This window comes from Equus przewalskii, chromosome 3, assembly GCF_037783145.1.
Source record: "Equus przewalskii isolate Varuska chromosome 3, EquPr2, whole genome shotgun sequence".
In the NCBI taxonomy this organism is placed as follows: Eukaryota; Metazoa; Chordata; class Mammalia; order Perissodactyla; family Equidae; genus Equus; species Equus przewalskii.
This window is the reverse complement of record NC_091833.1, coordinates 63,142,332-64,278,268: the sequence shown is the minus strand read 5'-3', so window position 1 is coordinate 64,278,268 and position 1,135,937 is coordinate 63,142,332. Positions and strand designations below refer to the sequence as shown.

The 1,135,937-nt window shown below is 37.9% G+C and overlaps 10 protein-coding genes and 3 long non-coding RNA genes across 74 annotated transcripts; 8 read left to right on the top strand and 5 right to left on the bottom strand.

Moving 5' to 3' along the window:
- The first annotated feature begins 35,200 nt into the window (after positions 1 to 35,200).
- AMBN (ameloblastin) lies at positions 35,201 to 48,641 on the top strand. 4 transcript variants are annotated; one of them, XM_070612786.1, is made up of 17 exons: positions 35,201 to 35,309; positions 36,224 to 36,292; positions 39,162 to 39,212; positions 40,521 to 40,568; positions 41,050 to 41,160; positions 42,640 to 42,834; positions 43,731 to 43,769; positions 43,893 to 43,931; positions 44,051 to 44,089; positions 44,211 to 44,249; positions 44,373 to 44,411; positions 44,536 to 44,574; positions 44,699 to 44,737; positions 45,004 to 45,063; positions 45,163 to 45,207; positions 45,614 to 45,658; positions 47,534 to 48,641. In XM_070612786.1, the coding sequence occupies exons 1-17, from the start codon at positions 35,295 to 35,297 to the stop codon at positions 48,077 to 48,079; spliced, it is 1,458 nt and encodes a 485-aa protein (XP_070468887.1). In that variant the 5' UTR covers positions 35,201 to 35,294; the 3' UTR covers positions 48,080 to 48,641. The 4 variants fall into 4 exon arrangements, with proteins under 4 accessions (XP_070468887.1, XP_070468886.1, XP_070468888.1 ...); XM_070612785.1 differs by having other exon boundaries at positions 42,595 to 42,834; XM_070612787.1 differs by lacking the exon at positions 45,004 to 45,063 and having other exon boundaries at positions 42,595 to 42,834.
- A 17,057-nt stretch (positions 48,642 to 65,698) lies between these two features.
- On the top strand, positions 65,699 to 80,060 carry ENAM (enamelin). The gene is made up of 8 exons (XM_008530669.2): positions 65,699 to 65,752; positions 67,574 to 67,642; positions 67,761 to 67,805; positions 68,523 to 68,564; positions 70,122 to 70,379; positions 71,395 to 71,457; positions 73,011 to 73,061; positions 76,441 to 80,060. The coding sequence occupies exons 1-8, from the start codon at positions 65,699 to 65,701 to the stop codon at positions 79,291 to 79,293; spliced, it is 3,435 nt and encodes a 1,144-aa protein (XP_008528891.2). The 3' UTR covers positions 79,294 to 80,060.
- LOC139082565 (uncharacterized) lies at positions 68,301 to 83,676 on the bottom strand. Its single transcript, XR_011538701.1, has 3 exons — positions 82,702 to 83,676; positions 81,796 to 82,001; positions 68,301 to 71,477 (listed from the first exon to the last, which is right to left on the bottom strand). It is a non-coding gene; the product is annotated as an uncharacterized lncRNA (long non-coding RNA).
- Positions 83,677 to 88,277: 4,601 nt separating this feature from the next.
- Positions 88,278 to 121,681, bottom strand: JCHAIN (joining chain of multimeric IgA and IgM). Of its 3 annotated transcripts, none has more exons than XM_070614733.1 (5): positions 121,012 to 121,681; positions 98,130 to 98,173; positions 94,468 to 94,594; positions 89,957 to 90,037; positions 88,278 to 89,264 (listed from the first exon to the last, which is right to left on the bottom strand). In XM_070614733.1, the coding sequence occupies exons 1-5, from the start codon at positions 121,038 to 121,040 to the stop codon at positions 89,060 to 89,062; spliced, it is 486 nt and encodes a 161-aa protein (XP_070470834.1). In that variant the 5' UTR covers positions 121,041 to 121,681; the 3' UTR covers positions 88,278 to 89,059. The 3 variants fall into 3 exon arrangements, with proteins under 3 accessions (XP_070470834.1, XP_070470835.1, XP_070470833.1); XM_070614734.1 differs by lacking the exon at positions 121,012 to 121,681 and adding an exon at positions 120,791 to 120,814 and having other exon boundaries at positions 97,713 to 98,173; XM_070614732.1 differs by lacking the exon at positions 121,012 to 121,681 and adding an exon at positions 99,017 to 100,108.
- UTP3 (UTP3 small subunit processome component) lies at positions 121,312 to 122,804 on the top strand. The gene has a single exon (XM_008530671.2). The coding sequence runs from the start codon at positions 121,312 to 121,314 to the stop codon at positions 122,740 to 122,742; it is 1,431 nt and encodes a 476-aa protein (XP_008528893.1). The 3' UTR covers positions 122,743 to 122,804.
- Positions 122,805 to 133,499: 10,695 nt separating this feature from the next.
- Positions 133,500 to 213,431, top strand: RUFY3 (RUN and FYVE domain containing 3). Of its 33 annotated transcripts, none has more exons than XM_070614712.1 (20): positions 133,817 to 134,409; positions 137,891 to 137,911; positions 164,400 to 164,453; positions 180,743 to 180,916; positions 181,726 to 181,843; positions 182,983 to 183,084; positions 186,921 to 187,044; positions 188,711 to 188,772; positions 189,968 to 190,033; positions 191,282 to 191,351; positions 194,386 to 194,478; positions 195,769 to 195,852; positions 198,087 to 198,254; positions 198,743 to 198,840; positions 202,951 to 203,070; positions 204,169 to 204,268; positions 206,701 to 206,765; positions 209,339 to 209,366; positions 210,141 to 210,233; positions 211,964 to 213,431. In XM_070614712.1, the coding sequence occupies exons 1-20, from the start codon at positions 134,088 to 134,090 to the stop codon at positions 212,105 to 212,107; spliced, it is 2,106 nt and encodes a 701-aa protein (XP_070470813.1). In that variant the 5' UTR covers positions 133,817 to 134,087; the 3' UTR covers positions 212,108 to 213,431. The 33 variants fall into 33 exon arrangements, 31 of the variants coding, with proteins under 31 accessions (XP_070470822.1, XP_070470820.1, XP_070470818.1 ...); XR_011538694.1 differs by having other exon boundaries at positions 133,939 to 134,409; positions 202,931 to 203,070; positions 210,141 to 210,209; XR_011538695.1 differs by having other exon boundaries at positions 133,939 to 134,409; positions 202,931 to 203,070; positions 210,141 to 210,218.
- Positions 201,567 to 212,076, bottom strand: LOC139082564 (uncharacterized). The gene is made up of 2 exons (XR_011538699.1): positions 211,886 to 212,076; positions 201,567 to 203,188 (listed from the first exon to the last, which is right to left on the bottom strand). It is a non-coding gene; the product is annotated as an uncharacterized lncRNA (long non-coding RNA).
- A 7,767-nt stretch (positions 213,432 to 221,198) lies between the features above and the next one.
- GRSF1 (G-rich RNA sequence binding factor 1) lies at positions 221,199 to 234,900 on the bottom strand. 10 transcript variants are annotated; one of them, XM_070614728.1, is made up of 11 exons: positions 234,222 to 234,717; positions 233,192 to 233,296; positions 231,355 to 231,511; positions 230,115 to 230,270; positions 229,570 to 229,713; positions 228,769 to 228,904; positions 226,886 to 227,070; positions 225,966 to 226,087; positions 224,213 to 224,348; positions 223,780 to 223,855; positions 221,199 to 222,573 (listed from the first exon to the last, which is right to left on the bottom strand). In XM_070614728.1, the coding sequence occupies exons 2-10, from the start codon at positions 233,192 to 233,194 to the stop codon at positions 223,806 to 223,808; spliced, it is 1,089 nt and encodes a 362-aa protein (XP_070470829.1). In that variant the 5' UTR covers positions 233,195 to 233,296; positions 234,222 to 234,717; the 3' UTR covers positions 221,199 to 222,573; positions 223,780 to 223,805. The 10 variants fall into 10 exon arrangements, 8 of the variants coding, with proteins under 8 accessions (XP_070470829.1, XP_070470828.1, XP_070470832.1 ...); XM_070614727.1 differs by having other exon boundaries at positions 233,205 to 233,296; positions 234,222 to 234,712; XM_070614731.1 differs by lacking the exon at positions 234,222 to 234,717 and adding an exon at positions 233,986 to 234,192 and having other exon boundaries at positions 233,205 to 233,296.
- Positions 234,901 to 262,688: 27,788 nt separating this feature from the next.
- On the top strand, positions 262,689 to 331,552 carry MOB1B (MOB kinase activator 1B). Of its 2 annotated transcripts, none has more exons than XM_070614700.1 (6): positions 262,689 to 262,820; positions 308,294 to 308,460; positions 315,913 to 316,006; positions 321,572 to 321,705; positions 323,705 to 323,868; positions 325,706 to 331,552. In XM_070614700.1, exons 2-6 carry the CDS (start codon positions 308,406 to 308,408, stop codon positions 325,781 to 325,783), a joined length of 525 nt encoding a protein of 174 aa, XP_070470801.1. In that variant the 5' UTR covers positions 262,689 to 262,820; positions 308,294 to 308,405; the 3' UTR covers positions 325,784 to 331,552. The 2 variants fall into 2 exon arrangements, with proteins under 2 accessions (XP_070470801.1, XP_070470800.1); XM_070614699.1 differs by lacking the exon at positions 262,689 to 262,820 and adding an exon at positions 265,792 to 266,158.
- A 5,108-nt stretch (positions 331,553 to 336,660) lies between these two features.
- On the top strand, positions 336,661 to 368,275 carry DCK (deoxycytidine kinase). The gene is made up of 7 exons (XM_008535163.2): positions 336,661 to 337,105; positions 341,453 to 341,568; positions 358,047 to 358,240; positions 359,543 to 359,690; positions 361,411 to 361,526; positions 362,284 to 362,374; positions 364,090 to 368,275. The coding sequence occupies exons 1-7, from the start codon at positions 337,015 to 337,017 to the stop codon at positions 364,123 to 364,125; spliced, it is 792 nt and encodes a 263-aa protein (XP_008533385.1). The 5' UTR covers positions 336,661 to 337,014; the 3' UTR covers positions 364,126 to 368,275.
- A 6,473-nt stretch (positions 368,276 to 374,748) lies between these two features.
- SLC4A4 (solute carrier family 4 member 4) lies at positions 374,749 to 770,920 on the top strand. Of its 15 annotated transcripts, none has more exons than XM_070614690.1 (26): positions 374,749 to 374,873; positions 396,179 to 396,241; positions 496,650 to 496,723; positions 514,882 to 515,061; positions 577,959 to 578,094; positions 586,538 to 586,698; positions 594,158 to 594,337; positions 631,616 to 631,692; positions 662,489 to 662,646; positions 669,108 to 669,195; positions 671,456 to 671,610; positions 672,264 to 672,377; positions 674,435 to 674,609; positions 689,391 to 689,524; positions 696,113 to 696,384; positions 707,209 to 707,279; positions 717,657 to 717,848; positions 730,885 to 730,998; positions 733,649 to 733,810; positions 745,529 to 745,707; positions 746,877 to 746,949; positions 754,346 to 754,414; positions 756,856 to 757,029; positions 759,409 to 759,570; positions 765,392 to 765,471; positions 766,375 to 770,920. In XM_070614690.1, exons 2-26 carry the CDS (start codon positions 396,228 to 396,230, stop codon positions 766,478 to 766,480), a joined length of 3,300 nt encoding a protein of 1,099 aa, XP_070470791.1. In that variant the 5' UTR covers positions 374,749 to 374,873; positions 396,179 to 396,227; the 3' UTR covers positions 766,481 to 770,920. The 15 variants fall into 15 exon arrangements, with proteins under 15 accessions (XP_070470791.1, XP_070470794.1, XP_070470795.1 ...); XM_070614693.1 differs by lacking the exons at positions 374,749 to 374,873; positions 396,179 to 396,241 and adding exons at positions 453,138 to 453,741; positions 762,921 to 763,017; XM_070614694.1 differs by lacking the exons at positions 374,749 to 374,873; positions 396,179 to 396,241 and adding exons at positions 453,609 to 453,741; positions 762,921 to 763,017 and having other exon boundaries at positions 594,158 to 594,310.
- On the top strand, positions 444,060 to 450,919 carry LOC139082563 (uncharacterized). The gene is made up of 3 exons (XR_011538693.1): positions 444,060 to 444,173; positions 445,647 to 445,877; positions 449,186 to 450,919. It is a non-coding gene; the product is annotated as an uncharacterized lncRNA (long non-coding RNA).
- Positions 770,921 to 906,990: 136,070 nt separating the features above from the next.
- Positions 906,991 to 941,865, bottom strand: GC (GC vitamin D binding protein). The gene is made up of 13 exons (XM_008540986.2): positions 941,582 to 941,865; positions 931,002 to 931,071; positions 930,299 to 930,431; positions 927,559 to 927,770; positions 926,266 to 926,398; positions 925,861 to 925,955; positions 922,449 to 922,578; positions 920,993 to 921,195; positions 920,111 to 920,240; positions 919,550 to 919,647; positions 917,466 to 917,598; positions 911,342 to 911,396; positions 906,991 to 907,166 (listed from the first exon to the last, which is right to left on the bottom strand). The coding sequence occupies exons 1-12, from the start codon at positions 941,679 to 941,681 to the stop codon at positions 911,367 to 911,369; spliced, it is 1,467 nt and encodes a 488-aa protein (XP_008539208.1). The 5' UTR covers positions 941,682 to 941,865; the 3' UTR covers positions 906,991 to 907,166; positions 911,342 to 911,366.
- Between the last annotated feature and the right edge of the window lie 194,072 nt (positions 941,866 to 1,135,937).

Sequence of the window (1,135,937 nt, the reverse complement as noted above, 5' to 3'; positions counted from 1 at the left end):
ATAGTGGGAGAGAGTGAGAGTGATTAACACAAACTAAGCTACAGCCCCAAGAAATGAAAGATGTGGATACACTGAATAACATTTCTCACTGTATTTGAGCAGCCCTATCAGGATGGAACAAACTCAAATATATACCCACAAAATACATTCCATGTTAAGTTTTTCAAGTAGTTAAAGATTTACTAGTGGTAAAGATTTATTAGCCACAGTGTTTCAGATTTGCAGAAGCTGAGTAAGATATTTATGAATGGTCCAGGTTTTCATAGCCAAAGGAGAGCAAATTTGGACTCAATTTTCCAAAAATATTTTGCCATTAGTGTCATGTGATACTAATTAGAAGCGCTATCAAAAGATATCCTGGGTAACTATCAAAAAAACATTCCCTTGGTGGCTGGCCAGTGCCATCATGGTTACGTTTGCGTGCTCCACTTCAGTGGCCCAGCGTTCGCAGGTTCAGATCCCAGATGCAGACCTATACATCACTCATCAAGCCACGCTGTGGCAGCATCCCACATACAAAGTAGAGGAAGATTGGCAGAAACGTTCCTCAAGCAAAAAGAGGAAGATTGGCAACAGATATTAGCTCAGAGCCAATCTTCCTCACCAAAAAAAAAAAAAAAAAAAAAAACTCTCTAAGCCTCTTTTTTTAATCTGTAAAATGCGGGCAAAAACCCCTGTCATAGGTATCCCACAAAGTTAACCTGATGATCAAAGCAGATAACACACAAAAGTGCTTTGCAAACTCCAAGCAACTAGAGAATTTCATTTTGTTTCCTTTCAATATCCTTCAAACCAATTGAAATTGTCTGTCCTCCCATTTCCACACCATCTCCCCATACTTCCTCACTATATTTAAGTTATTAGTTCAAGTGTATGATACCCAGCTTGACCTTCTTGACCAGGTATCTTCCTGGAGAATGCTACTCCTGGGGGAATCTGAAGACTTTCCAAGGGCTACAGGCAGACAGATGGTTTTAAGGGATAGATTTCCATTCCTAACACCCACATAGGTACTTTCCCGAGACACAGCCGCCTGAGAACAGTCCTCCTTTTCTTCCTCTCCTTTCGTAGTCACTCATTTCCCCACACTGCAAAAGAAAGACTTAGGTCTCATCTATCACTGATCTCACCGTGGAAAATTGCTCTGCGTCGAAAACCTCCAGGACACGAAACAAAGGAAGAATTTCAAATATTGGAGCCGGTATTCAGAATGAGAATGGCCTTTTGCCACTCAGGTAATTTCTTGTTCTTAGCTTTCAACACAATCAAATAGCAACCTAAGGGAATTATCAGGTAATTGATCCTTGAAAACATTTTTGATGGTAGAAATTAAACTATGAAATCAAAAATGTTTAGTTATTAATTCATTTTGAAATATCGATAATACATAAATTACATGTTAATACAAATAACATACTTTTTAAATTAAAAATAAGTACATTTTTTAAAAATTTGCTGAGACCAGTTAATTTAATTAACAAAATTTAGTGAAAAGAGCAGTTTTAGCTTTGAAATCTCTTTCATGTTTTAATGAAAGATAATATGATACTCATATCTGGTTGTGCTTTCAGTCTGCATCTGTCAGAATACCACAGACGTAATTGCTGGAAAATTCCACTGTATACTCTTGAAAGAATGAAAATGAAAAAGGAAAGTGTAGTTTTTATATTATTATAAAAATAATTTTACCTCATTGACCTATCCAAAGGATCTCAGGGACCCCCAAGAACCCTCACCAAACTTTGAGAACAACTTTGAGGCATGTCACATCCATTTTTTTTATCCTCTCCCTGGTTATATATTGAAAATCATATGGTGATCTACCACGTGTGTGTTGTTTCCAAAACCGAAGTGGGTTCCCTCCTGGCAAGTTAAATCAGGCTCTCCATCAGAAGTAGTTGTCTCACAAAGTAAGGTACATTTGTGGCAAATAGGAGACTAGGAGAAATCATTTCCAGGGTCATGGCGTCCCCCAACAAAGGGAAGCAGGGACCTTTTATTTCGGATGAGGGATGAATATTCAAAAGAGAGGGGTGGGTATTTGCTTGCACAGGCTCAGCTGGAAAACATGCTTCCACATACACTGCAGGTCATGGTCATAAGGCCTAAGCTCTTCCTGGAGAGATCTTAGCATTCAAAATAAGGCAAAGGTCACAGGCATGGGTCTTGTGGTGAGGCTTGGACTGGTTCAGAGTGGTTGGTGACTGCATCTCCTTAACATAACAAACTGGAAAAAAACAATTTGGAAAAACAGTTAAATGCTTCTAAACCCACACTTGAGTTCCTCGGGGCAACTAGTTGGTGACAGTGTGACTTCACACACATTCTCATTGCTTATTGTACTGCCACAGTCTGTGCCCTAAAAAACACAGTAGTTGGAATAAAATCAATTTCATTCAATTCCCATCAAAAAAATAAAATAAAGTGAATATATACTTGTATGTGCTGCAACATTAAATACATTCCTGGCAGAAGAGATCTTCCCTTTGAACGACGCATCAGTGAAAATTGAAACCTCTGCTTCGATTTTACTCTCTGATTGGCAGAATTTTCCACAGACCAGCTTCTGGCTTTAAACTTTAGAGACCTTTTCTCTCGTCCATTGCCACGTACTTCTGCCACCAAGCACTCAGGACTAGTTCATATTGCGATGCCACCTCTCACCTTTCACTTTGGTGTCCCAACACTTGATGCGTTGCGACAGTGCAGGGGCAGGAGTATTCCTGAGAGCCATTTCTAAAACGGAACAACCAGAGCAACTTAATGATTCACAAAGCACATAAATATACCCCATTCAACCCAAATTCAATGTATTCCCAATTCAAATTTCTCAGGCAGATTCCAAAAATGCCTGTGATCACCCCAATGCCATTTGGCACAAAGTATGATCAAAGGAAAATCAAGGTAGAAAGAAACAAATGTCTTCACCTGTTGTGGTGAAAATATCTTAGATTTTCAAGAGCTAAGACCCTGTGAACACTTTGCTAGCATGCTCTTCAGGCCCAGGAAGGAACCTATGCAAGTGAAGGGACTTGAAGCTTAAACTTAAACTTCATTAGCTTCTTAATAAATCCATCTCTGCCTCGCTACCTCACCCAGTTCAGCCCTTCCTTTCCCGGTATTTTGTGTTATTTTTGTAATAATCCTATTTATATCCTTATTGGAAGGCAAAAAGGTCATAATAACACCTACCTTGCTCTAGGTGACAAATTCTGCATGGAGAACAAAGCAAAGAAAAATAATATACACTGGGGGCATTCTATGTGGGAAGTGCAAAATATTTTTGGAAAATTGAATCCTAATTTACTCTTGGTAAAGTAATGGATATCAAAGGGAAATACAAGGGGAGCAACATAAGTAATTTTAAATTCTCTGGTAGCCACATGAAAAAGGCAAAAAGAAGTAGGTAAAATAATTGTAGCAATATATTTTATTTAATCTAATATATATAAAATATTATAATTTGACTTACATGCGATAGAAAAAATTAATGATCTATTTTACATTTCTTTTTGTTGTTGTTACTAAATCTTTGGAATCAGATGTGTATTTGCATTTCCACCTCAATGTAAACTAGCCACATCTGAAGCACTTAATAGCCACATGTGGCTAGTGGCTACTATATTGGACAGTGCAGTTCTAGATATAATGGAAGAAGAACCACAGGATTGAAGTAACACTCCTATTTAATCAATGGGGAATCTAATGCTGGGTATAAGCAACATTTCCAAGGTCACACAGTAGCTAGCATTTGGTAGAAATGGAATTTGAACTTAGGTTTGCATAACAATTTAAAAAGTTGAAAGAACATTTTCTAAGTTACCAAAAATAAAAATCAAATTTAATCAATAATGCTAGAGGAAAAGTCTGGATCATCTTTCTTTTCTCACTATAGAAAATGATAATATAAAATCATTGTCATATGAAGAGATAAAAAATGTAAGAAGTAAGTAAGGATGATCTTTTCAACAAATGGTGCTGGGACAACTAGACATCCACATGCAAAAAAATATATATATATATAGACACTGACCTTACACTTTTCACAAAAATTAACTCAAAATGGCTCATAGAGCTAAATGTAAAATGTAAAACTATAAAAATTCCTAGATTACAACATAGGAGAAAATCTAGGTGACCTTGCTTTTGGTGATGGCTTTAGAGATAGAATACCAAAAGAACTCACCATAAAAGAAAAAATTGGTAAGTTAGATTTTCATTAAAATTAAAATTTTCTGCTCTGCAAAAGGCAATGTTAAAAGAACAAAAAGAAAAGTCATAGACTGAGAGAAAATCATAGCAAAACATATATCTAATAAAGGACTGGTATCCAAAATATACAAAGAATTCATGAAACAGTAAGAAAACAAACAGCCCAATTTTTAAAAATGGGCAAAAAATCTGAACAGACACCTCACCAAAGAAGACATACAAATCACAAATAAGCATATGAAAAAAACAATGCTCAACATCAAATGGAAGGATAAAATTGCAAATTCAAAAACAAAATAAGATATCACTACACAGCTATTAGTAAGGCTAAAATCCACAACACTGGTAATACCAAATCCTGGCAAGGATGTGGAGCAAAAGGAACTCTCATTCATTGCTGGTAGGAATGCAAAATGGTACAGCCACTTTGGAAGGCAGTTTGGCAGTTTCTTACAAAACTTAGCATACTCTTAGCCATGTGATCCAACAATTGCACTCCTTAATTTTTACCTAAAAGAGTTGAAAACTTATGTTCACACAAGAATCTGCATACAAATGTTTACAGCAACTTTGCTCATAGTCGTCAAACTTGGTGGCAACCAAGATGTCCTCCTATAGTTGAATGGATAAACAAACTTTGGTACATCCATATTGTACCTATGAAGCCACAAAAGGTCATGAAGTAAACTTGAATGCATATTGCTAAGTGAAAGAGGCCAGTCAGAAGAGGATATATACTGTATGATTCCAGCTAGATGACATTTTGGAAAAGGCAAAACTATGGAGGCAGTAAAATGATCAGTGGTTGCCAGAGTTTCAGAGTGAGGAGGGATGAAGAGGTGGAGCCCAGGGGATTTTTAGGGCAATGAAACTATTCTATAGGATATTCAGATGGTAGATACACGTCATAACACATTTGTCAAAACCCACAGAATATACAATATAAAGGATAAACGCTAATGTAAACTATTGAACTTAGTTAATAAAAAATCTGTCAGTATTGGATCATCAATTGTAACAAACGTACCACACTAATGCAAGATATTAGTAGAATCAACTACAGAGGAGAGGGAAAGAGGATAAAGGGGAACACTCTGTACTTTCTGCTCAATTTTCTGTAAACCTAAAACTGCTATTTTTTAAAAGTGTATTAATTTTTTAAAATATACAAAAAAATACTGGTTAATACTTTAAAATATTAGCCCACAATGTTTGCAAATTGATGTGGTTTGCTAGAAATTATAGGGCTAAGAGATAGAAAATATCGCCCCCTAGTGGTCCTAAGACAGAAAAACTAAAAGTAGAATGAACCAATCGAGGAACCAAGGAAAAGACAGCAATAGTCCCTTTACGGAGACGAGGTACTTCTAGAAATAAATTGTCTCAAATCCAATAGCCATCCATAAATCCAAGTAAAAACTCAAGTAGTCAAGAAGGGTGATTACGGACAACATTTAAGGAAAATCAGAGAATGCATGAGCAAATTAGCCAGACCCAGTGGTCTAGTGGTTAAGATACTGTGCTCTCACCGTGGTGGCTGGGGTTCATTTCTCCAGCAGGGAACCACACCACCTGTCTGTTGGTTGTCATACTGTGACGACTGCGTGTTGCTGTGATGCTGAAAGCTATGCCACCAGTATTTCAAATACCAGCAGGGTCACCCCTGGTGGACAGGTTTGAGCCGAGCTTCCAGATCAAGACAGACTAGGAAGAAGCACCTGCCAATCACTTCCAAAAAAATTGGCCATGAAAACTCTATGAATAGCAGTGGAGCATTGTCTGATACAGCACAAGAAGGTGAGAGGATGGCATAAAAAGATAGAGCACTGTGTACACAGGGTCACTAGGAGTAGGAATTGACTCCACAGCACTAACAACAACAAGTGAGCAACGTATATAAGTGATTGACACCTTATAAATCCCATGGGAGTGACGTCGATAGAAGGAAACCTAATTCCATAACTCCTCCAACTGTCTAAGTATCCCTTGGGTAGGAAGACCCCTGCGGGAAAATGAAATAATGAAATATTAGCAGACCTGACCAGTAGACATTTAACCCAAGATGTAAGAAGCCACTTTCAGGAAACTCAGCTGGACTAAGCCAACAGAAGTTGAACTTTTTTTTTTAGATTTTATTTTTCCTTCTTCTCTCCAAAGCCCCCTACTACGTAGTTGTATATTTTAGTTGTGGGTCCTTTTGGTGGAGGCATGTGGGGCACTGCCTCAGCATGGCTTGATGAGCGGTGCTAGGTCTGCCCCCAGGATCCGAACTGTGAAACCCTGGGCGGCAAAAGCGAGCACATGAATCTACCCACTCAGCCCCCGGGCAGGCCTCAAAGTTGAACTTTTAATTATTAATATACCTAAAACTTTATACTTGTAAAACTAAAACAGATAACTGTATACCCAGTATGGAATGAGTGTGTGGCAGATTTTAGACCAACACATAGGACAAATCATTGCAACAATTATTCACTTCAGAGTAAAATTTAAAAGAACAACTGGTTTGAATTAAACTTCCTTTAACTCTATAACTGCAAGAAGACATTACATAAAAGAACATTTCCACAAGTAGTATACTTTTGTCCCTTATGGAATCGCTAAACACTTTTAGGACCTGAAGAGCCTATCATTTTTTTCAGTGTCCCTATTTGGCTCTTTTTGAAATCTGCTATACCATATTTTCTAGTTTCTGGTTCCCCATCAAAGTTTTCAAGCTTTGCTTTTATCTCTGAATGTAGCCTTGGTTTTTTCAAAGCAAAGTATAATTCTACTTATCTTGATTCCTCCATCAGTCTCTTCCTATTGACTGCTTTTCTTCTCATCCTTCCTCTTGGGAGCTTGCCTCCTTTTGAATCAGGTTATCTTGGAGAGCATGCTGAATTGAGAGTTTTCTGGGCCACTCAGATAACAGAAAGCCAGGCTGTAATCCCCTGAGGGCTGACTTACTTCTGGTTCACCCCTCCTGGGCCCTAATAGACAGCAGATAGTAGCTTCCCAGGGCCCCCACCGTTGATGGGCCCTGGACTCTGACTGTTGTCCCTGTTAGCCAACAAGCCTATTGAACATGCGGTTCAGCTACTTCCAGACCAGCAACCAGCCCCAGGGCAGAAATGGCCTCAAATGCTGGACTCTTCTCTCTAGATTTTTATCCATTCCTAAATCTTGGCCTAGGAATTCCTCACTATCTGATTAACTCTTTGATGATTTTAATTTTATATATATATATATCATTCAGCGTTTTAGTTGTCTTGAGCAGGGAGAATTCACCCAAATTACTAAAACTAGAAGTCCATTCCTGGTCTTTACTCCTAACCCATTCCACAGTATCTTTGACTGGGGCGGGGGGGGGGGGGGGGGGGGGGGGGGGAATCTATGAACAATTAAAAGGTGTATTGTGCTCAAGGAAGTGGCTGGCCCTGACTCCTGATGGCTCACTGAAACTAAGAATGTGAATGCTGAGCCCCCATTGTTCTCAACTGGGGCTTAGTTGCTAATTCTGATAAAGCAAGAACAACCCTGCATGGTGCTCATACCACTTTACATCAAATAGGAGGCGATTATTCTTTAGAAATACAATACATCTGGAATTAGCAAAAATTAAACATTAATGGTCCCCTCTTGTTCTGAATGAAGAAAAAAATAACAATACTTTGATATCAAGGGTATGTGAGTGTGTTTGTATGTGTCTACACTGGACTTCAAAATATTATGCTAGTTATTCTGCTTACCTTGAATATGTATACATGTTTTCATTTTAAAAGTAAAATAAATTATTAGACCAAGACTATAAAATAGCCATTATTTTTTGGAGCTGGTGCAGTCTATTAAATAATGAGATTTTCAGCCAGTCACCAATTGATTATTATAATTTTATTTTTGAAAGCAGAAGCAGAAAGAAAATTTTTTTAATGCAGAAAACTATAAGAAAGAAAATTTACTCACCCAAATTCCAGCATTCATGTGTTACTACCACTAACACTTGGATGAATATTTTCTAGTCACTTTTTTCTGTGCATATTTTACGTATTTTTTTACAAAGTTGAGTTTGTACCGCAGTAGTATACACTGTCATGTAACATACTTTTTCCACTAAAGTATATATCATAAATATTTTCTCCTGTCATCATTTTGCTAGGACATAATTTTAATGTCTAAATTATATTCCGCTTTATTGGTTAACCATATTTATGCAATCAATTCCCTAACAATAAAGGAATTTTGTGCAGCAAGAAAATCTTTGTTTCTGTTGATCTATCTACATCAAAAGTGAAGTTGCCATTTCCTATCACTGTGAGCATCTCTTCCTCCTTCCCCCTACCTGAGTACTGGTATCAGTGAGATGATTTCGTGTTTTTTCCATCTTCCACCCCATCAGTGTGACATGACATGCACCAAGAGTAACAGAAGGGGGCATTTGGTAAGAAAAGAAAAGGAAGAGAGAGCTTTTAGGAATAATACCAAATGGAAGATAGGCTAGGAGGTGGTCCATTTTGGCAGTGGGAAAGGTCTGACTGGCCCCAGACACTCCACCCATGGGACAAGACCCCCCCTCAACTAGCCCCACCCAGTGGGGGATCAGATGGAACTGAGAACTTACTCTGGAAACCTGGGACAAGAAAGTGTGGGGCCAAAGATTAAAGGACTCTGGATGCCACGGAAAAGATTTAAGTCCAAAGGGAAGGGGTTTTTTCCTCCTACAAAGTATAAAGCAATATAGAAACATAAACTGTTATTTCCCTGAGAGATGGAGGGATTTTTGTCTGTGAGTAACCAGTGGGGATGACAGCACCCATGGCCCCCGTGGAGCTGTGTGGGTTGGAGGACTTGACTCTGACCTGACAGACTGTACATTCTCGTGGGCACTGTATGTGTGCTTGATCAGCTGATATAAGATTGCTTAATAATGCATAGTCTCTCCCTGCCCTCTTCCACTGTGAGGAATGTAGTTGTGGGGTTACAGAGAGGGAAAACTCATAGATTACAATAACTATAGACAGTTTCTTTATCACTGCTTGAATCAGACTCTGTGTCAGCAAGCTCCTACTTAATTACCTGTCATTTACCCCGTCCCCTTACCCCCACCGTCTGCCCCACACATTGTAATCGTAGTCTGATTTGCTTTTCAAAGGACTGTCTCACTGGGTTAATTGAAGCTAGTTGCACCGGTGCAATCTTCAGAAACATGCTGAGGGAAGCTTTCACAACGTGCCAGGCAAGTGACTACTAGACAAGTCTGCTGAAAGTTATGAGCATACGTTCTCATATCTGATTGTCTGTCTCTGAACCATTACAATAGCATGCACATTTAAGTTATTTCTTAATCTTAACAAATTATACTAAGTGCTTTACAGACGTCAAACAGGGGGCATACTGAAGAGTTAATAGTACATACATGACATATTCAAAAATGAAATCATCTTCCCTCATATTCCTCTTTCTGCACACTTTATTTTTGTTAGTTTTCCCACCATATTTCCACATCGCCAAAGCTTATAACCATCCTGACGCTTTATGCTTCCATCTTCCACTGCCTATCACATGCAATCAGAAGCCAATCCTCTTCACAGCTGCTTCAACCCTTTTGTAAAATGATAAAGAAGATTAAATGAGATTATCTATTTAAAAAACTCTGGGCAAACTCTCTAGCATATTGTAAGAAAGCAAAAAAGCTGGACATTATCATTATTACATTATAAGTATTATGCTGTTTTCTGACTTGTAAGGGCAGGAGAATTTGACTTTCCACTTTCACTTTCAGAGAGGGTAGGGAAGTTTCAGGGAGGTAAAAAAGAGTATCAGCCAATAACTAGCTGTGTGTCCTTAGAACTTAATGGACACCCCAGAGCCTATATTTTGAAATCCATAAAACAGGAATGTTAATAAAAATTACCCTATCTCACAGGACCGGTGATGATAAAATGAGATATAAATTGAAAACTGCTTTGCAAAATATAAAGTAATATATAAACATATATCATTATTTCCATCCCCTTTTTTAAATACAAAGTGAAAGCAAGCAGGCCAGACTACATGACGACCAAGATGAAACTCTCTTGATTGTGAAGAGAAGTTTCAGAAATGCCTCTGCCAAGAAAGCTTCCTCGTGATATGCAATTTTCATCTCACAGGAAGAACGCTTTACAGACCTTCTGGCAGTGCAGGAGCGCCACGTACAGCCAAGGCCCCTGTTTCTGTCGTGGATTGATTACTCTTTACAAAAGTAAAACCTAATGGCATCTACATTTTTTTATTTCTTCTTTTTCATGAAGATGGTTAGGGTTGCAGTTATTCGTTAAAGACTCAATCAAGAAAAAGAGGCATAGCTAAACTTTTTCTTTTGCTGTATAAACAGTTTTTTATGTTTTCACCTCTGTTTGGAAATGTTTTTAGACTTATAGAAGCATCACAAGGTAAATTTCCATATACACTTCAGCCAGTTTCTCATAAGGTTAACATCTTACATAACCATGATACACTCATCAAAACTAAGAAATTAATGATTGTATAATATTATTAACTAGCTACAGTCTTTATTCAGGTTCCACTACTGTCTTTTTTCTGTTCCAGGAGCCTATTCAGGATCCCACGTTTCACGTAGCTGCTGTGTTTCCTTAGCCCCTTCCAATTGGTGACAATTCCTCAGTTTCTCCTTGTCTTTAAAGACCTTGATACCTTTGAAGAATATTGGTAGGTATTTTATAGGCTATCCCTCAATTTGGGCTTTTCTGATGTTTTCTCATGATTAGATTGAGGTTATAAATTTTGAGGAAGAATATCACAGAGGCGATGTGCCCTTCTCAGCACATCATTCAGGGGAAATGGTATCAGTGGGTCTTATGTGATGTTGAAGTAGTCTCTGCTTGGTTTCTTCACCATAAATTTACTATTTTTCCCCTTGGACTTAATAAATATTTGGGGGAGATAATTCTATGCTATACAAATACCCTGTTTCTCCTTAAAATTTTGACCACTAATTTTGACATTGGTGGACCTTGCCTTGCAGCAGTGATTACTGTGGAATTCGAATGGTGATTTTCTATTTCCCTCATTCCTTCTACATTTTACTAATTTGAATTCTTATGTAAGGAAAAGTTGTCCTTTTTCTCTCCCAAAAAAATCTTATTTGATTTGTCGCTGATAGCAATCACTCTTCAACACTTCACATGGTTTATGATCCAAATGTCCTGACTACTTACAGAGCTATCATGGGAGCTGAATGAGATAGAACATATACATACATGGTAAGCACTCAATGGATGTGAGTTCCATTCCTCCCACTATCCATTGCCTAATGCCTAGATGACCCTAATGTCTGAGCCATCAAGTTAGCACTCAATCAACCATAAACAAAGCTTTTTATCATTAGTTTACTTTGCATACATATAGCCATACCAAATAGATTGCAAGCCCCCAAGATGAGCAAACAGACTTCCTTATGGCCACATAGACTCACAGTACTAGTTGTTGTCAGTGCCCTAGAGTTGATTCCAACTCCCAGGGACCCTATGTACAGCAGAGCAGAACCCTGCCTGATCTTTTTGCACCATCCTCTCACCTTCTTGCACTATATCAGACAATGCTCTGCTGCTATTCATAGGGTTTGCACTCCCAATTTTTTTGCAAGTGGGAGGCCAGATCCTTCTTCCTAGTCTGTCTTCGTCTGGAGGCTCCACTGAAACCTGTTCATCATGGGTGACCCTGATGGTATTTGAAGTACTGGTGGCATAGCTTTCAGCATCACAGCAACATGCAGCTGCCACAGTATGACAACTGACAGAAGGGTAGTGTGCTTCCCTGACCAGGAAACAAACCGGGGCCACAGCAATGAGAGTGCCGAATCTTAACCACTAGAACACCAGGGCTGGCTCACAGTACTGGTACAGTATAATATAGAGAGACAATCAGAAAATGTGTTAAATGAATGGATGACTGGGTATTTGATTAATGCAAAGAGGGGAGATATAAATGCTAAGATCCCTAAATAAGGATCAGTTTAAATATTCTTCCTTTGTTCAAGACATTTTCCCCATTTCTCTTTGTGTCGTGTACTTCTAGGCAGACAAACTTCAATCAATAGATCTCTATTTCATAGTTCATTCATGCTCCTTCTTAAATCCATCAGTTTTTTCATATCTTCAAACATCTGAGAAAATAGCCCTAATTTTAAAACAGGCAAAGGATGGAAATGGACAATTTAAAAAGAAGAACAAGAAGTGGACAATAAACACATGGAAGGGAAAGTTTAACCACAAAAGCTCAACTTCTGCAAGTTCAAATAAAAACAAGATACTGATTTTGCCTTATCAAATTAAGAAAAGGTGTTTTACACCGGTGCTTCTCAAACTTTAATGTGAATTCAAATCAGCAGAGGATCTTGTTAAAACGTAGATCCAGATTCAGCGGGGTAGAGAAAGGACCAGAGATTCTGCATTTCTCATAGTCTCCAAGTGGTGCCAATGTTGCTGAACCTGGTGACCACACTTTGGACACTCAGGCAGCCATAAGGATGAGCGTTGGTGAAAACAGCTGTGTGCCATATGTAACTCATTCTGTTGTAAATCAGTACAACCTTTTTGGAAAATAGTTGGCTGTGTAACTTAAGGCAGCGCTTCCCAGTCCTGGCTGTACATTGAAATTTCCTGGCAAACTTTATAAAATATCTATGCTCCCATTCCAGACTAATTAAATCAAAATCTCTGGGAATTGGGTCCCAGTAGTGAGTATTTTCAATCAAACGATAATGCATATTTTACTGAATAGGTAAAATTATGATTATACAGATAATTAATGAAATACAATATGTGTTAAAACTGTAACTCAGGAAAATGCTTACAATATAGTACTAAATTTCCTTTTCTTTTTTTTTCTTTTTTTACGTTTATTTTTGTATTTGAAATAAGTGAATTTACAACCTGACATGAAGTCAGGAGGGGTAGTAAATGTGAAAACATAATCTAGCTTTATCCAAAGAGACAATTACTTATAGCCCTACACTTGAGATTCTTCCCTCATCCTATATCCATGGATTTCCACACATCGAATCAAAATACCACTGATTGGAACCCTCACAGCCCTGTATTGTCCAGCAATTAGCCTCAGAGTAGCCACTTACTGTCAATTACATTTCAAAGACTTAAGAGTTATTTTTAAATGCCTGTACAATTGTAAATTATTTAATAAAATACTATGAGTTCTCATGGCTCACAAGGTTAAATCACTCCGTGTTTTGTATAAGAAAGCACATGAAAAACTGGTTAATTAGGTGATTACAAAATACCCAGTTGTTTTTCTTTTTTTAAACTAAGTCACTATAAGATAAGGCACACCATTAAGAAATAGTTATCTCTGAAGAGGTCTAAGAGGATTACTCCTGACAGTAAGAGCAGCTTTTGTGAAGTCTGACGTCAACACAATTCAAACTACCATGACATTAACGGAGAAAATACTGCTATGATTGAAAAGAATATTTGAAAGAGGTACATTAGGAAGGTTCAGTTTAGTAAGCCCAAACTGTACTCTATTAATTATCTGCTAAAAAAAAAAAGTGTGAATATAGCAAAGTTCTCTGGAGGCCTGGATCTGAATTAACACTCAGTAAAATGTCTCTCAGATTTTCACTCTTGAAATTGGTTCAAAGAGGACTGGATAAAAGGTCACATGGATTCCAAACCGGCTGGAAATCTGAAACCAAAAGACATTAAAGAGATGAAAGGCAATGCAAACTAATTAAAGGAAAGTGTCCTGTAGGCCCTACAGGGGTGAATATTTGGTTCAGAATTATTTAACATCTTTATTAATGACTGAGAGAGACAGAAGTGCTATATATATGTTTTGTTTTTTATCACATATTTATTTAATCTAGTAAACTGCTTTTTTCCTACGGATGTGACTTTTATACCCTCTTATTGCTATTGACATTTGTTCTTTTGTCCATTATTAAGAATATATTATAAGAAATCTCAGCCACAACTAGAAGGACCCACAACTAGAATATACAACTGTGTACTGGGGGGATTTGGGGAGAAAAAAGCAGAAAGAAAAAAAAAGAAATCTCAAAACCTTTTGTTTACACCAAGATCCAAGAGCATTTTTTCTTCTGTTTTGGTTGGCTTTTGTGTGGCTGTTTTGCACAGAAAACTTGATTATGCATAGCATGAAAAAAATAACTACAAATGTCGATAAAGAAACTCTAACCAATTAGCTTAGAGAAAAACAGAATTTAAAACATATTACTAGGCAGTTCTACTCTTAAACCAGGGATTCAAACAAGTTACAATATGTATAGCTCCTCAATCAAGATATTAAACTTACCAAAACAGAGTTTACAGGTTAGGGGTAAAAAGACTGACATTTATTTTTGTGAAGTTACTCATTCAAACATATTATAATTGATCACTATTTATACTCTCTATTACCTTAGTTATTTTCCAGGCAGAGTTTTAATTTCCCTTAAAAAATTAAGACTCTGGATATTTAAGGGCTAATTTTTCTTTTTCCTTTTTTTTAACTAATTTTTTTTCCAGCACCATTAGTCTAGTTTTTATCCGTCACCACACACATTTGCCCTTTACCTCTTCCTGCTCTCCCCACCCCCTTTTCCTCTGTTAACCACTAATCTGTTCTCCTTGCCTATGTGTTTATTTGTTCACCTTCCACAGATGAGTGAAATCCTGTGATATTTGTCTTTCTCTGTCTGATTTATTTCACTTAGCATAATGCCCTCAAGGTCCATCCACACTGTCTCACATAGAAGGATTTCCTTCTTCTCATAGCTCATAACATTCCATTGTGTATATATATACAGTACATCTTCTTTATCCATTCATCCATTGATGGACAATATAATGCTAAATAAAAATGTTACAAACTATATTATAGTATAACTTTAATTATTGGTTAATTAACTCAACAGTTGAATTATTTAGTGCCTATATATGCTAGTAAATTATACAAAAAATCCCTTTCCTTACAGAGTTTACATCCTATATATTACGCATCCAAAAATAAAAGTAGATCCAGCCAAATGTGAGTCACAGTTCTGGGCAATCTTTATTTCCTCCTTTAAACTTTTGGGTGGTTCCATGTTTCAAAATCAAGTAAAAATAGATATTTGCCTCTAAAATATTAGCTACTCGGTATCAAGATTATTCAGCACTCAAAAAAATCATCTTTTATTGAAAGACTTAAATTAAGCCCTCTTCTCAATTTCAAATTTATGTTTCGTTTATTTGAAAGCTGCTTTTCTATGGCTACAAATTTCCTCCCTTCCTCACTTTGTTCTCTGATCCTGAAATGGATCTTGGGCTCCCTCTTCTGGCATAAGCATCAGCAGAAGAAGACTGAACTGAGAACAAATCTGGAAAATCACAAAGCACAGCAAACAACCTCCACAGTTATCTCTCGTACATTCAATCAAAAGACACTTATTGAATGCCTAGTGTGTGCTAGACACGATGCTGGGTGCTAGAAATACAAAAGACATAAGATACGATTCCTGTCCTTGAAATCATCCTGTCCTTTTCTCCAGGAAATCACCAAGTCCCAGGACTCAAGAAAAAGTATCCACTCTCTGCCTGGAAAGGACAACTGGTATGTATTCATGCCGGGCTATGAAAACAATTTATGTCTTTATGTAAAGCAGGGACACTCTTCAACAATAACTTCTGGAAGATACTGAACTATTTAAGATTCGAATTTCCTTCAACTATGGCAGTCAGCATACAGTAAGAGACCTAGACATCAAAAGAGAAAAGTGATCCAAAACCATGAGGTACAAACTTGGTCACTTGTCCCCAGAAAAATCAGGTACTTTCTCGACTCTTTCCTAACTTAGACATGATTTAAAGATTTGTACTGTTGCAAGACTATAAAATTTCACAAAACAAAAATTCTATCAGATGCCCTATTCTTACCCCCTTGGTTACATGACCAGTAGTTATCTATTTGATGTGGTGAGCAGACATGGTATTCCAAGAATGACATCCCTGAAATGAACGTTCGCTACAATTGATGTTTTGCCACAAATGCCCATGGCAGGCAGTTGGGAGAACTCTTCTTAAAGTTGAACTCTACTAGTGAGTCAGTATGACTTGCAGACTCCCTGTTTTTTATCCAAGGAGTTTGATCCTTTCAAATTGTGATAGTATAAAAATTACAGAAACATGAAAAACTACAGAGAAGTGGATTTTAGACCAAGTCAAGACATTAGAACATTCGAATAACTTCTCAAGACTTTCTGAATAAAATCTGCAGCCTCCAATTGTTTTTATTGCGGTTACACTGGTTTGTAACCTTATAGAAATTTCAGGTGTACATGATTATATTCGATTTCTGTGTAGACTACATCATGTTCACTACCCAAAGACTAATTACCATCCATCACCAGACACATATGTCCTGTCACCCCTTTCGTCCCCCTCCCTCCCCGCTGTCCCTCTGGTAACCACTAAACTACTCTCTGTATCTATGTGTTTGTTTGTTGTTGTTGCAGCCTTGAATTTAAAAGTATCTACCAATTGATCCTACCCAACAGGAGGCCTCCTCGCTCTCCTTCAAATTCAATGAAATGAATTAGTGTTACAGTATAACTTAGCCTAAGCCTTTTTCATTGCTGTATAGTGGCAGGACTTGCAATGAAGATGGGACAACCCCATGGGGACATTTTGGCAATTTTTGCAGGCATTTTTGACCATCACAATGATATGAAGCTGCTATTAATGTGCAGTGGCAAGGGCCAGTGCTGCTAAATGTCCTGCAACACATGGGATTGTGCCAAACCAGAAAGGTTTGGTTCACACTCTGTATTACTTTCAAATGTCCCACCAGATTTTCATGGAGGCAAATAAAACAAATTGTATGTCTGAGCCCAGGATTCAACTCTTTTTGATATACAACACAATGTATTTTTTGCACAATATTAATGTACACAGGGTAGTTTAGGCCTGCACCTTCCTTTTAATCATGGGAAGGGTATTCTTTGTTTTTGTTCAAACTTTGCCAAGAGTTGCTAACCATTGTGGAAAATCATGTCCCTAAAGGCAAACACCACTCATGGCATTCGAGCCAACGGTCCACACTTGCACCATCTGCGTTTGTAGCTGATGCTTACAAATATTTCACAGTGAAAATTTGAGACAATTATTAATGTTGATTGTGATATATGAAATGCAAAGCTATCATATTTTATTAATAATTCTATTATCTTAATTTTGTGGCATAATGGTTTCTTATTATGTGTGATGAAAATTACAACTTGAAATTTCTTGAAATCATCTGCTGTTCTTCAGTCTAACTTTTTTTTAACCTTACAGTTCCCAGACAGCTGCCACAAAACTTCTCTATTGTCCCTTGTATTGCTATTTCTTTTTTCAATAGATCTTTAATTTCCTGTTGACTAACAAAGTATATGATCTCTGTGGTCCCTTTGGAGGTTCAAGACAGAATGTACACTTCAACACGTGTACATTTCAAAATAGAATTCGTTTACTGACATATTCTGTCTCATCTCCATCCCATGCAACACAGGGAATTACTTTGAAACACACTTGTAAGTAAGGTCCAGCTCATTTGAAAGAATATAATACTTCCTCATTTTCTCACTTCAACAATCTATAATTTGTCGTGACATGTTGTCTCTACTGCAATTAAGGGCATTTCCCTCTTTCTCTTATCATATCTAGGCAGGTTTAGTCTGTCATTACCTATCCCAGCACTAGCTTTTACCCCATGTCCACTGTACCTCTGCTCTTTCATTTTCCTCTACTTCTTGGTCACCATGGCTTTTAACTTCTAAATTCTAGCTTAGTTTTTAGAAGTAGGTACAAACATCTGACTACTTCATTTGGGCTACTTGTGTAGTCATGCTCAACATTATATATTGAAATGCACACTGCTTATTATGCTTTTCTTTCTCCTTTAAATTACAGTAAGGATATTATATTTATATTTAATGTAATTTAGTTTTTAAATTATGTGCGCATGTAGAGTATGGAATGAATTTAATTTCAGAAAAGGAAATATGTATTATAAAAAGATAGCTTCAGGTCTGAAGAGAACAAAAGATGTACACTATTTGACACCCCAACCCTTAGACATTTTGTCCCTCCTCTCTGTCCTGTGGTCTTATCTGCTCTTCAAGACCTGTTCAAGGTGCAATTAGGTTTTTGAAACTTCTCCTGCCTGTGAAGGTCTCTTTTTTGAAATCCCATGGCTCTATTTATTATAAGTAGTTGGAATTTAATTTCATACTGCTTTGAACTACCTACCACTGCTGATCTTGGATGTGTGTATGTGTGTGTGTTATTGTCTCCCCAACCAGACTGTAAACGCTTAGAACACAAAATTATTTGCCATGCCCTACATCCCTTAACACTATACTTTGCACAAAGCTAGAACTCAATAAATTCTGATTGAGTAAGTAACCCAACTTCTAAACTTTATATGGTAGCATAGTTCTTGGCACATCTTTCTACTATAACAGTTGTCAGACCAAACTTTAACTAGTTCTTTATATGTCTGACTCTTTCACAAACTTTTAGCTCCTTGAGGAAAGGGGCCATGATTACTCACCTTTGTAATCTCAGCATCAGGTAGGTTGACTAGCTCATAGATATCATCCAGTGAGTGTTTATGAATGACCAGATGGATGCATTAACTAAATCCATGGGAGGATTCTGATGTTAGTGTAAATTATGTGGAAGCAGTTTAATGGGAATGAATACAATTAAAGACCGTAATACACAGCAAAGGAAACCATCAAGAAAATGAAAAGACTACCTAACAATTGGGAGAAGATATTTGCAAACTATATATCAGATAAGGGGTTAATATCCAAAATATACAAAGAACTCATGTCTCGACAACAAAAAAACCAAGAACCCAATTAAAAAATGGGCAAAAGATCTGAACAGAGATTTTTCCAAAGAAGATATACAAAAGGCCAATAGGCACATGAAAACATGTTCAACATCATTAACTATCAGGGAAATGCAAATCAAAGCTACAATGAGATATCACCTCACCCCAGTCAGAATGGCTATAATTAACAAGACAGGAACCAAGAAGTGTTGGCGAGGATGTGGAGAGAAGGGAACCCTCATACACTGCTGGTGGGAGTGCAAACTGGTACAGCCACTATGGAAAACAGTGTGGATCATCCTCAGAAAATTAAGAATAGATCTACCATATGATCCAGCTATTCCACTGCTGGGTATTTATCCAAAGAACCTGAAAACACTAATGCATAAAGATACATGCACCCCTATGTTCATCACAGCCTTATTCACAATAGCCAAGACTTGGAAGCAACCTAGGTACCCATCAAGGGATGAATGGATAAAGAAGATGTGGTATATATACACAATGGAATACTACTCAGCCATAAGAAATTATGAAATCAGGCCATTTGTGACAACGTGGATGGACCTTGAGGGTATTATGCTAAGTGAAATAAGTCAGAGGGAGAAAGTCAAATACCATATGATCTCACTCATAAGTAGAAGATTAAAAACAGCGACAAGCAAACACATAGCAACAGAGATTGGATTAGTGGTTACCAGAGGGAAAGGGGGGAGGGGGGAGGGCGAAAGGGGCGATTAAGCACACATGTGGTGATACATTATAATTAGTCTTTGGGGGGTGAACATGGTGTAATCTACACAGAATTCAAAATATATTATGATGTACATCTGAAAGTTATATAATGTTATAATCCAATGTTACTGCAATAATAAAAACATTTTTAAAAAAACAATTCTGCACCAGAATTTCAAGAACAAGTCAGAGTAATAGAAGAATTATACTTTACAGCAGACTTTGATCATGTCCCTCCAAGGGTACAAGAACGACCTGATTTCTAATCATCCTAGACAGTTCTAGGTTAGATGGAGGAAGATGAACTCCAATTGCCATTTCCTATGGACAGGAGAGAAATCACGAAACTAGGGATGAAGAAAAGAGAAGAACTCACAAGGAAAGAGTGTAGGAGAATTTCAGAGATTGAGTGCAAGGGGGTTTAGAAAGTGAGACTTTTCAGAGAGCCTGAGGCGACTTAAGAGATTCAAAAAGAAGGTTTTTGCTTCTCTTTTTCCAATGCTATCTGTGGGTTTTGAATAACTTTTGACAGTTAGGCATTGTTTCCTTCATTGTGACTCCGCTGAGCTTAGGCTCCAAGGTTTGTGAATTTGTTCAAATTAAAAGAATATCAAGGATTAAAAAAAACAAAGATTACAATAAAGGAAATCTCAGAATGGAGGTTCCCAGAATTTTACCTTCAGATTCCCATTACCATTTGTTGTGATTTCATGTCTCATTTTCAATCCTCTTCTCTGGAGAAATTTTCTCTACAAGGGACTTCTTTGAAAGGGATCCGAAAGAAAATACCGGGAAAGAAAAAGATGAAGCTCATCCTGGAGTAAGAAAGCCTTATCCCCCTCTGAAAATGGGAGGCATTATGTTTTCTAGAGTTTTTGTAGGACTAAATTTTGTAGACTTGGAAATAATTCTTAATGTCTAAACAATTTATTCTAATTTCCTTTACCACGCAGGCATTACCACAGAATCAGCATGTGCTATATTTTAAATGATCTCTAATGTATCATTTTATTTTAATAATAAAAGAATTTATATTCACTGTAGAAATTTTGAAAAGAAAGATACATTCAAAGTTTAAATCATGCATAATTCTAACAAAAACTATCACTGTCTCTGTGTATTTCTTTGTAGTCTTATTTATATGCATCTTTATGTCTGATTTTTCAGAAATTAGGATCATATAATGTAAACACATGTTTTTTCCAACTTCTAAATTATACTAATGTTAAAAAAAAAAAAAAAAGAGCACTATGGGCCAGCCCCATGGTGTGGTGGTTAAGCTTGCATGCTCCACTTTGGTGGCCCAGGTTCATAGGTTCGGATCCTGGGTGTGGACCTATACCATTCCTCAGCCATGCTGTGGCAGCAACCCACATGCAAAGCAGAGGAAGACTGTCACAGATGTTAGCCTAGGGCAAGTCTTCCTCAGAAAAACAGAAGGAAAAATAAAGCACTATAGCAGAGATCCTCAAACATTTTGGTATCAGGACTCCTTTACACTAACTTACTGAAGACCCCAAAGGCCTCTGTGGGTTAAAACTAAGAAATTTATTTATTAACCATTTTTAAATAATAATAATAAGCCAATTGCATGTTAGCATAAGTAAAATATTTATGTGAAAAATGACTATATTTCCCAAAACGAAAATTTTAGTAAGAATGATATTGTTTTTACATATTTATAAATCTCTTTAATGTTTGACTTAGTAGAAGATAGTTGGATTCTCCTATCTACCTCTGCAACATTCTGTTATATCATACACATCATGTAGCCTCTGGAAAACTCTGCCAGGCACTTGTGAGAGAGGAGGGTGAGAGTGAAAAGGGAAAATAACGTCTTCGTACTATTATAAAAAGTAGTTTTGAATAAAGGACCCCCCAGAAGATCTCAGAACCTCCAGGTGTCCCCACTTTGAGAACCATGGCCCCATAGACTAGATGTGGGTGAGATTATGTTAAGGGACCTCTCCTTCAAGGGCAGATTCTGCTCCATACACTTCAGGAGCTCCACATTGGTCACACTATTCCTGACAGACCCTAGAATGTCAACCTTAGCTTGGTGACATCAAGTCTTGAGGGACAAGAATTTGCACATGGACCATAGTACCTCTGACCCCACGACCCCAATGGCACAGTAAATGACCAGAGTCTTGGCTGGGCAAGGGCTTGTGATTGAAAGTAACAAGGAGGGTCATATATCATTTTTACAATAAAAAATAAAATATTTTCATTTTGAAAACCATAACTTCTTTAGTTAAAAATAAAAAGATTAAATACCATCCTTACAATAAGTGAGTCACAAACCCCAATAATGTCTAGCCGAACATTACCTACCGAAGGAGCTCTTTCCAGTGAATCTTCTAAGTTCCAAACTACTTATAAATCCATCTCTAATGTGAGAAAAATGCAAGCAGTTATAGGTAAGGAACACCACGTATTCCAGGCCCAGTGGCAAGCCCATCCCTATCATGAGCTATATGTCTCAGACTAACTTTGTCTTTTGCCACCTAAACTCTGTGTTCACAAAGAATTATGTGACCGTGATTTAGCTTTTGACGTAGGTCTTTCTATGGGGAGACACTAAGGTGATTACGAATAGTTTGACCAGAGACAGAGTTCCGCTGCTCATTATAAATTAATAAAATAGTAGTCTGATTTTAATTTTTTTCAATACTACTACTAGTATTTAATACTACAAGAAGCTCGTACTGGACAGGCCAATAAAGTTATCTGACATTTATAATCCCTTCTAAGAGCTTCAAAAGGCCTGCCAGGCCCACATCCCCTCCTAAAAGCTTCCTCAATCATGCCTCATGCCTTGTCACCCTTCCTCCCTGGACACATTGATTGGACTAGGGATGGGTACTTTTTGTGGCCAACAGTCTATGAAGTGCCCTGGCTTGGAAACTCTGCCCAATACAGACCTCCCTTATGGAATGGTGGCTAGTTGAATCAGTCAAGTTCTCTTTCTTAGGAAATTTAAACTGAAGACTTAGAGAGAGGCGGTGAGTAACAGCTGAATCATTCAAAGCAGCACAGAGAACAGCTATGTCTCCGTCAGGGTGGCTCCGACTAGAAGAGAAAGCTACAGTGCCTGCTAAGTCGTGAAGCTGCTAGCCGATACCAGAGCAATACAATGTATTGGATAATACGTTTCCAGGAAGCCTGAAAATGCATTTGTTCCTATTTTGCTTTTGTTAGTTAAAAAGCATATTTTGTTCTTACAACTTATCACAGTGTAAGCCACATTACATTGTAAGCTCTGTGAGAGTGTAGAAAGACCATTTAGCCACAATTATCCTGCATGCTATAGTGAAAAGCACTTAATATTTACAGCAGACATCAAAAACCAAAATGCCTACCCAGGCAAGGCAAGTAATACAGATAAGTGAAGCCAGCCAAGTGTAAGAAAAATAAGGAGGATGCTTTCCCTGACAAAGGGAGCAGGTGCACCCTAGCTTTGGTCATAGTTATCATTCAGAAGAATAGACACTGGTTGCCAGAACTTCCAAGTTTTAAATGAGATAATGCATGTCGAGTGCTTAGTACCTGCCCAGCATATTGTAAGAGCTCATTAAGACTCATCATTATTGTTTTATATCACTTGCAATCATCAGCAGCAGTCACACACCTATAGGAACCATCTGGAGAAATTAAACTACTCAACAAATCTACATTTTCTAACTTCTTAATATATATTTATCTCAAATATTCTTACATCATGCTCTATAAAATGCTTCTCCAGTTTTAACTGGTCTCTTAATTGAATCATGAAAACCCTAAAATTTAAGGTACACTGACTCTACTGGTTTACTTTCTGCTAATGGTTCATTTCTTTGGTTTTTGGAGGAAAGATGGTCTACCCATTTCTTAGCTTTTCCAGTCTATATTTTCCCCAGGTAATTACCCCCATAGACACCTTCAGACATTGCCTATCAGGCAGAAATGTGGATTGAACATAATGTGATTTTCCCTGAGTTGGTTTAGGCCTTTAATCAGTGATTGCCAGTTCTGACCAGCTCTTCCAAAGCAAATCAGTAAGTTTTCTTGCCTTTGAAGGATCGGTACGAGTGATGAAGTTTAGCTAAGAAATGAACAAGGAGACAGAATCTAAAAGAGCAGCATGTAACAGAGCATACCCACTTGCAGAACACATACACCACAACCTACAACTCCAGGCTTTAGAGTAGCAGAGACAGATAGTCTTGTTTTCTTTTGTTTTTTTTAAAAGATGTAGAGGAGTCCACGTCAAAAATGAAGGAAATTGAGTCAAGTTTCTGGGATTCCTTCCATTTTAACAACTACTATGAATTACTATTGTGAATTAATATTACAAATTAATATGCAACATATTCAAAGCATGTTAAAATCTCAGAGGAAATAATGCTGTATAGGACTACAGGAAATAACAGAAAAAGTGTCTGTTCATTGTCTTGCTTAGCAGACATTTAATAAATGTTACTTTCTTGTTTCCATCCTATCTTCCCCCAACACAATGGGAGGATCAATCAATAGTTTCACATATATCTCTGAAGATATAAGGAATATCTCAGAAGATATAAGGAGAAATGACTAGAATGTCCTGAGACATGATACTGAGAGTAAAGGATCTTCCCTCTTACACCTTGAGTAAGCACAGTTCTGTGCTGCCCCTTCATCTCAGGTAGATCTGTCTGGAGTGGCCAGAGTGAGAGATATTAGTTCATTTATTTGCTAAGTCATTTATTTAAAAAAACATTGAGTCCTATTATGTTGGGCTACATGTCTACAGTGGGACATTTGTGGCCTTTGGACCCAAACTAGATTGGAAATTTGATTCTCCAATTTACCTGCAAGGCCTTGAGCAAGTTGTGAAAGCTCTTGGTGCTTATTTCCATATCTAAATAATAGGGATCATAATACCACCTGCCTTCTGGGGTTCCTGTGAGGAATAAGTGGAATAATATAGGAAAAGTAGCAGACGTAGAGTAAAAGTAGAATCTAAGAGTGATAGTCTTCCCCATCCCCCCTTATTCTTGGCTAGATTTTGTCATGTCCTGGAAAGCACAGTGCAACCAGTCAGGGATAAATACATCCTGCTGGTTTCAAGAGGAAATACATGTGCTTCATCATGTGTACTCCCCCTACTATTTTTGCTTACAGTTTTGTACCTCTCTGCACTTCTGTGTTGCAGCCAGAAATGCTGAGACAACAGAGGGAAAGCGACAGGATCTTCATCTTGCCTGAATAAGAAATCCTGGCTGATGTCTGGGAGAAGTGGCTCTTACATTTGCAGGTCAATTGGTTTAGAGTCCTACATTTTTACGACATCAACCAAACATTACCTTGCTCTATCTAAAACTCAGCAAAATCCTCCAAACTCTTCATCCCTGGGACTCTCACAGTCCATAAATTATTTTCTAATTTTTTTAAATGATGTTTAACCCAACATTTCATATACCCTGTGAAATGCAGTTTCTCAGAGTCGCAATCAGATTCTTCAATCATTACTGTAATTCCTATCTGTCTAGAAATAGTTAAAATTTACTTCTTGGTGATGAAATTAAATCTGAAAGAAGTAATCATGTGAAAGTTTTCTTGATATACACTGTACAACCAATAATGTTCCATTTATTGGCTTTATTGGAGAATGAACTATTTCACATAAGTGAATTTTCAAATAAATGAAGTTTACTGTTGACCTACTTCTACTCCACTCACCCAACTTACTTAGAAATGAGTTCTAGAAAGAAGAGAAGAAAATGAAAGAGTGTAGAGAAGGGGCCAAGGTCCACATTATGAATTCAGAGCAGTGTAGATGGCCTGACTAAAGGAGATTAGGCAGGGAGAGAGCCACATCCCTGCCCAAGGCAGAAAAACTGCTGCCAGAGCCCATCTCCTCCTCTCCTTCCTGCCTCTTCCTCCTTGCAGTGTAGACACTGCAAGACTATGGGGTAGAGAGAAGCTTTGAAATTACAGGTATCTTGAGTTGGAAGTTTTTGTGGCTTTTTAGTCTATAGTTGTCGAACTAAAACTGAAAGATTTGTAGGAATTTGGTCCTAGGAGTCTTTGGGCCTTCTTGAGAGCTTTGGGGGCATCTGTAGGCCTTTGGAATGTGTCAAGAACGGCTTCAGACAAAAGATAACTGGTAATTCATTCATGAGGTTTGCTCTAGGTTCAAATTTTAAAAGAAAAGGGAGTAAAAAGATTCTTCACACTTTCCTCTGGCTTGTGAAGCCAGCTCTCTAGCAAGGAAAGGAGATCATAATTCAGGACCAGCACTCTGTATATCTACGAGTATATTGCTTGTACTCACGCTAGAAATTGATAAGGGTAAGGAATTCCAACACGTTTCATTATTTTAGAGGCAAAACATCTATAATTTTACCTCTCGGCTTCCTAGACTAAAAGATAAAAACAAAATCTAATCTAATTTTAATGGCACAATGACACTACAAACACCCATTCCTATTCTAGCAGGGGCTTCTAGGGCAGTGTGAAATATCAGATTCCATATCAAGCGTCCTCAGGCTGTCTGTTTTTTATGTTTTTGTTTTGTTTTTCGTCTTTGTTCTTGGTCTCAGCTATTATTTCTCATGACTATAAGTGTTTCTAAAACTGGAAATATTTTTCCTTCCCTTCTGATTTTCTTATGATGTCAAATGATAAAATGGTGACATTTATTTTAACTGGAACTCAAATAAGATAAAAAGGAACTTAAAAAAATATCTTATAAGTACATGGAATTTAGTACTATATGTTCTCTGTTTTGCTAACATTGAAGAGACGTTTTTGCTTATTTCTGAGTTCTTGAATATGTCCCAGATAGCTGCGTTTAAAGATAAATGACACTCGAATTGCTGAGGTATATATGCCCTTGAAAAATATTATGCAACCCTTGCTTGATTCCTTTCATTCTCTCACACCCTATATGTACTCTATCAGTAAATTCTACCAGATTTATCTTGAAAAATATCCAGAGTCCAGCCGCATTTCATCACTTTCACAGCTACTATTGTGGCCCAAGCCACCATTATCTCTCACCTGAATCATTGCAATCTCTCCTAACCTGTCTCTGTCCTTCCACCTTTGGCCCCCTTCAGTCTATCAAACTTGGCCAGAATGATCCTCTTGAAATCTTGTCAGATCGTGCTCCTCCTCTGCTCAAAATCCTCCAGTGGTTTCCTACTTCACTCAGAATAAAAGCCAAAGTCACTACCATGACCTATGAGATCCTACATGATTTCATCTCCTATGACTCTTTCTCATTCAATCCCCTCCAACCAACGCTGGCCTCCACCACCAATCTTTAAACACACCTGGAACAATCTCTCTGTGCACCGGCTGTTTCCTCTGCCCAGCATGCACTTCTCCCAGATATCCACATGGACTTCTCCCCCATTTCTTTCCCAACCTCTTCACATTGAGACCTTCCATGAACCCTACCTAAAATGTCAGCACACACCCCCAACAATTCCTATACTCCTTTCCTGCTTAATTTTTTCTCCTTGACACTTCTCATACTATATATTTTAGCTGTTTTCCTTGTTTATTGACTGTTTCCCCTCCAGTAGGTGAGCTTCATGAGGGGTTTTTGTCTGTTTTGGTCACGTTCATATCTCAGTGCTGAGAACAGTGCCCAGTACACATTAAATGCTCAGTTGTTGAATGCATAAGTGAGCAATTTCAACCTCTCGCTTAAATTGCAATGAAATTCAAACACCCAACTAATAGTAATTCCTTTTTTACATTCAGCTCCTTTCCATTGAGAAATGTTAAATCATTTGGTGCAAATTGGCTCCAGTGTCAAACAGATCTGAGTTGAATTCAGACTGGCACTTACTAGCTGTGAAACTTGGGGCAAATTACTTAACCGCACTCAACTAGTTTCTTCATCTATAAAATACTGACAATAATAACAGTACCTGCCTCATCGAGCTGTTGTAAGATAAAATTAAATAAATATCCAGGGCCTAGAACATAGAAAGACAATAAATATAATCTATTCTTTTTCATATACATTAAACTTTTTAATGTATGTATCCAAATATCAGTTACCTACATGATGAAGAACAAAAACTCAAAAGCTGAGACAAAAGCTTTCGTTTCCATGGTACCATCCTTTGGCTATAAGTAACTTACATGCAAAAAAAGAAGAGAAACTAGTTTGCCTCACTGTTCTCCTAGGCAATTATTATCATAGCCATCTTCCAAAAAGAAAAACCGAGGTTCAGTATGTTTGACATCATGATCATATCACGTCCTACCAACTGGATACATTTTTCACTAGATTCGCTGGTATCATTTAACTTCAGCCAATTTGCTTTTCTCTCACCATCACACAACCAGTTCCTTTCTTTTCATAAGTCATCGTTCAATATGAAAGGGCCTTTCATCCTTATAACTATCAGTCTATATTCTTTATCTGCAATCCTGGTTTTAAAACTCACTTTCTGAAAGAGTGCTTCTACAATTAAGTCTCTCCCATTCTAATAACCTCCTTATTTGGCATCCCTTTGACATTTATGCTAAATCAATAATTTGCATTAATTGGATGCTTGCAATACACCAGACACTATTCTAAGCACCTTAGTACACTAAGCACCTTAGTACACTATTTTATTTACTCCTGTAAGATTCCTTTATTTACACTCTTTTACAGATGAGGAAACTGAGGCACAAAATGGTGAAATAACTTGCCCAAGATACACAGCTAGAGAATGATTATTCTCTATTCCAACCTGCCCACTCGGACTCCAGAGCCCACATTCTTAGCAACTAAGCACTTGGTACTCTGTATTCTTTTACATGATAAGATTTTTCATAATAAGGCTCATGTCAGTTCATGTATCAATGTCACGTATGGTTTCTTCAACTAGACTGCAATATTTTTGAGGAGAAGGAGCTTGAGTGTCTCTCTTTACCATCATTAAATTTAATATGATGATCTCTTCACCGTGAGCCTTTAATAAACGCTCTTTAACTAATTCAGTAGTTAAGTGACTGGCATAGGACATGTTTCCTGACTAGCTTTTCAGTTATCTACTCCAGACGCTTCTTCTGGGTAAGATAAAAATAAATACCATTTCTACAGTAAAACTGACTCTAATGTCATCATGTTGGGTCATGTGTGAAGACCTGAAGTCAATCTATACTGGCTTGTGGTCAACTCTCCCATTCTTCCAAAAGTCCTTCTGGAGTGGGCTTATAATGGGTATCAGCTGGCAGATAATAATCCAGAAGAAAAACAAATTAATTACTATTTTAACATGCAAAGTTAGTGGGTGGGTTACTTATCAAGCTGCCAAGAACTACTGTATACATTACACAAATTTCTGCCACAAACTCTCTTGCTTGTACTTTTACAAAGCAATGCCAAGTTTGTTCACTGTCAGCTTCCAGGTATGTGACTTTGGAATCCATCATGCAAAGAAAGGCAAGACAGGTGGAAAATGAGCTCAACCTGACTCCAACAAGTATACATGAAGTACACTATGTGAGAAATTACTGTGAAATACAAAGCCTTTACATGGAAGGCATTTTAACATATATTTTTTAAATGTCTATCAAAAAATTTACAACATGGCAAGAGATTAACTTGTGTTATATAAAATGTTTTATAATATATGCTCAATCATGTATAGAAAACATACAAATTGATAAGAATAAGAATATCAATTTCCCTGTGTCTAATAAACATGAATGATTTTTAAAAAGTAGAAATATAGTAACTAAATAAATATGTGAAGAAAATATTTAATCTTGATAATGATCAAGAAATATAAACTAAAACACCAAGTTATCATCACAAGAAAAAAAAAGTTTGTAACAATGTATGGTAATGGATGTTGACTAGACTCATTGTGGTGATCAATTTGTAATATATACGTATGTCAAATCATTACATTGTACACCTAAAACTAATACCATGTTATACGTCAATTAGATCTCAATAAACAAAAAAAGCCAAAATTAATGAAATACTGTGTTACACCTACTAAATTATGGGAAAAGATTAATTAGATTAACAAATTCTGTCACGTAAACTGGTATACATAAATTGTTGGTAGCATTAAACTTAGATAATTCAGCAGTGCTTATCAAGAATCATAAAAATATGCATGCTTTTAACTAGGAATCATATTCATGGTAAATTATACTAAGAAGATAATTCTAAATATAATTTTTTTAATATTTAGTAATGACAATATTTATGGTAAAAAATTGAAAACAACCAAAAGTCAAAAAATAAGAGTCTTGAGCATCATTCTGAGGAGCTATTACCCAGACAATTTAAATGTAATATTTATTCCTTTAGCTACATGTTAATATTTATAGAGCATAAAAGCCAATACAAAATTATACTTACACTACAATTATCACTATGCTAAATATGAATAATTCAACATGAACAAGGACTGTAGGAGAAAACAATTAAAACATATGGTGAGGTAGTAAGATCTTATCTAATTTGCCTTTCTTTTGTATTTATATAATTATCATCATCGTGTTATTTTTCTGGTTATTGTTCTTGATGATGAAATAAATAGTAACCAACAAAAAGAACTGTTTTTAATATTGTCTATAGTTTTCAAAGTAACTTTGACTATCCTATCGGCTGGCAAAAATAATTCAAATTTGACTCCCATGCTGTAGGACGGTATGGTAATAATGTGTCAACAGATTTCACAAAAATTTATTATTCATTTTTTGTAAGAATTAAAAATCAGATATAAACATTAGCCCAAACCAACACGATAATTGGCCCTACAAAACACCAAGTAATGACAGTCAGTGTGGGCGGCCTAGCAGTCAGGAGCATGGTCTTTGGAGATTGACTTCCAGCTATGCTACTTACTAACTCGGAAGGACATAACACCCTTTCTAAAGCCCAGTTTTCACAGTACTTACCTTATGAGATGGTTCATGAAGATGAATTAAGATAAGGAGTATAAAAATAGCATCTGGAACATGGTAAGTGGTCAATAAAAATAAGCTATTAATATGTACAGTAGACTTTAGTGTAAGATCCATGAAACCTTTATTATTCCTTTTATTATTCTAACATACAAATCAACTTTAAAAATTGGCATTCCCCTGACATGACCATTCTCTCTGCCTTTGTTCCCTTCTACTAAAGCTTCATGCCTGACACTCCATCAGATTCTTTCCCTGGAAAACTTAATACTTCTAAATTCACTCAGTCACTGCTATTGATTGAGGATCTTGTCAAATCTTATCCTTCCTTCAAGTCTGAGCGTAAATCTATTCTCCTCATGCTTGAGTCCAAAGCCTCAAAGGATTTCTCCTACCTCAAAAACGTTATAGCATTCTCCTCTAGCAGAAGTTCCCAAACTCACTACTATGAACATTTGAGGCTGGATAATTTTTTTGTAGGGGGCTATCCTGTGCATTGTAGGATGTTTAACAGCATCTCTGACCTCTACTCACTAGATGCCAGCAGCAAATCCCTCCTCTCCTCCTTCCCTGTCAGCAAATTGTGACAATCAAAAAATTTCCTTATCCCCCAGGCATTTCTAAATGTTCCCTTGGGGGGAAGGGGGGTGTGCAAAATCATCCTTGATTGAGAATTACTGTTCTGTAGCAGTCTTAACTTCAGCAGTTAATCCATGTGGGATTACACCTTTTGATATTATATGTGCTTTTTAATTTAATTACTGTTGGCTTGTTGTATGTTTCATTAACTATTTTTGTGTATCTCTCTTCTTTGAGTAAATAGCTGATAAATTCCCTACAGACAGGAGTATTGTGTTGTACCTCTTTGTACCTGCCAATGATTGATTGATCCATGTCATTTGCCATTGGGTGATTGAGTTTTTCTTTTTGGCATAGCGCTTAAGGGCAAGATACCTGTGTCTAAATTCTGGCTCCCCACTTACTGACTGTCACCTTAGGCAATTTACTTCACCTCTCTATTGATCAAGTTTATCATGTATGAAAAGGGGAGAACAATATCTTCTTGATAAAGTTCTTAAAGTGAAGATTAAATAAATTACTATGTGTAAAACACTAAAATAATGCCTGCCCACAGTAAATACCATCCAATGGTATTTATAATGTGCGTAGAACACTAAAAGATGCAACTTAGTAGAATGGGTGATTTCTGCCCCTACAGGAATGTTTATATGGTTAAAAAGACAAGAAAAGCATATACGAAAAGTTAGAAAACTGCATGCAAAGTAAAATGTGAAAGATTTATAACAAGCAAGCTGTCAAAATGTAGTGTGTGAATGATTGCCAAATGACTGACTAATACTTGGAATTCAGAGAAGGGAAAATCACAGTGGAATGAAATGGTGGGGGAAGGAGTCTCAGAAGAGGTAAAATTTGAGTAGAGCTTAAAAAACAAGTTGTGAAGAGGTGAGAAAAGAGTCTAGGCAGAGAGAAAGGTTCAACCAAAATGCCAGGAAGAGAAAAACCATGGCATATTCTGGAGAGACTGAGAAGACAAGTCTGGCTGGATTAGAAAGTTGGAGAAGACAATGTGTCAAAACAAAGCAAAAATTAAAGTTCATGATTCACATGGAATCAACATACCCATAAGCAATCAAAATCATGCCCGTAGATTTCAGTTAGTGGCTATAGTTGCCATTGGTGGCTGGAGCAGCCACAGTCAAGGCCCACAGTCCAACATGAAGCAGATCTCCAGCATACATGTTTCTTTATTTAAACAAGAATAATAACTCATGATCATTTTGAACATTCTCTGCATACCAGATAGTGTGCTGAGCACTTTATTGTCATTATATTCAAATTAAATTAAATTAATGCCACGCTATGGTAGACCACATTTAACAGATGAAATTACTATATGAAAATACTATATATATACGGGCTGAGTTGCTCACCCAATGTCACATGACCAGTGTCACAGAGGGGATGTAAATAGCTATGTCCTCAGCTGCTATACCAATATCTTCCACAGGATTTTCTTTCTCTAGATTTTTCTTTATAGCTTTTTCTGTGACGTGTTCCCTCAAGTGTCTCAGATCTTCTGTCATTCTGAGTTTTTTATTTTTGCTCTACTCTGGACATGGCTTTTCTTTTCATTGGTGTTCTGGTTGTTCTTTAGGTACAGTCTTGATCAACGTAACAGAGTTTCCATCAGCTGTGGTAACTTCCTTAACACCTATAATCACTATCAGAAACACATTCATATACTCTTATTGACTTCCAGATTTTTTTGTAATTAAAACATTTTTCATAGGATTAGAATTATATTTACTAAATTCCCCAGTAACATAAACCAAAATAAAAAAGTGTTTACTAGATGCAAAATGAAACCAACCTCAACTGATTACAACAATCATTATTACAATTATCATTATTATCAATGCTCAGTGTCTCCAGAAAGCGGGAGATGAGATTGGAAAGGTAAATCAAAATGTTAATTTGACTGTCTAGTTACAGAGGATGAATTTTACATTATGACCTTAGAGATATTTAAAAAGTTTTTGAGTGGGGCAGTGAAATGCTGAAACTGATATCTAAGGAAGATACGTCTGATGTTGGTATGCTGTAGGAAATGGAAGGAGAAAGAAACTAACAGGGAAACATCTAGAAGACGATAATCCCAAAACTGAGTGTGAAGGACATTAAAAAAAGGTAGAAGCAACATCACTTACAATATATTAAATACTTGGTTTAAGAGCAAGGCAGAACATGGGAATCCTATCAAAACATCATTATTAACATGTCATGATCATGCTTATAAACCATAAAAGACATAGACACACACACGCCATTTCCCTGTTTAGCAGTCAACTAGGAAGCTTAATCCCATGGATTCAGCATCCACTTCCAGGCAGAGGAAATGTCTTCCATCAGGTCCCTCCTCTACACTCCTTGGAGCTCATGGACCTAACAGGTCCTCCTCCTATAAAATACACACACAGTGTCTTTGTGATCCCATGTTTGACGTAGTTTCTCCCACACAAAGGACAATCAGCCCATTTATTGAACGCCCACTGTATGGCTGCTGCTGCATCTTTATCGTCTCACCAAATCTTCAAAATAAGCCTTTGGTAGTAAATGATTATCCTTATTTTATAGGGGAAGAAACTGGGGCTCAGAGAGTTTAAGGGACTTGATCAAGGGACTTCATTCCAGAGCCGAAGTAAAAAGAGATAAAGAGAGGAAGAGGAAAAAGAAGAGGGAAAGAAAGAGAGAGAGAAGCCAAAACTAGTATTTTCATTTCAATAACATTTTGCTATTACAAAACATGTTCACTTTCCTTCTTTTTTGCATCCTAGAAATAATTCAGTTATCACTGGGAAATGGAGTTTTTCAGGGACAGCTTCTTGGATAACATTATTTGAAGCTGTTAGGCCTGCACTTAAGTATGAAGACATCTGTCTCCCAAAATACCAGCTTCCTCAATGTTCCCTGTAATTGACAAGATCTCTACTTCCCTAAAGAGTGTACTGACTCATCCCTTCTTAAGAAACTGATCTTAAATGCTTATCCCTACCATGTCTGAAATCACACCTTTGGAAAGACAAGAAGGGGCAGAGAAATAACAAAAGCAAATAAAGTTCAACCCACAACTAAGACATTCTTATCTGTTAATGGAGAAAAACCCATCCATGTTGTTGTTACCTTTTAAGTAACACAAATATAGGTTACTAATCTGGCTTGATACTAAATGCCTGAAAATGGATCTATCTAAAGAGTGAACTGAGAATAGTGCCTATTGAATTGATTGGTTCATGGAGAATGTTCTGACTTATGCCCCTCTCCCCAAAAAGAACACGAACCAAAGATTTATCTGAAGTGATTCTTTCAGAGTCCAGCTGAAATTTTTTACAAAAGTTTGGCTATCTCTATTCGATTATCTTCAGATATGAAAATATGTTGGAAATTCTGAGGAAAAAATTATAACATATTCATTATCCATTACCCATCTAATATTTTCATCCTTTCTTTCAAGCCCAGAAAGTTATTTTAGTGTTTGCTTCTAGACTGTGTGTATACCGAGGGAAGGGCTAAGAGTTATTTTTACCACAACAAGCATGAAAGTGAAAATCTTGAGAATGTTGCCACTGAGTCAGTAGCTTTATCTGCAGATAAAAACCAGCACAAAACAAATAATGGTTTATTTTGCACCTATTTTACATATATCTCCCCCAGCTCACCAAAATGATTGTCTTCAGAGCTTACGTCCATTATTCCTTGACTGTCTTCCCTGCAATGGAGTTCTCTGAATAAATACAGGGGACGAGTTACAATTAAAAATAATAAGACTCTACTGAGCCAGCGTCCTTGCATGCAATATGAGTGTGTGGGCTAATTGCAGGAGCAGAGTTTGGGGTTTTTTTCCCCTCATTTTGCTTCACTTTGATTGGTGGATTGGCACTTTAAATAAAGGTTTCAGCTCTTCCCTGCATGAGAGATACAGAACGAGTCCCAGGTACAGTCCAGAAAAAATTTTAATCTTCTTTTCTTAGAACTATCTTGGTTGGCATCACCAGGCCCTGAGAGCACAGTGCATGCCAGCATTGAAGGTAAAATGTGATTTTATGATTTCCATGTGATTCCTGTAAGTTCTTTTTTTGTATCTCCAGGAAGCCTTTATAAAGGGGATTTATCTTCATTTGTCACCAGAAGTTCAATAATAGCTTATTGTAACCATTAGCATGTTCCAGAGAAGACATGCCTAGTACCCTTTCAGCTAAGGAAAAAAGGACTTACCTATAGACATTTTTTTTTCTATCTGTGATTATTAGTGACAGTGCCTAATTTAGAATAGTATTAGAAGATGAGCAAATCTCTTGACTAGTCAGATTTCCATTGATGTAAGAGCAAAGAGCCTTTTGAACTTATAGAGTGAATTTAAAGAGATAATTCATTTTAGAAAGAGAAAAATGAATTTTGAGACATATTTTTCACTAATATCAAAGGAAACTAAAATATTCAGTTCATTCTTATTTTAAAAAGATGTTTCTGCATGGTTATCTGGGTAACCTAAACATAGAATGATCTACCCCATATATCTGCAAATAAACATTTGTTATGAAACGATTACTGGTTGTGTCACATTTCAAATGCATTTCAAAATTTATTCTGGAGGTAAACGAAATATGGAATCCTGTGAATGATACTTAATAGATTGGAATTTTACATAGCAGATAGGATTTTAAAATTCATCATTCATTTTACGAAATGAAACACAGCATTTAAAGAATATGCGGGAGGTTGCTCCTACTTGTTCATTCAGGTTGAAGCTCAGTAAAAGAAGTACTTACATTCTTTTAAATTGTTTGTCAATTCATTTTGAAAACTAGTAAATGCATGTTTAGCAACACTTAGTTTCTGGTTTTGTTTTTGTTTTTTGAAGCTGATTGTTTTGGACCAGTTTTTAGCCATTCCAAAAGAAAAATTTTATCTGATTTAATTCCTCACCCCAACTCTGTTTCAGATCCCGCTTTTCAAAATGAAGGACTTGGTACTGATCCTGTGCCTCCTGGAAATGGGTTCTGCGGTGCCGGTAAGTCAGAGTCTTCTAGACGTTCCCTGGAAGAGACATTGTTGGACACCAAACAACACTGAAGGATGCGAGCTGAGAGTCCATGCATGGATTCATTTGAATTAATCCAGTGGTATAGTACCTACTGAATCAAAAGTCATAGCTGCCCAGACACCAGTCCTTACCATCCAAAAGCAACGTCAAACATATACTTTTCTATTCAAAAAGATATTTAAAATATTCCAAAGACAACTGCTAAGTCTTATTCCATTCATTCAAACTTGAAAGGCTTATGTGGTCTCTACAATGCCATGGCCACAATTTTATTAACTACTTGCTACCATTATGAAATGGAAAGAGAAAATTTCTCCAAAAAAAGTAAAGTACATTTTCTTCTCCATTTTTAAAAGAACAACATTAGCTAAATTACCATGGTTACAAAACTGAGCTAAGTGTTCCATTTGAAACTAGTAGCTAACCAACAAATTTGCCTTATGGAAGAGATATTATATAAGATATAAGATATATAAGATATAATAATATATATATAATAATATATAAATATATAAATAATAATAAGATATATGTATATAAGATATCTTATATAAGATCTCATATAAGATATAAGAGACTGAGAACTGAAGTTTCTTAAATCAAAACATGTCGTGGCAGTGGGACTAATTGTACATTACAGTCCTGTACCTGGTCCACTCTGTCATAATTTGAAATGATCTCACAGGAATACAATCCTTTGAGCACTGACGTAGTGCAGCCACTAGTGTGTGATTCTGTTTTCATGAAGACCTTATTCAGCTGCTATATGCATTTGTCAAATATTGACTGAGCACCTGCCATGTACCCAGCAGTGTGCTGGCCATTGGAGATAACGAAGGTAAATATGACATGCTCTCTCGTCTTGAATTCTCAAATCCAGTGGCCTCAAATGAACTTTAAATATTTTTTTAAGAAAAAAGTTTAGCTACTTGGGTTTCTTAAAGTCAAATGTTTTGGAGAAAGGGGATAGAAACTGATTACAATGATGAAAACTTCATCTCTATGAATAAAAGGAGTTTTTATTTCATTATTCAACACGCATTTTAAATGGAAGAAAAATCGAAGCTGCCATGCTAGTTTATCTTTGTATGATACTGACCTCAAGATCAGCCTCAGCCATTCACCACCAGTCTAATACCTTGACACTCTTGGAACATGTACAGGCCCACACTTGTGTAAGTCAGGTCACTCTGAGGAACAGGGCAATTGCTTAGGATTACCGATTGACTGCTTGCCAAATTAGATGTTCTGCTTTTACTTTGGCATGGAAAATGTATTCCCTATCTATTTATATTCCTGTAAATATTATTCTTTAATTCATGACTTGGAGCAGATAGAAAGCAAAGTATACTTCATCATGTAGTTGAAACTGTCCAAGATACCTTATTTGTGTACTGGCCATGGGAGGAAAGAATACTGCTCTCACAGTCCCCTCAAATTCTGAACAATCTGCTCACCACAGACACACACACACACACACACACACGAATGCATGCACACCGCTCTTCCTGTCTATACAGCTAATCTTTTTCTCTTAGTTGGAGTATTTGATACACACTTATAACTTCTTTCCCTCTATCCATTTCCAAAACTAAATTATTTGGAGAAATTTGCACCATGACTCAGAGGGTGGAATTTTCATGTATAAAAAAGTAGGAGAAGTGGAGGTAGATAACATATGCTCAGAAAAATATTCCTGAACTTCTTACTCATAAAGGAAAAAGAATCCTAGTACATTTAGTTGAGACTCCATAAATATTGTGGGTAAATAAAGGAAGGAAGGCATTAAAACCCCTTGCCCGTAGATAGTAAGAAGATCTAAAGAACCAAAGACTCTCAAAACTCAATTTACTCTAATTCCTACTCTGCCATTCTGGTTTTTTTCCCCTCTGGTATTTGTGTACATTAATAAAGATTAGTTTAGAAAAGAAACTATCTTACACTTTAAAAACCTGGTTGTAAGTACAGCTACTCTTTTAACAAGTGAACACATTAAGTATAATAGTACTTGGTATTAGAAGGAAAAAAATACCTTTGACATGATCACAAAAATATAAACACAGATCAACAGGTTTATACATAAAATAATCTTTCACTAAGGATGATGGAGGATTTTTTGAGGCCCTTTGAATGGGAGGCAAGTTAGGATTTGCACACGGTTTTGCTGAACGCCATGATCCTACACCACATTCCATAAACCAGAAGCATGTAGGTATGTCAAATACGCAAGCAAATTGAGCTCAAGTTTGCTTTTCTATGCGGTAATTTTTTAAGAATATCAAATACTCTTAGTTTTCTATTTTGTTACTCTATTTTACTTCTCATTTGTTTTCAATGTAACTTTCAAGCTAAATCAAATTTTGCTTTTAAAAGCAAAAAGCATGGGGCCTGCCCAGTGGTGCAGCAGTTAAGTTCGCACCTTCCACTTCAGCGGACATGGCACCTCTTGGCACACCATGCTGTGGTAGGCGTCCCACATATAGAGTGGAGGAAGATGGGCACACGTGTTAGCTCAGGACCAGTCTTCCTCGGCGAAAGGAGGAGGATTGGCAGCAGTTAGCTCAGGGCTAATCTTCCTCAAAAAAAAAACCAAAGAGCATTAAGATGCAGACAAAAGGTAGATGATTTTGTGGAAGCAAAATTATTAAATATTATAGTAATACCCCAAACAATTTAAATTCTCCTTCATTCTGCCCAAAAGCTCAAGTCAGTTGGGTAACAAACCATTGTGGTGGCCCCTCAGCTGGCCCTCATGTAGTAGGGTGGCTTTCTATGTCCAGTGTGTAAGGAAGTTTCTCACCAAAAACAACTCAAAATTATTCTTATTTCCATTTAGGCGTTTCCTCGGCAGCCTGGGATACCAGGCATGGCTAGTTTGAGCCTTGAGGTATGTATTGTCAGAGTATTTACACATAATCTTTGTATTGGTATGTTCCTGCTAAGAGAGAAATATGATGGGCTGTTTCTCGGTTTTCCTCGTCAGAAGTCAGTGGCTGTCCCCCTGTGCAGTTTTAGAGAAATTTATGAGACATCTTAGAGCTTCATCTTCCAATTTTACTGCAATTTTAAACTCTCAGGTGTTTTAGTCTTTAGAGTGTCACCTGTATATGAATCAAAACAATACTAATATTTAATATCTAATATATATTATATATACATTAATATAATTACCATGTTAATATAATTACGTTTAGTAAAACGCATTGTTCTGAAGTCACAAATGGTTTATACTTAGTTCCTTCTCCTTATAGTATCTTATATGATGAAGTTCCCATGAAGAAAATTCACCTTACAAAATGCAATTGTTGAAAAGAACTGTAAATAGCGTTAAAATTGTGCTGTGTACCTGCTGCACAGCCTGTTTGTCTTGTTGCAGTTCTCATAACTAGTATATACTGTTTAGAAAATCCCAGCAAAATAGAAATGTTTGACCATATCAGTAGAATATACTGACAGTTATGAGTAGAAAAATATTTCTGAGATTACAAGTTTTTCGAAAGACCTTGCAAAATTTATTCCTATCGTAACAATCTGAGGGCAATCAATACCTATATGGGCTAGATTTATCTCACATGGAGGCTTACTTCACCAAGTTATTTTCTTCTCACTTTCTGGCTTAAACTCAATTCAAAGCACCTCGCCGCATTAACAGTGAAATTGACTTTCTGTTGAACTGGCAGCATTCTTTACCATCTATCCAGATGCTTACCATTTTCCCCAATGTTTTCTCATATTTATTATTTTGAGGGCTTTTTTATTTTGGAAGGAGGCGGGGGCTGTTGTTTTGTTTTGTTTGCCTGTTTTTTTCAAATTCTTCTTTGGATTGGATTTATAAAAGGCAAAGCAAGTTAAATGGGGAAAAAAAGAGTCAATGAAAATGTCCTTGTGATTACATTGTGATGTCAGTTGAATGAGCTATTTTCCCAGGTTTCAATATGATTTCCACTTAAATGATACTTTTTCTCTCTTTTAATTAATCGTAAAAAGCAAGCTATGTTAATATCAATAATAACAATAATGGCAGAGTCACATTTAACACTTCCACTTTTCAGTGATCATTTGTGTCTGCTTTTATTTTATGCAAACTGACCCACCCCAAACTTTGTGCTAATAATACCATATGTTGAGAAATCAGTTGTGTCGTACAGAAAAGGAACATATGTGGCAAACACTAACCCACTTTTTTTTCTTATAGACAATGAGACAGTTGGGAAGTTTGCAGGGATTAAACATGCTCTCTCAGGTAACCTTATTTTCAAATATTTTTTATTGCAAATATTAATGGTGGTGGTGGTAGTGACATTAGCGGCAACACCGTCATTCATAAAATTTGTTTGTGAATAGACAATATCCTAAATACTGGAAGAACAAATAAGTTCTTCTAACCTAAAACAAAATAAGATCCTGGCACGGCTAAATTAAAACAATACTGAATTTTCTTTAGCAAGAAAAATATATCATTTTTTGTGTTATCAGTTTTATACAGCCCAAAATATGAGTGCTTAAAAAGCTAAATCTCAAACAAGTTTATGGGAATATTGCAATCTGGCTCCGAATGGAATGTAAGTCTGTCGGAAGACAGCATTTACCTATCCATATTAAATTAACCAATATCACTCTTACTTTTGCTATCTCTACTCTTTCGATGGATTTCTTAGAAAATGAAAACCAAGTTTAAGCCATCTGAAATATAAGCATACCTTCTTTTCGCTCCATGTCTTTAGTATTCAAGATTCGGCTATGGGAAATCATTTAATTCTTTGTGGATGAATGGTCTCCTGCCGCCACCTTCCTCTTTCCCATGGATGAGACCAAGAGAACATGAAACTCAACAGGTAAGTTAACTGCATCAATGTGTTTGAAACCTCAAACTTTAAAATATTCTCCTACTTGCCTTCTCTAAGTTGTCATACACTAGCCACAGGCAGGTAATAGTAATGAACAAAAAATTATCCAAATACCAATAAATCAACACCTATAATTGTTTTTAGTACTTAGGAAAATTTATAATAAAACAGTCCAAATTTCCAACCCATTTGTATATCTATTTCAAATAGGAACATATGGGCTCCAAAATATGAGACCTATGTTAAAGATATGAGCAATAAAAATAGATAAACTATCCTCAGAATGGAAGCAGACTATATCCTAGACTATTTTTATTTTAGTCTTGACTCCCTAAAAAAAAGGACATTTAAGCTGATGCCAGAATCCTGGTTAAAACGGCATGAACCCCACAGCAGACAATAAATAAATACATCAATCATTTAACCATTATTTATTAGGTACCTAATAAATATATAAACTAAATTGTAGATTGGGAGTGAAAGTAAAGACATTGAAGAATGGCTTCAACGCTCACGAAATTTCAGGTCTAATTGGAAGATAAGACAAGACAACACATTACAAGGTGCTAAATAGTGAGGTGTTAGTAAAGAATGAGGTCTAAGTACTGAAAGCCAAGGAGTACAGAGATAGGCAATGATTGAAGAGGTGCAGCAGGGCCAGATTGCTGTGAGACTTCCATGCCGCTTTAAGGAGCTTGCAAACAATTTAAAAATAATAGGGAGTCATTCACCATAGGTAATTTCAAAGAGGAGCAACAGAACATAGTTGCTTTAACAGGAACTTTTGATTCCAGATGGCCTTCCACAGCAAGTAGCATTACTCAGCAAGCCACATTTAGCAGGACAGTAAATTATGTCAATGGGGACTCTTTCTCCACTTGATTGTTTCCAAAATGGACTCTGTGATGCAGGAATTTGATTGGCATTTTATTTAATTACTCTTTCTCCTTTCACTCACTCAAAAAATATATTATCTATCATGTGCCAGGCACTTGTTAGGAGCTTTATTAAGTCCTGGGGCTATAAACATTAATAAGACATATTATTCTCTCTCAGTTGACTGGGGGACAAAGATTTATAACAAATAATTGTAATCCAGTGAGAAAGTAGTGAAACACAGAAGCAGCTATCGGCAGCCAGAACAGGAAACAACTCATTCTACTAGGAAGTCCACATAGCTTTCCATCTTCATGAGCAGAGGTTGTCCCGGAGGAAGTAAGGGAGGCAGACAGGCACCAGACTGCCTCAAATAACGTTGACTTTTAGTAAATCGCTGCTTCCTATGTAAACACAGCTTCATGACAAGTCCTCTAGACTCTCTTCCAAGTAGAAAGCTCCCCAAGCCCTTTTGCTTTAGAAATTCTAGACCCCACAGTTCAGCGAGCCAGCGCTTCCTGACGCTCCTTTCAAATTTCTCTGCAGTATGAATATTCTTTGCCTGTGCATCCCCCACCTCTCCCATCGCAGCCATCCCTGCAGCCTCAACAGCCAGGACAGAAAGCTTTCCTCCAGCCCACCATTGTAACCTCAGGGATCCAGGACACCATCCAGAAGGGAGGACATCAGCCTCCGGTTTACCAGAGACAGCCGCCCTTGCAGCAGTCAGAGGGGCCAATGGTTCAACAGCAGGTGGCACCATCAGATAAGCCACCAAAGGCCGAGGTAATTTCTTTCCCTGAAGTCAGACCAGGATCACCCACTAACTTAATGAAAGAAATCCCATCTGCAGAGCACATTTAAATAATCAGAGCTTTGGGGCAAAATGCACAAAAATACAAATATGTTTTTAGGCAGTTGACATATGTAGGAGTAGAACATACATATCTATTCTTGTCCTTTGCCACCTGAGACAGGGTATGGATTCTAAAAGATCCTGTGCCTGTAAAACTTGGTTTCATAGTTGCAAAGGATGAAAGGCTTCAGAGGAAATAGGACAGCCCAGAGAAGTCCAGGCTTCCTATCATCAGGATCTTTTTCAGTGTTGGAAGGACTGAGATGAGTGAGTGATCCCTCAGCACTGCAAGTACTAGTCTGCATTATTATTTCTCTATCTGGTGGTAGAGATGACAATTACCCAAAACTATCTTGTAATAATGTAGAGCAAAGAGCAATGGATAGGAAAGGAAGGTACCATGTAACTGGTATGTTGTAGGCATTTAACATTCCCCCATATCATCCTGACTACAATATTATAGGGATATTATGATCCTTTTTAAGAAGGAGAAGGCAGACTTTGCGAGATTATACAATTTTCCCAGTATTACACAAAAACTAAGTGGCAGAGCCAGGATTCAAACCATCCTGGCATGCTCCAATTCCAAAACTCCTTACTTTCGACTCTGCAAGACAAAGCAAATTCATGACAGACATGCCCCATCTCCCTGCCCTTGCACTTGAGTCATGTCAATGAAAGGGTTGTACCCCCCAAAACTAAATGAAAGGAAAAATAGTGAAACTCATTTGAGATTGTTTTATCATAATCATAAGTCAGGTGAATGCGTGCAATTCGTCTATTTTTAGTAATTATTCAGTAATTTTAATATTTATCTGTGATGCAGCTAAAAGAAATGGATCTTCCTGGTCCACAGGGTCCACAAGTAAGTACAGATCTCAATGAGACAATTTTGTTTTATCATACCATAAATTAAGTAAGTGTGTTCAGCTCACTTTGTCTATTTTTAGTAATTGTTCAGTAATCTTGATATTTATCTGTGGTGCAGCTAACAGAAATGGATTTTCCTGGTCCACAGGGTCCACAAGTAAGTATAGATCTCAATGAGACACTTTTATCATAATCATAAATAAGGTGAATGTGCTAAGTTCGCTTTGTCTATTTTTAGTAATGGTTCAGTAATTTTAATATTTATCTGTGATGCAGCTGACAGAAATGGATTTTCCTGGTCCACAAGGTCCACAAGTAAGTATAGATCTCAATGAGACACTTTTTTGTTTTATCATACCATAAATTAAGTGTGTTCAGCTCATTTTGTCGATTTTTTGTAATTGTTCAGTAATTTTAATATTTATCTGTGATGCAGGTAACAGAAATGGATTTTCCTGGTCCACAGGATCCACAAGTAAGTACAGATCTCAATGAGACAGTTTTGTTTTATCATAATCATAAAAAGGTGAATGTGTTCAGTTCACTGTGTCTATTTTTAGTAATCGTTCAGTAATTTTGATATTTATCTGTGATACAGCTAAGAGAAATGGATTTTCCTGGTCCACAGGATCCACAAGTAAGTACAGATCTCAATGAGATACTTTTGTTTTATCATAATCATAAATAAGGTGAGTGTGTTCAGTTCAATTTGTCTATTTTTAGTAATCGTTCAGTAATTTTGATATTTATCTTTCATGCAGCTAACAGAAATGGATTTTCCTGGTCCACAAGGTCCACAAGTAAGTACAGATCTCAATGAGACAGTTTTGTTTTATCATAATCATAAATAAGGTGAATGTGTTCAGTTCACTTTGTCTATTTTTAGTAATCGTTCAGTAATCTTGCCATTTATCTGTGATGCAGCTGACAGAAATGGATTTTCCTGGTCCACAGGGTCCACAAGTAAGTACAGATCTCAATGAGACGCTTTCTTGGGCAAAAATGTCTCTATACTTCAAGAAAGAAGAGTAAAAAATTTAAATTGCCCCATTTATCCGTGAATATAAAGTAAAATGGGTTCCTTTGTTTTCTAAAATATTAAATATTTATTTGCCACACTAATCCCTCTAAAAATGTGCTTCATAGAACTCTTAGAAATGTCTGTACTGGGAGGTTTGCCTGTGTTATAGCAAATATGAATTACTTATTCTGTTTCCTATCACTTAAAGATGTTCCCAATAGCCCGTTTGATAGCTCGGGGACCAATGCCACCAAATAAACAAGCTCCAGTAAGGTTTTTTTTTAATACCACTTCTCTGTTTGTAATTTACTTAAAAGTTCTTCCCTCAGAAAATGCATTTTGTGGTGACTATTATATTTATATTTAGCTTTATCCAGGATTATTTTACCTGACCTATGGAGCAAATCAATTGGTAAGTCTGTAGCCTATAAAAAGTATCATTTTTAATTAAATGTTATCTTAAGAGCTAAAATTATAAAATCCAGGCCTCACACAATAGATTCCATATTCTCTGAATGACTAAACTAGTGATTGAAATGGCAAGGAGGTACACCTCCTATTTGGATAATTCTGGCTAGACTCACACATCCACACACACAAAATGATATTAAAGAAAAGGTAAATTGTCCATCTGAATTATCCAAATTGGCTACATTTCTTCAGTGATGACATCTCTCCACTTTACTCTGCCTCGGGACACAGCATTAGTATTAGGGCTTAAGGAAAAACTAAACAATTTTTAAGCTTGTCTCGAGTAGCTACAAGGATAATAGGAGTCAGCTGGTTCATCATATGATGCAGAGTTTCTTTTCGAACAGAACACTCCTGGCAGACTTGGCATCATGAGCTCAGAGGAAATGGCAGTGAGTAACGTCTTCAAACTCTTATTAAAATGGTGGCCGGGGGGAGCAGTCACAGATGACTGGCTGCAAGAGGCACTAGCCATGAACGTGGCCAAATACACAGCACAGCTTTCAAACTGTCCCACTCCAACACCAAAAGCTTGATTCTGAAGCAGCATGAAAGATTTCATCATGTTCCCCTTACACTCATTTCTAACTCGTGACCATTCTTGCACATAGGGTTTTGCCCCATTTTTTGAATGGGAACAGAGGTGAAACCTGTCTTGAAAAGCCATCATCACTGAATGGCAAGCACTTCAAATCGAAAAAGAAATACGTGGTTCATAGAGTCCCTGTTTCTTCTCAGACCATTTAACTCTTCAAAACAATAAATTCAACAGCATTCCAAATCATTTAGCCCTCAAAATTGAGAGACAAAAAAGAAAATTAATGAAGTTTAAAATTTGGTTATTGCCAAATTCAAAGTACATTAATAAGTATAATCTTCTTCTGTTATCCTTATCCATGCATATTAAAACTTTAAAATCTGAGAGCAGTAAACTCACACAATTTGACTTTTTCTTCAGAAATTTCTACGTTACATCTGTTAGAGCACAAAGCAAAGCAAAACCATACTGAATTAACAAATCATCATCAACTACAGATCCTATCAAATTAATAAATACACACGCTATCACAGAAAGAGAACTCACATCTCAACTTTACTGAGTGCCCTCTGTGAGTGAGACACATAGATATTATGGAGGCAAGATAAATAAGATGAAGTTCCTGTTCTCGAGGAGTTTACAGTCTAATCAATGGAAAAGATAGATACAAGGGCAGATAATGTCAAAATCATGTGATAAAAGTATCAGAGCTATAAGAGAGGAGGAAAAGAGGGGCTGATAGCCTAGTCCAGGGGTTCACAGCGCCATCCCTGGAGGATGTGATGGAAAGAGCTAGAGTGGAGAGCCAGGAGAAGGTCGGGGGCAAGAGTCCTGTAGCTATGTACCAGACACAGCTGGTTGAAAATTCAAGTCAGTGTTTACATCATCTTATCATTTTAATTAATTTATTCATATTCTGCCTTATTCTCAAATGATTTTGCTATAGCTTTTGAAAAACACACAATAAATGTGACCAAAAAATTGAAGAGAAGATCTTAAAAGAGTTAAAATTGTGGGAAAAGGAGAATACAGATATGCAAGTTACAGAGCCCTGCACACCTGCTGTAAATAACCCAAGATTTGGTTCTGAAGTTTCTGGCAGCAAAGGGAAAAAGGAAACATGGTCAGTTCTAGAATTCTAACTGTTCACAGAAAGAAGCTATTCCACTTGCTCCAGAGAAATCAAGCTTCTTTTTCTTATATATATTCTAAAAGAAAGAAAGAAAGAAAAAGAAGAAAAATCTTACATGGGCTCCATTTATTTGGGGGATACTGAGAAATGATATTGACAAGGCCATCCAAAACGTCCCTCAACAAACTCAAGAATGGATCAGTTCTTGTTTCTTTGTTTTATGATGGTATTACCCATTTCGGCTGCTTATTGTTTTCTCAAAATTAAATTCAAAATACCTTTCACCTGTAGACCTGGATCTGCCCTGCTTCCCTGCTTCTCTCCTTCCTACTCTTTCAGCCAGGCATGGCAAAGGGTCTCCATCTCCCTTTCACAGAAGTGGACTTGCCCCACCCAGAAAAGCCTCTTTTCAAGGGAGAGGCAGAATCCTCTCCCTTGTATTTCAAAGCTAGTTTAGTGAGAAATGTGCTTACACAAAGCTATCAGCCTGTTCCCTATCAGTTTTTTATGGTTTCTCGGTGAATCCGACCAGGTAGCATTGCATGGTATAGTTGATAGTATGAGATAATGGCATCTTTGGTAAATGGTTTCTTCCAGGGAGGCAGAGGAGGCCCCATGGCCTATGGAGCCATGTTCCCAGGATTTGGAGGCATGAGGTCCAGCCTTAGAGGGATGCCCCCGAATCCAGCCATGGGCGGGGACTTTACTCTGGAATTTGACTCTCCAGTCGCTGCAACCAAAGGCCCTGAGAAAGGAGAAGGAGGTCCACAAGGCTCCCCTGCGAAGGAGGCTGACGAGGCCAATCCGGAAAACCAGGCTCTCCTTTCAGAGATTGCATCTGGTCCCCTCGGAGGGCTTCTTGCTCTTCCCAAAGGCAGTGTTCCCAACCTGGCAAGGGGCCCTGCCGGGCAGAGCAGGGGACCCCCCAGGGTCACCCCAGCAGCTGCTGACCCACTAATGACACCTGGACTAGCTGAGGCTTACGAGACCTACGGTGCTGATGTGACCACACCGCTGGATTTCGAGGAAGAAACGACCACAGATACCACAGTGACCCCAGAGAGTCCTCAGACATCGATGCCAGGAAACGAGGCAGAGCAGCCCCAGATGGTGCATGATGCGTGGCGTTTCCAAGAGCCCTGAGAGCCTTGCAGTATCAGCTACTTTCTGTGTGCACAAGCTCCCCAGCTTTGTCCCCATAGTATATCTTTTTGCTAAAACACTGATTACCCTTCTACATCAAAGGCATTAAAAATGCTAAGCATATATTAATAAATATAAGTGGCTAGAAATAGTGTAGGTCCCCTTCTTGCTTTCATTCTCTTATTAAAATAAAATGTGTCGACTATCTCTGTGATTTAGAAATACTATTAATAACATCAGAGCAAGTCTAAGGGTCTGTGCGTTTGACAGTCACTGTTTCTTGGCTGTCTTAGGCATAATAGAGTTTCTCCTACTAGCATGACACTGTTATATCCAGGAAATGTGACATTGCTTTGGAACTTTTTCTCTAAGCAAAGGCACATATCTCAGAATTATAAACGATTTCATCCAAACGTTTTTAAACAGGGATTGGTGGACAATCCCTGACTGGTATTACTGGGTTTGGTATATTGGATTTAAAATTCTCTATTTGTAGAGTATTTTATTTAATCTAGTAAAAACATCTAGCCTATTTTAAATAAAGAATTTTTCTCATTGAAAATACCAGGAATTATACGCTTATTATTTACACACATTTAAGTAGTTAAGAAAACCACACCCATCCCCTAATTTTGCTGCTGTTTAACCCATTTTATTCAATTCATCCATCCTTTCATGGAAAGTTTATTGAGTATCTACCAACATCCTAAACAACGTGCTAGGCAACAGGGGCACGGTCCATTCCCTCAGAGCTTACAGTGAGAATGGTTGACAAGTAGACAACCACAATAATAACAAAAACAGCCACTCTCGGCCAAGCTCAAGTACTTTACACATATCTCACAATAACACTGCACAATAGATACTCCTAAACCCAGAACTCATGTGAAAAGTGCTATGAAAAGGCCAAGCATAGGGTGTCCCCAGAGCCACAGAGAAGAGGCACCTAACCCAGCCTAAGCGGCACTGGAGGGGCTGGGAGGGAACAGACAAGTCTTCTCAGAATGATATTAAAAGCATCTCAGAATGAGGCCTCCAAGAGGAAGAAACACAAGAAGAGTCATATGGGTGCCATGCGAGAATTAGCTTATTCCTGTGAAATATAACACAGGAAAAGGGACCCGGGAAATGATCATTACTTGTCACCAAAGCTACACATATATCAGTCAGGGCTATTTGCCTGAGGTTCCAAGGCCAGGTCTGGTCACTCTGAAAAGTAGCCTCCTGCCCCATTCTTCCCACCTCCTCCCAAGTTGCCCAGCCCAGGTGTTAGGCCCCACAGAACTCAGACGCCCCTCCATGCCTCTTGGAGATTCTGGGGATACAGCCCAGGAAAAGAGCCTTGAGATGCCACTCAACCTGGAATATTTCAGGGGCCTGAGCAGGAGCATGCAGCCACCACCCATTGTCTCCCTCTTTTCAGGTAGAGCTCTGCTCACCCCCACTCTAGGCTAGAGCCGAAGGAGACATGCAGGAGTTTAAAATGGAGTTTACATGCCATAGTGGTTCTGGCAAAGGTGGGAGGGAGGAGAATGACCTCCACTGTTGCCAGCAGAGGCCCACTGAGACCCCCCTTAGCAATCCAGATAGTCCTAAAAAGCAGTATGGCAGTATGGTAAAAGACACAAAGACACATTTGGGTTCAAACTTTGTCAGCACATCTAAGCGTCTATGAGTCTTTGGAAGTGAGATGTCATCTTTCTCCTCTTGTGCTTTCATTTCTATAACAGAACTACAACTCAACCCACCTCACAAGGTTATTGTGAGAACTAAATGAGATGAAGTACACAGATAGCATTGCTGAATCATAGCAGTGTCCTTCTTTTCTTACTGGTCCTCTTCACAAATAGAACCTAGCAAAACGGCAGCAGTAACAAAGGAAGAATGAAATTGTCCCATTAGCTGATGAACTGGTGCTTTTCCATTCTTACTCCACACGCTGCCCTTCTGGTCCTTCTTTGTAATTCAGAGCATGTATTTGTGAGATCACATATGCTGATTTCCTGATAAATGTTGTCATATCAAGGGCTCAAAGTTGGCCTCTGCTGTTGGCAAGCCGGGCACTTAATAGTGTTAATAGATCAACTTTGACAAGAGCGATACCATATTGTTGAGACTTGAATAACCTCTATCCCTGCCACCATACACTTTAAACACTGGCCCATTGAGCAAATACCAAGGTGGCCAGGAAAAGAGGCTAAATATCACCCATAGGGGGATCATCTTAATTTTCCAGAATTTCCTCCACAGTGGCTTCCCTCTACTAGACACTTACATAAGAAACAAATACCTTTGTACCATATCTCATTCTGAGAAGTCTATTCAAATAGGCTGCCTTCTGGACCTTTATTACTAACCTTCCAATTTTATTCTTTCAAAGTCCCTGATTAGCTGACCAATCTGATATTGACCCTGAGTCAGTGTAAATCTGTTATCTCAGGCCATCTCTCCTTCCACACAAAATAGACAACCAGATGTGCCATTTAAAGTTCTGCCCACTGAGTGGGGTTGTGGTGCATTGACTGTCTACTTCCAGCTGATGCCAGAATACCACACAGAAGTCCATTAACCAGGCACGTACTCTTTCTTCTCCATTAACTGATCATAGGTCGGTAGCCATATAATTGATTCTCCAAACTGGGACACTTTTGACAATGAAAAGTGGTATCATGAATGATGAGTGAATGTCAGACAACAGGTATAAACTGGTACTACCTAGGGCAAACCTGGGCATCTGGTTATTCTTATCATATGGAACTCCCTGTGATGCCAAATGTGCAGATTGAAGGAAAGGCATCAAAGTTATAAAGAGGAAGTACATGGAAGTCTGAACCACTTGCTTGTGCAATTTACTTGAGCCCTCCAGACCTGCTAAGCCTTAGTGACACATATATCATTTTCACTTACAGTGGAATGCTGCTATTTGCGTTCAGTTTTATGGTCCGGGGATCATCTATCACTTAGCTCAAGATGGGCAACTCAAATAGCATAATTACTTGGCATCCCATAATCAGGTACATTGTCTCTATCAGGGTCCAGTAGCAAGGCAAGAACTACTTTTCACAAAGAAAACCCTAAGATTCTGTGCTGTTATTCTCCTGTGAGGGCTTGCCAGAGGTCCCATACAGCCATAGATACTTCCAATGTGTTTGGGTCCCTAAGTCATAATGCCCAAGTGACGGGGAAGCGTACACTACAGCACAGATCCCTTTCTTGCCCTGAGTCCTACTCAAAGCTGGTGGCCTTTCAAGTTATACGTTATGTGTACGTTGCCTTCAAAACACAAACAAGTCCACAAAGCATTGTGTTCTCTCTTCTTGGAGGGTGGTGCAAGCTGCAGCCACTTGCCTTTCACTTTAGCTATCCTGACTTGCCCAGGCTACCAGACCTCTAGAAATATTCGCAGCCCCGTGAACTTTTGCAGTATTTATCTTCTACCCTCTAGCCTGCTACTTCATGCTAATCAAAACCTATTGTGTTGTGTCTTCAGTGTAATTGACTGGTATGTGTCCTGTGGGATATGAAGATGATCAAGGACACAGGACTGTATTATGACAGATTGAAGGAAAGGTGACACAGTCCTGGAGCAAGATAGTTTAAGTTTGTGTTGGCCCTGCCTTTTAAAAACAAACTGCTTCTGATTTTCTTAATGATTGGAATAGAAAGAAAGCATCTGCCAGATCAGTAACTACATACTAGGTGCCATGGGCTATGCTGATTTGCTCCAATAAACTTATCATATCTAGAACTACAGCTACAACTGGCATCACCACCTGAATTAGTCTGGAACAATCCACTGTGATTCCCTATGATCCATCTTGTTTTTGCATCAGCTAAACAGATGAGTTAAATGGGATGCCGTAGGATACCTTCCCTGTATTGCTCAAGTCCTCAGAGGTGACGCTAAATTAAACAATTCTCTCTACAGGACTTACCATCTTATTGTGGGGAGGAGGGTAGAAGAAGGAGTACACTTCTGGGCGCGTCCTTCCACTTGGTCCTTCTTACTGCAATAGCCTTCATTCCATTGGTGTAGGAATCAACGCTGGATTCTGCCAGTTATTAGGTATATCTAGGCTCACTGTACATTCTGGGCCAGGAGAATAACCACAAGATAGATGCACTGGACCCGCTGTTAGATGGATGTGAGCCAGGATTCCGTCTCTTATCTGACTTCTATAAGTTTAATTGGAAAACTGTGAAGGCTTTTCAGGTTCAGATCTACTACTATCTAATAACCTCCAAAAAGTCTGGGTATTTCCCTTCCCCCACCCCACTTACACAGTCGTTCTAGTAAACTGCTCCATGTCCCTCTTGAGAAGGCTTAGGGAGAGTTCCATTGTATACACATGTGGTCAATTGCAGGGTCTTTCCTCATAGGGACCTAGTGTCCCCTCTGCTGAGGGACCCTACGTTTGGGAACTAGATAAGAGACTGTGAATCCCACCATGGTGACTTGAGTTAGGCTCAGTGAACCTAGGATTGTTTTTTTCTAACGTGAAGCAGCACCTTAAGAGGATGTCCGTCTATTTTTTTCTAGAGACCCATGATCTACTAGTCATCACCATATATCCTGTTGATGAAAGAATCCTGATTACCATTCCATCCCATGGTTTATGGTGGTAATTGCATCCTCCTTGTCTCTGAGAGATCAGCACCACCATCTGGCCTCTACTATTTCAGGATCCTATTTTTCCCATTGAGATTCCAAAGAAGCACCCCACATCATTCTATCTGCCCTACAGAGGATAAAATTACAGAGCTCTTTATAATGCTTTAGTGAAGGAAGTTTTTTCTGGGCCATTCTGGATAGACAAGGGTAGGGAGTGAATCTGGAGTGGTAAACATGATATATCCATTATACCAATGTGTCTCATGTGTAAGGACAATAATTTTAATGTAGTACGTGAACGATCTTATTTTCACTTCCATCAAGTGATGCTGGTTTTCCATTTATAGATGCAGAAACGAGGCTTCTTTTAAGATAAATTCTATTTTTTGAAATGTTTAAAAAATATTAATTGTACAGGTTATAGCAGATTATAGCAATAATCACAAAAGCAGCACACAAATGACTATGTACATGACTAAAGTTTGAGAAAACACTGTTTAATTCAATCTTCTCATTTATGGGTAAGGAGATTAGTGCCCAGGAGAGTAATGTCTTTTTTCAAGTTCTAGTTGCTATGAAAAGCTGAAAAACCCAGGCCTTCAGATTTCCCATTCAATGCTCTCCCACACGACCCTTCACAGCAGTCTAGCACTCATTTGAGAATCTAATGAGAGCCATGAATTATCTTCCCTAAAAAAAGTAAAATTCTGCCTACAAATTCAGTGATTACTCAGTGTAATCATTCAAATACCTACCAGCATATGGTACTGTACGAGTTAAAGCAAATACCCAAATTGTCCCAGACTCATGGTCTAAATTTTTTTTAGAACTTGGAAATACTCTCTTTGGGAAAATAAGTCTCAAACACACAAAAGCTTTGAATTTCTCAGTGTGTTCCTCTTCCATCCAAAACTGCTCAGCACGAAAGGGTTGACTCGTGTAGACCACGTGTGGCTCCCAGTCAAAGGACATCAACAAATAGACATCACTGCATTTTGCAAAGAGGGAGACGAAACCAGAAGTTTAGACCATTCCTTAATTCCATAAACATTAGAGACTAGGGGGAAAGTAGAAGTACCAGCAACCATGCTCCACAGAAGCCAGACATTAGAAACAAAATTCTCAGTTTGGAGAAATGATCATTCTGAAGCTGTTTGTCAGAACACTTTTTGCTGATGCCCTCCGCCCTCTCCCTGCACTTTCATCTTTCCCAGTCTTCAGCAGCTTTCTGCCCAGAGACCCACCTAACAACCAGTTTGATAATAACTTAAAGATAAGCTGTAATGAGCACAGTGAAGGAAATGACTGTGGGTTTTCCAGAGTGGATGGGGATTTACATTCTAATTTATTCACAAGCTAGAAATGTGTGGGTGTTATTTAAAGACGTGTTTGGAGAAACTGACATAAAAAATGGTCAAGCCTGGAGTTATATGTCTAGCACACTTTGGGCATCATTTTAACATGACTTTCCAAGGCGATGCTGCCTCCAGGTAGCAAGGAGGATTGAGCCACAGATGACAGAAGCTACAGCATTTCTACAGGTAGAAACCTTGGAAGAAATGGAAGGAAGAAAGAAATCCTGATAGAGACTGGCTCTCTGACTTGGATCTCTAAGGCTTGCTTTCTCCCCAAATATGCCAAGTCAGCTACTTTTGAGCCAAATTTATGAAATGTAGTTTTCCCTTTAACAGCAGATTCTGAGACACACAGCGTTTGTCTTTTTTGCAGTTTCAGAAATGTTAGCACAAAGCAGATATTTTTGTGAAAGATTCCATGCTGGTTCTGAGGGCTTTCTATTCCAGTCTCCTGGAAAACACATTTATTCAACAAAGATTCAAGTGAACACAATACACTAAGCACTGTTCTAGGCATTAGGAAAACAGCAGTAAACAAAACATCAAAACTATGATACAGTGCCAAGTAATGATAAGCGCTGTGAAGAAAACTAAAGCAGGATGAAGGAAGAAAGAGGAAGAAGGGACGATGGGGTGGTCAGGGAGAGCTCCCTGAGGAGGTAACATTTGAATGTGATTTCAAAACTGAAAGGTCTTTAGAAAACAACTAGTCAAACACACACATTAAAAATTTTTTAAAGTAAAACGTTGAATGCTAAATAACTTGTTCAAGGTTACACAGAGAAGAATATGGGGCCCACAGTTAGAAGCCAGCCTGACCAAAGCATTCTCAAGCTGGTATTCGGTGCTACCTTCTACCACCCTCTGAAGCACCTTTTGGTCTGGGTGTTATATAGATGGGAGAAAACATGTAAGTTAACCCTGACTCCACACCCAGATTTCACTAGACCTTAAAAATATACCTTCTCACACGATTCTCTAGAGCAACATAGCACAGTATTTTAAATCCCAGTTCTGCCTTTCTGGCTTGTGACCTTGTTCTTAATCTCTCTGTGCCACAGTTTCCTTACCTGAAAACAAAATAAAATGCATAAGGCGAAGAGAGGTAATAAAATTCAACATGTTAAGAATTTACAACAGTCACTGCATATTAAAAGCTCAATAAATACTATGTATGACTGTGCTTTTCAGAACTGCTGATGTATATAATATCATCTCTCATTACAAACCTAATGAATTAGTTGTTCATGTGATGTATGTTTAAGCTCTGCCTCCTCTGCTAGCCCACAGCTCTCTGATGGCAAGTACATGTCTGTCTGTTTACCTCAGTGTCCCCAGACTCTAGAACAGCACCTGACTCAGAATGTGTGCTCAATAAATACTTAGTAAATGAATTGATGAATTTAAAATTCATAATTGCTATAGTCATTGGAAAGGAAACAAAGCTGATGAGAATTTTGCCAGTAAAAACTGCCCTTGCGTACTCTGACTCAATGAGGCTCTAATCTAAAACTTGCTATTTGTCATCACAAGAGATGGCTTTAAGTAAGCAATGGCCTAACTGCATTTTGTATAAGCAGCCACATCTACATTGTCCCCTACTTCGTACTGCCCCTGATCACTTGTAAGAACAAAGTTCAATTAAGCGGTTGCAATCTTAACTCATTCAACTAATACCTTTTGAGCACCTACTAGGCCCTGGCACTGTGCTGGCCACTAGAAACACAATGATACCAAGTTGAGTATGTAATTCAGATGCTGTGGTAACTGCTACCACCAAGATAAGGACTTAAAGACAGAAAAGCTGACTCTGTGGGGAGAGAAGGCGAAAGTTTCACATAGGAGGGGATTTTTGAGCTGGTTCTAAAAAGATACAGACTTTTCTGAGTGAAAGAAGTAAAGCGGGCTCAGTAAACCACACATGCAGATGGACAAATACGTGGAAAGATCTGGAGAATTTGGGGAGGGGAGACAGAACAATACGGCAAGAGTGTCAGGAGGTCAGGGAAAATTCTGCAGTGTTATGTCAGGGAAAACCAGGAGGCAGATGGTGACTTGTATGCCAAGCTAAGGAGTTTACATTTTGTTCTGTAGCTCCGGAAGAAGGGTGGTATAGGACCAGAACTGGCCTGGATGGTGAATGTTCGAGGCATGAATCCAATTAGGGCTGTCTCCATCCTCTGAATCTTTCTTTCTGTCTCTGTCCTCTCTGTCTCCCTGACACATGCGTGTGTGTGTCCCACTCTCCTTCTTGCTCTCTCAATATCCCTTACCCTCTGTCTCTCTCTGGCTCTCTGCCTCTTCCATTATCATTATCAGATGTACAGAGTCTCCAACCTGGAATATGGAATCAGTTGCTAGGAACTGCTCAAAACAACATATCATGTGGTGAAATGGACACTAAATGGAAAGTCAGTGCCCCCAACACTGACTCTAACCACTAGTGGAACCCTGGAAAAAACCAGTCTCTCTAGACCTCAGTTACCTTACCTACACAATAGAGGAGTTGAATTGTCAGATTTTATTTAATTCCACAAATATGTACTGAATGCCCGCTATGTTCTAGGTGCTAGAGATTCAGTAGCGAACAAAACAGACAAAATTCCCTGCCTTTACTGTAGAAGAGAAAGATAGACAACAAAATTTAAGATAGGAAAATGTGTTAATTGATAATGAGTGCAATAGAGAAAAATAAAGCTGGCAAGGGAATTAGGGAGGACGATGGGGTTACAATTGTCATTAGGTAAAGCCTCACTGAAAAGGGAGCATTTGAGTGAAGACCTAAAGAAGGCAAGGGAATGAGCCATGTAGACTCTGGGAAAAAGTATTCCAAGCAAAGGGCACATCCCATGCAAAGGCCCTGAGGCAGAAGCATACCTGGTATGATCAAGAAAAGCAACAAGGCCAGTGTGCCTGGAGCAGAAGAACGATAGAGAGTAGGAGGAGATGGAGATCAGAGAAGTAGGATCAGATCACAAAGGGCCTTGTGGCCACAAAAGGACAGGCTAAGATGAAGAGGCCCTGGAGAAGAATCACAGTTTGACATATATTTAATGTCTCACTCTGGCTGCTGATTTGAGAATAAACCAAAAAGGAACAAGAAGCAGAGGGACCACTGAGGTGGTAAGATTGGACCACAGTGAATGGAGGTGGCGCAAAATGGGCCAATTCTGGATCTGTTTTGAAGGGAGAGCTCACAGGATTTGCCCAGAAATGGGAGCAGAGTCAAGGATGACCCCAGGTTTAGGCCCGTGAAACTAAGACAGAGACACCTCCCTTTATATGATCCTAAGATCTCTTCTAACTCAGATTCTATAACTTAGAGAACCTTTTTCCTCTCTCTTGGTGGTAGAATCGTCCCCTCATTTAGAAACTAGTTCTTAAAAAACTGAAAATATATGATATCTCTTTTAAATTATTTTATCTCTTCAGGAAGCTTTACAATAAAGGAAAGTCTATGACAAAAACCTTTTAAAAAAAAAAACAATGAAAGAAAAATGTCCATTTGTTTAAAAACCTAATCTTTTCCAGTTACTTATCTTTTGCATACTAAATTGTGTTGGGTGCCTACGTTTCTTATGGATAACGCAAGTACTGAATTGCTAGTGAGCCCAGAATGATCTGTCATCAGACGAAAGCAGAACCAAGATGGGCTCAAGCCCAGAAACAGAGAGAAATTGCCTGGGGCTGACACCCTGACTTGCCAACTCTGGTGGCCCCGGTCAAGCAGTGCCCCTTGTGCTGGTGTGGGCCCAGCCCTGTGGTAAAGATATTGTGGCAAGTGAAAAGTAGAGGCGGATAGAACTCAGTGCAAACCCACGCTCGTGTGTAGCCTCAGCCCATGTTTGTTACTTAATCACCCTGAGCCTCAGCTTCAGAGCATTAAACATCTACCTCTCAGAGTTGTGGGGAAAAGACAACACATCTGAAGTACGAGACGCTATCCCCAGGTGACATGCTGAACTAATGGGTGGGAGAACATTGGAATCCAAGGACACATTGGTCTAACATCCCAAGGGTGGGCTTATAAGATCACTCCCTGTTACCAGACGGGTGAATTCGGGCGGTGGCTGGTCAAAAAGGGAACCCGCACAGTACAAAAGCCATAAACAGAGGGCTGCACCCTGTGTGTACAGCCCTCTTTAGGAAAAGGAGCTTGAAATGTGTGTGTTTCAATGTAGATGTGTCAGTGTAGACACTAGCATTTCTGAAAAAAGTGATTAGATGATGTCTGGTATGAAATGATGTGATAGACTCAACAAGCTTCAAGCTTCAACTTACTCAATTATCCAGTCTGCTCTAACTGTTTATTTAAAAGTTGATTCATCTTGCCCAGCATGCACTACATTCCCAATACTGAGTGTTTTGTTTTCAAGAGAAGTATGACTTTTTTTTTTACTTTCCATGCAATTGGACATCAAAAAATCATAATTTATGCTATTATTTGGAAATGAAATTTCACTAACTCATTTAAGTTCACATCTCACTTCATTTTTACAGAGAAGTTCTTTATAAAGTCTTGGTCCTGATGTCCTGACACCACTGGCAAAAACATGCATACTGTATACGTCAACACCATTTAGAGTGAAATGCTTAACCACAAGCAGACCTGGGTTCAAATCCCCATTCTACCTCTTAACCTGGGGCAAGTGATTTAACTTCATTAAGATTCCATTTTCTCAAAGGTAAATTGTTGGTTGGCGGAGGGGTCATAGCACCTACCTCATAGGGTTTTTGTGGACATTAAATAAGGTAAGTCATCTAAAGCACTTAGCATAGTGCCCAGCACATAGCAAATCAAGTTATTATTGTTACACATTTCAAGGTGCTATTACTAGAAGAGAATGATCATTGGCAGGGTTTATCGTCACAATTTTGTTTTATTAATTAAATTTTTTTATCTATGTCTTCTCAAAAAGTATTTCAGACAGTTCACAGCAAGAAATAATAATAAGGTTAGTAAAATTAGAAGGTAGGCACAAGTAGAAAGGAAGTTCACAGACAGGCTCAATTCTGAGTCAGAGGCAGAATCTCTGTGAAACTAAGAGACCCTCGGGGGAGCTCAGGCAATGTGTTTACAGAGCCATGAGTTTTGCAAAATTTGCCCGGAATTGGTTGCGTCCACTGTCTCTTTCCACTCCCATGGTCCCTCCATCAAGCTTCTCCTAAATTCAAATGGTGCTGGAATAGCCATGGGTATTTTGGGGAAGTTGAGATGAGGAGGCATTTAGTTTGGGTTTTCATATCCACAGTCAACTTCTGTATATAGTTAAAATATTGCTAGCCATTCTCATGTGGGAATGGCTTCCAGGAGTTTCCCTATTTCCAAAGCCTAACTTTCAATGCCTACTCATTCTACAGGTGATCCAAAGATGAAGGACCAGAGATCGTATTGTGATATGAATATGTCCTTAGCAGCTGGCACTAGAAACATGCAAGTAGTGGAGGAGAAACAGGGCTTGAAATATACAGATGCTATGAGAGATGTCAGGCAGTTAGTAAAATATTAAGGGTTTTTTTCTGATTTTGTGATCTTTCTACTTTTTAAAATCTGAAATTCATTGCAATTTTTTTCTGATCTAAACAAATATTTACTTTCTTGGCTAAATTTTGTGGGTTTTTTCTTGAAGAAAGCCCCTAAAATTATATTGTCTTAGGCCTCCCATAACCTGGATTCACTGTTAAGCATCAAATTTAGCTCTGAGTTTCCTAGCAACCAGAGTGATAGGAAAAGACAGAATGTTACATGCTTCTTATTATGACAAAGAAGGAAATGAATCATAACAATAGTTGTAAGACAAATGACCAATATTCCTTAAACAAGACGTAGAATGGGAAGGCACTGATCTGGATTCCCCTACTAGCACCTGACCCCAGAAAAATAAATTAATACATGTTAAGGACAGCAAGGTTTTTCCTGAAATAAAATTCTAGAAGAAATTTCCTCTGTTACATTTTATGTAATGCATATTAAGCGATATCGTGCAGTTTTTAACTTTGTTTTATGGGAAAGTCATTCACCAGGCTTGAGATTCTGTTTGACTAGTCCTGCTCATCTCTTCCAGCCTCATCTCTCAACACTCTCAGCCCTGGAGTCCTTTACAGCCATTCTACACTTTTCTGAGTTGTACATATTCACCTTGCTCATTCTGCCTTCAGACTTCAATGCTGTTCTGTGCCCTAAATACTTCTCTATGGACTTCTGGCTACCTTCAACTCAGACATCAGGTTACAGCTTACATCTCACTTCCTCTGAGATGCTTTCTGTAAAATCCCTCCTGTGTGCCCTAAACTTCTGCATTCTTACTCCTTGTTACACAGTTTTACATCTGACATTGCAATGTCTAGCCCCACTATTGAATAAACAGGTCCATGAAGGCATGGACTCTATTTAGGGTGTTCACCATTATAACACCACTCACTTGCACTGTGCCCAGCATACACTTAATAAGAGCAGATTTCCTACATCTCTCTCTCTTGTTTGTGAGCGTTAGCAAATGTAACTTAGTGGAGGTGATTCTTTAAAGAAGTTAAACTAATCTGAATGTATGGGCTACCAATGATATGACTGAATCCAGGGACAGATCTTGGAGTTCCCAGGAGAAAAGTTGAATAGCCCTTCTCCCAAAACCCCTTCTCTCAACAAGACATGTCATCAGACCTGAACTGCACATATCTTAAGGTTCTCTTAGACTGAAAGTCCAGACTGTTAGCATTCTATTCTGCTGATGAGGGACAATATCACATGCTTTGGAAAACAAATAGACAGGTTCTTGTTAAGGACACTGAAGCACAGTGAAGTCTAATGACCTTCCCAAAGCCCCAGGGTTGGTGAGTAATCAATCAAGAACTAGAAATTAGCTATTCTGACTCCCTGTGATTTTTCACCACAGTTAAAATGAAGACATCCAAACAGGAACAATGGCAACCGTTGTTATGAAAGGGAAAGCTACGGAAGCTGGGTCTTAACACCATTGCTTCAATTCAGCCAAGGCAGCAAGGAGCGGATGACAGTTCAAGGACTTTGGAGCCAAATTGTCTGGCTTTACCCACTTACTGGCTGAGTAACCCTGAACAAGCTACTTAATCTTTCTGTGTCTTGGTTTCCTTATAGTGAAATGCGCATAACAGAAACTATCTCAGAGAGTTGTTGCAAGGAATAAAGGAGCATTAATCCATGTGTCTAGAGCAGCACCCAATACATACAGTAAATCATCAGTTAATATATTATTTCCATGATGAGATGGCATCACAACCAGCTTATATGAAGCATAAGAAGTAGAAAAAGATCTAAGTGAGATGAAGCCCTTACTATGAGTCAGGTACTGTTCTAAGCACAGTATGAACGTTACTCAATATTTCCAACCCCGAGGCCTGTGTTCTTAATCATTGGGTAACATTTTCTTTTCAGGATGAAGAGAGAACATGGAGAATAAGAGAGACTTCTTAGATTCTGAATCATTTTTAAGCTGATCTTGAGTACATATAAGAGAGTTATTACTCAGAGCTCCAAGAAGTAAACACTACCTCTGAGGGTGGTCCAGACAAATAACCACGCACCAGCAGTAACTCCCGACATCACAGAGTAGCTTTCCTATTTGGAGACTGAAAGCTGGACTTAACGCATAAACCTGATAAACTTTATGATCCAGTTTCTTTTCTCTATACTCTGTTTACGCATGTCTGGTTGCCCCTTAGGAGGATTTTTATTTGTTTTCTGTTTTTGTTTTTTAATGAATAAGCAAAATGAAGTGAAACATTCCTCAAAAGTCTTTAGGAAATAGGTCAGTGGTCAGTATTAAAGCAGCTATCAAGCAAGCTCTACTCATAATCATAAGTAACACTTACATATCTATTTATTTATAACATGTATTTGAGCTATGTGCTAAGAACTTTAAATGAATTATCTTATTAAATTCTTTTTTTTTTTTAAAGATTTTATTTTTTTCCTTTTTCTCCCCAAAGCCCCCCGGTACATAGTTGTATATTCTTCGTTGTGGGTCCTTCTAGTTGTGGCATGTGGGACGCTGCCTCAGCGTGGTTTGATGAGCAGTGCCATGTCCGCGCCCAGGATTCAAACCAACGAAACACTGGGCCACCTGCAGGGGAGTGTGCGAACTTAACCACTTGGCCACACGGCCAGCCTCTAATTATCTTATTAAATTCTTAACAAACCGATGAAGGAAATACTGTTGTCCTGCACTTTACCGATGAGGAAATTGAGGCTTAAAGAGATGAAGTCGCTTGACCAAGATTTTAAAACAAGTAAGTCTTAGAAATCCAAATTTGAACCCAATACTGTGTTCTAGCTCAGAAAATTTCCTATCCTAATATCTTGTGCAGGATGAGTGGGCACCTAAACTGGGGTTTTGCATGAAGAGGCCACTCAGGAAATATTTATAGAATATCAGTTAGGAAATATTTATAGAAAAAAGTATTAACTATTTAACCTGTGAGGGATTAAACTACACCTTCTCTTCTCTTATGATAGAAGAGTTTCTCACATTTAAGGCTGGAGGATATGCTATTGAATGCTTCCAAAGAAAAGTCAAGCTGTGGATGCTTAGAAACTATTCAGCCACCAGAAACGGATTCCTAAGACACTACTTTATTTGAAGTGCTTCATTCAGTAATCCTGCAGTGTTGGACTGTTCTACTAATAATAATTACAGAATTTCAGTTGTGCGCAGAAGAGAATCTATTTGCTCTGAGAACTATGACTGCCTTTGTTACTCATAAGTCCTTACTAAATCATTATAAGGTGCAATGAGGAACCATAAAAGTACCTTCCTGTATTGATCAGTCACTGACCATCACTCAGTGCCTCCAAGGTACCACTTTACATACATGATTTAGTTCACGTCTCGGAAGAAACTTATTACCCCCATTTTACTGAACAGGAACTGGAACAGTTGCATAATTTGTGGAAGGTTAAACTCAGGTCTGGCAACTGCAAAGCCTGGCCTCTTTCCACCATGTCTAGAGGAAGAAACCAGAAGACTCGTCTGCTCCCAGCTGCTTCAACTCTAGGGCAATGAGAGGGTCTTAAAAATTGGAGGCCAAGAAAAGTGGGCAGGTCACGGACTCTTGGAGGATATGGGTTCTGCTTCAGGGAAAAAAAGTGCATTTACACACAAACACACAAATTCTTATACACAGTTTCGTGAGTTTACAGATCTCTTGTTTTACAGACAAGAAGGGGAACATTGAGAACGAAAAAAAAGAGATACACTTAAAAAATTTTTAAAGCCAAATCATAAACACGTTCACAAACAGTTGTAATTGTTTGGAGGGGGAACAATTTATAAAATAAGCAGAGAAGATTGGAGTAAATGAGAAAAGGTTACAAAGGACTGGTTTCAAAATATTGTATCAAGCTAAGCACTTCTTTTGAAATAAAAAAGAGACAATTTTTTCTTCAATCTGATCCACCACTGCTAAGAATTCACCCACTCAACAGCTTGGCCGGATTTTTAAAATATAGATTATTTCATGACCATCAAGCAGCCTTGAAGCAGAGAGAATAAGGGTAAATAGAGAAAGCAATCAAAAGTGAGGTTTAGTGGCAACTCCCAATAATCTACATGGCTAAGGGCGAAATCAAAATTCCAGTCTTTACATGAAGGGCACAGGCAGAGGCCAGGGTCGTCCAGCATCACCATTCCCATTTCACCTCTATGAATACACGTCCCCTAGGTATCCTACCACTTGCAAATTCATCTCGATTTACACCCAGTACAAACAGTGTTATAATTACTACTCGGTTTCTACAAAATCAGACAGAGACAGACAGGCGCTTAGAGCAGATACGCCTCTGCACATCTTGGATACGTACAGACTTAAAAGATATTTACAGCTTAAAGTCAAATATTCCAGTGCAATTTTATTCTTTGTGGCACGAAATTCAGGGAGGGGAGGTGGCTAAGAAATTCAGTTTTATTTGGCCCAAGAGGAAGGACATGGCACCTCGTCTGTTCTGGAAGAATAGCACCTTATGGAACCACTGGATGAACTGATATGCACAATCACACCCAGTAGGAACCAGCCCTTGGCATCAAATTCGAACATTCGTAATTTTTAATGCCAATATTAAAGTAAATAAACGTCACCACTACAGATGGTTTCTCTCGTGGAGCCATAAGCAAACAGGAGAATCCAAGTTCAGCAAGAGAGCAAAACTTGCTCTTTCCAATGAAAAGTAGAATTATCGCATTTATTTAGAAGTGAAATCTTTATTATGGAGAGTCAGATTTCAATAAACATCCATAACATAACCCTTTCAGTGAATTTCTTGACTTCTATTTTCATGAGGTCGTATTGTCCTGAAGAGCTGAGAGTTCATTTGTCATTTTGCCTAGCTCTTCGAAAACTCTGAATCCACAGTGACTAAACTATATTCGACTCCAAAAGGAATACTGGTTGCCTTATGTAATTCTAATCAAATCAAGTCACTGAGTTGTCCATGAATATGACATTTCAGTTAATTTTTAATTACATATTAAATATATATTATTAAATGTATTAAATTAATTACATATAGTGGCCTGCCTTTTGATGATGTTCAATGATTTATGACAACAGCATATAGTTAATTTTCACCTTTGTTGCCTAAATATCTTTGTATAAACGAAGTTTCTGTACTTGAAAAGGCCCAAATTCATCAAGGAAAGCATCTTCTAAATCTTACTGCTGTAAGCTCATTTTCCTGGACTGTTATTATACATAATAAGAGCCTTGATTTGACAGCTCCTCTAATAACACATTATACATTTTACATTGGATGTGTTTTTTTACCCAAACTCTTGTGATGGCAAAACCATTTTTCTCAAAGCTGATTGGTTGTGCAGGTCTGCACCAGTGCTTAAATGTAACCTTGCTATTCCAAGCTTTCTGACAAGAAGGAGTCTTTTTATTTTAAGCCTTTTTGGTACTGAACGTGACATCTACATGAAGAATTTTTGTTTTATTATTAAGAAATAAATGTCTTGCTCCTTGAGATCTCCCTGGCTTCAGAAATTTGTAGTCATTTCCACTGTAGACCATTAAGAATATATTTCAAAGACAGGCTAACAAAGTTCAGGTAAAAGTTATTTTTTATGTATTGGAGCTTCTAACTGGCATTGGGTGAGTATTAGGGTTATCAACATAAATAAGATAGTGCCAAATAGTGAACTTAATTCACAGATGTTGGCTGACTTCCTTGTTGTATTTTTTATGTTGGTTTTATAACCATTATTTGAAGACTGATCTTCTGATCAAACTTTAAATTCCTTGGTTTACTTGGTGTATTTGTTTTCCTTATAAGTTTTCTTCCAAGTTGCTTAGATCTCATTTAATACTGTGCTTTTGTATATTCCCTGTAGAGCAGCCAAGTTTTGTCAACCTCGCGCTAGAAGTATCTCAAAATACAGTGCCTGGGTCATTTCCTCTCTGATTTAGCTCAGACCACTCTTAAAGCAATAAGACATAAGGCTTGACTTGGAAGACCCTCTATTAAGGGTATGAATGGATAAAGTAATTAACATGACATTTGCTGCCTTAGAGCTGAAGTTTTGCTATTCATTTTATTTATTGTTTCATTTCTATATTTGAATTTTTTCTCATGCCAAATCTGTATTTTTCTTAAAGGCTTATGAAAATTTTGGTGAAAAAATGTTGCTGCTTCCGTGCAGACATGGAACCTCTTTTCCTAAGCTAGATGACTTGGTGAGTATTTTCATTCATTTTTCCTGGTACATACAGGTCACATATCAAATAAATATTATCAGAAATATACTTGAGATGATAAAACACTATTTAAATATGTCAGAAGAAGCACAGAGGATCTGAGTTCACAAATGGGATGGAAGAAATAAGAACTTACAGAGTCATTGTACTCCAGAGCAATCATTAGGAGTGTTATTTTCAGTTTAAAATATAACTAATCATAGGCTTTCATCCAATCATGAACTTTTAGAGATGGAAAGAATCTTAAAAGTCATCCAATGTAATATATTAATTTTATAAAAGATAAAATGAGTGGCATTTTATGTTTGCAAAATAAAAGACCACATCTTACTACATTAGTGTGTAACATTATCAAAAATTTCAGTGACAGCTACTATTGAGATTAAATGGATAATTAAGCAAGTGAGAAATTAAAAGTCCAAAAGTGCCCCAAAATCTTGGGCCATAATCTTAGAAAGTAGATTCAGAAAGGAAAGCCTTCACCAATATTCTCTTTATTAGCTTTCTTGTGTTGTTGTAGACTATATTAAACACACTAGTTCAATTGTTATTTTTAATTCCCTACAATATTATGATTCTGAAAATCTTTAGCAGAAAACGTATTTACATATTACACCTTCTTTGGTTAGTTATGCTCTCCCAATTTCTCTGATATATGAAAGGTAATTGATTACACCCACAATTTAGGAAAATACTGAAGTATCCTTTAGTTATATTGCTCCTATGGGAAATAAGAAGAAGGGTGAGCATTGGCTCAAATCACTGCTAGATGCATTTCATGCCCAGAAAAAAGGAAGAAGGAACAAAAGAAATGAGCAACTACTGGTGTCTATATGCTGGTAACTATGCTGGGAATTGTGTTCTATCTGACATACCATGAAAATAAATCATTCTGCTTAAAATCTTTATTTTCCTCTATTATATATGCAAATAGAACAGAGTTTTCTTAAGCAAGTACCCAAGGAAATGCTTCAGAATAAACCTTGTCCAAAGATGTAAATACAAACCTTAATTATAGAAGACTTGCATAATTAACTAGACTGGGACAAATGAAACCCAAGAAAACAATCTCCAAACTTCATATACAAGTCTTTAGTTTCAGTCTTTTCTTCTATATGTTTAATCAAAGTATCTAACAAAGAGATAAATTTATAGTTTTGCCTATGTTTTCCTATTTCTCTGACCAACACTTGAGCAGAAGTGATTTTTAAAAAGAGAAAATAATGATAATAACAATAATAATAACCACCAATAAATGAAAGAAGAAAAGGATAGGATTCTGGAATATTCCAGTGTCTTTAATTAGCTTCTATATAATGGAATGTTGTCTACAGTATCATAGAAAGTAGCTCAAAGAACTGATTTTGGAGTGTGTTCTCACTGAAACTGAGATTATTCTGAACGGTGAATATAGTCAGACATTACTATGCCTTTCTAAACCAGCCTAGCAACCATCAATATTCATATTTTTTAGGTAAACTCGTAATTTCTAATTTCCACATTCTAGGGCTATGAACCATCTTCCAACTTCTCAAGCATCAATGTTTTCTCTTTCTCCCTCTCTCTGTCTTACTTTATCTTCCCTTTTTAATCTGACCCTTTTGGCTTCTTAGAACAGTACCAGATAATAACTATCCAATAGTTTCTTGACGTAAAATAAAAATGGCAGCAAAGTCCCCTATCATTGTCTATTTGTGTACTTTCCTTGACAAACAGGTGGGCCAGTGCCTAGATAAGTGCAGAGTGCCCCAAGCATAACTACTTCACAGTCCAAAAATAAAATCCAGTTTTGTATTCCAGGTACCAAGTGGAAAAATGAAGATTCTCCTGGTCTTTCTAGGTCTGCTTGGCAATTCCGTTGCTATGCCAGTGAGTATTAAACATTTTTTTAGGACTTTTGTGTTCTTTGCTGCACAGCTTAGAAACAGTGATTGGGCTTATTTCAATTGATGTTCTGAATTTGTCACCAACACTCTCTCCCTTCCAGCTGCAAATGCCCCGAATACCTGGATTTAGCAGTAAAAGTGAGGAGGTATGTATGTTCAGTCTCTGGGGAGAAGTTTCCCAGAGCCCTGTCCTGAGAATTCATAAAAAAAGGAGAAGCTTGGAAAACTTTCTGATATATAAAATTTCTTATGAAAGAGGCAGAGGGAGGAAGATTTGAAAGACTTAAACTCAAATCAAGGCAAAGTAGTAATTTCCCTAGCATCATCCTACCTATGTATTGCAATCTTCCTTTTCAAGATGAATGCGAATTTGTGTTAAAGTATAGTTAACATTGGCTTCTTTGCTAAGTTTCCAAGCTAGCAAAGGAAGCCATTTATACCCAGGGTTGTCAGAAGGTAGACACTTAAGCGTATAAATATCTTTTACATGACTCATACCCAGGAATGTTAGCCAAATTCAATACACATCAGAAAGAAGAATCATCTTTTCATAGAATTATCACATTCTCATATCCTGAACTACAAAAGAGTAGGATAGAACGTTGAAAAATTTCCAAGTGGACAAGATCTTTATTCTTTATTCTTTTATATTGATTCTTCTCAAAATAAAATTCTGACTTAACAATTAAAGTGCCATAGAAATTTTTTTAATTGCATACTTATTTTAAATTCATGCATAACTACTAAAAGACATAATGACTGTTCTACCTTAAAATAAGAAATCCAACTTAATTTTTATGATCTGTGGATTAATTGAATAAAGTTTTACTTTGTGCCACATTAATGGATTTCTTTTGTCACAGATGATGCGGTACGGTCAATTCAACTTTATGAACTCACCACATGTAAGTTCCACTTTTTATTATTTCTGATGATTTCTTGTTTATATAGAGAAAATTACATTATAAGATTTGTCTTAGCAAACAAAGACACCAATAGCTATCCACATGTTTTAATTGCAATATAATCATTATAAGAGTTTTGAGGAGGAAAATCATTTCACCTGTCCCCTTACACCGAATTTTCTTCTTATCCATCACTATCGCTCTTTCATGTAAATAAAAATTATTTATTAATTACAAGTGTTCCTTATAGCCAAGATGCATTAGTTCTGGGCAAAGATCACACAAGATATATGACAAACAATGAGAACGAAAAAACAGCATAGTAAACACTCGGCGGAGGGGGTAAATTTTATTTTGATTGTTTTGAAAAACAATCCAAACATTATGAAATAAATATTCCTCTTATTTAAATAAATTTAGATTTTACTTACCACTATGTGCTAATCCCTAGAACTAACTAATAATGAATCAAGTATCAGTTGGATCTTTTGGCATAATTTTTCTGACAAGACTGTACGAAAGCACAGTAAGAAGAAGAATCACTTTTGGCTTTTGTGACATAATCATGGAAACATTCTGGGGGAAAAATCAAGAACTTCATCAATTTTCTCTTAATCCTTTTCATTCAAGTCACTCTCTTTTAAAGCCAGTCACCTAAAATCATCATTATTGTCAATTTTCTTTTCAACTATTTATTGGCCCAACTCTTTCAAACTCTCATTCCCAGTTTTAGTGACTTTGCCCGAGATTTGAAATTTTCACCAACTTAATTATCATGAAATCCTGCATTTTAATGCAAGATTTGCAATTTCACCTTCCATCGATCCACACGGCATTTGCTCTGTATTATGTGTACGTCATCCGATAGATAGTGAGAGACGTTAACAAAGACTGAAGATGGAGACTGGTGTTAAACCAGAGAGGTTTGAATGGGAGCTGATGTTGTAAGAGGTCAATTCATAAATTAGCATTTTCAGATTATAGCTACTTTTGCTTCCCTGACAACCTTGTAATTGTGGAGATTCTGATAATGAAAATAGAAGTAATGACTCACCTGTAATCAAGAAGCACAGGAACCAACTAAGGGTGTTTACACACAGGGAATTTTGTTCTCTCTCTCGCCTTTTTGTTGTTGTTTTTTAACACTTACAATTCCTTTGTCTTTTTATTTTTTTATTTTTTTTGCCTTTTTCTTCCTTGTCCAGCCTGTAACACGTCACAGTTTTGAATTTGACATCAACTTCTCTATAACCTGACTTGAATACTTCTTACATAAGTGAGGGCTTCAGAGTTAGGAAATCATCAGCCAAATTCTGAAGCTGAAATTTCTCACTTAATTGAGCCTTTTGTTTCGTTTGTTAGGTTAGTTTTCTAGAAGACTGAAATACATTTCTGTAAGACAACATTTAATGACATGCTAGATCTTGAAGCTTTCCTTGTTAAGTTCCATAGGATTTTTAAGATCCTTGGCTGAGTTTTAGAGACTGACACTAGAGGGTGGGGAGAGCTAGAATCTCAGCCCTTGTGTGATTTTACTGCTATTTGCTACTCTCGCAGATGGCACAACTGGGCCCTATGTATGGAAATGGCATGCAACTCCCCCCTCAGCTCTTCCCGCAGTACCAGATGCCCATGTGGCCACAGCCACCAGCCATCATGGGGCGCCCAAAGAAATCATCTCCCTCAACACAAAAACCTCAGAGCAAGACTGATCAAGCCCCAGAGACCCCAATGCCCAACCAGACTCAACCAAAAAAGTCACCTCCAAAGCAGCCTGCCCAAACTCAGGCCGAAGAGGAAGCCCAGCCACCTCAGGTGAGGCTTGCCCAGCGAAATTCCAAACCAGAGTCATGAACGGCCTCACAGGGATTAGGAGGGCTGTACTACCCCACACACATATTTTCTCCAATGCTGCTCAGTACAGGTACTGCTATGTTTGAAATAAAAGCTTTAGTTTTAACACTTTCTTCCAAGGTAATGTTGTTATCACCTATCCAAAACTGCCTGGCAAGTCAGTTCTAGCCTTGGTTGATTAAAAATTACCCAAATTCTGTTGCCTTAAAGAAGCTCCTTTTAAAATACAGAGGCAGCATGGTATAGTAACAGGAGCACTAACAGAAGAGTCAGGGACCAGAGATTCGAGTTCTGCCCCAACTCTTCTTAGTTGTATGATCTTGAGCAAGTCACTTCACCTTTCTAGACTCCAGGTTCCCCACAAGTAAACAAAATGATCTCTAAGTCCCCTCCAGATCTATGCCTTGGTGGTCGAAAATATTACCCTGAAAAGTAACACTGCTTCTAGTATTTCAGGATGACATACGTGTAGTCCTGACTTAAAGCAAGAAGATGAGCAAATGGTTTCCCAAGATCTCATCTAGTGTGGAGCTTCTAAGATACATTTTTTTTTAGTCAATTAACACTTATTTTCAGATGGAGAGAATACAAAATTGGATGAAAAGACAGTCTTGGACTTGAATCCTGGCTTGTATCACTTACCAGCTATGAGATTGGGGCAAGTGACTTAATTTCTCTGAACCTCAAAATATTAAGTGAAATGGAATAATAGTAGCACATAACTTCTATGGTATGTGACGATTAAATGAGCTCACCAATATAAAATCCTCAGCACAGTACCTAGAACGTACGTGTTCAATAATACTAATACTTGTTGATGTTATTATTATCATCTCTGCCCTAAAGAAAAACCCCAGTTTAATTCAAAGGGAGATGTAGACTCCCAAGTTTCAAATAATTGTATTTAATAGGTTCTTTTCATTTTTCATTCATTCTTCTCACTTCCACATCATCCTGATTCTTTCTTCCTCTCTAGGCATTCCCACCATTCGGCAATGGGCTATTTCCATATCATCAGCCACCGTGGCAAGTTCCACACGTGAGTTTTTTTTCTTTATACTAGAAATGAAAAATAATATTAGCATGTTATATCTCAAACTAATATAAGTTCATACGCTCTAAATGGAATACCATATACCAATCAGTAGAAAGTACGAATCAAAATCATCACATCAGTAATCACGTAGAAAAAAAGAATTTTCTAAATGAATTTTTTATTCAAATTGGTGGCATGAACACAGTCTAAATCACCAAACAACTACTAATATCTTAGTTAATGAATTGATGTTAAAGGGTTGTGCTACTTAGTTACTATTCCCCACTTACCTAAGAGATTAGAAAACACACATTATGTTCATTTAATGTAATGGGAAATTGGAACAAAGCAGAGTTTGAAACTCATAAGATAAATTATGATTAGACTAAGATCTTTCTATCATATCTTACTATTTCTACTACAAATATTTTATTGTAAAGAATCTTACAAAACAATATTTATAAGAATCCTTTAAAGTTTAAAATCATTAAAATCAAAATAATACAGTCATACATCACTTAATGATGGACACGTTCTGAGATCCATTACTAGGCTATTTCATCATTGGTTGAACATGATATAGTTACACAAACCTGGATGGTATAGCCTAGTACACACCTACGCTATATGGTATGAATCTTATGGGACCACCAGGAATCTGAAGTCCCTTGTGATCGAAACATCGTTATGCAACACATGACTGTATTGAAAAATTGTATCACAGGCATTAAAAATATGAATTGTAAAATAAACTCTTTGAGCTAAAGGAATATTAAAGGTCAGTTGCTGTTAAACTTAAAAGCAGCAAGAAGAAATATCTGATGACTCTGCATTCAGCTGTGGCATTGGTTTCTCTTGACTACAACTCTATAACCAAGAAGGCTTCTTAGCAACAAGGAACAATTCATTTCCAAGAGTAAGAGTTCCTTACCTTTTCTGTCCCTGAAAAGTGACATCCTTTTACTAGCCACGCCGAACTAAGGAAACTAAGGCAGTACCAGGTGAAGATTTAAAAAGCAGAGGAGCATGATTCTCATGCTGAAGTAGCCATTCATCTCATCTACACAGAACTTCTTTAAGGTCTGTGGGAGTGGAACTGCTTTTCTAAACCTTCTCACTGTGCTTTTCCAAACCCTCCCTGAGCATAAACTCAGCCTCCAAGTTTGATTAGGAAAATAAACCTTGGTCAAATAAAAATATTATAGTAATAATCCAGGATGTTTGGATCCTAACAGCTCTCAAATCTCTCTCTCTCTTTCTCTATGTGTGTTAGAGGTGTTGGAGCAGGGTGATTGCTAGGAGATGCAGCCATACATGGTATTTGGAGTAGGATAATCCAGGATCCAGCTGAAGCTTTTGTATTTACCAGTATTCACTGATGGATTATAGTTATTAATAGATAGATTGTGAGAATTAAAGACTCAGAAGCTAAAAGCTAACAGTTCTAACACCTAGTCACTGACTTGAACTACTTTAAGACCACCTTGAGTCTTACAAACAAGTCACAGCATAGAAAGTGGCTTTCTCTCGTGTTCACTGTGTTTTTCACCTTTCAGAGGCTACCACCAGGTTATGGACGTCCACTAGGCAGCAATGAAGAAGGCGGGGTAAGTACAAGTAAAGTCATGTTCCCAATTAGGAATTACAGTCCATTAGTCTCTGCTTTTTTAATCCCTATCTAATAAGAAAGTTAAAATCCAACACTTGAACCTGTAGCTCAAGCACCCATGATACAAGGGGAAAAAAATGAAACAAATTAAGCCAGAAACCTAAAATAAAATAAATGTGATACATCATTTCTCCTCTGCAGGTATTGAAATCTCTCTCTCTCTTTCTTTAAGAAGACTAATCTAATAACCTTTGCTCCAGGTTGGTGCTGGGCTCTAGACAGTGATGGAGCAACTAGTAAGCAGAGAAGGAAGTAAAAGTATCTTAGAATGTTATCCCCAGAAGGAAATTTCCTCATTGCACAAGTAAATTGAAGCCCTGAGAAGATAAATTACCATTCAATTTCACCCAGTGAGTTAGTGGATAAACTGGACTCAGAAACCAAGTCTTCTGATTCCCTGTCCAATGGCTTTTTTATTACACCACACTGGGAGAAGAGCCAAATGCATGTCACAGAGTGATTTACTGTTAAAATATTCCAGCAAGTGTCATCAAAAGAGTCATTATAGTGATTGTGGCACAGCACCCCACCTCTGGAGCTTAACTTCTTTTTTTTCCTTAAATATGTGATAGGTCCTCAGGGAAATTTGGAAACCTGATAGCTCTGGGGGGCGAGGTGGGGGAAGGGGATAGGGAGGGAGTTAAAATAACTGTGAAAATTAAGTAACATTGAAAACCACTGTGTCAGTAACGGTATAAACTGTTTTCAAAAATATCATTGTGAAATCATACCAAATAAAAATGATTCCGATAATTATATGCAATTTAGAAACTGGTACTTCAAATTTTCACAAACATAATATGAGAAAGGGAAGCAGAATGACCTAGGCAGTTAGTACAGGCATTGAGAAGTCTGTTTTCCATCTCCTGGGGATACTGCCCAATTTCCTGCATGATGTCGGAAACACCTCCTCGTCCATCTGTCTTATCATCTCCATCTACAAACGGGGATAAAAATACTTTTTATCTAGGGTGTACTTGCTTTCAAAGAAAAACTAAATGACCTAAATGCCACACAAATGCCTAACAAACATACTGACTGAGAGAGAGGTCATGATGATTAAATCATTCATTAACCAAAAATTCTTTAGGCACTTCCCACTGTGCTAGGTACTGAGAAAACAAAGATGAAAAGAATGTTTTTGCTCAAAAACTTCACGGGGGAGAATCCCAGGAAAATACACAATGGAAATTCAGTGGGATTCTGTTATAGCAGAAGTCTGTCCTGCTGTGGACAGCTGTAAGTAGAGTCTGATGCTGCCCATGGAAGTCAGGGCAGAGAAGGGAACATTGAAGCCGAATCCTGAAACATGAGTCAACTTTGCCAGGAGGGATAAATGTGTAGGTGAGAAGAAAGTTCAATATGAAGAAGTGATGAGCAAAGGCATTGAAACAGCGATAAAATACTGTACTCAGAGAACGAGTAGTAGCTGTGATTTTTTTTTTTAATTTTTGTTTTGTTATGGTAAGAACACTTAACATGAGATCTACCCTCTTAAATTTTGAAGTGTACAATATAACATTGTGGACTATAGGTGTAATGTTGTACAGCAGATCTCTAGGGCTTATTCGTCTTGCTTAACTCAAACTTTATGCCCATCGATTAGTAACTCCTCATTGCCCCTCCGTCCAGCCCCTGGCAATCACCACTCCACTCTTTGATCCTATGTGTTTGACTATTTTAGATAGCTCGTATAGGTGCAATGACACAGTATTTGTTTTTCCATGACTGGCTTATTTCACTTAGCCTAATGTCCTCAAGGTTCATCCATGTTGGTGGATATTGCAGTTTCCTTCTTTTTAAGGTTGCATAATATTTCATTGTATATCTATACCACATTTTCCTCACGCATTCATTTACTGATGGACATTTAGGTTGTTTCCATGTCTTGGCTACTATGAATTGTGCTGCAAGTAGTAGTTGTGATATACAACTGCATCAAGTACGAGGGGAAGGAAATGAGACTGGATGTAACAGTTATGGACCAGATGATTATTAAAAATTATTATTATTACTATTATATAATGTATAACACTTATTAAGTACTTACTAAGTACCAGGAACTGAACCTTACATATGTTATCTCATTTGACCCTCATGAAAACCTATGAGGTAGATATTATTTTATTATCTTCATTGTACAAGTAAATAAACTGAGGTTATCCCAGAGTTTTAGTACTAATACTGGTGGAACAGGGATTTGAACCCATATTTGTCTAGAGCCCCACTCTTTAGCACCATGCTGTACTGCTTTATATGTTATGCTATTGGATTTAGCTTACACTGTAAGGTAAGGGCAACTTGAAATAATATTTAAAAAGGAAAGTGACAGAATTTTCCCACACACCCACCCTCCAACCTCCACTATTCTGATGGCCACAGAGAGGCAAGATTAGAGGAAAGAAAAATTACATCCAGAGTAACCAGTAAGAAAGCTATTGCAATAGTTCAGAGGTATTGGGGATAAAGGGGGAGGGGACCAGGATGAAAGTTTAGATTTTATAGGATTTGGTCATTAATTGTCTGGGGAAAACAAAGGAGAGAGCAGAAACTTGGAAAATTGGGTAAATAGTGGTGAATATTGGAGAAAGAGGTTTTGGGGTAAATGAGTCCAGTCTGGGTACATTCAGTTGGAGATACTCAAGAGATCTTTAGTGAAGCAGTCTTGCTATCTCAAATTCAGGAGACAGTATAATGGGGCAGAGTTATGGCTTTGGGAGTCATTGGCATGTATTCATATTGAAAGAATTGGCCTGCAATAGATTGCTCAAGGCAGCTGTGTAAAACGAGAACAAAAACATGAGGAAGATGGAAGATGGAATCCTTAAAAAAAAAAAAAAAAGAACAACTCAGGGTAGGCCTGGTGGCATAGTGGATAAGTTCACCAGCTCCACTTCTGTAGCCCAGGGTTCACAGATTTGGATCCCCAGCACAAACCTATGCACAGATCATCAAGCCATGTTGTGGCAGCGTCTCACATACAAAATACAGGATGATTGGCACAGATGTTAGCTCAGGGACAATCATCCTCACAAAAAAAAAACAAACAACAACAACAACAAAAACTCATTTAGAATCCAGGCCTAGGAAGAGAAAGCTGAGAAGTAGCGGTTGGAAAGTTAGAGTACCAGAAGAGAGAACCAGAAGGGAGTAGGGTCATGGAAACCACGGAGGAATTAAATTTCAAGAAAGAAAGCATAGACAATGGTGTTAAAAGAAGCACGTGGTTAATAAGATTTCCCTATCGCTTTAAAAAATTCCAAGCAGCACTATGGTGGGAAATGAGTAATTATTGATTTCTGTCTTCTTTCCTACAGAATCCTTACTTTGGATATTTCGGATATCATGGTTTTGGGGGTCGTCCTCCTTACTATTCAGAAGAGATGTTTGAAGATTTTGAAAAACCCAAAGAAGAAGATCCTCCTAAAGCAGAGAGTCCAGCCACTGAACCCTCGTCTAATTCAACAGTTCCTGAAAATAATTCCACCCAACCAAATGCACCCAACCCCAGAGGCAGTCAGGGTGGAAATGACACCAGCCCAACAGGAAACAGTGGCTATGGGCCAAACACTGTGAGCAACCGTACAGTTCAAAATGGGGTCATCCTACCCCCTACAGTTAATATTTCAGGCCAGGGAATACCAAGACGTCAAATCCCATGGAGACCAAGTCAGCCAAAGATTCATGAAAATTACCCAAATCCTAACATCCGAAATTTTCCTGCAAGAAGACAATGGCGTCCCACTGGTACCGCCACAGGGAATAGACAGAATGGGCCTTTCTACCGAAATCAAGTTCAAAGGGATCCTCAGTGGAACTCCTTTGCTTGGGAGGGCAAACGAACAGTTCATCCAGGAAATCCAATTTATCGCAAATCTTATACTCCCACTACAAGAGGCAATTCTCCCAATAATGCAGGAAATCCAGCAAATATCAGAAGAAAGCCTCAGGGGCCGAATAAACCTCCTGTGGTAACCAATGTTCCTCTGGGTCCCAAACATGATACTGTTGACCTCAACGAAAAAGTCCAAAACCCGAGAGAGAAGCCACCTGATCAAAAAGAAATAGTCATTCCTACAAGGGATCCACCTGGCCCCTGGAGAAACTCTGAAGACTATGGAATTAACAAACCAAATTATAAACTGCCTCACTCTGAAGGTAACATACTAGTCCCAAATTTTAATTCTGTTGATCAACGTGAAAACTCTTACTACCCAAGAGGAGATATCATAAGAGCCCCAAATTATGATGGACAAACTCAAAGCCAGAATTTGCCCAAAGGGATTATTTTAGAGCCAAGAAGAATCCCATATGAATCAGAAACTAACCAGCCAGAATTAAAGCACAGTACATATCAGCCTGTATATCCCGAGGAAACCCCTTCCCCTGCAAGAGAACATTTTCCCACTGAAAGAAATACTTGGAACCACCAAGAAATCTCTCCACATTTTAAGGAAGATCCTGGGAGGCAGGAAGAACACTTACCTCACCCTTCCCTTGGCTCTAGAGGAGGTGTCTACTACCCTGACTATTACCCCTATGATCCCAGGGAAAACTCACCATACTTTAGAGGCAATGCATGGGATGAGAGAAATTATTCTCCCAATACTATGGGGCGACTCAAAAATCCACTGTACCCCGTGAATACTCCAGATGTGAAAGAGACAGTCCTTTATAATGAAGAGGACCCAACTGATCCAACTGGAGGTGAAGCTTTCCCAGGACAAAGTAGATGGGGTGTGGAGGAGTCAAGCCTTAAACAAGGCCCAACAGTTAGGCACTATGAGGGCGAGCAATATACCTCAAATCAACAAAAAGAATATCTTCCCTATTCCTTAGATAACCCATCGAAACCCAGGGAGGATTTTCCTTATGGTGAATTTTACCCCTGGAACCCAGATGAGAATTTTCTATCATATGATACAGCTCCCACTGTATTACCACCTGTGGAGAACAAGGGCTATTATACTAGTGATGTTATTGGACAAGAAGAAAACACTCCATTTCCTTCTTGGAACTCCTGGGACCACAGGATTCAAGCCCAAGGGCAGAAAGAAATAAGGCCATACTTTAACATAAATTTCTGGGATCAGCCAACAAATTTACACAAAGCCCCTGCTAATCCACCACACCAGAAAGAGAACCAGCCCTATTCCAGTAACTCCCCGGCTGGGCTTCAGAAAAATCCAACATGGCCTGAAGGTGAGAATTTGAATTATGGCATGCAAATTACTAGGTTAAATTCACCAGAGGGAGAACATGTGGCTTTCCCAGACTCAATTCCTCTGAGTTACCCAGCAGGTCAAAAAGAAGCACATTTATTTCACCTAAGCCAGAGAAGCCCTTGCTGTGTCGGTGGCTCCATAGGGCCCGAGGACAATCCACTTGCTCTACAAGACTACACTCCATCCTTTGGTCTCTTACCAGGGGAGAACCAAGACACCAGCCTTCTGTATATGGAAGATAGTCACACTAACCATGCAAGAGATACCATCTCCCCAACAATCATCCCACCTGTCGAAGGAAACAGCTCAGAGAAAAGACTGCCTGGAGAAAGTCAAAACCCAAGTCCTTTTGGAGATGATGTGTCCCCTCTGAGGAGGAACATACCATGTTCTATAAAGAATCAACTAGGTCAAAGAGGAATTATGCCCATTCCTGAAGCCAGTTCCCTTCAACCAAAGAATACACCTTGTCTCAAAAGTGATCTTGGAGGAGATGGGAACAATGTTTTGGAACGAATATTTGAAGGCAACCAGCTCAATGAAAGAACTGTTGACCTTACTCCTGAGCAGCTTGTTATCGATATACCTGATGAAGGCCCCAAGCCAGAAGGAATCCAATGTGAAGTACAAGGAAACGAAGGTGAAAGGCAGCAACAAAGGCCACCTAGCATCCTACAGTTACCATGCTTTGGCTCCAATTTAGCAAAGTATCACTCCTCCGGCGCTGGAACTCCGTCTAGCATTGGAAGGCCAGGCCTATTTGACGGGGATCCAATTATGCCTACTGAAATTCCTAATTCATTGGCTGGGTTAGCTACTGGGGCAGAGTTTCAGAGTATAAGTGTAGACCCACTTAATGCAGATGAGCACACTTCATTTGATTACCTTCAAATAGGGACCGATCCAGAAGACCAGGTGCAAGACTGCCTACTACTTCAGGCCTAGGGATTATTTCAACCATGGATTCTTTGGGGAAGGAAATACCTGATATTCTACATCTGATATTCTACAGTGGTTCCCAAACTTTTCCCCCCAAGACTTGATTAAGTGTCCGACCCCCTTGGTGATCCTTAAGTTTTTCCCCATTCCAGCAACAGTAGTGGCTCAGGTGATGCTGACGTGGTTAGGCCTCTGGGAGCCGCTAGATCCAGTACTGTCACTAATTAGCACAGACCTAAAAACCAAGCAGGAAGGCCAGGACCACTGCTGCCTTGAAACATGGAAGCCACTTGTCTGAGTTAGCTTCCCTTTGCTTATTGAGTCTTCCATTTTCTCTCAAAGTTCCATATTTGCAAAGTTGTCTAGTTTTGCAAGAGGGAAAGGCAGATGAACTTCCCATTTTATGTATGGAGATCTATTCATCAGAATAATCCTGATGTATTGTACATTTTTTTCTTGCATTGGTCCTAGTCAGTTTTTTTCCTAGTTAGTATTCTCCTTTGGCATTTTTTTTCTTTCATTACCTCTCTCTTTACCCTTATCATTTCCTTTCTTTCTTCCTTCTTTTCTTTCTCTCTCAACCACTCTATACTTAGTTTTCAATTCTTTCGTCTTCATTCTTCTCTCTCTTTATCACTTCTTACACACTAAGCTGTCTGTAACCATCCTTAGTCTTTATATCTACCTTTATGGCTTCCTCTCTTCCCACCTTTCTGTTCTGTCTCCTAATGTATCACTTGTCAATCAATCCCTTTCTTCTCTGACTCCTTTCTTCCCTTGCATTTACCTTTTTCCCTGTGACACCATTTTCAGATCTCTCTCTCTCTCTTTTTTTTTTGGTAAGGAGGATTGGCCCTGAGCTAACATCCGTGCCAGTCTTCCTCCATTTTATGTGGGACGCCACCACAGCATGGCTTGATGAGCAGCACTAGATCATCTCTCTCCCTTTTTTGTATCTACTCTCTAAATTCTATCCTTCTATCCTAATTTTTTTCTTGGCCCAGCCTAACCGTATTGTAGAATATATTTCAGAAATAGTACTTTTGTTCTTTAAATTTCATGTAGCCTTTACAAGGTAGACACAGCTCAACCAGAGGAACACATTCAAGGAGAAGTATGGGGGAAGACAGCCTAGTTACCCAGAACCAGCAGCCTGGGGATGAAGTTTAGGAAGGGAGGGAGGGAAGGACTGCCACTCTATGACTGAGCCGCCAGATATAAAGAGTAGGACTTGCCACACCCCATCACCAACTCATCATCTGCAGGATCTGAAGAGTACATTTTAGGAAATACTGTCCTAGTCAAATAAGAGAAGCACTCAATGGTTAGTTTTCTTTAATAGCACACTGTAAGTGATTCTACTGGTATATGCTACTACTAACAAAAAGACTTATTCTTCATGTCCTGGTAGAATTATTCTCAGACATATTTTCTTCATATCTTGATTAAATAGTGTAAATTATTTTGTGAAGTAGATATTTCTATACTGCCTTGCTTAGAATACATCTAGCTGTTTTGTTTTGTTTTTATTAACGGCATTTTGGCCTGCTATCTGTATATTCCTTCCAGAAAAGGAAGAATTCTCAGAATATCTAGGAAGTTACCTTCTCACTCTAAGGAGTTTCTTAGGAGAAAATTTCCTGGGGCAGATTTCATAAGATCTCAGAAATTTGGGAAAATACAACGCTGAAAACTTCCCAAGGAAAGGATGTTGTCCTTTGAGTCTCCTAAAGCTCCTAGCACAGTGTCTTGCACACAGTACATACTCAATAAATATTTATTGATTGACTGATTTTAAAACAGATTTTAAAACTCCCATGAAAATACTGCAGTGTGCTTTACCTGCAGGTCAACCATCTGGGATGCTGAATGAGCCACCACACTCTGTAGCTTTATATATTCAGCAACGTTTGCATCATAGAATCTCAGGGTAAGAAGGGATCTTAGAGGTAGTTTATCTAGGCCATCCACTAGTTGCTTAAATCCACCACCAGCGGTTTTATATTTTAATCACACATTGAAAAATCATTAACTTATTCTATAGAAAACCGTCTCTTAAGAATCATCCTCATCAAAATAAAACTACACTGTTACATTTTACTATTTTTTCCAAATGATTTTTTAATCTAGACATGATACTTTCACTGTAAAGTACTCATTCACTTCAATATTTCGTCAAAATGTAGGCATCACATATTTGTTTTGGTAGATCTGCTGACACATCTTCATCTATGAGGTACCATAGGTTAATTTATCACCTAATGATAAACTACATTGCATAATGTAACGTAAAATGTACAAGAACAGTGGGACAGAAACATCTATTGGATTTGAGAATAGAACGTGAAAATAAAAAGAAGAATGAAAAATGCCCTTGTAGAAAATAACTCTTCATCTCCTCACTACAGGTATCCTTCTGCCAACCTGGATACCAGGCCTGAGTTCCTTACAGTAAAGAAATTATTGCATGTGCCCTTGCTAAGTTATTGATAAAGGTTTTAAAGTCACCTCTAAGGTTAAGGTGCACACAGTGGGGGTGGCAGGCTCTGAAGATGATCCCTTCTTGTCTCTGTACCTGCATCTCACGGCCAGGGCCCCATTTCTATGGTGAATTCCTATGGCTGGTGGTCATCATCTGCTGATTCCAAAATGGCTGGAGATAGCCTGGTGATGTCTTCAACTGATAAAGTAAATAAAGTTGTCAAAAATAATACCTGAGGATGACAAACACAGGAGATAATTCAGCAAGGCTAACACACATGCCTTCTAAGCTTTTCTGTCTCACAGCCCTATAATAGATTTCTCTAGAGGGGAGTTGGGCATTGATCCAGTTGGCTGGAGGAAATCTTGCACTTCTTCACTTTAAGCAGGAAGAAAAGTAGGAAACGAAATGTACAGTCCAGCCACCTCTGAAAACTCCTAGCCTAGTAGCCATTATCATGGAGATTCTTCCTCTGGGTTTTTGGACCCCCTGAACGGTTTTACTTTAGTCACTCACATCAGAGTCTTAACTTTATACACCTTTAGAGAAAATTCACAGGACTTTTGAGTTACGTTTTTTCACTTGTTTTGATATATCTCTGCCCTCACTTACTCCAGTCTCCTTCAGTCATGACCATCAAGACCCTAAAGAAAATTCATCTTGCCCTCAGGAAACCAAACTTCGTGTCTAAAAACCAAAAAAGGAACCAGAAATGTTGGACTTAAAATCTTCAGCTCTCTCCCTCCTTCACAAAACCTCAAAGGTTTCACTGTGACTCAGACCAATAGCCCAATTAAAATTCAGAAGAAAACTGCACTTGATGGAAAACAGACAATCACCGTTTCACAACGGAATACAGCTGTTGGTTTTATCCACCTGTTCTTCCTTGCCTCTGTCCCTCACCCATAGCCCGATAACATCAGTCACTGGACCTTTCTCTCCCACTTTGAATTCATAGCCAATAAAATGTAGAAACAGGATTCAGCTGGTAACAAAATTCCACACTGGCAGAGGAGAATTCTTCAAACAAAGCAGCAAGGAGGACGCCGAGCTGTAACGTGACACAGAAATAATTGTGAAATTGATGAAGCTGCCCTCAATGCCCCATCACCTCCTCAGTCAAGGACCTCTGCTCTCACAGTGTCCTGTTTCATCTGCCTGAGGACCCAGCACCCTCCATTTCTGTGCTTCATCATAGCTTGGACAGGAATTATCTCTGAGCTTATCCAAATAACCACGCCACATTCCTTTCTGCGCTGTATAAAGTAGGTATTTGCTGTGGTTAACCTGGTGAAAAGATTCCTTCTCAAGTGTTGGCTAAATGTAGTCCTCCCAAATCATCCTTCAAGCCCTTAAAGAGTGAGTCTAATCATGGCATTTAGAGAAAGATAATGGTAGAATATTTCGTTTGGGGAGAACCTTGTCAGTGTGTCAGCTATTAAACCACGCTGGCACCTGTGTCCTTTACCTAGGATTCAGGGTGTTTCTGACAGTGTTGCTATATGGCATTTCTCAAGCTTTCGTGTGCACATAAATCTCGTTAAAATGCAAATTTTGAGTCTGTGATCTGGAGTGGGGCCTGCAATTCTGTATTATGAAATGCTCCCAGGTAAGGACAAATCAGACAGTTGGAGGCCAAAGTTGGAGTGGCGAAGTGCTAGGCTATTTCCTGAAAATAAGGGACAACTGCACATTCACTAGGGAAGGAACAGAAAGGTCTTGACCAATGGAAAAACTAAATATTACCAGTTTGAGGGGATGTGTATAAATGAAGCATGTAAGTGAAAGATTTGAAAGAGAAAGAGGAGCAGGCCAATCCTGTCTCTGTTCGTACATTTATGTTATGCTTTTTCTTGTCTCTTTGTCTGCCTCATGTAGTTCTAGAAAGTTCTACATCCATCCGTGAAGGCCCTGTTCCATTAATATCTTTCCAAAATTACCCCAGGCCTGACATCCTTAGCCACCCAGAAAGCTCACAGCACATCATCTTTTATACTTAATCACATATTGTCTTACATCATGTGCTAATTTTTTCCTGTTGGTTCTGCCTATAGATGGAGGAAGGAAACTCCTAAGAAGTGAGGCCCAGTTCTCATTCTTCTTATGTATCCCTCATAGCAACTGGCACTGTGCTGAGCACAGAGTGGATGCCAAATAAACATCACTGTTTCTTTAAATACATTTTTTAAATGGATAGAAATTTAGAATTTCTCAAATTTTAATATAATAATTGATTAAAAATTATAATTAATAATGACTAATATTTTTATAATTACAAAATACATACTCATTGTAGAATATTTGGTAAACAGTGAAAAGTAAAAGGGAACAGATAAAAATAACACATAATCCCACCATCCAATGTTAATATTTTGGCCTATTTTCTCCTACATGCGTGTCTGGTGGGGGAGGGGGGTCTTAAAACAATTCTTTTATGACATATCATACATTTCCCTCTTCACATTATCTAAGCAATTTCCGCAAAATTAAAAATACTTAAACCTTCATTTTTGTGGTCTGTATATTCTGAAGTATACCTATATTATTATTCCCTTTGATGACGGACTTGAAATTTCTTATGATTTTTCACAATCACAAATAATATTGTGATAAACATTTTTATGCCTCTTTCTCCGTATCTCTGATTATTTCTTCAGAAGTGCAATTACAGGGCAAAATGGTCTGAAAAGGTATTTTAGACAAGGTAACAATGAGTGAGAGCATTGGCTTTGGAGTCTGACAGTCTTGGATCCAATTATCAGTTCTCCATTTACTACTCGTAAAACCTTGAGCAGATTACCTCATCTTTTTTGCATCTCAGTTTCATCATTTGTAAAATGAAGATAGTATGTATTTCATTGGGTTAAATGAAATTGTGTTAAAAACGCATATATGTTGCATTTCATAAGTCAACCACTAGATGGAGATGGAGGTTTAGAGTTCTAAAACAGTGGTTCTCAGGAAATTCCCAAGCAGCAGCTGCACTGGGGAATTTTTTGAGAAATGCAATTTCTCCAGCTGCATCCCAGAACTACCTAGCCAGTATCTCTGGGGATGGGGCTCAATCTGAAAGTCTGAGAATCATTGATCTAACACATATTTACATTTTTCTCTGATGCCTGGGCAGAAAGAAGAGCCAAAAGACACTTAACATACAATAACCACTGCAACTTACAGAGGGTATGGAGTGCTACGTAGCTCTACTAAGTGATATACATACATTACGGCATGTATCCTTATTTTTAGAAAAACTTCGAGATATTTTTACTCGATTTTTTCAAAGAGGAAACAATCTTAGATTGAATGAACTTGCCCAATGTCATTTAGTGACTAAATAGAGAGTCTGTGTTCCAGTCTAGGCCATGGGTTTCCCCATTCGTCCACACTGCCACTCCAGGGGCTTGAAAGTCCGTTAAAGTGTAATTTCCCTATCCCACCTCTCCCAGGTCAGGGAGTCTGGGCATGTCCATTTATAAGTTTGCATACATCTGTGTATTTGTGCTTACAGAAGGGTGATTATGGTTCATTTTGAATATCAAGTTATATAAAATCATTAAAATTACTTAAGCCATTAAAAATTGTCTTAAAGTGAGAACTGAATGCTTGGCGTAGAAATTATAAAACTAATTTCTGAGGATCTGGCACAAAGAAGCAAGACTCGTTGTTAATTAGCATAATTTTCCCCTGGCTGGTGCTGAGTGTGCTCACTTTAGGCAAATGGCTAACTTGTCAAGAACTATGCAGAAGGAAAACATTCTCACCAATAACACCTACCTATGCCTGTCTTATTAAAATACCCATTTAATCCAAATTTAAAAGGGAGAACAAAAAGTACAAAAATAATTCACTTATGACAGATCAATGAATTGGTCACATTAACTTCACAATGCCGCATGAGCTGCAAGAAAACATTATAGAGGGCAGAAATGATTGCTAAAGAGCCTCTATTGATATTGTTAAGGCTGCAGCAGGGAGTCAGAGTTTTCATTGACATTTACTAGATGAGTGAACCAGCCAAACTGTTAATTACCCATTCAGCTGGTTTTCTCATTTACAGTATAAAAGCAGAGTTATTGTGAGGGTTAAAAGAGATGGCACAGGTGAATCAACTGGTCTGTGAAGAACACTAAATATCATCATCATCGTCATTAAATCAGATACCTCATAATTGGCTACTATGTTAATTCAGTCCCTGCAGAAGCAGAATGCAAGATGAGAGTAAAGGTGTAAGAGACTTATTAGGGAAAACACCTATAAGAGAAAATGGAGCAGGAAGCTAAGAATGCTGGGAAAGCCATCAGACTCTGATGTGGGTCTGACCCCTGTGGAGGAAAGAGGATAGGAAGGAAGGTTGGGTAGGTAATATCTGATAAGAAATTTTCAGCGAGGCTGATGGGGAATTCTCAAGTCAGTCACTCATCAGGGGAGTCCTGTGTCTCCCAGGAACTGGCCTTAGTGTCCTTGCCACACTCAATCATCATTGGGTGGGATCAGCACAAACACAGCGATGGATATGAAGGCCAAAGGTCAAATAGGCTCCCTGCAAAGAAGCACGAGTCTCCTTTCACAGCTGCCTCATCTACATTGATTCCTTAATGTTTCCCTGCAAACTTGTCCACTAATACAAGCAAATGTATGAGTGAAACTAACAGGAAGGCTTTAGTTTTTCTTCAGTTACTCTCATTTAAGAACCACCAGCTACTCTGTATTTATACTGAACGAGTTAATGCTTAATAAAACACTTAGATTGGTGCCTAGCACACCGTAAGCGCTAAATTGTTACTAATATGATAGTCTTAGAGTTTAACTGAACTTCTGAAGAAGGAAGACCTTCAAGACCATAAGTTTGCAGTCCTCTTCTAGCTGACATTTAATGAGGTGATAATGCTGGAATAGGGGTCTTTCCTACAGGAATCTGCAATGTGGTAACAAAAACTTTTTTTATTGGGTATGCAGAGAAACTAAAGAAAGATGAGGAGAGAGTAAAGGAGCCTCTTCAGAAAGTCTTCCCCTGGGGCCGACCCCGTGGCTGAGTGGTTAAGTTCGTGCACTCTGCTTCTGCAGCCCAGGGTTTTGCAGGTTCCAATCCTGGGCGTGGACATGGCACCGCTCGTCAGGCCATGCTGAGGCCTGACGCACATGCCACATCGCACATGCCACAGCTGGCAGGACCCACAACTAAAAATATACAACTATGTACCGGGGGGGCTTTGGAGAGAAAAAGGAAAAATAAAATCTTTAAAAAAAAAAAAAGAAAAGAAAGTCTCCCCTTAAAAGTTCTCATCACAAGGAAAAGAAAAATGTTTGTAACTATATGAGGTGATGGATGTTAACTAAACTTATTGTGGTAATCATTTCACAATACATACGTATGTCAAGTCATTATGCTGTACACCTTAGACTTATACAGTGTTGTATGTCAATCCTATCTCAATAACACTGGAAGAAGAAAAAAGAAAATCTCCCATAAATTCTCTTAACACTCTGGAACCTATTTCTTTGCCTTTATGAGATTCTGCCAAGCGATTGTAATTATTTATGCATATGTCTTGTCCCCTCAACTAAGCTGTACTCACATTCACTCATTCAGCAACTATATATTGAGTGCCTCTACATGCCAGGCACCGCTCTCAGTGCTGGGGGTACATCAATGGGCAAAACAAAAATGGCTGACCTTGTGGAGCTTAGGTGCTAGTGGAGGAAGACAGACCATAAACACATAAGATAAGTATATTGTCTGCTGGAAGGTGATAAGGACGTGGGGGGAAATAAACCAAGATAAGGGAATGGGGTTTATAGGGGTTTTTAAATGATCAGGATGAGCCTCATAGAGAAGATGACAACTGAGCAGAGTCCTAGGGAGTGAGTGGTAATAGTGACTATCTTGAGGGCATGTACACAGCTTAATCACCAAAAATCTAGAACAGTTTCTTGCACATGGTAAATATTCAATAAATATTTACTGATTAAATAAAATTCAAAGACTAGGCTAAAACCGTATACTAGATTGAAAATTAGTCAAGAATGATTTACCTTTAGCTTGTTAAAACTATGATTCCTTCTGAAGCACCAGAGTGTCCTAGCTTTATCCCTAAGAAAACACTGAATAATCGGTATGAAGAGTGGAAGTTGTTAAAAATGACTATTACAGTTAAAAAAAAGAAGAAAATGCCTCTTCAGGAAACTGACTTTTACTAATCAGCCTCCCATTATTTTAAATCCACAGTCAGCATTTACTTTCCACAGTACCCTTAGATATGTATGTTAACTGGCCGTGGCTTTCTGCCATAAAGAAATTTTATGTGCCATGATAAACACTGTGTTTGTCAAGAGGGACTTGGCCTTTTTAGGTTTAAATGACAAACTACCTCAAATATGCACATGTATGAATTCAGCGATTAATGCATAATTACATCATACTTACAAACTGTTCATCAGTAATAAACTATATTTTAACTTACATAAACAAAGTTAACACATTTTTCCAATAAATTATTTCACACAGGTATATGCTTATGAATCTATTTAATTGTTCAAGCTATGCTAGAGAATACAAATTTTGAATACATATTTCGTAAGATTCAGTTACAACACAGATGATTTCCAATGGTAATTTCTTACACTATCCTGATTATCAAAAAAAATTTTACCCATTAAAAAGAAAAATCTTTACCATCTGCTACCAAATCTCTATGTCAAAATATATATTTTAATTATGCATTTAATTATGTCACTTTTGGCTAACTGGTTTGATAAACATTAGAGACCCATTTTAAATGATTTTTATAAATATTTCCAAAACATGTTTTCCAATTATTATTTTTCTAGTGAAAACATATAATTGACTTACATTTACATATAAATTTTCTCTGCACAGTGATATTTTATTAAAAGAAAATAGTATGGAAAGTGCAAAAGCTCTGGCTCTCCAAGGCATAGCAAAAAGAAAAGGCAAAATTTAATTCTCTCTCCTGATTTTTACTCTTTGAGTTTTATTTTCTGCCCTTGTCTATTTTTTTAAATGCTAGAAATTATATTCTTAAGGATGCATACCCCATCAGGCCAGTGAGAGATTCAATACTGAGTGTGAACATATGAACATACAGTTGAGAAGTAATTACCCAATAAAAATAACAATGTTGCTACTTCAATTATTTGGGGGGAGAAGTTATTTTTATATTATCTGAAAAAAAGTAATGGTTTCCAATTCATTAGTAAATATATTAACTATACATATCAAAATGGAGAGCCTTTTAAGATAAGGAGATGTGCAGTCAGCAATGATTTAAATTAGTCAGGATAGCAGGAATCTGGGGTCAAGGCTGTTTCCACTATTTTGGTCTGACCACCATAGGTAAGTGGGACCCTATTTGTGTAGCACTTGTTCCTGTCATAAGCGTAGCAGGTCTCACTTTCTTCATCACAGATATTGCTCTGGGAGGCAGTAACTACTTGATTATCCAGCTCCACTTCTACAGGATCACATTTTTTACAGCTGAAAAACAAATATATGCATTAGACAACCCCCATCAAATGGTGTCTCTGAATCTGAGTGACTACACATTTCCATCCAAAATCAATTAGCGCTTGCAGCTCTGACCTGACAACTGACAAAGGGTGACTCCTTTCAGAGCTCAGCTGCTCTACAATACAGAGTAGATTATGAGATTTTTAAACCTTTAATATATAAAAATTAGTAGAAAGTACGCAATATAATTACCAATGATATGATAATATGATTGTTTTGTCTACACCATATAGCAACTTCTACTCTGTTAGATTTATGCTCAACTGTATACTAGGATTTAAGGAGTTATATATAGTGACAAGAAAGTGATAAACTTTTTTTTAATTGTTTGATGTTGAATCCTGTAGTTTCCAAAGAAACATCTGCATGTTAATATGTCCCAAATACAATTAGTGAACTATTAAGACAAACTGGCTCCTCTTGTACTAATAGCAATAATTTCTTCTTTAGAATAAATTTATAGCTATCTTTTATCTGTGATAAAGTTTTATGAATTTATGATACCTAATAATTAACATAAGAATTAATGTATTCCAAAGTTCAAAGTATATCGCTAAATGTCTATACCCCAACATATTTTCAAAAACATTCTTACTAACAAGTTTAATTAAAAGTTATTAATTTCTATATGCATATTAGTATGAAGGAAAATTTCTTACAGGTCGGATAAATGGTACACAAATTTGGTTCTCACTGGTGAGGTGGGATCAGAGATATTCTCTCTGCTGTTCACAGGAATACTAAAAGAAAGAAAGAAAACAAAGGAAAATAATGAAACTAGCAGATATTGATATTTTTGGTAACAGGCACACTGCTAAGACATTTCATTGGAGGGGTATATACATTCATTAAGTATATTTCATGCAGACATTTAGGACTTTCAGCACTCTATAAGCACTCTTCAGTAATACTATTACTCAGATTCACAGTATTTCACTATATTTTAAACATTTCTCATTCAAAATAAACCTCACAGCAACCCCTCTGTCAACTATCTTTGCTTACTTGGCAAATCCCTGCTTTTTCTTTAAAAACAAGCTCAAGTTTTACCTTCTCTGTGATGACTACTTTGATCCCATGCCCACCCCTCAATAAACTCCTTCCTCAGTAGTCTCATTAAAGTTCATATATCTTTATTATAACAAATGCCATATCATAGTTCTTGTCTTCAGAGTCGTTGCTTCCCTAGACTATATAAACTCAAGGCAAAAACATTTATGTATTCCCAGTGCCTTGCTAGATGTGTGGCATGTAGAATATGTTCAATGTATGTGGAATGAATGGACAGATATTATTATCCACATTATAGAGATGTGGTAATTATAAATCAGAGAGGTTAGTGAGCTACCTGAGTTGACACAACTACTAAGTAGGAAAGCTGGAACTAGAATCCAGATCTCTTGATTTGGTGATGTTCTGTGAAAAATGGGATAACACTTACCAACTAGTTCAGGTGATTTCATTAATATTTACATTTTTTCATCTATGTCATCATCCCTCCTCATATGCATCCCTCCCTACCAAAAGATACAAACAAAAACTTATGTTTCCTAACTCAGTCTTTAGCTATACCACCCACATAGATATCCAAGCCAAAAACTTGGATACCATCCCTGAGTCCTCCGTCTCTGTCATGACCTATAACTAACCCATCTCACAGTTCAATCGATTCTAATTATTTGCACTTGTGAAATCCATCCACTTGGTTCAGGACACCACCATTTCTCTCCTAGATTCTAGCAATACCCTCCTTCAGTCTTGACCCCTCCAACACATTAGCCACATTATTGCCAAAATGGCCTTTCTAAAATACAAGCCTAATTTCCCTCTCTGCTTAAAACTTACGGTGTCTCTCCACAGATAAAAAGATCTCCTTAAGATGGCACAGAAGGCACTTCATGATATAGCTCTACCTCTCTAGCTTCATCTCTCACCATGCCACCCGCTTTTCACTACATGCCAGCTGTAAACAGCTGCTTGCAGTTCCACAAATTCACCATGCTTTTCTCATCTCCAAGTCTCAACAATAACGAAAACAACAACTGTTCTAACATTTACTAAGTATTTACAGTGTGCCTCGTGCCATGCTAAACACATTACATGATGATCTCACAAAACCCTCACAGCAACTGTTTCCTTTCCTTGGAATGATCAACCTCGTCACGCCCCACACACATTTACCTAGTTAGTTCCCATTCAGCCAGCTAACGGCCATCATCCACTTCCACCACTTACTCCAAACACCCTTTCCTGCCTCCCACTGCCACTCTCCCTCTGCTCCCCAGGGTTGAACTGTGTGCCCCTCTCTCGTGCTCCTATAACATTTGATGCCTTTTCTTGTCACAGCATTTACAGCACTGTACTGTAATTGCCTTTTTAATTGTTTTTTTTCTCTCTAAAGATTGGCACCTGGGCTAACAACTGCTGCCAATCTTTTTTTTTTTTTTTCTGCTTTATCTCCCCAAACCCCCCTGTACACTGCAACTGTATATCTTAGTTGCAGGTCCTTCTAGTTGTGGGATGTGGGACGCCACCTCAACGTGGCCTGACGAGCGGTGCCATGTCCCCGCTCAGGATCCGAACCCTGGGCTGCCGAGGAGGAGGGCGCGAACTTCTTAACCACTCGGCCACGGAGCTGGCCCCGCCTTTTTAATTGTTTAAAGCTCCCTACTAGACTGTAAGTTCTTTGACGGCATGGACTGTGTTTTACATAAATTGTTGTTTCCCCAGCTCCAGTCTTCAGTGGCATTCAGTAGCACTAAAATGCCAAATGAATGGACCTATTCTTTATTAGATGGTACAGGCTCCAGTAATATGAGATAAGGCTCTAAATGATGAAAAAGATAAGGAAGCAAATATGTATGAGTGTGTACTGTGGGCCAAACACAGTTCTAGATGCTTTTATACACTATCATATTTAATCCTCACAACCCTATAAAGTATATGTGTGTATATATATATAATAATTATATATATATGGATAATTATTCCTTTTTTACAGTTTGGAAACAGACTCAAATTAGTTAAGCAAGTTGCCCAAAGTCACATTGTTAGTAAGTGATGGAGTTGGGAATAACGGGATAATGACACAGCAATGATAACAGAACTTTCAGAAATGAGATCAGGGAACCATTGACACACATGAGGCAAAGTGACATGAAGTAACTGAATTATTTGATTCCAGAAAACCATATAATATCATAAAAAGAATCATGTCGTAGAATAAAAAGTTGAATTGGAAAATCACGGAGTGCCATTTAAAAATCTTCCCCCTGGGACCCCGGAGATTAAAACAAAAGATAGACATTCCCCTTCAACACAGTTTAGGTGCCAACGTCATGGATGCCATCCCTTCAAGTTACATGCTTCTCCAACTGTTCTCTCTCTAATAGGGAGCTATGTGGCATAGAGTCTGAATGGTGGGAAAAAAACCTGCTAGAGGAGGTGATGTCTAAAGTAAAACACACAGGTTGAGGAGGAGTTAACCAAGCTAAGAGGGGTGGGAGAAAGAGTTCTTCAAGCAAAAACAGAAAAGGAAGCAAGTACTGTGAGTGTGAGGCAAGAAAAGCTCTAAAATGATGCTGGATTTTCAAACATAAGGTGAAAAAAAGCGGCAATGGAAGAGCTTGAGAGTTTCGCTGAATGTTGCAAGTTAAGCTGAGGCATTTGTAATTTATCCTAATAAGAATGTTAGCAAAACCACCAGAGGCATTGTAAGAATAGCGACATTATGGTAACTGGCACATAGGCTACATAAATAAGTAACAGCAAATATTTTCTGAAAATGTTCCAGGAACTACGCAGTCTCTAAAGGGAATAGATCTCAATTTCTCTTCACAATAACCCTATATAATACACACAATTTCCCCCATTTGAAGATGAGACAGTTGAAGTTTAGAGTGGATAAGTAACTTGCATACGGAAGCACACAGCTATTAAGTGACCTAGCTAGAACTTGAAACAGATTCTTTTTTTTTTTTTTAAAGATTTTTATTATTTCCTTTTTCTCCCCAAAGCCCCCCGGTGCATAGTTGTATATTCTTCGTTGTGGGTTCTTCTAGTTGTGGCATGTGGGACGCTGCCTCAGCGTGGTCTGATGAGCAGTGCCATGTCCGCGCCCAGGATTCGAACCAACGAAACACTGGGCCGCCTGCAGCGGAGCGCACGAACTTAACCACTCGGCCACGGGGCCAGCCCCGAAACAGATTCTTAAACACATTATACTTCTCTCATTGATTAAATGGGACTGAATATTACGTTCTGTTTCAATAACGGGTACTTGACTGCAGGGAATCTATTCAAGGTAGGAGTGGTTCCCAAGGAAGACATTACAGATTGAATCTAACAGGAATCTCATTTCTTAAATATCATTAGCATTTTTGCTATTGAATAAGACTATAGCTTATAACTTTGACTATGTGTGAAATGAAATGAATATCCAAAGTTCAATATACAAATGAAGACTGAATCAAATTAGTCAATACCTTACCTTTAAATAGATGGTTGAGTACAGTGTAAAATACTCTGTAGTCCATATATGGTAAAAAAATAAGGCTTTTAGTGTTAACTCCAGTTTCAGTTTGATCAAAGGGCAACTAAAAGTTCTGATTCAAACTGAAATAACTCCATATAAATAGGGTACACTGATGACTATATCTGAACCTTCAGTTATAATTTGATCTAGCTGACTAGACTTACATTGCCTGGAAACCTTTGTTCCTGCTCCCAACTTCTACATAATTGGCGCAAGCCCATTAACCAGATTCAACCTTATGTAAGGTGCTACACATCAAAAAGAGGAATAGGGGCCGGCCCCTGGGGCCCAGTGGTTAAGTTCGCGTGCTCCGCTTTGGCGGTCCAGGGTTTCGCCGGTTCAGATCCTGTGCATGGACCTAGCACCGCTCATCAAGCCATGCTGAGGTGGTGTCCCACATGCCACAACCAGAAGGACCAACAACTAAAATATACAACTATGTACTGGGGGGATTTGGGTAGAAAAAGCAGAAAAAAAAAAAAAGAAGACAATTAGCAACGGTGTTAGCTCAATTGCCAATCTTTAAAAAAAAAAAAAAGAGGATTAAAGATATACGTATTACATTCAAACAATGGCTAATATCAGAAAGTATCTCTGCTAACAACAGGAAAAAATGAAATGTGAAATACCACGTACATAATTCTGATGTGTCTCTCCAGAATGTCTTCATTAGGATTTTCAGGAGAGGGGATGATCCTGGAAGTAACCCGGACACACTTACATTTGTTGTCAGCCAGAACAATCCTTTCACCTTCATCTCCGGCTTGAAAGAGAAAACATAAGAAGAAAGGGAAACAAAAGTCTATTTATATACTTTGTACTGAGCTAATTTATTTTTTTTCCTGCAGAAAACTTGTTTTACGGTTGATAAGTTTCAGCTTTCTCCATTTGTTCTCTTTCCTAATCTAAAATAGCTAAGTGGAATCTCACAGCATAGCGAAGGAAATCCAAATGCACTGCAAAAGGAATTTTCTTTTTTTCCCTATGGGAATCTAAGCTGAATGAATTCTGGTTTTAATCTAATGCTTCTAAGAAAGGCACAGCTCTCTGAATTCACGTAGCCTTGTAAAAATCAGTGTCAAAGGCCAAAATGAGAGAGAAAAGAAAAATCTAGGCTGGATTTCTCTCAGACGGAAGCAATTCATTCAAAAGTGAACAAAAAATAACACTAGCCTTTATAAACCCAGTCTGAAGTTTCACATCCTTCCTGAACTCCCATTTACACTCTTTTTTTGGCTTAGATTGCGTTAGAGCTAAGAACAGGCATGTTTTCCCCAAGATAACCTTATTTTGTGAGACTTAAATATTCTCCACTACAATTTTCCTAAACTTAATCATATTAATTATATTATTTATATTAACATTGATATTAATTATATTATATTAATTATACTTAATCATATTCTTCTTTTTCATAATAAAATCAGGTTATCATGGTATAATGATCCAATCAAATAAAATAATAGGTGCTATATTTCTGATAAGAATGATTTTAAAAGATATATATACATGTAAAGTGCCACAAATTTTCAAAAACAATTCAGAAAATATTGTGAGGTATAAGCTCTATTTAATATAATAAGCCTGTGGGAAGAAAAAATAAATAAATGAATGAATACACAGATGACCACTAAAGCCTTAACTCTGAGTGTCAACATTTATTGTCAAATCTGAATATTAGACAAAGAGGTATAGTAAGTGTTGCAAAGAATAAACAAAGAAAATTTCTTACTATCTGGACTTAGATTAGTTAACAGATGTTTGAAGAGTTAATAATAGCTTTACTTAATAAGACCAATTAAACAATAATAATGATATTAAATCCTTTTTATTTCTATAATTTTAGCTGAGTGACCTTTAAAATTTCCTCCCATCAAGCCTCAACAAAAAAACAAAGATTTAGCACATGAATTCAAATTATAAAGGTTAAATGATCAGGCTAGATATAATTGTAACTGGAAGTCTAATCATTCTAGAGATGATCTCAAAGCAGAGAGGACCTAATTGTAGTATTTCAGTCTTAATGATAACAGTCATTACAAAAACACTTTAAGACCATTGTTATTGTACTTATAATTGTTTGAAGTACTTTATAATGCATTATTATTCCATTACTCATAAGTTCTTCGTAATAAATCTTCTGATAAAAGTCTGTATGGTATTGGACAAGAAACATGATGAAGTAACAATCTAAAATAATGATATAACTCTAATTAACGTTTTGAAAAGAGTAAGATGACTTAAGTGGTATCTTCCCTACTCCTGTATTCATGACTCTTAAATGTTTTTCTCAGTAAAATACTAATGAGCATGTAATGCCTGACCAAAAATATAGATTGAAGTCGAGTATGTGACTTGACTGTTAAGTCTTAAATAGAAAATGTCTATATTTTCTTTATGGCATATGATTAATTTCCTTGCCAGAAATCTAGGGAAAAACTATAATTACTGTTATTATATAAAAATATTAGGCAGCCTAATATACCTACCAGAAAATGTACAAATACTTTCAATTCACCAAGACTTGTAAGATTCTAATATTCTCTCTCAGTGACAGGCAGTATTTTTCCCAATAAACCTCTTATTAGAGACTGTGCCTTACTTTATTCCAAGAGCACCTGAGACATAGTAGGTGCTCAAAAAATATCTGTTAAATTTAACTTAGTTCAGTTCAAACAAATAATAAAATAGACATAACAACACATACTAGATATGAGCACAGTGAGTTCACCAAAAGGTGATTCTCTTATACAGGTAGAATAGGATAGTAGTTAGGAGTGTGGGCTATAGGGTCAGATGGCCTGGGTTCTACCTACTTAACTACCTACCACATGCTTGCTGTATGACCTTAGGTAAGTTATTTTTCCTCTCTAAATCTCAAGAGCTCAATTATATGTCAGAAACAATAATAGCACCTATCCCCAAATGGTTACTGTGAGAATTAAATGGAATAGTATATGTAAAGCAGTTAGCATAATGCCTAGAACAGAGTATGTACTCAATAAATAATAGCTCTTATAGATATATAGCTACATACATGTTTTACATGTATGTTTGTAGGTATATAAACAGGTTCATGGTCATACATTTATATATGCATAGATACATATACTGTACATGTTTTACTATCTTTATATTTTAAATATTATTAGAAATTCATTATTCTTAATGCTAAATTAGTACAAAAATATATGTAAGATGACTATTAATTACACCATACTCTATCCTGAAATAAGAATAATAAGCTCACTAAGTGTTAGAAACTATCCAGCCAAATTATATCATTCCTAATTCATATGCTCTTCTAGATGAAAATTATTAAATACTGTACTTCTATTTTCTTTAGTAGTTTGAAAGGTTAATAAACAAAATAATCAAACTTCAGCCATCAAGTTATAGGCAGCCTGTATAACATTAAACATTGTTAAAGGGTCATAATAAATCTGTAGGCTTAGACCCAGGAAAGTTGTTAGAACTAATACCAGTCTCTCTGGGGAAATAAAATCCTAATGCATTCTACATTGTATTTACAGTAATTTTCACTTCATTTCTCCAGAATGTTAATTTAAGACGCTCAAGAAGATTATTGATTTTCAAGATTCAATATGAATATTCACATAAGCATAGCTACCAATACTTATCCAGAAATATAAATTTTCTTATTCTCTAGGTTATAGTAGGCAAATAAGAGAAAAAAAATAAAAAGAATTACAGTGAGTCTTGTCTGCCTAAAGATCACTGCCCTTATAAAGATTAAGGCATGTTAGAAAAAGTAACCAGATAGCTGGCCAAGCAAAGCACAAACATAAATGCTTAAATCTGAAGAATAGCTCTGTGCTATATTTTTCCATTTATCTGGGTTTTTTCAAAATACCACATACCTGTCACAAGAACAGCCTGAACAAAAATGGCCAGGACTCCCCAGAAAAACAAATGGTTCTTCATCTTGACTTCACCGCTTTTGAAAAACTGGAGCTAAAATGTCAGGGTTAAGGTGTGTCATCTATAAGGAGTGTGCAAATGATGGCGCTTCTGCTTTCTTAAAATAACACTGCAGGCAGCTAACAAACTAAAAACAATCACAACTGTGGTTGCAGTCTGAAATTTAAATGCTGCACTGGAAAGAAATCTATCGCTCAGATTTATGTAGTTTCTTTCAAAGTGTCCCTCAAAAGCCACGTTTTAATGCAATCACTTTTTATTTTACATATACTCTATATAACTAAACCAGAAGAATAGTAACAATTTCAAGGCGAGTCCTTTAAGAATATTTAAATAGGGGTTATCAACTTTATTACCTAGGTGTAAAGTTTCCAGATGAAATATACGACATTTGTTGTGCCTGGAACAATAAATGAAGGGAAAAGAAGGAAAAGGAATGAATTAAAGTCATTTAAGATCCCAACTGTATCTTACATCAACTTTTTCTTTTAGTTTTCATTTAACCAAGTTACCAGATTTAAATATATATATATCATATATACATATTCTGATAGTTTCGGTTATTTTATAAGTTCAAACATGGAATTGGAATTAGAAACAGGTGGTTCCCAGATGTATCAGTCAGCACGTTTTATTTCGATAGCATTAAGGCAGAGCCTATATTTGCTCATCTAGTAACACCTCTCAGAATTGTAAACCCATGAAATGATTTTCATTTGACACACCTTGCCTCAACAAAAAACTGAATCACTGCAGTATTTCTTGTAAATTTTTTTCATTAATTAGTGTAAAAAAAAAAACCTGAGCTTTTGGACAGGGCATCCCCCTACCCTCCACCTCAACATGCTAGAATGTCCTGCCTCTTAGGCAGGGTTGGTTTCAAGAACATGTTGGTTACATTTATATGCAACTTCAAATCTACATTACTTTTGGTTCTCAGTTCTCTAATTTTTTAAGGCTCTCCTAGAATTTTGAGAGGTGCTAAAGAAATACTTCAGGATCATAAGTAGGTAAGCGGATTTCATAGCTAGCAGTAAAAAATGGCAGAATGAAAATATTAAAGTCTAGCACATAATTGCACTCCTTCAATCAATACGTATTGAATATTTAGCAAGAACCAAGTGCCAAGCACTAGAATACACAATATTACTATACTGTCAAATATTACTCTCATTTTAATTCTAATATTTAGAAACTATTTAGAGTTTAAAAAGATATATTGGATTCGCATAAGCAATTATACCTATTAGAAAAAGAAACAGGGGGCAGGCCCCATGGCCAAGTGGTTAAAGTTCTGCATGCTTCACTTCCACAGCCCAGGGTTGCGGGTTCAGATCCCAGGTGTGGACCTACTCCACTCATCAGCCATGCTGTGGAGGCATCCCACACAGAAAGTAGAGGAAGACTGGCACAGATGTTAGCTCAGGGCTAATCTTCCTTAAGCAAAAAAAGAGGAGGATTGGCAACGGATGTGAGCACAGGGTGAATTTTCCTCACGAAAAAAAAAGAAAGAAAGAGATCTGAAAGAACATTATTTTAGTGTGTGGTCAGGATGTCAAAACAAATATCAACCACTTAAGAGCTCCTCAGCTCTAACTTTAGTTTCTAAATAACTAATTTATTCTATCACTCCAAAAAAGAGTAATTAGAAGTTACCTGGATATTTATTTATAAGTCATTACTTCCTTGAAAATAAACTCAAGGCCAGTTGGATAAATCCCTGGGGACAAATCGAAGCTTCCCCAAAGGCTTATTTTTTATAAAAGCAAAGATTATTTGTTTCATAATTACTAAGCTAAAGAAAAGCTCTATATTTGGTGTTTCTATTATTTCAGTCTTATAGTTTTGTATTTCTATTATGTAAACTATGTGTCTAAAAGAAATTATTTTAATCAAAATAAGGTGTGGAGATCCAAGTGGCACCTTTGCCACCAGAAGAGAGTTACCTATGCTGGTAAAATAGGATCAGGAGAGTGTTTTGCCAAGTGTGGTCCAGGGATCGTCTTCCCTCCACTCACTGAGAGTACTAGTGAAAATATGGATTTCCTGGCTACACACAATCAGAATTTGTGCAGATGTGAACTTGGAATACGTATTTTTAAAATGCCTTCCAGTTGATTCTGTTGTACGCTAAAATTTGAAAACTGATAGACGAGAAGCCTGGGTGGTGGGGGGCGATGGAGGATAACTAGCAGCATTAACTATCTGTGGGAGAGCAGAGGTTAGGCTTACACTGAAAACAACTTAGTTGAGGTTTCCATTTATTTTTATAGTTCTGTGCTTTAGGTGAATTGTCTCATAATCTTTTTAGCACTAACCAAACGTATACACACACACACACACACACACACACATACATAGAACAGGTCCTGGTTTATCTTTTAAACCATTTCATCTTCAGTTTTAGTTATCTTCTTCCCACTAAAAAATGTAACGTGAATAGCGGGACCCTTTTCATGCGAGTGAGTTAAGCACCTCAGCTATACGGTCTAAGTTCTTCACCAAAAACGGTTTATTTTTCTACATTTATATATATGATTCTTATAGGAAGAGGTTCAGTGATAGACTCATCTGGATAAAGGAGATCTTAAGGTAATTTAGTTTCACTTTCTTGACTCCCACTCAAGTTTTGTTTCAATTTCCTATACAGCAGACATCAGCATTTATTTAAAAACCATCTGAAATAGGTTGATGCTTCACTTCCTTTGAACATAGCTAATTATATTTGGGATACCCAAATCATGACAAAGACTTTATTCTCTTGGGACACAGAGAATACAACCCTTGTTTTCCTCCTATCTCATTGGGGACTCTTTCTCAGTCTCTTGCTGAATTTTTCCCTGAATATTGAGGTTTGATCTTCAGCCTTCTCCCTTATCCCAGCCTCTCCCTAATTAATTTTATCTGATCCCATGGCTTTGAACATAGGACAAGCTATGACTTTCAAACGTCTAAGTCTAGACTTTACCTTGCCCATTGAGCTCCAAACACCTATATCCAACTATCTATTTAATATCTCCCATTGGCTGTCTAACAGCTACCTAAAACTTAACCAGGCAAACAGTACGCATGATCCAGATCAAGCCACCCTCACACTCCCACTCCAATCTCTCTCCATCTCCAGTCTTTCTCATCTCAGTGAACTGCACCTCCAACCTCCTAGTTGCCAAAATCCTCTTCTTTGATTTCTTTCTTTTCTTCTCCCCCACATTCAATTTACCACCATGTCCTATTAGTTTTATTTCTAAAATACATCCCAAGTTTGTCCTATTCTCTCCATTCTCACTGCTGCCTAGTCCAAGCCTCCATCCTCTTTCCTAGACTACTACAATAGCCTCAATAATAAAAAGCGATTTTTCCTTTGCCCCAGAATTGGCAACTAGGGCTCACTGCTGACAAACAAGAATGGCTAAGTACCCCAAACTCTACAGAGTCAGGCACTTCCTCCAAGGCTTAACAAGAGGCAACAGAGCTCAACTTACTGCCATCAACTCCCACCCCCCATGCCCAAGCTCCCTCCTCCAGTCTTCAGAGGACTTTGGCAGGGGAAGGGGATGGGAAATGCCATCATAGGAGCTGTTGGCCTTGTGGAAATAGTAGTGTTTGTGGTAAGAGACTTTCCCCCCTTTACTCTTGACAGGGGGAAGTACAGGGTGCTCTTCTCTCCCCAAAAACAAATGAGGGGAAGATTCAAGAAAATAACTTAAAGAGATCAGGGACCCTGCAAGAAGGAGAAATGGAGAAGCAATATAGTATAATAGTTAAGAGAAAGGATTCTGAGTCTGACTGCTTGGGTTTATCTCCCAATGCACCACTCACCAGTGTGTGACACTGGGCACACTTTGGACAAATCATCTAACCCCTATGCTTCAATTCCCCTATCGGTAAAATGAGGGTAATAAGAATACATATTTCATAGAATTGTTGTCAGGCTTAACATGTTTTACTACATATAAAGAAGTTAGAACAGATCTTGGCATATGGTGAGTGCTATTTAAGTACTAGTGATCATCATCATCATCATAACCATTATCATCATCATCATTATGCTGGTCACTCTTTGGTGAGATGCAGAAAATGCAAACTCAGCCTGGGGCTATGAACCACAATGAAGTGTGAGGAAAGCATTCCTGAGAGAGCTTGACATTTCCCCATGGGTTGCATCATGTAGAACACAGAAACTGATACATGCTCATGCTATATGACCCTTACAGGGTATGAATGAAAATATCCAACAAAGCTATAGTAATCAAAACAGTATGGTACTGACATAAAAAAAGACATATAGATCAATGGAACAGAACTGAAAGCCCAGACATAAATCCACACATACCTGGTCAACAAATATTTGACAGGCAGACAAGAATACTCAGTGGAGAAAAGATAGTCTCTTCAATAAACGGTGTTGGGAAAACTGGAGATTCACACGCAAAAGAATGAAACTGGACCTCTATCTTAAACCACTCACAAAAATTAACTTGAAACGGATTAAGTACTTAAACATAAAACTTGAAACCATAAAACTCCTAGAAGAAAAAATAGGGGAATAGCTCCTTGACATCAGTCTTGTAAATGATTTTTTGGATATGACACCAAAAGCACAAGCAACGAAAGCAAAAATCAACAACTTGGACTATAGCAAACTTAAAAGCTTCTACATAGCAAAAGAAACAATCAACTAAGTGGAAATGCAACTTATGAAATAGGAGAAAATATCTGTAAGCCATATATCCGATAAGAGGTTAACATATAAAATATATAAGGAACTCATGTAACTAAATATCAAAAAAAATCCCAATCTGATTAAAAAATGGACAGAGGACCTGAATAGACATTTCTCCAAAGAAGACATACAAATGATCAACAAGCACATGAAAAGGTGCTCAACATCACTAATCATCAGGAAAATGCAAATAAAAACCACAATGAGATACCACCTCATACCTGTTAGAATGGCTATTATCAAAAAGACAAGACATAAATACTGGTGAGGATGTGGAGAAAAGGGAATCCTTGTGTACTGTTGGTGGGAATGTAAATTGGTGCAGCCACGATGGAAAACAGTATGAAGTTTCTTCAAAATACTAAAAATAAAACAACCATACAATCCAGCAATCCCACACCTGTGTACACATCCGAAGGAAATTAAATCACTATCTCAGAGAGATGTCTGCACTCCCATGTTCATTGCAGCATTATTCACAATAGCCAAGACATGGAAACAAGCTAAGTGTCCACTGGACAGACGAATGGATAAAGAAAAGGTGGTGTATATGTATACATGCATATGTACATATATATATGCATATACATATTTATATATATACAAACACTCACAATGTGTATATATATGGGAAATGTCAAGCTTTCCCAGGAATGCTTTTCATATGCATATATACTTACACAACGCAATATTTTTCAGCCATAAAAAAGAAGGAAACTCTGCCATTTGTGACAATGTTAATGGACATTGAAGGCACTGTGCTAAGTAAAATAAGTCAGACAGAGAAAGACAAGTACTATAAGATCTCACTTATACGTGAATCTAAAAACATTGAACTCATAGAAACAGAGAGTAGAATGGTGGTTGCCAGGGGCTTAGGGGTGGGGAAAATGTGAAGATGCTAATCAAAGGGTACAAACTTTCAGTTGTAACATGAGTAAGTTCCAGGGATCTAGGTACAGCAAGGTGACTACAGTTAATAATACTGTATCGTATACCTGAAAGTGCTATGAGAGTAGAGCTTTAATGTTCTCACTGTAACAACAACAAAATGGTAATTATGTCAGGTGAAGGATATGTTAACAAACCTTCTTGCGGTAACCATTTCACAATATATGTGTGCATCAAATCATCACATTGTACACCTTAAACTTACACAATGTTAAATGATAATTATTTCTCAATAAAACTGGGGGAAAAAAAAGAAAAGAATCTATCTAGAGTTTTTCTGACTCTGGGGGAAGGTAGAGGACACTTTGAAGAAGTGTTAGCCTTATGTGTAATAGCCTAAAACTGGAAGCAAACTAAATGTCCATAAACAAATTGTGGTATATCCATTACTCAGCAATAAAAGTGAAGGAATGGCTGATATAAACAACAGCATGGATGAATCTCAAAATAATTATTCTGAGTGAAAGAAACCAGACAAAATATTAAAGAGAGTACATACTGTGTGGTGCCATATATTTTATTTAGAAACAATATGTAAAAATATATTCTAAAAATATGTAATCATAAATTGTTAATGTTGTTTTAAAATTACATCTTAAAATGTATGATTATCATTATATTTATATTATATTACATATGACATATAATATTTAAATATAAATAATTCTAGAAAATGCAAGCAAATCTATAGTGACAGAAAGCAGATCAGTGACTGCCTGGGAAGGTAAGGACACGGAGAGAAGAGGGGGAGGGAAGAATTATAAGGGTACATGAGGAAACTTTTGGGGAGGATGAATATGTTCACTATCTTGATGGTAGTTATGAATTCACGAGTATATATTTATCTCAAAATTTATCATATTTTATGGTTAAATTTGTGCAGTTCATTGTATATCAATTATATCTCAATAAAGCTATTAAAAAATTCACATCTTCAGAATTCAGTTTTTAAGTATGATGTTAGGTTTTCCTTGAATGTCCTCTATCAAGCTGAGGAAGTTCCCTTCTGTTGCTAGTTTGCTAAGAGTTTTTAATCAGAAATAGATATTGCATTTTTTCAAATGCTTTTTCTCTACTAAGATGACTATATGATTTCCCTTTTTTAGTTTGTTAATATGGTGAATTACATTGATTTTAAGTGTTAAACTAACTTTGCATTGCTGGGATAAACCCCATTTAATCATTATGTAATATCCTTTTTATAAATTGATGGATTCAATTTAATAAAATTTTGCTTAGAATTTCTGCTTTTATGTTCATAAAGGATATTGCTCTGAGATGTTCTTTTCTTGTAATGTCTTTGCCTGTTTTGTTATCAGGATAATGCTGGCCCAACAGAATGAGTTTAGAAGTATCTCCTCCTCTCCAATTATCTGGAGGAGTTTGTGTAGATTAATACTATTTTTTCTTTAAATGTTTGGCAGATCTCACCAGTGAAGCCAGGGCCTGGAAACTCTCTCCGTGAAGCAAGCTGGAGCAATTGTAGAAGTCTTCTCATTTGTTTTCTGTCACCCAGAGATCACTGTCCTTCCTTGCCTAACGTCTGATGTCTTAAAAATCATTGTTTCATAAATTCTGTCAGGTTTTTATCAGTTGTTTCAGTTGGCAGGGTAAATCTGGTCTCATTATTCCACCTTATTTCAACTTGGATGTTGGAGACTTGAAATTAAAAGTGAGTTTGAGGTATAAGTTTTCAGACTGAACTAGATTTTTTTTCTTAATAGACTACTTTTTAGAGCAATTTTAGGTACATGGCAAATAAACTAGACATTTAATAATAGAAAATTACAAAAATTATTGAATCTTCTTAAAACATTGTCAAAGGGAGGCAAAGGAAAATTTAATTATGGTAATTTGGAAGTAATGATTAGGGGAAAAAATGGCTTCATGTTTATAACTCATTAAACTATTCACTGCTCTGAACTCGTCTCTACATCCAGCTTTACCCCAATAATTCATTGTCCACTCAGCAGACAGTGATCTTTTCAAAAAAGTAAATCAGATTATATTTAACTTAAAACCCTCTACTGGCTTCTCATTACACTCAGAATAAATTCAAACTCCTCATCTTGCCTGATTTCCCACAGCTCTCCCTTTCATTCATCACTCTCCAGCTACTTCTGCTCAGGGTCTTTGTATTTTCTAGTCCCTCTGCATGAAACACTTTCATATCCTTGCATGCCTGGCTCCTCACCATCACTCAAGTCTCAAGTCAAATGTCACTCCCTCAGAGAAAATTTCCCTGGTCGCTAATCATCCTAACCAATCACCAGTCACTATTACCCTATTTTATTTTCTTCATAGTATTTATCACTGTTTGAAATTCTTATTTAGTTATTCAGTATCTGTCTCCTCCTCATCAGAATATAAGCTCCTTGAGAACAGCACTGCCTTAATGCTCACTTCTGTTTCCAAGAACCAAGCACAGGAATGACTAAAATATATTGATTGAATAAAGGATGAATGGAGAATATTTTTACAAGGAGTTGAAAACGGTCTCTTTTAAGTCCTCTAACAATATTAGTCTCTTTTTTGGACAGGCTCCATATTGTCAATGTCACTTTTTTAAGTGTGGTATCCAGATATGTATACAATGTCCAAGTGTTATCTGACCAAGTACAAAACACAGCAGAACTGTAACATTTTTCAATAAATGCCAACTTAAGATGATAGTATCTTTTTTGGAATCTGTGTTATACTATTGGTTTCTATCAAGTATACAGTCAACCAAAATCCCCTTTTAAAAAATGTGTTTCTATAAAGTAATAACTTCCCCACATTTAATACTTAAACAGTTGGGATTTGGGTATGAGATTTAGCATTGGTGCCTAAATTTTATCTTGCTAAACTCAAATCAACATTACAAGGTAGATTCTTTTTGAGTCCAGATTCTGAAACCTAGACATTGGTTATTTCTCTCAGCTTCACAGCATCTACAAACTTAATACACATGCCATCAGAATCCTCATTTAAGTCATTAAGAAAATGTTCAATGGGATAGTGCAGAAAATAGACCTCAAAGGCATATATCTAAAGTCCCACTTAACCAATGGTTAAACTAGCACCAAACCATTAAAGGCACATTTTGGGTATAGTAGTTCACTTCAAGTTAACTCATATAATACTATACTATCACACACACTGTAATTCTCCATTTTGTCCAAGGCTAGCATGAATACTTATCTTAAGTAATCAATCTCTCCTTAGCCCCTACCTTTAACATCATGTGATTTCCCACCCTTGAAAGTCTTCCATAATATAAAAGGATCCTTGATATCCTGGCATCTTGCCATTTAAACACTTAAAAAGGATGATAATATTTTTTAATAGCGTTCTTGGCTTTAAATCCAAGATACAGCTAACTTTCTTGATCTTCCTTTTAATGGATTAAATTCTGCATTTAGTGTAACAATTCATTGTTCCCCTTTGTCCTTGGACTTTATATGAAAAATAAGTTTTGGTAATGAATGGTGTTGCCCAAATCAGCTCCAAAAACACAACTGCTAAAATATGTTACAGGGTCATCAGGAACACAGTCTTTACACTTTCTCCATATAAACTATATCTTTACCTCCCATACCTTTGAGACACTAGACAATACAAAAGCAACTTTTGAATCAACCCAGAAAAATAAATTGAGGGAAGATGCTATGAGCACTGGAGGAAGGATCTTCTACCAAGAGAAGCTAACAGCAAAAATGATCTCCAAGAGAAGTGCGGCAAGAATAAAGTATTCAAAATTGGAAAATTCTTCATGCATATATACACACAATATAACGAAGCTATAGTTACCAGTTTAATTTTAAACATCTTAAAAGTCCCAATACATCCTATAGTCACTCAAAGTTCACAAATCCATTGTACATAAAGTTACAAAGATTAAAGAGAGAGTTTTTCTATGACAAAAGTGAGCTAAAGTCCTTGATGTGAAAGGCCATTTATTCCTCTCCACTAAGATCCTGGCTGGGTTGCTCTGGACTTCCCAAAATTCCTGTGGAGCGCTCTCTCTCCAATCCCACAAGAGCAGACGTAACTTACCAAGAATCATTATCAACAAAAGTTTAAAAGTATGCTTAATAATTTTAAGGAGAATACAAGCAATTACAACCGTGTTTGCAATGGTTTATTTCTTAAACTGAGTAGTAGTGTATGAGTGTTTGTTATATCATCCTTTGCAACATGTATATTCATAATAAATTAAAACAAATTAAGAGTCATTATCAAAAAAAAGGCTAAATATCACTCCAAACAACGCATGCCTATCCCTCCCCTTTCAGATTGTAATCTTGGATCTGTTTTGTAATTGAAGAACTAAGTAATGGCCCCACATTTTGCATACTATGACAGGTTAAGCAAATGCTTAGTATTAAGTGCAGAATTAAGAATACTAAATTTTATTTCTGAAATTAAACTCCTAATTTTTAAAAGAATATACAAATGCATTCTACACAATTTTACTTTTGTGCAAATTATTTTGTGCTCCTTTCTGTCAACTGCATATTTATATACCAATTTCCAAAAATTGATATAGAACACATTTTAACCATTGAAATAGTTATGTAATATTCCATCATGCTGATATACCATAGTTTGCAATAAAGTCTACCACCCAATTTGGGGTTACTCCATTTATTATTATATCAAAAACCATATTTCAACAAATTTACGTTGCAGGCCTAACATGTGTCTGACATGTTGTGCCCTTGATGCTGAGATACAGATGATCATGACCAACCAGGTCCTGCTTTCCCAAAGATTATACTCTAGTGGGGAAGACAGATAAGAAAAATAAAATAAATACAATAATCAGTTTGTGATAAATGCCATGAAAGAAACAAGCAAAGTAGTGTGATAGGAAGCATGTAGGGTAGGGATGATGTAGTCTACTTTAGAACACATAACCAGGAAAGGTCCCCTCTGAGGAGGTAACATCTAGGCTGAAACAGGAGCAAATGAGGAGCCCGTACTAGCTTTCTGTGCTGCCATTACACGTTACCACAAATTGAGTGGCTTAAACCAACACAAATGTATTACCTCACAGTTCTGTATCTTGGAAGTCTGGGTAGGCTAAGCTAATTCCTCTGCTCCAGTTTCTTAATGTGGAAACCAAGGTGTCAGCCAGCCTTGCTCTTATCTTGCAGCTCTGGCAGAGAATCTACTTCCAAGCTCATTCAGGTTGTTGGCAGAATTCAGTCCCTTGCACTTTTAGGGCTGAGGTCCCCACTGCCTTGCCTGCTGTCAGCTGGAGGTTGTTCTCAGCTTCTAGGTGCTAACAGCATTCCCTGGCTAGTGGCCCAGTTGACCTTCAAAGCTAATGGTTGGTCAAGCCCTGCTCATGCTTCAAATCTCCCTGATCTCTGCTTTTGCCTCATCTCTCCTGCTTCCAGGTAGAGAAAGTTCTCTGCTTTTAAGGGCTCATGTGACTATTTTGGCCCATCCAGATAATCGAGGATAATCTCCCCGTTTTAAGGCCCATATCCTAATCACGTCTCTGTCGCTATGTAACAGTAACATATTTACAGGTTCTAGGGATTGGGGCATGCACATTTTTGGGGGAACAATATTCTGCCTACCACAGAGTCACACAAACTGTGTTCCAAGAAGAAACGAAACAGCACGTAAAAGGCCCAAGATGGAAAAGAGCTTGGCCTGCACAGGACTGCCGCAGATGAAGGGGACCACCATAGTAGATGATGCCATACACTTCTTTATGAGAGTAACTTTTTTTTCCCATTTGAATTGTACAAGATTCTAATCTACTTTGAATTTTAGAATCAATCTTACTTATTCTAAAGGTAAAGGTGGAGCATAGGCCTCCTAACTTCCAGTCCATTTCACTTCGTCCAAAACCAAAAGCCATTAATATTATTTTTTTTCACATCTCTATGGAGACGTTTCTTCTAATTGTTATTTTTAACCCTATTTTTAACGTTTTGGTTCTTGCATGCAGAATTCTTCAAATATTGATCTGTATCCAATCACACTATATGTAAAATTATATTTTGATATCAAGAGGCAAAAGATAAATTTAAAAAGAACTCAAAACATGAGGGAAAAATTGCACCCCAAATTCTTCTTAAAAATTAAAAAAATTAAGACAAAAACCTAAATTCTCTTTTTTTCCAATAGCTTTCCACATAGACTTTTAGGGTCGTGTCTTGTGGTTAAATGTTTACAAGGAGAAATGCACCTGTGCTGTGGTCTGGTTTTAAATAAACTTGCACCTGCAGGGGCTTTTCGTAGAACTCCTACTTGGGATAGTGCATGTCAGTCGTCTGAGCATCACGAGAGCTCCTTCCCCTCACCACACTACCTTCTGGGCATGTCCTAATTTACAAACAGCCTATTTCCAAAAATTCATTTGAACAACTGTTTAGACTCACGATAATTTCTTTAGAGATACCATAATAATTGAGGATCCCAGGAAACCCCTCAAACAACAATATACTCCTTTCAATTTATTAACTCCAGGGGTCTGTTCCCTCACTGCTTTAAGGAAATTCTCATCTATTTTCAGGGGGAGGTTTCTGCTCTGATCAAATATGTCTGCTTTCTTTTTCCTGTATATGATTTGCTAACTCCTGTTTCAGAATCTTTTTTTTACTCTCTCATTTTCCTCATCATAAATTTCTTTTTCCTTTCTGCCAACCCTTGTCAAAAATCCTAAAAACATTTACAACAAATTCTAGCAAGTCTTCCCTGCTTAACATCATCCCATTCTGTTCACTCCAATACTCTGCTCCTTCATTGTTAATAAATTCATCTAATCTCTCTGTATATCATTTTACATGAATTGACATATTACTTTACATTTTGATCACTTTTCTTCATATGTGTATCATTTATCTCTTATACTAAATTAATGCTTTCTAGATGCAGAGAGGGGTTCATAAACAGCAGTATCAGTTGCACCCAAAAAGAGGATATGAGGAAACACCAAAGGGGAACTATAAATAGTTAGGAAAATGGATGCGAAAATAACTCTTTTCTCATTCTAACTCTTCCATTCAGAGTTTTTACATCATACGTAAGTGCCATACTAAGTCTGTTTTCCCCAATAATGAGAAAGAATAAATTCATAGTTGAGAATATCCAATTACTCGAAAAATATCTGATGCATTCTTTTAAGACAATCATAGTAATTCTTATGTATCTCTTTTCAGAGTTTCCAATAACTTGCTTTGGCCCAAAAGATGTGCAAAAATTGCTTATTTCCTAACTAACTTTGCAATATTATAGTTATAAATGTATCCTGTATTCTAATAATCTATAATATCTAAAATGATGTAATACTTTACACTGTAAAGACATGTCTTTCAGAGACACATCTACTCCATCCACCATCTTCCTATTGAATGAAGAGCAAAGGCTCCAGAGTCAGCTTGCCTGGGTTCAAATAGGGTTTTGGTAAGTTGTTTAACCTCTCTCTCCCTCCGTTTCATCTACAAAATGAGCATGACTATAGTACGCACATCTTAAGATTGATGAGAATTAATAAATGTAAAGAACCTGGAACACGGCTGTGACATATAAACACTCAATAATTTTATCATCTATTACTATCATTCTTTTAAACATTGAAAAAAGATAGCATCTTCTTTCATACTGACATAAATAATAGCTAAGCTATTATAGTGGCCCATCGAAGAAGTCCACATCGTAATTCTCAGAACCTGTGTATATGTTACATTACATGACAAGGGGCGATGTAGGTTGCAGACGGAATTAAGGTTACTAATCAGCTGACCTTCAGATGGGGAGGTAATCCTGGATTATCCAGTGGGTCTGATGTAATCATAAGCGTCCTTATAAGAGAAAGAGGGAGGCAGGAGAGTTCCTGCACTGCTGGCTTTGAAGTTGAAGGAAAGGACCATGAGTCAGGGAATGCAGGCAGCATTTAGAAGCTAGAAAAGTCAAGAAAATGGATTCTGCCCTAGAGCCTCCAGAAGGAGCACAGCTCTGCTGACACTTCAATTTTAGCCCAATGACACCATGTCAGATTTACAAAATTGAAAAGATAATAAATTTGTATTGTTATAAGCCACTACATTTGTGGTAATCTATTACAGCATCAATAGGAAATTAATGCAGCTATTTTTTTGATTCATAATTTCTTTGTATAAGTGGGGCAACCATGTGTTTTTATTTAAAAGAATTTCTCTTTAAGACACTGCAGTAAAGTTGCCATTATAGCAAATATGTATATGTTGTCTATAAGGCTGCTTACCTGGACCTTAATTCAAATGGTCATTCATTCATTTATTTTTTCTTTCAACAAATATCTACCGGCATCTACTCTATGTGGCAGGGATAAAAGTGAACAAGATAGGTGTGACCTTTGATCAGATGGGTTTACAGTCTATTGGGTAATGATAACATATAGTTACATGATGACAAAGTACAATGTGCCACAGGAGCACAGATGTTGGGGGGAGAGGTAGGCAGGGTCAAAGAAAGCTTCCTAGGGGAAGTAATGTCTATGCTGAGATGGAAAAAACAGTAGAAGTCAGGCAAAAAAAGTTGAATACGGTCTTGGAGAGAATATAATATCAACAATTTGGAGTTGAGAGAAAACATGACTATTTGAGGAAGTGAAAGTTCAATATTGCAATATGAGTTCAGAGACCATATATTTTATGTTTCAACACACCTATCCTTAAGCATCTTGTACAGTGCTGTGCAAAATTAAAATATTTTACATGGATGTAAATTTGGCATTATTATATGATACAGTTGTAGGGTAGTGATTTTGTATAGATAACTATAATATTATTCTAGATTATTAAATATCTTCATTCAGTTCAGTTCCTAAGCAACATGAAACAAGTTTTCAAATATGATATCAGAATATTATCAGTGATTTACATTTACATGAAAAGAAACACTTAAGTATATGCTCACTGTTAAATACTGTATAATAAAACATTAATTGTAGTATTTAATAATCACAGTGTGAAGTAATGCCCTGATATGCCAATCAGTGTAGACAAAAATAAGTTAAAGAAAATAAATAGTAAATAAACAATTTTACCATAATCACAGAAGCAAAAAAGAAAAAAGAATAAATCTTCCCAAAATTAGTCAATGAAAGAACAATAGACCGATCTCTGAACGATATCTTCTCATTACACTTTATGATTATTTGCCCATATTCTGAGCGTACCTACTACATTCATGCTTTCCCAGGCCCCGAAACAAAACTGTAGAGATGCCATATGGCTGGTGCCTTCTGATCCTCCTATTTTTCTACCCTTCTATTGGTTGAAGTTGATACCATATCTCTGAGTAATCATAGTCTATCAACCTGAGGGTCCAAGTATTTTCCAATACACATTGAAACAGAAATGCATGCCTCTTGGCCCTGTAAGTTTTTCACTAGTGATAAAATATAGACTAGAAAACAGCATAACACAACGATTCAGAAAAACAACTTCAGAGTAAGACAGACTTGTATTTAACCACCAGTTACAGAACTTTGGGCAAATTACTTCACATTTTTGAACCTCATCTATGATAAGAGGATAATAACAGCACCTGCCTCACAGATATAATGTGAGAATTAAATAAGATAATGTACTTAAAATATCTAGCATGGTGCCTGATACATAATTAGTATCTCCCAATATATTCAATTTATTGACAATAGCAAGTGGAGAAAGCCCAGACATGATAAAATTGTGAGTTGAGCACACATATAGCTCATTTATCAGTCCCAACCTTTTTCTTTCTTTCTTTCTTTCTTTCTTTCTTTTTTTTTTTTTTTTGCTAAGGAAGATTCACCCTGAGCAAACATCTATTGCCAATCTTTCTCTTTTTGGTTGAGGAAGAGTTGCCCTGAGCTAACATCTATGCTAATCTCCCTCTATTTTGTATGTGGGTCGCCGCCAAAGCATGGCTGCCAGGGAGTGAGTAGGTCCATGCCAGGGAACTGAACCCAGGCCGCCGAGCATGCTGAACTTAACCACTAGGCCATGGGGCCAGTTTCAAACCAAACCTTTTAAATTTGACACTTGATGATAGATAGTCCTATACCTGTAGTGGCAGGCAGGTAGTATATCCTTCTGGTCTACTAGTTCACAAGTGCCAGCTACTTAAGTAAAAACAACCCAAAACCTTGTTTCATTTGTTTTTAGTTAAATATCAAATACAATCCCATGTTCCAACTGAACATGGAAGACCCTCAAATCTCTTTCTCTAGTTCAGATTTTTCTGCCAAACTTCAGACCCACATATCCTACTGTCTGGAAGACATTCAACACTTGAACCTCTTCACAGACACCTCAAATGCAGCATGTTCAAAACTTATTTTCCCCTGTTAGAACTCTGCTAACCTCTTTCCTCCTGAGTTTTCTCTCTTAGTGGAGGTACCATCATCCTATCACTTGACCAAAAAAACCTGGGAATCACTGTAACTCCTCAACCCTCATACTTAATCAGATACTAAGTCCTATCACACCATCTTCTAAATAGCTCTTATTGTCTACTTTTTATATCCTTATCCCCAGGGCCCTAGTATAGACACTAAAATTCATCACCTAGATGACTGTAACAGCCTCACACTAGCTTCCTACCTGTAATCTTATCTCTTTCCATCAATTCTCTAATAGTGCCCTGTTTAAAATTCTCTAATGGTTCCCCTTTGCTCTTAGCATAAAGTCCGTTATTTCTTAATACCAAAAATAGATATAGATCAATGTCACATTTGCAGACAGCTTATTAAATTCTTAGGTTGTTTTACTAACTTCTAATACCTTATTGAAATTTAACAGAGCTCAATTTAACTCTCATTATTTGATTAGCTATTTATCATTACTTACTATATATAAGTAAATGTATTAGATATTGCAAGGGTTACAGAGATGAATGGTGATATATCTGTCAGAAAAGATAAGACAAGTATATAAATAGTCTTAACACAACAGAGAAAAGTGTTTAAAAATCTTAACATAGGAAGAGTTAAAGGGCTATTAGATGCCAATGGAAGGAAGCATATCAGAGAACACAGCCTGAAGAAGATACGATTTTAGCTGGTCCTTGAAGACCATCTAAGAATTGAGATGCAGGGCAGCCTAGGCAAAGGCCAAGAGAAAGAAATCTCAAAAAGAGGAAAAAAGAAACTTGAGTATTTTAGTTTGGCTAGAACGTAGGATTCCTCAAGGAAAGTAGTAGGAAAGCAGCTGGAAACACAAATTGGGGCCAGATAAAGGCAGGCCCTGAATATAGGCTAAGAGCTAAGGATTTCATGCTACAGAGAATGAAGGATAAGTGAAGAAAAAAGTTTTATATTAACTATGTTTCAAAAGGCCTTCACCATCAAAGCTACAATTATCATTGAATCAATAGTTAATATATAAACAATTGTATCTATAAGGTTTCTCATGACAAGAAAAAATAAAAAGGAATTAAAATAATGTGCAGAAAATAATTACAGTATTTGGTTGGATAAGAGTTTGGAAGGGAAAGCCATGTCACAATTTCATTAAATTCTTCATTTTGTAATTAAAGCTACCAAACCAAGTCATTTTTAATTAGAAGCTATATTTCAATAGAAGTTCTATATTTTACTTCTAAATCACTTTTAGGATTTCTATGTCTTTAAATAGACACAGACTTTAGTTGCAAAAAGAATCTGTAACCTCCTGGTTTCAGAGTAAGTGGTTTCTCACAGAAATGAAAGCAGATGGCAACTATACTTAACCTCTTACATTTTCCTTCTTACACCTAAAAATAATCCTTTCTTTTTTTGCACCCAAAAATAGTTCAAGGAGTTTCTGTGATTATATATTATCTAAATAAGTTGATAACTAACACTGAGATACATTTTCCCATTATTACTCTCAAATCAAATTATTTTTACTATTACTATTTCTCTGAGCATTGAAAAAAAAAAAAAAAGCTGCTGCTTTGACAACTTCAGTCATCACAACCTAGTCTGTGACACTGGGATAAAAAGTAAATATGCATTTAACTATTAGCTTAAGTTCACAAAAGCCACTTATTAAACATTTCATCTTTAAATGTTACTTTTAAACTAAAAAAAAAAAAAGAGTCTGTGCTGATGAATAGAGAAGCACAAAAGACATTGCAATTCATTGTTAAAGGCTGCTATTTTGATATGCTGACACTGAGTATAGAAACATATTTACTCAAGTACTGACCTAGACTCTAGGGATTTCAAAATGATGACTTGGATCCAGACTTAATGGTGCTCATAGACTTGGCGGAGGGAAAGCAGTAAGTATAAATAGAGATACGTTATGAAACATGATGGAAGTGCAAAAAAGAAGTTCTGCACCCTGTCTGAAGAGGCCAGGAAAGGCTTTTAAGCTGACATTTAAAATTAGTCTTCAAAGGATGAATAAGAGTTCTGTAGAAAGTACAGAAGAAACAACATGTGGAAAGGAAAAGAGGCAAGAATGAGCAAAGCCTGCACAAGGTTCAGAGGAACCTTGTAGATACAATTATTAATATATTAACTATTTATTCAATGATAATTATAGCTTTGATGGTGCAGGTCTTTTGAAACACGGTACACGTAAAATTTTTCTCTGAAGCCAGCTTTCATTCTCTGTAGAATAAAGGTTTTAGCTCTTAGCCTAATATATTTAATATATGTATATATATGTGTGTATATACATATATGTATGTGTGTGTGTGTATATACATATATACGTAAGTCTATGCCACACACGGTGGCAGTGAGAGTGTGGTAAGGTGTAAAATTTAAGATATAAGCAGGAGTCAGGTCACAAGGAATATTAACTTGATCCTAAAGATGCTGGGAAGCTTTTTAAAGACTTTAAGTTAGAGACCTATATGGTCATTTTTTTGTCTGCTTATTTGTTTTTCAATTGAACCTCAGACGCCAACAGTTAACTATTCTCCTCAGTTACTGGCATATTATGATTATTGGTCCATGGAAGGTTCTCTCCTATTCCTTCTAATCTCCAAGCTTCATCTCATTCTTTGCCCCTCCAATGTATTTAATATACATTATTTCGTTTGTATATGTTCTTACAAAATGTCTATTATTGTGTTGTTGTACATGCATTTCTAATTTATGTAAATAGTACTGTATTACATATCCCTTTTTTTTAACTTTTTTCCCTAAGCACATTGTTTTTAAGATTCATTCACGTTGCTATGTGGATATATAATCCACTGTTTCCAATTACTGTGTAGTTAAGATGACCATATAATTTATCATCTAAATCATGAGAGTAAAAGGGGGTGCTTTTAATAATTACCATAGAATAACAGGTTAAATAGGGCTGTGCTAGGCAAACCAAGATGCATGGTCACTCTCTTCTCCTAAATTCCATGCTGTTCATCCATGACATTTTACTGATCTGCTTTTCCAGAGACAGGCATCCAAGTTGCTATTAATAATACTTTTTCAAACAGCCTCCTACAGGTCCCATTATGGATCTGTATGAGAATTCATTAGCCAAAAAGATGTCTGTAATGATTTGTAAATTTCTGACATAAGTAATTGTGGGAACACTGAAAAGATGAGCAAAGAGACAGACGAGGAAACTGCAAACCAATGTTTGGAGACTAGAGTGGCAGAGCACTTAAGTTAGTATGGAAGGTTTTAGTGGGAAGGTAATGAAAGGTGTTGGCTGAAAAGGTTGCTTTGAGGCAAAACTGTGGGAGGGCCATGTATGTTGTGAACTTTATCTTAATAGTAACTGAGAGTCACTGAAAGTTTTTGAATGAGGGTATGAGATGATGGAAATGGTATTCTAGGAAGATGTATCTGATGATGCTGAATCAAATGTACAGCAGAGACTGGAAATGAGGGGACCTATTAAGGGAATATTTGAAAGCCAGGATAGTAACATAGTTAGCTTTAGTAGAATGTGGGTTCTGAAGCCAGACTGTCTGGGTTCAAATCTAGTTCCACCATTTACTAGCCTTATGACCTTATTTAAGGCCCATGTGTCTCAGTTTCCTAAATTAGACATTACTATAGTACCTCTGTCATAGGGTTGAATGTCAAGAGCTTCTAACAGTACCTGGCACATAATAACCACTCTCAATATTATCTGTTATTATTATTGCTGCAATAGTCTGGGAAGAAATTGAGATCAGTTTATGCTAATCTGGTGATAGAATACCTTTGACACCCAGAACTCATGGCCTGAAGAAAGTATCCTAATATCACTTAGTGTATCATTCACAAACTCCCATCTTCCTACCCTTTAGAATAAGACAAAAAGGGCATTCTTAAAAAAACACCTGTTGGCCCACATGATGTGTAGCTTCCTAACTCTCGAGCCAGGCATCTTAATAATGTAACGAAGCTTCAAGTTGATGACAAATTATAGTTGCCACACATATAATGGTTAAACGTCAAGTTTTACTTAATATTTGTTCATTTTCTCTGGGGACTCAATGTTTTTCTTTTTAATTGGCATAGGTTTAGGATATAATAAAGCCGTTAATGTGTCTTTTCAGCAACACAAATTTTTTAAGAAAGAAATTTCCTCACCTAAGTGGTAAATAATTCTAAGATTAGGCTATGGGAGCTGCTGGAATTGAAGAACTGACTTCTGAACTATTCTTTATCACAAAGATATGTTAGAATGTTAGGACACAACCCTCTCTGAATATGTACTGGATATTGCAACTCTATTCTAAATAGTTCAGAAATGTAATGTTTAGTATAAACTAATATTAGAGCAATGTGATCATTCCCATTAAAACTGTCCAAAATAGGGACTGGCCCCATGGCCTAGTGGTTAAGTTCGGTTTGCTCCACTTTGGTGGCCTAGGTTTGGTTCCCAGGCACGGACCTCCACCACTCATCGATGGCCATGCTGTGGTGGCAACTCACATACAAAAAAGAGGAAGATTGGCACAGATGTTAGCTCAGGGCCAACCTTCCTCAGCCACAAAAATATATCCGAAATATTTTTCTAACTTCTCTGTAAAAATATATGTATTTTGGTCCTTAAGTATGACTCTTAAGTTCTCAAATAATTTGCAATAAAAATGAAAAGAAAAATTGGGATTTATGTCCTTCATAAAACAACATTTTGATAAAATGAAAATTTAATACATTTAAAGCAATGATAGAATCACAGTCTAAGCTTAGATGCAACATTCTTTAAGCAGTATTTCCAAATAACAATAAAACAGGTGATCTCTCATGCCTCTGATCTCTTACAGCACTGGGTTCACATCACACACTGTCCTGTATTCTAGTAATCTGTAGGCATATCTTCTTTTCTACATGATTATTAGCTCCTAGAGGGAAGAGACTGTGGCAAGTTCACCTTTGGATCTACTACAGTATGTAGCATTCCGCTACAGTTAATAAGCAATTAATATTTGCAGAATAACAAAATCTATTAAAATTTACATTAAAAAATTAATTCTGTGCTTACCATCAGGAAAGTTTTTTTTTCCCTGAGGAAGATTTTCCCTAAGCTAACATCTGTTGCCAATCTTCCTCCTTTTGCTTGAGGAAGACTCGCCCTGAGCTAACATCTGTGCCAATCTTCCTCTGTTTTGTATGTGGGCCAACGAGTGGTGTAGGTCTGCACCCAGAAACCAAACGTGGGCCGCAGAAGTGGAGTGCGTGGAACTTAACCACTAGGCAACCAGGCCGGCCCCAGGAAAGATTTTTATCCACACATTTTTTATCCATTAAATTGTATTTCCTAAAATCTTCTACAGGTTTTTAAATGCTTAAGATAACTTTTAGCACTTTGAAAACATTTAGTTCAAAATATCACTTTTCTAAAAATTTGTATTATTTTTCTTAATGTAATGGCACTAAACTTTCTGAAAGAAATTGTATGTCACCATTAATTTTAGCAACATATTAAAAGTTCAGCTTCCAACTACCTACATTTGAAGGTATTGTAATACCTATCATATGAAATGAATATGAACCTATGAGGTGTAACATAATATGAAAACTTAAACCTTGAATTACTCTAAGATTGTAGGGCAGTCCTTTCATACTTCTAGCCCTAGTAATACTTCTGAAGACAAGTTTGACTAGTTCTTCCCTTATTACTACCCTCTTCCTCAAATACTTTAATCCCTGCCCTTGGTGTCTTTCATCCACCCAGCATAACCTGCTCCCTGGAAAATGTCTGAAACTCATTCACATTGAAGAGGCAAAGGACTGATAACAGCCCAATGTGAAAGCCTGGTGTGGGAGCCCTGTCCCTGGTGTCTGTGCTGGATTTGCTAATGTAATCTCCCCAAGTCCCATTTCCACACGTATAAAATGAAAGTGGTTGCAACTAATGATTCCTAAAATCCATTCCAGCTCAGGTTATCTACCTTAGGGATGTCTGCAGTCTTATGCATCATTCATTCATTCTGTTTATGTAGCACCTGATACAGACAGGTAATCAAATACTGTAAGTTCAATACTTATTCTTTAAACAAATATTGATTGAACACTTATTCTGTGCCACTTACTGTACTGGGTGCGTGCAATACTAGTTGTAGAGATCTACTAGGTCATACACAGAACTGAGGAACAGACAAGAAAGGAGTTAAAGAAGAGATCAAAGAGGTGATGCTTAGGCTGTCTCTTCAATACAGTAATTTCCCAAGTTGGAGCACAGTACTTTTTACTCCGCTTTTTACTGGAGTACTTTTTACTGGAACATTGCCCTTTTTAACGGAGGGCAATGGCGTGTACAAAGGCAGCAATGTAAAACGCACGTTGAGTGTTTTCAGCAGCTGAAGGCTGGGTAACAGGACGAGTGTTCACAGTACTTCTCCCAACTATAACTTGGCATGTTTTGGGTGATTACTTGATTAATGCGCGTCCCCCCTAAACCCCAAGTTACACGGGTTGCGGGTACAGCACCTGCTTCTGCCCACCCTTGTTCTCCCAGAGCCTAACACCCTGCCTCGTGCTTATTAAACGTAAAAGAATTAATAAAGGGTCCGCCCCTGAAATTAAAAAAATGGGTCATTTCCAAAATACCTTGAAGAACGAACCTTTTCCACCAAAACTAAGAGAAATCGCGGTGCCTTCTGCAGCCACCTTGAGTTCCTGGGAAAGAGTCAAACCCTAGCGCGGGGCTCTGCCCTCCCACCGCCACTGCTCAGGGACACAAACACCCCTAGGGTCACCAAGGCCCGAAGGCAGGGAGCTGGAGCTGACATCGCCCCGAAGCCTGGCCTGCCCTCCCGCCCGGACGCCGCCGCCAGGATGCCCGAGTCCAGCGGCGCCGCCGCCGTCTCGGGCTATGGTGCAAAGAAATGTACTATCCGGACGCTGCAGAGAGAAAAGCAACCTGTTTTGACCTCCCGACTGACAGGTGAAGAAGAGAAAAGAATTCCAGTAACCAGGAAAATCCTATACACCTGCACTCGGATTCCGGTCGGAAGAGCCCAAGACATGCGCAGTACAGCTCACTGAACTCCCCCGGTGCCTCTCTTAGACGTAGACGTAGAGCGCCCTCTACTGGCCCCTGCGACCTCGGCTTGAGCTTCCCTCATGATCACGCCCCCCAGCCACGCCCAGACTCGCGAGAGTAAGAACAGAAATCTCATTATAGGCCTCTACGGAACGGAACTTCCTATACCTGTTGTTCCTACACGGAGAGATTTTCATTCACCGGAATCGACTGGCGTTAAAGGGCGAACCGAAAAGGGAGGTGCTTTCAACGTGACTCGGCCTGCGGAACCGAGCGGAAGTCCCGGTTCACACGCCACACGCAGAGCATCTTGGGGGCCGGAAGGAGGTGGAAACTCCTGCCGCGGACCAGAGCGCCCGCTAACTCGCGTGGTTGTGAAAGAGTCTGTTGCTGGAGCGCGTGGCTCGTGCGCAGAGGTCAGAGGTGGCCGAAAGCCCGACGTCGGTGTAGAACCTGAGACCGCGAGTGATGGTGGGGAGGTCCCGGCGGCGCGGAGCGGCCAAGTGGGCAGCTGTGCGAGCCAAGGCAGGTCGTGGCCCAGCGGACGAAAATGAAGACGACTTAGAATTGCCACCATCACCGGGGGACTCCAGCTACTACCAAGATAAGGTAGATGATTTCCATGAGGCCCGATCTAGGGCCGTCTTGGCTAAGGGCTGGAGCGAAGTAGAGAGTGGGGACGAGGAGGAGGATGGCGAGGAGGAGGAGGTGCTAGCCCTAGATGTTGCCGATGAGGACGACGAAGATGGAGAGAGTGAGGGGGATGAGGAGGATGACGATGATGATGGTCGGAGCTCCGTGCAGAGTGAGGCTGAGGCCTCTGTGGATCCCAGCCTGTCTTGGGGTCAGAGGAAAAAACTTTACTATGACACGGACTATGGTTCCAAGTCCCGAGGCCGGCAGAGTCAGCAAGAAGTAGAGGAGGAGGAAAGAGAGGAGGAAGAGGAGGCACAGCTGATTCAGCGGCGCCTAGCCCAGGCCCTGCAAGAGGACGATTTTGGCGTCACCTGGGTGGAGGCCTTTGCAAAACCGGTGTCTCAGGTAGATGAGGCTGAGACACGGGTTGTGAAGGATTTGGCGAAAGTTTCAGTGAAAGAGAAGCTAAAGATGCTGCGGAAGGAATCACCAGAGCTCCTGGAGTTGATAGAAGACCTGAAAGTTAAGTTGACAGAGGTGAAGGATGAGCTGGAGCCATTGCTACAGTTGGTGGAGCAAGGGATCATTCCACCTGGAAAAGGAAGCCAATACCTCAGGACCAAGTACAACCTCTATTTGAACTACTGCTCCAACATCAGTTTTTATTTGATCCTGAAAGCTAGGAGAGTCCCTGCACATGGACATCCTGTCATTGAAAGGCTTGTTACCTACCGGAATTTGATCAACAAGCTGTCAGTTGTGGATCAGAAGCTGTCTTCTGAGATTCGTCATCTGCTCACACTTAAGGATGAGGCTGGAAAGAAAGAACTGGATCTGAAAGCAAAATCCATCAAGGCCAAACCAAAATCTGTTTCAGAGACGACTGCTGCTGCTGCCTCTGCTGTTACAGATCTTTCTGATGATTCTGATTTTGAGGAGGAAGCTGTGCTGAAATACTATAAAGAAACAGAAGACAGGCAAAACTTGAAGAGAAAGAAAGAAGAAAGTAGTACTGAAGAACAGGCTCTTGAAGATCCAAATGCAAAGAGAGCCATTACCTATCAAATTGCTAAAAATAGGGGACTTACACCCAGGAGAAAGAAGATTGATCGCAATCCCAGAGTGAAACACCGGGAGAAGTTCAGAAGAGCCAAAATTCGCAGAAGAGGCCAGGTTCGTGAAGTTCGTAGAGAAGAGCAGCGCTACAGTGGTGAACTGTCTGGCATTCGTGCAGGAGTTAAAAAGAGCATTAAGCTTAAATAAAGTTTTTGCTTAGCTTAAGTTTTTTGGCAATAATTTTAGATAAATAAATTTTTTACTTTTAACTGGTGGAGTGATTGTATTAATATATATAATACCAACCATAAATTTTAAAAAGTTTTGTCAAAAGGGAAACTTGTTTGGGTTATGCTGTATATGTCCTTTATGTTAAGGTCATACTAAGCAGTGTGTGAGGAATGTGAAGGTGGTCAGCAAAAGAGATGTTGAAAAAAGTTCTCCCCTTATTCTGTCAAGTAGTAGCTTAGGAAAATTTCACAGCTAGTTGTGAAGCCACAGTCAAATGTAGAACTCTTTTATAATTTTTCAGGTAAAGTGAAGAGAATGCACCTTTGGCAGTCATGTTATTTTTAAGATAGCCTTAAAATAGTTCTGACATATTTCATTTACCTAAGTATAATTCTTGAGCAGGATGCTTGTTAATAAATAGATTTAATGTTAACTCAAGGATTTTGTACGCTCTTTGTGGTAAAAGCTTAGGAATGCAGAGGAACTTTGCTTAAAAGTAGAAGGAGATATGTCTTAATTACATTAATCATGAATATTTTCTAACAGTCCTTAATGTGGTAAATAAGATAAAAATTCCACTTCCCCTTCTGTACTAGTGACTTGTAGTGGTTGCTGTTTGTACCCTCCACTTTGCTGAAAATTTGGTATGATTACTAGTAGGTAAGTGACAACTTCAAGTAGTAACAAAGTTTAGTTATTCTGGTCTTTACTGTAGGAGAGAGGTGTTGAGATAGTAAACTTAAAAATACTTAGGAAGATGCCAGGGGAGAAGATGAGAGGACTAGTGAAGGAAAGCACAAAAGATGTCTTAAAAGATGTCGTAACTGTGTCACTGTTGGTTAAACATTGTGCTAGCTGCTAGAGATGCAGAGATGATCAATGGTTAATATTTATTAAACACTTGCCGTCTACCAGGTGTGCATCACCTCATTTAATCTTTACAGTAACTTTGTGAGGCGGTACTCTTGTCTCTGTATCACTAATGAGGATGCTGAAATTCCGGGAGATTAAATTTCTAAAGGACACATTCTTGGGATTTGGACCCAAGCCAGCTGAATTTGAGCTTTGTTCTCTTAACCTCTGGCTTACGGCTGCTTCTTGAGAGTAGCACACATATCAAATTATTTTATCTTTTGTTTTCTTATAAATAAAAAAGGTAGGGGGCCAGCCCAGTGGCGCAGCAGTTAAGTGCACACATTACGCTTCTCGGTGGCGAGAGGTTCACTGGTTCAGGTGCCGGGTGCGGACATGGCACTGCTTGGCACACCATGCTGTGTGGTAGGCGTCCCACGTATAAAGTAGAGGAAGATGGGTACGGATGTTAGCTCAGGGCCAGGCTTCCTCAGCAAAAAGAGGTGGACTGGCAGTAGTTAGCTCAGGGCTAATCATCCTCAAAAAAAAAAAAAAAAAAAGGTGGGTTAGAAATAAAATTAACAGTGAGTGCTAAAGTACTTTTGTAAGCACTTTATTTGTACTGATGTCCTTATTCCTCACAACTCTTGTGTGACAAGTTCTAAAAGTGATGACTCTTGTGTGATAAAATAAGTATCCATATTTTAAAGATTAGGAAACTCTGGCAAACAGAAGTTAAGTAGCTTTCTCAAGGTCATATAGCTATTAAGTGGCAGAGCCAGGATTTCAGCCTAGCCTTTCTGACTTCAGAGCCCTCTCCTATACGTCTTTTTCTGATATAGTAGGAAAAGTACAGATTTTGGAGTTAATTTACTAGGGTGATTTTCAGTTAACTTCTTGATCTCTAACTCATTTTCTTCCTCTGTATGGTACAATTATTATACTTTACTGGGAGAGGCAATATAACAATGGTTAAGAGCTGTGAGATAATAGAAAAAATATGTTGATTTCTGCCCCTTGTTCCTTGTAAATTCCTAAGTGATAAGAGCACTAGGTGCATCTTTCTAATATTTGGTCTTTGACCCAGGTTTCTGACACACAGGTCCTGAAACCTTGTAAATTCTTTTAGAACACTAGGAGCATCTTTGGTTCTGAGGCGTTTCTGGGTGAGCTCCTAAATGGTTCCTGGTTGGGGGCTGGTAACCAAAAAGAGCAAGCCATGATTAGAAGCTTGAAATTTTCAGCCCTATCCCTCATTCTCCAGAGAGGGGAGAGGCGCTGGAAATGGAATTAATGATTGATCATGCTTACGTGAGGAAGCCTCCAAAAAACCCCTAAAGTATGGGGCTCAGGGAGCTTCCAGGTTGGTGAAGACATCCACACCAGGTGAGTAATGTGTCCCAACTCCATGGGGACAGAAGCTCCTGCGCTCAGGACCTTCCCAGACCTTACCCTGTGTCTCTTCGTTTGACTGTTCATCTGTATCCTTTATCATATCCTTTAATAAACTGGTAAATGTAAATGTTCCCAGGAGTTCTGTGAGCCACTCCAGTAAATTAATTGAACCCACCTGAGAAGGGGGTCGTGGGAAGCTCAGATTTATAGCCAAGGTGTCACCAAGTACAGGTGACAACTTGGACTATCTCCAGGTAGAGTCAGAATTAAGTTAAATTGTAGGACACTGAGCTGGTGTCACAGAATTGCTTGGTGGAGGAAAACCCCCACACATCTGGTGTCAGAAGTGTTCTAAGTCTGGTAGTAGTGTGAAAGTAAAGGAGAAACACAGGAATAAAACTGAGTTTTTCCAATTCAAGGACAGACTAGACTACCCAGGTTCCTAACCCAGCTCCGTCACTTAGTACCTATGACTTTGGGCAAGTGACTTGATCTCTCTGTTCCTTGGTTTTTTCATCTAAACTGGAGATAGTAGTAGTAGTACCCACCTCATACAGTTATTATGAGGATTAAGTGAATTAATATATGTAAAGCACTTAGAACAATGCCTGTTAGACAATAATCACCTAATAACTGTTGGCTCCTGCTAGATGATTGTGAGACTCTACATCTGGCACATAGGTGCTCAAGGAATTGTAGCTAATAGATAGTGATTCCTATTCATTACAGGAACATAGAGAATAAAGTGTAGTCATTTCTGTAAAATGCTTGAGAAATTAATATCCTAAGTTTGGAAGAAGTGGGGAGCATTGGGCGAGAAAATCTGGGACATGACAAAAAGCAAGGAAATGAAATTAGAGGTTGAAAGTATTTGATGTTCTGTGTCAAATCCTTGCCATAGGTATAAAGTTGTGAGAAAAATATGTTTTAAAGGAAAAAAAACCTTCCATTTCAGGAAAGTAGAAAAAAATTAAGTCTGCTATATACTCCTCCAAATACATCAAATATTCCTGCAAAGACTTCACAACACTTTATAAGTAGTCTTTCTGGAATAGCTAGGATATAGATGGTGCTATCCTATTTTATAAACATAAAAAGTTTTGTTTGATGTAAATTAATAGCAAAAGAAGTAACAAGGAAATTGCTGAACTTAATATTTACATTACCCAAATTTTGTATGTACTTAAACATTTGAGAGCACTGAGATGTGCTGGGTACTATCCTAACATGAATAATAAATCGGTAGCTACTCAATGTGATCATTTTTTATAGAGATTCACTTTGTGAGCTCTGGAGAGTCTCATGGATAAGAGTTCCAATAAACTAGGGGCTGGCCCGGTGGTGCAGCAGTTAAGTGCGCATGCTCCACTTCTCAGTGGCCCGGGGTTCACGGGTTGGGATCCCAGATGCGGACATGGCACCGCTTGGCACGCCACGCTGTGGTAGGCATCCCACATGTAAAGTAGAGGAAGATGGGCACAGATGTTAGCTCAGGGCCCGTCTTCCTCAGCAAAAAGAGGAGGATTGGCAGCAGTTAGCTCAGGGCTAATTTTCCTCAAAAAAAAAAATAAATAAAGAGCACCAATAAACTAGATTACTGGTACCGCGCATAAATACAAAGAAACAGCCTGTTAGTTTTATGTCAGCATGTTAAGCTATTGGCAACTATTGAAAATACTAAATATTAAAGTAGAAGAAAATATCAAATTAGTGATTTACTCTGCCACTAGCCAGCTAACTGGCTTTGGGCTAGTCAATTTCTCTAAGCCACAGTTTCTTACCTATATTCTTATCTATGAAGGAGTTAAATAAACATATCCCTTTAATTTTTGTGTAGAAATAAATTTGCCCATCAGACTTCTAAAACTACCTTAATGGTCAAACGTTTTGACAAACTGGGAAATTACATTTTATGATCTTAAAGATAAAAGATAACTTGAATAAATGTATTCATATATCTGACACAAAATATTTGATATATCTGAGGAATGGCTGAAGATGCTTATTTTTCCTCGCTGGTTGTACGAAGTAAAAGAATTTTAAGTTGATATATTAAAGTAATATAAGTGACCATTACCAAAATAATTCAAGGTGAAAATCGGTATAATTTACATCTCAGGGATGACAATGATGAACTTGTACCACTGTTTGAATAGTAGATGATCCAAAAAAATCATGGAGGATTCAACTAGAGTTCCAAATCATTTAAACTGAATACTGTTGCTTCAGGTAATAAATCAGAGTGTTAAAAATTCTTTTACATATTGATTCTTTTAAAAACGTTTCTATTTTGCCTTTGAAAATTTAAGCACAAAAACAGTACAGAAAATTTAACACCACCCAAGTCAACAAATGTTAACATGTGTTTTAAATTTTGCTTAGTGTATTTTCTTATGTCAAAAATGTTTAATTTGATGTAGTTATTTTAGCTATGTATTCCAGATATGTTTTCTTGATTCTTTCAGCTATTCATTTGTTAAGAAAAACAATGGGTTTTTTTTACGTTTGCTTTGAAGTAAAGCTTTAAATGATGGTAAATATTAAGAATCAACATTTTTTTAACTATAAAACAAAACAAAAAACCTAGAGGAAACTAATAAAATGGTCTGCCTTAAGAGAAACAATATAGGGTAGCAATTAAGAGCTTGACCACCGGAGCCAGACTGAATTTAAATTCCAGTTTCACACTTACGATGTGTCTCTGGTCTACTCAACCTACGTCCCGATTTCCTCACATTGAATAATATATGATTTAAATAGTTAAACCATCTAACTTACATTTAGGACAGCACCTAGTAGGTAGTAAGTGCATACTATTAGTTACTATTAACCCATTAAAAAAAAGAACTACTTCACTTGAAAGAGTTAATTTTCTCCTTGGTTCTATCATAATGGTTCTTCAACCAGAATGCCTAAGGATCAGTTGGTAAGTTTAAAAGGCAGATTCCTGGGCCCCACCTCCAAGACTGACGTAGCGGGCCTGGTGTGGACCCAGGGATCTGTATTTTTAATAGGTACCTCAGATGATGCTGATCCAGACGGTCTATAGAACACACTTTGGGAAACACTACTCTGGGCGCACTGATTTCTGGGTTTCTCTTGGCTAATAACAGACATACGAATGACATTAATTACAAAAATGAAATATGATGTGGTGTTACCACGGGACTACAAAACCTCGAGGGTGAAAAAGCAATGGACCTTGCCCCTAGAATAATAACATAGGTCTAATCACAGCATTTTACATACCACCTCAGTGGGTGCCTGAACTCCAAAGCCAGGAGTCCTTGGACTTCAGTTAGGAAATCTTACATTAGAGGACTGTTCCTTTTACCTTTCAGCATTGCTTCATACGGCCTGTGTTAATACATATATACTAGATCATTTTACTGTGGGTGGGACAGGGATTATCCAAAGTAAGCAGATGACTGAACATAATTTTATTAGCATCTAGATTTTTTTATATTTAAGTGAGCTCTTTCAGATATACTTAAATTTCTAATCACACCACACTTGAACATATACAAAAAGAGAAATTAATGCCAAATAAATAAGTGTATTCCTTAAACTTCATATTCAGTCCAACTTCTCTGAATCAATTCTATTCAGGGTCACTGACGGCCACAGAATCAAAGAATTTTGATAGGATTTTAGAAAGAGGAAAGAGATTTTTAATAAAAAGGTGCAGTAGGTGAGGTCTGAGAACTACTAGAGGAATAAGTGCATTGTCAAAAAGAGAAACTCAAAGATGTCAACTTTGGGAATAGAAACATTGGTAGAAGAGACAGACACCATTATACTTAGAGCAATTAACTGCTTAGTTAGGATGCTATGGGACCTCAAAAGAGGCATGTACCTCTCTACATACGGTGGGCAGAGACAATCTGTTAGGCTAGAATCTTGGAGGAAGAGTGGGTGTGGCAATAGGAGGAATGCTAAACACAGTAAAGTTTATTCAAAGACAAGAAGGATCAGGCAAGGTAGGAAGATAATATTGGAAAGGTGGGGGATGGGGGTTAGATCATGAAAGACCTTAAGGAGCTTAGATTGTATTCCAGATTTGGAGAAGGCAACAAAGGTTTTTAAGAATCAGTGTGACATAATTAGATCAACCTTCAGAAAAGTAAATTACTCAGTCTAGCTACTGCAGACCAATGGTATTAGAACAGATTAAAGAGAGAGGCAGGAAAACCAGCTAGGAGTCCTTTGCAATAATATAGGCAAGAAATGATGAAGATTTCAGAGAGGAAAAACTAAGGGATAGATTTGAGAGAAGTTTAGAAGAGAATTTGAAGAAGAGCCTGAGAATTGGGGCTAACTGTGGATAAAGTCATAGAAGGTCAGCAAAAGCAAACAGCCAAATTGTTTTAGCAACACTATAAAGCTTTTAAAACTGAGTAGACACAAAACATGGTAAGCTCCTCTAGGGTAGGCCTCTTGAATTCTACTTCACAGGATACACAAGGAACACAATTTTGCTGTTAGATCTTCATAAAAAAGATATAATTGTCAAACTATTAATCAAAATAGTCCCTCAACATGTTTTATTTTCTATTATAAAGTAACACATTCATTACAGACTACTTGCAAATACAGATAATTAGAAAACTGGAAAAAAATCCATATTTCTACCACCCAAAGAAAACTGCCATTGTTTGATCTAGACTAAATATATTGCTTAAGATAAATATATTTCTTAAGAAGGCATTGTACTCTTAAGAGTACTGCATTAAGAGTATTGCTTATATTTCTTAAGGGTATTACAGATACAATAAACATGGAGAGGAGGTATACACTGACTATTTTTGTAATTAATGTTTTGGAAAAATAAGTCATAACAGTCATCAAAACCTACTGCATAATTCAAAAGTAAAGAACAGGGGCCAGCCAGGTGGCACAGCAGTTAAGTGTGCACGTTCAGCTTCTGAGGCCCAGAGTTCGCCAGTTCAGATGTGGACATGGCGCCACTTGGCAAGCCATGCTGTGGTAGGCGTCCCACATATAAAGTAGACAAAGATTGGCACGGATGTTAGCTCAGGGCCAGCCTTCCTCAGCAAAAAGAGGAGGATTGGCAGCAGATGTTAGCTCAGGGCTAATCTTCCTCAAAAAAAAAAAGTAAAGACCAGGGGCCTGCCCATGGTGGAGTGGTTAAGATTGTGCCCTCCGCCTTGGCCACCCAGGGTTTCACCAGTTCGGATGCTGGGTGTGGATATGGCACAGCTCATCAGGCCATGCTGAGGCGGTGTCCCACATGTCACAACTAGAATGACCCTTAACTAAAAATATACAACTATCTACTGGGGGGCTTTGGGGAGAAAAAGGGAAAATAAAATCTTTAAGAAAAAAAGTAAAGAACAGTGGACTCTTAAGAGAGCTTTCACACTGAGGCTTTGTATTAACTAATTAGCATAAATTTATTTCTGCATTTATTAAAATAAGTTTAACACAAAATCTTAAATTGAGTGCCTTGTTTTCAAATAAGACTTTTCCCCAATTACCACACAATGAAAAACAAACGACTCAAGAAAGCCATTATTTTAGAATCAGCATAAGCCTAAATACCACACTGGAAAAGAATATCAACACTTCCCTAGTAATATCTTTTCTCTGATCACAGCTCTAAGAAGCTTATGCTAAAAGTACATCCATGACATTGATCTCTACAAAGTTTTTAAATATACTCTAAGTGTTCATCCTTAAGATCACCAGAGGGTTTCAAAAAAACCAAACATGGATAACTCAAAATAAAGTGCAGATAAAGTTGAAAAGCACTTCTGGCTTTATTTCACAAGAAAATTAATAGAGCTTGATTCTTAAAGCGGCTTGGCTTTTGCCACTTTAAAACAGTATAAGAAGAGGCTCTGTGCATTTTCAAGAAGGAGCAACATGTTTAGGCTTGTTTTTAGAATCGTGGCTTCCTTAAATGTGCGTAACAGCTGAGTCAGCCCTTTATGTCACTAAAGCTTATGCAGACCTGTGATCATATTGATCCACAAGCAAAAAGCTTAAGAAACTAGGAACTTGGAGTACCATCTACCTTTAAAGAAAATGCTCATAAATAGCCTTGCCTATAAATTTTAAAGGACTCATATTTCAGCTGATTTTCTAGATTCATTGCACTGCCACTTAATTAATGACATAAAGCTTTAATAGAACTGTTTTTAAAAGCAGAGGTGCATAAAAAACCAATACATTGCAAGATTCCACAGCATGTCAGTGTTTCTAATACCCATAGGTATCCTGGCTACCTAGAAAGGAGAAAACTGGCAAGTTAGACTAGATTGCATTTAGTACTTTGTTAATTTGGTGACTCCCTTGGCGGGGATTTGTGAGGACTCTGCTCTCCTTTCTTCTACCTACAGTGGGATAAGTGGATACGCTTGTCAAATTCTTTCCAGAAACATTGCAAAACATCTGTGAAAGAACTGACCAGAAAATAATGATACTTAGAAATTTCTGCATGCAAAAACAAGGTAAGAGATCCAGTCAAGGATGAGTGTTAAAACCATATAATACACCTGGAATCTTTTAGTTTTTCACTTCAAGGTATTACACAGTTCATAGTTCCTAAAAGGCAAATTTATTTTTTTATCAACACTCACCCTCACCAAGACTGAAATGAAAAGTCCCAACAAACTTCCAAAATGCTAGAGATACTATTGATGAAAAAGCTTTTTTTCTCAATTGAGTTTGTTTTTATTATTGTAAGTTACATGCTGTTTTGCCAAAGTGATAAAATATAGCTAATAATAGTTATTTTACCCTATGCCAGATCCTGTTTTACAGGTTTTACCAATATTTCTTATTTAGCCCTAACACCTTGTGGGGACCTAGAATTGGCCACGCCAAGATATGTCTCTTTGGCAACAGGATTATTTGAGGCTGATTGCTTTTGATAAACTGGGACAGGGAAGGAGGCTCTGAGGAATGGAACTTGCCCTTTGTTAGGACACGTTTACATTTGTAAGGTAAATTTCTATCTGTAAAAGGTGCCTCCCTCTCTGTAACAGGAAGAAGAAAGGAGATGGCCTTCTCTCCAAAAATTCTTAATCAATACCAAAGGCAAGGACTTAAATCTGCATTTTATTGTGCTAGTCTGGTAACCTCCTGTAACTGACTTCCCTCCCCCTCCCAATGTTGGCATTTCTTAAAGATTAAGCATCTTTCTTTAGGCTAGGAACTGATTGCTGAGCTCACCTGTGACCGCCCAGCTCCAGACAATCGACTTGCCTCCTGCTACGCCCTCCCTCCGAGATAGCAGACCCACTGCCTGCTGTGTCCGTCAAGCACTGTGCTGACGGGGCAATCTTGTGACTATTGTGGGAGGGACATTTCAATCACATGTGAAACACCCCGTTTGGGGGTATATAACCACTGTCTGCACCCCACTTCTTCGGTGCCCTTTCTTCCTTCGGGAAGAAAGGCCCCTGGCCATGGTTCCTCATAAAGCTTTGTTTAATTTTCTCTTGCTATTCTGTCTCATGTGAATTTAATTCGTTCTCCAGCCAGACGAACCCCCATTTGGGGAGAGGAAATGTCCTCCTCCCCTACAACCTCTATGAATAACTAACAATCACTTTTGCAAAAGAGAATCCAGGCTCAGAGGACAAATAACTTACTGAAGTAGGCAGGAGGCTGGGATCAACAGGTTAGCAAAATGACAGAAACTGAAAAGCTACAAAGAAATTTTGACCGCTTGAAGTTAGCTTCTCCTAAACATCTTTTTACGTACTTCTTGCTTAAAAGATTTCATGAAAGATAGTATTAGAAGTCTCATGGTAATTTTTTGCAATTTCAAGAGAGATCTTCAGAGAATAACAACAATAAAAAGGTATACGTTTCCTTTCAGAAAAGTACTGTCTAACTGCCTGTACAGAGGGACAGACAGACCAGAGAAAGAGGGAAAGGAAAAGCAGGTGGGCAAAATGTAACACAACAGTGATTTTTAATTATGCGTCAACATGGATTCTATGCCAGCATTTTGCGACCTGAACACTAAGCTAATCAGCTAGGAAATACGGGGCACGTTCAAAGACTCTAGCTTAAAGAAAACGATAGTAACTGGAAATTGTCTTTACTGGAGGGGAAAAAAAAAAGTTTACTTATGAGAATTACTGGATCAGCAATCATTGATTCAAATATTCAAAATAAAGCAACAGGGGCCAATTACTAGCGAGACACAGGCAGTATGAAAGTGAAAACTGTGGACCTGTAATAGACGCTTGTCGTATAAATTCTAAGCTGTTTGGCTTAAAACGCACTCATGCACACCCGGAACACCAGAAAACCAGGGAGTTAAAGTCAAAGCAAATACACGATTTCTATACAGCGCATACGACAGGGAACAAAAGAGGTGGTGGAAGGAAGACACCCACCTCTGGTTTCTCACATAAAAAGCTCATGAATCAAAACCGGGAATCAACGGTTAAAGTTCTAGTGTGTGAAAGGCAAATGGTACAGTATAATACCCTGGGGGGAGGGAGGTTCCTTTTTAAAATTAGCTTTTGCCTCTTCTTCAACCCAGATCTTTGTGCCTCCGTGCTATCGATGAAGTTAGGCGGTTACACACAAAAACGCCACTCGGTGTTCCGCCGGGTCTCCCACCTTCCAAGCACCGGCGGTGGCAAACCCAGCTGAGCGCTTAAGAGGGCCGCGCCGGGGCGGGTAAGGACGGAGCCCGGCGCCGTCTCCGGCCCAGGGGCGGGAGGGAGCGCGGCGCCGCCGGAGGGAAGCGGAAGGTGGGAAGCGGGAAGCGGGAAGCGAGAAGCGGAGCACGCCGCCCCCTAGGGGAGCCGCGCCGCAGGCTGGGGGCCGGGCCGGGCCGGCAGCGGCAGCGGAGAGGAGGCGGCCGGCCGCGAGCCGCGCCGTCGGGCGGGGCCGTCCCTCCGGCTGGCTCGGACTCGGCGGGGCGGGCTGTAGGCGAGCGGCGAGCCCGACGCCGGCCCGCGGCCAAGGAGAAAGGTGGCGGCGGCGGCGGCGCGGACGGGACGGGGCGGCGGCTCCCCGCCGTGACCCTCGGCTCCCCGCCCAGGCCCGGGCGCGAGTGGGAGGCGGCGGCGAAGCAAGGAGCGAGCATGGCTGAGACCTCGCCGCCGCCCGCCGCCGGCGCGGAAAGTTGCAGCGGGGAACCGGCGAGGGGCGCGGAGCGGCGGCCGGAGGAGCGAGAGGGCGAGGCGGGGCCGCCGCTGGCCTCCCCGGCCGGGCAGCCGGAGCCCGACTCGCCGGTAGCCGCCCCCTTCTTCCTGCTCTACCCGAGCGATGGAGGCGCCGGCTTCTCCGCGCGCCCGCCGCCGCAGCAGCAGCGCGCCTGGAGGACCCCGCCGTCGCCAGGCTCCCCGTTGCCCTTCCTGCTGCTGAGCTACCCGGGCGGAGGCGGCGGCGGCGGCGGCAAGCACCGTGAGTGGCAGAGGGGAAGGGGGAGCGCCACCTGGAAGGGGGGCCTCGGCCGGGAAGGGCTGGCCCGCTCCTACGGAGCTCCGCCTCCCGCCGGGGCCCCGGAGCGGGGCGCGGGCCAGCGGGGAGGCAGGGGCGCTGGGGCGGCTCTCGGCAAGCCCTGGCCGGGGGCAGAGCGGGGTGTTTGGGGGCCGGGCGCCCACTAGTTACCTCCGAGTCTCCCCAGGCCGCGGGCTCCCGCCGGCCTCCCCTCCCCGGCCGGGCCGGGCGCTGGTCCTCGCCAGCCTCCCACGTGCTCGCCGGGTCCCAGCCCCGGGGCCCCGGCAGGGAGCCTTCCCGGGAGAAGTCGAGGAGGGGGCGGCGCCCGGGGACCCAGCAGCCCCGCTGGTCCGCCTTCTGCGGGCTCCGCGCGCCTCGGCGGCCGAGTAGGTGTGGCTGCTGCGCCGCCGCCGCCGGGGCGGCCTCAGTGGTACCACTAAATGTTTTACGAGCGTTCACGCCACACCCGTAAATATCACGGATCAGTCCCCCGGGAATGGGAAGAGAAACCGGGAACGCTGCGGGAGATGACGAGAAGGGAATGTGTGGTTCTGGAAGGCCACTTCCCAGGGTTATATCCTTGGGCAGAAAGAGGCCTCCACCTTTTAAAACCGCTATCAAGAGAGCTCTCTGAATGCGGCAGATCCCGCTTGATGTGGAGTCCGTCAACAAATGTTTATTGCTGTTTGTAATGAGTGGGGCCCTCGAGTAGGCAATGTTTTAAAAGACTCTTGGAGGAGTGTTAATGCTGGTTTAAAAAAGACAAAATCTTGTAGTATGAAAATGTGACTGAAGATACAAGGCATGATATAAATGTATAAATGCCAAATACTTTGCTGTCTGAGTTCTGAAAAGGGAGAGAAACTTGCCTAGGATGATGAGGGACTCTCTCTCAGAGAGCCAGCTAGGGATTTTTCTTTTTAAGCACCAAAGCAAACCTTTTAACTGCTCTGCACTGCCAAGAAATCCTGACTTTGCCTTTTCTGCCTCCTGATCCATCCCCTAAGAAAAGAGTAACAGAAGTTGAATATCTCCTGTGTGCATGTGCTGTGATTTTCCTAGTTAAGCCTCACATCGCTTTTTCAGACGAGGAAGCAGAGGATCAGTATGATTAAGTGATTTATTCTAAGTAACAACATAAGAGAAGGAATGAAGTTGACCCAGATTCCAAGCCTGCCAGGCCCATGCTGTTTAAGCGAATACCAGACATCCAAACTGTGGTGGGATGGTTCCTCCTAGGTTAGGGTCCATTGGATTCAGCTGGAGGAAGTCCAGGGTCACCTTTTGTTTATTACTTACCTACAAAGAGGGCCAACACTAACCACTGACTGAGAGTCTTAGTAAAATCTTAGTTTGTGTGTTGGAATGATCTGCACTAATCTCCAGATAGGAGTGTCTAATCGTGGCAGAAATGAGTCCTTTATAAGCAGAGGAGATAAAGATAATATTCTCAACACTGCTTTTCATTTTCTAAGAAATCTGCTTTCTACTTTGTTCTTTAAGCACAGCCTCTTGTTTTCTCTTTAAAATTTTTTATTTCTGTGTAATCTGCTTATTAACCATATCACCTTCACTCCTGTCAATTCTTTGTAACTCCGTGTAACAGTTGTGGTACAACGTTGACATAGAAGAATTTTTCAAGTGTTGTCCAGTATCAGTTGTGGGGATTATCTGGATTTCTGTTAATTTTATTTGATTCCTCTCTCTTATTAAGGGTTGATTTTATTTTTTTTAAGTATTGTTAGAAAATTGGAGCCTAAGCCTGATGAAGATGAGGAATAGAAGACTTAAACATAAGTTTCTAAGGTGCTCTCGTAGTTTCTACAGTAGTAGCAGATGTCTGGCACAGTTTGTTAACACAAAGTGCTAACAGTTCCTCATGGTCTTTATTTCTGACATAGCTTATTGGTGTGTAAGTGCTCAGAAGAATTACTGGGAAAATACACATGTCCCACTTCTACTGGTTTTTTTTGAGGAAGGTTAGTGCTGAGCTAATATCTGCTGCCAATCCTCCTCTCTTTGCTGAGGAAGAGTGGCCCTGAGCTAACATCCACGCCCATCTTCCTCTACTTTATATGTGGGACGCCTACCACAGCATGGCTTGCCAAGCGGTGCCATGTCCGCACCTGGGATCCCGACTGTGGAACCCGAGGCTGCTGAAGCAGAAGGTGCGCACTTAACTGCTGTGCCACCGGGCCGGCCCCCCACTTCTTCTGTTTTTAAAGGTAGTCACTGAAAACATTTCATATTAGTAAAAGATCACCGATATTGTATTTTATTCAAATATAAAATTGACGTGGTAGTTCTTGTTTTGGACTGTGAGTTTTTATTTTTACCCTTTATTTTTTTGTGTGCTTTAGAACCATGCATACTTGGAAAAAGAAATACTCTGAATATTAATAAAAATAATTCCCTGCGGCCCTGCAGAGTCAGTGCAATATTGCTTTCTAGGATGTACCTGGATAGCAGAACTCCAGATCTTCTGACTGTTCATTTGAACAATCTGAGACCAAACAGTTTTAAAAAGACTTCTCATTTCAACTACCAGGACACCTCCGTGGACATGGACTCAACCTCAGCACCCAATGATTATTTGCCTTCTCAGCACCTAATTTTCAACTCTCGCTAATATATTTGCCAAAAGTGCATGAGATATAATAACTTTTAGATACTGTATATTAAGGCAGTATTATCTTTTTTATTTTAGAAATCTTGATGTACTCAGAATTTGTAAAGTTAACCTTTAAATTTGAGTTCAGAAGCTTTGTTTTGTTTTATTTTTTTTTGGTGAGGAAGATTGGCCCTGAGCTAACATCTGTTGCCAATCTTCCTCTTTTTGCTTGATTGGAAGATTGGCCTTGAGCTAACATCTGTGCCAGTCTTCCTCCACTTTGTGTGTGGGTCCCCACCATAGCCTAGCTTGATGAGTGGTGTATAGGTCGGCATCTGGCATCCAAACCTGCAGACCCCAGGCCGCCAAAGCGGAGCGTGCAAACTTAACCACTACACCACCAGTTGGCCCCTAGAAGCTTTGTTCTAAATAACACTGATGAAGATCAGCAAAAATGTGTGCAGAGGAGGTAGCCTAACTTTTCAAGGTTCTGATGTGTACTGTTTCAGTGTAAAATCCTACAGGATATAATGTCCATGAAGTATTCAGCGTGTTTAAATGCAGTGCAAAAGAAGCCTTCTGATGTAACTTGTTGGGTTATGTCCCTTTCTGAGTCTTTGAGTGCTGGTAATCTGCTAAGTTTTTATGCTTCTAGCTTTTGAATCTCATAAAAGTTTCTACCATGCCTTTTTTCGTGGATTTATAAAATTACAAGTAACTCATAGATCTAGTCTCATTGTTTAGATATTTCATAATACAAAAGTACATTGAGTACAAAGTGAATTTTCCTCTTTGTTCCCCCCGCCCCCAATCACCACCACCGTTTATTATCAGAGGATACTGCTTTTAAGTTCGGTGAGTTTTTTTCCAGAACTTTTGCATGCATTCACAGACATGTGTGTGTCCATATTGCATGGGGCCTTTTCTGCCTGGGTGTATGACCTTCTGCACCAGTTTCTCATCAACTGTATGAGAAGGAGCTACTTGCATGTCACGGTGCAATACTTTTAATGCCTTCTCTTTCCGTCCTAACTTAGAAGTTGTCTTGTGGATGGACAGGATGGACAAGAGAGGCTTCTCCTTGGTGTTGGTGAACAGAGGCACTCCTGCCATCTGCACAGTTACCAGCTTCTATTGGCAGTTGTTATTTTCTTCTTCCAACTCCCAGAGCTACAGCAAACATTTATGTTTAAGGCAATGCCTTGCAAATAGCCCACATCTCTGCCCTTGTCTTTTCTCTCCCAATTACAGCAGTGCACAAAAAAATTGTCCCACTCACAAAGCAGCAGCTTTCTTTCTCTATTTGTGTGTGCTGTTTTGAGATGGGAGGAGGGTTAGGTGAGGAATAGAAAGAAGAAAAAAAAACCTTGGGAAGGACTGGCAGCGTTACTATGACAACCTGCTTCAAAGTTGAGTGTACCTCAGTGAGTGCCTTGGCTGAGCCCTGGAAAGTGCAGAGAATGTGGCTTCTAGAAGCATTCAACTATTTCTCACAAATCTACTTTAAAAATCCATGAATGTGGAGAAGGAGCTTTTTTATTTAAATATAAACCTGGGAATGAATGTTTAAGGGGAGAAAATCAATTTTGTTCACGGTTTCATGGGCACACACACAATATAAGGATATGTATATGTTATATATATAGTATGCATAGATATTATTTATATGTGTATGTGTATATGTATATATTCATTGATTTTAGTTTATCCATGGACATTTCTATTGCATCTCTCTCTCTTTTTCTCTTTCTTCTTTTTTCATTGTTTAATAGTACTCTAGAAAACATTATACCTGGTCAGCTGAATACACATTAATCAGTTCACCTACTGTATGCTTTTTAAATTTTGAAAGGACAAAAGTACTTTATTCTCTTTTGTAAATATAGAGGTATCTGCCCAAAGCTGGGAGATATGGGGGGAAGGGTCAAACCAACAGAACCCAAAGGTTTTGAGCATTCACCTTAATACTAGTAGTTTTTAGAACTGCAGATTGATTTGTGACTCTCTTACAGATAGCTCTTTGGTATAATTAACGTAGGGCAGCGTCTGCATTTACAATACTGTGATTCACAAATCTGTTAGCCTCCAGCTCTTTTCCAACTATGTCAAGAATGCGAAGATTGACTTCTTATCCATTAAATGCTGTTTTGTCAAATGGCAGTTATAAACGCTTATAAAGAAAGAAAAAACCTTAAGGAATGTAGCATCTTCTCACACTGTGTAATTGTAGATTAGTGACTGCTAGAACTGGAGGTTAGCCCTGAAGAGTTTGGACACTCCGACTTACGATGGTTTGACTTAGGATCTTTTGACTTTACGATGGTGGAAAGTCGTGTGTATTCAGTAGACGCCTTGTATTTTGAATTTTGATCTTTTCTTTGGCTAGCCATGTGCAGTACAATAGTCTCGTGATGCTGGGCAGTGGCAGCGGGCTGCAGCAGCTAGTCAGCCATGGGATCACGAGGGTGAACAACCGACACACTCATAACCATGCTGTACCTACACAGCCATTCTGTTCACATTCACTACAGTGTTCAATAAATTACATGAGATAGCACTTTATTTTCAAATAGGCTTTGTGTTAGATGATTTTGCCCAACTCTAGGCTAATGTAATGTTCTCAGCTCGTTTAAGTTGGGCTAGGTTAAGCCATGGGGTTTCGTCAGTTCAGTGTATTAAATGCATTTTGGATTTAATGATATTTTCAACTTATGATGGTGTTACAGGGATGTAACCCCATTGTAAGTCAAGGAAGCTCTGTATCTAAGTGCAGGTGGGGCCTTTCCACGCACAGCTGCAATGACTTGGGACATCCTGCGCTGCAGAGGGACCCGAGCTGGGTCATGCCCCCATTTCCTGCCTCAAAACTGAACAACCCATCTGCTGCTTCCCTTCCTGATTCGGCTTTTGTCAGCACTGCTGCCTAAACTCTCACAGTTTGTCTTCCCAGCCAATCTCTCCCCTTCTCTTCTGCCTCCTTTCTTTTGTCTTTCCCTGTTCTAATGGCCTGGCATTGTCAAAAAGTCAGAGCATGCTTCTGATTGACAGAGGAATAATTTCAGAATATTAGATGTAGTCTTTGGGTCTGACTTTGTTTTGACTGCTCCCCTGTTAATAACCATAGGTTCATTCTTTATAGACCAGAGTTTTTTCTTTTTTTGTTTCTGATCTTCCCTTCATTTTGGATAGTAGAGGCCCCTAAAAGACTTCATTAGATAACAAACGTTTTACTGTAGTTCTGTAACCCAAACAATTACAAATACAGACTGAGTAGAAAGATAATAATAGTGCTTAGTGGCTATCATTAATAGACTATTTTTATGTGCCAGGCAGAGAGCTAAAAACTTCGCATGTAACTATGTTTGAGTAATTATGAAAAGTTCATAGTCTTCCTAAAACCTCAGGAGTAAAGGGCTGCTGGCCAACGTGGTATTCCTCTTCACAGAGCCCGTCTTAGTGATTGTCTGGGTCTAGACTTGCTCCATACCAAATGGACATGGCACTTAGCATGTGTCAGAGGAGGTGGCATGGAGGGTGAGGGGGAGGCGGGAAAGTTTGAAATTTCCTAACCCTTAGGAAAGGAGAAATTGGCACGCTGTGACAGCAGGAGGCACATAGAAAGCAGAAGTTGTTTTAGCTTGTTGCCTTTCAGAATGTGGTTCCTCTATCTTGAAAATCTGTTTAGGGGCTCTCCACAGATATTCATCTGCTTCTGCTGCCCGTTTTTGTGAACTTAGGAAATCTGGTCACCTGATGCGAATGGTTGGTAAACTTCTGACCCATCTCTCTTCCTCCTTCCTCAAGGCCTGAGGGCTGCCCCAGCACACGCTTTGCTCAGATCTCCTTTTTACTTTCCCCTGCCTCAGTTCCATGAACATTCATCCTTAATGACTTTTATTTCATGTGATGACAGGGTTTTTGTTTTTTGGTGTTGGTTTTTTTCCAGAACTCTCAAAGGCAGATGAACTTATTTTAATGATGATAATGGCTGACATTTACTGACTGCCTAATTCATGCCAAGTGCAATGCTAAGCATTTTGCTTACATTGTTTCATTTAACTGTGAAGGAGTTAATATTATTATTCCCATTCTCTCAGTGAAGAAACAGGCAGAGAAACAAGTAATTTGCTGAAGTTACTCATCTTCTTAGTAGTGGATCTAGGACTCACTGTGGGCATTTCTGACCCCAGAGCCCACATGCTCTCTCAGCCTTGTTCACTGCCTCTGTAACTGGAATCACATCCTAAATTGGAGCCTCCTTTTCAGGCAGCAGCACCCCTTTAGTTCCTTGTTTTATTCCGTAAAGCCCTATTTGCTAAAAATGAATCAATGAATGTGAAATTCACAAGTCACCAATTTGATAGAGAAAATAGTTATGTGTGCAAGCAAAACTGAATAGGCATCTGTGTAACAAGGACTTAGGAATGTCTTAAACACCTGTAATTGTCTGTTTCTTGTCTATTGCCTTGTTCTTTCTTCCTATCCCCAGTGACTAGCACATAGTAGGTGCCCTATATATGTTAAAGGAATCAGTCTATGTACAAATGAATAAAGCCTGTGTTAAAATGACCTGTTTGTTGGGGTATAAATATAGCTTGATTTTATAGAACTTGGGAGTTTTCAAGGTTGAAGTGAAACAGGAGAGTGGAGACACACTGTTGTAAGAATATAGAGTACTTTAGAGTTACATATGCCAACAAGTGTCTGTTGAAAGTCAGGTATGTGGTAGGTACTATTTAAGCAGATGTACAATGGCTCCCAAAGCAGGCAAAGTTCTTCTCATGGAGCTGATGATCTTTGTGAAGCTGGTTATTTAGTTTCATCTTATAGCTGAGTAAATTGAGACAAGAGGAAGAGAAGTTTCCCAGGATCGTCTGCTTGGTGGTTGATAGCTTTACATCTGTAAATCATTGCCTGCTGCCACAGAGCCATGAAATCAGTTTTAGTTATTAAGATAGGAATTATTTCTAGTCTTATGCTGGTTAATTTTAACAAGTAGAGAGATTATGCATTGTAATACTCCTGCTGGTGTTTGTTTCTAACAAAATAATGGTAACTTGGCTTCTCAGGTATCATCATTTTATAGTACTTATTATCATCCTTGGTTAGTATCTACAAAGTAGTACTGAGCCTGTAAAGTGTATAAACCTAAAATTGTGGAAATCTCAGCATCAGAGGTAGACGTAATAGATTTTTGCCTGAGAGAGGGAAGGAAGTGGGAGGGAGGACTGAGAATGTGAAAAAATTGTGATCATTCGATTGTATAATCTTATAATTTACCAGAAACATCTGGGCTTTCCACCAGTGTCATCATGATGATGATAATTCATCAAGGAAACCCTTTTGTGCCAAAAGCAACTAGTGAAATGGGGGCTTTGGGGAAGATGAGACTTGTCTTCTTAAATTGTAAAACCGCCATCCAGGAAGACTTGGGAAACAGAATTTGTGAGCTTTACAAACTGATTTAGTTGCACAAGTTGACAAATTTTAAGATGCACCATTATGTGCAGAACAGAAACTAGGTAATAGGAGGAGACAACTAACTATAAAAGAAATAAGTGAAATGGTCTCTTCTCCTCGAACCTGTTAAGAAGAATTGGCATATCTGCAAGAAATCTATTTCTGAAAAGTATCTGATATCAATTTACAACAAAAAAATAGAAATAACCCAAATGCTCACCAGTGTGAAAATGGATCGGAAAATTGTTTATACATACAATGGAATATAACCTTATAATATAGCAGCAAAAAGGATCAGCAACAACTACACACCACAGTGTGGATGAATCTTAGAGAGTGCAATGTTGAGTGAAAGGCTTAGAAGGTTATATACAGCATGAACCCTTTCTGTGAAGATAAAAAAAAAGGGAAGTAAATATATTGTTTGGGCATCCATATATTTGTAATAGTATTTTAAAAGTAAGGTAATGATTTACATAAAATTCAGAAGTGATTGCCTCAAAAGGCGAGGCAGGAATTGAGAAGAAAGAGCACATAAATATAAGTTGTTGGTTCATTTCTTCAGTTGGGCAATGGTTTCATGGATATTGGTTATATTTTTTAAGAATTCAAATTATACATTGAAGTTTGCTATTTAAAGAAGTTCTGAATTGAGTCATTTTAGAAAATAATTCCCCTCTTGATTTATCTTTTCACACTCCTGAATATATCAAGCACTCTTAATGAATCCAACTGAGAGGGTAAATGTGGAAGGAACTGGGTAAATGGCTTTCTCAGCTCTCTCCTCGCAGTGGTAGTACAGTAAGCAAGTGACCTTGTCCTTCACAGGGTCCGGAAGAATTTGGTTTACCCTTTGCCAGCACACAGCAGGACAGATCCAATGCTGGATTCTCAGTTTCTCAGAAAATGCCCACTAAAAAACCTGAACTAAATGGACAAGGGTGACTAAGTGGAATATGTGGTTTGTGAGGCATTAAGATGTAAAGTGTGAAAGCTGATAAAAATTTCCTCTTCTTCAGATCTTGAATTTGTTGAAATTCATGTTTAAGAAATTTCTTGAGGACCCTGCCTTTGTTACTTGTTGGTTTTTTTGTTTGTTTCTTTCTTTTTATTTTCCCTGAATAAAATTTAATCCTTAGGGCAGAGTGCTAAAGTTGCAAAGTATGGGAGAAAACATTGACTTTGGGGGCATCTAGACAGAAGCAGCTTGGCACCCAGATCTGGCACTTGCTAGTTGCATGATTTTGGACCAGTTACTTGGCTCAACTTTGCATGTGAAGAGTGGATATCAATATCTGCTTTGCAGGATTCTTGTGAGGATTTGATGTGGTATTTGTAAAGCACCCCACAGGAAATAGAAATTCAACAAATGATAGCTATCTTAAGTAATAATTTTTCCACATTCTATAATAGGGACGTCGGACATGACAAATCCCGTCTTATAATAGTAGCTGAGTAAATAGACTTTAAAAGCAATGCAACTTCTAATTTTCAAATGTGAATCTCGTTTGCTTTGACTCAGTGATAATGTGGAAAATTCAGGCTGTGTAAGTAGCTAGGACACAGTATTACTCAGATCATCATCTTGGACTTGGACTTCACATGGGCCTGTTTATTCTGGTTTAGGGCCACACACTGCACCCTAGCCCTCCTCGCAACTATCTTACAAATATGCATTGTTATTCGTCAGTGGGATCAAATGAAAAAATAGTTCAGTACAGCTTATAATTAGTGTATTTATGAGAAAAAAAATGAGAATATGAGAAAAAAGTTCAAGGTTTATGTGTCTTACTGACTTAATATTACCTTTATATTCTAAGCTAACATATTTACTTACTAAAGACTCAAATGTAAAAAGACTACTACACAATATTTAGAATTATTTTTATTAGTCTTCTACTTATAGTGCTTGTTTTCATAGTAAATCCATTGCTTATAAACAGTGAGTAACTCTTTGTGCTGAAGACTCCAGAATGTTTACCTGCAAATAGGTATAACATAGTGGGAGTACAGGTTTTCCTGCCCACCTGCAGTTTTTAGGTCCGAAATGACTGCTAACCCCTTCTCAAACTCATGGATAGGGGAAACTCGAGGATAACCTGTTCAGGCAGGTTTTTGTCTCCTTGGCAAAAGCTTTAGTTGCTTTGGGCTTCCCTCCCTGTGTCCTCTACCTGGAGAGAAGGACCTTTGGAAGGAACGTTCAGCACATTTCTCTGCATATTGACCTAGGTGTCCTTGTTGTAATCAAACCAGATCTCCTGTTCAGGGTTACTAAATGCTTCTTGGTTGGTTGGTGGAAAGATTGTTTGTCATGGTTTGTGACAGGCTGAATTCAGGCATTGGTACACCCCAGGCCATCCCAGAGCATTCACATTCATTTCTGTATTCACTGTTCTGTGTTTTAAGAATGTATCAGTGACCTAGAGTCTTCATGTCATATGTACAGATAGCCAGCACGGTTTGGCATTGTGGTTCCAGGAACTAGTCAGAGTAAATTTAATTTAAATGTTTTAATGACTGTTTTATATGTTTTGAGGTATTGCATGGCTTAAAGTGAAACCATAAACTATCCCCTTTAAGATTTAATGTATAAAATGGAAATATGTCTGGCTAAAAAGGAATCAGTGTAATTAAATGGGAATGCTTTAAATGAAGGCTTGTGTTCAGTATTTGGATATGTAAACTCTGCTTCCTTGAAAAAATGATCTTGTCTTCCTGCCGCAAGCGCAGTGCCTGGAAGGCTGCCTGGCATGTGGAGTACTCCCAGTGAATGTTGAATGAATGAATGAATGAATGAATTCTGGGTCCAGATGGAGGATAATGTTGGAAGAGATTGATTTATTTATTTTATTTTTATTTTTGAGGAAGATTAGTCCTGAGCTAACATCTGCCACCAATCCTCCCCTTTGTGCTGAGGCAGCTTGGCCCTGAGCTAACATCCGTGCCCATCTTCTCTACCTTATATGTGAGACACCTGCCACAGCATGGCTTGACAAGTGGTGTGTAGGTCCACACCTAGAATCCAAACTGGCGAACCCCTGGCCACCAAAGTGGAGCGCGTGAACTTAACTGCTGCACCACTGGGCCGGCCCATAAGAGGTTTAAATAGAAATGAATCAACCTGGAATATTTTATTTTCCTTAGTGACTTGCCAATTTTCTTCCTAATTATAAGTAAGCATATATGTAAATGCATTCTTACCTTGTACCAGTTTGCCTTCTCTTTAACAATATGAGAATGCCTGTTTACCTGCAGAATCTGGTTCCTAGCATTTCTTCTTTGTGCTCAATCTCAAGTTAGGATGAAGCATTTATGAAATTTTAATAGTATTCTGGGAGAATTTTTTTCTTTTAGTTTTCAGAAATTAGTAAATCAAGGTATCCCTCTGATAAAAGTCCCTAGAATGGAATAAATCATCTTGGGATATATTTCTTGAAGTTGTATGTTCCTCTTTAAAACCAGACCCTTCAATAGAAAAAGAACACTGTTTTCAATTATCCAAAACATTTTCAAAGAAAATATTTATCCTCCCTTATCTCCTTGTTAGTTATGTAGCTCAGAAAGCAAGTACCTAACTTTTTGTTACCAAGATATAAATGCCTCATTGGATAATATAGATATGTGTGTGAGTGTGTAGGTGAGTTGGTTGGTTGGTTGAAGAGAATGTGATAATGTGCCCTTAGGATGTTCCCGGAGGGGACAATTTTTAAAATATAACATAATTTTATCTTCTGATTAGAAACATAATACATGCTTAATGCAGAAACTTGGTAAATACAGCAACATCAAAAAGGGGTGGGAGATTGCCATTAATTGGGAAGGATTTTACTTTTTTAACTTGAAGTTTTTTCTTGCACCTCTGTCCAGTCTAAAAAGTCAGGTATTTGCACCTTGGAGAAAGAAATTATAAATGCCTGAGAATATGATATTTAAACTGAAAATCTGTTTTATTTTTTCTTAAAACTCCTTTGGCTGAATAAAGAATTTTAATAGCTAGGTATATAAGGATGAAAGATAGAGGCGATTATGTGCTTGTTAAATTAATTTAGCTGCTTCTCTTACCATCTTTGCTGTGGAGTATTATCCAGTATTAATTGTCCTCCTGTTATCCATCCCTTTTATCCCAAAGTGAGGGGAATTGATGAGGATACGTGCATTGTGTTATGTCTGATCACAGTTTGACTAGCACAGTCTGGAAGTGGGTTGTGCAGGATGAGAGGGAGCAGCCTAATTGCTCTCCCTGCATCAGCAGCATCTATAAAGCATCCTGGGAATTGCTCGCCCTACGTTCAGAGCAGCTGGTCACATGAGCCTGAATTTTCAGTTCAGTTCATTAGTCAGCCATTTTGGTCAACACCCTGCTTACTGCGCACAACCAATCCTATTAGAACTCAGCATCCCGGCTCATCTGAGCAGATCCTGGAAGTGATTTCTGCAGTTCAGGATTTTTTTAAGCTAGATTGAAAATAATTGGTTTCTTTTTCGTTCTTTTTTTTTTTCTTGTGCTATTTTTTTCTGCACAAAGAAGGAGAATTTTTCACTTATTCATGCAGAGGCCAGTTTTTTAAAGCCAGCTAAGGTGGCATCGGCTGTGCAGGATTTAGTGCCGATAGCTCAGCTGAAAAAGAAGGGGGTAGGGAAGGGAGGATAAAAGGAGAGAAGCTGGGAGAGGAGACAAGCATCATCTTATTTTGCTATGTGGTAGGAACTGTCTATGAGAAAAGATAGTATAGAATTATTTATCTTGAGCAGTTGATTCTTAGACCCTAAGATATTTTTCCTTGTGTTTTTTTTTAACCTCCCCCACCCCTTTTTTTGAGAGCTTTGTTTGGGGGTTTTTGGTGAGGGGGTTTTATTTATTTTTGTCAGGGGTGTGTGTGTGTGTGTTTGTGTGTGTGTTGTGGTCCCAGCTGAGTCATCATGTCTGCTCTGACGCCTCCGACCGATATGCCAACCCCCACCACTGACAAGATCACACAGGCTGCCATGGAGACCATCTACCTTTGCAAATTCCGAGTGTCTATGGATGGAGAATGGCTCTGCCTCCGAGAGCTGGATGACATCTCACTTACACCTGACCCAGAGCCTACCCATGAAGGTATGGTCAGACCCCATCCACTAGTGTCTCACCAGCATCCTCATTGTTTCCGCGGGCTGGGAGGGTCAGGAAGAGGTAGGAAGAACCGATACTCTAGACTGTTAACCACCCTGAAAACCTTTCGTCCTTACCCACCACTCAGCTCCCCTTCTCTACTTTACTGGGAAAAAATATTTTTTCCCTTCCCTCTGAGGCATCCTTTCAAAAGATGCTGGTGCTCGTTTAGAGTTCTTTGTCTTTAAGCCTCTAAAGAGACCATTTGAGCTCACTTAGCACATCTGACCCTAATTGATAATGTAAAGGCTATTAATTTTGATTGTATACTAAAATGTTATAGAAATTGCAGTGATTCTTAATAGAGTAAGTTAAGACAGCATGACTATAATTATAGGATTGTGTATGATATAGTTGAAACATTCAAGGGTGGTATCCCAGCATCAGAATATAATATTAAACAGGCTATGATATCTAGAAAATATTAGATCAAGCATTATCTTTTTTTAATAATATGGATTATTAAGTTCAATGAGAAAGCAGTTTTACGTTTAGTGCTTATTTAGTGAATATGCACTCTTAACAAAGTATAATGCCTTGAAAAGGTGAATAAGGTAATCCCTACCCATGGAATCTATTGGCCATTGCTTTTTATGATATTTCTGGTAACTATGACAACCCATTTGTAATTTCCACTATCACTACCTTTGAGACCTTTGTGGTCTCTTGACTTGTGACTTTCTCCCAGAACCTTTTCTGAATTGTGAGAGGTTTTCAGCTTCTACCCTTAATTCTCTTAACTCGATACCATAAGGAAGAGAATTAATTTGAATTATAGCTGCAAGTTGTTTTGTTTTTTATGTAGTGGCCTCTTAGCTAGTGTTTATTCTCTACCCTTAAAATAATGAAGACAGAAATGCTGACATGAGGAGAAATTCTTTATAAATATCTGCCTGCTGTTTAGGCATAGCTATAGGACAGAGGGCCTAAGGAGAATTGCACAGAGCAGATCCTGTTAGGAAAAGTGATTCCTTGCCCTTGACCTTGCATTGCAATCTTACTATGACTCAGTCTTCACCCTTTGTGTCTGAAAAGGATTTTATTTTCCTTTGTAGACTTAGCCTTGAGAAAGTTTTAGAGAAGGTTAACATCACAGAACACAAAGAAGTCGTTTGGGGTGTGTCTTTTAGGGCAATGTTTAAGGAGTTTTTAAGACCCTTTGCATCTTTTCACAATTGGTTTGTCACTTGGACAGCTTCCTTTGGCTCTTTCATAATGTGCACAAGGGTTAGGCATCAGCTGGAATTTCATACAATGCCAGTTCTGTTAAAACAGCCTCCAAAGCTTTAAGAATCTTTAAGGAAGAAAAATACACTTTTAGAAGGCTGCCAAGAAGTCTTTTAGCAAATGCCTCAATTGGCATATTTTGTTTTAAAAAACATTCCCATCCATTTTGAAAGTCATGCAATATAAAATATTCCCTTAATTATAAAATCCAGTGTATCAGTGTCTCAAAAATAACAATTTTGGTACTTTGAATATATATTTGTTTTTTGAGTTAAGATTCCTAAGAGTGAGCAAAAGTGAGCTGTTTGCTTCGTGTAGGCATTTGTAGCAGTGCTGTTTGAATTCTTCCTGGAGAAATCTGTGATGGAAAATGTATGAGGGCTGCAACCTAACCTATAAGTGGCACATCCTTTGCTTAAGGAAAATAGACAAATAGGGCGTTCCCAGCACCTTAGAATCAGCTATATAGAATGTGGAGGAAAATAGAGAAACACTGACAATGAATTTTGGAATTTTGCGTTAAATTGGGCAAAAGAAGCTATAATTTCAAATCATTAGAAATGGAAATAATAAAAGAAAGTGCAGGCCCAGGCTAGCATCTGTAGGTGTAGCAATCTAGGAAACCAGGTGGTGCTTTATGGAGCTTTTATTGCCTTGCTCCACTGGCTAGCTCTGGTCATCTGAACAGTCATTTGGACCCAAGAAATGTCTGCTTTAATATCAATACCAGTGACAATTGTTAGGTTTAATTTAGCTATCAGCATTTAAGTGGTAATTGCCAGGCCAGTGACAATGTGAATCTCACATTCTAGACAGAATGGAGCACCAGGTGCCTGGACACTCAGGAGTATTTACAGAATACTTCCTGGCGGATTCATAGAGGGAAAGACATCTGACCACACAAATCCTGCAGTGGGGGCCCCTGATTCCCACAAGGGAAAATAGACCAAAAGCATTACATACCCTCTTAAGACGATAATCTAGACTGTGTGTGCAGCCCACAGTATAGGCCTGGACTTAGGGTTTCTGCCTAGCTTAACCTTTAAATACATAGGAATAAAAACATTCTCTTCATTATGTCAATGCTTATTGGTGGTCAAGGAGGTGATCTCTCTCTCTCTCTTTTTTTTTTTTTTGTGGGGGGGAGATTAGTCCTGAGCTAACATTTGCTGCCAATCCTCCTCTTTTTGCTGAGGAAGATTGGCCATGAGCTAACATCTGTGCCCATCCTCCTCTGCTTTATCTGTGGGATGCCTGCCACAGCATGGCTTGAGGAGCAGTGTGTAGGTCCACATCCAGGATCCAAACCAGCAAACCCCAAGCCTCCGAAGCAGAACGTGTGAACTTAACAACTGCACCACTGGGCTGGCCCCTCTCTCTCATTTTTTAAATACACTTTTTTTAAAAACAAGGAGAAATCTACAAATCTTTTTACGTAGATTTCCCCTAAAGACAAGAGCCTAGCTGGGATTGATTCCCCAGAAGAGAAGATTCAGGAAAGGCTTCATCCACCAAGTGAGACTTAGCTGGACCTTGTGCTGGACTAGGTGATCCCCAGGCAGACATGGGGCGGTACATTTCAAACACTATGTGTAAGGTGGCTGAGCTGGGAACAAGAGGTAGTTAGGAGTGGGACCTACCTCATAGTAGGTTGGGAAGATTAAATGAGATAATTAATGTAAAGCACTCTATAGATGTTAGTTATTTGTGTAATAGTTATTCATGGAGCAATAGTTTGAGCCACAACAGTTTAAGCCACATTCTTAAATATATTACGATTTTAATGTATGTGTCTGTTTTTATATCTAACCTTCTGGAGCAGCCTAAACTAGTTTTTTACCAGACAGGTTAAAGGTGAACGTTAGTAGCTTAAATTCATGTTTTAGCATTGTCCTTTCTTGGACCTCTATAAACAAGAAAATAATTGATTAAAAATAAAACTGAGTTGTCAAGAAATGCTTGTTTTCCTATTAACCTTTTAAAGATGGGGAATCTCACACTGAGAGGTGGTGCACAGATGATCAGTTTAATACAATAAAATACACCATTTGGTTACAAAAACAGCTATAAGCTTTGAAATTATATTTTTAACTTAGAAAACTTCTCAAATAGAGATAATAAGAGACAGACTATGAAGAGATGGTGTATTGGACAGACACATTGAGAAGAGAACCTTAGATTTTAGGGTTACGGTAAAGAACTGTATGTGATGGCTGACTTCATATGTGCTCTTGTTGCATAACTCCGCACTTTCCCGTGGGAGCTGCATCTTGCTTTAGTGTTCATTTAGACTATCTGGCATTTATACTGTGATGTATACAGAGAGAGCTTATATGACACATCTGCGAGTATAGTAGTGATAGGGCACTACATGCAAGGAATGCGTTTTGATCTGTCACTTGGTCAGCAATATTTCTTGGGTGCCCCTTGATGCAAAGTCCAGCTCTAGGGACTAGAAATAGACAGCCTTGCCCTAGGTGAGTTCACAGTCAAAGTAAGGAGATGAAACAAAGATGTCAGAAGATGCTGTAAATCAAGTGTGGACTACTTTGTTGCTAAGGAATAATCCAGTTTCTTAGGAACTGGGACGTGGACTTCAAAGCCAGATAGCACTAGGAGTGACCACGTTTCCCAAAGGACAGTATGGGTGCAGATTTGAGATCGGAGAATATTCAGTCATGAATACTGTACCTATGTGGTATAATGAGCAAGGAAAGTTCCCTGAAGATGAAATGCAGAGTGTTATTCAGTGACTGTGGGAAGTGTCTTGTGCTGAGAGAACTCCATTGACATTTACTAATGTACTTTTACTCATTAATATCACTGCCCGATAGTATAACCCCATCCTGCCTTGGAACTGCATATGGTCGTGAAAAAAATGCATGTCCCAGTGGGCATTTTGGCAGGGAAAGCCCAATGGCTGTTTACTGAAAGACTTCAGAGCATGAATTCCCTGCAGTGTGGTGCAGGGCTTCTAAACCTGGGGATCCATGATCCTAAAAATTCTATATAAAATTTTATACCTGCGCATTTTTTTCTGGGGGAAAAATTCTTAGTGTCCATTAGAACCCCCCAAAGGAAAAAGTCAACTGCTTAAAAAACATGCAGTTTTCATCATAAGATCAGACCCTGGGCCCTTCATTCAACCTACATTTAAGTATCCTACTTATAATTTATGCCCTGCACCATGCTAGGTGCTAAGGGACAGCACAGTGACCAAGCCTGGGCCTCTGGATGTTCTGAGCTTGGTGACAAGTGGGGAGTGGGGTTCTTCAAACAAGTGAAATGGCAGTCATTATGCTGCAATGGTACAGAGCCCAAAATCTCACCTTAGGGAGTTCCCGGGGCGATTTCCAGTTGAAGTATTGTTCCAGCTAAGCCCTAAAAGATGTGCAGGAGTTATCTGGGCATAAACAGGAGGCAAGTAGTGTTGCGAGGGAGCAGACGGCACTTGCGGAGACCCAAATGCCAGAAGTGAAAGATCCTCAGTATGTATTTTCAGCCCCTTTCCAAATTTCCTTTCCAATCAATTTTCACCTCTTTGGTCAGAAATATTAATAAAGCCACATGCTCTACTAGGGACAAAACGTTAGGGGTAGTGATGAAATAGATTTTTTTTCTTTTCCAGTTGTGCACAATGGTAATGTTTTAACATTAAAATCTGAAGTGTTTTAACAGTGAATAAGTTCATTGTGTGCATTTGCTTCTATACTTTAATAAAATAAATATTAAATCATATAATATATGAATCTTAATAGCCCTCTTGAATAAGATGTAATTAGAATGATTTCTCCCAATTAATAGAAAAATGAAACAACTGTTACTCTTAATATTGAATACCAGTAACACACAAATTTATGATTAGACTATTTTCACTTATGTGTGAACCATCCCTTATCTTTTTGATACTGAGCATATATTTCTTTTACTAAGAAAATTATAAGCATGTAATGCTCAAATCTTCTTAAATAAAACCACTTTGAACTGAAGTTGATGAAAAAATCAAGTCTATAATTATTTTCATAAGTGAACATGTAATGATATCAAAAGTATCACTTCGCTATACGTGTATGATCTGTCTGCATTTAATGCAATACCTGTATACACACACAGGGAGACGTGTGTGTGTGTGTGTGTGTGTGTGTGTGTGTGTATGAAGTTATATAAACCAGATTTAAGGCATCTGGCTATTGTAATTTTCTGTTATGATTAAACAAGCAAACAGTACTACAAGTGTTAGAGCATAAAAGCAGGATATATGTGCTCTGTTTCACAACAAAATCTCAATTTTGTCTTTTGTTTTCATTTTGCACAATTGCCAGAATCTAATTATGTCACATCCAGATTTCTAAACCTACTTTCAGCTTTCCTCCAAACCCGTTTCTCTTCCTATACAGACACATTCTTCATAAAATTGCCAAATGAGTCTTCATGAAAGGAAACTTTTCATTCTTGTCTGAGAGCCCTGTTTCAGGCAGCCTTCTATATTGAATATAGAATATTCCTGAAAAAGTCATGGTGGTGTAGCAGGAGGAGATGTTATCATTTATTGAGCAGTTACTTTGTGCCAGGAACTGTTTGCTCTAAGTAATATGTATGTATTATCTCATTTAATCCTTACAACAACCCTCTGAGCCTAAGGACTGATTATCCCCATTTTACAAGTTGATGTTCAGGGATGTGGTAAGTGATAGAGCCAGGATTCAAACTCAGGCAGCCATGGTTCAACCTGTACGCAGCAGTCCTTTACCGGAATTCAGTGAGTGTAAGTCCAGCGATAGACCTGTAATAAGGGACACCTTCCCAGTCTCTGCTGACATATTTCCAGCAGTTTTGTGCACAATTGAACACAGCATTGGCCAGCTTCAGTCCAGTGAGCATCCAAATGAGGCCAAAAGCCTGCTATCTGGGGCGTGCTTGGTGATTGCCATTGATTAAATTGGAGACCTTAGCTGTTTATCCAGTTGTTTTCTTTTTCCTCTTTCCATTCGTTTTTACAAAGTGTGTGAAAATATTTACATAGTTGTGCAGATACTGCCAAACAGCAAAAATGGCACACTGCTGAAACTGACCTGGGTGGCAGGCAGCACCTTTATGTGCTAACTTTAAACTGGTTCTCAAGTGGATGTACAAAATGATGTGAAAGCTGTGGTAGCAGTAATGTTCATGCTTATGGATTGTTTGAAATAGTGACCACATTGAAGCCTTACTCTTAGCTGAGTATTCCCGTGCCCTCTTTGGGTAATTTTACCTATCCAATGTTTCTTCAAACTCCTTTTCAGTAGTTACCTATTTCAGCCAGGCTGTTGGTTCTGTACTTCACCAAAACCCTGATTATTCTTGTTACACTATTCCCTCCTGAAATTCTTCATGCTGACATGAAATCAGCAAAGGGAAACAACGAACCCTAGACTCCCCCACCCACCAGCCTTTTCTAACTAATCCAGCACCCTCGACCTCCAGAATCAGTGGGTGCTGTCTGCGTTGCTTGATTGAATGCACTTGGAATCATTCTCCAGTGATTTATTTTAATCTATGTGATTCCTCACTTATGAAATTATATAGAAAGTTCTTTGGGGCAAAACTTTTCTTTTGCATCCTTAGAAGGCCTCACAGTACTGTGTACTGTTTATGGTAGATATCCACCACGCTGTAGGTGCACTCAGTAATGCCCCATAACCCCCAAAAATAGTCAATTTTAAAAGAAAAGATTATTGGAATGTCTTCCATCCATTACACGCAATTTATGCTTTCTGGGTTTTTTAATTTTCTTTTCGTAAAAAATCATTTATCTCATATTCCAGGCTAACTTTATCTTATTTAGAAAATAGAAGTTTAATATAACATAATAATTTGCTGTTGTTTTTCATATATCCATGAATAATATTCAGTGCGGATGAGAGTGTGGGAAGACTTGGGCAGGGACTCTGCTACTAGGAGTTACAGCCTTTTTGGAAATCACTTTATCACTGTGAATCAAGAGCCTTAAAAAATTAAGTCCAGTGATTATACCAGACGTCTATCTTAAGAAAATAATCAGACATACAGGCAAAAAGTTTACATTAGTATATTTATGTAGTACTGTGATTTATAGTATCAAAACCTTAAAAGCAACTGAAATAGTCCAACAGGAAAATTGTTGACTAAACTGTAGACCGTCTATACAGCAAGCACTGAGAATGGTGTCGTGGAGGAACATGTGATGGCATAGGGGGTTGTTTAGAATATTGTAAGGTTTAAAAGCTGTCCCCCAAGCCACGTATGCACTGTGGTCACAGTTTGCTTTAAATGCAGGTACACATACACACAGGTAAAAGGAAATATACCAAAAATGTAAAAAGTGATTATCTCTGGATAGTGGAACTATCCAGATGATTTTTATGATATTCTTCATACTTCTTTATGTCTTCCAATATTCTCCAAGAGGATATATTACTATAATCAGGAAAAAATGCTATTTTTTAAAGATAAAAGCTTTATAAAACTAGAGGTGTGCCATCCTCCATCGTCTGACTCATATTTATTAAGTAGCTTCCGTGTCAGAGTTTCACACATCCGAAAAGGGGGGCAGTCACCTCAAAGCGGAGCTGCTGCTTTGGATTCAATTTCCAATATGCTTTCTTTATGTTTCTAGGAGACATTTTGAGTTTTTCCAGGTTACAGTCCTGTGTTTAGTTACAGGCACGCTTTGTTTTCAAAGCTGTCTAAATGCTGCATGCAGTGCACAAGGGCGACCCACAGTGTCTAGACTCAGATGCATTCAGTACAGTTTGATTTATTCCTTTCCTAAGTGTTCCGAAAACAAAAGGTGAGTCGTTAGGATTCCTTTTTTCACAGAATTGTGTCATTGTTCTTTGCTTTCCATCTGGCCCGCCTCCTTTTGTAATTGGCCTTTGGTGAGATTACTGGAACATTTGTTGCCACCAGCTCAGTTAGCCTTAGATTTACGTTGTCAGGTTCTTCGAGTTGTGATCACGTGTGCACAAGGCAGTCTTTGTGAACTTCTCGAAGTGAGAAGGTTGTTACTTTTAGTACCATCTCGGAAGCCTGCTGGGCAAAGTTCTTTGGACAAGGTTCATCCCTTCTTGTTGCTCTGCCCTGGGAATTGCCTGGCTAGTCACCCTTTCAAGGTAAGTTTTACCCACCTACGTCTGGGATTTTATAAAATCCTCAGTCTGGGAGAGAAATACCAGCAGAGTTGCATTTGCAGCCGGATCAGTATTTAAACCACAGAAGAGCTACATGTGCCTCTGAGCTGCCGGAAACGTGTTCTCCCTAAAATCAGCTCTCCCCTTCCCATTTCAGGTCCACTTTCATTTTCTGCCCACCTCCATAATCCTTCTACACTGCTGTCCGCTTCAGAGCACTGTCATCATCACAGTGCCTCACTGTCTTCCCTCTCTGTTGGCGAGCCTTTTCTGGACCTTTCTTAGAACAGAGCTTTTCCTTTAATTTTTAATTTGTGCCTTAATGGAGTTCACATTAACTCTTCTTTTGGGTTTTCAGCTTCCAATGCCAGAAGGTCATTTGTCCTAAACTAATCACTGACATATTTATCATTTTCCAGAGGTAAATGCTGTACCAGATTAGATAACTCCTACTCGGCGGTGGGGCTCAGATTGGAGTTCAAGTTGTGGGATCTCCAAGCCTGGGGTACCTGTGAGACCTGGCTGGAAAGAGAGCAGGTGCTGTTGTTTGAGAGCACCCTCAGTATTCTCCGCTCTTTAGTCGTGGTTCTGTATTGTTTTGCTTTTTGGTGGTGCCCCTCTTTTGGGGAGGTGGGGAGTATAAGAGGGCATGATTGTCCATTGTGGTTCCTCCGACGCCCGCGAATCCACTGGGACTGCTGTGAAGCGCTTTTGAGTACAGGGGGATAAATACTAAAGTCTGTTCCCTTGCAATTTTTCATATTTGAACTTTGCCAGAGAACAATTAGAAGGATTTGATGAGCTTAGAATTAGAAGCATATGTGTAGATGGACAGTGAAACAGACTTGTTACCAAATGGCCCCTAAGTAATTACTTATTTTTCATCATAATTAAATATTCCCCAAATAAAATGTGTATGTCAGTGTGTCGAAAATAACAGGGTTCTTTTAGAAAATATATTTGGTATTATGTATATATGTATTTTAATGAAAACAACTTTATTTTTCTAATTATAGAAATGGTATATTTGCATTGTGAGAGTTAAAGAATACAGAAAAGCACAAAATACAAAATAGTAGAATTCACCTAAAATTTTACCACCTGTCAGTAACCACTGATAAGATTTAGTAACCAGATTCTCTTGTTTTAATATGTAACAGAGTTCACGTACAAGCTCACATAATTTGATACATGTAAAGTCATACCATACCTGTGCTGTGTGCCTTGCCTTTCTTCCTCTGCACTGTCTTTCCACATCGCTAACAGAAACCTGATTCACCTCGTTTAATGTCTTCAGTTGACTGGATGTGCCATAATTTCTTTGACTCCCTTATTACAAACATTTAGGTTGTTTCTAAATTTGGCTACCACAGACAGTTTTGGTACATTATTACTTTTGTAACTTAAACACTCTACCAATTTTCATTTTTAGAAATGGAATTTCCGGGTCAAATGGTAATGTATTTTAATTTTTTATGCACGTTTCCAAGCTGCCATAAACATTAAAGAAAATTTTTTTAATAGCATGATATCCTGAACTTTCATATCAGCTACTTCTTCACAACTCATGTTTGTCTTTCGCTGCTACAGCTGGTTGTGGTTTCTCATACTGTGTTAAAATCTGAACTTAAAGAAAACAGTTGTAGTTTTTTAGGACAGTTGATTCAGTGGCTATAAACTGCATGGTGATGTTTGGGTTTTTTTCTTTAAGGTAGTGACAATGTCCTAAGCAGAAGAGAATGAATTTTCCTGTTAATTGTCCAATGAGGAATTTCACATTTTTCAGAGATTGCCAGAGTTTGCTTTCTGGGATGAAAAGGCTGCAGGGGTTTCTTTTTACTTTCTCCTAGAGCTGTAAAACTCCGGGGGGGTATAAGATGTACTAGGTTTCATCTGAGAATCCCACCATGTCCAGCCCCGTGGGCAGCAGCTTCAGTTGAGGTGTATCAGAGACGTTATTTCTGCTATTGCAGCCATTCAGGCAAGAGGGCAAAGGGTCTGCCGAGGGGAAGCGGCCCCCTTTTCTTCATGCCCTCATTCCCCTTCAGACCTTGTCCTCTCTAGCCTTCTGTGTCGCCTAGCTGCTCACTTGACTTAGGAATCTGTTTTATCCTCTCTTATCTCTCTAATACCGATCACTTTTTACTTTGTGTCAGAGTTACTTAGTTCTCCTCAAGGGCAATGTCTGGATATTTCATCTTTGTAGCTTCTATACAAACTAACTGTCCCGACTGCCTTAGTAAAGTCCATTGCTCACGGTCCATGCCCAGTAAATAGCTCAAGTGTTGATAACTCTATTGGAAAAACCTACAGATCTCCTCCTGTGTCTTTCTTCTTTACTTTCACACAGAACACTCCTGACACTTCTGGTCATCAAATGTGTGGGGTTTTTTTTAACACCAAGCAATTCTGCACCACCAGCTGGGTGTCCTACAATTTAATTCAATTCTGACTGTCTACCTGGAGACAGCGTCAGATCCCACAGGTTAAGGGCTCAGTCCCACAAGATGCCCCCCACTTCAGATGCCAGTTGCAAGTAGTAGGTCCTCAGGTTACCCATAACTTCTGTCTGACTTGGCTACTCGGAGGTTCCCATGATCTCCTCCTTCTTGGATTCAGTTATTTGCTAGAACAGCTCACAGAACTCAGGGAAACACACGTTTGCCAGTTTATTAAAGGATATGATAAAGGACACAGATGAACAGCCAGATGAAGAGATACATGGGGCGAGGTCTGGGAGGGTCCAAAGTGCAGGAGCTTCTGTCCTTGTGGATTTGGGGTCTGTCACCCTCCTGGTGTGGATGTGTTCACCCACAGGAAGGCTTTTGAACACCATACTATTGGGATTTTCTGGAGGCTTCCTCACGTAGGCATGATCGATTGTTAACTCCTTTTCCAGTCGCTTTCCCCTCTAGAGAAGCGAGGGGCAGGGCTGAAAATTCTAAGTGTAAAGTGAGGCTCTTGGGCTTTCTGGGGACCAGCCCCCATCCAGGAGCTCACCCAGATTCACCTCATTAGAACAAAAGATGCTCCTAAGGCTCTTATCACTTAGGAATTTACAAGAGTTTTAGGAGCCCTGTGTCAGGAACTGGGGATGAAGACCAAATATATGTTTCTTATTATAAATCACAATATCATAATAACTTAGTTACTTTTTCCAGGACCATTTGTATATTTTGCTGATATTTTTGTTTTTACTATACTGTGGGGAGAAGATAGCCCTTGGCCTAAATTACTAGTTTTTTAGAACAGGACCTCTTAGCATATTTTAAAATTAGCTTGACAGTTCCTTTGCTAATTTTAATCATTATGTTACCAAGCTAATTACATTATTGTTAGTTTAACAGCACCTCAACTGTTAAACTTGTCATTTGATCTCCTTACGTTGACTTATTCTTTTCCCTGTGTTTAATATTTAGTTTAGTTGTGTTTTTTTAACTCCATTTCCTCTATTTTCTTTGAATAATTATGGCAAATATACTTGGAGGAATCCAGTTTTTAGCCAAATCAGAATACAGGGCACACGTTGGTTTCTTGTAAATGTTAAGTCAACATTGAGTACCTATTATATCCTAAGAATTTTAAATTCATTAGCTTTTATTTTCACAACAGTTCTTCAAGGACTATTGATTTGTGATCAGTGGTAGTAGGAGCTTCAGGAAGGGTTTCCTCCAAGAAACTGCAATAAACTTTGAAAAATTAACGCTCAAAATCAAAGACACCTAGCCTCAAAGGGACAGTGTGACTTGGTTACTTTTGACCCTAAACTTGACTGTAACTTAGTTGTCTATAGTAATACTCCTGAAGAAATATCTCAAGGAGAAGAGAGATCTCACAACCATGCATGCGTAAATAATGGAGAGGCACTTTGAGCCCTTTCAAGTGCTTCTCAGGAGGGAAGGAGCTTGAGCCAGTTTCCTCATCCAGGGAAAAAAGAAGTAACTCCACAGGACCCGGCACCTGTTAGAGCAGGGGCCCCACCCAGACCTGTCTCAATGTCAGAGCCAGGACCCCTTCCACCAGACCACACTGCGGTCCTCAGTGAGTCACCATGTACTGTAAAAACAAGTATTTTACAGTACCACCTAAATATTTCTAGAGCTTTGTAAATTAGTCTGCTGATTTATTCATTCTTAGACCTGAAACAGAATGATAGCCGAGAAAATAGTTCAGTGAACCTCAAATGAGCTAAGCTTCCTCGTTCGAGGCCCGTGTACAGTTCCAGCCTTGTCTCTTACCTCTTGACTGAAAAAATGTCTTTGTTCATATGCATCTTAAAAGTAAGGTTATAGGGGCTGGCCCAGTGGCACAGCGGTTAGGTTCACACACTCTGCTTTGTGGCCTGGGGTTCGCTGGTTCGGATCCCAGGCACAGATCTACACACTGCTTATCAAGCCATGCTGTGGCAGGCATCCCACATATAAAGTAGAGGGAGGTTGGCACAGATGTTAGCTCAGGACTAATCGTCCTAAAAACGAAATAATAATAAGATTATAGAGTCTGCTAGGTGCAGCGTTTTTACCCATTTAAACCAAGCATATGGAGTGGGGTGGTGGTGCTGATGTTTTGTAATCAGTCTTGTGGTACCACACACAGTGACAGTCCACTTGCAATTTCTCAGCTAGGCACTCCTTTCCTTGTGAGTCAGTGTTTTGAGTGGGAACTGAGGCTATCTGTTTTGCCAGAGTAACTTTGGAAGCTCCCCTTTACTGTTTGTTTTAACATTTATAGTGCGCATCTGACACAATTCTGATTGTTACAACTCTGAATTATGCATTGTCGGTAGCAAAATTTTAACCCAGACCTATCTTCTTTTTTTTTTTTTTTGCCCCTAAAGAGTTACATTTCCTGCTTTGTCTAGTGAAATTTTTTTTTTTCCCAAAGATTGGCCCTGAGCTAATATCTGTTGCCAATCTTTTTCTTTTCCTTCTTCTTCTTCTTCTTCTCCCTGAAGCTCCCCAGTACGTAGTTGTATATTCTAGCTGTAGGTCCTTCTAGTTTTGCTATGTGGGACGCTGCCTCAGCATGGCTTGATGAGCGGTGCTAGGTCTGCACCCAGGATCCAGACTGGCAAAATCCTGGGCCACTGAAGCAGAGTGCACGAGTCTAACCACTTGGCCACAGGGCTGGCCCCCAGACCTATCGTCTGTATCAACTAGCAAGCCTTTAGGTTACTTCTCTCTGTAGTTTGTGAGTATGTATTATTATGCTACAATTAAAGTTAATCTAGTTTTTTAGACCGGGCAAAACATGCTCGAGGCAACAAAGAATTATCCCCAGAAAAATGAAATTTTCTGGGCAAGAGACCAGAGTTCTCCATGCTACCATCTACCTCTGATTCACGTATTAGATACTTTCGTTGTTGTTGTTGTTTTAATAATTTGAACATATTCCAGAAGGCTCAATTTTTTAAAAATCTTTTTATAAGTCCTTCTTTGGGGCTTATAAAAAAACAACATAGTATCCGTTCTTTATTACAGTAAGATCCTGAGCATGTCAGGGTCACGTGGAGAACTGCTTTAAAAGGAGAAAACACACCTTTTACCTTTCAGGGGAGGAGGGTTTTTTTTTTTTTTTTTTTTTTAAAGATTTTATTTTTTCCTTTCTCTCCCCAAAGCCCCCCAATACATAGTTGTATATTCTTCGTTGTGGGTCCTTCTAGTTGTAGCATGTGGGACGCTGCCTCAGCGTGGTTTGATGAGCAGTGCCATGTCCGTGCCCAGGATTTGAACCAACGAAACACTGGGCCGCCTGCAGCGGAGTGCACAGACTTAACCACTTGGCCACGGGGCCAGCCCCTCAGGGGAGGAGGGTTTTTTAAGATTGGTTCCATCGCTGTGACACTCCTAACTTTAAATTTTGTTTTAAAAACAAAACAGAAAATATGTCTGTTTGGAGCAGAAAAGCGCTCTAGATAGGAAGGGGAAAGTCAGAGAGATCGCTTGTTCTCGCCACCCATTCCTGCCTAGAAACCCACTTTCCAGAGCTCTGCTCGGCACAGATCTTGGAGCATCTTTACTTTTTGCTTTAAGGTAGCCTTCTATTTTATTAGATGACAAATACAGTTTCTGGTTACTAAAGAAAATAAGGAATAAAATAGGAATATTCACCTTACTGACTTTCACAAGGTCAGTTAGCAAGTCTGTAGAGCAAACTAATGTGAGGGTTAAAAAGAGTACATTCTTGTGAATCTATGATGCTGTGTTATATAAATGTGAAGCATATTCTATTGTCAGAGGATTATACCTGAAAATGATCTATGCAAATATACATATAATGACTTTTAACACTAATTTACTATAAAATAATAGTAGCTAACACTTATATTGTGCTTTTTCTGTATGAGACACTTTCTAAGGGCTTTACATAAACAGATCCACAATTGCAAAATCCATTAAAGCTCTGAAAACCAAAAGCATTTTTCATAAATTTGCCTAAACTCATTTGGTGCTAAATCATGACCTGAATTTATTTGAGGCTATTTATAGTCTTTATCTTATTTAATTTGAATATTCACATATTTCCTGCAGAAATATTAATGTGCTTGGCTGTGAAGTGCTGCCCCAGGCCCTGCTAGTTCTGCATGTTTCTTGACCTCAGTATGGACCATTTTACCTTTGTAAAATTTTAGAAAGAAAATCTGAATTTCAAAATACATCTGGCCAGAAAATACTAAGATAAAAGATTTTGGACCTGTATTTACTCTTTTACTCCTCACATCGGTGCTGTAAGATGGGTGCTCTTCTTTTCCCTGTTCTATAGATGAGGAAACTGAGGGAAAATAGATGAAGTACCTGGACTACAGCCAGTAAGTGGTGGAGCTGGGATGTGAGCCCCGGCCATCCAACTCTTGAGGTCATCACGCTCTCCTACCTCTGTTTATGAAGTGACTCGTTTGGGATGTCAGCAGAAGTTAGGAATTTAATCCTGGTTTTCTGTGCTGTATTCCTGTGCTTGGTTTGCTAAATCATTAATTTCTAAACTTTTAAATTCGGGGACGTTACAAGTATGTTATAGAAAATGCCTTCTTTTTATATTACCTGTCCTCGTGTCTGACCTAACCAGGTAATCTAGATATATCTAGTTTTTTTAAAAGTTCCACTTTAATCAAATATCACATTACTAAAGCACTTTCTGCTTCCCTGTTTTCTAAATTTTGATTTTAACCTTTTATGTATTTGTATCTTTTTTGCACATCTTTGTAGAATAAATGACCATATTGACACTAGAATGTACCTCACTATACCACGTCAGGACTAAAAGTCAACCAATTTAATTAGAGTGATAATTTAATAAACTAGTGAGAGAGTAGGACAAAAGATAAATTCTTTTCTTAGGTGATTATTCCAAGTTATTGCTTCAGACCCTGTGCTGGCTTCTGTGATAAATTTCTCGAAAGCAAAGCTTATCATGGACAAAGTATTCTTTGCCCATTTTCTCATATTTGTTATGCTTCATCCTCTGAGAACTTCCCTTTATTTGCTGTGTATTTCCACATGTGAAATTCACATGATTTTGTGATTTAAGTATGAATATTGCAATTGTATGTAATATAATAGTTTCAGAGTTACTGAAAGATGAAGCTAATCCATTTTTTAAAACATTTCTATGGGTTCTCAAAATTTATTTCAGAATAGTGATCTCACAGCTTTAAGGCACAGAAGTATCTATTTATAATCACATTCTTTCCTGTCCTTTTGCCTCATGTGGAATATTCTGTGTATTGAATTTATAGTAAGAGGAGAGAATACTATACTCTTAAATGATTAAACATCTGTCTATTGAATTATAAGTGATTTATTTTGTCTGTCTTAAAAGCAGCATCTTTTCCTTTATTTTTGTTCTGGGGAAGGAGAACTGTGGGGGTGGAGGGTATTGGGGAAGGTATTTGAATTTTTCTTAGGTTGTTTCAAGAAAAGTCACTAGTTTGTATCATGATATTTGGTCTGAGTCTTAAAACATATTCCACATTTTGCAGCTTCACTGAAGTGATCAAAATAAATGTTGAATGAGGTCAATGTGGTGTACATTTAGAATACAAAGAGCCTAATCTTGATTTTCAATGGGAAATAAATCTGTGTTACTTTTTGTTTGTTTTTATTAGAAACTTTGAGATTACTAATCTTAGCTTGAAACATGTTTAATAGTCATAGTTGATACCTGCTTGGTGAGTGTCGTATTCCTCCTTGGGTGAGCTCCCAGCCTTTCCACTGTTAATCTGTGGGTTAAGTGGAAAGAGTTCTAGGAATCTCCCTTTCAGTTATCCCTTGTGAAATCTTGTTTTTAACAGCACTTTTCTTTCTTGGCTTGCATGACATTTTTTCTTTCTTTTCCTTTCTTTTTGCCGTTTGCAAAGACTCTTGGGAGGATTTGACAGATTTGGTGGAGCAAATGCGCGATGATACAGAAGGTGCGTGCCACACCAACATCTTTCAGCTTTTTTTCTTTCTTTCTTTCTTTTTAAATTTTCCAACCACCTTTTGATTGTTTTCCGTAAGAGAGAGTGTCAGCTTTAGGTTTTATTTCCCCTGGCAATAACTGGAGCAGTAAGCATATTTGCCAGATTTTCCATACGGGTACTTCATACAGGATTAGGGTTTCAGAGTCCCTCGTTTAAAATCTTTATCTTTGTGGTTTCAAGTAAAGTGGCATTAATATATGTTTGTGCTGTTCCTTTAGGGTATTTGTTAAATAACATGTTCTAAAAGGACTTTATTTCAAGATTATATCAAGTTTCTCAGTGGCTGTTTTTTCATTTGTTTGTTGGGAAGTTACCCTTTTTTTTATCATCTATTAAAATATATATATATTTATATTGCATCTATTTCTGTGAATTCCACAGTACTCAAAAATGGGTTCCAGGAATCTGAAGTGTTTGGGCTGGAATGTGGCTCTGTGTGTCTCCATAACCTTACGTACTTTCAGCTTGGTCATGTAATAGCGTTCCTTTCTGGTGGAATTACTCGGAAAAGTCACAGGTGTTCTAGTGTGTTCTAACCTTCATAGGTTCCCCAAACCAGTAATTGTTCTTTCTGTACTTGGCACCTAACTTTAGGGAGCACAAGATGATTTACACATTTTATAATAAAAATGGAAAAATTGAAGTTTGGTTCCACTTCACCATCGTTTTACATTCTCCCACTTTGCCTGGGCAACTGAAGATGGGTCCTCCAGCCTCAGCATGCACTCTCCTGCACACACTCTGACCAGACTAGGCTTTTCACTGACCGTGTGAGCTGCCCTCGGCCTCCTCTCCTGCCTTGTTCCTGTGACATCCCACCCAGAGCATTTACTCCCCTTCCCCCTCTGCCTGTGCCACCCGCGCCCTGGGTATGTCTAGGTGAGAGCTCCACAAAGCACTCCTTGACAGCTTTGGCCCACATTCACTTCTCCATTCACTCAGGTCCTGCAGAACTTGGAGCTTACAGCATTTTACTTGTTCTCTGGTTCTTGTGTGTTTATCATCCTAGCTAAAGTGTAAAATCCTCAAGAGCAGAGATGGTCTTAAACTTCTTGGTATCCTCATCAGACCTGGAATGGTACCATCCTCAGTAGATTGGGTCACACTAGACAAAACTAAGTTTTCTCTCCGCAGTGATGCCCAATAGTTTCTCCAGCACTTGACTTTGAATGAGTTTCATCTCATTTCTTATAGTCCAACTATCTTTTTATTCTGTTTTTGATTCAGCTTTTAATATAACTAATATATAATTCAGTGAAAAGACAAATCAGTATTATCTAGTTGATTGACAGTTCGTAGACAAAAAAGAGGAGAGTGTTGATTCATTCAGTGAGTAGTGTTTACTATTATGTTAATTATTATTGTTGTTGTTATTATTATTACCAGGCACCATACGGTTTAAGGTTTTGATTCCTTTAATAGACTAGAGGTACAAAAGGAAAATGCTGCATAAAAGCCAACAAATCAATGCCCCTCTTAAGGATTCTTCCCTATGACTCAACCCTGGCAAAATTTCGTTTCTCTAATACAAAGTGGTACTGCAAGAATCAAGCTATTTTGAGTGTCCAGCCTCCTTTTTTTCCATTTTGTCTTTGCTGGAATTTTTGTGAATGATTTTCATAGGTGAAATCAGAAAGGGAAATAAGATGAACTGTAACACTATATATAACACATAAAAAACTCACAAGCTGTTGGGACACACCCAGTGGCGCAGCAGTTAAGTTCGCACATTCTGCTTCGGTGGCCTGGGGTTCAACTGTTTGGATCCGAGGTGCGGACCTATGCACTGCTTGTCAAGCCATGCTGTGGGAGGCGTCCCATATATAAAGTAGAGGAAGATGGGCACAGATGTTAGCTCAGGGCCAGTCTTCCTCAGCAAAAAGAGAGGATTGGCAGTAGATGTTAGCTCAGGGCCAATCTTCCTCAAAAAAAACCCCACAAGATGTGAACTGTATCCATACTTAGATGATCTTAGTAGATTACCAGTCAAGTGGTATATGTAATGTTGGCCAAGAAGCTATTTACAGAAAAGCCTTTCTGAAATGTAGTTTTTAAAAAGGAAATCAAAATGGCAGAAGAGAAATGGCTTTCCTTGTTAACTTTTTTTTAGTATTTTCATCTTTGTCTTTTTTATGTCATTTTCTACTTGTCTCAGTTCAGTTATGTGAAATTCTAGAATTTTGCTGTATTACATAACTTAGAGATTTTTATAAATAAGTACTTGCAACAAGAATAAATATGAGTTATGGAGTTTTACCGCACATAACACACATGGCAGCTCAGGGTCTGCAGAGGATCCTTGTTTCAGACCCTGGAAAGCTGATGATGTTTATAGGCTCAGATCTTTTCAGGAGACCTTCACTGCTGGGCTGTTTCAGTTACCTGTTAGAGATGTGTCATAACAGTTGGCTTTTTAAAAGAGGAAGTGCTAACACTGATTTTCAGACTTCTGAAAAACTGCTTTGTAAAATAAACTTTAGGAGGTTGCAGACTTGAACTGTTAGCTTTTGGGTTTTGTTTTGTTTTATTTTTTTAATTTTGGCAAAATTAAAGGTTTTTCTGCTGAACTGATTTCTTACAGTAATGGTTGGTTTTACATTTAGTGCGTCTGAACTACTGTCTAGTAGAATATAAAGTGTCTTCTTCGAGTGGAATTGTATCATGCTTACAACACTGATCAACTGTCTTGCCATCTCATCTCATTATATGTTATTAATTTGTGTCTAAAAGTTTTGAAGTGCACTGGAAAATTATGAAGATTTAATGAGATAATAAAAAGCACATAGTTTACTATCTTTAGTTTCTCAATAAATATTGAATTCCCTCCTATACTCATTACAAGCCTTTTAAATAGATTCTGTAAATTTGCTGTTGCCCAGATTACTACCCGTCTCTCTGAGCTTTGAAATGGTTGAGACATTACTTGAATTAGGGAAATAATTTACCTGTGTAAAATATGACCTGATAAAGATTGCTTACTGATTCCCTGAATATTTTCTTTTGGATTAAGACTTAATAGCCACCATCTTGAAAAATGGAAGGAACACATCTAAGAGATTTTCTTAGCATCTAGCACTGTGTTACGTAGTCATTCAATAAAGGCTTATTTTAAATTAATTAAAATTGTTACACTTGTATTTATGGAAGATCGTAATAATTTTAATAGCTAACAATTTTTTGTTCTTAGTATGTCCCAAGCATTTCTAAATACTTAATATATGTGAACTTGTTTAATCCTCAAAACCCTATCATCATTTAATAGATGAGGAAAGTGAGACCTATAGAGTTAAGAAGCTTTCCCAGTGGAATACTACTCAGCAATAAAAAGGAACAAACTATTGATACATGCAACATCCTGGAGAATCTCTAAAGAATTATACTGAGTGAAAAAAAGCCAGTTAAAAAAGTTACATACTGTATAATTCCATTTACGTAACATTCTTGAAATGACAAAGCTATAGAAGTAGAGAATAGATTAATAGTTGCCAAGGGGTAGGAGAGGGTAGGGGGCTGGAAGGAAGTGAGTTTGACTGTAAAAGGGCAGTATGAGGCATCCTTGTGTTGATGGAAACGTTCTGTGCCTGGACTGTAACTCATTGTCAGTTTCCTGGTTATGATAATGTACTCTAGTTTTGCAAGATGTTACCTTTGGGGGAACTAGGTTAAGGGTGCATAATATCTCTCTATTATTCCCTACAACTGCATGAATCTGTAATGATCTGAAAATAAAAAGTGCAAAAAAAGGAAAGGAGAAAAGCAACTTTCTCCGAGTCACACAGCTAGGGAAGAGTTCGAACAGCCTTCAGACTGCAGCAGGCCTACCCCGTGGCTTGTAGTCTTAACCGGTACACCAAAGTTCTTCAAATTTATTTGACTCCGGAACCACTGTAAAAATATTTTTTCACCAAAACTCAGTATACACATCATTTATTTGTGTATATCTAGAACAAAACTTTCATGAAACGATACATGACCCTACTATGCGGGACATACTAAATCAATGTTATACTCCACTAACCAGCTACGACCTTTACTTTGAAAGACACTCGAGTGTCCTGTATAGCCTCCCTGGTATATATCCATTTCAGCTCTAGCTACTAAGATAGAAGCAAAAGAACCCTTTCTAAAATGACTCTATTTGGGCCTCTGTCCCCAACCTATAATTGTTGGTACCCTTTAAAGGCTGAGCCAGTTACCCTGCATCCTTCTGTTTCTCCTTAAACGATCTCCTCTGGTGAAAGCATCTTTTCTAATAATTGCTGCTATTATTCCTATGCTAGCGATTATCCAACCCCAGACTTTAATTTGCATTTACAACTATGTGATGAAAATTATATTGAGAATGCTTCCACATAAATATCCTTTACTGTGTCCAAAACCAAGCTGATTTTACTTACCCGTTACCTTGAAAACAGTTCCTCAACTTTTGCATTTCCAGTCTCACAGAGCAAAAACCTTGGGTTATTCTTGACTCCTCTGTTTCCTCAACAGGTACAGTTCTTCAAGGCACATGATTTTGATCCTCTTCCCCCAAATTCACTTTGCATAATCTGCTCAGACTAATCATCCCCAATGTTTTAATTATGCTGCTTCCCTGCTCAAAACCTACAGTGGTTCCTCTTGCCTGTTTCATTAATATACAAGTCTAGTTCTAGAAACCTCTGTCATCTGACTTTGCCTTTCCTAACAGCGTTTTCCAGTTCTCCCCGGGAAGAACTCCCCATTCCATTCCTGTTTCCTTCACCTCACTTCACACACCTATTTCCACTGTGGAATACTTTATTCCATGTTTTCTGTGATTTCACACTTCAAGCCTGCCTCAAGAACTATTGTATACTGAAATCTATCATCCTTTTATCCATATTACTTTTGGTGTTGTCTCAGTTGGAGCACAAATGTACAGTATTCCAGGGAGTTAAACAAAGGGTAGAGATTATTCCTGTTTTGTTTTGTTTTGTTTTGTCAAGTCTGAGGTTTACCCTACTTACAAGCTAAAAGATTAGCTTATTAACTACTGTTTCTTAGGTGCTGGCAAAAGACACAAGACTCTTAGGTCAGAGACAAAGGACTTTTATTACTCATGATATTGGAAGCAGCCTGAGCATCAACACATTGTGTCAGTTCCTCTTGCCCCAGAGTCCCCCTGGGGAGACACTGTGTGGCTCAGCAAGATGCTCTGCATGGGGTGGGTTTGTGTTGCATTGAGGAACACTGAGTTTGGGGAATCCATTGCTTTTATAGGAAGCAGGAGGAAAGCCTTATCTCACAATTAGCAACTGCGTAAACAACCCTGAGAAATGGCCTGGGTAAAAGGATGATCAGGACCTTGCGTTGTTCATACAGCCCCGTAAAGACATGTGGTAGCACAAAAGGTCCAAGGCAGTGTGTCTCTCCCAACGCTTTACAAGTGAGATATAAAGAAATCAGAAATTTCCCCACCATCATTCAGGGAATATGAGAGAGAAAGAGAGATCTAACCCTTCTAGATCAGAGATCTAACTGTTCTAGGTCGCAGTGTTGCCCCCTAACATTTAAATTATTTCTGTGGAATAAATTGAGCAAAACAGGGAACCTTGGATTTGTACTTATCACCTAAATTTCTTATGTTCCATCAAAACAAAGACTGACTATTGTCCTAACTTCCTAATGTTGCCAGAAATCTTCCAGGTAGTCTTCTGTGACGTGAAATTCTTCAGGTAAAGGTACCTGAAGAAGTTTGAGAAACTTGCCAAAACTAAAATTGATTATATTATGATATAGGGCCCAATGAATAAATCAGTGTGGTTTCATGGGGAGCTCTTAGACAATCTTGAATTATAAAAGGACATCTTTTAAAGATTAGAGAAATGGATACCTAAAAGAAAAACACTGCTTTTTCCTCTACTATTCTCAACAATTCTGATGCTAAATATGTGGGGGGTTTTCCGACACCAACCAACTCTCCAACACCAATTCAATTCTAACACTATCTACCTGGGGTTAGTGCAGACTCCACAGGTTAAAGGCTTAAGATGCTCCCTCACTTCAGATGCCAATCACAAGTCTAGGTTGTCACCTGTGCTTCTGACCCACTAGCTATAAATCAGAGGTTTCCATTGACCCCCTCCTCAGGTTTGATAATTTGCCAGAACAGCTCACAGAACTCAGGAACTGTTTACTTATGTTATTAAAGAATATAACTCAGGAACAGCCAGATGGAAGGGGTGCATAGGGCAAAGTATGTGGGAAGGAGCACAGAGTTTCCATTCCCTCTTCAGGTGCACCACCCTCCCAGCACCTTGATGTGTTCACCAACCCAGAAGCTCTCTGAACCTTTCTGGTTAGGATTTTTATGGAGGCTTCATTACGTAGGCCTGATTGATTAAATCATTGGTCATTGGTGATTGAACTCCATCTCCAGTCCCTCTCCCCTCCATGGAGTTGGAGGTCGGGGGAGGGGGAGGGTGAGGCTGAAAGTTCCAGCCCTAGATCAGGTGGCTGGTTTCCCTGGCAACTAGCCCCCATCCTTTGGGCTTTCTAAAAGTCACCTCGTTATGGCTCATTGCCATAAACTCTGTGGTTGAAAGGGGCTTGTTTTGAATAACAAAAGATGCTCCTTTCACCTTTAATTTGAGCTGTTTCAGGAACTGGGAACAGAAACCAAACATCATAGCAAAAGATGCTCCTCTGTCCCTTATCACTTAGGAAATTAGTAGGGTTTTAGGAGCTCTGTGTTAGGAACCGGGGCAGAGACCAATGTATTTATTTCTTATTAGTTCACAGAATTTCACCAAGAATGAGTACGGATTTTTATATAAAAGAATGCTTTTGGAACATTAAATCACCAAATAAGCTCACTCATTTCAATGCTCACTCCAATCAAAAGGCTTTTTTTGGTTATGTTCAGAGGTAGAAGAAAATAGCACTAGATTCTTACTGGAGGCTAACAGTTAAAACTTGACCTGAATCAAGAGAAAGCAGAACCTCTTTTTATTTTTAATTATGGGATTTTTCAAATACATAAAGTAGAGAGAATAGCATAGTGAACTCTAATGTTTCCATCACCCAGCTTCAGTAATTATCAATATTTGCAGATCTTATTTCATCTATTACTCCCACATTTTTGATTCTGGAGTATTTTAAAGCAAACTTCCAACATTATGTGCCACCTGTAAATACTTCAGTATTACACCTAACAAAGTTAACAATAATTTCTTAATAGTAACTGATATTCAACCCATTTTCAAAGTCTGATTGTCTCAAATATGTCCTTTTTCAGTTGGTTTATTTGAATCAAGATCCATACAAGACATACATTATTATGTCTCAAGTCTCAGTTGTTTTTAGATAACAGCTTTATTGAGATATAATTCACATACCATTAGGGTCACACTTTAAACTGTACAGTTCGTTGGTTGGTAGTATATTCACAAAGTTGTGCATCCATCACCACTATCTAATCTCACAATATTTCCATCATCCTATAAAGAAACCCTATAGCCATTAGCATTCACTCTATTCCTCCTTCCTTCCAGTTTCTGGCAACTACTAATCTGCTTTCTGTTTCTATAGATTTGCCTATCTGGACATTTCATATGTTGACCTAGGAAAAATCCATTACAATTTAAACAGCAGATATTTTTTGGGCAATTAGAATTGCAATTCAGAAGACACAGATTCAGGTAGAAACCAAAACTTGTGCTCTGATTACAGGAGAGGGGCTTAGGGTTTTTATGGGAAAAAGGGAGGAAGGTGAGGTGAGTTGTATTAAAGAAGACTTCATTGGTGCCAGCTGAGTGAGGTGAGGCTGGGTGTGTACTTCATAGACTGGCTTGAGACTTGGTCATGAGGCAAAAGACTAGACTTGTACTTCATCGATTGGTTATCACGGTCATCAGCAAAGTCCAGTTTATCAGTCCTTACAAACAGGATATTCTTGTCCTTACTGACTTCTTGGAATGTTGGTGGTTTGGTCCAGTTTGGAAGATAAAGAAAACAAGACGTGCAAGACAATCCCTCTGAAATGGCTGCTCTGGTTCTATTTTAATGTGGCTGGACGTATATCATCTTTCACACACACAAAATCTTTAAATATGGGACCTTTGTATCTGGCTTCTTTCACTCAGCATAATGTTTTCAAGGATCATCTATATTATGGCATGTATCAGTACTTCATTCTTTTTACTGCTGAATAATATTCCATTTTACATGCTACATTTTATTTATTCATTCATCAATTGATTGACATTTGGGTAGTTTCTACCTTTCGGCCATTATAAATAAAGTTGCTGTGAACATTCATGTATAAGTTTTATGTGGACTCGTGTTTCATTTCTCTTGGGTGTATACCTAAAAGTGGAATTGGTCCGCATATGGAATGTGCTGAGCATTCCATATCATGACTATAATGAGGAACTGCCAGGCTGTTTTCCAAAGCAGTTGTACCATTTTACATTCCTACCAGCAATGTACAAGAGTTCCAGTTACTCCACCTTCTCATCAACACTTGTTATTTTCCTTTTTAATTTTTTGTTACATTCATCCTTGTGAATGTAAAGTGGTATCTCATTGTGGTTTTGATTCGCATTTCCCTAATAAGCATCTTTTCATGTACTTAGTAGACATTTGTATATCTTCTCTGGAGATATGTCTATTCAAATCCTTTACCCGTTCTTTCTTAGTGGGTTATGTGTCTTTTGTTGTTGAATTTTAAGAGTTCTTTATATATCCTGGATACTAGATCTGATTTACAAATTCTTTTGTCCCCTTACAAGAGTTGTTTTTTCACTTTCTTGATGACATTCTTTGAGGCACAGTTGTTTTTAATTTTGACAAAGTCCATTTTATCTATTTTTTTCTATTGTTGCTTTGCTTTTGGTGTCATCTAAGAAACCATTTGGTCATATTGTATAATCCTTTTTATATGTTGCTAGATTTGGTTTGTAAGTATTTTGTTGAGGGCTTTGCATCTGTATTCATGAGAGATATTGATCTGTAGTTTTCTTACAATGTCTTTGTCTGATTTTGGTCTCAAGGTAATATTGATCTCATAGAATGAGTTGGGAAGTGTTCCCTCCTCTCCTATTTTTTGGAATTGTTTGTAAAGGATTGATATTAATTCTTCTTTAAATGATAGATTTCAATAGAGAAGCCTTTTAGTGAATAGTGAATCTGGTCCTGGCCTCTGCTTTGTGGGATGTTTTTTTTATTACAAATTCAGTATCTTTACTTGTTATAGATCTATTCAAATTTTCTGTTTCTTCTTGAGTCAGTTTTGGTTGGTAGTTTGTATCTTTCTTAGAAATTGTTCATTTCTTCTAGGTTGTCTATGTGTTGGCATACAGTTGCCCATTGAATTCCCTTATAATCCTTTTTGCTTCTGTAAGGTCAATAGTAGTGTCTCCTGTTCCTTCTTGATCTTAGTAATTTGAGCCTTCTCTCTTTTCCTGTTGGTCAGTCCAGCTAAATGTTTGCTGATGTTGTTGAACCAAGTTTGGGTTTCATTGATTTTTCTCAATAGTTTCATTCACTCTAATCTTTATTATTCTTTCTTCCTGGGGCTTTCTACTGATACATGTATTTATTGGTGGCCCTTGAGGAAGCTGTCTATGAAATCATGGAATTATGATATGCTTGAGCTAGAAGGGTCATCTAGGTCAGTGCTTCTCAAACTTTAATGCACATACACATTGCCTTGGGGTCTGGTTAAAGTGCAGAACCTGACTCGGTGTACCATTGGAGCCTAAGGTTTCCCCTTTCTGAAAGCTTCCAGGTGATGCCAATGTTGATGTTCCAGGACCACACGTAGAGTGGCATGGATCTAGTTCTTTTGGTATCAGAGTCATTTGTCGGGTTTTCCAAACCATGTTGTTTCTCCCCATTCCTGGAATTAATGTGCCCCTCCCTTGAGAATTAGTGCTGCAGTGAGTCATTATGATTGATAAGTGTGTGTGTCATTTCCATCAAATAAAAGGATTACTGAACAAGTTTAACCCTTTCATTTTACAGATGGGGAAATTGAGGCCCCACACAAGTGAGATTCCGTGCCTGGCATTATATAATAAGTTAATTAGCACAAAAAGTTGATTAATATCAAACAGATTAAGAGTAGTGGGTGGATATAATCTTTCTGATGCTGAGGCTTAATTTTAGCAAAGTGCATCTTTGATTATGCTATTACCAAGAAAAGGTGGCAATAAGAATATATAAATTTGTGGTTAAATTTTCTTGAGTAACTCCTTTAAGAGATTGCAACCCAGAGGAAAAGTTACTTAAGGGAATTTTGTTTTCGCTCTTGAGTAGAAGTTTATATGATATCTAAAATGGCATTAGGAGAATAGATAGATAAGGATATAGATATATAGATAATCTAGGATTTCTAAGGCTCTATTGGTTATTTTTAAATGGGGATTGAGTAAAAGTTCATGATTCTCTTGGACAAGTGAGTACCATCAGAATAGTTAAATGATGTTTTATTACAGATCTTTTTAGTACTTTCAGTAATTTCTTTCACTGTCAAGGACTACTCATTCTATGCCCAATCTTGTACTCTGTGAACTATTATAGCAAAAGTTCAAAATAGATTTATTTAGGAATTATTGGTCTTCAGTCATTCTGAACATAGAGTAGGCTTTCCTTTCTATTCTTACCTTCCTATTACTCCGTCGTTTTTAATCTCACGTCGGTGCTCTTAGGTATCATTGGAAAATCTCCGTATGACAACTGTTTTGTTTCTCATATAAGATAAAAGTTTTGATCCGTCAAACAACCCGGAAATTCTGAAAAGTAACTACGATTGTGCTACATATGAATTATTCCTGCTTTACCAAGAATTGGGTACAATATAGCATACTTAACATTAACATAATGTTAAATTTAACTTACTTTCCCTAAAATTATTCATAAAACATTTCAGGATTTCTCTTTGTGAGCATTAGTCATTGCACTCTGAAGAGAGAAAATGGGTCTTGGTCGGAGGACTGGTTTACAGAACAGTGTGATTCACCGTCACTCTTAGTTATAGGACTTTGGGTTCACTTTTGTTGTCACTCTTAACCAAGTGAGCCACTGACTCTGTAAAGTTTATTAAAATTTCCTTATATGGAAATTAGCAGTCTTGAAGAGATATAATGAAAATCCCCGTGATCTTGAAAGAAATTGGATTTGAAAACCAATCGATACAGTTTATTATTGTAACTATAGTCATTTCTGCATGGTTTTTTAGTCCGCTGCTCCTGCTGTGTTGTGTTCTCCACCAAGATGATTTGCGTCTCCATCCATCTATGCACCAAAACTAAAAACGCGGAGGTTACTTTCCATTCTTTCTCCTACTCTCACATCCGAGTGATCATCAAGTCCTGATTCTTGACATTCTACCCCTAGAACGTCTCTCAAACTAACTCCCTCTTCTCCACACAGCAAGCACCCACTGCTCTAGTTCCATCCCTTCGTATTTCTTATTGTTTCTCTCCTCAACCCTCACTCACTCCTCGGCCTTGAGTTCTGGCACCTTTCCCATCCATCTTCCAAAAGGCTGCTAGAATGGCTTCTCTAAAATTCAAATCTGTGCCATCACACCTCACATATGAAGATCTTTACTGAGTTTAAGGTAAAATCCATACTCCTTAAACAAGGTCCTTAGCAATCTCTCCCTTACCTATTTCCCTTATCTCATCTCACAACACTAGCTCATATGCACCATAAACTTCTGGCGTTTTTTCAGTTTTGTTTTTGTTGGTGTGCCATGTTCTTTCATACTTCTGTGCATTTACCCAGGCTGTTCCTTCCATCCTGCTCCCTTCACAGCCCTTCTCCTACTCCTTCCTTGCCTGACTAATTTCTTTTCGTCCTTTAAGATTGAACTCAAAAGTCATCCTCCGTTATTGAAATATGTGGCACCTAGTGATTTCTACATATTAATTTTGTACTCGGCTGCTTCTATGAATTATTATATTTTTGTACAAATTTTAGTTTATTTTGCTTGATTTTTTCTGGGTATAAAATCAGATCATGTGAGAGCAGTAATATTTGATCCACTCTTTTGCAGTTTACATGTCTCCAATTTCTTTATCATCTCTAATTGCATTGGTTTGTCACCCTCAGTACAATATTAAGTTATAGCCATGTTAATAGATATTTCTTAATTTCCTTAAAATGCTATAGTGAATAAACATTTTATAAGTTAAAAAAAACCTCCTCATCCTCTGAAAACTTATATGCACACACCTGCTCCTTAAATTGGAAGGAAAAAAATAAAGGGTCAGGTAGCTTTCTTCTATGCACAGTCCCGTAGCATCCTGTGTATACTTTGCCAGCATTCTTATTGCAGTCTGTTTGCAGTGCTTCTCAAACTTTTGCACAGAAGTACATCCAATGGCAGAGAATATTGTAATGGGCTTACAGCCTGCCTGAAATCCAACATTAATATCATGTCTAGTATCTTGGCCTTCAAAAATATATAAAATTTATGATTGAGCCCACAGAATAGGTATATTTGGTTTAATATAAAAACATTTTAATTTATTTGTCATGGAGTGAAACTGATCTTTGTCAAAGATGATAATGTTTACCCTGAAATTCCAGGTGTTCCCTGTAAGCTACCAGTTTTGTTCTCCAGACGTCTCTATTACCCAAGTTGGATAAATAGTAAGCACCTCAATGTCAAGGACTAGGTCTTTTATCTCTTGATTCTCAGCATTAAGTACAGTATGTTACACCCAGTATCTGTTGAATATTTATTGAAAAAATGAATGAATGAACAAAAGTCCAGTTTTGGAATAGTAATGTTAAATGTTAGTGTTGTGAAAAATTTAAATTTTAAGTTTTTTTCTCATAGAAAAAGTATGACTGACAGCATTGTGAAAGTCATGCATTTTTAAAAATCATTTTCTGGCCTTAGACAATGTAGCAAAACTTTTTTTAAACTTTTTATAGTTAAAAGTGTAAAATATACAGAAAAGATCACATATCATAAGTATTCAACTCAATGAATTTTCACACACTCAACAATTTCACATAACTAACACCCATATCAAAAAACAGAACTTTACTTGCCCCTCAAGAGTCCTTCCGTGCACCTGTCTGGTCATTGCCCCCTTTTTAGCAGCATAGATTCGTTCCAAAAAATCATTTTATATTTGAGTACAATTCAAGACAAGTAGCAAATTAAATAGAGAATTTCTTATTGTATGACAAATCAGGTTAGTGATTTTAGTATTCATTATTAGTAGCCAACATTACAAAATGAAAAAGAAGTAATTTTAAATACTAATTATTTTCAGTAGTTTAATTTAGTACTAACCAGGAAACATAATTAAAATTATTTGTAATGAATATACTCTGGTTATTCAACATAAATGTTGATAATAAGCATTAAATAATTTAACTGTTGTATTAAACAATTGATAATGAGCAGTAAATTCTTTTGAGCTCTTATGTCTAATTGTCAAATTACCCTGATTTTTGTTTCACTTTCTTTTATTTGATTAGAGTAGTAGTTCTCAATGGGGAGGAAGCCTGATACTGTCTCCCAAGGGACCTTTGGCAATAACTGGAGACATTTTTGGCTGTCGTAACTGGAGAGTGCTACTGACATCTAGTGGGTAAAGGCATGGGTTGCTGCTAAACTTAATTCACAGAACAGCCCCCAACAAAAAAGAATTATCTGGCCCAAAATGTCAGTAGTGCCAAGCTTGAATGTAATATTTTCTAACGAATTGGCGGGTTGTTTGTATTTGATGCAGGTTATTTCAAATAGGTTATAGCAGCATACTAATGGAGTCCAAGGTATTAGGAATTTAATTTCGCTAGGCACTAGTTCATCTCCCTATAGTCTGTGCACTCCAGACCCCAACCAAGTGTCTTGAACATTTCTGCTACTGATTACAAGAAGAAAGAGATGAGGCATCATAGAAGAGCTAGTATAAATCCATCACCACTTCCAGAAAACATCTCAGAGCATGGTGTTTTGTACATACTCCAAATCCAGCTCTCTCCATGTGACTAATTCCAATAGGTTGGAATCAGATTGTTTACTTTGACTAGCAGCATTGTTTAATTTTGTTATTAGCTCCCTGAGTTAATGGTCTAAAGGCTTGAGGTAGAGGGAATGGTTCCTCATGGGCAGCCAGTTGTCCAATCCAACCACATTTTCTTACCATTTATTGAGAGATGTTAAATGGAGAATCCAGTAGCTGCCCACAAACCTTCATGCCTCCCCACACAACCCTGCCCTCGTACTTTCTCCCAGTAGTTATTGGGAGGTTAGAAACGCTAGAGCGCACATAAATGTTGGTAATAAAGTTGTTCCTCGAGGTTGTTTTTCAGGGGGTAGTATTTTGTGTATTTCAGCGTCCCCTGTGAGCTTATTCTAGTTTTGACACGACCTACCCTGAACAAAGAGAGCCTAACACATTTGCTGGTGTGCTCTGAGAAAGAATTAATAGCAACATACACCAATTCTGACTTTCATAACGGAGTATTCTCTAAAAATATTACCTCAGAAAACACTACAACAAACCAAGATTTGTATCGTTGTAACTATAAATCTACAAGCCCTTAACAGAGAAGATTAGCTTAGAACTTGGCCATTCGATTCTCTTCATTTAACTGTCAAAGCAGATGGAAATGAAAACATTGTGTGAAGAAAATTACTTGGGACAATTTGAATAAAATAATCTCTTGTGTTGTGGCTTGTTGGTATTATGGAAGCATAGTTTTATTAGTACTTTTAGTCTTCCTAAGGAAAGATAAAATATTTCATAGACCTCTCAGCCTTTTTCGGTTTTTATAGAAATTTGACGTATGTGATGTTTGGGAGCATGCACATGTCACAGTGGAAAAAGCATTAACTTTTGTGTCAGATCCAGGTCCTTGGACTGCTTAACTGTTATGGGCCTGCTTTGCCACCCTAAAAGAAGGGACAGTTCTTAAATGATAAAGTCACAAGAATTAAATAAGGTAGTCATGTGAAATGATCAGAAGCAGGGAACAATAAACATTATATGAAGTCATTGGTTCATTTGTAAGTGGATTATAGTGGTCAAATGCATGCGGTTTGGAGTCAGAGAATCAGGATCTAGACTCCGGCTCTGTCATCTATTACTGGCGCTGCCCGGAGGCCGGCTGCTTTACTCTCTTAAGCTTCATTTTCCTTCCTTGTAAATTGGTGCGATTTGTAACTGTCTCATAGGATGTTGTAAGGAGGGATTGAGATCATAATTGTAAAGAAGCAACCCTCAGTACCTCAGCACAAGGTACACACCAATAAATGAAAGTAGTGAGTGCCTAGATTGTTCTGAATTCTGTCAGGTGAAACATGGTACTTAATCCCTTTCCTCAATAGTTTATCTTTCTGGTTGATGAGAGCCACATACTCTGTGCTGTCAAAAAATTTGGGATTCATTAAGTTCTGTTATGGCATTATAGTAATAATGTTACTTTTTTAGTTTGTTTAATAATGCTTAGTTTAAATAATAATGCTAATTGGTATAAATACTAATAACAAATCATATATTTGGAATAGTTTGTTTTTAAGTACTTTATCCTTTGTTTCTACATTGCTTTATTTATTTATTTATTTATTTTGGTGAGAATGATTGGCCCTGAGCTAACGTCTGTTGCCAATCTTCCTCATTTTGCATGAGGAAGATTGTTGCTGAGCTAACATCTGTGCCAGTTTTCCTCCATTTTGTATGTGGGATGCCACCACAGCATGGCTTAATGAGCAGTGTGTAGGTCTGCACCTGGGATCTAAACCCATGAACCCTGGGCCGCCAAAGGGGAACATGCAAGCTTAACCACTATGCTGCCAGGCCAGCCCCTCCATTGCTTTAATTTTTTTAGAGCACTTTGCAGACTGTGTAGGAGCAGAGCAGGGGTGAAGCAGTGTGGAGGATGTATACTAGTGAGCTATGATAGGTGCCCAAGTTAGCATGGCGACAGAGGCAGTGGTGAGGATATTAAAAGACTCAAAATTCAAGGTATTCAAGTCTCAAACTTTGATAATTTCTGCTGTTTCATCAAGGATATACCTAAGGGAAACAGGCATCTTTTTTAACAGCAAGTACATGGTGGAGAAGAATAAAACAAGTAATAGCACAGTTTGGTGTCACTGCCTTGATTTTGCCAAGACACCAACTGTCTTACCCGCCATTGCTGTTGCACCATCAGTGCAAATGTCAAGACAGTGAAATTATACCAAATTTTAAAATGAACTATTTCCAGTAACCAGGCTTCATCCTCTCCCCCTTTGGCTGCAGATCCTAATTACCTCATGGCTAACGAACGCATGAACCTGATGAACATGGCTAAGCTGAGTATCAAGGGCTTGATTGAATCAGCTCTGAATCTGGGGAGGACTCTGGACTCGGACTACGCACCTCTTCAGCAGTTCTTCGTGGTGATGGAGCACTGCCTCAAACATGGCTTGAAAGGTAGGCCATGGCCTCAAAATGCAAATGTGCATGTGGCTCTTTCTAGCAATACATGCCGAAGAAGAAGAGCATTCTTTGTGGAGCCAAAGAATAAGAGGCCTGAATTAATAACATTAATCTATTAGAACGCAGCCTGTGTGGGCGCAGGGCTATGGTTGACGTAAAGGACTTAGAGGACTTAAAAAACGTAGATCATTGAATGTTAGAGCTGGAAGGGCCATGGCAAGAACCTAGTCCAATATGGCAGCTCTGTTTGACAGGTGGAAACAGCCCTAGAGTGGGACATGACTTGCCCAAGCCCACATGGTGAGTGAGGGCAGAGCAAGTGCTAAGACTCAGATCTCCTGACTCTTGCTTCCGTGCTCTTCATACTTAACCATGAGCCTTGAGGGCAGGACCTGGTCTTGTTCACTTTTGCATCTTTTCCTTCTCCCTCCCCAATATTTGATAGCCTGTTTCTGGATTATATATTCTCTTCCACTGGACTGTTTTCTTCACTAATACCAGGCAGCTTTAGGTACTATATTGTTAAAACATTTTCTTGTATTATAGGGCTAGTCCATAAATTCTTCCTGAAAGAGGAAGGACTGAGTCTTGGGAAGTAGGGGATTTTTGATTTTCACAAAATGTTACCTATTCTGAAAGCATGAATAATTTTAGAACTGTCTGATAATGTAGGATTACGTCCCTGGAAAGAGTATTGAATAGATGGGAGGGGTTTTGCGTGTGTGTGTGTGTGTGTGTGTGTGTGGAGGGCGTGTTTATGTTGTAAAGAGCATTAAAATATCGATTTCTTTTTATTGCCTTAGCTAAGAAAACTTTTCTTGGACAAAATAAATCCTTCTGGGGCCCTCTAGAATTGGTAGAAAAGCTTGTTCCAGAAGCTGCAGAGATAACAGCAAGTGTTAAAGATCTTCCAGGACTAAAGTAAGTTCAAGGTTGAATTCTCTTTGTGGGGGAAAATATTCTTATTAACTGTCTCCTTGAAGAATGAGTCTAAACACAATGATGACCATAATAATTTATTTCATAACAATCCAAAATGCATAACGTTGTTATGAATAGGCACTGTTATGACAGAACTGGTAATTTAGAATATTAAGAGAACTGTGCCTGTGAAGGATAATTATTATTAATCTAAAAGAGGCTGTCTTCATGTTAAAATGCCAAACGTTTCCTTATTTTTTAAAGCACTTGTGGGAATCAACTAGTGAGTCTCAAGAGTTTAGATCAAGGGATATGGCATGCTGGACTTGACTTTAAAAAACTGGAATGTCAGGGCTGGCCCAGAGGCATAGTGGTTAAGTTTGCATACTGTTTTGGCAGCCTGGGGTTTGCAGGTTTGGATACCGAGTGCAGACCCACACACTGCTCATCAAACCATGCTGTGATGGCATACCACGTACAAAATACAGGAAGATTGGCACAGATGTTAGCTCAAGGACAGTCTTCCTCAAGCAAAAAAAAAGGCGAGGGGAGCTGAGAAGATTGGCAAAAGATGTTAGCTCAGGGCCAATTTTACTCACCAAAAAAAAATATATGTATATATATATATATATATGTTCAGTGGAGTTTGAGAACCAAAATTGAAACAGTTGTCAAGTGAACTTCAGGAACTGACACCTAGAACCTGCCTTAGAACTTCAAAAAGAGTAGTAATCACCTCCCCAAATTAGATTGGTTTAATTTTAATCAGATTGAGATCTAAGTGGCCTGGGTCTGCATTATTTTTATTTGGGTACTTATGTGATCCACACTAAATTTATGAGTATTTATGGTTACTAATCTGATGGAACATTTTCACTTGCGCATCCCAGAGGTCTTGTCTTCAAATTGTCTTCTCATTCAGTAATTAATTCTTCACAAGAGCATTTGTCCCACACACACCCTCCAGATCCCACTAACCCACACAGACTTCCTCGCATAGGAATGTGATGGCAGAGGTTGTGAGGAGCACCTCAGCATGCCAGTTACACTGGGGGACCACTAGCAAGAATAAGTGAATCTGTCCCACTGTGGCCACTATCTCTGTTACCTTTAGTAGTTTGGTTTCTGTCTTTTTGTAGGACACCAGTAGGCAGAGGAAGAGCCTGGCTTCGTTTGGCATTAATGCAAAAGAAACTTTCAGAATACATGAAAGCTTTGATCAATAAGAAGGAACTTCTCAGGTATGAACATCTTCTTGTTGAGCCTTGTTCTTTTCTTGCTATGTTCTACATCATATGAAGTCGAATCTCATAAATGTACCGTTTTGGTAGATCAGTAATAGTTGATTCATGACAGTTTCCCATAGTTCAACTAATACCTTCTCCCACACCTCACACATGCTCAAGAATGGATGTTTTTATATTACATGTGTTCATTCTGTCACTGTAACATATATAGTCTTTTGCAGGGCAGGCCAAAGCTTAACACCTCCCCAAAACAGGAAAGGCTTTTAACACTTTAGCATGAACCCAGGCTCAGTGAGACAGGAAGTTGACTTGTAACATTAAATTCAAATACAGCACACACAGGAAATTTCCAGATGGATCATAGATATAAATGGGAAAGACAAAACAATAAAACTTCTAGAAGAAAACATAAGGTAGACAAAAATTTCTGAAACAGCATTCATAAAGTTCCACCCTTAAAGAAAAAAATGGATAAATTAGTCTACCTTAAAATGAAGAACTTTGTTCATCAAAAGACACTCTTAAGGGGCCAGCCCTGTGGCTTAGTGGTTAAGTTTGGCACACTCCTCTTCGGCAGCCCAGGTTTGGTTCCCAAGCACGGACCTACACCACTTGGCGATGGTCATGCTCTGGTAGCAACACACATACAAAATAGAGGAAGGTTGGCACAGATGTTAGCTCAGGGTGAATCCTCCTCAGCAGAAAAAAAAAAAGGTACTCATACAATTAAGAGTAAAAGGCAACCGATAGAGTCAAGAGTAGAGTCAACCGATAGGAGAGATTTGTAATACATAAGACATATATTCAACAAATGATGCATATTCAGTGTATATAGAGAACTCCTTCAATCCAATGAGAAGAAGGCAGACAAGCAAATTTAAAAATAGGTAAAGGACTGGAAGAGGCATTTCACAAGAGAGAAAATTGAAATGACTAATAAATATAAAAAGATACCTAACTTCACTAGCCATCCTGCAAATGTAAATTAAACAACAATATGATACTATTGTACACCCACCAAAATGGCTGAAATGAAAAAGACAGATAATACCTAGTGTTGGCAAGGATGTGAAACAACTTTAATGTTCTGCTGATGGGAAAGTTAACTGGTACAGAAACGTAGGAAATGATGTTTATCATTATCTGTAAAAGCTGATCATAAGCATACCTTATGACACAATGATTCTACTTCTAGTTTTATATCCAATAAAAATGCATAGTTAAGTTCCACAAAAGATGTGAACGAGAATGTTCATGCTACTATAGTGTTTGTAATACCCCCAAATGTTTGTAATAGACCCCAAGTGTCTATTCACAGTAGAATGGCTGAGTAAATTGTGGTATATTCCTACAATGAAATCCCATATAGCAACTAGACACGGCAACATGGATGAAGCTCCCAAGTGTAATTTTGGGCAAAAGAAACAAGACACAAAAAATACATTGTGTACTGTTCCTTGTATATAAAGTTCAGAAATATACAAAACTAATGTTTCATGATAGAAGTCAGGAAAAAGGCTCCTGTTGGCGGGGCAGGGTAGTAAACAGGGAGTAGAAGGGAGCACAAGGTGGCTTCCCAGGTTCTGGTAATACACTGTTTCTTAATTGGGGTGCTGGTTACATGCGTGTGTTCTCTTCATGAAAATGCATATACCTGTCTTGTGTGATTTGTGTACTTTTGTATATATACTTAGAGATCATTAATATTTACCAAAAGAAACTTGAATATAGCAGATTGCCTCTGAGAAATACTATGAGAAGAAGTAACAGAATTTAAAGACCTGGCTGGATTTTGCAAGAACCTAGTTTATACAAGAAATAGCACTGCAGATCCTAATATGAAGCATTGTTTTAATGTTGCTTCAGCTATGTATGCCATTGATTGCTGTTTTCTTGCCTAAGAAAATTATACAAATCAGGAGAAAGGGAAATAGGAACCGTTCCAGGGAGCTTATTTATTTCAAAAAGGGAGGACTCAGCTTTCCAACGGTCAAGACTTGAAGTGGTATGGGGTCCACTGTTCAAGCTGTAGGCGGCTGCAGGGGAGTGTCTTTGATCAAAGTTGCCTGATTCGAATTGGGGTCTGAAGAATTGGTGCTCTTTGTCCAGCAGAGCACCAGGGTAAATGGGTTCAGTCTCATGAACGAGACAGAATACTTCCTTATACAGAGCTTCACGCGCTTTCACCCAGCAGTTTCACGCCTGTCTGTCTAACGGAAATGCATTTGTTTATGTACCAGAAACCATGTGCAGTAGTGTTCAGAGAAGCACTGCAGCCTGCACAGCTGCAGCCATAAATAGGATGGATACATTGTGGTATACTCCTACCTTAGAATACTGTCCAGCAGTGAAAGCGAATGAACTACCATTGCATACGAAAATACACACGAATCTGACAAATGAAATACTGCATGAAGGAAGCCAGACACAAAAAAAGTGTGAACTGTGTGGCTTTTGAGAGAATAAACTGTTAAAGACCCTTATGCCTTCCAGTTCTACTCAGTTTCATTCACAGGCTATCAAAGAACAAAAATAGCGTGTGGGCGGCTATTGAGAGAGATGGTGCATTTGCGGGTTATCCGTGGGCTGTTTTTGAACTGACTTAGCATTTTTTAATATTTTTTATAATCAAAAAGAAAGAAGAAACTCTTATCAGTGAATCGTATTGATTGTTTCCAATGATTGAGGTTGACCATGAACAGTCCCAAGTGACTTTGTTGGAAACATGTTTCAGTCATGTCAGATTGATTGAAAAATATTTCAAGTCAGTGAGTTTTTGTGTATTGATAATTTGGATGCATCATGAAGCAGTATTTAATCATGTGTGGGTCTTCTAGAAATTTTATCCATTCAGAATTATTCAAGTACTTTATTTCTCTTTTGCTTTTTTATTTCTAAGTCATTTTCAGCCTGTTAGGCCTGGCCTGTGGAATTTGTCATGGTAAAAAGCCAAAAACAGCCTAACTGTTCATCAGAGAGGGGTTGGCTAAAGAAAAGGAAGTTTTGACCAAAATAGTTTCCTACTATATCCATACAAGGATGTCTTAAAAACAGTATAAATGAAGCTGCAGAAAATTACCTGTTGAAATAGAAAACCGAAAAAAAGAAATTCAAGATAATGTTAATAGTATAACACCTTTTTAGTATTCCTCAAAAATATATGTGTCTCCATAAATGATCTAAAAAGTTATATATCAAGGTCTTAGGTCAGTGGTGGGTAGAATTAATAGGGTTTCTTGTGTGGCTTTTTTTTTAATTCTGTAATGAAAACTGACTTTATTAAACAATAAAACATAATGATCCCTTAAACATTTTAAATCATCCTTAACCTATTATCCATGTTACTTTTTAGGCAACTTTTGCTAACTAGTCAAAAATATATGTAATTCAACAGATCACATTTTTTAAATGTTTGTTACATTAAAGGAGTATGGTACTTAAATAGAATTAAAAATAAAAGCAAATCAGAAAAAAGATTTTTAAAAACAAAACAAACAATTTTTTTAAGATGCATAAAAGATTGAAAAATTATCCCATGGTGCATCACAAATACAAATATGTAGGTAAAGCATGAATATTGACTTCGATGAAGATACCATTCTGACCACTTTTCTTTCAGCTGGACTGTCTATTATCTAGAGTCTATTCCTGCACCTCTTATCTAAAATAAAGTAGGTATCCAAGCCATCCCCTTTTTTTACTTTTTTGCCATTATCATAGACGACCATATTCAACCATGAGGCAAGCATTTTTTCTCCTTGTCTCATGATTACGTCATTGGATTGTTGAGGTTTTATCACAATAGAGCATTCTATGGATTTCTCTTACAGCGAATTCTATGAACCCAATGCCCTCATGATGGAAGAAGAAGGAGCCATAATTGCTGGTCTCTTGGTGGGTCTGAATGTCATTGATGCCAATTTCTGTATGAAAGGAGAAGATTTGGACTCTCAGGTATGAGAAGGATACTTAGTTACCAAGTGTGTCCCTCTGAGTTGTTATCTCAGGATTTGGATTGACCAGATTATACAACCAAATTAGGGGAAATTCTGTGTCATAAATAGGATTTTCTTTAATTTTGATGTGAATATAAAAAATTTGTTTTTCCTTCCAACTTGGCTCATTTATGCATTATGAATGTTTTTCAAATTCTTATCTTTCCTGTGATCCCTGTTAAAAGTATTTTGCACAGGGGCCATCCCAGTGGCGCAGTAGTTAAGTTCGCACGTCCTGCTTCGGCAGCCCAAAGTTCACATGTTTGGATCCTGGGTGCGGACCTAACACCACGTGTCAAGCCCTGCTGTGGTGGCATCCCATGTAAAATAGAGGAAGATTGGCACAGATGTTAGCTCAACGACAATCTTCCTCACACACACAAAAATATGTATATATTTTGCCCAGGCTAAGATTTATACACATGCTAAATACTAAAAGCCAGTGTGACATGCTGGTTAAGAGTGAAGGCTCTGAAGCCACACTGTTTAGGTTCATATTCTGGTTTCTTCATTTTCTAACTGAATATATTTTGTAATTATTTAGTTTCTTGATGATTCAAATTCCTTATCTGTAATACAGGGATAAAAAAAGAGTGTCTGTATCTATTTCATAGGTTTATTCTGAAGAATACAGGATTTACTACATGTAATGCACTTCGAACAGGGCCTGGCACATATAAATTGCCCAATAAATACAGCTGCTCCTTTCTCTATGACTGTTTCTCACCCCTTCTGTATGAGATACTACGACAAATTCCTATTATGTTTTACTCTGAGAAAATGGAAAAGGAACTATGATATTTTGATATGAATTATAAAAAAGAAATAAGCTGAATAATAAAATAGCAGTCTTGAAAACTTCAGACATAGGCATCCAGGAAAGTTTGGAAGAACAGATACCAAAGTGTCATACTGCTCATCTTTGGGTGGTTGGGATTATGGGTGTTTTATGTTACTTCCTTTTGTTTATCTGTATTTTCTGAAACTTCTGTAAGGGAATGGGCATTATTTTTGTAATTACAATTTTTTTAAAGTTTTTCCTAAAAGCAAATAGGAATAGCAGAACACTTGAAATAAGCCAAAAAGAAAAACTTTAAATCTTAAATTTATAATAAGTATTCTCTTGACTTTTTTAGTCTTTTTGTGTGTGTGTGTGAGGAAGATTGGCCCTGAGCTAGCATCTGTTGCCAATCTTCCTCTTTTTGCTTGAGGAAGATTGTCACTGAGCTCACATCAGTGCCATTCTTCCTCTGTTTTGTGCGTGAGACACCACCATAGCATGGCTTGATGAGTGGTATGTAGGTCCACACCTGGGATCCAAACCCACAAACCCCAGGCCACCAAAGTGGAGCATACAAACTTAACCACTATGCTACCAGGCTGGCCCCATGGTTTTCTTAGTCTTGCTCTGGTCTACTAGTCTTCTTGGCAATCTTGATTCTTTATTTACTTACAACCCTTGTCAATTCTTGGTTAGACTACAAGTAAAACAGTAAGTTTTCATCAAAAATTTCTCATAATTGTCATGACTACATTATCATTTTGAGTGCCTAAAAAGAGACATTGTGTTATGTCTTGAAAAAAGTGTCTAATTTTATATTAAATTCTGAAAATTCTCTCTGTAGGTTGGAGTTATAGATTTTTCAATGTATCTCAAGGATGGGAACAGCAGTAAAGGTAGTGAAGGGTATGTATAAAGAAAATTAGGTTTCTTTTTCTTTAATGTTCTTCAGTAGTATTTGAAGTTTACACAATACTGCCTTAACAAACTTGCTGAAAGAACTCCTGGTGATATAGCTTTAATAGAGTCTTGCCAAAAATATCTGACTATTGTGCCTGCTCAACCCTAAAAGGGGTTTTAGTTAACTGTGATTTTCCTGCTTTGTGGTTCAGGGGCAAACAAAATAAAAAATTTTTAAAAAGGAATCCAATGCTCCATGTCTTAAGGTAGTGTTTGAAAACCTGGTCTTCCTGACCAGAAGGATTGCATTCTCACTTGGCTTAAAATTGGAACTATTGAGTCTGCATCATGGGGTCCCGTAAAATGTGAACCTGAGGCAGACCTGCGGGAGAGTTCATGAGAACTCTGCACTACTTTTACAACTCTTGTAAATCTAAAATTATTCCAAAATAAGAACATTTTAAAATATTCATTTGGTACTTAGAAATTAGAGATCAGAAGCACACATTGTGCCTTTGGTAAATTTAGCAGTTGAAAGCACAGTTAGTCTGAAGTTGAGCAAAGATTGTATCGCTTGTTCTTTAAGTAGTTGTTGAGGCCTGTGGCCTTGATTGTCTTTCATTTGAGAAGTCTGACTTTTGCCTGTTATGAATAAGTTGGTTCCAGAAGTGAATCTCCTCTTCCCACACTTTATTTTCTCATGTGATAATAAGCACTTGATCTGTATGAAAGCCTTTTATACCATTCACTTTGAGATATAAATAGCATTTAAGGGCAAATATATAGCCTTAGAGAATGACTGTTATTACACGGCAATAAGCTTAATTCAATTCCTATGACAAATGGAAAATTATTATAAATAATACTGGTGAAGCTAAAAGACCTATCCTTGCAAGAAGAAAATTTTATTCTTTAAATGCCTCCGATAGATTGTAGTATTATACCTATAAACCAGAGTTTTTTAAGTGTGTAAGCTGTAACAAAGGCTTTATTAAAATTTTGGGCGGTTTTTTTTTTTTTTCATTTTTAAACCTCCAAGACTTTCTTGTTGATATGTCAAGGGAATTATAAATCAGGTCTGTCTTCGTGTTCAGTGTATCTGTGCCACAATTTCCTTTTTTTGTTTTATGAAAAGATTAGGGGAGGAATCTTGGTGTTTCTAATGTTATTTTATTTCTATTTTCTCTTTTTTTCCCCCCAGAGATGGCCAGATTACTGCAATTCTGGACCAGAAGAACTATGTAGAAGAACTCAACAGACATCTGAAGTAAAGAATGAATAAATACTATTCCTTTCCTGGGGGTTTTGTTGTGGGGGAAGGGAAGGGTAAACTGATGAGCAGTGGGGATGAATTCAGATCAGACTCAACAAATATACATAGAATGCAGGAGCTAGGCCCTGGATAAATGACATTTAACTGTTTTGGTGACCTTTAATGAAAGGCAGTATACAATTAGTATTTAATTATAACTGCAGTGATTAAATAAGTTAAGAATTCTTAAATATGTGACATATACAGTTGAAATTGGCAGCCCTCTTGGTTCAGTAGATCCAGCCACGTATTTCAAGACTAATCTTAAGTAAGCTACTTATTGCCTTAGCGTCTTTAGATTAGTTATATCTTGTTGGTCACTTGCATTTCTCATTTATACATTGAATTGATAGCATTAATTTACCCTCTCTTCATCATCACTACCGTTAATTTACCAAGTACTCACTGAGTATTTTTCAGAACTGTCCAGGACAGGAAACAATCTCCTCTTTCCCGAGGAGAGCTATCCAAATTCTATTGGTATTCTCAAGTACGTTGATGTTCTTGTTATGCTAAAGACTGTTGAATAATTCAGAAGAATTAATATATCAATTAATTATTATCTTGTTTATAGTTCTCTTTTAAAGATTATCATTTTAATGTAAGACCTATAATATGATTATATCAGTATCAATATCAATTTTGAGTAGTCTTGGTTCCAGCTAGAAAATTCAAGAACAATTTAAGTACATTTTCTTTGGAGACCAAGAACTAATAATGACTACCATGGAGATGTTAGTCAAGCAAAGGTATGGTTACAGTTGATGATAAAATATAAACATGACTATTATTCACTCTCTTCATGCCTCAGTTTCTTTATCTGTCATTGGGGATACCTGATGCATAGAGTTATTGAAAGCAGTAAATGAAATAATACAAGTAAAATAATTTAGAAGAGTGCTTGCTGTACGGCAAGCACTTAACTCATGGAGCTTATTATATAAAAGTAAACCTTCAAGTTGACTGTGTAGCGCATCAGCCCTTTTATTTCATTCAACAAATGCTTATGAAATACGAACTTCAGTGCCAAGGATGTAACCAGGAAGACACGCAGCCCCTTGTAAGCTTCTTAGAGCCTGCAAGTCTATCTTGAATTGTGGACATTAGACCAGGAGTGATACATGTGATGAGTGTTTAAATGGAGAGCACAGGATATTGTTCGTTTTCCAAAAGAAACCGTTTATGTCTTTCTTCTCTTGATAGTGCTACTGTAAACAACCTTCAGGCAAAAGTGGATGCGTTAGAAAAATCCAACACGAAGCTGACAGAGGAGGTAAATGTTTTAGAAATTATTTGATTGACGAAGAATTTAATAATGTGCATTAGTGGGACCAATAATTTCTGTGGAGCTTTGGAAATAACAGACTTGACTTTTCCAATAATATCTACTATGGGATGTAATTCCTTGTTCTGACTGAGAATGGCCAGCTGGCTTATTTCAGGGATCTCAGTTATCCAGTTGGATTGTGTAGGCATAGAAGCTGGGCTGTTAAATATCTTGCTTTCTTTTGTGTGAATGTTTTGTCTGAGTTAGCCTAGAATTAATGTTTAGCATATAGCAGGATATTCATCATTTATTCATTCAGCAGACATTTTGGGTACTCCTTATGTGCTAGAGCTAGACAAAGATTTATACGTGCGAGGCATTGATTTATGAATGCCAGATTGGCAAGCTCCCCGCCGTCACGGGTCTTGCTTTCTCCTTTTGGAGGGGGTGAGGTAGAGAACATAAGGAGCGCTGATCAGAAGACCAGTAATCCCTGCTTACATGTCATGTGCTCCTGAGCAAGTAAGTCACTTGACCTCCAAGAGGCCAGTTCCCTGGCTGGCAGATGAGGGTGTTTATACTTCCCCTTTCAGCTTCAGAGTTACTCTGAAGATCAGATGAGAATATATATGGGAAAACTCCTAGAAAATTCCTTAAAATAAGAATAAAAATTAACCTTAGGTTTTTCTTCTGATTAGTAGAGATATTTTTTTTCTAACTTGCCAAAGGCTAAGCTGCAAGTTTTTTTTTTCAATAGCATTAGATGTTTCTATGAAAATTCTTAAATAAATTTTCTAGGTGGCAAAGACTTTGTTTATCCTCTCTATTTCTAATTATAACCCTCCTGTCACATTTGTTGTTAGTGCCATTTCCGACTCCTAGGGACCCTGTGTACATCAGAGTGGAACCCAGCCTGGTCTTTTTTGCACCGACTTCTCATGTTCTGGCGCTCTATCAGACAGTGCTCTGCTGCTTTTCGTAGGGTTTTCATGGCCATTGTTTCGGAAATGGGTGCCAGTCCTTCTTCCTAGTCTGTCTTCATCTGGAAGCTCCACTGAAACTCTGTCCACCATGGGTGACCTGCTAGTATTTGAAATCCCGGTGGTGTAGCTTTCAGCATCATAGCAACACACAGTCGCCACAGTGTGATCATTGACAGACTGGTGGTGTGGTTCCCTGATCAGGATATGAACCCTGGGCGGTGGTGGTGAGAGTGCTGAATCTTAACCCCTAGTCCACCAGGGCTGGCTATCCTGCTACATACAGTGGGATAAATTTGGTTTAAATGAAACCAAGTTAAAGCACTAGTCAGGAAGATGCTGTTTAATCAGTTTTTCTTCAGAATGAACATTTTCATTGTTTTAACTTTAAAAGATCTTCCTTATTACCCGGCTCTGTGGGCTTCATTTTTGGATGCAGATTCTTAAATTGTATTCAAACTTTAATTTACGGATATGATCTTTAGAATTTCAAGGCTTTTGAAATATTCTACATAGAGGTTTTCTCCTGGGGTTCTGCTGCTACTGTATTGAGACGATGTGGCAGAGCAGTTAAGCATGGTCTCTGAGTAAACTGGGTTTGTGTCCCTGCTCCGGCGCTTGCCAGCTTTCTACTCCTGGGCCAATAACTTAAGCCTCTATTCCTTGATTTACTTATCTGTAAAATGGGGATGATAAGAATAATAATAAGTTTTTGTGTGAATTAAATGATGTAATACATACGGGCCTAGACCTATGCCTGACGGATCATAAGCACTCAGTAGACGCAGTCGTTGATTTTATTCCCTCAGTCACAAGACTTGTCCTCCCGACCGAGGTTCATTTTACTAACAATATTAACTTATTCATTCATTTACTTATTTATTTCACCAATAACATTTATTTTCGAGAGACTTTGAACTTTTAGAGTAAGCTCTGGGTACAGGCTTTATAAAAAACAGATAAAGCTAATCAGGTCTGTCTTTTCTCTTTTCCATATATTTTGCATTTGAGAGGGCCAATAAGAAAAATAATAGACCTCTTTTCCCCTCCTGAGTTCTGAACCCATATGACAAAATGAGAAGAATTAAGCAGATGAAGATCTATAAATATCCTCATTGTCATTGGTGAAGCTGAATTAGAAAGCCCACGTTGATCTCAGCCGTCATTTCCTAGGACTTTCTCTGACGCTGGGATCTTGGAAGAAGCTATCTGAGGGTGCACTTGGATCTTGAGAGCACCCCCACTTACCCGGAGTGACTTCTTTACACATTATTAGGCCCCGGGAGCAGACCTGCCTCTAGAAAGCATGCCGAGCCCTCACTCCTCTGCTCACACATGAGAACAGGAGCCAACCAGGACCCACACCCGCTGCTAGTGAGGAGACGGTAGAAGGAGACCAGCCCGGCCAGAGGAGCCCGCTCCTTTCCTTTCCCAGCATCGTTCAGGCACCGTCACATTCTCTGTGGGGAGTTGAGTTCAGTAGGTGCCGAAAAGGAAAAGTGTTTCCACTTTCCATGGAATGGAGATATAAATGTTTCCCCTTAGCAGTATACTGCTAATAACATTCCCTTCTCTTTTTAGGCCCTCAAATGAAAAATCTCTTCAATGCTTAGTGGCGTCCTTTTTAGAGAGAGAACTTTGGAGTCACTTCTTGACTCTTAAAAATCATCTGTGAAGGGTCTTATAGAGAGTTCGTGAGATGGGTCCCAAGGCATGAGGTGACCTCTTGAACATTTTGGAAATAGGTATTGCAACTAAATATAACTACAAGTTATCCATGAGGACACCCTTGAAGTAAATGATCTTAAGTTAACGTTTTAGAAGTGAAAAAAGTTTACACAAAAAGCAGCAATAGGAGATATTTTTTATTTTTGTCTAACCTGCTTTAAAAGTATTTCTTGTAAGTTCCCTATAAGACCATTTTTATGGAGTTCTAGTTAGCTTGCCTTCTTTCTGAGAATATCTAAGCCTGAAAATCATGTCCTAGCAGATCATGAATTATCTTATCCTGTGTTAATGGAAGAAAGATATAAGATTATCTTTTTAAATTTTATCAACAGCTTGCAGTTGCAAACAACAGGATTATTACTTTGCAAGAAGAAATGGAACGAGTTAAAGAGGAAAGCTCCTACATATTGGAATCCAATCGGAAGGTTAATCTTACTGCACTTACTAAATATTCCTAGACAGCGTGTCAGTGTGTTGGGGTGGGGGGAGGCTCTGGAAACGGCAAGCATTTGCGTTTATCAAGCACTCTGTTTTTACTAACACTCCATGCAAAACTGAGTGAATGATGAAGGTTATGGGGGGTGATGCTGCTTCTACAGATGTTCCTTGGCATCCTTGGTTTAGAGATTTCAAGAAACAGTCTAATTCAGTTTCTTGTTTTTGTATACTAATGATTTGTACTGTAAGTTTTATATTTGTTATATTAAATATACCATTATTTTTAGACCACGTTATTGTTGTATAAGAAGTGTTTATCTGATAGCACTGGGAAAGAGTTACCATATAAATGAATTTTCTAGATAATTTAGCCCTGAAAGTACCAAACTTTTATATATGTGTGAACAGATATTTTGCAAACCTTTAATGTATCTCACAATTCTAAGCATTCTTAAGTAGAGGATATAATTTAACACATTTAGCCTTTTATGATGACTGAAGATCATAATTATCAACATTGGCAATTCTGTACTAAATTATAATGGTGCCACTTTAGGGGCTGTTGAAATTGATAGTTTCTAGCACCTATACTTAAATATTCCCAGATTGCTGTGGGTGGTTTTTTTTCTGCCTTTTATGATTTCACTGGCATCTCTTACTTCTGACTGCTGTTAGTGTTGCCATCTCTAGAAAGGTCTCCTGCCTTTTATTCTGATGGCTTTAACCTACTGTGACCTAGGAATCCAGATTTGCACAGTTATTAAAATTGTTCCTAAAGAGTAAGTAACTAGGCTCTGAATGGGGACTAAAGTAGTTTTCTATGAGTAACATACTTGACTTTAATGCATGGACTTTGTGAAAACGGTGACTGCTCAGAAGAGTTTTCTGATGATGTGCTTATTTTTAGCTGTGCTCTCTCTGGATGGCTGGAGACACCAGCTGTGAGATCTCTGGAGAAGGAATATATTAACCATTTGAACCTTTGACTCAATTCATAGTTTACAGTGGATGCTATTTTGTTTTTAGAGGCTGATTTTTAAGACTTCTACCACTTGGTTTGGTAAACGCTCTTAGAACTTTAAACAAAATTGCAAAAAATCCCCAATTCAGCTTAAGAATTTTTTATTTATTAAACCTCTTCCATTTCTTCATTGTCTTCATTCATTGTTATACCCGCTTAGGTATGACCATTTTTTCTTTCTAAGTAGCAATGCTAGTGTCAGCTAACTGTAGATTCCTTAAATTCTTAAATGTGCACTATTTTATTTATCTTCAAGGGTCCTAAGCAAGACAGAACTTCAGAAGGGCAAGCACTAAGTGAAGCAAGAAAGCATTTAAAGGAGGAGACACAATTACGACTGGTAAACTTCACTTACATTCTAAAAGTTCAGGAATATGTTAAAACATAACGGCCTTCTTGGGGGTTTTATGTTACAGACCAAGATCAGGAATATCAGTAGTGTTCTAACAAATTTTTATGGAACCTGTAAAACTGTTTCTCACTTTTTTTAACCCATATTCCCTATAATGCTTTCTCAATCTATTTTCTGAGTCTTCTCAGCAGCCAATAGGATTTTGCCAATCCTAATTTTTTTACTATTATAGTTTGTATTGCAGAAACGTTAGGTATATGGAACCTACTTTTTAAAACTATGTGGTCCCCCTCCCCTCCTACCTCCGTCCTCACCCCTGCAAAGATTCTGATTTGTCTCCTTAGGGCAGCTCCTCTTCTCCTTGCTAAGAATCATTAATGTATTATTGTACTCTTTTACTTTTAGCTGTTATTTTGGAATTTATTCTTGTTCTTATATGTAAATAGAAAAATGTGTCATATTAGTCTTCAGATATTTTTAGAAATTAAATATATATATGAACATATAATAAGGAATAATACTCCTATAATAGATTTGATCCAAGTATTAGTATATTAATACACCCCTGGTGTTAGTATATTAACTCTTCCTGCAATTTAGATAGTAGGACAAACAGAAGGATCCCCCACCGCACCCAGCCCGCACCGCTTGAGCCAGCCCTGACGGCCTAGTGGTTAAAGTTTGGCGTTCTCACCACTTTGGCAACCCAGGTTCGATTCCTGGTCGTGGAACCACATCACTCATCTGTCAGTTGCCATGCTGTGGTGGCGGCTCACATAGAAGAACTAGAAGGACATACAACTAGAATACACAACTATGCACTGGGGCTTTGGGGAGGAAAAAAGAAAGTAAGAAGAAGAAGAGTGGCAATAGATGTTAGTTCAGGTGAATCTTTCTCAGCAAAAAAAAAAAAAAAAAAAAAAAAAGGATCTCCCCCAATCGTGTTTCTAAGACTAGGGAGAAGCCTGAAAATAAGGAGTGACCTGATTTATACTAAAAATTATCCCTAACTAACACTTGTAGAACAAAAGTTCAGGTTTTCTGAGAAAAAAATAATGTTATTTTAACATCCTTGAAGTAATTACCATTTTCCTTTTATATGTTTGTAAATTGGATCTCAAAATACATAGGGAAGGTCCTAGAAATAATATATGTCAGCATTTTAAGAAGCAGTCTGATTCATTTTCTCTATGCTAACCTTGTCAGAGGAGTGCCTCAGTTAAGTGGCATGTGATGAAAATCTTACACAAAATTTTCCACATCCTTGTATCACAATAAGGTAGATGTTTGTTAAAAAAAGGAATTAAACCAAGCAAATAGGCAAGGTCCTAGGTGTGCCTTGGGCACAGCATGGATGCAGAAGAACCATGGTCTTTGTATCTTTGATCATCCAAATAGTGTTGCAGTAATAATGGTTGAAACAAAAAGAGGTTTCATGTTAAGTGAATATAAAAATTCAGTTAGCCATAGTGACCATTCCCGGTAGTTGAGATGTTTCCCTGGGGACCCTAAGTATCTTTGGGTTCCCTGGGCTCTTGACTATGTCAGCAGCATCCAAATTGAAGAGAATTGAAACCGCTTCATTTTGTGCAGGCTGCTGTAATGCTGTGTATATATTTCTATAGTAGGACATGACATTAATTGTCTGTCCTAATATCTAACAAAGTGCCTCAGGAATGTGCATATTTTAGACATACTAAATAGCACTGTCTTTGGCCTACCAAGTTTTTCAGATTTGTAAATTACTGAGTAAATTTTACCCTAATTATCCTAATTATTCTTCTTGTTGTTAATGTCTCTGCATTAGATAATAGTTTATAGCTGTTTTGCCCGACTATCCACACCTGAGAGTTTTGATCTACCTTCTCATGTGGACTTTTTTTTTTAATCTTTTTTGTAGGGGGAGAAAACATTTTCTTTCTTTTTTTTAATTGAGGCAACATTGGCTTATAACATTATATAAATTTCAGGTGTACATCATTATATTTCGAATTCTCTGTAGATTACATTCTGTTCTCCACCCAAAGACTAATTACCATCCGTCACCATATACATGTGCCCTATCACCCCATTCACCCTCCTCCCTCCCCCTTTCCCCTCTAGTAACCACCAATCTAATCTCTGTGTCTATGTGTTTGTTGTTGTTGTTTCTTGTGGAATTTTGTGGTTTGTACTTAGTCAAGGAAAGAGAGAGTAAGCAGTTTATTTACCTTTGGGGGCAGGATGTTGAAAAAGAACTGGAGATCCAGATCAGCATGAGACAGGAGATGGAACTGGCTATGAAGATGCTGGAGAAGGATGTCTGTGAGAAGCAGGATGCCCTGGTGTCTCTGCGGCAGCAGCTGGACGATCTCAGGGCTCTCAAGCATGAACTTGCCTTTAAGCTGCAGGTAGGGCAAATGCGAGGAATAGGCTCACTGGTTCCCCAGAATCCCAGGGCTTCCCTCTGCCCCTCTTGTTCTGGCTGCCAATAAACCGCTTTAGGAATCAGACCATCATAAGATCCTGTATTGCTGTTCTGGAAAGCCTTGGCCACTTTTCAGATTGTAGAGGGGAAAGGGGGTCTTTTTTTATCCTATAAGATAATTTCTACTCTCCACCCTAAGCTGCCAACTGAGATATGTGTCCCATTAGCTTTTATACTAGAATATGATAAATTGATGAACCTGCTGATGTTCATTTTTGTGACAAAGCTGCACTTAACAATACTAATTTTAAACATTGCTTTTTGTTTTTTCTCCATATGGGAATTAACTGATAAATATATGAGCATTTCTATTTCTGTATTTCCCACCTACTGTTTGGTTCAAAATGAATATATGATTTATTTTAGGATTTTATATTATATATACATCACTCAAATTCTTTTCCATAACAGAGTTCAGACTTAGGAGTAAAACAGAAAAGCGAACTAAACAGTCGCTTGGAAGAGAAGACTAATCAGATGGCTGCTACCATCAAACAACTTGAACAAAGGTAAACGTGCTGCTTCCTTAGTGAAACACTGGGCTTTCGGTGCTGGAAGTGGAGAGCATGTGCTATGCATTTGGCAAACAGAAAGTATATGAAATTCTCCCGACTTAACACAAGACATGCTGTTAGAAAGAAAGCCAATGAAATTTTTTGTTTTCTAAGATGTCACTGGAAACATGTTTAAGAAATGCCAACCTTTCATGACCGTTTTGAACAGCAGAACTCTAACCTTCTTACTTAACCCCATTTTGGTGTCATGTGTTAGAGGAGGGATACTTACAAGGATGGAGGAACTTTTAAATGTGTTTGCGATTGTGTTATTTTATTGTTCATCAGTAAAGATTTTGATACTTTGGTACTAGGTGATATAGGGGTACTGAGGGCCCTTCTAATAACTTTAACCCTTTTCTCTCCTCTCTCTCATCTCCCTTTTCTCTCTACTTTCTCCTGAACGGTTCTGTAGCTTCCACTGTCACCTCTCGCCCACACTCTTAGATCTGTGTGTCTCCAGCTCTGTCCTCCATCTGGAGACCAGTCTTGTGTTTTCATCCTCTGACCAGCTATTTTCCACCACTACCTACAATTCATTCTGCCCAAAGCACATCCTCTTCCTATGCTATTCTTTCGTTTCTCTGTCTGAAACCACCATTTTCTCCCTGTTGACTCAGCAGCCAGGAGAAATGGCTGAGACATCAAGATTGCATGAGCTGCAGCACCCACAGTCCCTCAGTGTTGCCACATTTAATGCCCATTGATCACCCTTCTTGCACTCGAGCAAAACTACTCTACTTACTGGTCCCTGGACATGCTTCCCATTTTCCCATCCATTTTTTTCCTAATAGTTCCACCAGTTAGAAATGCCCTTCCTCTTCCTACTCCCTTGTTCTTCAGATATATTTTTTATGTTCAGGCTCAAATGCCACCTACCCAAAGCTTCCTGTCATACTTCTTCCTGACTAAGAATAATCTGCCAGTCTGTCCTTGGAATTCCCGTAGTCTTATATCCATACCTGTCCATGCTACTTTTAGCACTTCTCACTTTCTGCCTTACCTTATGGCCCTTTATACGTGTATTTTACCTTCTGGTGAGAGTGCAAGCTCCTTGAGGTTAGTTAACTAATCTTTTACGTTCCCTCATGATCTGTCATAGTGCCTTGACCCTTGACCGTACAAGGCTTTCATTTAGTAGATGCATGAATGAATGGATGAACGGATGACTTCTTTGATTCAGATGTTTCTTAACCAGGGAGGGTCCTGAGCAGCACTGCATATTAATGTTAACTCAAAAGTTAATTGCAAATAATAGATAATCTTGAAACCTCTGATTTTGCTGATTATAAATAAAAAGGTATCGGTCTATCTAGGAAGTTATCTAAATACTTACTCGTAAGCAGTTGTATATTTATGATTTACCAAATCAATTTTAGTGTTCATATACTGTGTTTCTGAAATGTGTCAAATTATTTTTCAGTGATTTTTTGACTTGGCATTTAAAGCAGACAACTAAAATAATAACATCTCTTTAAGTATGAAGCTGACTTATTCTCTTGCTGTTTTGTCTTTTTCTATTTATCCATTTTCTCATTCCCCTTTCACTCCATTTTTATTTTTATTTTATTAACATAGTGAAAAGGATTTGGTGAAACAGGCAAAGACCTTAAATAGTGCAGCAAATAAACTGATCCCAAAACATCATTAGGCATTTTATAGTTGGTCACCTCGCAAGTCTGATATCACAACTTAATTGTAAAAGGAAGAAATCTGAACGTTATCACATTTAAGCTCTGATTCTATATAAAATGTCACCAGAAACTGACTTTGAATTTTTTGGACTTTTAAAAAGGCAGTTTGATGTATAGGTTGTGGGTTCTTTCCTTCTTCCTTATTTTCTCCCCAGAGTTAGAAAATTTAGTATAAGTTCTTAATTAAATGCCAAATAAAGTTTGAGAAATTACTTCTGAGTTGACCATTAAACACACCATTAAAAAAAAAAAAAGCCTAGGGAGTTGAAGCTCTGTACATAAATTATTGATGCCTTTACAAGCCAGTCCCTGACAATACCAGATTCTAGGTGCATTGTCTGTATCCGCGAGCCTGTTCTGCCATTGCGATGTAATGAACTAGAGGTGACTACCGTATGGACTTGGACTCTTCTAAAGTAGTTCTGTGTCTCTTAGGCCATGACCCCTTTTCACTTTTGTTGTATAGATTTAATCCCCAAGCCAAGGATAAGTACTTAGTATTTCACTACAGTTCTATTCTCAGTACTAAGATTGCTTGCAACTTTTCTGCCTTAGTGACTTTGGAGCAAAAAAGACAACAGCATCCTTGCAGTTCTTTAAAGTACGTAGAGATAAAGTTAGTGATTAGGTAACTTATGATAACATAATAATGTGGAAGCTTGGGAAAACCCTCCTAATATTTGTCATCTTCTACCTCTGCCATTTTCCTGCAATTCCACTTCCTATTTAGGTAGCTCAGAGAGAACAATTTTAATAAAACACTACTCTCCTATAAAAGAAATACACTACACATTTTTCAAATCTATCCTGCTTTTCCTTTTGGAGTAAGGACAACAAGTGTAGACATGAGTGATGATTTCCTGCCTGTCATTCCTTGCTGGAAACATTTACTTAAAAGTTTCTGTTACTTTTTGTTCAGATAGAGGTTTGCTAAAGTTTCTAATTATAATCTAATTATTAGAAAACCATTTCAGAGTAGGAAATACATAAATGATAAACTTACATTCTTTAATATTATTTAGTCCAAAATTAAACATTCCCAGTAGATATCCACAAACAATAATTAGCAGGGCTTCTTTTTCTAAGTGACCACAGATCTAACCCTTTCTAGGCTCTACATTGTAAATAATCCTATAAATACTTTGATTTTTTAAAAAATGACTTTTGATTTAGGGGGACAGGCTCAACGTAAGCCTTCATTCCTTCAAAAAGTCTTGGCAAAATTTTTTTTTTCTATTTTTTCTCCTTCTGGTATGATTTGCAGCATTTCAGCTGCTTGAGTGGGGACAAGGATAACCCCTTTTCTTTCCACTCTTGAAATTCTTTAGCTTTGTCTTGGAAAAACCAGAATTAAGAGAGTAAGGTAGATTTCATGTGTGCTTTTATAGGTCCTGGCAGACTTGAACCAAAGTCAAGTCAGAGAGCATCTGCCCAACCTCATGGAAGACCCTGTGCTCTTGAACTGATTCTACTTCTTATAATTTTGCACCTATTCTTACCTTCCTCCACCTTTTGTGGTGATGAGTTGCCTTTTCTATGAGCATTTGTAAGGAGTGCTCAAACACCAAAATAAAACATTTTAAAGACTACACATAGCATGCTTCCAAATTCTATTATCTAGAGCCCCAGATGTTTCATCTTTTAGAACATGCTTCTTTATAGGTGCAAAGTTATGGGATATATAGAAGAAAATATTCATCAGAATATTCCAGAGAATATGGTCAAGAATCTTACGCAGGCCCAGGGCTGAATTGTTTGTGCATTTAGTAGGAATGGAAAAGGAAGAGTTGGCCAAACTCTAGCAAAGGCTTTTCCTTATATAATAACCCGATGCCTGGTAAGGTTTGATGTATAATGTCCAATGATTTAATATAACTTGTGGTTTAGGGAAAGGACCAGGAAAATGTTCTAATTCTACATATGAGAAGGTAGTTGCCCATTTGCAAGTTGCAGTTGTGTGTGTAAAACAGAAATACAAAGTACCCAACCTATTAGGAAATAAAAACAAACAAAAAAGTGGATTGAACTTGAGTTACTGTGTACTTGAGGTTGGCTTTAGATATGGATTTTCTAAAAAGTGATGTTTTATTGTTGATCATCTAATGGCTGTAAACTGTAGTACTAGAATAAAAAAAATGGAAAATCAACTTTTCCTCTGCCTGGTTCACCTTCATCTTGCTTTTCTTTAGAATTTGTTTCTTCTCCATCTTTTTTCCCCATAATTTCTTCCCCTGTGTCCTGCAAAGTTTTTCCCTCTCTCTGTCTCTCCATGCCTTCTTCCTTGGGTTGTTTTATTTTGTGTTGTGAACTTGGTCTTCCTCCCCACCATGGCTTTTGTTTTTTATCACAAGTTCATATGGCTCACATCCAGATTGCGCCAGGCTGAGCGGGGCCGCCAGTCTGCTGAGTTGGACAACCGGCTCTTCAAGCAGGACTTTGGAGACAAGATCAACAGTCTGCAGCTGGAAGTGGAGGAGCTCACCAGGCAGCGGTGAAAAGAGGGCAGCTTAAGCTGGCAGGGTGGTCATGGGTAATTCTAAGGCTAGACAGCAAGAGAAGGGGGTCTTGTGATCCAGCTGTCTCTGTTCTGGCTTTGCAATGTCCTTTCCCTGGAATTAGAATTCAGAAAGCTTCACATACATCAGCATTCCCAAAATCTTGTCAACATCCTTTGTGATCAAAGAATTAGGAAATTAGAACCCAAGGTCCCAGATAAATAGAAAGGAGTAAGGGAATTAATAGCCAACATAACACTAATAATAACAGTATTTCCTGGATTCTTACTGTGTGCCACATACTCTACTAAGTACTTCACACACATTCTCTCCTAACATCTTCTCATCAACATTATTAGTAGGTGATCTTATTACCCCCACTTTCAGATGAAATTAAAGCTTAGAGGGGTTAAATTTGCCCAAATTCACAGTTAAGCTAATAAGTAGCAACACTCTAATTTATAAGCCTGTCTCTCTCTGACTCTTAAGTCCTTAACCACTCTTCCATATTCTCTCTCAAATGAGACTCGATTCTGTGCCGAAGCACTGACTTCAGACAAATAGAACTTTGTTACTGGATATAAAAGCACATAACTATTAAGGACACTAGTGGTTGAGAGTGTAACTGGGGATTGAACACATAACTATAAAGAGAGATCAGCTAATTAATATGAAATGAGACTACAGTGTCAGTGCTTTCATACTCTTGCTGAAAATTTATAAATACTGTCTCAAAGTAAATCCTACTAATTGTCATTCAGTTGACCACAACTCTTTATTATCAGTTAACAATAAATATTGATATTCAGAGTGGTGACCCTCAGGTGGGTCAGTGGTGATGTCTCCCAGTGGAGATCCAAAGTACATTCTTAATCATCTAAGAAAGATTAAACATGTTGTATACATTTTACTATTATTGGTTTTATTGTTTTTTGGAACTTTAAAACCTGGTTGTCTATATATATCGGGTAACTTTTTATTAATCAAATATTAAAATTTAATTACTGAACTTTAAGAAAAAGATTTGGTATACTTTAGAGAATATGAGTACAGAAATCCAAATTTTCATCCTTTTCCTCTCCCACCTGTTCCAGGAACCAGCTTGAGTTAGAACTGAAACAGGAAAGAGAAAGAAGGTTACAAAGCAACAGGAGCATCCCAGGAAGGGGTTCCCAGAAGTCAGAACCCAAAACGGTAATATCTGTTATCCCCTTGTTCATTTACTTAATTTTTAGAGGCTACTTTGATGGGCCAGACAGTTTTCTCCCGTGGGACACATGCCTAATTGCTCTGGCCTTGTATGGAGACAGCAGGCTGGAGATGGAGTGAACACAGGAAAGCTCCTTTCTGAGTCTACCTTGAGGACACTCTCTCTGACTTGATTTCCTTTGGAAAAGGGAATTAATAATCACAATTTCCAATGACCCTCTTATCCCTTTCAATTCGTAAGATTGTTCTGGTATTTTTAACAAAAATGTGTGTTTCTTGGACTTCTGCTGGCTAATATTTTTAATAATATGGCAATATTGTAATCTCTCTTCAACCCTGAGTTCCCCTTTAACAGAATTGTCTTAAATGTAGATTTGCTTCAGTATGCCTTTTCAAAATCCTGAGGATTTCAGTTTTAGCATACTCAAGGTACTTCTCTTGGGAAAATTAGGAAAAGGGGGGATTAGGCTTGGGGAAGAGAATATAACGTAGAATGGTGTAAAGAGCAGGAGTAGAAGTTTCTACAGACCAGTCTTAGGAAAGAGGCCTCCAGCACCTGTAGTGGTGAGGGAGCTAAAATTGGATAAGATCCGCTCTGGGATCCAGGAAACAGGAGCCAGCCTCTTCAAATAATGAAATCAGAAAAGCCTGAAATACTTTTACTGCCAAAGACAAACACAAGAAAAAAGTTACTTTCTTTGTACATATTATATGTAACAAAGCAGGACAAATTTATAAGCTTTTTAAAATTTCTAGCGCAAAATTGTAAATATTCTAAATGACACTGAATAGTACACTTGAAAATGGTTTATATGATGAATGGTATGTTATGTGAATTTTAACACCCAAAACATAAAGGGCACAAGCAGGACTTTATCTAGAAAAATCAAATAAAGATTTTACCAAAAAAATAATTAATTAATAAAAGAAAGAAAGAAAAGAAAATTTCTAGGGGCCAGCGCGTGGCGCAGTGGTCAAGTTCACACGTTCTGCTTCAGTAGCCCGGGGTTTGCCGGTTCAGATTCCAGGTGTGGACCTATGCACTGCTTGTCAAGCCATGCTGTGGCAGGCGTCCCATATAAAGTAGAGGAATCTGGGCACAGATGTTAGCTCAAGGTCTGTCTTCCTCAGCAAAGAGAGGAGGATTTGGGGTGGATGTTAGCTCAGGGCTAATCTTCCTGAAAAAGAAAAAATTTCTAGAGAGTGAACTGCTAATTTGCTGGAGAGTAGAAAAGAATGGTAAATGTAAATTTATTATATAGTACTCATTACTGCTAATTTAAAGTGTGCAAAGTACCACTCTGTGTAGCATGCTGTCTTTATTATTTTAGTTTAGTGGACATAAAATCTTATAAAGGCTTTAGTACAGTGATTTGCGTTACCTAGATTTAAAATCTTGGCCTGTCTTCTCCTGTTTTTCCAGTGATGCCTTAGGTTTCTCAGTCTTGAATCTCCCTGCAGTAGGGTTTCCAGGAAGGTAAATATTGCATTGACCTCCCTTCCTTGATACTTGAGTGGTCTGAGAACTTGCATTCTACTTTTGGAGGCTGAAGGGCAGCAGTTCAAGGTGGGCAGCAGTTCAAGTCAGGCAGCAGTGTGTGTGCCACAGAAAGAATTTGTCCCTAAATCTGCCCAGGCAGGGCTTGAGAGCATTGGTAGAAATGCAGTTGGGAACTCTACGTTGGTCCTTCAGAGTAGAAAACTCCTCGAGTGGTTTAGGCTGTAGAAGTTGCCATGGCATTGAGGCATCTACTTGACTGAGCCTCCAGAAGATTACAGCCTGCTGGATATGGCCATGCTTGGTTTTACCAGTTTTCCAGAACTCAGCTGGGAAATAATAAATACATATATATATTTTCTCCTAAGCAGTAACTGAGGGGCTGCCCAGTGGCACAGCAGTAAAGTTCACACATTCCTCTTTGGCGGCCTGGGGTCCGCCGGTTCGGATTCTGGATGCGGACATGGCACCGCTCATCAAGCCATGCTGAGGCAAGCATCCCACATATAAAGTGGAGGAAGAGGGGCACAGATGTTAGCTCAGGGCCAGTCTTCAGCAAAAAGAGGAGGATTGGCAGCAGATGTTAGCTCAGGGCTGATCTTCTCAAAAAAAAAAAAAAAGTAACTTGATACCCACTTCACAAGTAAATAGGATACATTCTGAATTTCATTTGAATCTCAAGAATTAAAGAAAATATCTCCTCTGAAAACCATTGTTGAAAACTCTATCAAAAACAATTTGTTAACCTACTTAGAGCAAAGAATGAGGAAAAACATCTTGAAAGTTAAATTCCTTCCCTAATAAAAAAAACTGCTTATCTTTATACCCAAGCTAAGACAATACAGGAGAAAATGTCTGCAAGATCATCATTGTTCAGCATTCTGAATATTTAATAAATTGAGCTGTTTTCTTTCGGCAGGATGGGAAGCACAAAATTCAAGAGGAAAATGTTAAACTGAAAAAGCCCCTGGAAGAAAGCCACAGGTGTTTGTTAATAAAGTATTAACTAAGATATAAAGTTGTTTTGGGGCGGTGGGAAAGGGAGCTCTTGATATACATTGGCAATGACGCCAACCATCCACTAACTTGTAATATTAATATTCCAGACAGACATTTTGAAGGGGGCAGGGGGGTGAATAAATAATAAACCAGGTAACACATATTAAACCAAACCCATTTAGTCCATTTCAGAAGAAAGAAGGATGATCAAGCTATCTTCTTGACTCTTCCCTGGTTAATCCCCAAACTCAAGTGATTTCTGATCCTTACTGGATTGGCACGCAAGAGAATGAAGCACAAGTCATAGCATTTCTTAGGTTCTTAAATGTACTTGAGTATGATTTATTTCCACCTATGTGCTTAGTGACAGGCAGCTATGTTTCAAATAAATCCTCTAATTTCCTTTTTCTTAAGGGTCTCAAACAGCTTAACTTTATTCCTTTTTCTTAACTCTTCATCTGATTTGCTCAATTTGAAGAGCATAGATCATTTCAAGAAAGTTGACTTTTAGCAATTATTTTAGTAGGTAGAAATATAACAACATATTACATCATGCCACTGCAATAAAAAACAAAGGAGGTCCAACTATATGATATTCTGGAAAAGGCAAAACCATGGAGACAGCGGTTGCCAGGGTTAGGGGATATGGACGGATGAACAGGCGGAGCACAGAGGATTTTTTAGGGCAGTGAAAATATTCTGTATCATACTATAAAGATGGATACATGTCACTACACATTTGTTCAAACCCACAGAACATACAACACCAAGAGTGACCCCTAAGGTAAACTATGGACTCTGAGTAATTATGATGTGTCAGTGTAGGTTCATCGATTGTCTCATCATCGTGTACCATTCTGGTATGGAATGGTGATATTGGGGGAAGGTGGGAGACCAAACAAAGTATATGGGAAAATCTCTACTTTCTGCTCAGTTTTGCTGTGAACCTAAAACTGCTCTAAAAAGTAAAGTCTATTATAACAACCCCCCCAAAAAAAAAGGTTAGTAACAAGGAAAAATACCATAGAAGGGTTTTGAAAAAACTATACAGTATACGTTTTCCGCAGCTGTCCCTGTCCAGGCTTTGATCCCTTAAGAATGAGGTAGTGTGTCATCTGGAGCAAAAGTAGCTGCTGGAGAAGATCAGTCACACAGTCCAACAATAGGCTGCCTGTGCAGATACTAAATGGCCCTTCCGTGTGTCCAAGGCCAGAATGATTCCCAGCCTTTAAGTTTACTCCCAAAGAGTGTGGTCTGATCCAGGACTAACCTTAAACTGCAGCCCACCCAACACTACAGATCTTCATGGGCCATGGAAGGGAACTAGAAAGGCTATAAGATAAACCAGGGCCTAAAAATGTCTTTCACGGTCAGCCTCTTCCAGACTAAAATCAAGTCATTTGCAATTAGGAACGTCTTACATGCCTATAAGGCAATACTACTTTATATCTGTATTGTGCTCAGCAGCTTAAAAAGTATCTTCCAGGGGCCAGCCAGGTGGCACAGCAGTTAAGTTTGCACGTTCCGCTTCAGCGGCCTGGGGTTTGCTGGTTCGGATCCTGGGTGCGGACATGGCACCGCTTGGCAAGCCATGCTGTGATAGGTGTCCCACATATAAAGTAGAGGAAGATGGGCACGGATGTTAGCTCAGCGCCAGTCTTCCTCAGCAAAAAGAGGAAGACTGGCGGCAGATGTTAGTTTAGGGCTAATGTTCCTCAAAAGAAAAAAAAAAGTATCTTCCACATTCATTATCTCCTTACAAATTTACTTCTCCTTACAAACGTTTAATCATCTATTCCTACTTTAAGTCCTTTGTCTCTTTCTATGTAAAAGCTGCTTCCAGGGCCTGTTCTGGTTGGAACAGCAATCCTAAGACATACCCAGGCTTCCTGGGGTTATGGTCCAAGGAACAGCTGAAAACCTGGTCACACTGACAGTCACACTGCCACACAACCAAAGAGAATTGGAATCACTGTAGATCTCTGGTGCATCTTCCCCAGGACTGAAAGTGGGCTTTGCTTCTCCTCTTAAGTTCTATCCCAATTTGGGAAAATTAGGGTGAGCTCAGCTGGGTCTCATGAAAAAATCTTTCAAGCTGAGTGGGTACTCGTGTGACAGTGGCATTCATTTCCCTTTCCCCGATTAACTTCCTAAAGTTCACATTTTAAGAATATTTGGGAGAGGGCACTGATACATGACATATGATAATGGGTAGATTTCCATAATATCAGATAGAAAAAAGCTATTAAAATGTATGGTATTAGCCATTGGAGTTTTACAGGTTGGGAAATATAAATGCTATTTTCATGGTAGTAAAAAGGAAACAAAATATACATCCAAATCTATTTTTAAACAGGAACCATAATGTGAATCGAGGATCAAATTTGAGGAATAGATTTAACCACCAAAATTCCCTCTCCTTGGAGGTCAAGGTTAATAATTACATTGGTGCCAACAACATAAAAGAACCATGTATTGCTTTTTCTGTGCTTTTGAAATGATACAAGTGTAAATATAGTAAGTTGCTATTGGTTACTGTTTTTAATTTTCCATTGCAGGCTGCAGTCTCACCCTGTGGATGAACAGGTAACTGATCTCCTGTTCTAAAACATCCTGTATAAATTATGTAGTTTATGCCTAGCTAAACAAGGCAGCATGGGAGGCAGATGAATGCACACAGAACATCCCATCCATTTACCCATGTTCTAAACAAACGTGCGTTTGCCTGAAACTCTACAGGGAACAGCACAGCTTTGAGCAATTCACTAAGTAAACAGCAATTCTCACTTCTGATTTGAAATTCTCTTTGACATCCTGTGAGACCTAAGAGAGTTCCCTGTACCTCTCTTTCCCTTAGTTTTCCCTTGTATAAAATGGAGAGAAAAGATACTTCTTGATCACTTAGAAATAAGCAAACATAAATGGTTGTAAAGTACTTTACAAATGTAATAGTATATGGCAACCCCATGAGAAAGATGACAAAGGCTACTACGTCTGAGTCACTGCTGTCATTTATCTATTAGGATATAAAATGAAGCATACTGCTTTCCGTTCTTGATGGTAGAGTAAGACAAGAGGAATGGGGCTTTTTTTTTAACTTTTTACTTAACACTTATATACTTAATTTTCTTTTTGTAAATAAAAATCACGTTACTTGATTATAAAGATTAGAAGAGCTCCAGGTTAATGATAGGATTATCGGAGTTGTATTAAGGTGGTGGGACTACATGTAATTTGTTTCTGTAGTGTCCCGGTAGTCTGTGGTGGTTATATTAAGTTTGTAACTGAAAAAATGCATATTCTGATAGTATTAATATTTCTGGGGCTGAAGGAAGCTAACTGACTGACTCTGTGGTTTAGGATCAGCCGCTGCTTTCTGAACAGCCACAGATGTGTCAGCTCTGCCAGGAAGATGGCAGCCTGCCGAAGGTACCGGTGGTGAGAAATGAGCAGGTTCTTCACAGGGATGCCCCTTACACCCCTAGCTAGCCCTTTCAGTAATAGGGCCTCTCCTGTGTTGAGTGCAGAGTGGGGAGAAAAGCAAAAGGAGCCAGCATTTATTGTGTACCTATATTTTTTCAGTCATAGGAAGTCATATCGGTAAACCCCCATTAAAATAAATATAAATAACTACATAATTTAAAGTGAAATAACATAAATTTATCAATAAATAGTTCCTTAGTGCCTACTGTGTGGAATGTGCTTTTCCATGTGCTGGACAAAGAGTATCAACGAAATGTAGACCAAGTCTCTGTTCTTGTGGAACTTCTATCCTGTGTGCCATCATTTTATAGATGAAGGACCTTGGGCTCAAGGTGTTAAGTACATTTCCCAAAGTTACTCACGTCATGAGTGGCAAAGCCCAGATGCAGCCTGACTTTGGCTCCAAAGTCTGCACTCCTTCCATCCTCCTTAGAACAGATAAGTTTTGGGGAGGGGATTTCTTTGAATTATTTGGGGAAACAGCCTCTCAGAGGAAAACGAGCTCTCTCCACTGGACTGCTTGTTTGCCCCTCGGGTCCTCACAGGTCTCTGCCTGAGCACTTTCCCAGTTTGTTACCCTAGAGGAGGCGGAGTGAAGGAAGCATTCAGAGGGAATCGGTGTCTTGGACAGTCAGATCTGTGCCTTGCTCACAGTAGCATCTCATATGGTGCCCAGTTCATAGTAGATGCTCAAGAAATGTTATGGACAAATGGTTGTAAGAAACAGTGCTTCAAAGAGTTAAGAAAGTACCCAAATTCTGGATTACAGCCACATGCCACCATTTGTGATCATGTTGAATTTCAACAAGCAAAATTATATGACCTAGTGTTAAATTTGCAGAATCAGATAAAGATGAACTGTCTTTGTAGAATTGGAAGTTGCAATTATACGAACATGTTCCAAAATAGAAGAAACTGCTAATCTTAATTCTGGCTTTTTTTCCTAAGCCATACAAAGTAACCGCAGTATGTCAGAGGAAAATTCCTCCCAGGCTTTCAAATAAAAGTTGCCCCCTACCTCCACTGCACCCCCAGAGAGATGAATTGTTTGGGAGAAAGTAGCATTATTCGTCAGGGAAATTATCCTTCACATCCTTTATATAGGGACCTTGGAGCTATGTATGCACCAGCCCATCACAGCCTTACCAGTGATACTGCCATAAGGACCCAGATGCTTGGCCACTGACGATTCAAAATGCTTAATAAAGAGACTCATTTCTCTATAAACAGGACGCAGGAAGCCGTGCTCCTGCTCCAGATATCCTAAAGGATGTGCTTGTAGCGCATCACAGGAAAGCATGAAGCACATCAGTGTATTAGGAATTACACTTCAGTTCATGCTCAGCAGATTTTTTAATCTCAGGCTGGCTACCTCAATGCTTAGGTCCTTGCAAACCAATTTTAGAATCAGCCCACCTAAAAGTGAATATAGTGAATTGAAAGTATGTATTCTAAAGATGAGTAATGTGTGTATTATCTGTTCTTTTGACTTCTCTGGCACTGCTTCTCTTCATTTAGATCTGAGAACTAGACTGTCAGCTTCTTTGCAGACAGAGAGTGAGTTTGGTCAGAGCCTGCCTGGCACTCCGCAATCAGTACTCCATCAGGCATTCAGCACTTACCGTAGTTGGCCTGTCATATCCCATGCATCCTATGCCTTGCTCCTCTATTCCCCACCTAACCTCCTCTTCTCCTCGTAGAACGTGTGTAAGAACTGCAGAGGAATCTTCTGTGATGCTTGTTCAACAAACGAACTGCCTCTTCCTTCAAGTATCAAGCCGGAGCGAGTTTGCAATCCCTGTCACGAGCATCTGATGAAACAGTATTCCACCAGCCCATCATAAGACTGGAGGCCACGACCTGGGCCTAAATGTCTCTACCGGTGTTAGATGTCAGGATCCCTGAGAGCCCAGACCTTAGACTCAACTCGACTTGACAGCAGTGATTTAAATAAACCAGGTCCAGGGGGAAAAAGGCAGTGGTTGAGGGTGCTGGAAACTTTGCTCGTTTTCCTTAATGACTGTGTGAATAAAGGTTACTCAGTTGAGCCTCTCTCTTCTAAATCTAAACAACCCCACTTTGAAGGGTTTGTTTAATACTATGTCTTTGGAAGGGCTATTCACTTTTATGAATAGTGATAATATTACTGGGGTGGAGATAATAGAAGAGAGGGTCCTTAGCAGATAATAAAAAGGAAAATGATCACCTCCCTCTCTTATATTTGCAGATTCAAGGGGGAAAGATAAACATTAACTGAGATCAAAATGACAGATGTTACGTATTTTCCCAGGTGCTGCTAGACATCAGCATTGTTTCCTCTTCACCCCACTACCTACCTCTTCTTATTAGCATCTCTACCAAACTGTGAACCCAAGCTCAGGGAAAAGAAATTAAAGAGTAATATAAATTCTGAATGTACTCAAAGCAATATTTTAATATATTCTAGTTTCAGGCCCAGAAATGTCTGGTCCTGGCTTACAAGCGTTTTCATTATCAGAACAAGGAGGAGGAACATTTGCCGGTTTTCCACTAATGACTTTAAAGGTAAATATCTGCCCTTTTCAGAATCTCCTACCAAAAAAGCCACCGCTCTTCCCCAGTCCCTCCCTGCTCTCCAAGTCATCATGGAAGTTGTAGGGAGTTCTAAAGATAAGGTTTGACTTTTGCAAATAGGAAGTATTGAAAGCAGAGCTAAGTCAGGTGTAAAGTAATAAAAATTTAATTTGTCCGTGGCTGAGAACAATTAGCTCAGAATATTTATTAAATTATTTCTTGAATAAGGGATCCCTTATTCTGAGCCAAGAATTAGAACTGGTAGACAGGTTTCTTGTAAAGTATGATACTCAAATATCTCTTAGTAAAAAAACCCTTTGGGGGAAAAGAGGGAAGTGCATTCAGCAAGGGAAGGAAAGAAATGGTATAGGCTATTTTGATTATGTTACATGTGTCTAGATTGTTTGATTCCAGTTTAAGACCTAAGAAGATATGATTCTGTAACTGGTTTAGAATTGTGGGTTGGAAACATCCTTGAACCATGGTGTTTGATAAATTCTGTCTCCTGAAAAAGGGTTACGGCCCGGGAAAGAGTTGTTATTCCAGAAGTCTGGCCTGTTACTTGGTGAAGCTGACTTTTAAGAGTACTAGAGAAAATAAAATCTAATAATTCTAGCCTAGTTTGTTGTCTTTTTTCTCTTTAAATAATATTTACTTTTTGTGATTCTTCATTCTCCTTATTTTTGGCCACCAACACGTGCCAGCACTGTTCTAGGTGCTACAGATAACGTGGGAAATCTTCCTTAGTTAGCAAAAGTTATTTTATAATTAGTTTTGAATTAGATTGAAAAGCAGCAGCTCTGTATATGAATGTAAGGAGGAATAAGTGATCAGCCACTTGAGATTTTACTGTGAATTGCACGTAAGCTATTTAGCCTATTTTTTTAACAAAGCTCCAAAGATCTGTTAGTGCAACTGCTCACAAAAGCAAGGGGATGAGTGATGAATACTTGACTGAATGTTAGGCCTATCTTCCTTAAAAACTGTGTTTTCCACCATTTACAATAGCATCAGCATTCTTAGGAATAAACGTAACCAAAGAGGCAAAAGACTTGTTACACTGAAAACTACAAAGTATTGCCAAAAGAAATTAAAGATGCCAGTAAATGGGAAGCTACTCCATGTATTGGAAGACAATATCATTAAGATGTCAGTACTGCACAAAACTATCTACAGATTCACTGTGATCTCTACCAAAAATCCCACTATTTTTTTTCAGAAACAGAAGCATCTATGCTAAAATTCATGTGCAATCTCAAGGGATGCCCCAATAGCCAAAACAATCTTACAATCTTGAAGATCCAATTTGGAGGTCTCAAACTTCCTGATTTTAAAACTAACTACAAAGCTACAGTGATCAAAACAGTGTGGTACTGGCATGAAAACAGCCACAGACCAACAGGATAGAATAGAGAGCCTAGAAATAAACCCTCATGTATATGGTCAAATGATTTTTGACAAGGTGCCAAGACCATTCAATGGGGAAAGGACAGTCTTTGCAACAAATGATGTTGGGGAAAATTGGATATGCACATGCAAAAAAAAATGAAGTTGGACCTTTACACCATATACACAGATTAACTCAAAATGAATCAAAGATCTGATCATAAGAGCTAGAACTATAAAACTCTTAGAATAAAACGTAGAGGAAAATAGGCATGACATTGGATTTGGCAATGATTTCTTGGGTAAGACACCAAAAGCACAGGCAACAAAAGAAGAAAATAGGTTGGACTTCATCAAGATTAAAAACTTTGTGGAGAAATTAGAACCCCCATGCACTGTTGGTGGCAATGTAAAATGGTGCAGCCACTGTGGAAAACATTACGGTGGTTCCTAAAGAAATTAAATACTGCAGTTCCACTTCTGGGTATATACCCAAAAGAAATGAAAGCAGGAATTTAACAGATGTTTATACACCCATGTTCATAGCATTATTCACAATAGCCAAAGGTGAAGCAACCCAAGTGTTCATCAACCAATGAATGGATAGACAAAGTGTGGTAGATATGTACTATGGAATATTATTCAGCCTAAAAAGGAAGGAAATTCTGATAGATACAACAACATGGATGAACCCTGAGGACATTATAAGTGAAATAAGCCAGTCACGGGACAAATATGATTCCACTTGTATGAGGTACCTAGAGTAGTCAAATTCATACAGACACAGTAGAATGGTGGTTGGCAGGGGTTGGAGGGAGGGGGAAACTTGTCAAAGTTCTGGCGATGGATGGTGGTGGTGTTTGCCCAATGTGAGCGTACAGTCATGCATTGCTTAATGGTGACATGTGAGAAATGCGTCATTGTGCAAATCATAGAGTGTACTTACACCTAGGTGGTACAGCCTACTAGACACCTAGGCTATACCATATGGTACTAATCTTACGGGACCGTCGTCATATGTGCAGTCCATCACTGACCAAAACATCACTATGCGACACATGACTCTATAATAAAACAGCTTTCAAATACCTTAAGCTAATATATCCCCCCAATGTTCTCCCAGGTCAAATCTTAGCGATTCTTAGACAGTTCTTGGCTAGGCTACTGTCAATTATTGAGCTCTTCTAGTCTCCACATTCCTGAGGACAGGTGATTTCGTTAACACATTACTTACTTTTGAATAAGATTTTTATAAGCATATCAAACCACCAGATCAGAAAAGTATTTGACAAGCATAATTTCTACACCTAGAATAAAAGGCAAACTTTATTCAAAGTGTATTATTATCTTGAAATGTAAAATTAGTTAAACATAGAACCAGTGACCAGTTGTAAGCATTGCTAAGGATGTCAGATTCCTAAGAGTTAATAACAGGTTTGCTAAAGAGGGAGAACTCAGGTCTCCAGCAGGCAGGTCAAGTGGAAAAGCCTTACAAGGCTCCACGCGGCAGTACTGCCTTCCCATGCTGGGATGCCACTTTCTGGCACAACACTCTCATTCATATTCAATTATAAAGTCTATCACAAATAATTTATTCTTGTAAATTCGAGCAGATTAAAACTTAGCCCAATATTATCACTTGTATTTCTTCATTTGCTTTCTTGAGGGGACAAGAAATGGAGGGAATTACTGCCAGCCTATCAGAAACTGTGAATAACTCAGTTTTTCTTTAGCTCTTAGTCTTTATTCCCACATGTTACTGTCAAGTGGCAGAAGGAAAGGTTGACAGCCTCTATTTCAGTTAGAACCGGCTGTTTTGGGATCACAAGTCTGACTATACTTGTGAAGTTTCACTTGTAGGGTTCAAATTTTGTCTGGATCATTTGAAAAGCTCATTCTTAACTTTACCTTGGTGACTCTTCTGAGTTTCACTGAGTCCATCCATATTCTAGAACCTACCTTGGCTACACCCCTGCATGCCTTATCACCAGGTGCTTTCAAAATCATTCCACTGGGATATCCTAATTCTGACAGAAAATCTAACAGCAATAAAAGGGGAGATCTAAGAATTCTGCCATATAAAAATAATTTCTGCCATGATAGGCAAACAATGTGACAAACTGGAGGGAATGGTATTTAAAGCTAACTCATTACAAGAATAAAGGGCTCCTGCTAATTAGTGAAGAAAAAGACCAAACCCAATACGAAAGTGATCAACAAACATCACAGAAAGGCAATCAGCAAAATTCAGATTGTGGAAACCTGTACAGGTTCAAGAAATAAGAAAGGAAAAAGAAATGGAAGGGGAGGGGCCAGCCTGGTGGCCTAGTGGTTAGGTTCACATGCTCTCCTTGAGCAGCCCAGGGTTTGCAGGTTTGGATCCCGGGTGGGGACCTACAAACTGCTCATCAAGCCATGCTGTGGCAGCATCCCACATACAAAATAGAGAAGATTGGCAAGAGATGTTCGCTCAGGGCCAATCTTCCTCACCAAAACAAATAAAAAAAGACCAAGGGGGAAAAAATGGAAGGGGAAACATAGATTAAAAGAAATAAGAAACAGGAAGTTCAACTTCACTAAAGAAGATATTTGAATGGCCAATAAACTTATGAAAAAATGCTCAACATCAGTTGTCAGGGAAAGCAAATTAAAACCACAGTGAGATACCACTACACACAGAATGGCTAAAATTACGGGCTGACACCACCCAATGGTGAGGATGTAGACCTGCAGGAACTCTCATATCGAGGGTGTGTAAAACAGGGTGACCACTCTGGAAAAAGGTTCTATCGATTTCTAGTAAAATTAAAAATCTATCAACCTTACAACTCAGGGTCTTCTACTAAGTACTCAGCCAAAAGAAATGACAATGCAGGTCCACAAAAAGGCTCGCACAAGATGTTCATAGCAACTTTATTCCTGACAGCCAAAACCTGCAGAGCCCATCGTCCAGGAGCTGTTCGCCTAACAAGCGAAAGGTTAAACAAACTGGCATATTCACAATGGAATACTAGTCAGCAATGAAAAGGAACAAAGAGCTGAAACACATCAATGAATCTCAAAACGTGCTGAATGAAGGAAATTTACACAAGAGTACATACTGTATGATTCCATTTATATAAAGTTCTAGAATAGGCCAAACTAATCTGGTGAAAACACAATTCTAACAGGGAAAAGGGATGGGAGAGCTGCAAGAATTGACTGGTTAAAAAAACTTTCTGATGGACGTGATGGAAATGTTCCATAGCTTGCTAGGGGTTTGGGTTACATAGCTGCACGTCAGAACTCATCAAATGGTACACTTAACGTTTGTTCACTCTAAGTTCTACCTCAAGAAAAAAAACTCCAACAATATGTATGCCAAAAGGCTTAAGAGTCAAGTATAGATGTTCTACAACTTTGACACCCATAAAGAAAAGAGAGAGACTGATGGATGCATAGATCCATGATAAAGAAAATATGGCAAAATGTTACTTGTAGAATCTAGGTGGTAGGTATAGATAGGCATGTTTATAGTTCAACTTTTCTGTATGCTTGAAGTTTCTTATTAAAAAATTCTGCAGGGCAGGGCCAGCCCAGTAGCATAGTGGTTAAGTTCACATGCTCACTTTAGCAGCCTGGGATTCACAGGTTCGGATCTCAGGTATGGACCTACACAGGGCTCGTGAGGCCATGCTGTGGCAGCGTCCCACATACAAAATAGAGGAAGACTGGCACAGAGCCTAGCTCAATGACAGTCTTCCTCAAGCAAAGAGGAACACTGGCAGCAGAGATTAGCTTAGAGCCAATCTTCCTCACCAAAAAAAAAAAAAAAAAAAAAAGGTTGCAGGGCAAAAAGAGGCATAGTAACCAATTGCAAAGTGTTGATGTTGTTTAGATCCTGATTCATATAAACTTTTTTTAAATGACTTTTCAGACAGATCTTTGGTGCTAAGAAATTAGTATTTTTAGGAGTGATGGTATTTTTTTAAATACCTTTTTAACAGAAGATGTATACTGAAATCTATACAGATAAAATGATGCTATGTCTTGGATTTGCTTTAAAATTAATATGAGGGTTAAGTAGATACGGATTATAAGAAAAAAAGAAAACTGGGGAGAGGACATGAAGACAATTCACTGAAAAGAAAATCCAAAAGCTCTTAAATGTGAAGAAGTGCTACCTCATAAAGGAATACCATTGTGATGGCGTTTTCTTAACCTATAAGATTGGCAAAGAATAGAATGCTAATATACCGTGTTAGTGAGGCTATGGGGAAATGGGCACTTGTACTACCGGAGCAAATAAGAAAAAGCCATTTACATATATAAATTTAATTTTAGATATAAATTACAAGTGCACATACTCTGACCATTTACCCTACATAAAAATTTCTGTATGTACAAAATGGCATAAAATTATACAAGGTAATTCATTTCAGCATTATAATAGGGAAAGAATGGAAACAATTTACATGTTCATCAGTAAGGGACAGGATGAATGAAATTATGTATATTCATATACTCTACAATCATTCCAAAAAATGAAAAAGGGTTTTATATACTGATATAAAATGATCTTTAGGATGCAATAAGTGGGGAAAAAGGTACAGAAGAGTATGTATGGTATGCTGTAATTTATATTTTGAAAAGAAATGAAAATGTCTATTAATATTTGCTTATCTATACAGTAAATATCACTAGAAATTTCCATTAGAAACTGATGACAGGGTTGCCTGAGAAGCGGAACTAGTGGCTAAAATACAGGATGGGAGGGAGACTGTTTACTGTATACCCCTGCATCTCTCTTGAATTTTATTTCCTTCAAAAAATAAAATATAAACCATTTTTAAAATACCCTACTATTTATTTTCATATCATCAAGGCTTAAGAACCAAACTAAACTGTCCTATATCCCCTTCCTAAAACCCAATAAGAAAACCACCCAACTAAAAAACTGGGCAAAAGAGCTGAACACATACCTCACCAAGACAATATGCAGGTGCAAATAAACATATAAAAAGATGCTCAACCTCTTATGTCACTATGGGATTGCAAAGTAAAATGAGATACCACCACGCACCTATGAGAACAGCTAAAATTCACAACGCTGACACACCAAACGCTGCCAAGGAGGAGTTGCTATCGGAGTTCTCATTCACTGCTGGAGGGAATGAAAACTGGTGCAGCCACCTTGGAAGACAGTTTGGCGGCTTCTAACAAAACTAAACATAGTCTTACCATATGATCCAGCAATCGTGTTACTTGGTATTTACCCAAATGAGTTGAAATCTTATGTACACACAAAAGCCTACATATGGATGTTTATAGCAGCTTTATTCCCTTCCTACAAACTTCAGAGATTATTCTCTAATCTGCCAAATTCAGGGGGGGAAATGTATTCCTATTACATTAGAGCAATTTTTTTGCAAAGCCCCTGAACTTTAGGCCTGCCTCTACTTCACTGCTGAGATATACGATTCTACTCTATAATACAGGTCCTACCAATTGAACGTGAACAGTTCCACATAATTTAGGGGAAACTCTCAAAACAATGCAATGTTTTAAATTATAAAATGAAAAGGATGTAACGCAGAGAAAAATCTCCAAATGAGAATCTGCCAAGGGACCGTGTGGGGCAGAGGATGCCCATAGGACATATTAACTAATAGGCAGGGTCATTGCCTCAAAATGTCCTGTGGATGGAAGTGGCTTTCTCCTGCTTCTTCCTCCACACACTGCACACGTAGTGAGAAGAATGTAAAGCCTTCCACTCCACAGCGGACTCAGTCTCCTTTCCTGCCCAGCAGAAGCCTCATGCACCCAGGCAGAGGGGGAAACACTCTGGTTCTGCTTCCTTCTCTGATATCAGAGTACAGCAGATGAGATCACAATCCTTAGCCATTTCCCCCTTGGTATCTACATGCTGCTTATCAGAGTTCTTCCTTGCAGTTCCTTGAGAAGTAGCTAGCCAAAGCAGGATATGGGTAACCTGGCCATATCCAATCCCACTATTTCTGATAGCTTTACCACAAAGCACACAGAGAAGAATGAAATTCTGTCATTACTTCTTTCAATAGCAAATAATGATACACAACCCAGTTTCGTCAAATTTTGGGAGAGAGAAACATGTCTTTTGATTGGATAGTGATAAAAGATTACTTTCATTCTATTATGTGCTTTTCTTCCCCTTCCAGTAACTACATTTGCCTTGTGAGCAATCATTCACTCACTAGCCTAAATTATGAGCAATAATCTACTAAAGGGAGTACAGGAAAGTATATGAATTCTGAAGATGACTTTCCAAGAATGGCCACCTTTGGTACTGAGAATTCAGTCACTAGTGACAAGAAGATACACCCCGAGCCAGCCTTGACAGCCTAATGGTTAAAGTTTAGCAATCTCACCGCTTCAGTGGCCCGGGTTCGGTTCCTGGTTGCAGAACCACACAGATCATCTGTCACTAGCCATGGTGTGGCAGCAGCTCACACAGAAGGACTTACAACTAGAATATACAACTACATACTGGGACTTTGCGGAGGGGAAAAACAAAAGGTACACCCCTTCAAGCTTATCTACCACATAACATTTTAATGCTTTTGCTTTCATTCTTTTCCCAGAGATGTGCAAATGAAACTCATTAGCTTTAAAATAAAGTAATTGAAAATAAATTAATTCCTCACCAACCCCAATCCCAATAGACTCTACAGATTTTTTGCACAGCAAATTAGATAACTACTGCTAGAGAGAAATAATCACACTTCTAATAGATCATACAGCTACAGACACTAGTTCTCATAGCTTGGGACACTCAACCATATGTGAAAACACATTTCCATCAAAGTAGAAATACTGAAGACGTCAAGCTGGTTGACTAAGTCATGTTCTTATAGGATGATAAAAACCAACACAACTGAAAATTAACCATTTCTTTTTACAATTATATACCAGGACTTGATGTAATAAAAATATATTTGGTTGATTCACACACTCCAAAATAAATACTCTTAGGTAACCTTCAGCCTGAAACAAGCCTTCATTTATTGACTACTTACAGTACAGTGATTTTGTATCTGAGCTGGTAATCAAAGATGGTTATGTATTAAGTGAGAGAAGACATCATCTCTCTTCCAGATATCACCTCTCAGAAATCTGGGCTAATTCAATTTTAAGAACCAGAACTGCATCTCCTGGTAACTACGTGGCAGTCATCACCTGAGAACAGGAACAAGGCAAATAAAGTATACAGGATTCTGATTCTCCTACACAGGTGCACGTAAAGTTAGTTTATTAATGACTACATTTTGAAGCCAACCATTTTGATCCAATATTTAAATAACAAGCTGTTTAATATTAAAGCAGAAGGTACTGCCACAATGTGACATTAATACAGCTTTATCCATAAACCCTTCACACAATTATACATTAAATGCTATTTTTATTTAAGCAAGGCACCCCCTACTTCTTCTAAAATATGGGATGTGCTACCCCACTGAAAAAGCAAATGAGGAGACTTAAATTTTTTCCTATCTAGAGCTGGTTTAAATTCAAGTGAAGCCATTAATGTCCTTACCAGTCGGGACTGTTCTGATATGTCAATTCACAGTTTTGAGACTAACAAACCAATACCCTTAAGGGTCACCCAAAACCACAAAAAAAGGGGGTGTCCATATAACTTTTAAGTTGAGACTAGAATTCCCTCCTTAAGTACACAGGAACCAATGTTAATGCCTTTAGCACAAGGCTTGGAAAGGCAAAACATTCCTAAAGACATAAAACTGCCAAATTGTTGTCATTTACACTCACTACCCTGTGGGGTTTATTTTTTGTTTTGACTTATTTTTAATTCTTACCCCTATCTAAGTAATCAAATAGACCTAAAATTAAAACTACTCTGCCAAACCGTAATGGTTCAAAGGTCTGAAACCTTTCCTTGCTTTGGTGAGTATTTGGTTAAAATAACTCAATGTTTTATTCCATGAGAAGTTTTACATCAGAGCTCTGAATTCATAGGTAAAAAACAAAACCTCAACCAGATCATTTTTAAAATGGGAGAAAGATTTTAAAGGACAGTACTGAATAAAAACATGTAGTCTTTACAATGGGTAACATGTCCTCTGTGAAATCAAACTGTTTAATCATATAAAATAAAGACCAGATTTGTAAATCAGACCCTAGACAGTTTAAACAAAAATTTAAATTTGTGGTTTTATTTCATTATCCCAAACTGAACCTTTCCTTTCTCTTTCTAAACAGTCCACTATGGAATTATTCTTATAAGTAATTAAGCCCAAACCCCAAAATCCTTTCTCTAGCAGCTGCTGCTAAAAAACTGGAGCTTTATATCCCATGTCCAAGAAAGATGTGCAAATGAAATGCTTCTTGCTTCATCCTGAAAATAAAACGAAAAATGTTGCACATTTACTCAAAAGAAAAAGTACTGCACATGTTCTCATACCATTTAAAATTACAAATTCAACCACTTTTTCTTACTGATTTAGTACAAGTTATGTGACAGATCAATTAAGTTAAGGTGAAGAAAATTCAACAGTTAGGCATTAGTGTTTGCACCCTGATATAAAGGTAGTAGATTTTCAGAACTGAGCACACAATATATTTTACATAAGATTTTAGCTAATATAAATATTTAACATGACAATATTGTGAGACTTCACATCCAAAAATAGCCTATGGGGCTAGCCCCATGGCCGAGTGGTTAAGTTCGTGCGCTCCGCTGCGGCAGCCCAGGGTTTCTCCTGTTTGAATCCTGGGCGCGGACATGGCACCGGTCATCAAGCCACGCTGAGGCAGCATCCCACATGCCACAACTAGGAGGACCCACAACTAAGAATATACAACTATGTACCGGGGGGCTTTGGGGAGAAAAAGGAAAAATAAAATCTTTAAAAAAAAAAATAGCCTATGAAAACTATGGTAAAGAAACACCCCAGGTGTTTTCAAGAAATCATTATAGTTAAGTGTCTCAAAGGAATGCACCACATGTAGAAAAATGATTACAATACGTTAAGATTTTTATGGGGGGAAAAGACATCACGTGACATTTAGTCAAGGGAAGGGACATCAAGACATATTTAGATGTGTCACAGGTTAAGTTAACTCTATGAAATCATGTACTTCCTAGGACAACCACTTTCATATCACCATTTTAGGGAAAGAAACAGTGGTACATTCAGTGTATACATCCTGGTTTCAAACGTGTTATTCTAACCATCTTAATATCTTAGAACTGAGGAAATGTGCTTAAACTTTATGGGAAGAAAAGCTAATGCAAGGCACATTTTCAGTATATTATGATTTATAACTACAAAAGGTGAAAAATTATTTTTAGGCACATAGCATGATGCATGTTGGGAATGATGCCAAGATTTTATATGGGAAAAATACTCAAAGGCACTATACAATCATAACTAATTCTATTGCCCAGAAGAACTTCATTTCTTAATCTGATGCTTCAATTATCATGATCAGTTTGATCTTTATTTAAAAGAGAATGGCTTCCACTATATTACAAATTAGTGAGTTAATGATTAATTTATCAATTGAAAATAATTTCTGCAATTAAATCTTTCAAATTTACCTTATTATCTGGAGTCCCTGGAAGTCTTATTTTCCTTTTGGACATGAATTCAGGAACAATTCAATATACCTATGGTCTGGGAATGACCCAAAAAAAAGAGATTCATTTTAAAAATATGAAAAGGCAGAAATAATACTGTAGCCATTTTTCTGGTACTTCAGACAGAACCTCAAATCCTTTGCCCATTCCCTTCCCTAATTAAAAACAAACAAAAAATCCTACCTAACTCTGGATAGAAATATTCAGGATAAGTAGCAAATAAATGGTTTTCATTATATTATAGTGCTTTGTCCTTTTTACTTTTAATTTAATAGTATTAACACAGTGCAATTTTCCCACGGAAAAATTCCAGGCAAACTCCAAAAGAGAGAAAGGCATTTGTGAACAAAGACAGACATCAAAATTAACAATGAAAACTATGGGCAGCACTTACGAACATGCGACCGATCCTTGAGCATGGCTGCAACAGCATCCTCATGGGTATCGAAGTGCACATCAGCTTCTCCAGTGGCTTTCCCACTGGAACTGTATTCCATGGTGATTCTAACAGGCTTCAGTGGAGCAAAAAACTAAACAATGAACAAAGGAAGCCAAAAGGAACAGAATGGTATGAGGCCCAATTTCTAGAAGTCTGGTAGCTCTGCATTTTTCTTTTAGACTTTGATTCATACATCTGCTAAATTTGTTTTTAGGAAATCTCTTTAAGCAAAAAAATAGATACACATCTATCATCTTTTCTGGCTTTTCTGATTTTCTTAGAACTCAGAGTTACATTTCAAATATCTATTCACAGAGAACTTAAACTATAAATATAATACTATACAAATAGTTCTCAAACTTTTATTTTTATTTTTTTTAAGATTTTATTTTTTCCTTTTTCTCCCCAAAGCCCCCACGGTACATAGTTGTATATTCTTCGTTGTAGGTCCTTCTAGTTGTGGCATATGGGACGCTGTCTCAGCGTGGTTTGATGAGCAGTGCCATGTCTGCGCCCAGGATTCGAACCAACGAAACACCGGACCGCCTGCAGCGGAGTGCACGAACTTAACCACTCTGCCACGGGGCCAGCCCCTCAAACTTTTATTTTTTATACCAACAAGGACCACTTTTATTATTCCTCCCACACACATCCCTCCCTGTTTCTAAAGACTGTCCATCAAATACACTTCATTTCATAATAATTTATTTTTATCATTTTTTAATCAGACACGTACCTGATAATTAGTTTCTTATAAGCACTACCACACTGAGTGGTTATCGTTCCAAACCAAAACAAAAGAATGTAATGCTTTAATGAGACTGTGCAACCTTCATTTGGGTAAAGATATGATTCCTATTAGGCTTTTTGAAATAATAAAGACAACTCTGAGGCCCCACTACTAACTGACGACTCTGAGTTTGGATCCACCTTAAGTATATATGAACCTCAAGTTCATGAAGTCAATAAGGGCTTTGTTGCTTTATCTTTTCATTTCATACAGTGCCTATTATAAAATCAAAATATTCTTAAAATTCCTTTTCTCAAAAATTAGCGAATCCTGGGGCCGGCTCCGTGGCCGAGTGGTTAAGTTTGCGCGCTCCGCTGCAGCGGCCCAGGGTTCGGATCCTGGGCGCGGACATGGCACCACTCCTCAGGCCACGTTGAGGCAGCGTCCCACATCCCACAACTAGAAGGACATGCAACTAAGATACACAACTGTGTACAGGGGGGGTTTGGGGAGATAAAGCAGGAAAAAAAATAAATAATTAGGGAATCCTGATGCAAGCAGGATACATGGTCTAATGAAAGCTCAGGGCATTCAGGAGTACTGGATTCCTGTCTAGTCTATAACTGCTCTGTGACAAATTCTCTCTGAGTTTCAGTTTCCTAAACCCAAAAACGAATGGGTTGAACCAATTTAGAGAAAAACCAAACTTTCTACTTTGAATGCTAAACCTACACCATATCATTATGCATCTATAAAATCCTCTTATCCATTACACATTTGACCTTAAAATGTAATAAACCCCACACTTTTCAGCTAAAGAGAATAAAATAAGCCTCCACAACCATGGAGATGCCATCTTACTGTCCAGAGATACTCCAGAAATACTGTATTTTCCTCTCTGCCTTCCCCAAATTAACAAGTTCAATTTCAGAACTTTTGTTCAAACCTATTGAGATTGGATATCTTACTGCCACACACGTTTATAATGTCTTGGGCATTGGCTTGGAAAGGCAATCCTCTCATGTGGACAAAATGTAGTGAAGATGCAGTTCCAAAATCAGCAGTCTCTGGAAGCTTTTCTGACATCTCCTTAGGCAATTCTGAGAAGTGGAACAAAAAGCACTGTCAAGAACATAAAAGCTTCAAGAGTTATTTCCAGATTATAATTAGGTCTAACATTTATGTCAAAATTCTCAAATCCTCTTGAACCAGTAAGGAAGAAGGGCTTTAATTTTAAAAGCCAAATGATCTGGAATTTCTGCTACCTGACAAATATCACCCGAACACCCATAAGGATTTAGTACCTCAAACTACTACCAGATTACAAAAGAACATACCTTTCTGTAACAACAGAGAGAAGGAAAAGTGATTATGAATGAAAAAAATAAAGGCAAGAGAAACTTTCTGGGTTATTGGCACTCAAAGAAAAAAAAAACGAACAAATATGGTAACAATAAATGCTAGGGCACCAGTTTAAAAGGATTTCTCAAACTTCAAATATTCCAGATGTTGCTTTGGGGTTAGGAATCTAAGGAGTACTTAAACACAGAGGTAAATAAAACTCCTCACTTTAGTCAGCTTTCCTACTCTCTACCCACATCTTTTCCCACCTTAGTTTAAATGTTCACATTTTACTTCCTTTTATTCTATTTGTGCCATCCATCTTGCGATACAGAACCTACAAAAATGATTAAATAAAAAAACCTTACAAAATAATTAAGTCCTTCTGCATATATTCAAAGTCCCTACTACATTCAAAGACATATTAAATCTTTAACTCAATTCCTTTGTCCTATAACCTTATAATTTCATACAATATGGTCATAAAAAAATATTTTAATAAATATCAAAACATACAAGATAGACCCAAGGATTCCCAACAAGAGGCACATCCTTACCTACTTCCTTCTCACTTTCAAAAGCTGTCATGGGCCGAATATCCTCATTTACTTCGTGTTCTTCAAAGACCATTTCTGGCTCAGTTATATACTTAGCAGTAAGAGAAGATGCCATTTTCTTTCCCTTATGAGAACCAACGTGTGTTCGAACCTCATTCCTTCTGCTTGGAAATATCTCTATATATCTAGTCAAAGCAAAAATGAATAGCCACAAATGGTCCAAAGTAACTTTACACTGAACTCATTTAAAATAAAACATGCATATATAATATTTCCAACAGCTATGAAACATAGATGTCCAAAGATAACAGGTGGAGGCAAAAGTAAGAATGGATATAGATCTTAGCCCATGAAAAAGTACTCTCGACAGAACAGGTCACTGCTTTAATCTCCCCCTCGCACCCAAGATAAGTTTCCTTCATATACATTTTAACAGTATTTTCTACTGTTTTGCTTCATGAGGACAACTATGCTAAGGCTAATGGTGTGCATGAAAAGAATTAATTTGGTAAGAAGGGTTCTGTTGCTTTTTACAGTTGGTTAACAATCTCTTGAAGCATCAGTTCAATTCTGTGAAAATTATGTATTTATAATTTTATACGTGTGTAAAATATTAAAAGTCACAGTATATGAGGACCTAACTTCCCCCAGAACTTCGCTAAGAAGCTAATGAGAATTCATGAACTAAATGTCAATTCTGACTTACTATCTGCTTGGCAGGAGGACTATTTATTAAATCCAAGCTTTTGGAACTAGTTTTCTTTTTCTCAACACTGCTTATCCAAATTAGGCAATCAAGCTTGAATTGTAAAAATTTGTATTTACAAACCTATAAAGATTAGATGGGCACCACTTCTTAACTTATTGAAGATTTCTACACTGCCTTAACATTCCCATATAAAAACAACACTGATGTGTTCCAAGATACACTATAAGAAAATATGAAGAGTACTAAAAGAAAATGGAGTGGGGGAGTGCTTTGCATACACTTTTTTCACTGAAAAAAAAAACTTAATAAAGACCTTTGAACCAATTCTATAAGTTGATCTTGAAATACAATGGCTTTGGAATGACTTTTTGTTTTTTTAAACTTTAAAGGAGTCAAGTAAAAAGGCCAGAAAGCAGCAAAACAGTGATTTAAAATTGACACTTAAGTACTCCTCCAAAGCTTAAAAGTTAGAACACACATGAACCCACCCATCACTATGTGCATCCTCATGGGATGTGATATGCAGTGTACAGCATCACCTATAGAGTAGTCATATAAAATGTTAACCTGAACCAATTTAAGACTTTAACTCTGACTTCCAGTTTTCAGGAAACAATAGAGGATACAAAGCAACAAGTTAAATGACACTATGAGGAAGCAATAAGATAAACACAGAAAGTGAGACACTGTACAGGACAGCTGACCCACTTCCTTCAAAAGTCAATTGCATGTAAAAAGGAGGGAATGAAAAAACAAAGGAGAGGATTTGCTCTAGTTTAAGAGAACTAGAGACATGGCAATCAAATGCAACATGTGGACCATGTCTAGACTCTGGTGCAAAAAAAAAAACCACAACTGTGAAAAGACATTTTTGGTATAACTGGGAAAACATGATTTTGGACTGGCATTAGATAATAAATTATTGCTAACTTTGTTAGATATGATAATACTGGGATCATGTAAGAAAATATTTTTAGAGATGCATACTGAAAAAACATGCAGCAAATACAACAAATATTAATAATTTATTAATCTAAATGATGGGCATTTGACAGCTCATCAAACTATTCTACTTTTCTGTGTTTAGATAATTTTACATAGTCATATTACAGCGCATTCATCAAAATGACCCAATGTCTGATACTTCTGCATGATCAGCATCAGCTTCACTCACCGGTTACCAATCTCTTCCCTGTGTTTCAACAGGGCTTGGCTGGCCATTTCTGGTTCTTCAAACTGCACATAGGCTTCTCCTGTTTTTCTTCTCCCTCTGTAGTCCATGACAAAAGTAATGTCTACTATATTCAGTCCTAGGACACCAAAAAATTACTACAAATTAGTCCTGCTAACAGGTGCTTTTTTATCCTTAGAATTAAAACATTCATTCACATACTATCATTTTTTTTTTTATTTCATTAGTAAAATTTGGGTGCTGATTTGCCAGTCTCAAAGCTAGATACATGCCTGATGGGAAGAAAACTATTATGCAGCCAAAACACCTAATAACACCTACACATCCATATTTCCAGAATATTTAGAATCCAACCAGTCCATCTGAAACACACAATTCTTTTTTTTTTTTGCCATTAATTATATAGTAGGGGAAATAAAGATTTAGACTAACATCACTACTGATGGTGCATATTTTACAGCTAAGAATTAGATGATAATGCTTTTAAATCATCTAATTGCTACTGTCTAAGACAAATAAGGCCACTCTTATGAAGAGGCTATTTTCCTCAATAGTAAATAAACCCACAGGAAATCATTTTGAAATCTGACATCCCCCAAAGATCCGAGTAATAGGTCAAAACACTTACATAATCTATAAGACTGGAAATCCGAGTGAAGAGTTCTCCCATAAAGAACCAATATAACTACCTGCAGTTACCCAGGAAAAGGGTCACCTGACACACAGACGATAACAACGGGGAAAAAAATATGAGGCCCCAAACATGACATAACTGAAAAGCACCTGCAAAGAAGTCCACAATGTCTTTCTCATTGCAACTATAAGGAAGTCCTCTCAAACGGACCACGCCATCATTTACCACAGGTGAAGATTTGACCTGCAGGCTCTTCATTAAGGCATCTACATCTTCATTGTTTATCTCATATACTACAAAGAAAAAGCACAAAAGATATGCAAAACTTACATAACAAAGAAAGAGACCATTTAAAAAGAATCACATTTGGTAGATTATCCAAGAAGTTAAAAACTAGTACATTTCATCTTTATATACTTCTCTGGAGAAAATAACAAATGACATTTATTGAACATTTACTATTTGCTGGGTGTAATTCATTTAAACATCACAACTTGTGAGGTAAACTTGATCAACATCCTCATTTTATAGATAAGAAAATGAAATTATCTCTGTACTTCATTTTACATCTTATAAAAGGGTGTAGTCATAATATCTAACTACTTCACTATTGTTAAGGATCAAATGAAACTGCCTTGGAAAGCATAAAGTCTAATGTACTGATCCAGAAAAGGCAGAACGTGCCTTCACATACCTTCCACATACCGCTGCCCCATGTACATGCGGTGCTTTTCTAAGGCTTTTTGCACATCCTGCTCTGATTCCATTTCAATTAAGGCGTCACCCCTTCGCTTTCCATCTCTATTTAAGAGGAAGTGTATTCCATTCTCACCATTGCGGATTCTGCAGTCTAGAAGTACGTGAGCAAAACCAATTAAAACCAGAAATCAAACTTTTACCTCAATTATACAAGTCACTGGAATGCAATCTTCAAACAACAAAACAAACCAGGAACCAAAATACCTGTCACATTCCTTACACAAACCGTCATCACTGAAGCCATGCAAATGCTAATGAGGTGGTAGTCTCTAAAATGTTCCGCATGAGAAGGATAAGCAAACCTTAGCACATAAGCTTAGGATCTGATCATTAAATGGCAAATCAGGCCAGGTTCAATACAAAATGTATTCTATCCCTCCCAACGCCTCTACAATCATTTTCAAATCACTTAAGGAATTTAAATATGGTTCGGTTTATGCATAAGTGTCTTCTTCTGTTACAATCAAAGCCATGAGAACTCTTAAATATCTCCTATAAGAATAATTTCGCTACCATAATTTAACTTTTCTCCCTTTTCATTACTAAGGAAAGACATCCTTATACTGCATACTTATAATGGGAGCAAGCTGAAGATGTCAGTGGCTTTATAAAATGCTTGACGCATATACTATTATGCACACTAAGGTACTTAATATATTGTTACATCATTTTACAACATTTAAGGTAGCATCTTCTAAAAGTCTCTTGAGAGGAGAATTAAAAATCAGTCAGACAGAAACTTAAAAAATCAACCACACATGCCAAACATGTTAAGGGAACTATTATCACTTGATATCAAGTGATCTTGTATTCTAAATGTATGTATTCATAAAGAGCTACTCTTAACCTATATTCTCAATAACATATTTCTACTAACAAGTTTGGCTTTTTGATACGTACAAATTAAAACTTCAGAGAAACTGGTTTCATACCACGTAGTTTTAACATGAAATTTTTTGTTGCATTCAAAGTCTTTAAACCAGGTACTTCTCACAAATGGCACACATGGTGCACTTGGTATGCATATGTAACCAGCCAGAATGAGACAATTCCCAACCATCAAATAAGAAAGATGTCTACAGCATAGCCTAACTTGGATTTTGTGCAACTAGGATTTTGTGCAACTACCTTTTACTGAGACAAAATTACATATTTAAAACAGACATAAAATATACCTGAGAAAAAGTTAAGCACATCTTCTATAGTACACGACCATGGTAATCCTTGAGCTCGAATGAGATAAACATCATCCACATCCTGTCCTAACTTGGATGGCGCCACTTCATACTCAGGGAGAGGTGGAAGGTCTTCCAGGTAGGTCGTTTTGGACTCCTTCCAAGAGAAATGAAGAAATGTAAAAATATCTCTCTGACAACCTACTTAGAAAATGTTTATTTCTACAAACTAACGCTCTGGATGTTATTCTTAGGGGACAGTTACTATTTCAGAGGCAAGAAGTAAACTTCACAAATCTAACTCATCCTCTTTTGGCTTAAATTGTACATCCTAAAGCAACGAGCAGGTATATCCTAAGGGTTTGGCAGGACATAAATTTTATTCAGGGCTTGTTTTTAAATTCATCAGTCCCAAATTACACCTAATAATATTGTTTTAGTTAAGGCAGGGTAAGAGAGGTCCCTTCGATTTGACAAATATCTGAGTGTCTCCTAATCACAGTGGGCCATGTGAGGCCCTCATCTCAAAAAGCTTAACCCCTAGGGGGCTGGCCCAGTGGCACAGTAGTTAAGTTCGGCGCCATCTGCTTCAGCAGCCGAGTAAGTTCGAGGGTTCAGATCTCAGGTGCTGGACCTACACCACTCATCAAGCCATGCTGTGGCGGCATCCCACGTACAAAATAGAGGAAGACTGGCACTAATGTTAGCTCAGGGCCAATCTTCCTCACCAAGAAAAAATTTTTTGAAAAAAGCTTAACCATTTAGACTAGGACAAACATACAACACAAAATGCTTTAAGTGCTGTTATTATAAGATATTATAGGAATTCAAAACAGAGCACTAACAGAAGAAGAATTAAAACATGCTATGAGATGGGCCTTGAAGTAAGGCTAGAATTCTGACATGGATGTATAACGGACAGGGCATTCCAGTTTGAGAGGCAAGGGGAAGAAGCAATATGAACAAAAGCCCATTTGCAAAACAGCAATAATCCCATTTGGCTAAACGGTAGGGTACAATGAGCAGCCAAAGAAGATGAGCCGGCAAAAGGAACTTGGTACCACATAGCAGAGAGACTTGAGAGTTAAGCTGAGTGTGTGTCCTTAATCTGGTGGGCAAAGGGGAGTTAATGAAAGACAGTTAGGAGTGGGTAAATCAACAAGACAGCAGGCTGCTAGGAAAGATTCATCTGTCAACTGGTATGTCAGACCAACTGAATAAGGAAAAGATCATAAAAGGCAACAGCAGTTATGTGAGGTAAGAGGTGCCTGAAACATACCTAAAGAACTGTATTTTACAAGACTAAGCAAAAACTGGTATTTAATAAGATTCCAACAAGCGCTGCAACCATAATCAGAGAAGACAACTCAGGTTTTAAGACTTGCGCTCGGCTAGACTAAGGAAAGAGATTTTTTTGGACCATCCCACTATTCACATGAAGACCTACGTCTAATTTTAAGGAGTTAATGATAAATGTAAATCTCTAGCAGAGGTCTAATACATACTTAATAACGCAACAAGCACTACAATTATCAACATGGGAAGACAACTCAGGCTTTAAATCAAGTGACTTGCACTCCATTGGGCTAAGGAGAGAGAGACTTCACTCCTTTGTACGTTCCCATCATTTTCATGAAGACTCGTATAATTTTAGGAATTCGATGATAAATGGAAGCATAGTGTGTAACACTAGCAGAGGCTCAACAGATATCATCAGTCAATTTAACAGGAAAAAAACAATCAAGAAGAGAGTAGCCAGCTCGCAAAGGCTTATTACACACAGTTTGTGCTTTTAATAAAGGCAACAGTCCCCATTTTCCCAGAATTCCATAAGCACCATAAGCTTTTACAGAAAAGGGCAGCAGAAGTCTTGGGCCAGGATTCAAATCAATTAGCTCAGCCACTGGCAGACGGCAGCTATGCTGATTAGCCTCCGGGTTTCCTTAAATTCAAGGAGAAACACAAATTGAATTAAGATAAATATGACCCAAGGCATCAAGAGTTGGGCAAAGAGTGTGCTGACATTTCCCAGATGCCACGTAACAAGGAGAAAAGAAAGCTTTCTACAAGGCACAAAATATTTGCAATCTGAGTTCTTAAAGCATACGCTGACTTTAAAAAAATAAAAATTTAAAGAAACTGTAGACTCTCCCCCGGGTCCCCCAATCTTGGCCTCAGCCCTAGACGCCCCCTCCCCAGGGCCCCTTTCCCCCAACAGCACAGTCTCCAAACGTCTTCCCCGACGACGGCGACCTATGGTCCGAAAGGACCTTCTGTCAGAGGAAGCGGAGGTGCAAAGGTGACCTTCAGTAAACTAGGGCAGCCCGCCTGTCCCCAGGGACACAAGAGAGAGCACAGAGCTGAGGACGAGCCTCGGTCCCCACGAACCCAGCCCACGCAACTGTGCGTGAACCTTCCCATCAGAGGCCCGCGGGGCGCGCCGAGGGCCGCCCAGGCCTAGAGCTCCGGCTGCACGGAAACTCCCAACCATCCGCGGGGTCGGGCCTCCCAACTTCACAAGCAGCGGGCGGGGAGCGACAGGGATGCGTGTGATGGCGTCAACAGCCTCACAAAACCTACCATGGGCCGGCGGGAAACAAGGCCTCAACATTCACCCCCAGCCACACTTACACTGCCCCACCGACCAGAGACTCGAGAGGAGAACAAAACAAGGAGAAACCCCGAGGGCTGGCGGAGCGTCCCTTGTTCCGGGGCCCAATAGGAGGACTGGGCGGCCGGGGGGCGGGGGTGCGGCGCGTGCCGCGGCTCCCCAGGCGCGCACGCGAGGCGCACGCGGAGGGGCGCGGGGACGCGTGCGCGCGGCCGGGGCAGGGTCCCGCGCGCGGCCCCCCGCGGCTCCCACGTACCTGGCTGTAGCTCCGCGCCGGACCCGCGGCCGCCGCCAGCGACTGCGGCAACAGAGGGGCGCGCAGGGCCGGGTAAGAGGCGGCTGCCGCAGCGGCGGCGGAGGTGGCGGCGGGGGGAAGCCCCGCCAGCCTCCCGGCGGGCGCAGGCCCGGTCTGGAGGCCACGCGTCTGAGAGGCGGCGGCCGCGGCGGCCCCGAGCAGCAGCAGCAGGCGGCGGCGGCCCGAGACGCCCGAGGGGAAGGAGCCGGGGGCCGAGTAGAAGGGCAGGCAGGCGGCGCCGGTGCGCCGGCAGCTGCTGCAGTTGCAGCCGCAGCCCCGGAGCAGCGCCCCGAGCACCCAGCGCGTCCCGGCCATGGACTCCGGAGGCGGCGCAGGGCCTGGAGGCGGCTGCTGCTGCAGCGCGAGCGGAGAGGAAGTGGAATCCAGGGCCGGGAGGGGGTGCGGGCACATGCGCCGCCGACACCGCGGCCAGCCGCGAGGCGGGGCGGGCGGAGGCGAGCGCGCCGCTCCGCCCGCTCTCCGCCCTTGGGGCGGGGCCCGGGGCGCGCTCCCCTGGGCGCCGTGCCCGGGGTTCCTTCACCCGTGGAAACTGAGGCCTAAGAGGCCGAGGCGCGGGCCTTCGCGCTCTGTGGAGGGCAGACCTGGAACGCCAGTCTGCTGACACCCCGCACTGTCCCCCGGAAACACGTGGCGGGAGGCCAGAGGGGCTGTTTGTGGAAGGCACTGTGATACTGTGGTTATAACAAGAGCTTGGGATAATATCGCAGGGGGTTGACTACCCCCAAGCTTAAGATATGTGCAGTTTCTGTCTTTTAAAATGAAATGTGTAGACAGTATACGCTGATAATGTATATGACAAAGATAACTCCTCCCCTAATGAGTTAGTGTATTAACAAGTGTACAGGCAGAGATTTGCAAAAGGACTGGTTGTGCGGTTTTCCTCTTCTTGTGGCCAGGACCGGTCTCAGATTTAGAGGCAAAAGGGAGAAAAATCTTTTTCTATCTTTTATCTGAGAGTAAAAGATAGAAAAAGCTAAAATTTTGAAACTTTTTATTGTGGCAAATCTCAAAAGTGTAATGAAGTCTAGAATTTCAGAAATTATCGACATTTTTCTATCTTGATTCTCCTATCCCCATCACCACCCCCCCCCAAATATTTTTTTCTTTGCTGGAATATTTTAATGTAAACACCAAAGATCATGGCAATCACCCTTTAGTATTCCTCTTAAACTGATAAGGGCTTACAAGAATTAAAAAGTACTGTGACATTCAGATTAGGTTGTTTTGAATTAGTCGAGACTTTTGCTTTTAAAGTTTGATTTGTTTACTCTGGCCTACGTTTAGGGAAAGGAAAGTTCAGTTTTTCACAGAAAATCCCTCCCCACCAAAAAAGCAAAGACCAGGAAAAAAATCTGGTTGGCTTGGCGTTTTGGACCTGGAGTATCATAGAGAAGGGGATTTACTCATCTGCGAGATTTAGTAATCCTAGAGCTTTTTTTTTTTCCTCTAAATCTCCCTTTCAAGAAGGAAAGTGGATTAGCCCTTCCTAACAGATTATCACTATAAATCACAATTTGTGGACATGTTGGGGATTCTGCCCATATTTACTCATGCCTTCATTTTCTTAATAGTTGAAGCCGTCCTTGATAATGTGTAAATCTGAATGGATTAGAAACTTAAATACATAGACTGAAACCTTGCAGATTATAATAAGGAGTACTACTTAAGTATTAAAATGGAAAACTTTTTTACTTCGAGGAACTTGGGAGGCAATAAGGGAGAAAAGAAACTAACTTAACTTTGGACAATTATTCATTCATCTAACAAACATTTATTAAGAGCTTTTTGTGTTTCAGGCACTATGCTATGGATGCCCTGTGCATTCAGGGATATGATAATAGGCTTACAGACTAAATATCAAAGTGATGTTTAGATTTATATATGTCTAGGTTATATCAAGAGAGAATAGCAAGTTTTGTAAACTGAAACGAGTGACTTATGGAACACCAGGTTTTAAAAGTTGTGTTAATAAATATTATTTTATTAAAATAAAATAACTATAGCCATCTTTAGTGCTAAACTTTTACTATGGAAATAAAAAGACTCTTAGACAAAAAATTTACATTGAGAGACTTCTTGACTAGGATGGTGACAATGGAGATAAAGAGGAGGAAGATTTGAGAGATTCTTTAGGAGGTAGAATCAACAGGATTTGAGGCGTAGACAGAGGGATAGTGTTTTCTGTTATTGTTATTTGGAGTTGGGAGGGGTGGATGGGGATGACTCTTCATCCCTTGGAAAGTTTAGAATTCAATATAGATACATTGGAAGCAAATCAACCCCATTTTGTGTTAAGCCAGAGAAGTCTGTCCTAAAAAAATTCACTTGGGAGGTGTTAGGATAAGTGGAGGTGCTGGTTTGGATGAGATGGCTAGGACCAAGTTGAGAGTGAGAAGGGAAGGCAACCTAGAAACAAGTCTTGAGGTACTACAACATTGAATGTCCTGAAGAGGAAAATGAACTTGCAAGGAGAGAAAAAAGGAGCAGCAAGAGAGTTAAGAACAAATTAAGGAAAGCCAGCTGTGTTCCTGGAAGGAAGTAGGGAGTATTCCACAGTGTCAAGTCCTTACTAAGATCAGTACTTACTCATCAAGTGAGATGAGAACAGGAAAAAATGTCTTTGATTCAGTGCTGTGGGAAGGCTTCGGTAACCTTAGCCGCAATTATTTGGCGTAGTGATAGCAGAGGCTAGAATAAAGCAGAGGTGAGGAAATGGAGATAGAAGTGCAAAATCGGTTTGATTTTGTAGCTGAAAAAGGGGGTAAGGAAGTATAGGTCAAAAGTGGGTTTTGTTTTGCTTCGTTTGGAATAAATTGGGTGAGATTAGAGCATACTGAAATAATGTTGAGAAAGGATTCAGTTGATAAGGATTTAGTTGAGCAACCAGGAGAAAATAGACACAGTTGATGTGTGGGTTCCTAGAAGGGTGAAAGAGGGTAGGCTTCAAAACTCAGATACAGAGATTAGCTTTAAATAAGAGAGCTCTCCTCCACCTTTTCTATCATAAATTAGTCAGAAAGCCCGTTTTTCTTCTGGTATGGCCACTTAGCACTTACTACAAAACTATATACAGAGTAGCACTGACAAAGTGTCAGCCTACTTCTCTGACGGGTTTCTGAGGTAGAGCTGGTCTAAGTTGGTGAAAAGAAACACTACATTTAGGGGAGAATGAGGAGAAGGAAGGAGAAAATCACCTCCCATCGCTAGGAAAGAATGTTCAAAAGAAGTCCTCTTAGCTCTAAAGAGCACATTATTGTGAGCTGGGAGAGGAGCTGGAAGGAGATGACTGTTCTGATTACTAATAAATAGATGAAGGCACTCATTTTATTGTCTTCGCCCCTCAATTCTCAGAGGTGAACATACTTTTCTTCTGATATGCAATGAAGTTGAGTTAATCTCAAAGGATCCCACCCCACAGCCTTCTTTGCATTTGAAAGAAACAAAAAATCATGAACCATGGATGTCAATAAGCCTAGGGTGGCAAAAGGAAAAGGAATTGAAGTCAAGTGCCATAAAGAAATGGTGCCCATTTGTGTAACCTGTGATTAAGGTGCTATTCATCATCCAAGATTAAAGGAGGAAGTTTATTACGTTGAGTAGACACAAGGGAACTTCAGGAATTGGAGCCACCAGTTACTTCCAAGGAAAGACAAAGAGGTGCATTTTATCACCACTGTCACTGCTTCATTCTTTTATCTGACGAGAAAAACTGATCCCCTGGAGCCACAAGCTCAAAAGATTTGTTTTTGCTGCAGTGATGTGTTTCTTAGGTTAGCTTTGTCAGTTGGCTTATATTCACTATTAACAAATCCACACTAACCAATTTTTCTGTCTTTCCCATAGACTGCGTTTGGAAAACCCTTCTGTGAAGTAATAAAATATACCTATTTGTCTTCAACACATGACAGACCAATAAATCTGTAAATACTTCAGCTTCACTTATTAAAATAGGTCTTTGGGAAAGAGAGTAGCTGATTAGTTATTTAAAGGAAATTACTATCAAATAGTAATTTAAATAAAAATTAAAAGATTATATTAATAGCCCACTTTTTTCCCATGCCAAGTATTTTTCAATGAACAAGACTAGAAATGTGAACTATATTCCTGAGGGAGTTTTCAAAATACAGTGTTAACACGATTATTACAAGGAAGTGATTTACTCCAGATAGATGAGGCAGTCACAAAACTGAATTCTCTATGGATGCTGAGTCAGTACTACTGTATAAAGCTCACATTGAGGGTTTATGGAAAGTGGAATGATGGGCTACAGCATCCTCTGGCCATGTTTACAAAGATAAGGTGGTAGTGTTTTTCACCTACTGAGAGGTAGTCGCATCATCTAGCTTTTCTTAGGAGGGCAAAAGCTAGAGTGCAACCGGAGCCCAGGGCTGTGGGCATCAAGTGACACACACAAGGTACAAAGTAACAAGAAGCCTTTGTTAATAGGTATTATTCTGAATAATCATCTCTTTAAAATAGGTAATACATGAACATAGTGTTTTAAAAAAAGTCAAGCCATGCAAGATTATATCCACACACATGCACAGGCATGTGCACATGCACACACAGAGTAAGGTTTACCTCTAACAAAGATAGGTACTGTTACCAGTTTCTTGTGTATCCTTTCAGAGATGGTCTGTGCAGTGTTTCATTACTTTTAGATTTGGTGATCTTGCTCCACTTGGGATTTTGGCATGTTTTCCACCTGTTACAAAAAGATGTTCTGAAGTCAGTGTGTTCCTAAATTGAAAGCAAAAGGAAAAGAAGTGCAACAGATAAATGAGATCCTGTGTCGCAAGAAACAAAGGACACTGAGGGGAAAGTCATGAAAGGAAAAGATAAGTATCCTATGATATGTGGAAGAATAATTTTTCCCCCTCTTTAACAGCATAGCTCAATTAGGAAAAACATAAGACTTCAAAGTCAGACACTGATAAAATCCTGGCTGTGGCAGTGTCTAGCTGTGTGACTCTGGTCATTACTTAATCCCTCTGAGCTTTGTTTTCCTAAATTATAAAAATAGACATAATATTAACTACCACATAGAGTTGTGAGGTATCTGGCACGTAGGAAGAACTTAATAAGTGGTGACTACTATTATTTCTTAGATGTTATTTAAAGGAAATGGTTATTGTATTTTAATGCTGTTTCTTCCCTCTGATTCCATCTCAGTATTTACTTTTTTAATTGAAATATAATTGATATATAACCACTTCGATATTTATTTGTTAATAATATATCTAAGAATTTAAGGCAGGGGCCGGCCCGGTGGCACAGAGGTTAAGTTCGTACGTTCCGCTTCTCGGTGGCCCGGGGTTCGCTGGTTCGGATCCAAGGTGCCGTCATGGCACTGCTTGGCAAGCCATGCTGTGGTAGGCGTCCCACATATAGAGGAAGATGGGCATGGATGTTAGCTCAGGGCTAGGCTTCCTCAGCAAAAAGGGGAGGACTGGTAGTAGTTAGCTCAGGGCTAATCTTCCTCAAAAAAATAAAAATAGAAAAGAATTTAAGGCAGCTTCCTCACCAGGAAAATAAATTTTCCTTGGAAACAAATTATATGGAATTAGAAAACACCAATCTGAAGGTTAAGCTCTAAGAGGCTTGTTCAAGCACATCTTAGGGTTTAAGGCAGATACATACCCTACTGGTCTGAAGGACATCAGAGGAATGAGAATCACCACTGTAAAAAGATCTTAAAAGTGCCTATTTCTTATATACTATATTTAGTCTGTTTTCCCCACTACATTTTAAAAAGGCTCTGTATCATAAAAAAATCTTTATATCTATCTACCTACCTGTCTATATGTAATATATGTGTGTATATATGTTTTTATTTATATGTATTTATTTTATTTAAAATATATATGTATGCACACACATATAAAGGTATATAACATATGTTATACATAGACCTACACAGGTTTTGCTCAATCAATATTCAATAGATGTTTTTTGAATTAAAATCAGTAGACTGTTTTTATATGTATGTGTGTGACTTAAGGGATATAATGCTGGTTTTATAAATAATACTTCTATTTGGCCAAGAAATAAGAAAAATGAAAAATCCAATGGTAAATTGGACATTGGATAGGATATTTTTCCAGTAAATATAGAAACCTATATTTTCTAATAATCTTCATATGTATTTTTAATTTGACTGGATTTGTTGGCTCCATTTATAACAAACGCTTATTCTAGGCTGCTAGAAGTACACATATGATACCTTATTTATACTGAGGTCACTTAAGCCAATACAATACCATTATCATTTGTAGAGTGGCATGGAAATGATTCACCTAGCATATAATTCCATTATGATCACTTGTTGTACTTCATTTACACAAAATCAACTATTCTACCTACTACTGTAATCACAAATTAATCTTCAAGATTTCAAGGGAAAGCAGTTAACTGTAATCCATGGGGGCTGCTTTCTAGGTTTTTTTCTTCAAGCGAGAACATGGCATAGTTGGAGCTATCACAAGAATTATCCCTAGAAAAACCCAAGAAGATAATTGCATTTCCCCCTTCCCCCCAGCTCCACTCCCATTCCATGCCACTTCTTACAACTTCATGGACATCTATGTGAGCTTCTAAGTCTCCTCTCCATTCAGAATTTGTATGCTGGACTATATTTCAACAGCATTCCCTCCCCTAATGTGATTTGGCCCTTTGAGATATTACCTCACAGTTCTGTTTGTTGTTTTCACTCATTACAATTTCTGTTGGGAACAGTAATCTTGAAGGCTGACCATGAATCTGACCTCATACTTTAGTAAGATCATGGAGTTAGTTAGGAGTTGTCTATTCTGAGAGTCAGTAATTTCAGAAATATTTATTAATGCGTTCTTTGTACTACACACTGAGGAATATATAATGAAAGTAGTTCTTATGTTCATGCCTCTCACAGTCTAATAAGGAAAACAGATTTTAAAAAATCAATTGCAACACATTGCAATTACTGCTATAACAAGGTATATCAGGATACCATTGGACTTCAAAAGAGGGACACTTTCACACTCTTATGGATCAAAAGATGACTTCATGAGAGTTGACACCAAAGATGGATCTAGAAGGAATCAATAAAGATTAGCAAAATGAAGAAGGGAACACTATCCCAGGCAGAGGGAACAGTTTTTACACCCCAGAGGCGTATCAGGATCTAGAAAATTCAAGGAATTCCCAATGGTTTGTGGCAGGAATACTAGCATAATAGGAATTTGGAAAAGACTAATAGAAATCAGATCATTAAAAAAACCTCATACATGCATCATAAGAAAGTTGAACTTTATCTGGAAAATAATGGGGTACCCATTGAAGTAGGAGAGTGATATAAGCAGATTTACATTTAGAAATTGGACTCTGGCAATAGTTTGGAGGAGCAATTGTAGGACAAGAGACCAGATGTAGAGGGCAATGAGGTAATTCACAGGAGAAAAGACGCATGCCTAGACCATGAGAGCAATTTTAAGAGCTATTTGGACTACCTATGGAAATCTTACTATCCTGAAAGTGTCGTCTGTAAGCCTTATGGCAGCCCTGGGCAAGGGCTGCCAGCGAAAGGTCAAACGGAAGGAGCCAGCAGACATACATCAAAAGTAAAGGCTTTAATCCTACTTGTCACAAACTGGGGAAACATCAGACCAAAAACATAACTTTTGCTATGTCAGAGGATCATAAAGTCTTTGGGTTAGAAAAAAACTTTAAAGTTATTGAGAGATTCTAATTCAGTGTTTGAATCCCCTTTACTATACCCGGGCCAAGTGGGGGTCCAGCCCATGTTAAATAACTCCAGTGAGAACAATCCACTATTCCCTAAGAAAGATCTCAAACATTTACTCTACTGTAAAAAAAGAAAACAAACAAACAGAAAGCTTTGTAGGGACTTGCAAATCAAGGTTCCAGGCGCTGTCCAGATTTTCCATTGACTTCACTTAAACTCTTTCTAAAATTCATCTCTGTGGTGATGTATAATTTATATGAAGGGCTGGCTTTATGGGAAGGTAATAAAAGGAAGCTATTTCCTAAGTAATGTCATTTTGGGGGCCAAGAAGCAAAGCTTCTCCTCCCTCAACCACCCCACCACAAGCTGTCATAGAGTCTCAAATCCCACCATTAGCATTTCTGAAGAAATGGCACATTAAACTAAGTCACACTAGGATGTTAAATGACATCAGATTGATTTCATCCTGACATTGGGGACCCTGGAAAGTACAGAACCACTAGCAAAGGAAAGAGCACTAAAAGTGAAAAAGAGAAAAGCAACACTAAGGCAAGATGAGCCAGAGGTTCCCAGTGGTCCACAGACAGAGATGCTTGGTTGATTGCATAAGAAGGACCTGGAATATGTTCAAAGTACTGTTTCTAGGACTCCCCCTCGTATTATTTTGTCTCGATAGATCTGGGGTGGATTCCTGGGGAATTCTGATATGCAGCTAAATTTAGGAACTGTTAACTGTGAATCCACATCACAAAAACCAAAACAACATGACTCCCACCTCACATAAACACACAGAATCAATGTCCCTACTCTGCCTAGGGCCATCTTGGTTTGCTCATACAAGGCTCTTGTTCTAAAGTCTCTAAGGTACAGGTTATGGGGAGAATCATTGGCACATTAGGTGCCTGATGAAGTGTGCAACTGACTTTTTAAAAGTTTCTAAGTCTACTTCAACAACAGTAGGCTTTCAATGAGGAAAACTGTGCTGATGAGTACAAATGATACGTAACACTTTGCTTTAAAACTTCTTTTGGCAGTTGCAATATCTACGTTTCTTAGGATTTGAGTTTTATGAATTTGTAACAAACATTAGGTCATTGGGCCTCGTGATAGCTTTGTGAAGTAAGTGGAATGTTTTAGTTTTGATTTTTATTTATAAAATGGACAAGGGGTAAAAATGCATTGTTATGATAGTGCAGTGACAAAAAAGTGTTCTCACAATTATAGTTGAAGCACTCAGATAGAAGATATAAAAACAATAATTAGCATTTGTTTAGCACTTTACAAAACTCATTCACATATTTGATTCTTCTAACAATTCTGTAATATAGGTAGGATAGGCATTGGGATACCAATTTTATAGACAAAGACTTCTCAAGACTCAAAGTTTGAGGGATTTTCCCAAGGTTTATAAGAGTATTCTAAGTTTTTTGAAAATCTACCTATGAGGCAGAATGTCATACATTGTTTTCTGTTTTCTAAATAATTATATTAAACTCAATATATTAAATCAGATGTTTTAATAATTTATACAAAGATGTGTTTAATTACTCCTGGACACACGTAGTAAATAATAATAGAACTATCTTTTATTGAGCACCTACTCTGAGCTAAGCACTGTGTCAGGTGTATAAATTATATTCTGGGAACTATATGAGTGAACAAATAACTACAATATAAAGTGATGAATATTGCTTAGGGATATCTACAAAGGGCTTTAGCAACTAACAGGAAGCCAGCTGTGCCTTGGTATGCTAATTTTGAATATGTAAAATACTAGATCAAAACCTTTAGTGGACAAGATTTAGTTGATTTATTTAATATTATGTAATGTGCTTAAAGGTAATAAAAAAGTAGACTTTTTAAAAATAAACTTTCTTTTTAGAAATGGAAATGCCAGAATAAACTCAAATAGTAGGTAAATGCTGTAAAGCATTCAGAGGTTTGTGTAATCACTAATGTTGCTAGACCAATTTTCTCAGTTTAATACTTATAACTCTTACAGTCCCTATTTTTACTCCTGGTCACATGGTTGTAGCTGGTGTTTATAACTACTATCCCTTTTCCCTCAGCAAGCTCCTCATCTGGTATTGGTTCCTTGTCTGATAGGGTGACCCAAACCTTCATTGCTGAAGAGTCTGGGTCATTAGCAATCCTCCCTGAAATGTGTCATTGTAATTTCTCCCTTGACTTAAATTGCAGGACGTGGGAGTAGTAAGAGCACTTCAGGAGATCTCCCACAATCCAGACATGCTCTTCCTCATCCCCACCGTGCCATACTAAAGCAATTTCTCCCTGGTAGTCAGGATCAATCACCACAGCAAGTACAGTAACCACCTACTTTGCCTGTTAATTCGTTGGCATGAGGAACCCCAAGTGACCAGGTGGCAGCCAGCTTCTAGCTTAATGGAACCATTATTGTGTCCTCTGTTGGAAGCATTCCTCCCTTTGGAACTAAGACCCCATACTAATAGAACCTGAAGTCACAAAGATAGGAAGCAAAAAGTTTGTTAGTGGATCACTAGGGATAATAATGAAAGGAGCCACTCCCATTTTTACACCCTTAATTCCCAGACCATGAATCCTGGCTATAGGAGAAAGAGCACCATCTGTATTATTATCTGATTTAGAGCATATACTACATCCTGGAGGATATTGCCTCTGCTGCACAAGGTATGCCATATGCCACTTAGCTGGGGCCATAAATGAGTCTTTGAAAAGCCATTCCACCATCTGTCAAGCCAGTGGATTTAGGGTCGGGGGGACAGGGTGAGACTAGTGAGTTCTATGAGCATAGTCCCATTCTCATACTTCATTTCTATACAAAGACTTCCTTCATGAGAGTTGATACTATATGGAATACCGTAACAGTGGATTAGCCATTCCATAAATACATGGATGGTGGTTTTGGCATAAACTTTATGTGTGGAGAAGGTAAATCTACATCTAGAGTAAGTGTCTATTCCAGTGAGAACAAAGTGCTGCCCCTGCCATGATGGAAGTGGTCCAGCATAATAAACCTGCCCCCAGGTAGTGATGGATCCTCAGGGAATGATTCTGTATAAGGGACTCCGTTTTGATTTGCTCGAGCATCAAAACCACAACTGGCACAGGAGCTACAATTGGAATCACTATCTGATTAAGTTTACAATAATCCACTCTCATTCTCTGAGATCCGTCTGTCTTCTACAGGGTGTCCCTAACCCTTATTTTACTGGCCAACAGATAATGTTTTACAGATGGAATTTTTTTTTCTTATTAATGTTAGTATAGGCATCTTTTTAGACATGGACACTTTCAGAATTCTATCAAAACTAGAAGGAAAATTGAAGAATATTTTTCTTTTTCTTTTCTTTCTTCTTCTCCCCAAAGCCCCCGGGTACATAGTTGTATATTCTAGTTGCAGGTCCTTCTAGTTCTGCTATGTGGGATCACTTTAGCATGGCCTGATGAGCGGTGCCATGTCTGAGCCCAGGATCCAAACCAGTGAAACCCTGGGCTGCCAAAGCGGAGCGCATAAACGTAACCACATAGCCATGGGGCCGGCCCCAAGAGTATTTTTCTTTAAAGCACCACTTTGGGAACATTAGCCATAAAGGAAAAAGTAAACATTTCTATCCATTTATTTATAATGACAGCTACTGTTTATTGTATACTTATCCTCACCACAACCTACTAGTTAAATATTAATCCCATTTGTTAAATTGGAAAACTAAGATGCAGTGAAATTAAGTGACATAGTCCAAGTCCCATAGCTAGTAGAGTAGAGCAAGGTCTTAAAACAGATTTCTCACTCCAAAGCTTGTTCTCTTTACACTAAAGAACATTCTAACACATGGGATTATGTTCTTTATTCTCTTCCCAGAACATAAATTGCTCTGGTATTGCATGATATAATTTTATTCTTAAAAGGGATATAAGTAGGAAGGTAGTGAAAACAGTAAAAGTTAAAATATGTTTTCAAGCACTTTTAAACTTTCTGTTTTAACATGCATTTTGAATTTCATAAATACTTTTATAGTGTTTACCTCTTCCATATTTTCTGTTCTTCAAGGTAAACTGAGGAGAATAACAATAACAACAATTGTTGTGAAATTTAATTCTTATGAAGATAATACCTACAAAAAAGGTTTGAAAATCTGCAGTTCCCTATATGGATGTTAGCAATTATTATTTATTGACTTTTATAACTTTGTAATAAGGAAAAGTTAAAATATATGCAAAAAGTTCAACAATTAGCAACTCATGATCAATCTTGTTTCATTTCATACATATGCCTAATTCTTCCCTCACCAGCCACTCCTGGATCATCTTCAAGCAAATCTCTAGATAATATTATTAATCGTAAGAGTGAATATCTTTCCCAAATTGAGGAATTAGCAAGAATGTTCTGATGCATATCATTGACCAAACAACACATTGTATGAAGTGGAGTCACTCAAAGTTTCACCTTTGAGGTGTTCCTAATCCTTTCCTGAAGTGTATTTTCTCAAATTCTGTAGGCTTACTTCCTGAGGAATGTCTTTCCTAGAGCTACTACAACAGGATAACTCTGATCGACTCTCTTGACCATACCTAAATTACTAGAGCAGAGACTGATGATGGTCCTTTAATAACAACACTCTGAAGTTTTTGCTAGGCCACCCAGCTAGACTATTATAGCTAATTATGACCATTTGTCCAAGTTCTGGCCAGTGGAACATGAGCAGAAGTGATTTCTGCCACTACCAGTTCTTTTCCTTATAGACATTGCCATGCTTTCAACTTGTCTTTTCCTCTATCCTACTGGTTGGGATACAAAAGTAATGGTGGGAGCAAGAGCAACTAGTTTGGATCCAGAGACAAAAGCCACATGTTGAAGATGGCAGAGCCACTTTACCAGCCCAGAATCACCTACCTCTGAACCATTAGGTGAAAGAGATATAAATGACTCCTTTCTTTAGATCACTGTCTTTTTAGATCTCCTTGTTACAACAAGCTTAGACTATATCATAATTAACTAATATATCTATAAAATATTGAGACTGAAATGAAACAATTAGGTTTTTGGTTGCTTTTTTTTCTATAAGCACATTTCATTTACATAAGAGGACCAATAATCTCTAAGATCTTCAAAGACAGAGATTGTGCCTTATCATTTTTGGATCCCTAGAGACATATACAAAAAGCTTAATACATTTATCTGAGGAGCTTTGGGCCTCCCTCAGTTTCCTCAACCATCTACATCTTGTTAAGTCTTATAACTTGGACTAACCCCATGCTTATATAATTGCTTCCAAAAGAGAAACTGTAGTAGCCAGAGATGGCACACTGGCTTCCCTAAGATCATGTGGCAAAAACAGAACCGACCCAGGAAAAATGTCTGCGTCAGCTCTGCTGCTGTTCCTGCACCATGGTTCCATAAGCAGTCTTTGGAAATGAAAACACAACTCACTACTATCTGACAAAAGAACAGGAAAGACGCATGTCTACGGGATTCCAGTGCCTGACCTTGCCTGGTCCTTCTTTGTCATCTGACCGCTATGAGTCAATATTTTTAGAAATGTGAAATTTTCTATTTGAAATTTGGTGTCATTTGCCTAGATGTAAATAAAAGGTAGAGTTGGAGCTGTCGTAATGTTGATGTAACCCACCAGTCCATCAATCACTCGATATGTGATTCTGTGAAAGAGATCTTGATATTAACTAATAATGACGCCATTTCATTAAGAAAATTAAAGTGCCGTTTCTTTCATGCAGCTATAGACGACCTTAAAGACAGTTTCATATTTAACACTAGCTATGAGCTTGGTTTTTTATTGTCTTACAAGGCTGCAGAAAAGTAAAATTAAGACCAATTTTTAGGAGGGTTAATCCTAAGTAGATAAAACTCACTTAATTATTGGTTGACAGTCACTGGTCAATTTTTAAAAAAATAAAAGTCACATACACCCATTAGAATAACAAAAATAACTAAAACAAATAGTAACAAAGTTGGAGAGGTTGTGGAGAAAAAGGAACCCTCATACACTGCTGGTGGGAATGCAAACTGGTGCAGCCACTATGGAAAACAGTATGGAGATTCCTCAAAAAATTGAAAATAGAACTACCATATGATCCAGCTATCCCACTACTGGGTATCTATCCAAAGAGCTTGAAGTCAGCAATTCCAAAAGTCCCATGCATCCCAATGTTCATTGCAGCGTTATTTACAATAGCCAAGATGTGGAAGCAACCTAAGTGCCCATCAACAGATGAATGGATAAAGAAGATGTGGTATATATATATAATGGAATACTACGCAGCCGTAAGAAAAGAACAAAATCATTCCATTTGCAACAACATGGATGGACCTTGAGGGAATTATGTTAAGTGAAATAAGCCAGATAGAGGACAATCTCTGTATGACTCCACTCCTAAGAGGAATTTAAACGTGGACAAAGAGAACAGATTAGTGGGTACCAGGGGAAAGGTGGGGTGGAGGGTGGGCACAAAGGATGAAGGGTTGCACCTACAACACAACTGACAGACGATAATGTACAACTGAAATTTCACAAGATTGTAACCTATCATTAACTCAATAAAAAATGTAACAAAAAAAGACACAGGCACCAACTTGAAGGAGCTCCCACTGGCCAAATCTGGGACAATTTGAACATCAAAATAAACAATGATTGTCAGGGTTAGCTTCATGGGCATGCAACTGGTACATCTCACAGGGTCCTTAGCTCAGAATTTTAATGCTCTGCAGTCACCATCTTGAAATTCTTAATAATTTTATCTTTGTGTTTTATAAGTGAAATCTGATGGGACAAGGGAGCATGCAGGAGGCTTGAAGCCCCTGCTCTGGCTCCTGCCACTGCCCACTCCTCACCCCCTGGGTCCCCTGGACCCTGCCCAGACTTGCATTCACTGCCTTGCCCCAGGGCAGTGACTGGGTCACCCTGGCTTGGGGAGGCCCACAAAATAAATAAATAAATAAATAAAATAAAACTCACATACTCAGATTATTATTCTTTAACGAGAGAATAGAATTCTATTAATAAATTGAAAAGTAATTAATCTGCTTTTCTCCTTTGTGTACCATTTGATAAGAAGGTGACTACTTTTGTCAAAAAAGAAAAATAAATCAGTTTTTGTTTTGCTTGTACTTTGTTATTTACATTCAAAGAGGTATGTTGTAATTTTGAAAGCTAGCAATTATAAACCATGTATTTGGTTCAAAGCAACTATAATAATTCATGTTTGCTGGACTAGACCGTAACAGTAAACTGCATTCAATAGAAGTGAGCCATTTCAAAGAGACAATATTTTTCCAGATAATTAGGGCAATAGTTAGGAAGGAATCTTTGATTAATTTCCTGCAGTGACTAAATATTTGAAATAGCTGCTATGCCCTTGAAATGAGCTTTAAATTATTACCTCCTAGCAAACTGGATGTATTATGGGACAAAGGGGATGGTATCTGTGTAGAGATCTGAGGAAGGTGTAAAACCACAGCTAGAGAAGTAGTTTACCCACTATTTTGTAATAAGCTGAGTATAGAGCCCTATTTTATAATAAGCTGAGCATAGAGCCATAGCTTCTAATGCCACCCTAAAAAATGGGCTAGTGTAGTGTGTTCCAAGATTTTCAACCCTAAGTCTTTTCTTCCAAATTAATCTGACACAAAACCTAATAAATACTATGAAATAGATAAATAAAGAGTTTCCTTTTTTGGTCTGTGTGCTTGAGGTAGGGATGGAGGCAGTTCCCACCAAGTGAGTTCCTCCTTCAACAGCTTCTACTGATCCCTACAACAGTGTCTCTTAAAATCTGTTCTTCAGATCATCCTATCCGTCAGAATCAAACCTACTGAATCAGCACTACTGTTTCCCCCCCGGCCAAAGGTCAAGTACATCCTGTATCATATGATGGAGTATTAGGACTAATGAATAACAAAAATTTGCTGAAATTTTTCCCACTCCACTTCTATTGTCTATTGAGAAAATTTGGTTCATTTGAAATAGCGTTTGAATACCAACCAGATGTACTTTGTTATATGTGCTTATGTCTTACTTAAAAATGAGCAATCCAGGCATTTATCCATAAGAGTATAAAGTAAATGCTTCATCTTCATAGAGTAGAAAAGTGAACTGAAAATTGGATATGTGAGGCCAGCCCAGTGGTGTAGTGGTTAAGTTTGTGCACTCCGCTTAGGTGGCCTAGGGCTCGCAGGTTTGGATCCTGGGAGCAGACCTACACACTGCTCATCAAGCCATGCTGTGGTGGTGTCCCACATACAAATGTTATGTGTGCCAACAGATGTTAGCTCAGGGCCAATCTTCCTCACACACACACACACACACAAATTGAATATCTGCCTTGATGATATGAAGAAATGGGCTAAATTAACAATAGAGACAACTAAATTATACATTGTGAATCTAAATGGAGAGATTACAAAATAATAGAAAGTTTATCTTATTTTAATAAAAATCTATCATTATGGCTTTTTTTTAAAACTACAAATCTGATTGATAATCATTTGCTTAAAAATCCCCCATGGGTCCCCACTGCTCACCAGATCAAGCTCAGATCATGACCCAGGTTACACTATTGCTCCTGGTCTGGTTCCAACCAGATTTGAATAGCCTCAATTCCTACTGTCTGTTCAATGCGCTTATGTTCCAGCTGCACAGAACTTTAAACTGTTTTCTGAACAGACTCTTCTTGTTATAATTTTTTTCACGTGTTCAAAGAAAAACATGATCCATCAGAAATTGCTGAAAAGAAAAAAGTTAAAAATCATTTCCATAATCTCACCACAGTTAACAAAGTGGTGTTTTCCTTTGAAAATGGAGGAACAGAGACACAAGCCAAGGAATATAGGCAGCCACTAGAAGCTAGAAAATACAAGGAAATGGCTTCTCCCACAAAGGCACCAGAAGGAGTACAGTCCTGACAACACCTTGATTTTAACACAGTGAGATCCATTTTGGACTTCTGACCTCCAGATAGTAAAATAACAAATTTATGTTCTTTTAAGCTGCCAAGTTTGTGGCAATTTGTTACAGTAGCAATAGGACACACATAAAATACCTTACGAAACTTAAGGCACAGCAGAGGGGCATAATATATGCTATTTTAAAATTTATTTCAGCACTAAAATCCAATGATTACATTTGACTTGATTTTTTTTTTTTTAAAAGAAGATTCACCCTGAGCTAATATCTGTTGCCAATCTTCATCTATTTTATATGTGGGTCACTACCACAGTATGGCCACTGATAGACCAGTGGTGTAGGTCCATGCCCAGGAAACAACCCAGGCCGTGGAAGCAGAGCATGCTGAATTTAACCAGCAGGCCACAGGGCCGGCCCCATGACCCCATGTTTTTTGAAGGAGTATATTTGGGAAGTTTGACATTGTTATAAAAATTTTACAGGTAGTATTTTATGATGATGTTGGGTTATAAATTAAAAACAAAAGTTGATTATATAATGAGGTTGCACACCAACAGACGTGATCTCAATGAGGGTAGAAACTGTATTGATTTTGTTTATTACTGTATGTCTAATACCTAAAGAGTGCTGGGCATATGGTAAGTGCTCAGTAAATTTGCATGGAATGAACCAAATGAGTGAAATCAGTTTCTTAAACATTCTTCTGAAACAAACTACATAAATACCTATGCATAGGTAATTATTGTGCAGTGTTGATTAGTACACATACTTTTTAAAAGTGGGCTTTTATCTACTGCCAGTGATGTAGGCAAATTCGAACTCTCTGGTCTTTTTTGTGATGCACACATATACAAGAATAAATGAAAGAAAAGAAGTTGTAGTAAAGAAAAGAAAGATACATTAGTAAAAGAATAAACCATTCAAAAGGGCAATTAGTAACAAGTGTTCCAGAGCTCAGCAGCTTTTCTGAAGCTGTGAGCTCTCCTCCTTTCGTAAGGTATATTTATCATTTCAGCCATTTAACAGTGTTGAAGCAGTGGATAGTGTAGACATTCTGTTCTAGGTTCATTGTGCAGGTCAGTGTCTCTCTCCTTCAGGTGGATGAGCTCAAGTGCTGAAAAACAGATTATGCCTTACAGATTATTGCCACTCCAGCACCTCATTGACTACTTAGAGAACCCTGTTTTCAGGTCAGTTGCGTAAGTTAACTCAAATAAAGATATTTGAGAATAGGCACTTTGCTGGGACTTTTATTAAAATAGAATATGATGGAGAATTAAGAAGTAAATGACAAAAAACTTTTTCCTATTAAAGATGTTACAGAATCCATGGGTATTCATTCATTTCCTCCTAATTTTAGACACCCTACCAGTAAGTTTACTTACCTGGTTTACAGCACAGATGAGAAGTAGTGAGTTAGCAGCAGCAAGATGGCACTGCACGCTAACAAGATAATGGTATGAAAAAAAGCTATGAGGAGCCATAAAGTGTGGCCATTGGGAGCCAGCAGGAAGTTATAGTAAAATTATCAGTGTGGCATAATGATAGCTTTACCATTTACTAACTGGTGGCCTCAGTGTCCCTATCCACACAATGGAGATAATAATGGTACTTACCACATAAGGGAAAGAATCAAATTAGATGCAGCAAGTAAAAAAACAGTGTTTGGACATACTAAGTGTTAACTAATTGTTACATGTTTTTCTTTTATTGATTTTATTATCACCACTTATAAGTCATGTAATCTTAGGAAAGTTCCTCAGTCTCTCTGAAACTCATTATGCTAGATTACTACCCATGGTTGTAACAAAAATCAACTAAGAATTTATATGTGGAAGCCATTTTTAAGCTGCAAATATTAAATATATTTTTATTTTAATTAATTACTTTTTATGAATTGAATATGTATGAGTGAAATCATACAGTATTTGTCTTTCTTCATCTGACTTATTTCAGTTAGCATAATACCCTCAAGATCCATCCATGTTGTTGCAAATGGCAAGATTTCATCTTTTTTTTATGGCTGAATAGTATTCTATTGTGTATATATATGTATATATATGTATATATATATACATATACATATACATATATATACTACATCTTTATCCCTTCATCCATTGATGGACACTTCGGTTGTTTCCATATCTTGGCTATTGTAAATATACTTTTAAATGAACAAATAATCCTATACCCTTTTGTAACCTCAAAGAGCAATAGTGAAATGGGCAAAAATAGGGTGATGGTGGTCATAGTAATCTTGAATGGTCAAAAATGCATCGAAGGCCCAGTGGCCTAGTAGTTAAGTTCAGCATGCTTTGCTTTGGTGGCCTGGGGTTCACTTCCCAGACATGGACCTAAACTACTTGTTGACAGCTATGCAGTGGAGTTGTCCCACAGACAAAATGGAGGAAGACTGGCACAGATGTTAGCTCAGGGTGAATTTTTCTCAGCCAAAAAAAAAAAAGAAATGCATTTAACTAATTTCATTAATTTAGTCAACTAATATTTATTAAAGAGCCTCAATATGCTGTATGCCAGACCAGGCCCTGTTGGTCTGATCCTCCCCAGGACTTCTCAGTCTGATACAGAATAATTCAAATATTTCAAACATAATACGATAAATGCTATCATAGACCATAGAAGTAGGAGAGAAAATACTATGAGGAGATGATTCAGAGAAATCATAGGTGAATTAAGTGGATATTAGAAACTCAGAAGGCACTTGCCTCTTTGGGGAAGAAAGCATTCTAATGGGTATGGAGAGGTAAAAAGGCACGGTATGTGGGGAAATTATAAAAGATTCAGGGATGTAGAGGGAGTGGAGTGAACATGAGCAAAAGCTACATAAGAAAGGTGGGGTCTTATATGACTTGCTAACAGATTTGACTATCTGGAGTCAGGGTTTTTTGTTGCAAGAAATGAGAAAAGAAAAACATATTATACAGTTTCTGGGACTCAAAATCAGCAGGAGGCTGAAGATAAGATTTGGAAAACAGAAAAAAAGGCAAGGAGCGCCTTCAGGTCAAAAACCACAAAGTACAATAGCTGTTCTTTAGTTAGAATAGACTGGCCAGGAGGCCACCTCCACCATTGTGGGATGCTTCTGCAGGTTCCCATGAATAGATGTAAGTGTCCCTTGGCTTCAGTGTAAGCATCTCCGGAGTCAATGCCCTGCGCAGGAGGATCCAATTTCTTTCCCCTTCAGTTTGCAAAATAAAAGATTGAGGGCCGAGTCCTACAAAAACCATACACAATAGCAAATTCTCCCAAAATAGGAAAAGGGAGTTGGATAACAGACAAGTAACCAAACAAACAAAGAAAAAACTCTGCAAAAACAATTCTGGTAAGCAGCAACAACCACCACTAAAAAAACAATGCAGGATTTTAAATAGGCAGTGACAAGATCAGGTTCACATGTTCAACAGAAAATGGCTATGAAATGACTTAAAAGGGGACTCATTGAAAAATAATTCTCCTGGGGCCAGCCGTGTGGTTGAGTGGTTAAGTTTGCATGCTTCAGCGGCCCAGGGTTTCACCAGTTCCACCGCTGGGCGCCGACTCATTGGGCCATGCTGAGGTGGCGTCCCACATGCCACAACTAGAGGGACCCACAACTAAAAATACACAGCAGTGTACTGGGGGGCTTTCGGGAGAAAAAAAAAAAAGGAAAAAGAATTCTCCTTTCTACTTCTGATCCCCAGGTTGAAATTTTCCCTCCCACTGAGATTTTCACTATTTTATTACATAATCAAGAAAAAAATATATATATCTATTTGCATGTATTTTATCATTTTGGCTGCTAGATGGATGGGATATTGCTTCTTATGTATTTATTTTATGCTCAGCCACACTAATGAATTATTTTATTGCTTATAATAGCTTTTCAGTTGATTCTCTTTGGCTGATCAATTTGCTGGTGTAGTCAGCAGAATAATGGCCCCCCAAAGGCATCCATATCCTAACCCCTGGAACCTATCTATATCTATTCTTTCTGTTCTCTTCCATTGATCTAGCTTTCTTTTCAAGCTTTCAAACATTGTAACTTGATAATGTTTTGATATCTGGTAGGCTGTTCCCTCCTCACTATCATTATTTTTTAGAATTTTCTGGGCTAAACTTGTACATTTCAGTTTTTTCTGAAAATCCTATCTTTTTTGAATTCTCCATCCTATGAATATATTTGTTGGTAGAGAATTGCGTTAAATTTATAGTTTAATTAAAGAGTACTGATGTTTTCGTACAATAGTGGTATCTTTCCATTTATTTAAATCAACTTCTTGTTTGTGCAAGAACACATTGTGTAGTGTGAAATGACATTCATTTAGGCTTTGAAAGACATTATTAATCATGGAGACCAAGAGCATTCTTCCCACAAGCTGGCCAGTGGACTCTGATGTGGCCTGGGTAAAAGGTTTAGTCCAAAAATTGATGAGTTATTGGCTCAGTCAGTCCCCATTCTGGCAATTTGAATTACAAATGAGAAATAATTTGTCAGTTGGGGGTAGGACAGAAGAAAGTAGTAACATTTATTACAGCCAGGCTCTATCAATGCAGAGCATAATAACGTCCATGAGTTCTGCTGCTGAGTACTCCAGAGCTGTCTTGAATCTAGAATCACTCACCAGGTCCCCTTAAGCCCTATTTGGCCCCATTAAGACACCAGTTTTGAGGTTTCTTTGGCATTCACTCCCCGTTGTTGTTCTATAAGTGTTTGTACAATAAACTCTACTATGAGTGATCCACTTGAGTAGATTTATTATTCTTTAAAAAAAAATCTTTCCAAGAAAAGATATCTTACAATTACATATCAGTCTATAAAGTGTTTTCACTTAAATTATCTCATTTAATCTCTCAACGACCCCCATAAACTAATGAACTTCAGAGATTAGTGTTTTTCAGGCATCTGATTATTAAAAACAAGTAACTTACAAGGCTGAATAACCTGAGGCTCAACTTTGATTAAAGACATTGGATAACTTCCAGAGACAAATTTCTTCCAGTATGCTCTGAACATGGTTGCGTGTGAATGTGAGGTCTCCAACTGCTGTAGCCAATTCACCACCAAGAGGAGGAGGATGCTGGCACATAGAGAAAGGCAGACTCAAGGGAACCGTAGAAAAATGGAGCTGGAGCCACTGAATTAACACCACCCTGAAAGCTTTCCAACTTCTGCTCTTAATTTCTGTGAACCAATAAATTTCTTCATTGTTTCAACCAGTTAAGAGTGTAGCTTTCTGCTGCGTGTAACTGAAAACATACTAACTGATATGGCATCAATTACATTTTTACACGCATTCAAAAAGCGGGGACTAGGGCTTTTGGGGAAGAGAAGGGCACCCCCGATTGGGGAGGGAGGGTGTAAGAAGTCTGGACAAAGGATGTTGCCTAGTCAGTTCATGGGTATGTGTGCAGAGCAGTGTTGGGCAGTGGACTGATTGGAAGAGAAGGTAGGAGAAGAAAAAGGAGGTCAAAGAAAAATAAAGATGAATTTCATATACTTACTAGCCTTACTTACCCCTTCTGTTTGAATACTATAAGCTTTGATAGGAAACGTAGAGCATAGACATAAATCTGCAAATAAAAATAGTAATTTCCGACCTTTAGAATTAAATTTTGAATAGCACTGCCTTAGAGCAGTGTTTCAACTTTAGTTTTTCCCATAACACGTTTAGATGTTTGTCACATCTAAGTATGGTTTTTACCTAATATTTTCCTTTAAATCAGTGGTTCTCAACCAGGGGTGAAATTGCCCCCAGGAGGACATGTGGCAATGTCTGGAGACATTTTTGTTTGTCGTAACTGGATGCTACTGGTAACTAGTGGATAGAGGGCAGGGATACGGCTTAACATTCTTCCATACACAGCACAGCCTCCCACCACAAAGAATTATCTGGCCCACAATGTCAACAGTGCCAAAGATGAGAAACTCTGATTTAAATCAACTTATTTTCTTTTAAACGTCATAATAATTAAAGCATTAAGCAATAGTATATTTTAAATATTGTAGTAAGTGCTTGACATGCAACATCTCATTGAATCCACATATCAACCTTATGTGGTAGATACTATCATGAAGCCTGTTTTACAAGTGAGGAAACTGAGAATTAATTAATTTGTCCAAGGTCAAACACCTAGTAAGTAGTTGAACCTGGATAGTATGGAGCTAGAGATCCTGAGCGTAACCAATAGGATTGACGTTATATCACTTATAAATGAAAACCAGTATCACATTCCCTATGTAATAGAAGAACATATAAATAAATTCAATAAGAGCAAAATGTTATTTAAGCTCTAGCTAGATATTGTTGCCTGCTGAATTCTCCGGGTCTAAACCCTGTGGCTCTCTCTTAAAAAGGGAAACTAAGTGTTACAGAGGTGTTGAAGGCATACTAGCATCAAACCAAGACTTTCTCCTTGACATAATCAGAAGAAATGAAAATGAATTTAAAGGGGAATCACTTTCTTAATGTGAGATTCATATTATATAATGCTATGTCTGTGTACCTCTGAAAATCCCAACTCTTCAATAATAAAAGCCCTGGGATGTTTTAATTCCCCATGAATTAGATAGACCTGGATCTGCTGCTTACTACTGGTGTTATATTAGATGTGATTTAATATCCTCATCCATAGAACTAACTGGGACAATAACTTCTGCCTCATAGGGTTGTGGTGAGAATTAAATGAGATATAAAGAGTCTGATTCTAAGATTACATAGAAAATTACAGAGCAGAAAATAAATATTAGTTCCTCTCATTTCCTGAAGATTCTATGGTCTCTTTCCAGCACTGGCTTAGATTCTCATATGCTTCCATGATTATACAAGCTCTCTAAGAGCCATGGCAGGTCAGGCAGCCACAGCTGGCTCCAGAGTATTACAGGGAGCAAAGAGCTGCTTTCAGTCCCATCCAGAGTAACCACTGAGGCCTCCTGGGAGGAACTGGCCTTTTGAGCCTTGCTGTGTAGCCATCTGCCCTCCCCCTGCCCTCCTATGAGGGTTGTTGATGATCCAGGGGAGATTTATGGAAATTGCAACGTGACAGCCCTATGACAGTGACTCTGACAGATGACAGAGGTCCCTGGAGGTTGCCAGAGAGAGGAAAGAGGCAGGAGAGAAGGGGGAGGCTTTGCTCCTAGGAATAGAGTTGCAGGTCCATCTTAATTTCTTTACACATGCACCTGCTCTAATTTTAGACCTGCCGTTTGGCCATGTAGGCACTGAGGCTAAAGGCTGTACTTTAAATATAGCACCTCCTATAGGACTGGATTTGTGATTTTGTGATATCAACAGAAGCAGAGTTTAAATGAGCTTTGGCACTACTGTCTGCTTGGTGGTCAGAAGATCTTTTGTTTTTTGTGCTGTGACTCCAGAATTTCTTTCCTACTTGATTCCTGATACCTTTATTCTTTTAAAATATTCCTTTAATAAGGCTTGAGATTTCATGCCATAATCAGGGACAATTAAAATGCAAATATAATTAAATGAATACTCTGACAAATTCAGAATATCTTCTCCCCACTAGAGTGTACACTTCTTGGGGTCGGGGACTTTGTTTTGTACCCTGCTTTGTCCCTACTGCTTATAAAAGTAGCATACAGTTAGAGCTTGATAAATATTTGTTGAATGAATGAATGAGAGTTCATACTAGGGTGTAAAAAGTTGTAGCAGTCAACATTTCCTTTATCTACACGTTTATTTTTTTCACGCCTCTGGATTTTACACATGTTGCATCATCTTTCTGCAACGCCTTCTCTCTGCCTCTCACTTCTCTATCATCCCTTCCTCATCTGGAGAAAGTCTACTAACCCTGTAAGACTTACTTTTTTGGTAAAACTCTCTGTTTTTGTTTTTGTTTTGTTTTTGAGGAAGATTAGCCCTGAGCTAACATCTGCTGCCAATCTTCCTCTTTTTTGCTGAGGAAGACTGGCCCTGAGCTAACATCCATGCCCATCTTCCTCTACTTTCCATGTGGGATGCCTACCACAGCATGGCTTTGCCAAGCGGTGCTGTGTCTCTACCCAGGATCCGAACCGGCGAACCCCGGGCCGCCAAAGTGGAAGGTGCGCACTTAACTGCTGTGTCACTGGGCCAGCCCCAGTAAAACTCTCTTTGGTCCTTATCTTCCGCCTCAAATTAACACTCTTTCACCAGCTGGGTTCTGGTAGCCCATTGCATATAATCCTATTATAGGAAGGATTTTGTGCTGTACTTATTTGTTTGTACATCAGTCTCTGCCTCTAGAAATGAGCTCCTCGAGGGTGTGATGTTGTACACTTCTTTTGTATCCTCACCCTTAGCATGGTAACTGGTTTATGGTAGATCTTCAGTAAATGTTACTGAATGAATGAATGAATAAATGAATGAATCTTGCAAGTGCTCCTTTATCCTGCAGGGCTCCAGGAAGGTCTCAGATAGATTCCTTATAAGGAGTGCATTATAAGATCCCTTCCTTTAAAAACTTATTTTGGACAGGAAATCTTCCTGCCCACTATGGTTTTATTTTACCAAATCCCTTTATCCTGTACTCAAGTGGAATGATTGGTGTGGAAACACAGAGAACAGCCTATAAATAATGGATTTGGAAATAGTTGGTCAAATTTCAAGGTGGGACTGATTATCTTCATCTTTTTTGTGGATGCTTCCTACTTGCCCTGATGCTATACAGAGCTTAAGGATACTGATACTTTGGGAGGGTTGGAATATTTCTCCTGAGGAAAAACAAATGGGTTCATTATTTGGGACCAGATTCCTGTTGGTGCAAGACAAGGGAATTATATTGTGTAAAGCAGTATCTCATGTCTCCAGCTATAAGAGGATTGTGGCCTGCTCAGGTTGCTATGGTTGTGACTATGACAACTATGGAAAACATGAGAGAGATGCCAAGAAGAGGTTGTAGTAATGGCCCTGAGCAAGAGAGAACAAATGGCCAAGACTAGGGACTGCCTAGGGTCCTTAGAATCCAGTGGCCATATAGGCAGGGTTTTAAGACCACACTGGAAGACCTGACTTCCACATTTGATTTTTTACATTGACACAAACCCCAAACTGCTCATACTGATCCCTTTCATTCATTCATTCTGCTTTACTCTGCAGAAGGGAATGGAGATGGGGGAAGCAGCATAAGTACCTAGGCACAACCCAGAGGGCTGCAGCTCGTGAGAACGAGCACCACTTAATTAAGCCAACTGTGAATTTGTGTGGGTGAAAGTAACAGCTGCTGAGTCTTAGGATATTTTTAAGTTGCAGCCAGTTGGGATACTCTTTATGTCTATATATGGTCCTTCATGCGAAAGGACCTTTGGAGATGGGTAGGCTAAAAACACAGACTCCTTGAAACTACATCATCATCTCTTGGTCTTTGACAGCACAATCAGCAGTCTGCTCTCTGGGAAACTTCAGCAAGATTAAAAGTTCAGCAGCTCCTCTGACATACTCCGTAATGACTCCTCCATCCCCCATCCCCCACATTGTTGCTAGGCTTTTTTTGAGATTACAGGAGAGACTTGTTTAGTCCTCATATCCTTTCAAGCTGCTTAGTTACCACATCTTGTGCACAACATGCACACCAGGCAAACAAACTTTTAAAAGCACAGCAGATTGAAGCAGCGAGCAAGCCTAGCAGATTGAGCCCCTTGAGCCCATGTGCTATATGAAGCAAACCAAAACACAGCTGGTGGAGTTAATTTTAGGCCTTCTGATCTTGGCAACGTCCCATCAATTTGCAAAAAGGAGTTTTGAATAGGTTGAGAAAGGACCACTCCTCCTCCTCCTCCCCAGGCAGCCGACCGAAAAAGTAACTATATGGTTTAAATTGAGTGGGAAAAACAAGTAATTATGGACAATGGTAAACTTGACTGATCAAGAAATTCAACATTTATTGAACAAGTGCAAGGTCCATGCAAGAAATCTTTTATGATTTTTGTCCTATGGATTAAGATCCTCGGAATTATTCTGAAGGTAGCACCTTCTGAAAAATTCTAAAAGGCTGGCTTCTCAAAAACAAAAATCAATTCCTATGTCTCGGTGCTTCAAAACACCAAAAGTGGGTTGGCAATGGTGAGTGGGGAAGTAGATGTTTTATTAAATTACGCTATTTATCAATATAACAGGCATTTAAATGCAAGGAGTAAATACATACTATTCACTTCTGAAGGCACAGGATCCAAATCTCTGACCACCAATATAGGTGAGGTCCCTGTAACATCTTCTCACATGTAACATGGATCTTTCCTGCCTAACACTTAGACAATTTCTAACTTTATTTTTATTTGTTAGAGTGCCTGTATTTCCCATTGACTTACAGGATTCATAATGGCAGGGATTGTATCCTTGTTTTTTGCTCACAGAGGCTTATAGTAGACAATAAATATTTGTTGTGTGGATAAATGAATGTTTGGACCTCATCATTCTCTTAAATCTAGGATTCTATTGCACAAACCTCACGTTCAAAAAAATGAACAGCTTGAAGAGGAGGGTATTGGGTTAGGTTTGGGATCAATGAAAGATTCCTTCTTCCACTATGACATATTAAATAAGAAGTTTTGCATTTTGATGCTTTATGGCTTTCAGTGATAAATGCATTGAGAGACACCAGGCTTCATGAACCAAGATCACAGTATAGTGATCTTCATGTCCTCACTACCTGGCTTCAACAATTATCAACTCAATGGTCAATTTATTTCATCTATACTCCTGCTTCTCCCTCCCACATTATTTTTTTTTCCTTCTTCTTCCCAAAGCCCCCCCCCCCAGTACATAGTTGTATATTCTAGTTGTAGGTCCTTCTAGTTCTGCTATGTGGGATGCCACCTCAGCATGGCTTGATGAGCGGTGCTAGGACTGCATCCAGGATCCGAACAGTGAAACCCGAGGCCGCCAGAGTGGAGTGCACAAACTTAACCACTTGTCCATGGGGCTGGCCCCTCCCCCTCCCACATTATTCTGAAGCAAATCCCAGGCATATTATTTCATCTGTAAATACTTCAGTACATATTTCTAAAAAATAAGGGCTCTTTAAAATAAATAACCACATCATCACCACAATTAATAATCAGTTCTTAGTATCATCAGATACCCAGTATTCACACTTTTCAGTTATCTATAAATGACATCAGCCTTTGTTATTGTTCTTTTTCAGATTGCTGGTTTGAATAAGGATGCAAATGAGTCCACATATTACAATTGGTTGATAGGTTTCTTATGTGTCTTTCAACCTCTAGGTTTCTCCTTCAGCGCTATTTTTCCCCTTTAATTCATTTATCAAAGAAAGTAGGTCCTGCATAGTTTCCCCATAGTTTGGATTTTCCTGATTGCATCCATGCAGTGTCATTTAACATGTTCTTTACCATATTCTTTTGTTCCCTGTATTTCCTGTAATTTGATAAATTCGATTCAAAGGCTTGACTGGATTCAGGTTCTCTTTTGTTGGCAAGAATTCTTCACAGGTGCTATGTTCTTCCATCAGGATGCACATAAAGGGTGGTTGTCTCTCTTGTGATACTCACAGCCATTGATGATCAGTGCCTAGATCCACTAATCCATTAGGGGTTGCAAAAATGGTGATATTTTAACAATTCAATCATTCCTACTTCATTTTTTTTTAAACTGAAATACTTTATAAGGAGAAATTTCCCCTCATCTACTGTTTGGAAACTTGGCTTTAAATAGTGTTATTTTATCTGGGGAGGGTAACACATTAATTAACACATGAAATGATTAATTTATCACAGAAAAAGTTACAATGAATCATTTTCTTTAAGGTTGTAGAAACCCTCACCTTCAGGGAAAAGGAGAATAAAAATACAACTGAGGGAGAGGAGGTGAATGGTGATCAGAAAACTGAGATATCTGGGAAGAGAAGTAAAGAAAGAAGAAACACAGACGCTTAAAGGTAACACTTGGCTAAGTCTATTCTTATCTGGCATATAAAATCCTATTTGGAAGCCCACCTTATGGCTTTGAATACTATTTACTTACTGAAGACTCCCGCATTCTTACCTCCAGTTCAGATCTCTCCCCAGGCTTTGCACGGCAGTCAAAACCCTGCCTGACAGGGCTACTTTGATGTCTAAAAGACATCTCAAAGTTAACATATCTAAAATGGAATTTTTAGTCTCACCTCCAAATTGTGACTCATAACTTTTCTATTTCAATAAATGGCAGCACCATCCACCAGTTGAGAAAGCCAAAAGAATAGGAGTAATCTTTCACTCCTTCTTTACCCCAGCCCCCGCAACCATTCAGTCACCAAGAGCTGTTGGTTTTACCTTGAGATTATTAATGACACTACCCTAAACCAACTCACAATTGTTGAGGAAAAAAACTGTACTATTATAATAGTCTTCTGGCATGTTGGCCCCCTCTAGTCCGTTCTCCACAACGTGGGAGAGAGATTGTTGTAAAATGTTAATCAGGGATCATGAGCTGGTAATTGTTGAAGATGGGTGATAGATTCATTATACTAATTTCTTCCCCTAGGCATATGTGTGAAATTTTCCAAATTAAAAAAAACAAAGTATTATTCAGATTATTTTATCTAATTCTCCTATTGTTTTACTTCTCTGCTGACTTCTCGATGTTCTTAGAATAAAATCCAAATGTCTTGCCTAAGCCTGTGAGCCTCAGTCTTCCCTGTCTCCATGTCCAGCCTTATCTAGATGCTACTCTTCTTGCTCACTCTGCCCAGGCCATAACCCATCAGTTCTAAGAACTCTTTATCTTTCTTATCTTGGAGCATTTGTACTTGTTATTCCCTCTACCAGAAAATGCTCATCCCCTAGCTCTTTGCAAGGCTGGCTCCTTCTCTTGCTTCAGCTCTCAACAAAAATTTCACGTCCTTAGAGAGCCTTTCTTAACCACTCACTCTAAGTTAGATCCTCTTCCTTCACCATTACCCTCTATTACACTATACTATTTCATATCTTACCACAATTTATAATTATCTTGTTTGTTTATATATTCTATTCACGTTATAATTCCAATTCTTTGAAAAATTGGTAGATAGAATACAAATTTTAATAATCTTGCTTCACAAACAAAGACTTATAAACAAAATAAGATTTTGATCAGGAGAGTAACTTCTTGAAATGGAGATTTTAGGAAGACAGTGGTATGAAACATGGACTGGTGAAGGAGAAATTGGAATCAGAAATGTCTATTTAAATATACTCTCTCTTTGATTCTAAATTTTCCAACGTTTTTGAAGTGCTGGATAATTTTAAGTGACAGACGTTGTTTGATTTAAATGTCTAACCCCTGGAATCACATTCTGTATTATTAACACAATACTTCTCTCATTTTTAGGATCAATATATTTAAGTTTTATCAGCCATTAATTTCAGGCAATTCACCTTAGTGGTATGCTAAAGAAGAACCTGGCAAGTACTTTTTCAGATTCTCTCCTTTGCCAGTCATTGTCCTAATTCATGGTCATAGGATTCATCTAAATTGTGTTAGACCAAAAACAAGGCTACATAAACTAGCCTGCTAAGTCAGGGAGCAGATGGGAACTGTCAGTCATTTGAAGGATGCCATGGCAAGACAGAATTTTAGAACTGCAAGATATCTTAGAGATCATGTAATAATCCAAGGCCCTCATTTTAAAGGAAGTGGAACTGTTGTTCTAAAAGATTAACTGATTTACTCTTCCCAAACATGATTTCCTAATCTGGTAAATCAAATCTTACTTTCAGAAGACCTTGAAGGAATTATGTAGTAAATTAGTATCATATCAAGATCTGGAACACAGGACTTTTATGTCATAAATCCATTAGTTTCATTATATTAAGATAAACCTTGCTTTTTCCTCCTTTCCTGCATCTTTTGAGCCTTTAAATCTTCTCAAGTTATTTCAGTGACCTCCGCTGTTCCTGAGACAGCATCAAGATTCCAATATTTTCTTCTGTTTTTAAAAATGGTTTGATTTACCATGTCAAACTGACAGTGCATAAAGTCAATGGAATACATTTCATATTGGCACCTCCTTCAAGTCTATTACCCCAAGGTGGGTTAATAGCTGCGTATAATTTAAGTTTAGTTCAGATTCTTTTAAAAGTACTTGTGGATTTGATGGGTGTTTTGAGTAAAGAAGATTGACATCTCTTTTGTAAAATAAAGGGGTACCCAAATTGATGATGCTGTGGCAGGCTGGTCATCAGCGGCAACGCTTAAATTAAGCATTTATGGCGCCCAAGTCCATTAAAACCATTGGGCACTCTGATTCACAAAGCATTCTAGAAGCTAGATAGGATTCAGTCTCTCTTATCGAGGGACTTGCATTTCACATAGTTAAAGGGCTCAAGGCAAGGCTTTATAATCTATTTAAGAATGCTCCACATTCATTCAATAAGTCACCACAGCAGTTTTCCCAGCTGCTGACAGCCTAGCTTGCCTGTTCAGACAGTGATGGACCCTGATCATCTCTTAGTTCAGGGTTTTAAAATATGTGCATAAAACGACAAGGACGTTAAAAACACATTTAGACTCTTTCCTCTTTTCTGGCGGAACCACACCCAAACCATTCCAACCAGATGAAACTCCCTGCTGTTTTCATATACTAGCAGACGGACTCCATAACCTTTCATCATCCTTTGCCGGGCACTCGCAGTGGGCAGAACTCTGGTGGCAAGTCCATCCCTCACTGCAGAACTCTGGCATTCCAGAGTTGAAGCCCACTTCCTTCCTGACCGCTGAAACCCAGTTAAGCATCTCGGAGCGCTGTGTCACGACCCCCAGCCGAGTGGACAGGCTCCGACTGGCCCGGCGTCCCCAACGCATCCGCGGGGCGTGGTCCGGAGGTGTAAAGTTGTCCAGAACTAAAGGCACCCTGGGCGGCAGCCGGAGGGGCGGGGTGGGCGCGCGCCGCTCTCGCGAGAGCTCGCGGATGGGGGCGGCGGGGGGCTGGGGGTGAGGAGCGGGTGGGGGAGCTGCGCTGCGGCCGCGGCGGCTGTTCTCCCGGGAGCGAGCGAACGGCCCTTTCCCCGCCTCCCTTTCCTTCCCCTCCCATTGACTGATTCAAGCCGAGCGCTTCCCACTTCCGCCCCCTCTGCCTGCCACTGGAACTAGCAAAGCCCAGCAAGTTGCGGCCGCCGACCAGCCGGCGCTCCCCTCCTCCTCTCCTCCTCTTCCTCTCTCCTGTCCTCTTCCCTGGCCGCCGCAGCCGCCGCCGCCCCCGAGGCCTCGTGACGCCGAGCCCGCAGCCCACGCCGCGGCCGACATGAGCTTCTTATTGTGAGTACCCAGGCCCCGCGCGCCGGCTTTGTTCAAGCGACCTGGGCCGCGGCCCCCGCCCGCCTTGGCCCGCGCTGCCCCGGCCGGGCCTTCCCTCCGAGCCGGTCTCCGGGAACCGGCCCCGAGCGCTCGCGCCGCCCGCCGCCTCCCAGGCCCGCTTCGAGCACGCGTGGAATCCTCCAGCTCCCAAGGAGGCTCCTTCCCCCGGCCCCAAGTCTGGACACACCCGCGTCTGCGTCCGCAGTTCTCCATCACCCCAGCCTTTCCCTTCGCTCTTCTCTGGGGTTTGCTGGTTTGCACGCTCTACATAGATGCCGCCCACTCTCCCGCCAGACCCGTGTCCGACGCGTGCCCGGCCGCCGGTCTCGCCTGCCCAGTGCTTTTTTCTGGGTCCCAAACACAGAAGATAGAGCGTCGTACTTTCCCCCGTCATCCCGGGACCTTTTTAACTTCCTCCTTAGGTTTTAGGAGTGGGAAGTTGGGGTGACAAGTCCTGTGCATGTAACACACTTAACTAGGCTGCTTGCGGGTTAGGATCCCCCGGTGACAGCCTGGGTCTTGGGGTGTGGAGCAGCTCCTTGCTTCCCCGAGACGCCCTTCCTCCCAGCGTGCTCCCCTGAAGAGTAAAGGCTTTATCTTTTTAGACTGCCACCAAATAGAGTCAGGGTAGTGTGCCCTGGGCTGATTAGGTCCACTGGGAGTTGTTTTGCAAATCATTTGTAAATGCCAACTTAACGTCACATTTAGTGCTGGTCATTATTTCACTTATCGTTTATTGCAGACGAGTTTGGGGGGAAGGTCAGAAAGTGGGTTGGCTAGATGGGGGTATGGAGAGAGCAGACAAGCCTCAGGTTCTCTGAAAACAGGACCTGACACCCCGGGGAATTCCTCCTTTGAAGGCTTCGTTGTGATTCACCTGTTTAATCTGTGGTTAGCAAGCCAATAAAAACTCGAAGATTGAAATTCACCCGATACACTCCTTTACTGCTGTGAAGAAAATAGCATTTAAAGATTATTTTCTGTTCCGATTCTCTTCTTTTCCCACCTCCTATAATTTTTAGTTATCAGGTTGGCACGCGACTGCTGAGAATTTAATTAACCCTTATTTTCACTTGTTCATATATGGAATATTAATCCTTTTTAGGATGTTTAAGCAAAACTGAATGGTCGCAGAAGGCTAACTGGCAGGCAGACTTGCTAATATTTCTGATTTGTACAGGGGGCCTGGCTTGTGTCAATCTGCTTAACACGTTGGAGCTTGTGAAACCTCTTTCTTAGGCTCATCCCACAGGTTGAGTCTGAGTTTGTCAGATAGGTGGTGCGAGATGAGAGGACTGGATGACTTCGGGAAATGTCTTTGTTTCCCATTTTAGTTTGAATCAACATATCCTTGCATCTCAGCTTGAATCTTCTCATCTTGAGTGTATTTTACATTGCTGATGTTTGAGTTCTTGAAGAATTTAAAAGCTGTCTTTGAAATAGCAATGTAGATGATGTTCATGACTGATGCTGATGGGCTTGTCTCTTGAAACATAGTTGAATTGGTTGAAGCAGGAAAGAACCATATTTGGATGAAATTAGGAGGTGGAGAAGGTTTTGGTGGTATTTTTGAAAACAAATACAATAGTATCCTGTTTTTACGTGGCTGCATATTTAATAGTTGTAGAAATGCAGTGGATAAGTTCTTATTAGCGTATTACGAAGCGTATTAGCTACATAAGAAAAATCTTGCCATAACTAATGTGTGTAGCACGTTAGAGGGTATATACTATTTGGAGCACAATGTTCCAGTTAGATCACATAACAGTTAATATAGTCTCAAAATATTTAGCCCATGTGCTTGACAATCCAAAAAAGGGAGTCCAGCATTCTTGGTTTTGGTTTTTGCCCACCAGTAGTTTAAAATCTGAAGTGAAGACCTTATAGGTAGAAATAGTTATTATCAGAAGTGAAAGAACAAAGTTTTGGTTATTTCATCAGTTTGTTATTTGGTGCATTTGACTCTTTGGTGTATTTGGACTATTTGGTTACTAATTTGGTTATTTGAGTATTATTTCTGTACCAACAGGTGGAGCAGAGAAAATAAGAGTTGCAGTTTAGGAGTTGATTACAACTATTTTCCTCCACTTCTTGGAGGTTTACTTGTAAGGCTACTGTAAGTGGACGGAGTTGAGGAAATAAGGGCAATGTGAGATAGGGATATAAAGCTGATGACTCATAACTTTTGAGGGCTTTAAGATAGAAGGAAAGCATTATTGATTTAAAAAAACTATTCATTGTGCTAGGCACTGATGTAAGCATTGAGTATAATTTATGAACAAAACAGACAAAAATTCCTGCATTAGTGGAGCTTATGTTGTGTTAACTGAGAATAAACGCTGAACATCAGTAAATTATATATTATGGCAGGAGGTTGTAAGTGCCATGGAACCAAGTAGAGCAGGGTAAAGAGATTTTTGGATAGGGAAGTGGGGTAGATTAGGTAATCCCCAGAGGGTGCCCTGATAGTCTGGAGCAGTGATACCTCTGTGTAGCTTTTGTACAAGTGCTCAGAATAAATTTGCACTGCGTGTGTGGATCTGACTGGGAGTAAGCTTTGGTTGTGCTGCAGACTGGCCTCTGTATATCTTCAGTTTAAGCTGAGCTCCCAGATGGTGCATACGGAAACTTCTCAGGAACCTAATTTAACTTTGTAGACTCAAATCTTTAAACACATCCTCAGCACCTGCTGTGTGCTAGGCATTGTGCAAGATGTGGGATGCCAGAGATAGACAGTTTATAAATAGTCATCTGTAATAGATGCAATACAATCATGGGAGTCTAAAGAATATGGAGCAGCTTGTTCTCTTTGGGCTGGAGGAAGGTTTCATAAAAGAATTGAAGGCTATTTAATAAAAGATGTAACAAGAGTACTCTAAAAGCGTCAGAGGAAACATGGAGGATGAAATTGCCTGTGAATTGTCCGTTTTCAGGTTTGTCCAAGAAATTGTAGAATTTTGGAGCTAGATGGATCTATTGGTAACATAGCTTACTCGCCTCTTTTTGTTAAAGTGGCAGAATCACTAGCTTTAGGTTACTGGCCTAGCTGTTGGCGTGGGTAGAATTGGAACACAGGTCTCTTAATTTAGGATTTTTCCTCTCTTGACTTTCTTTTTTTCATAAGGAAGATTGCCCCTGAGCTAACATCTGTTGCCAATCTTTCCTGTTTTTGTTTGAGGAAGATTGTTGCTGAGCCAGTGTGTGTGCCAGTTTTCCTCTATTTTATATGTGGGACGCTACCATAGTGTGGCTTAATGAGCGGTGTGTAGGTCCCTGCCTAGGATCTGAAGCCATGAGCTCCTGGCTGCCGAAGCAGAGTGGGTGAACTTAATCACTATGCCACCAGACCAGCCCCTCTCTTGACATTTTATGCATATAAAATTCAGGGAAATTTAGGATCAGAGTGAGTTCTTAATCACTCTAAAAGTGTATTGAGTGTTCTCTCTGTTTCTAGCATTTTTAAATTGCAAGTCTCTTCTGACTGATGGAATTCTACAGAAGGCTTTGACTTGGAAAAGACTAATGTGTAATTTCCTAATATAAGGCTAATTGGTTGGAACAAAGTTAAAACAAATGTAGTTAACTTTAAAATGGAAGTCTCTGGGTTGGCCCGGTGGCACAGTGGTTAAGTGCGCACGTTCCACTTCACCGGCTCAGGGTTTGCTGGTTTGGATCCCAGTTGCAGACATCGCACTGCTTGGCAAGCCATGCTGGGGTAGGCATCCCACATATGAAGTAGAGGAGGATGGGCATGGATGTTAGCCCAGGGCTAGTCTTCCTCAGCCAAAAGAGGAGGATTGGCAGCAGATGTTAGCTCAGGGCTAATCTTCCTCAAAAAAAAAAAAGCTTTAAAAAAAAAAAAAAATGGAAGTCCATAGGAAAGGTGGTTTAAGGAAGTGAATGACTATAATCAGATCTATTTCTGTAGAGGAAGAATCAAAGAAGTTGGGAAAGGAAGGAACAAAGGAAGGAAATATTTATTGAGCATTATGCTAGATACCTTCCAATTGTCTTCTCAAAAGAATAACAATTTAGGAAAGGAGACCCAGGGTTTTAGCTGTGTTGATACGTATCTCTCTCTCTCTCCTACCTCTCCTTTCTCTCCTTCCTCTCACCTACCCCCATCCCAGCATCTTTGTATTCAGACAAATGATTTAACTGATTTTAGTGCTTCAGCACCCTCACCTGTAAAAGAAGTTAATGATAATAATAATAAAAATAAAAAGAGGGCTGGCCCTGTGGCCAAGTTGTTAACTTCTTGTGGTCTGCTTTGGTGGCCCAGGGTTTCACCAGTTTGGATCCTTGCTGCAGACCCAGCACTGCTCATCAAGTCACGCTGAGGTGGTATCCCACATAGCAGAGCCAGAAGGACCTACAACTAGAATATACAACTATGCACTGGGGGGCTTTGGGGAGAAGAAGAAGAAAAAAAGAAGATTGGCAACAGATGTTAGCTCAGGTGCCAATCTTTAAAAAATGAAAAAAAGTGATACTAAAAATAGCTTGCTGAGGGGCTAGCCCAGTGGTGGCGTCCTGGTTAAGTTCATGTGCTCTGCTTTAGCAGCCCAGGGTTCATAAGTTCAGATGCCAGGAGAGGACTGAGCACCACTTGTTAAGCCATGCTGTGGTGGCATCTCACATAAAATAGAGGAAGGAAGATTGGCACAGATATTGGCTCAGCAACAATCTTCCTCACCAAAAAAAAAAAAAGCTTGCTAAGTGGTTATGATGTGCCAGGCATTAACTGCTTTAATTAATTAAATAATTAACTCAGTTCAGTAACTAGCAGGAGCCCTATTTTACAGGTAAAGAAACTGGCAAAAAGAGGTTAAATAATTTGCTTGAAATCATGTAGCCAGTCAGCGGTGTAGCTAGGGTTTGAATCCTGGCAGTCTAGATTCAGAAATCCTGGCTCATACTGCCTTATCTATAATTAGTAAAATTACGTTAAAATGTGGTATTCAGATAGGCCTTGTTTTTAAGAGGTCTTGTGTTATCAGGTGTTAATATCTCATACTGCTGCGACTTTTTTCTAAGGGTCACCAACAATATAATGGTAGAAGAGAAAATAGAAATCTCTGAATAATACTTTAATATTATTTTTGACTTCCATTTTTGGTGTAAAAATAATGCACATGGGGAAATCACAAAATATAAGAAAATAAAAATCACTCATCATACCTTCAGAGAGAACTGTTATTTATATTTTGTGAGATAACTTCCTAATCTTTTCTGTCTCATTTTTGTTTGTATATATTTAAAAATATACAACTGGATCTCTACGTAGATCAAGTTTTTCACTTGTGAATTTTTTGTGTCAATTAATATAATTCTGCAACATCATTTCGAATGGCTTTTGACCAAATAATTACCTTAACAGTTTTGTTATATGACAACCTGATTTAAAGTTATGCTTTTCTAGGGGCGAGGGCTTGAAAGTAAATATGGTCGTCTTTTCAGAACTGTAGTTTTGAGAATTGCAGATGCTCGGTGGTCTTAGTTTACTTGCCCATCTGATAGAGGGTTGCTTTTATTTTACATTATTCAGTGCAAAATAATTACCATGTGCTTATTTTACCATTATTGGCTTTTTCCTCCTCAACGTAGTTGCAGAGTTTTTGTACCTTTTTAGTTTCTGATACGTGAAAGCACAGATAGTACTACTACTCTTCAGTTGTGAATTTGATTAGGAGGTACTGAGGCAAAGTAGCTATGTATTACTTCTTGGAAACTGTGAAAAAATGTACCTGTTAGGAATGTTAAATTAACTCCTATAGAAAACTTTTTTTTAACTCTCCTTTTCTTTCCACACTTCCATTTTTTAAATCGAGATAGAATTGACATATAACGTTATATTAGTTTTGAGTGTACAACTTCAGTTTTTGTTTTGTGTCAGCTAACTTAAGACCATTTTTTACATCTTGTTTAATTAAATTGTAAGTGTAGCTATGAAACCTGTTCATTTGCAGAAGTGATTTTTAAATTTTATTTTGGTGGCTGACCCCATGGCCGAGTGGTTAAGTGTGCATGCTCCACTTTGGTGGCCCAGGGTTTTGCTGGTTTGATCCTGGGCGCAGACCTAGTACTGCTCATCAGGCCATGCTGAGGCAGCGTCCTACATAGCAGAACCCAAAGGGCCTACAGCTAGAGTATACAACTATGTACTGGGGGGCTTTGGGGAGAAGAAGAAAGAAAAAAAACAGATGATGGCAACAGATGTTAGCTCAGGTGCCAATCTTTAAAAAAAAAATTTATTTTGAAACATGTTCAAATTTTTAGAAAAGTTGTAAAGAATAGCACAAAGAACTCCTACATATTCCTTATCCAGAGACCCCATTTAGGTTTTTTTTGAGGAAGATTAGCCCTGAGCTAACTGCTGCCAATCCTCTTTTTTCCCGAGCAAGACTGGCCCTGATTTAACATCCGCGCCCATCTTCCTCCACTTCATACGTGGGACGCCTACCACAGCATGGTGTGCCAAGCGGTGCCATGTCTGCACCCGGGATCCGACCGGTGAACCCCTGGCCACCGAAGTGGAACATGCATGCTTAACCGCTGCGGCAGTGGGCCGACCCAAGAGACCCCATTTAGTTTCATCAGTGGCTCCAGTAATGTCATCCTTAACAGAAGGATCCAGACATGAGTCATGTATTAACACCCAGTTTTGTGTTCGAAGCCTTCTTCAAACTGAAATGTTTCCTCAGTTTTTCCATGACTTTCAGGACCTTTGCATTTTTGAGGATTACAGGCTTGTCATTTTGTAGATATCCCTCAGTTTGAGTTTGTCTGATGTTTCCTTCTGGTTAGGCCTGGTTCTGCATTTGGGGCGGAAATATCACGGAAGTGATGCATGTTTTTCTTACAGTACCTTATCAGGTGCACATATGTATGTTTGCCCATTATTGGAGGTGATCCTTTGATTATAAAGTGTCTACAAAGATTCTCCAGTATAAAGTTATTATATCTTTTTTTTCTCTTTGTAATTAATATTTTGTGGGGAGGTATTTTGAGACCATGGAACTATCCCGTTCTGCATTCTATTTTTACCCACTAGTTTTAGTGTCCATTGATATCTTTTGTCTAAATTACTACTGTGATTGTTGCCAATGTTCTAATTCTTTCATTGCTTTTACATTTATTGACATTTTTACTGTAAGGAGGAACTTACTCTTCCTATTTATTTGTTTATTTTTTTATATCAGTTTGGGCACATGGATTCCTACTTTGTTTAATGAGTTGTCTGTAACTACTGTTATTTATTTTGGTGCTCAGATTGTCTCAGTTTTGGCTGGTGGGAGCCCTGTTCAGGCTGGCTTCTGTGTCCCTTGACTTGTTCCTGCCTTTCTCTGAGCACTCCTTTAATTTCTGGCACAACCAGATGTTCCAGGTTTGTCTTACGCTTTCTCTGCCCCAGCCCTGGAACTGACCATTTCTCTTAGGGCGTTGGTTCTGTTCAGTAGAGAATAGTATTTGGAAACCAGGATCTAGGTGATAGGTGTGCTGTTTACTACGGATGTGTTGCTGCTCCCAGGCCCTCTCATTGGACAGTGCTAGGAAACACATGCCCGCACATATTTACATCCATGCATTTTTCTGTATCTATCTATGTATATTGAATGAGTTCATACCCCTACCTGCAATTCCAAGCCAGTAGCACTGGGTTCGTTCTAGCCTTTTCCCTTTACGTATTTTTCACTTCCTTCTTTGTCATTGAGAAACCTGGCTCCCATTATCCTCAGTATACTTATTTGCTCAGCCTCCTGTATATAGCCATTCTCCTAACCCTACCTGGCCACGCTGCTTGTGGCTCGCACCCACGCTATCGTCTAGTCACTTTTACTGCTCTCCTGAGCATGTGTGGGCCCCTGCTTCAGCCGTATTAAGGAGGAAAGCAGACTGAGGCCCCTCTTGTATGGTGTGAGTGTGCCGGTAATCTAATTTTTTTCCTGTGAATCCTGCATTTAGGACCTCAGACTGGTGGGAGGATTAGATACTGAATGTGAAAGCCTTAGTGCAATAAATTGTAGTTACGTACAGCAGTGACATCTAGTTCATTATCAAGGTCTCGACAATGTGATGATTGCTAGTAGCTGTTATTATTTTTTATAAACATATTTATCATTTCTCATTACTTAAATCATAGCCAATTTCTGTAGGTTTATTATCATATGTGTCAGTAGTACTTTGATTTTCTGAGGTTAGAACTTAAAAGGAGGAGTTTGAAGGTAAACAAACATTATTTGGGTAATAGTCTAAGTACCTCGAAGCCAAGTAGCCTATTGTTTTTATTATTTGTATTGGAAAGGTTGAATTTTCTTTCACTGCTGCTGTGTTTTATCTTTCTGTCCGAGTCCTTTTGTTGTTTTCAAATTGAAATTTGATGAGAATAGTTCAGTAGTTATAGTATTGGATATTAGAAGGAATATTTTTTGTGTGTTTCTTTGTAGAAATAGATAATGGTATAACTTAAATACATTCTTATTATTTCAGTGTAAGCATAGAATAATTAAGCAGAAGCAATAGGGGTAAAGTTCTTCTACCGCAACTTTTCTGGTTTCTCGGTGCCCAGATCATGTTCCAGGTAGGTGAGCAGCAGTGTGACCTTCCTGCTCTTTAGAGAATCCATTTGTTTGCTAGTGCCCCGTAGCATTAGATTTAACTACTGAAATAGCTCTTTGTTTAAAGACTTTGTGTGGTTATAGTTTTTACTCTCGTATGCCTGGTTCCATTCTCTCTCACCCTTCTCCACACCCTGCCAAATATTCATTTGGCTCTCTTCTTTTCTTTTCTTTTTTTTTTTTCTGCTTTCCTTTATCCTTTTATTTATTTTTTTTAGTTTTTTTTCTTAATTTTTTTTTTCCGGATGTACATCATATTTCAAATTCTGGATACATTACATCATGTTCACCACCCGAACACTGATTATAGTGCATCCCCTCACATGTGACCCTAATCACCCCTTTTGCCCTCGCCCCTCCCCCAATGGTAACCACCAGTCCAATCTCCAATGCTATGTGTGGTTTTTTTTTTTGTCGTTTTTATCTTCTACTTATGAGTGAGATCATATGGTATTTGACTTTCTCCCTCTGACTTATTTCACTCAGCATAATACCCTCAAGGTCCATCCATGTTGTCACAAATGGCCAGATTTCATCATTTCTTATGGCTGAGTAGTAGTCCATCGTGTATGAATACCATTTCTTCTTTATCCATTCGTCCCTTGATGGGCACCTAGGTTGGTTCCAAGTCTTGGCTATTGTGTATAATGCCGCAATGAACATAGGGGTGCAAGTATCTTTATGCCTTTGTGTTTTCAAGTTCTTTGGATAAATACCCAGCAGTGGAATAGCTGGATCATATGGTAGATCTATCCTTAATTTTCTGAGGATACTCCAAACTGCTTTCCATAGTGGCTGCACCAGTTTGCGCTGCCACCAGCAGTGAACAAGGGTTCCCTTCTCTCCACACCCTCTCCAACATTTGTCGTTTCCTGTCTTGTTAATTATAGCCATTCTGACCTGAGTGAGGTGATACCTCATTGTAGTTTTGATTTGCATTTTCCTGATAGCTAATGATGTTGAGCATCTTTTCATATGCCTGTTGGCCATTTGTATATGTTCTTTGGAGAAATCTCTGTTCAGATCTTTTGCCCATTTTCTAATTGGATTGTTGGTTTTTTTGTTGTTGAGCTGTATGAGTTCTTTGTATATTTTGGATATTAACCCCTTATCTGATATGTTGTTTGCAAATATCTTCTCCCAATTGTTAGGTTGTCTTTTCGTTTTGTTGATGGTTTCCTTTGCTGTGCAGAAACTTTTTAGTTTGATGTAGTCCCATTTGTTCATTTTTTCTTTTGTTTCCCTTGCTTGGTCAGACATGGTGCTTGAAAATATGCTGCTCAGACCAATGTCATAGAGCGTACTGCCTGTGTTTTCTTCTAGAAGTCTGATGGTTTTGGGTCTTACATTCAAGTCTTTAATCCATTTTGAGTTGATTTTTGTGCATGGTGTAAGGGAATGGTCTACTTTCATTCTTTTGCATGTGGCTGTCCAGTTTTCCCAACACCATTTATTGAAGAGACTCTCCTTTCTCCATCAAATACTCTTGGCTCCCTTGTCGAATATTAGCTGTCCATAAACGTGTGGGTTTACTTCTGGGCTCTCAATTTTGTTCCATTGATCTGTGTGTCTGTTTTTGTGCCAGTACCATGCTGTTTTGGTTACTATGGCTTTGTAGTATAATTTGAAATCGGGGAGTGTGATACCTCCAGCTTTGTTCTTTTTTTCTCAGGAATCCTTTGGCTATTCGGGGTCTTTTGTTGTTCCAGATAAATTTTAGGATTCTTTGTTCTATTTCTGTAAAAAATGTTGTTAGAACTTTGATAAGGATTGCGTTGAATCTATAGATTGCTTTAGGAAGTATGGACATTTTAACAATGTTAATTCTTCCAATCCAAGAGCACGGAATATCTTTCCATTTCTTTGTGTCTTCTTCGATTTCTTTCAACGTTTTATAGTTTTCGGTGTACAGATCTTTCACCTCTTTCGTTAAGTTTATTCCTAGGTATTTTATTCTTTTTGTTGCAATTGTAAATGGGATTGTATTCTTAATTTCTCTTTGTGCTACTTCATTGTTAGTGTATAGAAACGCAACGGATTTTTGTACATTGATTTTGTATCCTGCAACTTGACTGTATTCCTTTATTATTTCTAAAAGTTTTTTAGTGGACTCTTTAGGGTTTTCTAGATATAAAATCATGTCATCTGCAAAGAGTGACAGTTTCACTTCTTCTTTTCCAATGTGGATCCCTTTTATTTCTTTTTCTTGCCTGATTTCTCTAGCTAGGACTTCCAATACTATGTTACATAAGAGTGGTGACAGTGGGCATCCGTGTCTGGTTCCTGTTCTTAGAGGGATAGCTTTCAGTTTTTCTCCATTGAGAATGATATTTGCTGTGGGTTTGTCATATATGGCCTTTATTATGTTGAGGTATTTTCCTTCTATACCCAATTTATTTAGAGTTTTTATCATAAATGGATGCTGTATCTTGTCAAATGCTTTCTCTGCATCTATTGAGATGATCATGTGATTTTTATTCTTCATTTTGTTAATGTGGTGTATCACTTTGATAGATTTGCAGATGTTGAACCATCCCTGCATCCCCGGAATGAAACCCACTTGGTCACGATGTATGATCTTTTTAATGTATTGTTGTATTCTATTTGCTAGTATTTTGTTGAGGATTTTTGCATCGATGTTCATCAGTGATATTGGCCTGTAATTTTCTTTTTTTGTGTTGTCCTTGTCTGGTTTTGGAATCAGGATAATGTTTGCTTCTTAGAAGGAGTTAGGAAGCCTCCCCTCCTCTTCAATTTTTTGGAAGAGTTTGAGAAGGATAGGTATTAAGTCTTCTTTGAATATTTGGTAGAATACACCAGGGAAGCCATCTGGTCCTGGACTTTTATTTTTTGGGAGGTTTTTGATTGCTGTTTCGATCTCCTTACTGGTGATCTGTCTATTCAAATTTTCTACATCTTCTTGGTCCAGTTTTTGGAAGGTTGTATGTTTCTAAGAATTTATCCATTTCTTCTAGATTATCCAATTTGTTGGTGTATAGCTTTTCATAGTATTCTCTTATTATCTTTTGTATTTCTGAGGTGTCCGTTGTAATCTCTCCTCTTTCGTTTCCGATTTTATTTATTTGTGGCTCTCGTATTTTCAACTCTTAGAAATTGCACTTTTGAGGCAGTGAACAATGAGCTGATTTGTCAAAACTGAAGTGTCTCAACCCAAGCACAGCATTGCTTTGAGGACTGATGCTTGTGTCTCCAACCTATTGTTAAGAACTCCCCAAGGGGTCTTATCAGTCAGACCATTCACCCCTTTAATCAGTCCTTTGTCACCCTTGTTAATTTTTAATTTGGGAAATGGCAAGTTATCAAGAAGCACAATAAAAATTTTTTTTTTCAAGTTAAAGCTAAAGGATACCAAAAAGTACAGTCCTAAGTGGCTAGACATTTGGGAACCAAAATGTGCCTCCATCGAGCTGTATTGGTTTTGGCTTTTGTTCAAGTGGAAACATATTCATAAGATGTTGTGATTGTATTGTCTAGCGATAACTGTGGGTTCTAGAGATATTTTTACTTTTTTTGCCATTCAACTTTTTTTCTTTTGAGGAGGATTAGCCCTGAGCTAACTGCTGCCAATCCTCCTCTTTTTACTGAGGAAGACTGGCCCTGAGCTAACATCCGTGCCCATCTTCCTCTGCTTTCTATGTGGGACGCCTGCCACAGCATGGCTTGCCAAGCAGTGCCATGTCTGCACCTGGGATCCGAACCGGCAAACCCTGGGGCACTGAAGTGGAACATGCACAGTTAACTGCTGTGCCGCTGTGCCACTCTGCCAGCCCCATCATTCAACATTTTGTATAGCACCATTGGGAAGAAAGGCTGCTCTTGGCCCTCTCGTGACAGAAGGCCACCCCCAGAACTGAGGATATCAATGTCTGTGTATAACTCTAACTCTTGAGAAGTCTGCTTTTAGACTTTTCAAGTGTGGAGCTTCAGCTAGGAGCATCACCTAGGAGTGCGTTAGAAATACAAGATTTCGGGGGCCGGCCCTGTGGCCCAGTGGTTAGGTTCACGTGTTCTACTTTGGTGGCCCAGGGTTTCCCAGGTTCAGATCCTGGGCTCGGACCTAGCACCACTCATCGAACCATGCTGAGGCAGTGTCCTACATAGCAGAGCCAGAATGACCTACAACTAGAATATACAACTGTGTACTGGGGGGCTTTGGGGAGAAGAAGGAAAAAAAATGTTGGCAACAGATGTTAGCTTGGGTGCCAGTCTTTAAAAAAAAAAGAAAAAAGGAAAAAAACAAGATTTCAGGCTCTAATCCTTGAATTATAATGCATTTTAAAGATCTCTCGGTGAAAAGCACCTTCAAGTTTGAGCAGCTTTTTTCAGTAGTCAGTGGATGGATGCCTGTATTTTGAGTTAATTCAAAATAAGGTAAAGAAGAGAAATCCTTGGGATTCAATATAACACTACTTGTATCCTTGAGAGACTCTGTGAGGCCCTGACAATGATTCTTTGCTTTACCAAACTTTTGTCAGGCTCTTGAACCTTCTTCTGGCCCCATCTGTGCACTTCCTTGTAAAGTCTAGTTTTAGCAAGAACTCTGCTAAGTCAGTTTAACCAGACCTCCCACCCTTAATATCTGATCAGCTTCCTCATCCTTCACCATCCCCCAGATGATGTCTGACCCCCTTGGTCTGTCTTCAGCAAGCATCCTGTTAGGGCATTTTAGCCAGAACCTCCCTTACCCCTGATGTTTCCTCTGAGTCATTTTCCATCCACTCACCCCCGTGCCCTGCTCCTTGCCTATGAATTCCTGCTTGCCCATGTTGTGTTTGGAGTCAAACCCAGCCGGTCTCCCCGCACTGTAAAAATCCCATTGCGGTAGTCCCTATACCTATCTCATTGTTGAATAAAGTCTGCCTTACCATCTTTGACAAGTGTCAGTGAATATTTTTTTTCTTCAACAGCCCCCAGGGAAGTTAGGTTCCCTGGTTGTCTTTGTACGCTTGTAATTATAATTATTATTTAAGGTCTTTTTTCCCCTTCTGGACTGAAAGTTATGTAGGGTTTGTTCACTATTTTATTTCCCAGTGAGTACATTGCTTGGCAAATATGTCCTCAATGTATATATATTTTTTTGATTGACCGAAGGTTGACATGGAAAGAACAGTGGTCTATGAGTGAGGAGATCTGGGTTTCAGAGTCTTTGGTCTGTCACTAGCTGTGTGACTTTGTGCATATCACTTAATTTCTTAGCCTCTGTTTCCTCTGTCTACGAGGGGGAAAGGAGTGCCTATTCCATTGGGTAAATGTGAGAATGGAATGAGAGAATGTATATGGAAGGTTTCATAAACCTGAGTCCTGTACAAACAGTGTTACTATCCTTGCTTGTGAAATTCCCAAGCTCAGTATATAAACTCTTTCCACACTACAAATTTTGTTTAGCTATCTTACAAATGCATGATATTATTGCATAATACAATAAATATTTATTGGACATCTCCTGTGTGTAAAGCACAATGTTAGGTGCTGGTGGTGGGAGGAGAAAGGTAGTGGTTCAGAAATAAACAAGAGGGGGCTGGCCCCGTGGCCGAGTGGTTAAGTTAGTGCGCTCCGCTGCAGGCGGCCCAGTGTTTCGTTGGTTCGAATCCTGGGCGCGGACATGGCACTGCTCATCAAACCATGCTGAGGCAGTGTCCCACATGCCACAACTAGAAGGACCCACAATGAAGAATATACAACTATGTACCGGGGGGCTTTGGGGAGAAAAAGGAAAAAATAAAATCTTAAAAAAAAAAAAGAAATAAACAAGATATGATCTCCTCCTCAAGAAGCCTAGCATTGGAGACCAGTATGTTACACGGCTATTTTTTTAATTTTATTGTGGTCATAATAGCTTATAACATTGTGAAATTTCAGTTGTACATTAATGTTAGTCAGACACAGTGTAAGTGTGCCCCTTGAACCCTTGTGCCCACACTCCCGCCCCCTTCCCCCTGGTAACCACTAAATTGTTCTCTTTGTCCATAAGTTTGTTTATATTCCACATATGAGTGAAATCACACAGTGCTTGTGTTTCTCTGTCTGGCTTTTTTCGCTTAGGATAATGCCCTGAAGCTCTATCCATGTGGTTGCAAATGGGACAATTTTGTCTTTTTTATGGCTGAGTAGTATTCCATTGTACATGTGTACCACATCTTCTTTATCCAGTCATCCGTTGATGTGCACTTGGGTTGCTTCCACATCTTGGCTATTGTGAAAAATGCTGCAGTGAACATAGGGGTGCATAAGTTTCTTTGTATTGTTGATTTCAAGTTCTTTGGATAAATACCCAGTAGTGGGATAGCTGGGTCATATGGTATTTCTATTTTTAATATTTTGAGAAATCTCCATACTGTTTTCCACAGTGGCTGCACTAGTTTGCATTCCCACCAGCAGTGGATGAGGGTTCCCTTATCTCTGCAACCTCTACAACATTTGTTGTTTTTTGTCTTGGTGATTATAGCCATTCTAATGGGCATAAGATGATATCTAAGTGTAGTTTTCATTTACATTTCCCTGATGATTAGTGATGTTGAGCATCTTTTCATATGCCTATTGGCCATTCTGTATATCTTCTTTGGAAAAATGTCTATTCAAATTACACCTCTATTTTTAGCTCATTAGTTTTAAGTCTACTGGCTAATGAAGGTTAAAGATTATTGATGTTGCATTGAGTATACAAACTTCTTTGGGTGTAGGTGTGAAATAGTTGCATTTGGCATTTATAAAAGTTGCAAGATGTGTCTAGGATGTAGGATGTTCATGTATTCAAAACAGCAGGAATTTTGTGGATGTGTGCCTATCTATTTAGGCAGAGGCCGTTTTTATTGGATGGATTGGGGGCCTGCTCCGCTTGATTTTTGGCACTGCTGCTCTACTCTAGCATTGTATTTTTTTCTTTTTTTTAAAGATTGGCACCTGAGCTAACAACTGTTGCCAATCTTTTTTTTTCCTCCCCAAATCCCCCCAGTACATAGTTGCATATTTTAGTTGTGGGTCCTTCTAGTTGTGGCATGTGGGACACCACCTCAGCATGGCTTGATGAGTGGTGTCATGTCCGTGCCCAGGATTCAAACCAGCAAAACCCTGGGCCGCTGAAGCGGAGTGCACCAACTTAACCACTTGGCCTTGAGGACAGCTCCCACCATTATGTTTTTTAATAGGGAAAGGAAGTGGCCGGAATCCTTTGGCCCACTTCTTCCTGCAGTTCATTTGGGCTTTTCAGGTAGCGATTGGAATGGGTTGGAATTGGTTGGAAAATCCCAAGTCACAGACAGCCTTCATGATATGGTGTTTGCTTACCACTCCATCCTCATCTGTGCCCTCCTGCCACGCCCTCCCCCACAGAGCTCAGCCATTTTATTTGCATTTCTTTCAACATGTGTGTCACCCATGTCTGCCTGCCTTTGTGAATGCTGTTCCTGTTATTCTGGCTGGACTGCCTTTCTTCTCTCCACCCTCATTTCTTTAGTTCAGGAACCAACTCTTTTTTCCTTGACCTGTGCTCCCTTCTCAATTTATTAGATACCATTTCAGTGTCCTTCATAGTCCTTATTATAGCCTTTATCAAAAAGATAATTGTACCTGTCAGTTTTCACGCCTTTCTTCCTCATCAGAATGTGTGACCTCTTTGAAGATGCAGCAGTTTCAAAAACTATTTTTAATCTCTACCACCTAGCATAGTGTCTTAGAATTACATACTCAGTAACAAAAAAATTTTTTTTAACAACTCAATGACACTTTCAAGTATTTTCACAGTTGTAGGTGGAGGTATGAGTGATTCCTTTATTCTGCTCTAATTTTCCCCTTCTAAAGACTTCTGGGGAAATGTAAATAGATGGCCACTGGGTTCAGAAAGGTTTGGGACACCTATTTATTGGGTCTTTAGTGCCCAGTTTTGTAGAGACCTTATCGTCTTTCCCATCTTTCAAGGATTGGCTTATGCCAGGCACGTTTCCTACCTGTCACTGTAAATTGTGTTCAACAGCATTGAATGAGAATGCCCACTTCCCTGCATCCCCAACCACCATTGCACCACTAAGGGTAACAGTCATGAAAGCTCCTTGACTTGTTGGGCTCTTGATATTAATGCCAAATAAATTAGTAGTAAGGATTCTTCTGAAGAATTTCTGTCCCTTTTATTTCTAATGGCATAGTTAGGATGCTTGCTTCCATTGCCATCAACCTTTTTCCTGTCTTATTTTAAAAGGGGAAAAATAATGTCTTTTATGTTAATACTTAGAATAGAGATCTTTGTTAATAAATGAAATTTTAAAATTAAGTCATGTGAACAGTAATGGTAGAATACAATTAAATTCTTGGCTAATAAATATGTTTTACAGTTACAGAATTAAGTTTCAAAGTGTTAATAGCTTACTAGGAAAATATTTTTTCCAAGATCAGCATGGATTATAGTCTGTAATGGGGAATTTTACAAAATGGGATATTTAACTCCAATGGGATGTCTTGTTTCTTAGTTATCTTTCTGATATTTTAATGCAGACAATAAACTGATAATTTAATGCAAGTAATAAACATGTTTGGGAGGCAGAGGGCATACTTGGAGCTGTAAAAATGACCTACAGATTCTGGAGGTGGATTTAAAGCTGCTTTTTTCACCTATTACTCTTTTTTTTATGTTAAAGATTGGCATCCAAGCTAACAACTGTTGCCAATCTTTTTTTTTTCTTTTCTTTTCTGCTTTATCTCCCCAAATCCCCCCTGGTACAAAGCTGTATATCCTAGTTGCAGGTCCTAGTTGTGGCATGTGGGACGCTGCCTCAGCTTGGCCTGACGAGCGGTGCCGTGTCCGTGCCCAGGATCCAAACCAGCAAAACCCTGGGCCACCTCAGCGGAGCGTGCGAACTTAACCACTCGGCCACGGGGCCGGCCCCACACCTATTACTCTTAACGCATTTATGTATTGCTTTTCTCATGGAGTCTGATAGAAAGCTCTGCCAGGATTTTTCTTGCTGGATTATTTCAAGGTGAAGAGTTTTTTCCCCAAAGTATGTAAATAGTAAAGTGTATAGTAGTGTTCAATTGCTAGTGAGTCTGAAAAATATGCCTTTATGATATGCTTATTGTTTTTGAGCATTTTCAGGCCAAACTGTTGTAAGCATGAGTAAGTTATATGTCCTGACAACTCAGAACATTCTTTATCACTTTATCAGTAAATACTTTGCATAATTATGTATGTGAGAAACCCTGCTAGCCTTAGTGAATTTGTTTCTTTTTTTATGGCAGTTATGATACTTACATTTCACTTAGTTCAAAAAGAAACTGGGGAGAAGAGGGGAGGATTTTTGCGTTTAGTTTTATGCATTTTTTCCTTTTTTCCCTTCTTTGCTGGGTTTCACTCGTTTGTTACCCTTTCTTAGTTTACCTCGCCACAATTGAAGCCCATTCCAGGTACTAGGGAGCATTGCTGAATCCCAGATAATGTGAACTGTCACTTTTTGCAGTTGACTGTAGTAGAATTAAAAGGGCTTTTTTTTGTTTTTTCTAATTTTCTTCGAGTTTTATACAACCCTTTCTCTGCCTTGTGTTCACAGGTTTGACTGCATCTGTGTATTTTCACAGGGGCTTTCCTGACATCACACTGATAATCATGAGCCATTCTTGTTAGCCTTCATTTAGAGGAATCGTGATTGCCCTGTGCTTGGGTACCAAAAGCTCATGCTTAAACCATTGGTGATCTGAAAGATGGAAACCCTTGCTTCCGAACAGAAAGGGGGAATGAAACAATCTTGAATAAAAGAAATATTTTGTCTCAATTCCTCTATAGAAGAGGAATTATTTTGATCTACAGTTGTCCTCTAAAAGAGTATGTCTAGAACCTTTGTGGACCCCTAAGTTGGGCTCAGAGAGATGGGACTTAGAATTTAGGTGGTGGTAGTACAGAACTTATTTGAGTTGAGTAAAATCATTATACTTCTGTGCCTCTTTTTCTCATTTGTAAAAGAACAGGTTTATATTTGATGACATGCAGTCTTTCTTACTGATGGTGTTAGAGAAAATTTATGCTGACTGTGGAATTGGTAAGAATGAGATCAAATCTCTGGGTAAATGTTTACATTTAGTGATTTTTTTTTGGAATTGTAAAAGATTCTAGCCCAACCTCTTATTTTTAGATGAACCAGTTGAGACTCTGGCATCTTGTGGTTTTCCAAGGCTACACTTTGTTAGTTGTGAAAACAAATTCTAATGAGACTAATCTTAATTATACCAAGAATTCCAAGTGTCTTATTATTTTAGTTGTATTTTTGACATTGCATGATTTTCTGCTCATTTTATAGTTTCTTATTAAAAATGTACAATATGTAAATATAACTCAGCTTATGTCTGTAGATGGGCCTTCAGTACAAAAATAATATCAGTTATTGAACACTGACTATGTACCAAGTCATGTTCTATATTTCTATACATATCACTTAATTTTCAGAACTGTCCTACGTGGTAGGAAATATGATTTCTGTTTTTTGCAATCAGAATGATTAAGTAGCTTAGCTAAAGTCACATAACTAGTACAAAGTTAATCAGGGATTCCAGCCATGATACCCAACTGTAGAAGGTTTCTACTATTCCCTATGAAGTAGGTAATGCCTGAGTTATGTAATAGCAGTAGATGGCTTTTTTTGATCTTTGTGCCAGGCATTGCATTAGTATTTTACTTTCTAGTTCTAATCCTTGAAACAAGTCTGCAGCATGATGCTTTCTCCATTTTATAGACGAGGCAAATAAGGCTCCAGAGAGGGTAAGTAACTAAGTCAAAGTCTCTCACTAAGTAGTGGAGGCGTGGTGTGATTCCAGGGCCATGGGGACTCCAGGCAGCAGTCTGCGTTTTCCCACTATTCTGTGCTGCGTGCTGCTTTTACAAATTTCAACTTGATATGAATTTAATTGATAGCCTTTGGTTTCCTCAGGGGCCATTGGTATATCAAATTGAATCTGGCAAAGTTTCTAAGGTGAATGAATGTTTTTGAAACAATTTTGGTAATAGAGCTAAGGATGATGGCAGTAGCAGCCACCGGCTAATAAACCACTAGGACGAGAAGTCTCCGTGTATATAGGTGATTTTGGCTTACATATCTGTGGTGTGCTGTGAATATGCTGGGTCATAAGTATATTGCACAGTATGCTTAGATTTTAAAGATAGAGCAGTTTGTTAACATTTCTATAAATAATCCATTTTATTGCCCTGTTTTGATAAGCTTTCAAACTTGTTAAAATTTAGTTTTTATTTTTGTTGGTTTTATCCATGTACATGATTTAATTTAGAGTCAAATAGTTCTATAAGGCTTGTCATAAAAACAACCCCTCTTTTCCTGCCTCCAGATACAGCCGGTTGAGCTCTTTAACCTGATTCTTTTGATTTTGAATTTCTTATCTTTAACTTGTGTATACTGTTACTTAATGATTTTTTCATGAACTATTGGATTCTTATTATGGAAGAAGAGGCTATCATCCCCGCTCCATACCACATATTTACATACTTCCTGTCCTATTAGCTTCTCACTATGATTAATGTTATATAAACACTGTTGACACTTGAGCCAAGTATATACTATAATTTTATTTTTCCTTTCCTGAACAACTTTATGCTGTCTCTGGAAATGTTTTGTTTTATTTTCTATGTACTTATTGCTCTTTTATCCCGAGACACTCCCCCAGTTGACCTTCAAATACATTCACATTCTTTCACTTTATCTTCTTGAATAAGTGTCCTTTGGAGCTTTCTGACCTGCTCCCGTCTGTACTGGTTGACTTTATCTAGTCTTGCTGCAGAGCTGTTATTTTGGGAATCTCCCTTCACCTTCATTCTGAGGACTCCCCTTGCATGGCTCTTGGGTTGGATTTCCTGTTTCTTTGATCTCATGGCCTCTCCTGGTTTACTCCCGCATTTTGATGGGGCAGATTCTCTAAAAGCTCCCTAGAAACACTAAGTGGAATGTAAATATTTTGAGACCTTATGTATGTAGAAATATATTCTGCCTTCAAACTTGATTGTTAATATATCAGTTTAGAGTTCTAGATTTAAATAATTTTCCCGCAGAATTTTAATTTTAATTTATGTGGAGTCTAAGCTCCAGTTATTGTTGAGAATTCCCAATGCCTTTGTGATTCCTAATTCTTTGTATGAAACTTTTTTTCCTCTGGATAATTGTAGAGTCTTCTCTTTGTATGTGTTGTTCTGAAATTTCATAATGGCATCTTTTGGTGTGGGTCTTTTTTCATTCACTGAGTTGGTGGTCTCTCAGTCTAAAAAGACATTTTCAATTCTGGGAAAATTTCCTGATTTATTTCCTTGATAAAGTATCTTCTTGATAAAATATTTCCTTGTTTTTCTGTTATTTCTTTCTGAAATTCATATTACTTGAATATTGCACCTTCTGGACTGGTTGTTGATTTTCTTTTTCTTCTTTTCCATCTCTGTTCTTTTTGCTTTGTGTTCTGAGAAATTACTTCATTTTTCTTTTCTATTCTTTTTAGTAAGCATGTCATTTCTGCCACCATTTTTTAAAAATTTCAGGAGTCCTGTTTAGTTTCTCTTTTTTATGTAGTGTCTTGTTCTCATTTCATGAAGCAATATTTTTTTCCTGTCACTGAAGATGGTAATAGTTTTTTTGGGGGGTCATTTTTATTCTTCATTGTTTATCCTCCAAGTTGTTTTTTTCTGTCTGTTTTGGTGTCTTCTTTCATGTTAAAGGCTTCTGGTAATTCTTTTGCTTTCTGCTTTTATTTACAAGTAGGACAACTAAAAAGCCAATTGGAATCTCTTTGTGCATGTGTGTGGAGGGCATGTCAACCATGGGCTTTGCTGAAGGGTGATATGGCTAGGCTATTTCCTTGAAGAACTGCTCGTATAAATATCTTTCTAGGTCTTTATACGTGCTACGGTCAGATTTGCCAGAAAAAGCATTTCTGGTCTTTGTTTGGAGATTATCATCCTGGCTGCAGAGTTTTTGGGATCCTGGTGGGGGGAAAAGGCTAGGAGTCTCAGCACTGATTTTTCAAACTCATCCAATCTCCCAGTGTTAAGTATGGTACATCTGCCTGCTACTGTGCCCTTATCCTCCAAGCCAGACACTCTTGCTCTCTTCATAGAATAAGCCTTCAGTGACTAGTCTTTTCTCAGGATGGGAGTAGTACAGAAGCCCACTGTGTGTGATTGCAGAGGGGGTCTAGGTGTGTAACTCCTTCCTAAACAGACTGTGAAAGTCTTGTTACATCTTCTCTCCCATTTCCAGGGTATCCTACTTCTACTAATTCCTGAACCTTTTGTGGGATCTATGGTGTAAATTGGGTTGCTTCTAAGTTTAGGATTAGGTTTCCCTAGGTATGTTAATTCAGTTATTTATTCATCTACTTTCTAATTTCCAAAATTTTGTTGTTTCCTCTTTTATTCTCTTTGTCTTTATGGGATTATGATTTTTAAAAATTTCACTTTATCAGGGCTAGCCTGGTGGTGTAGTGGTTAAGTTCGTGTGCCTCCGCTTCTGGTAGTCCGGAGTTCACAAGTTCGGATCCTGGGTGTAGACCTGCTGCTCATCAGGCCATGCTGTGGCGGCATCCCACATAAAGTAGAGGAAGATTGGCACAGCTGTTAGCTCAGGGACAGTCTTCCTCACAAACACACACACACACACACAAATCACTTTATCATCACTTTGAGTAGAGAGTAGAAGCTAATGTGTATTTTCAGCCCACAGTCTTCAACCATCACTCTTTAAAACAGTCTTCTTATAAGTACTAATCCATTTATTACCATGTACTATTAAACATCCACAGTTGTGTGGTGTCTCAAGAGCAAGGAAATTATGTCACTGTGTCAAACTACTTTGTGTTTTGAGTTGTCTTTGTTACCGTAGTGTATTGGTAGGTGGTGAGTCTAAAAGTTCTTTCTCTGACTAAATGAGTTCAAAGCTCTCATTTTTACAAGAAAACAGATTAATCAAAATTTGAGCTGCAAAGAGCTATCTTTTATTTATGTATTATTATTACTGTTCATTGATATTCCAGATTATTCAGGTTATGCTTCTGAAGTATGCTTTATCAAATCTTATTTAAATCTTAATGTCTTTGACCTTAATTGTTCACTGATTAAAAGTTTTCTCCAAATCAGGAATGATCTCTATTTTATTAAAAAAAAAAAAACCCAAACCAATCAGCTGCATTTGAAATTAGATTGATAGGGGAAAACTACTTATAATTTTTGTATTCATGTTTCCAATATCTTCTTCCAATTTCAGTAAATTAAGAAAAAAAGCTTCTTTCCATTTCTCTGGACACTTTATCAGTTTTTATAGACATTAATATGGGCTTCTTTGTTTTCTTAAGACCATAAACTTAATGCATTGAATTCCTTATAAATGCCATGATTTTGAACTTTAATAGAAATTATTCTGTAAATATGATCAAAGCTTTCTGTTAGAGTCTCTGTTTAATAGAAAAAGAATAAACCATGGCATATAAGCTGTAGATTTTTTTTATTAACTAAAAGACCTGTGCTTATTCATCTTAAATGTCTATGTGGTTTTATCTAAAAGAATACATCTATAGGATTAGAAAATAAATGTGGAGTTTATAGAAGATTTCAGGAGAAAATGAATGTTCGCATGATCACCTCAGAGAAAGGAGACGGATGAGGGCAGGAGTTCCTTATCTGGGTTTATGAACAGGTTTTAGCACCTCCCTGAATTCCTGTATGCAAAATATGACGTCTTTTAAGTCTCTAGAGAGAAGGTTCATAATGCCTTTCAGATTATGAGAGATTCAAAATAGATTAAGAACAGGGCCAGCCTAGTGGCACAGTGGTTAAGTTCACATGTTCCACTTTGGTGGCCCAGGGTTCTCTGGTTTGGATCCTGGGTGTGGACCTATGCACCTCTTATCAAGCTATGCTGTGGCAGGAATCCCACATATAGAATAGAGGAAGATGGGCACAAACGTTAGCTCGAGGCCAATCTTCCTCAGCAAAAAGAGGATTGGCAGCGGTTGTTAGCTCAGGGCTAATCTTCCTCCAAAAAAAAAGAGATTAAGAACCAGATGCCAAAAGATCAGTAAAGAAAAAATTATTGTATAAATGTTTAAGAACATCATGGGAGGTATTTCCATATTATGTAGCTCAGAGATATGTCTTAGCAGAGTCAAGTTCATTGCTTTAAGTTTATCTCTATTTTTGTTTTGTTGAAGTATGATTTACAAACAGTGAAATGCTCAGATCTTAAGTATATAGTTTGATTAGTTTAAACAAATGTACACTTGTATAACCCACAACTCTTTCAAGACCCAGAACATTTTCATTGTCCCAGAAGGTTCTTTAACTTTTAAAAATAAAACCAAAGGCCATTCTTTGTGGGTCTTTGATATAAGGACACACTTCTACTTCACTGCACATAGTTCTAGAGATCCCATTAGCCAAAAGAGTAAGTTCAGCTTTTATGGAGGAAGAACACGTGGTCTGCTACTGCCTACTGTTTGCGGTTGCTGCTGATTTTTTCCCCATTGGACAAGACAGCTTTTTAAACTATGATGATCCTTCAGGTGAGCAAAGCACTGGGATGACACTTAGTACCTTTTAAAAAAATTGTTTATTTATTTATTTATTTTTTAATTGCAGTAACATTGGATTATAACATTATATAGCTTTTGGATGTACATCATGATATATTTCAAATTCTGTGTACATTACATCATGTTCACCACCCAAAAGCTAATTATAGTCCATCCCCTCACATGTGAGCCTAGTCACCCCTTTGGTCCTCCCCCTTCCCCTATGGTAACCACCAATCCAGTCTCCAATGCTATGCATTGTTTGTTGTTGTTTTTATCTTCTACTTATGAGTGAGATCATGTGGTATTTGACTTTCTCCCTCTGACTAATTTCACTCAGCGTAATACCCTCAAGGTCCATCCATGTTGTCACAAATGGCCGGATTTCGTCACTTCTTATGGCTGAGTAGTAGTCCATTGTGTATAAATACCACATCTTCTTTATCCATTCGTCCCTTGATGGGCACCTAGGTTGCTTCCAAGTCTTGGCTATTGTGAATAATGTTGTAATGAACATAAGGGTGCATGTATCTTTATGCCTTTGTGTTTTCAAGTTCTTTGGATAAATACCCAGCAGCGGGATAGCTGGATCATATGGTAGATCTATTCTTAATTTTCTGAGGATACTGCATACTGTTTTCCATAGTGGCTGCACCAGTTTGCACTCCTACCAGCAGTGTACAAGGGTGCCCTTCTCTCCACATCCTCTCCAACATTTGTTGTTTCCTGTCTTGTTAATTATAGCCGTTCTGACCTGAGTGAGATGATACCTCATTGTAGTTTTGGGGACTATTAACTGCAGTGAGGATACCCCCAGAAAAGCTATCGGCCGAAAGCCAAAAAGACCTGGGTTTTAAAGGGCCCACACACAAACTCACTCATTGCAGCAACCTAAAGTCACCAGAGAGAAGGCTGACAGTCCTTTGGTTAAATGAGGCTTACCTTGTGGGCTCTGGGGGCATCTTGGTGAGAGGAGGGACCTCTCCGGAGACTGAGACATTCGTGGGGGCCATTGTTCTGAACTGGTCCAGGCATGCTGACACACATCCCAGTGGGCGCCATTGAGGTTCATCCCTTGGCCTGTTAGCCCAGGGGTCTGCCATGCCTGCTGGAGCACAGATTTAATCCACTTCATCCATGGCAGGCAACCTGCCCTAGGGACTGGTCCCACCTAACAGCAAACCCTCAGGCTACTTTTCAGCCTGCATTGACTGGGTGCTCTGATTCTCTACAGGCAGGCAAGGGTGTCTGCCTCTGTGGGGCAGGGCCTGTCTGAGGACCAGGTGAACTGTGGGGGGCATTGGTGGACAGGTGGGGCCTCTGCAGTGCGGAGTCAGGGTATGCTCCAGGGGGTTGAGCAGTTTGCACGACCAGGACAGTTAGTACCTTAACTCCTAGGTCCTTAAAGAAATTAGCTCAGTTCTTATGGTTAATCCTGTTCCTCACTTACCCATTGAGATGAATCAACATCTGATATAAGGTAGTAGTGAGTGAAAGAGCTTTAATAAACTTTTCTAAACATAGTAATTTAAGAAATAGCAACTTTTTTGTTGTTTTTTGCTGAGGAAGATTCGCCCTGAGCTAACATCTGTGCCAGTCTTCCTCTATTTTGTATGTGGGCTGCCGCTTCAGCCTGGCTACCACCAAGTTGTGTGGGTCTGCACCTGGGAACCAAACCTGGGCCACGGAAGTGGAACCACACTGAACTTAACCACTAGGCCATGGGGCCGGCCCCAAGGAATAGCACCTTTTAAAAAGATCACCAATTATCAATCATTTGTTGCATTACACAGTAGCTTCTGAAAAAATACCCGTGTGAATAAGACATTTAGGACCTGCTCCTAAACTGTACATGGTAATAAGGGAGGCAGATGAGTTAACACACAATTCTCATAGTTTGGTAAAAACAGTGCTAGAGGACTATACAGAGTACACCAGGGCCTTGAGGAAGGCATGGTTAATTCTTTAGGGAGTGGTGAAGAACAGTTTATCTGAGAAGGTACCTAAATAGGTTTATGTGTGGATTATTGAGAGAATCAGTTATATCAGGCTATAACTTGTCTTTTTTCTCCTCTTCTTCTCCCCAAAGCCCCTCAGTACACTGTTGTATACTCTAGCTGTGGCTCCCTCTGGTTGTGCTATGTGGGATGCCACCTCAGCTGGCCCCACGAGTGGTGCCATGTCCACACCCAGGATCCGAACCAGCGAAACCCCAGGCCGCTGAAGTGGAGCGTGTGAACTTAACCTCTTGGACATGGGGCTGGCCCCCAGGCTGTAACTTCTCATTTTCCATCTGTCAGTAACTTTAGTGAGTCTTCAAGTGAGTAGAGAGTAATCCAGATTTAGGAGGCTCTCCTTGAGAAAATGAATAAAAAATTATGAATACGAAATTAGGTAGCAAAGTACGGTTATGTGTCACTTAACGGGACATGTTCTGAGAAATGCTTGTTAGATGATTTTGTTGTTGGGTGAACATCATAGAGTATACTTACAGAATCCTAGGTAGTGTAGCCTACTACACACCTAGGGTATATGGTACTAATCCTATGGGACCACCGTCATGTATTTGATCCATTGTTGACCAAAATTTATGTGGTGCATGACTGTAAATATTTAGAATGTGAAAAAAAATGACAGCTAACTACACATTTTAAAGCAAAGTCAATGAACATCACAAAACATAGAAAAGTAACATTTTTATTAGTTAATTGGCTGATATCCCTTAATATTTTTTACTTACCTTTTTTTGGCTCATACTTTTGACGACTTCTTATGTCAAAAACTTGAAAATAGGGTTACTGTTTTCTATAAAGAGAATAGAAAGATTATTTTCTTTATTCTCTGGCATGGCTGATGAAAATGTGTTTATTATTATTGATAGCTTAGAAAGTTTCAGATTCACAACTCATTGGTAATGCCATCAAATATTTTAAGATTGTTGTCAAATTTGGGGAAATCTCTACTAAGTTTCTTCCACACATATAGTGTTCTTACATGTATGTCAGTATCCTGTGGAGCTCATATCTGGATTACTCTGGTCCTGTGCATTGGTGTAAATTATTCCAGATAAGGCAGTGCTTGGGTGGTAAGAATGTTCCTAGAAGTCATTTCTGTACCTAGATTAGCAATAATCTAATCACACGTGGAAGTGATTGCGAGCTACATATATCCTCTGAAACCCGAACTAAATATATTCCTAATTCAACTTGCCTTTAGCCAGATACCCAGAATACCACGTTAACCAAGGAGGAATTGAGAGAGGGGCAGTCAGAAACACCAGTCTTAACCAATAGCAGTTAGCTTACTTTTGCTGTTTTTGTGAAAACGTGACCATGGGAACCACATTGTTAGGAACCCCTTCCAGTGCCTTGGAAGGGCCCCTGTTATTGAGGATCTCTGAAGTTGAAACTGTTAGTGTCATAGTAAATCCAGTTCTTCAGTCTTGTGCTGTAATTTTGTGCTTGGATTCCATTTGTTCAATTGTACTATGAAATGTTAGTTTAAAACATGTATACTACTATGCATGTGTAGTATGTACTCTGCTACTTGTATCTACTATGTCTGAGCTGATTTGTATAAGCTGAGAGTATAAATTTAGCAAATGTTGTCAAAATATTTGCTTTCCCTTACCTTTTTGGCCTGGAGTCCTTTATCTGTTTAGCTCAGCAAACATTTTTTGAAGATCTGTTCTGACCTAGTCCTTCCACTAGGTTCTGGAGATGCAGTGATGACTTAGAGACAGTCCTTGCCTTTGAGAAACTCATAGTGCATTGTAAAATAAAGATGCATGATATTGTCCTGTGTGAACGCAGAGGTGGTGTCCTTAACCCGGCTTAGGATATCAGGGAAGCTTCCTGAGGAAAGTGACCGCTGAATTAATTCTCTAAGAGTGAGTAGACATCTGGTGAAAAAAGAAACTTCAGTTAAAAGTGTATGAGATGAGGATTAGGTTCTATCTGATTTTAACTTTGTGTTTTCTTTTAGTCAAGCTGGCTTTATTGTAAGAATTTGATTTTGAAGCATTTAGACCACACAACTGCTATGTCACTGATGCATTAAATACCTATTGTCTTACTGCTTCATATCTGCAGGAAAATGATGGACTATATAGGAATTACAGACAGATGTTTAGTGTTAACTAGACATCTCTATCTGATGTACAGATTGTTTTATTACTGCCAAGGCTGCAGACTTGATCTTTTATGGCACCCTTTATAATGGGCTGTGGTTTTGGATTAAATGCCAGGAGAAATTCTGCTCTTTCACTTTGAAAAAATAAGTAATCGTGGACTCTGAGAGCTAGGTGATATCAGCACCATGATGCAGTGAGCTGTTCCCTTTATTTCTGTCCCTTGGAAATACAACTAAGTGGACATTTGTTGATCAATGGAGGATACCCACAAAACACAACAGGATGCCTGAGAGACCTGTGCAACTATACATGTGAAGGTGGATGGACTACCCTGGGGGAAGCAGTGGAGATAAGGGAGCACTCTCTACCCCCGGCAGCCCTGTGCACGCATACAACTGCTCTCCTGGCTAGAGTGCCCATAGTACTGCTGCGGCCCTGAGCGTGGGAGAGCACCTTGGCATGACTGTGGGAACAGGTGATAGCAGCCCTGAGCCCTAGGATTGCTTTCCTATCTGGTGGAAGAGCCCACAGTGCTGCTGCAGTCCCAGGGAGTGGCCCAGGCTTGGCCCCAGTGGGGAGGCCCCACCTACTAACCACAACGGCTGGTGCAACCTAGGAAGAGGTGGCAGTGGATCTGTGAGCCCAGGTGAAGGACTTCCCAGCTGCCAAGAAGGCCCATAGTAGTGTTGCGACCCTGAAGGTGAGAGCACACTTTGGTGGGACTATGGGAGCAGGTGATGGCAGCTCTGAGACCTCGTGTCATCACTTCCCATTCTGTGGGAGAACACACAGTGCTGGTGTGGTCCCAAGGAGTGTCCCAGCTTCAGATAGGCACAGCTGCAAGGGATCACAGCAGGCTCAGAAAATACAGCTCCTGCCCCCCCAGCAGTGGCAGGTGGAATCTGCAACCAGATGCTATCACTATGTGAAGGCACAAATCCACCACATCAAATAGTTTGAAGAGGTATATTAATACTCCAGACCAGAAGAAAAAGACAAACACCCAGAAATTGGTCCTGAACACACAGAAATTTGCAGTCTAAATGACACAGAATTCAAAATAGCTATCATAAAAAAACTCAGTGAGTTACAAGAAAACTCAGACAGTTCAGTGAAATCGGGAATAAAATTAATCAACAGAGGGAATTCTTCCCAAAAGAGATTGAACTATAAAGAAAAAACAATCAGAAATGTTGGAGGTGAAAGACAATGAATGAGATAAACAAAAATCTGGAGTCCTTAAATAACAGAGCCGATATTATGGAGGACAGAATTAGCAATGTAGAGGACAGAAATATAGAAATACTTTAGATGGAGGAGGTGAGAGACTGAAGGAAATGTAGAAATTCTCTGAGAAATATCCGACTCAATTAGGAAATGCAACATAAAGATTATAGGTATTCCAGAGGGAGAAGAGGGGGAGAAAGGATCAGAGATCTTTTTCAACAAAATAATAGAGAACTTCCCAAACCTGGGGAAGGAGCTGGAATTACAAGTGAAAGAAGATAATAGAACTCCTAATTACGTCATATTAGTAAAACTGGCAAAAGGCAATGACGAAGAAGAAATGTTAAGTACAGCGAGGCAGAAGAAAATAACCTACGAGGAACCCCTGTCAGGCTTTCAGCAGAAACCTTACAGGCTAGGAGAGAGTGGAAATGATACATTAAAAATTCTGAAAGACAGAAACCTTCAGCCAAGAATACTCTATCCAGCAAAAATATCCTTCAGATATGATGGAGAAATAAAAACTTTCCCAGATAAAGAAAAACTGAGGAAGTTCATTGCCACAAGACCCCCCCTCCACCCCCCCAAGAAATGATCAAGAATGCCCTCATACCTGGAAAAAAAAAGTAAGGGTTTACAAAGCCTTGAGCAAGGAGATAGATAGATAGACAAAATCTGAAAATTGCAGCTCTCTATCTGAACAGAGTAGCAAACACTTAATTATAACATTAAAGATAAAGGGAAGGAAAACATCAAGAATAAATATAATCACTTCATCTTAACCACCAACTCACACACAGAATGGAATAAATTGTGACAACAATAACTTAGATGGGGAAGAGGGAAGGGATGGAACCTGCTTAGACTAAGGAAACAAGAGGCTATAGGAAATGGACTATCTCATCTGTGAGATCTTTTATACAAACCTGATGGTGACCACTAAACAATCAGAACAGAGACACAAATGATAAATAAAGAGAAAACTGAGAAAACCATCATAGCCACCAAACTGAATTGGCAGTCCGAAATACATGGGGTGAGAAACAAGGGAAATACAGAACAACCAGAAAACAAGTGATAAAATGACGGTTAAGCCCTGATATATCAGTAATCACTCTAAACATATATAGATTGAATTCTCTAATCAAAAGACACAGAGTAGCTGGATGGATTAAAAAACAGGACCCAACAATATGCTGCCTCCAGGAAACACATCTCAGCTCTAAAGACAAACACAGACTCAGAGTGAAGGGATGGAAGATGATATATCGTGCATTTGCTGTATGACAGCTACCTCAAAACTAAAGTACTTCAAATACATTCACCCATTTGTATAATGATCCTGCAAAATTGGTGATATCATCTCTGATTTTTTAGGTGTAATCTCAGAGAAATTGTATAATTTGTTTAAGATTTCACAGCTAGTCAGTTACAAAGACAGGATCTGAAACTGGGTCTTCTGCCCTTTCCTCAACGATATGTGAGATATCATATTAGGCAGTGGAGTCTTCAAAAATGAAGAGGACACAGCCTCTCATTTTGAAGTGCTATCTAAAAGAGAATAAATAACATACACATAAGGTGTTACTGGTGCTTTAAGTGACAGTGAGACATGAGAGAGAATATATAATTTTTCATGGAAGGTCAGGGAAATTTTTATGGAAGAAGTGATGTTTAAGCTCCCTAGATGTTTCTTGGTTGAAATAGTGGTATATTTGGAATTACTGCCAACTCAATTGCTGGGTTGATGCTCTCATGCTGACCTCTGTGGATGCATGTTTTGGTTTCTTCCTTTTAACAGTCCAGCACATTCTATAGGATTCTTAAAATGGAGTTACTGTTGTTACATGGAAATCACCCAGAGATTTGACTCTGGGCACTTCCTAAAATCACCTGTGGTTTCACTACCTATTTACTGACTGGAGTAATGAATTTAGTGTTGGGCAAAGGAAACTGCAGCCTATGTATGACTCAAAAGCTCAGAGGGTGATCAGAGATGGGTGATTAAACTTTAATGTCTTCATCTATAGCTGAGATAGTGCCTCAGATAACTTCACAAATGTAGAAACTAATAGGCCTTTGTATGTGAAATACTTTATCATTTCCTAAGGATTAGATTATACAGTTTTATGGGGTATTAAATAAATAGTGAATTGGCCAACCCTCTACCTGTTCATTTGTGAAGTCACTGAGTTACACTTTATAAAATTGAAGTGTTAATGAACATACTTGCAATTGAGAGGCTAATTTCATTCAGCGTAATACCCTCCAGGTCCATCCATGTTGTCACAAATGGCCAGATTTCATCATTTCTTTCGGCTGAGTAGTATTCCATTGTGTATAAATACCACATCTTCTTTATCCATTTGTCCCTTGATGGGCACCTAGGTTGGTTCCAAGTCTTGGCTATTGTGTATAATGTTGTAATGAACATAAGGGTGCATGTATCTTTATGCCTTTGTGTTTTCAAGTTCTTTGGATAAATACCCAGCAGTGGGATAGCTGGATCATATGGTAGATCTATTCTTAATTTTCTGAGGATACTGCATACTGTTTTCCATAGTGGCTGCACCAGTTTGCACTCCTACCAGCAGTGTACAAGGGTGCCCTTCTCTCCACATCCTCTCCAACATTTGTTGTTTCCTGTCTTGTTAATTATAGCCATTCTGACCTGAGTGAGATGATACCTCATTGTAGCTTTGATTTGCATTTCCCTGATAGCTAATGATGTTGAGCATCTTTTCATATGCCTGTTGGCTATCCATATATCTTCTTTGGAGAAATCTCTATTCAGATCTTTTGCCCATTTTTAAATTGGGTTGTTGGTTTTTTTGTTGTTGAGCTGTTATGAGTTCTTTGTATATTTTGGCTATTAACCCCTTATCTGATATGTTGTTTGCAAATATCTTCTCCCAATTGTTAGGTTGTCTTTTCGTTTTGATGGTTTCCTTTGCTGTGCAGAGGCTTTTTAGTTTGATATAGTCGTGTTTATTCATTTTTTCTTTTGTTTCCCTTGCTTGGTCAGACATGGTACTTGAAAATATGCTGCTCAGACCAATGTCAAAGAGCGTACTGCCTGTGTTTTCTTCTAGAAGTTTCATGAGTGAAATTAGTCACAGGGAGAAAGTCAAATACCATATGATCTCACTCATAAGTAGAAGATAAAAACAACGACAAACAAACACACAGTAATGGAGATTGGATTGGTGGTTACCATAGGGGAAGGGGGGAGGGCAAAAGTGGTGATTAGGCTCACATGTGAGGGATGGACTCTAATTAGTTTTTGGGTGGTGAACATGATGTAATCTACACAGAATTTGAAATATACTGCAGTATACATCTGAAAGCTATTTAAGGTTATAATCCAATGTTACTGCAGTTAAAAAAATAAAAAATTAAAAAAAATAAAAAATAAAATGCTGAAAAAAAAAATGGAGAGGCAACCCAGTTAGCAGTTTAATGTAGTAGTGCAGTGTCCCCTAATATGTGTTAAAGAGCAAAATGTTAAAATGTGGAAGAAAAGTTTCCAGGCCTAACGATAGTGGGAAACCCTAGGCTAAACCGTAAGTAGTTTTCTTTACTATAGGACTTCTCATAGCTTGTAAAATACTTGTTTTAATAATATACTAGTGCATCTTTTGGCACTGCGCTAACCACTGAGGATACCGAGATTATTAGTTACGTTCAGTCTGATCTTTCCTCTGAGCCTGAGCTCTGTATCTACAGCTGCCTACCTAACATCCATTTGGATGTCTGATAGGTATCTCAAATTAATGTGTCCAAAACTCATCTCCCCAAACCTGCCTCAGTAAATGGCCCATTTTCTGTCTACTTGAGACTAAATACCTAAGAATCACCCTTGATTCTGTCTTCTTCGCTATTCTCTACAAATCATAAAATCCAATAGTGAGTCCTGTTGGTTCTACCTACAAATGTTGGAATCTGTCTTCATATTTCCTATCCCCACTAGTCAAAGCCACCATCCTCTCTTCTTTATAGTTAGAGGTTTCCTAACTGGCTTCTCTGTTTCCACTTTGCCCTCCTCCCAGTCTGTTCTCTGCATGACAACTAGAATGATCTTTTTTTAAAACATTAAATCAAATCATGTTACTACTTCTGTTTTTAAAAAAAGCTGCAGTAGCTTCCCATTTATACTTAAAATGATAATCTAAATTCCACACTTTAGCCTCTAAAATCTTAGCTAGTGTGGTTCTACTAGGCTTTCTGGTTTCTTCTTATACTGCTGTTCCCATCATTCATGATGCCCCAGTACCCATAGTTACCTTTTTACCCCTATTTCTAAAAAAAGTTCCTTTTGCACTGGTTTATCCTGTAAGCCTGGAATACTCTTCCCTCTTCCCCAGATCTTCACATGGCTGACTCCTTCTTGTCTTTCTGTCCTCGGGGAGGCTCTAACCACCTGATCTAATATAGTGCCTTGTCAAATCATATTATTTGTCGCTTCATTCTGTTATTTTCATCATAGCACTTACCACTACTCAATTGTTTTTTGTTGGTTTTATTTTTCCTTCACCTCCTCTCCCCACCATGAGAGTAGGGATCTTGTCTCTCTTGTTCAGTGCTTTGTCCCAGGTTTTATAACAGTGCTATGTAGAACGTAGTATGTGGTCAGAACATGCTAGTTAGATAAAGGAATGCAAGAGTAAATAAATGGATGAAAGAAACTGACTTATTGAGGTGGTGAGGAGCATTATTGGGAGGCTACTTATTTTTTTAATAGTAGAGTTTTTTTTTTAAAAAAGATGTAAAAATTGAGCTATAATTTGCATACCATAAAATTGATCCTTTAAATAAAGTATACAATTTGGTGGATTTTAGTATATTCACAAAGTTGTGCAACCATCACAACTGTCCAGTTCCAGAACATTTTCATCACCCCTAACAGAAACCCCATCATTAGTAGTCACTTCCATTTCTACCTCTCCAGCCCCTGGCAACTACTAGTCTACTTTGTGTCTCTGCATTTGCCTATTCTGGACATTTCATATAAATCATTTGGAATCATAGGATATGTGATACTACATATTTTGTGTCTGGGTTCTTTTCACTTAGCATAATATTGTCAAGATTCACCCATGCTATAGCATGTATCAGTACTTCATTCCTTTTTATGGTGGAATAATATTCCATCGTATGGATATACCACATTTTATTTATCCACGCATCAGTTGGACTTTTGGGTTGTTTCCACTTTTTGGCTCTTATGAATAATGGTGCTGTAAACATTAATATACAAGTTTTTGTGTGGACATATTTTTCAGTTTTCTTGAGAATATACCTAGTCATCTTTCCTCCCCTCCCCCTGAAGCCCTGGCAAGCACTGAACAAATTAATGTCTCTCTGATTTTTCCAGAATGTCATGTATTTCAAATCATACACTATTTAGGCTTTTCAGACTGGCTTCTTTCACTTAGCAATATGCAATTAAGGCTTCTTCACTTTTTTTTTTTTGGTGGCTCAATAGCTCATTTCTTTTTATTACTGAATATAATATTCCATTTTATGGATGTACCACAGTTTGTCCATTCACCTGTGGAAGCATCTTGATTGCTTCCAGTTTTGGCGATTGTGATTAAAGTTCCTGTCAACATTCATAGGCAGGTTTTTGTGCGGACATAGGTTTTCAAATCAGTTGGGTAAATGCTTAGGAGTATTGCTGGATTATACAGAAAGATTGCCTTTAGCTTTGTAACAAACTGCCAAACTGTCTTCCAAAGTGGGTGTACCATTTCGTATTTTGCATTCCTACCAACAATGAGTGTTGCTCTGCATCCTCATCAACATTTGGTGTTGGCAGTTTTTTGGATTGTATTCATTTGAATAGGTGTGTAGTGGTATCTCATTGTTTTAATTTGCAATTCCCTGATGCCAGCTGATGTTGAGCATCTTTTTATATGTTTGCCATCTGTGTATATTCTTTGGTGGGGTTTGTTCATTTCTTTTGCCCATTTCTTCATTGGGTTGGTTTCTTAGTATTGAATTTTAAGACTTTTTGTGTATTTTGGATACAAGTCCTTTATCAGATATATGGTTGCCAAGATTTTTCTCTCAATGTGGCTTACAGTGTCTTTCACAGAGCAAAGTTTTTGATTTTAATATATTGCCGATAGAGGTTTCCCCCTCCCAAGGCTCTGAGTTTTAGCTTCATGTTAAATACCTGCCACCACTTGCCTACTTCTCAGGAAAATGCCTGCAGAGGAGGCATTAGGATTCATTTGCTCAAAGACTCTGAGTCAGGTTCCCATATAATTCCTGAAGTCTCCCAGGGTCCTTTCACCCTCCTATAGCCCAGATTCTGAGTTTGGAGCACAGTGAGAATCATTCCTACCTTCATTGTGTCCTCTGTGGGGCATGTTCTAGCTAGGTTTTTTTAGACTTTCTGTCTCTGTATCTCAGCTTTTTAATCTTACCAGAATTCCTCAGTTTCTGATCTGCTGATAGCCTTCTTGCTTTCAAGCAATGTTAAGGATTTTTTACTCTCTTAACGTTAACAGTAACAGCAACAAGCGCCAGCAATAATAATTGTGATTTAAAAGTGATGTTAGACAGAAATATAAGTAGATATGCTTGTTCAGATTACCAGCTTCCTTGAGTTAAGATGTCTTTTTAGTAGTCGTAACTTTTAGTCTTATTATTTCTAGAACCCATTCTACTTGGTTTTCACAATTTCTAACATTTTTTGCTGGTATGTATCTGCCTTTCTGAAAGCATGAGTGTGTTTGGCAACCTTTGAGGGGAGATTGCTCTCTGGTGGAATTTCATTTTTCCTTAATGGCAGTACTAGTTATGTATATAAATTAGAAGAGATATGATGAGAGGAAATAGAATTAGGTAGTTTGCAGATTGTTTTTAAAATGAGCCTACTAATAACTCTCAGTATAAATTGCCTTGTGTTGTTTCATAGAAGTGACTTGGTTAAAGTGTGGTGATATAGGAAGAAAACTGTTAGAAATATTGGATAGAAGATAAAGACAAGCATCTTGTAGTATTGGGTAGTGGATACAAGAATGGGTTTTGAAGATTTAAATCCTGGCTCCTTAATTTACCACTTTTATAATCTTGAGCAAATTATTTTAGTACTTCAAGCCTCAGTTTTGTTATCTATAAAATAAAATAATAGTATTTTACATCATAGAGTTATGAAAATTAAATGAGACATTGCATGTACAATACTTTTGAGCACAAAGCCTGCAGTAAATGTTAGTTAATATTAATCATCATCATTACTATCCTGATGTAGGAGTTCTCAGCCTGAAGTTGACTGGAACTATCAATTAACATGTATTTATCAAGTACCTGATCTCTAGTATTGGACTTAGACCTAAGGAAGGAGCTACTGATGTGATCATCATCATTACTATCCTGATGTAGGAGTTCTCAGCCTGAAGTTGACTGGAACTATCAATTAACATGTATTTATCAAGTACCTGATCTCTAGTATTGGACTTAGACCTAAGGAAGGAGCTACTGATGTGAATGACAGGTTAGTGCCTAGAGGTGGAGCAAAGAGAACTAATACTAGTGGAGTTCTTACCACAGGGTTCAATAGTAAAGTAAGTATTATTATTCACATTTTATGGGTGAAGAAGCTGAGGCTTGGTAATCTTAAGTAACTTGTTCAAGATAGTGGCCTGTTGTTGCGTCCCGCTTCTGTCATTTAACTGGCTGTATGGTCAGAGTAAGTCACTTAACTTTTAAGGAATGGAGTTATTGACTCAAATAAATTGATGTTAATTTGCTTTTAAGTTTGCATGTATTGACATGTTCTTCAGTGTCAAAAAATACACATATCTATTCTTCTAACCCTTACCACTTGGTGCCCCTGTTTTGAGTTCTCTATAAATCCTCTCCCACCAATTTCTTCAGCCTTAAGATTCTCCAGTTCAACTTAGAAAATATCAACTTTGTTGATAGTTGGATTGAACAATAAAGTGTTAAAATTACGGGTAACGATGGATGTGACAGTGTTGAGGTGGTAGGAAACAATTTACAGGAATTAACCTAGGTGACACTGGGGCCTAATCTATTCTTTAGAGTCTCAAAGAGGAGATAAGTGGTGCTGTTGGAATTTACCAAAGGTAGATCAAATTGGATAACTAATTATAAGGGATGTGTAGTCAGAATTTTCCCTTAGGACTCAGTTACTTACTTGTCAAACCATCCCTTCTTGCTCTAGAAATTGATTGGCCTTCAAAGATGAGTAAGAGGGCTGGAGAAAACAAACTTGAATCCTGGATGTTGATTTGGAAAGAAAAGACCTCAGGGTAATGCTCTGAATCATCAGTACAGCACCCTTTATATGTAATGTATCATTCACATTCTAATCAGTAAGCTCTAGATTCTCATTAGTTATGACGCTGTGTTGGGAGCTGTACAAGAGAAATTAGCAATCGAATCCCTGTCCTCTAGGACCAAAAGTGCTGTAGCTACTCTCATACATCGTTAATGGGATTGTAAAAGGGTACAACTTATTTGGGGGAAAAATAGGCCGTCAATAAAATTTTAAAATGTACATGCCCTTTAGCACAGCAGTTTTACTTCTAGGAGTTTATCCTTCATATGTGCATATGCATGAGGATATTTACGGCAGCCTTGTCTCCAGTAACAAATGACTGGAAACAACCTAAATGTTTATCAGTAGGTGACTGATTGAAATATATATCTATATGAGGAAATACTGTTCAGTCTTTAAAAAGAATAAAGTAGGTCTTCTTCTACCTTAATATACAATCTCCTGGGTATATTAAGTGAAAAACATTAATTAGTATACTGTAGTATGCAGCAATTGTGTAAAAATGAACAAAACCAGGCACAAGCATTCTTATGCTTATATAGACATAGACTCTTGGGAAGTATCACAAGATAATTCTTGTGAGATTCTTCTGATACACAGATTTCTTCTGAGGAGGGTGGGGTGGGAAAACAACATACCTTCTGCTATTGAAAATGTTTTTGAATATTTGCTTCAAATGTCTTAGAATGCCATGTGAGATATATGCATTTGGGCATACATTGTTACTATATGAGCTTGTAGCCATTGATGAGGACTTTTGTGCACATGCTTTGTTATTTGTGCTTTTGAACTTGAGGACTCTGTCAGTCCGTCTTTTGACTTGGGAATGAGGACCAGTATTGACCACCTCTTCCAGGGTAGGGTGGATACTGGTAGGAGAAGTTTCAGGTATTAGTTGAAGAAAAAGCTGAATATAGTTTTGAAATAGAATATTAAAAAATATAGAGTATTGAAATGGTTAAATTATTCTGCCTGAGTTACTCTGCCCTGTGAAGGGTCAGAGAGAAGGGAAATTAGATGGAGGACTTGAAAGCATTTTTTTCTTTTGAGGAAGATTAGCCCTGAGCTAACTACTGCCAATCCTCCTCTTTTTGCTGAGGAAGACTGGCCATGAGCCAATATCCATGCCCATCTTCCTCTACTTTATACTTAGGACACCTACCACAGCATGGCTTTTGCCAAGCAGTGCCGTGTCCGCACCCGGGATCCAAACCGGCGAACCACGGGCCGCCGAGAAGCGGAACATGTGCACTTAACCCCTGGGCCACCAGGCCGGCCCCGAAAGCATTTTGGAGGTATGAATGTACATGGAAATGAGGAACAGAGAAGGGAGTCGACAGTCTACAGGGAACTGAAAGCATTTTTTAAACATTATCTCATCTCTAAATTATACCCTTTTGTAAAAAGTTATTTTCCAGACTTTCAAAAAACAAAATAAAGAAATAGAAGCCCAGATGGTAATTTGTGTTTTCCTAAGTAATATAAGAAGAAAATAGCAAAATGAGGAATAGAACCTTGTTTTCTTGATTTCCAATCTAGCCCATGATTATTCTGAGGTCACCTGGACCTGGATATGGGAATAGCACCAAAAAACAAAAACAAAAATTTTTTAAAATTCTGTTTTGCACTGCATGTGTAAGGGCATTTGTTTCCAAAGTAAGGTTATATTTCTCCCCATCCAGTCTTAGGAGATGAGGGTGGGAATGGGGGTTGAGTCTAACTTTGGACATTGCATTACCATTTCTTTTTTTACCTATCTAGTTCAGAAAAGAAAGGATAATGAAAATACTAACATTTGCACAGCATTCTGCAGTTTTAAAAGCTTTTTTCACATGGGTTATTTTCTCATTTTGCAGCTGTTCTGTGATATAGGTAGTAGTAATGTTTTGTTATTTTTATTAGACTTTCACTGCTAAAGAAAAAATTGGCTCAAGAAAGTTTGGGTAGTTTGCCTGAGGTAACATAGCTGATAAGTGTCAAAGCTGGCTTTCACAAATCGAACTCCTATTCTTTTTTTCGTTTCTACCCAAGTATAAAGTCTTTTATGAGGTAGATTACTTAACTTTCTGGAGGACCAATTCTGGGATGGGCATCGATCAAGAAAACTTTTGGAAGCCTAAAACTTCTTGGCAGAGTGGTTCAATCAGTGATGGTTTTGGGGGGCAGGTGAGGCTCTCCTTTCCTGAGGCAGGCACAGCTGATGTCCTTGTAGTTCTCATGTCCTCTGCCAGACCTTTCAGAGCAGCTTGTCACGTCCTCAATTGCTGCTTCAGTCTGAGCAGTGGGCTAATTAAAGGGAGTGTACTTAACTTACACTCTGCCTGAAGATGTGCACCGGCTTAGTCACAGGAGAGCAATTTTTGTAATTAATCATATGTAAATTAATAAATGTCTTTTTGTAAAAAATGTCGGTGAAGTTTGTTTCTCATGCTAAATTTTAATAAACAAAAGGTGAGAAGAAGCAAGAAAATAAGCCTCAAGCTCAGTAGGCATAATGATCTTGTCTATGTTTTTCTACTTTGGAGATGCTGGGAGAGAATTTGTTGCTTAACGCATTACCTGATTAAACTGAAGAAGCTTACAGAGTTTCCACGCTGTAGTGTGGGTCCAGAGCCTGACTGTGTCTGATGTTTGACTTTTGGATTTACTGAGTGCACTGGAAAGCCACTGATTGGTTTTAAGCAGAGAAGTAACATCATCAGATGAGTGTTTTTAAAAAGATACCTTGTCTGTTGACAAGATATAGAGATATCTGTGGGGAAAGGGGCCAGTATTAGAGTTGAGGAGCATCAGTTTACTCTAAACACTTGAGTAAAGACTGACATTTTATTTATTTATTTATTTTTTACCTGATGACTTAGAATTCTTTTTTTTTTTTTATTAATGTTATGATAGATTACAACCTTGTGAGATTTCAGTTGTACATTTTTGTTAGTCATGTTGTGGGTACACCACTTCCCCCTTTGTGCCCTCCCCCCACCCCCCCTTTTCCCTGGTAACCACCAATCAGATCTCCTTATCAATATACTAACTTCCACCTATGAGTGGAGTCATATAGAGTTCGAAAGACTGACATTTTAAATGAGAATGCCACTACCTTAGAGTGAAAATACCTGTGATTTGAGTTGGATGTTTTGGATAACTGGTAGATTCTTATTTTGTCTCAGGATTCTCAATATGTTTTGAAAGCTCCTCAGGTGATTATAATATGCAGCCTGGGTTGAGAACTCCTGCTTTATCTTGGGGAAAAGGGAAGGTCTCTTGGGGTAAGCTTGGGAGAAGTGGGTAATGAGTGAAAAGCTATGGAGAGCTTGGAAATTATAACTATTGTTTATCTGTTCTTTTTTGAATTCTGCTTTCATATTCATATGTTCAAATGTCTGAATGCTTTGGTGGTATGAATTTAGTAACATCAAACTTTGTGGAGTTCCCACTTAACAGCCTCTTCTAATTCATTCTTTCCTATCTATTCCTTTCCATATGAAGAGAAGAGAGTATGGAGAAGGGATGACTAGGATATAATATAATTTGATAAGAATTTGACAGCATTAACAGAAGAATCCATCTCTTAAAAACTCTCAAAACCATTTCTAAGACTAGTTTCATTTGATCCATTTAAAAAATATTATGTGTATGTGTAAGTATGTATTTACACACATTCAGAAATTTCAGCAAACCAGCCATATGCATGTCTAGCTACTTGTATGCATACCTGGAATTCTGGATTAAGATTGCTTATGCTTCCTATAATTGGGTGGAAGAACATGTAGCTTTTCTTTCTCTCACTCTGGGATTTTTGTGTTTTATTAATATAAAATTGTACCTTTATGTTTTTTATACGAAGGAAACAAATGATCTATTTTAGGATGAGAAACTTAGAATAGGTGTGAAAACGAATAAAATTACTAAAAATTACCACAGGAGAACTTGTATGTTTTTATAGATTACAACCTATAATCCTGAATCGTTAATTTATTGTGAAAAACTGGATTAGTTACAGCTGAAAATTCTTTTCCTCTCGGGAGCTGCAGTAGGGAACGTAGAGAAGGTTTGTAGAAGTTCTGGGTATCAAACACAGTAGTTACAGCAGTTATATCTGGGATTTAATGTAGCCAGCACAGTTTAGGGCTGTTCATTTGTGGACATTTGGGATCCACCTCTGTGTTATTTTATCAAGTAATACAGTCTAGTAGGCTGTGGAAAGTCATGCCTTAAATATTGTATTGCCTTTTTTTTTCTATTCATAGTGGTAGTCGCTCCTCTAAAACATTTAAACCAAAGAAGAACATTCCAGAGGGTTCACACCAGTATGAGCTCTTAAAGCATGCAGAAGCCACACTTGGCAGTGGCAACCTCCGGATGGCTGTCATGCTTCCTGAGGGGGAAGATCTAAATGAATGGGTTGCAGTGAACAGTAAGTAGACTTTCTTTTCTCAGTAGAATCTGTTAGGTTAGTAGCCTCATTGTAGAGGGTGCTCTCTGTTCTAGGATCTAGTTAGCAACCTAATAGTAACATATAGTGATACCTCAATCCACTTTAGCCTGTGTGTTATTTTATTTGTGAATATGGAGCTTTAAGAAATTCTTGTCTCCTGTTATAATGTAATACAAAGCATAGACTTATCTTCAATGGAAAAAATGATAATAACAGCAATTAATATTTATAGAACACTAATTATGTGTCTGGCAGTCTGCTGTCCTTTCTACATGGATTATTTTATTTCATCTTTACAGCCTCATGAGATAGGTACTGTTATTATCCCAGTTTAATATGGAGAAGGAAGCAGAGACAGAAAGATTAGTAATTTGCCTAGGTCATACAGCTATTAAATGGCAGAGTGTGGGCTCAAATATATAGCTATAGATTGTCTGAAACTGCTTTAACCACCGCGTTAAATTGCGTCTTTCAGTAGCATAGTCAGTTATTTGTCTAAATTACGCTTTTTTTTAAAAAAAAAGAATTCAATAATGATCTTATGAAATAGGTAAAATACATTTATGAGATATTCTTAACTGCTAGGAAGAAAAACATAATAAGTAAAAAGTAAGTATGTTCTTGGGAATTAGCCAGAGAAATTTGGGGAATAAAAGTGGTACTTTTAATATTCAGAGTTTTTCAGCATTAGTGAAGAAATTGATAGAATTTTATAAAATTGGAGGAAATTTATATGAAAATGAATTAAATAAAATGAAATTTAATTGAAAGTATACACTAAATATCTAGGCTTTGACTAAGGAAAGACAAAGCAGTATTTTTCTTATAATATTTGATGGTATTTTATTGTAATTTGAAATATATCATGGGATTTATAAATTGAGCTCTCATCTACTGATAACTTTTAGGAACCTTAAGGATTTTACTGAGATGTCTTAAAACCTTCTTGTGACAGCATTTACATAAGAGCAGTATTTATTATAATGTGGTTATCCTCCTGGACCAAGAGAGTTTAATTACTAAAGAAACGAAGTAATTTCTTTGTTTTGATAAGATCTTACCATCTTACCTATAAGATGGTTCTGTGACACTTCAAAGACAATATTCAGAATAAATTTCCAATATAGTTGTACATTCTTTTTTTGGGTACGTGTTTGTGCTGTTTTGTGCCATCTATTTGAGAACTCATTTACTAGTTTAAAGATCTAAGGAAGGCCCCACGGACCTTCTGTAGGCCTGAGATTCCGACTGTTCAGTGTAAACGCAGATCATCGTTTTCTGTCTGTACTCTCTGTGTCTCAGTCGCCAGAACTGAGTGCCTGTACTACTGAAATGCCTACAACTTTAGGAACTTCTAAAATTTCACAGGCATTTCACAGTTGTGGCTGAGCAAAAATTGCTTTGAATGGAAACATTAGAACATCCTCTTAGAACATATAATTCTTCCTTGAAAAATATGCCATTTGACTGAGTTATTGGATTCTAAAATGTTCCTTATTTGTAGTAATCTCCCAAATGGCACTTGATGAAGTGAAGGAATCTGACTAGACAGATATTTCAACTCACTGACAGTGGTTAAGTAAACATTTCTGGTACATAAAAGAGTGAAGGGAATTTGTTGATAAGACTGGCATCTTTTAATGGCCTTTTGGCTTCAGTTCACTTGCCAGATAAAAGATAAATGGTAGAAGATGGGAAATCTTTACAAATTCAACAACCAGTCTCACAGCTAAAAACCAAAGCCTAGTTTTGAACATTGTGCTGCTAGAAATAGTGATAGCTTAAAGAAGATATAAGGAAGGTTCAGGGTTCTGGAAAAAGCTGGACGGATGGCTTATAAATGATTTATGTGGCACAGAATCCTGAGGCCATGTCTTTGTTAGTGGAAGGAAACTAGCATTTACTAAATGCCTGTTTTATGGTAGACACATTTTTTGGCACTCCAAAGTGAACCCAGTTTTAAAGGTAGGAAACTGAGGTTCAGGGAGGTTAAGTAACTCAGCTGGTTAAGTATAAGAGTTGGGATTCAAACCTGTATGTCTTATTTCAAAGCCACAAGTTGTCCTCCGTTTATGTGGAGGACAACTTAAGAATTATTAAGTTGCAGAGTCATTACTTAGTAAATTTTGGCTTACTGAGAAGTCAGAGGACAGGGGAAAACTTGCAGGATTAAATTTAATATAATGCTTGTTACTACTCTACTTTCATGAGCAAAATTAGCTCTGATTACTTTTAAAGTCAGTTTTTTTCTTTGCTGCTTGAGAAAGTCTGAATTTAAAAAGCAAAGTGCTGGTCATGGGTAATTAAGATGAAAAGAGATCTTAGGACTGTGTAAATAAGAGGAAACAGGGACTGAGCTCAAAGTCTCCATATGTGGTATTTGTCCTTAAATACGTGGTTAAATGCTCCCTTTCTGCCTGAGAAACTTAAAAAGGTGTATTTTTGCCCAGGAGAATATAGGCAAAAGGATATTAGAGTCTGGCTAGATAGATATCAGTGGTTATTGGAACACTCCCTGTGGTTTCCTTGAGTCAATTTATACCAAGTTCTTATTGACTGTTTGCTTTATATCAAAAGAAAGGGCAAACTGAGGGAAGCTATTTGCTTCCACAACTTGTACTTCCCTTTATGAAAAACTCAAATGATATTTTCCATAATTAGCCCATAAACTCAATGAAGACTTGGGATTGAGTCAGTTTCTTATTCTTAAGGGTCATGTATTACCTGGAAAGAGGTAAAAAATACTAAATTTTGTTTGGGTCTTTGTTAAATCAGGAATGCTTATACTATACTCTAGGACAAGGGTTAACAAACTTTTTTTTGTCAAGGGCCAGATAGTAAACATTTTTTTAGGCTTTGCTGGTCATATGGATTCTGTTGCAACAATTCACCTCTGCCGCTATTGTGCAAAAGCCGTCATAGACTGTATGTAACCGAATGGGCATGGTTATATTCCAATAAAACTATTTACAAAAACAGGAGATGTGCCAGATTTGGCCTGTGGTCATAGTTTGCTGACCCCTGCTCTAGGGTAGGACTAAAATAAGAGTAAATGAATGTATAATTAGCCAGCTAAAAGAGGAAAAAAATAGAATAATAAAAAATAATCCTAAATAACATCAGAAAGAAAAGAAAAAGAATTATAATAGGTAGGCTAAAGAAATAGCTAATAGTAAGATAGTAAATTGAAATCCAAATTAATTGTATTAAATGTAAAGGACAAAATACCTCAATAAAAAGGCCACAGATGTGTCAAGATGATCATAAAACAAACCTAAATTCTGTTTCCAAGAGACATACTTTAAAATATACAGATAGAAGTTGAAACTAAAAAGTTAAACAGTAACCTAAAAAAAGCTGATATAGTCATGTTAATATCAGATAAAGTAGACTTCAAGGCAGAAAAATGTTTAAAGAGGGAGATTTTAAAATGGTAAATTGTTCAGTTCACAAAGAATATATGAAGTTCTGGATTTGTGTCCTTAATAACATCTCAAAAATACATAAAAATCAGTTGACTGAACTAAAAGAAGAAATAGACAAATCCACAGTCATAATGGGAGATTTAAACACTCCTCTTTTGGTAATGGATAGAAAGTATAGAGGAAAAAATCAATATGGAATTAGAAAACTTTGAGCAACATGGTTAACACTTGACCTGAGGGACTTATGACTTAAGCACCTCAGATTATACACATGCATATTTTCAAAAGTTGAAAGGATTGAAATCATATAACATACGTTGTTTGACCATAGTGGCCATAGTATTTAACTAGTGTTTAGCTAGAAATCAGTAACCAAAAACTAGGAAATTTGCGTGTGTTTGGAAAGAATAAATCTCGATGGAAATTGGAAAATATTTTGAACTGAAATATGAGGAGGAAAATACTACATATGAAAACTTATGGGATGTAACTGAAGCTGTGTTAGAAATTTAGAGCCTTACATACATACATATGAAAAGAAAAAGTTTTAAAAATTAATGATCTAAGCATAATTTCCAGAGTTTAGAAAAACAATAGCAAATTAAATACAAGGAAAATTTAAAAAGGTTTTGGTAGGGGCTGGCCCCGTGGCCAAGTGGTTAGGTTCCCATGCTCTGCTGCAGGTGGCCCACTGTTTCGTTGGTTTGAATCCTGGGCGCAGAGATGGCACTGCTCATCAAACCACGCTGAGGCAGCGTCCCACATGCCACAACTAGAAGGACCCACAATGAAGAATATGCAACTATGTACCAGGGGGCTTTGGGGAGAAAAAGGAAAAAAAAAGAATTAAAAAAAAAAAAAGCTAGCCTTTCTTAAAAAAAAAAAAAAAGGGTTTTGGTAAAGATAAGAGCAGAAGTTAATAAAATAAAAAACAAACAGCGGCCAGCCTGGTGGCACAGTGGTTAAGTTTGCGTGTTCTACTTTGGCGGCCTAGGGTTCTCCTGTTTGGATCCTGAGTGCGGACCTGCACACCACTTGTCAAGCCATGCTGTGGCAGACATCCCACATATAAAGTAGAGGAACATGGGCACGGATGTTAGCTCAGGGCCAGTCTTCCTCAGCAAAAAGAGCAGGATTGGCAGTGGATGTTAGCTCAGGGCTAATCAACCTCAAAAAAAGAAAAACAAACATACAGTAAAGAAAATCAACAAAGCCGAAAAGAAAATTAATTCTTTGAGAAGTCTAATAAAATTTGATAACTCCTGGTAAGACTGATCAAGAAAAAAATGAGAGAAAGGACAAATAACCAATATCAGGAATGAAAAAGTAATTATCACTACACATCTTACACAGTATTAAATGTCATGAGAGAATATTATGAACAGGCTTCAAATTTATGCCAGTAAATTTGAAAATTTAATCCAAATGGACAAATTTGTTGAAAAATTCAGCTTAGTAAAGTTGACACAAGAATAAAAAAGTCTGAATAGTCTTATAACTATCTTTTTTTAATTTTTAAATTTTTTTATTGAGTTAATGATAGGTTACAATCTTGTGAAATTTCAGTTGTACATTAATGTTTGTCATTCGTGTTGTAGGTGCACCTCTTCACCCTTTGTGCCCACCCCCCACCCCACCTTTCCCCTGGTATCCACTAATCTGTTCTCTTAGTCCACATTTTTAAATTCCTCATATGAGTGGAGTCATACACAGATTATCCTTCTCTAGCTGGCTTATTTCACTTAACATAATTCCCTCAAGGTCCATCCATGTTATTGCAAATGGAATGATTTTGTTCTGTTTTGCAGAACAAACAATGTATATACAATGGTATATATATATATACCATATATATACATCTTCTTTATCCATTCATCTGTTGATGGGCATTTAGGTTGCTTCCATGTCTTGGCTATTGTAAATAATGCTGCAATGAACGTTGGGGTGCATAGGACTTTTGGAATTGCTGACTTCAAGCTCTTTGGATATATACCTAGTAGTGGAATGGCTGGATCGTATGGTAGTTCTATTTTTAATTTTTTGAGGAATCTCCATACTGTTTTTCATAATGGCTGCACCAGTTTGCATTCCCACCAGCAGTGTATGAGGGTTCCTTTTTCTCCACAACCTCTCCAACATTTGTTACTATTAGTTTTAGATATTTTTGTCATTCTAATGGGTGTAACGTGATATCTTAGTGTAGTTTTGATTTGCATTTCCCTGATGATTAGCGATGATGAGCATCTTTTCATGTGCCTATTGGCCATCTGTATATCTTTTTGGAGAAATGTCTGTTCGTCTTATAACTATCTTTAAAAATTTTAATCTAATTAAAAATTTACCCACGGTAGAAATTTCCACCAAACATTTAAGGAAGAAATACCAGTCTTTTTTCAAGCTCTTATACAGAATGGAGAAAATACTAGTTTTGTGAGCTCTTCATGGACATTAAAAGAAAGGAAACTAGGTTATCTAACTTATGAACATAAATGTAACAATCTTAATAAAATATTAGCAAATTGAATCTAGCAATACTTAAAAAGTATAGCACATCATTACCAAATTGAGCTTATTCCAGGTTTTTGATATTTATAAGCCAAGGTTGGCTTGACATTTGAAAATCAGTCCTAATTCACCACATTAACCAAAATAAAGGAGGAGGAAACAATCCTATGATCATCTCAATATCTGCAGAAAAAAATTTGATAAAAATTAATTCATAAAAAACTTGTCAAGTAATAGTTGAGAACCTTCTTCTGATAAAGCATATCTATTTGCAAAAAAAGCTACAGCAAACATCATATTTAATAGTGAAATGTTGAAGTTTTTTCTCAGATTAGGAATGAGTTAAGGATACCCACCATCACCACTTTACTGGAGTCTTAGCCAATGTAGTAAGGCAGGAAAAAGAATAAAAGATACAGTGAATGGAAAGGAAGAAAGAACATTGTCATTCATAGCCAATATGAATGAATGTTGAAAAACTGAAAAGCCATGATTGTTATTACTACTGTGGTTATTATTACCAATAGGTGAATATAAAAAGGTTGTTAGCGCTGAGGTCAATATAAAAAATTATGAATAGCGTAAAAAATATCAAAAACCTAGGAATAAATCCAGTGAAAACATGGAAAACCATTCCTTTATGATTAGTGTTTTTTGTTCCCTTCTTAAGAAATATATCCATGCCAAAGGTCATGGATATATTTTTCTGTGCCCTTTTAAACTTTATTGTCTTGCTTTTCACATTTAGAGGTATGATCCACTTGGAGTTGCTTTTTGGGCATGATGTAAGTGAAGAGTCAAGAGTTTTATTTTCCATAAAGATAACCGACAGAGTCAGAGCTGTTTATGAGAAGACTGTCTTTGGCCTGTTGTTCTACAGTGTCGGCTTTGTCATAAATCAAGCATTTCTTCTATGCTTACATCTATTTCTGATCTCTATTCCATTCCATTGGTCCACTAAGTCCACAGTGTTGTAGTCGTGCTTTATAATTTTTGATATGCACCATGTTCTTCTTTAAGAATGTGTTGGATATTTGTAGCTCTTTGCATTTTCAAATAAAAGTTAGCTTTTTGATGGCTATGGAATGGCATCCCACTATCATTTGAATTTGCAATTCCATGATTGCCAACATCTTTTCATATGCTTTTGACCTTATGGAAACTTATTTTGTGAAGAGCCAGTTCAAAACTGTCTCACATTTTTCTACTCTGTTGTCTTTTTCTTAATGATCTAGAGGAGATCTTTGTATATTCTGAATACAAGATTGTTGTTGGTTATATGTGTTGCAAATAATTTCTCCTACTTTGTGCTTGCCTTTTTACTCTCTTAAAGGAGTCACTTAATAAACAGAAGCTCCTAATTTCAGTGTATCCAAATATTGTGATTTCTGTGTATGCTTTTCACCTGTTCTTTGCAGAAGAAAGAACAGATAAATCTAAGATTCTGCTTGAGTAAAATTAAAATTTAGTTTTTTACTTCTAAGTGATATTTGCTTTGCAGCTGTGGATTTCTTCAATCAGATCAACATGCTTTACGGAACAATCACAGATTTCTGTACAGAGGAAAGTTGTCCGGTGATGTCAGCTGGCCCAAAGTAAGATATGGTTCATGGTTCTCATTTTTACTTTATTTTATAGTTCTTAAATAAGAAGAAAGTTTCTGACCATATAATTTCTCTACCTAGCCTCTCCTTCAGTGGCTCACCAATGACTAGTATATTAAGTCCAGATTCTTTAGCCTGAGCTTTATGGCCCTCCTCCATCATGTCTTTCCTCTGTTGGCTTACGGTCTGTCCAAACGACATTATTGCAAATGCCTTGCTTTTGTGAAAACTCCATTACTTATACTCTGAAAACTTACTCATTCTGTTCTTCTCTTGGATATTTTTCTTCTTTTCCCATGTCCTTCTTATCATCATTCTGCTAATATTTCAAAAAATCTTACCCATCTTAAAGGCCCACATCAAATGCCTCCTTCTGCATGAGACCTTCTGATTTCTTCAGACTAGATGGGGTCTTTCTATTTAACTTTTTTATCTGTATGATTATGTTTCTGTGTTACGTTATACTTGTACCTTATACTTAAACATGTTTTATTTAATCTGTTCAATTTGTTCTTCTTTGAAATCCCTTTTGGTGCAAGAACAGTGCCTGCCGCCTAGGTAGCACTCCATAAATGTTGCTTGGATCAATAAATTTTTTTTTTTTAAAGATTTTATTTTTTCCCTTTTTCTCCCCAAAGCCCCCCGGTACATAGCTGTATATTCTTCTTTGCGGGTCCTTCTAGTTGTGGCATGTGGGACGCTGCCTCAGCGTGGTTTGATGAGCAGTGCCATGTCCGCGCCCAGGATTCGAACCAATGAAACACTGGGCCGCCTGCAGCGGAGCATGTGAACTTAACCACTCGGCCACGGGGCCAGCCCCTGGATCGATGAATTTTTGAAATTGGATTTTGTTATTACCATGGCTGATAATAACAATGGCAGCGAGCATTTACTTTGTGCTACCTAATGTAAGGCCTTTCACGCATCATGTTTTTTCGTTCATACAGCAACCTTAGGAGGTGAGAAAACTATTGTTATCCTCATTTTATAGGAAAAGAAAGAGTCTGAGAAAGGTTAAGTAACATGTCCAAGTTCCTTTTATTTAGAAACAGGCAGAACTAGGGTTGAAATTCAGGTCTCTCTGATTCTATTGCCTGTACTCTTAAATTGCTACATTGTATTATTTTCTTATAAGAAATGTTAATTGATACTTGTAGAGAGAAATAGAGAGAAATTTTATTTTTAGTGTCGACTTTTTATAAAGTATGTTCTCCCCCCAATGATATACAAGGTGTAAATATCAAAACAAAACAAATTGCCCAAACTTACTCATGCTTAGGAATGTTATCATTGTAAGTAGTGACTTTAGATTGCTGTTCATTTATTGTACTAATGCTTTCATTGCTCAGAATATTTTTGATGACTTTTAAATTGCAATGTAGAGTCAGATCACTAGCTACCCAAAAGATTCAGTTATATTACTTCATTGTCATACTTTATTTTTTGACCAAATTCACATATTGAACGAAGTATTACCTAATTGGAGTTGTCTACCTTGTTCCTCACATTGACTGCAAATGAGCTTAGATATTTCTCAGAATCGAGTCCTTTTAAAAAGAATTGACAATTTGCCATCATCAAAGATGTTCAAAATAATATGCTTTGAATATTTCTTAAGGTAATTTTTTGAGAAGAGCTTATTTTCAAATATACTGAAAAGAACTTATTTTCAAACTATTTCAAATTTCAAAACTTCAGATAATTTTAAGGGTACAGAAAGGTTGCCAGAACAGCACAAAGAACTTCCATATCCTTTTCATCCAGATTCCCCAATTATTAATATTTTACTGCATAAATGCTTTATTACCCACTCTCTCTCTCTATGTATACTCATTAATGTTAATTTTTTGTGAACCTTTTGAGCAAGTTGTAGACATTATGCTCCTTTATCCCTACATATTCAAATATGACACACTGTGTATTTTCCAAGAAGAAGGATACACTTTTACATAACCAGCATACAGACCCTTCAAATCACTGCTTCCAGTCCATAGACACCATTCATATTTCATCAGCTGCATCAACAATATCTCAGTTTTTTCTTTTTGGTCCAGGATCCTATCTAGGATTATATATTGCATTTGTTTGACTTACCTCTTCAGGTATCTTCAGTCTGGAATAGTTCTTCAGTCTTTCCTTGTTGTTTTGGCCTTTGTGCAGGAAAGAGTTGACGTAGCTGGCCTGACTGCCATCTCTTGAAAAGTCTGCTTGCAAGGTTGGCCCTTGGATGTCATCTGGGAACTTGGATTTTAGAAGGGTTCCCACTACCCTACCTGTTAAGAGTGGCTTACTGTGCCTAAACTGTTTCTACAAATGATACTGCTTATGCTTTCCTTCTGGGAGTCTGGAATTTTAGTATGTGCATGCAGAAGTTGCCTACTTGACCATCTCCCAGTAAAAAACCTGGACACTGAGTCTCTGATGAGCTTCCCTGAGAGACAGTGTTTAAGCCGTGTTATCACAACTCAGTCTTGGGGGAATTAAGCATATCTGATGTGATGCCACTGGGAGAGGACTCTTGGAAGCGTGTGCCTGGTTTCCTCTAGACTTGGCCCCATTTGCCAATTTTGGTTTGTGTTCTTTCACTGTAATAAATCATAGCTGTGAGTACAACTATATGCTCAGTTCTGTAAGTCCTCTTAGCAAATCATCAAACTTGGGGGTCATCTTAGGGGGCCTGACACATTCTGTCTGCTGTTTCCTTATGACCACATTCAGGCCATGCATTCTGGGCAGGAATGATACTTTTTTCTTAGTGGATCATATCAGGAGACATGCACTGATGACCATCCATCACTAGTGATTTTCATCCTGATTGCCTTATCCTGTTACTGTTTACAAGATTTCTTTACCTCACATTTGTCATTTTTCCTGTTTGTACTTCATTAGTATTTTATTGGGAGATTTTCTGATAATACACCAATATCTTGTTCCTGTGAACCAGGGAGAATTACTACCACTTAGAATACTGCTCTGATCACTTTCCCCACAGAAATCTTATCTAAATACCTGGTATAGGAAGAATGTACCTAATTCTGCAAAAGTAAGAGACACAGGATCTCTGTAAAGATACTACAAAAATGGAAAATGATCTTCTTTTCCCTCCTTTTCTTCCTTCCTTCTACCCTTCCTTCCATCCTCTCAACTTCCTTTTTGTCTTTGCTCCCTTCTCCTTCCTTCCCTTCCCTCTGTCCACCTTTCCTTTCACCGACCCTCCCTTTCTTCCTCTTTTTGGAGAATCTTAACTTTTGCCATCATTAGTGCTGAGAAGATGCAGTTGTCATCATGATTTGCCATCTTTACCAGCAGATGCTCAGGACTGTACCGAGGAGAGGCATTTTTTAATAGCTTAGCACTGACCCCTTGCAAAGTGGTATTGAGTGATGGTTCATAGGATTTTGTTCTTATTCACTGTTCCTTATTATTATTAACCAAGAAATGGTGAGTATTTTGGAGTTTGCAATTTTTAAGTTCATATTATGATGACAGAAGTAAATTTTAAAGAGAATGGTCTGCCAAGGTGAAATAAAAAAATGAATGGGGCAAAATAGAGTTACAAGGTAAAGTGATCTTAAGTATAAACATGACGAAAGAATCAGAATCATAGTTATAAATTCTAGAAGTATAAGCAATATATAGATTTTTTGATTTTTCAAAAAGCCTTAGGTTATGGAAAGTTGGTATTTTTTTAAAAGCTTCAGGATATTGAAAATGATTTATGGTTTACTGTGTCTGCTTTTGATTTTTGCATTTAAAAATGATATGGAACACTGAGAATCATTAAGAAAATGAAAAACATGATTGTGAGGGAAACGCAAAAATGTTAAGGTTTCTTAACATAATGGAGAAAACATGGATGAGTCTCTGTCTTGAAGTAAAGAGTGATGATGGTTAAAAGTCCTACCATTCATGGTCTCTTCCTCCTAAGGATCAAATAATAATAGGCTTAAGTCTCACTCAGGACTTTAGTTTTATATTAGGAAGAATCTCTTGACTGTGAAAGTGATTAAACAGTGGAATAGAATGCCAAGAAGTGTGGGAGAATCTTCTCTTGGAGACCTTCCAAGTAGGCTTCCAAGTAGTTGACAGCCACTCCTCTTGCCTGGGGTTGGCAGTAAGGTATGCTGGCAGAATGTCTATTCAGGTGTATACTGTTTAGGTTTTTTTATTGTTCAGGTGTAAGTAGCTCTGATTAAATAGCGTCCTTATTTATCCTATCTCAAGATAATTTCATCGTTTAAAATAATCTGTAGGGTTTTTCCATTATATTTTCTCTCATCTCCTTTGCTAGGCTCACTGACCTATCATTCTGTCAGTCCAAACTCTGGAACAAGGTTGGAAAAACACATCTGATTCAAAGAGAGAAGCTAAATGGCAGAAGTAACCTTTTAGGGGGGCTGGCCCCGTGGCCGAGTGGTTAAGTTCACATGCTCCACTGTGGCGGCCCAGGGTCTTGCTGGTTCGGATCCTGGGCGTGGACATGGCACCACTTGTCAGGCCATATTGAGGTGGCATCCCACATGCCACAACTAGAAGGACCTGCAACTAAGATACACAACTATGTACTAGGTGGGATTTGGGGAGATAAAGTAGGAAAAAAAAAAGATTGGCAACAGTGGTTAGCTCAGGTGCCAATCTTTAAAAAAAAAAAAGACGTAAACTTTTAGAAACCAAAAAACTAAGTGCTAGTTTAGTTTAGAGATCTTTATACTTTGAAGTTTCAGCTGTATGCTTATTCTTTATCCTAAAATTCAGGTTGTGGTTGTGTGTGAGTGTGTATGTGTGTGTAAGTAACTCCATTAGTATAGTTGTACTGTTTTGCTTACTTATTTACAAGTCTGTCTTCTCTACTAGTCTGTTCTCTTTGAGAACAGGGAAAATATCTTTCATTTTGGTGATCCTTGTTCAAGAACAATATTCCTTGACACAGTATTTCTCACATGTTACGTACACATAAAATGTTTATTATGCCAAAGGATAATGTTCTATTAATACCCAAATCCTATAGGCATCTTTATTTGGATTGCCAATTTTCTTTAAAGGCATGTTTAGCTCCTCAACCAAATGTACTCAAATATTAAATCATTCTCTTCTTCATTCGTCTTACTTTGGAGCTCCCTTTGTCATTCTCGATCTTTAACCCAAAATTTAAAGCCCTAAGTTAAAAAGAATTGTATTGCCTAAGGAGAAATGTTTTTCAAGGAAGAAAAACAACTGTAAAGATTAAAGATGGTCATCATAGAAGTGGGAAATAAGCGAGATTTTCTACAATGGTAATGTATTATTCTAAAATGTAAATGCTATATGTGAAGGAAAGCTCAAAAATTTTATGGGATCTGCTTAGTTTGGATTGTGATAAATACAAAATTGTCCAGTAGCAATATAAAAACGCTGAATTGAAATGCCAAATGTGAAAAGTCTTTATTTGGAGGAGCACATTGTTTAAAATATGTCCTGTATACATTCATAACAGACATACATATATAATATAAAAATATACACACTATGTATGTAGATATACTGACATTCTGTGTGCTTTTTATCTTTCCAATGCAGATATGAGTATCATTGGGCAGATGGAACAAACATAAAGAAGCCTATTAAGTGCTCTGCACCAAAGTATATTGATTACCTGATGACTTGGGTTCAGGATCAGTTGGATGATGAGACGTTATTTCCGTCAAAAATTGGTATAATTGTTTTGTATACTTGGGATCTATCATGATTTATCTAATTTTATATGTTTCTAGAGCTTATTGACTCTATTCCAGGAACCATATTGGATTTACTATACCTATCAAAATATTTCTAGCCTTACATGTTTAAAAGTGTCCTTTTTCATACCAAGTTTATCATAAACATTAAGGTAAACCTCGCTATAATTTTAAACAATGAGAAGATCAAAATCTGGCCTGTTATGGAAAAACAAAGATTGTATATTGGGTAGGCAGCCAATATCATCTGCCAGTAGTCATCCATTTCTTGTTTAGGGAAGGAGTTTATATGAGTTATATCCAGTTTTACATTCTGTTTGTGGCAAAGAGGGAGTTTGAAGTGATGACCCACAGTGCGAATCTTACAGACTGAAATCAGCCTAGGTGAGGAGAAAAGAAGAAGGTTTGAGGAGTTGGCCTGTTATCAGCTTTTTATATTTGCTCTTAAGGGCTGACCTTTCATGTGGAAATTGTTCACATCTAGACAGTTCATTATGATTTTACCTTCTCGAACTTAACAGCTGTGTTTTCTGAAAAAATTAAGAATTGTCTCTTCTAACAATAAACAACTTTTGGACTGTATTTTATGCTTTTAGTTTTTGCAAGAAGGGTGTAGTTGGGGGAGACAGCAATGTAAATAGTTGCTGTTATTATGGATTGTTTTAAGCACATTTATTTGATGCTTTAATTACTTTGGAGCCTTTATAATAAGAGGTTTGTTTTTCAAAACTGTATTACATGGATAAGTGCCCTCACCTTATCTTTTATCTCCCATAATATATTTTTTAACTTTTTATTTTGGCCCAATTTCAGACTTTTAGAAAATTTGCTAGAATCGTGCCAAGAATCCCTGAGTATCCTTCTTCTAGATTCTTTAGTTGCCAACATTTTTTCCCCATTTGCTTTCTCTCTCTCCTCCCCACGTCCCTTTCTTTTTCCTGGACTGTTTGAGAGTAAGTTGCAGATATGATGCACCTTTATTCATATGTTCTTCAATGTGTATTTCTGTAGAAAATCACAGTATAACCATCAATATCAGGAAATTAACCCCGATATAATACTATTGTATAATTTACAGATTTTATTCAGATTTTTCACATTTTCCCAGTAATATCCTTTATAGCAAAAGAAAATCTTTGACATTTGTTTTCATTCAGTTGTCATGTCTCTTTAGCCTCCTTTAATGTGGAATGTGTATACTTAAGTCTTTTCTGGGTTTTCATGACACTGCTATTTTTGCAGTGTGTAGGCATACTATTTTATGTAGTGTGGTTTGTCTTATGTTTTCTTGTGACCTATAAGATTTTTAAATGAGCAGTGGGCAATGTGATGACATTGAACCCAGTAATACCAGTATTTGGCTTGTGTTTTGCCAATCTGGATCATTTAGCTGGGGTAACAGAGGATATTGAATTTTATATTTTTCTAGTTTTGTATTTGCTTTATGCTGTAACAGTGTTTAAATTCATAAAAGAATGAGCCTAGTTGAGCAGGACCACTGATAATTTCAGGATAAATGTAGACCTGAAGTAGTAATGAAATAATTTCCGTAGAAAGAAATATAAAAACATATTGCACGCATTTTAAACAAAACTGGACATGGTTACTATGTTATTTGTGTTCAGCAAATATTTGTATTGAGACTTGATATTAAGAAATCTGAAGATCTGAGTGTGAGTTTTAGCTCTATTACCATCTTAGGCATTTCTTTCTTTCATTTTAGTAAAGTGGTGCTATATTAGAGGCGTAAAGGGCTATTCTAAAGACTAATTCTTATTCCATAGATGCTTTGAAGTTTATTTTCGTTCATGATATGTTGAGAACTTCTGAAAACTACAGTGGGTATATTAAGTAGTAATTCGTAAATATTTCTTTTCAGTCTTGTCTTGGTAATTTATGTTGTCATTTGCTGACAAACTCATATTGCTTTGTCCTCGTCTCTTGTTAATAGAGGGACTGTTTATCTATTTACTAGGTGTCCCATTCCCGAAGAATTTCATGTCGGTGGCAAAAACTATACTCAAACGCCTCTTTAGGGTTTATGCTCATATTTACCATCAGCATTTCGACCCTGTGATCCAGCTTCAGGAGGAAGCTCATCTCAATACGTCTTTCAAGCACTTTATTTTTTTTGTCCAGGTAAGATGGATTATGAGGCTTTTTTTGCTCAGTAAAAGAAAGAGTTCTCAGCTGAATACTGCATTCATAACATAAGGATAAAATTTGCCATATCTCTCTGGTCTTTATCCTTTTCTATACTTGCCATGATGATAATGACAGGCCTTTTGTTATTGAATTTCATTCATCTCCAAGGTGGTGGCGTGCAAATCTAAAATGGATCTGAGAGGATTTGCCTTGGATTTGCTTCATTTAACAGGCCATAATGGAGGGACTGAATAGGGAACCTGGCTGGTTTGGCAGACCTACAGATGAACTTGGTCTCTTGAGCATTTTAGCACTCTTCCTACTCCTGTTAATCTTCAATTCCTGTCTACCCTGGATTCTTTTTGGCATACTCTGGCGTGGAAATGGGTTTTGAATATCACACCTTTTTTTCCCCCTCTTTTAAACCATATTCTGAATGATTTTTAAGTTAGGTACTATCCATTATGTTCAAAAGGGAAAAATGTCCCAAAGAATGTTGCTCTTCCAGAGGTCCGTTAGACTTTGATCTGACTCCTTAGTTGACCTCCTCTTCCTTCTCTCTTGAGTTCTCAGAGAACTGGCCTTAGAGGTGTAGACTAAGAGGGGCGAGGCTATTCCCACCCTGCTATAACAATTACAGAACTATCAGGCAGGAGTGACAAAGAGGTGGAAGTGGATAAGCTGACCACCTTTTTTTTTGGTGGAAGTTGAGAGGGGTGATAGTAGGCAGAAGTCCAAGGCTTGAATCTTTGTTCCTTTTGTATTTCTGTGGGCGTGTACTTATAAACGCCTTCTCCACACCCCATCTCCACTAAAGAAAAATGTATCTGTGTTCCCTCTATACACAGTCTTCATACTGAAGGCACACATTTTGTGTCTTAATTTCACCTATATAAACACATTTTAGGAGATCTTAACTTGCCACAACTGTCACTCTGAGCAGTTACTTTACTGTGGTATCTCATCTACAGACACCTGTAGAAACAAAGAAAACATTATCCTAAAGTGTGCATCTGTGCTTTGGTTCAGGCAGAACATGATTACTGAAGTTCAGTTTTAGTGGTTTAGGACAGGATGTTCTCTCACCAGAAGGGTTAATTTTACCCTACTGTATGACCTTAAAGTACACTGTGTCTCCCAACTCCTAGCAGATAGTTGGGGATCGATAAATGGCATTCACCACATCTGAGCCTGTTTACACCTCAGGACAGTGACTTTCTTAAAGGTAGGTCCATTAGTATACATTATCACTCTGTGACTGAGTTAAGAGGGGCCTGCGCCCTGGGCCTCACAATTTAGAGAATCCTGCTCTGGCCTTTCTCCAGCTGTATTCCCTCAGAGGGTGAGGAATCCACAGGGCCAAGCACATGCCTATGCAGATCCCTAAACTAACTCTTTTACTCTTCATATAATGCTGAAATTTGCCTGAGGTGCATCTTTTTGGTCCTTACTTGGTTGACTATATCTAAATGGTGCCCGAGTTATTCGTTTTAATAGGAAACAGCAATTCCCATTTATTGAGTGTTTACTTTGTGCCAGGGGTTACTCGAAATGGTTAACATACGGTACACATTTAGTCCCCACAATAATTTTATGAGGTAGGGGGATTTATGCTAATATTATGACAGATGTAAAATGTAACAATATGAGAAATAGTTAAGTGATTTCATAAGACACAGAGCTAGGGAATAGAATAAACTTTTTGAAAAAAAATTTCACTTTTATTTACTTTAAAGCTAATTTCCAACAAATGTTAATGAAAATCTGCTTTGGAATTAGATGTAAATAATACGTTTCTATAATTTCTTCTACCTTTCTTTATCATGCTTAGGAATTCAACCTTATTGATAGAAGAGAACTTGCACCACTCCAAGAACTGATTGAAAAACTCACCTCAAAGGACAGATAAAAGGATGCAGAGCTGTGTGAATTGTTCCTCAAATGAAACTGAGGAGTGTATTTGGATTTCGTTGTATTTTATTTTATCTCGGTTGTTTTTGTCTTAGGTTTGGGGGGCTTGTTTGGGTTCCTTTTTCTTTATTCTGAATAAATGAAACCATATTCATATTCTATTGCTAGAGGAAGCCAAGAACCACTCTCTATACATTTGATGGGGTAAATTTTGTTTTAGTGGCATAAAGTTTTTTTTTTAACCTGGTTTTGGTTACTTGTGACATTTTTGATGATACTGTGTGTTGAAAGAAAATGCTTATTGATTGGACTGCTGATGGATGGGGGTTGTGTGTTGTGTAAATTCTGGCCGATTTTTGAAGTCCCCAAAAGACTTATGTTTTTAAGTGCCTTGGCAGGCTCACTTCTGAGGTGCAAAGCACAGACATGGAACTGAACAGGACTTGAAACAATATTAGGATCACTATCCAGGGCACTTACTGATGCATGTTTTAAAATACCTATGATAAAAGCCATAGTTTACTTAAATTGGTGATTTCCAGCTTTTACTACATTGAAAAACACAATTTGTAAAGGTGTGCATGTAGAACATACAAAATTAGTATTTCTTAATTATTTTTGATATTGATGGTAATTCTGTTCAAATACCTAAAGTTCTACAAGCAGGTCTTTGTCCATCTCTTGATATCTGTGATATTGAAACTTCAGGATGTTGAAATGTAAATACCTATTGGATTTCGGCTTCTTTCTACATGTTAACTGCACTGTGGGTATAAAAATTCAGGTTATATGTAGGTTTGCCATCTTCAGAGGTGATGCTGAACTGTGAGATTTCTTAGCAATTGCCAAATGAGCCATAAGTCTGCAGCATCCCCTTCCACTTTGAAGAGGAGGGGATAGGAGTGTGTGTTTGTTTGTGGAGGTTAATTTGTATGGGGAGTTAGGGATGGGGTTAAGTACGGGGAGTCAAGAAAGTCCTGTCTTAAAACCCGTGAATAGAATGGCATGGAGATTTTAATCAGTTTCTTGTAAACAAAGTCTTAGAGACTTCCTTTTAGGAATCCACTTCCATGAGAAGTTAAAGATAAATTATTAATTTTAGGTATAGACATTAAACATGGAATTTAAGGACTGTTTGAGGAAATTAATCACTTTCCAGCATTTCCATTCAATGAATGGAGCTGGTGTTTGCCTGTCATTTTAAAATGATACAGTACCTTCTTTGCTTATTATTGTCTCAATTTGAAGCATTCTGCCTTCTGATTTTTCCACTATGAAAGGAATTTTTTTTTGCAGTGATATTAAACAATGAAAGTGCTAATTCAGTAATTAACTTTTACATTTTATTTGCCATGACTTTCTAGTGAATTATCCCCATAAGTAAGAAGTTTGGAAACTTAGTTTTTAAAATAAATATTACCTTTTCACTTTAGTTTTATTCTTGAGAAATATCCTTTTCAGACTTCCAGTTTTAATTGTCATTTCTGATAAGTATGTTTCCTTCAGTTAGAAATATATACTCTTCCTTCGGTTAGAAGTATATACCTTTTTTCTTGTAGAATAGAAATCTTGCTCTGAAATTGTATAGACTAAAAACAGTAGAAAAGAATCTAAAATGAAATCAGTTTGTTTTTGCCATTAACAAGTAAAGCAGTAATATAATTTATTGCCATTATAATTATGATCACTAGGAGCTCCCTTTTTCTCCACTTCATTTCTAATAGTCATTCCGCAAGTACCAACAGTGGCAGTAACAGGAGAGCCTGGCAGAGGCAAATATATTGGAGATTCATTGGTAATGCTTATTTCTAAACTGCAGTGAGAACTAGCTGATTTCCTTAGAATAAATCTTTTAGTATCCAAATAGGTAACATCAGCAACTATAGGTTGATTCGCAAATAAAATTTTCTATCAAGTGATTTGGGGTCCTGTTTAGCAAAATGAACCACGTGATTACTCAGTAGTCTTCCGTACTGCATTTAACTTCGTATCAACCTAGTAACAAAGGGGTTTCAATAGCCAAGTGTAGAGAGAATAGTGAAAAATTTTCTTGCTCTTTTAAGCCTTATACAGTAGTACACTGTAAAAAATAGGAAAATGTTTCTATAAATTATTGTTTAGTAGTAGGACCTACTTTCCCACTGTATGTAGATAGGAGTTTGTTGTCACTGTGCCAGAATCTCAGGTGCCTGCTTCTGAGTATTCCTTTAAACAGAGGTATTGGGAAGTAAGGAGATATGTGTGTGTATATATATGGTAACAAAGTGGAGAAGTTCTCCCAGGGAGAGGCCTGGCGTTGTACATGATGTTACATGGCTACAAGTAAGGAGAGACTCACCAAAGCAAGTGAGAAATAACTGATTTGAGAAAAAGTGGCTTTGATTTGTTTGGTTCCCATGAGCATTAGTAAGATGCCCTTTATAAAATAAGGATCAAATCTTGGTTTTGCAGCAGAGTTTGCTTATAAACGTCTATTGGAATTGTTCCAATTCTTTCAATTTGTAAATGATCAAGATAATGATTTCCCTCCTGCTCTTTACACAGAGATATAAAGCAGAAGGTGGTTTTCTCATCTGCTGATAAAAGCATAAAATATAAAGTAGTAGGTTAACATAGTATTATTGGCACAATGCTTTGGTTAAATGTTGATATGAAGCAAGTTTTAGGAATTATTTTAAATGATGGAGTAATGGTGGTACAGAGAAATTAATAACAAAGAGTGAAAATCTTGTAGTTAGCGGTAGATGGTGCTACTGGCTTGCATTTGCTGGCTTATGATTCTGTTTCCCATAAAAACCATGGCGTTAGACTGCACTGAAACAGTGAGCATGCATTAGTTAGTGGGAGAGGCTTTGGAGGTGCGTTTACCTCCAATTGAAAGATTTTAGGTTGTGCTCTTTCTCTACCTTTGTTTGTCATTTGTAACATTCTGAATAGTAAAGCGTAAAATGCAGTAGGGAGGAGAAGACATGGTCAGTGTATAATATATCTCAGACTGAGTTACTGCCTGGCTTATCAGGAAAGATAAAGCACTACAATCTCTTATTTTCAGGAAATACAGATGATGTGGATATTTATATTTTACATATAATCACTAGACTCCATTTATGTACTAGCATTTTCCTTGCTTATGGGAAAATAGCATAATGACAGATTTCCTTTATACCTTTGTCTACACCCTCTCTGAGAGAGGTTTTGATAACCACTGAAATGGTAAAATATGTGAGATACAATTATTAAGTTGTAGGACTTTCTTTTAAAATAAATGTCATACCTTAAATATCCAAATGAGAGTTGATCTTTAGAGTGGTTCCTTTGGAAGCACTCCTTATTCCAGCTGTGCTGCAAAGGTGTAATGTTTTGGAGATGCTTTGAGAGATGCCTTGAGAATTGGATTATGATTATGCAAGAAAATCTATTTTAGTTGCACCAAAAACGTGCTTGACAGCTTAATATGACCTATCTCATTCACAAAACCAACTCTACTTTGCTGCTTTCTTAGAACTAAACCATTAGGGAAGTTCAAAAGAACTTCCTGCCACAGGCTCTGAATTTGCAGAGGAGAATGTTTTGAGCATCGGAATGGTTTCCCAAGGTCACTGCTTTGAAGAGGACAGTATCATTTGGATGAATAGGTTATATTTTACTTTTTTAAATTTAGTTTAATTACCTTGCAGTTAAATATGATAATAGAAAAAATCAATGTCTTTCTCTTGTTTTCTATTTTCTGTTCCTTTCCCTGATAATTTTTGAATTCTATCTTGCCTGCTGTAGGATAGTTTTGATTGAAGGGATAGTAAGAAAAAATAGATCCAATATTTAAGATAGAAGTAGCTTAAGGGAACAATAGCTTTTACCTCCATCCTTTCTTTAAAACATATTTTTGCTCAAACGAACAATTTGAATTTAAAGACTGGAGATCATTGTACAAAGAAATTGGAATAAATTTTATATATAAATTATGCTGAGTTTTAAGCCTACATATTACAGATCAAGTATTTAAAAATTGTATAATCATTTTATATATTGTTTGTAACTTTAAAATTTTGAACATCTTTTTAAAAGATATGGGACCAGAAATGTATTTGTAATTTGAAAATGTGACCGCATATACTGAGAGGAAAACTTAACTTATTTTGAAACTTATCTGGGTTTTGAAAGAATATACCAATTCTTAGAAACACTATTCTAGATCTTTACTTTAGGGACCACTCCTAAAATAATTTAAATATCTGAGTTTTGTCATAATGTTAAGATTCACCATTGGAATTACTGTTGTTCAGCTATCAGTTTAGTGGTGTATGAGATAAACGTTTAGAGGTAAAGCTATCTCAAGATTTAGTGAAAAAGTTTAATTTTAAGATATAATAACAATTCTGACTAAAGACAGTTTGAATTTTTAAGGCTTTCCTAATAAGCTAATCATAGAGAAGAATTCATTTCGAAGGTATTAAACTGTGCTCCATGTCTGCCACTTGTAGTTGAACTGATACTTAAATTTTGACGAGAGAGAGAAAAATACGGATTAAAATATGGAGTACTTTCAGTTTTGCAAGTATGCTGTTTCTTTTTCTGCATATTATACAATAGAAAATCTTGGATTACAGTTCTCAAAGATAGGTAGTGAAATCATTGGCCTTTTCTAACTATATGTTTACCTGTCATCTCCTCCTTGGTGGTAAATTACTTCCTTACTGCTATTGATTTCCTATATCCCCACCCCCAACCCCCAATATACACTTGGAAAACAAAGGTGATTTTGCAGTTTCTTATTGTTAGTGATTCTGGAGTACTTGCTGTTAATACATACGTTTCAGCTGAAATGTTGAAAGATGCAATTTACATAAGCATTTTTGGTTTATTTTGGTTGATAGCTTTCTTTAAATTATGTCACTGAAGCTGAGATTATTAGTGATATAAATTTAAATTTTTGTTAATATTTAATTTCTCTTATATATTATTAAATTCTTATATGTGAATGTTTCTTACAGGTTTGCACGTTTTCATTTTTTTTTGTTTCTGAAATACTTAATTGTGCAGGTTGTAAATTAGTGCATTTTCATTTTAAGAACACTTTTTCTCCTTAAATTGTTCTGCATAGATAACTATTTTTAGGGGAAATAGTTTTTTACAGCCACTAAATTGTATTTGTTATTTTTGTACATGCATAACTCGTGTGGTAAGGGCACTAATCTTGTGGGGAACACATAACTTTTGTTCTGTTTGAACTTTTCCTATACATTGTTACTTAAAATTATCTAGGAACGGCATCATAAAATCTAGGTTGGGAGAGAATACAATAAACATGAGAACACTTAAAGTTTGAATAGAAATCATTTCTGAGGACAAAAGCAAAAGAATACTGCCAGTGCCATATATTGGAAGCATAGGGGCAGCGTTCACACTGGGCAAGTTTTGCAGAGCACGCATAGACAGGGATCCTGTTCTCACGGAGATAGGCAGTTTCTCTCTATCGTAGAGTAGTTAGAAGGGTAAAATGGTCTAAAACATGAAATGCAGTGTGGGCGCTATGTTGTAAACTGTGCCAAGATTACTCAAGTTATAGTTATTATTGATCAAAGTTTAACTGCTTTTTATTTTAAACTGAATGTCAGAAAATCTGTAATATGTTTTAATTGAGAGATGTAAATAATGTATACAGACTTGTATGTGATGGGATGGGAAATATTTAAAGTCTAGGGTTTTTTTAAAGCAAGAAACTGAATGTTTATTAAAAAATTAATAAATAGTTATGTTTGGCCATGAATCCTGATTTTGCGTTACTGTTTATTTTTACTATAAGTATTTCCACATTGAACACATTCCTAAAGACATTGAATGTATATGGAATATGTTGAACATTTAAACTTTGTTAAGCATTATTTTTTATAGTGTTCACAGTAACCCTGGAAGTTAGTATCTCAGTGTCTTACATACTAGAAAACTAAAGCTGAGAAATTGTATAAGTCACTGATTAGGATTAGGGTTTAAAAACCCAAATGTGTGGGGCTGGCCCCGTGGCAGAGTGGTTAAGTTCGCACGCTCCGCTGCAAGCGGCCCAGTGTTGCGTTGTTTCGAATCCTGGGCGCAGACATGGCGCTGCTCATCGGGCCACGCTGAGGCGGCGTCCCACATACCACAACTAGAAGAACCCACATTGAAGAATATACAACTATGTACCAGGGGGCTTTAGGGAGAAAAAGGAAAAAAATAAAATCTTTAAAAAAAAAAAAAAAAACCCAAATGTGCTTGGCCTTGAAGCCAATGCTTTTGATTGTTTTCTTTAAATATACTATTACCATGAGAGCAATTAGCAAAATAATTATTTGTTGTCCTTTCCATCAAGCTAAGATTTTATCTAACATTTTGTCTTCATTATAGACCATTAAAGAATATTATTAAACAGTATTCAGGAATCTTCATTGTCACCCTGATACCCAAGTTCCTAAAGGAAAAGTGTATTTTAGCGCATTCTCAGAGTATCATTATTTAGATGTATTTATGTTTAGAGGCATTTGTATTTGGACCATCAGGTTGAAAATATTTTCATGATAGTAGCCACAGTTGCCCAGTGTCACTAATTGGTATTTGAGGAAAAGACAAGGAGTAGAAATGCTGGTCCATGCTGAGGTGGATTGTGTCTGCATGCTTTAATAAAAACACCTTGTTATTCTGCACATAACAGTATGTACAAAGCATCTATCCTGTATAAAGAAATACATACCATATAAAAATTAACTGTATTTTGATAAATTAGGTTCTTTGCCTCTATTGTACTAAATTTAAATAGTTAATTCTTCATTATATAATATTGTCTGGAATGGTGCATTTTGATAACACAAAGCTTCTAAACATTCCTTTAAGGCTTAAACAACCATGTTTAATAGACGTTTTACACTCATGTTTTCAACAGCATAGTGAGTACAGTGTCACATTTTCTTGATGACCTAAGTTAACCTTTACAAGCATGCAGCAAAATATAGCTTCCTTTGCTAAGGAGCTACATAAGGCTGATGGCTTGCTCCCACACCCTTCTAGTATGTTATTTTGCTATCACACTTCACATTTGCTGGAAGCACCTTGACTCCTAATTCTTGCTTTTATGATGGCTTCTGTGTCCTGTTTTCTCAGCAGTAATGAAGATTTCAAGGAGAAATTTATAACCAAGCATATTAAGTTGATAAATATCCTTTTACAGAAGTTGTTGGGTTGGTGTACACATATGCATGGGCTGTGTAACCGTTGCTTATCAATGTTCGGGCCTCTTATTTTTTCTGCCTTTGTTCTTATTTTCTGAGTTGGTTTAGAGTTTTCTTAATAAACTTGTAAGTTATCAGTTAGGACCCTGTCTCTTTCTTGAGTTACACCAGCATTCCCACAGGAGACAAGGAATTTGCAAATTAAAGGCGTAGTAAAATTTCTGGCAAGGAAGGGTTAAGATGGTAGCATGTTCATGACTGGCTGGGTGCTCCAGTACTTGTCTTTTATCTGCAATTCTAAAATCTGAAAAGCTTGGAAAACTGCAAGTGTTTTCTTGAATTCAGTGCAAACTTAACCTGAACTGAGGTTAATAGTCTTTGTCTCACTTAATGTGAAAACTCTTAGGTTTCACGGCAAAATATTAGTGCATTTGATTTAACACTCTGCAGGAGGGTGAGGGATAGTTATGTAATATATAGTATATGTGTGTATTTTCTAAAAAATTTTTTTTTTTTTGGTGAGGAAGATTGGCCCTAAGCTAACATCTGTTGACAATCTTCCTCTTTTTGCTTGAGGAAGATTGTCCCTGAGCTAACATCTATGCCAGTCTTCCTCTATTTTTTATATGTCGGATGCTGCCACAGCATGGCTCAATGAGGGGTCTGTGGCTCCATGCCTGGGATCCGAACTTGCAAATCCCAGGGTGCCGAAGCAGAGAGTGAGAACTTAACCACTGTCACCGGGCTGGCCCCCATAAAATCCAAAAATTTTTGAATTCTGAAACAGATCTGGCTACAAGGGTTTCAGATAAGGGATTGTGGATGAAAATCAGGGAGGTGGTGCTTTTAAAAGAGGTTTTACTGATATCTTCCTTGTGTTATCCACAGATATGTAGGAAAATAGGAAATTATGCTAACTTGATGTCAAGAGAGCTAGATTCCTTGTTTCCCCCATTTACTTCGTTTGCATTTTTGAGGTACACTCCTAAGCTTGGAGGAATTCAAGTTCTCACAGCCAGAAAAGGGCAGAGCTGGGATTTGAAACCAGTCTTTAATTTTCCAGTGCTTAAACTCTTAATTATTCCACCATACTACTTCTCTTGTGGTTTTTGTTTTTGCTTGTTCGTGGAAACCACACTTGGGGATTTCTACTCCTTAACCCCAAACATCTTTATCAGATATATATGAGACTTCATTTCCACTTTCTTCCCGTTTGAAGGGCTCAGACACTCACCCTGCCTTACTCCTCTCTCCGTAGCTGCTAATACCCTTGCCATTTCACGGGTTTTCTAAGCTTGGGTGTGGAATATACCACCTAGTAGCTTCCCCAGCTTCCTTGCCATCCCTGATGACAAGCATTTGGGCCTTTTTCATCTCAAAAATCCTGCTGCTAATCACTATGGGGTGTTGACTTGAAAAACCTCAAAACAAGTTTATTCAGGAATTGCCAAAAAATTGCAGTTTGGGACGTCTAGACCATATGCAAACCATAGGCAAAAACAACAAACAAGTAAGGGGAACTGCCTTTATAGAGAAAAGGGGAGTAGGGAGGGGCTGTTCTAAACTAAAGTCCATTGAGGGGAAGTAACAGTTCAGCGCGGCAACGGCTTCTCATTGCCTGGGCTGTTGCCTGTCCGGAGAGAAATCTTCCTTCTGTCGTAGTTTTACTTGTCTATGACGCAAGCTCTGTCTCTTCCCGTTTGTTGTAATTGCTGATGTACGTTAGGGAGTCAGAGCTCCCCCTAGAGGCCTTCCTGACTCCCAGTTTAGTTAAGGTTTCTTTAATTTCCACAAGGGATAAACAAAAGTAATATACATAAAATAACAGCATAACAAAATAGTATAAGAAACTTACAGAGAATGATTTTTGCTGTTTTTATCCTAGAGTTCCTCATGGAATCACATTTTGACTTCTGCCCTTTATTTCTGACAGTGGATTCACTATACCCCTTCTTCTGACTCCACCTTTAGATGCATTTCAGGTCTGATGACAGTTGCAAGATAAAAAAGAATAGCAGGGCCTTCAGTTTCTGTAGAAAATTTGAACTCGGGAACTTATAGACTGGGTAATGTCTGGTTGACTAGGTCTTTACCATGATTAAAAATGAATTCCGGGGCTGGCCCGGTGGCACAGCCGTTAAATTTGCACGTATTGCTTCGGCAGCCTGGAGTTCCCTGGTTCAGATCCCGGGTGCGGAGATGGCACCGCTTGGCACGCCATGCTGTGGTAGGCGTCCCACATATAAAGTAGAGGAAGATGGGCACAGATGTTAGCTCAGGGCCAGGCTTCCTCAGCAAAAAGCGGAGGATCGGCAGCAGTTAGCTCAGGGCCAGGCTTCCTCAGCAAAAAGCGGAGGATCGGCAGCAGTTAGCTCAGGGCCAATCTTCCTCAAAAAAAAAAAAAAAAAAAAATAGAATTCCTCTGGGCATTTCTACACTGCCTTTGTCCCTAGCTAGATGAGCCTTCTAGCAGAGTACATGGCACTCTAGCAGAGTGTGTGCCAGGTGTAGTGCATACAAAGTTAATTAAGCTATAGTCATTGCTGAACAGAAACCTACACAGTGTGGTAACTTCTACATAACATTGTAGGGGCAGAAAATTTTCCTCTTCTTCCCTTCTAGGTTCTTTGGCTGCTCTAATAATTAAATTGACATAAAACAGAGTACCCAGACACAAACAAATTTAATTTCATATATATGGGAGTCCCATAAAAATGTGAGACGCAAAGAAGTGACCAAAGCAGGAAGCTTTTACTGTATACCTTTTAGAAAGACAAATTTGTGAAGAATTGACAAGACAAAGGGGTTTAGGCTTGGGTTTGTGAATTGGTGAAGAAGTAACAGGGCTTGTTTTCACAGCCTTCTCAGCCCTAAATTCCCTATCTCTGGTGATAGGATGCCTTTTATGCTCTTGGTACAGGGAGGGTACCTTTCACAGAGATTTATCTCCTCCTTTCAGCGGGGACAAAGGGTCAGTGTCCTGTTTCTTCAGTACAGTGTAAAAAGCGTGCACCACAGTTTCTTAACTACTTAATTCAAAATAATATGCCAAAGTGGCATATTTTGGGCGGGGGAGCGTATTCTGCTCCCCTTCAGCGTAAGCGGGCATCCAAATAAAATGGAGAGGGGTATGAGAGATCAGGAATGGCTTCCCGTGAGGTGGCGCCTATCTAAATTCCCATCCCGATTGCACTTACTGGCTTCGAGACTTTAAACAAGTAGCCTCACTGTGCTTGTTTCCTCACTGATAAATGGGGCCAATGGTGGGATCTCAGCAGTGGATTGTTAGTTAATTCATGAAAAGTGATCGAAACAGCGCCTGGCACACAGTAAGAGTAAAATACATTTCCTGAGACCTGGGTTACCCAGAGGCACTTAGCCTGACGGTCATCCTCCAGGCTGAGAAGGTAGGATAATCCGTTTGATTTTTCTACTACACATTGCTTCTCCCCTGACAAGTTCAAAATGTTAAATCCAACCAATTCTGTCCAGACGCTCTGTTTACCTCCAGGAGTCCCGCTGGAGAAGCGGGTTCTCCAAAGCCCGGCCGGCCCACCCCTTGGGACGAGGGCAGGCGGCGACCTCCGCGCTCGGGCGCCAGCCCTGGGCTCCCCCACGTCTCTGGAACGGCCCCCACCCCCGAGTCGCGGGCAGAGGTGCGCGCGGCCCCGCCCCTGCCCGCGCGGCTCCGCCCCCTGCCCTCGCGTATCCCGACGTGCCGGGCGCGCACGCAAGGGCTCCGCCCGAAGCCGGCGAAGGCGCCGGGGCCCGAACGGGTCTCGCCGGCTGCTGGGGGGCAGGGGGCGTGGCTTCCCCGCTGGGCGGGCGGCTAGCTGCAGTCCCGCCCCCATCGGCCGCCGCCTCCTCACGCCAAAACCAAACCCGCGACCCGCCGGCGGGAAAGCGAGCGGTGCGCGGGAGTCTAGCCTGCGGGTCCAGGCAGGTTCTGCCGCGGCTCGAGCCCCAGCGCGCACCTGTGGCCCCTTCCAGCCCTCGCTGCTTGACGCGCTTGGGGCGCCCCACGCGAGGAATGGCCACCCCACCCAAGAAGAGCTGCTTGTCTCCCACGACCGGCCCTCAGAGGACCCGCATCAAGAAAGTCTCCATCGAAGGGAACATCGGTAAGGAGCCCCAGGAAATGTGGGCCCCAGAGCAGGGGAGTCAGGGCGGCGGCGGAGGACGCGCCCCTTCGCTGCATCTCAGCCGCTCCTCAGAGAGGGCTTTCTGCCAGCCTGGTGGTGCGGCCGCGGCCTCGGATTCCCTTGCCGGCGAGAGCATCCTTCCCTGCCGTGCCTGCTGCCCTCCCGGGCCCGAGGGTGGGCCCCCCTGGGCGTCCGCTCGCCGAGTCGGCGGGCCTGCCTTGGGCGCTGTGGCTGCTGCCTCCTTTTTGTTGGGATTGTGCAAAGGGAAGGGTTGGGTTGGTTTGTTTTGTTTTTTGAGGCGGGGTGTGTGTCAGTTCCTGAGGTGTAATTTACATACGTTAAAGGATCCCTTTTATGTTGCGCTCTTCTGTATGGTTTGACGAACGTATAATGTCCGTTTTACTACCACCACGATCTAGATTCAGAACATTCCTATCACCTCGAAAAATTCCCTCCTTCCCTTTTGTAGTCAGCCCCCTCTCCCTGTCCGCTGGAGACCACTGATCTGGTTTCTATCCCTGTAAGTTTTGCCTTTTCCAGAATGTCGTATAAACGGAATCGTAGAGTATGTAACCTCTTGTGTCTTGCTGCTTTAACATTTTAGATTTATTCATGTTGCTTGTATCCATAGTTTGTTCTTTTTTATTGCTGAGTAGTGTTCCATTGCATGGATTTACCACAGTCGATCTCTTCCCTAGTTGTGGACTTTTGGATTGTTTCCAGTTTTTATCGATTATGAATAAAATTGCTGTAAACATTTGGGTAAAGAGTTTTTAAATGATCTTAACAGTGTGGAGTTCCTCATTCCCTATTTCATTTCCAAGTAAACATTGGGTTATGATTCAAAGACCACAGCTGTTTCTGTTCTTAACCCAGATGGGGGCATACTACACCATGCGTGTCATTTTGCAAGATGCATCTGATCTTCTAGTTCATCTGTATTTCCTACCACAGGAAACCTGTGCCTGACACTAACTGTTTGATAGAATTGTTTTGGCTTCAGGTTGGGTACTGGCCACTCATGCATACAGCAAATTTTTTTTTATTCTTACCACATTCAAAGCACTTGTATTTCTTTAAAAAGCCAAGGCAAGCAGATGCTCTAGCAGCATTCCAAGGAACAGAAAAAAGCTGAACACAGAGGTCGTCTTGTTTCATTGGTCCAGTGTTAAGTCACCAGTGGAAAAGATCCACATAATAGACTCTCCTTTCCTCTTAGCAGGGTAAGGTCTTTGAAGGTGAATGTTTACGGATATGATTCCTCACAACTACTTATTGGATAAAGACCATATATGAAGACAGGAGAAAGTAGTTGAACAAAGCCATTTGAAAAGTAAATTTGAATGAACAACCCCTCAGATCAGTACCACAATGAATTAATCCCCTTCCCTTTCTTAAATCCAGTTAAGCAATCTATTGTTTCTAGAGATATACTACCCCCCAAGCATCTTTAATCGCCCCAGTACCTGAAATAATTTCCTAATGTGTCTCTCCATCTCCAGTATCTGACTACTTCCAGAGCAGTCTTTCTGTATACAAATGAAATTGTGTTATCCCCTCCCTGCTTAAAATTCTTCTCTGGCTTCCCGTTACCTACACTGGAAGGAGTTGTGTGCTGATGGCCTGCATTTGCACAACATTGTCCTGCACAGACTTGAAAAAACATTTTTAATTGGTTGCTAGCATTTAAAAATGTTGAGGCTTCCTGTAAACATTTAGATTCTTGGCTTTTCTTGACAAATCTAAAGATCTGGTAACCCTGGGCTGCATTTCTGTAAGACAACAATTTGCTATTTAGATGGGGTTTGTTTCTTACCACTTACTATCTTCCCTGACATTGAGGCTTTGTCACTTGCTGTTTATTACTGCTCTTGCACCGTTCATGTCCCCTCCACCTTATTTGCCAGACCCAAATAAGTGATAAATGTATACTTTGCTGATCTGTGTGTAGAAGACTATTTTGTGATTCCTCTGGTCTTCCTAGAATTTAAACTTTACCTGGTCATTTTAGTTTTATACTCATGTAACTCATCTTCTCATGTTCTCTGCTACTAAAATACGCTCTTAGGTTTATGGAGGCCTTACTTGCATCTTTTCATCTTAGTAGTCCATACAGAATGATTTTTGACATCATAATGCTTGCTTTGGCATTAGTGATTCTGTTAGGTCCCATGACTTTTTAGTTTTAACATGAGTGCCCTTGGTTCTTGTTCTTCTTTGCCTTCATAGAATATTAATTTGTTAATTAGCTTATTTTCTTCCCCACAAAAAGTTAAGGAACTGAATATTAGATTGGGGACTACAGGTAACTATTGTTATTCTGTTTGAACTAAAGCATAGTTTTAAAGAGTAACTGACACTACTCTTAACATTTCAGAGTATGACCACATGAACTTTTTCTGCTTATACACAGTGTTAGAAGAAAGCTGAATGCTCTAGCCTTAAGTGGTTGCAGATTCTAGCTGTTTTTAAAGTGTTTCTTGGGTGCCCGTTGTGAACATCACGTTTTCCCTTTCTTCTTCCATCTGGCTCAGTGAGTGTCTGGTAATCATTTTATATGCTTCCTCTTGCTATTCTTCGAAATGCCTCACAGTCCCTGTGCTTACCCTCTACACAAAATCTGTGATCACCAGTGTTTTTCCCATGATTAAATCTAATGGTCATCTGGTTTATCCTTAAAAGTTTTTCTCCCGTGGTGGTATGACTTTTATGTCTTGCTTCTCAACTGTTCTCTGTTCTCTCTGTTACCTTATTATTGACCTCTCTCTCTGTTTTTTTTTTTTGTTCTATGTGTGATCCTTTAAAGTTCTTCCAGTTTTTTCTTCTCTTCTGTTGCCCTATATAATGTCCTAGGTTTGAATAGAGTTCTTCAAGTCAAAGGTGAGTTCTTCTTGCCCTCTTTGGATCTAATTTATAAGGAAGAAGAGGCTTCATTTGTAAGCATACTGAAGTTGCTTTTTTCTATGTTTACTTATGTGTGTGTATGTGTTTGTATTTATATATATATATGACGAGAGAGAGAGGGGAACACATTCTGCTGACAAGAGATGTCTGATATGACCACATTTGGTGACTTCAGATAGGAAGGGTGTGGTGGTCATTAGGAGTATTGTTACACCCTGTTAAATTCTGGGTCAAGATGTTCCTAATATTAAATGGAATGTATTCCTGGGAAATTTTAAAATAGTGGATATAATATGTCCTGATTACATCTGAACTATACCCCCTGCTCCCCCCCCACCCATATCCCAGAAACTAATGAATGATTAGGGAGAAGTAAAGTACATACGACTTGTGTGTGTGTGAGGAAGATTGGCCCTGAGCTAATATCCGTTGCCGATCTTCCTCTTTGTGCTTGAGGAAGATTGTTGCTGAGCTAACATCTATGCCAATCTTCCTCTATGTTATGTGGGAGGCTGACACAGCCGTGCTAGGTCCATGCCTGGGATCCAAACCTGCGAACCCCAGGCTGCTGAAGTGGAGCACACGAACTTAACCACTATGCCACTGGGCTGGTCCCCATATGACTTTTTTTAAGGGTTGGATAGAGTACACAGAACCATGAAAGTGAAGCAGAGAAAACATGGCTATTGCTTGTAGGGAGTGTTTTGCAAAAATGTTTTTATAATTTCTGTCAGTCATAGTGCCATATGATAATGTGTCATATAATAATAATCGTAATCTTTCCCATTCTAAACCTCTAGGCATTGGATGCATCTTTATATTTTATAGTCAACTTGGTGGTTTTTAAATTGGTTTTAGATAGGAAAGATCTGAGCTTGTTTGTAAACTGAGAGAATAGAGCCAGTAGAGAGGCAAATTTTGAAAACGCAAGAGCCTGGAAAACACTACAGTGTTTGTTTATCACAACAGTTTTCATGAGGAGTGTATTCTTATTATCTCCATTGCATTATGAGGAAACAGGCTCAGAGAAGTTCAGTGACTTGACCAAGATCATCTACCTAATTAAGTGGGAGAATAGCCTTAACCACTTCTCACAAAGTTATCCTAATTGCTTGGTTAAGGAAAGTGAGTCTAGGAGTAGGATTTTTTTTCTGCCATAACACCTTGCCTAAAATGTCACCAGGTTTTTAATTCTTCTGTCTCATGGCTTTGGTAAGCTAAAAACAATAAGAAACAAATGTGTTAAATACAAGTGGGCAGGGACCCTTTTGGTTTTCATGAAAAAAAAAATCTAAAGAGAAAGTTTCGGAAATTGATTTTTTGGGGTATTATTAGCTGTTACAAACTTTGTAAAAGGTGATGACTATTTTGGCATGTTTTTCCAATAACTTTTACTCAGTTTTACTTTTCTTCTCATAACAGCTGCAGGAAAGTCAACTTTTGTGAATATTCTTAAACAAGTCTGTGAGGATTGGGAAGTGGTTCCTGAGCCTGTTACCAGATGGTGCAATGTTCAAAGTACTCAAGATGAATTTGAGGTATGAAAATAAAATTTAATTAAATAAAATGAAAATCTTTTGATTTAGAGGAGCAGTAATATTTAATCTCTTGGGGTTTTTTTTCGTTTTCCAATAAAACTTCCAAATCTAGCTTTAAATCTATATCTTCATCTGGGCAGTAGTAACATGGATGTGTATATATATAAACATTCATTGAGCTGTGCATGTAAGATTTATATACTTCATTGCATCTAACTAGAACTTTTCTTTTTTTTGAGGAAGGTTAGCTCTGAGCTAACATCTGCTGCCAATCTTCCTCTTTTTTGCTGAGGAAGACTGGCCCTGAGTTAACATCCTTGCCCATCTTCCTTTACTTTATATGTGGGATGCCTGCCACAGCGTGGCTTGCCAATTGGTGCATAGGTCTGCACCCGGGATCCGAACTGGCGAACTCTGGGCCACTGAAGTGGAATGTTCAAACTTAAGTGCTACACCACTGGGCCGGCCCCCTAACTAGAACTTTTAAAGTTTTAAAAAATTAATTAGAGGGGCTGGCCCCGTGGCCGAGTGGTTAAGTTCGTGCGCTCCGCTGCAGGCGGCCCAGTGTTTCGTTGGTTCGAATCCTGGTCGCGGACATGGCACTGCTCATCAGACCACGCTGAGGCAGCGTCCCACATGCCACAACTAGAAGAACCCACAACGAAGAATACACAACTATGTACTGGGGGGCTTTGGGGAGAAAAAGGAAAAAATAAAATCTTTAAAAAAAAAAAAAAAAAAAAAAAAATTAATTAGAAAGTTAAAAAAAAATCTAATGGCAAGTTAAATTCCTTGAGTGGCTTTTTACATTTTCTTGAAAAACAAAGACAAAAAAACTACCCAATAACTGACTTTTATTAGTTTACCTTTAAGCCTTTTGTCTTGGAGAGAACCATTTATCTCTCATTTATTTATTTATTTTTTTGAGGAAGATTAGTCCTGAGCTAACATCTGCTGCCAATCGTCCTCTTTTTGCTGATGAAGATTGGCCCTGAGCTAACATCTGTGCCCTTCTTCCTCTATTTTATATGTGGGACATCTGCCACAGCATGGCTTGATAAGTAGTGCATAGGTCCGTACCTGGGATCTGAAATGGCAAACCCTGGGCCACCAAAGCAGTGCACACGAACTTAACTGCAGTGCCACTAGACCTGCCCTGTCTCTCATTTTTTTGTACTTTCGGACTTGACAGACTTTCACCCTGGACACAAGGTTCAATTTCCCAGCACTTTCCATCCTACCTTACAGATGAGAAAGAGGGAATAACAGTTAAATTTCTTTCTTTCTTTCTTTTTTGTTTTTTGAGGAAGATTAGCCCTGAGCTAACATCTGCCACCAACCCTCCTCTTTTTTGCTGAGGAAGACTGGCCCAGAGCTGACATCTGTGCCCATCTTCCTCTACTTTATATGGGGGACACCTGCCATGGCATGGCTTGACAAGCAGTGCATATGTCTGCACCTGGGATCCGAACTGGCAAACCTCGGGCTGCTGAAGTGGAACATGCAAACTTAACTGTTGTGCTACCGGGCTGGCCCCTAAATTTCATTTTTTTATAGCGAAATTTTTTACTGTATGTGTATGAAGGAGAGAGATCTGATGGCTAAGATTTTAATTTCCGGGATAATGAGAATTGAAATTGAAAGCTGTATAGCAGAAATCTTCAAAAATGGAACTGTGTGCTAAAAACTTGCTTGGAGCTGAGGAAGACAGGATTAAAAAAAAAAGTCTGTTTTTTAAAGTTTAGCTGTTGGTTTGAGAAATCTGGGAATAATTGAGTATTTAAAATGTAAATCGTGTATACAAGGAGGAATCACTAGCAAGATATTCTATAGGCTTTGAGGATATATGGTTTTGAATAACAAAAAATATTTTCTCACTTACCTTTTGCCAAGCATAGTTAACTTTAGGTCTGGGGCCCAGCTCAGAACAACCCAATCCTTAGAATAATCCAGGACTAAATCTTGAAGGGTCTTCCTTTCCATATGGACTCCATTTTCTTAAGAAACTGACATTTCAGTCTAGTCTTTGCAGAAAGGCAGAGTTAACCTTAAGTAGAATTTTAAAGTGGGTAAATTTATTTGCTTCTTTCTTTCAACATTTTTTTTTGACATATGATGTAACTATAGAAAAGTATATGAAACCTATGTAGTTTGAAGAACAATTTGAAGGCTAATATGTTTGTAACCAGCATCCAGGTCAAGAAATAGAACATTACTATCATTCCAGAAATCCCTGTTTGTCCTTCTCAGGTCACAATATCTCCTTCCTTAGGGTAATAACTCTGCTAGGGATAATCACTCACATAAAATAACTCTTGTGATAATAGTTTTCCTACTCTCTGAAAATAATTTGACCATACGTGAATATATCCCTTAGTTTTGTCTGTTTTTAAGTGTTGTATAAATGAAATAAACTGCTCTCATTCTTTTTTGTCGTGCTTCTTTTGCTTAATAAGTTTATGAAATTTGTCCATACTGTTACTTGCAACTACTCCTTGTTCATTTTCATTGACGTATAGTATTCAGTTGTATTCATATATCACTATTTGTCCATTCTATACCTTTGATCCATTTTTGAGTGGTTTCTAGTTTAGTTGCTCCAAAAACAGCCGTGTTATTAACATGAATCCTGTTGCACACATGCAAGAGTTTCTCTAGGAATAAGGAGTAAATTACTCGGTGATGGGTTATGTGTGTGATGCCTGTTTTCCAAAGTGATTTTACCAGTTTACATTCCCCACAGTGTGCTCAAGCTGTTATTAGTCCATATCTTTGCCAATATTTAGTATTGTCCAGCTTCCTAATTTTTGTCATTCTCTTGAGTGTAATATCTGTTGTGTTTTTAACTTGTATTTGCCTGATTGCTAATGAGATTGCGGTCCTTTATTTTATATGTATGCCATTTGGATTTCTTTTGTGAAGTCCCTATTCAGGCCCTTTTGCCCATTTTCCTTTGGGTTCTGTCTTCCTCTACCCTGAATTTTTACTTCCCAAAGTATGTCTTGCGGCCTCTTTCACTGAAGTGCCCTGCTGAAGTTTGCTTACCTTTAGAAATGAGAGACCTGTGTTCTAAAAATACCTCTTTTCCCTGTCATTTCTGGGGTCAACTATCAGTGCAGTGATTCTCAGGTGTTGCGTAGAAAGTAGGCAAATTAAACCAGTGTCGGAAATACAGAAGGGATTCTTTCATTGAGGGAATGTTAGACTAGATTGGATTAGGTGACCTCTGTTTAAGGTCCATTCTAGTTTTAGTATCATAAGCTTCTAATTCATATTAAATGTATATAACTGATCTATTGGCACATTAAATGTCTCTGCTTCTCACTATACCTCACATTAACCAAGGGCACAGAAACCAATGTATAAAAACCAAAATGCCAAGAATTTTAGTTTGCAGGGAGAAATGTAACTATCAGATTCACTGAATTAGGTCACTCCCTTTTCTATGTAGGCCCATAATTCTCACCCGGTGGTAAGAACTCGTAAGAATTTCAGGGATTTGGGATGCTTTTTAAAATAACAAATGATCCCTTGGGAATTTAAACATGTAGGATGCCTCCTGGTTAAAAATGACTGCCCTAGTGTGTCCCTGTTAGTGTTGGGAGTTTAGTTATGTTGGAGAGGACAGGTTGAAAACATTGCATTGATATACATGGTAAGACAATTTATAATGAAATTCTCTTAAGCTTAGAATCAGAGCCCAAGGGAATTAGTTATCTTAATGACAGATGTCATCAGACTATGACACATTGTGATGTGTCTGTCTCCATTTTAAGACTATTGGCTTCATGGATCTGGTACTCATGGTTATGGACTAGAGCATTTTCTTCTCATGTACTAGAGTCAAAATTCTTTTATTTAAAATTAATTTTTTTATTGCAGTAATATTGGTTTATAACATTGTATAAATTTCAGGTGTACATCGTTATATATTTCGATTTCTGTGTAGATTACAACATGTTCACCACCCAAAGACTACTTACAATCCATTACCACACTCATGTGCCTAATCATCCCTTTTGCCCTTCTGCCTCCCCCATTCCCCTCTGGTGATCACCAATCCAATCTCTGTTTCTATGTGTTCGTTTCTCGGTTTTATCTTCTACTTATCAGTGAGATCATATGGTATTTGACTTTCTGCCTCTGACATATTTCATTTAGCATAATACCCTCAAGGTCCATCCATGTTGTTGCAGATGGCCAGATTTCATTGTTTCTTATGGCTGCATAGTATCCCATTGTGTATATATACCACATCTTCTTTGTCCATTTGTCCCTTGATGGGCACCTTGGTTGCTTCCAAGTCTTGGCTATCGTGAATAATGCTGCGATGAACATATGGGTGCATGTATCTTTATGCATTCATGTTTTCATGTCCTTTGGATGAGTACCTAGCAGTGAAATAGCTGGATCATGTGGTAGTTCTGTTCTTAATTTTTTGACGCATCTCCATACTGTTTTCCTTAGTGGCTGTACCAGTTTGCACTCCCACCAGCAGTGTATGAGGGTTCCCTTCTCTCCATATCCTCTCCAACACTTGTTTCTTGTCTTGTTAATTATAGCCATTCTGATGGGAGTGAGTAGAATCAAAATTCTAAACTGACCTGTCTTTATAACTACCATGAAGTGACCCTACTATTACTATTAACAGATTTCAGCAGTTTACTGTAATCCAGTCATGTCTCCAAGATGTTGTAGTTTGATTACCTTCACTGCATTCTGGTGTACATTCTGGTAGGGTAGCTTTATTTTTGCGTGTGTATTGAGGACTACTATGTTGTTAGTCCTCTGTGCTTCTAGGTGGAGTTTCAGACAGTGTGGTAATAGTATTTTGGGATAAGGAGTGGAGTGTGAGGATGGTGATGGGTAGGTGGGTTCCCTGTATCTTTGGATTTTTTTTTTCTTGGACCTCCCCTAAACTCAAGAAATGGGATTTTCTTCCCCCATCCTAGAGCCCTTGTTCCCCAGACCTATCCCAGATGTATCCCTTGGGGTTATAGCGTGAATCACCCAGTGTCTAAATCTCAGCTTTCTTAGAATGCTGTCAATAGTGAGAAGTAGACTGTCTTTAGACCTAGTGCTAGCAAGGCCAGTCCTACTTTGGATATTCACTTAATCACACTTCTTGACAGTTGCTGCAGAATTGGAAGAGCAGGGCTGTTGGTACCTTTGATCTCCTCCCCTACTCAGAAACTTAATTTGCACCTGCATGCTTAGCTTGTTTTGTTTTTTAACTGTTTTTTTTTTTTTACCTGCCACCTAGTGGCTGAAACGTTGCTTGACTATTGATAGGCTGCCACCAACTTTAGCAAAATAATGAGGCAAAGTACCTAAAAAGATTACGTAGTCTCCTGTCCCTTCCCCACCCATGGTAAGATTATCTTTAAAACATACCACCCAGACGATTATCAATTTTTATATTGAAGGTTTATTTCAAATAATTGCTTTTTTTGGGTGATTTATGATATTATTTAGGCCCAAAGCTTTGATTTGATTGCTTCCTTTTAGCTTATTTTTGAGATATAGACTGTTAGGGAGACATTTCTGCTCTGTCACGTTTTTCTCATTGAGCTGAATTCTTTTAGGAGATATTTGTTATTAATTGTGAAGTACTATTTTACTTTATCCAACACTTCTTACCCCTAAGGAGCCACTGAAAAATTAGTAACTGGGAGAAAGACGGGATAAAATATACTTGTCTGTGAAACAACAGCATATTTTTCATAGGTCATAGTGAAAAATTAATTAGGAATTGGTACTTCTGCTCGTATCTTTTTTTTTTTTTTTTTAGAAAACTTCCCTTTTATTTATTTTTTATTTAAAAAAATCTTTTTTAAAGAGTGGCACCTGAGTTAACATCTATTGCCAATCTTCTTTTTTTTCTTCTTCTTTTCCCCCTAAGCCCCCCAGTACATAGATGTATATTCTAGTTGTAGGTCCTTCTGCTGGTACTGCTCGTATCTTCTGAAATCACCTGATGACTTTCGTTGGCTATTTTATAATTATCTTCTTTGGTAGACTGATCCTTTCTGATTGAACTTAATTCAGAACTTTTGCAATGTTTACAAGGTTAGACTATCATTAAAAGATAAATGATTTTGTATCTCTACTTGATATTTCTGGTTTTCACTTGTCTTAGCAATAATCTGTGCTTTCTGTAAAATAATGAAGTGAATTACAGAATTACAGAAACAAAAATTATCCATAAGCCCACCACCCTGTGTGTATCTTTTATATAGTTGAAATAATAATTTAGTTTATACAATTTTGGCAGGAAGGGATGCATTATTTTTAAAAATATTATAAAGTAATATGTGTTCACTCTTTGAAGTTAGGAAAATATCATAGATTACCAAAGGAGGTAAATAAAATACTTGTAACCTTATCAACCAGAGAAAACTGTATATATATATATATTTTTTTATTTATTTTTTTTTTTAAAGATTTTATTTTTCTCCTTTTTCTCCCCAAAGCCCCCCGGTACATAGTTGTATATTTCGTTGTGGGTCCTTCTAGTTGTGGCATGTGGGATGCTGCCTCAGCGTGGTCTGATGAGCAGTGCCATGTCCGCGCCCAGGATTCGAACCAACGAAACACTGGGCCGCCTGCAGCGGAGCGCGCGAACTTAACCGCTCGGCCACGGGGCCAGCCCCTAAAACTGTATATCTTACTTGGCACAACAGTATGCAGTTTTTTACTTTGCTTCCCCCCACATAATGTTTATGTCAAAGGTAATTCAAAATGTCATTAAAAATTTAAACAATTTCTAAAGGCAGCCCAATTTATTGTGTGCATGTACCATTATTCACTTAATATAAATGCCTAGTAATAGTGGAATGATAGCCTATTTGCTTATTTGCACAGTGACAAATATCTTTGTGGTTAAATCTGTATTTTAGATTATTTCTTTAAGGTAAATTTCCAAAAATGAAGTTAAGTGGGCCCAAGGATACAGATTTTTAAAAATAAATATAGCTAAACTGCTTTCTAGAGATGACCTATCAATTTTTACTTAATGTAGTTTGACCCTGAGGCATTCACGTTTTTTATTTGGATACTTTTCAGAGGAGAGAAACTGATAAAATTACACTCACTTTGTTAAAGATGATGGACAGTATTTTTTGGATAAATTTCTAATATGTATTTTATTCTTAACACTCATAATTGCATAAAAAACCCCAGCAATTTGTAGTCTCAAAAATTTCATGCAAGGGATCAAAAGAAAACATTTTTTATGGGCTTAGGCTATCCTGAAGAACTACAAAATGATATCCTGGCTTACTATTAATTTTCTAATTTAGTATAATGTTAAACTAAGAGACAAAAACTAACATCTTCAAAGCTGTAAAATTCTATGGCAAACTTTTGATTTAGTTTTAATTTAAGGATTTGTATTTTTAGAACAACTAGCTGATTATTATTTTTATAATAAGATGATGAATCAGTATTGGGCCTCTAAACTATTTTCACATAGTAGACTTTGGAATTGCTTTGGACAAGGGGGATTATGTTTATTGGGAAATCCAAATAAAAGGAGATGTGTGGTCTTTTTTTGTGTGATTAATTTGTGCGTGGTAAAAAAAACACATTAAGTTTTACCATCTTAACCATTTTTAAATGTACAGTTCAGTAGTGTTAAGTGTATTTACATTGTTGTGAAACAGATATCTAGAACCTTTTCATCTTGCAGAACTGAAACTCTATATTCATTAAAGAACCTTTCTTTGCCCACTTCTCCCAGCCCCTGGTAAGCACCATTCTACTCTCTGTATCTGTGAATCTGGCTACATTAGATACCTCATATAATCGTACAGTATTTGTTCTTTTGTGACTAGCTTATTTCACCTCGCATACTGTTCATGAAGGTTCTTCAGAAAAATCTTCAAATTTCTTCTCACTATCTATGTTACAAGACCATTTAGTTTTACGTATGTAACCTATTTTGTTATCTCAGTACTTTTCACAGTGCATAGCACGTTGTTCATAAGTGTTTTTCAAGTGAACCAAGGTCACTTCTGATAGATTTTATTAAATGTCTCGAGTAGATTTAAGGTAGCACTTGCTGCCATGATAAACCCTTAAATCTCTGTGGTTCAAAATAATGAAATTTTATTTCTCAGAGAACAGTACAATATGATATTTAGTGGATGGCATACTGATCTGTTCCATCAGTCTGTGTGTCTGTTTTTCTGCTAGTACCGTGCTGTTTGGATTGCTATAGCTTTGTAGTATATTTTGAATTCAGAGATTGTGATATCTCCAACTTTGTTCTTTTTCCTCAGGATTGCTTTGGCTATTCAAGGTCATTTGTTCCATATACGTTTTAGGATTCTTTGTTCTGTTTCCATGAAGAATGTCATTGGGATTCTGATTGGGACTGCATTGAATCTGTAGATTGCGTTTGGTAATATGGACATTTTAACTATGTTTATTCTTCCAATCCATGAGCCTAGCATATCTTTCCATTTCTTTATGTCTTCTTTGATTTCTTTCAATGATGTCTTACGGTTTTGAGTGTATCAGTCTCTTGCCTCCTTGGTTCAGTTTATTCCTTGATATTTTATTCTTTTTGTGTGATTGTAAATGGAATTGTGTTGTTGACTTCTCTGCTAGTTTGTTATTAGTATATAGAAATGCAACTGATTAAAAAATTGTTTTTTTAAACATTGGCATCTGAGCTGACATCTGTTGCTAATCTTCTTTTTTTTTCCTTCTTGTCCCCAAAGCCCTAAGTACATAGTTGTATATTCTAGTTGTAGGTCATTCTGGCTCTGCTATGTGGGACACTGTCTCAGCATGACTTAATGAGCAGTGCTAGGTCCACACCCAGGATCCAAACTGACAAAACCCTGGGCCGCTGAAGTGGACTGTGCAAACTTAACTACTTGGCCGGCCCTGCAACTGATTTTTGTTTGTTGATTTTGTACCCTACAACTGTACTGTATTCGTTATTTATAATAGTCATTTTGTGGATACTTTCTATATATAGAACCATGTTATCCACAAATAGTGACAGTTTTACTTCCTTCTTTCCAGTTTGGATCCCTTTTATTTCTTTTTCTTGCCTAATTGCTCTGGCTAAAATTTCCAGTACTATGTTGAATAAGAGTGGTGAGAGTAAGCATCCTTATCTTGTTACTTTTCTCAGAGGAATAGCTTTCAGTCTTTCACTGTTGAGTATGAATATTGGCTGTGGGTTTGTCATATGTGGCCTTTATTATGTTGAGGTACTTTCCTTCTATACCCATTTTATTGAGAGTTTTTATCATAAATGGATGTTGGATCTTGTCAAATGTTTTCTCTGCATCTATTGAGATGATCGTGTGATTTTTATTCTTATTTTTGTTGATGTGGTGTATCACACTGATTGATTTGCAGATGTTGAACCATCCCTGCATCCCTGGAATAAATCCCACTTGATTGTGGTATATGATCCTCTTAATGTATTGTTGTGTTCGATCTGCTAATATTTTGTTGAAGATTTTTGCATCTATGCTCATTGGCATTATCGGCTTATAATTTTCCTTTTTTGTGTTGTCCTTGTCTGGTTTTTGGTATCAGGATGATGTTGGCCTCATAAAATGAGTTAGGAAGCATCCTATCCTCTTCAATTTTTCAGAATAGTTTTTTGAAGGATAGGTATTAGGTAAAATTAAATCTTTAAATGTTTGGTAGAATTCACCAGAGAAGCCGCCGGGTCCTGGACTTTTATTTTTTGGGAGGTTTTCGATTACTGTTTCAATCTCTTTACTTGTAATTGGTCTAATTAGATTCTCTTATTTCTTCTTGATTCAGTTTTGGGAGATTGTATGATTCTAAGAATTTATCCATTTCTTCTCAATTATCCAGTTTGTTGGTGTATAGCTTTTCATAGTATTCTTTCATAATCCGTTGTATTTCTATGCTGTCCATTATAATTTTTATGTTTCATTTCTGATTTTATTCATTTTAATCTTCTTTTTTTTGTAGTAAGCCTGGCAAAGAGTTTGTCAAATTTATCTTCTCAAAGAACCAGTTCTTAGTTTCATTGATCCTTTCTATTGTTTTTTTAAATCTCACTTTCGTTTATTTCTGGTCTGATTTTTGTTTTCTTCCTTCTACTGACTTTGGGCTTTGTTCTTTTTCTACTTCTTTTAGGTATAGTGTAAGACTGTTTATATGAGATTTTTCTTGTTTGTTGAGATAGCCCTGTATTGCTGTAGGTTTCCATCTTAGTACTGCTTTTGCTGTATCTCATAACTTTTGGTATGTTGTGTTTTCATTTTCATTTGTCTCCAGGTATTTTTTGATTTCTCCTTTGATTTCTTCATTGATCCAATGACTGTTCAGTAACATGTTGTTTAGTCTCCATATATTTGTGACATTTCTAGCTTTTTTGTTGTAGTTGGTTTCTAGTTTCATACTGTTGTTGTTGGAAAAGATGCTTGATATAATTTCAGTCTTTTTAAATTTATTGAGGCTTGCTTTGTTCCCCAACGTATGGTCTGTCTTTGAGAATGTTGCATGTGCATTTGAGAAGAATGTGTATTCTGATGTTTTTGGATGGAATATTCTTTATATATCTATTAGTTCCATTTGATCTGGTGTTTCATTTAGGCCACTGTTTCCTTGTTGATTTCTGTCTGGATGATCTATCCGTTGATGTAAGTGGGGTGTTTTGGTCCCCTGCTATTACTGTGTTGCTGTCAGTCTCCCTTCAGGTCTGTTAATAGTTGCTTTATATACTTCGGTGCTCCTGTGATAGGTGTATATATATTAATGTGTTATGTCTTCTTGGTAGAATGTCCCTTTTATTATTATATGTTGCCTGTAAAGATAAATCTTGGACCCTACAATGCAAGTGGTGGATAAACTGTCTTTTTCTTGTAAAATCAATAATGTTCAAAACAGTCAGTTTTAGGGCAGACCTCAGCCTGGGTTTTCTGACAGACCATTCCTAGTCCATAAAGGGAGGACTCATCTCCTAGGATGTTTTACCTTCTGCTTCTCTGGACTGTGAGTAAAAGAGAGCTCTTCTTTGCTTAAGCAATTGCAGGTGAACTTAGAATAATAAGATATGTGTTCCTGTAAATGGAGGCATTAGGTTTATAGGTTTGATTGGGCATGTGTAGGTCCTTTTAGGGGTTACTGGTGGGTCACTGGAATTGAGAGAGAGAGGGTGTATTAGGAAGTGAGAGTGACTGACCTATCCCAAGGTCTGTGGGGATATATCCTCTTCCTTATAGATAAAATTGGAAATAGTTTTATTTTCCTTCCTAATGGGGCTTAACTGTTTAAAATGGGAAGCTATGTCTAATTATAGGAATGTAGGTGAAATTCAGTTACATTATATGCTGTTGCAATAAAATTTTACTATATAATCTGAGTATTTATAGGCTCTAATTCTACTAGTTAGCCATGTAATCTTAGAAAACACCTCAAGTTTTCTAAACTTTGTTTTTCTTATCAGTAAATGGGAATGGTAATAGGATAAATCAAGCTCATGGGAGAATTAAATTAAAAAAATGAAAATGAGAGTGCCTTGTATTAGAAAGACTGTAATAAGATAAAGTGTTGTGTATTAAGTAGGGTTGCCAGTTAAAGTACGTGCAGTGTTAGGGACATACTTATACTAAAAAATTATTTGTTGTTTATCTGAAATTCAGATTTCACTGGGAGTCCTGGGTTTTGTTTTTTCTTTCTTAATGTGACAACTCTAATATCAAAAGTATTCTAATATAGTCTATCACTGTGCCATCAATTTTAATGTAGAAAGAAAGAAAGAAAATACTGTCACACAAGGGAAGAAAATTCAGTGGCTTCTTTCTGTTCACCCCCTTATTTTTGATTTGGAAAGCCTGGAATGGTAAGATTTGCTCACTTTGGCCTATAGTAGTAAAGTGGCAATGGATAGGTCTCAGGTGCTCAAAATTATTTCCAATATATTTTACCAGTTAGAGATGCATTTAGTATTCCAAGCCTCTTTAAAGAACTCCATTTATTAAATCAGATAGCCCCTAACATAAACTACTTGAATCAGACTATATAAAAATCTAATAACAAGAAATTGGATATATTGAATATTTTAATGAGGGCTGTGGTTGTCATGTATAAACTGCCTAGGTATCTCAGGAGTTTTTTTGTTTTTTCTTTTTTTTGGTCACGAAGATTTATCCTGAGCTAACATCCATTGCCAGTCTTCCTCTTTTTTTGCTTGAGGAAGACTGGCCCTGAGCTAACATCCATGCCAGTCTTCCTCTATTTTGTATGTGGGATGCCTCCACAGCATGGCTGATGAGTAGAGTAGGTCTGCACCCAGGATCTGAACCTGTGAAACTGGGCCACCAGTGCCAGTGCTGACGTGGAGCGCATGGAACTTTAACCACTAAGCCACAGGACCAGCCCCCTTAGAAGTTTTTAAGTGTGAAAGGAATAACTGGAAGGGACCTAAGATGACCTTGCTCATTTAATTACATAAACACATTGTGTTTTGTCCAGTAGGTGCTAGGCTAGAAATCTGGACAAAGCAGTGACACATGTAGTAGTAAATTTTTGTGATATTTTGTAAGAGCACGAAATAATTCCACTGTTTCCAGAGGTAGGAGAAAGTAGTTCAGAAGAATTTTAATATTTATAGTTACAGAATGCTGTATTCTTTGTTAAAAGCTTCAGTGGGAGTAAAGTAATCCCATTTGGAAATTGAGCTAACAGTTTGCAAATGTAAGAATTTTATCTGTTGGGTCAGATCATGACTAATTCTATGTAGTATTTGATCTGCAGTTATCACAGAGTATTAAGTGGAAATGTGTGGTTGCCTTTCCTCAGAAGTTTAGGGTTATACCAAGAGTACATTTACATTTATCAACATGAATTTATTTAACATTTTTGAGAACCTGTTTAAGCTATGAATGTTCATTGATTATGGAACAAAATCGCATCTTAAGATTTTGATCTAAAGCTTCCTTTTTCTACCTTTATTTGATCCTCATACTAGTACTTGTGGAATTGGTGAACAAGTCTATACATACATATTTTTCTTGCTCTTGGTCCAACTCTTTTCTAATTATAGCTAGTCGTGTCAACCTCTTGTTCATTTTAGTTAACTGTATCTAGACCTTTCCAATCTTCATTTACCTTTTTTATCATTCCCAGGGAAAATGGTTTATATAAATTCACCATTTCAATCACTTGTCAAGAAGTTGGCTCAGTTTTAGTTTCTCTAGAGAGCACCATAGTTTGAAATAACCCTAATATGTATTTTTCAAATTCACTGATTATATTAAGTTCCATTTTTATGATGCTTTAAATTAGAGATTTAATTGGGTATTTTTCTAAACTAATTATTTACACTCATCAGAATAGGTAACTCTATTGTCATTTATTTAATAAAGATATTTAAAGCAAGTAGTGTATATGTGAAGTTTTCAGGAGGTAAACTACTTATTGAATAGCTTAATCCTGTGAGTTCTTAATTATTTTAAGCCATAGCATTATTTAAAAGTTACTGTTACTTTAGTTAACTAAGTATACATGTTATTGTCTATGATTATTGAGGAACCAAAGAGCTTTAATGTAGGTTAGATCTATCAATATTTACTATATTAGAAGTTTAACTTGAAACACTTTAAAAACTTATCAGGGGCCGGCCCCGTGGCCAAGTGGTTAAGTCCTCGTGCTCCGCTTTGGCAGCCCCGGGTTTTGCCGTTTTGGATCCTGGGCACGGACATGACACCGCTCATCAGGCCATGCTGAGGCGGCGTCCCACATGCCACAACTAGAAGGACCCTCAACTAAAATATACAACTATATACTGGGGGGATCTGGGGAGTAAAAAAAGCAGGAAAAATAAAAAAGATTGGCAACAGTTGTTAGCTCAGGTGCCAATCTTTAAAAAACAAGAAAAAAATTATCAGTTAATTCATTTAAAAATCACAATAATAAATCACATGTTAATAAATCACAAAAATAAATTATATGTTAACATAAAATATTTTTGTGAAAAATAACTATTTTCCAAAACAGAAAAACGTAGGAGAAAAGTGGCATTGTTTTACATTTTGCAAATCTCTTTAATATCTGACTAGTAGCAAAAGCTGAATTCTCATAACCACTTCTACATTCGAACTGTTGCAGTATCACATGTCATTTAGCCTCTGGAAAGCTACTGTACATTCATGAGAGAATGAGAATGGAAAATGGTACATTTATTATGAAAATAGTTTTTTTCTTGCGGACTCCCTGAAAGGATCTCAGGGACTCCTCAGGGGTTCCCCTACCACACCTTGAGAACCTCTGTTCTTGATAACATATTTCTTTATCTAGAAATTAAAGACTCAGTAAAAGAACTCTAGAAGAAAAGATTTTTTTAAAAAAATTGCATCTAAAAGATTAGTAATTCTTTTATGTCATCACGTTTAGTCTATGTTCATATTTCCCTATTGTCTTATAATTTTTCTGCAGTTTGTTGTTATCGAGAGTCAGACAAGATTTGCATATTACATTTGGTTTATATGTCTTTTAAATTTTAATCTATTGGTTACCCTTCCTCTTTTTTCTTTGCAGTTTATTAGTCGAAGAAACCAGGTCATTTGTCCCTGTACAATTTCCCTTATTCTGGTTTTGGCTGAGTGCTGAGTGCTATAATTCAACAGGTTTCTCAATTCTCTGTATTTCCTGTAATTTTGTGGTTAGATCTCTAGAGGCTTCCTTGATTAGATTTAGTTTCAATTCTTTTTTGGCCAGACTTCTTAGGTGGTAATATGTATTTTGTTTCACATTCCATCAGGAGGATGTCTTTTGTGATGTTAAAATCAGTCTGTTCAGGTTTTGTCAGCCTAATTCATACGTTACAAAATTCCCTATCAGCTTTGCTTTAATGTTTTAGCATCTATTGCTAATTGTTGCCCTAATCCAGTATATCATTAGGTGTTGCAAAAGGTGATATGCTAATTCAAAAGAATTCTGAACTTAGGGTCAGCCCCGTGGCCAAGTGGTTAAGTTCACGCACTCTGCTTCAGTGGCCCAGGGTATGGCCAGTTCCAATCCTGGGCTTGGACCTAACACTGCTCATCAAGCCATGCTGAGGCAGTGTCCCACGTGCCACAACTAGAAGGACCCACAGCTAAAATATACAACTATGTACTGGGGGGCTTTGGGAAGAACAAGGATAAATAAGTAGATATATAAAATCTTAAACACTTTAAAAAGCCTTCTGAATTTATTAGCTAGGATTCTTTGGGAAAGAAGACCTCTTCTTCGTCTACTATTTCATTAACCTGAAAGAACATTTGTACAGAAAGGGCTAAAATAAGATGTTTGATATTTTTTTCTCTTTATCTACTAATTTCTGGAATAATTAATTGGTGCCCTAGCAACCTGTAAAGATGACTGGACAGTTTGGTTTTTTGTTTTCCAGTTTCCTTTAGTATTATGAAGTTATGGATTTTTGCCTTCCATTTATCATTTCTTTTGGATGTTCAAAGTGTCCTGTCTTTTGACCAGTGGAAGCTCCTTCATGTTGGCTCTCTTGCCTGTGGCACAACCTCCTTAGTCTTTGATAGTTTCCTTGTTTCGTGGAACAAAGTGTATCAAGCTGGCCTCGTACATTTCCTTTCCCAGACTTGGAATCAGCTATGTGATCCTAATTCCTTTCAGTGAGAAATGGTGTTTAGAGATATAATCTGGGTGGCATTTGTTTATAGGCCTTTTGGTGGACAGGACTAGGAAAACTATATTTTATGTTAATAAAAATAATTCATGAGTTCTGGATGCTATTTCCAGTTCTGATGTAACATTATGGAGGTTTTATTTGAGTTTTTATTTTATATATTTTTTCCTCTCAACACTGAAAGTATTGGTTCTAACAATATGATTATTAAATCACGAAACTTTGGGGAGGATCTATTCTGTGTTAGGAGATTGAAGTCACAAATTTAAATACCTATAACGGGCCAGGCAGCTAAAGAAATAAATCAGAGCTGCCGTGAGACTCAACAGGGAATGGCAGGGGCTGATAGACTGGAGAGCATATGTCCCCTCTAATGGAAGCATGTGTGACTTCACTTTAGCTGATTTTTACCAAGAGCAAATGACAGACACAATATTGCTTGGTTTTCCCATTTTTAAAAAGAAGACATAAATTCAGATATATTAAATGTGAAATTATTTAGCTTTTAAATATTAACAACTAATGCAAATTTTTGAAAAGTCTCATTTGAGCCAAACAAATAATTTCTGCCATAGGCTGTTAGTTTGTGACTTCTTGTGGAAAAGATCTAAGGAATCCTGTGGTTAAGCCAGCTTTTCAAATTCTTCCAGACTTCAGGCAACCTGGAAAAGAAAGTGAGAAAGAGCAGGAGGAAGAGGACTTAATCATCTTGGTTTTGCTGATTATGATGCATTTATTTATCCAACTTCTCTTTTTGACCTTTTTAAAAGATTAACATAGCTCTGTTGATCATTAACTTTGCTTTTTGTTTCTCTTTTCAAATTCAAAATAGGAATTGACAACAGTTGAGAAAACTGGCGGGAATGTTCTGCAGATGATGTATGAGAAACCCGAACGATGGTCTTTTACCTTCCAGTTATATGCCTGCCTCAGTCGAATACGAGCTCAGTTTGCCTCTCTCAATGGCAAGCTCAAAAATGCGGAGAAACCTGTATTATTTTTTGAGCGATCTGTGTATAGTGACAGGTATATATAAATGATTTGTGCTTGTCAATTTGGAATCTTGGCTTAGAACTGGAGTTATTTTTCCTGTTTCCTGGGAATCAAAGTAATAAGAGAGGCTCAGTTGGGGATTTGAGATGGAAAATGACATTTAATATTTTTTTTTTTTAAGATTGGCACCTGAGCTAACAACTGTTGCCAATCTTTTTTCTTTTTCTTTTCTTTGTGCTTTTTCTCCCCAAATCCCCCCAGTAGGTAATTGAACATTTTAGTTGTGGGTCCTTCTAGTTGTGGCATGTGGGATGCTGCCTCAGTGTGGCCTGATGAGCGGTGCCATGTCCACGCCCAGCATCTGAACCTGCGAAGCCCTGGGCCGCCACAGCAGAGTGCTGGAACTTAACCACTTGGCCACGGGGCTGACCCCAACATTTAATAATTTAATACCCTCAGCAGTTTCGTACTAACAGCATTAGGGAAGTTCTGGCATTTATAATTGCTAGCTTCCATGGAAATTGTAGGGAATATGGTGGCCTTCTCATTCACATATTCAGAGAAGTTTTTTTTCCTCCAACCATCTTAAAATTCTCATCTGTTATGGTTAAATCTAGATTTACATTCTACACTTGCGCCTGGAACAAGGAGATCGAAAATCTCTAAGGGGACCTTAGAATGACCTTGCTTATGCAAGGGTTCTTTTAACCTCTAGAGTTTGCTCAGAATAGAAGTTCTCAAACTTTTGGTCTTAGGATTCTTTTCCTTTCTTAATAATTATTGAGGATCCCAAAGAGCTTTGTGTCTTTTTGATATTTATGTTATTAGAAATTAAGATTGAGAAATATAAAAATTATTAATTTATTTAAAATTAATAATAAACTCATTACATATTAACATAAATAACATACTTGAAAAAATTATATTTTTCAAAACAAAACAATGATAAAAGTAGCATTATTTTACATTTTTGCAAGTCTCTTTAATGTCTGACTTAATAGAAGACAACTGGATTCTCATTTATGCTTCTATATTCCATCTGTTGTAATACGTTCTTTTCGTTCAAGTACAATATATAATCTGGCCGCTTACAGAAGCCCTGGAAGGCTCTTAGGGACTACCAGGGGTCCTCCCACCACATTTTTGAGAACTGCTGGCCAAGAACATATTTCCTATAGTTGGAGTTACGCTGTTGTTTTTTTCTCTTGTCCAAGGCATTATCAGCCATGGGTTTTAGGAGAATGTTCCATGTCCATTTAGTAGATCTATTTTCTCTTTTCTGTTTCTTTGTGCTTTTTGGAAAGGATTTATGTGTTGATATAGACTCTCTTTCAGGTATATTTTTGCATCTAATTTGTATGAATCTGACTGCATGAATGAAACAGAGTGGACAATTTATCAAGACTGGCATGACTGGATGAATAAACAGATGGGCCAAAGCCTTGAACTGGATGGAATCATTTATCTTCGAGCTACTCCAGAGGTGAGACTTAATAAAAATTAGTTTGCTCCATTGAAAATGTAAAGCATTATTTAGAAATCCTTTCAATGGTATGCAGGGAAGGCAATTTAGTTTAATTCTACTCCCCACCCTCTAGCTCCCCACCTCCAAATTAGAAACTCATAACTGTGTAGATTGAAGCTTTCTATTTTCTCAGCAGACTAGAAGCCCACATTCGGCAAGTTGTTCTTTTAGGCCATTCTCTGTTCTTCCTCAGTTCTGTTCTTCATTATTCTTCCTAACTCTCGTAGCGTCTTTTATCTGTCACAGCTAGATTAAGGAACTTGCTCAAGCAACTCCTAGAATATAGGCTTCATGAGGTGGGACTTTGGGTATTTTAATTACTATTGAATTTCCAGTGCCTAGGACAGGGTCTGGATACATATTAGGAGCTCAGTAAATGTTTACATTAATGGCAAAGTTGATGGAGGGCCACTTCAAGAAATCTTCTGGTTGTTTGTGGCTTGAAATGGGTGGCTAGTAGCAGCTATAATTGAGAAGAGACTTGGAAGACCCTTGCCATTTTTAGTTAAGGGAGCTAACTTAAAAATGTGTCTTTCATGATAGGTTGTAGCATAGCTGTTCTTGTTTGCATAGGAAATTATGTAATGAATCCAAGAAGACCAAGTAGATGCTTTTCATAAAACTAACCTAAATAAGAGTTTACTTACATTTATTAAATTTCTGGGTTTGGTGTTTACATTCTCATTTTTCTCTGTTTTGTATTCCTATTTCTTCCTAAGTCATGATGAATGTACATGTCATGACTTCTAGCCTGAAAGAATACTGTGTTACTATTGCTGAATTTTCAAAGAAACTAGGTTTCTGATTCCAACTGATGATTTTGTTCCTCTTCTAATATCAAGTAAACCAGAATTTAAGAAAAATAATTTTGAAATCTACTTTTATTTTTGAAAAGAATTTTTTGATTTTACTTACAAAAATGGTAAATGTAAATATAGAAGAAAGAACATAAAGAATACTAATAATTTCATTCTGCCAGAAACGTTCATAGTCAATATCTTAAAGTCTGACACAAAACTTTATTTCATCAGTATTATTTACGTTTTTTTTCTTTTTAAAGATTGGCACCTGAGCTAACATCTGTTGCCAATCTTTTTCTTTTTCCTTCTCCCCAAAGCCCCTCAGTACATAGTTGTATCTTCTAGTTGTAGGTCCTTCTGGTTGTGCTATGTGCTATGTGCTACCTCAACATGGCTTGATGAGCCGTGCTACGTCCACACCCAGGATCTGACCCAGCAAAACCTTGGGCCGCCAAAGCAGAGCACGCAAACTTAACCACTCGGCCGCAGGGCAGGCCCCTGTTTATGATATTTTTTGATTAGAAGATCGTTTAATTATTTGAAAAGAGAGGATTTATAATAGACTTTGAAGCACAGTTTGTATGCTGAACTGTTTCTTTTTACCAAACTTATTTTATACAGTATATTTCAAGTATGGATGCAAAAAGTTTATAGATTTATTTTGTCTTATTTTTGAAAGTACTGCTTGGTTTAGAGCCACCAAATGGCTGAAAAGCACAAGGAGGGAAAAATGATCTAGTTCAACTTTCTGGAGGGAATAGAGATTTTGGCTAGCATAACTAAGGAGACAGTAGAGAAGGAAAATGTAATAGCAGCAGACAAGAATAATTGTTCCTTGCCTCCCCTCTCTCTCCCTTTTTCTTATTGCTTGCTTTTAGAAATGCTTGAATAGAATATATTTACGGGGAAGAAATGAAGAACAAGATATTCCTCTTGAATATTTAGAGAAGCTTCACTCTAAGCATGAAAGCTGGCTCCTGCATAGAACACTGAAGTAAGACTTCCTCATTCTTATTTACTATTCATTTTTAATACCTTTATCAAATTTTGATCCAAAACATGTACCATTTTTCATTTTCAGTCATTTTTATTTATTAGTATTGTAGGATTTTCCAGAATTAGTCGTGGATTTTGATTCTTTTTACTGCAATGAGATCCTATTTCCTTAATAGCTAATCTCCCCCAGTGGTATTGGCAGCGTAATATACGGAATTTCACATTAAGTGATAAAGTAGGAAATGTGTTTGTGCACATTATTTAGGTACTCTCTTTCAGAGAGAATTTTAAGATATTTCAGATTTGTTTCTTAGATGAAGACTTGGGAGATAGGATTGCATAGTCGTTAAGAGCATGGACTTTGTAATTAGTCAGATCTTGGTTCAAATCCAGTCTTACTTATTAGCGTGCAACTTTAGACAAACTTTGAACCTCAGAGTGACCTCCCTGAGCCTTAGTTTTCTCATTTTTAAAATGTAAACATTCCTATTTTATGGTATGTTTTTGGTTTTTGAGGAGAATGACATGTCACAATGCCTAGCTTTCTATTTTATATGCTTTATACACGGTGTTTTTAGATATGTGTAGTTTCTGGGTGAGAAAGGAAGGGGCTGCCAGATGAAGTGCTTGCAGGATAACTTTAATATAAAATGATTGACAGCGCTTTCATTTTCCAATGATGATATAAGAATGAGTTTTTACTGTTTTTTATTTATTGCTTTTTCTAATTATTTTGTTCACCTGTCTTTAAACAGGACCAATTTTGATTATCTACAAGAAGTGCCTATTTTAACACTGGATGTTAATGAAGACTTTAAAGACAAATATGACAGTCTGGTTGAAAAGGTAGATTTGTACAAAGACTATAAAGTAACATTTGTTTTGTCTAAAAGAAGTATTCTAACTTGTGAGAAAAAAGTTTTCTCACAGAAAATATTACAGAAAGTTAGATTAAGAGACAGTTGAGAGCTTTCGAGAGATTTAGACTATTTAGTAGATTCTAATCCTAACTTCAAATTCTAGCTTTGTGCCCTTAGCTAAAAGAAGGAGCTTCTTTATCTTTTAGTTCCTTTATCTGCAATATGGGGATAATCACATTAACAAAAGTTCTCTCAGCCTCTTCTCCTCTGCTCTGTCTTCTTTTTTTCCCCTCTTCCCTATACCACCAATCTTTAGATATTTTAATAATAAACTACTTGTGAAATTAAATTTCTCTTTTTCAACTAAATTCACTATGGAGGATATTTGAAGTTGTAGGATGTGGATCTCAGCCATTTTTATATTAGGTAAAGTCTTGAGATTAAAGGATTTTTAGTTTTGTGTTTTATTTGGGACCTTGTCACTGATGACTTGGCATTGCCTAATCAATTGAGTCATTGTTTTAATCAGAGTTAATCTATCCCACAAATATTTGAGAGTTGACGGTATTATATTGAGTGGTGCCCATATTGATAAAGGAACTGGGAGAAAACCTATTGATGAAGATTTGAGAGGGAACAGTAATGAGAACTGTATAACAAATATTCCTGTATCCACATTAATTAACTTAGTGATCTAAGATCTAAAGAAGAAGCCACAAATTTTTGTTTAGTTTTGAGAGAAATTTGATTTTTATCCTGTCACAAAATCTTTATTTACTATAATGATACTTGACATTCTTAAGGGCTGTATTTCAAGAATTTTGAAAATCTCAGCATTTATAGGTAACTACTATAGCATACAGTTGTTTTTCTCATGATATAAAAGTAAAGTATATCTCGAAAATTCATGTGGCCTCTTCATACTATTAATGATGTTAAAAATTTAAGAATGGAATTCACTTATTAAAATAAATTGTCAGCCATTGCAGTACTAAAAGCCAACCATCATTTTAACTGAATGAATCTGTAAAACCACTTTAATTTTATATAACACTTCTGTTTTAACTAAGAATCATCATTTCATATTATTGTTTTTACTTTCATTAATAATGCTGTCAGGTAGCTTTCTTTTTTAGGTATTTTTACAAAGCAATAATCTTTGTTCCTTCGGGAGAATCACTGTGTAGTCTCGAATATGTAGAGAATTGAATCTTGTTGCATTGTGATGTTGGTCAGTTGGCAAGGTTTGTTCACTGCTTAGATGACCTTCCTCAAGTATCAATATTACAGAGTGTACTTGATTCACATTTGTGCTTCAGAAAAATTACAAATCTGTTATACATGTCTAGACCTTCAGAGTTGTTTAAACTATTGTGATTATTAATTTTATCAGTGCTAAAGCTGCATATGTCAGTGGTCTATGGTATTACGAAGAGATTATAAAATTAGCGTTATGGCTGTTATAGAACTGTCTCAATCTTAGGTGTAAATTTAGTAACTCCTATAATGACGTTTTAGGTCATTCATCTTTTATTGTAGAAGCATTTATTAATATTTCTTTTGAAAGTAAATGCTATAGCTTTGTGATGAAGTTGCTTATACAGTTAAGGTCTTCAGCTGTTATATACTTTTAAGTGAAGATGAATATTAGATGTCTCAAATAGTCAAGGAATTATATTAATATTTTTTTCCTCCCCTCAGGTCAAAGAATTTCTGAACACTTTGTCATCTTGCTGAGGACCACAGGCAGCCAAATGATCCCAAACACTTCAACTTTGTATATCTTCGTACTTCCATATTCATACAAGTCTCTTTAGAAAACCGAAGTTTTTAGCTATTTTTGTTCCAAGAAAAAAATTTTTTTTTTGGTGAATCCTATACGAAAGTTTATAACTAGTTTCTTTTTTTTTTGGTTTAAAAAAACAAAGATATTTAATTATCTCTCACACAAGAAGTGTGGAGGTAGATGATTCCAGAGTCAGTAAAGTGGCTAAACTGTATGATAAAGGACCCCGCCTCTTTCTGTCTTTCCTCTCTATTATCCTCCTCAGCAGGTTGGCTTTTTTTTTTCTGGTGCTTCTCAACTCGTTGGTGACCAGTTTCTTAACTGGAAACTTTGATGTTACATAGTAAATGGTAATGTGTCCTGTGTAAATTAGTGCACCTATTAAAAGTTGAAAAGTAGAATTTAAGGAATCCCTAGGAAAAGGACTATGAAGTTTTATTTAAATACTTTTGATCAAGTGCCTCCCCTTCCACTTTAATTTATGTGGAAGATAAGACCAGGTTTAGCATTTAATCATTTCATTAGTATTTATTAATGTGTCTGTAACACTTTTCAGAGGAGCAGGTTAAACCTTGTTCCCAGTTTGTAATGGCATAGCCTTTCTTATAGGTCATTTAATCTTTTTCCTGCCTTTGTTTCTCTATCTGTGGTATGAGTGAGACTTTATTCATCTTTTTGCATGGGATTTTAGAGGATTAAAGAGGAAAAGTTTCTATACTTACAAGATAACTGAAAGTTATTACATGAGTATAGAGATTCAATTTAAATGGAACCTAAAATAGCTTCTTCCTTTCTCCCTCCTCAGACCATTCTTTTAGAATGGAATATTACTTAGTTAAAAGATTGGTTTGGGCTATGATTGTCTTTAAATTATTTGAGGTGTAAGTATGGTTTTTCGTAAATTCCTTCCCAATTTTATAGGTAAAATGTGTGTGGGACATCGTGAGGGATAAGTTTTTCCGTTTTATTCTTTCTCGACACTGCACTGGGACTGAGTAGTCTTTCTTTACCTTTATACTTGGAGAGAAGTCAAAAGACAAATTTGTTTAGTCCCAGCTCTTATTTCCTCCCTTATCCTGTTTTCCCTACTGTCTGGATTAATTAGGCAGCCTACTTTTTTAAAGTTTAAAAAAAGTCACACATCTCTGCTTTGAGAACCTTGTGATCACTCTTTCCTTCGTACTTTGCCTTGCTTCTCTGTAGGGTTCTACCTTTAGTTTTTTCCCCCTCCTTTAAGAGAAGTTACTGATAAAAATGATATTTATATGTTATATATCTTGAAAGCATTATCATTTTTTTTATTGAATATATATTTGGAAATATATATATTAGTAAAGAAGACAAGGGGTAGAATAATTATAGTTTTTAAAAACCTGCATGGATTCATTTTAGGTCTGTATATAATTAAAGATTTTTTTTTTCAAGTTTGGTTAAGGTATGCAGTGTGTTTCTATGTATTTAAACTTTCTACTTGATGTTTTAGAAAAGTTCTATGTTTTTTAAATGCAGAGGAGTCACTTTTACATCGGAACTGTCATTTTTCCTTTTTAAAACGCCTTCTTTTGTTTTTGGTTTCTTGATACTCAAAGATGATAATTTAGTGGGTTATGCAGTCTAGATGTGTGATCTTTGAAAGGGAGATTTTATTTCAAATCTGTAATCACCATTAATATTTAAATTGTCTCATGATATTGTATGGCTTTTTAAAATTTTTGTTTGATATGAATGGAATTTGTTTACTAAATTAAATATCATTCTTAAGTATAAATCTCATGAAATGTAATGGAGCTACACTCAATTGAAATGATTACATCTTTTTAGAATGAAAATTTATTCTACTTTTGAAGAAAAAAATTATGACTATAAAAAGATTTTAATGGTTTATATAAATTACATTGATTCTATTTTAAGTGGTGTAATTCAGAGATTTTCAGTAACCTTTAAAAATGTTTAGCTTATAACTTTTTAAATCTGTAGAATTGAAAAGAAGCCAAAAAGATTTATGATTTTTCATGACTTAAAAGCTGCACCATTGGGTGGGCACAAGAGTATTGAGCCTAATGTTCTGCATTATCTCTTGGATCCTGTTTTGCATATCAGGTCATCTTCTATCAGAGTATATTTACTACTTTTTATAGTTTACTCTAATGGGAAGGTAATTAATTGTATAAGACTTATTCCTTCATTCAGAATTTTCTTGTCTTCTATGCCTGAAACTTAGAGCACTGTATACTGAGGTCTGTCATATTTTAGAGGACAAGGAGTCTCAGAGTGTTTTTTATAAAGAGATGTAAATCTCATTACCTCCAGAAAAATGCTAGATAAGTTGCTTAAAGAGTTTATAAATCCTGATAAATAATAGCCTTCTTCATTTGAGAAATCTCATCTCTTTTTAAAAAATTTTTTAATCTTGAAATAATTTTAGACTCACAAAAAATTGCAAAATTATTAGAGTTCCTGTGTATCCATCACACAGTTTCTCCCAATGATAACATTTTAGCTAACCATAGCATAATATCAAGACTAGGAGATTGACTTTGATATATTCCTATTAACTAAAGTACAGACCTTATTTGGAATTTACAGTCTTATCTCTTTTTTTTTTAAACTTTTTTTATTTTTTATTTTTTAGAGTAGTTTTAGGTTTCACAGCAAAATTGAGTGGAAGGTACAGAGTTCCCATATACTGTCTGCCTCCACACTTGCACAGTGTCCCCCACACTTGCACAGCCTCCCCCACTATGAACATTCCCCACCAGAGTGGTACATTTGTCACAGTCAGTGAACCTGCACTGACACATCATTATCACTCAAAGTCCATAGTTTACATTAGAGTTTACTCAGTGTTGTACATTCTATGAGTTTTGACAAATGAATAATGACATGTATCCACCACTGTGGTATGATACAAAATAGTTTTACTGCACTGAAAAATTCTCTGCGCTCTGTTTATCAGCAGCCCACCACCCCCACCCCCAGCTCTGGCAACCACTAATCTTTTTATTGTCTCCATAGTTTTGCCTTTTCCAAAATCTCTATATGAGGCTACCCTAATAAGATTTTTTCTTTTAAGAATTTATTTGTACAATGAAATTGTTTTTTCTTGTCTTCAGTTAGATAGTTGAATATTGAAAAATGAAGGCAAGTTTGATATAATTCTATGTAGTGCCTTGGAATGTTATCATTAATTATAAAATGTATTAGTAGTGAGGTTAGTAGTGCCAAAAATGTTTAAATACAGTCTTCTCCCATAAGAACTGTTCAGTTAATAACTTTTTGCCATAACATTTCTTGAAAAGTTGTATCACTTTTCAGACAATCAACTTTTTTCTCTTTGGGTAGAAAGACTTTTCCCACTCCAAAATACACTGAACAAGTATGCAATAAAAAACAGTATTTAAACATTACCATCTCAGACAAAAACATACTAATTTACTTGACACTTTCTACACACAGATTATTACTTCAAACACATTTGAATTGTGCATCAGGTTATTTTGCTTTGCATAAGTATGTCAAATGAGAGAAATGAAGAGGTTGCATCTTCTAGAACATTAGTCTGTTATGTGCAGATGCCATTTCCATGTGTTTTGAAGTTCCCTAAAGGTTTTTTTTGTGTGTGTGATAACTTAATTGTTTTTAACGTTTTTTTAAAGATTGGCACCTGAGCTAATATGTTGCCAATCTTTTTTTTCTTTTCTTTTCTTCTCCTCTTCTCCCCAAAGCCTCCCAGTGCATAGTTGTATATCCTAGTTGTGAGTGCCTCTGTGCTATATGGGATGCCACCTCAGCATGGCGTGACGAACAGTGCCATGTGTGCACTCAGGATCCAAATGAGTGAAACCCTGGGCCACAGAAGCAGAGTGTGTGAACTTAACCACTCAGCCATGGGGCCAGCCCCTGTAACTTAATTTTAAGTGCAGTTTGAATGCAAGATAACCATTAATTCTCAGAAGGGTGGAAAATTGGTGGGGGTAAAATGATGGAGAAAACAGAATTTACCTTCCAAAGAAAGATTCCTTTATTCCTCTCCTCTACCAACCACCACCCATTGTCAAGTTTTTCTTCTTGGCAGGTATAATAAAACTTCTTTGCAATATATTTTATGTATATTCTCTTATGTTTATTGCTTACAAACTTGTTTTATTATTCAGTTGATATGTTTTTTGGTATCTTGGGATATAGTGTATTATAATGTGCCCTATTAAAATTAATGAAAAAAAATTTTGTTTGAAGCTTTTTTGCTTAGTGACAGTGCTTCCAGGAATAAATTAAAGGCATTGAGTGAAGGACAGGTATGAAATTTGAATTTGATTCAGTTTCATCTATTCCCTTTCCCCTTCCTTTTTTTAAGGTTATTATGGCTACAGCTCTGTAATTGTATGTTTACTAAGTTATAAATTCTTAATATGATATTAATTTTCTCAATATTTTCTGTCATTGTGGATTTGGATTTGGTTCAGGGATTTCACAAAAAATTAACACCAAGTTCTGTTTTGGCAGATTTTAAATAGATAAATATGATGTGTTTCTTTTTAAGAATTAAGACTATCATCAAAGAATTTTATTGGCTATATGGCTACTCTTTGAATTAATTTAATTTTAGTTCTTTATTTTTTTTCCTGCTTTTTTCTCCCCCAAACCCCCCAGTACATAGTTGTATATTTTAATTGTGGGTCCTTCTGGTTGTGGCATGTGGGATGCCACCTCAACATGGCCTAATGAGCGGTGCCATGTCCTCGCCCAGGATTCGAACCCAAGGCTGCTGAAGCTGAGCGCACGAACTTAACTACTTGGCCATGGGGCCGGCCCCAAATTTTAGTTCTATGCCTAGAATGAAGTAGGTACTATACCAATCAATGTCCATTGAACTAGAATAAAAGGTGACAATTAGAAGTAAAACTGGGTAACAGTAGTTTAGTTTTTGGCTTCATTTTTATAATGAGCTGAGAAATGTTTTAAATATAGAATATTCAGCACCATAAATAGGATAAAAGTACCCTGTAAATACCAGATGTTATAAAATCCTTTCACATAACCATCTTTTAGCCTTACAAGTCTGTAGTAGATAAAATTTATCACCATTTTACAGTTGTGGAAGGTTAAGGATTTTCTAAAGATCTCACAAAAATTGGCAAAGCTGAAACAAGAACTCAAATATTTTGACATTTTGACTCTAGTGTGGAGGTTCATTTTATTTTAGTGGGCAGCAACTCACTTTTATATATAAGATGGTTTTCCTTTTCTTCTGTAACTTGGGCAATGTTTAATACCCATTTAAAATAGCAATTTGAAAATAAAAATTTGATAAGAGTAGTTTAAGCCCGTGATTATTTCATAGTTAAATCAGCAGTTATAGCCCTTTGCCACATGAGGTCATCATATACTTGATTCTTTCCTCTGCTCTGGCTATAATCCAAGCATCATTATTTTGATGGTGAGTGGTTGGAAAAAGATGGGAGCCGATGAGAGGTCTTTTGCACTGCCAGAGCAAAAGCATTAATCGATTAATAAATAATGAGTGAAATTTTGTGTGTATAGATAAAGGGGAAAAAAGAAAATGAGATGTTGGATTAAATACAGACAATCAAAGACAGTGCTTTTAGAATTGTTTTACTATAAGAAAGTCTGCTGCACAACTCCCAGCTGCTTCTCTAGGTATTAGATTGAATAATACCAGTTGTTGTTTTTTTTTTATGGGATAAGTACTTGGTTAGATAATTATGCTTAACAGGTTGCTAGGAAATTTAATTTCCTAATGTTCCCTCAGACTTTATATTAAGGGCTGTCTTGCAAGACTGTTTACTATTAACTTATCAATTATGTATACAAAGAAACTTACAGTTATTTTTACTATTCTGTGGAACTACATGGAGCTCAGACAAATGATTATTTTTCCAAGAACAAAAGTGTGCTTAACAAAACCGTGATCTAGAAAGTGATTTAGTAACAGAGGTAGGTAAAACCTCATCTTCAAGTGACCCATCTTCTGAAACATATCACCTTTTGGTGTCACTTCAAAATGGTGGTGGTGATGCTGGTGCTTTGGTGATACTGAATATGTTTATATGTATGTATATGCACTGTTTTTACTCTTATCCTTTGTTTAAACTAAGATTCAATCAAAAGTAAAGCATCTCCTCAAGCTGCCATTTTGTCCTTGCTGTTACTGTCAGGTAGAGTGGAATCATTTATTTTAGAGTAGTAAATTAGGAAATTGGCTAATGTTATAAAACAATATATGCTCCAGTTGGTTTAGCAACACTATTTTGATGTGTTATATAGTGCTTGGAATACTGGCTATCAAATCACTGGCTTGGGAACAGACTAGTCAATATGGGTATGTGTTACTATTTTGCTAGTGGTTGACGTGAACTGGTTGCTGTATTAGTAAATGAAACAAACCTGTTAAGTATGATAACCAACTTTTAACAGACTGACCTTAAACAGACTATTGAATATTGTTCTCTTCAGAATACCAGTTACCATGAGAGACTGTACATTTATTCCAAAGATTCTGCCATTATACAAAGCATTCTTGGATCTGACTTTAGTGTGAGTTTAGTGTCTGAATCATACATTTTTTAAATGTGATTCAGGTTCTTTTTGTGTATGTGACTGGATATAGTTTTTTTTTAAATTACCATAAATCATTTAGTGACAAGTCTAGTGAATAAAACGGGTGGTAAAACTTGAATAAAGCTACTTTGGGCCATAAAAGAAACTAACAATGAGACACTTAGATTTCTTTTCTTGTTCAGCTTATGAAATATATGTAAAGGAAATTCATATGTTTTTTAGTAATTCAAATGTTTTTGACTAATGGCAGACTAAACTGAACATGTAACCTCTTGTTATGGTTAATTTGAAGCCTCTACTAAGTATAGAAGGTTCTGGTATAATTTTTAAAAAACCCAAAACATTGCGTCCTATTATGTTTACATCTAGTATATACCAATAGTCATTGTTAAGTAAGAATTTATCTTTAATATTTTTAACATCACAGAGGCAGTAGTGGTTAAGAACACAGGCTCCCAAGACAGACTGCTGGCTTCAAATCCTGGCCCTGCTGCTTACTATCTGACTTTGGGCAAGTCATTATAACCTTGGGCAAGTAATATATTTTAACTTCCTTATCTATAAGAGGGCCATAAGTAATAGTATCTACCTATAAAGTTGTGCGATTTTAATGTGTAGTATATATAAAGCATTTAGAACAATGCTCAGTGAATGGTAGCCGTTACTATTAGTACTATCATTTCCTTTTATTCAGTGTCTTGGTTGCTGAAAGCATCTGAAAAATTGGTAAGGTTGTGCAGTTAATAAAAAAGCTATAGAGGATATCCACTATATTTTTAAAGTAGAAATATAGTATGATCCCCTCTCTCTTTGTCTCTCACTCTGTGTGTAGGTATGGTGTATGTTGTGTAGAGGGAGATTCACCAAACTGTTCATTGAGGTTACCTCTGGTGAGTGGGATTGGAGTGGTGGTTAAGATTCTTAGGAGAATGTCTTTTATATAAAAATTAAAAATTAGGCAATTGATTTACTATTAAATTTGTTCATTCAGCAAATATTTATTGATCTACTTCTTGCCAGGGGCTCTTGAAAGACCATCTGAGATTTTAGGAATTACTCTTCCCCTTGAGGAAGTTTGAAGCTACATAAAGATTGGATTGCTATCCAGGTTCTTAGCGTTTTCCTTTAATTTTTTTTCTGTACTTTATTTTTTGAGTGGTGCTGAACATAAACATCTTGGTGTCTCCATTAATGTTTCAGAAAATTATGATTTTTCATTTGTGAATGTAAAAGTTCTGCTAATTTAAAAATGTAAAAGTAGCTGTATTGTTTTCAGATTATAAAAATAATAAATATTTGTTATGGAAAACTCTCAGGAGAATTTGATGCTTGATACTCCTCACACCAAGAGACCTTCCTTCTCTTGGGAAGTAGATGAACTTAATAGGCTATGGTTTTTATCTATTGTTTTTAAGCAAGGTACATAAGGATCTTTGTAGCCCTTCCTAGAAGATAAGTTGCAACAAAGAGAACTCTCACTGTCTATAAATTATCTTTAAAGTCTGTTTGTTTAGAAACTGCCCTTGCTCTATTTTTATAAAAGTTAGAAGCTTATTACTCTTTTGTTATTTGAGTAAAAGAATATTGTGATTAGTGTTACAAGTCCAGTATTTCTGCTCTGGGGAAATGATAAAAAGGGCAGAATGCTCTATTTCCTACCCCACCCAAACTGTTACCAAGATGTTCCTGCAAAGGGCATGGTTATAGGCTGCAGGCAAAAATTCTTCATTGCCTTCATACCTGGTCTGGACTGCAGGACTGTTCAGACAGTTAAAGAATGCCATCTTTGGTGGAGCAGTGCACGTAATACCAGGCTAATACTTGCTATTATTTAATAGCGACCAAAAGGAAAGTGAATGAAACCCTTGACTGACCTCTATCTTGGCATTCTCCAATTTCTATTTTATTGCAAGCAAAGTAATCAAGGTAAAGGAGAGAGGGGAGGCATTCCTGATTTCATGGATCCTAGAGCAATATTTCATACAGAAAATTAATGATCTAGAAACTTATAAAGAAAAACTATAGTCTACTGGAAGTTCCATCACATCCTTACAATCCATCCACTGTGTATATATCCTCATGTGTGTGCACACATGCATAAACATAAACCTAGTTTCTACATTTGTGTGTATTTGTGATCTTTAGAGGGCTTTTGTTTACATTCAGAAAGCAAAATCCTGAATTCCATATTGAAAATGTAGTAATACAGGGTTTTTTAAACTGAGATTTGATTATCAGCAAAATTTATTGACCCTTATCTTTTGTATTTAGTGAGAGGTACATGTACCTAACTTAATGGGCATAAAGCTGAAAGTTTTATAAATTAGAATGCGAGTATATTAATATCTTCCATTAATTTGTAATTTGAGATTTTTTTTTACTTTCACTTGATCTCCACTTGGCAGTGACAATAAACTTAGACATTTTTCTTTTCTTTATAAAAGTACAATATGCCCATTAAAGCAATTTGGAGATTGCAGAAATGTTCAAATAAGAAGATAATCCCTGGATCCCTTCATTCAGAAGTAACACTATCCTAGCACTATCCTTGCCTTCCAGCTTTATGTACTTGTATCTACAAAGAAACATTTTCTTTTTTACCAAATTGAGATCACACTATAAATTCAACTTTTTGTCCTGCTTTTTTCCCTTAAAGTATATTGTAAAACGTTTCTTATATCTAAGTTATTTTTGAAAATGCAGTTAAGCCCATAATTTCTTTTAAAAAAAAGTGTTTTCCTCCCCAAAGCCCCAGTACATGGTTGTGTATGCTAGTTCCAGTTCTTCTATGTGAGCTGCCACCACAGCATGGCAACTGACAGACAGGTGGTGTGGTTCTGCCACCAGGAAGCAAACCCAGGCTGCCAAAGCAGTGAGAATGCCAAACTTTAACCACTAAGCCATCAGGGCTGGCTCAAGCCCATAATTTTTTGACTCTGTAAAGTTTGAAATATACAGAAAATATGAGAAGAAAAACATACCTGTAATCCTACCACTGAGAGAGAGCAATTTACACATTAGTATTTCCTTCTAAGCTGTGAATGTCTTTGCTCTGACCTTCAAACAAACAAAACTTAAATGTCTATTGTAACTCCTTATTTAATTTCTTACGTTAAGTGAATAATAATTTTGAAAAATGAAAGTCTTTAAAGAAATGTATCATTATATAGTTAATATGATTAGTAAATTTATTTTTTCACATTTGGTAGAACTTTTACATTTGTAAGGAACCTCTAATCCAAGAAAATTTATTTTAACGTTTTCCCCATAAAATATATTTGTACATGCTTACACGTGTGCATGCAACTTTAAAAGTTAAATCCTTAAATGCCATTTTATGTTGGAATCTTTAGAGAGAGAGAGTTCTGTGTGTGTGTGTGACAAAAGTGGAATTTGAGGACAGAAGATCTGCCCCTTTTTTTATCTGGAGGGCCTTGGGCAAGCTTCTATGAGCCAACTTCTATGAGCCTCGGTTTTGTCATTTTCCAAATTGTAGTGCTAGAACCTTTCCCAGGCACAGGCTTGTTGTGAGGAGTCAATAACATAAAATCTGTAAAAGGGTTTTTTGAATTATAAAATACATACAAAATGTTAATAGTTATTATTCAAGGAGTTCCAGGAAAGAAAAATAAAAGGCAAAGGCAATTCTTGACTCCAGCAAGTGATGGTCAGATTTCCCTTCAGAACAAATGGAAATTGAGTATGGAAACCTTCTTGTAAGAAATGCAGAATATAGCTTTGCCTTGACTTTCACATCTTTCTTAGCAAAATGTACAAATTTTCCTAACTGACTGCATGTCTAGGTCTTAGGGCAAGAGAGAATGTAATTGTTTTTGAACTGTTTTAATTTTGAAGAAGCCATGTTTATGGTACCTAGCTCTTAGAAAAAAAGAAAAAGAGCAAGAGAAAAATGGTCTATCTGCTCACCACCACCTGCTATTTTTAGATTAGCTAGGAAGCCCTATTTGGCTGCCTTTGCCCATCTCATTTGGCAAGTCTTGAGCCTGCATCATTCAGAGATATAAGAAGCTTAGATGGTGGAAAACTGAATTTCTTTCATTTTTCCAGACAACATTGCTGAAAAAACATATCACCACCAGCAATTTGAAGGACATTGGCTGTAAGTAAAACAAGTGTTTTCATTTAGTGAGATGGGCTTATGCAAGACAAAAGACATGATGTATTTCCACTTTTCTGCCTTAATAAGGGATGAGGAAGGGATGAATCTTCTGTCCTGTTTTGATTTTTACTCATTATCAAGAGAAATATTAATTTAGAAAAAGACACAAATATTGTGCATGCACACACCGCCACACACAAATACATATATGCTCATACATTTTTATGGACTTTAGAATGAAACCCTTGGAAAAGAAAAGGAAACAATATGAATGCTAAGGAAAGAAGCACAGAAACTATCTGGAAATGACAGATTTTAAGATTAACGTACTAAATGAATTTGAAAGCTAAAGAAATAGAAGGTAAATAGAGAAATCTAGTTTTCCATTTACCTGGATAAAGGGACATAATATAATATCCATGGATCAGTTTTAAATGAGCATATGTGTAGACATTTTACAGATAATAGAATTTAACTTATTTTATTTGTAGTTTCTATAAAATGTTCTGAAACATTTCTGTTGTTGGGTATAGTAATTTACTGAAAACTCTATTAAAAGTCAGGTTACATATGCTATGTAGATTTCCCTTTGCCTATATTGTTTTATTATTTTACTAGCTTCTTACACTAACTTTCCTTTAACTGTTAAACTTTCTTTTAATTGTTAAATTATCATTTTCCTATAACTGAAGAATTTTATTAAATGAGTTAACAAATGTTAAGTAAGTGCTCAAATGTTTTATAATTGTATTGGTATTCTTAATATGTGCACAAATTCTAATAAAATTAAATTAGAGAATTCATTTAAAGCTCGTCCTATTGCAAGCTGTATTAATTATTTTACGTAACTGTAGATTTAAGATGAAATTCACTTTCTTATAGCTGTTCGAAAGTTGATATTTTCCTCCATCTCTAAAAGAGTTGGAGAAAAACTTATATTATAAGCTTAGTCTTATGTCTAGTAGTCATGTAAAATAATTTCGCCTACTAGGAAAAGCTATGGATATATTGCTCTGTTTAAATTTGTGATTATGAAATCAGTGATATATAAAGGAGAATCCATTTACAAAGACTTAATTTCAAAGGTAAAGTTTTTTTACAGGTTTAACTTGCTTGTAAAGAAAGCTCAGGGAGCATTTGTAAAGTGCTTTGTTATTTGCAAAGGACTTTTCCGGACTTTATCATTTGATCCTCACAATAACCCTGTGAGGCAAATAGTCTTCCCTTTTATAGATGAGAAAACCGAGGCTCACAGAGGTCACAATTTGCATATGAGAAAGCCAGGACTTCGACAAGAGGCGATCACGGGAAAGGATTCTGTGGAAATGATATCTACACAGGAAGGAGTCTCATAAAAGATCCTAGGGGATCCTTTCAAATCCACATTTCTGTGATTTCTATCATTTTAGGTGGGAGGCAGCATGGTATAGTGGAAAGCACATGAGGATTCACTGTGTTCTGGCCTTGAGCCAGTAATTCAGCCTCTCTGAACCCCAATTCCTCATCTGTACAACAGGAACAATTTTTAATCACTTGTAGAGTTATTGAAAAGATGAAATGAGATAATGTAGAAAAGGGCCAGGTGTTTAACTGCTTAATATTAGAGCTATTGTTAATATGTATAAATCCAAACATAGTAATCCTTCCAACGCACCACAGTTGCCACATAGCCCATTAGAGCCATATCTTTGAGGGGGAAGATAGTGCTAATAATCAGCAACTGTTTTTGGTAAATGCAGAAAATGACTGGAGAATTTGTTGAAGATGTTAAGAACAGAGAAGGGAACTGCATAAAATGGAATCCATGGATATATTTTGAAGTGGAAATGAAAATCACAATTAAAAGCAATGCATGGGGAAGGAAGAACATTGCAGGAATAAGAAATAGCCCACAACCTAGCTCAGTGGAAGGAAAGAAAGAATCACTTGGTAAATCCTGGGCACACTGTTTCAGGACCAACCACATATCAGAGAATCTTCCAGCAACCTCTGGCAGGGAAAGGAAAGTTTCAGCAGTGGAGTGGAATGGCTCACATTGGACAAGGGCTTTATAGTCTAATAGACCTAGGTTAAAATTTTGGTTGTGCTGGTGCCAGCCCAGTGTCACAGCAGTTAAGTTCGCACGTTCCGCTTCGGCAGCCTGCGGTTCGCCAGTTTGGATCCCGGGTGCGGACGTTCACACCTCTTGTCAAGCCATGCTGTGGCAGGCGTCCCACATATAAAGTGGAGGAAGATGGGCATGAATGTTAGCTCAGGGCCAGTCTTCCTCAGCAAAAAGAGGAGGATTGGTGGCAGATGTTGACTCAGGGCTAATCGTCCTCAAAAAACAAAAAAAAACTTTAGTTGTGCTACTTGCTAGCTGCCTGGCCTTGGACAAGTTATTTGACATTCCTTGTCTTTTCTGTAAAAGTAGGCTGATAAATCCTACCCCATGGAGTTGTTTCAAAGATTAAATAGATGTGTATGTAAAATGTTTGCTTGTCTTTTTGTTTATTGCCTCCTCTACCAGCAAAAATATAAGCTCTGTATGGGCAGGACCTTTGTTTTGTCCCTGTACCTGTTGTATACATATAATAGTAGACCCTCAAATATTTGTTGAATGACTAAACAAATGAATTTGTCCAAGTGTTTATTTATATATATCTATAAGGCCATGTGCTTCACTGAATGCTGTGAGGAAACTTCTCCCAAGCTGCAGTGATTTATATCATCTATCCTTGTCTAAATTTATATTACCTTTATTGTCCAACCATTCAAGTAATATTTAGTCACAGACGGTTCTATGTCATAATCTGTTTTATGTTTTATTTTCCTAATTGGACTGTTAAGCTCATGGAAGGTAGAGAGTGGTATTTGTCCATCCTTCTCCAGTCTGATGCTGTGCTTTTGGTATCACTAGATGGGAATGAGAATACATGGTGTGAATTATCAGGCCGCATAACCAGGAACTTATTCTTGGTAATGGTAATTAGTCATGGAAGGATTTTGGCTGAAGACAAAAATACGTTTTCTTCAGTGGATATTTGTCAGCTGAAAGGCTTAAAGACATGATACCAATGGAAAAGAAGAGGACAGAAAGATCTATATGAGAGTATTTATGTTAATTCCATAACAGAGAGTATGTGTTGATGGATATTATGAGGTATTCTTTGAGAAACACGGTCTCTCTTGCTTCTGGGATTTTGCATGTGTCTTTTCCTGGGAAATTTCCCTTACTCCCTCTCCTTCATATTTGCTAATTCCTAATCATCTTTTAGTTTTCAGTTCAATGTCACCTTCTCCAAGAAGCCTCTGAGATACTAACCTAAGTCTGGATGAAGGGTCTCTCATCTGGGTTCCCATAAGCACCCTTACTTTTCCTATTACAATACATATAATATTATATTGTGATTTTCTGTTTATTTTTTTTGTATTCCCTACTAGATGATAACTCCATGAAGATAGGAGTTATATATGTCTTACCATTATACTCGAGCGCAGTGCCTATTACTCAATAAATATTTGTTGCATAAATGAATGAAAAATGACTAGAGGAAAGGAGAACAATCTTCAAAATAATGGCTTTAATTTATTGGATGTCTGTTAAGTGACTGAGCCTTTATATAAGTTAATATTTAATCCTTGCAGCAATCATGGTGGAACAGTGGAGTTCAGAGAATTTACCTTGGTCAAAGAGATACTGCTGAGATTTGAACCAGGATTTCTAGATCCAAAGCCTCTCTTCTTTTCACTTGGTAATACTACCACTGTCATGCCTTACATTTGTATAAGTTGTCACAGGCTACAAAACTTTTACTCCTATGAGAGCCTTGTGAAGCTAGGTATTATCTCCCATTTTATATCTAGTAAGTGGTAAAGCCATGATTTTCAAATTCTGTATTCTGGGTCTAGGTTTATTCCCTTTCCATGATAACACAGCTGTCTTGTTCTGGAGGATTCAGAGATGTAAGGCCTTTACAAAAGTGGTGAGATGATAAAAGTTTAAAAAATGATAAGGACTTTTTGATTCATAAATAATAGAAAAAATTCCAGGTAGATGTATTTAACAAGGCTGGAATAAATTCTGTATTTTCTTTGTCATTTTTTTCCAAGATGGGAAAAATTAATAAAGTTGGGAATAATTGGTATTAATACTATAAAGTTCTCTTTGATATTTGATTAATTCCTGGCCTCATAGGCTGTCAGCTCAGAATCCATAGGATGCCTACAGAAGAGACAAATGGTGCTGCTGGGTGGATTTGATGCAGCTTCTTCCTGCCCTCAGCCGTCCTTGTGGCAGTGTTGTTTTGCTGTTACTTTGCTTATCCCACACCCTTCAAATTGTGGCTTCCGGTAGGAGGGAGCTTTGAGGGTTTGCCCCGGAGGTCATTGACTTTGGCCACCCTTGCCCTGTGACTTGACTTTGCTCTTTACCCTCCCACCAAAAATTACTTCTGTTGAGGAGTAAGAGGAGTGGGAACAGGGTAGTGGGGAATGTTGTATTTTTTACTGAAACAAGCAGAGGCTCAGAATTAAGGGAAGCAAGTCTCCACAACACCTTCCTGAAAGTGGAGAAGTCTCCCATACGTGCAGAGAAAAGAAAATTTAGCATGAACAGGAATTCAAATTTATTTTCTTGGTCACGCTAGAGTATTTGGCAGCTGCTTTGACACATATAGGTCACTGGACTGTAGGGCAATGCGAAGCAAAATCTCAAAATGGGAAGAGTGTTTTTTTTTTTAATTTCAAAAACTATTTTTGAAAGCATTAAAAGATTATAATTTTCTAAAACCACAGTTAACCAAAATTTTATTGTACTCTCTTAACAAAGTGTTAGATTTAAATGAAAGACTTTAAAACCAATTGCAAATTTGAAAATTGCTCTAAAGTAAATATAATGCCAACATATATCTTGATTACTGGCTACTTTTTTCTGCTCTGCACTGTTCTGTAAATATTTGATGAAGCCACAGTTCACTATTTACTTTTCTTTGATCTCTCCACCAGCTAAATAGATTTGTTTTTGTTTTCCTTGTGACTTTGCATTTGTACTATCTGGCATTGGAATTTCGCTGAATAGGTGAGTTTGATTCTTTATGGGAGAAAAGAAGAATGTGGATAATGCAGACCCAAGTAGGTTATAGTTGAATAGAAGGAAATTCCAGGCTAGTGTTTTTAAATTGGTATATAGTTTATGTACAGTAAAGTCTGTAAATTTTAAACAAACCTTTTAACGTATGTATACATGCATCTAACCACCGCCCATCAAACTAAAGAACATTTTCAGTGCCGCAGAAGTCTCTCAGATATGCCTTCCCTGACGCTAGCTACTCCCAAGAGTAACCACTGCTCTGATTTCCATCATCAGAAATTTGTTTCTTCAGGACAGCCATTTTTAACAATGCTTATCACAGAAGACACCATGAATGGGAATAATTGATACAAAGTTTGGGAATTGGGAGTAAGTTCAAATTACTTTGGATGACATATATAACCGTTGTGGTGCTTCCATTGCTTCCTAAAGACAGAGAAATTCCCTGGTTCCATTCAGTTCCAGAGTGATCAGGAGGCAGGGTTTTCCTTTAGGTATCCATCTCCACATAGGATGCAAAATTCCCCAAGTTGAGTCCCACTCTTCAGGGCACATCTGAAGAGTGTCCAGGTTGGTTATTTGGCTAATGTCCACAGGTAAAGCATCAGTGTGGCGTCCACACTAAGAATAACTCATCACTGAGTCCTCTGTTCCTGGACCTAGAAAGTTCCCACTCCCACTTTGAAAGGGCTCCCAGTCCTGGATCCCATCCAGGTCTATTCTCTATCTCTGCTTGTCCCTATCTGAGCTCCAGGCATATTAACTCTTTGGGAACAAATAAGCTGGAAGTATACATCCATACTTTTTCTTTCTCACACTTACTCCATTGGCTTTTTGGGTCTCTGCTGTCTCCTTTGGGTTGGGGGGGTGGTCATAGTGATCTTGGAGATCATTTCATATCAGTACACACAGATTTGCTTTAACTCTTAGAAGGTTGCATATGGTTCCATTATATAGATGTATCCCAATTCTTCCAATATTTTTATATTTTAAATAATGCTGCAAAAATATCTTTGTACATATCTTTTCTCACATATGTCAATAAATACATGGGATAAATTCTTAGAAGGAATTTCTGAGTCAAAGGTGTATGCACTTAAAATTTAATTTTAATAGTGCTAAATTGCTATCAGCAGAGCTGGTACCAGTTTATACTCCCACCAGCAATATGTGGGTGTTCCCTTTTTTTTTTTTTGGTGAGGACGATCAGCCCTGAGCTAATATCTGTGCCAGTCTTCCTCTGTTTTATGTGGGACACAGCCACAGCATGGCTTGACAAGCAGTGTTAGGTCTGTGCCTGGGATCTGAACCTGTGAACCCCAGGCCGCCAAAGTGGAGCATGTTAACTTAACCACTATGCCACCAGGCCGGCCCCCAATCTTCCTCTTTTTGCTTGAGAAACATTGCTACTGAGCTAACAGCTATGCCAATCTTCCTCTACTTTGTATGTGGGTCGCTGCCACAGCATGGCTTGACTAGCAGTGCTAGGTGCACACCTAGGATCTGAACCTGTGACCCCTGGGCTGGCCCCTGGATGTTCCTTCTTATGCTTGTTGAAAATTTGTTGGTTTTTTTAAAAAAATTTTGCTTACACTGTTTTTGCCATGTTGAAATTTTTCATTTTTATGAATTTGAATTTATCCATTTTTAATGATTTCTAGGTTTTGTGTTATACTTAGTAAGGCCCTCTCTACTCTGAGTCTATTAAAAAATTCTTTCTTGTCTCTATTGCTTTATGGGTTTTTTTATACCAAATTTTGGTATAAATTTTTATGCCAAAATTTATTTTGGTATAAAGGATAAGATATAAATTTTTTTATAGATAGCTAACTTAGTTGTTCCAAAACCATTTAATAATCCATCTTTTCTCCCAATGACATGCAATGCCACCTTTATGCTAAATTCCCTAATATATTTTATGTCTATTTCTCAATCTTCTATTCTGTTTCATTCATCTGTTTGTCACTCATTCAGTGACACCACACTATTTTAATTGGTGAAACTTCAAAATAAAAATATAGCTTGTTCCTCTCTTATTGTTAATTTTATATTTTTAGAGTTTCCCAGCCTTTTGGCTTTTTTCTTTTTCCATATACACTTTAAATACCTGACTCTTTTTCTAACAAAAATTCTGATTATATTTTTATTGGGATTGTATTAAATTTATAGATTTAAGTTAGGGAGAATTGCTATCTTCATAATGTTGAGTCTTCTTAATCATGAACTTGATATTCATTTTCATGTGTTCAGGTTTATTTTTTGTATTCCTTAATAGTGTTTCAAAGTTTTCTTCATAGTTCTTGCACATTTCTTGTCAAGTTCATTCCTAAGTATTTTGCCATGTTTTTTTGTTATTGTAAATGGAGTTTTGTCTTTGTATTTTTAAATTGGTTGTTGTTTGTATTAATACATATGAAGGCAATTAATGTTTATATATTAATTTTGTAACCACTTACATTGCTTAATTCTCTTCTAGTTGAAATTGGTTTTTTCTCCATGTAAGTTGAAGCAATTGATAAATGATCAACAAATTATAATGTTTACCTCCTCCTTTGCTATTTTTATACCTAATTTTTTCTCTTGACCAGTTTCATTGGCTACTGTCTCCTCCAGAGCAATGTTAGATAATAATGGTGAGAGTGGTCATCTTTGAGCTAACATTTAAATTTGTGTAAAGTGATCAAAAAGGTTACAAAATATGCTTCCTTAAAACCACCACAGAGAATATGTTTTTAGAAAGGGAATGACATAAATCAAAATGCTTCCTGAGAGGATATATGTTCAAATCTTTCAGGTATTTGTTCAAATGAATCTTTTCAGTGCTACCTTTCCTACCAGCTATTTTTAAATTGTACCTCCCCTCTACCCTAGTCCTTCCTATCCTCCTTTCCTGGCTTACTTTTCTCCATAATGTTTATCACAGTTTCCCAAGTTATGAATTTCACTTATTTAATTTCATAATGTATGTTTCCCTCCACTGGAAACAAGAGCAGAGATTTTTATCTTTTTTGCTTACTGCTGGATCTCTAGCCCCTAGAACAATACCTGGCACATAATAAATGCTCAGTAAATACCTGGTGGATGACACTTCCTAAGAAAATCCAGGAAAGGTGCTAGAAGAGAGATTTGCTTGCCTCCAGTTAGATGTTAGTATAGAATAGGAATTAATTACCTGAAGAACTAGGTAGGATTTAAAAATATTTTGTGACATCATCACATTTTAAATTTCTGTTACATTGTCTTTTTCTCCATAGTGATGAACAATAAATGAGAGTCTTTAAGTCTTGGTGGGTCTGGGAAGATAAGGACTGGGTGGTGCTAGCTGTAAAGAGAATAGGCTGAGACTTGAGGTGGCAGGAATCCCCATATAGCTCCCTGACTGGCATTCGTTTTTGAAGAACAAAATATTTCATCTGTTTTGCAGCAATGACCATAAAAGTATTTCACTAGAAAGAGAATTCACCAGGAGGGCTTGAGCTCTACAGTACAACCTTAATATTGCTCAAAACAGATGTTCTTTTCTTTGTACCCAATTTACCATTAAACACAGTAAAGATCCTTCGCTGAAGCAGTGAGAGTCTTCATCTTTAAAGGAGATGATTTAGGCCCAGGAGGTAACTATGATTATTACGAAAGAAAAAGGAAGGGAGGGTGCCAGGGAAGGAAAGAAAAAGGTTATGAGATTTAAATAAATTAGCTGGTGAAATTTTGTGCAAATTCTGTTGGAAAATTGTTCTAGTATTATCCTCAATGTTAGAAAATAAGTTGTTCGACATTGACTGCTAAAAATACAGCAACTAGAAAGACAAGGTTACTGCGTGCTGGCACATTTGCCTGGCTAGTGCTTGGTAGTTGTTCTATTCTGAGTTCTAGTTCTGGTAGAGTGTGGATGTCTCTCCTTAAAGTTTGCTCACCACAGGATGAAGATTAACCTGAACCTGGAGGACATGTAACAAAGCTTAATTTAGAAGCAAAAATTGGAGATCTCTAGCTCAGAGATGCTGTTCACATTTGTGCTATTATTAACACCGTGATTAGGCTGAATTTAGACTAGCATTCCTATTTCACCTGATGGGAAAATAAGAGGTTACTGCATTTAGACTGAAGGAAATCACGATTGTCAGCCTGCTATTACAATATTTTCAGATAAAAATTGCAAGAGCCACATGTTATGATCTTGAAGTGGATTTTGAAGCAGTCTGTTGTGCATCAAGACTAGTCTCTTCCCTCCTTGGTACTCTTGTGATTCCTGTTAATGTATTCCTTTCCTTCCTTCCACTCGATCCCAGAGAAAAATAAAGGATTGACTTCAGTGGAGGAAAGGAAATGTAATCCCATCTTCTGTCTCACATTTCAATCAGAGACAAGACCAAAGACCTTACTTGGCTCCATACTTCGTGATCTCCAGCGTTGCTTCTAACTGCTGTCCTCCTTGCCCACATCACAGCAGACTGGCCTCTGCTGGTCCTTGAAGAAGCCAAGCACGCTCTTGTCCCAGGACTTTGCCCTTGCTGGTTGGTCTGCCTGGGATGCTTCTCCCTCAGATCTCTTCACAGCTCATTCCAGCACTTCCTTCAGGTCTCTGCTCAAATGTCATCTTATTCAGCAGGCCTTATCTGACTACCCTATCTAAGACAGCATCTCTTTCTATCTGCTTCTATTTCCCACAATTCCCTTTACCCTGCTTTGTGTATATTTATTGTTTTCATCACTACCGAACGTATTATATGTTTGTTTATAGTCTGTCTTCCTCTACTAGAATGTAAACTCCACCAGGGCAGGGACTCGTTCTTTTTGCCACTATGTTCCCAGTGCCTAGAATGGTATCTGGAAAATGAAGCAGACGTTTGATAAATATTGATTGATGAATAAAAGAATCTTCTTTAATCCTTTGCACTTTGATGTAGGGTTTTTTTTGTTGTTGTCTATAATATACTTTATTCTTCTGTGGCGCATGGAAGTGTATCAGTCATTTAACATTAGTACTTGTTTAGTTTTGCAAAATGTTTTATAAATGTGAACTTTAAAAAAATTAAATATAATAGGATACGTGTAAATGTTCTGTATGAAATTGGTTAATGAAAAATGGTCCTGGACTTCTAAGAGTATAGACTTTAAATTCTGGTTTCTGTTTTTTTCTACTCATCACACTCTGTGTAGACAAAGAAAAAGACCAAGATAAGAAATACAGGGGCCAGCACCGTGGCCGAGTGGTTAAGTTCGTGTGCTCTGCTTCAGGGGCTCAGGGTTTCACTGGTTTGGATCCTGGGCACGGACATGGCACCGCTCATTAGGCCATGTACATACCACAACTAGAAGGACCTACAACTAAAAAATATGCAACTATGTACTGGGAGGATTTGGGGAGAAAAAAAAAAAAGAAATATACTCAACTCTTCATTATCCATGCTAATGAACAAGCAACTTGCTGCAACTGTTTTGCTTGTGTTTGTCATTATACATTCCCTGAGTTAAAGAGGATCATTGTTTTGTTGAGAAAGTTTGGCTATAGGCTATATAGGGGAAAAAAGTAAATAAGAAATAATGAGAATTATAGCAGATGGTTTTGTTATCTATTCTGCTTAATGATGCCTAAGAATTTGAAAGCAAGATTTGCTATGGATCATGATTCTCTTGTTTTTCCTCTTACTGTACTACCTTAGTTTATTCCCCAAAAATAGGTAATTAAGAGTTTTCTGTACCTTAGCAAACAAAAAACTTACTATCCTGCAAATATACCTAAAGACTAAATATACATTATTTTGAAAAATCAATGCAAATATATTTATGTTAATCAAGTGTGAGTCTCAGGAAAATGCGTATTCAGACAGGATGGGTTTTCTTTTCCTCCCATTACTTGGAAAAACCTTGATAAGAAAAGATAAGATTCTAGAAACTATAGGAAAAAAAGAATGCTTTCTATGTAGAAAAGATATCATGAGAAAAGATTTAGATATAGGAGTACTGTGGTCCCATGAAGGGGTTCTAAACGTTAACCAACACAGTGTGGACCCTGAAAATGCATCAAACCATCTTTCAATGTACAATTAGCATTCATTTATTCATTCTTCATTTATTTATCAGACATTAGCTGAATGCGCACTATGTGCCAGATTTTTTTTTTTGCATTTAAGAATACAAAGTTGAATAATGGAGCCCTACCTTTGAGTTGCTCACAACCTACTTAGGAAGAGAAATACATCAATCAGTAAGTGCTTAGAGTTGCTTAGAAATCTGTACAAGGTATGGCGAAAGTGGTAGAAGAGCATTGGCTCCAGAGGAGAATTGTCAGTTCAAGCTATGCAGGGTTCATATGAGAGGAGCATGGGGTAGTGGAATCTAGGAGAGGCTTAAGGAAGATATCTTGCATGTCAAGTAAGAGTTGGAATGATGTTTAAAAAATTAACTGGTGCAACAAAAGAAAAAAATAGATACTTGGACATTGTCAAAATTTAAAGCTTTCAGGGGCTGGCCCCGTGGCCGAGTGGTTAAGTTCGCGCGCTCCACTGCAGGTGGCCCAGTGTTTCGTTGGTTCGAATCCTGGGCGTGGACATGGCACTGCTCATCAAGCCACGCTGAGGCGGCGTCCCACATGCCACAAGTAGAAGAACCCACAATGAAGAATATACAGCTATGTACCTGGGGCTTTGGGGAGAAAAAGGAAAAAATGAAATCTTTAAAAAAAAAAAAATTTAAAGCTTTCATGCTTCAAAGGACACCATCAAGAAAGTGAAAAGACAACTCACAGAATGGAAGGAAATTTTTGCCAATCACATATCTGATAAGGGTCTTTACCAGAATACATAAAGAACTACAACTCAACAACACAAAGATAAATAACCTAATTAAAAAATGAACAAATCATCTAAATAATGTTTCTTAAAAGAAAATATACAAATGGCTAATAAGCACATAAAACATGCCTAATATCATTAGTCATCAGGGAAATCCAAATCAAAACCACACTGAGATAATACTTCATACAACTAAGATGCCTGTGATCAAAAAGACAGATGATAACAGGTGTTGGCAGAGCATTGAGAAATTGGCATCGTATTCATAAGTTTCACCCACACTTAAGGGGAGGGGATTATACAAGGGCCTGTACACCAGCGGGTGGGAATCTTGGGGACCATCTTAGAATTCTGCCTACCACGATTAGTTTTATTCTGCCCAATTTTCTCCTTTTTGTTATACTTACTGGAAGATTTCATTAACTTTATCTTCCAAATCTTGGATTGAGTGTTTTCAAAATTTTGGCAATCATATTTAACTTCTAAGAGTACTTTTATGTTTTTTGAATGTTCTTTTTTTTTCAATAATCTAAGAGCTTGTATGTAGTAAGCTCTCTTATCTCTCTGTTTAATTTATAGTTAAAATTTTCTTTTATTCTGTACCTCGTATTGACCATTTCCTCAGAATTTGTTTTGTTTTGTTTCTCCTGTTGGCACGTGTTAGCTTCTGACTTTTATGTTGGAGATGGTCCTTAAATGTTTGGTGATTCTTGACTGTCCGCTCAGATTTAAAAGTGAGTTGCAGAGAAGATGGTGGGGAGCTCTGCAGACTTTTATTCTGGTTAGATTTACTGTAGAGTGATGGGACAGCTATTCTCTTAGGGGACTTACAAATGCCAACTCCTGGAGTTTCTCCACAGAAGAGTTCTCTAACCTCTTGCGGGGACAACTAGCTATTTGCTTTCTGGGAGCTGAGTGGAGGGATGGGTCCTGGGTTTCACACTTCAGTGGGTGGATTTTCATTTAGTCCTCATGCTTTCAATAAAGACCCTCATCCCTGCCTATAGCTGAGACACAGCTATTTTAATGTGTCAAATGGGTAAATCTTTTATCTTCCACCAGAGAATTCCTGATTGTGCATTGAGGAAGGGCATCTTTGGATCCAAATGTTTCTCACAAAGACTTTCAACTAACCTTTGTTTCAGCCACACTCAGGGACATATAAAATTCGTGGGGCTCCCCTTTAAGAAAAAGAATACAAAATTAATGGGCTTTGTTGTAGAGCCTGTGTAAGAGAGTGAAACTTGATTGACTTCACTTCTCACTTTTACTTTCATAGGTCCTAGTGCCTTCCATTTTGGAGCCTTTCCAGTGTTCTCGGTGGTGAACTGAATGATTTCTGTGCAGCTACTTAAGGCTCTGCTCAGCTAAGTCAGTTTCACTTGTCCATCCACTTTCTACCTTCAATTATTTTGCTAACATCTCTTCACCTCCTATTACTTTTCTCCTGTTATCTTTTTTTTTCTTCTAAGTTTTTAGGAGGGAGAAAAAAAAAGAGTATTTAATCTGTCAAGTTTAACTAGAACTTCCATAAACTCATTTTAGAGTTGGAAGAGATTTCAGAAATCATCCAGTTCAGCGGTCCGTAATCTAGATTTTAGGGATGTTTGTAAACATTGTCCTCCTCAAATTATATGCAAAATTTTGTATGGAAGTATTTGTGTCTGTTCTTTTGGGGGGCAGATCTGTAGCTCTTATCAGATTCTCAAAAGTTAACATCCGTTGATATTCACAGTTGAGGACATTGTGGTTAAGAGAGACAGGTCAGAATCTCCTTGATTCTATATGTCTGCCAGTAGAAAAAAGCCTTGATTCTTAGTAGAGAGGTCGTCTAAGAGAAGAATTCTTCAAGCTCTGAGCTTTCTAACTCTGGTTTTCCTCAGCACACTCTGGTCCTGTCTCTTGGGTGTATAGACACAGACAGGTGCAGAATCTTTGCTCTTGCTTAGTTGAAGGCCTTCTCCCTTGTTTAATGATAATTTTCTCTTCTATTGTGGGGAAGAGACATTTTCCTTGAGAGAATAATGTTCGTGGTTGTAAATAAAGTAGGGGGATCTCAAATTGCACCTTAACTGTGCTTATCCCAGGCTTGGCCATTCTGGGAGGTCTGTGTCTCAGGTTCTCCTAAATTTGCAAGGCCTCTGGGAGTCTATCTATGTAGTGGCCTGAGCAGCCTGCTCAGCAAGAACTCATCTTAAAGGAATAGAGGCAGCCTAGGGTTGGTGGGGAGGAGTAATTTGGGGGTACATTGAGGCATTCTTCATTTGGCTCTTACTCTGTCCAGTTCCCACAGATCCCTGTCTGAGTGCTAGGGAGCCTTTGAGCAAAATCTCAAAGAGATTTGCATGAAAATCTCTGGAACATTGGAAGAACAAAGCGTTGATGTTTTGGGATCTGTGTAACAATGTAAGACTGAAGTCATGAAAAGTTATTCCCTGCTTTGGTGGAATTGTGACATAATGTTCGCTCTTCCACAGCTTCCAGGTGCTTCTGTGGCAAAGGTGAGAGTCTCAGAGAGCTTGGCAGTCGTCTTAGGGAGCTAGGAAAGCAGGAAGATGGAGAGAACTGTAATCATCATTGCTTGTGAGACATCTCCTGGGGAGGGAAGGGGCATTTGCGGGTCTTACAATTGCTAGGCATTCCTATTGCAAATCTCTTATTTAATTGAAGCAGGGGAAACATGGGACACATATGCAATGTGTAAGGGTGCCTGTGACTGTAGAAGGAACATGTCCTTTTGTGCTTTGAATTTCAAGTATGCTATTTTATTAAAAATTCTGCAGTCAGAATGATCTCCCAGCATCATGGAACACTCAAGTCCTTTGATGATAGGACTCAACAAAATTTCAACGAAAGGAAGTTCTGTGATTTGCTTATGGATCATTTTCCACAGGCTGGGCTGCCAACAAGCCATTGTGTGTCACTATCTGGAGATAGACTCCTTTGTGGATACTAAGTCTTCATTAGAATCAATAAGAAGGTGTGAAGAGTGAGGACTGCGGGGCTGTGTCCCTCACAAGCTAGAAAAGCTGATGAGCAGTTCTCCTGCCTATGTGCTAACTCTGGGGAGATTAATATATTGATCTGCCCTCTGGAGGGCAGAAACCCTCACCAGTGGGAGAAGTCTGGCTAATCCCTTAGTTTCTCTGAGAGCGGGTCCGGAAGGATCCTGTTGCCAGGAATCGAAGGTAGTTGTTACCTTGACAGCAGGAGTGCAGCATGCGTGCGTCTCTCCTGGTCCCCATGTGATCCTTTGCTGTGACGCTTGTGTGTTTACACCTGTGCAAGACTCAGGAAGATAGAGACAGCCCACGTGTGTCCCATATGCCGTCTTCAGGAGGCTGGGTTGGGCCTGCTGGGGTCAGTGTGCACTCTCCTTTTGCTGTACTCTCAGATATTAACTGATGGGACCACTTAAGCCCGAGAGGGAACTCTCAGGGAAGACAGCATGATTCCTGACATGGGCAAAGTGCTGGGTAAGTAAGGGAACCTCCACTTCAACAAACCAATTGGGTAAAATGCTTCCCAATGTAGGGCACATGCAAGAGGATGACTAGCTTCCCTTTCCGAGTGGCCATATATACTGCTGGACAGTTCTCAACATTGCATCAGAATTATCTCAGGTGTTTCCACTGCCTCCGCTTTTGTCACTTTCATTATTTTTTCTTTTTTCATATATTCAAATACTTTGTAAATTGACAATTGCTTGTGCTATGGGCTTATGAGTGTTTAGGGGTGAATTGGGGGCATTTTTGGATTTGAAGCTGACTCTGTGGTCACTGTTAGTGGTCCGCTCTTCCTCATTTCACCTGGATTTATATTCTCAGTCATCCCTGCCGCAGGGATGCTGTCACCTCTCCTTTTATACTATCAGGCTTCAGGCTGTAATTCTAGCTATTACACAATGTTCCATTTAAAATGGGCTCCAGTATTACATGTTTCTCACTGTTTATAATTGAACAGATTGCTGTCACAACATATTTGTAAGTGGATATATTTGATCATTTGCAATTTTTTCTTCCTCCCTCCCTTCCCCCTTCCCATTCCTTCTTAACCAAAAATCCTCCAGAAGATTCCATATCTTAGAGGGATGCAAAAACATTGGGAAGAATGATCTAATTCAAACTTGGGTTTTGTTTTATTATGGGCTTTTCCTCTGAAGCGCAAGTCTTTCATAAACATGCCATCTTTCACAGCAGCAAATTATGGTGACGTGAACATCTCAGCCTTTCTCACCCTGGGAGCTTAAAAGCATTGACATCTCAATTGCTCTGCACCCCACCTACCCATTAGGGTTCCTGTGGAGTTCCCCTCCTCCACGTATTTGTGCAAATTTCCCCACAAGATGCTTTTCCCTCTCCATGCAGAACCCAGTCTAGAGTTCAGTACTGGGGCTTCCCAAACTGGATTGTCACAGATGCCAAAACTGGAACTCTGTTGTTGCTACAGCAGTCTAGCTGCAGATCCCAGCAAAAGTTTTGGTGCTCCTGCCTCATTGGTGCCAGCATGCCACTACGCTGCCATCTCTGCCTTGGCTTGGCTTTTGTCTCAGGCACCTCAGCCAGTGATGCTTTTGCAAAGTTAGAAAAAGAATGCTTGGTTAGCCTTAAAGCACAATGAGTTAGATAAAGGGAGCTTTCTTCTGAGTGGAACTGCATTGTTCCTGCTATAGCCAGAACTTTTACCTGGAACTAATCTAGTTGGAATTCTAATGTTGCAGCTGCCTTTGAACCTGGTAAACTGGGACTTTGCTGCCACCAACACATTCTCACTTGGGATCCCCAACAATATCTTGGTTAATTGTTTTTTTTTTTAAAGATTGTACCTGAGCTAGCATCTGTTGCCAATCTTCTTTTTTCCCCCTTCTTCTCCCCAAAGCCCCCCAGTTCATAGTTGTATATTCTAATTGTGGGTCCTTCTGGTTCTGCTATGTGGGATGCTGCCTCAGCATGGCTTATGGTTGATGCTAGGTCCGCACCCAGGATCCCAGCTGGTGAAACCCTGGGCCACTGAAGCGAAGTACATGGACTTAACCACTCTGTGACGGGGCTGGTCCTGGTTAATTTTGCTTTTGAGAATGAAAACTAGAATGTTTGTTTCTTCGGTTTTGGGACTGATGGGAAGGATTGTGTCCCAGAGTTTCTAAGTGGTGAGACAGCTGTTAATGCATATGCACAGGGCTCAAATATGCTGCTGGAATGCCTGGGTCCCCTTGGGTTCTGCTATCAGTTCCTGAATTCACTGCCTTCCAACCCTTAGGTCCTTCAGTGAAATTACTGCACCAGACAGATGTTCCCTTTGGTAAATTTTCTGTTGTCTCTCATTATATCTTATGTTATTTGAAGTTCCCCAATAAATCAGACATAGTTGTGTATCTCTGAAACCTAACTGGGGTCAGGATTTAACTGTTTTCCCAGGAGGAGCCACAGTCTCAAGTAATCCACTTTATTCTGCTAGATTCTGTGTCTGTGGGAGGGATGAAGGGTGGTGGCTGTCCTCTCGTGCTCCCTGACTTGGGTGTATCTGAGTCTCAGCTCCAGTCCAGCCGAGGTCTGCATTTGCAGCCAGTTATAGTTCAAGTTTCCAACATTTTATTTACATATAGCTCCCCCCAACTGCCGCCGGCACAGGACACTATGTCCTCTCGTCTCTCTTTCTCCTGTTTCCTCCTCTCTTTCTCCTTCCCCCTCCCTAACCTACCTACTCAGAACAGCCAGCAAACTGCTCCATGTTCCTTGCATTTACTGGTGGTTGGTTAATCTCTTTCCAAGGCTGCCTTTTTTTCCCTCAGAAACAGAGTGTAAATTATATATAAATATATTCCTCACTTCACATTACATAATTACCTATTTCTCACAACTTTTTCCACCTCAGTTGTGCAGCTGAAATAACAAGCTATTTCAAATGTTCAGGAATCTATAGAAACTAATATAACAAATACTATGTAGCCACCTCCTACATTTAACAAATGTGAACATTTTCCCATCTTTGTTTCAGATATTTTGAAGTAAAGGCAACATTACAGATACAGTCAAAGTCCTCTGCTTACTTCTCCCCAGCCCATAACTCTCGAAGTCTCCTAAAAATAATCATTCCAGAGGTGGATTTTTTTCTTTCCCATCAGTGGTTTATGCATTTCATTTACATGTGTGTATCCATATCAACAGCCAGCCCTGTGGTCTAGTGGTTAAGATTCCATCACCACTGAGGCCTGGTTTTGTTTCCCAATCAGGGAACCGCACCATGTCTGTCAGTTATCATACTGTGGCAGCTGTGTGTTGCTGTGATGCTGAAAGCTATGCCACCAGTATTTCAAATACCAGCAGGGTCACCTATGGTGGACAGGTTTCAGCAGAACTTCCAGACTAAAATGGACTAGGAAGAAGGACCTGGAACCCACTTCCCAAAAAATTGGCTGTAAAAACCCTGTGAATAGCATCAGAGCATCGTCTGATACAGTGCCAGAAAGTGAGAGGATGATGCAAAAAGACCAGGCAGGGTTCTGCTCTGCTGTACACAGGGTCGCCATGGCACTAACAACAAAATCTATATCAATACATAATATTAGGTCTGGCCCCGTGGCAGAGTGGTTAAGTTCACGTGCTCCCCTTCTGTGGCCCAGGGTTTTGCCAGTTCGGATCCTGGGCATGGACCTAGCATCACTCATCAAGCCATGCTGAGGCGGCATCCCAAATAGTAGAAGTAGAGGGGCCTACAACTAGAAAATACAACTATGTACTGGGGTGGCTTTGGGGAGAAGAAGAAGAAGAAGAAGAAAAAGATTGACAAGAGATGTTAACTCAGGGCCAATCTTTAAAAAAAACCCAAAATATTTTAGGTTTAAAAATTAGATGTATGATATTATTCAGTATATAACATATTTCAACTTGATTTCTTCATTCAAACTTAAGTTTTTCAGATTTTTTTCCATGTTGATACATTAGATGTAATTCATTCATTGTAAGTACTATGGAGATTACATTTGAGAATATACTACAACTGGATATCCATTTCTCAATTGATAGGACTAATAGCTACTTTGAAGAAGAAGCTCCCTTCTTTCCCACTCTTCCAACTTTTGCCTTATTACCTCTGAAAAATTTCATTGTTACTTCCTGATTCTGATTATTGGCTCAATTCTGGAAGCCTTTTTACCTTATTTGACTCCAATGTTGAAGGAAGTAAATTGATACTTGAGCTAAAAGACACGGCAACTTAAGGACAAGAAAGGGGTGCAAAGTTGTAAGCTCTGAAATGATGACTTAAAGATGATCTAAGGGTTTACGTGAGATTGGTAAAGATGCTGTGGCTGGGGCAGCAAGAGCATGGCCTCTGGGGTAAGACAGCCTGAGCTTGAATTCTAGCTCCACTCTTTTCTAGCCGTGTGAACTTGGCAATTCTCTCTAAACCTCTAAAAACTCTCTAAACCTCAAGTCATGGATAACTTGTGGAGTTGTTTTGAGCATTAAATGAAATAATTCATACAAGGTTTGTGGTGCAGTGCCTGGCACAGGGTAAGTATTCTGTTCACCTTCATTATGAGTAATGGTTATTAGCTTACTTGAATGCATATACCTCTATTAGGGTCTCTGTGGGGATTTGACTCTGCCTCTTGTCTGGAGCTGTGTGTGTATGTGAGAGAGAGTGTGTGTGTATTTATGTGTATTCAGGGAAGGATGAGGAGGGAGTTACTGTAAAGCTCATAACCTTAAACTTATATAGACGATCCCCCAACTCATGCTTCAAAGGCAAGATGAACTTTTCGATGTGTTGAGAATTCTAAATTAATTCAAGAGAATTGTTCAGTATCGTAACATCTTATAAGAGCATTGTCAATAATGGGATGTAAAGATTGTGTTGAAATATATTCTACAAAAGTAACTTCAATAACTCCACTATGTTATATATGATTTAAAATGATCTTTTCTTATGTATGTTTTAACTTATCCAAGGCCTCCGTGAACCTATTCAACTCTCTATTTAAACCCACCTCTAAATGAAAATTTTTATTAGAAAATAAACATGTATATATGTAGATAAAGGTAGTGATAGGCCATCAGGTTCAGAGGGGAACTTTGTGACTTGAGGGGTTTCAGCGACTCTGTCTTCATTTTCATAAAACCTTGTGTTGCATTACTGCTCCTTGAAGGTGTTGTTCAGCCAAACTCACACAGATGCTATTGAAAGAGACAAGGTTTGTTCTTTGCTGGGAAAAATGCTAAGGCTAAGGGTAGAAGGGGAACCTCTTCAGAGTGGCTTTGTCTTCCCAAGTCTCAAGTAATTAGTAGGGGTTACTCAGAGATTGGTTATTTCAAATGGCTCCACTAAGACAAAACAGTGACTGTGATGGCTATAGCCAGAGACTCAGAAGGAAGTAGTGCCTATTAGGGTGTTGAACATAAGGAAAATTCACACAGATGGCTGCTCATTGTGGAAATATTTTAAACAGTGATGTGCTAATCCTGGGGATAAACTGAGGGGGGTGTTTTTGTTAAGTCCTAAACTGTCAGTAGCCAGCAATGGGTCATGGCCCTCTCACTGTCATCTGAGTTCTTATTCTCTTGATTCTGTGGGCATTGCGAAAATTTCATTTCTTTCACAGGGACAGAAAATAAAGAGATATGGGCTTTGGAAAATACTGCATGTCTCTGTCAGGACCTGTGTCCTAATACTAGTTTTGTACCCATTTTCCAAAACTGCATGCATTATGCAAAGACTTTCCTCTGCTAAATATAATAATGTCTGTAATAACCACTAACATAACATGGAAAATTTTTTTACTGCATTTGCATAATAACTATTAAATCTTTGAGGACTATATGTAGAACTACTCAGTAAGGCAATATAAAGATGATTTTCATTAAGGGATACAAGAGAATGTAACCATGTGAACAGGAACCAGCAATCTGTTAAATAAGGATAATCTGGTCACAATTTCTATACTAAGACTCATTTTAAGTATGAATTTTTCATAGAGAATTCAAATCTTTGTGGTTGATGGATTTCAGTTTTTCTATATTTCAATAGGATTCTATTTTTCCTAAGTTTTCTTACAGGGACTTTTTCATTTTGACAAACACTTAAAAATGAGTATTTGTGTTTATATATTTCAAATCCCAGTAAGAGATTAGGAGTAGATAGCCTTACAGAAATTCTTGCAGAGATTTGCCGAGACAAATTTCCTATATATTTTCTAGGAAGAAATCTTTGATTTTTGGTACTTTGCTAGTTGATGGAAATTTGCACGTCATAGCACCTCAGCAATAAGAGTGCCGAGATCTAAAAATAGAATGCCAAGAATAGAACCTGAAAGGGGGGCAAGAAGAGAAGAAATGAAGAAGAGATTCCTGTATGGATTAGTATTAGAGGTATCATATTCTCAGTGAAAAACTTTATATTGTTTGAGATTCATCAAGTAATTGTTATTTTTCTTCTTACAGATACCCATTCCTGTTTCATAACCTCTCTTGGCTGTAAACCTGAGCACCGATGCTTAACCTATTGTAAGTCACAAAATCATGTGTGGAAAAAAACAGTTTACATTTTAACGTCTTTCCTGTCTTTACTTAAAAAAAGATTCAAATCAGAAATGGTTAGGAACAGAAAAGGCTTTTTGTTCTGTCAGTAAACGCCTGGGCTCGTTCTGAATTGATAAACTGCAGAGGTCTTGCTTTACTAATTTAAGCTCCCAGAGTTCCTCTTGTGATCCTGGTGGGTACTCAATAAATCATTGCTATTGTTGACTATGAATATAGGTAATAAAAGAGTGTGTAGATGCAATTTTCCCTTTTGCGGCTTGATATAAAAAAATTTCCTTTTCAAACCAGTGTAGGGAGATACCTGTTTGTAGGTCTTACAACAGTGGCTTGTTTATGCATCTTATTATAATTTAGTCTAGATACAATAGTTTTTATCTTCACGTGGCAACAAATTGGAGAGAAGCAATGAGACACCATTTGGAACTGTTGGCAACTATGAATGTTCAAAAAAACGATGTCATAAAAGCAGGAGAACAAAAGGCCTCATCCTGGCTGATTAGATGATTTAACCAGCAGTTGGTATTGGCACCAAAACGTCAGCCAGACTGTTAAAAAAAATCTCAGGGACTGGTAACTCTGTCCTCTGTGGGAAAAAGATCTAAAATGTGTTCCTCATTATACCTTTTGGTATACAGATTTCCCTTGAATTTCTATTTGGAAGAAAAATATGACGATATGGCATTGCAAGAAAAGCCAAGAGTGGGACACACAATAATAACATGTAGTGGCCCTTCTGCAAGGGAGTTTTATCCTATGCAGTTTGGGAGGCAGAGTGTCAAGTCTTGTATTATCAGGATGTCTCCTCCTGCCTGTATCTAAGCACCCGTAGCTCACATATGGCTGTTCAGAGGGAAAGATCCCAGGAAACATGGATTGGAAAGCACTCACATTTATTGTCAAGAGCCTCTGCAGTGTGCAGTGTGTAGTGGCACGTACAAGATCTTTCTCCGAACACGAAGCAGCGTGTGTCTATTTTTGGCATCACATTATAAATAGGGCTTGTGCTTATTGTGATACAGAAAAAAACTCTTTCAAGGAGATTTACATACAGTTCTACCATTTTATAATATTTAAGGCTGCAGTATTTTTATAGATGATGCTAATTTGTTACTGAGGTTTATTAGCTATGTGAGTTTCAGCCCTTAGTACGTGTAAGGATGTGTGTTCAGGGGAAGCTCTGAGAGTGTTTTCTGACAAATCCCCATAATAGGGAGTATTAACCACACACAGTGAGGTTAATGAAGTTCTCTATTCTATGTTGTGGGTTTTTTTATTTATTATTTTTTTGCGGTTTTGGGGTTACAAGAATCTTGATGTTTTGTGCATGTGTCCAGCTTATGTGACAATCTTCATTCTCCCAGGACAAGAAAGGTCTCCTCTCCTGCGGTCTTCAGTGAAGCCCCCCTCCCCAACCCCGAGCCAAATTCTGCATTTTCTAGCTTGAATCTGTTGACATTTGTTTTATATATATCCAATCAGTTTTCAATGGACAGGCTAAAAGTTAGACAATTGAGGGTTGTTTTTTCTTAACCTATGGACCTGGACTTGTTTCAAATTGTTGACCAGTAAAACTGTATGTGTTAATTTCACATATTGTATAATATGAGCTTCCTGTTTGATCAGCATAATCTTTTCAGAAGAGTGATGTGAACCTAACTATGTTAAGAAGGGATTCCAAACTTCATGGTGAGCTTTTGGTATCTGGCAAACTTCATTCTCTTCCCTTCTGCTGTGTCAGGCCATTCTGTACTACTCTTCAGTGAGATGCAATAGCCAGCAAATAGCAAGTAAAAACCCTACATCCTGGGAAAGATCAATGAGCAAAGCATTTGATCACAGAAGAGTGAAAATAAACTTCAGGAGGGATGCTAAAGGACAGATGGCCCTGCAGAGGTCTGCCAAGATTTCAGAGGCCCCAGGACAGCCAAGCCAACAAACCAACGAATGGACTGTGCTCTGCCTATTATACAGACAACACGGGGGCAAGGAGTCCTGGTTATTTAGCAAAAAAGATATGTCCAGGATTAGAAAAAAAGTGGGACTTTCTATTTAGCTGCTTCCTGATGGTAGTTGGACTTGTAATCTTTGCATCTGCTGCCTTTTGCTCATTTGCTCAATTGCTCATCAATCACACAGGTTCTGTTTGGCTGGTGTTTCATTCTCACTGACTGCCCTCTTTCCCTTACATAATTACTTATTGAGTGGCTGACAAACCCCGGGCACTGTGTTAGAGCTGGATATATAATAACGAACAAGATGGATATGGCTTCTGCCCTCATGGAGCTTGTGGTCTTGTGGTGAAGATAGATAGAAAAGGGAACAAGCAGTTACAATAATGCATAATGAGGGATATGAAAGAGAAGGTACAGAGGCCTATAGACACACATAACAGGGGAACGTAATGTAATCTAGAGGTCAGAGAAGGTCTCCCTGAAAGGGATGTATAGGCTGAGACCTGAAGGATAAGCAGGAGTTTGCTAGTAAAGTACAGAAATGTGCCAAATAGAGAGGACAGTATGTATGAAGTAGTGAAATTGAGAGAAAATTTGGCATAATTGAGCAACTGGAGGGTGAAGTGGAGGGAAGGATAAAATTGAGGGCCTGAAGGGTTTCTGTCTCTTTCTCTCCCTTCCTATACCCTAGGGTATGAGGCATGCATGAGGGAGGTGGGGAGAGTGTTTTGGTGGGAACAGAGATTTAAATTTTGGTAGGAGGAAGTACTTCATTGGAAGTAGGAAGTATGTCTCCAGAAATATGTCACAGGAACAGGAATTTATTGACCCACAAAAGCAGAGAATTGGGATTAGATTAAGTTTAAATTATCCGTATAGTGTGGCTGCCAGTGTTGCTAGAGGGTCAAATGAAGGTGAAGCAGTTTGAGAATCAAAGGAATATAGAAGTAACTGGGATAACCCAGATGGTATGTGTAGAAAAATGAGGGTAGGCTTAAAAAGAACCTGAAGATCGTTGACATTTAGTTGACAGACAGAGGAGGAGCTGCAAAGATTGAGAAGGAGAGACCAGAAAGAGAGGAGAAAAACTAGCAAACTGTGATATCACAGAAGTGACAGGAAGAGAGTCTTTTCAGGGCTGGGACTCGCCTCAGGACCCAAAATTTAAGGGGGTGCCCCAAACCCCAGTAATTAAGATAAATAATGTTTTAATGCAATATTTAAAAAAAATCTAAGTTAAATGCAAAAGATCCTTATTGGGCAAAACATTAAACTTTTAAATAGAGACGAGATCAGAATTACTGAATTTTCCTTTTGCCTCACACTCCAATAAGGCTCTTTAGGATGCTGTTACACTATTAGATTTAGAAATCTTATATTTAGAAGTTTGATATTTTGTTCATATAGAAAGAAGCAGTGATTAAGTTGTGTTAAATATGGCCGAGAAGTCAGTCAAGAAACAGGTTGAAATGAGTCCATTGGATTTAGGGACAAGCCATTGTTGTTGGATTTTTTTCTCTACCTTGTTTTAATAAATCATAAGGAGGTTATCTTATTGTTTCTGCAAACTTACTCACCACCTTCTAAAAAGCTGAGTCCTTTTCTGAATTAGGAGATTATACAAACATGAACATGATTAGCCCTGAGCTGTTATCTGTTGCTAATCTTCCTCTTTTTGCTTGAGGAAGATTGTCATTGAGCTAACATCTGTGTCAATCTTCCTCTATTTTATGTGGGATGCCACCACAGCATGGCTTGGTGAGCAGTGCCGAGTCTGTGCCCAGGATCTGAACCTGCAAACCTCAGGCTGTTGAAGTGGAGCATGCAAACTTGACCACTATGCCACCAGACCAACCCTACATCTTTTCCTCAAAAATTTTTTTTTATTGTGGTAAAATACACATAGCATAAAATTTACCATCTTAACCATTTTTAAGTGTACAATTCAGTGACATTAAGTTCCTTCATATTGTTGTGCAATCATCACCACCATTCATCTCCAGAACTCTTTTCAGTCTTGCAAAACTGAATTTCTATGCCCATTAAAAACCTTCTTTGATTTAAAGTTTATTTTGTCTGATATTAGTATAGCTATTCCTCTCTTTTGGTTACTATTTACGTGGAATATCTTTTTCCATCCTTTCACTTTCAATGTATTAGTGTCTTTGGCTCTAAAATGAGTCTCTTGTAGACAGCATATGGTTAGATTATATATTTGTTTCCATTTTGCCAGTCTCTGTCTTTTGATTATAGAGTTTAATCCATTTACATTTAAAGTAATTGCTGATAAGGAAGGACTTCTGTCATTTTGCTATTTGTTTTCTATATGCCTTATGGTTTTTTCTCATTTCCTGGGCTAAGAGCTTAAATTGACTGAAACTGACTGCAATTCACTGTCCAAGCCTTCCTTTGGATGTTGCAAGCCTTTAATAGACTCCAGAGTTCCAAAATAGTTACATCAGACAGATTCTGCCTGTGTAATTGTTGTCTGAGTGGGAAGACAGGTTCCTGGTACTTCCTCTCCATCATCTTCCCAGGAACCTCTCTCCTCAAACATACATTTTTAATCTCAGGGTATCTTTCATATTAACTTCAAGATGAAATGAAATAATTCCTTAATTTTATAGATTCATCTTTACAAATTCTCTGAATGGATCTCTGTTCCTGCCTAAATCCAAGTATAGGCTGGTGAGCCACATAGCTAGGTACAATTGCTACGCGTGTCGATGTTTACTCTGGAGAGAAGTCAATTGCTGTTTTGTTTGTAGGTTTTTGAAATTGTTTGGGAGGCATTAGGTTGTTTTTGAATAATTTGCTTCCTGATGGGCTCTTCAGTTTGAAGTGCTATGTATAAATCAGTGCTACATACAGTACAATCCCAGATCCCTCTCTATTAAAGATGTTTATCTACATTCTTTCTCAAATTCTCTGTTGCTTTTTAATTAGATCATACCTTAGGTCCTTTTATGTTCAGGTGCTATTTTTTATTCTAATCATTGTTGGGATACCTCAGATGATTAAAAGTAACTTGTCATATCCCAGCCACCTGCCAAAGGTCTGAGGCGTTCCAACTTTACCTCTCAGTGTGTCAAAAGCTTAAGTACATTTACAAGGTAAAAATTTTTATTTATATCTCATGAACTCAACCTCTGGGCTTAGGATGACCAACCATCGTGGTTTGGCTCTGACCATTCAGGTTAGCACTAAAGTCCTCTTTCCTGGTAAGCCTCTTGGTACTGAGCAAACCTGGACAATTGGTCACGCTATATTGTCTAGAAATATTCCCTGGATTCCTTTAAAAAAGCCACTGAACTCTGTCTTCCAGGTCTAAAAGTAACAGGTAATTTTGCTAATTTTATATGTTCATGTTCTTGCTAAATTTCTGAGGATTTTGTTCAAGGATTATGAACATTCATGGACTTCTGGCAGTTTATAGTGAGACGAGAGTTAAGAGAGCCTACACTACAACCATCTCATTTTACAAACGGATAAAATCTTGATTGCACTGGAAAGTTTTGGCCATCTTCGTTCCACTGTGGCTGTCATGGTACCAGATTTCTGCAGTGTCTTCAAATATCCCCTTTCCCACTAATTAAAAACAAACAATTATGTTGGAACATCAGCTACAGTAACAGGAAAAAGTAGCATTCACTTAGTTTTAAATTGTCCAATAATCTTTTTCTAACGCCTCTATTTGCATCACAGGCATTTTAACTTCTCTTGCATCTAAAGTTCAGTGTCTCTCATGGATTACTTATATTATCTGAGTGTGAAAATAAATATGGTTAGGTTGATTAGCATCAATTTTAATAAGATCCCAAAGTAATTTTACTCAATGCTATCTGGGAAGAAAGAAATTAAGCTTGATAACTGAGATGATAGGATCTAAAATAGATGCAATGCAAGGGGTGTGAAAGAAAGAAAATAAGCACAGAAAAGGGAGAAAGATATTGTGTGTACTCTATGTGATGTATGGACAAGGTTTTCTTTTCAGAATCATACAATAGGCCTTTGTTGTTTTGCCTACAAAGGAAGTCAGAGTCCAGGGGATTTCAAACAAGCAGACTGATCTCACAGGCTTGTTGAAAATTCAAATACCTGGCTCCCATCTTTGGTCATTCTGATTCAGCAGCTCTGGAGTGGCACCTGGGAATCTCATTTTTAATAAACTTCAAAAGTGATTCAATGCAAAATGTCAATGGAGTGATGTCTGGGAACCACTGAGCTATTTGAAGAGGCTATCCTGTTTTTCACTTTGGCAAAAATATTTAACGGTCATCACTCAGACTTCCCTTTTTTTGAGATAGCAGGTTTTATTATGCTTCATTCAAAGAGAGGAAAATTGAAGAAGTTAGAGTCACATTTTAAGGTAAGAATATGAGAAAATGAAGATCTTTATCCCCAGTTTCATCCTGAAGAGTATACTAAGGTCCTGAAATAAGACCTGCAACAAAGAGTGAAGGTAAATTCCTCCAGAGGTCATGTGGGACTCTGCAAGGCAATTTATACATTCTGTACTTGACCCTAATGAAGAGATGGAGTAGGGGTGGTCCCTGGAAACTGCCCAAGAGTCCAGTATTTTTCAGCCCTAGTCTGACTTGTGCAGTAGAGATTTTCCAGCCCTGAGTAGAGAAGATGGCTGAAGTCTCTCTTGTTCATTATCCATGATATAACTATCTCTGAGTAAGTGTATGTTTACCTGGCCATATACACATACCCACATACTCTGAAAAGTCCTCTGGGAAATTAACACAAGGCCCCAAGTTCTTAATTAGCGGAGTGGATTCCCCAGCCCTGTCACTTAATGGTATAGCGGAAGATGTGCTTGGCAACTAATTGGTTGAGCTGTAAAACTAGAATCCTGACCACCTGTGGTCATTAACGATCCCAGGGCACTTTCCTTATGGCAAGTGGAGTCCTGGAATAATCCAGCCCTGATAATTAAATTAGATTCTTCCCAGCATCCCTTTACACTTTCAACTGGACTCTGTTCCCTCTCTGTCCTCAATTGCAGTAAATTTGTCCATTAATAGAGAACCACTGGATTCTACACATGACTAAAATACAGTAACAATGTCTCAACTTAGAGAGTGAGATTCACTGGGTTAGTTGTTGACAGGCATACTTTACACGAAAGGGAAATTGTTGGATTGGCATCTAGAGACATGGCGCCACTCCTGAAAAATTAAGCCTGTTAAACATTTCAGTATATCATTAAAAGTGTATGTCCTATTAACTTTGGGAAGTCTTTTTTTTTTTTTTTGCCTTTTTCTTTTATGGGTGATATCTTTCTATAAGCAAAGTATTTAATAGGGATGCTTTATTACCAGACTGAATCCATGTGTTTAATAAAAAAACACAAAAATATAAAAAGGCTGATCTTAGTCACTAGGATAGAGGTAGAGATAACATAGGAACAGTGAGACAAACTGGGGACCAGTTTGATGGCTTGAAATTTGTTGATGTGCATTTAACCTCATGTTTCTTCAATATAAACAGCTAGTCTGCTTCTAATCTTCTACTACATTTTTCCAAAATAGGAACGTTTGGAGGGCAATATGCTTTCTCTTAATAGCTATTTTTTTAATTACCGCAAATTGTTTCGTTAACACAAATGTTTTTTCAAGCAAATGGAAGTTCAGTGAACTGTGTATTTGCTGAAAATAGAGTGCTGTGATGTAAGGTGAGCAAACTCCTATAAGTTATTATTTAGCAAGTTGTCTGTTTCTGGGAATTAAAATTCTTTCCAAAATGTTTTGAAAAATATGAATGAAATATTATTTTGTCATTGTGGGTAGAAACTTTCCATTTAAAAAGTGTTTAACCCACACTGTTAACAGACCGAAAAGGCCCTTTATTTGATATGCAGATTAACTCATACATATTCAAGAGAGAAAAATATACTCCCTAGTTTATATGGTTTGTCAACATGTTTGAGACTAAGTCCAGTTGGAGATTGGTTTTTTTTTTCTTTTAAAGATTGGCACCCAAGCTAACAACTGTTGCCAATCTTCTTTTTTTTTCCTTTCTGCTTTTTCTCCCCAAATCCCCCCAGTGCATACTTGTATATTTTTTAGTTGTGGGTCCTTCTAGTTGTGGCATGTGGAACACCGCCTCAGTGTGGCCTGATGAGCGGTGCCATGTTCGCACCCAGGATCCAAACCAGCAGAACCCTGGGCCATCCAAGCCAAACGCGGGAACTTAACCACTCGGCCACGGCGGGTGGGCCCCTGGAGATTGTTTTTGTCTACTTTTGTTATTATTGTTCAACAAATGTTCTGTTTCAAATAATATACCTGGCTCAAAATTTGCTACCTTTAACACAAAATTCACACCCACACCCACACACCCACCCACACACACAGTTTAAAACTTGAGAGTTTTGTAACCATTTTACTGTGCATCTCTTCTCTAACTCACCATAAATACTTCTTCACTTTAATTGGATAAAAGAGAAAAAAAAAGATATCAGAAGGTAGACACCAGCTGGTTTTCATTGTAAGAAAGCTGGTTTTATTACCTGGGTTAATGTTAGGAAGGATTTTTTGAAAGCGCATTAGGGATGCTTGTAAAAATATTTTAAGTATAAATGTATTCCTTTAATGAAAAGAAGTGGAATTTTATCCTTAAAAGGTCTTCAAAATAGAAAAAATTCTCAGAAATATAGATGGCTTGTGAATGAATTTATCCTGGGCTTGAAAAAAAATGTAGGTGGGGATTATTTATTTAAATGGTAAAAGTTTAAAAGCTTAAAGAAAGGGAAAAAGGGAGAAATAATGCATCAGAGTGTGTTCTTTCTTACAGCTGTTTCAAATTAACATTTGAACATTAAATTGGCTACAAGTGGCTGACTGAAAATGTGTTCATCTCCTTTTCTTCTAGAGACTTCTCTAAAATGAAAGTAAATAATAAAAACTGTTTACACTCACAATGTCAAAGAGAATAGGATAGAAGCCATTCTCTAATGGGAGAATTCCCACATTATTAATGTGGCATACAGATCTACCCTTCTAAGAGTGAACTGTAGCCCTTCCAAAATGAAAGGGGTCTGATGAGTAACCGTACTGTAGTTCAAAATAATTTCTCATTTCCATTATGATTTCTTCTTTGACTGATGCAAAATTTGGTTTATTTCTCAACTTTTAAACATATTTTCCAGTTGTCTTTTTGTTATTTTTCTACCTTAATTGCATTTGAAGATTGTATGCTCTATTTTTATTTCTTTAGTGGTTTCCCTAGAAATTACAACATGAATATTTAATTCATCAAACTCTAAAGTTAATCAATACCTTTATCCTTTTCTTGTGATACAAGGTCCTTAGGACATCTTAACCTCACATACCTCACTCCTGTCTTACATGGTATTATTGTCATGAGTTGATCAACCCATAAGATATTACTATTATTGTTTTATATACATACTGTTTATTTAGATTTATCTATTTACTTACTACTTTATTTTACTCTTCATTTGTTTTGTCTTTAGTGTTCTATCTAGAAGTACTTTCCTTGCGCCCAAAATACACCCTTTACAATTTCGTTTACTGAAGATCTATTTGTGATGAAGTGTCTGTGTTTTGCTTTTCTGAAAATATGTATATTATGCATTTATTCTTGAACAATTACTAGTTGTAGAATTCCAGTTGGCAAATATTCTTTTTTAGCACATTAAAGATATTCTACTTTCTTCTGGCTTCCAATGTTGCTCTTGAGAAGTGAACTTTCAGCCTATTACTTATTTTTAGTTAATCTCCTTATTATCTCTGGATGCTTTCATGATTTTGAAAATTTGTTGTTGTCTTTGAGGTCCAGCTCTTTCATCATGATGTGTTTCAGTTTAAATTTCTTTTTATTTATCCTGTTTGCCATCTCCAGAGAACTTTTCATTGCTTCTATCAGTCTAGGATCACCTCAACCACGTTCATGGCTCAAGGTTCCTTGATTCACCCGGGTGATAATGCTTCACTAATTTCTGAGGTTGTAGGCCTTTGGAACCCTAGCTTATGCGGAGAGCTTCTTGAACTATTAGAATCTCCACAGTGTGTGGGTCCTGGCCTTGATTTTATTCCCTTGGGTTGTCAAATGCCACCAACGCAGTACTGCTTCTGTGCTGGCTTATCTCTCTAGTCTCTGCTTTCTTTTCAATTTTGGCCTGGAAATTGCTTATATCTTGTGATCTCTTTGATGCTTTAAAAAAGATTGAACAAATATTGGATATGGCAATTTTAGTCATTTTTCAGTGGGAGGGTGATCTGAATAACGTTTTCTGCCATTGTTGGAAACCAGAAAAATTTCAACATAATTCTGGTATCAGAAAGTAGATAAAATAGTCATAACCAATATAGCTAAGTGATAGAATTTTACCATTGAGTGGTTTCAGAAGAAGACATAGAATTACAGAAATTTGATTTGCCCCCACAGAACTTCACAAAGCCTTCAGGTACAGAGACGCCAGATAAAGAGGGTAGAGGTAAGATGAAGGGCCTTCAAGAGAATGATTGTGTAACACTGGCAGCAGGTGCCTTCCCCCCATAAGAAGTTATTTCTCTGAAGAAATTGAACCTTCCTAGACCTCCACATGCTTGGTAGAGGACTTGGAGCTTCCCTCAGATGATTTCCTCCGACATCTCCTTGCCTACTCACTGCAAAGTGAAATCCATTGGTTTCTATTAAATGGCACTGTTAAATGGCAGAACTTTCAACGATTTTTTTCATGTGTATGTGTCTTATGTCAATATGAACAGGCAAAGAACTGTAGAAAGTTTGCTTTGTTAAAAAAAAGAGACAGAAATAAACAAATAGACAACATACATCCAGGGGAAAGAGTGGCAGTGCAGAGAACTTCAAAAGACAAAACAAAACTAATGTCCTTATAGAGATAAGAAAGATTACTTTCAAAAAACAAGAACAGGATAAAATGAAAAGATAAAAGAGAACACGCAAGATCTCTTAAAAAGTAAAATATAATAGTTGAAAAAAATCAGCAGAAGAGAATCTCTCAGATAGTATAAGAAAAAGTCAAAGATATAGAAAATAGGAGAGAAGAGACTTAAGGTAGCAGTCAACTAATTGGTGTTCTAGGAAGAGAGAATAGAGGAAATGGAGAGGAGGAATTTATCAAATATATACTATAAGAGCTGAAGCATAGCAGGTTTCTAGATCAAAAGGGCATATTGAATGTTTTATAAAATGAATGTAAAAGACTCATATCAATGACAAACCCACAGCCAACATCATACTCAATGGGAATAAACTGAAAGCCATCCCTCTGAGAACAGGAACAAGACAAGGGTGCCTGCCCTCACCACTCTTATTCAACATAGTACTTTTTGGTCCAGAGCAATTAGGCAAGAAAAAGAAATAAAAGGAATCAAAACAGGCGATGAAGAAGTGAAACTCATGCTGTTTGCAGACAACATGATTTTATATATAGAAAATGCTAAAAAATCCATCAGAAAGCTACTAGGAATAATGAACAATTACAGCAAAGTTGCAGGGTACAAAGTCAACTTATACAAATCAGTTGCATTTCTATACTCTAATAACGAGCTAACAGAGAACTCAAGAACAAAATGCCATTCACAATTGCAACAAAAAGAATAAAATATCTTGGAATAAACTTAACCAAGGAAGCGAAAGACATAAACAGTGAAAACTATAAGACTTTTCTGAAGAAATGGATGACAACATAAAGAAATGGAAAGACATTCAATGCACATGGATTGGAAGAATAAACATAGTTAAAATGTCCATACTACCTAAAGCAATCTACAGATTCAGTGCAATCCCAATCAGAATCCCAATGACATTCTTCATGGAAATAGAACAAAGAATCCTAAAATTCATATAGGGCAACAAAAGACTCTGAATTGCTAAAGCAATCCTGAGAAAAAACAACGAAGCTGGAGGCATCACAATCCCTGATTTCAAAATATACTACAAAGCTGTAGTAATCAAAACAGCATGGTATTGGTACAAAAACAGGTACACAGATCCATGGAACAGAATTGAAAGCCCAGAAATAAAACCACACATCTACAGTCAGCTAATCTTTGACAAAGGAGCTGAGAACATACAATGGAGAAAGGAAAGTCTCTTCAATAAATGGGGTTGGGAAAACTGGACAGCCACATGTAAAAGAATGAAAGCAGACTGTTCTCTTATGCCATTCACAAAAATGAATTCAAAATGGATCAAAGACTTGAAGGTAAGACCTGAAATTATAAAACTTCTAGAAGAAAATTTAGGCAGTACACTCTTTGACTTCAGTCTTAAAAGGGTTTTTTCAGACACCATGTCTTCTCAGACAAGGGAAACAAAAGAAAAAATAAACAAGTGGGACTTCCTCAGACTAAAGAGCTTCTACAAGGCAAGGGAAACCAAGATTTAAATAAAAAGACAACCCACCAACTGGGAAAAAATATTTGCAAATCATATATCTGACAAAGGGTTAATCTTCTTAATATATAAAGAACTCACACAACTCAACAACAAAAAATCAAACAACCCAATAAAAAAATGGGCAGAGGATATGAACAAACACTTCTCCAAAGTAGATATACAGATGACCACCAGCACGTGAAAAGATGCTCAACATCAGTGATCATCAGGGAAATGCAAATCAAAACTACATTGAGATATCACCTAACACCCATTAGAATGGTTATAAAAGCCAAGACAAATAATAACAAACATGGGAGAGGTTATGGAGACAAGGGAACCATTGTACACTGCTGGTGAGAATGCAAACTGGTTCAGCCACTATGGAAAACAGTACTGAGATTTCTCAAAAAACTGAAAATAGAAATACTATATGACCCAGCCATCCCACTACTGGGTGTCTATCCAAAGAACTTGAAATCAGCAATTCAAAGAGACTTAGGCACCCCTGTGTTCATTGCAGCATTATTCACAATAGCCAAGACATGGAAGCAACCTAAATGCCCATCAACTGATGATTGGATACAGAAGATATGGCATATGATATATACACACAATGGAATACTACTGAGCCATAAAAAATGGCAACCTCACCCCATTCACAACAACATGGATGGACCTTGAGGGTCTTCTGTTAAGTGAAATAAGCCAGATAGAGAAAGACAAACCCTGTATGATTTCACTCATATGCGGAAGATAAACAAACACATGAACAAAGAGAACTATTTAGTGGTTACCAGGGGGAAGGAGGGTGGGGGGTGGGCACAAAGAGTGAAGGGGTGCACCTATAATATGGCTGACAAATAGTAATGTACAAATGAAATTTCGCAATTTTGTAAACTATCATAACCTCAATTAAAAAAAGTTACAATTAAAATTTAAAAAAACATATCAAGACCCATAATTATTACATTGCAATATGCTAGGGAGAAAGAGAAAAATCTAAAAGCTTCCCAAGAGAAAATTTAGACTATTTTCAAAGAGGAAATACTCAGAATATCACTGAATTTCTCAAAGCAACACTGATTGTTAGAAGAGAACACAGGAATAACTCTAAAATTTGAGAGAAAATAATTTCAAACCTAGAATTCTATACCTAACCTAACTGTCCATAAAACTGGCATAGAATGAAGACTTTTTAAGATGCACAAGGGCTCAATAAGTTTACCTTCCATATACTCTTTCTTAAGAAATTTGTCGAGGATATGTTCTGGTAAAACAAGAAACTTAAGAAAGAAGGTTTAAGATATAAAAAACTAAAGAAAGGTCAGTAAAGCCCCAGGATGACTCCTGTGCCAGAGGCCTAGAATGTGATCAAATTGTAGTAAGATGCCAGAGGGCTGAGGGAGGGACTTTTTTCTCTGCACACCTGTAAAAGACTCCATAGTATTACTGATATGATAGAGTTTTTAGAAATAAAAATGGAAAATTATTATGATAAAGATTCTACAAGAAGAAAAGAAAGGCAAGTAGAAACTTAAGGAGAAGCATTTACGCAAGAAAGAAAACATATCTATCTCTTCAGTGAACAACATTTATATGATCATATTATGCAAATCTTGTTTATCAACTTAATACAAATAATTGTATAACCAGTAATGTGCTGGTAAATGTTTAATAAATAGCTGTCTAAAAATGCTCATATTGAGGCTGGGCTGGTGGTCTAGTGGTTAAGTTTGCACACTCGTCTCTAGCAGCCTGGGGTTTGCAGTTCAGATCCCAGGCACAGACCTATGCTCTGCTCATCAAGCCATGCTGTGGTGGTGACCCACATACAAAATAGAGGAATATTGGCACAGATGTTGGCTCAGGGCCAATCTTCCCCACCAAAAAAAAAAGCGCACATATTTGCATACATATATTTATTACAAATTTTACTCATACAAAGGCTATATAGTCCATGATTTACAATTAATAATAAAATATACAAAATTCTTTATTGTAAATTCCATAAAGAAATTGATTCTCACATATTCCTTTTGTTGATTTTTCCTGAATTCTTGGGACCATAGCCAACCTAGGTTGCAGCTAACAAATTAACATACTTCTGATATGAATGTTAGTTGAATTTTCATTTACCTTAAGAAGCAAGAAAAAAGTGAAACGAGGAAGACAAATGTAAGAACTTCACTCATTTGCCAATAACATGAGCAACTTCTTTGCTGAAATGAATTTTCTTTTTTTTGCTGAGGAAGATTAGCCCTGAGCTAACACCTGTGCCAATCTTCCTTCACTTTATTTGTGGGTCACTGCCACAGCATAGCTGATGAGTGGTGTAGGTCTGTGCCCAGGATCTGAACCCAGGCCACTGAAGCAAAGTATGCCGAACTTAACCGCTATGCCATGGGGCTGGCGCCTGAATAATATTTTTTGAATAACGGAAAAATATTCCCTCATTTTTTGTTCTATTCACAATGTAATGGGTATAAACACAACACATTTTTAAGTTTTATTTAAATTATTAAATTTTATCCATTATTTTCCTGAGCCTAAAGTCTAGACAATCAACCAACTGATAAATCAAGCCCAGATTTATGACATCTGCTGATTTCTGTGGTGAAATACTCCCATCTTAGTCAATGTCATGCTATTAATGTGATTTCACTGACCACAGAATTGGGAAGAAATGTGTAGCAACATAGCACTAGATAGTATTTCTCCCATACACGTACAATAAATGTAAGTAGCCTCAACAGGGTAGACGATAGTAAAATGTAGTAACATAATTAGGAGGTATAAGTTTTGAGTATTTACATTTGTTTTTAATATAATTTATTTATGTTTGTATAATTTAATTTTTAATAATGGTTACGTTTAACAATTGGCTCGCAAAAGTCCTAAAACAATTGGTTCTTGCCATCTGGCACAAGTGGGCTCCAACATACCACTGGATGCAGTGCTATTGGGTGGATTGGGGAAAATGAGGTTGGAAGTGGTATAAAATAGGTAAATCTTCATTTCTCATAGCATAAAGCAAAAATATAATGACTAAAGGTGTTCAGTGAAAAAACAGTTTTTCTAAAGACTTTTGCATAATCACTAAATTATTTAAATCTGATTATAGGGAGAAGGATTGGGAGGTGAGTGGTTGTAGGGCGGGACAAAGCTTTTATTAGAAGCCTTCATTTAATATTTAACCCTGGGTATATACTCATTAAAAAAATTTAACAAAAATAAAATAAGTGTAAGTGTTAAAAAAGTGGTTTAATAATATAGACATTTTGAAATAGTGTGAGATGGCATTCTTCCTCATTCTGTGCTGTCTGGTTTACTGCTCTGGTCTATCAATAAGGAAAATGGTCTAGTTCACTGTTTGGGGATCTTTTGCATCAATCATTCTAAAGATCTAAAATTTGATATAACCTTTGGCTATTTCTGACTGAGCTGGTTTTAACTGGTGTTTAAAGTTTTGCTAATTTTTGATTGAGAGTGTCAATTGGGACGAATTTAGCATGTTTCCACTTTGTCTAATTTGCTGCTTTCTTCTGGCAGTCACTGAACTCTTGTAGTTTTAGGCCATTGTTGGCTCACTAGGATTTTAATTAGGCAGCTGAATCCCATATGTTTATGTGCACTGCTTTAATTTCTCTGGTATGTTTATCTGTGTAATTGTCACCCGTTAACACTCTGCTTTCCCAGAGGGCATACAGGCAGTCTGGTAATTTGATATATGATGTAACCACAGGACAAACACCATTCAACCAAATGTCCTAAACCTTCAAAACCTGTCTGGCAAATGAGTGCATTGTAAATTCTGCTCATACTTCTTTCATCGGGTCAGTTGTTTTCGTTTCTTCTTTCTCATTCTCATTTCCACACTACTAATTTTTATTTATATCACCTCATTTTTGGATTATTGTACTGGCATCCTAACTCATCTTTCTACTTCCAAACTCTGTTCAATCCATCTTGAATAGCATTGCTAACCTCATTTTCCAAAAATATTGCTTTAATGTCTCTTTCTGGCTCAAAAATCTTCAGTGGTTTCTTTTTTTCTAAATTCATGCTCACTAACTAGGCCAGTAATCTCCAAAGTGATGTGGGTATACCCAAAGAATGTGAAAGACAATGCATTGGAAGACGGAAGAATGTAGCAGAACTTTTGATTCCTGTTTCTACTTTATATAAACAATTATACATATTTTTAAGTAAAAAAAGAAAAATTGAACTTTGCTAATGTCTTATATACAGATTGACAAAGGAACTGCCTTTCAGACTGTCTGTCAAATGATCACGTCACTCATGGTACCTGAGTATCTTAAAATAATAGTTGAAGTTTCAAAGTAATTAGAATATAGTAGTGGTACTGTCATTTTTTTGCTTCAAGCATATTGTGATGTTTTTCTATTTAGATGCAACTAGTTACGGACTTATTGATTGTATGGTTTCATGAATGGGCACATAGCTTAAAAAGATTTCAGGAGGGCCATCCCGGTGGCACAGCGGTTAAGTGTGCACGTTCTGCTCCAGCAGCCCAGTGTTTGCCGGTTCAGATCCCAGGTGTGGACATGGCGCTGCTTGTCAAGCCACGCTGTGGCAGGCGTCCCACATATAAAGTAGAGGAAGATGGGCACGGATGTTAGCTCAGGGCCAGTCTTCCCCAGCAAATAGAGGAGGATTGGCAGCAGTTAGCTCAGGGCTCATCTTCCTCAAAAAAAAGATTTCAGGAGAGAAATCACAGATTGAAGAGAATAGTAACTGCTAGTGTAAGGTATCAACAAAAAAGGCCAAGCTGTTACTTCTATTCTTAGTGTAAATGCTTTGTAAGCCACATTATGCAGTAGAATTAATACAACTAATCAGGCCTGACAAGAATTTGGTCAAAATGATTCAAAATTACTGAAACGTCAATTTGAAATGTGCATCCGTGTTCTTGTATTTAATAATACATCTCACTTTAAGTGAATATTATTCTTGAGATTTTAGTTAGTGATGGTATAGTATGAAGCCATTAAATTAGGAAGACATTTGTAAACTGATCGCCTAAAAAGGACATATTCAAGTTTTGTGGAGCCTGAACCTGAGTTGGTTTTGGAGCCCTCTTTAAGAGAAAAAATACAAAATTGAAAATGCAAAATCAAATGTGAAAGTGAACATTTATTTAGAATGAGAAAAGAAATCACAAGAGATTACTCATCCCGAAAAGGAGGAAGTACCACAAACAACACAAGATCCAGAAAAATAACAAAGTTTTTATAAATGAACTGCTGGTGTGCCTCTATAATACCTTTTTCCTATATTTTTTTAGCTGCATCTTCTTTGAGCACCTCTTCATATGACAATTACTTTGTAGTGTTTTCTAAAGACAAAACAGAAAAATTCATACTTTCCTTTAGCACGACTGATCAAAATTTGTTTTTTATTATTGATAATAATTTGCTTTTAATAGTGTTATATAGATTTTTAGGATTCTAGTCAAATTTGGGGAAATCTCCATCATGTTTAAATTTGAACTGTAAGATTTTTGGAAGGTGCGTATCTTACCATGCAAGACTAACTTTAAATGCTCTTTGAACTAACAATACTAATTAATCAGAGCAAATTCAAGTGCATTTAAAACATGTTCTTGTGTTGTACTGAGTTACATAATTGTATAACCAAATTATTCTTATGCTGTATATTTTGACTTGATAAACATGTATAAGAGTTCTGTCATAGGAACACTTGTTCTTTCTTTATTTTGCTACATTAGTGGCAATTTTGTGTGCCACTTTATCTGGAATTGCCAGATTTCATCAGGACAAGATACATGAGACATGGTAAGATGTGCTCTCAGAGCTGCGGTACGTAAAATATGTGACTTCACGCACAGACATACTCATTGACTGTGGTATTGTTTTAGGTTTGTGCCTTACAAACAAAGGAATTAAGATAAATTCTGTTTCATGTGAATTTAATAAAAAATAAAACTAAAAAAATCTATGATTTATTTAAAATCGAATATGACGACAACAGAGAATTTCCATTGAGAACCAAATCCTTTGCTTATAATCTTACATATCTGGTGACTGGAAGAATTTTCTACAGACTAGCTTCTGGTTCCATAATTGCAAACCTTGTTTCTCTTCCACTTCCGTGTGTTTTGGACCCTGCATACCATAGAACACACTCAAATTTCACCTTCATCTCACAACCACACATGAGTCAGTACAGTGGGCAGGAGTATTTCTGGAAGGCATCTTCTACTGGGAAGGCTAGTGATAACCTAAGTACACATGGATGAGCCTAAGAACCATGTAAATATATTCCACTAAAGCCAAGCTAAATGTGCTCCTAACTCTACTTCCCCTTATTCAGATCCCAAAAATGCTTGCAGCCACTTATGCCCCATCTAACATGAAGGAAGTCAGAGTGGAAAGAAATACCAGTCTTAGTTGTGCTCAAAATATCTTACCTTTGTCTCACCTCTGCCACCTGTACAGAAACATAGGATCTTGTGGATACGTTCCAGGGGAGACGCTCATGCAGTTGAGGGGTCCTGAACTTAAGCTTCATTAGCTTCATAGTAAATTTGTCTCTATCTTCAGAAAACAAAAATATTTTAATGGTGTTTAAAGGTATTTGACACAGTAAAATATAGAATGTTGCTAAACTTGATATATTCTCTTGAGATTCTTTCCTTATTTAAAAGTGAAAAAAAACCCACTCATATATCTTTTGCCACCTATATCAGCCACTAAAATCAACTATTGAAATAATTAATAAAGGTAGAGCCAGATTTTCAATTGCTAAGTGCTATTCAAAGATTTAAAAAAGTGTATTAAATTGTATTTTCATTAAAATGTTATATAAAGTACATAATATATCAATTTGTTGTACACGTATTATGTGTATACATATACATATGTGTATATGTATATACGTATGTACACACATACATATTGCGGGGTGTGCTCAAAAATATTTAATAATAAGATGCACAATCCAAAATATTTGGGTATCACTGAATTAGGCGTTGAGGAACCTCAAAATTTGACCCCAAAGGACCCCATCTCTTTAGCTAGCCTGAATCAGTCCCAGTGCCTAAAACAAGTGTTTATATTCCTATCCTAGTGTCAATACCCGAGTAAATCCTACCCCAACTTCCATCTTGGAATATCCCCTTTTCTTCTGGCTAACTCAGCTCTTATCTATCTTCAAGGAACTGTTCTTCAAAGACACACTTGACTTCTTAATTTTTCAGAGTTCTTTCATTTTGTTAAGTGGATAGTACTTGCTATTTTTATGATGCTCTTAGCACTGTGATAGCATACTTGCTGGCACCTCTGTAACTGTATTATTTGTTTTAGTGCATATCTACCTTGTCTTTGCAGCTTCTCAAAGACAAAACCTCTCTCATACTTTTGTATCCCCCCAGCACTTAATAGAAGTCTATGCAAGTAGTAGACGCTCTGTGAACATTTGTGGAATCAATACCTTTTTTGGAAAAAAATCAAGTTGAGGGGAGATATCTTTGGAGTTCACAAAACCCTCTGTGGGGAGAGGGTGTGTGTGAAGGCAGTCATAATGACAGCCTTTTCCTTCCCAGTGACACAGTGGGAGAAAGTTCTCCCCTTTACACATCTCTCCCATGCTAATATAGTCCTCGTGATGAATATCAAGTGCTATACACTAGAATCTCAAACTATGACACTAAAGGGAAAGAATGGCTTTATTTAGAGTCACAACGTGATTAATATATTCCTTCCCAAATGAGATAATTTTATCTTCTCAACAACTTACTTTTCTGCCTTATTCATCATAAGATCATGTTCGCTAACAATGGCAGATGGGAGGGAGGTGTTTCTGTCCATCTCATGCCAGTTTGGCATCTCCGTAGAAAGAAAACAAATTGATAAAAAGAAATCCTGTTGCCTTTTTGAGTATCTTGTGGTTGCTCCTTTCTGTTTGGCATTTTTGAAAGTGCACTTTCACTGTCCCTCCAAAGATGCTGGTTCTTTTTTAACAGCAGAGGTCCTCCTCGCTCAGCAGTCCTCCAGGATCAAGTAACTACTTATCTTAAAAGCATGAGATAGTTGAGAACTGCATGACTTAAACAGATTATTAAAAAGCCATTGTCTGTGCTGTAACTGGGTTTACAAGATGTCTCTTCATCTTGACACCTGCCAGCATCTCAAGGTTCTAATTAGCTGCCAATCAGAGTAAAAAGCTCAGAATAAGCAGCATTGTGCCTGGAATTACTATGTGGAAGTATATGCAAGTTTTTTGGGTTAAAGATAAGAAAGAATCTGTGCTTTAGAGAATGAAAAGCTATATGAATCTAGGATTATCAAGCACCGGTAAATGTATTATTGACCTTGCCATGATGCCAGACAGAATAGTACTGTGATCTAGAGCCCAGATTTTCTGGACACTGGTAAAACATACTGGCTCTGGCCTGGCTAGTTCCATTTGAATCACAGGGAGTGGAAAGAACCAAACCTACACTAATCTGAGTGTGTCTGGGGTCCCAAGCCCATGAGATCAGGACAAGCTCTACCCTGTGCCACCCACCTTTTCCCATCTGTATCCATCTCCTACTGTGTTATCAGACACTCCAGATGGAGCTTCCTGTGCAATTGTTAATTATTATTATTATTTTTATCTCGTCACCCATAATGTCTCTAAATCTCCTGGCACTGCAACTGTTGTCTTTGTTGGAAAGAGATGATAGCCTTCTGAGATGGTGATGGCGGCATTTCTTTGTGAGCTCTCAGGAGCAACGTGGATACTATTTAAGTTTTAAAAAATAATAATTATGTCTTGACACGTTAAAAAAAGTGAATTTCTTTGTAATTAGTTCTAGTGTTTAGGATTGCTTTGAAATTCACCAGGGTTTTTCCTTTAAACAAGGAGAAAAGATTCAGCTTGTTTCCCTTGTTTGAGATCCTTTGGGATGAAAAGCACTATAGAAATGTAAGCTATTATTAATCCGCCCCTTCTCTAGACACATGTCGACAGGGGCTCTAAAATGTATATCAGCTGACGGTGTGTCCCGGCTAAAAAGAAGCTGTAAAATTATTTTTAAGCATGTACTTTGAATTTGTCCAAAGCCTGTCTATTTCCATGGAAATAGAAGTGGCATCCTGTGGCTGAGTCTTCTGTTGGTTTTAGCATTTATAGCAGGTTCAGCTGGATGGATGCTACCTCCTGGATAGTACCTATGCTTTTCTCGAAGTGGTTTGTATAGCAAGGCTGGAGAGTGGGTTTGGTTATGCCTGGATGCAGGGGGTTAGGCAGATCTTGCTGATTTCCTCCAAAGGTTTGCATTCCATAATAGGAACCTTGATGACTGTTATCTTTTTGCAGTTGCTTACAGGTATTACATAATAAGAGGAAGAGAAAGTCATCATGTCTCGCCCCATGTAGCTTTACCAGTTGTGTGCCTAGTTGGAATTTTTGAGTTGTACATCCTTTTCCATTGTTGCTTCACAGCTAGTGTTGACTCACCCCAAACAATCCAGAAATCATAGTCTCTGCTACAATTGTCTTCTGTGTGATATTAAGTACCTGCATGTGTGTATCACTGTGTCGGACACTGCGTAGGCAAGACAGAGAGACAGCTCAAGACCATCTCAATGTAGATGGACATGCAGAGAATGTGGTGGGAACTAGCAAGCTCTGAATGCCATGGGAATAGACAAGGCTATTGATTTGCATTGCATATCTGTTAATGTAAGTGCACTTGGTGAATTTCCATGTTTACCATTGCCATGTTTGTGGAAATTTGGGATATTTTCATTTTAATTTGGAAATGAGTGAAAGCACTAGAGCCCTTTCTAGTTCTCTGTCCTTGGATTCCTCAGGGAGAATTTTAGGAGCCTTAGGTTAGTAGCATGGGAAGCATCAAGACATCTTCTCAAGGTCCCACTTGGACTTTAGTTCCATGATAGCTCTTTGAGGCTAAACCTTCACAGAGTGTTTCAGTTGTCTATTCTCCCCACAATGCAGTGGTTTAAACAACAATCATTTATTTGCTTATGATCTCCACTCTTTGTTCTCTTTGCTTTTTGGTCTTCGAGGATTCTATTGATATATCCTCAAGCTCAGAGATTCTTTCCTCAACTGTGTCCAATCTACTAATAAGCCCATCAAAGTTATTATTCTTTTCTGTTACACTGTTTTCTATCTCTTGCATTTCTTTTGGTTCTTAGGATTTCCATCTCTCTGCTCACATTGCCCATCTGTTCTTGCGTGGTGTCTACTTTATCCATTAGAACCCTTAGCATATTGATCATAGCTGTTTTAAATTCCTTGTCTAATAATTCAAACATCCTTGCCCTGTCTGTTTCTGATGACTACTCTGTCTCTTTAAAATTATTTTCCACCTTTTGGTATGCTTTGTAATTTTTTCTTGATAGCTTGGCATGATGTGCCAGGTAAAAGGAACTGCTGTAAATGGGGCATTAGTAATGTGGCGGTGAGGCGAAGGGGAAGGGAAACATTCTATAGTTGTATGGTTTGGTCCAGTCTTTTAGTGAGCCTGTGCCTCTGGACTGTGAACTTCACAAGCGTTTCTCAGTTTTTTTTTCAGTGAGACAAGATGGCTAGAGTGGGCTGGATTTGGGTATTTCCCTTCCCCCAAGTCAATTAGGCACTGATAATATCCCAGCAGGATAGGTTCTCGTGTGTTGGTCTCCCCTGAGGGCAGGTCTTATTAAGAAAAACAGAGTGAGGGCTGTCCTGGTGGTGAAGCAGTTAAGTTTACACGTTCTGCTTTGGTGGCCCGGGGTTCACCAGTTAGGATCCCGGGTGTGGACCTATGCACAGCTTGTCAAGCCATGCTGTGGCAGGTGTCCCACATACAAAGTAGAGGAAGATGGGCATGTGTGTTAGCTCAGGGCCAGTCTTCCTCAGCAAAAAAAGAGGAGGATTTGTGGCAAATGTTAGCTCAGGCTAATCTTCCTCAAAATAGAAAAGAAAAGAAAAGAAAAGAAAAAAACAGAGTGCTCTGGCTATTTCCAAATGGTTCCTTTTCCCCTCTGCTTGTGGGAAACAGGAGTTTTTTCTCCTATATTTACTATGGGAATCTGGTTGAGCTCTTGGAGGTAACTTTCACAATATCATGGGGGCCCCCTATAACTGGGTCCTCCTAGAGTCTTTAACTCTCGGAGTTGTCCACCCTGAGCCTCCAGCAATTCCTCAATTACAGCTCAGGTTTTCCTAGCCAGGTGCTGGTTCCCTGGTGCTATCTGCCTGGGAGTCTACGCTCCAGTAAATTGTTATTCTCCATTTTCTCCTGTTGGTCTCTCCAATCCTGGGGGCAGTAGTTCGCCCTGTGTTTTTCCCTCTCCCTTGGATCCAAGAAGAGTTGTTGGTTTTTCAGTCTGTTCAGTTTTTTACTTGTTGGTAGGACAAGTGGGAACTTCTGGGCTTCCTCCCTGCAAAGTAGTCCAGGGTCGTCAGGTTTCTTCCATGTTGACAGGTTCCCCCAGAGTGCAAAAGCAGAAGCTGCAGACCTTTTGGAGGCTTAGTCCTAGATGTAGCACAGCATCTCTTCTGCCAGGTCTCAGGGAAGCTCAAATTCAAGGGGAGGGGCTACACATGAATGTGAATATGAGGAGGTGTGATTCACTGGGAGCTACCAATGTAATAGTCTCCCAGTTTCCTTCCCTGACTCTAGTGGCCGTGCCTACCTTGATACCCCCATTCTTAACTTGACACCCTCATTCCTCAAAGTTTTAGTGTCCTGCTTTCCTCTTGCTAGAATTTCCAAGGACTGAAGTCCTTCTCTACAAACGTTGTCCTCATGGCAGCTACCGAATGCTTTTCTCTGCCTTGTGGGCACAACCATTAATTTCCCCCATGAAGTCTTCTGGAGGCTGCCTGACTCTCAAACAGAAGCCTGAATACACCTAGTTATATGGAACAGTATGCCAAGGAGTGTGGGGAGTTCCAAGAGAAAAACATGAATCATCTTCCCTGAAAATTGATTTTACTCAAAAATATTGATTAAAAAATTCTCATTTCAATGATTATTTTTTATATAAAAGCTTTTCTATAAAAGCACATGTAAATATGTTATGGAATAAAATATGTTCTATTGAATATTTAAGGTAGAAGACAAGGCTTCAAGGACATTTAAAGGTTAGCATGGCTTCTTCAAACTATACGCTCAGACTATTGGGGGCATGGGTGTATTCTCCTGTGACAGTGCAGGTCTGTTCAATGTGTGTTACTAGACCATTCTTCTCGTCTTGCTTATGCTGCTGTCTACCCAGGTCCAAATTAGACTACACAGTGGCCTGAGCCCTGACTGTGGTACTTATGATGCTTGTCATCTGCAGCAGCTTCCCTGTAAAGGGAGAAAGCTGTTCCTTGGAGGAGGAGGAAAAAAATATTGTTTCTGTATCTTCTTTCTGGGGCCTAAATACTGTTCTAAACTTTGCTCCGTTAAAACTAGACCCTGACATCTGCTTTGTGTACCTCTCCCACCACTTGCTTTCCCAGCCTCTCAATACGACTGATTGAGAATACTCACTCAACACAACACTGGATTGTATTACTTTGAATGGAAGCCCCAGAGGCCAGGAATTTTCTACTCTGTTGCTGTCCTTAGCATGGCTGAGAGGCTCCAGTAGTTCTGTTGGAAACTTCAGCAGTTCCTCGTTTCTGATTCCCTGGTATTCTGCAAAGCCTCTGACGGCTGCGCTGCCTCGTAGGCTGAGTCAGTTACTGTGGATTCTAGTCCTATTTCCCCAGTGCGGAAAAGGGTGATGCCTAGAGAGCTTAGTGGTGAATTTTAGACAGGTCCCAGTAATGCCAGCAAGCTTTGTCTCCTTTGTGTGCAGCAGAGGCTGAGGTCTCCAGCTCCAAGAGTGATAGAGCCTTTACTGAAGGGGGTGACATGAGGTGCTGGACCATGCTCATGCTTGCTGGGGATTATGGTTACTGGAAGTCCACTGCTGAGCTCCAATAAGCCTATAAGTAACTACAGAGTGATAAAGTTGCTCTTTTATATGGCTCAAATATCTTCATTAGATCCCAGAGGTGAATGTTTGACTTCTTTGAATTGTTGAGTTGTTGAAGCCCAGCCTAGCCAGGCTCCTGAAAGGACTTAGTACTTTGGACTCAACTGAGACCCTCGGACCTTGGTGTTGTTCTGATTCAGTTTGCAAACCCTCGGAGCTTCTCTCCTAGAGCTTCAGAGTGCTGCAGAGACAGGCAGGAGGGGGACTATAAGATCTTGAGCCTCCTTTTCTTATCTATAGTCCTGTCCCTGTGGATGGGGAGCTTTAGAACCTAGTACAGCCAAGGTGTCTGTGAGCACACGCTCAGGTGTTCATCACAACCCTGTTTTAATGCCTCTGAATCCAGCATTAATGTCATCCTAGGGCTTTTAGCTGGGGTGCTCTGGGGCTATGGAACTCAATACTAAGCATGCCTTTGATGACCTAGAGACCAGCAGAACTGGATTCAAGCCCGTTATAGTTAGAGAACAACCCTCATGCATAGCTGAATACTTTTCTCACTAATCTTACACGGGAATGTATGTTTTGAGTTCTCTTGAGAGAGAGCCAGAAGTTCTCCAGCCACTTGGAACAGATTAGAGCAGAGCTAATTATTGCCCTTTGGTAACGGCTGAAGAATCAGTGTTAGGGTGGGGTCGCCTATAAACCCCATATGTGATGTATATCATCCTTTGAGGAGTCACTGGGGAGGGGCTGTCTGAGATTCCAAAGTGGACTCAAGACTTGATTATGATTTTATACTTTCAAGGATCAGTATATTGTAAGAGCAAAGGTTCTGCTGTCATACAAACTGGTTTGAAACACCAGTTCTTCCTGTACTAATTGTGTAATCTTGGACAAGTTATATAATCTCTTGGGGTCTCACTTTTTTCATTCAGAAATATGTGGTAACAATAGTACCTACCTCGAAGGATGTTGAGTGGGCTGAATGAGATGATATGTCTTGCATGTACTAAGCCCTCTATAATTTCTGAAATAATAACAAGAACAACAACCACACTAGAATTTTTTGTGTAACTTAGTGTAAGTCTGACACAGCATTAAGCACATTACATGCTTTACATATAGAAAGGCTATGTTACCATCACCAGGTTACTGTTAGCTAATACATGAGGAAGCTGAAACTTTCGTCTGAATCCAAAGCCTATGCTCTTACTCTTGGCCAAAGAAGAGAGATCACTATGTCCTGGTAGCTCCTTCTCATAAAACTAGCTCAGGAACCCCTGAGAGGAAGATGGTGGAATGACCAATCTGGCTCACTTACCAGTTCATCCACTAATTTGCTGAGTTGGAGTAAATCTCCAATTTAAGCTTAGATCTGGCTCAGACTCTGGGCTAGACTCCACTCTAATCAAGGAGAATATCAGCCTTGACCAAGAGGCATCTTATTGCTGACTCTGCTCTGACTCTATAGCATGGTTGAGATAGAAGCCTCCATCTTAGGCCCAAGTTCTGGCAACTAGATCCCTATCATATTTCCTTCTGTCCCCACCTTAGACTCCACCCTGCACCTTAGCTCCTCAAGAGTCATCATCCACTGATTGCTTATCCGTGTAACTTCTTGATTCTGATCACTTATCTGTGTAGACATCAGTCTATTCTCTGGCCAGGACACCTGAACAGTCTGCTCAGCATTCCTCCTATGGTATAGAAAGTGATGCTTCCTGGATTAGCTTCTTGTCCTGTGTGGATCTTTTCATTTATTCATCAAATAATATTTAGTGAACATGATTACAAGCTTCTAGATTTCAAGATACCCACAAGATCCTTCAACTACCCTCTCTTTTAGAGCTTTCTCATGGCTTGAACAAAGCTTCATTTCTCCTGAGAAATAGCTCCTGGTTGTGCCACAACTTCATTCTTATTTGCTTTCTGCATATTTCCTGGACATTCAACTATCTTAGGACAGAAAATTCTCAAGTGGTTGCTACCTGTCCCCCTTGGAAACTTGAGCTCTGAGGGCAACTCTAGCCACTGGTTCCATCTGAAAAAAGAAGCAGAGATGAATAAAGGCACAGCAGTTGAGGTATGTTGTGTTAACACAGAGAAAGACTCTCCGTTTTCTGGCTTGTTCTGCTCAAAAGCTTAAAGGCAAATAATCACTTTAATAGGAAGTTTCATCTACAAAGCAATTTCATGAAATAGGCCCCAATGCTTTACTTTAGTTGACAAAGGTGGCTCCTAGGACACAGAGAAAATGCCCTGGGGATTTGCTGTTTTGCTGATATTGGGCTTTAATAAAAAGATCTTGTTAGTTTTTCAATATAAGAATGCTTCATGGATATATTTGCCAAATTTGTTTGTATATTTAACAGGGTCATAGCAGGGCTCCAAAAGACAGACTTCATGCATTATATCAGTATGGCCTTGGAATGACAAACCAGGTAGTTAAGTTGATTAATGAAGGGTATAAGTCATCACTTAGAATCAAAGGAAGCCAGAGGGGTCGATAAGTGAACTTTTTCTGGAGGCCAGTGTTATCACTCCTATTAAAAGATTAACACTATCCATTCCCTAGCTGCCTCACTAATCAATTCTTTTTTTTAAATATTAATTTAGTTTTTAGGCCAGGCTTTTTCCCAAAGCTTGCCCAGGCAAACAAGATAAATCACAGATGGCAGTCACATCAGATAATGGTCATGGTTAGTGTCAACTCTCTTACAGAGCTCCAATTTGGGTGTTTGGGAAAGGTCTGTCCTTATCAGGAGAATGGTGCAACCAAGAGCACACCAAGACCTTCCATCTTCCAGTTTGAGAAATCAGCGTATTGTTGAATCTCACTCAATTTGTATTATCTCCAAGGATCTGTACAGTTAGTGAGCAAAGTTCTCTTGAACAAGCATATCTCAAAGTTCGCAGATTATCCAAACATGATTTCTTCTCTGTACTGATTGTATCCTTCCACCTTTGTCACAGTGATTCACACTTGCCTGCCAATGAAACTGGATTTTCTATTTTGCGGGCAGGGGAGGCTGTTGGGATATTTTGGGGGCCAGAGGAAAGGGTATGAGTGAAAAAAATCAATGAGTCAATGATTGTCTATATTCCTCTATTTAACCACCGGGGATCATTCAGTTGGGAGGGAAGTGGTGATTCATGTAATTCATCAAGTTAAACTGCTTCTTTTTGGGATAGTTGAGGTGCTTGATTTTCTGTTTCTCTTTTCCTGAGTTTTCTGGTAAAACTATTTTAAAATTGGTTGTTTTTGAACACATCATAGCATCTAATGGTGATAAATTAATCTGTTAATGACTTCCAAATTTGTATCTCCAAAATTTGACTTCTCTTTGATCTCCAGACTTCTATATTTAATTGCCTTGCATTTCCAGTTGGAAATATCACAAACACATTGTTTTGATTTTCCCTCCAAAGCTGTTCCTCCTTTCCCCCAATTGCTGCCTTTTATTAAATGGCATCATTTAGATTTCACTAAGTTGCTGAGGCCCCAAACCTAGGTCTCATTCTTGAGTCCTCTCTTCCTCACCTCCCCACAACATGGCAATCCATCGGTATTTTACTTTCAAAATGTTTATGAAATATGACCATGTCTCATCACCTCCACTGCTCTCACAGTAGTTCAAGACATCCAGTCATCCATTGTCTCTCACCTGGATCGTTGCAAAGACTCCTCAGCTTCTACTCTTGCCCTCCTTCAGTATAATCCTCTAGCCAAAGTGATCATGCAATTTCCTTGCTCAAAACACTTGAATGACGTCCTGTTACATTTAGAATAAAATCTAAATCTCTTACCATGTCTGCAAGGCCCTTATGATCTTTTTATGCTCATTTTCTGCTGGTCTTTCCCTTGTTCATGCTGCTCCAACCACATGACCTCAAAGATTTCAAGACTGTCTCATCTCAGATTTTCTGTCCTTCTCTTTTTGTCTCTTGGACTCTTCTTCCCTCACATCTTCACCGGGCCTGCTCTCTCAATTCACTGGGCACTCGCTCAGCTGAAATATCTTCACCTCTTCAAAAATGTCTTCTTGACCACCTTGCCATAAAAAAGTTTTAAAATTTTATTTGGATTTTGTTTTTCCCTCTGGTAATTAATTCCAAGAAGTCAGGGACCTTGTCTACCCTCCTCATTTGCATCCTCAGCATCTAGAACAGTATCTGCAACATATTAGTACTTAATAAATATTGAATGAAAGGATGAAGCCATTTGTGTATATACTGTACTGGAAACTCAACTGGAGAGCATTAAGTGTATTAAAGATCAACAAAGCTCTCAAGCAAGGTTCAATGTTTGCAGAATAACAGGAGAGTGAACAAGGAAGAAGACAATACTGTTGTTTAGGTAGCTACTTTCTAAACTTTTCCATCTTTTAACCAAAAGGCTTAAACTAAAATAAAATAACACACTGATAATTTATTAGGTCCAAAGCATGGGAGCAGGGAATACAAAGTTGCATAACACATGGCCCCAAATACTTATATGAGGGGTATATGTGTGTGTGTGTTCCAGGGGTGGGGGGGTAGGCGGGGCAGGTCTTATTCAGAAAGGAGTCAGGAAACTTCCTCCATGAACTACAGGTAGTCATTGCTTTATAGTCAGACCTAAAGCACAGAAATGCTGTAAGATACCCTGGGGTTAGAGTATATAGCTCTAGGACAGAGCTTCTCAGTGAATTTGCCAGTTATAAGTGTGCCTCGTTAGCAGCCTCCTCCTTTTGCTAAAACCAAAATAAACATATTAAAAGTGAAACCAAAACACTGTGCATAGAAAAGAGTGGGAAGCATTTAAGCACTATGTGTACAACAGAGGAGAAAGAGAGGTGTTTTGGAATCTGCTGAGGTAACCTTTCTGGGGACATTCCCGGTCACCTATGGCATTCAAACTTAACCATGGTTCTTACTGTCCCTCTGCTTTAGGAGAAGATAGTGCCTCGTGGTGTTACCAGTGTCAGGTGTCCATCCATGACATTTATAGCAGAGGCTGCATCCTGTTACAGGGAATTCACCTGCCTGAGTCTTGGCCTCTTTGCAGCACCTTCCCATGTTCTCCTTGGAGACGATAGCGAGCAGTTGGAAATACTGTAGAATGAACTCAACTCCCTGCATTCCAAAGGAGTAACCAATCTTTTTTTTTTTTTTTTGAGAGAGAATCACATGGGGGATTGGCAACTGCAAGGGTTTTGTTGTCAACAAGAAGCCTTTCTTGTCCTCTCCTTTCAGATTTCTCCTCTTTAATTTCTTTATTCTTCCTCCTCCTTTATGTTTACTCTTTCTCTCCTCCCTCTGCTCTTCCTGTCCTTCCTTCATCCTCCTCACCTCTCATCTCCTCAACTCTCCTCAGAGTTGGCAGTTGATGACAATCAGTGAGTAATAAGCAGTCAGAGGGAGGAATTCCAAAGTCAAGTGTGGGAAACCAAACCACACACCACATGAAGCTTTCCTTCCTTTCTCCTTGCCACTGCTCCCCTGCATGAACCAAGGACTTGGGTTTTTCTGCCAGTGCCGTATGATGGAGTGGAGCAGGAAAAAGAGGAAATAGGAAACAAATGGGGCTTGACTTAATCACACCAGGAGTTCATCATCAGAACACCAAGTTAATTTATAACCTCATGACACGGAACATCATATTTCAGGACAGGGAATGAAATCAAGTAGGATCTCGTGGTTTTTCAGATAGGGTTTTTCTGAGGAGGGGGCCTGGAGAGGCATTGCAGGCATCTGTCTGCATTATAGCCAGAAAAATAGCTCTTTTCTACATTTCTGAGGCAGGATTTGTTTTGGCTGAATTCCGTGTGCTTGGTAAAGTACTAGTCTGGCCTGGTTGTCATGAGAAAGGGTAGAATGTTTCCAGTAAGCGGTGAATTTTAGAGGGAACTAGCGCTGGTCGCAAGAAAGCCCTGGACCTCACCAATGAGAGATTTCTTTTTTTCTTCCACATTCCTCCTAGCCTTCTGCAGTTCAGGTAAGTAGCTAGATTTGGAAGCTTACTTCAGAATGCCCAGAGGAGACTCATGGAATCACAGAACCTTAGGACTGGAAAGGACTTTAAAGGTCATTGACCTCACTGCTGACTGAGGCTTCTTCCTTCCTCTCTACCTCTGCCCTCTATCTGAACAGTGACAGGGGACTTCCCAGGTCCTGAGATAGCGCATCCAATATTTATATTTCATAGACGGCTCTGACAACTGGAAAGCTCTTCTTCCTATTGAGTCAACATCTCTTTTCTGCCTAAAGTTTTCCCATTGGCCCTTCTCAGCGCTCTTCTGGGACCTTGTGAAACAGGTCCTGGATCAGTCTAAAAGAGACCTGGGTCTCCAGACCCTCTAAAGGAATGAATCTCCTAAGGTCCTGAGTAGAAATAGCCTCAACTCTTAAAGCTGGTGTTAAAGAAAGTAGTGGAAGCAAGATGTACCGTAAACTCAGTGAGCTTAATCAGAACGGCCTAATTCTCTTTCTTGAATTTTCTCACTATTAATTCTTTAGAAGATGGCACTCTTTATGATGATGATTATTAGTTTAAAACTAAAGGCCTAAAAATAGATTCAACAGTAAGAAAAAAATTATGCAGATTCTCTCCCCTAAATGATTTTCTGGGCTCTTTTCTGGTATGATTTAGGGGCATTGGTTCAAAAAGAACATACACGTAAGAGACGCCTTTTCTTTAACAGGGAACAGGAAGTCCTAAATTTTGTGTATTAAAAATATGGAATGTGAGAGCATTAAATGCCTTCAGCTACTGGATCAAACTAGGGAGGAGAACTCTAAACTTCTTTCAGGTGTGGGTCTGAAATTCTGTAACTACCCGTAGTGTGGAGGTACTTTCTACTGTTTCTCATTATTTATTAGTTCAACCAATGTTTATTAAGCACCAGTCACATGTCAGGCACTGTGCTCCGAATGGATGGAAGTGGGAGAGGGGCAATGTTCTCGTTTTACTTTCTGAGGCTTAACTTGGAACTAGTTTTGTCAATTCTGCTGATAGGTTTGGATGAGATTTGCTGTTCATTAATGGCTTTTCTCATCCTATCACTATGAAAATGTGAGTGGGGCCAGAGTTTTACTGGCCTATTTTCAAAGATGGCATTACTTTTTGATCCATCGACTGGAGCCCCTAAATCCAATTAGCCATCTGGCTTAACTTAATCGTTCATAAATTTAAGTGTGAATTCTATTATATATTAATTCTACCTGCTTATGAATACTTATTTATGGTATATGTTCATAAAACTGTTTTAATGCTTCAGTATACCTTAAATTTCATGGCTGAAAAAGAAAATATATTGTTAATCTTGAGTATTGTTACAAAAATAAACGTTGAGCCCTGACAATCCTCGCAGTGTCCAAGCAGTGCGTTTCTGTACACAGTGATGTTGCCTAGAGAAACAGAGAGGATCTGGAAACAGAAACCAAACTCCGGTTTGGCTGAGGTGGGAGGGGGGAGTTAGCCACTAGGTTCTGGGCAGAACCAAGAGCCATATGGTAAGATGTGACTGGGAAAACAGATGCCCTTCTCATAAATGGAGATGGTCTCCGCAAGTTGCCTTCCTCTGGGAACCAAGGTTTAGGTTCAGCCAGAAATAGTGGTATGTAAACACCCTGATTCCCTCATGTGCAGGCAGAGAACTGAGCCAGTAAATACACAGAAACTTTTTTTAGTCCACAGAAGGCGAATGAAAGCTCAGTTAAGTGTGTTACCTAAATGAAAAGGTAAATTCAATTTGAAAAATGCTATAAAGTTCCTGCCATTCAGCAGGACTAGCAAAAAAGATAATTTAAAAATTGAAATCCTTTGCCTTATTGCATTAACTGCTTCTAACCAGCAACTCTTCAGATAAGTGCAGAGAGATGGGAACAGGAGAAGTGCAGGTGGGGATGCTTTGGGGCTCACGACCTGAATTCCCCTTTTGGCAGCTTGCTTTGTCCTTCAGGTTGCTAAGTACTCTGGGGCCATCCTCTCTCTGGCTTTAATTGACCATGCCTGTTCCATCAGCCCTTCTCATTTTTCTTCTTTTGTTTTTCTTCTATCTTCTCATAAGTCTAAAAGGAATGTGAGGATGTTGGTAGAAGGGTTATGGTGTGATCAGATGTGTTGGAAGAGAAATATTTTACTGCTTGAAAGTCCATGCCTCAAATTGTTTTCATATGATTTTATTTCATTCCTAATTGTGGGGAGATGAGGAGATCCTGCAATGTCCAATACAATAGCCAGTAGCCGTATGAAGCCACCCATGTGGCAATCGAACACTTGAAATATGGCTAGTGTGACTAAAAAACTGAAATTTTAGTTTAATGATACATTTTAGAGGAAATAGGAGAGAAGATGTTTGTACAAGAGAGAGTGCAGGGAAAGACTATCACAGGAGCGCCTGGCCCTCCAGTGTATAATCAACAAAGATTCTGGGTAAGTTGGTTTACAATTGGCGTTAATAGAATTGGAAAAGCATTATGAAAATGTATTTTGGACTTGATTAAAGGGAAAGTAGAAAGAGGATAATAAATCGTGTAAGTCTGGGGCTGGCCTGGTGGCATAGTGGTTAAGTAAGCTTCGGTGGCCTGGAATTCATGGGTTCAAATCCCAGGTGCGAACATACACACTGCTCATCAAACCATGCTGTGGCAGCGTCCCACATACAAAATAGAGGAAGATTGACACAGATGTTAACTCGGGGACAATCTTCCTCACACGCAGACACACAGACACACAGACACAGACACAGACACACACACACAAATATTTTAAGTCCTAACACTCTGAGGTAAATTAGAAATGCTATCATACATTAGTGGCAAAGTCAGGAGGACAAAGGTCATAATGGTACATATTACAGATTAAGAAAAAAAATGGAAAAAAAGCAAAACTATGCCAATTAAAGGAATTGGCCATTGTTTGATCATTAATTATTTATTATATTTGTGAAGGAAAATTTGATGATTCATACTCTGGAAAAGATTAATATATAAGTCTTTTTTATATCATTTTCAAAATGAAAAAATTGTATTTCATCAATAATTCATACATTCTTGTAAATTGCCAGTGGCGGGAGGATGGCCTAAAATTTTAAACCGTGGATTGCAACTCACTAGTGGATCACAAAATCAGTTTAGTGGGTCACAATGAGCACTGGAAAATAGAATAAAATAGAAAGTATCAGAGTGCATTTCATAAGGTAAGAGAAATTACTCCTTTGTGACATTTGTTTTTATTATTATTGTGTGTATGTGTGTTTGTGTGTGTATGGTGGGTCTGTGGTTGAAAAAATTTGAAAGCCATCAACTCAGATGACTCCTCATGAATCCTTCTGATCATTTTGTAGGATTTCAGGTGGTTCTTCCATCTGGGAACAGCACTAGTTTCTGTTGAATGGAATTTGGCTTAAGATGTCTCCACTTTGGACTGCAAAAAAAGAGAGTTTAATTATTAAAGAACCAAATAAAGAATAAACACCATTAGTCTCATCTTTAAGGCAGTCCAAAAATATGGAGCTGGTAGCATCATTAAGGAGAAGTTCCATATGAAAATATTTCTTCTATATTTCCGCTGTATCTCTCCGTATGAGTTTATCAGAATTATCCAGTTAGTTGGGGGCATTCTAAGTGCAGGAATTAGAATAAATATGTGATTTCTTTTTTAGTCCATTTGGTATTACAGGTATCGGAAACATTTCTTTGCATTTCTTGGTAATATTCTTGGTAATAATCTTGCATAAACTTTGCGCATCGTGATTCTTTATAGAGCAGTCAGTCAGTGCAGAATTTACAAGAATACACATGATCTCTTCTGGCTTTTCACACACTAATTTAATAAAAAGGAGCTCAGTCTGTCCTTCCTTATTATGTTTCTTTGCTATTATCCATAAAAGCCCAGTTTTGGACTTGTGGGCTGATGATGCACTGTCTAAACAGGCCAGTTCTGTGGCATCTATTTCCACAGAGTGCTGCCAAAGCAGCTGTGGTGGTGGGAAGCGAGTTAGGTTTCCTTTTGGCCTGTACTGCTCATGCCTTGTTTGGAGGTTTTGGTGAACCCCACGAAGGTTTCTTGACACCTGACCACAGTCGGGTGAGGTGAATATTTTTTTGATTTGTAACCTTAACAAAAATTTCATTACTATGACATATTTTCACTCTGTGCACAGCTATGTGCACACCTCATCACATGATATGTTTTTGGTATGTCCTCATGGTGTTTGGTCGAACTATGCTCCCAAATTTTACAAGTTAAAATTATAGACTTCCACCACAACCAACTCTGATATGACCAAACGTATTGGTATAAAGACAGTAAAATTATACCTTGAGAGAAGTTGGCTTCTGTGCAAACAAGCACGCACATTGTGCTTCTGTAGGCAGCTGATGTGAAAATACCATGTCAAAAGGGAAATAACAGCCCTTGATACAATACGAGCCTTACTTTATAGCGAAGCCATCTTTGTTACCACTAGTATTCTCCTATGGATTTCTTGCATTTCATCGTCAGTAGTTTTGGCCTCATTTTAGCAGTGCTGAGGCGACATTTCCTTTTTGCTCCAAGCCCTTAACAGCTTTAATTAATAGTACTTATTCAGCTCATGCTTAGCAGTTTTATTTTTGCAAAGTGATTTATAATCATTTTTATTAGTTATTCTAAATTGAGAGTTAGAATGGCATGTCATAAAGAAAATGCTTCATGTTTGAGAAAGGCGACTATTCCTACCCAGCATTTGTCTAAATAGCATAATTATGGCTGCATTACTCACGGATTGTTAATTATTTATTCCTTAATCTGTAGATGTAAATACACCATTCCAACCTGCAATTATGAAAGGTCTGGAAACCTGAATCATGAAGTTCAACTGATATCTGTAAGAATTCTTGAAGCAAGGTTGAGTATGTGTCTATGGCTAAAACACTATTAAAGAAAAAGGAAGTTGGAGTAATTATAGAAATTATTAGACATAATGACAATCCAAATTTAGGCATGTGTATAATGACACCATATCATTAGAAATCGAGTATCAGAATATCACTTTTATTTATATAAAAGTGACATTAATATAAAACACATTAATAGAATATGTATTTATGTGTCTGTAACAAGATCAAACTGGTAATTGGAAAATATTTTTTATGTGATATGAATCAAAATTGTTAGAATGTTTATTTTTGAATTGAATTTTCTAGATTTTGCATATACCAAAAGGACAAAAAATTATCATGAGCAATATTTGAATGACTTTGCATTTACTACTTTTGCATACATTATAGAATGTAATGTACAGATTCAAAGCTTTGAAATTAGGAAATTTGAAATGATATGTAATGTTCTAATTATATTAATTCAGTACACAATTTTGAACCAATTTTTGATTATTCAAAGACCTAATCTTTGGATTATGTGTACCTCAGTTTACCTTTTGTGCCTGCCTTTTGGATATTACAATACACATGTAAGAATCATTATAAGGGGAGACCTCCAGGAGGGAGATGTGGTGAACCAGGGACTGGCTTCCATGCTTGCTGGTATTTCTAACAAAGAAGGCAATGGTGGGAAGAGGAAAATAAGACCAACCAAGAAACTATATATATCAGGGAAACTGGCACCCACCTGATTTAAAGCCGTATTTTGAGAATTTAAATCCGATTTTCAGACTATCCAATGAAAAATGGATTTCATGAAAAGTTTTCTTTCTCTGGTTACCATGGTGTTTATAAGAGAAAGAAACTGTAAACAAACAACCTAGGTTTATGGGAAAAGAACCAATTAAAAGATCGGAATGTAAGGCAAACACATCCTTGACTCAGTGTGTCTCTTTTTTTTTAGGAACTAGTAATATAAACATGTAGCCACACAGCATCTGCATAGATATTAAATACGATAAAAAGATTTTCGAATGTACAACTGTGACCTGAGTGAAAGGGCATGTCTAAACACAATGAATCCAATTTTCTGCTTACACTGGCAAAGAAACCAACTACTGTGCCTAAAAAAACAGTTTAGTTTTATTAGCTAAATCAACAAACTAATCAACACCACTGATCCCCTGCTCCCACTTATTCAAAGCTTTTTAAAAACCAGTATGTTTCTCAAAGGCAAGCCACAGATTTTAAATGCTGGATTGAGGTTTTAAATACACCAAAATTCAAGTGATGGTTTCCATGGTGACCTTCCGTCAGCCAGTTACTTGGAATGGCAAAGTACCTCCCCTTCAAACATCAACTCCCTAAGTCCCTTTAGCCGGTAGCAATGTGCTGAAAAAGGAATAGCTGGCTTTGAGAAGGGTATTTGGTGTTGGCAGGCACTTCTCATGTCAGTATAGATTCTGATTCCTCATTGGACCTGATTCTGGGCATTCTGCTGGAACTCCATCCCTTTTTTGCCACCCATGGTGTTCTGGGTCAGGGCAGAGGGAGAGCATGGGTAAAGTGTGGGTGGGCCAGCAAGAGATGAGCTGGCTTGTGTGTGCTTTTCAGATTGCAAGTATCCAAAGGGAAATCTGATGTGAATTGGAGAAGAGAGTCCTGAAGTAACATGTTCCATTATTTTCACCTGGGAGAGCTTAAAATCCAGTCTTTCCACCTGCGTAGATTTCACAGCACTTTATATGTGGTTTGTTAAAAAAAAAAACAACTAATAAAATAACTAAATAAAATGATGTAACTTTAATTATAAAAGAAAAATATAGAGGGCTGGCCCCATGGCCAAGTGGTTAAAGTTCCACGTGCAGCCCTCCTGTGGACTGGGTTCGAAGGTTCGGATCCCGGGTGCAGACCCACCCTACTCATCAGCCGTGCTCTGAAGGCATCCCACGTACAAAGTAGAGGAAGATTGGCACAGATGTTAGCTCAGGGCTGATCTTCCTTAAGTGAAAAAGAGAGGAGGATTGGCAATGGTTGTTAGCTCAGGGTGAATCTTCCTCACACACATACACACACAAGAAAAATATAGATATGAAATCTGTCTTAGTATATTTATGTGTGTGTATGTGTATAACTATACATCTGTGTCTATATAATGAAAATATACACAGGACTCTCCTGTATTGCTAAATAGTAATCAATAAGCCTATCTGAAAATCAGGGTAGTTTTCCAATGCGTTTGATTTGAATTTTCTATAATATTAGAATTCAAAAAGGAAAGATATGGATTTCTGCAAGTTGGATGCTGTCATAATAATAGCTAACATTTATTGAATGCTTCCTACGTACCTTCTAAGCAATTTTTGTGTATTTAATTCATGTACTTTTCACAACAACTTGATGAAGTAGATACCTTTTACTAACGCGGGAACTGAGACTCAGAGAAGTTAGGTAATATTGACCAAGGGCATGCAGGTGATAATGAATGTGCCAGGATTTAAACTCACGTAGTTTGATTCTACAGTTGACAGTCTTAACCACTACCCAATACTCCCTCTTCCTTGATGATCTCTATTTGAAAGGAATTAAACACATTCTACATTGTTTTATCTTATACATGTGTCCGGGTAAGTGTTAACGCTAGGCCTTTTTTTTTTTTTCTTAACCCCCCAATAACACAGGGATAGCTGTTAAAAATGTCAAATTTTTCTCAATGCCATTTTTTGGGTGCCTGATAAAATTGTAATCCTTCTATATATTGAGCTCTCCTGTGGAACTCCATTTTATTTCTATACCAATTAGATTGGAAGCAAGGGAACATTTATGTTATAGATTCAGAAACCAACTTGAATAATGAGGAGAGGAAGCTAGAAATGGGGGAAGGAATGTGGGGAGGGAAGGGGCATGTAATATCATGGAGTTTAAGGGGTATCATAGGATGGAAGATAGTATAGATGAAGGATGTGGTAAAAGGTAGGGTCTTAGAAAAAAGGAGGGAGCTATGAAAAAAACTTTTTGGCCTGAGAAAAGTGCATAAATGAAAACGATTTGACAAAAATATCCACAGGCTAGCAACACAGTGTTTGTGACTAGGAATATTTCTTTTTACCACATTTTAAGAATCAAAAGAAAAAAATCCATATAATTAAAAAAAAAATAGGCTTTCCACTAATTTATCCTTGCTGGCACATGCTCCTTTCATATACTGGTTAGATGTTAAAGATGAAACTTTGATTAACACTGAAGGAAGATCTATATTTTAGAGAAGTAGGGTACTTTCAGTGATAAGTATTTACCTTCCAGACAAATATAAAAATCTTAAGAATGCATAAAATTGTAAAGAAACCATATTTCCACAGTATTGATTAGGGTTCTATGACTGAAGTGGGATGTGTCGATCAACGGGCAGAAGGAGGAGAGACTTTGATGTTTCCAACCTGACTTTCTTTTCCTTACAAAGATGAGAACATGAATGAACTATAGGGTTCTGATAGAGACATCACCTTGAGCTCTTATCCACAAAGCAAATAAGCCTCTCAGTGTGCATTAAATAAACAATTTGTGTGATTTCCCTAAAGGCAAGTACAGTGTTGTAGAGTGAGGAAAGGTATCATGTGGCAATACGATTATTTTATTAACTTACTCTACAAGAACATTTATTGCCCCACCCAAGCATCACCATCCATATCCCATTGTTGGGTTTTACTGAGGGGATGATGTCAGTGGCAGGGAATGTGGAGATAGGAAAGATGTCTCCAGTTTCCATCCATTAGGGGTAGAGGTGATAGCTCACCAGACTTCCGTAGGGCAGATCTCCATCTATTCTCTTTCAACGACAACTGTTGTCTAACCTTATTTGTAATTAATAAATTGCCTACTTGTCTACCTATTTAATGTTTATCTTCCATAAGAACACTGCAGTAAGCTTCATGAAAACAGGAACTGTATTCTGTCTTGTGAACTGTTGTTTATTCCCACTACTAAGCATAGTATTTGGCACATTAACTCCATAAATTGTTGAATGAACAAAAAACCAAGTTTAGAATAATAAGCAAAACAGAGTAGGAGCGTGGCAGGTGATAAAAGACAATTATAGACTTTAGGTTTAACATTGTGTGTTGGGATAACGTTATTAAGGCTTTTTAAGAGATGAAGAAAAGACAACATGATAAAATGGGAAAGAATAATGTCTCCCTTATAGACTATGTAATTCTGTTCTCAGAGTTTAAGAAAGGTATAGAAATGGATCTGTCCCTCTTTTCTCTAATTCTGACCATACTCCCACTCCTATCTACTAATTGGATGTAGAATTACAATGAGGTTTGCAGTTCCATGGGAAATAAGGGGATGAATTCAATAATGAAGACTATTCCAGTGCTTATTTCCATGCCAAGCAGTGACGTTAATTCAATCAACATCACTTTGAAGAGGTAATATTCTTGCTCACTCTATGGAAGATAAAATATAGATTAAGCTATTCAATATGTTTGATGGACTGAGATGGTTACTTAAAATTATTTTGGCACTATAATTGCGTCTTTTCTTTGCATGGTTACTAGTAATACCCCCACTTCTATCACCAGCACTGACAGCCCACCACCACCATAATAAGAGGTTACTCAGAGAATAAACAGGAGAACCAAACTTCAAACCCAGAGTGGTCTGACTCCAAAGTTCATGCTCTTTTCTGTTTCACTCTTGTTACAAAGTGTAGTCTTCACAGGCAGGTCCTCCTATAAGGAATAGGACAGTTATATCCCGTTCGATACCACTATGCTCAGGCAAGTGCATGATTGCTAATCAGACAATTCCAGTTTTTACTGGTCTCAGTACAAGGCTATGCAGCAGAACACCTGAGTTCTGTTCCTGCTGACATTGCCCTGATCCCTTGTCCTTATCTTTTAAATGGAGTCATAGTTCATGAGAGTGCGTATGAAATCACTAATGAATGTAGAGCACAGGGGAAAGTGGCTTAATGGATTAGCTCAGGAGAGAACTAACGATTATATTATAAAAGAACATTTTACAATTGTGCTTGATTTTGGATCAAGGTGTATTAAAACTTGGAAAGATAAGTGGAAAAGGAAAATAATTCTTTAAGGCTACCATATATGGTCAAAATTCCCTTATGTAAGATTAGGAAGACAAGACCCGCGAGCACTCATCAAACATATTTATTTGATATTTCAATTCCTTTTACTTTTTTACCTACTCTGTTGCTCCTGATTTTGTTGTATACTGCTTTTGGTAACTTTATTTTTCACTAAAACAATGTTCCTAAAATTATACTATGGTTCCTTACCAGTAATGATTCAGTCTTTGCCAGAAATTAGGGGCTCAGGGAGCTAGAAATCAGAATCATATAGGTAGAAGGGAGATGACTTTAGAAAGTGCTTGGTAAGACAAACTGGGAAGAAAATAAAAATTTCAGCCCAGGTTGATCATATCAGATGCATCATTTGGTCATAGGAGTAGGCAGGCCATTAAATACCTTCTAAAGTTAATCTTTTAATCTACTATTTTCCTTCACTTTTGCTTACTAACGAGAAGGGTTAGGGTGTGGGCCTTATTTTTGTCATTCCAGTTTTATTATGTTGTCTAGTTTAAGTGCAATGGGAGTGTTCACTTCATCGTGTGTGATAATAGCGCCTCTGAGGAGTGTACCCCACGGCAGCCACATCCGTCATCAGTTTTAATTTAGACGTATCTACGAAAGGTAAGAGAATGCATCGCTAAACATCTGAGCTAGTATTTTCACACCTCCCTCCAACTCTAAAATACTAGATATAGTCTTTTGGTCTGTTTCTTTCTGCAGTGGTGTCCCAGAGTAGTTTAGTAGCATTCCAATCATTAGTGTAATAAGATAATTAACTTATCTCAGTCGGCTGCAACAGGCGAGGTTGCTTGAGCGAGGAGGCATGGGATAGACTACAACAAACGAAACAGAGGTATAAAGACATACTAAGAAGGCTTGAAAGTTAAATTTTTTCATAAATAAACACAATTGCATTCCAATATATTTTATTAATGTAATCTACCTTTAGTTTCAACCAGGGGTTGGCAAAGTGAGGCTCTCTGTGGCCAAATCTGGCCATACGCACTCATTTGCATATTGTCTTCAGCTGCTTTCTCACAACAATGGCAGAGTTGAGTAGTTGAGACAGAATATGTGGCTGGCAGCCAAAAATATTTGCCATCTGACTCTTGACAGAAAAAGTTTGGTGACCCCTGTTTAACCTAATTTCTTATCCTATTTCTTATTGAGTATACATCATGAAATACAAGAAGTCCCTAAATTTAAACTCTTCAGAGAACAAAAAAATATTTTTGTTACAGTTGTTATAGTACACCATTTAAAAAATGACATGACCTCACATGTCCCAAAGTAAAAATTTCCATATGGCAGTCAGGACATTCGAAGCTTCTAAATACTGAGTATGTTAGCTTATCTCTTTGGAAAGAAATGAAAAAAAAAAATGTAAGCACAGATGTAGTTACTGTTTTTAAGCGGCTTCCAGAATCTTAACACTCCAAATAGGGCACCAGTTTTGATATTATCCATAGGGCATAATAGTGAGGGCAGCAGTAGAGTCAAGAGTCTTGAGTTGAATTTACTTTGCTGAGAAAAGACTGAAAGCCTCATACTGATTATGAAGCTGCAAGGGTAATCAAAACTTATTGGCTCAGTGAGGAGTAAAATATGATCAAAGACCAACAGTTATCAGAGCCAGGAGGCTGTGGCTAAAACAACTGCTCTGTTGGGGGATGTAAGTTATTGTTAGCACTTGCTAAAGTCACTCCTATGAAGGGTAATCAGTCATATTTCTGATCATTGTAGAGGCAAAACAAATTGACTTTATTCACTCATAGGATAGCAGGTACTAGTTCCTAAGAAAACAATTTAGTTTCAAAATTTAGTACATTGTGTTAACATAGTTTTCAAATCAAGGTATTGTTTTTAGAGAAATAACCTAATATCCAAGGTCAAATTCTCCTATTTCACATTTCTTGAAAGAGAGGTGAAGAAAAAATATTGAGTGTTAAGAAAAGAAAAAATATAGAGGATTGTTTCTGAAAACAAAACAACTTTATGTTCCAATTCCCTAACATCTGTCATACCTAGGAATTTTATTCATAAGTAGTCTATTCTATTTGTAGCTCCACTCATGTGAACTTAGAGATATCTGCAAGAAAACTGCTTATGGAATGTAAAAGAAATCACAAGATCTGAAATGCGTATCAGGGCTTTAAAATGTGGCTTCTTTTTACACCATGATCAAGTGGGATTTATACCAGGGACACAGGGATGGTTCAACATCCGCAAGTCAATCAACGTGATACACTACATCAACAAAATGAAAAACAAAAACCATATGATCATCTCAATAGATGCAGAGAAAGCATTCGACAAGATCCAACACCCATTTATGATAAAAACCCTCAATAAAATGGGTATAGAAGGAAAGTACCTCAACATAATAAAGGCCATATATGACAGACCCACAGCCAACATCATACTCAATGGACAAAAACTGAAAGCCATCCCTCTGAGGACAGGAACAAGACAAGGGTGCCCACTTTCACCACTCCTATTCAACATAGTACTGGAGGTGCTGGCCAGAGCAATTCGGCAGGAAAAAGAAATAAAAGGAATCCAAATAGGTAACGAAGAAGTAAAACTCTCACTGTTTGCAGACGACATGATCTTATATATAGAAAACCCCAAAGAATCCATAGAAAAACTATTATAAATAATCAACAACTACAGCAAAGCAGCAGGGTATAAAATTAACGTGCATAAATCAGTAGCATTTCTATACACTAACAATGAACTAACAGAAAAAGAACTCAAGAACTCAATCCCATTCACAATCGCAACGAAAAGGATAAAATACCTTGGGATAAACTTAACCAAGGAAGTGAAGGATCTATACAATGAAAACTACAAGACTTTCTTGAAAGAAATTGACAATGTCATAAAGAGATGGAAAGACATTCCATGCACATGGATTGGAAGAATAAACATAGTTAAAATGTCCATACTACCTAAAGCAATCTACAGATTCAATGCTATCCCAATCAGAATCCCAAGAACATTCTTCACAGAAATTGAACAAACAATCCTAAAATTCACATGGGGCAACAAAAGACCGCGAATTGCTAAAGCAATCCTGAGCAAGAAAAACAAAGCCGGCGGAATCACAATCCCCGATTTCAAAACATACTACAAAGCTACAGTGATCAAAACAGCATGGTACTGGTACAAAAACAGGTCCACAGATCAATGGAACAGAATTGAAAGCCCAGAGATAAAACCACACATCTATGGACAGCTAATCTTCGACAAAGGAGCAGAGGGCCTACAATGGAGAAAAGAAAGTCTCTTCAACAAATGGTGCTGGGAAAACTGGACAGCCACATGCAAAAGATTGAAAATTGACCATTCTTTTTCACCACACACCAAAATAAACTCAAAATGGATCAAAGACCTAAAGATTAGGCCTGAGACAATAAGTCTTTTGGAAGAGAATATAGGCAGTACACTCTTTGACATCAGTTTCAAAAGAATCTTTTCAGACACTATAACTCCTCAGTTGAGGGAAACAATAGAAAGAATAAACAAATGGGACTTCATCAGACTGAAGAGCTTCTTCAAGGCAAGGGAAAACAGGATTGAAACAAAAAAACAGCTCACTAATTGGGAAAAAATATTTACAAGCCACTTATCCGACAAAGGGTTAATCTCCATAATATACAAAGAACTCACACTGCTTAACAACAAAAAAACAAACAACCCGATCAAAAAATGGGCAGAGGACATGAACAGACATTTCTCAAAAGAAGATATGAATATGGCCAATAGACACACGAAAAGATGTTCATCATCGCTAATCATCAGGGAAATGCAAATCAAAACTACACTAAGATATCACCTTACACCCGTTAGATTGGCAAAAACATCCAAAACCAAGAGCAACAAATGTTGGAGAGGTTGTGGAGAAAAAGGAACCCTCATACACTGTTGGTGGAAATGCAAACTGGTACAGCCACTATGGAAAACAGTATGGAGATTTCTCAAAAAGTTAAAAATAGAAATACCCTATGACCCAGCCATCCCATTACTGGGTATCTATCCTAAGAACCTGATATCAGAAATCTCAAGAGTCCCTTGCACCCCTATGTTCATCGCAGCATTATTTACAATAGCCAAGACGTGGAACCAACCTACATGCCCAGAAACTGATGATTGGATAAAGAAGATGTGGTATATATACACAATGGAATACTACTCAGCCATAAAAAAAGACAAAATTGGCCCATTCACAGCAATGTGGATGGACCTTGAGGGTATTATGTTAAGCGAAATAAGCCAGTCAGAGAAAGACGAACTCTATATGACTCCACTCATAGGTGGAAGTTAGTATATTGATAAGGAGATCTGATCGGTGGTTACCAGGGAAAAGGGGGGGTGGGGGGAGGGCACAAAGGGGGAAGTGGTGTACCCACAACATGACTAACAAAAATGTACAACTGAAATCTCACAAGGTTGTAATCTATCATAACATTAATAAAAAAAAAATGTGGCTTCTTTTGACTCTAGCTTTTATCAAACTTGAATATGCTTTACTATCAAACTTAATACTATCAAGAAGAATTAAGTGCCAAATTTATGTCTGAATTACAGATTCCTTGTCTGTCCCACAGTTCCCACTAATACAGTTACTCAGCCTTCATTTAGGTAAGTAAAATGACAGATGTTGGGTTTAAGAATCTTGTTTCGGGATTGCAGGCTCCCCTGGAATGTAGTGTTGAACTGTACAGGCAGCGTATTGATAGGATTATAGTTTAAATGTACTTATTCCCCAAATCTTTGATTAACTGGTTGATCTGGTTACTATTGCTGCTTAACGAACTACCCCAACATTTAGTAGCAAACAATAATCATTTTATTATGCTCACGAATTCTGTGAGTCAGGACAGGGCACAGCAAGATGGCCTGTCTCTGCTTCATGGTGTCTAGGATCTCAGGTGAGAAGATTTGAGTGCTGGGGGCTGGAATCATCTGGAGGACCCTTCACTTACGACTGGTGCCTGTGTTGGGAAGACCTGGAGAGTAGAACTGCCAACTGGACTGCCTACAGGTGGCTTCTCCATGTGGCCACTCCAAGTGGCTTGGCTTGGATCCAAGCATGGCAACCTTAAGACAATTGGATTTCTTACATGGCAGCACAAGGCTCCAAGCATGACTGTTCCAGCAAACAAAGTGCTAGCTGCATCATCTTTTATGACCCAGCCTTGGAAGCCATACGGCCTTTCTTCCGCTGTGTTCTATTGGTCAAAGCTCATCCAGATTCAGGGAGAAAGGAATTAGAGCCCACCTCTTTATAGGCAGTGCAAGGTCACTTCGGAGCAGAGGATGTAGCAGGATGTTGCTGAGATCCTTTTGGGAGATGCAAACTGCCACACTGGCCAAAGAAAAAGTGAGTCACAACTGAGAAAATGTGAGTGTTCTGTGAAATGTTAACATCTTTTGCAATGTTGGTTGTTAGAACTGGATGTCTAAAAGGCATCTCAAACCTATTATGTTCAAAACAGTGTCTTTGTCTTCCTCCCAAATCAAAACAGTGCTTTTTGTCTTCTCCAAATTTGATCCCCATCAGGTGCCTCCATCTTAGAAAATAGCACCATTTCCTAGCCAAAACTTAGGAGTCATCCTTTATTTTTCCTGTTCTTTCAACTCTTACATCTAAACTGTCAAATCCACGCAGTTCTACCTCTAAAATGCCTCTCAAAGTCATCCCCTTCTCTCCATCTTCAGTGCTGTCCCCCAAATGTAAGCCATCAGTTCCTCTCCAATCTGTTCTCCATTTAGTAGTAAGAAAGAACTTCCCAAATCCTAAATTTAATGATTTCATTCCCTTGTTTATAACTCTTTAGTAGCTTCTGATTGTCCTTAGAATACGATTTTAACGCCTTCTTGGACCTACAAAACGCTGCAAGATCTGGCTCCTGCCTTCTTCTCCAAACCTAATCTCATACCACTCTCTCCTTGGCTGTTGTGCTCCACCCTCACCCAGCCTCCTTTTGCTCCTCAACTCCCAAGAGTTTTTGGACCTGTTGTTTTCTCTGCCTGGAGTGCTTTCCCCACAGCTTTCTGTGTGGCTGGCTCATTTAAAGTCAGCTGTTATCTCCTCAAGCCTTCCTTGACCAGCCAATCTAAAGTATTCCATCTCATTACTCTGTCCTTTATCATCCTATTAATTTCCATAGTAGAACTTATTATTCTATATATTTATTTACTTGTTTATTGCCTCTCTTACCAACCAGAATTTAAGCTCCCGGAAGACAGTGGCCTTGTCTGTCTTGCTCACCCCTGTTTCTTCAGTACTTTGCTGGATCTTGTGAATAATAGGTATTCCGTACATATTTTTTTTGAATGAATAAATAAAAGATTGTTTAAAACAAGAAGTCATATGTTTAAGTCTAACTTCTCATGAAAACTTATCTATATTTTACTAAAGCCCATGGCTGAATGTAAAAGATGATTTTTACATTAATAGCCACAGAAAAGTAAAAACTTACAAGTACTTTTTGGGTTCAATCTGACCTTTTAAGGGGGATCTTACTATATTTGAAATTGTAATTGTCGTTAACTAAACCTAAGCTTCATTTATTCATTCTTTCACTTATTCATTCAGTTTTTGGTGAGAGCCTACTGCATGAGTGGGACTGCAATAGAGGAGAAGAAGAATGTAAAAACGTGTAAGACACATTTCTTACTTTCACAGAGCCTACAGTTTTGTGGGGGAAATGAGGAACATCTGCCAACAGCCTCATTACATTGAGGTCATTTAAGTGACATGTAAATGGCACAATCTAAATGCTATCAGTATAGAGGAGGAAGAGGTCTTTTGTGCTGAACTAATCCGAGACGATCTATGAATTTAGTTGGATGTTGAAAAATAAAAGGGTGAATGGGTAAAGGAGGTCAATTTATGGTGATGGATGAAAACTAGACTTTTGCTATAGTATATACAGATGTCGATTTATAAAGTTGTACACCTGAAACGTAGACAGTGTTATAAAGCAATGTTATCTCAGTAAAAAATAAATAAATAAAATAAATAATAAAAAGGCTTTCAATAGGTGGAAAGGGAAGTGGAGGAAAGAAAGGTATTCCTGGTAAATAAATTGGCATGAACAAGTAACCAGGACCAGGAAAACAAAATGCATGTTTAGGAAACGGTGAGAAGTCTGAGTTGTACGGATCATCAAGCTGTGTATGGGATGAGGAGCAAATAGAGCTGGTTGAAACTAGGTTGTGAAAGGCCGCTAACTACACGCTAAATAACTGGGACTTCATTCCATCATGGATGAAGAACTTTGAATTTTTTTTTTTAGGGCGAGATGGAGCTTAATCAATACAGTGCCTTAGGAAGATTAACCTGCTTCGTTTGAGGTTTAGACTGAAAATGGGTGGGTGTGAGGAGGAAGGAGTGTGGAGCTAAGGAGCCTAAACTCCTTTTTTCCACCAAAGACCAAGGGACTGTGTAATCTCACCTGTCTCCACATATCTCCTGGGGGTAGACTGAGGAAACAAGATGTAGTGGAAAGAGCAGGGCTTAGGCCTAGTTTCAGGACCCTGGCTCTAGAACTTTGGTACTTGTATGACTTGAGGTCGGTCACTTGACATTTCTGGGCCTCTATTTCCTTAACTGTAAAATAGGGATAATTTTTATGCTATCATACAAGGTTTCCAGGAGGATTAGGAAGTTCTTGACAAATGGTAACTATTATTGAATGCAGCACTGAATTTATTTGATTAAAATCTTTTAACATTACACTGGATGCTTCCATTTGCCTTGCTTGGTGGTCTTTGATAAAGCAAGAATGTGAAAGCGGTTTGTTAGGACAGCACCACTGTACCTAGTATGTAATACTTTCTTCTGTATTCTCTGAAGAATCACCTCCATCTACTTGATTACTCTGCTCTTTATTCCAAATTGTAACTACAGCGTCAGCAGAAACTTTTGAATAATTGTTTCTCTAAATGGAATGTCTTTTACTCTTGCCAGGATAGACAAAGTGTTAAATAAGTACTCAATACTTATTATATTTTAATTTAATCAAAGAAGCAGTCATAGAATTTGAGGGCCACTGGCTGGAGGGCAGAGAGCTGTCTAGCACTCTTTCTTCTACTTTGTTCCATTTGCTTCATTCTTTCTTCCTCTTTAGGGTTCATTTTAATGCCTTCCTTGGACTAGGATGCCGGGCTATTGCTTCTGAGGCATCACGAAACCTATGAAGAAATGTGAGCACCGAAAAGTGATTTGGGGTTACTTTTCTGGATCAAAGTTGCCAACATCCTCAAATGGAAAATTGAGAGGAGAGGAATTCACCTTTCAATAATTTGGAAATCACCCCTCTCTTCCAGTTTCTGACTTACCATTCCATATGCTAACACAGGTATTTTCTCACAAATTTTTGCTAAGTACTAGCCTTTAAGTTTAAGCACTTAAGAATTGCTGAAGGAAAGTTGTCACCTATTTCTGTGTAATTCTGGATAAACTGTTAATTTTTGGCAAACATAGACAAAAGTCTTAAAACTTAACTTAGGGATGAAGATTGCTAGTACCAGACCCAGGGCCTAAATACCAAAACAACAGTAACATTATCAGAACACCAAGAAAAAGATTTCCTTTCCACACTTAATTCAATGTGAAAAATAAAAAAGTCGAGGAGGAACAGTACAAGCAAATACCATGGTGCTGCTGTTCATGAGAAGTTACTGATGGCTTCCAAAAACATCTATGTTGTATGTCTGTGTGTGCCCTGTAGGGACGATTGTGGAGAGAAAGCATATACACGTGGTTGAAGTTAAAAGAAAACACCACTGACGATCTCATTTTAAATAGCCATGTTAAAAAAGAAAATAAAACCAAAGGATAGTGTCTTCGACTTTCAGAAATTCTGGTTTTGGGTAACTGAGTTCTCAGAAGTCTATGCAGGTGTTGACATTAGTGTATAGGCGCTCTGTTAGGTTCGGTTGAAATTGGGGCAGTAGACGTAATTCCGGTGTTAGACTGTGTGGATTTCCCAGACAGTTAGCTAACTCTTCTGGATCACATGTTTAAGTTCACAGAGAAAAACCAATCCTCACCTCCAAACTTCTTCAAATTTGGAGGAAACCTGAAACGGCTGACGTGTATGAAAATGTATGGAGTTCTGGTATTCATATTTTTTTTTCTAATGGGAGTGATATCACTACTAATAATAGTTTTATTATGAATATTAAATGAGTTAATTTATGTTAAGTAATTAGAACAGTCCCTGGAACATGGTAACAACTACATAGATGTTGGCTATTATTATTATTGTTGTTGTTCTTGTTAGCGGGGCTATCAATATTTTCAGTGCGAGATAGCAGAATCTGTCACTTGAGAGCTTATTCCATATGAATTTTCATAAAGAGAAATTCTAAAATTGTGCTGAGATAAGAGCACAACAGCCATCAACTTGGTTTAGAAAGATGGTGCCAAATTCACATCTGCTTTTGCTAGCCATCTCTCTTAAAACTTGTGTTTTGTGCCTTTTAAAAGAGATTGTCTTTACTCATAATTAGCCTCACCGTTTTTTAAAAATACAATATGATCAATCAACTGTAAACCACAAATTTAAATTATGCAAAGAAGGAAACATGCCAAAATATTAGCAGTCTTCTCTGAAAGAGAATATTTCTCACTGTCATTCCATCTATTTCTCTCTGTTGTCAACTGTTTTATAATGAAAGTGTATTACATTTATAATGGAAAAGGCAACAGATTTTCATTTTTGAAAACCAAACAGCTAAAATCAAAGGTACAGCAAGTTGCCTGATAAAATGTTATTTTAAAATTTTGTACTCTGTTTTTATTTGCCCAGGTGCAAGAAAAGCAGCAATATACTTTTGAAGATCTTTTTGTCCCACAACAGTGGTTTATATAGAGCCCAGGTGGGCAGTGAGCAAACACTGTCAGCACTGAACAGCGTCCAATAACTATGAAAGGGCTCAGACGTTCCAGCCCTGCCATTGGCATTGCAGTGGCCACTGTTTCATAGTTGGAAAGGATACTAATCTCCTGTCCAGCTGAAGGGTTTCTGTTAATTATATATTATAATATATAATATACAACTATATATAGTTGTATGGAAAAATAGGTCTATGGTAAATGGAATTATTTACATATTTTAATTCAAATTTAATTCAAATCTATCCACATGGCTCAAAATTCAAAAAAGTACAAAGGATACAGTGAAAAGTTGTCCTCTCATGTTCACCCTACAGTCACCTAGTCCCCTCCCTGGAGGCAAATAGTGCTATTTGTTGCTTATGTATTCTTCCAGAGATGTTTTATGCACGTGCAAATAAATATAGATGTAGTCTAAAAGTTGTTGTTTAAGAAGAGTGATGTCTTCAGGAATTTGTGGAGCCTGAATCTGTCTTGATAGAAATATATTCTGGTTGAGTAAGACTCTCTATTTTTAATGTTCCCAAAAGAGTGGATGCAATCAGTCATTCTATAAGTAATTACTGAGTTCCTACTGTGTGTAAAGCACCATGTCGGATGCGTTTGTCCCGTCAAGTTGCCGTTACAAGTTTTCCTATTTATTCGTCTTGTCGTTCAGATCTGTGTGCTCAGACACCCCAGGGCAGATGGGCTTTCCCTAAGACACCCTTGAAGGCAGCTCTCCCTCACCCTCTCATTGCGTTTTATTTCTTCTAGAGTTAGGGTAATGCTGTAATTTCTCACCCATCTCTCTTTTGAGAGTGAAAGGGAGTGCTGTTGTCATGGCACAGAGATAACTGGCTAAACAGGAACTGTAAACTGGGATGATTACGCACCCTTTTCAGAGCATTCACCACTTCATAGCATTTTGCCTTCCAAGAGAATGGAAATTATCGTGTCCACTTATTTGTGTACTTGTAAACTCCATGAGGCAAGAACTCTGTCTACTTGTTCTAGGAACCCATCACCTAGAAGAGTCCTTAACACATAGTAAGTAGGTTCCTAATAAGTATTTGTGGACTGAATGGGTGACCCAATCCTGTTTCATGTTCTGTGTACAACTGAGCATCCTTTGGTCAGCAGTGGGATATTGAAAAGCCATAAAGGACAAATTTCCTCAGAATGTTGCTTCCCTCAAGATAGGGGGGAAAAGGAGACAACTTTTAATATTCAGACTTTAATCTTGCAGTGTTTCCTGTAAAGAAATCAGTCTGGCGGATGTGCACTTGAAGTGTCAATCATTTTTGATACTTGCAACAAGACCGAGGTGCTACGGTTTCCAGGCCTGGTCTGGGGAGCAGACCAGTGGGACACGAATGGTCATTGCCCAGTTTGAGCCAGTGGTTGGTTAATCTGTAGAAAACCTGTCTCCACGCACTGGAACAGCTGTGTCCACGTGACGCGGTCCACAGGAGAAAAGGGAGAGCAACTTTAGAGCAGCTGGCCATCTAGGCTTATTCACCCACCAGGAGGCGGGGAGACCAGTGGGATACAAAGGAACAAGCACCTTTCTGTGTCTGGGAGGTGGCTGGTGTGGTCATACACACACACACACACAAACACACACCCTGATTAGCAGAGTCCAAGGGCCCTGGAAGTCGGTTCTGGCAGAGAAGTCTGACGTAATTCTCTGTCTTAACTAAAACCAGACCGATCTTTTTAATCAAGGGGCATAGGTCTTAGTGGCTTAGTAGCTTGATTTAATTTTTCCTCTTCATTTCCAAACAGAGAGGCCTGTGTCGTGTGTCGTGCTGATCCATGGGAGAATTCCTGTAGGAGGAAGAGCCTGAAACTCTGGCCTAAGGGATATTAAACAGAGTAATTATAATACGTGTGTCAACACCATTTCTGAAAGATTTGCATATTTCTCTATCACAAATGCATTGTTCAAATTTTATTAGAGGAAAATATCCTGGTATCCTATTAGAATTATTGTTTGCTTTGTAATTATCTTAAGCCCTTTGATTTTGTTGCTGAGGGAACTGAGGCCCAGACAGGTTGAATAACTTGCCTTCCTCAACATGAACAGAGAAAGGCTCCTGTTTTTAGAAGTTAGAAACTCTCCTAATATTTGACCTGAGATATGTGTTTTAAAAATGGCTGTTTGATATGGTTGAGAATTTAGTAGTTTAAGCTGTGAAGCAACTTATGTCACATGTTTAACCAAAGAAATTATTTTCCCTCGCTCATGCCATGCTGACAGCTTGCAAGAACTGTGTTCACCTTTCTTCTCTCCTCATGAAAAGGGGCTACAGTTATTTTTAAACCTGAGATTTGAAGGAAGGAATATAGACTATAAATATACATTATAATCTACAATGGCTGAATTTGTCAGAGTGAATATGAACTTTCTGGAGTCTAAGTGAGACAAGACTGAGGTCTTTAAGTCATTTCTCTCTCTCTCTCTCTATGTCTATCTTCAGCTTCATCCCATGCTTGTCCCAGGATGAGCAGAAAAAGTAATTTCCTCTTTCCTTTCTCATACATCATGAAGGGCTGACTAAATTGATTATGGAGTGGCAACTTTAATGATCATTCTGTTGCAATATTGTTTAATAACAAAATAACTGCAAGTCAAAACAAATATCAGCACAAAGAAAATCTCTATCCTGTATGGCAAAATGTTTGTCAAACTTCCACCGATGAGCCCTGGACTTACAAAGGACCCGATATTAAGAAACATTTCTGACCATTCTTTCAAGGTTGTAGTGACAGGATATAACCTATCTACTACCACCTTTTTGTTTAGGCTCCCCAGTGAGATGAGTACGAATGTTATAATTTTGTATAACTCCAGGATAAACGTTCAATGATATCTCTCTTTTTTCTTTTCCAATAAAATACCCCAAATATAATAGTTATATTTATGGGTTCTGCTATCTGTTGAACAAAATGCTTTATAGATATTATCTAGTGACAAGCCATCTCTCTCCTTATTTTATGTTTGAGGAAACTTAAGTACATAGGTCTTTAAGTGCAAAATACAGAGGTCTTTATGCAGAGGTGTGACTATTTAAAGTCACACAAAGATTGAGAAAACTCTTTATGGTAACAATCCTATCTGTGGGTCGGATGTGCACCCTACTTACTTTGAATAATCAGCACATGGCCTATTAGTTGCATTATTTTACTAAATACAAACTTCTTGTTTTAGGATTAGAGTGCCATGCTTATACAAGACCAGGAATGCCTGGATTGCCAATTCCAAAACTTTCATCTTCATTCTTATTGGAGATATTTTTGTCATCTGGAGGTTTCATCACCTGCTGCCACTAGATGGTGCTTGTCATTGAAACGAAGGTTCTTTCATTTTTCTGTTTTCCTTAGGCGCCTGTTAGGACCTTGGATGATATGAAAGAAACTTGATTGATAAGCTAAGTACTGAGTGGGTACTCTAGAAGGTCATTTAGCACAGAGAGTTATTGATTAAAAAAATAAATAAATCATTATCAGTAAAGATTACTTATACTGTTTTTCTAATTCCATTAATTTTTTCTGTTCATTCTTCTTGTCACCAAGCTGTGTGAACCCCGAGACAAAAAGAACAAATAAATCTTTCTTTGGGCTCATGAGAATCAAAGGACATAACTCAAGTTTTAGGATAGGTGAAAGAAAGATCTCAGGATTCATATTCCTCACCAAGAACAGCAATAAAGCAAAGGTGACCACATGCAGAGTTGACAAGAAAAGTTAATCAATGACCTTTCAAAGGAAAAACACATGCATCTCAATTACTGGATAATAATCAATAGGAAAGGAAATGGAACATGCTCTTTTAATTGTGGGATAGCAAACATCAGGTAATGAGAATGATAACAGAGGCTATTGGCTCTTTGCCAAAGAAAACTCTTTTTCTCATTAATTTAAGGCACACACAAAACCTCACCCGCTAGTGCGCTAATCCCCTCCCTGCCTCCCGCTCCACAGGCCAACTTATACCCCTTTTAGGGGAAAATTCTGCCAATCTTGATAGTGAAATGCCTCCAGGGCTTACCTATTTGGTGTGTGTGAAGAACAGTGTAACAGGTTTTGCAGCCGAGTTTTGGCAAACAGAAGTTTCTTGGACTGTTCCTTTCTCATACATTCACCAACACTGACCACTAATGGCTAGCTCACTATTATAATGAGAAATTGCCAGCTATGTTGAAATACATAATCCACGGTGTGAAAAACTGCTAAACAGCAGTGGCAAATTCTTAACACAAAAGTGGCTTCCCTTTGCGTGTGAACTTCCTTTGGGGTTGCTGATTCTTGCTGACTTGTGCTCAGGGACTGAAAGTCAATTTTAACATTAGTCTAAAAATATACCTATATAGTCAAAAGATCTAGGCTAAAATTTTTAAAAATCCCTCTGTTTTGAATTTCCCATGTCACAGCAGTGGGTCAAGTAGAATGTGTGAACATATGAACATGTGGCCAGATGTAACAATGGCCAGACCCATGGCATTAGCACATTTTAATTTCAGACATTAGACAGCTTCTGGTGGTTCCTAGGGCCTTCTGAACATTAACTAAGGATTTTAAATATATCAGCTTTTTTTTTTTTTTAAGATACAAGCTTACACCTGCTTCCCAAACACTGGTGAGGTACAATGGATCGCTTCCAGTTTTAAATACTGGAAAGAAAAGCCTTTGTCTCCAAATTATTTCCCTCTGGAAATTTTTTTCCTGTAGGTCTTACTGGTTATAGCTTAGTACTCAAGAAAGATTTGGAACCAGGAGCAGGTAGTCAGTATGTGAAATTATTTCTCTTGGGCTTTATGTGTTCTGGTGGCTACTGTCAAAAATGCAGTTTGGTCACTGGCTTCCACACATATATATATTATATATATATATAAATATGTATTAATAGGGAATACACATATGCTTGCCTCGTATACCATGCAGCTCAAAAATTAAGCGGTTGCTCTCCAGCAGGACTCAGCATCAGATGCCGTCTGCGCTGACGGTCTGTTCATGTCTTAATGGTTTACTTAACTGATCATAATGGGGCTAGGTCGTTGATATACTATCAGTATTATTTGCTTGGCAAAGGGCACTTAAACCTCCTTAATTAGCCTTAGGAGCAGAGTAAATATAAATAATCACTTTGTGCTCAAGAAACTCCCTTGGATGGCTCAAGATGTTCCCCAAACTGCTCGAGGAAGACAGAAGCCACCAGTGACTTAAGCGAAGGACACGGCTGAGAACCGTGCTCTCTCCAGACATCCTTTGCTAAAGGTGAGCCATGACAATACTGTACGCTTGGCAGCACCCTCTCTACCTACACGCCTCAAGTTTTAGAAAGTAGCGTCAAGAGTGACCTGGAGCTGGGAAACGCGAGCAACTTCAGCTCTGCCTGCGAGAACAGGCTCTCCCTAGCGGGGAACTCTCGTGAACAGGACAGAAGCTGGACCCAGCAGCCCGCTCCGGGCGTGAGAGGGAAGGAACCCAGGGAGGCGAAGGCGGCCGGGCAGGAGCCGGGTCTGGGCCAGCTCTAGGAGGGCGCTGCGCGCTGCGCCTGAGCCCCTGGCGGAGGCGGTGCGGCCGAGGCCCCTCCCCGCCGCCGCGGATGCCCGGGAGGCTGACGCCAAGCGGCGGCCGGGAGCGGTGGGGGCCGGGCGGGCGCGAGCGAGGGCAGGGCAGGGGGCTGGCCGAGGCCACTCGCAGCTTTAAATATGGATCGCGGGCTGGCGCTCGTGTCACAGCCTCCGTCACGGCCGCCTTCCCCGGTTCCCCGTCCCCCAGCTCGCTCCCGAGGGGCGCCCGGGCCGGGCGGCACTGCTGCAGTGTTAGTTACTGGCAGAAACATCGGAGATCTCCATAAATATGCAGGAGCTGCAGAAGGCAAAGTAGAGTAGACGCCCGCGCTCTCACACACACACTCGCCCCGCACCACGCGGGCCGTGTAGACATCTCCCCCCGCGCCACCTTCTCCCCCTTCCTCGCGGGCCGTGCAGGTTCCAGCCCTGCCTGCTCCGAAGACCCTCCCGCGCCAGCGCCCTGGCCCGCTCGCCTCCCTCCACTCCAGAGCGCGCACCCACCCAGGCGGCAAAGTTGTGACTACTTGGGCGCGGGTGGCTCGCGTCCCGCTCGCTCCACGCGTCGCGCCGCCAACTTCCCGCGGCTCGGCCCCGCCGCGCCCAGAGCCCGCGCCTCCGGGGATCCCGCGGGCCCCCAGCCTCCAACCCCGGCGGCGCGCCGGGCAGCACTTCGGTGGCGGCGGCGGCGGCGGCGGCAGTGGCCGCTGCAGCCCCACACTCCGCCGCCAAACTGGAGGAGCGACGGAAGCCGGACCCCAGGAGGTGAGCGCCCGGCCGGGCGGCGGCAGGGAGGGTCGGCCGAGTCCTCGGGCTCGCGGCGGCGGCGGGCCCGGGGCCGGTCCCGGAGGGCGCGCAGGCGGCCTCGGCGCGCTCGGGGGAGGGAGAAAGAGGTCAGCTGCGGGCCAGGCATCCCCTGGGCTGGGCGCCGGCAGTGTGGAGGCTGTTACCGCAGAAAAGTAGTTCTTTTTCCTTCTTAGCTCTTAGAGGAGGAGTTCGGGTGGTCCCGTTTGTCCCCCACAGTCAAGCCCCCTGCGCGTAACCGGGCGTTGTAGCCTGGACTGTGGGGTCAGTGTCCGCGGCGGGCTGGGCTCCGGCGCAGTGACACGTGTGTTCCTCTGAGCCTGGGTGGTCCCAGTGTGGCTGGGCACCTGCTTGAGGGGCAGACATCCCCAAACCCACCAGCAGGGGAGACTTGGGGGACTCTCGGTGCCACCGAGACTGCGGCCCCCACTTCACTGCCTGCTCCGAGACAGAGCAGTCACATCTCTCCCTGGCACGCCGAAAGCGGGGGGTGAGTCAGGCACATTCTCTGCAAGTGGCACACACAATTATTTGCAATGGATTTGGAAGCGGGAGGCAGAGGTTGAACTGGGATTTTTCTTGGCCAGCGACAGCGGAGCTCGTCTCAGGTACTGGGCAGCATGTGCGTCTTGGCAAGGAGAGAGGACTTCTTTTTTCTTAAGTGCCTTTTACCCAGCCTTTGCCAGTCGGTTAATAACAGTCACCAAAGGAAGGCAGGAGTTGGCAACTACATCAGCAAAGTGCAGCAAGCACCACAGGAAAAAAGTTCTTAAAGAACGAAAGAAGAAGAAGAAAAAAGACTCGGAACTTGTGAAAGATGGAGAAGGAAGCCATTCTACCTCTGTTCTACCATCGTAAAGCTTTTTTTTTTTCTCAGTTCCTTGTAAAACTGTTTTTTCCATCCCTCCTTCCTCCTCAAGGCCTTACCTTCTCAGCATAATTGCCCACAGCAAGCTCTTTTTAATCTTGACATTGAAGAGCAGTTAACCACTTTGGTTGGCCCTCCTCATTTCTTTTCCCATTTCACCGGAGTGCTGGAGAAAGTTGCTTTTAATGGGAAGTCATGAACACTGGAAACACACATTGTCTCAAATCCTGGAACAGTTCTATCCTAGGAGACACTGCATTGTACCATATTTCTGTTTTTTCCTTGGATCTGGGACTTGAAGTTAGAATATTATCTGCATTAAATTAAAGTGTGCATTGCTCATTAGGGTTCATTTTCTTCATTTTGGTTTGAATAGATTCTTCCCTGCAGTTAGAACAGTATTCAGTATCTCATAGCCAGCGCAATGTCTTCTGAAAAGGTTTCTAAGAACTCTCCTTCTTATCACGTTAGCACTTAAATAATATTCATGGTCATTATTGCACTTAGATCGAGGTTATTGGTATAACTTCATTCAAAGGAAGCATGTCTGCTTATATTTCTCTAGCTTTAATAACTGAGAAAAAACTTTTACTTTCATTTTAAAGTTAAATGTAGGGATAGGATTCTCTTCGCTTTTTATTAAGTCTTGAAGTTGATGTTTTAACCTTATCCCAGAGTCTTTGGTAAGATGGCACAAAAACTCCGGTAGATATGCACAGAGAGGGGAAAGTAGTACTCTTCTGAGCTGTTGCAACATAGGACATTTATGAGTGAGGGTGGGAGGGTTAAGATGGGATAGTTTGATAGTTCCAGGCATGGCTACCTTTGAGAAAACAGAAAACCAAGAAACCCTCAGTATTTTGTACGAGATTGTTTGCAAAACGAGGTTTTCAGTATCATTTAATGTTTCTGGTCATTCTGGAGACTGACTAACATATATAAGGCACTTCAGCCAATGAGATTGCCAGAATGTTCTCTCAGTTTATAGTGATGGATCTTTTTAAGTTCATTTTGTCCACATAAAATAACTTTAAATGTTTGAATACTAGTGTTATTATTTTAGTCTTTTAAATGATTAGAAGCCATTTGGGGTTTATAATAATGTGTGAAAGGAATACAGGGAATCGTATTTAGAGAAAAAATGTGATAGAAATCGGGTAATCTTTGGGACATCTCCCAGCACAGCCTGGTGGTAACTCCGTTTTTCACTGAACTCTGGCAAGTACCATTTTGAGGTTCTGATCCCTTGTTCTGATAACAAGAGAGATAGAATGGCTCTGGCTCGCATAAGATACCCCATTTTATCCCTCCCACCCCCACGCTAAAGGAAAGGAAACGCACGTTAGCTGGTGAATCATGTAGATAGATGATCAGGTTTCTCTGCCTGCGTCTGAGGGCGCTGCAGTCCACGACGACGACTGTTGTTAGGGGAGAAAGTCCTGAGAGATTTCACTGCTACTTAAGTGTGGCAGGACACATCATCTCCTTGTTTCTTGGGGTTTCTTTGTGTTCATTTTCGGTAACATGAAGGAAATCCAAGGCTGGAGTTGATAGATATTAAGATTGGGAGCAGGGGGAACAATCCGAGAAGAGAAAAATCTAAGGATGAGAGTTTCGTAGTGGTTTTCCCTTGATTGCTGACTGGAAGGAATCAGGGCACATGATTTGATGGGACACAGGAAGCTATAAGCAGAACACATATCTCAGTTCTCGCTGTTGGCTCAGTTTCTGAGGCCAACTGGCGATTTATGAAATTTATGTGTTTGGGGGGAGTCATTTAGCAAGATGGGTAGTTTAGGAACATCCAGGATGCCAGTGAGAGTTTACAAAACTAGATCTTGCTACTTTCAGGATTTTTTTTGCCTAATGCAGGAATTTTAAGAGAAGAGAAGAATAGTGTTTCTTTCATACAAGGTCAGGGCTAAGTTGTATTCGGAATACATTTTGCTTTTCTTCCAATATCTAAACATTTGATATGTTTGTGTCACAAAATAGAAAATATGCTGGTTTCCTTCTAACATGAAGATGGTATTTTCTATCCCCTGCAGTGCACGCCCTTAGTTCTCTCTCCAGTGGCCGAGATGGATTCTTCTAACCTACCCTTTTACTCAGTTCTTCTGTCTGCTGTATGTTCACACACACACACACGCACACACAAATACTACTTGTTTGTAGAGGTGGCTGATTTTATTTTACCTAAAGCCATATTTATGACTGTCATAATGATTTTGTGGCAATGACTTTTATTGCGTTTCTCTAGTCTCAGCAGTGCGATGGCATTTCAAAGGAGGCATCAAAAGGACAGCCACCTATGAATGGTGATGGATTCATTTACCTGCTGTGGAAAGAAGAAAGAAAACTTTTTCTTCCAATCTTCTTCATGATGTTCATAATTTTATTCCTTAATGATAAGGTCTTACTTGCCTCTGAATTAAGTTGTGTTTGAAAAAGATAGTGGTGGAAATAGTAATGGTGAAACCATGTACATCTGTAGGTGTTGTCTTAAGCCAAAACATCACATTGTTCTTCTCTGCAAATTAAGTAGATGTAAGGGATTATTATGCTCATTGGAAAGAGGAGGAAGGGGACCTGCCCATGGCCTAGAGGTTAAGTCTGGAAAGCTTGCTTCTGCCCAGGTTCAGATCCAGGTGAGGACCTACACCACTCATCAAGCCATGTGTGGCATGACCCACATACAAAATAGAAGAAGACTGGCACAGATGTTAGCTCAGGGCTAATCTTCCTCAAGTGGAAAAAGAGGAAGATTGGCAACGGATGTTAGCTCAGAGCAAGTCTTCCTCACCAAAAAAAAAAAAAAAAGAAAAGAAAAAAGAGGGGAAACTAAGACACAGAAAACTTTGTATGTTTTTCATAAACTAAGTTATAAATGGTTGGTGGAGGTAGGAATGAGTGTTTTAGCTTTGAAAGGTTTATTGAAACATTTTTCAATACCTGTTTATTGAATGTCATCATTTAAATGAATGTTGCTTTAGTCACAGCTGAAGATAATAGAGCAGATAAAAATTTATCCTGGTTTAAAGTGATGGTTTCCATTCCCTATTGGTAATTCTGCTCAGCAGCAGCACCCATTTGTCTCAAGTTAATTCTGGGTCCCGCAGTGCCAGGGGGCGTTTGGCAAGAGAAGAATTTTCAGTGTGTGTGCACCAATTTTATCTCCGATCTTGAGAGCTAACTTTTGTTTTTTGTGGAGAATGAATACAGAAAGAAGTTGCATGAAATTAGGATGTTAAAGGAAAAAAATCACCACCAACTGATATTTCAGGAGTTTGTTTTTTCACTTGGTGGATTATTGTGTAGAAAAAAGGCATCCTCAGTTTAAATTGAATTTCTGTATTAGAAAACTTAAAAAAATTTAAAATAAAACTAGTAGGATACTTTTTGGGGGACTTGTAAAATCAGAATCAATAAAAATACAGAATGAGAAAGGAATGTATTGTCTTTAAAACGGATATAGTGTTCTATGAGTGACACAATCAGAAAAGTTCTTCCTAATGTCTTGGATAAGAAGTTAACAGTTTCTTCTCTTTTTTGTAAATATATTCACTGACTGATATTCTCCTTTATACTATTTGCAAATAAGTAACCTTGTGGGACCTGGAATTCTGTGTTAGTGAATTCTAGCTTTCGCCTGGAAATCGAGTTTTCGCTGATAAAGCCCAGGAACAACTTCCATCTATTTGGAGCTCCTCTAGTTGGCATATTCTCCAGCAAAAAAAGCCTCTGAGCAGGCAAAATAGAAGACATACATTAAAGAGGATTCACTTTACTCAGAATCTGTTTATTTTCCATCACATACAGTTCTAACATGACTGATTATGAAATTTCTAATCCCATAGCAAACAGTGAACTACAAATTAGAAGATAAAAATGGCCTGATATTGGCAGCTACATGGATAACGTTAAAAGTGCCTGAGAACAGCATGGTAGGAAAGGAAGGGGTAGACAGAGTACTAGGAGCAGATGTGAGAATTAAAGCAAGCTGAGTGGTTGAGGACTGTGTGGACGGACTGTGACCGCATCACTTCATTGCATTCCCTTTTCCCTCCTCCCTTTCTCCTTCCCTCCTTTCTCTCTCTCGTTTCCTCCTTTCTATCTAAGTTTTTTTAAAAGGACAATTAGTTTATTTTTCTTAACTGCTAATAACCATGCTACCCCATCCATTCTTAAGTCTTGCTGACACGCAAGTGAGGGAGAACCATTTTCTTAGGGAGTTTGGGGGTGTTTGTTATAGCACAAATATAGAAATGGTCAACAATTGTTTTCCCAAATGTCTTTAAATTCCAATTTTCCATTTTGAAATACTAATGACAGCTGGTAACTTTCATATATGAGCTCATTTTTTTAATTGAGATATAAATGACATGTTACATTATATTAGTTTCAGACGTACAACGTAATGATTTGTTATTTGTATATATTGTGAAATGATCACCATAGTAAGTCTACTTAACATCCGTCACCACACATAATTACAGTTTTTTCCTTGTGATGACAGGTTTTAAGATCTACTCTTTTAGTAACTTTCTATTGAAGCTTTTATTGAAATATAAAGGATATAGAAAAGTATGCATGTCATTGAATCATAAGTAAACAGCTTGGTGATTTACCCAAGTGAACACATCCATGTAACCAGCACCAAGACTAAGACTGAGACCATTGTCAGCATCCAGAAGCTTCCTTTTTCCTCCTCCCAAGTCGTTACTTACCTCCAAAGGTAACTTCTCTCCTGACTTCCGAGACTAGAAGTTACTTCCACTTATTATTGAACTTTCTACCATGATACACCCTGTGTGTCTTTGTGTCTGAGTTCTTTTGGTCAGTGTTATGTTTGTGAAATTCGTTCATGTTTTGTGTGGAGCAACAGTTTGTTTATTCTCCCTGCTCTCTAGAGTTCCACTTTCTGAAAATGTCACAATTCATCCTTCTTCTTCTTTTTTTTTTTTTTTACTGAGGAAGATTAGCCCTGAGCTAACTTATGTTGCTAATCTTCCTCTTTTTTGCTTGAGGAAGACTCACCCTGAGCTAACATCTGTGCCAATCTTTCTCCAGTTTATATATGGGTCACCACCACAGCATGGCTGACGAGTGGTGTAGGTCTGCACCCAGGATCCGAACCCATGAACCTGGGCTGCCAAAATGGAGCACACCAAACTTAACCACTACGCTATGGGGCAGCCCCTCATCCATTTTGTTCTTGATGGACATTTGGGTTGTTTCCAGTTTTTAGCTATTGTGGATAGCGCTGCTCTGAACATCTTTTGTATATGTTTTGGTAAATGTGGGAATTTTGTTTGTGTGTGTGTTGTAAGTTGTTTGGCTACTCCATATCCTTTCAAATAGCTGGTATTATCTATCTTTTTTGCTTTAGCCATTCTGGTGGATGTACAGTGTTATTGCATTGTGGTTTTAATGTGCATTTCCTGGAGTACGTTTTGTTCTTTTGTATGTTTATTGCTATAGTATTTTGTGAAGTACTTGTTTAGGTTTTTTTTTCTCATGGAGTTTTTGTCCAGTATGTTATCCCAAGTAAGAAAGATTTTAATACCTGAGAAGTAAACTTCTCTTATTTGTTTAGAAAACTCAGCTAACCAGGCAAACTCATTCACCAATGCTTCCGTTTAGTAAGTAAAATAAATGAGTGAAGAGATTAGAAACATTTTAAGTTTGTAAACACCAGAGTCTGGATCTGTGAAACCCTGTCCTTAAAAAACGCCAGCTTTAACGCAAGACTCACAAACATGCAGAACTTGTCCTCAGTGCTTAACATAAAAGCAGAGCATCTTGTCACGTGGTATTGTCCAGTACAGATGGAGATATGCGTTTGAAAGGTGTAGGTTGAAGAGCCAGGTCTTTTACTTGCTAGTTAGTTGATTTGGGGACTTGAAAAAAATCACCGTGTCTCTCTTCTTTCATTATTAAAATGATTGTAAAACCTAATTCATGGAGGTATTATGAGAGACAGATGAGATGATATTTATGAAACCTTGTTCAGACTTGTAAGTGGCCATACATATATGTTAGTTATTCTTGTTTTCTACAACATTCCTTATTCTTGAGTTGAATTGTGCCAGTACTGAGAACATTTCCTGATATATTAATAAATGTTTGTTGGCTGAATGAATGAACAACACATTTAAGTATCTTTCTTGAGTTGTTACTCTGAGTGATTCAAACTATGTTTTACATTTTTTCTCTAGGACTTTTAGTTTTTATTGCTAAAGCTGTGTTGGGAACAGAGTTTATTAAACATCAGCTTGAAAAATTGAGTCTAATGGGCAGCAGTTTGAGATCACCCATTTCGCTCTATAGCTCCTATCAAGTTTATGCCCCCAGATGACACACACAGGCCCTGGAGAACCCTTGAAGATGATTTCAGTGCTCTTCACCGTGTGGATGATGCCCTAAAATTTACACACTGAATATTTTTAGCTTCTATAATTAGAATGCTGGCCAGCAAATTTCCAGATTTAAAATATTATAGTGGCTTCACCAGTGCCGATACCTTGGAAACCATGTTTCATGCAAAATTGAATGTTTAAGGATGAAGAATAGCTGAAAACTGGAGTGTATAGAGAGCCTTTTCACTTTAGGATGGATAAGGTGGTTCTCAGACATGTTGATTATAATCTCAAGAGCAAACTTGCGGCGTGTACCTTGTAAGTGTTTGTGTGAAGCAGCAATTCTTAATCCTTTGAAAAGTCTGATTCTCAGCTATTGGTTTGACTTTGTGACTCTCCTTTTAGTTCATCTGAAAAGAGGTTTAGTGCCATATATTTATTTTTAAATTAAATATCATTAAAATTTGTATGCTTTTTATTTTGAAGAATTATATGATAAACAATAGTAGGTAGCCCTTTGCAAAATCAGGCCTGCTGCAGAAGGAACTTGAATTTTGATGTGGAAATCGAATTAGATTTTCTTACCCACAGACTGATTTTCTTTTCCTTTTTTCTTGTATTTGAGATTCTTTTTTTTTTCTTTTGAGAGCTGGTGGTGTCTTGGTTGGTTGGCTCTCATCAGTTAAGTGTAATTGTTTTGCGGTACTCGGAGTGCTGAGTGTGTAACATATTACTTCAGGTAACATAAGTCAGTCTACATTTTATGAAGACGTTTACCTTTTAGGTAGCATCCTTCATAGGTGCTTGACCCAAATATGCCTGCTTTAGGGTGATTTAGTGGAAAATGGGATCATTTGGTATGGTAGACAGCTTTTGTTTTCTGTTACAGACATCATGCTATGGAAAATTGAAATAAATACAAAGGATAATTATGGTGAGCCTTGTTAAACTACTGTTTTAGAAATAGTGAATTTCAGAAAACCTCATCTTCTGTTCTGGGTGATTTCATTCCTGTGAGAGGTTAAACTGGGTCGTTTTTAAAACAAAAGCATCCAGGCATGTCTGTGCTAACAGGCATTGCTGCATTAAATGCCGGAAGCAAGGCTCTTCGCTTTGGTGTCCACTCAGCTCGTGAAACTTTAAAAAAAATTGGCGCTATGGATTTAGGGAAGGGCAACTATGTAAAGACTCGGATCATGACAAGATAACCTCAAGCTGATGTCCCAAGGGAATGGGATTAGCTCTTCCATTTCTTGTGCTCTTCAGCATGGAAATCTGTTGTCTATACGGCCTGATGAGAGTATTCCTAATGTCTTCAATACAAACCAGGTTTTTGCACCTTCTACCGTAGAATGATCATGAATGAAGGCCTGAAAGTGTTACTTGGCGAAACATGTTTGTGCCGAGCGAGGACCCCATGAGATCACCAGTTCTGCTGAAAGTGTGACTGGACCTTGAGTGTTGATGGCTGCGCTCCTGAGCCCCGCCCCTCGCGTGTTGCGTGTCGATTGCAGCTGCAGGGAGACCTCACAGGAGACCTGCTTCAAAAATTCCTTCATTCCTTTGACCTCTGGAGACCATGTCCTTAGGAATGTGAGATGAGCACTCATGATGTTAGCAGAGAGTCGGGCCTCATGGCAGGAGATTGCCAAAGGACTGATTACAATCGCCTTTAGAAAACTGCTGAGTGTTAACAGATTAAGCAGAAACACACAGCTCACACGTTTGCACTTTTACACGTTGAACTTCTTTGCCAGGGAAAAGAGAGAAGGCGGATAGGAAATGTCTCCAAGGATTTAGATAAATGAGATCAGACAATTTCCCTTGAAAAATACATTAAGAAATGAAACAAAAACACCCATCCAAAAACATCAGAAGAAAATACTGTTCGAGCACTCGTGCGTTTTTACTGCCAAAACTTTAGGCAGTGAGTTCTACACTTTAATCCATCACTTTATTGCTTATTGCTCTGCACCACCCTTTAAGTTTTTCACATGTGTTCCTATTGTCCTCCTACACTTAATGCCTCCTCACGGTAGGAACTGTGTCAGAGTATCTTTTATGTTCCTCACAGTGGCCAGCGTATTTTATAGTGAAATTACTTATTTAATGCAATGAGACCTGCTTACTTAAAAAATCTAGACAAACCAATAGGAGATGCCTAGTCATCATAGCCAACTTTATCTAAACCCGATTTCTTTGAGAGATTTCCTCCAGTGTAGTAACTCTGATCATTGCTGTTAGGTCTTTCAGACAGTTTCTGTGAAATTTGTTGTCATGAAATTTGGAATCCGGTAACTTTTGGGACGAAACTTTGTTATTAGGGTTTCTCATGTGTCATAGTTCCTTGGAAAAATTACCTAACCTTTCTATTTAGGTCTGACTGTATTTTATCTCTTCTCTGAATTGGACACAGTTTTACTTACTATTTTTTTAAGATTAAAAATGAGTTGTTAGCACTTGAAAAAAAACATTTTATTTTGAAATAATTGTCGGCTCACAGGAAGTTGCAACAATATAGTACAGTTTTGATATAGGCTTTCCTCCAATGAGCACCACTTTTAAGATTTCTAAAAAGGCATTTACCTAAAAAGATTTGTAAGGAATTGTAATTTTTCTGCCTTCTCTGAAGAATAAATACTAGGCATTGTAAAAAATGCAGAATTAGTCATGTCTAGTATTTTCTGGATTTCAGTTGGAAAAGGTGTTCCTGTGGGAGGCAAGGGGAAAGAGTCAGTCACTCATTTATTTATTCACGTCTGTGAATTTGATGTTTGCCTTGTTTGAACTGTTTTTTTATATTGATCATGTTGAACTAGGAGTTTTAAATCCAGATGTTCTCTTAAAATCTTTGGAAGATATAAATATAAGTGAGGGAAAGTAGAACTTGTTTATAGTTCTCGTGTTAGGGCACCATTGTAATACTGGATTTTATGTAAAAGTGAGAGAATATCTTATATTATGTAAATCTATGTGTTAGGGGTATATTATTTGCCTTATAATACATGTGCCGTACACAAATGTGAATGCACAATATATTGACACATTTTAGAATAGAAGTTTTATTATATATACATAATAATATTTTCAGTGAAATCTCAATATGTTTCACTCTTCTTTAGTATATAGATAAATGTTATGTTTGAACACGTATTTAGGTTCGGTTGTCACCTCTTCATAGGGTCTTTTAATGCTGAATGTCTGTGTTCATCCATGTGTCGGAACCTTCCACAGTCCTGCCTAGAATGCTCCCTTGAAGATCTGATCTTGCACCTCAAGACAAGACATAACTGGGAAAGGTCCAGAGAAATGCACTGCGTAACATGAGAATAGAGGAATGTCTTTCAGAGAACAGAAGAAATCTATTTGAATACTGTAGCCACGAACAATGGAGTCTGAAAGGAGATCTTACCTAGGGCTATAATGTCATGAACACTTTCCCCCAAATCCCAGAATACCAGAACGGGGAGGACCACTTACGACTGAGAGAACTAGGTTTGGCATAAAAAAAAGAAGTTTAAATTTATGTACTGAGTATTTATGTGAGCAGCTTTTCACCCCAACAAGAGAAACTGGCTTCTCCAAGAGGAGAAGGCCATGAACAAATCTTTGGATAAACTAAGTATTCATACAATTTAAAAGAGAATGTGGACATGTTTGGTAAGTATAACTTTTTGGATGGTATTCTCTTTTTACTCAGGACTCTGTCACAGTACTTTGTTCAAGTCACCATTTTGTAGAATAATTTCTTGTTCTCTGATGTTACTGAACGATGGTTAAGAGGATTGGCGGGTCTGACCTCACGTGACATTTCCTATAAAGTTTACTGGCCTCAGCATGTCTTATCTCAACTCTTGACCTTGACCAGAAGGCACCGGTAGAAGTGCATTATTATGCTTGAGATTATACAATGATTAGATCATTTAGACCTTCTTGTGAAATTTCTCTGAGTCAAGTCCACACCTTGTTGCTGATAAAATAAAATTAGGTGTTGTTTCTGAATTGAAACCAACACCTTTGGTTCAGGGTTCATTTGGAATAATTCCACTACTCTGGAATAGTTTGCCTTCCCAATGACATGAAATATATTTTCTTTTGCACAGTTTAAGGATAATTGTGTTGGATAAGTTTCTTAGATGTAGTATTATGTTCACAACTTCACTAGAGAGCTTGGAAGGTCCGGTGCCATATATTCCTGTTTGATCCACAGCTTTTAGCGTCTGTGATGGAAGGGCTCTAGTAGCTGGGCTTGAATAACACAGTGTCCCTTATGTAAAAACCAGAGCAGTAGGAAAACCAGGCTGGAGCATGTGACGCAGGCTTCAAGTAGGTTGCTGCTTAAGTCAGGAGCTGGTGGAGTAACTTCTTAGTCCTGTAAGAGACAGTGAGGGACTCATTGCTAAGATGAGTGTCCGGGGATAGGTGATCTAATGGAAACTTGATGACTTGGGGGAGCAGTGTTGGGGTGGTGTGAATGCCTGAAGCATGGGCAGTGGGTATTATGAATTGCAGAATCTGTGGAATCAAGGAAAGAAAAATAATTTTTTGAGGAGTCTGTTTTTGGGAAATTGTGAATCTGTCTACTTGAATTGCAGGAGTGGGCTATTAGATTTTGAAGTATTCACTTTAATTGAATTTTCTGATAACTGAAGCTTGGCTAATTAAGTGTCCCAACTAAAATTGTCTTAAAATATGTTTTTGATGTACATAATTCCAAAATGAATTGCACACACTTGTTTCCTTTCTTAACAACATACTGGAAATCATTTCCCCTTTTGTTCTTCTCTCGTGGTCATTATGCAATTCACCGAGGCTCTTAGGGCTGGAGACGTGTGGAGCTGTTGCTCCTGCACCAGGTGTTCCCATCTTGTTGTGTTTTATACATTCTTTTGCTTATCCTTTGTGTTGTAAAGAGGGTGTCTTAGCTGTGTTTAAACAGGGATTAAGGACCTCGCTATTTGCTTACGCGATGGGCAGTGATTCCAGAGGGACCTGTTTTCTTGAGTTGAATATACATGAGGAAATGCAGTTTTGACGAGAGGCTGGGATGAGAGGTAGGAGAGAGAGGGAATGAAGGGCAGTATGCTTTCTGCTCCTGGACTCTGCCCTAGGGAGGAGGCCTTAGCCATAATGTGAGAGAGGCTAGAAGACAAAGCTGAAGGACCCATTTTCATGAGATAGGCTGAGAGGTGTGGGCTCTGAGAAGGCTGCTTTCGGATCCAGGTAGCAGAGTGTGGCTCGGGGTGATGTAGGCTGAGGTGGTGGTTGTGTGCTTCAGTGCCTTGAAGGCTTAGAGTATCAGGAGACCCATGAGAGAGCTTCCCGGGCAGGAGAGTGGAATTCTGAAGTAGTCGTTGGCCATCAATGAAGAGGCCCGAGTAGAAGGATGTGAACGGATTGGTGGTGAGCATGGCTGACAGAAATAAGAGAAGGTTGTTGAGATCCAGCAGTCAGGAGGCAAATTTTAGTTTTGGCCACCGAGACCGCTTTGTACCTACAGGCTGCTGAGGCCTGTGGAAACTGCCATCGAAGTTGTTTTGTGAATTCGCATTACTGTCAGGATTTCACTGTGTAGGCTGTGAGTATGGACTCTGGAGTCAGAGTGCCTGGGGTGGAATCCTGCCTCCACCCCTGTCTTAGGTTGGGTTCCCTGGGGAACAGTCTCTGATTGGGTAGGAGGTTTATTGGGGCTTGCACTGAGGGATAGTACCTGTGAGGGAGTGCAGGAAGTTGGATTGGGCAGAAAGAGGAGGTGAAGTGTGATCCATAGCAACAATGGCCTCTGCTGATCCCATCAGGAGCTCTGGAGCTGACGAGACCCCTCTGAGTTTCTCCATCTTGAGATAAAGGAGCCAGGTTTCTTCACCCCACATTAACCTGTCATGAGATACGGGCTGCCCTTGGTCAGGGGTGTGACCTGGGCTGAGGTGGCTCTCCTTGCCTAAGACAATTTCTGGAGCAAGACTGAGCTGAGCGTCATCAGTCACCAACACTCCCACGGGCTGGGGAATCACCTCGGTTTTGAAGGGGAGACCTCCGTTTTGAAAGGCAGTGCAGCATAGCACCCAGATACTTAGTGCCTCATAACTGGTCTGACTCTGTGCTTCCCATTCTTTATCTGAACCTACCTCATTTAATTCCTGGAGTTTAGGTAAGTTAATATATGCAAAATGCTTAGAAAGGTCCATAGCGCATAGTCAGTTTGACTTAGGTGTGTGATCAAACCTGACTGTATCAGCTCTATCTTTCCTTTATAATATGGTTCTTTTAATATACTATGAGTTTGAAGGCTAATGCTCTCATTATTAATTTTTTCTAATTCTCTTTGCAATAGGAAAACATCTGGCAATATCTTAGTAAGAAATAATTTAATGTACTATGTATTTTAGTAGTATTTGCATTTTTAATTTTTACCACAAGAAAGATGCAAGAGGGATAATCACTAATGCTGAAATCTGAAGGAGTTGGACACATGGGGAATGAAATTTTTAGATAGGTGTGCATGTTAGTTCTTAGCCTGCCTCAAAGTAGCTTAGATAAGGACCTTCTGAGTGTATGGGGAGTAGACCCATCCATTGTTGAGTTGGGAAGTGGTTCCATAAAAGGTGGCTCCTGACCAGGTGATAGTGTCCAGCTGAGAAGGTCTTCAGAGTCTCGGTCTTTTTCTTTCCTGTCACTCTGGTCCCAGATCTAAACATTGCAACATACAATCATACCTCTTAATTAAATTGCTTCATTTCTTAAACATTTCAGAATCATTCTTTTCAATATTTCAGTATTTGAATTCCGTAAATATAGAGCAGATCACCTGCAGTGTTTTAGAAATTTGGTTTTGATTCAAAGTAATGTTCTCATGGAGGCTCAGTTCCTGCCAATTCAATTCTCATTCACTTGGGGACAGGCCTAATTCCTTTGGACAGTTTTTATCTCTTTCATATTCGTATGGATGGAAAACATTTCATTTCAAATGACTCCCTCCGCCCCCAATACAGCCCCTCTATCATATTAAATGGTTTAGTTTTAAGAAAGTATCCAATTGCCTTGTTAACATTAAAGCAGAGATAGTTAAGAATGCATGCCACAGAACACTTCTTTAAAACATAAAGTGTGCCTGTTCCTTCTGTTTGTACCAATAGCTCATTATTGGCACACCCCAATAAAGCCAGCAGAACAGAAGAGGAAATATTATGACACTTCCATTGAAAGAATTTTTAACAAAGGTTTTCCTTGGATTCATTTTCCTCCCCAGTTTTAAGTGGCTTGTAGCTATTCTCATTTTTTTTAAAGAAATGAAAATATTAAGAGTGAACCATGGAAAATAATTTGTCTACGTGTTTGTTATATGATGATCTGTAGAAGATGAAGATGATATGGAATACATAGTAAATATCAAGCTGAGTCAATGAGAAATTTGTCTTGGCTCTTTTGGTGTGAACCTTATTTTTGAGTTGAGCCGTCTGCTGTGGGTTCCTTGCAGAATTCCATAGTTACTTTTGTTACATGAGCCAGGAATCTGATGGAGATCATCTCACTTCAGCAACCAGCAGTTTTGTTTTTGTTTTTTTTTTCCTTGAGATTAGGAATGTTGAGCACATTTAAGATTTCGTGTCCACATTTTTTTAGGGGGAGGATGTTTGGAAGGTGAACATGGATAAAAGATTTAAGGTTGACTAATAGATGTATAAAAGGTATTAATGTTTAAATTGGTAAAAACTCGTCTTGTAATAAACCCTTTCTAAAAGCAAAGATGACTTTTAAAACAGTGCATTTTGGGATTAAAATACATAAACCCTCTTTTTAGAGAAATGTTGTTGAGCTCGATCTAATGGGAAACAAGTCCCATATCCAAGAAGATTATGTCAGTACAGCTTTTAATTCTCAAAAATTTGAAGTTATGACATTTGTATATATGATCTTATGTAGGAGATATGAAGTAAAAGAATAATATGTTAGATAAAATTATGTATTGTTTCCACAATGGACATAGGTGTGAATGATTTCTACTCTTGTATATTTAATCCTAAACCAACCACAATTATTAAAATGTGCTTTTTTTTTTTTTTTTTGAGGAAGACTGGCCCTGAGCTAACATCCGTGCCCATCTTCCTCTACTTTATATGTGGGGCTCCTACCACAGCATGGCTTGACAAGTGGTGCCATGTCCGCACCTGGGATCCGAACCAGCGAAACCTGGGGGGGCCGTCAAAGCGGAACGTGCGAACTTAACCGCTGCACCACTGGGCTGGTCCCCCAACCACAATTATTGTGTGATGGCTTTGCAGAGAGCATGGCCTGTTAGAGTCTCTCTATTTAAAAACCACTTAATGCCTCTCTCTCTCTTTTTTTAGCGTGGATGCAGGTGGGTTTTTGTGTGGGTTTTAATTATACTTTGGTGAAAAAGAAAATTTCTCAATTTTGGGCCATTGTTTTGAGGGTTTTTTTTGTTTTTGTTTTTGTTTGCTGAGGAAGATTAGCCATGAGCCACCATCTGTGCCAATCTTCCTCCATTTTTTTGTATGTGGGACACCTTCACAGTGTGGTTGGTGAGTGGACTGTGTCCGTGCCTGGGATCTGAACCGACGAACCCAGCCTGCCAAAGCGGAGTGCAGAGAACTTTAACCACTCTGCCATGCGCCGGGCCCTGTTTAGAGTTTTCAGATGACTAATTTCAAACCAAAATATACTGTAGATAAGGAGGAAAAATTGTCTAAGCAAAACAATTTTTCATTTAAATAATTTATTACTTTCGTTTAGAGCATTAATCAAGGTTAATTAATTCTTAGATTGTTCATCTAAATTTATACATGTAATGCAGTCATGGGCACCTAAATAAATATGTTTGTTTAAATGATAACTAATACAGTAGAAATACATTAAACTAGATTTTAATTACTTTCAAAGTTTTACAAATGAAACCTTTAGTTTGAGAAACTCACCAGATAACAAAGAGAATGCTATTTATTATATTACTTAAATAAAAGGCAGAAGAGGAAGGGTACATATAAGCAAATCACTGTAAATTCCAGCGAAGTCACATTATTAGAATTTACATTTCTTTGAAAATTAAGGACTAGCTTTTTACTCACAGGATACTCAAAGTTTGACCAAAAGGAAAGGAAAGTTCCATATGAGTGTTGGCTATTTGGTCTAATGGTCTAAATGAAATGGAAAAAGAAAACATGGACTTATCCTAATGGTTCAGTTTCTAACAATAAACCTGGTGAGTTCACTTTAAGTGCGGTTTGCTGAAAATTGATGATGATTTTGAGCACTTAGCTTCTTATCTCCAAAGCACTTTCCAAACGTTGAATAATTAATTGCCAAAACCCCCGTGTGGGGGTAGAATAGCAAGCGTGTCTTTCTATTTACCAGGAAACCATTATGACAGAGTCTGGAAATGTTGATTTTTACTTTTAGAGGTTTCTGTGCTTTCCAAGGTGACCGGCTTTTTAAATGCTGTCCTGGTTTCCAGTCACAGGGTCATGGGAAGAGTAACCAAGGACCTCAGATACTTGAAAACTTTTTCTTCTTGTTGTTTCCATGCAGATTTCGCTTTCATCTCACTCCTGCCTGCTCCCTGTTTTGCAATACAATTTTTTAAAATGGAAATATTAACTATTAGTAAGTTTAGTCTCTTCACTTAGGATAGTCTTTTCTTACCTGGTAAATTCAGAATTTGGGAAACCTGGTGGACCTATGAGAGCAAATCTAAGTGGCAAAAAAGTCACGTTCCAAAAACAGTTTTAATGAATTAAAGAAATGAGTCTTTCAAACAATAGTTTTTGTAACTTTAACTTAATCTTGGGGTCTGAGGAGTAATGAATGTAGACTATATCTACGCTTAATAGTGTATTATAAACAGTTGAGCTATGTGACATATATAGAGGACAAACACGTTAAAAAATTAGACAGCAAGAAAGAATATGAGAGAGGCTAATTTAGACAGAATAAGTATAGAATAAAGTGGACAGTTGAACACTGGAGTTACTAAATCTGAAAGGAGTTTGAGAAAAGAGAGGTCTTGAGTGAAGGGGCGACATGACAAGAGCCTTGAGGAAGGTAGGTGGACAGAACTTATGAGATGGGTTCCGGTGGTGACCGTGGCCTACCAGATAATGCCTCCATTAGCCAGGCTAATTCCTGGCTTGTTTGTGTTGCCAGCGTCAGGATGTCTACTGATTAGTTCTCTGGAGAGATGCAGGATGAAGTCACTGTGGCAGACGCAGAAGGCTATCCATCCCTCAGGTTCTCAACCTTGAAATAGAAAAGAGCCAGGACCTTTCTTTGAGGGCATATAATCCCTTTATGCTTTGAGAAACTCACCAGATAACCAAGAGAACGCTGTGATGATTATTTCTGATGAATGCTGAGTTTCTTTGTAAGTGATTAACACCTTTCAAGGCAGAGCTGAGTTAGATTCTTCATGTCGTTTCAAGAAGATGAAGTCCTAGAAGTCATAAGTGTCAGCTCACACTTGTCTACTGAATGCAGGGATGGGTTCTTAGTCTTGAGGTCTGGAGTCCACGGCGGGGCTTTAGTGGGGCTCATGAACCCCCAGATATTGCATACAGAATTTGTATGTATATATGTTTTTGGAGGAGTGCATCGAAAGTATTCATGATGTTGCTAGAGCTGTGACATACACAAAACATTTAATATTTAATATGGACTAGTGTCCCTTAGGGATGTTTACTTATTCCCTTCCAAGTCACAAAACAAATGATTAGTTTCCCGCTATCTACTTCCCCAAAATCTGGATGGAGTGGAAATGAGAGTGTATCATCTCGAGGATATCACCTCTAAAAATCTAATGGTTTTATGTTTTCAGAAACGTCAGAAAGTACAATGATGCAATCAAAACGAGTGAACATGGTTATTTAACTACAGCACGTTAAATTTGGAAAGGTAGCGATCAAGTCCATCTTATCTACAATCAGTCATGGGACTTTTTCACTATCCGATTTGAAGAAGGTGTGCACGTAAGGATAAGGCAGCTTCAACTGTGCATTTGTAATTTAGCTTACTTTCAGACATGAGGTGCTTTGATAGCGTTCTTGTGGGAAACTGTTCACTGAATATGTGATAGAACAGGAAGTAAGGGAATTCTTTGCCTCCATGTGGTTCCTTCTATAAGCAATGTAGCTGTTTTTCTGAATATTTGTAGATTAATTTAATTTCTGTGAATAAGATCATGTTTAGGTGAAATTTTGCAAATAAGATCTTGATTACAACTCATTAGGGGACGCTTGATGTTTAAAGGAATACTGCAATATAAGAGGATCAGTAAATACTAGTGCAAAATAAGACCAAAAAATTAGGATTCTTTATAACTTCATGAAATTATAGCAACATTTTAATTATATATTATATGTTTAGAATCCACAGCTTTTATCAGATTTTCCCAGGGTCCATGGCCTAAAAGATGTTAAAAATGATTAGCTTATAATGTTAGAATCTTATATATGCTTCTCTAAAAAGAAACCACCTGTAATTTTCAAGATTTTGCTCAACTTCAGAAATTTAGAGACAGATCATTGATAAGGAATAAAATGGTACAACAAAATGGAATTCAAAACTGTTTAGGGTTGCTATGGTCTAAATGTTTTTGCCCCCTCCACAAATTCACATGTTGAAATCTTAACTCTCAAAGGTGGTGGTGTTAGTAGGTGGGGCTTATGGGAGGTGATGAGGTCATGAGGATGGAGTCCTCATGAATGGGGTTTGTTCTCTTATAAGAGATCTCACAGAGCTCCCTACCCCTTCTGCCATGTGAGTATACAGTGAGAAGTCTGCAACCTGGAAGAGGGCCCTCACCTGACCCTGGTGGCACCCTGGTCTCAGATGTCGGGCCTCCAGAACTGTGAGCAGTAAATTTCTGTTGTCTATAAGCTCCTTGTTTGTGACATTTTGTTACAGCAGCCCGAAGGGACTAACACAAGGGCTAAAAGTTCTGGAGACCTATTGGACAACAACGTGAATATATTCAACAACGCTCAACGGTACACTTAGAAATGGTTAACATGGCAAATTTTATGTTAGGTACTTTTTTATCACAATTTAAAAAAATCGTATTTAAGGCTGAGCACTGTGCTTGATAAATATGTATTAGATTTGACAAATGTATAAGAAGATAAGCAAGAAAGATCAAACCAATAATTCTCAATTAACTGAGGGCCTGGGATTGAATATATGGGTTGAAATTTATGGATAATTCATAAATCTCCTTGTGACCAGTGGTTGGAACCATTTCACTCATGAAAAGCACATTTACTTTGATTATTTAAAAAAAAAGGAGAGGTGGATTCTTACCCTAGTGATTGGTTTGGGTTTCATTTTCTCTACTGAAGTTATCTACTGGAGGCAAGTCATGCGGTGGTTAGGTGTTCAGGCTCTGGCATCAGACCGGATGGTGGGTAGTTGTATTGCTTTGCCATTTATGTCTGTGGTCTCGGGCAAGCCAAGTCACTTGACATCCCTATGCCCCTCCTCTGTAGAAAAGCATATAAGTAGTACTGATCTCATAGGGTAGTTGTGGAAAATCAGTTGCTCTAGTATATATTGACAACAGTGCCTGTCTCCTGGTAAGCACTTAATAATTGTTAGTTTATTACTACTTTTGGAGTGATGCCTGCCAATAAGATGGATAAGGTAGTGCAGGCTAAAAGGACAGCAAGAAGAAATGAGGTGTTGGCTGTATTCCAAACACTGAAGTAGTCCCTTGAATAAGTGAGAATTGACAGTTTATGTTGTTGATACTAGTCTGAAGACTCATGGAGATGTTTCATTTGATTTAATATGTCTAGACACATGGGTCTTCCAAACAGAATATTTCTAAGCTTATTAATTCAGTAAAAATTAAAAAAATCTGTAACCATGTGTGAGGATAAATTTTTAGGATGTGCTTCCATGTCCTTAAAGGAAAGTATGCCTATAGGTACAAATCACTGTTGATTTTTAAAACTAAATGTGATTTCCCATCATTTGGTAGATATTTAACTTTCTCCTTTTCTTCATGTATACACACAAAATAAACTAAGTTTAGAGACTGTGAAATGCACTTTAAAATTTAAAAGTCAGATCATTTAGTGAATAAACTTAATTTTCACCTTTCTGCAGTGGTAAAGGAAGCTCTGGGAGTGAGAAAGTGATGCAAAATTTGCTACCTCAAATTCTGCTGCATGAATCACTTCATGGTCTTTCAAATAACTTTGTATTTCTAAGAACTGCGTGAAAACATTTTTTCTTGATGTAGAAAAAATTAGAGCTTGAGTTCTGTTTTTTTCTCTTCTTTACATTTGAGTTTAAGAAATTTTTGGGAGGCTTCCCTCTTTTGAGAAATTAAAATAATGTGATACAGCAAGATGATTATTGCAGACGTCTAGATATATTATCAGCTAATCATATTGCCAGAATTAAAAAAAAGTTCTTGGAAATAAAATCTGATATTACACAGTTTATCACATTACATTAAAAGAACTGTATTGTAATGTCTAGAAGCAAACTTGGTTCCTTTTTCTTTTGGTACTAAAATCTCTTTTTTTGGTACTTGTGATCTCATTTAATGGTTTATCAATCATGGTTTTCTTTCCTATTATGGTATTTGCTTTCATTATTATCATCTGGACTCTTCTATTTTAAATCACCTTCCTGTTTGTGGTTGTGTGAAAAGCAAGCTAACCTAATTCAGTTGGGTTCTAGGATGTCTGGATCAGTTTTCCTGGTCATTTGTACCATCTCTTGAGGATCTGAGATGATACTCAGATAACCTCATTTGGCTCTGGGGTAATCACTAAAACGTGACCGAAAGAAGTTTGACGTGAGATGAATATTTCTCAGCTTTTTTCTGGAGTTTCCAGACTTCAAATTGACTAGTAATCAGTTGGACTATTTGGTTGTGAGAAGTGACTTTAGTTAACACCAGAAACATTTTGATCTTTAGAATGATTCCATGCTCTTTATGCAATGCTAAAGCTCTTAAGAAAGTCTATGTCAAAGGGGCTACAAAACCAAGAGCAGAGGAGATAAGTAGAAGGACAACAACAGAGAGTAGCAGCTCTACATCAGAACAGATTAAACCATGGGACGAGAAACAAAGGAAACTGAAGAAAACCGGAAAACAAGACACAAAATGGTAGTGGTAGGCCCCCACGTCTCAATAATCACTCTAAATGTAAATGGATTGAACTCCCCAATCAAAAGACACAGAGTGGCAGGATGGATCAAAGAACAAGATCCAACAATATGCTGCCTCCAGGAAACACACCTCAGCCCCAAAGACAAACACAGACTCAGAGTGAAGGGATGGAGAACAATACTCCAAGCTAATAATGAACAAAAGAAAGCAGGTGTCGCTATACTAATATCAGACAAGGTAGATTTCAAAACAAAACAGATAAAGAAAGATAAAGAGGGACAGTATATAATGATAAAAGGGACTCTCCACCAAGAAGACATAACACTTATAAATATATACGCACCCAACACAGGAGCACCAAAATTTGTAAAGCAACTCTTAATAGAACTAAAAGAAGACATCAACAACAATACAATAATAGTAGGGGACCTCAACACACCATTAACACCAATGGACAGAACATCCAGACAGAAAATCAACAAGGAAACAGTTGGGAAACTAGATGTTAGGTCCAAACCCTTTGCTCCTCAGAGAGAAGCTGGGAGATAGGAGTTCCCTCTCGATTGTATGATGCTGTACTGTGGGTGGGGTTACAGTGAGAGTGTGTCTCAGCCTTTCCTATCCATTTCAGTGTAGGTGATGTGGGTATTTTCTCGTTCACCTGATGTGTAGGAGTTGCTCTGCCAGTTTCTGGATTTCTTTCAGAAGGATTTGCTCCATGTGCAACTGTAGATTCAGTGTGTCTGTGGGAGGAGGTGAGTTTAGGAGGCTCCTGTCTTGCCATTTTGGACCAGAACATTTCCGTCTCTCATTGATGGGAGACTTCTTCAGTTGGTGGGCTTTGCTTTCTCCCACAAAGATTATTGTCTTTTTAGTTTCTGTTTCCTCTATTGTAAGTTCAAACTTTATTTAAATCAAATAAATCAAAAACTTTAATTTAAAAAAAAAAAAAAAAAGAAAGTCTATGTCAAATATTTCCTGCCCTTGAGGTTTATTCTGCATGATCAAAGTAAGTATGGCATAAGTGACTTGACATGACATGGGCACATATTTATTTTTCAGAGTTCAATATAATATGCAAATCAACAGGACCTCCTACACTATTTGTGTGACTGGACACAATATATTGTATTTTTACTTTTGAAATTAACAGTGGGACTTTTATTTAATAGTCAGCTATTGTTTTGAGCATTGTATTAGGATCTTGGGAGAAAGAAACGTGGCCCACGTCCCCTGTAATGTCAAACAGCCCGTGTAGGGTAAATGAAGTTCACAGGTGCTGAGGCGGTTGACACTTTTCTACTTCCCTTTTTCTTTCTTCTTTTGAATACAATACTTAGATCCCATAGCTTCAGATAATAAAGATGCATCATAAAATATGGGTACCAGTAAGCTCTATGTAATGCATTGTGGACATTTAAATTTTATTCTTGTGTCTTTCTTCAGAATATTACAAGTGTTTCAGCCTGTTAGAAAGTGTTTCTCTGCAGTTGCGTGTGATACAGAACTCTCAATCTGTGGTTTTCACATGTATTCTTTTCTCCCCCCAAGTTCTTGTGGGAAACCTAGGTTTTAAAGACAGTCGACTTTTCTATCATGGTTAATTAAGCCAAATGAAAACTGACTTTAGTAATGACAAGAAATTATGGTTACCAGAAAATGGGAAAAATAAATTATTGACTTGTTCTTGGATTAAGTATTTATAACTTTCAGGAGATGCCAGTGTTTATTTCTTTAATATTATGATTACAATGATTATTATTATTTTGTTGTATGTTTTTTGGAGGAGCTGTTCCAGTGCCTTCTGTGGTCTGTGTTCAGTGTCCTAACGTGTTTGGCTATGAAAGCCTCTGAGAATTGAACATTTTACATTTTTGGGAGGGAACTGTGTGACCATGATTATCTGTTTCATTTTGCTTCTTACCTTTGCTTCCTTTGGGCAAGCAGATGCTGCAAAGCTGGAACCCATAATTTTCTAGATAGTAAACAAGGGTACAGCTAGCCTTCTTTTTCTTTTTGGATGTTGAATATCCATTGTCTGACTTAAGGAGAAACCATGCCCTTTATGTAGTCACTGTCAAAGAGGTAATGGCTTAAACATACTCAAAGTGACAGTAGCCAGAAATGTTGAAGAAGTTGTGTTGTCTTTGAGCAGGTTGAGTTTGTGGTCAATGTATTGTATATGTTAAAAAGACTAACCATTGGTAATTTTTCAGGAAAAATTTCTTATTGGTTGTTTCTCACAAAAGAACACATTATTTGTGATCTCTCTGTCTGCCTCTCCTTCTTCCACTCCCCACCCCTACCCCAAGTAGAAGCCTAGGGAAATTAACTCGACTAAGGAGAATGCTTTCTTCTTGCTGCTAGGAATGCTGTATTTGTAGACCAAAAGGACAGAAGAAATGTGAACAACAATGTTTCTCTGAGTTTGAAGCTATCCTCCTGATTTAAATTATCTGTTAATGTGTCCTTCTGCCTCAGTAGCCTGTAATCTTGTTCATTTTTTATGTCACCACTCTCTGGCATGGACTCCCACAGAGTAGGTCCTCAATGAAAATTAGTTCCAGTGAGCTGAACTGAAGATGTACAACTGCAGGAATAAAGAAATGGCATTGGATAATCAACGTTCCAGAGAATTGTCTGAAAAATCTGAACAGACTTCAAACCAAATATATGGCAAAGAAAACGCACATTCAGAATGTTCTCTGTTGTAATTTATCTTGGGAACATTTATTCATTTGGAGATCCATGTGGTTTTTAAGTTGCTTTCAAATAAGATCTTTGTGTATGAGGGTGACTGCATTATATACTTTTACCACAAAAACACCTTCACAAAACAGTTTATCTTTTCATAATTACCTTCCCTCTTTTCCTTTGCTTACTCCTACAGATTTTGGGCTTTGGCTGACAATTTAAAAAGGATTTATAGTTTATTTGCTTTTAACAATATAAAGACATAGTGATTCTCCTATGATTTTATACCATGATAAATTTAGACCTGTCATTACTGTGCTTGATTTAAAGTACAGAAGTTTTTATATACCACCTCTGAAACTCCAAATAATCTGCAAAATCGAAACATCAAAATGGTACATGATAGCTTATCTCATTCCTGAGGTTTCTTTAAATCAGGGGGCTATAAAGACATTTTGGGTCTATAACACAAAATACCAACAATAAGTTTCTGTCCATATTATTGAGAATACACCAGCAAAAATTAGCAGTGACGTTAATGTTGCTGAATTCTGAGATTTTAAAAGCATGTGGATACATTTAACACAGCTTCCTGATCCATGTGAGCTTCAATCTGAAGAGATGGAACCCTGCTTTAGGCATGTAGACAGACTTTTACAAATCTGTCGCTAAGAAGGTGAAACATTTGGCAATTTAAAGTCAGGTCCCCCATACTTTGGGAGTAAACACACATTAGTAACAGTATCTCTTGAATTTATCTGATGATTTTTCTTTTATGTAAAGAGCTTATTGTGCTTCATGGATCTTATGAGAACCACATAGCTTTCTCAGGCCTGCGATTGTGCAAAAGTGAGCTTTGTCTCTTGTGGTTGAGGAAACAGACACACAGAAAGCAGAGGCTCGTTTGGAGTTACCTAAGTCGGGAAGCAGGATTTACACCCAGCTTCATGCGTACGATGACGGCAGTGCCACATCACCAAGAAGTCAGCCACTGCCAGGGCGTCTCACTGGCCATTTACAGAGACAACTTAGATGCCATCTAAGAAAATCTAACCTTCCAATCTTTGCTTGTACAAGTATGTCTGCCCTCAAAGAGTTTGCCTTCCGTTTGAAGTAATTAATTCGGGTCTCATTCCTTGCAACTTTGAGGTCCATAGCTCTGTTCTCCTTCTTTGGTTTGGAATGCTTTGGCTTTTTCCTAAGGCCGTATGCCCTGAGCTTTGGTTTCTCACTTGGTTAGATTCAGGGTTAGTTTTCGTATAGTCACCATCCTGTGTTTAATCCTCAGGATCAGGAATGGATCTAGGCAAAGGGGTGTCTGACTGGGAAAGCAGCAAGGAAGAGGCCCAGTCCTCTGGGGCTAGGAGAAGGTGGGCTTGCCCTTGCTTGGAGCAGAGGGGGAATAGCAGGGCTGACCTGCACTGGTCAGAGGGGCACACCAGGAATGAGAGAAAAACCAGGAGGTCCTTAAGACCAGGGCTCCACAGGGCAGAGCTACATCGGACCTGGAGAACTGTGGGATGTGAAAGTGGGAGGCAGAGATTGAGACTGGGTGAATGCGGAGCTGAGGGCTATATTCCAAAATGGTAATGCTATTGCCTGTGTGTGTATGTGTCTGCACTGTGTGCATCTTTGTGTGCACGCAGGTGTGTACTAAGTGCAACTGTGGGTAGTCCAGCTCACGTTAAAGAGACTGGGATGGGATGGATATTAGGGAGCCAAGCAGAGTGATTGCCATGAAGCCAAAACTCCTCTAGCACTGGGGAAAGGTTTCTAAAAATGAGAACTAAGTGTAAGACCTGATGACATCTTGGGGTTCTGTCATTCTACAGGCACTGTATGGCTGGCTTGTATGTGATTTGCACCTTCTTTTGTTCTCACTGCTAGTAGGAATCCTGAATTTTGCCTCATAAAGGATTGGCCCGTAAGTGCAGCTCTTGACACGCTGTAAGGAGCTAGGAAAGCAGACCAGGCGAGCCTCTGTTGTTGTTTTTGAGATTGCAGGCACACGAGAGCTCTGCTTCCAGGTGGTGGGCTTGAAGGCAGGGCTCCTTTCGCCACCACCCGGGCCCATCTTACTGTGGCTTACTGAGCCGTCACCATTGCTCTTTATAAACAGTCATTTCTGTGGCTGTCCTTATGAGTGTGCACCTTACCGTGCATCAATAGCTACAGTCAATGATGAAAAGATGAAAGGGAAACTGCCCCCTTCTCTGCTCCCCACGCTGGCTGCTCCATTGCAGTATCTTTGTGACTGCTCAGTTGGCACGAATGCCTCACTCATTTTCCTTGATGTGGCCCCCAGACACCCAGATGTACCCCAGTACATTTTGAGAGGGGCCTTTGTGGAGAACTAAACTGTCTGGAGCTTCCCCTTTGGCATCGACAGATCTTGTTCTGAGGGGTGTAGACGTGCCTTCAGCTGTGGCCTCCTAACTTGGTTTACACAGCCTTGTATATAGTACTTCAGAGAGTGTGTCATCCTCAGTCTGGGATGACGCTGGCCAACAGCTGTTAGAAAAATAACGGCCCCATGAGGAGGGAAGAGGATTGAGAGGGGATGGTTTTTCACGCTACTCTAGGTACATGGTGGGCTTCCTAAGCTGTCAGCATTTCCTGGTTGAAAAGTTGGTGAAATGACGGATTCATTTATTAATGCTTCTGAGTCTTTTTCACATCATAGAATGCTTAGTACATAATAATATTTGTATGGCACTCTGGGTAAACAGCCTAGACATCTTGTGGCTGGAGGTAACTGGCCTGGGGCTCTGGTAGCTGGGCTCTGCCTGGTAGCCCCCGGGACTGAGGGATGGACATCTCAGCCCATCTATAACTTATTCCGAGCACACTGCTTGGGAACCATCAGGATTCACAGTTGACACAGTAGCAGCTTTATCCAGTGAAATAAACTGTCTCCTAGGAGTTTGGGTTATGATTTTGCTTCTACTGTGATTTCTTCATGTGCGCAGAACCTCTTTTCGTCTGATCTCTAACCTAGACTCAATCTAATACCCGTCTTATTGCTAGCTATTAGGCGTGTTGAGAAAATAAGTGGTGTGAACCTTGATAGTAAGACCCTATCTGATACGGTGGTGTCACAAACCTTTGGAAGTGGTTTTGTCTATCCTTTTGTCCTCTACTCAATCTCGATTGTATAGAGTAGACAAAAACATCACAGATGGGCTTGGCTTTTTTTGGATTCATTGATTTGCTTTCACTGCTTTTTTGGTTTACTAAGAACTTTGTCTTAAGGTGCAGATGGTTATGCTTTCAAAACACCTTATTGTCCTAATAGCACCCATTTAAAACAATCAATACACTGCTCTCGGTCTCACCATTTTCAGCATTATTGATTTGGTCCCTGAGGAGAAGGTGATGCTCTTCCCCTGATACTCAGGGCCTGGTCCTCCAGAAGCCTCCATCCACCTTGTACTTTCCCCAGGTTACTAAGGAGTGAGGATGCCCTAATGAGCCCTGTGCCAGGCTCTTACACAGCCGGTGAGGGAGAGCACGGGCTTTGGAGTCCCACAGATCTGTGTGTGAATTTCCATTCTTCCCCTCACAGGCTCTGCACCCCTGGGCCCTTCTCTTTATGGATCTGAGACTGGGTTTCTTCCCATGTAAAATGTAGCCAGTGGTGACTACAGGGCTTGTGTGTTGTTGTGAAGGTCGCAAGTGAACCATCTACAGGGACTAGCAAATAGTGGGTACACAACAGTGTGTATCTATAATTATCATTACAGATAATTTTTTAGTGCCATACAGAATCAGTAGTTTTACCACACGAGAAATTATTATTGCTCATCTACCAAGTTTGTCATTTCTATTTTAGGAAATCATTAATTTCAGAAAATTAGTTCTTACCAAAGATATGTTAGCGAAGACCCTGGGATACGTTTTTTCTTTCTTTTCTTGCCTCATCCCTCAGTCACTTTTCTTTTTTATTTTATTCTGCTTTTTAAAAAATTAGCAATTGGGATTATTTTCAAGTTTTTTCCTGGTCATAAAAATTACGCAAGTCTGGGCCGTGTTTCACAGGGTGACCACCTTTCAAAAATACACTGCTGGTTTGTTTCCACTCCTCAGCCACGTTCCTGGGCGGTGCTCTGAGTATTATCAACAAGTTGAGAAATTTGACCTCTGTTATATCAAGAGGTACATGCTTGATGATTTCTTTCCTCAATGCCCCTGGACTTTATATAAAGTTTAGAAGGAGGAAGCTTCTCTCGTCTTTTGTTCCTGGCTTGCACCTGGATACTCGAAAGCTTAGAAGGGACTTTGGAAGAACTACCTGGCTGTTCCTCTTGTTTCATGCAGGAGAGGCGGCATGGCATGAGAGTGTTGGAATCAGGCAGAACTGGGTCTGAATTCCATCGCTGTCACTTGCTAGCAACGTGACCTTCATGAACTTGTGCCTGTCTGGGTAAAGTTAAGGACCTGCTGCATACTACTACTAGCTGTGTGTGTTGCCTGCAGCTCCATGTGAAACACCTACCACGTGGGGGCTTTTGTTTATATTATTTCATTGCTTCTCTACAATTGAACAATGTAGGTGTTACTAAGCCCATTTATCAGATGAGGAAATTGAGTCCAAGAGAGTTAATAACTTGAATTACATTCATTTTTATAAAAATTCCTTGCTAATTTTTTTAAGAGAAATTTTGTGAGTGGGACAAGGTTGGGAGAATCAGAATTGGACAAGAAGTACCACTTTAGGTTTGCCCAGATGTCAAAGTTTCTTTTCTTAAGTAGACTAATCCTTACTAAAACTGAATAACAAGATGTTTCCACTAATGAATGGGCCGTCAGTGCAAATGACAAAACAGTGCAAATCAGTAGTGTAATGAAGCAATATGTGATTTGGCTACTAACAAAATGGCATTTATGTAGCTTAGTAGGTAGTTTTTATCTGTGGTTGCTTATAGGTGTGCTTTTCAAAGCTCATTTTAAACAAAAATGATTTTGTGAATGTATCAGAAATGAGCAACCCCCAGCTGGTCATCGCTTCAATTCAGAGTAAGAGTGCCATCATTTGTACTTAGCTGGCCTTTCCTGGTGTTGCCTGTTGGTTTTACAGAACTGTAAGCACAGGTGGGAAGACTTACAAAACAGACTTGGAGGTCTCTGTCAAGGCTAGAACGTGGTAGTGACTGTCTGACTTGCACTGTTTTTGGCTTTCCCTTTTCAGCTTGGCTGCAACTAGTAAGCTGGGAGGACTGTGAAAGTTAAAACAAATGGAGATTGGAGAGAAAGTAATCTTAACTTCTAAGACTTTTCTTGGCAAAGGAAATTTTGATATTTAACTGAAGAAATAATTCTTCATTTTTAACTAGTGGCTTATGAAATTGGTTCAAGTTGGCAATAGTTCACAAGCAAGTCGCAGATCTCCGGAGAGGGCATGTTATGACGCTGAACCCATCTTTAAGAATGACTGATGTCTTACTTTGGTCTTTAGCTGTCATGTGTTTATCCAGATACCTGATTTTTGAGTTAAGGAGAAAAGCAAATGTAAAAAGTTGCCTTAGACAATATGTGTATGTAATTTCTTCTCGGAGTAGGTTTGTCTCAACTGATTGTGGTTAATTTTATCTGTGATTGTCTATTAGAGGTAGCAGTGGCATTTATCCTCTAATTTCAGTTGTCTGATGACTTTTCTAACCAAATCATGCTGCTTCTAACTTATTTTTGGAATGCCATCACTATTAGTGGTTGTTTGAAACTCAAAATATGTTTCTCCATAGAAAACAATATTAGAATGATGTTAGGGTTCCATTCGAGCCTACACAAGTCTGTTTCACCCATGATGTACCTAAAAGAATACTTTAGCACTATACTATTATTACTAATTTTAATACTATTAGCTGATAACCTGTATGGGTTCCATCACTCTATGACCTTGACACATCACTTATATCTTTAAGTCTCAATTTCATCATCTGTAAAATGAGGATATTAATAGCACTTATTTCATGGGCTGGTAATAGGTTTTAAATAATTCACACAAAGCACTTATTATATTAGCTTTTATTATTATTACTATAACGTGGCCACATTTGCAGTAAATAGATTTTTGTGAGTTGGCTTTGGAACCTAACCAACAAACGTAATATTATTTCTTTGGGAAAAATAGGTGTCCTGTGTTTGGCGAGAAGGGCATATGGTGTCACCAGGAACATCCTTCTTCTGCTTTTCCCTTGTACCCCACCAATGTCGAGCAGTAGAAGGTACTATGCTGGTTTTTGGATACTTTTTGTTCTTCCGGGATCCCAAAGAAAGCTCACTGTCTTCTGCACAGACATCAAATATTTGTGTGTACAAGCAGTCCTGACTTTCACAGGTTCAGCTTTCGTACCAACTATGCTTTGATACACGAGAACCCCTGTAACGCGCCTTTCCTGTCTGCTCGTGTTCTTCCGTGCGGCAGCTGAGGAGTGAGGGACGCTGGCCGCGAATTTGCAGCAGTGCATCCCGGCAGCCTGCTGCTCAGTTTTGTCAGCGTCACCAGGTTTATTTGTGCCGCGGTGTTCGTTGCTGCAAATATTTGATTGTTCCAGTGCATTTTATCATGCAATTCTATACAAATGAGGGGAAAAATTAAAAATGCGGATGCTAATGTTAAGAAACATAGGTCTCATAAACTTTGTTTTGTTTTGACTGAGATGGAAAGCATTGGGCATGCCGAAGTCAATCAAGTACTCATTGGATGAGACCCTGTGTATTAAGGTGGGAAGGAAAAGAAAAACCACATTGAAATGCTTAATATAAACTTTTATTTCTGATGCGTAAAATGAGGACTGTGAGTGTGGGCTTTAGAGCTTTTCATTCTTTGGGAACAGAAAAATCTTTATAACATGAGAATATATTTGTTATAACTTTTATATTAATACATATATTCTGGAATGCATTGGGCATAGAAGAAGGGAGGCTTATATAAGATAGTTTTGAAGTTTTATTTAAAAGCTTTCTATTTTTGGAAATTTCAAACATGAACAAAAGAGGACAGAATAGTCCAGTGAGCCCCCATGTCCCCATTAGCCAGCCTCAGTAGTTCCCAGCATGTTGCCACTCTTGTTTCGTACTCCTTACTCTCACTCCGCCCCTTTTTTTGGCTGGACTATTTTGAAGGAAATCATATCATTTCATCAAATAATGCTTCAGTATTTATTTCTAAGAAATAAAGACATTAAAAATATAATTCCAATGCCATTATCATACCTAATAAAGTTTACGGTAATTCCTTAGTATCATCTAATACCCAATTAATATTCACGCTTCCTTGATTGTCTCAGAAAAGCTTTTAAAACAGTTGATTTGTTTGAATCAGGCTGTCAACCCTCATGTCGCACTTGATAGTTATGTCTTGTAGGTCTCTTTTTCTCTACCAGATCAGAGAGGGTGCTTTTAAGTTGGGGAGTTCAGCAGGGTGGCCCTCTCCTCTGCAGCAAAGAAGACCCTGGAGTCAAACAAGCATTTATTCCACCCTTAGGCAAGGGATGACAAGCTGAGGGCGTTTGCTCCCAAAATGCAGTAGGTGTAGCTGTGGAATTGGCAATCTTCCTGTGTCCTTCCCGTTCTCATAAAGTTAACCCAGAAAACTTATATTTAAAAACAACTTCAGATGTATTCTTTTACTATTTAAAGTGTAGATTTGAATCATGGGTGTTAAAAAGCCACCAACAAATCAATTCCATGCCATTCTCTTGATATCTATGTGTTAATCATCTGTTTTGGCATCTTCTGGCACGAAGTGTTGCCACCCTTGGGGCAAATTTACGTAGGCGAGGATTCAGGTGGCAACTACTTGAGTCATGAACTTTGAGGCTAGTTTGGCAGAAGTTAATAAAGATTGTATGAATAAGTTAATGCAGAGTGGCCTTAGCTCTGAATACTGACACGTTGCTTAGCACCTTCATGAGGCTGAAGTCAGTGCGCAGGCGCTGACCGCTGGGGATAAAGTCTTCCAAGGCATGTCGGTCTACTCTTTGATCTGCAGACACAGGACTGGCTCAGGTTCTGGCATGGCTGCTGTGGGACGCTGACCCAGTGGAGTACGCCTGTGACTTCTCTGTTACTCTCGCTGTGGCACCTGGAAGACCTTCTGAGTGGAAGTAGGTTCCAGGAAGGACCTTAATGGAAATGTTTATATAATGACAAAGATTTAAAAAGTAAAGACGACGGTAAGCTTGAGGAAATATCACTGCTGCTCACAACCTCGAGTGGTTTCTAGTTGCTCAGAGTAAATGTCAGGGCCTTAGAGCGGCCTCCCGCGCCACGCAGCCTGCCCTTCCTTTACCTCTCTGAGCTTCTCTCCTACCCTTCTTGTTCACTCTGCTCTAGCCACTGGCCTCCTTGGTGTGCAAAGAATCTGCCAAGCTCCCTGCAGCCTCAGGTCCTTTGCATTAGCTGTTCCCTTGCATACTCACCTTTTCACCTCCTTCAGGTCTTTGCTCGACTGTCACTCAGTGATGCCTTCCCTAACAGCCTATTTCAATCTCACCCCCCCCAACCCTCATCCCACCAGCACTCCCTAAATCTCTTCCTTGCTTACATTTTCGATAGCAGTATTACCTTCTAATATATTATACAGTTTACCTTTAAACTTTGCTAGTCTATTTCCCACCATGGATTTATCCTTAGTGCCTAGAATAATGCCTAGTTATAGTAGATACTCAGTAATTGGTTAAATGAATGAGTAGATGAGTTAAACTCTGGAAAATTTGATCACAAGTGTATACTGAGAGGTTCTTTGAGGAAAATGAAAGATAAAATGTGAACGGTATTGTGGAAAGAGACATTTTAGTAAGAGAACGTAGACTGGAGCCGTGTCTTCACTGTTCCCTGAACAGTGAACCGTGCTCATAAAGTTGCTGAGATAAAGTTCTCCTGGTTAGTAGTGTCGTTCATATGGAGAGCGATGCACTCTCTGGCTTTCGCTACCGTAGGTCCTTGGCGTGTGTGACTCCAACCATTGTGATTTCAGCTATTCACTGACAGCCCTCAAGGGTCATACCATGAAGTCGCCTGTGCTTTGCAGAGACACGTGTGGTGAATCCCCATGCCAGTGGTGAGCCCAGATGGAGCCCGGCAGATGGCCCATACCCTGCCTGCAGGTCATCCTGGTAGCCTTCTTTTCCTCAAGATTCGGAAACTCGTTCAGTTACACTTGACCCCATGTATATCAGAAATTGTATGTTACAGTGATATTTGTGAATTTGGATATTTGCAAAACAGGGTTGGGGAGGAGGTGTTTCATGAATGTTAAGGGTCTGTATACTCTGTAGGTATTCTGGTGAGTCTGCTCTTTCACTAAAGGTCTGTTTAGTATTTGTGATCCCAGGTTCCTAAAGGGTTTTGAGCAGATCAATTAAATCAGCTCAAGAGAGGCAGCAGGACATGTAGAGGTTAAGAGCACAGCCTTGTGGAGCTGGGCCACCTGGATTTGAATCCTGACTTCGACAGTGATTAGCTGTGTGATTTTGGGCAAGTTACTTAATCTTTCTGAGCCTCAGAGATGATGATGATAAAAATGATATGTCCCTCACTGGATTATTGTAAGAATTAAATGAGTTAATAATATTTGAGAAGCAGTTATAACAGTGACTAGCACATAGTAAGCTCAACCTAAGTGTTCAGGGAATACAGCATAGCCATTTCCCCACTCTAGCTTTGGAACAAATCACTGTTTCTTCAGTTGAATACCCATCAAGTAACTGGCAGTTTGCTTGTGTATAGGTGTCATGTTGTTTGAAAAATACATTCAGGGCCTTTTAATTTAGAGATGCACTTAGTACCAAACGTGTGTAGCCTTACTGTACTCATTCCTCACTGGTTAATTCATTCATTGTTCATTCATCAACATTTAGTGAGCACTTACTATGTTTAGTGACTGTGCTTGACACTGGAGATAGAAAGACTATAGAAAGATGGTACCTGCTCTCAAAGAGCTCATAATGTGGTAGGGATGACTGCCATGACATGTCCAAGTACAGTCGCCTGAGGTTAAATGATTGTGACAATGCAGTGTCATGCGTGCTATATGAGGAGCAGGCACCTTCAAGGAGTCAGTGGAGAACAGAGGAAGGAGGATAGCCCTTCCTGGGGAAGGGTGTGTCTGAGAATGTCGAGGCAGTTCCAGAGAGGTTTGAGTTGGGTCTTTAAGAATGGGTTTAACTAAGATGACATGTTAATTAGCGGAAATGTACACAGAGGCATGATAGCCTGGTCAGGGAATGGAATGGCGTGGGGGATGGCAGGAGCTAAGTGGGTAAGGCTGATGACAAGCCTTAAATTCCATGTTAAGCCTTAATTCCAACTTTAATATAGTGAAGAACCATTGAATGATATTTAAAAGGACAATGATACCAAATTGTGTGTTATAAATGGATGGATTGGGGGAGGGGTGACTTCTGAGCCAGGAAAACCAGTTTGAACCATTGCTAGGAGGGCAAGTAGGAGTCCAGCCAGCATACATTCACTTCTAAGCCAGGACATGTTGGAGCATCCCTTGACTAAGATCTGCCTTGCAGGATGAGTCCTTTCCCCTTGTGACCCTGTGGGTTGTCTCTTCTTCCTCCCTTTGCTCTGCCTCCTTTCTCTGCTGCTGGTTCTGTCTGGCTCTTGGCTGAAGACCTGGCGGTGGTGCAGAGGAAGGCAGACAGGATGGACATGCCCACTGCTGCCCTCTTGGCTTCTCACATGGAGTATCTCCAGTCTTTTCAACTTGCCTGAACCTTCTCTTAGGACCTTTCCAATTTTCACACCAGAGCCCTTGAAGAAGAGCAGTTGAAAGGTAAAAGAGTTTAGAAGGGAGCCTCTTTTTCCTGTCCCCAATGGCAAAAACTCTGAGAAAACTTTCAGTGGGCAAAGTGCTGGATTTCTCACATAGGAATGAAATTCTCCGTTCTTCAGTAGAACTCTGGTCAAAAGGAACACGTGGTGGTCATGGAAGCACATGGATTAAGAAAATGAAAGAATGTGTGACTGTGGGTGTTGGCTAAGTCCAGGGAGTGTTCTGAGGGAGTCATGTAAGCCATTCCCTTTTCAGCCCTTAATACTCCCTCTAGCAATTGCTCTCTTCCTTTGTCACCTCCTCTGAGCCTCCATGCTTTCCCGCACCCCACAGTCCCTGTCTCCATCTCGCTACCAGTTCTTCTCTTGTGCTTTATTGCTGAGCCTGCTCCAGCCTCTCAGAGCTCAGTCAGCAATCTGAGGACAGAGTGTAGGAGCCCCTGCCCCAGCATGGAGAAGATGGGAGAGAGGAGTTTGATCCTATGGAGGACCCTAGGAGGGCAGTTCATTGCCGGTCTCCCCAGTTGCCTCTCCCATACTTTTCCTCATGGAGACAGCATTATGGCCTTGGGCTCCGTAGGACTGTTAATCTTCTGTTATACTCTCTGGGCCCTAGGGACCTTAGATTTACGTTCAGCTAAAATTAATTGAACTTATTTACTCCAGGAACTTATTTAACACCCTAAATCACTTATGAAGTGTTTTAGGCTCATTTTAAAGGACACTGAAGAGACAGGTTAACTAACTTTCCCGAAGTTATGCCGTTACTAAAGGGCACATCTGGGATTTGCACTCAGTTTTGCCTGATTCTGCATATGTGTGGATGGGCCGCCTTTTGTACCTGACCACCATGTAAAATAATGTTTCCGAGGGAAATTAAAAAAAAAAGATTTGCAAATGAGCTTTTTTTTAAATTGGAATTTTTATTGTGATAATTGTGCATTCACATGCGTATTTGAGCAATAATACAGAGATCGCTTGGGCACTGCCAATTTTCCCCAGTGTTAACATTTTGCAAAACTTTAGTACGGTATTGCAACCAGGGTGTTGACACTGATGTGATTCAGTGAACTTGTTCAGATTTCCTTGGTTTTGCTTGTACTCCTTTCTGTGTGTGGTAAGTTCTATACAATTTTATCACCTGTGTAGATTCTTGTATCCATCACCACAGGTAAGATACTGAACAGAGCCAGCTCCACAGGGATCCCTCATGTTGCCCTTTTATAACCACAAACACCTCCCCACCTACCTATCTCTACCCTCTGGCCACCACTAGTCTGTCCTTCATATCTAAAACTTTGTCATTTCAAAAAGGTTCTGTGCAGGGAATCATACAGTATGTAACATCTTGGGATTAACTTTTTCCACTCAGCATTATCCCCTGGAAATTCATTCAATTTGTTCTGTGTATCAATAGTTTGTTCCCTTTTATTGCTAAGCAGCATTCCACAGTATGGATGTACCATAATTTGTTTAGCCATTCACCTGTTGAAAGATATCTGGGCTAATTCTAGTTTTTGGCTATTACAAATAAAGCTGCTATGAACATTTGTGTCTAGGTTTTTGTATGAACATAAGTTTTCATTTCTCTGGGATAAGCGCCCAAGAGTCCCAATGAACTTTTAATGCAGTTCATAAATCCACAATGAGGTTTGGCATGATCCTGCTCTGGATTACATTTTCACCTTTTGTCCAGTCCACCAGTGATTTCTTGTGGGGCTGTCGCCCGTTTCTCCCTGGCCCTGGGCCTATGTAAATTTCCAGATTGAGTAGGGCACTCCTGGCCTTTGAGGTGGGGAGCTGCTTTGCTTTGTTGCTGGCTGATCTCGGGGGCTCGCTTCTGCCGTTAGTCGTGCTTGTCAGGTTTGCCACACTGGTACTTCTTTCTCCCAACCTGTGTGTCCGGAGCTCCAGCAGTCTCTACAGTGGAACCAACATTCTTCTCCCTTCCTCCCTGTGCGAGGGGAAGGCCCTCTGGGGCTGGGGAAGCTACGAAGAGAATAGCTTCGGCTTTTCCTCCGCCCCGACCTCTGGTTCCCTGTAGTGAGCACACGTTACCAAAAGATGGCAGTGCTCTTTGCAGCTGCTGAGATTGCTCTCCCCTGTCGCCTGTGGATTGGAGAATCAGACTTGTTCTTTATGGGGAGGTTGAAAATGTGGACAGGAGATTTTCCAAAACAACAAAGGCATCAAACAAATGCTGTGCAGTTTAGAAAGTTTGAAAGAAAACATCACGTTTGCCAGTGATTTGTAACGAGAATGGTTCCTCGCTTCTTAGAAATGATTTGACTAGGGAATAAAATTCAGAGCTGTGTGTGTGTGAGTGTATAATTTTAGATGTCAGAACTGATTGTTGCATCTGTGTAGCTCCTGAAAAAGACCTGGGAAAGTGCTGGGTTTTGCCTCTCCTCTGATCTAAGACGGGCCAAGGAGCAGGGCCAGCTTGCTTTTGAGCTCGGAGACTTGCGATCAACACCTCTTAGTTTTCAAGTTAAGGCCCTTATGCACACTGTAAATAGAATATTCATGGCAGCAATGGCTAATAATAATAAAACTCTTCACTTCCTAGTATTTGTCTGCACCTCTGCATGCGTCACTTCGGTGTGTATGCAGGCATGTGTGTAAAGAACTGTTTAAACATTTGCTCTGTACAGGAGAGCTGTTGTAAAGTGAGAGATTACGGGGTTCACTGCATGTCGTAAGTAGACCCGGCTAGTGAGGATAAAGTGGGATGAGTTTAAATATGAGGTTAACTAATTAACTTTAAGCTGTATGCATGGAAAGAAGCAGTGGTGTCAAACTCAGGTATGGACATGTTAAAACCTGGAGCTATTCTGCTCCCTGGGGTGCCACCCCCTGGTGCCTTTTGGAAGTAGTCAGAAAGCCCCGATGTTCATTTGGTCCCTGGAGCCTGGTTAAGAGGAGAGCAGGGTGTGGAGGAGAGGGGGCTGGCTCTGCGATGGGGGGTCCAAGCCCCAGAGTGGATCCCCTACGCAGGGGCCGGTGTGCCAAGGCTGGAGGGTCTGTTTTCCGCTTGTCCAGGTCTGAGTGCTGATGTTGCTGTGACCCTGTCGTTCACAACATAGCTGCAGTCCTGGGGTGACAAGGGAACAGGTGGCTCCGCCTTAAGCAGCAGCATTTTTGCTAGTGCATCCTTTGGCAGAAGCCTTAGGTTAGGAGGAGAATTGCTCTGTATAAAGTTATAACCCTGAAACCAGATGCTGTTACTATAGAGACAAGTGAAATGCTACCGTGGGAGGTGTAGCGGGGGAGGGATTTGAGAAGGGAGGTGGGAGGGCAAGTGAGGCGAATCTGAAGGCTAGCACACCCAGACCTTCAACCTTTAGCAGCACTGTGACGGGGCAGGCTTGCATTCTGAAACTTGTGTGCTGGCGGCCTGCCACTTGCTGACTGGCTGAGTGGCAGCTGCTTGGGCAGTGTGGACTAGCTGGTGAGCACGTTGGCAGTTGGCGAGGGCTCTGGGGGAGGGAACTCAGAGGGGTGGAATGTAGATGGGTGCCCAAGGCCCAGTGGCTGACAGTTTTGCACAAATGTTTCTCGTGCCGGGCTTAAGTCACCCTTACAAGCCTGCTCAGTGATTAGGACTGGCTGGTGAAAGCGGGTCCATTTGGCAGCAGATTTAACATGTGTTGCAGTTCAGTCATTTTGGTGTCCCAGAATAAAGAAGAATGAGAGAAACTCCATGTTGGGTGTGGACTTCTGAGGAAGGGGGGTCTAACTTCTCCTGTCAGAGGCCCTGTTGAAGGAAGGCAGTATTGGCCCCGTGTGGATTTTATACTGACTGATATGACCCTTATCCCCGTGATGCTGGTGAGAAGCTTCCAAATCTATTCTGAACTTTGTCTCCTGCTGGCGATGTGAGCAAACCAGGGAGCTGTGTAGAAGCGTGCTCCTTCCCTTCTTTGTTTTCAGCAAATGCAGTTCCTGTGAAAGGAACATTTTAAGAATGGATTTGGGGACCTGAGCAGGGACTAGATGAGTTAATTTCTTCCTCCTGATAGAGGGAAAGCTGATTGGGTCAGATGGTCATTTTAAAAGATCTCTCTCTTTACTAATAATAGCAAACAACTGCTGAGAGGGTTTTAGTGGGGGAACACAAACCCAAATAATTGACATTTGTGGTGTAAAGATAGAGAAACGCTGTGAAATCCCTGTACTTTGTGTCGAAGCCCAGATGCGCCAGGCTGGACTTGCTCTCCAGGAGGAGAGGGCTGCTCTGGGGAAAGGCTGCTGTGTGTGTGTGGGGGCAGGTTTTTTATTTTCAGTTTGCAGCACTCATTCTTTTTCACATCCTACAGGAAAGAGGCTGCTTGCAGATGCTCTGCATTGTCCATCAGAAAGAACTAGGTTTCTAATTACTTGCTATGTATAGTCTTGGTGGGAATGTGAAATATGTATCAAAGAACCAGGGAATACACCAATCATTGTTCTCACTCTGACTCAGATGGAGCATGGGATGGTGCCTCAGTTAGGCTGGATGGATTTCTCAGCCCAGGAAGAGGGCTCTGGGCATTAATGTTTCTGTCCTCCCTGCCAGTTGTTACTGGTTTTCTTTCCTTTGGTTGTTGCATGCAATTTTTGGAAGGGCTGAGGTGCAAAGGGTAAATGTTTTATTTGGGAAATGTGTAAAAGGTCAATAAAAGACTTTAGGACCAGCTTAGTTAAAGATAGGGTGCAGGAATGATGTTGTACGGGAAATGGTGTTGGATTCTGGAGGTTCATGGGACGGGGAAGGGTTAGTTCTGAGAAGTGTGGGCTTAACTACTGTTTGTTTTCCAAAGGGGAGACAGTACTGTTAATTTACGTGCAGTAGTGCAGGGCTCCAGGATTTTGTTGTGCTTCGGAGGTCTTTTAAGAAAATTTCCCCATTAAGCTGTCATCCTTATCTATGTCTGCAAATGCTGTGTTACTGACAGGTTCTTGCCCTTTGGTCTGACTCTCCAAGATTGCTCAGGGGAGTCTTTGAGAAGGTAGCTGAGATTACACGAGAGTCCTTGCCTGTCTTGCTCATCCCTGTGTCTCTAGTGCCTAGCAATGTGCCTGGCACCTAGTTGGTACTCAGTACATATTTACTGAATGAACGAATGAATGAATGAATGAATGAATGGAGGAGTGCAGGAAAGAGGCAAGGGAATGACGGAATGCCATCTGTGTGTCCAGCACTGGGGATGGTATGTCTCAAGTGCTTTGGTCATCGTCACCAACAACCTCCATGTTGTCAAAGCCAAGTTTTCCTTCTCTGTCTCCATCTTTCTCAGCCTCTCAGCAGCAGTTCTCTCCTCTTTCCTCAACCTCCCTGACATCACTCTTTCCTGGTTTTCCTCTTACCTCACCGACTGCCTTTGTTCGTCTGCTTTGCTTGTAAATGTTGGCAGCACTTGATCTTACGTCTACTCTATTTCTACATTGTCTTCCTGGATGATCTCATCTAGTAATAACTTCAGATACCAGCTTTATTCATTGATTCTCCAGTTTTCATCTGCAGCCCTAAGGCTCCTGAGCTCCAGACTTAGACATCTAGTTGTGTACCTGACAGTTCCTTTTTCGTATATAATAAGCATCTCAACCATAGGTGGCCAGAAAAGGACTCTTGATTCCTTCCCCCAAATCTACTTCTCCCACAGCCTTCCCTGGGCTCCTGAGATAGTTTCTTAGTTTCTTCTATCCCCTGACTATAGATTTTTCACACAGCAGGCAGAGTGAGCCTTTAAAAAGGCAAAGCAGCTCAAGTCACTTTCCGTCTTAACACTCTTCAGGGGCTCCCATAACACCTAAAATTCTGACTGCTTACCATGGCCTGTGTGGCCCTGATTTCCTCCAGCATTGTCAACTGCCATTTACCTTCTTCCTCTCTGTCCAGCCTCAATGACCTCATTTCTGTTCCTTTCAAATGCCTGGTTCCTGCCTATCATTTTTATCTCTGCTCACATGTCACCTCCTCAGAAGCCTCATCTGAACCACCTTATACCAAGTAGCCCCCTGCCTCATTTTATTTTCTGCAAAGTACCTAATGCTGTCTAAGATTACCTTGTTCCTCTATTTATTTTTAGTTTCCTAGGAATTTTGTCTGTCTTGTTCATGGATGTATTTGCCTTCAGCTGGAGAGTGCCAGGAACATAGCAGACACTAAATAAATATTTGCTGAATCAGTGAATATGCCATATCATTTAATCTTTCTGGGAACCTGAGGCTCAGAGAGGCTGGCAACTGACTTGACTTCTCAAGTCTTCAAGACGTTTTCTTTTGTACGATAATCCTAATGCTGATCCATATCCTATTTGCATTTAGTTTTATATTTTTTAGTTTGAGTATAAAGAAGGAAAAGGATATATATCAGGATGAACTATTGCATACAAGGCTCATATCCCTGAAAGGAGATATTCTGCAAGGGTCCAGAGGTAATGAGTGTCTTAATGGGATTGTCCACCAGTAAAGGTCAAGGTAAAAGAGAAAGGAGGAAAGAAGAAAGGAAGGAAACTTATCTGTATGGTGCATGTAATAGGTGCCAGGCACAAAACTCAGTGCTTTCACTTATGTTACCTAATTTGAATCTCAAAACAATCCTGCAAAGTTGATATTACCCCCAGTTTTATAGATGGAAAATGTGATGCTCAAAAAAGTTAAATTCTTTCCTCCAGATGATACAAATACTAAGTGGTAGAACTAGATTTTTTAAACCCATGTCTACCTGACACCCAATTTCTGACTTTTTATGCTTTGCTAGATGGATATGCTCCTAAAATGGAAAGGAGGAAAATGTGAATTCAGTGCATATTTACATAGATTGTAAGAAATATCTGAAGAACAATAAGTCATACAAACAATGTGGAAAGCAGACCTACAGTATTCAATGCCTGAGCATATAATTGGATGGATAGTATACAGAGTGAACATTTGGTTCTCTGGCAGAGCTCATGTATGGTATGACATAGAGCAGCTGTCTCCCAAGAAAGTTCTTTGTTTCTAGACCGGTATGACACAAGCAGCATTTGAGCAATTCGAGATTTCTTTCTGCTTTCACTATAAATAGAGTTCATGGAATTCTGTATGTCAGAGTTAATGCAATGAAAAGGAGTCAAAGAATATGGAAATAAACCTTAACTCATTCTATAAACTAGAAACATGTTTGGCATCAGGAGGCTGTAAAAACGCTGTCATTACTTGGATGGATTCTGAGGTCTTATTTAGCATATGAAATTGCAGAGTAGATCCTATTATGTAAGGAGAGAGGAGAACAGCATAATGTGGCTACAAAATGAAGAACTTTGTGCCCTTCAGGGAAGAGTTAACAGGACAGATGTACACAGAGCGAGACGTGTGGTAAGAATGTGGAAAATGAATGAATGAGTGGCATATATATGTGACTGTTGCCGAAGCCGGGTTGCTGGATAATCCTCAGATGTCAGATTTCCGTAAGGCCAACATGTGACTCAAAGCTTGCCACTCAACAGAGAATACTGGGCTGTGCTGGTATTAAGAGGCTGGCTGGAAGCTAGGCTCCCACTGTGCACTAGCCTAACTCCCTGTCGCTGTCTGTGTGTGGGTGGGTGTGCATGTGTGTGTGTGTGTGAGGGTATACATTTTTATGCAGTGGGTGTTTAAAGAGCTAAGCACTGAAGCTGGATTTCCACAAACGATCATCACGAGCACTCCAGACACACCAAACTTCCTCTCTTGGTATTTTTTTCTTTCATCTTTTTTTTTTTTTTTCCAAATCCCAGAGGGGAGAATCCTCAACATCCAGCCTACAGGACTGAGATGATTTTCTCTCACCTGTCCGTGTGGGTGCCCTGTCAAGGTTAGAACTGAAGCTATGTGGGACCGGCGTATTCTCAAGCACCAGATGAGGAGCTGCGTGAAGGAGTAGCTGACACCAGAGGAAGAGCGACTGCCCCGTTAACATGAACAACAGCCTGCAGGTTAACCTGCCCAGAAGCTGGGCTGCTTCAAGTGGCTCGCTCCAGGAGAAGTCTGAGCATTCTTTTTTTCTTTTTTATTACTATAGGATGGAGGATGAAGCTGTCCTGGACAGAGGGGCTTCCTTCCTCAAGCATGTGTGTGATGAAGAAGAAGTAGAAGGTGAGCTGTATGGGTCTGGGAAAGTGTGTATTCATATACATATGTCTTTGTAGAGAATTAACACTCATAAATTTCCTTTCATGTATCTTATATTTTTGAAGTTAAAAACCAAAGCTTTCCTATGGAGTTTCATGAATCTCCACATTTTGCTTTAACACGGAAAGTAATTCAGAACTTCAGCAGACCATCAGAATCTGATTCAGTGTGGTCCTGCACAGTTAAAAAAAAAGAAAAAGGAAGGGGCTTACTTTGAAGCAGGTGCCTGTGTTAGCTGTGCCTCTGTCAAAAATAAATATTTTGCCGGATAATATTAACCACCTTCCAGTGACTAATTCAAGGAAGCTGCTAGATTTGTATAAATGCATTTGGCAGTATCTTCTTATACTCTTTTTTATAGCTTGCAGGGTAGAGAAACAGATGTTACAGAAGGAGAAAGATACCATTGCTGCAGGAAAAATGGGTCTAAGCTGAGGATATAAAGAGTGATAATTATGGATGAGTCTCAGTTAGGAAAAGATGAACAAGCATTTTTTACTTAAAAAATCTCCAGGACCTCTTTTGCTGAAGTTCCCCAGTGCCCATTAAAAACCAAATAAGAGTTGAATTTTAGCTGGTTCTATGATGCTTTCAGTGTGCCTTCTCCTTTTGTCTCTCGACTTAACAATGATATGGAATAATACTATTTAGTTGATAGAAGGCAGGGCTTAATTAATATTCATTAAAGTAATTATGTGAAGGCATCATAGATATACAAGGTATTATTAATATTTCTAATGAGAGTTTAGAAAATAATCAGGGTTGTAGACAGTACTCTTGAAGTTAAATACAACTTGCTGGTGGATCGTATTATAAATTGTACCCTTTAAAATCACCTGAGGAACGTTCGTATGTGTTTTGCAAACTCTAGTCTGACAGGTACCATTTGGTGACTATTTAATGCCTACCAAAAACTTGGACCAGAAGGGTGATGGGATCTGGAAAAAGAGGGTGGGTATTGTGTGTTCTGGAGTGATTCTTTGACCAAACCCAGCACTAGGTTCCAGGCAAGTGATGCTCCTGCGCCACCTGGAATAGTTTGAATCATGTGACTATTAGGTTCTTTTGCATGTTTGCTTAATAAGTTTCTTCTGACCATGGAGGGTTGGAGGATTGGTTCCCTCCCTCCACCTCCTGACTTCCTGCATTTATGCTCTTGAGACTGACTAATAAGAATCTGATGCCCAAGTTTCTCAGGGAAGAGGAAACTACAGTATTTTCTTTCATATTGTTTTATGGGTTCCTTGCACTTTTACAACGTGACTGTGGGAAAATGTCAAGTTAGTGAAAGCAAAATGGTCAAACTTTTGTCTTAAGATTCTTGCAACCCGTGATGTTAAGTCTCCATTGTGGTGACTCTGTCACTGTCCCAGGGTCAAAGAGGGGATAAGACTCTTAAAGTTATTGCATATATGGATGTAAGAAATATTGTAGGGCTGAATAAATATCCTTTAGTTTCAGGATAACTACAGTAGAAAAATCAGTGAGAAAGCTTGGGAATGAGATCTACTCTGTGTGTGTGTGTGTGTGTGTGTGTGTGTTTTCCTTGAGAATAATGTTCTAGCTAAGTTCACAGGAGATGTAAATCACTTGAATTTGTAAGATCTGTAGGATTGACAGCATGCTACTGCGATAGGATATTGTACATGGGTTTCTTAAGGCTTTGACTGAGAAGTTTATTTCCTGAAGTATTTCCCTGACTTTTAAATACGAAATTAAGACAACAATGCAATGAATAACACACAAATCTGTAGTCAGGTTTCTTTAAGGAGGAACATAAAAGACAATAAAAGGTGGTAGAAACAGCTGCAAAATTTTTTGCCTTTGTGATGATTAAATGTGCCACCTGGATTTTATGTATTTTCCTATTCTGATAAGACTTCTATTATAATAATTATCTTTCATGTTAATTGGAGCCTGGGCTGATTGCATTTCTTTCAAGGCATGTTTAGCTAGTTGCCTGTTGTTGAGTCTTGAGACCCTATAGGATGGTTGCTTAAGGTGTCATTATTTGGTGGAGAATGTCCAACAGTGTAGGCTCCTCTACAGTACAAGTCTTGGAACTACAATTAGGAACTATTCATTTCTAATTCAGTGCCTTCCCAATTGACCCTCCCATTTTCTCACCTGGCTTCATCTGGTGGGGATGGGAGCACTGAAATTTTATAGTATGTCTAGGTGAAAGTGTAAAGAAGTTGAAATGGACATGGGTTTGATGGCTTATCCATGGTCCTAGTGGTTGGGAATGAAGAAAGAAATGCCTTGACTGTCAAGACCTCTAATAAGGATTTTGAGTGGGAATGTTTTCCTCAAGGACATGAGTCTATCTCATATTTTTAATTGCATAGAGAAGGATGTATTTGAAGGAAAGCAAACTGTTATCTCTGTTTTGATGTAGTTGAGTTTCTGATACATTTATGGCAGAAGTAAGTGCTTCAGTTTTAAAGATCAGAAATTCAAAGGGCAAGGAGCTGGATCACCTTACCTTTCTATTATCAAACGTGTTTCCTTTTATTCAAGTAGTTATTTCTCTTGCTTTCAGGATAAACACAATTGAAATGTATTACAGCACACTTGGCAAAAGTAAATTTTAAATAAAAGTGTGTTTTTTGAAGTAATTTGCACAATAAGATGCACTCCCATTAAGTGGTTATTAGGGTGACAGAGGTCCAGTAGCTCTAGTGACTTTGAAATGTTCATGCTTTTAAAATTCTTCTTAGGGTCAACTAATTTGGGGTGATTGGATTGAGCTCAGCCTAAAGGCAAGAAGAGCCAGATGCTCTCACATAGTTCTCTCTATTGCTGTGGTTCTGAGAAGAGGAGAGATCGAGACTGCCAACCACGCCCTCAGTTCACCTGGTTCAACTTTACTCTTAGTGGGTGGCATGACACTTAATCCACGTTCTAAAAACTCAATAGAAAACCATCAACTGCAAAACTCACTAAGAATAGAGTGAGTCAGAAGAGGAGTCATCTTCTGTTTAAATAATGAATTTTCTATGTGGGATATATTTAAAGATCTAAACCTCATTTTCACATAATTTCTCATGTGCATTTGTGTTAAGGGTTTAAAGAGATACTCTTTAAAAAGGAAACCAACTGCCAACTTTAATCTTTAAAATAAAGAGAAGCTTTTATATCTGTTCTTTCATTGATTACCTTAAACTGTGTATGGTTTTGTAAAGTTAACATTTTTGGCACAGAGTGGTTACTGTGGATAAACTCATTTAAAATTTTTAACATCTCAGATGTTGTCTTTGTTTCTGTACCAAAAGACTCCAACTCCAGTGCAGGCGCTTCCAGAGAATTAGTCTGTAAACGACAAAGCGATATTACCAGAATGACCCAGAAATGCTGGCCATGAGGAACAATACTAAGTTTTCATTTCAAACACATTTAGGGGAAATTGCCAAGTTTTGTTGGGTTAACTAGGGTTGAGATGGGAAGAGAGTCTCAGGTAGCTTTTCCCAAACAGAAGGAAATACTATGGATGTTTCATGCTTTAAAAAGTCAGCCAGGATTTTGGATCTGTATGATATAAACAGATTACTTAATATTCTCATATTTCGCAATAGGGGAAAAGAGCAAACTCCACCTTATCCTTTGAGATAAGGCCTTGGCTCTGCAAGGGTAGGTAACTCCCCAGCAAGCCTTGGCAACTCTGACTTTATGAGGAAGGGCCTTTTCTTAACATCAAGTCTAACCAGCAAGTCAGGAAGCATAAAGTACAGCAGGACAATATTGGCCGAAACTTGTCTCTCATTCTGAGGTTTGATCGGTGCTCTCAAAGCTATTATGATATATTGTGGTGGTTTTCCTCTTCCATTCAAAACCAAGTCCAAAAGGAAGTATGCTCCCATCTGTCCAAATGGAAGAATAATTCTACAAATTCCCATATCTACTGATGGACATTAAGAGAGAGAGTATTGTTGAAAATACGTGGAATGTACAGGAGGATTACTTTTAGGGAAATAAAAGTAAAAAAGTAGGACAGGATCTGGAACAGAGTAGACATCCACTAAATATTTGTTAAAAGAAAGAATGAATAAATGAATATATAACGTAAACTAAATAAAGCATATGTAGAAGTACCTTATATAATCCTCTAAAACCGTTGTTTAAAGTTTTAGTTAGAAGTTTGGTTCTCCTACGACTCTTAGTCGAATGAGATCATGTAGTATCTAATGGTCCTCTCCTTGTTCTGACTCCTATTGGATTTTGCAAAGATCATTGACATATTTATATTGTTTGTATATTTATATTGATAAGGAAAAGAAGCCCTAAAATGCTTCTGCCTTACTCTCTTTCCTTCTTCTACTCTATTTTTGAAGAGAGAGACTAAAGTGATGAAATGGTGGCTTTCGTCTATTTGGAGGTCAGGATCTCAACATTTTTCAGACATGAAATCATAGTGACTTAAACCTATTTTTCACTAGAGGATATTATGGTGATGTATTTATGTGTATTGGAGGAGGTAGTATTCTAAAGAAAAAGTGGGGTCTGGTAGACATTTGTTAATAATTACAATGGTAAAATCATAATTGCCAAGAAGGAGTAAATGAAAACCTATTGGATGGGAAGGGGGGTGCCAAGTCAGGGCTGGGGCTATTCTGAGCACTGGATGTAAGTGTCCGGTTGCATTTTGCTGACCTCTTCTCTGCTGTTCACTCTAATTGCTCAGAAACTGTGTGTACAGAGGAAACACTTGGGCAAATATTGCTGAAGGAAAAGCCTTCTTAAAAGAAACAATGTATTCACACATGGAAGAACTTTAAAGAAATGTGGGGAGGTGTTTAAGGGTTGATACTTGAATAGCAACTTGGGTTTCCCAGAGCAGATTAAGCCGGTACAGACCTTTCCCAACGCCCTGCTTCTTTCTCCTCATGGCCTCAGCTGAAAGCCCGCCAGAGGCCCTAGAACAGGCAGCACTTAGCTCAGGAGCTGTCTCACACCTCCTGCTGTGTCAGTGAAGTGAAAAGTTTGTATATAGATTTTTTTTCAGCTTCAAGGAAATCTGATAATAATTCCATGGGTTTTTGAAACTGGAATCAGACATCTCTTCCCACAGTTTTCCAGCTGTACAGACTTCCCTGCAGTACAGGATGGGCTCAAGCCCTCTTGAAGCCACTTTCCATCTTAGATGTCTACATTCTTCTATGACAATAAGCCATAAAAAATGGAACTTGATACTTGGGCAAGTGTTTGCAAGGATCCAAAAATTCTGAAATAATAGACTTGCAGCAATTTGTATATAGATTGAGTTTCTTTCTAGAAGATTTTTATCTGGTCATATTTTTGAGACATGTTGTTTGATATTTATTTTCGGGAGCCTCTATCATTTGTTTTATTCATGTGTTGTTAAAGTAGAGTGGCTAAGCATCAGTTTTGGAATAAAAGTTTGAAACCCCCTTTATTGCCAATCATTGTGTAATTGAAGGAAGCGACTTGAAGTTTGGATTTTGGGTCTCTTGCTCTGTAAAATGGGAATACTGGAGCACGCCATTAACCCTAGAACTGTTTTGGTGATTTACCAGAAATGATGTTGCTGCTGTAGCTGGTACTAGGAATAGGAGTGCCTTATACTATGCTTCTCTCCATTCATTTTCTTCTGATAGATACAGCCTCACCGATAATTTTCATGATTATTGTCATTCCAGAAATTCTAACTGGCCTAAATGTGTTTTATTTTCTTAATTCCTTTTTATCAACATCTAACCTTTGCCTTCCTAACCTCGCTTACCTACTGCTTCTTGTATTGGAAAAGGCAAGCTAGAATGCTTGCCTTTAGGAAATTTCCCAAGGCCTACTATCTACTTCTCTTCAGATCATTCTGATTCCCTTTAAGGTCTGGGTGTGAGATCTGATTTTCATGGTTAGATTACTCTGATACACATTGCCCCTAATTTTTTTAAATTGTCTCCTTTTCCAAGAAGAAGCATATTAACTATAATTGTATACAGGATAAAATACAAATGTGTACCCATGGCCTAATAAAGCCTGCAAAATTACTTCTTCTGGAAAATAGATTTAAGTGTGTAGTATTTTTCCACCAGTGAGGAGGATTCAAGGGTCTATTATATGTATATGTAATGTTTATAAACATATTTTGTGTGAAAAAGTAATATAATAGCATATATCTATATCTATGTATAGGCTATTATGTAATTTAGAGGCCAATTAAATGAGATTATGCAATAGTACAGAAATAATACTGTGTGTTCAAACCTGAGCTAAATATTTTCCCATTTTTTATCCTCACAAGAGTCAGAACTATTGGGGGAATTGACTGATAGCATTGAGGGGACTGAAGTGAGAGCCTGCCAGCACAGGAGTTCACAGAAGCTTCCAAATGTTGTATCTGAAGCTGCTGATTGCCAGGGGGGATGGAGGTGAAGGTAGGGAGGGTGATGAGTGACGTCCGTTGAATCGGCCGTATAGGAGACTTAAGTAACTCCCTTCTCTGAACAGCTGCAAAAGCTTTTAGATCTGGTTCATTGTTTTCACCTTTCCCCAGAGTTAGAATTAGAAGGTAGCTATCCTAAGTGCTCTATCCAATGCGTTCACCTTTCTTTATACGCTGTTGACTTTGAAAGGAGCACAGAGACGTGATTTTCCTGACTCTTTTCATAGTGGAATCCTCAATAACTTTACCAGGCCAAAACTTCTGGAAATAAAAATGGGTTTTGAATTTTAGTAATATTGGCCAACATACTAGCTTTAGAGAGCCAGATTGCACATTTGCATATTGGCTAAATCATCACCCCAACCCCCATTTGATTATTAAATTTTCAACAAGTAATTCTATCCCTACTGAAAAATAAGGAAAATGTCTTGCATGTAGAAGGAAAGCTCATAACTGAGTCAGTGGATAAATATAATCGGCAAATTAAATCAGTATCTGATTGTTCAGGTGCTTTTATTCAGTCTGTGCTGAGGTTGAAGAACCAGGAGTCTCAGGACCTATTTCTGTTCCTGGCTCGGCCCTGCCTTTCTGGGTGACATGAGGCCAATCACATTTGTGTGGTTATATTTCCTCCATGCAAAGTGCAGTTAATAACGAACTCCTTAGCCACCTACCAGAGAAGCTCTAAGGATTCTTGGATAATACCAGAAAAATACTTCATTATTTTCAGTAAGCCATTGACTAATTACTTACTTTCTAAGTCTCAGATTTTGTACAAAGAAATAGCATTTGTGCTTGTCTATCTCCTGGTTTTGCTAGGAGTATAAGTAAACTAATTTGAAGTCCCCAGAATGAACCCTATAAATTTAAGATATTATCCCCCATGGATATATTCCCTGCATGCAATTTGTCTTTATGCTCAACACATTCTTGCTAGTGGTTGCTGTGACTGCAGAATGTTTTCAGACTAAAGCTAATATTGATATCTGGTAATCAACAAATTAGTTAACTAGTATCTGTGTTAACTCTTACTAACTTTAACTGATGGATAGCGTTTCTTTTTCTCTTTAAGCTTATCAAAATGGTAAGAACAATTGCAGATATAAGCTCTAATATGTTGCTTTTCCAGCTCACGTGTATCATGAAGGTGATAACGTATTCCAATTAGGCCACAATTAATGTTCAGTCAAATAAACCAGTCATTATTTAAGGGCACAAGGTTGGTTGATATGATAATTTAGAGAGTGTATCGTGTACATGGGTGAGTTTACATGAGAAATCAGGGTATATATCTCCCATAGAGCGACACTGAGTTGAGACCTAAAGGATGAGGAGGAGTTAGCTAGGTCAAGACTGAGGGAAGCCTCATGGGCAGGCGTGGGTGAAGTCCCACAGGTGAGAGAGAGGTAGGCCTTATGTGAGAAGTGGAAATAAGGCCATGTGGCTGGACCGTATGAACACAGAAAGAATGGCCTGAGGTCGGTAGGACTCAGATAATTCGTAGCCTTTTGTGCTATGCTAAAGATTTAGGATTTTGTGGAGTGTGCACTGGGGAGCCATGGCAGGAAGTTTTAAGGAGAGAAATGACAAGACAAAATTTGCATTTTAAAAAAGATCTCTTTGGCTGCTGGTTGGAGAGAGCATCCCAGAAGGGCAAAAGTGAAGTGGAGAGACTGTTGCTAAGATTCAACTGAGAGATGACTTTGGGTTGGACTAGAGTGAGGAGAAAAGAGTTGGAGACAAACAGGTTGAATTGCCAGAACTTGCTGATGGGCGGATGGATGGATGGGGGTGATTGCTTCTGGATTTCTGCTCTGAACAATTTGGGAGATTCATGTGCCATTTTGTAAGATGGAGAACACCGGAGGAAGAGTAGTGGAGGATAGGAGTTCAGCTTTTTGAATATATTGAGTTTGAGGCACCTGTGAAACACCCAAGTAGAACTCTAAAGCAGGGTATATAAGCTGGAGATACAATGAAAGGACAGGAGTGGAGATATAAGTTGGAAATCCTCGGCATCTAGCTGACATTTAAAACCATAGGAATGGATAACATCAGCGAGATGAGAGACTAGAGTGGGAAGAGGACTGGACTTGGCGCTGCGAGTGCCAACATTTGGAGACTGAGAAGGAGCAGTCATATGTCAGAGGAAAACAAGGAAGAGAGTGTCTCTGAGGCCAAGAGAAGAGTACTTTCAATAAGGAGCGAGTGATTGACAGTGCTGAATGCTGCCTGGAGTCAGGTAGATGAGGATTGAAAAGTAGCCAGTGGATTAAGCAGAAAGAAGGTGATTAGTGGCTTTTGTTAGCAATTTGGGTGGCATGGTTAGGAAAGAGTCAAACTGGAGTAGATTGAAGAGTGCCCAGAGAGAAAGCTGTCATCATAAGGAGTTGGGAAGAGACTTTGAGGAATGGTAGAAAACTTTTAGCCCTTCCTTCTGTGTGCTCCTTTACACTTAACCAATTAAAATACTTAGAATTGTTATAGACTTTTTAGAGCCAGCAAGGGTCCTAGAGAAAATTTAGCTCAGCGTTCTCAACTTATGGATGGATAGATGAGCCCTGGAGAGGTTAAAGCAATTTGTTGCTGTGACACTGATAATAATTGAAATAGCGAGGACAAGGACCCGGGCTTCCTGACTTTCCCAGGTGGTGCTCATTCCAAAAAAGTGTGCTTGAGGTCTCTTCCCTCTGGAGCAGGAAAGGAATTTAGAAAGGGAGATGGATGAGAACTGGAAGAAGCACCTGGAAGAACAGGAAGTGGCAAGAACTGAAAGGAGAAAAATAAAGCTGTTGGAAGAGCTTATGAGAAGGTGAGGGAGAAAGAAGACGCAAGCCTCGCTGGCCTCATTGTTGGCATGACCTCAGGTGATCAGTGGGAGGACAGATGTCACAGCTAGAACATCTTCATGTTCTGGAGTAGCTTATGGAACTAAGTGTTGTGGATTTAAACTTGCCATCCTGTGATTATAGGAGAGAGACATTTTCAGAGAATTCCTGAGATCTTTTTCTCTTCTGGGTAGTTACTAATTGGAAGGACTCATCTCTTTTTCCCCCTTTCTTGGCTGTGTTTTGCAGACATCAGAAGATGGGGGTGGGGGAGCTGCTACCATGGTAGTGGGAAGGTGGGAAGGAAAGCTTCTATATCCAGGAGCACCAAGAGTCCCAGCCTCTACGTCATTAACTGGCTATTTGGCTTTAGTTGGTTCACTGGTACATGAAGAGGTTGAGCCAGGTGATGTTTCAGGTCATTTCAACTTTAAAAGTATGATTATGTGCTGCTGTGTCTTTCCTGGGTACATGTAGAAAACCATAGTCATGAAGATTCTGGAATTGGGCTTAACTAGGCTAATTTAAGTCTCTTGTAGCACTTTCCCTAGTTCTTGGTCACTGTTTTAGCCCTATGGCATTATCCATATCTCCTTTACCTATATACAGGTATGTGAGAGGAGGGAATTATGTGAACCAATATTTAATATTTAATACCCGATTAGCCATGAGTGCTATATGATGGATTATCTGTCTATAGCAACTAAAGCCTATTCTTCCTATTGCCCAAGCAGGGCTTAGGCCAGTACTAAAAGGGAAGCCATAATAGAATTGGAGATGGACAATGTGGTTAGAATGAGAGTGTGAATGTGTGCATTTATGTGTCTCTCTAAGCTGCCTCTCTGGCTGCAGTTGCAAATCCAGTTATCAGTGACCATTGGATTAGCCATTGTTTTCTCTCTTCCAACCCTGCTTCCCATTCAGTTGTGCGAATGGTGACCACAGAGAAATAATGGAAACTGTCAGTTCTCTGTGTTTGGTTCACAGGTGGATTTTGTCTGACTGCATGTGTACTGAACATTAAAATTCACCAGTTCTTTCGGGGTTCTGAGGTGTCAGGATGAGTGGAGCGTTCATCTCTTCCTGTTGGGTGGTTCCTCTTTGCTCTTAGCACTGCCCTGCCTGGCACTGGCCTTCCCGGGCATATTGACTCCAGTCTGCTCTGTTCAGTCAAGTAAAAGGGCCAACAGACCCGGTTGCTAGGGGTTGGCACTCACTGCATGAAAGTTCCGGGGAAACTCTACCCAGAGCAGGTGGAGATTTCCAGGCACTTGCTCCTGGGCAGGGTGAGGGAAGGCTGAGGTTATGGAAGGTGTTGCCTCTGTTGAACAGTTAAACTCAGTGTAATGACTAAAACAGCTGATGGAGGGATGGGTTAGACTTGGTCTAAAGTTGGCTATTTTGTCATGCTCAGGGTGACTGCTCTGGAGTGCCTTTGCTGGAGAACAGAGGGTGCTCACAAGTTATTATCAGGGCTCAAGAGGGGTGGGAATGAGGAGAAGTAGTGCTTTGTTTTTTCCCCTTTGGAAAGGGAAGGGAGAAATAGGATCAACATTTATGGGGCACCTTTGGGTACCAGACGCTGTGGGGAACACTTTGCTGACATCATTTGATTTGGATTGTCCATAAAAATGATACCTGTCTATCTCTATATATCTTCCTATATATAGAGATTGTACATATATATAAATTTCAATATAAATATAGAGATATAGATACAACTATAGATTATATTTTATACTTATAGATGTGAATATAAAATAGATTTTGCTACAGCAAAGTGAAAATTACTTTGGAAAATCAGCGTTTTAAAGATTCTGAAGCTCCTCAGGAACTGCAGTTTATGAAAGCTAGGAGATTGTTAGTCCTGTTTATTCACTAAGGTAGGTTCCTGTGGCACCTTTAAACGGTTGTTCTAGCCTAGGTATTTTCAAATAATTGATGATCACTGAACATAAAGTTGTATTTCTTTAAAAATACTCACAAATTCAGACTTTTTATAGTGCTAGGCAGTTTTTGCCTCTATTATCAGCTGTTAGTAATGGAAACTTCACTTCAGTGTGTGGTCTTAGGGTCCTCACCTTTACCTAAAGACTATAATTAGGACGATTTGGCTAAAAATGAGCACTTAAAAGGCAGATGCAGAAGTTTACTGAGCTAAAGGGCAGGCATTTAGCTAAGTAACCATAAGCTCGACTCCCCTTCAGGACCTTTTCCTGTGTGTTTGTTCTTGCCCAGAGACTGTTGTCTTCATCATTGTCAAATATTAAATGTTAAAAGTCCTGTGCACAGTAAACACCAGCTAACAAACTGAGACTTCTTATCAGTCTTGCTTGAGGAACCTCAGGTCGCCTTAAGGATTTCCAGGGCCTTTCAGTGGACATGACTCCCATGCAGTTCAGTGGCGAGAAAAGTATTTCCCTGTTTCTCATCACTTTTACTATTTATTTGCTTGCATGCCTGATCCTAAGTGTAATTGGCAGCAGTAATATTCAAATAGATTACTCATCAGCATTCAAAATGATCTATAAATAAATTATATCTGTAACGTAATTATCTATTAATAAATACATGCAATATTGTTTTCTATGTGAAAAGTTACCCCTGTCCAAAATACAAAAATAGAAATCATCCCTTGTTCCGATAATATGTTTGTGATATATGTTTGGACCACAAAGTGTGGACCCTTATGCAGACATTTCACCAGGGCTGACTTATGCCCTGTGAACTGCAAAATGACACCATGCCTTTTGAAGGGGTTTTCTTTTCATGAACTGATATTTATACCCAAGTTAATTATCAATGTTGCTTTGATTATATCTTACTAGAGCTGCTCATGGACACTGTTAAGGATTTGGGAGTAACATGCTAACAAGATATTAGTATTTCATTTGTTAAAGTGTTTATGATTATGTATACTGATCTATTTCTATTATATAGAGTGCCAAACACACAACTCCTGGGCATCTGGACTTGATGCTGTGATTCTGCCTAAGGTTCTTATGCATGTTTCTGAAAAATCTTTGAGATGTTTTTTTGGTCCAAGAAGTAAAGGTTTTACAGCATCTTTTTATAATCTATCACTCATCCAAGATCCCTGCCTCCTCTTCCACATTTTTATTTTCATAATTAAAAAGAAAGAATAAATATCTCTTAATTTTGCTTCCCTTCCCTACATCCATCTTTGCAATAGCTACAAAATGTTTTAGACGTCCTGGCATAAGACCAGGTTACTTTAGATAAGCCAGGGAAGGCAATATTTAACTTATATTCTGGGAATATTGCTGATTAGTTCTGAAAGAATGATATAAAATGCCCAGTGTTGTGGAATATTTGCTTTGAACTGGAGAGAAGAGAAATTCAGTTGATTATAGAAAGAGCAACAATGTGGATGAAAATTAAATTTGGAACATCCCTCAGTGCTTAATTAGAGATGAATATAGGAGACTGGGGATGGCTGGGGGTAGCTATGGGGAAAGGTGGATTTCTGGGCAAAGATTTATACCTATAGATTTAGACTTAGCTAAAGGATCACCAGAGGAGAGGTAAAATCTTTGCCCAGAAATCTACCTTCCCCCACAGCCACCTCTAGCCATCCCCATTCTCTACTCCCATACTGATATCTCAGGGTGTAAAAAGTATTTATATACTGCCTTATTCCAAAAAGGTTTAGTGTGAAGGGAAAATAATTGTTGAGAAGTTGGAAGAGTGGTTTGTGTATAAAATACATGTCACAAAACTCTGTCTACCCACTACAGGTTGGCCTGAGATTTGTGTCTTCTATTTCTAGCAGTCAATATGAAGAAGGAAACAATCAGTTATAAGACTGATAGTATAAATATGGGGTATATTACAAAAAAAAAGAACAACTGAAAATTTGGGCTGACCCCGTGGCATGGTGGTTAATTTCTTGAGCTCCACTTTGGCAGCCTGGGGTTCACAGGTTCAGATCCTGGTCGCGGACCTAGTACCGCTCATCAAGCCATGCTGTGGCAGCATCCCACATAAAACAGAGGAAGATTGGGCATGGATGTTAGCTCATGGATAATCTTCGTCAAGCAAAAAGTGGAAGATTGGCAACAGATGTTGTTAGCTCAGCACTAATCTTCATACACACACAAAAAAACCAACTAAAAACCAACAAAACACCGCCAATGCAGTGATGAAGCACTCACTATTCTTGATGACCTGAGAGAGATTTCTCCTGTGGGATATTGTGAGTTAGCTGGTGACAATATCCTTGACTTCCCTGAACCTTGGTTTCCTTGTCTGCGCAATGGGGATTATAGTAGTATTGGATTCGTGCGGTTGTGAGAATTGCATGAGGTAGCAGATGTGAGAGACCTAGCCGGAACCTGGCATATTTGTAAATGTTCCATAAATGGTTGCTATCATCTGTATGTGCAGTAAACACAGCAACATGTTTCCTAAAGGAGCTACTAGATCTCTCTTGCATATGGAGGCATATGTTGTTAACCACCCAGTTGTTCATAGATTTTTAGTTTGGCTGGTGTAAAACCCTTTTCTGGTTTGATGGATTTTAATTCTACAAAGTCCTAAATCATCCTTGGTAGCAAAGCGGGTATCTTTGAAAGCCTCTGTAACTTGAATGACTACAGAGTTCCTAAGCGTGAGAGTTCTCTGTTGGCCTGAAAACATGACAGCAACTCTCAGTGCTGTTAGTTTGGAAATATCTTAGGAATTGGGAGAATTGCACATGATAGCTTCTTGGTACTTCTGCTTTCAACTGAGGTGGAGCAGGTAAGGATGGGAAGAAACAGGGATGACCTAGTGATAATTTCTGACATTCAGAGATAACCAGGAAAAGCATATTTTCTTCCCAGCAGTACTGGCTGTGGGATGGGTTGTGAAATATTCCCAAGACGTTTAGAGTTTGTTGAGAACTTGCACCGTCTGTCAAAGAAAGGCATACAGGGTGTGTATTTGAACACATGATACTGAGGTCACTGCCGGATCAAGGACTGAATGCCCTTTGACTCAAACCGACGTGAGTACTGTCAAATGTAGATTCTACTAGTTGTACTTTACAAGATTTTGAGTTGCAAGAATGTAATTTTTTTTAAAAACATTTTTTTTGAAGATTGGCCCTGAGCTAACGTCTGTTGCCAGTCTTTTTTTTTTCTTCTCTCCCCAAAGCCCCCCTGTACATAGTTGTGTATTGTAGTCATAGGTCCTTTCTAGTTCTTCTGTGTGGGACACCACCTCAGCGTGGCTTGATGAGCTGTGCTAGGTCCACACCCAGGATCCGAACTGGTGAAACCCTGGGCCACCAAAGTGGAGCACGTGAACTTAACCACTCATCCATGGGGCCAGCCCCTAGTTATGTTTTAAACAATCACCTGTTCCTTAAGAATTATTGCTATTTTTAAAAAATTTTTGCTCTTTCTTTTTGCATTATCTTTGGAAGCGGTTTTTACTGACATTTCCTGCAGAGAAGTTTTCTTTTGAGCTTAGAATTCCCTTCTAAGTCAGGCAGGTAACTGTTCCTGATTCTTCGAGCATTTTACTATTTTGTAGACTCTTGCTGGATTGGAAAGCTTGTCTATCAAGTTTCTCATTTTCATTTTACATGTAAGATAATACTACACCCTCAACCTTTGTGGTTTTCCTAAGAGCTTGCTGTCATTTTGGGAGTTGTAATTTTAAAAATAGCCATCAGTCTTCATGACATATCCCTGAGACAGGTAAGGATATTATAATGAAAATAAATATTGAGATCCACCCATGATATTCTTATTGACAATAGCATATTTTCATCAGTAATGCTGCTTCTATCAATCCTGAAGGCAGGTGTTCTGTAGGGGTGGTAAGAATGGTTCTATTCCAGCTCATTTTACTTTAGCTATTTTTGTTACTTAGCACACACAGCTTATGAAATATTTGGTCATCACCTTGAGAAGCATGCCTTACCCCCACTCACCAAAGCGAGGCTGTCCTACTCTCTTCTCATGGGCAAAGAAGCTGAAGTAGAAAGAGGTTGAGAAGTAATTGATGGAACACAAGCACTGTCCCCGAGCTCCTAAAGGTTTGTTTCACCTCGGGACCGTGTTCCTTTTCCTCTGTCTGAACACACAGAAAAGGAAAATTTAGTTACCAGTAATGTGTGAGAGGAGAAGGAGGATGCTTTGCCTTGTGAATTGCTCAGCTCCGTGCCATGATTTCCTTTGGTGGTTCTTGGAAGGCAATAGCTTCCTCACTCAAGCGATGTTCTATTTTACTGTGCTGTAAGAATCCCCATGAAAAGTTCATAGTCAAGTGGGTACCAGAGAATTGTAGCTTCCCAGAGACTGTCACAGAGAGTACTTAAAAAATGTCTAAGAGTGGTTGTACAGGATGGCAGTGGGAACAGAGAGTGACTGCAAAGGGGCATGAGGGATCTTTTTGGAGGGGTGGAAATCTGAAACTGGGTTATGGTGATGGTAGCACAACTCTATAAATATGCTAAAAATCATAGCATTGTGCCTTTAAACAAGTGAATTTTATGGCACATGAATTGTATCTCGATAAAGCTGATAAAAAATGCCTGAAATTTGGGAAGTCTTGAAAGGAACCACGTTTCCACTTGGTATCTGGGCTCCATAGCGCGGCATCGTATCTGGAAGCTTCCTGACTTGTTGGAAAGTGTGTGACAGAGTGAGCGAGGGGAAAGCATCTGAGGTGGAGCTGGAGGAGGTGGGGATTATCCGAATCTTATTCATAAGGCAAGGAGGAGGCCTGTGGTCACGATGTGAATAAAAAGGCACCGTTTTTGTAGTGATGACAACTCCAATTAGTTCTCAAAGGGAAAGGTACATTCCTCTCCGTGGGCTTTGAAAGCTCACTCTCTGAATTGCCCTCTTTCGTCAGGTTGACAACAACACTCTGTAGCCAGAAATCTTACCTTAAAATCCTATCAGCTCATATAAACCACCTTTTAAATGACTTATCAAATGCACTGCACAGATTTGGGTAAATATATTAAAAATCTTTCTGTACACGTTTAAAATTAACATAGTTTAACTGCCGTTTTTTTTTTTTAGTTGCCATTATTTAATAAGATAGAAAATACTTAATGTGACAGGTTGTAAAAAAACTTTCCAACCTCTTAATTTTTTTTGTGATGTTTTCCTAATTCCTGAACAAAGGCAACCAAGCTTTCAGAGTTTGATTTACTGAAGAAATTGATTGGCTTTGCTTACATATATTGTGTGACTTGAGATAAAGCTGCAGGACGCCCTCAATAACTGGAGTGCAGGAAACAATTGACACTGTTTCTTAATTCACATTGTTTCTGAGACATTTCCTACTTCCTAGTATAATATAGCTTTCCCATGAGAACAGTTTGCTTGCAAATGGTTAGACATGATAAATTTCTCACTGGCGCACATTCGGCGAGGAGAATTTCACTGTGCTTTGAGTAGTTGAGTTGGGGGTGTGTGTGTGTGTGTGCACGTGCATTTGTGTGTGTGTGTGTTTGTGTGTGTTGGGGAGGAGGTTCATGCTTTATATAAATGCCTCCAACTTCATTCCAAGTATCAGATATTTTCTTTTGAATGCTAACCCGTTCACTTAGGGTTCTGCATTCCTGGGTTGGAACCTCTTCCTTGAAGGAGCATATGATTGTTTTAATCCTTCCCATTCAAGGGAACACCCTCGTGAATTATGGTGTTTTTAGATATGCCTCCTGAGTTACTGTGGAAAGTAACTCACAGCAGTTTATATCAGACATCCTGCAGGTATGTGAGTTACATGTGGGTATCTGGTATGGTCTGTGGCACTGGAAAGTGGTCATCAAGGAGTCATTCCAGAATGGGAAAGGAAACCTGTAGATGAGATAATCTAAGTTGTAGTTAAAAAAAAGAAGTTTTCACATTGCTTCTGAAATGGAGGTTCCCACATCCAGAAGTTATGGTGTATACAAAGTGAAAGTAAAAGTTTCCCAATTAAAAAAAAAAGATGTAGAACTTTGAGTTCCTTTTTTTTTCTGTCTTATCAGATATTGTAAAAATAATACCACTTGTCAGTTCTGCAGCTCCTTCCATCTAGAGAACTAAAAGCATTTCGCAATCTTTTTTTCCTCATGCCCTTCTCTTCAAAGCAATTTTTGCTGGGCTGGGTTTATTTTTATCATCGCAACAACCAGTTTTTAGAAACTTTTGGAAACGAAAAAAGAAAAATGAGAATGACACTGTAGCTGACATTCATTTTAGCTGTTTCCTAGTGTGAACATTTGAGTATTTCTAAAATTTTCTCTTCAAGTATGTCTTATTTTTTCTTAGTTTGTCCCAGTTCTAAATCTCTATTCTGCTGATTGGGTGAAAAAAAAAAAAGTTCTAATGTAGAATCTTATCTCCAGCAGAATGACTTCTTGAACTTTGAGTTAGATCTTTATTTTTTGCTGCTTCCAAGAGCTCTTTTTTCGTCACTCTATTCAGTATAATCATAGACCCATGGAAAGTTAGCCCTGGAAGGACCTCTAGGGATTACCCAATTTAAGCCTCTCATTATGTAAATGCTGAGTTCGAGGCCCAGAATGGTTAAGGGACGTGCTCAAGGTCAAATAGCTAATTGATGGCAGAGGTATGATGAGAATCCAGGATTCCTAATTTCCGATTCAATATTCTTTGGTTTTCCTAAACATAAGTAGTCTACCTGGATGAAACTAGAGTGCGTCCTCTGGAATCCTCGTGCCAACCAACAGGTTGAATTATACTCTAGATAACTGAAAATTGGGAGGAGATTTTATTTTTCCAGTTTGATTTTATTTGTCAAATATTGAATGGTAGTGTTGAACTCACAGACATTTTCTTCTGACCTGTGGATCTTGTGCAGTTTATGTGCAGCAGAGAATGTGACTTGAAATGACTGGTGATTTGTGTACCTTCCTGCAGGCCACCACACCATCTACATCGGGGTTCATGTGCCGAAGAGCTACAGGAGAAGGCGACGTCACAAGAGAAAGACAGGGCACAAAGAAAAGAAGGAAAAGGAGAGAATCTCTGAGAACTACTCTGACAAGTCAGATGTGGAAAACGCTGATGAGTCCAGCAGCAGCATCCTCAAACCCCTCAGTGAGTACTCTCTGGGTATTGGTGCCTCTTTCTGCTTCTCTCCCACATCCTTGGGAAAGAGACTTTTTTAGGATCTTGTGGCTACTGGGAGAGGGACACAACAATACTGGGATGGTCTCCTCTAAAGGATAATGTCTATGGAGATGGTTTTCTTGTCCTGGCAGGTTTGTCTATGAGGAGATCTGGTAAGATTCTGAGTTAATCAGAAAAGATCTGTTGAAGTTTAGGCATGGTCGTGACTAGTGAAATAGGACAGCGTGTTATAAATGATATTTAACGCCAGTAATCCACAGTAACTGGAAGACTCAAAGAAATGTTTGGATTGTTTCTGCTTAGAAATAAGTTCTATTGAGACAGTAGGTCAAGTTGAGAATTATGTATATATATAAAATTGTATATGAATAGGAGAGATTTATAGGGTTATGGGTAACATTTAATCAGGTCATGGGTCAGGTCAGTGATTTGAAAAGGAATAGTAAAAAAGCATCCTGTACGTCAGAGAAGAACGTAAAGTAACACAGCTCTTGAGATGCTGAACATATTAGATATCATACGTTGGACGGAAGTGTTATTAAGAACAGAGTAGCAGGAGGTCACAGAACATCCTTAGATTCAAGTTATAGGGTGGAGTGTGTGCGTAGATGTATGTGTATGTTGCTTTTGTTTCTTTTGATGTGGAGAATCTTTGGCTGTCTGGGTAGCTTTGTGGCTGAAGTGAGAGTGAATATGTGCAGTGAAAGGGAGAAGCAGGAGAAATACAAGCCAGTGATGGGAGATTCCCCAACAGGAGTTACATAGTGACAGCTTTTCATGTTGGCAGAGCTTTGTAAGTTCTTCATCTCTTTGCTACAGTTGCAGAAGTATGGAACGTGCAATAAAATGCATTATGGGTGGCACAGTAAAGATCCAGTTCACTCACTGCAAATGATGAGAAGCCAAATTAGAATTAACAGCTCAGGAGTGAATTTACAGAGTTAAATTAAAGAGAGTGTGAAGTGTAGTGATGTAAATCTGTGAATCTTTTATAGTCTCACTATTAGAACTGAGCAGGTGGCTTAGAAGCTAGAGATGTGCCGTGCTGAGAGGAGCATACAGATGGACCACCAAATTAAAGATAAAAGGTTTGAGGAGAGTTTGGAGATGGACCACTAAGTTAAAATTTAAAGCTGTTGGAATCAATGTAAGACAGAAAGGACAAGAGGGCAGGAGATGAAAGTTGTGTATCTTTTCATTGGAATGTTGTGGGAAAGCCTTTCTGAACAGAATCCTTCATATATTGACTAAAATAAAGGGGTCTTTTTCTAGCAAAGTCCTTGAAATGCAGATAAAAAGGTCACAGTTAATTGTCTGGAGGAACAAAAGATAACTTCCCTTTCCAAGTAAATTTCTGCTGTTTATCTTGATTTGCTATCTGTTTTGGCAAGGCCTGAACCAGAATCAGAGGTGCTCCCTGCGGGTGTGTGTGTGTGTGTGTGTGTGTGTGTGTGTGTGTGTGTGTGATCTCTCTCTCATAAGTTGTCTCTCATTCTGCAATTCAAGAACAAGAGTGCATCATCACTATAAATACTAAAAAGGGAAGAGACTCTCACCTAGACAAATGCGCCAAGGGATTTTGAGATGATAATTATGTACCAGCTTTTTAGGAAGGGCAATGGAAACAATGCCAGTAGTACTCAAGTAGGTAATAGGGAATGAACAGATCAGAAAGGTGCGGAGGCTGAATGTGTGTCAATTCTGGGAGTCCTGTTGCTTTCTGTGCCATTTGGGGACTAGTTTGGCCAAGCATGTAAAATAAACAAGGCCATCCATTCTCTTTACCCTCAGAGATCTCCTCCTGCATTATGTTGTATATTCAGTTTCTGAATAGTATGGAGAGACCATCTTTAAGGACTAAATTGCTCAATGATCATAGCAAAATTATTTATAAATGCGCATTTTGTAGTTATTTATTTTCCTGCTGGTCAATAAGTTAGGCTGTAATATGCCTTTGACATATTTGACATGAGTCATCCAATTCAACATGAGAGTCCTCTTAGAAATTATGGTATTTTCTCTACCGCTTATCATGGGGACTAGATGGATCGGTAACTGGCTTATCTGGTACAATTCTATTTATTTATTTATTTGTTTAATTTTTAAATTTTTCCTTCTGCTCCCCAAAGCCCCCTGGTACATACTTGTATATTTTAGTTGTGGGTCCTTCTAGTTGTGGCATGTGGGACGCCACCTCAGCGTGGCCTGATGAGTGGCGCCATGTCCTCGCCTGGGATCTGAACCAGTGAAACCCTGGGCCGCCAACGTGGAGCGCACGAACTTAACCACTCAGCCATGGGGCTGCCCCAAAGGTGCAATTCTATTTAAATGTTACAATTGTTGCACCCAAATATAAAAAGACATTTAACCCCATGATTTTGGGGAAGCTACAGAGCTCTGGCACCAACATGACAATAAAATTCTTATGGGAAAACTTACTGAAATATCTGCCTAGTATGCCATTATTGTCCCCAAGAAGAGCCACACACAGTTTCTGTTATTCTTAGATCTAGAGTTTTCAAGTTACTTATGTATATAGACATACCACGTCCCATAGACCAGGTTCCTGCATGGGTCTGATGTTACATCAGGTGATGCTTATAACTTCTGAAAAAACCTCACATATAAATAGAGTAACTTGATGAGAATCATCTCTGAGTCTTTCCTGCCGTCACCCCCATATGCAATCCATCAATGACTTCTGTTGGTTCTATTTCTAAAATATGTCTGAATCTGTCTACTCCTTTTCAGTTTGCCTGCTACATTCTGGTCCAGGGAATCGTCATGTCTTGTTAGACAGTTGCAACAGCCTCTGCTTTTCAAGTCTTTTCCACACAGAGGCAAGAGTGATCATCATAAAGTGTAAACTGGGTCGTGCCATTCGTCTCCTGAAAACTTCTTGTTGTCCTTGGAATAAAATCTTGGGTGGCCGTTATGGCCCACAGTATATCACCAATCCTGCTTTGTGTCATTTGCTCCTTGCTCACTCTACTTCAGCCACACTGATTTTTCAGTTCTTGGTGCCCATTTTCTACCTCAGGGCCTTTGCACATGCAATCCTGTCTTTCTGGAATTGTCACCACATTCTTGTCTTGATTAGCTTTTCTCTCCCTTTATGTTCCAGCTTTTAAATTTTGTCTCTTCTGGGTGGCCTTTCCCTATTACTCTAACTAATGTAGATTCTCCAGTGTTATTCTTTCTCAGCTATTTGTTTCCTTCAAAATATGTATTTCAGCTTGTGATTTTGTGAGCCTATGGTTTTGTCTTGTGCTTATGCTGGATTGTAAGCTCCCTGAGAGCTAGGATCAGATTTGTCTTGTTCATTATGTTATCTCTGGCACAATGCCTGGCACATGGTATGTGCTTAATCAATGCTTATTGAAGAGTAATTGAATGGATGGATTACTATAGAGGAAGACATAAGCATTGCTTTTGTTGGTCTAAATATTTCCCATGTTCTAGATAAAGATTCAGCTAATTTTCTTGTCTTTAATCCTTGCGCATCATCTTTGTATCTCCCTGCTCTGCCTTCTTCCCTTGCCACATAAAATATGGTCCTAGCTTTTAATTATCCTGCTTTGGAAAATGCCTCATTATTTTAACTATGGCCAAAGTGGTATTTTGGTCTGGGTAGGTGACCTCCGAGTCTGCTGAGTTGCTTGTCGCCCACAGGTGATGGAAGAAATTGATCATCGTGTACACTTAAAAATGCTCATTCTTCCACGCAGAACTCAGGCAGCTCAGCTTCAGAAGCCATATTAAAGAGGCGTGGGATTGAATAGTAAAGGGCATTTGTAAGAAGGAATAAGCCAAGTATCTTCCAGTATTTGGGCCCATCAGGAAGATGACATAATTACTGGGTTCATGTAGCTTCTAACAGAGGTGCCTTTTCTTTTCTCCATGGCTCTGGTGTCAGGCCAGGGCTTCTAAAAAGTGAATGTGTGTTTTGATTCTTACATGTTTGGAGCTTTGAGGAGGAAGCTAGCTCGCTTCATTTCCCCCTCTGAGCTCAGCAGCAGCAGCTCTAAGCTCTTGCCAGTGTCGTGTCAGTGCTGGTGTCCCAGCTTGGGACACAGAGAAGGAAATGCTTGTGGGAAGTGTGGTGCCCTGAGCGATGGGGAGAGGCACTAGGGATGAAAAGTGAAATGGAAGAGCAGGCAGGAGGAGAGACAAGGGAATGAGGAGGTGGTGTGGCGGGGGCGGTGGAGAGAAAAGTTAGATTGTGCTCTTTCTTAAAAATAATCCTTTTGCCTCCTCCACCGTGTGCTTCTTTTTTTTCTGAGTTAGCAGCTGCCATCCTCTGAGGATTGCCCAGAAAGTGGGCGGGAAGGTGGTCCTGGATGACACAGGCCCTGGAAACAGCACAACTTCCCACCATAGATGGTTTCGACCTTTGAACTTCTCATTTTATTAGTGTCCTGGAAGGTTTATGGGGAACCACAGGCCACTTGGTGACTGCAGCAACTCTGAAGATGTGTAAAATGTTAGGAAGCAGAGCTCCAAACAGCACATCCTGTTCAGCATATTGGTCTGATGTGTAATATATTTCTCGACAAGCTTGAACACGTGTGAGGGCTTGGAAGTGCTAACTGCCTCGCACACATATGTCTTGCCCGTGGTGGAATCATAGCGCTAGGTATGTGCGTACAGACACTCATTCAGTCCTGTGGTATTCCTTTTTTAGCTCTTTGGATGTGTACCAGGACTGATGGATTTATGCTAGTGAGCATTGTTCTGTGAGCCTGGAACAATGGATGCCAGTTGGTGATCCAGTTATATGGAGGAAACTGAAACGGAGAAATGGGCAGCTGCCTTTGTGTGGTACTTCCGGGTAAATGAACAGAGTAGCTTTGCATAAGAGCCAAGATTATTTGGAGTTTTGTCATTTGACTTCCCCTTTTCCCAGTGCACACCCCTGTGTCCCTTCCTCCACCTGATCTCATTCTTCTTGGAGCATTTCTCCTTTTTCTTGATTTTTAGATCTTTTCAGGCAAGACCCTTAATTCTGGTATCATAAAGTAAGATTTCTTTAATTTTCTAATAACGCCATTTGCATATCCCCCAAATGAGTCAGTATGCAAGAGAGAAGAGGATCTTTGGAATGTGTGTGAAATGAGGTAGATTTTGTCTCTGTTAAGAAACGAAACAAAACGCAAGCACAAAAGAACTGTGTTGTCCTTTTCATCCTCTTGTCTATTTTTCATCTTATATAAGTAGGAGGAAGTGCTTTATCTTAGGTCTGAGAACAAAGTCTTTTTATATTGAAAAATAATTGAAAACTTAAAGTTTGCCTTTCCCGAAGGGACACTTGGGATGTAATTTTACGGAAAGACAGCATATCGTAGCAGTTAGGAGCACATATTCAAGCCAGATTGGGTTTGAATCCCACCTTATACCAGCAGTGTAACCTTGGCAAGGTGCTTAACCTCTCTGTGCTCCTCTTTCCTCAGCTGTGAAAAGGGGATAGTGATAGAACTCAATTCATAGTGTTCTGAGTATTAAATGAACAGGACTCCTGCCTGGCAATAATGATTAGCAATTATGATCTTGAGTCACTGAACACTTTCTTCAAGCTCTTCTTTTCCCATCCATTGGACACAGGTAATGCCAAAAGCTTCAGGCTAAGTCTTTGTAGAGATTAATTCCCTATGAACACAAATCACTCTTCTTTAAGTTCTTCTGGCCTTTCCTACTACAAATTCTCACTAGTTATTCCTTTTCTTTCGCTGTCAGCTTGGCTCCTGGCTCCCAAGGGCAGCTTTGGGAGAACTAACCTAAATTCAGTCTCTGAACTTGCCAGTGGGTGTCAGCCTGGATGCTGGCTGGCAGGTGAAAGGACCAAGGAAACAAGACTTTGAAGGGGCAGAGGTGATGTCTTTTGTGCTGCTCTTTTGTGTGTGATACTGCCACTAGCAAGAGGCTCTGCTTACCAGGTGTTCCCTTAAATTTAGTCACTGGTTGAAATTCCCGGTTCTGGGCCCCAGAAAGCAAATGGGCTGTTTGCTCTTTCGTGAGAAGAATCTCTTTCTGGCTCTTGTTTTGTGTTTCTCAGTGAAATGAAACTGGATAAGAAGGGCTGTCGGTTGGGACAAGTCAGCAACTAGAAGGCAGTGCTGTGCATAGAAAAATGTTGGCATACTTGTGTTTTTGGTGGCACTGGGTTGGCTCAACAGTGCTGTGTTTTGTGTGGTACAAGTAATTGCTGTTTATTCCTCTGTGACACTGATGAAGACAGGAGGACGGTGTCGTGGTGCTTCCGTCTTCTTCTGCCAGTTAACTCCATAAATCTCTTAGGGAGTCTTGAATTTCTGGAATGCAGGTCTTTTGAATTCACCTTGAAGTGCCCTGCAAGTGGTAGTTCTTACACTATGGGATGGTGTCGTTTCTCGTTGCCGCGGACTATTCTATTACAATAGTTATCCCGTTTTATCATGCCATGAGGTGTTATGAATAGTGTGTTTACATGTGTCATGGAAGAGTTGATGTTGCTGCTATTTATAGGGACTCATGAGTTCGGGAGGCCTCAGAGGGTTCTATTGTGCTCCAGGTGCTGGGGTTCTCAGGGCTAAAAAGAGATTGTGACTTAGGGTGGAAAATGGGGGAAACTAGAGCAGTGTGTGAAATGTAAGATGTGAAATACACTTTAATGAAGAGAATGGAGTATAAATGACTGTCTGCCACAGGCAGCCAAGCAAGGCAGGACACATCCTGTGGTTTGGAGTTCAAATTTGCAAGGCAGGAAGCTTGAGGGTGTTAGTGTATTTGTGAGTGTGTGTGTGTGTGTGTGTGTGTATGTGTGTGCATTTATCTGTGTGATTGGAATGCACTGAAAGAATGAAAAATATTGATAGGGATCTTTTTGCAATGGTGTTCTGTTGAGGAAATTTCTCATACCATAGAAAATAATTCTTAAAGGACTGTGTGGGTTCTTAATACCAGGGACTTGGATTCAGGGCTTCATGAGTTTGAACTGTTGCTGCATAAGTAGTTGGGATGATGGACCATGGGGGACCACGGGTATACGTTATAAATAAATTCTCCAGAATTCTTCCATGACTGCAATCTGGAAGCAGGTAGTTGGGTTCTTTTGATAACTTTCCCATGGATGAGGAGTGTTACTTGACTTTTCATCACACTTTGTAGAAGTGTTGTGAGCATAGAGTCCCCATTATCTGGGTTACCTGTATAATCAAAATCTCATTATCTTTGATTCTTTCCTGTTCTTTATCTTCCATAGTCGGTCACTCATTGATTTCTATTGGTTTTTCCTTCAAAATGTCTCGTGTCTGCCCTTTCCTTTTAATTCCTAAGGCAGTATCTTCTTATTTGGGTTTCCAGACTTTAGGTTCTTCCTTGAATCAGAAGGTAGTTATTTCAGACAAGGCCAGACATCTAAAATATCACTTCCATCTAGTCTCTCTTTAATTAAATAAATAAACAGCGATAAAAACCTTCTAATGCTCCTCATTACTTAAAGCAGATTCCTAACTTGGGGTCCTTAGACATTTAAGAGTGAATTGACAATGTAATGGAGTCTCCTCTACTATTATCAATATTTTAAGTATTTTAATGAAAATGACAGGTTTACTCTGTTTCAGAAAGGCCTTAAAGAATGTAGTTATACCAACTCACAGTGACTGTCCCAGTTTTCGCCCTCCTGTGACAAGCATTATCTGTATAATACATGCTGGTACTTAGACCTGTGATGCTTCAGGTGTTGACTTACCTGTGTCATTCAGGTGCACGTCACATATAGTTCTACAACGTTGTTTTGCAATGACTAATTAGCATGTAAATAAAATAGAAATTGTCCATGTTTTCAAAACAGAAATAAAACAGCTACTCTGCATGTACTTTTTTTCATGGGAAAATATTAAAATGTGTGAAAATAGGCAGGTCAAGGTAAGAATGCAAAATATTCTTTAAGATGGCATTTCTCTAAAGAACCATATAGCATGTTGAGTTGGAATAAGGCTGCCTCTGCTTATGACTATTTATTTAGGGTCTGTATTCTACTGTGATGAGTGAGAATAATATATAAAAGAGGCTACTTAGGACAGTGAGATTTGTTAATTACTGAGTGTGCCACCAAGGCTGTTTGTGGATTGTCTTACATAGAGAATTTTAAGAATTCGTTATGTACATGAATGTGGGTGAACACATTAATCCATGTTGCTGCAGAGGTGAACTGCGATGACCTTCGTACATCCTTCTCAGGAATGTGATTTAATGATTTTGAAACCAGAATATTCCTGAAATTTTGTATTCTTTTCTGTTTGCCAGTTAATCAGAATTCCATTTTTTTAAAAAGCAGGATACACGGGATACCCTTATTTAGAAGACACTTTTGGTAGTGGTGTTATTGTGATCCGGAAACTTATATTAAAATTATCCTTTGATAATTACCAAAATTTTACCACAAAGGCCACAAGAGAAAGCAATTATATTCAATTGATTTGGCTTCATTTATGAGGCTTTGGGAAGGAATAATTTAGGTGTGATGGAAAATGTGGCTTCTGAATGCAAATTTACAGTAAACATGTGGACCATATAGCTAGCTGTGTTCCTTCAAAACTGAAGTTGTTTTCAGCAGAAAATAGAGCAATTTCTGTTACCAATGGATGGGAATATCAATTTCTATAATTAGAAATTCACTGCAGATTCACCCAATATCGAGAACATGGGCATGAGCAACTGTAAAATCCTAAGTCAATGCTTTGTCTAACTTGAATTTGTTACTTGTGAAACTCCAGAATGCTCCAGACAAACAAAAAACAAGCAAAAAATTTCAAAAAGATTTTTGTTTTTTTTTAAAATTGGTGTCCATACCCAGAAACAGCTAATACTCTCTCTTGTTCCTTCAATTCTTAAATATAGATTTTGAGCCAAAGATACTCTGGTTGGGAAGAACCGAAGGTAGATAACTGGTATTTAGATCAAATGCTAATCAAAGTTTTTGAAAAGTATGTGTGAAAGTGTGAAAAGTGAGACTTGGGGAAACTTTTCTGAGCTAGTATTTGCGTGCTCAAACCAAACTTGGAAGATTTATAGATTTTCTCCCCCCACGAAACTGACTGGCAATCTGTCTCTGCTGCGTTCTCTTTAAGCTCCTTGGATGCTATGATTCTTTCTGACATTTGTAAAAACATCTAAGCAGGAGTGTAATGGGATACACTGGGGGATCCTCTTTGCATATGGCTGTGTGCAGGTGGGAATGGCAGAGCTGCTTCCCCTTCCCTTGTTTGGCAGGTGGGGAGAATGTCCTGTCTTTGAGTGGAGTGGGAACCTTTATTTCAATAGAAGGCCTCCACTAGTATAGATGAAAAAGAAATCCACCAAGGGCAATGTGTAAGAAGAAAAACCAACCTGGAGAATGTGTTTATTTTTAAATAACAATTGAGTCTAAAAAATGTCCTTGAGTTCTATATTTTGGCCAGTTGTGGGATAGAGGCAGAAAGCACGTGAATGACACTGAAGGTAAGAAGAGAGAGAGATGACAAATTCTGACATAGAGAGGAAGTGAAGGGACCCTGACTGTCAAGAAAGACAATGAGACTGAAGTAGAACGGAAAAACCACTGGGTGAGTGGCAAAGGCTAACATCTTACCCCTCAGAAGAGAGCCCTGTTACTTACTGGGACCAGGTCTGTAGGTGCTCTCCTCAAACCAGTTTCAAGTGGCCTCTACCTGCCTTATCTTTAATTTCATAGCGTTAGTCTTTTTTTCTTTACCATGATTGTGAAATGATTGCAGTGATTCTCTAACTGGCTTCCTGTCTTATAAAAATGAAGACATACCTCTTTGTTTTGGTTTTAGAGTCATTTCTGCAAGATGTTCCTCCTATGGGGGACTTGGGCCTGTCTTATACCTATACTAGTCATTTTCTTAATACTTGTTTATTTTTTTGATACCAGAACACCATAGTATAAATAACCTTAGCATTCTAAAAAAATCCTTTTAAATCTTCTCTAGCCTTTTAGCAGGTTATTTAATATAACTCTGTAATTCAATTTGTACTCCTTATAGGAGATTACCCCTAGGATTGGTTCAGCCACAAGACAAAGCTGAAGGAAGGTACTTACTTTCTACAGAGGCTGTCCCGGGTATCCACACCAAATCCAAGACTGGCCTCTTAGTAATCCGCTTGATGACAGTGGAAATTCAGAGTGAGGCAATGGGACTTTTTTGGAAGACAGCTGGGTCTAGGGGAATTTTTGTAAGCAATGAACCATTCTTTAATTGAAACCACTGGATGTGGTTAGTAGTTTATTTTAAAAACACCATATGTTAGTTCATTCCTATATACTGTGACAATCATAGTTTAATCAAAAGCTGCTTGTGACATTTCTGTTTAGTGTTCATAAAAGAGTGGCTTGCTCCCTTGAAATCCTGAACTCTGTGCCAAATGCCAACACATTCACAACTGCAGTTTGGCTTTTAGGCAATTGTGCAACTTTTTGAGTCTGTGGTAGGTTTTTACTTATTTTTGTCACTTTCACTAATTTGTCATATTCTTGAATGGAAAAATGTTTTCTCAGCCTTTTGTTTGGTAAACAGTGACTTTTACTCCTTTCTCCATGATTCCCCTGAGAGGAAATAAGATAATATAACTGCTTTTTGACTCCTCTCTTTTGGCCAGAAAGCCAAGCTAATGGATGATCTCATTGAGATGTGATCTATTTGTATGAATATCAGCTTGTAAGCTTCTCATCAGCCTTTATGGTATGGGGGCAGGCACCCCGTTAGCCATCAGAACAAGATGAGAAAAGAGATGCAGCCAGATCTCTGAGCCTTCAGTGCAGAGCAAAGCAAGTCAACTCAATTCATTTTGGTTCAGTCCATTTTGATCTAATCCAAGAAATATTTACGGAGTACTTCTTTTTAGGCATAGTCATGGGCATTGGACCTGCAGACATGAAGATTTCATTAAAAAACTCACAGTTTAGTGGAGAAAAATGGTACAAATCAGACAAATTTGAGAGAATGTGATAATTGCTATAGTGGAGTTATACACACAGTGGTATGACAGCATAAAGGAACATGCCGGTTTGGCAGAGGGTGTGGGAGAAGGCCTTGCAGAAGTGGTACTCGAGTTGAGCCTGGGAGGAGGAGGCGTATGTCAGGGCCTGGGAGGGTGGGTGAGGAGCTGGTTAGGTTTCACTCCTCCTTCACCCAGGAATGGACCAGCGCAGGTGGTGAACAAGCTGAGATGCTTCTACTAAAGTAGCCCTTCCCCCTTTAGAAGGAAAGAATGTGGTTGTTTTCTTTCTGTACGTAAACTGACCAAAAAAGTCCATTTTAGGAGACTCTGCTTAGTAGTCTGCCTAATATCCATTTTCTTCTTCTTCTTTATCCTCAGAACCCCAATTTCGTTCATGTCAGCAATGTGCCAGCTAAAAACCTTGATTTCCCAGGTTCCCCTTGTGGCTGGAGGTGGCCATGTGACTTAGTCCTGACCAATGAGATATAAGCTTAAGTGTACTGGATGGTGCTACCGAGAAATGTATTGTTTCCTGATGGAAAGGATAAGTGGCCGACACATTTTAATGGGTATGGTGAATGAATATTTTAGTTCCATTATTTACTCTGTAAATGGTAAAAAATTGTCATGTGTTTTCGTAAGACCTGACATCTCTTTGTCATTGTCTCTGGTGAGCCTGAGTAATCCCTTACATTTTCTGGGCTGGTCTGTTTATGTGTCTGTCCATCCTTTCTCTCTCTCCTTACAAAGGAGAGTTATGAGAAGTAATAAGAGTGCATCTGTGTATAAGGTGACTTGAATTTCACTGCTAAAATGTTGCTGATAATAATAATAATGATAATAATAATAAGTATTTATTGAACACAAGCTCTTTTCTAGCTACTCTGCAGGTACATAAAAAGTGTAATCTTAGTTTTCCTCATCAAAGCCCTCTGAGGTCAGTGTCCTCCTTTCTAGGGTTGATGACCCTGAGTCTCACAGAGGTGGATGACTCACCTGACGTTCCATGGTCGGCAAGTGGCATTGCTGGAACACTGAGGTGTCTCTGACTCCAAGCAAAGGCTCTTAACCCCTGCAGTAGAGTGGTTATGAAAAACGTTGGATCAGGCTTTTTCAGAGCTATATGCTAGAGTAAATGAAATCAGAAAGACATTGTACTCATCCAAATTCAATTTGTATTGTCAATATCAATTCTTTATTTACATTGTGCCACGGGGTGATAAAGAACTTAAGCAAAATAGATGAAGAAGCCGTTCATTTTCTTCCTTGAAATCCTACATCTTTAATCCGGAAATCTTGGCTTAGAATCAGAAGTCATATTGTGCATCTTTTTACTGCTGATTTTCTAAGTAACTACATTTTCTGTTGGAGAAAGTTAGTAGAACAAACTATAACTAAAATAGGTAAAACTGACTAGATGAAATGGGTAGCGTGGCTTGATTTTGTCATGGACAGATAGTTTTTCTCTCTGGGTGAAATATCAGCCTGTTTATCGTGTATTAAAACCTATTATCTGTTGATCAGTCTATTTTTAAATCAATTGATCATTCGTTTGTTCCTTTATTCTTTTTCTGCGTGTGAATTTTAAAGTTTTGAAATTTGGTCAGTTATCACAGTTGCTTCTCAGAGGTGTGTTTTGAAAATATTTTGGTTTCAAGTGACTTTACTATAAAATATCGCTCAACCTCCCTGCTCTGGGTAGTCTTTAGCCCTCCAGTCTGCTCCTTCTGAACAAATGAAGTCATGGAAAAGTTATTCAGTACTGAGAACTCCAGGGAGAATCTCTCAATAAACCCCAGGGCCACATCAGTATCAGAAGGGATGAGATGCCTCATTCATCCACCATCCCTTCATCCAGAATATTCATTGACGGTCTACTGTGTACCAAGTACTGTGCTAGATGCTGGGTGTTTGATGGTGAGCAAAATTAAAGACAGTTTCCACTGTCAGAGAGCTTATAGTCTGTTGGAGGAGACATTTACCAGTCAAAAACCCATACAAATAAATGTTAAATTGTGCCTATGGTAAGTGCTGTGATGGATTGTGGCCCACGGTGCTATAAAATCTGATAATAGGGGGACTTGACCAAATTAGGGAGGTCAGGAAATGACTTCTCTGAGAAAGTCATACTTGAGATCTGAAGGATGAGAAAGAAAAATTTGGTGAAGAGAAGCACACTGCAGGTTAACAGAAGAGCATAAATCACAGCTCTGTGCAGGGGGAAGCCTGGTGAGCCTGGTGAGCACAAGACTCTTGTTTAAGACAAGCCGTCAACCCTGCCCGGGTGTCGGGAGCCTTGTTCAGGAAAAATCCATCCAAGAATTAATTTCATTTTCTTTGACTATCTGAGAAAAGGAAAGGTACCAATTTTAGGTTAATAGTTAGGCATATACAATGCCAAATGCACACAGTAAGTTAAAGCAACAATGTTTTATCTGAGTTTAAATAGAACTTTTTGCTTTCCAACTTCAGATTTTTTCCCAATGCTGTTTTGTCTACTGAATCACCTCCAACTGCTGCTTACGTGTCATTCCCTCCTTCCCTGCAAATATTGTTTCCTACTGTATCAGTGAGTCAAATAAAGCATTTGTTTTGAGCCACCAGTGAGTCTCAGCAAAAGCTTCTGGTGTTGGCAGGAGAGGTGCATTCCTGCCTTCTCTCGTGTCTCCATGACTGTCTATTTTGACGTAATACTCTCCTGGCAGGCAACATCATCCCCTGAGGATACCAGTTCTACAGTTGAGAGTATCGAAGAGTGGAGGGGCAAACCATTCTGGTGAAGGTTTCAGAAGCATTGACTTTAAATCATACTCCTGCCTTTTCTATCTGCGACTCACATGATGTAAGGAAGAGAAGGAGAATCGAATGACAGGGTCAAGAGGACACAAAACCTCAGCCTTGCTTCTGCTTACTCAGTGATTTCCTTCCAGAATGACTTTACGTATAGCAGCAGAGTGCCGAATAGTGTCTTACCATGATGATTTACACCGTGGTTTTGGTTTGTTGGCTATTCTGTATTCTAGCCAGGGCAAGAAGAGAAATTTCTGATGCAAAGGATGATTTTGTTTTGCCAGAGGAATTTTGAAACTTTTATGTATAAGTACATGAATGTATTTTTGTTCGCTGTACTTTTGAAGTCTGTGATCAGGAAATGTGTGTTTTCCCTAAAAAGAAATCAGAAAAGGTCCCAGGAGGGCCTCATCGACTGCAGCAAAATATATTTTTGTAGCACTTTTCATGTTTTCACACTTTGCTTTTTCCTCCTTTGCTCCGAGTTGCGTTTTTCCATCACAGTTATTTTGGATGGCATTGAAAGTTTTCCCTGGGCCCTTTGTGCACAGTTCAAAGGGCATTTAGCGAGTTGACTAAGCTGGGTTGACTGTATGTTGCAAACTCTTTTATTTTTGTGTAGTGCTATATAATTTATAGAGGCTTTTATGCAATTGTTCCATACTCCTTGGTGCAATTAGAGCAAGCATTATTCCTGTTTTAGAAACAGAAATCAGAGGTTCCCTCAGGCTAACAACTTGCCTGAGGTCACAGATCCTGTATTGGAGGAGTCAGGTTTAGGACACGGTCTTTGAGCTCCTGGTCTGGCTCTCTTTATCCTGTATCATGAAACTGTAATACTGGAGTGGTTGGGATACAAATGAGGAGCATTTGATCGCGTGCAATCCGGACCTGGAGGATTCCATTATTCATTTCTCCAAAGCTTGGTGTGTTCAAAATTAGAAAATTACAGCTATGAATCTTTGTTTTCCATTTGATTGGTCTCAAGTCAACTGAATCCTAGAGAAAACTCCTTTGAAAGTGGGTTGCCTTGGAAATGGATGAGCAAGGCAGTGTCATAGCTTGCACTGTGTTTGAAATCCCAGCAGTTTAGGCGACAGTGGTGTCTTTCTGAAGGGCATGGGCAGATGCTGAACGGGCCTTTCCCGTTGCTCATCAGCTTGGCCGTCGTTGCTCTTATTACGGCAGTCACTCATTTTCACAGATGTCTTTTCAACATCGTTTTTTGTTGTTTCTTTTCTGAGTTCAGAATATGTGGAAGTAAATTCTTTTTGGCATATTGCATCACTTGTCCTTGCCTAGCAAGTAGTTGGTGTTAGGAAATGCATGCTGCCTTGAGTAGGAACATGTCACATTTGTATAGTACGTTAGACTTAATGAAGGGCTGTCACCTCCGTGATTATGTTTGATCCTCATAACAACCTTCTGAGAAATCTAATGTCCATTTTATGACTCCCTTATTTCACAGATGAAGAAAAGCAAGATTTACAAAAGGAATATTATGCCCTGGTTAAGACCGCAGGATTGGAAGCATAGTTTGAGTTCAGATCCCAGTCTGCCCTACTTGCCAGCTTTTTGATGCTGGGCAAGTCACTTGACTGTTCTAAGTCTCAGTTCTTATGATCTATAAAATAAGATGATAAAGGTGTCTACCTCACTGGGTTGCTTTGAGGGTTAGATGATTTATGAGGCCTTCAAAGGGCACTAGCAAAGAATAAAGCTCAGGGTATATTAGTTATTATCAGTACGTGACTTGATCACATTACACATTAGCAAGGAGCAGAGTTGGGACTTGAACCTGTGACTTTCAACCCTGCCTCCTACCTCATCATCTTTTCAACACACCATCCTGAAGCAATTTCCTTCTTTCTCTCTTCCGTGGGTAGATGGCTGCTGCACTAAGTGATTAGTAAGGGAGATGGGTTTTTGGACTAAAAGACTTAGACATGCTGAGAGAACATTTGAACTCCTGGAATAAGTTGGCAAGTTATTCTAAAAATGGAGAACACCTACCCTCCCTATTATTAAGAGCTGCTTGGTTTTAGCCCAAATTTAGCTTTATAAAAAATCCTCCTCGCCGAATTACATTAATAGGTTATGAGTACTTTTGGATGCACCAGTTGATGTGATATACCTGCTGTCAATGGTAGCGGATTAAGGAGAGAGATTGGATTCCCACATTATAAGCCCCTCTTTGAACCACACCCTGTTCCTGTGTTGGGTTTGGTGAGAGTGAGGGGTGCAGCTCACAGGCTCACGGGAAACAAACTGTGATCTCATTTGCACTGTCCTCTAAGCAAATCAGTTTAGATTAGGGACCAAATGACAAATTGGCTTGGCATGTTTGCTGAATTCAGATTGTCCCTTGAGGGTTTCCATTCATTTCCATCTGGCCTCTTTTTCGGGGAGTCCTGCTAGAGCTTTCTAGTGAGCCTAGCATGATGGCTCTTAGGGCCCCCATCACTACACGTCTTCCACGTTTGCCTGCAGGGGTCCTCAGTGCTGCACTGTAGACTATGTGTATGTGCACACCTTCATTTGTGTGAACATTCACTTCTTGTGTGATTATAAAAATAATAATACCTGACCTTGGATAGCACTTGACAGGTTACAAAGCACACTTGCATACATAAATGATTCTGAGAAGTCTTTAGAGACTATTATTACTACTTGACATGAGAAAATATAGTTCTGAAAGGTTAAATGAATTGCACAAGGAGAGGGGACCAGTTTGAGAATAGTTAGGACTTGAACGTCCCAAGTCTGGTGCTCTTTTCATAATACTTAAATCACTATTTTCCCCTTGAGCTGAATTAATTAGTTGGTTAGTTAATAGCTTCTCACATTCTATAAAGATTTGAGCTTTCTTGTAATAATCAAAGATGGGTGAAAATAGATGTGAAAACCAGGGAGAACATATGCAGAACCAGTAGGACCAATACTGTTACTAGAGTTCAATTTAATTTGTCTCTGAGCTTCCTGGCAGCCAAGATAAAGAGAGCCACAATCAGTTACAAATTTCTTATCAGAAAAGGAAAAGCATGCTAGAGGGAAGTAAAGATTTTACTAGGATTATATTCTAAAAGGAATGTTTCATTTTGGGCTTTGGATAAGAGGCAATAAGAATAATTGAAGATAATGCTCTCAACCAAATTTTATAGCTATGCAGTAACATAAAAATGTATTGCAAGGGGCTGACATTTGTTATGTGTCAGGCACTATTCTAGGGACTTTGTGTGCCTTATTTTATTCAACCCTCATAAACATTTAGTTATTACAACTACTTTTTAAAGGTGTCATTATACCCATTTAATGAGAAGGATACTCAGCCTCAAAGAATGTATATAACTTCTTCAAGGTCTTGTAGCTAGTAAGGAGTAAATCTGTAGTTGAGACCCAGACCTTGTCTGATTCTAGAGCCCTTGTTCTCCTCACTCTATCATGCTGTTATAATGTTATAAGGAGATACGTTAACTAAAAGCAAGTATGTTATCTTCTAGTGGTTCTGCATTATCCGGGGATGTGTTTTTGAGGATCATCTCCTGTAAACATCCCTTTTCTCATCCAAGCTTTGGTAGGAACTGGGTAATAGAAAAGCTCATGTTCTGTTGCTGCTTGAGAGTGTTTCCCTAAACTAGGAATAATGGTTACTTGTTATTACTGAATATTATGCACTTTGTACTCATTATCTTTTTTAGTCCTCCCAGCAGCCCGATGAGGAAAGTGCCATTATTAGTCCCATTCTGCAGAGGAAAGTGAGGCTTGCTAAGGTTAAATGACTCACAAAGGTTGTACAGCCGCTCAGCAGCAGGTTTGAAATACAGATCTCCCTGTCTGATAAGCATGTGCTCCACCACTGTGCTAGGGGGCCTCTTGTTAAGCAAGTGATAAAGTTGTCAATCTCTTGAAAAAACTGAGATTGTAATCTAGATGCTTGTTTGGAGGGAAGATCATCTCACCTCAGCACTCAGGTAGACTGCAGGGGTACCTATAGGCAAGTCCGAGTTTCCTTGAGAGCCAGCTGTGTCAGCTTCAGCGTGTGTTCAAGCTTTAGTGTGAAGAGTTCCACATCGTGGAGCATGAATGATATGACTTTGACATGCAAACTTTCACAAAAGGTGTTTCTGATGACTTTCACAACCACGGGAAAACCCTAAAAATGTTTCAGTGGATTTTATTTTATGGAGTCTCTGAGGAACCCCCCCAGGGTGAATTAACTACTACATATAGGAGTGTCAAGGATTGATATGGACAAGTTTAATTTTAGAGAATGCAGCCAAAAGTAATGATTTTAGTTTAGAATAGTTAATACAGGACTGTTCTTTTTGACAGTCCTTCAATACCATGATCAATTATGTAAGTGAAGTCACTCCTGTTTTGTGATTAGTCTAGTAGTAATAACCACCACTTCTACCATCACCAGAATAAGAATAGATGATGTTCACTGAGCATTTTTCTGAGTGCTTGATAAGTAGTAGCTCATTTAATCCTTGTAACAAACCATGAAGGAGATGTAATTATTGACTCCATCTTGTAGATAAAGAAATATGGAGAGGTGAATAACTGTCCAAAGTGACACAGCTGGTAAATGGTTTGCTCACTACATTAGTCTGCTCTTACATATATATATATATATATACACACACACACACACACACACATAGTGGATCAAATAAGATACTTATACCGCTCTTCTCCATTGCAGATTATGATGCACCAGTTCATATACAAGTGGTTTTAAGTTCTTAAAAATGATGGGGGGAGGTGCAGAAAACAGCACGAGACAGCTAGCTTACTTAGGAGGACACCATTCTCGCCCAGCCAAATTCTTGCAGTGGGACAAGTACCAAATGACAGAGTCTCTACTGAACTCATGAGTTTAGTTCATAATTGGTTTCAGTCCATAGAGTAGAAAGCTGGTTAAAAGTCCAAAAGGCTCGATTTTGTCACTTTGTTCTTGACAGGTTTCCTGGCGAGGTAACACACATTGTTTCAATTATCAATAGTAGTGTACTTTTGCCTGAAGTCCACTTGCTCCTTAAGCTGAATATTGGATTGAGAATTCTCACTGTATATATTAATAGAGGAAAAATTGGCATAAAGTTTTGAAAGAATAACTAAGTGATTAAGAAGCCTGTAGTTCCCAGAAGCATATTAGTTGAGGCTTGGATGACTTGGATTACATGTGTGGATTTGAACCAGTTTACTACCTTCTCTAAGTCTCAGTTTCCTCATCTGAAAAGTGGGGATAATACTACCTAACTCATAGAGTTGTTGAGATGATTAAATGAGATAATCAATATAAAGTGCTTAGCCTAGTGATTGGCATATGAAGCTTTCAATAAATATGCACTGTGTAAGATTGCCCATTAAAAATGGGATAAACTGTGTTGAATCCATTCAGTTAGAACTACACATCAAAAATTAGAGGAAACAGTTTGACAAGGATTGGGGGTCACCAAATAGAATATTCCTTAGCAATTTAGGTGTCAGAATTTAAGTTTCCACATGCAGTTAGTATCTTTGGAGGAGATTGAGGTGCTAATTATCCAACTCTGTAGAATTTTTCTTCCAACCCGAAAGGTATGAGGGTGGCCCTGTGGTGGAGCAGAGAGAGTACTGAGCTGGTGCTCAGAGATGGCATTCTGGTCCGGCTGTGCCATTTACCTGCTTTTTGACATTGGGCACTTCATTGAATGTTCTTGGGCTCCCATATACTGAGCTGTGAAATGAGGGGTTGGTGTAGGTCATCTATAAATTTTCTTCCAGCTCTTTATTCTTTAATAAAGGCGAAAGATTTATGTGATCTGAAGAGAACCCAGAGTATCGGCTCTCATATTCTCCTAGTCTAAATTAGTTTAGGTTATATGAAACCAGATAAACTAATCAGTAAAAAAAAAAAAGTTGCTGGAAAAGAGGTTTTTTCCGATAAAAATAGAGAGGAAGTAAATGAAGATAAAAACTCCGAAGTAGGTTGCTGGAGATCGTGTTTTTTAATCCAAACTGTCCCTTAGGGCCAAATGACTCTATTGTCTTTCATTGATTCCTTTGGAGAAATGTCCTCAGCTCATTCACAGGCCTAGGATCTTTTTGCTTCCTTCCTTGATTGAAAAAAAATTCTTTTAAATTCTTTCACTGCAACAGCAGGAGTGGCCCCAAAGGATGCAGGCACAGGAAACTTTTTTACTTTAATTGTTGCCAGTGGCAGTACAACCCTTTTCTGAGTCGCCCCGAGCTGTCACCAGAGTGAATATATGAATGAATCAAATGAATAGGGACGATAAGTCCAAATAACAGAACATCATTTTTTTTCTCCCAAAGAACAATTTTGTCTTGAGCAAAGGGTCATGTAAACTGGAGATATAGTTGGCTTGGTGCCTTGGAAATGTCACTTTCTTTCTACAATACTTCCTGAAAAGTTTCCCTTTCATTTGGGACTTGTTCAAACTGGCAGTCATAATTTTCCTTAAAATAATGGTGACAAGGGGTGATGAGTAAATGTAGAATACTTTCTAGAACTGGTTTTCTGCCTTTCAAAGTTCCAAGGTAGTGAGATTTTTCTAGGAAATTTAGTTCTTCTTTCTCCGATAGTGCTCTGAGAGTAGTAGTAATGTACAGCAGGCCAACACATCACAAATTACCAAGTTAAACCTCCACATTTAATATTTAGGACAACTAAGGAAGAGGGACTTGGCCAAGGTGACCCAAAGAATTAACTTAGATCTCTAGCACTCAAGCAAGTGTGTTCTCTACCATACCACATTTCCTTCGTATATTGGGCTGCAGCTTCCTAATTCTTACTTAATAACTTGAATTTACCACAACTGTAACCATCTTCCACCAATAATAGAACTTTAGAAGAGTGGAAAGATTTTTCTTCTTTCTGAAGCCATGCTTCTAAATGAGGTTGAGGGTGAAATCCCTGATGACGTGGCTGCCAAACTCTCCTGAAACCGAGAGACACTACAAGGCAAAGTGAAAGCATACGTGATGGAACTAAACTTTCCAAGGCAATTAATGAACAAGTGAGTTCTAAGTGCAGATAGGGGACCTTTCCAAGGGCACAGAATGTGACAGCCAGTCTGGAATAACCCTGCAGCAGTGCAAACTGGAATATGGTTTCTTTTTTAAACTTTTTATTTTGAAAAAAGTTATAGATTTACAGGAAGTTGCAAGAGATAGTACAGAGGGGTTGCGTGTACCCTTCATCTCATTTTCCACAATGGTTACATCTTATCTAATTATAGTGTGATATCCAAACCAGGAAACTGACAGTGGTACAATGTGTATGTGTAGTTCCATGTCATTTTATCACCCCTGTATAGGTTTGTGTCACCACCACCACAATCAGGATACAGAGTAACTCTTTCACCACAAAGCCCTTCCTAGGGCTGTTTATAGTTACACCCTCTTCTTTCACCATCTCTAACCCTTGGCACCTACTAATTTGTTTTTCATCTTTATAATTTTGTTATTTCATAAATGTTACATAAATGAATCACATAGCATGCGAACATTTTAGATTGGCTTTTTTTCAATCAGTATAATGTCCTTGAGATCCATCCAAGTTGTTGCAAATAGTACATTTTCTATTGCTGAGTAGAAATCTATGGTATGGATGTACCATAGTTTAACTGTTTACCAACTAAGAGACATTTTGGTTGTTTCCTGTTTCAGTTTATTAGAAATAAAGCTGCTATGAACAATTGTGTACAGGCTTTTGAATGGACATAATTTCATTTCTCTGAGATAAATGCCCAGGAGTGCGATTGGTGGGCTATTTGGTAGAGAGATGTTTAGTTTTTTAAGAAACTGTCCAACTAATTGTCAGAGTGGTTGCACCATTTAACTTTCCCACCAGCAACGTATGAGCGATCCAGTTTCTCTGCATTCTCACCAGCGTTTGTGGTGTCACTATTTTTTATTTTAGCTGTTCTAATAGGTGTGTACTGATAATCTTGTTCTGGTTCCAACTTGCATTTCCCTAATGCTAATGGCGTTGAATATCTCTTCATGTTCTTCTTTGCCACCTGTATATCCTCTTTGGTGAAATGTCTCTTTGTGTGTATCTTTGGCCTATTTTCTAATTGGATTGTTTATTTTTTTACTTTTGAGAGTCCTGTATATATTTAAGTATGAGTCCTTTCTCAGATACGTTATTTGCAAATATTTTCTCCCAGCCTATAGCTTGTCTTTTTTCTTTTTTTTAAAAAAAGATTTTACTTTCCTTTTTCTCCCCAAACCCCCCCCCCCCCCCCGCTGGTACATAGTTGTATATTCTTCGTTGTGGGTCCTTCTAGTTGTGGCATGTGGGACGCTGCCTCAGCGTGGTTTGATGAGCAGTGCTATGTCGGCGCCCAGGATTCAAACTGACAAAACACTGGGCCGCCTGCAGCGGAGCGCGTGAACTTAACCACTTAGCCACAGGGCCGGCCCCTCTTTTTATTCTTTTAACAAGACCTTTCATAGAGTAAAAGTTTCAAGTTTTGATGAAGCCCAATTTATCGATAAATTTTTTCTTCTATGGATCATACTTTTTATGTCATGTCTAAAAATTCCTCACTGAGCCTTAGTCCTAAAGATTTTTCCCTTTGCTGTCATCTAAAATTTTAAAAATTTTATTTAAATCTATTATCTATTTTGAGTTTATTTTTATATGAGTTGTGAGGTTTAGGTCAAGGTTTATTTTTAAAATTTATTTTCCCTCTAAATAAAAAGATATTATCTGAAAATGCACATGTAAGAAGTCTATGTGAAGTTATTATGTTGTCCCCTTTTTATATTAGACAGTGTCTTCTACAGAGAAGTGGTCACTGCAAAGAAATAAAAAGGAAAAAATTCACATAAACTTGATACTTTTTTGGGGGCTGCTGAATACTTAAATAAGTGAGAGTTAACAGCTTTCCAGGCAGAGCAGGAATCTAAAGGAGTACATCTCCCACCCCACATTTTCCTTTCTGATGACCGCTTGAATGCGTTGTGCTTGGTTTGGAGTTGGGCAGTAGATGCTAACTCCAGAGCAGACACTGGCGCTTGTATTTGGCACTGCAGATCCTGCCGTGGGCTTGGAGTCACACTTCAGGGCTCTACTTAAGGCGTGCAGAGTCGTGTCGGAGTCTAACTTCATATTTAATACAAGGCTGAAGGAAGAGTGTGCTAGACATTGATTTGGAGAGGGAACATAATGTAGAACAAAGAGCACTAGGCTAGGAGTCAGGAGGCATGGATCTGGTGCCAGACCTGCAGCAAGAGGTTTTATGACCTTCTGCAACTTGGATAACCAATCTGAGCTCCAGTTTCCTCCTTTGTGAAACAAGGGGCTTGGACCCTAGGTGACCTCTGAAGTCTCTTCCGGTTTACATTTCCTGGCTCTATGAAAATTTCTTTTTTTTTTTAATAAAATGGACTTGGTATGATCTTCACTTTCACTTGATTAGAATTTAATACCTCGATCTGAGAAATGGTAACAAATGTTTAATGAATTTTTAGATGTAATGTGTTATGGAAATGCCTGCTTTGATGTGAAATATGTATTATATTAAGTGTTTACATTAATCTAATGCTACAGTGGGTTAATTGATCAGCAGATTCTCTTTCAAAAATACTTGAGGGATTATAATGCCACATTAAATATCATGTGTCCTCTTGGAATTGACAATCAATTAACAATATCTTAGTATTGCCAGTGAAATGTAAACTGTTGATTTGTCTTGAACAATACACAACGTCTGTGACTGATGGCAAGGGGCGTTTGCCTTATTTGCTCTCTTTTTTTGCTTCCCCTTAATTTTCTGAATGAGATGGCTGCATGATGCTTGTTATTTCATTCTTATATTTATTATTTCATGACCTCAGTCTTGTTCACTGGTACAAGTTCTGAAAAAGAGCAGCTTTTTAATAAACCCTTGAAAAAACCTTGAGAAGTTTGGTTTGGGATTTGAACAGAAAAGGAATGGAAAAATATTCTGAGTTCTTAGGAAAGAAAAATGCATGGCTTGATCAAGTGCAAGTGGGCTCTGTGGAAAGCCAAAAAATAACCCATTTTTGCCAGTGCATTATAGTGTTTGGCCAGTGGACCGGTAGCTGAGTTAGAAAAAGGGCAGCCCTAAAGCTGATTTTAACTGGACTAGAACCTCGTTGATTGGTGTTAATAAGTGAAACACCTGTGACTAGTGACTGGATTTTTCAAATATGCCAAGAAAAAGAGACCATTACCTCTAAAGCCGAGGTCTGACGAATAGATTTGGCTTGTAAATCTGATGAACAAAATTTTGTTATGAAAATGCCTACCAAATGTCCTGTCATGTATTTCCAAAAATGTCACTTTTTGTCTTTTATGACAACCTAAAACTGTTTATCTGCCTCAGTGCAGCAACAAATAATGACGATGGCTTTGCTGATTTGTTTTATATTTCGTTAACATCATTATAACCTTCATCCTCTCTCTCCCTCCTCTCCTGATCCTCATTTCTCTTTCATTGTTTTAGGAAGCCTTTTAATGAAAACCCTATTCCCCTCTTTGATCTTCTTGTACTCTTTTATGGCGATGCCTCCTGGGTCAAGAGGACAGTCTAAGTGCAGAATGTCTGCAGTTGCTGAAATGTATGCAGTCCTGACATTTGAATCACAGAGGGAGCTTCTCTTTCTTGCCATCAGAGTCACATAGGGCTGAACTGGTTCTGCCTCAGTTGCTTTGAATGTCTTGGCCTTTGTGGGCAGGAAGCCAGCAGAATCTTGGCAGGATCAGGTGTGAAGGCCACTCTTGCATCATACCTGCAAGTCCATAGCCTCATTCCCCTAATTTCCGGGGAAGGAAATGTTAGGCTGTTGGGGGAGTGGCTTTTGAGTCAACGTTATTGCTATATGATCCCCACTTTCTTTCCCTAAGATTCACGGCTGTAGATCACCAAATTGTACCCATTAAGAATATATTGCTATTTATAGAAATCAGATCAGGTGTGAAACTTTGATTACTTTTCTTCTACAAAATTTCCACTGGTTTTGCATGCGTTCCAGGTCCTAGGGAACTTCCGTGCAGAGTTCAGTGTAAGTTGATCCCAGGCTGGTCCACGGTGTCATCCTTTCAGACCCAAGTGAGCTTTTTATAGTGCTCTTGCTGCAGATCCCCCCCTCCTTTTGCTTCTATCTGCTAAATGAGGAGAGTGAACGATCTTTTTAGAATTTTCTCAGTAGTCAGCTTTCAGGAATAAAGTCATTTTTTGTCTTTGTCTTGACTTGTAAAGTCTATAAACTTCTGTTGGAAACTTAACCCACTGTGATAAGGGTAATGCTAGTAGTTGGATGATGTCATAGGTAAAAATAAGCCTCTATCAGTTGTATTTCCCAGAATGGAAATAAAGGGCTTCTACTTGTAATTTAGACTGGGATCGTTTTAGATGTTATACTTGTTGCCAAATTCATTACTACTCCTTTAATGGTAGAAGGACTTGGTTTCTACCAGAAGTAGTTTTCATAGAATTTGAGCACAAAAGAAATTTAAGGGCCAGCTAGTCTATTTCTCACCAAAGCAGAAGTCCTTGCTACAATTTTTCTGACTGATCATAATTCATGCTTCTAGGGCCAGAGAGCTGGTTGCTTGCACTGTGGTCTGTTCCATTTGTGGACAGTTTTAATCGCTAGAATGCCTTTCATTACATTGCATCAAAGTCAGCCTTCTTGTGATTTTGACCCTTTGGTCTTAGCTGTGCCCTTGATAATACACTTAATCCTTTTTACTTTTTCCACATAACAGCCCTCGAAAATAAGAAGGAATTGTAACATCTCTCAGCTTCGGGTGATTTGATGTTTTTATAAGCTATACTCTCTTTATCTCTCTTCTTCCAAGTCATTGCTAACGATGTCGGATAGAACAGTGCATTTCTTTTCCCAGCTGGTCTTGATTCTTCAGTCAACTCTCTTTGTGTTTACACCCTTCTGAACCTTTGCATCTAAACCAGGCTGAGGACTCTCTCGTGCTTCCTTGTCTTAGGAACTCCTTTGTTCCCACCAGTGCTTTTGCTCTCCATTCTTATCGTGTATATTTCTGTATTCTTATACTTTGGGTTTTGTTTCTTGTTTCCAGTTTTACATTTGTCCTCCAGTCACCTCTGGTTTTCTGGTGTTTCCTGCTTTAGTCACTTGGGGTAACTACCTGCCAAGCTACTTCTCTCACTGAGAGCTCTCAGACTGGTGCCCTCAATGGGGAATCTGATTAGGCTAGTGTTTAATCACAGAGAAATATTCTGTAGTGTGCACTTCCCCACTGGTGTCCTGCAGCTGTGGATTACAGATGTGCTATGAAATGGATCTCTGCAGCTCTTGGGTAGCCAGGCAGGGCCTCAGTGGACCCAGGTATCAAGTAGCCTCCTTTGTATACTTTAGTGTGACACATACATGTCATTCTCTGTGCTCCACGATGGGCCCAAGACTTAAGCACTGCCTCAAGCACTTGACATAGAGTCCCACTAAGTTAGTTATGGGATCGGGTTAGATATTTTGCTTAACTTAAGATAAATGATGCAGTCATTTAATGAGAAAAGGAAATGAGGCTTTCTTGGCATAACCCATTCTTTGTGAACCTACCCTGGCTCCTGGTAACCTTTTGGGTTGAAAGAACTGGTGTTAAGTGTGGCTGTCAGCAGTGTTCTGTGTGGGGATACCCCCACAGGCTCACCTGGGGAGTGAAGGCAGATTGCCTGTGTGGATTGCGGTCCTCTGATTGGACGTCTCTAGCCTCACAAGATGGGTGGCGGTGTTTCAGGTGAGTTCAGTGAAGGCTGGGACTTGACGGAGCCTTGGAACTTGGACGTAAACTGATTTTCAACTCTGGCTTGCGTGGCGGCCACCGGCCAAGTGGCAGGTGTTAAGGGAGGCAAAGTCAATGTGTGGAGCGCTAGAGAAACCTGACTGCTCAGTAATGGCCCGTTGTAAAACAATTCTTCTATTACTCTATGAGATGCGGTTGAAAAGTATTATTCAAAGAAAAATTAAATCTTGATTTTTATTGCACTTTGTCTACCTGTCCATTTCAAAATTTGGACTTAGATTAAAATTTTGTGGTAAAATCTGTTTTCTCCTTCGTTTTCTGGTAAACAGTTTTCCATAGTGACAAGTGATAGCTATGTTTATTCTGATTTTTCATAACAAAACTTTGAAGCAGCACTTCTCAAACTTGAGTGGACATCAGAATCACTTGGAGGTCTTGTTAAAAATTCAGGTGGTTGGCCTTGCTCCCAGAGATTGTGACTAAGTCAGGGTGTTGCTCAGGACTGTTTTATATAAGCACTCCGTGTGGATTGTCTTGCAAGCAGCCAGAGGATCAAACACTGAAAAGCAATGGATGTAAGGAATGGTGCTTTCCTACTTACCAGCTGGTAGATGCTTTTACTGTATTGACGAGAATCATTTGCTTTGGAGACTTGTATATTTCCCTTAGCATGTGTCTCTTCTTGTGCTGTGTTGAAATACAGAAATACCCAACCAAACTGGAATTGTCACCAGCAGTTTCTGTAACTGTGCAAAGTCAGATCAAACATTATATGTTGTCTTTGGTTATGACATTCAGAAAACACTCAACTTATTAAGTTGGACAGAATAACATCACCTTACATTTGTGTATAGCTATACCATTAAGCTATATTTTCACCAACATTGTCTCCATTGATCTTTATAACAGTATTGTGCAGTTCGTATTTTTATTTCCATTTTATGAAGTAGAAAGTCTAAGGTTGTGAGTAAATGGTAGAAATGGTGCTCTAACATATATTGTTTATGCCTTAATGTTAGGCAGGATTTATTATTTGCCAGGGACCATGATGCACATTCTGTTCCTTCTCTCTTTGAATCTGCATAAGAACACTGTGAGGTAAGTATTACTATTTTTATTATTATCATGGCCTCTGTTTTTAAGTTGGCTCTCAGTGAGGTTAAGTAACAGTAACTTCTCGAGGTCACGCCTTTAGTAAATGGCAGAGCCAGGATTTGAGCTGGGTTTGTCTGACGCCAGAGTTCCTGCTCTTACCCTGGGTGGTGTGTTGGCAGATTGCCTGGATTGATTACAGTCCTCAAATGAGATGTCTCTGTCCTCAAAGGATGAGTGGTAGTATTCCAGGCAAGTTACCAGGACACATTACAGCAAGTTACCAGTAGACATTTTACAAAGCCATGCTACAACTCACTCAGAAAGTAACAGAAAGAAAGATCCAATTGGAAGGAAGTAGACATTCAAACTATAAAAATTAAAACCAAATGAAAGGAGGTACAATTGCGCATTTTTAGAAAACTTGATAAAAATAACCTTTTACACTCTTTAATCACGGAAAGTATTGGTGGGAATACTTTCCCAAATGGTGGGAAAGGCGTAAGTTGTGGTCTGCATACGTTCTGATAATGTCAGCCATTCTTCCTGAAGAAGCAGTAGACTTGCCCTGGGTTTATGGGCTTTGAAGTGTCATTCAGTTTTTCACTTAAGGGATCATATTTCCATGACTAGTACAATGGGCATTTGACCTTTCATGCTTATGCCCTTGGCAGTGATTGTCTTCATGTCTTCAACATAGTGTGGCCTTTGTGTTTTAAGGCTGAAGTTTGCTTTCATCACATGCATCTTGTGTTGTTGTGCTGGTGCTTTTCCCCCATTGCTCAAAAAATTTTGCTGATGCTGTATTTATCTTGGTTTCTTTATGAAAGTTCAAAATTAAAAATTTTGGTTTTGGTAGTTTTGGTTGCAGTCCAGTGATCACTGTAACACAAAAGAAATAAACAAAATTTTTTTTCCCCTGAATCCTACTCTGAACTATGGGTCAAAATGAAGTGTTTTCTATTTACTAAATTTCACCAAGAGTCAGTTTGTATAAATGTCTGAAGCATCTTGTTTACCTCAAGTCAAACTTTTATTAAGACTTCATGTTGTCTATTACTAATGGTGATGAAAATTCCCAGGACCTATGTGTTGCCGTGACATCTTTTAATTATCTACCAAAGTACATTTAGCAACTGTCCATATCCATCTGACTTTTAATGCTTACCAATTGCATATTAATATCTTTTGGTTCTGATAGTCTAGTGAACTGTGCCAGAAAGAAGCAGCATTCAGAATGACGTCTTATTCGAAATGATTGTGTCTTGCGTGGTACCCTACTTGAAAGCCATGAGTGGAAGATCTGGGATACATCAGCTCAAACCTATGTTTTCTAAATGCTTTTATTTCGGGGAGAGTTGCTGAAAATGCCAGAGGCTTTGCTTTCTGATGGAGACAGTGAGTCCGTACAGCTCTTGATGGTTTGGCTTGAAGACAAGGAGTCTGAGACCAAATGCAGGGTAGGGCCTCTAGAGGAGCTTTCAAGGGCATCTTGAGCCATCAGGCCAGTATCCTCACTCAAGACTCTTGTGTAGTTTGGTTGTTTAACCAATTAAAAAAATCTCCATGGAAATGCTGTTCAGAGTGCCCTGCTTTTTTTCCTCACTCTATCCTGTAAGTAAGAGAAAGTCAATTCTAATTCTCTTTTTCTCTCTTTTGTATAACTGGCTTCTAAGTATGTATGACCTCTGTATCTTTCAGTTGAATGCAGGCTGCTTCTTGACTTTTAGAGGGACTAGTGGAAATACATTCTAGGTTTTAGATTTTAGAGACTTAAGCAGAAGCCTAGGCTGACCTTGGGAATGTGCTTTCTTATGCCTTTGGGCGTAGAACTGGGCGAATTAGGTAGGGGAGCCAGGATTCCAATACAGGCAGGAGCAAGTAATTAGATTAGCGAAGAAAGTCTTCCTTTTCCTTCCAGCAGGTGGACAAGCTACAGAGGAAAACATGAGAAAGGAAATAAAGCTCATTTGAAGAGGGGAAGTGTCCATAATGGAATATTTAAGAACTTGTTATTGAAAGAAATTGCATCTCTTTTGACTATTGGTTGAAATGTACATCGAATGTGTAGTGTTTTTTATGGTTATAGGATTTGGGTTTAGGATTATGACGTTGGCCAGTCATGACAACTACTTTGTTAATTACTAACTAGTTAGTGGATACCTGTTGGTACTGTACTGTAGAGAGGACCAAAATGTTCTAAATATTTTTATATAAGAACTAAAATGTTATTATAAATAAGGGAGATTCCCTGCTTCTAAGGAGTTTTACAGTCTAGCAGGGATAAAAATAACGTGTACTTATGATGCAAGTTGAGAGCACTTGCCAAGTAACATATCAATAAGTGAAAAAAAAACCAGTGTAAATTGAAAATCTAAGTATTGAGTGATTCAGGGAGTGGTGCTAAAGATATGGAGCCAGCTGACGAAGGAGCTGAATTTTGAACTGGATAATGAAAGAAGAGAGAGACATAAATTGTCAAATAGATGTGAGGATGGCATTTGGAGTGGGAACAAAGGTGTGTGCGGGGACACAGGTTTGGAAATTATAATAAGCAAGTCATGTATGGTGGTTCCTGTGCATACTGGCTTGGTCAAGATGGAATGTCCATGGCCATGGATAATTTGTGATGAATTTGATTGTTGACTTGTTGTCTGTCTATTTGTTGTCTAAAGGAAGATGCCATGGATTCTTGAATATACATGCAATGTGCTGAAAATGATAAATATGGTGATTATTTAGGCAGCGATATGTACGATGGATTGCAGTGGTAGAACTAGAGGTGGGGAGAGTGTTAGGGGGCTATTTTGTAATCTAGGTATAACTAATGAGGGTTTAGTGTGGAGTATTGGGGAAGTCTGCTCGGCTGGGGAAAAAAATGGGCTCAGTTTTTGAGATATTAGAGTCAAGATCATAGCCAGAGATGACCAGTTAGTAACTGGAGATGGGATCGTAATTTGAGAGGTCAAGCCTCAATCATTGATTTTTGAGGCATTTATACAAGGCGATAGTTCGGTAATACGTGTGGTGTATGCTTCAGAGTGGTGAATACTGAGGGAGAAATGCAGAAGGCTGAGTTCCGAACCTTTGGAGCTGTTGCCAGCCAAGGGGGTGGAGTCAGACAAAAAGAGCAGTCAGCAAATCAGACAAAGAGCTGGTAGAAGAACACAGAGAACATCCAGGGAAACCATGCGAGGAGAGAATTTCAACAGTGCTAAATGAAGCATGGAGGTCAAGGGGATTGAAAACTTGAGAAAGGCCTATCGGATTTGTTCAGGGAAAGGTCTTTGGCGACTTAGAAAAATGTGTTTCCAGTGAAGTTTCAGTGCAAAAGTGCATCAGGGATTTTCTGGGTACTCTGCATGACAAGGGGATTAATGTTTAATAAATAAATCCCTTCTGTAATTGCTTTAGCACATATGACTGGGTATCTGGGTCTTCAATATTTCAAGGGAAATTATGAGGTCGCCTCAGGATGGAATTGAGGTTAGATTTCTCATATTATGCAAACCAATCTGGTGATTGGGTGTGTTATTTGAGAGAGAAACTCAAAGCTGAACCGTTGGGCTTACCTGGATTCACAAGGTCATATTCGTTCTGGGGAAAATCTTTGAGGAAATGTGAAATCCAAGCAGTGTTTGAAAGCCTCTTGATGGGTACTGTTATTTGGCGTGTGCTAATGGACATGCTTGAAGTAAACAAGTAGCCGATTGTCAAAAATTCGGGTTGTGGAAAGTAGTAAAAATCAGATCAAAGTTTACAAAAATAAATAACATTAATTTACATGGAAGTGGAGGCACCAAAAAAATTTTGGTCAAGGTTGAATCAAAGCTCTAAATTTAATGACTTATTATTAATGTGATGCCAAAAGAACATAACCATTTTATGAGAAACATCAGTCTCCTTGAATGACTGGAGGTGAGTCAGGTTAGATATGGTGTAGACCTCAAATTTTAAAAGACAGCAGACATCTTTTCATAACTCAAAGGGAGAAATCTGTAGAAAGAAAACAAACAATTTATCTGCTATTCAACTAATTCGTGGTGGTCTCATTAATTATAAAACCTGAAACTATGGCCGTAACATGATCTAACTTAGGTGTAATTAGGTGAAAATATAGTGCTTTGCACATATAGTTAAATATGTGATTTTGCATTTATAATCACATCACAGCAAACTAGTTGAGAAGAGATGAAGGTAAAGATGGGATAACAATTCTCTCTCTTTTTTCTTTTAGCTCATTTTTCTTTATGTTCAGATGGTAGTTGCCCAGAACTACCTAGGGGCTAGATACAGTTTTGCTGTAATTGAGGATGTGGCTTTAATGTTTCTACAGATTTTCATATCTCAACAACAAAATGTGAATTTCCTGTGCTGTTTCTCTGATATAAAATACAGTGTTGTTCAGTGATCTATGAAATATAATTTAGCTAGGTGAACTTGGAACCATGGTTAAACTTGGGTTGCATGGGAATCTGAAAGGTTCCTGGTTATTTATTCAAGTTAATGCTTCGCTGTGATATTCATGATGGTATGGTTCTTCTTGATTTTCCAAAAGCTGCTGTACAGTATAGAACATATATTGAATTGAGCCAATAATTTTCAAAAGGCCTAGACTTTCTAAATTTACTTATTTGAACTGTACCTTGTTATCAAAAAGATCCAAGGTGACATAGAGTTATTACATAAACTAAAAGAATACAAAATAAATTATGAGTGAGTGGGGAAATGAAAGAGAAAAAAGAGACTTAAATGGCGTCAAGAAAGAACAAGTATAAATCATCGAGTAGTCGTGGTCCTGTGGTCCTCACTTTTGTTTTTTAGTTTTCTACCAGCCAGGGCAAATATGAAACTTGATTACTAACTCAATTTATAGAGACCATGAATTAAAAACGAATCACTTGCTTAGGAGAAGCACAAGTGTCAGCAACACAGAACTCAGAAAGGAAGAGAGGACTTTGTATAACGCAGTACACAGCGCCCTTGACAGCCCCTTGTCTGGAGACCAGTCTAGTTCTCCGAGTTCCGCTGAGCTGTCTCCTGAGGCCCTAGACTTCTGGTGTCACATGAAAAAGTCCTTCTGCTGTCAATTCAATGGTGGGTCTTCAGGGTCAGTTAGATAACTCTGTTAGTACTTATATTTGGAGTAACTATTTTTCTTTCCACCTCATATGTTTTGAACTTTCAGGGCATCCATTACAACTCAGGACATAGCCCTGTCACTCCGAAGGTCTGAGCACTCGTGTTGAAAGCTTTCACTGTATGAGCTGTCCTCTTACTGTGAGCCAGCAGGAAGGGTGAGCTTTCACAACATCAGTGAAGGGTGAGGTAATTATTACACAATCGGTTTTTGGAGTCCAAGATAAAGAAATTCCAAGGAAAAAGTTAGGGTCTTCATTTCCCCAGTGGATATAAAGAAGAACTTAAACTGACAAAAATTTCCAGAAATAGTTTACGTGTTCCCTCCAAAACTGGGAATATGTTAGTAACTAGAGTAAATTCTTTCGGGAATGAGGTGGAACATTCAGAAAAATAAACTAAGTAAAATGGTAGTGAGATTTCTCTGAGTTCAAGGGAGAAGTGAATTCTGCAGTTAGGAAAGGTTTCCTCTGCGAAGCTGTGGTGCTGCTGTGGGACAGATTCCCCTGACAGGTAGGGGCCTCGTCTTCACTCTCGAGTGGCCTGTTCATCGTATTTCCCTTGGCACGTGATTCAGGTTGTTGGAGACCTTGGTAAACTCATCACATTAGATCATGGGTTGATGTAAGTTCATGTTTGGATGTTTATAAATTGGTTGGGACCTGTCTAGAGAAAGAATGTATGTCTACAACTGGTCCTGAAAGAGATGAAACATGTTTGAAATGTTTTTTTTATGGCAGTGGAGTGGATAGCAATATTTCTTTTGCAGTGAGCTAGCAAGTCTGCCTGTTAGGAGAACATTCCTGAACACATGATGAATCAGAGACTGATTAGCTATAGTGTAAGTAAAGCATCTGGAAACTGCTTGCCAGGGAGATTTTGCCATTAATTATGGAAGATACACATGCCCCCTATTTAAAGACTAAAGACAGAGATTACTCCTTACCAAAATGATTTCTTTCTCATTCTATGTTCTCTTTGAAGTCAAACTTTAGGACTTGCTGCCTTAGAAGTAGTGGGCTTTCTTCAGCCAATGATAGAAAGAACGAATGACATGCATAAATGTTACAAATATTATGTTTACAGTTATATTTAATTTAACACATGACAAGTCACTAGTCAAAAAGACACAGTTTAGTTTTTCCCTTTGCAACAAATTCAATCCTGTTCCATAAAACAGATTCTTTACAACTCATTGCTTTTCTGAGACTATTTACTTTTCTAAAATTTTGAGCATTTAGATATGCTGCAGTTATAAGTGTGCTTATTCAGACTTTAAGTTTTTAGGTGTGGAGGACTGGGGGAAATAATTTCAATGACAGAAGTGAAGAGGAGAGCTCACTTCTGTAGGGAGTGATAATTGGAGGCAAAAGACTAATGTGGAGGAAGATCACGGTTGTAGATATAGACTTAGTAGTTATCTATTTTACTTCAAAAATATTTTTCTTATTACAAAAGTAATATGTGGATATATATTAAAGAAAATATAATTAATATTGATAAGCAAAATGAAGGATGTAACAACCATCTAAGATCTATAGATAGCCATTAATGTTTTAGGTATATCCTAAGTTTGCATATTAAACATATATATTTTTGACAAAAATGGTATCGTACTATAAATACTATCTTTGTTACCTGCTCTTTTCTCTTAACAGTATCTCATGAAAATTCTCCTAGATTATTATATAGTTTTATAACCAGCCCAGTATCGTTTTTAATGGCTATGTGCAGATATACCATAATTTATTTCATCATTTCCCCATTTTGGGGTGTTAAGTTCTTCCTCATTTTGGTTACCATAAGTAATGCTTTAGCAAACATCCCTGTAGTTAAGTCCTTGAGCATACCCTTCGTTATTCCCTCAGAATACATTCTCCAAAGTGGAATTGCTGGGTCAAAGCATAAGCAGAACTGAAAGCTTCTGCCACACAGTGTCACAATTCCCCCTACAGAGTCTCTATCAATTTACCATATAGTTAGTGGTATATGAGAGGGTGTATGGAGGTGGCATCCTTTTTAGAGGTAATAGCTGAAGCTTTGCCATCATAATGTAACTTGGAATGACTGACAGTTTGGCTTAGCACCTGGGACCTCCTTCTTGCAGGTTGGAGCATTCTTATCTCCTATTTTATTGTGTCTGGTAATATTTTCATCTAAGACTCCTTCCTGAGCTGGACTTCTGCCCCTTACAATTTAGAACCACATTCTGGATCAGCCGTGGACTATGGCAAAGGGAAAAGCTCCTCTTCTCTCCACACTTGTCTTTCTTTGAGGTTCTTCTTCCTCAGCCATCCACTGATACTCTTGCTTTGTTTAGAGTTTAAGTCGTTTCCCGTCAGACTCTGGCACACAGAAAGGGGCCTGTTGCTCTGCCTCTATACTTAGAGATGGAGAGGGAGTGTCTCTTGATCCTGTGGGACGGGTTAGAACCTGGAGCTGCAAACCCTAGGTGTTTTTGCAGCAACCCTGGACTGGTTTACCTTTGTTTTGGAATGTACAGATCCTTTTTAATATCCACGTAAGAAATTTTCCTAAGAGAGGAGTCAATCATAGAACCGAATTCTTTTTCAGAATTCTTCAGCATTGATTGGAGAAGAAAATGTTTGTAGCCCCCCCTCCCCCCCGCCTTTTCACTTTGGAAAAGCCTTAATAATGTCTCTTATTTTAAATCGAAGTGTGCTTGTCCATGGCAGCAGCTGCCCTCTCCTCCATTTCTGCGGCATTGTATCATTCAGTGGGTGTTTCTGGGTCTTTGATAGGCCTGCCTAGAACCAAATCTTTTAAATTTGTTTTGTTATTTCCATAGTTCAAGCAATATGGAATAAAAGGCAATATAGTACAGAATAAATAAGGGAGCAGAAAATCAAGCCTTCCTCCATCTCTGTGCTCTCGAGCCCACTCCAGGGTTATCTTTCTACTCCTTTCTCTTTGGATTTATATGCATTTAAATGTACATGTGGAAAGATATTAACTTGTGTTTTTCAATAAGAATAATTAGAAATTGATGTATCTCATGTGGAATGATCAATGAACCATGAGCCTAAAAATCCAATTTGTACCTTTTAGTAGCATGCAGCATTTCCATGTTATGAGAAATGTCTGAATAAATGGCAAAGCTTGAGTTTATTTTTATTCGGAGTTAGATATATTTTCTGTTTTGGGGCCATTAGTTATTTTTAGATATATTAGACTAAATTGTAATGTTTTAAACATCATTATAATTTGGGAGAATGAAATGTGACTTGATAATTTCTACTGATTACATGTACTGTCCCCGTAGTATTTCCTTAATTTAAAAAAGTGGCTTACTTATGTGTGTTTGGCGTACCTTGGAGTTGATAATCTTAAGTAATTCTCCACTTATTATGCATACTTGAAAATCTAGTCTCTCAGGTTAAAAGGGAGAATGTATTCTGTCCTGTGGACCTGTCATTTAACAGATATATCAGTTTGCATTATTGGCTGGGTGATGGGAAATAAAGGACAGAAAATAAGAAGTTATTCTCCATTGGCTAGTACTTTGTTTTCTCATATTATCTGGATTTTAAAGTATTATTGGGAAAAAATATCCCCTAATCTTTTATTAAAGATAAAAGACAAGCTCTTACAAAGTATAGGTTGTTTGCAGGTCTGAGAAATATTGGAAATATGTCTTGGCTCAACTAGCTGGCCACCCTTGAGATCCAGTAATACCAAGTGGCTCAGCTTAGTCGCACTCAGTGGCAAGAGACATTCTGAGGTTTCCCATGTATTGTGAGGGGCCACAAGACAAAGAGGTCCTTGTAAAACTCAGCTAGAGACTTGGCCGTGGGACAGAGTCCTTGAAGAATCTGCATTAACTGTGCCCTGCCCAGTGGCATGCTGCCTCAGGCGCTGCGCTGTAAACCGTCAGCATCGTGGAGTGACTTTGCATCGCCAGGTAGATACTCTGAGCTTCTTTTGCTTACAGACCCCATTCTTGTCTGAGAACTGGAGCTGCCCTTGTAGCATCATATGACTTCTCTGTGAAATTGTATCGTACACTCATTGTTAAAAACTGCTTACTCTTTGTTTTATCATGTGTGATTGTTTCTGTAGAGGTTAATTACTTATCCTTATGTCTACCTTTCTGGTTTGCCATATATATATCTATGAATATATATTTATAAATCTAAATAAATATAGGTATTTATATATATATATATATACACACATATAAATGAAATTTTTTAATTCACCCATTCATTAGTTTCTTTGGCCACAGTGTAAATATCATAGTATTTGGAATCTGAAGAACTGGGTTCAAGTTCTGTTTCTGCTATTTAATAGCATGATGACCTTATGAGGCTCTGTTTCCTTTTCCCTTTTCCATCTCAGTGGCACTTGTGAGCCTCAAATGAGGTAATGTATTTAAAAGCAGTTTGTGAACTGTGAACTGCCACACAAATGTTAATTGTTATTATTTTATCTATTCTTTCCAGTATAATCGAACACTAGTAATGAACGCCTCGTGAGTCATCTTAATCCCAGACAATGCATATAAACGTAATATACCCTACTTTGGTGGTCAAAAGGCATAGTCACATAAGGTCTGCTGCTAAGGAGTGAAAATCACAGGTGTGCTAATTTCATATTGAGGTTCTTCAGGCAGTCTTGGGTGGAGAAAGGAGGAGGCAGAGAGCAGAGATCAGTAAAGGCTTAGTTTCTACACAGCTTGGTGAAAGACTGCATTTTGAAGGATTGAGTTCAACTGTTAAGGCTGATAGTGTTTTATAATTTATAGTGATGCTTAAAGAGTAGCACTTATCAACTTTTAAAACAATAGTTTTCTGACTCATCAAACAGACAAATATGGTCAAATGTGTATTACACTTTTCAGAAAAAGTATCTAGCTTTTCAGGTAAAAGTGAGCATCCTTTGGTTACACAGTAAAGAGTGTAGGAAAGAAGATTCAATATTTCCTAAACGTGAGTTTTGCATTCCAGAAAATGGGTTTCCTCAGTTGGCGTTGGGTCCATCTTCAGGTTAAAAAGTGTCAACAGGAAATAATTCAGGTAGAGGGATGGGCAGGTGCTTTGTTTCTTAGTTTGTAAAAGGGCTTTTGATTGTCATTTGGGACATGATTTTCATCCATCCAGCTTCATAGAAGAGTAGCCAGTTTCATTTCATTCTTTGGCTTCATCTTCAATTTACTTGCTTGTTCTTTCCATTGGAAATTCTTGACTATTCTGATGAGATGTTCTCCTGGGGTTCAACTTTAGAGAAATCTTAGCAAATTTTATTTATTAGTCTAGCTCTTATGTTTATTCTTATAACATCTTTTTTGAAGCAGGACGTCTCACACATCTATTTGTTCATAATGTCAACACCATTTATATTTCCAAAGAAAAGTTTTATTCTGGGTTTGAATGAACTGTGGAATTAGTGGAGTTAAAAGATTCATTTTTGCTCTCTGTGAGGCAGAAAAGTGGCTGAATAATATGTGACTTCAGCCAACTGGTGCTGACCAGCCTCCCTGTTGTCGAGGCACAGGAAATAGGGCATTAGGAGACAGGTGCTGAGGACATGAATTACGCTTACTATGATAGGTCTGACACATTCCCAGTTTTGTTCCCTATATTTGATGTTTGCTGCTTTTGTTGTATTGCAAAAGATAGTATAGCTTAGTAAGATGTTATTTTATTTCAATTTCAAGGTAGGAATGACATTGATTGTTGTGGATATGGGGAGGAGGCAAACATTTGAGCTTGGAGTTGTGTATTTAGTTTTGTGGGCTTGGAAGTATGGTGATTTTTTTTCAGTCTTAGCAAAGGAAATATTTAAAAACTTTGTAAACGACCAGGTTATTGATAAAGTGTGTTGAGTGGTAGAAGAAGCAATGTGCTAAGAGTAACAAATTTTTAAAAAAATCTTGCTGAACGTGGACATTTCCCTTAATGTCTCTGAACCTCTGTTTTCTTGTTTATAAAATCCTATCTCTATATCATTTCTAAGGTCCCTTCCAGATCTAAACTTCTGTGACTTGGTGATTTTTCTCTATGACCACAATGTTTGTTTGATTCTTTCCACAGAGTAGGAAGGTAACAGATATTCCTTATTGATGAAAATTTCCTTTAGAAGATATAAAACAGCAAAGTTTTTGGCAAAGGGAAAGTGTGGAAATGGGCCTGTGGGTCTTGAACCTAACTGGGTGGGCTGTAGCTCACTTTCTTTGAAGTGTCCTACCTGCATTGTTGACTCCTGGCTGTTTGTTTCTCTACCCCTAGGGATCCTGGAATTCTGGAAAGTAGGCACTCTATCTTAAATGCATAATTTTCGGCAACCTGTTTCTAGACAGGATACGTATATTTCAATGGTAACCTTCAATGGCGATGATGCCCCAGCCTTCAGTGTGTGACCCATAGGTAACACGAAGATTGGGACTGTGCAACCTTATGGAGAAAGAGGATGGTGTCGTGTTAGGCCTAAATAGGGTATTTGGAGACGCAAAACATCATATACTCTACCCGAGCGTAGATTTTGGTAAATAGATTTTAGATAGATTGTTTTTCAAACTCCATCATGTTTTCTTAAACTTTTTCACTTTTTGTAGTAATCATTTTTCTGGTGTTTACAGTACATTCTATTATAAATGAGGTTTACCAATCTGCCAAAAAGGAAAGTATAAAAACCAGGCTGTGCCCATCTTTTTCTCTCTTGAAGGTGATTTCCATCAGATCTCATTTGCCTCAGTTTTAATCTCTCCCGTGAATGTGGTAGTGACCTTGAGTTGTGCTTCTCACGAACTTGAGGCACGTTACAGATATAAATCTGAGGATTTAGCAGAAGAAGGAAGGGAGGGATAAATGCTAAGATGGCATGGAGAAAGTAGATCGATTATTCATGTAATGCTTCTTTGGGAGTAAAGAAAAGCAGATTGGTTGTTTATAATAAAATTTAGCCCAAATGGCATCTGCACGATTGTAAGGTTCATTTCATAGCAATGCAATATGCCTGTTAGTGTTTCACACTTATCTCTGTGGCTCAGTCAGAATGTTAGCAGATGACTTTGTGGCTCGTGTGTAAAGGTGCTTTTTGTCTCCTCTCGCCTTTCCCATGGGCCATCTCTTGAAAAACAACTCTTCTAGGATACATGGATGAAAAGTATCTATTTGTGACTCATCCCATTTCACATTTTTTTTTTTGCTGAGGAAGATTTTCCCTGAGCTAATATCTGTTGCCAATCTTCCTCGTTTTCTTGAGGAAGATTCACCCTGAGCTAATATCTGTGTCAGTCTTCCTCTGTTTTGTATGGGGTCACTGCCACAGCATGGCCACCAATGAGTGGTGTAGGTCCAAGCGGGGGAACTGAACCTGGGCTGCTGAAGTAGACTGTACCAAACTTAACCACTAGGCCACAGGGCCAGCCCCCCATTTCACATTTTGATTTTTTGATTAGGAATCACAATTTCTGTTACAGTTAGCAGAAAGAATAAAACAGGAGAGGCCATAGTTTACCATTGTAATCCAGGGTTAAAGTCACAAGACTGTTGCACTGTAGCATCCCAGCTCCTTTGCTTCTCTTCCCTCCACCTTCCTCTTCCACATCCTTTTCCCACTCCTCCCTCTTCCCCCATCCCTCCTTTTTTCTCTCCTTCCCTCCCTTACCTTCTCCCTCCCTGTATTTAAGGACTTGGAAGAAAAGGGGCACCAACACTTTGCTTTGCTGCATCTTGTGATCTCCAGATACTGTAGCATCACTTCTCTCGGGTGCCTATTATATTCTTGGCTCTATGCTAGACCCATTCCTATGCATTGTCTCATTTAATCTTCATAGCAGTCCTGTGAGAAAGCAATGTCATTCCCATTCCATTGATGAGGAAGCTTTGGCCTGATTCACAGAGCTGGTATGTGGTAGAGCCTGAACCTGAAATTAGGTCTTCTGAATCCTCTTCTACAGGGTAGAATGTCTCTGTTTCAGGATGGAAGTGCTTTTAGAAAAAGAGCTACACCTTAGCGTGGAATCAAGGCAGCTGTGATTCGATGAGTACACCATGAGACCAGATTCCCGTTCCAGATCCCCAAATATGGAGTCGGCCTTGGACAAATTTTCTACCTTTGTACCTTAGAGTCTCTACTTATTCAGAAGGATAGTAAAAAGGTATCCTAGAAGAATGTTAATCTGTATGTGTGTCTATTCGCTGTGGAATCTTACTTTCTTTTATACTTTTAATTTTGTGGAGCACTTGGAACTTAGTTGGGAGAGAAATCTCAACGTAGTTGTCTTTACAGCACAGCATTTAATAGAACTTTTCTTATCTCAATTGATTGTCAAATGTGCTGAATTGTTGAGCAGAATCTGATTATTCAATGGGCTAATCAATACATATTTATTGAATACCTACTACGTGACTGACAACTTACATTTATTATCTCATTTAATCTTTATATCATTCCTGTGAGTTCTCATTCACTAATCTTACAGAAGATAAAAATGAGATTCATGACTCATAGAAACAGAGTAGAGTGGTGATTGTCAGGGGCGGAGGGGCGGGGGAAATGGGAAGTGTTGGTCAAAGGGTACAAACTTTCAGTTATAAAATGAAAATGTACTGGAGCTCTAATGATAGCATGGTGACCATTGTTAGTATTGTATTATATGCTTGAAAGTTGCTAAGAGAATAAATATGAAATATTCTCACCACACGCACACCACAAAGGTAATTATGTCAGGTGATGGAGGTGTTGAACATTATTGTTGTAATCATTTCACAATATATACTTGTATCAAGTCATCACATTTTTCACCTCGAACTTACACAATGTTATAATATGTCAATTATATGTCAATAAAGCTGGAAAAAAATGAGGCTCAGAGAAGTTACCTAATTTCTCCATGGTCACATAACTAGTAGATGATGAAACTGGGATTTGGATGTTCGAGAGCACAAAACTAGTACAGTGGTTACTAGTGTGGGATTTGGAGTTAGATGTAAGTCCCGGTTGTGTCTTTTACTAGCTGTGTGTCTTGGGCAGGTGAGTGGCTTGACCTCTCTAAACCTTCAGTTTTAGAACAAGCTATGTCAGATGGCTCTTCTGAAAATTAGACTGCCAGTGTGCATGCCTTTATCAGGGTCTGACATAGTAAGTGAGAGATGCAATGGTCCCTGCCTTTAAGGGTTTACTATGTTACAGGAAGGGTGAAGCATAAAGATGAAATGTGAACAAAATTTTAGATGTTTCATATTGTATGATAAAATGTTCATTCAAGCAGTTTTAGCAAAAGAGAAGATTAGTGCGGTGCGTGTGGTCCATTAGATAGAACGTAGGACTAGGGCTGGGATATATGATTCTTTTCTCTTCATTGCCACTAGCATGCTGTGACTCCGAAGCAAGTTATTTCACTTCTGTGTCCCTCTTTCTGTGTTTTATTTGTTCATTGATTAATGAAAATCTGTTTCAAGACAGCAGTGTGTCCAGGCACAGGTACTGGGAATCTGGGTACTGGAGAAGGAGCTAAGACATGGTCCCTGGTCCCAACATGGGCTGTGGACTTACAGCCTAAGGGCAGGAGAGGCAGACATATGAAGACCTAATTATAATGCAGGGTGAAAAGTGATATAACTGTGCTTAAGAGACGCACACAGTACTTTGTGTCCCTACAGAAGACATTGATTTATTTTATCCAGAGTCAGGGAAGGCTTTAGGAAAGAGTTGACAATTGCATTAAGCAGTGAAGGTGAGAAGGGACTATGCCGTATTCATCTTTCTATTAATATTTCCTAAAGCACTGACTGCATCTCCCAACACACAGTAGGCCCTCAGTAGTGAATTGGATACTGATTTGTAAGCCTGACTTGTTTTGAAGATCCATTTCTTCCTATGTTTCTTGTCATAGCTCCTCTACTTTTGTCAAACAGTGCAAGCCTACAATTCTCTCCGTGTCAGCACACCAGGTGGTTAAAAGCAGAGGCTCTGAAGTCAGACTTCCTGGTTTCAGTTCCTATCTCTACCACTTCCTGACTGTTTGACCTTGGGCAGGTTACTTAACTTCTCCTAGACTCAGTTTCCTCATCGACAAAATGGGGATAATAATGGTGCCTAGCATTGTTAAATGGAAAAGAAATCAAATGCAAAGAACTTGGAATGGGGACTAAGTATGAAGAATAGTAATTGCTTAATAGATGTTAGCAATTTTCATTTTGTGTTTACGTATATATTTGCCCTGAGTTCATTTATCAGTAATGCTGCCTCACAAATACTCATTGGTACCTGCAAGGATAGTTAGAAAATACACAGGAAAATACTGACAGGGGCCAAAAGGAGAAGGTGACTTATTTTCGGAAGCAGGTTGCTTATTCATGGCCTGTTCTTGCTTTAAAGCGCTGATCATAAGGTTCTGGTTAATGCCACAAGGAACTCACATGTATTTTGCTAATTACAAATCGTGCTTCTTGGTGGCCCCTTCAACTGTTAAAATGACCTCCAGATTCTGATTTTTCTTCACTCTTTATTAATAGTTAACAAACTGTTTAATGCACAGCAGGAAAGCCAAGTCAGCCTGAAGCGTTTAGAAAATGGCATGTGAATTAGTTGTAAACTGTTTCAGTAAACATTAAATGGGTGGCAATTACTTAAAGTGATTGCCTAAGTTTCATTAGAGCATTTAAGAGAAAAATATGTGCTTAATTCTGCTTTAATTATAAGGTACTCATTAGGACAGCTTCAATCAGGGTTTACCAAACCAGCTTAATTTATAACCTCACCCAGGGCATTTGTTAAAAATACAGATTCCTGACTTGACCCTCCCCCCTCAGACCTACAGAGACTGGAGGTTGGGAAACCTGGTAATTTGTATTTTTAATGACTTCAAGTGAATCTGCTGATCAGGCTGGCAAACACTACTCAGGTGTTGTCTGGCTAAAAGCCTGCTTTAGATTTTGCTTTCAACAATCAAAAAAAGCACTTAAAGATACTTCAGAATAACTGGTTACCAGTGGTTAATAGTGGTGATTAAAGAATGAGAGTAGCTGAGAAAATGGAAGTCTGACTTTTGGATTGCCTTCCTAAGCTGTCAACACCAGCAGTGACAGCGTTTATTGGGCTATGGCAGGAAATGCTATAGCTAAATTTGCCACAAGTGAAATTTTTTAGGTAGGTGAAGGGTATGGATGAAAATAAGGTCACCTTACCGGATGTTGTCTGACAAGTGGAAGTGGTGCATTTATGAACAGAGTTCAAAAGAAATCCTGAGTACGCTTTTGAAGCAAGGTAGCCTAACCACAGATTGTTGGAAACAAACAGAAGCAGGCAGCCACATTCTAAGGTGTATGCAGCCAAGAACACGAAGATGGTGAGATGCAAAGAGCAGTCAGCTTGAATAGGTGTGCACAACTACTAATCACAACTTTACAGATGTTTTCATTGTGGTAAGAACTGCTGAACAGGGGCCGGCCCGGTGGCGTAGTGGTTAAGTGCGCACATTCCCGCTTCGGTGGCCTGGGGTTTGCCGGTTCGGATCCCAGGTGCGGACATGGCACCGCTTGGCCAGCCATGCTGTGGTAGGTGTCCCACATATAAAGTAGAGGAAGATGGGCATGGATGTTAGCTCAGGGCCAGTCTTCCTCAGCAAAAAGAGAGGCGGATTGGCAGTAGATGTTAGCTCAGGGTTAATCTTCATAAAAAAAAAAAAAAAAAAAAGGACTGCTGAACACTCTCCCTCCTCCACCTCACCAAACCTGGCATTGCCATAAATAGCTTTCCAAAATACACACCTGGTTTTGCCACTCCCTGCTTGAGGCCCTCTACACTTCCCTATTGGTACTATAAGAGAGAGTCTAAACGCCTTAGCCAAGTATATGGGGCCATTCATGCTTTACCTTGTCTCTGTTTTTATAGTCTCCTGTCTCTTACCACATTTTCATGCTCTGTGCTCCAGCCACACTGAACTGTAGGCTTCCAAAGATCCTTAAGGAAAAAACGACAACAACATTATTCTGTTATAGCTGCTAGCATAGTGCCCTAGTAGGGGCTCAATACACAGTAGGTGCTTAATTAGTGTTTAATGGGTGAATGAATAGGTCGAAAGCACAATTAGTGTAATGATCTGTTTACATGTGGGTTATTCCCTTTCAGGATGCACGATAGAGCCACTATAGTGTGTACACAGTTTCGGCACATAATAGATACTCGTTATGAATTTGTGAATCAGTAGCCTGATAGGATCACAGACTACAGGTACTTTGCATATTCATGGTCAACCCTTAGTTATCCATGCTTTTTAAGGGAGATTGGATAAGTCAAACGTAATAAATAATTTTTATGTTTGATTTTCTTGGAATTTATAAAATTATCAAGCCAAACAATGACTATCTGGATCTTGAGAGACTGGAAATTTGGCTGCCTTTCTGGGTTCCTCCCTTTCCCATGGAATTCTTTGTTTTTCTCTCTATTGTATGTCCAACAGCATCAAACCTACAACTTGTGCAAATACTATAGATTTAGGCAGAGCTGACCTGTCCAAAATTACTCTCTTAATAGTTTACCTCACCAAGGTTGAGAAGGCAAGGAAGTGTTTTGAACTGTATAAGGACTTTGGCTTGGCTTGGGTTTCCTGGGAAAACAAAAAATATACGAGAGATATTAAATAGACACTTCATAGCTTTATCATAGTTTGGTTATGACAAGAAACTTAAAGAAGTGGATGAGAGTCGGTCACACTCACCAGGATGCACATGGAGCCATTGCCACGCCATGGTGCAGGCATTGATTTAGGTCTTCAACAGAGGCAAGAAGACTTTCTTCTTGGACTGGGCTCCAGGTGCCCCATGGGGTTCAGTGATATGAAGTACAGAAGGATTGTATAATATTTACCTGAAGCATCACTTTTACTTGGATATTTAAAAAGATTCTTATAATAAAATAATCATAGAACTATTAATTTTAAATGCAAAATCCATAAGACTCTTTAAAGTTTAAGGACAAATCGTGGACATTTACAGAGATATCCTGAGGCCGGGTGGGTGGCTCAGTTATCCCTTCTCATTTCAGTTTTGAAGAACGTGCCCATTAGATGAAAGGATTGGTTTGTGATGTGGAAGATTTCATGACTGTAGTGTAGACATTTTCAATTGAAAGTACATATTTGATGACAAAGCCTTTTAAAGTTTTAGTTTTTTACTTCATTCCTGAGAGTCTCTGAAGTTCCCTCTCATGGCTTCTTGGGCGTAAAGGACAGTGGTACAGTCTTTAGTGTCACTTTGTTGCATGAGAAACCAGTTAGGGCCCAAAGCTTCAGAGAGATGGCTTGCTGCTTTTGAGAACAAGCTAAATCAGGAACCGCTTTATTTAGAGCCAGTTGGAGGTAGCATACTGCTGGTAATGCCAAACCATTTAAAAAACAAAAGTTACGGTTATTAATTTTTGAAGCCACAAAAGCATGAATCAACATTATAGCAGTGTCAGTATCTCAGTAGGAACTGGTTTCAGCTGAACTGTGGCAGCAAAATAAACGTTTGCAGATTGTTTTGACAGAATGTCATCCACTGGGCTTCAATTTATTCGCCAGCAGCCTTACTTTTGAAACAGAGTTGCTGCACTTGAAGTAGAGAAGAAAATCCTTGCTCTGATCATTTCTGGACTTTCGCAAATATCTCTGTTTTCAAGCATTTGTAATGTAGATTTGTAAAGTTTTCAGTGGGAACTGAATATGTTGCTAAGAGATGTGCCTCTAACATCTGTTTGACACATTTCACCATGGTGGAAATTAGGGAAAGGAGTCCATAAACAAAGTGGTCACCAGTCACCATGGTGGTGCAGGCCATTGTAAAATGCAGGTCACATGTGTTTTTAAAGCTCTCTAGAGAGGGCTGTAAAATAGGAAGGTACTTTTTCAGCTAATGTACTGCATTATTGTAAGCATTGATTGATCCTCAACAGTTAGATAGTCTTAAAAGTTGTAATGCTTTTGGCTAATTTTCATGGGATACTTTTTTTAACATCTCAGATTTTATGGGAATGTGTGTATGCACTGTTAGTTGATTCTCTTCTTCTTTTCCAGTGTACACCCATCACTGAATCTTACGTACATGCAACCCTACAGGGTTAGTTTATTCTCTGAAATAAACGCCTTTTTTATATTTCTTGAAAATTGTCTGACAAGTTTGAAGAAAATCATTTTCCAAAGCAATCCTGTCCATTTTTATACAAAACTCTGCTTGTGTGTGTTTGTATGCATTTCATCTGACTCTTAAACAGATCTCTAACCCCCAAAGTTAAAACTGACAAGTATATAGGCTAAGTTGTTTGAGCTCTGGAGTGAATTTAGACAGCTCTTAAAGCCGTTTATAATTAGAGGGAAATAAATTAAAAGGAATAGAATGGATGGCTTGTTGAAAGTAAGGGAATAATGGCTCACTCCCAGGCTTAGTGGAGGAAAAGTTTAGCACTTGTTGGAAGCATTTCGTAATGTATAGTGCCTGGTGACTTTAAAGAGAAAAATAAACATGGTTATTGTCAAGATTTTAACATGCCTCACTTTCGAAGAGTTCAAGTCAATGGCCAGACATGTTCTTGAGATACGGAGCGTGGGTTCTTGAAGGGTGCCCTGTGTTCAGAAACACAGTAGTAATAGAAATGAAGGGGGAAGCACACTGTAATAAAAAAACAGAGTATGGACTTTGTGGTCAGACAAATCTCCATAACTGCATTCTGAGTCTACATCTCCCCAGTCCTAGATTTGTGATCTGGGTAATGTATGGCACCTCCTTGAGCATGTTTCATTTATGAATATAGAGATAATAATATTTAGGTTATAGGAGTATTCTCAGATAATATGTGTTCCTAGTAAGTGCTGTTTATTGATGGGTGTACTTATTAAGTCACATTTCTAATAAAGTGCCCTAATAATGCAAATATTATAGTTTAAACTGCTTGGCTGGAAAAAATAAAAAGCAAGCTGAAGACTTTCTTCAATAAACTCCCTATCGGTAGCTGTCTTTTCTTTTCTTTTCTTTTTTTTTTTTTGCTGAGGAAGATTCACCCTGAGCTAACATCTGTTGCCATTCTTCCTCTTTTTTTTGGCTTGAGAAAGTTTAGCCCTGAGCTAACGTCTGTGCCAGTCTTCCCCTGTTTTGTATGTGGGTCACTACCACAGTATGGATGATGAGTGGTGTAGGTCTTAGCATGAGATCTGAACCTGCAAACCTGGGCCACCCAAGTGGAGCATGCCGAACTTAACCTCTACTCCACAGGGCTGGCCCCAGTAACTGTCTTTTCAAGAGGCTTACAAGTGGTATCAATTGACAGAAGAAGAATGAAACCCTGTGATAGTGGAAAATACAAATATAAATTTTGGAAGACACAACTGCAGTGGGTGTTTAGCCTAGTTTGCTTATATGTGATTATATCCCAAATAAGATTGTAAGCCAAGTTATTGTCCTCAAAGTCTTGGGTCATTTTAAATAGTAATAGGTTCAGGATAGACTCAGATGAATCACTCTATAGGGAAAAATTTAGTATCAACTGATTTAATGTCCAAATAATAAAATTTTAATATTTAGGCATATTTTATATTAGTGGCCAGGAAAAAATGATTAGAAACTTACTTTCAGAATTCTGTTTAGGGGATTCATTTAGTTGACATCACAAGTAACTATTAGATGGGCATTTTGGGGAGTATTTTAAAGTAGAATTAGATGAATATAACATTATAAGAACTGGGCATTGGGCAGTTTTTCTTTGAGTGTATGAGGCACAAGTTCAGTTATTTAATAACTATAATTTACTTTTATGTAAACCAACAATGGAGTCTATAAAAATATTTGGGCTCTTGTTTTGAAAAATTAAGACTTTTTTTGGAACACGGTTAAGAACTAATTTACATGTTTTATTTTAACATGAGCTTTGTTTTACTATAGTATAGAATTATGCTTCCTAAAGTCTCTGTTAGGCAAGAGTATAGACTGGATGGGCTTATCTTACGGGATAGCAGTCTTAATGTGTGTGTATTTTGGGTGCAGCTCAGAGATAACCGATGTTGTTTAATATCTATTGCGTATCTCCTGGGTTGCTGATTGCGTATTTGTTTTGAAGACACTACTTGACGAGAAAAAGGAGGTGCTTGTCATTAGGACCTGTGAATCGAAACTCATGCTCTGCACAAAATTTCCACATTCATTTCAGTACGTCAGCCTCGTGCATGGCTTTGTTCCTTCCACCATGTGTTCTTTTTGTCTGTGAACCATCAGGCATACCTTTCCCTTTCTGTCTTTGGAAGTCCTTATCCTTATTCACATGCTTTATTCTTCTTCCAGTGAAGTCTCAGCTTCTTAATCATCTTCAGTACTTTGTGCTTGCTTAGGTCTCTGGAGTTGGTTATGTATCTTTACCTCTTTAGGTCCCTTTCACTGAGGTTTATTTTTGTTGCCACATTTGATGATAAGTTCATTGAAAAAGGAAGAGTAAATATCTTGGTTCATTGGGCAGTTCCTTTATGTGGCTAGTGTCTTAATACTCCTAGTTAGTGCTCACTACACATCTTTAACTAAATAACGAGGTAGATAAGAGTAAGAATATTGCTAAGGATTAGTTTTCTATCCCAGAATGTTCAGTTTCAAAAAAACTGAAGTTCAGTTTTTTTCAATCTTTGCATTTGAAAATTTGTTGGTATTGCTTCTCAAAGGAAAGATTAGATCAAAAGTGACAGAATGAATAGTACGTTGGTGGATCATTTAATATAATAACACTGTCTTGTATTTCTGAGTAGATTTCTATAAGCTGGAAGAACGAAATTCAATTCCACCATCCACAGATGTGCCTTGAAACCTCTTCACTCTTCCTGCTGTTATCTGTCAACTAGATGGGGAAGCTGAGTCAGAGGGTAAAGGGAGATTTGCTCAGTTGGAGTTGGAGCTGAGCACGGGATCTAGGTCTTATAATTCCAATTCCATCACTCCACGCATGTTACTGTTTACTCAGGGTGGTGTTGTCTGGAGGAGTAAACTCCCTGTGCTGTCACTAGACAGGAGAGCACGTGCAGAACCCAGTCTGAACAATGAATACTCCCTAAACTGTCAACATCCATTCCCCCTGAAGTTGTGAGAACCAGCTGCTCTAAACACTTCATTGATCGCTTGGGGGAATTTTGCCAGCATGTCAGCAAGGTTTGGAGGGTCTTCAGTATCCTATGTGAGTCTTCCCTAAAATTTATGAGACAACCCCCCCATCACACCCCCAGCAATAGTACTTCTTTAGTTCATTTTCACATTATTAGACAACTGAGTATTTATATTTAATATTTGCCTTGACCTTTAGGTTCTATTGACTCACCTACATACAAGCATTGGGTTGTTTCTATCTCAATTTACCCTACTGTCTCACTCTTGGTAACTTGACCTTGATTCTTCCTTCTGGTCCCTTTAGAATGCTGTTTTTATTTGTTGCTTCTGGCATTTGTACCTTGGTTTCCTCGTATGGATTTTGGCTTATCTTGTTTTTCAGCCTCAGAGCACCTTCCATTGCCTTAGTATGGGCTCCCTGTCTCCCTCTTTTTATCCTTCCACAACTGAATCCCTGATACCCTACTTTGCTAGTGCCTCTTTCCTGCCCCTCCCACATAAGGAAGTTGGCAGAGGAATTTGGACAGTTTTCAGGTGAATGCCTAATCTCTGCTTTATATGGTTGCTAAAGCATTTTATGAACATAGTTCTAGGAAAGAAATTTTGAGCTTATGTAGGTCTTGAAAAGTGTGATAAATTGACAAATGTATTTCTGAACCAGCTTAAACTGATTCATGATGGATCTAAAGAAGAGGTAGTCTGAGAAGGCAAAGAAACTATTAAGTTTTTGATTGATATTTAATTAATTGGAAATTCTGCACCCAATTAAGGAATTGTGTGCCGTGCACATCAACACAAGCCTTAGAAGTGACTGAATACTTTCTCTGCCTCTTTCTGAACAGGAAGCTGTTAATAATGAATCTCTTTTGAAGTGGTGTTCATTTACCTCCCCACTGATAAACTGAGGTCATCTTCAGATGACTTGAAGTATTATACATAGGCTTTTATATAAGGGATTAATAAATGTTGGATAGAAATATTATAGTAAAAACTTACGGTGTTGAAAAGGATGACTTCTTTACTTTTGTTGATATTACTCTGTCAAATACATGGATTGTTCATAGCACACTTTAATAGAAAATCAAAATCCCTAACCAGCCCGCATACACACTTTGATCTACATTTTCCATAAGCTTTGTGTGATTTAGCTATATGGATAATTTAGAAGGAAGTTTATTTGTATCACAAATTATGCTCCTCTACTCTAAAATATGGTTTGAAAAACTTAGCTGATTCCATTTTATTGTTTATTGAAAATAGATTTAGCAAACTCTATTGATAATTTGGGAAGGTACTTAATGAAACAGCATCAAAACTTTGCTTGTAATGAGACTCTTGTCATTCATATGCCGTTTCTCAAGCAGATTTTCCAAATAGTCTTTTAGATTCTGGCTTGGTTTTGAGGTCTTTGCTGGCCAATGGACTTGTGTTGCTGGTTGGCTTCCCTAATTCAGAGTCTCTTGGGTAGATAAAACAAGGCCAATGAAGCATTATGCTTTGTGAGCAATGTGAAACTAAAAATGTCAAGTAGGTAGTATTGGAAGACCTGGAATACATATATTTTTCTTTGCTGAGAATGTAATTAAGCTTCAGAGATGTTGGGGATCACTGCCACTAATTTTTAAACCTTAACTCAGAGCAGACTTAAATAAGGTAGAACAGAAGAAAAACTTACTGTAGAATCTTGTTGACATTTCTGGATATTCAGAGTTCTATCAAAGTCTCTAGAGCAGTGATATATCTGTGAGGAATGTGACCTTTTTAAAGAAACAGCACCTATGTAAGGTTTCCTTGATACCTCCAGTCCCCACTCTCCCTTTTTAATGGGATTATATTTTGAATCACATTTCTCAATATTGCTATCCAGGAAAGATGGGTAGAATTTTTGGGCAATGTGGCAATGAAGTCAGAAGTCCTAAAGATTCTTTATAGCTCTGTGCCTTTATGTTCTAATGCATTTTGAAAGTGAGTCTACAGGAAGGAGGGTGTCTTCTTTTGTATGTGGAGGCATCTAATGGCAGCATTAGCGTGGTAGTTGTGACACTAATATTGGAGCAATAGGTTTAGCTACTTTGTATAGAAAATAGTTGCATTTGAGCAAGTCTGTAGAGTTTATTTTGGGAATCTTGAAGATTTCCTAATGTTGATGAGAATTGAGCCTGACTTTAGAAACCTCAGGGTATAAATTGTGCTGATAATTGTTCTGAGTTGAACCTGGAGAAAATGCTGATGTGTTCACTCTTAAGCAGAGTGATTCATCATGTAAACCTTATCATGGACAGCTCTGGCAGAGCAAAGAGAAGTGAAGTAAGGAGTTAGAAATTAAAGGAAAATGGAAATGGGAACTATGACACGCACTAGGAACTTTTTCTTTTAGGAGGAGGTTGCTGGGTGGCTATATTCGCTACTATCTTAATTAATGAGTGAGTTCCTATCTGCAGAAGGCAGCTTACCTTTCCGTGCCACTTGCATGAAGCCCCTCACTTCCATCCCCATTGTTCTGTGCCCATGGGATTATATTAGACACGTGTGGCTGCTCAGTCTGCTGGTTTTCAGAACCATGGCCAGTCCTGTTACGTGGCTTAGAGCTGGCTGTTTGAATCCCTAGACAGCAGTAAAGGCAAGTGCTAGAGGGTTATGTTTCTTTTGGACATTCGTTGAGACAGAAAATTGAGATTCTGCAGTTTCAAGTACTGTAGGAAACTATCTGGCACTAATTTGACATTGCTGTCCTCATGTCAGCAGTTAAAAATACCTTAATTGGTTTGTTTTCCTTGTAATAATGACATTAATGTTAATTTTAGAAAATTTGGAAATTACATATAAGCAAAATGAGGAAAACGAGAATCACCAAAAATTCCGTCATTTAGAGACAATTTTTAACATATATATCCTTCTGCTGTTTTTTCTATGCATAGTATATAAATCAGTAAACTTTTGGTTGCAAGTACAGGAAACCCAGTTATAACTGGAATAAACAAGCAAACGAAAAAGAATTTATTGATTCACTAAAGAAAGGATCTGGGTATAGCTAGATCTTTGGGTAATGTAATTTGATCTGAACAAAAGACTAGAAGGAAGTTAAAAACAAAGTCAGAAGTTAATGCTTATCCAGATACGTAAGGCATTAGATATCTCATAATTTTAACGAGCAGGGACGCCCTGGTGGTTAAATGTGAATAAATGGGCATGGTCATAGGAATTCCTTACTTTTTTTCTTCTGGAAATTCCCTGGCATGTGGTTGGTGTCACAAGACATGACTGAGGACTCAAGCAGGGGCAGACCAACACAGTGAACTCTGCACTGAACCATCAAATCCATGTTATCTGTCATGGTATTCCATCTAGACTTCTTGGTGACTTGGTTTTTTCTTCCCACCACTGTGTTGTTTTGGCATCTTGGGTATTGCCTCCTTGGGAATTTTGGAAGCAACGTCCTTGGCAGGGAATTGACATTGCCATGCTGGGCCCTGGTGACAGTGTCCAGAATATGGTCCCCTTTCCAGGTGGTTTTGCAGACAGAGGGCATCCACAATGGGGCTGGAGCCAAAAGGATGAGTATGTGTGAAACATCCCTTAGGGACCCAGCACATACTTGGGAGGTTGATTTATCAGTGAGGATGCAGTCTTGTGATCTACAGTTGGGGCGAGTAGTCAGGAAAATTGGGTTATTACTGTTTCTGTGAGCCCATTTCCCCCACAAAGTCTTGTGAATATCATACAAGCCTGTTTTAAATGAAGCAGGGAAACTGATATCATGGAAAGTAAACTCCAGGAAAAAAAGTCAAAAAGTTTAGTTTCACCATTAGTGAGTTTAGTTACTGTGTTAGTCAGCTCAGAGGGCCATAACAGAATACCATAGACTGGGGGGCTTAAACAACAGGGATTTATTTCTCACAGTTCTAGAGGTTGAGAAGTTCAAGATGAAGGTGCCTGGTGATTTGGTTCCCTGGTGAGGGCCTACTTCTTGGCTCGAAGATGGCTGCCTTCTCACTGTGTCCTCTCATGGTGGAGAGAGAGAGGAAGCAAGCTCTCTGGTGTCTCTTCTTATAAGGACACTAATCCCATCATGAGGGCCCATCCTCATGTCCTAGTCTAAACCTAATTACCTCACAAAGGCCCCATCTCCAAAGGCCATCGCATTAGGGGTTAGGGTGAAACCTAACAGTCCATAACAGTTACTTAGTTTCGGTCACCATTGAGGCTACTGAAACCCAAAATGACTGATTTGAATTTTATGTCTGTCTATTGAAATAATATAAATAATATAATTAATATAATTAATATAATTGGAATAATTACTAAAAGAATCAACAGACCAGAAAGGCTTTGAGCCAATGTTTTATTGAGACTGTGTGCCCCGGAATTTCATAGACAAAATTTATTTGACTGCTAGACCATCGCTGGGACTACTTCTAGGTGAATGGCATAACAGCATTTAAAAAACCCACATTCACACCACTGACAGCCTGGTTTTAATTTTTCCATCTCCCTGTGTTGGCAGAAATTATGAAGGAGGCAGATAGAATAAGTTGGGGAAGACAAGGGCTGCTGTTCTAAAGAATGCTGAGTGTCTTATAGATACGACCGAAGTCCTGATAACATTTTTGTACTGTAAACCATAGGTAAATTATTTTTTTCAACATTTTGAAGATGAAAGGCTAAGACACAGATATTTCCCAAAAATGTCTCAGCAAACTCTAGTTTTTATCACCTCTTGCTACCTGAAATTGAACTTACTGTGTTCCTAAGCAAGATAGTTTGGTGGTATTCTGAAATTCAGGCTCTTAGTGCTGTTGACTCTTTATACCTGAATAATAATGTCATGGCCTATTAAGGATAATTGTGATAATTGACAGCTTTTCATGTGTGGGAGCTTATTAATACATGGATACCTAAGAATTTTTAAAATTATCCATCTTAATGAATGCTATTTGGCTGTTTCAATTTCTTAGCTAATTTGAAACAGAAAAAGTAACCATCTAATTTGCCTGTCTAAAGCCTGCCAGCATGTGAATCAATAGTCATTTTCTGGATTTGTTGAGGTAGAGGTAGGTTAAGGCATGGAGAAAGTCTAGCTGACTCGTACACATCCCTCCAGGAAAACTTGGATTCTATAAAAACGGTTCTTCAGTGCAATTAATTTGAAGATGCTAATATATGGATGGCTAATACAAGTTAGCTCGACTCTAATCCAATAAAATGGAATCATAGACATGTGTATGAGGACTCTTTTGGTTGTGAGTGACAAAAAAATTGTCTCAGATTACTTTAAGCTAAAAGGGAAGCATCACATATGATTGAAAAGTAACTGACTTCAGGCATGGCTGGATCTAGGCACTTAACTGATGGTATCAGGAACCTGTCCCTGGCTTGGTTCTGAGTTCTTCTGTGTTTGCTTTATTCTTAGGCAGGCTCTTCCTTTAGGGTTGCAAGATGGCCATCTGCACTCAAAGCTTTTATTACCATCTTAACACCTTAGCGTAAAGTGAAAATTTATTTCCTGGAAGTTCCAACAAAAGGCTGACACTTATTTACTCTGATTGGCCTGGATTAGGTAAAGTGTCCACTCAAAAATTAATGGCTGTGGCCAAGAGTTGTGATATTCTCATTGTCCAAACCTGGATCACAGGAGGTGGGTTCAGCCTCAATGGACTTACAAGTGTAAAGATGGTTCTCCAGTGGAAAATGGGGTGCTGGTATCAGAAAAAGAGGTTAGGAGTGCTGAGTGGGCAAGAGTAACAGAGAGCCACTACAGTGTGTGTGTGGTTAAAGATGTAGATGATACTTTACTCATTTAGTTATTTCTCATTTTGTATAGTTATGAATGTGAAAATGAAGTTTGAAGGTTTAGTATATACATTGAAGTGTATTTTTAGAGTACTACAGTGGTCTAATAGATGAATTGTGGAAGTTTTAACAACCATGGTGTTGACCCGCAAACTTTTATGTCAGAATGAAGGAGAGAAATGAATGCTTAAAATGGTAACTGTGTAAACCAGTTGGTGATAGCACATTAATAACTTAAAGAAATAAATAGTTATTTCTTTTTATACTTTAGTTTGATAGCTAAGACTTTACCAGATGGTGGACTTTGCCAAGAAGAAAATACAAAATCCAGAAGTCCTCATTTAACCCACAGAAGGAAATTTGCATGTTAACTTATGCTCAGTATGACTTGTTCGTTATGATCATTATTTCTATTAAAAAATGTTTTTGGTAGCCTGCAGGGTGGCCACAGTGGGATGCTTCCCAGACCAAAAATAAAAGAGCACATTCACAAATTGCCTTTTGGTGGATAATGAACCAAATGTTCAATTAGTTTCCTTTAGGACTATTTCATATGCCATTATGATTTCTGTCTCTTCTGAAATCCAGTACATTTACTGCCTGTATTGTTCACATGGCAATCTGACCCTTTTTGGGTTCTTTTTGCTTTTTAAATGAGATCTTCCATTAGAGTGTGGTGGCTAAGAAATAGGCTTGGAAATAGCACCGGTGGGTTTGAGGTCTTATCAGTTACTAGCTATGTCATCTTGAGAAAGTCCCTTAGCCTCTTAATACTCAGTTTCCCTATCTAGTAATACAAGGGAGTAATAATAGTAGATATTTCATAGGCTTGTGTAAAATAAATGGAAAGCACTTAACACAATGCCTGGTACAATGTAAACATTAAAAAATGTTAGTAATTGTGTATTACATTTCTGTTGATGGCAGTTTTCCTGTTGTTATGTGTTGTCTTCCCCTCTGTAAGCTCCTCGAGGACAGAGACTTTATCTTAGAAATATTTTGGGTCCTTTCAACAAATACTATAGTGTATTACATACACTAAATCTAATAAATATTAAGTTACCAAATGAGAGTATCAAACTGTCCTTCATTATTGCTAAGCCTCAGGGTTTTCCATTTTGTCACACCATGTCATTTTTTCTAGTAGCACTTAAACAGAGGCAGAGGAAAGAAGCAGAGAAAGATTGCTTGTGAGAAACTGGGGTAGAATATATATTATTCGTTCTTTCATTCACTGTCTTACTCATTGTTTCATCCATTCTTTTTTGTGTAACTTCGCTGTGCACGAGGTAGGCGCCAAGAGTCCTTTAGGTAGGGGAAGAACCAGGTGGTTGGCTTAGTAAAGGCACAAAGACAAAGCACAGCCGTGAATAGCACATGGAGCAGTGGATAGTGAACGTCTTAACAGAAGTGCAGGTGAAATGTTGGGCCCCTCAGGGAAGCAGGAGGTTGCACCCAGCAGAGGAAAACAGCTTACCTGAAGTGTTCCTTTTTTTCTTTGTGGCTTACTCAGCAGGGAGTGGTGACTATCCTTTGGTCACTGTGCAGCTAATGCAAAGATGGATTAAGGGGAAAGATGGAATAAGGACAGTTTTCCAAACACAGATATTTTCCATTTCAAGGTTCTTCCGAGTTCTTAATGGTTCTTTGCAAATGGTTATGTTTTTGTGTACTTGCAAATGTCCGAGGATTATTCAGCCATATCTGATTCATTAATATTCAAAGTGACTGTCAGGAGCACTGTACTATGTTGGCCTTTGAGAAAGGTATGGAAAACACAGACCCTGTCTTCCAGGAGCTTGGTGATCTACTTGGAGAGAGAAGGCATGTCTACAAAAGTTAGGTAATCACGAGCAGTGAATAATTCAGACACACAGTGTTGTTATAGTTTGAGTAAAGGAGAGATTCAAGTTCTGTGAGTGGTTTAGTAAGGATATTGGAAAAGATAGAATTTTTGACTGGGTCTTGAAAATTGAGTCAGAGTCAGATAGAGAGGAGAGAAAAGAGTGTTCTAGACAAGAAAAATGAAAAAGATCTGAAAATGAGCAGGTGTATTCTTCTGTCGGTCACAAGACAGTTCTGGGTTGCTGTGGGAGACAAGATTGGACACACAGATTGAGGCCAGAGTGACAAGAAAGGCAAACTGAGAGTGGACTGTTGTCTAAGCAGGCGTGAGGGAGAGGTTTCTTCTCGTATGCCATCTCTGATTGACGGACAGTGGCTGCCCAGGTGAACGCGGAGGCCGGGCTCAGGCTCCGCAGGAATGAATGTGATGATGCGTAAGCGATGTCTGCTGGGGGTGCTGGCGGTGGGAGCGGGTATGGACAGCATTCCTGCCACTTATTTGCCTTCCTTCTTGTCGGCCATGGGGATTCGGGAGCACTGGGTCTCCCCAGCCTCTGGAGACCACCATGTTGTCCTCCTGCGGGTGGGCATTAGTCAGAGATAAGCACATTGATGTAGAACCCTCCAGAAAATTCTACAGCTACTCAAAAAAAAAAAAAATCAAAAAAAATTAAAAGAAAAAAACCTCCAATGCCTTTTAACCAGAGGACAGAATAAAAAAAAGAAAAAATCAAGGCAAATTAGAGGCATTAACTTCACTTTGATCTACAGGCCTTCTGTTCTGACAAAGGTGATTGGATTAATTTGACAGTTTCTCTCTCTCCCTCGCTGTCACCCTCTCTCATTTTTCTCTAGGTTCTCTTTTGTGATGAAACTAGGTTAGTTATTACTTAGAATCATAATCTATTCGTCTGTAATGCAAGTTGATATCTGATGTTTTCTTCCCCCAGGTGTTAAGTGAGGCTCAAGGAGTTTCATTATTTCCCCTTGTTCTTTTCTTGGCTGTTTCCTGGAATGTAGGTACACCTTTGTGTTCTCATTACTGAAGCTACTTAATTCATTGATGTAAAATCTGCAGAACTTTTGACTTTTTTTCTTTCCTACTTTATATATTTTCCACATGTAGAGGTTCTCAAGGCCAATATCTGTGAGAGTTCTCTTTCTTATAAGTTCAGCAGGTTTTGCTAGTGAGGGCTTAGCAATTTTTAAACTAGTTTAAACCTTGTGTTTTAGCTACTATAATGATTATCATCATCATCCCATTTTTCAGGTAGGGAACTGGAGACACAGAGAAGTTAATTAACTTGTCTCAGGTCACACAGCATATATGTAGCAGTGTTCAGGTTCAAACCCAGGCAGTTTGGCTCTAGAATCTATATTTTTAATCTCAGTGCAATGCTGTGTCTTGTATTTAGCTCATTTCCCTATCTGATTAAAACTTATGGGAAAAAAGTGAATTCCTAATTTACTTCATTCAGAGGACTCTCACTCTGCATCTCTTTGAATGATGTTAGAAATCAAGAAGGGTATTTGCTGCCGCAGTGGAAGCCCCTCCCACACGTTATATGTACAATTCCTGTGGCCTCCTATTTCTGATTCCCCAGGGAAGCTCAGGGGAGCAACTGAGGAAAGACACTTACTGGAGTAGCGAACTAGTTTATGACACATGATTTTGGAATTTTATCCCAAAGGGATTGTCATATTTGTTGCTCAGGGATTGTATTTAATAAATAAGACAACTTCTGAAAGGCGCTTAGACTTGGTGCCTAGAGCGCAAGACCTGGGGGTAATGCTACATCCTACTTGCGTCTCACTTTGCAGAACTCATGGCTGAGTTGCTGTTTGATAAGCTGTGAGTCTTGTTTTCCTAATTTGAGAACACCAGACGACAGCGTAATGCTCCGCAGATTGGAGCCAAGCAGACGTGTGTGCTGTGTCTATAGAGGAGCTTCTGTTCTTTAAGCAGGAGAAACATTTGTGGGGGCAAACCCACATCACATTTTTTAGAAACAGACAAAAAATTGACTCTCTAAAAGTAGACTTTCCCCTTCTAAAAACTAGTTCTACTCCAGAGATCTTTGATGTTAAATGTTGATGAAAAGTCAGTTGAATTTGTGATTGTCAGTTTCAGAACCACCATGATGAATAACTACATTTTTAGTGATGTGAACACTCTGCTCCTTGAAAGTATTATCCAGAGTCTGAATTCTGCCCATCATTTCTTTCATGTCCTCCCTTTTCCTCTAAAATAACTAAACTTCCTATGTCTTGACTGGAAAGGCATTGCCAATGTTTCTAACAAAAGTCCCGGAACTTTAGATTTTTTTCTTTCAGGGATATTAAGAAATTTCAAGACTGTTTTTTTCTAATTATAGATGTGTAACATATTGTATCCTATATTAATATGTTATTTGATTATCTTATTTTAATGTTCTGCAAACACAAGTTCTCAGATATTTTTCTTGTTGGTTTGTGAACTAATTTGTTTATTCACTTAACTAATTAATTATTCACTTAACCAAATAATTAATTAGTTATTGTTTGTTCCCCATTTAAACTCCATAAGAACAGGGATCTTGTCAAGTTCTTTGCTTTATCTTTAGAGCCTGAAACAAAGCCCGTTTAGAGCATAGACAGTAGTCGATAAATATTGCTGAAGGAATACATGAATGAATTGTGCACACTTTAGAATTGCTAAAAAAGTAAAAGGAAGAAAATAGAAACCCAAGAAATAAACTGTATAATATTTGAAATATGTCTGTACAGGCAGTCCTTGCTTTGCACAGTAGTGCAGGACCATAAAAATGACTATGCAAGCTGAAATTTTGCAAAGTAATCCTAACAATCCATGGGAAAAGTTACTATTGTTCTTTGGCCTTTAAAAAATTTTGCCAAATCATTAGAATCTCTCTTGCTGTTGGCTATAAAGATATAGGGAAATGAAAAAAAATAGTCAAACTGATATCTATTTAGTACATGCTAATTTAAAATGTTAGAAACATTGAGATTGAGGTGTTTTATTTCTTTGCAAAATCTTATTGGGAGTAGTTTGAATAGTGCTTGCCTTCTTCCTGTCGTACAACGTAAGAAAGGGAGCAAGTACAATGTAAGAAAGGGAGCAAGCGTCTCTTTGTGCCAGGCGAATCGTCATACTCCTCTCTAAGTTTGGATCAGCTTCCAACATTTTATCCTTCGTGCTTTCCATGTCAAGAAATGTCTCTGAGAGTTCCTTTAACATGAACTTTTTTTTTGCCAGTGTCATTTCCTCTGGGACATCTTTATCATTTTGATACAACCACTTGCCTTATTTATGTTGATAAATTTGCCTTCACTATGTTCCTCCGACTGCATATTTAGACTCCCTCAAATGGCGAATGGCAGCATTGTGTACAGCCCACAATCGGCTGTGTCTTCTATAATTCCATTTACTTCTGGCGCAAATTTCACTTCCAGCATTATCACTTTTTCTTTCTGTGCTCTACTTTAATCTTTGTTGGCCAGCTCCTTCTTTTGATTATCCATGTCATATGAATTTATCATTGGGAGACAAGAAGGTGATACTACTACACATGCTACTGTCTGTGCATAAGCTGGATAACAAATGTGCAGTGACCAATCACTGACAGACGTTGAAAGTAGCCTTATGACTGGTCATTGGTCATGATGCACATATGTTATTTACATGGTAATTTATGGACTGAGGAGCTAGCAGTGGAGTTTGTGCTTTATGCATTTACTCACAGTTAATATACCAGGCTAGCTGAAATTTGTACTATGTTGTTGGGGAACTAGTGGTATTTAACTAAACTGTGGTAATTGAAATTCATGCACATTGGAACCGTGCAAAGTAAAGGCTGCCTCAATTCCAGAATTTATTTATGCTTATGATTTTGCAATTTTATTTTGTCATTTAATATCAAAAAACAATAATCTCGACTTTGTGTTTTATGACTACATGGTATTTTGTTGAACAGTTTTAGTATAGTTTGTTTAACCAATCCTCCCTTTTGGAAATTTGGGCTTTTTCTGTTTTTCTCAATTATGAACAGTGCTTCAGTGGTCAGCTATGTAGCTAAATATTTGAGATAACAGCTATTATTTATTTGGAATAAATGTCTTTCTAGTGGAAGAATTGCTGGCTTACAGGATAGATATAAACATTACCATGTTTTTTCAAATTTCTCTTTGGAGAGATGTTCTCCTTTAGGCTCCTACCAGTGAGATAAATTGAGAGGTGCTGGTGTATGTGTCCTAAACCCTTACCCACATTGGGATTATCATTCTTTTTAATTTTTGCCATTTTAATAGGCAAAACATGTATCTTATTTTAATAATTAGTTTTGATTACTAGTTAGGTTGAGAATTTTTCACAGGTTTATTCGTGGTAAATATATTTTGATCTATGGGACTATATTCTGTCCTATATTATAGCAGTTTTCAGATGGTAGGAATTTTCTTGTTTTATTAAGTTGTTTGAGTACATATATTTCTACAAATTTGTGTGTACTTGAACTGCATTCTTGGTTTTACCCAGCGATTATAAAGAGTATTCGCAGGCCTTAGTTTTGTATGACCATCACTTTACAAATGCTTTCCACTTTTTTTTAAAGAGAGGGAAAATAACCCATGACCTGGGGGAAATTCTAGTTAATTTTTCATTACATGATTTTTAGGAGTTGGGGTCAAAAGGAGCTAGTAGGGCATTCAATTATGTGCTTGAGTGTGTTGGAAATTTTTTTTCCTCAGGTGTACAATATTTTACTTGGGCTTGTTTTTCAAGTGCATTGAAGTGTGACTAAACATTTTTGGGTACTGCCATTATGTAGAGAAGAGGCCCCATCTTGTTAAATATTCCCTCATCCACTTTGCAGTTAGCCGGTTACAGGCAGCAAGGAGCCTCTGACGGCTTGGGCTTTAGGCATTGGACGGAGGGAGGGAGGGTGGGAGGCAGGGCTTGGGGGAAACTCAGGATTGGGGTACTCTGTTGCCCCCTCCCACTGCGTAGAAAAAGTGATTGGTTCAAGCTGGTTTCTGTCGAACAATTTTGGATGGATCATAAGTGGGGAAGGAGGGAAAGTCATGCGGTTGGACCTCAGCTCATCTGAGGGCTAAAGGTTCTTTGTCACACACCACACAGAACTGGAGTGCTGTCCTTCAGGAGAGTGGTAGAGAGCTGGGATACAGTTTAGAACCAAAGAAGTAGAGAAGGGCCTTGATTTCTTTTTGACTTCAGGTTGAGGAGAAAGGAGGCTCCGCAAGGAAGATGTCCACTGAAAATGTAGAAGGGAAGCCCAACAGCTCTGGGGACAGAGGAAGAGCTTGGAACTACACTTTCCTCAGGGTTGTCCAGCCAATGTTTAACCACAGTATTTTCACTTCTGCAGTCTCTCCCGCTGCGGAACGCATCCGATTCATCTTGGGCGAGGAGGATGACAGCCCAGCACCCCCTCAGCTCTTCACCGAACTGGATGAACTGCTGGCTGTGGATGGGCAGGAGATGGAGTGGAAGGAGACAGCGAGGTGAGGCCTGCTGACTGTGCAGTACTGACCTGGGGAAGCAAGAGCAGGGCAAGATGGTCGTCTGCGACCAGCTTTCTCTAACCTGAGCACTTTGAATAACTGACTGGCGTAATGTTGGCTGGGTTAAAGGAATGAAAGGATTCTTTTTCTTCTCTTTTACATTGACATTGACATGGACGCAGGATACGTTTTATTTTACTGCTGGAGTATTGTTTCATTGATCCATGTTGTTATAATTTTAACCTTTATAAGGAATTACAAGTCAATCTCCATTCATATGCTATTTAATAGTAAAATATTTTAAAGAGATAAACTAAGGCACCCGAATATGGTAGCCTAGAGCTACGTCCCCACATGGCAAGGTTTCATGTGAGGTCATGTCTGACTTATTACCCATTCCCCGTCAGGAGGGAGGTTGCAAAGGCAATGACTGTTACCCACAAGCTTGCTATTCCAGGTAAAAACCTGTCATCTTTTAAATATCCCGTGAAAGCAAGTAGAAGGTTCACCTGAATTCGGAGTTTAGAGACCTGAGTTCAATTTCAGACTCTGTCGCCTGTTAGCTGCATAACACTCAGTTTCTCATAACTTTGATTTTATCATCAATAAAGAGTGGATAACAATGCCTACTACATATTATATATATATGCTATGTAAGATATGTACTATATGTAAATATAATCTACAAATATATGTCTAGTTATATCACGGCTATTTAGATGCATACATACCTGTATGTGTATATGGAAATGCTTTGTAATTTGTTAAGCATTACACAAATATCGAAGAGTTCACTAATTTCACAATAACAGAGCTTTTCTTCTTTCTTTCTACATATAGATTCCGTTATAGACTCCACACTAAATCTTCTATGACATGTAACAATTATATAGTATAAAGACTTTGATATAATGCAGTTACTGATCTCTTCTTGTCATCATTACACAGAGATTCAAAGAACTTCACTTTCACAAACAAAATAATGTTAAGATATGACTTTTATAGTTTGTAATTTAATTCAAGTCAATTAAATTCAACCAGTCTTTTTTTGCATGGGTAGTATGTGTCAAGCACTGTCTTAGGAATTGAGAATACAGAATTGAGCAATAACTAGTTTCTACTCCTCCGTCTCTAAAGTTCCCTCTTGAAGTCCTTCAGTCTTTGCTCTTTGGGGACCTGTTTCTGTGATACAGTAGTTGTCTCTCATCCCCCTCACTCAGCACCAATAACCCGGATATTAAAAGTCCTCTGTAACGTACACTTTTAGTTCATAAAATGTCCTCCAAAAGAAGGCTTTCAAAGTGAAAACTTTTACTAGCATCTCCATTTCATCCTTTTTTCCCCTTCTTTCTAACAGAAAAGAAAGTGAGAATTGTGTTGGTGCAGGCTGAATTAAGTATTGAGGAGATTTGAGTTTAGTCTGGACTTTCTGCTAATTAGTGGTTTAACTTTGGACAAGTCATGTAGTCATGTGGTCTTGCTGAGCTTGACTTTTCTATTCTATCACATGAGGGTCATATTGGGTTGCAGCTTCTCTAACTTCGTGCATATTTTATACTCTAAAATTCCATCTCTGTGCATAAACTGGTGTGATCAGCTATGACTAGGAGAGCCACTTTGACTCTTATTTTCATCTTAAAGTTCTGTGTGAGTACCTATATAGTGTAGAATGCAGGTGTAGTGTTCTGTTTTTTCTTTCAGTCAAATGTAGACTACACTTTATTTTATATGACCCTTGGTCCCAGTAATGTGGAGAGATCACAGTTCATTGTATAGATAAGTAGAGGTTGAATGAGAGGGGCATAGTCTTTTTACTTAAGATTTTTAAGATTAAGATGGTCTTGAATACTTTATCATCTTTGAAGATTTTATTTCCTTGGGAGCGTATGTGTCATTTTGGTGACGTGATTGGTCCCTAAGAGACTATATTGCCGGAGAGGAAGTGTGGCAGGAGTATACCATGTGCAGGGAGAAACTGTACAGGAAGAAACATACTCACAGATAGTCTATATTCTTTAACTTCTCCTATATAGGACTTACCACAATTTCTATTAGTTAATTAATCATATATGTGATGTTATTGTTTTCATTTCTCTCTGTCATTACACTAATTCATCTGAAGGCAGGGACTACCATGTCTGTCTTTCACTACTGTATTCCCAATACGTCGCAGTGCTTGGGACAAATAGGTCCTCAGTAATATTTGTTGAGTGTGATTAGTTGAGAACTGATTGCCATAGAAACAACTTTTCTAAATATAATACTTTCTTAGAAATATTGCTTGACCAAAGTTGGGCTTCTGTGATAATCCATCTCTTTCTGACTGATGGACAGCTGAACGACAGACCCAAGGTACCCAGCACACCACTGAAAACCTCAGAAGAGGACTGATGTTTGATATTTCAAACTAATTCATCAAGAAGCTGATGCCATCTGCATTCAGTTCTCTAGCCTAGACTTCTTGCCTTATTTAATTGAAAACAAATAATTGGATGGCTATTAGGCATCTCAAAATAACATGTCTAAAACAGAGCTTCTGATCTACCCACCTCCAATCACCCCTCCTGCAGAGTTCCCCACCACAATGAACAACTCCATTTTTCGTCGTCTTTGACTCCTGTCTCTCTCTGCACCCCCTACTCGATCCATTGGCAAATCTTATCTATTTTACAAACCATTATTTCTCACCTAGATTACTGCAAATGCTTCCTAATTAGTCCTTCTCCCTGCACCTGCCCTTGTGTGCCTCATGAACCATCCACCATGATCTCTTTGACCTTGTCTCCTACTTCTCTCCCTCTTGTTTGCTCTGCTTGAGCCTCGCTGGCCAGTCATGCTCCTGTGGCAGGAACTTTGCTCTTGCTGTTCCCTCGGTTTGAAATGCTCTCCCTGCTGCACCCCCCACAGATATCTACATGCCTCATTTCCTCACCTCCTTCAGGTCAAATATGATCTTCTCAGTGGCTGCCCCATCTAAAATTGAAAGCTCCCCCCAACACTCCCTATTCCCCATCCTTCATTATTTTTGTCCTTAGGACTTAGCATGTAGCATATGACATATCTTGTTATTGTCTCTTCCCAATAAAATGAAAACTCCACGAGGGCAGGAATTTTTGGTTTTGTTCATCACTATATTCCTAGTGCCTACAACTACCTGGCACACAGTCCACAATCAAGAAATATGTGTTAATAGAATGAATGACTAGAGAAATGGAACCTTGATTCTCAGTTTACTGCTCCACCTAAATCCTGCTGGGAGGCGGTTTAGAGGTGATTGTGCTTCCAGAAATGATTCAGGATTTTCAGTAATTTTTACTTCCTGCAACAGGCTCTGTTTCAGAGGGTTTTTGCAATAATTTCTGACTGCCACTATGATGTCGTTTCCAGACATGATAGGGTTTATTTTTTTTTTTTCCCATGAAAAGCTCTCAAACCTACCAGACAAATAAAAATTTAGTGCTTAGAAGGGATTAATTTTATATATGAAAGTGCAGCATGAATATTTTTCTGGCTAACTTATAAAATTGAGAATTCTTTGCTTTTTTGTGAAAACTACAATTGACAAACTATTTTATTCCATAGAGAACTAACCCTCCGGACGTCTCCAGCTTAATATAGTTTCTACTGTGAGACCCACTCCCACAGAACATAGTACTTCCCTTTTTAATATTCTCCCTTTTAATGTTCTGTACTTTTCAGCTGGCTAATGATTTGATTTGACCAAGAATATCCTCCGTTGAGTCTCAGCATTACTGCAGTTTTAGTCCTACTTCAGGAAGTTCACGTTAGCTCTGTGTCTCAAAAAATAAGGAGAATAGTTTCATTAGTTAGAAAAATAACCCTACTTAAGTCTTAGAAAGCAGCACCGTCAGGTAAAACTATGAACAAAGGAAGTCTTTATTTATGTCAAGTTTGCAGTACAGCTAACGCTGTCACCCTCTGTTTTCACATCTTTTCTCTGCTCTTCCCTTACCTAAAAGTTACAACTTTGAATTTTCACTGGCTCTTCCAACACAGAGCACAGGTTGAAGACTGTGCAAAGGGTAGAATGATCAGACCTGAAAAATGTATATGATCAGTGGAATGCAGAGAATACAATTTTTTGAAGAGTGCTCCTGAGTGTTAGGTCATTAGTATACTTACATTTAGTAATGTAGCCAGTAATTGTAATGGAATATTTGGTATTAGTGAAGAAGTCTGTGCTCCTCATTAGAATTTCTAGATGGCCAGGCACTAGCTAATGGGTTCATGAAGCAAACTGGTAAAAGAAGAAGTCCTGGTCCAGCTTTGGTGATATCACTACCCACCCCCACCCCAAACTCTTTCTTTGAGTCATGATATCTCTGCAAAAATGGTTATTGGCTTCCAGTTTTCCTTCAGTGAATATTCAGATGGGCAATGTTGGACTTCACAACTCTTATAGGAATATATGGTAAAGACCACTCCCCCAGAGTGATTCAAACTTTACTGCCAAACCTGGGTAAAAAGGAAAGCCATCACAAATCTCAACAAACACAACAAGCTAACAAAGGAAGAGGGCATTGATGTTTCACTTCTAGTGGGATGGCACAAAGGGACACCCATTTGTGTTTTGGCTCAGCAGACTGACCTGGCCTACCTCCAGAGAACCTGATTTCAGGGCCTGGCCGTCAAACATAGACCCGTGGACTGACCCTGGGGCTTCAGAGAGGGACTGCTCTCTTCCCACTCCACACTGACTTTTCTATCTTTTCTCGACTGGATTACTCTGGAAAATTCCATTTCAGACCAAGTTTATTTTTTCTGTAAGAAAAAGGCTGAAGGAAAAAAATTTAATCATCTATGTAATTATATGTAGTTACATATACTGTTTTGCAATAACTTTCATAGTTGATCTAGAAATTTAAGAATTCTCCTTAAAAACATAATTTATCCCAGACACCCACTAGCATTTTTTTTTATGTGCGATGAGGCACTGATTAGTTAGCAAGAAATTTATTACCATTTAAATAGTTTTATATAGTTGGATTATATTCTAGGGCAGAGGTCATGTCTATTTTCCACTGTAAAACTGGAATGTTTTTAAGTTAGAGGTCTTGTGTTTTCTTAATTATATTTAATCATATGATTGGAAAGTTGCAAAATTCAGTGATTCCCAGTGGGCCTTCTGTTTCTTCAACAATCGAGTGAAATACTTTTGGTTGGCGGTCACTCAAAGTGCATTAAATTGCAGTGTACTTTATCATTATTCTTCTAAGACCTTGGAATAAATAAACTTCACCTAATAAACTCCTCCTCCAAGGTTACAACAGTTTTGTAATTGCAAGCATTTAGAAAGCCAACTTCTGAAATTAATTTTCCTGTAACGTGTCAAGTACCAAGGCAAAAGGAAAAATAGAAAACTCACTGCAAATATTTGATTATTCATAGTTATTATGAAGGGTAGATAGTAGCTTTTAGTACATTTTACAGTAACAATGTCTGTTTTTTAAAAATGTAATTACGCAGTTCTAAAGCACCTTTACAAATTCATTGGCGCTCGGGTAGGCTGAACTTTGGTACTTTTGCTTTAGCCTTTTATTTAATGGGTTCTGATTTGAATTGAGTAGTTTTCAGGTTTTTTTCAAATTTGTCCTTGACATGTGAGGAGGCTAGACATAGCATGTGTTGTTTCTGGAATGCAGCTACCTGCAAACAATCTGTTTAAATGGGCAAACCATTGCTATCATGCCTGAAAGCATTTCTTGAAAGTATAGTTAGTTCCTTGAACCATTCAAGCAATACATTTTAAAGGACTTTAATAGTCATTGTCCCAGAGTTTCCCTTATGTTAGTAGCTATGCTGTGGTATGGCATCATCACAACATTCAGTTTTTACTGAACTCAAAGTGAAATAGATGCTAAGCTGACCGATGAGATAATACTTATCCCTTAGGAATGTAGATTTGAAGGAACGGGCTTATTTTGAGACTTCACATTTCCATTTCCTTATGGTTAAATCTTGACCTAAAGGGCTGGTGTATTCTAGGAGGGTGAGTAATGCTATTCCATAAATCCAAGCTAGTTGGGATTTATGATTTCTAAATGTACTTTTAAAACTTGTTCAAAGTCGTATTTACCTCCAGTCAGGTTGCCTACGATATAAACTGTGGAGAGGAACGCAATGAAAGATTGTGCACAAAAGAATGCAGTGATTTTGCTTTTTCTTTTTAAAGAAATTTTTTTAAAACTTACGTTATTGAGGATGATGGCAGAAAAGAGCCACTGTCACGTGCTATATGTAAGTGAGGCTTAGTTTTCTTTTAAGAGATGGGTTTGGCAATACAGATTTATAGCACTTGACAGAAGGGAGACTCCTTAAGTAAAGATAAGAGGGAAGTGAATGCTGTATAAAACACGCCCTTTGCTGAGTTTCTAGCTGGCCCTTGTTATCCACCTTGGACTTAAACTCTATGACCAAAGATTCTATCCCTCAGCTAATAAGAATTCTTTTAGGAATAAAAACAAGGAGTCACTATACTCTTTATAGGTAACGTAATTTTACGTAACCCTGACTTGGTGTCATATGCAATGGAATCTTCTATCTTCTAGAGTCTTAGCTTGAGAAATAGATTATAACATCAAATGTAAATATGGTTCATGTATCATTTATCAACAAACATGGTTAGAGATTCTGTGAGAAAGCCTAAAAAGATAATATACCTAAAGTTAACCAATGTAATATGCTCCAAAAAATGATTACTCTTGAAATAACCCCAACTACCTTTTATTTTTTTGGCAAATCCATAGAATTCTGTGAGTGTCAAGTAAAATTTTCATTTTTCTCCCACTTCCTTCTATTTCTGAGGTTCTAATATCAACCGAAGTGAAGAACTACTAATTTACACACACACACACACACACACACACGAGTATTCAGGGTCTTTCTTTCTCTCTTGGAATGTTTGCAGCCACTTTTGTAGAAATAAACAAGGTCCAGTTTTGAAATTTTAGAACTTTGTTGGTGATGTTGGCTTTTTAACTTGGGAGGAAAACATGTAAAAATCTCCACTGCCCACTTTTTTGGGATATAGGTCAAAGTAGGAGGGTCTTGTAATTGAAGGTCAGGTTGAGGATGAGGTTGCCATTGAAATGTGAGAATTGCCTGGGCCAGAGAGACTTCCTGCGAGGAGTATGGAGGGAGAGCCTTTGGGTATGGCCAGAATACTTCTGAATCACATGAGTGATGGGCTTGATTAAAATTCTGAATTTTCTTTGACACTGTGGCTGCTCTCTTGATCTGTTTTCACTCCTGGTTCCCCTCCTCTGGGGGTGGTGAGCAGTCTATAAATAGTGCCTTATGGAGAGCTTCCTCTGACCTCTGCCCTTTGTTCTCTTTAGTGAGTTAGTGAGCGTTTAGCTTTTTCTAGGAAAACATTTTTCAATCATTAAACTTTTGGGAGAAGAATGTAGAAAAACAATTTTTTAACCTCCTCTTTATCTTTTTCAATGTCTTTCAGAAGGTTTGACATAAGAGAAAGAAGCATTTTTCTTGGGGTCATGGTGAATAGTAAACTGATGTTGCTTTCTTGTTTCCCTTTACCAGCATAGGAAGAGTCTATATGTGTGATGTGTGGGATATGAAGACTGTCAAATGTGTTTTTCTCTCATTTCCATTAAACTTTTCTTTCTTGCTATAAAATACTAAGTTATCAAAATGTCTAGGAGTCTTAGAAAGAAGCAGCTATGAAAGAGGGTTTTTTGTTCCATTGCTATGGTTAGTATGAGATCTGTTATTATCAGAATAGATGTGTTGTTCACTGAGCTTGTGTATTTTTAAACACACGTGGAGCCAGACTTGAAGCGTAAGGCTTCTGTTGAAATCTCGGTGAGAGGGGAGCATGTGTCAGCTGAGAAAAATATATTAAAGTGAGACAGCAACTTGTGCTGGCCATCTTTAAGCACTAAGGGGGAATTTTATGTTCACCTGACCACTTTACACAGCATGTTTTTCGAATATTTAAGATAAATGTTGGTTCATAACTGATACTTCACCTTATATACACTTGCCTTGTGAAAGCACCACAGAATTCTCACAATGGTGGCTATTTTTACACATTGTAGGCTCTACCCACATGGAGAATTTTGAAATGCATATTTTTTCCTACCTTATTTAAAATGTTTAGTTAAATAATCATTCTCACAGATTTCATGGTTACGTATAGGCAGAAACAAAACCAAGGATGCTTTGGCTCCTTTTGGTTTGTTTTCTTTCTCTCTAACATTAGAGGAGGGAGCGGTCTAGTGACTCTGTTTGGTGTACTTATAAAGGTAATGTAATTAATGATACAATAAGCTCTTAAGACTCCACAAAAGGAGACATTTTGAAAGTGCTGGAGGGGGTGAAGATGGAGGGGTTGATGTTGCTATTTCCAGAGGAGGTTAGAACACTTTTAATTTGCTGTTCACTAATCTCATCTTCCTAGGTGGATTAAGTTTGAAGAAAAAGTGGAACAGGGTGGGGAGAGGTGGAGCAAGCCCCATGTGGCCACATTGTCCCTCCACAGCTTATTTGAGCTGAGGACGTGTATGGAGAAAGGATCCATCATGCTCGACAGGGAGGCTTCTTCTCTGCCACAGTTGGTGGGTAAGTATGTTGTTTGAGGTTCCTATCATTTTTTCAGCTATTCCTACCAATCCAAGAGTTGCCATCAATGCAGATGACCTCTAGTGTAAGCAGAGTTGGAAATTCTACAACATTTCTCTCTCTCTCTTTTTTTGCTGAGGAAGATTCACACTGAGCTAACATCCATTGCCAGTCTTCCTCTTTTTGCCTGAGGAATATTCACCCTGAGCTTACATCTGTGCCAGTCTTCCTCTGTTTTGTATGTGGGTCCCTGCCACAATGTGGCCACTGATGAGTGGTGTAGGTCTGCACCCGGCAACCAAACCCAGGCCGTCAAAGCAGAGCATGCTGAACTTAACCACTAGGTCGTGGGGTCAGCCCCTTATCTCTCTTCTTTTTATTCTAAAACTAGTAAGATTTATTATAGAAAATTTGGAAAATACAGACAAATATTGAGAAGCAAATAAAAAAATCATTTATTGTACCTCCATTGGGTCATAGTCACTATTAGCATTTTCCCGTATTTCTATCTAGCTTTGTTTCTCAATCTTTTCGCTTATACTTTTCATTTTTTGTGTTACTTTTAGATTAAAATTTGGATCATATTGTATATAACAGATTTGCATTCATTTCCTTCACTTATTAGCATGAGATTAATATTTTGAATGGAGGGGCCCCATCTACCCCCACCCTTGGTTATATTGGACTGCGAATCTGGACACTAAATTTCTAGAAATCTTGGACCCTAGACATTGCACTGAGCTTCTCTGGGCCTCAGTTTTTTCATCTTTAAAATAGAGTTTAAATCCTCTGTCAGAAGGAAAATCATCTAGTTCCTAGGTTGGGGCTGATTTTGTAGGTGGAAGTAAGGCTCCTTTAACTGTGTGTAGAGAAAGGTTGTGTGTGGCAAGGAACCGGCAGAACCTTATGAGTCACTGACTTAGTCAGGCCATGTTGGTGCCGAGTGTCATTTATACAACCATCAGCAAGTCTCTGCACCTCATGGTGCAGGGCAGCTTTGGCATCTTTTGTGATTAGCATTGTGTAGTTTTTTGTAGTGGACGTTAGCTTACCATTTTAAACACTTTGGGCACACATCACTACATTCTAAACAGTAGTAATTGTTTCCATTTTCTAGCAAGAGCCTGGCCTAACCTCCCTTATGACCCTTCAGATCCAGGTGTTCTGTAGATCGTGTTTCCCTCAAAAAGAGGTGCAGGGGCTCTGCTTGTTATTCCTGGGAAATTCCATCACCAGGTGACCACTGGACCTGTTTGGATGACTACATTTTCCCAAGGGGTCTGCAGGTGCCCACCTTCACTTGTGGGGAAGAGGATGATGGATTTTGGCCCCCCAAAGTGACCAGTGTAAAATTCCAGTATAATTTCAGATGTTAAAATTTCTTTGAATATCTGTAGATGAAAGGCTTGTCTATGGCCTCTGTGTCTTTATAGACGATGGCAAGGCTGTAGCATTTGTATTGAAAGAAACAATTAGTTGTCAATTGAGGCATATATCTAGCTGATGTATGTCTATCTGATTCTTCTTCAGAGAGCTTGTTAGTTAGATCTGCAAAGAAGCCCCACACTTTCCATGCGTCTGAGGTACTTAAGGTGCCTCCTCCCTAAGGAGAAGGGAGAAAGACCAATGTGAAGACGCTGAGTAGACTGAATTAAATAGTTCATGCATTTATTCAGCAGTAGTGTGTGAGCTTCTACAATGTGCCAGACACTGTTCCAGGCCCTGGAATTAGGTTTGCAAATCTATCATTTTGTAAATGGGATAAGTTACAAATCCACATCCACATAGGTAGTCAGAAGATAATGTAAGAAATGCTTCTTTATGTGAAACTTTTCATATTTGACAAGGCAAGGGAGGCTGAAAATGGACATTTGATATATGACGAGAGAGCTTGGACTATTCTACCAATGGAAGATGGAAGCCATTGATAAAGACAGAGATAAACAATGGAAGGAATGGTTTTCTCGGCAATTTGTTCCACTAACTCTTTTTCATTTGTTAAAAGCTGTGAGAGAGATTATTATCCAAAAAAGTATCATGTTAGCAAAAATCAATCTAGTTGTTGAGTGAGAATTGCAATTTCTGTATTCTTAGAGTTAAGAACTAATCTGGAGCAAAGATGTTTGAAATCAGACAAGTTGAAAAAATAAGTCAGAAGTGGATAAATGCAGGGCAAAATGGAAATTAAACTTGTGTGACTGGGCAATGTGTAGGCAATCTAGGGGGAGAATATGTGCTGTGGTTTAAAAGTCAGCAGAAAGGTTCCTATATTTAAAAAAAGAAGTCCTCCTGGAGGCCATCATTACTGCCTGAAATTCTACCATTTGAGATTCATTTCACTGAGCCTAGGGTTTGCCCTCTGTTAAAATATACATACTCTCTGGCAGAGATCATATATTAATTCTGCGAGATGCAGAGTGGTGTTGTAGAAAGGATGATTGATTTAAATTTGAGGAAGTTTTAATTAAAGTCTGCCTCTAGTAGTGTATGTGACCATGGACAAGGCAAGTTTCTTAACTTTTTAGCAATCTTGGTTTCCTTATCTGTAAAAGCAGGCGTGAAGGTGGACCTCTCAGAGATGTGAGAATTAAATGAGAGCATCAGGTATAATTGTTACATACTTGCATGGCTATCCCAGTATAAATGAGTTTATCTAGATCTTTCTACATGTCACCTGGCAGAGGGCTGAGTGTAGACTGAGTCAGGTAGAGAGATGCTCAGGGACCTCATGAGCAGGAGAAAAGATTCTGGAAGGTGTAGTGGATGGAGCTGGAAACAATTTAGCAGCCTCTTTGCTATGCCTGGAGCTGGTCAGCAGGGGTGACGAAAGTTAAAGTTGAATTGCATACTTGGACTTTTCTGTAAAACTGTCTCCGAGATCTTCAGCACCAAAAACAGCCATCTTGAGGAGCTTCAGCAACTAATCCTTTCTGTGCAGTAGAAGACAGAGTCCCACGTTGTACTGGAGCCTTGTTAGCCAATGGCCAAAGAGAGAGGTTCTGGTATTTACTACATCTAAGAAAGGTTCATTGAGCATTTTACATTGTCACTTTAATTTTCCATTACTTTTTATTATCAGCTGTGAACTTTTTCTCTAACCTCCATGCATTTACCTTAAAAATTTTCATTAAATTTTAAAGTTAGATACCATGAGGTCCTTTGAGGTATCCTCATTCAGGACTGTGCTTGCTCTGTAGTCCCTGGGGCAAGCAGGCAGAGAGCCAGTGTTGTCATTCTGGAGCTGAGAACACAGGAAAACAGTTCAGAGGCAAATGCACATCACAAGTGAAACAAAAAAAGGACGAAAGAAAAAGGACCAGATTTGCCGGAGTGGGGAGAAGAGCATGCTTGAGAGAGTCTAACTGGCTGAAAAGAAGTACTTAAAAATCCTTTGAAAGAATCAAAACCTTACAGAGGGGTAAAAACATGAAGGAAAAAAAAGCCCTTGTTTCATTTTAAATGACAGAAGATGGCCCAGTAACTTGAAGAGCTAGTGCCATTATTTGGTTATTTAAAAATCTTTTTCCAGCAGAGGATGAAGCAAAGTCGTTTTGTCCTGAATCATGCTGCTAATTCAGAGTTGAGAATTACGTACAGCTAGGTCTGAAGACGCATCTCCCCTCCACCCCAGTTCTACCTCAACAAGTGAGAAGAAAAAGAAATACCAGTGAGGGTGATTATATCAAACAAACAGTACCGTGATTTTTATCCTTCTTTGCAGCCCACCTGCTCCTCCTCACTGGCCTCCTCTGAGAGGCTCGCCCACCCTCTCAGGTGCAAAGATCCTGCCGCGTGAGGGCGCGAGGGCCACGAGCAGTGGCGACTCTTGAAGCAGGTGTTACATCTCACGCTTACATCAAAAATTCAGCCTAATTCTGATCCTCCCCAGGACCTCTTCTTGTTTTCTTCATGAAGAATCCCTTCTTAACGTTAATAGAAAAATTTGTCTTCAAAGTATTTAAAGGATAAAACATCATTTTCATGGATTAATAGCTTTATTATTACTGTCATCATTATAATTCTACATTGAAAGAATGTCATTCACATATGAAGCCGAGTACATGGGAATTTTCCTCCCTCCTATGTTAAAAAATAAAATGAGCCATTTCAGGTGTTTTATTATGTTGGGAAATGGATTAGGAAAATGTAGCTCTATTTTTGGAGTTCTCATTTTTATATTTAAAGGCATGCCTGAGCTGTGCATGTTGTCATGTTGTTTCTTGCTTTTTTATACCTTTTATGTTTTAAAAATGGTAATATATTTATTTTTAATCACAAAACTAATATATGTTCATTTTTAAATAATCCAGAAAAATATAACACATAGAAATTAAAATACCACTGATCTGATCGTTTAGAGCTGCCCTCCCAGCAGGTTTTCTGTACATCTCAGTTTACACATATGCAATTTATTTTACAAAATAGGATCATACTGTAACACTTTAATCTGCCCTTTTTAACTTAAATACATAATATGAATATCTTTCCATGTTATTAAACATAAATATCATTTTAATGGCTGCAAAGGATTATTGGGCATTTAAGTTGCCTTCAAGTTTTTATTGTAAATAAGAGAAGTGAATGAGCATTTTTGTTACTCTTCTGTGAAGACGCTTATTTCCTTAGTGTAGATTTCTTTCTTTTTTTATTGAGATAACATTGGTTTATAACATTATATAAATTTCAGGTGTACATCATTATATTTCAATTTCTGTGTGCATGACATCATGTTCACCACCCAAAGACTAATTACCATCCATCACCATTAGTGTAGATCTCTAATGGCGAAATGTTCAACGAGTTTGAAAATATTAAAGGGTTTTGTTATGTAGTTGCCATGTGGCCTTCCAGAAAGGTTGTACTAGTTATTACTGTCATCATCAGTGTATGGAATTGCCTGTTGCATGCATTCTTCACATCACTGAGGATTAGTCTTTTAAATTTTGCACTTTGATAGATTAACAGATATCTCATAATTGGTTATATTTGTATAAATTTGTTTAAATTTAGTCTTGAAGTTGAATATATCTTGGGCCTTTGCATTTCTTTTAAGAATGTTTGTTCATCACCTTTGGCGTTTTTTTCTGGTATGTGGCCATCTTTCTCTTGGTTTGCAGAAGCTCTGCACATCTTGAATATTTTTTTGGTCTAGAGCTTCCTTTTTAAATAAAGAAAAATATTGTGTGATATGGAAAAAAGGTCTAAACCGTGAGTCAAAAAACATGGTTTGATTTGGGGGGGGGGGTTGCCTCTCATTAGGCTATGTCTGTGAGCAAGTCTCCTCTCTGGCCCTCTCTTTTCTCGTCTGTGTAACAAGAAGTTGAACTTGGTGCTCCCTGAGTTCCTTTCAGCTCTGCTGTCATCTAGAGTTGGCCCGTTCTCTCTCAACTGGTAGTGGCTGTGGGATTTTGAACACTGAAGGCTTAATTTCAGTGTAGCTGTGAAATGTTACTGCCCCCACTTTCCTTGAAAGGTTTTGTAGTTTATACGTAAAGAGATCCCTGTAATGTGGGCCATTTTTATGGAAACTTAATAAGGGCAGAAGCCACACAGATGTTTAACCTGTTCTAACTGGTGATTTCCAGGCATTAGTAACAGTGGGCTGGCTGTGCTTGTATATGGATTGGTTTGAGATTACAACGAGTGGGGCGAGAATAGAGGGAGGCCCTGCCAGGAAGGGCAGATAAGAAACACTTTAATCCACAACCCTGGAATTAGTGTAGGAGTTTGATAACACTTGCGGCAGATATGGTAGGGCTGTTTGTTTATTTTTATGGTTCTTCTGTAGAATGGACTTTCCACGTTGAACTTAAAGGGAAAGTAGAGGGATTGTGTTCTGTCGCATCTAGTTATTTTACCGTGGAGCAGAGGGTTAATTGTAATTACAGGATCAGTTCTGAGAGTTTTACTGAGTAGACTTTAGACTTTGTGCAGTTAAAAATACTCAGAGCTAAAGGCCACACTCAAACCAAACATTCCTATGGGAGAAACTCTTCCTGCCTTACCCAGGCTTCCTACCATGGTCCAGCGTTGTGTGACGTTTATGGTCTCTGTGTAAGGCGTGTGATGGAATGTCCTGAATTCAGCCTCTGCTTGGCTTCCAAATAGTTGACTGTACACTGTGTAAATTGTCGGTTTCTGGCTATACGCTGTGAGGCCAGTTCTGAGTGCTTGCTATAAAGATGGACTCTGAGAGGTGCAGTGATGCCCAAGCCAAGCCCCTGGAACATCTGTAACTTCTCTTTACAAAGAGACGGGAATGCTCAGGAGAGGCTGTTATCCTACAGTACCCATCAGTTTTCTTGTCAGACTTTTGGAAAAGAAGAACTTTTGTTCCCTTCTCCACTTTTGTGTACTGGGAAGTTTGCCCAAGGGGAAAATATTGACGTGTGCTAGATGCACCCGTGTACCTGAAAAGGTAGGCTTGGGATTCATTGTTCTGGTTCTACGCAGAGGACAAAGCTCTACCTGCATGGAGTGAGACATTGTCCTTCCATTGTGTATCTTGCATAGATTCTATGATGTTTTGTCCTGAGCCCCATTCTGGACAGAGGAAATGTTGACCTGTGATGTCACGTTAGAATAGGATACACCAGGCTACATTGATGCCATATGGCTGGCATGCTGACTTGGGAGAAAAAGGATTTCTTACTTTTTATTAGAGTAAAACCTGTCCTTTAGCAGAGCCACCCGTAGAGCAATTTCTATGAAACACTCATCTTTTCTAGTTAAAAGCATTCTAAAAAAAAAAGCTAATAGAAATTTTATTTTTTGTAGTAAGACTACGATTGTAAAATTTCATAGAAAATTCTGATCAGGTTATACTTTAAAATGAGTAATGGAATATATTGGAAAGGCTTTAGTTAGATCTAAACAAGAAGAATATGCCTCCCTTCTTAGAAATGACGAAGGCATAAATTTGTAGTTTAATCTTTTCTTCATTGGAGTAATCGGTGGTCAAATAACCTGATATGGGGAAAGGTATTGTTTTCCTTTATTTTGTCCTATTATAAAGAAAATATAACATTACGGAAGAATTGGGGAAAATAAATTTAAAGATCAATAATGTCGCTACATCGAATTTTGCATACTAGAAGCTTTTTTCACTTGATTTATATTTCTGATATGTCTGCTATGATACCATCTTTTTTTCACTTAATGGAAAAGTGTAAATTCCTGACTTATTGTATTACTCATAGAACAATGCGATGAACATAAATTCACTATTAACTGCAATTGAAAAGAAATCAAGACAATTCTTCCTCTCCAAACATGTAATTAATATTATAATATTTATAACTCTTTCATTAATGCAGTATCCCTGTAAGTGGGAAGTTGGAAATTTGGAAAATAGTATATTGATCTTAAATTTGAGGATGACATCAAAGTTAGAGTAAAAAATTAACTTCATGGTCTTGTGACTGAGTTTTGTTTTTGTTTTGCTTTGTTTCTGTTTCAGAGATGATTGTTGACCATCAGATTGAGACAGGCCTATTGAAACCTGACCTTAAGGATAAGGTGACATATACTTTGCTCCGGAAGCATCGGCATCAGACCAAGAAATCCAACCTTCGATCTCTGGCTGATATTGGGAAGACAGTCTCCAGCGCAAGTAGGATGTTTACCAACCCTGATAATGGTAATGCAGGGGCCGACTGGCTGCTGCTCTCTCTTACCAGCCTCCTTCACCTTTACTCCATCTTTTGTCATCTTTTTTTTAACCTCTCTACATATTTCTTCTTTTCTCAAGTTCATGTGCCACAGCCATTTCATAATGACACTTTTTATACAATCGGGCAGGTTGGCAGTCCTGTCGGGAAGATTTCAGTGGTTGTTGTAGGCATCAAATGCCGAGATGCCTTACTTGCTCCGTATACATCTGTTCCGATGGACTGACATGGTTTGCTAATGATACGCTGAAATAATGATGAAACAACTGAATATTTCAGATGAGTAAGCAAACTTGTAGATTATTGAGTACATCAAGGAATCTGATTTTGACACGGTGGTTTGTCAGAATTTGGAGGATAGACTAAGAGATGATAAGTGCCCTGAAATCTCCTATCATGAAGTGTTTGCTTGGTATGTGAGATGGTGTCCAGCTTATAAGTGATCATTTATCAGAGTAGGACTCAACATTATTTTTACTACTTGAAAGAGAATCTCTTTTGTTATCTGATGATAGTTAGATGTGAGAGTAATTATCTAAGGAGGCATATTCACCCCATTATATCCATTATATAGCAAAAGGAAAGGCCCTGTGTCTTATTCATACTTTATTGTGTTTACCAGTTTCCTGTAAAGTGTCTGTCTTCTGTATCATTGTCTTTGTTTCAAATAAATTTCATGGTTGTGTGCAATCTGAGAAGGGAGAAGTTAATTTCCATGAAGTATGGAAAATGAAAGCATGGTGGAAAGAGTTGCTAAGCATTGTGCTGGTAGAACTAGATCTCTCCCATCTCACCCCCAGGCTTTTTCAGTATTAAGAGAAATGAGTAGATAAAGGAGCTTCTAATTCATTGCCTTCAGCTGCACTTTCAGAATAACATAAAACATATTGTCACGGCAGAGGTGGGCTAAGTGAATTGTATAAACTGAATTCTAACTCAGTTACTCCATTTCTGGAAACTGAGTTTTCTGACTTAATATTAAAATTAATAGTTGGGGGGAAGAGAGTTTACTAGCAACAAACTCTCTCTGATATGTTTTTGAACCATTTCGTCTTTGTAGTTTCTTAATGAGTGTTTAGTCATTAAGTAGAACCAAATGAAAAGTTTAATTTTATTGAGTGACTTATATATTGATTTAACTGCTGCCATAACTTTTTTAAAAAGCAAGACAGGTTATAAATAAATAATTAAAATAAAAATACTCTTTATAAAAAAGTTTACAAAAGGAAGAATGTAATCTAGAACATTCCTACTACAATTTGATCGTTCTACCATTACTTGGAATATTGCTGCTGACTGGAAATGTTTTGCTTTTGTGTGTCTCCTCTAGTTTTTTTCCCCTCCCTTTTATTGTATTTTTGAAGAAAGAGGTTGTTTAATGGCTGAAAATGTTATGGGGTGAACAGTTTTTTATAACTGATGTCACAAATATTTCATTTTGAAAACAACCCATGTTATTAAAGTTATGGAAATTAAAGTGAAAGTCTGTCTTTTATATCCTATTTGTTATCCTCTTTCTCATATAAAATGAAATTCCATTATTTGGAGATTTATTTTTTTATCATGAAGTTGGTGGTAGTATAAAGAAAGAAGCAAGAAAATGTACTGTTTTCAAATATTGCTATATTTGCAAAGAGAAAAGGAACGAATATGACAGAGTGAGGGTGCCTTGTACCAGTATGGTGTGAGCTTCATTTTCATGGAAGTGCAGGCAGAATAGAAATTAGGAACAGATGGATCTTGGAAGCCAGTATCTTGCGTTTTAGGAGAAAGTATTTGGATGTGGAATACAGCTAATGAGCTGATATCTCTGTCATTCAATCTTTTATCCTCTCAGTAGATCTTTGTACTTCAGAGGCAAGTTGAAATTGCCTTGTCATTCACCTTTTCACTTGTGAAATGTCGTATATGCTGGGCAGAAAGCAAATAGGAAGGGCTGGCTGTTCTTTTCTCTTCTGGCTCTTCAGCTGATCAGCTTACACCCTGAAGCATGGAATATGATTAGGCCTTTTAAAACGTATTATTATTGGCATTTGTGTTACCTAACTCCTTTTAAATATCCAGAGGCAAGATTTGGCTCTGAGAAATTCTATGGTAATGACTTTCATGTGCCTCCAAGCTACATTATTATAAATTATCAGGGGGCAAATTTTTGGTTTTCTGGAGGCACTTGTTCTTAACTTGCAAGTTTATATAGTTGCCTTTATATGTTAGGGTTTAATTACTTAATATCTTTATTATGAAGTGTTCTTAGAATAAATTTCTAAAGTAAAGAATTCTGGTACTTTGCTTCTATTTTAATAATCCAGAATCTTATATCTATTGTAGTTGGAGCTAGATTCTAATATCTTCTTGTAAAGCCTAGATAAACTTAAGTCACCTTAGTCTTCCATCTTAGGCTAGAAAATAGACTCATTGACACTGCCAGCTTTAGTTGTGATAGCAACAATGTAATTAGTAGCTGAAGTTTGTGGAGATACTTCAGAATTGGAAGTTTTTTCATTTCCCAGTGGTATGCTGGAGCCACCTCTTAGCTGCTCACAAGAGACAATTGTTATCAGAATTTTGTGAGCTGATTGTTAAACATAGCTGCTATTAAAAGTTAAATTATATAAACATACAATTAAATAATGATATAAAACCAAAGGTAATAAATACTCACAATTCATCACTTCTTATTTATTTTACTGTAGTTTGCACTGTTCAGGTTATTTACATCTATTGCATCTGCGTGATGGAAATACTATAAAATAGAGTGCTACTGTCACATCTTCCCAACTCTGCATTCAAGTGACTTCATATTGGAAGCTGAAAATTGGCCATGATGGTAGTCCTTCCACCATCGAAATCAGCACATGCTACAAAGACGGGCTTGATTTATTGTTTTGTCAATTGTCTCTAGACTTAAAAAAGTCATGGAGAAAATTCTAGTAATGCAGATTAAATTTAAAAATGTGTCATGTCTATAGCCCCTGTCTTAGTCAACTTGGGCTATTAGAACAAATTACCATAGACTGGGTGGCTTAAACAGCAAGCATTTATTTCTCACAGTTGCGGAAGCTGAGAAGTCCAAGAACAAGGTGCCACAGATTTAGTTCTTGGTGGGGACCCTCTTCTTGGCTTGTAGATAGTCACCTTCTCATTGTATCTTCATATGGCAGAGGGAGACTGACCATCTTTCTCCTCTGTTTCCAATCCCATTCATGAAGGCTCTGCCCTCATGACCTAATTTCCTTCCAAAGCCCCACCTCCTGATACTGTCACATCAGGGGTTAGGATTTCAACCTATGAATTTTGGGAGGATACAAACATTTAGTCCATAATAGCTGTTAAAATGTAAATAGCACAAAGAGTTGAGGATATGTTCTTTTGATATTCAAAACTATTATCCAATTTAGCAAAGAATATGATTTGGCATATCATTGACAAATGAGTGAAGTCTGAGATAAGTCTTCATTGTTTTGCTATTGTCTTACTTGTTAGCGTATATGGTAATGGATGTTCAACATGGATGTTGGAACTATACTTGTTTGCCATTTGCAGCTGTAAGTTGGCTACTGATAAAAAAGTTTGGTAAAAATCAACAAAAGCATTCTATAAGAATCAACTGGCTATATGCAATTTACAATAGTGTTGTACATTTTATTATTATTTGTGAGTGTGCTACACATCCTTTATATCAGTAAAATTTACTACACACACACACACACATACAAATTTTCCCTAGGAGAACTGGTTTTCAAACATTGACCAGCATAGCCACTACCAGATCATCACTGTCTTTCCAGAGCTAAAGACTAACTCTCATGTTTTAGGGTCCTGATGTGGCTTGGGGTTCAAGGTAATTTAGTTTTTTTTTTTTCAAATGAAAAACATTTTATTTGTAATAAATCAAGGAAGAATCAGGCTAGTTTCCAAGATGTTAATTATTGTGAAATTGCCACTTGTCTGAGACATCTGATGAATTCTGATGGACATGTCTGCCAGGTACTAAATTTTAGGCAAGTGCTGTAATTTCTCAATATATTAATTGAGGCATTTCTTTGGAAGTAGTGTTGCATGAAGAAATTAATAAAGTTTTTATTTCCTCTGGTGTTGGATTTTCCTTTACCTACTCTATTTCTCACTATTGTTTTAGGTTGAACCATATGAAATTGCCATCTCTGTGGCTAAAATAAACTTGGCTATCAGCAATTGCATATGCTCTACTTAATGATTTGGTCTGAAGTACTTAGATAATAGTTCTGTATTATTGTAGGTTACTATGAAAGAGTAACATTTAAGCCTAAGGATGTTCTTTGGTAGTATTTAAAAATCAAGTAAGATGTATTTAGTTTGCTTTTTCTTAGAAAGTGAAAGTGAAGTTTATTCTTAATTGGTATTCATTCAATAAATGTTTGGTAAGATGTTTATGACAAGGTCACCTGATAACTGTTTTAAAAAATCATGGTTTATAGGATGATCTGATTTTTAAAAATATCATTTCCCACTTAAACGGATACATTTGGTGTGTATTGTCTGAGCTTACAAAAGATGAATGAGAACCTACTGGAGGACCCAGACCAAGTAGGAACCTTAATTTGAGTATTCAGCTTTCACTACCCTTGTGGAAATTTGGGCAAAGCCATCATCAGTGTGTCCTTGTTCTTTTCCTGGCTTCTTCACTTTTTCCCCCTAGGCTATCATAGAAGGCAGTTGTTTGCCCTCTGTGGTCTGGGAGTACAGATGTCCTTTATTGAGAAGTGACTTTGGTTATCCAATTGCACCTAAGCTATGAATTTCATTTTTCCTCAATCCAATTTTATGACCCCATTTTTCATTAGTTTTTTTCCCCCTCAAAAATTAGAGAGGTAATTTAGTACTCAGTTTCTATGTCTGTAAAACAGAGATAGTGAAAATTAAGTGAGAATATATGTAAACTGTTTAGAATGGTAACTGGCACATAGTAATCACTCAACAAATAATATTAAATTGTATGTAATATGTTTAAGCACAATTAAGAAAGAAAGATCTCATACTGAGTAAGAGTGGTTTCTGGAGTGATGTTTGCTTATGGTTTACTGTGTAGGAAGAGCCTCATGAGGTAGTGCTGATTTATTTCCTCTGCCCTTTGGTATTGGAAAGGGGAAAGGAGAGAGCCCCTTCTCATCCTAGCCCTCTTACAGAAAAGTCTGTCCTCTTCACGGATTTTACTCTTTGCTAAACAGCTATCAAGGATCCCCTAAACTATGCGGAGAATCCAAGACTTAATAAAGCTGCTCCTGCAGGGAGACGAGGAGTTGGAAGAGGTGGCAGCTTCAAGCCAGGGCAGCTGGCTCCTGGGCCTCACGCTGTTTTCTCCATGCTTTCTCCTGGTGCCCTGTGGCCTCTTCTGTATTCCATGGGACCCAGGGCCTGTTCCTGATTGAACCTCTGGGTTTTATCCTCAATTCACTGCTTTTCTTTTTTTGTCAAGTATGGGAAGTGTGATCCACTTGCTCCTAGCACTTGTTGCCACCACTTACTTTCTCCCCAGATTGCTCTTTTCAATGTCATCTACCAGGCAGGATGCAGCTTCCTAGCTCTCCCACACTGCCATTTCCGACATAAGCACACAACACTTTGAGGTATTTTAAAAAGTGTAGTCTGTTACTGTTACCTATAGTGACATAGATAGTGGTTAGCAACATAGAACAAACAATGGAAAGAAATCTTTTCCTTTATTGTCGTTAACAGTATTTCTAGGCCCCATTGAAACGTGAGTGGGATAAGCTAGGCTCTTGTTGCTTTGGATCTGATTTGAGATTAGGAGTAATCAAGGTATTTGGTTTGGATATTAGATCAAGCTGCCTGGATACTGGCATGGGGTGGATCTGACTGGGACCACCGCCAGGTTTGGCAGCTTTCTCAGTCCCTTTGGAAATTCTTAGCTTTTTGTCTGGGTTTGGATTCCAGCTTATCCCAATTGTCTCTGGCTGGGTTGTTCTACTTGGCAGCCCCCCTTTCCTTCATATCTTTGAATTTAGTCCTGGCTTCAGAATCAATGTATAGGTCAGACATTTCCCTAACTTCCTCGAAGATTATATTCCTCTGAAGCAGGCCATTATGCTTTTCTAGTTCTAAGATAGGTCAGCCAACAGACCCACATCACTTTAAGTTGAGAGTCATCCTCCCAGGTGCCTTTCTGCACACAATCAGCTGTCTCCAAAAACCAACAGCACACATCCATCTGTTTTGTTCAGAACTCCAATTCTGCATTCATTTGCACAGCACAGATGATTGTCCTGGCCAGAACCCAGTGAATGATCAAGCTTTTCTCAGCCTTAGATTAAATTAACCAATCCCTGGAAAGGTTCTAGAAAAGTGCTAGAATGAAAGGATCCCTTAATAATAGTAACTTAATAGCAGTAGTATTTCTAGTTCATTTATCAGACACCATTCTTATTTTCCTTTTTTTCCCTAGGCAGGTGACTGATCTTTTAGATTTATAGCGTTCAAATCTTTAAATAAACAATAGCATATTTTTTTCCACGGGTCATTCCCTTTTGGGGTTTGCTCGTCTGTTCTGCTCTTTATGGAAATGAAGAGTCAGCCTAAGAGATATAACACAGGTGACTAGTTTTTGACAATAAAGACCAACTTTATAATCTTCTTGAAGATGTGATGCCATCTTTTACAAAGAGTTCATTCCAATCCTGGACTAATACTCCGTAGCAGTGTGATTTTGAGCAATTACATTATATCCTTGAGGCTCATTTTTTTTATGTTTGTAAAATAGGGGTAGTGATGTCTTATTCTGTTTATACAACCAGGAGTAAATGAGATCTCTTTGTGAAAAGTATTTGATAAGCATAGCATGAGATACCCCTGTAAGGAATAGCTATTATGCAGAAATGTTTTAAGGGGCAAATTTAGTGCTTTTCAGATTTAAGACTGAGGACGGAACTTCAATTCCCCACCATTATTTTGTATTCTGTTATTTCCTGTGTCTCTCAAATTTTTTCTCCCAACACTCCATATATGAAAACATTCTTGGAGTTTTATGTTTAAAACAGTGCTGCTTTCATTATCAACTTTACAGATACCAAATAATACATAATGAGGTATTGTTCATGGACCTTATAGTATTTTTAATTTAGAGTATAAAGATTGATCAGTCTGACTGAGCAATGACAGTTCTTAGCTATCAATAAACAATATATGTATAGTAGGATGTTATCAAAGAAACATAGTTTAACATTTAATTAATTGCCATTCTGTTTTATGCAGCAGGGTCTGTGACGGAGTAAAGGAATGGAATGATGCTCTGTGGCTTATCCTACCACATATAAGTACTCTCTTCTCTATTTCTCCCTCTATGGAAAACCCATGTACTTAAAGGCCCTTCACTGATTTGCTGCTGCCAACGCTGAGAAAATCTCCTTTCAGGGCTTGAGGTCCCTGATAGAGCCGCCCTTGTGAAGTCTTGTGTTCCCAGCCTCACCTTACTCTAAGAGCAGATAGCAGAGTAGGTGTAGATCTGGGACCACGTCCAGTTCCAGTTCTCTATGAAAGAGAAATAGAGAGAAGAGGAGAGGGAAGAACAGGAAAATGTGAGGAAAGGAGGAAAGGCAAAATGAAGACATGAATGTGAGCAAGGTGGACTGTTTGCCGTGTCTTCCCAAAAGAAGAAAGAGGGAATAAAATTAAAGTCTTCCAAGAATCATTAAGCATGCCTTATTCTACTCAAACCCTGTTTCATGTGAATACAAAGGACAAAAAGGAGATCTTTTCAGGTTTATGAACCTGATTTCTTAAAAAAAACATTCTGAATTTCAAGTAGGTCAAGGTTGCTGTCTTTAGTATTTTCCAACATCCTCCAGGATGTTAAACAAGGAAACATCATTCCATCTATGATATTAGTAGTAGTAGCAATGACGATACTACCTCCCATTAACTGAGCACTCATTATATACAGGGGTTGTTCTCTATGGTGTTTCTGATATATATATCATTATCTCCATGTGCAGATGAAAAACTTGAAGATCAGAAATGTAAAACAACTTGCGCAAGCATAAAAAATAGAGGAACCTAGTGTGCTTAACAACAATATGCTAATTCAGTTACAATGGGTAATGAGCTCCCTCAACCATGATTTTTTTTCCCACACATCAGTGAGTCCAGGTCTCTTACTTTGTGTATTCGGGTGATATTGAAGGGCTCTGGAGATCATTCTCTAGGCAGGAATACACACCAAACATCGCAGTGGAATGTCTTTATTGGTTTTCCAAATGGAGATTTCCAGGCAGTGTATCTCATCTGTTTACAGGTGAAATGCTGCTGCGCTCTTGAGTTAAATTTCTTGACTAAATAACAGTGTGGAATGCATAGTAGATGCTCCATAACTGTTTGAACATACAATATTGCAATCCTGAAGGAGTCCTAAAACTTTAACATGAGTAAAATTTACCTTATTCTTAATAGGCTTGTTAAAAAAGCACGTTGCTGGAGAGGTTTTATGGTCTATTTGCATGATTCAACCAGCGACACCCTCTTTTGAACAGATTTAGATTGATGGTTTGGGACAAGTTGATTCTCAAGGGAAGCATGAATGTTTTAAAAAAATCCTCCTCACACACCTTTTTCTCTTGTCTAGATATTGGAAACCATCACTCAAGAATCTTTAGAGCCATATCTTTCCTCATCAAGTCACAATAATATAATCCAGTTTCTACCTTGTTTGTGCCTGAAGCGAGGCAAAAGTGATTTATAAGAGAATATGTAAGATAGTAGCAAAGCTAAGCAGTTTATTTTGTGGTTTGAGTGTAGAAGAGGTACAAAGAAAGCATTATTTGGAAAGGGCATATATAATATATGATTACCATGGTATAATTATAGAAAGTTTGGCTCCAGCTTTGGGAATAACTTTTCAAAATTTTATCTTTGGAGTAAATCTGTAAAGAGAAAAAGAGCAACACGAAAGGGTTACAGAGTGTGTATCTCTTCCTGCACAGAAATACACAGAGGGTCCAACAAATCAAAATGTTGGAATTTGCCAATATAAGTAATGGATGCTGGGAGCCTCCCAGTTTTATGAGGATAAGCAGCCAGATGGCTCCAATCAGCTTTGCTAAAACACAGGTGCCAAGTCTCCATGGGCAGTTTCATTTTCATGCCTGTCTTTGGAGCCAGGTTCTTTGCTGGTGTGTGCCAGGCTCCATTCCACTGTCCTCTTGATGGTGAGGTCCAACGTCAGTGGAGGCTGTGCAAAAAGGAATTTCCAGCTTTAGTGCCCAGCAAATAACACACTGACATGTTGAAGGGAGCAGAGGAGAGAAAAGCTGTTGGGAAAAGTTAGTTATCAGCATTTGAGTTCTGGAGCAACTGCTGACCTCTTTACTCACTTTAGGAGCAAGCTGTGGTATCAGTGATAAAATTTGGGTGGCCACCTACTGATCAGAAGCTAAAGGGTGTAAAACTCTTTTGGGTTCACTTTGCATTACCAACCTCTGTCAGTTCTCACTGCTCTGGAATTTCAGTAGTTCCTTGCTTGGGCCTGGATAAATGGCTATCAGTTGCCTAGCCTCTTTCATTTCCTGTGGCTAAGCCTGTAGGAATATTGGCTCTTTAAGCAGGTCACTCAGTTGTCAAAAGAAATAGGAGGCGAAACTTGGTCAGTATGATAATATATGTTTCTAAATGCCTCCCTCTTGACAAAAGCAATTTTGGAATAATCTCAACTGGTTCATTTCCCTTTTTCATTTTTCTTAGTGCAGTAAAAACTTGCAAAGAAGTTCAATTATGGGAAACAATTAAAAATTCAGATTGCCAAGAGAAGACATCAGATTTGCCTCAAACAGGTGCTGGCACAGATGGCCCGCTCACAAGTCCTGGCTTTATTTACAGCTTTTAAACACAGACAGATAAATTGACAAAAATGTTTCTAGATTTTATAATGTGCTGAATGCCCAAATTTGGCCATAAATGTACATTAATTTGTAAATGATTCAATTTGAGACTTGACCTCCCAAATCAACAATAGCCTTAAGAAGACCATTTGTTGCCCTGTTGTTTGCACACTTGTGTGAAGAGATGATCTGATCTTTGCTTTGGTTCGATATGCTTTGTTAATGACAATCTTTATTATTCAGGGGAAAAACCCTCTCTCAAGTCAAATTGTCTGTAGTCTAATGGTTAGATATTTCCAACCTCATTGTCTTCCTTGAAGGATTGTTATGCTGCCTATTTCTTACTAGCCTTGAAGTGAGGCGTTTAATGAGAATAGCAAAATAGATAACATGAAACCCAAATGAAACTAAACTTCAGGCAGAAGTTGATGAAAATATCCGGAGGGGCCATAGTCTTTGTTCAGCCTGCATTGTTATCCTGTCTTTGATGTGGTCTAAAATTTGGCTTAGGTGCACCACATATTAAAATTATAGTAAAATAAGTATTAAAGGGCACCAGAAAATGAGGACTAATGTTCATTTCTAAATTAGTTTATATTAGGGTATTGATTTATCTATATCCAAGTGTCTTGTTTCTGAAGGGCTGAAAAAGGAGGCAAGGGAAATTGAAAACTAGCTTTATATTCATCAAGGAAAATATTTCAGAAGTGGAAGTATGAAATGTTGCTTTTGCGGTTGTGCACAAGATCCATAGACGGGCCTATTGGGTAGATCAGAAGAAAGCTCTTTACTAATATAACACCCTGCCCCCTGTGCTTTACAAAACTGTGCATAACCTCTCTCTGTGTGTGCTTATGTGGTGCAAAATTATTAACTGTCTTGATCTTACATCTTGAGATTAGTGTTCATTGTGTAAATCTTTCTTCTGGATACAACCCATGCTCTGTGTATTAGAACTGCAGGGCGGATCATCCGCTGGTACTTGGGGAGCTATAATGATTGAATGCAATGTTTTTGACGCCTTTCATTCTGTGTTGAGATTGCTCCATCTAAGGATGCAGGGTTGTGGGAGGGGGTGTGTGTCAATGTAATATGTCATTGTTCTCCTTTAACTCGCTTCTGTATTTGCTTTAGTATTTTTTTCTTCTTAATTAATGCTTCATCCTCATCTTTGCTGTGGCTGCTCATGTGTCCTCCTCCTCCTCCTGTCTTCTGCTTCTGACACTAAAGCCCGCAGCCCGCTTGAGAACTCAGTGCCCTGCCTAGCAACCCGCACCTTGGATGATGACCCTCGAGTGCGGCGCACTCCCAGCGTGGGATGGCTAAGTAAGTCAATGACTGGGGAAAGGGCAAGGATGGTGGTGGTGGTGGGCAGTGGGAGGGCACGAAGCCTGGGCTCATGGTTACTGAGTGGACAGCATCCTCAAGAATGCCTGAAAGGAAGGCTTACAGATTCCTGAACTCACAATTACTGATTTATTCCTTCTACTATCAAAGAGGACAGTAATAATGTATTTTCTGGGTGATCTGCTCTTCTGAGTTCAAGTTGAGTGCTTTGTAAGGCAGTGGAAAGAGTTTGAGAGTAAGGGCTAGGCCTGGCACTGGCAGCCCTGCCTCTGCAGAACACTTCTCGGAGCCTGGCTTTCCTCAGGCTGGTAATGAGTCCGTACCTTCTTACTTCAGAGGATTGTGAAGAAGATCACTTGAGACGAGGTCTCTGAAGGTAGTTTGGAAGCATCCAAGTGCTTGGTAAGAGGAAGAACTTACTAAGTTAATGGTCTTAAAAAATCCCAGATATTGTTACAAGTTGGAAAGGCAGTAGGTGCTATGGACATTGAAAAAGTAGCATAAGATAGAATCTTTGTCTTTTAAAATAAAGGGCTTTGATAAAGAGACAAGATTTATATACCTAAAACTAAAAGAGAAAAGAACATGCACAGAAAACTACAAAGATTTTCCCTTAAGATTTCCAGATTTGATTATATGTGAAATAAATTTCTTTTGGTTGCCAAGAAGCCCATCCACAGTGACATCATTAGGCTTTTTTTTAACTGTTTATTATTACCCTTCTTATAATAAACTATTGATTTAAGCTTTTTACTATTCTAGCATGAGGAAATTTCACTTTCCTGGGAAGGTGTCTTTCTCAGATGACTTAATGGGGGAAGTTTTAGTTCATCCTAAAATGATGTTTGTTGTGCTACATTTTTCCTGCGCTTTTCTTGGAGTAAATTGCACGTTTTGAGAAACTGTATTAATAATCTTTATGTCCCATAGAGATATAAATGCATGTGCTGCACCTTGCTGCATGCCAGGCCCTGTACGAGGCGCCAGGTAATTAGTGGTAAATAAGCTGAGTCCCTGCTCTCAGGGAGCTCCTTTCTAATGAGGGAAGCAGGACACAATGGATAACAACTGTATAAAATGCTAAGGGAAAGGACTGAAAATATACACGCACACGCGTAAGGTTATGGGAACATCTGTTTGGTCTGGGAGTGGTGATGGTAGAACATTCTTTGGGAGGAGATGACTTTGGGGCTAAATCTTAAAGGATTAGTAGGAGTTTGGTAGTGGAAGAATTGAGGGAAGTTATTATTGAAGTAATAACTTTTTAATGATTTCTGCTATACAGTTTGTCTCAGGAGCTTGAATAATAATTTTTCTTGAATAATAATAAAAATTGCAAACAGTAATTCATGACTTTTCAGGTACAAACTCTGAGCTAAGTACTTTATGTGATACCATTTAATTTTCTGAGCAATCCTGTGAAGTGGCTATTGTTATTACCTCCCTTTTACAGATGACAAAACAGGGCTTAGAGAGTTTAGTAACTTGCCCAAATCCCACAGATCATCTGTCTAGAGTAGGATTTGAACTTCATCATGTGGTAGTTTCATCTATAAATTTGATGGGTTGTGTCTTATTGAAGTTAAAGTATGGGGAATACATGTGGTTAGATTGCCAAAAAGATTTAGAAACTCAACAGTCACTTCTGGTACTCACATTATTTTCTCTGCAAGAATCATGCATTCCTTCTAATAAATTCTTTTTTTCTCAGTGATACTTCTTGGGGAAAAAATAAATTTGGGTATAAAGTTTAGTCAATGAGGTTTGGAGTCAGGCAGGATTGGGTTAGAATCCTGCGTGGACCACTTACTAGCCTCTTGACTTTGGGCAAGTTACTTCTCTACTGTAAATTTGGGTTTCTCAACTACAAAATTGATACCAACATAGGATTGTTATGAGAATTAAATTAGAAATATGTAAAGTGTTTAGCATATTTCTCAGCACTCAGTAAATCCAGCATGACTGTTATTAGCAAAGTGCTTATAGGAATTGCTCAAGAAATTGTAGCTGTTCTTATTCTCTGAAAGTTCTATTTATTCCATGTCAGACATTTAGACATTGAAATATCGGTGTGGATAGAGCATCAAGGAAATTGATCAAAATGATCAGTTTGTCGGTGACATGGAAATATGGCAACTATTTGGAAAGCAACCTAAAGAATATACCCTGGGCCAATCCTTCTAAGAAAACACGATTTAGTCATGAGAGAAGATTCTTCTCATTGTCTGTTTATGTGATATATTCTCTTCCTAAACAAACAGCCTTGGTGTATAATCTCAATCACCTCTCCTAGTGCTCTTTATTGCCTACCACATCAATTCAATAAATTTAACATGCACATATTACATAATGAAGATGTGCAAAGTAGTGTTAAGTCCTGCTTGTTCTACCTACCTATCTAGCCTCATCTCTTCTCAGTATGAATTTATAGTCTAATTAGCTCATCCTTTTCCTTTTGGCTCACACTGTACTTCTGTGCCTTAGTTGATTTCTCTGCCCTTCCAAGAATGCCTTTTAAGGCATGCCTATCCCAAACTATTCAGTACAGCCCAAATGAAGTTCTATCTCCTTTATAAAATGGTTCTCATAAATGCAAAAGATCTTTTCAGGTCTAATATTCCATAGCTCCTATTATCTGTGTCTCACAATTGAAGATTTACAATATGTTGTTTTCTGTTGCCCTCTGATGCTCCATCGTTTGTATTTTTCCATTCAATTACATAAAAAAGCTCCTTTAGGGCAGGGGCTGTATCTCATGCATTAGTGTCTCCTCCAGAGCAGTGTAGGTACTTGGAACATGGGACTTGTCCAGTAAACTTTTATTAGTCCTTGACACTCCATCATTTCATTAAAAGCAACCAACAGCCCAGTTTTCACTAGGGCCCATCTTGGCCACAGTAAACTAGTGACCAGAAATGAATGTTGTTTATCTGCAAAAACTATTTCCCCATATTTTTGCTCATCCTGGTCTGATGAATTTGGTTGTCAGTTTATTTTAATAGTTAATATGAAATTGTTTTTCAAAAACACTGCCAAAAATGTCAGCTAAAAAACAAGATTGTGAGCAAGGTTCCGTTAACAATCTTTCAGTGTTCTTAGCAAGGTGTTTTCAGGCTTAGTGTCACTGGAAGTAACTAACTACCTTTAAAAAGCTACATTTGAAGTTGCTTTTGGGGAGTAAGCTCTCATCATTTTTACATTGTGTGCCTCTTATCTTAGTTGTCACCTGAGGCAGATAGGAGCTTACAGCTCTTACCCATTTCGAATGCTGCCAAGGTATCGAATTAGAAGTTGGAACAAAACCAAAAATGATTTCCTCTTACAGATCTCACCAGCAGGTCTGAAACCAGCCTGGGCCACTGAGAACAAAAGAGAAGCTTTCACCTCTATTTTTCAGGACAAGTTAATACCCACCTAAACACTTTGCCATTATGAGAGTGCTGGAGCCTCTCCTGTCTTGGTGGGTGCAGAATGGCTCTTCACTCTGAGCGCTTATCTGTGAATTCAGTTTGACATCTAACAGCCGGCATCCTCTGAGCCCTTGGAAAACACTTGAGTCCTTTTGCAGTTATTGGCAGTCGAGATCAGCTGCTTCAGACTCTTAGGTCTGAACTTCAAAGAATAAAATCAGGTTTAGAGTTTTTTCCTGCCATGTTCTGCACATTCTGGCATCTGTCTTCACTTTGCTTTGTGTTGTGTCTGTCTGTCTGTCTAGTTTGTAAATCTACCAGGCAGGGACCTCCTGATCCAGTTCAGTGTTTTGCTTTGTAGATACTTATCCGGTGTTTGATGTTATTATTGTCCTAAGTATTAATATTAGATAATACCGTTTTATTTTAAATGAGACTACATTGGAGTAGCTGTGGATTCTTGTTTCATCTACAACCAGATTACACAGTTAACAATAGAATTTAAAGAACTGAATATCAAGTAGGACTTTTTTTACTTTAAAAACAAATTTTGGGCTAGCCCCAGTGGTCTAGTGGTTAAGTTTGGCACTCTCCACTTTGGTGGCCCAGGTTCAGTTCCTGGGTGCAGACCTACATCACTCATCTGTCAGTGGCCATGCTGTGGTGGTGGCTCACATACAAGAAGGGGAAGATTGGCAGTGGATGTTAGCTCAGGGTGAATCTCCCACGGCAAAAAGAGGAAGATTGACAATCGGTGTTAGCTCAGGGTGAATCTTTCTCAGCAAAAAAAAAAAAGAAAAGTGTTTTTATTTCTTTTGGGGCATTTCTTGAATTAAGCAACTGAGAGTCTTTCAGCTGTTGGAAAGCTTACTGGCTAAATGAAAATTATAATTGTCTCTGGCCCTGGAGTTTTCTTAAAAAGTTTTGGAAATTCTTTAGGAAAGTGGTGAACCCAGAGAGTTCACTTTAATACGTTCAAGTCAACAAATGTTCATTGAGCTCTTCCTCTTCTAGTTCCATAGTCCAGTTGGAGAGAAGGAGATGAAAGAAGCTCATAGGTAGCGATTTCAGGGAGGCAATGGGCATTGCCACCAGAAGAGCCCAAGGACAGACCTGTTTGTGCACAGTGTGTAACACAGTAGCATGCATTATGCTCTCTTGAAGTGCTTATCGGAAGAATGGATAGTGGGCATAAAAAGAGAATTGAGAAAAAAAATCTCTCTTAGAGGAGATAGACATTTCATTTTCTTTTTCTTTTATTGAGGTATAATTGACATATGGCATATTAGTTTCAGGTGTACAACATAACGATTTGATGTGTGTATGTATTAAAAAATGATCACCATAATAAGTCCACTTAACATCCATCACCACAGATAGTTACAATGATGAGAACTTTTAAGATCTGTTCTCTTAGCAACTTTCAAATATGCAATGCAGTATTATTAACTATAGTCACCATGCTGTATATTATATCCACATGACTTATTTATCTTCTAACTGAAAATTTGTACCTTTTGATCTCCTCCAGCCATTTTGCCTTACCCTCCCCACTGCCACTTTAGGCAACCACCAATCTGTGCTCTGTGAGGTAGACTCCAATGGGCCTTAAACGATGGGTTTTACGTCCACAAATGGAGATTGTAGTAAATGCAGGATGAGACATTGAAAGGCGATGTTAGGCTAAGAGGAAAGTATAAAAGCAACCAGATTATTGAGAAAGTATAAAGAAGAGTTTGTGTGAGATAGGGTAAGTTGACACATTTAATTAACAGGGCATGAGAATGAAGCGTGTGTGTGTTAAGATGGCAAAATAATTGAGCCATTTTGTGGAAGGTCTAGGAAAGTTTTTTAGCATGGAAGTAGCATGGCCAGAACTGTGTATTAGAGAAATTAATCTGCCAGGGGTTATTTGGATGGAATACAATGGAGCAATGCTTTAGGTGGGGAGAGATTTAGGAGGTGATTGCAATGGACCAGGTAGAGAGAATGAAACTCTGGGCTAGGATCGTGACTTTGGAAATGGAAAGGAGGGGATGATGCAAGAAGTGTTCTAGAGATGGCACCTGCAGGACTTGGCAACTGACTCCATATTAGAGGAGGAAGAGGAAAGAATCCAGGATGCCTCAGATTTTGAGCCTGCAACCAGGGAGATAACAGGAAATTATTCATGGAAGAAGGGGATGGGATTTACAGAAGCACAATAGTTCAGATTTCTGCCCCCATAGTGCATCTGTGGCCATCTTTGAAGATATATTTCACTAGGCAATTTTTAGATGATTTATCATGGGCCAAGACTCTTTTAGATTTCTGCTTTGTTATACATTCTCACCTTAGTTTTTTGGATCCATCTAAACCTACCTTTGGGGTGGAGAATAACCACCATAGCACGGCCCTCTTTAGGCAACTAGTGAGTTTAGAGCATTTTCATCTTGATTCCAAGCATTTCACCTGCTCTCCCTCAGTTCCTATCTTCAGCTGGTCCAAGATGTGTGCTTGTTCTTGATTGGGAATATTATGTGAGTCATTTATTGTACTATTTCCACATACACTTCTGGCCTTTCAAAATTCCCTCACTATAGCTTTTCAGAGTCACAAGTTTCAAAAAACTATAGGAAATAAAATCTTTCAGCAAACTGAAATCTACCTTCAGAGGTTTTAGTTAACGTAAGACATTCAGAAAACTTATTTGATATCTGAGAATGAGTTACAACATTCATCAAATACACACAGCCCTAACCACTTTAAAATAAAAAAGGGAGTTAGTGACTATCCTGAGCTTCTGAAAGAGGTCTCAATAGTTATTTTATCGATACCTAATATTGTAGTTACAATGGGCTAATGTGTATACTGACTTGAGAAGTCTATAAATAGAATCAAAGTGGAGAAAGAATAAAAACTTAGAAATACTGTTATATTTCAGAGTACTAGGGACTTGGAGGAGATTTCAAGAGGCATAGATTTGGAAAAACTTTGACAATCTGCTGGAATTATAAAAGAGAGTTTTTTCCCAATAAGGAGAGTTTGGGATTTGTGAGCATTTGAACTTGTACTTGGCAAAATGCTGATATGTGGAGCGTGTTCATTATCAAACTTTTCCTCTCATCACCGATTCTGTCCCTTTTCCTGACCTTCCTGTTCCTTACCATCTTTCTCCCTTCTTTCAGGCTTGGAATGTTAGAGTCATCTTTGATCGTGCACTCTCTCTTCCCCTCCCACCCACAGTGAACCACTGAATCTGTTAAATGCTACCTCTCTAATGTTACTCGCCTCTGTCTCCCTTCAAGTCTTACTGTCATTGCTTCTCTTTAGGTCCTTATTTCCTCTTGCCTAGTCTAATTCAATAGCCTGTTATCTGGGGTCCCTGCCTGTAGCTGGGCATATGCAAATGCATCCTACACTTTGCCTTCCAGTTAATCTGATGATGCCTGGCTGATAAGTTATCTCCTTAAGTGGAAATGGTCAATGGTACCTCAGTGCATATCGAACAACATCCAAACCCCTGGGCCTGGCATTCAAGGTCCATTGCATAGTGACCTAAAGTTGAATAAGCAGCATGTCACACTACCGTATTTCCCTTTATCTACACTACATTTCAGCAGCTACTTAGCATTGCTTGAATTTGCTGAGTGCTTCCCTCTGTTAGTGTCTTTGCCCTGAACATTCTCTCCGCTGAATATTCACTCTCCTTCCTCTTTAGACTTTCTGTCAAAATTCTGCTTATTCTTGAAGGCCCACATTCTTCTTGAAACCTTTTCAACTTGAGATACTCTTTACTGACCTTGAACTCTGAAAGCACCTTTTTTGAGACTTCTCACATGATGTTTATCTCATTCTGCTTTGTGGTATAGTGTGGGGACATGTCTTATTGCCTCTACTAGCTATATATTTCTTAAGGGCGCAGGACCTGTGTCTAATTCATTTAGATATCATCTGTTGCAGGGTTGGACAAACTATGGCCCATGGAGCAAATCTGACCTGTGTTTGGTTTTGTAAATAAAAACTTATTGGAACGCAGCCGTGCTCATTAGTTTATGTATTGTCTATGGCTGCTCTCATGCTACAAGCGTAGAGTTGTATAGTTGCAACAGAGATTGTATGGCCCACAGAACCTAAAATATTTACTCTCTGCTCCTTTACAGAAAAAGTTTTCTGACCCTTGCACTATAGTACTGGTTCTCAAAGTGGGGACTGGGGAGCCATGGTTATCCCCAAGACCCTTTCAGAGGGTTTGGAAGATCTTAGGATTTTCCTCATATCATTTGACCACAACAACGTATCTTAACAGATTGAACACAGAAGCAGATATGACAATCCAGCTGTATTTCATTAAGCCATACATTAAAGAGATTTGTAAAAATGTGAAACAATGCTGTTCTTTTCATCAAAGTGTTGGTTTTGGAAAATATAGTTATTTTTTTAATAAAATACATTACTTATGTTAACATGTAATGGGTTTATTAATGTTATTTAAAATTAATAAATAAACATTTAAAAAACTTTAGTTTTAATTTCTAATATGGTAAATATTGATAACTATAACCCAGATAAACAAACTCTTAAATTTTTTTTTTCGAAGATTTTATTTTTTCCATTTTCTCCCCAAAGCCCCCCGGTATATAGTTGTGTATTCTTCGTTGTGGGTCCTTCTACTTGTGGCATGTGGGACGCTGCCTCAGTGTGGTTTGATGAGCAGTGCCATGTCCGAGCCCAGGATTCGAACCAACGAAACACTGGGCTGCCTGCAGTGGAGTGCGTGAACTTAACCACTCGACCACAGGGCCAGCCCCTAAACTCTTAAGTTTTAAGTGTGTAAAGGTATTCTGAGACCAAAAAGTATGACAACTGCTGCTCCATTGTGTCTAGTAGAATGCCTTATACAAAGCAGTAAATCAATAAATGTTGCATGAATGAATAAATATGTAACAGAAGCAAATGTTTCTAATGTAAAGTTAAAGAAAGCACAATGGTAATAGTCAAAACTATTGAAAGGGGAGTATAAGTAAGAGCCATTAAGAAATGATATCTACTATGTGCTTGTGACTTTGCTCTCCACTTTGCCTCCCAGAGAACGTTGATGAGGCACAGTGAAGTGAGGATGATTTGAGGGAGTAAGAAGAAGAGCTGGTCTTCCTGATCTTCTTTCTTTGCTGCTTTCTTGACAACTAGCAGTCAAGATGGGCTGGATTTTGCTACAGTGATAACTAACCCCAAATATCTCGGTTACTTAACACCACAGAAGTTTCTTACTCATACTACTGCACGTTTAATGTGGAATTTCAGGGAACTCTGCTCATCATCGTTAGTCAGGATCCAGGCTATCAGAAGCCCTCTCTCAATACATGCTTCCACAATCATTGTAGCAGTGGGCAAGAGTTCTGGTGACTCGCAGGCTGCCTCTTCCACTTCTGCCCAGCAATGACACATGTTACTTTCATTCACATGTCATTCGCCCTAGTGAGTTATATGTCCACACCTAACTTCAAAGAATTGTTATCCTATCATGTGCCCAGGAGGTGGAGATTCAGAAACATGTGGTGGGCAGCACTAATGACTACCCCCCAGCCATAACAGAAATTGTAACCTTGAATTGTATGCCCTTCTTGGCAGTGCTGAGAGTTATGGGAAGCTATGCAAGGTAACCATGCAGAAAATATTCTCCTCCTGCTTATTCTTGTAAATGGAGGATGAGAGCTTTCTCATAATGAGGGAGGGCTGGGGTTACCAGTTCAAGGTCTACTGAAGAAGCACTGGGGCTGTGGTTTTACAGGGGACTTCTGAGGTAGACTAGATTAATTTGAAACTGATGGAGAGTCTTCCATGCAGATATACAGTAAACCACCCTTATTAGACCAAACAATGTCTGGATTTAATTCTTGGAGACAACTGAAGATCTAACTACTTGAATTAGTATGTCTGTACACATGTGAGTGAGAGAGCCTGGAGGAAAAGCAAATGTAATATTCTAGCTGCAGATATCAATTTCAAAGTTAATAATGAAATTTCTTCTTGGCAGCAAGCAGTAGAATTTTACTTTGATGAAAATTGCTGGCAGAATCTTCAGAAATATGGATTTTCTTTCTGTGGTAGACTGAATGTTTGTGGTGTTTAGAATAGTCCTGGTAATTCAGATCCCAATTCTACTCCTCTTAATGCATCCTTGACCTCAGTAACTCCTCGTCCATCCCCTGTCAGGCCAGAGCCCCTGTCATCTTCCATCCTTCCTACCTTTCTGCTGTTTTCCTTCCTCTTCATTCCTGCCCCTCCCTGACTCTTCTACAACTGCTCTACGTTAGATCCTCATCATCTCCTGTGTGAATTAGTTCCACATCCTCCTGTTTGCCAGCCTTCATTCCTTCTCCTTTAAATCCATCCTCCTCAACTTCCAGAAGGAACTATCTAAGTCACAAATGCAAATATATTACTTCCTCTGCTCAAAAACTTTTAGTGACAACTCCCTATCCTTCATATGCACAAGGCCAGCTCTCTAGCTTGCTAGTGTTTAGAAGATGAAGCCCAAGTTCTCTAACCTGTGAGATGCGTCTTGTCTTGGTCTCTGCTTAACTCTCCAATCATTGCTTGACATTTCCACTCTAGTACTATAAGTTCCAGTAATATTTGAATTCTCAAATACTTAGATTCCATGCCTTTCAATCTCTCTATCCCTTATTCATGCTGTTCCAGCTTCTCCCACTTGACCTGAGTAAATTTAACCTATCCTTGAAGTTCTTATTTCCTCCAGGAAATTTTTTTTAATCTCTCTTTTCCCCTCCATCCCACCTAACTGCCTCTTCCTCATTTCTCCTCTTACACCCCCCCTGCATTGCTTTACCATCACACCATAGTACAGGTATGTTTCCTTCACTGTTGGCAAAGTTCTTGAAGAGCCTGAACCATGTATTTGAATCCTCATTGCCAAGCACAATGTTGCACACTTAGTAGATGTTCAGTAAATGTTGGACTGGACTAGTTCATCCACCTGACGCTTGCCGTGGGTAAATTATTTGCTAACCATGCACTGCCAGTCACTTAGATCTCTTTTGTACCCACTAGGTTTATTTGGACAAGATATACTCTCATCACCTTTAAGAGCTTAGTCAATCTGAAAACAAATGGGAGAAAATAGAATATGTAGCATCTATCTAACCAGAATGTGTAGGTTCTATTTCTCCGAGACAAACCTTATGAATAATAGGTAATTCCATTTTTGTTTTTGACTATTAGGCACTCTTGGAAGGAATGATGACAAATTTCTCAAATTCATCTATGTTTTCTTATTAGTAGGACTTAGTTTCCTTCCTTCCTTCCTTCCCTCCTTCCTTCCTTCCTCCCTCCCTCCCCCGACTCCCTCTCTCTTTTTCTCTCTCTTTCTTTATTTCCTTTTTTGATGAGGGGTGGTGGTGGTGTAGGGAGCTGTTACTGGGCCATGAATTGTTATTCTTCTTGCATAGATTGGGGTTCTTTTGGAGCAAACTGTGATTTGTTCATCACTCAGAGCCTAACAGAGTAACTGACACTCAGACCCTTCATGAATATTTGTTGATTAAATGAACACATATCCTGAAAATGAGAGAAAAGACTAAAAATAGAGGTAATATGGAAACCTGGGGCAGAAATTATGTTTTTGAACTTGTCAGATCATGATCTTCACATCACCCACACCTAAGTAGCCTCAGTGGCATGGAGAAGCCCTGGCTGCTGATAGTAGTAGAATTTGAGAATTGTATTCCTTGGCTAGAACCTCTGTTTCTTAGTGACTAGATCATTCTATCCATGGTTGGGACACCAGTACCAAGGCAACTATGACGACTGCCAGCTGTCATTTATTCAACCTGGTTCCATCTCATTTAATCTCCATAAAACATTCAATGAAGTAATCATCACTGACCCCTTGTTATAGATGAAGATGCTGAGGCTCAGTGAGGTTAAGTACTTATGGTGGTCATTAGGGCTATTCACAAATGTTGCAGCTTTCTCTCCTTCTGGACACATATGAGGACTCTACTTATTCACCCACTTCAAGTTAGGTGTGACCACGTGACTTGCTTTGGCCAATGAAACATGAGCAGAAGTGATGAATGTCATTCCCAGGGAAAGCTTTAAGAGCCAGTATACGTTCTATTAATCTCTTTTCCCTCAAATTAGCAGTGCTGTAGAGAGTGGCTGCATCTGGGTCTTGACCTAAGGTCAGAGATGCAGAACCAAACCCCCAGCCAGTCCACAATGGACATTATCATGAGTGAGAAATAAATCACCGCTGTTTTAAGCCATGAGAATCTGAGGTGGTTCTTTTCCTGTAAGCTTGCCTTTCTGGCAGGGGGAGTGTTTGAGGTCATCCAGTGAGTCGGGGACCAGGGTTTGAACTCAGATGTGTAGACTCCAGATGACATGGTTGCTTTTTATTTCTCTCTGCTTCTCATTATTTCTGCCCTCAGGTCTCCCTACTTTCAGCCGCAGATAGTGCTCTTGTCTGACAGCAAGAGGTGTGGATGCTGATGACTCAGAGTTTTGTTGTTTCAAGTCAGAAAATGAAATTCCTGGTGTTTCTCAATGAGAGGAGCAGATCAACATTCAGAAGTGTAATTCTCTGGGATGGTTCTGTTTTCTAAGGCTCATTCTTATCTACCCCAGGAAACAGCTGGAGCACACAAACGATTACGGGCCTTCATCAGCTTTTGCCTCAGAAAGAGCCATATACTATGATGGGTTCTGCAAGTTGTAACCATGGTTACAAATCAAAGAACAGTCTTGTTAGGTGAATGTAGAGGAGAGACTAATAGCATTCTTTTTAAGGAGGAAGAACAGGATAAATTCAATTATAATGACAAGTTTTCCCCTCAATAAATGTTGTACTTTAAAAATCAATTATTCTAGCACACACTTAAGGTGGGGTCTGGATTTTAGGAATTGCTGTAGGTGTCAAGGTTGAATCATTTCCCCAGTTTCTAAAGGACACCTTTGAATAATTTTTGTCTGTTTCTAGGGAAGGGCCTAGAGCCTGTAAGAAAGTGGCATTTCCTCTTCACTAGGTAGTGGCTTAGGCTGTGTAGCTTGTTACTATTGTTTGTCATAATGTAAGTGACAGTTTTGACTGTTGTCTTTAGTAAGAATGATTTTTATCACGTTGGATTGGAAGTATACCCTCCCCTTTAGTGGTGGTAGTTTGATTATATCCAGTTACAGTGGTAGAGTTTTTGGGTGTTATATTAATTCTTTCACATTGTCAATTCATTCATTCACTTAAATATTTTTAAGTACCACTCTTTGGCCAGTGCTTAGGTAGGTGCTGGGAAAATAAAATAAACAAGGCAGACACAGTCCTTACCTTCAGAGACCTACTAGTTAGACCTATTTTTACCAAGGGGAGAGTGATGCTCGTATAAGCTGGTTCTCCTGAGCAGAGTGAGAAGTGCTTGTCTAGAGAGTGGGTCATGTCTGAAGGGGGAGAATGAGAACCTAGAGACCATCCAGGAGGTGGTCAGATAATGAGAGATCTGCCTCGGCCGTAGGAGTGCCGATTAGAGGAATCAGAGAAAGGGCAACTTAATTGGTTCACGAGAGCTGGCTTCAAACAAATGTGTAGAGGAAAGTAGACTTCGCTTTAGTGCTTCAGAGAACAGAACTCGGTGCTATGGGTGAACCTTTTAGGGAAGAAGATGCTGACTTGAGACTCCTGATGTTTTAGATAAGGATTTGAATGCAATTTTTATTTTCATGATTCAATGATTGATAGATTTCAGTGATTTTCCGAGAGGATTAATGACCTGATCAGGTTCAGGCTGGTAAAGCCCTGTTGGCAAGGGTATGGTCCCATCCCTCTTATATGTGGATACAGGATTTTCCCAACAAGGGACCTTTGTATTCCAACTCCTTGAGAGGGAATGAGGGCTGCAGGGACCAGCTCCCCAGGGCTAGAGAATTGTAAAATGTAAAGCAAGGGTCTCTACTTATGAAAATCTTTCCTTAAGCCTGGGAAAGTATGAGAATATTTATTGGTTCTAATAAGTTATGTGTATTTAAACAAAAGCCAGCTCTTTCTGAGCATGTGTGTGCTTTGGTTGGCACATGCTGTTTGTGAGTCCATCCAGATGCTACTACTTACCTGGGAAATTGAGGCAGTTTACTACCTGTTGGAGTGAGCTTTATCGCAATGAAATGGATCACTTCATTAAGTGGCAAGTATCCTGTCATCAAAAGTATATAAGCCAGCGGACTGGCTATGTCTGATGTTATAGGAGAAAAAATGCATGGGAGAGAAGTTGGTTGGATGATCTCCAGGTGTCCTTTAACTCTGTGATCCTATGAGCCACATCTATAATAATGTACCCAATCTTCCAGAGTATCTACCTTGTGGAGCATTTAAACTCATTGTACCCTCTGTATTCTATTCCTGCTCCAAAGATAATGTACAATTGTGAGAAAGTTCTAGTAGTACTGTCATGGAGAAATTTCTGAAGCTAATGTTTTGATATTGATTCAGGTTATTACTGATATGAGTTCCTTTCTCATCCTCTGCTTCTTTTCTCTTCATCTTGGTTCAGCAGAAAATGGATTTTTTAGAAGGTACCTTTGTCCACTGATTTAAGCAATCTTTAAACAGCATAACTAGACCCAGTGCAGCGTTTTTAGAGTCTGCATCTTTTTTGTTGTTGTTTGTCTTCATATATTTTACCACTTGCTCTTTTCCTGCCTAATTCACTCTCCATACCACTTCAGTAATAAACGTAGAAAGGCATATAATACCCTCAAATTGGAATGACAGGTGCTAGAATGAACTAAGATCACAGTCTCCTCAGAAAACATTAGAGATTACCTAATGAGCTTTTGTCACCACAATGTGACACACGTAAGTAAGCTAGGGACATACTACATAGGTTTGTTTCTCGAGTAAATAGTTACTAATGGCCTCTGCTCTCAGTGAGACAGCTGACGCTTCTGCTGTAAGCCCTCTAGCTTTCGTTTGCCTGAAGTCCCTGCATACGCTCTGTGTGATGGGTAGCAGCTGCAGTTAGGCCCCAGTCCTCATTTCTTGTGTTGGCTCAGATGATTTCAGCCCTCAGCTGCAACCACACAGTTCTCTGAACTCATCTCCTTAGGCTGGAAAATTACAAATGGTGAATCCTACCATGGTGATTGTAGTTCACAGTTTCCTAAGGTTCTTGAATTCAGAGGGGATTTTTGCATGCGATTGTAAGCCAAAGCGAAAGACAAGAAAACTAACATTTATTGAACATCTGTGCAAAACACTTGCTCATGTGTTTCTTGCTTAATCCTTACAGCAGTCCTGTAAGGGATTACTGCTCTCATTTTATAATCTTTTCTTCCTTTAACTTCGTCTTCTTCTCATGATATTATGCTGACATCAATGGTCTCTTGAGTTTTTTTTATATTTCCCCTTATGGGCCCATTAGGTTCATATGAGAGATGTGAAGTGTGAGCCATCACCCTGTACCCGCCACCCACCAGCCAAAAAAATGATGGCTGTGGCAGTTGATGTCATGCAGGTCTGTGTCGTGGAATTAAATACACTTACCCTTGGGGTTTCTTAGCACTAGATGATTAGATGTGATTTAGGAGTAGGACAGTATCAACTCAGAATTGCAAGCATCTCAGTTCGGCTTGGGCTCTTCAATAAGAAGGGAAGCCTGGGCCCATCTTAATTCTGACCAGAATTCCCCAGAGTAGCCTTAGGATCACTTGAGCCCTCAAAGCTATCACAGCATCTGGAACCTAGATGTGCCATTGGCTGAATTGTATCATAGCCCTCTGCCCACCAGGAAAGATGCTGCACCCTGCCATCGCTCTCACTCAGACTTACGGCACTTAAATGTGGAGAGCTTTCAAGTCCACTTGGGTAATAGAGGCTTTATGGGCCCAGAGGTGTCTGTGCCCTTTTTTCCTGGAGCTGCTCTCTGAGTTGTGGGTGACCTGTGATCACCGATTGACCAATGTGTATCAACTAATTAGATGTGCGTCAGCAGGGCCGTGAGGAGTTACTGCATGAGATAGCCAATTTGAATAGTCTTTCTCCAGATCACATCTTGTGGGTCATAAATCAAGAGCACTGAGGAGAGGACATGTTTGTAATTGGAGGCCCAGAGAATGTATCTATTAATCTTTAAAAATTTTATGTCCCTGTCTATGTCTATACATATAGCTAAACCTATAGCTATACCTATACCATCTGTCTCTGTATCGACATCGATATCGACATCCATATCTATATATTTATTTGGCTGCGGATGTAGGACTATGTAAAATGGCTTATTTTTCTGCACGTACTTTGTAGGTATTAAGACTTTTGTTGACTAAAGCTATAGATGTGAATCTTTGATAATTCAGACAGAGCCTTCAGGAAAAACTTCCCTTGCCATAATTTAAAAAATAATGTAAATGTTATTTCATGGAGCATGTTAAAACTACTTACAAATTGACTTTAAACTCTTCTAAAATTTTGATCTTTGTATTTATATTAAAATTTGATTTAATTAAATCTCTCCAGGTTGTCTGCTAGTCGATAATGTTTCAACTTACTCTCAGGTAATTAGAAATAATAAAAATAGATTTAATTAACATTTATCATATGATAAATAGACATATGTATTATATTTTTATGAAAGTATTATGTGCAAATGGTTGTGAAATTGAAGAGCACAGAAGGACTTCTAATGAGAAACAATCTCCTTTGCTTCACCTTCCCTGTTCTCAGGGCGGCCCTTGTAACAGTCGCTTTTAACTCTTTAAATTGTTTCTAATCTTTCTCTTTTAGTTTTGTCATGATTGTCTTCACATCCCTATGGAATAAACTAATCTTGCTATTTCTGATTTATCAGTCTTAGATATTGTCTATTAATTTTTTCTGTGCTAGAAAAGATTTTACCTGTTTTTTACAAACATTTTTCCTTCCTCCAAATATGTTTGTGTCATTATTCTTAGTTCCATTGTCAGTTTCAGTTGTAATTTTAGATAATAAACCTATGCTTTTGTTTCTTTTTGTAGCAAGTATTGGCAGGATCTTTTGACTTCTTACTTGGTAAGAAAAGGATATTAGCTTCCCTCCCCATCCTTGCCCCTCCCCTCACTACTTTCACCTTCAGACTTCTGTCATTGGTTCTTCTACTATTTACGGTCAGTATTGGTTAGATTTACATTCTTGTCTCTATCCATAAATACATTCTATGCTTTCTCTGTTAGTTGACTCTGAAGTTGGAAACCCATAAATAGCATTTGTATTATTATGACTATATGAATATAGTTAGCTCTAAAGCTACATAATGGGTTATAATTATATTTTCTTCCTTGTACAGTTTTTATTTTTAAGCTGGAGTTTTAAATTGCATTTTTTCAAATTACCTATTGTTACTGTATTCCCAAGCCCTTACAGTATCTCAAGGATACTGATAAACCCTGTAGATGCTCCTCCTTGCAGATCCATCTCTCCTTGCTCTCTCCCTGCTCTCTCCCCTCCCCACTACATCCCCCTCCTGCCCCATAAGACACTGCTGCTCTCAAGACCTGCTGCACAGCTGCTGTTCTGGCATTTCCTTTCATTGCTCTCCTGAGTTGGAGATCATCTCTCTCTCTCTTTTAGTTTACTCCTTCATTTTGCTAAATTACACTTTAAGTAACTTTATATGAGAGGGCATAAAAAAGTTGACATCTTTTAGGGTTATTTTTTTGCCTCAAAGTTTCTTTGTTGTTTTTTAACACTTGATTGATAGTTTGGGTGAGTATAGAGTTCTAGGTTGAAAGTAGTTTTTCTTCCAGAATGTTGAAAGCATGGTTCCAACCTGTGGAACTTAACAGAATTCTACCATTCTGTGTTGCTTAACAGAATTCTTTGTTTTCCTCTCTAGATAGAAAATTTTAGGATACTCTCTTCATTCTTGATGTTGTGAAGTTTCACAATGATTCATGTACATATAGGGCTGGATTTTTGTGGATGTGGTTTGTTTCGTTTATTTTTCCCTAGAGACCCTTATGATTTGAAGAAACATGTGCTTTAGCTCTGGGATATTCTCTTTGATTGTTTTCTCCTCCATTTTCCTTGTTCTGCCTTAGTAGAATTCCTAAGTGTCAGATACTGGCCTTCCTGGGTTGATCCTCTGCACCTCTGATCTTTCCTCTCATATTTTCTGGATCTTTGTCCTCTTCTACCCTTACTTTTTTGGAAGGTTGTCTGATTTTATTCTCTAACCCTTATATTGTTTTATTATTTTTTTGTAATCAATAGTCTTTAAAAGTAATTATAATTCTAAAACATTTTCCTTGTTCTATTTTTCATAACATCCTGTCTATGTTTTGTGGATATAATATCTTCTCAAATCTCTCTGCAAACTATTAAGAATTTTTATTTAAATTTCCTAAATTATATTTCTTTTATTGAATTTGTGTGTGTGTGTGTGTGTGTTTTAGTCTTGAGCTTCCTCTCTTAAATGTCTGATGATCTTCAATTGTCCATTTATAGTTAAGAAAGAGGATTTGTTTTAGACCAAGTAGGAAATGTCATCCTGAGTTGTCCCCTAAATTCTAGAATTCAGAAGACTTTGCTCTGAGGTACAAACACCTGCACTGATTGTCCTGGTCTTTTCTGAATACTTGTTTAGGAAAGAGCCCTGTGGTGTAAATAAATACCTTGGCTGCTGTGTGTTCTGCCCACTGGGGTGGTGTTAAACTTTCTGTGCATAGACTTTCTGTGAACTCATCCTTCAGCTTGCATCTTACTTGGGCCTCCATTACACTTGGCTTCTTCCAGTGTGGAGCTTCTGCAGAGTTTTTCAGAGAAGATCTCTGTTTTGACTACATGCCTCTCTGCACGTGTTTTACACTGCAATTTCCATAGAGTATAAATAGTATCAGGTTCTAATACTCTATCTTCTCTTCTTCTTCTAGAAAGTTTTTGAAGTCTCTTGTTTCTCTTGGTCTTCTACCAGTTCTTTTAATTGATGTGGTTTTATACTTTTTTGTTTTTAGTATTTTTTTAATCTATCATTTTAAAAGTATGTAGGAGAGGAGAGAGTAAACCCATTTGCTAAGTCATATACTAACTTGAACTGGTAGCCTTCTTAAATTATTTTAAATTTAGATCCTTAATCAATACAGAGAATTCTTCCCTTAATCTGAATTAGCCAAATTTTACTATGTCTTGGATCTGGTGTCTACACATAGATACAAGAGTGTAGGCACATTGTATGAAATGAGACACTGGTACATGTGCTTGGAATGACGTGGCTGCAGGAACCTATTGAAATTCCTCCTTAACTTGACTTAGGAACATTTAGTTAAGTCACTTTGGGTCAGTGCCTGTTTGGAATGTAGGCTGTGAGATGTTCATTTACTTCTGTCATAATCTGCCATTGGTCTTTTTCACTTACCCTTTTACTAGTTAGCATAGGCTTTCTGATGGTAGTGTTCTTCTCTTTTTCTATTTTTGTGAGATAGAACAGATTATTTTATATACTTCTACCTATATTCCTTAGACAGAATAACTTTTTGTTCATAGTTTTATATTGTGTGTGTGTGCACGCGTGCGTGCGTGCGCAGGTGAGACACAGAGAAAGAAGTATTATAGAATCATAAATACTATATGTAATCACAAGTACCATAGATTCCTTGAAGTACTTTATGGAGACTTTCCTATTTAGTAAGTTTTCTAGTCCTTGTTTTTTCTGAATGTTTCTTCAGCTAACTAGAGATTTTTTTTAATGTCTTCTTTATGTATATGTGTGCAGAGAGAAGGAAAATGAATTTTTCTTTTTTAAATTAAACTACCTATTTTGGATCATAATAAAAATTAAATGTAGAGTGCAATATTATTAGAATGGAGTCATTATGGTTAGAGCATTTTGCTTTGCTTTTGCTGGTTGAAATTGAAAAAGAATTAGAAGAGATGAACCTTGTGTATTTGATGTTAAGATGTCTAAGACCTAAGATTGAATCTTGGGAAAAGCCCACAGAGTGGTCAGAAAATTCAAAAACGGGAGAGAATGGGGTCAAGGAGGTTGAGGTTGGATAGATTATCAAGGGGCACATGGATAGCAGAGGTTTCAAAAGGGTTGAGAATGGTCTTTAAAGGAAGAATAGTATTTGTTAGGACTCATCCGCATAGGTGTTTGTGATGCCGTGGTTTGGCCTCTGCAGACTTCCAGCTCTCTCTATAAGGATGTGTTCTCCAGTATCTTTGTCCCATACTAGCTATGACTTGAGCTTTTAGCTAGAACTTTACTCACATACTTTGATAGTTATCTAGATCTTTTGATTTTTTCTTCTTTCCTCCAAATTTGCTTCACTTTCCAAGCCAATCACATTCTTTGAGTCATTTCAGTTGTCCCAGACTTTTCTCTATCCAAGACTCTCCTTTCGTTTCCTTGAGGCCCTGATCCTCTCCCTTATTTCTCCTTTCATTCTCATCTCCTGATTCTTCCTTCATAGGGAGTTTCACTTTCTTCCCTTTAGAGAGAGAAAAGTTCCTCTCCCCTCTGTTCCCACTGCTGACTGACAGGCTTTTAGCCATTTTGGCAGTCTTTCCATTCTGTTAGTTCTGGGCCAGCTACAAACTTCTTCCTTATTTACTCATAGGCTTTCCAAGTCTGAAGGCTCTTGGAGTGTGTACACAGCATGTCCCTCCATAGGAAATGACTTTGAACGGTAGTGTTTATAGTAGTAACTCCAAATGGAGGTAAAATGATACCCCGTTGCTGGTATTCATTCATTCACAAATATTTATTAAGTACCACTAGTGCCAAGCTCTGAGGCTATAACTGTGAACAAGACAAACCAAGGGCCTTGGCGCTGGGCTCTTTGAATTTACGTTATATTAAATCATGAACAAACAGCAGAAACCCTCGAAACAAAACAATTAAAAATCAAACAAGCAAAAATATTCAAACTGATTTTCTCGATTATGAAATTCCTTCGAAGAGCTCCTTCTGACAATGTTTTTAACTTTCCTTAGTCTAATATTTACATTTTAAGTAGTTCTGTATTTTATTTGGAGTTGGAGAATGAAAATGGATTGGCGATCTTAAGTACATGCTTTCTTTGTTATTATTTTTGGTAGGGACAGCTCTTGATATTCTGTTCCCTTGGAAGACTAGGAAACTGGTCTGACAAACCCCAAGCTTATCTTTTAGCCATTCCTTCTAGATTTTCTTAGTCAAATTCATTGTGAGTATCCAAATTGATTTATTCTCCTTGTCCCATTATGTTCCTGTTTCCAGCTGTTGAAATAGAAAGAAATTGCAGTTGGAATAACTTGAAATGTAGAAAACCAATATGGAAATAATGGAGAATTGGCTGTATATACATTGTGAAATTTTGCAAACACTTGGCTTTGACTGTGAATTAGGACATTCAGAAGCATATGGCATTATTGCTTTTATAATAACATTGCTATTGCTTTTAGTATCCTTTCTTTGTCACAGAGCTGTGGTTTTGGGGTACTATTTAATCAAAGTGGCAAACTGAGTAGCTAAGTTCAATATTTTTCTCCCTTTTTTTCTTTATGAAAATGGAAAAGTAAAGAAATGCAAACTCCATCTTTGGGAACAGCTAAATTGGAAACCAAGAACATTTCTGCCTTAAACATTCTTGGTTATATTATATTGCACATAACTGGCATGGAAATAAAATATATTCTTTGTGGTTGTACATTAAATTTTGTCTTGATTAGAAATGATGACATTTATGTGTTTATTTATGTAAATAACATAGACCAATTTTTTTCTCAAAGGCAGTGGGATTGGTATTAAGAGATCCAGATTTAAGTTAAGGTTTTACCACTTGCTGTGTGACCATAAACTTAAGCTCCTTCAAGTCCATTTTGTTTGTGTATAAAGTGGTAACAACAATGCTAGCCTCAAAGTGTTTATATGAGGATTAAGTAAGCTAATGTAAGTTAAAGTACCTCGTACTCAAAAAGATAAGTTGACCCTTAATCTTAGTTATAGACATTTTATAGTAGATTTATTATGTCAACAAAGGGAGAGAAAAGAATACCAGTGAGTCAGTGGGATATGAAACACATTAGCATGCGTTATTCTGCAACTACATTTATTATTAGTTTTGTAGTTTCAAGTAGTGCAAATCAGACCCCTACCTCTGAATTTTCTGACATTAACACTCAGATTCACTTATATAGCTGTTATATGTAAGTTACCTTAGTTATGTTTCATGCTAAAAATATTATTTAATTATTATTAAAAATAAAAATACTAATTTATTTCATAGGCCAGGTGATCTTTGTTTTAGCTTGTTCCTATGTTATCTCCTGGTTCATTATAAAGGTATGAGGTGCTGATGGGGGAGTTTATGTGCCATTGCATTATATACATATTTACATTTTTATCTACTATGTACACATTTAAATATCATCCTCTTTCTATGCTGTACATTCTCCTCACCCTTTTTTATTGTATCTAATACATATAATTGCAAAGGACTTTATGAATTGCTACATGTGTGCTAAAGAATAACAATGATTTTCAAACTTAGTACAGAATGCAATTAATTGTTGTAGAAGACAGTATGTACCTGCCAAGTCGGTGCTTTGAAAATGAAATTGTTTTTGATAGTGTGAAACTGCTAGAAAATATGATTCTCCAAAGCTTTCTTTTTCTCATGGCAAGAAAATGGTGATATGGAAATTAATTATAATTATGCGCTTGAGGCTGGTTCTTCTTCTTCTTTTGTAAAAATCAAGCTTAAAAAAACAAAGTTTCTTTGGACCAAGAACAGTTGTAAGACATCTGTGTGCTCTGGATTTTAGATGGAAAGGGCCTAGTAGTAACAGCTTTGAGTAAATGAATTGCCACCTGCAGAAGAAGTAGCATGCTTTAGAGTACTCTTGCATTTCAGGTTTTTGGTACAAGGTGACATTTTCCTCTCATACCCCGACTCACTCAAGATTGCAGTATAATGAGGTTACATTATAGGCCAAACCTCTACATAGAAAGCACTGACTTATTCTGACAATGTGTCTTATTGAATGTCAGGTGCAAAGTATCCATGATAGGACCTTGTTAGGGACCAGTTGTGTAACAGCTTCCAGGGTTTGCTAAAATGCCACACACAAATTTCTGATTCCCAGATCTAATCTGGTTTGTAATCTCTTTTGGCTCTTGTCCTTGTCTTCTGTGATGTGGGTGATGTGTTTCTGGAAAAGGCTGATTAAACAATGAGTTTCCAAAACGAAGTTACTTATTTATTTGATTGTGTAGGTGAGGGTTTAGAGGAAAAGCCAAGTATGATCCTTTTTGTGTGTTTATGTGGCCAGGATGCTAATTTAATGATTTGCTTGAGATATGACAGTTTGGAGCAGTGGCTTGGAGGAGGGCACGGTTATCAGAACTACCCCTCTGGCTACTTCAATTTATATATGTTTTTTTCAATTCAGATTCCGACCAGGATGCACTCTCCTGTTAAGATAACTGGTTTATTTAGAGCAGTGGTTCTCAAACTTTAGCATGCTTCAGAATCACTTCGAAGGTTTGTTAAAGCCCACATTGCTAGGCCCTATACCCAGAGTTTTTTTTTTTTTAGTTTTGGTTTGCATTTCTATTGTTTTTTTATTTTTTATTTTTTTTTATTATTTTTTTATTGAGTTATTGATAGGTTACAATCTTGTGAAATTTCAATTGTACATTAATGTTTGTCAGGCATGTTGTATGTGCACCACTTCACCCTTTGTGCCCACCCCCCACCCCACCTTTCCCCTGGTATCCACTAAATGGTTCTTGGTCCATAGTTTTAAATTCCTCATATGAGTGGAGTCATACACAGATTATCTTTCTCTCGCTGGCTTATTTCACTTAACATAATTCTCTCAAGGTCCATCCATGTTATTGCAAATGGAATGATTTTGTTCTGTTTTGCAGCTGAGTAGTATTCCATTGTATATATGTACCACATTTTCTTTATCCATTCATCTGTTGATGGGCACTTAGGTTGCTTCCACGTCTTGGCTATTGTAAACAGTGCTGCAATAAACATTGGGGTGCACAGGACTTTTGGGATTGCTGACTTCAGGCTCTTTGGATAAATACCCAGTAGTGGGATGGCTGGATCGTATGGTAGTTCTATTTTTAGTTTTTTGAGGAATCTCCATACTGTTTTCCATAGTGGCTGCACCAGTTTGCATTCCCACCAGCAGTTATACCCAGAGTTTTGATATAGTTGGTCTAGGGTGACTCCCAAGAATTTGCATTCCTAACAAGTGCTCAGGTAATGCTGATGCCATTGGTCTGGGGACCACACTTTGGGAATGACTGCACTGGAAAGCATTTGTGTCCTGTTCAAGGTGTTAGGGTGTAGGGGTGGAAGTTTGCTAGGGAGGGAGGTGGGAGAAGATTGAAGAATGCTTATCATCTTGCTTAGGGTATAGTCAGAAGTTGATTTTTGAATTCTTCCAGTGTATTGCAAAGTTAAACATGAATGAAGCTGTTAGTATTACTTTTATTAATGAGAATCAGATAAGGGTAGGAGGGACAATAGATTTGATTGTTTCTTAACATTGGCCTACTCTTCCTTATCTGGTTCCTGCATCTTCCTTGGATCTGTGGCTTTCTCTGCCTCCCATATAGTACAAATATAGATAGCTATACTATAACTGTCTTTCAGAAATGAGAGAAATGATGAGACAGTATATGAGGATTCTTGGAAGAGTTGTGACATCAATCAACATTACCATTATAATAAAAACCTTAGTTGTTTGGCATCTACCTATTTAGACTTTGCAACAGTTAGGACAGTGCTTGGGTTGAGATGTATTTTTGCAGTATTTATAGAGCTTCCAAAGTAAATCAATGAGTTCAGGGTATTGCCCAGGAAATTTAAATTATTTAATGAAAAACTTTCAAGTTATTTCAGTACTGCCACTTACATACAATTGATTTATAATTAGAAATCAGTCTTATCTTTTTATTTACATAAGCTACTTTTAACTTATGATTAGGATTGCTGATGCTTCATTGCCTTAGGAATATATAGTTCAGATTTCTTTACTTATTCAGGTAGAATTTTCACCTAGATAGTCCAAATAACTGGTTTCTTTTTTTTAATGTAAGGTGCAAAGTATACCTATTTCCAATTAGTTTCAAGCCCTGTGTTATTTGGGGGCATTCGTGTTTGTACCTGGTACCTTTTGTATTGAGTGGACACTGGAAACCTGGGCTGCAATTCAAAGAAGAAAATGTGGCCTTCAAAGAGTTTCTTTTAATTTTGCTCATAAAGCAGTTTTTCAGATGTTACTTTCCTTTGAAAAATGCCCTATTCTCAAATTTTCCTAGAATAAAGCATCGCACCAGGTAAAGGGTTTAAGAGATCTAGGCCGTGCTTGCTCAATGAAATGCAGCAGAGCAGAAAATACCCTGTCTTGCCAGCTCAAGACAATTAGGATTTTTCTAATCTAGTAGTTAAAGACAATTATATTATTTAAAAGTCCGCTGTTATATGGACTTTAAATTATTAGGGGTAGATTTTAGTCTTTTGTAAAATTGTGTTGAAGTTTCGATCTGAAGGAATTAAAGTCTGTTAAACTAAAGAATTATTTGGAAGCAAGTGTGAAGCTGTGTTCCAACTTCAGTGCTTGTTTTTCAACCCTTGTCCTTTTGGTGTGAAGACCAGCCTGAGTCAGATCACTGAGGATTAATGATGAATGCATTGCTCAGCACCCTGAAGGGGTTGGGTCGAACACCAGGGCTTTGAAAAGTTACTCTTTTGCTTAGTCAGCCTAGAAATTGCAGGTCCAACCACAGAATGAAAGTTCAGTATTCTGTTGATTAACATAGTCTACTCGAAACTGGTCTATCACTCTTTTAGACGTCCCTCCTCTCTGTTCTTACATAATGGTGTCTGAACTCATTGGCCGGATTGCCATGGGTTTTACCTACAGCAGCTATATTGCCAGAGGGTTTGGTTCCCATAACGTATTCTTGGTGGAACCCATCCCTTGACTTGAGTGAGAAGTTTCCTGTTAAAGGGGAAGAAGGGATATGCTTGTTTTAGTCTGGCAAGGGAAAGCAGAAAGTAAGGGAGCCTGTGATGACACTACTTTGAGGCAAAGAATGGGGACTCTGGGTCAGATGCCCACTAAGGAGAAATATTCTTGATTAGAGTGTTAGCCAGAGAAGAGAATGCATTTGGCTTTTTGGGTTGATCAGAGCGAGTGGTGCCCTGGGAAGGACTGCAGAGGCCTGGGGAGAGGAGGTCCAAGCCTTATCCTGGGGCCAGCTCTGCTGGTGGGAGGAAAGAGCCCCTTTCTGCGGGGGATGGGGAGAGGAAAGGACATCAGGCAGATTAGATACAGGGCAGTGACAAAAAGCAAACCAAACCAGGAGTAACTTTATTTTAATGCTTATTGTTTTAGATGTTTCTTTCAAAGTTTAACTTATCTTGAAATAGGGCCAGTCAGTAAGACTTAAACGTGATATTTGGGATTGTACGTATTTTTAATTTAACTGTGTTTGCACCCATCTGGACTCTGGAACCCTCTTCAAGAGAATCCTAACATAGGTAAAGCATCATCACCATGCCCATCATCATCTACTAGTGTTTATCAAGTAAACAACCAAAGTCTTTGTGTTTTTGATAAGAAGTCTTTAATTAGGGTTCACTTTTGTTTTTCCAGGTAGCCCAGCCATGACCCATAGGAATCTCACTTCCTCCAGTCTGAATGACATTTCTGATAAACCAGAGAAGGACCAGGTAAGCAAAGAATTCTTGCTTCTTTAAAATGTAAGACTAAAGGTACATCTAGAAGATACTGGGAAAAGATTAGAAATGATGGTTCCCTAACTTAAAATGAACCAATATGTGTCGATGGGAGTTTCTGTGCTTTCTCTGAGGGAAGGGGAAGCAGTATGTGAAGCGATTTGAAGTTCAGAAGATAAGAATTAAAACCTTGACTCCTGCCCTTACAGATGTATTCTCTTGGGAATTTAAATCTTGGAGCTGTAGTCGTCTCAACTTCAAAATAGTAAGAACAATCCCTACCTCAGGGTTATTGTGAGGATTAAATGAGCTAATTTATGAAAAGGTGCATTGATAAACTATTATAAAGGGCTAAGAAATGCTGGCAATTGTTAACTTTTGGGGGATACTTTAGGCAAAGGTGATGATAGTTCATCTTGTTAGCTGTATATTTTTTGTTTTGTCTGTCTATTAAAACATACAGTAAGTAGCCTATTTGAAATGAAGTACAGTTAGGTTTTGAATCTCAATTTGCTTTCTTTTGAAAAGAATATGGTAGAAACTCAGCCATTTTCTCAGTTGAGTAGGTATCTGGGCTTGAAAATAGAAAAATGGTGAGTAGGGGGGCTGGCCCCGTGGCCGAGTGGTTAAGTTCGCGCGCTCCGCTGCAGGCGGCCCAGTGTTTCATTGGTTCGAATCCTGGGCGTGGACAAGGCACTGCTCATCAAACCACGCTGAGGCAGCGTCCCACATGCCACAACTAGAAGGACCCACAACGAAGAATATACAACTATGTACCGGGGGGCTTTGGGGAGAAAAAGAAAAAAAATAAAATCTTTAAAAAAAAAAAGAGAGAAAAGAAAAATGGTGAGTAGGTATAATTTTGCACTTTGCATTTTAAAAAAACCCAGTTATTTGGACTAATTGGGTGAAAATTCTACCTGAATAAATACAGAAATCTGAATTATGTATTCCTAAGGCAATGAAGCCTTATTTATGACAATGTTCCTTTTCAACTGGAAGCACTTATAGTAGTGACAGAGGTTTATAGGTATTGGAGAATTCTAAAAAGTATAGGATAGATGAAATTATGCTCTTTCTTGTGAAATGGCTTCCGTATTTTTTCTTCCTTCTCCTTCTCCCCAGCAGCACCCTAACAGGGCCATCATCGTCTCAGACTAGATTGCTAGAAAAAACTTTGGAACTAATCCTTTGTCTCCATTTTCTCCCAATTCAATATGCTTTTCATATTATTGCCCTCATATTTCTCTCCTGGATCAAAAGCTTCTAATGGCTTCCTGTCGAGTTAAATTCAGAATTCTGTAGCTGACTTTTAAGATTCTCTGAAATCTGATGTTATCCTTCTCATCTTAATTTATTTGCATTCCCCAGAAGAGGGACACTCTGCTTTGGTCAGGCCTAATTACCTCCCCCTTTACATCGAGAGATTAATTCTTGACTCCTAGAGCTGCTCTCCCTTCATGTGCTAATATGGATAGCTCTCCTCACTTCCATTTGCCTACCTCTTGAAATGATGAAGGAGAAGATCGTTTAAATATTAGATACATTGGTAATTACCTACCAGTAGGGGAAATGGGAAAACTCAATCCACTAGAACTTGTTGAGAATTGCCCTAAAAACTCTTTGGCACATTTTGGCTCCATTCAGTGTTTACCAAGCAACGTTCTGATTATGAGGTTTGCCAGGGGTCTTGACACTGGATGAGGCAGTGCCCTTGATACTGGATAAGGCAGAGTTAGGAAGATCTGATTGACAGGGGTTTTGAGGAAAACTTCTTTTATTAGGGACAGTTCTTTTCTTGCCAGGAATTTGCCAATAAAGCAGCTGGTAAATGCTGGCTGAGAGAAATGTCTTACCATCTTGGGTATCTTCATATCTGGGCACATTCAGAAGAAATTTGACGGTTTTAAGATGTATATTACATAAGATATTATGTATTCCAGTGTTAGAAGAAATATGTTGGAACATTATGATTTTGGAGTGTGGTTTTGATATAAAACCTGTGTGATTCTGGTCCTTAAAACCAGAATCTTTGATGCCAATCACTAACATTTTGTATTCATCAAGGTTCATGTTAAGATGAAACCAGGAAGATTTAATTCAAGAGTTTTGTTCCTTTTGTTTTCAAAGTTAGAAAGTGAAGGTTGATGAGTATATCGTTATAAGAGCATTTCTCCATCTACACTGGATCTATTACAGTAGCCATAGTTAATCCAATGAGCTATTCATCCCTGAAAGAGGAAGAAACTCCATTCTTTGCTTCCCACCAAAGAGTCTGAAGAGAAGCTTTGTAACTGACCCATGATCTCTTCTACAACCAAAGATAGAGTAGGAATTCAAACGAATGTTTCCAGTTCTATACTTCGTATTTTAGTAACTTAAAATACAAAAGCTCCTGGACCATTTTAGGGTGAGAAGAAGAATATGGACTTGCAAAGAAGATGAAGCTATGGCAAAAAATCCAATAAATGCAGGCTTTTATTTTTTAACCTGTTTTTTTCTCTGTTTGAGTAGGAAAAAAAGATTGCCAGGCTCAAATTTGTTTTGAAAAAGCTTTTATAATTAATTAGCCAATGTCCTGGAAATGATCTTGGCAGTAAAGTCAAACTTGTTCTGTATGCTTTTCCAAGTTGGCCCAAAAAACTTCCATCCAACTGGAACTGAAGCTTCTGATTGACTGATTATTCTGCTTGGATACAATTTGAACAGTTGCGATGGTGCCTCACCACTTCCTGGAGCTATATAACTTCCCAGTAGCACAAGAAGTGGGTTTAATGTTCAGAGTTATGAAGAGGAGCAGAATTTCTCTTTCTGACAGCTACATAGTGACAAAATTTGAGGGCATATTTTTTATGAGATTCTGTTTTGGGAAAACAGAAGAAACAAATCTGTGGACTACACTTTTTCTCTCTGGCTGTGCCAAGCCTATGTACTTATGATTTCAGTAGCGGCTGCCTTCTTGAGAAATAGCTCAAAATAGTTAACAGCAGAAAAGCATAGCCAAAATTTAGGTGATTCAATGCTACAACAATATTCCAACTTGGATGTTATATTTATTAAGCAGAAAAACACCTGGGGAGAAGTAGATTTTTAAAAAGTACATCTGGACCTCATCTGCTTGTAAATCTACATAAATAATCTCTTCTATTGTGTTGCTATGGGGGATTTTTTTCTTGATTATCCAGCTATCTTTCCCAATTACCTTAGATTGATTTGTTTTCTATCTCTTTTATTCCTTTCTGTTCTTTTAAAAATTTACACCTGCAATGGGTGCTTATAGATGCAGTGGGTTTAGTTCTAATTTTCATGTGAGTGTGGAATCAGCTGTAAGGATAAGAAAATCTTTCTCCTCATTTTGCCTCTTAGCTTTAACTCAAGTGGAAGTACTGTGCTAAGTGGTATGATGACTTTAAAAGGGCTTGACTGTTTTTTCAGGTTTATCAATAATGCAGTAACATCTCATGATTACATGACCAACCTTAAGTGAAGCTGCAGTCTGTAGACTGCAGTGGATGCAGTAGATGTAGAAACACCTTGCAGATTCTCAGGGAGACACTTAGGGCTCACATAACCTTGTAACTTCTTATCTGATTGTCACTTCCATGATACTCATTATATAGCTAACTTATCTGGGCATCTATCCTTAGGTCTCCTGGTGGAATTGACCTAAGGTTAATTTCTAAAGTGGATTGTAATCATTTTTAGCACTATCTATTGCCTATTGTCTTTAAATATGCTTGGCTGTCTTGATTTCTATTTTCAAAGTCTTGGTCTTTTGCAGAAATAGACCTGAATTTAAATATTTTGTCAGAGAGTAGGAGGATGAAACCATTAAAGCCATGTATAAGTTTGAGATTGATAAGCTGTGACTGCCTTAAAGTGAAATCTAGAAAGAAACATTTAGTGATGGAATGACCCCTAATCCTTTCCCTACACGTATGTAATATACGAGTGAGTCAACTAAATTCAGCTAAGATGGCTTTTTCATAGTTTTGAAGGTTTCTGTCCTCAGGCTCACATAAAGCTTCTCTTAGCATAGTAGCTATTTCATATGCACAGTGACAGAAAAGCACAATAGCACCTCTTTTTCTTTCTCACAGCTCAGCCAGAAAACTCTTTAATTTACACTGAATATGGGGTGGTCTCGCTCCACTCCTCAGAGGAGGTGCAGAGGCTAAGAAAGGCTCCTGTTTTCCGAAGTTATAATACTTGTCGTTAGTGTGTTTTCAGGGACCGGAGTAGGGAGTGCTCCGAATGGAATCACATCTGTGAAAACCTGAGAACAAAGGCATGTTGTGAGGAGGTGGTTACAGTCTTTAGATGTCGTTAGTCACTGCAGTTTTGGTACTGCAGTGAGCTTCCCTGTGGTTCAGTGGTTACAGCTTTCCTTCAGCCCAGGGTCCCTGATGGGAACTAGGGTAGCCATTGCAATGATTATCTTTGGAGCCCCTTTCAAAGGGCATTAGCTTCCTGCTTAGATAATTAGCAAAACTGATGTTTGTCACCGTCTTTTCCCTTTCTACAGGAAATTGGACTTCATGTAGCTTCCTTCTCCCATCTTCTTAAAGAATTAACAACCAGTGGTTATTTGTAGTGTTTGACAAGCACTGATGTTCATGCTGACTTCAAGAACTTGTGTTCTTGAACCTGTGTCCCAATTCAAAAGGTGACAGTTGAATTTTCCCATTTTCATAATGCTGTTCTCCCTTGAAAGCTGTATATCTGGATCAAAAGTCTAGCGTTCCTTTAAAAACAAGTTGTATGTCAGCTTGAAAATGGAGCAGATAACCTGTCTGAGGTAAACTGCTCTATCTTGTGTTTTCCGGTAAGAAAACGAGGGGTCTTATAAAATTTAGAACCATGGTTTTAAGTAACAGTGAAGTGCAATAAATTTGAACTTCTAAATCACCCCATAACTCTATGCTACGATGGTCTGAACTCATTCATTCATTCAAAAAGTGTATTCTGTGCTAGAAAGTGTTCTTGGTCGTAGGGTTCCAGAGGTGAATGAGACAGATAACTCTTTGACTCAGGGAGCTTCTGTGCTTTTGGGGACAGACAATAAACAATAAAAACAAAGAAACAAATGAATAGAATAATTTCACACAGTAGTAGTTATTATTTTGAAAATACAGGAGGGTAATGTGGAGAGGTACAGGAAAGCTGTTTTAGGTAAGAGGTTTAGCCAGAGAGGAGAAGAGCTGGGGGAAGAGGTTTCCAGGCTGAGCAAAAAGCAAGGGTAAAGTCTTGAGGTGGGAATGCGTGTGGTGTATTCCAGAAATAGAATGAAGAAAAAAAATCCAAAGTGGCTGGAGCAAAGGGAGCAGGTATGCAGAGGTGAGTGAGGCCAGAGAAGTACACAGGGGACCTTATAATTTTATTCTAAGTGCAACGAGACACCATTTTAGGAGTTTTACCTGCAGAGTTATGTGTCCTGATTTACATTTAAAAAAGATCATGGAGTATGTGTGTGATAGGATGGAGGAATTGGCCAATGTTCTGGATCATCTGGTGGTGTTCCTGTAATTAAACACTGGATGAGCACCAAAAGCTGAGAGCTCTACACACCCAACAGCCAGTTTCTTAGTATTCACCATAGACATCGAGACCTTATTCCTATCAGCAAAGGAAGTTCTTCTGTTCCATAGAAGTATTGTAAGAAAGAAAAAAAGTTTCCGTGTTAAAATCTTTCCCGTGTACTATTAACTAGATTAAATTATTAATTAATAAATGTTAATAAAAATTAAATATTTTAACATGCTAGAAGTGGATGTCGGTCACCAAAGTAGTGAGGTTGAGCTTTTGAGTGACAGTATCTATACCAGCAGTGCTCTTTTTGATGTTACTTTTGGCTGACATCTGACGTGTGACCCCGGGAAAACACATGACTCATGAAAACTTCCCTGGAGGCCTCTCTGAGGGACAGTGACAGTGACAAACATCTTGGTCGTTATGGTTCAGAAAGGAGCATCAGGGTGAGCAGGAGGTGGACAGAGCAGCCAAGTGGGGGTCCTGAGTCACACTCCTACCTGTACCTGTGGAAGAATTGAACTCCAGGAGCCTTGCAGGGCATTCCTGTATCTGACATTTAATAAAAGGGATGGCAGGTTTTCCGTGTCTTAAATAATTAACTGACATGTTTTATATCTGATGTCACTTTTTTTCTCTTTTCAATAAGTAGCATTCTGCCTGTATTGCAACACCACACATATATTTAGAATATGTTGCAGAGAGTAGTAGAATATTGTCGACAATTATCTTTGATGGATGTCTCCTCTCATGTCATATATAACCTACTTCTGACCAAAACCTCATTAAAAAAAAAACACAACTTTTTTTCCTTTTGGAAGTGGCAAATTGTTACAAAACCAGAAAGTAGCAATACTTTACCACGAATACTCTAAAAAACGTTTATAATAGTTGTAAATATATACATGGAATCGTTTCTTACCTGCTGTAATAACATGTTATTATCTATAGTATTTTTTAAAACTTTATTTTTTTCCTGATAAAAGTGTACAAAATTGCTGTAAAAATTCAAACAGAGCAAAAGTGAATAAGATAGAGAGTGAATGTTCACAAATTCTCAACATCAAAATAACCACTATTAGCAGTTTGATGTAGAGTTTTCTAGACTTTTTCTATGCATAAAAACTTAAATACATATTTATATAAAATACAAATGGGATCACATTGTTCTGTCGCTAGATTTTTTTAAACCCAACAGAATACCGTGGACGTCTACCTTATTTTTCTTACAGGCTATATGTAGTAAACATGAATCATATTTTATTTAAATAATCTTCTATTAATAGATATTTAGTTATTTTCATTTCTTTGTAATTACAAACAAGCCTTTAAGGAATATCCTTATTGTAATTTTTTTTGCATTCTTTTGTAAGAATTCCTGGAGGAGAAATTTTTATAAGCAGAATTGCCGGGTCACTGCATATTGCCAATTACCTTCCCAAAAGATTATGCCAATTTGTGTCCTAGATCTTTTAAAGACTTTGATAAATCCTCCTTCACTGCTCGGATGCTGTTTGCCAGTCAGATTTGAGTTTCTCCTTTAAGATTCACTCCACTGAAAGCTTAGCGACTCAGTTGAAGTGAAAAGAATCTCAGTCACTAGCATCTGCCTCTCAGATCACTTTGGGGCTTTTTTCAGAGCTTAAAATATCGAGGCTAAAACTGGATTTATTCTCCTGGTCTAATTGGATCTCTGAGCTGACTAATCTGCCCGTATTCTGAGGTAAGGAGGTGAAAGGGCGGTGGCATTAGACTTGGCCACCTGTATGTTTCTTTTGCTTCTGCTAAAGGTGTTGCTGTTCCCAGCTCTGAGAGAAATCCTTCAGGCTTTGTGGAAATTTCCTTGGCAACCCAAAATGGCTTCATCTCAAGAGCCCTTCTTGGTGGTCAGCATTTGGAACAAAAGGGAAAATTGCAAGAAGAGTTGGCTAAGTGTTCTCTTTGAAGCAGTATTCAGCACATTTGCTGCTTGGCTCTGATCGTCTTCCTTCCCCCTCCCCCACCCTCAAGAGAATTCTGAGTGAACTGACATTCAGATTATGAAGTTAGTTAAATAAAAAGTTTATACCTTATGTGGAAGCACTTTATTGGGAGCTTTGAAAGAGTGTTGTCATCTGGGATGACAAAAAGATCAGTGAACCATCCGTTACATGTTGGAGAGGATTTGCAGATTGTGCTGCTTCTCTATTTCCCTCTCAACAGGGAACCTCTGCAGAGTGGATTTATGAAGAGGCCATGCCATGGGAGGAAGCTTTTCTTGCTCTTCTTCAGAAAGAGAAGGGCTTCCCACTGTTTCTAGCTCACTTGTCTGATTGATCCAGTGGCTAGTTGATTTATTTGCCTCACCACAATCTCATGACTTTATCAGTCACCAGCAGAGCATCCTGATTTCTCGATGTGTTTCCACCCACGATCTGGTTTTACTTCCTAAGACTGAACTGAAATGAAAACAACCAAGCTTGTATAGGGAGCAATTGTGATAGCTTTGAACTTCAAAATCAGCTGCACTGTCCATCATTCAGTGGCTCTACCTGATAGTATCAATTCTATTCCTCTATAAAGAATAATTAACAATAATTAACAACTAATATGGATTGGGCACATTTACACTAATGCTTTGGGGTTGGTACTATCAACTGTATTTTACATATTGGCAAATTTGAGGCACAAAGAGATTAAGTAATTTTCCCGAAGTTAAATAGCATTTTATTGGTAGACCTGCATTCTGACCCTGGAGCCTCTACTCCTAATGAGTACAAGAATTCTGCCTATTTGGATTAGGATCTTTTTTAGGTCCCAAGCCCCAGGTGTCAGATTGATAGTTACTGGCCTTCGCTTTGTCCTTGAGGCACATGTCATGCTGAATAGGCTAGTCACCAGAATTACTATTAAATAAGCCAACAATTAAAAAAATTCTTGAGGGTCTTGTAGTGATGGGATATTTCAGCTGCCACAGTGATTAAAGACTCAGCGAACCAACCGTTTGTTGTGTGTTCGTACCCTGAGTGCTATTAGTAGAGGTCAATGAGATGAGACTGATATAATTAAAAAAAGGATAATATATGATCTCAGACTGAGTTTATATCTAACTGGAGAGACCAAATAAACTGTGTGGTGCTGACAGTAAAGTGCAGCAGTTCAGTGAAAGACAAGATAACTGTGTGGGCTGGCTGTCAATCAAAGGGAAACGCGGGACTTTAGAAACATTTTTCCATTTTAGAGAGCGTAAATAATAGAAGATAAGAGTTTTAGCCAAATAAAACACTCTTCTTTGGAGAAAGTTAGGTAAGAAATGGGAGAAGTAAATTGGAATTGTAACTATCTGCACTTTAACAATACAAGTGATTGACTTGGTTTATTCAATAAATGAAAAATAGTGACTTAAAATTCTTTGAAATAATGGCCGCAAATCTCCCAAATTTGATGAAATACAACAAGATTTCAATGTTAATTTTTGTTTTTCGTAATTAGAGTTAGTTGTAGAATTAGCCAAATTAGATCAGTTAGCTAGTTAATTTGTCCACGGACCACAGTGTGTGCTCCCTGGATTTACGGATGCGGATGAGTGCCTTACTGAATCACCCATGGTTCCTTCACTTTCACGCTGTTCCATATTCATCCTCACTATAGATATTTTCACCTCTAGGTGATGAAGTCTGATAGATATACATATTATAGCCTTCACATTTTTTTCTTATAAGAGGAAAAAGCAATTATTATTGAACTTTTTCATTAAACTGATCTCAGGAATAGCTTTGAAGACAAGCATGTTAAACCTTATCTCCTCTGAACCTAGTTTCCTGATTCATAATACAGGTATCGTAATTCAGTCTGAACTGCCTTCTCCACAGGGTTGCTGTGTGAAAAAGAAAGTGTTTACTACACTTTAAAATATTATACAAATCTTAATTACGACTATTATTTTCTTTATTTGAAGGTGCTTCTGCTTTTTATTTTTGGTTTTGTTTTGCAGTAAGATTGGGTAGGATGGAAGTCAATTTTATTTTTGATCTCATTCCTTGCCTTTCAAATGTACGTTGCTCATTTGTCTCTTTGGGTTTCATGCTCTTAACTTCTGCCCTCCTGTGCTCTACCTGCACTCAAATGAAATGTATCTGATTGTCCTTGCATGAATATTGTTTCATGCACATTTCTGTTGGACCAAAATGTCTCTTTTCCTTTCTACTTTTTTAAATTCTACTTTTACTTCAAGACCTAACTCAAGTGCTAATTTTCCATACATCCATCCTGGAACATTCTGGCTCACGTTAGTTACTCCTGTGTTGAATTTCTAACACCATCTAACACTTGCTATTTGTCACATCTCATGTCACTTCTCATTTGTTTTTTATTGTCTTTTATCTTCTGTTTCATCTTCTTTATGGAGTAGGGGCTCGGGAGACAGGGGGTCTGGGGAGCAGGGAGAGGAGAGACAAGAGTCTTGTGAGTTAGTTGTGATGGTAATGATGATGATGACTAAAGGGAGAATCACCTTCTACTTATGCTTTTTCTCAGAACCTTTTTTTTTAAAAGGCTGAGAAAATGACTATGAGAGTTTCTCAGAGAAAGGTGATTTCTCAGAGTATTGTTATTATCTTATCTTTTCAGTTTGGTGACTTTAAAAATTAGTATTTCTTGTCGTGATCACTGACAGAGTGTTTCATTAGGTTAACCAGTTGCTCGAAATGCACATTCCTGCCCATCTCATACATTAAAAAAATTTTTTTCAGCTAGGACAATCATGTAAATGCTAACATTTCAAATATAGTTTGCTCTTTCATTTGTTAAAATCCATTTACACATTTTTCTCATAATGAAAGCTCAGTGAATGTAGTTAACTGGCTGATTGACATAGTTTAAAGAAAACATCAAATCTTTTTTTTTTCTTTATTTAAAACAAAGTGTAGTGTATCACAAGGACATGTTGGAAAAACCAACTGTCAGCACAGGAAGATGTTCCATTGCAAGATGAAATGGTATTACTAAGTTTTCTCAAGCATAGCACATTTCAAATCATGGACTAGCCAACATTTTACTTTTAGGCATGAGCTCCTTCACTTTGTGTGTAATTAGGAGTTAGGCAAATCAAACTCGGAAAAGATTTATCATTGAATGGGATTTATTATTGAATTTACTAGTTCTATGCATTATTATAACTCTGTTTCACTTATACATTTTTCTTATAGTTTAAATTTCTGGGACAGCATGGTAAAGATCCAAGTATATTATTGAAAATGAAAAAGAACAAGTCAAGTTGAAATCTAGCTGTGTCTTAGTATGACTTGTTTCAGAAAAACCTTCTGGTCAGAGACGAAATGGTTCTCTTTCCTCATGGTGTCTTTGATTGCATTACTCATGGTTTCGCAAGTGAAACTTAGGTATACAGTCTGTTTCAATATGAGCTTAATTGTGATACCGTGAAATAAGCAAGGGGAATTCCAGAAATTTCAGTAAGTAGCCTCTACATTGAGGCTGTATGAAGAAAAACTAGGTGCATAATTTATTGCCTTGTTGAATTGTGGTCTCCTAGAGGCCATCCCCAGACACTGCGCTCTGGAAGGAAGATCTTGTTTAGAAAAATAAGAACTGCAGCGACTACTCCCAATAGTTGTGAAACTCTTTTTCAAAGTGAGGCATTCTCATGGAGTAACTTTTTTCATCAGGACGTTATGAAAACATCTGTAAAAATGTGTCATGAAGAGATTTTCTTTGGATGATGGTGGGTTGTTCCTGTGCCCACATGTCTTTGTGGAACTCCCCGAATGAAGTCCTGCTAAGGGAGTGGAGTGCAATTAATTCTTTTGAAAGACTTGGATTCATGTCACATTTTGGTTTCCAATTATACTTATAAAAATTCTCTATGGTTTTTCATTTTTAAAAGATGTGTTGAAGTAGTGCAACACACAGGTTTTATTGAAATAAAAAATACAAGAATAAATGAAAATAGCTTTTAAAAGATTCTCCCTTCTCTATTGTTACAGTAGGGCTATATGCTTCTATGCATTTATGTTTCCTAATCTCTTCCTTCATGGTCTAAACCATACTATGGGCTATATTTATATTGTCTCATTTTAGCTGTGTCTTCCTGATCTAAACTCCCAGCTTGGAATGTCTCAGTGTGGAAAGAATAAGAGACAAGAATTTAAATCAAAGGAATAGAAGAGTCAGAGTCCTTTCAGAGTTTTCTGAATAATAGGAACTGTTTTGCTTGATGTCATAGAAAAGCCTGGATTTTATAATCCTGAAGATGTTGGGTTAAATCCTCGCTTATCTCCTTACTAGCTGGGTGATCTTGAACAGGTACTTAATGTCTCTGAGTCTTAAAAAAAGTGGGTAAAAACTTATCTTTCATGTTCTTATGGGAATGAAATGAGATAATGTATGTGAAGTAAACCAGGCACAGATTAATTAGGTGCTTAAAAAATATTGCTTCTCTTTCCCCACCTCCTGCCACCTTGTGAATAGAGGAATAGGATAAACTATGGAACAAAGCAGTTGGGAAAATGGCACAAGTAAAGTAAGCGAAGCAATGTCTTTTTAATTGTTGGAATGGTTCAAGAGAAAGCAAAATAGACCACAATTTAAAAAATTTTAGAATTTTTATTAGAATAGATCTTAATTTAGAATGATTCTATATTAAATTGTTTCCATAGGCGTATACAGGTGAAATTTTGTAGTGGTAGTGTTTTCTCTTTCTTCTCTTCTTTCCTGAAAGTAACAAGCCACTAGGCAGTCTATAGTAGTACGTTAAGAATTATTTTTACATTTATACAAACCATTATGATTTTAAAATCTGAGAATGTAAAGGGCTGATAAAGGAGGCCGGCCCCATGGCCAAGTGGTTAAGTTCACGCGCTGCACTTCGGCAGCCCAGGGTTTTGCCGTTTTGGATCCTGGGCGCGGACATGGCACCACGCATGGGCCATGCTGGGGCGGCATCCCACAAGGTACAGTCAGGTGGACCTACAGCTAGAATATAAAACTATGTACTGGGGGGCTTTCGGGAGAAGAAGGAGAAGGGAAAAAAAAAGCTCATAAAGCACTGCAGGGGTATATAGATCATATAAGAAAGCTTCACATTGAAGGAGTGTACAGAGGGTGTCACTCATGGCTTAAAACCGTTTGGTAGCCACTCATTGCCTTTGTGATGAGCTCAGCATCCTGAGCATGGCTTCAAGGTCCTGCACTATCCTACCTGATGTCCCTCTCCAAAGTCATTTTGCAAGGTTCTCTCCCATGCCAACTTTTCTCTGACCACACAAGTGTTCTTTCAGGCTCACTAATATGGTATTCTCCCCCTTGCCTTGAGCCCTTTGCACATGCTATATCCTCTGACTGAAATGCTCCTCCTGCCCAGGCAACTGGTGTTCACCCGCTATCTCTCTGTAAATCTCTCCTCTTCAGGCGAGTTTCCTATGACTCACCAGTCTAGGTAAGAGCCTGCTCTTGTAAGCTCTTGTCGCAAATTGTGCTTTGACACCTACCACAACTGTCATCAAATAATTGCCTATTTTAATTTTCGGTTAAATGCTTGTCTTCATCAATAGGCCATTTGCTTCAAAGTTGAAGAGATGATGTCTGGCAAACTATGGCTCGTGGGTTATAGCCTGACGGTTGCCTGTTTTTGTATGGCTGGCAAGCTAAGAGTGGTTACAGGTTTACAGAGTTGTCTTTTTAAAAAAAGGAACATATGACAGAAACTGTATGTTGCCTGCAAAGCCTAATTTGACCCTTCAAAGAAAAAGTTTGCCAAACTGTGATCTAAATCATTGCTATATATGTTGAATAGAAGAGCATAAATATATTTGTATACCACATTTTCTTTTCTGAGCAGGCCACTTGATTGTAGTAAGGCATCCATTGAATCCATGATGATGTTGTTGTAAGCACTTGGATGAACTGAGGGCCGTGTGACCATCACAGGGTTCTTGGCTAGAGAACAGTTGTACTCAAAGTATATGGATTTGTCTCTAATTTAAATATGGAAGGAGTTTCTTATGCCATGGCAGTTTTCAGCTTATACTGCCCTGCCGAATGGATTTATTAGCAGTATGGATTAAGACACAACACATGCTTATCAGATTCTCAGAGGACACAAAATCGACAAGGTTAGTTGTCTAAATTTTAAATAATCGTATTAAGATCGAGAATGATCTTAACAGGCTGAAACCATAAAGAATTTGACAAGAATAAAGGTAAATTATGTAAATTCAAATCATGAAGTGAATAATATGAAAAATTCTACTTTATTTGGACGGAAAGTTTATGACTTTCATCAGATTTAGCCTTTTCAAAGGTACCTATTTTTCAAAAACAGTTGAGGGGGTGTGGTTATGGTGACTAGGATGGTGAGATGCCTGAACACTAACCTAAGAAGAAGAATTGAAGTAACTCATCCATGACTTCTGGAGATGGGAGTCTGAGGGGCAGGAAGCTCATGAAGGTTGCCTTGCCATCTGTCGAGAATAGATTACTGTCTGTTGCTCTAGACATAAACTTGTGATAGCAGGTGCATGTTTCGTGGAGGCAGTTTTTCTTTAATATAAGGATGAATTTGATAGGAAATAGAGCTTTACTTGTAATTTATTTATGAAGCTTTAACTAAGTCCTCCTTTGCACTAAACATTGTATTAGGTATCAGGACTGCAAAAATGAATAGGACACAGTCTCTGCCTTTTAGGGGTTCTGATTACATAGGCTTTGAGACAAATCTGTAAACAATGTTCGGTGGTGGATGTCTTAGCCCAGACAAGGGAGTATGAATTCTGCCAGGGGCTGGGAAGTGGGCAGAGGTGACAGTTGAATTAACTCTTGAGTTCAATGCTTTTTCTTTCACTATGATGTTCAAGAAGAAGCAGATGGCTATAGGTTAGGAATATAGTCGTTGGATGGGAAATTGGACTAGATGGTCTTTGAGTTCTTTAAAGATTTTCTGATTTGATGAATGTCAAATGAGTGGTGCATGGGGATTCAGAAATTCAAAATTCAAAAAAGAGGTAGATTTTAGCACTGGAGTGTTCCACGGAACAAAGGAGTGAACAGACCCTCGGGCTCAATATTCACGTCAGTAAAGTGATCATAACCTCCTGGTGCTCAGAGCCCACCAGGTACTGGTGAAGAACCTCTCAGGGAAATTTTTGTATGGCTGTTGCCAGCTTTTGTGTCAGAACTTTACTTCCCCCTCCATTCTCTTTTTCTGCTTCTTCAGTATTTTCTATTGTTCTAATTTGGTGCATGTTCTCAGAGACCTCAGTGAAGGGTACGTTAAAAAAAATCTGCTAAATAAATAATAGCATGACTACTACAGATTTAATTATAGCTATACAGCTGCCTGTTTGAAGTGTTCTGCTGGGGCCATATGGTCCCTTGTACATCCCAGCCTTGGAAGGACCTGGTGTAAATGTTTCCCAGCTGATTGTACTGAATTCTCAGAGAACTGCTAGCAGCCATTTGGAAGTCAATAGATGGTGTGCTTTACCTCTGTAGTCTCTCTGCAGAAGGACATTTTATCGACCATTTCTTATTAGACCCCAAGTAATCAGATATTAAAGCACCCACCCAGACAGCTCTTAAGACTTATGTCTACTTGTTAGTTTTACAGGCTGATTTTTTTTTTTTTTTGAGGAAGATTAGCCCTGAGCTAAGTACTGCCAATCCTCCTCTTTTTGCTGAGGAATACTGGCCCTGAGCTAACATCCATGCCCGTCTTCCCCTACTTTATACGTGGGACGCCTTTGGTGGGACACCACCAAAGCATGGCTTTTGCCAAGCGGTGCCATGTCTGCACCCGGGATCCTAACCGGCGAACCCCAGGCCCCCGAGAAGCGGATTGTGTGACCTTAACCACTGTGCCAGCGGGCCGGCCCTTACAGGCTGATTTTTGTCACCACATTTGATACACTAAGTGGAAAGTACTTCTACATTTAACTACTTCTATTCAATGGCTTTAAAAAAAAGTATTTTATGAACGATTCTTTTAATTATTTTCTGTCCCAGTGGTGGGGTGGGTACAGAAGTAGAGGAGGGCATCTGTGCTACCCATGCTGCTGTTCCACGAGTGACCTTGAATGATTATTTGGCTACTCTGGGCCTCAGGAGAGCCCTTAGAGGTCCCTTCTTGTTCCAAAATTCTGTGAGAATCAGCTGGGGAACATGTTCTTGCCAGGGACATGCATCTAGGGTAGAGCGGTGGTCTTTCCTTTTCTCACTGTGGCGTTCTGTTTATCTCCTCACTAAGTGCTTAGAAAGCCCAAATTTCCCATTCCTTGGGACAAAAAAATCTTTCCATATGAACTCTGTGTAAAGGTCCATACCTCAGAGAGTAACAGTTTTGGCCCTCAGTATGTACTTTTTCACTTCAAAGACTGTCTAATGCAGTGGTTCTTGAGCATTTCCCACGTCAAGGATCCATTTGAGTTTGAGATGAAAGGACGGATGCTTTCACTGGGGAAATGCACAATAAATGTGTAGGCACAAAAAGTTGTGTATAATTTCAAAGTGCCCATTGACCCCCTGCATCCCTACCAGGGTCCCCAAGTTCAGAACCTCTGCTCTGTGCTTTGATAAGAGGCTGCCTTTTCCTTTTCCTTCAGAGTAAAGGGAACTGCAGGTGAGGTTGAGGAAAGGGAAGTAGAAGGTGTGAAGCCTGAAACACCAGCTCCAGGGTTCACATGGTGCCAAGGGCAGCACTTGCCCAGCTCATGGACTGCACTGCGGTGGAGCTTGTGGTGGGGGCAGTGGGCAGTGTTTGCTCAGTTCCCTCACAAGAAAAGCATTCTGCATAGGTGTCTGTCAAGCCATTAACTTTCCACTCTTGGTTGCCTACGTTGCCTCTGATGGTTCCCACCCACCCACCTCTCATCCCTTGAGCTTTTTATTTTTAAAAGAGCAGTCTGTGTTTTTTGTTAGCTACCCCGGCTGGGATGTGTGCAGAAGAGAATGCACACGAAACATTTCCCCTTAAACTATAATTTTCTCTGGAAGTCACTAACCCCGCGATGCTAATTTTTGTGTGTTTGTTTTGTCTCCATTTGGTTGTTCCCTCTGCCACCTCTCTCTTCCAATGGCAGCTGGAGATGGTGGGGCAGAAAGAATGAAGAAATCCTATCTTTAGGATCTTGCTTTTTGGAGACGCAAAGGGAAGACTGTAAACAGACACTGCTTTTTAGATATTAATAGGTAGGGTGAGAGTCAGAAGTAAATCTCTTCATGTTTTTTTCCCTACCGAAAACACAGTCATTCAAGGACAAGTGCGTCGTTCTGAGGGAATGCAGATAAATTGGTGCCATTACTGTAAGAATTATATTTGTTTTACAGTATAGCTGCACTGAACCACCCACGCTCACCTCAGCCTTCAGTTCATCTGATATTTTAGCCTTGCCGTGGGGAAGATATCTCTGCAGGCTTCTCAGCTTAAAACTCATGCGTCTATACACTTGGTAGAATTAACTTACCAGGAGAGCTACTGTACTGGATGAATCTACATTTTTAAGTCCGTGATACAAACTCGGGAAAGAGACTTCTATTTAAAGTTCGGAGAATTGTGTACCTGAATTAAATGTGGTGCCATTGTAACTTTATTTTACTTTATTCCTTTGGGAGAGAAAAATTTTATTTTGCCAATCACCTGTTTCCCATTATTCTAGGATTACTTTAAAACTCTAACATGATAATAATTGTTGTTACCATTTATTGAATATGCTATTTCAGACACTGTACTAGGAGCTTTTTACATATTATCTACAACATGTAATGTATTATTATCAACCTGACTTTACAGATGAAGGGGCTAAATGCAAAAGACAAGTAACTCTGTGGTCTTCTCAGCAACTGTTGCTTAGGATAAGATAAAACGAAAATTTAGGGCAAAGATATTTTTAGTGCTCAGCCAGATTTTCACTCGAGCATCCGTTATTCCCCAGTATTGGCAAAATATTTGTTTCTGATGTTAGGGAGCATTGGGCATTTGAAGAAATGCAGTTCTAGTGTTGTGCATCATTCTGTACTCTTCCTTCTCTTTCACTCCCTTTATCCAGGTATTCAGCAAGTCCTATATATTCTGCCTTTTAATTTTTCTCAAATCTTTTTCAACATTTTGTCTCCACTGTTGTTCTCTTGGTTCAGGGCCTCATAATATTCCTCCATTTAACACATTTATTTATTGAAGGGCCTATTACTTCTAGGCTCTATGCTTAAATGCTTTCAAATGTCATCTCATGTATTCCTCTTAACTCTGTGAAGAGGTCACTTATTATCCTCATTTTACAGATGAGGAAACTCAGCTTAAAGAAATGAAGTAATTTGCGTAAGATCTCATAGCCAGTAAGAGGAAGAATTGAGATTTGCTTATAGCTCTGTCTGACTCAAAAGCTCATTCTCTTTTTCTCTACTTGAATTTAAATCAACTGGAGAACAGTGGCCAAGCTTAGCATGGTGAAGCGTGGCCTCTGGAGACAGATGGCCTTTGGTTTGAATCCTCTCTCTGCCTTTCCTAATTTAGTGATCTTAGTCAAGTTGTGAAATATCTCAATCTCATTTCCTCATGAGTAGTGACAACAGTTGTAACTGCTTATAGAAATGTGGGGAGAATTTAATGATACCATGTGGCAGGTTCCTGGTCTGGTGCTTGGCCAGGAACCATTGATTAAAAAATGTTAGTAATCATTATTAGTATTACTACTAATAGTTTAAAAATACATTGTTACCTCTTGGTAATGATGATGCCTTTAGAGTGAAGTTTTACCAATTGTAGATTCGATATCTGAAATTTGGAAGGAATTCAACATGTAGCTATTCTCCAAAAGCAGGACTCCCTTCCAAAATCTCACTGATAAATCCTGGAGACAAGTAGGAAAATCAGCAGGGATTTTTTAAAAACGATGAATGGTAGCTACCAAGCAACCCCCAAATAGAATTATTCTTCACTGACCTACACTCCTATGTTTTGGAAGCAGTAAAGGCTCTTAGCTTCTCACCAGGGATCTTTCTCAATTTTGCTACCACCAAATGGAGCACCCTTCCTGGAGCCTTCAATGTCCTCACTCGTGTTTATGTGGAGTCTAAGGACATCACAACACAGGTGCGATCACATGAATTCCATGCATTTAACAAACGTTTAGTGAATATTTACTGTAAAGTGGTGCCTTTATTAGGCACTGGGGAAACAAAGTTGAATAATATGTGGCTTCTTGTTAATAGGGGACTTTAGACCCCTTTTTAAAGGTACTTAGAGGCTAATAAGAGTCACAGCCAAGTCAATCAATGAATGCGTTGTGACAAGGATAATCACAGAAGAATAATCTAGGGTCCTGTGGTAGAACAAAGTCAGGGAAAGCTGAGCAGTCAGGGTCAGGCTGACCCTCCCTGTAATTCTTGGCTAGAGTTGGAGGCCTTAGTTGTAGTTAGCTTCTAAGGGGCATCCTGGTAGAGGGTGTTTCCTACCAGATAGATGAGTAAGTATCTCGACTCTCCTTCCTTGATGCCTGGAGCAGGTGACCTGTCTTTACATATGGTGGAGTTCATGACACAATGAAAGGGGAAAAAGGACTTTTAAAAACATTATCTATCTCCAGTAGCAGCTAAAGTCTGCAGGATCTTGATTTTTTTTAAACCCTTTTTAAACTGCTCTTCTCTTTATTCGGGGTTTCTGCTTTCTCTCTCTCTGACCCATTTTATTTTATGTAATTAAATCCTGTTAAATACTTCAAAATGTGTTCATGACTATTTTTTTTTTTGCTTGAGGAAGATTAGCCCTGAGCTAACATCTGTGCCAGTCTTCCTGTATTTTTTGTATGTGGGATGCCTCCACAGCATGGCTGATGAGTGGAGCAGGTCCGTGCCTGGGATCTGAACCTGTGAACCAGGGCCGTCAAAGCGGAGCATGAGGAACTTTAATAACTATTCAGCCATGGGGCCAGCCCCACGATTCTTAATGGTTGTCTGTATAGAGGCTGAACGATTGTACATGCTTAACAAAAGTTTGCTATATAAAAGGTTCAGAGGTTTGGGGACAGTATTTTCTAAACTGTAGGTAGTAAAATGCATTCATCAGAAATATAAGGATTTCGCAGTATAGTGAAGTGGAGAGATTATTAAGTTAGAGTTCACTTCCTGGCTTGGCCATTTAGCGTCTGGGTTTGGTGAAGTCTCTTAAACGTTCTGAACCTTAGTTTCCTTCATCTGTATAAGGGCGTAATAGTACATTTCTCATAGGCTTGCTGTAAGAAGTCAAGTAAAATAATACATGTGAAAGTGTTTGAAAAACTGTAAATAGCTATAAACATATTGACAATATTATCTTTTTAATGATATAAGACATAAGAAAATGTGACTAGAGATTTTGACAAGTTGATTTTTAAACTAGGGTAGTACTTGAAATTTTGTCCTGTTTAGGAAATCAGAACTGATGGATTGTACTTAATGTTATATTTAGTTTAACAGCCATTTGTAAATGCGCTGCTTTGCAGATCGTTTGCATTAATGGTGGTGAGATGTCTATATTTGGAAGGAAAAATTAGAAAATCAGATTTTCACCCTCAGGGGACTGTTTTCATTTTGTGATTTTTAAAAATGGAACCAAAGAAAGTAGAAGAGTGTTCAAAAAGTAAAAATGTGTAGCCACAGAGCCTTTTGGTGTCTTGTCTTATTTAATGACTGTCTGCACTCTTTCGTATTTTATTCACTCTGGAAATCTCAGACCACATCATAAATGTCCAGTACTAATAACATTATAAGTGATTGTCTAAATTTGGATTCTGTAGGCAATCAAGCAATAGCTCCTCTTTTTAGGCCTCTTAGACATTGGGCCAATGGTATTTAAATTTAGCTATTGGAAATAGTCTTCTAAATCACAGCTTGAAGATAACCTAAAGGGTAATCAGAGCTTCCGTTAAAAACAAAATACAAAATGTTTGTAGTAATTATTCCAGTAGTTCTGTCACACCAAAAAAGTCCTATCTCACAAATTAACTGAAGGGATGAGTAAAGAATACCCTCATTTAACAGAAAAAATTTAAGATAATAATTATTATGTGGTCTTGGAATAAAAAGCAATACCTGGTTAAACTTTTAAAACAATTATTCTTATCTTTTTCCTTCTTCTGCCGTTTTCTAGTCGGGCAACCATACAATTTATGGTAAAGAAGTGAGTTAGGAATGGAATGCTGGGCTGTTTAGGATGGTGTTTGTTCACGCTATTCAGGAACACCCAAATTCTGTCCTTAGGCCAGCATTCTCTCTAGAAGATCATCAGGGGAAATGTGTACATAGAGAAACAAAGGCTGAGGAACCCGTGATTACTGGCTGAGGCTTTGGCTGCAAACCCCAAAGCAGAGCCCTGGTGAACTAGGCAGAGCCTTCTGCCTCCTTGGTAGCCATAAAGAGCCTAGAGGCAAAGCAGGCTCCTTGTACTTGGATCTCAAGAGTAGCCCTGCTCTTTGTACTGGAACCCCTACTGCAAAGAAAGGCCAGAACAGAACTTTCAGTGAGAAGAACTATTCCCTGTACCTAAGAAAAAGCTGATAAAGGCTCATTGACTTAGAATCTGATTAGTTCGGATCAGCCTTCTTCTTCCTTGGGTGTGGATGGGATGAGAGAGCTGCTGGAAAGTCAGGGGAGGATGGGCAATAGGGACAGCCTTCAGTTAACCACAGAAGCCAACTGTAGGCAATGCACTGGTCTCCAGCCATCATACTCTGGGATTTGCAGAGTTCAAGACTGTAGGTCTGTTCCAAATAGATATACATAGTTCTTGGTGGGTCAAATCTATTTCAAAATTACCCCAGTGATTAGTTTTCACAAGGCTGCTTTTGATGCCCTGCTTCTTCATCTCGCCTCGTTGGAGACTAATTTTAGCCTGAGGAAAGTATACTTGATTAGGCTATGTTATATTTGTGTTGAGTAGTGGAATATTAGGGTTTGTATGACACTGGAAGATAAAGGCAGGGATAAATCATCTCAGACGTAGCCCATTCCGGTGATCTCCTTGAAATGCACTGTAGGAAGAGAGAAGGAAGTAGGGAGGGTTACTCTCCATGTTGGAGATGCTAAAAAGGAGTGGGGAAGAGTGAGCCCCACATTTTTTTGTATCTTGCTGGGCATTTTACCTCTTATCTCTTCTAATCTTTACAAAAGCCTTTAAAGTGTGAATTAGGGCTTTGGAATATGGTTTCAGTTTTTCACTGTCCTTTATTTCCTTTAAATATTTTCTGCCAAGGGAGAACTACATGTAAGTCAGATTTGCAATAAAATAACACTGTATTAAGAAACTCATTACAGTATAATTGTTTTATCAAAGTAGAACACACGTACATATGATTTATATACATGATATATGTGACATATATGATTATTAAATAATCATAAACCTACCTGCTGATTTTTTACAATGTGAACACAGCTGTATAATTGTCACTCAGATTATGAAGTTGAACATGACCAGCATTGTGTATTTGTTTTCTATGTCATTATTTCTTCTCTTATTTTTATTATTTCATTCTTTGTATTTTCTTTGGTTTTCATTTGCTATTTTATTCTTACTTCTTGAGATATATATTTAGGTCATCAAACTTTAGCTTTTCTTCTTTTGTAATATTTGCATTTAAGGCCATGAATTTTACTCAGTGCATATGTTTTTAACTGCATTAAACAAATTTTGATATATCATATTTTCATATTACGAGTAATATTGACTCTAACAAGTCAGTCATACACATTTTAATCTCTAGGACCATTATTTTGTTTTTAAAGTAGATTCCACTGGAATTCTCTGTCTTGTAATAAATATATAAAAGTAGTATTAAGTTTTGTTAATGTCTATGTCTGATAACTACAATGTGCAATTCTACTTCAAGTTTTTTTCTAATTTCTATTTTTTTCTCTTGGATTCCAGTCATTTGATCTTGTTTGTTAGTATGCCTAGTAATTTCTGATTGAATGTCAGATATAATATATACATAGTAGAGATAATTTGGTACTCCAGATGATGCTCTTTCTTCAGGAACTATTTCTCTTGCTTTTGGCTAACATTTAGGTGAGGGGTAGGTCACCTTAGTATTCAGTCTGGAATTGAGCTGATTGGAAGTTGGGTTTCAGTCTCTGTGTGGATTGGTCTATTACTGGTTTGCTGTTATGCCTTGGGTCTTGTTCTTTAGGGGTCCCAGCTGAATGCCTGGCATGTTTACCCATTACTTTGAGACTGCTGAAGGCTCTGCCAAATTTCTGAATCTCTGCAGCTGCTTAGGAATCATCAGATGCCTTTAGAAGACAATCAGAGCTAGGTTTAGCCTCACCTCTATGTAGTTTCCTTCTATCAGAGATATTAGTTCCTCAAGTTCTTAATGTCATCGTAACTTTCTGATGCCTTTCAATAGATTACAGAAATCCAGCTTTTCTGTTTTTCTTGCTGGAAGGGATGCTGTGATGCAAGATAGTTCACCATAGCTGGAAATGAAGTCTCTTCTTAGACACATTTTTTAAATAGAAATATCTAGTTCACTAAGTACACAGATCCAGGCCTATGACTACCCACAAAGAATCTAAATCCTTGGATTCATAGACTTAGAGATGTGTATTATGATAGAGAAATACAAATGATCCTATGAAACAGACTCTGAGTCTGTTTATCTAACCACATGGATGAAGATGTCAACTCTCTCTTTTATTCGCTTGTCTTACTGTAAGAGAAAACAGCTTGCTTCTTGTCTTTATGGAACTATAACCCTCCTATTAGGAAAAAAGTCCCAATGAATTTGTCAAACACTGGTCCGTCAAATTGGCCACTTTTTTTTGAAGTGTATAGAAAGGGAGTGGGCAGAGCAAAAACATGGTGAGTGAGAGATCTCTTTTTTTACCTACCCTAACAGTTAATATTATTGTTTGCATTTAGTAAATTCATTCTCAGAGAGCATAAGTAATTTACTGAGATGCTATTTGACCTAGGCTTTCCCTCATACTTTTGAGTTCCTTGAACCTTAAGGCTCCATAGCATGTAATGATTTTCCAATGCTGTGTCTTATGTACTGCTCAAGAGTCAACCTCAGTGATGTTAAAATGTAGAGTGACCATATAATTTTTTTCTTAGCCCAAGACACTTTTGAGAATGAAAGAAGGTATTATTAATAATTACACCAGGACAATGAGGTAAACTGGGACTGTTGTAATCAAACTTATAGGTATGGGGACCCTATTTACTGCTAATACAGATATCTTTGCAGTGGATGAACCTCGCCTAGGGTGACCCAGACTGATTTTGAGCTTACCAAATAAGTTTGTTTGGGAAAGAATATGAGCTGGCAATTTCCAAAGAGAATGGAAGGGGGAAAATCAGCAGGAAGAAGGGAATATAAGCCAAGAAGAAGAAAAGAAGAGAGGAAAGAACACCAGTAAGAAAGCCAGGAATAAGCTCTTTGCCTAGGAAAACAGGTGGATGTTAGCATGTGGACATGAGGCATTAGGCAGGGTGAACTGGGAGTAAGTACAGATTGGAAGATTAAATCCTTTTCCTAGAGAGGAAAAGAAAATTTATGGAATGGGGTAGTAGTAGGTGTAAGCTTTCTAAAAATAATGGGAAAGTATACTCAAGTTTAGATGATTTTTAAAATATCACTTTTATTAAGGACATTAAACAGCCAATAGAATCTTCTTCTATTAAATCAGATTCAAATAGCAAACCATAAGTACTCCTGGGTATAAATGACATTTTATTACACTTATTTTAATATGTGCTAAAAATGGCAGAGAAAAGGAATTAGGGTTTAAATACCTGCCTAGTGACTGAGGAGTAATATGGTAGCCTGGACCTACTTACCATGTGATGCTGTAGGTCTGAAAGTGATGGTAAGGAGACTAGGAGGGCATACTATTAATCAAATGATTATCCAAGTCAATTAATATAGATTAGCAGTTAAATTGTGATAGGCTCCATATAGAAAACCTAAAACATGCTGGCTGCTTTCATAGAAGAAAGCTGGAGAAGCTAAGACCCGAGTGGAATATGGAGGATTGATTTTTTTAATTAGCTGTGTATGATGCATATCACTTGTGTGTGAGTAACTTTCCCATCATCACACAGAGCTATCATCCCAAGTAAGCTATTTCTTTTATAATCAGTCCACTTGCTTTGTTTTATCCTTTTATAGTCTCTAGTTTCTCAGTATGCTAATACTGTGATCACTGGGTTGTTAGAAAACCACTCAGAAAGAAAGGAAAGTTAAGAAATTGTTTAAGAGTAAGCATTTATGGCAGAGGGCAAGCCATGTATTTCTGAGTAATTATAACAAGACCTTACTCTGGAAGAAAGAATACAGGCTAGTGTAAAAGGAACCTGAAATGTACATATCTGGATTCAGAGTTGGTAATGTTACATGGTAAAGACAAAAATGGCGCAAAATCACTGAGCTAGTCAAAGTATCTTTTACTAATTGTAGCCCCACATGGCAGCCATTTGAAATCCATTTCCTTGAAATCAAGGTTGGCTAAAGGAATCCTTATTCACTGTGTGTGTTCTTGTAGTTGACCCTGCATAAGATTCAGGCTGAGTACCCCTTGGAGAAGCAACTAATGATCTATAAGAAAGGAATGTCAAACTTTATCTTTGGAATTCAATCCAGATGAGTTTATTGGGTGATTTTCAAACGGATTTAAAAACCCTAGATTCTGTTCTCACTTTCGTTATCTTTTATTGTGCTTTGTAATCCCCAGTTATTCTTCACCTTTTTGTTTAATGTTTACAGTTTTTTCTTAGTATTTTATGTAGTATTTTATTGTATAAGCCCAGAATTGCTTTTCATACTTCAGTCATTACTTTTTCATTTATCAGATATTATTAGAACACTGGAAAAAGATAACACGTGAATCAGGATTTGATGAGCCCACCTTTAGGAGAGACATCTTTAAACTTAGATTCGAAGAAGAGCCTTCCTTGAACTCTGTTGCCAAGTGTGATTGCTGCATTTTGTGACCTCCCATTGAACGATATACCTTTCATATAGTATTTATGTTTCTTTTTTCATTATAGCTACTTGTGTATTTGCTTCTCTTCATTGGACTGTCAACTTCAGGAGAGTAAAGTCTGTGTGTTCTCTGCAGTGCCTACTACCAGGCCTTGAACATTGTAAACACCCATCAAGTTTGAAGAGAATTAAGTGGAATTGAGAGTGGATTTAAATGGAAGATGAGAAAATTTCTGTCCAAAGCAGCATTTTTAAATATGTTTTCATATCATAATATACCTTATTTATCTTCTGGGCAAAGAGGCATATTCAAGGCTCTGAGATAGTCTATAGAATAGAAAAGTATTTAATTTTATTTAAATTGATGTTCCTCAGACTTATTTGACAAGTACACTTTTGTGAAGGATATGGACTCTGCAGTAGACAGAAATCACCTCCGATTAATTTAAGTCCCAAATAGAATTTTCTGGCTTATGTAACTGGTAAGAATTCTTGATGAGATTGCAGGATGGAGAAGCTGCAGAACCTCAGGACCTGGCACTGGGGACTCAGCAATCTCTCTTCTCATCCATTTTCTCTCCTGCTTTTGTCTGTTTCATTTTGGGTGCTGACCTCATTCTCTCCTAGTATGGCCAGTCCTGTAACAGGCCCTTTCAACATGGAGGGGAACAAGCTCAGATGAAAGGGAGAATATTGATTTTTACACATGAAAATATTGATTGTCCAAAAGGGTTTGGCCCTTGCTTGGGTCACGCATCCATTCTTTGGACCAATCACTGTTATCAGGGGAGGAGTTTACTAAGACTGGCCACATTTGGGCCTTTTTTCCACTTAGATGGCCTGGGTCATGGTGAGATGTCTGGACCCTACTACTTTAAGAGAGGAGTTAGGAAAGCTTATTGGAAAAAGCAGAAATAATAACCACCATTCATTCATTCAACAAATATTTATTCAAACTTTCTCCTCAGGCACTCTTCTAGGCATTAGGAATACAACACTGAATAAAATAGACAGATATCCCTGCCTTCATGGAACTTACATTCTAGTGGGGAGGCAGGTAATAAAGAAGTCAAGTAAAACATATAGCATGTTTGACTGTGATGAGTACAAAGAAGAAAAAGATAAAGTGGGAAAGAGGAGTAAGAAGAATCTGTGGGGAGAAGGAGGTTGAAATTTTAACTAATGTGGCCAGGGAAAGACGCGCTGATGAGAAGGTGACTTTTAAATAAAGATTCAAAGGAAATGAGGGAGAGAGGCAGCCAGACATTACATTCAGAGGCAGTAAAAGCCCTGAGGTAAGAGTGTGCCTGGCATGTTTGAAGGAGGACATGGAGGCTGGAGTGGCAGGCATGCGGAAGACTGGGAGAGAGCAGTAGGGAATAGGGTCAGGGAACTGATGAGGAGCCAAATGGTGCGGGGGTTGTGGCTTATCTTAATGACATTGCTTTCACTTAGTGAAATAGGTGCCAACAGAGGGTTTTGAGCAGAGGTGTGACATAGACTGGGGGCAAGAGCAGAAATAGATAATCCAGCCAGGAGACCAATGCCATTATCCAGAAGACAGCTGATTGTAATGTGGACCAGGGTGGTTGCAGTGAAGGTGGTGAGAAATGGTCAGATTCTGAATATGCTTTGAATGTAGATCCAACAGGATTTGCTGATAGAATGGACATGGGGTGTGAGAGGAAGAGAAATGTTGAAGATGACAGCAAGGTTTTGGCCTGAGCAATGGAAGAACAGAGTTACCATTAGCCAGATGTGGAAGACTGTAGGAAGAGCTGTTTGGGGGTGCTATCAAGAAGACTCAGTTTTGGATATGTGAAGTTTGAAATGCCTGCAGACATCCGAGTGGAGATGTTATAGGTCTGTAGTTTAGGGAAGAGGTCCTGGCTGAAGATACAAATTTGTGAGTCATCAGCATATAGATGGTATTAAAAGGCATGAGATTTGATGAGCTCACCCAGGGAGTGTGCATAGCGAGAAAAAAGCCATCCAAGGCCTGAGTTCTGGGGCACCTCAGGCTCCACACGTTTTTACTTTAGAATAGCTATTAATTTCTCTGAGAATACTAGTATTTCACAAACACAGTTTGAGATATGATGATCTAAAGGGACTAGTCTTTACAACTCCTTCTCTTGAGAGCATGTAGAATACAGTTTATTTCCTTTGGCCTTAAAAATAGACCCGCAATTTACCAATTTGGGTACAGGAATCTCAGTAAATGTACCATAGTACTAGTAAGACATTTCGTAAAGGTACATAATCGACTATGGGATATTCTGCATTGTGAGTCAGATAATTGCTTAGTGACATATCCAGACAGAGTAGGTTCTAGGATGAGCCTTTAAAACCTTTCTAACTTTCCTGGGCGTTTGATGGTCTTTTGGTCTGATTTTTGGTGCTACAGAGTTCATTCCTTCCATTCATAATACTTATTACAGCTGAATTATGCACAAAGTAGGTGTTCAGTTCAATGAAGGATAAACTGTTCTAACTCTCAAGGAACTTGGGGAAAAGACTAAGCGTTGGTAGAAGTATGATTCAGAAATGGGTGCTTTTGGAGTTCCCAAGGAAGTGGGCTGAGATGGTAGAAAAGCTCTGAAGGATGTTTAGAAAAGGTGGAAGTGAGGAAAGGACAGTTTTTGGTAATGAGTGTGGGAGTCTAAGGACATCAAACAGAAGGGGATTATGATCGGATTACCTGCCTGACTAGAGCAAAGAGTCTGCTGAGGAGAATGGGAAGTAAAATCACATTAGTATAGAGCGTCATGTCCACTGTTGGTAATGGGAACTCTCTCTGGAAAGAGTTGGAGGAAGGTTACTAGCAGTGATGTTTTGTTATATGTTTGGGCCACTTGGCCATGCCCCACACTCTACTCTGTGTTATAGAGAACAATTCATTACTGCAATTCATTTGGCGGTAATAACAGTTTTGGCAATTTGATGTTTTTAAATCTTTCCCATGGCTGCTCTTTTCAAATCTGTAGAATGTAAACAGATTTTTTTTAATATTAGCATTTCTTGGAGGATTAATGGTATAAACTTTGGAAAATTCCCTTACTGCTTAGAAGTAGTCATGTTCCTAACATCTAAAAATATATATCTTGCCTTTGCTTTTTTTTGTTTTTTTGGTTTCCATGAAATTATTAACCCCAATGTCATTGTTTTTTGCCTCACAGCTTTCTTCTTATATGAAGTAATAAATTAAAGAAAAAATCCCTATAAAAATGCTACTGAGGTTGATGGAGCTTTAGGGATCAGTTCTTATGTCACCTATTTTCCCTAATTAAGAGCTCTTAAAAAGGAAATTGAAAATAAAATGTTGCTATAACCTTTTTATTAACAGGGAAAATTGGGCCGTGCCTGCCACTTCCCATCTCAGCAGTAATCTGTGGCAAAATATATGAAGGTCACTGGTAACTTTTCACTTGAAGGGGGAGACATTTATATTGGATGATAGGTATACATCAGAAGTCTGTGCCTTTCATATGGTCCTGCAAAATTCTTATCTCCATCTGTCCACGATTGTTGAAGTGTTTTCCTTGAACTGTCAGAGGCATTTCCCACTCACTGAAGGATGATTGAACAATCCTGTTCCAAGTGGGAGCTGGGGACCGAGGGGAAAGGAAAGAATAACACCTACATGTTAAACGTTCAAAGTGACTGTGTTAAGCAACCTTCACTATCCAATAAAACCACTTTATACCTTTACCTCTCTCCTCAAACTCCCACATACCTCCCTCTTCCTCCTCCTCACCAGCAGCTCACTTGTATTTCACTGCAAAAATATGAGTCCTCAGAAGCCCTCATCTTCATCTCACCAAATCTCCCAGATCACCCCCAAGTGTGCCCATATGGTCTGCCTTCCCTAGTTATGATTGATAGGCTCTCTGTGTTTCTGTGTGAAGCCAACCCCCTAGCTTGGGTGAGGATCTTGTCTCTTCTCAATAATTCAAAGTTGCTTGAGCTGCTTGTGCACTTATCCATTACCTCTCCTGAAGCAATAATCTGTCTCTACTAGATCATTCTCATTAACCTTCTGCAGTGTTATCATATTTCCCCTTAAAAAAAAATCCCCTATTTTATGCCTTCCTCCACATACATCCCCATTGCTTGGCTTTTCTTGGTAGCAACATTTGTCATAATAATTATCTCTACACCCTGTCTCCATTTCTTCACGTCTCCTTTCTTACCGGGTACTCTGGTGTCTACTCTAACAGCTCTTGCCAAGATCACCCAGAACTTCCATCTTGCAAAATTCATTGGTCCATTCTTGGTTCTTGCTTTATTTGAACTTTCAGCTGCCTTTGACTCAGGAGATTCACTCTCCTTATTGAGCCCTTTCTTCACTTGACTCTTGGGTGAAGTCCTGGCTTTCCTCCTACCTCACTGGTGGCTCTTCTCAGTGTCCTTTGCCCATATTTCCCCTCATTCCTATAAAGGGTGGAGTGGCCCAGTGTTCAGAACTTATCCCTCTTCTCTTTCTACACTTACACCCAAGGTTGTGTCATCTTTTCTCATGGTCTTAAATACTGTTCACATGGTGATAGCTCCTAAATTTATGTCTTCCTACTCCACCTTTCCACTTGGACTTTTAGTAGGAAAGTCTCACGTAAAACATCCCAAACTGGTCCCTCCTTATCTATACAACTTCATTTGCTGCTATTTTCTCTCCTTTGTTACTTCATCTCTCACCATACTCGCCTTCTTCCTATTCCTCTGACTGCCAAGCTCCTTCGTGTCTCAGAGGCTTTGCACTTGCTGTTCTCTGCCTAGAATGTTCTTTGCCCAGATTTTTGCATAGTTTGTCCTGTCACTCCAATGTAAAATGTATTTCTTCAGAGGTCTTTCCTGACCACCCTGTCTAATGTAGTACCCTCTTACCTGTTTTATTTTCCCTTCTTAGCACTTATCACTACTTTAAATTATATTTTATTTCTCCCCTGCTGGAAGATGAATGCAAGGAGGTCATGTAGTCAGTCGATCCATCCCTGTATCTCTACGGCTTATATTTGTGTCTGGCTCACCATGGACTCAACACATATATACTGAGTGAGGGAATAAATAAATGAATGGAGTTATACTACACTGTTTTATGTGTAAACCTGTGATTACACTCTAAATATTTTTGAAACCAAAGTACAGAGAAATGTTTATTATAATAGAATGGTCAAACATACTAGAAAAATGGCTAGCTAGGGCCTGTTGTATATAGACTCATATAAAGGAATTTCTTTGGGTGATATATGGAGTGTCTCTGCTTGTTCCCATCTCTGGAGATAAATTGTGTTTTCTTGGCTCTTCCCATACAGCTGAAGAATAAGTTCATGAAAAAACTGCCACGTGATGCAGAAGCTTCCAATGTGCTTGTTGGGGAGGTTGACTTCTTGGATACTCCTTTCATTGCCTTTGTTCGGCTACAGCAGGCTGTCATGCTGGGTGCCCTAACTGAGGTCCCTGTACCCACAAGGTAAGCTGCTCCCTGACCTGCTTGGATCTCCAGTGTGGTCACTCACAGGGAAATCTCCTCTCCCTCAGGCTACAGAATCAATAGAATGAGGATACATCCACAGAGGTTTAATCTGAAATATGGTTTAGTCTGACTTTCATGCTATCAAATTACTTGGCACTTACATAGTAGTAATAATAAAAACCATTATGATAATTTATTGAGTAATGTACTAGTTTATTCTTACAGATTAGTCTATTTAATCCTCACAATATTTTAAAGACAAATTATAGGTATTTGGATTTTACAGATAAAGAAACTGAGTCTGAGAGTTTAACTTGTCCAAGATCATACAGATGGTAAATGATTCAGAGGTCAGAGTTGTTTTCATTTGCTCTGTATATCAGAAAATTGGTAGTGGGTGCATAATATGTGTATATATGTATACGCATATATATACACACACATAAAAAATCATTAAATCTGTACACTTAAATTTGCTCACTTTACTGTTATGTGTTATGTCACATAAATTTTTATTTTAACAGGAAGCATATTACTGTTATTACATTCATGTCCTCGTTGCACTGCACAGTACCTTAGAAGTCATCTTCTTTATCTCTCTCTCAAACTGAGCTCAGTGAAGTTAGGAAACTTGACTTACCGAGTGTGATAGGTGAATAGAAGTTAATGCTTCACTTAAACTTGTGATGAAGAAGAGTTTAAAGAGAAGCTTGTAATCTTCAAGTTAACATCAGAAAATTATCATATGAACAGGAACTTTCTCGGGGGGAGGGGTTGTGCTTTCTGTGAGTCTCAGAGCCAGCAAAGGTGACTTTTCCCTTCTTTAGCTTTCCCTGGCTGAGCATGCAGAGCTATGACTCCCCCTCAGTGATCTCAGATGGTCTGAGCATGGTTACCTGGCCGTGACCAGGGGCTCAAGATGGTTTTTGAGCCAACTTAGAGGAAAATTAGAAGATTTCCTTGTGGCCTCCCAATTCATAGATCACAGGCCACTCTTTCTGATCATACAGGTGTTTTTTCCCCACGTTTTTATACTTCTTAGACACTTAAACTAGGAGTAAGTCTTGGAGCAGTGATTGGACAAATAGCAGAGGAAAAGAGATGATCATAGCTTATGCAGTTAATGGGATTATCGTGATTTGTGTTTTCTGTAACTTAGCTTTCTGCTTGAAAACATTCCAGCAGAGCCTTGCAGTTCTATCTGAGCCATCACCTGGCGAACAGCTGGCTGACTCAGATCATGGCTGAAGTCCAGCTCGTGTGCCCCTATGGTTTTATTTATGTCTCTTCTGACTAATTTTACTGGGGCTTGAAAGAAAAAAACATGCCAAGACACGTTAAGTTGCTTTTGCTTTCTCATTTTTATTGTTATTTTTCTTGGGAAGCCGCAAATAAAAAATATTTTAAAAGGCTTTTTATTTAACAATAATATGAGTTCATTGAGTTTCCAATCATGACCATTTTTGTGTTCCTCTTATCATCTGCTCCTGTCTGGCTCATTCTTTTTCTCTGTTCTGGAGGGTGGTGCTAGTCGAGAGGTGAAATACAACATCATTTGAATTAACAAAAGGAGCCCAGCAATTCAAGAGAATGTAATTCAATAATGTAATAAAACTATTTCAGGGCAATAATCTGAGCGATATATCCTAGCATGTTAACATTTTTCCAGGAAATAGTTTTATCCATTTGCTGTCTTCCGAACTAGTGCAAGCTGTAATCACTGAGTAGGGAGTCTCATTAGCTTTCTGTGTATGAGTAATGTGGGGCCATTTACAATGGCTGCATCCTGTGAAATCCAATAAAGGAAATCCCACAAGGAATGTGGAGTGGTTGTGAAGGGCTGCCTCTGCGCTTAGTGATGTGCTGTAACGTGCATGCTACCCTGTTGTACTGCAGGGAGACCTGACAAGTCTGTTTTTATACACATCGTGTGATGGTCATTTTTTCTTTTAAAGGTGGAGGATAGTTTTGCTCTTATGCTTATTGTTATTACTATTTATAATAAACAGTATTGCTACAATGCATGTTTTAGGAAGTGCAGCTCTGGCAGCTCCCCTTCTGTTGGTTTACACATTTCTCTATTTACTCTGTTAGTTGGTGGATCTAGTTTAGCTTTCTGCTTGCAGCTGGACCACTACCAACTGGGTGGATGTTATCTTCTTGCTATTCGTGGGAAAGCACATAAACTCAGTCCTTTGATCTTTCGTTACTTGGTAGGATACACCTAAGATTTTCCTACCATCTTGCAGACACTTTGCTTGCTGTCATCTTATATCTATTCATAGAGGCCACCACTGACTCATATTTATGAGCTATGTAGGGGATAAATATTATTCCCATTTTGTAGTTGAGAGATGGAGGCACAGGGAAGATTCGCTGTCAGTGCTAGAAATAGAACTGCAGATTTCTGCCTCTGAGGCCAGACTGAGAGGGAGAGTCTAAAGAGATATCTAGAATGGATTAGAATAAAATACTTTAGGGTTTTCCCATGAAGAATAATGAAAGTCCCTGATCAGTTGTCCTTTTCTGACCTTGATTTGCACATCTAAGGCAAATAGTTATTCAGTGAGCTCTAGCCTTCTAAAAAATTAGAATATTTATCCTTTTAGTCTCGCTGTAAATTAATATACATCTTATGTTAATAATTATTTGCCTAAAAGAAGTAGTTTGTCTTTAATTGTCTAAACCATAAAAAAAAAAACCTATTAGAGGGGTTGGGATGGACGTCCCACTAGTTCAGTTTTGTCTTGTCTGACAATCCAGTTGCTAACTGCTGTTTTCCATATGTAATGTGGTCGATTAGGATGGGTTTGTGGTCCTCACGAATCTATTGTGGAAGCTACAGTTTAGCCACATTTTCCAGAGCTGCTAAATATGAATAATGGGTTATTTGCTTCACTGTTATTTTGAGAGAAGGGACTAAAGGATTGGTACATGCTGAGTTTATTCTAGAAATAGCTGTGATATATCAGGAAGGAGGGGGGTGCACATCCTTTCTGAAAAGATTGAGTGGTTTAGGAAGACTGGCTCTTTTTCTGATATTATGCTCTGTTTCTGCCTATAATTATTTTGTGAATGTGAGTGTAGTCCATTGGTTCCGGACACAGATCATCTGGTACTAATTTTTGTTGTTGAGAATGCTAGAGGCATCCTCCACAGGCATAATTAGTTAAATGAAAAAGTGCACAAGGGTACAAGGGCCCCATGAAGATTCTCGAGACAACTAGGCACTATTAAAAATTCTAACTATGACTTATTTCTATTATGAGCAAATAAAAAGAACTCAGTAACATAAATTAATTTTTTCTCTGAGCTGTCAACATGGGATGTGCTCTTCCAGCCACACAAATGTATGTTTACTATTATTTGTTAATAAAGAAAAAAGCTTCTGGTTAAAAATAACATCTGTCCATTGACAAAAAACAGCTTTGGTTGTGAAAGGAGTTTTCAGTACATTATAAAAGCTGAGTTTGGCAAGATGTACTTCTATCATAAAAGTTGTAACAGCTTTTGCTTCTTTGAGGGTTAAAGGGGAGAGAACATGTTTCAGACAGAGGGAACTTCAACTTGATGAGTTGTCTGTGTTGTTAGTTTTCCCAGATCTCACATCCTTGTTTCAACAATACAGTCCAAATTAGAGTCTTCTTAAGGGTCTCTGTTCCTACAGATGAAATTCGACTTGAGATGGTGTTTCCTGCTAGTTACAGATGGCTAGATTTCATCTCTATATCATTTTAAAGAGGTGGATTTACTGAATGGTTCCTGACTGGTGCCATGTGAAAATTTTAACTATGTAACATGTTATTTCTATTTGGCACTTGATGATTTTCCATTAAAGAATATGTATATGGCTTTTTAAATAAAAATTTACATTACCCTGGAAAGAGGAATTGTGCCTTTATATTTAGGTTACTGAAACAATATTATTCTCATATACTGGGTTTATTGCTATGATATATGTTATAGGCATCATTGGTCTGCTACTTCCATTCATTCTCTGGTACTATTTAGCAGAGACCAGAGTAAATATTTATAGAAAATGTATGCCCTCATCTCACAGGATTTAACTGAGAGATTCATTACTCTATCAGCTCTTGGAATAGTTACCCATCGTCTACCAAAGTTTATATTTGAGGACTATTAATTACTGGGAGTATTTTACTCACTTTCTAACAAGACAGTACTTTGGCTTTGTTGCCATATCGTCATCCTCATAATGAACTCATGTGTCAGTTGATAAATGTGTGTTTTCATAATGTGTATTTGTAAACTATAATCATGATGGGGATACTAGGGAGAGGTAGGAAGAGGCACAGAGTGGTTCTGGAGATGTTTTAGATACTATGTATTACTAAAAGCTAATATTTAGATACACTGAAATAATAAAAAATGGCAGGCAAAGGAAACCCATTATTTCAAAATATATTAAGTAAAGGATCCAGGTGTTAATATTTTCTCTTTCTGCACTGTATCTGTCCCCTTATGCCTAAAACTATGCCCTTATTGTCCTGCCTGGCAGCTGGCCATTGGTAGCCAGGCCAATAGAATTGGGAAATGTGGCCAGAACTATAGGTGTTTCTTAATGGGATTTGTATTTTGCTTTAGTGGTTAAATATTTTTTGCATGTGTTGCACTCAAATATGTGATCAGTCCCTTTGGAAAAATACATTTTACTGTCATAAAGAAGTACTTTGTAATACTATATGTAGTGGTGTATAATTTAGGTCCATCTTCAAAGGAAGAAAAGTTCTAGTATCAATGGAACTTTGCTGTTAGATCTAAAGTCCAATTCTAATAATGACTTCCTTCATACCTGGACATACTTTCATGCCTGCTGATTGCTTTGCTATTTTATCTACTGTGATAACACTTGAAAGTGAGGGTGCCGCCCCACTCCAGAACTGGTTTCTAAGCAAATACTGAATGGTTTTATGGTTCTTCTAGTGTAAAGTCTGAGTAGTCAAACTTTTGGATACCTTCTTACATTCTTAATTCGTTTCTTTTTTCTTTCCCCTTTGGATTGAATTATATGATGAAAAAATAAAGGAATTATTTATTCAAGGGCCTTTTGGAACAGACTCTAACACTTTGAAGAGTACTTGCTGTCAATCCTTTTTTATTTAAAGTGAGGTATATAAATAAATAAGTAAAAAATAAATTTTACTAAGAAAGTCCTAAGCTGTTCCTAGGCCCATAAAATCTCACCTAAGATTTCTTGTCCTCAGCTAAGTATCCACAACATCTTTTCCCAGGGAGACCTATGGAAGTCATTGTTGGATAGCTTTTCTCTATTGAATCACAACTCTGTTGTATATTGTATAGGTTGGTCAGGTAATATTAGGTAGAATTGTGTGCTGTAAAGAAGAGGAGGTAAGAAGGCCTATCTGCTCTCTGTCATTTACCAGGCACAGTTTGGGGGCTCATCCGTTAACCTTCTTGAGCCTCAATTTCTTCATCACTAAATGAGAATGGGATACCTGCCCTTACTGCAAAGGGTTGTATGGAGTTTAAATGAGGTGATAAATGTGAAATGTTTGGCAAGCTCTAAAAAGCTGTGCAAATATATGATGTGGTCATTTTTATTGTTCTCACTATCTCCACATTAGGTAAGATATGGTCATAAGCAAGGCAGGGATTTATCTGGTGCCTTTTGTATATTTTCTTCTTATTCATTTAGTTAGCAGGTTTCCTTCTCCTCAGTTGAGACATGCACATTTTCCCTGTGACCAGTGAGGGATTCCTTCCAACATGATAAGAGGTGAACCTAAATGGGGAGAAATTCATTATTGCAAGTTTCAGGACCTACTTACTGTGGAGCAATGCTTATGCATTATCAAGAAAACAAGTTTGGAAAGGAAAATGAGGACACACACAAGAAGACTTTTAACTGTCTGTGAATGATGCTTTATTTTGAATTTCTCTCATATTTCTCTTTCTTTACTTTGGCTGTCAGTGTGAGGCTTACTTGTAGAGGACTTGGTTTTTGCTGACTCCCAGGCACTTCTGAGTAGAAACGTTTCTTAGAAGTATGGAGAGGATCATTTGTCACTGCCCATATTGGATAAGGGAAAGTCAGAGAAATCTGAAGATGTACTAAGTCTTTCTAGTTATTGTGCTTAATAGGTTTTCTCCAAAGATTCTGAAAGTCAGTAGAAATGGAGAGAGGAGAAAGTTTAGTAAAGAAAGATTGAGTGACTCATAAAGTGAACCTTTCCTTCTCAGTGAAGAAGCTTCTCAGATTTCCATGCTAAATTCTCCTTTGCTTCCAAATAAACTGAACAATGATTTGTATTTCATGATAGTGTGCAAGAGTATCTTTCATATCACCAAGACTGTTACCTTTGTTTTAAAGATGGATTCTAGACCTAGCCTTTTTATGAACTAGGATAAACAGTTTTATGTATATTGACTTTGATGAATTGTGTTTTATAGCCTTTGCTTCTTTCCTCTTCCGTTAGGTTCTTGTTCATTCTCTTAGGTCCTAAGGGGAAAGCCAAGTCCTACCATGAGATTGGCAGAGCCATTGCTACCTTGATGTCTGACGAGGTAGGGAATGGGGAAGACGATGATCCATGAATATCCTACTTGTGTTGTTTTCATACTGTGATTTGGCTGTCACAATTTATTCACTTAGAATTATGTGGTTACTGCCTTCTTTCTAACATGAGGCACAGTCGTTCATGGCAAATGAGCTGACATCTGCATAGTTTTCAAAAAATAAATTTTATGTTGGAATAAAACATATTTTCCTTTCTTTTTCTAAACATTTTCAATTCTTGAAACTGATATATGTTAAATATTTTTTTAAACGTTCAAGTCACTGTACTAACTTTCTCTCTTAAATGTTTAATATATTCATTCTGGGAATTCAAGTGTCCGTATACCATATTGTTTCAGAAATGATGTGTTCTATAAAATAATGGATAATAAAATGGATAATGCATTTCTTAGGTATTAAAAAGTATGTAACTGTTTTTATGGATTTCTTATCTTGTGGGAAGGAATGATATACATACTAAAATGCATTAGCAACTCTTCCTGCAGAATATCTATTACTTTGGAGTTATGACCTTTCTCTCATAACAGCTTGAATGTCACACACATTTTAGACATGATGAAACTTCAAACTAGTCTCGTAGTAGGAGAAAGACTATTAGAATAGAGATCACTGATTTCTGTTTCTGTGTCTTTCTACCTCACTATTTTACCAAATTATTTGCTTTTGCTTCATTGCTTGATTTGTGAGCTTCTCCATGTGTTAAGTGGAGAATAGGGCATTTAGTTATGGAGTTCTATTTGATGATTACTCAGATGCTTACTTTATTCTGGGACTGAGAGCACTGATGCATAGCTGTGCTGTTTTTTTCCCCTTGAGGGAACTAAGTGTCTCAGTAGGTTCTTTTATTTATTTTTTTGTATGTTTACATTTTCTTTTTTTAAAAAATCCTTCCTCCTAAGATGTATCAATTAGAAATACTTTAGGCTCCAAGTGACAGAAAACCTGACTTATAGTGTCTTAAACAATTTGTGATTTATTTTGCTCACATATTGGGAAATTTGGAGGTAAGTAGTTGCTGGAGTTGGTTTAACTTACCTGCTTCATGATAAATCAAGAGCCAAGGCTTTTGCTTTGTGGTCTTAAGATGGCTACAGCAGTCAGCTCCAGTCATCTCATCTGTATTCACAGCAGGACGAAAGGCAAGGGGTAATGTTAGCTGTATCTTTCTCTTTGAACAGGTCTTCTAAAGCTTTCCCAGACAGCCTTTTTCTTTTATCTCATTGGTCAGAACTATCAGTCCTTATCTACAGGGGAGGCTGGGACAGTGACTCTGGCTCTCTAGCCTCTGTCGTGGGAGGTAGCAAGAGAAAATGAGATTGAGGCTGGCTATGTCTGCCACAGATGATATGCTGGCACTTTGTATTGCCCTCCGTTCAACCCCACAACCCCCAGACCATTACATGTTTTTTGTTTGATAGCTTTTAAAAGTTCTTCTCAAGGAGAAGAAGTTCAGTAGCAATCTTTAAGAATAGGTGAGAGTGTTGAACAGGGGCCATCTTCTCTCCTGGCGACGAAAGAATTTGACTTAAATGAGGTATGAAAGGCTCAGGTTATGTGTAAAGGACTTTCAGATCATCAGCTAGGTTAGAAGACTGGAATGATTGACAAAGGATTATGTGCATTCTGAATCTTCTTCTTTGGATATCTGTATAAAAGACATGAAGCATTTGCTGCCTTAGATGGTTTAATTGCCTTGCTAAAAGATCGACAGATGACCACCTACTTAAAGCTCTTTGCTTTATTTTTGCCAATATAACTCAGATTTTTCTTTTTTAAATAGCTAACATTATTTGTGTGTTTGAGAGCTGCAGTGTTTGGATCTTAACCCGATCTTAACACTCAGCTTGAACTTTTTCTTCTTGAGTTATCAACAATGGTTTGTCCCCATAGTCTTTATTTCAGAGACTGACTCTTCTGTATATTTCTCCAAACCATTTTCATCTGGCTTCCATAGCAACTATATCAGTAATGGTGCACACCAGTGGGAGAGGAAAGGCAATGTTGTTTTACAGTATTGATAGAAAAAAACATATAAAGGAACACAGCTGTTTCTCATGCCTCTACCTATATTCTTTGGGTTCATAATCTGAATCCTGAAATATTTGGGTACAAGCTGAGTAATAGGAAATATGAGAGTATGGTTATAGCAATATTAAGGTGGATTATGGATTGCATTCTTCAGGCTTAACATGGTGTGAGGCCTGTAGAGAGTTTTCTTGTTGGATCAGCACCTCTCTTATTCTTTAGGTGTTCCATGACATTGCTTATAAAGCAAAAGACAGGCAGGACCTGATTGCTGGCATTGATGAGTTCCTAGATGAAGTCATTGTCCTTCCTCCTGGAGAGTGGGATCCAGCGATCAGGATAGAGCCTCCTAAGAGTCTTCCATCATCTGACAAAAGGTAAATTATCAGGCAGTTGGGAGTTTTCATCCTTGAGAAGGAGGTTGTCTTTGGAAAAGGAAATGGGATCAGGCGATTCCCCTAATATTTTCAGATTTCCATTTAACTTGATGTATTATCTAAAATGAATCACATATGTGCCTTGGTTTGGCTTTTCATTGACACTGTAAATAAATGTTATATGTTGTGATGTTCTTCAGTGATTGCAAATTAAAATCTCAGATTATGATATTAAAATATATCACAGTATTTCTATCTTCAATCCAATATATAGAATCAATATATTGATTCTTTGGGGATGTCTAGGGGACTCCCTGTGCATGTGGAAAGATCATTTTACTCAAGATGAGTCCTTGTAGATTTAGGAGGTTAAGAAATTGGATGAGATATTTTAGGAGAAGCTGTTTTCTGAAATCTGATAATTTCCAGGTGAAACATTACACAATTCATTCAACTTCTCTATTCATCCAGTCATTTGTCTTGGCTCTAAGTATAATACTTTAAGAGTTTTCTGTTAGGATGGCAGAAGGAAATAATGATCTGTCTCCCAAAGCATTTTCATTCCATCTCTTCCTTAGCTGGTGCATGACACAGCTAAGAAGCAGATGACTAAAATAAACTGATATTCTGTTGGGCTCTGTTGTCTTGCTTAGAAAGAATATGTACTCAGGTGGAGAGAATGTCCAGATGAATGGGGACACGCCCCATGATGGAGGCCATGGAGGAGGAGGACATGCTGATTGTGAAGAATTGAAGCGAACTGGACGGTAACTGATGGAGTTTTTTTGCCATTCATGATGAGGTTCTCCTTAGAGCAAAATTTCCCTTTATCTTTCTGTCAGCATTTTATTCACATTTGTTCAGCCAACAAATATTTATAGTGTAGCTATTAGTCACAGGCACTGGGGATGCAGCAGTGAATTAAACAAAATCCCCTGTCCTTACAGGTCTTACTTTTGTTGTGGTGGGAGACAAACAATGAGCAAATGAAATGTGGTGATGGTTTTATGGTTTAGGGAGTTTTGCAATGGGAGAAAGGCATTACAATTTTAGATAGGGTGGTCAGAGAAGGCCTCACAGAGAATTCCAACACTTGAGGAGAGTCCTGAAAGAGGTGAGAGACAGACCATGGAGATGTGGGGTGGGGATCAGGAACAGCGGAATGCCTGGGGTGAGCTGGATTGGCACTGAAGCCAGTGACTGGAGTGGAGTGAGTGAGGGGATGTTAAAGAGAAAGTCAGAGAGATCAGGATGTATGTGGCAGGAAGACTGAGTAACGTGACAGTCTTCCTCATTTGGCTTTCATGATTCCATCTCTTCCCTGTTCATTTACTCAAAAGTGGGTAACATGTTACAGAAGTGAGTAACTCACAGGTCATGGTCTCCCTAGCCTGCCTTTGGGAATTCAGGTTTCCCAGATTGCTTCAGCTAAATCTCTTTTCATGATAATTCTTTCTTCTCCACTGTTAAGGTCTTCATTTCATTTGGGGTTAAGTAACATTTTAAGTAGGATACTCATTTTATGAAGGTTCAATTTTTTTAAAACACTGCATTTTTTGGAAAACACAGAAGTATGTCATTTTGATATGCACTTGAATCTGAATAAAATTATTTTCTCCTCCTGATGACCTCCTTGGGTTTCTTTCCCAAATGAAAAGGACGGTATTTCTCTCCCCTTCTTTCTTAAAGAATAGAGAACATAAAACCTTCTCTCCTCCCATTTTTTCCGAATATTTACAAACTATTTCCATTAGGAATATCCTTATTCTTGTCTGCAGATATGAGTTCTGGGATTTAACATTTTTATTTAGTTAGACTCTGATTTCATTCTTCCATATTTCACTTCTCCTAGATGCATCGAGTGTCTGCAGTATGCCCAGTACCACGCACGGCCCTGTGCATACTGAGAAAACTGAAGCAGGACACCCAGACAGATAGACAATACTGATAAAGTGTGATAGCCCGTAGTGGAAATCTGAACTATGAGGGGGGAGTCAAGACTTCAGAGGGAGGTTGAGCTCTGATGGAGGGTATCCTTGGCAGAAGGAACAGCCTGGGGAAGGCTAAAGTGTGAAGTTTGGTTGGGAGGGCGTGTTGACTGGTCTGCTGACATTTGTAATAGGGCTCAGCCTACAGTGCTCTTCTATCACACACCTGCATGACTTCCTCCCTTCGTTTCTTCAGGTCCTTACCCCAAAGCCACCTGTGCAGGAGCCCCTTTCCAGCTCCTCTAGTATTCCAACCACTGCTCCTCTTGCACTTTATAACCCTGTTCCCCACTTAACTTTTTCCTTGATTTTGTAGCAGCATGCATTTTACTTATTTTGTTTGTCCCCTACACAGTAAGTAAACTCCACGAGAGCAGGAATTTTTGCCTGTGTTGTTCACTGTTGTATCTCCAGCACCCACCATAGTGCTGGGCATGTCATAGGGGCACAGTAAACATTTGTGGAGTGAATGAATGAATGTGGCTGGAAAGGAAGCTCTGGTAAGCTTATAAAAGACCTTATAGGATCTGCTCACATGTTCAGATGTTTTTCTTCAGACAGTGAGAAATTTTAACTGATCTACATAATTCACTCTCATCTAAAGACCAACTATCTGGTTTTTAGGGAATGACGCCTAATTTGGTGACCAAAAAAGAGACAGATGAAGAAAACTTATCCCTCCATAGTTTTCTGGTTTTATCTTAAGTGGTTAAATAGTACCTTGTCATTGATGTAAGCATTTTAAATACAAATTCTTTGTCGTTTAGTAAGTTTTCTCTTGGTTAATTTGATGGTAAGTTATTTTACATTGTCACGTTTGCTTTCTCCCTACCCAGGTTCTGTGGTGGACTAATTAAGGACATAAAGAGGAAAGCACCATTTTTTGCCAGTGATTTTTATGATGCTTTAAATATTCAGGCTCTTTCAGCAATTCTCTTCATTTATCTGGCAACTGTAACTAATGCTATCACTTTTGGAGGACTGCTTGGGGATGCCACTGACAACATGCAGGTGGGTTCGGTTTGGGGAAGACACAAATAGTAACAGCCCAGATTGCCTTCCTCACCCCTGCAGCTCGGTTAGAAGCAGATGGCCTTTCAGTTACTCAGCGTGATTTTCTTTCTTTTGCTGGATGCTGCATTTTACTTTGCTTCTGGCCTGCTGCTGTATTTCCAGCATTTTAGTAATTACAAAAATAGCTCGATGAAATCTGGCTTGAGTCACAAGTGGGGAAGAGAAGGGAAGGAAATGAGGATATACAATTCTGTTTGGGCAAAAGCGTATCAGCTGCTTTAATTTTGTGCCGGGCACAAGATTCAGATCTTCTACTACCTTGAATGTAGGGACCGTATACTGTTAAACCTGATGATCACGCTCTTTTCTGGAATGCATGATTAGCTTCATTTTACACATGAGCAAACAGAGACATCAAACAATTGAGTGCTTTGCTCAAGGTTGGATTTGCATATCTATCAGTAGAATTCAGCTTTAAGGAGTACAAGCTAAGAGTTGTTTCTCCTATTCCTGAGTCTGCCTCTCATTAAGTTGTAAAGACTGGCTTGACTTATTTTGTATGAAACCCCAATGTGTTAGTTACTTTGAAGATGGCATTCACCTTCCTTTTGTATCAATAATAGCTAAAGTTTTATCGATAGAAAAGATATTTTTAGACTCCCTCAATCAATTTTAAAAAAACTCTACTTTTAATTGATTCAGTCATTAAGAAAAAATAGTCATTATGCTAGGTGCTAAATACAGAGTAATGAGCGAACCTGATATTCCCATGAAAAGAACCAGATTCAAGCCGTTTTCAAATTCTGTCCTTCTGCTTTACTACTTAATACTGTGTAACCTACGTGACATTTGTAAGCGCTGCCAGCCAGCTTATTTCAAAAAAATACAGCTGATTCTAAAGCATTGCTTTTGTCCACTTCCATTTTTTCCCTGGGCGCATTCGTGTTTTAGATTTCTACCTAAACACAAAAATAAGATGGTGACTACCTATGATATCTATGTTAACCCAAGTAAAAAGGGAGAAGTTACTTTAAACAATTATATTTAGTTTGTTAAGAGCACTTTTATCTTTTAGTCCTTAGCTATCACTGCATAGCATATTACTCTAAATCTTAGAAGCTTGAAACAACCATTTTATTATTATCTCTCATGGTGTTGATGGTGGATGGACCCAGCTGGGTGGTTCTCTCTTTGAGCCTCATACACTTGTAGTGAGATGGCAGCTGATGTTGGAGTCGCCTGAAGGTGTCTTTACTCACCTGCCTGGTGCCTAGGCTGGGATGTCTTGGGGACTGAGGACTTTCCACATGGCCAGCTTGGGCTTTCTCACAGCTGGGCACTGTGATGACTCCCAAGAGCTCATGCTCCCTGGGAAGGAGGCAGTTGCTGCTCTGCTGTGCTTGTTCCCATCTGTATGTGTCCTCAGTATTACTTTATTTTCTGATTTTCGAAGAGAGGCTGAAAACTCAAGTTCTTATGTGACGTCTGGTGATTTTTAAATATTGGCAACTGATTAACATTTTAAAATAACATTGTGCTGGCCTGCGAGCACCTATCTGTGTGTTCCTGGTAAGAGACCTGCAGCATAGGGAACGGAAACCACATGTGGTAGGACACAGAGATGAAGTATACGAAGAGGGCATTTTTCCTTTTATCCTCATTCATAAGGCATGAATGAATAAATTAAATTGTTATAGTGACGTCAGTAATAGAATTTTTATAAAATCTAATCTGTATCCAAATTGGGCAGCTATTCTTCATCCAAATGACAGCATAATGATAACTAAAACAGATCATTCAAGAAAACAAGTGGAAAAGAAAGCATAGGGGAAGCACCTTGAGGCCAGCGTGAGGAAGATAGTACAGGCAGCCACATGTTAAGAAAATAAAGCTGTGATTTTGAGAGGATAGCAAGAACAAAACCTCTTTCTGTCTTTCAGAATATATAGAGACTTTCCTGTGCAGATGAGTTTTTTTTTCTTTTTTGAGGAAGATTAGCCCTGAGCTAACACCGGTGCCCATCTTCCTCCACTTTATATGTGGGACGCCTACCACAGGATGGCTTGCCAAACGGTGCCATGTTCTCACCCGGGATCCGAACCAGTGGAACCCCAGGCCGCCAAAGCGAAACGTGCGAACTTAACTGCTGCGCCACCGGGCTGGCCCCCTGTGCAGATAATTTTAAACACTTTTTTTTAATGGACATTCTTCTTTTTGAGATGGGGACATTATGATACTTCCTATGTGTTAGTTCATTGCCTTTTTAAACTGAATCGAACTCCTTTTCAAACTCATAAAACTTAGCTTTCAAACGCTGCGTCTGAGATGAGGAACAAGTCTGTTAAAGGCTATTGTTGATCCCTCCTGGTGAATTGATTTTCATAGAAGTGAGTTCTTGGGAAACTATAGGATTCTGTTTGGTAACATATGTAGTTAATATGGGTGTTTTTCTCCTCTGTGATCAATGACACAGGAAGGGCCTTGCTGGCAGAGTAACATGATTTCTGGGTTCTGAAGACTTTAGGAGAAACAGAAATGCTCTCCGCGTGTCAGGATAAGTAATCCACTGAAGTGACCATTGCTGGATGTTACTCCTGGGAGTGGACTTAATTCATAGTATCTAACGCAAACCTATGAGGGTATATACTGCGCAGAGTTTGATCATTTTATTAGTAGATTTTGTAACCTCCATTGATAATTTCACTCAAACCGCAAACTCATCATTTTAAAAGTTTCTCTGAATAAAAAGATTAGACATATTTTTCTCTCACTTCTGAAGCCTTTTTCTTTGAAGAAACCTTGGCAAAGTACCCTATGAGCTGCATATGGACATTTTGGTCAATAATGGAACCAGGACAGTGGTCCCATCATATTATAATAGAACTGAAAAATTCTTATTGCCTACTGATGTTGTAGCTGTCGTAATGTCGTAGCACAACGCATTACTCACCTGTCTGCGGTGATGCTGGTTCAGCAAACCTTCAGATCCTTCAGGAAGTATTTCAGAAGAAGGCTTTGTTATCACAGGAAATGACAGCTCCATGCATGTCATTGCTCCTGAAGACCTTCCATTGGGAAAAGATGTGGAGGTGGAAGACAGTGATATTGATGATCCTGACCCTTTTTAGGACTAGGCTAATATACATGTTTGTGCCTTAGTTTTTAACAAAAAAAGTTTAAAAAAGTAAAACAAAAAATTAAAAATTTTAAAAAGATAAAAAGACTTGTAGAATGGGACGTAAAGGAAGAAAATATTTTTGTACAGTTGTAGAATATGTTTGTGTTTTAAGCTGTGTTATTACGAAAGAGTGAAAAACTTAAAAAAAATTTAAAAGTTAAAAAAAAGTAAAAAAGCAGGGCTGGCCTGGTGGCGCAGCAGTTAAGTTCACACGTTCTGCTTCTCGGCGGCCCAGGGTTCGCCGGTTCGGATCCTGGGTGTGGACATGGCACTGCTTGGCACCCCATGCTGTGGTAGGCATCCCACGAATAAAGTAGAGGAAGATGGCACGATGTTAGCTCAGGGCCAGGCTTCCTCAGCAAAAAAGAGAAGGACTGGCAGTAGTTAGCTGAGGGCTAATCTTCCTCAAAAAAAAAAAAAAAAGAAAAAAGTAAAAAAGTTAAAGTAAGACAACGTAAATTTATTATTGAAGAAAGAAATATATTTTTTTATAAATTTAGTGTAGCCTAAGTGTACAGTGTTTATAAAGTCTACAGTAGTGTGCAGTAATGTCCTAAGCCTTCACATTCACTCACCACTTGCTCATTGACTCACCCAGAGCAACTTCCAGTCCTGCAAGCTCCATTCATGGTAAGTGCCATATACAGGTGTGCCATTTTTGATCTTTTATACTGTACTTTTACCGTACCTTTTTTGTGTTTAAATATGTTTAGATACACAAATCCTTACCATTGTGGTACAGTTGTCTACCGTATTTAGTAGAGTAACATGCTTTACAGGTTTGTAGCCTAAGAACAACAGGCTATACCATAGAGCCTAGGCTTGTAGTAGCCTATACCATCTAGGTTTGTGCAATTACTCTCTGTGATGTTCACACAATGCCTAAATTGCCAAATGATGCATTTCTCAGAATGTATCCTTGTCGTTAAGTGATGTGTGACTGTACTACAGTTTGGTACTTCTAGAAGTCACAGTGGGTTGCAGAAACACTGAAAAAGAGGGATAGAAAATTAATGGTTGTTAATATACATTCATTGAACTGATAGTCTATTATCAATTTCTTTTGGGTGGAACAATACTATTATTAAATGGATGCATAGATTTAAGCACTGGGTTAATCTGTATAAATAGAAATTGACTAGAGCATACACACACACCCCCAACTCAATAGTTATATAGTAAAGATACATATCCTAGTGTTTTAATATGAAAAATTTTACCTAAAAATCATTGTGTTAGGTTTTCTTACAGTGGTAGATGACTTAGATTGGTGTGTCTATTGGTTTCATTTATTTTAAGGACCAGGGAGTAAGGTGATTTAGTATTTGAAGAGTATCTCAAGACTGAATTTTGATGCTCCAGCAGTGGAAGTCTTCCTAACTTGACATCAGGACGGCAAAATATTTCGAAGATTTGATTACCTGTACTACCCTTAACTCACTCTCTCCATGTATTTCATAATAACACTCCACAAAGAAGACTTGTACCATTACATTGAAAAACTATTGGGCATTATCTTGAAAGGCAGAACATTTGCATACCACACAACCCATCAGTGTTACTCCTAGGTATGCCATGGGGAAAATTTCGTACCTGTGCACCGGGAGCAATAAGAAGAAAGCTCATGGCAGCACAGACCATGGTATTTTTTTTCTATTATGAAAAATGATAGTTTTTAACAGTAGAATTGATTAATAAATTGTGGAAGATTGACACAATAAAACAAACAATCATGAAAATAAATAACACAGAACCACCTAGATGAATTGTGGATGCTTAGACCCAGATCATTTCATAGGTCTATGGCAGAGGTGGATTCATTCCTTTGTAAATATTTACTGAGTGTCTACTGTGTTGCAGACACTATTTTAAGTGCTGGGGATACAAAGTAATAAAAATCCCTCTTCTGATGGTATTTACGGTCTAGAGTATTGATGAAGTGATCTTTTTCTATAACCCCAAGAGATTCCAGCAGTGGTGTGTAATGGGCTTATTTAGGGAATGAAGTCCCCTGGTTTCATTGGACTTTCTAAACACTAGATCACGTCTAAGCATAAAAACATTGGCACAGCCTGAAATAATCTTCAATTATATCATAAGCCTTCGTAAATGTGGCAGTAGGTTATTCTCAAAAGCACAGGCAGCTCAAGTGAGTCAACTGAGAACAGTGTCCTTGCTTTTAAAGGCAGACAGCTCAGAGATGGTTCACTTAGGGCCTTTATAGTCAGGCTACAAATAGACACGGGTGCTGGGTAGAAACATGTTGTGAAAACAGAGATGAGTCACTGCACTGCTGTTATTTAAGCAAACTCTTCTGCCGGCTTCTGTTCAGGAGGTCTTGCTTGCTCAAAGACAGGAATTTTCATTTGAACATTTATTTCAGAGCTGAAATATGCATATACATGTATGTGTATATTTAATATTCACACACATATAATGGGGTATATATATTTAATAATGACATATATACATATATGTCGTGATGTATATAATGATATGACTATCATTATACTTTCTACATATATGTGTGTGTGTCTGTGTGTACGTATGTATCTCATTAGAAGTGGATTTGGGAGCCATATGGATCATTTCCCATCAAACTATATTCAAAATAAAACAGTTGAAGCTGTGATGGCTCCAAATATAATCAAATTATAATGGCAACATAGATGACTGTGAATTCCCCAAATTGACATTGGCATGTGCATTTTGACCATCAGGCTTCTCTGAGAGGACTCTAAGGCTTACAGAGTGGGTGTTCCTGGTTTCCTTGTTAAGTGTGGGCAATTAAAGTTTAGCTTGGGCTCTGGAAGTGACTGAACTGCTTTGCCAAGAGTTGGCCTTACATTCATCTAGGATCCAGCTCTGGCTTCTGACTATTTCCTGTTCTTAGAGCTCAACAACAAAGGACTAGAGCAAAGGCTTTGGAGGTCCAGGAATTGTGCAATACTCTTAGCCTTTTCAGTAACTCCCACCATAATGACATTTTGGTGTCTGCCATACTGTCAAGCAAACAAGAGCTTTTCAGCCTTACCAGCCTAAAAACATATCCTTTCCATAACTAAACTCTCTGTGACCATGCATGCCTCATGTGCATGTCAATGGGTGACTCATTGCACTGTATTTCTCTTCTTGGTTGCTAAGCAGATATACTGTTCTATTCATTTAGATACTTCTAATTAAACTGTTAAATGTTGACTTAAATATTTATGGATAGCTTAGTCTATGGGCAAGACTCTGATATACAAGCACTTTTTGATACTTTGTGGCAAGTCTTTGTGTTATTTAAAAGTTTTTCTTCTTAGCTTTATGGAGCACTAAAAGGTATTTCAACTTAAATCAACATTGTTGATTGTGAATGACTGAGCACAGTCTAGAATAAAGACTGAGCGAAGTCATTTTAATTTTTTTCCAGGAGTAAATATAGTCCTATTTTCACAAACCTTTTAGCAAAAGAATACAGTAGGATTGTTAGAATTCTGCGAATATTGTGATATTTATGGAGCCTAACAGAGCATATTTTGAGGGAACTTGTCTCATGTAAGGAACGTGTATAGCTGGCGTCTCCAAATTTGAGGCTTTATTTTAACATGCTGCTGTGCTAAGAATATTTAATCAATCTGCTGAAGTTGGAAATGTAGCATTTCTTATTCACATATGATACTCCTCAATAAGATAGACACTTCTTTTCAAAGCTTATCATGTGTAATTTATAACAGCAAGATTAATGCAAATTGATAATTGCTTTACTATAGTAAGGACTGTTTAGTCATTTTAAATTAACTGAATGTTGCACTTTGGCACCAAAATGCATTTCTTCCTTGAAGTAGAAATATAAAGTGGCATGTTAATTTGCACCAGAAATATATTCCAGTTTCAAAAAGTTAGGGATAGTCTGTTGGAATCATACAATTGGGTGGGAAAAAATAAATGTCTACTGACAAGTAAGAAGCTGTGCATTGCTTACTCACCTTCAGTGTCTACTGGCTGTTTCTTTTCCCAGGAAGGAACTTTAACTTTAAATAATTTTCTTTACTTCATGTACAAATCCTGAATTAAACCAGTTTTATTGAAATTCAGTAATTTGTGACCAAATTTCACTTACCAGAACCTTATTTGGGGGTTTTTTCACTTCAAAGACCTTTGTCAACTTTATTCTTTTGGTAATCACAAAATGATAGTGATTTGGGTGGGCTGGGGATCCCAAGTGATGCTAAATTCTAAAATTATTTGGTGTTTGGCTTGAAATTATTTTGAAATAGCTTTATTTTGATAAGATATAACTGTGCATTGTAGAAAATGCAAACAATACAGAAGAATTACATAGAAGGTAATTTTGCCCTTAAACCCATCATCGAGAAATAACCATTATTAACATTTTCATGACCATGTTTTTGTACATCTTGCAATGCATGTGTACACAGATAGATCGGTATATAGGATTTTATATCAATGAGGTCATATATACATGCTGTTTCATAAAATGACTAGTATTTCATAGAAGTCTATCCACTTCAATATGGATCTTGAGCATCATTTTTTTTTTAAAGATTTTATTTTTTTCCTTTTTCTCCCCAAAGCCCCCCGGTACATAGTTATATATTCTTCGTTGTGGGTCCTTCTAGTTGTGGCATGTGGGACGCTGCCTCAGCGTGGCTTGATGAGCAGTGCCATGTCTGCGCCCAGGACTCGAACCAATGAAACACTGGGCTGCCTGCAGCGGAGCACGCGAACTTAACCACTCGGCCACCGGGCCAGCCCCATTGAGCATCATTTTTAACGACATCTATTTATGTACATGACGCATGTACTTTAATTTGCTTAATAAATCCCCTATTAGTGGACTTTCAGTTTTTCCCAATTTTCTCAGTTATAAACAAACAGTAGTGCCTAACTACATTTCATTCTTTGTAATTACCTCCTTAGAGTAAATTCCTAGCAGAGTGATTGTAGGATATGCTTGTTTTTTTAATATTCATTTCAAATTACACTCTACGTAAGTTATACCAATTATAGTTCTACCAATAATGGACAAGAGTGCCCACTTGCCCACACCCTTACAAAAACAAGATTTTGTTCCGCATTCTCATTTTTGTCATTCTGTGGATTGAAAAATGATGGCTTATTCAAATTTATTTGATTTTTTAGTGAGAGTGGATATCCTTTCACATTCTTATTGCCTACCTATGCTTTATATTTGTGTCCTTGGTATATTTTCCTTTTCAGCATTCATTTTTTTCTCATTAACTTGTGAGAACTCTTGGTATAATAAGAATATTTTCCCTTTGCTTGTCAGAAATATCACAAATATATTTTTCCTACGTCTACCATAAATCTTTAACTTTATTTATGGTGTCTTTTGCTGTACAGATTTTAATTATTATGTAGTCAGAATCTTCAATCTTTTATAGTTTCTTGTTTTCATGATATATTTAGAGAGTTTCCCTACCCCAACATTAGAAAAATATTTATCCACATACCTTAGTTCTTTTATGTTTTCATTTACATTTTTTATCCATCTGGGATTGATTTGTGTGTAAGGTTATACTGGCATTTGATGTTTGGGCACTTCCCATGATCCGGATACGTATGCACAGCTCTTCAAACAAAAAAAATATTGCAAAGCCTCCGTGGTCTTGCCCATTCCTTCCATTAGACCTGGAGTTGAAGCTCTTGGCAAAGCTTTTGGCTCGTACTTTTCTTCAAACGGAGAAAATCTGTCTTTGAAGTCTTCCATCTTTTTTCAGTTCCTGCTGGGCAGTGTGAACAGAAATCCTGTTTATGACGACAAAGCACTTTTAGGCAGAGAGGATGGCAATAAGGATTTGGCAGGTGTGATCTGTCAGGGCAGAAATCACTGATTTAGAGGCTGTAGCTACAGAGGTGAAATGAAAAATGAGGGTTGTAGATCCACTCTTCTTCCCCAGTGTAGATGAATGGTCTGTGTAAATGCCCCCCTTAACAATGCTGGCAGGTGGTGCTTATTTTGAATGAGGAGGGAAGGCTGTTTGAATGAGTGTACCTCAAATTTGGGCCACATGAGAATCACCTGGGAACTTTGACAAACACTGATTCCCCAGGCCTGATCTTCAGAGATCCTGATTTAATTTTTCAAGGTGGAGATAAAGAATCGGGTTTTGTTTTTCCTTAAAAATAAGCTTCCCAGATAATTTTTATATGACCCAAATTGAGTTAGATACTTGCATCATTTCTCCACTTATTTTTATGCTTTTCTTTTTTTGGGTGAGGAAGATTGGCCCTGAGCTAACATCTGTTGCCAATCTTCCTCCTTTTTTTTTCCTCTTCAAAGCTCCAGCACAAAGCTGTATACCCTAATTGCAAGTCATTTTAGTTCTTCTATGTGGGATGCTGCCACAGCATGGCTTGATGAGCAGTGTGTAGGTCCACACCCGGGATCCAAACTGGTGATCCCCAGACCGCTGAAGCAGAGCATGCAAAATTAACCAATTGGCCATGGGGCTGGCCCCCTCCACTTATTTTTGATCATGTGGCTTGGCTTATGCTCGGGACCTGACATCAAAACTCCTGCAGGTAATTCAGATCTGACTGCCTCTTTCCAATGGGCATCTTTGGGTGGCATTAGGCTGCATCATTTTTCTTGGCTAAACTTGAGATTCAAGGCTCATCTAAAGAAATTTAATTTTGTTATTCAGCATTCTACACAGTCTGGATAAAGCACCAACATGGGCTGAAATTTCTCTTTTTATGGTTAGAAACGTTTAATTTTTTTAAAAAAGCTTGAAATATAACAATAATGTTGATGAATGCTTTATCATTTACTGCCCCCCAAATATTTTGTTTTCCAAGTTTTACTTGGTGGGAAATTGTCAAAGAAATAGAAAATCTTTTGTTTTCTTGGACAGTTATGGCACTTTTCTTCTATTATTGCCACTCCACCTTCCCAAACAGGGTTGTAATTATTAATCCAAGTAAGAAATTCTTTAATAAAAAGGACATAAAACAACAAACATTATTCTTTAGTGTTATGTAAATATACTAAATTGCAATAAAGTCAAAGTTGAAGCACACATTTTTAATTTTTAATCTTTTGTCATCTTTTGAACCTGCTTGCTTTGCATTAGCCATAACAGGCATGATGGTCCTGCCAGCCCTTGTCACAAGTTGCTCAAAGGCGTAAACTGCTGGTGTTACCAATCATGGTTGAATTTCTTTCTTTTTTTCAGAATCTTGCTCCCAGGGGTCTGATTTCTTTTATGCATGACTTTTCTATTATGGTATGTGTGCTGCTTTTCTTGGCTGATTTGTCAAACAAGGACCATCTTTCGTTTAACTTCATACCCTGATGTCAGCAGAAAAATGTTCACAAATTATTTCAGATGTGGATTTTTACTTCATTGCGGTCAAGTAAAACAAACTATTTTGTTTTATGATAGCTGATTCCATGTGTTTAGTAACACAAGAAATGAAAAGAAACAACTCTCAATGGCTATAGTGTTGCCCAAGGCTTCTGTTGATTTAGAATTTGATCTGGGAAATAGCGAGCATCTAAAGAGTCTTTTTTTCCCTTTTCCTCTGAGAATTAATCTTTGTCTTTTCTTTTCATGTCACTCCTTTGAGTTTCTCTCTCATCTCCTTCCTCTTTTGAAGAAAAGAGAAATAACGGAGGTAGGTTGTGAGGAAGGGGATGAGAAGCAGTGAAGAAAAGTGAACTAACATTTTATCTCTACTTTATCCTTAGCTCTTTATATATTATTGTCTTCTTTAGTCCAAATAATTATCCTGTGAAATAGCCATTGATTTTACAGAAAAGAGAATTAGGATTTAGAGAAGTTCGTGACTGCTGGAGCTGAGATGTAAACTCAGATATCCCTGACTCCGAGACATGCTCTGTGCTGAACCACCATGGAAATCATCTAGTTCAAGTTCCTTATCTAAATAAATACATTATGTATATGTTACTATTCATGAAAAACATATAATCTGTCAGAGACTATGCTAAACACTTTGTATACATTATCAATCTAATATGCATACTAACTGTATGAGGCTTAGCGAGACTTAGTAACTTGCTTCAAGACAATGATTAAATGTCAATGAGTAAATGAGTCTAGATGTCGACTTGAGATGGCCTGACTCCAGAGTTCACTGTTGTACGTATATCATCTCAATATTTTTCTCCTACATGAAGAAACTAAAATTGACAAAGGTTAAGTGACATAACCAAGATCATCAGGTGTTTGGTGGCGGAACGAAGTCTAGACTCTAGATTTCCTGACTGCTGGTTGGTTGCTCTTTCTCCTGTTCTACTGTTGATGACTCTTGATGAGAAATGGAATAAAAGAAAAGCCAAACCAAAATGGAGCTGGAGCGCTTTGTGGAGCCTGATTCTGCACCACTTCAGAGCTCAGCCGTCTGCATTCTCATGAATTGCTAGGGAGTTTGTTCCTCTGTGAGAAATCAGGTGTAGAAGTGTTTTTTATGAATTATAGCTATGAAAAATACACACATCCACACATTGGTTTCCTTTTTTATAATAGTGAATGCTGAATATAATAAATCAGAAAAGGGGTTTCTGATAGTTCACCTTATAAATTGCTTTAAATTCTAGTTACAGTTAAACTAAAGTTATTTATTGCACGAGATTATCTTTTAAATTTCTGTATTGTCAAGAGTAACATGTCAAAATGTGGTTAAAATAGTTCTTTTCTCAGAAACTCTGGAAGCATCTCTATGTTTAAGCAAGTTTCCAGTGCAGTGTGTATAATAAATCACCTGTCTCTGTTTCAAAATTGTCAGCAACAGAATGGAAACTAGCACTTACCAAAGGATCAAGTACTGAATTAAAAATAATCTGCCTTTTAACAGTCACATGGCTTCCATAAATCAAAGCTGATTTTCTGGAAGAAATTAGTTGTTATCTTTACTGAATGAGCAACAATGGCTGTTGCCCTTTGATTAGTGGAACCTAGAGGGCAATTTGGGTGTTTCTTCTTCGATTCCTTTAGCGTTTCTTGTGTGCCTCTGGAGCACGTGGAGGGACAGTGTACAGCACGATGGGAGGAAGAGAAACATGCTGACCCCGGAGACCCTGTTCGTGCCCTCACAGAAATTAACAGCATTGTCAAATCGAGTAGAGAATTGTTAATCTCACATTCCTCCTTTCTTCCTTCCTGTTCTCTCTTACACCTAGGCTGTGCTGTGTTTTGTTTCTGCAGTAGTAATGAGAAATAGGCACTCCTCCATGCTTGATAAAGAATGATACAGTGTAACTTTGCTTATCACACATACCCAGAGTGTGACTTGTCCTGCCACGTGGAGCATTCCAGTTCTGCCCTTTCATGTTACACACACTAAAGTAAGTCATGAAAAAGAAAGATAATTTATAAAGACATAAAAAGCCCAATGTCAATGCAAAGGGAGTGAAAAACTGCATGTCTGTGAAATTCCCAGCTAAAGGCACAGCTTTTGTTCTTGCTAAGGGTGAGGTAGTGGTTGGGCAGGTACCCATACTCCAAAGCCTTGTTGTGCACATTGAATATGCATTTGCTCATATCATTGAACCCCCCTGAATCTCATTGTCTTCACATGTAAGAGATCAAGACTAATACTATTTGTTGGGCACAAGGGAATTTCTTCTCTGCGTCATTGCAGCCTGGTTCTGCTAGCCTTGCTTGTTATTCTGCTTTCTGCCCTCTGAGGAGGAATGAGGTGGATACTCTGATTATGTGTGGAAGGGCTATAAAATAACGAGATGGCACCCTTCAGCCACGCAGTAGAACTCACATCCATGGAAATAGGGTCCCCTTCTGGCAGATTTTCAAACCTAGACTTCTTGGACAGTAGTTTTTCTGAGTTGTTTCGGAATGTGTCCCCTCGCCATGTGAGAAGGCAGTCTTATTACTTGTCAACCCTTGTTTTTTTCCCCATCCCCACCACAACCACATTATTATGTAGTACTGGTCTAAAGGATTTCCTGAATTGAACTATACCCTTAAAAGAGGAGGATGTGCTATTGCCAGTGTCTTTCTAAGGAGAATATTGTTGGCTCTGAAGCAGTGTAAGAAACATTTTGAATAAACACTGTAATAGGGGTCTCCTAGGATGGCTTTTGAGTGGAGATGGCACTTAGTGTATTTAGTTCTGTAAGTTGATTTTTAAAAATCAATTTCTTTATAATCATTTTGTGTATATTACATGATAAGTAATGAAAAGTTTCTGGAGAACTTTTGAGGAAATGGGAAGAGGTGACTTAGTGAGGCTGACAGATGGATATGTTAACTGTTGGGGGTTGGGGGTAGGGAATGACTGAGGGGCATCTCAGATTCCCCAGAAATTCACTCTACTCTCGTCAGAGGGTGGTTTAGATTAAGAGGTAACTTGTTTTATGTAAACATAAATCATACTTCTATGAATAGATAATTTATCGTTCAGTTGAAGAGGGCACTCTTCCTAGTACCGTTTTGTTTTAGTATACACGTAAAGTTAGAAAGATCACATAATTTACCTGTACCATGTAAATTAATTTACCACTAAAGATGATTGTGTGTCTTTTAAAGCTATAGAATGTCTTTATCTACTCATTTGAAAAATGTTTTATCTCACAGGTTTTGTGGTTAAGATTTATAGCCTTATTATGAATAAAGGGTTTCTGTCACCTCTTTATATTTAAAAATCACCTCTTGATAAAATGCTATTTTAAGTTTACAAAAGGACCTTCCCACAAATAAACATGTGCTTTTCTACCTGAAGTTTGAAATGATGAAAAATATAAGAAACAGGCTAGTTTGCCATCTGATCCCACATGATTTGATTAAGAAATTTGGGATGATTTTATAAGTCAGTGATGTTGATAGCTCCTGTTTTTTTGTTCTTATTATGCTAAAGGCAAATAATGGGTTGATTTCCAGAGATATAACTACAAGGAGATATGGCCACAAAGGTTTAGCTGTTCGTGTCTCTGCACATTTTTTTCCTCTAAGATAAAGTAAATTGAAGCTCTTGTGTGTTTACATTGGACAATGAATGCCTAATAAGACTATTTTTTGGAATTGATGTCTTAGTGATTGCAGGATAGAGGACAAATCACTTTTTGTGTCCCATTTGCTCCCTCCTCCACATGGAAACCTTTCCTCTGGGAAAAAATAGCTTTTGTGCATGGAATGTAGCTACTTATAAGTACCTGCTATGTGCAAGGTGAAGTCGAGCTCAAACAGACCCTGAAGATAACCACAAAGAAAAATGCCACCCAAAGGACTAAATGACATCTACCCACTTGGTGGGATTGTGTAATGTGATTTTATGTGCAGACGCTTCCACTGATCTTTTAGAATGGGTTGGAGTCACCTTTTGTTGTCTCTGGTCAACCACCAGTCATTACAGTCACTATAGTTCTTTGGAGCAATTCAGCCCTTGGAGTATGGTAGAATGACTAAATCATGTGTATAGTGAAAGAAATGGTGATATTCATACTGGTAAGGCTCTTTATTCTTCAGATCTGTTTGATATGATTGCTACAGCCCTCCTAATAGCATATTCAAGTGGCTTAATTTCCCTAGTGACGTCATACATAGGAAGAAAAAGATGTGTTTCTTTTAACACCTATGTTTTCTTTCTACTAGGGCGTGTTGGAGAGTTTCCTGGGCACAGCTGTCTCTGGAGCCATCTTTTGCCTCTTTGCTGGTCAACCACTCACTATTTTGAGCAGCACCGGACCTGTGCTAGTTTTTGAGAGGCTTCTGTTTAATTTCAGCAAGTATGTATATACATATCTAATCATAAATTAGGATTAATTGTAGAGCATTCGTAGTCTAGACAGAGCACAGAATAGTAATTAGGTAGAAGAGAATATGGGATTTTTTTTTTTGAGGAAGATTAGCCCTGAGCTAACATCTGTGTCAGTCTTCCTCCACTTTGTATGTGAGTCACCGCCACAGCATGGCTGACGAGTGGTGTAGGTCCACACCTGGCACCTGAACCTGTGAATCTTGTGCCACCGAAGCAAAGCACACCGAACTTGACCACTACACCACGGGGCCGGCCCTGAGAATGTGGGAATTTTAAGATTTAAGGGATGAAAGGCGCTTAAACATTAGGTAGTCCAGCACTCATTTTACATTTGTTTCAACTGAGCCCCATATGTCATATTATCTGCTTGCCCTCTCCCCCATTATTCCCTGCCTTGTTGTCCTGCTTTGTGTCTCAGGAGGCAGACCCTGTGGACTACAACACCCAGGCTCCTTTGCCCTCTGGCTTCCTGTTGGGTCTGGCTAGTGCAGAGCATCCGTAGGTAGGAAGAGAGAGAGAAGTCAGAGTATATCTGCCTCCCCACTCCTCACTGACTCTGCTTTACCACCACAGTCTGGCAGTGTCTTGTTCCCTGAGCATAGCCCCTGTCAGGTGGCTTCTCCACCCTGGCTCTAGCCCTCACCAGGCTCTGGCAACTCTGTTCCTCTTTGGGCCTTTTCAAGCTGGGAAGTAGAAATGACTTCCTGCTGTTGCTAGTCCCTGAGTGCCTCGCCATTGTCTGTTACTCACACCTCTTCAAATAGCCCATTTATTAAATTTTCCTCAGAATCCCACTTGAGAATGCCTTCTGTTTCTTGCCATGATCTTGACTGACACACTAGAGAGATGAAATGACTTGTTCAAGATCACATGGCTCATTAATGCCAGAGACTGGATGCTTCTATGATCCACTGCTCCTAACCCCAATTCCAGTGTTCTTAACTAAAGGTACATTTCAAGACTCGGCTGAATAATACCTAACATTTATTGAGGGCTGACCATATATTGAGTATTATCCTAAGCACGTTATATGTACCACCTCATTTAATTCTTGTAGCCGTCCTGTGAGGCGGGGACCATATGCTGTTTTATAGATGAGAAAGCAGGCGTGGAGTGGTAAGTAATTTGCTAAAGGTTACATCACCAGTTATTGGCAGAGCAGGGATTTGAATTCCCCCTTTCTGGTTCCAGAGCCTACATCTCTCACAGAGTCACTAGACGCTACTAATGGGCATGACAATTATGATATCAATATTTTCTTTTAGAAACTAATGGATCATTTAGAGAAGGAGAAAATTGAGTTAAGTGAATTATCCAAGTGGCCACATTAGCATACAAATAGATTCAAAATCAAATTGGGTCTTCTGGCCTCTTTCTAATGAACTTGATACCTCTAAGAGAGACGCGCCTTTACTGGCAGGTCACAGTCCTTAGACAGACTGCAGACATTCATACGACTGGCTAGTACTCCTTGTTGGAATTTCCATATTCTTATATCGTTCTAGATTTTTAGAATTTTAATGTTAGAAATGTCATCACTTACATGATACCTCATGGACTTAAAGACTCATGTATAGTCTTTGAAACTGTGTGCCATCAAAATGATCGCAAGATAGAGGAGGGAATGAGGATTTAAAACTAGTTTTTTGAAAACTGGGTTGACAGCATCAGGGAGGGTCTTCTGAGAATTTCAAATTCCAAATTTCAAATAATGTTGTGAGTTTTCTGTAGATCATTACCACAAATCCCTCCTCCATCATAATTCTCAGAAGAACATTGGAAAGAATTCTGTTAATGTCAGTTTATAGAAAGAGTCAGAGTTTTTATATGTTTAAGAAAACATTGTGTGAGACAAGAAAGCCTTTATGGAAAGATTAAACAAGCATGTATTATAAACAGGAACAAACATGCACAACCTTTGCAGAAAGATTTATTGGATGCAATGTGATCAGAGCCTTAATCTACAGAAAATGTTTGCATCCTGGTTTACTTTAGATAATTGTAGGATAGAGATTATTTCCTTTCACTAAGCAAATTCCCTTCTCACTTTCTCTTCTGTTTCATCATAATTGGTAATGTAAACATAGTTCCAAGTGATTTATTTGAAAACAGTTGTAAAACAACACAAGAAACATTTGAGAAACCGTGCTTTAAATCCGTCACTGAGTAACATGTGGTGCTTATGTGGCAAATCTTATTATTTTATTTATAATGCTGTATCATTTGCTTTTATATTATAACAGCAATGCTAATATTTTGTCTAGATACAGAGTATTTGCATAGATCACTATTTCCCAAAGTGTTTTTTATCAATTACTAGTCCCATTAGCCATTTTATGAAAAACAAAAAAAGCTTCTGTGATTCTAATATGTCTAGGAAGTGCTGTATATTATCTCCTGCTCTTGGTAACTCACTTTACCCTTTAGCTTACTAAGAGATCTGAGAAGTCCTTCGGTAAAGAAACTGTTTGACTCTGTTTTGCCCAGATTTTCCCCAACATAATTTTACCATTTTTTGAGACAGATGAATCCTTCTTTTGTAGGATCAGTGGACTCAAACAGTAACTCCACATAATCCCCAGATACATCTCTGACACGAGATGTAGGTTTTAATGTTTGCCCTGTAAACTGGAGAATCATAAAGGACTGTGAATGATAGCTGTCACTTTTTAAAATTAGTAGCAGAATGAGGCAAACAGCTCACAACTTTCCAAAAGACACTTCTAGTTTTGTTTCCCCAATTCTACAGTCTCCTTTGCACTGTTTTTACACATTTTATCCAAATAATGGAGAATTCGATTCCTTTTCTTTTTCTTGAGTGAGAAATCTAAAAGAAGTTTTAACAATGTGTTCTAAGCCATGCAGAAACTTCATAATTAAAGTTGGATTTTAGCTTGTATATTTGTTATTTGGTTGTTCAATAATTTCTTCCTTATATTCTTTGAACAATTTACTTAGAGGCCTTCAACTGATTATTTTCTTCTATTATATTACTGAGTTTTTTCAGTTAGTTTAGAGAGTTCATATTTATTTGTCAGTGGCTGAACATTAATTTCTGTAGCATATTTGCATATTTCTTTTTTTTCTTTTTTGAGGAAGATTAGCCCTGAGCTAACTACTGCCAGTCCTCCTCTTTTTGCTGAGGAAGCCTGGCCCTGAGCTAACATCGTGCCCATCTTCCTCTACTTTCTATGTGGGATGCCTACCACAGCATGGCGTACCAAGTGGTGCCATGTTCGCACCCGGGATCTGAACTGGCGAGCCCTGGGCCGCCGAGAAGTGGAACGTGTGAACTTAACCGCTGTGCCACCGGGCCGTTCCCTCTGTAGTATGTTTCAAATATGAGTTCTTCAGTTCGTCTGTGTCCTTGGTTTTGTGTTACTCAGAAACTATAAATCAAAACTGGAACACGGTGATACCAGATACATAAATTCATTTTCTCCTTCTAATTCACCATAGTTTCTTTTGCTTCTATTATCACTTACTTTTTATAACTTAATTGCTATTTAAACTTGGCACCAAGAGGACTGATAGTCTTATTGAATGTAATGTTGCCATTTTATGGTAGTCATTACTGTTGATCAACTTGTTTAAAAAAGTTTCTCATCTCTGGTTCCTCTTTCTTCTTGCTGTAAACATATCACTTTCATAATGAAGTGTCATTGTTTTTAGTGATTTTATTTGGGTTATTCTTAGAACTACGCTGGGAGTATTTAAGTATTTTAGAGCAGCTAGTTTCGTATATTGTTTAGGTCCTAAGATTTAAGTTTCTACATTATGCATTTTTTTCCTTTGCATTAAAACTGATAGTATTCCTAACCATTACTAGTTAATGGATTTGTTTCTCATTCTGTCCTGTAAGCATCAATTCTATAAACAAGCATTGATATTCTTAGAACGAATCAGGATTGCTCTTTTGTCTTGTTAGGGAAGCAAAACTAGGAGATTGTTTAAAACTTTCCTTTATTTTAAGAAAAAAGTCTGTTGGCTCAGAGGTAATAAAACTGTATTTCTTTCTCAGAGACTCTGAGACTGACTCATTCTGTGATAATGTAAATTATCTCAAATTCCTAGAATTTAGCTTTTTCTATAGTCTACTTGTCTTACAAAGACCTGCATAGGATTAAACAGTGGGGTTCCAGATGGAAAGGGAACTAGAGGGAATGCAAGGGGTGTCTTCAGAAAGATTCCAGGAAATCCACAGAACATAACAATCCAGTGTTAATAGTCTCCTGCTTTGGTAAAGTATTTCAATTTTTGTGATTTGGCGAGAAGAGGGAAACAAAGGACAGTGATTTTAAGGCCCACCCTATCATGCACTAAATACAAGTAGGATAGGGGGACCGTGCTGCAATTTTTTAAAAAATCAGAACAAGAATACAGAGGTCTGTGTTCTTGTCCAGCTCTGCCGTTAAAACCTTGGCATTAGATAAGTGACTTAACTTCCATTAGCTTTGATGTCCTCATCTATAAAACGAGGCAAATTTGACTAATTGGTATCTGTATTAGTCAAGATTCTCCAGAGAAAGGGAACGAATAGGATGTGTGTATACATATAGAGATTTAGTGTAAGGCATTGGCTCTCATGATTATAGGGGCTCGTGAGTCCGAAATCTGCAGGGTGGGCCAGTGGGCTGGAGACCCAGAAGAGCTGATGTTCCAGTCCAAGTTCAAAGGCTGTCTCCTGTAGAACTAGGAAGAGCTGATATTACAGGTGAAGTCCCAACACAGTCTGCTGGAGAGTTCTCTCTTGCTGGGGAGAGGCCAGTCTTTTTGTTCTATTCAGGTGAAGAACTGATTGGATGAGGCCCACCTACATTATGGAGGCAGTCTGCTTTACTCGGTCTGCAAATTTAAATGTTAATCTCATCCAAAAACACCCTGACAGAAACACCCAGAATAATGTTTAACCAAATACCTGGGCACCCCATGGCCCAGCCAAGTTGACACATAAAATTAGCCATCACCATATCTAAGGAACTTTTAATTCTAATATTCTATTAAATTTTCAGTCAGTCATCATTCGATGACATGTGATAGCTCATAGGCCAATGTCAGTAACTGTCTCAGTCAAGTCCTAAGTCGCAGGCATGTCTGAATTCATTTAGCAGGTCTTTATTGGGAACCTATGTGCCAGGCACTGTGCTAGGTAAGAGCTAAGAGCAGTGGGAAGCATTGAAAGGTTTTAAACTGGGGTGTCTGATTCACATTTAATAAGATCATTTTGGCTGGAATGTGGAAACTGCCTTTGAGTAGGGCAAGTGTGGATATCAATAAGGACATTCTTATGACAATCAGGCAGAGACTCCTTGGTGGCGCAGACTGGGTTGGTGGTGGTGAAGGTGTTGATACAGTGCCTTCAGGAAAGTATTAAAATACATGGCTAACAATCGTCAGAAACTCATTGTCTAAGAGCAGGGCTGTAGAGCTTCAAGCAGGCATCCTTGACTTAGTTCTTTTTCTCATACAAGGAATGTGACTACTACTATGTGCTTTCTCATCACAAGTAAATAATGAGAAAAAATATTGTAAAGCACTCTCCACATAATTTTAAACGAATCAGTATGAAATGGAAAATGTCAACACGTGACCCTCTTTTCCTAGTTGTGAATCTTAAACTAATTCATTTGTAAGAAATGGAGAGGGCATTGAAAAACAATGGCTTCCTTAGATGGTGGCAACCTGTTCTAAGACTGCTGTGGGACAGGCACAGACAGAAAAAAGGTGGTCATGAGATGCTTCACAGACAACTTCTTGTCTGTGGGCAAGCATCATGAGAAATGATGGTGTCTGGCTGTAACATGCAAGACAGCTCTCCTTGATCTGACTTTAGCCTGTTTCTAATCCCTTTTCCTCATGTTGGTGACACTCTATGGGCAGTGGCATTACATGCGGTCTCATGCTACCCACCTTTTTAAGTGCTCTTTCCTCTTTCTCGCTTGACTCCCCCTGATGTGTCTGGAAAGTTCCTACTTCAATGCCTTGAGTTTTTTCTGCAACTTCATCTGTCCCGCCAGCCAAAATTAGTTACTCTTTCTTCTGTGACACTCCATGGGAACTGTTAGATGTCACTTAGTATTTTATAGAGTGATTGTGTTGATCAATTTGTCTTCCTCTGTAGACTGTGATGACTTGGCGACACAGAACTTATTCATCTTTGTGTCTTTATTAACCAGTAAAGCTTGCAAACATTTCTTGAGTGCCTACTGGGTACCAATGTTATTTTTTCAAATTGCTTATTCTATAAACTCTACAAAGGCAGGGACCACATTTATTGAATGAGAAAATTAATGAGTTATTAACATACAAATAGTATGACTACTTTTGATATGATTTTCTCAAACTTCTGGAATTATTTCTTTATGGTAGCATAATAATATCACTAGACCAAATTCTTAAAATTAATATTTTCTGGGTAAAATCAAGAATGAGCTATATCCAGTAGCTAAAAGTGATTTGTATTTTTGGCAATCATTCTGCAGTCATTGGGTAGTTATATATTATTCTTTGTGTTCCGGGCAGGAGGAGTCTAAATACCTTTCTTTCTTCTTTCCAGGGACCATAACTTTGACTATTTGGAATTTCGCCTTTGGATTGGCCTGTGGTCAGCCTTCCTGTGTCTCATTTTGGTAGCCACCGATGCCAGCTTCTTGGTTCAGTACTTCACTCGCTTCACTGAGGAGGGCTTCTCCTCTCTGATTAGCTTCATCTTTATTTATGATGCTTTCAAGAAGATGATCAAGCTAGCTGATTACTACCCCATCAACTCCGACTTCAAAGTGGGCTACAATACTCACTTTTCCTGTGCCTGTGTGCCACCTGACCCAGGTGAGGATGTCGTGCTTCTTGTTTGTGCTTAGCCTATGTTTGGAGGAACGTGTAGGCTCCATGCATACAGACTTTTAACATGACATCATGGTCCTCAGGAAAGCGTTTTGTTTTATCTTCTCTGAGAAACCTTCCTCGTGGATTTGAAGTTTTGTTGCAGGAGGTATCTTTGCCATGGGATTCAATCAGGAAATGAAAGGAGTTCTGGACTATGAACATAATTAGCTCAATACTTTGAAATTAACTCAAAGTGAAATATTTGCAAGGAAATTTTGTGCACAGTATTCTTGATCTTATCTGAAGTTGAGGAACCCAGGTACATTTATTAATAGACATAAGGACCAGGCAAACCTAGTTCTCTGAACTACTATTCCGTATTTTTCTGCTTCCTTATTGCTATAGAAATCTCTTCCTTTAAGTGAACTCTAAAGAGATTATTTTAAGCTTATAGAAGAGACAAGGTACTAATTCACTTTATATAATTTGAAGCATGGGAAATTAAAACAATAAATTCAGACTGAGGGTCACCTTGTGGTAAAGTAGAGCCTGATAGTTCATCTCTGCTGGACAATGGAAATAAGAAAGGAAAGGAAGGGAAAAGAAGAAACAGAAGAAAGAAAGAAAAAAATGTTATGTTCTCGGAGAATATTTATGTTGTAGAGTCAGGAAAGATGTAAAAGTAACTTCTGGGTAGGGAATATGATTCTATACATCTTAGCACTTTACCATCCGTCTTGCCAAACCTGAGTCAGCATCAGAACTTTTTCACAAAAAGTGCTCAACTTGTGTCTTTGGAGTTTTTTCTTGGAGTAATTCATCATTACTTTATAATATGGAAGGTGTCTAGAAAAGAAGATTCGCTTTGCGGAAAGTTGCTTTCCATCTGCTCTAGTAGAATAGGGGTAGACATTTGTGTCAGACAATGAAGTGGTAATAGTGCTAGTGATCCCAAGTTAAGCAATTAGCTTCAGGTCAATGTCCCTTAAAATAAAATTTGATATACAATCCATGCTTCTTGACTAAGTTCTTGTAACGCCAGAGATACAGCCTTGTTCTGAGGGCTGTGCAAACCTGGGGCATATTCAGGCAATATCCACTTTTACTTAGAGATTTTGAGGGGAAAAAAACCTCTCAATGTTTACAGTAAAACAAGCATGGTTATATTATAGAATAGAATGCAAAATGCTTATGAATTTAAAAATAAACAAGATACAATGAATTTTTTTGCTTCTGGCAGGCTGTGTCAGATTATTCCCAGATATTGTGGTGGTGTATCTGCATTCTTCTCTGCCGCTTTGGTGGAGAAATCTTAGGAAGACCCATATGCACCCAGAGTGGTGAGAGAAAAGAGAATCGTATCTCCCTAAAAATGGATCAGGCAGTCTCACTGATGAAAAGATAGGGCATTGCTGCACTTTGTACTCATGGATCCCTTTTGTCTTGTTTAAGGAAAATCAGCACACATTAAAATAAAATCCATGCTTAAATGCAAAGCAGAGAGAGGTACAAAGTGGAAATTTAAAGATTCAGTTGAATATGGATGACAAATAGTTATAAAAGCCTATTATTGTTAAGATGTATAGTGATTAGAAATATTTCATTACTTAAAAGGTGCTTGGAAAAGAGTAAGCATTCAATTCATGATAGATATTATTATTGGAATCAACTAAATATGCTCCCCAGAGAAACACAAAAATTATTATTACATGTCTATGTAGAGCTCTTTCTAGGAGAAAAGGGGGTGAAGCTCCCTGTAATCATACATCCAGGACTTTCGGAGGAAGTCAGGCTCTACTTGTTCAAAAGCACAAAATCTGGATCACAGACATATTTAATTGTTGGATTTTGAGCTTTCTTTTTCGTTTATTTATTTCTATCTATCTATATGTGTATATTTATTTATTTATGGAAAAGTCTGTAAGCTGACTTCTTAGGCATATTTGAGTAATCATATACCAAGATTTCCTAAAGGAAAAAAAAAATGCTACTCAGCTGTTCTGAGAGTTGAAGTGTTCATAAAGCCAGATGAAGGCTTTGTCAGTACACCTGTCTCAGAAAAGGTCCACCTAGTGTCAACCCGATACCTGCCTGAGGCTAGTGGAAACTTGCATTCATTCTTTAGTTGTCTTAGAAGGATTCTGACAATTCCTACTCCCTCTGGGTGGGACCAGCAAAGCAGTGTAGCAGGTTTTGAAGTCAGAAAATCTTGTATTCAAGTCCAAGTATGACTAATGCCCAATGTGTGACTTTGGACAAGTTCTTTTTCCCAAGGTAGCTTAGCCTCACCTTCCTCATATGTAAAATGGGGTTAATAATGGTACCTACCTTACAGAATTGTAGCTTAGCCTCACCTTCTTCATCTGTAAAATGGGTTTAATAATACTACCTACCTTGTAGAATTGTTTTGAAGGGAAAAATGAGGTATTACAGACAAAGTACCCAAGACAGTTTCTAACATATAATACATAATTAAATGTTAACGGCCATTATTATTGATGTTATTATTCATTGAAATTTAAGATTATTAAGTAACCTTTAAGTATGAATGATAGAACAGACAAACCAGTCTTCATCATTCTCCCTTCGAAGCAAACAGTGTTGGGCAAGTGAGCTGTTCCACAACAAGGCTGTTGATTGCACCCCATATTTCTGGAGTTGTTCAGATGAGTGGCACTCGTGAAATTTATGTATGTGAATGTGAGACATTCTTTAAACCTATGGAGATGAAATCTGTTTGTGGTTTGGAGAAAGGCAAATGGATATTTGTATTTTCATGACAATCTAATGTTTTACAAAACTCCTTAAGATTAATGATTGTATATTCCTCCGATAACCTAATACTTTCAGATAGCAGATTGCATAGATCCACCATAAATTTAGTACTTTTTGATAGCAGACAGAAAAATGATAGAGAATAATACAGTTGCATGTACAGCTAGAGTAAGTATTCTAAAAACAACAAAAGACTGGACTTTCATCGCAACATGCACTCCTAGTAAAAGAATTCAGTCATCGAGTCAATAATATTTAAACTGGCAGATGACTTATTTTTCAACACCGGGACAGTGTGTAGTAATGAACCAGCAACTGCACAGATGGAGTCGTGATCCTGCAAACTGAGAAATGATTTTACAGGAAAGGAAATAGGGGTCACTTAATCACTAAGAAAACTCTATTCAGAGCCACAATAATATTGTGGGTTTTTTTGTGCTTTGTGAAGTCAACTCTTCCTCCTTGCTTCCTTCCTGATCTTTCTTGTTCTCACTTGCTTCCATAAAACTTCATCACTTCCCGAGTTTCCTTTTCTTAATGCAGCATTTTCTCTCTTCTTCACCGCCATCTATTGCTCGGTAACCCAAGTCCTGTATCTAGGTTCTCATTTACAGCAGAACTATGGAAGCTCAGTTGCAAGTACTACAAAGAGAATTAGCCATGCAGTTTGACACATCCGTCAGGGTGGAGGCATGATTTTTGTGCTAAAATTTCCTTTTCTTAGACATAGGATGGCTACGAATTAAAGTAGAGGGAATAGATGTTCTATTTCCCACTGTGCCGTGATCGTTACATAGCAGAGGTGTATAAGAAAGAAGGTGATTCAGTCCAAAAGCCAGAAGTGAAAACTGAAGAATATTCAATTGAAGGACAATTCACAATATTTCAGTTCATCACTAACATCCCAATTTACAAAATTGTTAATGTGATAAAGTGTAAACAATACGTGCTTTGGAAACTGAGTTTGAATTTCAGCTGTAACTAGCAGTGTGACCGTGGGCTAGGCTAATAATGACCTAATCTCTCCATTTCATAATCTGTGAGCTGCGTTAGTAGTCGTACCAACTTTCAGAGGTTACTCTCAGGATTAAATTAGTTTATGTAAGAGTGTTTGGCATCTAATAGACACTGAGTAAAAGTTTGTTCTTTTTCTCATTTCTCACTGTCCTACAAAAGATACCCCAGCCAATTTAATCTTTTAGTTGTATTCCTGTAAAGGGTTCAAACATTTAATTTTCCCTGAAATTTTCCTGGAGAAAAATACTAACTAGGCTTCTATTGGAAGCCTACCAAAACGATTAAAAGCTAGTGTGCTGTTGTAGATAAATATGAAACACTGAAGCCACATTAAAAGGAAAAAATCTTAAGGAGTTCAGTGCACCACAGATAATTTAATGCTATCCCACTGAATCTCAGCCTACAAAAGTATTGTACACTGTCCGTAGTCTTACAGAGGAAGTCTTTAAAGTCCTGCAGGTGAGGTACTCTGTTCTTCTAAGAGGAATTTATCTAATTCATTCAAAAACGTAAATGCTAGAATTTTGTATATAGGGAACCGGACATGGACTTTCTTCCTTCCTCTTTCTAGTCTCCTTCTCTCCCTTCCCCTGCTCTTTTTTCCTTCCCCTTCTGCCAGCGACAGAAATTTACCAGCGTCTATTTCATTCCTTTTTAAGAACTGTGCTACTTTGCAATGAAGTAGAATACCCACCACACACACACACACACACACGCACGCACACACACGCACACACATATACCCACATGGCTTTTTATAAAATGTGTTGTTTTCAAAATATTAACTACTTTTAAATGAACAAAGTCAGATTTTCATTTGACCCAGACTTAATACATTTCTACTCTAGTGCTTGTGTTCGTTTGCTGAATGTGTCAAAGTTGCAATGACTATACACTCAAAGGCGTGTTAATACTTTGGAAAGGGTTAAAGTAAATTTCCTGAACAGGTGTTGGTTTTGTATCTGGAGGGGAAAGAAGCCTTGCTAAAAATGATAAACAAATTAGAAAAGCAAGACAAATCATCTCAAAGGGGTTAGACACTAAACTTTATTGTTAACAGAAAGGATATATTTTACTGGTTCATTGTTGACTGTTTGAGAGAACATGCTTAATAAGGTGTGAATGATGCAAAGAAATAAAACCTTTCTCAGGCAGCAAGTGCATCATTGTCTATAGTAAAACTCTAAGAAGAAGGTAGGCTTTTCCCTGGTGTGAAATTGTAACACCAAGTCAAGTGACTGGAAGTAGCCATGGCTTCCCTTTCCACGCCTTTGCTTTATTCATGGCGTATAAGGAGGCTTCCAAATGTTCTAAAATGGCTGTCACTAGAGTGGAATGTTATTACCATTTCTTTCTATATAATTTTTCTATTATCTTAATAGTGCTATGCGCCAATATGTTACAATCATTAAAAAAAATGCTGGATCATGTCTCCTGTGGTCCCATATTATAGTCAATATGTGTTTCATAATTAGAAAGTCCATTAAAAGAAAATTAGGAAATAAAAGATAATCCTAATTTATCTTCCATGACTTGCATTATAGTTTATGTATTTTTTTTATTATGTGTCATTCTCTCTTTATATTATAAAGTACATTTAAATCATAGACCAGTGGTTAAGCAGGAATTACGAGGCCTTCTGGTGTAGCATTACATAGGCTTCTGTTTGTGAGGATATTTTTTCAGCACAGCTGATATCTTACCATTCATGGTAGTATAGTCTTTTGAGAAAATTATAGATATTTGAAAGACTCTTCATTTTAGTTTCCTTTTACTGTCCTAACCTATATTTTAGCAGTTTCTGTATAATGCTTATAGGAATCAGAAGAGGAGAAGGAATAAATTGGGATAGTCGCCAGATCTGGATAATTCTCTGGCTTTAGCTTTGTATAAAACACAGATTTGGAAGATGTATCCCAGAACAAGGTCTATACATATCCTAAATGTACTGACGGGTGGGTATGGAAGAGAAGTTTTTGTGAAAATAATGGCTTCAATATATCCAGCTTAGTAGTGGATAGTAGTTCAGCTGTTTAACTTCCAGTATCGTAGGTGAACATGGAAGAGGGTGTCCGTGTTTTGAAGAGTGTCATAACTTGAACTTGCCTAATTACATTGAAAATCTCCAGCATCAGGCTTGGTAAAAATACTTAGGGAAACAAAAATGATTATAACAAGAAAACTTGTTATAAGAAAACTTTAATAATTAATTATTAAACTTTCTATTAATGTTGTTTTAAGACTTAAGGCTGAGATAGTGGCAGGTAATTCCACCTAGAGCTCCTTCTCCCAAAGTTTTCCTCATTCACCTTGTCATCCCTACAAAAGCCATTTTTGCCCTTTTATTGATCTATAAATTTAAAGTATAAATATTTGACTATATCAAGAAGCACTCAGGTGCTTAAGTTTTCCAGGACACTTAAATCTGACATGACCATACAGACAAGAAACTTATTCAGTTTTATTCTATACCTATTTTCCAGTTGCTCAATTTTCTCAAGCTGTTGCTTAAATAGAATGGAAGAAAACATTAAAGTTTCCCTATTATGGAGAATGCTCTTAAATTTTTTCTTATTCAGAGCAGGTTAAGCAGTTCCACATTATTGTAATGCTAAAAAGCTGTGTTGAGAGTATAGATTCAGATTTGGCTAACATTTATTAAGCACCATCCAAGTCCCAGACATTTTACTAGGGGATTTGAATAAACTATATTTTACTATTTATTATAATATAATATATAGGTATTTAATCATCACACAAACCTTGAGAAGTAGCTGACATTCTTTCCAGGGGCAAAGTCCTGCTTTCTCCAGGTCATAAAGCTAGTAGTCACCTTAGCTACCATTTATTTAGATCTTTTCTGGTACTGGACACTGTGCTAGCAATTTTGCCTACATTGTCTTATTTAATCCACACAGTAGCCTTGTAAAGTGGATGGTTTCAAATCCAATTTCACAAATAAGGGACCTGACGAGTGAGGGTTGAGAGGAGTGAGGTAACTTCCTTAAGATTATGTGGCAAAGGAGTTTGGGACACTGTGCTTCAGGAGGTGGTGGAGCCAGAATTCCAGCCCAGTTCTCCTGGTACTTCTTTCTCCACACTGTGGTGTGGTGATACATCAAAGCAGACATATCTGCCTCAATGGCCAGTGGTTGCTCATACTTGACCTCATAGCCTCAAGTGAGCTTTGTGCGTATTCCTGATGGTATAGTTCCTGCTAATGTGTAAAGCAGAGGCATTATGGGGTAGTTCCTGGTGCCAGGTCACTAGAGGATAAAGAAGGACAACCTTAAACAGTGCAGTTGGTATCAGTGCGGTTGATATTCCCTATGCGGGAGGTATATAACATTGACACATGGATGTGTCCGCTTATAGCTCCTGCAGCCCGTTCTTTCTCCAGGATCTCTCATTAAACATAAAGAAGGAAAAGCCAGCTAACGATCAAAAACTCACAGACACATTTTTAAATGTCTATTACTGACAATGTTCATTCCCTTGTTCCAGAGGATCAGCTAGCATTTGATACACGGGAAGGAGGATCAAGAAGTGAAAATCCAAGTAACATAAAATGATCAACCTGTGGAAACTCCCTGAAACCAAGTATGGGACACAGAGTGTCCCAGTGACAATCGGCTAATTCTGAATTAGCCAGAGAACCTAGGGCAAAGAATTTCTTTGCTTCATAATCCATGGTGCTTAGAAAATAGTGAAGACAGACAAAGTGCAGTGCATTTTGGCTTTTCCGTTTGACCTTTCTAGACTCCTAATTAAGGATATTGGAAATTCTGTATACACAGATCATTCTGCAGTTGATTGCCAAAATATTTGCATTGTGTGTGTCTGGATCCAAATGGTGACCATTGGCTCTTATAAACCAAGCTCTCAATTGGAATTGGTCGTTTTCTCTTGTGTGAGCTTAAAGAAATTTACTTTTAATCTTGTTTATGGACTCTGCCATATTCTGCCAATATGTATTTATGGAAGTGCTTGTTTATTTATTTTGAAGTCTCTCTCTTGAAGCAGCTGCTTATTAAAACAAGTAGGAAAAGCTTACATTTTTTTCCTGTCTTTTTGATATTGTTTTTTTTGGGGGTTTTGAGAGCCACTGCACTTTAATAGCTTGCTTCAGAGGAAAACTAAAAAGATAAAAGGAATTTAGATGAGCAGAATTGACGTGTATCCAAAACTTGAGAGCAGTTACTAAAAAGTTCAGATTGGAATTCTATTTTAGTTCACTCATGGTCTTTATTATCTGTCATTCATTTCAGAAAGAAGGAGCCTTGAATATCTTTCTCTCTTACTTCTTGCTCCTTGTTTTTATGCAGAAAAGTGTGTTGCAAAAAGACCTCCACTCTCTTGTGACAGGAAGCTCACAAAAATTGCATTAAAGAATCTAGTTCAGGAAGAGCAGCTTCCCAGACACCATCTAAACAGTGCCTGTGATTTCATATATGCTGTTTTCATTCAAACGCTTGGACAGGTCAGACGTTTTGGCTAACAGTTGAGATTCACATCATCTAACATTGGCGAGTACTGTCCCACCTTGAATTCTGTGGCCGTATAAATCATCTTGATTTTGATGATTAGAAATACTGGGTAGGAAAAGAAGAATGCTGAACAAGGTTTTGGTACCAACTCTACTTCTGATTAACTCTATGATCCTGGGCAAGGAACCTAACATCCCTTGCTCAGAGTCCCATCCAACATAAAATGGGTATAATAGTATACATGTTACATGCTCTCATATGTTTTTAAGTGAACACATGGAATAATGCAAGAAAATATACTCTAAGCTTTTTAGAAGAAAATAGTAGTAAAAACCTAGGTTTTGTTAATGATTATTTACTAACATCTTCCTTTTCGAAGTGGATCCATGAAATCCATGGTTTTCTTGTTTGGGCCAAGCATCCGTTAGCCTACTTTGATTCTTTCTGTGACCTATAATGAAACAGAGAGGATAAGGAGACAGTTTGCACGTGTGCTTGTTTTACTGATGAAATACAAAAGCCCTGCAGCAGCTAGCTGGAGGTTAAAGGCTTAATTCCAAAGTCTTCAAAGATCAGAATGGATACCAAAATTGAGAAAAACAAAGACTGAAGCTAAATATTTTCTCCCCTTTTATTTATTTTTCTCATTTCATTTCTTTTGCCTTTATCTTCTCACATTCATTTGTAGTCATTAAATGGCCCCTTTCCTAGCTTATTTCATTGACAATAAACAAATTATTTTCAGCTTTATTGAAGTATAATTGACAAATAAAATTGTAACATTTAAAGTGTACACTGTGGTGATATGATATGTGTCTACACTGTGAAAGGATTCCCACTATTGAGTTAATTAACACGTCCATCATCTCACACATTGTTTTCATTTTAATTATTATTGTTTTTTTCTGCAGAGGAAGATTTGCCATAAGCTGACATCTGCTGTCAATATTTCTCTTTTTGTATGTGAGCCACCACCACAGCAAGGCCACTCACAGACGAGTGGTGTAGGTCTGTGCCTGGGCACTGAACCCAGGCTGTTGAAGGGGAGCATGCCAAATTTAACCACTAGGCCACTGGGGCTGGCCCAATTTTATTTTAGTTTATTTAGTGAGAACACTTAAGTTCTACTCTCTTAGTGGATTTCATTATATATACAATATTATCAACTATAGTCACCATGTTACACATTACATCCTCAGACCTTATTCTTCTTGTAACTGAAAGTTTATACTATTTTTCCAGCCTCTCCCTATTTCCCCTACCCCCCAACACCTGGCAACCACCATTTGACTCTCTGTTTCTATGAGTTTGACTTTTTTTTTTTTTTTGCATTCCACCTATAAGTGATACCATGCAGTATTTGCCTTTCTCTGTCTGGCCTATCTCACTTAGCATAATGCCCTCCAGGTTCATCCATGTTGTTGTAAATGGCAGGGTTTCCTTCTTTTTTAAGGTTGAATAATAAACAAATATTTTTGAGTTCCTGTTAGTTAAGTGCCAGACTGGGCAGAGTCTGGGGAAGAGCAGTGAACAAGACATGCCCCTTCTATTCTTCCCTCATGGATCTTATATTCTGAATTTCAACAGTCAAATAAACCTGTTTGTTTCTCCTTAAAAGTATGTGTAGGCGAACCTAAAACATGGCAAGCTGAAAAGGCAGGCTACGGGCCTGGGGGCTGGGATAGCTTGGGGACCAAACACTAAGTAGCAATTTAGATGTTCCATGAACTGTGTGATCCTTAAAGACAAAAACCTGCTAAGTGTTATTTCACAATATTACCGCAAATTAGCCACATTCTCTGGGTAACTGATAATAGGAAAAAGGCTTATCTGATAAAAAAATGTTTTAATTGTAGAATATTTTTTAAATAAGATGTTTAATTTTAGGTACATAAATAGGAAAATAACCCAATGAAATATGTCCAAGAGGAGGGTTGATTTGATAAATAAATTAGATCCTTCTGCAAGTGACATCTTAATAAATCTACAAATGATGCCAAATTATATGAAAACAATTTTTGAAATTAGATTAAATATTTGTCCCCGTTATATTTATATAATTTCTTATTTATTTAGTACTTTGTTTTCACACATTTTGCAAAGATGCTTGCTCATACTCACTCCAGACTTCCAAATAAGTTACTTCTTAATTAGTAAAACTCTAATTTGTGAGATTTGACCGTACATGAAGCTTACTCACTTATTAACAGCCATTTCTTCCACTAGGCAAAATATATTGAGTGCCTTTTAGTAAAAGAGAAGTGTTTTTTGGAAACCTGACACAAATAAATTTTCATACCATCTCCTTAAATATCTGTCATTGTTTCTTATCAGATCAGAGTGCAGCAGATGTGTCCAAGTCTTTGGTTATTTTATCTAGGTGAAAGGTGAATACAGTTATAATAAAGAAAAATTAATTGTGCTCTTATGTTGTTATTAAAGCATTTTTAATGCCTAGCCCTGCTTTTTTATATTCCTAATTATTCATTTAGGTCATTTTTTATTTTACTTTTATAATAAAAAAATTGTCTTTCTTCTTTTTTTACAGTTAATATCTCCTTATCTAATGATACCACATTGGCTCCCGAGGATTTGCCAACTATTTCTTCTACTGACAAGGTAAGTGACTTAATATTTCACACCACTTGCTTATTGTATATGCTGATTATGATATTCATACTATGATGTCTCCTACTGTTCAGCCATCCTAGCATGAACACACATTTCATAATCAGTGGTGGTGGAGAGACAGCAAAAAACACTTTCCTTCAGCTTTTTTTTCCCTTTTCTTTTTTTTTCAAGCCGAAGTGAATACGTACTCCTACAATATGCTTTTTAAACCTTCTTAGGAATTTAACTGCTATATCCCATTAATTGTCACCCTGAAATATTTTCACAAGGGAAAGTGAGAGGTTGAAAAACGAGAGTATGGTATCCTCTCTCTATTTCTAGAATGATTAAGAATTCTTCTGACTACCAAATGCTGCTGCGTTCTCTTCACTAAGGGTGATTGTAGCAGGCCAGTTCCCTTGTCACATGATATCCTTTCCCATGGCTGGTAACCAAGGATCTTTAAGAGACTGGAACTAAGCTTTAAAAATGAGCTGTTTTGCATGGAAGGTCGCACACTGGAAGGAGACTTTTGTGTTGGAGAAAAAGGGGAAAGTGCTGTTCCAGACTTCCAATTGTGTTCCTTCCACACTGGATGTGGACTCTTCCCAAAGAATATCAATCTCTCAGTTATAAAGACAGAAACCATAATACCTTGTGTTGACAGAGTGCCCATCTCTCAGGAGACCAGAACGCTTCTGCAGATATTATGTAATGAGTGCCCACAACATCCCTTTCAAAGATGATGTTTTTGTCTTTCCTGGACAACTCTCACTTGACCCTGTTTCCCTCTTGTTTTCATATTCTACAGCTCTTTTGACTTCTTTGCTTACGGTTTTCTCTGACTTTTCCCAAACTTTGCCTCTCTTTCTTCCATGTCTGATTTTGTGTGTGTGTGTGTGTGTGTGTGTGTGTATGAGTAAGAGAGTATGTATATATGTTTTAAAGGCCACATACAGAAAAAAGTTCAATTTTTAGTCTCTGAGCCAGCCAGCCTATTACCCCAAAAGACTTGACTAAAATACAGAGAAAAATACTTCTTTCTAGACTTTAAAGAATTTTAATTAAAATCTAATTAAAAATTTTAAAAATATATAATTAATTAAAACCATAAGTTAATTTGCAATAAAAATTAATAAGACACTCACTTCCACTGACTTAAAAAGAGATTGTTTCCTAACTTAATTCTTTTTGTACCTAATCAAGAAAAGCTTTAAAATTAATAAATTTTTAAGCTCTGTCTTTGGGCAAGTCCTAGAGAGACTCTAGTAATTGATATGTAATTATAGTAAGATGTTACTATAAGACTTATGGAAAACAAATGGAAGTTGTGGTTGACTTCTGGTATGACTATGATAGAGGACATAGAGGCATAATGGTCATTCTAATTTAGCTACCATTTATGGAACATCTACTAGAGACCAGGTGTTTTACACGTATAATCATTATGAAGTTTAATATGTATTTTAATCATTAACACCAACTACCAGGCATAATTATCTCCATTTTACAGATGAGAGAAACTGAAGCTCCAGAAAGTGAATAACCTTTCTTGTTCTAGGTCACATAGCCATAAATTAGTAGAAGAAAGATTTGAACTGAAGTGTGAGTGGTTCCAAGACTTGCAATATTGCTAGTACACCATGACATTTCAATGTTTGCAAATTAAAATGTTTACCTTTCAGTTCCAATGAGTGTTCTGTACTCCAGGACAACAGTCCCCTTACGTGTGTATCAATTGCACTCCTCAAGTAAAATGTTAAGTTGCTTTGTTCAGCACCTCTAGAGAAAGAAATTACGAAAAAAAATATGTGTGTATGCAATTATGAAAGACAACTTTTATTCTATTTTTAATTTCTCCTTTTCTGTCCATATCAATTCCTTTATGTATACTTTACATAGAGACACACACACAAATATACACAATATATATGTATATGATCCAGAAATGAGTATTAAAGAAGTAATATGATTTATTATCATCAATAATAACTACCATTTGTTGAACTGCTACTAGGAGCCAGGCTCTTTACATTAATTGTCTATAATCCTCACTGTAGTTTTGTGAGTTCTTAGGTTACCTATATTTTATAGATAAAACTGAGGCTTAGAGAGGTTAACTCACCTTCCAAAGGCCATATCACCAGCGTATGATAAAACTAGGATTTGAACTCAGGGCTTTCCAACTCCCAAATCTGCCTGTTTCCATTCTTTGGGGGAGCAGAATAGCGTTTCGTGTAGAAGGACTTACAGATGTTGAGTTCTCATGACAGGCAGCCTGATTTCAAATGCAGCGTTCCACTACTTAACAGACTGTGGAAACTTCTCAGTTCCCTCTCTGTAAAATTATGATAATAGTACTTACCTCAAAGATACTGTAAGGGTCAAATTAGTAGATAGGTAGGATTTAGTATAGTGGCTGGTGCAAACTCACCTCTCAATCAATGTTAGGTGCTACTCTTATTCTATTTGGGTGTTATTATTATTCCACTAGATCATGATGCCTTCATAACTCAGGTTGTTGGAGAGAAGAAATTGGAAGCCACTGCTTCTGACAGGCTACTGAGTCCTCTTTCTGCTCACCCATGCCAGCTCTGCTACCCTGAACCTTTCCTAGGACACACAGTCATCAGGACTTAGTTTCCTTCTTTTCATTTCACCCGCAATTAGATGATGAAAGAAGGAGCTGTAAAAGTGACATGCTGCCGTAGGGCACCAGCAAAATTCCCTCTCACAAAGCCCTAAGAACATCCTGTCAGAGGAAGGAAGGCCTTTTCTCTTCAGCTTCATTAGCAGGAAGACAAGCTTTCTTTTTCCTACTGGTAGGGGTGTGTTTTCAGGGAGAAAGAGCAAGAAAAATGGGGCATCAGAGCATTTAGACAGAGATTAGAACTCTAGAATAACTATACTTCAAGACAAAAAGTTAAATTTCTCTTTATTTCCATTTATTGTTGGAATACTTGTGTCTTTATTTCTTTTCACCTCCATCAGTTTTCCCATAGATTTCTCGCTTGGCATATATATCCCTTCAACCTGCAAACAACATTCTTTAAAAGGTCCCTGTAAAACTTTGAGACCAGCCACAGCTTATCCACACTGTATCTAAACCATAAGCGTTAAGATCTTCTGGCTTCTGCTTACCAGCTCTCAGATGGAGAGACCAGATTTTCAAAATCTAACCTGTCTCCTCTGAGGAGGTGATTGAAAGGATCAGCTAGTATTTGTTTTTCATATTACATTCTTTTTTGTTTTGTTTTTTATTAAATTGAAGAATAGCTTAAAATGCGCACTTCTTAGGTGTTCATTGCAATGAGTTTTGACAATATTATATACTCATGTAACCACCACCCAAAACAAGATATAGAACATTTCCATCATCCCAGAAAGTTGCATAGAAAGTCACATAGAAACATAGAATATTCTGTGTCTTCTTTTATGCCCCAGCTTTCTGAGTCTCGGGAGAGCTTTCTTTGCTCCACTGCTCTGCCCCAGTCTTCAGAGGGCAGACGCCTCAGCCCTTTCAGAAGTGTCTGAATGCCTCAGAGGGGTTTCTCTCAGCTCTCCTGCCCATCTTAGGAAAGTGGCTTCCTTACATTTGATGGAGACTCTGTGTCTTGTTGGGGGGGATTTCCCTCAACTTTCCTGCCTTACCTGTCCACCCTTTTATGTATGACCTGTGCACTTGGCAAAGACCATGAGGAAGTTTGGTGGAAGGATGCAGGCTCAGTCTATGCCTAGGGCTCCTCAGAATTCTAATCTGTCACCCCAGTAAAAATTCATTGAAGAGTTGGCTTATTTCTCCTTACCTCCATCTACAGTGGATTTATCTTCCACCTGCTACTCTGCCAGGGATGAGGCAGCCATGGATTTCTTCTCTCCTGTGAAGGTCTTGTAACTTTTTTGAATTTAGTTTATTTAGGTTTTTTTGCATCCTCATCACCCTTGTGGATTTTTTAAACCTATGATTTTATAGCTTATCCAGCTTGCTTTAGTTGTTAGATTAGGAGTGATGGTCTCCTACAACTTTCTATACATTAACCAAAAGCAGAATAACAAATTAGTTTTGACATTTCACAACAATACATATAATCACAGACAACTGCAGCTCAAATGCATCCTGTAGATCATAAAGAAAGATTTCAGATTACTGTAAATCTGGCTTACCCACTGTAGGGAAAAAACCCTAAATGAGTACATTAGCTACTTAACCTTGAGACTTTTATTTGTAGCATTACCCTCATTTATTTATATATTAAAAAGGCATATTTTACCAGTCCATACTTAAGGAAAGCAATGTAGAATCTTTACTTTTTATTTATTTTTTTGCTTATTCTATTACCCAGTGAAGCAGATCATGTCTACATGGAGATGCTGTTAATCATGGGACTAAGAACTATTACAGTCTCATAGATTCTGCTTGGCAGTCAAACATGGAAGCAAAAGTGCTTTGATTTGATGTACCTTCAGGGTGGTTCTAGGAGTTAATATTCATTTTCACAGGAAATGGAATGTCATATTAATCTTCTTGTGCGTAGCATCCTTGTGATTTTCTCTCATTGAGAAAGTGCAGTGCAAAAACGATTCTGTCCTTAAATCTCCTTGAAGATTACATGTTCCTACTTTAAAAAATATTATAGAAAATTTAAAACATGCACTAAAATCGAGAGAAAGTACGATAAACCCCCATATACACATCACCTCACTTCAAGGACTGTCAACATTTTGCCCATTCTATCTCATATATCCCCCACTTTTGTCTTTGAGGAGGGTGCTACAATATTTTAAAGTTCAAAATTAGTCCTGCAGTATACATTTTAAGATTTGCAAACAAATCTACTCCACATAAACAGAGTAATTTTCTAGAAAATGAGATCTAGAAAAATAGATTGAAATTTCTTTTCGTGAGATTGACCTCAGTGAAAACCCTCAGCAACTTGTTCCCTTTTCCTTCACACCTTTTTTCTTCCTACCCATTTACACAAACAAGCTGCTTTGGCCCATCTGATCCACTCACTGTTGGTTCCTCCACATGGTGAGCATTCAATAAGTTTTGAATAAAGAATTTATTGGATAAATGAATGAAACATTGTGTGTCCTTGAATCAGCATCTTTGCTCATGGTATCCCCCTCTCTAATGCTTTATCTCTTTGTTTCTGCTAATACAAAAAGAAATACACATCCAAAGTTTATCACTTTTATTCTCTTTTCCATTGGCCTTTGTTACACTCTCTGTCATTCCTTTTTAATTTTATTGTCCTGTTACTCTTCTTCCTACTGCCTTTTGAGTATGAGAGTTCTACAAGGACCAGTCCTTCTTTCAAGGGTTAATTTAAATTTTGTTTTCTCTGTGCTCAATGAAATTGATTACTCTCTCTTCTGATCTACTAGTCTCTGTACTATTCATTTAGACACTTTCTTTTACTGTCTTATATTATTAGTTAATATTTAAGTGGACATATTTTATTCCTACAAAGAAACTCTTAAAAATTGTCGTTTTATTCTTTTTTATTGCTCCCTTAAAGCTTATCTTAGATCATTCATGTAATTGGGGCCCAATGCATTTTCTATTTTCTTTTGGCTACATTTTTCTATTTCCACATGCTATTATTGCTCAAAATAGCTTATCTCTAATTGAAACAGCATCACCAGAGTTAGCCAAAAAAAAAAAAAAAAAAAACGGGTTCCAGTTACATTTAAATTTCAGGTAAATAATTTTTTTAGTATTAGTATGTCCTATATATTGCATGGGACATACTTATACTAAAAATATGATTCATTGTTTATCTGAAATTCAAATGTAACTGGGCATCCTATATTTTACGTGGAAACTCTAAATTGAAAGTTTATTTTACTTTAATTTTGCCCTCCAGATGAAAAAGGTGGATAAATTGGTAGATATCTTCCTTGAATATGTCAAATATTTGGATCTTGATGAATTATTTTATTCACTTAATTAACTAAGACTTCTTTTGGTGCCTGCTATATCCTAAATTGAACTCTGATTCTGTCTTGGTCTGCTATTCTTTCTTGTTCTTTTTTGCGACGCACAGTCCCTTTGGTCTGTAGGTTCTATACTTTTGTCGTTTTTAGCTTTTACCCATCCTTGATCCAGTTGGCCAAGTCCTAGTCAATCTCTCTCTCTCTTAATCTTTCACCTTACTTTCTCCATTCTTATTTTTCCCAGCATCCCCTTCTTCCTTCCATCCCTGTAAGTGGGTTCTTTCTCATCTAACACAAATACCTCAAAAGTCTTCAACAGCCATAGAGAACTTGCCTTGATCTTGTAGTGCTCACATGCTCTAGCCTATCATTTTGCTATTGTATTTCTTGAAAAAATAGTCTGGACTTGCTATCTCAAACTTTTCACTCTCACTCATTTCTTGACTCGTTTCTGTCTTTTGAAGTTACTGAAGTCTGTCAAGAAATTACCGAAAATCTTCTTATTACAAAAAAAAAATCAGTGGATTTTGCTCAGTCTTCATTCCTCATCATCTTCTTTGTAACATTTGACCCTCTCAACTCTCTCCTACATATTACCATTTCCTCCTCCCTTAATGTTCAACATTCTCACTGTACTTCTCCTTTTACCCACACCCTCATGACATTTCCATAGTCTTTTGTGGTATCTTCACTTCATTGTGGGTACTATAGATGTTTTACACTCTTTTCTTTCAGCACATGTTCCCTTTGTAGTTTTATTAAATCTTAGTACTCCAGTGATCAGCTCTTTGCAGCTGACTCCCATGTCAATATCTCCAAACTTGACATCTCTTCCAGATCCAGGTCTCCATACTCAGTAGACATCTCTCTGAGCATTTCCCCACTCATAATACTGATGATCTCCTTGAGGGGAGCAACAATACACTTGCAATATAAGGTTATAAATATCTTGAGAAATGGAGATAATGTGCTATGAGAGTGCTGAAAGACAGAGAAGACTTCTGCGATTATGTTCTTGTTTGTCTTGCTCTTAAAGTTCTGGTTTAAGCGTTTAAATACTGTGTGTGAAATTTTGCATTGGAAATAAAGATCAAAGCCATCGAGGAGTGAAAATCACCTATAAGGAGTAAAGGACAGAAGCAGTGAGGTAAAAGTCTCCTGAATTAAGCTCAGAGGAGACAATGGTGTTGTGAAAGAGGGGATAGCAGTGGTTATAGGTGAGATGTGGTCTGATGTTGGTTGTATTTTCAGATAAAGTCTTTGCCATAATGTTACTTGTGAGAAAAGAGGAATTAACAGTGAACTCAAGGTTTTCTGTTCTTAGGATCTGGAAGGATGAAATTGCTCTTAATAGAGATGGGCAAGATCATAGAGGGAGCAGGTTTAAGAGGGGTCAGGAGATAACTTCAAACATGTTAAATTTAAAATGCCCATGAGGATTCAAGTAGAGATATAGAGTAGTTTACTAAGAAGTAGTTTTGCTGTTACTGTTTTTAGTGCCATCAAGTGGATTCTGTGTTTCAGTAAAACTTTATCTACAAAAACAGAAGGTGAGCTGAATTTGGCAAATAGGATAGAGTTTGCTCAGTCATGGATTAAACTGTTCATGGTAATTTTAGATAACTTCTAATAAGTAATAGATAGATAGATAACTTTTAATAAGACAGAGTTATTTTTAAAGCAGTGTTGTCTCAGACTGAGCCAGGATTCTGGAGAAGTGACTCCGGGGCTGCCTTGAGGTGGGCAGGGGTGTTGAGAGAGAGAGGCTCAATGCCTTCTAACTATATAGGGCAGAATAGCTCAGTTTTAAATATTGGGGTTCTGGGTAAATTTCACTTGAAAAAGATGTTTCACTGATAATTAAAATTTTAAAACCATTGGATTATAGCAAGTGCTGACTTGAATCAGTGCAGTTTCAATTGTTTTTGTGGTCCCTTTCCATAGGCAAAGAAAAAAGGACCTCTGAAGCAAAAAATATAATTTTCACCCCAAAGTATCTGTTTCATAGATAACAAAAGGAGATATACCGGAGTAAAAGTTATATAAATTGGTATCTGTGATGATGAAATTATCAGCTAATTATCTAACACTCTACTTGGCATGTTTACATATTCATACCTTTAATAGATAAGTCATGCTTTGTCTTAATGTTTAGTTTGTTCCTAATATGGATCCTGCCTGAAGTTTTATGGAGTTAATCTTCATTGATATCAGCTTATATTGAATAGTAACAATGAAATAACGCAAGTAATGTAGATGCCCTTCAGCGATATTTAAATAGAATTATTTATTAGCTGGAGTTTAAGTTTTAAGGGAGTGGGAAACTTTATGTATCAAGATATAAATACTGAAACATATAGATGCTGCCTAAAGTTTTTATACTGAAGCCCTTAGTGAAAGATGGTGTTTGGAGGTTAAATTTTCTGTACAATGATGCAAAGAATCATTTGAGGCTTAGAAAATAGTGATATTGGCATTTTAAGATGATGTAAGCAAGAAAACACGTCTGTCATTTCATGTACATCTGTATAGTTTTCACCTCAACCTGAATCTCTGTAGGAAAATCAATAAATCTACCAGTTGGGATTTTTTTCGTGAGCTTACATCTTTGGGGAACTCTAGTTCTAAGGAAGGATTCTGCTGATATTAAAGTGCTGTAAAATTATGGTAAATTTTTGCTGATTTTACAACAAAGAAATCTGTTACCTATTATGACCTCTAAACTTTAAATGGTTTCTGCTGAAAACATCCATATGCAGAAATCTCAAAAACAAAATGAGACATGATTAATCACCTCTCAGAAGCAGAGTCTGATAAAAGAATAATTATGCAATTCAGCTGTTTATAAGTTGAAACTAATGGATAAAAATATTTCAGGGAAAGGTCTAGAGTTTATGTTTTTATTGACTTATGTAAGCACTTTACCTTTTGAGCTCTATAAAAATATGAACTCTTTCTGGACAGAGATTCTTCTTTTATGTGTGTGATCGTCTTTTATGATTAGATCGCCCATGTCAAGAGAATTCCTAGAATAGTAAAGGATATTGTTAATGTGTTTGGTGTGAGGTAGAACTCTTGCCTTCAAAAGACAGGAGGAATTTATCTTTCCATATTTATTTGCAAGGTATTCTCAAATAACTCTTCTCTTAGCACATAACATACTCATTAGCCCTGGACCCAAGAGGAAGTCCAGGATCATGGTGTTGGCAGATTCAGTGTCTGTTGAGAAACCATTTCCTGGTTTATAGACAGCCTTCTCATTGTGTCCTCCTATGGTGGAAGGGACAAGGAAGCTCTCTGGGGTCTTTTTATAAGGGCACTAATCCCATTCATGAAGGTTCCACCCTTATGACATAATCACCTCCCAAAGGCCCCACCTCCAAATACCGTCACATGTGATTTTCAACATATGAATCTTAGGGGAGCCCAAATATTCAGTCAATAGCACTCCATTCGTGTTGCTCAGTAATTAGTTGCAAGAGGGCATACCATTCCAGATGAGGTAGGTCTTATGCCGCTGAAGGCATTTGCCTAGAGGAGGCAGTTGTGAGCTGATAGGAGCTAAAACTCAAAGCAGCTTTGGGATGAGTGCACTAGCCTTATCCACTATGCTAGCAAAAGAATTTTCCTGCGTATTAGAAGCAGAAAATAGGAACAGGAGTGAGCTGCTGTCAAAAAGTACAGCACTGACAACATGACAGCAATTCATGAGATAGAAGAAAATTTGAAAATTGACTTATGAGCTTGAGGCCATGCAACATAGGGATGGATATCCCACACACAACCCCACAGCCCATGACAACACATTCCAGTAGTGGATGCTCATGACGTTGACCTGGAGTCAACAGGAAAAAAGCTATATTTTATTAGGATATGCACTTGAAAAAACAGGCACTGTCAACATGTTTATAGTTTAATTTCTTAAATCACCAATCTCTAATTATTTAGAAAAGAAATAGCTCATTTGTGAAAGTGCTGGATAAAGTAGTAGTTACCTCATATAATTTTTAGAGGTCATGGACCATAGGGCCATAGACTTGAAGCACAAGGAGCTTTGCACTGAAAAATAAGTACTTTTCGAACAACAGAGGTGTTTCAGAGTCTCAGATTTTGAGACTTGGGATATTATTGTGTCTCAGTTTACTCTCAGGAAGGTTGACAGGAAAGAAGGGCTTTGTGGTTTGTTTCTGTTGAACAAATGGGTGATTGTAGGCTGAGCTCAAACTAGGTAACAGATTGCATCATACTCATTGTACTTTCAATTGCCAGCCTCCTGGCCCCCTCACGTATTATTCCATGAACACTTCATCAGGTTTCACCCTCCAATGGCTACCTTCAGACTGTTTTATAGAAATTTAGCATAATCCCTATATAGACCATCAAGTATCAAAAGCTGCTTTTGATGTGCTTTTTCTCTAGAAAAATTTTAATGTTTTTTTTCTTCAGTACCATAATGCTACCTTTGACTGGGCGTTTCTGTCGACGAAGCAGTGTTTGAAATCTGGAGGCAAGCTCATGGGGAACAACTGTAAATTTGTTCCTGATATCACACTCATGTCTTTCATCCTCTTCTTGGGCACCTACACCTCTTCTATGGCTCTGAAAAAATTCAAAACTAGTCGTTATTTCCCAACCACAGTAAGTACCTGAGCTTTAAATAATTTTTATTGAATTTATACTATATCAACAATGATACAATTTTACAAATTGAAAAAGGAACTTATAATTTAACCTTTCCAATACAGTTTTGTGCATTTAAAAAATTGCTTTCCAGTCTTTGTCCATGTGCATATGTATTTTTGACATAATTGTAGTCTAGCTTTGAAAAACTTTCCAAAGATTTTGCTTACATAATTCTGTCATAATTTTTACTGTACTGAAAGGAAAAAGTGGGATGTATTCTAGTATCTAAAAATGAGTGAGTAAGAAAAAGACCTTTTAAATCCATAGTTTTTAAGTATATGAACAAAACCTCTTCATATTAATCAGGAATTTTGATGTAGAATTTCTTGTTCATTAGTTCTATGTGTGAGTAATTTAGTAGTTGAATTATGGGCTGTGGGAGTAAACTTAAACTGTGTTGTTACACAAGTATTGGTATAAGATATGAGTGTCTTCGGAGCCAAACTTGCCTTCCCATAATGATGAATGCTATAGTACGGAAAAACAGATAATCGAGCTGGGTGGGGCAGACATCCTGTCTCCCATTAATATGCTTGGGTGAACTTAAAGTCAAAACTGTGGTTCATGGAGAGACTACAAGATAAGACCAACATTTGGTTAACAGCATTTTGTTTTTTTACCTGCAGAATGAAACTAAGATAATCCTTTGCTTTACAGTTCAGTTCTCAGTGTTTAGGATGTCAGTATTTCTTAGGTAATCTCAATTATACCTGATTTTTATCAATGAACTGCTCTATACAGCTGGAGTCTCATGAAATATCTCTCTTGTGTTTTGTGTAGAAGGAATGGAAAAACTTCAGAAGACATGAGATTCAATTGATGAAATTCCTTTTTTTGATTCCTAGGAAATGAAACTTAAAATTAATATATTCACTTTCACTTAGGAAATTTTTTGATTTTTCTGATTCTTCTTATAAAATTGAAAATAAAGGGAAAGGTTTATAATTGCCTTAGTCTGTTCTGCTATGGTAAAATACCATAGAGTAGGGGGCTTATAAACAACGGAAATTTATTTCTGACAGTCTGGAGGCTGGGCAGGCCAAGATCAGGCACCAGCATGTTGGGTGAGGGGCTTCTTCCTGGTTCATACCAGGACCTTTGCACTGTGTCCTCATGTGGTAGAGGAGCTAGGGATCTCTGTGGGGTCTCTTTTATAAAAACACCAATCCCATTCATGAAGTCTCCATCCTCATGGCCTAAGCTCCTTCTTAAGGCCCCACTTCCTAATACCATCATCTTTGGGGTTAGGATTTCAACATATGGATTTTGGGGGAATACAGCATAGCATTAATGAATTGTCCCAAACTAGCTGACCCAAGGAATGACAGATTTCCACAAAGTGTAATGTAGAAAGAAGTGTTCAACTTAGTCTGCCTAAATACACATTGCAAACTAGTGGTCCACAGGCAGAATTCAGCCCCCAGCCATTCTTTGTTTAGCCCACAGTTTGTAAACCCACACACACACGCACACGCACACACACATACACTTGAGGCCTTAGGTGGAACCTGTACTTTGCAGGAAGTTGTTGTCCTCACAATTCTCTATTTTCTAAGACTTGAGTGCTTCACACATTCACATTAACTGCCTGTCCCTAAAGACATTCGAGCGTGTAACACCAGTTCACACCTGGGGAAATGTGCTTTACTTGATCTGCCTCCTCAAGGTATGAGTTTTGTGTAGAACAGATTCCTGGGTAAACATCTTTGAGGATGATTTCTTCTCTACTGAATTTTTTCCTTCTTCATTATTAATTCATTGAGGTTTTTTTTTTCGGCTCACACTTTAGGAATCATTACCCTTTTTATGCCAATTTAATCTGTCTGGTATTATTTAGGCATAGTAGGTGGAAAAGTAGAAAACTTGTGAAATACTTGTAAATCACAATTTGTAAAATAAACTTGTTTCAACCTTAAAACGGACAGAGACCATTTAAGTGTTTATGTAGACATCACCTATTCCTTCCAGCAATAATTCCCAACTTGATTATAGCTCTTCAGACTTAAAGAAATCTTCCTCTCATAGGAGCCCAAGCAGATAATTTCTCAGCCATTGATAAATGCTGCTGAGAAAGTCATGAGTGTGTGAAAATAAAATAATGATAGCATTCTAATTATAATTCCCGTTAGAAAGCTTCTCAGCATAGTTTAGAATTGTATACACCAAATCACAAAATAAACAGGGGAGAGAAAATGTATGTGTTTTCCAAGGAACAATGCTTAAGTGTGTAGTCATTCAGACTGTTGTCTCCCCTTGCATCCTTATTCACTTCACATTTACAGCTGAATCATAACAATACACATAAATTCATACATACATACATGAATAATAACTTCTTTTATCTCTCTCATTTGCCAAAGTATGTTTTCATTTAAGCTGTCATTTAGAAGGATGGTCTCTATAGGTAGAAGCAGATAGGTTTATAGATTCTTATACTTACATATTATATTATATAATTAACACTTGTATGCTTAAACACGATAAATTAGACAATCCTTGATTGCTGTGACAATAATCAGGCCTATTACTAACTTCCTCACTCACACCAACAATTCACATGAAACCTCTAAAAACTCAAAATGTGAATACTGGATGATAGTGCCCTTGTCAAACAAAATTTTCTTTTTTTTGATAAGGAAGATTCGTCCTGAGCTAACATCTAATGCCAATCTTCCTCTTTTTGCTTGAGGAAGATTGTTGCTGAGCTAACATCTGTGCCAGTCTTCCTCTATTTTGTATGTAGAATGCTTCCATAACATGGCTTGATGAGCGGTGTGTAAGTCCACGCCTGGAAGCTGAACCCGGAAACCCCAGGCCGCTGAAGTGGAGTGAACAAACTTAACCACTATGCCACTGGGCCAGCCCAAAATATCCTGTTTTTTCGCCTTGCACAGTCATTTCTCTTTTGTATTTTCATTTCTAAACATTTGGATGAGTTGTTAGTCAATTAAGACTGTAAGCTGCTGGATAACAGTTATACTTCTATTTTATTCCTCACATCCATTAGCATGGGGTTGGCTGCAGACTAGATACCCAATACTTGTTGTCTAGTGCAAAGCAGTCCAGTAGAGATAAATGCTGCATTTTGTGGTAAGAGCACAGATGTTGGAACTCAGGAGCTGTAGATCCTAGTGCCAGCATTGCCATTAACTAACAGTGTGCCCTTTGATGGCTAACTGTGGACTTTAGTTACCGCCCTCATTAAGGGAGGGCTCAACCAGATGACAATTAACATCCTTTTAAGCTCTAGTGTTCTATAAGTTTAAAGAGAGTTTTCTGACTCCATCTCTTAAATAAATTCTCTATGTTAAACTATTGCTTATAGCAATGATCAGGACTTACAAATTTCCAAAAATTAATTATTATCTCCATCTTTATGCTAGGTCTGCTTTTGCAGTTGCTGCCAACCTCTCTCTGTGGATTATCCACAGTTGTCATATAGCAAATTCAAAATGTGGTTTTTCTTTCCACAATTTAACTTCCTCATCTGCCTGTATTCCTTCTGTCAGCTAATAATATCACATATCCTCTTAGCCACCCAAGATCAAAATTTTAGAATTACATTTGGTCTATCAGGCAGGGTCCCAGCAGGAAGCAAATGATATACTCAAATTAGGATGATTTGCGGGGTTCAATAAAGGTTTAGGGAAACCACAAAGGAGAGTGCAGTGTTCAGTGCTAGGAACAGTGGGGTTGTTACTATCCCAGACCCAAAGGAAAGGAGTGAATGCTGGAACCTAGAAGAAAAGAGAAGGATAGAGACAGCTGTCTCGAGAGACACTGTGACCTTGGGTTGAAGGATGTAGCCAGCCTGAAGCAACCTCCCAGGGGTACAGCTCCAGGAATCAATTCTCTGATCTCACGCTCTTCCCTCTAATGGCCTGCCCAGGCTGCTCCAGGCTAAACCCAGCTGGAACCCAGAGAGCAAGGGAGCCCGCTGTAAACTACACAGGTCAGCCTGCTAAGGCAGAGAGCAAGGTGGAAAGGAGTGGAAGATGGATCTGGTGTGATAAAAGAGGAGATCCATCGCATTTGCCTCTCCAAGTTTTCTTTGTCATATTAAACTTGTCACAGTCCCCTTGATTATCCTGCTATAATCTCTCTCGCTCACACTTACGTTTCTGTTCTTCTAGTTCAGTCCGTTGTTACCTTTTCCTAGACCAGGTCAGTTTACCCACTCTTGGCCTCCCTTATGAAGCCACTAGCAATCCATCAGTATGAGCACTTAAGTTTGCCTTTGCTAGCCTATCAGGGATTTAATTTGTCTATCAGGCACTTCCAGAGAGCCCTAATACTCAGTGGAACATGGCTGGAGTACTAGTCCTCCACTGACTGTCTCCTTCGTGCTCTGCATTCTTTTTAGAGGGGTGCATTAATCTGTTATCCCACACAGTTACTGGTCTGTTACATTAGCCTCAAGTCTTTAGTCAAAGTCTTTCGGCATCAAAGCTTCCTATAGGAGCATCACAGCATCATCTGTGATCTTCTGTGGCAGATGGCTCAGGGCATTAACATAAAATGTTCTTCCAGAGTCCCATACTAGCAAGTGATGCCATCACTGTGTATGTGGTAGCAAAATGAAAGCACAAGTGTAAAGATAAAACAGGATTGTGATTAGTAGAACTCATAAAGCTATAGAGCCCTCTCAATTAGACAAAATTATTGGTACTTTAATATAGTCAAATTTAGTGTGGCCGGCTGATGTATGTAATTGGCGTGAAAATACCTTTCTTAAGGAACTGTGTAATTTCCTGTTTTCCTCCTCTTAGAATAAGTAGCAATTCTAACCCTCATGTGAACTGAAGTGATGGTAGGATTCTTTTGAAATATGCCTCCTGGTTGTTATTGTCATTTAAATGAATAAAATCATTAAATTCCAGGTGACATAAACAGCTATGACACCTTCTACACTTTCTTCAGGTGACATTTGAGCAGAATGTTCCTTGAAATCCTTCGTTAAAATACTCAGTATTCTATATCCTATAACTAATTAGTATATTCATTCAATGTTGAAAAAAATTTAATGTGACTCTTGTGTGCTTCATACAATACTAGATGATATGGATACAAAAATAAGTAATTCATGGGCCTGGTACATAGTAGGAACTTAAATATATATATATCTGTTGAATAAGTTAGATTTTGGAGTTTTCAAATTAGAATGACTCATTTCGATCCTTCTGCCCCATTCATGCTTATTACCTCCTATGGGATCACACTTTGGTGCCTTCTTTTGACCTAAGTAAGTTGATGGTGGTCTTTGAGGAACTGACCTAATGGATGAGAAAAAAGTGTAGGGTTTCAAGAAATTAGTGAAAACGTAATAAGCATTTTAGTCGCATGACGCATTTAGTTTTTATCCATGTAAAATGCAGTCTCAAATTCCATAATTAGCTGTATTTTTGGAGCCATGATTCTTGGTTGACATTTTGGCCTGTGAAAATTCTATTACAGTTGGATGTGTTTGGTTTATAAACAACTCTTTACAAGAATCAAATGATGTTCTCATTCTATTTTCTTTTTCCCTCAGAAACTTTCTTGATGAATGGTAAAAACTGTCATACTATAACAAAGTAACGAACTGAAAATGAGTAAGAAATAATGGGCATGTATTCTATGTCCTATTCTAGTGTTAGTGACGCTGGGTGACATTTGGCTGATTCTTGCAGAAACCTCAGACCACATCACGCTATTGAAACTCATTCAGAAAGTGACTTCGCTGTCAGTGAAGGCAAATCAGATTTTCAAATTCTTGTGTTATTTTTGTACCAAGGAAAGTAGTTTTTTAAAGTCAAATTTGTTTTTAATCTGAAACTGATTTTCATATTTTTTTATGAAGAATGACAAAGGGTTATTTGATTACAAATACTATTCAATCTGTTAAACATTTAGCAAATATTACAAATATTCAGTTCTTATGAACATATGAGAAAAAATACAGTCTGAATTGAGGCCCAAGAAAAATAAGGTTGTGAGCACTGCTTGGCCAAAGCATTTGGGAGAGCTTTCAATGGTGCCGCAGAGGCAGTTGATGAACAGAAGTAATTTTGACCATGGTAGTTTCTTGGTCCTAAGCACTTTCAGCTTACTTGTCCCTCATAGAAAAGTCCCCAGCATCAAAATCTGTGCATTAACACAAAATGTCCCTATTCCATTTCCAGGTTAACGTATTTATACATATGACTTCCTAATTCCTTTTATAATTTTTATTTTTGTATCTTAATATAAATTATAAATCCACCTTCCTTTTTAACCCCTGGTACACTTTATTATAATGGTTCTTTTAGGATATATCCAAGACCCTTTTAGAGGGTCAAGAAATTTTGATAATTGGGTCCTAATCATTGAATTTTAGTGTTAGGACTTTGGATACCAGCTAATCCAACATTGCCTCTTAATTTCTGCAGGCTGCTTAAATGCTCCCCAGAACAGGAACTTTGTATCTCCGAAGGCGTTCCTGATAGAAACACAAATCTGCCTTTCCACAGCCTCTGTCCTTGGGCTCTGCTCTGGCCCTCTGAAGCTACACAGAACAAGTTTGGTCTTTCTTTCCTTTGACAGACTTCATGTATTTGAAGACAGGTCTCCATAGAACTTCTTGAGGCTTACCCTCATTTTTTGTGTGATATGTTTTCTAGATTCCCATTACCCTGGATACTCTTCTCTAGATCAGCTCCAGATTTTCAGTTTCAACTTAGAATCTAGTGACCAGACAGGGACATAGTCTTTCTCTTGTGATTGTTCATTTGCTTCTGGTACACACTCTTTGGTTCTTTGTTGTACTGCTCAGTTTTGAGGCAGAATGGAGGAAGAAACCTTTGATTGCTAAAATGTCCTTAGCATCCCTACGGAACCACTTCATTAGGCCCCTGTCCCTCCATCCCATGCTTGGAAAAAAACTTTTTTTTTTTCTGGTAGATTTCCATTGGCAAGCTCTAAGCCCGGTTCAGATAAATTGCCCAATCTATTTCCTTTTTTTGCTCCCCAAATCTTTCTGACTCTGGAACTTAGGGCGTTAAAATCCTAGAGTCCGAATCAGACTTTCCTTTTATTTAATTCTAATTATAGTGGCTATTATTGATTTAAAGTATAGTGTATTATGATTGCTACACTGATATTAATTCTTGTTTCTTTTACAGTGCTTCATAGCATTGGCTACTAGGGGGGATTCAAATTTCAAAATTCTTATGGTATTTTGTGCCTTTTCATGATTGCCAGAAGGCACATATTTGTCTGGCATCCTTTTTTTTCCCTTCTAGAATAAATGCTTTTTTATACTGTTGTTTAGCACTTTCCAAGCACCACGATCATTAGAGGAATTGACATGGTGAATTAATATTTGTTGAGAACCCACAGAGTGCCTGCTGCTGCACTCATCTCTTTGTAACAGCTCCATCCGTGGAGAACTGCTCTGCAGGCTCATGGCCTTTCCCCCACTTAATTTAGGAGCAGCTGCGGTCCTTGCAAAGTGAAAACCAAATGTTCTCTGTGGCTTCAGGGGAACCAAATTCATTTTTCCCCCCTGTAAATTAACTAGCTTCTCACTGTTGGTGTCTCTATGATTATGACTGTCTTAATAATTAGTACAGTATCATCCTTCATGAAGAGTATGTTTATAGTAGATTTATTAGGTTGTTTTTGCCCAAGAACAAGAGAACAGCGTATGGTTATTTGAATTTCCCTTCCCATCCACTTAATTTTTTCTTTGCTTTGGCAGTTTAAATATTTCAGCTTGTTGCTTCTTACGAGATTAATTGAGATATTTTGTAATTAATTTTGCAGAGGACAGAAACATTTTTCTTCTCTTCATTTTTATAATTAAAAATTGATAAACAAAAATAAAAGAGCTTAAAACCAGTCTGATATAAAAGAGAGAACCTTAGTTGAAGCATGCTTTTCTTTTCCTCATTCATAAATGGAGGTAGGGATTATCATATGTTGAAGCATATCTGTGTACCATTAAAAAAACCGAACTTATTTTATGGCAAGCCCTTGATATATTTGAGTTATTTTAATTTTAATTTTTTTTTTGAGGAAATTTAGCCCTGAGCTAACTGCTGCCAATCCTCCTCTTTTTGCTGAGGAAGACTGGCCCTAAGCTAACATCCGTGCCCATCTTCCTCTGCTTTATATGTAGGATGCCTACCACAGCATGGCATGCCAAGTGGTGCCATGTCCGCACCAGGGATCTGAACTGGTGAACCCCGGGCCACCGAAGCGGAATGTGCTCACTTAACCGCTGCGCCCCCAGGCCGGCCCCTATATATGAGTTATTTTAATTTTTATTTCTCTTAGAATGTGATAGTTTATGTTCCTAGGATATTGAAGTTTGAGCCTGGAGAGACAGACAGCGTTAGGTTGGACGGACACCCTCAAGTTATGGTGTTTGTCCAAGCTAGGTTTCAGGCCTCTGAATCCACAAGATTGGGTATGAAATCTTGTAGAAACAGTTTTTCTCATGAAAACTTTGGCACTTCTACTTCTAATCATTACCAGCAATAACTAGTAGGGAATTAGGAACTATGGGTCTCTAATTTGATTTCTTTATTTATATATTGACTTATGTAAGATAAAGCCATTTTAGAGTTTTGGAAAGAGGTTAAGCTTGATGGAAATGGAAGGTGAAATAAGCAAAAAAAATGATAGGCAATTCATATATGTCTCTTTTTCTAAATATGTTTGGAAATGTGAGATGGGCCCCAAAGAGAGCGATTTTTATTTCCTTACAGTCAGACTGAAAGCTCCTGTACACAGGGCTTAGAGTGCATCTCGTAGGCTGTGTGCACTCAGTGATTGCCATCTTTAGGGCAATTTCTAGTTCTATGTCAGTTTTGCATCGTTCAAATTAAAGTTTAATTTTAGGATAGGGTAAGACCTGAATAGCCTGCTAAAATAGCACCCCTACGTGCTTTCTCCAATTAGAGAGTTTAGAGTTGAATACAAAAGTGGCCTGGGAAAAATCAATTTCCTTGACTATAAAGTTTAAACTGGATCCAACATCTTAGAAATGAATGTCGTACGATAAACACTCTCCAGGAGTGATTTCTGCTGTAACTGAACTGTATTGTACAATTTAAGGAGAAGCAAAGGGAAATAGAAATGAGTATATTATACAGAACATGTCACCCTGGCTGTGATTTTTAATGAGGTTAAGCAGTATTATTAATAGAGTAGCGTTTTTTCCCATAAATTTTAAGAAAGGTAATCTGGAGGTTTATTAGTGTGTGTCTTTTTTAGCTACTTTGATGCCTGCAGTATAGTAGTGCCACACTTGACAAGAATACCATTGTCGAAGGATTCTTCCAAAGTTATATATGTATATAAATTTGGGAAACTTACAACTAAACTAAAATATATAAGCTACTTGTTTATATTAGTTATTAGTTTCCCATGCCTGCTTTATCAGATTACTATACAAATGATGGCTTAAAACAACAAAAATGTATTGTCGACATCCGGAGGTCAGAAGTCTGAAATGGTTCTCAGTGGACTAAAATCAAGTGTTGACAGGGCTGCATTCTTTCTGAAGACCTTGGGGGAGAATGTGTTTCTTTGCTTTTTCCAGCTTCTAGAAGCTGCCCACATTCTTTGGCTCATGGCCCCTTTCCTCCATCTTCAAAACCAGCAATGGCCAGTCTAGTCTTTCTCATGCTGCATCACTCTGACACTGACTCTCCTGCCTCCCTCTTTCATTCATAAGGACGCTAATGCTTACATTAGGCCCACCTGAATAATCCCGGATTATTTCCCTAATCTCAAAGTCTACTGATTAGCAACCTTAATTCTATCTGCAACCTTAATTCTCTCTAGCCACATAACATTACATAGTCATAGGTTCCAGGAATTAAGCCATGGACATCCTTAGGGGGGCGTTCTTCTGCCTACCACATTATCTGACCTGAATTTTAACAGGATTATTCTGGGTGATATGTTGGCAGTGTACAGGGGGCGAGTGTAGAAGCAGGGAGATGAGATAGGACAGTAATGCAGGAAACGAATGAGATAAAGTGGTGGCTTAGACCACGGTGGTAATAGCCATGGAGGTGGTGAGAAGGGACAGGATCCTGTATATGTTTTGAAGGTAATTTGCTGACCTGTTAGATGTAGGATGTGAGAGAAAGAGAAGAGCCACATGGATGGTCCAAAGTTTTTGGCCTGAGCAATAGGGAAAAATAAGCCGCTGTTAATTAAGAGGGAGAAAACTACCAAAAGAGCAGGTTTAGGGCTTCAGTGTTCAATTTATGGAAGGCTGAGAATGCCTCCTCTCCTAACTAAGGAAGCAACCTTTCCAGGGAGTGATTCCAGTCAAGCAGACCTGTCTTCTAGCAGGGCCAGAAGTATAGGCCCTGTGGGAATTTCTACCAAGGAATTGCAGATTGCATTCATTTGCTACCCTCTACTTCCCTTCTGCTGTCGATGGAAGAAAAAGGAAGAGCACTGTCTTTTTAATAACTGTTCCCTCCTTTTTGAACAACTTCTAGGGTATCTGAGTTGCCAGCAAGTTGGATTCGCTGGGTAAGGATTGGGATGGTGACGAAGAAGAGAAAAATTTTTTGCCTTGGCAATGACCTCTGGTCTTCCAGCGATTTTTGACCTACTAGACCAGAGAGATTGTTGTAATATCTTAATATATTCCTAAAACTGCTTCACATGACCATCTTTTGCTAGACCATCCTGAGCTGCCTGTGTCAACACTGACTCTCACAAAACTTAAGAAATGGGAGTTTCCTCCAGTATTGAGCCCCTGGGAAACACCCTTCTTCTGCAGGATTCCAGATACTTCCATCCAAAATTAACTCTGAGTGGCAGTTCCATGTTATTACTGAGCTTTTATTTCTTGTTTCTTGGAATTCAAGATTCCTTTCAAAGACCTCCTGACAGTAGATTATTTAGCTATTCCAGTGGGTTCTGCAACCCAAGAGGCCTTGTGGAACTTGAACTAACCATAGTTAATATATATTAGGGGAGTTTATTGTGTTCCAGGTATTAGGTTAAGCACTTTTATAGCTTATCTTACTTAATTCTTATTACAAACCAACGAAGTTGTAGGGATTATTTTGGCTGCATTTTAAAGATGGAGTAATTGAAGCTAAGAAAGGATAAGTATTTACAGACAGGAAATAATGGTGCTGGAGTTCCAACCCAGGTAATCTGACTGTAGAAACTGTGCTTCCAACTGCTGTACTATATTTTCTCTCCAAATTGACCCCTGCCATCTTTTTGTGCTTGGAATTATTGTGTGTGATTGGTGTTAACTTGCCCCTAAAAGGTCCCATAGCTGGCTTTCTGCTCCTCTGTGTGTACTTCTCAATAAAGCTAAACCTAGAAGAATTCAGCCCTCTAAGAGGAAAGGAACTCCTGGCCAAAAGGGCCTCTATGATCCTGCTGCTAGTTAGTACCCAAGGCTCATCACACCTAGTGACCATCAAGATGTGAGCACTTCAGCATACCCACAACACTGAGTAATTCCATTCTTCACTCCAGTTTCTGTTGAACACATGACATAGTAGTCTTGCTACTCTTTCAAAAGACCCCCTGTCCTGAGAACTGGGAAGTCACTCAGCCCATCACTGATCTCTCTTCATCTAGCAGCACCAGAAAACTGACTGCTCACTCACCCTGAGACAACTTGGTAACTGCTGAATCAACTCTGATTTTGTTTAGGAGCAGGCTTCCTTATATATGACTTCACTGTGAGCTTCATGAAGACATGCATTGTGTTTGTTTTGTTCACTGTGGTATCGCTGACGCCAAGCAAAGTATTAGCTACTGAGTCAATTGTTGTTGAATGATCAGATTTGCACTACCATGTGTACATACCTGATGGGGAAACTCAGATATCTGTGCTCTGGTAATGCTCCTAGGCCGTTGTCACCACAGAGAAACCGCCAAGCAACTGAATGGTCCCATGCTCCCCTATTGACTCAGAAGTGGCCATTCTGCACCCACTCCGTAGGAAAGGTTTGGTTTTAATGCTACATCCCATAAAGCCCAGCCCTTGCCCTGACCAGAGACAGGTACTTAGGAAGTTTGAAGGTTGTCTACTAATGGCAACCACACTTAAGAAGTGATGGAGAGAGGCTGGCCCCGTGGCTGAGTGGTCCAGTTTGTACGCTCCACTTCGGTGGCCTATGGTTTCACCGGTTCAGATCCTGGGCACAGGCAGACATGGCACCGCTCATCAAGTCATGCTGAGGTGGCATCCCACGTAGCACAACCAGAAGGACCTACAACTAGAATATACCACTATGTACTGGGGGGCTTTTGGGAGAAGAAGAAGAAGAAAAAAAAGAAGAAGATTGGCAATAGATGTTAGCTCAAGTGCCAACCTTTTAAAAGAAAAAAAAGGAGGGGTGGAGAAAAGATGGTTTACATATAGGTGATTTTAAGCATTAGCCTAGAGTGAAAAATATTTTCCTTGACAAAGTTAGCGAAGCCATCAAATTTCCATCTTCCATCACTTTATGTTTCTCTGAGGTCTTGAGTCTACTCTATGGACTGGAACTTGTAACTACTTCCCTGCTAGATTCTTGGTGTCTTCAGGTCACCTTATGGAATTTATCTTGCTCTGTACTAACAATGCCACCTCCCAAATAATAAACAAAATTCTATGTTTTTGTGCAGATTTTTACAATACACCTTGAGATTTCATCCTTATCCAGGTCTCCTTTGTGCTGTGTACAGGAAGAGTGTTTATACAGTATTTCAGGGATATATTATCTTTGATTCCCTCTCCTGCCTACACACACGCACACACACACACACACACACACAGAGTGACGTGTTCTGTGGGATTAGATTATTTCTGGCCAGGTGAGAATGTGATATTATAACAATTTAAAAAATAATCTCTCTGCAATGTGACACCTCCTTTAACTTGTTGATGAAGCTGTTACTATAAACTGTTTTAGCAACTACGGGATTCTTTGTTCAGTTCAAACACAGGCAAATATATGTACCCAGTCCCTGTTTTTTTTTTTTATTTTTTCAGGCAAGGAAACTGATCAGTGACTTTGCCATTATCTTGTCCATTCTCATCTTCTGTGTAATAGATGCCCTGGTGGGTGTGGATACTCCAAAACTAATTGTGCCAAGTGAATTCAAGGTAGGTGAACTAATGTCTTTTGGTCGTTCCTGGAACTCTGGCTTTCTTTCCTTTTCTCTATTCTAGTTTGTCATATCTGTAAGTTAATTTTGCATAATTATCCATTTCTTTATTTCAAAAATGGTCTCTGGCTAGGTGCATATACACTCAGGCACTGCGTAATGATGGTTAGATCAATGCATCTATGACAGTGGTCCCATAAGATTAGTACCATATAGGGGCCAACCCGGTGGCTGAGTGGTTAAGTTCGTGTGCTCTGCTCTGGTGGCCCAGGGTTTTGCTGGTTCGGATCCTGGGTGCGGACATGGCACCGCTCGTCAGGCCAAGTTGAGGCGGCATCCCACATGCCACAACTGGAAGGACCTGCAACTAAGATATACAACTATGTACCAGGGGAGATTTGGGGAGATAAAGCAGAAAAAATAAAAAGATTGGCAACAGTTGTTAGCTCAGGTGCCGTTCTTTAAGAAAAAAAAAAAAAGACTGGCCACAGTTGTTAGCTCAGGTGCCAATCTTAAAAAAAAAAAAAAGGAAAGCAGTGATTGCCACAACCAAACACAAACAGCTCAACTCCTAAAGAAAAAAAAAAAAAGGATTAGTGCCATATAGCCTAGATGTGTAGTAAGCTATACCATCTAGGTGTGTGTAAGTGCACTCTATGATGTTTGCACAGTGATAAAATCTAAAATCGCCTAATGACACATTTCTTGAACATATCCCCGTCATTAAGCAACACGTGAGTGTATATGTTTTGTCTATTTCTTCACAAAAATTAAATACCTGACTGAATTAAATGCAAGATTCACATTATATTGACTTTTATTGAAAAATACCTTATAATAACATTACAAACTCTGCTTTATATTTTTGGAGTATTTTAGAATATCCAAAGTATTTTCATACACCTTATCACCTTGATCCATATAATAATTCGAGGATGCGATGTAACTATCATCATCCTGATTTTATGAAGTTGAGATTGAAGCTCACAAAAATTAAGTGAAATGCCCAAGATTACATTACTAATTCACTGCTCTTTTCCTGCTGGGAAACTACCTGCCATATACACACACATTTATATATAGGGAGCATTTTAATTATTACAAGGAAGATATTGAAATTAGATATTTTATAAACCTGTTGACATGTGCAGGCAAATGGGTAAAATTTATATTTCAGTCATTCTTAAATATCCCTACCTAATTTTCTATTATGTCTTTCACCTATTTTCTAGAGCACGCCTAACCTCTCTCCATCATTGAGACCATATATATGCTAAGAGAAATTAAACTAACTGCAGTTTTAGCTTAATAAATATTTAACGAGGAAGGGATATCTATGTTATAGGAAACAGAATATTTTTTGCGTCATCTCTGCCATCACATATTCATTAGCAAATGTAAATTCTTATTCATTAATCATTGGTTCATTTAAGGCAATGTTTATTGAATATTTGCTTTCAGTCAGGCCCTATACTGAGGATTTGAAATGCCTTGATGAGCAAGACAAAATTCCTTCCCTTGCAAGCTCACAACCTGGTAACAGTAGTGAAATGTGGGTAGATTCAGTGATTGTGTTGTGAGCAAATTGAGATAGAAGATAGAAATATCTTCAGAGGAGAAGTGAGGCTTTCTTGATAGTAAATTTGGAGAAAATAATTCATAGATAGTATTCTATTTTAGTTTATTTGCATTGTTTCAAGTGAGGAAAAGGATAAGAAAATATTTTCTTCTGTAGTAGAGATGTATGATATTCTGACAGAGGATAAACAGAGAACTGGAAAAATGACCATATTTTTTATTTTCTGTGATATTTCTGAAGATTTAACCAGTTATTCTGCGTCATTTTTCATATGTTAAATAAGAAAGACCAGATAAGCTTGAGCAAATTCAATTATAGCATATAAAAATATTTTTAGCTTTTTGGGGCCAGCTTGGTGGCATGGTGATTAAGTTTGTGTGCTCTGCTTCGGTGGCCCGGGGTTCACAAGTTCAGATTTTGGGCGGGAACCTACACATTGCTCATCAAACCATGCTGTGGTGGTGTCCCACATACAAAATAGAGGAAGACTGGCACAGATGTTAGCTCAGCAACAATCTTCCTCAAGCAAAAAGAGGAAGATTGGCAATAGATGCTAGCTCAGGGCCTATCTTCCTCACACACACTATATATATATATATATATATATGTAGCTTTTTATACATTATATTATGAAATTATTACAGTCTGGCAGTAGTAGAACCAACTTCAGTATAATTGCTAAAGTCCAAGAACAAAGTTCATAGTAGTTTTGTAATTTCTTGCCTGCCTCTTAACTGAGTATTATATTTGATTTTTCTTATGGCTGCCCCTTAAACTTAATTCACTTTTTCCATCTTGAGTCCTTGTCTTAGATTATCCTGAATACACAAAAAAGCATTTCTTTCTTTTCCATTAGCCTATAGTCTTAGTCTCCTTCATTGAAAATATTGCCTTAAAAATAACCTCATTTAGGGCATTTTTGGTGAATGATCTTTGTTGTCCAGCATATCAGTAAAACTGTTTTTCAATATCCTAGCCTTCCAAAAATGAAAGTGTGTCTCTCTCATTGGTTCTTCACCAAGTAGTGTGTATTAATATTGTTTGAAAACTGTTTTCTCTTTTCTTCAAGCCAACAAGTCCAAACCGGGGTTGGTTTGTCCCACCCTTTGGAGGAAACCCCTGGTGGGTGTACCTCGCAGCTGCCATCCCAGCTTTGTTGGTCACCATTCTGATTTTCATGGACCAGCAAATCACAGCTGTGATTGTAAACAGGAAGGAACATAAACTCAAGGTAAGTGTTCCATAATAATGGTTATCATTGCCTTTTACTTCATTTTAGTATTTGAAAATACTAAATGATTCAAATCTAAGACAGTTTTATTGGGAGTTACATTACAGCTAATGTTCTTTAAGTCTTGGCAGAGTCACAGATCACCTTGTGTTGACACATCTCCTCAATATAATACTTTAGCAAGAACTCATTTAAATCTGGAAAAGTTGTTTCAAATCATATTTCCTTCATACCAAAGAGGACGGTATAAACTGTTAACTACTCAGCTACTGGCATCAGATGGAGATCTGATTTTAATGTGATAACTGTCCTTAATGAAGACAATGACAAATGCTTTTGCTGAAACTATTGAGATAAAAATGTGGGTTTGCTTCTTTCATCTGTTGACTTGGTGAGTTATGTTAATAGATTTTCTGTTGTTGAACCCACCTTGCAACCTGGTAGATTATAGTTTCTTTTTTGTACGTAGTTGGTTTGGTTTGCTAATGTATATGTATATATATATCTATATCTATCTGTCTATCTATCTTTTGGATTTTTGTATCTCTGTTTAAGAGTGACATTGGCCTGCAATTTTCCTTTCTTATAGTGTCCCTGACTGATTTTGATGTCAGGAATATACTGTCCTTATAAAATGAGTTGGGGAGTGTTTCCCCTCCTGTTCCACTCCCATCCCATTCTAAGAAATAAAATATAATATTCTTTTTGTTATATGTAACATGCCAATTATTTTTTCTTTGAATGATTGGACATGCTTGTAAAACTATCTGGGCTGGGTGGTTTTTGTGTGGAACTTGTAAAACTAATGATCAAAATGTTTTAATGCTTATAAAACATTCAATTTCTATCTTTCTACTTTAGTAACTTAAAATTTTCTAGATTTTTTCCATTTCCCCCATATTTTCAAATTTATTGAAATGTTGTTTATAGTATTATCTTTTATTTTTCTCATCTGAAGCTGTTATTTTTCCAATTAAATTCCTTATATTATTGATTTGTGCTTTTTATTTTCCTTGATCATTTTAGCCTGAGGTTTGTTAATTTTATTAGTCTTTTTTCGAAGAAGCAGTTTTTTACTATATTGATTTTCTGTATTATATCATTGTTTTCTATTTCATTCATTTCTGCTCTTTATTATTTCCTACCTTCTACTTTTTGAAGTTTATGTTATTCTTTTTGTAATTTCCTAAGTTAGATATTCAGCTCATTAATTTCCAATCTTTCTTCATTTCTGTTATAAGCTGTATCCCAAAACTTTGGACAACTTTTAAATTTTATTCAGTTCTAAGTATTTTCTAATTTTCATTATGCTTTTTTCTTGACCCTTAGATTTTTAAAAGCATATTTAAAATTTTCAAAGCATGTAGAGTTTTAAATTATCCTTTTGTTAATTCCTAATTTAATTCCATTGCAGTCAGTGAATGTGGTTGGTTTGAAATGGATTTCTTGAAATTTGTGGTATTTGAAAATACTCAATGATTCAAAAGCAAGACAATTTTTTAGATATTATATTATAGCTAATGTTCTTTAAGACCTGGCAGAGTCATAGATCACCTTGTGTTGACACATCTCAATATAATACTTTACGAAGACCTCATTTAAATCTAAAAAAGATGTTACAAATCATATTTCCTTCAGGAAATTAGAATGTCCTAGAATGTTGTTAGTTTTTATATGTATTTCTATGTGTGTTTGAAAAGAATGTGTCTTTTCCGCTTGTTGGATGCATTCAATATATATTCATTCGGTTAATATTTAGCAACTGTGGCTTGTATTTCATTAGTGGAATATAAAATTAGTTTAGGAAGATCACCACTAGCATTTAAAATTTTTGAATAGAATGAAATAGCAAAATATTGTCATCCATTCTGCTTATGAAGTGTAAATATTTTGTGAATCTTTTATTTCAATTATGTTGTGTGCGTGTGTATGTATGTGCCTGTGAATGTGTATAGTATGTATATGTTCATGATAAATTTCTTATTAAAGGTCAGGGTCAAAATGGTTCAAAAAACAGTAAAATAGGTGAAGTTTTTAGTTTAGATTGATCAAATTTTTATACCTTCGTTTGCTTATTGTTTTCTTGATCCATGCAGTTACACAGAAAGATATATTAAAAATCTCCTGTTACGGTTGTAACTTTGGTACTCCTTCCTGATAGTTCTGTTTCTGTGAATATTTGCTTTATTTGTTTTGAAGCCATGTTATTCAATACATCCACATTTACACTAGTTTGTCTTTTTTACTGAATTGAACTTTTTATGTGACTCTGTTTCTAGTGATGCTTTCTGCCTTAGAGCTTATTTTAGTTTGTACTAATAAAGCTGTGGTAACTTTTACTTTTCACTTGACTGATATATATTTTTCCATTCTTTTATTTTCAATATACCTTGTGTCTTCTATCTCTTTGTAAATAATACACTGCTGGACTTTTAAAAAATTCATTTTTACAGTCTTTGCTTTTAGGTAAAGTATTTAATCCATTTAAATCGATGGTGATGACTGATACATTTGGGTCCATTGTTACTACATTATTTTTGCTTTCTATTTGTTTATCTTTCTCTGTGTTCTTTCTTTTTTATTCTCCCTTTCACCCTCTTTTGGGTTGATACAGCTTTGTTTTCCTTATTTTCTTCGTTCTACTTGTTTTTCTATTAGTTTGGAAGTTAGCACTGTATCGTTTCTTTTACTGATTATGTTGCATATTTTAATATGCATATTTAAGTTCTAAAGTTAGTCAGTTGTTTTGCCCTTTTCCTGAATAATGCTAAGGGGTAAAGAATGCTTTAATTTTGAAATTCCTTTCTGAATCATATCTTGTTATTACTCAGATTTTATTGTTATCTGGATTTTAAAACCCAATTAGTTAGACGTGATCAAGTTTTTAAAATTATGTACAAGTTTACTATTTTCTTTCTTTTTTTGCATTTCAGACCTTCCTTTTTGGAATATTTTCCATTTGACTGAATTATTTCCCTTAAACAGTACTTATTTACCTGACTTTTGAAATTTCCTCCTGTGAGGGTCTTGGGGGGGTTAACTCTCTCATTGGTGTTTGCCCAAGACTGTTTTTGTCTCACCCTCATTCTTGAAAGATAGTATGTCTGGATATATAATTTTAGGTTGAAAGCTATTTTTTTCCCAGCACTTAGAAGCGATTTTCTGTTATTTCTGACTTCCATAAAAGTGAACTGTCAGTGCAATTCTCATTCCTTTGTGAGTAATTATTCTTTTCTTTTGGATGCTTTTATCATCTTCCTTTTTGTCTTTATTCTGGAGTTTCGCTATAACTTATATAAGCATAGATTTCTTTTTATTATATATTGGACTGTTGGGCTTCCTGAATCTTTCTGTCTTTTATCAATTATAAAATTTTGTAAGTCTTTCACTCTTTCAATCTCTAGTATATCCTTCTGGAATTCCAAGTAGAATTTTATTCTACATTCTCATCTTGTGCTCCATTTCTACTGACCTGGGGTTTTTTTTGGTTATTTTTGTTTTTTTACATTTCCTATCTCTTGGTCTCTGTGTTATATTTTGGGTAATTTCTTCAGATCTTCCTCTTTACTAATTTTTTCTTCTCAGTTCTATTCTACTACCAACCAGTCCATTGAATTTTCCTTTTAAGAATATTACTCTCTTATATTTAGAAGTTCTATTTTGTTTTTTTCCCAATCTTCCCATTCAATTTTGATAGTCCTTAACTTCTGTATTATTCTTTCATACTCTTTTATTTCTTGTTTTATATATTTGCTGTCTTTGCAGGTTTTATTCTGAACTTTGTTTTTTCTGCTGACTCTTATTCCTGATGTCCTTCTTCCTCATGTATTTAGCGATTTTTTTTTTTTTTAAAGTGAGTTAATCTTCCTTTGCAAATACTTCAAAGCCTTCCAGAGAAGATTTTATTTGCTTCTGGGAGGTAACCTGGGAACACTTTATTTTTATTTATTCTTATTAAAAATATTTTATTATGGAAAGTTTTAAACATATATAAATGTAGACAGAATGGTATATCTCCAGATATTTACCACCCAACTCTAACAATTATCAACTCATGTCCAATTTTGTATAATTTAAATCCCTGATCATGCCCCTTCCTGTAGTACTTTGAAGTAAGTTTAGACAGCATTCCATATTACCCAGAAATTTTAGAGTATGTAATTCTAAAGTATGTAAATTCATGTTTTTACAAACATGACCACAATGCCATTATCAGTCTAGAAGAAGTTAACAAATTACTGAATATCATCAAATATCCAGTTCGTATTTAAATTTATGAATGTGTCATAATAAATTTAAAAATATAATTTACTTGCTTAAATCAGGATCCAAATAAGGTTCAAACATTATTATCTTAAATCTTTTATAAACTTTTAGTCCATACATCTTCCCCTCCATCAATCTGTTTGTTTTTTCTTGTAATTTATCTGTTGAGGACAACCAGGTTGTTTTTCTGTTAGTCTTTTGTTATGTAATAAGTCACCTGAAAACTTAGCAACTTAAAACAACAATTTGTTATCATTTCTCGTGTTTCTTTAGGTTGATGGGCTCAGATGGGTACTTCTTGCTTGAGGTCTCTCCTGTAGTTGCAGTTAGATAGTGGCTGGGTCTGATGTCATCTAAAGGGTTGTCTGGGCTGATTGCCCAAGATGGCTGCTTCATTCACCCACATCTCTCACATTTCTAGTACCTTGATGGTCCTTTGTTTGTCTGTCTGTCTCTCTCTTCTCTGTCACTGCATGGCATCTCATCCTCCAAAGCCTTTCCCAGTGGCTTAGGCTTCTCGCAGCCTGGCAATCTTGGGTTATTTGCACTTGTTACATGGTAGCTGACTTCCAAGAATTAAGGAGTGGAAGATGCTAGGCTATTTCATGGTTACACCTGCAACTGCCACAGCTTTACTTCTTTACTCTACCGCAGTTGATTGCTCAAAACAGTCACAGGACCAGCCTCCATTCAAGAGAGTGAGGAAGGACTCTACCATTTGATGGAGGAATGGCAGCTTTATATTGTAGAAAAATATGTGGAATAAGAGACATTTTTCCAGCCGTTTTTGGAAAATAAAATCTGCTGCATTTATACTGAAGAATTTGCCATAGTCTAGGTCTTGATGATTGCTTCTGTGTGGTGTCATTTAGCTTATTTTTTTGTCCTCCATATTTCCTTTAAATTGGTCATTGGATCTAGAAGCATGATGAAGTGTAGTTTTGGTATTTTATATCTATATCTATATATTTTTGAGGGTGGGTTGGCAAGACTAACTCATGGAAGGCCAGGACCACTTTATACTACATTTTCGGCTTAAGAATTTCCAGACCACAGAGGTAATGTGAATTCCAGCCCCAAACCCAATTTTATGCTTAGGAATATTTTTGGAGATTCTTTTTTTCTTTTCTTATGGCCTTACATCCAGTGGCAAGGCGGACAAAGGTGTGTATCCCCACTGTCTTTCTCTGTAGGGTATTTTTTCCCTGGCTGATCAGCTGAGTATGTTGTATTTATAGTATCCTAGTTTTATTTTGGGGGCCCTTTCCCCCATATCTCTAGGATTGGTCTTCTGTCCCTAGAGTTCAGATGGCCATTCTGATCCAGGCCTTTAACCCCCATGTGTTGGTGTATTCTCTCAGGGCTGACCCAGGCTCCAGGGCTTGCTGACCCTGTCAATTTACTCTTTCATCTTGCCATTGTTTTTTGTCTCCAGTTCTTTCTCTTACCTTCTGGCAGATAAGCCATGGTTTCTATAACATATTCTCTGTATTTTTGTTGAGCATTTTCAGATGTTCTATCCTGGGAGGGGTTTCAATGTTGATTTAGTTTGAAAGGCTGGAAATGGATCTTGACCAATATATTTTATTCTGAGAAAAATTTGGAAACACATTCTTAATTTTGATCTATAGTTGGTCAGATTTGCTATGTGTCTTTGGAGGTAAATGCCTGTTCTTTTTTGATCATTAAGTTTTCTTATTCATAAAATTCAGAATTTCAAATTTAGCAAATTTAGGATTGATAAAATATAGAATTTTTTAATTTTCCTATTCCCTGTAGAAAACATTGTAAAATCAAGGCACATTAGGATTTACCTCTTAAAGTAGGAGTTGAGTATATAAAAAATAAGTTTTCATTACTTTTGGAATTGCTTATTTGAAATCATTCCTGTTAAAGACAATAGGTACAGAATAAGTGCCAATCTTTTCACACAAATCTAATGATACCAGTGGAGATATCATCATGAATCAAAGGCTTTTCATTCTGGATATTGTTTTATTCACATTTTGTTAGGAAAGGAGGCTGTGGAATGTGAAAATTGGAGATTCTGTCTAAAGGGCCCTGTGTGCTATGAAATTGATTCAAAAGAGAAACTGGAAGCAGTGAGAGAGATGGAGGCATTGTGATATTAAAAGCGCATGTTTTTGGGTGGCATTTGCTTTGGCTCCATGTCAAGTGGCCCTGGCTGGCTGGCAGCTCTGTTTGGGATGGGATCCACCTTTCCACTCTGCTGAACAGCTCTGTATTGATTTAGGAACACCAAGGCACTTGGATTTTTTTGGCCATCATTTTGGTTAGTTATGTCTCCCATTATCCCTGCCGAGCACTCAAAAGCAAACCAAGTTTAGCAAGGTCACGACTTCTCCAAGGTCATTCCCTGAGTCCTTGGAGAGGCAGGAAGAGAGTCTCAGCTTCAGACCATAAAACAAGGAATACTTTTCACAAGGAAAGTGATTTTAAGTGTTATAGATAGGGCGTGGGAGGGAGAAGTAGTTTAGGATAGGCATCTAGAAATAGATATTAAGTGGTTGTAGCAATAAATTTTCCCTGATACCCTCTATGGTAAAACCCTTAATTCGAGTGTGCTTTCTTGGATAACTCCAAAATTTGCCATTGTTATTTTTCCTTTCTATTCCTGCCTTATCCTAACCTTAGATCCAGTCCTTTTATTTCATGTCTAGACTATTCTCACAGTTTAGCCCTGAGTTAATAACCAGTCTCCCTTACTTCATCCCAAAAGCAGTAACTTTTTTAAAGCACTGTTCTTATATGTCAGTCTTGTATTTCTAAACTTTTACACCTTGGCTGTTTAAACTTTTGCCTGTGAAGAATGTCAATAAGCCTTAGCCTGAAATTTGAGTCTCTTTGTGATATGATCTCAACCTAAATTTAAAATGATTCTCTCTACAATAGAATGCTCTGATCAAGTGGATTTCTGATTTCTCCTCAAATCTAGCAGCCTCTTCTGGTTGTAATTCCAACTCTCCTCTCTACTCCCCAATGACTACCACATCAAAATCCTTCCGTCCCTTAAGATCCTCCAAATATAAAAATTTGTCAAAGTAGCCTTCACTCCTAACATAATTTCTGTTGCTCTTGTTTTTGCTTTTAGTATATTTGTATTACTCTGTGGCACTGGGCACACGATGTCTTGTGTGGTAGTTATTTTGCATAATTACCTTATCTCCTTTTCTGGGCAAAAACATTTTCAAAGCAAGGGCCATGTTTTAGTCTTCTTTCCAGCTCTCATGTGGCCCCTCACATTGATTTCCATATGGTAGACTCAAAAAATCCATATTGAAGGATTTTGTTATCTTTGGCCATGTGACTCTCGGAGTTGCTGCACTGTGTCAGGTGGGTGATGACTGAAAAACATGCCAAGCCATCGCCAGTTCTCAGAGCCAGTGCTTCTGTTATTCAAAGCCCCATTCAGATGTCATCACTGCAGGAAGTTTTTGTGGGTTCATTCTAGACAGGGTTAAACACCTTGTCCTCTGTACTTTTAGGTGTCTTTTCGAACATCTTTGAATCTCTATTTGAAGTTGATTATAATTTGTGCACAAGTCTGAGTCCCCTCATCTGGTTGGGAGCCCCTTGGTGGGAAGAACTATGTTATGGTTCTCGGTATCCCCATAAACCAGCTTATTGTCTGGATCATGGGGGGCTCCTAGCGTGAATGGTTTTTCTGTGTCTGCACATGTGTGTATACTGCTCCTGACCCCTTTGTTATCATGTATTTCTAGACATAAATTTAGACTGTTAGGCTAGTCTTTTTCTCTCATGGATTTTGGTTTCTATGGATTTATTCCTAAGTGATTTGTTCTGTATTAGCAAAGCATATATACAACAGCAAAATGAAGTAAAGTTTCACTTCCTATCCCCATACTTAAAATAATCTCTAGTTTCAGAAACAGGAACACCCTTTGGATTTATATTCATGAAGACAAGGCCTTTTTTAAACTTTAAAGGACATACTTAATCTCTTGAACATTTATTGAGTCCTTGCTATGTACAGAACACTTGTGTTAGATGTTAAAGGTAAAAATTGTTCTCAGTTATGGTCTCTGCCCTGAAGGAGTTTAGTGGATTTTCCCTCTTTACCACTCATCTCCACCACCAAGGTTGAAATTGACCTTGCTTGTCTTTATATCTTGTATCTTGCACATCCAATAAATTATTTGCTTCCATATCTGGCTTCAACTAATAATCTGTAAACCCCCAAGGGCAGGTGTTCTGTCTTATTTATTGTTTTATCTTAACACAAGGCCTAGCCTAGAGTAGATGTTCAATGAATATTTATTAAATAATAGTTTTCCAAGCAAAGATATGGGGAAAAGCAAAGGCCCCAGGGTGGGAAGGAGGTTGTCGTGTTGAGGAACAGAAAGCAGGCTGGTGTGACTGGAACATAGGGAATTAGTGGTTCAAATGAGGTCAAAGAGAGTGGGACCAGATAACGTAAGAACAAAGGTTCTCAACGTCGGCATTATTGACATTTTGATTAATTCTTTCTTGGTAATGGTTGTCCTCTGTATTGTAGGCTATTTAGCAGCATCTCTGGCCTCTACCCCTAGATGCCAGCTGCACCTTTTCCCCGAGTTGTGACAACCAAAAATGTCTCCAGATATTGTCAAATGTCCCCTGGACATTTAGTTCTATGAATAAACACTGATATAGAACCTTATGGATGATTTCACAGTATTTAGGTTTTATTCTAGGTGAAATAGGAAGCCACTGGAGGGTTTTGAGCAGGGAAGTACCATGTAATGACTGAGGTTTTAAAACAATTACTCTGTGAGGAGAGTGGGTTGTCAGGAACAAGAGTAAAGCAGGAACTTCTGAGAGCAGCAGTGAGGACCAAGGGTTGCTGGTCATGTGAAGGAAGTGGGGGGATTTGAGCTAGACCTTGAAGGGAGAGGATGGATTTAAACAAATGTCAAGACATAGAAGTAGAATGCCAGTTTGAAGAGTGATGCAGGATGTACAAGGCATGTTTAGGGAATAGTGGAGTTTCAACAATCCTGGAGAGCCTCTTGACAGACTCAGATGCAGAAGCCTCAGGATGGCAAGCAGGGCTCCTCATGACCTGATCTGTCCTGCTTGGCTTGCTCGTCTCCCACTGACCTCCTCTGCTCCCTCAACATTCCAGCCTGGATGGATGGCATCAGAGCTGTATTGTAGACACTGACTCTGGCAGCAGTAAGGATAGATGGGAGAGGTGCAAGAGTGGAGGTGGGGGTGGGGGAGCAATCAGGAGGCTGCTGTGTAATCCAGGTGAGAAATTATAAGAATCTGAAAAAAGGCAGTGGCAGTAAGGAACAAAAGATTTCACATGTTATTTTAGAAAAATGCTGGTATTTTATATTTCTTACAGTATTATTTCCATAAGAAGCACCAATATTTGAATATTATTTTCATTCCATTCAAATCTAGTTATTCATATACTTTTAGCTAAGAGAGACATCTTTGAAGTGGTTTGTTTTCATATATGTAGGCTTGTTTTGCAGGTACAACTTCTCTAACATAACCCATTTGGGTTCTGGGGTCTTTATGGCAATAATTGGGGCACCATGAATTTTTGAGCATAGGCTTTACTATTCTGTTCAACAAATATGTCTCTAGTATTTATGTATATAGAACACTATACTACACATTGTAAGCCTTGAACACCTAGGATATAACCAAAATCCAACCACTTCTTGCTGTCTTCACTGCTACCACTGTGCTTCTAACCAGCAGAATCTCTTGCGTGGATTATGGCAGCAATCTCCTCACTGATCTTACTGTCTTTGACCCTCTTCAGTCCATTCCTAACACAGCAGTCATAGTGTTTAGGACATAAGCAAATCATGTCCCTCCTCCATTTAAAACCCTCCAATGGCTTCCTGTTGTACTCAGCATATAAGCCCAAGTTCTTATCATTCTCCTGAGTACTTATTACTAGGTAAGATACTGTATAGTTTGCTTATTTATGTTGTTTATTGTTGTCTCCCTCTGTAGAATGCAAACTCCGTGAATGCTGGAATTTTTGTCTATTTTATTCACAAATATATCACCAACACCTAGAATCGTGTCTGTTAATAAATGGGCAGTCAATATTTGTTGAAAGAACGAGTAACTGAGACCACAGATATATCATGATATTCACCACATTAGTCACTAGTCAACAAGTTTATTTCAGCTCATCCCCACCTTTCACCTGCTTCCCATATCTTATCCCACTCCCAGTTCAAACCCTTATGCTTTCAAACCATTTATGCTGAAATGAACTGTTTTTTTGAAAATATATTAACCTATTTGTCTCCCAAGGAGATTTTCATTCTCAGTCAAACTTGGATTTAGTAAATACATGCTTTTCTTCCTTGTGTCAGCTACTCTTGCCTGTGATGAGTGCTCTGAGAACGTGATTACACCCATGTGTGCAAGCCAGGGGTGAAATCTTGGCATTTCAGCAAGAAGAGAACAGGGTTCTGACTAACTGTAATAGGATCTGTAGGATAACAGGCACTGGGTTCCTAGTGTAAATAGCATTCTTACTTTTTAAAGCCAACCTCTGCATTCCCTTGGATTGGTCATACTCTGGCTCTTAATGCTGCTGCTTCCATGCTGTGGAAATGGACTGCTCTATTTTCTCTGGCTCCATAGGGGTATTAAGCGTTTGATTTCTTCATAAATAGAGCAGAGAAATATAACCATAGAATAACAGTGTGGACACATTTAGCAATATTTATGTAGTGAGTAAAAGAGCTAGACCTTTTGTTAAATTGTCTACTCTTCCAGTCAGTAAATGTTATTGCGACCATCGGGCAATGTTTGAAATCAGCCTCTTCTGACTAAGGGGATATTAATTACCTTAATGATAATGTTTAATAGATTGTTAAACAATTATTTTTATATACTATGAAAGGTGAGAAATGGTCTTCTATGTATCTTCTCAAGGTTGCTTTCAGATCTTTAGTCTGCATATGCTGAATCTAGCTGAACAGCATCCTGCTAAACAGTCAAGCAGAGAAGGCGATGTAGTACCTGCTTTTAAGGTGCTTATTGCACTGATGTTAACAACCACCAGCAATACCACTACTAAGTTCCTGCATGAGGCTTTGCCTCTGTTACTTCAGTGACTGGTCCTAATAACTCTGCAAGGTAGACATATATCTCCATTGTTCTGATTACAGAATTGAATGCAGAGAGATAATTAACGTAAACAAATGATAAGTTAGCTATGACTTGAATCAAGCTAGAGGAGGTATCATGTGGCAGCTTTGTGTTTAATTGGTAGGGGAATCATATAAGGAAGATGAAGTCCCCTCCCTCAAGGAGCTTACCTTGTAGTAGATATTTCTATCAAGCAAAGTGAGTTGGTTTCTTTTGGTAATCTTAATTCCCATCTGGAAATATGATGATATAGAAATATGAGTATTTTTTTCTACATAGTTTTGTTACCTCTTTCTACAGAAAGGAGCTGGGTATCACCTAGATCTCTTTTGGGTGGCCATCCTCATGGTGGTGTGCTCCTTCATGGCTCTCCCATGGTATGTGGCTGCTACTGTCATCTCTATTGCTCACATCGACAGTTTGAAGATGGAGACAGAGACTTCTGCACCTGGAGAACAACCAAAGTTTCTAGGAGTAAGGTATGTTAAGTCAGAGGAAAACAGCTCTGCAAAACACCTCAGGCACACATCTATGTGTCAGTCATAAGGAAATGGGCAGGTATGGAGGAGAAAGGGCTGGTGATGATAAACTTATTCCTGTGCTTACTGTTCAAGAAAAGACTACGTTTTCTTCAGAAAGAGAGTCTACAATAGTTTTTTGAGTTCACTTCTTATGATACATAAATTATATACATAAACACATAAATCTCCTTTGATTAATGAAAGGCTAAATGATGCAACGTAAAAATGCAACCAGGTCATTCATTTTGCAGGATATTTTAGTGCAGTGGTACTTACTCTGTCACAATCATATATAAAGGCCAAACCTTTTGATCTTTTATTTCTATTGAGACTCCCTAAAATTCTTGAGTCTGCTTATGATGTTTAAGAGTCTATGAAGGGAAAAGAGTTCTTATTTTCCAGTTTATTTTCTGTCCCCATAAGCATTGAGAAACTTTGACCTCCAGCTGCTAATTTGGGTAGCCATGAAGGCCTTATACCAGACCTTTATCCACTGTTGCATACTTTGTGCAGCAAACCCTGGTCCTAAGTGGTTGGATGAATAGCTCACATGACAGAGCCATCGTTTCCCACGCCACAACACTGGGTGATTCTTTCTTGGGGGCTGGAGGTGGGGGTGTTGTATGGGAATCATATTTGTTAAAAAGTACTTTTGTTGTTGTAGATTTGGAAATAAGACTGATGGGATTTATTGCACTTATGAATTTCCCTGAGCTGTTTGTTAATTAGAATGTGGGACAATGTAATATCTGTCTCCTGTGAAAGAAGGTGTAATTACACAACAGTACAAGTTATTTAAAAAATAAGGGCTTCAAGGAGGCCAGTAATTGATGGACCAAGAGAAAGTGATTTTTTTCTTTCTTAAGTCTAAAAGGAGCAAAGAATTTAGCAGAAACACTTTCTTTTGATGAATTCAAATCACATATTGCAATAGTTTTAAGAGAATTTTGTGGTCATATTGAGCTTATATGCTATCCTTGAGGTATTGATTACATATGATATCAACACCTTTGCTATTTTAGCCAAAGGTTGATTCAGTCAATATATAGTATTTTTTGAAGGTGAAAAGACAAAATCATGTTTATGAAAATAAGGGGTAGATTGGTAATCTTTTGATTTGGTTTCAGGGAACAAAGAGTCACGGGAACCCTTGTGTTTATTCTGACTGGTCTGTCAGTCTTTATGGCTCCCATCTTGAAGGTAAATATGAGTAATACTTGCCTCTTCCTCCTCAGAATACTGACAGATAATTGGATGTATGAAGAGTAGAATTCCTTATGAAGTCCTTATGAAATATCTCAATATCTTATCCATTCTAGAGCACCCTGAAGCAGGTTTCAGGTAGAATGAGGACTTTAAAAAACTTTTATCTTGATTTCCTTCTCACTCCTTCACTCCTTCTATTATTACTATTATTATTATTATTGCAGTTATTTCATTGACCCATATTAACTTACCAATATTCAAACTATTTGACCTATGCAAATGAGAGTTTGATACAATTCAGTCTAACTGATCTCCCCTCCCCCCACAGTTTTTACTCTCCTAGTTTCCCTATATCCTTTCTTCCCATCACTTTCTATTTACTTGTCCCTAAACCCTGCCGCCTCTTCACATTGGACTCCTGGATAACATGAATGACTCCGAATGATCATTTTGTAATTTTTCTCCTATTCTTAATTATTGCTGACTGTGTTTCTGTTTTCTTTGAATCAGAAGGCTAATATCCACAAAGGGAGAATAGAGTAAAATGACTGATATATAACTGGAAAACTTTAGAAATGAACCTTTGAGGAAGAAAACTGATGTGATAGATTATTTAGAAATCTATCACATCAATATAGGAGTCAATACATAGGTTTAATTGATGGGTTGAATATCTGCCTAAATAGATAAATATAAACTATATAACAAAACCTATTTAGAAACAGAGATAAGACTAAAAAAGAAGGTTAGTATATACTTGTCATGAAGCTTCCAATTTTCTTTTGTGACATAAGCATGTTATTCTTTTTCCCATTATATAAACAATATTAGCCAATTATTGCTAATTTGTATCTTACGCCTTTCATCACAGAACAAAGCACGAAAATCACCTGTAGACCTAACAGCTATAATCAACTGCGGTTAACAATATCGTTCCAGATTTTTCTCTGAAAATTTTTATTTTGAAACAATTTTGATTTTTCAGGTTTTTAAAATGTTCATTTAATTATGCAAGTTACAGAGCAATACATTCTTATAAAGAATTCAAACAATACAAAAGCACAGATAGTGAAGGCAGAAACCCTCCATTTCTCTCGTTACCAAATTTATACGTCAAGTGCTGATCAGATGAATTTGAGGAAAGTGGAACCGTAATTTCTTAACCTATAGCTAAGACTGACTTTGCCTTCAGATTAATGCATACATTATGCACAAAATACTTGATAAACAGTTAAAAGATTTAAATATTCATCTTTTGTCCTTGGTTTCCACAATGTCAATTAACTGGTTTAATTTCTGACTGGAATCATGAAAGAATGTTATCTCGTATAACACATGAGGAAGTTAAATTAAAAATAACCTCAAAGAAGTTGTGTCTGGTTACATACAGAGGACCTTAAAAGAGTACGGTTGTGTTCTGTAGGGACAGAGGGAAATCTGTTGTCACTTTTGCCAGTGCAAAGCAAGTTATGAGGTAGGTTCAAAGTTGTGAGTTTCACAGCATCAAAACCACTACCAAAATGCTTTATGTTCCTCTGTTTCCCCATAGACATCAGCTTATCAGCTGGTAGAAAAGTCTAATGACAGATTTTACCACACAGGTAGTGGAACCTCATCTGGACAGATCAATTTTTAGAGAGGTCATTGTAGGCAGTAATGACCTCATGCTGTGGGAGGCCCTACAAGGAATGAATTTGCCCTGGGTTCCCTTCAGGGTGGGCTCTCGTGACACAACTGCACTTTCTTTTATGGGATCTCTTAGTGCTTAGCCACTAGGAAGGGATAGATAGACAATAATAGTCCCATCAGTTTGAATGTACTCATCACTCCCTATCCATTTTTTCTTTTATCTTTATATTATTTCTTTTCATTAATATAGTATAAATCCTAATTCCAAAAAATCAGATGTGTTTAAAAGTTCTTTTTGTTGTTGTTACAGCAAATTGGCTTTAATCTTGGAGTATCTGTCAGCTGAGTAATCACATTTGATTCCAAAGGGACACAGAGAACAGATAGTGTATAAATGGATATTTTTAGGAAGAGATGCAAGACTCAAATTTTCAGCAACGCCTCTTCCTAACTGTTTTGTCACTCTGCACACAAATATGGCTACGGAGGAGTTAAAGCTGAAAGTCCTTTTGTTCTTTATTTTACAAGCATTCTTTTTACCCCTGGTACACAAAGTACCTTAGTATCTACAGAAACAGATTAGAATCCCAAGAGAAAGGAGAAAGAGATGTAAGGGATCAATGAGCACGAGCTGCTTTTCCTTTGACCTTCCTTAAGTAACTATGCTTTGCCTCACCGTCATCCAGCTGCTAATGTCCATAATTGTAGCTATTTCCTCCTGGCAACTTTGGGTCAATGCAAAGAGTCATTGTAAGAATCATTTAAAAAGGTAGTCCAGCAAACGTTTGTGTTAGGCAAGGTTTTGCCCCAAACATGGGAAATGAAATTGTTTTCTTATTATGCTTTCCAACATATTATGGGAAACCTAGATTTAAAAACAACAAGAATAAAATAGTCTAGCGTCAACTATTGTGATTCCTTGCTTCGGTAAGTAGGGCTATTCTTTACTTCAGGAATCACTTCAGCTAATTTCAGATCATCTGTCCTTCTTGCCACTTAAGTTGGGTAATTATGTGCATTTACCAGAGAGCCCACGTTAGCTCATTTGAGAAGTCAATACAAGAAGCAGATGTTGAGGGTACAGTTGAACTAAAACCTAAGTTGTGACTAAGTAGAAGTCAAGATTAACAATTAACCGCAGAATTCACACAGAAAGTGGTATCAGGGTTTACCTTCGAGGAGGGAAACTTTGTCCTCCATCATGTGACTATGAGTGTTTTAAAGAAACAGGTGAGAACTTTAGAGAATGATTTTCCTTAAGAGTCTGGCTTTGAAAGGCAGATGAAATGGATGGGATCAAGAGAAATATGTGACTTCTACTTTTTAAAATGAAATGGCTTAACACCTTACTTGTCCAGCTCCCTGTATCCCTCACAAGTTTAGTGGCCTCAGATGATTCTAGTAATTTTCTCCCATGCATTAAGCAGTATAGGTAATTGGTCCCCATGTCTACTTATGCAGCCTTACTTTGAACATGAAGTTCATGACCTCTGTTTTGATCTCTTTGCCAAAATTTATCTTTTTTCATGGAAGAATGTAAGGAATCATAGTGTACTAACTTTAAGTTCATGAGGATACCCCTTGACCTTAGCCAGCTACAGTCGTACATGCCTCACATCTCACCGCTGATTCAGTACACAGCTGTTGAGAAGCAGGAATAACTGGCTTCCCAGGCTGGTTAAACAGTTTAGATCTGTGTTTCTGCAGCGGAAATATTGCCTGTGAAACTAGTGTTTTGTAAGGAGAGACGAGGGGAGACCAAAGAGCGGCAAAAAGATGAAAGGCAGTTCCTGAGCTTACTTTTTCCATTCTTCTGGCAAGCCTAAAGAAATAAAGATCAAATAAACTTCACTGCTACTTCTGTTGCCTTTGCTTGAATTAGTTTATCTTTAACATGAGGAGTGACCAAAATTTATCTTTCAGATTTGTTTAGTGTTCTAAAATGTGGAGGAGAGCATTTAATTTGTTATTTGTCAGACATTTGCGGAGCTCCTACAATATGCCACACACTCTGCTCAGTCACAGGGAAACAAGGAGACAGGATAGTGAAGAAGATGATGATGATGATAATGATGATGATTGTCCTGCTAGCTCTCATTTATTGAGCTTGGCATTGGACTAAAGCCTCTGCACCAATTTTTTTTTTTAGTTCTCCAATAACACCTATGAAAAATTTACTTATAATTTTATCCATTTTACAGATAAGAAAAATTATGAATAACCTAACAGATCACAAAATTCTTAAATGGTAGAGCCAAGATTTGAACTCGGGCAGTTCTGACTCCAAAGACTGATTTCGTAACCATCATAGATTACTGCCTTTTAAAATAAAATTGTATTTGCTCTCAAAGAACTCATTTACTTTCATTTCCCATGAGGTGATCTTCCACAGTTTCTTTGAACCAATTTCCAAATCTCTTATGTAGAGAGAAATGTGGCATTGTCACAAACTCCTCATACCTCCCTCCATGTTTTCTTCAATGACTAGGGAGCAGATTGCAAGTCAGGAGCTTCCTTATGGGCTCAGATTTTTAAGGCTTGTGGGCAGTAGGATATTATTTTAATAACATGTTCCTGAAGACAGTTGTTATAGTTAAAAGGGCAATATTGTAGAGCTTAAATAAAGCCAAGCCTTCAAATCTGACTTTTGCAACCCTCCTTATGGCCTATACTCCTGCCACTCCCGCCCCCACCACAGAGGGACCAAAAAGAGTTGTGCTTTGCAGCTGTATCCTTCTGACTTGCCAGTGAGGGTCCTGATGATAATAATGACATCTATACTACATTTATCATTTATTGAGTATCTTAATGAGCCAGGCCCTAAACTAGATGTTTTGTGCTATGTAATCTTTATCTTTATAACCATAATATAGATGAGAATACTGAGGATAGGAGAAGTTGAAAATTTTCTCTGGGTTCCACAACAAATAGAGGTAGACTTGGAACCCAGGTCTGTAACTTCTACGCCCATGCTCTTAATCAGTTCCTCATTCTGGGTTTTACACACACAATGCCTATTGTTCTGCTGAGAGGACTCACTCCTGTACTGAATTCTGTGCTATGGATGACTAAAATCTATCTTTCTTATTAAATTTACCCTTTTTGCATTCTTTTTCTTATGGGAATATTCTAACATTATCAGAAAATCAAAGGGAGGGATAAGTGAAAAAGAGTGGAACTACATTTACCAGAATTTGAAAAACTTGGTGACACAGTCTGAATATGTTAAATCTTCATTGACTTCATCTCAATTTCATTATTCTATCTGGTTGTAGGATCAAACACTTAAGTTTTTCATTTTTGATGTTAATTAAAAGCATTATAATATTTATAATCTTTTTTTGACTTTCTGGGTATAATTGCTTATATAATTTTCTTTGAATAATTTTATCATTTGGCAATTCTTGATATGGCTAGAAACCTAGTATACCTTGTGTTTTTTATGTTTTAATTTCTGCTGTCTGTCTTTATAAAAATGTCTACCTGCTATTACTATGCGTATTATACTAGTTTAACTTAAAATAGGATCCAATCTTTTAACAAATCTCTTCTTTTCCTTCCTTTGGGAAATTTCTATTGTGGTGAATGATTCCATTATGATGAATTTTTAAGGACTGACCTTCTGATATGATTCATAACCAAATCTAATAGAAAATATCCCCTAACCTAGTAACTGGTCAGATTTCATCAAGATTTCCAAACTGGAAGATTTTTATTAAGACACTGCACTATCATAAAGAAAATGGTGAATTTCATAAGACATTTGTATCACATTGAAGTTGGCCAAAAATCGAATTAATAGCCTTCCTTGTATGTGCTATTTCCTTTTCACCAAAGAATAATTTTTTAAAAACATCATCATATCTTAAAGCTGTTTTCTTACCCATACCCCTTCTAAGTTAATAGTACCTTCTGATTTCATTTTGTGGTAGATTCAATCATATCTGTCACTTTATGTTCAGAGAGAATGACCTAAGCACCAAGGCACAACTTTCCTTCACTCTAGAGAAGATACTTACCTAAACTTAGGTGAGGGGCAGAGCTAAAGCCCCGGGTTCACCTTTATGATTACTATCTTTCAAGCCAGAAAACACTTTACTCAGATTAAAAAGTAACTTATAGGATTTCTAACTAGTTTCCCATTAACTATACTTCTCTTTCCTCCTTCCACCTTTCTTTTCTTCCCAAGGAATGAGAAAAATGACAAGAAAGAAATCATTATATATTAAAGAAAGATGAGAGTGCTCTTGCCTGCAAAAGATATTTAAAAAATTAACAAATGAGTCAAAGTTATAAAATGGCCCCTTTGTTAGTTTCATTTTTTTTTATTTTTTAGTAAATTTGTAAAGAGGGATTGTAAGGAATGGAAATATGCACATTCTAAAGGAAATAAAGGCACGTGTCAGAATTCAAGTGGCTTAAATGTGATGTGTTCACCTCTTTGTGGTAACTGTTGGGTATTACAGCACACAAGGCTTCCCCACCACTCACACTGTCCCTCACACTCCCTTCAATATTTGATGTCATTTATTTTCTTCTGAGCTCAAGATCAAATTAGCTATGTTAAAACTGTTAGTCTCTTTTAGAAGAAGCATGTGATGTTTTATATAAATAAGTATATTTATTCCATATAAATTTAACGATTCCTATAGCTAACCAATAACAATTAGAGACATTCAACACATTTTGGAATTTATTATTTCTCCAGTAGTGGCCAACGGTTCTCAGATACAGAGCTGTGTTAGCTAACTACAAGGAGAGGCTGATAGAAGTTGTGCTTCCCTTAATACGTGTAAGAGTTCTTTAAAAATTACTCTAAAGTCATACTATTTTCTGGCTACAATAGCCTTCTTTATGTAGATTTGATAAGATTGGACTTAATTGATTGTGGTTTTTGAAATCTCCTGAAATTACTTGAACTTTTCAAAATCCAGACCTGGGAACCTTTTGTTGTCCAGACAGAAGACTTCCCAGAAAAAGAATCATCCTTGATTTGCTTAGTTTTTGCAGTACTAGGGACATTTCAAAGGTCTAGGAAGAGAGAAAATTTACGAGCATCACTTTGGAACTTCCCATTGTTAAAATACTTTGTATTAATATAAAAGGCTTTCGCTAATTAATGCATGAAAATGTATTAATTCAGTTTTGAAAGATGTGTATTAATCCAAGTGTGTAATTAATTGCTTCCAGATGCTCGATGCTCCTTTCAAGCAGGTGCTCATTAGTTAGTTCTCTTAATATTCCTGAGAGGAAGAAAGGGGATGGTCGTTTGATGTTTACTTAATTGAAAGAGGCATTTACACACCAAGCTGATAGATCATTTTGGAAAAATTATTAAGGAAAAAATCAACAGACCGTTGAGAAAGGAACTTGGTCTCAGGAGTGAGGCAGCTGTCTGTCTACCTCTTTCTACCTCACAGTCCGCACCAGCATCTGGTTTACATAGTCATTCATTTTAAAGGGAAAGGGAAATAAACTTTTTTCCCATTAAAAAAAAGTTATTATTAAGATCACGCATGCTCATTGTAAAAAAAAATGCAAATAGGCATCAAATAAAAATGGAAAGTCTCCACACTCCTTCATTTATTTCTAGTACCAAGGTTTTAAAAGTTTATCAATGATGAGTAAAGCACTGTAATTAGAGGTCACTATATTATTTTGTCCTATCTTTTAGTTTCAGATTAGCCCTTATTTAAACTACCCCTCCATTACTGTTATTATTATGGTTTTAACCTTTCCCCGATTTTTTTTTCCTTCCTAGTTTATTCCCATGCCTGTCCTCTATGGCGTGTTCCTGTATATGGGGGTAGCATCCCTGAATGGTGTGCAGGTAAGTTTTCCATAGCAGTCTCAGTATAGTCATGTTTTTCTAGTAGTAAAAACAGTCCAGTAATAGATCTTTGAAGAAAAGTGCTTATCATTAACTTCTGAGTTTTTAAAATGCATTTATTTTCTACTTTCTCCACCGTTCACCTGCTTTTCATTTCTGACTTAATTAACAAAGTCAGCTTGCATTGACAAATGTTCTCATACCTACCCATTCTTGAAATAGGTCGTTAAAGGTTATTTGGCTAGGAAAGAGAGAGAACTATGATCTACCTTCCCTCCTCCCTTCCACCCTTTTGCCCTTCCTGCCTCCCTCCCTCTCTGTCTCTTTCTGTCTTTTTTTTCTCTCTCTTTCTTTTTTGTCTCAAAAAGGAAATCTTACCCTTTCAGTGTGCTTCTCAAGGTACTATTTATCCGTTTGCCTTTACCCTATTCTAAGAACATGCTCTTCTTACTTGATTTGCTTTTCACATGGCTGAGATCGATGAGCAAAAGTTTTGTACCAATTAAAGAATAAAGTCAGTGTGGTTTATGTGCTACTTTGGTTGAAAAGTTCAGCTATTCACAACTTGGGTAAAACTGACCCCCTTTTAAAAAAATCATTAGGGAAAACTTTGTGAGGGACTTTATCTTTCAACTGAGGTTTAATTTAATTGGCACCAGGAAACTGGAAGTACTTCTGCTGCTTTCTGGCACCTTGTTAATTGTAGCCTTATTTAGCACTTAGTGATGTTTTAATGGGAAAAGACTTCATGTTCTGTGAACATCATAAGAATTTATTTAAACCCCTTCATAATAGTCCTTGCTTTCATTTATTGAATTTAGATTAATTTGGTTTTAGAGTCAGATAGAGCTGGGCAAGTGGCCAGAGCCCCAGAAAGAGAAAAGCCTGTTTTATTTTTCTTGTTTAGGCCCATTGAATAGAGTTCTTCACCATTTTGATATTTGTTCCAAAATAAAAGGTGGTTCTTCACAGATTGGACTAGATGAATGTGAATGTGGGTTTATTTGTGCCCATGAAACTTTTGGGAAGTATAAATGTGTAAGAAGTATTTTATTTTTTACCTGACATTGTAAATATTCTTTATTCCCCTAAATGTGAAAATATGAAACTAATGTGACCCCCAAACTAACAGTTCTTATTTTTGTTTGGCCTTAATAAGTCAGTCTAGATCAGAAGGTTGATTTTATGTGTTCTAGGTGTGTAACCGATGGTTGAAACTCAGTACATGTTTATTAAATTAAGTAGAAGGAACAAATCAGTGATTTCATAATGATGGGGAGAATGTCCCTTGCTGAAGGGACAGCTAGTGGGTTCCTTAACTTCTGCAATGCTGCTGCCCCATTGCCTTCTCTCTTTTCCTTACTTTTCCCTTAACTCTTCCTCTTTTAGACCTTTTTGGCAAGATTTGATTTAGCAAAAAATTTTGTACCCCAATCTTCCTAAATGGGAAGGCCCTCACCAGTCAAAAATAGCTCCAGGGGGAGAAGTAAAACCCTTTAGATCACTTCAGAGAAGATTGTCTGTGATCGTCTCGTGTACTTTTATTCTTCTCCCTTCCTTGCAGAAAGAAAGTAGAGATGTTATTTCAGAGGTCTCATTACATAACATTCAATTTAGCAGCTCTTTACTGAGCATCTTCCATCTGAAAAATCCTATAATAGGTACTTAAATATCCTCCTTATCATCATCATCAATGTGAACTCAGCAGTTAGTCTTCGAAGCCCAGCACCTTGCACGTAGATGCTCAACTGTCATTTTGATACCTGTTTGTACATGACAGTGGCGTAGCCTCTCATAGATTCAGATATCTAGTTGTTGACACTCTGAAACTCACTGTAATATTCATGTGGCTTTTCTCTGAAAAGAAATGGTAATTCATTGCTGAATGTATTAGTTAAGTTATGCCATAGATAGTGTGGAATTTATGAATATACCAATGCATTCCCATTTTCAAGTCAAATACTTCCTTCACATCCTTGAAACGTCCCTGAAATGTATATGAAGCATAGTACATCTCCTCTTCTTTCAGATAAGACAACTGAGACAGAGTAAGATACATGAGTTAGATGTCTTCCTTCAGCATATCATTACTAAAGTAGGCAAATGATTCTCTCTCCTGAGACTCTCACTGTAAAAATAGAAAGTAGGAGAGGAGCATCTAGAATTTATGTTTTGCTTTGTGACTTTATTCTTTGGTGGCCGCTCTATCTCACATATCTGCCTAACATTCCTGCAAAGTAATAGCAAAAGTTGGAAGACTCGTTCTGTGTCTTGTGCTAGACTAAATTTCGCCACTGTCCGACCAGTGTCCTCTGAAAAGGACACTGCTTGCCTAAATTATGAAATATAAGTCACTAGTGGTCAGTTGGCATAATGGAAATGACTTTGTGTATCAGCTCTTGAAGTAACGTGGTTGTGCTCCCTTCCCCTTTCCTCTGCAGTTCATGGATCGCCTGAAGCTGCTTCTGATGCCCCTCAAGCATCAGCCCGACTTTATCTACCTGCGCCATGTCCCCCTGCGCAGAGTCCACCTGTTCACTTTCCTGCAGGTCTTGTGTCTGGCCCTGCTCTGGATCCTCAAGTCAACTGTGGCTGCTATCATTTTTCCAGTCATGGTAGGGATTCCTTTAATTGAACCTACCCATGAAGTCACACCATTATCATGTGGTTATTACAGTATGGAAGACACATCTGTCTTTTATGTGTGGTTCCAGTTTTTTCCAGCTTTGACCAAATCACTTTGATTTGATCAGTTGTGATTTAAGGTTCTTATGTCTTTGGTTGTCTACACTGGGCCTTACAGTCAGACTCAGCTGAGTTCAAATACCAGCTCTGGTTCGTGCTGGTCATTGAACCTCCCTGAGGTGCCATCAACTTATCAGTAAAATGGGAATGGCATTGTGATTGTTATTCTGAGCATCAATAATGAATATCTAGTGTACAGCACAATGCCCAACACAGTAAACACCAGTGCATGTTAGTTATTTTAAAAATACTGTTGAATGATAGAATCAGTCTAAATAACAAAGTACAGCACAATTCAGTCAAAATAACAGAGAACTAGTTTGGCACCTTGTGAGAGGTCATCCAGTGAATTAGAAGAAAGGGGGTGAGAAGTTCAGTTTTTGAAGTACTTGCTAGTTTCTATCACACTAAGTTTAAGAATACTTCTGGTTGGGGCAGGCCTGGTGGCATAGTGGTTAAGTTTGCGCACTCTGCTTCAGCGGACATGGATTTGCAGGTTCAGATCCTGGGTGTGGACCTCCACACTGCTCATCAAGCCATGCTGTGGCGGCGTCCTACATACAAATTAGGGGAAGATTGTCACAGATGTTAACTCAGGGACACTCTTCCTCAACCAAAAAAAAAAAAAGTCTGGGCTCTCTATCCTTGCCTTGCTATGATGAGAAGCAAGGTAAATAACTAACATTCCACTCTGAATCACAAGCAAAAGAAGGAAAAAAAGAAATCCTAGCTCTGTGTTCAGCTTCATCATTGAATTTTATACTTTATCATAGCTCCTCATTTCTTGGAAGAAAATGCACTTACATGCACTTGAGAGAAGTCACCAAGCCAGCCTCAGCTCTCCTCTGTCTGCCCCACAGCTTTGGAAACAGAATTTTCTTATACAAATCATATTTTATTTCTTATAAAAATTCTCTTGGTCTTAGTCAGGATTATTATTTTATTTTGTGTATATTTGTTGTTTGTAATTATTTTTCTCCAGAGAAGCAGGAAAAACTTATATGAACTACTAGAGATATTTGTAGAGTGAGATTTTTTTCTTGACAATCCCTTATATCTCTTTTTTTTCTTAAACTCCATTAACTTACTGGAAAACACACTGAGTGTGAGAAATGACTCCCATTTGCCTATTAGTATAATCTACCTGTCTATTAGTTTTGCTGAAACCGGGAAACATGAAGTTAGACTTCGATAAATTTGAAATATATCCAGTAATCACTTATTGCTTGTGCTAAATAATAACAAAAATTTTGTACCTTTATAAAATACTTTTATCTTTTCAGAGCTTTTATTTGGTCACAGAATAATCATTTAATATCAGTAGGGCAGATGTGATTAATTTCTCTAGGAGATGAAGAAACTGACATATAGCGAGCATGATGTGGATAAAGACAACTGTTTAATTTGAGGCACAGTCATGACTCCTGTATCCTAGTGCATACTAGTTTTACTACTGAGCAAAGCCATTTGAATGTACCTTCAGAAGTTACTCTTCAAGAGAAATTCGTAGAATCAAAGATACAGAGTTTAAGAATACTGATTTTCTTAATACTGGCAGACAGCTGGGACCCTTTTTATTCTTCCTTTATCTGGCTTCATGATCTTGGATAGCATACTTATGTCTCCCAGCTTCAGTTTCTTCAGCATTAAGATGGAGATAATAATATCTACTTTTTGAGTTTGTTGTGGGAATAAATGAGAAAATATTGCCTAAGAGTTTAGCACAGCATCTGACACATGGTAAGCATTCAGCTAAATGGTAGTGATTTAAGTCACCCAGTAGATTCTATGGTCTATGCTTACTCAACTCTTACCTCATTATTAATACTTTGAAGATGTCTGAGTGTACTATATGTTGTACAGATTTTCTTCATTTTCAAAAACCTGTATAATGTTTTAATTTTGAATAATTATAAATCATATGTAGGGTAATTTTTCCCTTTAAACTTTTACTTATTTTTTAAAAGAATCTGACATGGAAGAAAATGGTTTAAAAAGTAATCCTTTTACATTGAAATTCCAATTGAATGTGATCATACATTTCAGTTAACAAAACAAAGCGAATTTCAACTAAGACTTTTATGAGCCAACTTTCTCCACTTAATGTAAGTCCATATGAGCAAGATGAGTTCTGTCTTACTCTGGCCTTATACAAACTAAGTTTCTACTGACTTTGATGGGACAGTATTAATACTAACTGTGGCTTCATCTGACATGATTTTTCATACTTTTTATATTTCTCTTGCCAGATCTTGGCTCTTGTAGCTGTCAGAAAAGGCATGGACTACCTCTTCTCCCAGCATGACCTCAGCTTCCTCGATGATGTCATTCCAGAAAAGGACAAGAAAAAGAAGGAGGATGAGAAGAAAAAGAAGAAGAAGAAAGGAAGTCTGGACAGTGACAATGATGATGTAAGGAGCTTTCTAAAATTCCGAAGTAAAGCTAGCTAAACAAATGTAAAAAATGTAATTTTTTTATTCCTTATGTGAGATGTATGGCTGAGTTCCAAGAATGTTACCTGGCTGTGTTACATGTCGCTCTTTACCTTCCTTTGACCTTTATTTTCTCTCTTTGGTTTTTTACATTTTCTGAAGTCTTTCTGTAACCATTAGTACACTAATAGTGGTAAATGACTTCTCAAAAAAAAAAAAAGAAAGCCCGCCTCATTTAAAGAATCCTCATCGATAAAAAGGAAGTTTGCTTAGTAATGCTCTAAAATGTATTTGGTTTGCTACTGATAATCCAAGATTTAAATTTGAGATAACTCAGTTTTGTATAATTTTAAACTTAAAGGAACAGATGCCAGTGACCTCACCTCCTGTGATCTATGTATCTATTTGAGTAGGCTCTCAACGGAAGTTCTCTGCTGTTGGATTTATCCTCGCATTGGACTTTGACATGGTTTGGGATTATGTCTCCGTAACCCTTCAATAAAAAGGAAAGGAAATTGGAATTTGGGATCTTTTTACAAAACTGTAGTAGTCAGGGTCATAGTCTAGATGATCCTTCTATAATTGAGTAAGTTGAGAAATAAATTTATTCCCTATTTTTTCCTTTAGGAAACCGTTTCACAGAAATAGAGGTACTCCTATCGGAGTCTGTAGTCAGTGCTAGGAGAAAAGCTGGGATTTGTTTTTCATTAACACACATACATACATACACCCAAGCAGCTTATCCCAGTAGCCTTGTGAAGGGACTGCCAAAATGACATTTTCTATGTGAAGATTTGTTCTGGATTTTACACAGTACAGTATCCCCATTCTAACAGAATCCCCAACATCCCATTCTAAAGTAGGAGTATAGTTAACTTTTCGTGTCTGCTCTGTACTTGATCATTTTCATTGATCGTACGTACTTGTCCTTAATTGCCATAACAGCTTTTAAAGTATATATTTTTGTTCCTATTTTACAGATGAAGAAATTTAGACTGAGGAATTGTTGTCATTTTTCTAAATGTACACAGCCATAGGTGGCAAAGGCAAAACTCTAATTCAGGCCTGTCTGAGTATTTCCAATTGGTCAGCCTGTCTGATTGTATTCTTTTTGGAGAACCTGGAAATTGTACAGTGAAGGAAGGCAACAGACAAAATTGGATTTCAGATAAATTGATCCAATAAGAAAAGGCTAAATATACGAGGCACATTTAGCTAAAGAGAAAATAGTCTGAGGGAGCTTTTGTGACTGTCCTCATCCATCTTCAGTGAGAACAGGTGTATAGATTTTTCTCTTTCCAACGATGAAAGAAAAAGAGAGAATGTGTTTAAAGTGCAGCACAGATTAAGATGCAGTATTAAAAAAGAATGATGTATTTACACATTGAATAGAAATCAAAATTTGAAATAAATTTCTAGAGCACTCAAGATAAAAAATAAAAAAAGGACTGCCTGAAATATTGAGATAACTAAAGCAGTACTTCACCTTGAATTTTCAAAACAAATACCTCAATTTATGTACACCAAACTTAAAATTCATTACACATTACAAATGTATGCAGTCATATTATGGAATCCTCTTCTCTAATGGTTTTAAGAAAAAAATAATAAAATATCAACTTTTGGGGATGTTTTAAATTTTGTGCTCTCTAGCATCAAAAGTTGAATCCAATGAGTTCTGAGAAGTTTTCTAATTCTTAAATTCTATTTTCAACAAATCACATTTTATTTAAACAATGCTATTCTTTTATTAACGACATTTACCATTATCATCTCCACATTTCCAACAGATTTCTTGGAGATAAATGTGATACTTCTTTCTTTTCTTTTCCTCTTTCTCTTCTCCCCCCCCACACCCCCCAAACAAACAAAAAACCCAGCTATATATGTGTCCTAGACAGTGAATCCAACCAGCCAATTTAGAGTATATCTATGTAATAAGTTTTGTGAGTTGAACTCATTATTTGGAAGCTCTATATTTAAAGAGACTCTCCTAATGTTCACGTGATAATCCTGGGGTATGGGGTCCATGGATATAGGGAGACATGTGGGGGTATTTGTGAGCAGAAGTAGTGAAAATTACGTCTTGCCAACATTGAGTCACTCGATCATTTTTGAACCTGCCTGGCAGGCTATGATGAAGGGTTGACCGCCAACCTGTTCATCTTTGGATGCTATTATTTGGGGAAGTGTTTGAGATACTGTAATAAGACCTGTCCTTGGCATTCTCATAAAGGTAGGTGCATATGGCATCTTCATTTTTCTTTTTTGGTCAATTTAAGTACAATATCTTAATCCTTTAAAGGACTATTGTGTCTCCTTACCCTCTTTAGATTCATCATAAAGCAATTTTCAATGTGTGTAGTAGGCTTTATGTTAAGATTTATTTTTTCTTTATTTTCTTTGCGCCCTAGTTCCCATTTTTTTCTTTCAACTAAAGGTTATCCCCTTGGTACTTTCAGTTAAGAGATGAATTTGATCTTTTCAGTCCAAACATAGACTTGGATACAATATAATGAATGCTAACAACAACAACAACAAAAAGTAAAGGCATAATTCTGTGGAAATCTGTCACAGCTTTGGTTTAGGTGGCCTATTTTTTAAACAGCCCCATGATTAGCGGCTTGGTTTTATCATTTTATTCTGGTTATAATTCATCTCTGCTTATCTGACCATCATAGGCACTTTCCTTCAGACCTTTTCTCGTTTTGCTAAATTTTCAAGTATCTTTAGTACAAGCAAATTGAAATGAACTTTTAAGTATAAAATAGTTATAATAGCTTATTAGAGTAAAGAAAGGACTTTATTTTCAAGTATGTATAGAAGGCTCTTTGATAGCTGATATTAGAAAGTCTTCTGCCTGTCTTGGAATGAAAGATAAGTCATCATTTTCCTGGAGATAGAATCAGAAACAAGAATCATAAAGGAAACAAGAATTTCAAGTCCGTATTACAGTTTTGGAAGTTTCCTAGATTTAATCTTTCACCCTGAGATTGTTTGCTTTACACGTACAACAAACCTATAAATGTTTGCCAGTTGGGAATCCGGCTTATGGAAAGCTTTACAATTGTTTTAATTTGTAGTGATCTCCATTTGGTATGGGTCTCATTTCAATTGACTCAGTCTCATTAACTCAGAAGAGAGGAAAACAAATGTGAGAGAGAAAGATAGTATAGAATTTGAAAAGTTAGCTAAGTGGAAATGATTGTATCTGTGCGTTTTCTCCCTAGTACAATGGAAATGATAATATGATAGGTTTGCTCAATACTGGGAGGTAGGAAGGGCTGTATAGTAAAAACTTTCTAAAAACTTGTAAATTTCTTTCACAGTCTGACTGCCCATACTCAGAAAAAGTTCCAAGTATTAAAATTCCAATGGACATCATGGAACAGCAACCTTTCCTAAGTGATAGCAAACCTTCCGACAGTGAGTAGAACTAGCCTCTTGCATGCCTGCTTCAATATGATTTGCACTTGCAGGGAAAAACTTTACAACTACCATCTACATTAACTTTCCTTCTATTTTCTTTCTTTTTTTCTATGTGAAGATTTACACTCAATTATTATAAAACTTCGTTTTTACATTTCCTGAGCTTCACTCTTCTTCCTTTTATTCATAACCTTTTATGTTTTTGTTTGGTAGTCTTTTCTCTGATCCAAGTTATCACCAGTTTCTTTCAACCGCTAAACTCATAACCATGTTTTTAATTGATTTTTCTTTTTTCCACTGGTATTTAGAATTGCAGCTTATAGTACTACATCACTGTCTGTTACTGTTTGTCTTCCTTAGGCTTCAGCCAATGACCAAATCAGCTCAAAAGAGAAATTGCATCATGAGTCTCTCAATGATCGATGAATCAATTGTTAATCTTGAAAATTTGGAATAATTGTTATTTTCGATTAAATTGGCAATCCAAAACTATTAACACAACTTTTTAGGTATAACTTATAAGTTATGTGCATTGTCTTCCTAATTTCTTCATTGCCTTTCTGCTATTTCCGAATCACCTGTGTAACTGCACTGGTCTTTCTGGCATAATAGCCTGATGGCTAAGGGGCAATGGTTTCTGACAAGTCATCTTTTCTTTTGTAATTGAGTTAAGAGCCCACTTGAAAAGGGGGAAAACCTCTGTAGTAACATCAGTGAATATCTCAAGCTTTTCCACTAGCAAGTAGCAACTGCCTCCAAACTGCTTTCACTTTGAGTTTTCATTTGAAGAAAATGTATTCTTTTAGATCCAGATGCACTTCAAGGTATATTGGTCTGTTATTGAAAAAAGACAGTTGAGACACTTAATTTCCATTTGACAATGCCATTTCAGCTTCCATAAGAGGTTACCAAGAAGGGTTTGAAATGAATGACTATTTACGAAAAATGAGTATGTTAGTTATCTATTGTTATATAACAAATCACCACGAAACTTACCAGCTTAAAACAACAAACATGTGTTTCCTCCCACAGTTCCTGACATTCAGGAATTTAGGAGGAGCTGATTTGGGGTCAGAGTCTAGCTAGCTCTGGGTCTCTCCTGAGACTGCAGTCAAGCTCTCGACTCAGATCAAGTCTGAAGACTTGACTGGAACAGGAGAACTGCTTCCAAGCTCATGCACAAGGCAGTCGGCAGGAGGTTTCAGTTCCTTGGCCCATGGGCATCTCCACAGGGCTGCCCATAATACAGTTTCCTCCAGAGCCAGTGATAACAGAGGGAAAAACCAAGACAGAAACTTCAGTCTTTTATAGCTGAATCTCAGAAGTGACATACCATCACTTCTGCCATATTTTATAGGTCATGCAAACCAACCCTGGTATAATGTGGGAAGGATATGAATACTAGAAGGCAGGGCACGTTGATGGCCATCTTGGAGGCTGGCTACCACACTGGGTTTAAAGAATAAAGAACTAAAGCAGTCTTGCCTTTAGTGTCCAATCTGTAACCAACAGCTTATAACTGAGGCTCGTTTCTTCTCAGTCTTATCCATGGGATTTACTTAATACTTCCGTTTTGAATTCGAACTTCCTAGACTATGTTCTGGCTTCATTTTTCATCTTGAGAACATTCATAGCAAGAGGAGACTGTGAAAGGAACACAGCACATATGTCATCCCTTGGCATCATAACGTGCTACAGCCCTTCTAAGTATGGTTTATAGGCTGCTTAAGAAAAAAAAGAAAAGCAAAAATCACAGCTAGAATTTGAGGCTCCTGGAGAAAGTTTATGACAAATTGATTTTTTAGTACTAGTTCTTCATTCTCTCAAAAACCCTTTAAAAGGATACATTAAAAGTTGATATAATATTAGAAATTTACTTAAGCAAAATACCCATGATCATTCTGAGATCTTTTATAATGTCATATTAATTCTTTATAATCCGTGAAAGAACAAAATTGATAGTAGAGTTGCAGTGTAAGTAAGTTCCTCAAAAATCTTTTTTTTCTCCCTTGAATAACAGAGGACAAAATTGTGAGTGCTGAAGATGGAAGGAAATCCAAGGGCAAGCTTTAGACATTAAGTCAATGCTATCACCTTATACAAATGATTCACCTCTTCCCCTCTCACTGAGAAAAACAGCGATCATCCATCCCAGAAACCTAGAGTGAAAAGAACTAAGTGATTTTGGCATCATCCCACTACTTAGATCCTTCACTTCATACAATGTTTATTTAAATTGTCTAAATTTGTCTTTCTTATTCCTTACACTTGTGAAAGATGCATCCATTTTTGTGAAGATTTTAAGTTTTACTCTAATTTTATACTTTACCAGAGACTACTATTTATGCTTTTAAAACATTTTTCCCCCCAGGAGAAAGATCACCAACATTCCTTGAACGCCACACATCGTGCTGATAAAATTCCTTTCCTTCAGTCACTCGGTATGCCAAGGTAAAGCACAGCCCAGCATTTTACGTTGTTCTTTGGGATGCTTGCCCTACAGAAATGTAGTCAGTGGTGGGTTATTGGCAAAACACCTTGTTCTTCTTCCTCTCTGCAATTTATCTTAAATAAATTGCCCAATCACCAAACCTTGCCCTGGTTTTACTGGTAGAAAGCATTCTAAGAGCTACTCTACTTACTCTTAGAAATACAGTCATACGTTGCTTAACAACGGGGATATGTTCTGAGAAATGTGTTGTTAGACAATTTCATCATTGTCCCAACATCATAGAGGGTACCTACGCAAACCTACATGGTACAGCCTACTACACATGTAGGCTATCTGGTACTAATCTTATGGGACCACTGTCATTTATGTGGTCCGTTGTTGACCAAAACATCATTACGTGGCGCTTGACTGTACTGGAATCTTTCAGTATCGTTAAGGTAAAGCCCAGGATCAATGCTAGCTCTTATCATTTCACTATCATCTCTGATTTAAGGGGTAACCCATTTCCTGACAACTTTCCTCCAGTAGTTTCCTTGCCTCTTAACACAAGTCTAGAGATTTTGGATCCTTCTTCATTTTCAAAAAAGTGAAATCTCTGAATATTTTCGTGTAAGTCTTCTTGTCCTTTAATTTCTGACAGTACCCCTCACCTGGCAGTCCTTGATTTTGGGTTTTTTTTTTTTAATCTAGGTATGAGAGCTTATGAAATTTGTGCTTGAATTTCTTGACTTTATTGGTAGCTTCATCCCATTAAAAACGTTTGTTTTTAATACAGAAGGAGGAGATGAGTATTTAAAGAAAACAGAAGGACACATTTGGCCTCTGTTCAGTGCATAAACATTTGACAGATGATAAAGGAAGTCTCATGTACTTACTATTTTCTTTCTTTTCTTTTTCTCTAGTCCTCCTAGAACTCCAGTAAAAGTTGTGCCTCAAATTAGAATAGAACTTGAGCCTGAAGACAATGATTATTTCTGGAGGAGCAAGGGAACAGAAACTACATTGTAACCTGTTTGTCTCTCTTCAAACTGACAGTTTTTGTTGTTAATGTTCTTGTTTTTTGTCTGGTTGTGTATTTTTTAATTTTTGTTTTGTTTTAGTTTTTGGTCACTGGCCAAATAATACAGCGCTCTCTCTGCTTCTTCTCTCTTGCATAGGTAAAATCAAGACAATAGTGCACCGTTCCTTAAAAAGAACGTCTGAAGAATCCCCTTTGTGTTCTTATACTTTCAGATGTGTCCTCTGACAACCAAATTCCTCTGTCACTCAAGACATGCACAGACTCTGTCCTTTTCCTTTATTAAGCAGAGGGCAAAAGTATTCAGGATTTTATAACACCTTTTATTAAAATATTGAAGGAACTTACAACTTTAGCTTTGGAGCTGTGCTTACTGGCTTGTCCTTCTGTCTGGTAGAACAAACCTTGACTCCAGACAGAGTCCCTTCTTGCTTCTAGAGCTCTCCAGGACTGGAAAAAGTGCTGCTATTCTAATTTGCTCTTGCTTGTAAACCCTAATCTTAGAGTTATCAAAAGAAGAAAAACTAAAGGTACTTTACTCCCTGTAGTAAACTATCGCCATCATTGTAGCAAGTGCTGGAATGTCCCTTTTTCCTATGCAACTTTTTTTAACCCTTTAATGAATTTATCTGTTGAGTACATTGAAGAATATTTTTCTTCCTAGATTTTGTTGTTTAAATTATGGGGCCTAACCTGCAACTTATTTTTTGTCAATTTTTTAAACTTTTTTTTAATTACTGTAAAGAAAATGAATTTTTTCCTGCAGCAGGAAACATAGTTTTGAGTAGTTCTACCTCTTATTTGTAGCTGCCAGGCTTTCTGTAAAAATTGTATTGTATATAATGTGATTTTTACACACACATATACACACACACACATACACACACACAAATTCACAATCTCTAGGGTAAGCCAGAGGGCTAGATCAGATTAAAAACACCATGTTTCTAAGCATCCATTTTTCCCTTTCTTTAAAAGAAATTTAACTGTTCTATGAAGGAGACTGGGGGAGAAGGAAGAAGCTCCTATATAATGGGATTAACTGACATTTTGATAATAGTGATATCCGGGCACAGATGCTGATTGTATTACCATGTCAATGTCCTATGCAGTATTGTTAGGCATTTTTTTCATTTTGAAATATTTGTGTGTTTGTGTATGTACTCTGTGTGTGGCTGGTGCACATGTGTGCAAAGTTAGAAAGAGACGGAGTGACAGCAGGCAAAGGACAAAGTTATCCAGCCTCTTGTGTCAGTTTTCATAAAATCCAAACCACATATGAAAAATCCAACAGAGGTCCAAGAGACTTACCATTTTACAAATGAGGGTAAATATATTTTATTACCCAGATATCCGTCACCATCATTGATACAATAGCCTATATTTACAATACAAAATCCATAGGAATATTAATAGATCACTTGCACATCTATAAAGTGTTTATGGAAATGCAGATAAATCTGCAGAGCTATATATGTATACATCTTAGCAATACTCACACATTTTTCTTAGGGATGGAAAGACAATTATTCCTTGTGATTGGAACATTTAGAATATATATGTGTATATATATATGTGTATGTGTATTTCAAAGTACCATATTGAAAATTAGAAAAAAGAAAGTTAGATCTTTGTTTACCAAATTTAGCATGTTATTTAAGTGTAATGTTTTAATAGGTTGCATTATGTATTGTGAATCTGCCTTAAAATGACATTTTAACATGTTGAATCCGTAATTTTGGATTCGTATAACCATATTTGCAATATATCCTAGCTAAAACAGGTTGTTGGAAGAGTACTAGAAGCAGAATGAAACCACTTATTTTGGTTTCATAACATGCACATATTCACTCTCACTCATTCTTATATTAATTAAATTATAATTCTGTTCTCTTGGAATTTTGATTATAAAAAGTTTATCTTGAATTAGCTGTTACTTTTATAGTATCTGATAATCTTAAAACTTTTGATTTTATACAAATTAGACGTAAATGATCTGCAATTTTTTCATTAAAATGCAAGTGGCAAATTACATGTTATTTGTTAAAACCTCACGTGCCAAATTTTAGCATCATGTTTGTATTTAGAGCTTTCCTTAAAATGATTACTCTATGTTATCCAGCTTTTCATTACCCTAATATAGAAATATATAAGAAGCATTTCCTTTTTCTTAACTGATGGAAGCATCGATAAAATGTTTAAAAGTCATGCATAGTAAGTTCAACCGAACTTATGATCTTGTTAAATTAAAGACACTTTTGTTCACTTTTATGAAAGCTCTAGATATAATAATTTATTTTTCTGATCATGAATCAAGTATTTGAGGATTCATGCCCCTCTCCGTCCCTTTCAAAGAACTCTTGAAGCAACTTAACCCAGTATTTCAGCCTTTGAGCAGATCTAAAAGCTATCTACACCTGCATTTATGAAACCTGTTCTGTGACAGAGGTTGAAATTCATGATGTGAATGAAGATATTACCTTACTAAAAGGAACAGTTAATATCAAACACTTTCAATATTTTGGAACCCAGGGAAGTTTAAAAAAAATCATTACTTTCAAAGGCACAGAAGTAGCTACCAAACAAACAGAACCTGAGGTCCATACGGAGACACCAAATTATCTTTCTTTTTTCTTTTTTTTGGTGAGGAAGATTGGCCCTGAGCTAATGCCTGTGCCAATCTTCCTCTATTTTTTGTATGGGGGATGCCACCACAGCATGGCTTGGTGAGTGGTGTGTAGGTCCGTGCCCAGGACCCAAACCCATGAACCCTGGGCTGCTGAAGTGGAGTGAACGAACTTAACCACTACACCACTGGCCCAGCCCCCAAATTATCTGTATTTTAATTGAATTTACTCATTGTCTAAGAACTAATTTGATTTTTACGTGGTTTTGTTTCTATGTAAACTGGACACATAGAATACAATGGTACATTTTTTTACAGAGTGTTTCTCCCTGATGTGAATATGGAGTTAAGATTCAAGTTGTTGGAAGTACAGGACTAAGTGTCCACTCAGAGATGTTACCTAGACGTCCTGTTGTTGTACAAAATTACTATTGGAAGAGATCACTAGCCAAGAGTCTGCTTCGTCAAAGGGGCATAAAGGCCTTTGGTTTTGCCTTTGAGAGAAAATCTCTTGGAGACGCTATTTTCCTTGATAAAAGTCACTCTTCTCTATTATGTGAAACAATGACTTGGACTCCTATGTATTTTTTCTGCTGTCGGCAGCAGCGTTCCTGCTTCTTCTTCCAGTCAAGCAGTGGAATGAGGGTAGGGGGATGGAGGCTCAAAGAAGAAAACAAAACCCTCTCTAATCAGCTCTCCACCTCAAAGGATGGAGGGGAGGAGTAATTGCCAGCAACATTCAGTTTGTGTATACTTTATGCACATGCACCAACACACACAGAGTAAATCTTTTATCAGCTATGTATTGGTGTTTAATACAGAGAATGATTGTCTTCCAAGTTTTTGGTTCTTTTTTTTTTTTTAACTGTGTTAAAGTACTTGAAATGTATTGACTGCTGACTATCTTTAAAAAGCAAAACAAAACCATTTGAGTTGTATTACTGAGGTTGACATTGTTCAGGGATGGGACAAAGCTTTCTTCAATCCTTTTCATACCACTTAATGATTTTGGTGCAGGAACTTGAGATTTTCTTATTTATTCCATGATATTTCACATTTGCTCTTCACAGCGTGAGCATGAAGCCCAGTAGCACCAAGTGGCTGAGTATAATCAAATGATATTTTATAGCACTTGACTATCTGAAGGGCCTTGGGAGTTTTCAGATGATGATTTCATTGAGCTTCATTGCAGCCTGAAATAAAAATGTTTTGTGGTATATGCTAACCAGTCAAGTTGTGTTTTGACCAGAAATTTGGATATGTCCTAGTTCTTGGCTGATTTCTTTGTGCTCTATGGGTACATAAAAAAATGCTGAATTTTTGTTTTCTAGGCAAATATTGCAACTCAGGGCTAAAGTCATCCAGTGAGACTTTTAGAGCCAGAAGTAACTTTGTCCCAGTCCTACAATGTGAAAAGAGTGAATAGTTGCCTCTTTTTAGCCATTTTCATGGCTGGTACATATCCGTACACATTACTTTTCAGAATCAATACGCACTTTCAGATAATCTTATTTTTATTCTCTTAAGTCTTTATTAACTTTGGAGAAATGATGCATCTTTTTATTTTAAATGAAGTAGATCAACATGGTGGAACAAAATGATAAAGAACAGAAAACATTTCAATATATTACTAATAATTTTTTTCCAATATAAAACCTAAAATTCCTATAACATTATAGTATTTTACAGTTTTATGAAGCTTTCTATTGTGACTTTTATGGAATTAAGAGATGAAGAAGATGAGATATTTTAGCATTTATATTTTTCAAAATTAAATGTATACTTAAAATAAAGTAACTTTATGCATTTATGAGTGTCAAGTGCTTCTCTTCAACTCTTCAAATAGTTATTAAGTGCCTCTTATTTCACTTCTTTGGGTGCTGCAGGGACTACAAAGATGAATAAGTCAGAGTCCCTGGCCTAAATTACTTGGAATCACTTCAGGGAGGAGGATAAAATAAATGTCCAAATTATATAAAATAAGAGATTGTAAGAATTATCTATTCAAGTATTAGTGAAGTGCTATCATGTAAGGATTCAAAGCAAGAAAAAATATGTCCAACTGAGAGCAGCGGAATGGTTTTATTGAGAAGGTAGTATTGTTATTCTTTTATAAAGTTAGTGAAATATAAAATGCCATTCTCTTGAATCCATAAATGATGTATATTGACGTCTATAGTCAATATGATATACATTGATGTATATACTCAATTCTCAAAGCAAAAAAACTGCTAAGCCTAAGCACTTATTAAAAAATATTCAAATGAAAAAAATCCTGGAATGGTACTCCATGGAAGACATACGAAGCTCTCTTCCTGCTGGGCCTATCCAGGCTCCCATGTAATATTTACAGCTCTTTAGGAAACTTCAGTTCAGCCCTAAGTTATTAGAGCATGGTGGTGGTGGTGGATGGGTGGGGGAGGGGAACAAAACGAAGAGAGGAGACAGAACCATTGGTAGCAGTAAAAGTTACACTGAAAAAAAAAAGATAAGGCAAGAAAACTGGCTAAAACAATCTTTCAATCTGGAAAAGATATAGAGGCAATAACTCTAAGCATCTTGATAGTGATGGTGGTGGTGGTGGTGATAACGGAGGGTAGGGGATGGGGTTTGGACTGTGTCACTGATCTGAAAGAAGGAGCAGAAGCCATATTGACAATAGATCATAATAGGGGAAATTTAATTAATTTTTCAACGTACCCACAGAGAATTCATTAAATATTGTCATGAGTAACAATAACTGAGTCAAGAAATTAGGATCAAGTTCTATTTAGTATATTATAGAAAGGAAATGTGTACTTCAGCAACTCTGTTATGCTACCTGACGTGCCTGAGAACAAGGAAGTAAAACACAGCAGCATCTGAACTACCAAACCCTCTGTCTAGAGGTCTAGGCACCCCAGGTTGAGCATCATAGTTCTCGGAGAAGAGCTTGAATCCTCACTCAGAATCTATTTACGGTTATTTTATTGAAAATACTTGAATTTATTAAGCTTAGTCATCTGTGGATTTCTCAGAGCATAGGAGGTGAGAAATATCAATTTAAAAAGCAAATTTGCCCGTTATTTTATCTGAAAGTGAATTTATATGAGAATACCCCAAAGAATTGCAATGTGGGATGTGCATGCTATGGCAAACCATAGGCAAATCCAGAAAAGAACTAAGAGGAGCTGCTTTTATAGAGAAAATGGGGGAGTAAGGAGGGAATATACTAAATGAAAGTCCATTGGGGGCAAGTAGCAGTTAAAGGTGACAACGACTTATTGGCTGAACTTCAGCATTTCTCATTGGCTAGGCCATTGTTGGGTGGAGAGGGAAATCTTCCTTCCTTCAGTAGTAAAGTAGTTCTACTTCCTGTGGAAGATGCAAGCTTCTGTCTCTTCCTGTTTGGTGTAGTTGATGATATGTGATAGGGTGTGGGAGCTACCTGTACAGGTCTTCCTGACTCCAATTTAGTTAAGGTTTCTTTTATTAATTTCCCCAGAAACAACAGAGAAAATTACTGATAGAAAAATTGAGCTGGCAAGAATTAATAGCTTAGTCCTGGTAGGAGGAGAGAAGATATAAAGAAACTGAAGAAAACATTCTCAAGAAGTTAAGAATCAGGCTATTTAGTCCAGAGGCAAGGACACCACAACAGGTCTTAAAGGTGAAATGTATTGATGCCATAGTGACTGAAATCTAGTGATTAAATTGATTAAATGTCTTAAAGGTAAAAACGTATTGCAGTTAATGCTCAAAATGATGATATGGGGCCACCAGAAAATATTAAACTGTCTATTTTTGTTCGTTTATTAATTTGTAAGTGATGAATGAGGTAGTTGCTGGAGAACCAAAAATAAGACATGATTCCTAACTTCAAGTAACATACAATCAAGTGGGACAGACAGACATGTAGACAAAGTAGTGAGATAAACTTTTAAGTGCTGTGATAAAAGTGTGTGTCAGGGACAGTGGAGGCCCACATGAGGACGTTATCAATTCCTTTTGAGAGTAAGAGGCCAAATTGTCAAGAGTTTCTAAGACAATCTGTCAGTTTGGGTGAAAAGATATTTGCCAGACAAATGGTGTCTGAAGTGGAATTAAGAAAATGAATAAAGGACATTCCAAATCTGAAAGGTGTAAAACAGAATGGTGGAGGGCAGATAATTGCCATGCATTTGTTCAATCATTCATTCAATAATTATTGGAAACCTACTATGTGCCAGACTCTATGAAAGCAGTGGACAAAATAGACACAGTTCCTGCCCTAATGAAGTACGTGGTCTAGAAGAGGAGATATACAATGAACCAATCAAACAATAAATAAAAATAACAATAGAATTATGAATTATTATTAGTGCTATGAAGGAAAAAGACATGGTAAGATGAGAATAAAATGGACCTAATGGAGATTGAGTAGAGAGGGAACGCCTCCCTGGGGAGTGATAGTTGTGTGGAGACCTGAAGCATGCATGGAGGAAGCTGGGTGGACAGCGAGGGGAAGATTGGCCCAGGCAGAGGAAACAGAATTGCAGTGAAGGCAGAAAGGGCTGAAGGATGGAGAGAATGCTGAATGTTCGTGGCATAGGTCATCTCTGTGCAGACACAGTGCCAATGTACTAGCAATAACTGAACAGGATGGCTAGTAGGAGATTGTGGTCTGAGAGAAGGCCTGAATGAGGCTTTGCAGGGATGAACACTTTCTGAAAAAACAAGGTCCAGGTCGTGTCTTCAGAGGACAAGAGACCTCTCAGCAGTGTTTGACACCATGGAACCCCTCCTTCAGCTCAAAGAATTTGGGTTTATGTTAAAGGGCAGTGGCAATTTGTTAAGGGTTTTGAGAAAGGAAGCAATTCATCAGATTTGCCCAAATTGGAGTCCTTGAACTAGAGGCAGGGGGACCAATGGAAACCATTACAGTAATCCACATGAGAGATGACAGTTGGACTGGCCCAGAGTGGGTGCACCGGACGGATAATAGAGCTTCTGGACACCTCAGTCTCCTTGATTTTCTTATATATTTCTGCCTGAATCTTCTTAGAATTTTTCATGCCTTTTTAAATTTTTTCCTTCAGCAATTAAGTATTATTGTTTAAGTCCTCCCTCTCTTTCTGTTCCTTCTCAGGTGCCTTTGTGAGCTCCTCTTCCTATCTTTTCAGTATTAATATTCTTCAGGATTCTCCCTGAGGCCTGATTCCTACTCTTCATGTTCTTACACAGCAATCATACCCATTCCCCCAGCTTCAAATAGTGTCTGTATGCTAACAACTACCAAATCAGCATTTTCAGCCCAGATCTTTCTCCTGAACTTCTGACTTATACATGCAACTGATTTCAGAACATTTGGCCTTAAATGACACATTATATCAAAACTGAACTCATCCATCTATCCCACCAAACACTCTGTCATGTTCCTCATGTCAAATGATGTCATCAGCTGCATAGTTGCTCAAGCCAGAGGTCTGAATGTCATCCTTAATTCCCACCTCTTCCTCATTTCACTCATTTAATGAATCACTGGTTCCGTTCTATTGTACCTCCTTAGTAGATCTAAATAGTTAACTTTTATAAATATCTTCATGGCCACTACATTAAGCTAGATGCCCTTCATCTATTACCTAAATTACTGAACTAGCCTCCCAATGGTGCTTATGCTTCTAGGTTTGCCTGTTGAAAATGTATACTCCCTATCCTGCCTTCAGGATCATTTTTTTAAATGTGAAACTGACTTCTGTACAAATCGGTGAACCAAGACTTCTCCTTTTCAAGACTCCATTAAAATGATTGTAAAATAATAATAAAAAAAATATGAGCGATGGCACAGGTCGACCAGAGACTCTTACAAAATTCTAATGATGAAAGCTAAATGCAAGTTTAAATGATAAAAGCAGATGGGAGGAAGCTGCAGCCTAGAACACATGAGAAGGAAGATACAACTAAGGCCATAGATGAATGGCCAGGAGAATCTCAGTAAGGCTCAGACTCAGACATTGTTGGTAGGACCAAGGATGGGAATGGGAAGTAGGGCTGGCTGAGAATGGATATTAACAGGATGTGTGTGTGTGTGTGTATATATATATGGAATCCCTTCTCCCACCTCTGCTTGTCAGTCGATCTAATGCCAAGCTGCTATCCTTAGGTAAAAAAATCAGTTTTCTCTAAGATAATTGAACAAATTGCCTTGGGAAAAATTGAAAACCCCTGTTAAAGCAAAACAAAACAAAGCAAAACAAAATGTCTCCTCATCTGACATTAGTGAATAATTATCTTTATATACACTCAGGCAAGGCCTGAGAGTCAATAAGACTCACCCAAAAACACCAAGCTCCCTGTCAAATATTTTTCTCTCATTCTAAAATGTGAAGTTATGTATAGACAATAAAAATCGCAAGACATTTAAAGAAATCCTTTAAGCACTACTGAGAAAGACTGAGATTAATAGAAAAGATCAACCCTATGAAAATGAGATAACTTTAAAGAAATCATTCTAATTAGCTCTGTACTTGAAAAAACGTTACCTGTACAAAATTTTAACAGGATCATTTGAAAGAGAACAATCAAGGAATGAAAGAGACAGACTTGGAAACTTAAAAAGCCATTCCAAATTTTTTAAATATTAAAGAATAGTTGGAAGATAACTTTTATGAAATACTCCAAAATATAGAATAAAAAAGAAAAAAAATTGTAAGAAAAAGCAGAGGATATCAATTTATAAGATAAAGAAATTTTCTCAGAAATGAAGGTAGATACAGATCTTCATATACAAATATGAATGCCCAGAACAACAAATAATTTAAAATATATCTATAGGCATAGCATTGTGGAATTTCAGACTACCGAGAAAAAAATTTCAGAATGCAAGAATATCTTCAAATTGTTCAGAAAAGAGGCCACAGAGAGAGAAATCAAAGCTAAGATGATGACAGTCTATTCAACAGCAAAACTGGATGCTAGAAGATAGTACAATGTCTTAAAAATTCTGGAATAAAATTATTTTAAACCTAAAATTCTACATCCAACTAAATTATCAATCAAATCTGGGGCAGAGTAAAATATTTAGAAATCATCAAATTCCAAACAGCTTATCTTCTACTGACGTATTTTTAGGAAATTACTCCAGAATATACCTCACTATGAGGGATTTAACTGAGACAGAGTCAAGGTCACAAAAACAACTGACTCAGCCTTGTTGAAAGTAAATCTCAGAATAATAGATGTGCATCAGGTCTAGAGAGCAACCAATCACAACTACAGCAGGAAGACAGAGGGCACTGGGAAAGTACGTAGAAAAAGTGCTCCACGGAATGGATTCAATGACCAGAAACTTGGAAAACTTGAGTATAAGATAAATGCATTTTTTTTAAAAAAAAGGGCAATTAGGAAATTCTGGAAAAACAGAAGTTGTACAGGAAAATTGTAGTCCAAATTACAATAGAAGTTAGCAAACTTCAAGGAAAAGAAAGCACTTGATTCCAAGAAGTAAGAATCTGGAAGATATTGGGGATATGGTAAAGAAGGTATATGTTTATGTTCCCAAAGAGAAAACAAAAGCAATCAGAACTCCAGGAAAAGTAAAAATAAATACTCTTTAAGTAGTAAATATTCCAATATGTAGTAGACTTAAATTTTGAGCTATTGATGGAGTATAAGGAAATAGAGTTTACTTGAACTTGATGAGTCTCCTTTGAGTAGCTCAGGTGTAATTATAATGGATTTGTAAGTACAGTCTACTGCTTTGTTCTGCTAGAATATTAAAGTAGCCATAATGTTAACATAGGATATTAAATAGCCATAATAATGGAAACACTATTTATTGGTTTCAACATTCAGAACCAACCCATAGACATAGCACAGAACATTAAAAACTGACCAGAAGCAAATGTGAATGAGCTTACTCTTGACAGTGTAAAAGGCAGCCGACAGAATGTTGGGAAGTAGACGTGAGAGAAAAGATGGAGAGAAGTGTGGAGACACTGTATCAGTCAGCAATGTGTTTGGAAGAATTGGTAAGTTTCATTTTGGCTTAAATAGTCTGGATTGGGCAGCTTCTGGCTTTTGTTCAGTGTGTAGATGCTGTCAGGGCTGACATCTCTGTGATTCTTCTGGTTGTTTCGTTCATGTTCACAAGATAGCTGTTACACTCCCAATCATCATATCAAAACAAGAACAAGCAGGTAAACAGGCAAAAGACTTTCTCTTAGCCAGGCTTTGCCTTTGCATTTGGGAAAGAAAGCTCTGCCTGGCAGACTTCCTTTTATGTCTCATTGAGTAGATCTGAATTACTCACCCACATTTAGGTCAATCACTGTCCAAGGGAATTTGATTAGCATCTTCTGGGGTTAGGCTGGAATTGGGATCTAGCATCCTGAGCTCAAGGTATTTCAGTCTACTACCTGAACAAATGTGAGCTGTGATGGTGTGGGAAGAATGGACAAAGAAAGGTGAAATAGCACAATAACATGTTCTGCTTGGAAAACAAGCATTCTCAAGTATCTGGAATACTGTCATCTTCTTTTACCCTAATTAACTTGACCTTGTATGTCAGGCTGACCTGGTTAAAATTGAGCTTAGTCAGGATATTTCAAATGTTGAGATTCAGTGATAGAATTGTCAAGGGGGTGGATCAGGTGAGCATTAGCAGTTGTGGAGCTTCACTTATTGATTAGGTTTCTCAACTGGCAGACACAATTGCTGACTCTGGAAGAACTACAAGTAACTATGAATTAGTGGATTAGTGCCTATATATAAGCTGTTTTTAAAGGATCAGCTTTTTGAAGGATGAGACTGTGATTAGATGCTATGATTAGAAAAGTGCTGAGCATATTTTTGATGCCAAGATACATAGCCTCATACTAAATACGTAATTTAATACAAAAACGTATCTTTTTATATAATGCTTCCAGAATACCATGCAAGCTGACATCTTCATTATGAATACAAGTTAGATTTAACATTTCAATATCTTAATTATTTATTATCTAAGATGGGAGACTTGAGTCTTCCATTAAGAAGATGCAAAATTATGCTGTTGGGTTATTTATGAATCTTCATGAAGGACAACAGTGGTAGGCTACATTTTCTTTGAGTACAATGCAGAAGAAATAAAATATTTCAAAGACTTGGAGCAGCTGAGTGTGTGGGTGACTTACAGGGAAGGAAATAGAGTATGGTGGTTAAGCATCAGGCTGTGGAGTCAACTTTGAATCTCAGCCTTGCAAAACCTTCTAAGTCTCAGTTTTCCATCTGTACATAGAGGCAATAACAGTACAGCGTCTATCTGTTAAGGTGGTTGTAATGAGGAATGAGAAAATGCAAATAAGATATTTAGTACAGCACCCGTTAAAAATCATACCCCCTTAATTCATATTTAAGCAATTTAAAATATGTAGCAATTTGAATAAAGCCTGAGATAAATTTTATATTTGCGTGATTGCTAAAAAGCACCTTCCAAGGAAATTAATTCTTTTCTTAAGATTTCCATGGAGAACTTCTAAACTACTTGAGAATTAACTGCTCCCAAACATTTAAAAGCACTTTCAGAGTGACTATCCCCAAAGAAACAATTAATAGACTAAATAAAACTCCCCTATTTATTTGTTAAATTGTACTCCCTGAAAACCTGTACTGAAAAATTATTTATTTAGCAATCACCTGTATGGTCTTACTATGTGGTAGGCAATGTTCCAGATGTTTTACAAATATTAATTTATCCTCATAACAAGCCAGTGAGAGAGGTACTATTATTTCCCCCATTTTATAGAGAAGTAAGTTGCCCATGATAACTGCCGTGCTGTGGTGCACTTTCCAGGGCTCCTTCAGGACCCAGGCTCTCATCCCAGGTGTTGGTTGCTGGCAGTCACAGGTGAGTCCCTCCCCAGAAATTCCCTTTGGCCACAGGGAGCTGCTCTACCCAGGGTTACTTCTGCCCCTCGGGGGCAACCGGCATCCAGTAACACCTCCATTCAGAACGACTCTGAAAGGCCATTCCAGCTCCAGAGCTCTCCACCGGGATGAGCTGAAGCCTCTGGTGCTACCATGTCACAGTCCAACTTTTCCTTCCACTCAACCCTGTTCCCCTCACTCCCTCACAAGTGTTAATCCCTAGAGTATCCTCCAATAAGCCTCTTGTGTGGAAATCTCTGCCTCAGAGCACGTTTCCCAGGAGCCCAACCTAAGATAACCACACAGCTAATAAGCGGTAGAGCTGATCGGAGCAGTCTGGCTCCAGGACCTCTCCCTTTAACTCCTAAGCTATGCTATATATTATAACAATTCAGTTTAATAATATGCTTCATAAAGTAAAGTTTTCACTTAAAAATAAATTATAAAACAAAATTTTCAGTAATCCAGCCCTCCTCCCCATTTGCCCAGACAGGCAAGGTGGTGGTTGTTTCTTTTCTGGATAAATGTTCTGAGATCTTTTGGCTCTGGGATGCCAGGGTCCCACTACACTGACAAGCCGATGAACTCAACAAGTGACTATCTCACTGAGATGAAAATATATACCTTTTGTGGTAGTTTATAAGCCAATAAATGAGCAACTAGCTCTACAGTAGAGACTTCCTCAAATCCACTTAGGCACACAAACCTTTTGAGTTTCTGTAACCCCATGAAAGTAACTTCAGTTTTTCAGTTCAAAACAAGCACAGGCATTATGCTGATGGTTCTCCTAATCTCTTAAAGCAGGTTTATCATCTTGTGTAGTTCCCTAGGAATATATCCTGATCCCAAGCCAAGGCAGAAACCTGCTGAGCTAAACCTCCATACGTCTCTTCCCAACCTCAGTGATGTCAGGAGAACACGAGAAAGCAAGCCTTCCTCCCTCAATGCTACCTTTTAGTACTTATTCTTGCAGCACAATAGAGTGACTCATGGTCCCAACAAACAATGGAAGCATTGTTTAGTGGAGATGAGAATATATTAGAAACTTACATCTCATATAAAGGCTGCAGGGCTCAAGGTCATCTTTTTTTTAAAAAAACTTTTTATTAAGACTATGATAGTTTACAACCTTGTGAAATTTCAGTTGTACATGATTGTTAGTCATGTTGTAGGTGAACCACTTCACCCTTTGTGCCCTACCCCCACCACCCCCCACTTTCCCCTGGTAACCACCAATCAGTTCTCTTTGTCTATATGTTTAACTTCCACCTATGAGTGGAATCATACAGAGTTCGTCTTTCTCCATCTGGTCAAGCCCATCTTTTAAAATGTCAATATGTTCAGCAAATCTTCAAAAGGGAAAGCAAGCCACATCAGTCTGCTTGGGCAAAATTACGGCAAGGCAACAGGGACTTCAAAAACTCGTAGGCTTATAACACCAAAGGTTTATTTCTGACTTCTGCAACAAGTCCATTACAGGTTGGCTGAAGCTTTGCTCCATATCATCTTTACTGCAAGATTCAGGTTAATGGAGTACTTCCATCTGGATATAGCTGAATTCACAGCACAGGAAAACTAGAGCGCAAGAGAACCATTGATGACTATTAAAGCTCTACTCATAATTCATTGTCCCAAGCAAGTCACATGACTAGGCCTAGGTCAACAGGAAGGGATGCATAATCCTCCACCAGAGAAAGACAGCAAATGAAGAATAGTACAAAACACAACCTTATTGCGCAGTCTCCAATTTTATTCATAAATATTTGCTTCCTTCCCTTTTGCACACAAAATATACTCATTTCTTGCTTAGAGGAGAAAAATCCAAAAGTCCAGGAATAGCATCAAGATGAAAGTAAACAATTTTGTGATTGTCTTTACTACGTCAGGTCTGAGTGTGGTTTCCCTTCATCAAGAGATCCTACACAGCAAAATTCAACAATAGAAGAGACGCGGGATAATTGCAACAAATATTCTCTCTCAGAAATAATGAGAGGCACAAAGCAATTCTGGAATCACATTGGGTACATGTTTCAAGAACCCCTGTACTCTGAGGATGAGGTATGCTTGTTGATTAGACTCCTCTTCTGTTCCTGGAGAGTAAGTTCTCAGTCTATTATCCTCTGCGGCTCTTGACCCTACCCTCTGGAAAATTTTTCTTTCTCCAATATCCTTCTTGGCCACAATTGAAGAGGACATTAGAGAGCATGTCCTCCCTGGGGCTAAGCAGCTTTCTCAGCCTACTTTCTCTACATGGAATACTGGGGACTCTAGGGTCATTTTTAGTGAAGAACAGTCAAATCATATTTAGTCCTAACTAGCAAAATACTCTCAGAATTAGGCTTTTAACCTTTATTGGATTCCAGCCAGCTTCATGTGCCTATAGCCTCATTTGCAATTCTTTTCAAGACATGCCTCTTTCTCTAAACTTAATTATAGGGCAGACATTCACTAATCAGGTTTCTTGGAGATGGGAGGAGAGTCATGCCCTTAGTCCCTTATTCATGTACTATTTCATCCAACCCAAAGTATTTCACTGCTCCATCTTAATTAATTGAAAAGTTTTAACAGAGGATATTATGGTCATATATGTGATTTGGTCCTCGGAATGCGGTGAATTTTATTTGTCCTTTTGTAGCTCAAATGCCCTCTCAGTTTTGCTTTTCATGTTTGGGGAAGAGAAACAAATGCATCTTTCAATTCTATTCCTATCATCTCTGATTACACATTGACTTTCTTTTTCAACAAATTCTCTGTCTTGTAATATATAGGAAGTAAAGTATGCCACTAACTTTGTTACCAACCTCTATTCCCAAATCCAAAGCTCACTAAACGCATTAAGTCTCTTCCAAGTTATTACAAGCAACCATTTGCCAAATGTTTTGCCAATGCATAGCATAGATGGTCATCTTTCCAGACTCCATTAACAAAGTTCCCTCACACCCACTGGCTGGCCCCTGAGCCAACATCACATAGCTTAGGTTTTGTTAAGGTAGCACTGCATTTCTAGGTACGAATTTCTATATAAACCAACTTAGTCTAAATTATGCAGTGCTGACAAATAACCCCAAAATCTCAGTGCATCTGTGTGTTTATCTATATATACTGCATATATATCTGTGAGTGTGTCATACGTAGTCTTTATGTGTGATACCTTACACAATTAAAAAATGAGAAAAAAGTGGTTCTGCAAGTTCTGTGGGCATGCATTGGTGGTGTTGACTTGTGGGCTTCACTGTAGAGTAGGCTGACTGGACCATTTATGTTGAGACCCCCCAACTATCACTACCTGTGTGTGTTTTCTCTGGGTCTTCCCACTGTCCAAGGAGAAATTCTCTAATCTGGCTGACAGTGCTTTCAGAGACAAATAAGGATAGAGGATTAGGAGATCTCAAAATTCCATATGGAACCTTTTGTTCAATTCTCTTGTTTTCCATGACACCCCCACACTAAACTGAGCCTACTGTTCCCAAGTCCAGAGTCCTTCTGGTTGAACTTCTCTGGATAGTAAACCACCAGTCTCGTGCTTGTGTGGGGAGGGATAATTGCCTGGGTGTACATGGTATGGGAGGGGGTCTAGGGATCCAACTGCTTATTCCATGCCTTTTTATCCTTTCTCCTCTTTTTAGCCCATCTGCACTCTCATTTTCAGAGGCAGCTTGTGCCTCCATTCCAAATCTCTTTGGGGTTCTGTAGTACCAATTGGTTTGCTTCTGTATTTCCTCCACTGCTTGTTTACCTTTTACTTTTCTTAGTTTCTAGAGACACTTTCCAGTTGGCCAATTGCTTTCCAGCTTCTGTTATTTTTTTTTTTTCTAAAAGATTTTTTTTTCTCCCCAAAGCTCCCTGGTACATAGTTGTATATTCTTAGTTGTGGGTCCCTCTAGTTGTGGCATGTGGGACGCTGCCTCAGCGTAGCTTGATGAACCGTGCCATGTCCGCGCCCAGGATTCGAACCGATGAAACAGTGGGCCGCCTGCAGCGGAGTACAAGAACCTAACCACTCGGCCACGGGGCCAGCCCCCAGCTTCTGCTATTTTTTGGCCATCATTTATTCTATTTTCTTCATCCTTGTGTTTTTATCTCAGTTTCTAAACACATTGCACAAAGTCCACACCCAGTGTCCATATCTTGGTTCCTAAATACTGTTCTCCAGTAAAAGAAGACAGGGCTCACTGGAAAAATGGCTGATTTGAGGATAAAAGCTATTCCTGAAAAATGGCTGTTCGTGGATAATACAATAAGATCCTGGAGCATTTTGTTATGCCAAAAACAAAGAGGTACTAAAAGAATGTAAATATGGGGGTCTGTCAAAAGGACACAGGAGCCGACCTGAAAGAGCGCCAATGGCAAAGCTAGAACAATTTGAGCAACAATGTAAGTAATATAGTGTTGAATAATAACCCAAAGTGTAAAATAAATATACATGAGTCCAAATTGAAAAAATAAGTGATTAAATAGATAAATAAATAGGAGAAGAGGAAAAATCTTCCTTACAAAGTAATTCAAATAATATGTGTAGATACTCCCCTAGCCGGAAGTTGGTAATTAATTCCTCTCTCCTTGAGTGCAGGCTGGACTTACTGACTCTTACAAAGAAGAGAGTAAGGAAAGGGAAAAATAAGAACTTTGCTATACTTGGAAGACACTACCTTAACCAAGTGATGGCGCTATGTCAGATTAGTACCATGTACCCTTGATTTGATGCAATGAGAAGAACATTTTACCTCTATGATATTTTCCCCAAAACACATAATTCCAATTTAATCAAGAGAAAACATCAAACAAATCCAAATTGGAATATGTTTTACAAAATACCTGTCCAATTCTCTTTAAAATTGTCAGCGTCATGAAAAATAAGGAAAAACTGATAAACTGTTACAGATGGGAGCAGGCTAAGGAGACATGACAGCGAAATGCAATGTTGGATCCTAAATTGGATCCTAGAACAGAAAAAGTGGAAAAATTGGGGAAATATGAATAAAGCCTATTGTTCACTTAGTATTGCACCAATGTTAATTTTTCAGTTTTGGTAAATGTACAATGGCCAATAAGATGTTAATATTAGGGGAAACTGTATTATAATTGTAACCTAAATTACTCAAAAATAAAAAGTTTATTTAAAAATCAGTCCCTGTGGAGGAGTCCCAAGAGGGAACTATGTTCTGCCAGGCTTGATGGAAGTTCCTAATCCTGGTAAAGTACTACTTTTGTTTCAAGACTCAATGGATGCTGTGGGATGGCTCCACTAACTTCCCCAGACGCCGTGTTTCCATAGAACCTTGCCCTCACCTTCTTTTAATAGCACTTATCATGGTATCTCCCCAGTGGACTGAGCAATCTCAAGGGTAAAGACCAGGATCCACCCATTATTTTGTGTTCACTATCTGGTAAAATGTCTCTGGAAGGCGTTCCTGAATTTAATAAATACATGCATGTTTGAGCCAAGTTAGTTATGGAATAAACACAGCCATTTTAATGTAAGAAATCAAGTGAAAGAAAGCCATCAATTACGACTTCCTTAAAAATCAAGTTTCCACTGGAATATTCCTTTCTGTTTACTGTTTGCTCCAAAACACCCTATATTTCTTTGGAAGTAAAATATAGCCCAAGACTGTTGCTTCAAATCACAGGGAACTATAGCAACCAGACCCAAACTGTGATGAAAAGCAAAGTTTAATTAGCCTTGTTCCAGTGACATTTTTCCTAATAGTAAACTATGCACCCTGGGAACACTCCTGCTCCTAATGATTACGGGAATTACGCCTTTAAAAGTAAACCCTAACCAGATGATGTTTAATGGGCCAAAGATGCAGGAAATATCTGACAATGGTAGCTGTTGGTGTGGTGTTTTTCTTTTATCTTTGCCGGTTTCTTTTCCATGAAATGATCAGAAAATTACTATGACTTTATTCCCATAGGCTGAAAATTAGCCTGCTGAGCTTGAGCCCAAATCAGATTCTGATGACTAAGAGTTAATCTATTTTAGCGGAAGCGTGTCTAACGGAAATCAGTGTAGCTCTGTTCCGTCACAGCAGAGCGGTCGCTGCCGTCACCTGTGATTGATATGCAGCAGGCAAATGTGGAAATCGTTCAGGGCTGAATCCCTTTGTTCTCTGGACAATATTGATCAAACTTTGTTTTTCCAGAATACATCTGTTCACATGCACAGCTTTCACAAGGTTAACAAAATCCTCATTTTGAAGGTTAAAAGAAGTGTTTTAAGAGAGCATTTAAATCCTTTTGGCATACCTACCCGTGGGACTGATTTTTCCAGTCCTGCCTTTGTGATTGTGGCTTACTCTATTCGGAGAGGTGGCAGAAAGTTGTTATTATTTTTAAATTCAAACTTTAAAATCTTTCAAATTAGTTTATATTTTACCATATCACAGGAAAAATTGCAAATGATAAAGAGCTGTAACTCGAAGAAGCTATACATAAGGAACATATTTATTCACAATGTATTCAGCATTTACTTAATGAGTTCCTACTAGTGCCAGGTATCACGGTATGTGCTTAATTAAAATTGGTGAATAAAATAGCTGCTGTCCTTGCCCTCATAGGGCTTTCAGTCTGGAGGGAAAGAGATAAAAAGGATATCCATGTTAGATTCCCAGTTGTTTTCATTACTGTGTTTATCTACTGATTAATGGCCCCTCCCTTGCTTCAGTCAGACTCAATTTTAAATAATGTGATAGTCAAATTTGTCCAAGTAGAAATTTATCTTCTGTGGTATGATTTTAGGGTTCTGCTGCTTTAAAATATCTCCTCAATCCACGTGTAACACTGGCTAACTTTTCAGGAATGGTAATCCTCTTTAAAACACAAATACTCTTGAGAGTATTATCGACTACTTCTTTCAATAGTATCTCCCCCTTCTCACCTGCATGCGCTTCTCCTCAGCCAAGAGAACCTCACAAGTCCACAGTCAGTGCCCTGGAGTTGTTCTCCCTCCAAATCCTTCCCTTCTATTCTAGCTCTTAACCAAGGCCATGTCGAATGCTTCTTTCTCTATTGTGAAGCTTTCTCTGGTATCATTCTTGATTCTACTCTTATTGCTTATATCATTTATTCTATACCTAACATATTTTACTTTGTATCATAGCAATTAAGCAATTAATATGTGAGATTTTTCTGTAATTGCATATAAATGTTATCAGCACAAAGATTTTCCATATATGAACGTGTTTGTATAAATCACCACTTACCCCTTTGCCTTCTACACATCATTGAAAAATAATAAGGATCAAAATCTCCAAAAATTCCATTTATGGTGAAAGCAGGAGGCAGGTATCATCTTTAGTTATATGTAAGAGCTGTAATAGGCCTTAAGATTGAGTAGTCATCTTTTTGAAAAGACCTGTATAGATAAGAAACAACTGAGAGAAATATTAACAGTGGTGGCAGCTCCTGAAGGAGAAGGCCACACCTGCATTACATTTTTTTGTGACTATAGAGGTGGGAATTGTGTGACCTGTATTAATAGAATTACTCTGGAGCTAGTTTAGTTTCAAAAGGCAGAGGATACTGGGTTACACAAAGAATTACATGGACAAGCCATATTTGCTCGAACCAGTTTGTCTCTATAGCGAAAAATTGGAGCGAGACTTTGTATTGTTAAAAAAAATCTATCCTTGGCCAGGAAACTATTGAAAACACCTGGTCCAGCAATACTGGAGGCATTCACGACAAGCAATAAAAAGGAACTAGCATAATTTAGATGTGAAGATACTCTAAGAAAAGAAAGTAGAGAAAGTAGTAATAAATTCTTATTAACCGACAAATACTAACCATAAAAGATACGTTGTGTAGCGGATGAAAATTGTGAGGAAATGTTTTACTCTAGTGGAGAACCATGTAGGAAAAATGGATAGAAATTAAAATATACTTGAAAAGAGCATAAGGCAGAATAGACACTGCAGAACACATATTAACGAAAACAGAGAAAAATGCAAAGTTAAATGAAATAAAATGAAGTTAAGGACAAATCACAGATGATTGGAAAAGAAATTATAGGGGACAGAAATATAGGTTCAAGATATATACAATTGGAAACCCCAAAGAAGAAAATAAAAATAGAGTGGAACAAATATTCGCAAACGCAAGCAGGAAAACTTTCTTGAAAACCTGAATCTATATATTGGAAAAGCACATCACGTACCATGAAAATGGACTCAGAATAGTTGATGCTGGAATGCATGCTAGTAAAGTAACTAGACTTCAAAGAAAAGAAAGAATCCTTTGGGAAACATGCCAGAATAGTTTGTTGATGTGCAGAAGCTATTCTGTTATGTATTGCAGGGGCCTGGAGGACGGTATGCCACATTTTCCAGGCTCCTTTGCCAGAGGTTTTAATTCGAGTCTTGCCAATGAGAGCTTCTTGTGAGATTAGGAGGCAGGAGGCAGGTAGAAGCCACAGCAGTTCTGTCAGGGACCGTGGGCTTCAGTAGCAACAGTAGTGAATGCTGGCTCCTGGGCTCCAGGTCAGTGCAGAGCAGGAGTTCCAGCAATATCCATGGCAAAGATAGTTTTGTGGACTCCTGCAGGTCACTATATCTACCTGCAGTTCCTGATTTCTTATTTACCATTTCTTTCTTTTCCTCTTTCAGTTCTGCCAACACTTTTTTTGTAAGTGTTGCTTGAAAAATCTAAAGGAGTTTCTGTTTTTCTAATTGAACTCTGACTGAAATTGCCTGGTAGGAAAAAGACATATGAAATCACTTAGAGGACAAATATAAGGACCTCAGATTTTGTCAGAGTCAACACCAGAAGGCAGTGGAGCAATACTCATAAAACCCTCAGGGAAGGGAAATGTAATCTAAGGATTTTCTATCTAGCCAAACTATTCTTCAGCTATAAAGCCCAGAGCCAAACATTTTTGAACATGCAGGAACTTTGCGAGCACTGTTTCCTTGAGCCCTTTTGAGCAAAACTGCTAGAGAATGAACTCAGTCAAACGAGGGATGACTGGAGAAACCATGCCAAAAGAACTAGCATTAAGAATTGATTATATTTAAATACACAACTAAGTCTAAAACAAAGCTCATTATTAGAATAGCAGGCCAGAAATTTAACCTTATAGATATCAAAAATATAGAAATAGCACGACTAAGAAAAATTGGGAGGAAAATGAGAAGGAAGATGAGAGGTACGTTCAGTAATTGCTTCATCTCTAACCATTGAAATCAAAGATATAATGTGAGGCTGACAAATTAGAGAATACACACATGTAACAATATACAGGTAAAAACTCCAAAAAAATAACTTTTTGTTGGCTAAAATTAAATGAGTCTCAAGAGAAGTGAGGGGAAAGAAGAAGAATCACCCTAATTTATTTTTACATTTAGTAGGAAAGTAATAGCTATTTTTTCTTGAAACAGAATAATTGTATTCTATAAAAGCATAATTATAAAAGTATCCACTAAAGCAAATTACATTAATTACATTAAATGTCAATGGACTAAGCATTTCAATTAAAAGGTAGAGACTACTGAACTGGATAAAAAGCAATATTTGACAATTTACTGTCTACAAGGATTGCACTTAAATTAGTTGAAATAGATGAATAAAAAGTACTGTGTAAAGATTAAGCATAAAAAGACTGAAGTAGATTTATTAATATCAGATAAAATAGACTTCAAGACAAGCAGTTTGACCAAAGGTGAAGAGAGATATCTCATAATGATTAAAGGGTCAATCAGGAAAATATAGAAATCATAAATATGGATGCAGTTAATAATAGAGCCTTAACATATCCGAAGCAAGAATTAACAAAGGAAAAGGAGAAATAGAGAATTTTACAATCATATTTGGAAATTTTAACATCCCTCTTTCAGCAATATATAGAATAATTTTTAAAAGAACAATAAATACAGAGAAGATCTGAATGCTATTAGCCAAATAGACTCTACAGGTCCCAACTACTTTAAATAGAACACAGTAGGTCATAAGATAGATCATATAGTGGGCAATAAAACAAATTTAGAAGAATTGAAGTCATATAGAATATGTTTTCTGACCATAGTGGAATTAACTTTCAATCAACAGGAATAACATATCTAGGAAAAACCCATTTATTTGAAAATTAAATAACACACTTCTGAATAATCAGTCAAAGAAGTGATGTAAAATAAATGAAAAAAGTTTTATACTGAATGATAAAAATAAACATTTCTAATTTTATGTAATGCAGCTAAAGCTAAAGGGAAATTTATTACGTTTAAGGTTTACCTTAGAAAAGAAAAAAGGTATAAAATCAGTGACCTAAAACCTCACTTCAAAAAACTATGGGAAAAAACGATTAAATCCAAACTGAACAGAAAGAAGGAAATAAAAAGCAGAATCAACAGAAAAGTGACAAACATTAGAGGAAATTAACAAAACCTAAAGCTGGTTCTTTGAAAAGATCAAATTGATAAAACTCCAGGCTAGATCAACCATGAAAAAAGAAATAGAATACAAATCACCAATATCAGGAATGAAGCAGGGGTTATCACAACTGTTCATATAGACAAGAAGATTAGGAACAACTTTATGCTAACAAATTCAAAATTGAGATAAAATGAGGAAATTCTTGAAGAACGTAGATTCACTAGTAAAGTAAAAATCTATTTTAATGGGAATTTTTCTTATTTGGTATTCATTTTAATGTCTCCTTTGTGCTTGGTTCCTTGTGTTTTTAGATTACAATTATAGTGAATAGGTTCTAGAAGTTATTTATAGTCTACAGTAAGTTTTGTTCTGTGCTACATGATCTGTGTTACATTTGCCATTATTTATAATTGAAACTGCCTCAGAATTAGTTTCTTTTAGTATTTTAGGAATAAATTCTTTGTTAGAGAGTCTATAATATTTGTGTTCTCAGCTCAAATGATATGTTGGATTAAGTACTCTCTAAGTTCACAAATATTATATCACATGGTTTGAGAAACCATCTCAAACCACTGAGAAAACCCTGCAAAGACATGATTCATACACAGAATGTCTATACAGACAGAAAACTCCCTTTCCCCACTGTTGACCTGCTTCTCTTCATCTCCACAGACACCATGGAGAATCGTTATCACAATCCCAGAAGGGTCCTGCTTATTTCCCTTTCTTGCATCTGCCTGTGGTCCTTTAGTGCATTCCCCCCTTCACCATCTTTATAAGTTACATGTAGAACTAGTCAAGGAAAAATTACAGGAGTACTCAAATCCATTAATTTTACTAAATGGAAATATTAACAACCTGGGTTGCTATTATTTCTCTCTTTCAGACTCTATAATCCAGGTTATTTAGGAATCAGGGTGTGTGTGTGAATGTGTGTGTGTGTGTGTGCACATTCAGGAAGTGGAATCTCCCTTGAGAAAGAATGAGAAAGACAATCAACAAGATATTTGGACATGTCTTCCTATTCCCAGAGTTAGAAGACTTCTGTGATTAGGTAGGGGCTTAAATCTTAACTTGGAAGCTAGCACTTCACTTCCTCTCTCCTCTCCTTCCCATAGAAGGGGCTGAGAGAAGCCCATATCACCTCTTGAACAGCTTTCAAGGAGTCCAAGGATGCTTTGCACATAGTAGGCACTTGATGAATATTTGTTGAAGAAGTAAATTACTAACTGTATATATAGCCAGTTCACTCTTTCCCTTGTTTTTTCTCACTCATGGAAGGTTTTAAGAGTGGACTCTCCTCCAAGATTATATAATCAGCCAAATTACATTCATTTATGATTGACTATTAAAATTGATTATCATAAATTCCAATCTCTTTGTTACTAGGAAACCTTGTCATAAGATCAGAATTATCATCATGTAGCTCATCATCAATTTATTCATTCAACACATACTATGTGTTAGGCACAGCTCTATAAAATTCCTTCCTTTGTGGACCTTCCTTTGTGGAGTATACAATTAGTATACTGTGTGTGTGTTTGTGTAAAGTACGAAGCAGTGAAATCCTGCTCAAACTCTTTCAACAAATTGAAGAGGAGAGAAAAATTCCAGACTCATTTTATGAAGCAGCATTACCCTGATACCAAAGCCAAAGATACCTCAAGAAAAGGAAACTACAGGCCAATATCCACAATGAACATAGATGCAAAAATTCTCAACAAAATATTAGCAAACTGAATTCAACAGCACATTAAAAAGACCACAGACCATGATCAAGTTGGATTTATCTATGGATGCAAGAATAGTTCAACATACAAAATCAATTAATGTTATACATCACATTAACAGGATGAGGATAAAAGTCATATAATCATCTCAATAGATGCAGGAAAAGCGTTTGATGAAATTCAACACAATTTCATAATAAAAACTCTCAAAAAACTAGAATAGAGGGAAATTACCTCAACATAATAAAGATCATAGATGAAAAGCCCACAGCTACATCATACTCCATGGGGAAAAACTGAAAGCTTTTCCAGTAAGATCAGGAACAAGGCAAGGATTCTCATTCCTGCCACTTCTATTCAACATAGTACTGGAAGACCAAGCTAGAGCAATTAGGTGAGAAAACTAAATAAAAGTGATCCAAATTGGAAAGGAAGAAGTAAAATAGTTTCTCTTTGCAGATGATGTAATATTATATATAGATAACCCTGAAGACTCCACCAAAAAACTGTTAGAACTAATAAATGAATTCAGTAAATTTGCAGGACACAAAATCAACATGCAAAAATAAGTTGAGTTTCTATACACTAAGTATGAACTATCTGAAAGGGAAAGTAGAAAAACAATCTTATTTACAATAGTATCAAAAAAATAAAATGCTTAGGAATAAATTTAACCAAAGAGGTGAAAGATCTGCACACTGAAAACTGTAAACCAATGATGAAAGAAATTAAACAAAACACAAATGGAAAGATATACAATGTTCATAGATTGGGAGATTCAATGTTGTTTAGATGTCCATACTATCCAAAAGGATTTACAGATTCAATGCAATCTCTACCAAAATCGCCACAGCATTTCTTACAGAAACAGAAAAAAACAGTTCTAAAATTCATAACCACAAAAAAGTCCTGAATAGTCAGAACAATCTTCCAAAAAAAACAAAGCTGGAGGCATCACACTTCTTATTTCAAAATATATTACAAAGCTACAGAAATAAAAACTATATGGTACTGGCATAAAGATAGACATGACCACCATTACAGATCAATGGAGAACAATAGAGAAATAGAGAATCTAGAAATAAATTCACATGTATATAGTCAACTGGTCTTCAACAAGGGTGCCAAGGATATGCAATGGGAAAGGATAGTCTTTTCCACAAATGTTGTTGGGAAAACTGGATATCCACATGTAAAATAATGAAAATTGACCCTTATTTTCACCTCTCACAAAAATCAACTCAAGGTGGGTTAAAGGTTTAAACATAAGATCTGAAACTGTAAAACTCTTAGAAGAACCATACAGGAAAAGCTTCATGGCACTGGTCTTTGCAATGATTTCATGGATATGACACAAAAGCACAGGCAACAAAAAAGCAAAATTGGACAAGTGGGACTACACCAAATTAAAAAGCTTCTGTGAATCAAAGGGAACAATCAATGGAGTGAAAAGGCAAACTACAGAATGGGAGAAAACATTTTCAATGTATCTAACAAGGGGTTAATTTCCAAAATATGTAAAGAACTCCTACAACTCAATAGCAAAAACACTAGTAACCCAATTTAAAAAATGGGCTAAAGACTTAAATCAGACATTTATCCAAAGAAGACACAAATGGTCAACAGTTATATGAAAGGACATTCAACATCACTAATCATCAGAGAAATGCAAATCAAAACCACAATCAGGTATCACCTCACATCTATTAGGATTGTTATTATAAAAACAAAACAAAAGAAAGCAAGTGTTGCCAAGAATGTGGAAAAATTGGACAATGTTGTGGGAATGTTCGTGGGAACGTAACTTGGTGCAGCTACTATGGAAAACAGTATGAAGTTTCCTCAAAAAATTAAAAGTAGAATGACATATGATGCACCAATTCCACTTTGGGTATTCATCCAAAAGAACGGAACTCAGAATCTCAAAGACATATTAGCACTCATGTGCATTGCAGTGCTATTCTCAATAGCCAAGATGTGGAAAACAACCTAAATATCCAAGAACAGATGAATGAAGAAAACGTGGTATAGACATACAATGCAATATTATTCAGTCTTAAAAAAGAAGAAAATCCTTCAATAGGAGACAATATGGATTAACTTTGAGGACATTGTGCTAAGTGAAATAAGCCAGTCACAGAAAGACAAATACCACATAATTCCACTTGTATGAGACATCTAAAATAGTCAAATTCACAGAAGCTAAGAATAAGAATAAGTTGCCAAAGGCTGAGGTGAGGGGGAAAAGGAGAGCTGCTAATCAATGCGTATGACATTTCAGTTATGAAAGATAAATAAGTTGTAGACATCTGATGTACAACATTGTGCCTCTGGAAAACAGTGCTGTGTTGTACACTCAAAAATATGTTAAGGGAGTAGATCATATATTAAATATTCTTACCTACATATATATATTATATATACATATATATATAAAATTAGACAGTTACATATGTCATGAAGAATAATAACAGACTTGGATAGTATTTATTGTATGCTAGGCATTCTTCTGAGTACTTTTCACATATTAACTCCTTTAATTCTTACAACACCATCACGAAATACTATTATTCGTCATTTTAAAGATGAGAATTATGAAACACAGAGAGATTAAATAAGTTGACCAATATCACACAATAAAGTGGTGAGAGATGGGGGAGCTGGAATTCAACCCAAAAAGTTTCGAGCCAGAGTCTGGCCCTTAATCCCTAGTCCATGTGGGCTCTTAGAGAACAGGGAAAGGAGAATGAGACTGACAAGGGGGCGTGTATTGTTTTAGGTAAAGGATCAGAGAATGAGAGAAGGCTTCCCTCTTTGGGTTCAGGAGCAGAGACCCGAGTGAGGCGTGATTGCTGCTGCCTTCTCACACAGAACACATCCTAAGGTCTTTGGTCAATTATCAGGTTCATTTTATCTTTCAATTAGATTGCTCTTGCATTCCCCTCAAAATCCTATTCCAGCAAGCGTGTAGACCTCAGGCTTGGTTCACGTGCTTAACCTTACTTTTACATTCTCTCTCCTTATTTACTGGCATTCATTGCTCCCAGTCACAGAGGTGGCCACACTAACCCTTAGACGAGTCTCACAACACCCTCAACAGAGGTCTTAGGAAACAGAAGGATGGCTTTAAATTATGATCCCAAAAGACGTGTGTGAGTGTCATGGTTCCAAGAAAATGTACAAAATGTTTTCCTGAGCAGGGCCACTGATAGATGAGGTGGGAGGCAGGCAAAGTCATGTTTCAGTTACTTCACGATTCAGCTAAAGGGCAGCTTGGGTCATGCTGCTCCCGCTCTTTGTATGTGGGGTGGTGCCCATACCACAGGACTCTGGCGGCTGACCTGGAGTTAAGAGCAAGATAAATGAGGCGGCAACAAACTGGGTAGCTCAAACAGGCAACAATTTCCCTGAGAAAGAAATCGTTGAAAAGCTAGGATTATCAGGTTTTAAATTCGTTGGGGTCTAAGAGGGAAAGGGATGTCTGCATAGGAGCTAGAGACTTGTCATTTCTCTCCCAAGGTGGACAATTTTAAGATTAGTTAGGGCAACAGAAACAGACTTTAATACTTTTCAATTGTTCAGTCCAATAAATATTTGTTTAGCACCTGCTGTATGAAGACACTTCTCTGCCAGTCAGGGGCTGGCAGTCTAGAGGGGGAAGAGAGATCTGAGCACACAGTGTAGTAATAGGTACTACCTTAGCTCTAAGTAATACAACTTCCGCTAGCTGGGAGGAGTGTAGGAAAACCTCCTATCTTTGCTTATTATTCCAAAAGGCAAACTCAAGTTCCAGATTTCGTAGTCCACAAATCTGCTGGTGTATACAGGCATGGAAATACAAGTCTTGAAAATTTTTAAGCCTGTTTCCATTATTAGAGGCTTCCTCTTTCCCACCATCCCAAACATCTCCCATAACACCCCTACCCTTCACTGCCACCCCCAACTACTACATTCTCTCTGTTATTTGTTAGAATTCCTACTGAGAAATGGAATTTTGTGATAGCTAAGCTCCGTCTCAACCTATGTTCAGGTACTCTACTGATCAATTACCTTTGTTTTACGGGCTACTTCTCTTTAAGTTTCCCTCTGTAATTTCAAGATCTTGAGGTGGTTAAAAGTGGCCAAGTTGTTGGCTCCCTGTGTACTCCTTGCCTTAAAAGAGAGCACTGTATTTGCTTTTCCCAGCAATTTGAGAACTGATATCTTTATGATGTTGATTCTGCTAAGAGAAATATGGTGTACTTTTCTGATTATTCATCCCTGCCCCTTGTTTCTGATTTCTAGGGTTTCCTTCCAAGTATCAATGGTCACATGTGGCAAGACAATGAGGACATCTACATGACTTATTATTCAGATTTACCCCCATTGGAGTCACTTGAGAAACAAGTTGGCAGGACTCAGAGGGTCTATGTCCTTCCTTTTAGTGCACTTGCTGGAGGGAACTCTTCTATTTGTCATAGCAATCATTCTTGCTCTGCATTGTAAACCAGCCCCCTAAATCCTCCCCAGATACCCCGAAATGGAGGCAATAAACATCTATGACTCTTCCCCTAATAACTGTTTACTTATTTGCATGTGGTTTTCTCATTATGAAGCCATTGCAGTAAGGATTTGGTGCTAGGGCTGGAATGACTGGGAGCTGAACTTGTACGATGTAGCTTTGATGGACACTTAACTCAACTTGATCTGTTCTTGGCTACTGCAGCTATCGTGATTAAAGAATACAAATGATTCTGCCTGTTTTCTCTACTTGTTTTACCTCTCTCTCTCCCTAAGTTCTGTCTGGTTGGCACAGTGCCTCTTGCATTTAATAATTCAGCTCTTTCTTTTTCTACTGGCTGACACTGATGCATTTCTGCTTCCATAGCATAGATTACCCTCCCTGACATCTCCTTCTGACAAAATTGCTAGGACTCTGTGATTTACTCTAGTACTTACTCTCTATTGTTACCCTCAATTGTAATAGAACTGAGACTCTGAATAAATGCTACATTTTTAACATAGCCAAATACCAATACCTTAATCATTTAAGGCTGTTCTCTTGAAATTTTAAAATAACTAAACTTACAACATATTTAAATAATTCAACTCTCCTGAGAGGTGCATAGTTGTAGAAAAAGTCCTGGACAAGGAATTAGGCTTGGATTTGAAATCCACCTAGGGGGGTTATTACCTGTGGCTTTGGAAATTTAGACACTTTTTAAAACTCTTTGAGCCTTGGTATCATCATCTATAAAGGAGAATAACAAAAGTTGCATCACAGAGATTTTGTGTGTTGGAACTGAGTGGGAAATACATATAGGACCTTAGTGCATGGCACTGCAACTAATATACTATCCAGGAGTTGAGTGCATAGATTTTGGTGTCACAGAGGGATTTCATTCCTGGTAATGCCACTTAATTGTTATGTGACCGTGAAAGAACTTTTTATCTTCTTTCTGCCTCCATGTCCTCATAATGTTAAATGGGGTTAAGATTTTCTGTCTCATAGGGTTGTTGTATGGATTAAATAAAACGATGAAAGTACTGTTTAGCACAGAAATTGGTAAATGTTCAATGAATGTTAGCTCTGTTAATATGATAAGTTATTCCATAGCTATTATTAATGATTGCTTAATAAATGTAGTTACATCTAAATTTGACAAAAGGAAGCTTCTCCCTGGAAAAAAAGTTTCTTTTGAAATAAAAGCAGGAGGCACTCTGCATTATCTGACTAGAAAAATGTGCTCACCTAGGCTGCTTAGACCAGGATCACAAGGTATTTTACAAGGAACTTCCAACAACTCTCAGAAGTATCAGCATTGAGAGAGAGTCACAGAATTTCACTCACTTTCACTCTGGCATTTAAGACGAAACTAGAGACTGGTATGTAGATAACGTTGTGAAATGAATGCTGTTGTATAGCATGTCGGTATTTGAAAAGTTTTGAAAGTCTTTATCAAAATATGTCTTTATTTACCATTGGTGGCCTGAATCAGGGCATGATACTTTTCTTGGCAAAGAAAGACTCAACAACAAGGTTCTTTTTCCGTAAACGACCCCAGGAAAGGCTGACATGGAACTTACTCCGAGTGAAATACCGTGGCATACAGGTAATATTTTTGCAGAATTATCTGAGTGTAGATGATATTATTTTCTTTTCTTGGAACATGTGAATATAATTTTACTCTATTTGAACACCAACAAGGTGAGTATAGATGCTATTAAAAATCAATTCCAAAACTCCGCTTTGAATAGTCTGAAAACAGGTGGAAGTTTTAAAAGCCCTCTTTAATCCCATCATTCTGTTCATTTAAAATTATTATAAAAGTTAATAAATCTGCTGGTTTTAGAAATACTACTTCTTAGTTGCATTCATAGAGAACAAATGAGTCTGGTAGTAGCATGCTGATGTCTCTGTCTAGCACCCTATCTCTCTAACACCAGCCCTACGGGGGAAATGCTCTCATCCAGGAGTTTCTGGTAAATATTTAACAACTTGCCCTCCGGAAAATAAAAAAGTCCTGGTTTGCAGTGTATGCTGGTTTCTGTTCTGTAAATATTCCCACAACGATTTATTTCCAGCCATCCATCTGGAGTTAAGGAGAGGTGCACACAGTCAGATGCACTCCAGTCCACCACTGCTCCTATCCCTTACCCAACACTGACTCTGGTGGGACTCCGATTAGCAGCACTCTAAATAAAAGGGTGGACAAATGAATGAGACATGGCCAATCCTCGTGCCCTGTCCCTCAGCCTTAGGTATTGGCCAAAGGGGAGCATGTGACTCAGTTTGGGTTACTCAATGTCCTTATAAGGAATTTGATATTTGAAAGCTAGAGAAAAGTTCTTCCTTTTCTCTTGAATAATGAGCTGTGATATCATAAACTCAGAGCTTCCAGAGATTTGTTCTTTGTGCATATATTGTAGGAGAAAATGAGGCCCAGCAGAGACTGGGAGAGATGAAAGATGGATGGATGGAGAGAGAGAGAGATATTGACATCATCATATTTTCAGTATCTTTTATAGGTACATGAGCCAAAATTTCCATTAGTTGCTTAAATTAACTTGAATTCAGTTCTCTAACTTGCCATTTAGTACATATCTGGCATATTCAAACAACAGAATACAACAAAATTATTAAAGTGGTGATTTAGAAGCATAATAATTCATATTTGAAGATTTTTCTAGAATCAACATGAATGCTATTTAAGATTAAAAAGATTTTTAAATTGCCTATGGATTAAAGTCATATGTTTTCTATGGCTTTTGGATCCCCACTGTCCCTTGAAAATTGGCATTTTAATGGGCCAAATGATCCATTCTATATATATATATTAATTTTTTGCCCAAAAGGAAACATACAGATAACAAACTTTCCACAAAAAAAAATAATATCAGACCCAAATTGAATTCTAGATGTATGATTTAGAGGAATAATGGATAGATATAACTACATTTTTCTTCCAAAAACAAAAACAAACCCCTTCTCCCAATACTGTACACAATATCTTAGAACCATCTGTTTCCAAGGCTGCTCAGATAGCTATCTGCTCCCTGTGTGGGGACAGAAGTTGGAATTCTGATTCCAAAAATTTTCACAAATGTCTCTTGTGCATTTTTATTTATTAAAGAAGCTGCCACAAGGATCTGAATATTGAGGCACTGCTGCATCATGGTTCAGAGCATTGGCTGGATCTGTATTGTGGCTCAGCACTTCCTAGCTGTGTGATCTTCAGGAAGTACTTAGTTTTATAAGACTCAGTTGCCTCGTTTGTCAAATGAGAATATTTATATTCTAGGAGATCCCTACTTTTTCATCTTTTCATCCCTATTTTGCATGCCCTGCAACCCGTGCTAGCACTTTTTCTGAAATTTTCCTTCTCCTACCCTGTCATCTACATGACTGCTCTGGAAATTACCAGGGTGGTGAAAAAAGGGTGAGTTTTTCCACTCTTCAGCCCACCCAAATACCTGTACTAGGGCTTTCCCTTTCCCACCACTGTTGTCATTTGTTGGGTGAAGTTTCCTATGCTCTGTTTTGGGGTGCTTATGAGCGTCCTGGACTGATGACGAAGATAGTGTCCACAAGAAATCCTGCAAAGTTTTGGTCATGGATAGGTGTTCGTATGCTGGATAATACACTGCTGAGGTGGAGGCAGCTGGTAATGGCAGCCATTCTCTACCCAGTAGAGAAGACAGCCACTGACATGGCTTTTCTGTAGGCATAGGAAAGTCTGTTTTCTTGGCTTCCACTCTGCTTTCTAGAGCTGGCCACTTAATGATGATTGGGTGCATTTCCATGGTAACTTTTCCCTTTAATCCCTAACTCCCCTATGATCCTTTTGGTCTGGAGATTCTGCCCTCTTCTGAGGTCTTGGCCCTACCATTTCTTTTCCTTTCTCTCAGCCCAGGTAGTCCTCAAACATCTTCTTTCCAAGTGTTGGAGTTGGAGTCATTTTCTCCCCACTTTTTTGTTTTTTAATCTTTGTTATACAAACTCTTTGACCCACTCCTTCAGGAACTTCCTTTTGAGCCTCAAGAGACTAGTTAGTAAGCATGAAAAACAAACAAACCAAAACAAAATCCAACCAACCAACAATAACCAAACCAAATCTACAAATGAATGTAAATTTTTTTTCCCTTTTCTTATAGAAAAATACTAGTGCTTCTAGATTCCTCTTGCCAATTGGGGGAAGGATGCGCGTATGTGAAAGAAGGCAAAATCAGAAAGATTGACATTTCAAGATATTATTACAGATATGACCTACTTAATACTGTTGGTCTGGTGTTGGACATCTGAATAAACTTTGGCCACTCATGGTCCTTTTCCAGGAATATTAGAATGGCAATTCAAAAAAGATAGCCTTCCTTTGGTGTTACAAACCTAAGACATAAAACTTGAGAGTTGTTAGTGGTCTTGTTTTTTGTCGTATACACACAAGAACCAGAGGGAATCCATCTGAAAACCAAGAAAGAAGAGTGAAGGAGACTTGCAAAGATGAGCAGAGATGACACAGTAAGGAACTTGACAGCATTTCCTCTATAACCTTGTGTCAGTGGTTTCAGAGTTCTAACCACATTTATATTACTGGGTTCTGTGAGTTGGGTTTCTGTCACTTGTGACCCAGAGACCTATTACAAATATCCACTTCATAGGGTTCCTGTGCAGTTTAGACACAATAAGCTCTTTCAGTTTCTTAATATCTGGCACTTAATAAGCATACAGAATGTTGCTGTCATTGTTTAAAACAATTCACTTTTTGATATCTGACTTGTGGTTATCAAGATTTCCTAATCACTCACCATGCGTGTCCAAGACAAAACGATTTACTCATTCACCATCCATCCTATCCATGATTAGGTTAAGCAATCATCCTGTTCTTTTTCACCATTACATGCCTTTGGGTACCATTTCCTGCTTAGGACAGTGTCTGACATATAGTGAGCATTAAATGGTAATTTGTTCTGTGAAGGCTTTTGGGATATAATGTAGTAATAATTGATTAATTTCTGTGATTTAAGAATAAGCAAACCAAAGGATCACTCCTAACTGTCGCCATGTATATTGAAGTGAAAACTTAGAGTTAATGAAAATAATTCTGACATGTCCTTGAAATCGTCTGATAAAACTTCCATTGAACAAAGGATGCTTTGGTTTTGTATTAATTCTGAAAACTAACCTGCTCTTGCAGGTTGGGATTTCTTTAATAAAAATCCACCTAAGTTCATCATGTTCTGAACTCAGCTTAATCTAATGGAGGAAGAATATCTTTACTTGGGGAAAAGGCACAGAATACCACCATTTTACAAAATTTGCTTCTTATCTTTGTCCACACATTATGTTTTCACACTTCCTTGTTGGCAGATTTAAAAAGATATTTCAAAAATGGCCTCTGTTGTGCATTTGTTGTGTGATTTATGGTAAGGAGACGATCATTTTCTAGGAAAGTATGTTAATATTAACTCTACTATTTGAAGGAAATGTTGACTTAACAAAGGTGCTTTCCTAATGACTTACCTGGCTCGACATTCCATTGTGATTCCATTTAGTACTATGGAAGTTACACATTATCTATCAGCAAGTTTTTTACTTTATTCTACTGCTCCCTTTATTCTACTGCTCCCAAGTGGACAAAAACATCTCTAAAGAGGCTTCGACTTTGGCCTTTTCACTTCCTTTAAGACCATTCCTCTCAACTATTATTCTTGCCAATGAAGCTTTGTTTGTTTCTCTTTTGGAGAAGAGAATGTCAGGGTGTTACCTAATGAAAGCCTTTGAGAATAAACTGTACAAATACAAGGAAAAGACTGTGTTTGATCTTATCTGAAGACAGATGGAAAAGATCTAGAGTTTAAATTATGGAAGGAAAGAATAAGGACTGGCTTTAAAGCAGTGAAAATTTGTTTTGTGGTGTTTTTGTAAGCCATAGATGCCTTCAAGGAGCTGCTGAAAGCTATGAATCCACCCCCTAGAGAAATCTACACATCCATAAACACAAAATTCTTCATGACATTTCAGAGTTCACAAACATGCTGAAACTTCTCTATGAATTATTTGTTAAAAATACTTGCTCTAAAGAACATTTTCCCAACAATAAAGTTTGTTTAATACTTAACTAAGTTGCTTTCCATGAAGATTTGTCCAAATGGGACGTATGGTCTTTGTTGTTTTACTACTGAACTGACAATATTTGTCTACTGAAATACTGAGGTACTAACACTGCTTTCTGCTCTGTGAGTCTTTGAAAAATGTTTTCTGTGAAATGCATGTGCATTCATATTACAAATACTGAAACTGAGGGAAGCATCTGCTCTGTCTGAAATAGTACCTGCTATAATGGGACATGCATCATAATTTTGGGAGGAGAGGAGAATCAATTCACAAAGAGTTGACTATATAGGATTGGATGGAAAATTAAATTTAGGTTTATTAATCACAAAGAGTCAATGCACTGAAATGTTCTAAGTATTATCTTTTAGCATTACAAATAAAATTAGGTTGAGTTATTGTTTTATATAAAATAATAAATCAAGGACACAAAAATGACCTGGGGAAATTTATTGCTATTTTGATCCAAACACCTCAGCAGGATGTAGCCAGAAGACTTCTGTTGACAGTAATGACTTCGTACATGGTTTACCAGAGTGTTTAATCCACAGGGACATCTCAGCCCCTCTAACCATATATATTTTTAAAAATATGAATGGACACCATGGTAGACAGATGTTATTTAATGCTTTCCTGCATTAGTGTACATTTAGAACAAAAGTGTGTCATATACATACATGTATATGTGTATATATATATATATACGATATCTCCATGAAGTCCCCATGGCATAGATACTAAAAATAAACATTTACCTCTGATGATACACAATAAAATTTGACTCATTGAATTACTTTGTTATGAGGTCATTATATCTGATTTCTTCCACTTCTATTACCATCATTAAAAAATAGCATTATCTTTCTCTCCATCATCTTCCAATTTCTTATTTAAATACATCCATTCTGACCAAAAGATTTTAACCCTACTGTCCCCTACTTAGATTTGAAAAGGACAAAACATGCCCTTTAAATTCTTGCCTGAGACTACTACATGCAGCTGTTTGCTTTTAATTCTCAGACCAGAAAAGACTGATATTTTCAGGGAAATTTTGAAGGATCTGAAGTTAATGTGTTCCTCTTGATCAGTGTTTTCAGAGGTTTTTGATTAAAGCCCAGAGAAGATATTGGTATAACCTATTACACTGTACATATACATCAAAACAAAAATTTCACAAAAATAGACTTACTCTTACTATCTGTAACATTTAAATAAATATTTAAATAAAATGCAATATACTTTAATATTTACTATTCTACTCTTTCCATTTTATTTTAGTCTATTTCATTAAAAAATATTGTCCTTGGCTAAAAATAACAAATGTTGGAGAGGGTGTGGAGAGAAGGGAACCCTCATACACTACTGGTGGGAATGCAAACTTATGCAATCACTGTGGAAAACAGTATAGAGATTCCTCAAAAAACTAAAAATAGAACTACTATATGATCCAGCTATCCTACTACTGGGTATTTACCCAAACAATTTGAAATCAACAACCCAAAGTAACATATGCACCCCTATGTTCATTGCAGCACTATTCAAAATAGCCAAGACATGGAAGCAACTCAAGTGCCCATCAACCAATGATTGGATAAAGATGTGGTGTATATATATATATATGTGTGTGCATGTGTGTATATATATACAATGGAATACTACTCAGCCAGAAAAAAAGACAAATTCATCCCATTTGCAATAACGTGGAAGGACCTAGAGGGAATTATGCTAAGCGAAATAAGCCAGTCTGAGAAAGACAAACACCAGATGATTTCACTCATATGTAGAATATAAACAAGTACTTGTACAAAGAAAACAGTTCAGTGGTTACCAGGGGAAAGGGGATGGGGCAGCACAGGGGGAGAGTGGGAGCACTTATGTGGTGACAATCAAGAAATAATGTACAACTGAAATCTCACATTGATGTTAACTATCATGAATTCAATAAAAAAAAGCAAGAAAAAAAAATGTTGTCCTTGGGGCCGGCCCTGGGTCTGAGTGGTTAATTCATGCTCTCCACTTTGGCCACCCAGGGCTTTGCCCATTCAGATCCTGGGCGTGGACATGGTACCGCTCATTAGGCCATGCTGAGGTGGCATCCCACATAGCGGAACTAGAAGGACCTACAACTAAAATATACAACTATGTACTGGGGGGCTTTGGGGAAAAGAAAAAGAAGAAGAAAAGGAGGAAGAAGAAGAAGAAGAAGAAGAAGAAGAAAAAGATTGGCAACAGATGCCAATCTTGAGAAAAAAAAATGTTGTCCTCCTAAATTGATTTCACAACCCCTGAAGAATGAAAACAGTTTTTAAAAAATCCTGCTCAAAGCTAATGGTCCTTAAAATTTGGTGTGTAAAACAAAATTTCAAGGAGCTCTTTCAAAATTCTGATTGCCAGGCCCATCTTCAAAAATTCTGATTCACTGGGATTGTATGACGTCCGAGACTTTATGATGTTCAGAAGCTCCCAAGATTGTTCTAGTATAGATTTTGAGAAATAGATTCTATCTAGGAATCTGTGTTCTAGCTTTGGATTAAGTTAGGTCAGCTGAAAATTCTACATTTGCACTGGGCTGGCTTGACTTCCTGCAGGGTTGCTTTTACTGAGACAAGCTTTGATGTCTTATCTTTAGTTTTTATTGAAGGATGCAAGAAGAAACTTAATATTGGACTTTCACAGGTGTGTCATTGAGACAAGAGTCTTCATAGCATAGCAGTGTTGCCTGTTTCAAAGCTCCAAGTGAAATCATTTTCAGTACTACACGCCTGAGAAGGCTTTACTTCCCTTGAAGAATTGCTATTTTTTCTTATTATCAAAGAGAATCATATAACTACTTTGTACCACAACAGCCAAGACTTTCTTTTGCTTTAACTGTTGTATTCCTAGCACCCAGAACAATGGTTGGCTCATAGTAGATACTAACAAAATAAATATTTGTTCAATTGAATTGAGTGCTTCCCTTTCACTTTGGTTGCCCACAACATTGGAGGCAAATTCAGACCTCAGCTTTCACACTATAAAGATCTTGTGGCCCATATATAGGCACATTTATTACCTTTGTGATTTTGACATTCTCTGCCAACTTGTGTACTTCTGGGTTTTTATTTGGTAACCTTATATATGTGGCAAGGGCTATGTAAATAAATATCACCAACACTATAATGTATACTACAATAATAGCTTGAAATTATTTTCGTGGGTATGATTTTATCTATTTTCTCCTCACAAGAGGCTAATTTAAAAACTAAAACTTAGATGTCATGATTCACCCAATTCAGACCAATATTTTCTGCCTATGCAACTCATATGCCTTGCATTATACCAGGGGTTGGCAAATATGGGCCATCGGCTATATCCTATTTTCCTGTGGCCCATGAACCATACAAAGCATTTTTAAATGATTGAAAAAAAATTCAAAGAAAAATAGCATTTTGTGACATGTGAAAGTTATATGAGATTTAAATTTGTGTCCACAAATGAAATTTTATTGGAGCATAACCATGCCCATTTATTTTCATAGTGTCTATGACTGCTTTCAAGCTACAATGGCAGAGCTGAGTAGTTTCTACAGAGATCAGAAACTGTTACATGCCCCATAAAACCTAAAATATTTACATCTGACCCTTTACAGAAAATCTTTGCTGACCTTTGCATTTTCCATCCTGCTTCAACCAATCTGTTTCCTTTGGGAAAATCTTGACTTGCAAGAGAGGACCAACAAAATGGTGGCTGTCCATGAATTAGAATATTTACCCTGATTTTGGATAACCTGCATAAATAAGTCTCTATTCAAGTGTTATTTCTCTGGTGCTGCTGTTGTTTTATTAAACTCAAAGTGTTCCTTGACATTTCTGTTCAATTTTTTGTGCTGATTAAAATTTAGATAATTTCACATTTCTACAATTAATAACCATGCTTCAAATAAATGGATATTTTTCATCTTACTGGATCTACACTGTATTATTTTCTCTAGCAATGGTCTTGTTTCCACATCTTGACCTAATGTGTAAATATAGTAATATGTTTCAAGCTAGAATTGTTCACAGTCCACCCTTCACATCAAGTCTGTGGAGAGTAGAGGCTGGGAGGGTCTGAATAGGGTCATCAGTCTTGAAATGTAGGGTTTCAGTTTCTTTATCCTTTCAGTGTAGTTTCAACTTCCTCATAGGATGGAAAGGATAAATGGAGGAGTATAGACAGAGGGAATGAGGCTAAAAGGCTAAAAGGAGAAGATGATTAGAGTTTGAACAAATGATACCAATTCATCTTCATAAACTCTTACAAAATTTTGGAGCTCTGGCTTTTACACATAGAAATAAACTGTGTAAACCAGTGAGTGTTCACTCAAGGTCACGAGCTGGCCCTGCTGCTCCTGAGTTGTTGGTTCTTAAATCACGTCAGACTACTATGCTATGTGTCTCTCATAAATTCATAATCCCCTCAAGCTTTCAGGAGGGTTTGAGGACTTTGATGAAATCATTATGAAAACAGCATAAACCTGTGGTTTTAAAGAACTTGTTTCCCTGCAAATATTGTGGAAACTTGGGCGCCCAAGTTTGCTTCTGAGACAGAGATGGAGATGGCCAGAGTGTGTTTAACTATGCTTCAAACCTATCTTTTGAATCATTCTCCCTGTCTGCTCCCCATCTTGTGTTGAATCATATAACAAGAATGATGTGTTATAAAATAACCTTGAGTATGCTCAAGAAAAATCACTTAATGATTGGGGAAGATCTGGTATAGTACTGAACAGGATATTTAAAGATTCTGAGTCACAACTAATAGGATTGTGCCAGAGTGGGAAAGCTGGCACTTGGCCGTAGGTTTTTCCTATGTATTTCCCTGTGCTCTGCCATAAAGGTTCATCTTGTTACTTTGGTCTAAAAAGAAAGAGTGGGGATCAGAACTTTTAGTGTTAGTTTTGGCTAATTTTGTCTTGAAAGAGGTTCCAGTTCTAACATTATTTCTGGGGAGCTAGCCTCGTCTGCCCCCATGGCTGGAGGAGAAAAGTAAGATGTCAATTAGGCAGCTCCCTTGACTGCCTTCTCACTCCAGATTGGGGGTCTTGCTCCCATAGTTTACTGTTTCTTATCTTTTCATGCCAACACATTAGTTTTAAAAAATTGTTGAAAATGTGCCTGTTTTGGAGAATGTGCTTAGGGGGAGAAATTGTTACCCAGCTCCTCTCCTATGGAGCTTCTACTCAGCACAGAGCTGAAATGTCCGACTGATTGACCATTCTTGTCTATGTGGTCGTACACTAACTCATCTCCTTTGTTCATTATGCCGTGAATGACTATGAACAGGGAAACAGATATGAGGGGAAGAAAAAGAAAATATGGAAATTAACATTTATCAAGTATCTCCTAAGTTATGTGCTTTAAGTGCATTTTTTAGTTTTTATTTTGGAACAAGTTACAAATGTGACTAACCCCTTGGAAATAGACCAATTGGATATTATTATTATCCACACTTTATAGATGAAAAAACTACTTCTCAGAGGGGTTTAGCTATTTGCCCAAGTCACCTGCTGGTCAGTGGCCAGCAAGTTTGTCTGAATTCAACGTCTATTTCCACCAGACCACTTGCTCTCACAAATCCATGAGCAGGCCAGGAAGGCACCTCCACTTTCTCTGAGAGCAATAACAGTAATTACATTACTGAGTTGCTGTCATATACAGAAAGATATTATCCAAAACTGGTGGATTTGCTCCTTTATAGAGAAATTGTATTGGTGTTTCTGTCTTTTTCTCGTTCTGCACTGACTCAGGGAAAGTCTAAGTTTTCTTTTTTAGTAAAATAAAGTATCGCTCTGCTAAACCTCCACTGGTGCATTACATTGCTTATTTATTAGTATACATTAGCCATTCCAGCACTTTTTATTGCATCCAGACCCTGGTCCCTTTTTAGTTAGTTGATGACGTATCTGAATTTTCAAGATAAGCTTTTCTTACTTCTTCGTAGAACCTCAGGCCAATACATCTGTCCAGGGCTTCAGATGCAGGTTTCGAGGTTCCTCTCCCATTCCATCTACTCCACCCTTTTGACAGACTATCTATAACAGAAAGTAGAGCCCAGGGCTTATGCTCCTCCAGAACTCAAGCATGAAAGCAAGAAAGGATAAAGGAAAGAAATGGTCTGCTCACTGGCAGAGTATAAAAAGCAGCACAGACTGCAGTAAGAAGGAACACATCTGTGTTTCAGTGTAATCTCTGAAGCTTAGGTATGAAGGCTGGTTATTACTGTGCCCAGCATGAGGTTGCTTTCCTTCTATCATCTTAGATAGTGATTTAGATGACCCTTAATGGCCACCTTTTTTTCTGTGGATGGCTTATTTTATCTTTATCTGTATTAATTAAATATGCCGTTTGAGTAAATCTTAAATTGATGACCAATAAAAGGGAACCAGCACCTGAATGATCACTAACTAGTAATCTCATTCCTGTTCTGGGATAAGTTACATAATTATTTTACATTACACATGGCTCACATCAATGGAGCTCAGAGTAATTTACATTCTCATATACCCTTTAAAGAATGGCCCCCAAATTCTTATAAACACATCAAACAAATTAAATGTAGGATATCAAAAGTTACATTCTGGAACATGTAATAAGTTCGACAATCCTTTGGGAGAAGCAGTATGCCTTTTGTGACTGTCCTTTTTGGATCACATTAACAATGTGTGTCTTCAGCACATGCTTTTCAGGTCAGGTCTGCTTGTCTAGACCATGTTGTATCATTTCTGCTGAGGTCACTTTTCTGTCTCTGCCTATTGTCACAGAATTCCACAGTAGTATGTTTCTGTGGTAGACACTTTATTTGATTAAATTGGTTTTAGGCAATACACTCAAACTTGACTGAAGAGTTCCTTAGAAATACGGTTCCCCCCCCCCCCCGCCGCCCCCCAGGAACTGTATATTGTGACTTTTTCAGGAATTAAGGCTAATGTTTTGGAAAATGTGACCGGTGATTGCTGTATTGATGTCACAGAGCAATTACTCAGATGCTTACGGGTATTTGTTTTTATGTCTGTGTCCCAGCCTCCTGACAGTTTTAGATAAAATTCCTGCATATGATATTAATGATAGCTCTCTGATATCTTCCAGTGATCCCTCTATGCTGAATTTTAACTGTGGATTATGGGAGAAAGAATTAAAATAGTTTTTTCCCCTGAGAGAGTCTCTTGCCTTTCATTCATTTTGGCTCAGCCTACTGCCCTCTCCATATTGTCCTCACCTCTACACCCATATTTTCCGGGTCCCTCCCCTTCCTGCTGGAGTAACAATGGCCCATCCATCTGCACAATTGGTTGGTAATGGATCAAAGGAAAAGTAAAGAGGGAAGGGGAGTCTTTAGCAGAGTGTTCTGGGAACTCTTCATGATCCAAAAGAAGTAATGAGGCGTTAAATCAATACAGAAAAGAACTGAATGTAATTCATGCTCACTTATTATTCCACAATCTGAAATACTTTCCACAATCTATAAACATATTCCAGATTTTATCAATGTTTAGCATAATGTCCAGTCATGCTTCTCTCTATGGAAACATGAGCAAATCATGATTAGTCCAAATCTGAAAGCTAGAAAAGTCTGCTAAGGTAGAAATATGTTATTTATATAGCAATACATAGAAATGTTTCATTTCTGATAAATTGTAGTCTCAGATAAGAGAGGTTTACATCAGTAAGCTTCAAAATCTTAGAAAATACATTGATGCCATATAGAGAGAATTCTAGAAATAACTTTACATTTTGTTGATGGCGTGGCACTATCATTATGAATATCATCTCTCTACCTTTCTACAACAATTCTCTCTTGATTGATCAGTAGGTAGGTCCTATACTAGTAAATGGTAAAAAAAAAATACTACTTTCTGATAACATACTGAATTAGTTTGCTAGGATTACCATAAAAAACACTACAGGCTGGGTGGCTTAAATAAGAGAAATTTCTTTCCCACAGTTCTATAGGCTAGAAGTTGAAGATTAAGGTGTTGGTAGGTTTTGGTTACTTCTGAGGCCTCTTTCCTTGTTTTGCAGATGGCTACCTTCTCACTGTGTCCTCACTTATAGGGACACCAGATTCAATTATGGCCCGGACTAATGGGCTCATTTTAATTTAATCACCTGTTTAAAGGCTGTGTCTCCAAGTACAGTCACATTCTGAGGTACTGGAAATTAAGGATTCAACATAAGAATTTTGGAGCCCCTAATACATACCTATTGTTGAATTCTGACAACTACATCTGTAGATTTGAATCAACTTAGGGAAAGTTTTGAATCAACTGAGATGTTATGAAGAGTTGAAGGGAAAAAGACTGAATCACTCTTTCCTTTAAAAAAATATTTTTCAGGGGCTGGCCCCGTGGCTGAGTGGTTAAGTTCCCAAGCTCCGCTTCGGCAGCCCAGGGTTTCGCCAGTTTGGATCCTGGGCGTGGACATGGCACTGCTCATCAGGCCACACTGAGGCGGTGTCCCACATGCCACAATTGAAGGACCTGCAACTAAAAATATACAACTGTGTACCAGGGGTCTTTGGGGAGAAAACGGAAAAATAAAATCTTTGAAAAAATATTTTTCAGAGTTACTATCTTAGTCTGACCTTCTCCCAAACTCTGGGCCTGAGACAAGGTAGTTTATTTGGGAAATGATCCTAGGGAACAGGAGTAAACAATTGGGACAAGTGAAGTAGAGAAAGAGTGAAAACCAATATAAGAGTATGCTATTGAGTCTGTCACCACTATGGGCTACTGGGACTCTCTGAAAAGCCGTGGTTAAATGCTCCTCAGAATTTTCCCTTGGAAGAACAAATGAGGGAAAAAATTACCCACTCACTTCTCTTCCTCATTGATAAAGACTTGTTTGTCAATTCTTTCACTCCCACCTTGTACATGCATGAGAGTGCCATAGCAAGATGTCAGGGAAGTACCAGAGAATGTGCTGGAGCTGAGGTGAGGGGTTATTAGGTCTCACTTGTGTGAAGTTCATTGTCACATCAATGGTTGGTGTGAAAGGTAGATGGAGAGGATTTGGAGTAGGCTCAAAAAATATCCAATCCCTTAACAAACACCACCTCCCCCTCACTACCAGTATCATTGTTATTAAGATCACCATCAAAATCTTCATATATCTTAATATATAATATTTCCTACATCTTATTGACAAATATGTACAAAGTGTTTATAATTATCATCGTAATAAATAAGCAATATTTATTCCTAATCTCTGAAACTCAGAACACAATTTTATTATTTTAAATTATGTTAGGGGCTTGTAGATGAGCTATATAATCAGGAATGTCACCCTAACTATAAAATCCATTCACATATTCATTTTACCAAATATTTATTGAGTCCACACCTGTTGCGAGAACTATGTAAGGTACAAGGCTTAGAAACAGGAAGAAGATCCAGCCCTCTCTTCTAAGGACCTCACAAGGTAACAGTTATGTTTATTGATTGTGAGTGATAGAAACATAGCAGATGTAATTTATGGAAAGAACATGGGAGAATCACAGGCTTGGGAACAAGGGTAGAAAGAGGTAGTAACCAAGGGCACTCCAGACAGCAGAAAGGGAAGCACAGTACGGTCCCACAGCAGGAGCTGTGCCACCACGATGGGTGATCGATCTCCAACTGTCTCTTCCCTCATTTTAGGAGCCAGTCAAGATTTAGAGCGCTAGGAGAGAGCACATGAAGGCCAAGCTTAGTTCCCAGGCCTGTCTCTTGGTTCCTCAGAGTGGAGGGGAGGCCTGTTTACTTTGATCTCCTTTACGGAAGATGGAAGATGGTTCCTCCTACCCAAGTCTACCCAGGACCAGTGGGGAAGAAGCAGTGGTATGCTGGGACTGGCTTGTGCTGCTCATGAGAGCCAATTATTAAATTTTCAGGTAGTTTATAAGCCAGTTGTTAAGTACAATATTTAAAATTAAATGATAGTAACTTATAATTAAATAAATTATATTAAAAACAAAGTTAATAAATACTCAAAACTTACCACTTCCTAATTATTTTACTACATTTTACTATTATTTATGTTTTTACATTTACTTCTACTATGGCTGTCTAGTGGAAATATTACACATCAATGTGTTACTGTGTATCTCTTTCCAACTCTGTGTTCAGTGACATCATGTTAGTAGCTTGAAATTGGTCAAGATGGGACTGTTTTACACCATAGAAATTCACAAATGCTACAAAGTAGGACTTGATCGATTGCTTTGTTGATTGCCTAGACTTAAGAAAGTGATGGAGAAATGTAAATAATGCAGTTTAAACTTAAAATTGTGTCATGTCTGCAGCCATTACATTGTGAAGAGCACAAAAAATTGAGGAAATATTCTTCCAGTGTTCAAAACTTATTGTCAGATTTAGCAAAGAACTCATTTATGTCATCGACAAACAAGAAAGTTCTGACAAACATCCCTGTTGTTTCACTTTGTCTTACTCATTAACATACATGAAAACACCAACAATCTTTGAGTTGTAACTACACTATTTCACCAACTGCAACTGTAGTTTGGTTACAAGAGTTTGGCAAAAATCAACAAAACCATTCTGTGAGAATTAATTGGATATATGGATTTTACAATAAAGAGATAGAATTTATAAATTGTTACATGTTCTTTATATGGAATTTACAATAAAGAGATAGAATTTATAAATTGTTACATGTTCTTTATATGAGTAAAATTTATAATAAAATGTGTGTGTGTGTGTGTGTATCTATTTTTTCTTTTTTCCTGGAGAGCCAGTTGTTAAACATTTAATCAGCACACAACTGGGTAGGAGTAATTCCCCAAAAGGAAATCAAGATGCTGAACAGCCAAAAACATAAATAAAAAATGTCTCATAAGGCACAGATATATAAACAGGCAATTGCATGACAATACATGGAATATACATGGGGCAATAGAGTTCAAAAAAGAAGGCACTGTACGCTTAGAGAAATAAAGTGAAAGGAGATAAAGGACTGAGTTTAGGGTAAGTCAAAGTCAAAAGCAGGTACATTGTTGATCCCATATGTCAATTATGAAATATGAGACTAGATTATATCTTTTGAAAATGTGGGGATGGGGCAAGGAAGGAGGACTGATGAGAGTGGCAAACCTTTGGAAGGGATGTTAAGGGACATTTTAGAGGGTGCTATATCTTATTATTCTCTGTAATGCTCAAATAATACTTTATCTATATTAACTTCAGTAAATATTTGGCTATTGGACGTATAAACTCAACATTGTGTTATATAGTAATCCTGGCTTTGCAATTTACTAACTGAGAGACCTTGGGCAAATTAACCTCTTGGTCCCTCAGCTTTCTCATCTGTAAAATGGAGATAATAATATTAGCTAATTTATTGTGTAGCTTTGAGAATTAAAAATGTTTGGCCTATGCAAAGCGTTAGAATCAGGAGCTGGTTAGCTGCTTCTTTTGCTTCTTCTTCACTTGGTTCCATGTTTTCTTTCCTTTTTTTTTGTGAAGGAGATTGTCGCTAACATCTGTGCCAATCTTCCTCTATTTTTTATGTGGGATGCTGCCACAGCACGGCTTGATGAGCAGTGCCAGGTTCACACCCAGGGTCCGAACCTGCGAACCCCAGGCCGCCAAATCAGAGTGTGTGAACTTAACCTCTGTGCCACTGGGCTGGCCCCTCCACGTTTTCTTTGAAATTTTTTCTCTTCTTTTATAATGGGTTGTCAGTGATGACTTCCTCTATTTACACTGTATCTGCTTCTTAGAGTATTACTTATCTCCTTCTCCTTTTTTGGTGAGAAATTGAAAAATGGCCCTATGACAACCAGACCACAATATTCTCAATAGAACACAAACATTCCTAAGAACAAGTGATAAACAAGATCATTACAAGGCCACAGATGTGACTAAACAGCCCTCCTTCTGACTAATGTGAATGATTGCTGCTTCCTCACCAATGGCAGCTCTAGGCTTGCTTTGATCCCTCCCCCTTGTAAAAAGATTTCCAATCACTGAATTTCCCCTGATTCTTGAGAGCTTCCAATCCAGAACTGGTCCCTGCCTCCTTACTCCTCCTTAGAATGAACCACCATTAACTCAAATTCCATAAAAAGCCTTTCTCAACTCCCCCTACTGAGATGCTCCTATGGTTCTGTTGGCACAGTCTCCCTGCTGCAGCAAACTGGATACACTCAACCTCATGTTTTTACAAGTGCGCTCCTGGTAATCTTTGGCTTGTCAAAGTTAACAGTGGTTATGTAATAAGCAATTGGCTGGAAAGATTGAAAACCAAGTATAATTTGTTAAGAATTGTGTGTTAAGTGAGACTGAATTTGAGTTTTAGTAAGTTGCTGAGGGAAGCAGTATGTTGCTAGGGGTTCAAGGACAAAGATCCTTCTCTATTGCATTTGAGTTTAAGCTGAGTTCTGGAGACAGGAGCTGACACATAAATGTGATATTATTGTTCGTTTGTTTCTTTATCTAGAAGGAAAATCTCAACCATCAAAAAGTTGAATCTACAGTAAGTACGAAGAACTCGCTTTTTCCTGAAGCTGTTTTTGAGTAAGTTGCTGATATTGTGCTTCAGCACCCCTGAATATTTGCATGTGTATTTCCTACAAGAAGGACACAACCACAACACAACCCTCAAAATCAGGAAATTAACCTTCATACCTTACTACCATCTCATCCTCAGGCCACATTTAAATAATAGCCTTTATAGCAAGAGGATGCAGTTCAAAATCACGTGTTGCATTTAGTTGCTGCGTCTCTTCAGTCTCTTTGAATCTGGAACAGCTGCTCAGTCTTTTCTCAACTAATGATCCTGACACTTTTGAAGATTACAGGCCAATGATTTTACGAATGTCCTTCTATTTGGGTTAGTCTAATATTTCCTTATCTTTAGATTCTGGTTATGCATCTTCAGCAGGAATATCACAGAAGTGATGCTGTGTTCTTCTCTTCTCATTTTATCGGGTGGTGCACAGTTTCGTTTTGTCCAGTTGCTGGTGGCGCTCACTTTAATCACTTTTGTAAGGTGGTGTCTGCCAGCGTTGTCCACGGTGAAGTTACTTGTTTTCCTTTTGCAGCTAAGCATGTTTTTCAGCAGACGGTATTATAAGACTATGTAAAATCCCCTTTTTCATCATAGTTTCAATTTGTTGACTTATTTACTTATATTAATATAGACTCATAATTTCCTATTTCATTTTACTGATTTTTTAAGACTATTTTTTAGAACAGTTTTAGGTTCACAGCAAAATTGAGAGGAAGATACAGCGATTTCCCTTATAGCCCTTGACCCCACACATGCGTAGTCTCCTCCATTATCAACATCCCCCATCAGAGTGGTACCTTTCTTACAATTCTGTTTAATTTAATCAATTATAATCTGTTACTTTGTATTTAGTTTGACCTTCAAATTATCCCTGACTTGGCTAGTGGGAGCCCCTTCAATCTGGCTTTTGACAAGTCTCAAACATTTTTTGAATACCTCCTCACTTTCAGACACAATAAGATATTCTGGGCTCACCTTGTACCTTTTCTTCTCCAGCCTTGGAATCAGCTATTTCTTCGAAGAAACCCTATTTCCTGTGGATAAAGGTCTTTAGAAACTAAGGTCTGGTGTTACGTGTGCGTATTGTTTTTGCCCTTCTCATGCCCTCTCAGTGGACAGAGGTAGGGAATATATGTACATATGCACACATACACATAGTGACACACTTACATCTATATTTATTTCTCTATCTATCAGATAGATAATTTTGTAAAGCCCTGAGTTTACACTGAAGCCTTCAATTCCAACCAATGCCAAGGGTTCCTTTCTGTTATTTGTAACTTCATTCTCTGACAGTGAAAAACCTGCACCATTACCCTTAATGTACTTATTTATTGTTAATATGCCTGTATGGAACTCACTCCCATCACTCCCAGGAATATCCTCCTCATCTCATTCAGGTTTTAAGTCCTCATGCTAGGCTGCTTTCACATCCCTGTCCCCAAGTGTGCACTCTGATTGGGCTCTTACACCCCACAATGGGCCACTCTCCCACACAGAAACCTATACCTCATCCTTCTTGGGCTCTGTCACCCAGCCCTGAATCACCCCAACATCCAGACATTCTCCTCACCTGACTTGGGCTCCAATTCCCCACACAAGGCCACCCTTCCCCCACAGATAGCTTCCTCATTCTGTTTGGGTTTTGATACCCTGTGCCAGGCACGGTCCTTCATGGGTGTCACCCTCACCCTCCTTAGCTGCGACATCCTGCATTGGGCTATGCCTCTGTGGAAATGCTTGGGCTCCAGCACTTTATGCCCGGCTGCCCCCACACATGGATGCTCTTCTCACTCTGCTTGAGCGTAGACATCCCACTCTGTGCTGCCTCCCTGTGTGGACACTCTTCTCACTCTGATCTTGCTCCCAAATCTCTCTCTGAGCTCCCGCATCTCACCTGCGCTGAGGCGGACACCATGCTCAGCGCACCTGACTGTCCAGGGCCGACGTGTCCAGGAGAGTAAGTGAAGCGAAGAGGAAGAGAGCTGTTGCTTTATTTTTAATTGGGAATTTCTAACTTTTGGCCTTTATTTAGCCACGTACTGGCACTTTTGTTCTTCTTTGGTAGAATCTATGGACCTAGCATTTTAGGATACAGGAAATTACTTGGAATATTTTTATTTTTATTAGATCAAAACTACCATTGGATTTCCATTGCTCAGATTGGATTTAACACAGGCCTTTTCCACTCTGGTGCCAATCTATTTCTTTTGCCTCTCTTCTGTGTGCTTTCTGCCACGTATTTTAGCACATCAGCTCCTCTGAACTCTTTGCCCTACCACAAATAGGCCGTGCCCTTTCACACACTTGCATCTACTTTTCCTTCTTCCTGGCATGCGCTCACCCCCTTCTCTATCTGGAAACTTCTGACTCCTTCTTTAAATGAGGATCCAATGTCAGTTCTCAGTGAAATCTTTCCCAACTCCCCAGGGCTAGTAGGTCTTTCATGCCTCTCCCAAGAGTGTTTAGAGCACATACTATTAAACTTCTGCCACTGACTGGCTGTGTAACCTTGAACAAATTGCTTAACCTTGCTGAGTCTCAGTTTCTTCATCTGTGAAGTGGGGATAATGATACATTTGTATCAACTTCATAGATTTGTGATAAAGGTGAATTTTGATAATGCGTAATCCTTTGCAAATCATCAAAATGCTAATTATTGCTATTATGATGCTTATCCGATTATATGTTTCTCACAAAAGATCATGAGCTCTTGAATACAGTCCCGGAACTTAATCCAACATCCTAAACATAATGTGATTTTCTGAGGGAGTTTATTCATTCTGCAAATATTTTTAAGTGTGTACTCCGTGCCAGCCATGTATTATGCAATATTATGACCAAAATAGGGATACTCTCTGGCCTCGTGGGATTCAGTCTAATGGGAAATAGAGAATTAAACAAATAATTACACAAGTGAATAAATAAATAAATAAAATTGTGATACACTTTAAGAAGGATAATAATTGCGAGATCAATAAGAGAACGAAGGGGATGCTAATTTGGAGTAGGACGTGGAAAAGTATTTCTGAAAATGTTGTACTTGCCTGAGAGCTGAAGGCTGAGTAGAAAGTAAACATGTGAGAAGTGCATGCAGTATGAATGGAGGTGTGAGGCAAGAAAGAACTTGGCTCATTTAACCCAGCATTAGGCATGCAGGGAATAGGGATGGGGATGGAATAGCAGGAGATTTAAGAGGTAGCCTGGGGCCATGTCAGGTTGAATTTAAGGAATTTTGTGGATTATAAGACCTACAATGGAAAGCCATTGAACCTTTTAATTCATTGAACCTGATCCAATTTTTCCCCTACAAAATACTCTGGGGAGAACTATGGCAGGGGCACCATTAAAAGACTCTGGTGGTCCCAGGGAGATGTAGACAAGGTGGGGGCAATGGAGAGAGGGGAGGTGGAAAGATTGGAAGTGCATTTGAGAGATGGAATAGACAGGTCTGGCGATGGTTTGGATGCAGTTGGTATGTCGGGGAGAGTCGTTCAGGTTGGCCAAGGTTCAGGCTTGGGTGGGAGAAAGAGCAAGACTGGAGGGGCAGTTTACTCTGGGGGTAAACACTGGAGGAGGAGCAGTTTTTTGAGAGAAAATGAATTCAGTTTTGGCCATGGTAAGTGCCTTTTAGATGACTGTAAGAGCCTAAGAGGAAGTGTCAAATGCACTGTTGCTTTTATCAGTCTAGAGGCCAGAAGAAGGGTCTGAGCTCCTCGAGACGTGAATTTGGAAGTTGTCAGCACGAGAGATGAAATCCTCATTCCCCCTCTCCCACTCCTCTCGTTATTGACAAATAATTGGAATAATATTTATTCCAACCTTTCTAGATAATTGTCATGCTAAGCGTAATGTATGGATGAGTTGTATTTGCAGAAACCTAGAGGCCTTTTCTGAAGGATAATACAGTTAGTTCTGCTATAACATGATATATGTGTTCCTCAAGATGGAAGTGCTATGCAAAATTATGCAATAAAAACCACAGGGCTTATAGGAAAAATGGGTCACAGCACTCAGAAACTTCATCACTGACAGATTGAAAAAAGATAAGAACTTAATAAAACTGGTAGAGAAGTTTTAAACATGTGGAGTGGTAAAGAAATGCAAAAGTACTACAAGAAATATCATACCTTATCTTGAGAAGGAGCTGAAGTTTGCTTGTAGAAGTGGGCATTGGAAGGTCATGACTTGTGAGTTATTGTGAAGTCATGGAAGGACCATTATCTGAAGTCAGATGGAGAGTTGTCACATGAGATGTGGATAAGTGTGGCTCATGGTGCTTGAGCCAAACATCATAGTTATACAATCCACACACTTAAATCCTGTGGCATATTTTTCTGCCTTTGAGATGTGGGTCCTTCCAGGCATGCAATTATAATAGATACCTGCTTCTTCAAAATTAAGAATTTGATCTACAGTATAGCATTTTTCTTCAATTAACTTCCGCATCAGTACTGGAAATTTTTTTGTGGCTTTCTTATTTACACTTATGGCTTCATCCAACAGCTGAAAGCTTTGGAAATTTCAGCCATGCTTGAAACCACCAAACATGCCACTGTGATTTAAAAGGAGTGATCTAAAAGGAGCCGCTCTGTAGGGTTCGGTGATTTCTGTTTAAAGTTTTCCTATATAGCTAGAGGTTTCTCTTTGATGAGGAGAAAGATTGCTTCCAATTAGCCTACAATTTGGTCTTTAATCCGTATGCTTAGGAGTCTTTCTATTTTTTCTGCTCCTTTAGGCCTAATTCTTGTTGACTTTTCAGCACCTCAAGTTGTTCCAACCATAGGGCTTTCTTTTATTTCCCAGTGTTGTCTCTTGCTCAGGAAATATCACCATGTTCTTTTACATCTTTCAAAATGCCTTATCATTTCAAACTGCTCTTCAATCCTTAAAGCTTTCCTTTTTCATGCACAGGTTGGCATTTTAAACCATTTAGAGGTATCTAAGATAATGCATAGGTTTTTCTTTTAAATAAACAAGTTTACACATGCAAAAGAATAGCAAAATCTTTGCAGTTTAACATGCATTAACTGAGGTAGCAGACGTTTAAGGTGTGCCTGTGTGTTTTGTGTGTTCTGACTTGGCTGAATTCAGCTGGACGTAGTTTTTTTTCCTGCATGTAGTGTTTTCTGCAGATAAAATCATGCATGAGCAAACGCAAAATTCATATTATGCTCAAATTTTTCCCTAATATATCAATTATCTTGGAATAAATTTGCATTTTCAAAACAAGCATTATAGAAGAACTGACTCTTGTTCTCAAATATTCCTAGTAGAATATCCACGTTTTAGAAAATAGAAATACTTGTCACAGACCGGGAAACAAATTTTATTCCTGGATATGTGTAGTAAATCGATTCTTGATGTGATGGTAAATGTTGGTGAAATGCGCAGTAAGTGGGTTAATTGTTTGATTTATACTTGAGATCTTCAGTGACTTTCTTTAAGCTCAGCTTTGCAATAAGTTAATTCGATTCCAAGAAATGACGTTTTTGGTTTATAAGCGTAACACGGGAATTCTCTCTGTTCTCTGCTGTTTCTTCCCTGCTTTCTATCTATCTGTTATCTGTTATCTCTCTATTCATTTGCCTTGTGCCAAATCACAAGGCACAAGTGATTTGTGCCAGTCTGGATGCGGTTGTATATATGTACACATGGAAAATAGAAGAACCCCTGAAGAGCTTTTTAGATTATTTTAAGTTAAAAAATTCCAATGTTAGGTATAATAGATATAATTTATATGTGGAATTTAAAAGGAAATCTATTAACCTTTACACCAACTGTATATTTGTTTTACACATATTTCTGTAAGGGAGCTAGTGTTTTAATTTTAGATCTTGTGACAAATAAAAATTGGTTGCTGTGCATGACAAGTTATATTCTGCTTGATAGCTACCAGAATTAGAATTCTTAACATCTGATAGTGAAAAATTCACAACTCATTTTCAGAAAAATTATAGTCTACTCATTTCCACCATAGAATGAGTCCAAGTTTAGTAAAACTAAAAGTTTAATTCAAATCTCTCTCTCTCTGTGTCTCACACACACACACACACACACACACAGAGCAATGGGAAATTACCATTTATTAAGCATTTTCCTTGGGCCAGAAACTCTGCTAGGTACTTTTATGTGTTTTCTCTAATCTTCACTGTAATTCCTTATATGGTAGAAATAAGCTGAGAAGTCAGAAATGACTCACATTGCCCAATAATCTTTACATTTAAGAAACTAAATTCCAAAGGTCCCCTGAATCTCAGGAGGTTGAATCATGGTATGGTACTTGTATGGGGAACAAATTTCCTCTTTGAAACAGCCGAGCTTTATGAGACTGTTCACAGTACTGTATATGCCTTGACATGAGTTAAAAATGAGTAAAAAAATTTTGTTTCTTTCTTTGTTAAACTGTATTTTAATTTTTAAAATTCATTAAAGTGATAATTTTTAAAAACAATTGTCTCAAATTCAGTAAATATGATAGGCTATACTGATTCTTTTTTTTTTTCTTTTTTTTTATTGAGTTAATGATAGGTTACAATCTTGTGAAATTTCAGTTGTACATTAATGTTTGTCATTCGTGTTGTAGGTGCACCACTTCACCCTTTGTGCCCACCCCCCACCCCACCCTTCCCCTGGTATCCACTAAACTGTTCTTAGTCCACTTTTTAAATTCCTCATATGAGTGGAGTCATACACAGATTATCCTTCTCTAGCTGGCTTATTTCACTTAACATAATTCCCTCAAGGTCCATCCATGTTATTGCAAATGGAATGATTTTGCTCTGTTTTGCAGCTGAGTAGTATTCCATTGTATTTATGTACCACATCTTCTTTATCCATTCGTCTGTTGATGGGCACTTAGGTTGCTTCCATGTCTTGGCTATTGTGAATAATGCTGCAATGAACATTGGGGTGCCTAGGACTTTTGGGATTGCTGACTTCAAGCTCTTTGGATAAATATCCAGTAGTGGGATGGCTGGATCGTATGGTAGTTCTATTTTTAATTTTTTGAGGAATCTCCATACCGTTTTCCATAGTGGCTGCATCAGTTTGCATTCCCACCAGCAGTGTATGAGTGTTCCTTTTTCTCCACAACCTCTCCAACATTTGTTACTATTAGTTTTAGATATTTTTGTCATTCTAATGGGTGTAATATGATATCTTAGTGTAGTTTTGATTTGCATTTCCCTGATGATCAGCGATAATGAGCATCTTTTCATGTGCCTATTGGCCATCAGTATATCTTCTTTGGAGAAATGTCTGTTCATGTCTCCAGCCCATTTTTTGATTGGGTTGTTTGATTTTTTTGTTGTTGAGTTGTGAGAGTTCTTTATATATTATGGATATTAAGCCTTTGTCAGATATATGACTTGCAAATATTTTTTCCCAGTTAGTGGGTTGTTTTTTTGTTTCAATCCTGTTTTCATTTGCCTTGAAGAAGCTCTTTAGTCTGATGAAGTCCTATTTGTTTATTCTTTCTATTGTTTCCCTTCTCTGAGAAGGCATGGTGTCTGAAAAGATCCTTTTAATACTGATGTCAAAGAGTGTACTGCCTACGTTTTCTTCTAGGATCCTTATGGTTTCAGGTCTCACCTTTAGGTCTTTGATCCATTTTGAGTTTATTTTGGTGAATGGTGAAAAAGAATGGTCAATTTTCATTCTTTTACATGTGGCTTTCCAGTTTTCCCAGCACCATTTGTTGAAGAGATTTTTTTCTCCATTGTATGTCCTCAGCTCCTTTGTCGAAAATAAGCTGTCCATAGATGTGTGGTTTTATTTCTGGGCTTTCAATTCTGTTCCATTGATCTGTGCACCTGTTTTTGTACCAATACCATGCTGTTTTGATTACTGTAGCTTTGTAGTATGTTTTGAAGTCAGGGATTGTGATGCCTCCCGTTTTGTTCTTTTTTCTCAGGATTGCTTCAGAAATTTGGGGTCTTTTGTTGCCCCATATGAATTTTAGGATTCTTTGTTCTAATTCTGTAAAGAATGTCATTGGGATTCTGATTGGGATGGCATTGAATCTGTAGATTGCTTTAGGTAGAATGGACATTTTAGCTATGTTTATTCTTCCAATCCATGTACATGGAATGTCTTTCCATCTCCTTATGTCATCATCCAATTCTCTCAGAAAGGCCTTGCAATTTTCATTATATAGGTCCTTCACTTCCTTAGTTAAATTTACCCCAAGGTATTTTATTCTTTTTGTTGCGATTGTGAATGGTATTGTGTTCTTGAGTTCTTTTTCTGTTAGTTTGTTATTGGAGTATAGAAATGCTACTGATTTATGCAAATTGATTTTGTACCCTGCAACTTTGCTGTAGTTGTTGATTACTTCTAAGAGTTTTCCAATGCATTCTTTGGGGTTTTCTATATATAAGATCATGTCGTCTGCAAACAGCGAGAGTTTCACTTCTTCCCTCCCTATTTGGATTCCTTTTATTCCTTTTTCTTGCCTGATTGCTCTGGCCAGGACCTCCAGTACTATGTTGAATAAGAGTGGTGATAGAGGGCATCCTTGTCTCATTCCTGTTTTCAGGGGGATGGTATTCAGTTTTTGCCCATTGAGTATGATGTTGGCTATGGGTTTGTCATATATGGCCTTCATTATGTTGATGTAGTTTCCTTCTATGCCCATTTTGTTCAGAGTTTTTATCATAAATGGCTGTTGGATCTTGTCAAATGCCTTCTCTGCATCTATTGAGATGATCATGTGGTTTTTATTCCTCAGTTTGTCGATGTGGTGTATCATGTTGATTGATTTGCGGATGTTGAACCATGCCTGTGTCCCTGGTATGAATCCCACCTGATCATGATGTATGATCCTTTTGATGAATTGCTGAATTCTGGTTGTCAAAATTTTGTTTAGAATTTTTGCATCTATGTTCATCAGTGATATTGGCCTGTAGTTCTCTATTTTTGTGGTGTCCTTGTCAGGTTTTGATATCAGCGTGATGTTGGCCTCATAGAATGTGTTAGGAAGTGTTCCATCTTCCCTAATTTTTTGGAATAGCTTGAAAAGGATAGGTATTAAATCCTCTCTGAAAGTTTGGTAGAATTCCCCAGAAAAGCCATCTGGTCCTGGGGTTTTATTCTTTGGGATGTTTTTAATTGCTGTTTCAATCTCTTTCCTGGTAATTGGTCTGTTCAAATTGTCTGCCTCTTCTTGAGTGAGCTTTGGGAGATTGTAGGAGTCCAAGAATTTACCCATTTCCTCTAGGTTATCCATTCTGTTGGCATATAGTTTTTCGTAGTATTCTCTTATAATCTGTTGTATTTCTGCAGAGTCTGTTGTTATTTCTCCTCTTTCATTTCTGATTTTGTTTATTTGAGCTTTCTCCCTTTTTTTCTTTGTAAGTCTGGCTAGGGGTTTGTCAATTTTATTTATCTTCTCAAAAAACCAGCTCTTTGTTTCATTGATCCTTTCTACTGCCTTTTTCATTTCAATAGTATTTATTTCTGCTCTGATTTTTATTATTTCTCTCCTTCTGCTGACTTTGGGCTTTATTTGTTCTTTTTTCTCTAGTTCAGTTAGGGGTAGTTTAAGATTGCTTATTTGGGATTTTTCTTGTTTGCTAAGATGTGCCTGTATTGCGATGAATTTTCCTCTTAATACAGCTTTTGCTGTATCCCATATGAGTTGGTATGGCATGCTATCATTTTCATTTGTTTCCAGGTATTTTTTGATTTCTTCTTTAATTTCTTCAATGATCCATTGCTTGTTCAGTAGTGTGTTATTTAGTTTCCACATCTTTGTGCCTTTCTCAGCTTTTTTCTTGTAATTAATTTCTAGCCTTATAGCATTATGATCAGAGAAGATGCTTGTTATTATTTCAATTTTTTTTAAATTTGTAAAGGCTTGCCTTGTTTCCCAACATATGGTCTATCCTAGAGAATGTTCCATGTGCACTTGAGAAGAATGTGTATTCAGCTCTTTTAGCATGAAGTGATCTATATATGTCTGTTAAGTCCAATTGTTTTAGTTTTTCATTTAGCTCCACATTTCCTTGTTGATTTTCTGTCTGGATGATCTGTCCATTGATGTGAGTGGGGTGTTGAGGTCCCCTACTATTATTGTCTTGTTTTTAACATCTTCCTTTAGGTCTGTTAATAGTTGCTTTATGAATCTTGGTGCTCCTGTCTTGGGTGCATAGATATTTATAAGCGTTATTTCTTCTTGGTGAAGTGTCCCTTTGATCATTATATATTGTCCCTCTGTGTCTCTCTTTACCTGTCTTATTTTGTCTGATATAAGAATTGCAACACCTGCCTTTTTTTTCTTGCTATTAGCTTGAAGTATTGTCCTCCACCCCTTCACCCTGAGCCTGTGTTTGTCCTTGGGGTTGAGGTGTGTTTCTTGGAGGCAACAAATTGTTGGATCTTGTTCTTTAATCCATTTTGCCACTCTGTGTCTTTTTATTGGAGAGTTCAATCCATTTACATTGAGAGTGATTATTGATGCATGTGGACTTAATGCTGTCAATCTGTCACTCATTATCTTGTTTTCCTGCGTTTCTTTTCCTGTGTGCTCTAGCCTACACATTTAATACTGCAATTTGCTATGCTGGGTTTCTTAGATTTTTCCTTATTTATGATTTATGACTCTGTTCTGTATTTTATTTTAGTGTCTACCCTGAAGTTTGTATTTAGAATCTTGTGTATAATATAGTCTCTTCTCTGGTGGTCTCTTACTTACTTGGCCAATACTGATTTAGGCCCTTTGCTCTTCCCCTCCTAAATAATTATTTTCATTTCTTATTCCAACTTGTGTTATGAATTTGTAGTTAGAGTGTGATAAGATCGTCCTTGCTTCGGTAGTTTCCTTACCTTTACCCTAATGCTATAGTTGAATATTTGCTATCCTGTTCTGGTTCTATCCATCGGTCTCCCTAGTCTGTGGATTGTGACCCCTTTCTCCCTTTTTTCTTTTTTCAGGTATGAGAGCCTTCTTGAGGATTTCTTGTAGTGGAGGGCTTCTAGTTACAAATTCCCTTAACTGTTGTTTGTCTGAAAAAGATTTAATTTCTCCCTCATATCTGAAGGAAATTCTTGCTGGATAGAGTATTCTTGGCTGAAGATTTTTATCTTTTAAAGCTTTCAATATATCACTCCATTCTCTCCTAGCTTGTAAGGTTTCTGTAGAGAAATCCGCTGAAAGTCTGATAGGGGCTCCTTTATAGGTTATTCTCTTCTTTTTTCTTACTTCCCTGAGTATTCTTTCTTTATCTTTCCTTCTTGCCAATTGTACTACTATGTGCCTTGCAGTAGGTCTTTTTACATTGACAAATCTAGGAGATCTGAAAACTTCCTCTACATACATTTCTCCGTCAATCCCTAGATTTGGGAAGTTCTCTTCAATAATTTCGTTAAGCACACGTTCTGCTCCATTTTCCTTTTCCACGTTCTCGGGAATTCCTATGATCCTTAAGTTCTTACTCCTCATTGAATCCACTATCTCTCGGAGATGTTCCTCATTTTTTTTAATTCTTAGTTCTCTTTCTTCCTCTGTCTGGAGCCATTCAGCCTGTTTATCTTCAATTATGTTAATTTGCTCTTCTATGGTGTCTACACAAGCATTCAGGGAATCCGTATTCTGTTTTATCTGGTCCATTGTGTTTTTCCTCTCTAGTAATTCTGTTTGATTCTTCTTTATGATTTCAATCTCTGTTATGAGGTAACTCCAGAGCTCATTGGCTTGTTTCTCTCTTTCTCTCTACCTCATTGAGTTTTTTGATTATAGCTGCTCTGAACTCATTATCACTTAGTTTACCTAATTCCAAGTCCTCAGGACTTAATTCTATGTTTTTATTGTTTTCCTTCTGGTCTGGGGCTTTTATAAATTGCTGGATGGTAGAGGAGCGGTTTTTTCACATGGTGGTAGAATTTGGTTGCAGTTACAGCCTGTCGCCACTAGATGGGGGGTGGAGAGCCACGTGTTCTGAGCTCTCAGCCTTTGGGCAAGATGGCAGCTCCCAGTGGCTTTGCCGAGAGGGAGGGGCTGCTATTCTCGTGCATGCCGATCTGGATTCAGATCAGTTCTGTTCTCTGGTCTCCCGAGGCCCTGGGTTTATGGGGTCCCGGTGCACGGAAGCTTTCCCCTGTTAGTGGGTTTCCACTGAACCAGTGGCAGGAGTCCTGGATGATACCCTGGTCGCGCAGCCCCTCCCCTGCTCCTTCTCAGACCTGTGCAGCAGTGATCGCAGACTCTGGGGGGAGCGATGTTCTCTCCTACTGTTCCAGTGCTTCCGAGGCCGTCAGCAAGGTTTATGATCTCCGCCTTCTTGGTATTGTAGGTTTCTAATGTGTTGGCATTAGATTTATTCTCTGAAATTCAGTTTTTCCAATCCTTTGTTGTATTTTGGAAGGGAGAGAATCCCGGGTCAGCTCACCCTGCCATTTTGCTCCGCCCCTTCTCCTATACTGATTCTTTTTTAGAGCTTAGAATCAAGAAACTTTCCATCTGCCAATTTCTTGATCATTTGCTGACTCCTTTCTCTGCTGACTGAAGTTTGCAGCTGATGTAGAGGTGTATAGAATAAAGTTTTGAGTTTTCCTTAGAAGCTACGCTATCCGCCACTAGGCTGTGAACTTCTTGAAGGCCCAGCTTATGTCATCTTACAAGATTCAGTATTTTCAGTGCCTGATAACTACAGATTCTCATGATAAATATTTTTGATACAGGACTAGATCAACAAGAAAAATCTTAGTTCTATTGTTAGACAAATGGGTTTTACTGTTAAATGTATTTTATAAATTTTCTTCAATGCTAAAAAACGTAAAACAGAACTGAATGGTTATATATAGTGAATACAATTGGATAGCTAAGAAACTTAAATCTATCAGTGGGAAATGTGTAAAAATTAATGATAGCTAAAAAAAGTCTTACTGCATGTAATCTTACTGAACAATCTTACTCAATGTAAGATTATTTTATAGTCATATCAACAATGATAGAAAGCAGAATGAAAAATAAGATTACATACACATTGGCAACAGAAACGTTGAATGCTTAATAATAATATCAAATAGAAATGATTGAATTTATATACAGAAAACTGCAAAACTGAGACATTAAAAATTATAATTAATGAAGAAATAGACCATGTTTCATGATGGGAAAACTAAATATGGTAAGGATATTAATTATCTACTGATTTGTTATGTTAATAAAAATTTCGGTGCCCTTTTAGATTTTGATGAAGGGATTCTAAAATTCCTGTGAAAAAATGAATGGGTGAGAATTGATTAAAAAATATTTTCAAAAACCCCACTAGTTATGTGAAATTTATCAAATATTAGAAAATATTATAAAGCTAAAGTAATTAATAAGGTGATAATGCTAGACAGAAAATAGTCCAGAAGGAGATTCAAGAGGCATAATTAAGAAACTGTAAAGGTTCTGAGATATTACTCTACTTGCACCACATTATGTATCTAGAGAGAGAGGAAGAAAGGGACACAACCAGGAGGGTGGGACACATCTGAACATAGTCAGAGTAAGAGCTTTATTTTACTCACAGCTGAAACAGTTCCCAGTCCCCCATTCCTAAACCCGCAGATGACACGATGAGATGTAGATGGAGAAATCCTAAACTTGCTGTGGGATTGCATTGTAGGCTGGGATTCAGAACTCTGAATTTCTTTCCTTACATAGAAGAAGACAATAGCTGCCTCTCCTCCTTGTTGACGGGGAAGGACCCTGGGTTCTTACCCTTTGGAATGCAACTATATCTCTTTAGGAGGAAGAGAAGACCAGTTCCCCAAATTTACAACTCAGGATGGGCTTTCTTCTGAAATGTAAACACATGGGAAGATAACACTAAATCCTTCCAGTGGTCTAGGGCTTATTCAGTCTCCCTTTCCTTTGATTCAGGTGCCTATCCTGGAATAGAACCTTCTGGCTCATAGGGATAAGAGCTTTATTATCATTTGTGTGGGAGTAATAAGCTCCACCATTAAGGAGAAAAATAGCTGAAGATCTAATACTCAGGCAAGCGAAAAGCAATTTTTTTCTTGTGAAAGTAAAACAAAATCATCTCAGTTTTTCACAGTGTATCAATTTCAGGAGGCCCCGACTTTGCAAGAACATGGAGAAATCCAGGGAAGATCTATTTTCTCACAACATATGTGAAACATACATGTTTTTCAATAAACATATACATTTTTCAATAAATGGTACAGAAAAAATGAGTTTATGACTTGGGGAAACATTGAAAATGCTTAAAGAGTTTAATGTGAAAAATCAGATTGTAAAATGTCTAGGAGAAAATAAAAATTCTTTATTACAGTAAATTAAATTACAGTATCAAATGTCTGCATGAGGAAATATTTTCCAGACTTAAAAGTAATGCGAGAAATCAGAAAGATAATAGGTTTCATTATATAAAAACATGAAATATCTTTAAGCCAAAAACATAAAATAAAAGGCAAAAAAAAATTATTCCAATAAATATGATGGAGAAGGGATAAATATTTCCAAAATATATGATTACATTGGTAAAGTATTGCTATAGTTCTTGTGAGTGTAAACATAGGTATTATCTTTTTGGAAATTAATTAGTAAAATTATAGCCACAGCCTTTAAAATATTTGTATTCTATGGTGTAGTCAATCTAACTTTAGGGATCTATCTTAAGGATACAGATGAAATGTGATAAACAGTTTTACGCCCAAGAAGAGTTTTATAACTGTTTATAAAGAAGAAAAATACAAATAAATGAAAATTTCAACTATACACTTTTTATGATGATGTAATACCTACATGATGTAATATTATGTAGTCAGTAAAATGATATTTACTAAAAATACTGCTAATGTTATCAAGGCTACCTGAAGAAAAGCAGAATACAAAATTCTTATGAGCACACCATCTCAACAGAGCAGAGAGAAAATCTGGTGGGGGGAGGGAAGGACCCAAACTGTTAAGAATAATTATTTCTCAATTGTAAGATTATGAGTAACTTCAATTTTGTTCAGTAGAATTTTTTTGTAATCTCCAAACTTTTTGATAAGCAGGTAATAAATTATAATCATCGAAAGGTGATTCTTTCTAAAGGTGATTATTAAAAGGAGTGAATACATAGCTTTTGCACAGTCTCATAAGGTTCAATTGCTAAAGAACATTCCCAAAGTGATAGTATTTTCAAATCTACAGTTTTGCAAGAAAAGGATACAATACAGCAACAGCATTACAGTAAGAATATGAATCAAAGTCCAAAGCTGTCTTGCATTAAGGAATCCAAAGTGGCCAGGAAGAGCTCTAATTGTCCTGCCTCTGTAAAGGCTAATGGATGCAATTGTTCCCTCTGCTCAAGAACCACTGACACGTGTACTGAGTGTTCCTAGCAACCTGCCCAGAACTCCCTGGGTATAATCTGAAACTGGCCTCTGTATGTAGAGGGCAAAGAGACAGTGATGAAAAAGGCAACCCATTCCAGATTGATAGGTGACAGGTTTAATAGGCAAGAAAACTTACTTACTTACAAGGCTTGTCTGGGCAGCCACAAGATGAGTAGTTTTCTGAACCACTTTCCAAATCTTAAAAGTTTATGTAGAGGCCTTAACTGGGTTCAGTCATGTACACAGGGGGCCCTAACTGGGTTTAGTTGTGTACCCAGTTCAGGTAGCCTCATTACCATGTTCCTATCTCAAGGCGTATCTTTGGGGGAGCTTCCGGGAGCAGAGAAGGCAAGCAGAAGACACAGGAAGGAGTGGGCTGCCTCCAGTTCTCAGGTCCAGCTCACAGGTCACAGAGTGGTTACAGCTTCTTGATGACCTTCCCCAACACTAAACACCTCAGAATGAAGACAGCTAAAATGGAGTCTTGGATATTGTTTCTCATACCCTGCTGGTCATGTAGCAATATTCTTGCTATGTAACCAGCACCAATGGCACTTTAATGCTGTTCTTATATTGTATGCTTTTCTTGAAAAACTGTAGATTGGAAAATACTGCCACTTTGGATCCTAGGAAAGTTCTTTAGCTATTGAAATGTGTTTGACTGTTACTACTGGTAGCATCAATGGCAGACACCTTCAAGGGTCTCACTGTTATCAATAAACAGTGCTAATAAGCTGGTACAAACTTCCCCGAAGCTCCGTGGACTCATGGTTACAAAGCAAGATTATCTATCACATTTCATGCTCTGACCGGGGATCAGGGATTGGTAGATCTTTTATTTGGTAAAACAACTCAGGCCAATTCTAGGCTTGCTGGAATTAACCCTTGAACAGCCTGAAATATAAGAAGGAGATGGCCTGGCATAGAGATTGGACATTAGATTTGGGATGACTGTTATTTCGAAAGAGTGGTGAGTACATCAGCAGCCCTACATAGAGTGCCAGACCCGTTAACAGATGCAGCTTTTAGGTTGTACTGTTGACTATATATTTATCTTGCAGTTACTCTGGCATATGTGCATAGGGAATCCATCAGGAGCATCCTGGGACTTGAAGGACATTGTTGTGAATTGTTCATTTAAATGCAAATTAGATTCACCAGCTGCTTTTGCTACTAGTGTAAGCAACCTTAAGGAGACATCTTATCCTAGCAACCAGAGAGGATATAAATAACAAATTTCACTTTTATGGGGAAAAAAAAATGGTCAGAAAGTATAGGAGCAATATTTTATTCAAATTCATCTATTTCTAACGAAAAACCTTTTAAACAGAATTTAAGAAGGCCACAATCAGTTGCTTTGAAAGATTTTAGCAAAATAACTATCACATCACCAAGATGGATGAGGTCAGCAGTCTATAACAATATTTGGTAGGTTCTATTCTAGACAGTGATCTTGTATCATAAGTTAACAAAAACTATGAGTAGAGTTAGTAATTTAACTCTCCGACTTAAACTCATTAGTGCTGAAAAAGCAAATATGCATGGATTGTCACTAATTTAACTAAAGTTATTTTGAGGTTATTAACTTGATTTTCTGTTTTACCTGAAAAATATTTATTTAATGGTCTATGTTCCTTTTGGAGAAATTATCATTGAAATATTTTAAAGCATTTCTGTTTCTGACAGACTTGACATATGGGGGTGATACTCACTTATGCACAGGACCTCTTTCATAGCATGTTCTTAGTAAAAATTTACTGAATTAAATTCAAATGTCACTTGATTTAGCATCAAGTTTTATCATTTATCCAGGTTGTTCTTAAAATCTTACTTTCTGGAATCCAAGATTTAGTCATTGCAATTTCCATAAATAATATTTATGACAATTTTCTAAAGAGATCAAATATATGCACAAATCTTTTTTGAATGTCTAGAAATAGTTTTAGTAGTATATTTAGACATATTGTGTCTTTTAGCATCTTGATTCCATAGGAAAACTCAGATAGATACATACATACATACATAATTCTTTTCAAGAAGTTTTCACCATTTTGGAATTTTCCTAAAATGTCTAAGGGAAAGCTTCATTATTTGTTAGAAAATGAGTTTTCAGAATTATACATATTATAAACTTGCAACACAAAATCACTATAGGAACCTTCTAATTTACTTCACTGTTCTGGGTCTCAGTTTTTTTACATGAAGTTAAAAAAAGTCAATGTTCAAGTATCTTCATAATTTTGTTTGTTATAAAAGTGTAAGTGATTTATCACAATTTCTCCATTATCTGTCCTGGTCTGAAAAAAAGGCTAGGTTATTGAGCCAATCATAGTATTTTAATCAATATTTCCAAGGCCTAAGTTATTGTCGTCATTGTCCAGTTGTTATCAAATAAAATTACTGGTTTAGTTTGACTTTTTGTTCTTTTATCCTATCATCCTTAAATCAAGGAAGAATTCAGGAGAAGGAAATAAAGGATTTCTGCAGTTCGTAAAAGAAGATATAATCTGACCATTCCCTGAATGACTGAGAAATAGATACGTAAATGGTGACTAAAGTCCATGTGATGAGAACCAAATTATACCCGGAGAAGATTTTCCACGTATTTAGAGTACATAATCGCTTTGGGAAATGTTGTCATTCTGGCTGTTAAGGTGTACCTGCATCTACCAGTCTTGAGGATTTTGAGATTCTCACATTTAAGTCCTTCACAGTCATATGCACCAACTTTTCCACTCTTCAGGGGCTGAGTATGCAGTTTAAAGATTATCCAGGTTGACAAGATAGTTCTGTGGTCAAATTATTTTGAGAAACACTGCGTAGATAATTCTAAATAAGTCTTTACTGTACAACTCATTATTGGGCTAATATGTTTGGAGAACCTATAAGAGAAGGATAGAGTATACAATAAAGGGATACAGTCTTTCTCAAAACTTACATTACTACATAATTCAACCACCTTCTTTTTTTGAGAGAGCCCCATGGTCCCTGTGTTCCAGAAATGTGCTGGAGCTGGCTCCTACTGGCTCCTGAAAGCCAATAGTGTGTGTCATGTCTAAGCTCCTCAGTGAAGTCATGTAAGTAGCTTGAAATTGGCCATGATGGGAGTATTCAGACTACAGGAATCAGTGCCTACAAACCAGGACTTTGCTGCCTGGTGAACTGATCGCTAAATATTTACCATTGTGGTGTTCAGAGGACACACTTTGTCTTCTTCATTGCAATATGCCCAGTTTTTAGAGAAAGTGCCAGTCAAATACGCAATTGATGCTCCATAAATATTTGTTGAATGAATTAAGGCTGTACTAAATCATTTAGAAATAAACATTTGTTTTTGACTTTTTTTAAAGCTCCTTCTAGGATATATATTTTACCATCACTATCCCTAAAATGTCAATAACTCCTCTCATACCAAATCTACACTTTTTTTTTCTGCTTAAATGTAAGGATAGCTTTAATTTTGTCAATCACTAGGGAGCTGGAGAAAAAGTGACATCTTTTTTTACAAATAATTTGTTACAAGAAATCCTTGTAAAAAGTTGAAAGAGAAACAGTCTTCTGTTGAATGGTGCCTTAAATCAGTCTCTCAAGTGGAAAAACTGTGTCACAGCTGGTTTGTGTTAGTGACCTGACAGCCAGGTTGCACTATAGTGTGAATTTAACATGGGGCAAGGAATAAGTTTGAATGGCCAATCGTAAATTCATCCTGCTTCATTCTGGGGCTGCCTCAATTGATCTTCGTTCAGCGCTTGCTAGAAACAGAATTGGAAGGGCTTAGATTTTGGCATTTGGATTAGAGTTGTGCAATGGTTCTCTCAGTTCACCTCCTTTTGCTGGAAAGTTCTTCTGTTCAGAACAGTGTCTGATAATGGTTAACAAACCATTTGGCTTTTTGCCAAAGTAGTCACAGCAAGTCTGATAGATGTAGAATTAAACTTTCTGGGTTTTGCTAATACGACTTTATAAATTTCCATATGGAAACTTTGAACACCTAAAATAGATGATATTCTGGGAATTGAAACCTGTAGGCCAGTTAATGACACCCAAGTCTCTTAAGAAGGAATTCTAGTAGCGTCACTTTAGGTTGTGGTTCTCAAACTTTGGAGAGTATTAAAATCATCTGTGGAGTTAGTTCAAAATTCAGTGTGAAGGATTTCAGCTAGATTTTTCTGAAAATATCTATAATTTCTCTTCTACTTGATTGCTGTTAAGTATTTAACTTGCATATCTGAAAGACGGGGAAAGATATTAACTATATTTTGATTCCTCCATTCCTGTAATCCCCATTTTCTGTCAGTTGACAGGTCCTCTAAATTCCATCTCATTAAGATCTCTCAAAACTGTCCCCTTCTCCATTCCGCTCACAGTTACTGCCTTGGTTAATGCTCTGCAGATTATAATAGCCTACCAACGGGTTTCTCTAAATATGCATATAGTCTTTCTTCATTTCAATTCATCGTCTCTTACGTTATACACAGTTATTATATATATAAAATTGTATTCATATTTAAGTCCAATATCCTACATATGTATAATATTTATAATATCCATCTATCTAACTAATTGTACCCATAAATAACAGTTCTTCAGTAGTCATTCATTAGAGCCTTTTCCAATCTGTGGAATACATAGTAATTGCAGAATAAAGTAAGATTTTTATGTAGGACAAGGATAAAAATTTAAAAAACAATAAAGATGTAGTTTTGTGTCTTAAAAATGTAATTGGCACTTTCTTTTTAAGGCAGGAGAGAGAGGTTTTCAGCCTATGGTAGTGTAGCAGGTGTTGTCAATACCCCACCATATTCCCTTGATGCACCTGGATCTCACCTACAGCTTCTAAGGACTATACAAACCCATTACTTCTGCCTAACTAACAGAGAGCATGTTTGGTTTGTGCCTGGGGATAGGCCTGAATGGGGCAGAGAATTAACTCCTCTCAGAGGAGACAACAAACAATGAGAGTCAGGAGTTTGTGGATAAAGACCTCAACTTCTTTGCCCCTTGGTGGGACAATTATGAGGTATATTCTGCAGTTTCTCACAGTTTCAGTTGCCCACTGTGGAAATCTGCTCTTTAGCATTCTTTTTATTCTATTTCCTTCATTGTCCTTCACAATTCTTTTATTTTTTTTCTTCAAAGATTGGCACCTGGGGGGCCGGCCCGGTGGCGCAGCGGTTAAGTTCGCACGTTCCGCTTCTCGGCGGCCCGGGGTTCGCTGGTTCGGATCCCGGGTGCGGACATGGCACTGCTTGGCAGCCATGCTGTGGTAGGCGTCCCACGTATAAACTAGAGGAAGATGGGCACGGATGTTAGCTCAGAGCCAGGCTTCCTCAGCAAAAAGAGGAGGACTGGCAGTAGTTAGCTGAGGGCTAATCTTCCTCCAAAAAAAAAAAAAACAAAGATTGGCACCTGGGCTAACAACTTGCCAATCTTTTCTTTTTTTTCTTTTTCTGCTTTATCTCCCCCAACCCCCCCTGTACATGGTTGTATATCTTAATTGCACGTCCTTCTAGTTGTGGGATGTGGGACGCCACCTCAACGTGGCCTGATGAGCGGTGCCATGTTCGCGCCCAGGATCCGAACCCTGGGCCGCCACAGTGGAGCGCGCGAACTTAACCACTCGGCCACGGAGCCGGCCCCATCCTTCACAATTCTTTAAAATCATAACATGTTCTTGGAATTATTTCCCAAGGAAATTACTTGCATCTCAAGGCTTGCTTTTTAGAAAACCCAATCTAAAACAATTGGTACGAGAAGTGGTCCTTGAAAACAGCCTTAGAATGAGAGCCTGAAATTTGATCATTCTCTAGTCAGATAAAATAAAGATCCCACTGCCGATGCTAATTGCGGTGGTGATAATCCTGGCAGGTGGCATTGCTATTATGAGGTTTCCAGGAACCCTAAAGGTCGGCAGAAGTAGCTCCTCTCTTTGGCTAGCGGCTCTTATTGCCTGGAAGCTGTGCAAAGGCTTCACTGGAGATCTTTCGAGACGATGCTTGATCTCCTCAAGATCTGCTTACACTTTTTCTCATTGTTTCTAGGCCAATAACTGGAGTCAAGTCTTGGCATGGAAAAAATAGGGAAGTACAGTCTCTATGATTGCAGGAAGTGGATTATTAATTAAAAAGCTGTAGTGCCTGGCTAATACTGACAGAGAGCATGCATGGGAATAGTGTAGGATGGGGACAGGGGCAAAATATAAGACTGGGTAAGGAAGAATTTATTGCTATGGAGATACTTCCTCATGACTCAGGGTTTAACACGCTGGCAATAAGTCTGGATCTGGTCCTAATACACTGCTCGTATCACTCTTTGAAGCTATGGAGATAGCAATGACATAGTAAATGAGGTGGAGATGATGTAACTGCCCTGGTAGACAGTTGAGCAAGAGATCAGAAGGCTCAGACAAGTGGCTGTGCTACAATAAGTTTATTACATAAAACAGTTGACTATGCTCCCCCATAGTGTGCAGAGGACACTTCCTCCATTCAAGCAATGAAGAATGCATTGGTGAGGAGGGCATTGGCATTACTGAGAAGCTCAGTGATGGCTGTCCAATGTAAGCATGTTGATGGTAGGAGTTGCTACTGTGGAACCAACTCTGTAGTATCAATGAGGATGATAGGACTCTAGAACAGAGGAGGCTCAATGGTAGCACTTAACCACCAGAGGCAGGGTGGTCATAATTACTGGAATGGGCAGCACAGTTGGATAGTGACCAGGGAGCCTTGATGTACAGGGATCTGAGGCAATGGCTGATGGACCATGGTTTCTTAGGGACAATAGAGATGGGCAGCCAATGAGTGGTTTGCTTGAATCATATAACCAAATAACATTAAGAGCTTGCAAGTAGAGGATTGAAGTCAACTGCAATAGAAAAAAATCGCCCCATACCCATTTCCCAGACCTGAGCCTACTGACTGAACAGAGGAAGCCAGTTTCCTTGAGGAAGGACTGTGTATTACCACAACATGGATTTCCAGAAGCTGTTTACCAGTTTATTACCAAAGGGTCCTATGGCCATTTACCAGTACACTGCAGACTGGAGATGGGGAAATACTCAGGTCTTGTGAGGATTATTGGATACAGAAGCTGAGCCAATAGTGATACCAGAAGCCTCAAAATGCTGTCATGGCACCCTAGTTAAACTTGCTACATATAAGGGCCAAGAAACAAACGGAGTCCTGGTCCACATTCAACTCACCATACGTTCAACCCATACCCATCTGTGGTAATTTCTTCAGTTTGTGAGTACATAATCATGGTGGCTACACTCAGAACTAGCAGAACCATCACTTTGGTTCCCTCACCTGTGGAGTAAGAGCCATGCTGTTAGGAAAGGCCAAGTTGAAGCCTCTGAAATTTCCCCCTGACCTCAACTCCCACCCCATACTCTGGTTAAGGTAGTAAATCAGAGTAGTACCACAGTACCCTATCCCAGGAGGAATGGCAGGAATTCTAACAAAGACTGAAAAGATGCCAGGGTAATAATTGTCATCATATCAAAGTTGAATTAGTTTGTATAGCCTTTATGAAAAGTCAGATGGATCATGGTAGATGCAGATGAACTACAAAATGGAGCAGTGCTAGCTTGTGTTAGCCATTATTATTGTTTTTATTACAGTTATCTGGGAAGCTAAATGAAAAAATTGTTTCCAGGAAGAAGAAGGGATCATCTATGTCATGTGCTGCTGCTATGTCAACTAAAATGAGAACTGAGACTTGACTATTGGATTTAACAGCATGAAGGTAATTGTTGATCTTGATGAGAGTAATTTTGGTAAAGTAGAGGTGGCAAAAATCTGGTTGGGAAGTGTTCAAGAGAGAATAAAGGAGGATAACTGGAGATAGGAAATATAGGCAACTCTTTTAAGGAATTTTTCTATAAGAAGAAAAGAAGCTAGAGAGAATGTGAGGTCAAGAGGGGTTTATTTTTTCATTGGGGAAAGTGTAGCACTTTTATATTGATGGAGAATATTCAGGAACGAGGACAAATTTATGTGGGTTAAGCAAGAATTGCTGCAGCAATTTCCTTGAGTAGGTAAAAAGAGTTAGAATCCAGTGCACAAGTGGAGGGATTCAATTTTTTAAAATTGCTTTTGAATAGATGAGGCAGCTTGTAAATGAGTGAATGGATGAAAAGTGTTCTCTTCAGATAATTATGGTTCGGTTAGTAGCAGGTAAACGTGCCTTCAGAGAATACTATACTGAGAAAGTTTTTAAAAAATTAGGATACCTCAAATATCTTATCATTTATAATGTTTAAGTTTTGAAAATTGGAGATGTGGTGCTGGAATTATGTCTACTATCAACTTTGACAATTGGCTTCGCCTCTTCCATTTGCTAAATGCAAGAAGTAGTACTCTTTCCCTTCATATTCTTTTTGCTTCTCTCTAATACATATTCTGGGGAAACTGCTATGATATTCTAAAAATTCAGATGAGGCAAGTCTATTATTCCACACATATCTGAGCATTTGTGTATCCATAACTCTTAGGTTTTCATATTCCCTTGTTATTAAATTTTAGACTATGTGTCCAATTTCCAAGAGAAAATCTCTGAGAAGTGGTAAGGTCCCTGGTAGTTTTGTGTAACTTACAAGTATATGAGGGAGGAGAAAATCCCAGTCAGACTGAGCATCTGTACAAGCCTTCCTTCTGGGGTGAATGACCTCAGAAATCACCCAGCTCAGCCCCTTGAATTTGCAGATGAGGAGGAGAGTCAGAGAGATTAAGTGATTCACCCTAATTGCCATGATTAAATAATGGCAGAGCCAGACTTAGAGGCAAGTTTTCTTGACTCCTAGTCAGGTGCTCTTTCCACCATACCTACCTTCCTTTTGGTTGTAATAAATTTGTAATGAAGTTAATGTTTCAAATTTAGGATACAGATAAATAATTATATTTCAGTATCAAATACAGAAATAAGAAAGGAGTTTACATAAATGACTCATCAAATATTTATTTTATATAGTCAAACATTATTTTAGAATAAAATAGCTTAGATTTTTGGAAAATGCTGTAAATTAGTTTTGTGAAAGAGTACGTTAGGTTGAGAGAGACTTTTCTTGTTCTGATAGAAGTAGGATGTTAGAGATAGGAAACTATATTATTTTAAAGAGAGGAAGGAAGAAAAAATGCTTTTCATCAGCTGCTATGGTTAGGTCACTAAGCAAGGACTTACATTTATCATTTAATTTTTCCAACAGCTTTATGAATAGGCAATATTTAAGTAAGATAACAAGCGCACAGACGTTAAGCGATGACTCCAAGGTAACACAACCAGAAAGTGAGGAACTGGTATTCCACTGAAGAGAAATTTGTGAAAGAAAGGAAAACATCATTGACCTCACATTTTGTGCAGCCCGGGCTGTTCTTTCTGACTTTGTTCAAATTTACCCTGCCATGAATAGTGGCATAAAGATAAGAACAAAATTGTATCGACAGTCAATGAATAGCTGATTAATTGATGCATTGCCTGTGTCTGCTGTATTTTCTTTCACCAACTTCTTTGTGACTGTAAGAAAGTCACTTAACCTCTCTCTGTCCTCATCTAATTATTAAGATCAATTTTGAGTTCTATTATTTATGAGTCTATGGGCTCATAAATCTCCTGAGAAATTTAATTCATAGAATAGACACAATCTTCACACCATTAAATAATTTTGGTGAGTATTCTGATTCTGTTTCTATTAAGGAAATATTTGAACATTATACAAGCTAGTAATTTGTCAGATGCATTGCCTGATTCATATGCTGTTTAAAGAGACACTGATAAGAAATTTAGAAACAAAATAGAGGTGTTTTTTGTGAAAAGGAGAAGCAATAGAAACATGTATAAAATTTTTAAAATGATACGTTATATAATAGTTTCCTAAAAGCTTCCATTATAAGAAAATAGCTAGTGCATGAGAACCCAAAGGTAAATTGGATTAGGAATCAATATGAAACTGTCGGTGAAATATTTCTTTTACAATTCAGTGGTACCTAAAGATAAATATAACAAACCTTTACTAGCTCTTCAGCCAGTTTAGGATCCCAATCATAACATTAAAAACTACAGGAAAAGAGAAGAAGTTGAGAAGCCCTTCAACCTTGATGCGCCAATTGATGCACCTATTTTAAGAACTCTTCCTTGGACAAATTATGAAAACGTACCTTCACAGTCTCTTTCCTCTCCTTCTTCAACATATATTTCTTTAAGCGCCTATCATACAAGGCTCTGTATTACTAGGTGCTCTGAGGAATTTTAAAAATGGAGAAGACATTACTATCCTCCAATGACTTAGGGTTTAGGCGAGGGAGTAAGACAAGCATATGTGTAATTGTGATGCAAGAGGGACAGTTTGAAAAGTCTCAGAAGAGTGGTAAAAAATATGACTAGAATTTTGGTTGAAATTAAACATGTTAAGTCACCAAACCGTGAACATGGGCTATCTACTCCATAAGATTCTTCGGTATTCCTTGTAAGGTTGATTCCAGTTCTTGTGGCTACTGTGAATGGATCTCTATTTTGTAGTTGGTTATTGCTGGGGGAGAGGAAGGCTGTTGATTTTTCACACTGATTTTATAAAACTTGCTGATTTGTTAAATCACTCTAATAGATAGTTATTTACATGGGTATAGAATTTTGGCGGTCAGGTCTTATGAAATTAAGGAAGTTCCAAGTTTTATTTTCCTGATCTCAGTACATGCTTTGCTTTGTTTTTGTTTTGAAGTAATAGACAGTCAAATATTTTTCTGTATCACTGAAGAAATCACATGATTATCCAGTTTGCCTTCATTGATTTGGTGAATTACAATTGTAGACTTTTCTGTTATTTAATCATTTTTTTCAATCCTGGGTTAAACCTTATTTGATTTTTATTTTAAAATATACTGTTGAAGTTTGATAGGCTAATATGAAATGGTCCCATAATTTTCTTTTCTTTTTTTCTTTTTTGAGGAAGATTAGCCCTGAGCTAACATCTGCCGCCAATCCTCCTCTTTCTGCTGAGGAAGACCGGCCCTGAGCTAATATCCATGCCCATCCTCCTCTACTTTATATGTGGGACGCCTACCACAGCATGCCTTGACAAGTGGTGCATAGATCTGCACCCGGGATCTGAACCAGCGAACCCCAGGCCGCCAAAGCGGAACTTGCAAACTTAACTGCTGCGCCACCGGGCTGGCCTCCCATAATTTTCTTTTCTTTGCAATCTCCAGCAAATTTGGAAGTCAAGGCTGCAATGGCATCCTAAAATCTACTGGGCATCTTCCTCTTCAACCATGTTTAAAATCATGGAACAGCTAGTGTAATACAGGGTTACCTGTTCATTGACAGTTCCGTAAACCTCACCCGAAACCCTCTGGGTCTGAGCTTAATTGCTTTGTTACTTATCCATTTAAGGTATATATATTTTCTAGCAATAAATTTGACATTTCACTTTCTGGTGGAGAACATAAAATTTATCCATTTAATCTAGATTATCAATTTTTTAACATGGAGTTGTTCAAATTATCTGTTTGTTATTTTAAAAAACTCTGTTGCATCTATACGTACTTATCTCTGTTTCCTATTTTAGTCTTTGCATCTTTCTATTTAGAAGATAGATGGAGACTAATAAAGACTTGAGACTAGCAAAGACTTCAAGGATATTTTGCCTTGTGGGAGAGGCAAGATTACAAGAATAAGGGGATATAAGTAGAGAGAAGTATGTGAGCAGTTACCTAGGTGAGAAAGAATTTTTTTAAATGGAAGAAGTGGACAGAAAATTATTCAATATGCTTGGAGCATGAATACATGTTATAAGGAAGGGATCTGGATGAAAATGCCTTAAATATGGGTTTGGCACTTGGGCTAGAGCAAAAAACTAATCTAGGACTTAATTTAAGAGGTAATGACCACTGGAAGTTTTTTGAGAAAGAAATGTGATTAGAGGTGGGGATTTACCTGGCATAGATTGTGGAGTAACTGAACAGAGAACAACCAAAGAAGGATATTAGTCATTCGTGCATGATTATGAGTTACTTTAATTCAGTAATTAAGAACCTACAGAACTACTACTTCACTCCTTCTTTCCCAATTACGTCAAATTTTTTAAAAAGTTTAGATTGTACTGATTGCCTTCACTCATACAACACACTATTTCCTTAAATTCTTGCTATCTGGTTTCTGCCCCAACTGATCAACTCCTGAAAAGCCTCATGGACCTGCTGCTGCCAAATCAAATAATGTGTTTGTATTTTTCACACTATTGGAAATTCTGTTAGTCTTGACCTCTTTGACATTAAGGCAATTTTCTCTTACTTTGGCTTCTATGAGACTCAGTTATTTTGCTTTCCTTCTTTTCTGTTATTATTCCTCCTATGGCTCCAGTTTCCTTCTTGTTCTCTTCCTCCACCCCTGCATGTTCATATTTACCAAGATTTTGCTTTTGGGCAGTTAAGGTTGGGTAAGAGATTCCAGGCAATTGAATTTCTTCTCATGGCTTCAGTCATAACTTCTACTAAGATAACCCTCAAATAGACTGTAAACTTACTGAGAGCATGGTCTGTATCTCTTTCACCATTGCTATCCTGTTGCTGAGCATTTATTCAATAAGTGTGTTTCAAGAACCTGCACAGAGCCAGGAACCTGCTAGATATTAGACATACAATGACAAGATGGGCATGACCCCTGAAAAGATTATAGTAATAAATGGTTCTTGAATAGATGAGTGAATATCTGTCCTCAACCTTATTCTCACTTATAAGTTCCACATCTTCTCTAATCATCTTCTCTAAATTTTTTCTTCTTGTGTTTTTGATTTTTGATGATTGTATTACTCTTTTCCAGGTTTGCTAAATTAAAAAATCCCAATCATCTTTGATACTTTTCTCTTTTGACCTCCACAGCCAACTAACTGACAAGTTCTTACTGATACTTTTCTGGATCAAGCAATTGTCATGCCTTCACAAACATTCTAAGAATTTACTAATGCTTCTCCTTCCATTCAATCTCTTTCCCTCCAATTTGTCTCTGTATTGCTGCCAAATTGATAGTCTCAAAGCCCAGCCCAGATCATGCTACTCCACTGCTTACCAACGATCACAGCGTAGCCCCTGCCAAATAAAACCACTGTGAGTTCTCTCTCTCTACTGCCCTACAGGTACTGCGCGTTCTAGGCGTACAACTACTTAAATATGTTCCAAACATTCCTATCACTAGGCCTTTGCTTCTGCTGTTTCATCCACTTGAGATATCTAGATAGCTCTGTCTCTACAAGTTCAAATCCTTTCATTATCCAAGGCCTACCTTAAGTGAAACCTCTTTCATAAAACTTTTTCTTTTGTAATGCCCCAGCTTCTTTTACCTTCACTGAGTTACACTGGCCTTTATTAATATGGCATCTTTGTGTCTTCTAACGCCTTATAAATTGAATTACAGTAAGTTTTGTGTCTATCTATGATTGTTTGAGTTATTGCCCAGCAAATATTCACTCCCCTCTCCTTCTCCCTCTGGATGGAACATATATCTCTGCCCCATCAGTGTTGGGTTTGGCTGTGTTACTTGTTTTGGCCAAGGAATGCTAGTGGACCTGACATAAGCAGAGACCATAAATGTACTTGTGTGGTTTGGCTTGGATCTTGTGCTTCTGCCTTTGCTGTGAGATCACATCCCAGGGAAAATATATGAAGCTGACTTGAATGCAACATTTAGCTTAAAGCTAAGCTCAGTTGAACTACAGCCCAAGGCAGAGCCACACATCTGAACCTAGACTAGATTACCTGCAGACCCATGAGTGTGAACTGGAATCAACCTGCAGACTCATAAGTGTGAGAAAAAATGCTTATTGTGGCATGCTACTAAGGTTTTTCTGGTTTTTCGTTAGGAGGCAAAACTTAATTAATATACCATCCTTTACAATTCAACACATTTTAATTGAAAGCTTACTATATCTCAAGTACTAGGCTAGTTGCCAGGAGTACAATCATTAGCAAAACCAAGCATGATTCCTGTCTTCCTGGTACTTACAATCTATTTGAGGAGATGGTAATTAATAAAATTACATACTTCTAGGGGGAAAAAATCCATACTTCTTGGAATACACAAGAAACAGACCTCATCTACCCATGACTATTAAAGAAAATTTCCTGAAGAAGCAATTGAACTGAGACTTGAATGAAAAGTAGGGGTTGATGCAATGAAAATCATGGTGAAGTAGAGGAGTGATGGATTGGAGTTGGGGTCTGGGGAGGTAGGGTGATGTAGGAGAAAATGTTCTTGAATTTCAGTCTGAGGAGTAGTCTGTGTAGCAAGCCAATGGTGAATAGGCATGTAGCATGTTCCAGGACCATAGAGTAGGCCACTGTGACTGGAGCCCATAGGGTAAATGTGTTGTAGACATAGGACAATGCAAAGCCTTGCTAAAGATTTGGGGTTTTATCCTATGAGCTTTTAGAAGCCATTTGAAAGCTCTTTTAACAGTGATATGATCAGATCAGTGTTTTGAAAAACATATTCTGGTCTCTGGATGGAGAGCAGATTGTGGAGAGATCAGTTAGGCAAAGATTTGACTTGACCAGGCTAGAGATGATGGTAGTTGCACTAGTGGGGGCAGTGGAGTTAGAAGAAAGCAGATGGCTTTGAGGTATCTATAGGAAGCAAAAAGTAAACGTAGCAGAAAAACACAATGGTTTGTATGTAGGGTCTGAGGGAGAAGGAGATGTCAAGGAGGTTTCTTGCGCTTCACACTCGCACAATTAAATGAAATTTGGTTCCATTTCTGGGACGTAAGAATGAGTTTGTGAAAGAGTGGTATGCTTGTTCATGAAGCACCAGTGAAGCACAACAGTTGACAATAAAGTTGGACTGTTGAGTAGGTAATCTGGAACTTACCTGCCAACCCCACTCCAAGACAACCACTTCCCTGAACTTTGTGTTCATCTTTCCCTGAGAGTAGATTTATTACCATCTTTTAAGCAAAGAGTGGGGAAAAACAGTTTGGAAGTAGCAGTGGGGAGCAAAGAGACCTTAACCCCAACTGCTGATGCTGAAGCTGCTGAGAACATGGAGTGCTAAGCGAAGAACTATGAGTTAAGGTGAAGAAGCAGAAGGCGTGCTCAGAAAAAAATGGGGAGGGTAGAGGAAGATGTGCTGACTGAGGAGCGATGGTCCCAGGAAACAGAGATTCTGTGTCTCACACTAAAATTTCAGCCAGTTGAGGCCAGGGAGGAGGTAGTTAGATTATTATAAATAAATATTAGGAGGAAATCACCATGGTCATGTTCAGACACATTATTTTCATCTGTTTTACCACAAGACTTTATTAGAGAATTAAAAAAAGTTTGGACAGAGTTTGACAACAGTTTCCATGTCCTTGGAAAGAACAGACAGTATATTGTGAACTTTTGCTTTTATGATAAAAAAATACTAGGATTAAAAGAGTATTTCATATTTTCTACGAGTCTGAATTTCAAGATATTTAATTATGCCCTGGTTGCTTAAAAGAGAAGCCTGAATAAAATTTGGGGGAAAAAGTTAGTTCACATTTATTAGAAAACTTCCCTCTCAAAATGGCAGACAACACTCACCTCGAATTTTTAGAAAATTACTGGGAACAGTTGGTAGGACTCTAGCCACAAATGGGGTGCAACCCACATTTCTGACCTGCCATTTTTTGGGGGCCCCCAACCTGAGAGTGGCCAAGTTGGGCTCTCGGGACACAAAGCAAGACAAACAAGAAAACAATAGCTTTCCCTGGAAGAGAGAAGATCAATGACCACTGGGTACCCAAAAGCAAATTCACGAGTCACAATTCAAAGATCTAATTCTTACAAATGTTTTTCGCCTGCCAATCTAAATTTGGAAAGGAAGGGACAATGTAAAATTTTACCTTCCTCTCTTGACTAGCCACCACAGATAGAGACCTGGGAGGGCTGACTTTGGTAAGAATTCTCACCCTTTGCTGGCTTCTGCCAGTTTTCCTAGGATTCCATCTAGGCTCTTGAGTGAGTGGGGTGTCCCAGCAGGTCTCATCCTGGTCACCAGAAACTGTAGAGGAGGAAAACTAATTTTCCCTCCACCCTTTATAGTGAGTGCCTAGCTGAGATTCGTTTATCTCCAGGACACCTTATAAATGGATAAGCTTATCTAGGTTAAAATTCTCTGCTCTGGCCACCATAATTCAAGACTGTCTTTGGTAAGGTTAACCCGCTTATTCAGCCTTAAACAAAATTGTATTCACCTGAGACCTCACACCGGACCCAGCCCAGCTATTAAGATGGACCCAGGCCAGTTTTTAAGTTGACTCCAGCTGGTTTCAGGACCCAATCCAGAAAAAGAAATGCTCAAATAAGTCTGAAAGCTCATAATGTAGAAAGTGTGGAGCTAGTCTCCAAGAGTGACTTATGCACCACCTCCAGAGACAGCAAGACAGCAGCAAGCTCAAGGGGCTCAGCGGGTACCTACACCTGGTTGCTTGTTGCTCCAGGGGCTGTCATTTGTCTCCTTCAGTTCCTTCTTATGATACTAGAACTGCTAAAAGATAAACTGAGGCATATTAAAAATTTTAAGGGTTTATTTGAGCATAAATTTATTCCAACTGGGCAGCATTCAATCTAGCAGATAGAAAGGAACTCCAAGGAGCTGTACAAAATGAAAGGCTTTTCTAGACAGAAGGGAGCGGGAACAAGGAAGTTATACTAGGCAAAACAAGAGGGTTGGTTATTGCAATGTTACTTTTCTTTAGGGGATGGCAGGGGTCTTTCAGACAGATTACCTAACTAATGCTGATCAGATGATTCCTGATTGACTGGTTTAAGATTCCATTTCTGGGAGAGCAAAACTATAATTAAGTTAAGTCTTAGTTTGGTGACATGGTGCATAGCATAAGCAACTCCATTTTGGGCCTGTTGTCTTGTTTTTAACAACTATTACTCTTTTCCTTACGGCTTGTTGGTAAAGTCTGCATGTGGTGAGAAGTAACTATGCTCTTTCTGATTTCTGGAGGCAGCTCCACAGTTAGACCTGTGTGAGAAGGTCCCTGCTCTAAGTCCTGCACTTTAGAAGAACCCACTCTGGCCCTCCTCCAGCTGTGCTCCTCACCTGAGGTTTAGGAGTCTGTGGGGTCAAGAGGATGAGCTGATCTGAAACCCTTGCCACCCCTTTCTCTCCTGCCATCTAAACAGTATTCTGGATGCTTTGGTTCCTGGAAGTCCTCATCCAAACACACCTGACTCCAATTCATGGGCCTCATTGTGACTTTTTATGAGGAAGACCTTGTTGCTGCCCCTAGTATTTGGATGAGAGCTTGGGATGGGAGGTGGGGAGGGGATTTCAGGCTGGGGACTGGGGCTAGGGCTGGGGGTTAAATCTCCTCACCAGCTTCAGGTGCAAAACTTTAAGTCCACTCATTCTAAATTCAAACCTACCTTCACAGTTTTAGGTTCCATTGAGGAAACTGAAAGGCTGATACCAACCTGGGAATCAGGGGGCTGGGACACTGTGGGCAGACGTTATCCAGCCTGAACTGGATGGGGTCAGTGGAGACCTCTGAGCATATGGTAGGAGGGTCCCTCTGTGGGGCCAGACTTCTATCTTTATCATTTCTTGTGATTTTCTCTTCTGTTCTTACTAAAACAAACAAACAAAAATGTTGGATTCCTCTAATTTTTTTTCTACTAGGCACTAACATGATGCAAATAAACGATTTTTGATAATTTTTTGTAGCGACTAATTTATTCTTAAGACCAATTTTTGACTAGCTACTTTGATCAAAGAGTTCATCATATTTCATAAACTCCTTTTGATATTCCAGCAATACATTATGATTTCAAAAACATTTCACTGTCAAATAAATTTGGCTAACATGGATATACCACATCTTTCATGCATCTGAGATCGATCACATCAAGCCCACATCCCTGTTCATGACTTCCAGATAACCTATCTTTATTAGAATTCTTATTTCCAAATTGCTCTGTGTCTCTATTAATCTGCTCTATCAAGCTGCCCACCTGACCTTCCAGAACTTTCCATTGTGGCCTCCAGAACTCATAGCCAATCACTAACAAATTGCCTTACATCTTCAGTCTCCTGTTTGAACATTCCTTTCACCTTCTTACTCTAACTGAAAACTGCTCTAAGATTAGTGCTTCCCCTGTGATTTCTCTCTTCATACACTAAATACCTCAGAACCTGGAATTGGGGTAGGTATCCTTGGTGACTCACTTTGTTGTGAAGATCTCGTTTCTAACTATTTCTTAAATGCTTCCCTTCCTCTTTATGTGAACAACTAGCCTAATTTGAACTCATTAAACATCTCTATGTCCTGCAATAGCCCCCAACTGCATTTCCTGTCCCCAGTGTGGCCTCCCTTCAATCTGTGCTCCACACTGCTGTGATATTGATCTTTTTAATCATGCCATTTCCTTGCTTAAAATCCTTCAATAGCTCCCCACAGCTTTCAAGGGTAAAGTTCAAACTCTTTCATTTAGTATATAAGGCCTTTCACGACCCCATTTCTTTCTATATCTTCAGCTTTATTGTCTGCCACTCCTTCACATTCACCCTTTGCTCCAGCCATACTGAGCAATTTGCAGTTCTATGCAGTTTCCCCGTGAACCAAATAACTTTCCAGGACTACTCCCTCCCAGGCCAACTTAGATGCACTATACCTCTGCCCCTACCACACTGTCCATCTCTGACCGTCTATCACAGCTCTTACTGCACTGGCCTGTGGTCTTTGACTTGCAGCTTCCTGAGTGCAAACACCATGTCTCAGTCAGATCTGAATCCCTAGTACTGGTAGGTGTTTGTTAAATAAATGAACATGGAAAGGGATAACCAATGCTGCTCTATTGATATTAATCGGGCATCATTTTGAGTTGTTTTCTTCCCCCTAGAAGTGAAGCAGGTTTATGTTGACTAGTTTATTTTCTTTCTATTGGTTTCCATGAAGTTAAGAGCTATATGTATATGTTGGGCGGTGTTGGTGGTGATGGGGAGAGTGTGTGCCTGTGTGAGTTTGTGGATGGGGAGGCTGCATGCAAAAATTACTTTCCTAAAGATGTCCTCAAAAACCTGGCTCTCAGAAACTGTGGAGAGTAAATTCCTGGGACTATCTGTTTTGGGATGCCCTTATGGGCTAAGATTAAAGTGTTTTAGGGTTCTTCATCCTAGTTTCCCTGTGCATATTCCTTTGGCAAGTCAACAAATTAACTTGAGGTTCTCATTAACATCAAAATCTAATCAACCAAATTTGCTGTTCACAGAGATAACCATCAGAGATTTGACATGGACTAACCAGTTAATGAGGATAATGTGCTTTAAAATCAGATTGGCTGAAAAATTAGGCAGTGAGGTGTCTTTCGAGCCCTTCCCTTAGCCTGCGATGTCCTCTCCTTGCGTTTCTGCTTGGCAGACTCTGATGTGTTCTTCAAGACTTCCCTGAGTTGCCTGGACAGATGTCAGCATCACCCCATGTCCCACCCCCCCACCCTACCCCTCTGCCCTGTGATACTTGCAGCACTGACTGAACAATAAGTTCCCTAAGAACAGGGACTGCATGTATATATTTATCCCTATTTCCTAGTATTGTGTCTAAAGCATAGTGGAAGCCAATTAATAATTCTTAAATTTCTGTATCTTAGAAGACAACAAAACCTGATGATGACTACATGGCTTGATCAGAGTAACTACTTGCATTTACAATAACTACATACTTATTTATATGAAAACATCACACACTACTTATAGGGAATTTGTAATACATAGAAGTGTGCAAAAAAGGACATTTAAATTCCCTGTAATCTTCACACCTACCCAGGGTTAATTAATGTTAACAACTTGAATACTTCTGTGTACATGCAAAATTTGCAGGTCTACTTTAAATATTTATGACATGACTAAACATTTAGCTTAACTTCAGATTAAATCAAGAATCATAAAATGTGACGCACTCCTAAGAAATCAGATACTTCCTTGAGGCAAAGCAGTTTCAAGGACAAGAGGGACTTGTAAGCTTAAACAAGGAAGTTCAATTTAGGGAACCATTTAGCCTTGAAGGAGGTATTTACCCCTGTATGAGTGAACATTTTATTCTGAAACCAGATTTTATTTGTATAGGATTAATCTTTTGACTTTTTCCTACTTTTCTTAAACCTGTTTCATAAAGATTGAAGAATCAGTTATTCCAGTCTACAGGGACTTGTTTATCCAGCTTACTAGCTGAGGGGTAGCTGGAAGCCAGGATGAAGAGAAATGATTCTCAAACTTTGAGTTCAGATTCCCAGGTGGCTTTTGGCTTCCAGCCCCTGCAGTGATACCCCAATAGTTCCTAATATTACCAGGTATACATCCTGGCTCCTCAACTTGATCTGCGGACCAGGAGCAGTGACATCACCTGAGCATTTGTTAGAAATGCAGAATCTCTACCCCACCCCAGATCTGCTGACTCAGGATCTCCACTGTAGCAATATTGCCAGGTGACTCTAAGCACATTGATTTCGAGAAGCGGGGAATGGTACACAACAGCTTCCTGGTACACAGAGCTTCCTGAAATCCTCTGAGTTACAGTAATGGATTACTCATATTTGATGGTTTGGACTTTTAAGCCATATCCAGATCTGGCTTTGTGGATGGGCCCCATTGGTCCCAGGCTGCTGTCTGGAGAGGTTACCTGATCCTCAGCTTTTTCTTTTCTCCGGAACACAGCCCGATTGTTGTTTACTGCTAATTCCACATTGCTGCACCTTCCATAAACGTTTGGTCCTGTTGATATTCCTGGCTTTCATGCACTCCTAGAAATTTCATTAGATGAATCACTTTTCTGTTTGTCTTCTGCAGTCAACAGCTGGTTCTGCCTCGGGATGGCAGCACGATTGTGGCTCTGTTGTTCTTCTGTCTGGTATCTCCTTCTTAGTTGCATGCTTGGAGTTCCACTTATCTGATTGTATGAGATGAAGCAAGTGCTACGTAGGCATTATTTTTATTTTATAGGCAAGATAAGTGAGGTTTGGAAGAAACAAAAAACTTCCCTAAATTCACATGGTGTTTTAATCCACAGAACCAAAACTGACATCAGCAAGGCTTCCTAAATACACTTTGAGGTAGCCAGCCTCCAAAATGGCCTGCTATGATCCTTGCCTTCTGGTATTTATACTCCTGTGAAGTTCCCTCCCACTTTGTATGAGGGTTGGTCTGTGTGACCAATAGAATACAGCAGCGTGATGGTATGTCCCTTCTGAGACTGGGTTATAAAAGACACCATAGCCCTATGGAGAGGCCAAGATGTTGAGCCATTGAAGCCTCCTGCCAAAACCACGTGAGTAAATCTGAGAGCAGATCCTCCATCCCAGTCAGGGCTTTAAGTGACTGGAGCTCCAGCTGACATCGTGACTGCAACCTTCTGAGGGACCCTGAGCTAGAAACACCTGCTAAGCTGCTTCCTCAGAAATTATGCCAGATCACAAAGGGTTGTCACTTAAGGTGCTAAGTATTGGAGAAATTTGTTATGCAGCGGTAGATATCTAATACACATTCCATATTTCCCTTTGTCACTATCAAAATAAAAATACCCTGGGGACTTTAAACAGTGAACTGTTTCCAGGATAAAAAACAATTATAGTGTCCACATAATTTAGCTGAAACTCAAGCGTTATCTGAGAAAAAATAATATGAAAATTTCAAGAATAAAGATAAGTAATCTGGGAGCTGGGGTGGCACCTAGCATGCAACATTGAAGGGGGCACTCCCTCTGAGAGTCATGCAAATGTCTCCTTCAGTGTTGCACCCCAAGTATATCACCTGATTCATTTTGTGAGTCACTTGACCCTCTCTGTCTGGAATAAACATACAATAATAAAATTGATATAAAAGTATTTATATCAAACTTTAGAAAAAATCCAAATCTTAGAGCTCTAAAAAGTAAAAGAAGCTTACCATGAAAAGGAAAACTAATATGAATATTTACCATATGCCACATACTTTCAAAGGTGTTATCTTATTAGCTGTGTCTTAGTCTGTTTGCACTGCTATAACAAAGTACCAGAGACTGGGTGGCTTATAAACAACAGAAATCTATTTCTCGCAGTTCTGGAGGTTAGAAGCCTGAGAGCAGGGTGCCAGCATGGTCAGATTTTGTTGAGGGCCTTCTTCCAGGTTGCAGACTTTTCATAGTATCACATGGAGGAAAGAGCAGAGAGCTCTCTGGGGTCTCTTTTATAAGGGCACTAATCCCATTCTTGAGGGCTCCATCCTCACGATGTAATCACCCCCCAAAGGCCACACTACCAAATACCACCACATTGAGAGTTAGGATTTAACATATCAATTTTGGAGGGATACAAATATTTAGTTTATAGCATTTCACCCTGGCCACCCAAAAGTCACGTTCCTCTCTCATGCAAAGTACATTCATTCCATCCCAACAGCCCCAAATACCTTAACTTGTCCCATTATCAACTTTAAAGTCTAAAGTCTCATCTAAATATCAGCTAAATCAGGTATGGGTGAGACCTAAAGTACAATTCATCCTGAGGCTAATTACTCTCCAGCTGTGGACCTGTGAAACCAACATGTTGTATGCTGCCAACGTGCTCTGGTGAGACAGATAGGAGATAGACATTCCTATTCCACAGGAGGAAATAGGAAAGAAGAAGGGAGTAGCAGGTCTCAAGTAAGTCTAAACTTCAGGTTTGAGATCATAAGCCTTGAGATTAATTCCCTTTGGCTTATGCTCAGACCCACTGGGCTGGAGGTCCTGCCTTCCTTCTGGACACACTGGGGTGGGAGTCCTGCTTTCTGGGCCCATTGGGGCAGCAGCCTTCCCTCCACAGGTTCGCCAGGAAGAGATTGGGCTGCAAGGCTCTGAGTAGCTCTGCCTCCCTGGGCATTCTCTGCCTGGGCCCTGCTGCTCCGTAGGGTTGCAGTCCTGAGCTTGCCACTCTGCCAAAAGTTCCTTCCCTTTGAAATCTAGGTGGAGGCAGCCATGCCTCCATGGTTTTTCTAGGCACAGCCCATGCCACACCCAGGCTCACCATAGCTGTGGCAAGGGTGGTCTAGAAGCAGGAAGCCAGAGTGCTGGAAGCAGAGTCCACAGGTGAAGCAGCACCAGGCAGGGCACACTCAGGTCCCACAGGCACTGATGGTCCCTCCTTGGAAATCATTTGCACCCTCCACCCCCACCCTAGGCCCCTTGTACTCTGGGCCTGTGATGTGAGTGGCAGCTCTGATGATCTCTCAATTTCCCTCATGGTCATTCTTCCATTGTCTTGGGCATTAGCTACTAGTTACTGCTGAGATGACTGATCCATACTAATCTCCTTATTAAATGGCCCCTTGGTCATACCCTTAGCGTTCTCTTCTGACCGCACTTTCTCATTTTTTACAATATAGATAGACTGCGAATTTTCTAAATCTTTAAGTTCTGCTTTCCTTTTGCTTAAAAATGCCATCTTTAAATCAGGCCTCTCTTCTCACATTTTACTATAAATAGTCAGGAGGGACCAGGCGCTGCCTTCAACACTTTGCTTAGAGATTTCCTAAGCCAATTTTCCAAATTCATCATTTACAAGTTCTACCTTCCATAACACTAAGGCACAAACACAATTCAGCCAAGTTCTTTGCCACTTTATTACAAGCATTGCCTTTCTTCCAGTTTCCAATAAGTTGTTCCTCATTTCTGTCTGAGACCTTATCAGAATGGCCTCTACCATTATCCATATTTCTACCAACGTTCTATTCAGGATTGCTTTGGTGTTCTCTGAGAAGATTGAGTCTTTCTCTACAGTTCTCTTCTTCTTTCTGAGCTTTCATCAGAATCACCTTCAATGGTCCATTCAAGGCAATGTTGGCTTTTTCTAGCATGCATCTCAAAACTCTTCCAGCCTCTCTCCCTTGCTCAGGTCCACAGCTGCTTCCACATTTTTAGTTACATGTCACAGCAGCATCCACTTCTCAGCCCCAATTTCCTAGTTTGTTTTGGCTGCTAAAGCAGAATACCATAGGCTGGATGGCTTAGAAACAACATAAATTTATTTTGCACAGTTCTGGAGGATGGGAAGTCCAAGATCAAGGCTGGCAGATCTGGCAGATGAGGGTCTGTGTCCTGTTTCATAGAAAACTGTCTTTAAGTCTTTTTGCTGTATCTGCACATGGCGGCAGCGGCAAGGGATCTCTCTGGGGTCCATTTATAAGGGCACTAATGCCACTCATGAAGCCCCACCTCGTGACCTGATCATCTCCCAAAGGCCCCATCTCCAAATACCACCACATTGGGAGTTAGGATTTAACACATACACTTTGGAGGGACACAAACATTCAGTCCACAGCAAACTGATTGAATCCTAATACATATTTTGTGGGTAAGTTATTATTAAGTTCGTTTTCAGGATAAGAAAGTTAAGGTTCAGAAAAGTGATTGTCTCTTAAAGTTCTCAATAGGAGTTAGGAAGAGAGATTTCAAAGCTGTGCTCTTTCACTATGTGACCATTCCTCACTGTCTTTGGAGGGGTAAGTCTCTAGCTCTGTAAAAACTGGTTAAAGGTAACATTTCATTACAGTGACTATTTAATGATAAGCTCTATGGAGGAGAGAAACAGTGTAGATAATCTAAACAAATTGATACTTGATTTGGGGGCAAACCAGTTTTTTTGGTAGTCCTATCTTCCTAGCTTAATTTTCCTCTGATAAGATTAAAATTTAGTTTGTATTCTATCTACTGAGTGATAGAATTTGTTGACAAAGAAACATGTTGTTGAAAAGGTAGAGAAAAACCTGACTTGGCAATAGAAATGATTTTGGATATAGTCTGGCATAAACAGCTGTGAATGACTAATTTGAAGCTATCGTCACAAAGTCTTCTAAGACTTCTAAGTTTAAAACAGTTTATCTTAAACATTGGAAAAAGAGCCCTATGACTTAAAAATCACAGTTTTAGGGGATTCAATGAATTGCGAGCCATATTGTGACTGAATTAGGTCTAATTAATGCAAATGAGCTACTATATAATTCTTATCAAATAAGCAACTTTATCAATAGAACTTGTACAAATTAAATTCAAAGAATAGTTTGAATGAATAAACTATAGCCTCTGGAACTTGAAATCTAACCACTAATATGTGGGCTACTGAGTCACTGAATTTCACTTTTAAACAGCGCAAGAGCGAACATTCCGTCAGCAATTCAAAAGCACTTCATGATCATTAACTGACACTACATCCTATTTTATAGGCAAAATAAATTTCTTCTTTAAGAGACAAGTTGAGCTAAATTTGATTCTTTGAGATAAAATTGCTTTCAAATATAGTTTATTCTGAGGCAAAGCAGAGACTAAGAATGGAAACACTGGACTTTTAGGCATAGGCCAGAAAAAACAATTGTGTTACCTCTTAAGTTACCAGCAATGCTAGGTCTCTTAACTAACTATCAAAGAAATGAGAGAACAATAACAAATAAATTTTTTTTTGGTGAAATGAACACATCCAGTAAACTCGTTTGGTACTTAACCATATATTATTTTTTGTTATTAGTTATCCTTTCATATAAGATTGTAATCTCCTAGCTAGAAAGGACTATATTTCTTGGCTTCACCATGGTTCCAACACATTATCAAATATGAAATATAATAAATGTCTTAGTGATCACTACAGAAAAGAATCCATAAAATCATAAATGGGTATCTCACTGTGGATGCTGTGCGAAACAAATGGCCTAATGACACCATCATGTATTTCCTATCCTGAGAAATAGCATCAGAACCAGAAAACTCTAATTACTGTTTGACCATAAAATCATTCTGGGAATTTTCTAAAAAAAAAAAAGCATATTTTTCTTATTCTGGTTCTCATTGATGTTTGTGGTGATTATGCTCACAACAAAGAAGAAGCCTGATCCAAGAATGGTTTCAAAGGGAGGTAAAGTGCCACACAAAACAGGATTAAAAGCAGAGATAACTAGAAGGGTTGTTTCAAACAAGAAACAATTTCTTCCTTAATTCTCAATTTCCTTTTAAGGCCCCTTTTTGATCAGGAAATGTAATATGCTTCATCCCACAGTTAAGACCCAAATCAATAAATACGTTCGGCAGTTGTTTCTCATCTTATGAATCCAATGTCACTAAGTTCACCTAGAACCTTCTGTGGCCAATTTGGGTAGATGGAGTCATCTAAGGGTAAGAGAAAGATTCTATGAATTTGTAGGAAGAAAGCAACATACGAAATAATACCAGCATTCATTCATTGATTTATTAATTCATTCAACACATGTTTATCATTCCAGTAAGTAGTGAAGAAAACTGACCAAAAAAAAAAATTTCTTGTCCTCATTGTGCTTACATTCTAGAGAGGGGACAAATATAATAAACAAGTAAAATACAAAAGATATCAAATATCGAAACAAAGAAAAATAAAGCAAGGAGGAAGGATAAAGGGTGCCAGTTTGTAACTGTATTAGAGGTTTGCTATTTTAAACAGTATGGTCAGGAAGGCCTCAGTGAGAAGCTGACATGGAGCAGAGATCTAATGAAAGTGAGGGATAGGATGTGTGGATAAGGGTGGGAAGTATAATCCAATCAGAAGAAACCACAAGTGCAAAGACCCTGAGGTAGAAGTGGGCTTAGCATGCTTGAGGAACAGCAAGGAGACCCAGGCTGCAGAAGTGGAGGTAGTGAGGGCAAGAGAAATCTAAGGTAAAGTTGGAGAAATGAGGTGGCCCAGGACTTGGGAGTCCATTTTGAGTACTGCTGTTTCCCTGACAGTGAGATGATTTTGAGCAGAAGAAAGGTGTAACCTACTTCATGTTTTAATATAGCCACTTAATTGATGTTTTGAGAAGAGGCTTTAGGGCAGATCTGGTCTCCTCTGAATGCCTGTTACAACATATGAAGAAGTTCTCTCATCCTTTGGTAGTTAAGATCTGGATGTGACTGCTGCCAGTGCATCTATGGAGGTGCTGATGTCTCTAGTAGGGTGGATAAAAGCATGGGTTTCCACATCAAAAAGACTTGTGTTTGATTTTGGCTCCTTCCTTTATCCATTGAGTGATGTTTGCAAGTAATTTAATCTCAGTGAGTCTTAGTTTCTTCATCTACAAAACAACTCGAGTGTCAAACAAGGTAATTATGTTGAGTTCTTAGTGCAGCATTGCCACACAGTAGGCACTCAATAAACATTATAATTATTGTGATCCTTGTCCCTTGTTACAGTAAGAGCCCTTGATGCTTCCTCATGCTTTAGTCTGGCTTCCCACTGTGCTTCAGGGCATGCTCCCTTGGCTGGTGCTTGCTATGGAGCGTGGTGCTGCACGGGCAGTGCTTTCTCCTGATACCTCCCAAGGTCAGACAGTGATGGTGCGGCACTGTGCTGAAACCCCATCCCAGGAGAGGATGAGCACCTTGGGCTGTGCCTCTCAGAGTTCCCTTTTAAATCTATAGCCTCTAACTAGGGGCACTGGGGGAAAAGCAAAGCTATTAGTTTGCAACATTATCTACCCATCCCCTCCAACTAAATATACTAAAAAGAAGTTGCCTAGACCAATGATTCATAAACTTTTTCACAGCACGGCACACATAGAAAATAAGGATATTTGTATAGGCCACTTGAGTGAATAGATGAGGACCCATATGGCTGGAAGTTATGGATCCAGGAACTTCAGCTACCCCAGGTTCTGCCTTGCTGTCTCTAGAGCTGAGGGGATCCACTATCTTGACCCAGACATCTTACAGAATTAGGATGAACAATCATCTTGGTTTACACAGAACTTAGGGGGTTTCTAAGATGTGGGATTTTTCAGTGCTAAAACTACAGAAGTCCTAGGCAGACCAGGACAAGTTGATCACCCTACATACCAGTTGGGAAGCTCTGGACTAGACTATAGCTTGCACCTTTTGCTGGGTCTGTGGAGGAAATGAGTAAATGGGGAACAATGGAGAATCCAGAGAGGACAGCTGGATTCACACTGGAAAGGGCAGAGAGTCGCTGGTGGAAGCGGTCTGGAAGGGGAGAGGAAAGGAGCCAAGAATTTTAAGATGTCTTTTGGGATGCATTTTAGAAAGATTACTTTTTGTGGCGAGCTTAGAGTGGAATAAAAGGAGACCTTGAGAACAGATGTTTTCCAATTATTTTTGGATCCTAGCACCTGTTAGCATGACTCAGCCTCACGGTGACTTAGTTTTGTATAAGGAACCCCAGGAATTAGACATGTGACCATGAGACCTGGGTCAGGGGTTATCTGAGGAATGGGTTTTGTGAGCTTCTCAACCTGGTTTCTTTTCCTGACATTGAAACATTTTCTTTAAACCAAGTGTGTGTAGTTGATTCTCACTTTTGTGACAACAGAGCATTCTTTCTCACGATAGTCCTTGGTCTGAAAGCAAACGGACTCCTGTACCATCTGCTTTATTCATCCTGTGTGAGTCCCCGGAGGGATACAGCTGAGGTGCATGCTGAGCACCTCCTGCATACTGTGTGATCAGCCATGGTCCCCACACCTCTCCTTCCGCCCAAGTTCAGCCTTTGTTTCACAAATGAGGACGCTGCTTTGGGCCTTCAAAAGGCCTCATTAATTTGCTTTACGTGTTCTTTATATACTTTTTTCCGTGTCCCTCACTTTAACACTCCTCACTTGACCAAAGGAGGGAATTACTGGACAATCACTTTTGTGATCCAAAATACATTCTGTTTTACTACTCTTCACTTATTTTATTTACTCTAGGCCTGGGCTGCTCTAAGAAGGCTGAAGTAACAAGTTTTCACGACCACCGATATTCAGCCATGCCATTTCTTGCCAGCAGTTCACCCCTGTGGTATGGAGGAAAGAGTTGTACAAGGTTAACACCATTTACTAAATAGTATACCTGGTGGCAGCTGCCAGAATAGTTTTAAAACCTTATGTCCTGGAAATTAGGTTGTACTTGCTGTAGTTTTTCTTGTGGTACTCTAACATTTATTGAATGCAGTTAACACACTCAAGTTTTTCTCCCTTTAGGAGTTGGTGGCACCAAGTTGGATGAAGACGTAATAGTTTAGGACATCACAATAAAATTTAAGGGAACTTGACAAGCTGAGGTGAAAAGACAAAGCAGAACATTTTAAACAGGGAGCAAAGGAATGCTGACACGGTTAGGAAGGAAAATCAGATATCTCACATTCAAGAAGAAGGGGTAGAAACCAGTTATTTGGGAGAGTGACAGAAAAAGATCTCGGGGTGTTAGCAGACAGTAAGGGGAAGGAAAGTTGGGATTCTATACTAACTCTGGTCCTTAATGTATTAGTTTCTCTCACAATATGTAAGTTTCAGTTAATAAGGTTGGCTGCATCTTTACTAGGACACTTGAAGATGGCTCCTTGGCCTTTGCTAAAGTGGCCCTGGGTCCTTCCTTCAGTGTTGGCTGGGAATATTTCCCCATCAGCTTTGCGTTCTTCAATCCCGCCATAAAGGAAGTGATAAGTCCACTCCCTCTCCCATCTGGTTTGCTTATTCCATAAAAAAAAAAAAAAAAAAAAAAAAAAATTCCTCTTGGTTTAACCCAAAGTGTTGTTGGAAAGACTTTTGTTCTCTGATAAAGGGCAAATCCTGAGGAGAGAAAATTCATTAATTCTTATTACATGTTTAGGTACCGTTTCAGTGTGAAGAAATATGAGATCGTTTCCTAAAAGCAGCCTGAGAGGGGGGAGAAGAGCAGGCAGCATGAGGAGAGGGCATCAGGGTATGGAATGGGGGAGACAAGCTGTTCCAGAAGCCCAACTTTGCTCCATGTCAATTTTGCCAGCCTCCTCTGCCTACCCTGGTTGAAACAAGAACTTCTTGAATTCTCCCCAATGTTTTCCCGCCTTCATTTTACCCTTTTCATACTTTCTGCATAGCTCTCTAACATTCAGACTTTGTTTCAAAACAATATTTTAAATAATCAAATATTTAAAATAATACAGCACAGATGTGTCTACCTACAAATACCAAAAGGAAACTAGTTTTTGTGTGGTTCCCAAACTCCTCTATTTAGAAGAGTTATGTCAATGTGATTTCACGGATCTGTGAAAATGTTTGTAAAAGAATGTGCATGCACCCAGACTTACAGGCCAAAGACAATGCAGGAGAATCAGGCTCTAGAAAGGGCAGCAGCTAATTCTTGAGGACTGGGAGGTGGGCATGCTATCAATGCCGTGTGGATGGTGGAAAGCAAGCAGGCAAACTTCCCGGGGCCAGGCAGACTTTCTGGTACAGAGTTCTTTACTTGGCTGCTATAAATATCTTCGTTCTTCCCTGGGGAAATTTGTCTAGCGTGGTAGAGAGAGTAAAAGGAAGGTAGAGGTGGATTTAAAGATTGAGGTAGGATGAGGCTATAGATGACATATTATAACATTCTCTCTCTTGGATTTATTATAGGAAACTAGAAATAGTTTGGGGCTTGTGGTCAAACATAATTTCCTCAGAGCTGCTTTAGATTAGAAGCAATGCCAGAATGAAAAGGGAGCCAGAAGAAAAATGTTTAATAATTCTTCCTGTTATGAAATGTCCTTTTTCATATTTATCTTAGCCAACCTTAGAGAAGGTATCTTATTCACTTCTAAAATTCAAGCTGTTTTGAGTCTTTTATCCTTGAAAGAACTCCTATTCTCTTTCATCCTGTCAGTGGATCAGACAATGATTCCTTCAAAAATTATTTGAGGGCCTACTATGTGCCGGGGTGATGTTAGTGTTAGAGAAACAAAAATGAACGAGCGCCTGGGATGCTATCCCAAGGAGTTGAGGCTTTATTCTAGAAGCCCTGGGGGAGCCATAAAGATTTTTTAATTAATGAATTACATGATCAAATTCATAATTTAGAAAGGTCACTCTGGTATTAGTTTGGAGGCCATACTGGAGGAGGGCAAGACCATTACAATATTCGAGATCAATTTGGAAAAAGTTGTTATCTAAATGCTATTGACTCTTCCAATCTAGAAACATGGTATCCATCTCCATTTCTTTTGATCTTCTTTAATTTCTCTTTGCAATGTTTCATTGTTTTCATTAAACAGTTTTTACACATATTTTATTAAATTTATTTCTCAGCATTTCATGTTTCTGATGTTACTATAAATGGTATTTTTTCAAAATGTCAATTTCCAATTGCTTGTTCCTAGTATGTAGAAATACAGTAGATTTGTGTGTATTAACATTGTACCTTTAAATCATGCTCAACTAGATTATTAGTTCTAGGAGCTTTTTAAAATAGATTCCTTAGGAGTCTAGAACATGAACATGACTATGTTTTCTGCAAAAAGTTTTACTTTTTTTCAAAATTTTAATCTTTTTTCTTGCTTTTTGCTCTAAAATCACCAATACAATTTTGAGTAGAAGTAGCAGGCATTTTCACCTTCCTCCTGATCTTAATGGGAAAGCATTTTAGCTTTTCACTGTTAAGTATTAGGGTTATTCTGACCTCTAAAGGTTTTTAAACAATTCTTTTCTGTGTGTGTGTGTGTGTGTGTGTGTGTCTGTGTGAAACTCTGCTTTATTGAAATAGAGAAAATAGGCAACAGGAATCACATGGTGCAGACAGCTCTAGGTCACCTGCCCCCAGCCCTTTCAGCCCCGAGGCATGGGGGACTTCTGGCCCCATGAGTCTCTACTACTTGTTTGGAGCAGGAGAGGCCTCCACTTTGGACACCCACACTGGGTGGAAGCTTCCAGCATGCATTTTGCTACCAGCTTCATGATTAGCAGCAAACACTCACAATGACGGCAACAGCAACAAGACCGGACTTGACATTTCAGGAAAGGGCGGTAAAAGAGTAAATCAGACCCACAGTGCCACATGTTAACAACAGTCCCACAAAAGGAGAAGTGACACTGGTGTGCCTGGCCCACTGCACCAGGAGCAGGCAACACGCCCACGGGAGGCTGATGGCACCTGGACAGCCCTGGAGGGGGCCCAGCGCTATCACTCCCAGTATTAGAGTTAACTGAACACCTATGTTCACATTCTCTGGGAGGACAGTCAATTTAGGAGTTAATTCTTCTTCTTTTTCTGAAACAGTATGTATAAGTTTGGTATTATTTTTTTCTGTAAATACTTAAAAGAATTCACTAGCAAAGCCCTTGGGCCTTGAGTTTCCTTTGCGGTAAGATTTTGAATTATATATCAAATTCTTTAACAGACTTAGGGTTATTGAGATTTTCTATTGCTTTTTCAGACAGTTTTTGGTAATTTATATCTTTCAAGAAATTTTTCTATTTCATCTAAGTTGTTAATTTTTTTGCCCCCAATTTTTTTTGTAATATTCCCTTTTTATTCTTTTAATGTCTGTAGAATTTATAGTGATGTCTTCTATTTCATTCTTGACATTGATAATTTGTTTCTCTCTTTTTTCCGATAAGTCTAGCCAGAAGTTTATCAGTTTCATTGATTTTTTTTTTTCAAGCAAGCTCCTTTTGGTTTCTTTGATTTTCTCTATTTTATTTTCACTTTTTAATTTTTCTTGATTTCTGCTATTTATTCTTTTCTTTCTTCTATTTACCTTGAGTTTGATTTATTCTTATTTTCCTAGCTTTTTAAGGATGATGCTTAGGCTATTGATTTGAGATCTTTTCTAATACAATCAATTAAAGCTATAAATTCCTCCCTAAGCTCCCTTAGCTTCATCCCACAAATTCCAATATGATAGGATTTTTTTTTTATTTTAAAACATTTTCTAATCTCTTTTGTGATATCTTCTTTGACCAACTTTACTTAAAAGTTTAATTTCCAAATATTTGGGAATTTTCTAGATGTTTTTTCTGTTATTGATTTCTAATTTAATTTGGTTGTGATAAAGTAATATATGTGGTATTACTTTAACCCTTTTAAATTTGTTGAAACTAGTTTTTATGGCATGATATTTATTCTATCTTCATGAATGTTCCATGTGCTCTTGAAAATTTGTGTAACATTATAATGTTTGCTGTCTGATATTAATATAGCCACTCCAACTTTCTTATCATTAATGTTTGCATGTTATATCTTTCTTCCACTTTTGAAATTTTAACCTATTTACGTTTTATCTTTAAAATAAATTTCTTGTAAACAGATATGATTGAGTCTTAATTTAAAATCCAGTCTGACAATCTCTGTCTTTTAATTAAAATATTTAGACTATTTACATGTAATGTAATTATTGATATGGTTGTTTAAATCTACCATTGTGGTATTTGCTTTCTCCATTTGTTTTCATTTTTCCTGCCTTATTTTGGATTGATTTAATATTTTGGGGGTTCTGTTTGACTTCCACTAATGGTTTACTCATTGGATTCTCTCAGCTTTTGTTTTTCTGACAAAATTTTAATTTTTCCTTTCTTTCCTCAATGATGTTTTTGCTGGATATAGATTCTCTGTTGATAGTTTTCTTTTCTCTGCATTGTCCTATGACTTCCTTAGTTTCTGAAAGGATGTCTGTGGACATTCTTGTCTTTGTTCCTCTGTGTATATGTGTCGTTTTTCCTGTGATTGCTTTAAAAATGTTCTCTTTAATGCTTGTTTTCAGCTGTTTGATCGTATTATGACTTCATGTGATTTTCTTTATGTTTATCTTGCTTGAATGTCATTGAGCTTCTTGAATCTGTTTGTTGATAGAATTTATCAAATTTGGAAAACATCCTACCATTTACTATTCAAATAATTTTTCTGCCCACCCTTCACCCTCCAATCATCTCTATGTTAAACTGCTTGATATTATTCTACAAGTCACTGAGGGTCTGTTGATTTTTTAATCTCTTTTACCTTTGTGTTTCATTTAGATAGGCTCTATTGCGATGGCCTCAATTTTGCTGATTTTTCTTCTACAGTGTTTAAATTACTGTTAATTGCTTCTAGTAGATTTTTCATTCTAATTATTGTAATTTTTATTTTTAGATGTTCCTTTTTGTCCTTTTGTATGTCTTCTATTTCTTTCATTATTATGTTCATTTTCCCCCTTTGCATCCTTGAGTACATGGAACAAATGTACGATAAAATTTTAAACTCTCAATCTTCTAATTCTGTCTCTGTCATTTCTTAGTACATTTCTATTGACTGATTCTTCTGGTCATTTGTCATATTTTCCTGCTTCTTTGCATATCTACTTTCTTTTTAATGGTTGCTAAGCTTCAGTTTTATGTTGTTGAATGCTGGATATTTTTGTGTTAATTTGATGAGTTTTGAATTTTTTATGAAGAGAGTTAAGTCACTTGTGGATTAGTTTGATCCCTTCATGGCTTTTTTTTTTTTTTCCTGAAAATTAGCTCTGAGCTAACATCTGCTGCCAATCTTCCTCTTTTTGTATGTGAGTCACTGCCACAACATGGCCACTGACACACAAGTGACGTAGGTCTGTACCTGGGAACTAAACCCAGGCCGCTGAAGCAGAGCATGCTGAACTTAACCACTAGGCCACCAGGGCTGGCCCTCATGTCTTGTTTTTAAACTCTTTCATCTTGGGTGGATATAGAGCAGCTTTTATTCTAGAACTAAATTTATTCCAACTTTTAAGACGTGGGCCTTTTACACTCTACTGAATGCCTGCATATTCAGTGAAGTAGCTCTATTCTGGCTGGAGAGAACTGAGATGCCTCCTGGCTCAATCTTTGCTCCAGGAATTATTCAGCTTTCAGCTTTCTGGTGATTGCTTTTCCACAGAAATTTTTCTTGTCTGTCCTCATGGGCTTTCACCTTGTATATGGGCAGATTAATATTTAGCCAAAGACTCAAGGTGAGTCTTATATAGATTTCTGGAGCTCTTTCCGTATATGATTTTGTACTCTCAGGTATGTTACCTTGCAAACTCTGGCCTCTCTGAACTCTAATCTGTGTTTTCTCAACATGGTGAGACTGCTGACTGCTGGACTCTCTTTGGGTTCTTCCTCTCTGCATCACTTGAGTGATGGTAAGGTTCAACAAGTCGCCCCTACTCCCAACACCTCTATTTCTCAAGGATCATAATGGTTGTGCTGTCTGTTGCCTGAATCTGAAAATAGTTATATTTTTCCCAGTTTTCTAGTGGCCTGGAGGGTAATTCCAGACTGCCTTACTCTCTTATAGACAGAGATAGAAGTCTATTTTGCATCTTAACCCTCAGCCTGTTCCCCATTGTCATGCTTCTTTTCTCCACTACCCAGGCCCCCTGAATTTGTTTTTACCTTACTTTTCGGGTGGGTGAGGTGGAAAGAGTTTAGACTTTGTGCACAAGTAAAGGGAATTAAGGAAAAGAGAGCAAAGCATCTACAAGGCAAGTAAATCTTTCTACTTCTGAGATCGATTTCCCCATTAACAGATTCCCAATCATTATTATGCAAAAAGATTCTCTGTCTCCCTTTTCATCCTTACTTAATATTACTAAGATTGCCTTTTCTCATAAGTCTGATGTATTGCTATACTAAAAGAATCTCTGATTTTTCCCCTTTGTTTTAACAAAACCCTTGTTATTTTGTTAATTTCCTATGGCTCGGTATTCTAGGAGGTGATCTCAGAAGGTAGTGAAAAGTGGAGAAAACACTAAAATGTTACAAAAGTGGGAGAAAAGCTGAGTCTCAGGCACTATAGTTATGAGAACATTCTTCTTGAAGTTAATGTTCGCTTCTCATGGAAGCATAGTTTTAATATCTGCCCACAATCATTTATCATTCATATTTCTACCTGGGAGAGTATTTATTTAAGAGCTAGGGAGGCCAGCACAAATACCCTGGGGAACGGGCCCAGAAGATAAAGTAGATTTTTCCCATATGACCTGCTTTTTGTTATTTTTTATTTTATGATTTTGACATAACTGATTCTTCCTTTATTTATCTCAAAAGATACTGAGGTTATTTTTCATAGGCACTGTTTTCTTTAGGTAGAATCAAGACACCTTAACAAACTAGTTAAGCACAATATTTATAAATGTCTCTGCACCCTGTATTTTAAGATGATGGGGTGTAATACTGACAAATCTTCTTGATACTATGTTGTGATTTTATTTTACATAGTACTTATTCTCATGCTATGTACTCAATTGGTTCTTATAGACTTACTTATGTTCCACTGCAACCTGTCCTGTTTGCTCTCCGCCCTACCTGCCATATTCACTGTCTATCCTTTTCTGCCCTGCTTTGACCTCCAAGTTTACAAAATGCATTTTCTGGTCCCCATATCTGGCTCTCTTGTCTTGATGGTTGGGTCCAGAAAATTAAGAGTCCCAGTAGAAGATTGGAGGGAGAAAGAGAGAGAGGAAATGTTATTTGTTTTGTTCCTCATCCCCACAGTCTGGCACTGGCTTTGGGAGTGATTTTCTTCTCTCACTTTAGTTCTCCCAGGGCTCAGGCCCCTTCTATTTGTCCCTTGAGGCTTTAGGATAACAACAGCTCCTATCTGTTGCTAGTTCCTGGGTAGTTCACTAAGGCTTATTGGCTGACTTAATCCTAACAATGCCTCTATAAGTAGCTCCTTCATTAAACTCTCTTCAGTTAAATCCTTCTGAGTATGGCTCTTTTTCTTGCTAAGACCCTTACCAATATAAATCCCTTTTCAAATATTGTCCAGAGAGCACTGTTTGAAGTCTAAGTCAAATAAGGTCCCTCTCCTATTCGAAACTCTTTAAAGAGCTTCCTTTACAATTAGAATCAAATCCAAACTCTTTAACAGAACCTCATGTTCTTAACTCCCCAATTGCATCTCGTTCCAATCCTTTCCTCTTTTATCCTGTTCTAGCCATACTGGTCCTCTTTCTTTCCCATGAACATGCCTAGCTCATCCATGCTTTGGGGCCTGTACACTTGCAGTTCTCTCAACCTGGCAAAATCTTCCTCAGGTCTTTACAAGACTGACTCCTTCTCATCATTCATGTTTCTGCTCAATTTTCACCTCCTCTGAGAGACCACTGTTATCAACTTACCTAAATCAATCTCTTCCTTCAATATTCTAAATCCTGTTATCCCACCTTATTTTCAAACAGCAATTATTACTATTAGAAATAATTTAACTTAATTCTCTAGTTGTTTGTTTTCCATCTGTTCTCACTAAAATGTAAGCAGCTATGTTGAAGACCTTTATTTGTCTTGTTCCTCATTATATCTTCAGTGCTAAGCCACTGCATGTGCACATCATGAAAGAACGAATGAAGGGTTAATTTAATAAAAGATGAAATGATAAATGAAGGTGAAGAAGTCAAAGAATTCTTAATCCTTTTGAAGATAAACTGAGTATATAAATCCATTCTTAGAAAATGTATCCTGTTCCATCTATAATTCTGGATGGAGGGGCAGAACCCATTGGTAGCAGTGCAAACAAGCCTGACTTGGGGGAAGAAAAGAGGGTTGAGCAGATGGAGCTGAGAATGTGATGAAGATGAACACAGAGAATGATCACAGGCCAAGAGTTTGGTGGGCAAAATTGCCCTGTTTTAAAGGGGAAAATAGGGCCCCCCCAGTGGCTGAGTGGTTAAGTTCTTGCACTCTGCTTTGGCAGCCCGGGGTTTCGTGGGTTTGGATTCTGGGCGTGGACATGGCACCGCTCATCAAGCCATGCTGAGGCCGCGTCGCACATAGCACAACCAGAAGGACCTGCAGCTAGAATATGCAACTATGTACTGGGGGGCTTTGGGGAGAAGACGAAAGAAAAATCAAAAAGGAGAAGATTGGCAACAGATGTTAGCTCAGGTGCCAAGCATTAAAAAAAAAAGGGGGGGGTGGCTGGCCCGGTGGTGCAGTGGTTAAGTGTTCACGTTCCACTTCTCAGCGGCCCGGGGTTCGCCAGTTCGGATCCCAGGTGCGGACATGGCACTGCTTGGCACGCCATGCTGTGGTAGGTGTCCCACATATAAAGTAGAGGAAGAAGGGCACGGATGTTAGCTCAGGGCCAGGCTTCCTCAGCAAAAAAAGAGGACTGGCAGCAGTTAGCTCAGGGCTAATCTTACTCGAAAAAAGAAAAGAAAAGAAAAGAAAAGAAAAGAAAAACCGGGGAGGGGAATATAGCAGAAAATAACTCAAGCTAGATCAGGAATGGGCTGTCTCAGTAAAGGCTGAGAAGAGCAACGGGAGCCATAAAGCCAAACTGATTTGAAGTCAATGGAACAACTAAAGTCATGGGAGTATGAGAAAAGTACCCATGAAAGACCCAGACAAACAAGCACCTTGGTGCTCTAAGTGCGATTCTGTGGTTCTCTGCTTTTCCAGGCTAGCATCTGTGTCTAGGTGATGTGCTCTCTCAGTCCTTTGGTCACCCATAGCTCTTCCTGATCACCTAGGTATCAGTAGGGAAGGCTTGGAGTCTCTCAGTTGCATTTGTCAAAGAGTGCCTTTTTTTCTAGCAGAGTCAATAATTTGAGCAGAAGGATTCCTTCTGAAGATGCCACCCCTTCCTTTAAAGCTCATAAGCTCTGCAAATGTGGACTCTTTCAGGAGCAGAGCCACGGTGCCTCTGCAAAGTGAAGCATGACACCTTTCCACTTCCCATTGGAAGCTCGATTTCCTCCCCTAGCTACAGGAGACTCCCAAACCCTGGCTCTTCTCAGACACACTAAACATCGTGCTCACTGCTGTGTCCATCTTGTCTTTCAACAATAAGGTGGTACATCCCTTCCCTAGGCCCATCGCTTACTTCCTTAGAGGCTGATAAAGCTACTCCATTGTCCTAAAACTTAATCTCATTGGTCAGTGGATGAAAACATATCAAAATAACTCAAGATATCAATAAAATATGTTGGTTACTGAGCCTCATGCCAAATGAAACTGAGCCTTCCTCAGTGGCTCCTAAAAATCTCCATGGCCTACAGAACAGTCGTTAAGCTTCTTTAGTAGGTGTGAGGAGGAGCTGTGCTGGAATAGTGACCTTGCAACACTCTCACATCAAAGGTAGCAGGTAGCACTTTAAAAAATCAGATAACTGTGTTTCCCTGAGGGAATTCCTCTATTCCTGCACTGTTTAATAGAAACTTCTTCTATGATGGAAATGTCCTACATCTGTGCTGTCCAATGCAGGAACCACTAGTCACATATGGCGGTTGAACATTTGAAATGTGGATAGTATAACGAGGAACTGAATTTTAAATTTTATTCAAAAGTGAATAATGTAATTTTAGATTTTAAAAGCCAAATGTGGCTGATGGCTACCGTGTTAGACAGCATAGCTCTAGAATTTGCCTATGAATATACCACAGCCCAAGTGCAAAATTTTGCACTTTAACTTGTTTATAAGGTATGATCTAGAGGAGGGATTGGCAAGAGTTGGAATTATTTTGGAAGAGTACCAAACATAAATAAGAATATATCTTGTTTAGGCATCAATTTGTAAAGGGTGTTATTTCTTGGTCTGTTAACTCTGCAAACCAAACTGGATAGAGATAAATAATGTATTTCCAGTGTTAATCACCAATTACTTCTTTATATGGTGTTGATAAAACTTGTAGTCAATGTGCCTAAGGAAGTCTCTGACACTCTTTCTTTGTTTTGAGTCTGCACTGACAATTCATTCTCAACTAAACCCCATGCTAAGTCTTCTCAAATACACGTCCTTATGGAAAAGTCGGTATCAGTTATGACAAATCCAAATGCTATTATCTCTTTCTGACATTGCTCAAAATCTCTCCTGTAAGTGTTGTCTCTGGCTGTTTTGCAATGTGAATGGACTGTACTTGTGCTATCCATAAAACTTTCCCCCAGTGTCCTCTAAGAAGCAGACACCAAGATAGGATTAAACACTATGTAAGGATTCTATTAAAGGAAGGTGCCTATGTGAAAGAAAGTAGGGAGGTGCCCAGTGAAGGCTGGGAGAACCATCTGACTGCTATGCAAGTCTACCCAGAGCGAAGGAGAGAGGGTGAGAATGTTGGGTGGAGTGTCAAACAGTTTCAGCAAAGCCATCAGAGAATTCTCCAGACAGTGTTGGCCAACAAAGATCTCATGTCTCTGGAATGGGATCTGCCTTAGGATCACTGCTGCATCAGTCATTGGCTGAAACAACCCATGGTAGGGCAGTCTGGAAGCAAACACTGGTATGGATTTCCAGACTGGAGCTCTTGATCAATTACACTCTCTGTAGTAGGAGAGGGGAAAAAACCCATTGTCATGGTCCCCATACCTTGTACAATTCCTGCTTCAGTTACCACGGATAGACAAGAAAATGCAAGATGAAAGACAGGATGGCTAGAAAATAAAACATCTGAACATTATACGGAACTCTCTTCCACTACTCAGAATTATGCTCACTTATCCCCTAAGGTTAATTCCAATTCTTCTCTGTTAAATGTTTCCACTGGCTGCAAAACTGGGGTTAGTGGCCATCTTCTTGCTACCTTTTTGGGCCTTTCAGTTAAACTGATAACATAGACATTTATAAATGGATCACACTGGGTCTGGCCATGCATGGCTACATTAGTCATGTTGGGGATATAAAAGCTGGACCAATATTAGTTTTTAAACCACTGTTTTCTCATTCTAGTCCTTCATTTCCAGAACATACCGAAGAGAAGCTTTTTCTTCTTTTGCGTCCTGCTTACAAGCTACTGTTATCAATTTTGCTATAGTTTTGGGGCCTTTCAAGGGGCCTAATGGTATACTGCTTCCTCATTCAGTTTCAGAATAACTGAGAAATAAAAAGAAAAGAGTCAGGAGATAGAGGCCAAAAAAAATGCCCTTAATTACTAACAAAACTACTATTAGAGAATTTGACTTATATCTGTGGACAGCTTCCTAATGCTGAATTGAGAATTAGGAGGTTCCTCTGTTTAGCTTTGTCTGCACTAGAGCAGAGCAGGCATCCCTCTCTCCAACAGCAGATTCTACCCAAGCTGCAGAGGAGAGCGCATGTTCCCTGAAAGCTTTCCTGGTTTCTGTCTCAAATTCACCAATTAGGTTAAGTCACTCCTACTCTTCTTGGGACTGAATGAGGTAGGGAGGCAGAGAGAGGACAGGAGTGTTAAATCACTGGAAGGAAAGATAAATGGAGGGGAGGATGCATGTCCTCCCTATCATGAAAGACAAAGTACCAAAACAACACATGTCAGGGAATGCACAGGCTCAGTAATAAAACAGAGGCCCATTATTCTATTGTTTTGGGGTGGCCCTAAAATTATTTTGAGAATTCTAGGTTCAACTAATAGTTACATTAGAACACCATCTTCTCTCTGGACCTTTGAAAAACATGTATTCCTTTTCTGTTTTTGCTCAAAATTTTGGGTCAAAGTATTTTTAGAGAAGTTCATGAAAGCCATGGATTCTTCCCTACCAAAAATGTATGTAAACTGAATTTCTGCCTTTTTGATGAAAAAAAAATAGATTGGATTTCTTTCATGACTCAAAATTCCAGGTTTCTTTTCTACACTGTTTTTATTTTGCATTCATACACACACATACACACACACACACGTACACACACACAGACACTCATTGGATTTGAGGTTCTAAGGACCCTTTCTTTCTTTTCTGTTTTTCTTAAGCTTACTTGAGATGAGCCAAAATCACTATAATCCTGACTTTTGAACTTGGGGAGCTTATGTGAAATGGTCCATAAACTCATTCTAAGAAAAGATTACTTAATGCCATTTCTGTATTACTGTGGAATTAAGTCAACCCTTTCTCAAACTCATTTCTACGCTATCTTTCTCAGGTCATAAGCTCCACCTAAATTTTATGGATTTTGGGAAAAATTATAGTAACTGAGTCAGTCTATATTGTTAAGTAGTATAATGCATGGGGTAGGAACTTAGGCATTGGAGTCAGGCACAGCTATACTTAAATCTTAGCTCTTTGACCTTGTTCCCACTACTAGACCTCTCTGAAACTTCAGTTCTTCATAAAATGAGGACAGTGGTAGTACCTACATCACAGGGCTACGGTGAGGATTAAAGGAGATAATACAAAGCATTTAATATGGTGCATGGCATATAATCAACAGACTAAAAGAATAAGCTATTCTTATTGTTACTATTATTTTTATTCAACTTTGCATTGACAGCATCTGCCAAAATAGTTGACATAGAATAAGTGCTCAAGAAATATTTACTAAATGAATGACTAGGACAAGTCTAGTCACTTTGTTCTCCTGTGTCCAAGAGTAATGATAGGCCTTGCTATACTTTGTGTCATTATATGATGGAATTTGAAACAGACTTGCCACCCTTGGTTCTTAGTTCTTCTGGGACCAGCAGAATCCATCTGAAGACATGATACTAAACAATGTAGTCTCTCCAGCTATTATTTCATTAAGAGAATATCTGTTGAACTCACATTTACTCAGAAACTTCTCTTTAGGATGAATCAAAATGCCTCTACTCAGTGAACACATTCACTAAGAACTTCATTACAGAGAAGTTTCCAGTCTATCTGACTCTTTTCAAGGATTGATGCAATTCTTTGGGAGTCTAAAGTCAAACTAAGTTAGAATTGACCTGAGAGGTAGAAATAACCTCCCCAGAATTATTTGCCTTTCTTTCCCCTTTTACAAATATATCTATATCTAGGAAGGTAGATAGATAGATAGATAGATAGATAGATAGATAGATAGATATGGATATACATGTTTTGACATTAACTTTCACTGTTCCATAGATTCTAGACAGTTCTCACAAAACCTTTCACCTCAGTACATCACCAAAAGTGTTTCTATCAGGTAACACAGGTTAAATAAGTGTTTGTTTTAAAAAGTGCTTCATTCCTTTGGTGTTCTCCCTCACATGATTTCTTTCATTTGACTTGCTGGGCAGATAGAATCTTATGAAGATGTCAGTTTGCCAAATAATTGAGATTCTTTTCAGTAACATAGGACCCAAATCAAAAACATTCCTGGAGACTAGTACATTTACAAATATTATTGCTTATACAGATGTGTGGTGGAATGGAATAAAATGTTAGGTATGACAACAACGAATTATAGAAATATGGGGCTGCCTTCAGGCACATGAATATATACATGAGTACAGAAATATTTTAGTGGGAATTATTACTAAGAATGAGAGATCTTTGAAACAATGTTTGGGAACAGAGGATTCTAAGTTAAAATCAAGGGACCTAGTCAATAAGTATTTCTTGAGCTCTAATTATGTGCCAGTCACAGAGGATACACCGTGAGTGAGACAGACATCCAGTAAATAATTAAATGAAACAGGAGGGTACAGTGCTTTGAAGAAGTTCAGAGTCCTGTCGAATTTATGGTGAGTGTAGATTGGGGAGGAGAGGAATCTTACCTAGTCTGAGAGGTTAAGGAGGGTTTCTCTCTCAAGGAAACGATGCTTAAAATCAGATTTAAGGAAGATGTGGCTAAGAAAGGAGAAGAGAAGTTGCTGCAACTAGATGAAGGCAACAGCATGGGCAAAGGCCCATAATAAGAGTTGAGAGAAACCCAGTGTACTTGTCTTCTAGGGCTGCTGTAGCAAAGTACCACAAATCGAATGGCTTAAACAACAGAAATTTGTTGTCTCACAGTTCTGCAGGCTAGAAGTCCAAGATCAAGATGTCAGCAGCTTTTGCTCCTCCTGAGGGCTGTGGAGAAGAATCTGTTCCATGCTTCTCCACTGGCTTCTGGTAGATTGCTGGCAATCTCTGGTGTTCTTTGCTTTGTAGAAGCATCGCTCCCATTTCTGCCTCCATCTTCACACGTATGTGTGAGTCTATGTCCAAATTTCCCCTTTTACAAGAACACCAGTCATATTGGTTTAGGGGCCCGTCTTACTCCAGAATGATCTCATCTTAACTAATTATGTCTACAATGACCCTATTTCCAAAGAAGGTCACATCCTGAGGAACTGGCAGTTGGACTGCAATATGTGACGTTTTACGGGGCCACAACTCAATCCATAATGCCCAGTATGCTTGTTTTGGAAAGAGGAATGGGGATTGTGATTTGATGTGATATAAGAAAGATAATTAGGGTCCAGGCACACAATACATTTTTGGATCAAGACTTTGTACATTTTTCTAAGGACCGTAATAAACCATTTATGAATTTTAAGCAGGGGAATGAAAATGACCAGATTTGCATTTTTAAGTGACTGCTCTGGCTTCCGTGTGGGAGGTAGATGAGTAGGTGGGTAAGACACAGTATTGCATCCTTCCACGTATCTTTTTTAACATTCTTTTACCCGTTCCCTTAGATATACTGCTCCCTACTCCAAGGCCGTGAATGCCATTTAGCTGGGGGGGGGGGGGGGGGGTAGCCAAATCTCTTCCTTGTGTGAAATACTCTCTTGGAAAGTTTGAATTCATCTGTCATCCGTAATGTGTTTTTCTCCATTAGCTATCAACAGATTACAAAGTTTAAATTTGCACAAAGAATTTAACTAAATCAAATGGCTTGATCTTTTCAAATGAAAATATTGCTAATAAGAATGTTTAACAATGAAAGAAAACACAACGTGTGTGTGGGTGTAAAATTTGTGTAAAATCAGGTATTTAAGTCTGGGCTTTTACAAAGCCATGAGAAGGTTCTTTAAGTTCCTTTTTGGTCAATGACTTGCATAAGCAAAAGCAAGTCTGATTCAGGTGACTTTCCCAGAGCTCCTTCTGTAAGCTGCAGGATTTCAGGTTTCAAACCCCACATCCTCAGCAAGCCCCCGCTGGCTGCCTTACGCTGATAGGCAGACAAGTACTTGTAGTGATCTAATCTTCTCATAGGATTAGGCCTGGGGATAATGAAACTTTACTAAATGCCCGTGGGAACTTAAAGATAGCCTTTGTAGCGAAGGTAATCTACTGTCATACTGCATGGTAGTCAAATGGAAGGATATTGAAAGTGATTAACAGAGCAATTAAAAAATATAATAAAGGAGTCTCTGAGTCAGAGCTGCTAAGAGAGAAGAAAAGACTATCATTTAACAATTGATCTTAAGCCTTAACATGTGCTTCAGTGTTCATCATTGGCAGGATAACAAGGTTTATTCTCTTTTAGTTTTAGTCCTAAAGCAAAATGTCTCTTTTTCTTCCGTTACATTTATTAACATTCAGAACTGGAATATACTTCAGCAATGACTTGTTTAGGACCTCCTGCACTAGCTAGGGTTCAGGCTAAGCTAATGTAATAAAACGAACTCAAACTAAAGTAGTGTTCAAAAAGGGAAGCGTTTTTCTTCTCTCTCATGAAAGAGTCTAGTGGTCAGTGGCGCAGGGCTGGTGGGGCGTCCCTGTTCAGTGATGTCCTTCAGGAATGCAAGCTGGTGGAGAGGCTCTGCCATCCTCAACATGTGGCTCCCAAGCTGGGTCTAAGGTGGTGGCCCGAGTTGTTGTCATTTCCCAACCAGTGGGAGGGGGGAGAGTCCAGGTCAAGTGGCTTCATCTTTAAGGAAACGACATAAAAATTGCAAAATCACCTTTGCTATTTCATGACCACTTTCGCTAGAAGGAAGCCTGGAAATACAGTCTCTAGCTGGATACCCTTGTGCCTAGCTAAAGCTTTCTTGGGTTGGGGGAGGTACTGGTGGTGGTGGTGGTCTTATTACTAAAAAGGGTACTGGGGCAATTAATGATTTGCATCACACTTTCATTCTCTGATGAGGGAATTGAGACCCAGAGGGGGAATTGACTAGCCAAAAACTTAGTGATTGACACTTAGATTTCCAGCGTCCCACAGGGGACAAACTAAATGTCCCTGGGGATTGTCCCTTGTCCTGTTACCACCATATTGCTGATATTAAAAAGAACTGTGGACAAAGGTGAAGAGTTTGTCACTTGGTTTCTGGGATTTCTAGGAATTAATTAATTTTAAGTATTGGTCTCAAAAGCCCTTTCAATTTACTAAGTTGCTTGTTGGAATAGAAAGATAGTGGTAAGCTTTTTCTTTTCTTGCTGTGGAATAGTTGTCTTCATACCAATGTGCTGCTCTCAACCCTAAATTCATATTGATCCATCTTTGCTTCTTTTGCAAACTTTCAAATTAAAAATCCAGCTTTCTGAGGAAGTCTGTCACTGTTTACCCAAGTTAGCTTTTTCACATCTTGTCTTTTATTTTGAGATTATCACACTATTTGCTCAGATACACAAAGGAGCACATAAGATGGCATAGATTGTGATCATTCTATTTCTGTTAATAGAAACCCTTAATTCCTGTTTTCGCAGATGTCTTCTCCCACCATGTCATTGAGAGAAACATGGATAAAGCAAACTGAACAGGCAATTGGTATGAGATTTTGTAATTGTGGAAACAAAGAATTACATTTCATTCTTTTCTTTCTTACATAAGTATTGAAAGTAATACTTTTCAAGAATACGTAATTTATCCCTGTTTCATCCTTAAGACCATATTGCCTTTGAAGGAGTTTTTAACTAAACTTAAAAAATCCGTGTCTAAGTGTTATGCTTGGGGCTCTCTGGGGCTTTGTAAGGTAATAAGATTTCAGTATTCTGTTTTCTTTTGATCAGTCCTGGGCAAGATTGCTTCCTCTTCTCAGCATAACAACAGTTTAACTTTGAAGACTCTATCTGTCTCACTTACACACTGCAGAAACCCTGGGCTTGTATTTTTCTGAGCCAAAGATGGTTCAATGTTACATATCCCCTTAGACAACTATTCAAGATGTATTTGTGACTAAATACTAAGTCTTTAAAAGGCTCTCAGGAAAAGAGGTGTTAGCATTTGGAGTTTTAAAAGATATAGTAAAGGTAGTTTTTCTTGTCCTTTTCTTAAATTTCTTAAATTTGCTTTTTGAGTCTTGCCAACTCTAAGAATAATGTACAGTGGGGGAAATGAAAATGGTGGTACTCAAAATAATGCTTAGATTGTTTGATTCCCAAATTCAAACATTTGAAATTTTATTTTTCTTATCTTGGTTCTTTTTTGTTTAAGAGAACTTTGTCCTCTACCTCTCCTGCCCCTCCCTGCAAACAAACAAAATTTCTACCCTCTCTTCTCTCATCCATACACTTCTATGACACACTCCCTTATTCAGACCTAGACACATCATTCTGGTTTGTCTCTATTATTTCAAAGTGAACCATATAAAAACCCAGGGGGTGAGACAGGAAGCTGGCAAAACAGAAAGCTTCTTCTTGTTGCTGTTACCCAGGAGCTGTGCCCAAACTCTGCCCCTGTTATTAACGTCTGCTCCAGACTTTTCTGTTTGCTATGACCCCTTACATCCTCTGAACTGACTTTTGACCCCTCATAAGCCAATGTCTACTGGAATTAATTCATGCTCCCACTGCCCATGGTTCACATGATTCCAGATCTACCCTAACTTATGGGCCCCTTTCTGAGTCTAACGCACTTTTACATCTACTTCTCATCTGGAGTCCTAAACCTTGTTTCAGCTATTCAAGTGATCTTATGTCCATAACCAGCATCTTTCTTTAAAAGTTTATGAGCAAGCAGCTATGCCATGTCAGAAATTTCAAAAGTTTAGAGAATGTATAATAATGTTGTTGTTCCAATGAAAGCTTAACAATAAAATTAAGTCAACACCTTTAATTATATGCATGGTGTTTGTTGTGCTAGGAACATTTTATTATTTATTTATTTATTTATTTTAAATCCTCACATGTGTTTTAAACACTTTTTTTTCCTTTTTTCCCCCCAAAGCCCCCAGGTACACAGCTGTATATTTTTATATACATGTTGTGGGTTCTTCTCGTTGTGGCATGTGGGACGCCACCTCAGCATGGCCTGATGAGCGGTGCCATGTCCGTGCCCAGGATCCAAACCGGTGAACCCCAGGTCACCAAAGCGGAGTGTGTGAACTTATCCACTCAGCCATGGGGCCGGCCCTGGAATAACATTTTAAAAGTAAGCTATTCATTTAAATGAAAAGAGTAATATTTCCATACAGCTAAGATAAATAGAATAATCTGGAAATTGGTTCAGAGATGGGGGAATACAAGTCTGTTACTTTAGGCTTCTCTCCTCTTGATCAATTTCTTCTTCCCCAAATCCCAAGATATTATTTAGAGACAATTTCTGTCCACACTCAAGCATTTACCTTGAAAACTTAAGATAATATAAGAAATCGTTATACACCTGTTCTAAATTTCCAAAAGTTGGGATAGATAAATGAGTTAACTAAGGACTAAAATATTAAGATTTCAACTATGCTTGGTTTAGTTTTTTAAGAATAAAAGAGAATAGTCACCTTAGAGAAGCTCATTCAGGTGATTAGAAAGCTAAGTTTGTAGCTGATATAGAAGAAGGAAAAGAAACACCTTGCCTATTTGAGTATCTTTTTTTTTTTTAAAAAAAAGAATCTGCTTTTAAAAGTAATATTTTCATTTTTATTATGATTCCAAATTATTATAGCAAAATTAGAACATACAAAAACAAAAAGGAAAAATGTCATACAGAGACTACTACTGCTGTGGGGGAGTTTCAATCTTACAATTAAAGGTTAAAGAAGGAGGTGACATTCCACAGGGAAATAAAGATGCAATCCAAAGCTGCAGGGCACAAAATAGCAACATTTTCACAACATTGTAACATTATCATTTCATCAGACTGCTGTCCTAAAACCAGCTTAAAAAAATGGCAATGCGGCTGAGTAAAGAGGTAATCTTGGTATGTGGACAGAGCGCAGGATTAGGAGATTTTATGGAGAGAACCATGAAGGTGCCAAAGAAGGGAGCCTGGAGACCCAAAGCAGCGAAATCAAAATTCCCCTATTTGGACATGTTGCTTCGTACTGTAGGCTTGCTCTGTAGTCTTGCTTAGACACGTAGACATTTAACTCTTTTCAAGTCAGTTCTTATACTTCCTTCTCTTTCTAGTACCCTCTCCTACCCAACTCTCCCACACCCTTGGCTCTCACAGGAATAATAATAATAATAATAATAATAATAATGATAATAAATGCCGAAAGAAAGTAAAGTTTATATAGCACATTACAGCTTATAAATGCTTTCATGTATATCATCTCACTTAGTATTTGTATTAGCATTCATTCATTCAGCTAATATTTAATGATGGCTGGCTAACTTTCTAAGTGAACAGAACAGGCCTAGCGAGTTAGGTGTTATAATCCTCCTTTATACATGAAGTAATAGTGCTTAGGAAGTTTAGGAAGCTTTCCCAAGAGGATACTGCTTTTACTGAAATCCAGGATTCATCTCTAAGACTGCTCACTCTAAGCACTGTATTTTTTTCCATGGTACCTTGAATATTGAGCTAAAGGGTCAGTGAGCTTGAGTTTTTGTAACTGGATTCTTAGTGCGCTATAAAAAGAATTTGTCTCCGACAGATTTTAAGATCTGTCTGTTTAGACCTAATTTTTAGTGGATACTATGTTCTTTATTCATTTTCAGAGAAATATCTTACACTGATAGAAAAACACTGAAGAATTTCTTTTATTCAGACATAATATCTTGCTGTATAAAATCCAAGGAGCTTTTCTAAGATTCATGAAAGAAAATAGTAAATATCCTGCAACAAACTTCGCGTCTTAAGTCCTTACTCCTTATTTTTGAATATACTATATGTATATGTAAATTTCATTAGAGTAAAGCTTTTGTGTTTTGCTCAGGCTGTATTCCCAATATCTAGAATAGTGGTCCATAGAATATGTTCAATAAATATTTATTGAATGAACGGAAGCACATTGCTCTTGTTGGTAAGGAAGTAAAGATGAATGTAAAGAGTTTTGGATACATCATTTATTCAACAAGTTAAGCACCTGGCTGGCACTGTGCTAGGAACTGATGATGAAAGATAGATTATGTCCTGGTCAAATGATTTTGTAAGTCAGGACTTTTAAATTGTAGGTGATGGAAATCCAATAAACTTACTTAATCATAAAGAAAAATGAAGTACATTGGCTCAGATAACTGGAAAATTCGAGAAATGTGCCCTCAGGCATGGCTAAACCAGGGGGTTCATGAGCTAAAAGAGGCATCTGCTTCCTCTTTACTTCTTTATTCTGATTTTATTTGTGTCACTTTCGTTTTTAGGTAGGCTACCCTTAAAGGACAGCAAGGAAGGGACATAGTACCCCTGCACTTTATATCCCTGGCATACTTTCAGCTAGTGACTATAGCCTCTTTCTAGAGAGTTGTTGTAATCTAGATGAAAGGTGATGATCTGAACTAGGTTAGTATCAATGGGAATAATAAGAAGTGAACTAATTTGAACAATATTTATGAAGTAGAACTGACTGGATACAGAGGAATAGGAAAAAGAAGAGCCAAGCATGACTCCAATTTTTCGACCAGGGAAACCAGTGAATGGTAGTGCCATTTACTGAGACTGGGAACACTGATTACAGGCCAAATATTTTGAAGAAGGTAAGTTTAGTTTGATATATGTTGAGTTTGAGGTTTCAATAAAAATCTTATAAAGGAGTGGGCATTCTGATCTGAAAACTAGGAAAGAAGGTGAGGATGGAGACATCTAGTTGGAAGCCATCAGCATGAAGACGGTAATCAATGCCATGGGAGTAGATGAATTCACACGGCAAAGGTTAAGAGAGTGTAAGCAGAAAAAGTCTTAGTACAGAACCTTGAAGAACACTTATGAATAAGGGAGGAGGAGTTCACAAAGGAGACTGAGGAAGAATAACCAAAAACTTAGAATGCAGTGTTATAAAACTCAGGGGAGAAAGAATCGAGAAGGACAGCATTACCAATATTCTCAAATATTGTTGAGAGTTTAAGAAATGTAAGGACTAAAACATATTTGAAATAGGAGTGGAGGTCTTGTTGAGAGCATTGGGGATCTTGCCAACAGCACTTCAGTGGCAAGGTGGGTGTGGAAAGCAGATTGCAGTGTGCAGAGGTGTAGTCAGAAACGAGGAAACAAGTAGAAAACTTCCAAAGTATTTTTCTGTAAAGGAGAAGCAAAACGTAGGATAATGACTGGAGCAGGACATGGGATAGAGGAAAGACTTGTTTTTAATTAGGAGAGATTAAAGAATATTTGAATGCTGATGAAAAGGAGCCAGTAGGGAGAGGGAAGTTGGAGAGACAGGAGAGAGGGAATAACAAGGCAAAGTTGAAAAGTGGAGAGGGCGAGAGGAAATGGGTCCAGAGCATAAGCAGAGGGATTTGACACTGATGGAAGGGGCAATACCTTTTTCACTCTAACAGGAGGCAAGGAAGAAAGAATGGGTGCAGATATGTGTGGGCTTATTTCAGCTTGGCGATTGGAAATTGAGGGATTTTCTGTATGACTAAAGTAACTATACATCCTACTTTTCCTGGGAAAATCTTGGTTGATACCTATTGTCCTGGTGTAATTATAACAGTATCCCCCTTCACTCTCAAAATTGTCTCAGTCTAGATGAGAAATTATATATTCACCCTACTTAGGACGACTTTTTTCAGTGGCATTGGAGGTGTGATGTAAACACAGGTTTGAGGGGAATGAAAAGGTATGAAATAGTAGCTTTGGAGAATGAGACAGCAAGTTGATCAGAGCAAAAGAGGCTGTAAGATGATATTTCAGGTCCAACTGAGTTGGGATTTTGATTTTCTAGAAGCACCACTTTATAGCTGTCACCACAAAGATTCTCTAAGACCTGTATTAATGTGCTTATTTACAGGTAAGAAAACTGACTCAGAGAGATCATATAACTTGCTCAAGGTCACAGTAATGAGGTAGAGCTTGGATTTGAACCCAAGTTCTTCTGATTCCAAAATCTGTACACTTAACTACTACTTTGTGTTGCATGAAAGCTCTTGGAATTTTAGGTAGTACAAAGCACTACCAGTGCTCTTGACTGCCATGCTGTATTATATAACCTTTCCTCATTTATGATTAGAGTTGTTATTGCTTTGATTATATACATATATGTGCCTTATATTCCAAATCTGTAAATTACACTTTTGGGAAATACTCCTTTCACCCTCCTGTCAGTTTGAAAATAACGCTAGGAGAGTGAAGACCTTAGGTTATAATTATTGTTTTGTGCTCTCAGCTGAAGTGTCACAACGCACTGGTATGGACCACTGGATGTGAGGAGAGATCACCCTCAATACGTCACTAATAACAGTCATCACAGGGAAGTTTGCATATGACTTTTTAAAAAATAAGAAGAATTAGAGAATATTCAAAGTCATCTTTGCATGTGTATGGCGGGGCGGGGGGTGGGGAGGCATGACCTTTGTGATTCCACAAACGTAAATTTTCTTCTTCTCACCTTCTGTTAATGGTGGGTTGGGAAACACTTTCCACTTTTAAGGCTGCTGTGTGTATGCAAGGCAGAAAGTGGGTGAGGAAGGCGGAGAACTGATCTGAATTCTTTGAAATGTTTAAGGAAAAAAACCTGGAACTTCAAAATTTTGCTGGCACTTTGTGTTGCTAAAGATGATTTCCCTATCACCTTTGAGATAGAAGGAGTTTTGATTTTTGGAAGTAAACATTTGCATGAACCTTTGTTTACGCAAAGGTAAAGTAAAATCCTATTCTGGAATGCAGCATTTGGAATAAAAGAAATCCAAGAGCTCTACAAAGCAATGTAAACAACTGTGTTTTCTGTGGTCAGAACAGCTAGGAGAACAGTTATGAGTTAACTGGTTTGATTTCTTCTAGGCAGCTAGAGCAAAGTAAAGATGGGGTTTTCTCAGTGGAAAGAGTGAAAGGGTCCTAGGAATTTAGTTGAGAGCTGAGGAATGACTGATGATTTTAGGAGCAGGATTTCCTACTTTTTTGCCCTGTAATTACCTTATGTTTCCATAAACTTTCCATTTATTCAAAGGCCCTTACTGAGCAGTACTATGTGCCAGGCAATACTTGAGGTATTTGAGATACATCAGTGACAAAACACACAAATATCCCTAACTGAGCATAGCTTATATTATAGCAGAATTCCTTTAGTGACATCTTTTGAAGAATAAACCCTTCTATCAGCTGTATTTTGGAGAAAGGAAGGTGGTGTCTAGTTTTGGAATGAGGCTGAGCAGAGACAATGTCACCAGCATGGAGAGTTGTTATGAGATAGCAGCGGTGGGAAAAAATGGCGGGAAGCCTGACATAGCCACACCCAGGAGAACATAAGCTCTGTTTGCAGATTCCCAGGACTTGTGAAGGGGTCTGGACTTTGTGTTGTCACACATATGCAGAGCCAGATAGTAATTATTTGGGTATTAAAGGGAAGGAAAATCCCAGAAGTTAGTAGGCTCTTGTATTGTGCCCAGTATTTGCAGCTTCCCCCGAAAGCAGTTTCCCTCCACAGCTAATTGGCAGTAAAGGCAATTTTGCCTAAAAGATAAAATAATTGATTGATTGACAGTTCTGTTTTCATTTGGTTACAAATGGTTTTCATTTGGTTCATATGATTTTCATTTGGTTACAAATATGCATCTTAGTATTTGGATGAAACTGATACCTCTCTTAATGAAGAAATTTTAGTGAAAAAAAGAAAAAAATTGCAATACCAAATGAGGAGACACTCAACAAGCAAAACAAACAAACAAAACGTATAATACTACAAATGAAAGATTTGGAAGACAAAGTGCTTAGGTGACAATCGACAAAATGAAATCAGTTCTTCACACAGTATTGCTGTGAATCTAACCACATTTAAATATTCGAATATTTGTATTCAAATATTTTGTATTTTTGGTTTTCGCAGTCGTTTTAACATTGTTATTAACTTTTCATGTTTCACTATGTCGTTTTTAATGTCCCTCTTTTTATTTTTCATGATTTTATCTTTTATGGCAAAATTCTCTTACAGCCAGTTAGTTGTGAGGCAAAAATGTTTGTGGCGAAACTGCTTGCAGCAAAGATGTAGGGAAAACACCCAGAACCTCTTGTGTTATGCCTGTAATAACATGAATTAAAGTCTCAAACTGTCCACTGCATTACGTGGAGTGGGAGAAAAAGAAGTGGCATCAGAAATACACTACAGGGAATTGAGTTTAAATCTCATTTATGTCCATTGCGTATTTGAATGCCATCATCTCTCTTAAGCGCCCACTGTGGAAGAAAGGTTGAGAATCATTAGTCCAGCTGTTCACCAGGAATACACTTAGTAACATGGAGTAAAAGTGACTTGTCAACGTAGTTTATTGAAAAGCAACATAGACATCCTCTAACAGAATCTTCGATTATATTTTTCATTAGCTATTGCCAGATGGAGATGTTTTTATTTTCAACCCAAAGGTATTGTCCTTGTAAATATTTCTTCCATCCACCCTATATGGTTATAATTATATAAGTAATCAAATGATTACTTGAAAAACACAAATTGTGTAAGAATAATTTTGGTTATTATGGTATTTTTCTATCCATTATTCTATTTTCTTTCCAGAGTTTTTCTCCACTAATAAAATTATATTCATTTTATTCCAGGTACATCAATAAGTAATGCCTTTTTGTGTTCTCTGATTACATTTATCACATTAAGATGCACTTCCAAATTCAATTTAGGCTTATATTTTATAGTATGTGAAGCACTCGTTGGTTTCCTGACCACACAGAACATCAAATGGACTTCTAATCCAACCTCATGCTTATGGAGTTATTGACCTAAAACAGTTATTGACATTCTGGGTAATATTAATGAGATATGGAAAATTTATAAGAACAAAATAAAAACATTTCAACTTTCAATTATATATAAATAAGTTTTCTCTGGCCTATGTGTGAAACCCTTCTTGAGCTTCAGCTTTGTCTTAAATATCTCAATATCTTTTTCGATTCCACGTCAGATTCTTAAAATTCATCAGTTTGTAAGGTCTGCCATGCTAGGCATGAAAATGCCCCATTCTCTCAAAGATGTCCACATCTTAATCCCCAGAACCTTTGAATATGTTGTTATATAGCAAAGGAGAATTAAAGTTGCAAATCAGCTGGATTTAAAATAGGGAGATTATCCTGTATTATCTGTGTGGGCCCAATATGATCACAGGGCTCCTTAAAAATGGAAGAAGGAAGCAGAAGAAAAGTCAGAGGGAACTACAATTAAGAACAAAAGGCACATGGAGATGCAATGTTGCTGGCCTTGATGATGCAGGAAGAGGGTCATGAGGCAAAAAATGTGGGAATCCACTAAAAGCTGGACAGGACAAAGAAAAGGATTCTCCTCTGGAGCTTTCAGAAAGGAAGGCAAACTTGCCAACCCCTTGATTTTAGCTTCTGACCTCCAGAATGGTGAGGGAACACATTGCATCATTTTAAGCCACTAAGTTTGTGCTAATTTGTTATGGCAGCTGTGGAATACTAATATACCTGCCACTTGCAAGATTGTGATGTTCATGTTTTGGATGCCTTATCTTTCTCTTTGAACCCTTTCTGCTACTCTAATGACATCTCCCGTGAGAGGCATAGATAAGTCTCAGTACATCAATCTGGGAGAATTAACATCTTTACCACATTGAGTTCTTCCAATTAGTGAACATGTTATGTCTTGCCATTTTTCTTTTTAGGTCTTCTTTGCTTTCTTTCATTAGCATTTATACTTTTCAGCATACAGATCCTGTATATCTTTTGTTAGACTTATAGCTAGTATTTCATCTTTTTGGTTATTGTAAATGGTGTTTTAAAAAAATTGCTTTCCAATTGTTCATTGCTAGTATATAGAGAAATGATTGATATTTGTGCATTGACCCTGTATACTGAAACTTTGCTAAAATCACTTATTTGTACTAGGAGATCCACCCCCTTTTGATAGATCACTAGAGATTTTCTACATGGACAATCATATTATCTTCAAATATAAAAGGTTTTATTTCTTACTTTCGAATCTTCATGTATTCTATTTCTTTTTCTTGCCTGATTGCACTGGCTAGGACTCCTAGTAATGATAATGAATAGGAGTGGTGAGCATCATTTCTTTGCCTTGTTTTTGTTCTTGGGAAAAGGTTCAATCTTTTACAGTTAAGTAGTGATACTTAACTGTACATACAGTCAGTGGTATTACTTTGAGGGAGCTGCCTACCAAGTCCTAGTTGGCTGAGTTTTTTTTTTTTTTTTTTTTTATCATGAATGGGCATTGAATTTTGTCAAATGCTTTTTCTGCATCAATTGATATAATTTTGTGTATTTTTTTCTGTAGACCATTAACATGGTGGATTACATTTGTTGAATTTTTAATATTGAGCCAGCCTTGCATTCCTGGGATAAACTCCACTTGGTCATGGTATATTATTCTTTTTATATATTGCTGCATTCAGTTTGCTAATATTTTATTGAGGGTTTTGCATCTATATTCATGAGGGATATTTGTTTGTAGTTTTCTTGTACTGTCTTTGTCTGGTTTTGGTGTGGGAATAATTCCGGCCCCAAAATCAGTTGGAAAGTGTTCTCTTTTCTTCTAATTTTTGGGAGATTGTATAGAATTTGTTTTATTCTTTCAATGTTTTTGTAAAATTCACCAGTGAAACAATCTGGGCCAAGGGATTTCTTGTTTATAACATTTTTATCTATAAATTTTATTTTCTTAATACTTGTTTCATCTCAGATGAATTTAAATAGTTTGTGGTTTTTGAGCAATTAGTCTATTTCATCTATGTTGTTGGATTTATGCGTGTAGACCTCAGCATAGTATCCCCTAATTTTCCTTTCAGTGTCTGCAGAGTCTGTCTTGATATCTCCTCTTTCATTCTTATTTTCAAAGTCTTTGCAGTCCTTTTTTGGATCTGACCTGTGTGTGTATTATTCAGTGGCAAGTCTGAGACCTAGGCAATGATCAAACTCTTAGTTTGGTTCCTGTGCTGATTAGGGTCAGATCTGTGCATGCACAGCTTGAAGGTGAGCCCAGAAGTTCACAGCCAACTTCACAGGATTGCTTTCCTGAGCTCCTCCCTCTCTGTGATCTCCCTATTACTCTCCAGTTCCCTGAGGCTCCTCTTTTCAGTCCAGCTGTCAGAAAGCTGGAACTTGATTTACTCTGCTCTGCCAGGCATTTCTCATGACTCCACTAGTGTCTGTGGCTCAGTGGTTGAAAGATAGAGAAAAAAGAAACTGTGAGAGTTCACTCCACTCTGTTAGGTCTTAGGACCATAGATCCTCGAATTGAGGAGGGTTTCCCCTCCTTCAGAGTTTTAGGCACCTGTAGGCCCTCCTGCACTGTGCTGCCAAGTGACCCCTTACGCTCTCCTCAGGCCTAAACTAGAGAACTTTTCCTGGAACATTTTCTGTCTTCACTGATGCTTACTTCTGGGTTTTGGGCTGCTTGGAGTTTAGGCCAGGGGATACCAGCAGTAAAGAAGGTAAACACACTGCTGTTTCCTTGGTACTGCAAATCTTGTCTTCTTTCCTAATTTATCTACTCTGAGTCTTCAAATAGCTGCTCTATGCATTCTGTCTAGATTTTTAGCTACATTCAGTGGGAGAGACAGGATGGAATGTGTTTATTTTATCTTACTCCAAAGTGGAACTAAATAGAAAATTTTTATTAGGTTGGAAGGTAATGCACTTTGAACTCATGAGTGTTTGCAATTGTAAATTTGATGGAGGACACTAGTGCTCTGATGGGATGTCATAATGGGAGGATTATATGAAGATTAAGCAGCTTCTTCTTCATAACTTCACCCAGAGCTGCCTCAGCTCCCAAACTCATTATCCTCTGTCTCTATCCCTCCCTGGCCTCCTTGAAGGCCCTATATTAAAGGGTTGAAGTCCTTTTCAACTCAGGGACACCATTTGCCATAAGCCTTAGTGTCACAAGAGTGCTAGATGAGCATCACAGAATTCACTTCTGTTGCCCTGTTTTTCTGGTTGACTACTGATGGCTTCCTTTGTCAACCTTTGCTAATTTCTTCATCATTTTCATGTGATATCTGTAGTAAACTTAAAGAACATTGAATATAAAATTTCTTGGATAAAGTATAAGGATCTTTATATTTTTCTGACTTCACTTTAAGCTATTTTAATATACTTTTAGGCTGTTAGTTAACCAATTCAGCAGTGCAGGAGTGTGTTGAAATGGTGAGAGTTCACACTGCTCTAAAGCACACAGAAAGATGATTACATATAATTTGCTGGAATCCTCCTTGTGTTTATGTCACCAGTAAATCTCCCGTAAGCAGTTTAGTTGTTCACACACTGAAAAGTATGTGGATTAGGGAGAGTGAAAGACTGTGTGGGAATTTATAAAGATCGAGAACTCTGGCTGGCCCTGTTGAATCCAATTTTCTCTTCTTTATGATCAGCTTATAATGAGAAATATTATTGCTGAAATCAGATGGTTAGTCTAACTTATGAAAAAACAAAATTAAATGACTTAAACCAGGTTACACAGCTAGTAGATGCCAAGACCAGGCCTAGGCTATAGGTCTTCCGACTTCCAGCCTGTTGTTGTACTATGTTTATGAAGAAATTCTAAAGAAATTGACATTAGCCAAGATGGTGTTCAGTGTGCCAGGGGCCACCAAATGTAATGGGCGTGAAAGGAGTTTACATCCTTTTGAAGCCTATATCCTGGCTTTAGTTCTTGTTTGGCGTGGTTGAATTCTTTGTATGCTTGTGTATGCATCCAGCTTAAAGGTCAGGGGAGGGCTTAAAGGTCAGGGGGTTTATGACCCTGCACTTTGGTCACTCAATAAGACACTATCACAAGCTTTTGCTTTTGGTATTCTGTTATCCACAACAGTAATGAAGGAAAACATTCATTGAGAGCATGTGTATGCCAGGCACCAGACTGGTCACTGGTGATAAAGGAAGCAGGCCCAGGTTCCATCTCTGCCCTCAATGAGCTCACAGTGTACTGTGGGGTGGTTGATCTGTGTCTGTAGAATTTTTCCTGAGCTAAAGAATATATAATTGGAGGTCAGCCTTTTTTTTCCCCCCCTTTTCTTCTATTTTGCATTCATTATGCTTTCTAAATATGGATATACATTTAACAACTATTTTTATCTTCTGTGCCTTTTTGAAGGCCCTGAGGCATCTCTGAGCCAGTGGTGTAAGCAGAAAGATTCTTAATACTGACTCATTAAAGGGGTAACCACACTCTTTTTTGGTTTCTTCAACACCCCTGGCAGCCTCAGATCTTGGAGAGCTCCTAAGTCTCTAGGTTCATATTCTTAGCCTGCTAGCATCTAAAGAGTGCTAGATATTTCTAGCCCCAGCTCATCCCTAGTTCTGCTTTCTCATCACCTGCTCTGATCTCGAGTGGTTGGACTATATCCTCTAGTGCATTTGCCCTGGGCTGGACTGCGTTCTCTGATTCACCACTCCTGGTCAGCACTGATATCTTGACAGGACTCACCCTGTTACCCAGAACAAGTTATCAGCACACATCTATATTAATGCTAAATAAATTACATGCTAAACACTGAATTGCAAAAAAAAGAAAAAGAAAAAAATAGAGAAATTTGTTGTGGTATAATTCTTTGGAAAAAGAGGTGGAGTGAATAAAGGGATGGTTCCTGGTAGTAATTATAGCTAATTTTTGCTCTGCTTTGCACCTTAATTCTTCTAGGTTATAATATCAAATATTTTCAAAGTGATGTTAGCTAATGAGATCAAAGTAGCATAGTGGCTCCAGGGAAGTTTATTTGTTTCAATGACTTGATGCCTTTGGCCTCCTCAGTCTTATAAGTCTTCAAGGCTTTAAACTAAAACCTAAGAGGACGTGGCAACTCTTGTCAGACCATACGTAACACAATATTTTTATTTAGAAGTAATACAATTGATGATTGAGGTAAATAAATAGAGCAATTTGAGGAGAAAGGATAGGTTGTCTTCTGCCGTCTAGGTTAGGTTTCTGTCGGAGTTACTAGTCTTTGCAGTGTTTGCTAAGGTTGGAAACCCACTGTGTCTACCTGGAGGGCTTCAGACTTACTCCCCATTCCTTAAGGGGGAATCCAAGAGACCACAGTCTGCAACCCAGATCAGAGGCCTTCTGAAAAGTTTTAGTGAGAATTGATTAAGGCAGAACACCTAGACTCCTTCAGGACTTACAGATCCAAGGCCTGGAACTTTCTGTAGCAACTTAGACTGGAAAGGATTCCATGAGGACCTATGTGCTGTTCTGTGCAGACTCTGAACCAATAAGTGAGAGTCAGCCTAGAGCCACAGGTTTATACCTTCAAATATTAGGAGAGAGGGGTGGTAGGAATAATGATCTGAGGGAGTCCAAATGCCGTGTGGAACAAAACCATAATAATTAGGAAAAAAACCAATAATGGATACTGACATTTATTAACTGCTTTAGTTGTCATATCTATTTACTCATTGCAATACTCCTTAGAGACACTACTATTTTTCCCATTATACAGTTGAGCAAACTGAAAACTATTGTTAATTGCCCAAGGACTCATAGATAGAAAATGGAATTTTTTTGTGCCATATGTAGACTGTTTGAATGCTCTGAAGTAGAAAAAGAGGGTGTTACTGTACTATGTAAACGTATTTTGTTATTGCTGTGGTAACAATATTCAATCAGAGTTTTAGATCTGGAAGATGCTCTTTGATTTTTATGGTAGGTAATCAGAAACCCTGAAAGGTTCATTTGCCCAAGGTCGTACAAGTAATAAACGTCAGAGCTGAGAGTAAGACTGAAGTCTTTTGATGACCGAGGCAAAGTCCTTCCATTAACTTTTTGATAGTAGAATTCAGAATGTTATGAAAGTTGGTTTCCTGCCATCATACAGTAACCAGGGATCTGCTACCATCTAGTGGGTTAACTAAGTAATTAATATTTTCAAAAAGTTTCAGATACTGGGCATACAGCAGCATGAAATACACACAGTGTACTGTTGTCAGAGAATATGACGTGAACAAGGAATGGCAGAGGTCATCTAGCCAGCAAGATCTGTTGCTCTCATGGCCAGGGCCTGTGTTTGTTTCCCTGTCAGGGGACCACACTATCTGTTGTCCCTTGTCATACTCTGGCGGCTGCGTGTTGCTGTGATGCTGAAAGCCATGACACTGGGATTTCACATTCTAGCAGGGCTACCCTTGGTGGGCAGATTTTAGCAGAGCTTCCAGACTAAGACAGACAAGGAAGAAGGACCTGACCACCCACTTCCAAAAATATTGGCCATGAAAACCCTATAAATAGCAGTGGAACATTGTCTGAAATAGCGCTGGAAGGTGAGAGGATGGTGCAAAACGACTGGGCAGGGTTCCACTCTGCTGTGCACAGGGTCAGCAGGAGTTGGAATCCACTCCACGGCACTAAAAACAGCAAGTCTATCTAGTCTACTGCCAACATTTTACAGACGGGAGAATGGGACATTGAATGAAATCTCCAAGGTCACACAATATGATGGTGGCAAAACTGAGACAAAACTCTGTCCTCTTTACTGTCAGTTCAGTCCTCTTTTCCTCTGGTTCTCCACCAATGGGAAGGAAAATGTCCTTTCAACTCACAAATCGAAGAATTTGCCTGAAGTATTGTGAAGCTTTCAGTGCTTATAATATCACTCAGCTTTCTCTTGTGGCTGTCAGTTCTTAGTTACATTAATTGAAGGGAAAACTGGTGTATGTAATATGGACATATGTCTATATCTCCGTATCTCTATATTTTGTGGCTATGTCTATACCTGCATCTATATCTACAATTTTTTTCTTAGGCTAACGCTAAGTTTCCATTTCTTGGGCACTTGATAACTTAGCCTAGAAACAGACTGGATGGTGGTAGACTGCTGGTCAGTATTTAAAAAAAGGTTAATAAAAATGACTAATAGAGTCATTAATAGAGTATATTAATAGAGTACATAGTATACATTATATAAAATATACTTTATGCCCTATAGCCATAGCAGTAGAGGAGTTTTGTAACAAGTTTCAAAGATGCTTATTTCAAAAACATTTTAATTTCTTTTGATAAATTTATTTTGCATATCAAGTAGTATACAAGGTCTGCTATGATCAACTTTCAGATATTCTCTAAGAACTGATTTGCTGAATCTGTATAATTAAATCAATAATAATTTAAAACGGTGAATCCCTCTCTCTTTGTTGTGTTTGCTAGTTTCTTCTTTTGCCTAAAACAGTGTACTGAGTATCTGGGGGAGTTAGAGCTGTTGGCTTGGTGGTGTTCTTTTGAAAAACAGCAGGGAAGCTGGGACAGAGAGAGAAAGAGGCTTCTCTTAGGAAAAAGCAGTTCTTGTCTGTTTTCTGGATGATCTCGACTGTATGGGAGATTTTGGAGAGTTTCTTGATCTTCACCCCTTTCCTATATGCTTTAGATAAGCTTCTCCAAGCCATTCTCATAGGTGGGAGGCATCATCAAGTGTCTTATCATTTGTGGTCATTAATTTTGCAGGATGCAGGACACATTTAAAAAATTCCACCGTATTTTCAGTGATTTTATAACAATGTCAGAAAGGAAGGAAGGAAGGAAGAAAAGAAAATTTTAAAAACTTTGGACCCAGATAAAAATATATAAAATGAACCTGGCTGTTAGAATATATACGTAGAAAATGCCTTTCTGACCAAACCATGAAAAATTTCTTCCATCATAAATTTGGGCTTAATTTAGAGGAGCTGCTCTTTCTTAACTACCATGCTCAATCTACAGAAAGAATAGTGTGTACAAGCTGAGTACACGGGTTCTGAGCTCAGACTGCCCAGCTTTGAATCCCAGCTCTACCATCACTTACTAATGGGTAACTTTCAGCCAGTCACTTAATCTCCTCATTTGTCAGTTTTCTGATTTATAAAATTGGCATAATTATCATAGCTATCTCATAAAGGGTTTTGTGTGTATGTAAATATGAGATACTGTAGTTAAAGCATTTTGAAAAATGCTTGGCACATTGTAAACAATAATTTTCATCTATTAAAATAATTGTTATTGATGGGCTGTAGTTAGAGATCTTGAAGTGATCTAAGTTTAGGTTTAGCTCAGTGGGTCCATGGATTAGATAACATCTCTCTTGAACCAACCTCTATTCTAACCACTTACAACTAACTCTGTTCCTTGGAGAATAGTTTTTCAGTGTCTTGGAAAGAGCATAGTTTCCTCTGGGTGTATTGAATCTGGCTCTGCTCTGTACTATGTGAGGGTTATACTAAACAGCAGGACCCAAATTTGTCTAATGTTGGGGTGAGCCATTTCCCTTTTTCCTCTGCAACAATTGTTAGAATTGGTTGATACCACAAAGGTAAATGATGATCTAGGCTATTCTTCAACAGTACATGGACAATGCTAAGTTCTGGCCTAGTCCTTGGTTTACTGGTCCCTGGGCAGAAGACTATAGGCAAAACTGGTCTCTGAGAGTGATGTCTTTATGGCAGGTTGGGTGTAGGCCAAGGAGATATGGGCACTGGACCCCTAGAGGGTTTACATTGGAGCATTCCTTGGGATACCACATAATGTCCTCCTTACCTCCCTCAACTATGGGAGAAATCTTGGAAAAATTCATGGACAGTGTGGATGCCTCGTGTCTATGAGGACAGGTCTATGCCTCATGTGTAGGAATGAAATCATAAACCATAGCACAGCATTTTGAGATTTCAGACCCCATTTCCGTATCTGAATTAGGATATTTTTTCTTTCTTTTTGGATCTCAATTGCAGAAGGTTAGCTAATGATGTTCATCATGCTGTTCAGTTAATGCACATTATCATCTTTGGTTCATGTAAGGTCCAGCTCTTGTTATTTTTCACCCCATTCCTCATAAACCGTTTCCCCCTGCCTGTAAGTAACCATTCTATGTGCTTCCTATGTATACTTTCATTGCATGTGTTCTTGTTAAATATAAAATTTTGTTTTGCATGCATGCGTTCTAAATTTATGTAGATAGTATTGCGCAAAACATGTCATTGTGTTTCTTGTATTTTTTTGTCAGTACTATGATTTTAAAATCCATTCATGTTGCTATGTTGCATCTTCTTGTGTTTTTAACCTCTGTGTAATATTCCACAGTGTTCATCCATCACAGTCTACTGCTTATTCTTTTAGACTAGAGCTGGATATCCAGTTTTTCTTTGACTCTCTGCCTCTACAAACAGCACTAAAAAAGCATCCTCTTGCATGTTCTTTTTGGACTCTTGTGAGAATTATACAAATACATATAAAATAATATATCCACTTAATATAACCCAGAATGTGGGTTCAGAGTTTATGCATATGTGTAATTGACTAAGGGGCTCTAGATTCCTCTCCAGAACATCTACACCAGGCTGTACTCCAATCTGTGGTGCATGAGGGTTATCCTCAAACCACCAGCAACACTTGGCATTGTCCAGCTTTCCAAGTTTATTCGGTCTCACAGAGGTAAAGTGGTGTCTCATTATTGTTTAAATTAGCATTTCTTTGACAACTAATGAGTTTCTCTCTTTATACGCTTATAAACCTTTTGGCTTTCCTCATCTATAAATTGCATTTTTTATTAATAGGCTTTATTTTTAGAACAGTTTTAGATTTAGAGAAAAATTTAGTCAACAGAGTTCCCCTGCTCCCTCTCCTTACCTCTGCATTGGTTTCCCCTATTGGCATCTTATGTCAGCATGACACATTTATTACTATTAATGAGCCATAGTTTATTCAGATTTCTTAGTTTTTGTCTAATATACTTCCCTGGTGCAGGATCCCATTCAGGGCACCCCACTATATTTAGTCTTCCTGATGCCTTAGCCTCCTCTCAGCTGTGATTCTTTCTCAGAATTTTCTTGTTTTTGATGACTTCAACAGTTTTGAGACATACTGGTCAACTATTTTGGAAGAATGTCCCTCTATTGGGATTTGTCTGATATGTTTCTCATGAATAAACTGAGTTTACGGATTTTTGGGAGAAAAACCACAGAGGAAAGTTTCATTGTCCTTACATCATATCAAGGGTACGTACTAGCTATGTGATTTATGACTGTTGATGTTAACTTTGATCACCTAGCTGAAGCAGTGTTTTTCAGGTTTCTCCTTTGTAAAGTTTTTATATTTTTCTCCCTGTCCACACTGTACACTTTGGAAAGAGAGCACTATGTAAAGCTCACATTTAAGGTGTGGGGAGCTATGCTCCCCCTCTTTCAGGGGGGAACATTTATGTAATTCATTTTTAATTCTTTTGCAGGGGAGTTTTGTCTCTTCTATCCTGCTTATTAATTTGTACAATAATTTATTTCTATTAATATGGACTAATTTATGGGCATTTGTTTTATACTTTGGGTTATAAAACAATACAACTACATCTATTTTGTTCTAGCTTTGACCACTGGGAGATCTTTAAGTTGGTTCCAGTGTCTCTTTGACATACTTCCATCTTTGTGGGGTTTTTCCCTCCTTTTTTTTAAGCACTTCCATTCTTTCTGGTACTACAAGATTCTCCAGGCACATTTTGAATGTTGCCTCCCCAAGTCCTAGAATCAGCCATTTCTCCAAGGATCTCTAGTTCCTTTTATTGCAGAATGGTATTAGAAACCAAGATCTGGGAGCTAGGTGTGTTCATTGCTCCTGGGGTATTGTTTCTATTAGGCCTTCTCAGCTGACAGAGCAAAAAAATATATGTGTGTATACTAACCCTTGTATAGACACATATCTATAAATATTTCTATGTGTAGCCATCTGTGCCTATCTTTAATTAAACATGAGTTCTCACTGTCTCCAACTTGATCCACATGGATCATTTCAGCCTCCTGCCCTTGCTTATTTGTAAATTTCTACTCCAACAGTGAGAAACCTGGCTCCCGCTGTCCTCAATCCACTTACTTGTTTAATTCCGGCATCCATGTATAGCAGTATCAGAATTGTTTACTCATATCTCCATGAGAAACAATCCCATTGGCTAGAGTACAGGTCTTACGTGCAGTTCCTGTTGCCTTTGGTTTTACAAACTCCATTTATCTCTAAAGTTGTGCAGGGAGTTTGCCCCCAGCTCCTTCAGTGAAGTTGTTTCATACATTTGTGATACAGTTAGATTCTCTTGTCACAGTCTACATTCTTTCCTGGGATGCTGGACCTCCTTAGTGATATTTTTAAAACTGCATGCATTAAGGTTCACTATTCATGTTGTACAGTTCTACCGGGTTTTGACAAATTCATAAAGTTACTTATCCACCATTATAGTATCATACAGAATGGTTTCACTACCTGAAAAATCCTCTGTGCTACAAATATTCATTTAAATGATGCATTTTTTCATTTTTTCTTTGTGGATTTTGTTTTATTTTCTAAATTTTAGTGCCTTGTTCGTTTTGGAATCACAAATATATTCTTTATATGCATGTGTCTGTGAGTTTTTTCCATGGTGTCCTTTGTTGCACAGAATTCCTTAACTTTGATGTAATAAAATTAATCAATATTTTGCCTATAATATGTCCTTTTTGAATTTTTTTAAAGAGGGCTATTCCTGCCTTCATGTTACAAATACATTTATCTGCATTTTTTCTATTAATTCCAGAGAATTATCTTTTACTTTAAAGTCCTTAGCCCATTTGTGGTTTACCTTTGGATGTGCTGTTTGATAGTGTTCCAATTTAATTTTTTATACGTGATAGAAAAATTCTATACCATCTACAAAATAATCCAATCTTTTCACGTTGATTCTGGTGCCATTATGATAGTATTTTAAGTTGTCTTTTATACTTGGGTTTCTATTCTATTCTGTTTACCTGTTTATATGTTATCATACGGTATGTCTTACTATCCAGTTATGCACAGTCCCACACATTTTTCCTCTTTTTTTAGGCTGACTTTGCTGTACACTTATATTTCTACATACATTTTCAAACAAGGATTTTGAATGACTGAGAAAAATTCATCTGGAATTTTAATGGGGCTTGTATTTAATTTATAAATACATTTGAAGAGAATTGATATTTTTATGATAGTAAGTCATTCACTCCAAGAGTATGGATCATTTTTAACTTATTCAGTCTATCTTTTATGACTTTATTAGAGTTTTAAATGTTTCTGAATGCACAAGAAGATTTTAGAAGCTTTCCTCCAGCTTTGTCTACCTGAGGTTGAATCCACTACACTTCAACCTCCCTTCCCTGCTATGTTCCCAAGTGCAATATAGCCTTTAAGGGAGTCTCCAGCCTTCGGACTCTCCAACGTTCTCATAATTATTGTTATTATGTTTTTTATTTCCTCAAGTCATTTTAGTTTCCTTTCACATTTACTGTTTTTCCAGACTTGATTTTGGAGGAGAGAGGGCCAGCAGGTTGTTTTAAGTTGCCATCCTGATAAGCCTGAGTGCAATTTGTTGTTGTTAAACCTTTTGGATGAGGCTGTATATTGCTTTTGTATGGGGGGAGAAAAGAAAGAACTCACCTGATCTATTTCAGTACCTGTAAAATACAGACCTGACCTGAAACTGTAGACCCAGGTGTAAGAAAATGCAGGCCCACATAGCATATGCCTAAATATTTCAAAGTTTTAAATCAAGCTGACAAGCTGTTGTATAAATAAAATATGTTCTATCCTCCTCACTTGGCAAATATACCTTCATAACAACCTGGAAATCCAGGTTTAAGCTTAAAATCCTTAGATTCCTCTGAACTCTGTAACAGAACGTGGCAGAATGCAGAGAGCCAGCTTCCAGCCCATGGCCTGTCCCTTCTTCCTTGCCAGACCCAACTCTGTCCTGCTCCGTGACGATCTCATACATATGCGTGTGCAGACCTTGGCCCCTTTGTCTATACCTTGTCCATATCCTCTACAAACAATTGCCTCTTGGCCCATCATGGTGTGGTCTGCCTAGAGAGGAGGCCTGTGCAGGTGCTGGAAGTCTGCATGGAATTCTGGCATCCTGGGTACCACAGTGAGGTCTGGAAGGAGGAAGAGTGGATTCTTGGGTGCGCATGCCCCTCTGGCCCCATGGGGATGGTCTTGGTTGGAGGAAGGCTAGAACAGGGCCTCCTGAAGTGTGGGCTCAGGCTCTTTGTGCCAGGGTCTAAGGGAGGTGTTGGTCAAATGCTACTGTTTCTTTTAGGCCTTGAAAAAAGAAATATAATTCCTTCCTTTTAAAATTCTTTAGACGCAGAGTTATTGTCTAGCATGGTGCAGGGGAGAGCTTTCTGTTTTGGGAGAAAAAATGAACTTCGGATTATGAGAAAATAGACATCTCCCCCCAAATCCCTTTCCTTTCTGTTCTGCTTGCATCATGCAGATACGAATCACTAGTTCCCTCTTTCTCAGCCCAGCTCTTAAATGAGAATGGAGGGACTTAAAACAGAGGCTGGGGTGTGTGGATGGGTGATTGGGGAAACCAGGCCACCTTTTAAAAAACCTCACTCAGTATGGACAGTATAGTTGTTTTAAAGCTGTGTTCTGGTTGGGTTTAAAATCAAATAGTGTGTTTATTTAATTATTTTTTTACGACGAAGGGCCCAATCCTGAAAAGTCCATGTTACTGGTATTCTTAGCATTATAATCAATGGGCAGAATGCATCTTTTATTAAGGGGGTGGTGAAGAGAGCAAGATATAAAACTTGTTCCTATTTGTAAAGACTGTGTTCTGGACTGGCAGTTGCACAGATCAATTCCTGATTGGGAGGGGCCAACAGTACGATATTTCATATCAAGCAGCAGAAAATGCTCAAATCTCATAGATGTGCAAGTCAGAGAGACTGGAGTTTAAATGACTCGTCGCTTCCTGTGCCTCAAATCCTGTGAAGTGGATGAACGATGACTAGCTGTGGCCTCGTTGACCATTGATGACAAGCAAAGGCCTGGGTGGGGCTTGGTCATGTGGTCAGTGTGTTCTGACAGGCTGACTTTCTGGGTAGAGGTCTTGTCCTTTGTCTGCAGTTTCCTCTATACTGCTCCTAAGCTGAAGCAGAGGTGTGGAGGCAGTGACAGGTCTCACAGACAGGGGCTCCTGAGAGAGCATTCTCTTCAGTTTAGTGAAGTGTTTAACCTACAGCTCCCTCTGGCTTAATGGTTGTTTTTACAGGAATAATTTAGAAATAAAAGAAAGATCTGGAAGATCTATTTTCATGAACAATAATCTACCCTAAATTCATGGCAATAATGTTGTTTAAAAATTTCTTTTGAACCTTGAAATACACTTTTATTTTATTTTATTTATTTTTTGCCAGCTACGTAACTATTTATTCCATTTTAGTAAATACATAAATGTTTATTCTATAAATATTTATACATTTTTCTACTAATTATGCACACAAGCATGCATATTCCTGTACATTCTATATAAAGTGTACATATGCACTCTGGCCTAGGTTTTATACTAGCTACTGGTATTACAAATTCACAATAACTTTGTGAATATCAATTACATCACCTACTCATCATTAGATGTACAGTAGGTCTGTTTTATTCCTGAACTCTCCTTGTCGACTTCTCTTCCCTTTAAACCATCAAGGCTAATTTGGACAAGAGTTCAGATTTGTTTTTTCTATTGAGTCTGGAAGAGGAGCTTCAGAAACCAGGCTCTTTGATTAGAATAAGCTAGTGTTCCTTTTTTTCCTCCCAGTCTTATTCAGATATAATTGACATTTGACATTAACATTGTATTAGTTTTAGGTGTATAATACGATGATTTGACATATGTATATATCGTGAAATGCTTACCACAATAAGTTTAGTTAATATCCATCAGCCCTCATAGTTAGAATTTTTTGTGTCTTGAGAACTTTTGAGATCTACTCTCTTAACAACTTTCAAATACATGATACAGTATCGTTTAACGATTTTCTTGAACATTGATCTGTTCTAAACTTATGTCAATAATGATGCTGTTTTTTTAAAGTCAGGCAATTTCCCTCAATGTTTACATTATATAGCCATGGAAATACTTAGAGCAAAAATCATTTTAAAATACAGCTGTGTTAATTAAAATTTAGATAACTGACAGTATGTAATTGCCAGTTGATGAGAGTATTGATTTTATTTGAATCAAAACTAATCACAGTTTTCATTATTTAGGGTATCATTGCAATCTTCTGAATTAAGAGCTGATCATCCTTCATAACGTAATTCTCCATTTTTCACACAGAAACAATTTATTGGAAATTATAGTAACGGCTGAGTATAATTATTAGTTTAACTTAAGTATACTAGACATCAGAATTGGGAACTTATGAATATCAATGAGCCACAGATATGATAAACTGGGTGAGGAAAACTTGTAGACTAAAAACGGTTTTTTCTCCCTCTAAGTTTGTAGCACTTTTGGCCTTATTTATATTTACATTGTTTGCATTAGTTTCTTATCCTCATTGGTTTCTTATTCTATGAACTACTTCTCAGATCACTGAGACAGAAGGTAATTTTTAAAAAGTGTCAGTGATTTTGTTTCAGCTCAGCAAGTGTGGACTTGAGTTGGTCTGCTAGTCACATTGTTTCCCTGGCCTTGGGAGTGCTTTGTCATATTCTATATGGCCACTGTCAATGAAAAAATGTTGATCTAAGAACTTTCCAAATGAGTAAAGGTTTTCTTTTACTCTATTTGTTGGTGCTCTTTCTCCTTCTCCAAGGCTTTTTTCCCCCGAACTATCTCAGCTGCTCCATTCTCTAATGCCAAAAAATATTCAGGTGGACCCCCAATATGGGTGGACCAGTTGCCAGTTGTTCATGGCCATCGTCTATCCTTATTATTCAGTGTCCTGTTCTGATTATCAAGACCCATGCCATTCCAATTGTTAAATATTTTGAATCTCACCTCTGTTGATGGTCTTTGGCCTCATTGCTTTTCTAACAAAACTGGCTTTTAGGAAAGTATCTGTGATATCACTTATTTACACGTTTCTATGAATTTGGGTCAATGTCTTACATTTTCAAAGGTATTGCATTGAAACATAGTTAAGACGGTTTTGTTTAAGGCAGGGGTAATTTGGAAGAATAGGTAAGATTCACTACAGGGTTGGCTGGCCTCACAAATAGGCAGAGAGCACATGTCCACATGCTGTGATCTGGTCTCTTGGAGAGTCTACTATTCTAAAATATTTTCTCCTGCCCATGTGTTTTTAAAATTTGAGTTATATATTGAGTCCTTTGGCTTCCACTTTCATCCAATATATTTTTTAAGAAAACAAGTATTTCTGGGAAAGAGAATAGTACATTAAATTAACTTAAAGTATTAGCTCAATTTGGATAAACATATCAAATGTAATAATAAAAACACAAATGCATTGAAAAGAGTTGAAAAAATATATAAATACAAGCCATTATTATCACTATTATCAAAACACTGGAAACCTTGAGAGTTTGAGTAGAAAGGGGGATTAAGTAAAAAGTACCAAAGGGAGTCCAGAGCTGGTTGTTGAGGGCCTTGGAAGATGTTCTGTCTCCTCCTTATTTGCCCAGGTAGGTGGTCCAGAGCCTGACTGTGTAGAGGTGGCAGCATGATTTATTTTCATTACCACTATTTGGTGTGTCATCTTCCCACCTGTCACTAAAGTAAAATATATATGTATAAAACCGAACAACTTATGGTGACTTGTCAACTAAAGGCTAATGATTGATGTATCATTCTCATTGTCCTCCTGAACTTCAACTCCCAGATGGAATTTCAGGAGAGCTGACTTGGCTGGTGAGATGCAGGGGGAGCAATGACAGTTGGTGTGCTCCTTGCTTGGGGAAAGAGGCTTTACAAGGTAACCTTCCCTGGAGTTGACTTAATAGCAGAGAGCACCATTTCACCTTAAGGAGCCGGTGCTGATATTCAAATTTGGGAACATGCCACTGACTAGTGTTCCTCTCCACTTCACCTCAGTGATTCCCTTCTCTCTGCTTGCATCTTTCACTCCCTGGTTTATCAGTCTACATGTCTGTCTTTCATGCTAGAGTGGAAGTTCCTCTGAGAATAGGGACTGAGCTTTGTAAATGCTGACTAGATGCTCAATAAATGTTTATTTAAAAGGTAATATATTCTACAAAACATAGCCTGGTTAGATCTGATTGTCTTGTGGAAATGGGATAAAGGGAAATATAAAAATAGGCTTTTCTAGGTTTTTTAGACTGATAATTACTGTCGTTAGTAAAATAACCTTTAGAATTGCCAGTGTATATCCAGCTAACAATTTCGTTATCAATGGAGTATGTATAAAGGTTAAGAGCATACAGTACATTTATACCACATCTTCTATATCCATTCATCTGTTAATAGGCACTTGGGTTGCTTCCAAGTCTTGGCTATTGTGAATAATGCTGTGATGAACATAGGGGTGCATATGTCTTTTTGAATTAGTGTTTTCATGTTCTCTGGATAAATACCCAGAAGTGGAATAGCTGGATCATATGGTATTTCTATTTTTATTTTTTTGAGAAATCTCCATACTCTTTTCCATAGTGGTTGCACAAGTTTGCATTCCCACCAGCAGTGTTTGAGATTTCCTTATTCTTCTATCCTCTACAGCACTTATTTCTTGCTTTTTTAATAATAGCCATTCTGATGGGTATGAATGATACCTCACTGTAGCTTTCATTTGCATTTCCCTAACAATTAGTGATTTTGAACATCTTTTCATGTGCCTGTTGGCTATCTGTATGTCTTCTTTGGAAAAATGTCTGCTCAGCTCCTCTGCCCATTTTTTGACCAGGTTGTTCATTTCTTTGTTTTGGGTTGTATGAGTGTGTATGTACACAATGGAATACTACTCAGCCATAAAAAAGACAAAATCATACCATTTGTGACAACGTGTATGGACCTTGGGGGTATTAGGCTAAGTGAAATAAGTCAGACAGAGAAAGACAAATAACATATGATTTCACTGATACATAGAAGACAAACAAACAAACACATAGATAAAGAGAACAGATTGGTGATTACCAGAGGGTAAGAGGAGGGCAGAAGGGGTAAAGTGGCACATACGTATGATGGTGGATAAAAACTAGACTATTGGTAGTGAACATGATGCAATCTATACAGAAGCTGAAATATAATAATGTAGACCTGAAATTTACACAATGTTATGAACCAATATAACCTTAATAAAATAATTTTTAAAAAGAGAGGAAAGAATACAGAGTCTGGAGTCAAACTATCTGGATACAAATCCTAATACTGTAAACTACTTGTCGACCTTGGGAGGGTTATTTAACCACACTGTGCCTTAACTTCCCTAAAGTGTGGATATTAGTAGTACCTACCTCATGGAGCTTAATGAAGCTAGTATATAGATGGTCATTTTAAAATGTCTGCAGATTATTTGAGACTACATTCATCACAAAACGCAGTCTATTTCACTTCCCCTTTAATGTGGATGGGTCTTTGCATTGCCTTGTTCAATAGAATATGGTGAAAAGGATGCTGCCTGACTTCTAAGTGCCTGTTAGAAATGGTAACTTCTGCCATTATATCTTGGGAGCTCACTCTGGAAAACTTCAGCCATCATGCGAAAAGTCTGCCTGCCCTGCAGTTGCCATGTGGAGACCACAGGAACAGACCACTTAAGGAGAGATGCCCAAGGAACCCCAACTATTCCAGAACCCAGCTGTTTGATTCCTTCCAGCTCAGGCCAGTAGGTGAATGAAAAAGCTTTCAAGATGGCGCCAGCCCCAGACACTGCCTGACTGCAGCTGAATGATAAACCCCAAGCCCAGTCAATCCCCAGATTGGTGAGCAAATTTAATGATTGTTACTGTTTTGAGCTGCTCTTGCAGGGTGGTGTGTTACTAAGCCATAGAGAAGTGGCATAATTACAGTAGTAAGTAGAAAGTGCTGTACTTGACTTAGGGAAGTGCTCAGTAAATGTCCCCTATTGTGAGATCAGTCTTTGCTATTAGCTTATTACTGATGTGTTGATCTTAATGAAGCCATTTAATCTGTAAATTGGATGTATTAGGACTTGGAATATCTGCCTTATGTGATTGTGATGAAGATTAGGTGAGATAATGTAGGAAACTCCTTTGAAAACTAGTAAAGTGAGTAAAAAGTGAAGTATTTTACTATTTTTTACACTTTTCCTTACCTCATCTTGGTAGGTGTTTAATATTGGGAAGCTATTCATACTCTGTCACTAATGCTATATTTTAAGAGATAAAATGGGTTGAATTTTTTTTCAATTTTTTAAGCATTCTCAGAAGCTAAGTTAAAAATTTAGATAGATCTTTTGATCTGTATGTACAGAGTTGCCAAACTGACACAGCTGTTAAAATCTCTGGGAATAAAAGTTGAAAATTCTGTATGTTCTTAACTTGGCTGCAAGATTTTCCTGCCGTTCTTAATAGAGATGTAGCACAAAGTAAGCATATTCGATATGATTATGTATTATCAATTATATGAAAATCTAATTTCAGAATCGATTTCTGCACAGCCATCTGCATTTAGACCTGCCATCCACAAGGTGGAGGCAAAGATTTTTATTTGAAATAGGCATCTCCTCCTGAGGCTTCTCAGGGTGCAGCATACATGGGATGCAGAGATCCGTATTTGTGATATTGGAGAGCGAGGACACAGACACCTAATTCATTGTTAGAAACTTTCTTACTGAGGTAGAAGCAAAATAGTAATCCTGACCTCCTGGTCTGTGGATGGGTGAGCAGGTACTATCATTAATTGAAAACTAGAATTTGCCCAAAAGCACAAGTTATAAAACTAGGAGCCTTGTGGTGATGGGGGTGGTGGAAACAACAATAAGGTACTTTCTTGACCTAATGGGGAAAAGAATGTTTCAGATCCTGGTAGAAATGGACACGGATGAAATAGGCTCTGGGAAAGGCCATCTTTCGACTTGAGTAACTATGACTGGGTTTTCTTTAATGGAGACAAAAATTTCGTTTTGTAATTGACAAAATTCTTGCAGAGCCAGATTGAGGTAAAGCAGTGTTAGAAATTCACCCTTGCTATGGCATAATCACCACTTAGCCAACAAGTGCCTAATTGGTTGATCTCAACAACTTTCCTTTTTCTAATTTGGGTGAGGGTACCAAGCTTCTAAAGCATTGATTCCCAGCCTTGGTTACACAGCAGCTTCCACTCAAGACTGATTAAATCCGAGTCTCTGAGGAGGGGATCTGGCACTGTTCTGTTTTGTTTTCCTCCCTTCAAAATTCTTCAGATGATTCTACTGTGCAGCTAGCGTTGAGAATCACTGGTCTACAGGTTGGATGGGGGTGAGAACTCTGTGAGGACAGCTAGACTGGAGACCAGAAGCATAAAAAAAGACAACCTTCTAAGCCTTCTTGTTTATTTTTAGCTATTTATCTCCAAATAGAAATTGGGTAAACTGTCAAGTTGATCAAATTCTTGCTTCATTAAAGCCTATTGCTATTGAGTCAAATGATATAATAGAAAGGCTTTTCCCTTCTTCTGTTCTTAAATTAAAATCGCCATAAAAAGGAGCTTTGTTTTTCAAAAATTTCCAGGTGAGGTGTTAACACACTAATCTTGTGAAGACCATTTAAGGTGATGGTTCCCAGGCAATGGTTTTCGCATCCTCTGTGGAATAACTTAGGGATTCAGAAAAACACAGGAAGTTAGTACTGCAACTTGAAATACTTTAAATCTTGTAGAGGACAACAAAAATAACAGGTCTGTGTAATGGTTAAATTTTATGTATCCATTTGGCTAGGCCATGCTGCTCATTTGTTTGGTCAATCATTAGCCTAGTGGTTGCTCTAAAAACATTTCGTAGGTGTGATTAACATCTACCATCAGCTGACTTTAAGTAAAGGAGATTACCCTTAATGATGCATGTGGATCTCATCCAATCAGTTGAAGGCCTTAAAAGCAAAAGCTGAGGTTTCCCAGAGAAGAAGAGTTCTACCTTAAAACAGTAGCATACAAACCCTGTGTGAGTTTCCAGACTGTTGGCCTGCCTTACGGCCTTCGGACTTGTCAGCTCCACAATCGTGTAAGACAATTTCTTAAAATAAATCTCTCCATCTCTTTCTCTCTCTTAATAATTCTATTTCCTTGGAGAACCCTGACTGGTACAGTTTGTAAGTGTCAATCTTGGAAACAAAGTAGAGTTTTGTTTGTTTCTATCATGGTGAGGACCCAGGTTTTTGGACGAAGGAGACATGGAAGGTATGAAAAATTGAAGACTACTTATACAAGAGATATTAACTAGTAAAATCAGCTATGGTTGAGAGTACATGAAAATTCAAAAGCATCTCAAATGTTGGGAAGAACTTAGGAAGTAAGCACAAATTTTGGCAATATCTTCTCAAAAGATCTCTGCTTCCTATAAAATGGAACACATATGCACAATTATGCATATAAAATTTAAAGCTCTTATACTAAAATGGCAGAGTATTTGGGTCAGCAATTCTTAATATAAAAAAGTGGTGAAAGGTGTTAAGAGTTTGCAGGAAAACATATTTAGGGGAACCGTGAAAACACTGCTTCAACCAATCATGTATTTATTGAATGTTTAGTGACAAAAAACATCAGTTCTTCCTAGTCAGGCATAAAAATACTTGACCAAAATGGATCAGTTTGTAGTAGTTAGTGAACAATTTGTAAATGTAATTTCTCAAGAACAGAGCAGAATTTTCCAAAACTAATTTCACAGAGCAATAATTCTGGGCAATATCCAGAGGAAAAGGGGGTAGTGGTTAAATTCAGGAAACACTAAATTGTGTACAGTAAATTGCAGCTCTACAAGGGAGATATGCTATATTGTGTCTCCAAGACTAATTTGATCAGGAAACACATTCTTTAAACATGCCCATTCATCTTGCACGACAGGCTGGGAATGAAAGCGAAGTCTCTGTTTTGCTCTTTACTGACTCTGTCAACCCTGGGCCACTCGTTTGCCTTTACAGAGTCTCCTTTTCCTCATATTTTTGTCAGTGATATTTATGTCTCAGAGGTGGTTTTGAAGCTTTGGCAAGGTAATTTTGGAGGGGAAAAAGAGCTTTAAAAAGCCTAAAATGCTGTCTAAATATGTAGTGGATAGCTGCTTGTTTCTTTACTTCACAGCATCTGAAGAGCTTCCCTATTTAAGGTGAGTTTCCCATTTTGGAATCTCTGTGGGAGGTCAGACTGCATCTTCTACTACAGAAGATGCAAGGCGGCAGGCATTTTATTTCCCAATTCCTGGCAGCTGAAGTCTTGGGCTCTTGACCTTGATTTAGTTAATAAAATGCTGGGACTTGGAATCTTAAGGAATAACTAGGGATGATTTTGCTTAATGTGGCCCCAGTTACATTTGCTGTAAAATGTGCCTCATCTCTACCTTATAACTCTACCTCTGCTATGTGATGAATTCAAATTCCTTGAGGCAATTGAAAATAAATATAGAAGGTTTCCCTTGGCTTGTATTGGCTTGAGAGGTATTTAATCTGAAAATACGATCTTTCTTTCAAAGCAAAACATGTTGAGTTAAAATACCTTTATTTTCCCTGGGAAAAGAAAGCACAGAGAGAGACTATCCTACATAGTGTATATAGGGGTAAATTTAATTAAGCTAAAATCGTGATGTTTTCAGAACTTTGACTCAAAGTGCTCTGAAGAGTCATCTTTAGCAAAAATAAACTTGTTCAGGTCACAAAGATTTTCTTTTTGCAAGGCAGATATTGTCTAATTAATGCCATATGACTTGTAGCTGGGAGCAAGAATTTATTCTTAGGAGGTTCCTTTTCTCTCTCTCTCTCTCTTTTTTTTTTTTTTAAGAAGTGAGCTATCTTAGGCTCTTTGTGGTGGAAGCTGGCTAACTTTTCCTTAATGGCACCTATTAAGCCAGAGAAGCAATCAAGGAATGGAGCTTAGTGTGCTGGGAATTGTAGAGTGGATGCTTAATGTTGTGAATCTTTTAGACACAGCAGAGTTCTAGAAAAAAGCAGGGGCTTGTGAGGTTGAAACTGCCTACTGTAGTATCTTTGTGAAAAATCACAGGAACAGGGCTGAAGAGCAACGTTGTAAATCATCCTCAGTAGCATTTATGGTTTGCATTATATTTCAGTTTATTTCGATACCAAATCATCATACTTATCATTGTATTAAGATATTGTAGGTGATAAAAAGCAGGAGTATCCTAGTTGTCTCCCCAGGAGCTCTGAGTTTACTCAGGTTAAGTCATCAGATGTCATTCCCAGGGTGATTCCAGGTCTAGTTCTATGAGAATAATGGAAATAGGTGTTAGAAAAGTAGAGTTCATGGATAACAATCATAATACTGCTCAACAGATTCATATAAGATCAAGTTATTTTTATGTTTAAAGATTAAGGGGCTGGCCCCGTGGCCGAGTGGTTAAGTTCGTGCGCTCTGCTGCAGGCGGCCCAGTGTTTCATTGGTTCGAATCCTGGGTGCAGACGTGGCACTGCTCATCAAACCACGCTGAGGCAGCGTCCCACATGCCACAACTAGAAGGACCCACAACGAAGAATATACAACTATGTACCGGGGGGCTTTGAAAAAGGAAAAAAATAAAATCTTTAAAAAAAAAAAAAGATCAATCTGTCTAGGGCTAGCCCCGGTGGCCTAGTGGTTAAGTTTGGTGTGCTCCGCTTCAGTGGCCTGGGTTTGGTTCCCAGGTGCCGACCTACATCACTGGTCTGTCAGTGGCCAGGCCGTGGTGGCAGCTCACATACAAAAAGAGGAAGATTGGCGGCAGATGTTAGCTCAGGGTGAAACTTCCTCAGTAAAAAAAAAAAAAAAAAAAAAAAAAAGATAAACCTGTGTAACATGACCTATACATCCACTATGGCTCACCTGACGGGTCCAAAATAAAAAACACAAGAAATTCCCCAAACCTGCATATAAAGTCATCACTGTTGTTATGCCAAGGTGCATCCTACAGTTTTTTTTTTCTTTGAACTGATGTATGTAACTTTCTGAGAATTGTAGAATGTGAGAATGAACAATCCCTGCCAGAGCAAAAGTAGCAACCAATTACACGTGAGACTCCCAACCGTGGGATGGAGATAATAGCTCAGTAGTTGTTATTTTAGTGAAACACAGAGTGGGTTTTTTTTTTCCTAGTGAGGAAGATTGTCGCTGAGCTAACATCTGTGCCAATCTTCCTCTATTTTGTATGTGGGATGCCACCACAGCGTGGCTTGATGAGCAGTGTGTAGGTCTGCATCCAGGATCTGAGCCCACAGACCCTGGACTGCCGAAGCAGAGTGTGCAAACCTAAACACCACGCCACAGGGCTGGCCCCAGCACTGTTTATATGAAGTCATCTTCTACTTGGTAATGAAGCAAATGTGTCTCCTCTTTGATGTTTTTTTCCTCTCTTTTCCAAAACACTACAGCAGAATTATATTTGCACAATTCTCTTTGCACAGTGTAAGAAATTCCATCTTTCATTGTCTTCAGTGCATTTATGCCTTGGAATGAGGATGAGATGGGAGACACGTCTGTGCTTCCCTACTCGTGTTTCTCTTGTAGTATAAGCACCTGGCTGTGCTGAGTGTGATTCTAGTAGTGTTTTCTATCCAACTTGATTCTGCAGGCTGAGCCAACTTCTTTATCTGTTAGCCACCCAGGGAACACTAATTCTTTCAAAAGCTGAAGGAAAAAAAGACAGCTGGCTTTGTGAGATTATTAAGAGACAGTAATTTCCTCTCCAATGGGGCATGCAAATGTGGCCATGATCCATTTTGGTGCTTGAAGAAAGAAATGGATCAAGGAGACCAATAACTGTCAAGACGACAACTCAGATTTATAATAAGACTTTAGTTAAGAATGAAATACCATCAAACTGTTGATGGAAGACATGAATTGTAGGGGTACCTAAGGATGGGAACACCTTGAGACAAAGGCTTCAGCTTCTACAACTTGTTCAAATTTCTTTGAAAATAAATACATAGCAAGCCAAAGTTGTTTTAATAGTTCTAGGAAGTGCTTCACAGTAAACGGTATGTGCCACTTCTGCCACTGGAGAGCTTACCTTTTAGAGTAAGAGAAAAATCATAGAAGAAAATGGATATATTCTAGAGAAATTTAAAATATGATAAAAAGACTAGCCTATCTGGGGAAAAAGTTCTCACTACGTAGACTGGAATCATTAAATCAAGTCCTGGATCCAGAGCAGCTCCTGACTGGGACTGTGTTGTTATTGGGCAATGCTGCTGACAATGGAATGAATCCAGAGTTGTCCTATAGAGGTACAGAATTCTCCCTGGAACCCAAGAACCACAATCTGCTAGCTGTGTTCTGGAAACCTAATAAAACATTTAGGTTGTGGCATCCTTTCTGGATATCAAGTGTCCTAGTCCTACAATCTTGTGAGCAAGGTATAACTTGCTCTTTCAAAGCCACATGACTATTCATAATATAACAGTGTTGGTAGCCCTTTATCATTGCAGATTGTGATTATAATAAAGAGGCAGTGGATAAAATTGAGATCAAAAGAGTAAATGCATGGTGTTGAAATCTATGGAAGGAATATGTGAGTGATTTTTTAGGGCTTCCTTCCAGACAATCAACATGTTTGGGTGGCTAATTAGGTGATGGAGAAATTGAAGGACTAATTAAAGGCCAAAGACAAATGTTGACTAATACAGGAGAAATGATAAAAATTTCTATAGAAGATGAAGATAATGACTATGAACCAGAAAATGTCAGTATATTGGAATCTTCATTAATCTGTCACTGAAAAAAACTGAGTTCACCTATTAACTTAGCATTAGAAGTATTTCTGAAAATTGTTAGGTTAAAAAAAAGCTTACTCCATCAAATTAGTATTGCTTCCCCCTTTATTAGGATAACCCTCTTCTAATTCAATTTGTGCTCCCAGAGCCTGAAAGAATCTACGTGAGACACCCAGAAAATGCACTCTGAGTTGCTAAAGAGTAACATAGTCCAGTGAAAACAAACTCGAAGGCAAAGTTATCACATAGCTTTCCAAATAACCTTAATTCTAATTAAAGCTTAAGGTATCTTGAAGGATGGGAGGTGAGGTAACTGCTGTGTATTGGAATTTTACCTATATGGAGATTACATGACAGTTGAGATATAGGAAGACTAGATTAATTTAAATAAGGAAATAGGAATAGCTTAGCAGAGACCAGATATTATTTTTAACTCTAGAATACTTACATTGCAAGTAACTTGGCTTTTAATTTTTTTTGAAGTATAATTGACATATTAGTTTCAGGTGTGACAATTTTTCCCCCAGAAATTATTCAAGGAACTTACTTTCCCTTTAGGACATAATAGCTACATGCCAAAGCATGAGAATATATAGGCAAGGAAACTTGCTTTAGTTTAGGCTCATGTTGTTAGTAGTAGTTGAAGCAGCAGCAACGTTACAAGTATTACTGCTACTGTTTTCTAGGCATTTTATATACACCATCATCTCACTTAATCATTACAACAAAGCTGAGAGGTAGACATTGTAACTTTCTTGTTATGGAACTAACTGAACTCTAGGGATAAATAACTTGCTCAAATTCACAAAGATAGCTGGAGTGGGGATTCTAATCCAGATTGGGTGATTCCAAAAATGAGTTTCCTTGACCCACCCCCATTGTTCTGCCTCTCAGTGTTAATTTTCTTTCTTCCTGTTTCAGTTAATTCAAATAGTTGATAGTTGAAAGCTTGAATATAGTGAAATGATTTAATTTCATTAGTCAATGGCTTTTGCTTCCATATTATTTTGTGGAAAGTTGTCAATAAATCAGAAAAATAAAAATTTTACATCACTGAAAAGCCTCAGTTCAATTAAGATCTGAGATAAACCAAAATCATTGTTTTTGTCACTTTTAAATCGTAGAAGTAATATCTTTAAAATGAATACAATTAAATCTGGAGAGAAAATGTTTTTGAAATGTGCAGAGTTGAGGTCACCTTAAGTTTAAGTTCTGTCTAAACTATTTCATGTTCTTAATATCTTCCTCAGGCATTTTTAAATGGGTGAAAAGGTAATATCTGAAAGAAGCAAATGGTAATATTTCAATAGTTTTGCTTCAATTTGAAGAATGACTCTTTCCTCCTAAGAACACTGCTGGGGTCTCTTTAAGACTTGATGGATTCTGTCTTTAAACTCATTTCTTTTTTCTATTGTATGCATCAGAAGCCCTGAAATGGTCTCTATCTCAGATGTGAGGTTATAATGAATACAGTACCAGGCTGGGGACTTGGATTCTAAGCCTAGATGTGTTAGAAGTTGGTTGTGTATACTCGTGTAAACTCCTTGACTTTTCCAGATACTTAATATTCTAATCTGTAAAATGAGTTTCCATAGACAATGTTAGAATAAATAATTTGGAAGTCTCCTTTCCATTCTATGATTTTTAAAATATATTGTACAAATCTTTGCTGCCTTTAAAAACAATACTTACCTAAGACAATACACATGCATCAAGACTACGGAGAATTTTTCATTTCAGCATCAATCTGAAATGAAAAAAGACTGTTATTTAGTTCACAAAGTATTTTATTTGTAGACTACTATCATGCAGAAGTTACATCAAAATCTGAACCCTGTTTAGAGGAAATGATTTTTGTCAAAATGCAGTTCTGTATTAAACTTTTTATTGGCCATCCTTCATATTCGTTTTCACTATCCCTGCCCTTGAAGAGTTTACAGTGTTCTAGGAAAAGCAGACAAGGAAAAAAAATGACAGTAGTTAATGTGTTAATTATTGGGTGTACATAGACTATAAAGGGACAACAGAAGAGCCTGAGTGCCAGGGAAGGATTCCCAGAGGTGATGTCTAAATTGAATCCGGAAGCTTGATGAAAGATACAGCCAGATTACGGAGTGAGGATACGGCAATCCAGGATGAGTCATTATGTGCAAAAACCTTGAGGTAAGAGCAAGTTTAATGTACTTGAAAAACTGCAAGTAGTTTGGGAGAACCAAAGCAGGAGGAACAAGTAGAGATCAGACTGGAGAGGAAATCAAAGGTCCAAACTCTCTTTTGATTTGAAAAAAAAAGAAAAAACAAAAAAAAGGACTTCAATTTAGAAGCAATGGAGAAGAATTAGAAGAATATGTTAACCATTTTGTCTTTTACAAAGGTTATTTTGACATCAGTTTAGAGACAGGATTGGATGTGAGGCACTGGATGATGACTGGAGACCAATTGAGAGGTAACAACCCAGGTAAAAGATTGCCTAAATTTAAGTACCACTAATGTAGAAGAAGGTAGATGGGGAAATTGAGAGGTATTGAGGAGTTAGAATTGATAGTATCTGGAACTTGAATGTGTATGGAAAAAGGAGAAATCAAGGATCACTGTTTTTATCTTGGACAATGGGTTAATGGTAGTGATGTTCGTAAATTTAGGAAATACAAAAGGAGGTTTTAAGGGGAAGATTTTGGGCATGTTGTTTGAATTTCTTGTGGAACAAGAGAGCCCCATAAACAGTTGGATAAAAAGTTTGGGACTGAGGGAAGAGATCCTGGCTGGAGATAGAGATTTGGAGATTAAAAGCATGTCCATGGATGAGAACGCTTGGAGAAAATGTAGTGTCATGAAAAGTGAAAAAGACCCAGGAGAAAACTCTGGAAAACACAGAAATCTAAGGAATGGCTGGAGGAAGAGAACAATGTGAAACAGCACAAGAAGGGAAGAATCATTGAAGGACAAAAAGTAGAATATAATACCACAGATGACAAAGAAATTGTTTCAAGAAGGAAGGAATGATTGTGGGTATGAGGTGTTTTGTGGAGAAGGCTGGTAAGATAAGGACTGAAAAATGTTTATTAGATTTAGCAAGAAGGAGATTGTCAGTGTGACCTTGTCATTAGTGGTGTGGTACCACCAGAAGCCTTACTGCAAAGAGTTGAGGAATTAACAGTACGTGTAAGGAAGGAGAGTGCATACTACTCTTTCAAGAATCTTGGCTGTAAGGGGAGAAGAAAGAAAAATAGCTAGAGAAAAATAGCTGATAGGCAAAAATGTCTTATTTTTTTAAGGTAAGGAGATAAGTATCTTTAAATTAGACAGAGCTAGTAAAAAGGAAATGTTGAAGCAAAAGAAGAGTATAAATAAGGGAGGAAGATTCCAAGGAAGCGGGATGAAGGGAATTCAGGGTGACACTACTGACCTGGTATCATTTTTGCTATCTGAACAATAATTTTGGATTTTCAACCAATAGTTAACAGTCTTTTGCTATCAATACTTTGCTTTTTTTATTAGCTAAATTAGGGCTGAATTCTGACAATGAGATGGAGTGAGAATGACAGATTCATACGGAATAAATTTATACAGAGGTCACATGATGTTAGGAAAATCATCTCATTCAACTCGTCTGTAAAAGGAGAATTAAAATGGTACTTAACATTTAGAATTGCTTTAGTTTATTCTATAAACACATACATATAAGGGTGTTAATATTCTACTTAACATATAGTAATGGCTTAATAAATGCTGGTTATGATATTAAGAATCATAAAATCCAGTTATATTGAGAGAGATAAAAACTACAGTGGAGATGCCAGTTTTTCTTGAAGTATGAGAGACAAAGAAAGAAGGGGAGGGACGAGGTGATAAAAGAGGAGGAGAGAGAGTCAGTCTCCTTTTTGCCCAGCTCCCTCTTGGCTATTTGCATTCATCTCTATGTTTTCAAGATTTTAATGATCAACTCCAGCATATAACAGTGGCTTTCTGAATACTTGGGGAAATTATAGTTGATGCCCACTCCCACTCTGTTAGGACATCTTAGAGGAAGCATAGTAAGGAGTTCTCAGAAGAGTGAATAGGGATGCCCGGCCTGAATGATGATGAAGAGAAAAAAAATTTCAAGTCAAACTTTGCAACTGTAAGTTTTTCTGCAGTCACCGAGCCTCTATGGAATTGAAAAAACCAAACCAGTTCTGAGAGTGCCATGGTAAAGCCAAAAGAAAATTATTGATTATTCTATTTCCTGGTCATTTCAAGATCAGGGTGAGAGTGAGGGTAGATCACCACATAATGAAATGCTAGCATGGTTCAGAAGCTTTGCCACTCTTCCAGCAGCTGTGCCAAGTATATTTAGAATGACAGAGAGAGACAGAGAGATCCTTGGATGTAAATGACTTGGAGTGAATATAATGGATGGGCATTACTTTTTAAGGTAAAAGCTGTTAGATCTCCTTGTCCTATATTTGCTTGATGATAAATTATAATCCAGATTTTATAGGATAAGTGGGACAAATATTCATACTAAGCATTGAGAATGAAAGTGAATGCAGTTCTACCAGATTTTGCCCTAACATGAAGTCAGAAAGTAGAGGTGAGCTGGTTTACCTCGCTATGAAATCAATGTAGAAAGACAATCAAAAAGGCTAATAGAATCAGCAGAGGGTCTAATCTCCGAGTGCCCTAAAGAATCAAATGTGCACAAGTATCTCGACAACTCCATTCCTCTCCCGCTGTAGCAATTACTGGAAGATTGGCTACTCAGCAGCAGCACGGCTGTGAATTTACTGGTTGTAAAGCAAGAAAATAGAAAGTTACAAACCTGCCTTCTCACCATTGTAGTTGAAAATAACAAAGTTTTTAAATGGTGATATGTTATAATGAAAAATATACTGCAAAGCAACTCAAAGAAATGAAAAGTAACAGGCTTGAAGGTAGCAGGGGTTTTTGTGCATAAAGCTGTTTGTCTTGTATGATGTCAAAAGGAAAGGGTGTAGCTGGAGAAACATAACAAAGGGGTTGTGGAACTGTTTTACAAAGGTGATATTTTTGAGAGGATGTAAAAAAAAGTTAGACTTTTGTTCTTAATGACTAAATTAGACCCGCAAAGCAAATGCTGCTGGCAGAAAATAATTTCTGGGTAAGATGATTTTATTTTTGTGGGATCAAGCAACCTAAATTCAGCTGTTATATTACCAAAAGCAAATTGGTAGTAAAGGGAGGAACTACTCAGTTGAATTGTTTTATGTTAAATGTTTTAATCCTGATAATGACCCAAACACTCTAATACTTCAGCTCTTCCAGTTTTTATGTTTAGAACTTTAGCTGGTTTGAATTTTGATAAAAGATAAACATGATATATTTCTCAGCAGAATTTAAACAATAGCCATTTATTTTATTGAACTCATTTCATCTGGAATTCTGACTTTATAAATTGTTACAAACAAGATTAGCAAATAGGTATGGAACTAGTGTATAAATGTAGAAATTGGCAGAGGAATCAGAATAAAGAAAAATGAACTAAATGGTATGGCTCAGTTTCTCAAACTGATTAAAACTTTTTTAGGCAGTGCACTATACAGTAAAAAATAAACCAAACTTCACTGAATGATTAAGAGAATTGATACAGCCAAAAACTTTAAAAAATACTCTACATAGCCTAATTTAAAAAGTCACTGCAAGTATAACAGAGCTGCTATTGAGAACAGAGAATAGACATTTTCTATTTGGAAAAAACCAGACTAGACTCAGCAGAAATTATGAGGGGGAATATCGTGGCTTAATTTGTAGGAAAGTATTCTCATAAGTGAAGCTACCTGGCAATGAAATAGGCTACCTCTAGAAGAAAATAAATTGACTACAGGTATTTATATGGAGGCTGAAAGATCTCTGGAAGGAATTAACTGAGTGAAAAATTACATTAGATGATCTTTATAGTCTTTTGACCACATTTAAATTTTTGTGATTTTTTTTAAAGTTAGGTTCTTGGATATTTTCAAAAATGCTGTAATAGGATAATAAATAATAGAAATAGAATAGAAAAATAATAGACTAATAAAATGAAACAAGGCTTTGTTGCTTTCGTGGTTTAATGGATAAAAACTCATGTGAATTCTTAGAGGGCGGGGGAGGTTCTTTAACTTATAGAAAAGGACTTCTAAATTAGCATTTAATTATTAGCCTAAGTGGTATTGCCTTTTATATTACAGTTCTTTTATATACAAAAAATTATGGATCAAAAATGTATCATAAATGCTTCTTCCCCAACACATGACAAAATAAACAATAATAAAATCCAGTCAAAGAAGTCTCGGCCACCACCAGCATAGGGAAAGGATACAACTTAATATCAGAAAGAAGTGGGCAAAGGAAGAAAATATTTTGATATGGCATAGAGTTGTTCTTAACCCTGACTCACTATTCCAGAAATGGAATGGGTAAGACAACAAAATTCTTGGAATTGCATTAATATCTCCAAATAAGCAGTAAGGTAGAATGAAGAATTGTCCTTATGTTTGACTCTTCTAAATAATTGTGATGATGGTTGGAGAGTTACAGGTCAGATGGAGGATCTGAACAAATGGGCTGAATATATCCCCAAAAGGCCAGCAAAACATCTCCCCATTGAGTAGGATAGATACTGACTGGGTGGACAAAATGCTGATATGGGATATATAACAAAATCATAGAGACAGCAGAGATCAAGTCTACTAATGATGGACCCACACAGTCTAAACTAGGCTCTCCTCCCCTCCTTCACACCTTCAGTCTACACAAAGATAGAACATGAAGTACCAGCCTCATACTGTGGTTTATAAGAGAAAACCAATAGGCTCAGATGTGGTAAAAGGGATATACTAATTCACCTACTATCAGAAAATAAAAGGTCTGGCTGGAACTGCCTGTCTTATGCACAAGGTAAAAAAATAAATTATCTGGCAACTATGCAATACACTTAAGAGAGAGAGAGTAAGATAGGAGGAGGAGGGAAGGGGAAGAGAAATGGGAGAGAGGAGGACAGAGAAGTTGGGGAGCAGGGAGGTGGGAAACAGAATGAGGGGAAGATGGGACCTGGAGAGAAGGGAGAATCACATTTAAAGAAAGATGAACCCAAGAACCAACAAATTAAAAGAAGTGGTGGGGGAAATTGGAAAATATGAATTCTAATTTCTTTATCTTTCAGAGTTGGAAACCAATTGATAGAGTCTAAAAGGGAAACTTGCAATTAAAAATGACTCCAACATTTTAATATTAATCTTTTTTTAACTTTTAGAAAATAACTGTTATCGTAAAGAAACATTTGTGTGACCTTTAGTAATGAAGTTGCATTTCTTTTTATGTTAAAACAAAATTTAATAATTTTTACAATTAAGATAGAAGATACGGTATTCACTTTTCTAAAAGTATCTATTATCAATCTACCTACTAATACCTATATACACACATATGCATATATGAAATAAAATTTTCACAAAATATTTACTCACTATGTGAGATGAACTAATATTTCTAATATATTCTTATTTTTCTCTTTCATTTAAAACTGTTAATAGGTTACAATCTGCAGTTTGAAAAACACTGCACTATACTTTGCTGCCTGTATTCACAGTTTTGTTTCTTAAAAGTGTAAAATTTCATAAGTTTTGTAACTGTCTTAATTTGCTTTTAAATTAGCATAACATGGAAACAGTCATTTTTCTTACTTTCATTGTAAAGACAACAAAGTTATTAATAACACCAGGAAGTCTGCCACATGCTGGCATTTCAATAACAAGAAAGAAATGAGTAAGTTCTTGAAACATCGAGCAGTGATAAGTGGAGGGTCAAATTTTCTCACCTCAGAATCACAGTAGAGTGGAGGTGAGTTTATGGAACAGCACTTGGAGGCAAAGTCTGAGCGCTTGCCAACTAGCTCTTCGAGTTCCGTGGCTGCAGCATCAGGCAATTTTGCTCGTAATCGCTCTGCCAGTCTGAAAGAGAATTTTTTAAAATAAGATTTTACTAAATGTACTTTATAAACATTTGTAATGCAACATGAGAGTTGCTTCAGATCTTTTACAATAGAAAATGAGAACAGAAATATTTGCCCCTCAAGAAAATTCCGTATCTGTGGAATGATTTTTCGTGACTCAATTTGCGATTAGGAAGTAAAATCTACGCCTCTTTTAAGATGGTGGAAGCAAACGTACAAATTGCTGCTGATTTTTATTCCAGTCTTTCTCCTTTCATTCACTCAGTTATATCAACTCGAATGACTTCTATTTTCTCTGACGTTTCATCTTCCCTCGAGTTGTAGATTTCAAGCTCCTTAATGCAGATTTCCATTAGAGGACTTCACGTCGCCATAATGCTTTTTTTCTTCTCTCATATTTTATACAGTTTTCCCCCTCAGTTTGCCTACTTCTCAGCTAGATGGGCTGGAAAACACTGAAACAAGGTCAGGAATCTTTGGCTCTTGTTTTTAGCTCTACTCTTAACCAGCTCTCCATCTCACTTTCAAGATGGTGCTAGGACTTGAATTCTCTTGATTCTTTCCAAGTTTGAATTATGATCTTGGTAACTCTCTACCCTCATAATGGACAACTCAGCCTGGTTTTATGACTTTCTCCAAGAATACTTGCCAGCCCAGTAATAGGCAATGGGAGGTAGAAGAGACCCGAATTTAACTGGAGTTGGAGTTGGCAAAGGTAGATGCTGGGAAGTGACAAGCGGGAAAGGGGAACCAGTTTGCTCATAAAGGCGTTAAGGAAATGAGTGGGTCCGGAGGGGAGAGAAAGCTAGTCATACCAGAAGGAACTCAGAGGATGGGGCGGGGGAAGGGGGGATGAGATTTAAGATACTTGGACTCAATAATCTCAATCTTCTTTAATTTTATAACCCTAAATGTCAATTCTACTACATTGACATTTTTAATGTATTGAGATTATACAAATTATCACTCAACTGCCCCCTGCGATCCTGGAGTTCAAAACTGTTGGCAGAGAACTTAGTCTTGCATTATCTGTTTAATATTATTCTATACTGCCTCCATAATGGCCTATTAATTATACAATTAATTTTCTGATAACCGGAAAATAACTATTTTGAACTTAGGCTTTCACAGTTTTTCATTTTCTTTTAGAGCTTTGTTAAGGTAGACTCCATGGGGGTCATTGAAAGAGATGTCCTGGTTTGGGGATTCTTTAGAATCGTCTTTTTGTGCAGTTCTATTTGTGATTACTTGAGGCTTATATTGTTCAAGATCATTTGAAATGGGTCTAAGAAATTCACTTAGCGAAGTTGAGAATGACATGGTCTTCTCAACATTTTCCAGGAACCTGGTAAGACTTCTTTCATTATTATGGCCTATTACTTTAGTGTTAACACCTATTTATAAAGAAATGCTTTCTTCTTTTACTTGAGAAAAATGACCATTGTACAACACGATTGATTTAACCTTTCTATTTCCAATTTATAGAGAATACGTGTTGGCGATAGGTGATACTACACTTTTCTGGAAGTTTGGGTTGTCTTGTTAGATAATGTGTTGTGAAGTTAGAGAACATTTTTTGGCAGTTTTATAATTTCTCAGTTATGTACAGTGACATCTACAGATAGCTTTGGGGTAAGAATGTTGGTAGAGTATGAGCTAATTTTGTCTTTTTGAATCAAGTCCCCGCAGATGTTGTAATTTATATTTTTGTGGCTGTATTCTAATTGACCTCTTATCAGATATACGTGACATTTTTTTTCCCCAGAAAAGAACTATTTCTTCTCACACAGATATTAGATTCTGACTACTTTTAAAAACTTGCTTAATTACACCTTCTTTTTTTATTACCCCCTTAGCACATCTTAAGTTTTCAATTATGCTTTCAAATCACAATACCAGGCTGAAATTATTGATAAATTTGGAGGAAACAACCAGAATAAGTCCCTTACTTTTTCTTGTACTCAGTAAATGTGTTTTCTGAATAATCTGCACATAGTTCTTGTCCCTTGCCGATGAAAGAGGATAGTTCCTTCTTCAGTTGAGGGCCCTGTAAGAAAAAATAATTTCATAACAAAATTATTTGTCTTAAAACACTGTTCCAGGAGGTGTTAAATCAGAATTCCTTGTAATGTATCAGCATGAATGTTTATTATCTACACCAGATATTGGCAAACATTTTCTACATAAGGCCAGGTAGTAAATATTTTAGGCTTTGTAAGCTATGTATAGTCTCTGTTGGTACTATTCAACTCTGCCAATATGGCACAAAAGCTGCCATAAACAATGAGTATGAATGTGTTCCAATGAAATTTTGTGAATACTGAAATGAATTTCCTAATTTTCATGTGTCATGAAATATTCTTTTTTTTAAAAATCAGTTAAAAATGTAAGATCATTCTTAGCCAACAGGCCATGCAAACACAGCCACCGGGCCAGATCTGGCCCGTGAGCTGCAGTTTGCCAACCCTTGATCTACACCAGGTTGGTAAAGAAAATGTAGCAAATTGTACCTTAGCATTCAAACAGGCGGTAGAGTCTTCAGAGTGGCAGCATTCATCAAGGTTTTTCAGGGTTGAGTCAAGTATTTTACTGAGGAATACTTCTGGAATATGAGTCCTCGCACTTAGTTCAAATATGTACCTGGCATGAGAGAGAAGGAAGGTAACACTTTAACCTGCGTAGATTTGTGTATACATGTCATGTTTTGAAATTTGACATCTATTATAAAGGCCGAACACCTGGCTTCTGCATCCTAAGTAAAAATAAAAGATTCAGCTAAAACTGACTCTAAATCAACAGTTTTAGATTGAAAACAAGATTCTCATTGAAATGCAAGTTAATGGTTGCTTTGAAGCTATCGTTACTAGTTAATACTGAATTAAAACTGTGTATTATATATACATCTGTATATATTACACATAAACATGTCAAATGCATATGAAACGGTCCTTTGTGCAACTATAATACAATGAACCCCAAACAAAGCATCAAGTAGGGACCTTAAGTGGCTTTCTGTAAAAGTTGATTTGTGTAAATTCTTCCATCTTATCCTGTTGCTGTCTATGCATTTATAAAAACAATGAGTGTTTAGACAAATGTAAATAAGAATTTCAGTCTAAATTCAGCTCTCTAATATTGGTAATTTACTTTTCTGATCTGTTAATTCAACCTATTTGTGCAATATTTTTACACCATGAGTATGCATATACTTATATTTTACTCGTAATCTATGCGTACTCATGGTGTATGCAACCCATGGTATATTTTAGTTCCTTTGTAGTTGGATGAAAACAGATAAAGACTTATCATTTCTTTCCATTTAATTTGTCATTTAATGCTAGCAAATATTGATACTGTTAAGAAAAAGATTTACTGGGATCAACTCTACTTACTGATCGATGGGTTTGGTATTTCCTTTATCACAAACATCTTTATTTGTGGGCAACTCAACGTCTGGAAGCTCAGGTGATTGGGCAGCTGGCATGAAGTAAGTGCACACAAAAACATCCATGGGTGTTTTCTCTTGACAACAGTCATGAAACTTAGAATTCTTTGTGGATAACTTGTCACAGATTTTTAGGGAGTATTCAGGTAGCTGCAAAAGCAATCGTGAGTTTGTACATTGTTAGTTTTCTAGTTGGTCTCATTATTAAGCTCACATGTGAGGGGATGGACTGTAATTAGTTTTCGGGTGGTGAACATGATGTAATCTACACAGAATTCAAAATATATTATAATGTACATCCAAAAATAAATAAATGAAGAAAAAACCCAAAAAAACAACCCCCCCCCAAAAAAAAACAAAACAAAAAAAAATAAGGAAGGCTTACATACACTTACAAACCCTGGCATGGTGTACATAAAAGTCAGTGGGAACGCTCTTAGAAAGTAAATTGGTAAAATATTTCTGGAGGGCAATTTGTCAAGATGTGCTAATAGCCTTAAAATGTACAATTTGACTTCTAAGAATTTATTCTCAGAAAATAATTATGGGTGAAGGGAAGATTTAGCCATGAGGGCAGCATCGCTTAAAATATTGAAAAACTGAAACAACCTAAATGATAGAGGATTGGTTAAAAATATGGTACATCTATGTAGGTAGGTGCAGTGCATGCAACAGATATATAATCCCACTTAGCCACTGTAAGTCAGGTTATAGAAAAACACCTATTAACACAGATGTGTATTCTTAATGGAAAAAGACCAGGCAACACAACATATCAGTTTCTAAAGAGGTCCACAGACTTGGAGTGACCCTGATCCAAAGCAACTGCTCAAATTCATATCTACTTGAAAGGATTACGTAAATGAAAAATGGTTAAAAAGGTTGAGATGACCATCGAGTTATAACAGGTAAGATAAAAAATATTAGTAACTTCTAATAGTATAATGGTTGCAATATTGTCTGATAGAACTTTGTGATGTTGAAATGATCTGTATCTGTACTGTCCAATGCTATTGAGCATTTGAAATGTGGCTAGTGTTTCTGAAGAACTGAAGTTTAAATTTTATTTACGTTTAACTAATTATTATTAAACTTGACCATATATTGCTAGTGGCTGCTGTTTTAGGCTGTGCAGGTAGGGTAAGGTCTTGGGAATCAGATAATCTTGTTCTTGTTTTGTGTGTGGACTTTGCCACTTACTAGTTGTGTGACTTCAAATTATTGATCCCAAATTATCGATCCTCCCAAATTACCTATTTGCTCAACTGTAAAATGGAGCTACCAATATATTTAAATGTGACAGGATACAGGTGAGGATTAGTTGAGATGATGCATGTAAAAAGCAGCATAGAAAGAGTGCCTGCCACTCAGCACATGGCACATGATGGTGATGCTTCCCTTACCTCCTTGGCCATGCAGTCCTCAGAGGTAGACTCACAGCACTTGGAGAGGATTGTGGTAATATCTTCAGCTAGTGGCAAAACATCCTCCAGATCAGCAGTAGGCACTTTTTGGGCTAATTTTATAAGATGGCTAAACAGTTAAAAATGAATTGTTAGCTTACCCTTATTCTCAGTTTTTCTGGTTTCATTATGAAATTACAGTCTGGAGGAATAATACTGTAGTTTCAACTCTTTGTCCTCAACAACTGCCTGTGATGGGTCCTATGCACTGAAGCCACTATTTAAAATTCAGTCATCACTAATGAATCTTTTCGTATTTTCTGTACTGGCCAGATCTACATAGTTGAAGGATGCCTTTAAAATCTTAGATCTAAAACAGCAATAAAGACAGCACTAACATCTCTATATTATATGTAACACCAATGTTGTGTTTTTGTGGCCCCTCTAATCTTCTTAAAAATGTTTTTATAAATTCATTTAGAAACTACAGATAAAAGAAATAATGAAGACCAACAGCCCTAGAGCAGAGTTAATAAATTTTGATGTTATATAACCCTGAAGTATTTTATAAGATTTGCAAGTTATTAAGTATTTTATAAGGGATTATGCTCTGCTGTATTATTCACATATTTGTCTTTTTCATTTACTATATCAGGAATATGTTCTGGAGTGTTAAATATTCTTTTTAAATTGTGACAAAGCACATGATATTGTTTGCCGTCTTAACTATTTTTAAGTGTATAGTTCATTAAGGTTAAATATATTCATATGGTTGTAAAACAGGTCTCTAGAATTTTTCATCTCGCAAAACTGAAACACTACACCCATTAAACACTGATTGTCTCCCCCAACCCTCAGCCATTGGCAGCCATTTTTACTTTCTGTTTCTATGATTTTGACTACTTTAGGTACTCTGTATGAGTGAAATCATACAGTATTTGTCCTTTTGTGACTGCTTATTTTGCTTAGCACAATGTCTTCAATGTTCATCCATAGTGTAGCATGTGACAGTATTTTTTTAAGGCCAGATAATATTCTATTGTATATATACACCACTTTCTTTACCCATTCATCTTTCAGTGGACATGTGAGTTGATTCCACCTCTTGGCTGTTATGAATAATGCCTTATTTAAGATAAATGTGCAAATATATCTTTGAGATCTTGATCTCTGGATATGTATGTATTTAAGTTTTTGAGGAACATCCATACTTTTTTTGTTAATGGCTGCACCATTTTACATTCCCATCAACAGTGCACAAGGATTCCAATTTCTCCACATCCTCGCCAACACTAGTTTTTTCTGTTCTTTTGGTAGTGGCTATCCTAATGGGTGTGAGATGATATCTCGTTATGGTTTTGGTTTGCATTTCTCTTATGATTAGTGATGTTGAGCATCTTTTCATATGCTACTTGGCCATTTATGTGTCTTTTTTGGAGAACTGTCTATTCAATTCTTTTTAATTGAGGTTTTTTTTTGTTGTTGTTGAGTTGTAGAACTTCCTTATACAGTCTGGATATTAAACCCTTGTTAGATATATGACTTGCAAATGTTATATCCCATTCTGTGGGTTGCCCTTTCATTCAGTTGACTGTTTCCTTTAATGCACCAAAATTTAAGTCTGATGTAGTCCCATTTGTCTATTTTTTGCTCTTGTTGTCCATGCTTTGGTGTCATTTCCAAGAAATCATTGCCAAGTCCAGCGTCCTGAAGCTTTTCCCCTATGTTTTCTTCTAGGAGTTCATAGTTTTAGGCTTTATGTTTAGGTCTTTAATCCATTTTGAATTAATTAATATGATGTAAAGTAAGGGCTCAACTTCATTTTTTTGCAGGTGGATATCTAATTTTCCTAGCACCATTTGTTGAAGAGACTGTCCTTTCCCCATTGTGTAGTCTTGGCACTCTTGCCAAAAATCTTTTGGCCAAATACATAAGGGTTTATTTCTGACCTCTCTATTCTGTTCCACTGATCTATCTCTTTTCATGCTAGTGCCACAGTGTCTTGATTACAGTTGCTTTGTAGTATGTTTTGCAATGAGGAAGTGTGAGGCTTATCACTTTGTTCTTTTTTGAGTTTGTTTTGCCTATACAGAGACCCTTGATGTTCCATGTGAATTTTAGGATTTTTTTCTTCTATTTTTGCAAAAAAGTGCCATTGGGCTATTGGTAGAAATTGCATTGAATCTGGATTGCTTTGGATAGTCTGGACATTTTAACAGTATTAATTCTTCTAATCCATGAGCATGGAATGTCTTTCTATTTATATGTTCTTTGATTTCTTTTAGCAGTGTTTTGTAGTTTTCATTAAATATTCTTTTACGATATACTTATAATAAACTACATGGCATTGTTTCATATGGATATACCATAATTGATTTAAGTATGCTCTATTCTAGTGACATTTAGGAGTCCCTAACTTTTTCATATTTAAAAACAATATTTTTAGCTAAATCTTTGTTCACACTCAATACTATTTCCTTGGATCAAATTCCTGGACACCAACGCCAGTATAAATTAATAATTAAGATATAAAGCCACCTGTAAGATATATAATATGTGTGTGTATATTTACATATATATATTATAAATTCCTATGTTGTACTTGCCAACTATACTATCTTAATGTAAAAGGAAAACTAAAGGGAGTCTACAGAAAATGCATTTAGTATTTGAGCAGTTCTAATGGAAGATTATTTTTAAAGGACTCACAAAAGTAGTTTCTATTCCCATTAGGGAATTTTAGCATGAAATAGATTCTTTCATCACCATTAGAGGAAAAAAGCTTGTGGATCAGTGTAAAAAGAAAAGAGACTGTAAATACTGAAAATATAAAGCTAGCAAATCTAGTTGTCTGAGACATGAGAGAAGTGTAAACCTAGAAACTGTCAAAATTAAAATATAGAGTTAACAGTAGCCATACAAAAATCAAAATGAAGGTTACAAATAAAGTAGCTAAGTAATTAGAATAAATTCATGAAGCTTAAGGGTTATGTACTACATAGCACAAAGCTTCAGATAACAAATAAGAATTCAGGAAGTTTCATCCCAAGAAAAAAGTGGGCAAAGCAAATAAGAGGTGATGAAAAAAAACGGTTTATTTTTGCTTTTGTGTTTGCAGTATATGGTAATATGAATATTGAGGAAACAATTTCTAGTGGTCTACCAGTTTTCCCATATGAGTATATAGAAAATGTCGATTAAAAGCAAATCTCATGTTTTACACATAGCCTTTTTCCTTATTCACATTTTGTGTAGAGAAGAGAAAGAACCGGACCATATTTTTGAGGATTATTGGAGCCTAAGACTATAGTCTATATCTTCTATTACAAACATTTTCTTAGAGAATCATATTATTGTGGATGGATAGTACAGAATCAAACAGCTAAACATGCAGGTGGTGCTTCATCTTTACCTGAGCCTTGATTTCTCCTTCCCATAAGCAGCATATTGTGAGCAGAGTCTATTTGACATAATGGTGAGAAGTGATAAATGCTTAGTCTGGAGTCTCTAGAAAAAAAGTGAGAATCTCATTAGATAGTCAAGAGCCATTGAAAGCAGTGTGCAGGATGGCAGAAAGAGACTGTTATCATGATTTTTATTGTTGATCACTAGAAAATTGAATTCTGACTAAAGGAACTTATTGATATTTCTTTCCCAGAGGTGATTATGTTTATTTTTCCAATTGACAAAATGCAAAAGAGGCATTTTAGAAACTTTTACTGATTCCACAATCTCAACTTCTACCATTATTTAAAAGGAATGGCATTAATAGAAGAAAAAAAAATAGAACATGGCTATGTAATAAAATGACACCTACCTCTTTCAAAAAGCACACTGTTGGGCTTGGTGAGGTACAGCAGGACCCTACCATAGAGAGATAACTCTTGGTGTAACCGACTAAAAGTGGCAGAGGAGCTTGTCCATAATTAATGGAGTATTCATACATAAATCTGTGGGGGGAAAAAGCAGGATTGGTCAAAACATTTGCAGGACACAATCTACTTTTTCCTAAGGATTTTGATGGAGAAAGGATGCATGTTACATTAGTTTATGGTTTTAATATCTGAAAAGCACTAGGGATTTAGAGAAAGGGTTATAATACTAGTCACTTTTAATCAATACTTTTGTTAAAAAAAAATAGGTTGTTTCCTAAATTTCCATGTGGATTACATGAGAAGAGAGTCCATTTGTCCCTTTATTCATTTAGGTACATAGCCTAAATGGTAGCTGCTTATTAATGTTGATAGAACAAATTAGAATGAATGTAATGGATTTACTTTTCATTATGTATCTCAGTTTACTATTCTAGACAATTGCTATGTATAGGCTTACTTATTTGTTGAAATATTTTTAATTTTGGGGAGCACAAGCCCCCTAGGGCCTAAAAGATACTCTGAAATCTTGGGCAAAATCCTCTCTGAAAATATATAGGGAAAGGCAAACTAACCACTTTTTATAAAATCCTGACCTTGATTTCATGCTTCTAAAGCCAGTTTGAATGACATTGCTTTTGACTTGTGTGTATTGCCTTATTATAAATAGGTTTTTAAATTTTGTTCATTTTTTATGATCTTCCAAGACTAATATAATCAATATATAATCTGACGTCTCATGAATGTTAAACAACAAGAAGGTCAAAGTAATATGTTTACTTATATGGTATAATGTATCACATTGACAACCATTTCTGGGGATATACCGTAGGAACAAAAACTATCTTTTATACTTTACTGGAATTAAAATGTGCACAGCAGTAAAACAATTTCTATCAGATGGAGTAGGCAAGGATCCCTAGCATACGGGGAATCACAAATCTGTCAAATATTTGAAAATGTCATGTGGACAGGGATCCAACTGATTCTGCTTCAGATAACAGAACGAGGATGAGTAGGTGGAGTTTAGGAAAATTGATTTCATCTGTCTGAGAAAGGCTTTTACAACAATCAGCACTGACAGAGAGGTGGGCTGTCTTGGGTGACAGTCAAATTCTTGTTATTGGAAATTGTCCACGTTGCTGTAGAAGAGGAGTTTGTGTATAGTAGGAAGGTAGGTTAGACATGTTTCTGATAGTTTATGTCCTGACGTTTTACTTATGATGAAAGCAGCTTACTGCTCAGCAAATCCCTTGGGATCTTTCCTGAATGCCTCACAGATTTCTTCATTTGTTGGCTCTACATAGGTTGGAAATTCTTGTGGCTGGTGCTTCAGGGCAGCCATACAGAGTTTCCTTTCGAGGCCCTCTTTGGTACAGCACTCAGGAGTTCCTGGGTGCACTGGAAATGGGGAGTCACTTTCACAGGACTTCACAGACAATGCTGAGGTCTAGAATGAGAGAAGAAAAACAAGTAAACTCATATATATGCAAGTTTCCAGGCTGTAGTTCTCCATTCAGTAGAACATCTTAGTCTTAAATTTTAAAATTCTCATTAGTAACAAACTGTCCTTGCCAAAAGCTCCGCGAGATGAGATGATTTGTCAGCATGACAAGTTGCATAATTATACTTATAGGCAAGTACAGGGTCTTACGTTAACAAATGACTCAGTAGGACTAAAATAGAACCTTCATTAACAAATGGACTGTGTTTGATTGCAGCTATTAGAGGTTTTATTTTCCAGCTCAATGTTTCTCCATGAGGGTATTAACATCTCTGAGGATGAGGGACGTCATTTGAAAAAGCTCCACTGGTGATTCTAGTATGATCTCCCACCTGTTTTCTGCTGCAGATACTCCACTGAGAATGAAGACTTCCCTCTGCCCTCTTTTGCTCCCTTTGTTAAATGAGCAGACTCTTAGTTCTTGACTGCTTTGGTCTTCTGCATTGGTTTGCGTTCTCTTGCCCAATGGTTCTTGAGCCTGCTTTTGCATCAGAATCATAGTGTGTAAAAATAGGAAATACCTGGACTGCAGCATAGAAATTCTGATTCAGTAGATCAAAGATGAGGCTTAAGGCCCTGTTTTTTCTTTTTTTTTTAAAAAAAGATTGCCACCTGAGCTAACAACTGTTGCCAACCTTTTTTTTTTTCTGCTTTTTTACTCCCCAGATCCCCCCAGTATATAGTTGTATATTTTAGTTGTGGGTCCTTCCAGTTGTGGCATGTGGGACGCCGCCTCACCGTGGCCTGATGAGCGGTGCCATCTCCACGCCCAGGAACTGAACCGACAAAACTCTGGGCCTCCGAAGTGGAGCATGCGAACTTAACCACTCGGCCACGGGGCCGGCCCCAAGGCCCTGTTTTTTCCAAAGCCCAAAGATTTATTCTCATGTGCAACACGATTTGAAAACCACTGGTGCAACTTAATTTACTGCCCATGTGTGGGTAGACCAAGCCCGTGGTAAGGGCACCACCGAAGCAATTGTAGCAACAAAATGTTCTTTTTGGAAAGGATTTGATATTTGGAATAAAAATGTAGAATAGAAATAATCATCATGGAAAAAATTATTTTGGAATTTACGTGGGAAAAAGTACTTTGACATCCTTACACTTATTTTACAAGTTGGTCATCTTTTTAAGGCCAAACTTCTAAAGGACTTTGCTATCAGTGAAGGAAAGCAACATGATGAATTAACTGTTTATGTAAACCGAAAGTAAATGTCTTCTCATCCTCTCCCACGTCTACCTTCCGTCAGACTTTCAGAACTCAGGGATTCTTAGGAACTTTCTTTTTATCCTCCTCTCTCTTTTCATTGAATCTTCTTTGTCTCTCTATTTCTTTCCCTGGCAGCTTTCCTGTTTTTCCCTTTTTATTACCTACTTTCAAATAAAGAGGTTTAGAAATAAAAAGTGTCAACACATTTTTTTTCTTTTTCTGCTTTATCTCCCCAAACCCCCCTGTACGCAGTTGTATATCTTAGTTGCAGGTCCTTCTAGTTGTCAACACATTTTAAAAAAATGCTTTGAACAAGCAGGGAAAAGAGGAAGGTGTTACGTAAGAAACGTCAACGCCGTCTCTCTTCTCATGATCTGTCTCTACTATCTCTGGTCAAGGGATGGGTTAGCAAATATATGAAGTACAATGGAGATAAAACAAAAATGTGTTGTGTTATTTTGATTGTGGTTGGTAGTTTGCTTGTTAAGGTGGTGCAGAAGTTCAGGTTGAAATAATGGGTATTTATGGAGTTGGTGGTGGGAGAAAATGATTATAAAATTTTTAGAAAGTAGATAAGGGCTAGATATAGCAATTAATGGGTAAGAATAGTCATTACATAGAATATATGCTGATCAGATCTTTGGAGCATTGTTTCTACAGGCTAACTGCTCCAGGCTTGAGCAGGGAGACGTTGATCTGTAGTGGCCTTTGTCAAAGCTTCTAAATGTTATTTGCATCAGACCTGATGACTGCATTAGAAAATTGCTAGAAACACCTGTGGTTTTACCTCTTTCAACTACTTTTTATATTTTGAACCCTGTCATTTCAGCATTTTAATTTCAGCATAGATACTGTGGGGGAGAAAACCCAGAACCTATTAAATGTATTTAGGGCAACGTTTGAACCCCAAATAGTTTGAGGCCAACACTAAATTATTCTGGGGCAGTCAGTACCAGTCTTGGTATGATAAAGGTATGGTACAGGTAGGCTTTTAAGATATGCAGAATATATTAGAATTCTTTCAAGAGGTTTGTAATTCAATGTACACCAAAGTTTTCTCATCTGAACCTTTAGGACTAATGGGCAAAATTGATTTATTATGCTAGAATAAATCTGGGCTCTAGGGATAATAGACTTCATATTTCTCCCAAACCTGTAGTAAATGGAGTTGCTGTCTCAGATTTCCCCAACATATGCATAAAGGCCTATCTTGGCTTCCTTGTATAGGCTACCATAGATGCGGCCAGCGACACAAACCTACCCTGTTGTCATAGCAGCCAGGGTCGGCCCCTTCAGCACAGCAGGCTTCCGTCAAGGAGACCACTTCATTCACAAGATTACTGATCTGTTCAAATGTGCCACTGGGAAATTTTCGGCTGTACAGGACCATTGATCTGAGGGGAAGAATAAGTCAGCATATTTAGAATTTTAAAAAAATAATATTTTCACATATTAAAATATAAAATCTGTTCAATTTTTAAAAGGAATATTGCACACATTTTCTTGATAAATGAAAAGAACATGAGGTGACTTTAAAAATTAGTTTTTGTCCTAGGTAAGCTAATCTTGTAAAGCAGAAGTTGGATTTGGGGATTTCATCAAACCAGCCTCATGTTCTCTTTCCTCTCGAGACTCCCCAAATGAACGTGTTCTGTACCACGTTGCCTTCTTTACCAGAGTCCTAGCGTGTACTATTTGCATTTTAATTTACCTCAGAAAACTATGCTTACTTATTCTAACTCATTAATAAACTTGTAACAAATTTTTAGACCATCATAATGATAGTTCAACTGGAATCCTTGGATGTCCCCCGTTTGCCTGACTTCTCTGACCACATTGACCCCGGGGATCTATCTTAATCTTAGCAGAGATCAAGTCAGAGCATATGCCAAATTGAAGTTACTTGACACGTAGTTTCACCCAAGGTCAAGTAACCAAGAGAATGAGTAATGCCTCATACTTACAGAGATGTGAAGTCATCTTTTCCCAGACTGGTGAACTCCTTGCAGACTTTATCCTTCTCGTAATCTCGGCCTAGGAACCAGAAATAGAAAAATTTCTATCTTTTCCTTTTTAATGAATTTTACACTAAATGTATCTGTATAAAGGAATCCTCCACATGATTCATCTGTAGTGAAAGTAACATTTTTCTTAATATCTATATGCAATTTCATGTTTTGGTGCCTTTCTAGTTGTCTTCTCACAAATGGGCCAGAATTTTATGGCACGCTATAAAATTTTGATCAGTAGCAGAAAAAGAGAGAGTGAACTAATACTGAAAGTGATAAGTCAAATGATGTACGCCAACTAGTGAGTCAGAACCTATTGATACGACAATCATTCTCTTAGGTCCCATCTTTAGAATAACGATAAAATGGGACTTTCTACCCCTCCCTTCTTTCTTTGTCTGTTTTACCTAGTACCTGGAAAGAAACAAGAACAAAAAATAAATGGAGAGTATCTACATTCCAAAGTAAAGAGAGAGCCCCACTAACGCAGGACTGTGAAGGAAATGTGGGAGAGCTGGGGTTGCCACCCTTGTTCCATTATCCATCTCAAGACTCTATAAAAAAAGGCTAGGAATTAAGCTGAGGGAAAAGATGAAAATTAGGCAAAATATTTTTTGGAGAAAGTTGTCAGTGTGGTGGGTTTGGAGGAGTGATTGGGAGTCCTTTACCTTGTGTCAAGCATAGTGAGAGGGGCTTCAAAGAAAACATGCAGAGACCTTGATAGGTGACCCTTGACATTTGGGGTATAAAGGACAGGTGTCTGATTCAGACTGGAGAAATCTAAAGGATGAAAGGGGCTGGTTAATTGGCCTTGGGCAACAAAGGAGAAAGCTGAGAGTGGGAAGCTCTCCTGTGGCCATTGGACCTGATATAAATGTCCCCTCACTCCCTAAAAAGGCCTATCCAGAGGGTAGTGGGCTTCCAACAGTGGGCCACCTTTGTTGCAGAGGCAATTTGGAAATCAGAAGGCCAAAAGGGAAGTCTTAAGGTGCCAGGTGCATGTGAAAGATCCCCAGGGATAATGAGAAAGAAATCTCCAAAGAACCCACAAAGAGAAAACGTCAACTTTGAACATCACCCATAACCAGAAGAAACAACACTGTCTCACAAAGCTGCCCATTGAATTAGTTTTCCTGCTGCTTACCTCTCCTGCTAGCTTCTCCATTCTGAGTTAACCCTAGAAGGGCTAAAAGCAGCCCAGAGAGTGAGAGGAAGGAGAAAAGAACAGGCCGAGAGAAAAGAAGAAAGTGTACATGTCTCCCTTTGCCACCACAGGAAGCAGAACTGAAACAGGCCTGTTCTGGGGTGTAGCTTCAACTTTAAATGAGCTGACAAATTTTTGACTATTAAACCAGACATTCCCATGACTGTGATGAGGTGGTTATTTCGAATTTTGAAAGGACCAGAGGATGTGTTTATTATTTGAGCAAACAGAAAAATCGCAGAAGCTACTTTTAAGTCAATTCAAGCAGTTGGGAAGAGCTAGTTCCCACAGGAGGAGATGAGTTCTTTATTGAGCGTGAGACCCACTCGTTCCACATACCTATTATATGTACGATACGGTGGACACGCGATAGGCAGCTGATGATTTTCTTCCCTGATTCATCCTTTATGCAAGTAAGTCTAGGAAATTTCCCAACACTTTGTGTCTTTCAAAAAATTGTAAGAACTAAATAAATGACCCAGTTTCTGTTCTAAGTGTTTTAAATGTTTAATTTATCCTCCTGGGTTTAAATATTGGGAAACCCATCTCAAGTGAAATGGTGGCAACTGCTGTCATGCATTTTATCCCCAAATGTCCTCACTTCTCTGACAGTTTCAGCTCTGTGCAAGAGTGAATATACATAAGCCAGGGTAGAAATGTTTGTTTTATGCCTTGGAGTGGGGGTGGTGGTGGTTGGATACAGGCTGGGAAAGTTTCTTTTTTTTTATCCCTTTTTAAAAGGTTCTCTTTAGGATTTGTTAGATTTAATGGTGAAAATGCCTGATACTGGAGAAAATTGCCTATAGAAGAAGGTCAAACCCTCTATCTTTCAGGTGGACTACTCAGAGTATACTACTGAGGTGAGAACAGTCAGAATTGAGAGACAAAGACATTCTTAGGCAGCACTTTGTAATAAGAAATCAATTCAAAGAAATGCCATCAAAATCACATAGAAGGTGGAAAAGAACCTACATGTTCAAATGTCATGTTGTCTTGGAAACTAGGACAAGACAGTAGGATTGATAAAGCTAACAGTCAATGGAGTATAAAAAGCCACTTGCAACAAACCTCTGTTATATCTGAGAACCTTCACATCTAGTCATTTTCTGGAATTTATTGACTAGTTTACAGATTAGATACTGTCACAGTTTCAAAAGGTCAAAATAAGGAAGAAAATTTCAGTTAATCATTAATAGTATTCAGTGGGACTGAACTTAGGGCACAGAGGGCAAGAATTTAGGGTAGAGCTGTCCTCCTCTAGTGAAGAGATGTGACATTACGATGTCAATAGAGTTGTTTTATGTTGCTCCTATGAAAGAACTAGGAAAAATGGTTGGCAGTAGATTTTATTTCAATGTGAGAGAACTTTATTATAGCTGTGGTTAATTAATACCTGAAACAAACAGCTTTTTGAAGAAATGAGTTTGTTTTGCCCTGGAAATATTCAAATGGAGTTTAAATAACCATATGCATTAAAGATCCCTGAGTTTAGTACAGGACTGTATCCTCATGATCTTTAAGATCACTTCCAAGAGATTATAAAATAATCTCTTAGAAATAGTAAGAAATCATATGGAATCTTTTTTCCCCAAAGCTTATTGTGTTTTAAGCTACAAAATAATAGCTCTAAGAACTTTTTCTTTTTCTTGCAAAGGAGCTACCTTTGTTTAATAAACTCTCCATGTAAAACTACAGAGGTCATTTTATTGATACTCTTATTGTGACCAAGCAATAACATGCAAAGCAAGAGCCTGTATTCAGAAGGGACACCTCCCATGAACATTTAAGGAAATATTTTGTTTCTAGTCTCCCAGATTCGGATTTCTCACCTCACCAAAAAAATGTGTCATTCAGTGTGTTATGGGAAGGTGCTGGTTCATGTGAATGTAGTGTAAGTGAACACTACAGATTGTTCTATGTTAAAGAGCTTTAATTAAATCAACTACTTGTGTTTGCACAGAAATACATTCGAATCCGTGTGTGTTATGTACTGCTTTAGTTAGAATGCAAAATGATGACAGAACAGTGGGGAAACAGATCAACTATGTAAGACGTAAAATGGTTTTGAAACCGTTTTTGCTGGAACATTCAGTCTTGGGCATGACAGAAGCAAGGGAGGAAGCCCAAAAGGAGGGCATTGAGAAAGTTCAGAATTGGAAATATTAGGGTAAAACCGCTCTTTCAAAAATAACCTGTAGAGGAAGCTGTTGCACCATCTATCTTTCAAGTGAAGTACTTGAAGTATATTTGATTTAAAAAAAAAAATTCATTTATTTATCCAAAGAGAAGATCTATAGCTTACAAGGCTAAGCAAATATGTTAATCATTTTCTCATCTTCCAAGAAACAACAAATACTGAAGTCAATTTAAAATGTGATTTTACAAATTGATTCTTCATTCCATGGAGTACTGCTTAATGTTTTCACACCAGTTGAACTCACTTTGATTCACATAATTAAATCCTATCTCAAATGGATTGGAAATGACACACTCTCTTCTTTAATGTGCCGTGTGGTTATAAAGAAGGAGATCCGGACTTTGATACGGCCCCTGTAAATATTGGCATAATCTTAGTGATACTGGTGAAATCATTTTCACATCAAGTGACCCTTAGTGCTAAATGTTTACAAATTTCATTAACAGAACTTTTACCTTTTGCAGTAGCATGTCCCATTTCTATCTATGTTGTGAAATATTCTTGTATGTCTTGTCTAATTCTGGACTTTTGAAAACAAATTTGATTTACTTTCGGGAAATTTTTCTGCTTCCTGTACCTCACCCCTCCCAACACAGCTGACGTTCAGACATACAAAGGATGTGTTTTGAAGACTTTCTCTGTGCCAGGCATTGGGTTCAGTATTTAACCTACAATGGAGAGAAAATTAGACACATCCTTGCCCTGATGGGATTTTCAATCTGGTGGAGATAGAAAATAAGATATTCACTGTCTTGGTACAAACTTGGCTAAAAAGAGTATTTTGACTGCTTTAACTACTGTTGTTATAATCTTTCTCTAAAACTAATTACCCCTGGAAAAGCTGTTTGTATACCAGGAGCAATGGATGGACCCTAAATAACATTGAACTGAAGAAATGCTCATACATGGTGCTAGGAACTGTCTTAGGTTGCTATTTTCCTATTGTGTTCTGGACAATCATGAGTTTTTAAAGCTTGGTTGTGCATTTTATATTTTTGCAATTTTATTCTTCTGGCATTTTTATCTCTATTCTGCACGGACAGACTCATCTTTGACAGAAAATTTCAGTATTTTTGTTGGTGTGTGTTTTTTAAAACTTTTTAAGAATATAGTTGGTAGTGTTTATTCAAACTAGTCAGGCTACATATTGATTTCAGAGTCGCAGTTTTACTTGAGAAATTACGCATCACAGTGCTGGTTTAGGAAGCTGCTCTGATTACGGAAGATAAAGAAAACAACTAATTATATCCCTAGAAACACTGTCAATGAAGAAGTGGCAATTTAATTAATACTCTCATTTTGTTTTTCAGGCTTTTTTGGGGTCTCATTTCCATTGACATTTTTAATCATTATTATATAAAGCATTGATCTGGTTTTTCATATTGATATTGATGTTTGTGGGCCAGGTGTACAATTTTCTGGGTTTGAGTCAATGGAAAGAAATTCAACCCTTTTAATACTAAACCTAGAGCTCTACGTGACTTCTGTAGATTAACTAATCTAGAAGAAATTAAATGTATCTTTTAGGATGCCATCAGTGGAACAAATGGAGTTTCATTTCAGATTTTGAAAATTCAAAAACAGTAGAAGATATAGGGTCAGTGGGTCAGTTGCCCAGAAGCTACAGTTGCTCTAGAGAGTGGCCTCCTAGACTCACCCAAATTTCCTGTCCTTGGGTTCCCCACAGGTGGTAGCGTATATGGATGCCATGTTCACCAAAGTCCCAGAGGAGACATTCTCTCTCCATGCATCTCTTTCCACTTCCTCTTCCCTTCACAGGCTGGGTACCTTGTCATCTGCAAATGCTTTTTGATAGGGTAGATAGGGGAGCAGGTTTCCCTCTCCCACCTTTGGGATGAGTGAGGGCAATATCTTCTGCATCCTAACTTGTAAAATTTGGAGGCATTGCAGGGTTTAGTTTTTAAAGCAATATATGAATGAATAATACCATAAGGTATCATGCAAAAGAAAACTCTAAAGCCACCAATATTTAAGGAACTGAAGTCTGATAGTAGAAATAAGCATACAACACCAATAGTGATCATTGCCATAGAAGAGATTGAAACAAAGCATTATGAAACTTTAGAATGGAAGAGGGCTTTTAGAAAGCCTCATAAAAGGAGCTATTACTTGATGGTGGTCATGAATGATGGGTAGGATTTTAACAGGTTTAGAAAAATTGGGAGAGGAATTTTAAGTGGCGAGGAGAACATGAAGACATGTCTGACGTTAGAAAATCACAAGTCATATTTGGAGAATAATAAGTAGTTCAATACGGAAAATGAAGTATGGAATGTAAAGACAGAAGGACTTGATAGCCAGTTTTACTTCTTATTTTTTAAGGTGGTCGTGTATCTATTGATATATATTCTTGTAGTGGAATGACCAAATCATAGGCGTATTCAAGGAAGAGTAATCTGGAATTTAAGACAAATGATACCTTCTTCATAAGGCTGTTCTATGAAGTATGTTAACCTATATTAAAATGCTTAGGACATCTCCTGCCTAACATGAGGTAAACAATAAGTGCTAACTATTTTTGTAGTAAAATCCAGTGATAATATACATTATCAGACATTATATACCCCTGTGATATGAATATCATGTGACCCACTCCAGTCCTTATCTGAGGTGGTGGGCTAAATTTCTGATCAGAGGAAAATGGAAGAGAAGGTGAAGGTAGAAAACACCCAGGAAGCAGGGAAAATGGATCCGGCCAATAAAATGGTGGTCAATCAGCAGTGAGATCCCTTGACGTACTGCTCCTTTCCTTCAGGAAGTCCCAGCTTGTCACAGGACCCAGAAACCTGGATGAAATTTCTATTGCCATTGTATAGCACAAATTTAGTGGCTTAACCAACGCAAACTTACTACCTTACAGTTATATCGTGTAGTCTGACACTGATCTCTCAGGGCTAAAATCAAGGTATTTGCAGGGCTGTGTTCTTCCTGGAGGCTCGAGAGGAGAATTCATTTCCTTGCCTTATTCCAGCTTCTAGAAACAGGCTACATTTCTTGACTCCAGGTCCCCTTCCTCCATCTTCAAAGCCAGTAACTTTGCATCTTTCTAAGACTTTTTTCCTTTAGTCACATCTTCCCCTGACTGACTCTCTTCTGCTTCCGTCTTCTACCTTAAAGCCCTTTGTGATTATATTGGGCCCCCAGGTAATCTGGCATTATTTTTCTATTTTAAGGTCAACTGATTGCAACCTTTATTCCATCTGCAGCCTTAACTCCCCTCTGTGAGGTAACCTAACATAAATTTATCCAAAAGATTTTAAGCATGCTGGCACATTATAAATAAAATATTAGCTATAATATCAGCACATAAAATCTAGTGCCAATGCTTCACAGTGGATACTTTATATAATTACAATAAAAATAGCGAAAGACTTACAGAGTTTACTCCTTCCAGGCTATTTATTATGTGTCCTAGTTGACCTTTAATTTTCCTTAAATACTCAAACTACCTAATGAGGTAGGTACTCTAATAATCCTAATTTTGTAATTTTACACAAATCTATGGAACACTTTGTATGGCAAATAGTATTCTAAAAGGAATTACAGCAAGAAACAAATATAAAGTCCTGACTTCATGGAGCTTACATTCTATATTCTACATTTGTTATAATAAAGAAATGACTAGCTGGTGATAGGGTAAGGTGATGAGTGCTAAAAAAAAAAAAGTGCAGAACAAAGGGATAGAGGTAAGTGGAGTGGTAGGTTCTCTTTGAGGTTGGGTGGTCAGGGAGGCCTTCTCTATACACGAACTTGGAGCAGACATGTGGAGGAGGAGAGAAAGGGAGCATGTGGATCTTAGGGGGCTCAGTGTTCTAAGAGGAGGGATGAGCTAGTACAACCCCCTGTGGTGCAGAGTAGATAGTGAAGGAGAGTGTGGCTGAAGCAGAGTGAACTAGGCGAAAGGAGGAGAGAGCGGGTAGCCGTGGACAGTGTAAAGTTAAGTGACCATAGATACCCGGGGAGAAGGTAATCAATTCCTTTGAAGGATTTCTTCATCTCCTTCCTGTGTAGCTTAATTTCCTGGCCTTTTAAAGTGTACGTACTTGTCCCTACACCACACACATGATGGTATTGCACCTTGCAATAGGGAAGCATAACATTGCTAGTGATTTCCAGGGAGGTTAACATTGCTGTTATGATGAAGTTAAGCTGCCTCTCTGACTTCAGCTCTTCCTCCTTTCCCTTCTTGGCTAAACCTCTTTTATACATTTATTCTGGCTGCTTTGTGAACTTGAATCAGGCCATGCTTGTTCCTAGCTCAGAACTTGTGCACCTGAGTTCCTTCAGGTTGAAACACATTTCTAGATCTTTGCACAGCCATCTTCCTTTCATTGTAGATCTCAATTCCTATGTCACTTCCTCAATAACCATTAAGTAGGTTTTGCAGAGAGGATATAAAGACGTATCTGGGAAAATAGAACAGCTGTCTTAAATTGTTTCTCTCTGGCATTTTTTGTAGCTATGTTCCTGAATCAAACTTAGGACAATTTTTTTTTTTTTTAACGTGGCTACTGATGAAAGGGCAACTTGGAGAAAAGAAAAACAGTGATTCAGTGGTGGTTAGGGAGACTGGGATAACCAGGGATGTTTTGACAGGCAGGTGGGAGAAGGAAAAATTTAGTTCACCCACGAAGCCAAAGGAGATTTACTTTCTTCTTGCTGTTTGATATCATGTTTAGTAAAAATGTATGTGCTTAGAATGAAATGCTTAAAGCAAAACGGCAAATGTTCATAATAAATATCCTGTTCTTGCCAACAGCCCTTATAAACTGCAGTGGTTTGTCTCCTAGGGCATTATTTCCTTGGTAATTTTGTGGCTGTGTCAGCAGCCTTCTTGCTTGTTTCTTGGGAAGAGGGAAAGATTAGTGTCATATCCATTTCAGTCCTGAGGAGAGAAGCCACGTAGAGGCAGTTGGCAAACAATTGAGAATTGTTGTCTCTCATGGAGTAGCTAAAGTGGATATTTTCTTATGATACCATCCAGATTTGGCATATTTGGTAAGCCCTTCTCTTCCAAGATGTATGCAAGAGCTTGTAAACTGAATCTTCAATGCTGTTTCATGGAAGAGTACTGGCTTGATGTTCATGTTGAGCTACAGCAGTATCCATTTTCAACCTGAGGTTTCCCAAAGAATATTTCCATGGGGTAGAGGCATTTTAGGAAAGAGGCCACATGTTTGGGAAACCCTAGGTTAAATAAGATTTCTTACTGGTATGACTTCTCGGGACCTTTAGAACAACAAAAGGCATTGATTGTGAACCAGCCAAGAAGGACTAATACATGGCTTAATTCTTACATGTGTTTGCCCATAGAAACTTTTTTTCAAGATGAGTCTTGAGTGAAATACACTTTGGAAAATGTGTTCTACATAAATGCTGTGGGTGGTCGGTCAGCTCTCTAGAACTATAACAGGCAGAGAGAACTGCCACCCAAACCTATCCCCCACCATCCAACGCTCCTCTCAACTTCTTTAGTCTGTAGACTTTGTAATCTCCTGCCAGGAGAGAACATACCTAGCTTCCAGGTAAATCACTGACTTGGTATTTGGGTCATGCTCAGGGAATAGAGAAGAGAGGATGGGTCAGGACTGCTGTCCCCAAGTACTGGACGTTTAGTACTTACTTTATGTATCAGGATATGCCTCTATGGCACCTGGGTAATTTGACTGAGGCTCATTGTGAAATTCAGAACTTCAAGGGAGCTGATGAGATTTTTAGCATCCATTTCATCAGAATCTGAGAGAATGCTGAAGGATGTTGAAATAGAGGTTGTAGAATACTGTTATTCTCGAAAGGACACTGTTGTTCTTTGGAGTGAAGCCAGTGTACACTTACTAAGCCAGCAATCCAAAATGGTGACTCATGTCCCATGTTATGATGTCCACATATAATTCCAGCAGCTAGCCATTTCTGGACCTTCTGCGTTTTGAATATCTTGATTTGAAGCTACTTGAGTGAAATTTTTCAGGTTCAGATCTGCCCCAGGGAAACCTTGGGTGATGGAGTAAGCTTTCAGAGTCTTTTGGAACTTGTCCTATTCAGAGGTTTTATAAGGGACACAGTTTATTTTACTTATTTATACCCCAATTTATCTCAGATTTTTGTAGTCTTACATAAAGATCCACAGCTTAGATCTTTAAGATCTATGGATGAATAAGGCAAAATTCAAAATAATTTGAATAGCAAAAGTAAGATCACGGAAAAGTGAGTGTAAAAAGAATAAGAAAGTCAGGAGTTTTTATGTCACAATTAATAACTGATAATTTCTGGGATCCACCTATCTTATTCCACTGGTTAAATGTGTTATTAATATGAAAACCAATGTATACTTGGATGAGGTTCTTAACTGACAACACTAAATAAGCAGGATGAATGCAGATTCCCCAATAAGCATTAAAGAATCAGCCAGAAAAGTAAACTGAAACTGATTATAAGTTTTGCAACTTGGGAACTTTTCATAAAGTTGTCTACTTCACATAATTTCAGTTTGTGTCATTGAAAGAGTTTTAAACATTGATCAGAGATGAAGACACCATTTGAGGAATAATTTTAATGAAAAACAGAGCTCAATTATCTAATAGTCATGTTTTATAGCTATTAAGTTCTTATTTTCTGTAGGGATATTTTAGCAACTGTAGTGCATTTTCAAACATTGCGTGTACAGGATTCCTTGAAGAGGATCAAGGAAATCTCTCAGTTGACTTCGTGCATTATTGATGTGATGGTGTTCTCAACGGCAATAAATATTTGAAGTCTGAAAAAATGGTCAGTGGTGGGTCACAACATCCATTTACATTATCTTTTGAACAGTTAAAAAATTTCTAACTTCAAACCGTTTTCTCCAGATCTCAATTATCAAAAGAGCAGGGAAGGATAATTGACAAATTACAAATTTGTTTTGTCTTTCATGAAATTTTTTCTTGAGTTTTCAGCTATTCCAATTGAATGCTATATGGCACATTAGAACTCAAATTAATCTCTCTTTGCTTCCCTTTCTCCCCAACATATTCACCAATTCTTCTGTTTTTCCCCTTTTTGTATAGCTTTAAAAATGGTAACAGAAAATTAGACTAGTAAGAGTTCTTGTAATGGTCACACCACTGGAAGTCTTACCTCTTTCTAGAGCATGCACAAATGCTACAGCAAGCAGGACAACCGGGATCCTCTTCATCTTCCTGCCAGCAAGTCCTGAAGCCCCCTGTCGGCTGTACATTACCCAGTAAAAAATGGCAGCCCAAAGTAACCAATTCCCTTTTACTAAGATTCTTGACTATGGACTAATCAATTATTAATCTCTACACCGAAGCAAGAGCAGTCATCCTTGGCCCACAAGAGATAAAATAATACCATCAATCAAGGCAAATAGACACCTTTGGGAAAATGTAATGGAAAATCTAGGAGATTTTAATCATTAACTGAGTGAAACTTCAAAAGAGTCAGGGTACACGTAGATGTTTTTCCCACTGCTGCTTTTTACTGAAACTTGTTTAGTATATTAGTGGGCACATTTTGCCCCTTTCCTTATAGGGTTGTGTGCCTTCTTTGGACATTCCCTACCCTTCTCATGTATAAATGGAAACTTAGGAGTTCTCTCTCTCTCTCTCTGTTGGTCTGTCTCTCTCTCTCTTCTTTTAAACCTACTACAAATAAGGATTATCTTAGAATGTTGCAGACTAGATATTTTTAAGTAACAAGGGGGAAAAAAGAAGGGTAAGAAGCCAACTTATCACAATTGCTCAAATCCGTAGATCCATAAATTCAAATTAAATCCATAAATTCAATACTATAAAATAATTTTATTGAAGATGATGGGACAGTACTTTATATTTATGTATATTACATTGTACTTTTTGAAGCACTGATGTACATATTAAAAATAACTCTTGAAGTAGGACAAATGATAACTGTGGAGGTTAAATGACTTGACCCAAATCACAAAAGTCAGTGGCAAATCTTGGCTTCCCTAAAGCTAATTTAAAGTTCTTGCTACTATTACCATACAACTAGTGTATTTTAGGATAATATCACTTGAGAGCTCACGATGGCCTTACAGAACGTGGAATCCAGCATCTTCATTTTACAGAAGAGGGAACAGAGCTCCAGATGGACTCTTTGACTTGCCCAGAGAGGCACAGGTAGTTATAACTCATTCTATCCATGGAATTTGGCTCAGCTCCTGGTTCTTGCGGTGACTCGCTTTTCAGGAAACAGGGTCAGGTAATGGTTGAGTACACGGGCTCTGGAATTAAATCCCTACTCAGCTCTTATTGGCTGTGCAACTTTGTGAAATTATTTTGACTCTCTAAGCCTTGTTTCTCTCATTTGAAGTAGTGATACTCAGTACTTTTGTCACAAGATTGTTGTGAGTAAGATAATCCATGTGCATGATTTACTGTAATATCAAACACATGGTAACATGCATTAATGTTAGCTGTTACTCTTATTCTAGTTATTGCCAACTTCCTCTCCAAATTTTTTGCTCCCCAAATTTATGATATCTGAGAAGGTCATTGGAACTAATGAGGCCTGGAACTCAGTGGAAAATTTTAAAGCCAGCTATGTATCTTGGGTTTAGTACCATAATAAATAAGTGATCTAGAATTCTGATATCCATTTAGTTGCTAAGGATTAACTGCATGAGCAGATTCCATCAAAATCTTAAACCACACCAGACAGTTACATTTTTAGTCAGATCCTCCATCTATATTAAAAATAGTTGATTGTTAGGGTCAGAAAGTAGAGTCTACCTAGTTGGAAAAACGTAAGCAAGCAAGATCAAAGCAGAGATATCTCTGTAAGGCCAATGGAAATCCACATGGTAAAGGAGATTAGAAGATACTGTAAACACTGCTAGAGGCAGTGTGGGAAGATAGTCTTGCTGTTCAAGGACCAACTATTTGTTCAAAGATCGACTTCCTGCCTACTACAGATTTTCTAAACTTTTCCTTTGGCTAAACTCCTAGTTTACTTTGCAAGTTAATTAAAAAATGTGTTTTAGTCTTACTGTAAATTATTTGAAAATAAAGAAACTCTAAACAAGTGCCAAAGAGTTTAAAAATAACCAAGAAACCCAGAATTCAGAGGACAACTGTTAACACATTATAGTTTCCATTTTTAAGATAATACAACATACACACTCTCATATAGTTTATTGAACAGTGTTTCAGTCATCTTCTGATCAGTTCACTTAAGATACTCTTGATTGTTTCCCATTAATTTTGCTAGAGAGTTTAAGATTAGCCTGTTCTTTCACTTTTAAAAAACTTTATAACTTTATCTCTGTTTTTGCAACATCTGCCACTTTTGTTTAATGATAAACTACATGTAGCAAGAATTGCAACATCTCGTTTAGGTGTCCTCTTGAGAAATCTCTACACAAGCTGCCAAATGCATTCTCTTGGCTGAGTTTGTCTTTTTCTAACTGAAAACTGGCACTCACATGCTAGTAGCTAAATATATGAACCTTTTCTCAGTCTTATTTATGTAACTCTTCTTAATCTTTCAAATGTTGATTGCTCACAATGGTTTTAAAACTGGGAAGAAATAATCATAATCGGCTTAAATGTGAAGTCACATGTTGCAATGGCTATTTTGGTGAGTCAGATGGGGTAAAAGGATGAAAAAGTCCAAGTCAAATTTTCTGACACTCTCTGTTACAGCAGCAGTTACAGCCACTCTGGAATTTATTACGGAAATAGATTTGTGAAAAGAATTATTCATCAAATATTTAAGCACTGAAATTTTACAGGAATTGTTTTGCCCATAAACAATTGATTTAAAGTTGTCTCCCTCCTCTTTCTCTATTTCACCGCTGAGTTCAGAAGTAATGAAGGTTTTCCCCTAAACAAGGCTAGTTGTGGGCAAAATTGTAAGACAGACCAAACCCATCTTTAGTTCTTTCCCTATCACATTCTCTTTTGGTAAGTCTTAGATCTTACACTCTTTACCAAAGCGTATCTTTAACATTTTTATGCTGCTACAGGCTACTTAGAAACTGTTCCATTATAGTATTCCAGGAAGGATGAACTTCTTCAAAATGATTTCATTTTTCAAAGTGTTATTTTCATTCTCTATACTATTAAAGTGCAATATCACTATCTTTCCCTGATAAATGGTCTGATGAAATAGATGTTAGTAGCTTAAAGTAAGGGGTAAAGAGCAGAAACAGCACAATCTAGATTGCAGGGTATTCACACAGCCCAACAATTTCCCTGTTCTTGATTCCCATGAGAAATTCCAATATCCTTATGATAAATCTTTTTACTTAAGCTATTCCAGCTGCATTTCTGTCATTTGCAATTACAGTTGTCCCCTCTTATCCATGGCTTTGCTTTCTGTGATTTCAGTTACCTGTGGTCAACCACAGTCCAAAAATATTAAATGGAAAATTCCAGAAATAAACAATTCACAAGCTTTAAATTGGGTGCCATTCTGAATACTGTGATGAAATCTTTCACCATCCTGCCTGGGACATGAATCATCCCATTGTCCAGTGTAGCCACACTGTATATGCTACCTGCCCATTAGTCACTTTGTAGCTGTCTGGGTTATCAGATTGACTGTCATGGAATCACAGTGCTTGTGTTCAAGTAGCCCTTGTTTTCCTTACTAATAGCCCCAAAGTGCAAGAGTAGTAATGCTGGCAATTCAGATACGCCAAAGAGAAGTTATCATTGTTAATCTCTTATTGTGCCTAACTTATAAATCAAACTTTATCATAGGTATGTATGTATAAGAAAAAATATAGTATATACAGGATTTGGTACTATGTGCAGTTTCAGGCATCCACTGGAGGTCTTAGAACATATCGCCTGTGGATAAGGGGGGACTACTGTGAAAGCATCCTAACTGATGTACCTTTAGACTCATCTTCCCTCTGTTGCTGTCATTATTTATCTAAAATACAAATAAGACCTTGATATTGCCTCCCTACTTAGTACCCTTCAGTTAAATGGCTATGCTTAAAGTTCGAGACTTCATCCTACCTGCCTCTGTGAGGTATTCTTTGCCTTGCATATTAAAACTTAGTACAGGTGAACTGCTTGTGTGGTTCACTGAACGCAGTGCACTGTTGGGCCTCCAAAGGTCTTTGTGCACACTCTTCTCCTTGGAAGACCCCAACCTTCATTTTGTGTTTGTTCTCTTATCCTTCAGTACAAGGCTTTCACTTATTTATTTAACGTTTATTTAATTCATACCATTTTATGGCAGGTATCATGTAAAGCTCTTGATGCTACAATGGCACACAAACCTCCACGGTCCTCATGGACCTTCTAATCCAGTTAGGAAGGCATATGATGAAAACAAGAACAAATGTGCTGAGTGGTGAGTGTGTGGAGAATGGAGGGGGGATAAGAATGGATGCAGAGAGACAAGTTTGAAGGCTGTTTTAGAAGTCTAGGCAAGGAATGACAGTGGCTTGGACTGTGGAACTGGCATTGGGATGAGGAGACTCTGTTTAGAAGACTGAATCAGAGGGTGATAATTGACTAGATGTTGGGAGGGAGAAGGAGTCAGTGGTAATCCCCCAGGTTTTTGGCTTAAGCAAGTGGGTGAGTTTTAATGTTGTTTTCTGGGATAGAACACATAAGAGGAGACAAATACTTTGGGGAATTACGTATTGAGGGGGAGTTTCAAGTAGGCACATAAATGCATTACTCCAGAGGGAAGAAGAGACCTGAGTTTCCAGGCTGTGCTGTGTCTTCCTTCTCTGTGCTCTGCTCTTACTCTGGCTCAAACTTTTTCATCTAGGTATTCTCAATGGCTAGCACAGAAACTCAACATGCTAAATCCTCAGTAACAATCAGTTTAATGGAGGGGTTTAAATAGCTAGAAAATTTTTCAACCTGTGTTTATAATTAAAGATGGTGATAGAAGTCTATAATTTGTTTTTGCTCATTGAAATCCAGGTAAAATTTGAATAAATCACTGTTTTGATGAACAAGTCAATTCACTTTTAACTTTACTTGGATTTTGTTGCAAATCTGCAAATGCTTCATTTGTATCTAAAACAAAAGAGGCTATTATATAAATATATTCAACAGTGCAGGAGTTAGAAAATCTCACCAACGTAAATAGGTTAATTAAGTAAGATGGCTTCACTTATTTTAAAAGGAAAATTTGAGCTAAAACTGGAGGTGAATTGGTTTTTACCATGGCTCCATCTACCAAGCCTGTAGTAGTTTAAGAAGTCTTATGTGATAGACTGGAAAATAATCATAACTTTCCCAAGAACACTTCCATGAAGAAATAGACATCATGCAAGAGAACCATAGATATTTAAGAGAAATGCTTGTTCAGACTAGAAGCAAACAATTTTATCTTCTGCTTGGAAAAACAAAGGGAGAGAGAAAGAAAATAGAATAAAAAAAGAATTCAGGAACAAAGTTTATATGAGATTTCATCAATAACCTTAGACAAGCAGCTGTATCTCTTTCTGCCTCTACAGTTTGATGGAATGGGGAATTCCATTGCTACCCCATTACAGGTATAGTCATAACTAGTCAACTGTCAGCTAACTATTCTTAATAAAAAAGATTTCTAAGTTCAGTTAATTAAAAAGAACTCACTTTATAGCAATATCTTGATCAACTCTTTTCCAACACCAGAACCAAGTAATTTTCAAAAACAGGTTTGAGTATTAAAACTCTGCAATTACTTTTTTAGAGTATTGCCATTGGTAGTATATTTTTGCATCATTCAGAGAGAAAGAGAGGCAGAGGTTGATAAAGAGAAAGTGAAAGAAAGGAGGGAAAAAAGCATAAAAGATGTGAGAAAATGAGCCCATTTATAGTGAAATACTTGTTGTGAACAATACAGATTGATGTGACCAAAATATACATATTTCCCTTCCACATTTTTAAATCCTTTCTAAGACTAGAATGGGGTCCTCAAAAATAGAATGTGTTAATATTCCTAGGCTGTGTTAACCTTCACTAAGAGTTTCTAGCAATGCTGTTTCCTGTGCATTCTCTAACAAGCGGGACTCCGAGGAGGAAAAGCTGGCAATTTGAATAAATGAAGGCAACATTTAAATTGGATTATATGGGTTTAAAAAACTTTTCATGATCATATTGTAACATTAGTGAAAATATTAGGTAATCTAATAGATTCTGCTTGGGGAAAATGCATTATCTTGGTTTTCATGAATTTCTTTTTAGGAGGGTCTGGAAAGTCAAGAAATAGAAAATTTTGTGAATCTTAATTGTCATCCGCAGAATAAACTCCCCTTCCTCCCCAAAGATCCCTACATCCTAATCACTGGAACCTACAAATGTTATGCTAACTGGCAAGGGGGAATTAAGGTTGCTAATCAGACTACTGTAAAATATGGAGATTTCCTTGGATTATCCAGGTGGGCCCTGTGTAATCACAGGGACCCTTAAATGTGGAAGAATAAGGCAGAAGGTTAGTCACAAAGAGATATGAGAAGGAAAGCAGAGATTGGAGTATTGTGATTGCTGCCTTTGAAGATGGAAAGAGGCCATGAGCCAAGAAATATAGGCAGCCTCTAAAAGTCAGAAAGGGCAAGAAACAGAGAGGGGTTAAAATCTCCAGCTCTAACTGAGGATTTTCTCTATGTTTCTGTACTATTTTGGCGTCTTGAATTTTGAAGCTCCTTCATTATATACGTACAGACTTACAATTATTATATCTTTCTGGTAAATTACCCCTTTTATCAGTATGTTCTTTTCTTTTTTTTTTTTTTTGAGGAAGATTAACCCTGAGCTAACATCTGTGGCCAATCCTCCTCTTTTTTTCTGAGAAAGACTAGCCCTGAGCTAACATCTGTGCCCATCTTCCTCTACTTTATATGTGGGACGCCTGCCACAGCATGACTTGCCAAGTGGTGCCATGTCTGCACCCGGGATCCAAACCGGGCCGCTAAAGAGGAACGTGCAAACTTAACCGCTGTGCCACCCGGCCGGCCCCCAGTATGGCCTTCTTTTTGTAATACTTTGCCTTGAAATTTCTTATCTAATATTAATACAGCCGTGACAGCTTTCTTTCCTTTTTTTTTCATTCAGCAAATGTTTGTTGAACACCTACAATGTTCCAGAATGTCTCTTCTTCCCAATAACTCTCTTTGCAGCTTCTGTGTCTCTGGATCTCTCACTCTGCTATTTTTCCCCATGGGCAGCCTCAGCCCCATCCTTCCAGATCCTTCTCCCAAGCTGAGTGACAGCTTTCTTATACTTACGGTTTATATGCTATATCTTTTTCCATGTTTTCACTTTGAACCTATTTGTGTCTTAGAACTTAAAGTGAATCTCTTGAAATAGGCATAGTTGTGACTTATTTATTAAGATATAATCTCTACCTTTTAATTGGGGTGTTTAGTTCATTTATGTTTAACGTTATTATTGAGTTTGAATCTACCATCTTGTTATTCGTTGTGTTTGAGTGTTTTCCATTTTTCTCTTCTGTCTTTTGTTCCTTTGTTCTTTTCTTGACTCTTTCATGTCAACTGAATTTATTCTATTCATTTTGTTTTGTGGCTTCCCAGCTATTTTATTTTTTATTGGTTGCTCTAGGACTAACAACATTCATCTTTAATATATCAAAGTTTACTGGTTTTACATCTGACACATCACACTTTCCATTTCACTTCCCATTTCATGTCTGATAGTTTTAATCTCCCACTTTCCCACTTCTCATTTCATGTCTTCACTTCCCATTTCACACATGTAAAAAGCTTACACAGCATAATATTATTTGCCCATCCCATTCTTTGTATTATTTTAGTCATACTTGGTACTTCTTGTTTTATAAACCTTTCTTTCAAAGCTATTCTTCTTGCCTTATATTTTATCTGGCACTGTAAACATGTTTTCTCATTAACTTCTGGTGAGTAGTCAGCAGTCATTCTTATTATTGCTACCCCATATGCGCTGTGCCATTTTCCTTTGGTTGCCTTCAAGATTAGCACTTTACCTTTGGTTTTCAGTATTTATCCTCTAATGTGCATAGTGTTCATTGAGCTTCTTGTATCTGTATGTCAGTGTTTTGCATCAAATTTGTGAGATATTCAGACATTCTTTCTGAAGGACTTTTTTGCCCCATTCTCATTCTCTTCTCTTGGGGGCTATGAGGTTCTACTCAGTTTCCTAAACTTTGTTCTCTCTGTTCTTTAGTATGGATAATTCCTACTCATTAGTTTAAAGTTCATTACTCATTTATCTCCAGCCTCATTCAATGAATTTAGAATTTTTCAGTTTTAGAATTTCTATTTGATTTTTTTTTTAGTTTTTATTTTGCTACTGAATTTCATTGTTTACTCAAGACCGTATTTACTTTTAATTCTTTAATGATATTATCCTTTAAATCTTTCTCCATACTAATAATAGCTGTTTGGTCGTCTTTGTCTACTAAATACTATGTTTGGGCATTCTCAAAGTTGGTTTCTATTGACTGATTTTTGTCTTGATTATCTGTGAAATTTTTGTTTCTTGGCATGTATAGTAATTTTTTCACTGTATACTGGACATTATTGAGGGTATGTTACAGAAATTCTGTATTCTGTTATGTTCCTGTAAAGATTTGATTTTTGTTGCAGTTGGCACTTCAGTTACTGGCCAATCTTCTTAAGCTTGTGTGAGCTTCTTTTTGCCCGTTTTTAGGGTGGATATATGGGAAGCACAAAGTGTTTCCCAAGCCCCTGTAACTTGGAAGGACTCAAGCCCTCCAAACTCTGTCTCCCATTGCTCTTATTAGGATTTGGATTATAGGCTCTGTATGGGTAAGTCTAGAGTAGGCCTTACTCTACAATGAGGTCTTTGCTTCCAAGGTGTAGTCTCTCTAGTGTCTGAGCTGGTGCTTTGGTGTTTAAAAAGGTAATAATGAGGCCTTTCCACTAGCTGGATGAGACCTCCAACATCTTCTAGCCCTGCTGGACCTCTAGTCTCTTTTCCTTTCTCAACACCTTAGTAGCCACTTTTTGATAAGCCTCATATTTTCTTTTTTTCTGATGAGGAAGACTGGCCTGGAGCTAACATCTGTTGCCAATCTTCCTCTTTTTATTCTCCCCAAAGCCCCAGTACATAGTTGCATATCCTAGTTGTAAGTCCCCTAATTCTCGTGAGATGCCACCACAGCATGGCTTGATGAGCAGTGTGTAGGTCTGTGCCCATGTGCAAACCCCGGGCCACTGAAGTGGAGAACACAAACTTAACTACTATGTCACTGGGCTGGCCCCTACATTCTTTTTTTTTTTTTTTTTTAAAGATTTTATTTTTTCCCTTTTTCTCCCAAAGCCCCCCAGTACATAGTTGTATATTCTTCGTTGTGGGTCCTTCTAGTTGTGGCATGTGGGACGCTGCCTCAGCGTGGTTTGATGAGTGATGCCATGTCCGCGCCCAGGATTCGAACCAACGAAACACTGGGCCGCCTGCAGCGGAGTGCACGAACTTAACCACTCGGCCACAGGGCCAGCCCCCATTCTTTATTTTAAAGAAAAAATACTGAGGTATAACTTAAATTCCATAATGTTCACCTGTTTAAGGTATAAGATTGAATGGTTTTTGTATATTTAGAGTTGGGAAATCATCACTGTATTTAATTTTAGAACATTTTTATTACCCCATAAAGGAACCTTGCATTTCCCTTTTTGGCACAACAGTGTGAGGCGCACCATGGGCTTGTTCCCCAGGGAAACTGGTGAAAGTCTCTGGAAATGGTTCTAAGGGCATACAGCGAATGAAGAAAATAACTATTCAGGAAAATCTAAACTTGGTAAGAAAGGTGATAATCTGTGGTATTTGAGCCAAGACTCACTCACTCACTCCTCTCTCCCAGCTCAGCAAGACAAGTAAAAGTAAGTTGACAGGACTCCCTTTTCCCACGTCTCCAAGTTGGAGGTCTATCTTCTCTAGATGGGCAGGATGCCAGCATTTCCCTCCTACCTTCGTCTACTTGTCATTGAGGCTAAGTTCCGGGTGGGTGTGGCCCTTTTTCTGTCCAGCCCCTGCTCGTGGGATATAGGCTCAATGTTAGGGATGGCATCCTTGAGAATGCTTGGATCCTGATTGCCCTTGCTTTGGCTTGTGGGTGGGAGCTCCAGGACAAGAGAGACAAGCCATAGGGCTAATGCCTGCTCCTTCCACTGAGTGCTCAGCTCAGCTGACACTTTACACTTTCTATTTCACTATTAATTTTTTAGAAGAAAGTATAGGGGTAATCTTCATGACCTTAGACTTGGCAATGGATTCTTAGATATGACACCAGAAGGATAAACAACAAAGAAAATAAATGGACTTTATCAAAATTGTATCCTTTGTAGAGCAAAAGTTTTAATCAAGAAAGTCAAAAGACAACCCACAGAGTAGAAGAGAATGTTTGGAAATCATATCTGATAAGGGTCTTGCATCTAGAATATAAGAGGAACTCTTACAACTCAACAATGAATAGACCAAATTAAAAAAATGGGTAAAGGATATGAATAGACATTTCTCCAAGGAAGGTATACAAATGGTCAATAAGCACCTAAAAGATGCTTGACCTCATTGTCATCAGGGAAATGCAAATCAAAATCCCATTGAGTCACCACTTCATACCCACTAGGATGACTACAATTTCAAAGTCAGATAATAACGTGTTGTTGAGAATGTAGATAAATTAGAGCCCTCATAAACTACTTGTGGGGATGTAAAATCATGCAGCCACTTTGAAAAATGCTCTGGATGCTTCTGAAATGATTAAATATAGTTACCATATGACCAGCAAAATTTCATTCCTGGATTTCTACCCAAGAGAAATGAAACCATGTGCACACACAAAAACTTTTAAACAAATGTTTATAGCAGCACTATTCATTATAGCCAAATAGTGAAAACAACCCAATTGTTCATCAACTGATGAATGGGTAAACAAAATATGGTATATCCATACAGTATACTGGGAATAAAGTATGGATATATATTTAACAAGGATGAGCCTTGAAATCATTATGCTAAGTAAAAGAAGCCAGTCTGAGTCATAAAAGATATTTTATCACATATTATGATTCTATTTATAGGAAATATTCAGAATTGACAAATCTATGGAGATAGAAAGTAGATTAGTAGCTGCCTAGGTTTGGGGAATGGGGGCTCAATGAGGTGATAGCTAAAGGGTACAGCATTTCTTTTTTTGGTGATGAAAAGGTTCTAAGATTGTGGTCATGGTTACATGTATCTGTGAATTTACTAAAACCTTAAATGGATGAATTGTATGGTGTGTGAATTGTATTTAAATAAAGCTGATGATACTTAAAAAAAGAACAAAAACCAAAAAACATAGCCATTAGCAAGCCTCATATGTCTTTGCCCTGTGCATCCACAACCAGGTCAATGCCCTGGCCCTACAGCGAAGCTCATAGTCAGCTAAGCACATTTCCTGCCCCCATACAGATTCTTCCCCTCTGCTATCCTGTCCTGCAAATTCCACTGGTATCAGCTGCCCTGAATTCTAATCTCTGCCTTCCCTGCTCAGTGGGACCACTGTGCTCTGCTTGGATTCCAGCTTGATACACTGAGGTCAGGACATTTTGCGCAGAGAGCCAGGTAACCTTGAGGCTCACCTTGTGAGATTCCTTACTCAGAGGGATCTCAAACTCACATTACCTGTTGTCCAATGCCTGAAAGCAGGTGCTTCACTAATGGTTCCTTACAGCAGAAACTCTGGTATGGTACTTAATATTCCTATTATTCCTTTGTACCCAGAAAAGGAAATACTCTATATGCATAAACACACGTAAAAATACTTAAAATATCTAAAATGTTTGCCTATAGATGTTAACAATGATAAACAATTATTTAAGAATTATTCTAAAATTTTTAAATGACTAGAGTTTAATTTTTTAAATATTTCTACTCAACTTCCCTCAACTTCATGGTAGTTTTTTCTTTTTACCTGTTCTCAGAGTTGATTTTAATGCTAAAATGGAAATAAGTCAAGGTATTGAAAGACTGTTTGAAAATACCAACTTAATTTTTCTGTGATTTTGTGGAAATGAACAAAATATCTAATTTTTTAAACTAGTTGACTTTATTGTAGTCTTGAATGATACCTTTATTTCTTTGTTTGAACAGTAGATTTTATTTGTCTTAACTGTGAGTATTGGCTATAAGCCTTTATTCTAATAGCTTCATATATTTATCATTTTAATTATTTTTTATTCTTAACTATTCCAATGAACACTTCGTTATTTTAATGATCTTAGGTTCTCCAGTGCATTTAATTAGTGCAATTAGTCTTTGGAGTTTAAGCTTAATATTAAAGCTTAAACTTTTTGTGTACCTTTTCTTTCTTTGCATTGATATTTTCTTCTAGGATTGTTCACATGCAAGATTGTATTTGGTAGTCTGCACAGAGCTATGCCTGCACTGATTAGTTTAGGTCAAAATGGTCTTTCACAGGAAAACAAGACCCTTAGGATAGTTTAATTAGCGCTTGTGATATTGTAGGGAATTAAAAAAAAATTAAACCATTCCAAACTGTCAAGCTGTTTTCACGTTGCTTTTTTCATTCTTGATATCCTAGAGCTGAATTAGTGCCATTCAGACATCCTTTTGATTGAATTGATTGGATAGCAGTCAAATTGCTACTCAGTTCAGTCAAACCACCATTTGGAATACTCAAATGTGTGACTAAGAGAGAAAGGGATCTGAGGAACTCAGTTTGATGTCATACCTACACTCTAATTTGGTTGGGGATTAAAAGACCTAGCAGAGGAAAGTCGTTTTCTGGTAGAAGAAATTTTTATTCTCATTCTATTTCTAACCCAATTTCTTTTAAAAAATGAAATCTCTGATCACCTATGAGAAAGTTCACGGACTTTCACTTCAAATGTGGTGACTTTAAACAGACGGTTAATGTGTAATGAACGATGATAGATTACTTTATATATTTCTCCCTTTTTCAAAGTACTGCCACGTGAATTCTACACGAGGAGGCACTCTGAAAAGGATTCCAGGTAAATAGAAAGGGATATAGTGCAGTACAAACACTGGCTGTTTCTGTTATTCTATTTATTTTGTCCTGTTACTTCAGATATCTGGGAATCTATTGCATTCCTGCAAAGAAAATTTGGTATAAAGTCATAGCTCTTAAAAAAAACCTTTTTGACAATATGAATGGATATAGATGAGTGTTAATACCAACACTATCATATACGTTAATATTGCTTCACAGTTTATAAATCACTTTCCTATAATTTTATTTCATTGACTCTGGACAGCAGTTTATGCATTGGTAGGCAGAACATTATAAATTAATTTCACAAATAAGCTGGAGCTCAGGGTACCAATGGTACTTGAAATTCTTTGAAATTAGAATGCATAGTCTGACTCCAGGACCAGTGTTTCCCCCTAATTGGATTAGTCCAGATCATTACCATTGATAGGTAAGGTAGATGGCTTTCCCCTGATGGAGTACGAAATCTCTTAGAGGAGTGAAAAGAGTGTGACCTTTGGTTAAAGACAAAGATTTGTGTACAAGATTTATCAATTAACTTTGATTAATGTAATAATATGAGTTTAATAATAACAGTTTAACTGGAAAAACTCACTTACATCTAGGCAAACAAAGATTTAATTGAAAACACATGCACATATAACTTCCATTTTTCCGGAATACATGATTTCTCTCAATCGTGGCTAATTCGTGAGGAATGTATTAAATTTTCTGATTCTACAAATGTTGATTGATATAACATCAGAGGAAGAAATAAAATAAAAATTCCACCTTTTTAAAAACGTAACTCTACCTAATCTGTAGTCATGTGGCCTAAGTATGTGACACACTGTTCATAACATATTCTGTTATGCTGTTAATTACAGTAATCTGACTAGCATTAGTACCACATTCATTCACCCAAACACATTTTTGTTGATCCACGCACTGTTCTAACTGTTAGGGGTAAGGTAATGAACATGCAGACAAAAACATTTGCCCTCATGGAGCATAATTCTAGTGGCATAGAATAGATGGTAATTTTGTTTTAATAAATAGTTAGATGCTAAGAAGTGATAATTGCTTTCTAAAGCAAAAGTTCCTAGTGGACCTCCTTATGGGAGAAACCTGGTGAGCCCCTGTGCTTCTCGACGGTGGGCGGCATATCTGCTCTGGTACTCACAGTCCTCTAGGAGATACAGCTATATAACTTTTCATTGAAGGATATTTGAGCCACCGTTGCCCAAAGAAAATTGTTTCATAATGAACAGTTCATCCCAATACCATTTTCTGTTATTTTTCACCTTTTTTTTTTTTAATTAAAGTCACTGAGTATCAAGGAGAATTAGACTTGTGATTCTGCTATATTCATTATTACTCTTCCAGCCAATAAAAAATATTTCTAACTTAATCGCAATAGTAAAAAATAGAACAGCTATGGGCAATAAAAAACTGATGAAAACACGTGGATTTTGCAGCATATAGAATAACAGGGAATACAATGTGAAAAGTGGATAAACCTTAGATGAAGCAACTCTTCTTTTTTAAGTAGGGAGGGGTGCTAACAGAAATAAGGAAAAGAAAATGATTACCATTTTTCCTTGATATTATCTTTTTTTCTCTTTCATCTCTTGTATAGCCTTCACAGCATATTACCTAAGATGTCTACAATGCTTAAGAATTTAAATTAGCTTTTCCAAGTTTATCTAAAAGAAGGGTAGTGGTCATTCTTACATATGTATTAGTAGGCAGAACATTATAAATTAATTTTCCAAGTAAGGAATCTGGAATTCTTGCTAAGATTACCGATTTATAGTATAATGAGAGAAGTGGTGAGTATTTTCAAAGAATTTTTCTTTTAATTATCAACTCATGTTTTGGGTCTTTCTTAAATTTAATGTTGTCAAATTACAACAGAATCTATTGGCATTTAAGTAAAATTGTCAATGAATCAGCCAAGAAATTCCCAACACTGTACAGACACTTATTAGTAATATCTCTCTTTCTATACTGAGCTATTGTGGTCTAAATGTTCTTTGCTCAGCAACCTGAATTGGCTAGATTAATTAATAAAAGCAGTTTTCCCAATCTTTTTTGGGGAGAAAAGGGATCAACGTCATTGCAAATAGTCAGTAGATCCATATGCATACTACTGAAAACCATTGACATGGAGTGAGATTAATATTTGCTGTGCACTATGCTGAGCACTTTACATAGATTTCTTCATTTAATCTTTATGCCAGTATGTGAAGTGTATATTATCATTCTCTTTTTTTATAGATGAGAAAACTGAGCCTTAGAGCGTTTTCTAGTAAGTAAAGTCTGAATTTAAAATCCAGTATTTTGATCCAAAGCCACTCCTAAACCAGTGCTCTACTATCAGCAAGTAAGCAATGACTGTAAATGGTACATACATTTTCCATGCTACTTTTTTTTTTTGTGAGGAAGATTGGCCCTGAGCTAACATCTGTGACAATATTCTTCTATTTTATGTAGAATGCCATCAAAGCATGCCCTAATCAGTGGTGCCAGGTCTGTGCCAGGGATATGAACCTATGCACCCTGGACTGCCAATGCGGAGCACACTTAACCACCAAGCTATTGGCCAGCCCCTCCATGCTACTTTTTTCAGTTATATTTAGTACTCTTCTGACTGTTGAAATGCAATTTCACTTTAAAGAACTGAATTAAGAGTAATATATGCGTGGAAGATGTTGATAGACTTTTTGAAAATTAAAAAAATGTCTGCATACTTGAAAAAGTTGGGAGCCATAAAATTAGCAGTTGGCAATATTAATTTTGGGGTCATGGGCTCAGACCTTAAGCCTATTAGTACTATGCTCATAAAAAACATTCTTTATGGCTATAGTCTCACCATAACTGGCCATCTTAAATTTGCAAACTTTTTGTTTTAAAAAGGATGGAGAAATTGGAGCACTATAAAGGAAATATTAACTCAAATCATTTGTAAAATGAAAAGGATTCTGAAATTGTTCCTTGTGATAGAGGCAACTTTTTATAATCAGTTGAGAGTAGCCTGAAACCTTATTTTCTTTGTCTCCCTTCTGTCTGCCTGTGGTTCTATCTATGAATACATACACAAAATACATAAAAATATGTGTATTATATGGGTATCTGGAGAAGTTATACAACACTGTGATTATGCTAGGCTTGTGCATCACTCCATTTTTGAAGTGGGCAGGACATATTTCTCAAAACCAAAATGAAAACTGACTACATATGCATAAGTTTCTGAGTTAACTCCACTTCAAATCTATCTTTCATGTTAACTTAGGTGAAAAGACAATCATTTAGTTTTCCATGTTCTGTAAATATAGGTTGACTGAACCTACAGAAATGTGAGTCTGCCTTTTGTCTCTGTCTGCTATTGAAACATGATTGAGACTGATTGCCTGGATAATGTGTATTTTATAAAACATGATAAGATGTTTCAGTTCACTGTTACTTGACAGTGAAGAGTCCTATATCCACATATTTAGTAGATTAGATGACATCCTTTGAAAATTTCTTCAATTAAGAATTCAACTATAGAGGCTGGCCCCGTGGCCGAGTGGTTAAATTCACACACTCTGCTTCGGTGGCCCCAGGTTTCACCGGTTCGGATCCTGGGCACAGACACAGCACTGCTCATCAGGCCATGCTTAGGGGGTGTCCCACAGAGCACAACCAGAGGGACCTGCAACTAGAATATACAACTATGTCCTGGGGGGCTTTGGGGAGAAGAAGGGGAAAAAAGAAAGGAAGATTGGCACCAGATGTTAGCTCAGGTGCCAATCTTTAGAAAAAAAAAAAAAGGAATTCAACTATAGCAGCATTGTTTAATTTGTTCTTTTGCTTTTTTCAACAGGTATTTCTTGAGCACTTACTAAGATAAATAAGTTACACCCTGTCCGTGGCCTCATGGAGCATACAGACTGTGCTCCTATTCAGTATTTGATGGGGTCTATGGTGTACCTGACTAGTGTCTACTAGGATTTGCAGACTTCCTTTCCTGCCAGAAACATGAGCTGTACTGGACACTATTTATGCCTTATCTCACATCCTGTCAGCCCAGTTTTCACCCCCAGACACTGCTGTACAAACTTGGTATAACAGGTGTAACCTGACAGCACCTCATTTCAGCTGCATTGAGGATCTCATTTTGTGCCTCAGGGCTTCTTTGATACATCTACTTGGGATGCCTGCAAAAACCCTCTCGGTCAATCTGATGAATGTTCAAACTGGGAGGATGAGAGTGTTATCATTCCATGAGATGAGCCTGGACTATGGCGCTAGGAGTTGGTACATAACTACTACTCTTTTCCATCCATAGGCAGAGAACTTTGAGGTTCTAAATGATGCCTCTGAGGGAACCATTCCAGAAGGTGAGCACATCCCAAAATAAAATACATCTATGCAAGCCCTACCTTAGTCTCTGCTTACAGTCTAGTCCCAGGCTAGGATGTTGGTACTAGAAAGCAGCTCTAGTAGTAGTTTTCTAGTAGAACTCAAGATGGGATTCTGGAAGTGGTAATTCACTGGTGACACGGTGATCAGACCCCACTGCTGGTGGTAGGTGGTAGGGTCGTGTAACCCTTGGCATGCAGTAGCATCAGTATAATTAAGATTTTGATGATGGGTTGAGAAAGAGGTACAGGAAGTAGTAAGTCATTGGCTTATACAGTAACAGCATGGAGTAGTATTGTGCCAATAATTGTGGAGTTGGCTGATGTTTAACTTCTTTTGAAACTTTGAAAAAGGAAATGACAGGCTCAATTTTGCCACTTATCAATTCAAACCATGCTGTGAAATTCAGAAAGCCTCCATGGCAGTTAGAGAGCCATATTCTCCTGTAGTCATTGTATAACCTCTATCTTGTCCCAGGATCGTGTTAACTCTCCCTTTCTTTGTAACATTAGAGTCTGAAGACCAAGAGTTTCTTGGCATGCTGAAGAATATCATGCTAGTTCACTACGTTACTGACATCAGGCTAATAGCACACGTTGAATAGGAATAAGGATGTACTCTGATGCCTAAGTAGGACACATGAGTGGCAGAGAATGAGAGAAACTCCAGGAAGATTCAGGGGCCTGTCACATAGGTAAAGTGTTTAGAAGTGTTGTTAAAAAGAGGCTCTGTACTTGGTAAGCCTCTTTGGATTTTTAGAAGTGACATATAAAGCATTTGGGAATACTTCTCTGACCCATTTATTAATGACTTGAAAGTTGCCTAGGTTTGAATGGGGCCCAGAGCAAGAGATGACTTTGAAAAGAAGCCAGCTTATCAGCACACCGCTGGTTTGGGGGTTGTCCTTCAGAATGCAGTATATGCACTGAAACAATGGTTTATAGGCTGTGACAGATGGTGCTGTGTTCTCAATAACCAGAACATATGGAAATGGGAACCCAAGGTTGCAGGGAGGATTGGCCCCTCTTACCATTACTCCAAGTGACCCTCTTTTGGAATTTGTGCTTCCTGTCCCTTGGCTCCACTGGAATAGGTGTCCTGGATCCCACCAGGGAAATATTTCTATCAGAGGTAAGGATTCAAATTGCCTGAAGCCCCACTACTATTATCATTTTAACTCTTAATGCTGTTGAACCATCAGACAAAGGAGTTACTATATGGATGGGAAAGATCCTGATTACCTGATAGATGTTATACAATTGGTACAAGAAGGAGGACATCTGGAATCCTGGAGAATATCTTGGTGCTTCTATGCCCACTCATGACTATAGATAGATAATTGCAGCAACCATGGGTAAACCACAGTAAAGTAGCTGAAGGCTTTGACTTCTCATGGAGGTCTGTATCATCCCACTAGGCAAGAAATCTGGAGCTACTGAATTATTGCCCAAGGGTTAGAGAAATCTAAAATGTGTGGTAGAGGAGAAAAATAATAAATACCAGTGAGAATCTCAGGATGAGCTGTAACAGTGGAGACTGTAGCTTGTTTCTCTGCGACCCATTGGATTTAAGGTAGGGCACAAGTAGATCTGAGTGGTGCAAGTGGTGAATGATATTGGACAACTCCTGTGCTCTACTTCCTGGTCCCTCAGCCCACCTTTCCATTCCAGCAATTGCAGTGGCAATCCACTACTTAGACAACTGAGTAACTTGACAACAACTTGCCTCAGCCGCGTTGCATATGTCTTGCTTTTTGCCCTGGCGTATTTCTGTGAATCAGTGTAGAACATCAGCAAGAACCAGCTCAGCCATTCTGATGCATATACCAACAGGCAGTGTGAGAGTTATCGCTATGGGGCAATTCTTGGCTGATGAGGATGGAAGCAGGTGGATAAACACGTTTTTAAATCACTCAGATGGGCAAGGGTGAGATACATTTTATATGGCTCCTGTGAGGCTTTCCTGCATGACTGAACCTCACAGAGATGATCAGCTTGCTGACAACCCCAGAATTTCCTTTTCCTTATTCCCTGTATTATTCTTCCCAGTCTCCTCCTGTTTCTAGGATTACTTTACAAAATAAATGACTTACCGGTTTGTACTTGAATCACGTTCTGTTTTTTTTTTGGGGGGGGGGAGTAATATAGGCTATGACACAGCCCCTTGAAGTGAGGGATGGTTATGTGACATATTTGGCCGTGCTAGGAAGCCCTTGAGAGCCCTTGTGAAATTATTACTGCTCTCCTCCTTAGTTGTGGTAATTGTATAAGCTTGTGTTGCTATGAAGCCATCTGGAATGTGGAGCCACCACAAGGAAGCCAGCTGCTCTGCAAGAGGGAAAATTGAACTTTTGTTTAGTTATGCCATGAACATTCTGGGGTTTGTTAGTAAAGCATATCCTAGCCCATTCTGGCTAGTTATTGTTTAAATAACAATGAGTGAAACAAGGTGTAATATGAAGAAGGGACGTAATAGCACTAATATCTCCTCTTCCCACTCTTATCCCCATCTCTAGGAAAGGAGTCTAAACTTTGTTTAATTTTTCCCTCTAAATTATTCCAAACATGTTAAGAGGTACAGAGAATCAGCTAATTAAAATCCATGTACATGTCATATAATTAAAACACAGTTGAAACACAATTGAAGTTTATCTCCCTGATCATTCTCCTACCTCCGAGATAACAAGCATCATAATTTTTTTTGTGAATTTTCATTCCAATGAATGTCTTAATATTTTTATTCTAAATGAATGACTCACTAAACAATATTGCTTTGCATGCTTCTATATTTAAATGCTATCAACACTGTTGGCTACTTTTTGCAATGTACCTTTTCTTCCCTCAAAAACAGTGATTTTGAGATTTACTTAGATTGATACTAAGAACTCTACTTTATTCATTTTCACAGCTGTGTAACAATTACATGGATATGCCATATTTTATTTATCCATTCTCCTGTCAGTAGACATTTAGTTTGTTTACAAAATTGAGTGAAGATTGTTCAGCTGCTCTTATATTTTCTTCTCCTATTCCCCAGGGAAAGCAAAGAGCTTTGTGGTTTATGCTCATTAAAGAGGATTAAACTATTTACCTTTTTGAGAGCTGCTTCCGTGAACTACTGGGGCAGAGGCCAAACCACTGTTGGGGTCTGAGTGAGCGGGAGGTGAGGAAGAGAAAAGGGCCTGACGGAAACTTTGAAAGTCTGAGTTAACTTGTGTGTGGGGTTTGAAAATAGATATATGTTTTAAGAGAATCCTTGGCCAAATATCAGGGGAAGCTCCCTTTTGCTGATGTTTTCATAAGGCACAGACTATATTTTTAGAAGGTTCAGAACTCTAAGAACCGCCTGTCAGATGGGTTTGTAATAGTGTTTTTATTTTCCAATCAAGATAGCATTAAATGATCATCTAATATTACTTCCATGAGGTTCTCAGAGCTCTGCTGTAAGGTCTCTTGGTTTGAGTTGTTTCAATGATTTGAGCATAAATGGAAATTCCTTTCCCCCTTTCCCAGTCTTAGGACAAAAGAATAAAAAGAAGTTAAGAAGTTTGTAGTTGATCAATCTTCGTGGACATGGCATGGTCAGTGCTTCTCTGCCAGAAGCTACCAGTCTTCATCTTTTGTATCCACATCATCGGGAATGACTTCTGTTACAACTTTGCTTTTTCTTACCTGGGACATCGATAGGTGGGCTTCATTTGTTTGATAATATATCTGACAAAGGAGCAAGTGGGGAGATGCTCTCTGGATACAACGCGAGACATAAAGACTGGAGACTGCCTCAAATGCTTTCCTCCTCTCTTTGGTGACTTTACATAAATGACTTCCTGGAGTAAAATGACCTCGCCTTGCTAGAACAAGCTCTCTCAGTTTACCAAGGCCATAAGTTCATAGATGAAGCCATTTGTCACATGGCAAATGGCCAAGAAGCCCCTACTTCTTGCCTTCAGTGTCCTGAGTTTCTAGACACTTAGGAATTAGTGGTTCTTTTGTCACACCAGCTAAATGTGAGTAAAGCAGAATAGTAACCTGTTTGGACCAGGAGGAGGGAGAGGGACAGGAAATAGATTGTGGGGCTAGGAAGTGTTGTCAATAGATAGTTTCCCCTGAGCAGCTAAAAAAGGTTCTCACATTCTATGGGACACTTACTTGTGGGATTCAGCAATCTTTCCATGCAGCACCCTAGGGAGGTAGCAGAACCTCAGATGGAATAGAAAGCTGCTTACCGGGGACTTGAGTCTCCTACTTGGTGAGGATCACGGTGTCCGAGACACCCAATGAAACAGCAATGTTCCCTGCTTCATAGTGACCCTGGGGCTTTGCAAGTGTGTGGACTGATGAAAGGTCCTTGTTGAATGTTTTGGAATAAATAAGACCCTGGAGCTCTTACATAACCACAGAGAATGGCCTTCAAACTATAATGAGATTGAATTTCTTGCTGGTCAAGAGTGTGCAGATTCAGAACAGATTTAATTAGATTTAGAAAAATAAGTATCTCTTTGTCTCTGAGAGCTGAGGAATAAATTTCATACTTGCTATAGCTGAGAAAAATAAACATGTCAACAAAAAGCTGAATAGGTACTATGAAACAATGGACATGGAGCAAAACTAATGGGCCTTTCTCCACTAGACACTAGCTAACTGATCAGGTTGGCACAATGTCTGATAACTGTGCCCAGCACATAGTAGATCATAATATTTTAAAAATGCTATCAGCAAGTCCTGTTGTTTCTACTTCCAAGATGATCATTAGAATAATAATGACAATAGATAACCCTCATTAAGCTCTTTCTCTGTGCCAAGGATGCTTCTAATCACTTTACATTCATTATCATCTCATTTAATCCTAACAGAAGTGTTATGAGGAAGAGTGTATTAATATCCCAATCTTCCAGAAGAGAAAATTGAGGCTCTGAGAGAAACTTGCTCATCTATAATCCATTCATTCCCCTTTATATCCTCTGTCACCACCTTAATCTGGGCCCAGTCATTTCTTTCTTTGATTTACTATCGCAGTTTCCTAATGGCTTTCCTGTAAACCCTCTTGCCTGCTTTCTCTCCATTTCCCATAGGATAACCAGAACAAATTTTTAGAAAGTACATTGAATTCTATCCCTTTCCTGATCCTTCAGGGACTTCCCATTGCTTTACTATTACCAGGCTGGTCTGGACTCGGTTTATATCCCCAGTGTATATCATCAGTGTATAGTCCCCATGTATAGTCATCCTTTAGTATTTCTTCCCTTGCTTGCTAATTTTCAGCCGAATTAGTCTTTTGATTCTGGAAACACTGCCTCAGGACCTTTGCAAACACTATTGCCTCAGTTTATCTTCCCATTTTCGTTATGACTAGGTTCAGCAACAATTGACAGAAACTCCAACTAAACAATAGCTTAAATTAGTTAGGAGTCTATTCATCTCACATGAAATTTTTGTAGATGGTCTGTGGTTCCATGTGTCAGGGTCCAAGTTTCTTCTGTCTTTTTACTCAGCTGTGTGTGGCCTCTCTTCACAATCCAAGCTGGCATTATCCACGTTCCTGGTAGCAAGATGAAGGAAGGGACAGTGAAGAAGAGGGTAGGCACAGCCCAGAAAATCTCTCTGCAAAAATAGAAGAGAAAGAAAACAATTTCATTATTGAGTAAGCATTAACCAAGAATGAGATGTGCATCACAGGCAATCTGCTGAAGAGACTGCGAAGACAGACAGAAATCTTACCCCCTTACAGCCGAGCAGACACAACCCAGTACATAGATGGTTTCAAGATAAACGATAACCAGTTCTCAAGTAGGAGGACTCGACAGCACTATTTGTCACACATAATTCATCCTAAATTCACTGGTTTTGGTCTTGTCCCTTTCCCCTTTTCTCCTCCCCCCACTTTCCATTAAAATTCCCCAGGTGAGTCTAACATGCAGCTGAGCTGAGAAACACTCAGCTAGAATGGGAAAACAGAAAATTAGTATTTATGTAGAGCAAACATGAAGGAAGAAGAATAAACAATGCCTGAGAATATACAGGGATGGAAAATGTTCTAAAATATTCTTGAGTCCTCACAGCTTGCAGAGTTCATGAAAGATAGAATAACAAGACGACTGACGACATTCAGGGAACATTTGCTGAAAACCCTTCCTCAATCTTACACTAAAGCCTCAAGGACTTTTGAGAGGACTCATTAAAATTGGGTAGAATAAGAAAACAGTAGGAGAATACAGCATAACTACTATATGAGGCACACAATGAGAATATTTACTGCATAATCAATGTAGAGATTGTACCCGATTCCAACTTTCTTCACCTATGTTCTATTTCCCGTAGACTTAAAATAGGAACCAACTGTTACGGGACCTAATACACTCTGCTTAGGACAAGAACTGAATTGACTGCCCAGAGAATCCAGTTATTAAGTTTGAGAGAAATACTTAATATCTGCATTGTGTTATATTTCTGTGAGATTTTCTAGGCAAATTTCAAGTAGTAACAAATATTCACGCTGGTTCTCAATAACACTATTGGTAAAGTTTTCTCCTGTGTTAACTCCTGGTAGACAAAGTTACAGTTTCTCTTTCTTATCAACCTCTAGTTGTCCCGATTGATTGAGAAGAGATTCTTTTTTCAATCTGTCCTTAAAGGGAGACATGGGGAAGGGAGGCAAAAGTTTAATGAATGCCACTATTTTGAGAAGTCATAAGTTGGCTACGTCCTGATAGTTCATTACACCTGGGTAGTAGACATTTTAGTTTTCTTACCAGCTTCTGTTTCACTCCTCATTGATTGTGCAGCAGCCATTGTGTTCAGGTGAGAGCGATCCCGTGTCTGGAAAACTCTGTCTGGAAACAGTCTATTAATATAATCAATGCCCCCTTTGCCACAGTTTAAAATAATCTCCTGCCCGTAGTGATTGTTTCAGGAAAGGGTATGTCATCTAATCAGAGTAAGACATTGATGAGATGGCCTTAAGAGATGCTTTATGGATGACAGATCTGGAAATATTTCAGCCTTTGTTAGCATGAAGTTTATATTTGGTGATGGGCAAAGTCAAGAAAATGACAGAGAAAATGGAACTGGAATTCTGATTACAAACATGCTTGAGCCTGTTAAATCTATTTTTAGTTACATGTGTTAATAAATCACTCTTGTTTAAACCAATTTGAGTTAGGTTTTTTGTTAGTTGCAACAAAAAGTATCCTCCCTGACAAAACAGCATCTTAACTGATATAATAGTTACCATTCAATATGCCAGGCCTTGTGCAGAGTATCACTTGCTATGTCACTTAATTAACTTTTAAAGGCTATTCTGCTTAGTAGGATCCTCTCTCTCTCTACTTTTTCAGAATTTCTACACAGTTCACATTTATCTTTTCTTATAGATTCAGTCTCACCTCAATGGTGTTTATCCCAATGGCTTTGTACATGGTCAAGTATCTTCCATTAAAAACAAAACACAACTTCAGTGCACATCTCATTGTTCGATCAGTCATTTGTTACCTTCTCCTTTTCTTTTTTTCCCCAGATTTATTGAGATATAATTGACACATAACATTGTGTTAGTTTTAGGTGCACTACGTGATGATTTGACAGGAAAGCATCATTGTAGAAGGATCACTCTTTTTCATGGTGAAACCAAGTATAATCCAATAAAGTATGTATTTTTAAATATTGGGATTAGTGAATCTGCTAAGGATTCTAATTTATTTATATACTCTAATTTATACACTAGAGATATAATTCTCCAGTCCTTGCAATTAGAATGAAATTAAATAAATGGGCTTCCCTTAGGAACTGCTGAAAATTGGATCATTATGGTTGTTGGTATGCACTATATGTTATGTAAAATAAACTATTTGCAGAAAGAATAATTGCAAATATAGCTCCTAATTTTGTGGCCCATTAGTTAATTTACCACAAATAAACTAGCCACCCAGCTGTCCTTTATCATGAGTGTCTCTTTACTTTTATGTAGAGGTAAATGAAATTGGGTATTTTTTTATCATTTGGTTTCAACCAAAAAGGCATTTCTCCTTAAAAGCAAAGTTCACCAACAGATTTTCAAGGTGAGTGATTAGAAGTTTATAAGTATGGAGATTTTAATAGAATTAAAATGAAAGAAAAACTCTTGGGAGAAAATTTTATTTATATCTCAGAAAGGGTTATTTATTTCTGAGATCACATTTTTGTAGTGAAGGTAAGCGGTATAGAGTACTTCATTATTTCCAGATAATTTTTTAAGTTTTGCCCACTGAATAACCTTTTATAACAAAGGTGAGGGAGTCAAGAAAATACGGCACATGTAGTAAGTTACAATCTCTGGAAAAATAAACAGGGTCGTTTAGAAAACAGTAGCCTGAGTTCAGAGAGTTAGATTTTAAGACATCCCCACCTCTTCTGAAGATTATCTTTTTTGCCCAGATAAGAAGTGTCAGAATAGCAGAAGGGAAATTTGCAAAAGGGAAATTAAAAACTTGAAACAAGGACAGCTAAGCAGAAAGGTGATGTTGAATTGTCATATTATAAACTGTTATCTGATTAAACTAGCATAAAATGGACTCATTTTCTATCCTGTTAATTGCTACAGTATGTAGTTACTAGTTTCCAGTCTAATAGCAAATGTTACAAATACCTAAAAATAAGTGGCAGAATTAAAAATTATTTTTTCTCAAGTGTCTTTCGAGTGAATATAAAGATAAAATGATACAAGGAAGATGGCCAGCAGCCACTTCATCGAACATTCAGTTATTAAAATGCTAATGAGGCAAACTGTTAACCTTTCAACAGATTGTACACAGGACAGTTTTCATGTTTATTGTTTGCCTAAGAGGAAGCCAATTCAATCCATGTAAGTGCTAACAGAAAATACTCTTTTATTTATTTTTTTTCAGATAAAAAAATGTGTTCAAGTTGATTGCATTTATTTCACACATTTCACGGAAGACTTCCTTCTGTCTCTAAAGAGGCATTACAAATAATTGAAGGGGGTGTCTTGTATATGAGCAGGAAATATGATCTAGCACCTGAAGCTATTAAAATTTTTAGCATCTGTCCCAAATTTTGTCATCTAAACTGCTAGAAGGAAAGCTTTCTACTTTTGCTCCTTATTGTGCAGTTCTAGCAACTTATTGAAATCCACTAAAACTTCATTATCAAATGGATGTCTAAAAGCCCACAGAATTAAGTACTCAGCTTCAGGTGGAGGGAGAAGGTGTCAAGAGAAAGAAATAATGTTCTAGATTTTCCTCTTATTTTAGCCACATTTAAGATTTATCTTTGCATAAGTACAGATTTGATTCTATTTCTTAAAGCTTTCCACATCTATTCCTACAATTTTGCGCAATAAAAATTTCTTTTCATAATGATCTTGAAGTTGTGAAAGATGAAACACACTGGACAGTTAAGGAGATAGTTTTATTGAAGCTGTTGAAAGAAAGAGTATGTTCATTAATGAATAATGTTAAAGAGAAATTATACTGGATGGAATTAAACAGGCAAGGAAGACTTTGGTCAAGACTACAGCAGTGGGAGAGCCTACTGCAATGGTACAGACGGATTGAACTCTAGTCCGCTGAAACCAAAGCTGGGAGGTTTTAAGTGCTGGAGTGAGCAAGTGGAAAAGTACTCGAGGACCTTGCTGGGAGGTTGGTCAGTGCGATTAGACAGCTCTGCAAATTGGCACTTATCAAAGTTAGGCTCCTACCCCCGCAAAGATTGTGAGATGGGGGTGCTGTCTTTCTTGATGATTGCCTTTCAAAGGCCCCCAGATCCTTGAGAAAGACATTTCAGCTTATAAAACTGGCAAGAGGGTCGGAAAAGATTTACATCTTAGACGGCACAGAATGACTTTATAATTGCAAATTTTCTGACATAAATGCTCAAAGAGAGGAAGGTCAGGGGCTTATAGTCAAGAAGAAAGCTGTTTAAAGTTTAGTCAAGTTGAGAGGAAGGTTAGGCCATTTTGATCAGGAAAGTCTTGAAGGGAGAAAGCTTGGGGTTTTATAAAACAAGAGACTCATTGAGGGAGAACAGAGGTGGGGTCCTAACTGATTGACTGAGGAAAGGTATAGGTGAGACTCTTCTCAAAATATATGAGGGCTGTTTCTCAGAACACAAAATGATGTGTGTGTTGGGGGTTAACCTTCAGTTTCTAAACCATCCTATTCATGGAGCACAGGGCTCAGCTCAAGTTCAACATTGTCAAACCAATACAAGATCCCCTTTCATCAAAGGTGGATGCAATTACCTTCAGTATACTGTGCTTTCTAAGTGGGAACCTTTTAGCAGGATTTCAATCATAATGACAAGCTCATTGATTAGCATGTAACAGAGTCGACCTAATACAGGCAAAGTATTCTGTTCCCAAAGCATTCTATGAATCAAAATATAAGTTTTACTGCAAGGCATGAATTCTTCTGTTTTAGTACTTTCTCTGCTTTTTAAATATTTTGTCTTTTTTGTTGTTATTGTTGGCTGGTTTCTGTTTGTTATGATTCCCTGTGTATTCCTCAGACTACTAATCCTTCAAATTTGTATTGTGCTCCATAGATTGCAAAGCTTTTGTTTATCTCATCTGATAATTACATCAACACCCTGGTAGGTAGTCAAGAACAGGAATATGCAAACTTTTTCTGTAAATGACCAGATAGTAAATACTTTAGGCTTTACTTGCCATAAGGTCTCTGTGACAGCTACTAAACTCTGATTTTGTGGCATGAAAACAGCCATAGACAATACGTAAACAAATGAACATGAATGCATTTCAATAAAACGTTTTTCATGGGCACTGAAGTTTGAATCTCATATAATTTTCCTAAGTCATTATATATTATTCTTATGATTTTTTTTAAACTATTCTTAGCTTGTGGGCCATATAAAACAGGTGGAAGGTCAGATTTGGCCTCTGGGCTGTAGTTTTCTAAACATTGGTTTACAAGGTGATATAATGTGAAAGTTTAATCTCATCTCTGCTACTTATTAACACACTGAAGTCTCGGGTAAATAATTTTATTTTGAGCTGCCATTTTCCACATATTCATAGTAGAAATAAAAATGTCTTCTTCAAAGTTCTACTGTGAGAATGAAATTGAGTATAAATGAGATAAAATATAAAGTTTCCAGTGTTAGTTGGTTTTTAAGTAATCATCTCTTTACGTATGTGCTACAGAGGAGGAATCTGTCTCAGAAGTTAAGTGATCCACCCAGGACCATAGAGTTGTCAGTGGTAAAGCTGAGACTTTCAATTCTAGTCTTTTTTTTTCTTTGGTGAGGAAGGTTGTCCCTGAGCTAACATCTGTGCCAATCTTCCTCCATTCTGTATGTGGGACACTGCCACAGCTTGGCTTGATGAGCGGCATGTAGGTCGGTGCCCAGGATCTGAACCCACAAACCCCGGGCTGCCAAAGCACATCATGTGAACTTAACAACTACACCACCAGGCTGGTCCCAATTCGAGTCTTTTTAAAGTTTGATGGACCCTAAGCAAGCTGCCTTCCTTTCACACAGCAATTGCTTGCAGTAGATCTCTCCCCTGATCTTGGGTCTTTCTCAGGTGCAGCTTGTACAGCTCTCTTGCTTCACACTCTGTTATCTCCATCACTCAGTTATTAGTATTCTAAATTAAAAGTTTTTGTTTTTAGTCCAAGCAACTACCACCAAACCTGGAAACAGGACTTGCTAATTCTAACTACTATTTCCCTAGGCTTTTACCCACTAAAGACCATGAGTTTTCTTAGAGTTGAAAAGCTCATTTGTGTCACGTTTTAGTGTGTGCCTTTTGTCTTACACTAACAGAGGATTCTTCTCTGGATTTTATACTGGACAGCTGGCAGTGGAAAATTTGAGAAGACTAAGATGATATTGTAATAGCGTATAAAATGGCACATTGTATCTGAAAATGCTAGCTCAACCTTTCAGCAAACTTTTCACTAAAATGTGAAAACGCAGTTGGTTACATCCGCAACGCAACTAGTTGTCAAATGGGGCTAAATTGTATAATCTGGTGTTGAGTATATTCTAGCCCTGCCTTCTCAAGCCAGATGATTTAAAATGGTGTTATTGCTGAGATATCTTTCTGATGAATAAATATTCAGAGCTGACCAACAACATTTGGTAATTATAGCAAGAAACTGAAACTGAGTGCAGTTGAACTAATCTTGCAAGAATGAAATGCTAGTAAAAAAATTCCATGAGCTTGTTATTTCCCATAATTTTCTCCCTCCTCCCTCTCTTTGGTCCAGATTGTGGAGAACCTGGACCCCCTAAGAGCCAGGAGAATATAACTAAAGTACCAGAGATATGAGCCAACTGAGTCTAGGTTGTTTCTAGTGGGAAGAAATTATATGCTTCTAATTTCAGCCAAGCCAAATTTAGATAGGAATTCTAAACCACCATGTTCCAAGGTGTATCACATGAATACTAATTTAGCCAAATATTACTAGGTGTTACATCAATAATGTTCTCTGGGATCCAATGCTTGCGGAATTCTGGTTTAAACAAAGTTAAATGTATATTCTCTCAAAACTTTTAATACTTTAATATGCATTTGTACATCTCTAAGACAGGTGTCTTAGGCAGCATTTTCTTTTTTTGCAGGAATTGATATTTGGGAGGATCATCATTAGGGTGGTACAATGCAGGCAGTTTTTAGAAGATAGTAAGAGTATGCACGTTCCACTTCCTAGTATTTTTCTATAGACAAAATAAAAAAAAAAAACCCATGTATTCGTTCAATCAGATTTGCGTGCTTTGCGTATGTGTGAAACTCAAGAGAGGCAGCCCTACCAACTCTCACTTAGTTTATGGGATGATTTGGGGTCCTTTGCTACATCAGCTAGGTAGTACCACTAGCATCTTCTCTTTGGCTATCCCTTTAAGTCATGGATCATTTACTTTTTAATAGCACAGAATCTTTAAGTACTAGAACTAAGAGTAATTTTTAAGATTCAGTGTATCCTAGGACAGTGGGTTCCAAATGTCAATCCAAATTATGCCATATTTTTCCAGTTGTATTTTGTTTTGGATTTTTGTAGTTAAGTTGTGGTATTTCAAATATTTGAAATACATTGAAATCTTTAACACTAAAGAAGTGTTCAGTTTTCATAAATGTTTCACGTGTGTTTGAAAAGAATGTATGTTCTCTACTGATTGCTATGTTCTATGTATGAACATTTGATCAAAATTTTAGTTGGGTTATTTAAAACTTTTATATCTTTACTGTCATCTTTTCCTTTGTTCTATCAATGAAAGAAATGGGTTAAAATTCTCCCCTTATGCTGGTTGATTTGATCATTTCTTTTGGCAGTCCTATTAATTTTTGCTTTATATAATTTGAATCTCTATTACAGTATGTACAATTTAATAATTATGTCTTCCTGATGAAATCAAACTTTTATCAAACACACCGAACTTTTTACTTCTAAGAAAGCTTTTGCTTAAAATCTCATTTGTCTCATGTTAATATGGCTTTAATGATTTCCTGGTATTTATTTCTCCATCAATTTACTTTCAGATTTTCCATGTTCTTGTATCACATGTAAACAGCATGATGCTGTGTTTTTTTGGTTAACATTACTTTTATTTGCCAAGTTTAACCCATAAGCAAATTACTGTGGTTTCTGGTAATTTTAATCTTATTTATGTTTTCTCTTTGGCCTATATTTTTCTGTTTATAGCTTGTACTTTTTGTAGTAATTTATTGAGATATAATAGACATACAGCGAAGTGGACGTATTTAAAGTATATAATTAGATGTGTTAACTTATGGAGGTACTCATGAAGCCATAACCAAAGTCAAAATTGTAAACATCTCTGTCCCAAAAGTTTCTACTAGCCCTTTTGTAATCCTGTCCTCCCGTTCCTTCTCCCTACCCTTTCCACAAGCAACCCACTGATCTGATTTCTGTAACTATAGATTAATAGGCATTTTCTAGATTTTATATACATGAGATTATATAGTATGTCCTTTGTCTGGATTCTTTCACTCAGCATAATTAACTTGAGATACATCCATATTGCAATAGTTTATTCCATTTTAATGCTGATCAGTATTCCGTTGTATGGATAGATCATAATTTGTTCATTCATTTACCTGTTGATAGACATTTGGGTTTGTTTCAAATTGTGGACTCTTATAAATAAGGAAGCTGTAAATATTCATGTACAAATCTTCGTATGGACATATGCTTACATTTTCTTGGGTACATACCTGAAAGTGTAATGGTTGCATTGTGTGGTAAGTGTATGTTTAACTTTTTTTTTTTTTTAAAGATTTTATTTTTTCCTTTTTCTCCCCAAAGCCCCCCGGTACATAGTTGTGTATTCTTCGTTGTGGGTTCTTCTAGTTGTGGCATGTGGGACGCTGCCTCAGTGTGGTCTGATGAGCAGTGCCATGTCCGCGCCCAGGATTCGAACTAACGAAACACTGGGCCGCCTGCAGCGGAGCGCGCGAACTTAACCACTCGGCCACGGGGCCAGCCCCTGTATGTTTAACTTTTTAAGAAACTACCAAACTGCTTCCCAGGGTGGTCGTACCATTTTCCATTTCCAGCAGCAGCGTATCAGAGCTCCTGTTGCTCTACATTCTTACCAACATTTTTATGGATAGTCTTTTTAATTTTAGACATTCTAATAGGTTTATGGTAATGTCTCATTGTGGGTTTAAATTGCATTCCCCTAATGATTGAAGTTGCACATATTTTCATGTGCTTATTGGACACCTAAATCTTTCCTTTGTTGAAAAGTCTGTTCAGATCTTTTGCCCATTGTTTTAATGGATTTGGAAGTTCTTTATACATTCTGGATACAAGCTCTTTATTGTATATCTTTTCAGTCTTCTAGTTTGTGGCTTGTCTTTTAATTCCTTTAACAGTGTCTTTCAAAAAGCAGACATTTTTAACTTTGATGAGGTCCACTTTATCAATTTTTTCTTTTTTGAATCATACTTTTGAAGTTGTAGATAAGAAATCTTTGCCAAACTCAAGATGACAAAGGCTTTCTATTAAAAGTGATATAGTTTTAGGTTTTTCATATAGTTCTATGATTAGAGTTATTTTTCGTATAGGTTGTGACATATGAATTGAAGGGTTTTGCACATGGCTATTGAATTGTTCCACAAAAATTAGTTGGAAACACTATCCTTTCCCCATTCAATTGCCTTTGCATCTTTGTAAAACATCAATTGACCATACATGAGTGGATGTATTTCTGTCTTCTCTAGATTTTCTATGTTGATGGCAATACCACGCTGTCTTGATTCCTGGTTCTCCCATTGCTCTTTTTCAAAGTTGATTTGGCTAGTCTGCTTCCTTTGCATTTCTGTTTTAATTTTAGAATTAGTTTGTTAATTTCTTCAAAAAATTCTGGGATTTTGATAGAGGTTGTATAGAATCTATAGGTCATTTTGGAGGAATTGATGTTCTGAACTACATTGTGTCTTCCAATTCATAAGCATGAAATATCTCTTGATTTGTTTAGTTCTTTATTTTAATAATGTTTTGTAGTTTTTCGGGATACGGTTCTTGCATGTCTTTTGTTAGATTTATCCTTAGGTAGTTCATATTTTGTTAAATCTTTTTTTTTTTCTTAAAGATTGGCACCTGAGCGAAGGTCTGTTGCCAATCTTTTTTTTTTTTTTCTTTTTTCTTCTCCCAAAGCCCCCCAGTTCATAGCTGTGTGTTCTAGTTGTAAGTCCTTCTGGTTGTGCTATGTGGGACGCTGCCTCAGCATGGCTTGGTGAGCAGTACCATGTCCACACCCAGGATCTGAATGGGTGAATCCCTGGGCCGCAGAAGCAGAGCATGGAAACTTGACCACTCGGCCACAGGGCTAGCCCCTAGGTGTTTCATATTTTTATACTGTTGTTAATGGCATTGTTATTTTAATTTCAATATGGGATTATTTGTTAATATAGAGAGTAAAAATGGATTTTTAATATTGATTTTGTAGCCTGTAAATTTGCTAAAGTCAGTTATTCTGGTAGCATTTTCAAACATTCTATGAAATTTTCTATATAAATGATCATGCTGTCTGCAAATAAATACAGTTTTACCTCTTCCTTTCCAATCTGAGAGCCTTTCGTTTCTATTTATTGCCTTTTGCACTGGCTAAAACCTCCAGTACACAGTTCAATAGAAGTGGTCAGAGGGAACATTCTGGCATTGTTCCAGATAATAGGAGGAAAACATTGTCTTTCATCATGGAGCATGTTTCTTGCAATTTCTTCCTTTCGTTCTTTCTTTCTTTTTTGGTAGATGCCTTTTACCAGATGGAGCAAGTTAAATTCTATTTCAAGTTTGCTGAGAGTAATTTGGGGGGGAGCCAGAAATGGATGTCGGATTTGCCAAATGTTCTTCTGCATCTATTGACATGATCATATGTTTTCTTTTTCAAGTGTGGCAATATGGTGAATATACCAATTGAAATTCCGACGACAAGCTAACCTTGCATTTCTGGGATAAACCTGATTTTGTCATGATGTGTTATTCTTTTTATAGATTTTGGCTTCAATTTGTAAAATTTCGTCAAGGGTATTGCCTCTATGTTCATGAGGAATATTCCTCTGTAGTTTCTTATAATGTCTTTTTCTGGGTTTAGTATAAGTGTTATGCTGGCTTCAAAAATGAGTTGATAAGTCTTTTCTCCTTTTCCATTTTCTAGAAGAGTTTATGTAGTATTGGTAATATTTCTTTCTTAAATGCTTGGTAGTGAGGTCCCATGAAGCACATGGGCATGGAGTTTTCTTTCTTTCTTTCTTTCTTTTTTGAGGAAGATTAGCCCTGAGCTAACATCTGCTGCCAATCCTCCACTTTTTGCTGAGGAAGACTGGCCCTGAGCTAACATCCATGCCCATCTTCTTCTACTTTATATGTGGGATGCCTGCCACAGCATGGCTTGACAAGCGGTGCATAGGTTTGTACCCAGGATCCCAACTGGGGAACCCTGAGCCGTCAAAGTGGAACGTGCAAACTTAACCACTGTGCCAGCTCCTGGAGTTTTTTTTTTCGGAAGGTTTATAATTATAATTATAATTATAATTAGCTTTCTTTAATAGATAAAAGTCTATTCAGATTATCTGTTTCGTCTTGAGTCAGCATTGGCAGTTTGTGTCTTATAAGGAGTTTATTTCATGTTATCAAATTTATTCCATAAACATCATAATATTCCCTTATTATCATTTTTTTTTCTCTTGTAAGGAAGATTCACTTTGAGCTAAGATCCATTGCCAATCCTCCTCTTTTTATTGCTTGAGGAAGATTACCCCTGTGCCAACATCTGCACCAATCTCCTCTACTTTGTATGTGGGATGCCTCCACAGCACGGCTGATGAGTGGAGTAGGTCTGCGCCCAGGATCCGAACCAGTGAACCCGGGCCACTGAAGTGGAGCATACAGATTTCTAACCACCCGACCACAGGGCCAGCCTCTCTTATCTTTTTAATATCTATAGAATCAGCAATTATGTCAACTCTCTCATTCTTTATATTAGTAATTTGCATCTCCTCTCTTTTTGTCCTAATTAGTCTGCCTAGAGGTTTATTAATTTTATAGATCTTTTCTAAGAGACTTCTTTTGGTTTCTTATTTTTTCTATTTTCTAAGTCATTGATTTCTGCTTTGTCTTTATTTCCTTTCTTCTCCTTAATTTAGTTTGATTTGTTATTCCTGTCCTTGTTTCTTACAATTGAAGCTAAGGTCATTTATTTGAGTGCTTTCTTTTTTTAATTAATTAATTAATTAAAAATTCTTTTTTTTTTGAAGACTGGCACCTGAACTAACACCTGTTGCCAATCTTCTTCTTCTTTTTTTTTTTTATTCTTCTCCCCAAAGCCCCCCAGCACGTAGTTGTATACTCTAGTTTTAGTGCCCCTGGTTGTGCTATGTGGGACATCACCTCAGCATGGCCTGATGAGTGGTGCCATGTCCCTGTCCAGGATCTGAACTGGCAAAACCCTAGGCCGCTAAAGTAGAGTGCTCAAACTTAACCACTCGGCCAAGGGGCCAGCCCCAGAGTGCTTTCTTTTTAATATAGGAATTTATCACTGAATATCAAAATCTAGGTTGGTATTTTTCTTTCAGTACCTTCAAGATGTTGCTCTATGCTCCTCTGGCTTCTATTGTTTCTGACGTGAAATCTATTGTCATTCTTATTTTTTACTCTTTATATACAATGGGTCTTTTTTCTCTCATTTCGTTTAACATTGCCTCTTCATCACTGGTTTAAGAAAGTTGATGATGTTGTGCCTTGGCGTAATTTTCCTCATTTTCTTTGTGCTTGATGTTCATGGAGATTTTTGATACATGAGTTTAGTTTTCATCAAATTTGGAAATTAGGCTGCTTGAAGTTGTCTCACAAATAATTGGTGCTCTTCATTTTTTTCGCTTCTTTTCTGTGTTTCACTTTACATAACTCACTTGGCATGTCTTCAAGTTCAAAAAAATATTGTTGTTAGTCCCATGTGTGTATTTATTTTTTATTTCAGATACTTTAGTTTTCATCTCTAGAAATTTGATTTGTATCCTTTTAAAAAGTATGTTAACCTGATTAATCTTTTCTCTGCCTTCATGAACATGTGAAGTATACTTATAATAACTTTAATATCTTTTTTTTAACTAATTCTATGATCTGTATCACTTCTGGGTTGAGTTTGTTTCATAGACTTTTTTCATATGAGTCATATTTTCTACTTCTTTTCATAAACAACTTTTTATTGGATGTTAGACACAGTAAATTTTACCTTGCTTGGTGCTAGATATATTTCATATTTCTATTCTTATAAATAGTTCTGAGCTTTGTGTGAGACACACATTACCAGGAAACAGTTAAACCTTTTAGATCTTGCTTTTAAGGTTGTTAAGTGAGATCAAAATGGTGTTTTGTTTGGGTCTAATTTTCCCTATTACTGAGGCAAAATTCTTTTGAGTACTCTACTGAATGGCTCATTAGTGATGAGATTTTGTGTGCTATCAAGTGGGAACAGGATTTTTTTTTCAAGTCCATGTGAACCACAGGTATTTTTCCACTTTAGACACTTTCTTCAAATGCATGCATTGATCACTACTCAATGAAAAATCAAGGTGGACCCTCACAGATCTTAAGAGCTCTTTCTGTGTGCAATTGTTTTCTTCCTTGACCTTTTTATTGTTGGATCTAGATGCTTTTATCCCTCCACATTGAATCTGGATAACTATTAGATGGACCCTAGAGTTCAAATTAGATGATTGCATTGAAATATAAAATTAGGTATTGTAAGCATATGTAGTATGTTTAAAGTCATGGAACAGCATGATATTACCAAAGGAGTCAGTATGGACAGAGAAGAGAAGACAACTAAGATGTTGAGCCCTGTGGGATGCCAACATTAAGAGGCTGGAATAGAAAGAGGAGAAGCCAGCAGAGAAGACAGAGAAAGTCAATAATTCTGGGTTCTTAATGTTTTCCATATTTACTGTCATCTTATATTTACAAAAAAAATACTTCTGTTATCTAGAATTTTTAGATATCCTGTAAAACAAAAGTTTTTTTACGTATATAGTTCATCACTACCAGCAATATGTCTTCTTTCACATAAATTTTTTTTCACTTTTTAAGACTGAGAAATAGGAAGAAATTATCTGTATGATAAATGGTAAATTAATGGCATATCCTATTTAGATCTCATTTATTTTAAAATTTCAGTTTTTTATTGGGGCTGCTCGTAGAGAAGTATATTCTTGATATGATCTGAGGATCACATCCACCTGCATCAGAATTACTTACAGGTGCTTGTTAAGAGTTTTGATTCCTGAGATCTATTCCCGATTTAGAGAATCTATAAATGTCCATTTTTATCATCATCTTCAACTGATTCTTATGTACACCTGAGTTGGAGGACCTGCACCTCATCCTGTCCTTTGTTCTGAACTGTCACTGTGCACTAAAATCATCTGGAGGTTTTCTAAAAACATTTATGCCTGGGCCCTATCTACAGAGATCTTGATTTGATTGATTTAGTGTGGGGTCTAGGAACCTGCATTTTTAGGCCTTTAAAGTAATTCTAATATGTAGCTAGAATTGAGATCCATTGTGTTAGGGTGAAGTATAAGGACGTGTACTTGGGTGTTTAAATATGTAGGGAAATCTGAAATTTTCTTTTATACAGGCAATGTAGCTGAGTGCAAAGAAAGTAGGTGAGAGAGAACTCAGCTATTATCATAGACCAGGCAGGTTATAGGTCAAATACAGAAAGTTAGACAGGCATGGAATGACGAGGGGATAATGTCAGTCAAAGTAATGTTAACGAAGCTGGGGCAGGAATATGCTATCATCTCATATGGTCTCAAAGAATTTTGCATGTGAGCTCTAAATCTGGAAGGTCTGTCAGAGTATCCTATTGAATAGGAAAATAAAACCTTATTTTTAATCTTAAGGTAGGGTTTCTTTTTAATCCTCTATTATAATATCTGCTGTGTAAATGGCTTAGGGCTCAGAGATGTGTCTTTATACCAGAAAATGTCAACGCTCTATGTACCTTAATGAAGACAGTGGCAAATGTGCATAGATTTGTATCAATGAACACAATTTTTATTTGCTTCCTTGTTTTCCCTTTTCACCCCTTTTTTTTTTTTAACACTTGTCTTTACTTTGACTGTATTCCTTTCATATACTGTAACTTTTTAAAGCTGCTTTCAGGAAAATATTTGATCCAGAAGAAGACTTACTTCTTTGAGGTTATTTTCATTTTAATGGGAGACTTTTATCAAATAAATGTATCTCTAATAGCTGGAAGATCAGATATTTTAAGAGTATTCGATTTTTTCCCTGGTGACCTGAAATCATACCACACATCATTTGCTGTAGACAGTGTTCGTATCCCCCCAAATTTCATGTTGAAATCCTAAACCCCAAGGTAATGGTTATAGGAAGTGGATCCTTTGGGAGGTGATTAGGTCAATAGGGCAGAACCCCCATCAATAGGATTAATGCCCTTATAAGAGTCTTGAGAGGGCTTGCTTCCCCTCTCTACTCTCTGCCAGGTGAGGCTATAATGAGAAATTGGCAGTCTGTAACCCTAAAGAGGGCTCTCACCAAAATGCAACCATGCCAGCACCCTGATCTTGGACTTCTAGCCTCCAGACCTGTAAGAAATAAATTTCTGTTGTTTATAAGCCGCCCAGTTTGTGGTAATTTGTTATAGCAGCCCAAACTGACTAAAACAGCTTGCATCTACTTTAATTACATGGATAGCCATCTTATTAACCACATACTATTCACACACATGGTATATTTAGCTTTGAGGGAGTATTCATTAGATAGATACACAGGTAATGTTTACCTTTCTCTGAGTCCTGGTTCCTGCTTGCCACTCTGGTAGTGGACTCCTTACCTCTGAGCTCCACAGTGCATTGTATAGCTTACTTCAATACAGAGCTCTCACTCCTGACAGCTGTCAAGGTCATCAACCTGTGCTTTGATTATGCCTCATGTTCTGAATTGTCTTTGGCAGTGTCCTTGTCTAAAAGGTGAGAAGAAAAAATGTTCAGTTTCATTTTTCATCTGGAAGATGCCAATTCTTGTACATAAATCAGCCCAGTTGGGTTTAATTTTACTGTGCAATGACTCCATTTTCTTTGACGCAATTGCACTTGAGAAACTAATTCCAGATTTTCTGGGTCTGCCAACTGGAAGGAATGTTAACAAGTAGGCAGCATTAATTAAATGGTTTTACAAGATAAATGCAACTTATAAAACTGAAAGTATTCCCTGTTGGACTTCATTTATGCAAGGACAATTTGAAAAAGAAGATGCCCACTGGTAAAAGGCCACTTTGCTTTCCAGAAAGAAAAATATAGCAACATCTCAGGTAAGGGTTTTTAAAACAAAGAGCTATGAAAATAATGTGTTTTGAAGAAGAATCTGGCACTGTGGCACTCAATTATATTGCAGGCACAAGCTTAGATTTTGCCTTAATCAACTACTTCAGAGAGAGAGGGGTAAACTTTTTTCTATCTGTTACAGACTTCACTTTATATTTCTGCTTTCTTTTATACTTTACATTTTATATATTCTTCAAAGTTTATTATTCCATTAGATAATTAATTCTACTACCCTAAAGAAAATTTGAAAAAACAAAGGAAGAAAAAAAATGTTACCCTATGATTAACGTTTTAGTGTATTTGCTTCATTTATTCTTCTACGCAATTTTGTTTCTTTTTAACATATTGCTATTCACATCTGCAGATTTGGTCACATCTCTTTTATTTCTACAAATTCATGCTATTTTAAGAATCAATATGCCAGTTTGATGAGTAGGAAATCTATCTTCCTTCCCATTCATTCAGTAAAAGTCTGGAATTTACTCAGTCTACAAGAGAGTACAACTGAAAGCCATACCCAGGTAGAGAGAGCCCTAGTTTCTAATTGGTTTGCTACCACCTGTGGTGCTGTGGCCTCTTTCTGTTATATAGTGTTTCCTTTAATTAATGGTCATTCATAGGCTGAAAATCTTGCTACTTGTGTCTTGCTGGCCCAGTTCCCTGTACAGACCAGTGTGGTCTTTTGAGGCATGTGACCCTAAGGAGTAGTCTCTTCTTTCAATGTTGGACATAAGCTCGGTTACCCATACTGTTTCCTAGGGTGCCATCTCAGGGTTCAACCCCTTTAGTGCAAACCATAGTCATAACTCCTCAAAGGACCAGAAACACTGCACCTGCATTGGGTTAATGGTGGTGTGAGTTGATCCACAATCATATCCCTATATTTAGGATATATTAGGATATTTAGGGATATATAAATACTTATATATTTATACTCTTAGGATGTTTTGGGGTCAGGCAGCTTTCCTTTTCAGCTGCCGAAAGCAAATTGTTCATTCCACTTCCCTCTTGGACAACCAAAATATTCTAAGATGGTTACCTGTGTACTTCTCGGGGGCAGACCCTTCAATATCTGTCTCGTAGAGTCCCTTTAACTTTTTAAAACAGAGGACTTTTTATTATATCCTTTTAGGAAATGGAGTTTGAATGACTTCAAGGATTCAGGAAAAGTTTGTTTACTCACTGTGAGAGGGACAACAACCTGTTACTGTATTGTCTGGGTTAGGAACCCCTTCAGTACTATCTGGGTGCCTTTCTTTAATATTCTCCCTAAAAGAGTGAAAAAGAACATGAAATCCAACTGAACTTTTTACCTCCTTCTTTATTTTGAAATAATTGTAGATTTACATGCAGTTGTAAGATGTAATACGCAGAGATATCCTGTACCCTTTACCCAGTTTCCCCCAGTGGTAGCGTCTGGCAAAACTGTAGTACAGTATCACAACCAGGATATTGACAGAGTGCAGTCAAGATACAGAACATTTTCCTCATCACAAGGATCTCTCATGTTGCTTTTTATACCCATACTCACTCCCCTCCTACCAGACTCTTGTCAAGAATGTCACATAAATGCAATCACACAATGTGAAGTTTTGGGATTGTCTTCTTTTTTTCACTGAGCAGAATTCTCTGGAGATTCCTCCAGTTTCTCGTATGTATTGATAATTCTTTGTGTCTGAGTAGTATTTCATGGTATGGATGTACCACAGTCTGTTTAACCATTCACTCATTAAAAGAAGTGTGGATTGTTTCCAGCTTTTGGCTCTTATAAGTAAAGCTGCTGTAAATATTCTTGTACAGGTTTTTGTGGAAATACATCATTTCTCTGAGAAAAATACTTGAATGCAATTTCTGTGTCATATGGTAATACCATAAGAAATTAAAATTGGCAGTAGAATTTATCAACATGGAGGTCATTGATGACCCTGGGAAAAACTGTTTTGGCGGAAAGTTGGGGATAGAAACCTAATTGAATGAGTTCAAGAAAGATTGGGAGGAGAAGAATTGGGGAGAGTGAATATAGTAACTCGTTTGAGGGGCTTTGCTAAGAGAGCTTGGATTTGGGACAGTCGTTGGAGAGGTATGAGAGACATAATAGCATGTCGATATGCTGATGTAAATGAGTGAGGAAGAGGGGACCAATGATGTTGGAGATAGGGGGACATGGCGAAGAATGCTGCCCTTTTAATCAATGAGAGAAAATAGGATGCAGTGCCAAGTGAGAGCCTTGGCGTGGACACTTTATCCATAGCAATGGGAGGTCCTGAAAAATGTTCTCATGAATTTGGTTTGGTAATTTCCTCCATTCTGTTTTCTCTGTTCTTTTTTGAACTCCTTTTGGGTAAATATTGGGTCTGTTTTACTGATCTTCAAACTTCCTGTCTTTTCTCCTGTAATTCTTGCTCTTACTCTGTGAGACGTCTTTAACTTCATCTTGCTTTCTTGATTTTTTTTAAACTTATCTACTGATTTTTTATTTCTACAATCTTTTTAGTTTTCAATTCATTTTGTAGTTCAAGTTTTCCATTTTCATCCAACTCAATTCTGTTGGCACGCATGCAATATATTCTGATTTCTCTGTGAATATTATAGTGTTTATTTGTGATGGTTAATTTCATGTTTAACTTGACTGGGCTAAGGGATGCCCAGGTAGCTGGTGACACATTTCTGGGTGTGTCTAAGAACGTTTCTGGGAGAGATAGCATTTGATTCAGTAAACTGAGTAAAGATCCAGCCCACCAATGTGGGTCGGATCATGCAATCCTCTGAGGGCCCAAATAGAATAAAAGGGCAAAAGAAGGATGAATTCTCTCTCTTCTTGAGCTGGAATGTTTATTTTTCCTGACCTCAAACATCAGAGCTCCTGTTTCTTGGGCCTTTGGACTCAGACTTGTTTATATTGCTACCGGCTTTCTTAGTTCTCCAACGTATATATGGCAGCTTGTGGGACATCTCAGCTTCCACAGCTATGTGAGCCAATTCCTATTTTCTAATATATATATATAAATATATTACTTCTAATATATATTTATCATACATATAATATATACATTATTTCTATAGATGTAATCTCCTGTAAATTCTGTTTATTTTGAGAACCCTAATACATTATTGAAAGTATTCTTTTATTTTCCCTACATTGTTTCTGTTTATGCCACCTTCTTTTGTTTCCTCTTTGTTTGAGTCTCTCCAAATCACGTTAGCGCCTTCTCCTGAGGTCTCATGATCCAGGGCTATTTATTTATATTTAAGAATCAGGAGCTAAAAAACTGTGTGGATGTCCTGGGCATGCGGGCAAGCCTTGTTACCTCATGGCTTCACTATTCATAAGAACTGTGAAGTATCTGTAGGTTATGTCTCCTGAGAGGATCAGTTTCTGCAGAGAGAAATTTTCTGATTTCGTGTCTGGGTGGTATAAGCCTGGCTGTCAGTATTCTGATTGCTGAGTAGGGGAAAACTTTGAAATGCTTAGTATTCTCTTAACCTTCCTGTTTGGACTGGTGACTGACTTCTGCCCTCTACAGTGTCTGACAGCCCTGATTCCAGAATCTCACAGTTGCTGGGAAGGGAAGATCAGTTGCCTGTCTGCACAGGCTGGAGGAGGGGATCCAGAGGTCCACCTGCTCCTTATACCAAAATTCAAACAATCCTGCTTTCAGCCAATCTTGTGTTTTGTCTTCAAATACACATGATGCTTTCAATTTCTGAGCCTTTCTAGAGATCTTCTTCCTGCTGTGTTTTCCCTCTGTAGGCAGTGGAATTTTAGCTCTTTCTGTCTTGCAAAGTAAGGTTGAAAGTTTCCCGTCTACTTTTCCATCTTGCAAAAATTGTTGCCATCTTTATCTCATGTCGCCTTCTCTCCTAGTGTATATGTCCTTTGGTATTTAAAACTTTTTTTATCCCTTTATTAGTGAAAAAAGGGTGAATTACCCATTAGTGGTGATTCGTGAGGTCAATCTGTGTGTTCAACCTTCCACATAACTGGAAAACATTGTTGTTCAAACAAACCAGTGCACTATAGCAACTAGAGCTGTTTAGTAGAATAAGAAGATAAGTCCATGAAACAGCAACCTGTTCTAGGGTCATTTTATAAAATGTTTAAGTAAGACTGTAATCAGACTTGCCTAAATCTCATAATGTGAGCTGCCAATAATGAAGCCCAATTTTTTTTTTTAAACTTTCCCTCCAATAACCCAAAGCAGTACAGACTCAGGGGTTTTTGTCCTAATACAGAAAAGATGTGCAATTTTGTCTAATTATCTGAAGTGGTAACATCGCTTAAAACACAGTGGACAAAACATGAAAAATGCTTAACAATTGCCAGGTACTTTAGAGCTTATTAACTCATACCTCACAGCAGTTACAAACATTATGTGTATAATACAGGTAAGAAGTCTATATTAGTCAACTTGGGCTACCGTGACAAAATACCATAGACTGGGTATTAAACAGCAGTCTATTTTCTCACGCTTCTGGAGGCCAGAAGTTGCAGACTGAGGTGCCAGCAGATTCAGTTTCTGGTGAGACTCTTTTGCTGGCTCATAGTGGCCGCCTTCTCGCGGTGTCTTCTCACGGCCTTCCCCTGCTCACACGTGGAGAGAGAGATCTTCTGTCTCTTCTTCTTCCTATAAAGACACCAGTCCTATGTGTTTAGGGCCCTATCTTTATGACTTCATTTAACCTTAATTACCTCCCTAAAGGCCCAATTTTCAAAAACATATTGAGGGCTAGGGCTTCAATATAGGAATTTTAGGGGGACATAATTTAGTCCATAAAAGAGTCTGAAGCAAAGAGGAGGTTCCCACAGCACATAAGCAGTACAGGGTAGTTTGGCTTCAGAGTTCATATTTAAATATTAGGCTATCATGCCTCAATAAAGAGTTGATTGGTCAAATTTTTTTTCCATCACGTTTTTTCTAATGTCGTGTTGAGGCAAAGATGGAATCATTACCACGGTACTTTTCTATCTCAGTATGCAGGCTGTGGAAGAAGTCTCTTCACTAACCAGCGCTGCAGTTTCCTCATCTGGTCAATAAGATTAGTCAGATCACATCTAAGGCCTTTTTTCACAGTCATGTTGAAATGCTCGTTGGCTTTTGGCAACAAGCTTTGTTAAGAAGAAAGACTCAGGCATAAGATAAATCTTTCCTCTCCTGTGTCTTATATATCTGTTGGGAAATCAAGTATACGAATGGAATTATTACCTTAATACTATTTAATATTTTAGGAGAATGGAAGGATATTTTTATTTCCTTACAGTATTATGAATATTAAAAGAATTGCTTATATCAGAGAGAGGAATGTTCTGTTTTCAAATTGAATCTTTTAAATTCATCTTTTAAGATAAAATTACCATTTTTATATAGGTGATATATGTTTATGATGAAGAAATTTGAAAGATATAAAAGGTTATAGAGTGAAAAGCAAGATTGCATCCAATTCTCATGCCCCAGTTAGCAAGTTTCTCTCTCCAGAACCAATCAAGGTTACGATTTCTAATTAATTGGTCTAATTTTTAATTGTATAATTAGTCAAGCTCTCACATCACAGTGCTAGCTTTTAAAGTATGAATCTAGGCAAATGGAATGCAAAAAGAAGAGCATGATCACTTCATTTCTATTAAGAAATAAGTCGGAGTCATAATGATTAAACTGAAAATGAATAAGCCCTCAGCAGTTAGTGGTAGTATTCACTGCATGATTGATTATAGCTGTTAGTCATGTTTCCTTGATGAGATTATCTCCTGGACCATATAAAGATTTTGCTAGTTAATGTGTTAGAATATATGCTTTCTTATATAAAAAGACAAGAGCTTAAGGCTTGTTACTTTCACAATGAATTATTTAAGTGTATCTAATAAGAAAAGGTAACTTATTCCCTTGATTCTTAATGCAAGTAAAAGAGCATTAAAGAGAATGGATAAACCTCACTAAGCCATTTTTGTTTATATGATTCTATTTCATGCAGCAACCTTTGGTGGCAGGTAATTGAAACTTTAATCAAGACTGATTTACACAGATATGTTACTGAGAGGTCCAAAAAAATGCGCCTCTCAGGTAAAGCTTCATGCTGTAGCTCAACAAGGTTTCCACAGACCTGCTGGTCTTTCAAAGGTATTGGAAGTATTGTTCCTGTGACTTAAGGGGAATCATTGCTGGATATTAAACAATATTTGCTTATGACAGATCCATATGAGCTATCTATCAGTTTTCACATTTAGTCTTGAGTGGGCTAGACTGAGTATAATATAGAAATACTTTGGATAGGAGACTTGTGGCTTTGAACCTAAGATTCTGTGCTCTTCCCCCATTTATTACGAATAATTTGGATCCAAATTTTAGTGACTATTGTCTAAACCTTTTATACAAAGGGTGAATTTTAATACTATTTCCTATTGTTGACATGATATTAAATGACATACTAGATGTAACGTGCTTAACACAAAATATGAATCATATTAAACTCTCACAACTACTACTAATATTGTTATTATCCATAGTTATTTTGCTTTCATGGCAAAACTTCAAACTCTTCAAAACTCTTCTCATCATGTACTCATTCTCCACATGATCTGCTTAATAAACTGCTGTTTATCTCTTCAGCTGAGAACTCTCTCCTGTGCTCTAAATTTTCTTTCTCAGGCCAAAAACCTTGCCATTTTCCTTGACTTTTCTTTCTGTTACACCCCATTCAAACCCATCAGCAAATCTCATTGGTTCTACCTTCAAAATATATCCAGAATCGAAACTGCTTCCCATCCCTCCACTGCTGTCCCATGGACAAGCCACCATCATCTCACACCTCATTGTTGCCATTGGTGTCTATTTCTCATGTCTTCCTCCCTTCATACTTGCATCCCTGCAGATCACTCTCCAGACCTCTGCTCCAAATCTTCCAAGAGCTTTCTATCCCCTCAGAGTCCTTCCTGTGCTGTACTAGCCCAACATCATCTCTGAGCTCATCGTCTCTTCTCTCCTGCTTGCTCCCCTCACTCCACTCCAACCACACCAGTCTCCTCCCTGTCCTTCAAACTCAGCCGGCATGCTTTTACTTTAGAGTTTCTACACGTACTCTTCTTTTTGCCTAGGACACTATATTTTGGGTTTACTCTCCCACTTCTTATAGTTCTTTCCTAAACTATCACCTTAACAGAGTGGCCTTCATGTCCTCTTACTTAAAATAGCTCCCTTTGATCCATTGCTATCTATGATCCTGCTTTTCTTCATAACACTTACCACCATTTGATAGATTATACATCCATGTGTTTCTTTTTTTATAACCTGTTTTCCCCTCTGCATGTAAGCTGCATGGGAGAAAGAACTTTCTCGTCTATTACTTTTAATGAACACTTAGAATTGGGCCCTCTACACACTAGATGCTCACAAAATGACTGCCTGCGAATATCTGGGGCCCATGTGTGTCTCTGGCCTTGGGCCTGTAGAGAGAGCTCAATGGGCTCTGCACAAAGAGTCAGGTTCTTCTATTTCTACCCACAGTTGTTTGACTAAAGTTAGAATTTAAAATTCTATCCAAGGACACTGGTGTAAAAATCACAGAGACCGCAGAGTGTGCTCAGAACTCTGTGCACGGCCCCGCTGTTCATCCCCTACAAAAGGGAGGTGGAAAGGGTGTGCAGTGTTACAGCACAGGAAGAATAAAGTCAAAAAGGTTTCCTAGAATCACATTTCAGTCTATTTTCAGGATTCTTGTCTTACCAGGAAGTCAAGATTGTTTTAACCTTTTCTTGAAAATCCTAATAGGACACATGCTTTCAAAACAACTTTAAAACTTTTATATAGGACAAGGTTGCACAGGACTGGCCCATCTATTTTGTGAGCTGCTTACAGAAAGAACACCTTGCTTTTCTTTCTTCTCAGTTCACAAAATAATTCTGCTGCTGCTACTGCCTATGCCTCTGTTGCCAAAAAAAAGATTCTGATCCTCGTCCTCAGGATTATAGAGAAACATGTCAAATACTAATGTTTCAAACACTGAAGCTGGATCAGAAATATGAAATATAATGATGCTCATAACCCCACAACTCAGCCTAGGGCTTAATTTAAACCCAATTTAAATCCACCAAAGCCACCATTGCCATGGGAGACTCCTCATCCTGATGACGCTGATTTGAGATTCTCTGGAGAAAGAAACATATAAATACAAGCAAGTGGAAAGGACCTCCTTCCCCACCCCAGCTACATCCAGTAAACACCAAAAAACAAACAAACAAAGAGAGAAAACAAAACCAAACCAAACCACAACAAAATACTCAATCCAGATACATGAAAAAAACCAAAAACTGAAACAAAAATTTAAAATTTGACCCAATTGGGAGCCGATCTTTACTAAATGGATTCATACAACAAAAGGTAAAAAGGTGCAAAATGGCCTTTGTGCCCCCATTCCATATGTTCTGAATTAACTTTAATACCTGCTGAAATGTACCAACTGGCAAATCTTTATCGAGTACTGGGGCTCAAATTACAGTTATACCTTGGGATCCCACTAAATTTAAACACGGTACTCTCTATGGTTTGGGGGGTAGTTACCAAAGATAAAATAGAGGACAAGTAGGTATACCTCACCTTAACTATCAGAACTCTTGCTGTGCTTAAATTATCCGTTGTTCTAAAATATCCCATAGCGGAATCTCTGACCCAGTGAACCAAAAACTTCTTGAAGTTTTTATCATTGGCTTTTTCATTTTATCATTGGCTTGGCAAATGGGACCCCATGGATCTTGTTCACCAGTTAAAATAGTTAATACAGCTCAGCATTAACTAAAACAGGACCTTCAAGGATTGAAGCCCTTTATATGAGAGCTATTGAGAGAAGAGGTGATTATCTCCGGTGCTGCTCTATTTAATAGTCTAATTTGACCTGTTCTTAAATCTAAAACCAAAGAATGGCACCTCACAGTGGATTACCACAACCTTAATGCGGGGGTCCCATCTGTTTAGGCCCCGATATTCAATATTATTGAAATTACTGACTCCATCCAATCAGCAATGGGTGAATACCTTGCAGTCATAGATTTTTGGCTAATATGATCTGTTCAGTGGCTATTTCAACAGCCTCTCAGCTGCAGTTTACCTTTACTTTTAAAGGAACACAATATGCCTTACCTGGCTATCTTTGGGGTACCTCAATAGCCCCACCATCACACAATCTTTGCAGGCAGGATTTTAACCTTGTCCAGCTTTCTCCAGGAGCACAGGTATGACATCACACTGTTACTGTCCTCCTCCAAGGACATTCATTTGACACACTCATTCAGGCCCCATAAACATTCACAAAGGATCTAACAAAGAAACGGACTGTTGCCACACATGAAGTACAAGCTCCTGGCCACCTCAGTAAAATTTCTTGACAAATACCGTCAAATAATGATTAGTCAAGAGCCACTCCATTCCTGATGCTCTCCAGAGCTGTTGACTCTCTCAGCACTGACAGTGTTAAAATATCCCAGCATCTTTTAGGCCTTTTGGATTATGGAGGAAACCTAGTCCCCATTTATAAATTTTACCTGAGCCTGTTTATATGGTCACTCACAAATTGGACAAGCTTGAATGGGGCTCCCTACAACAAAAGGCTCCAGAATCTGACCACATTGCAATACAGCAGTGCCCTCCGGAGACTCCTGCATTGTAGAGGTATTTGCAACATTCTTTTATGCCTCTTGGAGTCTCTGAAGCATCCGTGATGGCCAAAATTTGCCATTGAGCTTCCAATGCAAGATACTGTCCCTTCGACAGAACACTATGCGTCGTTAGAGTTGAAATTGTTGTCTGCGTATACTGGGCTCTGCTGGAAACAGCTCTTACAGGTCTTAAGTCCATGACCCACTGTACCCAGTTGCCCGTTATGCCTTGGATGAACCAGCTCCTTGCAAGCTCAGAATGGCCACTGAGGCTTCTAAGCTAAAACACAAATGCTATCTGCAGGATAGAGCTAAACCTGGGCCTTCTGGCTTATGTCACCTGCAGGAGTGGTGGTTTCCTTTGTCCTCAGTCCCTTGCCAGATGCCGTGGTGCTTGAAGATGTCACCCCTCTTTCAGATCACTTGGTTACATAGGGAGCCTCTTGGGATCAGTTGTGTGAATCGCAAATAGAATTTGTACACTTTGCAGGTGGCATAGCCCCATCCTATGTGGAGGAGCTTGCTGGAGTGCTGCTACTTTTCAATTCTTAACTGGGATGTTCCTGATGGAGGATAGGCTCCAGTGGTTAGCACAATTGGCTGAACTTCATGCAGTCATCTCGGTATTGAATGCCCTGGCTATTGTCTAAAACTTCATAATAATCACAGAGTATTTTGTTTATAGGGGAGAAGAGGGATTGATTTTTGCATATTTCCTTCTTGGAACTGTCAGATTTTTGTTCAAAATGTATCAGTTATTTACTTCATCTTTTATGGATACAGCGTGTTCTCGTCCAAATGAGGCGATCACAGGCATTATGGAAAATGCTAATATCCATGACAGATGAAATCTTAGTAGGCTTGGTTCGAATTTCGTGAGGAAATTTGATTTTTTTTCAAATTACTATACTTCAAATTAACCACGTCATTGCTAATTTTATGTGGGAAAGGTAATTTTGTGTAATGAAAATGACAGAGTGATTAAAATTAAATACTATGTTTGCTTAGGTGATGTTCCTTGAGTATATATTCTTATTAAAAAATTACCATCTTCTAAGTTTCAGGCAACTAATGATCACTGAAAAAAGTGGAAATGAAAGACCTCTGGCTGTTATTATAATTTGGTATTTGTCTTTTGCCAAATTAAAAGAAATACAAGGTGAAAATGACTGCTGTGTGCCTGGGGTTTGTTTTAAGAGTATCGTGTACTGTAGGAAGGCACCGTTTGGGCCTCATGATCCAGGCCCTAGAGAGAACCCAGAAGATTTTGGTGACAGGAAATCTGAGGCAGTATTCTGAGCAATTTCTGGTCTGGAGTACTTTGGCTATTGCAATGTAAGACTTCAAGGAAGATATCCACAGCACTGTGTAAGCCATGGACAGGAAAAAATGTGTCTGTGTTTCACAGTAGCAAAACTTCCTTTTCTCTCATACACAGGAAATTGGAAAGAATGGAGTTTATTGCTTTATGTGCTTTTGAAGAGTGAAAAGAAAATGCAACAAAAATTCTTTCTTTCTCACACAGAAAATCATTTCTTTTGCATTTAAATAAAGGTTTTCCTATAATTTCTATGAAGTCTTCGATATTGATTTGTCTGCTTCCTCAATCAGACTTATCTGTTTGACTTCATATTATTTCTCTGAGCTGCCTTATCTCCCATTTTTGTGGCAGTACTCATCTTATATCTAACGGTACCATTCTCATATGAGTCACCTTCCTTAGTCTTATGTCCCTGCGTGTTTTCTAAAGAGCTCCAGAACTTCCATACCCATTGGTTGTCTCATGGCTGATAAGTTATTTTAAAATCCTGGAATAGGTAGACAAGTCATCTTTTTATTCAGGGTTTATTATAAACCTAATGGAATAATTTTTTTTTCTCCAAAACACTCTTTTTCATGCTTGAGGCTTATAGAACATTTGGTAGCATGTTTTCATATCCCTTTTTCTCAACTAAATTGATTTCCTGTAGTGACATCTTTGTAGGAGGCTTATATTTTGCAATCTTCAAGCAAGGTTTAAATGAACAAAGGAAATCACAGTATTTTAGGCATCATTGATTTTTATTCTTCTAAGCAATAATTTTCAAATACAAAGAAGTTCTCATGAAATACCAACATGTTTTTTTAACTTCAGAGTAAGTTGTTTTGCAATATGGATTTTTAGAAAACATTCTTAAAATAATGTGATATAGACACTATTCTCCATTCTTTCTCACTCTGAACTTTTCTACCTTTAGTTTTATTTTTCTCTTTTTATATTTGAATGATGAGTGTGACTCTCTAGGCTTTAATTCCAGGCTATAACACACACACACACACACACACACACACACACACACATCTCAGGAAACTGAGTATTAATGGATCAAGTCTACTTATTTATATCACAGCAAATTCAGAAATTTTTTAAAAAATAAGTAGCTGGGATTCACATACCTTTTTCATGAGGAACTCACTTTTCATAATATTATTGGGTCTATAGAAAATGGCATATATCCACTTTACTTAAAGTGAAAATTATCAAATATTAATTACTTTGAAATCACAGAGGGTGCTTGTTACGATGAATATTCCTGGGCTCCCACCCAAAGATTCCAATTTAGAAAATTTGAAGTTGGGGATGATATTAGAAATCTGTTTTATTCAGAAAAAAATTCAGGAATCCTGTGTTGGTGGTGGCCGGGCTTTGAAAATATATTACCTTTTCAAAACTTATTGTGGATACTAATCACCTAAATTGCAAATTTTGATGGAGTGGATCTGATATGGAGCCTGAGATTCTGCATTTGGAATCTCATCCAAGGCATTTTGGGTAGCAAACCCTTCAAGAAGCAGATCCAGGGGGCCATTCATTTTGAGTCTTAGAAGAAGTTCTCTTAATAACCTTGTTTTGAAGGAAGTAATTAAGGAAACTGGCTTTACACACAGTTCTGTCTTTTGTAGGGTTTCTGTATTCCTCACACACATTTACTCTTAAAAAAAAATCATGCATATACCAAAATTTATTGAGTGTGTACTTTGGGGTAGGCACCTAATAAAAGGTGGAGGACATGACATATCCTTTGCAATAGTAGAAAGTAACGCAGACCATTTTTGTTGTACTAGCTGGATTTTTCAGTTCTGAGGTAAATCCTAGGTTCTTTGAAGAGAGATAAAGCACATTGGAAATGCTATAGGCTTTGTAGACCTGTTTCATATTGAGAACCGGGTGAGAAGAAAGGGCAGAACTCTCCAAGAGTTCAGACAAGCTGAAGAAAGATGCTGGTTAAGACTGAAGCCGCTGCATTTCTGAGCTTACTGGGTGTTTCTGCCTTGCTTCTAGGGACTCAACCAGTCGTTTCAACACCGGTTGTCAGCAAATGCCTTAGAAGCCAGAAAAGATTCATCCTTTCATTCCTTTTGATCCCATTCCTGTTATCCAAAGTTCTTTTGATGTAATTTTTTTTTTTTTTTTTTTTGCTTCAGGCATTTCTGACAGCTAGACCAACACAGTTACATAGTAATAATAAACTTTTATTGTGAAATGATTTCCTAGTTATATTTTATCTTCAGCCTAATTCTCCATAACAAATTGTAGCTATCAATAGGCTGTCCTCTCACGGTGTTGGTGGCCTGGTTTTCAGAGAGTTCAGGGGACCACAGCAAACCTATAAAAACGGAAGTTTGTCTTTGGCCCCCCCGTCCAGTTTTCGTTAGCATTCCATTCTCTTCTCCTTCGTGCATCTCCTCTGCTGAGCTGACTTGTGATTTGGATCCCTTGGGGTGTGTCCTCGGTGGTTTGAGGTACAGCAGTGAACACCAGGCTAACTTTAGCTTCCCATCCACTAGCTGTGGGTTGGCCAACTTGTTCTACCTTGAAACTCACTGTAACTTAGATTCCGAGCTCAGACATATTTAATCCAATTCCTGGATCCACTTCTTAGTTGTTGGTGATCTTAGATTTCTCTCTGTGCTTCAGTTTCCTCTTCCAAAGAATGGGGAGAAATACCTATCTCATATTGTTTTTAAGAAGATTTAATTAAATAACATTTGAAAATTAAATCATGTTTACAAAGTGGCTGTATTTCACCCAGCACATAAAATATGGTTAGTAAATGACAGGAGTCCAGATAGTCGTGGTGGTGCTGTTGATGATTATTGATATTATTTTTATTATAAACATATAAGAGAAAATTCATGTAAAATGCCCAGCTTATAGAGGTTAATTTATTTTTCCTATATTGGATGGGGCTCTTCAACTCTTACTTTTCTGTCCTAAGTATCTGGTTCATTCCTTGCCAATTTGATAGTAAATCTTGCTTAAAGGGGATTAAAAAAGTCCCATTTGGGGCATATGTCTATTTGAATAAGAAATTTTCATGGATACTTTTTTATTCCAGTGCTGTTAGATATAATTAGTGAATGGATATCTGTAAGGATAACATAGATTTCTACTTGATTATATTATTTGATTATAATTCTATTCAAATCTGTACAAACATAAAACTAGGCATAAATCCCTTATGTTTATAGGATTCTAAAGAACTACTAAATAATAAATGAAGAATTTAAAGCACACATAAATGTAAAGCTAATAAAATTAAAAGCAGTTTTAATTTAATTTGATGGATAACATTAGTTTGCTGAAACAAAATAGGGGCTTGCAATATAAATATTCTTCTAACTGCCATTGTTGGGTTCTTTTGAATGTGGCTTGCTTATCTTCCTGTGTGATGTATGTTGATTTTATTTTGACTCTTTTCCTTTCACATTTATTTTTTATAATTATTATTATTCTTTGGGATGTCATTTGATCTTCTCTTGGCATGAATACATTATTTACTTATTAAATTTATGTGAACTTTTCTTGAGGGGTGGGAAACATTGTAAAAGACATGTAATGAAAAAAAACTCAGCCTGGCCACATTATGAGAGTAATTATTTTGTTCCCTGAAAAATTTATTTATATAGATATGTAGGTATATAAATTAGGATTTGTGTATATATGTGTGTGTGCATATATGTATGCATGTGTATATTCACTTGCTCATTTAGTCCATGCCTACTTCTTCAGGCTCACCTAATATTACCTACTTTCCCTCTCCCCGTCTCCCTATTTATATTATAGCTCACTTATTTTCTTTTGGTTACTTGAAGATACCATGTATACTCCTGCCACAGTACCTTTGTACCTGCTCTTTTCTCTGCCTACAATGCTTTTCTTCCAACCTCAATCTACTTAATTTTTACTCATTCTTTGAATGTCAGCTTAAATTATACTTCTCCAGGGAACACTTGCCCAACTCCCCAGATTAAATCAAGTCTCCTAAATATCTCAAAGAGTTCTATATTTTTTAATGTATTACTGATCATAGTTAGTAATTAGATATTTATGCAGTGATGATATGATTGATCGTTTCTTACTGAGACCATAAAGTCTGTATGTGAGTACATTGTATTTATGGTGTGTGGCTCATAGTGGACACTCACACATATTTAGCAACTGATTAAGTGGATGAATGAATGACAGGTACTTGTTGTGTCAAGCTCTGTTGATGCTGGCAATCCAGGGGAACATAGTAGCCAAGGCTGATGTGGTCTCTGGCCATTATGATGCTTCCAGCCTACAAGGAAATACAAATATGAAAAAATAATTACATAAGAATTCATTTATATAATTGGGGTAAGTGTTACAGAGGAGTAGTACAGGGTGTAATAAGAGAATATGGGAGTGACAGGTATGGCAGGAGAGTTAGAGAATGCTTTTCTGATGGAATAACCATTAAACTAAAATCAGGAAAGTTAAGTAGGAGTTGGCTAGCTTAAGGAGTGGCAGTGAGGGTTCTGGGGCATTCAGGGCCTTAAATTAAAAATAACACACACACATTATCTGCCTACCTACCTACCTACCTATCTATCTATCTATCTATCTACCTATCTATCTATCTATATTTCTGTCTATCTACCTACTTACCTACCTGTCTGTCTGTCTGTCTATCTATCTACCTACCTCGCTACCCACCCATCCAAGCATCCACACTTGTACCTAAGAAAGAGAAGGGTAAATATACAGAGTATGAATTTATGCTACTTCCTCTGTACCACAATTTCACTTGGTATATATGCTTCAGTTAAATCTCCAAGGCATTGCCAGGTCTCACCTTAAATTCATCATCATAAATCTCACTTAGGTCCTGAGGGAAGCTAGCGGTACTATTACTCTTCCTACTTAGTATATTCTCCCTCAATCCTAGACATCTATTTTCTAATCCTGTCTCTCTCCGAAAACTTGAAACACCTCCTTTCCTTCCTATCAGCTGATGATTGGATTTTCTTTTTTTTTCCTGAGAAACTAAGAGAAATGTAGAGAATGTCTGTAGGCTCCCACTATAAAATCTAGCAGTCTATGGCATCCGTACTTAGGTTCTTTGCTTGCTTTCTGTCTCGTTGGATGAAGCTGCAATCCTACCTACAGCTAACTACTCCCACTGTGCTCCAGTCTCAGCCTTCCTAGCCTCCTCAAAGATAATGTCCCTGCTATTTTCCACCCCTTACTTTCTGTATCTTCAGAATTTGTCTCCACTGTGTTGTTCCAATTGCATACAAGAATGATATAATTATTCCTATCTTAAAAAACATAAAATCTTTCTTTTGACCTACCTCCTGTTTCAGCTAATGTCCCATTTCTCTGCTTCCCTTTTCAGCAGAACTCCTTGAACAAGTTGCTTTTACTGTTTCTGATTCCCTTCTTCCTGCATCCACTCCAATCAGGCTTCTATCCGCTCCACTCCATCTAAAGGCTCTGATCAAGGGCTCTACTAATTTAAATGAGACCAAGACTCCCAGCTCTTTGTTTGATGAAGGAATCCAGAGTCATGAGATGTATTATATCTTTACCCATAAAGGGAGGAAAAGGAAATTTTGCAGCTCTTTTGTCTTAAGAAAGAGAGCCCCACTTTTACTTAAACTTTTGGAAAATAAAGATGTTACTTAATATCATTATCATGGCAAAAAAAAATCATTAAAGCAACAAAAAGACTGTAAAGTTTTAGGTATTAAAGGTAATATTCTCAGGACATTAGGAATAATCTCTTCAGCAATATGTTGACATACTTTTTAAATACTTTTGAGTAAATACACTTCAAGGACAGTTTTATGATAGGAAAATAGGACAGAATTATACATTCATACAAGACTTCACATAGGACAGGAAAGTAGGATGAGTCTTTTTGTGGATGTTTTCAAGTTAGTACCTTATCATAACTGATTTTATGATGCAGAGTATTGTCTGCTTTCCTGCTTCTCTAGGGGAAGATAGCACATTCTCTCCTTATCTTTTCTGAGATTCTTTTCACCATCTTTTGGGAGGACTGCCATTTCTAGTGTAAGCACCGAAATTAATATAGTTTGAACTAAACAAAAAAACAAGCCCAAGAATCTTTAAATGTACAATAGTGAAAAGTAAAGAGCAGAAGAGAATTTTTAAAAACTGGAGTATACGGCACGTATTATAGTGATTTGCATTTACCATCACTAATTGTCAGCCTGAGGTCAATTATCAGTCTTCTCCTGATCTGTCAGAAGCATTGGGCACATTTTATCCTCTCTCCTTCTTGAGACCCATTCTTAACTTCAGGACACACTCTTTTACTTCCCATTCTGCTGCATTGGCCATTCCTTCTTCATCTTCTTTGGGGGTGATTTTCACCTTCCTGACTTTTAAAAGTTGAAGTGCCTTGGAACTATGTACCAGACCTCGACTTTCTTCCTTCTCCATCTACTTGTACTCCCCAGGTGATGTCACCCAGTTCTATGGCTTCAACACCAGCCACTTCCCTGAATGGCAGATTCACTTCACCCAACTACCTAGCCACCTCTCATTTGGATGTCTGAAATACTTGACAAATTTGACAGACCTCAACATAAATTCTTAATATCCTTCCTATTCCAAACCTGCTCTTATCTTTCACTAGTTCCCATTTTAGTGTGTGGCAACTGCATTTGCCATTTTTCTTGTCCCCTGTCTTTCTCTCACACCCTACACCCAACCCATGACGAAATCTGTCAGCTCTACCACCTACATATGTCCAGAATCATATATGGACACATGTAATCTTACCACTTCTATTAAAACTATCCTAACCAAAGACTCTTTTCTTCTTGACTTGACTTTGGCTATGTAGAGACCTAACTGGGCTCTCTTATATCCTCACTCCCTTGAGTCTACTATCAAAACTGTTTCTTTATAGTCTATTACCAAGATAACAGCTAGGTTGACCCTTGTAAAGTGTTAGTCAGATCCCGTCACTCCTCTGCTCAAAGACTTTCAGTGGCTTCCCATATTACTCAGAATAAAATCTGAATTTCCAACAGTAGTTATAAACCCTACATAATCTTCTTCTCTACCTCATCCTTCTGCCTACCCCTATCTCTTTGATCTTACTTTCTATCTCATTTTCTGCTTTCTCCAGCCACATTAGTCTCCTTGCTTGTTTTTTAACAGGCCATGTGCACACTCACCTCAAAGCCTTCTCATTTGCTGTGTCCTCTGCCTGGAATGCTGTTAACCCAGACACATGCCCTTACTTCATTCAGGTCCCCACTAAAATGTGACCTTATCAAAGATTCCTTTCCCGTTAAGAGGATCTAACTAGCAACTTTTACCCTTATTCTGCATTATTATTATTCTTAGAATTTCTCATCACCTGACATATTACTTATGGACATGTTTAGTTATTATTTCTCCTAGAGTAGAAATGTAAGCTTCATTAAAGAGAATATTTGTTTTATTTACTGCCATATTGCCAATACCTTGAATAATACTTGACCTATATCAAGTGCTCAAAAAATGTTTGTTGAATGAATGGATATTAAATATTACAAAGAGCCTCTGTTTTGGTTTTATTTATGAACATTTTCAGACATAGAACAAAACTGAAAGACTTTTACATTAAGCACTTAATATTTTCAGCATAGATTTTACCATTAACATTTTACTGTGCTTATTTTTATCACATATTTATGTACACATTTTTCTCTTTATCCATCTATTAATCCATCTTATTTTTAGACTTATTTCAATGCAAACTAAAGACTTCCCCTTAAATAATTCAGCATGAAGTTTATTAAGTAAAGTTCAATATTTATTTACATTTGTTTTTCTTTTGATGTAAAGTGTGTGTGTAATTAGATGTACAAATCTGAAGTATATCTTCACTAAAGTTTGACCTGTATAACTCAAACTCCTTTTAAGATACAGACTATTATCATCATCTCAGGAAATTTTTTCATACCCTTCTCAGTCAATTTCTCATTCTTCACCCTGCGTCTACCAATGTTCTGATTAGTTTTTCCACCATGTGTTACTTTTAGAATTTCAAGTAAAGGGGATCACACAGATGTATTCTTTTCTGTAAGACTCTTTTTCAGTCGAGTCTTTCCTGTAAGGGTCTTTTTACTGAGTCTCATACCGGTGAACCCCGCGGCTTTTTCAGATTTTGGCTGTTACAAACAAAGCTGCTATGCATTTTATTGTTCAAGTATTTTTTGTGAACATATCTTTCTGTTTTTCATGGATAAATACCTACAAATGGCATTGCTAGATCCTGTGATAGAGAAGTGTTTCATTTTATAACAGCATTACAAATGATTTTCCTATGTGGTTGTATCATGTTACATTCTCATAAACAATATATGAAAGTGTCGTTGTTTTATGTCCTTGTCACCATTTGGTATTTTCAGTCTTTTTAATTTTAGCTATACTGTGGTAGGATTGTAGTGGTGTATCATGGTGGTGTTCGTTTATATTTCCCTGATGACTAATGATGTTGAGTACTTTTTTTATGCACATATAGGGGTCATTCATGTCTTTTTTGGTCAAGTGTCTATTCAGATGTTTTGCCCATTTTGTATTTAGTTGTCTTTTTATTATTACAATTTGAGTATCAACAGTTTAATCTCTCTATTGTCAACAAACGAAAACTTGATTTTTTTTTCTTTATCAGGAAGCGCATGAAAAGACAGTTGTCTCATTGTCTCCCATGAGACAAATTGGCATTTCCTCTTAGAACAGAGGCATCTTCTTTTCTATAAAAACAAAACAAGATGATTATTAAAAAGTTATATATCTCATGGTAACCTACTTTCTGAGAGTATGTCTATGACTATTTATAAAGTCATATGAAATGTAAGAAAAACATGTACCTAAAAAATAGAGATCTGTGAAAATGATACAGAACTATATTGGACAAATGTATGTATGTGGGATTTAGACTAGCATGGATTTAGTCAGACAGTGCTTCCTGGAGCCAGATTACAAATGCTAGAGACCCTAAGTGCTAGGCCAAGGCCACATTCCTCTATTCCATAGAGTGAAAAAAACAAGTATGGAATCATAAGTATAACAAACAGAATACAAATACTTGTTGACTACTTCAAAGATTTTTGAAAATCATCAAACGTTAACTTCTTTGAAAAACATGTTTTTATTTTTGGGGAAACCCTTGCTTTGCTGACAACTTAAGGACGTGCCTAGTTTACTTAATGGGTATTTAATACTGGCACTGCCTGATTCCAGAATTATTAAGGGAAATGGGAGACCAAGCTAGTAGGAGATGTTTTAAAATTTATTTTAAAAATACTTGAGCATTGATAGTATGACATAAATTCTAACATACCCCAGAAGATGTCACCTTGTCTAAAAGAGGACATATCCTCAACGTTGGTCAGTTGGCATTTAGTCTGAAGAGCCCCTCTTGAGGAAGCTACTGCAAGAATTTCAGCGAACTCTATCCCTCAGCCACAGCAAAGGTTTTGTTATTAGCTTAGTAGCTGGCAGAAGTGGCTCTTGATAGGTGAAATTCACAATATTCATGATTATGTAGATTAGCCAGGAACAATGTGGCGACACTCTCAAAGGTGGGATATAAGAATCTCGTGAATTTGATGATTGATTCTCAAATAATTCTAGGCTCAGATGCTAATTCCAAGTTTTCCTGGACTCTTGCCTCTGCCTAGATGATTTGTCAGAGTCTGTGTCCAGGGTATTGTCGCAATTACTGTGCACATGCCGTTCACTCATTTAGTTGCTGCTGGAGCAACTAAAAGGACAGAGGGCTGGGCTTCATCCTGTGCTTCCTATGAGTAATAAATGTCTCTGTGTGGCATAATTTTCTCTGAAGCTTGCCTTCGTTGTAACCTGGTAGGGAGGCTATGAAGAAGTAACCTGTAACTATCACTTGCCTCTAAGTATAGGCATTTGCCCAAAAAATCACCTAAGTTACATATGACTAAATTGACTTATGTCAGTTTTGCTACACTTATTCTTCGATATTGACTTTGATAAGATAATCCTTGATGTCTCTAACAAATGTAGAATTTTTTAAAGTAGATGTTAAGAGTGCAGAAAGCCCGGGTTCAAATCCCAGCCTTGTCATTTACTAGCTTTTTATCCTTAGGCAATTTATTTGAATTCAATTTGTCTCATTTTTTCCCAATGGTAAAATAAGGACAATAGTAGTACCTACCAGAGTTGATATGGAGATTAAATAAGTTAATAGTTGAGACCACTTCAAACAGTGCAAATATCTGCTATGATATTGGGGAGATTGAGTGAGAAGTTATTATTTGTTCCAGGGTATTCATTGTGAGATTTTGGGAAATATTATAAATAGAATATATGGGATTCCTTTCTTAAAGCTTTCATAGAATAGACTAGAAATATATTACTTGACCCTCACCGATGGTAGAAGATGTATATATTTGAAGTTATTGAAAGTGCTCCAGATTCTAGGGCCAAAAGCAAAGAGAGTGAAACAAAATTCTACAGTAGCTTCAGAAAGCATCCTTCTACTTCCCTGACATTCAAAAGCTGTTTTCATCTCTACTTGTAAGCAGAGAGAGACAGCAAAAGGAGAATATGAAAGCAAAGGTTTCTAGCTGGTTGTTAATCATCAACTGAAAGAAATGTACTGAATTTGAAAATGATATGAATTCAAAATGAAATGTCACCTCCATGTCAGACTGCTAAGATTGTATATGTTTACTTGTTAGCACTCAGCTCTTATTTGAGAGACTATTTCATCAGACGGTTTACTAAGGGACTAAGCTGAGTATTTTTAAGGTTAAAATACTGTAATAGCATCATAGACATGTCATGTAACAGTTTGGGAGAACGATGTGATTCCCCTCTGTCCTTTCTGGAACTTAAATATGTAATTTTGGGGAAAAATTACACTATGTATCTTTTGATTAGGCTTATTTATATTGGTAGGAGCTCATATACACTCCTAGACTTAGAACTTTTAAAATATTTTAATATCCAAAACTTTACCCGGAGTATGAAGCCATGATATGATAAAGAGGTGGTATGACTGTGTAAAATCTCTAATTTCATATAGCACACATTGAGCTTAATTTTTTTTCTTCTCTTAATCTTTTTGGGTGGTAACTGTTGCATGTTTTATTCCCTATTTTACAGATGAGGAAAATGAGTTTCATGGATGTTTTACAGCTTATGCTGTACCTTATGACGAGCAAGTAGTGGAGTGGGTAGTGTATTTCTATTATTGGAGACATGTCCTGAGCTTTTAATGATATTTCTGTGGTACTGAGAGAATGTGAAGAACATTAAATTCTTTCAAGTGTGGTCATGTGAAGCCTGACTCTATAGCCAGGAGTTTAGGGAAGAAGTGAAGCGGAAGTCCTTCCTGCTTTTTAGTGAGAGGACAAAATCCACACAAAACCGTGACAGCCATCATTTAAAATCAGATTGTAGCCCTGCTGAAACTGCTAGAATGACTTCCCACCACATTTAGAAGACAATGTCCACCCTTACTAAGTCTGTGAGGCCCTGGATGGCTTGGCCCTGCTTATTTGTGACACCATCCTGTGCTATTCTTCCCGTTTCATTTTCCTTTAGGCGTATGAACCCTCTAACAGTTTAGAATAGATCAGGCCGATTCCTTCCTAGATGCTTTGAAGTAGTTGTTCCCTTTACCAGGAATGTTATTTCCGGAGGCCTTTTTCATGGGCTCCCTTTTGTCACTCAGGTTTCATTCTGAATGTAACCCCTTTAGAGAGGCCTTCACCTTCTAACCTTAGAAAGCATCTCCTGCCACAACCCAGCCCCGCTGCTTCCCCTAGACACTTTCCAGGACATTGTCCCATTTCGTTTGCTACATGGTGCTCACTAACACATCCTTGGTTTATTTAGTTGCTTGCTTTTTTCTTTACTGTTCCCTCCTCCTAGAGGGCAGAGAACTTGACGTTTTTATCACTTTATGTCCCATACTTGGAATAACACCTGGCATATAATACGTCTCCAATAATGTGTTCGAATAAACTAGTATAGAAAATTAAGGTCACAGGGAGAAGGGAGGTATATTATTGATTCTTCTTAATTCGACTCTGTTAGTTAAATCTTGCTTTTCAAGGCCATGCTGTTCAAAAGAAATTTATGCGATGATGGGGATGTTGTAAAATACGTGCTATCCAATACTGTAGCCACTAACCACCTGTGGCTGTTAAACACTGAAAACAGGACTGGTGTGACCGAAGAACTGAATATTAAATTTTATTTAATCTTGACTCATTTAACTTTAAAGTTACAGTCTCATGTGGCTAGTGGCTGGCTTACTGGAGAGTACAACCTCAGGAATGCATGCTTTGATATGCTAAGTGAATTGTTTTATCCTCTAGTAATAGGAAAAAGCACAGCAAAGACCAAAATAAAATGGATCCTTTTTATATTAATTTGGTCAAGATTTTGAGGGGAACTTCAACTTTATGGTCAAACTTAGTTTGATTGACTGCTCCAGCCATCGGAAGTGGAGAGTGATGTTGCTTGATCTGATTAAAAAAGAAAACAAAACTAAGGTTTGATTATTTCTGAAAACATACCAAGCCATAGCCTGGGTCTATACTCCAGCAGAGTTATTAATTTATATACAAGTTTTTCTTCTGTTAATCCTTGATGTTTCATTGTTTCTGGCTTTTCTTGGTCCTCCCCTGGAGAAGCAGATGGCTAATTTCTCTGCAAGGGCCAACCATAAATGTCAAATTGGCCACTGGTTTTTGACCCTTGAGAATATGAGGACCATCATTTTGCATCTTGTTTGACAGTCAAAGATGCTAGTAGCTTACGGATTAATTTACTGCAGAGACAAAATTGTATCCATTTCCTGTTAAAAGCATAGAAAATTACTTTAATTTTATACCTTTGAAATATTTGATAAGATGGCTGTAAAGGGTAAGATATTTTTAACCATTTTCTATTGTCTTTTTTTTAAAATTAGTTTTGGAAAAAGTTGGTGGGTCAGAATTCAGCTCCTGTGTAGAAATGAACCAATTCCTCCAGAGTAAAGGACTTGACATTATTTGATTATATCAGTATATGAAGTTGTGTTTTAAAATAATCTCTTATTAATTAAAAAAATGAATGGCCTGAAAACAAAAACAGATTGGAAGAACTGCCACTTGAATATTCTTCATGTAGTATCCGAAGCATATTAGAGATCCTGAAGAAAAGCTGTTTATACAGCAGGAAAAAAATACAGCTTGGGCCTGTTTTTCATGGAAATTCCAGAGATCAGGCCTGACTTTTTGAGTAACTTATATGCAGTTATCTGCAGAGTATGGCTTGCGGTGTACTAGGAATGCTGGGAATGTACCTAGGCCATTTCCCTACTCCCGCACAAAATGGATTGTCCACCTGTTTGGGTTCCTGAAATTCTACCAGATGAGAAGGATTATTTTCTGTTAGGTAAGCATCCTTTTTGCTGTGTGAAGTTTGAAAAAAAACCCTCAAAAACTCCTGCTAGGGGAAATACTTATTCACTCAACAAATTTGTTTGAATTTGCTGTTGAATTGGTTTTCTTTCTGTCTGGAGGAATCTTGTGAAGCACAGAAATATTATTTGGGGAGAAATCAGAAACTGAAGAGGTGCTGGCAAAGTAAACAAATCTTCAGGTTTAGCTCTTATAACAACCCTCCCACACTAACTGAGTAGATAATTGTGTTCTTGTGGAAACAATGTGATGCTACTGAAGAGAAAGTTATTCAATCTTCACATCATGCCGGAATAAGCATTTACTGAATGTGCACTATGTCTGAGATGTTCTAAGTTCCAGCAGTGTCTGAGAAGTGGCACAAGTACTATGTTATTGAGTATGATCATTTAATATATCTTAATACATTATTATTATTTAGTACCTATTAATACAGTTGGACAAATATGCTTGTTGTTATCTCAGATAACCATTAAAATTAGTGAGAGATTATACAAATGAAATAATAAAAATGCTTGATTACTGCAAAATCATTCAAAAATGGAGAGAAAAAGCAACATAGAAAAAGTAAAACAAACAGAAACATGTAGTTGAATGATAAAGTCCCAAATTTTTAAAAACTACTTCATATGTAAATGAGCTTCATATTCCAATTAAATTTAAAGACAAAGGTTGTCACACTGTAGTAAGGAAACAAGCTAAATACATGTTGTTTATAAGAAACACACCTTAAATATTAGAACACAGGGAGTCTGAAAGTAAAAGAATGGGAAAATATTCCATGCAAAAGAAAGTGTAGCTATATCAGAAAAAGTAGAATTTAAGTCATGAAATATTACCAGATATAACGAGGAATATTTCACAATGATAAAAATCAGTCTTCCGTAAATATATAACAATTTTAAATTTGTATGTATCTAATAACATGATGTTAAAACATGTAAAACAATAATTATCCAAAGAAAATTCTAAATAAACAAGTCTACAATCTCAGTGGGAAAATTTAGCATACTTCTCTCAATAGCTGATAGAACAAGCAGACAAAACACGGATAAGGATGTAAAAAATATCAACAAGTCTAACATAGGTGACCTAACACGTACGTGTGAGTATCGTTGCACTCTGTACCAACTGGCTTCAGAATATATATTCTTTCCAAGGGCGTATGAAAAATTCACCAAAATGACCATATGCCAGGCCATAAAACATAATATTTTAAGTGACTGAAATTATTTAGAGTATATTATCTTGCCACAGTGGAATTAAGTTAAAATTCCAATTAAGCTAGAAGTCAACACAAAAGATAATTTGAAAATGCTAGATAATAAAGCTAAAAATTATACAAAAGGTAGAATGGAACTAAAGCTGTGCTCAGTGGAAAAGTTAAAGCCTTAAAAGATGGAGGCTGCCTGGTGGTGTAGTGGGTGAGATTGCACTCTCTGCTTCGATGGTCCAGAGTTTGCTGGTTCCAATCCTGGGCCTGGACATACACACTACTCATCAAGCCATGCTGTGGCAGCATCCCACATACGAAATAGAGGAAGATTGCCACAAATGTTAGCCTAGCGACAATCTTCCTCGAGCAAAAAGAGGAAGATTGGCAACAGATCTCAACTCAAGGCCAATCTTCCTCACACACACACACACAAGGCTGAAAATCAATGGTTTAAGTATACATTTCAAGAAATTCGAAAAAAAGAAATGCATATTAAATCCAAAAAATGAGAAGGAAAGAAATAGTAATATAAATTAATTAAAAAGAGAAAAGTAAATTAGAGAAAATCAACAAGTCAAAAGTTTGTTTTTGACAAATTATTAAAATTGAAATATACAATAAAACAGACCAATAAAAAAAGAAAGTACAACTTACTTTTATCTGGATTAAAAAAACCTTATTATAATCCTACACACATTAAGATAGGAGAAAATTAGCAAGAGCTTTGTAGTTACACATTTGAAAGTTTAGGCAAAATGGAAAAATTACTCAGTAAAACACAATTTACCAAAACTGAGTAAAAGGAAATAGAAAATTTTAATAGTCTTATATCAAACTGAATCTGTAATTTAAAATATTTCCTGCAAAGGATGTTCCAAACCCAGCTCTCTTCACCAGTGAATTCTTCTCAAGTGTCTAAAAAAGAAATTGCACGCATTCTTAAATTAAACTCTTTCACAGAGGAGAATAAACGGAACACCACCCAACACATTTATGAGACCAGCATAACTTTGGTAACAAGACTCAAAGACAGAAGAAAATGAAATAACAGGCCAATATCTTTTATAAATGTAGATATGAGAATTCTAAATAAAATGTCAGCAAATCAAAAATAAACATACTTTGGAACAGATACTTTATCACGCTCAAGTAAAATTTCTTTTGGGGGGTGCAATGGGGGCTTATTTATTTAAAAATGAATCAGTATAATTCATCAAATTATTAGAGAAAAGGGGAAAAATTAAATGATTATCAATATAGATGTAGAGAAAGCACTAGATATACTGTAACACCAGTTTTTCATTAATCTGATAAAGAACATCTACCAAAAAATGTACCCAAAAAATCAAAATAAACAAAACCCCAAAACAAACCCTAAAGCAAACATCACAGATAATGGTGAAATGTTTGATGTTCTTACTCTGAGATCAGTAGTGAGGTAATAATGCCTGCTATTATTACTTTTATTAGATATTGCATTATTCTTTGCCAATGCAATAAGGACAAATGTATAAGGACTGGAAAGGAATAAACAAAACCACAAATATTCACAGATAACATGATTGTGTATAAAGAAAAGCAAAAATAATTCTTTTTTCATTTAGCTCTTGGCTTTTTAAGCTATGCCTCTTTGTATCATTTTTCAGTGGTTAATTTGAGGTTATAATACATATGCTTAACTTTTCAAAGTCTACTTAAAATAATACTCCACTTTATAAAAAAACGTAGAAATCTTGCAACCATATAGATCCAATTATTATCTTTTATGATATAGTGGTTATATGCCTTATATATACATACACTTCAAAAGATCACAATAAATGTTTAAGTAGTGTTTTAAATATTTTTAAATGTATTTTAAAATAAATTTTTTGCTTTAAATATTTCTACATATTATTTAAAAATAATCTTATATACTTATTTGGATGTTTACCTTTGCCAATGTTCCTCACTTCTTCATAAAGATCTGAGTTTCCACCTGGTGTGATTTCCATTCTGCCTGAAGAACTTCTTTCTAATATTTCTTGTAGATCAGTTCTTCCAGTGAATAATATTTTTTGTTTTTCTTTTATCTGAAAATGTCTATTTTCCCTTCATTCTTGAAGAATATTTTTCTGGACACAAAATTCTAGGTTGGCAGGTTTTTTTCTTTCAGCTTTTAAATATATTGTTTTGAAACTGTTTCACTCCCTTCTGACATCCACAGCTTCCGAAGAGAAGCAATTGGTTATTTGAGTCTTTTTTCTCCTTTATGTAATGTATCATTTATCTGACTGCCTTCAGGATTTTCTCTTAATCTTTGGTTTTTAGCGGGTATGATGTGCCTAGGAAAGTTTTCTTCATATTCACCCTACCTGGGATTCATTGAGATTTTTCAAACTGTAAACACAAGTCTTTAACAAAGTCAGGAAAATTTCATCAATTATTTCTTCAAGCATCTTTTCCTGCCTCATTATCTCTCTCTTCTTCTCAGACTCCAGTTATATGTATGATAAATTGTGTGATATTATCCCACAGGTCTCTAAGACGCTGTTCAGTTACTCTTACTTCTTCATATTATATGATTTCTATTGATGTATCTTCAATTTCACTTTTTAAATCAACATTCCATTGTTAATCTCATCTATTTATTTCAAATACTGTACTTTTAAAAGTATAATTTATATTCAGTTCTTCTTTACACTTACTATTTCTCTGCTAAGATTTCTTATTTTTAAACTCATTATGAACATAGTTTCCTTCACATCATTGAGAATGTTTTAATACCTACTTTAAAAGCCTTGCCTGCTAGGGCCAATAAATGGATTTTTTGGGGTTGATCTTTGTTGATATCTTTCTCTTGAAAACTGTTTACATTTTCCTGCTTTTTTGTTTGTTGAGTCATTTTAGATTCTGTTCTGGACGTTGTGAATGTTATATAGTAGCACCTCTGGATTTTGTTAAAATCTTCTAAAGAATTCTCTTTTTTTTGTTTTCATTGTCAATGTACTTGGTTTTAGTCAAACTGAAAATTTAAGCAGTTGCTCAAGTCTTAGTTTAGTTATTTTATTCCTGACTGGGCCTTTTGAAGTATGTCCCAAGCATGCATGAAGTTGGCAAGAGACTTAGGTGTTCTTCTTGCTGAGATTCCTAACGTTCCAGTAACTATTCTTGCATCAAATTGTGTTCCCTGGTTATTCAGCTTTCAAAAACTGCAGGATTTCTATCAGTTTTAGCCTCTCTGTGTGATACCAATTTCAGCCTGTCCTCGGACTAAAAGAAATAAAATATTAGTCCACTCTTTTCCATTTCCTCCTCTTAAGGATATATCCTCCTCCAGAATCTGCCTGCCTTTGTTCATTCCTCAATGCCTTCAAGAGTTGTAGATTTGTATTTTGCCCAGTATTTTTAGTTATTCTGTCTGTGAGGGTCACATCTGTCAGGAGTTTATAAACCATAGCAAAGGTAGAACCTAGAGAGGAGTTTTTTACAGCCCTTTTGGAAAACTATTTAGTGGTATTTATTTAAGATAAATAGTTTCATATCCTATGAACCAGTAATTTTACTTCCAAAATAATTAAGTACGTATGTTCACCTAAAAATATGTATGAATATATTCACGGTAATGTTATTTGTAATGACCAGAAACTGGAAACTACTCAACTTCCTATCAACATTAAAACAGTAAATAAATTGCGATATATTCAAGTGATGGAATAATGTATAATTAGAATGAGCTATTGTTACATGCAACAATGTGAATTAATTTTACAACAGAATGTTTAACAAAGGAAGCCAAATACAAAGGAGTACTTATTAATGATTTTATCTACACTAAATTTTAAAAAAGGCAAAACTAATACGTGGAATTAAAAATCAGGATAATGCTTACCTTTTGGGTTTTATCGAGTAGGAGAAGGCATTAGGGGTTGTCTGAGGGTTCCAGTAATATTCTATTTCCTGCCCTGAGCATATCTCATTACCATGATGTGTTAACTTTGTAAAATTACCTTGAGCTATATATTTGTTATGTGTGTACTTCTCTGTACATATATTTCAATCAAAATTTCTAAGAAAGTTGGTTGAACTGGTCTACCTAACACAGTAAATATTAACGTTGCTGCTGTCAGTAGTTCTGGGCCCTAGCATATTTGGCCATTTTCCGCTCCTTATCTTTAAGAAATTATTCTGAATATGATGGAGGTTTCAAAACGGGAAATATTATTCACAGGTGGCCTAAGGAGGAAAATCATTATGCTTGGTTCCAACTTGACTCCTTAAACCAAAAGAAGTTTCAGATGGGAAAAAAAGGATCATCAAAATCGAAGACAGACTATTAGAAGAAAACGTTAGTGTGAATTTTTATAAACTTGGGACAGAAAAGACTTTTCTACATTGGACATCAAATCCATAAACCTAAAATAAAAGCATAACAGTTTTAAGTGTATTAAAAATTTTAAACCTCATAAACGAAATAGAAGAAAAATTGGACTTTATTAGTATGTCAGGAAAATCCATAGTATATTAAATATAATTGCAAATCTATGAAAAGATGAATCCCACTAAAAATTAAATGCTCTCTATTAAAAAAGAATGAGGAAATATTCAAGAGAGAAATTATCTCACCAAACCATAGTTTGCAGTAGGATTAATATAATCCTTTGTGGAAACAAAATTATAACCATTTAGCTAATGAATATGCAGTGGAATGTTTTATGTATGTGCCAACTTCTTTCGTAAATATATTGTTCACCCAAGCACAGAAAGTTTTCCTAGAGAGATTTATATTTATTGTTCATGAATAAAGAAATGCTAGCACATTCTCTGGTGAATTGGTGCTATTTCTGACCTGTATATATAAGCTTTTCTTACTGTGGTTGGTGGGTTTCTCTCCTCAATGTGATTGGGGCATTTAACTTTGGCCATTTTTAATATATTATTTATAAGTCATTATTATACATCATTCTTCTAACATATCATTTTTAATGAATATATACAAATGATTTATAAATGTCCTGTTTCTGTATCACTCTGTGTACACTGTTTAGTCCCAGAAGAATAAACAAAATCTGCTATAAAGTACTGTATAGAATTCAGCCTGGTAGTAGAGAGGCTTTTGGAAATGTCATGAAAGACTAGGAAGAATCGTTTTCGCCAAAGTCCTACAGCACAGAACATAAAATTCCTTATTTGTTCATACATCTAAGAAAGATGGCCTTGTCCACCAACTCCAAGATTTCTTCAGCTAAGACAGATTTATCACAAGCTGTCTTTTGAAAGAATTTTTTTCTTAAGACACAAAAGAATGCGAATTCTAGGCTCATTGTAAACTCATTTCATTAGTGAGCAAAGAATTCTAGTTCAACATATAAAAATCAAGCCATCCATTAACGATACTTAAAAAAAGAATAACAAAAACTCGTTGTTTCCAATTAAGGTTACTATCACTTTTGTCTTTAATTGAGGTTACTATTATCCCAACTCTTTACTCTGAAAATTGGCATTTCAGGGATAGCACGAATGGATGAAGAACTGTACCTTTTTTCGTAAGAAGAATGCCAGCTACTAATTGTAGAAGAAATGAAATAATTAGAAAAGTATGGTCTTGCAAACTCACGTGAAACAGGTGATTCAGACATGGATCATCAATGGATGTTGAAACTGTGAGGGGAAAAGCTAATGGGATGTGGATACTTGCCTGTTTCAAGCGTCAGCCCCTCAGAAACAGGCTATTTACTACCAACAGCACTTCACTCAGGAAAATGTAAAAGATGTACTTGTTAAAGGGGAAAAAGGATCCCAGAATATCTGAATTTCAAGAGGGAGCCAGTTTCCTTTGCCCACCATCCTCCACACAAAGAAAAAGAAAAAGAAAAATGACTAAAAAGGTAAACAGTTCTGTGCCCAGGATCTGAACCGGCGAGACCCCGGGCCACTGAAGCAGAGCCGGTGAACCCAACCACTCAGCCATGGGGCCAGCCCTCTTACCTCTTTTTTAATTGAGTTAAAATTCACATATAACATTGTATAAGTTTAAGGTGTACAACATTTGTTGATTTGATAGATTTATATATTGCAATATGATTACCACTGTAGTGTTAAATAAATATCTCCATCACGTCACATAATTCTATCTTTGATGTGGTGAGAGCATTTAAGATCTCATTTCTTAGCAACTTTCAAGTATATAACATAGTATTTTAACTATAATCACAATGCTGTGCTTAGATTTCCAGAACTTATTCAACTTCTGACTGCAAGTTTGTATCCTTTGACCAAGATCTCCCCAATTCCCTCACCATCAGCCCCTGGTAACTACATCCTACTCTCTGTTTATATGAATTCAGCTTTTTTAGATTCCGCACATAGGGATATCATACAATATTTGTCTTTCTCTGTCTGACTTATCTCACTAAGCATAATACCCTCCAGGTCCATCTGTGTTGTTGCAAATGGCTGGATTTCCTTCTTTCTCATGGCTCAATGATATTTCATTGTGTGTGTGTATATGTGTATATATGCTACATCTTTATCCATTCATCCGTTGGTGGACACGTAGGCTGTTTCCGTATCTTGGCTGTTGTGAATGATGCTACAATGAACATGGGAGGGCATATATCTTTTTGAAATCCTGTTTTCATTTCTTCTGAATATATTCCCAGAAGTGAGATTGCTGCATCATATGGTACTCCTATTTTCAGTTTTTTGACGAACCTCCATCCTGTTTTCCATAGTAGCCACACAAATTTACATTCCCATCAGTTGTGCAAAAGGCTTGCTTTTTCTCCACATCCTCACCAACCTTTGTTATCTCTTGTCTTTTTGATAATAGCCATACTGACAAGTGTGAGGTGATAGTTCATCGTGGCTTTGATTTCCAATTCCCTGATGATTAGTGATGTTGAGCACCTTTTCACGTGTCTGTTGACCATTTATATGGCTCCTTTGGAAAAATGTCTATTCAGTTCCTCTGTCCATGTTTTAATTGGATTATTTGTTTTTTGTTATTGAGTTATATAAGTTCTTTACATATTTTGGATATTAACCCCTTATCAGATACAGGGTTTGCAAGTATTTTCTCTCATTCCGTCAATTGCCTTTTCATTTTGTTGATCATTTCTTTTGCTGTGCAGAAGCTTTTTACCTTGATATAGTGCCATTTGTTTATTTTTGCTTTTGTTGTCTGTGCTTTTGGTGTCATATCCAAAAAATCATTGCCAAGACTAACAACGAGGAACATTTCCCCTAGGTATTCTTCTGGAAATTTTATGGTCTCAGATCTTATATTTAAGTCTTTAACCCATATGGAATTAATTTTTGTGAGTGGTATGCAATAGGGGTCTAATTTTATTTTTCTGTGTGTGGTTAGTTTTCTCAGCACCATTTATTGAAGAAACTACCCTTTTTGCATTGAGTGCTCTTGGTTCCCTTGTCAAGTATTAGTTGACTGTAAATGTGGAGATCTATTTTTAGGTTCTCTATTCTGTTCTATTGGTTTATTATGTGTCTATTTTTATGTCAGTACCATACCATTTTGATTACTCTAGGTTTGTAGTATAGTTTGAAATCAGGAAATGCGATACCTCTGACTTGTTCTTTCTTAGGATTGTTTTGGCTATTTGGGATCTTTTGTGGTTCCATGCAAATTTTAGGATTGATTTTTCTATTTCCATGAAAAATGTCATTGGAATTTTGATATGGATTGTGCTGAATCTAGACAGCTTTTGGGTAGCATGGACATTTTAACAATGTTAATTCTGCCAGTCCATGAATATGGGATACCTTTCCATGTGTTTGTGTCTTCTTCGATTTCTTTCAGCAAAGTCTTACAGTTTTCATTGTAAGGATATTTCACTTCCTTCGTTAAGTTTATTCCCAAGTATTTTATTGTTTTTGATGCTATTGTGCATGAGAGAGTTTTCTTTATTTCTTTTTCAGGTGTTTTGTTGTTAGCGTAGAAATGCAACTGTTTTCTGTATGCTAATTTTATAATATACTGCCATTGCAGTTAAGTATTTTCTGTATTTTTGTAGACTGAACTCTTGGAAATGTTTCATTCCCTTTGACATTAAGGTCAATTTTGACACTGCATTTTGGATGAGCAATAATGTACAAAGAAAATTCCCTTGATAGAATCTTTTGCATGAGATCTTATTCACCCATTTTTTGATTTAACTCCATTTCCTTTCTCAACTACTGGGACTAAATAAAATGAGTGAGAGTGAGGATAAGAGAAGGGAATATCTTAAACCTTTAAATTGGGATATTTTTTTCTTCTGATGTTAAAATTTATTTTGAAATGTTCTCTTTTAGGTACTTCTGTCTTTTTTGAGTAAATTCTGAATCCTTCATATGTTTTTTCTATTTCTTTCTCCAAGATGTCAGTATGTGTATGTAACATCATGGCAATGAGAAAGGTTTCTCAGATTTAAGTTTGAACCCTTTATGGTCTATACTCTAGGCAGACAGTGTGTTTCAGTACCTGGCTGGTGATCAATGTCCCCATAGAGGTGATTATCACTTTCCCACTTACATTTTCAGTTTTAAACTTTGTTGAAGAGCAGCAACATTGTGTTGTTTATCTTTTCAGCAATAAAATATTCCCTCACTAAATTCCAAACACAATACTTAAGTAAATTAAATCCAGTATTTTATTTTCCATAGCTATAAAATATAATTTCTTTATATCTCATTATCTATGGAAATATTTATGGAATGGAAATGAGATCATCAAAGAAAAATGAGATTTTTCTTTTACAGTTTAATTTGAGAAATCTCATGGAACAAGAAAAGACCTCAAATAGACAAAGGAATTCTGAGAAAAAAGACCAAAGATGGAGGTATCACACTCCTTGGTTTCAAAATATGCTGCAAAGCTAATTTAATCAAAACAGCATGGTGCTGGCACTAAAACAGACCCACAGATCAATGGAATAGAATAAATAGCCCAGAAATAAGCCCTCACATCTATGGACAGCTAATTATTTTTGTTTGTTTTGGTGAGGAGGATTGGCCCTGAGCTAACATCTATTGCCAATATTCCTTTTTTTGCCTGAGGAAGATTGTCCCTGAGGCAACATCTGTGCCAATCTTCATCTATTTTGTATGTGGAATGCCTCCACAGACAGGCTTGATGAGTGGTATGTAGGTCCATGCTTGGGATCTGAACCCACGAACCCTGGGCCACTGAAGTAGACCATGCGAACTTAGCCACTATGCCACTGGACCGGTCCCAGAACAGCTAATTTTTGACAAGGGAATCAAGAACATACAATGGAAAAAGCAAAGTCTCTTCAATAAATGGTGTTGGGAAAGCTGGACAGCCACATGCAAAAGAATGAAAGTAAACCATTATCTTACATTGTGCACAAAAATTAACTCAAAATGGATTAAAGACTTGAATGTAAGGCCTAAAACCATGAAACTTCTAGAAGAAAACATAGGCAGAATGCTCTTTGACATTGGTCTTAGCAGCATATTTTTAAATACCTTGTCTGACCAGGCATGGGAAACAACAGAAAAATAAACAAATGGGACTACATCAAACTAAAAAGCTTCTGCACAACAAACGAAACCATCAACAAAATGAAAAGACAACATAACAATTGGGAGAAGATATTTGCAAACCATATATTTGATAAGGGGTTAATATCCAAAATACATAAAGAACTCGTACATCTCAACAACAAAAAATCAAACAATCCAATTACACAATGGGTAAAAGGTCTGAACAGACATTTTTGCAGAGAAGAATACAGATGGCCAACAGGCACATGAAAAGATGTTCAACATCACTAATTATTAGGGAAATGCAAATGAAAACTACAATGAGATATCATCTCATGCCCATCAGAATGGTTATAATTATTAAGTCAAGAAATAACAAGTGTTGGAGAGGATGTGGAGAAAAGGAAACTCTCATACGCTGCTGGTGGGAACACAAACTGGTGCAGCCACTATGGAAAACAGTATCAAGCTTCCTCAAAAAATGAAGAATAGAACTACCATATGATCCAACTATTCCACTGTTAGGTATTTATCCAAAGAACAGGAAAACATGAATGTATAAAGATACATGCAACCCTATGTTTATTGCAGCATTATCCACGATAGTCAAGACGTGGAAACAATCTAAGGACCCATCAAGGGATGAATGGATAAAGAAGATGTGGTATATATACACAATGGAATACTATTCACCTATAAAAAAGATGAAATCTTGCCATTTGCAACAACATGCATGGATCTTGTGAGTATCATGATAAGTGAAATAAGTCAGATGGGGAAAGTCAAATACGATGTGACCTCATTCATAAGTAGAAGATAACAACAACAACAACAGCAACCCAACACATAGATACAAAGATTTAGATTGGTGGTTACCAGACGGAAAGGGGGGAGGGAGAATGGTGGAAGGGCTGATTGGGCACGTGTGTGTGGTGATGGATTATCATTATTCTTTGGGTGGTGAACGTGATGTAGTCTATACAGAAATCAAAATATGATGTATACCGGAAAGCTATATAATGTTATAAACTGATGTTACCTCAATAAAAAAAACAATAAGCTATTTTCTTTCCAAGAAAAAAAGGAAAGTCTTTTCCATAAGTGGTGCTGGACACCCACATACCGAAGAATGAAAGTAGACCATTATCTTACACCGTACACAAAAATTAACTCAAAATGGATTAAAGACTTGAATGTAGGCCCTGAAACCATAAAATTTCTAGAAGAAAACATAGGCCGTACACTCTTTTACATTGATCTTAGTAGCATATTTTTAAATACCATGTCTGACCAGGCAAGGAAAACAATAGAAAAAAATAAACAAATGGGCCTACATCAAACTAAAAAGCTTCTGCACAGTGGAGAAAACCATCAACAAAATGAAAAGACAACCTAACAGCTGGGAGAAGATATTTGCAAACCATATGTCTGACAAGGGGTCAATATTTGAAATATATAATTTGAGAAATCTTTTTATAATTGACAGTTTATAGGGAATCAAGTAGATGGAAACTGACTTAATGGCTTTTAGAAATGCATACTGATAGAAAAAACATCCTTTGAAGATAAATTAGGAATAAAATAGTTGATGAACTGGTGTCAGAAGTAAAACATATACAAAACATATGAAATTATTTACTCCTTATGCTCATTATTAAATTCTGCAGTTGTAGAAATTAGTAGGGCCTGACAGATGATCAGTTATTTATTTATTTTTTTAAAGGCTGAACTCTTTTTTTTAAAGATTGGCACCTGAGCTAACAACTATTGCCAATCTTCTTTTTTCTTTTTTTATTCTTCTCCCCAAAGCCCCCCAGTACATAGTTGCTTATTCTAGTTGTGAGTACCTCTGGTTGTGCTGTGTGGGACGCCGCCTCAGCATGGGCTGATGAGCGGTGCCACGTCCCACCCAGGATCTGAACTGGCGAAATCCCTGGGCCACCAAAGTGCAGTGCGCGAAATTAATCAGTCGGCCATGGGGCCGGCCCCCCAATTGATCATTTAGAGTGAAGGGATAATTAGTGACTTTAAGGGACTTAGTTGAGGGGTGATGTTGATTTTTCTACAGTCTGTTTGAATAAAGTTTCTCAAAACATTTCCACAAAGGCTAATCCTGAAGCAGGGAGGAAAAAGACGTTATGCAAACCAGTAGGCTTGGATGCTACCAGTAAGACCCTTAAAACTCAGTAATGTTGCACCCCAACAGAGATCTGCCATCAGCAAGTGGACGTGGCTTAAAGTTTGATTCCAAGATCAGACTATTTCTATCTTTCTACCTGGAAGAATACTTTGTTATAATAATGATGACAAAATAATTATACTAAACATTAGAACTTTTTATATGATGCTCACTATGCACCATCTAATATGCTGGGTTCTTTGCATGAATCAACTCATTTAATTCTAACAGCCTTACAAAGTTGTGGTACTATTCTTACTGACCAATTTACAAAAGAAGAATTGAAGGTCAAGAGAACAGTTAGTAAATGTAAGAGCCAGGATTTGTCTCCAGCGATCTGACTCCAATGCACACTCTCTTAAGCACTACTACATTTTTGTAACGGAAATTTTTATCGAGATAATTGTAGACTCACATGCAGTTTTAAGAAATAAGTTACCCAATTTTACTTGTACTCATTTGTGTGTGTGTGTGTGTGTGTGTGTGTGTGTGTGTATTCAATTTTATCACCTGTGTAGGTTCACAGTCAAGATACTGAACAAATCTAACACCACAAGTATCTTTGTCAGTTCAGGCTGCTCTCACAAAAATACCATAGATTGGGAGGCTTAAAGAGCAAACTTTTATTTTCTACAGTTTTGGAGGCTGGAAAACCCAAGATCAAGGTGCCGGCAGACTAAGTGTCTGGTGAGAGATGCCCATCTTCTGCTGTGCCCTCACATGGCAGAGCTCTGGGTTCTTTATCCTCCTATAAGGGCATCAAACTCCTCATCGCCTCCTTACCTCACCCAAACATAATTACCTCCCAAAGGCTTCAGCTCCAAATACTATCACATTGAGGATTAAGTTTCACCATGTGAATTTTTGGGGGGATGCAAACATTCAGTCCGTAGAAATAAGGATACTGATGTATAGAGAGAGATCTCACTGTGGTTTCAATTTCTGTTTCCTTATTGGTTAATGAGGTGCAACATCTTTTGATGTGCTCATTTGCCTTCTGTATATCCTCTTTAGTGAAATGTCTGTGCACGTCTTTTTCTAATTTTCTAATTCAATTTTTTTAATGTTGAATTTTGAGAATTTTTATATCTTAGATACTAATCCTTTGTCAGATATGTTGTTTGTAAATATTTTCTCCTAGTCTATAACTTGTTTTTTCATGGTCTTCATGTGAACTTTCACAGAGCAAAAGTTTTTAATTTTGATGAGGTTCAATTTATTGCTTTTTCCTTTTATGGATTATGCTTTTGGCGTCAAAACTAAGAATTCTTTGCCTAACTCTAGATCCTGGAGATTTTCTCCTGTGTTTTTGCCTAAAAGACTTATGGTTTATATTTTTCATTTAAGTCTATATTTATTTTGAGTCAATTATTGTTTAAGTTGTGACATGTAGGTCAAGGTTTTTTTTTTTTGCCAATAGATACCCGGTTTTCCCACTACTATTTGGTGAAACAGATAACTACCTTCTAAAATAATTGTTTTGTAAATTTGACTGTACTGTTTTAGCCTTAGGAAAGGTGGTATATATCTTCTTTGAAATAGTGCAGGATCTTTCTTTTGATGCCATCTTCAGTGTAACTACAGAGTGTGGGGCCTACGTGACACAGGGAGAAGTCATGCTGTCAGAGTGACCGAGCCATGGAATATCGTGTTCTTTAAGTTCCGGCCCAAAGTAATTAAGATACATCTTTCCTTGTGCTATTTCTCTGGTATTTTCTCCATTCTTTCAGTAAATCTCCTCCTCAATAGCTTTCTGTATCATGTGGTTTATCTGTGTCTGTTCCTAGATTAGAACACATTATATACAGCAGCCATTTTGTTTGATTATAGCACGCAGTTTTGTGTAAAGGTTTGTACTTCTCTTTAGGCAGAAGTCATTTTAGATACTACTGTCACAATCATAAAGTTTCATACTATCAGGAAATAAAGGGAAGGTTCTGTCTTATAAGCTTCGAATAAGAGAGATAAATAACTCCCTACATTTTATTTATAAATTACCAACATGACTGTTTGGCTAACAAAAGCCCTCACCCATAAATGCGTTGGTTGAGCTTTGTGGGTAAGTGGATCAGTTAATTTTGATCCTTATTTGAAAGCATAAATGATTCAGTTCATGAAAGTTAGAATGTGAAATTCTTCTGACCATGTGAAAAAAGGCAGATTACAATTACAGGAACTCTATGAACACATGAGTTCTCTGGCCCTGGAATTATCAACATCATAATTGCTGAAGTCTTTGAATCCCATTTGTGAACTTGCCTCTGTTAGAATTTTGGCCAGGGGCCTAAATTAAAAGCAGATTTGTCTTGCTCATTTATCCTGCTCAGACTACTTACAATCTGATTCACTCATTAATTGTTCTTGTTATCCGTGACTTGTCCCGGGAAAATGCAGGCTCTGAAGCAGAAACAAACAGCTGAAAATTGAAGGCCAAACATTGGAATCAGTGACTTTTCTCTTAGACTCGGCAGAGGCCCAGGCAAGACACTTCAAGTGGATGTGTCATTATCTCTGTAGCTAATCTGCCTCATCACCCACTGTCCCTCTACCTGACAGAAGGGGATTCTTTGTCCGTGAAGATCAGCCTGCATGTGTTTGTGCAGCTCTTTCCAAAGCTATCCTCATGTAGTGACAGTCTCAATAAGACCCTTCAATATCCTTTGTTGGAAAGTGCTTATCTTCAGGAAATGTGAAGGTCTCTTAGTGACATGAGAAAGCTACTGCTTACAGCAGTGATCTGTGACAAAATAACTCTCTGTTTTAAATCAGCCATGTATATTTGTCCAATAGAGTCTGGTCAAGTCTCAGTTTCCCCTCACTGTTGATCTCTTCTTTGTCTCTTACATTTCTCTCCACCTTGAAAAAGAGAATACATTTATAGATTCAGTCCTGTATTTGTAGGATACCTTGACAAGGATGTTTTGAGATACTTTTCCTATTCATAACATAAATTCCTGATTCCACTTTTCACTCCTCTCAGCTTCACTATAGTCTACAGATGAAAACCTCCAATTACATCCTATTTAATTTTTAAAGAATACCTTCCAACTTGTAATCATGTAGAACAGGATGTAATGTCAGATGTAATACGTTGTAATAGAATCTGCCATAAGAAACTCTTGAGTTTAGCAGCTTTTCAAATGATTCACAAATCCTAAAGAAATTTAAAGAAAAAATAATGGCTTTATAAAGGAAGCCAAATAAAACATAACTATAACCAGGCATTGTGCTTGTAATTCCACTTTATTTTAAATATAATTTAGCAATGAGCAGAATTAGGCAGAGGAAATAGTCGTGGTGGGTCATATTTCAACAACCAGCACATTGAAAAAGAAACACAATATTCAACTAGAAAGAATAGACCCCTTGGCCTGTTAATAGATAAGGGAAAGGGGCTGAGAGACAACACAGGAAAGGAGATAAAGACTAACTAGAATCCTGGTTTTCTGGCTCCAGCTCAGTTGCTCTTTCACACCAGATAGCTTGTTAAACTAAATTTTATTTTATCTAGCTTAGTAGTTGTTCTACTGGTTGACTGGATTTTGGAAGTGTATATGGATATCCTAATTATTGTATGTTCATGGCCCATAAGTCCACTGTGGTTTACATGGCTAAGAAAGAGGTTCATTGGAGAAGAGAAAAGAAGAGAAGAGAGTGGAGGAAAATGTGAGTCTTGGTTCCATCTCTTTTACTACTGAATTTTAGAATAAATTTTCCCATGTTTCACATAAGGGCATAAGAACTTCTGAGACAGTAAAATAAAGCTCCTGAGAATGAGAAATAGGTGGTGTTTATCTTGCCTTAAGGATTATCATGTTTAGTTGGTAACTAGAATGACTTAGGAAAAGGCATTTCAGTGTTAAAAATGTAGGTGATTAAAAACAGACTCAAAGAGTCAGGGATAGCTTTCATAGGTTGTGTTTCCTTCTTCCATCCAAAAACCAAAGGCAAACTTCAAGAAAAAATTTATGTGTAAGCTCTTAGATTTGAATTTGCATATAAGCAGCAATTTGAGTAGTAAATTATGTCTTGCTCACTTTTAAAAGCCCCTACTGTGGTAATAAATCCACAACAAGGTATAGAGGGCTATAAGAAAAATAGAGGTCTCTTTTTTTTCAGGGTTTGTGCCGATTTCTTTTTTTGTGTTTTGATTTTTTGTTTTTCTTGTGTTCAGGGATTTTTATTCCCAGCATATTTTGTAAAATTTCTGACATCTCACTTCAGCTCATAAAATTAAAGGGAAGCCATAGCAAAAATGGCCAATTTGTCAGCAGTTTAGAATTGAGAGATGTAAATATCGTGGGACAATGTTGTATGTGAATGCCAACTGCCTTATTAACTCTCCTGAGCTACTTGAGGATAGTCACTAACACTAAAATTCTCTTTTTAGAACAATTGCAAAAAATATTTTTCATGTTTGTCTCATAGAAAGTAAGCTCTGTAACTAAATTTAGAAAGCTTGAGCTTCAGTCCAGTTTCTACTACTTGTGAAGTAAATGTGTGACCTTAGCAAGTAGTTTGGTTTCTTTGAGCCATAGTTTCTTAACCTTAAAATCAAAATAATAGTACAATATTTATAGCTGGGAATAGCATGCGTCAAAAGCAGTTTATAAGTTATATCAGATAGAAATGTCACGGGGTTGAAATTAGAATGCCTGGGGTGAGGTCCTGGCTTCTACATATACTTGTTGAAAAATCGGACTCTCTGGATTTCTGTTTCCTAATTTTGCTTATGATACACTGCACAGGATCGCTGAGAGAAAAATAAATAAGTAAACAAACATACACACACTTTTCTTTTTAGGTAACATTGGTTATATAACATTATATAGATTTCAGCTCTACATCATTATAATTTGCCTTCTGTATATACTACATCGTGTGCTCCACCAAAATTCTAGTTCCATCCATGACCATACAAGTGACCCCCTTTACCATTTCGCCTTCCCCAACCCCTTACCCCTCTGGTAACCACCAATCTGTTCTCTGTATCTATGTGTGTCTTTGTTGTTGCTTTTTTTATCTTCCACATATGAGTGAAATCACATGATATTTGGCTTTCTCCATCTGACTCGTTTCACTTAGCATAATACTCTCAAGCTACATCCATGTTGTTGCAAATGGCAAGATTTCATCCTTTTATATGGCTAAGTAGTATCCCATTGTATGTATATATATATGTACCACATCTTCTTCATCCATTCATCCACTGATGGGCATTTAGGTTATTTACATGTCTCTGCTATTGCAAATAATGCTGCAATGAACATAGGAGTATATATATCATTTTTAATTAGTGTTTTTGTGCTGTTTGGATAAATAACCAGAAGTAGAATATCTGCATCATATAGTAGTTCTATTCTTAATTTTCTGAGGAGTCTCCATTCTGTTTTCCATAACGGCTGCGCAATTTACATTCCCACCAGCGGTGTATGAGGGTTCCTTTTTCTTCACATCCTCTGCAACATTTGTTATTTCTTGTCTTTTTAATAGTAGCCATTCTGACAGGCATCTCATTGTGGTTTGATTTGCAGTTCCCTAATAATTAGTGATGTTGAACATCTTTTCATGTGCCTGTTTGTCATTTGTATTTTACTTTGGAAAAATGTCTGTTTAGATCTTCTGCCCATTTTTTTAATTGGGTTGTTTGTTTTTTATCATTGACTTGTATGAGTTCTTTATATATTTTGGATATCAACCCCTTATGGGTGTATGATTTGCAAATATATTCTCCCAATTGTTAGGTTGTCTTTTCATTTTGTTGATGATTTCCTTTGCTGTGCAGAAGCTTTTTAGTTTGATGTAGTCCCATTTGCTTGTTTTTTCTTTTGTTTCCCATGCCTGAGGAGACATATTCAAAATGATACTGCTAAGACTGATGTCAGAAAGCGTACTGCCTAGTGGCTGGCCTGGTGGCACAGTGGTTAAGTTCACACATTCTGCTTCGGTGGCCCAGGGTTCACCAGTTTGGATCCTGGGCGTGGACCTACACACCACTCATCAAGCCATGCTGTGGTGGCGTCCCACATACAAAATAGAGGAAGATTGGCACGGATGTTAACTCAGGGCCAAACTTCCTCTCACACACAAAAAAGTTATTCAGGCATTGAAATTATTTTTCTCATATTATTTTCACCATAATTTATTTAAATATGTACAAATATAGAACTAATTAAAATTCCCTTACATTTATAAATATGACAAAAATCACAAAATCAAAACAAATATAGAGATTAAAGATAAACAAAGTCTACAAAAGCAAAAAAGGCAAATTAATGATAGAAATTTGATGCAGTGCATGATACTGCTTTGCTCAAGTTAAATCTCTTGCCATTATGTCGTGAGTTCAGCTTGCCTATTCCAATATGTGCCTTGTGATGTCTCAATTCTCCTATCACTTTCTGTTTTAAACTACTATGGAGGTCAATTAACTTTCATTTGGGAGGTGGGGAGTGATTTCATGTGTTAAATCTGTTTTGTTCTTATCAGCCTGGGAAAATTGAAGAAGTATTATTTGGCATTACCTCAATTATAAAAACAAATGCACTGTAATCTTCAGTAATCTGTAGGTCATCTAATTGATTCAGAATATGCTTCTTTTAATTTCTGAATTATCTCTGAAATTGAAACATACCATTAAAATTTTTGAGAAGACTTAGATTGCTAAAATCACGTGTTAATGCCACCGAGTGTCCTTGGATCCTTGGACTCTGCCCTCCTACCTTGGTAACATAAACCATTTCCTCCTCACACTTCCAAACACTCACAGTCAATTCAAACATAAGTAAGTGAAGCAAATAATAACGGATGTTATCAGTGGGATTCTGAAGCCCTGAATTAATAGGGGAGATTATGAAAATTTACAGTAAAATGAAGAATATACAAAATAGTAATTTTCTTGAATTCAGAGTATTTGAAATAGAGATATTCCTTTCCTTTTTCTTCTAAGTTCATAAGACTGAATCATCTAGAAATGTCTTCATCTTGTTTTGCTTTTTGCTCTTTCAGAATTTTATGATTTCCTTAGAAAATGACTTTACTCACTGTATGTGGTGATTATGTGATCAGTTTAGGATGTATACTTCTTAAAGAGCATTTCCTCCTCAGTCTAATTTTGTTGTATATCTGTTACTTCTAAAGATGGAAACACTAAAATGTAATTAGATGGTTTTAAAAAAAAGAAGATACATTTTTATCCCAAGAAATTGAATGAGATTTCTTGTAGGGTGGAGCATATAATATGAAAGTCATCCATTTTATCCTTCCTTGGAGGAAAAAGAAGGATAGATCGAATCACCTATGGCTCTTGTTTTTTGAGTAGGAATTTAGAAACTGCACACTCCCTGTAAAACTCTATTAAGTTAAATGTTGAGGACTCTCATTGGTGAGGTCTAGAAACAACCCTGCCTCTTGAGCATAGGAGGGAAGAAGACAAAGCCAAGTTTATTACTATTATTACTGTTACTATTTGTCATTTTGAAAAATGCAATGTATCATGGAAATTCCCTTGGGATTAATTTAACAATTAATGATTTAAATTCAAGTTTGGGAAATTCACCAACTTCGGCCTTTTGAGACATTAAATAGAAAAATTCTGTTCCACTTGAAATCTTAGAGTGGCAGATGGCTTGAGTATGTTGAATTGATTGCAAAGAACTGTTGGGTACTCAGTTTAGGGATTATTGTATCATCAGATGCAATGGCATTCATGCTCGTAAAATATTCCTGGATGCTTGAGGAGGAAGATATAAATTTGTGATGTTTCTGAACTTGGGTTGAGGAAATTGCTTGGGTGTAAATATTTACATACACACATATACATACATATACGTACATACATACATACAACTGGTGTGGGGCAGGCATATAGTCTATGGGTATGGAAGTCAGAGGGTAAGATTCAGGTTAAGTAAAAATAATGAATCAAACATAAGGACAAACTTTGATTCACTTAGTTCCACTGAGTTGCTGGCTGAAACAGTTGTGGAACATTGAGGACAGGTTGAAAAATACTATTCTGAGACCAAGACCTACTTTTGAATTTCTCTCTCTGTAAACCTCTAGTTACCATGGATTCCTTCGCATTTTTATCTTTGACAGAGTTCCTATGGAGGAAATAGAAAAATCATCTTCATCCCTAAAGAGATTTTAGATCTGGGTTACTCATGGCACCTGTCAACCTGATATTTTAGGGTTGGAGTGGGGCTTTGGGAAGATTACCACTAATCCTTTGTTTCCAGTGAGATTCTCACTGAAGGCCTTCTCTGTTTGAGGACATGAGTTCACCTAAAATAAAATTTCTGAGGAATAGCAGAACTTGCCAGATTTCATCAGGGATGTGAACAGTCCTAAGGAATTCTTTGAATTTGGGGGGAGCCTTTAGGTCCCTTCTCTCTGGGCATTTGACAAGGGAGTACATTTCTTCTTTCTCTCTCCATTTAACAACATTCAAATCCTTACTAAGCAAATGACCTCAAATTACTGATAAGAGATCTACACACTGTTGTAGATTATCTGCACCAAAATTCCCCATTAAAATTTAATGAATTATACTCAGGTCATTTTAAGCAGTTTAAGAAAAGAAAATTCTAAGAAAAGTGGTTATAGATGCTCTCATTTCTTACACACTCATGGAACTAGTTAATGATCAATACTTTCATATCTTAAGTGTACATGGGTTGAACACAAGGTTTATCCATTTGTCTTGTTTGAAATTTTGCGCTCTCGTGTGTGTCTTTGGAGGATTCAAAAAAGAAATGAAAAGAATGTTCATATTCAAAAGGGTGGTAAGCTAAGCATGCATTGGCACAGGCTTATGAGTCTGCAACTATAATTTACATACATTTACATGTTTAGGTTTAACATCAATTAAAAAGATGCTTCAGCGGCTGGCCCGGTGGCCAAGTGGTTAAGTTTGCATACTTCGCTTTGGTGGCCCAGAGTTTTGCCGGTTTGGTTCCTGGGCGTGGACCTAGCACTTCTCATCAAGCCATGCTGAGGCGGCATCCCACATAGCACAACCAGAAGGACCTACAACTAGAATACACAACTATGTACTGGAGGGCTTTGGGGAGAAGAATAAAAAAAAAAAAGAAGATTGGCAACAGATGTTAGCTCAGGTGCCAATCTTTAAAAAAAAAAAGAATCAGTTTCCTCATTAAAAAAAAGAGGCTTTCATTATATGTCTAGCTTATGCTTCCTTTGGAAAGTAAAATGATATGGGGGATATCAGAGAATTTTAGTGCTTGAAGAAGGAAATAGATATGCTCTCTAATCTATAACATAATGAAGTTAATTTGAATTTTTGTCTGAAATTGGAACTGGTAATTTCCATATAAATTCTAAAATGATGTGGAAGCATCCATTGCTGCTGGAGAGGTTTGTCTGTGTTTCCAGATATTCATGTATCATATTTTTATTCTATACCCAGTATCAGGTTGTATATTTTCTGGTTTTGCTAAACCATAGACTGTAGTGCTCTTATGATACAACTGATGTTCTCGTTGTCAGTGGGAGGCAGCAGAGAAATGTGGGTGAGCATGTTAGTGCTAAGTGAGACAGCCCTGAACACAGATGCCTTTTCCTCCACTTACTGGCCGTTTAAACTTAGATAATGGAACTATCATAATAATTATTCCTGCAGGGCTGTTATGAGGATTAAATGAGATAATTCTTAGCGTCTGGATTATAAAAATCCTGAACAAATATTAGCTACTGCTGCTATTATTATTATTATTATTAATCTATCAGTTCTCATAGAGGAAATAATATCGGCTTTAGTCTTATGGCATAAATCAAAAGAGCTGCTGTGGATGAGCTGGTAAGTGATTAATGAATTGGCCATACCATATAGCAGGAAAAAGTAAGGAAGAAGAAATGGCCTGGCAGCACATATCTCTACCCTGCTGCCCATGGATAGTCTAGGTCATGCATAGCATTCTGCCATTTACTATTATTAACAGAAAAGGAGGAGAAAAAACTTGTTTCATTAAAAAGTGTACTTCTAAAGTATTAATAGAATGATTGATTTTCTATAAAAGTAACTCAATTTATTAAAGGTCAAAGCTTCATAAAATTTGGGATTTTACTAAGTTTATAAAAAAGAATTTTCTTTATGCATGAGTGATGAAAAGTGTTACCACATTCTTACTTATTTTTGGCAAGTAAATAATCATGTCTATCCCTCCTCTCCTTCCAAGCAGGTTTCACCTAAATTATTTGAAAACATTCATGTATCCTAATTATAGAGATTTCCACTAAGGAATACTTCCCTCCCAAACTTTATCATTTCTTGCTTTAAAAATTTTATTCTTGTAGTGTCTATCTAAATATATTTTATTACAGTGTAGTTCCATTTACTATTAAAACTTCAGTGGAAATATAGAACAGTTGGTGATTTTTCTGCCATGTAATCATCTTTAATGTTCTAGAAAACAGTCATATTTGTCAGTCTGTGCAGGGAAAATAAAGTTACCCTATATTCATTTCAAACCCAAATTGGTGCCAATGGAAGACCCAGGTTAAAATGTTAATCCGTTAGAATACGAAATTGGAGAATATTGTGGGCTGAGAATGACACAATGAGGAAAAAACATTAAGAAACAAACATTTTATTAAATAAGATGACGAAGCTGAGCAGCATTGTAAGTGCAAATATCAAACCCATGTTTAAAATATGAATTTCTCTGAAGTTCCCGTTTCCCATCTGTGATCAGTCAGCTCAGGCAGCCGTAACAAAATACCATAGATAGCAGGGCTTAAACAACAAAAATTTATTTTCTCACAGTTCTGGAGGCTGAAAAGTCCAAGATCAAGTCCATCAGGGTTCAGTTTCTGGTGTGAGCCCCCTTCCTGGCTTGCAGAAGGCCACCTTTTCATCATATCCTCACATGGCAGAGAGAGTGTGTTATGGTCTCTTCCTATAGGGCACTAATCCCCTTGTGGGGGCTCCACCCTCATGACCTCATCTAAATCTGATTACTCCCAAAGGCTCCACCTCCAAATATCATCACACTGGGGGTAAGGGCTTCAAAATATGAATTTTGGAGGGACACAAACATTCAGCCCATAAGATCATCTTCCCTTCCCCTAATCTTTTAGAAAGGAAATATTTAACTGGTGGATGAAAGCTGTGTTGTTTTAATAGCTTTTGCCAAACAAAATAAAACAAAAAATTCAAATGTCTCCAGGCAGGGTTGGTGAGTCAGAAGTGGAACTGTGCCAGCTCTGCTGTAGTCACCTCTATTAGTAAATGCATTTTCTGCTCCAATTTATAAGATCATTCAGATTTTTGCTCCATGTCAGAGTATTGTAACTACAGTTACATTTTACCAGATTTGGAAGCAATTAGAGGATATGTATTGTTAATTGCATCTTTCCAAAGACAAGGAGAAGATCACATTATATAGTGACAGTACCCTGGAAATAAACATTGATAGATATATCACAGCTTTGTCACATTCTAGCCTCAAAATTGCTGATCAGTAATTTAAATCATCTAGCTTCTGTGTCTTAAACTATAAAATGTAGGCAATAATATTTGCTCTGACACTTTACAAACTTTGAAATTCATCAGCTAATATTTACGAAGGACCTACTATATGCCAGCACTGTGATTGGAATTGGGATATGGTACTTAATAAAGCAGATATTCCTCCCTCAAAAATCTTATTGTTTAAGGGAGAAGAGACACATTGAACAAAGATTTCTAAATACCCATATGTCCAAACATAAAGTGATTACCCATTGCTCTACTTGCACATATGAACTTGCAGTGAGATAAATGAATTAGTCAAATATCTATTAATGATACTTAGATTTATTTCATATAGTTAAAGTAATATGCTACAGAATAAGATTGGCATGGGAATTATTGCTTTTTTCATGTAAAAATTTTATTCAAACTGTTTGCATCCATCTATAAAATTAGTTTTTTTCTTCATCACTAGAACTCACTTTTGACTTATCTAACACAATTTTCCAGGTCTCATCATAATTTTTGTCCAAATAATTTGACATGCTACACTTTTCAAAACCATGTATGATGCTGTCACTGGAAATTTTAGGTACTATTATAAAAGTATATAGAATTGGGGCTGGCCTAGTTGCATAGTGGTTAAATTCATACACTCTGCTTCAGCAGCCCAGGCTCAGGGCATGCGGGTTCAGATCCTGGGTATGGACCTACACACTGCTTGTGAAGCCATGCTATGGTGGCATCCCACATACAAAATAGAGGAAGATTGTCACAGATGTTAGCTCAGGGCCAGTCTTCCTCACCAAAACAAAAAAGGTCTATAGAATAAGTATACTATTATAAAATGTTTATATGTAATATAAAATGCATAATTATAAATTTGTCATATATATTTATATAGGCTATTTATATAACATTAGAATTTTACTATTATTTACTAACCTAGAAATCATATGTTTTTAATTTTCCATTTCTGTATTGCTATCTACAGTAACTTTGAAAAAGCTGGATTACAGTAACATCTAACAAGTACAATTATTTCAATTTATTCTCTTAGTGATAATTTTTAGGTCTAAATTAAATATCTTTTCCTTGGATGACTTTCACAGGCATCCAAACCCGCGAGTGATAGAGGTCATTTCAGGCTACAGAAAACTGAACATTTTTATTCAAAATAAGTAATTGCGAAGTGTTGCAAAATACACTTGAAATTATAAAGTTTCAAATATAATCTGGTACTTTCTTTTCTGAAGGATGAATTTTACGGTTAAAGGGAAAGAGCCATTCTTATTTTTAGGCATATGTCATAGTTAATTAGTGGATGAGTATGTGGTTGTGTAAACTGTGAAACATGCACACATTGAACATTACTATTAAACTAATCCAGTAACCATTTGGGGTAATAAAGAATGGGCATCACATGGTTTTGGCAGGTTTTGTAGAAATTTTATGCTGTGAACATTACAGCTCCTTTTAAAAAATCATTACCAAAATCAAGACAGTGAACAGATCCATGGGCCACCAAAGTTTCCTAGCAATGCCACTCTTCCCATCCCCAGGCAAGCACTGATTTGCTTTCTGTAACCATAGATTACTTTGCGCTTTCTGGAATTGCATGTACGTGGAATCATCCAGTATATATTCTTGTTTGTTTGGCTTTTTTCTTTCAGCACAATTATTTTGAGATTCATCTATGTTGATGGCAATATCAGTAGTTTGTTATTTTTTAGTGATAAGTAGTAAGCAACTGTGTGGACATACCACAAAATTGTTTACCCATTTACCTGTTGATGGACACTTGGATTGTTTCCAGTGTTGGCCTATTATAAACAAAGATACTTTTATCATTTGTATATAAATTTTTGTGTAGACACATCTTTCATTTCTTTTGGATCATGTGGTAGGCATATCTTTAACTAGTTAGGTAACTGCCAAGTTATTTTCCACAGTAGTTACACCATGTTACCTTACCCCTACCTGTGTATGAGTTCTGTTTGCCCTGCATCATCCCCAACACTTGGTATGGTCAGTCTTTTTAATATTAGACTTTCTAACAGATGTGTAATGGTATCTCATTGTGGTTTTAGTTTGCAACTTTATAATGACTAATGATGCTGAACATTTTTTTATGTGCTTATTTGTCATCAGTATGTCTTCTTTTTGAAGTATGTTCAAATCTTTTACCCACCTTTAAATTGTCTTCTTTTTATTGAGTTGTAAATGTTCTTTATTCTTGATATAAGTCCTTTCTCAGATTTTTATTTTGCAACTACTTTTTTCCAGTGTATGACTTGACTTTTAATTTTCTTAACAGTATCTTTTGAAGAGCAAAAGCTTTCAATTTCAATGAAACTCCAATTAATGATGTTTTCTCTTATAGCTGGTACTTTTTTCTTTTCCCCCTGGGGAAGATTCACCCTGAGCTAACATCCATGCCAGTCTTCCTCTATTGTTTAGTATGTGGGTCACCAGTACAGCATGGCCACTAAGAGAGCAGTGTAGCTCTGTGCCCGGAAACTGAAACTGGGTCGCCGAAGTGGAGCACCCTGAACTTAATCACTAGGCCAACTGGGCTTGCCCTAGCATGTACTTTTTATATCACATATAAGAAATATTTGTCAAACTCATTAAGGTTTTGCCTTCTAAAAATTTTGGAATTTTATCTCTTAAAGATTTAGGCCTAGGATCCATTTCAGAGGTTTTATTTTTACTTTTTGGTGTGAGGCAAGTGTTGAGGTTTTGTTTTTGTTGTTTTGCATATGGCTATCCAATTGTTGCGGCATTAATTTGCTAAAAGATTATTCTTTCTCCACTTAATTTCTTTGAAAACTTTGTTGAAAATTAATTGATCATACGTGTATGGGTCTATTTCTAGACTCTCTATTTTATATCATTGATCTGTTTGTCTATCTTTATGCCAGTACCATAGTGTAATGATTACTGTAAGTCTTTAAAACAGGTAATATTAGTTCTCCACTTCTTTTTTGCTTTTCAAAGTTGCTCTGTCTGTTCTAGACCATTTGCGTTTCCATATGAATTTTAACATCAGCTTGTCAATTTCTAAAAACAAAGACTGCTGGGATTTTGATTGGGATTGCTTTGAACCCATAGATTAATTTGAGGAAGTATTGACATCTTAACAACATTGTGTCTTCCAACATTTGAGGAGGGTTTATCTATTCATTTATTTAGAAAGCTTGATATTTATACAATTATCATGTTTTTTGATGCATTTGATTAATCTCTACTGTTGTAAATTTTACTTGTTTTTCTTTTTTATCGTTTACTTTATTATTTCTTGTCTTTTTCTGAATTGATTAATTTCCCCCGCATTTGATTTTTTTAATTTCAAAGTTAAACACTTTTCATTTACATTTCTTTTGATGGTTCCTTTTCAAACTAATTTGTAAAATATAAAGTTTATCAGCGTCTTACCCTAGTCCCAAAGAATGTGAAGAATAATGATCTAAGAATACTTGGTTCTAATCATCCCTTTCCCAGATTGCATGCTGCTTTGTTATTTTCCCAGTATTTTATCTTTATTTACCTATTTTTTAAATTTTAACCCTACATATTAGGCAATATTATTACTGTTTAAACCATACATTAAAAAAAAGATCTTACCAACATGTTCTTCTTTCTCTTTAACCTCCTTTCCTTCCTGCATTTTCACTTTCCTTCTGAGATCTGTTGTGTGTTGTAATTTTGTTCTGTGAACTCTTATTCTTGGCACTCTATTAGAAGAATTCTTATAGGATCGACTTGAAGTTATTCCTCCAGACTGGATTTGCTTCTGCCAGTGTCCAGATTTAATGCCAGTTGAATTCCACTTTAAATTAAAATACTCAGCTTGCATATTTAAGAACTTTACAAAATGTATGAATTTAGTCCCCAAAGTTGTGTGAGTTTGGCCTGTGGTTACATTCTCAAGGGAAGCATTTTTTCCTTTCTGTTCAGAGACATGACATGGCCAAGATAGACAGATTTCCTTGAAGTTTGCGTCTCTACATTTTACTTTGTTTCACACTTTTTCTAAGAGTGCAACATTTTGAAGATCCCCTGATTAAGTGAGGCTTCCAATCCTTTTCCCACTCTATCACAACCAAGGCACTGTGTCATGTCTTCTGGTATGTTTGTGATCATTAAAAGAAAAGCCCTAATCCATCTGGACCAATAAGTTCTCCCAGGGCTGGCTTACCTTCCTGACTTCCTGTTTTTAGCAGAGAATATTCACTTATTTTCTTGTCAGCTTATCTCTGCATTTAAAAGTTCTTCTAGAACTATTTCATGCAGCATTAAAAAAAATATTGCAGAAGGGCTCAGGATAAATAGCCCATCACACCGCTAAGAATGGAATTCTGTATAGGTAATTTCAGTATAACTGTTTTATAGCTTTATGGAGACAAAATTTAGAACTCACTGCACTGATTTTGTAGTAAATCTCCTGGAAAAGGTCAATTTCTCCAAGTGGCAGCTTGGTATGGCCCTTTGAAATCTGGTGATAATCCAAGAGAGATCAATACTACAGAGGACAGATATTTATATTTCACACAAATAAAATAAAAGCCAATGACCAGACGAATTACTGCATAAGGTATTGTTAATATTTTAGTTGAGACATTTATTTGTTTAACTTTATTTATAAATTTTTATATTCCTTAATGTGTGCAATCTGTAGCAGTGTGGTATGTACACCACTTGGTACAACACTTCAAAGTATTCTTGGCCTATTCTTGGCAATTCTTTAAAGTATTTGGTTTTCACATATGAAACTCCTCCCCTCACTACTGTTCTTCCTTATGTCTTTTATATTAAGTGACTTTATATTAAAGCCACTCATAGTGATTCCTTTGGCCTACCCTGGGTTTCAGGGAAGACGAAAGTGCTTCATGAATAAGAAGTAACATAAAAATAAAACAGTAAATAAAAACATAAAGGAAAAGATCTTCTTGACTTATGACATATGGATTCTGGATTTCTATGGAGCTTTCAGGCACTGGGAATTTTTAACGACAGCTTGAGAGAGACACAACAGGGCAATCAGCTTGGGGGGGATGTGCAAAACGAAACAAAAACTTTCTCTTAAAGGGCTCTAGATAACCTGTCATTCAAAGGAAATCCCCATATATGTAATAGCTACTGTTACTGGAAGTAATATATCAATAACAGAAACATCAAGAAGGGGTTTTATAACTATCCTGCTTTAATCTTTCCAGTATATCTCCTACTCAGTTGTCTCACCCTCCACACAGCAAAACTGGTCAATATTGTTAAATTCAGCAATTGGTATTCCTATTCAGAAAAGAATTAGGGATTATTCTTCAAAGTTGATCATATAGGATGGGGTGTATGTTCTTATTTAATTTACTCATTTTATAAAACACAACACCTGGGTAAAGTGTGTTTTTTTTAATAAGATTCATATTAAAAAGCTTAACAAATATGGAAGAGAATCAAAAGGCTGACCATTTTAAGGCTTGATCATACTGACACAATGTGGTTTAACATCAGATTTTGCTAGGATTTTCACAAGTCATCACTATCCATCTTATTTTTATCACTTCTATAAAATTTTACAACTCTCATATATTTTTCCTATTCCCTAATCTGGATCACTTTGCTCTTGCCTCTCCCATTTGCTCGCTCTGATTCCATTTATTTCTTCTTTCCTTCTCACATGCTCCAAGCCTTCCTGTTGTCTTCTTACTGGCTTCAAGTGGCTTAACATGAAATAACTGCTCTGGATCCAGTCATGGACCTGTGCACGTGACCAGACACTCCTAGCTTTGTAGTAATTAACATTTTATAATACTCCAGCACCATTAACTGGATTGCACCACAGGGAAAGATTCGAGTCATCATTGCACCATTCCCTTTATACATCCAAGAAATTCCTCCTTTTAAGGAACAGGTTGCAATGCAGAGTATACTCCTAAATGTTTGGAATGGTGATTGTGAGCTTGTAATAAAACCTTTACTGGATCCAAAGGAGCAGCTGTTGTTCTGGCACAGCATCCAACAATACCTTTGGCCAGGAGGAGCGCAGCCAGAAGACGTCTTGATGGGCCGTGGGCCCTCTCACGACCGTGGCTGGGTCGGGAGTTTTGGTTACCAACTTACAAACCATAGGCCAGGGCCATGGCCAGAGCAGGCGGTGACACGACACTGATAACCATGCAGGCCAGGTGGAATCTGGGTAAAGTATTTGGTTTAATTTCTCAGAGTAAGAAAAGCTGCTTACCTGAGTAAACCCCGCTGTATGTTTACTATTATATTTCTAATGCAGCGTAATAACCAATCCAAAATCTTAATAATTATTTAGGTTTTATGAGTCCATCCAACCAAATTATTTGGTACTCAGTGTTAAAATTGCCTATGTTACAGTCATCTAGTTTTCCACATTAAATAAAGACATTTATGCATTTTTAGCAGAGTTTGCTAAAATTCTTAAGCTATTCCTTTTATTTAAATCTCAAGGATATTCATACAAGTTGAGGATAAAAAGTTCGTTCAAGGTTATTTCAAAATTAGCATTTAATTTGGTTTCTGCAAACAAGAGCTGCTTACACATGATTACTATTTGAATGACTTTCTCTGAAAATATGACAGATAAATTATGTGATTTTTATTTTATGTAATGTTTGGTGTTATAGATGACTTTCATGTGCAGAATATGTGAACTCTGTCATTCAACTGTTTACATGTCATAAGAATCATGTGCCTGCAGTGTTCCCTGTCTTTAGCTGTCTAAAGGTCAAAGCAAAACATTGAGTTTTCAAAGTGCATTCAAAAACTACGAGTCCTTACTATCTGCTGGGTGCATTATATCAAGAAGAAAATGCTTCATCTCACTTAAAATTCATACTTTCTATTCCTTTATCTAGATCACACCAAAGCTGCTATTTAAAAGACTTTGTTGGTGTCAAAATTTGGATTCTAACTTATGGCTCTGCTTATGGCTATGTTTCACATAAGCATTAAAATATCTCATTTTAGTTTCTTTTGTCACCTTCCTCAGAGCATATGTTTGTTACGTGTTGAATTAGGTACAATGATGAGGAATCCATGAACTCATGGATGAGATGAGTGTTTGTGGAACTCAGTGGTCCAAGTTCTGATTGTTCCATTTGTCACAGAGATCCGGGGCGTTGAAGGAAGGGCTGGGTCCTCTGCACTGGAGATGAAGATCTGCGTGACTGGGTTATCATTGCGCTGATGGGCTAGGTGCAATTAATTACGACTTTTGTCAGTGTTCATTGACCCATTAGAATGAATTAGCAAATTGTTCTACTGGCTTAAAGTGAGGAAAACGGGTTCAAGTTTATTTAGAACAATTTTAATTTTTCTCTGATTTGTGATCTTATGCTTTATGTCTATACATGGAAAATTCAAATTCAGTTCAAGATGATTAACTGAACAAACTTACAATTTAGGAAACATTATGAATTTTTCAGTGTACAGTATAGTACTGTTGACTATAGGTACAGTGTTGTATGGCAGATCTCTAGAACTTATTGATCTCGCTTAACTGAAATTGTATGCCCATCGATTAGGAATTTGTTAAGAAGGTAGATCTCTTGTTGTGTTCCTGCCACAATAAAATAAGATTCTTTTTGAGGAAGACTGGCCCTGAGCTAACATCCATGCCCATCTTCCTCTATTTTATATGTGGGACGCCTGCCACAGCATGGCTTGATAAATGGTGTATAGGTCTGCACCTGGGATCTGAACTGGTCAACCCTGGGCCGCCGAAGCAGAGCTCATGAACTTAACTGCTATACCACAGGGCTGGCCCCCAAAATAAATTTTTAAAAGGAAAGACCATTTAGCATTGATATTGGCTCGATATCTAATAGTTGCTCAGAGGCTGGTTTATAATTATTTAAACACCACAGTATTTAATTGGTGTTAGTTTGGAATTCTGAGTTTCCTAGTTGATAAAGTTTGGCTTGTTTCTCACTAAAGACGTCAATACTGCTAAGCTGCACAGTAAGTGGACCAGGGAGCAGAGTGCTTGCTCACCACGGCATCCCCTCAAACCTTCTTACAAGTAAGAAACAAAGTCCTCAGTAATGCCAGCCCCCAATCAACACCCTCCAGAAATTCTTTCACATAGTTAACTGGTGCTATCATAAGTACTAGCATCGACACTTTTTATCACTGTCTTATTTCTCATAAAGATTGACTGTTGCAGGTGATTTACGCTCCACAAGCACAAAATGTCACTCTGATAACAGAGAAAACTTGTAGTATCCTGAACAAAGTGGGCAAAAGTTGAGATTATTAATAAGGAGTGACTTGGAGATGCTTTGTTCTAAATCTGGAAACAATAGCTTAACTGAGGAATGAGGTTTTCTTCCCTGGTGGCCCTTTCTGGGATTACTGATTTGAAGTAGTAGGAGCGTCTCAGGGCATTGGACCAGATGTTAATGAAATGGAATGGTCTGTGTATTGGGTTTGTCAGTTCTGACTGCTCACCAGAGGAAAACATCTCAAATCCCCAGAATAAATCATGATTTAATCTTTTGTTCTTCATAGAACTTTATTCCAGTTAATGTACTTAGTACCCTCACACCAGGAAAATGACATACAGCCACCGCTATGAGTCTAGTATTAGAAAATAAATTTTACTGATTACCTTCTCTGTGAAAGATACGATGTGCTATATTTTTCTATCAATTTCTTCTTTTATGCCAATTTATATGACTATCCCTTTACTGGCCTCCTATGCCAGAATTAGCCACATCAGAAATCACATTATTAGACCTAAGTGGAAAAGTTTATAATATGTCATTGTAGTCTGGGAGAAAGAATAGTCAGTAGACCAAATGGTTCTGGCACATGATGTAGTATATGAGCTTAGCCTGTTGATAATTTAGAATGAATACAAGTTCGAAAATGAAGAACCACCCTCTGCTTTCTGGGACTATGCCTTCCTCAAAACAGACATACTTTATGCATAATGATGCTCAAGCAGATTTTCCAAGAGGCGCTAACTTAATACACTTAATGGTCCTACTAATTGTGACCCCTACATCTGTTTCCACCCAACTTGCTGAATTTCTTTTTCTCATTTTACTAAATACCCCTAATTGTCCTTCCCCATAACTGAATATGCAAAAATTCACAAAACAAACATTTCCACTTAGAATGTCAGATACATAAAGACCCAAGTGCACACTGGGTACACGGGAGAACACTGATAAGCTATGTGAAATGGTAGGAAAAGGGATTGTACAAGTTGTTCTATCCTTTATTTCTAAGAAAAGCTGTAACTGTGGCATGTAGGAGATGGGATGAAGAGACTGGCTAGGGCTTGAAGGGTTGGGCGGACACTGCTGGATAAGGCTCTTCACACAGGAGGGTCGTAGTCAACGTCAGGAGCTTGATGTTTTTGAATGAGAGGCACAGTCAGTCTAAGGTCGGGGAGGGTACAGGAGTGAGATCACTAAACTGCCTTAGGAATGGTGTGGCTCCTCTACCTTACAAGAGCAGGCTGCCTCTCCCCTCTTCTCTGTCTTTCCAGATTTTTATTACCTTATTGTGTAGCTAAAAGGACCTTTGATATTGGCTGGGTCAACTATTTCACTTGCTAATGAGAAAACTGAGGTCGAAAGTCCTAATTTGGTCCTCTTTACTTCTCTCAGAGTCTAATAAAATAACCTCTGTTTAGTTTAGTTTCTGTACTCTTGCTTTTTCTCTACTGCAAGATTAGCTTTCCTGAACAATAGTCATCATATTGCCCTTCTACTGAAACCTGGCTCACTGTTTTCATACAGTAGAAATTGAAGCTATATAAAAATATTGAATGACTTCTAATATTTGACTTCATCCTCTCTTTCCATGTGCCTCACTTTCCGGATGGGAGGATTAGAACGCTTAATGTAAATCGCTTAGAACAATGCCCAATGCACAATAAGTGTTAAAGGAGTCTTCCGTGTTATTACCAACTCCCCCCCTCGCTATTATTCGTTTCTCTCTACATTTTTTTTTTTTAATTGTATGATTCCCTCTGCCTGCAATGTCCTTTCCTCCATTTTTGCTTGGGAAATTCTACCCCATATCCAAAGCCTTCTCTAACTCTCCTCATCCATCTGTATGTCTTCTTTTTGGTCCTCCTGCTCTCTGCTTATGTTGTTATTAGAACTCCACCCAAATTCTACTTTTGTATCATGGCTAGCTGTGTACGTGTTTAGGTGGATGGGAGAAAGAAGTTTTGCACTGTGATCTCTGTGATACAGGGATCATATTTTGTTTCACACAGAGTATGATATATAACAAGTATTCAATATATATTACATGAATTGCCGAGATCATATTGCTAAGGCAAAAAGGAACATTTGTAAAGGGTGATTCTGACCCATTTTTTTCCGTTTCCTCTAACTGAGATTATAGATCAAAGTGGCAATACAGACTCGGAAAGATTCATTGCTACTTATTTGAAATCGAGTTAAAATACATTTAATAAAGAATGAGGTTTCTCTTGTCTCCTTCACTTAATATAGATGTATAGAAACAACATGTGAAAAGCAATAGCATAAAATTTAATTCACTAAAAGTAAGTCAAATAGTACACTGCAAAGACCAGATCAGTGCTACTTCCATTCTTCTTCCTGCCAGATCCAGAGGCAAGCTGACTCAGAAGAGAGATGAGGTTTTAGAGAGAAGTAGTTTAGATTCCAGAGTAGAATACACTGAACATATTATTCTTGTTCTTTTTAGCCCAGAAAAAGCAATTCCTAGATTATTATTCAACATGTTTAGCCCCTGAATTCAACTTCTAATTCATACCAAACTTTACACATCCTCTAATGGAAGTGACTGATTTCATCTCTTTCTGCCAAATGTTCTTTGAGACACTCTCACCGAGGTGCTAATAAGCAGTGTATTGAAATGAGATTTGTAATTTGATGACCAAAGGAAAGAATCAAATGTCATGTCTAGTTCTTTTCTAGATTAAGGAAAATTGGCTGTATCTAATTATTTCAAAATTGGCATATTGAGTCTGTAGTGACAGTATGAAACTTCTCTTGTTTCTTTTGATACGAGACTAAGGAATTGCCATTTTTGTGTAATGCTTGAGATCAATATATTTATGATCCGCGTGCTTAAAAGTGATCCTAGGATATCACCAGAGCAGTGTGCTATTTCTTTCTAAGTGCGTGCAGTGATTTGATTCTGTGCTTTTCAAGTAATACATCTGAAAACATTGCCTATCGAGCAAAGACACTTTTGTTACTGGCTGTGAACTCACACCACTTACCACTTTGCTTCTTCTGTATAGTTCATTCCTCAAGCACGAGCAAATAATAGAAAGCAGTAACAATTAGTAACGAAAATGCCCACAGACATTTAAATAGTGACCTTATGTAAAAGGCAGCCCTTCTCCTTTCCCCTCTGAGTTGGAGGCCCAGACCTTTTGGCCAAAAGAAGGGGTCAGCATTCTACATCTTCCCAGCCACTTCTAGGTTATACCAATCTCATGGAGAGATTCTAGTTGAATTTATTAAAGATCCCAACTCCCTCAGTTGAGATCTCAGTTCCTCTGAGAAAATATTTCTCTCAATCCTGCTTACCTTCTTTGTCCATTTTCCATATCACCTTGTTTACAAATGTACTGCTCACCTGAAGTCCCAACCTCCTCCCACATCGTCATTCTCAGTGAAGAATCTTGAAACCCACATCAATGTGAAAACAAAGATTCTCAGGCAGAACTCTTTCAACGTTCACCTCAAAATGTACCCATAACTTCCTTGAATACTTTCTTATTCTTTTTTCTCTGGAAAGAAGGTGTTTTTCAAGGTCAAGAGAGTCTTTTTCTCTCCTGGAACCTATTGCCTTCTTTCTCGGAAAATTGTTTCATCAATTTCCTGTCTTCTCTCTTTAGTTAGGACTTTGCTACCTTTTATATATGCTTAATCCTTTCTCATCCTAAATTAAAACCTTTCTTTACCCTAGTTTCATGTCAAGCTATTATCTAATCTCTCTTTCCTTAACTACACAGTTTTATCAAAAACTAGTTTCCAGGCCAAGTCTCCATGCAACACCTATTCATTCACCACTTTACTACAGTCCAACTTCTGTTCTCACCATTGTTAAACACGCTCTCTCAAAAGTCAATAATGACTTCCTTCTCACAAAGTTTAGAATACCTCAACAGGTCTCAATTTATAGAACTTTCTGCAACTTAAGCAACAATTGACTTCTCCTTTCTGAATATCTTTTCTATTGGTTTTCTTAAGTCTGTTTCCGGAAAAATTCTTCTACCTGAACGCTTGATTCCTCCCTCTTTATCATTCACATCCACTTGTCAAGTTTGTATAGTAGACGGCCCCCTAGTGATGGTTTTTTCCACCAGGCACTTTTGGGCTGGTGAGATTCTTAACACAATGCCCCTGTTGGATCCCTCTGCAATTGGGCTCCTAATCAGATGCCCTTCAAGCAGTTCCTAAGTCATATCTGTATATATTTGAAACCAATTTGTTGACATGATTCCAGTTCTTTCCCATTAAGCTCTTGCCTTCTAATCAAATCAGGGCTCGGGGTGAGACACATATGTCAGTATACCTAGGCATTCTGTGGTAGGGAAACTTCATCATATAGACAACCTCTCATGGGTATGTCACTGTGTCACATTCTCAGTACTGTTCCAGCCAAAATACTTTGTCCCATATAAAATCATGGTTATGAAGGATCTTTTAGGTCATGTGGGCCAACCAAATATATGAATTAGAATTCCCTACGTAAGTGGTCATGCAGTGTAAACCTATAAACCTCTACTGAAAAGATAGTATTTTCTAAGAGTTTCTCCATGTTTTTCATGTAAAAAGGTTAGGAGAGCATCATCTTTGGAGTTGGTCATGGCTTAATTGATGCTTCTGACATTTAAAATCCTACTTGAATGTCAGTTTCCATATCAGTAAATCTTCTAAATATGTTACCTTTATGGGTTTGTTGTGACAACAAAGTTACATCTGTAGATAGTAGGAACTCTTAAAACAGTTATTAGTATAACTACTATTATGGTGATGATTTGGGGAGGTTTGATCTTTGGAAAAGCCTGCTTTATGTTTTTTATTTTAAAAAGTCTCTTTTAAATTGTTATTTCTTTCATTTTCTATGTTTGAATCTTAATTCACCACTTAGAACAACTCTTCCCTACAGGTTTTAAAAAGTTATATTTCCCCTCAGAGATCACTGAGAGTTTTAATTTACTAAATCTTTCATGTCTTAAATTTTCAACGTTAAGATTAAACTTATAATTTACATACTACTTAAGTAGTACATCAATTTATTCATCTATTCGTAGACAAATTCACCTTTTTTTACAGGAAAATTCCTTTTGATAAGAAAATGTCTTTTTATAATCTTAATGTTTTGATGAAATGTCACTTAAGATTGCCCTTCTTTTTACAAAGTAATATTTTCATTTCTTTTTCCAAAAATAATTTGTACATTAAATATCAGAAATGTCTTCTGATTACAGAAATTAAAAAAGCACTGGTAAGCACTACCTAGAACAGTGGGAAGATGCAATATTTTTGAGAGTACATACCAGCGTGTTTTGAGATGTTTCTTCTTTGTGTTTCTGTGAAGTCAGGGATGTGATGGTAGAATCTTTCATAGTCACTTTGAGGGCACAGTCTTTTTGGAACCCACAATCCTATCCCGAATCACTCTCCCTCACACCTGTCTTGTTCTCATTTCCTTACTTAACTAGCTCAAATTCCATGGCCAAACATTAAATTACTTCTTTGTATATACCTTCAACTCACCTTCCATTTTCTTTTCTTTTTTTCCCTTTGTTTTTTTATTTGCTTGGCGAGACCACAGATTTGATTATATCTCATTTCCTAATTCATGACTGTACTCTCAGCAATGAATTTGTCTTAAAAAAAACAACAAACCCTATTTTCTACTAAATTCAAATTTATGGTTACTGACAGCAAGTTTTCATTAACTTTTACCCTTCTGCTCCCCTTGATTACTATTTCCTATCTTTGAGGTCTCTTCCAACCTCCAACACCTTCTCCTCCATCTTCTCTTTTGGTTGATGACCTTCCCACTTCTTTCATTGGAGATATAAAAGAAACCAAAAGGTAATTTCCGTGAGCTCTACTCCCACATTTCCCACTCCTAGCCCCTACCTTTCCCCTTGTTACTAGGGATGAAGTGTCCCTGCTCCTCCAGGCAGCATCTTCCCTTGTCTACCAGATCCAGTCTTCTCTTGGCCACTCAAGGACATTGGTCCAGCAATTTATCATCTCTCCTGCATCATGATTATTTTTTCGTTTTTACTGGCTATTTTGCATTGATTCATAAACATGCATGTTATTTTTCCCTTCTTAAAAATATGTATGTGTGTAAGTTACCCATTTTCCTCTCTAGTATTGTTCCATTTCTCTGCTTTCCATCACAACAGAATTCTGCAAAAGAGCAGGCTATAATTTTTTATTCCAAGCCCTCCCCTCGCAGCCAGAATTTTGACTGCTATTTCCCTAAACCTACTCTTTCTGATGTCACTAGTGAGCTCCTTTTTGCTGTAGCCTGTAGACAGTTTCCATTCCCACCTTATTTGATGACCCATCAGCAGTTCTTCTCCCTTCGAACATTTGGCTCTCACTATACCACACTCACCTGCTTTTCTGCTTACTTCACTGACCCCTCCTTTTCAGTCTCCTTGGTCAACTTATCCTTGATCCCTTTAGCTTGTATTACCTCTGTGTTTCATCCTTGGAACCTTTCCTACCTACGGTTTTTTTTTTTTTTGTGGTGAACTAATCTAGTATCAAGATGCTAAACCTTATATTTATACTGACAACTCCAAAATTTATATCTTCAGTTCAGACCTCTCACGTGAACTCCATATTCAACCAAAGGCACCTCATACCTAACAGGTCCCAAGCGAAGCACCTGATCTTCCCCCACAAACCTGCTCTTCCACAGTCATCCCCATCGGAGGAAATAGCAACCTCATTTCTCCAGTCGTACAGGTCAGAGTTTTGGCATCAGCTATGACTATTTTCAGTAAAGCAGATAGAATGATCTTATCCAAGTATCGGTTGGATCATGTCACTTGTTTGCTCACATACCTTCAATAGTTCTCCCTTTTTATCAACATAAAAGTGAAAGTCCTAACAATGACCAACAGACCTTATGTGATTCAATCTTTAACTTTCTATCCTCATCTCCAAAGAGTCTGGCCTCCTTTCTTATCTCAAACATAAGAGGCATGTTCCTGCCTCAGGTTCTTGGCCCTGGCTGTGTCCACTGCCATCACACATTTCTCCACAATGTCTACGCAGCATATCCACCACTATTTCAGGTCTTCTTTTCAAATGCTGCCTTTTAAATAAGTCCCCTGTGACTATTATCCTTTTAAAATCTGTATCCTCCCTCTCTCTTCCATTACTTAACTCCATTTCCTAACTTATTTTTCTCTATTGGTGACGGTTGTTACATAATTTTTTGTTTGTTTATGGTATAGCTCACAGAATAAGCTTCACGAAGGCAGGGGTTTTGTCTGTTGTAGTCCCCAGTGTGTACAAGAGTGCCTGGAAAATGGTGGTTATCCAGTAAGCATCTGTCGAAGAAAGAATTGAGGGTCCTAGGTGGTTTATAGAAACTTTGGATAATGGCGAAAAGTAATACACTATGGTGAATGAATGATGAAAGGGAAAGCATTTCTTATAAACTACAAGAAATAGTCCAAGTGTTCCCACCATCTAAGCACATATTGCATTGGCCACAAAACAAATAACAATGAAATTTCTTGGTACTTCTTTCACTTTTCTAGAATGTGGAAGATTACACTTATGAACTTGGCATGTGAGAGGTCGCTGAGCCTCCTTGTTGAATCTGATAAATTCATTGTTGATATGTTACTTCTTATTAAAAAAACAAGCCTGGCAAACAGGAATGATAGTATCAGTCATATACTTTCCTTAAAACTTTTTATTTTTATTTTTTGGAGAGGAAGATTGGCCCTGAGCTAACATCTATTGCCAGTCTTTCTCATTTTGCTTGAGGAAGATTGTCCATGAGCTAACATTTGTGGCAATCTTCCTCTATTTTGTGTGTGGGACTCTGCCACAGCATGGCTTGATGATCAGTGTGTAGGTCTGTGCCCAGGATCCAAATCTGCAAACTCTGGGCCCCTGAAGCGGGGCACGCAAACTTAACCACTACGCCACCAGGCTGGCCCCAAAACATTTTTATTATGGAACTTCCAAACATACAAAATTAAAAGTTATTACAAACTCATGACAATTCCCAGATGCCATATTATCTCATCTGTATTTCACTAAGTATCTTTAAAAGATAGGAACTATTTTTAAAAACATTGTAACCTCAATACTATTACACATAACTACCATGTAATTCCTTAGTATCACAGATATATCTAGCTAGTCCTTAAATTTCCTCAAATGTTTAATTTTCTTAATAGTTGATTTGTTTGAATCAAGAACCAAACAAGTTCTACAAGTTTGCTCCCCTCCTTTTTTTCTCAAATCTTTTTTTGTTGGTTTTCTGTGTGTGTTATGTATGTGTGTATTCTATTATTTGGGCTTAACAATGTATCCCAGAAATACCTCTGTATCAGGAAAGAGATCATCCTCATTTCTTTTGACGACTACCTTACTCCATTGTTTGGATGCTCATGGTCATGCAAACAGTTCTTCATACACATTCATTTGGGTTGTTCCCAGAATTTTGCCATTACATGCAGAGAATAGCCATGTGCATATGTTTTTTAATACTTTTACAGTGTATCTTTAGGAAGGTTTCCTACAGGTAGGACTGCTGGGTCAGAGGAAAAATCTTGATTAATTTGTTATTTGTCAAATTCCCCTCCCTGGGGTGTGTCCTTTTGCAGTCCTACCAGCAGCATATCAGAGTTGCTGTTTCCCCAAAATTTGGTCAACAAAGTAGATATCAACCTCCAGAAGTTTTGCCAAACTGATAATTGGGTGAGGGGTCTGAGAACAGTTTCAAGTTGCACTTCTCTTATTATGAATAAGGTTACATATCTCTTCATGGACGTTTTGCATTTCTCTTTGGAAATTTGCTGTCTGGTTGCTGTTGTTCTCATCCTCTATACTTTAGACATTTTTAACATACCAGGAACATTTTTCTCTGATACGTTGTAAATAATTTTTCCCAGATTATTATTTGTCATTTTACTCTGCTTATGGTGTTTTTTGCCATGCATTCTTGTTGCTTTTATGTAGATAAACTTGTCAACTTTTCTCATGTGTCTTCTGATTTTTTGAGTCATAATTAGGAAAGTTTCCCCAAACCTAGTTTACAGGAAAATTCACTCATGTTATTTCTATTATTTGTATAGTTTAATATTTACACTGAATTCTTTGATTTATTTGGAATTTGCCCTTGTATACTCTGAAGGATGATCTAATTTTTTCTTTCTCCGTGTGGCCATCGCATTGTCCCAACACTATTTGTTGGAAAGTCCACTTCCTCACACTTCGTGGGTTTGAGAAACTGCCTTTATTGTATACTAAATATCCATATGTATCATGTCTATCTTTGAATTTTTCATTCAATTCCATTGATCTGTCTATTCATGTCCTGATACCACATTGTTTTAATCAGAGAAACTTCTATATCTGGTAGGGCTAGTCCCTCTCATTGTTGTTCTTTAGTGTTTTCCTGGCTGTTCTTAATTATTGTTCTTTTAAATGAATGTATGAAAACTTGTATAATGCAGGGAAAAAAAGAACTCGATACTGTTTTTATTGGGGTTTAGTTCAATTTATACATTAACATAATGAAAGCTAATAGCTTTATGATGAAGCTTCTTGCTCAAGAACATATGTCTTTCATTTGTTCATGTCTTCTTTCGTGCTTTAGAGGAATTCCGTGTTTTCCTCATATAGTTTAAGTTTATGATTAGATATTATTATCCTTTGGTATTATAAATGGAAACTTCTCCTTGTAGCTTCAAATGGTACCTGTTTTAATATGTAAAAGGTATTGATTTTTTCAAGTTGATTTTGTGACTTGCTCCTTTACTATATTCATTATTTGTAGGTACTTTTTCATGGATTCTTTTGGTTTTTCTATATATATGAATACATATTATATAATTTTTCATGGATTCTTTTGGTTTTTCTATATATATGAATACATATTATATAATCTATAAAGAAATAGTCTTACCTCTTTACCCAATTCTTATGCTTCTAATTGCTTTCCTTTGTCTAAATATGTAATATTAACCAGATATGAAGACGGTGAAACATCCCTGGCTTATTCCTGACTTTAGTGGGACAGCGCCGACTATTTTTCTATTATGTAAAAGGCTTTAGAAGCTTCATTAACCTAAAGTTTTCTTTCCGAGTGATTTTACAATTGAGCTATGGTACTTTGTCAAATGCCTTTTTTAGCATCTGTGAAGATAATCGTATGATTTTTCTCCATAGCTTTATGCCATGATGGAGTTTTAAAATTGTTTCCTGATATTATATCATCCTTATATTCTGGAAATAAATAATTTTGTCTGTTATGTTGAATTCTTTTGCTAGCATTTTGTTTAATATTTTTATTGGTATTTATATGTGAGATTAAATTTGTTTCTTTTTTGGTTTGATGCTTTTAGTTAGATGTTGTTCCTATATTTAATCCAACAATTTTTTTGTCACCTTCAATAGAAGGGTTATTTTAATTGCCTAGTCCGCCTTTACTAGAAGCAAATGTGCTCTTATTAATATAATTTTTGTCTTATTTTTATCTTTTAAAATTAAAGTGATATTAAATTAAGACATAACTTACACACAGTAGAGTACACAAATCTTAAGTGTACAGCTCCGTTAATGTTTACATATGTGATCACTACCCTGGTCAAGACTGACACTTCTATTACCACAAGGCTCACTCTCTCATGTCCGCTTGCACTCATAGCCTTTTAATACAACCATGGTACAAAGCTCTTTTGAACTTATGACTAAATTAAGCAGTAATGAATGAAAGAAAAAGTTGATATGGCATACATACTATATGTGACTAACAGTGGATAGTAGGAAATAAATAATAAATTTTAATTTTCTTCATAATTTAGCTGTCAAGAATACAGGTTATTAGTCTTTACTCCTTACGTTTAAGGATACTGTGTCTATTTTGTCTGTTTATAAATGTATTTTCTGTTTGATATGGTTGGAAACGTATTGTGAGTCTGAAATTGGTCATATAGATCGTCACAGTCATGTAGTTCATTCTCTACATTTTACAGATGAAGTAACTAGCAATGGGTGTTGTCCAAATTCATGAGGTTAAATACTGAAAAAACAACAGATCTTCTGTTTCTGATCTAAGCTTGTTCCACCTCACCATATTAATGCTCTTTTTTCTAACTGATAGCCAATAGCAGATAGCCAACAATTATTAATTAATAATTAATTACTTCATGCAACATATATATGTAGGGAATGTGCACTCTATGTATGCCATATAATTTAATTCTTAGACATGGAAAAGTAGATAATATTGTAATTCTTCTTTTTACAAATGAAACAATTTCAGAAAACTAGTTCAAGGTCACTATAATTACTAAGTGAACTGTTTGTGATAAAAAACAACGGGACGAATGAATTGGTATCTGTATTCTTCATGTATTTTTAAAATTACTATCAGGTAGAATCAGAAAAGTAATTTTCTCCTTCTTACTCTGCCCCTGACAGAGCATCCTCCTGCCTTTCCCACGGGGGAGGATTTCCGGAGTGCTGTGGGGTCAGCAGTTTGTTATCACTGACGCCTCCCCTTTCTTTATCCTTTTCTCAGTCAGCAGCCCTCATTTACTTGTTTCTTACAACCCTTTCTATTCATTCTGTCACACTAAATCTTAGCGAAACCACCTCCTTTGAAAGATTTTGTTGACTTTTTTCACACTCCAGTGTAGCAGGCTGAGAGTTTATTGTAATTAACTCCAGAAAATTTTGCTTGTTAAAGAGGATAATGTGTCTTTTGAATTAAACCAAGGGGGGTAAAATTCAAATCATGAGTTCCAGCTTCTGGGAGCTGGTTTCAGGTAGTTTAAAAAGTACCTCTTGAAAACGATTCTAATTTCCTTAATATGTCTCCCTACTTCCTTTTGCAATCACTGAGAAGGAGTGAATTGGCAAGAATATTGTGTATCTGACATTTTAATCTTTTGCGTTTAGAGGTGCCAATTTTCTTCTTGACTCTACAGGCTGAGAATGCCATTAGTGTGCTTTGTACTATTGTATTCATGTAGAAAATATTCCATTACAACATAAACTTTTGAAGACCTTTTGCATTAATAAGGTTTTTGCTGGTAATCTTTGGTACTGAGGTTGTAACTATTGAAGAAAAGAAGGCATCATTTTTTGTTTTTTTTTTTTTACTGAAAAATATATAATTTTCTTTACCCCAAGTGGAGTCTTGTTGATTTTGTATTTTTGCAAGCAACATTCTTTCATGAATTTTAACTACTACATTTCATATGGCCTCATATTTTCCATAAGGAACTGTGAGATAAAGACAAAGCATAGCATTTAAGAGACAAGCCCTGAGAGGGCTTTAAGATTTAAAGTAGGGAAAAATTGAAGGGAAAGGAGAGAAAAAGAAAGGAATGAAAAAAAAAGACAAAATAGAAGAAAATATTGGAGACGAAGTTGGGAATAAACTAGACGACCAGAGACATCAACTTCTGGCTTGTTATAGGGATAAATTGCCATGAGACAAGGTCAAGCATGCACAGAGAGCTCTATATCCACTCTGCCAAGGATTGGTTTATATAGAGGCCATCTAGAGTTCTGTACATGTGCCTGTGAGAAAGATGCTTTAAGGTACTTAGTTTTTGTTCTTGGAACCGAAGATCTCTTTGGCTGACTCTATACCTGGACAGAGCTCTGATTTAAATTAAAATTCTGCAGCCCATGGTATGGAAGAAGAATATCTTTAGGTTCAATATGATATCCCACTGATGAGCCTGTATTCCTAAGGGACTTAGAAAGCTGTGATCACAACATTTGCTGGCATGAGATAGGTAGAAGGCTCTTTGGAGTCTTGTGCCTGACTTAATGAGAGTCATGGCCTCAAAAAAGGAAAGACAAGAGGCAAGGGGGAGGAAGGAGGAGAAAGGCTTCTGTTTGACTTCTTTTTTCTGTAAACTCATTGCTTTCTTTTTTCACTTTTTAAAAACACTGTGGTGAGGTACACATAACATGAAATTTAACATCTTCATCATTTTTAAGTGTATAGTTCAGTGACATTAAGTATATTCACATTGTTGTGCAACCATCACCACCATCCATCCCCATAACAGTTTTGATCTTGTAGAAGTGAAACTCTATACCCATTGAACAATAACTCTCCATTTTCCCCTTCCCCTAGCCCCTGGCAAGACCATTATACTTTCTTTCTGATTTTGACTGCTCGAGCTACCTCATGTAAGTAGAATCATACAATATTTATCTTTTTGTGACTGGTTTATTTTGCTTAGCATAATATCCTCAAGGTTCATTCATGTTGTAGCATATTGCAGAATTTCCTTCCCTTTTAAGGCTGAATAATATTCCATTATATGTATGTACCACGTTTCTCTTATCTATTAATCTGTTGATGGACACTTGGGTTGCTTCCACATTTTTAGCTGTTGTGAATAATGCTGCCATGAACATGGGTGTATAATATCATTTCAAGACCCTGCTTTCAATTCTTTGGGGTATATACTGAGAAGTAGAATTGCTGGATCAAATGGTAATTCTATTTTTAATTTTTTGAAGAACCACTATACTGTTTTCCACAGCAGCTATATCACCAATAGTGCACGAGAGTTCCGATTATTGGAACCTCCCAACACTTGTTTTCTGTTCTTTCAGTAGTGGCTATCCTAATGAGTGTGAGATGATATCTCATGGTGGTTTTGATTTGCATTTCTCTTATGATCAGTGATGTTGAGCATCTTTTCATGGGCTTGTTGACCATTCATATGTCATCTTTGGAGAAATGTGTAATCAGTTCCTTTGCCCATTTTAAAATGAAAATATTAAAGCTTTTTGTTGTTGTTGATTTTCAAGAGTTCCCCATATATTCTGAATATTAATCCCTTATCAGATATATGATTTGAAAATATTTTCTCCCATTCTTTGGGTTGAGTTTTTACTCTATTAGTAGTGCCATTTGAACAAAATTCTTTAATTTTCACAAAGTCTAATTTGTCTATTTTTTCTTTTGTTACTTGTGCCTTTGGTGTCATATTTAATAAACCATTACCATTTCCAATGTTGTGAAGCTTTTGTCCCATGTTTTCTTCTAAGAGTTTTATTGTTATAGGTCTTACATTTAGGTCCTTGATCTATTTTGAGTTAACTTTTGCATATGGTGTTAGATAAGGATTCAAATTCATTCTTTGGCATGTTGATATCCAGTTTTCACAGCACTATTTGTCGAAAATCCTGTTCTTTCCCCATAAAATGGTCTTGGCGCCCTTGCCAAAAATCTTTTGGCCCTATATGCGAGGATTTATTTCTAGGTTATTTATTCCATTGGTCTATATGTCTTTCTTTATGCCAATACCACACTGTTTTGATTACTGTAACTTTGTAGTAAGATTTGAAATCAGAAAGTGTGAGTCCTCCAGTTTTGTCCTTCATTTTCAAGATTATTTTGGCTATTCAGGGTCTCCTAAGATTCCATACAAATTTTAGATCGGGTTTTTCTATTTCTGCAAAAAAAGTCATTTGGATTCTGATAGGGATTGTATTGAATCTGTAGATCACTCTGGGTAGAATTAACGCTTTAGTTATATTACAATATGCTATTGTAAATGAAAATTTGTTGTAATTTCCTTTTCACATGGTTCATTGTTTGTGTATAGGAATGCAACTGATTTTTGTCTTGACTTTTTATCCTACTACTTTGCTGAATTCGTTTATTAGTTCTAACAGTTTTTTGTGGAATCTTTAGGATTTTTTACACATAAGATAATATCATCTGCTAACTGAGATAAATTTTACTTCTTCCTTTCCAATTTAGATCCCTTTGATTTCTTTTTCTTGCCTAATTGCTCTGGCTTGAACTTGCAGTGTTATGTTGTACAGAAGTGGTGAAACTGGGCATCTTTACCTTGTTCTTGATCTTAGAGGTAAAGCATTCGGTCTTTCACCATTGAGTATGATGTTGTTGTGGGTTTTTCATATATGGCTTTTACGATGTTGAGGTAGTGTCCTGCTATTCCTAGTCTGTTGAGTGTTTTTATCATGAAAGGGTGTTGAATTTTGTCAAATGCTTTTTCTGCATCATCTAAAACGATCATGTGTTTTTTCCTTCATTCTGTTGATGTGGCATATTATATTGATCCATTTTTTGTATGTTGAAACATTCTCGTATTCTAGAAAGAAAACTCACTTGATCATGATGTATAGTCCTTTTAATAAGCTGTAGAATTCTATTTGCTAGTATTTTGTGGAGGATTCTTGCATCAATGGTCACTTATAAGGGATATTGTTTTGTAGTTTTCTTATAGTATCTTTGTCTGGCTTTCATATCAGAGTAATTCTGGCCTCACAGAATGAGTTAGGAAGTATTCCCTCCTCTTCAATTTTTTGGAAAAGTTTTGGAAGGATTGGTATTAGTTCTCCTTTAAATGTTTGGTAGACTTTCCCACTGAAACCGTCAAGTCCAGGGCTTTGTTTTGTTGGAAGATTTTAAATACTGATTCAGTCTCCTTACTAGTTGTAGGTCTATTAAGATTTTCCATTTCTTTGTGGTTTAGTCTTGGTAGCTATTGTTTTTCTGGGAATTTGTCCATTTCTTCTAGATTACCCAATTTGTTGGCATACAATTGTTCATAGGAATCTGTGTTAATCCTTTTTATTTTATAGAATTGGTAGTAATGTCCCCACTTTCATTTCTGACTTTAGTAATTTGAATCTTTTTTCCTTTTTTCTTAGTTCATCTAGTAAAGGTTTGTCAATTTCATTGAGCTTTTCAAATAACCAACTTTTATTTCATTGACTTTTCTCTATTGTTTTCTATTCTCTATTTCACTTATCTCTGTTCTAATCTTTATTTCCTTCCCTCTGCTAGCTTTGGGTTTAGTTTGCTCTTGTTTTTCTGGTTTGTTAGGTTGTAAAGTTAAGTTAATTATTTGAAATCTTTCTTGTTTTTTAATGTAAGTGTTTGTAGCTATAAGTTTCCCCCTTATCACCACTGTTGCAGCATCCTACACATTTTAGTTATTTTCATTTTCATTCATTTATAAGTATTTTCTAATTTTCCTTGAGATTTCTCCTTTAATTTATTGGTGTTTAGTTTCCACAATTTTGTGAATTTCCCAGTTTTCTTTTTATTATTGATTTCTAATTTCATCCCACTGTAGTCAGAGAAGATACTTTGTATGATAGCTATCTTTTTAAGTCTACTGAGACTTAATTTGTGGCCTAATATGTGGTCTATCTCAGAAAATGTCCATGGGTGCTTGAGAAGAATATGTATTCTGTTGTTGGGTAGAATGTTCTGTGTATGTCTGTTAGAGCCTATTGGTTTATTGTGTTCTTTAAGTTTTCTGTTTCTTCAGTTATTTTCTGTTTGGTTGTTCAATCCATAATTGTGAGTGAGGTATCAATGTCTTCAAATATTATTGTGGAACTCTCTATTTCTCCCCTCAATTCTGTAAATTTTAGCTTCATGTATTTTGGTGGTCTGTCATTACATGCATATATGTTTATAATTGTCATATCTTCTTGCTGTATTGAAACTTTTATTAATACATAATGTTCTTCTTTGTCTCTTGTAACCTTTTATGACTTAAAGTCTATTTAGTCTGATATTAGTATAGCCACTCCTCTCTTTTGGTTACTATGTGCATGGAATATCTTTTTCCAGCCTTTCACTTTTAACCTGTTTGTGTCTTTGGATCTAAAGTGAGTTGCTTGTAGACAGCGTATAGTTGGATCATATATTTTTATTCATTCTGCCAATCTCTGTCTTTTGATTGGAGAGTTTAATACAGTTACATTTAAAGTAATTACTGATAAAGAGGGATTTATTTCTGTCATTGTGCTATTTGTTTTCTATATGCCTTATGGCTTTTTGTCCCTCATTTCCTGCATTACTGTCTTCAATAATTTCTCTTGACAGTTTAGCTATCAAAATTATTCATGCCTTTTTGAAGTTATCTTGTTTTCTAGATGTTTTTAAGTTAATAGAAGAAATATAGAAGTTTAAAAGGGATAGTAAGTGCAAGAAAGAACCTGACATACTTAAGAAATGGAAAGAAGAACAGGATCACTACTTGCAGTGAGTGAAAAGGAAAATGGATGAGAGGAATTTGGAGGGGTGGGTAGGGACCACAGTATGTAGGACCTCAGAGCACATGGTAAGGTGCTTGAATTTTAATTAAGTTCATTGATGGGAAAAATGTGAATTAATGTATATTTCAAGGAAATCATACTTGGTGTTGCATGCAGACAGGGAGGGGGTGCAAAACAACAAGGGGAACAACAATTTGAAAATTTGAGGAATGTGTTGGCTCAGTCTAAAAGAGGAGTGTCAATGGAGATAGAGGCACAGACGAATTAGGATATATTTTAGTATTAGAATTCATAGTGGTGTACTTGGATCTGGGGGTTGTAAGAAAGAGATGGATTAGTTTAGCTTCTGGATTTTTACTTGAGCAACCAAATGGATGATATTTCCGTTTACTGAGATATGGACGATTTGAGATTAGTAGTTCTCTTTGTAACATACAAAGGTTGAGATGATTGTTAGGAAGTCAGGTGGAGATATTAAGAACAATTAATTTGATGCTTAGGGTAGAAGTCAAGGCCAGAGTTAAAATAGCCTGAAATAGGAGCATGTCCACTGGAATACCTAGTGGAAGAAAGGGAAATAATATCCTTACTCATTGGCAAGCCATTTCGTATTTTTTTAATTTTGCATAAATAAAATCTTTTTAAGAAGATCTTTATTTAATTTCTCCATTGATTGAGTACTGGGCAGGCATTAAAGATTCAACAATCATTACCAGCTAACTTAAGAATTTGAGAAGACTTTCAAACCACTATTTTGTTAATTTATTCCCACCTTGGTTCAATTTCCATTTGTTTCTGAAATGGTCCATAGATGATGAGTTTTCTTTACTCTGGATATTGATGTAAATAAATGAATTTAAAAAATTGAAGTAGAGAATTAATTTTTTAGCTGCAAAGCAGGAAAAAGTACATTTGAGAGATTGACAATTATTTAGGAAGTTAAATTAAGCTTATGAATGATTTAGAATGTTTGTCTATAGAAATTATAGACCTAATTTCATGAGGAAAAGAGTCCATATTGTATGTGTTTAGTGGAAAAATAGCCATGAGTGTGATGATGTGGGAGGGCCATTAGTTAGCATAACCAGCTATGTCCACATGGGGAACCCACTCATAGGGTTTCAATGATAACCACTCAGTAAATTCAACATTTGCTTTGTGACTTGGTTTTCACCAATATAATCGGCTATTTGGCAGATTTAATTTAATAATTCTCTTTCAATAGAGACTCAGTGAAGGCCTCCTGGTTTGGTTAACTCTTTATTTGTCTTTAAAATATTCAAAAATAGTTTTGAAAACTGTTTTGGATGTGTGATTCATAGTGATTCTTTCCTATAGAGAGTTTTGGCTAGTTGATGTTTTTGTGAGAGCTCAGAATCCATTCTTTAAATGTGATTCATGGTTTAGTTATGGGCATGACATAAGTTACAGTTAGGATTTTAGACTACATAGCATTTCCAACTGGACAGCAGAAAGTTAGGACTCCAAAAAGAGATTTATAGACAAGACTGCATACTGATGTTGTCAGTGAGAGGTAATAAAATGAAATGATTCCATTTCTCAAGTGATTTACTGTTTTATATGTTGTGTATCAATAAATATCAAAGAAGTTAGTGAAATCAAAACTGTTCCTGGGTCCGGCCCCGTGGCCGAGTGGTTAAGTTCGTGCACTCTGCTTTAGCGGCCCAGGGTTTCGCCGGTTCGGACCCTGGGCACGGACATGGCACCGCTCGTCGGGCCATGCTGAGGTGGTGTCCCAAATAGCACAACCAGAGGCACTCACAACTAGAATATACAACTATAAATGGGGACTTTGGGCAGAAGAAGAAGAAGAAAAAAAGAAGATTGGCAACAGATGTTGGCTCAGGTGCCAATCTTAAAAAAAAAATTCTTTCTTATAAAATACTTTGCGGTATGTTAAGTAAAACTATGTAGAAGTGCCCTGGATTCTGGAACACAGCCTGGGACAGCATTTCTTTCCAATAGAAATTTTAAATTCCACCACACTCAGCTCTGTTTAAATACTTTCCTAGCTCTTTCCCAGCTTTGCAAACCTGAGACAGTTAATTAACTTCTCTTAAGTCAAAACAAGGATAGTAATAAATTCTCCCCAGGTAGTTGTTTTAGAAGCAAAATATGTATCAGGTATGTTACATATGCTAGGCATATCCATTAAAGGCATCTACTACTATCTCAAATGGAAAATTTGGAATGAAGTTAATAATAAGTCCTTTTCATTAGGAATTTTATTTTATGAGTAACAATCACTCAGTAAATACTTATTGAAATCTTATGATGTGTTTAATATTCTGCCACACAGGAGTTAGGGCAAACAAAAATGAGTGGATTACCATCTTAAGAAATACCTCTTCAATTAAATTTAAAATTTGTTGGAATGTAGTGGTTTTCCTTTGGAATTGTGTCAAATTTTTAAAATAAATTATTATAAATTATTGCTTTAAACATTTTAAAAGAAATCGATTATTGTTCTAAAGCTTGACGTTTCCCTCTAAGAGGTCCTAATTTGGTGACCTAGTTGCTATTAAGGAAATGCCTAGAAAAAAGTCTTCACTTATCTTATTTCTATTATTGACAAGGGTAAGTCATCATTGCTAATATTCTCTAAACAAAGGTTATCTTTTTAAATAGTTACAACAAAGTAATTTTTTTTGCACTTTAATATGTTTTTGGAATTTTAAATGGTAAATTTATATATTTATATCCTTGCAAAAATACATTTATTAATTCCATGCCCAAACAACTCAAATGGCTTGAGAAATACTTTAATTTTTTTCCTTCTAAAATAGTTTTTATTTTATCCAAAATAGATATGCCTGTAGGGATGTGTTAAGCCCATAAATATCATCTGTTATGAGTATTTTTGTGCAAATTAAGAAGCTCAGATATAATAAATAAAATGACTAGGCTTTTCTAATACCAGATATCATGTATATAAATCTAGCATTTCACTAAGAAACCTAAACAAAAAGAAAATATGGTAACATAAATAGCCCTTTAATGCTATAAATCTTATTTTAAGGACAAGTAAATCTTTGTATGTGAGATTATTTCATGATTCAAGGTGAACATAATCTTGATAATCAGAGCTCATTTATAATCCTTTCACGAAAACAAAACTCGGACACTGAAAGAAATAACAGACTGATTTAAATGAAATGTTCATCCCATTATCAGGCTATGTTACTAATGAGAGAAATTGTTCTTTGTTTTTTGTTCCTCTTTCTCTTTGGATACATTGTAATCAAGTCAAAAGGGCAATTTGTAGAAGGGATGCGAAATATCCATATATCATTAATGACGGTTACTATTTAATTTCAATTTAGGAATGTGCCTCAGAAGACACATAGGTGAGGATGGAAAATGCCCAAGTAGGACAGAGCATAAAAATGAGACTTTCTTAGGAAATGTGCTACATTGTTTTCAAGTGGTCAACCAAACAGGAAACACTGGTTATCCATTATAATGCAAGAGGAATTATCAGTTTTGTAGCATGTGTAGGACTTTTGGAAATGTCATTTAGGATCTCACAGCACATACTACTAGTTTATCTCCGGCATTGTCAAGATGACACTCAGGAATAACTTTGTAGGTTACTTATCTCTTTCTGATAAGTGATTTACTGATTTGATTTACATCCATCCTTTCCCGCTTTTAGACATGTGTGTTAGGCTTACCATGTATTTAATTTACTGGGATATATTTTATTTAAAATTAAGAATTTAGTTAAGCATTACTATGTTCCTTATAGCCCCATACCTACATGATACAATATTTCTTTAGAAGTTTAAAAATTCATTGTATTAAGAAACATTAGTTGGCTTTCTTTTGACTAAACTTGAGATGGACTACAAGTTGAATATTAATAAAGAACGTAACAGTAGATGTAAATGATTATATTTTTCATAATTAAATGGAATGAAAATACATTATTAAGTTAAAATTGAGATAGTTTAGAAATGGTTCTGCATAGATACAGGTTAGAATAGCCCAAATTTGGACAAAATTTCCAGGTGATTTCTAGTTGACTCTATGATTCTAAACTTGAATATTTCTCATGACTGCATGCATACAACTGTGCCAGGTAAATAATAATAGGATGTACCATTTATTAAGGTCATGCTACTCACAAGAGTTGTACCCAGTGCTTTGTACAAGACACTTTATTTTGAAGTAGCTCAAGCAGTGCTTGTCTAAAGAATGAACCTCATTTTTATTGGCTTACTATTGTCAATAAAACTATTGCCACTTTTATTGGCTTACTATTGCCAATTGTTATTACTACATAATAACAGTGCTTGTGGCCTGAGGTGTGTACATTATTCTCTAAGTTCTTAATTTCCTTTTGCAAGAAATCTTTGCCAAGAATTAGTTCCAAGTTCTGTTTTTATATTGGAAACTTTTGTTTTTCTTCCCATTTTAGATCACCACAGATGATTTTTGCTGTTTATGTGCATTAGTTGCTGATAGGTGTATAAATCATTTTAGCTTGAAGAGTACTCTGTAGGCAAGGATATGCCTTGCAGTAGCTCTCCTACTCTCAGGTGCCTCAGAGTCACCTGGAGGACTTGCTAGAACACAGGAATCTTGGCACTAACTTGAGAGTTTCTGATTCAGCAGGTGTGAGGCAACATTTAGAATTTCTCCAGTAACGCTGCTGCTGCTGGTCTGGGTTCCACACTTTGAGAATCTCCGCCTTGTGAGTATCTAAGATGAGAGACGGTTATGACACACCCTAGAACTGTTAATTTTATTTCAGTGAGGTTTTTGCAATGTAACTGAGTTATAGTTATGCATAATTTTAAACTGTTAGGGACTGAAATGTTACAAGCACTTGACAGGTATTAACTCATCTAGCCCTCATCACCACTCTGAGGTGGGTACTATTACGAGTAGAAATGAGGAAAGTAGGGCACAGAGAGGCTAGGAAATATGTCCGAAGGCAAGCTAATAAGAATAACTGGGGCCAGAAATCAACCTCAGGCAGACTGGCTCTAGAAACCATGTTCTTAACTGCTGTGCTATACTACAACCTTATATCTAATATAGGAATTATCATAGTATGTGAGCTAACAGAAGGCTGAGGCCGTGTACCATGATTCCTCATAGCTCATTGGAGCATAGTGGTTGGCAAAGAGTGGGTCCTGTCTTAACCTCCCCCTCATGTATATAGAGCATTCGTATCACATATTCTATTGAATTCACAAGTTAGGGCTAAGTACAAAAATGTTTCAAGGCTATTTCTGCTCTTTAGACGAAAAGATACCACTTTTAATCACCAGTTAGTCATTTTGAGATGTCACATCAAAGGTTTCCTGATGTGAAATGAGACATTTTAGCTCCCTTCTCAGAGTTGAGGCGACTCTGAAATGTGATGTGCAATGCTTCTGGAGATCCCTGTGGAGTTTGACCCAAAGTTACCCTCCGTGAGACTTTGCTTGCCGAATCTGTCTTTTGCTTGTTCAACCTCCTCACTTTTTTTTACCAGTATTTCCTTGGATACATCCTAATACATAACATTCACAAAAATCCTATACTCAGGGTAGGCCCTCACACTATGAGACAGGGGGATGGCAGGCTCTTCTTTAGAATGAGCTGATCAGAATTTAGCAGTTAACTTGGGGACCCACCCCCCTCCCCACCCATTGCTGGAATTTTGGACTGGTTCTAGGTAAATAATACAACATGGCACCCAGGGATCTGAAGTTTCAATGTGTAATAGTCTAGCTCCTATTTGTCTGTTCTAAAAGACTCACAAAACTGCTCACTCAAAAATTTTAATACTTTCAAATTCTTATTCTTCCATGTTTATATCTCATATCAAATCTCATGCCTAGAAACTATAAATTTACCCAGCCTTGGTCATAAGCAATAAAATTATAAACAGAACGACAGTAAGTATATTGATCTCTGCAAAGTAGTACATATATGAAATTCTTAGGAGTATTAATCTGTGGACAGATTAAAGAAACAAAAAGGAACAAATTCTATGATATGATGAAATTATGAAGAATGCCAAATCTTGATCTCTTAGAAATTGGCCTCTGTCAGCAAGTACATCATTTAGAATTAGAAAAGAAAAATCATCTGTATTAGAACTAAAATGGTGGATGGTAGTTTGGCTATTGAAACAAAGCAGATGCATTTCATACTTAAAATATAAGAAGGAAAGCAAAAATAATGAACAGTAAGCAATTAAAAGGAAGGCGACCAGGAATATAATGTAATGTATAATTTAGAAAAATGAGTGCTAAAATCACCAGAAACCAAAATCAAATTTAATGAAGAGCAGTAGTACTTAAAGTTTGCATACTCCCAGTTTCTCTCTGAAGAGATTTATGTTTTCTGAATAAAGGTAGCCTAAAATAAAATGAAATCAGGTTTAAATTTATTCTTTTCTCATCTGATGCTTTTCTCAACAAACTGAAGCACAGTAACGCTAAAAATGTTGGTAAAGTTTTGAAAAAACTATGGTCTCCCACGAAATATAAAGCTAACTTCTTCAGAAGACATTTTTTCCAGCTTTATTGAGATATTATTGACATATAACATGTAAGTTTAATGTGCAATGTGATGATTTGATGCATGTATTTATTGTGAAATGATTACCACAGTAAGGTTAAACACCTCCATCCTCTCGCATAATTACCATTTTTTTGTGTGATGATGACATTTAAGATTTACTCTCTTAAAAACTTGCAAGTATATAACACAATACTGTTAATCATAGTCACCATGCTATACATTAGATCCCTACAACTTATTCATCTTATATGTGGAAGTTTGTACAGTTTACCAAATATCTCCCCATTTTCCCCAACTCCAAGTCATTGGCAACCACCATTCTACTCTCTATTTCTATGAGTTCAGAAGCTTTCTTAGATTCCACACATAAGTAAGAGCATACAATATTTGTCTTCCTCTGTCTGACTTATTTGACTTAGTATAATGCCGTCAAGTTTCATCCATGTTGTCACAAAAGGCCAGGTTTCCTTTTTTATGGCTGAATAATGTTCCATTATGTGTGTGTTATGTGTACATATATATATGTATATATACACATGCATTTATAAATATACATATATATCTCACATCGTCTTTATCCATTCACCCCGTTGATGGACACTTGGTTGTTTCCATGTCTTAGCTATTATCAATAATGCTGCAATGAACATGGGGGTGCAGATATCTCTTTGAGATAGATTTTATTTCTTTCAGAAGACATTTTAATATTAGTTTTCACACAGTAACTATACAACCTGAAAATTTTCCTCCTTTCATTTCATATCGTTTTCTACCTAAAGTGACACAGAAATTATGTTCTTAGGACCTTCTATATTTATAGTCTATTCACATTTTTATGATATCTTGCATCATTTGGGTTAAATTACAAAAGACAACATACTGCAGTAATTAGGAGTGAAGGCTCTGGAGCCAGACTTCCAACGCCTGCTACTCCACTACTCTGTGCCTCTGTTTCCTGATCTGAAATGTCGGAAAAATAATAGTAATTACCATATAAGATGTCGTGAGGATTAAGTCAGCTGATAAATGTAAAGTGCTTTGGACAGTACCCAGCACACAGTGAGCAGCCTGTAAGTGTTGGTTCTTACAATATTAACAGTTATCCACTGGTAAGAAATGGACTTTTTGAATACTATTTCCCAGTTTGAAACCTCATTTGCTTTATCTAAAAATCAAAATAAAGAAATAGTTATTCTTTCTTCTTCCAGCGTAGAATCTTAGTTATATTGTCCATATACATAACACAGGCATATTGTCTTCAACTAGGAAACTTCAACTTCAAGTTTTCAACTGCTAGCACTTAGCTTGCCTCAGGCATTGTACCAAGTACTTTATATTCTTTGCTACTAATGTTATGATGCTCTGACAGGTGGATATCAATATGTCAATTTTACTAATAAACTGAGATTCAGAGTGTTTGCCTGTCCATTAAGATTCATACATATTGGAACCAAAATTTTAGCAAAGTTTGTGTGATCACGGAGACCATGTTCTTTCCTCCACACTATTCTGAATAATCGAAAGAAGGGAGGGGCTGGTTTTAATGGGAATCAGCCTTACTTGATGGATGATCTGTGATTTTGGACTCTGGAGAGCACAGTGGGAAAATGCATTTAGCTTCTCAGAGCTTTCATTTTCATGACCTCATTTTAACCTGAAACTTTCAGATGCAAAACAACTAATTTCTTTCCAAAACTACACGTATATGATGTGGTGCTTTCTAATTTTCATTAACAGAATGAAAAAAAACTTATTATACCAATGTGACTGATCATCCATTGCTTATCTAATCAGCAGTCCTCACAATTTCTATTCCACTTTCCGCATCTGCGTTCACTTTGCCAACATTTTATTGACGCCAGTCCACATGACTACTTAAACTTGAATTGCCTTGATGCTAGAGATTTATTTATCTCTCGTTTAAAAGAAATACAAAGCATATTTACAGGAAAAACATACAAAGTTTTCCCAATTTCTCACTTAGAAGATAATATTAAAGAGTTGTGGGGCTTGCCCAGTGGCATAGTGGTTAAGTTCATGCACTCCACTTGTTGGCTGGGGTTCATGGGTTCAGATCTTGGATGTGGACCTATACACTGCTCATCAAGCCATGCTGTGGCGGCATCCCCCATACAAAGTAGAGGAAGATTGGCACAGATGTTAGCTCAGGGACAATCTTCCTCAAGCAAAAAGAGGAAGATTGGCAATAGATGTTAGCTTGGGGCCAATCTTCCTCAGCAAAAATAAAAGGAGTTGCTTCATTTAGAGAAATATGCAGTTAGAAATTTTAAGAGGATAAGAGAGAGAACTGTGATTTAGGAATAATGAGTAGTAAAACAGAATTTCACAGATGATTTTGATGCTTGCTGTTTTATTCCTATCTACTTAGAGTTTCTAATATGAATGTTAGTTGAATTTTACTCAATGCCTTCTGGTACCTCTGTTAATATTCAAATCTTGTTTTCCTTCTTTAACTTCATGATATATTTATTTATAGCACTTACCACCTGCTACCATATTATATAATTTACTTTTTGATTTTAATAGTTTAAGCTCCATTGGTAGAATTTTTGTTTGTTTTCATTCATTGCTGTATCCCTAGACCCTAAAATAATGCTTGGCACACACCAGGGACCCAAAACTTTGTTTAATGAGCAAACAAGTCAGATTATGTCGTACTCTATTTAAAACCTTTGGATAGCTTCTCATTTTATCCAGAACAAAATGCTAATGAAGAAGTTTTCAAGCTGGAGATCAATATACTAATGTGAGGTGTTAACTTAGGTTTAAAAAAGGAGAGTGTGCGGTGTCACTGTAAACTCCAATGCTATACATTCTGTAACCCGAGGGAACCAGATTGTAGCATTATCCTGAAACACAAAATAGTGAAATTCGTTTAGCTGCAATAATATCATGAATTAAGGCAAGTGAAAAATCAAATAAGGATTCTTATGGAAAAGATTCCCGGGGCCAGCCTGGTGGCGTAGTGCTTAAGCTTGTGCACTCTGCTTCTGCGGCCCAGGGTTCGCAGGTTCAGATCCCAGAAGCGGACCTAGCACCACTCGTCAAGCCATGCTGTGGTGGCATCCCACATAAAATAGGGGGAGATTGGGACAGATGTTAGATCAGTGAAAATCTTCCTCAAGCAAAAAGAGAAAGATTGGCAACAGATGTTAGCTCGGGGCCAATCTTCCTCAAAAAAAAAAGATTCCCATTCCAGGTTATTAATTACATTAATTTCCATTACAGGTCATTCAAGGCATTAAAATACTTTAGTATTTAGTATGAGACTTTTCCTCTGTGTCAAAAAAGAAAATAAAGCAGAAAATGTTTGCTGCTAAAGAGAGGAAAAGAAGAGGATTTTCCAGCAGAAAGATATGAGATGATAACAAAATATAATCTAGGACTTTATAAATCATGTCCTATCTTATTCACTAGAGAGTAGAAACACTCTGTGAATAACAGCTTTTGCAGATTAATGAATCATCTTGTATCTGTTTTAAAAAGACACTGAAATTTATCCCTTTTAGTCCCTCAATTTGGACTCATACTAGTTTAGTAAACTTGGGAGTATCTTGGAAGGGTGAGACCTCTCAAGTCATTGCTTTTCCACACCCTAGGAGAAGTTGAGGGTGTTGGAATATAATAGGTCATGTTATTTTGACAAGAGACACCAAAAGGTTGTTGGCTTATTGTGATGATTAAAAGAATTAATATATGTACAGCATTTAGAACACTTCTTGTCCCATAGTGGAAACACACGCAAATTGCTATGAGAAGTTAATGCAACGTGGTTCACAAACACAAAATAAATGATCACGAAGGACAAGTATTTCATAGATTCATACTCCAGTCATCAAATTATCATGTGAGGACTGAGTATTTTCCTTACTTTAGAATCTAACTTCCATTATTGTCACTTAGCTGAGTTTTCATGTTACATTATTTGACTTTGGGAAATATTTACTGAAGCCTGTTGATTCAAAGAAGATAGAAAAATGTAACCAGTTGAAAATGCAAAGATATAAGAACCTGGGATAAATAAATTATGTGAGACTCTATCACTAGGTCTTTCTTAATATAAAAAATTTCGGTAATTCTAAACGTCATTTACATCAGTAAGCAATTACATTTTCATTTGCAATAAAGATGTAAAAGAAGAGCTGAGTCCATTTCTATGAGGATATTCAAATATTCCTCAAATGAAATGTTATTTTTGGCAGGTAGTTTCAAGCAGAGGAACTTTCTGACTTCATGGAACTGAACGTATAACAAGATATTAAATGTAGTGATAGAGAAGACTGACTGTTCATCCAGTTGAAAAAGAAATGCTGTGTATGTTGCCAGACTTGCTAAAATACCCAAAACCATTTCTTCCCTTCTTCTATCACTATTACTGGTACATTTAATAGGAAAACAATGCATGAGGAAATTTGTTTAAGGGAATTTCCTGAGCTTAAGCCAAATGAAGGGCATTTGGGCTTGAGGTCACCATGAAAATAAAATCTGACCTGAGCATCTGGAGTTTGGATTCACATAGGCCAGTGCTTGACTTTTGCCTGGAGAAATATAAGAGTAAAAGGCTGATTGTATTTGCTGCTGATGTCAAAGCAAGGAGTGGCGTGGTCATGGAAACAGATTTTCATGTTCATGTGTGGTGGGGGAGGGGTGGATTGGATTTCCACGTGGATTGGAACTAAGAGGCACCTGCAGACAAATCGGCAGGACCAGTAACAGTGCAGTGCAGAGGCTTCCAGCTGAAGTGGATGGTGAAGGTTGTACACTACTTGGATCCCCTCTTCTGGACCAAGATACTCATTCCCCAAATTGCTGGGAGTGTTGCTGGCTAACAACTTACAGCTGAGTTCCTCACCAGGAACTGCCATGCCAAAGGGAGCAGCATCACTTCAGGGTCACTCCTCCTCCCCATCAGCAGCTTGCATCCAATAACTGATCCAAACGGGGAGCACAAGACCTAGCCCTCTTGCCTCAATTCAGAATATCTCAGAAGGGCATCCCAGTGTTACTTTCCTGTGAGATTAGCTGAGGCCTCTTTTGCAGCTGCGTCACAGTTCAGCTTCTCCCTTTGTCTCGTCCTGCTGCTGTTACATTCTTACAGGTATTGTTCCTGAGACCATCTCCCTCTCCCCCATCTCTGCTATCATCTGCAAATTTTCTGTCTCAGAATCCCAGGGAACCCAACCTACGGCAGATGCTGCTGAGAGTGGTCCTAGGAGCAAACTCTAAAAGAGGATTTTGGAGCTGGGTTACATGCTGGCTGGCTATGGGATGGATTCCTGATAGCCCGGGCATATGGTGGTCATGTAATTGTTCAAACTGTTACAGGCCTTTGCGAGGTACCAGGGAAGTAGTAATTATAATGACGAGGATTCTCTTCTGAAGCCCTCACAGCCAGTTTAATGCACCCTCTCCATCCCTGAAGAAGAGAGATTTACTCTCAAAATAAGAGGAAGTTTCTGAGTTTATATATCAGCACAGTGGAGAACAGTTTTACAGTTTTATCTAAATCAAGAGGATTAAATAAATGTTTCTGTAAGATAGAATGAGTTTATAGTCTCCCCTCACCAATGTTACACAAAAATCTCTTCCCCAGCTTGGCTGGAAAACATTCTTATGTCGCTCAGACAGGAAAGTAGAGCATTTCTTTCTGAAGAAACTATCCATCCCAAGGGAAGGACCTACAAATACTAACATTTAGAAGACGTAGAACAAAGCAGCCATCTTGTCCTCCAGACACTTACAGAGAAGCCCACCAGTCAACAAGCTCCGTACATCACATAACTCCTGAATCAGGCTTTTTAGAACTTCATTCAAATGTGAATGAAAAAACTTAACAGAAGATCTCCAATCTGAAATATATACCAAAACAGAGCAAGAAAATTAAGGACCTTGAAGAAATCCATGACCACACAGAATGTAGAACAAACCATTTAATTAATACCCTCTGAGAGTTAAGAGAAGGTGGTGCATCCATGACACAAGAGCAAGATGCTGAAGTGAAACTATTTCCAACTAAGAATTAGAAACACAGGCAAACTCCTAATCAACTGTGAGGGTAGAGGAGGATCTTTCCAGACATGCAATCTTTAAAAATAAGTGTTCTTTCTTGGGAAGCTGCCGTAGGGTGTGTTCTACCGAAACAAGGGAAGATGACAAGAAAGAAGAAAAGATGGGCACTCAGAAATTGGCGCTCTCACGGAGAGACCCTGAGAATCGCCCAGATAAATGGATACCTCAAGACAGCTTCTAAGCTACAGATCTGGAGAGCAACTAGTCCTGATCAGGGCAGCATACAAGGTATCTTGTATACAAGGATAGGAGAAATCCTGGAAGTATTTCTCAAAAATGGTAAACTGGTCAATGTGTTTGACCCTATTTAGAGGTGTTTTAGCGTTATGTCAGAGAGACTAAGGAAGATGCACAGAAAACTAACAAAAAATGGAACAAGGCAATTTATTAACCAAGGTAATAAACAAAAATCCAACAAAGAAAATCCAACAAAAACTCTGTGAGTGTCCTAACAATAATGTTTACATACTCAAAATACTGGTCCCTTGGGGTTGGCCCGGTGGCGCAGCAGTTAAGTGAGCACGTTCTTCTTCTCGGGCCCCAGGGTTCGCAGTTTCGGATCCCGGTTGCAGACATGGCGCCGCTTGGCAAGCCATGCTGTGGTAGGTGTCCCAGGTATAAAGTAGAGGAAGATGGGCCTGGATGTTAGCTTAGGGCCAGTCTTCCTCAGCAAAAAGAGGAGGATTGGCAGTAGTTAGCTCAGAGCTAATCTTCCTCAAAAAAAAAAAAAAAAAAACACTCTTCCCAACATTCGATATGCTGACAGCATATTGGGGGTGGGAGGGGGGTGAGGGTGAGGGTAATATAGGCATGGGGGGGGTAATATAAGAGAATAAAATCCTTCTTTGCAGGAGGCCAATAAATAAGGATTAAAAATCAAAAAGCAAAATAACTTGCATCTTGTTGAAAATATAGAAGTAATTACTAGAAGAGACACCTACAGTAGTTGCTTTTGGCTAAAGGTGTTAGAAAGTGGGGAGGGATGAGATGAGGCCTTACTTTTATAAGCTGAGTAGTACTTCTCAACTATCTAAACGATGTGCAAGTATTCTTTGATAAAGTGAAAATTAAGTAAAAGAGAAAACCTATTTATTTGAAAAATGACATCCTGTTTCAGAACCATTGCTAATGGTACCCCAAGTTGATTTGCTCTGGCTGTCAACAGATTACAGCACTGGAACTAAGCATTAAATACACTAAACACACAAAACACATAAAAAACATGAGCTTTATTGCAACAACGACTCGTTTAACTTTGATATCTGTATGCCAGAGATTGAAAATGAAAATGGAATTTAAAACCAAGCATGGTTCATAATAGAACATCAAAACAAATTAAACTTGATGTTCAAAGATGTCATTAATTTCTAAGCATGTATAATCGTGGCCAATTATAATATCATGTTTTCATTATACACATAAACCATCTGAATATGTTAGTCAGCCAAAATGTAACAATAGTCATTATGCATAGACATAACATTACCAATGTTATGTCTAAGTAATTGCACATATCTTATGATGCATTTTGAACATTATCATTTTTACTTTTCATGAAATTAAGTTAGAATAAACATTTTTTCCCCCCGACTAGATAGGGAAATAAGTACGTCTTGAAACTCGTATATTGGTACACTTCATTAGACTTTTGACATTGACACATTTGTAGTGGAATTTAGATACTATCTTGGTATAGTAACTTATGGATGTTGTTTAGGAAGATTTTAAAGTATATGTTTTTAGGTAATGTTTAGTTCTGGTTAAAATACCATCTGTGAAGTCTAAAGTCTTTGGTATTACATATTCATTGCAAATAACTTTTCTTTTCTGAGGAGGACCATGTGCCCTGGTTTGCCCGGGGCTTTCTCACTGCCTGCCTGTTTTCCTAGCCTAATAATATAATCTCCTTTAGCTCACAACATTGCACTAGTTCAGGTGACAAATTATATCATCACCCTACTTCTCTGTTACTCTGGGAGTAATTCAAAAGAGCAAAAGAGAATTCAAGTTCTAAAATATCAATTTAGATTTTTTTGCAACTATTTACCATGATAAAATAAAGTGATGAGTGTGCAATATTGTGCTCTCTTTCCCTTCTGCATGTGGTAAGATACTTAAACAAAGTCAGGAAGAGTTTGACTCATACTCTGTACGTGAACTAACCTGCATGTCCATAAAAGACTCCATGTTCTGGAAACCTCCGACCCTCTAACACGTGTTTCTTCGAGTTGCATTCACTCTGTAGTCTATAGATTTGCTTTTATCTATGGACATGTGTTTTTATTACAATGCAAGCTCTTTCTGAAGTCTAGTGTCCTCCACTGTAGACCACTAATGCCTATCCCAGCGTCTGGATATAGTTGTTCCAAAATGAAGCCAGACTATTAAAACTAAAAATAAGCTGAATGATTTATCTATTTTAATGTCAAGTAAATGGTTTGGATACCTTCTCACTGCCCGGTAACCTTGTCTGTTTGGTTTCCTCTTCTCCCTCACATGTCTCTTCTAGCTGACCTATAACTGCATGTTCTTCAGGTCACAGTTTAGATATGACTTCCTCTGGGACGCCTTTTCTAACTTCTCAGAATTCCTCTAGTACTTTCACGTGATGCTGTGATTTCCCTTTTGGTTATCTGTATCCCCTAATAATGTCCAAATGCCACCATGGCTCTATTGCCAAGCACAGGGTATGGTACACAGCAGTGTATTGGATGCGTTGATGGTTTATGTGGCCACATCAGGATGTACAGTGCAATTTTGACCTTTACAGAGAGAAGTCTTGCCTGTTTAGTAAACTCACTTTGGATTGTCAGTACAGGTTTTGATGTGGAAGGGGGGACGAGAGAGGCTGGTGGGAACAATGGTCCATCTGATAGCTGTGGCACCACCAGAGAGGTTCTCCAAGGTGACTTGCAGAGTGGGTCTAAATCAGCACACATGTCCATTCCCTGGGCGTCACTGCTGCTTCATCCCTGTGCAAACCAGGGAGAACAGGAAGACCGTGATATCTGCATCTCCATAGCTTTCCTTTGCTTATAAATCTCCTCTAATGAAGGCTCAAAATGAGATGAGAAAAATACCTGTCTCTTACATGTAAGGAATGGATAAGGCCTGCTACCAAAGGAATGGCACACAATCTCATCTTTCTTTTGTGTCTCATTGGTTTCCTCACCACGCTTCTGTGCCTTTGTGCCTTCTGATCCTTTTGCTTAAAATATATTTACCCTGTTTTGCTACCGGTCATATTTCTATTCACCCTCCAAGACCCAGTTTAATTGTTTGTTTTTGGAGTCTCCCTAAAACCTCCATCAAGCTTGGGCTTCTCTGTTCTATTTTTCCTGTAGCTTTTTATTCACATACCTTATAGTATTCACTATATTGCAACTCATCTTTTAGTTTCTCGGCTTCTATAACTACACTGTGAACTTACTTAAGGCAGAAAGATGTCTTTTTCTTTTTTCTTGCTCCATCCATAGAAATAGCTCAATAAAATCTTCATTAATATGTGAATAGATTCCAGTGGGAATAATAATATAGAATTATAGGGAATTGTAGAGACATCTACTTGGATTCCATAACTTTGATGTATTAAAACTCCAGCTGTGAGAACTTCTTAAAGATTTAGATCTAATTACATTTTTATAATACAAAAGATACTGGGGAGAATTGAGAATGAGAAAAATATAACAGTCCTCATTTGACTAATGAAAATTTAAAGCTTTAACATGAGGGATCTTTAAAATAGTAAATTTTTGAGGAAATTTATAGTATAAATAGTGACTGCTAAGTGCAATAAACATAAAAAATAAACAGATGAACTTGATTCTTGTCATATTTCAGCAACACATTTCACTCCCTTTTACTGGGGAACTTGGAACCGCTATGTTGCATTTCAATTATGCATTTAAGTACTGCAGCAGAAGAGAATTGTGACCCAAGAATGAGAAACGGCCTTCTGAAAATAGCTTTGCCTCCTTCAATGCTTAACTGTTTCAAATAGTGTCATTCAGTAGCATTTACTGAGCAGAATTCAAGGCAAAGAATAGTACAAGGATGAGCATGACCACGACCTTGCTTTCAGTGAGCTCACGAGCTAGTGAAGAAGATAAATAAGCCAGAATGTTACAATGTGGTGATCTAGGTACTTGATAGAGAAGATAAGGTGACTACTGTGTTTTGGGCTTATTTCTGGCCCTCCTCTGTCCCCAAGCATGATTACAGAGGTCGTCACCTAATTACTTCTCCCATTACTACACCACACCTTCAGTTCAAATTCCCAATCTACCATTTACTAGCTTTGTGATCTTGGGCAAGCTACTAAATCCTCTTAGTCTTAGTTTCCTCATTTATTAAATAAGAAAGTTTCCTTATTTGTTAAATAAGAATGATGATCTCTGTCTTGCAACTTGCCATAAGTATTAATTGAAATATTTAAAACACTTAGCATAGGTTTTGGCATATACCAGTCTTCAACAATTTTTACTTTTTCGGACCCTCTTTACTATTTTTTTCACTGCTGGAATTCAAGAGGAAACTTTAGATTATTTTTATGCTTACGATATGATTTGCATCAGAAAACACTCTCCGGTTCACATTCCCCTTCCTGTCAATCCATCTGATGCCATGAGTAACTCCAGGGCAGGGACCGTGGTAATTCTATTTATTTTTAAAATATGAATGAAAACTGAGCAAAGCCATGGATGATATCATAGTCTAAGCAGTATAAAATCTATGTAACGTCAATTTCTGGTTCCTCCAATTATAGTGTGATGAAAAATTATTAGAGATAATTGCCATCATGTCAAAGTCAGTGTCGACACACAGTGGCAAGATAAGTTCCACTTTGATTTGATTTAATCAGGAGCAAAATTATCCAGGAGGCTCTAACCCTAGAAGCTTTCAAGTGGTGCAGTAATCTAAAGCAAAGTCAACTTGATTTCCAGAAACTAGGTCAAGGAGAAGAAAAACACATTTCTGATGGATAAGTGCAATAAAAGAGACAATAATAATGGATTTATGATCAAATTGATAACATAGCATTTCTTCAGAAACTCTAAATCACTTTTGAACATTCTATTTAAGGACCAGTCTTCCCTGGTAAGTAGTGGATTTCAGGTTCTTTCTGCACGCAACGAAAGTAGAAGGTATATTTATAAATTTGCTTGAGTGTGCCCTAAAAAATGTCTTCATAAGCCATTTGTACAGTCACTTAATAAATATGGTTTAACATAGGGAAGTATTTGTGTACATCCTGATTCACTAGAGATGGACTGGAAAAAGCCAAGCAAAACTTAATCCAGGGCCAGCCCTGATGGCCCAGTGGTTAAGTTCAGCGTGCTCTGCTTCAGCAACCCGGGTTCCATTCTGGGGCACAGACCTACACCATTGTCTGTCAGTGGCCATGTTGTCACAGTGGCTCACATACAAAAAGAGGAAGATTGGCATCAGATGTTAGCTCAGGGAGAATCTTCTTCAGCGAACAAACAAACAAACAAACAAAACCCTTAATCCTATTACCTCCAAAAAAAAAAAGCTAATGCCATACATTGAAAACCATTTTCTCTGAAACCCGAGACTTCTAAGTGTTGCACTTTTTTTCTGTCTTCTTCTCCCCGATGTCCCCCAGTACATAGTCATATATTCTAGTTGTGAGTGTCTCTGGTTGTGCTATGTGGGATGCCACCTCAGCGTGGCCTGATGAGCGGTGCCATGTCTGTGCCCAGGATCCGAACTGGCGAAACCCTGGGCCGCTGAACTGGAACGTGTGAACTTAACCACTCGGCCACAGGGCCGGCCCCCAAGTGTTGCTCTTTAATCCAGGTAAGTATTAACAGACTGAAAAAAAGTACATATTAATTTTGTTTCAACAGAAGCTGCCCAGAACATTTTATAGCCTGTTAGTGAAAATGATTTTTGTTTGTAGAATATGATAAAATTTATCGAGTACTTAGTCTATTCAAGGCACCACAATAACTATGTTATATGTTAATGTTTTCAAATCACTGAAGCAGATTAGCTATTTTCCCCCTTCAGGACTTTGAGAGGCTAAGTAACCTTTTCTAGATTGTACGTTACAGCGCTAGAGGACTTGAGTCCAAATCTGTTTGATGGAGTCATGGACACTATTGGTAGGAAAGGCCGTAAACCTCCAACCAGCAGTAAAAATTCCTGTTGCATAAGTAATCTCAATTTCTCTCTCATCTCATGCACACAGACAAACACACACACCCCTTACAAAATAATAAAGGAACTTAATTAGAAGCTAACACCCATCTTATTGACTGATTTAACTGGCTGTTAACTCCCGCTGATTTTGCCAAAAGGTTAGATGGATATTTGGGAATCTTTGTCAGGAGTGCAGAATTTAATGTTAAGGCAAATGTTGCATAAAACTAGATGAGCATGGGAGGGACAAATTTATATTTTCTTTAAAAAAAATTAAACAGGTGTATCATTTTCTATGCAATTAAATGCATTGTGTTTCTGTATTTCAGAATAAGACTCTTCTTAGGAGGCTCATGTACTATGATTATCGCAATCTCCAAAGTTATCCCTCAGAACGTGCATTTGGTTCAGTGAAAATCCCCACTGTTCATATCTCAGTCAGTAATTAAAGGACCAATCTATAAATCCAAATTTTCATATGTCTAGAATAGTGTTAACTACTCATTAAGCAGCAGTTGGTAGATAGCATTCAATTTCCATTCAAATGTAAAACATTATCTCAATTTCTTTTTAGTTGTTATTCTCAGTTTTTACTATGAGTTACATTTATAATGCTTCATATTTCTCCTGAGCTCATATCAAAGAAACTTCAATAATAAGTGCCTTCTGTGTACTTGAAATAGAGCAAAATACTTTTCTTGAATATTTTTTGTGTAATGCTGGATGAAATTTGCTGAAAGTGAATTTTTATTATCTACCTTGACCACTGATTGCTATTGAATCTATGCCTAAGGGTTTCTTCCACTCCACATACACCCCAGTGGTTAAAATTGATTAAAGTCAGGATGATGAAAACAGGAAAATGTAAAAGTAGGTAGAAAAACTGAATACTTGATTTCACTGTAATTTTATTATTCTTTTTGTGTTTTAACTTTTTCTTTTTGGGGGGGTGAGGAAGATTGGCCCTGAGCTAACATCTGTGCCACTCTTCCTCTATTTTGTGTGTGGGATGCCGCCACAGCATGGCTTGATGAGCAGTGTGTAGGTCCATGCTTGGGATCTGAACCCGTGAACCCTGCCAGAGCAGAGCATGCAAACTTAACCACTATACCCCCAGGCTGACCCTTTAACTTTATTTTTAAAAACTAGTATGTATTATAAAAATTTTGGAAAAACATAAGCAAAGATAAGAATAAATATATTACTATATATATAATATCTCTACAATACAGAAATGATTATTGATTACACAATAGTTTTTAGCCTCCATTTTTCTTTTAATCACATATGCAGATCATTTTTACAAAAATAGTCACAAGCATGGACAACAGTTAATTGGCGAGAACAGTACTTATCTACTCCACTTCTTTTCTGAGTGAAGATAAAAGTGTACCCTTTTGAACCAGTAAGTGCTGTTCACCAAATTTTGGTTCTCCTCACTTCTGAGCATACGGACATATTTCATTTTCTGTTTGTCTATAGTCAGATGAGTCATATGCGAGAAAGTTCTGGACAATTAGTTGTGGTCAGAAGTGATGTACGCTATTATGGAGTCAGAGCATTTATTTGTAAATAGGCAATGCTCCAGAGTTCCTTTCCCAAGCAGCACAGCAAACAATAGCATTCAAAACGCTGGCTGTTCCATTGCTTTGAGTCTGTGATTAATCAAAACGAGCAGAGCCCTCTCCTGACCAGCAAAGGATGTATATCATGACCAAGAAATAAGTCTGTTATCCTAAGCCATTAGGATTTTGAGGTTTGTTACCATAGTGTAACTCACCATATCATGACTAATACACATCTCAATTCTCATCTGCCACTAAATGACTTCAACTTATCTTCATGAAAGGAGGAAATGTGAGCCAAAGAGTATAGAAAATAATAGGAGACATTTGGGTTAAAACATGCAAATTTTATGAAAAATTATTTTTAAGACAAATTTCTCTGTTTTAAAAAATATGCTGTGAGTTAGTAGCAAATCACAGTTCAGTAAGAAATTTCCCCGTGTTTTATCAGAACTATATACTGATAATATCTCCATAGCAATGGAAAATCTAGGAAATGAGGGCTGTTCTCTTGCAAATGATAAAGTAACAGTGAGTTCCTAAATATTTCCCTAAGAACAGGCAGGGTTGTAGAGATAGAGAAAATTTACAAAGCCAAAAGGTAAATAACGTTAATAAACTATTCTCAAGATTGACAGAGAAAAAAGACAGAAGGTATCCATTACAAATATCAGGAAGAAAAAGAGAAATAACCACAAAATCTATAGAATTTAAATTAATATAAACAGTTATTATAAACTATTTTTTTTGCCAATAAATTTAAATAAAATAGAAAAGTCCCCAAATATGTATAAGGTCATACAAGTTATCAAAACTCACACAAGAAGAAATACAAAATATGAGCTTTCTATTATTCAAAAAATAAATCTAAAATTAAAAACTTTCCCCAAAATAACATTCAAACGTCATATTGAGAATTATAGCAAATATTTAAGGAAGAAATAATATTCAATCATACGCAAAGCTTTCCCTCTGACATTGAGAAGAGGAAAGAAAGTTTGCCATCACCCTTTCTATTTAGTAATGCACTGAAGATCTAACCAGAGCGGCAAGTCAAGAAAATGAAATACAAGGAATACTGTACACAAAGGAAGAAATAAAACTATCAGTATTTGAAGAAGATATAATTTCATACATAGAAAGCAAAAGAATCTACACATATTTTTATATAGGTATTCTTAGAATGAGTTTAGTAAGCTTGCTTGGTACAAGGTCAACATGCAAGAAATCCATTGTACTTTCACATGTCACCAACAAATGTTTAGAAAACAGAAATGTATTACAATATCTTTAAAAATGTCAATTTCCTACTACTTGAGAGAAGGATGACCTATATAAATTGATGGACATTTATGGATTGGAATATTCAATAATCTAAATATGTTAGTCTCCTGAAATTGAACAATGGATTCACTGTAGTCCCAATCAAAATGCTAGTAGAAGATACAGCAAACTAGAAAGGGAACTCAACAAGAAGATTTTGGTACAATTAGAGTGTGTGGAGTCAATGAGTTCAAGGACCACAGACGACTTACCAAGACATTATGGAAAAAGACAAAATAAGGAGACGGCTCTGCAGAATGTTTGCATTCTTACCATTATAAGGGTGGAACTAACAAGAAACACAGTTGGAGTTTGAAGTTTGATCTAATGGATTAGAAGGGACAATTCAATGACCTTGTCTTTAGAATTAATTTTCATAATAAATGTTGAATGTAAAAATGAAATTGTCATTTGAGATAAGTGCAGATGTCCAACAATATCCCCCTTGGAGGAAGATCTGGGGAGGTTCATGGAAAGAATTTATGTAATAAAGGATGAGGTAATTAAGAGAAGATTTTTAGTTAAGAATAAAAGGATTGGGGCAGGCCCTATGGCCGAGTGGTTCAAGTTCTGTGCTCTCTGCTTCAGTGGCCCAAGGTTTACAGGTTCAGATCCTGGGCATGGACATACTCCACTCATTAGCCAAGCTGTGGAGGCATCCCACATACAAAGAATAAAGGAAGATTGCCACAGATGTGAGCTCAGGGTGAATCTTCCTCAGCAGAAAAAAAAAAAAGGAAGAAGAAGAAGAAGAAGAAAAGAATCAAATTGAGTTAAAATGAGCCCAGGCTCTTGAAAGGCTATTACTTACTATATTGCAAACTTGTTTCATCATTTGCAAATTTTAGACATAGTGTAGAAAAGAGATTAAATATTTACTTATCCACTTTGCCTCCTCTGTGCTGTCTGATACATTGTTTCATGGAAAGAAATCTTAAATCATTTAAAATAAAATTTGACTTTTATCATGTTAAGTAGTTTTCTAAACTTAATAAAACATCAATCTTTTATGGATCATGCTTTTGGTGTTGTATCCAAGGAATCTTTTGTAAGACAAAGTCACAAAAATTTTCTCCTATGTTTTCTTCAAAAACTTTAAAAATTTTAACTTCTGTATTTAGGTCTATGGTCCATTTTGAGTTACTATTTATATTTGGTGCTAGATATCAAAGTGCATTTTTTTTCTTATTTATTGAGGTGACATTGGTTTATAACATTGCATAAATTTCAGGTGTATATCATTATATTTTGATTTCTGTGTAGACTACATCATGCTCACCACCCAAAGACTAATTACCGTCTGTCACCATACACCTGTGCCCTATCATCCCTTTACCCTCTTCCCTCCATCTTCCCCCTCTAGTAACCACCAATCTATTCTCTGTATCTATTTATTTGTTTGCTGTTGTTATCTTGTATTTATGGGTGAAAGCATATGTTATCTGACTTTCTCTGCCTGACTTATTTTACTTAGCATAATATCCTCAAGGGCCATCCATATTGTTGCAAATGGCAAGATTTCATCTTCTTTTGCGGCTGAGTAGTATTCCATCATATCATACCACATCTTCTTTATCCACTCATTCATTGATGGGCACTTAGGTTGTTTCCAAGTCTTGGCTATTGTGAATAATGCTGCAGTGAACATAGAGGGGAATATATCTTTGCACAATCATGTTTTCCTGTTCTTTGGGTAAATACCCAGAAGGGGTGGAGCATTGATATAGTGCTTTTTTTTTCTTTTGCATAGAGTTATCTAATTTTTCCAGCACCATTTGTTAAAAAGAACATTATTTCTCCACAGAATTTACTTTGTACTTTTGTCAAAGGTCAGTTTGCCACGTAATTGTGGGTTTATTTCTTTATTCTCTTTCATGATCTACTTGTGTGTCATTACACTAATACCACATTGTCTCAATTGCTGTAGATTTATAATGTCTTGAAATCAAATAGTATTAGTCCTCCAGCTTTGTTCTTTTTTCGGAGTTTGTTTGGCCCTATTATGTCCTTTGCACTTCCATATGAATTTTAGAGTCAATTTGTCATTTTCTATCAAAAAAGTACTTGCTGGGGATTTCTGATTAGGATTGAGCTGACTTTGTAGATAAATTTAGGAACAATTGACATCTTCAAAAAATTTACTCATGAACACAGCATATCTCTCCATTTAGATATTTTAAAATTTCTTTATAACATTTTGTGGTTTTGATGTGCATATATTATACATCTTTTATTAGATTTATTCCTAAGTATTTCATATGTCTTGATGTTATTACAGATGATATTTTAAAATTTCAGTTTCAAATTATTTATTGGTAGTGAATAGAAATAAAATGAATTTTGAATATACTTACTTCATGCCTTTATACATGCCAATTAGCTATAGTAACTTATTTATGGATGCCATTGAATTTTCTATGTATACAATCATGTTGCCCGTAAATAAAGAGAGTTTTACTTCTTTCTTTCCAATATGAGTATCTTTATCTTTTCTTTGTCTTGCTTAATTGCACTGGCCAGATCTTCTATTACAGTGTTCAATAGAACTTGCCTTGTTCCTGATATTAGGGGCAAAAATTCAATCTGTAACATTAACCGTTAAATTAAGTGATGGCAATTTTTCATGTTGAGAAATTTCCCTTGTGTTCCTGGTTTGCTGAGAATTTTTAATCATCAGGAACGGGTAATGGATTTTGTCATGCCTTTTTCTTCTGCTATTAAGATGATTATATGGTTTTTCTTTTACAATTTGTGTATATGGCAATCTATGTTGACTGATTTTCAATGTTAAACCATTCTTTGGATAAATCTCGTTAGGTTATTTGGATGTATTCTCTTTTTATATATTGATGGGTTTGACTTGCTAAATGTTATTAAAATTTTTTGAATTTACGGTCATGATAGATATTACTGTATAGTTTTCTTGTAATTACTTTGTGTAATTTTGGTACTAGCATTATTAAAGCCAGCCTCATAGAATGAGTTGGGAATATTACCTCCTCTTTAACTTTTTGGAAGAGTTTTTGTAGAATCGATATTACTTCTTTCTTAAATATTAGGTAGAATTCACCATTGAAGCCCTCTGAAGTTTTCTTTCTTTTCTAAGTACTAATTCGATTTCTTTTAGAGATGTAGGGCTATTCGGGTTATCTGTTTCTTCTTGTTTAAGCTTTGGTAGTTTACGTCTTTCAAGGAATTTTCCCATTTCATCTGAGTTGTCAAATTTATTGGCATAAAGTTTTTCTTGTTAGTTTTTTATTACGTCTAACACCTGTAGAACATAGTGATGTCATCACTCTCATTCTTGATATTGGTGATATTTTGTCTTTCTTTTTTCTTATTACTCTGGTTAGAGGTTTATGAATTTTATTGATCCTATAAGCCAGCATATGATTTTATTGATTTTCTCTATTTTTCCTCTCTTAAATTTCATAGATTACTGCTCTTATTTTCTTTTTTCTGCTTACTTTGGGTTTAATTTGCTTTTGCTTTCTAAGTTTTTTAAGATTGAAGGTTTTACTATTGATTTTTAGATCTTTCTCCTTTTCTAATAATATAAGCATATAATGCAATAATTTTCCCTCTGAGCACTGGTTTCAGAGTATCTGCCAACTTCTATTAGACTTAAAAAAAAATTTGGACCTGTCCAAAATATATTTTATTTTCTCCTCTGATTTCTTCTTTGATTTGTGGGTTATTTAATTAAACTTGCTTAATTTCTAAATATTGGGGCATTTTCCAGATACATTCTTTATTGATTTCTAGTTTAATTCTTTGCATTTAAGAACATTATAATTTCAATACTTTGAAACTTATTGAGAATTATTGTATGATTTAGAATATGGTTTATCTTAGTAAATGTTTTGTGTATAGTTGAATATAATGTGTGTTCTGCTGTTATTGGATGGAGTGTTCTACTACTATCAATTAGATTAGGCTAGTTGATAGTATCATTCAAGAAAATAAGATGAGAATTCTGTTGTCATTCTTATGTTTGTTTCTCTGTAAATAATAATCTTTTTCCCTTTGGATGCTTTCAGGATTTTCAGTTGTCATGGTTTTCCAGCAATTTATGATGTGCCTTACAGTGATTTTCTTTAAGTCTATTCTGCTTATGGTTTGTTGGCAATTTTTGACGAGTGGGTTTACTCTTTTCATAAAGTTTGAAACATTTTTGGCAATTATTTCTTCAAATATTTATCCTGTCCCTCTATCTTCTCTCCTACTGGAACTCCATTTGTGTGTATATTATTCTGTTTGATGTCCTCAAACATGTCGCTAGGCCTTGTCCATTTTCTCTGTCTTTTTTCTCATGCTGCATCTTGGATGGTTTCTGTTGCTACACAATCAAGTTCAGTGATATTTTTTATTTTCTAATATGTTGTTAATTCCGTACAATGTATTTCTTATTTCATATATTTTATTTATTTCTTGAAGTTCCATTTGTGTCTTTTAAAAATATTTTCCATTTCTTTCCTTATCATGTTCATATTTTCCTCCACCTTCCTAAATATATGGAGTATATTCATAACAGATTTTTCAATGTCCTCTTTTTATTCTTTTTCTTTTTCTTTTTTAGTCATAAAGGACAAGTATCAACTTAAAGATTGGGGTAGAGATGAAGGTCAAGTGTCCTACCAATGATCTCTCATTGTGGTTTCATTTGCATTTCTCTTATGATTAGTGATGTTAAGCATCTTTTCAGATACCTATTGGCTATTTGTATGTCTTCTTTGTAGAAATGTCTGTTCAATTTCTTCCCCATTTTAATAGGGTTATTAGCTTCTTTACTATCAAATTGTACAAGTTCCTTATATATTTTAGATATTAATCCCTTATCAGATATGTGGTTTGCAAATGTTTTCTCCCATTCTGTTGGCTGCCTTTTCACTCTGTTGATTGTTTCCATTACTGTGTAGAAGCTTTTTGTTTGGTATAGTACCACTTGTGCATTTTTGCTTTTGTCATTTGTGCTTTTTGTGTCATATCCAAGAAATCATTCCCAAGACCAATGACATGAAAATTTTCCTTTATGTTTTCTTCTAGATTTATAGTTTCAAAGATTATCTTTAAATCTGTATTCTATTTTGAGTTGATTTTTGTGTGTGGTGTTATAAAGGTTCACTTTCATTCTTCTGCATGTGAATATCCAGTTTTCCCAGACTATTTATTGAAGAGACAATTCTTTCCCCATGGTGTGTTCTCAGCACCCTTGTTGAAGATCGGTTGACCATGCATGCATGGGTATATTTCTGGGCTCTCTGTTCTGTTCCATTGGTTTTTATGCTGGTACCATACTGTTTTAATTACTATAGTTTTGTAATGTTTTAAAATCAGGAACTATGAGGTATCTAGCTTTGTTCTTCTTTCTCAGATTGTTTTGACTATTCAGAGTCCTTTGTAGTTCTATCTGAATTTTAGGATTTCTTTTTTTCTATTTTGTAAAAAATGTCGTTGGGATTTTAATAGGGATTGCATTGAATCTGCAGATTGCTTTGGGTAATATAAAATTTTAACAATATTCCGTCTTCCAATCAATGAGTTCAAGATGTCATTCCATTTGTGTCTTTAATTTCTTTCATCAATGTTTTGAAGTTTTCACTGTACAAGTCTTTTATCTCCTTGGTTAAATTTATTCTGAAATATTTTATTCTTTTTGATGCTATTATAAATGGAATTGTTTTCTGAATTTTCCTTTTGGATTGTTTGCTGTTAGTCTATAGAAATGCAACTGATTTGTTTTTGTTTTCTTTTGAGGAAGATTAGCCCTGAGCTAACATCTGTGCCCATCTTCCTCTATTTTATATGTGGGATGCCTGCCACAGCATGGCTTGCCAAGCAGTATATAGGTCCACATCTGGGATCTGAACCGCCAAACCCTGGGCCACTGAGCGGAATGTGTGAACTTAACCGCTGCACCACGGGGCTGGCCCCAGAAATGAAACTGATTTTTGTATGTTGATTTTCTGTCCTGCCACTTGACTGAACTTATTTATTAGTTCTAATAGTTGTGGGTTTTTTTTCGTGGAATGCTTAGGTTTTCCTACATTTAAGATTATATCTCTGTGGACAGAGATAACTTTACTGATTCTTTCCAATTTGGATGCCTTTTATATCTTTTTCTTGCCTAATTTGACATTGCTTTGACATATAATCACATGATCATTTTTTCTATAAGTTTGTTTTTATTGTATTTTACAAAGATATTGATCTTGAGAGATTAAAAATTGAATAAACTAGTCTTTCACCATAGATGGTTTAAGATGTACTTATCTCTGTCAATTAATATGAAACTAATAATCTTATTTTGAAATAAATTGTGAATAAATTCATATTACAGTTTTTTTGGGAAAAATTGTATTGCTCTAGAATTACATCATATTCTACTCTCAAATCCCGTTTTTAGAGAGCACTTCATCAAAGCAGTCCTCCTTTGATCTACATAGATATTTGGATTCTAGAAGTTCTGGTGATATGGCCAACATTTTACGTTTAAATATTCATATTTAACTTTACACTGGTGATTATAATATTGAAGACTTAAAGGACCATGTTAAAGAGGGAAACTAAAATGAATCTACTATCACGAAGCTTCCTTTTTTCACTGAATTGTTTGGCCAAAACACTTAAACAACATAATTATATTGTCTCACCTTTAGTGCACATTTTTCTTTTCCATTTTTGCATTTCTGATATAAAGATGCACACTCAGGTTGATGTTAAAGAAAAGTCTCCAGACACGTGGCAGAGGAGTTCATAGTGACATAGTTGTCATTGCCTGTATAATATGAACCAATTGTCACCTTAGTAATTAGCATTAAATTTCTGTCATATTTTTCTTAAATGTGAACCTCTAATTCTTACTTGAAATGGGTTTGAGAATTATTCTCTGGGGCAGAGTAATGAAAAATTATTGTGTATAAAAAGATTGCTTGTCAGAAAGTGCAATTAAAGACAGTGAAACTTATCTTATCTATCATTAAAGAAACCCCAGTTTTCTGTATTAAATTATTCAATATGCCTTGAAATTACACTGTCAGTTTGAATAGTACTAAAAAGGGAGCACAAACAGCAAAAGCGATGTTTCAAAAGTTATTCAGAAGAATTGTTTGGAACTATGCTACCTCAAGTAGCCAGTCCACAACTGGTTGTTACTGGTTTGTAAAACTATGAGGAGTCTTCACTAAAATTAAATCAAGACACTGCTTGGTTCATCAAGAGTCTTGCTATGAAAAAACAATGTAGGGGCTGGCCCTGTGGCTGGGTGGTTAAGTTTGTGTGCTCCCCTTCAGCAGCCCAGGATTTTGCCAGTCCGGATCCTGGGTGTGCACCTAGCACCACTCGTCAAGCCATGCTGAGGGGGCATCCTACATCGCAGAACTAGAAGGACCCACAACTAGAATATACAGCTATGTACTGGGGGGTTTTGGGGAGAAGAAGAAGAAAAAAAAGAAGATTGGCTACAGGTGTTAGCTCAGGGCCAATCTTTAAAACAACAGCAACTACAACAAAATGTACTTAGGGCTATAGATGATTTACATCAGGTAATTGCTTGTTGATATTGGTAGAACTTATCAACAGATCCAGACTCTTTTTTCCTTCTTTACTATCCTTACCGTGTGAGCCTTTTGTACTCATACTGTCACATAAGGTCAAAGGATGTTTACAATCAAGTCAGTACAATGCAGAACCAGCTGCATCTGTCCTTTTTGTAAGGAAAGTAAAAGTTTCCCAGAAGCCTCCTACAGATATTCTCTTAGTTCTTATTGGACAGAACCTTGAAACATGGCATACCGAGCTGCAAGAGTAGATGAGAAATCTAACATATGGCAGAGGTAAAGGTTTTCAGGATTGGAATAATACAAAGATAAGCCAGGTTATGCTAAATTAGCTACAACTCCAAACTCTCAATGGTTTGTCATAAGTTTATTTGTTGCTTACACAAAATTTGTGAGTCTATGTGATTACCCAGCATAGCTCACTTCCACGTGGTGACTTCCTGGTCCAGACTGCTCTGATTTTATCGCTAATGGCTAGAGGATAACTCTCTAATGTGCTTATGCTTTACTGCTTTACTGCTTTTCTTAGCTGCTTTGCGTGCTTACCAAAATCTGTGTGCTTGTACCCAAATCTGTTTATGCCACTTATATTTTAATGTATCTGGCAACTTACTTAAAATCCTATATAAGCTGATAATATATGAACACAAAAAGAGAGGGTTATTTTATTGAAGCTCCATTGAATGCTTTGGGAAGAAGTGATAAGGGAGTCACTAAAAATTGCTCTAAATTAGGTAAAGAGACTAAAGAAATCTAGAAGGATTCTGAACTCAGGTTGTTTATAGGTGTCTTTAATTTGTTGTTCCACTTTTAAAAAACTGAAATCAGAAATTACAGGCAATATATCATGAGGTTAGACTATTCAAGAAAGGTAAATTGACATGGGTCTCCAATCAGAGAAATTATGCTTAAGAAAATTACTGTGGGCTTGTATCTAAAGACGAGGACCCCTATTGTATTTGTGAAATATCCATCACAATTCACAGTTATGACCTTTTTCATTGAATATTTATTTTTCTATGTTATTTAGTCTGTACTGATTTTGGTGGGTTTCATAATGGAGTGGAGTAGAAATAGCTTTCACCCACCAATGTTAACTGAATCCCTTGCTGCATTTTAAAGGAGTTTTGCAAAAAAACAAATGTCAAATTGACTCTGATACCTGATTTGCTTTCCTCTAAGAGGTAGGAAGTCAGAATGAGAATTGTTTGAAATAATTATTGCAGAAACTAAAGAAAATGATAATATATACATTGTAGCGACCATTTTCTAAAATTATGATTTTTCCCTTTTTATCTCTTGTGTTTACTTTATTCAATATGTTATCTGAGTATCTAAGACCTTAACTTTTGCCCACAGTCTTGGATTCTTCTGGTCTTTTGGCTATTCTGTGACATTTTTGGAATCATTTTGAATGCCATACACCTTCCTCTGAATGCTTCGCTTAAAAAAGCTTGCCTCAGGGAATACATAATCAAAAACATTGGGATAGACAGTAAATGTAAGGACAAGCACTGCAAGTCCCTTATTTATTGCATGGAATGCCTTTCTAGGTCACCATTGCAGTTGCTTTCTCCCTGCCTGTTTGGTGCACAAAGGCACACTGCGTTTCTTTGACTCCTGCCCTCTGCTGCAAGTTCTTATTTCTTTGGCTATCTTTCTCAGCTTCTACATGAGATCATTCTCTTCAGCTCTCTCTCACACTAGCATTTATCCTTGCCCTATCAAAATTTAATGTGTCAAGTTTTTTCAAATGCTCTTGCTTTCCTATAACCAGACCTCTATTTACTCACCCATTCTTTCCTATAAATATCAGTGTTCCATGCGAGATCTGGGGATGCTTTAAGATAGATGTTTCTCTCCTGACTCTATGCATTTACTTTGGGGAATTATAAGCTTTCATCTATTCAGCCTTGAATCACAGATAACAGAAATCACCCTAATTTCTTTAAGTGGAAAGAAATGTAATCCAGAGAATTAGATGCTAACAAAATCATCAGATGGTCTGGAGCTGTGCTGTCCAATATGGTAGCTGCTAACCACATGTGAGTGTTTAAGCTTAAATTAAAATTAAATAAAACTAATAATTCAAATCCTTAGTTACACTAACCAGATTTATGTGATCAATAGTCACATGTGGCAAGTGGATACCATACTAGACACACAGATTTGTAGATTTTCCTCAAGACAGGATATTCCATTGGCCTAGAGGATCAGGTTGTAGATTGATCTTGTAGGTTTTGTCTTGTTCTTTTGTTTGGAACATATTCCTTTGTCTCCTCATTTTGCCTAACTCTCTGTGTCTGTTACTAGGTATTAGGTAGGTCAGCTACATCTGGTCTTGAAGGCATGGCCTTATGCAGAAAGTATCCATTGGAACCCAGTAAAGTGGTCCCCCCTGGTCGCCAGAGCCAGGGGCTCCAGCGGTATCCCCTCTGTGGGCTGCATGCACCTTTCTGCTGTGGCTGTGCCTCTGTTGCTGCGGATGCACTAGAGTGTGGGGCTGGGCCCTGCCCAATGCAGATAGCTGCAAGGTCTGGGGGCAAGGGTGACTGTGACAGCTGCACATGCGCTGGTGTGTGGGCTGCCCCCTTCCCCTCAGCCACTTTAGGAAGATGCCAGTATGGCCAAGGCCACTTACTTGGTGTGTCAGGGAGAGGGGCCTGCTTTGTAGGGGCTCTGGCATGGGCCAAGGCCATCTTCCAGGTGCGGTGGGAGAGGGGTCCACTTTGGAGGAGGGCTGGCTGGGGTGGCTTCAGAGGGGAATGCCAGAGCAGGGCCAGTGGTGCTTTTAAGGTAGATGGGAAGAATCAGAAATGATGCCCGCTAGTGCCAGGCCCCTAGGTAGAAGGTGAGCAAAGAAAGATCCCCAGAGAAATATCCCACAGATGCCTGCCACTTAGGGCACACATCCTAAAATGAGTCAATGAATCTCCTTCATGTATGACCCAGGGGCTTTTCAAACTCTGCCTCTGTGCTCGGACTTGGAGAGAGTGAGTTTTTGCCTGTGCCCTTTAAGAAGAGAGTCTCGGTTTCCTACAGTCCTCCAGCTCTCTCAGAGCTAAGCCCAGCTGTTTTTTTAAAGCCAGATGCTATGAGGGGGCTCGTCTTCCCAGTGCAATTCTCCTGGACTGGGGAACCTAGGGTGGGGTTCGTACCCCTCACTCCTCAGGGAGGACCTCTGAGGCAGTATATCCCTCCCACCTGTGGGTTTCCATGCCAGGAGTATTGGTCCCAACCTGACCGCATCTCCGCTTCTCCTGCCAACCTCAATGTGACTTTTCCTTTATATCCTTAGTTGTGGAAAATCTGTTCTGCTGGTCTTCAGGTGGTTGTCAGACATAGTTGCTCTATATGTAGCTGTAGCTGTAGCTTGGCATGTTGTGGAAAGGGGAGAGCCCAGGTCTTCCTACTCCACCATCTTGATTGATTCCTACTGTCTTGAGGTTGTAGGAAAGAGTCTCAGAACAACATGACAAAACTGGTCTGTGGAAGAAGCTACTACCACTGCCAAGATTAGCAAGCAAGGGAAACTGGAAGCCAATACTACAGCTGGCGACTACAGGGCCACATGATCTCTGCATAATCTTTGCCAGCAGAATGGATGTCCCATGCCCTATCTCTTGACACACGTTAAGCTAAGGACTAGAGACCTGACTTCTGCTACAACTGCAACCAAAAACCAAATATGGTCTCCCTTATCCATGGTTCCACAGTTTCAGTTACCCACAGTCTGAAAATATTAGATGCAAAATGCCAGAAATTAACAATCCATAAATTTGAAACTGCACCCATTCTGAGTAGTGTGATGAAATCTTTCCTAGTCCCACTCCGTCACACCAGGGATGGGAATCATCCCTTTGTCCAGTGTATACACACTCTACACACTCTCTGTCTGTTACTCTGTTAGGAAAAAACAGTATAGATGGTCCCTGACTTAACGATGAGTTTTTAACTTTATGATGGTGTGAGAGCGATATGCATTCAGTGGAAACTGTACTTCAAATTTTGAATTTTGATCTTTTTCCAGGCTAGTGATGTGCAGTATGATACTCTCTCATGATGCTGGGCAGAGGCAATGAGCGGCAGCTCCCAGTCAGCTACGTGTGATCACGAGGGTGAACAAGTGACACACTTACAACCATTCTGTATCCATACAACCAATCTGTTTTTCATTCTCAGTACAGTATTTTATAAATTACATGAGATATTCAACACTTTATTATAAAATTGGCTTTGTGTTAGATTATTTTGCTCAACTGTAGGCTAACGTAAGTGTTCTGAGCATGTTTAATGTGGGCTAGGCTAAGCTATGAGGTTTAGAAGCTTAGGTGTGTTAAATGCATTTTCAACCTATGATATTTTCAACTTATGGTGGGTTTATCAGGATGTTACCCCATCATAACTTCAAAAAGAATCTGTATAAATAGGGTTCCATACTATCTGCAGTTTCAGGCATCCACTGGGTGTCCTGGTACATATACTCCATGGATAAAAGGGAGATGACTGTACACCCAAAATTGGGCTTTCCAACAGAAACAGCAAAAGTGTGCAATGTGTCTTCAGGTTCCAGCCTCTAGCTTAAGGTGGACTACATGAGTGGTGGAATTAAGTTGAATGAGCCAATCTATATCATCTGCCACAATTTCTAGGTCCTCTTCTTTGCTGATGGACAAATTTTAATTTCTAGCCTTTTTCTCTCTTATGAACAATAGGCCCATGTATCTAGCTGCCACCCGTGTGTCTTCCCCTGGACATCCTACAGGCATGTCACACTCATATATCTAAGTGTGAACTCTTCCTCTTTCACCAGATCTCCTCCCTGTCATATGCTCCATCTCAGTGAATAACCAACCATTCAAGCCTGGACCTGAGGTTCACCTTTGTTTTCTCCCTCTCCTTCGCCTAGTCAGTCCATAGGTCCTGTTGGCTCTGTCTCCCCAGTCCCTGTAGGTCTTTCTATCTATCTTCATTGTCATTGCTCCTGCTCCAGTTGAGGTTTCATCATCTTGAATCTCCTCTACTGATTAGCTGTAACATATTTGGAATCATTTTAGGTTCTCACAATATATTTCCCCATTTATTCTTCATGGCAGGTCAGAGTTCTTCCTCCCTTTTTTAAATGGGAAATCTGACACATAAAGAGAATTAAATAAATTGTTGAAGATCACACAACTAAAAATTGTGAAACACAATTTAAACCCCGATCTCTGGTTTCTAGTTCTAGCCCTTAAGTGATGGTTCTCAGGAGACAGAAGTGGGTCAATCCTTGCTGATATGCTCCCTGAATCACCCCTACCATTTAAAAAGTGTAGGTTCATTGGTTCTGCCATAGACAGTCTCATTGCGAGTCTTTTGTGTTTATTTCCAAGGGATCTATATGGTTTAAAATCTTCTCAGGTGATTGTGTTGGCCTCCCTTCTCTCCATGTGTACAATTGGGATTTTGGAATAGGGATTTTCAAATGCATTTTTATCAGCAGAATAGCTTTGTTAGATAAAAATCTATAAAGCTGCCATATATTATACAGTATACTTATTTTATTGCATCTATAAAGGGGTACTAAGGTCAACTCACTTTACATAGAAGATCCTAAAGCATAACCATAAGAGCAAGTCCATTGAAAATATCTGTCCTCGGAGATCTGTTATATCCTTTCCATCTTTGACATAATGTGCATCTAAGAAGATTGGAGATCTCGGCATATGCAAATGAGAAGCAAATACCAGGCCCCAACTCTGACCCCCTGCCAAGCCACCATTGCCTTTCTACAAACACAACATTACTTATGACTTCATTTTTGCTACTCTCCATTATCCTTTGCTCAATGATTGTGGGTAGGTGGGGGAACGGCAAGAGAAATTTAAGGAATGATCATCATTGTGAACATCTGCTTCTGGTTCTCCATCTTTTACAATTTACCTAGCCCTTTCAGAACCATCATCTTATATATTCCTAACAAATCCCTGTGTATGGAAGTTATTGATCCATTGCATGTATGGTAGACTTGACTCTACCTGACTTAAAACCACCTAAAACTCCTGTTTGTGTCTCCCCAACCCTCACCTCCAGCAGGTGATCACTCACAGCTCAATCTTTTCCTCAACTCCCATCCTCAACATAGGTGCATAAACTTGAATTCATTCAAGCAAAAATAGGCTCATATAATTAACCAAAGACTTTAAAATCTTGGAGTTTCTCATCATTAAAGTATAATGTTAGCTCCAGGGTTTTTGTATGTAGTCTTTACCACATTAAGAAAGTTCCCCTCTATTCCTAGTTTACTGAAAGGTTTTATCATGATTTGGTGCTGGATTTTGTCAAATGCTTGTTCTGCATCTATTGTTACATTTTTTCTTTCATAGCCTGCCGGGTTCTGATGCTTGCTCTGTCTTTTCAAATTGTGATTTTTTGCCTTTTGGTATGTGTTGTAATTTTTTTTTTGACAACAGGACATGATGTGCCAGGTAAAAGGAACTGCTGTAAATGGGGCGTTAGTAACGTGGCGGTGAGGCGTAGGGGAAGGGAAATATTCTATAGTTTTATGGTTAGGTCCAGTCTTTTAGTGAGCCTATGCCTCTGGACTATGAACTTCGCAAGTGTTTCTCAGTTTTTCTCCTCTCTTATGTGGGACAAGATGGCAAGGGTGGGATGGAGTTGAATGTTTCCCTCCCGCAGGTCAGCTATGCTCTAAGTAACTAGTTTTCCCTGAGGACAGGCCTTATTATGAAGAAGACTGTCCTGGCATGTTTCAAAATGGTTCCTTTCCCTTTTTTCTTGCCAGAAGCAGGAGGAGATTTTTCTCTATTTACTGTGGGAATCTTGTTGAGCTCCTGGAGATAAATCTCACAAAATTGTGGGGGCCCCCTCTATGACTGGGCCACCTGGAGTTTTTAACTCTTAGAGTTGTGTGTACTAAGCCTCCAGCAGTTTGTCAGTTCCAGTTCAGATTTTCTTACTCCAGCACTGGTTCCCGTGGCAGTTTCTGCTTGTGAGTCTCTGCTCTGTCAAGCTGCGATTTCCCTGTCTGTCTCTCCCATCTTGCCTGTCACAGTAGATTGCCCTGTGTCCTCTCCTCTCTTATGCATCCAAACAGAGTTGTTACTTTTTCAGTCTTTTCAGCTTTTTATTTGTTGTAAGGATGGAGTCATGACTTACAAACTCTTACATGTGGAAATGGAAACGTGAAGTTCCCCAATCATTTGGTTTTTGACAAAGCAATTCAATGGTGAAAGAAAGTGCTTTAACAAATAGTGCTGGAACAGTGGAATAACTCTATGGAAGGAACAAGAATTTTGGTTCTACCATGACCTCTACTTCACCTCTATATTATACACAAAATCAATTTAAGACATAAAACAAATTTAAACAGAAAACTAAAATATATTGCTTCTGGAATTAATGTAGGAGAATATCTTTGCAAACAAAAGATATTTTGAGAGCTCTTAATTAGCACACAAAAAAGTACAAGTATAAAAGAATAATTAATAAATTGTACTTCATCAAAGTTAAAAATTTCATTCATTAAAAAACTTTGTTAAGAAAATGGAAAAGAAAATCTCAGAAAGGAAAAAAATACAATACATATGTATGACATATGCCTTTTATCCAAAATATATAAAGTACTTTTACAGATTATCAATAAAAATGAAAATAAAAAATTGGTTAAAACACCAGAGCAGCCACATCACAAGTATGTATACTCATGACCAATAAGCGTGTGAAAAGTTGGTAACATCATTAGTCACCAGGAAAATGCAGTTTTAAAATGCAAGGAGACAGCACCTCATGCTCCCTAGAGTAGCTAAAATTAATAAGCCTGATGTTGAGGATGCAGAGCAGCTGCCACGCTCATATATTGCTGCTAGAGTGTAAAATGGTCCAAGTCATCTGAAGAACTATTTGGCATTTCATATAATACTAAAAATACACCTACTCTTTGACTGAACAAAACTCCTAGGGATTTACCCAAGAGAAGTCAAAATAGATTTATTCCTGACAGTCTGAAAGTAAGAACAATGCAAATATCTCTCAACAGTAGAATGAATAAACAACTATTGGTGTATTCATCAAACGAATACTTCTCAGCAATAAAAGGAAACAAAATATTTATACACAAAACAACATAGGAAAATTGTACATGTTATTTAATTGATATGTAAAAAACATTATTTGAATGAAAGAAGCTAGATATAATAGAATGTATACCATATAATTCTACTTATATCAAGAACAACACAATTAATGTATGGTGATAGAAACCAGAATGGTGGTTGCCTTGGGAAAATCAATTGACTGGAATAAAGGAATTTTCTGGGGCAATACAGTTGTTACCTAACCTCTTTGGGGTGTTGGTTATACAGATAAATACATGTGTTAAGTTTCACTGAATTGTACACCTAATCTATGGACACTTTAACGTATTTAAATTATTTTCCAAAAAACAACAAATACAATACATGAAGTGGATAAAAGAAGTACAGGTGAATCAGATATGGTTATGCCTCCTCCCTTTTATTTTCTTTTTTCCCTCCTAAAATGTGCATGCATTAGGTATGAAAATAAACTTTATTCAAAAAAAGAAACACACTGAAACACCACAATACATATCCTTTTCTTATCTCCATTTTAAGTGTGAGGAATCTGTCAAGTGGGTAGTCTAATCCTCATAGTACTAGGTATCAAGTCCCAAAGAAAGATGGCAAGGAGGAAAAGATAATTGTACTAATTAACGCAAAACAATAACCACCACAACAAATATTCCTGCTTCATAAACTTGACTTCTTCTCACCAAGTAGTGGGCTGCCCATTTACTTAATTTGAAAGTTTAGATATAAATTTATACCCAAACAGTCAAATTTAGCAAAATTCTAAAGCCTAAACAACTTTTGAATATGCTGATGCTATTACAAATGTCTCAAAGCAGGGAATATAGAATAAAAGAAATGAAAATGAAACTCACAGATCTTGGATGTTCTACAGTAGTAATTTCCATCTTCAACCTATTTAGGGACAAAATTTTAATCATTTTTTTAGTTAATTAAGAAAATGAGGGGCCGGCTCCGTGGCCGCGTGGTTAAGTTCGCGCGTTCCGCTGAGGCGGCCCAGGGTTCGGATCCTGGGCGCGGACATGGCACCGCTCGTCTGGCCACGTTGAGGCGGTGTCCCACATCCCACAACTAGAAGGACCTGCAACTAAGATATACAACTGTGTACGGGGGGCGGTTTGGGGAGATAAAGCAGAAAAAAAAAGAAAAGAAATTGAAAAGTGGAAATAGTTTTGCAGCCTCACTATCTCTAGACTTCACAGATAGGTGAAATACCAAAATGAAATCTGTGAGACTTCGGGACTTATATCACTGAATGATTCTTGGATTCAACAGCGGCTTCATTTCACGGAAAAATGCCATCAAGGCCACAGTTTACCCTTACCACCCTGGCTGATCACTTAAAGCAAGCAATACTCAACTACTCAAGTAAAACACGTTATAAGACGTTTTCTGGTTAAATTAAAGCATAGATGGTCTTTCTAACCTATATTTACTCACCAACAATCCACTCCAAACTATACTTTTATGACCAAAACTTATGCCTTTGAGGATCTCACAAATCTAAGCCAAAGCCAAATGAGCAAGAAAAAAAGAATATCTCCAATATTTTCTTTAGGTTCACCTTTTTTCATCTTGCCAAGTGATGGAATGAAAAATATAGAATTCAGATCTAATCTTTTAAATGTTTGGCATTTGGCATCATGAATTTAGAATATCAAATTGCTGGCTAAATTTTTCAGTTTGATGCTCTCATTTAGCATTCTCTTATAGTTCACAAAAATAATTTATTTGAAATATGTAACGACATTATGTTACATACTGTATTAATTGGGGTTCCTCAGAGAAACAGAACCAATAGAATGAAAAAAAAATTCACACGCACACATACACACATAGTAAGAAATTGACTCATGCAATTATGGAGGCTGAGAAGTTCCAAGATCTGCAGTTGGCAAGCCGGAGACCCAGGAGATCCAATGTGTAGTTCTAGTCCGAGACGTCAGGCCTGGGAATCAAGAGCACTGATGATATAAATTCCAGTCTGAAAGCAGCAGAAAGAAGAGCTGATGTTTCACTCCAGGGACCAATGGCTGCAAAAGACCAAGGGCCTAGCTCAACCAATCGGCAGTTCCCTCTCATTCAGCCTTTTTGCTGTATTTCAATCTTCAGTTGATTGGAGGAGGCCCACCCACGTGAGAGAGGGCAGTCTGCCTTACTCAATCTACTGAGTCAAATGTTAATCTTCTCCAGAAACACCCTTACAGATACATCCAGAATAAACGTTTGGCCAAATATTTGGGTACCCTGTGGCCCAGTCAAATTGCCACATAAAATTAACTGTCACACATATGAAGTAAAAGCTATTCAAATTTCCATATTCTAAAGCAGCTAGATTTTTCATTTGTTTATAGCTGAATCATTTTTTGGCCTTAACTATTCAAGTATTTCCTATATTTATTGCAAATATTTCCTCTACTTTAAAATAAGGAAAATATTAAATGCAATCACAAAAATACTTCACCAAACCAGAAGGTTTTGAGAAAATTGACTCTTGAATTTTTATGTTACTTTCTATTAAACATTATTTTCATGTTTCATATATGAAAATTGATGTTTGTAAAGAAATGTATTTTTCAAATAACAGTACCGTATAGAAAAGTTATAATAGAAACATGCTAAATTCTTTGGGAATATTAATTAAAGCATATTTTAAATCTGTTGACAGAATTGTTTTTTCTTTTTAACTTGTTTGATATATATTTCTCCCAAACAAACCATGATTTAAAAATTATGATAAGATCACACTGATACCATTTGGCTTTAGTCAGGTAAAAAAGAGGAATCATAGGAGTTGATAAAATATAGAAAAATTAAATATTAAACCCAAGAAACTTGTATATTGACTTTATAAACTTTGTTGTACAAACGTACCATGTCATCACTAGATCAGTTGGTCATCTTGGCTAATTTTTAATCTACAATGGCTCAAGAGCAATTTCAACAGCACTTGTATGAATCACATTGAACAAACGAGCCACAGTGAACTGAGCTGTTTTCATCTATGTTGATAGATCTGATCATGGTTAAATGCAAAAATGTTGAAATATTAACTTAAATTCAAAATGAATTTTACTTTAGTTTAATGTCAGAAGGTTCTAATGCCAATTTAAAAAATAGCATATAATTATTGTTATTATTTGTGTAAATTCTCAAAGCCTGTTAGTTACATTTTATTTGGATTCCTTCCGTCTGTATTTTATAGTAATAGGATTATCCATTAGTAATACTATAATACAATTTTATCTTCATTCTCACTTTTTGAGATGTTTCCCACAGAATTCAAGCATACGACCCTTGCTTATTAAAATTCTGTCACTTAGCAAATCTCATTCTCTGGGAAAAAATGCTTGGGTGTAAGGGAAAAGGGGTAGTTTAATGTTCCACCACTTCTACCAAGATAATGTTTGCTTTGAAACAAGGCATAAGAAACAGATGCCTTAAGTTATAATACTGATTCCAAGAATCTATTGAGGAAAGAAAAGAGGGAAAACGTTTGTTATATACGGTGTTGGCTGTTTTTGTTTTTGGCAGTATAATAATTGTGGAAAGAGCACTAGGCAAGGGGTCAGAGGTTTCTGTTGGGTTATTAACTAGATTTGCCAAATTAAGAAAATCACTGGAACTACTTTGGGACTTTGTTTATTCATTTATACCGTATATTATTAGTTTTCATACAAGATGCTGTCTGATTACCAGCCCCTAATGGGATGTTTCACATCATCCAAGTTAAATACTTAAAAGTCAAAACCAGAAAACCTCAAAAGAGGGGGAGAAAAAGTAAGATAGAGTGATTAAGTTGGCCGATCTTTAGGTTTTCTTCCAAATCAGTTTTTCTATTATATAATGTTTAATGCTTTAGTGACATTGCAATTTCTTGGGGCTGCATTCAATCTCTACTCCATTGTGAGCCATTATAATCCATTTAAAAAATTTCAGGAGCTGATATTTTGTTGACTTATATATCCATTTAAATTATATTGTTTTCCTAAAAAGTCTAATATATATACTTATATTTTAAAAGGCATTTGTGTGTGATTTCAGCCATTTCTGTGAACTTTTAAGCCTGTGGGTGTTATCAGGTACGTTAACTAAACAACAGCAGGGGTATTCAAAAAACTTTCAGTAACAAAACGATATTTGTTTCAACTTATCCTAATGTTCATCTAATTATAAGCTAATGGAGAAGAAATATTTTAGAGTTTCTTTGCATTATCCTCTGAATAAAAGCAACCAAAGTTAGACTTAACATTTGGGAATTTCATTCTGTACTATAATTTGAATGCATTTAGACATAATGTGATTTCTGAGGTAACTATTATTAAATACAATTGTTAAAAGTTCACTAGATTTCTGTTTCCCATCGAGTAGGAAAAACTAGAATGAAAATTACTCTCTCATGTAAAACAACTAAAAACCTGGACAAAATATATGAAACAGCTATTTTCAGATGTTGGACAGACGGGACTGTGATCACTTATACAAGGGGATGAGTATACTTATACAAGGGATGAATGAGGTGAGTTCTGTACTCGACCCAGCTTTCTGGCCAAAGGAAATTTCTGGTCTGCAGCAGAGGGGATACGGAAGCTGCTGCAGCCAGAGTGTGTCTGCCCTCTTCACAGCAAGTGCTGTCTTGAAAAGAGATCTGAGTGCCACACTTCCATGGCTACCGCGGTCCACACCCTGCACTGCATAATTCCCCTTCTCCATACATGTTCAAGGAGCAGCTCCAAAGGGGTCTTTCTTCTTTAGGGGAAACTTAGAAGAGACAGCTTGGTGATCCAACTGTGGACTCTGTCACTGAGATTAGTTTTGGAGTTGACATCAGCACTTACTCCTTCCACTACTGTCCATTCTGAATCCTCCTCATCCTCAGCTTTTATCTCTGTGGGTCTTGTTGGCTTTCTTGGTGGTGTGACCCAAACTGTTATTCCTAAACAGTCTGAGCCCTAAGAAACCTTACATTTGTTAGGCATGTGCCCATTCACGGTTATAAGTGGGCCAGGGAGTCCCAACTGGATCAGCTGAGTTTTACACATTCCTCCCCATTTGGTAAAAGCAGCCCTACATCCTCTTGGTGATCACGGTAAATTATCCCTGCCAAGATATTGACTCTCTTCTCACTTCTCACTTCAGACAGCCATAGCTTATAGTTCAACAAGACCCTCTTTATGTCTCTTGGCAAGAGTGCAACCCCCTTTGGGGATCAGGACCACAAATCCCACAGAATCCAGAGTTGCAGGGACGAGAAGCACAAATTACGCCAGTGAGTCTTTGGGAGTGATGGTAGTTGAGACAACTTAGGCTTCCACACTTTGGTGCCAGGGCCCTCATGGTCTTTCCGATGGAGAGATAGCCGCATAGAGATGTCTGCCATGGTCTGTACACTGCATTCTGGAGGGTCGTCTACCATCTGTGTAGGCTAGTGCCTCTGAGTTGGAGCTCTGGCTGCAGCTTCAGCAGGTTGCTGCCCTACTTTATCAGGCCTGCTGCTTCTGTATGTATAGTATGTGATAAAACAAGTGAATTTGGGCCCACTTTTTCACCTCTTTCATTTTGAACTGGGTCCCCTGGCTGAATGCTTTGTTCTGTGGGATTCCAGGCTTGTGGATCAGGTATTCTGTAAACCTGGGGAAAATGGCACTGGCTGAAGTTCTGAAGGCAGAAACGGGAAGTCCATACCTGGAATTATTGTCTTTTCTATGAGAAGAACTACTGGCTCTTCCAGCATGGGAGAAGCCAGAAAGAGTAAACTTACTACCAAGTGACTGGTTGCTCCCCATAATAAGGACTCAGTGTTAGTAACTGTTGTGGACAACTTGGACGTTCACAGTTGGCAGTAGCTAAATTTGCCTTGTTAAGTAGGGGTCCCTGGTGGTGGGCCTATATGAAACCTACATTTCTACCACTGTGGCCACTTTGCTTGTGTGCCCATCATACCGGTTCTGGGGTGGCAGATGGAAAAGGCAGACTAACATCAACTGGCAGGTTGGTTGTTCAGTGGTTCTCCCATGTGGATGCTTTCTAAAATACATTAACATGTGGTACTAAACTCTTGACACTTTGTGTACACTACCATGGGCCCACCCCTATGTTTCTACCTCAGAATTCTTTGTGTCCAATCTTCCCGTGTTTTCCTTCCAGGTTCCTGACCAGCTGCCAGCCCTCTGGTCACTGTCCAGGAATCTATATATATTTTCATCTCTGCCTATTCTCTTTCCACACAAAGTGGATGGTAGGTGTACCATTTAAATGTCTTCTATTGGGAATATTTTCCTTATCATTGTCTCCCAAAACCACCCTTTCAAGTGGCTACAACTCAGCTGCCAATCATTTTTAGCTTACACCCATATGCAGACTTAAACAATCTGAAATCTAAGCTCAGGGTTTTTCCTCCTTCTTCAGCTGGACCTATAGAACACTCCCACTCATACGGCTATAGGTAGGAGCTAAATGTGGGGTGCTGGTGCAACTCTATGGGAGTAAAATGGGGTCTGGGCTATCTGCTCATGCAGTGCGCTCCTCTGTTCCTGCTTAAACTTAATTCGGGATGTATTACTTACTTCTTTCAATGAACTTCTGCTTAGAACATCCATAGTAATGACTTGGCACATCCAACATAATCTAGCTTAAATGACATTCTAGCCACAGGTTGGCTTGATGTTCCATGATTAGATTATCAGCCTCTAACAGGGCCAAAAACATGCCATAATTCTTTTTCCAAAAGGCATCTAATTCACTGAGGCAGATGAGTAGTCTTATTGCAGAGCCCTTCAGAACCTAAAGGACTACATTGTGATTCTCCCAGTGGGGCTTGCCGTAAATTCAACATTGTATATCATAACACCACTGCCATATCTGACACCATAGATTCTGCCCTACTGTAGGGCCCAAGTGAAAGTGCTGCTTCAGGTACACTTTGAATCTGCCATAGGGCCCTTTCCTGATCCAGGCTGTACTCAAGCTGGTAGCCTTTAGTGTCACACATATTTGAGCCGGAGCAGAATTCCTAAATATACAGTGCATTGCCTCCATAATCCAAAAACTTCTACCATTATTGTGCTACCTTCTTTTAAGAAAGCATGCAAGATGCAAATATTTGTTTAATACTTTTGAGGTGATGTTCTAGCATGTCCCTGACCACTGGACTCCTATAAAATTAACTGTCTTCAGCAGGGTAATCTCCCACTCTCTGAAGCACATAGATCTTACCAGGGCTTCCAGTGTGCTAGCCACTTCTTGCTTTTCCTGACATCAGCTTGATGTCATTGATATTATGGATCAAGGTGATATTCTGCAGGATATCCTACTGGTCCAGATCTCTTTGGAATATATTATACAGAAGGAGGAAGAGTTAACTTATTCCAGGGGCAAAACTCTAAATGAATACTGTTGTCCACATCACCTGAATAGCTACTATTTTTGATCTTCTTTTTTAATTGAGGTAGAAGAGAATGCATTTTCTAAAGCAATGGTTGCATACCACGTATTTGTAACCTTATTATTCTGTTTTAGCAATGATACCACGTCTAGCACAATAGCTATGATTAGGACTGCTACTCAATTGACCTTGCAATAGTCTATAGTCATTTTCCATTATCCATCTTGTTTTCTGCAGGAACCATTTTCTTCAGGGACCAGACTTTTGGTTTAAGTGGAGACGTGATAGGGACCACCACCCCTACACCTTTTAGATATTTAATCTCCATCATCTCCCCTGGGTGCAATATTGTTTGTGATTTCTATATTGGCTGGGGAAGGGGAATTTTCAGAGGCTTCCACTTCTACTTTCCCACTAGTATAACTCTTATCCCACAAGCCATGAACTAAATGTGTATCTTACTCCAACTGACAAGTATGTGAATCCCAATTATATACTCATGGACCATGGAAATGACCAAAAGTTGGGGTCCAAGGATCCATTGTAAGCTTGATTTTAGTCATTTATTACCTTCTCCCTCTGTGACCTCACTTGAATAGAGAGGTCCATGAAATTCTTTGTTTCTCTGAGTATTAATGTAAACTTAGACTGGACCCTTTGTCCAGTAGTCTTTGAAATTTCCTCCAAGAGTAGAGTTACCTAGGTAAATGGCTATAGATCCCTTTGGGTAAGGACTGGGGAAATCTTTAGAGTTGATGCCTGCTGTGGTTTTCCTGGGTCCTTCATCCTACAGCCAGGTCACCTCTTTAGTCAAAAAGCTCTGGGTCAGAAAATTGGCCAAGCAAAGAATGGTGTCTTTGTGTGTGTGTGTGTATGTGTGTATGAGGAAGATTGTCCCTGAGCTAATGTCTGTGCCAATCTTCCTCTATTTTGTAGGTGGGACTCTACAACAGCATGGCTTGATGACCCGTGTGTAGGTCCATGCCTAGGATCAGAACCCACAAACCCCAAGTTGCAGAAGTGGAGCACGTGAACTTAACCACTGTGCCACTGGGCAGCTTCCCTTTCTTTTTTATTTATTTTTCTGAAGCAACAGATGTCAGCCTACTGCTCATCTTTTCTTGACTCCCTTCTTTTCCTAGGATATTTTTAATTTTTATTTTTAATTGTAGTAAAATACATATAATGTAAAATCTACCACTGCAACCATTTTTAAGTATACAATTTGATGGCCTTAAGTACGTTCACATTGTTGTGCAATCATCACCATCATCCATCTCCAGAATTGTTTTCATCCTGTGAAACTGAAATTCTGTACCCATTAAACAATAACTCCCCATGCTCCCTCCTCCCCAGTGCCTCGCAGCCATCATTCTACTTTCTATCTCTACTAATTTGTTCACTCCAAGTACCTCATATAAGTGGGATCATATAGTATTTGTCCTTTTATGACTGGCTTATTTCACTTAATATAATGGTTTCAAGGTTCATTCACATTGTAGGATGTTAGAATTTCCTTCCTTTTTTAAGACTAATATTCCATTGCGTGAATATACAACATTTTGTTTATCCATTCATCTTTTGATGAACACTTGGATTGCTTCCACATTTTGCCTTTTGTGAATAATGCTGCTATGAACATGGGTGTACAAATATCTTTGAGTTGCTGCTTTCGATTCTTTTGGGTGTATACCCAGAATGTAATTGCTGAATCATATGGTAGTTCTATTTTTAATTTTTTGAGTAACCACCATACTGTTTTCTATAGTGGCTGAACCATTTTCCATTACATTAACACTGCACAAGTGTTGCAATGTTTCCACATCCTCGTCAACATTTGCTACTTTTTATTTTTTTGATAGTAACTATCCTAAAGGATGTGAGGTGGTATCTCATTGTGGTTTTGATTTGCATTTCCCTAATGATTAGTGATGCTGAATATCTTTTCATGTGCTTATTGGCCATTTGTGTATCTTCTTTGGGGAAATGTCTATTCAAGTTGTTTGCTTATTTTTTAATGTGATTGGTTTTTTGTTGTTGAGTTGTAGCTGTTCTTCATATATTCTGGATATTAATCCCTTATCAGATAAATGATTAGTAAATATTTTCTCCCATTCCATGGATTGCCTTTTCGTTATGGTTGTGTCATTTGATGCACAAAAGTCTAGCCTTCTTTTAAATGTTTTTGTTAAACAGTACCTTCACTGGCTGCTCATCTGGGAATTCTGTGTTCTATTAAACAATTCCACAACCCCCTGAGAATCAAGCCTCTGACTGCTACTGCTTCAATTCCCCATCATCTCCTTTGCAATTAGTAAGTTGTTATCTGTGACTACATCTCCTACTATCAGCCTTGGCCCACAGAGGAGAGCCACTCCTAAATTTCTTGGTGATTCTGGTACCTCTTACCAGCATATTTCTAGTAGCTTTGTTGAATGATGTGGCCTCTGGACCTCCTCTAGTGGTTGTTCTGTCTTCAGATAAAACATGCTTCTAAGCATTACCACTTTTGCAAGCCATTTAATTCTTCTCTGTTGTAAGACATAGCAACTCCGTCATTTCAACTTCCCTTAGTACGCACCATTGCTTTCCTGAGTCTCCTAAGAGCCACTTGAGCAGAAAATTTGCCCATCCACTGGAGTCCTTGCCAGGGTGTTCAATCCTGTGTGCCTCAAGCATGACGCAAGTCCATGAGCTCTTGATTACTTCTTATATTTTGAAACCCTTGATCAGGCATTCTGCATATCCAGTCCCCTGGATACTCCCCTGACTCTTGCTGGTCATGTTAGCAAATGACTGCAGCTCCTCCAGGGAATCACCTGTCTCTTCCCTTACCAGGCCCAGCATTTCCCTCAGCTGGGTTATGCTAGGATTGAACCCCATTTATCAAATAGCATCCAGGAGAGGAGGCAAAGACAACTCCTGATGAGGCACCTGTTATGTTGTGGAAAAGAGGCCTCTGCATTGTCTTCCATACAGGGGATGTGCTAACTCTTAATAGGGATCCTGCCACAGAACAGTTTGTTATTATTATTATTACTTGTTTTTAATTCTTCCCACATCTTCCAAAATTCTTTTTAGAACTTATTTTTTAGTGGGTCAGTCTCATCAGCTAATCTCTCTCTCTCTCTCTCTCTCTCTCATACACACACACACACACACACAGACGTAAGCTCCTGAGCTGGTTACTAGGCTTGCTGCCTAACCATCATCCTGAGTCTTCCCTTGGTTTTCATTTCTGAACTACTGTTTACTATTATCTGGTATGGATGTCCTTTTCCTGGATCTAGAGTCTTTCTCTTGTTTGGTGTACTGACTTGTTATGGTGGAGCACAGCTTCTAACAGTATCACGAGGTCAGCACAAAGGTACTATGTGTATCTCTTGACTCATGCTGCTCCAGTCAGCACTGGGTTCCCTCCTCACCTGGTGCACAGCTGCCACGCAGGCATTCTTTTCTTCATATCCTGAGAATTCTTGTAACTACACTCCTGTGTCAGAGTTCCCACTTGCTATATCCCCTGTCATCCTATTTCTTGGTTCGTTTACTCTCCTGCTTTGGTGGAACACAGCAGATAGAAGCTTCAAAAGCAAGTGCAAAGAAGATAATTTTTTGAGAAATTTGAGATATAAAAATATCTTTATTTTGTCCTCACATTTGATTGATATTTTGACTGGTATCGCATTCTAGGTTGGAACTAATTTTCCTTTAGAATTTCAAGGCATTTACTTCTTTTTATTCTGGCTTCCAGTGATGTAGTAGAGAATTCTGAAACTATTCTAACTCTTGATCTTCTGTATGTGACCAATAAACAGAATGTTTTTTTCTTTCAGAGATGTGTAGACTCTTCTTCTCATTCTGAAAACATAAAGTGATATATAGGTCAGTTTTTATCAATGTTGGACCCTTGGCGAGCTCAGTCAATTTGGATGTTCAATTTGCTAGTTCTGGGATTTTTCCTGGAATATTTTTTGATGCTTTATTCCCCCTCATTTTCTCATTTCTCTTTTTCTCAAACTCCTATGATTGTATCTCCAGTATTGGTTATCTGATTTTATTACCTTTCTCTTCTTATTTTCCATCTCCATTTATTGTTTGGTGTACTTTCTGGATAGTTTCTTCAACTCTCTTTTTTAACCTCTCTAATTCCAACCAAGTACTATTTCTGATATTATGATCTTTTTTTGGTTAATTTTATTCTTAAAGTCGTCGCACAGTAAAATGGACTCTATTGGTACAAAGTTCTATGAATTTTAATACATGTATAGATTTATGAATTTTTTAAACATTTAGTTTATTTTTGAATCAGTTTTGGTGATGTGTAATTTATATATAATAAAATATATCAGTCTTAAGTCTAGCTGTTATCAAGCAGTTTGCTGAAATCACTGCTTTATCCCCATTGAATTATGCAGAAACTTTTGTTAAAGATCAATTGTCATAACTGTATATGCCTATTTCTGGACTTTATTCTGTCCCATTGTCACTTTGTCTATCTTTTTGCCAATGTCACACAATCTTAATCATTACAGCTTTGTTACTTTCCACAAAGAAAACTTCAGGCCCATGAGTGAATTCTATCAAACTTCTAAGAAAGAAATAATACCAATCTCACACAAATCCATAAAAAATAAAAGAAAGAATGCTTTCTAACTTGTTTTATAAAACCAGCACAATCCTATTATTAAAAACTTACAATGGTGTTACGAAAACGTAATACAATTACTGACCAATATTCCTTATGAACCCAAATGCAAAACATCCTTAATAAAATAGTAGCAAATTGAATTCACCAATATAATCTAGGTTAACCATTTTGGTGTTTTGCTTTGTTTTTAGTGTTTCAAAAGTGCCAATTTGTGCTCTTCTATCTTACATTGTTTCTTATGAGAATTCTACAAGCATTCTTTTGCTTGTTTTTCCGTAAGTAGTGATTTTTTGTTCCTTAGACATTTTTTTCTTGTTCTTGCTTTATCATGGTTTTAATCAATTTGATTATGATATGACTAGGTCTTCTCTGTGTTTATGCAACTTAGGGTTAATTAAACTTTTTGAATCTGTGAGTTTATAGTTTTCATTAAATGTAGACAATTTTGTTCATAATTTCTTCAAACATTTTTTAGGCTACTTTATCTCTCTCTCTTTCATCTAGAGCTTCACGTAAAAGTATATTAGACTATGGGGGCTGGTCCAGTGGCACAGTGGTTAAGTTTGGCATGCTTTGCTTTGGCAGCCAAGGGTTCGCAGGTTTGGATCCTGGGCACAGACCTATACACTCATCAAGCCATGCTGTGGTGGCATCCCACATACAAAATAGAGGAAGGTAGGCACAGATGTTAGCTCAGGGCCACTCTTCCTCAAGCAAAAAGAGGAAGATTGGCAACAGGTGTTAGCTCAGGGCCAATCTTCATCACACACACACACACACACACACACACACACACACCAGTATATGAGACTATTTGATTTTATCTTACAGGTCACTGAGGTTCCATTCATTTATTTTCCATCTCTGTGTTTCAGTTAGGATAGCTTTTATTACCATGTGCTCAAGTTCACTTTAATTTTGTTCTGCAGTTTCTCACTCATTGTAATCCCATCCAAATGAGTTCCTTATTTCCAATATTATATTTTTTCACCCCTAGAAGTTCCATTTGGGTCTTTTAAAAAATCTTTTTTTATATCTTCCATTTCCATCTCATTATGTTCGTTTTCCTTTAAATTTTTGAGCATACGCATACCAGTTTTAAAGTTCTCATCTGCAAATTATATTGTCCTGTTTCTGTCTTTCTACTGAATAATGTTGCTTTGGGTTATATGTCACATTTTGCTGCCTCTTTCATGTCTTGTATCTTTTTATTGGATATCGGACATTATGGATGATATTTGTGAATGTTGGTTTTTGTTGTTTTCTTTTAAAGAGTTTGTTTTGACAAGATATTAATTTACTTTTTTGTCTTTCAAGGCTTGTTTTCAGGGCTTCTTATGATGGTTATAATATAGCCTTTACTTTAGGGCTAGTTTAACCTTATTACAGAGGCGTGACATTTTAGGATTCAGTACTGAGTTCCTTGAGTGTTCAGTGAGATCTCTCTGATATGGTAGGAATTTTAACGTCTCCCTGCAATGTGCAAGGTTGGAATTTTTCAGATTATAGTTATCTTGCAATTTTTCTTTGCTTGATATGGAGTTTAACCCTAAGCAGATTAGTATTAAGTCAAGGACTTACTGGGACCCCATTCAAATTTCTTGTACACTTTTTCTAAATTTCCCTCCTTTCCGTTACTTTGTCCACAAATTCCAGATTCCTTGCCCTCTGCAGCTAAAATCTCTGTCTCTTAATTAAGTCAGACCTCCATGCTGTTCATGGGACCCCCTTCCCTGGACCAGGATCATAAAAAGCCATTAGGCAGAAAGCCGGGGTCAATGAGGAGCTCACTTTTTTGTCTACCTTCTCTAAGGGATAAGTCCTGAAGCACCTGTTATCCAATGCTGAAAAACAGTTGTTTAATTTATTTTGCCCAGTTGTCTAATTATAAATGGTTAGAGAGTAAGTTGGGTCCCAGATATTCCATTATGGCCTGAAGTAGAATTGCTTTTGCATTCAGTTCTGGTCCTAGGGAAGTGTTCTCGATGTGGGATTTGGTTCAACCATCTAAAATAGAAGAGCTGGTGTTGCTTTTTAAGATTATAGATTACTGGGATTTATCTAACACCCCGAGAAACCATAGTGTTGCAATTTTAACAAGTTTATCAACTGATTCTTGCACACTCAAGTTGGAAAATCTGCACCTTCCTAAAACAAAGAATCCTCACCGTACTTCAAAATGTCTTGGGGAGCTTTTAAATTCATTCATGCCTAGGCCCCACTTTGGAATATGGTAAGCATTTAAAAATATGTCTTTTATAATTATTTTTAAATTTTATTACAGTAACATTGGATTATAACATTATATAATTTCAGATGTACATCGTGATATATTTCTAATTCTGTGTACATTACATCATGTTCACTACCCAAAAAATAATTATAGTCCATCCCCTCACATGTGAGCCTAATCACCCCTTTTGCCCTCCCTGCCTCCCCTATGGTAACCACCAATCCAACCTCCATTGCTATGTGTTTGTTTGTCGTCGTTTTTATCTTCTATTTATGAGTGAGATTATACAGTATTTGACTTTCTCCCTCTGACTTATTTCACTTAGCATAAAATTATCAAGGTCCATCCATGTTGTCACAAATGGCCAGATTTCATCATTTCTTATGGCTGAGTAGTATTCCATTGTGAATATATACCACATCCTCTTTATCCATTCGTCCTTTGATGGGCACCTAGGTTGCTTCCAAGTCTTGGCTATTGTGAATAATGCTGCAATGAACATAGGGGTGCATGTAAGTTTACGCCTTTGCATTTTCAAGTTCTTTGGATAAATGCCCAGCAACGGGTAGCTGGATCAAATGGTAGATCTATTCTTAATTTTCTGAGGATCCTCCATACTGCTTTCTACAATGGCTACACCAGTTTGCCCTCCCACCAGCAGTGTACAAGGGTTCCATTCTCTCCACAATCTCTCTAACACTTGTTTCCTGTCTTGTTAATTACAGCCATTCTGACCGGAGTGAGGTGATACGTCATTGTAGTTTTGATTTGCATTTCCTTGATAGCTATGTGGTGAACATCTTTTCATATGCCTGTTGGCCATCAGTGTATCTTCTTTGGAGAACTCTCTGTTCATATCTTTTGCCCATTTTTTAATTGGGTTGTTGGTTTTTTTGTTATTGATATGTATGAGTTCTTTGTATATTTTAACTATTAGCCCCTTATCTGATGTACGGTTTGCAAATATTTTCTCCCAATTGTAAGGTTATCTTTTCGTTTTTTTTGATGGTTTCCTTTGCTGTGCAGAAGCTTTTTAGTTTAATGTAGTCCCATTTGTTCATTTTTTCTTTTGTTTCCCTTGCCAGGTCAGACAGAGTACTTGAAAATGTGCTGCTAAGACCGATGTCAAAGAGCGTACTTCCTATATTTTCTTCTAGAAGCTTCATGGTTTTGGGTCTTACATTCAAGTCTTTAATACATTTTGAGTTGATTTTTGTGCATGGTGTAAGGTAATGGTCTACTTTCATTCTTTTGCATGTGGCTGTCCAGTTTTCCCAACACCATTAAATGAAGAGACTCTCCTTGTTCCATTGTATGCTCTTGGCTCCCTTGTGGAATATTAGCTGTCCATAAACGTGTGGGTTTATTTCTGGGCTCTCGATTCTGTTCCATTGATCTATGTGTCTGTTTTATGCCAGTACCATCCTGTTTTGGTTACTATGGCTTTGTAATATATTTTGAAATCAGGGACTGTGATACCTCCAGCTTTGTTCTTTTCTCTCAGGAATCCTTTGCCTATTTGGGGTCTTTTGTTGTTCCATATAAATTTTAGGATTCTTTGTTCTATTTCTGTGAAAAATGTTGTTGGAACGTTGATGGGATTGCGTTGAATCTATAGATTGCTTTAGGAAGTATGGACATTTTAATGATGTTAATTCTTCCAATACAAGAGCATGGAATATCTTTTCATTTCTTTGTGTCTTATTCAATTTCTTTCAATAATGTTTTATAGTTTTCAGTATACAAATCTGTCATCTCTTTGGTTAAGTTTATTCCTAGGCATTTTATTCTTTTTGTTGCAATTGTGAATGGGATTATATTCTTAATTTCTCTTTCTGCTATTTCATTGTTAGTGTATAGAAACGCAACTGATTTTTGTATGTTGATTTTGTATCCAGCGACTTGACTGTATTCACTTATTGTTTCTAAAAGTTTTTTAGTGGATTCTTTAGGGTTTTCTAGATATAAAATCATGTCATCTTCAAAGAGTGACTGCTTCACTTCTTCTTTTCCAATGTGGATCTCTTTTATTTCTTTTTCTTGCCTGATTACTCTGGCTAGGACTTCCAATACTATGTTAAATAAGAGTGGTGACAGTGGTCATCATTGTCTGGTTCCTGTTCTTAGAGGGATGGCTTTCAGTTTTTCTCCATTGAGAATGATATTTGCTGTGGGTTTGTCATATATGGCCTTTATTATGTTGAGGTATTTTCCTTCTATACCCATTTTATTTAGAGTTTTTATCATAAATGGATGCTGTATCTTGTCAAATGCATTCTCTGCGTCTATTGAGATGATCATGTGATTTCTAGTCTTCATTTTGTTAATGTGGTGTATCACGTTGATAGATTTGTAGATGCTGAACCATCCCTGCATCCCTGGAATGAAACCCACTTGATCATGATGTAGGATCTTTTTAATGTATTGTTGTATTTGATTTGCTAGTATTTTGTTGAGGTTTTTTCATCGATGTTCATCAGTGATATTGGCCTGTAATTTTCTTTTTTTGTGTTGTCCTTGTCTGCTTTTGGTTTCAAGGTAATGTTGGCTTTATAGAATGAATTAGGAAGCCTCCGCTCCTCTTCAGTTTTTTGGAAGAGTTTGTGAAGGATAGAGATTAAGGCTTCTTTGAATGTTTGGTAGAATTTACCAGGGAAGCCATCTGCTTCTGGACTTTTATTTTTTGGGAGGTTTTTGATTGCTGTTTTGATCTCCTTCCTGGTGATTGGCCTATTCAAATTCTCTACTTCTCCCTGGTCTAGTTTTGGAAGGTTGTATGTTTCTAAGAATTTATCCATTTCTTCTAGATTATCCAATTTGTTGGCATACAGCTTTTCATAGTATTCTCTTATTATCTTTTGTATTTCTGAGGTGTCTGTTGTAATCTCTCCTCTTTCATTTCCGATTTTGTTTATTTGAGCCTTCTCTCTTTTTTTCTTGGTGAGTCTAGCTAAGGGTTTGTCAATTTTGTTTATGCTTTCAAAGAACCAGCTCTTGGTTTCATTAGTTTTTTCTATTGTTTTTTAAAGTCTCTATTTAGTTTATTTCTGCTCTGATTTTTATTATTTCCTTCCTTCGGCTGAGTTTGGGCTTTGTTTGTTCTACTTTTTCCTGTACCTATAGATCCGCTTTTAGATGATCTATTTGGGATTTTTCTTCTTTGCTGAAGTAGGCCTGAATTGCTATAAATTTCCATCTTAGAACCACTTTTGCAGTATCCCACAGATTTTGGCATGTTGTCTTTTCATTTTCATTTGTCTCCAGGAATTTTTTGATTTCTCCTTTGATTTTTTCATTGACCCAATCGTTGTTCAGTAGCATTTTGTTTGGTCTCCAAATTTTTGTGGCTTTCCTGGTTTTCTTCCTGTAGTTGATTTCTAGTTTCATACCTTTGTGGTCCTAAAAGATGCATAATATTATTTCAGTCTTCTTAAATTTATGGAGATTTGTTATGTGGCCTAATATGTGATCAATCCTGGAGAATTTTCCATGTGCATTTGAAAAGAATGTGTATTCTATGGATTTTGGATGGAATGTTCTATATGTATCCACTGAGTCCATCTGGTCAAATGTGTCATTTAAGGCCAATATTTCCTATTGATCTTTTGTTTGCATGATCTATCCATTGGTGTAAGTGGAGTGTTAAAGTCCCCTACTATTATTGTGTTACTGTCTATTTCTCCTTTTATGTCTGTTAATAATTGCTTTATATATTTATGTGCTCCAATGTTGGGTGCATAGTTATTTACAAGTGTTGTGTCTTCTTGTTGGATTGTTCCCTTTATCATTATGTAGTGCCCTTCTTTGTCTCTTGCTACAGTTTTTGTTTTAAAGTCTATTTTGTCTGATATAAGTATTGCTACCCCTGCTTTCTTTTCTTTGCCATTTACATGGAATATCTTTTTCCATCCTTTCACTTTCAGTTTGTGAGTGTCTGTAGGTCTGAAGTGTGTCTCTTGTATGCAGATTGTATGTATATTCTTGTATGTATATATGGGCCTTGTTTTCTTATCCAAGTGGCCACCCTATGCCTTTGATTGGAAAATTTAGTCCATTGACATTTAAAGTAGCTATTGATGAATATGTATTTATTGCCATTTTGTTACTTTTTTTCTGGATATTTTAGTAGTTATTCACTGTTCCTTTCTTTTTCTCTTGCTCTCTTCCCTTGTGGTTTGATGGCTTTCTTTAGTAGTATGTTTGATTTCTTTTGTCTTATTTGGTTACTTATTATAGGTTTCTGATTTGTGATTACCATGAGGATCCTATGTAATATTCTATGTATATTACAGTCTATATTGAGTCGATAGACTCTTTAGCTTGACCTCTTTTTAAAAGCTCTACTTTTTTACTTCCCTCCTCCCACATTTTACATTCTTGTAATCATATCTAATCTCTTGTTTTGTGTGTGCCTATCCATTATCTTCTTATCATTGAAATAGTTAATTTTAGTACTTTTGTCTTTTAACTTTCATCTTGTCTTCACAGGTGGTCGATCTGATACCTTTACTATATGTTTACCTTTACCAGTGATTTTATTGCCTGTTTTTTTTTTGTGGTCATCACTTTCCCACTTAAATAAGTCCCCTCAGCATTTCTTGTAGAACTGGTTTCTTGATGATAAACTCCTTTAATTTTTGCTTGTCTGGGAAGCTCTTTATCTCCCCTTCCATTCTGAATGAAACTTTGATGGATAGAGTATTTTTGGCTGTAGGTTTTTTCCTTTTAGCACTTTAAGTATGTCATGCCATTCTCTTCTCGCCTGTTGGGTTTCGGCTGAGAAGTCCACTGATAGCCTTACGGGCTTTCCTTTATATGTCATTTGTTGCCTTTCTCTTGCTGCTTTTAGGATTCTCTCTTTGGCTTTAATTTTGGACATTTTAATTACAGTGTGTCTTGGGGTAGGCCTCTTTGGGCTTATCTTGTTTGGAGCTGTCTGTGCTTCTTGTACTTGGATGTCTGTTTCCTTCCTTAGGTTTGGAAAAATTTTGGTTATTATTTCTTCAAATAAATTTTCTGCCCCTTTATCTCTCTCTTCTCCTTATGGGACACCTATGATATGAATGTTAGCACACTTGATATTGTCACAGAGTTCCCTTAGACTGTTCTCATTCTGTCTAATTCTTTTCTCTTTTTTCTGTTCAGCTTTGGTGATTTCCTCTAGTCTTTCATCTAGCTCGCTAATCCATTCTTCTGTATCCTCTACTCTGCTATTGAGTCCCTCTAGTGAATTTTTCATTTCCAGTATTGTATTCTTCATTTCTGATTTGTTCTTTTTTATATTTTCCAGTTCTTTGTTGATGAACTCACTGTGCTCATCCAGTCTTCTAATATCCGTTAGCATCCTTATGAGCTTTTGCTTGAACATTTTGTTGGGTAGATCACTTATTTCTGTTTCATTTAGTCCTTTTTCTGGGGTTTTGTACTGTTCCCTTGCTTGGAATGTATTCCTTTGTCTCTTCATTATGCCTCTTTCTCTGTGCTTATATCTATGTATTAGGTCAGCTATGTCTCCTGGTCTTAGAGAAGTGGCCTTTTGTAAGAGATGCCTTTTGAGGCCCAGCAGTGTGCTTCCCTCTCATCACCAGTCCAAATGATCCAGGAGTGACCCCTTTGAGGGCTACTGTGTCTTTCTGCTGTGGTAGTGTTGCTCATAACGCAGGTACCCAGGGAGTCTAGTCTTTCCTTCCCTGGCCAGCTGTTTGCAAATCTGGTTTGGGGAGCCTCAGCACCATTGGCTGCAAGGTCTAACAGCACACTCCTGTTGCAGTTTTCCTATTAATTGGGTAGGTACCCAGTGTAGCTGATTGCTAGGCTCAGGGCCTTACAGTTGCTATAGGCCTCAGGTCTACAAAGCTGTTGTCAGTTCTCTTGGGAGTGCAGCTGATTGGGGCTGCCCCTAGGCATGGGAACACTCAGTTGTTTCAGGTTTTGGAAGGTGGGGCTGATCCTTTTTATGGCTATTTGTGAAGCACAAGTCTTCTGCTGCTGACAAGCCTCATCCCCCACAGGACTACTCATGCTGTCAACACAGTTCTGGTCTGTGCACACTTCCTAACTCCCTGGAGTATACCCCAGCACACTACTGCAGAAGCCTGCACCTTTCCACCAATGCCCCCCACAGTTCACCTGGTCCTCACACAGGTCCTGCCCAATAGAGGCAGACACACTTGCCTGCCTGTAGAAGATTAAGGCACCCAGTCAATGCAGGTTGACAAGTAGCCTGAGGGCTTGCTGTTGGGTGGGGTGGGTCCCTAGGGCAGGCTGCCTGCCCTGGCTGAACTGGATTAAATCTGTGCTCTAGTGGGTGTGGCAGATTCCTGGGCTAACTGGCCAGGGGAAGAATTTCAATGGCATCTGCTGGGGTCTGAGTCAGCATGCCTGGACTAGTTCACCACAATGACCACCACCAATGTCTCAGTCTCTGGAGAGGTCTCTCCTCTCACTGAGATGCATTCAGAGCCCACCAGGTGAGTTTCTTTTTACCAAAGGACTGTCAGCCTTCTTTGTGGTGATTTTAGGTTGCTGAGATGGGTGAGTTTGTGCATGGGTCCTTTAAGACCTGGATCTTTTTGGCTTTCATCTGATAGCTTTTCTTGGGGTATCCTTGCTGTAGTTAATAGCTAGCAAAGCCAGATAGTAAGACCCTCATCTCAGTTGTGCTGAGTCTTGAAGGATGCTTATAGCAGTATTGACCCCAGTTCTGGACCTCAGTCCTCCAGGAAGGGCTACGTACCTTAGGGTGGCTCTCTCCTGGCTGGCTGAGAAACTCCACTGCTCCTGAAGGTAGGTTTTTTCTCTCCAGAAGGAATTTCTGCCCCTTCCACCTTAGTCAGGACAGTCCCTTGTTGTGGGGGTTCTTTTTATCCATTTTTCAGTTTTCTATCCAGGGTAATTTTTCCAAAAATAGTTGTAACCTGGTTGTGTTCATGGGAGGAGATGAGTTCAGAGTCCGCTTATGCCACCATCTTGACGAGATCTCTAAAAATATTTCTTGAATGAAATTATGTATGAATGATTATACCCATAAGACTAAGGAAATTTCAATTACTTTTGAATTAACTCTCAAAAAATATAGTCAGATTTCAAGAATCAAATAAAGTTTTAGAGGATGTAGATTAAATATTTGCTGGATATTATTATATTTTTCTATAATAAGACTTATTAAGTGAAAAATGTATATAATTTGGAAGTTCTAAATATCTGTCAGCTTCCTTCTATTTTTTAGCCTAGTACCTGAAATTGACCCTAGTCACACTTTAATTTTCAAATTCATTTCTTTTCCGTTATAATGTTGATCTGCTCAAATGTACATTTATGTTTGCTTTACTCTCTAAATTTTTCCTAGAATTCTCTCTTCTGTAGTTTTGTCCAAATAAAAATTAATGATACATTCTGCTAGTACACCCCCTGCCATGAAGCCCTTTCTAACTGCCAGAACCAGAACCCTCAATGAGTTTCACCTTTATTTGTGTTCTTAGATATAAGCTGAAGCAAGCGATCTAGCATTGGGCTATGTGTTATATTTCAGTTTATTTTTTTACAAAATTTATAAAGCTTTTGTTCACTTGAAACATAAACTCTTTGAAAACAAGAATAATGGCTTCTCCTTACTATACATACCTCCCCAGGCCTGGAAACGTGCTCAGCAGAGTAGGTGCTCAATAAGCACTTATCAAATAACAGACTGTTTCTTAAAACTGCATTCAGACGTCTGTAAGCCATTTTGTGGATGTCTCTCTTTTTAGGAGTTTCCCCCCCCGAAAAAAAAAATTTTGGAAATTAGAAAAATCTATTACCCCAGCTGCACTATAAGCCTGCTTATTACTGTGGAAGATAAAAATAACATTTTTGTTTTGTATAGATACAAGGGGTGGGTATTATATGGTAATACTCTTTCAAAATATTTCAGTAAAATATTGAGTTTAATTAATGTGAAAATTCTCTGGTCTTCTTAGAAGCACACTCAAGATAATTATCATCTTAAGCTTGAAAAATACCCACTTTATTTTAAGGTGACAGTGTTAACATATTTGGTTGCACTCTAATCATTCCCTTGGGCTGAGAACATGTTGAACATTTTAAAATATCTTAGCTTTCTAATCTGAAAACAAATAAAAAATGTTCAATTCCCTAGTGAGACATTTTATTTGTGAAGTTTTGTGGACATCCCTCTGTTTTCTCCTCAGGGCCAACAGCGTTTTAAGTGTCTAGTGTTTTATAATCTATAGTGTGGAGAAATTACTAGATAAAGAGATTCTAGATGATTCACCCAATCATCTCTCACACACACACACACACACACACACACACACACACACACACACTCACACACACAGTTTCAGGGCTCTGCTTGGTGTTGAAAGTAAATACATGGACTTCCTTTCTGGAAGCTTACAGTTTATGAGAAATGAGAGACATTTTATAATTAAGATCAAAACTGGAAATTTAAATCACATGAAACTGGTAGAGAAATTCCACAGTCATATAGATTATTTCTAGCTTTATTTATCACTGAAGATTTAATGGAAGAAGTGGCTGGCTCTTGGGAACTGGCTAAAATGTCTGTAAGTGTAGAGAAAAAGAAAACTCCTTCTAGAGATTGAACTGCATCAACAAAGCCTTGGTCAGGTAAAAGAGGGACTTTAACAATGTTTCACTGGCAACAGATTGTACTTTCAAACACAATTGTTGTGTTAAATAAGGAGACAGCAGCAGCAGAATAGAAATGATGGACTGAGTTGGAATCCACAATTAGAATTAGAATCCACAATTTAATAGATACAGCTGTCGACAGAGAAGGTGGATTTATAGCAGAAGATTCAACCTGGAGTATCTGGGAGAATGGTTGGACCATCAACAGAAATGCATAATCAGGGAAAGACCTATACTGGGAAAGAACGTGAGTGCAAATACACCAGATTCCTGCAGGAAGAACATCTCAGAGACAACAGTAAAGGAAAAGTGAAGATTCTGGCTGTTCTGAGGTGAAGACGAGGAAATAGGGTGGGATTTAGAGCAGATGAATTCAGTCTTGTTGGTAGGATTATGGCAAGATCATCTGAAAGTGGGTGGAGCCTAAAAGGTTTAATCCTGGATCAGTATCACTGATTTTTTCTTTTGCCTCAGGCTCCAATATGGCTTGACATGACACTTTTACTGATCCTGGCTTTATATTTAAATTTTGATATTTTGTTCATCATGGAATTTTTTTGTATTAATTTTGATGTTTTTAAAAAACGAATGCGTTAAAATGTTATTTATCTTGACTACTGAGTTTTTTGGCACCTCCTTAAATTTTGCACCTGAGGCACTTGCCTTACCATAGTCCCAGCCTGGATAAAACAGCATGATTTCAGGGCCAGCCCAGTGACACAGCGCTTAAGTTCTCACGTTCTGCTTTGGTGGCCCAGGGTTGCCAGTTCGGATCCTGGGTGTGGACATGGTACCACTTGGCAAGCCATGCTGTGGCAGGCGTCCCATGTATAAAGTAGAGGAAGATGGGCACAAATGTTAGCTTAGAGCCAGTCTTCCTCAGCAAAAAGAGGAGGATTGGCAGCAGATGTTAGCTCACGGCTAATCTTCCTCCAAAAAAAAAAGAGCATGATTTCAGTATTGGAAAACTGCATAGCAATTCATGCATAATAGGCCAGCATATTATAATGAATACAAGTTCCAAATGAAATAAAAGTGTAACTGAGTTTTTTTAATTGTGCTAAAAAATATATAATAGAAAACTTACCATCTAGGCCATTTTTGTGTTCAGTTCAAAAGTGTTGCGTATGTTCACATTGTTGTACAACAGATCTCCAGAGCTTTTCTCCTCTTGTGAAACAAACTCTATACACATTAAATGACACCCTATTTCCTCCTCCTGCTAGCCCCTAGAAACCACCATTCTACTTTTGTTTCTATGAATTTGACTACTTTAGATACCCCATATAAATGGAATCACACAGGATTTGTCTTTTTATGACTGACATTTCATTTAGTATATTGCCCTCAAAGTTCATTTCAGTTACAGCATGTGAAAGAATTTCCTTCCGTTTTAAGATGGAATATTCTATGGTATGTATATACCACATTTTTTAAATCTGTTCATTCGTCTATGAACATTTGGGTTGCTTCCACTTCTTGGCTGTTGTAAATAATGCAGCTATGTACATGGTGTGCAAATAGCTCCTTTAGACTCTGCTTTCAATTCTTTTGGATCCATATTTATAAGTGGGATTGCTGGATCATATGGTAGTTCTATTTTTAATTTTTTGAGCAATTGCTGTACTGTTTTCCATAGCAGTTTCATCATTTTACAATTCCACTAAAAGTTCACAATGGTTCCAATTTCTCTACATCCTCACCAATACTTTTTATCTTCTGTTTTATTGATAATAGTCATCTTAATGGTGTCAGGTGTGATCCCATTGTGGTTTTGATATGCGTTCCTCTAATAATTAGTGATGTTGCGCATCTTTTCATGTGCTTGTTGGTCATTTGTGTATCATCTTTAGAGAAATGTCTGTGCAAGTCCTTGGCCCACTTTTTAATCAAGTTATTTATTTTTTGTTGTTGCGGAGTTGTAGGAGTTGTTTGTATATTCTGAGTATTAACCTCTTATCAGATATGTGATTTGCAAGTATTTTCTTCTGCTCTGCTTATTGTTTTGTCATTCTGTTGATTGTGTTCTTTGATGCACAGAAGTTTTTAAGTTTGATGCAGTCCCATTTTTCTATTTTTGCTTTTGTCTCCCGTGCCTTTGGTGTCATGTCCAAAAAATCATTGCCAAATTCAATGTCATAAGGTTTTCTCTTACATTTTCTGCCAGATGTTTTTTGGTTTTGGGGTCTTATGTTTAGGTCTCTAATCCATTTTGAGTTAATTTTTGTGTTTAGTGTAAGACAAGAGTCCAGCTTCATTCTTTTGCACATATATATCCAGTTTTCCCAGGATCATTTGTTGAAGAGACTGTCTTTTTCCTTTGAGTGATCTTGGCACACTTGTCAAAGATCACTTGCCCATGTACACGAGGGTTTATTTCTGGGCTCTCTATTCTATTCCATTTGTCTATATTTCTGTCTTTGTGTGGCAGTACCACACTGTTTTGGTTACTGTAGCTTTGTAATGTTTTGAAATCAGGAAATGTGAGACCTCCAACTTTGTTCTTTTTAAAACTTGTTTTGGCTATTCACAGTGCCTTGAGATTCCATATGAATTTTAGGGTGGATCTTTCTATTTCTGCAAAAAATTCCATTGAGATTTTGATAGGGATTGCATTGAATCTGTAGATCACTTTGGGTAACATTAACATTTTCACAATATGAAGTCTTCTAATCCATGAATGGGGGATGTCTTTGCATTTATTTGTGTCACAGTGGTTCTGCCTGAAATACTCACGTAAATGCTCTTCCTCCAGACCCCATCCTTTGTTCCCTGGTGCCATGACAACAACTATGTTGCATACAATTGGTGATTTTAAGTGTATGCCAGTGAGGAGAACATGTAAATAAAGGAGAAAATCTCTGTTCAGTCTTTGCAGATATCTGGAGTCCACGCCCAGTGAACTTATATTCAGTGTAGGGAAATATCTCATCAAGAGGCTAAGTTTGTATTGGAAATGTAACAGATATAGGGGAAAAAGCCTCTGTATATTCTCTTTTCTGTCAAAGAATTGCATCTGTTTTATTGACATTTAGACCTTTCAGTGGTGGCCACCTCAGTTACCAGATCTTATTTGAGATGGTTTGTTTTCCTAGTTCTTTTCCACTTCCCCATCGAGTTCCAAGGGTCTAGCAGCCTGTTGTGATACTGAGAGGGCTCCACTGGTCACAAAGTCTCCCTTGTTTCTGATGACCATCCTGCGTCCTCAGACACAGTGGCACCATTGAATCCTCTTGCTGCACGACAGCTTACTTAGACCTGTGAAACCTGCTCCTTTGAGATTTCCTCCCTGCTGCCATATTTCTCCCAACTGAAGATCTTCCCAAACCTCACCAGAACCCTGAACTATAGCTACATTGAGGAGTCTGAAGCCTTAGGTGCCTGCTGAGGACCAATAACTCTACCATGTTCTTCTCACAACTCCACTTTTGTGGATGTTTTTATATTCCAGGTCTTGAGCTGCATTTCTTTATGGCACACATTTTCTGTCCTGGTTTGCTCATTTTTTTGTTTGTTTCCTTCTGCCGTTCCCTCATTACTTGTGAGAAGGCACAGTTGAGTTCCTAATTCTTTGACATACTTAAGCTAGTTTTCTTTCTTTTTCTAACACTTTTAAGGCAACTGGTATTTTCTGGAATTTGGTGTGCTTTCCTTCTTTTGTTTGTCTTATAAAATCTCCAATAGTTAGTGATGATATATGTTGACATACTCCCAATTCATATATATATTCTACTATAGAAGGCTATTTGTGTCTTTTTTCTAATTTAGGGCTATTACTGATGCTATGAATATTCTTACACATTTTTTGGATACATTTTTGTTTAAACACCTAGGAGTGGAACTGCTGGGTCAAAGAGCATGCAGATATTTTATCTTTTGTAGTTAAACTTTTAACAAATTTGTTTCACAAACTTACACTTCCTCCTATATGTGTGCGTATACATATCTATATATCTTTAAATAGATATGTATATATGAGAGTTACAGTAGTAATTGAGGGTTTTGAGCAGAGGAATGTCATGATCTGCTTTCAAAGTTTCAGTGTGGCTACTCTGCTGAGGATGAAGTATGTGGGTGTAAAGGTGGAAGTAGAGGGAGCAGTCAGGAATGACTGAAGTCATGCAGGCTTTGACCAGAATGGCAACAGTGGAAGTGGGAAGTGGTTAGACTCCGCACGTATTTTAAAGGCATAGTCAATAGGCCTTGCTCACAGATTGGATATGGGGTAGAAAAGAAAGAGCTAAGGCTGAATCTAACAATTTTCCCTGATGAACTAACAGGGATGAAGACCAAGGATGAGATTGTACATGTAGGTTGATCAGATGTTGTATCTAGGACATGTTAAATTTGAGTGGCTATTTGATATCAACGTGAGCTGTAAGCAGTCCATTCGACGTGAATCTAGAATTCAAGGAAGAGATCCAAACTAGAAATATAAATTCCACTTACAATGACTGTATTACTTTAAAAACTATCTAGTAATACTGTGAGAATGTTATGCTCATATTCTTTGTCTTCCCCTCACAAATCTGCCTGATGTTTTGTAACCACTTGTTATCACAGCCTCAGTCTTTGAAGGGTGGTTCCCCCAAGAATTATTCCTCTGGGCTCCATTTGTCACTTTAAGAGGGGACTTTCCATTGTGTTCTTGATTCTGACCACTGCTGGGAGAGGTGTTCTGGTCTGCTGCTCTCAGGGATTTTGTTTCTTTTCTTCTGTTAGATTTATTTAGTCCTCTAATTCATTACTGATCTAGAAGTAGGAAGACATATTCTCCTTTTCTAAAGGTTCCATTAAGACCAGTTTTTCCTAGTATGTTTTCTCTTCCCTGTTACATTTGCCTATCAGGTCCACCCTGGCATTCCACAACCCCATTGCCATTGAACTAATCTACTCCCTAAGATTTCAACCTTTCTCCTAAAGAAAGATTTTGTTTCCTCCTTTATTTTGATTTCAGTTTCTTATTCTGTTGTTCTGATAGTAAAACAGAAGCATGTATTTAAACACCATCAAAGAGAAGGCATTTCAAGCGTGGGCTTTGTAAACTGCCTGATTTACAAGGAAATGACATTATTTTCAAAACAAGGCACTTCCTTCTTTATTGTTTATTGATAAAATCAACCAACCTTTTATGAGTGAAGCCACTGTTGGACTCAGAATCCTAGAGCCATGTTCAGAGATTTTATAATTAACAAATCAAGAGCCAATCTGAAGTTACATGCTAGGCAATGGCCCGTAAATCACTGGAGTCTACAAGATTAGAGGTTTTACTGTCCCCTCTTTAGGACCAGAATGTACTTTCAAAGTATTCACAAACAGATGGAAGGCCCACTGCCCTGCCCAGGCCTGGCTGTCATAGCCCACATACTAAGGCTCATATTTGCTAAAGTTTTAGTAGACCTGCTATTTCTCAAAGACTAGCATGTTCAGTTCTGACTCTAGGAAAACAGCCATTGGTGGGCAGTCTAAAGTGGCCTGGTCAGGACACAAGAGATAAAATCTAGGGCCACACCTGTGAAAACAGTCACAAGAAACAATATAAACCTCTGCAAAAAGCTAAGGTCTAAAAGTCCCACTGTTAAACCACCACCAAAATAGCAGGGCCCTGCCAGGAGTCCCAGTCTGTTATTTTTCTCCTCAAATGCCATTCATTGTCTGTCTCTTAATTTTACTGGCCAAAACAGCAGGTATTGGGGGGCCAGCCTGGTGGTGCAGCAGTTAAGTTCATGCACTCTGCTTTAGCAGCCTGGGGTTCGCTTGTTCAGATCCTGGGCATGGACCTACCTACTGCTTATCAAGCCATGCTGTAGCAGGCATCCCACATATAAAGTAGAGAAAGATGGGCACAGATGTTAGCTCAGGGCCAATCTTCTTCAGCAAAAAGAGGAGGATTGGTGGTGGATGTTAGCTCAGGGCTAATCTTCCTCCCAACCCCCGCCCAATAAACAGAAAACTTATCCCACAGGAATTCTGAACTAATTGAGAAATAGGACATGGAGTAAGATAGGTCAAAAATGAAGTATCTCCTTTATCAATGAATGGCTATATTGGCATATGGTGCATAGGTATGCAGATAGATATGATATGCTTCCTTGGCTGAATCCCAGAATTGGATGTGCAGATCTAAGGCAGTGCTGGAAATTCACAGTCTTCCTAGAAGGGCCGGAGTGGAGAAGTAGATCACCAGGGATGCTTTTGGTAAGAACTTGACTCCCAAGAGGACAAAAAGGGAAATGTCTAAGCCACAAGGGGCAGTTATTTTTCCAAAGTCACCAATTAAACAAACTCTATCCATTTTGGGAGAAATGAGTACCATAGCATAGCTCAAGAGCTCAAGGATATATTGGGAAAATTCTTCCACATGGCAACCAGAGGAATAAGAAATAAATCTTCCTTCCCTATAGTGTCCCCTTGAAATAACATGGCCCGCACAAGATTCAAATTTTAGAATGGTGAATGTAGAGTGGAGAATGTGCTAAAGGCCGAAAGACCAGTTAGGAGGCTATTTCCATGGTCCAGATAAAAGATGATGGTGGTTTCCCCACATCCTGTGGATAGAGAAAAGAGGAACTAGCAGGGATGTCCTATCTAAGAGGAAGAAGCAACAGGATCAGACTGGATGTTGGTGGAAAGAGAGAGAGAGAAGTAGAGGGTGCCTGCAGGTTACTGGCTTGTACAACAGGAAATAGCAATGACCTGCACAAGGAAAATAAAGGAGGAATTGACGTTCCTAGATGAGAATAATAAGCTCTAAGTTGGACGTACTGAGCTTAGGATTCTATGGGAGACCCAGAGGGAGATGACCAGAAGGCTACTAGGTATAAAAATAGCATATATTAGAAGAAAATGTAATAGACCCTGAAAATATATCCTTGAGATTTATTGCAATTAAGAGGGAAAATGAAGCTTTTGGAATTATGAAATCAGTCGGGAGGCTGTGTATATTAAGAAGAAGGCAAAAAAGCGATCCCAGGGGTAATAGTAAATGAAAGAGGAGGACAGGGAAAAAATAAGCCCAAGAAGGAGCCTAACAGGTGTCACGAAAAGTCAGGGATATTGAGGGTGCCATGGGAAGAGGGTCTTTCAAGGAGAGGAATGTTTTTCACACATCAGGTGGAATAAGACTGGCAACATCCCTGCTGTAGTGACTGGGTTGGAGAGTCCTCAGGACCACATTCATGTTGGGTGGATGAGATGATGAAGGACACAGGGAGGAGGTTGAGAGTGACTAGTGAAGAGAATAAAGACTTCTTTTTAAGCAGTGATGTCACAAGAGAAAATGAGGAATATTATGACTGAAAAGAGGGGTTTTTTTTCTCCTGAATTTCTACAATTTTTAAAATGAAATTCAAATAATAATAATTGAGTACCATTTTTAAAATACAGGTTTACTACTAAGAAGAGTAGAATTGTTTTTGGCGGGCTAACATTTTTGCTTAATTGGGATTCAAAATTAGTATTCCCTATCATCAAAATCAATTGCAAATATTCACCCATTAGTGCTGATCTATAATAAGATTTTGTTTCATCTTTGAAAATGTCTTTTCACACAGATAGATATTACCAAATAATCATCTCATATAATTTTAATTGAAAATATTCATTGTTTGGAAGGCAGCATTTAAAAATTGTGTTAGCTTCTTCTCTTGATATTTTCCTTTAGCATATTGTTACAATGCAGATCAATCAATCAGTTGAAGGTTAGGTGAAAGCTCTTCAATTGTAGAGTTAAATTGATTTTTTTCAATTTTATTTATTTATTTATTTGTGCTTTGTTTTTTAGAGTAGTTTTAGGTTCACAGCAAAGCTGAGTGGGAAGTACAGAGAGTCTCCATATACCTTCTGCTCACATACATGCACTATCCCCTCTCCTTCCCCCACTATCAACATCCCACACTAGAGTAATATATTTTTTATAACCAATGAACCTACTTTGACACATCATTATCACCCAAAGTCCGTAGTTCACATTAGGGCTCTATCTTAGAGTTGTATATGCTGTGGGTTTGAACAAATGTATAATGACATGTATCAATCACTATGGTACCATACAGAATAATTTCACTCCCCTAAAAATCCTCTGAGCTCTGCCTATTCATCCCCCCCTCCCCACAACCTCCAGCGACCATGGATCTTATTATTATCTCTTTCGTTTTGTCTTTTCTAGATTGCCATATAGTTGGAATCATATAGTACGTGGCCCTTTCAGATTGACTTCTTCCACTTAGTAACATGCATTTAAGGTTCTTTCATGTTTTTTCACAGCTTGATAGCTCTTTCTTTTAGCACTGAATAATAGCCCATTGTCTGGATGTACTACAGTTTACTTATCCATTCACCTACTGAAGGACATCTTGGTTGCTTCCAAGTTTTGGCAATTATGAATAAGGCTGCTATAAACATCCATGTGCAGGTTTTCGTGTGGACATAAGTTTTCAAATCCTTTGGGTAAATACCGAGGAGCATGATTGCTGGACCATGTGTTAAGAGTATGTTTACTTTTGCAAGGAGGTGCCAAGCTATCTTCCAAAGTGGCTGTACCATTTTGCCATTACCACCAGCAATGAATAAGAGCTCTTGTTGTTCCACATCCTCAATAGTCTTTGGTGTCAGTGCTTTGGATTTTGGCCATTCTAATAGGTGTGTAGTAGTACCTCATTGTTGTTTTAATTTGTAATTCCCTAATGAGATATGATGTGGAGCATCTTTTCATATGCTTATTTGCCATCGCTATATCTTCAAGTCTTTTGCCCATCCTTTCATTGGGTTGTTTGTTTTATTGTTGAGTTTTAAGAGTTCTTTGTATATTTTGGATAACAGTCCTTTGTCAGAGAAGTCTTTTGCAAATATTTTCTCCCAGCCTGTGGCTTGTCTTCTCAATTTCTTGACATTGCCTTTGACTGAGCAAATGCTTTTAATTTTAATGAAGTCCAGCTTATCAGTTCTTTCTTTTATGGATCATGCCTATGAAATTTTGTCTAAAAAGAAGTCATCGCCATACCTAAGCACTTCTAGATTTTCTCTTAGGCTATCTTCTAGGAGCTTGAGAGTTTAATATGTTACATTTAGGTCTATGATCCATATTGAGTTAACTTTTGTGAAGTCTGTAAGGTCTTTGTCTAGATTCGTTATTTTTTCATGTGGATGTCCAGTTGTTCCAGCACCTTGTTTTTGAACAGACTATCTTTTCTCCATTTCTTTCCTTTGCTTCTTTGTCAAAGATGAGTGGACTCTATTTATGTGGGTGTATTTCTTGGCTCTCTATTCTGTTCCACTGATGTATTTATTTATTCTTTCACCAATGCTCCACTGTTCTGATTGCTGTAGCTTTGTAGTAAATCTTGAAGTCAAGTAGTATCAATCCTCCAACTTTGTTCTTTCTCAATATTGTGTTGGGAATGACTACAGCATTTCTATATAATGAGGAGAACTTATCAATATACAAGTTAAGGTTAAGCAGAGAGGGAAAAACCTTATTTAAAACCTCCAAAATCTTTTAGTCAAGGAAATAGGCACTACTATATATTTCCAGTTAATATCCCTCACCAATAATATTAGACCTAGTTATTTGAGTTTAGTGTTAGAGTTTTGATATTTTTAACATTGATTCTAAGAAATTTTATAAAGGAAATATTTAATATATGTTAAAATAGTTTAAAGTATGCAATCTCTTTAATTACATCAAAATTAACAGGAACTAAAACTAAAGATCATTGTCAAAAATAAACAATTTTTGGTTATATTCTCATGGTAATTCATAGGCTTGTTGCTCTCTTCCTGTTACTATCAAGAGCAAATTCAATGGTCAAATTTTCTATGACTTGATGTATTCTGTAGGAAGGAGAAATGACAAGGAGGTAATTCAACAGCAGTTTCCTCCTACGTTTCCAGGAGGAGTTGGAGAGAATGCAAGAAACATTTAGCTTCTAGTCTCACAAATTAAGAAATACAAAATCTATAGCTTTCTCCTTTCCTTCCTGCATTAGGCAGTGTTGTTGTCATCAAAAGGGTAACCTCACATCAGAAAGTGTAAGAATTATTTGCAGAGTTTTAAAAAATAATATGATAAAAAAGAAAACTTCATTTATGGAGGATATATAAAACATGTATAAATATACATTTTATTATTTCATTTGGACGTTAATTTTCATTGGTATATAGATTGAGATTTATCACAGTAGCAGTGTGTAGCTGTTAAAAAAAAGGAGGTTCCAGGCAATCCAAGTTGTATGATTTTGATTATGAGGCATTTTGGTGCATCCAACCACAAACCAGGGTGTGCACATGCACACACACACACACACACACACACACAAGCTATGTGATGATTAATAAACAACTTCGAGGTTGACTAAATTGAAGTTTTTATAAGTATTGTCAGAAGTGTAAGAGCCAGGAATAGCAAAATACGATTAATATAATAACAAAATTATAAACTGATTAATGACATAGCACTTTTTGAGGCAAAAAGAATCATGAATAATCATTTCCTTCTACCTCTTCTTCTCGCCAAAGATAATAAATATTTTAAAATAGCAGTAATATTTAGCAATCGCTTGCTAACGAATTTTATTCTTAAAAAATAAAAGCAAAATGCAAATATTATATTTTTGGCTATTCTCATTAGTAATGTTAATTTAAAATGCTCTGCATTGATAGCCAGAATATTTGCTAATTTCTACTGATATTAGTATGTCCTGCTACAACCATGAAAACCACTGTTCCTGTGAAGTTATTGAAGTTATTACTGAGTTCCAAACCCAGGTAAGTAACTAATATCACAGCATGAAAATATAAAAATTTCTACATAGCTGTATGAAGAAATCTGAGCGAGTGCATGTCAGTGTCACGCACCAGATGCTTGAACCCAACTCTTCTGATTTAAAACTTAATAAATATACTCTTCATTTCACTGTGGCTAATTTAAGCATGTTAATTATTTTGTCAGAAATGACCTATTTACCTTCACATAGTAAAGGCAATGGAAAAATTAATAGAGAGTTAATTATTTTCTTCCCGAAGTCATTGTTCTCACAGTAATTCAATTTCTATAAATGGTTTAGGGTGTTTTGGGAGCAGAAAACTTGAGATCCTTTTGTACCCAAGTAAAAAAATTGGCTGTATGCAGCTTTTAGATTTTTAAATTTACTGTGCTTGGGCCTGAAATACACTTTGGTGGTCCACCGTGCCTAATTTTCCCGGAAGTAGTATATAATGTTATGTTGCTGCTGAAATAAACAGTTTTGCTGCTGCATGCAGAATTTTTTAAGATTTCCAGAGCTGACAGACATTTTTCTCCCAAACTACCCCACAGATAAAGAAGAAGTGGATGAGAAGATATTCCCTGAGATGAGAACTCAAAGGCAACTTCCAGTGAGAAAATAGCTTTAAAGATGCTTCTTCCTCTTTTTATACAGAGATTTATTTTTAATGAATTTAGAGAGTTAAGAGGAAAAACAGGCAAGGAATTTACTACATACATCAAATTAATTAAATAACTAGAACTTTTTATGGCTAATTTTAATCAAACCATTCAAGCAGATGTTCATGATATACATATACTTTTCTTCTCCTCTATTTTCCCCTAAATGTCTCAAAAGTGGTGATTTTTGGATACTTTTGAGAGACAGTAAGCTGAAAATAAAGTGTAGAAACAAAAGGAATTAGATAGTTCTCAGAGTTAGTGAAATAATGTCTCAAATGATTTCCAGGCCAGTTAGGACTGAGGTGTAACCTCCCTTGACAGTATCATCATATCTGGACAAAAGACTGAAAATAAGAAGAAAGTTTGGCCAGTGATGAAACATTAAAAAATGGAGGAACGTGGAAAACAATATTTGCAGTGAATCAGAAGGAGCAGGTATCAGCTGCTTATCAACTCACCTCATGATAATGTAGCTTTCCTCATAGAATGTGTCAGCTGTCACAATTGTTCCATCTGCCTGAAAGTCAATTTCTCACTGCGATGGAATAAGTTTACATTTCAGTTCATATACCTGCTTCCTTGAGCACTGTCAGCACGAGTCAGAATCCTTGAAATTGGTTAAGTTTAGGGCACTGAAAATATAGTCCATATCAGTCTGTGAAGTTGAGAGCCATAACCTAGACTGATAACTTCACCAAGGTAATCTCCGGGGCCTAGCTGGATAGTCAGCTGCCCTCTCTGATAAACATTCCTTCAGCATCAGTAGATGAGCATTTCATCATTCAGTAGATGAGTACATTTTCCTCCCTGAAGGTTTATACTCTGTGATCTATAAAAACAATTTTGTTGGTTTCCAGAATGTTCTATTGAATGCCAATATTGCAAGTCCTTTGGGAATCTGCTTTCCTCTGTCCTCAGGGCTAATTGCTGTCCTTGGCACACAGTTTTAGGCAAATGTTTCTTGAATTAGCAAGTAAATGAATGAATGAATAGGAGACACCATTTAAACAATAGAAAATAACTAGGTAGGAAAGGAAAAAATTTTTTGCTAATTCCAAACCCAATGCTAACTAATTCTCATTCTAAGAGCAAAAAGGAGCAATTTTTAGTATCTATTTAAATGTTCTTTTTTAGACACTTAATGAATTTCCAACCAATCACTTGACTTTGTAAATTTCTGAAATTTTATTCTTATTAACATAATATCAACAATATAGTGGGATAATATCACATTCTGCAGTTTGCCCAGATTGTTCAGTCCCCTTAAGACTACATTGTGATAGAGAACTGTAGCATTAACATAGCCCTGGAACTAGCCCATGAATATATACATTTATTCAATAATGTTAATGAAAACTACCTTAGAGCCTCCTTTCTGATGAGTTTAGAAAAGAATGCATTCATCAGATAAATAAGCAAATACTATGTCCTCAAGGATGTGTAAATAAACTCCAATAATTCCACCACATCCACTCCAGCGGTTACAATTTGAGGTATCACTCAGCTAAGTTAGCAGTAATCCATGATCTATCCATTTTTTTTTTAATACAGGGGCCAGTAATGTAAAATAGCTCTTCCTTTACAAATTAAGCAACAAATGTGAGGGTTCTGACAAATGTTAACTCTGTTCATTCAGTTACACTTTTGAGAACGGACCCCTGGGTGGGTCCATGGACATAATGAACCCACTCTGAGATAGACCTGGGTCAGGGTTTCACTTGTTACGTGACCCCATATCCTCATGATGTGTTTTACGTCCCTGGGTGTCAACATCATGAGCAGTCATGAGCACTGTGTCCAACAGTCCTGTAGTTACATGAAGGGCCACACGTCTCTCTGAGGAAGGACTGTGGACACCAGTACTGTGTATGTGACAGTGTCGATGCAAACAATCAATAACCAATCTATAGATGAGAAAGAGAGTGATATTTAACTGAGCCAAGGGCTAGTCCAGAAGCACTCCCTTCCCCAGGGAAGAAACATTCTGGAGAAATGTGATTTATAGATTGGTTATATAACTTTTGAGAACGAAGAACATGCATCAAGCATGACAGGAATATAGTTTTTTCCCAAAGTCACAAAGAAATGCTTTGCCATGGTTTAGCACTTACACAGCTGGTCATCTTGACCTTGGTTCCCTGGGAAGCAAATCTTGTCTTCAAAGAAGTACTGCTATTGGCGTCAGAGAGAAGGAGACATTTATCTCTATCTTTAAAGAGTGCATTCTTTGCTTGGGAAAATATTTGAAGCAGATGTACATGCGTGGTTGGTGGGCCATAAGTCAGGCTGCTCTGGGAAAAACAGGTTTTTAGGCTGAATCTGACAAAAACCAGAATCACTTTCCCATATACCTCAATATGTGAAAACTTATTATTCTTATTATTTTCATCAATAGTAGGTTTTTCAGGGTCTTTCTCATGGTACCTGGCCTTTCCCTCAGTCTTCAGATCTGCTCTCAGAAAGGGCTCAGACCTGGAAAGTAGGCAAAGGGATTTCTGGGTGGCAGCTGACCTTAGTCTTCTACACATATTTACTAGGCAATCTACCTCGCTGCTGTGAAATCTTTGCTCTATTAACTGTCTCCAAAGGTCTGACATGTCAGCATGCCAAGTGCTGTTCCAATCTTGTCCAATATGCCTATTTTGCTCCTGACAAGATCCTAGGTTTTGAAACCTCTGGGGCCTGGTTTTGAAAAAGTATTACAGATCTTTAGCCTTGAACTACAGAGGATCGCCACCTCTGAGCTTTGCAGTGTTACCAGTGACCCCTCAACACTGCATTCTTTATTGTCTTGATAAATGAAGTCATCCCCCTGAGGAACGTAGTAAGCTGGTAGGTTTTCTGGTCTTACAGAGAAGATTCTTTCTAGTATGCTGTTGGTTTGCAAACTCAGGAGATTTCCAGGTGAAATCTGAAACTGACCCCCAAACACAGAGGGCAAGGAGAGACTGAAGAAAGAGGCAGACCTCTCTAGATTGGTAGGTGGCAAGTTTAATAAGCAAGGCAACTTGCAGGTGAGGCTTGTTTTGGGTGGCCACAAGATGAGTAGATCTCCACACCTGCCCACCAGTCCTAAAAGTTTATATAGAGGCCTTGACTGGGTTCAGTCTCGTATACCATCCAGATGGTCTCAACAACACATTGCTCTCTCAAGGCTGCATCCTTGAAAACAGCTCCCACGCTGGAAACGGTGGGCAGAACAGACATTCTAAGGACAGAGAGAGAGTGAGGAGCCTCTGATTGCCTGGTCAACTGACAGTCACATCCTCTCGATTACCTCCTCCAACATAGGCCCACTTCTCGGACGCTTTTCATCCCTTCTTCTACAGTCTGTGACAGCAGTTCTTAGATCTCTGATTTGGGTTTGCCGCGATTGTTGGATCTGTGGGTTTTTAGCTTTCTTTGAATTCATACTACTTTTGGTCATTATTTCTTCAAACATTATTTCTTACCCTTCCCCTTTTATGACTCCAATTCCATGTATGTTTGACCTCTTAACACTTTCCACTTGTTAGTCAGGCACTCTTCACTATTCTTCAGTCATCTTCCTCTTTGTGCTTCAGTGTTGAGAATTTGTATTGTGGTGTGTTTGTATTCACTAATCTTTTCTTATGAGTATCTAATATGTGTTAATATCATCTAGGAAATTTTTCACTTTAGTTGTTGTACATTTTTGACTCTTTAAATTCCATTTTGTGTTATTTATATATCTTCTACTTCTTCCTCATTATATTAATGCAAATCCCAGTTGCTTTGTCTTCCTTGAACATCATTTCTCTCCTCATCTCAACAGAAATGCCATGCTCTGCTTGAATTGCCCTTCCTTGAAACATGGTCCAGAAAGCACATTTGGTAGAAAGCTGGGGAAATCAGATGACTCATCTCATTTGTACTCTATCTTTTCGCAGGGATCACAGTCCTGTACTGCCTGTTGTTTAATAAGCTATGAATCTCTGATTCAGGTAAGCTAAAGGAGAATTTCTTCTTCATCTCAATCTTTTGCTTTCTAGCTGGACCCCAGGAAAGTCTCTCGGCTTAAAAGTCAGGGGTTGGCCAGGTGACACAGCAGTTAAGTGCGCACCTTCCACTTCGGTGGCCTGGGGTTCGCTGGTTCAGATCCTGGATGTGGACATGGCACCGCCTGGCACGCTATGCTGTGGTAGGCGTCCAACATATAAAGTAGAGGAAAATGGGCATGGATGTTAGCTCAGGGTCAGTCTTCCTCAGCAAAAGTAGGAGGATTGGCAGCAGTTAGCTCAGGGCTAATCTTCCAAAAAAAAGAATAATGTATATCTTTTAAGGTCAAGATCACATATTACATCTTCCAAAATGAATTCCCCTAGTTTCCTTCAGGAGTAAGAAACCTTTTTGGTCTTGGACTCTTGGAGCATATATCCATACCTTTGTTAGGCCACTTCCAATTTACTATCCTGAAAGCAGGCATGTCTCCTATTTTTTCAGCTTCCCTGAGAATTTCATAAAGGCAAGAACCAAATCATATTTATCTCTAAAGTTGCCATGATAGCCTACGTGATACCTTTTATGTAGTAAATGATCAAGAAGTGTTTTAAAATAAGTGAATAGATTTTCACTGTTTTGATAGTCTTTGTGTTAATTTACTGTAACACATATCATATTCCTATGTATTATGCATAAGCAAAAGTTAACTCTACTTCCAAAGTGTCAGTGATGTAAGTGTTAAGTATGTTTTGGAGTTAAATCGGAGCTATTTTGGAAAGAATTGAGTTATGCCTTTAAGATTAGTGCTAAATGGCACAATCGAATTTCCAATAGTTTATTTTTCCTTGCCAAAGAGTAGTACAAATCTATGATCTTAGAAACTCAGAGGTACATTCTCTATAGAGCTCCTTTTGGTATTTCTATCAATCATAGGTGTGGATAATCAGAATTACAAACTGTTCTGGTTCAGTTGTCATATAAATTGTCACTCTAAAATAAAATTAAGGTTATTTTTCTGTCTTTGGAAGAGAATGAAAAGAATCAAGGCAAATTTTTAAAGAAAAAAGAAGATGTACTATATAACACATGGAGACATAAAAATAAATGATAGTGCTATTTTTTAAAAGATACCTTATTGCTTCCCAACTTTTTTATTGTTAAATTTTCAAACCTACAGAAGAATTCAAAGACTAATACAAAGAATATCCACATAGCCTTCACATAAATTCACTCATAGTTTACCAATTTTGCCACTTTTTGCTCTTGCTGTATGCACACATACACACCTTTTTAGTTTTTGGGTGAATTGTATGAAATTTCCTAAGAAAATTATCACTAATACAAAAATATCATAATATTATACAGTCCTTATTTAAATTTCTCCAATTGTAGAAGTCCTATGTTTTAATAGTTATTTAATCATTCATTCCTTTGTGTATTCATTTGCTTTAGGTAATAAGATCCATAAGCTTTAACCAAAGTTCCTGCACAGCCTTTGAATGTTAAATATATTATTAGCGTCTTTTAATATATAACTGTAGAAAAGCCCCAATAAGCTTTTGTTTTGTTTTTCTTGCTATTTAGTGTTTTAAAGTATCTAGGCTAGTTCCCTTTTAAAATGTACCATATTCTAGATTGGTTTGATAACATCTCGTGATTAGAGATTAAGTCTAGACATTTTTGGCAAGAATACTCAGTTAGTGAGATGTATTTCTTATTGTATCATGTTAGGAGGTGTAAAATGTCAGATTGTCATACACTAGTGATGTTAAGATTGAATGTGCTTAAGTGAAAGAAAGTGTAATTTGTAAACTTTCAATTAGTTATTTTGTATTGTTTAATCATAGCCAGTAAAGGCATTTTTAAAGGAATGCTAAATATAGAATATATTGTTGGGTTTCCCTATTTCATTGAAAAGCATATACATTTAGAACTAATTTAATTCAATTTTTAAATATGAATATTAGCTATTATAGCTTTGCCACATTAAACCAATTATATATTTCTTTTTAACGCAAAAGTTATTATCCTGAAGAGCGTAGAAAGGTGACTTTCAATGAAAGAAAATAAAAGGAATGTATATACATAAGATAAAATTGGCTGCAAAATTACATTTTTAATGATAAAGTGAAATTACCAATTAATGTGCTTACAAGCATGAATAGGACACTGTACTTATCATTTATAGTCAGTTCCATAAAACTCATTTTTATAGAATTTCATGTATCTCGATTTTAAATGAGCCCAAATCACCAATTATCCTGATTATTTGATAACTAGGAGGAAATGACTATGCTAAAAAGCTTTTAATGAATAATCACAACTGGATTTGAAAGTAACATAATATTCTGGAGGTTTTGATAAGTTGTCATGGAAACTTACTGTCAGTAATAGACTAACAAAATAAAATGCTATTATCTACTTTTATTTGCAAACCTATCTCTTCCGTGTTCTTACTGCATATGACAGAAATACAAGAACATTGTAACTAAACAAAGCACTCTATTGAAATGCAATTCTGTGATCAGAAAAGATAGGCTGGCAGGAGCGTTTTGGCATAGGATTAGCTTAGGGTTAAGGAGAGCTGATTTTATTATTATGAACTACTCTGAGTCGCGGTGTAAAGTAATTTCTTTCCCAATACTTCCTTCCGGAGTTGATAATATAAAAAAAATTCATTGCCTGTCTACTTTGAGGAAGATATAAAAATGACTTTATATTTCCTCCTAACTTGTGTTTATACAGTGAAAAAAATATTCTGAGAGATTTAATTATTTCATTCATTCATTTATTTCACAGCTACTTACCCAGTAGCTACCAGATGCTGGATTATAGGTGAATAAGCATGAAGAAGACAACATTTCCTATGGAGTTTACATTTTCTTGAGAGAGATAAATGATAAACAGATATTTATATAATAAAATAGCAGGTAGGGACAACGATATCTAAAAAATAAAGCAGAGATAAAGAGAAAATGATTGAAAATGAAAGGACATTTTATATGGAGTGATCAGGGAAGAATTCTCTGCTAACAACATTTTAGCAGAGACCAATGAAGTGAGGAAGTGAGCCATAAAATGATTTGAGGGAACAGCATTTAAGGCAGATGGAAGAGCAAGGACAAAGGTCTTGAAAAAGGGATTGATGTGTTCCCAGAAAAGCAAGGAGGCCAGGATGCTAGAGCAAAATGAAAAAGGGCAGAATAAAGGGATATGTGATCAGGGCAGGTAAATAAAGACCTGGGATTTTATCAGAGTATGAAGGAAAACCCTTAACAGCGGTTCTCAACCAGGGGAGTTTTGTCCCCAGGGAGCATTTAGCAATGTCTGGAGAAATTTTTGGTTATCACAACTGGGCGCTTACTATTGGCATTAGAGGGTAGAAGCCAGGGATGCTGCCAAATATTCTAGAATGCACAGGGCAGCCCTCAACAACACAGAATTATCCAGTCCAGATGGCAATAGTGCTGAGGGAGAGAAACCCTGAGGAGCAGAGGGTGAAGAGATCTCTCAGGCTGCCCTGTGGAATTGAAGGTGCGGGTGGAGCCACAGGCGTGAAAGTGGGTGGCTGGTTGTGAGGTTGTTGCAGGAGAGTGGAGTGGACTACAGGCTGGAAGAGTGAATGGGAATGTGGTGAAAAGAAATCCAATATATTTTGAAGTTAGAAACTGCTGCTTTCCAAACACATTATATATCAACGTGAGGAAAAGGGAGGAATCAGGGTGACTCGTGGGTCTTCCTCCTGTGCAGATGTGGGACAGGTAGTCTCCTTTACGCTTTGGAGAGGAAAGACTGAAGGAGAAGCCAATTTGGGAGCAGGAGAGGGTGGCCTGGGACGAGGGTATCATGAGTTTGTTTAGGACATGGACAGTTTAGGCTTTCTATCAAATGTCTAAGTAGAGACATCATGTAAGGCCCTCTTTGGAGCTCAGAAGAGATATGGTGAAGATAAACTGGGGAATCCTCAGAACATCGAGGGTATTTTATGCCATGTTACCAAATGAGACCAGTAGCGAGAGTATATAAATGGAGAGGAAATGACCAGAGATCAAGTCCTTGGAAAGAACAGAAGGAAATGCTGAAGGAGACTGACAAAGAATGCCCAGGGAGATAGGAAGTAAACCAGGAATTTATTGTATTTCAAAAACAGGTTTCAAGAAGAAAAGGATCAATTGTGTTATATGCAGGACATAAACGGAGAATTTACAAAGGAAGAAATGCAAACATGATTATTTAAACAAGACTAATCAACTACAAATCAAAGAAATGTAAATTTTAGTAATGAGATATTTATCATTGATAATATTGAAGGTTACAGTTAATTGTCCCAGGCTGTTCCCTGAACCCTGGCCTTCCAGACAAAGAGCGGACCTCTACCCATTTGCTGCAAAGCTCCACGGAAAAATGAGTGTGGCCCAGTGCTTAAGGCAATCAGTCCTGACCAACCCCAGGAGATGGATCCCAGCCCTACATACCAGGCCAGAGGCTGGTCCTTCCACAGCCAGGGAGGCTGGTGTGGCAATCCTGCCATCAGCTTGCTCTAATAATGTAAGGCTTCAACCCCAGAAACATGAGTACACCAGGAAGAAGCAGGTTGGGGCTGGAGTTGAGGTTCTGACACATCATATTGCTATTGTAGTCCTGTCCCTGACCCCTCCAGAGGTGGGGTTTAGGCTTGCCCTGAAAAAGGGCTTAAAGGACACATAGTCCTTGGGTCAGGCTGTCCTTCACTTGGTTGATGTTCTAGCCACTTTGCTGTCCACTGCCCCAGATTGCCATGAGGGGATGAGGCCAAGATGGGAGGGGGAGGAGCGGTCCTACATGGGCTGTTGATTCTGTCTCAGCAAGTTTTCCCCATGAAAGCAGAACCAGCGGATGGGAATGAGTGTGCTGATGGGCCATTTGGCTTCATTTGCATGCAAATATTCATGAAAGTTCGTGAGTACTCACGGTATACTCAGTGAATATGTAAGTACTCCCTTACATACTTGACTATACATTCTAGGACCTTTCTGGGGTCAACTGACAATAATTTCCAAAATCTAAACCATGGAAATACTTTGATCCAGCAATACAATTTCTAAGATAAAAATTAGACAAATACGCAAAGATGTATATATAATCATTAAAGGGTTATTGGTGTTAGCGGAAATTGCCCAAAATATCTAATTAAACCTAATCAATAAGGAATTGGGTCAATAATCTATAATATATCGACAAAATAGAATTTCATCGGTTATGGTACATTTATGTGTAAAATGATATATAGCAGTGTGGATAGTGTGATTCCTTTTTATATTTGTAGATACAAATATATACATTTTGGCATTATATATTCAACAAAATGTTTATTAATAAAGCTTTTCTCAGAGGGATGGAGTAAGGGGGTTTTCATTTTCTAAATTGTAATCTTTTGTAACTAGTTTGAATTTCTTAAAATAATCATACTTTTATAAAAGATCATGCATACTAAATTTCAAACATAAGAAACCATATGTTTGTACATGTTCTATATTTTTACTTTTTAAATGTTATTTCACTACATTCTGAATATGAACTGGAAAGTAAGAGAACAATTTT

What these genes read in the sequence shown, in the direction of transcription:
- AMBN (XM_070612785.1), top strand. An exon ending in AAATGGGTTCTGCGGTGCCG is followed by an intron (nt 36,293 to 39,161) that starts GTAAGTCAGAGT and finishes ATTTCCATTTAG; the next exon opens with GCGTTTCCTCGGCAGCCTGG. An exon ending in ATAAGCCACCAAAGGCCGAG is followed by an intron (nt 42,835 to 43,730) that starts GTAATTTCTTTC and finishes TCTGTGATGCAG; the next exon opens with CTAAAAGAAATGGATCTTCC.
- ENAM (XM_008530669.2), top strand. Translation starts at nt 65,699, where the DNA reads ATGTTGCTGCTTCCGTGCAGACATGGAACCTCTTTTCCTAAGCTAGAT. An exon ending in TTCCTAAGCTAGATGACTTG is followed by an intron (nt 65,753 to 67,573) that starts GTGAGTATTTTC and finishes TTTGTATTCCAG; the next exon opens with GTACCAAGTGGAAAAATGAA. An exon ending in AGGAAGCCCAGCCACCTCAG is followed by an intron (nt 70,380 to 71,394) that starts GTGAGGCTTGCC and finishes CTTCCTCTCTAG; the next exon opens with GCATTCCCACCATTCGGCAA.
- JCHAIN (XM_070614732.1), bottom strand. Translation starts at nt 99,135, where the DNA reads ATGAGTGGAGTAGGTCCACACCTGGGATCTGAACCCGCAACCCTGGGC. An exon ending in CCTGTTTCTTTTTCTAATAG is followed by an intron (nt 98,174 to 99,016) that starts GTATAATTGCTT and finishes TTATTGTTCCAG; the next exon opens with GCACAACAAATGTCGTATAT. An exon ending in GAGAGACACATCAGAATTAT is followed by an intron (nt 90,038 to 94,467) that starts GTACGTGGTATT and finishes TCTTTCTTTTAG; the next exon opens with TATTCCTGTGAACAGCAGAG.
- UTP3 (XM_008530671.2), top strand. Translation starts at nt 121,312, where the DNA reads ATGGTGGGGAGGTCCCGGCGGCGCGGAGCGGCCAAGTGGGCAGCTGTG.
- RUFY3 (XM_070614712.1), top strand. Translation starts at nt 134,088, where the DNA reads ATGGCTGAGACCTCGCCGCCGCCCGCCGCCGGCGCGGAAAGTTGCAGC. An exon ending in GAGAAGATTTGGACTCTCAG is followed by an intron (nt 187,045 to 188,710) that starts GTATGAGAAGGA and finishes TTCTCTCTGTAG; the next exon opens with GTTGGAGTTATAGATTTTTC. An exon ending in AGAAGTCAGAACCCAAAACG is followed by an intron (nt 204,269 to 206,700) that starts GTAATATCTGTT and finishes TTCTTTCGGCAG; the next exon opens with GATGGGAAGCACAAAATTCA.
- GRSF1 (XM_070614726.1), bottom strand. Translation starts at nt 234,671, where the DNA reads ATGTGCCCGCACCCCCTCCCGGCCCTGGATTCCACTTCCTCTCCGCTC. An exon ending in AGGGAAGAGATTGGTAACCG is followed by an intron (nt 227,071 to 228,768) that starts GTGAGTGAAGCT and finishes TGCTTTGACTAG; the next exon opens with ATATATAGAGATATTTCCAA. An exon ending in TGAAAGTGAGAAGGAAGTAG is followed by an intron (nt 226,088 to 226,885) that starts GTAAGGATGTGC and finishes TCCACTTCTCAG; the next exon opens with AATTGCCTAAGGAGATGTCA.
- MOB1B (XM_070614699.1), top strand. An exon ending in TGAATGGGTTGCAGTGAACA is followed by an intron (nt 308,461 to 315,912) that starts GTAAGTAGACTT and finishes TTTGCTTTGCAG; the next exon opens with CTGTGGATTTCTTCAATCAG. An exon ending in GTGATGTCAGCTGGCCCAAA is followed by an intron (nt 316,007 to 321,571) that starts GTAAGATATGGT and finishes TTTCCAATGCAG; the next exon opens with ATATGAGTATCATTGGGCAG.
- DCK (XM_008535163.2), top strand. Translation starts at nt 337,015, where the DNA reads ATGGCCACCCCACCCAAGAAGAGCTGCTTGTCTCCCACGACCGGCCCT. An exon ending in CGATCTGTGTATAGTGACAG is followed by an intron (nt 358,241 to 359,542) that starts GTATATATAAAT and finishes ACTCTCTTTCAG; the next exon opens with GTATATTTTTGCATCTAATT. An exon ending in ATGACAGTCTGGTTGAAAAG is followed by an intron (nt 362,375 to 364,089) that starts GTAGATTTGTAC and finishes TCCTCCCCTCAG; the next exon opens with GTCAAAGAATTTCTGAACAC.
- SLC4A4 (XM_070614685.1), top strand. Translation starts at nt 496,230, where the DNA reads ATGCAGTGGGTGTTTAAAGAGCTAAGCACTGAAGCTGGATTTCCACAA. An exon ending in TTATGGCTCCCATCTTGAAG is followed by an intron (nt 746,950 to 754,345) that starts GTAAATATGAGT and finishes TTTCCTTCCTAG; the next exon opens with TTTATTCCCATGCCTGTCCT. An exon ending in CATCCCTGAATGGTGTGCAG is followed by an intron (nt 754,415 to 756,855) that starts GTAAGTTTTCCA and finishes TTTCCTCTGCAG; the next exon opens with TTCATGGATCGCCTGAAGCT.
- GC (XM_008540986.2), bottom strand. Translation starts at nt 941,681, where the DNA reads ATGTACAGCCGACAGGGGGCTTCAGGACTTGCTGGCAGGAAGATGAAG. An exon ending in TTTACTGAGTACAAGAAAAA is followed by an intron (nt 917,599 to 919,549) that starts GTAAGGGACTTA and finishes ATTCTCTTTCAG; the next exon opens with ACTGGCAGAGCGATTACGAG. An exon ending in CACTCTACTGTGATTCTGAG is followed by an intron (nt 911,397 to 917,465) that starts GTGAGAAAATTT and finishes TTTTCATTTCAG; the next exon opens with ATTGATGCTGAAATGAAAAA.